This window comes from Microcaecilia unicolor, chromosome 7 (genome assembly GCF_901765095.1).
Source record: "Microcaecilia unicolor chromosome 7, aMicUni1.1, whole genome shotgun sequence".
Classification (NCBI taxonomy): Eukaryota; Metazoa; Chordata; class Amphibia; order Gymnophiona; family Siphonopidae; genus Microcaecilia; species Microcaecilia unicolor.
In genome coordinates, this window is record NC_044037.1 from 163,692,879 (window position 1) to 164,640,977 (window position 948,099).

The 948,099-nt window shown below is 44.3% G+C and overlaps 3 protein-coding genes, 1 long non-coding RNA gene and 1 pseudogene across 4 annotated transcripts; 2 read left to right on the plus strand and 3 right to left on the minus strand.

Annotated features, from left to right (window-relative positions):
- The first annotated feature begins 60,398 nt into the window (after positions 1–60,398).
- CCNYL1 (cyclin Y like 1) lies at positions 60,399–331,401 on the plus strand. The gene is made up of 10 exons (XM_030209142.1): positions 60,399–60,778; positions 118,267–118,341; positions 133,636–133,670; positions 152,649–152,749; positions 177,162–177,197; positions 199,962–200,013; positions 217,340–217,459; positions 240,628–240,794; positions 318,508–318,670; positions 328,604–331,401. The coding sequence occupies exons 1-10, from the start codon at positions 60,601–60,603 to the stop codon at positions 328,718–328,720; spliced, it is 1,044 nt and encodes a 347-aa protein (XP_030065002.1). The 5' UTR covers positions 60,399–60,600; the 3' UTR covers positions 328,721–331,401.
- A 37,312-nt stretch (positions 331,402–368,713) lies between these two features.
- Positions 368,714–373,611, minus strand: FZD5 (frizzled class receptor 5). Its single transcript, XM_030210071.1, has one exon. It carries the CDS (start codon positions 372,533–372,535, stop codon positions 370,769–370,771), a length of 1,767 nt encoding a protein of 588 aa, XP_030065931.1. The 5' UTR covers positions 372,536–373,611; the 3' UTR covers positions 368,714–370,768.
- Positions 373,612–437,911: 64,300 nt separating this feature from the next.
- Positions 437,912–919,253, minus strand: PLEKHM3 (pleckstrin homology domain containing M3). Its single transcript, XM_030209838.1, has 8 exons — positions 919,175–919,253; positions 882,456–883,370; positions 844,746–845,675; positions 689,118–689,263; positions 669,342–669,535; positions 645,230–645,293; positions 497,468–497,625; positions 437,912–439,175 (listed from the first exon to the last, which is right to left on the minus strand). The coding sequence occupies exons 2-8, from the start codon at positions 883,063–883,065 to the stop codon at positions 438,998–439,000; spliced, it is 2,280 nt and encodes a 759-aa protein (XP_030065698.1). The 5' UTR covers positions 883,066–883,370; positions 919,175–919,253; the 3' UTR covers positions 437,912–438,997.
- On the minus strand, positions 702,007–719,907 carry LOC115474395. Its single transcript, XR_003942850.1, has 3 exons — positions 719,896–719,907; positions 716,754–716,759; positions 702,007–702,101 (listed from the first exon to the last, which is right to left on the minus strand). It is a non-coding gene; the product is annotated as an uncharacterized LOC115474395 (long non-coding RNA).
- On the plus strand, positions 887,483–930,854 carry LOC115475089 (annotated as a pseudogene).
- Positions 930,855–948,099: the final 17,245 nt, after the last annotated feature.

The following is a 948,099-nucleotide window of genomic DNA, read 5'->3' on the forward strand; positions in this document are numbered from 1 at the left end:
TGAAGTGTATTGTCTTGCTACATACTGGACTGGCCGGCTCGAGCCGGTTTCGGGCGGGAAGACGGCCGCGCATAGGCGGTGCGCGCGGGCGCGCGAGGACTAGCAAAGGACTTTGCTAGAGAAGTTTCCGATTGGAGGGGCTGCCGTGGACGTCACCCCATCAGTGAGAACAATCAGCCTGCTGTCCTCGGAGAATACCTTCTACAGGTATGTAGCATTCGCTATTGTGCACTGTGTGTGAAGTTATATTTTTCTATAGCATTATTTTCTTCACTCCTCTTTGTGAATAAATAAAAATTCCAGTCATTCCAGGTCTGGTTCCTAGATCCTAAGCAGCTTTGTCAAGCCCTGTATATATCTATATAAGGTATAAAATGATTACCACATATTATAATGTAAGTTTTTACTTTGAAGCTGGAGTCGGTATATTTTTACCAGCTGACTCTATCCAAAACTGCTTCTGACACCTATTCCGACTCCACAGCCTTGGCACAAAAGGAGACTAACCACCTTATTTTTGAAAGAGAAAGACGCCCATATTTCGACCCAAATCGGGAGATGGGCGTCTTTTTCCCGTGGGCACCCAAATCGGTATAATCGAAAGCCGATTTTGGGCATCTTCAACTGCAATCTGTCGCGGAAACGGCCAAAGTTGACCGGGGGTGTCGGAGGCGTGGTGAAGGCGGGACTAGGGTGTATTTATCAGCTGAGGAGAAATGGGCATCCTCGGCCGATAAACGAAAAAAGAAAGGCATTTTTAGTGCGAATTTGGGTCACTTTTTTTGGATCCTTTTTTTCACGAACAAGTCCCAAAAAAGTGCCCTAAATGACCAGATGACCACCCCTGACTCCCCCAATGGTCACTAACCCCCTCCCACCCAAAAAAAAAGAAATTAAAAAACTGTTTTTTCCAGCCTGTATGCCAGCCTCAAATGTCATACCCAGCTCCATCACACCAGTATGCAGGTCCCTGGAGCAGTTGTTAATGGGTGCAGTGGACTTCACCCAGGTGGACCCAGGCCCATCCCCCCCTACATGTTACACTTGTGGTGGTAAATGGGAGCCCTCCAAACCACCCCCAAAACCCACTGTACCCACATCTAGGTGCCCCCCTTCAGCCATAAGTGCTACGGTAATGGTGTAGAGTTGTGGGCAGTGGGTTTTGGGGGGGATTTGGGGGCCTCAGCACCCAAGGGAAGAGAGCTATGGACTTCAGAGGTAGTTAACTTTTTTTTTGTTACAAGTGCCCCCTAGGGTGCCCGGTTGGTGTCCTGGCATGTGAGGGGGACCAGTGCACTATGAATCCTGGCCCCTCCCACGACCCAATGCCTTGGATTTGTTCGTTTTTGAGCTGGGCACCTTCGGTTTCCATTACCCCTGAAAAACGATACCGCCCAGCTCAAATCCACACAAATCCGATGCATTTGGCTGGCACAAACCGTATTATCGGAAAAAAGATGGACGCCCATTTTTGTCTAAAATACGGTTTGTCCCGCCCCTTCACGTACCCATTCTCGGAGATAGACGCCCATGGAGATGGGCGTTCACGTTCGATTATGCCCCTCCACGCATTCACTTGTAGCAGGGACAGTCAAGCTCCAATGTGCAGTTCCATCTTCTTTAATGAGAGAAATCTTCCTGTCAACATTGCTAAGATGTGTGGGACACTGCATCTGAGAGGCAATTTGTCATTCTTAACATCAGGATCTAGCATGGAATATTTTGGGGGATGTTTCCTAATTACTGCTCTTGTTTAGTCTGGCACAGAATCTTTGAATACACTTAGGCCATGGGTTTAACCTTAATGAAAGGTACTAATGACCCACAGGTTACATCACTCTTACTGTTTGTAGACGCTTTGAATCTGTCCAGCACTACTGTCATCCCTTAGCAGAATATCTCAAAACAAGCAAGAAGCTTCTTATTTGGATTTAACTCACACCTTTTTCAGTAATAGTTCAAGGCAACTTGCATTCAGGTACTTAGGCATTTCTCTGTCCCTAGAGAGTTTACCTGAGGCAAAGGAGGATTAAGGTCTCCTTTTACCAAGCTGCGGTAAAAGGGGTCCAGTGGTAGTGTTGGCACATGGATTTGCAATGGCCTAGTCACCTTTTACCGCAGCGGATAAAAAGCCAAAAGAATAGAAATGGCTGTGTGGTAAATAAATACTTGCCGCATGCCATTTCCAGGGAGAGCCCATATCGCCACCTATTTAGGAGGTGGTAGGGGATCCCGCACCAACTCGATGGTAACCGGGCAGCATATGACATTGCCCAATTACTGCCAGGTAAACCCCCAGCAGTCTAAAAACAAATTTTTGGTTGTGCTGCAAATGGCATGCACTGGGGACAGCACTACCGCTCGCTCCTCCGGTGAGCCGCCGGTAGTGCCGGATTGGCATGTGACAAAACAGCGGTAACTCTATCACCGCTTTGTAAAAGAGCCCCTAAGGAGGTCTTTTACTAAGGTGTGCTACAGTTTTTAGCTCACGCTAAAAATCAGTTGGCGCTAAATGCTGAGATGCCCATAGGAATATAATGGGCTTCTCAGCGTTTTGCGCCAACTGATTTCTATCACAAGCTAAAAACGCTAGCGCACTTTAGTAAAAGACCCCCTAAGACACTTGCACAAGATCACAAAGAGAAGTGCTGGGATTTGAACTTGGCTTTCCTGGTTGTTAGCCTGGCGCTCTAAATACTAGACTACTCTTCCCCACTCCAGTTTGCTCTTACAAAACTCATCCTTATGTTATGTCCTAGAAAATCTCCTAAGGCAACATTCCTTTTAGGAAAACAGAGTATAAATGTTTAACAGACTGGTAAGCTTCAGGTCAGGGTTTTATGTGAATTTTAAGGTTGATATATGTAGGGTGTATGGCCATGTTTTATAAAAAATGTGTGTATTAAAATAATTTTATAATGTGTGAAGAATTATGAAGCATTGAAACTGAAAATATGTCCTGACTGAAGATGGCACCCATCTCTTAACCACACCCCGGCACGTCCCTGTCTCGCCTTCACTACCGTTACGACACGCCCCCGGGAACTTCGGCCGTCCTGGCGATGGAAAGCAGTTGGGGACGCCTAAAATCAGCTTTCGATTATGCAGATTCTGGCGTCCCTGAGAGAAGGGCGCCCATCTCCCGAAAGATGGGCGCCCTTCTCTTTCGAAAATGAGCTGGCTAGGCTTTTATTTGGGGATTGGAAATTAAGGGGTCCTTTTAAAAAGGTGCGCTGAAAAATGGCCTGTGATAGTGTAGGAGCGGGTTTTGGGCGTGCACAGAATAATTTTTCAGCGCCCCTGTAAAAAGGACTTTTTAAAATTTTTGCCAAAAATGGATGTGCAGCAAAATGAAAATTGCCACATGTCCATTTTGGGTCTGAGACCTTACCGCCAGCCATTGACCTAGCAGTAAAGTCTCACACGGTAACCAGGCATTAATGACCCACGTGTGGCAAATGCCACTTGGAGGCTTATTTTCAAAGCACTTAGCCTCCCAAAGTTCCATAGAAACATATGGAACTTAGCCTCCCAAAGTGCTTTGAAAATATGCCTCTTAGTGTGTGTAGCTGACACATGCCAGAAAATAAAAAATATATTACCGTAAGGGCCACATGGTAGCCGGGTGGTAACTCAGAATTGGCACACATTGGGCGCATGTAGTCGCTTACGCGGCTTAGTAAAAAGACCCCTTGGTGAGCTCGGAATTTCCAGCATTGGTCTTCATTACAAGTTTGCCAAAGCAAGAGCAGCTATTGATTGGTTTCAAAATCACTCATATAAAAATTTTGGATTTCAAATTAAACAAGAGCTGGTTGGACCTGTTAAGCTGTGTTACCTGATATGGCTTCCTAGTAGATGACATTTGTCCAAGTACCGTATTCTAAAGATTTCCAGCACTGAGTTAAATGGGAACAAGAACTTGGAGTATGATATGAAGCCTCTGAGTGGCTTAACATTGAGTCTACCTTGGCAAAAATATCAATGGCTACCAACATTCAGCAAAATAAAATTATGTACCGTTGGTACCTGACCATGGACAGGCTTAGCCACTGGTTTCCATGGGCTATGTCAGCCTGATGGAGGTTCTCTGGGGATAAAGGTATGTTGAGACACATCTATTGGACATGTCCCAAAGCAAAGACATACTGGAAGTGCAAGTTATGGACAAGGCTTGAAGTTCCTTGGCATCTAGGAATTCTTTTACTTTATAGAAGTATTCCAGTTCTGACTCAAATGCAAACTTCATTGGTTTAACAATGTTTGAATGCAGCCAGATTGGCCCTCCATAATCATCCCCTCCATAAATGGTTGGCTAAGATACACTATGGGGGTCTTTTACTAAAGCTTAGCTTGAGTTATCTGCAGCAGGTCCCATTTTATTTCTATGGGCCCTGCTGCAGATAACTCGAGCTAAGCTTTAGTAAAAGACCCCCTATGTATAGAAGATAGATAAGTTAACTGCTTGGAAAATGGGAGAAAATTTGGGGGCTTTTTAGGGATACTTGAAGAATATCTCCCAATGTTTGCCTTCTCAGAAAAACTCTGCATTACACTTAAGTTGGAAAACTTTTCTGGCTTCAGGGTCAGACTGATTTGCTACTATTTGTTGAGAAGAAATGAGTGGAACCTGGAACTTATAACCAATGGTGTGCTGGATCCGGCTCGCTCCGGCTTGCAAGAGCAACTTGTTAAATTTTGACAGCTCTTGCAGCCGGTTGTTCTTGGGGGCGAGCCGACTCCATTATGGGAAGTAAGCATGGCAGGAGGGCACCATCACAGGCCATGCTTACCTCCCCTCCCGCTCCCAAACATGTCCAATGATGTCCTTCGCCCCCACCCTCCCCTCCCACCCGTCAGTTTCTATTACCTCCGTCGAAGCGCCGCGTTATTTAAAGCCCTGCTGCCCGTCTCCAGTCTTCCCTGCTTGCACCTGATGAGTTTGTGCCCTTAGTCCCGCCTTCTGACGTCATTCAAGAGGGCTGCAGACAAGAAGACCACGGAGCTACTACTGCTACAGTGACCCGAGTAGGTACTAGCCCCACTGCGACCACTTGGCTACCTAGCCCGCACACGAAGGTAACGCTAAATGTGGGACACCTCCAGGGCTCAAAACAAGATACCGGGACGAACGCGACCTGGAATTGGGGCTCGATCACAATCCAGCCCTACTGTTATGGACCAACTGTTAAGACTGTTGATGCATTACTGATATCACCAACACCGCCCAACACCCCCACGAACACTACCCACAAAACTACTGACTCACCAACAATACCCAACACTCCCACAAACATCCAACATGAACACTAATAAGCTACTGATAATAATCTACCTCATTCCCATAATCTACCACGCATGGACCACCCCCAACATCAACAACAACCCAACCACAATCCACCTACTCTATGTACAACCTACCAACAACTCACCAGACCAAAAATACAATAACCAACCAAAAGGAAAAATCTCCACATATGAACACCACCAACAGAAAGAGAAAAAAAAAAACAACGACGACAAATTTAACCACCGAGGAAACAGACAACTAATAAAAATAAACACATCTAACCTCCCTATAGAACCATACCGCTTAATCCGAATAGGATACATCAATGCTAGATCAGCAGTAAGTAACTCAGTAGACATACTAGACTGGATTACCACTGAGAATCCAGACCTTCTGTTCATCACGGAAACATGGTTCCATAGCCCTACAGACCCCGCCATCATACAGACATGCCCACCAGAATACAAAATCACCCACTGGACAAGAAATGGAAAAAGAGGTGGCGGAATAACCATAATTTATAAATCCGATTCACCATCACAACCACTGGTGAATCCATCTCACCACAACTCGAAATTGCCTCGACAAGAATCACACACCCGAACCCACAAGGACACCTCAACGCAATCCTATTCTACAGGCCACCAGGAAAATGGAAAGACTCCCAAACTCAACTCAAGGACTTCATCACGAATGCATGTGTCTCTGCCTCAAACATCCTCATAACAGGAGATATCAACCTACACCTCGAAGACGACACCTCAACAGGCACACAAGAATGCAAAGAATTCTTAAAACTCTGGGACTTACACGCACCTAATACTCAACCAACACATGCAAAAGGACACACACTAGACATCATCACACACAAATTCGACCCAGACTCAACTCTCCTACTTACAGACACAAGATGGACACCCACACCATGGACAGACCACCATAAAGCTAATGTCTCCCTCCACTGGCGAAAAATACACAGAAACACAGTCAACAAACATGAACGAACAACATACACCACGAGAGGAAAAATAGACCCCACAACATTCTGGCAACAGGTCTACCAAAACGAATGGTCAACAAATACAGACACCATTCAATTCCTCCAAGAATGGGATGACGTTTGTAAGACAACATTAGACACAATCGCCCCAATCCAAACCAGAACATCACACAGGAAAAAATCTAACCATGGTTCACTGAAGAGCTGAAAGAACTCAAAACCAGGGCCGTGCCGATGCGGTAAGCGAGGTAAGCGCCGCAGGGGGGCGCCCACCTCTGAAGGGCGCCGCCGCGGTGCTTACCCTCGCCCCGCGCCGCCAAGGCCTTTAAATCTTTTACCTCGGTCGCAGCAGCGTCAGTGAAAGCGCTGCCGACCAATGGCGAAGCAAGGGCGGGGCGGTGGGGGCGGTCCGCCCCGGGTGTCATCAGAAAGGGGGGTGCCGCCGCTCCCGCTGCTCTTCTTCCTGGCACCCCCCCCCCCCCCCGCACCAGCCCTTTAAAAATAAATTGCCGACGCGAATAGCGAGCGCAGCACCTCGTGTGCAAGTAAAAGAAGCGGATCCGATCATCTCATTGGGCCTTCCCTCACTGTCCCGCCCTCCTCTGACGCAACTTCCTATTTCCTCTAGGGCGGGACAGTGAAGGAAGGCCCAATGAGATGATCGGATCCGCTTCTTTTACTTGCACACAAGGTGCTGCGCTCCCTATCGCGTCGGCAATTTCTTTTTAAAGACCGGGTGGCAGGGAGAAGACGAGGCAGGGTGAGGGTGGGGGACAGATGGGGTGAAGGTGGGGGGGACTCGGATAGCAGAAGGGATTGGGTGGGAGCCAGATGGGGTGAGGGGGACTCGGATGGGCAGAAGGGACTGGGTGGGAGACAGATGGGGTGAGGGTGGGGGGCACTTGGATAGCAGAAGGGACTGGGTGGGAGCCAGATGGGGTGAGGGGGACTCGGATGGGCAGAAGGGACTGGGTGGGAGCCAGATGGGGTGAGGGGGACTCGGATGGGCAGAAGGGACTAGGTGGGAGACAGATGGGGTGAGGGTGGGGGGCACTTGGATAGCAGAAGGGACTGGGTGGGAGCCAGATGGGGTGAGGGGGACTCGGATGGGCAGAAGGGACTGGGTGGGAGACAGATGGGGTGAGGGTGGGGGGCACTTGGATAGCAGAAGGGACTGGGTGGGAGCCAGATGGGGTGAGGGGGACTCAGATGGGCAGAAGGGACTAGGTGGGAGACAGATGGGGTGAGGGTGGGGGGCACTTGGATAGCAGAAGGGACTGGGTGGGAGCCAGATGGGGTGAGGGGGACTCGGATGGGCAGAAGGGACTGGGTGGGAGACAGATGGGAGAAGGGGCATGGAGCTGGAACTGGGGTCTGAAAAGTGAGCAGGAGGGAGAATGGGGTCATGCCTGGGGCAGGGGTGGATGGGAGAATCAATGGATCTGGAACTAGGGGCAGCCGCAGGTGGGAACTGGGAGCCGAAAAGAGGGGGCATTGAGAGAGGGGGGATAGATCCTCGATGGAATGGGGAGTGAGAGGGAGGGCAGACCCTGAATGGATGGGAGGGGGAAAGAGAGAGGGCAAATGGTGAATCAAAGGAGCAGAGAGAAAGGGCAGACAGTGGATAGAAGGGAGTGAAAGAGCAGACAGTGGATGGAAGGGGCAGAGATAGAGGGCAAATGCTGGAGGGAAAGGAGAGAGAGAGGGCAGATGGTGGATGGAAGGAGGAGAGAGAGATGGCAGACTGGGGCAGATGGTGGATGGAAGGAGCAGAAATAGAGGGCAGATGTGGATGGAAGGGACACTGGATGGCAGAGAGAGAGCGAAGACAGATGCTGGATGGAAGGAAGACGGTGAAAAGAAGATGAGGAAAGCAGAAAACCAAAGACAACAAACTGTAAATATATATTTTTATTATTTTGCTTTAGGATATAGTATTTTAGCTGTGTTAATAAATGTTTATAAATAGAACATGTAAATAAGGTAATCTTTTTATTGGACTAATTTTAATACATTTTGACTTAACTTTCAGAGAACAAAACCCCCTTCCTCAGATCAGGATAGGATACTGTAACAGCACTATACTGTATTGACCTGAGGAAGGAGATTTTGGCCTCTGGAAGCTAAATGTATTAGTCCAATAAAATGGTATTATTTTATTTTCTGTATTTGTTTTATTTCTATTTGTTCATTTGTAAAGTGGTGATTCATTTTTGTTAGTTTTTTTCAAATTTACATCTGCTGTCTTTATATTTTGCAGAGTACTAGGAGACATTTTCTGTTTCTGTGGTGTTGCATTGTATGCAGAGTCTGGCATCGGGGGTTCAGTTTAATTTTTGTCTAAATAGAAAGTTTATGATTACTTATTTTATAGTGGATTAGGGTGTATCTGTGTTTGTGAAAAAGACATGACTTTCAGTTGGCATTGACTGTGCAGGATCGACGATCTGTACTATTCTGTCTGGTTTCGTTTTACAATAGGTGAATTGATGTTCTAGTGCTCACTGTAGTGCTTAAGATGCTTTCCTTTTCCTTGTGTGACTCGTAGAAACGACTGCTTATGGTATGGTAAAATTGCTCTATAGGTCGTGAGTGTTTTGTATTCTCGGTATGCCTAATACTGGATTTGGGGGGGGGGTGTTAAAAAAATGACCGGCCCCGGGTGTCAACTACCCTAGCTACGCCACTGCTGCCGACATCTCCCTTCCCTTGCACTCGTTGGTTCCCTCAGTGTCCCGCCTTCTTCTGACGTCAGAAGAAGGCGGACACTGAGGGAACCAAGAGCGCAAAGGGAAGGGAGACGTCGGCAGCGCTCCGCTTTCACTGACGCTGCTGCGACCGGAAGTAAAAGATTTAAAGGCCCCAGGGCGCGGAGGGAAGGGCAGAGAGGCATGGATGGGAGGGCAGAGAGGCATGGATGGGAGGGCAGTGCCCAGGGAGAGGACAAATTGCTGGAAGGGGAGGGGAGAGAGGATTGCTGGCTATGGATGGAGGAGGAAAGGGCAGAGAGGGACAAGGATGGATATGGGGGCCCAGGGAGAGGACAAATTGCTGGAAATGGAGGGGAGGGGAGAGAGGAGGATTGCTGGATATGGATGGAGGAGGGAAGGGCAGAGAGGGACAAGGATGGACATGGGGGCCCAGGGAGAGGACAAATTGCTGGAAATGGAGGGGAGGGGAGAGAGGAGGATTGCTGGCTATGGATGGAGGAGGGAAGGACAGAGAGGGACAAGGATGGACATGGGGGCCCAGGGAGAGGACAAATTGCTGGAAATGGAGGGGAGGGGAGAGAGGAGGATTGCTGGATATGGATGGAGGGAAGGGCAGAGAGGGACAAGGATGGACATGGGGGCCCAGGGAGAGGACAAATTGCTGGAAATGGAGGGGAGGGGAGAGAGGAGGATTGCTGGCTATGGATGGAGGAGGGAAGGGCAGAGAGGGACAAGAATGGACATGGATGGGAGGGCAGGACCCAGGGAGAGAGGAGAAATTGCTGGAAATGGATATAGAGCAAGAAATGAAGAAGAAAGGAGAAAAGTAAAGAAATAAATGGAAAGGAAGCCCTGGAAATGGAGTTAAGAGGACAGATAGCAGCAGAATCAGATACTGGACCAGCATGATTGAAAAAAGAAAGTCACCACGGGGGGGGGGGGGGGGGGGGGGGGGCGCCAACTGATAGTCTGCAGGGGGGCGCCAGAGACCCTAGGCACGGCCCTGCTCAAAACACAAGTCAGAAAACTAGAACGCGCATGGAACAAAAAGAAAGATGAACATACACTGAATGCCTGGAAATCACTTCGGAGGAAATACAAATATACCATTTAACAGACTAAAAGACTACACTACAAAACAATGATTGGACCAAACTACAAAGACACACACAAACTCTTCTACCTAGTAAATAAATTGCTAGACACCACACCAGTTACAAATAACAGCAAAGATACACCAGGGGTCGACGACCTCGCGAAATACTTCAAGGAGAAAATCATACAATTACGACTTAAAATACCCACCAGCCCTATTGAATACGCAACACTCCTAAACTGTCTAGACCCAGAAGACGGAGTATATCCAGCAGACAGGATCTGGACCGAATTCGAATTACTGTCAGAGGACCTCATCTCTAAAACGCTCTAAAGATTCGCCAAATCCCAATGCAAACTAGATATCTGCCCAAATAACCTTATGAAATCAGCTCCTCAACAATTCATAATAGACATAACGAACCACGTGAACTTCATGCTACAAAACGGACTTTTCCCAAAGGAAAAAGGTAAAATTTTACTCACCCCAATACCCAAAGACACAAAGAAAAACGCAAGCGAAATAACTAACTACAGACCAGTAGCATCTATACCACTAATAACCAAAATAACCGAAGGGATGGTAACCAAACAACTCACAAACTATCTCAACAAATTCTCCATACTGCATGATGCCCAATCAGGATTCCGGTCAAATCACAGCACAGAAACAGTATTAATTACCCTAATGACCAAATTTAAACAAATGATTGCAACCGGCACCAATATACTCCTCTTACAATTTGACATGTCAAGTGCCTTTGATATGGTTGACCACGGAATCCTATTACACATTCTTGAATACTTTGGCATCGGAGGCAATGTCCTAAACTGGTTCAAGGGGTTCTTAACCCTACGCTCATATCAGGTCACATCAAACTCAACTACGTCTGCTGCATGGACACCTGAGTGTGGAGTACCGCAGGGATCCCCCCTCTCGCCAACTATCTTCAACCTAATGATGATCCCCTTGGCAAAACTTCTATCAAACCATAACCTTAACCCATACATACAGTGGGGGAAATAAGTATTTGATCCCTTGCTGATTTTGTAAGTTTGCCCACTGACAAAGACATGAGCAGCCCATAATTGAAGGGTAGGTTATTGGTAACAGTGAGAGATAGCACATCACAAATTAAATCCGGAAAATCACATTGTGGAAAGTATATGAATTTATTTGCATTCTGCAGAGGGAAATAAGTATTTAATCCCTCTGGCAAACAAGACCTAATACTTGGTGGCAAAACCCTTGTTGGCAAGCACAGCGGTCAGACGTCTTCTGTAGTTGATGATGAGGTTTGCACACATGTCAGGAGGAATTTTGGTCCACTCCTCTTTGCAGATCATCTCTAAATCATTAAGAGTTCTGGGCTGTCGCTTGGCAACTCGCAGCTTCAGCTCCCTCCATAAGTTTTCAATGGGATTAAGGTCTGGTGACTGGCTAGGCCACTCCATGACCCTAATGTGCTTCTTCCTGAGCCACTCCTTTGTTGCCTTGGCTGTATGTTTTGGGTCATTGTCGTGCTGGAAGACCCAGCCACGACCCATTTTTAAGGCCCTGGCGGAGGGAAGGAGGTTATCACTCAGAATTGTACGGTACATGGCCCCATCCATTCTCCCATTGATGCGGTGAAGTAGTCCTGTGCCCTTAGCAGAGAAACACCCCAAAACATAACATTTCCACCTCCATGCTTGACAGTGGGGACGGTGTTCTTTGGGTCATAGGCAGCATTTCTCTTCCTCCAAACACGGCGAGTTGAGTTCATGCCAAAGAGCTCAATTTTTGTCTCATCTGACCATAGCACCTTCTCCCAATCACTCTCGGCATCATCCAGGTGTTCACTGGCAAACTTCAGACGGGGGACCTTGCGGGCACTGCAGGATTGCAATCCGTTATGTCGTAATGTGTTACCAATGGTTTTCGTGGTGACAGTGGTCCCAGCTGCCTTGAGATCATTGACAAGTTCCCCCCTTGTAGTTGTAGGCTGATTTCTAACCTTCCTCATGATCAAGGATACCCCACGAGGTGAGATTTTGCGTGGAGCCCCAGATCTTTGTCGATTGACAGTCATTTTGTACTTCTTCCATTTTCTTACTATGGCACCAACAGTTGTCTCCTTCTCGCCCAGCGTCTTACTGATGGTTTTGTAGCCCATTCCAGCCTTGTGCAGGTGTATGATCTTGTCCCTGACATCCTTAGACAGCTCCTTGCTCTTGGCCATTTTGTAGAGGTTAGAGTCTGACTGATTCACTGAGTCTGTGGACAGGTGTCTTTCATACAGGTGACCATTGCCGACAGCTGTCTGTCATGCAGGTAACGAGTTGATTTGGAGCATCTACCTGGTCTGTAGGGGCCAGATCTCTTACTGGTTGGTGGGGGATCAAATACTTATTTCCCTCTGCAGAATGCAAATAAATTCATATACTTTCCACAATGTGATTTTCCGGATTTAATTTGTGATGTGCTATCTCTCACTGTTACCAATAACCTACCCTCAATTATGGGCTGCTCATGTCTTTGTCAGTGGGCAAACTTACAAAATCAGCAAGGGATCAAATACTTATTTCCCCCACTGTATATGCCGATGATGTAACGATATATATTCCTTTCAAACAAAACATCAATGAAATCTCCAACGAAATCAACCAAAGTCTACACATCATGAACACCTGGGCAGATGCATTCCGATTGAAACTGAACGCAGAAAAAACTCAATGCCTCATACTTACCTCCCAATACAACACGAATAAATTCACTGCAATTAACACACCTAAACTAAATCTGCCAATCTCAGAAACTTTAAAAATCCTTGGAGTCACCATCGACCGCCACTTAACACTTGAGACTCACGCGAACAACACAACCAAAAAGATGTTCTACTCCATGTGGAAACTGAAAAGAATAAGACCATTCTTTCCAAGATCTGTCTTCCGTGACCTAGTGCAATCACTCGTACTCAGCCACTTGGACTACTGCAACTCACTATACGCAGGCTGCAAAGAACAAATACTGAGGAAACTTCAAACAGCCCAGAACACAGCAGCCAGACTCATCTTCGGAAAACCAAAATACGAAAGTGCAAAACCCTTACGTGAGAAACTACACTGGCTCCCACTCAAGGAATGCATCACTTTTAAAGTATGCACCTTAGTCCACAAAATCATTCATGGTGAAGCCCCTGCATACATGTCTGATTTAATAGACCTACCACCCAGAAATGCTAAAAGATCATCTCGAACTTTCCTCAATCTCCACTTCCCTAAATGCAAAGGCATAAAATACAAAGTACTGCATGCATCAACCTTCTCTTATATGAGCACGCAATTCTGGAATACACTTCCACGCAACCTGAAAACGATCTACGAACTAACCAACTTCCGCAAACTATTGAAGACTCATCTCTTTGAGAAAATCTACGGCAAGGATCAAAACACATGAAGTCCATACACACCAATAGAAACGCATCAATACACTTTCTTCTGAGTTCTCTTCCCCCGTATTTTCACCACACTTAAAACTCCACCCACAGATAAAATTGTTATACCCTAATGTTCTCTTGTTATTGTTTTATCGTCTTATCAACTCCCTATTGTTACATTCCATTGTTCTATTCCCCGTATGATATTTGACTTTGTCTTCCCATAACTCCTCACAATGTAACCCATAATCGTACTGCAACAAATTGTATTTTCATCATTTACAATGTATTGAAAGCCACACTGAGCCCGCAAATAGATGGGAAAATATGGGATACAAATGCAACAAATAAATAAATAAATAAATAAATTTCCTTTTTCCACGGCGGGACTGAGGGAACAAACATCATCACGAAGCAAGCAGGGGAAGGCTGGAGACGGGCAGCAGGGCTTTAAATAACGCGGCGCTTCGACGGAGGTAATACAAAAGGATGGGAGCGGGAGGGGAGGGTGGGGGCGACGGAGAATCGCTGGACATGGATGGGAGCGGGAGGGCAGGGGAGGGAGGAGAATCGCTGGGTATGGATGGGTAGAGGGGGGCAGGGGAGAGAATTGGTGGGCATGAATGGGTAGAGGGGGGCAGGGGAGAGAATTGCTGGGCATGGGTGGGTAGAGGAGGATGGGGAGAGAATTGCTGGGCATGGATGGGTAGAGAGGGGCAGGGGAGAGAATTGCTGGGTATGGGTGGGTAGAGGGGGGCAGGGGAGAGAAGAGAATTGCTGAGTATGGATGGATAGAGAGGGGCAGGGGAGAGAGGAGAGTTTCAGGACATGGATGGAGGGGAGGGCAAGAGAAATTCTGGACATGGATGGAGGGGAGGGAAGGGAGAGAGAAGAAATGCTGGACATGGAGGGAAGATAGAGGAAGGAGATTAGATGAGGAAAAAGGAAGTGAGGAGAGAAACTGCACATGGATGGAGAAAATAGGCAGAAGCTGGATCCACTGTACAGTCAAGTCTGCAGAGGACCAGAAATGAAGAAGAAAGGAGGAAAGAAAAGAAATAAATGGAAAGGAAGCCCTGGAAATGGAGTCAAGGGAACAGATAGAGAGCAGTAGAATCAGATACTGGGCCAGCATGATCAGAGAAAACAAAGTCACCAGACAACAAAGGTAGAAAAAAAATAATTTTATTATCATTATAGTGTTTGGAATATGTCCACTTTGAGAATCAGGTGCTGAACTTTAAAAGTTTATATTTATTTACTTATTTATGGCATTTTATCCCATATTAAACATGAATTAGATTGGAACCTGGGAGAGTAATGCATTGCCCCCCCCCCCCCCCCCCCCCCCCCCCCCCCCGCCTATAGCCAGCTCTGCAATTTTGGGGGCGGCGCAGAGGTGGATGGGGGGGGGGGCGCAGTGGTGGATGGGGGGTGCCGCGGTGGATGGAGGGGCGCCGAGGTGGACCGGTGGTAAATTTGTTAAAAATTTACCAGCACACCACTGCTTATAACTCTCCCTATTTTGTTTTTCTTTTCCTATTTTCTTTCTTTCTTTTTTCCTTCCCTCCCCCCCCCCAACTCATGTTAACTGAAGTGTATAAAAACTAAGGGGCTCTTTTACTAAAAACACTAGTGCACCTTAGTAAAAGACCTTCTAATAAAATGTAAAAAGTTCAAGCTAACTATGGCCAAATTCTGTTTTTGTTTTGTATTTTGACCAATGTTTTCAAGTTTTGTAGCAATGACTGTTTAGATTTTGCTATAAGTATTATGCTTTAACAATGTTCTTATTTCACTGGGTATGTTTGCTGCATTGTTACACAGGAACTTAAAAGACTTTGCCTAAATAACAAAAAAATATATAATTGTAGCAGAGGACAGTCAATTATGGATAAGGTGATTCACAGTCAGCATACATTTCTGGAGACCTTATGTGCCATGCATAATTTTAGCTGTTTGCACAGATATTCATGGCCAAATGAGGATAGACACGCTCGACCGCCACGGTGTACAGCAAAACAGAATTTTCCCAGCTTACAGAAGCCAAACAGCTACACTTATTTTTGTTAAGCTATCAGCCAAACACAAGAGATTTAATAGACCCCTGATGCAGGCCTTGGAGCCGAAACACAGCCGTGTCGGGTCATTTTTTTAGCTGTTACATTAAAGACTTCCTGATATCCTCCTTGAGCTGTCCTCACTTTTTTGTTCATTGCCTTCGTTGCACGTGAGGGTTTCCTCCTCCTCCTTTTGTTTTTTTCTTTGGATTATCCTTTGTGTTGGCCCAATATTAGGAAAAAAGGACAGAGAAAAATTGAGCTTAGTTGGCAGGTAGGGAGTCATTGTTAACCCATGTGGCCTGAAGGAGGCAGGTAACGCCGACATCATCTGAATGAGCTAGAGGCATTCATTTATTTAGTAAGTCAAATTTGATATACTGTCCTTCAGTAAACCATCATGGCAATGTACAATATTAATTTAGCACATAAAACAATATATAAAACCAAACATACAAATAAATAAATGACTAACTTAAAAACTTAACACCACATAAAAGAGGCATGTAGCATTAACTTCAGTAATGTTACCCTCAGCTCAGGCCAGCAGAAACAAGGCTGTAAGGTTTTGACAGGGATAGAGCAAAAGGGTCAATCTTTGGGAAGGGGGTTAGCCTGGGATGGAGAGGCACAGAGACTGGGGTTAGGAGAACAGAGGAATTCAGGTCCAGGAAGGGACCAAGACAGGGGGATAGTGAGAGCTGGAGGGGGCCTGGCTTTAAGGATGGGAGAGAGCATGTGGATGGGGTTGGGGCTGCAAATGGAAGACAGTGTAGGGGGTCAGATCACTGGGTGGACTAGAAAGGAGAATGGAGCAGTCAGGTCCCAGAAGGAGCTTGTGGAATGCTAGGCATGAGGAGTGGGCGGGGTGGGGGAGAATTTAAAGTGAGGGAACAGTTGTATGATCTACTCTTGCAGTGTAATCCTACAGGAATTATTTTGTACAAAATATTAAATTCTGCACCTCAAAGTAGTGATTTTCTGTATTGCATTTTAAATTACTCAGCGACCATGATTTATTTTGTTATTTTGACAAACATAAAGCTTGAAGAATTTTTAACTATTTTGGCACACAATTGCTGCAGGGACAAGCATAGAAAAATCTAGTAAAGCAAATTCCAGATTCTACAACACTGCACTGGAAACAGTTACTTATCTCACTGCTGTTTTGATAACTTAATTTCAGAAAATCTGTATACAGAAAAGTACAATCAGGTAGCATAACTAATACAGCGGAAATTGCATAAACACTATAACACATCTTTACTTAAAAATACTGATCATGACAGCAATAGAATTGTGAGGTAAGAAAAAGCTGTGATCACCTGGGAAGTTCCCACCGATAAGCTTGGTAAGATCATTTATTTTTATACATTGAGGTTAATATGTTCAGTTTGCAGAATTCTTGATCTTAAGGCTCTCCCTATTACAAGTAAATTTGTAATAAATAGATTACATTATTACACTGCATTGTAATTATTAAGCTGCATTGAGCCTGCCATGAGTGGGAAAGCGTGGGGTACAAATGTAACTAAAATAAAATTAAAAAAATTCCAGACTGTATTTAAAGCTTTCATGATAACACACAGGGTCTTCTATACTGGCCAATCTACTTTCATAGCTAGTTTATTGATCCCATATATGACCACATGTCTGCTATCATCATTACAGCAGAATAGCCTAGTGGAGCCTTCCCACACCGGATCAAGACTAGAAACTAGATGATCTGCTTTTGGGGTCACTGTCCCACACCTTCGGAATAACATAGCAGTCAATCTACAACCGAAGTGGAGGAGTGGCCTAGTGATTAGAGCACCAGTCTTGACATCCAGAAGTGGCTGGTTTAAATCCCAGTGCTGCTCCTTGTGATCTTGGGTAAGTCACTCTGGGCCCCTTTTATCAACCTGCAGCAAAAGGGGGCTTGTGCTGCTGTCGGTGCATGTTTTTGATGTGCACCAAGGCCTCCCTTTTACCACAGCAGGTAAAAGGTAGGTCTTTCTTTTTTTCAGGAAATGGCCATGCGGCAAGTGAAGCACTTGCTGCGTGGCCATTTTGTGTGTGGGGGGGGGGGGGGGAGCCCTTACTGCCACCCACTGAGGTGGCGGTAAGGGCTTCCGCACTAACCTGGAGGTAACCAGGCAGCGTGTGACACTGCCCAATTACCGCCAGGTATGCACCAGCACTACAAATTTAAAATATTTTGTAGCTCCGGATATGACGACGCGCTGGGGGTGGGAACTACCACCAGGCTCCTGCAGTATTTCCAAACTGGAATGCAACAAGCCCATTGCCGTGCGCCAACCCTTTAGTAAAAGGGCCCCTTAGTGCGTGCTAAGCTTTAGTAGTAAAAGGGCCTTCTAGTCATTTGGTGGTCCTTAGCATGCCCTTACATGGGTCTTCCAAGGCCATTTCTTCCCACAGCTGGAAGGGGGGGGGGGGAAGGAGGGCGTGGAAGTTGTGACTGGTTTAGGGGAAGGGTCAGTTTAAGATTTATCATTAGCCATTCATAATAGATGTTGAGAACATCATGCTGCACCTGACATATCTCCAGCCATTTTCTATGTTTTTCCACATCCACATTTAGCTCTGACCTTTTCTGAGATTGTGCTTTTGACCAGTGGTTCCCAAACCTGGTCCTGGAGGCACCCTAGCCAGTCGGGTTTTTGGGACATCCACAATGAATATCCTTAAAAGATATTTGCATGCACTGCCACCACTGCCGACAGCGCATATCTTCTGGATTAACGATCTTTTTCAAGACCTCCTTCAGTGGTTAATTCTTTGAAGACAGACACATTAGTATACATTGAAGAGACTGCTGAGGAAGTCACGTGTGTGCCAAAACACGGTGGCATCTCGAGTCATCATAAAGAATTACTAATAAAAATTTCAGTTTCATATTGGGTGTGCCTTGGTCTGTGTTTGAAGTGCCTAGATTGGTTTCCTACTCCTGCTTTCCTGCTGTGTGCTTCTCCACGGGATTCTGTGTTCTTTCCACATCTGTGGTTTGTTTGCATTATTTGTAGGTATAGCAGTTTAAGCACCATACAAACTCAGCTTTAAACATACATGCTTTTCAATTAAGCCTGTCATGATCTTCTCAGACAGCAAAAAGTGTTCCATAGACTGGCAAACCAGCTCATTTAAGGGCCTGTTTACAATGCTGCAATACAGCTACTGCAGCATTGGTGCACGCCAAATAGGCAGTACCACTGGACTACCACAGGAGCCCAGCAGTAGTGCATGCCCCTTCCACAAGCCATTTCTGCCACACTGGATTTTAACAATAAGATACGGTATATAAATTGATGTAAATAAATAAATAAATAAAAAAACATATTTTCTGCGCCAGGGGCTTACCCAACAATAATTGTTGCTTGGTTACCGCCTCCTAAATAGGTGGCAGTAAGGGCTCCCTCGGAAAATGGCTGTGTGGCCATTTTATTTTTAAATCTGTTTATTAAGTTTTACAAAGTGAACATAGAAGGAACATTTCTAATACATAGAAAAATCTATGACAAAATCTCCACGACAAATCAAATCAGTACATTGCGAAGGGCAAAGGGCCTTGTGTCTGATAGCCCCGTACCTATAGTACCTCCTTCTATATTTAATCATTTTTATTAAAGATCATACAAACATTAAAACATTAAATAACACATTTACATTATCATGGCAGATACTCCAAAAACATTCCAGAATGCTAACCACCATTGTATGCAAACCATATTAACCTTTATTCCCCCCCCCCCTTTCCTCCCCCCCATCCCTCCCCCCCTTCCCCAGTCCTCCCTACCCCTTCCTACCCTCCCACCCAGATATCTTGGTTACGCTTACCTCCCCTCAACCGGCTCTAACCTATCATGTGAGTGAGTTGACCAATAAGCTACGAGCTCTACCCGAGAGCGCCTGCACGTATGGTTCCCAGACCTCCCAAAAGCGGCGTCTACTTTTTGGACTATTGTGCACACTTCGTGCCTCCATTGTCACCAGTGAATGTAACATATTTCTCCATAGCCAGTATGAGGGCCCCACGTCCTGGGTCCAATGTTGCAATATGCTTTGTTTCCCAATCAAAATAGCCTTATAGAGGAATAATCTCTCCATAGGTCGCAAGTCTTTCCCACTCCCACCTAGTCCTAGCACTATGCTTCGTGGCAGCAAACTTATCTTTTTATATAACAGGGACTCACAGAATTCCATAATCTTACCCCAAAACTTCCTAATTTCAGGACATTCCCATAGCATATGATATAGAGACGCTCTCTGAAAATTACATTTAATACACTTAGGCTCTTGTATATTTCCAGTATAGTATGCCTGTATGGGGGAGAAATACCCTCTCAAGATTATCCTAAATTGTATCTCCCTGTGTCGAGCACTGGTCACCTTGTATGCAATCTCCTTCAGAAACTGGGCAATGTCACCGCTCCTAATCTCCACCCTCATGTCCGCTGACCACCTCCTGGCCACCTCTCCGTAATCTCGCTGCACCATTATCATACCCAGTTGTCTATAAAGCACAGACACCGAGGTCTGCTCTCTGCCCGGAGGCAAGAATAAGTTCGACAATAAGTCATATATCCCTCTATCACACTTGTTCCTTTGCAATTGCGATATATAGCTATGGAGCTGAAGATAGTCATACCAACTCACATGCTCTGTTCCCACCATATCTACTAGGGCCTCCCGAGTGATTATCTCCCCCGAATCCTGTATCACATCCGCCACCAACACTACTCCTTCCCGTGTCCAACTCATTAACCTCTTTTGGTTCCCCCCTTGCCCAAAGTCCGCATTCCCTGCTAACGGAAGCATATCCGTACTATATGGGTTCTTATTCAAACGTTGTAATATATACTGCCATGTGCGTCTCATGGGTTGTAATAATACGTGCTGGCTCCACCCCTTAGGGAGCACTTCACTCTTAGCATGTAGCATATAATACGGATGATATGGCCTGAACAATTCTTTCTCATAGCTCCATGCTGTATACTCCTCTGTTTCTAATATCCAGTCTGCCAAATGTCTCGACAAACAGGCCCAGTTATATTGTTTAATGTCTGGCAATCCGAGGCGCTCCTCTGCTCTTCTCCCATACAAAAATTCCAACTTAACTTTAGCCTTCTTCCCTCCCCAGCAGAACCGGGACACCATCCTACGGAGTTTCTTAAGATCTTTTGTTAGTAACAGAATTGGCAGCTGTCGCAGAATATATAGCCATTTTGGAAAAATCATCATGGCAAACAGCCCTACCCTACCGCTCAACGATAGAGGCAATCCCTCCCACAAAGTCAACTGGTGTTTCGTATGATGTAACAGTTCATCCACATTCCTTCTATATAATCGACTCAAATCCCTTGTTAGAATGATACCCAGATATTTAAACTCATTATCCGCCCATCTCAACGGGAACTCTCCTCTCCATTGCTCTCTTACTATATTAGAGGTGGGCAATCCCTCCGACTTCTGGGTGTTCAATTTGAAACCTGAAAATGCCCCATATTCGGCAAAGACCTCCATCAACACCGTCAACGACTGCTCAGGTCGAGCCAGATGGACCAAAAGATCGTCTGCAAAGGCCGAGATCTTAAATTCCCTGCTACCCAATTTCACTCCTTCAATCTCTGGGTTCCCTAAGATTTCCCGAATAAAGGGATCCAATGTGATGGCAAAAAGTAATGGGGACAGGGGGCATCCCTGTCTAGTTCCTCGATTAATCACAAAACTTTGAGAGTACGACCCATTAACCAACACTCTCGCCGCCGGATTCTTATACAATATTGATATCGCTTGAGTGAAATATCCCTCAAATCCATACGCTCGCAGTGAGGCAAATAGAAATTCCCACTCAACCCTATCGAATGCCTTTTCGGCATCGAAACTAATCAATAATGAATCCCCTCCTTCCCTACGCATCCTGTCCATTGTGGCTAAAATCAGTCTAATATTTTTCACACTCTGTCTCCCCTGAACAAACCCGACTTGAGGGGCTGCCACTATCTTAGATAACACTCTGGCCAATCTCAATGCTAGTATCTTCACCAATAATTTAGCCTCGTAGCTAATTAAAGATATTGGTCTATAGGAGTCGGGGGATATCGGATCCTTCTCTGGTTTCAGAAAAACCATAATATCCGCAAGACGCAAGGACTGCGGGAGCTCCCCCTATTCAACCGAAGTATTGAAAGCATTGACAAGGGATTCTCCTATATCTAACCCTAGTATTTTATATAGCTCTGCCCTAAAGCCATCCGGCCCTGCTGCCTTATGTAGTGCACTACCTCTGATTTCTCTAAGCACCTCATCCACTTCTATCTGTTTGTTTAGCTCCATCCTCTGTTGCTCCGTAATTCTAGGCAGAGTGACATTCTCAAGATACATATCTGGGTCTAGATCATCAGCATCATTCTTTGCATACAACCTCTCATAATAATCATGAAACACTTTCTGAATCTCTGCATCGGTGTGTACTAGTGACCCCCCTTGAGTCTTGATCGCCATCACTCTTCTCTGTCCCCTCGCTCTTTTCACTAATCTTGCCATCATTTTCCCTGGCTTATTGCCGAACTTATGTAATTGAAATTTATAATAAACAGCAGATTTACTTGCTCTCTGATGCAGCAACTCATTCAAGGACGCTTGTGTGGCCAGGAGTTGATCCCCGACCCGACCTCCAGAATGCTGCCCATATGCCCTTCTTAAATGTACTAACTGTTTCCCCAGTCTTATGATTGCTTGATTTCTCTGTTTTTTCTTCCTGGCACTAAACGCCATTATTTCACCCCTTAAGACAGCCTTCCCCGCTTCCCAGTAAAGGGTCGGTGTGTTTACATGGGGGGCATTATGAATTGTATATTCTTTCCATCTCCCCCTGATATATGTCCAAAATTCTGGATCGTAATTGTCCCGTCTGTGGCCGTGCCAACCCTCAGACTTACCCTGTTTCTGGGAGTCAGTGTCTGTGCTGGCTTCTGCTTGTCTCTGTGTCTGTGTCTGTCTTAGGTTCTCTCTGGCTCTGTGTGCTGATTGCCCTACTGAACCTCACCTGTGTGGGCTTTGCCTCTTCCAAGATGGCTGCCGCCTCCTCCTCTTTGCCAGTATCCAAGATGGCCCCCGCTGTTCCTTCCTATGGGCTGACTGCTCTGTGTGTCAAGCCTCTGTTTGGTTGCAAGGTGATTGCTGCAGCTGTGGCTCTGGTGTTGAAGGGCTTTATTAATCACTTGGAGACTACAGTCCTGGCCTTTGCAGCTCATCTAAAGGTCCTGGTGTATAGAGTGCTCTGTACACAGTTTCAGTGTTTGCTCTGTGTGAGTTTCTATGTTTGTTTAGACTAGCTAGCTTAGGCACCGTGTGGCTTGTAGCCTGTGTATAGCTTTGCTAGTGTTCTGTGTTTGTGTAGACTAGCTAGCTTAGGCACCGTGTGGCTTGTAGCCTGTGCATAGCTCTGCTAGTTCTCTGTGTTTGTTCCTAGTGCAGACTAGCCAGCTTAGGCACCGTCTGGCTTGTAGCCTGTGTAAAGCTTTGCTAGTGCACTATGTTTGTTCAGACTAGCTAGCTTAGGCACCGTGTGGCTTGTAGCCTGTGCATAGCTCTGCTAGTTCTCTGTGTTTGTTCCTAGTGCAGACTAGCCAGCTTAGGCACCGTCTGGCTTGTAGCCTGTGTAAAGCTTTGCTAGTGCACTATGTTTGTTCAGACTAGCTAGCTTAGGCACCGTGTGGCTTGTAGCCTGTGCATAGCTCTGCTAGTTCTCTGTGGTTGTTTCCAGTGATAGACTAGCCAGCTTAGGCACCGTGTGGCTTGTAGCCTGTGCATAGCTCTGCTAGTTCACTGTGGTTGTTCCTAGTGTTAGACTAGCCGCCCTTGCTAGTCACTATCCCAAGACTGTGTTTGTTCCTAGTGTTAGACTAGCCGCCCTTGCTAGCCACTATCCCAAGACTGTGTTTATTCCTAGTGTTAGACTAGCCGCCCTTGCTAGCCACTATCCCAAGACTGTGTTTGTTCCTAGTGTTAGACTAGCCGCCCTTGCTAGCCACTATCCCAAGACTGTGATTGTTCCTAGTGTAGACTAGCCAGCTTAGGCACCGTCTGGCTTGTACCCTGTGCATAGCTCTGCTAGTTCTCTGTGTTTGTTCCTAGTGCAGACTAGCCAGCTTAGGCACCGTCTGGCTTGTAGCCTGTGCATAGCTCTGCTAGTTCTCTGTGTTGGTTCCTAGTGACAGACTAGCCAGCTTAGGCACCGTCTGGCTTGTAGCCTGTGTAAAGCTTTGCTAGTGTTCTGCGTTTGTGTCCAGGGCATGACTTGTTAGCGTGGGCACAGCTTAGTGGTAGCTGGTGTATAGCCTTCCAAGTCTCCTGAGTTTGCTCTGTGTATGTTCTTGTGTATGACTGGTTTGCCTGGGTATAGCGTTCCTATTAGCCTGGGTACAGTTTACTAGTCATTGTGTTGAATCCTGCCGACTGCCAGAACCCGGACAGACCCTGCTTGTCTGCCTTGCCTTCGCCTAGGTGCCAGGGGGCACCCCTGGACCTTCATTCCTGCTGTTCCTGTAAGTCCTACCGGCTGCCAGAACCTGAGGGCTCAACCCGAGGGGGAAGGCAGTCAAGTGTAGGTGAAGCCTAGGTCCAGGGTGTTCCAGTTCCGCGGGTTCCGCTCCAGTGTGTTCCAGTCCAGCGGGTTTCACTCCTGTATGTTTCGGTCCAGTGGGGCCACTCCAGTGTGTCCAGTCCAGTGGGCCCCACTCCAGTGCGCACCCGTCCGGTGCGTTCCAGTTCCGAGTGTTCCGGTGTAGAACTCCAGTCCGGAGTTCCGGTCCAGTCTTATCTCCTCTCTACCTGGAAGGTGATTTTGCCTAAAGGACTCACAAACCCCGCGCTTCCGGGGAAGAAGCCTGAAGGTATGCCAAGGTCCTCGAGAGCGCGGCAAGCGCGAGAGACGCGACAGGATGCAAAGGCCATGAGTTCGGCGAGATCATCAGTCCAGGTGGGCTTCATGCCCATAAGTTCGTGCCCTACGGACAATCCGAGGGGAACGTCTGAATTTTTTTTTGATTCCAAGGACAGCCTAGTTTCTTTTTTGGATCCCTATTTAAGGCTGTGGGAGTACCGAAAGGAACTTCTGTCGAATCCAGCCTTTAAGGCTACTCCTGAAGCAGCAGCAGAAAGAAAGCGTGTCTACTGGAGTCTGGTCCACTATAACCCAGTTTCTGACAAGGATTCGGCCATCACGCTCTGCGAGTACCGCCTCAGACTTCTGGAAAACCCAGCTCTGCGGGATACTCCGGAGGCTGAGATCGAAAGAAGACGCCGGGGACTTCCTCCGCTCGAGCCACCTCAGCCGAGCAGTCGGTCGTCCTATGGTGGGCGGGCTCTTCTTTACGACCCCAGTCCACCTGTGTCGAGTCCAGTTCGAGGAGGGAGTCCAGTGGAACCTCCAGCTAAGCCGCTGAGTTCGGGCCGAAGGAGACGTCGGACCAAGCCCCTGACCCCAGTTCAAGTAGCGCTGCCTCCGAAGCCACTGAGTCCAGTCCAGGGGATGCTTCATACTGAACCTCCAATTCCAGTCCAAGTAACGAGGAAGCTTAAGTCTCCGAGGCCAGTCCGAGGAAGGCGTTCGATGGAGCCTCGGATTCCTGTGCAAGTGGCGCTCCAGGTCGAGCCTCCATTCCTCCTTCAAATGGCATGCCCTTTGAAGTCTCCGAGTCCAGTCCGAGGGAAGCCTTCGATGGAGCCTCAGATTCCTGTGCAAGTGGCGCTTCGGGTCGAGCCTCCAGTCCTCCTTCAAATGGCACGCCCTCTGAAGTCTCCGAGTCTAGCCCGAGGGAAGCCTTCGATGGAGCCTCAGATTCCTGTGCAAGTGGCGCTTCGGGTCAAGTCTCCGGTTCTTGTTCAAGTGACCCGTCCAGTCAAGCCACTGAGTCCAGTTCGAGGGGGGCTTCTCACCAAGTCTCCGGTGCCAGTCCACAGGGTGGTTCAGGTGGCACCTCCGCTTCCAGTCCTGAGGGCACCTCCAATCAAGCTCCGAAGACCAGTTCGAGGGGCACTTCAGATCGAGCCGCCGATCCCTGTCCAAAGGGTGTGTTCTGCCAAGCCTCAGTTAAAGTTCCGTCCCTGCCAGGAGGCAGAGGGCGTCGCGAGTTGCAAGTCCAGTCAAGATGCTGAGTCTGGACCGAGTTGCAATTCCAGTCAAGATGCTGAGTCTGGATCGAGTTGCAAGTCCAGTCAAGAGGCTGAGTCTGGACCGAGTTGCAAGTCCAGTCAAGATGCTGAGTCTGGACCGAGTTGCAAGTCCAGTCAAGATGCTGAGTCTGGATCGAGTTGCAAGTCCAATCAAGATGCTGAGTCTGGATCAAGTAGTTCCAGTCAAGATGCTGAATCTGCACCGAGTGCAGAGGTCAGCCAAGATATTGAGTCTGCTATTGAGGATGAGATGATGTTCCCAGAGGACTGTGATAGACCTTGTGTTGATTCAGCCTGGGAGAAGACCTCCGAAGCAATAGCTGAGAGAAGGTGTGTTCAACGGCTTGGGGCCCGGAGAAACCCATTTTCTGCATTTCAGCCTGCTAGCATGCTCTGGGGATACCAGGGCCGTCTCCTCTTGAAACCTGCTCGGCGGACGCCGCCTGAAGCTAATGCTAGAGAGACATCCCAGTCCGGCCAGAGGGGTGTGTCCAGCCCTGCAGCTGAATCTTTTCCAAGTTACAGTTCTAACCAAGATGCTGAGCCTGTTCCGAGTTCCAGTTCCAGCCAGGAGGCTGAGTCCGTGTCCAGTTCCCGGTCCGACCAAGAGGTTGAGGTCGCCCTAAGTTCCAGTGTCCGTCAGGAGGCGGACCGTATGCTGAGTTCCCGTTCCAGTCAAGGGGTTGAGGCCAGTCCGGGTCCCTATCCCGGCTCCGTGTTGGATGCCAACCCGGGGGCTAGTTCCAGATCCATTTCTGTTCAGACTTCTAGCTCCTGTCAAGATGGGAATGCCACTTCGAGCCTCAGCCCAGCTTCTGATGTCAGCTGGGGTAGTGACTCCAGCTCTGTTCCTGTCATTTCATGGATTTGCCAAGAGGTTCAGGACATTGTGGGTTCCCTCAGGGGAGGGTTACTTTTGAATTGTGTTCCTCTTGATGCATCCATGTTCCTGAGATTGCCCCGTGGTGACTCGAAGGAGCTTCCTGGTCACAAGTTCTACTTTTGTCTGCCAGTTTTGAACTTCTTTGTGACTTCCAGCCCAGTGATTTATGTCTGGCTTTTGAGACCTATCAGGAAGTTTCACCATAGTTACCCCTGGATACCGGACCGTCTCCGGGAGACCGAGAGGGGGGTCTTGAGGAGGGGATACTGTCCCGTCTGTGGCCGTGCCAACCCTCAGACTTACCCTGTTTCTGGGAGTCAGTGTCTGTGCTGGCTTCTGCTTGTCTCTGTGTCTGTGTCTGTCTTAGGTTCTCTCTGGCTCTGTGTGCTGATTGCCCTACTGAACCTCACCTGTGTGGGCTTTGCCTCTTCCAAGATGGCTGCCGCCTCCTCCTCTTTGCCAGTATCCAAGATGGCCCCCGCTGTTCCTTCCTATGGGCTGACTGCTCTGTGTGTCAAGCCTCTGTTTGGTTGCAAGGTGATTGCTGCAGCTGTGGCTCTGGTGTTGAAGGGCTTTATTAATCACTTGGAGACTACAGTCCTGGCCTTTTGCAGCTCATCTAAAGGTCCTGGTGTATAGAGTGCTCTGTACACAGTTTCAGTGTTTGCTCTGTGTGAGTTTCTATGTTTGTTTAGACTAGCTAGCTTAGGCACCGTGTGGCTTGTAGCCTGTGTATAGCTTTGCTAGTGTTCTGTGTTTGTGTAGACTAGCTAGCTTAGGCACCGTGTGGCTTGTAGCCTGTGCATAGCTCTGCTAGTTCTCTGTGTTTGTTCCTAGTGCAGACTAGCCAGCTTAGGCACCGTCTGGCTTGTAGCCTGTGTAAAGCTTTGCTAGTGCACTATGAGGCATATTTTCAAAGCACTTTGGGAGGCTAAGTTCCATAGGTTTCTATGGAACTTTGGGAGGCTAAGTGCTTTGAAAATGAGCCTCCATGTTTGTTCAGACTAGCTAGCTTAGGCACCGTGTGGCTTGTAGCCTGTGTATAGCTTTGCTAGTGTTCTATGTTTGTTCAGACTAGCTAGCTTAGGCACCGTGTGGCTTGTAGCAGGGGCGTATCTGGAATCCGGCGGTAGGGGGGGCCAGAGCCAGAGAGGGGGGGCACATTTTTGCCTCCCCCCCCCCCCCCCCGCCGCCGCCGCCTCTCTCCACCCCCTCCCCGCCGTCAACCCTCCCCCGCTGCTTACTTTTGCTGGCGGGGTCCGACCCGCAATCTTCATATTTCGGCTTCCTCCGTGGCCATGTGCTTCCAGGAAGTAACGCTGCAGCGCTGATTCGTTGAATCTAGTTCGGCGTCTGACGTGCTGGGACGTCAGACGCCGAACTAGATTCAACGAATCAGCGCTGCAGCGTTACTTCCTGGAAGCACATGGCCACGGAGGAAGCCGAAATATGAAGATTGCGGGTCGGACCCCGCCAGCAAAAGTAAGCAGCGGGGGAGGGTTGACGGCGGGGAGGGGGGCCAGGGCGAAATCTGCGGGGGCCCAGGCCCCTGTGGCCCCACGCAGATACGCCCCTGGCTTGTAGCCTGTGCATAGCTCTGCTAGTTCTCTGTGGTTGTTTCCAGTGATAGACAAGCCAGCTTAGGCACCGTGTGGCTTGTAGCCTGTGCATAGCTCTGCTAGTTCACTGTGGTTGTTCCTAGTGTTAGACTAGCCGCCCTTGCTAGTCACTATCCCAAGACTGTGTTTGTTCCTAGTGTTAGACTAGCCGCCCTTGCTAGCCACTATCCCAAGACTGTGTTTGTTCCTAGTGTTAGACTAGCCGCCCTTGCTAGCCACTATCCCAAGACTGTGTTTGTTCCTAGTGTTAGACTAGCCGCCCTTGCTAGCCACTATCCCAAGACTGTGTTTGTTCCTAGTGTTAGACTAGCCGCCCTTGCTAGCCACTATCCCAAGACTGTGTTTGTTCCTAGTGTTAGACTAGCCGCCCTTGCTAGCCACTATCCCAAGACTGTGTTTATTCCTAGTGTTAGACTAGCCGCCCCTGCTAGCCACTATCCCAAGACTGTGTTTGTTCCTAGTGTTAGACTAGCCGCCCTTGCTAGCCACTATCCCAAGACTGTGTTTATTCCTAGTGTTAGACTAGCCGCCCCTGCTAGCCACTATCCCAAGACTGTGTTTGTTCCTAGTGTAGACTAGCCAGCTTAGGCACCGTCTGGCTTGTACCCTGTGCATAGCTCTGCTAGTTCTCTGTGTTTGTTCCTAGTGCAGACTAGCCAGCTTAGGCACCGTCTGGCTTGTAGCCTGTGCATAGCTCTGCTAGTTCTCTGTGTTGGTTCCTAGTGACAGACTAGCCAGCTTAGGCACCGTCTGGCTTGTAGCCTGTGTAAAGCTTTGCTAGTGTTCTGCGTTTGTGTCCAGGGCATGACTTGTTAGCGTGGGCACAGCTTAGTGGTAGCTGGTGTATAGCCTTCCAAGTCTCCTGAGTTTGCTCTGTGTATGTTCTTGTGTATGACTGGTTTGCCTGGGTATAGCGTTCCTATTAGCCTGGGTACAGTTTACTAGTCATTGTGTTGAATCCTGCCGACTGCCAGAACCCGGACAGACCCTGCTTGTCTGCCTTGCCTTCGCCTAGGTGCCAGGGGGCACCCCTGGACCTTCATTCCTGCTGTTCCTGTAAGTCCTACCGGCTGCCAGAACCTGAGGGCTCAACCCGAGGGGGAAGGCAGTCAAGTGTAGGTGAAGCCTAGGTCCAGGGTGTTCCAGTTCCGCGGGTTCCGCTCCAGTGTGTTCCAGTCCAGCGGGTTTCACTCCTGTATGTTTCGGTCCAGTGGGGCCACTCGTGTGTCCAGTCCAGTGGGCCCCACTCCAGTGCGCACCCGTCCGGTGCGTTCCAGTTCCGAGTGTTCCGGTGTAGAACTCCAGTCCGGAGTTCCGGTCCAGTCTTATCTCCTCTCTACCTGGAAGGTGATTTTGCCTAAAGGACTCCCAAACCCCGCGCTTCCGGGGAAGAAGCCTGAAGGTATGCCAAGGTCCTCGAGAGCGCGGCAAGTGCGAGAGACGCAACAGTAATACAAATCCAGGGGGAAGATCCAGCGATACTGTTTGCTTTGTAGCTGCTGATCCCTGTATTTGATATATATAGCTGCATGATCCGATATTATCGTCGGATCAATATCGGCCTCCAATATCTCTGCAAAACTCTCTTCATCTATCAGCAAATAATCGATTTGTGATTGTGTGTTGTGAGCTCTAGAATAATGTGTATAATCTTTAAGGTTTGGATGTAATACCCTCCACACATCTACCACCCCCAATGCGCCACATATCAGGTTTATGCCTTTGTTAGCTCCAACAGCCTTGCCCGCACTAGTATGAGATCTATCCATCTTGTGATCCGCTACCACATTGAAGTCTCCCCCTATTATTTTATGCTGTATATTAAAGCACTGAATTTTACTTATGAGGGTCTGATAAAATTGTTTACTGTACACGTTAGGAGCATATACATTCACTATTAGAAATGAATTACCATTCACCTTTACCTGAGCCAGTATATATCTCCCTTCCTCATCAAGACATGATTCTTCTATCACCACCTGCAAAGATTTATGGAACAATATCGCCACTCCTGCTTTTTTCCCTACCGCTGGGGCTTCTAGCATGGTCCCCACCCACCAGGTTTGAAGCTTTGCATGCTCCTGGGACGTTAAGTGTGTTTCTTGTAGGAGCGCTACATCAGCCCCTTTCTTTTTGAGGCTATGAAGTATTTTCTTTCTTTTTATAGGAGAAGATATACCCCCCACATTCCAGGAGTAAACTTTAAGTCCCATTACGTTATACCTGTTGATGCTGGCCTTATCAAGTATACTACGTCTAGTGCCCAGCAGGCCCGGCGTCCCAGCAGCGCCGCTCCCGCTGTTCTTCCCCACAAATGCTCATTAATCTGCTCCCTCACCTCCATTTGTATACACTGTATTGCCCGTTGAGATTCAACTACCCAGGACCTTCCCCTCCCTATCCCCCCCAATCCCTCCCTCCTCCCAGCTCCCCTTCCCCCCCTCCCGTTCCAAATGGTAATCACGATATAACACCCACACTCTCCCAATCAACATATCCCCCCTACCCATCAGCTCCCCCTCTCATTCCCAGCATATTATACAGGCACATCTACCTCATATTATCCATCATACTAATCGTTAGCTATCTGTCTCCCTCTCGGGAGGCAGAAGCCTATTCCAGATACATTTAACTATATAAACCCCTTCAAATAAAGTCCCAACAGAAACTTTAGGCATTTTTATAATCCCATATACACATACAACCTCGAGACTCCTGCATATGAGCTTACAGAGAGTCCACTGTGCAAACTGCGGATTCTCACGCTTGCATATAATCTCGATCAGGCTCGTGCTCACTCCGGAGATCTACTCCAATCCGGCTCATCTACTTAAACTCTTCAAGTGCACATTTTCAGTCTTTGGGGCTGTCTCTCCGAGTTCGTTTGCCATACTCTGATCAAAATTGTCCCAGTTACTATATCCAATTTTATCTGTCCTTCCCTCTAAGGGAATACTGGAATGTGTGTGTGGCCATTTTAAAAGAAACCGCCTTTTACCTGCTGTGGTAAAAGGGGGCCTTGGCGCACAGCAAACTGTGTCGACACCACCGCGGACCCCCTGTTACTGCAGCATGGTAAAAGATGCCCTTCATGCCTGACAGACTGCACATTTTTTTTTGCATTAAGTTACACTATTGCTATTTAATGTATGTTAATTAAGCAACAGGCCATAATGTAACTTAGTCAATAGAGTTTACTAGATATGTGGGGCAGGTCAAAGAGAAGCTTCTTTATTGATTCTGCTCAATCTATCCAAAGCTTTCTATACCTTTTGGACTATGGTTTACCTCTGCATTGATTGGGACAGGCTGGATTATATGGGAGTCTGTTAGCTTGATTTGGATCTCATTCACATTACAGGAAGTCATGTAATAGGGAGACGTTTCTGACGTTTGGCCCTTAGATTGTGGGACATCCCAAGGTTTGGAGCTCTCCCCATTACTTTTTTTTTTAGTGTTTGTCTCCTTTGACCACTCTCATTGAAAGGTTTGGAACAGGATGCCATGTTAGCCAAAGTTGGAGTGGAGTATGCAAAATATATACATAATCCTTCTCACTCTAACCTTTGCACCTAAACGTTAGTGCCATTTGCAGTACTGGCATTTAAGCATGGTAATGCTACATTCACACGGGTAAAAGCCAGTTGGGCACTATGTGGTATTCTGCAAAATCAATGCGCAACCTGCAGCGCATACAACTGGAAAGGGGGGGAGGGCGGGCACATGGACAGAACCCACTACTTATGGAATACTGTTAGCTGTGTGCTAAAGTGAAACATTTATATCTGCCTTTTACAAGGCTTAAGTATTAGCACCTAAATGCTGGCATGAAAATGTAGACATGCTCTATTCCATAACAAATCTGGGTACCCAGATGTAATAGTAGTCCTATTATTAGTTTTCAATTTACTGTTGTCAAGTTTACCTCATTTATTGTATTTATGTTTATTCTTGGTTATTTTACTATTGTTATGCTGTTAACAAAATTGTAAGTTTTATGTTAAACTGTACCTGCTGTACACCACTTTGGGTGAAGCTCTTCATAAAAGTGGTTAATAAATCTCAATAAATAAATAAGAGAATTTGTACTCCGCGCCCTGTATTTTCGTGCCTAAATTTGGTCATCCTTTATAGAATTACCCCTCATGTGAATAACTGTTTGGCAGCTGCAGTACTGTGGCTTAAATACAATCACTTAAAATTAAATCCATTAAAACAGTGATCGCCCTTTGCAGGGACAGCCCAAGGCAATCTGCCGCCTGAGGTAGGGATGAGATGACACCCCGCTCCTGTCTGGCATTTCCCCCCTTCCCTCCTCAACCCTCTTCTCCATATTTACCTTTTATTCTTCTCCAAAAGGTGGCAGTGGTAGCGATTCCCTGCCACCAGCACCAGCCTCTTCATTCTACTGCATCTCACCTCTGAGGAAACAGGAAGTTACGTCAAGAGGCAGGCCGCAGTAGAGAGAAGAGTCTGGTGCCAGCAGCAGGGCAGCCAGTGGAATTGCTGCCACTGCTGCCTTTTGGAAAAGAAAAAAAGAAGATAAACATGAGGAAGAGGGTTGAGGGAAGGGGGGAGATGCCGCTCCATGGAGAGTACCGCCTGAGGCCCCCACCTCAGTTGGCCTAATGGTAGGGCTGCCACTGGCCCTTTGGATGTATTACCAACAAACGTTTCAGTAATGAAGAGTTTACCTATACACATGTTCAGTAATTCAGGCATCTTTTTGCTATTTACAGCAAATTTGCCAATTGTGCCTATATTTAATTTTACAGGATCTTAAAACAGTAGTGCACTCTAACAGCGAAGTTAAGACTCTTGTGAACTGCCACAGAAGATGAGCAGTCCCTATGATGGCTCTCTGTCCTATTTGTTATCTCATTCTCCTAGGTGCCATTGCTCTGGCCTGGGCCCTGAATGATGTTAAAGGAGTTGGTACAGACATACAACCTGAAATATATCTGAACATTTCTGGGGGGTTTCCTACTGGTGGCAGTTACTGGAATTGTGGATTGTCAGAACAAGTTTGTCCCTGAGTACAGAATGATATAAAAAAAAGCATAGTGTTATGCCTTTACTGGCCAGAGCATAATGCCAGTGTTCTAACCTTGAAGGCTGCAGACATGAGACTAATGGGCATTTTAGCTACAGACATTGAATTTATCATTATGTGAGCATGGGAACAATGGGGCTACATACCATACAGAGATACACAAAATGCAACACAGTGATCGCAAAGTAATTGGCTGTTCAAGGTTTAAAATAAATTACAGAAAATTACTGGGATACCACATATACTTGTGTGTAAGTAAAGGAATGTATGCCCAAACACTTGAGCATAAAAGCCACGTTCAACTTATACATGGATCACCTCTCCTTTTTTTCCATCCCCCATGTCCAGCATCTTCCCTTCCCTTCTTCCTCCCTATGGAGGTCAGCATAGCACACAATGTCCAGCAGTGTTGTTGTGCTGTTTTTTTTTTTTTAATAAGCCAGGCAATAGCAAATGTGTTGAAACCAAATCTCTCAGTTCATACCACAAAACAAAGGTCCGCAAGAACCATAGACAGAAAACATGCTAGAGCACATTTACTACCACCTGGCTCATCGAGGGGGAGAATCAGAGGGACAGGGTGGCAACACTTGAAAATACCAAGAAGTACAGTCTCCTGTGCTGACCTACTTGGGGGAGGGGGGTGGAGGTGGATGGAAGGAGAGATGCTGGACACAATGGGGCAACAGGAGGAAGAGGAAACGGGGGACACTAGACATTGCAGCCCTGAAAACAAGCAGTGTGGTGGTGAGAAGATCAGGCCATCACCAGAAGATGGAAAGCTGGCCCGGATCCTGGAAAAAAAATCAGCATGGAGGCTGCCAGCGAATGAAAAGGAGATGGGCCCTGAAAGACGTGGGCACAAGAAAGAGGGAAGGAGGATGGGCTAGAGGAGGGAAAAAGAAAAACATTTTCCCCACACACAGGCACAAGTCAAGTTTAACCTCAACTTATGCATGGGTTAAGGCATTTTTATGCTTTTTTGGCTCGAAATCACTTATCAATTTATAGACAAGTATGTAGGGTACCTTTTAGATTTGTGTTTGTTAGATGGCACTATAGACTAAATCATCATATGATTCTACCAATTTCCAATTAAAATATTACTGGCTATGGATGTTTTCATGCTAGATTTTTACCATACATGGAACGATTTATAAGGAGATATCATCTACAGAAATAAATAATAATTTTACATATTGTAGACGCAGGCAGCACTCCTTGTCTCTGTGCATTTTTTTGCTTTTTTTCCCCTCTCTCTCTGTTTCTACTGTTTTGCCTTTATTTCTGTAAATATGTGTTGTTAATTTCCAAGTTCTAGCTACCTAATACGATCTGCCCCCCAACACTTCATAATAGATTTCACATCCCACTTAATCTTCATGCTACAACAGGGTATATACCCTCAAGAAAAAGGCAACATCCTGCTCACCCCAATACCAAAAGACACCAAGAAAAAACAAATGATATTACCAACTACTGCCCAGTAGCTTCTATCCCATTAGTAGTCAAACTCATGGAAGGCTGGTGACCAAACAACTCAATGACTACATAAACAAATTCACTATACTACATGAGTCACAATCAGGATTTCGACCCCTACACAGCACTGAAACAGTACTACTCACTCTCCTAATCAAATTCAAGCAGAAAATAGCAATAGGCAAGAGCATTCTCCTCCTCCAATTTGACATGTCAAGTGCATTCGACATGGTTAACCATAACATACTGCTAAGAATCCTAGAATACTTTGGAATCAGTGGTGGAACTCTGAATTGGATTAAGGGCTTTCTAACCACAAGAACATATAAAGTGAAATCAAAAACAAACATATAGTCAACGTGGAAACCAGGCTGCGGAGTACCGCAAGGATCACCACTATTACCGATCCTCTACAACCTCATGATGACTCCACTAGCCAAGACCCTATCCACCCAAGGCCTCAACCCATTTATCTACGCTGATGACGTTACATTATACATCCCATACAAACATGATCTGGCGGAAATCACCAACGAAATTAAACTAAGCTTAAACATCATGAACTCATGGGCAAATGCATTCCAACTAAAACGCAATACAGAAAAAACACACTGTCTGATCATCTTATCCCAATACAATACATACAAACCCACAAACATTAATACCCCAGGATACACCCTCCCTGTCTCAGACAGCCTGAAAATTCTCGGAGTAACAATCGACTGTAACCTATCACTAGAGACCCAAGCGAAATTCACCATAAAGAAAATGTTTTTTCTCAATGTGGAACGCGTAAAACCATTCTTCCTGAGGGAAATATTTCATAACCTGGTACAGTCCATGGTATTAAGCCACGCAGATTACTGTAATGGAATCTATGCGGGATGCAAGGATCAAATCATAAAGAAACTTCAGACCGCCCAAAATACAGCAGCCAGGCTTATATTTGGAAAAACACGTTTTGACAGCGCCAAACTACTCAGAGAAAAATTGCACTGGCTACCAATCAAAGAACGCATCACTTTCAAAATCTGCACGACTGTTCACAAAATTATTTACGGCGAGGCACTGGGATACATGACAGACCTCATCTACCTGCCAACCAGAAACACCACAAAATCTGCACGATCATATCTAAACCTCCACTACCCAAGCAGCAAAGGACTCAAATACAAATCCACCTATGCAACCAGCTTTTCCTACCTAAGCGCACAACTATGGAACGCATTGCCAAAAGCAGTAACAACTACGCTCAACCACCTAAGTTTTCGGAAAGCACTAAAGACGGACCTGTTCAGAAGAGCATACCCCACTGACCCAACATAAAAATACCGGTCACTTGCGACACAACATAACCAAAGACTGCAATGGACATTACCTGACTCTTCTTCCCCCTTTCCCTCTCTAAGTTCCCCCCAACTGTTTCCTACCATACATATACCTCATTATACCACAATATCACTTTGTATTCATTCATACTATGTATTTGTTCAAACCGTAATCGGCTAACACCATTAATGGTTATATGTAAGCCACATTGAGCCTGCAAAAGGTGGGAAAATGTGGGATACAAATGTAACAAATAATAATAAAAAACACAATAATTAGTTTACAAAAATTGAATCCTTGTAATATCTGAAAAAGATAAGGGGGCTCTAGCAGATGGAATCTCAGATTTAGGGGTTTATCTCTTTACAAGCCAACATATTGCTAAAGAAGAAAAACCACAGGAACAGCATTGGTAGAAGTGTCAGTACCAGGTGACTATTCTGTACTAAATCTGGAGAGCACTAGACCCAGTATGGTCTGTGCTGGGTCCGTTGCTTTTTAATGTATTTATAAATGACCTAGAGATGGGAATAACTAGTGAGGTAATTAAATTCGCCGATGACACAAAATTATTCAGGGTCGTCAAGTCGCAGGAGGAATGTGAACGATTACAGGAGGACCTTGCGAGACTGGGAGAATGGGCGTGCAAGTGGCAGATGAAGTTCAATGTTGACAAGTGCAAAGTGATGCATGTGGGTAAGAGGAACCCGAATTATAGCTACGTCTTGCAAGGTTCCGCGTTAGGAGTTACGGATCAAGAAAGGGATCTGGGTGTCGTCGTCGATGATACGCTGAAACCTTCTGCTCAGTGTGCTGCTGCGGCTAGGAAAGCGAATAGAATGTTGGGTGTTATTAAGAAGGGTATGGAGTCCAGGTGTGCGGATGTTATAATGCCGTTGTATCGCTCCATGGTGCGACCGCACCTGGAGTATTGTGTTCAGTACTGGTCTCCGTATCTCAAAAAAGATATAGTAGAATTGGAAAAGGTACAGCGAAGGGCGACGAAAATGATAGTGGGGATGGGACGACTTTCCTATGAAGAGAGGCTGAGAAGGCTAGGGCTTTTCAGCTTGGAGAAGAGACGGCTGAGGGGAGATATGATAGAAGTGTATAAAATAATGATTGGAATGGATCGGGTGGATGTGAAGCGACTGTTCACGCTATCCAAAAATACTAGGACTAGAGGGCATGAGTTGAAGCTACAGTGTGGTAAATTTAAAACGAATCGGAGAAAATTTTTCTTCACCCAACGTGTAATTAGACTCTGGAATTCATTACCGGAGAACGTGGTACGGGCGGTTAGCTTGACGGAGTTTAAAAAGGGGTTAGATAGATTCCTAAAGGACAAGTCCATAGACCGCTATTAAATGGACTGGAAAAATTCCTCATTTTTAGGTACAACTTGTCTGGAATGTTTTTACGTTTGGGGAGCGTGCCAGGTGCCCTTGACCTGGATTGGCCACTGTCGGTGACAGGATGCTGGGCTAGATGGACCTTTGGTCTTTCCCAGTATGGCACTACTTATGTACTTATGTACTTATCAGATACCAAATTAAGAAAACCTAGCAGAACAACACAAAAAAAGTCCCCATTGTTTGGATATCACTGGCTGGATTAATAAGAACTTTCACACTTGCCTCAAATATGTTGCTTGTGTTTGTTGTCTATTGTACAAGCTCCAGAAAAAATGCTTTTTGGCACAATGCAAGCATTAAAAGTACTAGCCACAAATCTGAGAGATTGAGATAATACCCAACATAGCCTGGTTTCAGGGTTATAGCTCCAAAAGGATGTATGAGTTGCACAACCAATCAAAATCTAGTTAACTGTTGCATATCCCCTCTTGAATACAGTGATTCCTAATTCTTGTGATGCAGGCATAGGGTTCACTGCCTGCAAGCAGTAATCGCATGAGCTATAGAGCAGAGCTGAGGGGGCCCTGTGCTCACCACTGGATCCTTCATCTACTAGTTCACTGTTGCTGCAGCCACCACAGTCACCAGGTTGAGAGAAGCTGAACAAGGGGATGCCACCACTGCCTGGCAAACTCTGTCTTGGCTGCCAATGGTGAAGATCCCTTTACAAGTTAAACTGGTGCTGATGGGCCCTGTGCTGCACCTGACTTGTTGCTGCCTAGGAATTAAAGTAAATTATTATTGGGAGAGGGATGTTATGTTGATAGGGGTGGGCATGAAAAGGGGAATACTGTTGATGGCCTTAGGGATGTTAATTCGGAGACTTCAGTTTTGGGCACATATGTTACAGTTTAAAATAACTAGAATCCTTTCTGTTGGAACAATTTCCAAATGGTTTCTTGGAATGGGCATTTTTCAAAACAGGTGAAATTGGAGTATGAGCTTCCACAGAGTTCTATTTTGTCCTTATTATTTCATTTGTATTTAAGTCCTATTGTGGATCACTTTGGACTATCTTGTCACATCTATATGGATGATATACAGTTATGGGTAGAGGTGGGAGAAAGCCAGGAAGCAGGGTTAAATACTTTAAACCAATGCTTGTTAGAATTATCCATTTGGTTTAGGAAAGCCCAGTTGAAATTAAATTTGGAAAAGGCTTGTTTTGTATGGTTTTCACATGATCAAAAGGATCTGCAGGTAACACCAGTTGTGGATGGGGTCAATATTTCCACATACATAATGGTAAGAAATCTAGAAATTTGGATCGATCATAAACTGTCATTTAAAGATCAAATTACAAAAGTGGTTCAGGCATCCTTTGCTAGTTTGAGATTTTTAAAAAGATTAAGGCCTTTATTAGAGAACAAAGATTTGATGGTTTTGATTCATGCATTTGTTACCACAAGGCTGGAATATTGTAATTCACTGTATTGTTGCCTGCCCAAATATCAAATAAAAGAGTACAGTTAGTACAAAGTACAGCTATTTACTCCCCTTCTGAAGGATTCTCACTTGTTACTGATAGAGTTGAGGGCAAAGTTTCAAATGTTATGCCTAGAACGAGCGGAGACAAGATGACAGCATGACCTGTGTTGGTGTTTCTGTGAGCCATGGTTGCACTTTTATCTGATCTTATTTGGAAGTTTTGGTTTCTTTTTCCTGGATTTATTATGCCACATACTAAATGAAAAGGGGTTGTTAAACCTGCTCTCCCTGTGTGTAAAACTTCAACTGCTGTGCAACAAAAACTTGAACGTTCTGCCACCAGAACTCCCGAAGTGAGTAGCGATGCCCACTGCTCTGAGGGTTTCGAATCATTGCTTTCTCCTCTACACTGCGATGCCCAGTGACATCTATGGTGAAGGCAATGGTTGTGCCTGTTGTGGAAGTCGCTCCATGGCCCTGTTGGAGCGAACCCTCCATCGAAGCAATGATTATCACCATAAAGGCAGATGCAGGAACTTTGCAAATTTGAGCTCCTGCAGAAGTAACACTTGTGGGCAGAAGTAATGCTTGAAGCAACTTCTAAGAGCTATGGAGAGTTGACAATGCTTGTGAATAAGATTGACACGCTAACTAAAAATGTAAAGACAGTTAAAAATTAAAGTTTCAATCAAACGCAGCAGATTATGGCTGAAGTAAAAATCATTGCAAGAGGTTACCTCAGCTTTGGTTACAGATAAAGTTAATACACAGAAAATTTGAGCAGCCTGAGAATCACAGCAGAAGATTGAATTTAGGAGTCCTAAACTTCCCCAAGTACTGGGTGTAACCCCAGGGGATGCATTAAAAAATATCTACTGGAAATATTCCTCAGAGCTAATTCCTCTGTATAAAGTTTATTTGCCTGTTTCCTCAGAGAAGTTAAGTCTTCAGGAATTAAACCTAGTGACTAAGGTCAGGAAGTAGGGCAAAACTCTTGAGCACATATTCCAGACACTGTCCTCCCGTAGCTCCCCCTAATGCTCAACACTAAAACTGCTTCCATTGGGCAGCCTTGTCTTCTTAGATATAACGTCCTCTTTTGTTTGCGTCCATAATTTCCTTTAACATTTCTGCATCCATCTGTTCATCCTGGCCAGGCGGACGGTAGTACACTCCTATCACTATCCTTTCCCCCTTTACACATGGAATTTCAATCCACAGTGATTCCAATAAGTCTTTTGTTTCCTGCAGAATTTTCAATCTATTTGATTCAAGGCTCTCGTTAATATACAATGCTACCCCTCCACCAATTCGATCCACACTATCACTACGATATAATTTGTACCCTGGTATGACAGTGTCCCACTGGTTATCCTCCTTCCACCAGGTCTCAGAGATGCCTAGTATATCTAATTTTTCATTTAGTGCAATATATTCTCTCTCTTCCATCTTATTTCTTAGGCGTCTGGCATTTGATATAGACATTTTAAATTATGTTTGTTGTTCCTATTTACACCTTGCTCAGTAGTTGACAGTGTTATTTTGCAATCTTTTGTCTGAATTTTACTTAGGGTCATCTGATCTACTATGGTCTCTTTTGCAACTGTTTTAATTTAGGGTTCAGAGACCTCAAATCTGACTCCATCTCTAAATAGCACTAGTACTGGGGTAATCAAGAAGTTGTGAAGTTCTAAAAGGAATTGCCACTAAGAGAGACGTTAGGTCTAAGGAAAAGATACCAGCCTTATGACAAACTGGATTTAGATTACAAGTTATACAATGCAGCGAAAGATAGCCTGATACAGCAAAAGCATTTATACTTACAGCCTTTCATCATTAAGTGAAGCCCACAGATCATCATTTGGGATGAGGAGTTTATTTGCCAAGATACAAGTCAAATCAGTGATTGACAACAGGCACGTACAATCAATTAGTTATAGGAATATAATAATCTAGCTGCAAACAGGTGTTAATTAGTTCCTAATCTTTTATAATTTCTTTTACCAATTAAAGGTTTTACAAGGGAAAGCAATTAGGTAATTTGTCAATTCTGCTGGACACATTGGTTTCCCTTGGAGAGAGAGAGTGGCAACCCTTCTCTCTAGCTTAAACCAGGAAATACTCTGATTTTTATAGGTGCCCTCAGGATATGGATAATATGACAGTAGATATACCTGATTGGATCTATGCTAATGTCATGGTTACCACTGATTGGCTCATGCTAATGAGTAGCTTCTATCTTGCTAACATGGTTTTGTCTTTAGCTCACTTGACCACAAATCTTAAGCAAGACCCTGCATCCAGCTACACCTTTCCTTTCTCACACCATGGCTGACCACAATCCTGCTCACAGGAAAGTCTCCCTCCCCTCTTGGACAGCTAGTTCCCTATTTTCTTTGCACCTGGCATGACTCACTCATTTCTCAACTTGTTTTTCTAACTTACATTAGAGAAAATTCCACTTTGTAACAGATACGGCTTCCATTTTGTGCTGAAATCCTCCATTTTGTTTCCATATCTATTGACCTAACTTTTCCTAATTTAGCTTATTTAGGCCTCAATCCGGGCTACAAACTAGGCCATACTTTTCCAGTAAGCTCCCAGTTATGTCAGCCATCAGATTTCTGACTCAGCCAAGGTCTGTAATAGCCTGAGCTCTATGACTGGGCCCGCCACCATTCCAGTGGGGGGGGGGGGGGGGCTCTGGCTGTACCATAATTATACATTCCCCACTTGTCACCCCATCTGGGGGGGGGGGGGGGGTTGACACAAAGCTCGTCAAGCTTGTCATCATCCATTCCAGTAGGTGGCAAGCTATCAAACAAGAGGGCGAGTTTTGGTCTTACAAATTGCTAGAAGGTATGGTGCAAGATAGGAAACTTCATTCTCAGGTGATATATTATTTGGGGCGTATGGAATTCCCGTTATATTACCCAATCCCTTGGGCCTCAATCATGATGTCACCCCTCTTGGGACTTGCTCAAACCTGTGGTAAGAAAGGTTTTATGAATGGGACAGACCTATGGGTTCATCTACAAAATCCATCAGGCTTATCCTATTGATTTTGCAAGCATAGTTCCATGAAATAAGTGTAGGTATCAATGTGAGCAGATTGTACATAGCCTCGCAGGTTATATATGGATTAGCATTGATGAGCCTGTTCAATATTCATTTGTTGATAGTAGCAATCCTAGGTGTATCATACTACTATATAGTTGCAGGTCTTTCTATGGTTTCCATTGTATCTGTTGCATAGTGCATGGGGAGATAATCTAATGTATCTATCTCAGTGGTCTTGGGAAGGAATAGTGGTTTCGATTATGGGATCAACAAATATATGATTAGTACTCTGATTGTAGGCTGTCTTAGGTTACAGGTATCCAGAATCCCTAAGCAGATAGGAATTTCTAAATCCTACTATTACCCGTTATTGGCATCCAATCATGAGTACTAAGAAGTGGATAACAGGTATGAGGTTGTCTCATACAGCAAAAATGGTAATTGTAATTTCTATGGTAAATTCCAGGAAAACTTAAACTAAGAGAGGTCATGCATAGATCTTGACATATGCATAATGACTTGGAAGCATGGGAGGCATTTTATATCCCTTACCCCACTTGGAGCTTAGTCAAACCTACAGAAAAACATGCAACTTAAGTAAGCCTACACCAGAGTTAAACAATTGCATAACTGGTTGATACTAACAGGGTTTACACCTGATATCTTAGCCAGTATCAGGGTTTGATGTTACCCTTGTGTCTGAGCAATATCAACTTCAATTTAAATTACATAAACAGAAATAACGGGGAAACTCTTAGAAAAAATAAGAACAATAAAGGAAATAATAGGAAAATAAAAATAAAACCTTTTCAATATATAGACAGGATTACTGCTAAACTGAAAATAAAACAAAATATGAATCTATAATGTCCATAAACAGCAACAGTAAATCTCAAATTAAGTATCAGTTGGTTCTGAATTCTCTTTCATCGATCATGGTTGAGGCGGTGGAAGCGCTGAAGAATCTGGACGGAGATCTGGAAGATCTAACAGGGCTGGATTTTCACAGTGACTTGGACAAGGAATCAGTAGAAGTGGCAGTCGCTGCTGACCAGCTGAAGGAAGTGGTTGGTCTTGAGATGGTTGGGCCGGTAACATCTGGTTCTACAGCTGAGTAAACCCGTATATCTTTCACACAACCTTGCTATTTTTGAAAGATTCCTTGTTCCAATGACTGTCGGCCTTCCCCCAGGTTCTAGTTTAAAGCTGCTCTATCTCCTTTTTAAATGTCGATGCCAGCAGCTTGGTCCCACCCTGGTTAAGGTGGAGCCATCCTTCTGGAATAGGCTCCCCCTTCCCCAGAATGTTGCCCAATTCCTTACAGATCTAAAACCCTCCTCCCTGCACCATTGCTTCATCCACGGATTGAGACTCTAGAGCAGTGATGGCGAACCTTTCAGAGACCGAGTGCCCAAACAGCAACCCAAAATCTAATTATTTATCGCAAAGTGACGGTACTCATTTTCTTTCATTACAAATCATTTCTGTAAGCTGTTACAGCTCCAGTATACCCAGTGCAAAATAAGACAACAGATGTAAATTCTCAAATTGGACATATTTGAAACACTAAAATGAAAATAAAATGATTTTGTCTACCTTTGTTGTCTGGTGATTTTGTTTTTCTATCCATATTGGTCCTTGTCGCTGATTCTGCTGCTCTCTATCTGTTCTCTTAACTCCGTTTCCAGGGCTTCCTTTCCATTTATTTCTATACTTTCCTCCTTTCTTCTTCATGTCTTGCCTTCCATCCATGTCCAGCAACCCTTCTCTCCCCTCCAGCCACAAATATCCAGCCACCCTCCTCTCCCCCCTGCTCGCCCTCCCTCCCTCCGTCCCACCCAGCACCAGGCTGCCCTCCCACCCAGCACGCAGCAGCAGCACCCAGCATCAGGCCTCCCTCCCACCCAGCACCCAGCAGCAGGCCTCCCTCCCTCCCACCCAGCACGCAGCAGCAGCACCCAGCATCAGGCCTCCATCCCATCCACCCAGCACCAGGCCTCCCTCCCACCCAGCACACAGCAGCACCCAGCAGCAGGCCTCCCTCCCACCCAGCACGCAGCAGCAGCACCCAGCATCAGGCCTCCCTCCCTCCCACCCAGCACGCAGCAGCACCCAGCATCAGGCCTCCCTCCCACCCAGCATCAGGCCTCCCTCCCTCCCTCCAACCAAACAAGCATCAGGCCGCCCGCCCGTCTTCCCAGCACCAGGGTCCCCCCTGCTCCTCCTCTGAAATTTAAAAGGCGTATGAGGGCGGGACCAGAGCTTCAGAGACAGAAGGGAAGGCTGAAGGCACGCCGAGCGAAGAACACGCTTTTTGCTGCCGACGCCGCCTTAACCCCAAGGTACGCCTTTTAAATTTCAGAGGAGAGGGAGTTCAAAATGGCCGCCGAGTAGAGCAGACGTGTTACAGACGCTCCTGCGATTTTTTTTTTTCCTTTCTAAAGGCTTCTTGTGTTAGCCATACCTTAAAAATGCCTAAGAGAAGGGGGAAAGCTGCTGCTACAGCCTCCCAGCGGCTTAGTACCCCAACTCGAAGCGGACCGATAGATTCTTTTTTGCAGCGAGTTTTGGACGCTAGAACGCCGGTGAGCGGCTCGTTGTTGTCTCCTGTGCTGGTTGAAGGAGCGCAGGAGACCTTAGAGCTGGAAGTTTCTCTAAGCCCCGACGCTCGAACACCCCCTCCCCCTCCAATGCCGTGTGAGATTGAAGCTCTAGATATGGCATCTCCGAGTCTTACCCTAGAACGGGGGATAGATGACGGACGACGGGAGACACATGAAGATCACCAAAGAGCTGAATTGAACTCACAGGCTGAAACATCAATCGAGGAGCAAAATGCCTCGACTATGGAAGGAAATTCCTTACAACAAACGGGGGTAGGTGACTTTTCACTTGCAGTTTTTCAAGTTAAACCTCCCGAAGTTACGTTAGACTGTTTGTGGACACTTATTGCAGATTTGGGCAAAGCACTAATTCCTCAGATTCAAAAAGTGAAACAAGAAGTTGTCTGTATAGAGGAGAAGGTAAAGCAATTGAATGTTAAAGTTGAGAAACAAGATAAAGAAGTACAACGACTGCAAGAAGTTCAAAATAATATGGTGAAAGATTTAATTAATTTAAGAAGAAAGGCAGAGACAATGGAAAATTTTTCAAAAAGTAATAACTTGCGATTTATAAATTTTCCTTTGTTGGATAATGTGGCTCCTAGAGAGATGCTGAAAATATACTTTAAAGATATCTTACAGATCAGTGAAGAAAATATACCTCCTCTAGCGCAAGTTTTTTATCTTCCATCTAGACAACAACAAATATTACAAAATCAACCTTTGGATGTTACAGCTTTCTTAGAAACCTCAGACTCTGAACAAGTAATACCAGCCACGTTATTGGCTACAGTTGTTTTGTCTTCTGACAAACTATGGATATTAAAATTGTTTTACAAAAATCGTGAAAAAATTTTCAAAGGGTTAAAAATTAGTGTATATCCTGATATATCAAAGGACACACAAGTGCGCCGGAAAAGATTTCTTCAAAAAAAGCAGGAAACGATTCAGCTGGGAGCGACTTTCTTTTTAAAATTTCCGTGCAAGTGTCTGGTCACATACCACTCTGAAAAGTTTGTGTTCTATGATCCATCCCAACTCGAGACATTTATTACATCTAGGAAGACTGTTGGAATAGTAAGCCCAACTAATGATGTTGTTTGACATTGGAATATAGTGTCCTCTGTACACTTCTGCCACTCTTTTTTGAAATTGTTTATTTCCTATTAACCTTCAATGATGTTTGTATTTTGAACTCCCCACTTGTGGACTTGTATTGGTTTGAGGGAATTTTCATGTATGATATATTTTCTATATTGTAACCTCATTATATCCAATTTTTCTAAACAAGTTTGTAAACTTGAAAAATTGAAAATCAATAAACAAATTAAACATAAATTTCAGAGGAGGGGGGGCCCTGGTGCTGGGAGGGAGGGAGGGCGGCCTGATGCTTGTTTGTTTGGTTGGTTGTGAGAGGGAGGGAGGCCGGCCTTGTGCTCGGAGGGAGAGTGGGTGGACCAGCGACGGCGCGGACGGGCGGACTAGGCGCACGTGCCAACACAGAGGGCTCTGCGTGCCCTCTCTGGCACGCGTGCCATAGGTTCGCCATCACTGCTCTAGAGCTCTGGCTGTCTCTTGGCTCTTGGGCCTTGTGCGTGGCATGGGTAGCACTTTGGAAAATGCTACACTAGAGGTTCTGGATTTGAGCTTTCTACTTAAGAGCCTAAATATGGCTTCCAGAACCTCACTCCCATATTTTCCTATTTCATTGGTACCCACATGTACCAAGACAGCCGGCTCCTCCTCAGCACTATGTAAAATCCTATCTAGATGATAGCATGAGGAAGGATCTAGCAAAGCTTGAAGAATGGTCCAATAAATGGCAATTAAGATTTAACGCTAAAAAATGCACTTGGGTTACAAAACTCCAAGGGAATAGTAAAATATAGAGGGTGAAGTGCTTAAAAATGGAGGGTCATGCACTTGGGTTACAAAAATCCAAGGGAACGGTACAATATAGGGGGTGAAGTGATTCTGTGTATGAAAGAAGAGTGGGACTTGGGGGTGATTGTGTCTATTGATCTTAAGGTGCCCAAACAGGTAGAAAAGGCAACAAAGTCAAAAGGATGTTCGGGTGCATAATGAGATGGATTACCAGCAGAAAAAAAGAGGTAACAGTGCCTTTGTATAAGTCTCTGGTGAGGCCCCATTTAGAATACCGTGTACAATTCTGGAGACCACACCTACAAAAAGATATAAACAGGATGGAGTCAGTCCAGAGGGCGGCTACAAAATTGGTCAGTGTTTTCTGTCATAAAAAATATAAGGATAGACTTATGAACCCCAACATGTACACTCTGGAAGGCGGGAGAGAGGGGATATTTAAATACCTCTGTGGCATTAATGTACAGGAGGTGAGCCTTTTTCAAATTAAGGAAAACTCTGGAATGAGAGTGAGACAGCGTGGGCACAGAAATAATTTGGTATTTTAACTCTTCAGTCCTGCAAGTGATGGAGGAATGCCATATGGTTTTAATTGCTCAGGAGTTTAACTTTTGCTAGGCTACAGGTTAGAAAGGTCAGAGAGAAATGAAACTCTTTGTCCCTTTTTGGGGTTAATATTAGTTCAAAGGTATTAGTTTACCACATCTGTATACCATTATGAGCCAGGCATCTTGCAGGCAATTTAAAGGATTAGTTTGATGCTAGTTAGAAGAAAATAGTTAGATTTTAGAAGTTCTTGATATGTAGAATTTGTCTTATAAGGAATTCTGATTTCTGCTTATTTTAGAATATGTTTTATTCTGTGTAATTAATAATTCTATGTAGAATATCTTTTCAATTCAGTGTTACATCAGTGTCTGACTTTCAAGTAAGACTGCAGTTGAAAAGGTCATCGTCTGGTTTGAATTATCCATAGTCCTAGCTAGTTCAATGTATGAAGCTAATAGGTGAAAGACGTCAGAAAAAGTCAACTTACTTCCTTGATGGATTATAGCAAAATGTAGGACTGTATGCCATTAAGCAAGACTGGCCCCTTAGCCCCTAAATGAACCCAGTTTAAGCTATGACTGGGATTATGTGAATAATAATAAAATGTAAGAGTTCTGGTGCCCCATTGTCTAGTGTGAGAGGCCCCAGGTCATAGGTTAGTTTGGGAAATATCTAAAACCAATGTAACTGATATTTTTGAATATATGTGTAGAGATGATTGGTTCAGACAGGGTAATCAATCTATTCTTTACCATCTGGAAAGTAAGGGGGGCTAGAGGGGTTTAAAACTGTATATAACTGGGAGCAGAAGCAGCTTACGTCAGAAGAAGGAGAGAAGAGAGCTGAAGAGGACAGACAGAAGCCACAAGACACAGAGAGCTGAGAAAGAGAAGATGAGACTTAGTGCTGATGTCCTACTTTGTTTGCTGGCAAATAAAGAAGATTTCTCCCTCATTCTGGTGTGTGCTGTTTGACTCCTGAAGTACCACAAATTCTGCTAACAATAGTGGTAATTCCTGCAACAATTCTTGGTGGCAGCGATGGGATCCTGAACCCTGCAGCAATTTCTGGCACCCAACTGACTGAGGAACATTAGCCGGGTATGTATTTTGTATTCTGTATTGTAATCCTAGCTAGGAAACTGTAAACCAGCCCCTCAAAAATTGAGGGAAGGGGAGTCTGATCAACTCTCTGCGAAGGTCTTAGTAGCTTCTAGTCGTGGGGACTAGTAGGGAAACCGCCTGAGCTTATCTGTATCTGAGAAATCTGAAATTGTTGGGTGGGATTTTTGTGCAGAATGTGTGTGATGCCTGAATGTTAAATGAGTGTGGACTTCTTATAGCTGCGGTTCCAGTTAACGCGAGTTCAACTGGCCAGCGACGGAAGGAAGCGATTGTTGTCTGTTTACCTTTTGTCTCGGGAGTGTGGACCCCTTACCGCACTTTCAAAAATTCCTTCCCTTTTTGTGTGTTGTAACTGTAAGCATTATGGGAGGGACATCATCTAGACAAATTACTACTCCCCTAGATTGTATGCTTAAGAATTTCAAGAAAGGATTTTTAATTAATGATTATGGACAGACTTTAAGCTTAAGTACTCTAAGAACCTTGTGTGAAGTTGAGTGGCCATCTATGGGAGTGGGGTGGCCCCCTAGTGGCAGCTTAGATATTGAAGTAATCCGGAAGGTCTACAGCATAGTTGTAGGAGAATCAGAATATTCTGAACAACTCCCTTATATAGATTCCTGGGACAGCCTTGTGACTGACCCTCCCTCTTGGTTGAAAACTTATATGGGATCCCCAGTAAAGTTCATGTTGGGCCACGTTCAAAGAAAGATTATTAGAAAATCTAAACTGGAAGAGGGAAAGAGCCCCAGGAAGCCTACCACCCAATCGGTGGCTTCCGCCCCTACCCTGTCCGAGAAACCCATACTCTCTGATGACCCCTCAGATCTTGAGCCACCACCTTATGGCCCATTGTTGGGGTTCTGTGCCACCCCTAGAGATCCACGGCGTCCAGCCCAAGCCTCTCCAGCACAGGCTTCTCCGGATAGTTCCTCCCCTTCTGTGCAAACCCCGCCACATCCTAGGTTGGACTTTTCACCCAGCCTCTACCCTTCTGTGCCACATCCTTCCCTGCTAACCTCCAAAGACCCGCTTTGGGCTCCACTCCCTGACTCCTCAACTCCCGATAGCCCAGCCTCTCCCTTTAGTACCCCTCCCCACTCATCAGGGGCCCAGCATCCCTTTCAATGGACTGAATCACCTGTGACCACCTCTCAGTCTATGAGTACCCCTCCTCATCCCTCAGGGGTTCAACACACCTCCCCTGAATGGGTTAGACCTGTTGCAATCACTTTTGAGCATGATAGGGGGGTAGCTCCTAGCTCTACCTCAGGTTCCATTCCCACCTCCTCGAGAGTTCTGCCCCTGCGTCAGGTAACCACCACTCGACTGGATCCTAATAATGAGGGTCAGGTTATGCAGGCACAGGCCTACCAGTATGTACCCTTCACAACCACCGATCTCCTGAATTGGAAGACGCATTACCCCTCTTATACTGAAAAGCCTCAGGCAGTGGTGGACCTAGTGGCTAGCATTATGGCCACCCATAACCCAACCTGGACTGATTGTCAACAACTTCTCCTGACCCTCTTCACAACTGAGGAGAGGCGGAAGATTTTACAAAATGCTGAGGCCATCACGCGAGCGCGTGTTCCCGAGGGGATACAGGACCCAGAGGAATGGGTTAGAACTCGGTTCCCTCGCGCCGCTCCAGCTTGGGATCCAAATAATGGGCAGCACTATGAACTGTTGTCTGGCTATTGCCGGGACTTGCTGGAAGGTATGAAGAAAGGCATAAAGAGGCCCATTAATCTGGCAAAGGTCTCTGAAATTCTCCAAGGGGCAACTGAATCCCCTGGGGCCTTTTTAGAGCGACTAATTGAAGCCTACAGAACATACACCCCATTTGACCCTGAGGCACTAGAAAACCAGAGAATGGTGAATAGTGCATTGGTGGCCCAGAGTATGCCAGATATCCGGAAGAAGCTGCAGCGTCAGGAGGGATTCGCAGGGATGAATACCACCCAGCTAACTGAGATCGCAACAAAGGTTTTCGTTAATAGGGATCAGGAGGTGCGCCGAGAGGCTGACCGGAAGATGCAGAAGAAGGCCGATCTTTTGGCGGCAGCCATTACTAATTCCACCCTTAACCGAGGTCGACCTCTAGCTAATGGGAAGCCAAAGTGGGACCCCGGACCGCCAGCCAGGCCCCGAGATTTCTTCAATCAATCCCGGCCACGAGGGGAGAATCCCAGACCACGATTGGAGAGGGATCAGTGCGCCTACTGTAAGGAAAGAGGGCACTGGAAAGATGAATGCCCCCAGAGGCGCCAGGGACTGAGAAGGGGACCAGGAGATCGAGGAAGCCGAGGCCGAGTTCGAGAGGGAAGGTATGAGCCTTCAGAATCTGACATCATTGGGATAGCCGAGATGGCAGAATGGGATGAATAGGACAGACCGGGTTCCTACAAACTGGGCTCCCAGGAACCCATGGTCAAGCTAACCATAGGGAGCCGCTCAATTCCATTCATGATTGATACAGGAGCTGAACATTCTGTTGTGACGGAGCGATTAGCGCCTGTGTCTGGAAAAACTGTCCGAGTGGTGGGAGCCACGGGGGTGCAGAACCGGAGGCCCTTCCTGACGACCTGTAGATGCCAATTAGGCTCACACACAGTCACTCATGAATTCCTGTATATGCCAGACTGTCCAATCCCTTTGTTAGGCCGGGACCTGCTGTCCAAGCTTAGGGCCCAAATTTCCTTTGACTCTGATGGCCAGACTTCAGTCTCCTTTCGGCCCCCGATATCCAGCCCTAGGGGCATATTGAGTTTCTGCTGCCCCCTTGAAGAAGAATGGCGGCTGCATCAGTCGCAGGGCCAAGTTGACCTATCCCTGGCCGACAGCTTCCAGGTCAATGGGGTATGGGCAGAAGATAATCCCCCAGGGTTGGCCCGAAATATTCCTCCTGTCCATGTAGACTTACTTCCAAGTGCCCGGCCAATCCATCTTCGTTAATACCCAATTCCCCGAAAGGCTCTGGAAGGGATTCAAGCACATCTGAATCGTCTGTTATCCCATGGAATTATTCGACCTTGCCAGTCTCCATGGAATACGCCACTGTTGCCAGTCCAGAAGCCAGGGACTGAGGACTACCGGCCAGTCCAAGACTTACGAGTGGTCAACAAATCCACTATTTCATTACACCCTGTAGTGCCTAATCCATATGTCCTGCTTGGATTGATACCTTCTGGAGCTACCCATTTCACGACACTGGACCTAAAAGATGCCTTCTTTTGTATTCGGGTGGCCCCCGCCAGTCAACTGCTTTTCGCCTTTCAATGGGAAAACCCAGTAACAGGACGGAAGCTTCAGTATACATGGACCCGCCTGCCACAGGGGTTCAAGAACTCCCCCACCATTTTTGGGACTGCCCTAGGACAAGACCTTAAGACTTTTAAATCTGAGCCTTCCAGGCGAGTTTTACTCCAGTATGTAGATGACCTCCTGATTGCAGCAGTGACCCAGGAAGAGTGTTTCGAGGCTACTAGAGAATTGCTGGAGTTACTCATGGATGCAGGCTATAAGGTCTCACGCTCGAAGGCCCAACTCTGTCAGTCAGAAGTGAAGTATCTGGGCTTCTGCATTTCCCAGGGAAGTCGGAGACTGGATGTCAGTAGGAAGCAAGCGGTTGCTGCAATTCCCCAACCCAAGTCCAGAAGGGAAGTTAGGGAATTTCTGGGAGCAGCCAGATTCTGCAGAATTTGGATTCCAAATTTTGCACTGATGGCGAAACCCCTTTACCAGGCCACAAAGGGGGGTGAAAAGGAACCATTTGAATGGGGACCTATTGCTCAACAATCCTTCCTCGCCATAAAGAAAGCCCTACTCCAAGCCCCTGCGTTAGGCCTTCCTGATGTGGAGAAACCTTTCTCACTGTATGTCCACGAGCGACAGGGGGTTGCTCTGGGTGTGCTGACCCAGATGATGGGATCCTGGCAGAGGCCTGTTGCATACCTGTCTAAACAGCTGGATGGAGTGGCTAAAGGATGGCCAGCCTGCATGAGGGCTATTGCAGCGACAGCCTTACTGGTCCAGGAAGCTGATAAGTTGACCTTGGGGCAAGAACTGGTTGTCAAAGTCCCCCACGCAGTTCTCACCCTCATGGAATACAAGGGCAACCACTGGTTTACAAATAGCCGCATGGTTAAGTACCAAGCCAGCTTATGTGAGAATCCACGGATACACCTGGAAACAGTGGCTACATTCAATCCCGCCACTCTTTTGCCAGCATCTGAGGGACCACCGGATCATGACTGTATCCAAACCATGGATGAAGTGTACTCCAGTCGACCAGATCTTAAAGATGTTCCTTGGAGGGATCCAGATGTAATTTATTTCACAGATGGAAGCAGTTACGTGGAGAACTCCAAGCAATTGGCAGGCTATGCTGTGGTGACGGAGGACAAGGTGATAGAAGCAAGGGCCCTGCCCCAAGGAACTTCAGCCCAGAAAGCAGAACTTGTGGCCCTCATACGAGCTCTGGAGCTAGCAGCAGGACTGGTGACCAACATTTATACTGATTCCAAGTATGCCTTCACAACTCTACACGCTCATGGAGCTTTGTATAAGGAAAAGGGACTCATAAATGCCGCAGGCCAACCTGTTAAGTATGGACCTGAAATACTGCAGTTGCTAGAGGCTGTTTGGGCCCCTAAGAAGGTAGCTGTCATTCACTGCCGGGGACATCAAAGGACAGATACTCCAGTGGCCCGAGGGAATCGCCATGCTGATCGGGTGGCCAAGGAAGCTGCTCGAGGACCCCCAGCAAGTACTGTGACCCCCCTGTTCCAAATTCGACTGCAAGAATGGACGCCTATGTACACCCAAACGGAAGAGAAATGGGCTCAAGAGGAAGGGGCAGTAAGGAGACCTGATGGTTGGTTACATCTCCCTGATACCAGAGTTCTGGTGCCACGCCACCTAGCTTGGCCTGTAGTGTCTCAAGCTCATGACTTGTCACACTTAGGGAAAACAGCACTAGCCCGCCTACTCAGTCGAGTAGTGGTGCTGGAAGGATTGGATAGTCTGGTTGCCACTGCTTCTGCCCGATGTACTCTCTGTGCCCAGAATAATGCTCGTCAGGGACCCCGTATTCCACCAGGAGTTCAGTCCAGAGGACTAACACCCTTTGAGTCCCTAGTCATAGACTTCACAGAAATGCCCAGGAGCGGTAGGCTCCGATACCTCTTGGTCATGGTCTGCACTTTCTCTGGGTGGGTGGAAGCATATCCTACAGTCACTGAGAAAGCCACAGAAGTAGCTCGAGCCCTCCTTAGGGATGTTATCCCCAGGTATGGACTGCCCCTTGCCATAGGCTCAGATAATGGTCCCGCCTTTGTTGAAGCCACACTTCAGGCCCTGTCCCGCGCATTGCGCATTACCTGGAAATTGCATTGTGCTTACCGTCCCCAGAATTCAGGGCAGGTTGAGCGGGCAAACAGAACCTTGAAAAATAGCCTAGCAAAGATTTGTCAGGAAACCCAACTGAAATGGCCACAGGCACTGCCACTAGCCCTCTTCCGCCTCCGATGCACCCCAACTAAAGGAACAGCCCTCTCTCCCTTTGAAATTGTGTATGGGAAGCCCCCAGCCATTTTGCAGGGAATTAAGGGAGATATAGGGACTTTAGGGTCTGCCCAGGTGCAGGAGCAGGTAGCCCTCTTGGGCAGGATAATTTCTGAGCTTCAGTCTTATGTGAGAGAAATAAACCCTATCCCCTTCCAGGCTCAGGTACATTCCTTCCTGCCAGGGGATAGAGTTTGGGTGAAAGACTGGAGGCTCCAGCCTTTGGGGCCCCGATGGAAAGGACCTTTTACTGTTTTGCTTTCTACCCCTACAGTTGTGAAGGTCGCAGGGATAACTCCATGGGTCCATTGGTCTCGAATCAAGTCTGCTGACCAGACTGAGCCCAGTACGGATCAGACGGAGCCTGAACAGTGGAGAGCAGAAAGTGATCCAGCGGAGCCATTGAAGCTGCGCTTGACCCAAACCAAAGAATCTACTAGCTGAAAAGAAGGGTCAACTGCATACCGCAGGAGCTGCTGGACTTCGGCTTCATACTGAGACTCTTTCTTGCCTGATTCTGGCTTTCCTGGAATTTGAGAGCTTGATCCTTGTCAGTTGAGGTTCTATCCCAACTGGTATAAGAACTCAAAGACTGAGAACATTATATTAATCTGTGACTAGCACAGACTGTTGGAATATTATTGCTTAATTAGTTTGCTGTATTTGTTTTAGATTAGGAAGAAAGAAAATGTTAGTAATTTGGGTGTTTTTGTTGTTTTCTACTCCTTGCCTCCTTTTTCCTAATACCCCAACTCGCTCCAACCTTTGGCTACATTCTGTCCAGGAACTAATTAGCCAGGCAAAGATTACTTCCCCTTGTATTGTGTGTTCCCGATTTTCTCCTTATACCACAGATGTCCCAGCTGTTCCTGTCCCTGTGCCGCTTACAGCTCTTATACCTCCCTACTTTTCAAGTTCGGGCCCTTGGAGCCAGGATTATACTTGGTGGTCCTTTTATAATGCTACCTCCCCCTCTGAATCTTCTCTAAGGCCAGTCTTTACGTCTCCCTATCCAGCTTCTGGAGTGTTTTGTTTAACAAGAAACATCTCAACTGTTCTTCCTATTTCCTGTAACTATACCAATGTTCTCCCAGAGAAGGGGGAATCTGTGTGGGTAGTCTCTCCAGGTACTCCTATGTGCCCTACTACCGTACCTGTAGATTATGACCCAGGTGATTATCTGGCTCCTAACCGTACCACTAAGAAGACTATAGTGTCCAAGCTTATTTTCTACTTTCATAAGTCCCCGGGGTATGAAGAGTTAATAACAAATGAGCAGCCTGTCACAATTGGGGATTGGCACCTATGGTGTGCAAAGTCTCCATTTCGTCTTCGTTCCCCCTGGGATAGGGGCTCGCATTATGGGCATCCTAAGTACCTTGTCCAGCCTGAGCCAACATTTATTGGGAACTTTCCTCACCCTCTCCTTGGCCATTACTGGCTCTGTGATAATGTCCTCCACATGATTCTTCCCCCCATGTATGATTTTTGTGTATTGGTAACCTTGAATTATTTTCCTAAAGTTATTCCTCTTCTCAGGCCACCATCCCCGCACCGCTCTAAGCGAGAGGCCTTGTCCTTACCTTCCTCCGTTGCCACAGAGGATGAGGCGATTGAATTAGCCCTCCAGTACATCAACTCTACTTATCCTCTGACTAAAAAGAGACTTGTGGCCCTTTCTGCCACGGCCTGGATTCCTATTGGGGGCCCGGTAGCGGGTATTACTGAACTAGGCATGGCTACCTGGCGACTTCAGTCCCTACTCCATGTTTTAGTTCATGAGCTGAACGTGGTAGTCAATGCATTGCAGGATCAAATTAATGAATTAAGTGTAGTTTCTCAGTATAACCGTATGGGCCTTGACTACCTCTTTGCAGCCCAGGGTGGCCTCTGCACAGTGCTCAATTCTTCAGAGTGCTGTACTATTGTCATAAATAGGACGCATGTAGTTAGGCATGCCATGGATAAAGTCCTACAGTTGGCTAGCCTTAATGTGGAGGATTACCGAGGAGGATTAGACCTTACCTCCTGGTGGTGGTCATTGACCTCATGGATACGTCCCTTGTTCATTTCCCTAATAGTCTTAGTTTTAGCAGGATTGTTGTTTTGTTTCCTAGCCTCATGTGCTTCGGCAGTATGCCGTCGGACTTTAACGAGTAGGGTAATGGTGATTCATAAGCCTATTCCTAGACGTTATGCCCCAGGAGGAGGTATGGAGTTGGGACCACTATAGTTTCCAGAGTTTTGAGTTGTGAGACTTATCTCTGCATAAGCTGATTTTAGTCTCAAAGGGGGGAATGAGACAGCGTGGGCACAGAAATAATTTGGTATTTTAACTCTTCAGTCCTGCAAGTGATGGAGGAATGCCATATGGTTTTAATTGCTCAGGAGTTTAACTTTTGCTAGGCTACAGGTTAGAAAGGTCAGAGAGAAATGAAACTCTTTGTCCCTTTTTGGGGTTAATGTTAGTTCAAAGGTATTAGTTTACCACATCTGTATACCATTATGAGCCAGGCATATTGCAGGCAATTTAAAGGATTAGTTTGATGCTAGTTAGAAGAAAATAGTTAGATTTTAGAAGTTCTTGATATGTAGAATTTGTCTTATAAGGAATTCTGATTTCTGCTTATTTTAGAATATGTTTTATTCTGTGTAATTAATAATTCTATGTAGAATATCTTTTCAATTCAGTGTTACATCAGTGTCTGACTTTCAAGTAAGACTGCAGTTGAAAAGGTCATCGTCTGGTTTGAATTATCCACAGTCCTAGCTAGTTCAATGTATGAAGCTAATAGGTGAAAGAGGTCAGAAAAAGTCAACTTACTTCCTTGATGGATTATAGCAAAATGTAGGACTGTATGCCATTAAGCAAGACTGGCCCCTTAGCCCCTAAATGAACCCAGTTTAAGCTATGACTGGGATTATGTGAATAATAATAAAATGTAAGAGTTCTGGTGCCCCATTGTCTAGTGTGAGAGGCCCCAGGTCACAGGTTAGTTTGGGAAATATCTAAAACCTATTGTCAGGTTCTCAGGTTCAGAGCCCGCGGGGCCGGGCTCTGGAGCAAACGTGAGCCCTTGGGCTGCTGCCGAGGAGCGACAGCAGCAGGCAAAACCCACCAACCAACACTGGGTAAGCACACCGGCAGGGACTGCAGGCACTGCCCAGCGAACCGGAACACATGGACTGGAATCCCCCGGACTGGAGGACACAGGACTGGAACACACACCGGACCGGAACACACTGGACTGGAGCACACCAGACTGGAACACACACCGGACCGGAACACACTGGACTGGAGCACACTGGACTGGTCCGCACAGCTTCACCTGTGCTTAGCTACTAAGCCCCCCAGGAGTTGAGCTTCTGGGTTCGAGTAGCCGACAGGACTTACTGGATGCCGGGTGACATAGGGACCAGGACTGGAAACAGAAGTGCTCCTAACCCTAAACTGATCTACGTGCTCCCAAGCCCTAAACCAGCAGGAGTGTTCCTAACAGTAAACTGACAAAAGGACTTCCTAAGCCCTATACTAAACAGGAGCTCCTAAGCCCTGCTCAAGAAAGGGACTTCCTAAGCCCTAAACTAACAGAGCAGGGAACTAAACACAAAGCTAACACAGGTGCTACTAAGCACCAAGCTACAAGCAGAGCTCTACACTAATAAGCTAAACACAAAACTACCAAGCTACCTAAGCCCTGCTCTAGCAAGCTAGATACAACTAACAAGGTGCTTCCTAAGCACTACTCTGGTAAGCAACCAGAAGAGCTCCTAGCACTAAAAGGGAAGACAGGGGAGCCACAAGGAAAAAACAGGGAAGCTAACACATAAGCCAAAAGTGATTCTAAATCACCAAACACGAACAGCAAAGACTGCAATGCTCCTAATAGCACAAACACCAGAAGTATTTCTAACAGCAAACTCTGCAGTGTTCCTAACAACACCAAACCCAGGAGTACTTCTAATAGCAACAGAGCTTCCAAAGCCCTACACATAGCAATGCTTCCAAAACCAAGAGGGAAAAGCAGGGGAACCAAAGGGAAAAGCAGGAAAGCTAAACACATAGACACCAGTGCACACTGCACTAACACTAACCTGGACCTTAGCAAAAGCAAGCAGGGACCCTAGACACAATGTCTGAAGTGCACACTGCACCACCCTACCTAAAGCAAACACAACTGTTGCAAAGGCCCTGAAGGAAACAACACCACTTCCTTATCAAGGCCCTCCCTGATGATGTCACACTCCCTAGACCTAGGCAAAAGCACACTGACCCAGAGAGGCCCAACCCACACCAATGCAAAACCGTGAAACACTTGAAGCCAGTACACCCAAAGAGAGTTAGAGCAACTCAGGCAACACACACACAGCTGTAGTGAAGTGAGACAATTAACCCCATGCTGCTGGAAGCTGCCAGCACAGAGAGACAGAGCCAGCTCAGAAAGGAAAGAGAAAAGAAACAGAAGCCAGCTAAGAAGCTGACCCCCAGGAAAGAGGTAAGTTTGAGAGGGGTTCAGACCCCAATCATAACACCTATGTAACTGATATTTTTGAATATATGTGTAGAGATGATTGGTTCAGACAGGGTAATCAATCTATTCTTTACCATCTGGAAAGTAAGGGGGGCTAGAGGGGTTTAAAACTGTATATAACTGGGAGCAGAAGCAACTTACGTCAGAAGAAGGAGAGAAGAGAGCTGAAGAGGACAGACAGAAGCCACAAGACACAGAGAGCTGAGAAAGAGAAGATGAGACTTAGTGCTGATGTCCTACTTTGTTTGCTGGCAAATAAAGAAGATTTCTCCCTCATTCTGGTGTGTGCTGTTTGACTCCTGAAGTACCACAGATTCTGCTAACAATAGTGGTAATTCCTGCAACAAGAGGGCATAGGATAAAGTTAAGAGGAAATAGGCTTAGGCGTAAATACTTTTTCATGGAAAGGGTGTTGGATGCATGGAACAACCTCCAGGTTGAGGTCGTGGAGACAAGGACTGTGTCAGAATTTAAGAAAGCACTGGACAAGCACATGGGATCTCTTAGGAAAAGGAGGAGTTAGTGGTTACTGAGGATGGGCCATTTGGCCCTTATCTACCGTCATGTTTCTAACCATTCCTTTCTGCTCTCTCCCCGACTCCATTACACCCCCTCCCATAAAAATGTTACCTTTGCCAGAAGGAATGCCCAAGCCTCGCCAGCAAAATAGCTCCATGGCCTAACCCTCTCCTAGTGTGAGGAAGTCAGCAACATGCTTTCTAACCACCGATGCTGGCACTCCTCGCACATGCATGGAGTGCCAATGTCAGCTGTTAGAAAAGCATGCTGCCAACTTCCTCACACCAGGATAGGTTCAGGTTTTGGAGTTCTGGGCAGGCCTCCCATGCCACTGGGTCAGTTGGCCCCCCTTCGAGGCTAGGCCCTGGGAATCTTGCCCCTCCTTCCACCCATCTCTCTCAGCAGGTCTGTTTACAGTTTATTAAAATTTGCTGTACCCCCCCCCCCCCCCCAAGCTAACTTACAGATCTGGGAGTCTAAATGGCAGATGACGTTTAATGTGAGCAAGTGCAAAGTGATGCATGTGGGAAAGAGGAACCTGAATTATAGCTACGTCATGCAAGGTTCCACGTTAGGGGTCACCGACCAAGAAAGGGATTTAGGTGTCATTGTTGATGATACGTTGAAACCTTCTGCTCCGCGTGCTGCGGCTAAGAAAGCAAATAGAATGTTAGGTATTATTAGGATGGAAAACAAAAATGAGGCTGACCCATCTCCCAAAACAAGGTCCTGGTGGCCCTCCCCCACCATGAGGACACTAGGGACTGGAGGTCCGGTAAACCTCCAGCCCTCTGACCCTCCCTGCATGAGGGCACCGGGGGGGGGGGGGGGGGGGGGGAGGGGTGCTGGAGGTCCGGTGGATCTCCAGCCCCCCTAACCCAACACACAAAAAATATATATATGGTGGCCAAAGTGGGATGCTGACGCAACCCCCCCCCCCCCTCCCTGGTGGTCTAGTGGTAAATTCCCCCTTACCTTTTGTTGGAGGGAGCAACACTCCCTCCTCTTTCAGCCAGCGCCCCCTCGTGTCCATCCTGAGATGTACTGGGTGGGGTTTCCTTACCATTCCCAGGCCACCAACAGGGCCTTGTTTTGGACACAGTGGCAGCCTAGGCTGACAGTGAAAACCTAGGCTACTTGACTCTGATGGGGGGAGGAGGAGAGCCTTAACCTTAAGCCAGCTGCGCAGCTTTGCGCTGAAGTGACATAACTACATGTAGAGGGGAAGCTGCAAGCTGGACGTCACACACTGTGGTGCGGTAATTAAAAACGTAATTGCATTATGGTGGGAGCGCATCATGCTTGTTTGCCTACCACCCACCAAAGGGTTAATCCTCAAACGACCATCCTCCTCCTCTTTCCCTGACAACCCTGCTAAAATGCCATTTTCTAAGCTTGAATTCAGAGGTCAGCGCTGCCTAGAAACCACGTGCGTTGCAGACACCGCCCCCTCTTTGCGGCTGTGGCCAGCGCCGTAGAGGGGCGTGGTACAGAGGCTGCTCTCGCGCACCAAAAATATCGCTCAACGGTCGCGCGCACGCACGTATACGTACGTATGTCTAGCCACGCGCTCGCCTCTCTGTAAATGAAATGAAAGCGTTCCTTCCGTCAACCGGAAGAGAAGGAGTGAACGCGAGCCGGTTTTGGTGTTTGTCTTTCTGCCTAGCTTAGGTAGCACAGGAGTGGTGATGATGGCGGTAATCTTGTAGCCTTGGTTTTGCTTATGTTGACCGGCGCCGTAGTTGGAGGGTAGAGTTGTGGTGGCGTGGTCGTCTCCCTACTCACTCTTCTTTCCGGAATGGGGAATACGGTGACTTGTTGCGTGTCTCCGGGCGCTAGTCCGAAGCTGAGCCGCGCTCGGGGGGCGACCGAGCGGCAGACAGCTGCGGCGGACGTCTATGAGGTGGAGTTGGAGCTGGCTGAGACTGTTCCCGAACCTCGCTTGCAGCACATCAGTGACCGGGAGTTCCCAGATGGTAAGGAGAGGTGAGGTGGTACCGGGCGCGGGGTCCAGCATGAGCCTTTGCTGTTTATTTAGGATTTTGATAACGATGTACTGGCTCGCCCTGTCCAGCCTTTATACGCCTCCCTTACCCTATGTCTCCCCTGCACCTTGGCTTGACATATCCTGTCTTTTTCCTCTCGTCACTTCCCATGCCAGGCACCTCTAAACCCTTCTTGTTTTCCCGTCCAGGTATGCTGCTTGGAAAGCATGTGGCATTTCTTGAAGGGAAGAAAATAGGAAGAGCTAGAGAACTGATTATGAATGTGCTGGAGATGATTTTGTTTGGGTTGTGTTGCGTTCTGTACCTCTTTATAAATGTCATGTATAGGGGTTATTCAATTAACGTTTTGAGGTGGTACTGTTACAGTACTAAAAGTAACTTATGTTTATGATATTACTATTTTTCTGAATAGTTAGTTTTCGAGGAAACTAGTTATTAGTTTGTAACTGGTAATCTCTCTTCAAATCTGCAAAACTACTGAGCCACAGGAAAGGCTGAAGTTTTTGTTCCCCCCCCCCCCTAAAATGTTACCATTTTATATATATATATATATATATATATATATATATATATATATATATAAAAAAGCTCATATTCTAATTCACATGTGAAGGGAAACGGACACTCCTATTTGATCATTCATGTGCCTTTGATCTTGTATAACATGACATGTTGATGATACTTGCAGATATAGGAATAACTGGAAAGGTTTTTTAGTTTGTTTTTGCTCACAACCTTTTCAGTTGTAGCTCAAGATGAGTTGCGCAACACTGGGTGTTTATGGGTTTTTAACTAATACATCATACAATGTGAACATGGACAATAATCTTTCTGAGAACTGGAAAGTTCCTTGCATGGTTTCTCAAGGATCCCTTTTGTCTCCAATAATTTTCAATGTACTCTTGTACACTCTGGGGTTTGAATAAAAAAAAATGGGTATATATTTATGCAGATGATATTTTAATTCCTATTAGTAGTTGGTCTCAATCAGAGATGTTGGAACTTCAAATGGGACTAATTCTGATAGAAGTTTGGATGTAAAAAACCATTTCCCTATGGGTATCGCTAGCATTTAGAGAGCACTAAAAACGTTAGTGCACTTATAGCACAGCTTAGTAAACAGGGTCCTAAGAGAAATAGGTAGATATTTTTGGGAGGATGAAAATTAATGGTGCAGTCCATCATTTTGAGTCAGTTGGATTATTGTAACATCATATATTTCGGTTGTTCAAAACAACTTTTAAAAAGGCTCCAAACTATTCAAAATATGGCATCTTGTCTAATTTTTTTCATTAAGGCATTGGATTGTCTCTCTACCTGTATTAAGCTGCACTGGCTACCAGTTGGTGCCAGAATCTTGTTTAAATTGTCATGGTTTATTTATAAAACCCTAAGGGGTATGTTTACTAAAGCACGCTATAGGCATGTTAGCATTTTTATTGCACGTAAATGGTTGACACACATTAAACGCTAATGCGCCCATAGGAATGTATTGACGCGTTAGCGTTTAATGCGCCTTAACTTTAAAAGAGCATACTTAATAAACATTCCCTTAAATGGCATGTGCCATCATATTTTCATGGCCATTTAAAGATAGCAAAAAAATAATAGGGACTTGAAAGGTTATGATTTTATTCCTACCCTTCTCCTAGAGGTATTAAAACATTTTGAATATTCATTCTACTTCCAAACAGCCAGATTTGGAAAAGAAATTTCATCTATAATTGGATCGTCTGGTTCCTATTTAGTATTTTGTCGTAATATTCTATATAATAAAACACACTTCCAACATTCTGAAGCTGACTGCATGGCTGAGGCATTCCTGCTCTCTGTATCCATCTCCTGAATTGACATCACGTACTTCCGGGTTCGTCACAAGCAGAAGTGATCAACCACACGAGATTTCTCGGCTTCAGAATATTGGCGGTGCATTCTATTAAATAGGATTGGTCAGATCCTTGAAGCTCAGCCAGAGCTCAGCATCCTGCACAGTAACGCTCAGACACCAGAGAGAGAGGGGGGGGGGGGGGGGAGTTCTCTGTCACACACACACACACACACACATATTCTCTCTCTCTCTCTCTCACACACTGTATCACATTCATTCTCTGTGTCACACAGTCACTCACACACTCTCTTGGTCTCATACACTCAGTCTCGCAGAGAGTCTGTCTCGCACACACTGTATCTGTGTGAAACTCTCTCTCTCTCACTGTGTCTCACATACGCACTTGCACACACTCTCATTCTCACACACACACACACTCTCTCTCACAGACACACTCGCACCCAGACTCTCTCTCTCACACTCGCACCCAGACTCTCTCTCTCACACACAGTCACTCTCACATACACTCTCTGAAACATACACACTCCGAGGAAACCCTTGCTAGCGCCCGTTTCATTTGTGTCAGAAACGGGCCTTTTTTTACTAGTTAAGACATTTATTTAGGAAGCATGTATTGAATACAGTATAATGCTTTTGAGACAGCCAGTAAAATGTTAAGAGGATAGGGAGGTAGGGATATTTTTTTTCTATATTTATTTTTATTATAATTCTTGGAATTGATCAGTGTCTTATGTAAATCGCTCTGAACTGAAAAGGTAGTGTGGGTAATAAGTGTTGTGTGTGTAAGTAGCAATTTTTTTTTTAAAGGTTTTACCTATGTATACAAACATATAGAATGCAGTGTTTTTCCTTGGACAGAAAATCATTCTGAGCAGTTTACATGTATTTTGTAATGGTAATATGTATAGGGCACTTAAATCTACACACACACTTGATTAACTTGTCTGTGGGACTTGGAGTACCTCTGCTAGTGCGCTAAAGTCAGGCTAACCAGTGTGCTAGGCTTTGCATACTGGTTAGCTTGATTTTAGTGCACAATTTTGTGGGTGCCTTAAGAAAAACCAGGTTTTTCACCTGAGGTAACTATGCACATAGCGTACATACCAGTACACAGCATATATAAATCCACTGTAGTGAAGCTTTTGGTTAATCAATGTGGATGGCAGGTAAGTGCATAGAAGATCAGAAGGCTGAACACAGTGCTTGGCTTCAGTGTCGTGTCTGAGGAGACTTAAAGGTTAGTTCAAAACCTCTGCAGGAGTATTTTGTGTCTTGTTGCTTCCCTTTACTTTCAGTATAATATGCAGCTTTCTTAGTGTGTGGGAGGTATGCAGGTACAAAGAGCACAAGTACTAAACTGTGGGCAGACAGGTTTGCACATCAAAAATTGTATTGGCACCTGTGTTGCATATGCATACACCTGTACATGTTCTGGAATGCTTTTCTGTACATATGTAAGTGTGTTTACAATAGTGTCCTAACAGATGTGTGCATTCAACTTGGGTACCAATTTGTGGGGGAAAATGTATCTGACTAGAGAGCTGCATGGGGTGAGTGAGGATTCTGTGGGGATCCCGTGGAAGTGTAGTGTTGGGCCAGCCTACATATCCTTTCCTTGTGCCATGTTAATTATATCGATCTTATTCATTAATTTTTTTAGTGCTAACATTGAAATCCCCATAAGCACTAAGAGAAGTTATCAAGATGTGGTAAAGTAACTCAAAGGGGTGAAATGTCTGTCCCCTTGCAACTCTCTGTAGTTCAGACCCATGTATACATGTCTGGTGTATTCTCCCTTGTTGATGTGCACTCTTTGTGTAGGGCTGGTTTGTATATTTGGTTACTCCTTCCATTAGTAAGCAGTGTGCTAAATGTTGGCATACATCTCTAATGCAGGGTTTCTGCATTGGCCCCCGAATGCAGAATCCACCTCCCTGGGGCTTTTGAGGAAGCTTCACTAACTGCTGGTCATTGTATATTTAAGTTCATTAAATGTGCGCCATACACGAACACCATATGGACCATCGCACCAATCTTTTTCTGGTGTTTCTGCAGCTTTTGATACTTAGTACATTGGATATTGCTGAGGCATTTGGCAGGGTGTGTGGGGTTGCGGGATCGGTGCTGGAATGGTTTGGTTCTTAGTAATGGGAAGGTGCAAGTGTGTGTGTGGAAGATCAGTTATCTTCTTTGAAACTAATTCAAACCAGGGTACCACTAGGGTCTGCTCTGTCTGGGATTTTGTTTCATTTCTATTGGTCACCAATATGTCATCTTTTAAAATCATTTGGAAGCATATTTTCAAAGTACTTAGATTTACAAAGTTATGTAGTAATCTGTTACTTTTTAATTCTAAGTGCTTTGAAAATGAGCGCCCCTTGGTTTATCGTATCAGATTTATGCTGATGACATTCAGGTTTGTGGGGTGTGTTTTGCCACTGACAGGGTCTGTCCCTGATGTGATAATCCAGTTGCAGAATCTTTACCACATAAACCAATGGATGACTTTGAACTGCCTAGTTATTAATGTTTCTAAGACAGCTTTTATTAGTGACAGGCTCTCTTGTTCAATTTCCCTCTAAAATTGTGTTCTGATATGTGATTCCAGTTGTCCATGTTATGAAGAATTAGGAGTTTTTCTTGATTCAGCTTTTAATCGAAGTCTTATTTTTAAGCTGATGCTTTTGAGTAAATTGCGACCCTTACTTTTTCAACATCTGTCTGAGAAATTATTGCAGAGTCTAGTATTATCTGGATTGGATTATTGCAACATTGGGCCTGTCAGCAGTTTGTATTCAGTCTTAACAAATTGTTCAAAATTCTACAATTCGTATGTTATATGTTTTGTCAAAGAATGATCATCTCTCTCCTTTTTGTAAGAAATTGCAATGGTTACCTCTGTGAGAGAGAATTAGGTTTAAATTGTATTCATAAATTATATCAGGAGTCATCTCCAATATTTGACTGAATCTACATTGGTACAGACAAGATGCGAGACTTCATGTGTGTTGGAAGTAGAGAGTTGCACGGGGACAGAAATCCAACCTGTCCCCACTGGAATCCAACCCGTGCCCATTCATCCCCGTAGGGAATCTTACCTGTCCTCACCCACAAGAATTTAGTGGTACATTAAAAAAAAATCCTGTGAGCTCTCACAGTCTCTGGGTTTGAGCCGCAGCACGGCAGGCAAGGAAGGAACGGAAATTGGAACACTCTGGTGCGCACATATAAGACTTCTCTGATTCACTGGCACTGTGTGCTAAGAGATCACCACATACACACGCCAGTAGGTCAGGTGTCATCTGATGCTCATGCTTATGTTAGAGCTGAGGTCTGATCATCAGCCCAGAAGCAGAGAGGATTAATAGTAATAGTAAATGACAGCAGATAAAAACCGGATCGGTCCATCCAGTCTGCCCAATAGTCACAATCATTATCAATTCATGATTAAATCAACAATGACTGTGATATTATATACGTGATTATGGTCTTTCTGTGGCGTTTCTGGGACATAGACCATAGAAGTCCGCCTGGCCCTATCCTTATGTTCCAACTGCTGGAGTTGCCCTCAAAGCCCACTCCAGCCTATTCATCTTCTCATTTGCAGGACACAGACCGTAAAAGTCTGTCCAGAGCTGTCATATTCCAGCCACTAAAGTTGCTGTCTAAACCCTTTCCAGCCCATCCAAAACCAGATTGCCATATATGAGACACAGACCATACAGGTCTCCTGGTATCGGCCCTAGTTCATCACAGCCAGAGTTACCATGTAAGTGTCACACGACACATCCACACACATGCAGCCATTTAAGTTTAGGTTTTTTATAACTTCCATTTTCTGAATAGAGATCCTCTGTGTTCATCCCATGCCTTTTTGAATTTCGTCATCATTTGTATCTCTACCACCTCCTTAATGGAGGCTTTCCACATCTGTCCTGTTAAAGCGAGGAGGAGGAGGAGACAGCACTCAAAGAACTTGGTACTCGGTAGGTGAGAGGCTGGCGCAAGTGCAGCATACACTTCCACGGGAACCCCACAGGAACTGCTTCCGTCCCCATGGGATCCCCGCAGAACTGCTTCTGTCCCTGCGGGAATCCTGCGGTTTCCGCAAGATTCCCGCAAACCCCGTTTCCGTGCAAGTCTCTAGTTGGAAGTGCCAGACTTTCGGCTTTATCGCCTTGAACATACTATGAGGAGGATTTATTCTGTAGCTGGACCTGTTGAATGAAACAAATTGATAACCCTCCTCAGGAAACTGAAAAACTTAGTGTTTAAAAAAAATTACTGAAGCAACATTTGCTAGAACAGACAGCCTTCACTATTGGTTACAGTGACTGTACGCTATCTTGATTGAATGTTGACTGGAATGATATTTTGTTTGCTTCAGTGACGTCAGTGGCAAATAGAACGTTGAGGGTGAGTTTTATATATATATAGATGTTTGTACTCTGGATAAGGGCAGAATAAATTATAATAAATGCAATGAAGCAGTCACAACATACACATACAGCAGTTTTTGTTTTTTTTTAATTTATAACATAGCCCTTTCTGTTTTGCCTGCTGCAAAATACACTTGCATCTTTCGCAGCACTTTATTCATTTTATAAAAGGCTTCATTCCCATCGAGCCTTTTATAAAATATTTGCAGTAACACCTACATGACTTACATGCAGGCAAACTCTAAATATCACTTTGTATAATTCTTGTACTGCAGAAGAGATTAGGGCTGACTAAGAATTTTGCTTATCCCATGGAATGTGTTTGAATGGGCATCTTGAGAGCATATTTATAAACTTTGATCATCACTCTTTGAATTATACCATCTCTAAACTGGATTGGACTTGTTGAGTTTCTACAAGAAGTAGATAGCATATTTGAGTTAAATTACAGCAGTTTGTTTTGAGTATTTTTCAGTATGTGTTTAGTTACATCAGAGGTATGCCATGAACTTTTGTTTGCAGCTAACCATGGACATTGTCCTTCTTTATATACCCTTCCTAGACTTGTTGCAGTAATAGTCCTCAACTGGACTGGAGGTCATGCACTGGGGCTCTTCTGGAACTTGCAGTCATGGTTCCTAAATACAGCCAATATGCTACTCCTATTCTCAGCTGTGTGCTGCTGCCTGGTGAATGGAAGATGACCTAGGAAGTGGATTCATACCCCTTTCACCCCTTCCCTGCTTCCCCATTTTAAATGGAGAGAGCCATGTGCCTTTCCTCATGTTAGTGATTCGGACTGTGTTCATACTTCTGATAGTGTTCTTGGGTATCTTTTTTTTTTTTTTTTCTCATTATGGCACTAGGTAACCTACAGATGTAAACAGTGCTTGTACTGCAATAGCAAGGCCTTTATTGCATTTGAATATGTGGGGTCATTATGCTACTTGACTACATCTGTGAAGAGTCATCACTTTAGGCATTTCAGCAGCAATGATCGTATCTGTTGGCTTATTTGAAGGTAAGGTCAAAGCTGGACTCCAACTCACTCTGGCACCAGGGACATTGTTATGGAAGGATTAAGGGATCTCATCACCTCTGGTGGTCTCTTGGTATTGAGGACGTATCGATCTTTCTTTTGGAGTGATATCCAGGAGCTGATACAGTAGCACAGAATTTTTCAGTTCCTTAACATCAAGTTCAGGATGAGGAACATTGGTGCTAAGCATTGAGACAGAACAGGAAAGCAGTGGCACCTGCTGTCCACCCTCTCAAATTCTTGCATCAAACTGAGCTTGGCCTTCCTGGAAAGGACTAAGTTATGAAAATGTCTTAGGGTCTATACAGTGTCATCAGTACATTCCCCTCTACTTAACCAGGTGAATGTTTTTTTTACCTCCAATCTTAGCCTCACAGCCTTTGAGAAGGACTTGTACACAAGTATCCTTAAGGTTCTTGGTGCTTTAAATGAGTTGAAGTGCCACTGTTGAACACTTCTACATAAATTATGGTATTAATTACATATGAATAGCCATACTGGGTCAGACCAATGGTCCATGTAGCCCAGTTCCTGTTTCCATCAGTGACCAATCCAGGTCACGAGTATCCGACAGAAACCCAAGTAATAGCAACAGTTCATATTACCAATCCTGGGGCAAGCAATGTCTTCCACCATGTTTATCTCAATAGTAGACTATGGACTTTTCTCCAGTCCAAACCTTTTCTAAACCCAGATATGCTAACTGCTGTTACACTTTGGCAGGCCTGATTTCTCTGGTTGAACTTGGGGATACTATAAAAGCTAAATGAAGTTTTGAAAGTTCTCTAGAATGGCTGGTATTTCATTTAAGTAATCTTATGTTTCTTTTAGAGGTTCCCCCCCCCCCCACCCCCCTAAATTTGTAGTACATTTTTTTTTTTATTTCAGGTTTTCTGGAATCTATAGGGTTCTGACTAGTTCCGAAAAAAAGAACAGATTGACCTACAAGCCAACTTTGTTACTAAATGTGGACTTCTAAAATTTTGCTAGTAAACATGCTGGCAAAGGTTGTACCACCTTTGGTTTATGCTGATGAGATGGGTTACATGCCATAGAGTTCATCTAGTATAACTACTAGGCCCTTCTGAAGTATCTTTGGAAGTTATGACATGCTGTACTTTAGTCATTTTGAGATTCTACTATTGAATAAAGAGAATGTTTGTTTGTTTTTGACCCTTAGAGCGGGACTTTGATAGAAGTGTGTTCAGGAGTAAAATTAAGATTTAGCCAGTCATAAAAGGCAAGAGCATAACAATAGCCATTCTGGGTCAGACCAATGGTCCATATAGCCCAGTATCCTGCTTCCAACAGTGGCCAATTCAGGTCACAAGTACCTGGCAGAAACTCAATTAGTAGCACCATTCCATGGTACCAATCTTGGGGCAAGCAGAGGCTTTCCCCCATGTTCATCTCCAATACAGACTATGGACTTTTTTCCTCCAGGAACTTGTCCAAACCTTTTTTTTTTTTTTTAAACCTTTATACACTGACCACTGTTAGTTCAGAGCTTAACTATTCTTTGAGTGAAAAAATATTTCCTCCTATTTGTTTTAAAAGTATTTCCATGTAATTTCATTGTGTCCCCTGGTTTTTGTACTTTTTGAAAGTGTGAAAATTGATTCACTTTTACTCTTTCTACACCACTCATGATTTCATAGACCTCAATCATATCCCCCCTCACCCATCTCTTATGCAAGCTGAAGAGCCCTAAAATCTTTAGCATTTCCTCATATGAGAAGAAGTTCCATTCCCTTTATCATTTTAGTCGTTCTTCTTTATGTTATATCTTTTGAGCTATAGCAACCAGAATTAACACAATACTCAAGGTGAGGTCACACCATGGAGCAATAGAGACCTATTATAATCTTGGTTTTATTTTGCATCCCTTTACTAATAATTCCTAGCATCCTGTTTGCTTTTTTTGGTTGCCACCACACACTGGACAGAAGATTTCAACATATTGTCTACAGTGACACCTAGATCTTTTTTCTTGATTGCCGACTCCTAAGGTGGTGGAACTTAACGTCAGGTAACTATGATTTGGATTATTCTTCCCAATGTGTATCACTTTGCATTTAAATTTCATCTGCCATTTGGATGCCCAGTCTTCCAGTTTCCTAATGTCTTCCTGCAATTGTTTTCAGTCCGCATGTGTTTTAACAACCTTGAATAGTTTTGTGTTGTCTGCAAATTTAATCGCCTATCCTAATGACCCAAACTAATTCTATGAATCCTACTAGCCATCACATATCCAGGAGACAACAACATTGACCTTAGCTATCTTTCCAACCAAAATTAACATTTGCTTATCCTGTACCCATCCCCCCTCTGCCTCTTCTACCCTTGCTTACCCTCCTCGCCTACTCCTTCACCCCTGTCCTTCTCTACCTACCTATCACTTTTGCTATTCTTATATTTAACTTTTATTTTCTCATCAATATCCTGTAATCCCTATTACTATGTAAGCCGCATTGAACCTGCTTTGAGTGGGAAAGCACGGGGTACAAATGTAATAATAATAATTCTGTTTTTCCAGATCATTTATAAATGTTAAGTAACACCTGTCCCAGTACAGATCCCTTCAGCACTCCACTTTTCATGCTCCTCCACTGAGAAAAATGGTCATTTAACCCTACCCTCTGTTTTCTGTCCAATAGCCAATTTTTAGTCCTCAGAAGGACATTGCCTTCTATCCCCTGACTTTTTAATCTTTACAGGAGCCTCTCATGAGGAACTTTGTCAAAAGCTTTCTGAAAATCTAGAGACTACATCATCTGGCTCTCCTTTATCGACATGTTTATTCATGCCTTCAAAGAAATTAAGCAAATTGGTGAGGCAAGAATTTCCTTGGCTGAAACCATGCCGACTCTGTCCTATTAAACCATGTTTGTCTAGGTGTTCCGTAATTTTATTATTTATAATTGTTTCCACTATTTATACCAGCACTGAAGTCAGGTTTACTGGTCTGTAACTTCCCAGATCACCCCTGAAACCCTTTTTAAAAATTGCCATTCCATGGGGTCCCACAGATCAATCCAGAGACTTGTGGATTGTGTCCCTCTACCAGCAGGTGGAGGGGACTAATGGGAAGAAAATTATCGGGTAAGAATTAATTTTTCATTACATTGGCCACCCTCCAATCTTCAGGTACTATGGGCGATTAATGACAGGTAGCAGATCGGCAATTTCATGTTAGAGAGTTCTACAGGAATCTAACCTGTCTCCACTCATCCTTGCCGCAAGTAATCTCCTCCATCCCAGCTCCTGGCCTGCTCAGCCCTTACTGTGCTGCAGTGACCTTGATTTCTACCCCCCCCCCCCCCCCCCCCGAAAGCCAGATTCTACAAGCAGTAAAAATTCTAGTAAAATTAATGTCGCGTGCTCGAGGACCTTGGCATACTGTCAGGCTTCTTCCCCAGGAGCACTGGGTTCGTGAGCCCATGGGCCACTACCGTGGAGCGGCAGTGACAGGCAAGATCACCTCCAAGGTAGAGATGAGACAAAACTGGACCGGAACCCCGGACTGGAGTTCTACACCGGAATACACGGAACTGGAACGCACCGGACGGGTGCGCACTGGAGTAAAACCCGCTGGACTGGAACCCACGGGACCGGAACCCGCTGGACTGGCTAACCCTAGGAACAAACACAGAGAACTAGCAAAGCTATACACAGGCTAACAAGCCACACGGTGCCTAAGCTATCTAGTCAAACATAGAAACTCACACAGAGCAAACAGTGTACAGAGCACTCTATACACCAGGGCCCTTAGATGAAATGCAAAGGCCAGGGCTGTAGTCTGTAAGTGATTAATAAAACCCTTCCACACCAGAGGCACAGCTGCAGCAATCACCTTGCATCCAAACAGAGGCTTGACACACAGAGAAGTCAGCCCAGCGGGAGCCATCTTGGATACTGGCATAGAGGAGTCGGCGGCAGCCATCTTGGAAGAGGCATAGCCCACACAGGTGAAGTTCAGTAGGGCAATCAGCACACAGAGCCAGAGAGAAACTAAGACAGAGACAGACACAGAGACAAGCAGAAGCCAGCACAGCCACTGACTCCCAGAAACAGGGTAAGTCTGAGGGTGGTCACGGCCACAGACGTAACAATTAACATAAATCATTTTCTTCTGCACTCTGCTAAGACAAAAGATGTACAGATTAGCAGGACCCAAAGCAATCTAAAACCGTGTGCATGTAAGGACTTGATAAATGAATAAAACAAACTTTAAAGCAAATGCCCTTAATATGTAATACTTGATAGCAATAATGAAACAGTGATGGAATATTCACATAGCAAGCAGCCTGAGGCAACAGATTTATTTTCCACTGAACATAATGAACTTTGTATGAACTTGGCAGCTAATAGTGTGCTGAACTGGACAATGTTGACACATTTAGAAATTCTGCATGAAGGAAGCCCTTCCCTCATTATTCAATACCTCTGTGAAATAGTAGTAGTAAAAAAAAGGCAAGTGCATTTTTATAATATACCACTGTAATCCACAAAAGGAGCAAATTCTCACATGCAATCTTTTTCTTTTTATTTATTTATGTATTTATTTCACTTGTATCCCACATTTTCCCACCTGTTTGCAGGCTCAATGTGGCTTACAAAACCTGTAATGGCATCACCATTTCAGGGAATAGAGATACATTTGGTGATACGAAGGTATCAATAATAACAAAGGCTAACAGTCGATCTATTCAAGCAGTTACAGAAAGAAGACGATCAAAGTGAAGGAGGAGTGTTGATGTGTTGTGGTTAGTTATGGCTTCTCGTGGTAGGCCTTGGTGAAGAGAGAGGTTTTCAATGATTTATGAAAGTTTATTTCGTTAATTGCTTTCAAGTGTTTTGGAAGAGCATTCCACATCTGCGTGCTCTTGTAGGAAAAGCTGGCCGCATGTGTTTGTATTTTAATCGTTTGCAGCTGGGGAAATGTAGATTAAGGAAAGTGCGGGCAGATCTTTTGGCATTTCTGGGTGGGAGGTCTACGAGGTCAAGCATGTAAGACGGTCTCCATGACTGATTTTATGAACAGTCGTGCAGATTTTGAACGTGATCCGGTCTTTAAGTGGGAGCCAGTGTAATTTCTTTCTTAGGGGTTTTTCGCTTTCATATTTTGCCCTTCCAAATATGTCTGGCTGCGGTATTTTGGGCAGTTTGAAGTTTCTTGATAATCTGTTCTTTACAGCCAGCGTAGAGTGCATTGCAGTAGTCCAGGTGACTTAGTACCATTGATTGTACCAGGTTTCGAAAAATGGCCCTTTTAAAGTAGGCACAAGGGAAATAAATTTTTTAAACGCTCCCAGGTTTCAATCTAATTCATGTTTAATGTGAGATATAAATGCCATAAATAAGTAAATGAATAGAAACTCTGAATGTTCAGCACCTGATTCTTATAACATGATGTCTGTTTTAGTGGCCTATTACCTGGAGAAAAAAAAATCTCTGCACGATTATAACAGTGCTAGGGTGACCTTTTATCCAGCTCCTCCAAATGACACACTGATTACGATTTAAAATTACTACTCTACCTATGAAAAGTTATACCAAAAGCCTTGAAAACGACCCACGACCACCTAAACGTCTGGAAAATACTGAAAACCACCCTGTTTAAAAAGGCATATCCTACTGACCCAACTTAAATGCCTGATCTTGGCTACACAAGAAAACTAAAGCACTTAATGAACATAACACAACTCTTCCGCTCTACTATTCCTAATGTGGCTGTCCCACATGAACCTTATTCTACCACGACATCAATTATATTTGTTCGCACCAGAGTCTTAACGACTCTCCGGTACCATGTAAGCCACATTGAGCCTACAAATAGGTGGGAAAATGTGGGATACAAATGTAACAAAATAAAAATACTTCCTCTGATTGGTCTACTTGTGTTTGTTCCAAACATAACTCTCCTTTGATTCAGTCCAAACAGTTCTTAGTTTTTTCAGACCACAAAACGCTTGCCATATGGCTACAGTGTCTCCTGAGGGTTCCTTAGTCTACCTAGAAACCCATTTTGAATTGCCTGTTCTTCAGTAATTGGTTCCTTCTTGCCACCCCTATTACATGGGTCGGATTTGTGGAGTGCTTGGGAGAGTGTTGCATGCACACTTTGACCAGTCTTGGCTATGGACATCTATAAGCCTCCAAAGTTTTATGTTGGAAAAATTACATTGATGATAAAAAAAAAAAAGTTGCCTTTAGTCATTTGGTTGCCTTCTGGTCTTTCTTTTCTTTACTTGGCCATCTAGTTTGGTGGGAACAGCTAGTCCTGTTAGTGCATACATACCATGCTCCAAGGGATTTGGAATTCTTTTTATAGCCATCCTCTATTTCTAGCTTTTTATTTTTCACAGCTTTGTCCTGAGTTCTTTTCGCAGCATTTTGTTGCTTATGGTTGGATCTTCACTTATGAACTGCTGAATTCCTGTTAAGTGAACAAAGATCCTTTCTTTGCTGAAGCATTATCATGCTGCCATTGCATGCTTACAGGAATTGAAGTTGACCGATTCCAAGTACCTTTAAATTGAAAGGATGGGTGGGAGAGGTGTATTTTTGTTTCTGCAGACCATAAGAGGGGAGGAGTAGGTGTCCTTTGTAAAAATGTGCCATGTGTGCTGAAAGAAATTTGTGGGGATCCTTTTGGGCACTATCTCCTCTTACAGATTATTTATAGGGGTACCAGATTCTTGCTCTTGATTGTTGTGTTCTCCTAATGCTTATAACATCCGTAGTTTGAACTGGTGGCTAAGTTGAGTGAGGGATCTCATTACTCCCTTAGGGGGTCTTTTACTAAGCTGCGGTAACGTTTTTAGCTCGTGGTAGAAATCAGCTGACTGTAAATGCTGAGATGCCCATAGGAATGTAATGGGCTTCTCAGCGTTTACTGCCAGCTGATTTCTACCGCATCTTAGTAAAAGACCTCCTTAGTGTTGGCGGGAGATCTCAACCATGTCCTCGACTTTGAGTTGATCAGGAGGGAGGGTTTCCCCAGAGGAGCCTCACCCTTACTACAGACCAATTTATGTGTAGTCTTAAAACCTGGAGGGCTGTCGCATTCAATTTATCTATGACATTTTTTAACTCACATTAGCCCAAGAGTGACTCAGGTTCAATGTGGCTTACGTAACAATTAAATTAATGATACATATTAAAAATTACATAAACAGATTATAAAGTACAATAAATAATGCCAGCATCTCTTTTCTTTCCTTCCCATTTGTCCCCCCCCCCCCCCCTCTGGTCTAGCAGCTTTCTTCTCTCCTGTACCCCCCCCCCCCCCCCACCAGGAGCCAGCATTTCTCTTCTTCCTTCCTATCTCCTCCCAAGAGCCAGAATCTCTCCTCCCCCACCCTGGGGTCCAGCGGGTGTCCCTTCCTCAGTCCCCCCCGCCCATAGGTTCAGCATGCTCTGTCTTCCACTGCTGAAGTTCCCATATCTCTTCCTGTAGCTGGCATCTCTCACTCTCCCGCCCTGCCCAGTCTGGCCCAACATCTCTTACTCTCCCGCTCCCCAGCAGACCACAAACCCTCCCTGCACAGCCGCCAGCGCCGAACCCACACTGCCCTCAGCCGGCATAGGCATCCCCTCCCCTGTCACATCCTTCCTTCCTTGACACAACAGGAAGTTGTATCAGAGGAGGCAAGACGCGGCAGGGGAAGGATGCCTGCACCAGCCGAAGACAGCATGGCTCCAACACCATTGACCACACAGGGAAAGACTGTGGCCTGCTGAGGGGAAATGCCAGTCGGGGGCAAAATTTAAAGGGAGTGAAAGATGTGCCAGTTCATAGGGATGGGGAGCAGCTTGCTGCCAATGCATGTGAAAAGGATGTTTATGCCCATGAGCTGGAGAAGGGATCCAAACACATGCGCCACACACCGAATGTGTATGACTTGGCATGTTTGTATTTGTGTAGGTGCTACAAGGTGTTTACAGCTAGCACCTACACAGGTACATATAGTAGACACGCCTTGCTTTTTGATACTTATAGTTTAATAATGACAGACCAAATGTAATGATTGAGCAAGGTTGACTCTACCACTAGGAGGACTAGGCATTTGCGAAGGATGACTGAAATCTGTGGTCAGTATCAGCACCATCACTTGCATGGCAGTCTTCAGTAGCCCTAAAGCAAGTGAAAGTGGCTGATGTGGGGCTTTGAGCAGCAGACAGTTTTTATTAAACTTTTGATATACTGCCTTTACAGTTTGGTCACAGCAGTTCACGATTTAAAACAAAACAAGGTAATTAAAAGAAAGGAACGCCAAAGATGATATAGCAAAGTAAAAACACACACAAAGAGGGGAGGGGGATATGCTTAAGGCCTGCTACATGCTGTCTCCTCTGAACAGGAAGTGGGATGCAGCAGGGCTTAATATCTTGCATGGTGAGCTTCAGTATAAATTCATGTTGCATTTTCTGTGTCTCCCCCCCCCCCCCCCCCTTCCCTCCTCCAATAAGGCTTTCCTGGCTAATTTGTGCCCTACTGCCACATGTTTGAAGTGTCATCACTCCCCAGCCACCCTTGGCCATATGTTTTGGTCTTGTCCTCACATCTGTTTTCTGGTTGTTATGCATGTTTCCTACCTTTTGGCATTGGCAGTGGTGTCCATCTTCTTCTTTATTTTTTGTTTCATCATATTGCTTGTGCTGAAGCTGCTACTAAGGGTTTTATGAGGTTTGTCAAATCTGTTCTGCTGGGTAAGAAATGCATTTTACAATGGTGGTTGCTGGGCGAGACCCCTAGCTTGTTTCATTGGTCTTCAGAGATGCTACATACAACAGGCTGCGCTGAAACGCGGTGCGGTTACAGACCTGGACTCTATACCTGGCGATTTCAAAGTGCACGGAAGCCTGACTTCACTTGTGCCATTGACGCATAACTGTTTGCTGAACTGCTAACCATCATTATATCTATGTTGATTGGGACTTTGTCAATGTAGGGGGAGCATTATAGTGGGAGGGGGGGGGTTGGAGGATTTTAGGGCAGGTGGTTTTGGGGTACAGTTGAAATGTGTTTACCCAGCAGGGGGAACCAGTAAGAACTGTCAAATTTATCCTGTTACATGAATCTGTATAGTTCAACACAGGGGTGGCTGATTCATTTAGGTATGCGCTTTCTTGATGGTGATATATAGAACTGAAGTAGTTAAGATTGTTGTAGAAGCTCTGCGGGAGGAGACAGGGGGTATATCCCACCCCCAATTAGAATTTCTAAAATAGTTTCCCCATCCCCCAACTTGGGTGTTATTGGGTAGGATATATAAATACATAAACACCTTTTAAAAAAAATATGTAGATTGCCTGATCTACCATCCTCAATGCCTTACGACACTTCTAATGCGTTTTACTTACAGGCTATATAGCACTTGGAATAGAGTATAGAGTTTCTATACCTATGTCTACAATGGTCTCTTATCCTATATAATAAAAAGCACCCTCAACGTTCTGAAGCTGACTCCGTGGCTTCAGTGAAGGGTATGAAGCTTCCGAAGCTCAAGGTCCATCTCTGTAAGCTCCGCCCTCGCGTCAAAAACGTCATGACGTCGAGGGAGGGTATATCGGGGGAAAAAAAACTCGCGTGACCACGCCAAACGCGCCTGTACACCAAATAACCTGCCTCACCCTGACACTGAATCTCTCTCTCGCAAAACGAGTCGCGTGCACACACAAAGCACCCCTGCGCATCAACAACGGTAACTGTGTCTCGCCGCTTGCGCACAGCAACAGCTGTCATTTCACACAATGACAGCCGATAGCCAACCACCCCTATTTACAGAAAGAGGGAAGAACAGTGTGGTGCGGAAAAACAGAATTCTTGCAGCAGACAAGTTTTCCAAGGTGAGTGGCCAGACTATGCCCCACATATGCGGCTACACTCTCCCCACCCCCCAACATCATACACAAACCCTGTCAACCTCCACACACACCACCCCCTACCAACACCAATCACTCGCATCATAAAAAAAACTCCCCAAATAAAAAACAGCATGTTTATGTCTGACACACACACAGACATAAATTCCTTCAAACACCCCCCCCTTCCCCAAAGCATCCAACCTCCACACACCAACCCCTACCACCACCACCCACACACATCATACAAACACCCTTCACAGGAAAAAAAAACATGTTTATGTCTGACACACACACACAGACATAAATTCATTCAACCCCCCCCCCCCCCCCCTCTTCCAACAAGCACCAAACAAAAAATGTGCTATGGAGAAAAAGCAACTCTCTCACTCAGACACACACACACTACCCCCAAACACCCCCCAAAACAACATACACAAACACTGCCACGCTGAATCTAGATCTCTGTCTCTCACTCACACCCACACACTCCCCCCCCCCCGCCCCCACGCAACCTCTACTCTGATGAAGAATCTAAATCTCTCTCTCTCTCACACACACACAGGCACCCCCCCCCCCAAACCACACAACAACATACACACACTCTTGCCAGAGAAAGACAGCATCTCTCCCTCTCACACAATCACACCCCACCTTAATACACAAACTCTAACAAGGCCATTCAACATCTATCTCTCTCAATGACACACCCACAGCCCCCCCAACCCTCCACCAAAAACAAAATGCAGGACAATGCTACTCACCCCCCCCCCCCCACAAGAATGGCAAGCCAGATTGGTTATGCAACTCAAACAATACAAAAAAAAAACATAACCAAGGCCACACCCCACCCACCCCTCCTTCCAATATAGGACTAAGGAAAGGGAAGTACAGGGGAACAAATGCAATTGTCCCCACTCCAAACGCTCTCAACCACAGTTGCTGCTACCCTGTACACCCCCCCCCCCACATCATATACAATCTCTGCAACCCTCCACCACCCCCATCAACACCACCCACATCATACACAAACTGTACAAGGGACAATCATCATCTTTCAACGATACCCCCCCCCACAAAAAAAATGGCAAAGCAGATATGTCATGCAAATCAATAAAAAAAAAAAAGCAATAAATAAAAAATGAAACTACATAAAAAACAAAAAATTAAATTACTCATTACCAACACAACACAATTATAATAAAAATCACTTACAACACATTCATGGCAGAAAACAAATACCTTGCTAGTGCCCGTTTCATTGGTTTCAGAAATGGGCCTTTATAACTAGTTGTATAATAAATACATTCTATTTGTTGGACCTTCATGGTATTTTTGTTAAAAGTATTCTTTGATAAATGTCCTTTGAACACCTTAACCTTCATCTCTAGTTTGTGCTTTTTGTGTTAAGAACCAATGTGCTGCTCATGTCCATAAAAGGAAGCAGTTTCCTACATTAATCCTTTTCCATAGATATACTAAAAAAAAACCCCAAACCCATAGTAACATAGTAGATGACGGCAGAAAAAGACCTGCACGGTCCATCCAGTCTGCCCAACAAGGTAAACTCAACATGTGCCATTTTTTGTGTATACCTTACCTTGATTTGTACCTGTCTTTTTTAGGGCACAGACCATGTAAGTCTGCCCTGCCTCCCATGGAGTTACCATGTGCTTTAGTTCAGGCTTTCTGTAGGCTACCTGTAATATTTTGTGCTTCAGGATTTGATTGGGTTACCCAAGTGGAAGAACTAGATGATAACATATGAATACTGGGTCAGACCTGTAAGTACATAAGTATTGCCACACTGGAACAGACCTAAGGTCCATCAAGCCCAGGATTCTGTTTCCAACAGTGGCCAATCCAGGTCACAAATACCTGGCAAGATCCCTAGAAATAAGCAGTGTATTTTCCCCAAGTCAATTTAATAGTGTTCTATGGACTTTTCCTTTCGGAAGCCATCCAGACCTTTTAAAACCCCGCTAAGCTAACTGCCTTTACCACATTCTCGGGCAATGAATTCCAGAGTTTAATTACACGTTGAGTGAAGAAAAATTTTCTCCAATTCGTATTAAATTTACCACTTTGTTTCTTTATTGCATGCCCCCTAGTCCTGGTATTTTTTGAAAGAGTAAACAAATGATTCACGTCTACCCGTTCCACTCCATTCATTATTTTATAGACCTCTATCATATTTCCCCTCAGCCGTCTTTTCTCCAAGCTGAAAAGTCCTAGCCGCTTCAGCCTTTCCTCAGAGAAAGTCATCCCATTCCCTTTATCATTTTCGTTGCCCTTTGTGATATCCCCCTTCTTACTCAGGGTGACCTGGTTCTCAATATGCAGATCATATGCAAATTAGTGTGCTACCCCTTCTCGCTCAGGGTGACCTGGTTCCCACTAAGCAAATTAAACAGGTCTCACCAACTGCATATTTCTCAGGCAACTCTTTATTCCAGCCCCTGGGCACACTTCTTCTAGCTTAATACTTTATGCTTTCCTAGATCTTCACACTGAGCCTCCCCACACAGATACAACGGCTCAGTACTACACCAATACTTTGGGGACTCTCAACCCCAGGCTTTGCAGCCTGCTTCTCGCAGTACTTTGGACACACAGTCCTTTCTTCTTTGGACACACAGTCCCCTCTTTGAACACACAGTTCTGGACACACAGTCCTTTCTTCTTTGGACACACAGTCCTTTCCCTGAACACACAGTTCTGGACACACAGTCCTTTCTTCTTTGGACACACAGTCCTTTCCCTGAACACACAGTTCCTATAAGTACTGAGGACACACAGTTAAACACTAATGCTTTAGGGACTTCTTACCCCAGGATTTTCAGCCTGCTGATCTCCTTTGGACACACAGTCCACCACAAGTCCATAGGGTTAGCCAGTTCTTTCCAGGTGCTCTCTCTTCTCCTGCTATATCTTTTTAGAAATGTGGTGGCCAGAATTGAACTCAGTATTCGAGGTGTGGTCGCACCATGGACCAATACAAGGGCATTATAATGTCCTCACTTTTTGTTTTCCATTCCTTTCCTAATAATACCTAACATTCTATTTGCTTTCTTAGCCGTCGTTGCACACTGAGCAGAGGGTTTCAACGTATCATCATCAACAACGCCGAGATCCCTTTCTTGTTTCATGACTTCTAACGTGGAACCTTGCATTACATAGCTATAGTTCGGGTTCCTCTTTCCCACATGCATCACTTTGCACTTCACATTAAACGTCATCTGCCATTTAGACACCCAGTCTCCTAGTCTCTTGAGGTCCTCTTGTAATTTTTCAAAATCCTCTTGCGATTTAACAACTTTGATTAACTTTGTGTTGTCAGCAAATTTAATTACCTCACTAGTTACTCCCATCTCTAGATCATTTATAAATATGTTAAAAAGCAGCAGTCCCAGTACAGACCCCTGAGGAACTCCACTATCTACCCATCTCCATTGAGAGTACTAACCATTTAACCCTACTTCCTGGTTTTTTTTTTTAAATCCTTTTAACCAGTTCTTAATCCACAATAGGACACTACCTCCTATCCCATGACTCTCCAATTTCTTCTGGAGTCTTTCATGGGGTACTTTGTCAAACGCCATGCCTTTTCAGATACACAATATCAACTGGCTCACCTTTATTCACCCCTTCAAAGAAATGTAACAGATTGGTAAGGCAAGATTTCCCTTCACTAAATCCATGTTGACTTTGTCAGATTAATTCCTGCTTTTGAATATGCTCTGTAATTTTGTTCTTTATAATAGTCTTGACCGTTTTGCCCGGCACCGACGTCAGGTTCACCGGTCTATAATTTCCCGGATCCCCTCTGGAATCTTTTAAAAATATTCATGTTAAATGGGCTATCCTTCAATCTTTTGGTACCACACTCCATTTTAAAGATAAATTACATATTACTAACAATAACTCCGCCAGTTCATTTTTCAATTCTATCAGTACTCGGGGATGAATACCATCTGGTCCAGGAGATTTGCTACTCTTCAATTTGTCCAATTTCCCTATTACATCCTCCAGGTTCAGTTTCTCTGACTCGTCAGCATTAAATCCCATTTCTGGCACCGGTATCTCTCCCAAATCTTCCTTGGTGAAGACCGAAGCAAAGAAGTAATTTAATCTCTCCACTATGGCTTTATTTTCTTTGATTGCCCTTTTTACCACTCAGTCATCTATCGGTCCAACTGATTCTTTTGCTGGCTTCTTGCTTTTAATATAACTAAAAAAGTTTTTACTATGTGTGTTTTGCCTCCAATGCAACCTTTTTTTCATAGTCCCCCTTTGTCTTCCTTATCAGCACTTTGCATTCGACTTGACATTTCTTATGCTGTTTCTTATTATTTTCAGTCAGTTCCTTCTTCCATTTTCTGAAGGATTTTTTTTTTTTTTTTTTTTTAGCTCCAATAGCTTCCTTCACCTCACTTTTTAGTCATGACGGCTGTCATTTGGTCTTCCTCCCTGCTTTTTTAATACATGGAATATATTTGGCCTGGGCTTCCAGCATGGTATTTTTGAACAGCAACCATGCCTGATGTAAATATTTGACCCTCGCAGCCGCTCCTATAATTTTTTTTTTTTCTTTTTTTTTTCACTGTTCTCATTTTATCAGTCTCCTTTTTGAAAGTTAAATGCTACGTATTGGATTTCCTGTTTTATACTTACTCCAGAGCTAATATCAAATCTGATCATATTATGATCACTGTTATCAAGCGGCCCCTCACCATTACCTCCCGCATCAGATCATGCGTTCCACTAAGGACCAGGTCTAGAATTTTTCCTCCTCTTGGCTCCTGTACCAGCTGCTCCATAAAGCAGTCCCTAGCATGCCTCTATGTTACATTTACCCAGTCAATATCAGGGTAATTGAAATTGCCCATTATTATCACGTTGCTTAGTTTGTTAGCTTTCCTAATTTCCGATAACATTTCTACATCCATCTGTTCATCCTGGCCAGGTGGACGATAGTACACTCCTATCACTATCCTTTTCCCCTTTACACATGGAATTTCAATCCACAGTGAAAATTCTGCAGGAAACAAAACATGTCTTGGAATCAATCTATTTGATTCAAGGCTCTCATTAATATACAATGCTGCCCCTCCACCAATTCAATCCACCCTATCACTACGATATAAATTGTACCCCAGTATTGCAGTGTCCCACTGGTTATCCTCCTTCCACTAAGTCTCAGAGATGCCTATTATACCTAATTTTTCATTTAGTGCAGTATATTCTAACTCTTCCATCTTATTTCTTAGGTTTCTGGCATTCACAGGTAGACATTTCAAACTGTTTGTTCCTGTTTACATCATGCTCAGTACTTGACATTATTAGCTTGCAATCTTTTGTCTGATTTTTATTTGAGGACACCTGACTACTATGGTCTCTTTTGCAACCTCACCGCTGTCACCAGACCCTCTGGCAATGAGTTCTAGAGTTTAACTATTCTTTGAGTGAGTGAAAGAACATTTCCTCCTATTTTGTTTTAAAAGGATTTCATTGAGTGTCTCCTGGCCTTTGTAATTTTAGAAAGACTGAAAAATTGATGAACTTTTACCTGTTCTACTCCACTCAGGGTTTTGTAAATTAACTGAAACAGATTTTTTTTTGTCCTAGGTAACTTCTTTTGCTTGCTTATTTCATATATCCTTAATATTCTGTACAGTGGTGAGCAGAATAATGGAGTGGGTACCAATGAATAACTTTTATACAGATTTTTTTTTTTTTAACAGGTTGCCGATGTTTTGCCAGTGCTGTGTTCTCTAATATACCGATTGTCTTTTTTGTTCTTTAAAAAAAAAATATATCAGTTGGTTTATTTAGATATGTGAAAGATTTGTTGCCCTTCCAAACAAAACAGCTTGCATGATTATTTGATAGCAATAAAACAATGTATAAAACTCAAGCAGGAACTGTTTTAAACTTTATCTCCATAAATGATGGGAATTAATAAATTATACAGCAATAAAGATATCAAAGGCTTGTTGGGGCCCTCATAAACTAGGAAAATACCTCCAGTTACATTTCATTTTTTCATTCTAGTGACATGGTTTTTGTACCGTGGGTATTGGGAAGCTTACAGCTTGCTACTGGAAAAGCAATTTATTACTGTTAAACTTTGAATTATGACTCATGCAGAAAGTGCATATATTTACTTGGGAGTTTCTTGTGTTTGGAATTCACACAGTTTTTTTTTTTTTTTTAAATCCTTTTGGGACCTATTTTAAGATTGCTTGCATAGCAGTTTAGGCCAATCCAGGTTTCACCATGATCTTAGTGAGCTATCCTGAACAAGAAAGCGCCACCTTCTGGTTCAGATGAGAACTGTTTCCTTAGTGCAACAGTTCCCAAATCAGTCCTAGAGGAACACCAGCCATTCAAGTTTTCAGGATACCCTCAATGAATATGCATGAGGCACCTGACCCAGCCTTTAAAAAAAAATCTGTGAAACGGCAGCGCAGCGCCTCGCGTCTGTCAGCTCTGCGTGTAAAGGAAGCAAATAGCCTCTGTAACTTCCTATTTCCGTGAGGGTGGGACACAGTGAGGGAAGGCTGGCCGACGAGGCAATTTGCTTCCTTTACACGCAGAGCAGACAGACGCGAGGCGCTATGCTGCCGCTTCACAGATTTTTAAAAAAAAATGCTGGGTGGCAGGAGAAGAGGGTCGTCTGTCCATGGAGCTGGTAGGCAGGTGGGGAATGGGGAGTGGGGGCTCAGATGGGAGAAGGGGACTGGGTTGGAAGGGGACTTGGTCGGGGAGGGGGGACTGGGTCGGGAGGGGGATCAGATGGGGAAGGGGACTTGGTCGAGGAGGGGGGACTGAGATGGGAGAAGGGGCCTGGAACTGGGGTCTGAGAAGGGGGCAGGTGGGAGAATGGGTCTAGGGCTGAAAGGGGGGGGCCTTAATGCGCAAGGCATGTGGATGAAGGGGACTGGAACTGGGGGCTGAAAAGGGACAGGGGCTGGGGCAGGGGCTGAAAAGGGGACAGGGAGAAGTGGCTGAGGCTGAAGCTCGACACTGGTGGGAGAAAAGGACTGGGGACTGATGGGATAGTGGGGCTGAAACTGGTGGCTGAAAAAGGGGGGCAGGTGGGAGATGTGGGCGGGGGCTGAAACTGGTGGCTGAAAAAGGGGGGCAGGTGGGAGATGTGGGCGGGGGCTGAAACTGGTGGCTGAAAAAGGGGGGGCAGGTGGGAGATGTGGGCTGGGGCTGGAACTTGGGGCCGGAGAGAGGGGACATCAGATGCTGGATGGAAGGAAGACAGTGAAAAGAAGATGAGGAAAGCAGAAACCAGAGACAAAACTAAATAAAATATATATTTTTATTTTTTGCTTTAGGATAAAGTAGTATTGTAGATGTGTTAATAAATGTTTATACATAGAACATGTAAATAAGGTAATTTTTTTTATTGGACTAATTTTAATACATTTTGACTATAGCACTATACTGTATTGAGCTGAGGAAGGAGGTTTTGGCCTCTGAAAGCTAAATGTATTAGTCCAATAACATGGTATTATTTTATTTTCTATATTTTGTTTTATTTCTATGTTAATTTGTAAAGTGGTGATTGGTATTTTTTTTTTTTTTTCAAATTTACATTTTCTGTTTCTGTGGTGTTGCATTGTATGCAGAATCTAGCATCTTGGGGTTTCAGTTTAAGTAATCATAAACTTTCTACTTAGACAAAAATTATTCTATAGTGGATTAGGGTGTATCTGTGTTTGTGAAAAAGACACGACTTTCAGTTGGCATTGACTGTGCAGGATTGACGATCTGTACTAATCTGTCTGGTTTCATTTTAGAATAGGTGAATTGATGTTCTAGTGCTCACTGTAGTGTTTAAGATGCTTTCCTTTTCCTTGTGTGACTCGTAGAAATTACTGCTTATGGTGTGCTAGAATTGCTGTATAGGGCTTGAGTGTTTTATATTCTCGGTATGCCTAGTACTGGATTTTGGAGGGGGGTGTTAAAGAATGACCGGCCCCGGGTGTCAGCTACCCTACATACGCCAATGCTCGGAGGCATTGGGACCCATGGTCTTGATACAAAATGGCTGTTCCCGCCAAAGGTATGCAGGCAGTTTTTCTTCTGTTGCAGCAGTAGCTAACACAGCCCCTATATGAACTTGGATCTGGGCTGGGTTCTGTTTCTTCCCAGGGCCTGTGGATGGGAGCTTGCTTCCTCACCTTGACACAGAAGTCTGCATTGTTTGCAGACCTCAGTGGCAGTGGTGTACTTCTGGAGGCTTCAGCAGAGGGGGCTAACTCGGAGGAATGTGAATTCTACCTCCCCCCCCCCCCCCCCCAGCTGCTTTCTTTCTTTTCATGCAAGCAGGGATAGAAATTTAGCACCCAGCCAAAGCAAGGCTGGTGAGGTTCCCTGTATTCACTGCTGCCTATGTGGGTAAGGGGCAGTAAAATCTAGCCCTGTTCTTTTTTGGGGGACCTATATCTTTTTTTATTAAAGAGTAAAGCATGCTCGGTCCTTTGTGTCTCGGAAATGGCAAAGTTCATGAAAAGTACCTATCTTGGGCATAACAGAGCCCTGTGCAACTTCTATTTTTCTTTTTTTTTCCCGTGTTTATATTTGAGTATAATCATAGCATACAAACATAACTGCAAACATACAATATAAATATTTCCATCTTCAAATATCAAAACTCTTTAACCCCCTTGTATTACCCCCTTCCCCTTCCCCTATTCAATTGGCAAGGTAGGGTTGGGCTGCGCCGACCACTCAGTATATGGATCTCAAACATGATGATACACTATCAGGCGACCTTGTCGCATTGCAGTTAGCTTAGACATCAGCTGAATATAGTCCAGTTTCCGTAGGATCACCCGTAGTCCCGGCAAAGTTTGTTGCTTCCATGCCGCTGCCAGCACTAATTTGCTAGCCACCAATATCTGTGTGGCCAGTTGATATGCATATTTTTTAGTTCCCTGGGGCCGCACATGTAGGAGACAGTGTTCAATTTTCATGGGGAGAGCTATTTTCATTATGCTAGCAATCAATTTCACAACCCTCATCCAATATTGTTGAGCATGTGGGCAGGCCCACCATATATGAACCATATCGCCTATCATTTCACATTGACGCCAACAGAGAGCCGAACCCCCCTTTAAACATTTTAGCTGGTCTCTATGGTGTGTAATACCAGCAATACAATGTTTTATAGCCATTTTCTACAAGAGCATTAGAAATTGACACCTTGAGCAGAGATACAAACACCCATTCCCACGATGAATATTCATAAGAAGCCCCCAATATTTTTTCCCATGTGTGTGTGTGTAATATAAAATGGGTTGTGAATGTAACAAGAGTGCTTTATACAGCCTGGAGATCCCCTCTCTACCCCCTCTACCACCTCCACCGGCCATTGACCTCTCCAACTGCGTTTCTTCCAAGCACAATTCTTCCTTCGCCCACCTCAAGATAAAATCCCTTAGCTGGCAATATTGGAATGCATTGGAGGCAGGAATCCCATATTCCTCCTGCACTGCCTCAAAGGTTAATATTTCCCCTTCCTCCCACAGGCTCCCCCTCTCCCAGTTCCTAAAACAGGGATCCGAGGATCCTGGGATGAATTCTGGTGCAAAGCGAATTGTTGTGTGTAAAAAGTGTGTGCGTCCCTGGAAAATGCTGCTACGAATTTTACTCCAGGTCGTAAGTGGCCACCTAACAATCGGCGGCATTTCCTTTATTATCTCTCGACTCTCGATCAGATAACCAGGGGATGGCTCGTAATGGGTGTGAATAGCACCATGTCTGCTCCATAGCCCTCCATGCCTTTGCACCACCATGTAGCCACTCCGCTAATATGCAAAGGTGAGCTGCTTGGTAATAAAGCAAAAACGACGGCACTCCCATGCCCCCATGTGCTCTCGGCTGATGCATTACTGACTGGCGCACCCGTGGTGGCTTCTGTTTCCATATAAAGGAAAAGACCATGCGTTGTAGGCCTTTAAAGAACTTGTCAGGTATAGAAATGGGAAGCGCCATAAACAGGTATAGCAGTTTCGGCAGCAGGATCATTTTGATTGCACTTATCCGCCCCATCCATGAGATCGTTAAGCCCTCCCATCTATCCATTTCCAAGAAAAGCTCCCGTACTTTTGCTGGGAAGTTGGCCGCATACAAATCCTCCAACCGTTTTGTTATATTTATCCCTAGATATTTAATACTTCTGGGAGCCCACCGAAAGGGAAAGGTAGCTCGCAATCTTGCTACTTGGTCTTCTGGGATAGTGATATTCAACGCCTCTGATTTGTCCATGTTAACCTTAAATCCAGCCACCCAGCCATAATCTCTCAAGGCTGCCCCTATGATTGGGAGTGATGTTCTAGGATTTGTTAAAGTGAGGAGGATATCGTCCGCAAACAATAGAATCCGAGACTGTCGTTCCCATCCGCAACCCCCCTATATCTGGGTGTGATCTAATGTAAGCTGCCAATGGTTCCACAACCAGGGCGAAGAGGAGAGGTGACAAGGCACAGCCCTGTCTCGTCCCCCGCTTCAGCACAAACGTTGGGGACTGGCTCCCATTGACCCTCACCGAGGGTGTGGGCGCTCTATATAGTAAAGAGATCCAGTGCATAAAACCTCCTGGTATACCCACCCTCTTCAAGGTTGCGAACAGGAACGGCCAGTGCACCCTATCGAACGCCTTTTCTGCGTCTAATGAGATTATACATAACGGAAGCTTTTTTATATGAGCAGCTTGAATGAGGTGCAGTGTCCTGCGAATGTTATCAAACGTTTGGCGCTCCTGCACGAACCCCGCTTGATCCTCATGAACTAGTTGCAGAAGGTACTGCTGTAGACGAGATGCCAGTATTGCGGTGAAAATTTTGTAATCCACCCCCAAGAGGGAGATTGGCCTATACGAGCTGCACAATTGTGGGTCTTTGCCCGGTTTGGGTATGACTATAATATTCACCTGATGCCAGGTCTCTGGGAGAGACATCTGTTTTTCCAGATCATTAAATATCCTCTGCAGCGTAGGAGCGTGCAACTTCTATTTTTCAATTAGTTGCTTATGAAAATTTACCAGCTGAAAAAAAAAACATGTCTGAGCTCCTGTCTCTTCCCCACTCTCTCCCTGCTTTGGGATGGGGAGGGGTAATAGTGGGAACATCATGTAGAGCAGGTTCTCTTCTCTGCTACACAGTGGAGCTTCCTAGAATGCCTTAAGCCTGCATTAGCCTTGTGCTGCATGAGTATAATTTAAAAAAAATAATAAAGGCATTGGGTCCTCTAGTGTGTTCTACTCCCTAAGTTGCTCTCCCACATGATGCTGGTGGGAGACATTGGAATAGGGTTCTTGGGGATCCAGGGTTTTGGGCAGATTATATCCTTGTGTACTACAGGAAGTGAATAGGTGCTGGAAGAATATTGTATGCCCTCATTGTAGCAATTACCAAGACCATCGTACCTATGCAGGGGAGCTCACCTCTCGAGGAGGTGCACGAGATTAGCAATTCAGGCTGGGTTTTTCCTCAGGAGCTGCAGGCTTAAAGTCCACCAGTTCCATTGGGCAAATGTCAAGCCATATTACACTGGTTCAGCAATTGCTAGAATCCCCATTTAGAATTGAGGCAGACCTTCAGGCTGATATTTTTTGTATGTTCTGGCACACATCTTTTCTCACTTGGTGCCTGTAGTTTCTTCAAGCAGTGTTCTTTGATGGCCCTAGAAGGACAGGGCATGTGGCCCTTCAGCAGGCTCTTGAACTGGCCTGTCCAGTATCTGAGGTCTTCATATTATCCTCCTGATGCTGAGACTCTAACAAATTCAAGGGTCATAACCTCACAGGTCATTCTGCTATTACTACTACTTAGCATTTTTATAGCGCTACTAGGCGTACGCAGCGCTGTACACTCTCAGAGCACATAGGCTGCATGGTGAATCATGCAAAGATTCACCACAAATGCCAGTCTCTTTGGCCGGGAAGCTCACTGCTTGGGTCGAGTGGTGCAGGGGTGTTTGGTCTCTGCTGGTGGCCTCTTGTTTCATCAACCTTCTGATCACCTAAGCAGTCAGATTGGTTCTGGAGCTCAACTATAGATTCAGATTCAGCATGTGCTCATCAAACAGGAGAAATGTAAAAAATGCCACAAATTTTATGGGTTCCAGTGATGCATCATGTGTCAGTGATGTCATTGTCCACTGAAACGTTGGGGGCAGCATCAGAAATTACTCAAACCAAGAGAAGCTGGGAAACATCATAAATACTAATAAAGCATAAATTAATTAAAAAAAAAAAAAACCTCCAAAAAGATAATAAAAGTGCTCAAGACAAACTGCCTTAGTAAAGCTTGGTCAATCACTTATATACATGAATCAAAAATATAAATAGTCATAGTTGCATGATTAATAAATAGATGTATACTCTTTCTGTATTGAAATGGTCTCCCTTTCCCTCTTATAGTTACCTATTATGATTTTACTTAGCTTTTTTGTAGTTGGTTTTGTTTTTAACAATGTCTTTTACATATGTAGTTTTGGCCAAAGTCTAGTGGTCGGTTGGACCACTAGATGACTGAGGGGTAAAAGGTGCAATCAGGGAAGACGAAGCCATAGTGGAGAGATTAAATTAATTTCTTTTCTTCGGTCTTCACCGAGGAAGATTTGGGAGAGATACCGGTGCCAGAAATGGTATTCAAAGCTGACGAGTTGGAGAAACTGAATTAAATCTCTATAAACCTAGAGGATGTAATACAGCAATTTGACAAATTGAAGAGTAGCAAATCTGGACCGGATGGTGTCCATCCCAGAGTACTGATAGAATTGAAAACTGAACTTGTGGAACTATTGTTAGTAATATGTCATTTTATCTTTAAATTCAAGCGTGGTACCGGAAGATTGGAGAGTGGCCAATGTAACGCTGATTTTTAAAAATGGTTCCAGAGGAGATCCGAGAAATTATAGACGTCGGTGACGGGCAAAATGGTAGAGATTATTATAAAGAATAAAATTTATAGAGCATATTCAAAAGCATGGGTTAACGAGGCAAACCAACATGGATTTAGTGAAGATAAATCTTGCCTCACCAATCTACTAATTTCTTTGAAGGGGTGAACAAACATGTGGCTGGAGATGTCGGGGGCGCCGCCTCCTTCGCTGGCGCTGCGCTGCCGGACGGAGGTAAATTTAAGGGGAGGGGGATCTTGGGGGGGGGGGGGGGAGAGAAGAGGGCGCCGGCGGGCGGTTGGGACATGGGAGCGGGAGGGCAGGGGAGAGAGAGGAGCATGGTGCTCTTCCCTTGGTGCTCTGATCTCATCCCATGACTTTCAATACCACCTTTACGCTGATGATACCCAGATCTACCTCTCCGCACCGGATATCTCAGCTGAAATCCAGACCAAAGTATCGGCCTGCCTGGATGTCTCGCCGCCACCTGAAACTAAACATGACCAAAACCGAGCTTCTCCTCTTTCCCCCTAAACCTGCCTCTCCTCTCCCCCCGTTCTCTATTTCGGTAGATAACATTCTCATCCTCCCTGTCCCGTCTGCACGCAACCTTGGAGTCATCTTTGACTCCGCTCTCTCCTTCTCTGTTCATTCAGCAGATTGCCAAAACCTGTCGTTTCTTTCTCTATAATATTAACAAAATTCGCCCTTTCCTCTCCGAGGACGCTACCAAAACCCTTACCCACACCCTTATCACCTCTCGCCTAGACTACTGCAATTTGCTTCTCGCTGGTCTCCCGCTCAGCCATCTATCTATCTCTTCAATCTGTCCAAAACTCTGCTGCGCGTCTTATATTTCGCCAGAGTCGTTATACTCACGTTAGCTCTCTCCTCAAGTCGCTTCACTGGCTCCCTATCCGCTTCCGCATACGGTTCAAACTTCTCCTTTTGACCTACAAGTGCATCCACTCCGCAGCTCCTCAGTACCTTTCCGCTCTCATCTCTCCCTACACTCCTCCCCGTGAACTCCGTTCGCTGGATAAATGTCTCCTGTCGTCCCCCTTCTCCCCATCTGCTAACTCCCGGCTCCGTTCCTTCTATCTCGCTGCTCCCTATGCCTGGAATAGACTCCCTGAGCCAGTACGTCAGGCTCAGTCTCTGGCTGTCTTCAAGTCTAGGCTTAAAGCCCACCTCTTTGCTACTGCTTTCGACTCCTAACCATGACTCTCTTACTCAACACCCTCACTTATCACCCCTACCACTGCAATTTCCCCACCCCTAGCTGTCTGTTCGTCTGTCCAATTTAGATTGTAAGCTCTGTTGAGCAGGGACTGTCTTTTCATGTTAATTTGTACAGCGCTGCGTAAGTCTAGTAGCGCTATAGAAATGTTTAATAGTAGTAGTAGTAAAGGTGAGCTGGTTGATATTGTGTATCTGGATTTTCAGAAGGCGTTTGACAAAGTACCTCATAAAAGACTCCAGAGGAAATTGGAACGTCAAGGGATGGGAGGTAGTGTCCTATTGTGGATTAAAAACTGGTTAAAAGACAGAAAACAGAGAGTAGGGTTAAATGGTCAGTATTATCAATGGAGAAGGGTAGTTCCTTGTCATCAACAGCAGATGAATCCATTAACTGATGGGTTGTATCCACCTACCAGCAGGTGGAGATAGAGAACCCTGAAAGCACATCTTGGAGGCGCCGTGTGACTCGACCCTCGCGGTTGCGGAGGGGTCTGAGTGCTGGGGGATGCCTTGTTTTGAGGTTTCTAGAGGAGCTTTTGCCTCTGCTTCCCCCAATGTGTGGGCGGATGTACAGGGTGAGTTTTTCTCCCCTGAATTTGTGCAGCTGACGCATAAGGCTTTTATGTTAAAAAGAGCACTGCCTGAGGCTCCTGACAATTTCTGTTGGTCTGGGTTGCCTCTGGTTCTTTATAGCCCAGCATCTGCTGGAGACTTTATTTCTTCCCCCGAGCTTTTGGCTGACGCTAAGCTTAGACGAGTGAATACCCCATCTGAGGGGGACTCTTCACTCTGTTCTCCCCCGTGGTCTAGTTTCAAGGAGTCTGAGGGGTCTGGCAGGCCCTCACGGACTGATGATCCAGATGAGGGTGGCTGCTTGCCACAGGAGTTGGATGACCCTAAAGAGGTTCGGATTTTCCACCGCGACGAGCTGCCAGCTCTCATTTCTGATGCCTTACAGGCCCTTTGTATTGAAGATCCTGACGAGGACGCTGCCTTTTCTATTAATCCTAGGATGGCTAGCACTAAGAAGCCTTCTCGGGCTTTCCCCGTGCATGCTTCAATGGTCTGACCCTGAGGGTCCCTTAAAGGTGGCCAGGGCTATGTGTCACCTTTACCCCCTGAGGGAAAGTCAGTTGACCCTCTTTGGGATGCTTAAAGTGGTTGCTTTAGTCACGGCTCTGACTAAAAAGATTTCTCTCCTGGTGGAGGGAGGGGTCGCTTTGAAAGATATGTAGGACCAGCGGCTGGAATCTGTGCTGAAGCGGTCCTTTGACATCTCGGGCCTTTCCTTACAGACGGCTATTTGCAGTTCCTTTGCAGCGGGTTCCCTTGCTGAGGTCGGCCCGCGTATGGAGTCTGCCCTTTCTTTTTTGGCTGATGCCCTTTATGATCTGGTCAGAGCTTTGGCTAAGCAGATGTCTGTGGCGGATGCTGCCCGCTGCCTTCTTTGGCTCTGGCATTGGGTGGCTGAAATGGCTTCAAACAAAGGCTGGTGAGGTTACCCTTTCGGGCCCTTTTTTTATTTGGGGAGGATTTGGAGAAGATTAAGGACCTAGGGGACTCTAAATCCCAATGGTTGCCTGAGGATAGGCCGAGGCCATCTTCCAAATGTCCTTCTTTTCCCTCCTCTTCCAGGCCACGTTTTCGCGAAGTTCGCAGGTATCGCCCAGGGCGCTCTGCGGGGTTTGGTCAACGTACCCGTTTCCAGCAGAGGAACTCCTTTCATTCGGACAAACACGCTGCGGCATCCGGGCAATGTCCAGGAGTTCAGGGGCGTCCTCCACAATGATGGGGTGCCGGTCCACTCATCGGTTCCCGCAGTAGGGGGTCATCTCCCCATCTTTTTCAAGGAGTGGACCAAGATTACTTTGGATCATTGGGTCCTAGACCTGATCAGAGAAGGTTACCGGCTAGATTTTGCAGTCTCAGTAGGAGACGCGTTTTTGGAGTCCCAATGAGGATCATCGACATGCTTCTTTCCCTTCTATATTTTTAATGTACTGTTCTGCACCTTGTTGATTTTGAGTGAATAGTATGGGTGAGAGGAAAGGGAGGTGAGGAGTGTGAACAGAATCAGGCTCTTTAAAACAGATCAAAGACACTCAAAATGGATTGCAAATTTTAATAGAGGATGACAACACTGTACCATGTTTCGGCACTGAAAGTGCCTTCAGGAGTCTGCACAAATACAAATAACAATTGTAAACATCTTAAGTATATGCTAAAAGATGAACACAAAAATGTAAACATTAGTTATTTAATATACAGTGGTGAGCTAAAAAGGTTTAAAATTCAAAATAGAAAACAAAACGATAGAGCAATAGACTCTATTCATTTAACATGTACTATATGTAAACTGTCCTCTTAATTTAGAATGGACTCTAGTATGGTTTGCCCCTCTCTTACTCACCTTGCATGAGGGACGCTGATACCAGGCACAAAAATAATCATAGGCCTACCTAACAGAGACACACGCAAACAAGTAGGCCTAATCTAAACCCACACAAATACATACACACTAACAAGAGAAGACCTACCTAAATACTTACAAATGCACACCTACACACACATGCACTCAAAGAGAAAAAGATATATATATTGGGGTTCCAGGAATACTACAACCTCCTCCATACCCCAAAGAGGAAAAAATATCACAAGAATATTAATAGGGCTATCAGCCCTACCATTCATGGAAGCTCTACCTCAAAGCGAGAACAACATACCGATACTCTGCAACCTGCACCACCCAGTGGAAAAAGCCACCCTTATCTCGTGAAGAGCCTGAACAGCTGGACGAGGCATTCCAAAAAATGGTAATTACTCACTAGATGTCCAACCACAAGAGAAGACCAGAAAGGAGAACAAGAAACGCAGAAACCCAAACAAATGTCAGCTAACAAAATTAACAGTCACGCTAACAGAGGACGAATATTTGCCAACACCAGTGAGAGGTATCAATGCTAGAGTAGTGGTAAACAGAAACAGTAAAGGACTGGATAACTGACAAAGACCTCAGTCTGATCTTTCTTAATTCGACATGGATCCATGATAAAGAAGACTCTGTTGTCCTGGATCTATGCCCACCAGGTTATAAAATCCTTCACTGTACCAGAAAGGGGGAAAAGAGGTGAAGGGATCGCATTGATCTTTAGAGCCTTCCTAACAGTTGAAGCCATAGAGGAATCTATAACCCCACAACTGGAAATCACAAGGACCAGACTCTACTTAATCAATTATGCTACATCCTTTTCTACAGACCCTCAGGAACCTAGAAAGCATCCCAAATAAACTTCATGGATTTTCTCTAGCACATGTGTTGCCATCCCCCAATACCTTGCTAATAGGAGATATTAATCTACATCTAGATGACCAGGAGATAGAAAGTGCCAAAGAATGCAATGTATTCCTCCAGCTATGAGTCTTCCAATGACCACCAGTGACCATAACCCATGACAGAGGCCATGTCATAGACTACTAGCCTGTAGATTCTCAGAGGACAATAACTTAAAAATACAAAACCCAAGTTAGACAGCATCCCCATGGTCTGATCACATTAAACTAAATATGACCTTCTACTGGAAAGTACACAGAACCCACCCAATAAAAACACGACTACCATACAAATAATGAAATTGATTCAACCAAATTATGGATGGCCATATATGAAGACCAATGGTCTCCATTGACTAACACAGAAGAATTCCTATCAGAATGGGACGAAAGGTGCACTAACATACTGGACATAATAGCCACTTTGTAAACAAAAACGGGACAGAGGCTCAAATCAGTCCCATAGTTTGATGAGGAACCAAAACCCTTTGCAGAAGACTAGAATGAGCATGGTGGAAAAACAAAAATGAAACAAAATCACATGGAATGAAGCAAGGAACAGGTACAAGATCAAAATCAAAGTCTAAAACAAAATTCTATAAAGAACAAGTAGGTCCAGACTACAAAGACATTAAGAAATTGTACAAAATCTTTAACAACCTAATAGACACCAAACCTCTGATGGCCAATGAAGATCCCCCACCAGTTAACGATCTTGCCAGATTCTTCGAAGAAAAGATCTGCAATCTAAGGAGGAACCTTAAACAAGATGACACAAACCTTGAATCCCTAATAGATTAACTTGATCACTCTCCAGAAGAAGCCCCAACAGACCACCTTCACACAACCCACAAATGAGATGGTAGCACAAACGTTAAGGAAATTCTCCGCAGCTTACTGCATGCTAGATACAAGTCCCAGCTGTGTACTAAACGTTACCCTGGACAGATTCATAGACCGACTCACTTTCCATCTGAACTACATGTTCAGGAAGGCCATTTCCTAAAGAAAAAAGGCAATACAGTGTTCACACCAATCCCAAAAGACACCAAGAAAAACGTCAGTGACACTTCGAACTACAGAAACAATCCAAAAAAGATCTCCCAATCAATTACAAAGAAAGTGTCAAACTTTATTCAACCTTCGTCAAACAGAAGTTGCAGTAGTAAACAGCAGCTCTTCTATATCAAATTCAGTAATAGTTATTGAAGCACCTGCAATATGGTGAAGCATACGAGCACATCTTAAAGAATTTTGAAGCTTTTTAGTAGGATCAAGACTGAGTTATTTTTAATATACTTTATGCCATATAGACATACTTTAAGAAAGTGATATATTTTGTATGTTTGTGAAGCTCAAGACCATTTATTGTTTTGTCTGATTTATATTTTGTTTAGTAAATAGTAATTATCATAAAGTTTTAAGAGGTGGGTCACATGTCCAGTATCTGTTGTTTAAGCGTAAGTGGTGGTGTCTGATGTCAGTAGCGTCAGGCCTACAGGCGTTTTCACTGCATACACAGCAACTGCAAAGTAAGTGGATAATTTTTTATAAAAATAGTTTGGTTATTCTAAAACTTTTTTGAGTTATAGTTTTGATCTGTTTTTGTTTTTTAGATTGGTTGCCTGTTGCAGTGGCGTAGCCACGGATGGGCCGGGGCCCACCCACTTAAGGCTCAGGCCCACCCAACAGTAGCTCATGTTTAGTGGTAGCTGTGGGATCCCAAGCTCGACCAGCTGAAGACTTCTTCCAGATGGTAACGAAAATGCTACGCTCCATGATACCGGCACCTGTGCATGCTCAGTTTTCAGCGCATGCCTGCTGCAGACTGCCAAGGTGGAAAGAAGCGTTTTCCCACCAGCTGAGATATTTTTTGGGTGGTGGTTGTGGGGGGAGAACAATTGGTGCCCACCCGCTTCTTACCTAGGCCCACCCAAAATCTGTTGTCTGGCTACGCCCCTGGCCTGTTGACTCCAAGACCCTGATGAAGCCGTTTATCTCGGTGAAACGAGGCTCGTTGGTTTGATTTTAAGCACGGTGATTAGTTTTCCTGTGCTCGTGCGCTTCAATAACTGTTACTGAATTTAATATAGAAGAGCTGCTGTTTACTGCTGCAACTTCTGTTTGACGAAGGTTGAAGTTTGACACTTGGTTTATAATTGATTGGGAGATGGTTTTTTTTGGATTGTTTTTGCTGGTGACAATCCCCTATTTCTTGGATTTGCTGGTAAGGTACTTCGAACTACAGGCCAGTGGCATCCATACCTTTTAATGACTAAAATAATGGAAGGAATAGTGGCCAACTAATTAACCAACTACATTAACAAAGTCTCCATACTACATGACTCCCAATCAGGCTTCAGACACCACCAGGGCACCGAAGCAGCGTTGATCCAACTACTGATTACACTATTGGCTAACTTCAAAAAGGAAATCTCAAAACAGAAAAAAAACATATTCCTATTACAATTTGATGTGGTCTACCATCAAATCCTGAAAAGAATCCTCAATAAAGTTGGCAGAGGGAAGGTGCTTAACTGGCTCCTATGCTTCTTGACTACAAGATCCTATCAGGTCAAGACAACCTCCTCTCTATCTCCTCCATGGAAAACAGAATGTTGGATTCCCAGGGATTGCTGCTCTCACTGATGCTATTCAACTTAATGATGGGTCCCCAGCTCGAACACTATCCAAACAAGGCTTTAACTCCCTAATATATGCCGATGTCATGTCCATCTACATCCCTTCCACAAGAATCTGCATGAATTGCAGATGGCATAAACATAATGGAATTCTGGGCATCATGTTCAAGGGATTAAAAAACGGTTAAAAGAAAACAGAGAGTTAGGGTTAAATGGTCAGTATTCTCAATGAAGAAGGGTAGTTAGTGGGGTTCCCCAGGGGTCTTTGCTGGGGCCGCTGCTTTTTAACATATTTGTAAATGACCTAGAGATGGGAGTAACTAGTGAGGTAATTGAATAACTTTGTTGTCAGCAAATTTAAAATCACAAGATTGTGAAAAATTACAAGAGGACCTTATCAGACTGGGAGACTGGGCGTCTAAATGGCAGATGACGTTTAATGTGAGCAAATGCAAAGTGATGCATGCGGGAAAGAGGAACCCGAATTATAGCTAAGTAATGCAAGGCTCCACATTAGGAGTCACCGACTAAGAAAGGGATCTAGGTGTCGTAGTTGATGATACTTTGAAACGTTCTCTGCTGTGGCTAAGAAAGCAAATAGAATGTTAGGTAGTATTAGGAAAGGAATGGAAAACAGTGATGAGGATGTTATAATGCCTTTGTATCGCCCCATGGCGCGACCGCACCTCGAATATTGTGTTCAATTCTGATCGCCGCATCTTGAAAAAAGATATAGTGAAATTAGAAAAGGTGCAGCGAAGGGCAACAGTAATGATAAAGGGGATAGGACGATTTCCCTGTGAGGAAAGGCTAAAGTGGTTAGGACTCTTGGAGAAAAGATGGCTGAGGGGAGATATGATAGAGGTCTATAAAATGAGTGGAATGGAACCAGTAGACGTGAAGTGTCTGTTTACTCTTTCCAAAAATACTAGGACTAGGGGGCATACAATGAAGCTACAAAGTAGTAAATTTAAAATGAATCAGAGAAGTTTTCTTCATTCAACGCGTAATTAAACTCTGGAATTCGTTGCCAGAGAATGTGGTAAAGGTAGTTAGTTTAGCGGGGTTTAAAAAAAGGTTTGGACGACTTCCTAAATGAAAAGTCCATAGACCATTATTGGGAAAATCCACTGCTTATTTCTGGGATAAGCAGCATAAAATGTTTTGTATTTTTTGGGGATTGTGCCAGGTATTTGTGATCTGGATTGGCCACTGTTGGAAACAGGATGCTGGGCTTGATGGACCTTTGGTCTGTCCCAGTATGGCACTACTTATGTACTGAAGCTCAAACTGAGCAAAGAAAAAAAAAAAAAACCACTGCCTGATATTCATGCCACAACACAACAACCAACACTACCCAAATATTGACGCCATAGGCACAACCCTCCCAGTATCAGACACTTTCAAAATCCTAGGTGTTTCCATCAACTGCAACCTATTCTTCGACAAGCAAATCTCAAACTCAATAAAGAAAATGTTCCATATCATGTGGAAACTGAAATACATAAACTACTTCCCAAGAGACGTATTCCGCATGCTAATCCAATCCATGGTTCTCGCCCATGCAGATTATTGCAATGGAATTTATGCCGGATGCAGGGAACAACTATTTAAAGACACTGCAAACAGTACAAAATACAGCTACTAGACTAATATTCGGAGCAAATCAATTTGAAAGCACAAGACCACTGTTCCTCAAATTTCACTGACTACCCATCAAAGCACCTATATGCGTCAAGATTTGCTCTCTGGCTCACAGGATAATTTTTGGCCTTGCACCGGAATACAAACCTAATAGAACTACCTATGTACAACACAATTGAAGGCGCAAGAACCTACCTCACCCTACACTTCCCCAGTTGTCAAGGCCTGAAATACAAATCTGCATACTCAACCAACCAATTTCACTTACAAATTTGGAACACAATACTGAAAGTTCTAAAATGTATGGCCAACTACATAACTTTCCGAAAATACCTGAAAGCCCACTTCTTCAGACAATCTTTCTTTGAACATCCTACACAGACTGACTAATCAACAATACAACTCACCATGGAACCTGACCACCAACAGAAAATAAATTAATGACGTATTCCAACTACTAACGAAAATGCTACCTGTCTGTTTTAAACTGTAAGCCACATTGAACCGACTTTTTCAATAATTATTTCCATAACAGAATGTCATAAACTTTTACACTGAAGCTAACCAAACTGGAACCCACCCTCTCCCTCCCCTTATCCCCTAAAGAGAAAACAAAGCAACTAAAACTATTAATATAAGAAAAATACTAAACACGTGGAAAGCATTGCAGGGTAAGCAATAGATTTGTCACTATAAGAGATTCAAGAGTAGTTGAAATGAGATGAAATGGACTGGGGGACATCCAAGATGGCCGCACACATTTAGGACCGTTGCATACCTTGATTTTCCTGTTACAGAATGCCGAAAAGAAGAGGGAAGGCAGTGGCTCGGGCTTCCCCAACACCTACCTACCTTATCTTCCAGTCCTATTGACCGTTTTCTGAGGACACCAATTTAAGGAAGAATGCTTGGAGCGGATCCGTAGGAGACACCGGCATAATAGAGGAGCTTTCGGTGTCTCCCGGACTGGACGTTACGCTGAGCCCCGAAGCAAGAACTTCGCCCCTCTGAAGCAGCGAGCAGCCAGACGCCAAAGAGCGGATCTGATCTGACTTTGTGTGAAGCCCACATTGGAGAACCTCAGAGGGAACCAGAGGGACTTGCGATGCCCCTGGAAGGAGAGAATCCGGTGTTGGTGCAGGACAAGAAAAAACAGGTAATTGGCAGAAAGCAGATTTATTAGATATGCCTTTACCGACTTTAGAGAAACCTTCAGTGGTGACTCTTGATTCCCTGTGGGACCTAGTCTCTCAAATGGTTCAGTCACAATTTCATCAAATTAAAGCATTATCTAAAAAAGTCAATGTTATTGAAAAGAAAGTGGATAAAAATGAAACTGAATTTAAATTTTGTTCCGATTAAACTTGATAAGGTAGAAAAAGTTTTGAATACAGAGAATATGCAGACTGTAATTTTGAAAGATATTACAAACTTTAAGAACAAAATGGAAATATATGAGAACCACATGCAAAGATATAATTTAAGATTTATAAACTTTCCGAAAGTTAAATTGATAAATCCTTTGGAGATGATGCATTGTTACTTCAAAGAGGTTTTGGAGATATCAGAGGCAAATTTGCCACCTCTTACTCAAGTTTATTATGTGCCTTCTAAAATGCAAGAACCATTACAACAAGACTCTTTGAATGTTACAAATCTTTTGGAAACATCAGAATCTGAACAAGCAATTGCGGCAACCTTGGTAGCCACAGTTGCTCTACTGCCGGACAAACAATGGCTGTTTAAAATGTTTTTTAAACATAAAGACAAAATGTTCTCGGGACTAAAGATATCGTTATTGCCAGATGTTTCGAAAGAACCCAAAAAAATGTAAACAATTTTTGATTCTGAAACCCAGAAGTATTGAGGCAAGGTGCCACATTTTATCTTCGTTTTCCTTGTAAATGCATTGTATGATATAATTCACAGAAATATGTTTTCATAGACCCATCACAATTAACATCATTTGTAACATCTAAAAGAACATCTAACCTTGTTAGAATGTCTCGTAGATGCTAAGTTTTCCTACAATATTTCCTTATTCCTCTTATAGTATGGATATCTCTAAAGTGGACTTGAATGTTGAATTATGTGGAAATACTTATAATACTCTAGTTTAATATTTGAAAAAACTCTTTCTAATCAAGTGCAATTCCTTGAAATAACTGTATATTAAAAAAAGAAGAAAAAAAAAGAAATGGGATGAAATAAAACATTGGGAGAAAATGTGTATTGTAACAGGAGTGGAGAAACAGAAGCCTCCCACTCCATTTTCAAAATAATATGCAGAGTAATACCTGAGACCCTTCAACTCGCTGAACAGCAACATCAAGGTCCAATTTGCAAGTATCATGTTACGGCTGTGAGTTCTTGTGCCCAGCGAAGCACAGATGAGATGAACCTCGTATCAGAGCTCCGCAAGACGGCCGAACAATCCCGAGACTTCACCTGGAGCGACCCCTTCCTCTGGGGGTTGAGCCCCCAGGATCGGTAGCTAACTGGACTTCCGAATTCAACCGGGAGTGGTCAGATGTCGGGCAAGAGTCGAGGCTGGCGACAACCCAGGAGGTAGTCAGGATACAGGCAAAGGTCAAGGCAGGCAGCAAACAGGTAGTCAGGATTCAGGCATAGGTCAAATCCGCAAGACAACAGGAAACACCACGAACTCCACTAAAGTAGAAGCCGAAGCAAACTGATGACAGTGTTCTGCGCTTAAATAGGCCTCTCATCAGGAGATCCCTGCCACAGCTGACAGGCGAGGAACCTCATTGGGCACACCCATAGGAATAAGCCTCTCAAGATGGCTGCCCCTCAGGAACCGATGCAGATGCTCTTCTCAAGATGGCTGCCCTTCAGGAACTGATACAAATGGTAGGAGTGTAACATATCAATAGGTAAAATGTTACAAGTACTCAAAAGAGAAAATCATAAGCAAAAATTGACCTGAGATGAGGTCTGCTCCATTTGTGTGTCCCCTCAAAGCAGAAGCAATTTTCTCATTTCTGCGCATATGGTTTTCCATCTGCGCAGAGTGGGGCCCACTGAATATCTCCATGTATGAGCAAGTGTCATCTTATCTGCCAATAGGAGAAGCAACACTAATTGTTCATCTGCAGAGCTTGCTTTAATCCTCCCTAACAAACCCACATCAGGTCCCAACTTCCATGGACACGTGCAGCTAAGGCAAACCATAGACCACACTTCCCGCCAAAAGGCTTTACCTTCTACCCCGTGTACCCTCCCAACAGAACAGTGCTTTCTGGGATGCATTCTTAATATTTTTGAGCTTAGAGGGATACCAATTTAGTCATAATACTATCAGTAATTTATAGTTGCTGATGATTGGTAACTCTAGAGCACTTATGAGCATATTCATAAATATGATTCCAGTCTGTTGGGTCCAAAGCGTACCCCATCTATCTTTCCCAGCCCCTTTCATGTGATTTTTCTGTAATGGAATATGTCTATTAAGATTTTAAAAAGTCAGGCAAGAAGTTTTTTACATCTTATAGTTTTAAATAGAATAATTTTAATTCTTTTGGTTGTGTTAACAGTTGAGAACGTACCTCCAACCTCTGAAATAGATATCTCAATTGAAAGTATTGGAAAAAGGGAATTTGCATATCTAGCAGATCCTGAAGGTGTGCAAGCGCTGGGAAAATTAATTGAGGGCACAATTCCTTACAGTAGTGCAAACCTATCTATGCCATTTGTTGCCTTATGGGGGGGGGGGGGGGGGGATGTCAAATAACCTGTATTAAGAGGCATGTAATCCTTAAGTAAACTGTGTGGATGGAAAAGAGCCCCAGATCCCAGCACGTCCTGCATCCCCTGCCAATGTGTGCATAAAGCGTTTAGAAAGACATGGGACGTTCCCATTTGCTGCACTTTCCCTTCTCTAAAAACCTCTTCCTTGCATATTCAGAAATAGTACGGGGTAAAATATGTATGCTCGAGTGACACCCACAAATTATTCTCTGGTGGCTCATGATGGTATTTTAGTGCTCGTAATACAGCAGGCTTGTAATATAACCATAAATTGGGAAGTCCCACCCCACCTTCTTTTCTGGGAAGCATTAATCTACAGACGCTAATCTTTGGTCTATGCCCATTCAATATAAAGTCCCGTAACATCTTTTCCCGTCTTTTAAAGAGATGTTGGGGTAACAGGATTGGAAGTTGTGTAAATAGGAACAAAAAGTGTGGCGCTATCATTATCTTAATAGCAGCAATCCTACCCATCCAGGTAAGCCACAGTCCCCTCCACTTGTTTAAAAGAGCTCTGTCTGTTCCATAGATGGGTAAATTTAAGTTGAAATAAATCCTGTTCTTTATTTGCGATTCTCACTCCCAAATATCAAAAACCTTTCGTATTCACTTGAAATGGGGGAGATTTTGCAACCCATCTTGTTTTGTCGTATTAAATAGAATAACTTTGGTTTTATCGTTAAGTTTATACCCGGAATAGACAAAGTAAGCCTCTAATTCCTCCAAGAGTGGACCTAGAGGCATCTTTAGGGTTTCTAACAAAAAGCAATGTGTCATCTGCATAGAGTAGTATTTTGTGTTCCCTTTTCCCCTTTCCCCATCACTATTGGCTCAACCAGAGAAGTACATTGGATAACCTTGTGCAAGAGGCTCAATCACTAATGCCTTTTCGGCATTGATTGTCACACACACAGCTTTCATTTTGTGTTTTTGTATTAAAGAAATCAGGTTAATTGTTCGTCTAACACTATCTCCTAACAATTTGCCTTGCCAAGAGCCTAGCAAACATTAATTGGTTGATAATTAGCACGTGATATAAAATCTTTGCCTGGTTTGGGCAGAACCACCACCTTAGCTTTGTACATAGTCTTTGGTAAAGGCACTTCCTCCTGTGTTAAATAATTTTGTCAAAGAGCTATTGAAGGAGCCACCACTTTATAATATTCCACAGGGAAGCCATCTTCTCCCGCAGCTTTTCCTACCTTCATTCTCCTAATTGCCTCCTTCACCTCTTGCTCCTGAACTTCCCTGTTAAGCTAGCATTGATCTTGTGTGTTTAATCTAGGGTGTGACAGCTTGGTTAGATAGTTATCAATAACCTCCTCTGTTTCATGAAATTCAGATGTATACAGTTTTTTATTAAATTTCTGAAATTCAGCTGCTATAGCTTGGTTAGAGATTAGCTCCTTTCCAGTATAGTTTTTCAGGGAACGTACCCACCTAGATTCTCTTTGTTTCTTAAGTTGCCATGCAAGCAGTTTATCTGTTTTATTTCCCTGCTCCAGATACTTACATTTGGAGCACGCTAAAATAAATTCCATCTGCTGTTTTTTCCAATAGCTCCAACTGTTGTTTTTTGTGGGTAAGGGCTTTCAAAGTTTTGCGGCTCCCCGTTTTTATGTGAGTGGCTTGTAGTTATGCAATTTCTGCTAGTAACTGCTTTTTTTGTGGTGCTCTCTCTCCCTCTTTAGTCTAGCTCACCTTTGTATGGGCAGTCCCCCCATATACATCTTTCCCGCTTCCCACACTGCATTCAGAGCAATTTCCCCAGTGGCATTGAGTTTCTCATAGGTGACGCAGTCCTGTTGGAGCCACCCTTTAGTCTTTTGGTTGCATTAGTAATTGTATAGTAACTCTCCCGTTTCCTCTAAACGCCCAACCTCCCTTCCTAGACCATTCCCCCTCCACCAGCGCATCATCAGACTGCATAGTTGGGTAGATTTTTAGGTGAGATCAATTCCCCAATTGGGAAACTGGGCACAATAGGTAGTTCAACCAGGAATATGAATCGTGTTTAGCTGAGTAAAAAGTGTATTCCCTAGATGTCCCATTTCATTCTCACCACAAGTCATTCAATTGCCATCTATGTAAAAGATGACCGTGTGAGGTAGCAATCAGTAATTTGCAAGCCTCACAATTATGTCCAAAACAGTCCATACCTGTGAGTCAGCTTCCAACTCTTATTCAGTATCAACTGTGAGTTCAGTTCAAAATGTTCAGTAGAGACCTCAGCATTAGGCTGCACCTCTACTAGGTTTGCTGACCCTTCTTCCTGTTGTGAGAGGCCTCCTCCGTCCTCTGCACTGAAAGAGCTGTTGCCTCTGGAAAGCTCCTCTCCTCTAGAAGTGATCGCCATCTGTGGCCCCATCTCCTGTGTTGCATAAAGTTCTGATTCTTAGTATCTGCAAACAAAAGTCCAAATCTGTTAAGATGAGTGAAATTCGCTTTATGTTGAGCCCCTCTTTGGGACATCGTATTTAAAGGTGAACTTCTTATCTGGCTCATCTTTCCTGAGTTTAAAGTAGCTTCTGGAGTATTCGCTTTTAAAAAGGCTTTTGCATCCTTAGGAGAGGTTAAAAATCTGCGTTTATATATACTTCCGGTGACGTCACCAGCCCAGATGGCGGTCTAGGATCGGAGCTCCCGAATACTCCTGTGATTTAAGCTAATTTGAACACCCCAACATCGACATCTCTACCTACATACACCTCTGAGGTGACCTGGGGTGTTTTACGCGACGAGATGTCTCAAAAACCGAAAGCTGCAGTACCTAAAAGTGGAGCGCGGAGCAGCGTGCGGGTATCCAAGATGGACGGGCGCCATGCTTCCTCACAGAATGAAGAGGCGTCAGACTCCGAGTCAGTGAGATCGGACGAGGATGCAAGCAGTAGCAGGGGACCGCACTTCACGCGGCTGTTTTGCGACCTCCGTAAAGACTTGGCGCTTATGAAAACTGACATCGTGGAGCGTATTGATAATTTAAGAGGTGAGATCAAAGAAGTTGGGTCCCGTATTGATGATCTTGAGGTACGGGTTGAAGAGCAGGTGGAAAATGTGCTTCAGATGCGCCAGAGAGAGGATGAATTTGCTACCCAAATAGAAGACATGCAGTATAAAATGGACGATATCGAAAATAGAGGTCGCCGCACTAATTTGAGATTTCGAGGGGTACCGGAAGCGGGTAACCAGGAAGATGTAACTCGCATAGTACAAGAGCTATGTACACAGATCCTACTAGCTGCCCCTGGAAGTGAGGTGCCCGAAATCGAGAGAGCTCATCGTGCCCTGGGGAAGCCCTTGAATAATAAACCAAGAAACATAGTGGTACGCTTCTGGAAGTATGCTGACAAAGAACAATTGCTTACCCTGGCTAGGCAGAAGCCTGATCTCAAGTTCAATGAGGCCCCAGTTGGAGTATATCAAGATCTTTCTGCTTTTACATTGCAACAGAGGCGGAGTATGAAACCTATTTTAGATGTCCTGAACCAACACCATATAAAATACCGTTGGGCATTTCCATTTGCGTTGTGTTTCGATGTGGAGGGGAAGCAGCATAGATTCCGCACAGCTGCTAGTGCCAAACTGGTTTTGCAACAAGTGGGCTTTATGGGCCTAGAGACTGCGACTCCCGCAGCGACGGCGAATAACAGAGAGAAAATACGTCAATGGCAGCAGGTCTTCAATAAAGCCAAAAAGCAAAAACTGACTGAAGCAAGTTTGCTACCATGAAATGGTATAATTTCTTTGCAGAGAGATGACAGTTTCTTTTTGAATGTGGGGCATGTATGATGCAGACTGAACACAGGGTGCTCATTGAGTTATAGCTCAGGGTTTGGGGAGCTTACTGGTTCTGGGCAGTGAGGGGGAAGGGTATGGTGGCCTTGCCTGCGGAGTGTGAGAGTGACAAGAGGTCTTTACCCTCTGTTGGGCTCACCTCGGGGATGTTCTGTTGTGTTTTGGGGTGTTGGGGAGGGAGCGGGAGGGTTACTATGTTACCCTGCAGGGTTCAGTGTGATATGCTGATGACTTGTGATTGGCAGGATGGGACTTAACTTAAAGATAGTCACACTGAATGTGAAGGGTCTCAATGCTCCCAGAAAGAGACAAGCGATTTGGCAGGAATTAATCCGCTTACAACCACATGTGATAATGCTGCAAGAGACCCATCTAAAGCGTGCTCATGAACACTTATTTCATCATGCCCTATACCCCAAGATTTTTTTTGCATCCGACACCTCTAATAAGAAGCAAAGGGGAGTTGCACTTCTCTTTCGGAGGGACCTCCCGGTGCAGATCCAACATGTGAAACGCGACCCTCAGGGCCGATTTGTCTTTGTTCGTGGGGTCCTTGAAAATAAAACTGTAACCTGGGGTTGCGTGTATGGCCCTAACACAGGGCAGCCCCCCTTCTATAGTCTGCTTAAAAAGCAAATTCAATCTTTTGTAGAGGGACAACTTATTCTGGGTGGAGACTTTAATGCAACCTTGAACCCGGCTGTAGACAAGTCAGGCCCTGTGTCGAGGAGTGACAAGATTAATGCTAAACATCTGAACAGTTTTCTGCAGGACCTGGGACTGTTTGGCTCTTGGCGAGACTTTCATCCTATGGACAGAGATTATTCTTTTTATTCTCCAGTGCATGCCTCCTACTCCAGAATTGACTACCTTTTTTTGGATAAATCTTTAGGAGGCCAGAACAGAGCCGCTCATATTGGAAGTATTACGATATCGGACCATGCACCATGTGCGGTCTCATTAGAATGGTCAGGTGATGTGGCACGGGGTTGTTGCTGGATGTTTAATAATACTATGTTGCGTCAGGATGCTATCTGTAAAGAATATATCAATGTACTTAAGGAATACTTACATTTTAATATGAACTCGGGGCCATCTTTGTCAGTGGTATGGGACGCCCTTAAAGCCGTGTCTCGAGGCCACTTTATGAAAGTAGCAGGAAAACTTAAAAGAAAGAAAGAAACTGATATGCTATACTGGCGGGGACAGATCAGAGAGCTGGAGCTTAAACATAAACGAACGGGCTCTGTTAGGATTTATAAATCCTTGCAAGCAGCTCGTCTGCAACTGGAAGCCCTGCTGTCTAGGGATCTTGTATTTCTTAATGAGAAGTTAAGGTTGGGTGGGTATGTAGAGCGAAATAAGATCAGTAGGCAATTGGCAATAAAATTGCGTAAATTGCGAGCTGACCGCAACGTCTTTCGAATTAAAGGGCGTGGTGGAGATATTCTTAGAACATCCCAAGAGATCAGGGATAGATTTTGTAATTTTTATGCAGAGCTATACACTCGGGACCCGTCTATAAGAGACGAGGCTATCCATTCATACCTTGAGGCGATGGATCTACCCACTCTTGCCCCAGAGCATAATGTATTGTTGGAGGCTCCGGTTGAGGCGCAGGAAGTTTTGGCAGCCATCAAAACATTGAAAAATGGTAAGTCGCCTGGAATGGACGGCTATACTGGTGAATTTTATAAGACCTTTGCACCTCAGCTTGCGCCTCTCTTAACGGAGGTTTTTAATTATGTACGCTCTGGTGGGGATCTTCCGCCCACAATGAAAGATGCATGGATCGCTGTCATTCCTAAACCCCAAAAAGATGTTCTGGACTGCGCATCATACCGACCTATATCGGTATTGAACGTCGATGTGCGTATTCTGGCTAAAGTGCTGGCTATTAGAATGAACTCTGTCTTACCTACCCTGGTCCACCCGGATCAGGTGGGGTTTGTCCCTAATAGACAGGCTTCTGATAATATCAGGCGTACTTTAGATATTATGTACATAGCGAAACAACGTGCGATACCCTATTGTCTGCTTAGTATTGACGCAGAAAAGGCTTTTGATAGGGTGCACTGGGCCTTTTTACACGGTGTACTAGGGGGTTTGGTTTTGGGCCCTACTTTAGTAATTGGATTAGGGAATTATACTCAAACCCAAAAGCATGTGTCAAGATCAATGGCCAGGTATCCACCCTTTTTGAGTTACAAAGGGGTACCCGTCAAGGATGCCCTCTTTCGCCTTTATTATTTGCTCTTGTGATGGAGCCTTTGGCCCATGGTATTAGGAGTAACCCTGAGATTCGGGGGGTGAGGGCAGGGGGGTGGGAATCTAAAATTGCTCTTTTTGCTGATGACGTCCTATTGACTTTGTCATCACCCTTGGAGTCCTTACCGAAGGTGTTTCAGGAGATGGAGAGATACGGTCAGGTCTCTGGTTTCAAAATTAATATGACTAAGACAGAAGCGTTAGCTCTAGGCATGGCAGACAGGGATTACTGCACCTGTCAACATCTCTATCCTCTGAAGTGGATGACTAAGGGTATAAGATACTTAGGAGTTTTCATTACTCGTTCTCTTGAGGATTTAAATAATGCCAATTATACTCCTTTGTTGAAAACGATCCAAAATGACTTAGCTAGGTGGGACTCTTTAAGCATATCATGGTTTGGCAGGATAGCCACCGTGAAAATGAACGTTCTGCCTCGGCTGCTTTACCTTTTTCAAGCTATTCCGTTGCCATTAGCAGAACAGGTACTCCAGTCGATGCAGACCCAGATACAGAAATTCATTTGGCATGGAGGTCACCCTAGAATTCCCTGCTCTGTTTTGTACAAAGCTCTCAAAACTAGAGGTGGGTTGGGGGTCCCCAACCTGGTACTATATCATAGAGCAGCCCAGGCTAAGGCAGCAGTGGAGTGGTTCCAAGAGCCCGTGCATAAACTTTGGGTGCAGCTGGAGCAGTACATGATCCGTAGTCCGTTGAAACTGGGCCATCTGTTGTGGCTGCCGCCTAGGCATAGACGCCTAGGGTCTAATTTATGCCCTACCATTCAGTTTACATTATCATGTTGGGACAGGTTAGAGCGAGTGAAGGGCTTTTATAACTCCAGGTTGTCTCCCATAGCATACAATCTGGCATTTGCTCAGGGTTGTACTCCTTCTGCATTTACTAGGTGGAAAAGACAAGGTTTAGATTTATGGGGACAATTGGTGGATAAAGGGGGTTTTGCAGCTTTTGGGGAACTGGCAGAAACATACCATTTGCCCTCCAAGGACCATTACGCTTACTGTCAACTTATTCATTTTCTTGGCACCCCAGGGGTCAAGGATAAATTGTTTGGGGAAGTGACCTTTTTAGAAGAAATGTGTGTAAGAGATTTGGGTTCCAAAGGTTTGATCTCTTTGTTATATAAACATCTGAGAGATTCATTACCGGTGACATGTAGACATCGCATGAGTTGGGAAAAAGAATTAGGTACTTCATATGAAGAAGGGGAATGGGAACGCATGGAACGCGCATCGGTTCGAGTTTCCCCAGCGGTCAATATTCAGGAAAATAGTGTCAAAGTACTGTACCGCTGGTATTTAACACCGGTACGACTGAATCGAATGTTTCCAAAGGTCCAACCTTTGTGTTGGAGAAATTGTGGGCAATTGGGCACCCTAGGTCATATTTGGTGGACATGCAAAAAGGTCAAGGCGTTCTGGAAAGCGATCCAGAGCAGGGTTCAAGTGTGGGTCGGATCTAGTATTCCATGGGACCCGGCAATATTCTTGTTTAATCGGTCTATTTTGGGGATACCTGCGGAAGGGAAGGCATTGGCGCGGACTTGTTTTTGTGCAGGTCGTGTGACCATTGCCAGATCTTGGAAGCAGTGTAATAGCCCCTCGATGGTCAAGTGGACACAACTGTTGGAGTATATTGCTGAACAGGAACGGCTATTGGCACAAGAGAGGAACACCCTGACCAAGTGGACAGGGATATGGGCTCCTTTTATATCCATGGGGTAGTCTTGGGGTAGGTCAGGGCATGTATTTGACCGAATTTGATTGAACCTTGCGGGGGGAGGGGGACTAGGTTGGTTACTATAAGCCTACTATATCAATAATTTCTTTGAATTTTCTTTATACAAAAACATAACTGGGTTACATTTGGCTGAGTGTGAGGGTTCCTGCTTCTGTAGGACTCTTGCTGCAGATTAATCTAACTGTTTGGTACTGTTATGTCACACTGTTTTGTATAATGTATATTTGCTGGATTCATTAATAAAGGTCTGGTTTAAAATTAAAAAAAAAAAAAATCTGTGTTTATAGACATAGTAGATGATGGCAGAAAAAGACCTGCACGGTCCATCCAGTCTGCCCAAGAAATGTGCCACTTTTTTGTGTATACCTTACCTTGATTTGTACCTGTCTTTTTCAGGGCACAGACCGTACAGGTCTGCCCAGCACTATCCCCGCCTCCCAGTACCGGCTCTGTTATCCAATCTTGGCTAAGCTCCTGAGGATCCATTCCTTCTGAACAGGATTCCTTTATGTTTATCCCACGCATGTTTGAATTCTGTTACCGTTTTCCTCTTCACCACCTCCTGTGGGAGGGCATTCCAAGCATTCACCACTCTCCGTGAAAAAATACTTCCTGACATTTTTCTTGAGTCTGCCCCCCATCAATCTCATTTCATGTCCTTTCGTTCTACCGTCTTTGTATCTCCGGAAAAGGTTTGTTTACGAATTAATACCTTTCAAATATTTGAACGTCTGTATCATATCACCCCTGTTTCTCCTTTCCTCCAGGGTATACGTGTTCAGGTCAGCAAGTCTCTCCTCATATGTCTTGTAACGCAAATCCCATACCATTCTCATAGCTTTTCTTTGCACTGCTTCGATTCTTTTTACATCCTTAGCAAGATACGGCCTCCAAAACTGAACACAATACTCCAGATGGGGCCTCACCAACGACTTATACAGGGGCATCAACACTCCCCTTTCTTCTGCTGGTCACACCTCTCTCTATACAGCCCAACAACCTTCTAGATACAGCCACCACCTTGTCACACTGTTTCGTCGCCTTCAAATCCTCAGATACTATCACCCCAAGATCCCTCTCCCCGTCCCTACCTATCAGACTCTTGCCGCCTAACACGTACGTCTCCCATGGATTTCTATTCCGTAAGTGCATCACTTTGCATTTCTTGGCATTGAATTTTAATTATTACCAAATAAAAACTAATAACCCTTTCTGCTGTGTATCATATATAGTGTATCTTTCTAAATAGCACTACCTCTCCAACCACTACTCTTTTTATGTCTTTTTTTTTTTTTTTTGCATTCAAATAGTGCTCAGTGACTGGAAAAACATTTCTAGACTGGCAGTCTTACATTATGTCTTTCTTTTAGTACATCATTGCATTCCACCTCCTGCCTATCCTGTGTGATGTCTTACTTCTAATGTGATGGTAATACCTTCTTTTATATGTTGTTCACATATTCCCAGGTTCATAAAACCACTTATCTTAATATTTGACAGGTTGTTTCAAATCTCTAGAAATGATCCCAGTCACTTTAAATTGTGTAGTATTACTGTTCTCCACAGAGGCTAAGTATATTAAGCAAATTATTCGTAAACATTGGCCAATCTTAATGTTACATGATATACCTAGGCACATATGTTTTGCACACACTAGAGCCCGTAATCTGGCTGAAATATTTAAAAGGAGATATGAGCAAGATTTTCCTGATAATCAGGAAGGCTACAGTCAGTGTGGTCACTGTGTATATTGCAGATATGCTCTGGTTGCGACAGCTATTAAGAATCCGATTACGGGGAAAAATTTTGTGTTAAAACATTCTACGAATTGTGAAACAGCTCGTGTAGTATATGGCATATGTTGCCCTTGTAAAAAATGGTATATTGGCCGAACAAAAAGGAGAATAAAAGATCGCATTGCAGAGCATGTGAGCAATCTACGGGTACAGAAACATGAAGCTCCACTGGTTTCGCATTGGGCGGAGCTTAAACATGAAATATCGGATGTGTCCTTTGTAGTATTATATCGATTACCTAATTCATTTAGTGGAGATGTAATGTCTGCATTGATTCAAAGGGAACAGCGCTTTATTTTTCAGTGGCGCACGGTAATCCCGTCAGGTCTAAACAAGGAGATTGGTTGGTGGGCTTTGTCCCACCTATCGGGGATTTAAATTCATGAAAGGCAGCATGGGTGTATCTACTACGCATGCACCGGCGTTCTGGCTGTCTGAGAGGAGTATAAGCTGTTCCTACCTGAAGGTAGCCATTATGTGATATATATAATGAAAAAATTTTTTTAACTGATCTTTTAGTGAGATAGTAATGAGTATATGTTTAATAAAATAAAAGTTGCATTCGTAGAGAAATTATTTTTTAGTTACACTATATTTGGTTTATGTTTGTAGAATGGTGTTCCCCTGAAGACGCTACGGCGAAACATGCTCGCATGTAGGGCACCAACAGTGGATGACAACTGGGAACTGGTTTAGTGAACTCCATTTTTTTGATTTATATCACTGCACAATTTAAAGTGACTGGGATCATTTCTAGAGAGTTGGAACAACCTGTCAAATATTAAGATAAGTGGTTTTATGAACCTGGGAATATGTGAATAACATATAAAAGAAGGTATTACCATCACATTAGAAGTAAGACATCACACAGGATAGGCAGGAGGTGGAGTGCAATGATGTACTAAAAGGAAGACATAATGTAAGACTGCCAGTCAGTCTAGAAATGTTTTTCCAGTCACTGAGCACTATTTGAATGCAAGAAAAAAAGAGTAGTGGTTGGAGAGGTAGTGCTATTTAGAAAGATACACTATATATGATACACAGCAGGAAGGGTTATTAGTTTATATTTGGTAATAAATAAAAACCCTGAAGGGATAATTATACCCCAGTAGTGAAGACTATTGAATTTTAATTGCCAAACCTTAGACCATTTTTCTAGCTTCTTCAGATCCTTTTTCATGTTTTCCACTCCCTCCGTGGTGTCAACGCTTACAGATCTTAGTATCATCTGCAAATAGGCAAACTTTACCTTCTAACCCTTCGGCAAGGTCACTCACAAATATATTGAACAGAATCGGCCCCAGCACCGATCCTTGAGGTACTCCACTACTAGCCTTTTCCTCCTCCGAGCGAACTCCATTCACCACCACTCTCTGGCGTCTGTCCGTCAACCAGTTCCTAATCCAGTTCACCACTTCGGGTCCTATCTTCAGCCCATCCAGTTTATTTAAAAGCCTTCTGTGGGGAACCGTGTCAAAAGCTTTGCTGAAATCTAAGTAGATTATGTCCATGGCTCGTCCCTGATTTAATTCTCCTGTCACCCAATCAAAGAACTCAATGAGATTCGTTTGGCACGATTTCCCTTTGGTAAAATCATGTTGTCTCGGATCTTGCAACTTATTGGCTTCCAGGAAATTCACTATCCTTTCCTTCAGCATCGCTTCCATTACTTTTCCAATAACCGAAGTGAGGCTTACCGGCCTGTAGTTTCCAGCTTGTTCCCTATCACCACTTTTGTGAAGAGGGACCACCTCCGCCGTTCTCCAATCCCTCGGAACCTCTCCCGTCTCCAAGGATTTATTAAACAAATCTTTAAGAGGACCCACCAGAACCTCTCTGAGCTCCCTCAGTATCCTGGGGTGGATCCCGTCCGGTCCCATGGCTTTGTCCACCTTTAGCTTTACAAGTTGTTCATACACACTCTCTTCTGTAAATGAGGCTGTATCCACTCCATTTTCATTTGTACTTTTTCCAGTCCATCGCGGTCCTGCTCCAGGATTTTCTTCTGTGAAAGCAGAACAAAAGTATCTATTTAGCAAATTTGCTTTTTCTTCATCACTATCTACATAGCGGTTCGCAATATCTTTTAGTCTCACAATTCCCTTTTTAGTCATTCTCCTTTCACTAATATATCATCCACAATCAGCATTAGTCGAGCGGGATACCACAGACCCACTTAGTAGCCTTTATCTTGTAGGTCTTTTTTTTGTAACCCCGCAGTTCCTTCCTTTTACAAATCATCTTCAGACTTAAATCTGGGAAATACTCAGATTTCCATGTTTTTATAAGAAGTTTTCCTTTCTTGTCTAGCTTTGTGAAAAATATGATCAACATCTGGAAATTGAAGCAGTTTGACTATCAGAGCCCGAGGCGGGAGATTTTAGTCTGGTTTAGGGCGCAGTTCCCTATGCGCTCGTTCTGTTTCATATGGAGTTACAGACGGAGGGTCAGGAAAAACATGCCAGCAAGAACTTCTGCACAAAGTCTGCCACCTGCGGTCCCTTCAGTCCCTCTTATATCCCTACTATTCAAATGATCTATCTCTTACTCCAATTTTCTTGGTCTTCCACTTGATCTTGCAAGAATTCCATATGCTACAGCAGGCAGGCTTGTTCACTTCTATCTCCTGCTTCTTCTTTCTCCGCTTCCATTAGCCCCGCTTCTGCTTCTTCCACCTAGGCATTATTTGTTGTAAACCTTTCCTCCAATCACACTACCACTAATTCTGCTGCTATTTCACTTTTGATGCCTGAATCTCCTGCACTATTTTGTGTCCTATATCCAGGGAAGTAGCCTCCTGCCCCACGACTGCTGATGAAACACTAGCACTTTCTTCCTGTTCCCGCCAGCCACTATCGTGTCTTGCAGGGCCTTGGCTGATTTTGCTGCGTATAAGTCTTTTATTGTGGTACCTGTTTTGGGGTTGAGCCTGCTTTGGCATAATTCCAACATGCCTAGAGGGTTCTGCTCATCGGGTTTACTGTGTATCTTTACAGACCTGAAATTCTCATTTCAGAGATAAATGGGGAGAGAAGGGGCGGGAATAGTGGAGCTCCCTTAAGCATTTCCGTTCCCCATGCATGCTTACCGGAAGTCCTTGAACTGACAACCTGACTGGAAAATGTGGGGTAAAAATGCAGAAATAAATAAATATTTATGCCTGCTAATTTTCTTTCCTTGAATCCCACTAGACCTGCTGTCCAGCCCTGGAAAACTGCTGCTTTGAATTTCTGGGGCTTTCTGCCCCCAGTGATGTACAGGCGTGCTTAATGTCTTTGGTTTTGAGTTCTGCTGTGACTTCCCCAAGAGCTTTAGTGGCTGTTACCTTATCTGCTTTGGCAATTGTAAATTGAGGAATTCCAACTTGCACTAGCCCTTTCTACTGGTAATGTCACTGGAACATTTCAGTGTGTCTACCCCCATTGCTGGTCAGGAAGGGGACACAACTCACTGGTATATACTGGTCTAGTGGGATTCAAGGAAATAGTTAACAGGTATGAATAAATTTATCTGTATTTGATATGACCATATTTTCATTCCTTGTATGATCTCTTATGAGTCTTGTTTTTATTTTGTCATTTTCATTAGGATTTCTTAAGTGCTACAAATGATCCTTTCATGCGTGTGGCATGGGTTCTATACACAATTAAGTAAGCTTACATGGTCTTGAGATATATACAAGATCTTCAAAAACCACATAGGTTCCTCCTCAGATATAAGCCCAACTCCAGAGGAAAGAAACACAGGAACATTTATTTAGTAAATTTCAAAAGCGCTACTTCCTCCATGTAAAGTGGGTACATTCTTGGGAGCTTAATTTTGTGCAGAGGTACACCCCCATGTATATAGAATATACACACTCTTGCATCTTTGGATTTTGTGCACTGTTTAGTTCTGAAGCCTATTCTAAAAAGACATAAAGATGCCTATTGCCTTTTTTAAAGTAGGCCCCAGACACCTTTTTAGGCATGTCACATAGCTGCCCTCTTATGAAATCATCTTTAATGTACATCTGGTTTTCAAAGTGAGCTGAAACTGAAGTCTTTACAAAGCAAATTTATAGTTTAGTTTATCAAATAGCAATAAAGCAACATTAGAACAAACCTAGATACAGGGCTGATGTAAGGATATTTGGTGTTTTAGGCAAACCTTTAATCTTAAGCCCTGCACCCCCGATTCAATTCCCTTTTGGCAATCTACTGGCTTGGCTTAAGCCCTGCTGCCCTGAGGCCCTAACCCAGCACATCCCTGGCTGCTCAGTCCCTGTGGCTGGCAGGAGGAAGGGCACTTAATATTGCACTATATTCTGCTTCATTGGGCCAGTCTTGGGGTATAAGCTGTGAGGGTATGTGATCTTGCAGCTTATGCTATGAGATAGACATGAGGAAACAGCACTACTAAGTGCTCTCTTTCCTGCTGGCCATGGGAGCCAAGTTGCCAGGTAAGTGCTGGAGAAAGGCCTCCAGGAGTGAGGGGATTTAAATCACTTGCCTGTTATTTTTGTCACCCCCCACCCTCTCCTGAATCTTGGTTCTCTGAGCCATCACTTGTGGAAGCACCAGCCCTGCCTAGATAGCTTTATCTTCAAGTTGAAGCCTCCTTTTTCTTGTACTTTTTGCATATTTCCTCTCAAGAGGCAGTGATATATTGTAGACCAGTAGTACTGAATGATGATCCTTGATGTCTGCAAATGGATTGGGATTTTAGTGTATACCTAATGAATATACAAATGAGTTTTCAAGTATAGTGCCTCAGTTGTTTGCAGATGTCACTGATGTTCATTAGGGATATCTTTCAACACCTGACCTATTTGTGGCCTTCGTTGACTACAGACATGGACCAGCAATTCCTAGATTGCTCCTATTTTGTACACCTAGATACTTCTCCAGACCACTGTTGTCTTGTTTGTTACTTCCAAATTTAATAGCATATTGACTTTCTTGCATGTCTTAGCATCTGTGGTTGACCAGTGCATAGACTCGAAACCTTTATGTGCAACTACCTCATCTGATTTTTGTCCAGCTGTTAAAGTTCAGAAAGTATACACAAGAAACTGCAAAGTATTTTTGTTCTTTCTGTTTGTCTTTTTAGAATTAGCTCTGGAATCAAATCCATCTGATCACCCTAGAGCAAGCACAATTTTCTTGAGCAAGTCTCAGACTGATGGTGAGTTTATGTATTTTACTGGTGGTTTTGTGAGGGAGCATGGATGGAGGAATGCCGAGCTGGTATTCTGTTGCTGAAGGTGATAAAAAGCTACTGATTTGTGTGGCACAAATGAAGACATGAATAGTTTTAATCAGTAAGGACATTTGTTTTCCTTTTTCAGGTTTTGCTCTTAATTTGGGGGATTTTAGTACCTCTTTTAAGCAAGTGAAAGCATTTGTTTCCTCAGGCTTTTATATGTTAGTTTGTGATGCCTGTATGTCTTATTTTGTTTTAATTATGGATAATTGTAATTCAGTTAACTATGGGTGATTAGGTGAAATATAAAAATATAATAAATACAGCTAAATTTGAGCTCGCTATATGGTGGAATATTAATTACCTCTCCCAGTTAGAATGTAAATCAATTAGGAAATAAAAATCAATCCATAGATAAATATCCCTTCTGCTTCATTAGGTAGCAGTAGCAGAAGGGCTTCAGCTTAACACTGCTAGTAGCAAATTATAAGCCTCATGTAATAAAATGGCATATAAAAATCAACATTACATTTTTAATGCAGTTAGGTGTGTTTCACATCAGGCAAGAACTACCTCATGAGTTTGTGTGCCCATTCGTACATATCTCTTTTTTTGCGTATGCACAAACAATGCTTCCATATCATCATGCTGATCAATCCATAGACTGGTGGGTTGTGTCCATCTACCAGCAGGTGGAGATAGAGAGCAAAGCTTTTGCCTCCCTATATGTGGTCGTGTGCTGCCGGAAACTCCCCAGTATGTTCTCTATCTCAGCAGGTGGTGGTCACACACAGCAGCAGCTGTGGCTAGGTCTCCAAGCCTAATTTTTAGGTTTTGTTGAGTACCTGGGGTTGAGGGCTCTTGAGCAAGTGCAAACCTGGTGGCGCCAGGTCCCTCCTTTTCTCCCCCCTCCCGCTGGCTCCGTTAACAAAAAAAAAAAAAAAAAAATTTTGAACGTCCTTAAGGGCGTTTATTTCGACGTTTATTTAAACGTTTATTGCAGCTACTCACTGGGGACACCAGGTCGTTACAGCTCGGAGCGAGAAGCAGGTAATTTTTACCTTTTTATAGCGGGCAGGGTGTTCCCCGATCGATCTTCACGTGGCCTATGGCGTCGGAGGGCGAGGGCGCGAAGAATCGCTCCCCGGACCGCGTGTGCGCTTCTAGCGGGGATGCGGGGGTTTTAAAGTCTGATTCGCCCTTGTTGGGTGTCAGTTTGGAGGCCGGTCAGTGTCCCGGGTCTTCCTCCGGTGCGGCGGTTTTTCCCCGCCATAAATGCCCATCCCCCGCTGCTCGCCTCCGCCATCTTGACCGGCCACTCTGCTCGGACGGCTTCTTCTTGGGCCGCCCTTGAGCTGGGAGACGTTCATGCCATGACCGCCCTTGATTTGGGTGACGGCAAAAAAGCGGCTAAAGTTAAGCGCCGTTCTTCCCGCGCGGCTCCTTCGCGGAGTGTCGCGCCGGACGTCATCTTGGATGCGCAGCATGTTTCTCCCCGCTCTTGCGAGCGCCGGTTGAGGGTGCGTCTAGGGCTGTGGCCCAGGCTGCTGAAATACACAGTCTGGGGGGTTTCTCCCCCGAGTTTATTTTGCTGCTGCATCAGGCCTTCCTTATGCAAAACGCTGCCCCTTCTCCCTTGTCCGACAAAGGGGTTGAGGCCCCCGGAAGTAAACGCCCTCGGGTGGATTCCCAGGGCTTAGAGGACTCTGTCTCCTCTGATGTAGATGAGGGCAGCGTATCTGAGTTCTCCCAACAGTCCTTTGGGGATTCCTTGGAGGAGACGGATTCCCGCTCGGATGGAGCGGATGACCCCTCTGCAGCGCGGATCTTTCGCTCAGAGGATTTGCCCAACCTGTTAGTGCAGGCCATGAGCATTTTGAAGATTTCCTCTCCAGAGGACGTCTCTCCCTCAGCCCCTGTTGGCTCCGCCATTATGCTGGGGACGAAGCGCCCGCCTAGAACCTTCCACGTGCATGATGCCATGCACACCTTAATTTCGGCTCAATGGGATGTCCCTGAAGCGAGCCTCAAAGTGGCTAGGGCTATGTCCCGCCTCTATCCTTTGCCTGAAAGTGAACGTGAGGCCTTTCTTTGGCCTACCGTGGATTCTTTAATCACTGCGGTGACTAAGAAAACGGCGTTGCCGGTGGAAGGTGGCACGGCCCTAAAGGACGCCCAAGACAGAAGATTGGAGGCGGCCTTAAGGTCGTCCTTCGAGGCGGCTGCCTTAAGTTTGCAGGCCTCAGTTTGCGGCTCTTATGTGGCCAGGGCGTGCCTGACGATTGTGCAGCGGGCTTCCCCCTCGGATCCTTCCTTGAGGGCTGATTGGTCGGCCCTGGAATCGGGCTTGGCTTATTTGGCAGACTTACTGTATGATGTCTTGAGAGCCTCGGCTAAAGGTATGGCTCAGACAATCTCTGCACGGCGGTGGCTTTGGCTGAAACATTGGTCTGCTGACCACGCCTCTAAGTCCCGCCTGGCTAAGTTGCCTTTTAAAGGCAAGCTGCTCTTTGGGGTCGAGCTGGACAAAATCGTGACCGATCTCGGCACGTCTAAGGGCAAGAGGTTACCAGAGGTCAGGGCTCGGGCCAGTGTTCGCCCCGGTAACTCCAGAGGACGGTTTCAGGAAGCCCTTCGGTACCGCCCGGGCAAGTCGGGCTCCTCTGCCCCCTCTTCCTTCAAGAGGAACTTCTCCCCCAAGCAGCATTCCTTTCGCAGAGACCGCCGTCCCGGAGGTGCGCCCTCCGGTCCTCCCCCAGGGTCTCGTACCCAATGACGGGGTCCTGGTCCATGGCCCAGTGCAGATTGGAGGACACCTGTCCTCGTTTCTGGGCGAGTGGACCAGGGTAACTTCAGACGCTTGGGTGCTGGAAGTCATCAGAGACGGCTACAAGCTAGAGTTCTGCCGACCCTTAAGAGACGGGTTTGTACTCTCTCCCTGCAAGTCTCCGGTCAAAGCTGTGGCAGTGCAGCAGACCTTGGACAATCTGATCCGCCTGGGTGCGGTCGTTCCGGTGCCAGAAAATCAGCTTGGCAAGGGACGTTACTCCATTTACTTTGTGGTACCAAAGAAAGGAGGTTCTGTACGGCCTATCCTCGACCTCAAAGGGGTCAATCGGGCCTTGAAAGTTCGGCACTTTCGCATGGAGACTCTCCGCTCTGTTATAGCGGCAGTGAAGGCAGGGGAGTTCCTGGCATCCTTGGACATCAAGGAAGCGTACTTGCATATTCCCATCTGGCCTCCTCATCAACACGTTCTGCGTTTTGCAGTCCTGGGCCGACACTTCCAGTTCAGAGCCCTCCCGTTCGGGTTGGCTACTGCTCCGCGGACCTTCTCCAAAGTAATGGTGGTCATCGCGGCCTTCCTGCGAAAGGAAGGAGTACAAGTCCATCCTTATCTGGACGACTGGTTGATCCGAGCCCCCTCTTATGCAGAGTGCGGTAAAGCTGTGGACCGGGTGATTGCTCTTTTGAGCTCCCTGGGGTGGATCATCAACTGGGAGAAAAGCCAGCTGCGCCTGACTCAGTCCCTGGAGTATCTGGGAGTTCGATTCGACACCCAAGTGGGCAGAGTGTTCCTGCCGGACAATCGGATTGTCAGACTTCAGGCTCAGGTGGACCAGTTCCTAGTAGCCTCTCCTCTTCGGGCTTGGGACTATGTGCAGCTGTTGGGCTCTATGACGGCCACGATGGAAGTAGTGCCCTGGGCCAGGGCTCATATGAGACCACTACAACACTCTCTGCTGCAGCGCTGAACTCCGGTGTCGGAGGATTATGCTGTGCGCCTTCCCTTGGACCCAGCAGTGCGCAAGGCGCTGAGCTGGTGGCTGAAGACAGACAAGTTGTCTGCAGGGATGCCTCTTGTGACCCCGGAGTGGATTGTCGTCACGACGGATGCCTCTTTGACGGGCTGGGGAGCCCACTGCATGGGAAGGACAGCGCAGGGGCTCTGGTCTCCTGCAGAGGCAAAGTGGTCTATCAACGTCCTGGAACTCAGAGCCATTCGGTTGGCGCTTTTGGAGTTCCTCCCGGTACTGGCGTTAAAGCCAGTACGAGTCCTGTCGGACAATGCCACGGCTGTGTCCTATGTCAACCGCCAGGGAGGTGCCAAGGAAGCCATGAATCTATGCCAGTGGGCGGAAGCGAACCTGGAACAGCTGTCGGCGGCCCACATTGCCGGAGTCATGAATGTCAAGGCGGACTTTCTCAGTCGCCATACCTTGGATCCCGGAGAGTGGCAGTTATCGGCTCAGGCGTTCTTGGACATCACGAAGCACTGGGGCCAGCCGAGCCTAGATCTGATGGCGTCATCGGCCAATTGCCAAGTGCCGCGCTTTTTCAGCAGAGGACGGGACCCTCGATCTCTGGGAGTAGATGCTCTTCTCCAACAGTGGCCGACACAAGAGCTTCTCTATGTGTTCCCGCCCTGGCCCATGTTGGGCAGGGTACTAGACCGGGTGGCAAAGCATCCGGGCCGGATAATCCTGGTGGGTCCGGACTGGCCCAGACGTCCCTGGTATGCGGACTTGATCAGGCTCTCAGTGGACGACCCTCTGCGGCTGCCAGTGGAGCAGGGCCTGTTGCATCAGGGTCCCGTGGTGATGGAGGATCCCTCCCCCTTTGGTCTTACGGCCTGGCTATTGAGCGGCAGCGTCTGAGGAAGAAGGGCTTCTCAGACAAGGTCATCGCCACTATGCTGAGAGCGAGGAAGCGCTCTACTTCTACGGCTTACGCCAGGGTTTGGCGTACCTTTGCAGCGTGGTGTGAAGCAGGCTCACTTTCTCCCTTCACTGCTCCAATTTCTTCAGTGCTGGCGTTCCTGCAAGAAGGTCTGGAGAAAGGCCTGTCGCTCAGTTCCCTTAAAGGCCAGGTAGCGGCTCTGGCTTGCTTCAGGGGCCGCCTGAAGGGTGCTTCCCTGGCTTCGCAGCCAGATGTGGTACGTTTTCTCAAGGGAGTTAATCACCTGCGCCCTCCTCTGCGCTCAGTGGTGCCTGCGTGGAATCTCAACCTGGTGCTAAGAGCCTTGCAGAAGCCGCCTTTTGAACCCTTGTTGAGGGCATCTCTGAAAGACCTGACGTTGAAAGCAGTCTTTTTGGTGGCTATCACTTCAGCCAGAAGAGTTTCCGAGCTCCAGGCACTCTCATGTCGAGAGCCTTTTCTGCAGTTCACTGAGGCAGGAGTGACTATTCGCACAGTGCCTTCCTTCCTGCCCAAGATTGTTTCTCGCTTCCATGTGAATCAGCAGCTCTGTCTCCCTTCCTTTCGTAGGGAGGACTACCCAGAGGAATACTCTGCTCTCAAATTTCTGGATGTGAGACGAGTCATCATCAGATACTTGGAAGTGACCAATGATTTCCGGAAATCGGATCATCTGTTTGTCCTGTTTGCAGGTCCTCGTAAGGGTCTGCAGGCTGCTAAGCCTACAGTGGCAAGATGGGTCAAGGAAGCCATTGCAGCGGCTTATGTGGCCGCGGGGAAGGTGCCGCCTATCCAGCTGAAGGCTCACTCCACTAGAGCTCAGGCGGCCTCGATGGCAGAGGCCGGGTCCGTCTCCTTGGAAGAGATTTGCAAGGCGGCAACTTGGGCATCGGCCCATACCTTCTCCAGGCATTACCGCTTGACTGTGGCTGCTCGGGCGGAGGCCCGGTTTGGAGCTTCAGTGTTGCGGTCAGGGATTTCAATGTCCCGCCCTGGGTGAGTACTGCTTCAGTACATCCCACCAGTCTATGGATTGATCAGCATGATGATATGTAAGGTAAAATTATGTATCATACCTGATAATTTTCTTTCCATTAATCATAGCTGATCAGTCCATAGCCCCTCCCAGATATCTGTACTGTTTATATTCTGGTTGCATTTCAGATTCAAGTTTAGTCTTCAGTTCCTGTTCAGGAGGACTTCCTGTTCAAGTTTTTTCAATTGGATTCTTCAAGAGTTGAGACGAGTTTGTGTTACAGTGAGCTGCTGCATTCCTCTCCCCTCCGTTTTACGGGGCTGGATTGAGACATAAATTCTGCCGGCGCTCCCTCCCGCTTCGTGGGGCTGTAGGGCAGCTTTGTACCCCTCCCGCTTCGGCGGTGTTAGGGTCAGTCAGCTCCTCCCGTGGTTGCGGTTGCAGGATAAGCCAGATCCCCCCGCATCAGCGGGGTGGTGTCCCTCCCCCGCTCCGCGGGGATGAGCTGGACGGATTCCCCTCCCCCACTTGTGTGGGGATGAGCTGGGTTAATTCCCCTCTCCCGTTTTGGCGGTGGTGAGCTGGGCAGAGTGTCCCTTTGTGGGTGTAATTCTCTAAGTGCTGAGTCCTGCGGATGGAGCTTTGATATCGACATACTGAGGAGTTTCCGGCAGCACATGACCACATATAGGGCGCAAAAGCTTTGCTCTCTATCTCCACCTGCTGGTAGATGGACACAACCCACCAGTCTATGGATTGATCAGCTATGATTAATGGAAAGAAAATTATCAGGTATGATACATAATTTTACCATTGCAGGTAAGACTACTGTAGCAGTGGGAGTCCCAACTCCCACTTCCAAAGATTAGGCCTGAGTCACTGCTGCAGAATTTGGAGAAAATGAAACAGCCCACTCACCCTACGTTTTGCTCTCATTGTTGGGGCTAGGGATTGAGGGGAGAATAGTCTAGTTGGATTGCTATGGATTTGGAGGTGCCCCAGAAGAGGAGGTCCCAATTAGGGTTGGGGTAGGGTTTCAGTTTCTGGCCAAAAATAAAATTTTAATTTTAACAATTATGTTTTAACCATGGAGGTGCTCTGGTCTAAGTGCATCTAAAACCAAGGAACCCTGGCCCAAGGTCTTGACTAAAGAACTCCCAAACCCCCTGAGCCTCACTGATGGACCAATAACACTTACCTGGTGCTAGGGGAGGCATCAGCAACCTTTTCTTACTACGACTATTTTGAAAGATGGCAGCAGAGGGAAGAAGATTGATAATCTCTATGGGAAGAGACAAGTAGTAATGGAGGAGCAGCCTAGTGGTTAGTGCACTACAGCTCCTTGTGACTCTGGGCAGGTCATTTAAACCTCCATTGCCCCAGGTACAAAATAAGTATCCCTGTATAATATGTAAACTGTTTGTAACCACAGAAAGACGATATATCGAGTCCCATCCCCTTTCCCCTTACAGGGTGAGAGAGGTATCTGCATGTTTGAGATGCTCAAGTTAAGGGCTTCTGTGTTCCAAAGGTGGGTTAGGGGTGCCTTTGTAGGGTCTCCAAGTTGGGGAGGGGGTGGGGGTGGTTTCTAGGACAGATTTGGTTTTAATTCATTCCCATTGACGTTTAAGGTCAATGAGAACATCACCACCTGAGATTTTGTTGCACAGCTAGAAGTGAATAAAGTTTTCAAATCAAAAGTGAGCGCTAATTTTTAGTGTAGTCGTCTTCTTTGGAAGTAATTCTGTATGCAATTAGTGTGCATTTCGATGTTATTTGTACTAAAATTATTACTACAGTTTAGGCCTGTTTTAGCACACGTCTTTTGTGGTTTACAATATTTACTACATTGGAAATTGTGCCCTCACACAAGGCTAAACGAAGTAAACTGTGCTAAGATTAGTACAGTTTATTACATTGGTCTGTATGTTTGCAGAGGGTGTTCCCCAAAACAATCATTGAATGATAACCTAATGAAGGCACACAGTAAGGTATCCTATTTCTTTCCCATGGAAGTAACTTTAACTTAGATACCTTTGGTAATGACCCCTGAAAGTGTTGTTTTAATATTTAATATATTAATAGCCCCTTTTTAATAGAGGCAGGTATTAGCAGTTCTGAATCCCATGGTACTTGAATCAGTTTTCTCATTTTATATCAAGTTTTCTGAAGTGTGACAAGTGTGTGTGGGAAAGTTCAGTTCTTTGAGTAGTAGACCTCATCTTGGCTATCAGTTCATAATTATAAAGACATTTTTTTAAAAAGTATTAGCATGTTCAGTTTAACGTTTACTTTTGAGCTAGTGCCCTGATGGAGCAGTTTTTTTTTTTTTTTTTTTTTTTTTTTTTTGTTAAGGATTATCAACTAGGTTAACTTGAGCAATGTATTCTCTGAGGACAAGCAGGACACATTCTCACATATGGGTGACATCACCAACACAGCCTCGGCAAAGAGATGCCCCACCAAAGTTCTTTACTTTTTTCAGAATCTTTTGGCAACATCCACAACACGTGCATGCCTTCCTGCCTGCTGTGATCACATAGGACCAAGACAATCCTGTGTCATGGAGCAGAGAGGACACAGTTTCTTTTCTCTCCTCAGCTCGTGCCATATTGCTTTTCTCTCGCATTTGGTGATCTGCCTTATTTTTCTTTTCCTTGCGCTATATTTGCCTTACATGGAACCAAGTTACACCAACCCCCCCCCCCCCCCCTTTTCCCCCTAGTTTTATGGCCTTTAAAAAGGGTTTGTTTTTTTCTTTTCTTTTTCAGTTGCTCCTCAGGCCCTCTCCAGCTGGGGAAAACTCTCATTTTTCTTCATAATAGCGCCATTTGATTTTTGCTACGGCTATTTTTCCATTGTGTCACATACTCCCACTGGTTTTAAGAAGTGTTGAGGTATAACAGGACCATGTCTTTCACAGACACCCATTCATGGTGCCTGTCATTTCTGAGACCTGACCATAATCCTTTAAACTATGTTTACAACTTTCATCAAGAAAATTGAGTCGAGAGCAGCACAAAATTATTTTTGGCCCTGACAAGTCCAGTCCATTGACCTCAGCATCAGAGGCATCACTCCCTCTGGCTGCCAGAGGTGCATTGGACACTGGGGACACATCGGCATTGAGGTCATCACCACCCTGCCTTGATATTAAATGTTGGTAGCACGCATTGGCATTGGACATCTTCCGATCCTGCCCCAAGGACACAAGGATTGGATGCACTCTTTGGCGCTGAGGGATGTGATGCTGTGCATTGGGCAGAGGCTAAGAATCATCGGCATTGGTCCTCACTTGAAGCACAGTGCCAGGAACAGTGGGGCATCGACATCTATCTGAAGTGTGTGTACTGAGAAGGTAGCTCCTTCTTAAAGTCCCAGAGTGGGGTGCATCAGCCTCCATTGATCCAGGACCAGGCCACCAAATCACCTTTTGATTTCCTGTAAAGGATGTGACTGTACCGGCTTCAGCTCAGCCTTTAGCGGTAGCTGACTTCAAGGAGGAGATTCGGGCAGTGCTGCAGGAAGAGATGGAATGCCGTCTTGCTCAACATGATACGTATCGGGCTTTGACAGTGGATCTGATGGCACTTCATCTCATCCTGAACGCCCATGTCTTGCCTGTTAGGGCATTTACAGCAATACATTGAAGGATGTCCGAGTCAGTACTGGTCGAAATGGTGTCATACAGCAGCCTAGTAGATTAAGGCAGGCACAGGAGTACTTCTACGAGTCTGATTTGGACCACTTTTGAGCATCAGAATGGGATCCAAACGTTTTTTCAGAGGAAGGATCCTTGGTATCTCATTATATCCCTTCCCTCCCCCAAAAAAAGACAGTCTCCTCCTCCTCCTCCACTGAGTTTGTATGGTTGATGCCGAGGTCTGTCTCGTTTTCTTTGAAGGTTGAGGGTGAACCCAGGGTTGAGATGTTGGACATTGTTGACTTTGTTGGCTCCCCCCCTCCCCCCAAAGAGATGCTACCCCTCTGTGCAGCCCATTCATAAGAAGGCTGACCCTGTGATTAGAATCCAAAGGCTCCCAGATCCGAGACACTCCAGTTTCTGCACCATTCCTTGGTTGTCGAATTTGCTCTCAAGAACCAAAATTCACTTTTCAGTGTCCCTGGGGAAGGAAGCTCAGACATTGGAGTCTTTTGCAAGGAATGTGTTTCAGAATGCTATGCTACACTCATGCATACATTTTTACCAGCTCTTCATGAGCATGCAGTTGCAGAATGTGGTGCGCAGTGTGACAGAATTTTCAGACAATTTGCGAAGGCTATGTAGCTCCACCAGCAAGTAACCAGGCAGCAGGACTGTAGAAAGCATATAGCTCAGGCAACCTATGATGCTTTCCATGTGGCGTCCAGGGCCTCTGCCATGATTATTGGGATGTGTAGACCTGCCTGGTTGTGGGCCTCAGACCTAGAACAGACAGTTCAGGAGAAGCTGATGGATGTCTCATGCCAGGGAGAAGACCGTTTTCTAGGTGATAAGGTAGAGGAGGTCACTGACCTCATCAAGAAAAGGATACCATCAAGTAACTATCCTGGCCCACTCCGAGCATGGCCTCAACTTCTATGAGGTAATCATGTGGGAGGCACTACTACTCTCAAAGGTGTAGGGTTCTTCCATTCTCTCATCCATTCCAGTCAGACCAGAGTTCTCACTCCCACCACAACAGCAGAAACCAGCTCCCCAATCAAAAGAGGATGGGCTTTGGAACAGCTACTTTTATTGCATCTGTGCTCTTGTGGAACCAGTTGAGACAACATATTGGTAGCAGGGAGGCTAAATGTTTTCCAACAAAGGTGAGCCTTGTTAACCTCAGTGGGTCCTCAAAATAGTCTGAACAGGCTACACTTTGCAATTTGAAAGTACTCCTTCAAATCACACACTGTTATTATCAAGGTTAAGCTCTTAACACCAAGAATTACTTATACAGGAGCTCTGCCTTTTTATAGGCTGGTGTAGTTGAACCCGTACTACAGGGGGGAGCATTTTCTCCAAGTACTTCCTGGTTCCCAAGGAGACAGAGATTTTGTCCCATCTTAGACCTAAAGGCCCTGAACAAATATCTGGCAAAAGTTCAGGTTGGTTTCACTAGGCACTCTACTTCCCATGGTTCAGGAAAACAGTTGGCCCTTAAAGGATGTCTATACGCTGTTCATGTACAACCCAGTCATAGGAAACATCTAAGATTTCAAGTAGAAAAACACCTCTACTAGTATCGCATTTTGCCTTTTGACATCACATCGGCTCCCAGAGTGTTACAGAATGTTAATTAAAAACTTGCTATACCGCTAATTCTTACTGCCAGTTCTAAACGGTTTACAATCTAAAATATACAAATATAAGAAAAGGAACACCATTTTTTAAAATGACAGTGAGACTTAGACACACAAGAATACATACAGTCGAACCAATAGGTCATTTCTTCTCCAGCAGAGTACTTGGATGTCCCATCCAACCCATTGTCTCAATGGTCCAGCGAGAAAAGGGGCAAAAATGGCCGGAGAGAAGTGGCATCACGGTGGGACATTATAAGCCAATCTAAAATACATTTCTTAAAAGTTTTAAACTTGGCAAAAGACAGTTCAGAGCAAAGAAAAGATGGAAGATCATTCCATAATTTTGGTGATTTAGAAAAAAAATGCAGAATGTTGATTAGATTCATATTGGGTAGATTTTGGATTAGGCAGAACAAAATTGTTTGAATCAAGTATGCTCAAATTTATTTATTTATGCACATTTATACCCCACTTTTTTCCACATGCATGCGGACTCAAAGTGGCGTACAATGTACTGATAAGGCGATCGCCAGACCAGTGAATATACGATTACATAAAATAGGATAGAAGGAACTGGGAAAGAAGAAAGTGGGAAAGGGTATTAGAGACTAAAAAGGTCCATGGACATGTTAGGATGGACTGTAGGTAGTATGTGGCAGTTCTGAAGTTGGCTTTCCTAGAGAAGCCGGTCTGAGGGAAATGCCAGATGTTGAGATGGAACAGAGTGACTGGAACAGCTATCAGCTAGGCAATCCACGATGGGGAGTTATTACAAATATCAACCTGGAGCTGCAACATAATTATGATCTTTCACGTGGTATTGAAAATAAAGAATAAAAATGAATACAAAAATATCTTAATTTCAGGAATAACCGTCATAACTACAGTTTGTCCAGGAAAATTAAAAAATTAACTACTTTGTCAAATTGTCACGTCACTCTTCCACAATTATCCAATACTTGTGTTAACAGCAAATGTAAAATCATTTGAAGATCATCTTCCTTTACCCTTCAGAAACATCATTCAACCGTACTGTTGCCTGCAAAGACATTTATTAAAGTTTCAAGGTCTTCATTTCGGAAATGCAATTCTTCAAGGAACGTAGAAATGAACTGGGTATACAAGGGATTCTTCTGTGAATCCTTATCATGCGAAATCATGGGGGACAATATGGATAACAGCACAATGGCAATGATGGGAGGGTGTATATGGTATATTGAGATAAGATAACATGGTTAGCCTAAATGATGAGTTTTGTAGGTTAAGATGAGTTTTAAATTTAAAACGATAGTTGAGGGGTAGCTAGTGCGAATGAATAAGAAAAGATGCGATGTGATGGCTTGACGTTTTAAAAAAATTATTATTACCTTGCAAAGTAATTTGCTGTATTCTGAACTGTTTGTAATCACTTAAGCTGATAAGTTAGAGATGCCTGTGTACACCAAATTACAGTAGTGTAGCTTAGAAATAAATGCATGACAAGCTGTGTGCAGCATTTGAAAATCCATGAAATTATGGAGAACATGAAGAATGCCAAAACAGGATTTAACAAGTTCAGAAATTTGTTTTGTAAAAGTCCACTCATTATCGAACCAGAGATACTTAGGTATTTAAAAGTAGTGACTGGGGAAATTAGCCAACCAAAAAGAACCAGAGTTGGAGAAGAATGCACTGGATACCCAGCAAGTGATACCCAGCAAGTGATAGTTCTATCAGGATTCAAGACAAGTTTGTTAGATGAAAGCCAGGAGGCCAAAGCAGATAAACATCATTGGAGAGGTTCAAGATCAATATGTAATAGGAGAGGTTGGGAACCAGAGTAAGAGTGTCTGCATAATAGAACATCTTAAATGTTACACTCTTGTATAAGTGGTGTTAAGGGACTAAAGATATTGAAGAGTAGGGGAGACAGAATTGAGCCTTGGGGTACACCACGGGTGAGGGAGTAGGGTTGAGAGGCGCCATCATTGGTGTGTACAGACCAATTAAGAACAGTACTAAACATAATATCTGCAAGATGTTAGCAAAATTAAGTGGTCAGTAAGATCTAAAGACTTCACAAGTGCAATGTTACCCTTATCCAAAATTGCATGAAGATTACTAAGCAACAGTTATGGCAGTCTCTATACTATGAGTGGACAAAAACCTGCCTGATGGGGATGAAGAACCAATGCTTAATTAGTGTATGAAAAGTTGACAATAGACTACCTTCTCAGCAATCTTGGAGAGGAAAGGAAGATTGGATACTGGGTGAAAATTAGATGGAATAGAAGGGTCAAGTAAGGGTTTCTTTAAAAGTGGACAAACAGCTTGTTTCCAAAGAGTGGGGACAGACCCTACAGAGAGACTATTGCAGACCATATTGTGAACCAGAGGAAGTTAAACCCTGAGAGTTGAATTTTAACCATGATGGTGGAAGTGGATCTAATGAGCAAAGGGTCGTTTCATAGATGTAGAAGGTTTCAGAGAGCCATCAGGATGGTAAGGTTAAAGAGTACCAAATAGGTGATGGTATTAGGTGAGGTTGGGTTAGAAATCTGCAAGGGAATAACATTGAATCTTGCAATAATCACAACATCTTTATACAGTGTGAGGGAATCCATATTTCTCCCTGCCTAGATGATCTGCTGTTAAAGAGCAAATTAAAGGAAGGATCTCAAGATTCAATGCAACAAACACTTCAGGTGATGGAACTACTAGAGTTAGTCATAAACTACCCCAAGTCTCATCTTGTGTAACAGTTGGAGTTCATTAGAACCCTCTAGATACTGTTCAAGCCCAAGCTTATCTTCCAGAGCATTGAGCAGAGGAGTTGGTCTCCATAGCATTAAAAATTCATTAGCCAGCAGATTTTAGCTCGGCAGATGTTGAAACTTAGGCCTCAACTGTGCACTTCGCAACCATGGCACACCTTCATTTGAGGCCCAGTGGACTCTAGCTTATCAGTGGTTCCAAGCCATGAGGAACCTAATAAATGCTATCACTCTCTTCTTCTCTAGAGAACATAAGATTAGCCATACTTGGTGGTCCATCTAGTCCAGTATTCTGTTTCCAACAGTGGCCAAGCCAGGTCATAAGTACCTGGCAGGAACCCAAATAGTGGCAACATTCCATGCTACCAATCCTAGGGCAAGGAGTAGCTTTCCTATGTCTGTCTCAATAGAAGACTGTGGCCTTTTCCTCCAGGACCTTGTCCAAATATTTTAAAACCCTGGTACGCTAACCGCTGTTACAACATCCTTGGGGAAAGAGTTCCAGAGCTTAACTATTCGTTGAGTGAAAAAAATATTTCTTCCTATTTGTTTTAAAAGTATTTCCATATAACTTGAGTGTCCCTTAGTCTTTGTACTTTTGGAGTGAGTAAAAAATCGATTCACTTATTATCTGCACCACCACCTAGATCATTTTCGTGGGTGCTGACCTCCAAGGTGGACCCTAGCCTTAGGTAACTATGATTCGGATTATTCTTTCCAATGTGCATCACTTTGCATTTGTCCACATTTAATTTCATCTGCCATTTGGATGCCCAGTCTTCCAATTTCCTAAGGTCATTCTGCAATTTTTAAGTCTCTCTTGCTGGGCGGCAGCCAATGGTAGAAACATTTTATCCAGTTGGCTAGAGCAGTGTTTCCCAAGTCCAGTCTTGAGCCCCTTTTGAGTCAGGTTTTCAGGACTGCTATGCATGAAAGAGATTTGCATAAATGGAGGCAGTGCATGCAAATCAAGTTCATATATATTCATTGTGGATATCCTGAAAAACCTGACTGGCAAGGGGTGCTCCAGGACTGAACTTGGGGAAACACTGGGCTAGAGGATTGCATCTACCCATATAACAGGCATGACACCATGGTAGCTAGGGATTCTCATATGTGAGAGAATATGTTGTCCTGCTTGTTCTTTGAGAAAGTGAAGTTACTCACTTGTAGCAGGTGTTTTCTCCAAGGACAGCAGGGCACATTCTCATATACCTACCTACCTCTTTAGGAATTGTACCCTATTAGCCTTTTTTATTAGATTGCTTTGGTCCTGTGTGAGCACGGCGGGCAGGAAGGCACACTCACGTGCATTAGATGATGACAAATGCTTCTGAAATTAAAGAAAACTGAGCACCTCCATGAGCTTCATCAGTGACATCACCCATATGTGGGAATGTGTCCTCTCCTCGGAACACCTGCTACAGTGAATAACCTACTTTCTGCAGTTATACTGCAAGGGTTATTTCCTGATTGATTTTCTCAGTGGAGTTTCTGATGCTGACTGAATATACTTTGCTGATTCTTATTTCTTTTTTTTCTTTCATACTTTTCCAGTGAGAGAAAAGAGGAAGAGTAATCATTTCAACCATGTAAGTGAAAGAAATGAGCTTTGTTATAAAGGCTACAAAAATGTGTTTTTTTTTTTTTCTATAAAAAATTAAATATGAAAACTTGGTTAAATATTCTTTTTTTTTTTAGGGGGTGGGGTGGAATCAGATTTTTGAAACATTCAGGTGGTCTGGCCCAGTATCTGACTACCATTCAGGAAAACTGGATTTTGATTCCTAGGCAAACCAGGAATGAGACAGCATTCATTTATTTGGATTTAGTGCAGGCCTTTTTTTGCATTGGTAGTGCAAATCAAGTTAAAGTAGCTAGTTTTCAGTCTCTATAGGGCTTAAAGTACATAAGTAATGCCACACTGGGAAAAGACCAAGGGTCCATTGAGCCCAGCATCCTGTCCATGACAGCGGCCAATCCAGGCCAAGGGCACCTGGCAAGCTTCCCAAACATACAAACATTCTATACATGTTATTCCTGGAATTGTGGATTTTCCCGAAGTCCATTTAGTAGTGGTTTATGGACTTGTCCTTTAGGAAACCGTCTAACCCCTTTTTAAACTCTGCTAAGCTAACCGCCTTCACCACTTTCTCCGGCAACGGATTCCAGAGTTTAATTATGCGTTGGGTGAAGAATATTTTCTCCGATTTGTTTTAAATTTACTACACTGTAGTTTCATCGCATGCCCCCTAGTCCTAGTATTTTTGGAAAGCGTGAACAGACGCTTCACATCCACCTGTTCCACTCCACTCGTTATTTTATATGCCTCTATCATGTCTCCCCTCAGCCGTCTCTACTCCAAGCTGAAAAGCCCTAGCTTCCTTAGTCTTTCTTCATAGGGAAGTCGTCCCATCCCCGCTATCATTTTAGTAGCCCTTTGCTACTTAAAATGTAGGTCTTTACCTAAAACTAGTGGAGCATGATGTTACTGGTTCAAGGTCACAGGGACCATCAGCAGGTTTTGAATCCTAGTTCTCAGCCTGCAACATTCACCAACACTGGAAGAGCAGGGAAGGAAAGAAAAGAAGTGAGTTCTAGGTGGGACCTAGCAGCTAGATGTATGGTTCATGTTAACTGGGTTTGGAGGGAGCTGTGGATTGTGATGTCTAACCAAAGAAATCACCACAGTGGCTGGGCTAAATTGAGAGTGGAATATAAACACAAGGGAGAACATATGTAATGTAATATGTTTCTTGTATCCCAACTCTTACAAAAGTGGCTCAAAGCGGGTAACATAAATAAAATAATACAGAATGAAATATAGCAGTCAATTAGCCAAAACGTTTCTTAAAACAGAAAAGTTTTCAAGTTCCTATGAAAGGAAAAATAATAGGCATGAAGAGCATAGGGAAGCAATGGCCAAAAGTGAGGAGCCTGGTAAAGAATTCTCCAATAATTTTTTTTTTTTTAATAGACAAATTGGATCCCTAACCCATAAGTTATTATGTACAGGAGGTAAAGACAGCAAACTGTAAAGATAAGCAGGGGAAATCCATCAAACATAAAACCCCATCCAGGGCTGCAGCAAGTCAAGCTCATTGGCTGCCCCTGACCCCCGTGCCTGTAGCCCAGCTCAGCTTGGTTATAGTGGCTGCATAGGCAGCAGCTCTTTTGCTTAATATGACAATAAAGATCTCTATCGTCATCACAAGCAAGAATAAAGGCATATAGCGCAGCACTGAAATCCACAGTACAGCATTTGATAAGTATATAAGTAATGCCATACTGGAAAAAGACCAAGGGTCCATCGAGCCCAGCATCCTGTCCCCGACAGCGACCAATCCAGGTCAAGGGCACCTGGCAAGCTACCCAAACGTACAAAACATTTTATACATGTTGTTTGCGAAAATTGTGGATTTTTCCCAAGTCCATTTAGTAGCGGTTTATGGACTTGTCCTTTAGGAAACCGTCCAACCCCTTTTTAAACTCTGCCAAGCTAACCGCTAGGTTCTCTGGCAGCGAATTCCAGAGTTTAATTACACGTTGGGTGAAGAAAAACTTTTTCTTATTTGTTTTAAATTTACTACTCTGTAGTTTCATCGCATGCCCCCTAGTCCTAGTATTTTTGGAAAGCGTGAACAGACACTTCACATCCACCTGTTCCACTCCACTCATTATTTTATATACCTCTCTCATGTCTCCCCTCAGCCGTCTCTTTTCCAAGCAAGCTCTGGAGCAATATGAAAAACCCTCCTCCTTCATAGACTCTTCAAGAACTACCCAAATCCAGCCACCCCCAACTCCCCTTACATCTCCTGCTTCCAGATCCTCTCCTAACAGAGAGAAAGCAAAACAATATACACTTAATATAGCAGCAAAGTGCTCTGCCCACTGGCTTCAGCCCTTGTAATGGGTCAGATTGGCTTCTGACACTTCCAGTCATTAAACCTAGTTGGTTGTAAATGAGCCGATGAAAGTTTCTTTTGAGCCACTAGACTTGTGATCTGAAATACCTGACCTGAAAAGTCTTATTTGCGGTCTAGTTACTTCAGCGCAAGGAGCTAATGAGCTATAGCAAGTTTTTCAACAATAGGGTGGTTCTCCATACTCATCCTAAGTTTTCTCCCCCCGCCCCACATTTTCCCCTAGGCCCATATGCGCATAATGGTGAACGTTCCTACACACTTTGGCTTGAAAATGAACCTTGGCTGCCTGCGTACCCACCTAGCTTTCTGTTCTTTTGATCCCAAAGTGTAGGACTGCTGTTGCCAAACATAAACTATCAAATTAGCTAGCAGACTGCATGTGTCTTAATATAAAGTTTTAAGCCTTACTTATGTGTAAGATTTTTGTAATTTATTTACACTGTTTTGTAGTGGGGATATAAAGTGGAGATTAGTGATGCGTTTGTCTTTTGAATCATTCATATATGAAAGAATGTGACATGAATATGGGTATCGATCACTATTTTAGAATAGATGGTTTCTTTTTATGAACAATTCAGATTTATGCTTTATATAATTTACAACAAGTCTTTTGGTAATTGTTGTGGTATAAAATATTTGTTCAGTAAATGTTTTGGCAAAAACTCTGTTGAAAACTTGTAGCAGTATTTGAACCAAAGATGTATTTGGGGTTATGCCAGTTGGTTCCTTAGTATTCAGTGCTGCTGACTTATTATATACAAAGCATTAAAAATTAGAAGACTGTAGAGAGATTCTCCTTCCTTCTATAATATTTGGTTGACTGTAAAAACAAAACATTCTTTGAATAACTGGATGCCCATTTTGAAATGTGCTATGTTTTATTCAAAATAGCAGTGTTTGAAATGACTGAGCCCACTATTCAGAAGCACCAGCTATGAGTGTTGACCTCATAAATACTGTTATCTAGTCTCTCTTTATTTTATTTCTAACATTAAACCTATCTAATTACACTGAAAATACTCAAAAGCCAAAAGAACACAATATACACATCTTAAACTTCCTCAAACATGTAGAAGACACCCCCCCCCCCCCCGCCCTCCATGCAGAACTGCCCCTTTATCTAATAAACCTTGCTTGAACATTGCCGAAGGGTTAGAAGGTAAAGTTTGCCTTTTTGCAGATGACATCAAGATTTGTAACATAGTGGACACCCCGGAGGGAGTGGAAAACATGAAAAAAGATCTGCAGAAGCTAGAAGAATGGTCTAATGTTTGGCAATTAAAATTCAATGCGAAGAAATGCAAAGTGATGCACTTAGGGAGTAGAAATCCATGGGAGACGTATGTGTTGCGGTGAGAGTCTGATATGAACAGATGGGGAGAGGGATCTTGGGGTGATAGTATCTGAGGATTTGAAGGTGATGAAACAGTGTGACAAGGTGGTGGCCAGAAGGTTGCTAGGCTGTATAGACAGAGGTATGACCTGCCAAAGAAAGGTGTTGATGCCCCTGTACAAGTTGTTGGTGAGGCCCCACCTGGAGTATTGTCTTTTTTTTTTTCTTACATTTGTACCCCGCGCTTTCCCACTCATGGCAGGCTCAATGCGGCTTACATGGGGCAATTTCAGTTTTGAAGGCCGTATCTTGCTAAGGATGTAAAAATAAGTTGAAGTGGTGCAAAGCTACAAAAAAACGGTATGGGATTTGCATTACAAAACGTATGAGGAGAAACTTGCTGACCTGAACCTGGAGGAAAGGAGAGACAGAGGTGATATGATACAGATGTTCAAATATTTGAAAGGTATTAATCTGCAAACGAACCTGTTCCGGAGACAGGAAAGTGGTAGAACTAGAGGACATGAAATGAGATTGAAGGGGGGCAGACTCAAGAAAAATGTCAGGAAGTATTTTTTCACGGAGAGAGTGGTGGATACTTGGAATGCCCTCCCACGGGGGTGGAGGAGATGAAAACGGTAATGGAATTCAAAAATGTGTGGGATAAACATAAAGGAATCCTGTTCAGAAGGAATTGATCCTCAGAAGCTTAGCGGAGATTGGGTGGCAGCACTGGTGTTTGGGGTGCGGGGCTAGTACTGGGCACACTTCTACGGTCTGTGCCCTGAAAATGGTAGATACAAATCAAAGTCAGGTATACATATAAAGTAGCACATATGAGTTTCTTGTTGGGCAGACTGGATGGACCGTGCAGGTCTTTTTCTGCCGTCACCTACTATGTTACTATGAGGCATATTTTCAAAGCACTTAGCCTTCCAAAGTTCCATAGAAACCTATGGAACTTTGGAAGGCTAAGTGCTTTGAAAATATGCCTCCAAGTAACACATGCCAATTTAAATCAGACTCTGGCCTGAACTGGAAGCTAATGAAGAGACATGAGAACAGCTGTAGCACTATTTGGTGGCACCATGCAACAAAAGCTGGTTCTGAATGAATGTAAAGCTAAAAAAAAACCCAAAGCTTTATAGGTAGAGACCATGTGTTTAGCATAGAAAAAATAGGTGGTTTTATTTTTGTTATGGAAATTGTGCACAATGAGTGAACTTAGCCTGGTCACTGGGGAAGCAACTGTTTCAAAGATGTATGTTACTAAATGTTAATTCTTATGCCAGATTGTGTCTTATCGTGCAAGCTTTAAACCTCCAGTATTTCACTTTGTGTGTGTGTGGGTGTTTTTCTTGCTAATTCATGTACTGGTTATAATGGATTCATGTCCTATTACTATCATTTCTATAGCGCTACTAGACGTATGCAGCGTTGTACACTTGAACATGAAGAGACAATCCCTTCTCGACAGAGCTTACAATCTAATGTCCTAAACGTAAATCAATTTTTTACTGTTTCAAAAAGTACAAACACTAGGGGACACTCAAGGAAGTTACATGGTACTATTTTTAAAATGAACAGAAGGAAATATTTTTTCACTCAATGACTGGTTAAGCTCTGCAAGTTTTTGCCAGAGAATGTGATATCAGCAGTTAGTGTATCTGGGTTTAAAAAAAGGTTTGGACAAGTTCCTGGAGGAAAAAAGCCATAGAACACTATTGAGATAGACATGGTGAAAGTCACTCCTTGTCCCTCGGATCAGTAGCATGAATATTGCTATTATTTGGGATTCTGTCAGGTACTGAATTGGCCACTGCTGGAAGCAGGGTACTGTGCTATATCTATCATAGGTCTGACTCGGTATAGCTATTCTTATATTAAGTAAAGACTTCTTGTCACTCGTATCTGAAGTATTTCAAATGGGGTGATGTAGGATGAGTCGGATTAATGAATCAATACTGTAGGTGAGTCTGACGTAGTTGCGCAGATAACATCACTTTTTCTTACACATTTAATTGTAAAAAGATGTGCCTAAGTAGGGCAAAATTTGGACTAGACATCTTTTGGATCACTATATCAAAATTCTTAATATCTGAACACAGTACAGAAAGTAATATTTAGGTAGCATTAATCTTTTTGCATATTTTTGCATCACCCTTTCTTCTAATTAATGCCAGGAAATTTTCCTGTTAATTTATTCTCACTTGATAATTTGTGCTTATGTTCCTCTGTTTATATTTGTTAATATCAGGCCATACCTGCTGTAGTTTACTGGTGGTTTATTTAAAATTTTGCTGTACTATAATTACTACAAATAGTAGTGAAGTAGTTTACAAAGTAAAAGGTAGGGTGAAAAGAACAACAAATTGTAAGAACAGCTGACTACAGTAGTTGCTGCTATAGAACATAAGGGGAGGAGATAAGATGCATCACTACTGTGTATAAGTATTGCCATACTGGGACAGACCAAAGGTCCAGCAAGCCTAGCATCCTGTTTCCAGCAGTGGCCAACTCAGGTCAAAAGAACCTGGCAAGATCCCAAAACAGTATAATACATTTTATCCTGCTTATCCTAGAAATAAGCAGTGGATTTTCCCCAAGTCCATGGTCTATGGACTTTTCCTTTAGGAAGCCATCCAAACCTTTTTTAAAAACCCCATTAAGCTAACCGCCTTTTACTATATTCTCTGGCAACAAATTCCAGAGTTTAATTACATATTGAGTGAAGAAATATTTTCTCTGATTCGTTTTAAATTTACTACTTTGTAGCGTCATTGTGTACCCCCTAGTCCTAGTATTTTTGGAAAAAGTAATCAAGCAATTCAAGTCTACCTGTTCCACTTTACTCATTATTTTGTAGACCTCTATCATATCTTCTCTCAGCCGTCTTTTTTTTTTTTTCTCTCCAAGCTGAAGAGTAGTAGCCACTTTAGCCTTTCCTCATAGGGAAGTTGTCCCATCCCCTTTATAATTTTTATTGCCCTTCTCTGTACCTTTTCTAATTCCACTATATCTTTTTTGAGATGCGGTAACCAGAATTGAACACAGTATTTGGGGTGCGGTATTTTTAAAAGCTGATAGGTTTTAACATTTCCCTTTTTTGTTAGAGCTGTCCAGACATGTGGGTTGTGCCACTTTACCAGCAGATTAAGCCAAAGACATGGAGAATGTTGCAGCCTTTGAAATTGTCAATATTCTTTATTTTCATTAGAAGGTCACAGTGTAGACTGGTGCAGCAGGTGTTTTGAGGGTTTTATTTGAGCTAGTCTTGGACACTTTCTACAATCTGTGGCCTTGGGACACGTGCAGGTGGGCCCACTGAAACTTCTTAGGTATCTGTGCACAGACCTTTCTTCTGATTGAGTAGCTGATCTGTTCCCTCTAGTGCTGTCCAATTCTCTGAAACCTTTTTTTGATTTAATTCGCTGATATGAATTGGTTTTTTGATTTGATTTGATTCAGCTTAACTGAACTATAGGGGCCCATAGCCTCAGATCTATGCTAATATTATAACAGAGTAACACAAACAGGCAGCAGCAATTGAACACTTTAAACATTCAGGAAATCATTTGTGATGACAGGTTAAACTGCACCAGCCTCTACTTCTCTAAAATGTCTACACTATCTCCACAATTATTGTTCAGTATTAAAATTAAGTTCAAAACATACCTTGCCACCACCACAAAAAGGGCCCTGCATGAATAAGTAGGACATGATACAGATTCAAATAGTATTCATAAAACAGTGATCCTAGAAGCTAACATAGTGTCAGAGGAGACCAAAACCCAAAAACACCATGCAGGCCAACTCAGTTCTTTAAGCCTGTGGGACAAAGAGCTAGAAAGTTACTAATCTTAGGGCAGAGAGGAAATTTAAAAATATTCGTGCCATGAAGCTGCTTCCTTCACCCAAAAAGCAGACAGACAAGAAGTGCTGCATGACTTTTTTTTTTTCTTAAAAAATCTTTTTAACACACAACAACAACAAAATATGTAAGAATTGGATAAAGGACAGAACTTTTACATGAAGGAAGCCCTTCCCTCATTATTCAATAGCTCTCCGTGAAACGGTGGTAATTAAAAAAAAAAAAAAAAAAAAAAAAAAAAAAGGCAAGTTCATTTTTATAATATACGACTACATTCCACAAAACAAAAGGAGCACGTTTCCACATGCCATCTTTTTGTTTTAGTGCAGTCCATTGGGTTTTTCTTACGTTTTGTCCTTGTGATGATTTACTCTGGTCTTACAAGGACATCCCATCAAGCTATGCATCACCATTTGGAAAATGTCATTCAGCGCCATCTGTTTTACTGCTACTTTCACTTTGCCATTATTTTATGATTGATTGTGTTATAAGCATTCTGTACTAGGTGGCTTCACATGGATAGGCATTCACTTATTTTGCACATACTGTTAAATTTTATTCTCTGAGGACAAGCAGGCTGCTTGTTCTCACTGATGGGTGACGTCCACGGCAGCCCCTCCAATCAGAAACTTCACTAGCAAAGGCCTTTGCTAGTCCTCGCGCGCCCATGCGCACCGCGCATGCGTGGCCGTCTTCCCGCCCGAACCGGCTCGTGTTCATCAGTCTTCTTTTGTCCGCGCTCGGTAAAGTCGTGTTTGCGCTGTTCGCGCCCGTTAAGTTGACCCTCGCGCGTCTTTTTGACTTTTCGCTACTAAAAAAAAAAAAATGGATTTCGGAGAAAGGCCTTTCGGTCTTTTCCCCCTTCCCGTATTTCCAGTTTTTGCCCCGTTAAGTTTCCTTTCGTTTTCGGGGTAGGCCCTTTTGAGGCCTCGGGTCGAGTTTTTTCTCTCCCTCTTTTTGGTGCCTTACCGCAATTACGAGTTTTGATTTCGCCGGCGTGATTTTTCCGCCCATGTCATCGAAGTCTCCCAGCGGCTTCAAGAAGTGCACCCAGTGCGCCCGGGTAATCTCGCTCACTGATAGGCACGCGTCGTGTCTTCAGTGTCAGGGGGCTGGGCACCGCCCGCAGGCCTGTAGTCTTTGCGCCCTTTTAAAAAAAAAGGACTCAGGTAGCGAGATTGGCCCAGTGGAACGTGTTGTTCTCGGGCTCTTCGTCGGCAACAGCACCGGGAGTATCGAGTGCATCGACGTCGACAGTGTCAAGACCTCCGACCTCGGCGGCGACTGTATCGATTGCATCGAGGCATCGACCCTCTGCATCGTCGGTACCGAGACATCGGAAGGCTGCGTCGGCGTCGGTGGTACCGGGACCTCCACTAGTGCTGATGTCGTCGGACGGTGGTGCTTCGACTGGAGTGCAGGTGAGGGCTGTCCATTCCCCTGCTGGTGGCGGTGAGCCTTCGGGTGGGTCTCCCCCTACCCTGAGGGCTCCTGTGGTACAGCCCCCCTGAGACCGACCTTCTTCGGCCTCGGCCCCGAGGAAGCGACGGTTGGATTCTACGTCCTCGTCGGTACGGGAAGTTCCGGTGACATGCTTTGTTTGAAAAAGTCAAAGAAGCATCGACACCGGTCTCCTTCCCACATCGGTACCGAGAGCTCTGGGTCGCCGAGGGAGTCGGCACCCAGTAGGTATCGGCACCGGGAGGACCGCTCACCCTCTGTTCAGGAGGTGTCGATGCGCTCCACCTTGGACCGCCCGGAACAGACTCTGACTTCGACGCCTGCATCGGCTTCCATGTCTTTCTCCACAGCCGCCCTGCACGAGAGTCTCCGGGCCGTTCTCCCAGAGATCCTGGGAGAGCTGTTGCGCCCTTCCCCTCCGGTACTGGGGGTGCTTGCGCCACCGGTACTGTCGAGTGAGGCGCCGGCTGGCCCCTTGCCCAGGGTGAGGTCTCTGACATCGGTGCCGCTTGCGGTACTGACTGCGGTCACCTCCCAGGAAGGCTCCCCGACGACGTCGGCGGAGGGAGCTTCGCCGGTGCAGGCGAGGGAGTCTACCTCTCGACGCTCCCACCGTGGCCGTGTTTCCACGGAGTCGAGTCGGGCACGGCTTCAGACACAGGTTCATGAACTTGTCTGATACCGATGGTGAGGCCTCGTGGGAGGAGGAGGTGGACATCAGGTATTTCTCTGACGAGGAGTCTGATGGCCTTCCTTCTGATCCCACTCCCTCCCCTGAAAGGCAGCTTTCTCCTCCCGAGAGTCTGTCTTTTGCGGCCTTTGTCCAGGAGATGTCTACGGCCATCCCCTTCCCGGTGGTTGTGGAGGACGAGCCCAGGGCTGAAATGTTTGAGCTCCTGGACTATCCTTCTCCACCTAAGGAAGCGTCCACAGTACCCATGCATCATGTCCTAAAAAAGACATTGCTGGCGAACTGGACCAAGCCTCTAAGTAATCCCCACATTCCCAAGAAGATCAAGTCCCAGTACCGGATCCATGGGGACCCAGAGCTGATGCACACTCAGTTGCCTCACGACTCTGGAGTTGTGGATCTGGCCCTAAAGAAGGCTAAGAGTTCTAGGGAGCATGCTTCGGCGCCCCCAGGCAAAGACTCTAGAACCTTAGACTCCTTTGGGAGGAAGGCCTACCATTCCTCTATGCTCGTGGCCAAAATTCAGTCCTACCAGCTCTACACGAGCATACACATGCGGAACAATGTGCGGCAGTTGGCGGGCTTGGTGGACAAGCCTCCTCCTGAGCAAGCCAAGCCATTTCAGGAGGTGGTCAGGCAGCTGAAGGCGTGCAGAAAATTCCTGGCCAGAGGGGTATATGATACCTTTGATGTTGCGTCCAGGGCCGCTGCTCAAGGTGTGGTGATGCGCAGACTCTCATGGCTGCGTGCCTCCGACCTGGAGAATAGAATCCAGCAGCGGATTGCGGACTCGCCTTGCCGTGCGGACAATATTTTGGAGAGAAGGTTGAACAGGTGGTAGAGCAGCTATAGTAGAATCATGTGCACTTTATACTTTACACCTATCATGGTTTGGGGTGACACACTCCTTTTTTTCTTTACAGCACGCCTCCAGGTTATATATTTTTATATCTTCATGTATTTTTTCATTCATTATATTTTTTGTTTTGTTTTTTGACAGTAACTTTTATATAGACGCCATTGTGTCTATAAAGCTTATTATTTCAGATTACCTTTCAGTGGATTTGATCATACCATGTTGCTATTTTGTTTTGTGAGCGTTATTTTTATAAGGGTGTTTAACATAGATCAGTATTTTCTAAGAGCAGTTCCATTTTTGTATCAAACTTAGGGCTTACCAGTTGATGTTCTTTTTACATACTCATATACCATACACTTTTTATATATATTGATGAGTTGTATATTTTACTTTTTATGTCATAGAATCCGTTTTCATAAATAGTGCTTTGCGGGTCATGTTTTTTGTGCCTTTTAAGATCAGGGACACTGCTGGCTCCTTGCATATTTCCATCGCTATTTGTTCCGCTTCAGGTAAAGTGCTCCTTTCAAAATCCATTTTCTTAATATAGGCGCCATGCAGTACAGCCTCGATAGATATTTTGGTTTACCATCTCTGTTCGTACTGACCGCTTTGGTTTCTTTGTTACACATCACCTGTCTCATTAATTTTTAATTCTTAATGCAAAATGTTATATCTGCAGATTTGGCTTTGTATACAAGCTTATAAGCCACATATATTCATATAAATACACTTACATAATTATAGGAGTAGCCTAATAGTTAGTACAGTGGACTTTGATCCTGTGGAACTTAGTTCGATTCCCACCAGCTCATTGTGACTCCGGGCAAGTTACTTAACCCTCCATTGCCCCTGGTACAAAATAAGTTCCTGAATATATGTAAACCGCTTTGAATGTAGTTGCAAAAACCTCAGAAAGGCAGTATGTCACGTCCCATTTCCATTATTTCTGAGACTAATCTATACATAAACACACAGCCAGGAGACAAAGATTAACCCCCCCCCCCCCCCCCCCCCCCGGCAAAAAAATTGCTTTTTACAACCAGACTTGATAAAGAAAGAAATAGAAAAAAAAATCTCTTCACGAATTTAATATGTACTAGGATGTCCCTGTAACCAGCCCCTCCAAATGATACACTGATTAATATTAATAACAATTACTACTCTACCTATGAAAAGTTATTCCATTGTTTTACCTCCTCTATGTACATCCGTATGCGGCACAAGCTGCCATGTTTGAAAATATAAGTGAGATTAAATAAAAATGCTACCAACAAAGAACAACATGGATGCAGCAGTTCATAGGTTTATTTGCTCTGTTTTGAGGGTACAGGGTTGGTGGCTGTGTGGGGGAGAGGAAACTGACTACAGGGATTCTCCATTGACTTGGTGTGGCTGCCGGTCCCGTCCGCCTGTTGTCACTTCCTGTTCCGGGAGCTGGCAGCCTGCACCAATAGAGAGACCAGTCCTAAGTAAGTTACTTTATCTTCTTGCCGCTGCTGCTGAGGGAAGTAGCAGCGGTGGCTTGGCTGACAACGAGTTGGAGGGAGGGAAGCAGCAGCAGGGGCTTGGATGACAGTGGGAGAGAGGGAGGGAAATCCCAAATTGGGATTCCCGATCTTTGTCTGAATCGATTTGCCAAAAACAAATTGATGAATCAATTCAAACTGTGAATTAGACAGCACTGGTTTCCTATTTCCCAAGGCTTGGCTCTGAGGAACATGGTGAAGGCTAGCATCCCTGACAGAAACTTGCACCTCCTCCCTTTGGAACATCAAATACTACTTTTTAAATTCTTTCTCCTGAGGCTATGTAAGAATAAATCTACCTAAAAGTGTGTGGGGGGGGGGGGGGGGGGGAATCGTAGAAAACTATGAGCCAGAGCAGTGTCGGGGACTGCTGGAAAGACCAGTCTTCAGGTGACTAGGGAATCCCAGGTGTGCTGAAGGAGGCAATTCCCATGGCTTGGTGTGGGCCTTGGTCACACACATCTGCCAGAGGAGCATGCTGTGGCACATGTATGAGCTGATGTGTTGGCACTGCAGCTGACTTCCTTTTTCCTATTCATGATGGGGAACTGGTGCAAAAGGGTTGCCTTTCAGGTAGTTTGTCCTTGCCCTGGACTGTGTTTGCTAAGGTAACTGACACTGTGCCTGTCTATGCTCCAGATGGCTTGCCAGTGCCCACTGTGTGCAAACAGGACCAGGCTAATGCATGGCAGGATTCTCCCCGCTCACTTTCTACCTGGTGAGTTCATTAGTACCACTCCAGCTAGCACATCTTCTCACTCTCTGAGCCGCAACTCCGAGCCCTGCTGCACCCTGCGGCCCTATCCCGAACTCTGACAACTCGAGCCCCAGACGTCAGCAAGTCAGGCCTTGGGACCATCCAGATAGCTCCTTCTGTACATTGCACCAACAGTAAGACTACCACTCCCAGGGCTTGGATGCGAGTTGTGCTTTGGACATTAGAAAGCCAGGACTCAGGACCCTCCAGATAGTTCCCCCTCTGTGTCACACCAAAAGTAAGACCACCACTCCCTATGCAGTTGGGTCATTGTCCTTGTGTGTGAATGTGTCAAGTGAAGCTTAGATGATGCCTCTGGCTGTGATGAACTAGGGCCCGATACTAGGTAGACTTATATGGTCTGTGTCTCGTATATGGCAATCTGGTTTAGGAAGGGCTGGAAAGGGCGTAGACAGCAATTTCAGTGGCTGGACCATGAGGATAGTGCTGGAAAACTTTTATGTCCTGTGTCCCGCAAATGAGAAGACTAATAGGCTAACGTGGGCTTCAACGGCAACTCCAGCAGTTGGAACAAAAGGACAGGGTCATGTGGACTATGGTCTATGTCCCAGAAATGCCAGAGAAATACCATAATCAAGTATATGATATCACTTTCATTGTTGGTTTAATCATATGGTTATCAATAGAAATCAAACAAAATAAAACATGGAAAAGAAAATAAGATGATACCTTTTTTATTGGACATAACTTAATACATTTCTTGATTAGCTTTCGAAGGTTGCCCTTCTTCCTCAGATCGGAAATAAGCAAATGTGCTAGCTGACAGTGTATATAAGTGAAAACATTCAAGCATTACTATGACAGTTACCCAGGTATTTATGGCTCAATATGACATCACAGCAATTTAAAAAAGCATTGGAGACTTTTGTACAGGCCTTCCCCCCCCCCCAAGTAGGGTAGTGTTGCAAGCTTTGCTATTATGATTAGACTAAATATGTCAGGTGGCTATGTTTAAAAAAATCCGCAATCAAGCGGAGAACTCGAACGCCCCATGGGAAAACACAGATAATGGGTAAAAAGTGGGATGTTTGACCATGGAAATACAAATCCTGGAGACAATATCATAAAAACTTCTTTATTGAAGAAAAGACTCGACACAACTGTTGTGTTTCGGCCTACAGGCCTGCATCAGGAGTCTACCGCTATGACGTAGCGTATATGAATCTGAAATGCCTGAAACACGATTTGGTCCGTGTGATGAACCAAACGTAAAGTGATTGGCTATATTACAAAAAGTGGTCTTGAAAAAGACCTTTCGTGGTAAGCTTGTCCGTAGCGGGTCACTAGGAGTGCTACGGACAAGCTTACCACGAAAGGTCTTTTTCAAGACCACTTTTTAGGAAGGATAGAGAGGGTCGTAAAGGTGGAGGAGTAGCTCTATATGTGAGAAATGATATCACAGCAACCGAAATGACAGGGACCTGGGGTAAGGAAGAAGCGATATGGATCACCTTAAAAAGAGATGATAGAACCTCTGTCCACGTGGGTGTTGTCTACAGACCTCCAACACAATTGGAAGAATTAGATAAAGACCTGATCGCAGATATTCAAAAGTTGGGAAAGAAGAGAGAGGTGCTGTTGCTGAGAGATTTCAATCTGCCGGATGTAGATTGGAAGGTTCCGTCTGCAGAATCTGAAAGAAGTAGAGAGATTGTGGATGCTTTCCAAAGTGCTCTGCTCAGACAAATGGTCATGGAACCCACGAGGGAGGGAGCGACGCTGGATCTGGTGCTCACAAATGCGGATAGCGTGTCAAATGTCCGAGTGGGTGCCCACCTGGGCAGCAGTGACCATCAAACAGTTTGGTTTGATATGACGGCTGAAGAGGAGGGTTGCCACTGAAAACTCAAAGTCCTGGATTTCAAGCGTGCTGACTTTAGTAAAATGGGGGAATACCTAAGGAAGGAGCTGATGGGCTGGGAGGACGTACGAGAAGTGGAAGGACAGTGGTCCAGGCTGAAAGAAGCTATAAATAGGGCCACAAACCTTTATGTAAGGAAAGTAAATAAAAGCAAGAGAAAAAGTAAACCGCTATGGTTCTCCAAGCAAGTGGCTGAGAAAATAAAGGCTAAAGAGTTTGCATTCCAGAAATACAAAAAAACTCAAGACGAGGAACACGGGAGAAAACTGAAAGAAGCCAAGAGAGAGGTACGTCTGGCGCAAGTGGAAGAACAAATGGCTAGAAAGGTAAGGAGGGGTGACAAAAATTTCTTCAGGTATATTAGTGAAAGGAGAATGACTAAAAAGGGAATTGTGAGACTAAAAGATACTGCAAACCGCTATGTAGATAATGATGAAGAAAAGGCAAATTTGCTAAATAGATACTTTTTGTGCTGTTTTTACTGAAGAAAATCCGGGAGAAGGACCACGATGGACTGGCAAAAGTTCATTTGAGAATGGAGTGGATATAGCACCGGTCACGGAAGAGAGTGTGTATCAACAACTAGAAAAACTAAAGGTGGACAAAGCCATGGGACCGGATGGGATCCACCCCAGGATATTGAGGGAGCTCAGAGAGGTTCTGGCGGGTCCTCTTAAAGATTTGTTTAATAAATCCTTAGAAATGGGAGAGGTTCCGAGGGACTGGAGAACGGCGGAGGTGGTCCCTCTTCACAAAAGTGGTGATAGGGAAGAAGCTGGAAACTACAGGCCGGTAAGCCTCACTTCGATTATTGGAAAAGTAATGGAAGCGATGCTGAAGGAAAGGATAGTGAATTTCCTGGAAGAAAATGAGTTGCAAGATCAGAGACAACATGGTTTTACCAAAGGGAAATCGTGCCAAACGAATCTCATTGAATTCTTTGATTGGGTGACCGGAGAATTGAACCGTGGATGTGCTATAGATGTAATCTACTTAGATTTCAGCAAGGCTTTTGACACGGTTCCCCACAGGAGGCTCTTAAACTGGATGGGCTGAAGATAGGACCCAAAGTGGTGAACTGGATTAGGAACTGGTTGACGGACAGGCGCCAGAGGGTGGTGGTGAATGGAGTTCGCTCGGAGGCGGGAAAGGTGAGTAGTGGAGTGCCTCAGGGATCGGTGCTGGGGCTGATTCTGTTTAATATATTTGTGAGTGACATTGCCAAAGGGTTAGAATGTAAAGTTTGCCTATTTGCGGATGATACTAAGATTTGTAACACAGTGGACACCGCGGAGGGAGTGGAAAACATGAAAAAGGATCTGAAAAAGCTAGAAGAATGGTCTAAGGTTTGGCAATTAAAATTCAATGCGAAGAAATGCAAAGTGATGCACTTAGGGAGTAGAAATCCAAGAGAGGTGTATGTGTTAGGCGGTGAGAGTCTGCTAGGTACGGATGGGGAGAGGGATCTTGGGGTGATAGTATCTGAGGATCTGAAGGCGATGAAACAGTGTGACAAGGCGGTGGCCGTAGCTAGAAGGTTACTAGGCTGTATAGAGAGAGGTGTTGATGCCCCTGTACAAGTCGTTGGTGAGGCCCCACCTGGAGTATTGTGTTCAGTTTTGGAGGCCATATCTTGCTAAGGATGTAAAAAGAATTGAAGCGGTACAAAGAAAAGCTACGAGGATGGTATGGGATTTGCGTTACAAGACGTATGAGGAGAGACTTGCGGACCTGAACATGTATACCCTGGAGGAAAGGAGGAACAGGGGTGATATGATACAGACGTTCAAATATTTGAAAGGTATTAATCCACAAACGAACCTGTTCCGGAGACGGGAAGGTGGTAGAACTAGAGGACATGAAATGAGATTGAAGGGGGGCAGACTCAAGAAAAATGTCAGGGAAGTATTTTTTCACGGAGAAAGTGGTGGATACTTGGAATGCCCTCCCACGGGGGTGGAGGAGATGAAAACGGTAATGAATTTCAAAAATGTGTGGGATAAACATAAAGGAATCCTGTTCAGAAGGAATGGATCCTCAGAAGCTTAGCAGAGATTGGGTGGCAGCACCAGTGTTTGGGGTGCGAGGCGGGGCTAGTACTGGGCACACTTCTACGGTCTGTGCCCTGAAAATGGTAGATACAAATCAAAGTCAGGTATACATATAAAGTAGCGCATATGAGTTTATCTTGTTGGGCAGACTGGATGGACCGTACAGATCTTTTTCTGCCGTCACCTACTATGTTACCATCCAACCCAACCCAAAACCTAATGCTACCAGATATTGGGCAGTCCTCAGATAAACTGTGTTTCCAGTTTAGCAAAAACCAAGGAATGAAGAAGTAAATGCAAAATCTCATTATCAAAATATGGCCTTACCAGACGCAACCTCCGCAAAACTTAAAATCCTGAGCATACCACTTTTGAAGCTTATTGCTCAAATTTTAATAGCATGTCCAGAGCCACACCCAAATAACAAAAGGAATCACATAAGGCCACCCGCCCTTCCAAAAATTAGGCAACATCAACAGCTTAAATAAATGCCCTGTTCGCCAAGAAGCCATAGATTTGTCAGTATTCAAGCACAAATTATTTCTCTCCAACCATCTGGCAATGGCAACTAGACAGTTGTTAAAGGAGTCCAATTTTGGATCATAAGGGTCACAGTAACTGACTAACTATGTCATTGCTTTATTGAGTATCCCCTAGTCTTTGTACTCTTTGAAAAAGTAAAAAATTCACTTAGGATTTTGTAGATCTCCGTCATATCTCCCCTCAGCCTTCTCTTTTTCAAGCTGAAGAGCCCTAATTTCCTTTTTTTTGAGATACCGCAAACAGCTTCCAACAGCATCAGGGTATGAAATGCATTCCTCCAGTGCCAAACTTATGGACAACACTTAATACAGTGGGGAAATCACAGCAGACCTCTACAGTCTGTGCCTTGAGAATGGCAAGAACAAATCATACTTGGGTATACATATAAAGTATCGCATACTATGTAAAATGAGTTTATCTTGTAGGGCAGACTGGATGGACCTTACAGGTCTTTATCTGCTGTCATTTGCTATGTTACTATGCATATAACTGTTAAATGGTTAAGTATGCAAAGCAGGGGAGGGAGATGTTCTTTTTCTTTTTGAAATGTAGTTGTCATATTTTGTCTTTTTTTAGTCTTAAACTTTATTAGTTTTTAAAGTATATACCTACACACGTAGAATACGGCATAATGTAAAACCCCAAATCAGAAAATACACTGATGTATCCATTCTTATGACCTTAGGTATACAGATGCATAGACAAACAGATGGTTCACTCCAATTCAGAAGTACCCATCTACTGTATTATGCTTTTGGCATCATATACCTGTACTGATGATTTATAACTTGAGAAATCAAATTATTATTTATTTCTGTTTTTCCACCTCGCCTGTTTCACGTCTGTACGTTTGACAGAATCCCACCAGGAATGTACATTTAACTCCATTGAATCTTTCCAGTGCCAAAGCACATATTGGATAGCTATAGAAATGAGAACTGGTTATCTTTATTCAAGGCTGCCAAAACTACTAAGTCTCCAGTGCATTCTTCGGTTAATTGTTAATACTTAGAAAATTATCCAAGAGATCCTAAACTTCTATCCAGAATGATTGGACTTTGATACATTTGACTATGCTGTTTTCCGTTGAAGTAATGTCACATGGCAGAGCCAGCACATATTGGTGGCCTGATTGTCAATACAGTGCAGCTTAAGGGGGTCCAGATTGCCCAGTGGGTCAGAAAGTATAAGGATTGTATTAGAGAAGCAGGGGAGGAGGTCGATATCAACGTCCAAAAGTAAAGACCGTCCACCGATTCCCAAAGAGGCCCCTGTCCCATATCCTCCACTCCCACAGGCTATGTGGAACTTCTTGGTCTCTTGAATTCCTTATATGCTTGGGATGAAATGCACCCTTTGGCATGAGCTTCTTGTCAAAACTGACATCTGCAAGTTTAGATAATTCTGCCAAGGTAGTTAAATCATTTTGATAAAATAAATATTGGAACATTTCTCAAGAAAAAATTGTATGTGCTACTTTGACATCAAAGTATGTAATTGCATCAGTGTGAGCAGAGTACGTCTTGCATAGAGTTTATCATGCATTGAGTGGAATCGCTAGTAATTCATTTAAATCAGAATTTCTAGTAATTTTGAGTGTGATGCAGTAGCACAAAGAAAGTGAAGAAAATGTTTTTATACAGAGCCTATATCTTATCTTTCAGGTGTCTCCAGGGCAGCTTACTAAGAAATACAGCTCGTGTTCAACCATATTTCTTGATGATAGCACAGTTAGCCAACCTAACCTTCGAAGCACAATAAAATGGTAAGTGACAGCAGAGAAGGAAATGAAAAGAATTCAAACTTATTTGAATTTGACACAAATGTGATTCTGTGATGGAGAGAGGAAATCTTCCTGAAACAGCAGTTTTTCCATATTTTTCTTAATTCTCCAGCTGCAGTTGGTTGCCTTCATGTGACCATACTTTCATTTCTTACACTGTCCGTGTGTTCCTCCTCACTTTTCCCACTTAAACCTTCATATATCCCACTGAGTGCTGATGGGTCACAGGCACTCTTCATTTTTTAATGTCTTACACGTGATTTTCATTTGTGGAAAGCACCTTTGAAACAGTAAGCCAAGTCATTGGTATAACTTCAGCACTTCAGCTTTTGGTAGGTACTTTTATCTGAATGTTTTCCTCCTGTATATTGCCTTTTTCCTACTAAGTATCAATGCAGGTACAGTGAGGTTCAGTGCTAAGAGTTAGTGTACAGACAGAGCTTATTTTTGTAAAAGTATAAACGCTCTTTGTGCTAGTGTTAACTTTCATATTAGTTGGTGCCAGCCCTAGAAAAAATCGGCATGCAGCTTGAATTAAAACCAATTATGTTGGAAGATAGGGAATAAGAATTTAGAGGTTTAAATAAGGTGTTTTTTTTAATTTTTTTTAATTAAAGGATATTAAGCATACCATAAAAACCAACGTATTTCCAAAATGCAATGTGAGAATTCTCAAATATGTAAAATTACATATCTGGTGTTCATTTGTTGTTGCATCTAACTAAAGAACTATTTAATAGTCTCAGTAACAACAAAATAATGTCTGTAATTCTTAATCCCACCCTACCCCCTCCCTGTTATAAACTTATTACCACAGAAGTTGAGCAGCCTTTATCTCTGTAAGTGAAGACAGACAACTTAAATAGAAAAATAGAGAGTCCAGGACCTCTAGCTGATGTCAGCATAACATGTGACTGAATTGCCCATCCATGGGGAGACTTATTTTCTTAACTCCACATCTACAAAATTTTTAAAAATCTTAAATTATACTCTTTGCTTAAATTGTATTTTATTCTCAGAGATGAGCAAGATGCATCGTCTCACATGTGAGTGATATTGATGAAGTTAAGAGGAAATAGGCTTAGGAGGAATCTAAGAAAATACTCTTTCATGGAAAGGGTAGTGGATGCGTGGAATGGCCTCCCAGTGGAGGTCATGGAGACGAGGACTGTATCAGAATTTAAGGAAGCATGGGACAGGCATGTGGGATCCCTTAGGAAAGGAAGAGTTTAGTGGTTAATGAAGATGGGCAGACTGGATGGGCCACTTGGCCCTTATCTGCCGACATGTTTCTATCACCAGACCCCAGTGCGGAGATGCTCCCCAGCATTCTTTTTTTCAAAGCCTTTTAGAAGTGTCCGCTGTACATGTGTGCTTTCTCACCTGCTGTTGTCATGCATTACTAGGGCAATCTATTTTTTTTTCTACAGAGCAGAGGACACCTTTTGCCCATTCTCCCCTCAGTTCTTGTCTTCTTAGTTTGGTGAATTGCCGAGTTTTTGTCCCTTAATTTGTTTGTTTACAGGTAAGTTTTTGCGTGAGACTAGGTTCTCCCTTCTCCTTAGTTTTCTTAGGGTTTTTGCCACTTTAGTCTCAGAAAATTCCCAGTGATTTTAAAAAGTGCTCCCAGTGTGGTAAGACCATGTCTTTAACAGATAACTCATAATTAGTGCTTGGCATGTCTGTGGCCCAAGCATAAGCCTCCTTGTAAACTGTGTTCACAGATGTGAAGTAGAAGCTTTAAGAGTTATGGGCAGCGGCTCAAAAACATTTTTGGTTCAGAAAAGTCTGGTGTACTGACTTCAGCATCAGTACCAATGGCTCATGGAACTGTATCAGACATTGGGGATACATCAGCATTGAGGAGGTCTCAACCTCGACATTGAGCATCAATAGTGAGGACATGTAAAAATTCAACATTGTGCTTGTCGAAACAGATGTTGGAGGCCAAGAATCCTCCTCAACATCAGTCCCCATTGAAACATGGCATTGAGAACACTGGGGCATCAACATTGATACTCTCTCAAGAGTTGCTCACCCTCAGATGACTCGGATGTGTCAACCTCCATCGAGCCTGGACTAGGCCATCAATTTGGCCCCAGTACCTGCTGCAAAAGTGACAACATCAGCTGGCCCACAGCTGTTACCATTGGTTGACCTTGAAGGGCAGGTCTGGGCAATGCTCTAGGAGGAAATGGAGTGCTTTGCGATGCTGAGGCATTGATTACCTCAATGTTGGACCCAATACATTCCCAACCCCTTGTGGAGGCCCATACAATACCTACTGACTGTGTGAACACTGGTGCATCGAAGGGCATCGGACATTGTGTCCTCCAGTAACTGGAGGAGGAAGTTTCCTCAGATCTCAGGAAACTTCTGCCCCTCAGCACTCCCGCCCAGGGCCTAGGCAGTAGTCCAATAGACAGAGGCAAGTACATTCCCCTCTGGACAACACTTTTTTTTCTAGAGCCTGATTTGGACTGCTGCGGGGAATATGAGCCCAAAGCCAAGGATGAGCACAAAGCTGTGTTATTGGACATCTTGATTTTGACGCCCCCTCCCAACGGAAACTGTGACAGTGCTCATGCACAGAATCCTTCAGTCTGAACAGATAAAGCAGAACAGCCTGTTCACAAAAAGAGAGAGAGAGAGAGAGAGAGTCCAGAATGCTCCCAGATTAAAGAAGCTCCAGCTTCCACACTGTTCCATGGTGGTTGAATCTGCCAGAGACTCCAAGACGTGCGTATAGGTGCACCTGAGTAGAGAGGCTAGGACTTTAGAATCTTTGGAAGGAATGTATTTCAGAACAGGGCCACCAAGAGAAGAAGCCGGGGCAGCCCCCACCCCCCCCCCCCATGCCTACAATTCACAAATCAAAATCAAACTGCAGTCTGACACATACTGCATCTTTTCTCTCTCTTGGTTTCCTCGCCTTCAGTGTGCCAAGACCCAGGTTATGTTAATGTAGCTCTGCTGCCCCAAGTCCTTCTTTCTACCACCTCCACTCCCTCCTATTTGGAAACAGGAAGTATTTCACACAGGAGTAGGCAGGACGAAGCAGGAAGAAGGACCTGTGGCAGCAGAGCAGAGTTAATGCATTTACGCAGTAACCTGGGTCCCGGCACACAGGAGCAGGAGAAACAGACTGAAAGAGAGCAGACGTAGTAAGTGATGGTCAAACTGCAATTCAACACCTTCTGCCTGTGTGCCTGCCTGCTTACCACAGATAGCGCCTGGCCCCCCTTGGAGGCCAGGCCTGGGAGAATCTTGCCCCTCCCCCACCCCCGGTGGCCCTGTTTCAGAATGCTATGTTGTTACTCCCATATCCTTACCAACTCTACTCCCATATCCTTACCAACTCTAACATGCATTTGCGGAGTGCAGAGTACCGCAAGGATCCCCCCCTCTCACCAACAATTTTCAACCTACTGATGACTCCACTGGCAAAATTTCTATCAAATCATAACCTTAACCCTTACATATATGCCGATGATGTAACAATATATACTCCTTTTAAACAAGACATTAATGAAATCTCCAACAAAATCAACCAAAGTCTACACATCATGAATACCTGGGCAGATGCATTCCGACTGTAACTGAACGAGAAAAAACTCAATGCCTCATACTAACCTCCCAATACAACACGACCAAATTTACCGCTATTAACACACCCAAACTAAACCTGCCAATATCAGAAAATTTAAAAATCCTTGGAGTCACAATTGACCACCACCTAACACTTGAGACTCAAGCGAACAACACAACAAAAAAGATGTTCTACTCCATGTGGAAACTGAAAAGAATAAAACCATTCTTTCCAAGATCTGTCTTCCGCAACCTAGTGCAATCACTTGTACTCAGTCATCTGGATTACTGCAACTCACTATACGCAGGCTGCAAAGAACAAATACTGAGAAAACTTCAAACAGCCCAGAATACAGCAGCCAGACTCATCTTCGGAAAACCAAAATACGAAAGTGCAACACCCCTATGTGAGAAACTACACTGACTCCCACTCAAGGAACGAATCACCTTTAAAGTATGCACGCTAGTTCACAAAATCATTCACGGTGAAGCCCCTGCATACATGTCTGACTTAATAGACCTGCCACCTAGAAATGCCAAAAGATCATCTCAAACTTTTCTCAACTTCCACTTCCCTAAGTGCAAAGGCATAAAGTACAAAGTACTACATGCATCTACCTTCTCCTACATGAGTACGCAACTTTGGAATACACTACCACGCAACCTGAGAACGATTTACGAATTAACCGACTTCCGCAAACGACTGAAGACCTATCTCTTTGAAAAAACTTACTGCAAGTATCAAAACACATGAATTCCATGCACACTAATAGAAATGCATCAATACACTCTCTTCCGATTTCTCTTCCCCCCTTCTCCCCACAATCACAATCTACCTACAGATAAATTGCTATACCTTACGCTCTCTTGCTATTATATGTTCACCCTATCATTCCCCCAATGTCACATCTCATAGTTTCTATGCCCCAAAGATGAATTTACTGAATTTGTCTCCCATAACTCTTCATAATGTAACCCAAAATCGCAATGTAACAAACTGTACTTCCATCATTCACAATGTATTGTAAGCCACACTGAGCCCGCAAATAGGTGGGAAAATGTGGGATACAAATGTAATAAATAAATAAATAAACTTAGTACGCAGTATGGCAGAGTTTGCAGAGGCTCTGTTCCCAGAGAAGGCTGCAAAGCTCTGTCAGCTAGTAGGTAAGCAACAGTATTGTAGAAAGCATATGACTTAGGCAACTTGTAGTGCTTTTGATGTGACCAGGGCCTCCACAATGGGTATTGGGATGTGCAGACTTGCCTGGCTGCATGCTTTGGATATAGAACCTGCAGTTCAGGAAAAGCTGGCAGACGTCCTGTGCCAGGGTTGTAACCTTTTTGGGGATAAGGTAAAGAAGGCAAAATTAATTCTTACCCGATAATTTTCTTTCCATTAGTCCCAGAAGATCAATCCAGAGACTTGTGGGTTATGCCCCTCTGCCAGCAGGTGGAGATAGTGAACATTAGAGGTTTGGTATATGGTTGTGTGCATTCCACTTAACCTCAGTATTGGTCAGTACCAAAGCAGTAGAAAAAATAAGTAATCCAACTGAAGAGACCTCTCCTGCCTCAAGAAGGCCAAAATAGGCCGATGAACCGCTTCTGCAGGAGAAAAACGCCTATAGTGTCGAGTTCTGTAAGTGCACGAGTAGTGGCTCTTTGGTTTGTTCTTACAAAAACAAACAAAAAAACGAAGGAACCTGATCCTGAGCAAAGGAACTGAACAAACTCGAAGAAAAACACAGAGCAGACAATCAGCAAGGTCAGGTCTTTGGATTGATCTGTTGGGACTAATGGAAAGAAAATTATCGGGTAAGGACTAGTTTGACCTTCCATAGCATCCCACAGATCAATCCAGATACTTGTGGGATGTACTAAAGCAGTCCTCAAATAGTGCAAGATAATGCCACCCCAGCAGCCAGTACCAATGCCCAGAAAGCCACGCCCTGATGCGCCACCACATCCAGTCTGTAACGTTTAGAAAAGGTAAAGGTATGCACGACGCCCATGTGGCTGCCCTTCAAACGTCCTCCAAAGAGATCAGACTCTGTGGAAGAAGTTGCATGTGCTGTAGTGGAATGGGCCTGTATCTGCAATGGGGGGGGGGGGGCTCCCCATGGCGATGTGTTTCGAAAATTGCTCCCTGAAGCCAACAGACCACCATGGCTTTCAAGGCCATATGCACATCTTGTAACTGGCAAAAAGGACGAGAAGGTGATCTGATCAATGGAAGTCATTGGTGGCCTCCAACTAACGAAGAATGCATTGCATGTCAAGACACTGCAAACCCCGAAATTCGAGCAGATAATCAGCCCAGCAAAACAACGGCAGAATAAGCGACTGATTCAAGTGAAAATGCGACAGTCTTGGGCAAAGACGGAACTGTCCTAATGCAGACCCCCCACTTCTATGAAGTGGAGAAAGGGATCCCTACAGGACAAGGCCTACAGCTCTGAAACTTAGGAGATGGCCACAAATAAAAACAGTCTTCAACGTGAGATCTTTTAAGGACAAACTACACAAAGGCTCAAATGGGGTGGTCTTTGCAGCGCCCGCAAAGCAAGGTTAAGATTCCAAGCCGGAACAATGGGCAAACGCATTGACTGTAGGTGGTTCACTCCCCGAAGAAAACGCACATTATCTGGGTGCACAGCAAGCAAATGAGCTTTGAAGACAGCCCCGAAAACAGGTCAAGATTGCCACCTGAACCCTCAAGGAGCTGAGAGAGAGAGAGAGATTTATCAAGTCCTGTCCTGCAAAAAGGCCAGGATGGACATCACTAAGGCTGAAGCTGCTGAGATGCCCGACATACAACACGAAGACCCAGTGGTTTGCTAAACTCACGCATAAGCCGTGGAGGCAGAGCGCTTCCATGCTTGCAGCTTCATAGTAACGACTCTGTCTGGGTAACATCTCTAACTCAAACATGCTCTGTCAAGAGCCAGACTGTAAAACCAAATGAGATCCCCATTCCAGGGCTATCAGAATCACCTGACCCAGATAACTCTCAATCTATCCCATGACTCTTCCCACCAGGGGCCTTGGTGGGAACACATGAAGGAGAGCCAAAGGCCAGGACTGGAGCAGCACATTGATCCTGTCTGACCCAAACTCTCTTCCTCTGCTGAAGATGTGGGGTACTTTCGCGTTTGCCCTGCGGACCATCAGATCGTTCACCGGGACTCCCCAACTTTCTATGTTCTGTGCAGAGGCGAGAGTTCTCATTTCCCTGGGTCCAGCATGGTCCGACTGAGGAAATCCGCTTGCACATTCAAGGATCCCGCAGTGTGTGCCACCAAGAAGAGGGAAAGATGTTTCTCCGCCCAGAGGCAGAGAAAGGATGCCTCTGCTAGAGGAGTGCTCTTGGTGACCCCCACCCCTGCTGGTTGACATAAGCAACCACCAACGCATTGTCCATACGTACATAAGTATTGCCATACTGGGAAAGACCAAAGGTCCATGAAGTCTAGCATCTTGTTTCCAACTGTGGCCAATACAGGTCAGAAATAACCTGGCAAAATCCCGAGAAAGTACAAAACATTTTATGCTGCTTATCCCCAGAATTAGTGGATTTTCCCCAAGTCCAATTTAACAGTGGTCTATGGACTTTTCCTTTAGGAAGCCATCCAAACCTTTTTAAAACTCTGCTAAGCTAACCACCTTTACCACATTCTCTGGCAACAAATTTCAGAGTTTAATTACACATTACGAGAAGAAAAATTTTCTCATTCGTTTTGGATTTACTACTTTGTGAAGAGCATCAAAACCGCCTTCAGGACAGATGTATTACTCCTACTCAGAGCGGTTCCCCAATGCTGGACCATTTAATCAGGTGTAGGTGTCACCCATTGCCTACACCTGATTACAGCGGAGGGTATTTGGTGATGTGCTACTGATATTGGCAGCTGTTTCCGGTTTGAGCGTTGACGATACCCCAGTTTATAAAGGCCAGCCGAACGGTGCCATGAATTAAGAGGAATCTGGGACAAATGTCATGCTCTGTGATGTGAGATCTGTGGATCAGCTGGTTTGGACATTGATACAGTTTACAAGGAAATGTGATAGTTCATGTTGACTGTCACGATCAGCAGCATAATATTGCATGAATTTATATGTTTATGTTAAAGTGAAATATAAGATCTGTTAATTTATTTCAACTGTTTTTATTGATGATTCAACATTATAAACATTTTAACATTGCCAATACTTCTATTATTGAGCATTATAAGTAATACAGCATATTAACTTGTATACAGCAATAAATTCCATCATCAATAGTTTTATGCATCTTCCCCTGGTCTCTTTGCCTACCCTCCCAAACATGCTCATTAACAGCCAAACGTACATTTAAGGAGGGGGTGTTTTGTTAAATATACATCACAGTCATCTTTTATATTCCCCCCTCCTTCTCCCCTTCCTTCTTCTCTCCCCACCCTCTCCCCCCTGCTATTCATTAATAATTAAATTGTGCTTATGAGTTCAGGTAAGTGTACCATTATTCTATAATATTATCAAAGCTTATTGAGTACAAGACTCCGACCTCTCTGCGTTAAGGTATCCAACATAGGCCCCCAAACTTTAAGGAAGCATTTTTTCCCACGACAGGAGCCTTTTGCATTCCTTGCTTCCCATGTCATTAAAAGATGCACCTGATTTCGCCATTGCCAGTAATCTGGGGGTTTATCCGAAGTCCAACATTGCAAAATACATTTTTTGGCTACCAAACATAATTTGCGACTTAACAATATTTCATCTGCCGTAAGGCCACTGAATGCTCTTGGGCAATCCAATATTAATTGCACCGGAGTGCCCACTATAGTACTTGAAATGATTGAATTCATAAATGCCAGTATCTTTTCCCAAAAAAGCTGTATTTTTGTGCATTCCCAAAATGCATGATAGAACGAATTTTCCTCCAGTGTGCATTTCATACAGATTGGTGTGTCAATCCCTCCTACTTTATAGAACTGGCGTTGTGTGAAGTATGCTCTATGTATTATTCTAAATGCACATTCTCTATAGTTTGCTCCATTAATCAGTTTAGGGATGTTCCGTATGTGTGCTGCTATGTCCCAATTAGATAAATCTACTTTTGTATCTGCTTCCCACCTACGGCGAAGTTGTGACCAATCTCTATCTGACCTCAAAGTCCACAATTGTTTGTGGAGCTGCGAAATTGTGGGGGCTTCTTCTGATATTTCATCATAAAACTGTTTAATTTTCTCCCCCAATTGAAACTTAAGCTCTTCTGCATTAAGTGTTTGTATATAGTGTTTTATCTGACCATACCCAAACACGTCCTCCCAGTGTGCAGCGTCAGTGGGTATTAGTTGACTTAGAGGTTTAATTTTCCCTTCTAAATCTATTATTGTTTTTAGACATGTGTGCCCTCTCCTTGCCCACCTCCGAAACACCTGATTTTCCAATCCTGGCGTAAACAACGGGTTCCCCCTTATGGTCAACCATTCTGTCATATTCGGCTGTCCCCCCAGTTTTGTCCCCAAGTATTTCCATGCCTCTTGTAGAGGAGCCAGTATTATACTACCCTTAAATTTCTTTGGCACCGATTTATTATTGAGATGCAGCAAGGTCACCATATTGTAAGGGCTAAAGTATATCTTTTCTAATTCTAGCGGGGTGTGTGTATTTGCAGAAAAAATCCAATCTCTCACTAACCGCAACAGGCTTGCCAGATTATAGTATTGTAGATTAGGCAATCCCAATCCACTCTGCTGCCAGTTCCCCAGCATCAACTGCAACTTCAGTTTAGCCTTTCTCTTTGCCCAACAGAACTGTCCTATCATTCGATAGAATCGTTTGATATCTTTCTGTAACAATCTCAATGGCAGGACTTGTAATACATATAGCCATCTGGGTAATATTACCATTCGTATGAGACAAATTCGACCTATTAGTGGCACCGGTAACATCTTCCAGGTTGCCAGCTGTTGTTCTGTTTGACTGAACAATCTATTGACATTTAGGCTGTATATGTCTCCTGTCTGAGAAGCAAGCAAAATTCCCAGGTACCTAAAAGAACCCTCTACCCATCTCAGCGGGAATTCTGCTCCCCAAAGAGATTTGGTATTAACTGGTATCGCCAGGGCTTCTGACTTATCCAAATTTAATTTGAATCCTGAATGATCTCCAAATTCCTTAATTATTTCTAGAAGATCTGCAAGTGATGCCTTTGGTTCAGTAAGTGCTACCAGCAAATCATCCGCAAATGCTGCAATTTTAAATGTCATCGATCCAATCTCCACTCCCCTAATGGATCTTATTGAAATTATGTCTCGTATCAACGGGTCTAAGTATAATGCAAATAGTAACGGGGAGAGTGGACATCCTTGGCGTGTCCCTCTCATGATCTCAAAATTTGCCGATACCATTCCATTTACCATGATCCGTGCTCTAGGGGCGGTATATAGTGCTTTAATGGCTTGTACAAACCATCCCGAAAACCCATATCTACTTAAAACTGAAAATAAAAAAGGCCATTCCACACGGTCAAATGCCTTTTCAGCATCAAAACTGACCAATAAAGCACTTTCTGCAGACCCTTTAAGATGTTCCAAAGATAATAGAATACTTCGCAAATTCTTAGTTACAGATCGACCCTGCACAAACCCCACCTGTGCTTCATGTGTCAAATTTGGTAGTACCGTCCCTAGTCTCTTGGCTAATATTTTTGCAAATAATTTGACTTCACAATTCAGAAGTGAAATAGGTCTGTAGGAGGATACATATTGCGCATCGCGCTTAGGCTTTGGCAGCACTATAATTTGAGCCAAGTTAAGATTTTCCGGTAATTTCCCCTTCATCACCCATTCATTAAATACCTCATTTAATATGGGGGCTATATTTTCACCTAACAATTTATAAAATTCAGATTTTAAGCCATCAGGTCCGGGTGCCTTTCCCAATTTGCTTTGGCCAATTGCCCATATAATTTCATCACAACTTATGGGTTCGTTCAATTGTTGGAGTTCTGTCTGTCTCAGCAAAGGGGTGTCAATATTTTGCAAGTAAAGATCATTCTGTAAACCCTGATTCTCCCCTGCGCTATAGAGCTGTTGGTAGTAAACCTGAAAAACTTTATTGATTTCTTCATCCTTGTTTATTAGTTTTCCGTCTTTGCCTTTAATAGCACCTATGTATCTTGCTGTTGATTGTGGTGCAATCAGTTTAGCCATGAATTTACCACTTTTGTTCCCATGTTTATAAAGTTGGAAACGATAATAACTTTGGGACTTTATTGCCCTCTCATGCAGCAGTGCATTTATCTCTGTTTGGACTGAAATTATTTCTTTATGTATCTTTGAAGCCGGGTTTTGCCCATATCGAGTAGTCAAGCGTAAAAGTTCTTTTTCTAATCTCAATAATTCTCTATCACGTTGTTTTTTGTAATTGCTAACATAGCTGATAATTTCCCCTCGGATGACTGCCTTTGCTGCCTCCCAATACGTGGGCGCCTCTAGTACTGATCCTTCATTGAAGTGTTTGTACTCCTCCCATTTAGCTATTAAATATTCTCTAAATTTCCCACTTTTATAAAGGTAACTAGGAAATGACCAATTTCCCCCTCTTTGGGAATTATTATCTCCTAATTTCCAAGTCATCCAAACTGTGGCATGATCTGAAATCAAACAAGGCCCAATTTCTACTTCTTGTATATCGGTAAAAATCTTGCGTGACACTAACAGGTAATCAATTCTAGAATGGGTTTGATGAGCCCTTGATTGATGTGTATATTCTCTCTCTGTTGGGTGTAACGTGCGCCATACATCTAAAAGGTCTAGTGTATTGCACATGTCAGGTAAACCTCTAGTGTTCCTTTCCCCTCGCGCCATTGATGGATGAGACTTATCAATTTGTGGATTCCATGGCATATTAAAGTCTCCACCCAATATCACCGGTAAGGCCTCCATGTTGGCAATGGTTGTAGTTACTTTTTTATAAAATTTAAGGTCCAGTGTATTTGGGGCGTACACACCACCTAAAATTATTTGTTTCCTGGCAATAGTAACCTTACAAAACACAAAGCGACCCATTGTATCTTTATGCTGATTATGAATTTGGGTCACCACTCCTTTCCTGATAAGGATGGCCACACCCCCCTTATTGCCCACCGCTGGTGAAGCAATGCAGTCTCCCACCCACCATTTAACCAACTTTGCGTGCTCTTCATCAGATAAATGGGTTTCCTGCAGTATCGCTATGTCTACCCTTAGTCTTTGCAAGTGCTGCAAAATTTTAGATCTTTTAATAGGGGAGTGTATACCACCTATATTCCAAGTGACAATTTTAATCATCTTGTGTAATATAAGTTCACATTATCCTTAATTGACAAACTCGTATTTAAATTCATGAGAAGCCATCCCAGCCTATGGCTCCCCATCTCGTCACATATTAGCTGCTCTCTTAGTCTGATGTTAATGCATTTTATGGTACAACTTGTCTTTCCTTCCATTTCTTTGACATATTTAACCCTCCGCATCAATTCTCTCCGCTTCCAATTCCCCGCTAGTCCATCCCTCCCTCCCATATCCCTCCCTCTCCCTCCCCATCTCCCTTTACCATGTGCTTCCTTATATGAAGCTGTCACTTTTTAACGCTAACCCACCTTCTCCCCTTATTTCTGTTAGTTCTTAGTTCTTCTAGAACCTTATTCTTTCGTGTTTTACATTTTAACATTTCCCAACCTTTAAACTTCTAAATATACTCCCCTTCTTAAACTCCCCCCTTTATATTGAGCAGAACCATCATAACAGTATTAACATAAAAATTAAATACCAACAAAACCGATTAGCAGTTCTATCACCATCTGTGCCAGAGTCTCTCAATGGTATCTGCCCCTTAAGAGTTCTCCTGCTTCAAATTTGTTGAATATAGTTAATCGCATCCAGAGCTAGATTCCTCCCAGCCTCATAGCTGCCGCTCTTTTCGGGCTCACGCAGGTTCTGTGTCCTCAGGAACAGCCTTATCCGAGTGTTCTATCTGCGCAATAAAGTCTTTTGCCTCCCTTTCAGACGTGAATGATCGTAGTTTGCCCCCATGTGTTATTTTCAATGTAGCCGGATATTGCAGGCTAAAACGGATCTTCAAAGCAAATAATTTTGAACACACGGTAGAAAACGCTTTTCTCTTGGCTGCAACACCTACTGAGTAGTCTTGAAAGCAGAGTATTTTTGCTTTTTCATAAGTCAAAGAGTTATTTGATCTTGCTGCCTGCAAAATGTATTGCTTGTGCATAAAATTGAGTACTTTGCAGATAATTACTCGTGGCTTAACAGCGTTCATCTGGCGAACTCCCAGCCGATGCGCTCGTTCAATTCTTAAAGGACCAAGCTCTGCTGGAAATTCAATACTTTTGGTCAGCCATTGTTCTAGAATCCTCTCCAGCTGTTTTCCCCCGAGCGCTTCAGGTAAGCCAACCAATCGGATGTTATTCCGTCTGGAACGGTTTTCCAAATCCTCAATTTTAGATTCCAAATCGGATATCGTTTTCTGCACAGTTTTTTGAGAGTCCTCCACTCCCGTCAGCCTGTTTTCCACTTCGCTGACTGTAGTTTGGAACGCTATGCACTCCTTAGTCAAATCCTCTATTTTCGTATTCAACTGTTCCAATTTAGTATCCAATTTTTGGTCAAGCGGAATCAGCCGACGATCTAATAGATCTTCCATCACCCCCGTTAATTCGGAGGTGATCTCAGCCACCCACGCCGAAGACACCGATGGATTGGTTTCGGGGAAGGCCGTCGCCATTTTGTCTTCGGCCGTCCTTCCCCTCTGTCTTTCTTTTTGGGCTGCTTTCGTCGTCATATCTAGTTTTTCTCTCGTTCTGCTCGACCAGATTGTTGCCCTGGGTTCTTTTCTAGCGATTATTGCAAATTAGAAGGGTTTAATTCTCCTTGAAATGCGGGGATTCTCAGGCAGGCTTCGGAGAGAGATTCACCTGCAACCTCTCTTCACCATAGCGTCACGTCAAGATCTGTTAATTTAGTATATTGGATTCAGAGAGTTAGGCAATTATGGGTGAATGGTGTATGAATGAGTTGGAGTTATGATTTTATGGAAAATTGGTATTAGCTACTGTATGAACACATACAGAAGTAATAAAAGGTGCATTTGGTAAAAAAGATATAGCACTGGAGTTTTTGAAGTGATTAGATATAGTTGGAACTCCGGTAGTTTCAAACATTATCCCCTAATTAGTAAAGTTTGTTACCTAGATATATGCCACATGAGATGCAGCATTGGGATTCCCTTTTACCATAACCAACCCAAGGGGCCTATCGATCCCACAACTTACCCCTCTGGGGCATGGTGAAACTTAGAAACACATGAACTCAAATAATTCTATTTGACATACCATAAAATTTCACAATTTTTAGTAAATATGATTGCAAACAACTAATATATCATTATTACAGCGCGAATACATTAGTCAGACTTTGACTGTGTAAGTATAGCTTATAACTAGTACTGACAGAGGAGCAATGTCTATTTTTAGCATTAATATTGGCTAAATAAAAACTTACCAAAATCAATATGATGTAGAACTAATACAAGCCAAACAGTATCTTAATTACAAATCAAGCACTGGGAAAAACTCTGTGTGCTATATCTAAATCGTATATGCAGGCCCTGCTGGGTTGTAGCATTTTGGAAAATACATAGGAACATATTCTCCTTCTGTTCCAGCAACAATCTCGGTATCAGCTAGAAGGCGTTCATACAGGACATAGTGACCTGTAGGTTCTTTCTTGCTTATAGCAGTTGCAATTACACATTCTACTAATCCTCTAGTGCATGGGATGATACAGCATTCTATAACTATGAAAATGACAACACAAACAATAATAGCAATTGTGGTGGAAACAAAAAGATTTTTCCATTTTCCAAACATTTTATCCAGCCATCCGGTCCAGGAAGTGTCAATGCCAGAGTTGCGAGCCAGCTCCTCAGAAAGTGAAGTGAGGCCTTTCAGAGCTCTGGAAATTGATCCATCTGGAGTGGTACTGTTGGGGATAAAAGTACAGCATTGAGTACCCAATTTTACACATTCGCCACCATCTCACGCTAACATCATGTCAAGAACCATCCGGTTCTCCATGGTTATTCTACTGGTGGCATCCAATTGGGCTGCTATTCCCTGAACAGCATCTCTGGTGTAATTAACAAATCTTTGCTGATTGTAATAGATGTAATTGATCCAGTCTACATTCTTATTAATTGTGGCCCAAGGAAAGGAAAATGACTCAAATCCTGAAGCGATTTGATTGCGGGCCTTGAATTCATCTGGTACCCCTCTGGGGATAGACTTGATCATCAAAAGAGCCAGCTACAGAGGCCTTCCTTTTCCTTCGGTGTGAGGAGGGAGAGTGGGGTGAACCTAAGGAGGCATTTACTAGTGGAGTGGAGGAGTGGCCTAGTGGTTAGCGTGGCGGACTTTGGTCCTGGGGAACTTGGTTCAATTCCCACTGCAGGCACGGGCAGCTCTTTGTGACTCTGGGCAAGTCACTTAACCCTCCATTGCCCCAGGTACAAATAAGTACCTGTATATAATATGTAAGCCGCATTGAACCTGCTATGAGTGGGAAAGTGCAGGGTACAAATGTAACAAAAAAAAAAATTATCAAGGGCAGAGGTTCCCTTCCAACCTCTAGGTAAGGTGTGGTAGAGAATGTTGGTTCCACAGTACCACCATACATCAGTCTGGGCTTGGGAAAAGGCAGAGAAATCAACCTGGTTAATACTGAAATGGGTAGCATTGTAGGAGGTCAGGTTACCTATAAACTGTGAATCCCAGGGCAAGCAGTTGCTTCGCATGTCTGTCTCAATAGCAGACTGTGGACTTTTCCTCCAGAAATTTGTCCAAACCTTTTTTTAAACCCAGGTATGCTAACCGCTGTTACCACATCCTCCGGCAAAGAGTTCCAGTGCTTAACTATTCATTGAGTGAAAAAATATTACCTTCTGTTTGTTTTAAAAGTATTTCCATGTAACTTTCTCGAGTGTCCCCATGTCTTTGTACTTTTGGAAAAAAAAATTGATTTACTTCTACTCATCCTACACCACTCAGGATTTTGTAGACCTCCATCATATCTCCCCTCTTCTGTCTCTTTTCCAAGCTGAAGAGTCCTAACCTCTTTAGCCTTTCCTCATACGAGAGAAGTTTCATCCCCTTTATCATTTTGGTCGCTCTTCTTTGAACCTTTTTTGCTATATCTTTTTTGAGATACGGTAACTAGAACTGAACGCAATACTCGAGGTGCGGACGCACCATGGAGCGATACAAAGGCATTATAGTATTTTTGGTCTTATTCACCATCCCTTTCCTAATAATTCCTAGCATCCTGTTTGCTTTTTTGGCCGCTGCCGCACACAGCAGAAGATTTCAGCGTATTATCTACAGCGACACGCAGAACCTTTTCTTGATTGCTGACCCCCAAGGTGGACCATAGCATCAGGTAACTATAATTCAGATTATTCTTTCCAATGTGCAACACCTTGCATTTGTCCACATTAAATTTCATATGCCATTTGGACGCCTAGTCTTCCAATTTCCTAAGATCTTCCTGCAATATTTCAGTCTGCACGTGTTTTAACAAACATGAATAGTTTTGTATCGTTTGCAAATTTGATCACCTGAGTCATTCCGATTTCCATATCATTTATAGATATGTTAAATAGTACCGTTCCCTGTACAGATCCCTTTGGCACTCCACTTTTCACCCTCCTGCGTTGAGAGAAATGACCATTAACCCTAGCCTCTGTTTTCTGTCCAATAACCAATTCCTAATCCACACCAGAACCTTGCCTCCTATCCCATGACTCTTCAATTTTCTTAGGAGTCTCTCATGAGGAAGTTTATCAAACATTTCTGAAAATCTAGATACACTACATCAACCGGCTCACCTTTATCGACATGTTTATTCACGCCTTCAAAGAAATGATGCAAATTGGTGAGGTAAGACTTCCCACGACTGAACCCATGCTGATGCTGTCTCATTAAACCATGTTTTGTTTTGTTTTTTGTTACATTTGTACCCCGCGCTTTCCCACTCATGGCAGGCTCAATGCGGCTTACATGGGGCAATGGAGGGTTAAGTGACTTGCCCAGAGTCACAAGGAGCTGCCTGTGCCTGAAGTGGGAATCGAACTCAGTTCCTCAGTTCCCCAGGACCAAAGTCCACCACCCTAACCACTAGGCCACTCCTCCACTCATGTTTGTCTACATATTCTGTAATTTTATTCTTTATAATAGTGGATTTATAATAGTTTCCACTGTTTTGCCCGGCACTGACGTCAGGCTTACTGGTCTATAATTTCCCAGATCACCCCTAGAGCCCTTTTTAAAAATCGACAGCAACTCCCCAACTTTCAGAACTTCCGCAGCTGCAGAAAGGGAATCCCCTGAGGAACTGCCGTCATCCACGTCCGATGCCATGAAGACTTCGAGTCCTGCAGCGCCTCCAAGTGCAGCCACTTGGGTAACGGTGATGGCAGGATGGTTAAGGACCCCTGGGAGGATGGCAGTATAGCTGAGTCTTGAGGGTCTCCTGTCTGTTTCAACAGAAATGCTTCATGCATCAAAAGCACAAATTCAGGAGAAAAGGGGGCATTATCTGAGCCCGAACCCCTTGCAGCTGTCCTCAGTGATCCAAGATCCAGGGAAACATTGGGCTGCTCTGCAGTTCTGGCAGAGGCCGCATGCTGTGCAATGGAAAAAACACTGCCAGCCAAAGCGTATGCCTCAAACAGGCCTGGTGTTCCTGTCAAAAAAGACTCCGACGACGCCGTGCTCTTGTCCATAATAGGCCTATCAACTGATTCCCCTTGCACTCAACCTTAAACAAGAGTTGCAGCCTCCTGATGCTGCTGTCCGGTTCCCACACCAGGAGTAGTGCTTTATGGACTTGGGTGGGTTCAACATGCCCACAGTAAAGGGTGCCTGAGTTGGACCACCCCCCCCCCCCCCAACTCCCCCGCTGCTCACTGCCTTCACTCAGTGCTCCTCCGCTTGCCTTTGGTTCCCTTTTATGTTTTTTTTTACAGTGCTTAACAGCTGTTGGTTACCTTTACATTTTTGTTTGAGGCAGGAGAGGAAGCTAGAGGCAGGAATCCAAGGCCTAAGAGCTCAGGGAGACTGGAAGGGTCATGGGGGAGGGGGGTGGAGGAAAGGGAGGGACCTGGCACCACTGGGTGTACCCTAAAAATTACAAAGTGTCTCAGCTCTGATGACCAGGCTACTACTAGACCTAGGGGATTGGACAGGAGCTGGTCAATTTAGAGCTGCACAGGTATGACTCTCCACCTGCTAGATAGAGAGAATATTGACCATGTATACTAAACGTCTGATGCTCTCTCTGTCTCCACCTGCTGGCAGAGGGACATAACCCACAAGTCTCTGGATTGATCTGTGAGATGCTATGGAAGGTAGCTGACTTTATCAAAAAGCGAACTGATACCATCAAATTACTCCCCTGGCCCACTCCTTGTGCGGCCTCAACTTCAGGAGGTTTTCTAGTGAAGGTTAGCAAAGGTCCTACTACTCTCATCCACCCCAACAGATTCAGAGCTCATTCTCTCACTCGCAGCAGCAGAGAGGCCAGAAGTCCCAGCCAGCTCCCCAATCAAAGCAAGGGACAAACTTTTGATTGCCTCCAAGAGAGCATAGCTACAATAAAAGTAACACTACTGGACAAGCCTACTGGTATGAGGGAGGCTGAATTCTTTCCAAGAAATATGGTCCTTTTTAACTTCGGACCATTGGGTTCTCAAAATAGTCTGCGTAGGTTGCACCCTTCATTGGCAAAGAATCCTGCTCGAATATCAGCTTTGATGCTCTCAGTAAAGCTCTGAGCAGTAGGAATTATCCTATACAACATTGTAGTTGTAGCCATTATTCACACCATGTCTTGTCATATGGCACTAGCTGTACCACCCTTTAAATTGTGAGCTGCCCAGATCTGTCTGGGCGGGATAGCAAATTTTAATAAACTGTATTGTAGACCAGTAGAGTCAGACCCTATGCACCAGGTGGAAAAGGATTTTATTTTAAGCACTTCTTGTCCCCAAGAAAACAGGAAGATTTTTCATCATCCTACACCTGAGGGCCCTGAACATTTGTCAAAGCAGAAGTCCAGATCTCAATTGTCCGTTGTTTCTTTACTTTATAAATGATGTGCTCAATCCTTCAGCTCCCAGCACAAGCAGGTACTTGCAGAGGAACTCTCCACCCTTCTAAAGGCCAATGCGGTCGAACCTGTTCCACCAGGGGAAGAAGGGCTGGGATTCTATTCCAGGTACTTCCGTGTGCAAAAGAAAACAGGGGGGATGCATCCCATCCTAGACCTAAGGGCCCTGAACAAATTCTTAGTCTGAGAAAAGTTCAGGATGGTTTCCCTGGGCACCCTTCTTCCCATGATTCAGAAAAATGATTGGCTATGCTCTCTGGACTTAAAGGATGCCTATACTCACATCTCGGTGGTCCCAATTCACAGGAAGTACCTTCGGTTTCGGCTGGGAACTCAGCACTTTCAGTACTGTGTACTGCCCTTTTGCCTAGCATCTGCGCCCAGGGTCTTCACAAAGTGCTTGGCGGTTGTCGCAGCTTCGCTATGCAGACTGGGAGTGCATGTGTTCCTTTATCTAGACGATTGGCTGGTGAAGAACACTTTGGAAGCAGGGGCTGTAAGGTCCATGCAGATGACTGTTCAACTGCTGGAGCTACAGGGGTTTGTAATAAATTATCCCAAGTCCCATCTTGTTCCAGTGCAGAAATTGGAGTTCATTGGAACTCTGCTGGATACACGGACATCTCGAGCTTATCTTCCCCAGGCAAGGGCAGACAATCTTCTGGCCCTAGTGTCCTTGGCTCGGGCGTCTCAACAGATCACAGCTTGGCAGATGTTGAGACTTTTAGGGCACATGTCCTCCACAGTTCATGTGACTTCCATGACACGCCTACATATGAGATCAGCTCAGTGGACCCTAGCTTCCCAGTGGTGCCAGGCCACAGGGGATCTAGAGGATGTCATCAATCTCTCCACCGGCTTTTGCAGTTCCCTTCAGTGATGGACCATTCGATCCAATCTGACCTTGGGACTTCCATTCCAAATTCCTCAGCCACAAAATGTGCTGACATTGGATGCATCCTTCCTAGGTTGGGGAACTCATGTAGATGGTCTTCACACTCAGGGAGCTTGGTCCTTTCAGGAAAAGGATTTTCAGATCAACTTCCTGGAATTACGAGCGATCTGGAACGCTCTCAAGGCTTTCAGAGATCGGCTGTCCAATCAAATTATTCTAATTCAGACAGACTATCAGGTTTCTATGTTTTACACCAACAAGCAGGGGGGCACCGGCTCTCGCCATCTGTCAGGAGGCCATCCGCATGTGGCTTTGGGCTCACCATCACGGTAAGTTTCTTCAGGCCACATACCTGGCAGGCGTAAACAGTCTGGCCGACAGACTGAGCAGGATAATGCAACCTCACGAGTGGTCTCTGAACATGGACGTTGTCCACAAGATCTTCCGAGCGTGGGGCACCCCTCGGTGAATCTTTTTGCCACTCAGATCAATCACAAGGTCCCTCAGTTCTGTTCCCGGCTTCAGGCCCATGACAGACTAGTGTCAGATGCCTATATCCTACATTGGGCAACATGCCTTCTGTATGCGTATCCTCCCATACCTCTAGTAGGGAAGACTTTGCTGAAACTCAAGCAAGACCGCGGAACCATGATTCTGATTACGCCCTCTTGGCCCCGTCAGATTTGGCTCCCTCTTCTTCTGGAGTTGTCCTCCATAGAGTGTTTTCCAACCCTCATCACCCAGAACGAGGGGTCATTTCTACATCCCAACCTCCCGTCTCAGCCTGGATGTTGAGAGCTTAGAATTTGCCTCCTTGGGTCTTTCAGAGGGTGTCTCCTGAGTCTTGCTTGCTTCCAGGAAAGATTCCACGAAGAGGTGTTACTCTTTCAAATGGAGGAGGTTTGCCATCTGGTGTGACAGCAAGGCCCTAGATCCTTTTTCTTGCCCTACACGGACCCAGCTTGAATACTTTCTACACTTATCAGAGTCTGGTCTCAAGACCAACTCCGTAAGAGTTCACCTTAGTGCGATTAGTGCTTCTTATCGCCGTGTAGAGGGTAAGCCTATCTCAGGACAGCCTTTAGTAGTTCACTTCATGAGAGGTTTGCTTTTGTCAAAGCCCCCAGTCAGACCTCCACCAGTTTCATGGGATCTCAATGTCATTCTCACCCAGCTGATGAAAGCTCCTTTTGAGCCGCTGAATTCCTGCCATCTGAAGTACTTGACCTGGAAGGTCATTTTCTTGGTGGCTGTTACTTCAGCTCATAGGGTCAGTGAGATTCAGGCCCTGGTAGTGCATGCACCTTATATCAAGTTTCATCACAACAGAGTAGTCTTCCGCACGCACCCTAAGTTCTTGCCAAAGGTGGTGTCACAGTTCCATCTAAACCAGTCTATTGTTTTGCTAACATTCTTTCCCCGTCCTCATACCTGCCCTGGCGAAAGCAGTTTGCATACCTTGGACTTCAAGAGAGCATTGGCCTTTTACTTGGAGTGGACAAAGCCCTTCAGACAGTCCGCCCAGTTGTTTGTTTCTTTCGATCCCAACAGGAGGGGAGTCACCATCGGAAAACACACAATCTCCAATTGGCTAGCAGATTGCATTTCCTTCACTTATGCCCAAGTTGGGCTGACTCTAGAGGGCCATGTCACAGCTCATAATGTTAGTGCCATGGCTGCGTCAGTGGCTCATTTGAAGTTAGCTTACATTGAAGAGGTTTGCAAGGCTGCAACATGGTTATCAGTCCACATATTCTCATCTCACTACTACCTTCAGCAGGATACCTGATGCGACAGTTGGTTTGGGCAGTCGGTGCTTCAGAATCTGTTCGGGGTTTAGAATCCAACTCCACACCCCCAGACCCATTTTTGTTCTGTTTCAGGTTGCACTCTGTGAGTTGTTTATTGTTTCAGGTCAATCTATGTTATGTCCTCGCCGTTGCGATGCCCAGTTGACCAATGTTCATTGTTTTGAGTGAGCCTGGTTGCTAGGGATACCCCACATGTGAGAATTTCCCGGATCTCCCCTGGAACCTTTTTTAAAAATCAGCGTTATATTGGCCACCCTCCAATCTTCCGGTACCAAGCTCGATTTTAAGGATAAATTGCATATCACTAACAGTAGCTCCGCAAGCTCATTTTTCAGTTCTGTCAGTACTCTAGGATGAATACGATCTGGTCCAGGAGATTTGCTACTCTTCAGTTTGCTGAACTGCCCCATTACGTCCTCCAGGTTTATCGTGAAGTCAGTAAGTTTCTCCGACTCGTCCGCTTGAAATACCATTTCCGACACCGGTATCCCACCCAAATCTTCCTCGGTGAAGACCGAAGCAAAGAATTCATTCAATCTCTCCGCTACGTCTTTATCTTCCTTGATCGCCCCTTTTACCCCTCTGTCATCCAGCAGCCCAACCTATTCTTTTGCCGGCTTCCTGCTTTTAATATACCGAAAAAAGTTTTACTATATTTTTTTTGCCTCTAATGCTGTCTTTTTTTCGTAATCCCTCTTGGCCTTCTTTATCTGCGCTTTGCATTTTGCTTTGACACTCCTTATGCTGCTGCTTGTTATTTTCAGATGGTTCCTTCTTCCATTTTCTGAAGGCGTTTCTTGTAGCCCTAATAGCTTCCTTCACCTCACTTTTCAACCATGCCGGCTGTCTTTTGGACTTCTGTGGTGTATGATCTCAGTCTGTCAAATTTATTGCTAATGCTTACCAAAATACTTGCACTGTGCCAAAGAGCTTCTTTCTGGAGTATATAAGATGGTAATATGTATAGGCAACTTATCCAGATGTGCTTGGAAATTTTTCTTTGTAATGAGGCCTTTAGCACCCAAAATGACTTGGAAAAATATATCTTTCTTCCACACTTTCTAGGTCTCAGACTGCATTTCTTGGTACTTAAGAATCTTCCCGCCCTCCATGTGATTCAAGTAATTGCTTGGGACCGACAGTTCTATAATCAGTGACCTGGTGTTTTTCCTTTTACCACTATATCCCACTTTTCTTGTATCCAGTTTTTTATCTGTTGGGATGGTAATTTCCCAAGTGATCATAACCTCTTCGTTTTCCACAGTTCTCTTAGGGTCATGATCCCAACACTTTTTCGGTACACTGGTGTTGTAATGCTTAGTTTCCAATGAATGAGACACACTGCCTTCTGCCTTTCTGGATAAAACAATTTTCAGCCATCAGTTCTTCACAGCCAGCCATGAGATGAGTAGCTGTTTCTAGCTCTTTCTTACGGAATCTACAGATATGTTGCACCAGTTTTTTCAATGCTTGCTGTAAACCATCTTGTCTGTAATCCTCTGTCCTGGGCTACAACTATTAATCACTCGTCCTTAGGTTTCAGTTCATCTCTCCTTCACCATTCATATATCCATTTTTGATCCATGAATGGTTCCTGAAGTAACACTTTGTATTTCCCACTGTACTTATGCATTTGCCACTTGTTTCTCACCTGTTGATCCGATTCTTTGTGTATGTTGCTTGTCTTCCTCTTCCAGTGATTACAGGACTGCATATCGGTTCTGTAACTGAACTGATGGGGGGGAGGGGCTCAAAAGGTTGTGTTCCATTGACTTGAAGTAGCTTTCTTTTACTTTTCATATAAATGAGGATACACTGTATGGTTCCTCTGTCATCCTCTGTAGCCGACTGTTTTTGGACATTGAGGATCTTTTGACATCATACAATGAAACCATCCTGGATGCCCCTCAATTTGGCCATCACCTGCCCCCTGAGGGATTTCTGTCATGGTCCTTGACAATAGGATGGCACCTATTGGTTGGAATGCACATGCCATATTCTCAGCAAGTAGAAATCAGCACTTGGGTGGAAACACTCTGTAGAATGACTAGCTTCAACAAAGATTATAATGGTGAAGATTTTGGCTAAATGTCTTCCAGACATCATGGATAGCATGTATTGATGTTATAATTAAAAATAAAATTAGTTGCCATTCTGATTCATAGAGTAAAAGAGTAGCCTAAATGAATAGAGCAGCAGACTGAGAACCAGAGGAGCCTGGTTCAAATCCCACTTCAGCTACTTGTGATCTTGGGCAACTTGGTTAACCCTCCATTGTCTTGGGTAAAAACTCATATTGTGAGCCTTTTAGGGACAGAAAAACACAAACTGTACCTGAATATATATCGCTTTGATAGCTTTTGGCTTGCAGGCAGTATATAAGAAATTAAAAGAAAACCCATTGTATACTAGAAACTAAACTGGACCATAAATTAAGGATTACAACAATAAATCTGTACTTCCCTTTTCTGAAGTCATATGTGCTTGCTCTGTGTCGAGTCTTCATACTTCAAATAAACTTTCTTATTAATGTACATCTTCCTGTCTTTGGCTTCCTTGGTCGCTCTCCCACTTTTTTTGTTGTACTGCTCTGAGCTTTTCTTAATAAATTTTACTATTAGTATGGTTATGGTACTAGTCTTAAATGCTTGCTAATTATGGGTACTTCTGCTTTGTAGATCTTCTGTTTGTTTAGAAATTCCTTCCCAATTCAGGTTATGACTTGAATCTCATATTGTGTACTTGGTGGTGGTGGTGATTTCTTTTGGTGTAAATTGTGGTTTTGGTTATTTACTGAGGCAATGTTGTCAGCTTCTGATGTATTTTGAATATATTTTTAAAAAATTGCAATAAAAAAAGAAGCTTAATCTCATTTTTTTTCCTCTTCCTAGTGTGACACTAGCAATATATTACCACATTAAAAACAGGTAAGCAGTTTGCATGGAACATAAACTATTGTAGATATTCTGACCCCATTTGTAGAGTACTAGCAATTGACAAATAAGCATGTAAATGTTTAGCTTTGGTAAATATTGTGAGTCTGTGAAATATCAAGTCATGGGGACTGTTCATCAGTGTTGATGTACCTAGTCTTAAGCCAGTTTGAATATCTTGTTACTTAGCCTATGTTCAGCACATCCATTCTTACCTAAGTTGAGCAAGGTCTTCTACACCTGTTTTGCTTTTGGAAGTAAAGGTATCATACTTAAGATAGCACCTTAAGTGTGGGAGTACAGCTTATTCTCCCCTAGTGTGCTGTTTCATATTGTAACAATAGATACATTTCAGTATAAAAGTGAGTAAAGAAACTTCTTTGCCAATTAGAAGGAAACTTTCATTTGCCAAGTACATGCAGTTCATATTTTATACTGCTTTTCTCAAAACAAGTTTGGCCCAAAGCAGTTCACAACAAATTAACACTATTCATATTACCTCATAATATATTGTGCAACCCTAAAAACAGGTGCATCAATACAAAAAATCTGGTACCATGGCCTAATGCATCCTAGGGAGAAACTAGTCAAGTTCCACATAACTCAACATAATAAAATGTAATCTACCACTATACCACATAACTGAAGAAGCTGTAGATGCTTGGTTTCCCAGTCAAGGCTACATCTCTAGTAGCACTGTAGAAATAAGATTGTGTGTGTAAATACTAATTTCGTATCTTGATAGACCAGTGCAGACTTAAGGGTTGTGTCCCTTGTTAGCAGATGGAGGTAGACACATGAAGATTGTTAATAACATTGATATAAGAAACGGTTCAGCCAGCAACTTTCTAGTATTCCTCTGCTTCTAGCAGATGGTGCAGGTGGACTGATGCAGTAGATCTCTCTTGTATGTTCATGTTTGGGGCAGACTCTCTTTCCTCAGGCTATGTCCCTTGGCTCTGTGGTTGTAATCCTGTTGGTTAAGGTAAAGGAGCGTTTGTAGTACTTCAGTGGCCTGTAGGCTAAACCTATTGAATTTCATTCTCTGTGCTAAGCTGTGGTGGGACATGAGATCAAGCATCAGGAGTTAGTCCCCTCCTTCCCCCAAGGCTTTTTTTAATCTTTTAATTTTTTTTTGAGGGGCTGGTGCTGTTTTTCCCCTCACAGGGAATAGAAATTTTATTTAAAATAAAATGGGGAGGGGGTGCTGACAGCAGGTGAAGTTTGGTTGTCTTTCCCAGTCTTGCTCAAGCTACATAGTAACATAGTAGGTGACGGCAGAAAAAGACCTGTACGGTCCATCCAGTCTGCCCAACAAGATACATAGTTGTAGACCTTTTGTAATCAGACCCAGAGCAGCAAACACTGCCTTTTTGAGGGTGGGGAAGGGCTGCATGTCTGCAATTGTACCAGAGTGGCACAGCTAGGAGCTTAGAGCCTGCAGGTCCTGACACACAATCAGTAGCTGGTCCCTTTTTTTTGTGTGTGAAACAGTGTTGTGTTGCATGGGAAAATGTGGGGAGTACCTAAGCTTCTGCCCAAGGAAGTCAGAGCACAATCTTGAGTTTGTTCCCACCCCAGCTGAGGTAATTTTGGCTGGAGTGATGGCTGTTTTGTTCTCATAACTACATTTTGGACAAGCAGTGGAGGAGTGGCCTAGTGGTTAGGGTGGTGGACTTTGGTCCTAGGGAACTGAGGAACTGAGTTAGATTCCCGGCACAGGCAGCTCCTTGTGACTCTGGGCAAGTCACTTAACCCTCCATTGCCCCATGTAAGCCGCATTGAGCCTGCCATGAGTGGGAAAGCGCGGGGTACAAATGTAACAAAAAAAAAAAAAAATATGAAGTGGTTAGGCTTTCCCATCAGGCGAGGGAAGAGGTCTCCCCTTCTGCTGGATGGTTATAAGGAGTTCTGTTAGGGCCCCAGCTTTCAGTCAAGATTGATTGCCTCAGGCAATCACACTCAGGGCTTCAGAAGCAGGGTTAGTGGGGAGTTATCCAGGAGACCTCCCCCCTTCCCAGAGACCTCTAGTCCTCAAAGCAGCCAGTGTCCCCTGAGGGTGTGGATATTGCATTGGCTAATTATCCAGGGTTCCCCAATCCTTGTTGGAAGATGTTGGGGGCAGATGAGATTTCACAAGAGGGCAGAGTTTCTCTCAGGGGTTTCACCCTAGAGTCCAAAGAGTTCATTACTAATGAGGACTCAATGTCACCAGTAATGCACTAATTTCATTAGGAGAATTGTCCTCTTTTGTAGACAAGGTGTTGGTGGCCCTTGCTCTCTTGGTTGTGGCAGAGCTCACTTCAGAGGAGGACTCTATTTTGGCAAGACTCAAGGGGCCTTTGAAGGCGCATCCCTTCCACAGGGCTTTGCAGTTGGTGTTAATGGAGTAGGAGGCACAGGATTTGGTCCTCAAGGGGACAGGGTTGATGAAGAAGCTATACTTTCTCCCTTTGAATGACCTGGAGAGGTGGTGCAAGGTCCCTAACAAATGTTTAATAAAATGTTATATACCAATATGCCTTATTAGGATCTAAATGGTTTACAAATCTATGAAACAATATTAGGACCGGCCAGCGCTAAAAAGGTGCATCTGCGCGATTACAATTTTTAATCTTATGTCGGCCCCCTCCCCCCCTTCGCTTTAAAGTGAAAAAGATAGACTGCAGATTTCAATTCTCAAAACTGACATATTGTACTTCAGTTACTAAACTGAAAATAAAATCATTTTTCTTACCTTTGTTGTCCAGTGATTTTATTTTTTTAATCATTTTATTCCTTGTCTCTGGTTCTGTTCCTCTGTCTGTGCTCTGAACTCTATTTTCAGGGCCTCCTCTCTCACTATTTTTCTCTCCTCCTCTTCCTCTTCACTTCTTCCCCTGTAGCATCTTTCACATTCAGCATTCTGCCATTTTTCTTCCTCCTTATATCTGTCTTGTTTCTATCCCTTCCCTTCCTTCATGGGCACCATCTCCTCTCCTCTCTAGCTTCCAACTCCTGCAGCAGGAAACAGGAAATTTCATCACAGAAGGCGAGACACTAGAGAGGGAGGGCTCCGGTTACAGAGAGGAGTGGAGTAGCGTGTGCTTAATCCTGCTGTATGTACAAGGCAAGTTTGGAGAATGTTGGGTGGGATGAGATGCCAGAGAGCAGGGTGACAGGAGAGAAAAGGCTGCCAACGTATGGTGGCAGATAGGAGAGAACAAGCTGCAGGAGCATCGGAGAGGGAGATGGTAGTGGTAGGAGAGAGCAGCATGATGCAATTAATCAAGTTAAAATTATTAGCTTGAGTCAAAAAAAATTTAGCGCGATTAATCGTGTTAAGGCGCATTAAATGAACAGCCCTGGAAAATATAGATACAAAAATATAAGGTACTCCAAAAAAATGACAGACAAGGCCTAATCCACTCACACAGCAGTCATACCTCTTTTCTAGTACAACAAATCTAAAACAAAAACCATGCTGACATATTTATCCAGGAATCTAGAAGACCTGCCTGTTTCAATCTGCATATCAATTGCTAATTTAAAATATGTTTTTAAAAGACTTTGGGACTTGTGGGGCAGTGTAGGTGGCCACCATACTGGAAGAAGGTTATGAGGCCCTAAATGATGCCCAAGACATTAAGATCAAGTTTTCCTTTTAAGCAACTATTTGTCTGCTTGGTGTTGGGAGTTCAGTCTATATAATCTGTGATGGTCACATGGCCCAGGTGGTTCTCTATTGGTCCAGCAACATCCCCTTCAGAAGTGGTGTTTCTGAAGTTGGAGGCTTTTGTGGTGGATATTTTGTACAACCTCATTCACATCTGTTTGTGCTTTCTGGTGTTGGGTGTGGTATCTCAGATGGCAGTTGCTTAGAAATTGGTCAGCTCATGCCACCTCAAAAATGCACACCTTAGCAAACTTCCTTTCCAAAGGTGTCTAACCTTTGATGAAAACTGGAGAACGTTGTTTAAACCCTAGGGGATGCCAGGCCTCAGCAACTCCCAGAGGACAGAGTGGGTTCAGCCTAGAGAGTGCTTCCCCAGTTTCTGAAAGAATATTTCTTTTCCTACTTTGGTGGGTATCAAAAGGCCAGCCCTTTCCAGAGGCAAGAAGGTTGAGAGGTTCAGGTTCCTTTGCCAGCAACCCTGCTGGATGGTCCTAAGGGACCCCAATGAGATTCAGAGGGTCCCTCTCCCATGGAACCAGTTGGAGGCAAGCTTTCCTTGTTGCTTCAGGAGTAGACCCTCATTACCTCTGATCAATGGGTTTTGCTAGAGTTTGTAGAACCCATTTCAGACACCTTTTATGGCATTCCTCTTCAGGGCAGGGTCCAAGCAATTTGTGGTAAGGGAGAGCAGGTTGTCTGCTCGCTGTGGGAGCTGCTGAGCCACTGCTGCCACAGGAGTGTGGGTGTGACCAGTTTATTTTGTTATACCCAAGATTGGGTGGGGAGCTTCAGCCAGTTCTGGCTGTCAAGAGGATTAGTGCTTCCTTGAGTCCTGCATTTCTGGGTGGAGATTCTTCTGTGTGTTCATGGTGGTACATCATGGGGAGTTTGCTTCCTTGAATCCTGCATTTCTGGATGGCGATTCTTCTCTGTGATCATGGTGGTACATTGTGGGGAGTTTCTGGCTTTAGAGGCAGACTGAATTTTGGTTACAGCACCAAAATCAACCCCAAATCTTTCCGCCTCCTTTGTGCGTCGGCCATGTTTTTGTTTTTAACTGAAAATGACCGTGTGTTTTCAGTGGAAGCTGAAAATGTTATGCTGTGTCCTGTTTTTGTCTCCCTCCTTCCCCCTCTCCTCCACTGAACAGGAGTTGCCCTTCCTCCCAGATTCCCCACCCCCCCCCCCCCACCTCACCCATAGGCTCTCCCAGGCCTATCTTACGATCCATGGTGGTTTAGGGCATAGCTGGGGCAGGAGCAATCCCCAGTTACTCTTGCCCTTTCTGGCTCTGTGCTCAAAATGGCTGCCACAACTGGGACATCGCTCCTGCCCTGACTACACTACTAGACCACCAGGGAATGTAAAGTAGTCTGAGGACAGGGAGGTGAGGCTATTCTCTGTAAACTTTATTATTATTTTTTTTTTTTTTGTACTGCGGTTGCAAGTAATTGCACTTATGATGTTGCACAATAGTTTATCAGTGAAGTCAGTTCTGGAGTACCTCCTTCCCAGTCAGGTTTTCAGGATATCCACAATGAGTTTGCATGAACTTGATTTACATATACTGCCGCCTCCATTACATGCAAATCTCTTTCATACATGTTCACTATGGATATCCTGAAAACCTGACTGGCAAGTGGGTATTCCAGGACTGACTTGGGAAACACTGGTTTATATAGTAGAGTGTTCTAAATAAATGCTTTTCATACAAAAGTTTAGCAGGAATTTAAGTCTGTAAATTTGAGATAAGCTCCTTAGGAATTAGCTTCTCTGCACCATACTTGAAGTAACAGCTGACATCATAACTCCTCAGTGTAAGCCACTGTAAAAGCACTGTGGCTTTTAGTTTTTCATTAGCTGATGTCCATATATGTGGAGGCCATTTTGCTTCAGTATATCGCATACCATGTAAAATGAGTTTATCTTGTTTGGCAGACTGGATGGGCCATACAGGTCTTTATCTGCCATCATTTACTATGTTATTATATATGTTACTGTTTTAAAATACAGTCTTTTTTTTTTTTTTTTTTTTTTTTTAAAATTATATCACTCTAGCTTGGATAGTATGAGTTTAGCAGAGGGATTCAGACTGCAACCTCTGACAATCCCCAGCGACCTTCATTGGTACACATTCGTGCAACCAAACTTAGAGTTTTCGGTTTTAGTTTTAATTTCAGTTGAAACCAGGTGGTGGTTTTCAGCTGCAGTTTCGGTTTCATCCAAAAGCTTTCAGTATCAATGGCAATTTCAGTTTTAGGCCAAACTGAAAATAGTTTGTCGCTCTCTATCTGGCCTCTCAGTCTTTTGGAATTGTACTTCCACATTACTATTTGGGATGCTCACAAGTGTGTTCTGTTATGATCACCCACCCCACCCCCGGGAGCACTTTCAGTTCAGTGTGTTCCTCTTTGGCCTGGCCATAGCCTCCTGTTCACATTCTGTCTTGCCTCAGAAACAGAAGTAACCTTCTGAAGGAGTAAAACTTTACTCCCCCAGGCAGAATGCCAGGTAAGAAAAACTCCGGCTACTAAATAAGTATTAGACATAATAAATGTTTGTTCAAATTGTCAAAGAAGCCAATCAGTAATTATTGAAATAGTAACAAACTAGTAAAAAAAGCCCCGTTTCTGATGCAAATGAAACGGGGGCTAGCAAGGTTTTCTTCTGTGTGCATGTGGGAGTGTGTGTGTCCCTGCCCTCTGCCCTCTCTCCCCTCCCACCTCTGAGTCCTTCACTGCTTTGCTGTGTTTTCCTTCACTGACTGTTTGTGTTACAGAGAGGGCGGGGCAGACACTCATGGGGAAACCGGATATCTCTTCCCCTTCACACTTCCGGCTGGAGGCTTCATAGAACCTTGGTGTTGCCTTTTATATAGAGAGAGAAACTCCCAATACAGTATAATATGTAGCAAATAAAAACAGAGTTTTCCGTGGGAGCTGTCAATATGTCCACCTCCTAGTGGACACACTGAGGCTCTCCATCCTCAGTTCTGTTTCCTCTTAAATACTTTTTTCTTCCTTTCTTCATTATCTTAATTATAATTACCCTTCCTACTTAATAAATATGCATCTTTCCAGAATATTCTGTTTCATATTATGAATCATCCATCAAATTCTATCATTTATTCTCTTATTATATTGGCAGTTAGGGCCTCTCATGCATATAAGCATAAGTTGTTTTTTTTTTTTGTTTGTCTTTGGGTTTTTTTTTTTTTTTTTAATATAGGTTGACCTATGTCCTTGGTATGCACAGTCATCATACTACCTCCCTCCACCCTCTGGCTTAACCTATAGTTTTACCCACACCCCCTTACTTCTCCCTCTGATTATTTATCTGGATACAGCAGGCGTCCTTAGTCATAGGAGTCTCTGGCTCTTAGTTTGCTGACCAGCAACTTATCAGAAGTTAGCACATGCCAAAATGTCAAACTACAAATTTCTACAGCCTTAGAAAGTAGTTACCAGAAAACATGCTATCTTGCAATTCCAGATCTGCTCACAGCTCGAAGAGCAAAATAGCTTATAATAAAAACTAGAAATATGTATGGTTTGCACCTTTTCATGGCCTTTATGATATACACCTTGGACCTTTTACCAAAGTAATTGGTCATGGCTGCAGCATTCCTTGTAAGCAAGGGGACAGTGCATTCCCCACCTTAAGAATTGGCTGATTTAGGCCAGTTTGAAGTTGGAAGAGGGAACTGTTTGGTCCCCTTCCTGCAGGGCTTTGGTTGGGTAGGAAACTTGTGAATTGAAACCAGCTCAGGTCCTTTAACATTTGATACCCATCTATGTCAGTTTTCTTCCTCAAACCCTAGTAAGCAAGCATTGATCCCAGTTTCAAGTCTTCTGTGTGCTTCCAACCCCAAGAGTTTGGGACTTACCTACATTTGCTTAGTTGTAACCCAGGAGGTGGTTCTTCATGGACATGTGGCCTCTGCAGTGTGCTGTCCTGCCCTTGTGGTCACTGCACTCACTGGTTCACGGTTTGGTTTACCCTTTTGACAGCACTTTAAAATCAGCTACAGTAATTGTTACTCCAACATCACATTTTGATGGGGAGGGGGGGGCAGGTGGTGGTCCTTTGTACTGCCAGATTGAGTTTTGATAGCCACAGATGCATCTGAGGCTGGGGAGCCCACTGTTGGACAAGGTGATTCCGGGATGTTCATTAGTCCAAGAGACTGCTCCATAAATCCATCTGGAGGTGAGAGCTATTCATCTGGCCTTGTTTCACTTTCCTCCTCTTCAGGGTCAAGTGTTGCATGCATTGTCAGCTTTATAGTACGTCAAACTCGGAGGTACCAGGAGTACAGGTGTCTCCTATGAGATGGATGAGCTGTGTGCATGGGCAGAGCTGCACCTTCTTGTGGCGGGGGGTGGACTTTATCAACTGACAAATGTCTGACCCAGAGGAGTGAGAACAGTCTGGTGACCTTCACTTGGTGGTGGAACACTGCAGGAGTTTGTTTGATCTGATGGCATCTCACCAGAATTCTAAATGCCTTTGGAGGCGAGAGTCTAGATCAGCAGGGCTGAATGATCTGATTCAGTCCTGGCCTTAGCTTCTGCCTCTGTATGCGTTTCCCCTGTGGCTGCAGGTAGGTTGAGTGATTGGTCGGGTCATGAAGCACACATTTCTGGTCATTTTGATTGCACCAGATTGACCTCACCATCCTTGATACACAGATCTAATTCCATCTTCTAGTGAGTCCTCTGCTACCCTTTCCAAGAGGGTTGGAGCTCCTTTTCCAAGGTCCAGTCTTCATTGAAGATCCAGATCCCTTCTGGCTTATAGCCTGACCCTTGGAAAGGCAGCACCTGAGAAGCCAGGGGTTTTCTCCCTCATTTATCACCCTGCTACTGAAGGTGTGGAAACATCACTTGTTTTCGTCAGGGTGTGGAAGGTGCAGACCATGGGGTAACTCTCTAGAGAGCAGACATTGCAGTTATCTTGTCATTCGTACAAAACAGTCTGGGTCAAAGATTGTGCTTTAATTTTCTAAAGGTCCAAGTGGCAGTGCTTGCCTTCCTCTGAGGCAAAGTAGGTGGGGTTTAATTGCAGTCCAGCCAGATGTAGTGGCACCCCAGTGGGATTGTCGTTTGCTGGCCTTTGCCAGGCCAAGCCTTTTGAATCCCTTTCAGTGGGCCTCTATGAAGGATGTCAGTGATTTTTCCTTATGGCCATCTGTTTGGCTAGAAGGCACTTTTTTTTCCCCAAAGGATCCGTATTTGTCCTTTTCTGATGCTGTTTTGCTGCATTCTGTTCCCCCTTTCTGCCAAAGTGGTTTCAGAGGTCCTCTGGTTCAGGACTGTCACAAATGCTTCATAAGCTGGATGTTCACAGGGTGGTTCAACTTGAAGGCTACTAATCCTTTTTGGATGTCTGATCATGTTTTGTTCTGTCATAATCCTTACAGGGTCACACTTTAGTTACATGTGAGATTAAGTTAGCTATTGCGTCGGTCTACATTCTTTAGAGGAAAGATCCCAGGGCCCATTCCACAACTTTGTAGGCTGTGTCCTGGGCTTAAGCAAGGTCCTGTCTACATTCTTTTGTCAGACATTGCAACTTTGATATTTGGGCAAGACAAGACCATGCCTTTGGTATGGAAGTCTTGGAAGGTGGTATTTATTCCAACCCCCCTCCCTTCCCCCAAATCCAGATAACTCTCGAATATTCCGTGGTTCTGGACTGGTCTAATAGGAAGGTGAAATGTTATTCTTACCTGTTTTCCTTTCCTTGAGTCTTACTAGACCAGTCCAGGACCTGCTCCAGAAGACTGAGATTTGAGATTCATGGGTCCTAGTTCTGCTAGTTGTTGGTATACAGTCGGTTCTGCAGAAGTAACCATAAGGGGCCTCCATTATGGGTCTAGTATGGTTACTAGCCTCTTTTTTTTTTTTTTTTTTTTACTCCTTTAATTGTTTTGGTTTGAGTGGCCTTGGCAATAGCATACTGGAATGTTTATGGCTACACCACTTATATCTTCAGAATCTTCAAGTGTCTGCCTCTATCTGCTAGTAAGGGAGGACATATAATCCATAGGTCTAAGCTGGTCTAAGAGGACTGTAGGAAAGGAAATTGACAGGTGGTAATAAATTTCACAGTAGATTTAAGCCTAAGGTCTTAGACATCAAAATAAGTAAAGTGAGCAATAGTCATTAAATTCTCAAAGGAATGTTGAAAAGATTACGAAGCCTGATAAATATGGTTATGAAACCATATGGCAGTGATTCCCAAATCTGTCCTGGGGAGGATATCAGAATATTTATTGCCTCCTTATGCATGAAATAGATTTGCATACTGTTCATTGTTGATATCCTGAAAACCTGGCATATGGGTATGATTTTGCCTTTGACTACAGAAATATTCTTCTAACCTAGAAGTATTGACTACAACTAAACTTTCAAGGACCCCCATAAATTAAATGATATTACTGTACTGGGATAAATTGGGTTTTTTTTGTTTTGTTCTTTTTTCCTTTCCTCCTCCTCCTCAAAAAGAGCTATTGTAAGTGTTTAACATACAAGATGGTAATTAAGATCAGAATAAAAATGACAATGAATTGTAGTCATGGGATTCTCCATAAAATGCATTAAAAGCAAAGCTTTGGTGCTCAAAATCAAAATCTCACTTTATGGGGACCTGATACGGTACAACAAATGATTTCCATGGCAGATTAAAGTGTCTTTGATCAATGGCATTCAAAGATAAGCAGATACAAAGGAAAGGGCACCCTCTTAGAATATCAGATTTGTTGGCCATCTTTGCTACAGATTGTAACGTGTTACTTCAGTGGCTGGAGGCTTTAGATCTGTTTACAGGTAGGGCCCTTTGTATTAATGTTCAGTGTTTCATTAGCTTATGCATGGAGTGTCACATAATTCTAAACTTTTGCTAATCCACTTCAGTATTTTTCTGACCCCTTTGAGGTAATCCAGAGACTTGGCATTGCCTGTCATGTGCATATAGATGATATCTAACTTGTTCATTGATCAGGCTTCAGTGTTTTCGAAAATGAACACCTGTTTAGAGGGAGTAGCAAAGCTACTACTTTTAGGTTAAAAATAAACCAATCTAAGGGTTAGATTTTATTAAAAGATGCTTCCACATTTACCACAGGTTCCATTTTATTTAGTAGGACCTGCTAGTAATTACACTTTTAACGGTATTAGCGTTCCCTAACACAGTTTTGTAAGTCTGGAGTTTCTGTATCTGTGGAACACATTTCTGACAATTTAAATGTAATAATACTTTTGCTGCTTCTTTCCACACTATTCTATCCAGAGGATCACAATAATACGCGTATCACAAAAAGAACATTATCAAAAAGAGCAGAAAAAGATACTGAGAGAATGAAAGGCCCAAAAAAGTAGTCGGTAGACCACAATATTCACATTCAATGATACAAAAAGCTATCTTGCCATGAATTACTGTATAATCAATGTAAATCTTAAGCTCTAATGGCAAATCATTCCACAAAAATAGAGAAACACCTGTAAAACTTCATTGCACTGTCTGATAAGTAATTTCAGGCCTGGAAGAACAATCCAGTTTAACTGGGTCAGAGCTCAGGCAGAAATCTCGCCTCACCATTTTCTCCCTTAAAGTGGCCCTGCTTCATGAAATACTCTAAAATATGACAGTTTTTAAACTTTATTCATGGTTCCATTGGCACCTAATCTAAGGCTACTAAAATTGGAGAAACTCTATCAAAACATAAACTATGGATCACCACATGAAAAAGTATGCATGAGGCCTTCATAATCATGCAGTATGCATTTTTAGGAAATTCTAGGTAAATGGTGTTTTAGTAATCAAGAGGGATCAGTACTGTATATAAGTGATTGTATTTAATGTCCTAGAATCCTGTGGTGAGATACAGGAATGTAACTGGTGCACCAGTTTCATTTTAATCCAAGCTTTTCTAACAACAAATTGGTTTACCCAGCAGCAATGTATACATTTCAGGTAGTTCTTGTATGCGTGCTTTCATATGGAAGTTAGCACTTGTTCCCGACCCCCCCCCCCCGGCTTGTAAGTAGTATCATTGCCTCTTAAGGTAACTGCCACTCTTTGCAGCCAATTTGGTCAAATGTAGTTTATTGTAGGCAGAGCAAGCGTTAGCATTAGAGAATGACATGGTGAAGTTTGTCCCCTTCCCTCGTGGGTTCTGTCTCCATCCTCACCCCATCTCTGCAAGTTTTGTCTCCATCCCTGCTCCGTCCCCACAGATTCTGTCCTCATCTGAAGAAGCCTCAAACACTTATGATTTTATATTTAAATCTTTTTATTAAAGTATAAAAAGGAGCAATATGCTATGCAACTTTATAAATCACGAATTTAAAACAATACAAATGAGCAAATATAACAACCCACCACCACTCTCTACCCTTCCAACCCCAACAATAGCTGACTTCTACTACCCCAAGGAACCCTAATCCACCCTGTTAAAATGTCCAGGGATACAAAATACAACCCATTCTGTATGCCCTGGGGGGGGGGGGGGGGGGGGGGAAATATGCCCTATGAAGCACTGTTATGATTTTTTAAATCTGTGGATGAATAAGTCATTATTCAATCTCAGGATTCAGTCTAGCACTCCTGTCTTCCACAGTCCTTCCTGCAATAGAATGTCTTCTCAGAAGATGTGTTGGTAGCAGGAATGTAGAGGATCCCCTATACAAATTTTGCCAGTTGTGGCCAGCACTTTTGCTTGTTTTGCCAAAAAAAATGAAAACATCATCGCCTACATCACTTGAACATAACTGTCCAATTAAATTAACAGTCTTCAAAGTAGAGAAAAGACATGGGGACATAGTTTGTCCCAATCCCCACCCTGTTCCCTCAGGCTCTGTGGCCACCCCATCCTTCGGGCTCTGTCCCTGTGTCATTCTCTAGTTAGCATGACATCAGCAGATTAGACAGTTACCTACTATGGCACATCGGAGGGGGGGGGGAGAGGGGTTTAAGGGTAAGCTGAGCCAGAAAGGTTTTTTTTTCTTGTGCCAGCTTCTCCCCATTACTGATCTAGAGCTTCTGTAAACTCCCCCCACCCCCGGCATAAATGGTATAAATTGCAAGATTGTTTCCTATGAGGAGCACAGCCAGACATTAAACACCATTTCTGTTGCCAGCTGGGGAACATCAAGTAGGCTGGCATGCCTAGAAGAAGCTCAAGTCAGATAGTTTCTGGAGAAGGAATGGAAGCACAGTGAATGGGGTGAGGAGGGTGACTGCTTTTGCAGGGGAGAGAAAGCATGGGGTGGGCCTTTCCAAGAGTAAGGTGATAGGGTGGAAAGCTTGCTGAGGCTCAGGAAGAGTGAAGAGTACTGAACTTACAGTTCTATTGGTAATATGTAATTTATCTTTAAAATCAGGCATGATACCGGAAGACTGGAGGTTGACCAATGTAATGCCAACTTTTAAAAAGGGTTCCAGAGGTGGTCCGGGAAATTATAGACCAATGAACCTGATGACAGTGCTGGGCAAAATAATAGAGACTATATTACAAAGAGCAAAATTATTGAGCATAAACCTAGGCATAGATTAATAAGACAAAGCCACCATGCACATAGTCAAGGGAAATCTTGCCTCACCAATCTACTACATTTCTTTGAAAGGGTGAATAAGCATGTGGATAAAAGTGAGCCAGTCGATGTTGTGTTATCTGGATTTTTAAAAGGCATTTGACAAAGTACCTAATGAAGGATTCCCGAGGAAATTAGGTTAAGAAAGTCTTGAGATAAGAGACAGTGTCCTATTATGGATTAATAACTGGTTAAAAGGAAGAAAAGAGTAAAGTTAAATGGTCAGTGTTTTCAATGCAGAAGGTTAGATAGTGGGGTTCCCCAGGGGTCTATGCTATGACCGCTGCTTTTAAACATTTAGAGAAGAGGAAAAACTAGTGAGGTAATTAAATTAGCTGATGACAGTTATTCTAAGTTGTTAAATCACAAGAACGTCGTGAAATTGCAAGAAGACCTTATGAGACTGGGAGATTGGGCATTCAAATGGCAGATGACATTTATTGTGAGCAAGTGCAAAGTGATGCAAATATAAAAGAGGAACCCAAACTATAGTCACATGATGCAAGGTTCCATATTAGGAGTCACCACCCAGAAAAAGGACCTAAGTGTCATCATTGCTATATTGAAACCCTCTTCTCAGCGTGGAATGGCTGCTAAGAAAGCAAATAGATAATATTATAATGCCTTTGCATCACTTCATGGTGCGTATACTGTGTGCAATTCTGGTCACTGCATCTCAGATATAGCAGAATTAGAAAAGGTACAGAGAAGGTTGAGAGATGATAAAGGGATGGGATGACTTCCCAATGAGAAAAGGCTAAAGAGTTTAGGGCTCTTCAGCTTGAGGAAGGCACCTGAGGGGGAGATATGGTAGAACTCTATAAAATACTGAGTGGAGTAGAACAGGTAGAAGTTCCAAAAATATAAGGTCTAGGAGACATGCAGTGAAGCTACTAAGTAGTAAATTTAGAACAAATCGGAGAAAATATTCTTCACTCAACATGTAATTAAACTCTGGAGTGTGTTGCCAGAGAATGTGGTAAAAGCAGCTTAAGGTTTTAAAAAAAGGTTTAGATAATTGTTTACAAGTCCATAACCATTATTAAAATGGAGTTGGGAAAATTCAACGCTTTTTTCTAGGATGAGCAACATAAAATGTGTTTTACACTTTTGGGATCTTGCCAGATACTTGTGACCTGGATTGGTCAATATTTGAAATGGGATACTAGGCTTGATGGACTTTGTCCCAGTATGGGAACGCTTTTGTTCTTATATGTAGGGCAGAAGAGGGACAAGGAGAGGGTGTGCAAGGAGTTATACAGGGAACCAGAAATTTTTATTTTTGTCAATATAATCAAGTATACTTTATTCATAAACCTGAAAAGATTAGAAATATAACTATATGAAAATCAAAACACAAATACCACACAATAATATTATTTAGTCCACAAAACCTTAGGGGCAAGAATAGTAAAGAAAAAACTAAATTTAAAGAAAATGACTATTGCAGAAATAAACTACAATAGTCTACAGCCAGATGTGTCATTCCCTAGGGTTAACTTCAGGGCTGGCTACAACACCAGTTTCTTCTCTGGCACAATAAATTCAGCCAGCTGTTTGGGCTCAAAAAAATAGGAAATTTTTGTTTTGATAAGAAATACAACATTTTACAGGAAATTTCAAAATAAATGATGTTCCCAAAGCCAGGACTCTTGGCGTACGGTCCAAGAAATCTTTCCTGCACTTCTGTGTAGCTTAAGTCAAATCCAGGAAATATACTCACATTTGAACTCAAAAACTGTTCACTTATATGACAGAAATATAATTTCAAAATGTAATCTCTATCATGTTCCAGAGCGAAAGTCACAAGTAAAGTTGTTTAGATGTCACCACCTGCTGCGAACTTTCCAAAAAAGCAGTTAAATCAAATTTATCAGGAGGGTCTCCTTTTGCTCCAACTGGACTTGAGCTTCCAGGTTTTCCTCCAAGAGTCAAATATTGGGCTCTCACTAGAGGTGGGATGTTCTCAACAGGGATAAGTAATATCTCATGGAAGTATCTGCGCACCATCTCAACCGGAGAAACAATCAGAGATCTGGGAAAGTTTAAAAATCTCAGGTTGTTATTTCTCAATTGGTTGTCTATCCTCTCCAGCTTCCGGGCAGCCAAAGTTCTTTCTTTCATTAAAGTCAGTTCTATCTGTTTTAACTCATCTGTTCAGCTTGTTTCACCAACTGCTCCCCAATAGAAGTTAACAATACTCTGTGTTCTTCCACCTTGGATACAACGGTCCCAAAATCAGTTTTAAACTCTGTAAATGCCACTTTAAGGTTGGAGTCTATGGCCCTGATAGCTTACCACAGGGAATCCAAAGATACTGTGGCCAGTTGAACAATATCTACAAGTTGTTTTTTGTTTTTAACCTCGAGGAGGTTCTTCCTCCACTCTATAAGTTTGCGTTACAGATTTTCCTGCAGTTGGGCTTACTCCTAAAGGTTTCTTTTCGGCTGCCTTTCCACTAATGAGGCACTCTCCTACCTCATGGGATTGAGAGACAGCACCAATCTCTCAGCAAACCGCTTCCAGGCTTCAAGGAAGATGGCCTTGAATCCGAGCTCAAAGGTACCCGGTCAGCGCTGAGGTCCGCCAGTGCGGTAGGTCCTCCCAAGGTGGGACGTGTAGTTGCAACTCGATGTGTCAATGCTCCCTCAAGGGTGGACTGTATCATGTGCCTCAGAAGTTGGAGGGTGAGTCTTCTGAGTGCCTTTCCTTTTCCCCATGACTGCAGAAAGCAGTCTGGGGTTTGTAGCGTCAAATAAGCACACTGGAGAGAGCGGCACTTCAAGCGTCTTCTCCAGAGGCCATCCTGCCTCCATCACAGGGGACCAGAGATTGAGAGGGAAAGATCTGGGGAATGAAGAGGGAGGACTAGAAATTGAAAATGAAGGGCGATTAGAACCAGTTATTGGTTGGAGGGAAAGGGAGAAAGGACCTATGATGTAGTAGAGAGAGAAGATGGAGAAGAAGATTATCTTTTTATTAGAGGAGACAGGAAATAAAGGGAAGGAGGATGAGGCATAGAGGGGAGAGCATAGGAGAAAAGGAGAGGGAGAGCAAGAACAGAAAAGGAGGGAGAACAAAGTATCTCTTTGAAGGAAAGAGACAAGGAAGCAGGAGAACTGAAATGGAAAAAAATACCAGGACCAGAAAATGGGACATTTTGAATCATAAAATGAAGCCAGACACCAAAGATTATAAACTTTTTTGTTTGTTTGTTTTCCTTCCACTTTCCTTGAGAACATTTGGATTCTGTTGGCTAATGTGACTTTCTGATGCATAATTCTCTTATAAAGAGGACATACCCACCAGCATGGGGGCTTTTGAATGGGTGTAAAATATTTTAGGTTTTAAAACTTGAATGTGTAATATTTTGAGAGTACAGTGTGTTGTTGTTCGTGCATTCGGTATTCGCTATTTCGCATATCTGCAAATGTGTGAATAGAGGACTCAATTCGCTATTCACGTTACTGTATTCGCGGACATGCACATTTCAAAACAGCCTTTTCCCTTTTACTTTCGCTTTGCGTTTTTGGCATTATGGAAACATAGAAACATGACTGCAGATAAAGGCCATTTGACCCATCCTCTGTAACCCCGAATTCTTCCTGTTCCTAAGCAATCCCACATGCTTATCCCATGCCTTTTTAAATTCTGGAACAGTCCTAGACTCCACCACCTCCATCGGGAGGCCATTCCACGCCTCCACCACCCTTTCTGTGAAATAGTATTTCTTTAGATTACTCCTAAGCCTATTCCCTCTTAGCTTTGTCATATGCCCCCTCATTCCAGAGCTCTCCTTCATTTGAAAAAGGCTCTCTTCCTGTACATAAATGCCCTTGAGATATTTAAACATCTCTATCATGTCTCCTCTCTCCCGCCTCTCTTCCAGCATATACATGTTGAGGTTCATAAGCCTGTCACTATAATTTTTGCGTTCAAGACCGCTTACTAATTTTGTGTCCGCCCTTTGGACCGACTCCATCCTGTTTATATCTTTCCATAGGTGCGGTCTACAGAACTGCATGCAGAACTCCAAATGAGGCCTCATCAGAGACTTATACAACGGCACTATCACCTCCTTTTTCCTGCTGGTCATGCCTCCCTTTATGCACCCAAGCATCCTTCTGGCTTTGACCGTCACTTTTTCTACCTGTTTGGAAGCTTTAAGGTCATCAGACACAATCACCCCCAAGTCCCGCTCTTCCTTCGTACACTGAAGCACTTCACCCCCTATACTGTACTGTTCCCTTGGATTCTTGCGACCCAAGTGCATGACCCTGCATTTTTTAGGATTAAACCTTAGTTGCCAAATATTGGTCCATTCCTCCAGCTTCGCTAGGTCCTTCTTCATGTCATTCACACCCTCCATGGTGTCCACCCTGTTGCAGAGTTTAGTATCATCTGCAAAGAGACAAACCTTACCAGACAGCACTTCCGCAATATCGCTCACAAAGATGTTAAAAAGAGTCTGCCCTAGGACTGATCCCTGCGGTACTCCACTGATGACATCCTTTTCTTCAGAGCAAGCTCCATTTACCACTACCCTCTGTCTCCTACCATTTGTATATTATTTAGGGTGTTTGTGTCCCTTCCTGGACTGTGGTCCAGTCCAGGAATGAACAAAGCACTCAAGGCTGCTGCTGTTGTATATATGTGTTTGTTTATCTAGACTCCTGAATCCCCAGAGCAGTGCACTCACTCTGAATAATTCTAAAGACAGTAATCAGAAGACATACAGTAGATATGAGAAATCAGTTCTTTATTAATACTCACCACAATCAGATACAACAGGATCAATGTTAGTACAAACCAAGTGATTTCTCAGGGGAGATCAGCAAGCGATTCAAACTCATGTCACAAATACTGGAAACTCCCCTGAACACCTTTTCAGCTGCCAGTTTTATACCCTTTTCTACTAATCACATTAATGGCAGTTTCGCATTATCATTATTTTTCTATTTTGAAATCATTACTTTCGACCACAATGACTTCTTAACTTTCCAGTTTCGACCAGCCCCCATTATAGTTCTCTTTTCTTGCACCTGGCTACCAGTAAATCTATCTTTTACGGGATATCTCTTGACCGCAGGTTCTCGTTATGCCAATGACCAACTGGCATTTTTACATCAGCTCATCTCTTTTTGAAACTTGCCAAGTTTCATTAACTCTTCAGCCTGTCACGTTACTTTGTTGCTTAATTCAAAGGTCCCATACCGAGGGCATTCAATTTATTTATCAGTCGTCTGTGCGGAACTGTGTCAAAGGCTTTGCTGAAATCCAAGTATACCACATCAAGTGCCCCTCCCACATCCAACTGTTTGGTCACCCAGTCGAAGAAGACAGTTTCGTCTTACACGACCTGCCACTAGTGAAGCCATGCTGCCCATGTCCCGCATTCCATTTAGTTCAAGAAATCTCACAATCCTACACTTTAGAAGCGTTTCCATTAGGTTACTCACCACCGAGGTCAGACTGACAGGTCTGTAATTCCAAACCTCCTCCTTATTTCCACTCTTGTGCAAAGGAACCACATCCGCCCTTCTCCAGTCCACCGGGACCACTCCAGTTTCTAAGGAAGCATAGAAGAGGTCCGTCAGCGGAGCCGACAGAACTTCTCCGAGTTCCTTAAGCACCCTCAGGTGTATCCCATCAGGCCCCATCGCTCTGTCTACTTTTAGTTTGGCAAGCTCCTCACGAACACAGTCATCCGTAAACGGGTCTTGGTCTACCATACATCCATCCCCTTTAGCCTTTGTTTTCTGCAGCCCTACCCCCAGTCTTTCAGTCTTGAGCACAGAGCTAAAATAATTGTTAAGCAGTTCAGCTTTATCCTTATCTTCCACATATTTCTCTCCCTCAGCTTTGAGTCTCACAATGCTATTATGACACTTCTCTTGTCACTCACATATCTGAAAAAGGTCTTATCCCCCAATTTTACCGTATTAGCTATCTTTTCCTCCATGTGCCGCTTTGCTTTCCTGATAGCTTTTCCAGCTTTGCTTATTTAGGTATTCTCACCTGTCTTCATCTTTCTGAGTCGTCTTATAACTTGCAAAGGCTAGCCTCCTTACCCTTATCTTTTCAGCTACTACATTCATGTTAATTGTGCAGCCTAGTTATAATTCAGCAAAATCCAGCTGCATGTGTTTAAGGAACAGGGAGCCCTTCATTTCCTATAGAACAAATTATTCACTTTCTGCGGTTTTGTGGAATTAGGGGTTAGGTTCCAGCTATACCTGTTTTCCCATATGTTTTGTATTATGGTATTCACAAATTCATGGTTTGCAATGTTTTCTAAGAACCATAATGCCGTGAATAGCAAGAGCGGGGACTGTAGGTTGCTACAGTTTTCCATTGGGATAGTTCATTGGAAACCCCTTTTGCCATTATCCCCCTTCTCCCACCAAAAATCTGCTGGTATTACAGCTCAGAAATGTCTGATTTGCACTCTTCAAATCTAGTAACATTACTCTAACTCTGCTGCATGGCCACCTATAAGTAGTGTTCAAATAATGATAGTTATTGCTTCAAATAAAGATAGCCTGTGAAAGACTCCATTAGAATTTATGGTGGGTTTGTGTGTTAAGAAGGAGGTGGTGACAGCACAATAACTATTTGCATTGTCCCTGGCTGTAGGAAGAGCAAAACTGTCCTGAGAGCTATAGAAACTCTGTGTACTTTTGCCAAGGAGGATAGGTGATGTTCAAATAACCATTTACCCAGTTAAATAGTTTTTGGTAATTGCCCTCAATGAGGGTAATTTTATAACAGTGTGCCTAGGTTATAAAGATAAATGTCACAGAAAACATTTTGAGTCCTTTTTGAAAATATTTTCCCAATTTTAGACCTCTTTGTTTCAGAAGTTTGTTTTAATTTAAAAAACAAAAAGCACACCATAATGGTATGTTAATTCGTAGGTTAATGGTAGATCAATTTTAAGTACAATAATGAACCAAAGGGGGTGATAATGAACACCCCTAGTAGCTTGGGATTTTTTGTACTCTCTTACTGGAGTTTTCCTCCAAAGTGATGTGAAGATTGGACTGTTGTCCCAAACTCATTTCTCAGAAATCGGGGGTCTCTTATACATCCCACCTTCTACACCCTGGCCTTTTACGGCCTGGATGGTGGATGTGTACTCTTTCCCTCCTTGCAGCTACTTCAGGGTGTCTCCAAGGTCTTTCTGGCTTCCTGAAAACATTTCACCAAGTGGTTATATTTTCAGCTAGAAGAAGTTTGTCTTGATTTGCCCTGCACAAAGACTGATTGAATACCTTCAGCACCCCTGTCAGGTTTAAGACCAACTCTGTAAGAATTCACCTTAGTGTGAACAGTGCTATTCACCCTCTTGGGGGTAGGCTCATGTCTGAACAGGCTTTAGTTATTCTCTTCATGTGATGATCCCTATCAACAAAATGCCCCTCACACCTCCAACTGTCCTGGGGCCTCAGTATCATTCTCATCCAGCTAGTGAACACATCTTTTGAGCCATTAGATTCCCGTAATCTACTGTACCTGACCTAAAAGATCTTGTTTTTTTGAGGCATTTGCTTCAGCTCATGATGTCAGATCCACCCACCTTAGGTGAAATTTCATCAACAGGGTAGTTCTTCGTGCACACCCTAAATTCCTTCTTAGGCTGCTGTTGGACTTTCATCTTTATCAGTTACACATCCTACCAACATTCTGTCCCAAACCCCATGCCCATTCTGGTGAGAGTACACTCCATGCCGTTGGCTGCTAGCAAGCCTTGACTTCCTGCTTAGGGAGGACTAAAGCCTTTTGGCAGTCCACCCAGCTTTTTTTCTCTCTCTCAATCTGTACACATCGGAGGCTGACATTGGTAAATGCATGCTGTCCCATTGGTTTGCACACTGCCTTTATTTTGCTTCTGCACATGCTTGGCTGACTCTGGAGTGTCATGTCATGGCTCACACTGTCAGAGCCATGGCTGCGATGCTACTCCTGTCCCGATATGCAAGCTGGATTGGGCAGACAGTTCTACAGAATAAGTTTTGGTGTCTAGAATCCAACTCTGCTTTCCTAGGCCCATTTTCTTCTTTCCCAGGCTACACATTCAATGGCAGTATGTATGTAGTTTCTAGCTATATTTTTCCAGGGACTTGTCATTGTGAGTTTCTTTTTGCCAGCTATTGCTTTCGGTGAGCCTAGCAACTATGGATTCCCATATGTGAGAAACAATGTCCTGCTTGTCCTTGCAGAAAGCAAAGTTACTTACCTGTAGCAGGTGTTCTCTGAGGACAGTAGGACATGTATTTTCACATCCCCTCACACCTCCCCTTGGAGTTATACTGTATTAGCTATAGTATTGTACTACTGAACATGGGTGGAAATCACCCGCACATGTGCGGTGGGATGCTGCCAAAGGCCTCTCAAAGAGAGATTTTGCTGGGCAATGTCTGCACTTGGCTCCATCAGATGATGTCACCCCATATGTGAGTATATATATCCTGCTGACCTTGGAGAACACCTCTACAGGTAAGTAACTTCGCTATTCTGGTAGTGTCAAGTGTTACCATTAAGTGCCTTGAAATGTCCAGAATATGACCTCTAGGATCTTAAATCCAAAGAAAACACTCAAATTCTGGAAGAGAAATGCATTGATTGCTGACACAATAGTGAATACTTTTTTGGTGTTTTATTGCATGTATTTAAGTAGAAGCTTAAAGTGAGTTACATTCCAATGTACAGTAAGTGTTTCCATGATCCCAAAGGGTTTTGGCTGTTTGTATGTGAGATGGAGGATTAAGTGACATCACTAGTTCGCAAGGAGAAAAGCTGGGATATGGACCCTAATTTCTCATGTTCTTTAAATGCTTCTATCTTGAACTTACTGGTATCTTACAGCCCCTCCCAGAGCTGCTCTCACATTTTATTCCTTGGTCAAATTTGCTTCTGCAGCAGTGGAGAGAGGACTTGCAGGTACCTCCTGCAGTGGAGTCTCTGAAGCATAAGGAGGCAGCAGAGCAAGCAGAAAGCTCTTAGTCCAGCATAGGCATTCTCCTGTGGCTGTTGTGTTAACTGCTGCTTCAGATTGACTGTTCACTGCAGTCCACTGGGAGATGAAGGGCGCCAACGGGGTGGTAGAATGTCAACAATTCCCTCTTTCCAATGGTTCACACAGCACAAACTAAGAAAATTAGAATTAAAACACGTCCGGATCTTTGCTTATTGGGATTGCTTATTTTGCTACTCTCAGTAGCTTCTTTTCTGGAGTTTCCATCTGTATACTGTTTTGAAACAATTCTTCTGTATTATTGGACATTACCTTACTATATGATAGTGTCAGTTTCAAACTTGATTCTTTGTGCTCCAGTATGTTAAGTTTATGCATTCGTGCTTTTCAGTGATGTATTTCTCTTAACTTTCCTATAATTTGTTTTAAACCAACTATTGCAACCACATATTAAAAAAATGGCAGAAAAACTGTGCAGTGACTGTTAATATTCTATTTAAATTTTCTTTGAATATGATCTTGTTTTATAGAGACTCTGAAAGATCTTTGAATATTTTTGATGAAAAATTGCACCCTCTCACGGTAAGCATTTTCATTTAGAAAACTGCAAGTTTATTTAAATGCTTTCTGAATTTAAATTTTTTTTGTGACTGAATTGTTGAGAGGAACAGGTGACTTCTGAAGCAGAATTAACTTTTCCTCTAGATTTTACTTTTAATTTTAGTTTTTGCTCAGTCTCCTAGAGAAGGGAGTCTCCATTATGGCCTGATTAAAGAAGCCTGCTAGAAGCTCAGGCACAAGTGGTAGTTTCCATCGTTCCCAAGTTCTGCTACCTGATTCTCTTCTCCCAAGATGCTATTCCCCTATTCCCTCACCTTTCCAGAGCTAGCACCATTTGCTGTTCTTTTCCAGCACATTGTAAAACTTTGTGAATTTGAGCCATGTGTTGTCCAAACTTCCATGCTGATCTGTGCTGTGAGTCCTGACGTCCTGCATGTTCCTTTAAGTGAAACTGAGCAGTTTCACTTAAAGGAACGTGCAGGACGTCAGGACTCACAGCATAGATCAGCGAATGCGCCGGAGACCATCTCTGAAGAAGACTTCGGCTGGCGGGGGTTGGCTACCCCCCCCCCCCCCCCCCCCAGCAAAGATACCTTGCGGCGGCGGGTCGAAAGTGGCGGGGGAGGATCGGCGGCTGAGGGAGGCGGGCTAAAATGTGCCCCCTTGGACCCCCCTCCCGCCGAGGTGTGGCTATGCAAGGAGTAGCAGTGGGATTTGAACCGGCCACCTCTGGATATCAAGACCGATGCTCTTAACCGTTAGGCCACTCCTCCACAGTAGTAATATTACAAATTAATAGCCCACTGTATCCAATAGTCACAGCAGGTTACAACTGAACATAAATAATTTACAGATCTCAACAGAAAATCACAACAAAATATTAGTGTCCATATAACATGTATTCTCCAAACCAGTTATATGTACATCACTTTAAGAGCTGGAGTATGCAAATAAATACAAATGTTTCAAGCCGTGTCCTGAAATCTGCTGTGTTGGTAATCAAGTGCAAGTTCAGATTTGATGTGTTCAGAGTACTGGACCAACAGAAAATAGCTCTGTTCACAGATCTCATAAAGACATACATGTTTCTGACTAGGTACATCCAACAAACATTAATTCATTGAGCTTAGTCTGAGTGGTTTCTATACATTTAATGATGAAGCTGTAGCATTAGGAACTTCATTACTAAGTGCTATGTGCACCAATAATATCTTAAACTTAGGTAACTGGTGTAACGCTTGCAATAGTGGAGAAGCAGATTCAAATCTATTTCCTCCCATGTTTCCACATTTTGAGCTGTCTGTAAAGGTTTTAACACAACTGCTAATAATGCCATATATAACACATTATAGAAATCAAGATGAGACAAAGCATGGAATACCATACATACATTTTTGAAATTGCCAGGTGACAAGATTTCAAATGAATGTAACACTAAAAATTTATAAAATACTTTTAACAGTCGTAGCAATTTGATCCTTCATAGAAAATTGTCAACGGATCATGACTCCCAGGTTTCTTAGATCTAGCAGCTGTTATACAATGATCATTAGTATGAACTGTTTCTGAAAATGAAAAATCAGTAAATCCTGACAAATGTGACTTCAGATTTTTCCGTATTTAAACATATTATTTGCCAACATCCATCTCTTAGTAGTATGGCAATTCAGTCCTACTAAATCCAAGTTCTAATCCATTTATCTATTTGGAACAACAAATTGGATATCTACATACATTTTGTAGGATAATCCTAAACCTGCCAATAACAGACATACAGGCTGAAGATATTAACAGTATTGATTAAAGAATATCTTTGAAGAAATCCTGTAGATATAGGTATCCAAGAAGACCTACTACCACAAACACCTGTTGATCAGTCCTTCAGTAATGATGTAAACCATTAATGTGCCTGTGCATGCTGAAGTGAACTACCTAGGGGATAGCTTTGTATATTAATTTGAGTATGTGTTCCAAGATTAGTAAGATTGTACAGGTAGCATTTTATGTGGTGTAAGATTTACATTGGTTGCAACCTTTTGGAACTGGCTGATTTTAGAATAGTACTTCAGACTCTGGTATTTCCTTGCTATGATTATAGCAGTGTAATTTATGCTGGCCTGCCCAGGTCTACATTAGCAGTATTACAGGCAATTCAGAATACAGCAGCCACTGTCGTATCAAATAAATTGAGGTTTGATTACATTATTCTTGGACAGTTCCATTTGTCTTGAGTTTTGGATTTGTTTTAAGTTGTTATTGCTTGATTATAAAATCATAGGGAGTTGTCTTCTAGCTGTATTTCCTTTAGCCCAGGTATATGTCTTGGCTGCTCTGCCAATGTTCATAACATACATTTTTAGTATCTCCCTCAGGTGGGGGGTGGAATGAGACCAGGTGTGTGCCCAAGCTGCTTTAAAGTGTTCTGTATTGTATAATTTGCTGCCTGGTAAGGTGGGGATGATTTGAGGACCTGTTCCAACAGCAGCTGAAATATTACTTTGTACAATTCTTCCATCTCACTTCTTGATTTTATCTACCTGTCTATCTCCACCATGAATTTTGTGACTTGGTGGAATGTAAGTGTTAAATGTCTTAAGGCATATAGCCGGGCATAAGAATATTCAGCCTGTAGTTCAAATATAGAGCTGTTGCATATGAATCAACCAATTGCTGGTCCAAAGAGTAATTGATCTTCAGTAACACAGGGGACTCGTAATTATCTTCCTGAGGGAATGATTGAAAATTATCCCCCAAAAAAGAGTAATCAAAACTGCAGCAGAAATGCACATGGAATCTAGAAAAAACATCATATTTCATAAAGCAACTGATAACCTTAGCATTCTGCTACTTTGCAGTAACTTCCTTCTTGGGGATCCTTCTGTATGTATGTGGCTGAAAAGACATCCCATGAGGGATGGTTATCCATCAGATTTTGTCAGAAGCTGGTAACCATAGGTGGCTATTACTGCTTGTTTCAATATACTAGGAAAAAAGGCCCGTTTCTGGCACAAATGAAACGGGCACTAGCAAGGTTTTCCTTGGAGTGTGCATATTTGAGAGAGAGTGTGAGAGAGAGAGAGAGAATGTGCGAGTGTGTGTGTCTGTGAGAGAGTGTGTGTGTTAGAATGAGAGTGTGTGCGAGTGCGTATGTGAGACAGAGCAAGTGAGAGAGAGAGAGAGAGAGAGTGTTTCACACAGATACACTGTGTGTGAGAGAGTATGTGTGCGATACACAGACTCTCTGTGAGACCGAGTGTGTGAGAGTGAGTGTGTGACACAGAGAGTGAATGTGATAGAGTGTGAGACATAGTGTGAGAGACTGTGTGAGAGTGAGAGAAAGACACTGACTGTGTGAGAGAGAGAGTGTGTGTGTGACAGAGATACCTCCCGCCCTCCCTCTATGGTCTCAGGACACCCTCTCCCCTCTGCGTTTCCCTCCCAATAAAAAGGTATCACTTTATATATTTTTGTTTGTTAACCTTTATTTCTGTGCATTCAAGTGTACTAACATGATAATAACATTGATTTGTCTATAAAAAGCCAGCATATTCCCCAAGCTAAGTGTACTGAGTATGTCAAGAACACAGAAAATGTTTTCCTCTTTTCCTGATTTGTCAACATATTTAATGTTTGAGGTTTATTTCCTATCCCAAGTGATTCAATTTTATATATCTGTCTCTTCATCCTTCAGCTCAGCCATTCATTTTGCCAAATTCAAGTTATGTATCTCCTGCCAAAGAGAAACCCATCATAATAATAGTAGTAGTAACAAAACACTGCAGCAGACTATATTCCTTATTCTGTTAAACCAGTCCAGACTAATGGGTTTTGTCCACCTAACCGAGGCAAAAAAAAGCTGAAGGATTCCATTTTATTTATATTTATTTATGCATTCTTGTATCCCACTATTATCCAAAAACAAATTTTGGTTCAAAGTGGCTTATCGTAGTGTTTTGGAGAGATTTGAAATGGAAATGGTGGCTTTTTGTTCAGTTGTAGAGTTTTGCTGATCTTTATTTGTATAGTTTTTTGAAGAGGTTTTGAAAGGAAGGCGATGATATCTTTTGAGATTAATTGTAGTATTTTTTGAAGAGGTAGGTTTCAGTCATTCTTAAATTTTGTCCTGTATGTTCGTGATGATATTATGGAACGATATGAAGATGGTGACATCTGCATATATAAATGGGTTGAAACCCACTAGTTCCAGTTCTTTTCCAAGTGGTGCCATCATTACATTGAACGGTATTGCTGATATTGGCGATCCTTGTGGTATCCCACACTGAGATCCATGATGCTGATGTTTGGGAGTGGAGGAGTGGCCTAGTGGGTTAGGGTGGTGGACTTTGGTCCTGGGGAACTGAGGAACTGAGTTCGATTCCCACTTCAGGCACAGGCAGCTCCTTGTGATTCTGGGCAAGTCACTTAACCCTCTATTGCCCCATGTAAGCCGCATTGAGCCTGCCATGAGTGGGAAAGCGCGGGGTACAAATGTAACAAAACAAACATCTTTACAATATGGGATCTGGTCTTAGGAATCCATTGAACCATGTTGCCACTTCACCGCTGAGGCCTATATTGTCTAGCAGTGTCATTAATGTGGTGTGGCCTACTAGGACAAATGTACTTGACGTGTCGAATTGTAGTAGTAGTAGGTTTTGTCTTTGGCATATTATGCTTCTGAATTTTGTTATCAGGGTTGTTTTGACCGTCTCAGTGCTGTGTTGTGGTCTGAAACCTGATTGGGATTTATGAAGAATTGACAATTTTGTCAGGTATTCCATTAGTTGCTTGGTTACTAGACCTTCCATCGTTTTGGTCAGTAGTGGTATTGAAGTTAACTGGTCTGTAGTTTGTGATATCACTGATCTTGCTGGTAGTGTTTTTGGGGATAGGTGTGAGTACTATGTCGCCTTTGTCTGTTGGAAATTAACCTCTTTCCAAACATGTATGTGATGTGTTTGAGGCACTCAATGAACCAGTCTGGTGGGTTTTTCATCATGTAGTTGGGGCATTTGTTAGGCAGTATGCGTGCATGTATTTTGTCAGTAGTGTCTTTACTGTGTCTGGTTGTGGTGGTTTTAACGTGGTCCATATTCTATCTGTTGTGGTGTGGTTGTCGTTTGTTTCGTAGTCCTGTAAGTAGTCTGTGATGTTCATTTGTAGTGTTGCGAGGTTTGATCTTGTGTTTGAAGTATTCAAGTTCGTCTGCAGTTGGTGGTGGTTCATTTGTTGCTAGTATGTTCTGGGTTTTCAGTAGTTCATGAGTTCGAATGTTTTTTTTCGTATTGGTCTGGTCAAGGCTTGTGTTTGCACTGTAGTGTTCTGCTTTCGCTTTCTTTATGCTGTTTGTGTATATTCTTATGGCTTTTCTCCATACGGTTTTATTTGCATCTGTATTGTTTTTGGCACATGCTCTTTCGCGTTTTCTGCAGATTTTCTTCGTGTAGTAGGTTGTCATTGAATCAGGAGTGTGGTGGTTTTGTGGTTTTTGTTTTGACTTGTTTCATCCCAGTTTCTCTTGTTTATCCTCGGGTGGTATGTCATTGAGTTTATTTATTGTTGTCCAGAATGTGTAGTTGTCAGCTTTTCTTCTGGTTGTGAATGTGTGTTGGGTTTTTGGCTCTCTTTTCTTGCCGCTTTCTTTCCATTGTAGTATGAAGGAGAGCTTGCTGTGGTCTGACCATGGTACCTCTTACCATGTGTGGTTCATTAGTATGTGATTCTTATTTGTTGAGAATCTGTGGGCTAGAATGTCTATTTTGTGTCCTTTTGTGTGCGATGAGACTCCTTGTGCTGTTGTGAAGTTCAATAGTATTTTGGTGTTTGTGTCGATACAGGAGGTGCCAATGCGTCGGTCTGCTAGCAGAACGGTACCTTCTCCCGAGCCTCCACGGATTCTGACACCGCCTGTTCCATCGACCCCGCAGCCTTCTCTGATGGTGGCTCTCGACGAGCACATCCAGGCTTTATTTCCAGAACTTCTGGAGGGACTGCTACGCCAGTTGGCTTCAGTGTCGGGGGAGGGGTGCTTGCACCTTCTGTACCGTCTGCCGCAGCGGTGTCTGGCCCTTCTGCTGCGGTGAGGTCCCTGACTGCGGTGCCACCATCGGCGTTGGCTGCCACCCAGGTTGACTCCGCTTCGTCGGTGGAGGGAGCTTCACTGCAGTCAGACCGGGCGTCGGCCTCTTGACATCGCCGTCGAGGGCATCGTTCCTCGGCGTCGAGGCAGGTTCATTTTCGGAGTACCTTAACAGAGGTCTTATCCGATACTGAGCAGGAGCGTTCGTGGGAGTCAGAGGAAGATCCCAGGTGTACTTTTCTTCTGATGAGTCCTATGGGATTCCCTCTGAACATTCCCCTCCACCAGAGAGGAGACTGTCTGTCTCCACCGGAGAGTCTTTCCTTTTCCTCTTTTGTCCAGGAAATGGCTATGGCTATTCTCTTCCCTGTGGAGGTTGAGGATGAGCCCCGAACTGAGATGCTCGAAGTCCTGGACTATTCTTCTCCACCTAAAGAGGCTGTGACAGTCCCTCTGCATAAGATACTGAAGGAAGTCCTTATGCGAACTGGTCGGCCCATCTGTCTTGCCCCGTGGTCCCGAAGAAAGCTGAATCCCAGTATCTGATCCACGGTGAACCTAGATTGATGAGGACTCAGTTACCCCACAATTTTATGGTGGTGGATTCCGCCCTCAAGAGAGCTAGGAGTACTAGAGACTATGCTTCGGCACCCCGAGGCAGAGAAACTAGGACTCTTTATTCTTTTGGTAGGAAGACGTATCAGGCTGCTATGCTCGCTGCCAAGATCCAATCACATCAGCTCTTCATAAGCGTTCCCTTGCAGGACTCGATAAGGCAACTGTCTAGCTTGGTTGATGCACTCCCTCCGGAGCAAGCCGAGCCTTTTCGCCAGGTGGTCATGCAGCAGAAAGCGTGTCGAAAATTCCTGGCCAGGCGTATGTTCGACACTTTTGATGTAGCATCCAGGATTGCTGCTCAAGGTATAGTGATGCGTAGACTCTCATGGCTGCGTGTTTCTGACCTGGATCATTCGGTTCAGCAGCGAATGGCAGATATTCCTTGCCGGGGGACAACCTTTTTCGTGAAAAAGTAGAGGATCTTGTTGATTAGCTCAAGAAGCATAATGATGCTATGGATTCTCTCTCCCACCGGGCGTCTCCTGCTACTACCTCCTCATTTAGGAGGTATTTTGAGGGGAAGAGGAGTGCTCCCTATTCCTATCCTAGGCATAGGTACACTCCTTCTTCTTGGCGGCCTTCCCATTCTCAGCCCCAGCGCTCGTTCTCGTCAACAGTGTGGGTCTAAGGCCCTTGCTGCTCCCCAGCAAAAGCAGGGAGCAGGCTTTTGACTGGCTCCAGTTAAGCATAGCCACAGTAAAAGTGTCCGTACCAGACGACTTGCCAGTTGGAGGGAGGTTAATGTTTTTCTCACCAAAAGTGGCCTCTCATAACTTCTGACCGGTGGGTCCTTCAAATAGTCTGGTCAGGATACACCTTTAATCTGGAATCCAAATCTCCAAATTGCTCACCGGGAGCTCATTCTTACAGTTCCCAGCACAAATAGGTACTTACAGAGGAACTCTCCGCCCTTCTGAAGGCCCAAGCAGTCGAACCTGTTCCACCAGGGGAAGAAGGGCTGGGATTCTATTCCAGGTACTTCCTTGTGCAGAAAAAGACGGGGGATGCATCCCATCCTAGACCTGAGGGCCCTGAACAAATGTCTTCTCGGAGAAAAGTTCAGGATGGTTTCCCTGGGCATCCTTCTTCCCATGATTCAAGAAAATGATCGGCTATGCTCTCTGGACTTAAAGGATGCTTACACACACATTTCGGTACTCCCAGCTCACAGGAAGTATCTTCAATTTCGGCTGGGAACTCAGCACTTTCAGTACTGTGTACTGCCCTTTGGTCTGGCATCTGCGCCCAGAGTGTTCACAAAGTGCCTAGCGGTAGTCGCAGGGTCGCTACACAGACTGGGAGTTCATGTGTTCTCTTTTCTCGACGATTGGCTGGTGAAGAGCACCTCGAAGGCAGGTGCTCTACAGTCTATGTGAATGACTATTCAGGTGCTGGAACTACTGGGATTCGTGATCAATTAGTCCAAGTCCCATCTCACCCCAGTTCAAAAGTTGGAATTCATTGGAGCTCTGTTGAACACAGACAGCTCGAGCTTATCTTCCCAAGGCAAGGGCAGACTGTTGGATTATTTGTAGTAAATAATTAGCAGATTTTATACACACAGCTTCAGCTTTAGAAATGTTAATTTCTTTTCTTCATCTCTCTCACATACACCCCAGAATAATTCACTGCTGAGTCACTTTAAAGTTGAAGTAACAAAACATCTGTTTACTCACAGTTTTAGTCAGATTGATATTCAGACAGGCTTATATAAACATACTATACATTTGGATTATCAGCTCTTTCCATGTGCTTAGATGGTAATGGATGCTCACACCATAGATCCTCAGCTTAGGAGAGACCATGAGCTCCATGTGCTGTGCCTAACCCCCACAGGAAGTTGCATGGGTGTGACCTCTCTAGGAAATTCACATCAGAGGTCACAGAGTAATCACAGAGAAAAAATTGGTGACAGGCAATGCATGTAAAATACAATACATTATTCCAACAAACCCCTTCTCATGCATAACTGTCATGCAATTATTAATTCACACAAAGTCCAAGCTTTATTCGCAGATTCTCAAAACGTTCTCTGGGTAACGGTTTGGTCATGATGTCAGCTGTCATCTCACTGGTGTGACAATAGTGTAGACTGATGACCCCTTCTTTCGCCAGCTCTCGCACGTTGTGATATTTCGTTGCGATGTGCTTGGTGCGTGACTGAACCTTGTCATTCTGTGACAGTCTGATGCAGCTCTGATTATCTTCCATTATCTGGATTGGTCTCTGTTCAGCTATTCCAAAATCCAGCAAAAGTTTTTCAATCCACATCAGTTCTCTGCATGCTTCTGATACAGCCACATATTCAGCTTCTGTAGAAGACAGACTCACAATACTTTGTTTATGACTGGCCCAAGAAATTTGTACATTTCCATACATAAACACATATCCACTTGTGGATTATAATCAGAATGATCCCCTGCCCAATCTGAATCACAGTAACATATTAGTTTTGGATTACTATTGGCTGAAATCTTTAATTTACAATCAATGGTACCTTTTAAATACCTTACCATCCTTTTAACTGCAGTCCAATCTGATTTGGTAGGTGAGCTGACCCTTCTGCTCAAAATTCCTACTGCATTTGCTATATCAGCCCTGTATGTGGTAGTCAGATATAAAAGCTTACCTATGGCTGATCTATATTGGATGTTATCTGGTAAAGGTTCTCTTACTGTTTCATCCTTCAGAAAATCAGTGATCATGGGAGTGCTTACAACTTGGGCATCTTGCATACCTAAACTTTCAATAAGCTCATTTATTTTCTGCTTCTGGCTTAGAAGATAAGAACCATCATTTTGTTTCTCAATTTCTATACCAAGATAGTATGACACATTACCAAGTTCTTTTATCTCAACATTCAGGTTTAAATATTTTACAATGTCCTTGTACTCTTATCACTTTCGCTTGCAATGAGCAGATCATCAACAAAAGCTAAAATGTATGCATATTGTCCATTTCTGCACCTAGTGTACAAGCATTTATCTGCTTCACCTTGCTTAAATCCTAAATTTGTCAATATTTCATGCAATTTGTCATTCCAACATTTTGCACTTTGCTTTAATCCATAAAGACCTTTGTTTAATTTACACACTAGCTGTCTTTGTTTTGTATTTATGAAACCTGTTGGCTGTTCCATGTACAAGTCTTCAGTTATATCTCCATGAAGAAATGCTGTTTTCACATCAATGTGGTTGACTTGCATGCCTTTTGAGACTGCAATGCTCAGAAGTGTTCTAATTGTCGTGTGTTTCACTACAGGTGCAAACACTTCATCAAAATCTTCTCCATATTTTTGAAGATATCCCTTTGCGACTAATCTGGCTTTATACCTTTCCACTTTTCCTTGTGCATTCCTTTTTAACTTGAATACCCATTTGCATCCTATAGCTTTCTTGCCAGGAGGTAATTTTGTAAGAATCCAAGTTTTATTTTTATCCAATGCATCAATTTCTTCTTGTGCAGCTTTACGCCATTCAGCAGCTTCTTCTGCTGGCATTTTCTCAATCTCATCCCATGTTAAGGGCTCTTGAGCTTCTGCTGACTTTGTTAGGTAAGACAGTCTTGGGGGTGGAACACCTTTGTTTTCCCTGGATGAGCGTCTGACAACAGGTTGGTCTGACCTTTCCGCATCCTCTAAATCTGAGAGTCCTTCTCCAATTGATTCCCCTTCTCCAACTGTACTGTCTCCTGCAATGATCCTTTCTGTGTCTGCTTCCTCTGCCTGTTCCTCGTTAGATACAGATGAGTTGCTTTCAGACATCTGCCTTGGTATGGCATTTATATACACTGGCATGTCTATTATGGTTCTAGTTTCATATTCTGGATGATAAGGCTCATCTGGGATAATCCAGCCTTTATCAACCCTTTTGTTTTCATCAAAATATGTAACATGTCTTATGCCAACAATGCCAGTTTTCAGATTCAAAATTCTATATCCTTTGTGTCCTGGAGCATAGCCAAATAAAATGCCCCTTTCTGTTGTGGAATCCAGCTTATGCCTTCTTTGCTTTGGTACTTGAGCATATGCTGTACTTCCAAATGTTCTTATGTGTGACAGGTTTGGCTTCCTACCATGCCATGTCTCATGTGGTGTGCGCTCAGCGCTCAGCGCCTTTAGTTGGCATTCTGTTTTGTAGGTACACTGCTGTGAGAATGGCTTCCCCCCATAGTCTTTTAGGGAGATTGCTATCTGACAGCATACATCTGGTCATTTCCACAAGTGACCTAAATTTTCTCTCTGCAACAGAATTTTGCTCTGGTGTATAAGCTACTGTTGTGATATGCTGAATGCCTTCTTGTTCTAGAAATGTGCGCATGCTTTGTGAAGTGAACTCACCACCATTGTCGGTCTGAAGAACCTTTGGTTTTCTTTCAAATTTATTGCTCACCATGGCTACGTATTTCTTCAGCATGTCTGTGACTTGACTTTTTTCTTTCAGCAAATAGGCCACACAATATCTAGAGAAATCATCCAAGAATATTAGCACAAATCTGTTATTTCCCAATGATGGGATATTAAATGGTCCACATAAGTCACTGTGTATTAAGTCCAGTACTTTATTACTCCTATTTCCTGTGTATGCAGGAAATGAGGGTCTCACACCTTTTTGAGTAACACAGTCTATGCATTTCTCCATTTTACCAGCATCTGCACTTATCTGAATGCCTGTGGCTAGTTGCCCACTGTGAAGATCCTGGATCACCTTAAAATCACGATGTCCCAGGCGGCGATGCCAGATTTCCAGACTACATTTACCATCATTCTTCCTTACTTGCGCCAGATGTGAGGCTTCACCTGAAATGCTCAGTTTATAAACATCATTATGCATAAAAGCTTCAGCATACACTTCATCATTTTTAGAGATTGTGCACTTACTGTTTTCAAAATGAATCGCAAATCCCTTCTTATCTAATGTAGATACACTAAACATATTGCAAACTGCTTGGGGAATATACAAGACATCACTTACAGGAATTTCTTTAACTTAATTAGACACTTTGCATTTTAAGAATCCAATGCCTTTTGCTTGGATCTGAGTAGTCCCTGCGTTTGCAGTATGAAGAATTCCTTCTTCTGGACTCACTTCCTGAAAGAAATCCTTACAATTGGTTAAATGGCATGTGCTCCCCGAATCCAAAATCCAAGTACTTTCATTTGAATTATTATTTACCATAGTCAAAGATTTTTCTGCCATTAGAAAGCTCTTATGTTTATCATTGTCTTTTGTACATGTCCTGCTTGGAAAGTTCTTTTGTTCCATTGGCTTAGGTGAGCTGGAGGGGGTGTTTTGTGTTTCCTTACACCATTTAGATACATGTCCCTCCTTTCCACATGAATAGCAAATCAGCTTGCCCTTGGGTGGAGTTTTCCCATAGCTCCGCCTTCCTCTGTTCTTTGCCAAGAAATTTGTTTCATTTCTCTCTGACTGTCTTTGAGAACATATCTCCTCAGAATCATTAATTATGCATTCCTGCCTCAGTTTTGATGCTGCCTGTTCAAAAGATTGCCCTTCAATGGCTTCATTTACAGACCTAAAAACATCAAACTTCTTTGATAGTGAGGTAAAAAGAAATGCTCTTTTCAATGCATCACACATGGGAATTCCAGAAAGTTCTAACTTTTGAAATGAAGACATAAGGTGCATAATGTGATCATTACATTTACTTTTATCCCTTAATTTGGTTTCATTCAACTCTGCTAACCAAATTGGTTGCTGTTTTGCATATGTAGTTGCATACATAGTTCTCAGTTTATATAAAATTTCGTTTGCTGTATCTTTTGCCTCCACTAATATGGCTTGTTTCTCTGAGAGAGCTTCCAAAAACATGCACTTCACATAATAGTTTGCATTGTCCCATTCAGCCATATTTTCAGCTGTTCTGTCTTGGTCTAAACATATACTTAATTTCTTTGCTTGAAGGAGACATCTGAATCTTAGTTCCCACTGCTGATAATTAAATGCAGTTAATTTAGGCACCTTGAGAGAGTAGAAAAATGGTGAATTTCCTCCCTCAGCCATTTCTTAGCCTTCTGTCTGCTGTTTAGTGTGTGGGGGGGGGAGAGAGAGACAGACTGAATCTTTCTTTTAAAACTTAAGAGAAAAATTTTCACTGCCTGGTAATATTTCTCTTCCTTTTCAATTCCTGGGCTGGGCCCATAACCCTTTTGTTGGATTATTTGTAGTAAATAATTAGCAGATTTTATACACACAGCTTCAGCTTTAGAAATGTTAATTTCTTTTCTTCATCTCTCTCACATACACCCCAGAATAATTCACTGCTGAGTCACTTTAAAGTTGAAGTAACAAAACATCTGTTTACTCACAGTTTTAGTCAGATTGATATTCAGACAGGCTTATATAAACATAATACTATACATTTGGATTATCAGCTCTTTCCATGTGCTTAGATGGTAATGGATGCTCACACCATAGATCCTCAGCTTAGGAGAGACCATGAGCTCCATGTGCTGTGCCTAACCCCCACAGGAAGTTGCATGGGTGTGACCTCTCTAGGAAATTCACATCAGAGGTCACAGAGTAATCACAGAGAAAAAATTGGTGACAGGCAATGCATGTAAAATACAATACATTATTCCAACACAGACAACCTCCTGTTCCTGGTGTCCATAGTTCGAACGTCTCAACAGATCACGCCTCGCCAGATGTTGAGATTTCTGGGGCACATGGCCTCCACAGTTCATGTGACTCCCATGGCACTCCTACACATGAGATCAGCTCAATGGACCCTAGCTTCCCAGTGGTATCAAGCTGCGGGGAGTCTAGAGGATGTAATCCAACTGTCCTCCAACTTCAGGAATTCTCTGCAATGGTGGATGATGCGATCCAATTTGCCCTTGGGACGTCCATTCCATATTCCTCAGCCACAAAAAGTGCTGACAATGGATGCATCTCTCCTGGGGTGGAGAACTCATGTAGATGGGCTTCACACTCAAGAGCCTGGTCCTTTCAGGAAAAAGGTCTTCAGATCAATCTCCTGGAATTGCGAGCGATCTGGAACACTCTTAAGGCTTTCAGAGACCGGCTGTCCAACCAAATCATATTGATTCAGACAGACAGGTTTCCGTGTATTACACCAACAAGCAGGGGGCACCGGATCTCACCCTCTGTGTCAGGAAGCTGTCCAGATGTGGCTTTGGGTGCGCCGTCATGGCATGTTTCTGCAAGCCACTTATCTGGCAAGCGTAAACAACAGTCTGGCCGACAGGCTGAGCAGGATAATGCAACCTAACGAGTGGTCACTGGACATGGATGTCGCCCGCAAGATCTTCCGAGCGTGGGGCACCCCCTCGGTGGATCTTTTTGCCACTCAGATCAATCACAAGGTCCCTCAGTTCTGTTCCTGGCTTCAGGCCCACGACAGACTAGCGTCAGATGCCTTTCTCTTGCATTGGGGAACAGGCATCCTGTATGCGTATCCTCCCATACCTCTAGTAGGGAAGACTTTGCTGAAACTCAAGCAAGACTGCAGAACCATGATTCTGATTGCTCCCTTCTGGCCGCATCAGATTTGGTTCCCTCTTCTTCTGGAGTTGTCCTCCGAGGAACAGTGGAGATTGGAGTGTTTTCCAACCCTCATCACCCAGAACGAGGGGTTGCTTCTGCATCCCAACATCTAGTCTCTGGCTCTCACAGCCTGAATGTTGTTGAGAGCTTAGAATTCACCTTCTGGGTCTTTCAGAGGGTGTCTCCCGAGTCTTGCTTGCTTCCAGGAAAGATTCTACGATGAGGTGTTACTCTTTCAAATGGAGGAGGTTTGCTGTCTGATGTGACAGCAAGGCCCTAGATCCTTTTTCTTGTCCTACACAGACCCTGCTTGAATATCTTCTATACTTGTCAGAGTCTGGTCTCAAGACCAACTCAGTAAGAGTTCACCTTAGTGCAATTAGAGCTTCTCATCGCCGTGTAGAGGGTAAGCCTATCTCAGGACTGCCTTTAGTAGTTTGCTTAATGAGAGGTTTGCTTTTGTAAAAGCCCCAGTCAAACCTCCACCAGTGTCATGGGATCTCAATGACATTCTCACCCAGCTGATGAAAGCTCCTTTTGAGCCACTGAATTCCTGCCATCTGAAGTACTTGACCTGGAAGGTTGTTTTCTTGGTGACAGTTACTTCAGCTCGTAGGGTCAGTGAGCTTCAGGCCCTGGTAGTGCATGCACCTTATATCAAGTTCCATCACAACAGAGTAGTCCTCCGTACGCACCCTAATTTCTTGCCGAAGGTGGTGGTGGAGTTCCATTTGAACCAGTCAATTGTCTTGCCAACATTCTTTCCCCATCCTCATACCCGCCGTGGCGAAAGTAGTTTGCATACCTTGGACTTCAAGAGAGCATTGGCCTTTTACGTGGAGTGGACAAAGCCCTTCAGACAGTCCGCCTAGTTATTTGTTTCTTTTGATCCCAACAGGAAGGGAGTCGCCATCAGAAAACGCAGAATCTCCAATTGGCTAGCAGATTGCATTTCCTTCACTTATGCCCAAGCTAGGCTGACTCTAGAGGGCCATGTCACGGCTCATAATGTTAGAGCCATGGCTGCGTCAGTGGCTCACTTAGTCAGCCTCCATTGAAGAGATTTGCAAGGCTGCAAAGTGGTCATCAGTCCACACATTCACATCTCACTACTGCCTTCAGCAGGATACCTGACGCAACAGTTTGGGCAGTCTGTGCTTCAGAATCTGTTTGGGGTTTAGAATCCAACTCCACCCCCCAGACCCATTTTTGTTCTGTTCCAGGCTGCAATGTCAGTTAGTTGTTTATTGTTTCAGGTCAATCTGTGTTATGTTTTTGCCGTTGCGAGGCCCAATTGACCAATGTTCATTGTTTTGAGTGAGCCTGGTTGCTAGGGATACCCCACATGTGAGAACAAGCAGCCTGCTTGTCCTCTGAGAAAGCAAAGATACTTACCTGTAGCAGGTATTCTCCGAGGACAGCAGGCTGATTGTTTTCACAAACCCGCCCACCTCCCCTTTGGAATTGTTACTAGTTTATTGTATGCTTTTTGATTTAACTAAGGGGCATGCTCGTGCGATGGGCAGGAAGTCATGCGTGGTGCGTGTGATTCACTCGCCAGAAGACTGGGCAAAAACTTTATTTTTGCTTCAAACGTTTGCTCCGTTTCCTGGGCTGACGTGGACGTCAACCCACATGTGAGAACAATCAGCCTGCTGCCCTCGGAGAATACCTGCTACAGGTAAGTATCTTCACTATACATCCCATTGGTCTGGAATGGTCTAGTAGGATAAGGAAGATAAAAATTACTCTTACCCAGTGCATTTTTTCTAGCAAAAAAGGTGCCGGTACTCAAATGCCAGGACACCCTTCAGGGACGGAGTGATCCCTGAGGGACCCACCCCACAATAGCCATGCCCGCTACAACCAGTCACAGAATCTATGAGAAGGCAGAATTGGTGTGTAGAGCCTGAGCTCTTTCATTCAAACTTGGGGTCCATGGGTCAGATTTAGCAGACAATGGAAAAGGTGCCGGTACTCAGTACCCCCAAGTACTCCCTCAAAAAAAGCCCTTCTTACCTAATATCTTCCTTTCCTTGATTACTACTGGACCACTGCCCTGGGAAAAACTGAAGGGTTTGGGGTGTTTCTTGTGTGGCATTTGTAAAGTATTTCATGTTTTGCAGTAGCTTTCCTACAAAGGATGTTTTCTGTTGTTATTGGTGACTTTGGTATTGACATACTGACGTTTCCTGGAGTGTTCAGCTTCTTTGCTTCTATTTGTTGGGGGGGGGGGGGCACACAACCCATTGGTATGGACTGGTCTAGTAAAACCTAAGGAAAGGAAATTATCAGAAATGAGTAAATTTCGTCTTCATTTTGAGCACACATGAATTGTACATATGTAAAATGTGTGGCTTTTTCGATATTTTGGTTAGATAATAATGTGCTATAACTGTATCAGAATCCCAACCCATGGTAGATAAAAACAAAAAAATTTTATCAAACTTCAAAAGGAAAGAGAGATATAACATAGCATACCAAATCAATCTATCTCTACTTCTTGATACCATGTCAGCATATACGATGCAGGAGCGTAGCCAGACTTCAGCGGTAGGGGGGGGGGGGTCCAGAGCTAACCCCCCCCCCCCACCACCACCACCACCACCACTGACGACACCTCCAACAACTTTGACCCCCCATGCCCTCGCCTTCCTTTGCTGGCGGGACCCCAACCCCCGCCAGCAAAGATAGCAGGCAGTGGGTTGGGGGGCGTTGAGGGTCACCGGCAGGGGGGTCCAGGGCCAAGGCCCCCGTGGCCCCATAGCAGCTATGCCCCTGATATACAGTGAATGATTTGTAAATACTTTATGGGTATTTTTGATATTCTTTGCAGTTATCACAACATCCAGTGATAGTTTAGTTAACTTTACTCATCATACATTTTTAAGGTCAGACCTACCTACTCTGTGTCAGTCTTGCAGTAATTGGATAAAAAGTTTTTCTTCTTGAAAAGTACGTTAAATTGATGATATTGTTCACTTCATTATATTTGTTAGTTTATTTTCTTAATTCAGACAGCATTGTATAAGTAATCTGTAGGCCAAGAAGTTGAAGAAAATGAACTTTTATTTTGGGTGATGAGAACTTTCATATAGCTTTTTCCCTTTCTCTTCCTTAGCGTGAAGGTGTTCCAGATGATTATTATAAGCATGATCCTGATCACAAGCACATCTACCGTTTTGTACGAACGCTATTTAGTGCAGCTCAGCTGACTGCAGAATGTGCAATTGTGACACTGGTAAGTAATTTTTTTTCGTCGCATTAACCATAGCCAGTCAGAATCACTTAGAAAATCAGTGCTTAAGTACTAAGACAGAATTGATCATTCTTTAGTGCCAAATTGAAGATTAAGGTGCTTAGAAGTGACAAATGAAAATAGAGGGAAGTAATTAGGGAAGATGTAATCAAAGCCATACACAAGTGATCAGTCTGTTGGGGGTCTAGAGGAGGATCCTGATCTGTTTGCCATTTTCAGGGCATAGACTGTAGAAGCCTGCTTGGCACTGGCTTTACTTCTCCACTGATGGAGTTGCCATTTGAGCACCACTCTTGCTGTTCATAATACATCATGCTGTATTATGCTGTTCATAAGGTCTAGTAAGCTTTGTTTTGACACCATATCCTTTGTATTTTCAAATCTGTTTATCCCACACATTTTTTGAATCTGGCATGTTATCAATGACTGAGAGGTGAGCACAGTTATCCTCTCAATTACTCCTTCAAAGTCCGGGTCTAAATGAGGAGTTAGCTGGTGCTTAAGCTTGCTTAGGAGCAGACATAAGTGCTGATGATGTTTGTAGGGAGATGGGGTATCAATATATATAAATGGCGAGTGTCGTACTCACTCGCAAATGCGCAGTAGAGACCCTCTCTGCCCCGCCCCCGCGTCAATACGTGATGACGGGGGAGGAACAGAGAGGGTCTGTACTTTGCATTTGCAAGGGACACGTCACCGCCGTCGCTAACGCTCCCCCCCACCCGGAGTCGCCGCCACCACCCACCTTCCACCCGGTCGGGCCCTCGCTCCGCTATTGAAACAGCGAGGGCACCCAGCACACAGCTCTGCTGAGCTGCCGTCAGCCTTCCTTCTTCTCTGCCTGTGTCCCGCCCTCGACGACGTTACGTCACACGAGGGCGGGACACAGAGAAGAAGAAGGAAGGCCACAGCAGCTCAGCAGTAGAGCTGTGTGCTGCGTGCCCTCGCTGTTTCAATAGCGGAGCGAGGGCCTGACCGGGTGAAAGGTGGGTGGCGACGGCTCCGGGGGGGGGGGGGGGCGAACCCGGGGGGGGAGTGGCAGCGGCGAACTCGGTGGCGGGGTGGGGGGGCCTTTCAACCCCCCCTTCCTATACTAGCCCGTTTTTACGGGCTGAACAGCTAGTGTAAAGAATGTTTTCTCTGAGGACCAGCAGGAAAGGCATATTACCACAGATAGGTAATGTCATCTGACAGAACCCCCGGCACAGATGCTGGACAGCGTTCAAAATTTCTAGAACCCTTTGGCAGCACAGACTGTGAATACATAATGCACCTTCCCACCTTCCTCAGCTGTGGAACCAGGCAGTTCCCCCCCCCCCCCCCCCCCCCCCCCCCCCCCCCCCCCCCCAGAAGCTGAGTTTACGTGCTTTATTCTCTCTTCATCACGTTTCTTCTGGTGGCCTTCCCTGCCCTTTTCAGTTTGCCTCTTTTATAAGTTAGAATGGGACCTGTCTCCCTTCCTTCCCCTTTAATTTCTTTAGCATTTGTGGCACTCAGTTTTATTTTTCTGCAACTCCTCAATCCACTTAGGCCTGAGCTCTCCAGCTGAGAGATTTTTTTTAACCTTTTTTCTTTCATAGAGCCTTTGATTTTGCTGCAGCCATTTTTTCTCTGCCCCAGAAAACTCCCAGTGGTTTTAAGAAATGTTCTAGATGTGGCAAGGTCATCTCTGTGACTGACCTTCATAGCTGGTGTTTGCCATGCCAAGGGCCTGACCATGATGCCTCTCATTGTAAGCTGTCCACATATGAAGAAGGGGAACCTTAAGAGTAGAGAGAAACAGTGCAAAACTCTCTTCTTGGCGCTCACAAGTCCGGCAAAGAAAGTACATAAGTATTGCCATACTGGGACAGACCAAAGGTCCATCAAGTCCAGCATCCTGTTTGCCAACAGTGGCCAGTCCAGGTTACAAGTACCTGGCAAGATCCCAAAACAGTGCAATACATTTTATGCTGCTTATCCTAGAAATAAGCAGTGGATTTTCCCCGTCCTTTTTAATAATGGCTTATGGACTTTTCTTTTAGGAAGCCATCTAAACCTTTTTTTTAAACCCCACTAAGCTAACCTCTTTTACTACATTCTCTGGCAGTGGATTCCAGAGTTTAATTACATGTTCAGTGAATAAGTATTTTCGCTGATTTGTTTTCAATTTACTACTGTGTTGCTTCATTGCATGCCCCCTAGTCCTAGGATTTTTGGAAAGAATAGACTAGCGATTCACGTCTACCCTTTCCACGTCACTCATTATTTTATAGACCTCTGTCATATCTCCCCTCAGCCATCTTTTCTCCGAGCTGAAGAGCCCTATCCGCTTTAGCCTTCCCTCATAGGGATTTCGTTCTATCCCCTTTATCATTTTCGTCGCCCTTCTCTGTACCTTTTCTAATTCCGCATATATATTTTTTTGAGATGCAGTGATCAGAATTGCACTCAATATTCGAGATGCAGTCGCACCATGGAGCAATACAAAGGCATTATAATGTTTTCATTTTTGTTTTCCATTCCTTTCCTAATACCTAACATTTTATTTGCTTTCTTAGTCACTGCCACCACAACACACTGAGCAGAGGGTTTCAACGTATCACCAACGATGATTCCTAGATCTCTTTCCTGGTCGTTGACTCCTAATGTGGAACCTTGCATTACATAGCTATAATTCGGGTTCCTCTTTCCCACATGCATCACTTTTCACTTACATTAAACAGCATCTGCCATTTAGATGCCCAGTCTCATAAGGCCCTCTTGTAATTTTTCACAATCCTCTTGCAATTTAATAACTTTGTGTCGTCAGCAAATTTAATTACCTCCCTAGTAACTCCCATCTATAGATCATTTATAAATATGTTAAAAAGAAGCGGTCCCAGCACAGACCCCTGAGGAAATCCACTATCTACCCTTCCCCATTGAGAATACTGACCATTTATCCCTACTCTCTGTTTTTTATCTTTTAACCAGTTTTTAATCCACAGTAGAACACTACCTCCTATCCCATGACACTCCAGTTTCCTCTGAAATCTTTTATGAGGTAATTTGTCAAATTCCTTTTGAAAATCCAGATAACACAATATCGACCCACTCACCTTTATTCACATGTTTGTTCACCCCTTCAAAGAAATGTAATAGATTGGTGAGGCAAGATTTTCCTTCACTAAATCCATGTTGGCTTGGTCTCATTAATCCATGCTTTTGAATATACTCTGTAATTTTGTTCTTTATAATAATCTTTACCATTTTTCCCGGCACCGATGTCAGGCTCATCAGTATAATTTCCCAGATCACCTCTGGAACCTTTTTTTTTTTTAATCGTTATATTGGCCATCCTCCAATCTTTGGTAGCATGCTTGATTTTAAAGATAAATTACATATTACTAACAATAGTTCTGCAAGTTCATTTTTCAGTTCTTTCAGTACTCTGGGATGAATACCATCTGATCCAGGCGATGCTGCTCGTCAGTTTATCAAATTGCCCCATTGTATCCTCCAGTTTTTTAGAGATTTCATTAAGTTTCTCCGACTTGTCAGCTTTGAATACCATTTCTGGCACCAGTTTCTCTCCCAGATCCAACACAAGGGTAACTTGTTTATTAAAAGCAGAACAAATAAGCACAAATTGTATTTCTTATTGACAGTGAACCTGTTAGATTAAATGGACTCAGCGTAGTCCTTAGCCTACCTCAGGAGACTCAAACAATTCAGTGTTGTTGGTAATGCAAAGTTATCAGCTCATGCAAGGATACTGGTCAATAAATCCAAACAAGGATACTAGTTAGTATGTCCAAAACAAAAAGTACAACTGTTGCTCCATCAGTACAGAATGATACAGATGAATATAGATAACAAACCAGTGCAGAGAACTCGCAGTGATATCACAGTGAAACTGTGTATGTGTACTAACAGCAATGCACCAGCCCTGCCTTTACCGATGCCTACCTTTGACCATTCTTCTAATGTTTGTAGATATCATCTTTTGCAGGAAATGGTTCAGTCCATCCCTTTACATTTGGAGGTTGAGGATGAGTCCAGGGCCAAGATGTTAGGTATCCTTGTCAGTGGCGTACCTAGGGTAGTTGACACCCTGGGCCGGTCATTTTTTAACACCCCCCCCCCCCCCCCCAAAATCCAGTACTAGGCATGCCGAGAATACAAAACACTCAGGACCTATAGAGCAATTCTACCATACCATAAGCAGTCATTTCTACGAGTCACACAAAGAAAAGGAAAGCATCTTAAACACTACAGTGAGCACTAGAACATCAATTCACCTATTGTAAAACAAAACCAGACAGAATAGTACAGATCGTAGATCCTGCACAGTCAATGCCAACTGAAAGCCATGTCTTTTTCACAAACACAGATACACACTAATCCACTATAGAATAAGTAATCATAAACTTTCTATTTAGACAAAAATTAAACTGAACCCCCAGTGCCAGACTCTGCATACAATGCAACACCACAGAAACAGAAACTGTCCCCTAGTACTGTGCAAAATATAAAGACAGCAGATGTAAATTTGAAAAAAGCTAACAAGTACCAATGACCACTTTACAAATTAACAAATAGAAATAAAACAAATATAGAAAGTAAAATAATACCATTTTATTGGACTAATACATTTAGCTTTCAGAGGCCAAAACCTCCGTCCTCGGGTCAGTACAGTATAGTGCTGTTACAGTATCCTATCCTGACCTGAGGAAGGGGGTTTTGTTCTCCGAAAGTTAGTCAAAATGTATTAAAATTAGTCCAATAAAAAGATTACCTTGTTTACATGTTCTATTATAAACATTTATTAACACAGCTACAATACTACTTTATCCTAAAGCAAAAAAACAAAAATATATATTTTATTTACAGTTTGTTGTCTCTGGTTTCTGCTTTCCTCATCTTCTTTTCACCGTCTTCCTTCCATCCAGCATCTGTCTTCGTTCTCTGCCATCCAGTGTCAGCCCTCTCTGCTGTCCCCTCCATCCAATATCTGCCCTCTCTCCTTGCTCCTTCCATCCACATCTGCCCTCTATCCCTGCCCCTTCCATTCACTGCCTGCCCTTTCCCTTCCATCCACTCCACTGTCTGCCCTTTCTCTCTGCCCCTTCAATCCACCATTTGCCCTCCCTCTCCCATCCATCCAGGGTCTGCCCTCCCTCTCGCTCCCCCTTCCATCTAGGATCTGTCCCCTCTCTCTGCCCCTTTTTTCAGCCCCCAGGTCCAGCCCCCTTCTCCCCTCTGAACACCCCCACCCCAGTCCCCTTCTCCCCTCCCCCCTCCATGTGCCATGGGGAAACGTATACCTTTTCCATTTCCATATCTGTATATGTGTTTGTCCCCAAGATCCAATCCCTTAAATGACGTATTAAACAAGCCTTATTATATGTTGTTATATCCGGTAAGCCTAGGCCTCCCCACATCTGAGCCCCCACCAGGTGTTGCCATTTCATCTTAGGTTTTTTCCCCGCCCAGCAAAACGATACCACTAACCTCCGGAGTGTTAACAGATCTTTTCTCAAGAGTCTAATCGGCAATGCTTGCAATATATAAAGCCATCGGGGAAAACTTATCGTGCGACATATCTGTATTCTTCCCATAAGCAACAGAGGCAGGGAATCCCATCTAGAGAGCTGAGCCCTTGTGTCTTGTATCAATTGTGTTACATTAAGCCGATAGAGCTGTCGAGTATCCATGGTCAATCTAGTTCCTAAATATCGGAATGCCCCCTGTGCCCACCTAAGTGGAAATCCAGGGCCCCACCCTTTTGCAATATCTTCTGAACTAGCCAGTGCTTCAGATTTTGAATAATTTAATTTAAATCCGGAGAAGTCCCCATACTCCTGCAGACATTCCATCAAATGAGGCAAGGAGCGGCGGGGGTCTGTTATTAGCACTAAAAGGTCGTCTGCGAATGCCGCTGTCTTAAATGTGAGGCCTCTAATCTGGACCCCTGTGATATCAGTATTGCTCTGTATCTCCCGTAAGAGAGGGTCCATAGTAAGAATAAAGAGTAACGGTGACAGTGGGCATCCCTGTCTTCTGCCCCTTTGAATTGGAAACCACTCTGAAAGTTGTCCATTAGCATACACTTGCGCTACAGGATCGGTATACAACACCTCCACTGCTCTGGCAAATAGACCGACGATGCCATATGCCTTTAACACGCTGAAAAGGAAGTTCCACCCCACGCTGTCAAATGCCTTTTCAGCGTCAAAGCTGATTAGCAGTGCTTGAGTTTGATCTAATTGTACCATTTCTAGGGCCGCCCATATTCTTCTCATATTCTTTGCTATTACTCTCCCACAGGTGAATCCTATTTGCGGTTCCATTACCAAATCGGGGAGACATCGTGACAGTCTGCTAAGATTTTAGCCAGTAATTTTGTTTCTATATTGAGAAGCGATATTGGCCTATAAGAGTCAGGGCGGTCCTTTGGCTTACCTGGTTTCGGCAACACCGTAATCTATGCCCTGTTTAAGTGTACTGGCAACCAACCCCGCTGTAATGAGGTATTAAATACCTCTGTAAGCACCTGGCTAGTTTCTGTATTCAACAATTTATAGAACTCAGACCTCATACCGTCTGGTCTGGGTGCTTTATTTAATTTACTTTGTTTAACCACCCATTCCACTTTCTCAACTGCTATTGGTGCATTCAAGACTTCTAAGTCTCCTTCCGAGACTTGTGGTAGGTCCTTATTATCTAGATATAGGGCACTTGGAGTCACCAGGTCTTCCTGTCTGGAGTATAGCTTTTTAAAGAATGTTGTCAGTACCACGTTAATCCCCGAGTCAGAGTGAGTCCTCTTGCCTGCCTCATCTACCATTGTTAAAATGCGCTTAAACCCCTGTTTCTGATTGGCTAACTTAGCCAGTAGCCGCCCACTTTTATTCGCAAATCTATACAGTTGATATCTATAGTAGTCAGTGGATCTCTGCATTTTCTCCTGCAAGAGTTCATTTAAAGCCTATTGCGTTTCTAACAATTGCATTTTTATGAGCAATGAATGTTCTTGACCATATTGTTTCCTAAGCAGTGTCACATGTTGTTCTAAACGTAGCACCTCTCTATTTCTAGTCCTTCTCTTGAATGCCACATAAGATATAATTTCTCCCCTAAGAACCGCCTTTGCGGATTCCCAAAAAAGGATGGGGTCCTCCCTGTGTTGTGCATTGGCGTCTTGATATGCCCGCCACGTCTCTATCAGGAATGCGGGAAACTGACGATCTCTCTAAAGAAAAGCTGGAAACCGCCAAGCACCACCTACAGACCTTTCTTCTCCCCCACCTCAGTTGGACTTTTACCCAAGCATGATCTGATATCATTATTGGTCCTATTTGAGCCTCTTCCACTCTAGTCAGCAATTCCGGGGAGGAAAATATATAGTCTATTCGGGACATGGTCGAATGGGCCCTGGACACGTGTGTGTGAAGTCTTTTTCCGTGGGATGCAACGTTCTCCAGACATCTACCAACCCAAGGACATGAGTGTGACACCCCTCTCTGATCTGGCCAATTCCCATCCCGTAGGCTTAGATCTGTCCATTTCAGGATCAACTACTTCATTCATGTGTCCTCCTAGTAAGAGGGGCAGCTCCCCTAACATCTGGATGTTACGGATAACTCGGGAATAGAACTTTTTGTCAAATGTATTTGGTGCATACATATTGCCTAGCAGTATTGGCTGACCCTCTATGAGTACTGATGCCAAAACATATCTACCCCCTTGGTTGGCCAAAACTTTCTTTATCTCAACATTAAGCCCTTTCCTAATCAAGGTGATTACTCCTCCCTTCTTCCCTACAGCTGGTGCATCTATCCATTCTCCCACCCACCACTTCTTCAGTTTAGCATGCTCTTCCCGGGTTAGATGTGTTTCTTGTAGAAACGCTATGTTTACTTTCTTATCGTTCAGAGCTTTCAAAATTTTTTGCCTCTTAACCGGGGAATGTATGCCTCCTACATTCCAAGTGATTACCTGTAGTGTATTCATGTCACTCCTGGCTCAAAGTGAATGTTTTGCATGTTGTTGTGTTTCAGTGCCATTGTATAAACATGCCCAGTGAGTGTCCCAGCCTCCACTCCCCAAGCAGCAATCTCCCTTACCAACATTCCTAAAGGGGATATTCCTGCTTATTCCTAAGTCCCGGGTTAGCCAGCAGTCGTGTCGTAAACTCAAATTCCCTCCCTCCCCCACCCCACTCTTCCTGCTTGTATGCCTCTAGGCATAACTTTCTGTATTACCAAGACCAGAGCGCCTTAAACCTCCCTAGTCATTCTCCTCCGTTTTCCCTTTGCATCACTGATCAGTTCCTGCTCACCAACCCTTTGATCAGTTCCGCTAGACCCTCTGATAAGACTGGGATTCTCTTGTGTCCTTCAGATGACTGTCGTGACTTCTATAAGAGAGTGCTCATGGTCCGCTCACATTTTGCTTAGCTGTCTATCTTTCAATAGTTATTATCTTTCAACAGTTAACATCAACAACCACAATACAACTTAATCCATCAGCAACATCCAATAGATCCTTATGGTTTAACTGTGTTGTTTTGGCCAATATCCTTGATCCTCAACCTTCCTGCCGCTGCGCCAGCAACTTTTCTACATAGGAATTCGCCTCCTCCACTCTCTCTAAATACACCGCTTGGCCATTATCCATCAATTTGAGCTTAGCTGGGTAAAGCAAGCTAAATTTATATTTCAGCTCAAACAGTTTGGTACACAGTGGAGCGAAGCTTTTTCTCGCTGCTGACACTGCCGAGGAGTAATCCTGAAAGCAAAGTATACGTTGTCCTTTATACTCCAGGGTTTTGACTGCTCGCAATGCTTGTAAGATTGAAACTTTGTGCGCATAGTTCAAAATGCGAAAAATAATCACTCGTGGTCTGCCTGTTCCTTCTCTTCTTTGGCCCAGTCTATGTGCCCTTTCTGTGCGAAGAGAGGACGTTAATTCATCACTTTCCATGGTCTCTGGCAGCCATTTTTCAAGGAAGGTGCACAGGTTCCATTCAGGCAAAATCTCCGGTAAGCCCACAAGCCTGAGGTTATTTCTTCTTGCTCTATTTTCGAGGTCTTCTAATTTCGCCTCCACCTCCGTGAGGTGCGCCTGTAGCCGTGGGTGTTCTTGTCACTCTCAGGATGAGCTCCTCGGCCTGCCCCACTCGTTGCTGCATTGCCTGAGGCTCCGTAAACATTTTGGTATGTTTCTCATCTAATCCTTCTAATTTGTCTATTATAAGTTGTAGTTTTACTCCTACCGCCTGCTCAACTGCTGTCTTCACCTCTTCCGTAACCTCCTCCGCCCACAACGAGCTGGGCGACGGCGACGAGGTCTTGTCCGCCATTTTGGAATCGGCGGCCCGGATTTTCTCCTTTGTGTCCTTGCGGTTTGATTTTGAGGCTATCCGTGACTCCCTTCACTCCGTCGCCTTCTCAGATCTATACCCAAGGTTCTCGTTGGGATCACTGTTTTTGCTCAGCGGGAAACGGGGCTATTCGTGTGCAGGTTATCTCAGGCAGCGCGTTTCCACGTCCTCACCGCTCCATGTCTCCACCGGAAGTCCTCTCTTTTAACCAGTTTTTAATCCACAATAGGACACTACCTGCTATCCCATAACTCTCCAGTTTCCTCTGGAGTCTTTCGTGAGATACTTTGTCAAATGCCTTTTGAAAATCCATATACACAATATCGACCGGCTCACCTTTATCCACATGTTTGTTCACCCCTTCAAAGAAATGTAATTTCCCTTCACTAAATCCATGCTGGCTTTGTCTCAATCCAAGCTTTTAAATATTCTCAGTAATTTTGTTCTTTTATAATAGTCTACCATTTTGCCCAGCACTGACATCAGGCTCACTGGTCTATAATTTCCTGTGTCTCCTGGACGTTTCCATTGCGTATGATTTTTTTTTTTTTTTTTTTGAACAGTGGTGCTACTGCAGTTTTGACATTGTCATATTACTACTACTACCACTACTACTAATCCTTTCTATAGCGCTGCTAGATGTACGCAGAGCTCTACACATTATATACAGGTACTCTCTTTGTCTCTAGGGGGCTCACAATCTAAAGTTTTTTTGTACCTGGGGCAATGGGAGGGTTAAGTGACTTGCCCAAGGTCACAAGGAGCTGCAGTAGGAATTGAACCCAGGTTGCCAGGATCAAAGTCCGCTGCACTAACCATTAGGCTAATCCTCCACTCTATAAACTTAAGACCAAAAATATCCAATCTGTATTCTTTGCTAGTAAAATGAACTTCATCGGACATTTTGTTAATAAATTTGGGGTAGGAGATACCTTCGTATGGGGAGGTATTTCTTGCCAGAGGAGAGGAGGGCAAAGACAAAGTGTCGAAGACCAGTGAACACTTTACAGTCAGAAACAGATCTGAATAATCTGGTTCCTCTCCAAATTCATCTAGCAACCTCCAGGAATGAGTCCTTTCTTCAAAGGATTATGCAGTGGTATTTCTAGCTACCTCTGCCGTATTTACTTCCAAATTTGCAGAGAACCATTCTGAAAACATGCCTCTGTCTCTCTGCTTATATAATAATGTCTGTTGCTTTCAACCTACATAGCCACTAGATGTCGTAAGCTCATTACAGAAGAACAGCCTGGAATTGTTTGAGTAACCTATACAACACATGTGTTCAGTATGTCTAAAAATAGCTTGTTGACAAATGCCAGAAAAATCTTAAAGCTGTCTATCCAGTTAACTCCAATTCACCATTACAGAAAATTCTACTTTTATAAATGTCTCAAGATTGGGGGGAGTTAAAAGGGGGGGGGGGGGGGGGGGGGAAGGGATAGAGGAGACCGATAGACAGACATGTTGTAGTGCATTGTTGTAATAGTGTTGATTTAGGTGTTAATCATTCAAAGATCATTGCATACCTGTACACTGTTTATTGAAATATCTCCAATAAAAATGATTGAAACATAAATGTCTCAAGATAAGCAATGAGGTAAAACAATCTGCAAGAAATAAAGCAATTCAAGAGATGCCATAAGTAATCTGTTCTCCATCGATAGGATTAATCAGATGTACAGATGGATGACATCTGATGGCTCCGGGAAGGAACAGTTTCTCCCCAAGCTAGTGGGACGTTCAGAGGGGGCATGGCCCTTTCTGCATACAGTGGTCCCTTCTGGGGGTCTTTTTCTCAATCTGGTGAATAGATGTGAAACAAAGCTGTCCTGTGTATGTGTTTAGTCATCTGAATATTCTAACACTGTTTTTCATATCATACTGTCTGTTTTTTGTAAAAATACAAGTAAAGTTTAAATTATAAACTAATATACCAAGGGTGGCTCACCCTAAAGAGTGACATTTTACCACCACAGGGAGTGAGATTGAAGGCCAGTGAGTGACATTTTTCTTGCAGGCTCCTGCCATGTCTAACACCAGGTCTGGCATATTTACATTCCAAAAACTGGCACATTCTAATCAGTAAATAGAAAATGACATTTTTTTTTTACCTTTGGCCATTTTATTTTATTCTGATGATTCCTCACATAACTGTGTACTATGAACATGCAGGGAGGAGATGGGATCATCCCTTGGAAGCAGTCAGAATGTAGAAATCCAAATCCAAAAATCCTTTTTTGCACAGAAGTTTATCAGAGCCACATACCTGGCAGGAATAAACATTTCTTGCAGTTAAACTGAGTCAAGTATTGATCCCTCATGAGTAGTTCCTGTACAGTGAAGTTGCACACAAGATCTCAATTGATCTTTTTGCTACTCCCAAGGCTCAGTTGTGCTCCACGTTGGACACACATGGCAAACTAACATTGTATGTCTTTCACCTGCATTGGGGAAAGGATCTTCTGAATGCATATTCTCCAGTTCCCCTCACAATGAAGCTCAAGCAGGACCATGGTGCCATGATCATCATAACTTTGTCTGAGGCAGGTTTGGTTCCTGCTTCTGCTGGATTTTTCCCTAGCCCTTACAGCTTGAATGTTGAGAGATTTAACATTGGCTTCTCTGAACTTGAATGACAGATCTTGCTGGCTACTGGAAGAGAACAAGGGTATACCATTTTAAATGGAAGAGGCTTGGCGTTCATAATGGTAGAGCCCTAGAATCCTTTTCTTGCCCCACACAAAAAAAGTTTGAATACCTTTTTCTCTCTTGGAGTCAGTTCTAAAGATCCTCTATTAGGGTTCATCTTAATGCAGCTAGAGCTTATCAGGTAGAAGGTCTGTCAGCCTTTAGATTTATGCAGGGCTTGATTTTATTGAAGCCTCCCATCAAGCCAGCTGATGAAGGCTCAGTTTGAGCCACTGGATACTTGCAGTCTAAAGTACCTTACTTAAGTCTCATTTTAAGCTCTGACCACCTTCTGCTAAGTTTTTCAGTAACGTGGAATTCTGACACTACCTTGGGAAGGAACTTGGGGTGCACAGAATCACATCTTAGTCAATAGCCCTACTAACTTTTTTTTTTTTTTTTCTTCAAAGCCTCATATCCTCAAAGGTGAAAGCTCATTGTATGCTTGGACTGCAAGAGAGCCCTGGCCTTCTCTCTGGAGCAGATTAAAACCCAGAGAAAGTCTATCTTGCACAGTTCTACACCCTGTCCCCTTAAAAGCTCCTTTCTGCCTCTTCTAGTCTTTCACAGTAGCATTTTTTTTTTTTTTTTTTTTTTTAGCTAGCAACCTTTCAATTCCTCTTACCACTTCTTAGTCTTTCTATTTTTCTCCTACTGCTTCTGTTTTTGCACCTTAACTACTAAACATATTACTTCGGCAACACATATAAAATTGCCACACCAATAGTTCTGAAGCTCCTTTCATTTCCTCGGTATGTATCTGCAGCACTTCCTTTTCTCATTGGCAGCTGCAATCAGGAAGTGTCTATCCTAGGCTACAGCAGTTCCCCTTTTCCTGCAGCTCATTGGTCACTCAGCCAATCAATAGGCTGCAGGGAGAGGCAGGAGCAGTAGCTAGGATATAAAAACCTTCCTGTCTTTCCTTGCAGTATGGATGTTTCTGCCCCAGATCCACAGATTTGTAGGAGAAAATAATGAGGGTGCCACAGCACCTACAGAGCTGGTGTCTGTTAACAAAATGTAACATTCACATATGCTACCAGGAATAGATCCCAGGCTTTTGAAGAACCTATATTAGTCGTCTTAGGATTTTATTTTTATTTTTGGGGAATTTTGAGCGCACACTTTTTTTAAGTAGGAGTTCAAGGTGAGTTACATTCAGGTACATTAGGTATTTCCCTGCCCCTGGAGAGCTTACAATCTGATTTTGTACCTGAGGCAATGGAGGGTTAAGTGACTTACCTAAGATCACAATGAGCAGCAGTGGGTTTTGAACCAGGCACCCCTGGATGTCAAGCCCAGTGCTGTAACCACTAAGCAACTTCTCAATCAGCTGTACATGGTGCAATATATGGATACCCTGCTACACAGAATGTAAAGAACTTTATACATAGATTGTCAGCACTAATGGCCATTTTGTCTGAAGCAGTTGAGTGTGGACCCAATCTCATTCACTTGGTGTATGTCTTCCAACACTTCATCTGGAATTTTAGCATCAGCCTTGACTTTCAGACACCTTGCCAGGTTATGGGCTCCAGGTCTCAATGTTAATGCCAAGTTGGCAGATGCACCTTACCCTGGAGATAACATTTTTGGTGAAAGGTTTAGAGGACAGTCAATACAATGAAAGAAGATTGATGCTGCAGTGTCTGGTTCAATACTTTCTTCAAGAATGTCAAAAAATATTCTTGGTTTGTCAGCACAGTTGGGTGTGGATATCACATTGGGTTTCTATCCATTCCTCTCAAGTGATCTCAAAAATGCACATTCCTAAGCACAGTTTCTTCAGGAAGAAGTCCATCTATTGTTGAAGGCCAGTTCAATGGGACCATTTCAAGAGAAGAATAGGGATTTTACTTCAGAGATTTTTCTTTATCCCAAAGAAGTTTGGGGACTATATCCCAGCCTGGCCCTCAGGGACTTCAACCTTTTTTTCTTTTCAAACTTAGAAATGAACACCCTTTCCACAATCCTCCCCAACTTTAACCAAAGTAGACTGTGTCTGTTGGATCTGAAAAATGCCTGTAGACATACAGTATAGTAATTCATCTCCAGTTCAAACACTGCCTATTCTGACTTTCCTTGGCACTCAAGGTGTTCAACTGCAGCCCACTTAAACCCACAAGGCTTCCCTCTTTACCATACCTTGATAGGTTGTTAGTAGCTTCATTAAAGGCGGTATATAAGGCCTATTCCCCCATTAGTGGATCTGCCTAAGAAATAGGGTGTTGCACCACCTTCAGTCATTTGGCTTTCTGAGAAATTTAAAGAAATAACTGTTCCACTTACCAAAAAAACAAAACAACCTTCATAGGAGTGTCTCTGGACATAAAAGATCTTACTCCATAAAACGATGGCGGAAGCATGTCCAATGTGTTCAGATGGTTCGTTGCTCACCTTGGATCACATAAACAGCTTAGAGATGCGGTGCACATATTTCCCTTTGCACATCTTAAAATGGGAGAGGCTCAACGGAATCTCAGATTGATTGTAATTTATTGGAAAAGCTCTTGCAGCCTGCATATCACAACTGTCCTGTGCAGATAACAATTGTATATATATATAATAAATTACACAGAACACAAACATACGTAGTCATTGAAAATAAAATTACTTTGATATATGTTGGACATCCTGCAAAAACCACAAACAATAGTCTGATCCCGGCCTTTATCTTCCAAAATATTACCCAATCTCAACTTCAAACACTCAACACAGATGATTCTAACATGGGATGTGAGCTCACCTCACAAGAGGGTCTGGTAAACGTATTGATCTACAGGCAATTAATTCGCTCTGCTGTCGTTGAGCAAGGAGATGTAGGGTCCCTTCAAATGTGTCAAGAAGCAGTACAGACATGAGATTTTGCAGTCCTCAGTTGCATAGTTATTCAAGCCATCTATATTCTGGGGAGCCAAATAAGTCAGTGGACAGACTCGGCAAAGTATTAACAATCATATGAATGGTCCTTGGATCCTCAAGCTTTACAAATCATTTTTCTCTGCTTCGGCACACCCCAAATAGACTTGCATGCCAGCAGTGAGAGCACAGAGCTACCACTTCAGTCTTCCATTTGACCATCTCCAATACATGTAGTGCAGGATATCTTAACCATAGACTGGACTTGGCTCCTCCTCTGCATTTTTATTCACCCATCCCCATGGTAGCCAAGATTGTACAAATTCCAGAGAAGGTCCAGTGCAGTTATTCTCATGGTGCCATACTGGCTTTAATTGAACTAGTTTCCTCTTCTCATGATCATATTTTCCCTCCATTCAGGCTGAAGCATTTTCCTACCTTAATGCAAAATTGGGGCACCTTCTTGTACTCAGCCTCCAACTTTCTGGCTGTAACACCTAAAATACAGTTCCATCATCCCAGGCCCATGTTCTTCATTTCCAGGCTGCCTTCCAAGAAAAAAAGAACATAAAAGGCTAGTTGCTACTAAAAATAATGTTGGTGTCTGTGGCTATAACACCTTTCATGATTTATTGTCCTTTGCTTGTTGAAGGCAGCCTGTGGCTAGGGAGTCTGATTGGTGAGGACATGCTATCCTGCTTATCCTTTGAGAAAACCAAACCACCTGTAGCTTTTTTTTTTCTTTGGACAGCTGACACCTGCTGTCCTCCCTAAGGACCTGCTTTTTGCTCTGTGTAAATAAAGACTGAGTGGTCCTTGCATGACAGCAACAGGCAGAAAGTGACACACAGGCACCACAAACTTCTCAAAGTTGCTGGAGAAGCGTTCCTGTACCATGCTTTGTCGGTGACCTCAGCCATGTTGTGAGGGCTTGATTCCTGCTGTCTTTGGAGACCGCCTGGTACAGGTAAATTAACTTTTTTTTTAAACCTATTATATATTTTCTTCTTGGCATGATACTGATTTTTATACACTGATTGCTGTGTGTGTGCTCATGAAGCCTTAAGGAGTGTGATGCAGGAAGTTACTGTTAAATCTGAAACTGCAACACCAGAGACCAGTGTTTACTTATTACAACGGGGCTTACAATCTAAGTCCAACAGAACACGCACAACTAAAGAAAAACAAGCGGAAGACTGAATTAAGACAGCAAAGGTTTAAGATAAGTGTGATTATAGGGCAGAGGGACAATATTCATTAAGGTGTTATGATTTGAGTACTGCCAGGTATGACACTTGAGGTCTGGAAGTATTTTAAGCAGTGTTATCCTTTTCTACATACCAACTATTACAAAATATGTAGTTGCTCAGTGCTTTAAAAATGAAAATTTATGTTAAAGAAATTCTGAATACCATTAACCTTGATGATATTTTGATTGCTAATTGGGTTCATTTGCAGAATGCAGCTGATTGAGGAAGGAAAACATAAGTAAAACAAATCCATTAAAAAAAAAAACACGTTTAAAGATGACCTCTTATGGCTTTGACAGCTATTTAAATGCTGTGGTTTCGTGGCTTTTTAACATACTAGCTTTCCCTTTGTAAGAAATGCTGTTGGTGTATGTGTTAACCTTTTGTTGGGGGGGGGGGGTCACTTTCTATGCTTCTCCTCTAGATTTTGGTAGGACAGGGGCTGGTTTAAAAATTCTTTTAAAAAATCAGTTCACTTCTCTCCTATATTATAAACCCTTTTAGTTGCAATTCTTTGTAGTCAGACTTAACCGTTAGCACTTTTTATATGATTTGGTGAGGTCATTTTAGAGCAGGTTTTTTTTTTATCCTGGGTGTGTGTGCGTATACAGGTATATATGTATATGGAGAGATTGTATATATTAACTATCTTTTTTAAATTGTAAGCATATAGAAGTAGGTTTTTTTAGTGTCTTTATTTAGTCTGTTTCTAAGCGCTGTTCATTGCCATATATTTTAGTGTATAGGTTTTGATTTGTAAATTTGTTTTTTATAGATTGATATAAACTAGCCCCTGACACAGCGCAGAGACCTGGACAAGTTGGGTTTGTTAGAGTACAGTAGACGGTGATTTTACAGATTTGGAAGCTACCACATTTTTTGACTCCTGTGGTTATAGTAGTTTTCCTTCTTTTCTAGCCTGGTTTAATGTGTTAGGTATCTATGCGCTGCCAAGGCACTCTTTTCTTTTTTTTTTTTTATACTTTCACTAGAGTTGATTGGGAATGAGGACTGTTAGGCCTGCCTAAAGTGTGTTTTATGGGCCTCTGCAGATGGTGTGGTGTAAGCTCTGATATTAAAAAGTGCAATATGACTCAGTAGTACCCTGACATCACTCATCTGCATTTGTGATTAGATAAAGCTACAGTGATTCAACAGTGGGAGAAATACTCCATTATATTTGTCAGAAGTTAAATCTAGGATGAATGAATAATCCAGTACAAGCAAGCATTTTTCTTTTCCTCTCTAGAGAAAACTTAAATGTAAACCTTCATGGCTTATTGTGAAAAGATTCTCAGAAATACATGGATATGCACGCTACATAAATTAAGAATCTTAGTTTTTCTGGGCAATTTTTGAAAAAAAAAAAAAAAGATTGAAGCAGTTCCTATACTTCCCTAGGAACTGCTATATCTGTCACGTCATATCTGCACACATTAATCCTTATTGGTGAGTGTCAAGAGGTCCACAATGGTGACAGGGATCAGTTGCTGCCTGATTTGTAACATATAGTATAGTAGATGACGGCAGATAAAGACCTGTACGGTTCATCCAGTCTGCCCAACAAGATAAACTCATTTATATGGTACGTGATACTTTATATGTGTACCCGAGTTTGATTTTGTCCTTGCCTTTCTCAGGGCACAGATCGTAGAAGTCTGCTCAGCACTGTTCTTGTACTAAGTTCTGAAGCTAACGTCAAAGCCCCTTAAAGTTTACACTCCAGCCCATCCCTATCTATTCAGTCACGATCAGGGCATTGACTGTAGAAGTCTGCCCAGCTCCCATTTTGTTTCCAAATTACCGGCGTCGCCACCCAATCTCCTCTAAGATTCCGCGGAACCATTCAATTCATGTCCTCTAGTTCTACTGCCTTCCCGTCTCCGGAAAAGGTTCATTTGCGGATTAATACCTTTAAATGTCTGAACGTCGTTATCATATCACCCCTGTTTCTCCTTTAGTACATAAGTACATAAGTAGTGCCATACTGGGAAAGACCAAAGGTCCATCTAGCCCAGCATCCTGTCACCGACAGTGGCCAATCCAGGTCAAGGGCACCTGGCACGCTCCCCAAACGTAAAAACATTCCAGACAAGTTATACCTAAAAATGCGGAATTTTTCCAAGTCCATTTAATAGCGGTCTATGGACTTGTCCTTTAGGAATCTATCTAACCCCTTTTTAAACTCCGTCAAGCTAACCGCCCGTACCACGTTCTCCGGCAATGAATTCCAGAGTCTAATTACACGTTGGGTGAAGAAAAATTTTCTCCGATTCGTTTTAAATTTACCACACTGTAGCTTCAACTCATGCCCTCTAGTCCTAGTATTTTTGGATAGCGTGAACAGTCGCTTCACATCCACCCGATCCATTCCACTCATTATTTTATACACTTCTATCATATCTCCCCTCAGCCGTCTCTTCTCCAAGCTGAAAAGCCCTAGCCTTCTCAGCCTCTCTTCATAGGAAAGTCGTCCCATCCCCACTATCATTTTCGTCGCCCTTCGCTGTACCTTTTCCAATTCTACTATATCTTTTTTGAGATACGGAGACCAGTACTGAACACAATACTCCAGGTGCGGTCGCACCATGGAGCGATACAACGGCATTATAACATCCGCACACCTGGACTCCATACCCTTCTTAATAACACCCAACATTCTATTCGCTTTCCTAGCCGCAGCAGCACACTGAGCAGAAGGTTTCAGCGTATCATCGACGACGACACCCAGATCCCTTTCTTGATCCGTAACTCCTAACGCGGAACCTTGCAAGACGTAGCTATAATTCGGGTTCCTCTTACCCACATGCATCACTTTGCACTTGTCAACATTGAACTTCATCTGCCACTTGCACGCCCATTCTCCCAGTCTCGCAAGGTCCTCCTGTAATCGTTCACATTCCTCCTGCGACTTGACGACCCTGAATAATTTTGTGTCATCGGCGAATTTAATTACCTCACTAGTTATTCCCATCTCTAGGTCATTTATAAATACATTAAAAAGCAACGGACCCAGCACAGACCCCTGCGGGACCCCACTAACTACCCTCCTCCACTGAGAATACTGGCCACGCAATCCTACTCTCTGCTTCCTATCTTTCAACCAGTTCTTAATCCATAATAATACCCTACCTCCGATTCCATGACTCTGCAATTTCTTCAGGAGTCTTTCGTGCGGCACTTTGTCAAACGCCTTCTGAAAATCCAGATATACAATATCAACCGGCTCCCCATTGTCCTTTCCTCTAAGGTATACACGTTCAGGTCAGCAAGTCTCTACTTGTATGGTTTGCAACGCAAATCCCATACATTTTTATAGCTTTTCTTTGCACTACTTCCAGTCTTTTTACATCTTTAGCAAGATAAAGCTGCCAAAACTGAACACAATACTCCAAGTGGGGCCTTACCAATGACTTGTAGAGGGGCATCAACACCTCCTTTCTTCTGCTGGTTATGCCCCTCTGTACGCAGCCTAGCATCCTTCTGGCCACGGCCGTTGCCTTGTCACATTGTTTCTTCACCTTTAGATCCTCAGACACCCAACACCCCAAAGTTTCTTTCCTGAGTCGAGCTTACTAATCTCTTTCCTCCTATTCGGTATCTCTCTTTTGGGTTTCTGCACCCCAGGTGCATCACTCTACACTTCTTGACATTAAATTTTAACTTCCAGACCCTCGACCATTCTTATAAGGTTCAGAGATCCCTTCCTGTCGTTTCTACTCCCTCCAGGGTATCCACTCTATTGGCTATTTTTGTGTCATCCACAAAAAGGCACACCTTTCCTTCCAACCCTTCAGCAATATCTCCCACAAATATATTAAACAGAATAGGCCCCAGCACCGACCCCTGAGGAACTCCACTGCTCACCTTTCTTTCCTCTGAGCGGATTCCATTTACCACCACCCTCTGCCACCTGTTGGTCAACCAGTTTCCTATCCAGTTCACCACTTTTGGTCCTAAGTTAAACCCTTTCAGATTATTCACTTCTGTGGGGGACCGTATCAAAGGCTTTGCTGAAGTAGATTACACCTAGCGCATGTACTTCATCCACTTCTTTGGTCGCCCAGTCAAAGAAGTCAATAAGATTAGTTTGGCAGGATTTTCCTTTGGTAAAGCCATGTTGCCTCGGGTCCTGTAACCCATCGGCTTCTAGAAAGTTAACTATCCTTTCTTTCAGCAGCGACTCAATTATTTTTCCTACCACCGATGTGAGACTTACCGTTCTGTACTTTTCCACTTCTCTGTCTCCACTTTTGTGAAGAGGGACCACATCCGCTCGTCTCCAACCTCGCGGAACCTCTCCTGTCTCTAAAGATCTATTAAATAAATCTTTAAGAGGTCCCGCCAGGACCTCTCTGAGCTCCTTCAGTATCCTGGGATGTATTCCATCCGGCCCCATAGCTTTGTCCACCTTCAGATTCTCCAGCTGTTTATAAATTCTTTCTTCCATAAATTGCGCAGTATCCACTCTATTCCCCTCTGCAGCCGACTCCGGCCCTTCTCCAGGATTTTCCTCAGTGAACACTGAAGAGAAATAATTGTTTAGTTTGTTTGCTTTATCTGCATCACTCTCCACATAACCATTCTCATTATCTTTCAGTCTTGCAATTCCATTCCTATCTCTTCTCCTTTCTCCAATATATCTGAAAAAGGTCTTATCACCTCTCTTTACATCTTCAGCTATTTTTTTTCTTCCGCTTGCGCTTTCACTAGCCATATTTCCCTCTTCGCTTCTTTGAGTTTAATCCGATAATCTTTTCTGTGATCCTCTCATTGCGTTCTTTTGTATTCCTTGAATAAAGTCTCTCTTGCTCTTATTTTTTCAGCTACTTGAACCATATAGGCTTCCTGCTTCTCTTGTTTTTGTTTACTTTCTTCACAAAAAGATCAGTCGCCATATTTATAGCAGCCATTAGCTTGGACCACTGTTTTTCCACATCTCCTTCTCCAGGTATTTCCCCATTTTATCAAAATCAGTACGTCTGAAATCCAGTACTTTGTTTGAGTTTTGTGTGTCTGCACTGTGCCTTCTCCCTTATTTCAAACCATATGGTGTGATGATCACTATTACATTGGTGGGCATGCACCCAGATATTAGAAACACTACCCCCATTTGTGAGCACCAGATCCAGCATCGACCCTTCCCTCGTGGGTTCCGTCACCATTTGTCTCAGCAAGGCACTTTGACAGGCATCCACAATCTCCCTACTTCTTTCCGATTCCGCAGACGGGACATTCCAATCCACATCTGACAAATTGAAATCTCCCAACAGTAGCACCTCCCCTTTCATGCCAATCTTTTGAATATCTTCTATCAGATCCTTGTCTAACTTCTCCGTTTGTGCAGGAGGTCTGTAGATAACCCCCGTGTGGATGCAGGTTCTGTCTTCTCTTTCCAGGACGATCCTTAAAGTCTTCCTTTCCTCAGGTTCCCCACATTTCAGCTGCTCTGATATTGTCTCTCACAGAGCCACTCCTCCACCTCTTTGGCCCTCTCTATCTTCCTAAAAAGATTAAATCCCAGTACGGTCACATCCCATTCATGGGAATCGTTGAACCGCATCTCCGTAATAGCAACAATATCCATGTTTTCTTCAAACATCAGGGCTTGCAGGTCTTGAACCTTTTTACTTAGACTACGAGCATTTGTGCACATAGCTTTCCATGTGCTTAGTGAGTTTAGGTGGTTTACTATATTAACATGACCTTTCCCTCTGCCATCATGTTTATTCTGGGGGTGACTTTCTGAAATCTGTTCTTTGCTTTTGTCACCCCCATCCTCTAGTTTAAATGCCTAGAAACATACTGTCTGAATTTCTCCCCAAGGATCCTTTTTCCCCATCACAGAAAGATGTAGCCCATCATTACAGTACAGCCTGTTATTTTGTCACATATTACCCCATGCTCCTCTGTATCTAAAACCTTCTTTACACCAAGACTCAAGCCACTTATTGAATTCCTCTGTTTTGCATAGTCTTTCCTCTCCCCTCCCCCATGTAGGAATTACTTCAGAAAAAAACACAATCCGAACCAAAGATTTCAGTCTCTCCCCAGGCTTCTGGAACGCTATCTGTGCTGTAAACTTGCTATTTTTGGCCAGGTCATTTGTCCCCAGATGAATTACATCAGCATTTGAAGCCTTGCTCTCTTCTCGGATCACTTTCAGTATTTGGTCTGTACGTCTTGTAGTTGAACATCCTGGAAGACATTTCACTAGGTTGGAACCCCTGAACTGTGTTCCTAAGTCCATTATCAGAGGAATTAAGTCTCCGAGCAGTAAGAATTTTTTGCTTTTCACCAGTCTGTCATCATTTGGGGGATGTTTCTTGGGTTGTGCTACTTTCATTGCCTCTGGTTCCTCCACAGTACTTCTTTTTTCACCATCATAATGATGCAATGCTGCAAACGAATTTGACAGGGGCAAAGCTTGGGAGGGTGAGTGTTTCTGTGTTACAGATCTTAGTCTGCCAGAGCCTACTGTGACCCATCTATTCCTCTGATGATTCATTCTCTGAGGCAGTGGTGGTGGTAAATTAGCAGGAAATGAGTAATCCTGGATGCTTCTTTAATTGTATCTAATTCCTTCTTGAGTTTGTTGATCTCTCCTTTCAAGGCTGACATTTGGAGACAGATAGGGCAAGCTCTTAGGATTAAAGCAGAACATGTATTGCACTGAATGAAGGTCATAATGATGTGATTCACAAGTGAGAAAAGGTGAAGTATGACGGGGAGTAACAAGAATTAGGATTGACCGACTAAGTGTAATGAAGATACTTGTCCCTTGATTGCTCTGTATAAAGGGAGTTTACCTAGGGGTGGGTGGAAGAGGGTTGGATTGGGACTAGGATACATACACCTTTGCTTTTTACTTGGAGAGAATATTGGACAGTTGGTCATGTATGGTTAAATAGCTTGTGTTCTCATTCTCTGTCCCTTCTTTTTCTACACATCTAAAATTTGGAATGTGGACTAAGATCTAAAGGGATTGCTTATCTCACTAGGTTTACCTGGAAAGACTTCTGACGTATGCTGAGATTGACATCTGTCCCAGTAACTGGAAGAGAATTGTTTTGGGAGCTATACTTCTGGCTTCAAAAGTGTGGGATGATCAGGCTGTGTGGAACGTGGATTATTGCCAGATCTTGAAGGACATTACGGTTGAGGACATGTAAGTGGCAGGGTTTGTGTCGGCAAATATTTATGGTGTTTACTGCAATGCTGTGATTCCAAATGCACCCACAAAACTCTTTTAGGATGTCAGCAGTGTTTGCATGATGCCATACAACATCAGTTGTTACTTGTAACTGATATATACTCATCCATGCTAAGCGGATTATATATATACAGTGGGGGAAATAAGTATTTGATCCCTTGCTGATTTTGTAAGTTTGCCCACTGACAAAGACATGAGCAGCCCATAATTGAAGGGTAGGTTATTGGTAACAGTGAGAGATAGCACATCACAAATTAAATCCGGAAAATCACATTGTGGAAAGTATATGAATTTATTTGCATTCTGCAGAGGGAAATAAGTATTTGATCCCCCACCAACCAGTAAGAGATCTGGCCCCTACAGACCAGGTAGATGCTCCAAATCAACTCGTTACCTGCATGACAGACAGCTGTCAGCAATGGTCACCTGTATGAAAGACACCTGTCCACAGACTCAGTGAATCAGTCAGACTCTAACCTCTACAAAATGGCCAAGAGCAAGGAGCTGTCTAAGGATGTCAGGGACAAGATCATACACCTGCACAAGGCTGGAATGGGCTACAAAACCATCAGTAAGATGCTGGGCGAGAAGGAGACAACTGTTGGTGCCATAGTAAGAAAATGGAAGAAGTACAAAATGACTGTCAATCGACAAAGATCTGGGGCTCCACGCAAAATCTCACCTCGTGGGGTATCCTTGATCATGAGGAAGGTTAGAAATCAGCCTACAACTACAAGGGGGGAACTTGTCAATGATCTCAAGGCAGCTGGGACCACTGTCACTACGAAAACCATTGGTAACACATTACGACATAACGGATTGCAATCCTGCAGTGCCCGCAAGGTCCCCCTGCTCCGGAAGGCACATGTGACGGCCCGTCTGAAGTTTGCCAGTGAACACCTGGATGATGCCGAGAGTGATTGGGAGAAGGTGCTGTGGTCAGATGAGACAAAAATTGAGCTCTTTGGCATGAACTCAACTCGCCGTGTTTGGAGGAAGAGAAATGCTGCCTATGACCCAAAGAACACCGTCCCCACTGTCAAGCATGGAGGTGGAAATGTTATGTTTTGGGGGTGTTTCTCTGCTAAGGGCACAGGACTACTTCACCGCATCAATGGGAGAATGGATGGGGCCATGTACCGTACAATTCTGAGTGACAACCTCCTTCCCTCCGCCAGGGCCTTAAAATGGGTCGTGGCTGGGTCTTCCAGCACGACAATGACCCAAAACATACAGCCAAGGCAACAAAGGAGTGGCTCAGGAAGAAGCACATTAGGGTCATGGAGTGGCCTAGCCAGTCACCAGACCTTAATCCCATTGAAAACTTATGGAGGGAGCTGAAGCTGCGAGTTGCCAAGCGACAGCCCAGAACTCTTAATGATTTAGAGATGATCTGCAAAGAGGAGTGGACCAAAATTCCTCCTGACATGTGTGCAAACCTCATCATCAACTACAGAAGACGTCTGACCGCTGTGCTTGCCAACAAGGGTTTTGCCACCAAGTATTAGGTCTTGTTTGCCAGAGGGATCAAATACTTATTTCCCTCTGCAGAATGCAAATAAATTCATATACTTTCCAAAATGTGATTTTCCGGATTTAATTTGTGATGTGCTATCTCTCACTGTTACCAATAACCTACCCTTCAATTATGGGCTGCTCATGTCTTTGTCAGTGGGCAAACTTACAAAATCAGCAAGGGATCAAATACTTATTTCCCCCACTGTATATATATATATATATATATATATATATATATATATATATATTTATCTGAAGACAAGCAGGCTGATATTCTCACAAGTGAGTGACGTCACGTCGGCCCCGGAGGATTTTAAAGCAAAATCTAAAAATCTCTTTAACGGCGTTCCGTCACGCGAGCGATCGCACCGCGCATGTTGAGAGAGTGAATTTTGTTGAGTCTTCCAGAGAGTGTCTCCCGAGTCTTGCTTCTAGAAAAGATTCCACGAAGAGGTGTTATTCTTTTTCATGGAAGAGGTTTGCCGTCTGGTGTGACAGCAAGGCCCTAGATCCTGCCTCTTGTCTTTTACAGACCTTGCTTGAGTTCTTTCTACACCTGTCTGAGTCTGGTCTCAAGACCAACTCTGTCAGTGTTCATCTTCGTGCAATAAGTGCTTATCATCAACGTGTAGAAGGTCAGCCTTTAGCTGTCCACTTCATGAGAGGTTTACTTCTCCCCTTGTATGTGTCTGGGGGGGGGGGGCATTTCTGTTGGGCTCTTATGCTTCGGTCAAAGCCCCTATCAATCCTTCTCCAGTATCTTGGGGTCTCAATGTCGTTTTCATCCAGCTGCTGAAAGCTCAATTCAGGCCACTGGATTCCTGCCATCTGAAGTATTGGACCTGGATGGTCATTTTCCTTGGTGGCTGCTCCTTCAACTCATAAGGTCGGTGAGCTTCAGACTCTAGTAGCTCAAGCGCCTTACCTTACTTTTCATATTAACAGAGTAGTTCTCCGCATGCAGCCAAAGTTCTTACTGGCGGTGGTATTGGAGTACCATCTGATCCAGTCAATTGTCTTGCCAACATTCTTTCTCCCTCATCTTACAAGCCCTGGCGAAAGCAAGCTGCGCACTTTTTACGTGGAGCGGATGAGCCCCCTCAGACAGTCCGCCCAGTTGTTTATTTCTTTTAATGCCAATAGAGAGGAGTTGCTGTCGGAAACCGCACCATTTCTTCTTGGCTAGCAGACTGCATTTCCTTCGTTTTTGTCCAAGCTGGACTGACTCTAGAGGGCCATGTCATGGCTCACAAAATTAGAGCCATGTCTGAGTCGGTGGCTCATCTAAGATCAGTCACTATTGAAGAGATCTGCAAGGCTGCGGCATGGTCATCAGTCCACACATTCACATCGCACTACTGCCTTCAGCAGGATAACCGACGCGACAGTCGGTTTGGGCAGTCGGGGCTGCAGAACTTATTTGGGGTTTAGGATCCAACTCCAACCCTCCTAGGCCCATTTTTGTTCTGTTCCAGGCTACACTCATTTAGATGTTTCTTCTTTTCAGGTCAATTTTTATTCTGGCCTCGCCGTTGCGAGACTCAATTGACCACTGTTTGTTGTGTTGTGTAACCCTGGAAGCTAGGGATACCCCACTTGTGAGAATATCAGCCTGCTTGTCTTCGGAGAAAGAGTAGTTACTTACCTGTAACAGGTGTTCTCCGAGGACAGCAGGCTGCATATTCTCACAAACCCTCCCACCTCCTCTTTTGGAGTTGTCTCCTTCATCTTTTGGATTTAACTGAGGGGCGTGTCCGCACGGCGAGCGGGAAGATGTGTGCGCACATGCGCGGTGCGATCGCTCGCGTGTCGGAACACCGTTAAAGAGATTTTTAGATTTTGCTTTAAAATCCTCCGGGGCCGACGTGACGTCACCCACTTTTGAGAATATGCAGCCTGCTATCCTCGGAGAACACCTGTTACAGGTAAGTAACTTACTTTTTTTCTCTCTCTCTCTATATCTATATATATATCTATATATCTATATCTATATATCTATATCTATCTATATATATATCTATATATCTATATCTATATCTATCTCTATCTATATATATATATATAATCTACAGTTATCATGTTCTCTAAGTTCTTTTAAAGCAAATGAAATGCCACTAGCCTGGGGGGGGGGGGGGATCTGGAAACCTTAACTTTGGTCTTTGTTTGCTTCTTGAATGACACCCTAGCCTATCTGGCAGCTTTCAAGTGCAAACAATTTTTTAATTTCCCAGTTGGTGTATGGAATATAAGGGAAATGGGACTTGATATACCACCTTTCTGAGGTTTTTGCAACTACATTTTAAGTAGAGGAGTGTGGTAGCCATGTAAAAAATGTAACGAAGGAATGGATCCTAAGGAGCTTAGACGAGATTGGGTGGCAAAGCCGGTGGCGGGAGACGGAGATGGTGCTGGGCAGACTTATACGGTCTGTGCCAGAGCCGATGGTGGGAGGCGGGACTGATGGTTTGGAGGCAGGGATAGTGCTGGGCAGACTTATACGGTTTGTGCCAGAACCGGTGGTGGGAGGCGGAGATAGAGCTGGGCAGACTTATACGGTCTGTGCCCGGAAAAGGACAGGTACAAATCAAGGTAAGGTATACACAAAAAGTAGCACATGTGAGTTTATCTTGTTGGGCAGACTGGATGGACCGCGCAGGTCTTTTTGTGCCGTCATCTACTATATTACTATATTGGAGAAACAGGCCAGATGCTTAAGACAAGATTCAATTTACATAGACATCACATGAACAATACAGCCAGTAGGGCCCCCACCCCGGTGGGACAGCACTTCACAGAACCAGGACACTGTACCAGTGATTTCACAGTGAGAATATTGAAAGGTAACTTTAAAATCATACAAGAACATAAGACCTTTGAAGTCAGAATGATTGAATATTTTAACACCCAACAGAAAGGACTTAACAAGGATCTGGGGTTCCTAGCCCATTATAAACCATAAAGCTGTATGTCTCTGTTGATCACCCCACCCCTCACCTATCCACACCCATCCTGTTAGAATATCAGTGATATGCTTTGATGTCCCCATGCATACCTCCTACCCACCCCCATCCTCCCACCCTGTCAGACTGTCATAGTAATGCTTGAATGTTTTCACTTATACACTGTCAGCTAGCACATTTGCTTATTTCCGATCTGACGAAGAAGGGCAACCTTCGAAAGCTAATCAAGAAATGTATTAAGTTATGTCCAATAAAAGGTATCATCTTATTTTCTTTTCCATGTTTTATTTTGTTTGATTTCTATTGCAACTACATTCAAAGCGGTTTACATATATTCAGGTACTTATTTTGTACCATTTTGTACTTATTTTGTACATTAAATTTTAACTTCCAGACCCTCGACCATTCTTATAAGGTTCAGAGATCCCTTCCCATCGTTAAGTGACTTGCCCAGAGTCACAAGGAGCTGCAGTGGGAATCAAACTCAGTTCCCCAGGATCAAAGTCCACTGCACTAACCACTAGGCTAGTCCTCCACTCATTTAGACCTTTCTTTCTTAATGTGGCAAGCAGAAAGAGCACAGTGGGCCTCCAAGAGCAGGTTGACAGCCAAACTTTATTGAAAGACCTAACATGAGTTAAGATAAACAAATTGCATTTAGACACAGAAAATAATGACATTTAACATTTAAATTAAAAACATATAAGTATAAATCTGAATAAGACAGCATCTTGAAAAAGCTATGCTAGACGTCAAAATAATTAGCAGATAATGGTGAATATTATAAAAATAAAATATAAAATTACCATCAATGTCAATAGTGCAGTCGAGATAATATTGACTGGTAATGCCACACATGTAGAGGTAAGAGCTAAAGAACAGGAGTGATTTTCAAATTGGAAGTGGAAGCTGATTGATAAAAAATAAATGAATAATAGTATTCAAATCTTTATACCACTTAAAGGGAATGGGACTTGATATACTGCCTTTCTGTGGTTTTTGCAACTGCATTCAAAGCGGTCTACATAGTATATACAGGTACTTATTTGTACCTTGGCCAATAGAGGATTAAGTGACTTGCCCAGAGTTACAAGAGCTGCAGTTGGAATCGAACCCAGTTCCCCAGGATCAGTCTACTGCACTAACCACTAGGCTATCCTTTGAACAGGGACTGTCCTTCTATGTTAAATTGTACAGCGCTGCGTAACCCTAGTAGTGCTTTAGAAATGTTAAATAGTAGTAGTAGTAGTATTCCTCCACTTAAAAATAAAGATCAATATCAATATGCTGCTTAAAGATTGAGTGAATGAGAATTCACCTTATGAAGTGAAGAAAGTGAAACAAATATTATAGTTTAAAAAAAAACATTTTAAATATCTGAGTGCAAGTCTGAAAAATGTTAATAAAATGAGGTGAAAAATAAAGGGAGGGGGGACTAAAAGTCAGATCTTACCAATGTAGCCAATTCAATTGAAGGGGGAAAAATGTTGCCATGGCTTTCTATTGAGGCGATCTTACAATGTGTGTTAATTTAAATAAGAAGTGTGATAGGCAACTATAGTGATGGGCAAAGAATAAATACTTAAATACTATTTGTGAGTCAAGTCTTTTTTTTATTGTACACCCAGCCATTTGTTAAGAAAAATAAAGGGTCCCATTATTTTGAAACACACAATATAGATGAGTTTAACTCAACAACCAGGCTTCCTTTACGTTCTATCCCACTATTCCAGGACAAGTGGGTAGTTATGTCCATCGACCAGCAGGTGGAGATAGAAAATCCGGAACTGAGCACTATTACCTAGCCACATGCTAGCCGCCCAGTTCCTCAGTATCTTCTATCTCGAGCAGGTGGATAGACATACTTCATTTCTCTCTGTGTTCCAGTTGGTTTCTCCTGGTCTAGTTGGTGACTGCTTCCCAGTTGTCGTATCTGAGGAAATTTCGACATACCTGGTGGTGCTGGGTCCCTGTCTTGCTCCCGCCTGGAGGCTTTCTTCCCTTTATTTCCCTCATGAGCCTCTCTTGTGGCAGTGTCTGTGCAGCAACCAACAAAAAAAAAAAAAAAAAAAAAAGAGAACCACGTTTTTTCTGGCTGTATCAGAATGGCTCCTGTCCAGCAGTGTCGGTTCTGGCTGGGGAGGTGAGGAGGTTGGAGAGTTTGGGGGGTGCACACCCTGTTTCAAGATCCAGGTGGTGAGTTTGGGATCTGTTAGCGGGCCGTGGTGACGGTCGCGCAGTTACCGTGGTGCGCCTTTTTTTTCTATTAAACACTAGTGCCAAAAGTAAAAGAAAAAAGAAGAGGGAGCAAGTTAGCGGGCTTGCAGTGCGCTCTTGCGAGTCGGGCCTCTGACCAGGTGTTTTTTGGCGCGGCGGCATGTCTGTCCCCCCTGAGGTGGTGAAGCGCTGCTCCTCCTGTAGGGGTAGACGCTCCTTGGGCCGCTTCACGGTGTGCAGACCGGTGTCCCCGAGTGGAGGAAGAGATCCTGGTGGCCTTTCTCTGGGGATAAACTGGCCTGGATCAGCGCTCTGGGTCCCCGGGGGGATCTCTTGGCAACTCCTGTCTGGCGGAGGTGGGAATTTCGGCCATTTTGTCCTCCATGGTCAGGGAACGTGCTCTGCCAGTGGCAGAGAATGGGGCAGTCACAGCAGGGGGCTTATCTGATCAGGGTATGCCTTTTTCTCCTGAATTTGTCTTGTTAATGCACCAGGCACTTTTATTGAAGCAGGGGGGCACTCCTCTGCCTACTTCGGGGGTCCCGGGGGGTGCGGAGTCAGACTCAGCCGCTCCTCCCAAGAGACTTTGGTCTATCCTGTTGGACGACCCTTTGGAGGGTTGTTCACTTGTGTCTCCTGGGTCAGACGCGGAGTCTGCTTCATCGGGGGGGCCCTTCAGTCCTGGAGTTTTTAAAGGAGGGGGGCGCTCCCCTCAGGAGACGGGGATGAACCTCGGGTGCGCCGGATTTTTAAAAAAGATGAATTGAGTGCGTTGATTTCGGAGTCCTTATTGGCTCTCTCCATATCTGAACCTGGGGGGGATTCTTCAGGTTCCCAGCAGTCTGGTCCCATGCGGGGGCTTAGAGGTCCCTCTAAGGCGTTCCCGATGCATCCAGATATTCAGGATTTAATCTCTGCAGAGTGGAATACCCCCGAGGCGGGTCTGCGAGTGAGGAGAGCCATGGCCCGTCTCTACCCTTTGTTTCCGGAGGAAAGGGAGAAGTTGGGCTTTCCTAAGGTGGATTCTTTGGTGACAGCAGTCACCAAGAAGACGACCTTGCCTGTGGAAGGCGGGGTGACCTTAAAGGACCTTCAGGATAGGAAATTGGAGCAGGCCCTGAAACAGGCCTTTGAGGTGGCTTCCTTGGGCTTGCAGGCTGCGATTTGCAGTTCCTTTGTGGACCGTGCCTGTCTGCAGTGGCATCAAAGGTCAGGGTCCAGGAGTGGCTCACGGGTGGCTAGGATAGAGGCAGGTCTCGCTTATCTAACGAACGCCGTGTACGACTTGCTTAGGGCTTCGGCCAAGGGTATGTCGTTGGCAGTCTCTGCAAGGCGATAGTTGTGACTCCGGGCGTGGTCTGCGGATGTGGCGTCCAAAGCCCGGTTGGTCAAGCTGCCCTTTTGGGGGAAGTTACTGTTTGGCGAGGACATAAGTAATTTGGTGAAAGAGCTCGGAGAGTCTAGACCCCAGTGGCTGCCTGAGGACCGGCCTAGGTCGTCTGGCCGGCAGTCCGGGTTCGCTCATCCTCAGTTTCAGGACAGTTAGAAATACGGACTAGGGTGCCCGGCCTTTGGTCAACGGCCTAAGTTTTAGCCCCATCAGTCGTCCATTTGGGGGGACAGTAAGGGGACTGGCAAGTCAGGTCGGACAAGTTCTCCTGCCCGACAGTCGCAATGATGGTGCGTTGGTCAATGCGTTCAGTCCGATAGGGGGACATCTTCAGGGGTTCCAGGACGCGTGGGCCTCCATCACCTCAGGTCAGTGGGTGCTGGACATCCTGCGCGATGGTTACCGGTTAGAATTCTGCCGCCCGGTCACTCCTCTCTTCTTACAGTCTCCGTGTCGAGGTTCTGTCCGAGAGGCACAAGTCAAGTCCACTGTTCAGGCATTACTGTCTCTTCAGGCCATTGTGCCCGTGCCACTCGACGAGCGCGGACAGGGGAGGTACTCCATCTATTTCGTGGTCCCCAAGAAGGGAGGCACGGTCCAGCCCATTCTGGCCCTCGAGTGTCAACACATGCCTGCGGGTTACGCACTTTAGGATGGAAACCCTCAAGTGTGAGGATGTCATAATGCTGTTATATTGCTCCATGGTGCAACCACAACTTGAGTGTTGTGTTCAATTCTGGTCGCCGCATCTCAAGAAAGATATAGCAGAATTGGAAAAGGTGCAGCGAAGGGCGACTAAAATGATAGCGGGGATGGGACGACTTCCCTATGAAGAAAGACTAAGGAGGCTAGGGCTTTTCAGCTTGGAGAAGAGACAACTGAGGGGAGACATGATAGAGGTATATGAAATAATGAGTGGAGTGGAACAGGTGGATGTGAAGCGTCTGTTCACGCTTTCTAAAAATACTAGGATTAGGGGGCATGCGATGAAACTACAGTGTAGTAAATTTAAAACAAATTGGAGAAAAGTTTTCTTCACCCAACGCATAATTAAACTCTGGAATTCGTTGCTGGAGAACGTGGTGAAGGCGGTTAGCTTGACAAGAGTTTAAAAAGGGGTTAGACGGTTTCCTAAAGGACAAGTCCATAAACCACCACTAAATGGACTTGGGAAAAATCCACAATTCCAGAAATAACATGTATAGAATGTTTGTACGTTTGGGAAGCTTGCCAGGTGCCTTTGGCCTGGATTGGCCGCTGTCGTGGACAGGATGCTGGGCTCGATGGACCCTTGGTCTTTTCCCAGTGTGGCACTACTTATGTACTCACGTAGGTCCGTCATTTCCTCCATGCGGGAAGGTGAGTTTCTCACCTCTCTCAATCTCAAAGAAGCGTACCTTCATATTCCAATTTGGGGCCTCCATCAGCAGTTCCTTCGTTTCGCGATACCGGGTCAGCATTTCCAGTTTCGGGCCCTCCCATTTGGCCTTTCTATGGCCCCACAGACCTTCTCCAAAGTGATGGTAGTGGTGGCAGCCTTCCTCCGGAAGCAGGGTGTGTGAGTGCACCCTTACCTGGACGACTGGCTAATTCGTGCGTCGTTCTACCAGGACAACTTGGAAGCAACTTCCACGGTTGTCAGGCTGCTTCAGTCCTTGGGATGGGTGATCAGTTTCAAGAAGAGCTGCCTGATCCCCTCTCACGTCTGGCATACTTAGGTGTTCTATTCGATACCCAGCGGGCTCGGGTCTTTCTGACCGACCCACAACGGGTGAAGCTGGTGAGGCAAGTACGTTCCCTTCTGTTGGCCGCCAGGCCACGGGTTTGGGACTATGTCCAGCTTCTAAGGTCCATGACAGCGGCCATGGAGGAAGTCCCTTGGGCGCGAGCTCACATACGTCCGGCCTGTCGGGCTGGGGGGCCCATTTCAGGGGCTACTTAACTCAGGGTACGTGGTCACCGCAGGAGTCCCGCTGGACCATCAGTGTTCTGGAGCTTCGGGCGGTGCGGCGAGCTCTGAAGTCGTTTCTCCCATTCCTGAAGGGGACGGCAGTCCAAGTCTTCTTTGACAATGCGACGACTGTAGCTTATATCAACAGGCAGGGGGGGACCTGCAGCAGCAGTCTGGCCATGGAATCTGGTCTCTTGATGGTGGAGCAGCACCAGTCTTACCTCTCAGCCGCACACTTTGCCGGGGTCCTCAACGTAGAAGCCGACTTTCTCAGTTGTCATGTTTTGGATCCCGACGAGTGGGAGCTGTCTGCCGCGATGTTCCAACTAGTGGTGCAGCGTTGGGGCCTTCCTTGCATGGACCTGATGGCCACGAAGGACAATGCCAAGGTTCCACAGTTCTTCAGTTGTTGCAGGGAGCAGGATTCGTTAGGTCTGGATGCCCTACTTCAACCGTGGCCGGTAGAGGGAGCCCTGTATGTCTTTCCTCCTTGGCTGATGTTGGGCCGTCTGCTGAGGAGAGTAGCGACTCATCGCGGCAGAGTGATTTTGGTGGCTCCGGACTGGCGCAGGCGTCCTTGGTATGCTGACCTCATCAGTCTTCTGGACGGCCAGCCGCTGCGGCTTCCGCAGGAGAGGGATCTTCTCCGGCAGGGACCGGTAGCCATGGAAGATCCCTCCCACTTTGGTCTTACGGCCTGGCCCTTGTGAGGTCTCGTTTGAAGGAAGAAGGGCTATCCTGCTTCGGTTATTAACTATCCTGCTTCAGGCTCACAAGCAGTCTACTTCGGCCTATGCCCGTGTCTGGCGTATATTTGAAGATTGGTGCGCGGAAAGGGGTTTGGATCCCTTTAATGCTTTGGTGGGCAGCATCCTTGATTTTCTGCAGCAGGGGGTGCACAAGGGCTTAGCGATGGGGTCCTTGAAGGTCCAGGTGGCAGCTGGCCTGCTTCCGGAGGCGCTTGCGCAATTCTTCACTAGCGGCTCACCCGGATGTGGTCCATTTTCTGAAAGGAATGGGCCGTCTTCGACCGCCCTTCTGGGCTCCCTGCCCTGATTGGGATCTCAATCTGGTGCTTGGAGCGCTTCAGCATCCTCCCTTTGAGCCTCTTCGTCAGGCTTCCCTGAAGGATCTTACTCTGAAGGCGGTATTTTTGGTGGCTGTCGCTTCGGCCCATCGTGTTTTTGAGCTCCAGGCGCGCTCTTGCAAGGGACCCATTTCTCCGTTTTTTGCAGGGGAGGGTGTCTCTACGAACAGTGCCATCTTTTCTGCCCAAGGTGGTCTTGGAATTTCATCTTAATCAGTCAGGAAGTATCTGCGGTTTCGGCTGGGAATCCAGTACTTTCAGTTCTGTGTGCTGCCTTTTGGCTTGGCGTCTGCGCCCAGAGTCATTACCAAGTGCCTGGCAGTTGTTGCAGCGTCTCTACGCAGACTGGGGGTGCATGTGTTCCCTTATCTGGTGAAGAGCACCTCCCACAACGGGGCATTACAGTCCATGCGGATGACTATTCAAGTGCTGGAGCTACTAGGGTTTGTCATCAATTACCCAAAGTCCCATCTCAACCCAGTTCAAAAATTGGAATTCATTGGGGCTCTGTTGTGCACGAAGACAAAGCTATCTTCCCGAGCCAAGAGCGGACAACCTTCTGTCTCTAGTCTCCAAGGTTCAAGTGTCTCAGCAGATCACAGCTCGGCAGATGTTGAGACTTCTGGGGCACATGGCCTCCACAGTTATGTAACTCCCATGGCACGTCTTCACATGAGATCGGCTCAGTGGACCCTAGCTTCCCAGTGGTTTCAAGCTTCAGGGATTCTAGAGGATGTGATCCAGCTGTCCATCGACTTTCGGAATTCACTTCAGTGGTGGACAATTCGATCCAATCTGGTTTTGGGGCGCCCATTCCAAATTCCTCAGCCACAAAAAGTGCTGATGACGGATGCATCCCTCTCGGGTTGGGAGCGCATGTAGATGGGCTTCACACTCAAGGAGCTTGGTCCCTTCAGGAAAAGCATCTTCAGATCAACCTCCTGGAGTTGCGAGTGATCTGGAACGCTCTAAAGGCTTTCAGAGATCGGTTATCCAACCAAATTATTCTGATTCAAACAGACAATCAGGTTGCGATGTACTACACAAACAAGCAAGGGGGCACCGGATCGCACCCTCTGTGTCAGGAAGCTGTGCAGATGTGGCTTTGGGTTCATCAACTCGGCATGTTTCTCCAAGCCGTATATCTAGCCGGCGTAAACAACAGTCTGGCCGACAGGTTGAGCAGGATAATGCAACCTCACGAGTGGTCACTGAGCATGGCTGTCACCAGAAAGATCTTCTGAGTGTGGGGCACCCCCTCGGAAGATCTTTTTGCCACTCAATTCAATCACAAGGTCCCTCAGTTCTGTTCTAGACTACAGGCCCACGGCAGGCTAGCGTCAGATGCCTTTCTCCTTCATTGGGGAACAGGCCTTCTGTACGCGTATTCTCCCATACCTCTGGTGGGGAAGACTTTGCTGAAACTCAAGCAAGACCGCGGAGCCATGTTTCTGATTGTGCCTTTCTAGCCGCGTCAGATCTGGTTCCCTCTTCTTCTGGAGTTGTCTTCCGAAGAACCGTGGAGATTGGAGTGTTTTCCAACCCTCATTACTCAGAACGAGGGGGCGCTTTTACATCCCAGCCTCCAGTCTCTAGCTCTCACGGCCTGGATGTTGAGAGCTTAGAATTTGCCTCCTTGGGTCTTTCTGAGGGTGTCTCCTGAGTCTTGCTTGCTTCCAGGAAAGATTCCACTAAACGGTGTTATTCCTTTAAATGGAAGAGGTTTGCCGTCTGGTGTGACAGCAGAGCCCTAGATCCCTTTTCTTGTCCTACACAGACCTTGCTTGAATACCTTCTGCACTTATCAGAGTCTGGTCTTAAGACCAACTCAGTAAGGGTTCACCTTAGTGCAATTAGTGCTTATCATCAACGTGTAGAGGGTCAGCCTATCTCTGGACATCCTTTAGTTGTTCGCTTCATGCAAGGTTTGCTGAAGTATTTGATCTGGAAGGTCATTTTTTTTTGGTGGCTGTTACTTCAGCTCGTAGGGTCAGTGAGCTCCAGGCTCTGGTAGTTCATGCTCCTTATCTTAAATTTCATCATAACAGAGTAGTCCTCCGAACGCACCCTAAGTTCTTGCCAAAGGTGGTGTCGGAATTTCATCTGAACCAGTCAATTGTCTTGCCAACATTTTTCCCCGTCCTCATACAAGTCCTGGCGAAAGCAAGCTGCACACTTTGGACTGCAAAAGAGCATTGGCCTTTTACGTGGAGCGGTCAAGCCCCCACAGACAGTCCGCCCAGTTGTTTATTTCTTTTAGTCCCAACAAGAGGGGAGTTGCTGTTGGGAAACGCACCATCTCCAATTGGCTAGCAGATTGCATTTCCTTCACTTATGCCCAAGCTGGGCTGGCTTTAGAGGGCCATGTCATGGCTCATAATGTTAGAGCCATGGCTGTAAAAACAACAAAAGGGTCCAAAATCTCTCGCAAAAAAACAAGAAAACAACAAAACAAGCGGAAAATGTCCAGAAGGACCAGACTGAAGCCACAGATGTTGGAAACCAGAATAATTTATTACGACCCAACACGGTCCATATTTCGGCCGAAAAAGGCCTTCTTCAGGGGTCTAAAACAAAAATATAACATATATAATAAAAACATGGAAACACGTATCATATATAACAGTGGCATTTAAAATAAAATTTTGTATTAAAAGTGTACATATAAAATGCATATATGTAATCGCAACCCATTTATATAATGAACCAAAGATATATAAAAACTTAAAAAATATAACATTTAAAGTAACAAATTAAATATACATCATGGAGGCAGAAAGGCTAATGGAAACGGTAGTCTTGTAATGGCCATGCATATTATACATACAAAAGGTAAAATATATGAGATTTAAGAGTGCAATAAATTACTAAAAATCTATGTAAGGATACAAACAGCAAGGTTAAAAATAAGTGTAAAAATAAGTTATAGAGACACCAACATTTGCATAAGTGTTATTCAATATTTGTCATACCTTCAGATTGGCTTATACTGGTATTCCTCCAAAAGGATCTCACAAAAGTGAGACAATCTGGACAAAAATAAATGCAAAAATATGAGTCAAAAATGTATTGATAAATATAGGAAAGTACTAAACAGATGGCAGACTATATAGTGTAAAAATGTATATAGCAAAAAATATATATCATATAAAAATATATAAATATCTATCGCAGGTGCTTTAAAATATAGCCTTTAAAAATACATTCAAGAGAATGTGTATATATATGGCCCTCTGAAATCTATTTAAATTGAAATGAAACCTACAGATATAAACGTTTACCGCCGAACTGGATGAAAATATAAAATAAAAAAATAAAAATAAGAAAATAATGAAATATCTGTAACAAAATAGCGGATTTGATCCATATATATATGCACAATTGACTAATATATAAGTGCTCTCAGATAGAATTATGTGAAAAATTAGTCATACCGCTAATACTATTCAAATAGCAGTCGACTTGCCAGTGACAAAAAGCGCTGTTATTTTAGTCAATGAGTGACATACACGATGTGTACGAGATAAAATATTGGTTGAGAGCTTTGATGTTCAAAAGAAAATAGGATGACGTCTCAAACCGTCTCAATCAATTGGTGACGTATGTCAAATTGAAATTCAGTCCCGAATATAATTAAAATGAACCATATATTAAGGACGGTTGAAAAACTAGTTGTAACACAAGAGCTTGTAAATTTGGTGTGCTTGTTAAAAAAATATATATAACCGAACTGTTTTATTAAAAACCGGGTGGGACTGAGCTGTTCAATATAATATTGAAAAATACTTGTCACATATAGTTTGATGTGCTATAAACAAATGTTGAATTGAAAATAGAAAGTATATATAGGGTTTTAGAATATCCGGCTAAATAGAGACCTGGATAAAATGAAATAAAAGCCTGCGGATATGTGCTTCTAAGCTAAATGGATAAAAACGCTATCATAGTGAGAACTAGGCTATCGAGAACAAAATGAACAAATTCTGTCCGCGCACAAATGCATCAATGTATGCAGAACTGTATTAACGAAATATAAAAATGGGACAAATTGAGAACTTACCGCTAATGCTGTCCGAATAGACTTGCTAGTGCTGTCTGAATAGACTTGCTGGTATGCAAAAAGCCGGCAGTAGCGAAACAGCTGTTATTTATAGGAAATGCACTGACGTCACTTAGTGGCGTGAGTCCTGTATGGCAGCCTATAGTGACTTGGAATCCCAATATTCAAAAGAAAATAAGATGATGTTTCAAACTGTCTCAGTCAATTAGTGACATGTGCAAGATAAAACGTGCAGACAAACCATATATCTAAAAGCCAATAATAGAGGTAGTAATGACATGGGATCCTATTTGTCAATAGTACAGAGAGTGATCTGTACGATATCCCAAACCAGAACAACTGTAAACCATTACAAAAAATAATTCCTCTATTTCATTATTAATGAAAATAAAAATGTAAGAAACTTTATATTAAAATGACTTGTGGAACTGTTGGTGATAAAAAGAAAAAACAATAATAAAAATATGATGGAATGAAAAAATAGTAAAAAGTGATAATAAGAATATTAATGAATAATAAAAGAATATTAATGAATGATGAAAATGTGTATATATATAATTGAAAAGAAGGAAAGAGAAAAGAAGCCAGATCCAAGAAAATCCATGTATATCCAATCGATAGTAAACAGATACTCTTATATAGATGTACATTACAAAAAATGTATAAGTTCTAATTCCTTATTTAAACCATTCGGAATTACTGGCTGTGTCAGTGGCTCATCTGAGGTCAGCCACTATTGAAGAGATGTGCAAGGCTGCGACGTGGTCATCAGTCCACACATTCACATCTCACTACTGCCTTCAGCAGGACAGCCAATGCGACAGTCGGTTTGGGCAGTCGGTGCTGCAGAATCTGTTTGGGGTTTAGAATCCAACTCCAACCCTCCTAGGCCCATTTTTATTCTGTTCCAGGCTGCACTCTCAGATGTTTCTTGTTTCAGGTCAATCTTTGTTATGCCCTTGCCGTTGCGAAGTCCAATTGACCAATGTTTGTTGTTTTGAGTGAGCCTGGGGGCTAGGGATACCCCACATATGAGAATATCAGCCTGCTTGTCCTGAAGAAAGCGAAGTTTCTTACCTGAAGCAGGTATTCTCCGAGGACAGCAGGCTGGATATTCTCACAAACCCTCCCTCCCTCCCCTTTGGAGTTGATTTCTTTTCATCTATTGGATTCAACTGAGGAGCGTGACCGCGCGACGGGTGGGAAATCGTGTTCGCGCATGCTCAGTACCGGCGCCTCGCGCAGTAGAACGCTCCAGAAGAGACTTCTGTGATTTTTTTTTACTAAAATTCTCCGGGGGCCGACGTGACGTCACCCACATGTGAGAACATCCAGCCTGCTGTCCTCGGAGAATACCTGCTTCAGGTAAGAAACTTCGCTTTATCAGGTAAGACCAAACTTCTCCTTTCCAGATTGTCAGGGGTAGTTAAAGTTACATCTGGAAATTTTTCCAGTTTCATAAAGAACATTTAGGCTATCCCAGCATCTGGACCGATTCATATGTTAAATTACTTCTGCATTAGAACAAGTCTGATACAGACTGCATGTAACAAATATGTAGCATGATAAATATTCTTTGCAAATCATGAGAATTTGCAATCAAACATGGGTTTTTTTGCTAGAAGATCCAATATGGATTCCATGAGGAAAGTGGATCTGGTGCTTACCAATGGGAGGGAAAGTGTGTCTAATGTCCAAGTGAGTGCCCATCTGGGCAGTAGTGATCATCAGTTTGGTTTGATATAACAGCTAAAATGGAATGCAGCCACACAACTAAGTCTTGGATTTCAAACATAATGATTTTACTAAAATAAGGGAATACCTGAAGAAAGAGTTGGGAAAAAGAGATGTGGAAAAACAGTGGTTCAAGCTGGAAGGAGTTATAAAAATGGCAACAGGCCTTTTCGTAAGGACAGTAAATAAAAGAAAAAGGCAACAGTCTCCAAGTGACTGAGCAAATAAAGGCCAAAGAGGGTAGTAGACATGAAATACAGAAGAACCCAAGAAGAGGAACATAGAAAAGAATACTGGATGAAACTGAAGGATGTGAAGAGCAGTATACATCTAGGGAAAACACAAGCATAAGAACAAATAGCTAGAAACATAGAGAGGGGTAACAAGACTTCTTTTCCAGATATATTCGTGAAAAGAGGAAGACTGAAAATGGAATTGAGACTTCTGGGAACTTCTGTGTGGAGAGTGAGGGAAAAGCATGATTGCTAAGTACTTTTTGTTCTGTGTTCACAGAAGAAAATTTGGAAGAAGGACCATGGTGAACTGACAAATCTACATATGAGAATAGAGTAGATATTGCACTGTTCATGGAAGTAAGTGTTTAAGCAACTTGAAAAACTGAAGGTGGACAAAACCATGGTCTGGAGGGGAGGGAGCTGAGGAAGGTTCTGGCAGATCCTTTTAAAGATTTGTTTAATCTTTGGGGACAGGAGAGGTTTCACAGAGTTGGAGAAGAGCGGATGTGGTCCCTCTTTACAAAAGTGGTGATAGAAGAGAATTGGAGAAACTACAGCCTGGTAATCCTCACTTTAGAGATTGGAAAAGTAATGGAAGTGCTGCTGAAAGAAAAGAGTGAATTTTCTGGAATCCAATGGGTTAAAAGATCTGAGGTAACATTTGGATCAAGGACACATGCTTGATGTAGTTTTACTTTGATTTCAGCAAAGCCTTTGACACAGTTTTATCATAGGAGTCAAATAAACTTGACAGGTTGAAGTTAGGACCCAAAGTTGTGAACTGGATTAGACACTGATTGACTGATATGCCAGAGTGGTGATTAATGGAATTAACTCAGAGGAAAGAAAGGTGAGTAGTGGAGTGCCTTGAATGTTGGTGCTGGGGCCATTGCTATTTAGTGTTTGTGAGTGATACTGCTGAAGGATTAGAAGGTAGTTTTCCTTTTTGTAGATACCAATATTTGCAGAAGAATGGAAAAGTGTGAGGAAGTGGATCTGCAAAAGCTAGAAGAATGGTATAATGTTTGGCAGTTTGTTTAATGTGCAGAAATGCAATGTGATGCACTTGAACTGCTAGGGAAATGTATGTGTTTGGGGACTGAAAGGCTGATAATCATCGACAGGGAGAGGGACCTTTGGGTGATGATGTCTGTTTTGTTGCCTTGAGCTCCTCAGTGTAACAAGGTGGTGGCCGTTGCCAGAAGGGTGCTAGGCTTCATAGAGAGGCATAACCAACAGAAGAAAGGTGGGTGTTGATGCTGCTGAACAAGTTATTGGTGAGACCCCACTTACTCAGTTTTTTGGAAGCCGTATCTTATTAAGGACATAGACACTTCAGACTGTTCAGAGGAAAGTGACAAAAATGGTATGGAGTTTGTGCCAAAAGATGTATGAGAAGACTGAAAGAACTGAATATTTATACCCTAGAGCAGGGGTAGGCAACCTCAGTCCTCAAGGGCTGTATCCCTAGTAAGGTTTTCAGGATTGGCCTGATGAATATGCATAAGTTTTATTTTTACACAATGGAGGCAGTGCATGCATATTCATTGGGGAAATCCGGAAAACCCGACTGGGTTGTGGCCCTCAGACTGAGGTTGCTCACCTTTACCCTAGAGTAAAGAGGGGATAGGAGAGAGATGATACAGATGTTTTAATACTTGAAAGGTATTAATATACAAACAGAGATAGGGAAATGGTAAAACTAGGACATGAATTGAGATTGCAGGGTGGTAGGCTTAAGAGTAAAAGTTCAAACAAAAGGAGTGGAAAGCACCAGGACAAAGTCCAACATAAACCAAAAAATCATTTTATTTCTTTAAAACCAATGGAAGTAATCACAATATGGTTTTCACATGCAGTATACAGGATGTACTTGACAAAAAGTCCCAATACAGGCCTTGTTTCGGCACATATGCCTTCATCAGGGGACCTGACCTGTCAGACTAACACCAGCCTCTAAACTGCAAGCTGCTAGTATCTGTTGAGTACAAGCTCACAATGTGCTAATCTGAAACTCACAATACAATACATCCTCTTCCTCAAGAGCTGATGGAGCAAGTCACACTTCCTGTTTATAAAGCTCCTTGTAGTACTCCAGAAAGTGTTATGTAATCTCCCTATCTGAATACAGCAATTTATCCCCCTCCCTTTTAATTTTTTGAATATTGTAAGAACCACAGCGGGCTTAAAAAAAAAAAAAGGCTAACAGTGTTCCTGATTTATTACCAAACTCAGAGTTTCTCCTTCAAATTCCGCCTTTGAAACTCCACTTCTGCAACTTAAAAGTTGGCGGAGATCATAGCGAGTTTGCTGCAATACCATCAAGAACTTAGGGTCGTGTGAAATCTTTCCTTTTGCATTTAGAGAAGCAACATATTCTCTCATCTGTAAAGAATGTTATCTCCATTTCTTTTTTCACACCCCCCAACTTATCAAGCACCCCCCCCCCCCCCCCCTTACCACTACTTTGAGGACATCCCAAAGGATCCCCTCACTGACTTCCCCTGTATCATTGGAGGCTAAGTATTGATGAATAGTGTTTCGAACATCTTCAGACCTTCATATTTCCAAACAAGGATTCGTTTAAATGCCAGTATCTCCCACCCCTTTTCCTCCCCACCCCCAAAGCCCAGAAAAGGAAACCCACACAGGGTCTTGATCTCATATCTGACTAAGTTCAATGCGTACATCTTTCACCCATCATGAATACATGTGTAAGTGTCGTTTGCATATGAATAAAAGTTGTAATTCTTTTGTGACCCATTTAAGTCTCCAGCTGTCCATTGTCTTTAGTTGTCTGCATATCTGGGTTTAAAAAGGGTTTGGACAAGTTCCTGGAGGAAAAGTCTATAGTTTGCACATGGAGAAGCAACTGATTGCCCCAGGATTGGTAGCATGGAATGTTGTGTTTTTCTTCACTTTTGTTCTAGACCTCTTTCTGACTCCTACACTAAAAGTAGTCGGTTCATATAACAGGTCTTGTATAGTTTCTCCAACCTCCATTATCAGCCAATCACAAGGAGGTCTGCTATGGGGTGGCATTAAGAGTTGTAATTGAACTTCTACTTTCTGTCTTCTCGGATCTAAGTATGTTTCCAGATAATGCCTATTAAAAATCAGTCTAAGTGTCTCCAAACACTGAGTGTATGTGATCTGCTTTGTAGGCTAAATGTAAGGTAAAGAGAAGATAAATTCCATACGAATAAAGACAGAGATAGATCTAGATAAATAGGTATAGTTTATTTCTTACCCCAAAGACAAGTCTTCAAGTTGATAAAAATACAGACATCAGACTTCTATCAGGAACAATCAGCAGAGAGATTCTGAGTACAACCGACCAGCGCTTCGCCCTCTGAGAAGACTCTCCTCTAAGGCACAATTTTCCCTCTTTTATACACAACCTCCCCATAGAAATCAATGGTGGGAAACCTAGCTCTCAATTCCTGAGATGATACGTTCTCACGCGCTCTTATCAGTATGTTTTGGGAACAAGTTCTTTTCTGAGACACCTGTTCCCTGTTGCAATAGTTTTCACATACTTTTCACACCATCTTAAGAACTCTGTAATAGGCTCCATTTTGTTCATCTTAAGAACTATGTAATAGGCTCCATTTTGTTCATCTGAGCCATCCTTTTTGTTTTTGTTTTCCCCATTACAGGAGCTGTATTTGAATTAAAAATTGTACCAATTTGTGGCAGGACTCATTATTCAGAACCGCTTTTTACTGATTCTCAAATATTAAATCATGTACTTGTTATTTGGCCTAGTCAGTACTTCTTCAGTTATTTTAGGCTTCATAGCTTTGGCCTTCACTATTCCAGTGGTAGATCCAAAGCCAGGCCATATATTAACAGTTGCTACTAATTGGGTTTCTGCCAGGTACTTGTGACCTGGCTTGGCCACTGTTTGAAAACAGGATACTGGGCTGGATGGACCATTGGTCTGACCCAGTATGGTTACTCTTATGTTCTTATGTCTTATCAATTCAAATAGGGCTTTCCTATGTATTTTACTATATTCTTCTTCCCCTTTAGAGTGATCCATGTGAGCATCTGGGACCACATTAAAATCTCCCCCTAATATTATTTCACCTTTCACACACATTCCCCCAAATTTTGTTGTAAGTCCCCTAAAAATGTCGCCTGTCCTGAATTATGACATATACATGGTATAACCCACAGACAGCCATACATCAACCTTCATGATCCTTATATGTATCTTGGATGTCAAATACAAATCCCCTCCAAAAAAGAATTGCTATTACCCCTGTTCACTGGCCACTCCGATTCTGATGAACTAAGATCTCCTCATAATCCCTGTGTTTCAGTAAGTGAGCACCCCTTGATCACAGGTGGGTTTAAAAAAACAATCCACTTAAGTCTTTCCCAACTACTTCATTTACCTGCACTAAGACCATTGACATTCAAAGAACCCACTACTACTATATCCTTCCTCCCTTGTGATATTATACCTTACTTTGTTCCCCGACCCCCTTGTAATGGTGCAGACTACAGTCTCTTCCCCAATCTATTCCCTTCTCAGTACCCATCCTCCCCTCCCCCCCAACTTTAATTCAGTAACCGCTGATCACTTCCCCCTCGGATCAGCGTCCCTGCTAAGAAAGCGGTGCCGCATCAGAAAGGCTAGCAAAAAATACTGTCCTGATCCCTCATCCCTAATTGTATACATAGCAAGCCATATCAAGAGCAAATATGCTTCCCGAATGTTTGTATTAAGATCTGTTGCCAGTTGGGTAGGACCTATAGCTTGCCTCTCCTTCATAATAGCGGCGATGTTACCAGATCCCAAAAGAATAAACTGTAAAATATCTCAAATTAAATCTTTAACCCTGACAACTAGGTAAACAACCAGATTATACTAAAAAAAAAAAAAAAAAAATACTAGTAAATGTGACTACACCATCCTTTTAAGAAAAAAGTGCTCAGCTAACCGAGTGTTTTTTCCGCAGTTTCCAGCTACCTTTCTGCCAAGCAGAGTCATGCTTTGGTTTGGGTGATGCCGGAAGCTGTTGGGGTTGTGGTGGAATATTACAGCCCAATTCTTTGAGCCACTCAGGCTTCTTCCACTGTTTTGAGATGACTCTACTTTCCTGTCACCATGATCCACAGCACAAACAGAAATAGCCATCAGTATTTTTAACCTCCAGTGCATATAAAACGAGTGACATTCTAGAATGAACGCCTTTTCAATAGTGCGATCCAAGCCAAGTCTTGAAATATTGTCACTTTTTAAGTCTTTCCATATAACTTCCTTTAACTGCTGTGCTTTATTCAGTACTTTCCCTTTTGTGATGTAATCTGCAAAACAGGCCACAATATCGTGAGGGGCTCCCTCACACAATTGACCCAGGCCTTGATGAGCTAGTATAATCTTAGTTACAGCATGCAAACTCTAGGTCTGCCTATATAAGACAGTAGTGCAGATTTCTTTGACTACTGTCCCGCAGTCCTTATAGACATACAATTCAGGAAATACCCTTCAATCTTAACATACATCTGTGGGACCTATTTTCAAGGTCTTCAGCCTTGTCCCACAAATCATGAAGTGTGCCTGCTTTTTTAAAGTCATCTTGAATGGTCTGAAACTCATCCTATTGTGAGCTCACCTGATTTTTCTATGCATGTTCTCAGTTCACTCAACTCTGATTTCATTTTGGCTAGCGCTGCCTGCACATTTATTTATTTGTAGCATTTGTATCCCACATTTTCCCACCAATTTGCAGGCTCAATGTGGCTTACATTTGCCGTAATGGCGGATGCCATTTCCGGGTAACAGAATTACAAATGGTATTGCGTTAAGGTGCATACATACATGGTAACATACATGGTACAGATCATGGTGTGTGTGTATGTGTGTGTGTATATATATATATATATATATATATATATATATATATATATATATACACACACACACCATGTGCATATATACATGGTAGAGAAGAATGCATTTTGGTATTGCATGAAGGTTCCTGAATGATACATTGGATAGAAGCATACATTAGGTCATTGACTATGGAGAGACCATGATCGACATAAGGATAGAAGTGATAGTACTTGTTCATGAGTATCAAAGAGGTTAATCAGTCACGTGATAAGATTTCAATTTTGTCTAGTTCGTATATAGGCTTATTATTTAATGTTTAAGATGGTTGTTTATGATATGCCTTCTTGAACAGATCTGTTTTCAGTAGTCTTCAGAAGATGGTTGGTCTTGCGTTGTTTTTATGGTCTTCGGTAGTGCATTCCATAATTGTGTGCAAATGTATGAGAAACTGGTCGCGTATGTGGATTTATATTTCTCCGAGGACAAGCAGGCTGCTTGTTCTCACTGATGGGTGACGTCCTCGGCAGCCCCTCCAATCGGAATCTTCCTAGCAAAGTCCTTTGCTAGCTCTCGCGCGCCCGCGCGCACCGCGCATGCGCGGCCGTCTTCCCGCCCGAAACCGGCTCGAGCCGGCCAGTCTTCTTTCGTCCGCACTCGGTACGGCTGTGTTTTTTGCCGTGTTGAGCCCCGGAGAGTCGACCTCGCGCGTCCGTTATCTAATCGACGTGTTTTTTCTTCGGAAAAGTTCTTTTCGTTCGGAAAGTGCTCCGGAAACCCCCTTGGGTTTCGTTTGCCCCTTCCCGTATTTCCAGTTTTTGCCCCGGTAAGTTTTCTTTCGTTGTCGGGGTAGGCCTCTTTTCGGCCTCGGTCGAGATTTTTCTCCCTTAAAGTTTTGGTGCTCCAAATTCGTCATTTCGGATTTTGACTTCGCCGGCGTGATTTTTCCGCCCATGACATCGAAGCCTTCCAGCGGCTTCAAGAAGTGCACCCAGTGCGCCCGGGTAATCTCGCTCACTGATAGGCACTCTTCGTGTCTTCAGTGTCTGGGGGCCGAGCACCGTCCCCAGAACTGTAGTCTGTGTTCCCTCTTACAAAGGTGGACTCAAGTAGCGAGATTGGCCCAGTGGAACGTTTTGTTCTCGGGCTCTTCGTCGGCATCGGCACTGGGGTCATCGTGTGCATCGACATCATCAGCGTCCAGACCTTCTTCCTTGGCTGCCAGTGCATCGAGTGCATCGAGGCATCGGCCCTCTGCATCGGCGCCGAGACATCGGATAGCTGCATCGACGTCGGTGGTACCGGGACCTCGTCTCCTGATGTCGTCGGACGGTGGTGCATCGAGTGGAGTACAGGTGAGGGCTGTCCATTCCCCTGCTGGTGGCGGTGAGCCCTCGGGTGGGTCTCCTCCTACCCTGAGGGCTCCTGCGGTACAGCCCCCCCGAGACCGACCTCCTTCGGCCTCGGCCCCGAGGAAGCGACGGCTGGATTCTACGTCCTCCTCGTCGGTGCCGGGGAGCTCCGGTGACATGCTTCGGAAGAAGTCGAAGAAGCATCGACACCGGTCCCCTCCCCGCGTCGGCACCGAGAGCTCTGGGTCGCCGAGGGAGTCGGCACCCAGCAGGCATCGGCACCGAGAGGACCGCTCACCCTCTGTTCAGGAGGTGTCGATGCGCTCCACTCTGGACAGCCCGGAACAGCCTCCACGCCCGGAACAGGTTCTGACGTCGACGCCTGCATCGACCTCCATGCCTTTCTCTGCAGCCGCTCTGAACGAGAGCCTCCGGGCCGTTCTCCCAGAGATTCTGGGAGAGCTGTTGCGCCCTACCCCTCCGGTACCGTCGAGCATGGCACCGGCTGGCCCATCGCCCGGGGTGAGGTCCCCGACGTCGGTACCGCGTGCGGTGCCGACTGCGGCCACCTCCCAGGAGGGCTCCCCGACTACGTCGGCGGAGGGAGCTTCGCCGATGCGGGCGAGGGAGTCTACCTCTCGACGCCCCCATCGTGGACGTGGCTCCACGGAGTCGAGCCGGGCACGGTTGCAGACGCAGGTCCGTGAACTTGTGTCTGACACCGAGGGTGAGGCCTCGTGGGAGGAAGAAGAAGACCCCAGATATTTCTCTGACGAGGAGTCTGAGGGTCTACCTTCTGATCCCACTCCCTCTCCTGAAAGACAGCTTTCTCCTCCCGAGAGTCTGTCTTTTGCTTCCTTTGTCCGGGAGATGTCTACGGCCATCCCCTTCCCGGTGGTTGTGGAGGACGAGCCCAGGGCTGAAATGTTTGAGCTCCTGGACTATCCTTCTCCACCTAAGGAAGCGTCCACTGTTCCCCTGCACCATGTCCTCAAAAAGACATTGCTGGCGAACTGGACCAAGCCTTTAACTAATCCCCACATCCCCAAGAAGATCGAGTCCCAGTACCGGATCCATGGGGACCCAGAGCTGATGCGCACTCAGTTGCCTCACGACTCTGGAGTTGTGGATCTGGCCCTAAAGAAGGCTAAGAGTTCTAGGGAGCATGCTTCGGCGCCCCCGGGCAAAGACTCTAGAACCTTAGACTGCTTTGGGAGGAAGGCCTACCATTCCTCTATGCTCGTGGCCAAAATTCAGTCTTACCAGCTCTACACGAGCATACACATGCGGAATAATGTGCGACAGTTGGCGGGCTTGGTTGATGCTCTTCCCCCTGAGCAAGCCAAGCCTTTTCAGGAGGTGGTCAGGCAGCTGAAGGCGTGCAGAAAATTCCTGGCCAGAGGAGTTTATGACACTTTTGATGTTGCGTCCAGGGCCGCTGCTCAAGGTGTGGTGATGCGCAGGCTCTCATGGCTGCGTGCCGCCGACCTGGAGAATAGAATCCAGCAGCGGATTGCGGACTCGCCTTGCCGTGCGGACAACATTTTTGGAGAAAAAGTTGAGCAGGTGGTAGAGTCTCTCCACCAGCGGGACACCGCATTCGACAAGTTCTCCCGCCGGCAGCCTTCAGCTTCTACCTCTACAGGTAGACGATTTTTCGGGGGAAGGAAGACTGTTCCCTATACTTCTGGTAAGCGTAGGTACAATCCTCCTTCCCGACAGCCTGCGGCCCAGGCTAAGCCCCAGCGCGCTCGCTCTAGTCAGCAGCGTGCGCCTCAGCAAGGCCCCGCGGCTCCCCAGCAAAAGCAAGGGGCGAGCTTTTGACTGGCTCCAGCAGAGCATAGCCGACATCCAAGTGTCAGTGTCGGGCGACCTGCCAGTCGGAGGGAGGTTGAAAGCTTTTCACCAAAGGTGGCCTCTCATAACCTCCGATCAGTGGGTTCTGCAAATAGTCCGGCAAGGATACACCCTCAATTTGGCCTCCAAACCTCCAAATTGTCCACCGGGAGCTCAGTCTTACAGCTTCCAGCACAAGCAGGTACTTGCAGAGGAACTCTCCGCCCTTCTCAGCGCCAATGCGGTCGAGCCCGTGCCATCCGGGCAAGAAGGGCTGGGATTCTATTCCAGGTACTTCCTTGTGGAAAAGAAAACAGGGGGGATGCGTCCCATCCTAGACCTAAGGGCCCTGAACAAATATCTCGTAAAAGAAAAGTTCAGGATGCTTTCCCTGGGCACCCTTCTCCCCATGATTCAGCAAAACGATTGGCTATGCTCTCTGGACTTGAAGGATGCCTACACACACATCCCGATACTGCCTGCTCACAGACAGTATCTGCGATTTCAGTTGGGCACACGCCACTTCCAGTACTGTGTGCTACCCTTTGGGCTCGCCTCTGCGCCCAGGGTGTTCACAAAGTGCCTAGCTGTAGTAGCAGCGGCACTTCGCAGGCTGGGGGTGCATGTGTTCCCATATCTCGACGATTGGCTGGTGAAGAACACATCCGAGGCAGGAGCCCTGCAGTCCATGCAGATGACTATTCACCTCCTGGAGCTACTGGGGTTTGTGATAAATTATCCAAAGTCCCATCTTCTCCCAGTGCAGAAGCTTGAATTCATAGGAGCTCTGCTGGATTCTCGGACGGCTCGCACCTATCTCCCAGAGGCGAGGGCCAACAACTTGTTGTCCCTCGTCTCGCGGGTGCGAGCGTCCCAGCAGATCACAGCTCGGCAGATGTTGAGATTGCTGGGCCACATGGCCTCCACAGTCCATGTGACTCCCATGGCCCGTCTTCACATGAGATCTGCTCAATGGACCCTAGCCTCCCAGTGGTTTCAGGCTGCTGGGGGTCTAGAAGACGTGATCCACCTGTCCACGAGTTTTCTCGAATCCCTGTATTGGTGGACAATCTGGTCCAATTTGACTCTGGGACGTCCTTTCCAAATTCCTCAGCCACAAAAAGTGCTGACAACGGATGCGTCTCTCCTGGGATGGGGAGCTCATGTCGATGGGCTTCACACCCAAGGACGCTGGTCCCTCCAGGAACGCGGTCTACAGATCAATCTCCTGGAGTTGCGAGCGATCTGGAACGCTCTGAAGGCTTTCAGAGATCGGCTGTCCCATCAAATTATCCAAATTCAGACAGACAACCAGGTTGCCATGTACTATGTCAACAAGCAGGGGGGCACCGGATCTCGCCCCCTGTGTCAGGAAGCCGTCAGCATGTGGCTCTGGGCTCGCCGTCTCGGCATGGTGCTCCAAGCCACATATCTGGCAGGCGTAAACAACAGTCTGGCCGACAGATTGAGCAGGATTATGCAACCTCACGAGTGGTCGCTCAACTCCATAGTGGTGCGCCAGATCTTCCAAGCGTGGGGCACCCCCTTGGTGGATCTCTTCGCATCTCGAGTGAACCACAAAGTCCCTCAGTTCTGTTCCAGGCTTCAGGCCCCCGGCAGACTGGCATCGGATGCCTTCCTCCTGGATTGGGGGGAAGGCCTGCTGTATGCTTATCCTCCCATTCCTCTGGTGGGGAAGACTTTGTTGAAACTCAAACAAGACCGAGGCACCATGATTCTGATTGCTCCTTTTTGGCCGCGTCAGATCTGGTTCCCTCTTCTTCTGGAGTTATCCTCCGAAGAACCGTGGAGATTGGAGTGTTTTCCGACCCTCATCACGCAGAACGAAGGGGCTCTTCTGCATCCCAGCCTCCGGTCCCTGGCTCTCACGGCCTGGATGTTGAGAGCGTAGACTTTGCCTCTTTGGGTCTGTCAGAGGGTGTCTCCCGCGTCTTGCTTGCTTCCAGGAAAGATTCCACCAAGAGGAGTTACTTCTTTCTGTGGAGGAGGTTTGCCGTCTGGTGTGACAGCAAGGCCCTAGCTCCTCGCTCTTGTCCTACACAGACCCTGCTTGAATACCTTCTGCACTTGTCTGAGTCTGGTCTCAAGACCAACTCTGTAAGAGTTCACCTTAGCGCAATCAGTGCATACCATTACCATGTGGAAGGTAAGCCGATCTCGGGACAGCCTTTAGTTGTTCGCTTCATGAGAGGTTTGCTTTTGTCAAAGCCCCCTGTCAAGCCTCCTACAGTGTCATGGGATCTCAATGTCATTCTCACCCAGCTGATGAAACCTCCTTTTGAGCCACTGAATTCCTGCCATCTGAAGTACTTGACCTGTAAGGTCATTTTCTTGGTGGCAGTTACTTCAGCTCGTAGGGTCAGTGAGCTTCAGGCCCTAGTAGCCCAGGCCCCTTACACCAAATTTCATCATAACAGAGTAGTCCTCCGCACTCACCCTAAGTTCTTGCCAAAGGTCGTGTCGGAGTTCCATCTGAACCAGTCAATTGTCTTGCCAACATTCTTTCCCCGTCCTCATTCCTGCCCTGCTGAACGTCAGCTGCACACATTGGACTGCAAGAGAGCATTGGCCTTCTATCTGGAGCGGACACAGCCCCACAGACAGTCCGCCCAATTGTTTGTTTCTTTTGATCCCAATAGGAGGGGACTGGCTGTAGGGAAACGCACCATATCCAATTGGCTAGCAGATTGCATTTCCTTCACTTACGCCCAGGCGGGGCTGGCTCTTGAGGGTCATGTCACGGCTCATAATGTTAGAGCCATGGCTGCGTCGGTAGCCCACTTGAAGTCAACCTCCATTGAAGAAATTTGCAAAGCTGCGACGTGGTCATCTGTCCACACATTCACATCTCATTACTGCCTGCAGCAGGATACCCGACGCGACAGTCGGTTCGGGCAGTCAGTTCTTCAGAACCTGTTTGGGCTTTAGGATCCAACTCCACCCCCCGAGGGCCCTGTTTGTTCTGTTCCAGGCTGCACTCTCAGTTAGTTGGTAAATTTTTTAGGTCAATCTCAGTTATGTCCTCGCCGTTGCGAGGTCCAATTGACCATGGTTGTTGTTTTGAGTGAGCCTGGGGGCTAGGGATACCCCATCAGTGAGAACAAGCAGCCTGCTTGTCCTCGGAGAAAGCGAATGCTACATACCTGTAGAAGGTATTCTCCGAGGACAGCAGGCTGATTGTTCTCACAAACCCGCCCGCCTCCCCTTTGGAGTTGTGTCTTCCCTTGAACTGTATTGTCTTGCTACATACTGGACTGGCCGGCTCGAGCCGGTTTCGGGCGGGAAGACGGCCGCGCGGGCGCGCGAGAGCTAGCAAAGGACTTTGCTAGGAAGATTCCGATTGGAGGGGCTGCCGAGGACGTCACCCATCAGTGAGAACAATCAGCCTGCTGTCCTCGGAGAATACCTTCTACAGGTATGTAGCATTCGCTTTTAGCCCTTTACAATTAGGGTCATGGAGATTGAGGAATGTGCATGCTGATCTTTTTGCGTTCCTAGTAGGCAAGTCTGTAAGGTCTGACATATAGGTCAGGGCTTCCCTGTGAATAATTTTGTGGACCAGGGTGCAGACTTTGAACGCAATTCGTTCTTTTAGTGGGAGCCAGTGTAGTTTTTCTCTTAGGGGTTTGGCGCTTTCGTATTTGTTTCCCAAATATGAGTCTGGCTGCTGTGTTTTGAGCGGTTTGAAGCTTCTTAATGATTTGTTCTTTGCATCCGGCATAAATGGCATTGCAGTAGTCTAGATGGCTTAGTACCATTGATTGTACTAGGCTGCGGAATACTTTCCTTGGGAAGAAAGGTTTGATCCTTTTAAGTTTCCACATTGAGTAGAACATTTTCTTTGCTGTATTTTTTGCGTGATCTTCGAGTGTGAGATTTCCGTCAATTGTTACTCCCAGAATTTTCAGGGTGTCTGAGACCGGAAGGGTGTAATCTGGGGTGTTTATGGTGTTGAGTTTATTTGTGTTGTATTGTGAGGACAGGATGAGACATTGTGTTTTTTCTGCGTTTAGCTTTAGTTGGAATGCGTCGGCCCATGAGCTCATTATTTGGAGGCTGTGTGTGATTTCGGTTACATCTTGGTGCACTCCAGCAACCTCATTCTTTAAGTCCTTAAGCCAACTCACTACCTCCTGTTTTGATATGTACTAGGTTTCTGCTCCTCGCTGCATGTGCTCATCTTTCTCAGACCCCAACAGCTCAGCTTCCATTTTCCTTTTTTCTCCCTGGCCCATCAGCAGGTCAACTCTCTAGCAATCACTGCTCTGTGTCATACACCTATAATTTTCAAGTTTTTTTTTTGCACGTGGACATATCTCCTAATTGACTGGTAGTCTCCATGTGTTTTATGCTCTATGCTCCTTACAAATGAGTACCTGCATTAACAACACAGCCACGACAGAGCTGCTTCTTTATGCTGCCACCTTGGAGCATGACGTCGCTTCCTCCCTGCCTGTACTCTTTCCCGTTGGCCCCTGAATGATTTATGTAATAACTGTCTTGTCTTGATTTCACAAAAGTGGCTGTATTCTAAATGGGGTGTCATTTAATTTTTGTTTTGCATTTGTTATAGTAAGTAGTGGCTAGTAATTGTGGCAATTTAGTCCAGTTAAATCAAGAAGTGGATGCTTGCTCAGTGTGAAGCTTTAAATATCACATTGTAAAAATATTTGTGAAAATCTGCATCATAAGTAGTAGTAGTAATGTGCAAGTCTTCATAAAATTGACTGCCCCCCCCCCCCCCAACAGTTCTGTGCCAACTTTATCATGAAACTCCTCTGTTGTAACACATCTGTGCACTGCAAACAGAGGTTTTCCATGTTTAAAGTTGACATAATATTTTACTGTGGGAGCAGTCTCTTGTAAGTTACTACTTATGAAGTCACTTTAAATATCACATAGTAAATACACATGTATTGCATAGAGAGTGCTACCAAATAACATATCTTTTGTTGTATAATAAACTGTAGGGGTGTTTTACTTATTTGATACATCAGGTATTCAGAACACCCAATCATCTTTCACTTATTTACTAACAGTAAGTTATTTGAGAAAACTGCATGGAAAGAACATACATGTCCTTTTTTTGGCCTCATATATATGCTTGTGCATTATGAGCAGATCCCATTATACAGTTTATTTCTAAATCACTATGAAGAGACTTGCTAATCCTATGAAATGTCTTGCTGCACAACTAAAATGTATTAGCTTTGGGAAAACAAAAAATGGTGAGTGAAAAGCATTCATTCACCCTTCTATCAGTTTATGAAAACATATCCTGATTTACATTTCTATAGCCTCCCAGCGATAGGAGCAGGAAATTAATTTTGGCAGAAAGCTTCAGTAAGAGGATACAAGTATACTACTGCTGTCATATGAGATTCAGCTAAGCAGTACGTATGATCTTAGCTTTGTTCTGAGTGTCACCCCCCCCCCCCAACACACACACATATCAGCTTGTTCTTATAACAGCAAGAATTATCTCGCAATTGAATGCAGTGATTTTGACTGAATTATATAAACCGATTTAAGTTTCTGAGCTGTGTGAATTAAATCTCTAATCTAGTCTTGCCCTTTATCAAATAACATGAGTAACATGTAAAATCTTTCTCCTGGCAGTTTTTTGCTGCTTTTACTTTTGTTTTTCAAAATCACGATCACTTCTTTTTAATGTTCAGTGCAGTATTGGTAAGTCATCACTCTCACAGCCTAGAAGTATTTGTCAGCCTTTCAGTCTGCCTTTAGCAAGCTACAGCCACTCTTGTCTTGTGATCACTGCACTGAAACTGTTCGTTTTCAGAGACCTTTCATGTGCCTGGTATTTATTTTATACCACTTCCCCTTCTTTATATAGTATGACTTGTAGCACCTGATGCCGGGCGACCTGCCAGTCGGAGGGAGGTTGAAAGCTTTTCACCAAAGGTGGCCTCTCATAACCTCCGATCAGTGGGTTCTCCAAATAGTCCGGCAGGGATACACCCTCAATTTGACCTCAAAACCTCCAAATTGTCCTCCGGGAGCTCAGTCTTACAAAATTATTCAGGGTCGTCAAGTCGCAGGAGGAATGTGAACGATTACAGGAGGACCTTGCGAGACTGGGAGAATGGGCGTGCAAGTGGCAGATGAAGTTCAATGTTGACAAGTGCAAAGTGATGCATGTGGGTAAGAGGAACCCGAATTATAGCTACGTCTTGCAAGGTTCCGCGTTAGGAGTTACGGATCAAGAAAGGGATCTGGGTGTCGTCGTCGATGATACGCTGAAACCTTCTGCTCAGTGTGCTGCTGCGGCTAGGAAAGCGAATAGAATGTTGGGTGTTATTAAGAAGGGTATGGAGTCCAGGTGTGCGGATGTTATAATGCCGTTGTATCGCTCCATGGTGCGACCGCACCTGGAGTATTGTGTTCAGTACTGGTCTCCGTATCTCAAAAAAGATATAGTAGAATTGGAAAAGGTACAGCGAAGGGCGACGAAAATGATAGTGGGGATGGGACGACTTTCCTATGAAGAGAGGCTGAGAAGGCTAGGGCTTTTCAGCTTGGAGAAGAGACGGCTGAGGGGAGATATGATAGAAGTGTATAAAATAATGAGTGGAATGGATCGGGTGGATGTGAAGCGACTGTTCACGCTATCCAAAAATACTAGGACTAGAGGGCATGAGTTGAAGCTACAGTGTGGTAAATTTAAAACGAATCGGAGAAAATTTTTCTTCACCCAACGTGTAATTAGACTCTGGAATTCATTGCCAGAGAACGTGGTACGGGCGGTTAGCTTGACGGAGTTTAAAAAGGGGTTAGATAGATTCCTAAAGGACAAGTCCATAGACCGCTATTAAATGGACTGGAAAAATTCCTCATTTTTAGGTATAACTTGTCTGGAATGTTTTTATGTTTGGGGAGCGTGCCAGGTGCCCTTGACCTGGATTGGCCACTGTCGGTGACAGGATGCTGGGCTAGATGGACCTTTGGTCTTTCCCAGTATGGCACTACTTATGTACTTATGTACTTATGAGAGTTGAAGGATCTTGGACACTGGATATTCTGTTCCATTTCTTTACCTTTTGTTCTCTTCAACCCAGTGGAATGTTGAAAAGCAGTTGTAAGTAAGGGATCAAGAAGATCTGTCTAAAGGCAAAATAGCTCTCTGAAAACTTAACAGAACAGGATTAAATTTGGCATGTAGGTAAAACTGGGAAAAAGGAAGTGTCCAAAAATAGGCCAGGTCTGACCAGGGCCATCAAAGAAATTAGTCCAGAACGTTTCAATGGACAAAGTAGTACTAGCAGCTGTGGCATTGAAAAAATGATTATGTGAAATACAGGGGTTAGGGATTGCTTCTTTCAAACTGCTCTCCCCCCCTCTCCTCTCTTCTGATGCTATATATGCATACAGAAGGGTTGAAAATATTTCTATGTTGCATGTGCACTCCCCACTTCACACTCCCCAACCTTATGCTCCTATCCTTGTTGGGTTGACTTAGAGGCTCATTTTCAAAGCACTTAGCCTCCCAAAGTTCCATAGAAACCTATGGAACTTAGCCTCCCAAAGTGCTTTGAAAATATGCCTCTTTGTGATTCAGATGTTTTATTTTATTTGTTGTAAATGGTACTATGAGGCATGGAGGGGCATTTTCGATATGACATCTAAGTCTGATTTTGGATGTTTTGCTAAAAATGTCCAAAATCCGAATAGGGAAGAAGGTCATTTTCAAAAAAAGAAAAACGTCTTGTCTTATTTTTTTTCAAAAATACTGTTTTGAACAAGGTTTCATGATTTGCACTGGTGCAAAATTAGAGATTCATGCAATTGGGATGTAGGAGGAGCCAGTAGTTTTAGTAGACTGGTCCCCGAGACATCCCAGGAGAGCAATGGAATGCTCCCAGGTATACCTCACCTTTGCTTCCTTATCTTGTCCCCTGAGCCCTCCAAAACCCACCCAAAATCCACCATCCCCACTGTACACCACTACAGTTAGACCTTATCAGTTTTTATATTTAAATTTAAATTGGTTTTCTTTTGTTCATCACTTTCCCCGAGGTCTAAGGCTGTTGCATTCCTGAAGATAGCCTTGTTAGCATGTAGTAAGTCACTTCCTGAATTTAATCCATAGGTTATTTTTACAACTTCTCTTAAACTAACTCTTGGTAACCTAGGTTTGAAATAAAGGTCACTTAGCAAGAGGTTTAGACCAAATTCAAGTGTTGTATGCACTGTGATAAGGTATGTCTGGCTCAGTGGCAGTGCTCTACATTGGTGTGCAGAAGGTTCCCAGGAAAGGGGGGTTGGGGGCTGATGGTATGGATAATTATTGCACATTGCTTATACCATGTGACTAGATTGAAGAGCCATGATTGTTGGGTTCCAGGAGGATTCCTGTTGCATGGGCCGCAATACAAGAGTGCATGTACAATGGCAAGATTAAGTATCTGAAATGAGAATATAGAAAAGTTGGAAACCTTCCCAGGTGTTGCAATGAAGATCCTATGTTTCCTGTTGTGATTCATAAGAATATAAGAATAGTCATACTAGGTCAGACCAGTGGTCCATCTAGCCCAGTATCCTGCTTCCAACAGTGGCCAATCCAGGTCACAAGTACCTGACAGAAACCCAATTAGTAGCAACTAGTTGCATGGGAACCGAAATCCAACTCTTCCCCTCCAGACTGTAACCCGTCCCTGCCGGACTCTAACCTGTCCCTGTGGGCAATCTAACCCGTCCATCCTTCCCCAATATAAATAATTTCCTCCATCCCAGCCCCCCCCCCCCAACCAAGAAAGAGACCTACATGAAATATTTATTTTTATTATTTTGACTGATGAAAACCACTTGTCCCTGAAACATGCTCGAAACAAAATAATCCATTTGTACAAAATAGATGAGATGAAGATGTGATTCCATGTGCCCCAATGAAAGGAGAGTTTAATTTTATTTCCAGTCTTTATAACGCCAGGCTTTCCAAGGCAGATTACAATTGCTAAGATGAACCCATCAGTAAATAGGATATCCTCACTGAAATTTGGCCATGTATTACTGTAATGTACAGAACAGTGTAGAAAAATGAGCACAAAACACAGCCTTTATTAGTGCTGTTTCTACTAGCAATAATTTTTGAAGCTGTTTTACTGATATTCACTTTTTATTTCATGATATTTATATATACATATGGGACGCTTTCAAATTAAATTCAAAAGCTGTCAAGTAAACAGAACAAAAGGAGCATATTCCCACATGCCATCTTTTTCTTTTGATGTAGGCACAGGAACAATTTTTTTTTATTAAATGCTCCCAATTTCAAGGTAATTCATGTTTAATGTGGGATATAAATGTCATCAATAAATAGAAACTCTGAATGTTGAACACCTGATTCACATAACAGTGTCTTTTTTAGTGGACCATTACCAGAAGGAAAAAGTCTTTGCAATAATATAATAGTGCTAGGGTGTCCTATAACCAGCCCCTCCAAATGACACACTGATTATGATTTATAACAAATTACTACTCTACCTGTGAAAAGTTATTTTATTATAATACTTTGTGTACATCCGTATGCTGCAGAAGCTGACATGTTTGATAATAATAAGTGAGATTAAATAAAAATGCTACCAACAATAAAGACCAACAGTGTGGATGCAGCAGCTCATAGGTTTGTTTGCTTTTATTTTGAGTGTATGGCAATGACGGCTGTGCGAGGAAGGGGAAACGGAGATCGACCTAATCAGCTTCACCTCCCTCCCTCTCACACACAACACCATCCATCCACCTCTCCTCCCCTGGGTGCCCTGTCTGCACATATCTCATCATCCTAGTGGTCTAGTAGCTTGCTTCGGGGCAGGAAAGATCCCCACTCTTTACTGCCCGCTGCTGATGATCTTCTCGCTGCTACCGCTTGTTTAAAGTGGCTGCCGAGACTTCAAGCAGCAGCCTTGCAAGACTTCCTCTGAAGTTTGGTGAGGCTGCCGCTTGAAGTCTCGACAACCATTTTAAACACGCAGCAGCAGCAAGAGGATCAGCGGCAACAGGCAGGAAAGAGTGGGGATCTTTCCTGCCCCGAAGCAAGCCACTAGTTCACTAGGGTGATCTGAGGTATGTGCAGGAAGGGAAAGCAACCTTTGGTTTGTTTTACCAATCTGTGGGAACCCCACATGACCCCGTCCATCCCCATGAGATCCCTGCGGGATTCCCGCTATCCCCGTTCCCGTGCAGTTCTCTAGTAGCAACATTCTATGCTACCAGTCCTGGGGCAAGCAGTGGCTTCCCCATGTCCATCTCAAGAACAAACTGTGGACCTTTCCTCCAGGAACTTGTCCTAACCTTTTTTAAACCTAGATACATAGGCAGTCGGTGGCCCAACTGTTTGGGGAGGCTAAAGGGGGTGGGGCCAGGGGTGGAGCTTAAATCCATAATTGTCTGATAACACACAGAAAAATAAATGCCTTTTATTAAATTTAGATATTAGATATGTATCATATGTCAAAGAATAAAGTGGTTGCTCAAAGCATATACTAACCACAATCGCTCAACTACAAATCAGTATGCACAAATTTATGCAAAAACACACTCAGAACCGATGCAAGCCCTGAGCCCAGCAGATGCAGGACTCGATACTGAAACGCTCGTGCACTGCTCACAGAGGTCTGAGCTAAAGCCACATCAGCAAGGCCAAGCCCCCATGCAGGTAGAGACACTTACAGACACGATGAAGGCGTTCCCAAAGAACAGAGCCGACAAGTTGCTGCTGAAGTTCTGAAGTAGCAGATCCTCCTCGGACTGCTGCTTGTTGCCGCTTTTCGGAGCCATAACAGGACCCAGTACCACTCCACTGACCCAGAGAAAGACACACCGGCAAGGAAAGAGGAAGGAGGCGGGGCTCCCTGCCTGCCGGAGTCTATGCAGTACGTTCCTGCCCAAGCAATACCCGGCCGGCCGGCTGAGCAAGCATGCGCAGTACGTGCTTATTTCCTCCGCGGCCAGCTTTTGAGGCAGGAGTGCGCACTAAAGACCAACCTCCTTGTTAAAGACCTGTCAGCATTCCTGCTGGAAGGGGGGGGGACAAGTGAGCCCACGTCTGTCAGTCAAGAAGTCATTTCCTGTAGGAGGTAGCTGTTTTCTGTCCAAGGAAGGAGCTTTGAACATCGTGACTGAGGGTTATTCATTGGAGCTGTGGTGGTTGGTAGAAGCTTAACATGTTTTAGTAAAAAGGCGGACTGGCTAGGGAGGCTTAGCCTCCCCAAGCCTTTTATACCGGGCGCCTGATCCCATTCCCACCCACCTTCTTAATGCCATCTCTCCTGCTCTTATTCCTTTTATCTTGTCACATTCTCAACCTCTCACTTTCCACTGCGACTGTCCCTGCTGCCTTTAAACATGCTGTGGTCACACCTCTTCTTAAGAAGCCTTCACTTGACCCTACTTGTCCCTCTAATTACTGACCCATCTCCCTCCTTCCTTTTCTCTCCAAATTACTTGAGCGTGCTGTTCACCGCCGCTGCCTTGATTTTCTCTCCTCACATGCTATTCTTGACCCACTACAATCTGGTTTTCGCCCTCTCCACTCAACCGAAACTGCGCTTACTAAAGTCTCCAATGACCTATTACTGGCTAAATCCAGAGGTCAATATTCCATCCTCATTCTTCTTGATCTTTCCGCTGCTTTTGACACTGTCGATCACAGCATACTTCTCGATACCCTGTCCTCACTTGGATTCCAGGGCTCTGTCCTTTCCTGGTTCTCTTCCTACCTCTCCCTCCGCACCTTTAGTGTTCACTCTGGTGGATCCTCTTCTACTTCTATCCCTCTGCCTGTCGGTGTACCTCAGGGTTCTGTTCTTGGTCCCCTCCTCTTTTCTATCTACACTTCTTCCCTTGGTTCATTAATCTCATCCCATGCTTTTCCTACCATCTCTATGCTGATGACTCCCAAATCTACCTTTCTACCCCTGATATCTCACCTTGCATCCAAACCAAAGTTTCAGCGTGCTTGTCTGACATTGCTGTCTGGATGTCTCAACGCCACCTGAAATTAAATATGACCAAAACCGAGCTTCTCATTTTCCCCCCCAAACCCACCTCCCCACTCCCCCCGTTTCTATTTCTGTTGATGGCTCTCTCATTCTCCCTGTCTCCTCAGCTCGAAACCTTGGGGTCATCTTTGACTCTTCTCTCTCCTTCTCTGCTCATATCCAGCAGATTGCCAAGACCTGTCGTTTCTTTCTTTACAACATCCGTAAAATCCGCCCCTTTCTTTCCGAGCACTCTACCAAAACCCTCATCCACACCCTTGTCACCTCTTGTTTAGACTACTGCAATCTGCTTCTTGCTGGCCTCCCACTTAGTCAGCTCACCCCCCTCCAGTCGGTTCAAAACTCTGCTGCCCGTCTCGTCTTCCGCCAGGGTCGCTTTACTCATACTACCCCTCTCCTCAAGACCCTTCACTGGCTCCCTATCCGTTTTCGCATCCTGTTCAAACTTCTTCTACTAACGTATAAATGTACGCACTCTGCTGCTCCCCAGTATCTCTCCACACTCGTCCTTCCCTACACCCCTTCCCGTGCACTCCGCTCCATGGATAAATCCTTCTTATCTGTTCCCTTCTCCACTACTGCCAACTCCAGACATCACGCCTTCTGTCTCGCTGCACCCTACGCCTGGAATAAACTTCCTGAGCCCCTACGTCTTGCCCCATCCTTGGCCACCTTTAAATCTAGACTGAAAGCCCACCTCTTTAACATTGCTTTTGACTCGTAACCACTCGCCTCCACCTAACCCTCCTCTCTTCCTTCCCGTTCACATTAATTGATTTGATTTGCTTACTTTATTTATTTTTTGTCTATTTGATTGTAAGCTCTTTGAGCAGGGACTGTCTTTCTTCTATGTTTGTGCAGCGCTGCATACGCCTTGTAGCGCTATAGAAATGCTAAATAGTAGTAGTAGTAGTAGATAAACTAACCGCTGTTGCCACATCCTCTGGCAGCGAGTTCCAGAGTTTAACTATTCTTTGAGTGAATTCCCTCCTATTTGTTTTAAAAGTATCCCATGTAATTTCATCAAGTGTCCCTTGGTCTTTGTATTTTTTGAAAGAGTGAAAAATCGATTCACTTCTACCCATTCAACTTCACTCAAGATTGTATAGACCTCAATCATATCCCCCCTCAGCCTTCTCTTTTCCAAGCTGAAGAGCCCTAACCTCTTTAGCCTTTCCTCATATGGGAGGAGTTCTATCTCCTTTATCATTCTGGTCATTCTTCTTTGAACCTTTTCTAATTTGCTATATATTTTTTTGAGATACAGTGACCAGAATTGAAAACAATACTCAAGGTGATATCGCACCATGGAGTGATAGAGGCATTTATTTATTTATGTCAGTATTTACATCCCACATTTTCCAATTGACATTGTTTCATTATGGCTTAAAAACCAAATAGAGTAGTTTAATTTGATGGAATGATCTGTCAGTGATAGGAAAGAGAGTATAGATTTGAGACAAGAATCAAGTTAACAAGGATTTATTGTATAATATTCCTGCTCTAATTTTGCATCCCTTTCCTAATAATTCCTAGCATCCTGTTTGCTTTTTTGACTGCTGCCACACACCGAACAAATGTCAGCGTATTGTCTATAATGACACCTAGATCTTTTCTTGAGTGCTGACTCCCTAAGGTGGATCCTAGCATCAGGTAACTATGATTCGGATTATTCTTCACAATGTTGGATCACTTTGCATTTGTCCATGTTAAATTTCAGCTGCCATTTGGTTGCCCACTCTTTCAGTTTCCTAAGGTCTTCCTGCAATTTTTTATAATCCGCATGTGTTCTGACAACTTTGAATAGTGTTGTGTCATCTGCAAATGTAATCACCTCACTTGTCATTCTGTTTTCCAGATCATTTATAAATATGTTAAATAGCACCGGTCCAAGTACAGATCCCTGAGACACTCCACTATTCACCCTCCTCCATTGAGAAAAATGGCCAATTAACCCTACCCTCTGTTTTCAGTCCAATAACCAGATCCTAATCCACAGAAGGACATTGCCTTCTATCCCATGACTTTTTAATTTTCTCGTCTCTCTTGAGGAACTTTGTCAAAAGCTTTCTGAAAATCCAGATACACTACATCAACTGGCTCACCTTTGTCTACATGTTTGTTTACGACTTCAAAGAAATGAATCAAATTAGTGAGGCAAGACTTCACTTGACTGAACCCATGCTGACTCTGTCCCATTAAACCATGTTTGTCTACATGTTTCATAATTTTATTCTTTATAATAGTTTCCACTATTTTCCATGGCACTGAAGTCAGGCTTACTGGTCTGTAATTTCTCAGATCACACCTGGAACCCTTTTAAAAAATCGGCATTACATTTAGGTACTACGGGTGATTTTAGCAACAGATTACAGATCACTAACAGATCACTCCAGGTGATTTATCACGCTTTAACGTGTCAGTTTGGCTCAGTACATCTTCTAAGTTCACTGAGATTTCTTTTAGTTCCTCTGCATCGTCACCCTTGAAAACCATTTCCAGTATAGCTAGATCTCTTACATCTTCTTCCGTAAAGACCGAAGCAAAGAATTCATTCAATTTCTCCGTTATGGCCTTATCCTCCCTGAGTTCCTTATGATCTAACGTTCCCACAGATTCTCTTACAGGCTTTCTGTTTCTGATGTACCTGAAAAAGGTGTTACTATGAGTTTTTGTCTCCATGGCAAGATTTTCTTCATATTCTTTTAGCTTTCTTTATCAGTGCTTTGCATCTAGCTTGACATTGCTTATGTTGCTTCTTATTTTCTTCATTTGGATCCTTTTTCCGTTTTTTGAAGGATGCTCTTTTGGCTCTAATAGCCTCTTTCACGTTGCCTTTCAACCACGCTGACTGTTGTTTGCTCTTTCCACTTTTGTTAATACGTGGAATACATCTGGTCTGAGCTTACATGATGGTATTTTTTTTAGCAATGTCCACGCCTGATTTAAAGTCCTAACCTTTGCAACCGACCCTTTCAGCCTGTTTTTGACCATTTTCCTCAATCTGCTATAGTAAATTTCTTTAGTGACTTCACTCCACATATCAGCTCAAATTTGATCATGTTATGATCACTGTTTCCCAGCAGATCCAATACCATTACCTCTCGTACCATACTCCTCATTCCACTAAGGACTAGATCTAAAGTGGCTCTCCTTGTTGGTTCTTAAAGCAGTCATTTATTACATCAAAGAATTTTTTTTTATTTTAAAGTTTTTTTTATTTAACACTGCAAAAACAGTACAATCTGCATATCAGTAGCCTCTAGGCTATACACCTCACCAACCCACTCAGTTAAGAAAGCTCACCTTCTATAATTACCCTAATCAATCCCTTCCTTCTTCTTTCCTCCCTTACTTAATCTCTGCACAATACTAAATGTATCTGTTATCCTGTAATGATTGTTAACAAAACTATGTAAGCCACATTGAGTCTGCAGATAGGTGGGAAAATGTGGGATACAAATGCAATAAATAAAATCTCACTTTTCCAAGTCAAATCAAACTTCAACATCAATACAAAATTATATATTTTCTCCCTCCACCCCCCTCCCCATCCCCCCTCTCCCTTTCAAGCCTGTCCCCCCTGTGTATCAGTAGCAATGCTTCATATACATTTCCATTGTGTCCACTCTCACATCTGGTTTGTATCTCCCACTCCTCCGATCCGTCAATTTTTCCAAATCTGCTAGGATCTGTAGTCTCAATTTCCAATCATGGCTAGTGGGCCCCACACGCTGTTTCCAATGTGCTGTAATCTCCAACTTGACTGCTGCTAGGCATAATCTTTTAAGCCTCCTCTGCCATTTCTGACCTCTTTTATTTCCCCATCACAGCAAACACCATTTCGGCTCTTTAGTAAACTGAGTGTCCATGATTAATGTCAAGTGTGCAGTTATGTCCTCCCAAGAAAGTCTGTAAACTCGCACAAGTCCACCATATATGGAGAAAATTTCCCAATTCTACTCAACATCTCCAGCATTGGTCAGATGCACTAGGGTACATACGCTTCACTCTATCCGGTGTAAAATACCATCTACTTAGTATCTTATATGCATTTTCTTTTATTAAAACTCACACTGATGCTTTTTTCACTTCCATGCAGATCCGTTCCCATTCTCTCTCACTCGTTTCACTATTCAAGTCATGTTCTCATGCTCTCATATACGGTAAACTTGGTCAGGGTTCCCCCTCTGATATATCAGTAGAGCTTAGAAATGCCCTCTCCCCCCCCCCCCCCCTGTTTCCAGGGTTTCCCACGTGTTTTCCAGCATATCTCTGTCTCTCGGATCTGACTTAAGCCAACCCTGCTTGCTAATATAATATCTGACCTGTAAGTATGCATAATAGTCCGTCTCCGGGAGATCATACTTCCTTTGTAGCTTCCCAAATTCTTTCATTTTCCCATCAGATATAAGATCCCGGAACTTCCACAGACCCTTTCTATTCCACTCTTTGAATACTCCCCCTTCTTGCCCCGCTGGGAACTCAGCTTCTTGTGTAATATACGCCATGGTGGATGTCCCCCCATCTCTCCTCAGTTTACGTTTCATTATATCCCACATTCTTTCCAGGTGAGCTATGAAGGGTTTCTTATTCCTACACTTAGGAGTGTGCATTGGTCCAGACCCCCACAGACCCTCCTCTAAGTTGCATTGTGTTTCAAAATTCTGTTCTAGGACCGTCACGTGTGACTTCTGCCCTTTGCTCCATTCTGCAACTGCTTTAATTGCGTTGCCTGGTAATACCAGGTAATGTTCGGTAGCCCTCGCCCTCCTTGTTCCAGTCCTCCCCACATGATCTTTTTTGATAGCCTAGCATGTCTCTCCCCCCCCCCCCCCCCCCCCCCCCCCCCCCAATGTAAAATTAGATATATCTTTCTGTATCCTATTCAATTCAAAAGCTGGGATGCCCACCGGCAAGGTTTGGAAGAAAAACAGCATCCGGGGAACTAAGTTTATTTTGACCACCGCTATTTTACCCCACTATGATAGCAATTCATTTTTCCACCTACTCATGTCCTTCCGTATTTCTCTAAACAATGGATCGTAATTTAGCCCATATAATTGTGCCAAATCCCGAGGGAGCTCTATGCCCAGGTATCTAAAACTGGTCTTCGCCTTTTTAAAGGAAAAACCTTGGAACAGGTCTTCCAATTCTGGAGCGGGTATCGTTATACCCAATACTTCCGACTTGTCATAATTAACTTTGAAACCAGACAACTCCCCAAATGTTTTAAGTTCTCTACAAATATATGATAACATCTCCTTTGGGTTCCGCACATAGAAAAGGATGTCGTCTGCGAACAGTGCTATCTTGTGTTCTGTCTCTCCTATGCGCAACCCCTTTATTTGTGTTGATTCTCTAATCTTTTGTGCTAATGGTTCGATCGCTGTAGCAAAGAGCAATGGCGAGAGAGGACATCCCTGTCGAGTGCCCCTCTGTACACAGACTTGTTCTGAATACCCCCCGTTTACTTTTATCCTGGCCACCGGAGCGGCATACAGTCCCTTCAACCATCTCAAAATTCCTGGACCAAACCCCATTGTCTCCAGCACTTCCCATAAATAATTCCACTCCATCCTATCGAAAGCTTTCTCAGCATCTGTTGTAAGTAGTGCAAAAGCCTCTCCCTGCCGTTGGGCCTCCCAAATAATGCTCAATGATCTTCTAATATTATCGACTACTTGTCGTTGGTGGATGAAGCCAGATTGATCCTCATGAATTATCTGAGGTAAGAACTTATTTATCCTCTCCGCCTTCACTTTAGCCAATATTTTAGTATCAACATTTATTAGGGAAATCGGTCTATAAGAACCGCAAACTGTTGGGTCTCGCCCCGGCTTAGGAATAACCGATATCCCCGCCATATGCAAACTTATTGGTAACCTCTCCAATGTAAAGCATTCATTACCTACCCTCACCAACAGGGGTCCTATTTCCGTCCCGAATAATTTATAAAATTTTGCTGTGTACCAGTCTAGTCCCGGTGCTTTGCCCCCCCCTTCAAACCCTTTATTACTCCCTCTACCTCATCTAGTATTATGGACCTACAGTGGGGGAAATAAGTATTTGATCCCTTGCTGATTTTGTAAGTTTGCCCACTGACAAAGACATGAGCAGCCCATAATTGAAGGGTAGGTTATTGGTAACAGTGAGAGATAGCACATCACAAATTAAATCCGGAAAATCACATTGTGGAAAGTATATGAATTTATTTGCATTCTGCAGAGGGAAATAAGTATTTGATCCCCCACCAACCAGTAAGAGATCTGGCCCCTACAGACCAGATAGATGCTCCAAATCAACTCGTTACCTGCATGACAGACAGCTGTCGGCAATGGTCACCTGTATGAAAGACACCTGTCCACAGACTCAGTGAATCAGTCAGACTCTAACCTCTACAAAATGGCCAAGAGCAAGGAGCTGTCTAAGGATGTCAGGGACAAGATCATACACCTGCACAAGGCTGGAATGGGCTACAAAACCATCAGTAAGACGCTGGGCGAGAAGGAGACAACTGTTGGTGCCATAGTAAGAAAATGGAAGAAGTACAAAATGACTGTCAATCGACAAAGATCTGGGGCTCCACGCAAAATCTCACCTCGTGGGGTATCCTTGATCATGAGGAAGGTTAGAAATCAGCCTACAACTACAAGGGGGGAACTTGTCAATGATCTCAAGGCAGCTGGGACCACTGTCACCACGAAAACCATTGGTAACACATTACGACATAACGGATTGCAATCCTGCAGTGCCCGCAAGGTCCCCCTGCTCCGGAAGGCACATGTGACGGCCCGTCTGAAGTTTGCCAGTGAACACCTGGATGATGCCGAGAGTGATTGGGAGAAGGTGCTGTGGTCAGATGAGACAAAAATTGAGCTCTTTGGCATGAACTCAACTCGCCGTGTTTGGAGGAAGAGAAATGCTGCCTATGACCCAAAGAACACCGTCCCCACTGTCAAGCATGGAGGTGGAAATGTTATGTTTTGGGGGTGTTTCTCTGCTAAGGGCACAGGACTACTTCACCGCATCAATGGGAGAATGGATGGGGCCATGTACCGTACAATTCTGAGTGACAACCTCCTTCCCTCCGCCAGGGCCTTAAAAATGGGTCGTGGCTGGGTCTTCCAGCACGACAATGACCCAAAACATACAGCCAAGGCAACAAAGGAGTGGCTCAGGAAGAAGCACATTAGGGTCATGGAGTGGCCTAGCCAGTCACCAGACCTTAATCCCATTGAAAACTTATGGAGGGAGCTGAAGCTGCGAGTTGCCAAGCGACAGCCCAGAACTCTTAATGATTTAGAGATGATCTGCAAAGAGGAGTGGACCAAAATTCCTCCTGACATGTGTGCAAACCTCATCATCAACTACAGAAGACGTCTGACCGCTGTGCTTGCCAACAAGGGTTTTGCCACCAAGTATTAGGTCTTGTTTGCCAGAGGGATTAAATACTTATTTCCCTCTGCAGAATGCAAATAAATTCATATACTTTCCACAATGTGATTTTCCGGATTTAATTTGTGATGTGCTATCTCTCACTGTTACCAATAACCTACCCTTCAATTATGGGCTGCTCATGTCTTTGTCAGTGGGCAAACTTACAAAATCAGCAAGGGATCAAATACTTATTTCCCCCACTGTATCTAACCTCTCTCTCTGAACATCCGTCAATTTTTGAAGGTGCAACCCAGATAAATAGCTCTGTATTTCTGTTATGGGCACAGTTGTTTCTTTTGAATATAGAGCCGAATAGTATTGGGCGAAGCGTTCTCTTATTGCACTATCGTGATATATCATCCTATCTCCTGCTCCCTTTAATTTTGTTATTGTGTTCCCAACTTTTCGCTGGCACAAACTACGTGCCAACATTCTACTAGCTTTATTGCTGAATTCAAAAAACTTTTGCTTGACCAATTTTCTATGAAATTCCATTTACTTAAGTTGTATTTGTTGCAGCTCAGTTCTACATTCCTTAAGTTTCTGGAGTACACTAGGTCTTAAGCAACTTTGATGCTGAGCCTCTAATGTTGCTAGTCTTTGTCTCACTCTGTTCATGCTCTTGTTTCTCCCTCTTCCTTTGCCCTCCCCTCTTTATCAGGTGGCCTCTTATCACCACCTTTAGTGCATCCCAGAGCACCCCATCTGAGACAATCCCCCCTGTCATTATGGGATAAGTATTCCTGTATTACAGTCCTGAGTTTTTCACAGGCTGCTGCCTCACCAAGTAATGTTTCATTCAGTCTCCAAAATGTACTAATCTTTTTCCTCTCTAAGCCCTTCAAAGAAATCCATACTGGGGCGTGGTCAGATGCATGTATATTCCCTGTGTCTGAATCTCGTACCTCCCCCTATAAATTGCGGGAGCACCAAATTACATCTAACCTCGTGTAAGTTTGTTGTGCATGCGAGAAGGAGTATGTCTTTTGTCCCGGATGCTGAATCCTCCAAGTATCTATTAGATCCAATTCTCTGACCATGCGCAAAAGCTTTACCTTGCCTGCCCTCCCCCTGCTTTCCCTTTGGAATGATCTAGATTCGTTGTCGTTACATTAAAATCACCCGCCCATTATTACCTTCCCAGCCATAAACTGGGTTAATTCTATTCGCAGGGCTTCAAAAAAGGCTTCTTGTTGTCCCTCATTAGGTGCATAAATATTTACAAATGTAATTGGTTGGTTATGTATCTTTCCTTTGCTATACATCTGTCCTGGCTTTCCAGGTATATTTGTTCCTGAACAAAGTTCACCCTTTCCTTTATATACATTGCTAACCCCCCCCCCCCCCTTTTTTTTTACCCCCTCTGGGATCTGCCAGTATATAACTTTTACCCAAATTTTTATATTGTATCAACTGTGCATCCTTTTTCTGAATGTGTGTTTCCTGTAACATAACCACGTCCCATTGCATTTTATAAATTTCCCGAAATATTATACTTCTTTTCGCAGGGTTGTTAAAGCCGTTCACGTTCCATGACCCCATCTTTAACCCCCTCCCCGTACCTCTCCCTCCCTGTCCCCTCAACTGGCTTCTAGTCGTTGCTGCCAGTTCCCTAAGGAAGTGTCGCTCCGTTGGGGCCTCCTTCCCCTCCATGTTCCCCGGGCCTTTAACACCCAGCCCCCCTTTTCTCACCATTCACTCCCCCTCTCAATCACTCACATAATATCAGTAGTTGAATATAAAACATAGTCACCCGTCTAGTAACAGAAGAAAAACAAACTGCAGGTTGTAGTCCACCATCATAGTCCCAACTCAGGTTTTCCCATCCCGCTCAGTTCCAGCTCCATCCATAACCTGGCCCAAGTTCCATCGTTCTCTGCGTGGCGTAATCCAATTGCTGTGGTTTTTGGAAACCCCTTCCTTACTTGTCTTTGAAGTTGATGTCTGCACCTCTGGTAAATCTGTGCAACCCATTGCTGCTAAAGTCTTCCACGCACCCTCCGGTTGTTGCAATTTCTGCGTTTGGCTTCCAACTGTAACCAGTAGTCCCCTCAGATAGAACCAGTGGTAGCGCAAACCCATTTTCTGCAGTTAGCACGTTATGTCTTTATATTTCCTTCGTTTTTGCAGGGTTCCCTTTGCTAAATCCTGGAAAATCTGTATCTTAGCGTTCTTCCATGTGACTTCGCCCATTGCCCGAGCCTTTTGCCATATAGGTTCTTTCAGCTGAAAGTCATAAGACAACTATATCTCTGGGGTTTCCCCCTCGCTGCGGTCCCAAACTGCGATGTGCTCTATCAATCTTTATTTTAGACTGTTACTGCGCCTCCTGAGACTCCATTCCGTGATGCAGAATAAATGCACTGATTTCTTGCACAGACTTCATTGCATCTTTATACTGCTTTTCTTCTGGGATCCCTTTGAATCTCAGGTTGCACCGTCTTGAGCGATTCTCAAGATCTTCTACCTGTTGTTCAAGATCCATTCTCATTTCTCATTCCCAATTAAAATTCTTGTTCAACCCCCGCAGCTCTCCTGCCACCGTCTCGATTCTCTCCTCCGTCTCAGCCACTCTTGTTATCAATGTCTTTCACTTCTCGTAGCTCCGTGACCGCTGCCTGGATGCTTTTTCTGGTTTTTATCATTTCAGATTTGAGCTCCTTAAACCAGCAGACTATTTTGCTCTTCTCAATGTCTTCCTCCCTCGCGCTCTGCTCCTCAGGGTCATTTTCTGACTCTATGTCTTCCGGCGCCATTTTGGCTCCTCGTGAGGATAACGCTGGGCTAACTGTGCTCGCTGTTCCAGCCGGTTGCACCGCGAACTTGTACTTCACCAACTTTTTTCTGACTCCCATATTCAATAGTGACCTGTTCTTAATAAGAGAGATCGCTCAAGCACTCTCCCGGAGTTCACCTCGCTTTTTTCACGCGCTTCTGCGGAGCTCTGCAATTAAGCTGCCATCTTACAATGGTGGCGTCACTTCCTCCTACATCAAAGAATTTTACCTCCCTAGTGCTCCTTGATGTAGCATTTATCCAGTCAATATTGGTGTAATTGAAATCACCCATTATTATTATTATTATTATAATCTTGTCTAATTTGCCAGCTTTTTTAATTTCTGTAAACATTTGTTCATCCGTCTGTTCTGTCCAGGCCTACAGTAGTACAGCTTTACCAGAATGCTCTTTCCTTTCACACATAGAATTTCCACAAGGATTCCATGCTGCTATCTGTTTCAAGTAGAATATTTATTTTGTTTGACTGGATTCCCTCTTTAACATATTTGAGCTAGAGGCTCAAAGCAGCGGGAGGAAATGGGGTGAATGAAAAAAGCTTTTAGTACCATTGAGTATTTTATTTAGATTTCACATATGTTGTGTGCTGCAGCAAAATATGTAAAATATTGATGTACTAGAGGTGTGCTGCACCCTACAGGAGACATGGATGAAGAAGCTTGAATGTATGGTTAGAGATTAGAAAATAGGATTTTATTACCATGAAAGGGCCTATAAGACAAAACCTGTACTGATTGCAAATGCATACTACATGTGGACTATTGATACCCTCATCTCCGCTTCAGTACTCATACACAACAGAAGTTGATATCGGTAGTAATGCTCATAAGATGCAAATGCATTTGCTCTGTCACCTCTTCCCTTTAGTCCCTCTGTTGATGTCCTCCTTCACAGCAATAAAATTTAAAGGAGCAACTGTCACTCAGCCTTGTAATTGAGATCTATCAGTGATAGTTTGCCAATTATAAATGGGCCATTGTTGTGTTGGAGCAATTTAAAGATAAATGTCCCTCTCACTCTGATACTGTTCCATTAAAAAAAAATCTTTAAATGTTTTATGTTATGTGATTTCAATTTACAATGGAGCCTTCTGATTTACAGTTCAAATTACTGAGAAATAATCATCGTAGTTTACTTTCTGCTGGTTCTATATTTGAGTATATATGGTAAAACATTTAAATAATATATGCGTCCCCTGTGGCTCGCATTAAGGTTAATGGGGGATATTCGGATCAATTTAGTATTCAACGGGGAACAAGACAGGAATGCCCACTTTCTCAGTTATTATTTGCCCCATCGATAGAACCATTTGCCCAGAGGGGGTCCGGTCATTAAGAAATATTAGAGGGGTTAGGATGGGAGGTAAGGAACATAAGATCGCACTGTTTGCGGATGATGATCCTCTATTGACATTGCCCATTATTATTGGGGAACTCAATTCATATGGTCTTCAGGTTTTAAAGTGAATTATGATAAGTCTGAGATAATGGGAGTCACGATAGCAGCTCCAGAGAGTGAGCACTTGAGGCGAGCCTATGCATTTAAAATGGCAGGAAGCTGTTTTCACTACTTGGGGGTTTTGGTTCTTCGGGAATTAAATAAATTGTATTTATTGAATTATGTTCACCTTTTAAGAACAATTAGAAGAGATTTGAACAGATGGAAGAATGGGTAGCTGTCGTGGTGGGGTCGTATAGCTGCAGTTAAAATGAACATTTTACCCAGATTGCTGTTTTTGTTCCAGACACTACCAGTTCCAGTCCCTAAGGGGGGACTTTTAAGGTTACAATCGGAATTAGGGGGGTTTGTCTGGGGGGAGGCACGACTAGATTGTCACGGAAGATTCTGTGGGGGGCGGTTGAGAGAGGAGGGAGGGGTATGCCAAATGTGCTGTGGTACTACTGGGCAGCCCAATTAAAACAGATTACTGAATGGAGTAAGGTAGACCTGTCCCCAGTGACGAGGTTGGAGCAGATTTTTGTTAGTGAGGGTAAGTTGGATGGATTACTTTGGGCCTCAGTTCCGGAACAAACTTATAAGCGGCTAACTTTAAATCCTTTTATTTCACACTTATTGACATTATGGGGAGCTTTTAAAACACAATTGAGTGGCACACGGAATAGGTCTACTTATGCTTGGCTCCTTCAGGAGCCTGGGTTTTCAATAGGAGGGCAGATTGAGACTTTCTTAGCCTGGTTCCACAAGGGGTTAATTCGATTCCGAGAATTCTTGGATGACAGAGGCATTAGAAAATTTGAGGAACTTCAAGAAGCATATGGGTTGCCAGCTTCGGACCGTTTTGCATATTTGCAGGTCAAACATTATATTATAAAGGAGAAGTGGTTGAGGGATACCCCAATAAAGAAGGAAGAATTTGAGAATTTATGGGGGGTAATAGATCATAGGAGGAAAGGGGTTTCTAGGTTATATGATCATTTAAGAGGGAAGAGATTTGTTAAATTTTCATGTTCAGGCTTGGGAAAGGGATTTGAATTGTGAGTTTACAGATTCAGAATGGAAACGGGTATGCTTGGAGGTTTAAAAAAAAAAAAGCCTCGGTGTGTGTGCTAATTAAAGAAAATGCATATAAGGTAATAAGTAGATGGTACTATAGTTTTTATTTTATTTTTTGTTACATTTGTATCCCGCGCTTTCCCACTCATGGCAGGCTCAATGTGGCGGGCAATGGAGGGTTAAGTGACTTGCCCAGAGTCATAAGGAGTTGCCTGTGCCGGGAATCGAACTCAGTTCCTCAGTTCCCCAGGACCAAAGTTCACCACCCTAACCACTAGGCCACTCCTCCACCTGAAAGAGTTAAAGCAATGTACCCCGGATCCTCAGATCTGTGTTGGAGGTGCAGGACTGAAAAGGGCACCTTTTATCGTATATGGTGGGACTGTTCTAGGTTGCAAGTGTACTGGTTGGAAGTCACTAGGCTATTGACTAAAGCCCTGGACCAGCTGTTTCCATTGATCCTAAGTGGTGCTTATTAGGTTGGGGAAACCAGAGAGGGTTGAAGTGGCAAAGAAGACTCAAAAGATTGGGTCTGGCAGTGGCGAAAACTACTATTGCTTCATATTGGAAACAGGATACGGGTCCGAGTATCCATAATTGGAAAGTGAAAGTCAAAGTGGTCTCAGCATTAGAAAAGCTGACAGACCTGCATAGGGGGATCTATAACCCTGAAGCGATGGAATGGGTTCATTTGAACTGTATTCTAAATAATGAAGTAAATGGAAGGGTCTTTGGGACTAATGAGAAGGGGGCGGTAAAGGGAGGAAGGGGGTGGGGACTAAAGGGTGGGGGTGGGTTATGGGGAGGGTAGGACAGGGAGGGGAAAGGGGGGAGAAAATGAAAAATGATTGTTGGACAATTTGTTTTTTTTTGTATATGTTGAGATGGAAATGTTTATGGAGACTTGTGCTCCTTTATGTTACCAGCATATTTTCAATAAAATTTATAAATGGAAAAATTTTTTTAAATAAATCAGCTTCTTCCAATGTTTTCACTACCTAAATAAAAAGGGTATCAGTGTACTTTAAGATATAGACAGGTAATTGTGTTTAATCATGAACTCCTATTTGTCTCCTCCATCAAATATATTCAAATTAGTCATCTATTCATTTTGTGTTCAGTCCTGCCTGATTTATATTTAAATTAAGAAATGCAGTATTCTAGATAAGTATATTTAGCCATGGCCTATATCGGCATATGAAGGCTGAAGGAGAAGAAATGTGAGACCTACAGCCTCTGCACCTAAGTCTGTTTCGGGTTTTTGATTTTTCTGATAAGGTAGAGTTACAGGTAGAAGGCTGCTCATTTCCAGAAAGAATGGGAGGATGTAATGATAGATTGATGAAAGTTGAGCATTATCAAGCATGGATAGAGGTTGAGACTGGACTCTTTCATTAGTAAGAATCAGTGTCCACTGCATCCTTTTCTGGATCAGAAACAAATTCTTACATAAGAAATCTCTCAATTCAAATGCAATAAAGGAAGTCCCCTATCAAGATAAAAACGAGTTTATTGCTTTAGTCTAGTGGTCTCTATTGGTTTAACTTTTCACTTTTAAGGTTTTTACTGTTAGAATTTGTTTTAGTTTGTGTTTTGATATTACATGCTATGTCCTTTTTGTACAAGGTCCATTAAGCTCAGCATCCTTTTTCCAACAGTGGCCAATCCAGGTCATAAGTACTTGGCAAGATCTGAAAACAGTACAATACTGCTTATCCTAGAACTAAGCGGTGGATTTTCCCCATGTCATTTTAATAATTGCTTATGGACTTTTCTTTTAGGAAGCTATCCAAACCTTTTTTAAATCCCACTAAGCTAACTGCTTTCACTATATTCTCTGGCAACGAATTCCAGGGTTTAATTACATGTTAAGTGAAGAACTATTTTCTCCAATTAATTTTTAATTTACTACTTTGCAGCTTTATTGTGTGCCCCCTAGCCCTAGTATTTTTGGAAAGATTAAACAAGTAACTTACTTCTACCCGTTCCATTCCACTCATTATTTTATAGACCTCTATCATATCTCCCCTTAGCCGTGTCTTCAGCCGTATCCAAGCTGAAGAATCTTGCATCACATAGCTATAGTTCAGGTTTCTCTTTCCCACATGCATCACTTTGCACTTGCTCACATTAAACGTCATCTGCCATTTGGATACCCAGTCTCGTAAGGTCGTCTTGTAATTTTTCACAATCCTCTTGTGATTTAACAACTTTGAATAACTTTGTGTCATCAGCAGATTTAATTACCTCACTAATTACTCCCATGTCTAGATAATTTATAAATGTTAAAAAGCATGGTTCCAGCACAGACACCTGGGGAACTCCACTGTCTACTCTTATCCATTGAGAATACTGACCATTTAACCCTACTCTCTGTTTTCTATCTTTTAACCAGTTTTTAATCCACAATAGGACACTATCTCCTATTTATTTATTATTTATTATTACATTTGTACCCCACACTTTCCTACTTAAAGCAGGTTCAATGCGGCTTACATAATAGTATGGATTACAGAGTATTGATAGAGAAAATATGTTAATTATAGCAGAATAATAAAAGAGATAGGTAGAGATGGGGAAGGGTGAAGGGAGTAGGAGAGATATGAGCAGGGTCTAGATGAGCAATGACTCTCCAATTTCTTCTGGAGTCTTTCATGAGGTTCTTTGTCAAATGCCTTTTGAAAATCCAGATACACAATATCAACCGACTCACCTTTATCCACGTGTTCATCCCTTCAAAGAAATGCAATAGATTGGCGAGGCAAGATTTCCCTTCACTAAATCCATGTTTGCTTTGTAATGGTCTCTAACATTTTGCCCAGCAATGATGTCGGACTCACCGGTCTATAATTTCCTGGATCACCTCTAGAACCTTTTTTAAAAATCAGCGTTACATTGGCCACCCTCCAATCTTCCGGTACCATGCTTGATTTTAAAAGATAAATTACATATTTCTAACAATAGTTCTGCAAGTTCATTTTTCAATTCTGTCAGTACTCTGGGATGAATACCATCTGTTCCAGGCGATTTGCTACTCTTCAATTTGTCAATGTTCTTGTTTAGCATGTTTGTATGATTTGTATATATATTATTTTTTATTAGATATTTGTTGTGATCTTGAGGCAGATGGGTTTTCCTGCCAAAACACGGCTAGTGTTGGGTCCCTCTACTGATGCTCTGAATAAAGTGCTTCCAAGCAACATCCCCTGTGTTGGTTCGTCTTTGGGTCAGCCTGTTCTTTCTCCTGTGTGTGCTGCTATCCAGGATTTCTGCCCATAAGTATAGGGAGGTGCAGACTCTCTCATAACTGCATGTCTCGGACTTGGACCCAGCTGTCCAGCAGAGGTTGGGGGATGCCATGTGCTGGGGATAATCTTTTTGGAGAGAAGATGGAGGAGGCAACAGACCTCATTAAAAAGCACACTGATACCATCAATACTCACGAGGTTTTGAGGCAAGTCGAAGAGAGGTCTTTACTACTGGGGGATATAGATACACTCCTTGCTCTCCTCAGCAGGCTCAGCTCCAGCGTGCTCATTCTCGTCAACAGTGTGCACCTAAGGCCAAGCTGGCTCCCCAGTCAAAACAGAGGACAAGTTTTTGATGGGCTTCAGCAGAGCATAGCCACCATAACAATGACCGTACCAGACAACCTACCGGTGGGAGAGAGGCTGAGTATTTTTACAAGAAAGGTGGCTTCTTGTAACTTCCGACCAGTGGGTTCAAATAGTCTAAGGCCTGCATTGATGTCAAAGACTACCAGATTGCCCTCAGAGCATCTACCGTCATCTCTCAGCACAAAGAGGTACTTTCAGAGGAACTTTCCGCCCTTCTAAAGGCCCATGTGGTCGAGCGTGTTCAAAAACTATTCAGGTGCTAGTGCTATAAGGGTTCATTTTAAACTACCCCAAATGAACCCTTGTAGCACTAGCACCTGAATAGTTCTCCGCATGGACTGAGCACCATCCTTCAAAGTGCACTTTGCCAGCCAGTCGTCCAGGTAGGAAAACACATGGACTCGCAAGTCTGCGTAGAAATGCTGAGACAACCAGTAGATACCTGGTGAAAACCATGGGAGCTGACATGAGGCCAAATGGTTCAACAATTGGAGTTCATTGGAGCCCTGCTAGACATGTAGCAAGCACATGCCTTTCTCCATGTGCTGAGGGCGGACACTCTAGTCACACTTGCCACTTGGGTTCAAGCCAGCCGGCAGGTTGCAGCTTGGCAGATGTTGAGGTTATTAGGCCACATGGCCTCCACTGTACATGCCACTCCCTTAACACTTCTTCACATGAGAACCACCCAGTGGACCCTAGCTTTCTAGTGATGCTAGGCCTCCAAGAACCTAGTGGATGTCATTAGGGTAACACTGAAGTTGGGTCAGTCCCTTCTTTTATGGACAATTCAATCCAGTTTGACTGTGGGACTTCCATTCCAAATGCCTCAGCCCCAGAAGGTGTTGATGATGGATTCATCCCACTTGGGGTGAGGAACTCGGATGGGCTTTCACATTCAAGGTATTTGGACAGCTCAGGAAACATCTTCACATCAGCCTTCTGGAGCTTCGTGCGATCTGGAAATCTCTAAAGGCTTTCAGAGAGTGGCTGTTCAACCAAATTGTACTCATTCAAATGGACAACCAGGTTGCAATATATTACACCAACAAGTGGGGGTGTACTGGACTACTACTACTACTATTTAGCATTTCTATAGCGCTACAAGGCATACGCAGCGCTGCACAAACATAGAAGAAAGACAGTCCCTGCTCAAAGAGCTTACAATCTAATAGACAAAAAATAAATAAAGTAAGCAAATCAAATCAATTAATGTGAACGGGAAGGAAGAGAGGAGGGTAGGTGGAGGCGAGTGGTTACAAGTGGTTACGAGTCAAAAGCAATGTTAAAGAGGTGGGCTTTCAGTCTAGATTTAAAGGTGGCCAAGGATGGGGCAAGACGTAGGGGCTCAGGAAGTTTATTCTAGGCATAGGGTGCAGCGAGACAAGGCGCGAAGTCTGGAGTTGGCAGTAGTGGAGAAGGGAACAGATAAGAAGGATTTATCCATGGAGCGGAGTGCACGGGAAGGGGTGTAGGGAAGGACGAGTGTGGAGAGATACTGGGGAGCAGCAGAGTGAATACATTTATAGGTTAGTAGAAGAAGTTTGAACAGGATGCGAAAACAGATAGGGAGCCAGTGAAGGGTCTTGAGGAGGCCATCCAGATGTGTCAATAGGCTGTCCAGAACGGAATAGTTCTCAGAGCCACATATTGGTGGCCAAATCCAACAGCCTGGCCTGATAGACTAAGCAGGAACATGCAACCACATGAGTGGGTATAGCTTGTGAGATTTTCTGAGTGTGGAGCACCCACTCAGTGGATCTATTTGCCACTCCGTGCAATCACAAAATCCCTCCGTACTGTTCCAGGCTCAGGGCACATAACAGACTAGCGTCAGATGCCTTCCATTGGGGGACTAGTCTTCTGTATGCATAGACTCCCATCCCTCTCATAGGGAAGACTTTGCTGAAACTCAGCCAACACCGGGGAACCATGATCCTAATTGCCCCATATTTGCCCAGGCAGGTCTGGTTCCCTCCTGTTCTGGAGTTATCCTCGAAAGACCATTGAAGGTTGGAGTGTTTTCCAACCCTCATTGCACAGAACGAGGGATCTCTTCTGCATCCCAAACACCAGTCTCTGGCCTCACAGTCTGGATGTTGAGAGCTTAGAATTTGCTTCCTTGTGTCTTCCTGAGGGTATCTCCAGGGTCTTGGTGGCTTCAGGAAAGATTCCACTAAGGGGTGTTATACTTTCAAATGGAGGAGGTTTGCCATCTGGTGTGAAGGCAAGGCCCTAGATCCTTTCTTGCCCTTCACAGACCCTGCTTGAATACCTTCTGCACCTCTCTGAGTCTGGTCTTAAGACCAACTCTGTAAGGGTTCGTCTTAGAGCAATTAGTGCATACCATCACTGTGTGGAAGGTAAGCCCATCTCTGGATGGCCTCTAGTCATTTACTTCATGAGAGTTTACTGTTAACAAATCTTCGCCTATGTCATGTGACCTCAATGTCGTCCTCACCCAGCTGATGAAACTTCTTTTGAGCCACTTGATTCCTATCATCTGAAGTACTTGAACTAGAAGATCTTGTTTTTGGTGGCTGTTCAGCTTGCAGAGTCGGTGAGCTTAAGACTCTAGTAGCTGATCCACCTTATACAAATTTTCATCATAATAGAGTAGTTCTCTGCAACCATCCTAAGTTCCTGCCTAAGGTTCTGTCAGAGTTGCATCTGAACCAATCGTTCTTCCAACATTCTTTCCCAAACCTAACACCCATACTGGTGAAAGCGCACTCACAACCTGGACTGCAGGTGAGCATTGACCTTTTACATGGAGCGGACTAGGCCCTACAGACAGTCCACCCAGCTTTTTGTTTCTTTTGATCCCAACAGGAGTCACCATCGGGAAATGCACAATCTCCAATTGGCTGGCAGATTGCACTTCTTTCACTTATATCCAACTGGACTGACTCTTGAAGGCCATGTCAATGTTTATAATGTCAGACATGGCTGCATCGGTAGCCCACTTGAGGTCAGCATCTATAGAAGAAACTTGCAAGGCTGCAAATGTGGTCTTCAGTCCACACATTCATATCTCACTATTGCCTTGAGCAAGATAGCCAACATTATAGTCTGAACAGACAGTTCTGCAGAATTTGTTTGTGGTCTAGAGTCCAACTCCACCCTCCTAGGCTCATTTTGTTCTGTTCCAGGCTGCACTCGCACAATATGTATATAGTTTCAGGTTAATTAGTATTTTGAATTCGTCATTGCAAGTTCTAATGGTCCTACTATTGTTTTGCTGAGCCTGGTAGCTAGGGATTCCCCCATGTGAGAATTAACATGGCTTGCCTGTCCTTGGCGAAAGCAGGTATTCTTTGAGGACAACAGGTCATTAATTCTCACATAGCCTCCCACTTCCCCTTGTACAAATGAGATGTTGATCAATTGACTGGCTTGCCTTCTTGCATTAGTACTGCTCCATCTTTGTATAGAATTATGTCTTTTCCTATGCCATTGTTAGTGAGCCTGCATTTTATAATTTATCCATCTTGTTCAATGCATCACTTTGCTGTGCTTACCACTAAAAATCTGAGTTATCCTTTCACCCTTGATAGCCTTTTTAAAATGTTCCAGTTCCAATCTGTTTTGTAGTGGTCTTATATGAGAGAGCTGCAATTTTTCTGGGTGACCTGAGACCTTTTGCTGATAATTCATGACCAACATATTTTACTTCACTAATTAATGTGCACTTCTCAAGTTTAACCTGGCCTGCTTTTCTCAAATCTTTTCAAGAACGGCTTTTAGGTTGACATTTTCTTCAAGCTTGTGTCATATACTATGACATCCACATATGCTGCAGTACCTGGAGGCCCATGTGTGTGTATTCATCTGTTTTACTCTGAAAAACTTCCTGTACTGAATGCCAAATGGTAGGCAAGGAAATCTGTATCTTCCTTCTGGAGTGTTAAAGGTTGATTCCAGGTCAGGATACTGGCAAATAGAATTAGCCAGGGAAAGTTCCATGCTCACAAACAAACATTTTTACACCGGCAAACTTGCGGGTCATCCTCTGTTGTTGGCATTTGATAATGTTGCAGTCTTACTGCCTAGTTTGTCTTAGGGGTACAAACAAATTTTTAGCTCCCCTGTGTGTGACTTTTCTATAATTTAGTTTGCCCATTAATCAGCTTTTATCGTTATTGTTTCTGTTCTGCTATTTTCCTTAGTGTCTCCAATGCCACTGGAACTCTGTAGGGGGCGTATAGTGAGTTTCGTCCACCTTGATTGGATAATCTCTGGAAATTTCCCTAAACCAAGCAACACTTTTTAAAAATGTTTTCTTAATATATAATCATTGGTCGCTCTTGGCTGATACTGTGTTTTGAATGTTTTTTCCTTAGACATAACTATATTAGTTTCATATCCAGGCAAGTTCTAAAGCCTAATACTGGCTTGGCCAAAGTTGAGAAACTCCAGACTTTGTATGTCCTGAGAGCTCATACCTTTCATATCCAGTTTCTCCTCTTCATATCCCTAATTTGTGGTTGGTGGCTGTCATTGGTTCTGAAAACTTTTACTGCGAAAATATTTAAAAGATTTCGATTTTACTTGTGCCCTGTGCCATCTCAGTAAATACTTTCTCAGTAACGTTTGTGAAGTGTCTGCTGCAATTAACAATTTCTGTGGACAGGTTATCTGGGTCCTCTTGCAAACTGATGTTGATATCCTGCACACTGTGTTTGTATACACCTTGATAAGCTGATGGCTCCTTTTATATTTGTATTGCATCTTTTTTCAGGGCCATTTTGCCAGGGCTGACAATCTAGGTTTGGACCCTGAGGCAATGGAAGTTTGTGATTTGTACAAGATCACAAGAAGCAGCGGTGGGATTTGAACCAGGCTTCTCTAGTTCTCAACTTATTGTTTTAACCATTAGGCTGCTCTTTCACATTGATGCAGCCATTATTCTTAACTGGGCTTGTGCTACTTCATGAGTTCTTGCAATGGCAAGTTCTTTATTTAGATTTATTTTTATTTATTGCATTTGTATCCCACATTTTCCCACCATATGGCAGGTTCAATGTGGCTTACATATTGCTAAAAAGGCGGTTACAAAATTTAGATTTGTAGAAATCTATAGTACATAATACAGAAATACAATAAACACTTAAGTTGATATATTAGCATATTGTGAGAGAGGTTAATATTATTGTTTTCCATTTCTGAACTTTTCCTGATGTATGGTGGTGTGGGATTAGGCAGATCCAGGCAGGAAAGACTTCTTGAAAAAATGTGTTTTCAGCTTTTTTCTGAAAAAACCCTTGAAAAACCTTTTTTTGAAGTTGGTTGTTTGTAGTCCCAGGAGACAAGAGGTCTAGCTTGCACTGCTTATGAGATCAACACCCTGTTATCAATTTTTCCTCACCTCTTGGGAGAATTTGTCAAGAGTTTCGGCAAATGCAGTCTCTCACTAACAGTTTCAGGTCTGTCAACTAATTTTGTTCATTTTTAGGTCTGTGAACTTTTTGTTTGTTTTCACCCTTTTCTAGTTTTGTGCAATTTATGCCTTGTAAGTACTGGGTTGACCTTTAGAACTAAATACTCTACATACTTTTTGCAGTAAGCACTGGGGCTTTTTACTCAACTCAACTGATAGGTCTTCCGCTATATATTATAAATGCTCCTAACTTTCTCTCCATCCCATGATAATAAACAACACTTCCTCTTCCTTTTGATGATATGGGTCTTTTGAAGATGAGCTCAGCCTGTTGTGGAAAACGTTCATTTTTGTGGAAGGTTGAAGTTATCCCCATCAGTGCTAGGTAATTTCAGGCCTTCAAATTCCATGATCACTGTGAAAAGCTGTGGGTCATTAGTTGGTACTGTATGTGTGCTTGAAATGGAAACTTCTCCAGATTGATACCACATACTAATTTGCTTTATTATTTTAGGTTAAAATTAACTTGGGGGCGGTTTACTCATAAGCTGATTATATTGAAATTAAACCTGATACTGTGAAGTTGCTTGAGGCTTGTTTTCACTTGAGTCTGTTTGGGAAGCTGCTTCTTACATTAGGAAGGCATTGACTTTTCATTGGACACTAAAGGGTTAAAAGTGGATTTTTCCTTTTCTTTTTTTTTTCCTATTTCATATTTACTGTATAAGCTTTCTTCTAGGATTTGTAATTGTATAAGTTCATAAAATAAAAAAAACATTTTGGTACTAGGAATCAATAAAAGTGCTTTTTAATTGGCTAGTTCTAAAAATTGGGGGCTGTGCTCCTAGCAGAATTCGGTAGCATTTCAAGATTCCTCTGTGGAATTAGTGGGTAGTACAAGATTGTCTTACGTGCATGAATGAATCTAGGCAGTCCTGCATTGTGACATACTTCTATTCTTGAATGCCTGTTTGCCATGGCAGTGACATTGCAGAGCTTTTAGTGCAGTTATTGTGTTCACTACAGCCACAGTGTCATTCAACATTGACCTCTTGTGTAGGGTGCCCACCTACCTTCACCCTTTTTTGTGCAAAAACTTGCAATCTGCTTTTTTAAAATATGGTTTCTTGTAGAGTGCATGATGCTGAAGAGAGGAAAGGCGTGAAGAGAGGAATTCCTTCTTCATCCAGTGTCGTTTATTTATTTGAGATGAGTCCACATTGCCTCAAGAGCCCTTTTTCTCTGAGATAATAGCGTCAGCTCTTCATAGATCCATTTGTTGCCTTGGTGATATGCCCACTTCTTTTGTTGCTTCGTCTCTACTTCAATAAACCCCCTTCCTGTTATCAGCCTGGTGAAAACGTTGGTGAGTTCTTCCGAGCTAATAAACAGCAAGCATCATTCCTTTCATCTGATCCACTATAGTGGGGCCATCCAAGAGAGGGCAGAATATGAATTGTACAGCTGCACTAATGGAACACAGTTCAGTGTAACAAAAAGAAAAGCGTATTGTGTGATGTAGCTGACCAATATGTTTGAATCAAACTGAAAATCCTGCAAATGTGATTTCTTTACTTCATCACCTGGTTTCAGGTGTTCATGTTTAGACTAAAGTTCAGTTCCTATTTGTTCTTTTACAAATATCTGGCTTTTTAATATCTATAATTCTTTAAACTTTAAAAAAAATCTCAGGAAAGGCATATGAAATAACTTTTTCCATTTTCCAGAATTATTCAAAACAAGATATCGGGCACAGTTTTGCATTAAAATTTGTTTTTTTAGTGTTAGCATATGTACTATATGTGATTAACAATTTGTAAGAAGAAAATCTCTTTGGAATAGTTTTTATTTGTAGTTAATGTAATTTTTCAAAGCTAAATGCAAATTCATAAGACAGCTTTTATGGCATTCCTTGTTAAGAAACTGCTCTACATGACCAGCTATTTCCTTTGGCCCATCACAAAGAATGGACCAATTTACGCCTTAGAAGGATTAAACAATAGTATAGTGTAGCAGTTCTCAACCAGAGTTGCCCTGCTTCATGGAAGAGGGAAGCCTAACCCGGAAGACACCCAGCAACAGTGACTGCAGAAAAATAGCTCCTCAATGCTCAGCTGTAAAAAGATGCAAATGATATGCACATTTTGATTGAAAGCAAGGGGGGGGGGGGGGAGGAACGTAGCTTTTGTATGCATATGCAAAGCAAAACCAGAAACAAAGCACACATCAGCGCTATTCTACGCCTTTAAACTTAAGCTTTTCAAATGTGGGTTTTTTTGGCCTGAAAAGCTTATATTTACGTACAAAAACAGGCACCAATGTGTGCTTTCACTTTCGAGTTTGCTCTGACTCGCAGACATTTGTCTCTCACTACTAGCACTGAGGGGCTTGCTTGGGCTTCCTGTTGCGTCCGGATTAAATAAAAACTGGTAGATTTCAAAGAAATCGTAGGAAATCCTCTCTTCAAACACCCCAATGCCATCTCTGAGCTGGCATTAAGTTTTCAGTGGTAATGATGGTTTTGTTTTGTGTGCTCTTCTCTGAGCATTGGGAGGGAATAGGAGAAGACCTCATCAACATCTGTTTAACTACATTTAAATACTATTTGTGCTAATCATTGGCGTGCATGTTGTTTCCCATGCTAGAGCCCTTTGAACATTCTGCACAGATTAACGCCAGCATTAGTCAAGCGCTAATCGGCTCTAGTTCTTGTGTTAGATTCTGAGTGATCTATTGCTATCACCAATTTGTGCTTCTCCATGTCTCAATATATAGGATGTCTTCTGGTCTTCTAGCAGTTGGGATGCATGCACAACTCCCACTTCTACCATGAGAGGAGGAAAGGTAGCTGGCTGCAGAATTAAAATAGGCACCACGGTGTGGAGTGGGGAAATAGTAAAAGGTTTCTTGTCATACTGCTGTTGCTACCACTGCCACTTCCATTGCACAGTCACTCTGCACAGGTGTAGGATGATAAGCATAGTTCTTTCACTTCTTCCTGAGCCCTGCTATTCCTGTGTATGTGGTACTAGAGAATGACACGGGGATAAAATTTCTCCCTGTCCCCTTGGGTTCTGTCACCATCTCCACCCTGTTCCCACAGGGCCTGTCTCCATCCGTGTCCTGTCCCCGCAGGCCCTGTCTCGTTCCCCGTCCCTGCAGGGAAGGAGAGATACTGCACAAGAGAGGGGGACATAGGCGCCGACTCCGTGGGTGCTGTGGGTGCTCGAGCACCCCCAATATTTTTGCACGCCCAGGCATTGTCAGGGGGCGCCGACCTGGAAGGCACCGCCGCTACTTACCTCCTCAGCCCTCGGATTCTTGCGCCAGTACCCACGCCGCCTTGGGGGATTTAAATTTACCTCCGACGACGTCGAAGCAGCTGCTCATGCTCAGCATCAGTGAAAAAGCTGCCCGACGTCTCTAGCCAATCCCTTTGCTCGTTCCTTCCCTCAGTGTCCCGCCTTCGTCTGACATCATTTCCGCAAGGGCGGGACACACTGAGAGGGAAGGAACGAGCAAAGGGATTGGCTAGAGACGTCGGGCAGCTTTTTCACTGAGGCTGAGCATGAGCAGTTGCTGTGACGTCGTCGGAGGTAAATTTAAATACAAGGGGAAGGTGGACATGGGAGCGGGAGGGCAGGGGGGAGAGAGGAGAAATTGCAGGACACGGAGGGAGGAGAATTGCTTGATATGGATGGAGGTTGGCAGCAGAGAGAGAAGCATGGATGGAGATGGATGAGAGGCCAGGCCCCAGGCAGGCAGAGAGGAGAAATTGCTGGACATGATGGAGGGGAGGGAGGAGAATTGCTTAATATAGATGGATGGGGGTGGGCAGGGGAGAGAGGAGCATGGATGGGAGGGCAGGCAGGCCCCAGGCAGGCAGAGAGGAGAAATTGCTGGACATGATGGAGAGGAGGGAGGAGAATTGCTTAATATAGATGGATGGAGGTGGGCAGGGGAGACAGGAGCATGGATGGAGATGGATGAGAGGGCAGGCCCCAGGCAGGCAGAGAGGAGAAATTGCTGGACATGATGGAGGGGAGGGAGGAGAATTGCTTGATACAGATGGGTGGAGGTGGGCAGGGAAGAGAGGAGCATGGATGGACATGGATGGGAGGGCAGGGCCCAGGCAGAGAGGAGAAATTGCTGGACATGGAGGGGAGGGCAGTGGAGGGTTGCTGGATATGGGTGGATGGAGGGAAGAGAGAAGGAGATGAGGGAAAAGGAAGAGAGGAGAAAAACTGCACATGGATGGAGAAAATAGGCAGAAGCTGGATCCACTGGACAGTCAAGTCTGCTGAGGACCCAGCTTTTACTTATGGATATACAGCAAGAAATGAAGAAGAAAGGAGGAAAGTAAAGAAATAAATGGAAAGGAAGCCCTGGAAACGGAGTTAAGAGGACAGATAGCAGCAGAATCAGATACTGGGCCAGCATGATCAGAAAAAAAAAGTCACCAGACAAAGGTAGAAAAATTTATTTTATTTTAATTTTAGTGTTTGGAATATGTCCACTTTCAGAATTTTACATCTGCTACATCTACTATCTTATTTTGCAATGTATAGCAATGTGTTTCTTTCTGTTTTTCTGGTATTGTGCTGCATGCAGAGTCTAACTTCTTAGGATTTCAGGTTAATTTTTGAAGAATTTGAAGAGGGGCAATTTCTGTTCTGCATGTGTGACTGTAAGGCCAAGTGTCTGAATAGGGATCTGTTTGTTAGATTCTGAGATTTTGCTAACACATTGTTTTTCAGAGTTGGCAAGACTGTCCTCATAATTCATGGTCTGTATGCTAATTTGGTTTGTGTCATTTAGAGTATAATGGAGCTGTAACAGCTTACAGAAATTATTTATAATGAAAAAAAAACCCACAAGTTATTTTTCTTCTATACTGGTGTAATGTTTTCAATGATGCCATGGCTGGTAAAAGGGGTTGTGACTACTGTAGGGGCGGATCCATAGTGATCCCACCCCTGGATGGGTAGGGGCGCCGACTAATAGTCTGCAGGAGGGCACCAGAAACCCTAGGACCGGCTCTGCACCTGCCAGAAGTCGGAAGTTCCCTTCCCAGCCAGCCTACCTGCCCGGTGCCTGCCCTCTTTTCCCTCAGTCCTCCGCCGGTCCGTCCTCGCCTTCCTGCGTGCCACCCAGAATTTTAAAACTCATCTTACCTCGGGGTCCCGGCAGAGGAGCGGGACCAGAGCTGAGAGAGAAGGGAAAGCTGAAGCGCCGAGCCTGCTCGCCTTTCACTGCTGCTGCCGGGACCCTGAGGTAAGATGAGTTTTAAAATTCTGGGCAGCATGCAGGAAGGCGAGGACGGAACAGCGGAGGACTGTTGTGGGAGAAGAGGTCAGGCTGAGGTTGGGACTGGCACTCTGAGGAGAGGGGGTACTGGAACTCGGAGGAGGGGGGCCTGGAACTCAGAGGAGGGGGAGGGAGGGGGTGGGGAATGCACCACCTGTTAAAAAAAAATTCAGCACACCCAATCATTTTGAAAAGTTGGCTCCTATGGAGGGGGAAGAGAGAGATGTTGGATCCAGAGGCAGAAGGGAGTGAGGGAGATATGCTGGACAATGGGGGGAGGGGAAAAAAGGGACAAGCAGGTGCTGGGGACAGGGTGAGAGACAGGAGTAATGGTAGGTGGACTGGAGGAATAATTGTTCAACGAGGGAGGGAGAGATGCAGGGGGGAAAAGAGAGGGAGAATTGTTGGATATAGGTGAGAGAGGGAAAGGCTGCACAGGAGTGATAAAGGGAAAGGCTGCACAGGAGTGATAAAGGATGAGAGAGGAAAAAAGTGTTGGACATGGCAGTGGAAAGGAGGAAGAGATGAGCGGGGAAAATGTTTGAACAAGGCTGGCGGGGAGGGGAGAGAGAGAGATGTTGGACATGGAGGTGGAGGAGAGGGAAGAGAGATGCTGCATAAGAGACGGGGGTAGATGTTTGATCCAGGGGCAGAAGGGAGTGAGAGAGAGAGATGCTGGACAATGGGTGGGAGAGAAGAGAGGAAGAAATGCTGGACAATGGGGGACGGGTAGGAGGGGAGAGAAGGTGATGCTGGTGAGGGTGGTGGAAGGGACAAGGTGAGGGAGATGGGTGAGGAGGGGAGAAAGAGCAGTTGCTGGGCTCGAAGTGAGGCAGCTTGGGCAAAGAAGTCATATTTGTTAATTCTATTTTAACTTTTCAGTCCTGTAAAGTGGAGGAATGCCATCTGGGTTTAATTTGCTCAAGAAGTCTAGCTTTTGCTAGACTAAGAGGTTAGAAAGGTCAGAGAGAAGTAATTATTTACCACATCTGGATACCATTATGAGCCAGGCATACTGTAGTTTTAAAAGGATTAGATTGAATGCTGGTTAGAAGGAGATAGAGTAGATATAGATATTCTTGATGAGTTAGATTTTGTCTTATAAGGAATTCTGATTTCTGCTTATTTTAGAATATGTTTTATTCTGTGTAATTAGTAAGTTCTATTTCTATGTAGAATATCTTTTCAATCCAGTGTTACATTTTTGACTGACTTTTCAAGTGGAGCTTTGTCTGCAGTTTTAAGAGGTCATCATCTGGTTTGAATTATCCACAGTCCTAGCGAGTTCTGTGTAGGAAGCTAATAGGTGAAAGAGGTCAGGGAAAGTCTTGATTAATCATAGCTAAGTATAGGACTGGTTTTCTGAAAGTAATAATAAATGTAGGACTGGCCCCTTAGCCCCTCAATGAACCTAAGTTATGAAGTTAGCTGGGAATTTAATCATAATAAAATGCAAGAGATAGGTGCCCCATTGTCTAGTGTGAGAGGCCCCAGATCATAGGTCAGTTTAGGAAATATCTCAAACCTATGTAACTGATATTTTGGAGTAAATGTAAGTAATAATTAGTTCAAGGCAGGGTAATCAATCTATTCTTTACCATCTGGTGAGAAAGGGGGGCTAGAGAGGTGTAAGACCCTATATAACTGAGAGCAGAAGCAGCTTACGTTAGAAGAGAGACAACAAAAGAAGAGAAGGAGCTGAGACAGAAGCCATAAGATACAGAGAGCTGAGAAAGAGAAGAAGAGACCTAGTGCTGATGTCCTACTTTGTTTGCTGGCAAATAAAGAAGACTTCTCTCTCATTCTGGTGTGTGGTGTTTGACTCTTGAAGTACTACAGATTCTGCTAACAATAGTGGTAATTCCTGCAACAGAAGGGGGAATGGAGGGAGACACTAGGACTTGTGGAAATGTGGGAGAAGCCAAGGGAGGGGAGATGGCAAGGAAATGAATGAGGGAATAGTGTTTACAAGGGGTTGAAATATGGTAATGGTATGTAGATGGAATGGAAGGCTAGGAAGGAGTGAGATGGGGAATGGGAGAGATTAGAGAGTGAAAGAAGATGGAAATTTGTTATCTGAAAAGTAAAAAGAGGGAAAAGGTTAGAAAGAGGGTGAAATTTGAGTGGACAGAGGCAGAAAAGATAAAAAAACAGGAAAGAGCTAAAATGGAAAAATCAATATTTCAGAGGCAGGTATAGTGAAGAAGTGGAATGAGAGCAGAGAAAAGACAAATGGACAGCAGCTGCTTGAAGAATTAGAGAAGACAGGAAAGCGGGAAAGAGAAACTGAAACCAACATGATGGAAAAATAAAATGTCCAGAAAACAAATGTAGAAAAAATGTATTTTGAATGTTTTAAATAGAATGTTAGCTTTGTGAAATGTGCATAGCGGATGTCTTTTTATTGTGTTCAGTAGAAAAGGAAGTGTATTTTTGCTTTTATTTCTCTAGTGTTACAGTATCTGCTGAGGTTCCCAGTACAATTTTTGTCTACATATTTTTATTTCTAATTTGTTATCCCTTGTTCTCTATTTGTTAAGGGGACTATCAGTGTGACTGTAATGGCAGATGGGGAGATTAGAGAGGAATTGTACAGAGAGGAGAGGGCTTCTTTATTTTCTGTCCTGGGCCCCAGCATGGCTAACAGCAGCCCTGACCCTTTCGGTAGCTGGTGGGGATCCCTTAGCCCTGTTATCTAAAGGTGGCCAGAACTCCCTTCTACTGAGCATCTGGAATTCATTGCCGGAGAACGTGGTACGGGCGGTTAGCTTGACGGAGTTTAAAAAGGGGTTAGATAGATTCCTAAAGGACAAGTCCATAGACCGCTATTAAATGGACTGGAAAAATTCCTCATTTTTAGGTATAACTTGTCTGGAATGTTTTTACGTTTGGGGAGCGTGCCAGGTGCCCTTGACCTGGATTGGCCACTGTCGGTGACAGGATGCTGGGCTAGATGGACCTTTGGTCTTTCCCAGTATGGCACTACTTATGTACTTATGTACTTATCCTTGAGCCACCGACAACTAAGAATGCATGGGGTGCTGGCATCCGTGGCTCAAGGAGTTCCTGGTGCCTGCCAAGCTTGGTAAAAGCGAATTCTGGCCATCTTTGGTGGCAGTCTTCAGGTGTCAGAGCTTGGGGATCCTCATCAGCTAAAGTATATTTTGAGTTGGGAAACGCTGAGGGAGGTGGGTAAAAAGAAACTTTTGAGCCCACCCAAAATTGGCTGTCTGGCTACGCCACTGTTGCAGAATATTCTTTTTATTTTTAATTATTTATTTAAATTTTTCAATTACAGCAAGTATTATATCTTGAATACAGATAAAGACGATTTGGTATCTTAAAATTTTTTTTTTTAAATATAAACATTATAGAAATAAGTATAATTAACAAAGAAACCATTACTCGTCTATAGTCCACAATACTAGGGGATTATCACAATTTTCAGGAAATCAAATAAGATTTTTTAGAAACCAACTTCTAAATCAAAACATGGTGGCTAGTATGAGCATTCCAGGCAATATAAACTATTTATGGGATTGAAGTTGTTAATATCCCTGGTGATGGAAGCTGTGAGTCTCTCAGCTTTGCTTCTTAAAAAGAGTTCAGTTGGTTTGCCTCAAAAAAAATACATAATTGAATTTAATTTTATCACACTGTTGCAGAATATTCTTATAAAGTAACTCCACGTCCAGTGTTGCTAGGATAATATCTCCCATACAATCTGTTACTAAGGATGTTAATAATATTGGTGAAGTCTTTGGTGTGTAGAACAGTATTTTCGATACGAATGGTCGTAGGAACTAGTCAGAAAATGGTCTGTAAAGAGAAAGTACAGCCTGTTGATATTTGTAAGAGTCCAAATGTTAGAGAAAATATTGACGCGATTCTGAGGATGTCTGTGATCCCTCTGCCTCCCTTTACACAGCTCCTCTGAGAAACAATATTTCACATCAGGTTTTTCAACTAGGTCAGATTTGGAGGAAGAATTAGAATTTGGACAGTCCGCAGAGAACAGCAGCTATTGATACACTCAAAGCAGACAGATTATTATAAAAGCCTGTTAACAAGGGGAGGAGCTGTAGTTGTTATGGATACTGACAAGTATGTTTCAGAAATTAGAAGGCAGCTTAGTGATGTAAATTTTTGTAAGAAGCTTAAAAATGATCCAACCCCCTCTTAAAATGGAAATCAACTCTTCTGAATATTGCTGATAGGCAATTTCTGACAAATAAAGAAATTGATTTCCTGGAAGTCAACCATCCCATCACTCCTATAATATATATCTTCCCCAAGATCCTTAAATCTTTGATGTCATCACCAGGGAGGCCGATTATTTTGGAAATTTGCTCATTACTCAAACCATTTTCTGTATTTACTGACATTCCTAAGACCATTTGTATCTAAAATACCATCCTACACCAAAGATGCCACTGATATTAACATCCTTAACATAGATTGTACAGGGGATATGGAGTTACGTTATATGAATATTCCGCAAACAGGCAATAGATATAATCCGTGACCCTTTTTAAGGGTATCTACATAATTCATGGTTCAGATAGCTAGTATTGCACTCATGAAGATTTTTTTTTTTTGAGGGTGAATTTTTTTCAGCCAGTGAACGGCACCCTCTGTTGCAGATCTATACATGGGTAAATTTGAAGAGAAATTTCTTATGTCACATTCGTATAGTACCAATATTATATAGAAAAGGTATATCTATGATATTTTTATCATCTGGCAGGGCACACAAAAACTGAGTTCTTTTTTTTTTTTTTTTTTTGTTAAATCAACTTGATTCCAACATATTTTGGATACAGTATGATGCATGTACCATACTATACCTGGACATTTTCATTTCATATTATGGTGGGAAATTCACTACAGACATCTATAGGAAACCTACTGATGTCGATAAGCTCCTATACTATTGTAGTTGTCATAGCAAGTCTGAAAACAAATTTGCCATATAGTCAATTCTTTAGGTTAAAAAGACTTTGCACAGATCAGGTAACAGAGAAATATCAAGTGAGATGAGTAACAGGTTCACGGAAAAGAGATATCCAGCAGTGTGTGTTCGTAGATGTCTCCAGCCTACATAAAATATGGATAAAAATGAACTCCTTAAGGGTAGGAGGAAAGAGAAGAAAGAAATTATTGTCTATCCCTTGACATTTTCTAATAATATGTCAGATGCTCTAGTATGTGTACTTAGGAAACATTGGCATATCATTCAGGGTATTAAGCACCTCTCTAGTAGTAATCTTATGATTACATATAAAAGGGAAAAAAAACTAAGAGATATATTAGTACCATGAGCCCTTCCATGTGGTAAAGTCTACAAAGAAGTTGTCTTTAGGTCATTTCAAATTTGGATGTTGCTTAGTCAAGTGAATTTGGAGATTAAGGAATTTATACGTCTGAAATATGAGGACAAATTTGTTTTATAGCATTTTCCTAACTGTAAAAGACCAGAGGAGTTGTGTACACAGCAAATCTGCCCTTGTGACCTCATCTACATTGGTAAGACTAAGAGCAACTTTAACAGCAGGACCATTGAGCACAGGAGTGCAATATAAAGGAAGATAAAAGAAAAAACACTGATAGAACATTGCACTACTGTTGATCATTCTTTTGAGGACTTCAAGTTCTTTGCATTGACTTGCCCTAAGGTCCCTTGGAGAGGAGGTGATATTGATAAACTTCTTCTAAGAGCTGAGGTTTAGATTTAGATTTAAGACCGTCACTCTGAAAGGTTTGAATCAAGAAATGGACATCAGTGTTTGTGACTTTCTATGTGCCGTGAGTACCCTGTATATGTACAATTCAGAGGGTAGGGTTAAATGGTCATTTCTCTCAATGGAGGAGGGTGAACAGTGGAGTGTCGCAGGGATCGGTATTGGGACCGGTGCTATTTAATATATTTATAAATGATATGGAAATCGGAATGACGAGTGAAGTGATTAAATTTGCAGATGATACAAAACTATTCAAGGTTGTTAAAACACATGCAGACTGTAATATTGCAAGAAGACCTTAGGAAATTGGAAGACTGGGCATCCAAATGGCAGATGAAATTTAATGTGGACAAATGCAAGGTGATGCACATTGGAAAGAATAATCAGAATCATAGTTACCTGATGCTAGGATCCCCCTTGGGGGTTCACATGTCAAGAAAAAGATCTATGTGTCATTGTAGATAATATGCTGAAACCTTCTGCTCAGTGTGTGGTGGCAGCCAAAAAAGCAAACAGGACGCTAGGAATTATTAGGAAAGGGATGGTGATATAAGACCGAAAAAAACTATAATATCTTTGTATCGTTCCATGGTGTGACCGAACCTTGAGTATTGCGTTCAGTTCTGGTCGCCTTATCTCATAAACAAGATATAGTGGAATTAGAAAAGGTTCAAAGAAGAGTGACCAAAATGGTAAAGGGGATGGAACTCCTCTCGTATGAGGAAAGGCTAAAGAGGTTAGGGCTCTTTAGCTTGGAAAAGAGACGGATGAGGGGAGATGTGATTGAGGTCTACAAAATCCTGAGTGGTGTAGAACGAGTAGAAGTAAATCGATTTTTTTTTACTTGTTCCAAAAGTACAAAGACTAGGGAACACTTGAAGTTACAGGAGGAAATATTTTTTCACTCAACAAAGAGTTAAACTCTGGAATTCTATGCCAGAGGATGTAGTGACAACAGTTAGCATATCTGGGTTTTTAAAAGGTTTGGACAAATTCCTGGAGGAAAAATCCATAGTCTGCCATTGAGACAGACATGGGGAGCAACTACCTGCTCCAGGATGGGTAGTATGGAATGTTTCTGCTAATTGGGTTTCTACCAGGTACTTGTGACCTGGCTTGGCCACTGTTTGAAAAACAGAATACTGGGCTATATGGACCATTGGTCTGACCCAGTATGGCTATTTGTTATGTTCTTATTTAGATGGTAATTTATATTTGTGCTATGCTTTTAATGCTTAATGGCTTTTTAACATATTTTTTTATGCACTTACTTCTCTGGTAGGTATTTAATTACATAAGTATCATTTGGTGCAGATTTTATATCTCTTAGCATATTTATGATATGTAGTCTGTCGTTTTGGGGCATTTTTCTTTTTAATTGTGACTTTGGCAGCATAGGGGAGTTCTATCTCAATGTTTTACTATGCAGTGATGTCACTAGACTAGAACGCATGCTTTGAAAGGCATTGTTCTGTGGCATTTTTTTTTGTGTTCTTAAGGCAATTCTTGCCTTTTTGTTAGTGCTTTTGCAGTGTTTTTTCTCACCGTAAGGTCCCTTTTCATTTTTACTGATTGAATCACCTTTCTGAGTAGTTTGAAGTTTTGTGACTTCTTATGGGTTACAATCATAGTTCCGTTTTTGATTTATTTTTGGTCACATTTTGTAGCATAGTGCTCCTTTGTTAGTATTTTCTCATTGTGAAGATTTTTAGGAGGTGATTATTAGGTTTATAAAGTTTTATGATGTTTAACACCATAAAGACCCTTTATTAAGCCCGCTTTAGACATATTCTGTTTGATTCACCATCATTTCTGCTGCTGCTACTTTTCAGGGGAAAGGTATGTATATAAGACAATCCCCATAGCATTGTAATATATGTGTTTGGGAAGCTATATTCATTATAGTTTGCATTATTTTTTGCTTTCAATAAATTTTGTTATTTGTCATCGGTAAGTGGGATTTCATATATTATTTTTCATTGAGGCTTCAGTGCAATTCTATAATGGGAGTGCTATGTCTTTGTAAACTCTGAGTAATATGTTTGCTTACGATTCTAGGAGTAGATTTTTTTTTTTTTTTTGTAGAATCTTGTACAAAGAAATGTAATGTACTGTGGAATGAGTATGAATGTTTGTACCTCATAGTCTGCCCCTGTCATCCTATTTGTAATTTGCTATATATCCGAAGACCCATAAATTCACATTCTTTTTTTTTCATTTGCTTAAACCAGTAGTTGAAGCATTTTGTCAACACAACTTGGGTATGTAGTCTACGTTTTACTTATGGATATTTATCTCTTGTTTGGCACAAATATGGATGGTTAACAGTTGTGTGTTTTTATATATGGTCTGTATTTAAACTGATAATTTTGGTTTTTATGATTTATATGTATATATATCTTTTGATTTTATCATTTATACTAATATGTTTTTGTATGTTCATTGACAGTTATGTTCCAAGCCTCTGACATAGCTCTTTGAGAGGGCCATGGCTGTGTCAGAATTTTAATTATTTATGTATGTATTAGTGGAATTTTTTGTGATCTTCTTTTTAACTCTTGCTTTAAAGGACAAGTTCATCAGTCTACACAACTTTTCTCCTTCAACATCAACAGACTTGGTATTCCCAGTAGCAAAGTATACATTTAAGTAATTGACTAATGCCTTGCATTCACTAATGTTATGATCACAGTAATATCCCTCTAATCAGTATGCTCAAGCATCAGATCAGAGCCACTGCTGCTATCACAGTGCACTTGAAATCCTTTAGAGTGCATCTGCAAAGGAAGTACTTGGACTTCACGCTGTTGCCTGGGCCTTTGGTCTGTCTCAGTACAACACTTATGCTCTTATGACTGGTATTCAGTTGAAGACGATTTGTTTGGTAAAACAGTACTGATTCATTCTTTTGATCTATTCAAACCATTAAGAAACTCCAAACTGTCCAAAATACTGCAGCCAGACTCATATTTGGAAAAGTGAAATACGAAAGCGCCAAACCCCTAAGAGAAAAATTACACTGGCTCCCACTGAAAGAACGAAGTGCATTCAAAATCTGTACCCTGGTTCATAAAATCATTCATGGCAAGGCCCCTGCATATATGTCAGACCTCATAGACTTACCGACCAGGAGCACAAAAAGATCAGCACGCACATTCTTGAACCTCCACTACTACCCCAAGTTGCAAAGGACTTAAATATAAATCAATATATGCATCTAGCTTCTCCTACATCCGCACGCAACTATGGAATGCACTACCAAAGGCCTTAAAAACAATGCACGACCAAACAGCCTTCCGGAAATTATTAAAGACCAACCTGTTCAAGAAGATATACCATAATGAGCCATCATAATTGACCTAACATCAGAATTCTACCAAAACCAGATAAAACCGAACTCTCTACTCCTGACTGCCTCAATCAATTTTCACCAATGAACTTTAACACATCACCTCCTTTCTCTCATCCCTGAAATTAACTGTCTGGCTAACTTTATATTTACTTCAACATTTATGATCTTGAATGTAACACTATTTTGTATTTCTCATTCCGGAATGGCGATTGCCATTACGGAATAATGTAAACCACATTGAGCCTGCAAATAGGTGGGAAAATGTGGGATACAAATGCAACAAATAAATAAATAAACTTTGGTATCATCATCATGGGACTAGGTTGCTCCTCGTTTTTCTAAGACATTTTCTTTTGAGAAACTAAAGCAACTGTTAGCTTAGGAGTCACCCACACGTGTGCCTGATTAAATTCTGCTGGGCAGTGGAGAATGCAAAGTTGTTTACCTGTAACAGATGTTCTCTATAGATAACAGACCTAATCATGTGCACAATATCACTTGCCTCCCCAAGAGTTGATGATCATAAGCTTTAAACTAAATTGAACAATCTGCAAGCAGGAAAAGCCATGTTTAGAATATTCCATTGGTTTTGAGCTCTAGGAGAGCTGTATACTACTACTACTACTATTACTAGAAATCATTTCTATAGCACTACCAGTCGTACGCAGCGCTTCACAGTTATGTGCCCAATTTAATTCTGTCTATGGAGAATATCTGTTATGGGTGCATTGTGAATTTCCTTAGTCTTAGCTTATTTTAGAAACACAAGGGGGGGGAGGGGATGGGGCTGGACCGGAAGCTGTTAGTAAATATCTGCAGATAAAGACCTGCATGTCCATCCAGTCTGCCCCAGAAGGTGACCAGAATTGAATCTGGCACACTGCTCAGGTTCTACTTCATGATTAAACACTGCTATACGTAATCACTGTCTCTCCCTGCCAGTTTTGTGGCACAGACCATAGAAATCTGTCCGGCACCAGTTCTATCTCCCAACTACTGGAGTTTCCGTTGAAGCGCTACTAGATGTACGCAATGCTGTACACATTGTATATGCAAGTACTTTTCTCTGTTCTTAGTGGGCTCACAATCTAAGGTATGTTTTGTACCTTGGGTAGTGGAGGGTTAAGTGACTTGCCCAGGGTCACAAGGAGCTGCATTGGGAATCAAACCCAGTTCCCCGAGATCTCAGTTCACTGCACTAACCATTAAACTCTTGTCCACTTCACATATCCAGTAGTATTGAAATCACCCGTTATAGTGTTGCCAAATTTGTTAGCTTCCCTAATATCTATTAATATTCATCATCTATCTATTTATTCTGGCCAGGCAGGGAGTAACATACCCCCATCAATGTTCTTTCTCTTGACACGTGGAATTTCTATCCATAAAGATTCCATATTGCAGTCTGTTTTCCTGCTGTATCTTTGACTGAATTCCCTCTTTAACAGTGCTATCCACACCCTGTGATCTAATTTGTACCCATTGATTATCCTCCTTTCACCAGGTCTCCGATGGCTGAAGGGAGAGTATTATTATTTTATTTTTATTTGTTGAATTTGTATCCCGCATTTTCCCACCAATTTGCAGGCTCAATGTGGTTTACATTATTCCGTAATGGCGATCGCCATTTCCGGATACAGAAATACAAGTGGTATTGCATTAAGGTACATAAATGGTAAAGTAGATTACAAAGTGGTATTGCATTGAGGTTCCTAAATGATAAAGTGAATTATAGAATAAGTTAGACAATCAACTATAGAAAGTTCATTTCCGGTATGTGAAATAAAGTGGTAGTGCGTATTGCGTAACTTTCATTAGTAACAACGTAGGTTATCAGTCTAGTATGGAAATTTCGATTTTGTCTAGTTCATGTAGAGTCTAGTTGTCTAGTATTTAGGATGGATCATATGTGGGACTGAGTTCAGAAGGGGAAGTAGTTTTGATGAGGTGAAAAGGGTAACAGGTTCCTGCTTTTTTCAGAAAGCAAGTAGAGGGGGAGAAAACTGAAGGGAAGGAGATAATGGAGGCTTGGTGGTACTCAGGACTTAATGGTAAAGTTTCACAAGATAAAAGAATTCAGACAGAGTCTGGTGATTTGAGTAAGGCGATAAGTGCTATTGTATGGGCAAAATCGTTATACTGTAGCACTTGGTAGAGTGTTAGAGAAATGAGTTCCACAAGCTCTATGACTCGTACATTCTCAAATCCTATATAATAAAAACCAACCTCAACATTCTGAAGCTGACTCCCTGGCTTCAGTGAAGGTTTGAAGCTTCTGAAGCTCAGGCTCCATCTCTGTAAGCTCCGCCCTCAAGTACTTCTGGGTTCGTCACAAGCAGAAGTGACCAACCACATGAGGTTTCTCGGCTTCAGAATGTTGGAGGTGCATTCTATTAAATAGGATTGGTCAGTTCCTTGAAGCACAGCCAGAGCTCAGCGTCCTGCACAGTAATGCTCAGACACCAGAGAGAGAGGGGAGGGGGCTGACACCAGAGAGAGGGAGGGGGGGAGGTATCTCTGTCACACACACACTCTCTCTCACAGTCAATGTCTTTCTCTCTCACTTTCACACACTCTCTCACATTCACTCTCTATGTGTCACACAGTCACTCACACACTCTCTTGGTCTCATACACTCAGTCTCACAGAGAGTCTGTCTCACACACTCTCTCTCGCACACATTGTATCTGTGTGAAACATACTCTCTCTCTCACACACTCTCTCACATACGCACTTGCACACACTCTCATTCTCACACACACACTCTCTCTCACAGACGCACTTGCACCCAGACTCTCTCTCTCTCTCACACACACACTCTCGCAAACATACACACTTCGAGGAAAACCTTGCTAGCGCCCGTTTCATTTGTGTCAGAAACGGGCCTTTTTTACTAGTAACTATATAAATATCTCACAATTCTAATGTTGCAGTATTTCTACATCAGCTAATGTGTAGGGGTGGGCAACCATTATACACAGAGGGCCGAGTGGCTAATCTGAAAATATTTGTGAAATACAGTATTTATCATTCATAATTAAAATCAGCACATTAGCAAGCCTTTTGTGATGTTCCCAGCACAATTTTCTTGAATGAAAACAAAAGTTTAAAAACCTAATGCAGTCACTTAAAACAGTACATTGCTGTGTTAGGAAAGCAGTGGTAACTGGCTTGAGGCTTCATGTTTGAGCTACTAGGACATTCAGCAAATAGGGCCAGACGATTAGGCTGAACTGCAGTATAAGGGTCCAAAAAACAGAAGTCCAATTTTTCACATTACATTCTTTCTGTTCACAGGAATGAGATGGAAAGGCACTTCTTGGAGCTACTGCAGTTTAATATCAATGTTCCTGCCAGTGTTTATGCCAAATACTATTTTGACCTCCGTTCTCTAGCTGATGACAATAACCTGAGCTTTCTTCTGGAACCACTGAGCAAAGACAGAGCACAGAAACTGGAGGTAACTACTCAGCTGACCACCCCAAAGGTCTTTAGTCTGCATAACACTAGGATCTATGGGTATTGTAGAATTTAATTCTTGACCTCCAGGATACAACATTTGGTAACTCAGTCCCTATCTAGACTTCATCAGTGTTTTGTGGCAAGTAGCACCGGGAAGGCTGTATAATATTTTAACATGTTTAACTGCATTTGAGATACACATCTGTCGCCGCACCAATTCAAGAGGGAAACTGGAAACTGCAGAACATAGTTAATTTATAATTGTTTATATTGTAAGTTCTGCTTGTATCTCAGGGCTTGAAAGTATCTAAAGACTCCCACTTTTGATTCTCTATTTAAAGTTTTTGGAAGACACCTATTTTTTATTAGCAACTAGACAGCAGTTCTACTGTTAACCAGTAGATCGACTTGCTATTAAACTGGGGTCCTTAAACAAGGGTTTTTTTTTTTTTGTTCCTGCACCCTTTTAACTGTTCAATGACATCCTCACACCCTTTTCCTAAACGACATGTCCTATAACAGCTACATATGTCTGTTATTTATTTATTTTTATTTATTAGGATTTATCTACCGCTTTTTTGAAAGAATTCACTCTAGGCAATAAACAGTAAGAATAAATCAAACATAAGCAATAGACAATTACAGCAGTAAAAATATTCAAATACAAAGAATGGCATAGTATACTACTTACAATCAACACAATATGTAATAGAACATTTTAATAGACAGCGTAGGGAATAAGCAAAGATGGACAAGGAACAACCACTAAGGTGGAGAAACTGGAGCCGCTCTGAGAAGAATAATGCAACAGCAGAGTAGCAGCTTGATCAACAAGACTCTTCCAAAAAGCCAAGGAGACGGAGGGTAGAAAAATATTCTTTAATTGTAGATAAGATAGGACTTGATACGGTTCCATGTTTTGGCAAACAATGCCTGCCTCAGTAGTCTAAAAATAACAATAAAATACATAAATCCAAAACTGTAAAAACATGTAGAAACACATGTAAAAACATACATAAAAGAAATTTAACAAAGAGCCATCTAAAAAAACAATGTAAGCTGTAGAATATTGAATCCCTATAACAAGGTCTGTTGAGTACAAACATATCATTACAAGTATATATCACATAAGTACATCTAATATAATAAAACGCACTGTGAATGTTCTGAAGACAACGTTCTGAAGTCACTCAAACACTCCCTGTAGGGTTCGTGGATTCATGGTGTGAAGCCAGCCGTCTCTGCCCCACCCTCGCGTCAAACGTCATGACGTCGAGGGCGGGAAAAAAAAAACGGATCGCACCCATGCACGGTACGTTTAATTATATTAGATTTACCTCCGTGGTGGCGGTTCCGGCAGCGTCAGGGAAGGAGGCAGCGCTCCCGACGTCTCTAGCCTTCCCTTCGCTGTGTTCCGCCTTCTTCTGACGTCAAGGATGACGTCAGAAGAAGGCGGAACACAGCGAAGGGAAGCCTAGACGTCGGGAGCGCCGCCTCCTTCCCTGACGCTGCGCTGCCGGAACCGCCACGGAGGTAAATTTAAAAAAAAGGAAAAAAAAAAGGGATGTTGGGGGGAGAGAAGAGGGTGGGCAGTAAAGTTAAACAATGGGAGCGGGAGGGCAGGGGAGAAACGACAGCATGGATGCGAAGGGGGGGGGGCATGGATGCGAGGGGGGGGGAAGAAGAGGGCGGGCCAGGCTGGGACATGGGAGAGAGAGGAGCATGGATGCGAGGGGGGGTCATGGAAGGGAGAGAGGGGAATTGCTGGAAAAGGATGAATGGAGGGGGCAGGGGACAGAGGAGCATGGATGGGCATGGATTGGGAGGGCTCAGGGGGAGAGGGGAATTGCTGGAAAGGGATGAATGGAAGGGGCAGGGGACAGAGGAGCATGGATGGGCATGGATTGAGAGGGCAGGGCTCAGGGAGAGAGGGGAATTGCTGGATAGGGATGAATGGAGGGGACAGATGGGCATGGATGGATATGGATTGCAGGGCAGGGCTCAGGGAGAGAGGGGAATTGCTGGATAGGGATGAATGGAGGGGGCAGGTGACAGAGCATGGATGGGCATGGATTGGGAGGGCAGGACTCAGGGAGAGGGGAATTGCTGGATAGGGATGAATGGAGGGGACAGATGGGCATGGATGGATATGGATTGCAGGGCAGGGCTCAGGGAGAGAGGGGAATTGCTGGATAGGGATGAATGGAGGGGGCAGGTGACAGAGGAGCATGGATGGGCATGGATTGGGAGGGCAGGGCTCAGGGAGAGAGGGGAATTGCTGGAAAAGGATGAATGGAGGGGGCAGGGGGACAGATGGGCATGGATTGGGAGGGCAGGGCTCACACTCTCTCTCTCATATACAATGTCTTTCTGACTCTCACTCTAACACACTCTGTCTCACACTGTATCACATTCACTCTCTATGTGCCACACAGTCACTCACAGACTCGCTTGTTCTCATACACTCACTCTCACAGAGAATCTGTGTCTCACACACACTCTCTCTCTCGCACACACACACACACACTCTCTCTCACACTGTGTCTCACATACACACTTGCACACACTCTCATTCTCACACACACACTCTCTCACAAACACACTCACACCCAGACTCACTCTCTGTCTCACACACACACTCACACTTTCATTCTGTCTCTCACACAGGCACTCTCACATACACTCTCCCAAACATACACACTCCGAGGAAAACCTTGCTAGCGCCCGTTTCATTTGTGTCAGAAACGGGCCTTTTTTACTAGTAAGTACATAAGTAATGCCACACTGGGAAAAGACCAAGGGTCCATCGAGCCCAGCATCCTGTTCACGACAGCGGCCAATCCAGGCCAAGGGCACCTGGCAAGCTTCCCAAACGTACAAATACTCTACACATGTTATCCCTGGAATTGTGGATTCTTCCCAAGTCCATTTAGTAGTGGTTTATGGACTTGTCCTTTAGGAAACCGTCTAACCCCTTTTTAAACTCCGCCAAGCTAACTGCCTTCACCACTTTCTCCTGCAATGAATTCCAGAGCTTAATTACGCATTGGGTGAAGAAAACTTTTCTCCGATTGTTTTAAATTTACTACACTGTAGTTTCATCGCATGCCCCCTAGTCCTAGTATTTTTGGAAAGCGTGAACAGACGCTTCACATCCACCTGTTCCACTCCACTCATTATTTTATATACCTCTATCATGTTTCCCCTCAGCTGTCTCTTCTCCAAGCTGAAAAGCCCTAGCCTCCTTAGCCTTTCCTCATAGTGAAGTCATCCCATCCCCACTATCATTTTAGTCGCCCTTCGCTGCACCTTTTCCAATTCCACTGTATCTTTCTTGAGATGCAGCGACCAGAATTGAACACAATACTCAAGGTGCGGTCGCACCATGGAGCGATATAACGGCATTATAACATCCTCACACCTGTTTTCCATACCTTTCCTAATAATACCCAACATTCTATTCGATTTCCGAGCCGCATCAGCACACTGAGCAGAAGGTTTCAGTGTATTATCGACAATGACACCCAGATCCCTTTCCTAGTCCGTAGCTCCTAACGTGGAACCTTGCATGACGTAGCTATAATTCGGGTTCTTTTTTCCCCACATGCATCACCTTACACTTGCTCACATTAAACGTCATCTGCCATTTAGCCGTCCAGTCTCCCAGTCTCGTAAAGTCCTTCTGTAATTTTTCACAATCCTGTCGCAAGTTAACGACTTTGAATAACTTTGTGTATGTGTTGGTAACTTGAAAGTGAAATTGAAGGATTATGTGAGGAAGAACATACCAAATCAAGTCTACAATAAAATAGACTACAGCATTCATAAATAAAAATATATATATATAATAGAAAAATAACATAAAAGTAACTTTGTAAACAAAGTATATATGAAAAGAAGGGAGACTCAAAAAAATGACAACCAGTCGTATGTGCTCAGTCAGAAGAATTTTCAAGGGTGATTCAGTGAGAGAAGGAAAATGAAGAGAAAAAAGATTTTAACTGAGAAAAAACAGTGAAAACAAAAGCCAGAAGTAAAAGAATAAGAGATCTACATAAACACCTTAGCTCAGAATTGTCTAATAGATGTGAAGAACATAGAAACTGATGGGGAGAAATGAAAAATAGACTTTTACTTCAGCAGATTTAGCCCATACGCAGCAGAGCTTTAGAAGTGTTAACTCCCATTTTTTTGTTCTCTCTCTCTCTCTCTCTCTCACACACAGGCTCTTGAATAAAAGATTCAATTACTCTCTCTTCTTTAACTTCCAAACAAAAATGATGTTTACTTACAGTTTCTTCAGATAACTATTTACATCATACTTGCAGTAGACATGGTAAAACTACTGAATACAAAAATTCTGTCAGTTGGTTATCATACAGCTTGAAGAGAGATTGCTAACACCATCTTATGCTGACACAGACTGACTCACTCTCAGAGCAACTAGAGTGACTCAGACACACCCACAAGACATTACACTATATCCAATGACATCATAGCTCATAGAATTGTTGACAGTTAATGCATGCAGCACTTGTCTTTCACATATTCCTACAGAAACAGCATGAAAAAAGAGGGAAGAAAAAGGGGTGTGTGTGTGTACCACCTGTGCACAGACACTGCTCAAAAGTATGTCTGTGGTAGGTGGGAAAATTAGTATACTTAGAGAGCCACTATTCTACAGAGATGCCAATATAAAGTGATAGAATGATAAATGACAAATAGTATGGTGAATAAGCAATGCACTGACTAAAAGGATATAGTGATGTGTACTACGATGCTAAGGAAGCAGACGCAAGAAGGGGTGATGGAATATAAAAGCCAAAAAGCCGCAAGAAAAACTGAAATTAGTGCTAGAGACCCAGGGTGAAAAAATTTAGCCTGTATTTAGAAGTGCTGTGCGCTGTTGAAAATAGTGTGTGTGAAAAAGTGCCTCCTCGTCATAGAAAAGTAATTGGAGCAAAAGGTTGAATAGCGTTGGTGAGAAAAAGAAGAACCAAGCGATATGAGGAAATACAAAATATAGACATACCTCAGAGTTGTTGGAGAGTAAGTGGATTCCAAACTAGATATCGCTGTGACAGCAATGGGTTATGTGTATGCTGTGTCAGATATTTAAATCTAAAAAGGCGCCAAAGATGGGAGGAGGGGTTCAGTGATGATATCAGAATACATTAAGCAGAGCAGTGACATGCTGAAAAGCGGGTGATGTCAGAATACATTAAGTAGGTGAAGTGGCAATCTGAAAAATGGATTGTGTGAGAAGCTAAAGAGAGGCAGGAGAAAAGAGGACGATTGGTGACTGAAGCAGAGAAACAAAAGATACGGACCTAAAGTGCGCAGAAGCCGCAAATTAAAGGGGGTCACTGACAAAAGAAAAATGGGGAAGTGTGCATTGAAAATGCTCATATGGAGAAATACATACAAAGGCTGCAAATGAAGCAACAAGAAAGTCTAGATGAACGGATATATGAATCAAACCAATACTGTCTAGAACCAGTGGAGGCTATTCATACATAACAGCATATATTCTAGCTGAAGCGGTTTAAACATATAACAAAATTTTTAGAGCATAGATACGAACATACACATTAAGGATTTGGGACCTCATAGATCAATAAGTTCTGGTGTAACACTGGATAAACATTTGGATGTAAGCTGAATGGATTATATTTCACATTCCTCAGTGTGTTAGCGTGTGTACATACAGGGAATGATCAACCCCTTTGAACAGTATGACTGCCACTCTGAGTGGCAATGGGTAGAATAGCCGGATGGAGTGTGCTTCAAAGGATGAGAAGCAGTGAGACTGCGGTAGGAGGAGGGGTTGGAAACTACAGGAGGGCGAAAGTAGTAGCCCGACGCCTCCACCGCGGCCATCTGAGAGAACTGACCAATTCTCTCAGCTCCAACCCCTGTCGTCTCTTCGCCACCCTTAACTCCCTCCTCAAAGTGCCCTCCGCTCCTACCCCCCCCCCCCCCCATTCTCCCCTCAATCACTGGCCGATTACTTCCGCGACAAGGTGCAAAAGATCAACCTTGAGTTCACTACCAAACCATCTCCTCCTTTTCACCCTTTAACCCTCGACCAACCAAGCCAGGCCTCTTTCTCCTCCTTTCCAGACATCACCGAGAAGGAAACCGCTCGCCTTCTTTCCTGCTCGAAAAGTACCACCTGTTCCTCTGATCCCATCCCCACCAACTTACTTAACACCATCTCTCATACTGTCACCCCGTCCATCTGTCATATCCTCAACCTCTCTCTCTCCACTGCAACTGTCCCTGACATCTTCAAGCACGCCGTAGTCACACCTCTCCTCAAAAAACCATCACTTGACCCTACCTGTCCCTCCAACTACCGCCCCATTTCCCTCCTACCCTTCCTCTCCAAAATACTTGTCACAACCACTGCCTTGATTTTCTCTCCTCTCATGCCATCCTTGATCCACTTCAATCCGGTTTTCGCCCTCTACACTCGACAGAAACAGCACTCTCTAAAGTCTGTAATGACCTGTTCCTTGCCAAATCCAGAGGCCACTACGCCATCCTCATCCTCCTCGATCTATCCGCCGCTTTTGACACTGTCAATCATCATCTACTCCTTGCCACACTGTCCTCATTCGGGTTCCAGGGCTCTGTCCTCTCCTGGTTCTCCTCCTATCTCTCCCACCGCACCTTCAGAGTTCACTCCCATGGATCCTCCTCCACCCCCATCCCGCTATCTGTTGGTGTTCCCAGGGATCTGTCCTTGGACCCCTTCTCTTCTCAATCTACACCTCTTCCCTGGGTTCCCTCATCTCATCTCATGGCTTCCAGTATCATCTCTATGCAGACGACACCCAGCTGTATCTCTCCACACCAGACATCACCGCAGAGACCCAGGCAAAGGTATCGGCCTGCTTAACCGACATTGCCACATGGATGTCCAACCGCCACCTGAAACTGAACATGTCCAAGACTGAGCTCATCGTCTTTCCACCAAAACCCACTTCTCCTCTTCCTCCACTTTCTATCTCAGTGGATAACACCCTCATCCTCCCCGTCTCATCTACCCGCAACCTCGGAGTCATCTTCGACTCCTCCCTCTCCTTCTCGGCACACATCCAGCAGATAGCCAAGACCTGTCGCTTCTTCCTCTTCAACATCAGCAAAATTCGCCCTTTCCTCTCTGAACACACCACCCGTACTCTCATCCACGCTCTCATTACCTCCCGACTTGACTACTGCAACTTACTCCTCACCGGACTCCCACTTAGCCATCTATCCCCCCTTCAATCTGTTCAGAACTCTGCTGCACGTCTTATATTCCGCCAGAACCGATATACTCATATCACCCCTCTTCTCAGGTCACTTCACTGGCTTCCAATCCATTACCGCATTCAGTTCAAGCTCCTCCTTCTTACCTACAAATGTACTCAATCTGCTGCCCCTCACTACCTCTCTACCCTCATCTCCCCTTCTGTTCCCACCCAAACCTCCGGTCACAGGACAAATCCCTCCTCTCAGTACCCTTCTCCACCACTGCCAACTCCAGGCTCCGCCCATTCTGCCTCGCCTCACCCTATGCCTGGAACAACCTTCCTGAGCCCCTACGTCAAGCCCCCTCCCTGCCCATCTTCAAGTCTCTGCTTAAAACCCACCTCTTCAATGCTGCCTTCGGCACCTAACTCTTACCTTCAGGATATCTGGACTGCCCCAAATTGACTGCCCTCATCGTATTGTCTACTCACTTGTCCTTTAGATTGTAAGCTCTTTGAGCAGGGCCTGTCCTTTTATGTTAAATTGTACAGCGCTGCGTAACCCTAGCAGCGCTTTAGAAATGTTAAGTAGTAGTAGTAATAATAATCAGAGGTAACTTCCCTCAACAGTTGAGGTGTATAAGTAGAACAGGGGAGCCCTGTAACCTGTGCTATTAAGGTTTTGATAAAGTGTGATGGAAAAACAACAGTGGCTGATGAATGTAGATGATTATTATAAGCCAAATTACAGATTGAAATCGTGATGAGAAATTCGGAGGAAACATAAAGGAGGTGTGTAATCAGTGTCCAAATTGAGTTCCGAAGGAGCATTACTGTGGAAAAGGAAAATGAGTTTTTGTTCTTCTTGCAAAAGTATTTTATCAAGATTTCTCCTCCAATTGGGGTAAAACAGTTTTTATAAACAAAGAATTATAAATCTTCTATAGTGTGCCCTGCTTCTTGCCAGTGTTGGACCAGTGGTGCTTTGAGGTTGTTGTGCTTGATACTGCTGCGATGTTCAATTATCCTGATTTTGACCATGCATATTGTTTTGCCAATATATAAAAGATTACATGGGCAAATGATGAAGTATATGACATTAGCAGTATTGCAATTGGAGGTATGACGGAGTATGTATGATCTCTGGCTTTGTGGATGGATAAAGGTGGTTACTTCGAGAGCGTGTTTGCAAACACTGCAAGTTTCACAGCTGGAGTGACCATTAAACTGGGTGTGGTTCATCTCGCTGAGAGGATACAGAAGGTAAGATAGAACTAATTTTCTTTGAGATTACGGTCTCTTGAATGCACAACAATTAAGCATTTGCTTCTGAAACATGTATGACCAAGAATGTTCCAGTGGCGGCGTATACTCCTGTGAATAGCGAAGTGTACATACTACACTTGGTGTCTTCGGACGGAGCAGTTCGTCTCTATTTCTCATAATTGTTCTGTGATGCCCACTAATAATGTGTTTTCTGGGTTAGCCCTTATTTTCAAACCTTTATTGCTAGAGATGAGATTCACGGTTATAATCTTCTACATCTGTGCAAATTCTTCTTAGGCGCAAGAATTGGCATAATGGTAAGTTTCTTTTAAGTGCTTGATGGTGGTAACTGTGGTAATGTAGGTTGGCATTACGATCCATAGGTTTCCAGAAGAGGCTGGTTTTTAGATGGTGATCTTCCGTAGTAATAAGGTCCAAAAAACTAATTTGAGAGGATGGTGATCTTCCGTAGTAATAAGGTCCAAAAAACTAATTTGAGAGGATCTATGTTGCATCTTGAATTTGAGATTCTCATCTTGTCTGTTTAGCCAGATGTGAAATTCTTCCAAAGTACTCATGTCTCCTTGCCATAAAATAAAAATGTTGTCAATATACCGCTTTTAAAAGCAGATGTTTTGTAGGGAATGTTTTTTTTCAAAATGGGAAATATATAGGTTGGCTAAGTCCAGGGCCATGGAACATATAGATAGGTAAGAGAGTAAGAGGAGTTAGAAAATAAGGTGACTAATTTAAAGAAAGTTGTACATAAGGTCAGAGAGATGATTAAATGTTATCTCAGCTAGGGAAGGAGTAGATAAACATGTCCTGCTGCAGTATGTGCAGCCTGTGTCACTCCTTGTTTGTGTGTGTGAGTCTAAGAAGTTAGTTACTAACCTATCGCTAAAATGATAATAGCATACGTGGTACTACCAATAACTTTCCTAATAACTGTCTAAAACGTTTCGGTAAATTGCTTCGGATTAAAAACCCTTCTGCACACCCCATTTGACCACTGGTTAAGAACACCATTTAGACTAACTACCGGGGATATAGTGAGGAAAGCTGCTGTAATCACCACGGAGTTAAATGCATTTAGCTTATTTTGATTGTTGCACTTTCCGCTTAAAATAATTGTATTCCTTTATTTAGGGAAGTGACTTCAGGAGAAATCCCTAGGTCATGAGTTAACAATTTCTGTGTTATGGATAGCATGTGATTTGTTCCCCTTTGCTTCCGGGACCTGGTTGAAAATGAGTATTCATTTGAAGTCAGTCTTTCCTGGTTCAAATTTTTTTGAACTTTGAACACATTAGCATGAATACAAAATGGTATTTGCTGGCAGTGTTTAATTCTTCATTTCTTCATATAGTAAGTGAATTTGTGCTTAATTATCCATTGACACTTCATCTATAATTTGTTTCTTGCAGGCAATCTCTAGGTTGTGTGAAGATAAATACAAAGACTTGTCTAAAGCCGCTATGAGGCGATCATTCAGTGCTGATAATTTAGTTGGCATTCGCCGTTCTAATGCCATCATCTCCTGAAGAGAGAAGGGAAATGGTGCAGCAGCAATGAAATGCTCAAATTAAGCAAAAGAATACCATCACCACCCTTGCACTCGGCCAGCTAGCCAGTGATGGTGTCTTCCAGTGAGAGGGGTATGAAAGGACAGAGACCTTGCTAATGGACCTCAAGGCCTGAGGAACACACTCCATGGGGATGAAAAGGACCACCTCAGGACACTCATCCATAAGTGTATCTAGTGGTGCAAAACAATTTTTGTTTAAGAAACCAGTGTCCTAATCCCCTCAGATATTTGCTTACTATGTAGGCTTATAGCTGTGAACTATGAGTTTTTAATACTAAATAGTTTTACATTTTTAGAACTTAAACACTAATCATGTGACTTATTTTTCTTCCCACCTTTCCCTTTCCTACTTTTTTAAATATTTTATTTTTTGCATCTGCTTTTTTGATCTCTGCAGTGTTAACACTGAAACATCATCTAACAAAATTCAGAGCAACATTGGAGCAGGTGCTGTAATGTTGTCTTTGGGTCTCTCTATTGTCCAAGCTCCCATTTATTTTATTATGAAAAGCTGCTAATGGAATTAGCAATCAATATGCAAAATAGTCTGCTGAGAGGAATTGCCCGAACTCCAGATCCCCTTTGTCATACCAAGAAGAGATTACAATAGATAAATGTTGGAGGCTAGAGTCATGAGGAGAAAAACTATATTTAAAAAAATATATATATTTACATATAGGGTCCATTCTGCATTTCTTAACTCTGGTGCTGCTTTTGCTGCTGCTCTGGAATGTATGCAAGTTTTAATTCTGAGGCGTTAGAATGTAAACGGATGTGAATTGTTATTCTAGCTGATGGGTGTCATTTGCAAGTAGTTATGGAGAGCTTTTACATCTAAGAGATTACATATGGTGGAGTTTATAGCACTATGGCTATCCAGGAGGAGTACTGCAGGAAGATGTGATGGGTCCAGTTCAGCCAAAAGAGAACATACTAGTCACACTGGCCAAACATAGGTTATGTATGTTTAAAAAAAAAAAAAAAAAGCAGCAAATCCATTAAAATAGGCATCCTAAAGGAAATGGAAGTGAAATGTCAAGTTTGTCCATTTTGACGTTTGAGATTTTTTTTTAATCACTTTGAAGAGGGTTTTTAATATTTCTAAATCTGTTTGGCATGGGACTAGTATGCATTCCTGCATGTGTGTGTTGTAAAGTTGTTTAATGTTGATCTGGTGAGTCATATCTGTCTGAACTCACTTTTCTTGGGAAGCCTGCCCGGCAGGGTGCCAATCCTCCAAGTATGGATAAAACCAAATTCCCAATTCCCGGAGGAACTAAAGGACACGCCCAACAGGATTTAGATAATTTTATCCCTTAAATATTTAAAACAAACTTTAAAAACCTAAAGAAAAACTATAGCTCTTGTTTGTGCTGTGTATATTTAATATTGATTTATTTTTGTCTTTTGAGGGGAGGAAAACATTTTGGTAATAGCTCTTCCAAAAGACTGGATTCTAGAAGTACTCTTCTAATTGTCTGTAATGTTAATGAAGAGCGTCAGGGCTGAAAAGTGTTAACAGTATTTACAATAATTCAGGTGATCATATCCAGCACTTTGTTTTTAACAAAACCCCAAGAAAAATTGTAGAGCTCAGGTTGGCTGGATATATATAATATATAAAGTTTGTCTTTTTTTTTTTTTTCAATAGGTTTATAATGTGGTCCTGGCTCCAAATATTTGACACACGTGGTTGATAAGTTCCGATACTTGGAGTGATGTCATTGACATCTAATAGTGAAAGTGGTGGCTAAGAATGAAGTAATATCATGAATTGAAATTGTAGAAGGAATGATGTAACCTCTTCCCTCAATACAAATATGAAAAAGTCAAGATTTGACTATGGAGTAACTTAGAAATAAATGATTTTAAGGGAGATAGGCAACTGGATGGTTTTACTTTGCCAGCATTTTTTTAAGTGATTAAGAGTTGGTAACAATATTTTCAGGTTCCCAGAAAGATGTAGTAATACCCTAGTATTACCTGCCATCTGTTTAGATTTTGCTTTTTATTTTAGGTTGAAGGTTTTAACCATTTAAATAAAAATTAAAGTTGTAGGACCATAATGTCCTACATTCTTATTTGCAACCATGATAATAGCAAAGATATGCAAATAAGTTGCAAAGGATGTGCCAGTTTTAATAGCTTAATTTGCATGTTTTTGCTGTTGCGTGATCAATTTTTTAAACTACCCTAATAGTGTTCAAATTATTTAGCATTAATAGTAAAAACTTGGAGCCTTCAAGCTTGATGCCCCCCCCCCCCCCCCCCCCAATGCTGTTCTTGCAGATTTTCCCCCCTTTGTAAAGGTCATGGCAGTCCTGCAGGAGTCTGGTCAAGGGAACAAAGCAGACCAAATAAACTGAGCTGCAAACACATTGGGCACTGCATTTTTCAGTGTGATTAATTTGTGCTTTTTTGAATTTATTCCTAGATATGTGAGTGAAGTAGGATCTAATGAGTAAAATTTTCAGAAATCCCTGCTTTCAAAAAGAGAAAAATTGCAAATGGCAGAACCTAGTATTTCAGTTGTGCAGGATACCAGCACCTTAAAACCCATAGTAGTGCTTAGAGCTTCAAGATTATTTTGTGAAAAGAATGCAACAACTTCAGGTGGTTTTTCTTCTCATGTTTATATTAAAGAAAAGCTAATAAACTCTATTTTAATTAAAATTGTGTTGTGTTATTTAGCGCTGTTCTCCTTTATTTACCTCACTGTGACTAGTCAGAGCTACAATATGAAAATATTGCCTGCATATAGCTAGGTCAGATGCTCATCAGATTTACACCATCATTTTATCATTTATTAATGTGATATACCACCTCTTTCATGCACGAGTCAAGGCGGTTTACATAAAATTCTAAAATTTTACATAAAAGCATGGTAAAAAGCTATTGAACCATGGTTTATCTAGTTTAGAAAATGTGTTTGGTAGCAGTCATTTCATTTAATCAGGCGGGTTGATGTCTGCTTTGGCAGTCATCACATTTTCCCAATAAATTTGGATGGCAATGTATTAAAACCTCATTTTACAGATTCTGAATCCCAGCTATGAGGTGAATGAAGGACCGTTGTTGGCTAACAGCTGAGATCCTACACTTGGATCTTAGGTAAAAAGCTGAGAGACAGCCTACTGTGGATGCTTGAGCTGGGAATTCCTGGTGCTAACACACACACACACTCACTCACACACACACTCTCTCTCTCTAGTAAGGAAAAAGCATGCTTAGTTGCTTGCAAATTAAAGTGGTTTATATTTTCTTTTTAAATTAAAAACTGTAAAAGCCGAAAGGAACGCCTTTTATAGATAGGACAGAATAAACTAACTATACTCTTCAAACACAATTTCAAACTAAACCCATCCCTGACCTCTCACTGCAGAGTTGGCCCAGCCACTACACATAAAAAGCCTGCTGAAACAAGTGAGGTTTTAATAGAGCACGAAAGGATGTGTACGATGTTTCAAGCCTAAGTTGCTGTGGTAAAGAATTCCAGAGAGGTGGTGAAATAAATTAAAAAGCACTGGATCTAGTGGATTCCCATCTAGCTTTAGAAGGGGGTGGAAAAACTAATCTGTTGCCTTTCAGTGAATGTAGAGTGCAAGAAGGTGTGTAGAGAATCAATACAGGGGCACCACTGAAAAGGACCTTATGGGTATGAATACTCGTATGAGAATGGCAGGCAGTCAGTGCAAGGGAAGCAAGATGGCTGATGTTTCAGATTCTTGATATAACGTCTTTCTGTGGTACAAACAAAGTAGTTTACATATTATAGATAAAGTAGGAGATTACGACTGAATAGACCATGCAAAACTTTATCTGCAGTTGTCTACTATGTTACTATCGGGCTTATTTTCAAAAGGGAAGGACGCCCATCTTCCGACACAAATCGGGAGATGGACGTCCTTCTCCCGAGGTCACCCAAATTCAGCATAATCAAAAGCCGATTTTTTTTTTTTGGCGTCCTCAACTGCTTTCCGTTGCGGGGACAGCCAAAGTTCACTGGGGCGTGTCGGCAGTGTACTGAAGGCGGGACGGGGGCGTGGTTAAGAGATGAGCATCCTCAGATGATAATGGGAAAAAAGGGCGCCCCTCACGAGCATTTGGTCGACTTGGTCCCTTTTTTTCATGACCAAGCCTTGAAAAGGTGCCTAAACTGACCAGAGGGAATCGGGGATGACCTCCCCTTACTCCCCCAGTGGTCACCAATCCCCTCACACCCAAAAAAATATATTAAAAATCATTTTTTCCAGCCTCTATGCCAGCCTCAAATGTCATACCCAGCTCCATCACAGCAGTATGCAGATCCCTGGAGCAATTTTTAGTGGTTGCAGTGCGCTTCAGGCAGGTGGACCCAGGCCCATCCCCCCCCCCCAACCTGTTACACTTGTGGTGGTAAATGTGAGCCCTCCAAAACCCACCCGAAACCCACATGTAGGTGCCCCCCTTCATCCCTAAGGGCTGTGGTAGTGGTGTACAGTTGTAGGGAGTGGGTTTTGGGGGGGGGGTTGCGGGGCTCTGCACCCAAGGTAAGGGAACAATTTGTGAAGTTCACTGTAGTGTCCCCTAGTATAGGCGCTGACTCCATGGGTGCTGTTGGTGCTCGAGCGCCCCCAATATTTTCCCGGCTGTCAGTCATCCGAAGTTCCGGTTACAACGTCCCCAGCCTGACGTACCCGACGTCTTCTCCCTCAACAGCCCTCCTTGCTTTCCTGCCGTCCAGCCAGCACTTAAAACTCATTTTACTTGACTGAAGTCATGACTGAAAAAGAAGCAGAGTAGAGCAGGCTCGCCTTCAACCTTCCCCTTCTCAGCGTCCTGCCTTGCAGAAACAGGAAATGAGGGCGGGACGCTGAGAGAGAAAGGGAAGGCTGAAGGCGAGCCTGCTCTACTCTGCTTCTTTTGCAGTCACAACTTCAGGTAAAATGAGTTTTACGCGCTGGCTGGGGGGCAGGAAAACAAGGAGGGCTGTTGAGGGAGAAGAGGGTGGGCAGGTTGGAATGGGGGTTGGAACTGGAACGCGGGGGCAGGTGGGGTTTGGGGCGTCACGGGACATGGAGGGGAAGGCAAAGGAGCATCACTGGACATGGAGGGGAGAGAGAAGCATTGCTGGCTATGGATGAGGGGAGAGTTGCTGGACATGAATGGAGGGCAGGGGAGAGAGGAGAGTTGCTGAACATGGATGGAGAGGAGGGCAGGGGAGAGAGGAGAGTTGCTGGATATGGATGGGGGAAGGCGGGAGAGCGGAGAGTTGCTGGACATGGATGTAGGGGAGAGAGGAGAGTTGCTGGATGTGGCTGGGGGAGGGCAGGGGAGAGAGGAAAGTTGCTGGACATGGATGGGGGAGGGCAGGGGAGAGAGGCGAGTTGCTGGGTATGGATGCAGGGGAGAGAAGAGAGTTGCTGGACATGGATACAGGGGAGGGAGGAGAGTTGCTGGACATGGATGCAGGAGAGGGTGTAACATGATGTCAGTTCAATTGTCAGAATTAAATATGCAGCAGAATTATTGAAATGTGTAGCATAATATTGATTATGCTGAATCAGATACAAAAATACAGCTTTAAAAAATATATTTGAGATTCAAAATGGCCGCTGACTAGTTCGGACGCTCAGCAAAGCTCCGAGAAGAAAAAATGCCAAAGAGAAGGGGCCGCTTGTCCTCCGCCGCTGCCCCTCCATGGCAAAGTTTTCCTTTACAATCCACAATGATAAATTACCTTCGTGGAGCACAGATATCAGGAACACCGGGAGCAGGTCCGCTAGGTCGACCGGGTGGAAATGGAACCATTTCGGAGACCGTTGGACTGGAGCTCAGCCCCAATGATAGGGCGCCTCCCCCGCAACCCTCGGGAGCGAGCATGTCGACGCCGGATCCTAGCAGGACACCACCAAAGAGTGTAGTCGTCCACAGGACCGAGGAGGAGAGTCGAACTGCGGACAGTGTGGACCTTTTTTGTGACCTAGGTGCCTCTCGAGGGGGAGATATGACATCTAATAATCAGCATCAGATGGAAGCTGTGACCGGAGATAAAGCACAACAGACCGCCGTCGTAGTTGCAGAGGTACAATTTCCTAAATTTCAGAAACCTACTGAAATTACATTAGAGACTCTATACACCTTGATTGTGGACTTGGGGAGTTCCTTAAGTCCACAAATTAAACAATTATCTCAAGAAATGTCTAAAATGGACCAAAAGGTTCAACAGACTGAACTCAAGGTAGAGACAATATCGAATCGACAAGAAGAATTGGAAAAACAAGTGAAAGAGGTTCATTTAAACCAAGAGACTATGATTAAAGATTTAATTTCCTTGAGGAGACGCACTGAATTCTTGGAGAATGTAACCAGAAATAATAATATCCGCTTTTTAAATTTTCCAAAAAAAAAGTCGGAGTTTTACCAAGGGAAATGCTTAGAAAGTATATTACAGAGACACTTGGCGCTTCAGAGGAAATGGTTCCACCATTTACACAAATATATTATTTGCCCCTGAAGCGTCAAGTGCCTCAAGAAAAGTCAGAATTAGATATTTCATTGATACTGGAATCCTCAGATACTGAACTAGTTCAAGCTTCTACTTTAATTGCCACAGTAGCCTTGTCGCCAGATAAACACTGGCTGATGAGACTTTTCTTCCAAAATAAGGATAAGAGTTTCCTTGGTTTAAAAGTTAGTCTCTTCCCTGATGTGACTAAGTAGACTCAAAAACGTAGACAGAGATTTTTACTTATGAGGCCTGGTGTAATTCAGTTAGGAGGTACGTTTTTTCTAAAGTACCCGTGCAAATGCCTAGTTAAATATCAATCTAATAAATATGTGTTTTATGAGCCGGCACAGCTCTCTTCATTCTTAGCTGCAAAAGGACAAGGGAGTAATTAACTTAGAACCCTATATATTAAGAGACAATATCTTTTATGAGCACCCGATAAAGGAAAGCTTCCTTAATTATTTTCTTTTGGAATCCATGATGTAATTTTTGAATCTCACAAAAATGGACTTTAATTAACATGCTGTAATTGTTTGAATATTAACTGGTTTCCTTATATAGTTGAACAGTGATGTTATTTACTTGACGTTTATTTTTGCTTGTTTTAATATATGTAAATTGATAAAAAATTAAAAAAATATATATATATTTGAAACTGCAGCAGAAACTGGCTTTGATAGCAGGGCTAGTCAATTACAAACACTTAACAGAGACAAAAGCTGGCTGGGAGGGTCACCAAGACATCTCTAGAGAACAAAAAACTGAAGCAGACAGAGAGACTCCTATGACTCACTGAAAAAGCCCATCTATATGACAAAAGAAACTCCACCTATCACAGCAGACTGAAACCTGTGCAAAAGCCCTCAAGCTATAGAAAAGCCATTTGCCAGCAGATATCCAGGAAACATGTGACCATGCTTCCTTGCAAACTACAATACCCAAGATCCCCTGCAAACTACAATATCTAGGACTCGGGGAACATTATAAAAAGCCTGGAAACAGCCCAGCTCTCTTTTTCTTCCTGGGACCTGCAGCCCACCTGCCTCTGCCTCTGCCTCATGGCTTCTCGCTGGACCACAACAAAGACTGTTCTGTAAGTTATAACTTCTGATTTAGAACCCTGCTACCTTACTTAAGCACAGATTCTCTGTAAAGATCTGTAAGACCTACCTCTCATTTGCAATATTATTTACATGATTTGTATTTTAAAATAAATCCTTTTAAAGCTAAATATATATATTCTGTTCTTTACACATGTGCTTAGACCTGGTAATGCAGGTTAATGTAATCCAATAAATATATTCAATTCCTTTCATTCAGTGTAATTGTAGATCTTGTTGCTTTAATCGGCAACTGGTGGAGAATTAAAACATATATATATATATATATAATAAACATTAGCAAGTGCTCTAGCGCTCTTTCCCCCAAAATAAATCATTTCTTGCAACAAGGGCAGGGGAGAGAGGAGAGTTGCTGGACATGGATGGAGGAGAGGGAAGACAGGAAGGAGATGCACATGGATGGAGGGGAGGAAAGAGGAGAAATGCTAGACATGGATGGAGGAGAAGGAAACAGGAAGGAGATGCACATGGATGGAGGGGAGAGAGGAGAAATGCTGGATATGGATGGTGGGGAGGGAAGAGAGGAAGTGAGATGAACATGGATGGCGGGCGGAGAGAGGAAAAATGGTGGACATGGATGGAGGAGAGGGGAGAGAGAGGAAGGAGATGCATATGAATGGAGGGGAGTGAAGAAAGAGGAAGGAGATGAGGGAAAGGGAAAAGAGGAGAAAAACTACACATGGATGGAGAAAATAGATGCTGGATGGAAAGAGGGAAGAGAGGGAGCAGATGCTGGATGGAAAGGGGGAAGAGAGGGGGCAGATGCTGGATGGAAAGGGGATAGACGCTGGATGGAAAGGGGGGAGAGTTAAGATTGAGGAAAGAAGAAACAAGAGCCTGGGACCAACACAATTAGAAACAGTAAACAGCCAGACCACAAAGGTAGGGAAAAAAATGAATTTTATTTTTAGTTTAGGATAAAGTAGTGTGGTAGCTGTGTTAATAAATACAGAAAATGGAAGTAAGGTGATATCTTCATTACACTAATTTTAATACATTTTTTTACTAATGTTTGGAGACCAAACCCTCCTTTCTCATGTCAGAACAGAATACCATAACAGCAGTATACTGTCCTGACCTGAGGAAAGAGGTTTTGGCCTTTGAAAGCTAATTGAAAAATGTATTTAGTCCAATAAAAATGATATCATATTTTCCATGTTTTTGTTTTATTTGTATTTGGTAACCTATAGTATAGTGATTGAAATATGTCACTTTTTGAAATTTGCATCTCTTTATATTTGCACAGTACAGGAGGACTGAGATGGACTGTTCAGGGAAGAAGTCCTGATGCAGGTTGCAGGCAGCCTATGAGTGGCGCTGCCACTGCCCAGGTGAAGACTGCAGCAGACAGGATTTTAAGGTTGGGGGGGGGGGGGAGAGAGAACGCATTGCCTGTTCACAAAAAAAAAATTCAGCACCTATGCCCCCTAGGGTGCCCGGTTGGTGTCCTAGCATGTGAGGAGGACCAGTGCACTACGAATACTGGCTCCAGATTGTCCAGAATACTGCCGCCAATTTAATACAAGACGCTACACGCGTCAACCTTTTCCCACATGAGCACGCAGGCCTGGAATACACTACCGCGCAACCTAAGAATGATTAACGAACAAGCTTCCTTCCGAAAACTACTGAAGACGCACCTGTTTGAACAAACTTACGGAAAGAACCAAAACACATAGAGTCCATACTCACTGTTCATCAATGCAACATACATCCACTTCAGATCCCTCATCCTGTAATCAGTTGTCCCACTGTCTCCTCCTAATGTTTCCATGTTGATGTCCCATTGTTATATTCATAATGATAATCGCATGTCTCACACAACTCTGCACAATGTATTCCATATTCAAGTTGTTACAAATGTATTTCTACTATTCATATCTTATTGTAAGCCACACTGAGCCCGCAAAGAGGTGGGAAAATGTGGGATACAAATGCAATAAATAATAATAATAAGAATATTTCATAAGAAAAGAATTGACAGTGGTACTATTGCAATGATAATCTTCATTGTCTCCCTATACAGGTCCGCATTCTTTTTAAACTGACCTGTTTAGTATTTAAGATGTTTGAAGGGTACTCTCCGGAATACCTTTATCGACTGCTGTCTTTTCCTTCTGGCAGCAGCTTCTCAAGGACTAGAAGCCAATATTCAATTTTCCCTTCATTTTTGGCTGTTAGATATCTTCTAAAGTTTTCTTCTAAAGTTTTCTTATATCAGGCACTATGTTTTTGGCTTTCTCTTCCTTTGGATCTTCGGGCTTCTTCATCCGATTACCTGTTTCATAAGAAACTGAAGACTTACATCTTTGTGACCCGCTTTGGACAACTGTTTTGTGGGAGTTAGCAGGTTCTTGAATCCATTACATTACATGGTGGATTTAAAAAGTGAAATGATACTTTTGTCAGCTGATACTGTGGCACCTTTGTTCCTACTTCCTGCCTTCCAAAAAGTATGACCTCCCATCTCTCAGCATGTTGGGGTTTTTTTTTCTCATGGTCAAGCCAGCCTTGAATCTGTGACCCTCATGTTGAAAGGCAGCTACCTTCCAGGTAGAGCTATCCTACCTCTTGATGAATGATTACCTCCTCCCCCTTATAATGAATGAGGTCCTCTATATAATCAATGCATACTGTTATAAAGTTACATGAAAGTTGCGTAAACACTGGACAGTAAAGAAAAAAAAAGTTTGAACTTGCATCCTGAAGTCTTAGCCAGCAGTTAGAGAAAAGAGATTTAGATCTCAAGATGTGCAAATTAAATCCTGCAGGGCAGCCTAGGACTGAGAGGAGGAGATCATGGATTATCTCTAGCCAGCCCTGCTTTTGTGCCCCAAGGGACTTGTTTTGTTCTGGGTTGTCTCCTTGAGGCCTGCACTGATCCTATGAGGTTCTAGTCTGTCTTGAAGGAGAAATGCCAGGGCCACCTACTCTCTGTACTTTGGTTCACATTGGCTGAATATAAACATTAGTACACTTTCTTAAAATGGTATAGTGACATTTTTTTAAAGTGTCATTTTGGTGTATTGTGTTCAGTTTTGGAGACCCTATCTTGTCAAGGATATAAAAGACTTGAGGCAGTGCAAAGGAGAGCTACAAAAATGGTATGGGATTTGCATTGCAAACCTTACGAGGAGAGACTTGCCGACATGAACATGTATACCCTGGAAGAAAGGAGAAACAAGGGTGACATGATACAGACGTTCAAATATTTGAATGATATTAATCCACAAACAAACCTCTTCCAGAGACGAGAAGGCAGTAGAACTAGAGGGCATGAATTGAGGTTGAAAGGGGACCGACTCAGGAAAAATGTCAGGAAGTATTTTTTCATGGAGAGGGTGATAGATGCTTGGAATGCCCTCCCGCGAGAGGTGATGGAGATGAAAATGGTAACTGAATTTTAAAAAGTGCGTGGGATAAGCACAAAGAAATCCTGTTTAGAAGGATTGGATCCACAGAATCTTAATGAAGATTGGGCATCAACACTGGTAGGCAGTGCTAGGTAGACTTCTATGGTCTGTGTCCTGATTGTGACTGAATAGATATGGATGAGCTGGAGCGTAACTGTTAAGGGGCTTCAACGTTAACTTCAGAAATTTTAGTATAAGAACAGTGCTGGGCTTTGGAGATGTTCAACGGATGTGGGAACTTTTTTACATATCTGGTGGTCCTGTGGGAAATTACAATTGTATTGGCAAACTATAACTGCAAAGATAACTGCCCATACAGGCAAGAACTTTCTATGTGAGCCTCAGTGGTGCCTGTTGGGCTTAGGGAACAGACGAGGAGTCAAATGGCAAAGACGTCTGAAGAGGATGTGTTTGACAGCTGCAAAGAGTGTCATTGCTCGGTTTTGGAAACAGCCGGTGGCACCAACAGAGCAAGACTGGATCCTAAAGCTTTCCCTAATTGAGGAGATGGAGAAACTAACCGATAAACGGTTGGGAATTTATAATATGAACGATGAACTTTGGACACACATTAGAGCCATGACCCAAGTGAGTTAGTAATAGGTGTTTGAAGGGGAGGGGGGGGGTGGGGGGGGGGGAGAAATGAAAACTAATGTTTGTCTTTGCACGTTTGCAGATTTATAGTTGATTGATAAAAGAGAATGTTTACGGTGAGAGATGTATAGAATTGTACACCATTGAGGAAATATACAAGTATATACTTTGTATTCAGGAAGATATGTTTATTATGATGTTTATTAATAAAAAATTATTGATATAAAAAAAAAAAGAACAGTGCTGGGCAGATTTCTGCTGTCTGTGCCCTGAAAATGGCAAGGACAGATCAAGACATATACTACTACTTATCATTTCTATAGCGCTACTAGACGTACGCAGCGCTGTACACTTGAACATGAACAGACAGTCCCTGCTCGACAGAGCTTACAATCTAATTAGAATAGACAGGACAAACAAGAGATAAGGGAATATTAAAGTGAGGATGATAAAATAAGGGTTCTGAACAAGGGTTAGGAGTTAAAAGCAGCATCAATGCGAAGAAATGCAAAGTGATGCACCTAGGGAGTAGAAATCCAAGGGAGATGTATGTGTTAAGCGGGGAGACAGTGCGACAAGGCGGTAGTCGTAGCAAGAAGACCGCCAGGCCGCACAAAGAGAGGCGCAACCAGCAGAAGAAAAGAGGTTTTAATACCCCTGTACAAGACCTTGGTGATGCCCCACCTGGAGCACCGTGCCCAGCCCCGGAGGCCGCATCCCGCGAAGCATGCCAAAAAAATGGAAGCGGTGCAAAGAAAAGCCACGAGAATGGCACGGAACCCGTGCTACAAGACGCACGAGGAGAGACCCGCCGACCCAAACATGCATACCCTGGAGGAAAGGAGAAACATGGGCAACACGACACAGATGACCAAACACTCGAAAGGCACCAATCAGCAAACGAACCCCCTCCGGAGACGGAAAGGCGGCAGAACCAGAGGGCATGAAACGAGATCGAAGGGGAGCAGACCCAAAAAAAATGCCAGGAAGTACTCCCCCACGTGTGTAATGTGTAATGAGTTTATCATGTTGGCAGACTGGATGGACTACACAGGTCTTTATCTGCCGTCATAGACTATGTTACTATCAAGCTTATTTCGAAAGTGATCGCCGGCGATCTTCTGACATAATCGGGAGATGGCCAGCGATCTCTCAAAGCGGCGAAATCGGCTTTTTTGACACCATCGCTGCTTTCCCCGTCACCATGCCAGCGAAAGTTCAAGGGGGCGTGTCGGCAGCGGGACATGGGTGGGCATGGGCGTGGCTACCAGATGGCCAGCATTCGTGGATAATGAAAAAAAAAGCGGCGTTAATCAGTATTTAGCCGGGTTTACTTGGTCCTTTTATTTTCACGACCAAGCCTCAAAAAGGTGCCCCAACTGACCAGATGACCACCGGATGGAATGGGGGATGCCCTCCCCATACTCCCCCAGTGGTAACCAACCCCCTCCCACACTAAAAAAAATAAAATAAAAACCTTTTTTTACCAGCCTGTATGCCAGCCTCAATTGTCATACCCAGCTCCCTGACAACAGTATGCAAGTCCCTGGAGCAGTTTTTATTGCGTGCAGTGCACTTCAGGCAGGCAGACCCAGGTCCATCCCCCCCCCCCCCTACCTGTTACACTTGTGGTGCTAAGTGTTGAGCCCTCCAAACCCCCCCCAAAACCCACTGTACCCACATATAGGTGCCCCCCTTCACCCATGAGGGCTATGGTAATGGTGTAGAGTTGTGGGGAGTGGGTTTGGGGGGCTTAGCACCCAAGGTAAGGGAGCTATGCACCTGGGAGCTATTTGTGTAATTTTTTTTTCATTTTTAGAAGTGCACCCTAGGGTGTCCGGTTGGTGTCCTAGCATGTCAGGGGGACCAGTGCACTACAAATGCTGGCTCCTCCCATGACCAAATACCTTGGATTTTGCCAGGTTTGAGATGGCCGGCATTTTTTTCCATTATCGCTGAAAAACAAAACCGGCAATCTCAAACCCGGCGAACTCTGGCATTTGGCCGGGCTAAACTGCATTATCGAAAAAAAAGATGGCTGGCCATCTTTTTCGATAATACGGTTCCGGCGAGCTGTTGCACTGCCTCCAAAACAGATCATCGGCGACGTTCGATTATGCCCCTCTATGTTATTTAGTCTGATAGGCTACAAATGTGCTGTGTCTCTGGCAGATTTTGTAGGTTGTGATTGGAATAGGCAACCCTGCAATCCTTAATTTTTGTTTGCTTTCGGCTGTAGCTGCTCCTGAAGTTTGAATCTGAAAAACTTGGGTTACCAGATATCTCCAGGTCATTGAAGCAATCTGAAGCAGTCCTGGTTTTAATCTCACTGCATGCAATAAGAGCAAAACAAGAACTAGCTCAGCCTGTCTCTGAATGACCTGGATCCATCAGGTAAATTTACTTTTATAGCATTAATTCAATCCAACTGTGCTCCTTGCCGGGTCATAGCAGCAAGTGGCACTTGTAAGGTCTTTTATGGCTCTGTGATATTCTGTGTATAAATGACCGAGGTGAGATATTCTGCTGATATGTAGCTTGTGAAGAAAATACTGTTTGTTCTCTTTTCCCAATGAGAGATGTTGGTATTGTAGGGGCGGTACAATATTTGCTGTGCTGCCTCTTTATATGCTGCAGGGCTGGTGACGGGCGTAGCTGCTGTCATTGGTGGAGCCATGGATAGTCGCCCACACCATAAGGTTGGCTCTGCATGAATCACACTAAATCCCCTGTTCAAAAGATTTTTTTAACAAAATAGGAGCAAATATTTGGATAGTTATTTCATAGAAAGCTAAGGAAATGGTTCCATTTTTTTGTACGCAGCATAGCACAATACCAGTGACGTGTGTGGTGACATTTGCAATGCGGGGGGGGGGGGGGAATTCAGTAAATTTACCAAACAAGAGGGGTTCAATGGCACCCACATAGCACCTCCCAGTTCTTCAAGAACACAGAGAGGCTTGGTGGCCCCTACTGAAGATAGTGGAACCCCCCCCCCCCAAACAAAACACCAGCTGTATCACTTCTATATCCTCTTTCCCCCTGTAAACTATATCCAACAACTTCTTCCTCTCCATGTACCTTGCAAGTCCTCACTTGTTTCCCATCCCTTTGGCCACACTCCCCTACTCCTTATCCTGCTATTCACTTACCGTCTCTATTCTCCCACACTCTAACTACCTTCTCTTTCCCTCCTGTTGTCACAGTCCCTCTTCCTATCCTAACTCCACCCTACACTCTCCTCTGTCATATCCATTTACTCTTTCCCTTCTTCAGCCCTGACCTTCCCTCACTTTTCCTACCATCCTTCCTTTTACCCCACACCCCTTCTTTCTTTCCAGCCTGCCCCAGCCCTAACCCCATCATTTTCACTCTTCTCACCCTAAACGCACTCATCTGTACCCCAACCCCTTCCACTCTGTACCCCCTTTTTGCCCCATTCCTTATCATTTTAAGGCCCAACCCCATCCCCTTCTCTTTTTAGCTTCTTGCTTCCTAAACTCCCCTCTCTCTCCCTTACATCTGATCAGGCTAAAAAAAAGGGCACTGGACCTAATAAATCCATTCTCCTTCTACCACCATGATGATAATGATGTCTCAACTTCTTTCTTCAGTGACCTGTGGAGATGATGATGTAGCTGTGGGGGTAAGGAGGGGAGAATGTGGAAGACTGAAGGCTGTAAGGGAAGTGCTGCCTCCTGCACCATACGTTCTCTGTCCCTAGAGGGCTCACAATCTAGGTTTTTGTACCTGGGGCAATGTAGGGTTAAGTGACTTGCCCAAGGTCACAAGGAGCTGTAGTGGGAATTGAACCCAAGTTGCAGGATCAAAGCCTACTGCACTAACCATTAGGCTGCTCCTCCACTCTAACATAAAGTACTCACAAGGAAAGAGCATGCCTATTCTGGTTTGAGTATCTATGCAGAATGGTACTGAGTTGTAACTCACCCATTGGCACCTCCATGTCCCACCCACTTCTTCCCACCAATGAGAGGAGAGGGTGGCATGGGCGTAATTTTTGTGCCCCTATCTTTGCACTCTGAGTGGTTGCACTGTTCACACAGCCCTTGGTACAGCACTGTGTCTAAGCTCTAAAACTTGCTCTAGAGACCCTGCAGCTGGTGGGTTTTCAGGATATCCACCATAAATAAGCATGAGATTAATTTGCATATATGGAGCCTCCATTATAGTTATCCTGAAAACCCCACTGACTGTGGAGTCCCTATCTAATCCTGAGGTGTAAGCTGAGCAATAGCAAGGCAAATGGACCAGTCAGATGCACTGCATTGTAGAGGGCAGCTGGGAGCTCTCATACACTGTAATTCTTCTGCTGGTGTCAGTGGCAAATGTCCCCTCCTTGGATCACTTCTTAAAGTTGTTGAGAACTGATCACTTGTAGTTACCTTTAGAAGAAAACAAGGGCTTATGTCAAAATAGAAATGGCAATTATCTGGTATAACCTTTGGCCAAGTAGATTTTCAAGTTTAGAAACTAGAGGGCCCTTTTACAGAGCGGCAGTAAGCCCAATGCGGGCTTACTGCTCGCTCTTCCGGGACTACCACCGGCGGTAGTTCCGTCCCGAGTGCACGCCATTTCTAGGGGAAAAGAAAATGCCCGGAAATGGCTTGCACGGCGATAACCTGCTTGCTGCCCAGTTACCGCCACCTCAATGGGTGGCAGTTAGGGCTCCCCACCGCATGGTCATGCGGTAAGAGTGATCCTACCGCATGACCATTTTTGGGCGGCTTTTACTGCTGCGGAAAAACGGCCCTGGAGCACAGGAAAAATGGCCTCCACCGCTAGCGCAGGTCCCCTTTTCCTGCAGCTTGGTAAAAGTGGAAAGGGAAACGGGACTTGATATACCACCTTTCTGTGGTTTTTGCAACTACATTCAAAGTGGTTTACATATTATATACATGTACTTATTTTGTACCAAGGGCAATGCCCAGAGTCACAAGGAGCTGCAGTGGGAATCGAACCCAGTTCCACAGTACCCCTAGAACTGCAAAACATTCTCAGATCCCTGATTTTGATTTCATTGTAACCTGTCACATGATTGGTATCATGAGTCAATGATCCTCCATTGTCAGACGATGCTCTTTTAGTTCTTGTACTATATACCAGACATTTTCCATTGAAGGTGTCTGTACTGTAGTAATATCTCTATATATAAAAGGCACCACCAACGTTCTAAATGAAACCTCCAGCCGGAAGTGTGAAGGGGGAGAGATATCCGGTTTCCCCATGAGTGTCTGCCCCGCTCTCGCTCTCTCTGTAACACAAACAGTGAAGGAAAACACAGCAAAGCACGAAATCAAATCGCTCTCTCTGTAACAGTGAAGGACTCAGAGGGGGGAGGGGAGAGAGGGCAGAAGCCCTCACTATCTCTGTAACACAAACACAGCACAGCAAGAAACTTAACACTGAAGGACTCGACTCCGAGGGGGGAGGGGACAGACAGCACAGGGGAAGGGCAGAGGGCAGGGACACACACACTCCCACATGCACACGGAAGAAAACCTTGCTAGCCCCCGTTTCATTTGCATCAGAAACGGGGCTTTTTTACTAGTATGTAATAATTTGGTGTGGGCCTTTGTAAGCCTGGGATGCAGGTGTTGAACATCTAGGTCAGAATGTATTGTCTGAGCCCTTTGCTCAGATGTCACAAATACCTGAGCCAACAATCTTCATCTACAATCAACATCTTCTAGATGGAGACTGGAAAAATGATTCATGAATAGTAAGGAAGGCAAAAGGCTAAAAACCATTTAGTTTCCTTGCTTCTAGGGCTTTGAGATCAGGGGGCACAGCACTGTTGGTTCTCCTGTCTCAGGCCTAGGCTCGTCTATCTTCTACTAGAGCTGGGGGGGGGGGGGGGGGTTGGTACGCACCCTGGATGTGGAATCAGTTACCTCAGGATATTGAAGTGGAGCATTCTTATAAGCACTTTAAGATTAAGTTGAAAATCTACTTTTTTTTCCAGATTCCTAGATTTGGATGCCTGATTGCACTTGAAAAAACAATTAGTTTCTCATTTGTAATTTTGCATGACGCATGCGTTGTGATGCCTTTTCAGTTTGTGCTATCCTGTTTTTAATGGAGTTCTTTTCTCCTGTAATTATTTTTATGGTAAACCACTCTGACTTGTTTTTGACAAAATGGGTAGTTTATCAAATATTTTAAACTATTAAACTTGTATGTACATTGCTCTTTAAAAAAAAAAGAGAGAGAAGAAATGTGAAAAAAGTCATGGATCGAATTGATATCTATTTTTACATTAATGCACACATTCATATTGCTGCAAATTATTTGTGAAAGTGTCATATTTGGACCCCAGTTGTGTGCATTAATTGTAATTTCTGTGTCACACCTGCTTTAATGTTTAAATAATATCACCTTTTTAGCTTCATGGCTCCTGATAATTGAAAGTGGAACATGAAGCTCAGGCTGTGTTTGACATCAGTCCACTGTGATAATGTTACAGCAGGGAAAAGAAATGCTGAGTTGACCACCCATTTTCACTAGAAACATGAAACATAGAAACATGATGGCAGATAAGGGCCAAATGGCCCATCCAGTCTGCCCATCCTCAGTAACCACTAATTCTTCCTTTTCCTAAGGGATCCCACGTGCCTGTCCTATGATTTCTTATATTCTGACACAGTCCTCGTTTCCACAACCTCCACTGGGAGGCCATTCCACGCATCCACCACCCTTTCCATGAAAGAGTATTTTATTAGATTACTCCTAAACCTATTTCCTTTTAACTTCATCCTATGCCCTCTCATTCCAGAGTATTCCTTCATTTGAAAAAGGCTCACATCCTGTAATGTCACTGAGGTTTTTAAATGTCTCTATCATATTCCCTCTCTCCTGCCTCTCTTCCAGCGTGTATGTATTCAGGTTCATAAGCCTCTCCCTTTATGTTTTATGACCAAGACTGCTTACCAATTTTGTAGCCACCCTCTGGACCAACTACATCATGTTTATATCTTTCTGTAGGTGTGGTCTCCAGAATTGCACACAGTATTCTAAATGGGCTTCACAAGAGACTTATACAAGGGCGCTATCACCTCTTTCTTCTTGCTGGTCATCCCTCTCCTTATGCACCCAAGCATCCTTCTAGTTTTGACCATCTCTTTTTCTACCTATTTGATGACCAGGTCATCAGACACAATCATCCCCAAGTCTCGCTCTTCTTTCTTACACAGAAGTACTTCACCCCCCTGTATTATACCATTCCCTTGGATTCTTGTAACCCAAGTGCATGACCCTGTATTTCTTAGCATTAAATCTTAGTTGCCAATTATTGGACCATTCTTCAAGCTTTGCTAGATCCCTCCTCATGCCATCCATATACCCTCTGGGATGTTCACCCTATTACACAGTTTGGTATCATCCACAAAGAGACAAACCTTGCCAGACAGCCCTTCCTCAATATCATTCACAAAAATGTTTAAAAGAGTCGCCCTGAGGACCAACCTTTGCGGTACACCACTGATAACATCCTTTTCCTCAGAGCAAGCTCTGTTTACTACTACCCTCTATCTCCTTTCATTTAACCAATTTTTAACCCAGTCAGTCACTTTAGGTCCCATACCAAGGCCACTCAGTTTATTTATCAGTCGCCTGTGTGGAACTGTGTTAAAGGTTTTGCTAAAATCCAAATACACCACATCTAGCGCGCCTCCCAAGTCCAACTATTTGGTCACCCAATCAAAGAAATAAATCACATTTGACTGACATGACCTGCATCTGGTGAAGCCATGCTGCCTTGGGTCCTGCAGTCCATTGATTCGAGAACCCTCACAATCCTCCACTTTAGAAGTGTTTACTTTAATTTACTCACCACCGAAGTCAGACTGACAGATCTGTAATTCCCAACCTCCTCCTTACTTCCACTGTTGTGCAGAGGGACCACATCTGCCCTTCTCCAGTCCTCCAGGACCACTCCAAACTCTAAGGAAGCATTGAATAGGTCAAACAGCGGAGCCATCAGAACCTCTCCGAGTTCCTTGAGTACCCTCGGATGAATTGTATCTGGCCCCAGGGGTAGAGGCCAGTAGTTCCCAAACCTGTCCTGGGGGATCCTCAGCCAGTCAGGTTTTCAGGATATCCACAATTAATATTTATGAGAGAGGTCTGCATATTCATTGTGGATAACCTGACAACCTAACTCACTGGAGAGTTCCCAGGACAGGTTTGAGAACCACTGGATAGAGGGCAATTTTATTTACAAAATAGAACAAACCCATTGTAAAAATCATAAAGCACATTCTAGAACCCCATGTTGTTCGGTGGTAGTGTGGTGGTTTCTAGTTAAGAGATCATCTACTCTACAGGTCAGCCAGAGCTGGGACTGTTATGGTAGTAGCATTCACAACTACTGGAGAGGAGGGAGGGGGGAGGGTGGGGAGGGTGCAATAATCATTGCACAATATCAACCATCTAGTGCAGTGTTTCCCAAGTCAATCCTGGAGTACCTTCTTGCTAGTCAGGGTTTCAGGATATCCACAATGAATATGCATGAGGTTGATTTGCATACATGGCCTCCATTCTATGAAAATATCTTTCATGCATATTCATTGTGGATATCTTGAAAGCCTGACCAGCAAGGGGTACTCCACGACCAGCTTGGGAAACACTGATCCAGTGTTCGGATTTAGGGCCCATGATTTAAGGGTTCTGGAAGAAACCTTGGTGTTTAAACCATCACTGCTTAGATTGGAGTAAAGTAAACTGGAAGAGGATGTAAGGAAAGAAGGAAATCTCTAGGTAATTGACAATGAAGACTATTCCAGCCTTGGGTCCACCTGTGCTGGAAACCCACAGAAGCTAGGAGGGAACCAGGGCTGCCGAGAGGGGGGGCAGGGGGACAAAATTCCCCAGACCCGGGCCTCCAAGGGGGGCCCGGCGCCGCAGTCCCCTCCACCCACCCCCCTCCGTCCATCACCGGGCCGGGCCCCCCTGAATTCAAATCATAGTGCCTCACCTCAACCTCGCTCCATGTGAAAGAAGCGCCTCCCTTCGGGCCTTCCCGCCCTGTGTCCCGCCCTCGTCTGATGTAACTTGTGCGAGAGCGGGACACAGGGAGGGAAGGCCTGAAGGGAAGCGATCTGCAGACTGCTGCTGCTGCGCTTAATTGACACAAAGCGAGGTTGAGGTGAGGCGCTATGATTTGAATTCAGGTGGGCCCAGCCCAGTGGAGGATGGAGGAGTGCGTGGAGGGGGGGTGGTAGCGATGATGACGACCTCAGGGGGGGGGGCGGGGCCCCAGGGGCAACCTTGCCCTGGGCCCGGCCCAGTCTCTCGGCGGCCCTGGAGGGAACTTCTGGGTCAATAAGAAGAAAAGGCTTGTTTATTCTGAAAATCATCCGTGTTGATATGCTAATTATAAAAATTAAAACTAATTAGAAAAAATAGTTGAGGGCACTACAATAGTGTTAGTGCATTAGCAAGCTGAACTCTAGGGGGTAATTCTCAAAAGTCATCTAAAGTTAGGCACTGGGATGATCAGTGCTAAGAACCATTTTGTCATTAGGGGGAACAGACCCTTTGTAAAATAGGTGCCAGTATGAGGCTGAAGGGACAATCTACATAGGTGTCATTTCATTCAAAATTGATTTAGTGGAGCAACTGCTCCCCTTGCACCCCCCTGCCCAGCTACGCCTCTGCTAAGAACAAATTCGATATCGGTAATTACACACATAATTGCCATAATAGAATAGTAACGAAAAGGAAGTAGAGGGTAGACTCTCAAGCCGGGAGAAGTCCAAAAGGGAGTGTTCAAAACAGTGCTGTCGTCTGTAATGTTTTGAATGCTGTCTTTTGGCAGGATTTTCAACACTGCTTTGCAGTATTACACACCTTATGTTATTCATAGGTACTACATATAGATACATGTATTCGATCAAGTCTTGTGACCCCTGAGGCAGGTGGCCTTCCGCTGAAACACAGGCCCGTGTCGGGTCTTTTACCTGTTGGTGCCTAATAAAAAGTTTACATTGGACTTCTTACGACTTGAGAGTTTTGTGTTACCCTCTACTGCCTTGTGGTTATTGCCTGCTTCTTGAAGAGGGCTTCTTTCTGTTTTCCAACACACACCATAATAAAATAATAGCATGTCAGCAGTTACATGCCTAACTTTAAGCATGGGCTTTTAACACCAATGCTCATGGGTAACTGCTCGTATTCTAGAACTTGTGCATGCAGGTGCTAGGCACGCCCCTGATCCTCCCATGCTCCTCTCAGGTCCATGCCCCCTTACAGATGTGCACTATGGGTTTTCCCATATAATTTATAGAATATTGACTAAGGGCAGTTGTGTACAACTGTAAATTGGTGCTAATGAACACCAATTAAAACCAATTATGGATTGTTAAAGCCAATTAATAGCTAATTAGTAAATAAGTTACCTGCATAACTGACCCTATAGAAGTGGGGAGTTTTATTTATTTATTTTTATTACATTTGTACCCCATGCTTTCCCACTCATGGCAGGCTCAATGCGACTTACATGGGGCAATGGAGGGTTAAGTGACTTGCCCAGAGTCACAAGGAGCTGCCTGTGCCTGAAGTGGGAATGGAACTCAGTTCCTCGGGACCAAAGTCCACCACCCTAACCACTAGGCCACTCCTCCCTAGTGTATAGGGTAAAGTAGTAAGTCATGAGTGCCATAGATATTAAGATTCATACACCTTTGGAACAGGCAAACACATTTCTCTTTATTTTACTCAATGATATAGATGTTGGAATAGGCAGGGTGGGAGGGGAGCCCACAGGCCCTGGCCTCACCAAAATTTTCCTGCCAACTGTTGTCATCTCTTACCTGAAAAGTGATGGAGTTGGGAGAAGGCTGGGGGCTGATGAGAGGAAAGGTAGGAGATGTGGGCTGGGGATGGAAGGAAGGGGCTGGGGGCTGCTGCAGTTGCTGTGGTGGGAGAAGGAAAAACAGATATGGGGGTGGGAGAGGCAAGGGCGTAATATGCATAGAAAGGTGAAGATGAAAGAGTAGAGGGGTTGTCTCAGGGTTGGAACTGGGGGTGGCTTGGGAGCACAGTCCCCCCTCCCCCCAAAAGCAAAAAGGCATTCCACTCCCCCTGTGTAGTGATAAACATTCCTTAGCTTATGTTACTTGAAATAATCTTAAACTTCACAACAATAAAAGACATGTTTAGCAGGTGCCACTTATCTTTAGTCCCAATAAAGATGTTTCTATTCTCCCCTCCCCTCTCCCCTTTGCTGGATGGAAGCCTCTCACCATGGCCCAGAGCAAGATCCTCTGTGCTCTGCCTCTTGGCTGGGTGTCTTTTCCTTCATGGCACACCCTTCTGGTTCCTCTGATAGCGGCTAGTATCCAGGAAACCCTTCTTCTATAGGGTCTGTGTTCATAAGCAACAATATCTTTCACCCATCATTGGCTGTAAACAGGTGAAATTAGGTGTATTGCCTTGGTAGCACTTCATGATTGGTCCAGAACATAAAGGAAGAGTGATTTGACCTTCTGACCTTATCATGGTTTCGGCATCAATTTTTGAGGTATAGAGCCAGTCACATAGTGAGAAGGGGGGGAGGGGCAGACCACTCAGCAGCACAGTAGTGATGTGAGAGGCAGAGATCCTCAAGCTCTGCCAGCTGAAGACTGCTGGCATCTCTCCTCTACTCCCCCCCCCCCCCCCCCAGTAAGGGAAGATGGTGCTATGCAATGAAGAGTCTCACACTCCCACCCCACCCCAGTACTTTTTAAATCCTTATATTCTTTGGTGGCTGCAAGTAGGAACTCCTACTTGCTGCTCATGCCGGCCCTAAGCCCTACCTGTCCAGGAATTTGCATCAGAGGGAAGGCTCATACAGAATAGAAGGATTTAAAAGGTAGTGGGGGTGGAGGAGGGGAGCGTAGTTAAAAGACCCCTCATTGCCAGGCGCCATCTTCCCTTACTGCACCACTGGAGCCAAGTACATGGATGTGAAGAGTGCAGCTTACCATGTTTTTCTTCCTGGCACATAACGTTAGTTGTTTACTTGCAAAGATGGCTGGAGCATACCTGTCAGTTCACTTAATCATTCTTCTAAGGCCTAGATCAGAGGCTTCAACTCAGAGATGCTGGTCCTAAATTTCTTATTGTATAATAATCTTACATCTATTGTTCACCCATGCTCTACCCTCTCTGTTCTTACCTAACCAACTGAAAAAAAATATGCGTATTAAGTTACAACGGCTTTCACCCAATAGCTTTTAAGCCTACATGACACGTCAAAACAAAACATTTGTATTAGCTATGTAGTTGTGGTCTCTGACATTTTTTAGTTTAATATATCTTACCACTCATACATTTTGTTATACACTCCTTCCCTACACACATACATAGAGGGTAATTTTAGGAAGTATTTTCCACATATATATTGGGAAAATTCTATAAAGGGCACCCAAAAATGGGTGCTGGAAAAGATTGGCACTAAGTACTATTCTGTGAAGGGTGCATACCCTTTATAGAGTAGTGCTTGGTGCCAATTCTCTGGGTGCCAGACTTATGCCTGCTGAAACCTGGTGCCCAAGTTGGGCATACTGACCAATTATTTTATAACACCGCACATAATGTTTTGGACTGCCCCAACCCACGTATGCCCTCAGTGGCGGCCCTACCAATAGGCCACCTGAGGTGTCATCTTCCCCCTTCCACACTTCCACCCTTCTATTCCTTCCCCAACTCCCTTCCTTGAACTTACCTTTATTGGTTGGTTGTTGTTTTTTTTTTAAAGGCAGCAGTGATTCCGATAGGCTGCCCTGCCACCAATCCCAGCCCCTTCTCTCTACTGCTATGGTAGCCCGCCAGTAGTTCCAAATTGGTGTGCACCAACCCTTTAGTAAAAGGGCCCCTATGTAACTTTGTAAGTCTAATTGCTTTGAAAATACACCTCCACGTATCCTTGTGAGAAAACATATATGAATATTTCTTTCGGCACCTCTGAGCAGAGACAACTTCAGCTAAACATTTCCTGCAACTATCCAATCAGAATGGTTTCAGCTCTTTTACATGTAATCAGCTTGTTTTACTTTTCGCAATGTTTTTTAGGTTACAACGCTGGCTTGGCTAAACTGAAGCTGCTTCCTTCAGTGACACTGTAGTAGATTTGCCAAATATTTAGGGTTGAGGTCTTGCTGCATGATCCATTTTTGCTGTAGCTTCAGCTCACAAACGGATGGCCTGAAATTCATAGTTCCATCAATGAAGACAAACTGTCCAAATCTTAATGCAGCCTTCCATCCCACCTACACCCCATGGTATCTTTGCCAGATAGGATGAGGTTCTTACACTGGAAGGCAGTGTCTGGTTCTCACTAAACAAAATACTTGTGTCCAAAAACATTAGATGCTGTACACCGTCTTGAATGAATCAGATTGATTCTATGTTCCCTTTCTGTGCTACTACTGTGGGGAATTCTCTACCAATTTTAGTTCATTTGCAATCGAATTATATGCAGTTACATAAGAAGCTGAAGACCTTGTTAAAATACATTTTAAATTGTTACTGTTCTTTTAATCTGTTATGTGCAGCTGTGTTATAAACTGCCTTGATCATCTTGCTGGGTTTTGTGCAGGTTATAAATTGCATATTCGATTAGATTAGATTCATAAAGGTGATTGAGAAATCCAACTAAATCCTATATAATAAAACGCACCTCCAACGTTCTGAAGCTGACTGCATGGCTGAGGCATTCCTGCTCTCTGTATCCATTTCCTGAATTGACATCACGTACTTCCGGGTTCGTCACAAGCAGAAGTGACCAACCACATGAGGTTTCTCGGCTTCAGAATGTTGGAGGTGCATTCTATTAAATAGGATTGGTCAGTTCCTTGAAGCACAGCCAGAGCTCAGTATCCTGCACAGTAACGCTCAGACATCAGAGAGAGAGGGGGGGAGGTATCTCTGTCACACAAACACTCTCTCTCACAGTCAATGTCTTTCTCTCTCACACACTGTCTCTCACACACTCTATGTCTCACACTGTATCACATTCACTCTCTATGTGTCACACAGTCACACACTCTCTTGGTCTCATACACTCAGTCTCACAGAGAGTCTGTGTCTCACACACACTCTCTCTCTCACACACTGTGTCTCACATACGCACTTGCACACACTCTCATTCTCACACACACACTCTCTCTCACAGACACACTCGCACCCAGACTCACTATCTCACACACACTCGCACATTCACTCTCTCTCTCACACACAGTCACTCTCACATACACTCCCTCAAACATACACACTTCGAGGAAAACTTTGCTAGCGCCCATTTCATTTGTGTCAGGAACGGGCCTTTTTTACTAGTAAATAAATAAATGTTTGACGTCTCTCACTCTACAGAATATGATTTCAGAAGTCTTGTGGGTCATCCAGAGGCTCTTTGGCAAACCTAAGGTGGGGGGTACACTGTTCTTTGAAGAGAGCACTGGCTTCTTTCTAGCTATTCTCACAGGAAAACATCCCCATTTTGTTTTACCCTGATAGCTAATGCATGAGCCCTCTCACCAGTGGCAGCAAGAAAGGCCTGAAGAGCTTCTTCCCGACTCTGTGGATGATTTTTCTGGTTTGTGAGGTGTTATTGTGGCAAGCTGCCTTCTCCTGGATTGAGGAGTTAGTACAGGTGAGGCTGTCCAGAACTACAACCAGCAAGTTTGCAGAAGGAATGTAGATCACAAAAAGTCTTGTGGTGTGCTATTTTGCTGGTGGAACTGACTACCTTTGCCTGACCTTTTAAAAGGGGGTCTTGCTTTTGCCCATTTCTAAGCATGGCTGGCAAAAATGGCCTTTTTCTAGCTCATGCATATACGACCATGCATTTATGGCATTAGCCCGCAGCCATTTCAGCAAATAACATGGACACACTTACCCTCTCCTATTTATTTATTTATTTGTTACATTTGTATCCCAAATTTTCCCACCTATTTGTAGACTCAATGTGGCTTACATAGTACCGGACAGGTGTTTGCAGACTCCGGAGTAAACAAATACAAAGTGATGTTGTGGTAGGATAAGGTTATGTGGTAGGACCACATAAAGAAATCGTACAACGGAAGAGCTGTGTAATATCCATTACGAACTTTAGTATTGTTGTGTAGCAGAGCTCAGGCATTTATGGTGGATCGGTAGGGTATGCCTTTTTAAACAGGTGAGTTTTTAGTTTAGAAGGCACTAAGGGAGTCTTTTACAAAGGCGTGCTAGTGTTTTTAGCGCATGATAATGATTAGCGCATGCTAAACACTAGAGACACCCATAGGACTATATGGGCATCTCTAGCATTTAGCATACGCTTACTTTTAGCATGTTAAAAATGCTAGTGCACCTTTGTAAAAGGACTCCTAAATGCTCCTGCATTATGGACTGCTAAACCGTTAGAACACTGACATTTCCGCTGCACTCTCTGATTAGCGCATCCATGCCCCTTCTCTATCCCATGAAACACCCTCTCCAAAAAACAAAACAACAAAATAAATACCACATGCATAGGGGCCCTTTACCAAAGCTGCGGTAAGCACTCATGTGCTTACCACAGCTTAAAATGGCGTACCACGGGGTGGTGCACTGAGGTGTTCCTCAGTAATTTTTGAATGCGTGTGCGCAACCCTTTTAAAAAGTTTCCTCATGGGGGGGGGGGGGGGGGGATGTCAGGGGCAGAGAGTACCAACACCCAAACAACAACGAAAGGATCCCCTACGGAAACAGTATATATGCCCAAAAAAGTAGGGAAAGGATGTAGGTCAACCAATGATCAGTAGGACTCCAGATGTAGGTAAACAAAGTCTTTATTGCCAGAAGGAAGATACAATGCACTCGACATGGTCCCTTGTTTTGGCAACAATATGCCTGCCTCAGGAGTCAAAGGATTTTGTAAAACTGTCACCAGCGTCTTGCCACAAAAGATATATATAGAGCAGAAAAGCTGTGTTAATGTATTTGTGTCACTGTTTGCCTACACCTGGAGTCCTAATGATCATTGGTTGACCTACGTCCCTTCCCTACCTTAGGGGCAGAGAGTAGGCTCGTCTATGCAGTCGGTTGGCACATTGGCATTGCCACAAGCTAACTGACTAGCTCGTCAGTTTCTACCACCAGGGGCAGCTGAAGGCAACTGGCTGCCCAAGGCAGGAATGAGATGCCATCCCCACCCGGTCTGGTATCTCCCCCTTCCTTTCTCAACTCTCTTCCCCATGTTTACCTTATTTTTTTTCTTTTCCAAAAGGCGGCAGCAGCAGCAGCGATTCTCATAGGCTGCCCTGCCACGGTGCTGCTGGCACCGGCCTCTGCATCCTGCCTCTGAGGAAACAGGAAGTTATATCAACTGAGGCAGGTAGCAGTAGGGAGAAGAGGCCAGTGCCAGTGGCAGGACAGCCTATGGGAATCACTGCCACCTTTTGGAAAAGAAAAAAGATAAGGTAAACGTAGGCAAGAGGGTTGAGGAGGGAAGGGGATAGTGCTGCCTGAGGCCCTGACTCAATTGCCCTAATAGCAGAGCCGCCACGGCCTTCCACTTGCAAAATAGGTGGCATTAGGGTCTCACGTGCTAATGGGAAAATAGGAAATTTCGGACATTTTACCCCTGCAGAAAAAACGGCCTTAGAACAAGGCCGCTTTTTATTGCAGTTTGCTAAAAGGGCCTTAGTGTGCACAGATGGCATAACTAGTGCAGAACATTCTAGTGTGTCCTGCATTAGGCCAGTTTTACTCTGTCAGGTGAGTGTTAGCATCTAACACAGCTTAGTAAAAAGGCTCCTAAGTCTGAGGCAACAGCAGCTGAAGTCACTCGCCCAAGACTGCATGGAGCAGCAGCAGGATTTGAACCAGGCATCCCTGGTTGTCAGCCTACTAGGTGGTTACTCTAATCATGTTTTGAGTACAATGTTGACAAAATACAGATCATCCTGGGAGGGGGGGGGGGGGTCACAAATTGTTCTCAGCACTATGGGTGGGGGAGGGGGTAACTAGTACACAACTTTGCAAATGTGTTAACATTTGCACCAAAGAAAAAAAGAAAACAATGTGGATGAAACTCCCCAAATGAAAGCATGTACTATTTAATGCATGTTATTTTGCATTGTGAAGTACAGTGCAAAACTGATGATAATTTCATTATTTATATATTTATTTTAGTACATTTATACCCCGTGTTTTCCCACAAAAGCGGGCACAATGCGGCTTACAAAATTACAAAAGTTGCATATCAAGAAGGGAAATAACTGTTTGAAACAGGTTCTGTCAAGAGGAAGAAGGTGTGGGCTGACTGATGTAGTGGGAATATGCCTTCTCAAACAAAAATGTTTTCAAGGATTTTTTGAAAACTTGATGATCGTATATCTCCTTTAAGGACTTTGGTAGACTGTTCCAAAACTTAGGACTGACATAGGTGAAGGATGAGGAAAGGAGCAATTTATATCGAACAGATTTATAGCTTGGAAAGCGTAAGTTGAGGTAAGATCGAGTGGTCAAGGAAGCATTTCTGAATGGCAGATCAATCAAGTCTTCCATGTAGGCAGGGCCCTCCCCATAGATGATCTTGTGAGTTAACGTGCAATGGGGAGCCAATGTAGGCATTTCATTGCCTAAGGGCATCAAGCTAAACTGTTGAGTTAAATGCTTTGTGGCCCCAATTTTGCTAAATAATGCCTGCTTGTTTAGCCTTTGCCCTAATTTGCCTAGCCACAAAAAATGCATGCTCAGCACAATTTAGCACATGCGCTTTTGCAAAGTTCTGTGCTAATTATTAGTTTCGTCTCTAAGGGGTCCTTTTACCAAGCTGCAGCAAAAAGTGCCCTTAGCACGCTCTTGTGCAGATTTTTCCCATGTGCCAAGGCTATTTCTACCGTGGCTGTGAAATGGCTGATTTTCTATTTTTTTGTTGCATTAATGGCCATGTGCTAATGTTCATGGAAATCCACCTAGGTGGAGGAGCACTGAGATCCCATGACAAATACACAAAGCCACGCAAAAAGTGGGAAATAGGCCATACGATCCAGGAACAGACAAGGAAACTTCAAAAGCTTGAAAAAAGTTTATTGGTTGGAGACTCGGCACAGTACGGTGTTTCGGCCTCAGGTCTGCTTCAGGAGTCTTTATAGAAAATCCTTCACTTGAACATATCCAGTGGTAAGAAATCTATCTCATAAGCAATCTAAACAACATTTTTACATGAACAAGACTGAGTGGAGCTTTTCATAACAAAGGTCTTTTCAGACCAATGTTTTGTTTAGACTGCTTATGAGATAGATTTCAAGTGAAGGATTTTCTATAAAGACTCCTGAAGCAGGCCTGTGGCCGAAACAAAGTACTGTGTTGAGTCTCCAACCAATAAACTCCTTTCAAGCTTTTGAAGTTTCCTCATCTGTTCCTAGATCACATATGTCTATTTCCCATTTTTTGCGTGTTTTCATGTGTTAATAATGTTGCCATTAAATAAAATCACTGCAGTTGCACTTAACCAACATCTGTTTTGTAGGTGATAAGGGCTCACAGGGTAATCCTGCACTATTCACATGGTGTTTGCTGATCGGTTGGCTGTTCTTTTGTTCTCTCTGTGGATTAACTTGCATACATAAAGGAATTCAAGCCTATCAGCTTCTTCTCAGAGAAAGTTGATTGTGACCCCTGAGGCAATACATTTATAGAACATGCAAATTTTTATTTATACTACTGTAAACCTATACATTTAAAATTCACTATCAAACTAAGGAGATGAAATGAGGGAATCTGGTGCACTAAAGATAATCTCAAATCAATCCCTAAAACCTAACCACAGTCTACAACAGCAAATGTCACAGTCCACAGAAATATTCCCAAATCAATAAGACATAAGCATCCCCATGCTGGGACAGACCAAGGGTCCATCGAGCCCAGCACTCTGTCTCCGACAGCGGCCAAAAAAACAATCATTTTGTCCCGCCCATCCCAGAAATAGTGGATTATTCCTACGTCCATTCAATAACATTCTATGTCCTTTTCCTCCAGGAAGCCGTCCAACCTTTTTTTTAAACTCCGCTAAGCCAACCACCTCAACCACCTTCTCCGGCAACAAATTCCAGAGTCTAACCACGCGCTGAGTGATGAAAAACTTCCTCTGATTCATTTTAAATTTACTACACTGCAGCTTCATCGCATGCCCCCTTGTCCTAGTATTTTTGGAAAGCGTAAACAGACGCTCCAAATTCAGGGGTCCTTTTACTAAGCTGCAGTAAAAGAGAGCCTGTGTTAGGGTCTGTGCATGTTTTTGACATGCACCGAGGCCCCCCTTTTACCACAGCGGGTAAAAGGCTGTCTTTTTCTGAAGACCAGAAATGGTAGTGCGATATGTGCAGGGCTTTTTTTGAGGGGGTACTTGGGGGGTACTGAGTACCGGCACCTTTTCCATTGTCTGCTAAAATTGACCCGTGGTCCCCAAGTTTTAATGAAAGAGCTCTGATGCTACACACCAATTCTGCCTTGTGACTGGTTGTAGGGGTCCTGGCTATTGTGGGGTGGGTCCCTCAGTGATTACCCCATCCCGGAAGGGTGGCCTAGCATTTGAATACCAGAACCTTTTTTGCTAGAAAATGCGCATTGGGTAGGTGAAACACTTACCGTGCAGCCATTTTAGGGGGGAGCCCTTACCCATTGAGATGGTGGTAAGGGCTCCTGCGCTAACTTGGCGGTAACCAGGCAGCATGCGGTGCTCCCTGATTACTGTAGGTTAAGTTACAGCACTACAAAACTAGGATGTATTTTTGTAGCACTGGAAATAGCGCATGCTAGGGGTAGGAACTACTGCTAGGCACATGGTAAGCCCACAGTAGGCTTACTGTCACTCAGTAAAAGGGTCTCTCAATGTCTTGAAATAGTTTAAAACAAGCCAAGATAGATTGGGAGGTAGGGCTGGTGTTTGGGTGGTGGGGCTAGTTCTGGGCAAGACTTCTACGGTCTGTGTCCTGAAAATGGCAGATACAAATCAAGGTAAGGTATACACAAGAAGTAGCACATATGAGTTTATCTTGTTGGGCAGACTAGATGGACCGTGCATGGGATATGCATAGAGGAATCCTGTGCAGAAGGAATGGATCCTCAGAAGCTTAGCTGAAATTGGGTGGCGGAGCAGTTGGGGGGAAGAGGGGGTGGTGGTTGGGAGGCAAGGATAGGGGAGGGCAGACTTATACGGTCTGTACCAGAGCCGCTGATGGGAGGCGGGACTGGTGGTTGGGAGGCGGGAAATACTGCTGGGCAGACTTATATGGTCTGTGCCCTGAAAAGGACAGGTACAAATTCAAGGTAAGGTATACACATATGAGTTTATCATGGGCAGACTGGATGGACCATGCAGGTCTTTATCTGCCGTCATCTACTATGTTACTATGTTTTTCTGCCGTCATCTACTATGTTATTTGTTCAGGGATATCCAAAGGCAAATCTCCATGATAAGGGCTGTATGAAAAAAAGCACATAAGGGCAGGGCCGTCGAGAGACTGAGCCGGGCCCAGGGCAAAATCGTAATCGCCGCTGCTGCCCCCTCCCTCCCGCCTGCCCGAAGTACCTTGGCTGGCCCCACCAGCTGCAGGCAGTGTGGCTCCTTCCCCTGCCCAGCATTGCCTGCCCGTGCAGCTGCTTTCCTCAGGTCACACATGCTCAATCTCAAAACTGAGCATGCGCTAGGCAGACAATGCAAGGGGGTCCGGCGTCGGAGTTTTCTCTCTCCTGCTCCTGTCAGGACGCGATCGCCCGGGTCCTGTCAGAAGCAGGAGAGAGAGAGACCCCTGTGTCTGGCCCCCCTGGAGGCCCAGGGAATTTTGCCCCCCCTCTCGACAGCTATGAATGAGGGATACCACCCCCATTTACCATTTGATGATATAGACTGTGGTTAGGATTTAGGGATTGCTTTATGAGATATGTTTAATTCATCGGATTCCCTCATTTCATCTCTTTAGTTTGATAGTGGATTTTAAATGTATAGGCTTACAGTAGTATGAATAGAAATTTGCATATTCCATAAATCATTTTTGAGTAATTTTTTTAAATGACCAATGAGAACTTACCACCACCCATTTTGTAGGCAGTAAGGGCTCATGAGGTATTTCTATGCTAACTAGTTAATGCATGCTAATGTAGATGAGCTAACTAGTGCAGGAATACCCACTCTCTGCCCCCCTGCCACCCCCTCTCAAAATATTTTTAGCACACAGCGTATACATAGCAGGGGCGTAGCTACGTGAGGCCACGGGGGCCTGGGCCCCCCAGATTTGGCCCTGGCCCCCGCCGACCCTTTCGACCCCCCTTCCCACCACCGCTAACCCTCCCCTGCTGCCGCCATTGGGTACCTGTGCTGGCGGGGGTCCCCAACCCCCACCAGCCAAAGTCCTCCTCAGCCGGTCTCCGGGCCGGCACGTTCCTGCAGCTGATGTGGAAGCCTAGGCTTCTGTTTCTGTCTGAGTTGACCTGACGTCCTGCACGTTCAACGTGCAGGACATCAGGATGACTCACACAGAAGAAACAGAAGCCTAGGCTTCCACATCAGCTGCAGCAATGCACCGGCCCGGAGACCGGCTGAGGAGGACTTCGGCTGGCGGGGGATGGGGACCCCCGCCAGCACAGGTACCTGGTGGGGGACTCGGGGGGAGGGTTGGTGGCGGTGAGAAGGAGGGGTCAAAATGGGAGGGGCGCTGGGGGGGGTCAAAGGTGGTGGGGGGTCTGCAGCACCGGGGGGGGGGAGCTAAAATGTGCCCCCTCACCTCGGGCTCTGGCTCCCCCTCCCACCGAAGTCTGGCTCCGCCCCTGGTATTAAGCTGCATAGGCGCCTACGTGCATCCAATGCGCGCCAATTTGAAACTACCGCCCTGTTACCATGTGGCCTGGGCAGTAATTCCAATTTTTACGTGCATCTGATACACACGTCAGAAAATAGTTTTCATTTTCTAATGCACGGCGCTAACTAGGTGGTAATCGGCAGTGTATGCATGCTGACGATTACCGCCCGGTTAACGCATGAGACCTTACTGCTAAGTCAATGGGTGGCAGTAACTTCTCAGACCCAAAATAGATGCACGCCAATTTTTATTTTGCTGCATGTTCATTTTTGACCCAAAAAAAGCCTTTTTTTTTGTACAGGTACGCTGAAAATGGATCTGTGTGCGTCCAAAACATGTGCCTACACTAGCACAGGACCCTTACATAAGTACATAAGTATTGCCATACTGGGAAAGACCAAAGGTCCATCGAGCCCAGCATCCTGTTTCCAACAGTGGCCAATCCAGGTCACAAATATCCGAAAAGATCCCAAAAATGTACAAAACATTTTATACTGCTTATCCCATACTGCAGTATGCCCGAGCATGTCTGGTGGTACACCACTTTTATGCTGCGTTAGACTTGCTAGCACTGAATGCAGCTTCGTAAAAGGGCCTCCACGCCTGTTTAAAAAAATGCAAATTTTAGCTCCATGGTGTTCCTGATGTACACATCCTCTCCTCTGTTCTATTTGCATCCTCATCTATTGTAAAATGTTATTTTGAAATAGGCTGCAATCTTCTAATAATGATCTAGCCCTCCGACTATGGACAAAATGCTTGTAGAATTTACCTACTCTGTAGTCCCCAACTCGAACGAGCACATGAAAAAGTCTAACAGATTCCCAGCATGTTCCTATTATTTTAATCTTTTATTTTGCCCGACCCTAATCAAGAATAAAGACAGAATCCAGATCAGGCATTGCTTTGTTTTCTCATAAATAGCTAAATCTCCATCCAGTTTATTATTTTTGCTTCTTTGAATAAAATCTCAGGCTTTTAGATTTTTCACAAAATATAATACAGATGGTTATTGTAAATATGAAAGGAGGAGGGAAAGTAAATAGTCTACAACAAAATGATCTCTTTAATCGTTGAAGACTGAAAGCCTCCCGTTAGAGTCTATGGAATAGAAAAGAGAGAATGCTGACAGCAATGAAGATGAAAAAAAGCTCTTGACCTTAATATTGCACCTGCATGATATGCTTTTGAGGGTACAAGATTAAAAAAAAAATCTGAAATAAAATTCTAATACTGTTTGCCAGGACTGCCAAACCAACAGATTTGCTCTAATTTGCTAAGGGGCAAAATGTAATATGCCGATGTTCTGCTGTTTCTACATGACATCAGTGACATGAAGGACAGAGCAGAACAACTAACTACTTTAGGGTGTCTTTTACAAAGGTGCCTTAGCATTTTTAGGGGCCCTTTTACTAAGGCACGCTGAAAAATGGCCTGCGCTGTTGTAGGCGTGTGTATTGGACGTGTATTGGCCGAAATTGGACATGCGGCAAAATAAAAATTGGCGTGTGTCCATTTTGGGCCTGATACCTTCCTGCCACCCATTGACTTAGCAGTAAAATCTCACACATTAACCAGTTCGTAATCGTCACCATGCGTACACTGCTGGCGGTTAGCTTGGCAGAGTTTAAAAAGGGGTTGGACGGTTTCCTAAAGGACAAGTCCATAGACTGCTACTAAATGGACTTGGAAAAATCCACAATTTCGGGAATAACATGTATAGAATGTTTGTACATTTGGGAAGCTGCCAGGTGCCCTTGACCTGGATTGGCCGCTGTCGGGGACAGGATGCTGGGCTTGATGGGCCTTTGGTCTTTTCCCAGTATGGCATTACTTATGTACTTATGTACTGCCATGCGGTAGAAAATCTAAAATATTTTCTGCCGTGCATATCAGATATGCGTAAAAATTAGAATTACTGCCCAGGGCTTGCTACTACTACTAATCATTTCTATAGTGCTACTAGACATATGCAGTGCTGTACACATTATATGCAGGTACTTTTTCTGTCCCTAGAGGGCTCACTAGCTAAGTTTTTGGACCTGGGGTAATGGAGGGTTAAGTCACAAGGAGCTGCAGTGGGAATTTAACCCAGGTTGCCAGGATCAAAGTCCACTGTGCTAATCATTAGGCCATTCCTCCACTTGCCTTAGTCAAAGGGCCCCTTAGTGCACAATCGCTAGAGACACCCATAGGACTATATAGGCGTCTCTAGCATTTAGCGCACGCTAAAAACGCTAGCGCGCCTTTGTAAAAGGACCCCTTAGCAAAGAAAGCTCCAGTTTAGAGCCAGTGGTTCAGTGGATCTGCACCGGGAAGTTGGAGATGCTTTATCTTTTTTTCCCTTAATTGTAGACAGCTCATGATAATTCTGACCTGTCCGTCACTGTTAACTAAAATGGAATTCCAGATTAAAAACGGCAATATGATGATTTATATTGATTCTTTCAAAAGGATTCATTTTTTTTTTTCAGGAGCCCAGTGCTTTTTGTTTCAATCTAGCCTCTCTCTGGGAATGTGCTGCTGTGTTGTCTGAAGTGTTTGGAGCTGCATCTGTGAAAAGCACTGAAGTATTTTTCTGTATCAAATTCTGTTGGCAAGGAAAATTGAGTTTTTTAAGTGCCCTGGACTATACACAGTATTATTACTCAATGGGATGTAGCTCTGATATGAATACACCTGCAACCAACTCGTATAAAGTTCACTAAATTATTTATATACATATTATATACAAGCAGAATATATACATCCAGTATGGTTATTTACATCATAAACACTGCCTAGGGAAGGTTCTTTATATACAGCATTTTTAACTGGCCGATGCAAAGCGGGGATGGAAATGTAATTGACTAGATCTGTGTAGGTTTTGAAGTCCTGCGTCACGTTCTTGTGATCAATCTCATCTTTCTGCTCTTCCATTATTGTTTATGTACCCATGAAAGGAATTCAGAACTGTAAGGCTGCAAGTCATAGACATTATTACTAGGGAGAGAGTTGGGGGGGGGGGGAAGTTATACTAACCAAAGAATGCAGGTATAACCACTGCTAGGCTCAATTGGGCTGCTGGAGTGGTTTTCCAGTGCAGCCCTCGAGACTCCACAATAGCTCTGGTTTTCCGATTAACCAAAATATGTATCATAAATCAACTTGTTCTTAGACGAAACGCATGCAAATATATCTTGACTATGAATTGTGGATGTCCTGAGCGGTTGGGAAGCTCTTGGCCTGGGTTGCTAATCCGTGCCATGTTCTAAATCAGATGAACGTGGTACAGGAAAAGAAATACTCTTTATTGGTGTTTAGGTGCTCAGGCACAGAAGTGTTTTGCATTTGCTGTGCCCTTCTCTCATTTTAATTGTAATGTCAGACGCCACACGTGAGGCACTCAAGTTTATAATAGTAATTGAAAACTCCCTTGCTCAAGCCCCAAAGCCTTCCTTCCCTCACAACAACCTGGCGTTGCTCAGAACTAGTTGTGGTATCTTAAGCTTTTGAAGGATGCATCCTGCCATCTTGGGCAACGTAAGAACATGGCGATTCCCATCTTTCACCTTTGCACGGACTAGACTAAGCCCCTGGAGGCAGAACTAAGAAGCAGCTGTTTCCAAGCTCTTTCGATAGTTTAGTTTCTACTGAATCTATGAATACACCAGAAATTGTTCAGAATGATCGTATCATTATCAAAAATAATCATGCTGCCATCTTATATTTAAGAGTAGGGGTATGCAAATCTTTCTCGGGTTATCTAGAAATTGTTGTTACTGTTTGGTTTATTTGCCTGGATACTTGGGACTCTGCAAAAAAAATAAAATAAAATAAAATAAAATCCAACGTTCAATGTGTCAGGAAAGTGCGTACAGTAATCCAGGTCATGAGTCATAGCCCTCTATTGGGTTGCAACCCCCTCCCCTGTCAGTGGCCACGTAGCTTTTAGAGGTTTGAGCTTCCCCTTTACCCACATCTTCCCATGCTGTTCTTGTAATGAATCACTCAGAGGAGCAAGAGAGCACAGGAAGGGTGAACAGACGCATGGAGTTAGGAGAAAGAGTGAGCAACTGAGGGTAGTGAGGGAGAATGTGATATAAGAACATTTAAAATGTGGGCAGCAGTTTCCAACCTTTGATCCAAATTGGACTCAGGCAGACCCTCTCATCACATTCATTTATCAAATCAATTGCATTGTTTGATTGAACTACCACATATTCACCTGTGTTTAGCGTGAGCGGAACAATATGTTCTTACTTTAACCATTTTCCTTTCTATTATGTCTAAAATGGCTTTCAAATAACATCAATGTTTAATTGTAATTATTACTTGATGTGAAATAATTACAACTAACAAACATTATCCACCATATTACGAGCATTCAAGGCGGAAGCTTATTGTTTGAACCATGGTGATTCAGCATTTTTCTTGTGATTCAGCATTTTTCTTGTATGGAATTCCCAGAAAAAGATTTTCCCACCGAACGGGTTCTGAAAATAAAGGAGTTTGAAAACCACTGATCCAGCAGGGTCATCAGGCTGTGAGAGGCCCAGAGCGACCCGGTTCAAGGAGGGAAAACTTTGGCTAGTCTTGATTTTTGAACTGGCATCCATTGCATTTTGGTAATTGTAGTCCCACCCTGTTTCTACCGTAGGCCATCAGCACTGCAAGTCCCATAATGCGTCAGGATGGCAGTGGTCAAAAATCTAGGATTGACCTGAAATGTCCCTCCTTGAACTGGCTCGCTTGGCATCTCTGGGGGTCTTTTTCAACCATGGTGAATATATGAATACAGGGATATTCTGTACGGTCAAATCCTTTGAGGGCTACACCCAAATCTGGATTCAAGAATAACCAGAGTATCATTCTTCAATCCTAGAAACGGAAACCAGGTTGTACTGTGTCTTTTTATGCCAAGACAAATGAAAGGAAAAAAAAAGGCTTTGCTTACCCAAGATCTGTTTGGTCTGCTCTGATGACGCTGGAAATTTGTGAGTGCCAGTGAAAGTTCTGGTTGTCTCAAAGAAAGACAGTAGACTTACAATTTTGAGATTTGTTTTGTGAGGTGGTGACGAATTTACTGTTTTCATCCACATTTTTAAAAGAACGGCTACTCCACCTGCAATGTGTAGCCTAATCTACAAGGTAAACCCCACCATCTATCTCTCTCTGTGTTTAACAAACCTTTAATCAAACATTAGTCAAGCCCCACAAAATCTGTGCTCTTGTGAAATGGCATGAGTCAAGTCTTAAGATTTGTTTTTTCCTCCCATCAAGACTGGCATATTTCAGTCAAGAGTTCTCAAGCCCTATTAGCGAATATTTCACTTTCAACTCTGGTCTTAAAAAAAAAGATTTTAAAAAGAACATTTATAACGATATGTTTTGAAGCAATACAATAAAGCATTTTTAATTTTGGAGTCTGTGACCTTTTCCTAGGGCTTGCTTGAATGTTCTTTGTGGAAAGCAGCTGCTCTCCTACATACTTTTTTATTCCCTTTCCCTCCCCCATACTCCATTTCCAAATTTTTATTTCAGCTGCTAAAATTCCCACCCAACTGGTATGCTTTTCTAGTCACAAAATGTGGGTTTTTACCATTTCTTCCTCAGTTGCAAACTGTGTATATCTTTCTGGATGTCTAATTAAGGATACACTAGGTATATTATTGCATAGAAGGAGTGGCCAAGTGGTTGTAGATGTGGTTTTCAACTCACTCTATCAATAGAAATCAAACAAAATAAAACATGGAAAAGAAAATAAGATGATACCTTTTTTATTGGACATAACTTAATACATTTGTTGATTAGCTTTGGAAGGTTGCCCTTCTTCGTCAGATCGGAAATAAGCAAATGTGGTATACTATCTGCTACCACATTTGCTTATTTCCGATCTGACGAAGAAGGGCAACCTTCGAAAGCTAATCAAGAAATGTGTTAAGTTATGTCCAATACAAAAGGTATCATCTTATTTTCTTTCCCATGTTTGATTTCTATTTATAACCTTTAAGAGTGGACTAACACAGCTACCACACCTCTCAACTCAGTCTAGAACTCATTAGGCCAGTGGTTCCCAAACCTGGTCCTGGAGGCACCCCAGCTGGTCAGGTTTTCAGGATACCCACAATGAATACTCATGAGAGAGATTTGCATGCACTGCCTCCACTGCATGCAGCTCTATCTCATAAATATTAGTTGTGGGTATACTGAAAACCTGCCTGACTAGGGTGCCTCTAGGACCAAGTTTGGGAACCACTGCATTAGGCGATCCGGCTTTCAGGCTATCTAGGATGTGCAAATAGACTCCACCACATTCTCTGGAATTCATTGCCAGAGAATGTGGTAAAAGCGTTAGCTTAGCGGGGTTTAAAAGGTTTGGACAGCTTCCTAAAGGAAAAGTCCATAGACCATTATTAAAATGGACTTGGGGGAAATCAACTGCTTATTTCTGGGATAAGCAGTATAAAATATTTTGTACTTTTGGGGGAATCTTGCCAGGTATTTGTGATCTGGATTGGCCACTGTTGGAAATAGGATGCTGGGCTTGATGGACCTTTGGTCTGTCCCAGTATGGCAATACTTATGTACATTACCCATGGTCGGACCAAAAAGCTAGATAAGAGGCTGCACCTAGGACCAAATTAAGGCACAGAGCTGTGAGTCAGAAGATACTGTCATATGAGTTCTAGACTCCCTTCTGTTACTGGGTAACCTTGAGCACAACATTTTATCCCCTTGTGATTTATAGGCTGGTTATAACAAGGCATTTTTCTTAATCAAAATACCTGATCAACAAATTCAAGTATTGTTTCTGAAGGTTTTTCCTTAACAACCCTGCATGAGGTATAGGGCCACAGGATAACTATCTTTGGAACCTATGAAGTGGATTGAAATCTTGTGGATCCATACTCTTCTTAACCTTGTCTTAAAAACAAAGATTTGTTTTCCAGAATATTCAACTGTGAGACCACAGTATTCTGTAATGCCATTTGACAATTAGTAAACAGAAGGAAGGGCGCTGGCAACCCTTCCCCCAGAACCTTACCTGTCTCCTGTGTCCATTCCAAAAAAAACATTTTTTTTAAAAAGCTACCAATTATTGCTATGTAATAGACACATTTCTCAGCAAATATTTTTACTAGTCGGCTCATTTTTAAAGGGATTTTACACAACAGTTTATTCTATTAAAAACACTAGTTTGGTATAAGTGGAAGGGATGCAAGCGGGAAATCAGATCTTTCCACTAGGGACACTGTTTTTAGATCAGGCTGCTTTTTTGGCGCTGGCCCTGCGTTTACCTTCACAAATCCACTTATCTTTTCCACCCGCAACAATAGGCATCAGAACTGAAGAGCGCATTCTCCCGTACCCTAAAACAGATCTTGTGCAAGCAAAGGTTTAAGTGGTCAGCCCCCGAAGCTTTTTTGAACTAAGGGGGAACGGGCGATTCTTCCAAAAACTTCGCAGCTCCCTTTGCAATCTTGCATCAGAGCAGGGGTTGGTGAATATTTGTCTAAGTGTTGTCAGCGCTGGAGTCAAATAAGCTTGTCAATATTTGCCTAGCAAAAGAGCAATTTGGAGCATAACTAGAGTAAATTGCTACACCCTTCCAAGATCAATGGCCCCCGGAGCTAGCAACAGTTGAGAAGAGAGCAGGTAAAAATCATTTTTCTGCGTCCTTGCCATCACTGGGCAGAGCAAGCGACATGACTATAAAAGTTTTGTCTTGCCATCAAAAAGGGGCGAGAGAAACTCACAGTTCAATGTGATATTTAACATGAACTGACGGAGGCTAGACCAAAACTGTGTCAGCTAAGTGGAATTGTGCCACAGATCTTGTAAACTTCTTCGGGAAATTTTTTTTATTATTATTAATTTTATTCAAAGTTCTGCATTTTTTTTTTAATGTGCACTTTTCTTCTCCAAATGAAAAGGTATCTTTGCAAGGCGAATGAGTAAGCTTTTACCTTGTTTAGTTAGGCGCGAGTCTTTTTATGCTATTTGAGAATTGCTACTTGTCACAAGAATACTAATCAATCATTCACTTTCAAGTCCTTTTCTTTAGCCGACACATTCCTTAAAAGCTGCATTTTAAAGCTGAGGTACAAATGCATGAACTATTTTGTGTTAACATTTTTAATGAAACATGCCTTTTCCTTTCCACTTTAATTTAAAAAAAATATTTATAGACATTTCCCTCCATTTGCTTTCTTAAAAACACATTAAAAAAAAAAAAGTCATTTTATTGAGGTTACCTCAGCCTTTCACTTCCCCATGTAGGAAGCATGTTACCTGCTAGTTTCTGACGAGGAACAGTATTATAAAAATAGACCAGAACAGTTACAAAGACAAGTTTTCCAGTGAGCATATTTTTCAGCAAGCAGTGTCCCTCTTAAGAAACCTAGAAGGGAAGTAGGGGGTGATTTTTTTTGTTTTGTTTCTTTCAGGTTGCTTAATCAAGCAGGAGCAGCAGCATTTGGAAACTAAACAGCCAGGGGGGGCCCCTGGAGGCCTGAACTGTGGGTGTTGATGACTTTCCCCAGGCAGTGTTTTCTCAGCTGGATCCCCGAGACTCTGTCACACGTGAGAAAGCGGAACCTGCTTGTGATAAAGGGCAGAACTTGCCACCCCAGTTCTTCCCGTTAAAGCCGTACTGGCTTCACTGTAAGTGGATGCGTGAAGGGGTTTCCTCCCCCTACACCATTTACCTGTGAATCGCTTCCAGGACTCCAGAGTCTTCCCAGACCAGATCCAGACCCCCGATGTTATCCCCACCACCAAGCACATGAAGTATTTCAACATAAAGACAGCATAGTCAGGCCTGGGCTTCCTTCTGTCCCCAGGACACGAACAATTGTGAGCCTTCTCCCAGGCTTCCCTGTAGTGCTGCTCGTATATATAACAGGCAACCACTATAGTGGCAGGAACCGTGTAAAGAACTGTGAAGATACCGATCCTGATCATCAGTTTCTCCAACTTGTCCGTCTTGGTTCCACCTTGCTTGATGACACTTCTGATTCGAAAGAGAGACACAAAGCCAGCCAGAAGGAACATGCTCCCCGTGAAGAGGTAGACCACCAGGGGAGCCAACACGAACCCACGAAGGCTGTCCAAGTTCTGATTGCCAACGTAACAGATCCCAGCCACCGGGTCGCCATCCACAGAGCTCAGGGCCAAGACGGCTATGGACTTGACGCTTGGGATGAGCCAAGCAGCCATGTGGAAATATTGCGAATAGCTGGCGATGGCCTCATTACCCCACTTCATCCTAGCCGCTAGGAACCAGGTGAAAGACAAAATGACCCACCAAATGGAGCTGGCCATGCCGAAGAAATAGACGAGTAAAAACACCATAGTGCAAAGAGCCGGCCCTGTGGTCTCGTAGTGGACGTGGCTGTAATCTTTGTTGCAGGCCACGTTGGCATGGCCCACGACTAGACGAATGATATAGCCCAGTGACACGAAGAGATAGCAGGCTGAGAGGAAAATGATGGGCCGCTCCGGATACTTGAACCTCTCCATGTCGATCAAGAAGGTGGCTACTGTGGTGAACGTGGAGATGAAGCACAGAATGGACCACAGCCCTATCCAAAAAGTGGTAAAGGCCTTCTCATCTTGGGTGAAGTAGGGTTGGAAACATGGAATGGCGCAGTTGGCCACCTGGCCCGTCTTTATCTTGTTGTAGAGAGGGTGGGATTCTTTGGATATCACCACCAAAGGGTCCCTGCACTTGCATCCCCCATCACAGTCGCTGCTCAGGGCTCTCTGGCCTGTCAAAGGCGTGAGATTCTTGTGAGACCCTCTTGATGGATTGGTGGGCTTTACAAACAAGGGGGGCAGCGTGGTGGTCTCTGTTCTGTTGTAATCCATACAAAGCATATCTGGATCTCCGTGGACTGGCAGCTTGTCACAGTTCATCCTCTCCGGCCAAGCAAAGCCGTACTGCCTCATCAGTGGAGAACAGCCAGCCTTGGCTCTCTCACACACCGCCCTGCAGGGGGGAAGAGGCTTCTTGTAGTCCCAGAGACAGATAGGTGTGTACATGCTGCAGAGGAAAAACTTCAGATCCAAGGAGCACTGGATTTCCACCAGAGGCCAGAACTGGTGCACCTCCAGCCCAGCCTCGTCCTGGGTGTCATGGTTGAACTGGTTGGGCATGTAGGTGAAATTGTATCCAATGCCCTTACACATGGGCACAGTGATCTCCTGGCAAACAATGGCTTTGGATGCTGTAAGTACCAGCGTTGGCAGCTTCAGAAGAAGCAACACAAGACCCAGCAGCCGGTTTCCATGCTGGTGACAGCCAGCCATGCTTTTCAGGTCTCGGTCATATAATGAAAACATATCCAGACAGCAAATGGGGCTGCTGTGTGCTTATTTTATTTATCCCATTGAAAAATACGCAGGATCCAGAGCAGCTTGCTCTGAACCTGACCATAGGCCACGTTTTATATTAGAGGATGCTTTCATGAGTTTACCTGGTCATTAAGTCATAATTTCGAGATCACATATTGGCTGAAAGCTGTGATTTTAAAAGTACTTAAAAAAAAAGTATTCCATTATTCTCTTAAAAGCGAAGGGAAACTGACAGAGCCTGGCAAAAACAAGCATCAAAAGCCCATAAAAGCAAAAGTTGAACACAGTCCATTAATGGTAAAAAAAAAAAAATCCAAACAAACAAAAAGTTAAATTAAATCGCAGGTCACAATAGGTAATTCGCAGGATTACCTTTTTAAACAATCCAAAGGCAGCTCCTGCTGGTCCGTTTCAACTTGTAGCATCTTGGGGAGGTCCAGAGAGCAAATCCCGAGATTAAGCAAGCGGCGGGTTTCTAGTCAGTGCCTTTATCCCCGGCAAAAGGACACACGCTTTAGAAATCGCCTGAGTGCGGCGGTTCCTCCTCGCAGGCAGGTTTGGAGAAGTAATTGGGTGCAGTTCCCAAACTATTATGCAGTTTGATTTCAGCTGCGGAGATGTTTGCATCCCAATCTGTCCTGAACTTTTCCCTTCGCGATTTCACATCTCGGTCATAGGATGCTTTAGATTTTTGGCACTTTTCTCTATCACACCTCGGATCCGTTTCCTACTTTTTTGTTTAATCGTCTTTCCATGCAAAGTTTCTGTAGCTCCTCTTGGATCGTGCAGCTCCTTTGGGACGCGAAAGAAACTCCTGACCGTTCCCGGCTCTCTTCCTTTCTTCCTCCAGGCTTCTCTCTGCTGCTCGGCTTCTGGAGCCTCTGCTCATTTTGCGCCGGGCCGGTGCAGCGCAAGCTGATCGCAGAGCAGCAACCCCTGGGGTGCAAATCCCCACTGGGCACCGGCTTTCCCTGGCATGGTACCTCCCTGTCCAGGCTGGGGTGCAGTCGGCCTCTTTCCGGCTGTCCTGTGCAGGAGCAGCTTGTTGCTGAGTTTTGCTCAGCCCCCGGGAACAGCAGCAGCGCCAAATGATTCAATACTGGACTTCAACCTTCTACCTACCTGCGCTCAAATGTGCAGCGAAAGCCACGCCCACCTGTCAATCCACGCCCATTCCCTGAGCTGCTCTCGGATTGGTCCCTTGACCTTCTTGGCCTGAGTGACCCCGCCCTCTCTGCATGTTCTGTCTGCTTTGTGCTTTCGCTTGTCTGGGGTTGGGCTGTCTGAGGGTTACCTGGCCGAAGGCGATCCGTGAAGAGGACAGATGCTAATTCCCTGGGTGAAAACTAAACTCTCCTCCAGCCCCCGATGCTGCTTTAAGGAACTTATAGGGAAGGAGCAGCCTTTGTACAACTTTCATGGTTCCCAGTCCGCAGGGAAGCCGCACTCCTCATACAGCCTTCAAAACTTTGCAACTGGCATTACTGTAGGGACAAACTCTAAACAATGAAGAATCATTTTAAGGCAGAAAAATGAAAGAAGTAGAGCAGGTATTTATCTTATGATCTTTCTCATGGTAGCGACGTTCACTAGCTCTGGCCTCTTGGGGTCTATCCTGGAGCTTCGACAGAAAATGCTGAGAGGTTCTGTCTACTTTCTATTGACATTTTGATCATTATACCCACTATGTGGTATTTAAAAGACTGGGAAGGGAAACTTAATAAGGTGAAATGTGGTTTAAAGCCTCCAATAGCCAGTGAAATTATGAATTTGCTGAGGGGTGTTTGCTATGTGCCAATTAATCGTTTTGAGGCATACAATAGGCCAAATTGCAGTTTGAATAGTCTGGACAGTTGCACGCGCCATTAAAGATACTTAAAGTGTAACACGGTAAATGACAGCAGAGGACGACCAATGTAAGCCATGGAGCCTGACCAGGAAGGTTGCTGGGGTTTTACTGCTGTACAATACCAGTTACTTTCACTATGCTTGTGTTGTTGAGGTTTTACCCCATTATGCTCAATGATTGATTTAACATCCTCTTGCCTTTAGGAAAAGGTAGAGAAAACACAAGTCAGAAATTCTAGGAGGGTGCCTAAATCAAGTTTTCCCAGGATATCAAAACCAAGTATTGGGTTAATAAGGAATGCAGAGCGTGAGTGTGGAACATGGAGTATCCAAATTTAAGTGTTGTTAATTTTCCAAAATTTACATAATGCTTCTGGAATAGATTTAAAAAAAACCCAAATTTATCAGAAATTCCAGAATCCACACTGGCTCCTTTAATTTCAGCTTATTAGTTGCCAGCTAGAGCTAACTTTAAAATTTCAAAGCCAGAGCCCAGGGTTCCATACAAGCAGCAAAATTCATCTTCAATCCACTCTTAGTCTCAATCAATAGAAAACTTACATTTTTGGCAAAATTTGGAAATAGCTCGAGACTGGGTATTCGCATTATTTTTTGTGCATACAGATAAAATAGTCTGAGGGCAAATTATAAACGCTTAAAGAGATGTTTCTTTGATACTCAAATCCAATGCAGCAATTTTTTTAAATTTCAAATCCAATGCAGCAATGTTTTTTTAATCATTGAAATCTCAGGTATTATCAGAAGTAACAAATAGGGCTACACCATAGGAGCCAACTTTTCAAAATTATTGGGGGTGCTAAGCCCAATGAAAATAACCCCTCCTTGGACACATACAAGGAAGTTTCTCAATATTGGGGGTGCTCAAGCACCCACAGCACCCACAGAGTCAGCTCCAATGGGCTACACTATTGGTTTCATTTGTATTTGAGCAAGATTTTAATGCTATTCTGAAGTTGTACTTTAAGAATGCTCATCAAACATTCTGTGGCTAAGTTATGGATATTTCCAGACGTTACTAGATCTACTCAAGATAAACAGAAAGGTTTTCTGGATATGAGAGAAGAAATAAAGGCTTTGGGAGCTACTTTCTTCCTAGCTTATCCCTGTAAATGTATAGTACTCCCTTTGTATGAGCCCCCCTTATTTCATTTTAGTCACAATTTTTGAATTAAATAACAATCTAGTGACCAGTCTTTTACAATTTTCATACACTTTATTATAATCCTCACCAAAATATTATAAAAATCTAATATTTTTTAATTTTTATGGTTTTCTTGCATCCTTCCATTCAACCATTATCATTCTACTGCATCCTCTCTTCTCATTCAATTACTCATTTCACACATAAGATCCTAGGGAATCGCAGAATACAAAAAATTCAATAATCTCTTCTGTTTTCATGATATAATTACAACTTATCTCATATGTAACCTTTTCTCTGTGCTGTATAGGAAGTCCTCCTTTTCTCTGTAATATTCCTTTCAAACAGGTTCTATATCCTCCGATACGGAATAGTTATTCCAAACTGATAACTTTCTGGTCAGATTTTCCCAAAGTACTTATAAGTTGTTTAATATAGTTCTTTTGACCATCCGATGACTTATTGGTCAGATTTTCTAACATACTTATAGGTTGTTGAATATAGTCCTTCCAACCTAGTTTCACGCTCCTCCCTCGGTATCTCAATGAAAGCTTCTCATATCAACGTCCTGAGTTCCAACTTTACTTCCATTGGAAAATATAGATGAACAGCACCTTATTACGACAAACCCTATGCAATCGATGAGTTTCACCGGTGGCGTCTTCAGGGCTTTGACTTTCTTTCACAGACCGGCTGCTTGCACAGGATTGATCTCCCACAGGAGTCCCGGACTAATGGCGCTGAGGATCTTATGTATGAAATGAATAATTGAATGAGAAGAGAAGCTGCAGTGTAGTGGTTGAATGGAAGGATGCATAAAAATTAAAAAATATTAGATTTTTATAATATTTTGGTGAGGATTATAATAAAGTGTATGAAAATTGTAAAAGAATGGTCACTAGATTGTTATGTAAATGTATAGTGAGATATTGGGGAGTTAAATATGTTTCCTTTGTACCGGACCAGCTTAGAGCTTTCATAGACCTGAAGAGGGTGTCGGGGTAATAACATCTGCTTATTAGGCTGTATATGGAATAGGTGTGGGTGAGCTTGGGCCTTACTTGTTAACTTTATACTACTGTGATTTCCTTGATTTATTAGCCACTCTCCCAATATTTGTGGTCTAAGGAAGGGATAAATATGAAGTTATATTATTTCTTGAATTTTGTTTCTTGGTTTTTATTTTTGCTCTGTATAGGAGAATATTTCTTTCCCCCCCCAGAGTTACATGTAACAAGTTTATTACTTGTGTAATATAAATGAAAGAATAAATATATACATTTAAATCTCAGGTTTAGGGGCAATATTTTCTTTAAATTGTCCATATAAGGAACAGATATGAGAGCTTGTCTGGAAGGATGGTATTAACCTCAGGATTGGTGACTCACCAGTGTAGGAGCTGATTCTATGACAATTGGCTTCCTAGTCTGAGAATGTTTGGGAAGCTGGGGTCATGAAACTTCGGCTCAGGACAAGGACACTGAGAGGGGGGATGGGGAGTGGTGAGAGCAAAAGCAAAGGCTGGAGAGCCTTAATGGGTCTAAAAATGTGAATGGAAATTCCCACCTTAACTCCTGTACCATGACTGGCCAGGTGGTGGCTGGGTGGGTGGCAAGAGTGCATACATTATTTATGGGAGCTCCTTACAAGTTGTAGGGCTTTTCAACTAGCTCCTCATATGTGCCTTTTTTCAGAATGGTATTGGGAGGATCTTTTTCCGTGGCCTGCGAGGTTGACCCGGGCGAGTTGTTTTCGATCACCCAGGTGACTCTTTTGATGAAAGTCTCTGTCCTGAGCAGGTTAGTGTTACCCCTCTTATAATATCTGGCTCCCAAATGCTTTCTTCTCCTACTGCCCCACTTCCCCTTTGTCATTCCAAAGGGGCAGCCTTAGCTATAGAGCTGGGTGACGGCCACGGGACCTGGAAGAGCAAAAAAGCAGGGGTACCTTTGGGGAGGAAGTGTAGAAGTGTGGTGCTGCAGAGTGTGACTGTGGCTCATGAGATGGTGCCTGCAAGAGAGGGCGCCACGGGGGAGGGGTGCAAGACCGTACTGGAGACCTCGAGGGCTTTCCCTACATTGCCAATGGTGCTGACTGCTCTCTCAGGTAATAGCAATAGAGAGGAGATATTGCTGGGTGGCCAGTTCCTGTTGTTTCTCACTCCTCCAAGCCTAGCCTGTAAGCCCGCTATTTCCCTGTGGCAAGTGGAATTCCCGTGGATAATGGTCAGCCTTTTGGGTTGTGGGGTTGGCAGCCAGTGGGTCCTTGGGGGTATGGGTGGGGCTCATATTTTATTCCTCAGACTGGATTCACACACTCCTAGATTTCTGTACAGGCAGTACCAAGCACAGCTGCTATTGGGTATAGGCAGAACTCGGTTTGTGCTAATGGGGGTGCTGTTGGGTTAGATCCTTGATCTACTTCCATGGAGATGGTTGCTGCTGGCTTTCCTTTTGTGTCCCCACAGGTTTCACAAGATATTAACCAGGTGCACAGAGCATCTCCTCAGCAACCCTGTACCAGCAGAGCTTCGGTCCTTCATTGTCCTGGTGCTGCATGCCCACCTGCCTCGGCCCATACAAGTGGCTTGGGGGCTGGTGTTTCTGCAGAAACTGAGGGGTCAGAGATGTCTCTTCTGGACGTGAGCAAGGAACAGCAGGTGAAGGTGTTGCATCTACCTGTGCAGCCAGGTTGGAGGCTGCAGGGGCAACATCTACTGGTAATAGTGATGACAGAGTTTCAGGGGCTAGTGGGATTACAAAGAAAAAGAACAAAGGCATGGGCAAGAACATAGTAACATAGTGGATGATGGCAGAAAAAGACCTGCACGGTCCACCCAGTCTGCCCAACAAGATAAACTCACATGTGCCATTTTTTGTGTATACCTCTTCTTTCTCTTCCTCTTCTGTGGTCGCTGGTTCCCCAGTGCAGAAAGAACATGAGCGGTCTGGGGTTGATGGGGAGAAGGGAGCTCTGGTGCTAGTTGCCCTTTCTGAATTGTGGGAGCAGGTCCCTTGATCTTTGAGGAAGAAGATTAGGAAAAGAAGTTGCATTGATATTTTTAGACTAATGGAGGGTAGGACCAAGAGAGAGGACAAGAAAAAGTCTAAGGAGACTAGTGTTCCAGATAAGTCCCAAAATGTTTCCAGGAACATTGATCATTGGGTGTGATCCTTTCTACACCTTGTAAGCTTTTGGGGGCACCGTGACCCTGGGCAATATGGACTGCACTGACTTGGTGTTGGACACTTACCAATATTATGGGGGATGATCATGGTTGAACTATGACAAGGCCTTTAGAGATAAGATGGAGGAAAACCTCCATATGCCCTGGGGCACCCAGGACATAAATCTATGGTTGACCTATATGGCACCTTGCCCTGCAGCAGCTGGGGCAGTTAAGTCAGTTTCATTCAGGTCAGCATCTAATAGGACTTAGGAACCCATACTAGTGTCTGCTGGAGGTATAACAAGGCCTTGTGCCCATTCCCTAATTGTAAATTCCGCCATGCCTGTTTCTATTGTGGCCGGGGACATCCGGTGTCCAAGTGTCCCAAAAAGGGACCAGGAGTGGCTTTCGCTGTTGGAAAGTGATTCTGTTTTTCAGAGGACACCTACACCTGTTAATGTTGAAGCAATGTGCCCTTGACTGCGTCTGTATCCGGTGGATAAAGTGGAAGTCATTGAAGGGGGCTTTGAGGATGGTTTTGTTATTCCTTTTCAGGGATCCATCACTAACAATGTGGTGCGGAATTCTTCATTGACTGGGTAAATGAGAGAGGTGATGATTTGCAAATTGACTGAAAAAATTGGCCTTGGGAGGATTGCTGGCTCTTTTGAGAATAGGCCATTTCCTGTAATGATGTTATCACCATCGGTTGTGGTTCCGAAAAAGGATTGTAGTGTGATACAAAATATACTGCAACCTTTGTTCTTTTTTTGAGTTTTGAAAAAGGACCCAGGTAAAGACATACACAAACTCTTCCACCCGCCTGGCCGATCAGCAGTGGCGTAGCTAAGGGTGGGCTTGGGTGGGCCCAGGCCCACCCACTTTGAGCTCAGGCCCACCAGTGGCAGCACACCTATGATGTGGCCGGCAAAGATTCCCACACTGAAAACTCCCAACAACTGTCCCTCCTGCATACCTTATAAATAGCAGATCTTCGCCTGCAGGAAGCAGCGACTGATACATACTGCTTACACCAGCCCCACAGCCTTCCCTCTGACGTATTCCCGCCTATGCGGAAACAGGAAGCTGTATCAGTGGGAAGGATGTGGGGCCTACATGAGTAGTGTGTATTAGTTGCTCCTCACTGAAAATCTGAAATTTAAAAGGTGTGCAGGAGAGGAGGGATATTTGAGAGACCATATGGCATGCAGGCAAGAGGAGAGACCAAATCACCTATTGGATGGGGTGGGGTTCTTCTGCCCACCCATCTTGGGCCCAGGCCCACCCAAAATTGGGTGTCTGGCTACGCCTCTGACGATCAGTGAATGACCCTATTCCCAATGAACTGTGTATGGTACAGTATGCTTCTTTTGATTACACCTTGCAATTGGTAGTTGAGTGGGGTCAGGGTGCCCTTACGGCGAAGGTGGATGTTGAATCTGTGTTTAGGTTGTTTCCAGTTCATCCTTCTTCCTTTTCACTATTGGGGTTCTCTTTTGAAGGGGTCTATTACTTTGACAAATGCATGCCTATTGACTGCTCGATCTCCTGTGCGTATTTTGAACTTTTTAATTCATTTATGCATTGGATGACAGCACAAAGCACAGGTTTCGAAATGATGGTGCACTACCTAGATGATTTCTTCTTTGTGGGCCTAGCGGGGGTGGATGCCTGTTCTAGGTTGATGTCCACATTCTTGGAAGTAGTTCATCACTTTGAGATCCCTTTGGTGGCAGACAAGACGGAAGGTTTGGTCCCAGAGATCACCTTTTTAGACATAGAAATTGATCCCTTCAGATGGTTACGCACCTTCCCGAGTCTAAGACTTCACAGCTTGCTGATTGAGCAGGTCCTTAGAGTCAAGAAGTCCATGCTATGTACTATTCAATCCCTTATTGGCAGCTTGAACTTTGAATGGAGAGTGATCCCTATAGGGAGAGCTTTTTCCAGGCACCTGTCTGCAACCTCTGCAAGTGCTAGGAAGCTGCATCATTTTTTGCATTGTCTTCAGGGGTGAGGTTGGACCTGGGGGTTTGGCTGAAGTTTTTGCACTCTTACAATGGGTCTTGCTGCCTATTCAAGGGGAAGAGGTTTCCATTGTTGATTTGGAACTTTATTCATATGCAGTGGGTGGATAGCGATTAGGTGCATATTTGTCAGGGTTCTTGGCGTGCTGTGGCTTGGACAGCGTCTGGTCCAATGAAGAATATCACCTTTCTTGAGCTCTTCCCTTTCATTGTGGCTGGATTATCTACATGACAGGCGAGCACTATTCTGGTGCGATAATATAGGTGTTATAGAGTTGGTTAACAAACTGTCTTTTAGATGCCTGTCAGTTAACTCACTTGTCAAGAGAGCTGGTATTGCGTTGCCTGAGACTTAATCTCAGCATTAGGGTTAGACATGTTATAGGTGTGGATAATAAAACTGTGGATGCACTTTCTCATTTTCAGTTTAGCCTTTTTCGAACCCTCACTCATAGTAACATAGTAGATGACGGCAGAAAAAGACCTGCATGGTCCATCCAGTCTGCCCAACAAGATAAACTCATATGTGTATACCTTACCTTGATTTGTACCTGCCTTTTTCAGGGCACAGACTGTACAAGTCTGCCCAGCAGTACTTCCCGCCTCCCAACCACCAGTCCCGCCTCCCATCACTGGCTCTGGCACAGACCGTATAAGTCTGTCCTCCACTATCCTCGCCTCCCAACCACCAACCCCTCTTCCCCCACCTGCTCTACCACCCAATTTCGGCTAAGCTTCTGAGGATCCATTCCTACTGCACAGGATTCCTTTATGCATATCCCACGCATGTTTGAATTCCGTTACCGTTTTCATCTCCACCACCTCCTGCGGGAGGGCATTCCAAGCATCTCAAAGGGAACCCCTCTCTTGGTTTTCTGGTGCGACATATGCTTGCAGGGTGGGGGCATGTCTTCCCTTCTCTCCACGATTTTAGGTGCCCCATCACCCATGAGGTGTTGTTCTCCTTATTAACTGTTCTACCTGCTATTGTTTATACTGAACATGAGCCTGTGCTTTTCAGGGTAGCCTTTTCCCTTGCCGTTTTCAGTGCTTTTAGGATTGGTGAGGTGGTTGCCAGGGTGAGAGACATTCATAAGGGCGGTGGCCTCCTTCTTGAACATGTGTTCATACGGGAAAACACTTCACGTTTTTATCGCCCGTTCCAAGACTGATCAGACTGGCCTTGGTCAATCTATCACCTTAAGGAGAATGGAAGGTGCTAGCACTTGCCCTTTATTAGTGGTGGAGTACTTGAGAGTTCACCTGGACAGCAGGCTGATTTTTCTGGTGCATGAGAATAGCATTCCCCTAACCTGTTACCAATGTACAGCTCTATTGAAGAAAGATTGTTTACTCTTTCCAAAAATACTAGAATTAGGGGGCACGCAATGAAGCTACAAAGTAGTAAATTTAAAATGAATTGGAGAAAATATTTCTTCACTCAATATGTAAATAAACTCTGAAATTCGTTGACAGAGAATGTAGTAAAAGAGGTTAGCATAGCAGGGTTTAAAAAAAAGGTTTGGATGGCTTCCTAAAGGAAAAGTCCATAGACCATTATTAAAATGGACTTGGGGAAAATCCACTGATTATTTCTAGGATAAGCAGCATAAAATGTATTGTACTTTTTTGGGATCTTGCCAGGTACTTGTGACCTGGATTGGCCACTGTTGGAAACAGGATGCTGAGCTTGATGGACCTTCGGTCTGTCCCAGTATGGCAATACTTACACTTTTGTAGCTTTGGGCGAGGACCCAGCCAGTTATGGCACTCATGCTAATAATGCTAGTTTGGGGAATTATATCATAAAACATATAGGTCGTCCAGGTTCTGTAGAGGTTGCATTTGCCCTGCTTCTCATTCCACATTTAAAAAAAAAATACAACACCAAAAAGGGTGAGAGTAAAAGATAAAGGGCATAGTGTTTTACAGGGGCTGAGGGCCTGGAATGAAGGGGGATAACTGGTTTCTTGGTACAGCAGTGAGGGAGTGGATGGGGGGAGGGGGAATTTTTTCCGGGTTTGTGCACAGTGATGTTGGCATGTGGCATGGTCTTAATGCAGCGTGCCCCCTTAAGAGCAGATTGCTGTACCAATTTTGCATTATGGCTGGTGCGCCTTCCTCTCTTTGGTTTTCCTGTTTAAAAACATATGCTGTTTTCTTCCTATTTTCTTGTTGAGTAGTCCCTCTTTCTTCCCAGGACCTTTTCTTTTCTTCCTCTTCTTCATGTAATGTCACTGGATACCTCTGGTTTCCTCATTTATGTTTTAGATGCAACTGCTCAAGTTCATTCTGTATGGATTGTAGGTCACTCCTTTATTCACTTGCCGGCCTGCAGAGCGATGCACCATCCTGGTGGTTTACATGTTGGGATGGCCAATCTTAGCATCCAAAACTGTTGGCTGAGAGAAAGGGGCAATGCATTGGGAACAGCTCTTGCCTCTTTTGTATTCTTTGAGAGCTCATCTGTGTCACCCTGCGTTGTTGATTATCTAGATGGAAATTATATGGACTCATGGATCAGGAAGCGCCTTATAAACACAGTTAAGGTTGACCTGAGATTCATTCTGCAATGGTTTGTGTCTACAAGAGTTACATGGTCTGACATTATCAACCCCCTCGTTCATTTCTTAATTCCAAAGCACTTCAGCCTGGGAATAAAGGTCAACAGACAGCTTGGTTTATGGTTGATGGCTTGCAGTTATAGCATGACTCGGTGGACCTCAGGTGTGCTGGACTGTTGGGGCGTGATGGAGTTCACTTATCCGATATTGGATTGGACTTGTTAAATGTTTTTCAGGAACTTATTGAGTGTTCTCTTCTTACCTTGCATCCAAGGATTCAGCTTCACCACATTTTGGGGGAGTGGGTGCTAGTCATAGAAGCTGGCTCTGGGGGTGCTATGGGTGTTTGAGCACCTCCAACATTGAAAAGATTCCTTGTATGTGTCCAGGAAGGGGTTATTTCCATTGGGCTTAGTACCCCCAATAATTTTGAAAAGTTGGCTCCTCTGGTGCCAGTAAATTCTTACATTTACTGGCACCCTGTAGTAGACACCTGAGCTACAGGGCATCAGCTCATAGGGGATGAGCCATGAGCACAAGTATTCCTGCAAGATCAAGTTTGTAACTGGGGGTCATCTGACCCAGATTCGAGATCCATGCCATCGATTAGCCCTAGCTGTCAGGGCGGGGCTAGGGGGGCGAGTGCTGCTCAGCTGACAGGGTGAGAAGTGTGGTGTGGTGAAAACATTTGTTGTATTAGCTCGGGTGAATTATTGTTTACTTGTTAATGTTAAAATAAATGAAACTGCAGCCTAACTTAATAGCAAGCAGTGTTAAGATGATTATTATTGTTATGTGTATTATATAGCAGACAAACCTCCCCCCCCCCCCCCCCCGCTTTACAAAGCTGCGCTAGCGGCTGCTGGTGCGGTAATGCAGACACAACCCATTCAAAGTGAATGGGCCGTGTTGGCATTGCCGTGTGGCATTGTAAAAAAGGGGGGGGGGGTTGGGGGGAGGTGTATTGATGCAAGGTGAGGCAGTCCCATCTCCATTGGTTAATGTTCTTTCTGATGCTTATGTGTTTTGTTTTTATTCAGAGCAACATAACTTTTCTCTACATCGTTATACTAAGGATGTGTTGTTAGATTTAGATCTTAAAATGAATTGTTTTTGACGAGGAGTTATAATTTTTGTGTTAGCTGATATAGGCATCTATGCTTCTATTGACTTCAATTGAATTACTTATTTGATCTTAGATCTCTATGATGGACTGTGATTATTTAACATTATTATGCTTTCTCATGTCTTGTGATACGTCAATAAACATTATTGAATGAAGACCTTTGAGGGGTAAAGACATTTTCCTCAGTAGCCAGTGGTTAATGTAGCGAACATGAAGATCTTTTGAATCATTCTCTCACCTCTCTTTCTAGTAAATAAATGCTGACTCATTTCCCTCTTTTCTAAATTCTAACTGTTTCTTTTTATTACTGTTTTTTTATAGACTACACTAAATTAGGTGCTATGTAGTCAATTACATACAACTACTCTGAGGCCCTTCCACAGGTAGCATACAGTCTAAGGGAGCAGTTGTAGAAGTGGGTACCTGCAAACAGGTGCCTCAGTGCCATGCAGTGACAGCCCTATTCTATAACAGCAACTGGTTTTACATTTAGAGGCCCACAGCTATACTAGACCTAGGCCTGCCCTCAGGGGCAGCTCAAGACAATTTGCCGCCTGAGGCAGAAAATGAGCTGTGCCCCAGATCCTCCGCCGCCATCCCCCACCCTTGCTTCCCCAACCCTCTTCCCTGAAATTACCTTTTCTAGTTTTTCAAAAGAAGGCGACGGCAGCAACTCTCATAGGCTGCCATGCTGCCGGTCCGGCTCTTTCTCTCTACTGCAGGTGGTCTGCCTCTCTGATGTAATTTCCTGTATCCTCAGAGGTGGGCTGCCCACAGTAGAGAGAAGGGGCCAGAGCCGGGACCGGCAGCAGAGTAGCCTCTGGGAGTCGCTGCTGCTTCCTTCTTTTGAAAAACAAGAAAAGAAGAAGGTAATTTTGGGGATGGAGAGGGAAGAGCAGGGGCAATGCTGCTCACAAGAGTGGGGCCTCAGGTGGCCTAATGGTAGGGCTACCACTGCCTGCCCTAAATGTGGCAGGGACACACGTAAGTTACGGTATTCTGTAAGTGGGAGCGCTGCCCTTGTCCTACCCATGTGTATGCTTCCTTTGCATTTACACACTATCAGGTGAATTTTCAAAAGAGAAGGGCGCCCATCTTCCAACACAAATCGGGAGATGGGCTTCCTTCTTGCAAGGTCGCCCAAATCGGCATAATCGAAAACCGATTTTGGGCACCCTCAACTGCTTTCTGTCGTGGGGACGACCAAAGTTCACAGGGGCGTGTCTGCAGTGTAGCGAAGGCGGGACTAGGGCATGCTTAGGAGATGGGCATCCTCGGCCGATAATGGAAAAATGAAGGGTGTCCCTGACGAACACTTAGCCGACTTTACTTGGTCCATTTTCTTTTCACAACCAAGCATCAAAAAGGTGCCCGAACTGACCAGATGACCACCGGAGGGAATCGGGGATCACCTTCCCTTACTCCCCCAGTGGTCACTAACCCCCTTCCACCCTCAAAAAAATCTTTAAAAATACTTTTTTGCCAGCTTCTATGCCAGCCTCAAATGCCATACTCAGGTCCATCGCAGCAGTATGCAGGCACCTGGAGCAGTTGTAGTGGGTGCAGTGTACTTCAGGCAGGCGGACTCAGGCCCATCCCCCCTACCTGTTACACTTGTGGTGGTAAATGTGAGCCCTCCAAAATCCACTGTACCCACATGTAGGTGCCCCCCTTCATCCCTAAGGGCTATGGTAGTGGTGTACAGTTGTGGGTTTAGGGTTTTTTTTTTGGGGGGGGGGCTCAGCACCCAAGTTAAGAGAGCTATGCACCTGGGACCTTTTTCTGAAGTCCACTGCAGTGCCCCCTAGGGTGCCCGGTTGGTGTCCTGGCATGTGAGGGGGGCCAGTGCACTACAAATGCTGGCTCCTCCCATGACAACGGCTGGGATTTGGTCATTTTTGACATGGGTGTTCTCAGTTTCCATTATCACCGAAAACCAGGGACAACCATCTCAAAAATGACCTAAGGACGACCATCTGTAAGGTCGACCTAAATTTCATGATTTGGGCGTCCCCGACTGTATTATCGAAACAGAAGATGGACGCCCATCTTGTTTTGATAATACGGGTTGCCCCGCCCCTTTACGGGGCCGTCCTGCGAGGGCGCCCTCATGAAAACTTGGGTGCCCCGTTCGATTATGCCCCTCCATGCCACTTACACACGCCCTCATAGAACAGCACTCAGGCACCCTGCTGGCACATTCATGGTAAATGTACTCTTGTGCACATATGTGCTAGTATTCTGTACAGCAGTGGTTCTCAACCCAATTCTTGAGATACACTTAGTCCCATCAGGTTTTCAGAATATCCACAATGAATATGCATGAGATAGATTTGCGTGCACTACCTCCATCGTATGTATATCTATCTCATGCATATTCATTGTGGATATCCTGAAAACCTGACTGGACTAGGTGTGCTTCAAGGACTGGGTTGAGTATCACAGCTGTACAGTAACATGCACAAGGATACGTTGATGCCAGTGCCCAGATCTAGAACTGCCCTCATCTGGCTATTGCAAAATATGAAAAAATGGCTTGTCCAAGGTCAGAAGTGTCCGTGAAAGAAGAAAGACTTGGCTACCAGTTGATATTCGGTAAATCACGTTTCAAAAGTGCCAAACCCCTTTGAGAAAAATTGCACTGGCTCCCAATCAAGGAACGCATCACATTCAAAATCTATTCCTTGGTCCACAAGATTATCTATGGTGAAGTCCCAGGATATATGGTTGGCCTGATTGACCTCCCAACCAGAAATAGAACTAGAGCATCACGAACCTACCTAAATCTCCACTACCCGAGTTGGAAAAGTCTCAAATACAAATCAGTCTATGCATCCAGCTTCTCGTACATAGGCACACAACTGTGGAATTCATTGCCAAAGACTGTAAAATCAACCTACTACCATCTAAACTTCAGGAGATCATTAAAGACCTACCTATTCAGAAAAGCATTCCCCACCGACCTAACCTAGATGCCTTCAATCTGCAACATGGCAAACCATAAACTGTACTTGACATTATATATTACTTCCTATCTTCTATCCCTAGGAACCTGAATATACTAACTTAACCCAACCTAACATCAAATTGTATCTGTTTCCATACTGGTTTAGGCGATCGCTTTACGGTAAGATGTAAGCCACATTGAGCCTGCAAATAAGTGGGAAAATGTGGGATACAAATGTAACAAATAAATAAATTCCTCTAACCCAGGGGTGGGCAACCACAATCCTGTGGGGTTTTTGAGATTTCCACAATGAATATGCATGAGATCTGTTTGCATGCAAATCCTGAAAACCTAACTGGGTTGTGGCCCTTGAGGACTGAGGTTAGGGTTACCATATGTCCAGATTTACCCAGACATGTCCTCTTTTTGAGGACATGTCCAGGCAACTGGACGGGTTTTGCCAATCTGCCTGTTTGTCCGGATTTGTGGACAAACGGGCAGGCTGATGGGCGGGCCGTCCTATAGGACGGCCCGCCCACCAGCCTGCCGGTTTGTCCACAAATCTGGACAAACTGGCAGATTGCTAGCCTCCCCTCCCCTTAGTTACTACTGTCCTGGTGGTCTAGTGACCTCTTCTGCCTTCAGGGCAGGAAAGAGCCCCCTCTTTCCTGCCCGGAGCACTGCCCTGCATGCAATCCTTCCTGTTGGTGATCTCGGTGCCGATTCAAAATGGCCGCCGAGAGGAAATGTTCTCGCGAGACTTCAACTCTCGGCGGCCATTTTGAATCAGCGCCGAAATCACCAACAGGAAGGATGCATGCAGGGCAGCACTCCGGGTAGGAAAGAGGGGGCTCTTTCCTGCCCTGAAGAGGTCATTAGACCACCAGGGTAGTAGTAAGGTAACGGGGTGACGGGGAGGGGGGGTGACGGGGTGTGTGATGGGGGAGGGGAAAATGTGACAGGGGTGGAGTGAGAGCGTGAAAGGGGGCGGGGTGGGGTGTGAAAGGGGGCAGGGTGGGGTGTGTGGTGGGGTGGGGCATGTGTCCTCCTTTTTGTGGGGGACAAAGTATGGTAACCCTAACTGAGGTTGCTCTAACCCAGTGGTTTTCAACCCAGTCCTTGGGACATAACCAACCAGGCTGGTTTTCAGGATGTCTACAATAAATAAGCATGCAAGAGATCTGCATGCACTACCACCATTATATTCAAATCTAGATGGACTTGATGAAAATTCACTGCTTATTTGTAGGATAAGCAGCATAAAATGTATTGTACCATTTTGGGATCTTGCCCAGTACTTGTAACCTGGATTGGCCACTGTTGGAAAAAGGATGTTGGGCTTGATGGACCTTCGGTCTGTCCTAGTATGGCAATGCTTATGTTTTTTATGTTCTCTGAGCGCTAGTGTTGAGGAACAAACAGGTGGGAGTCAAAGCAAAACTGAAAGTGGAAGCACACATTGGTGCCTGTTTTCTGCGCTTAAATATAAGCTTTACAAGTGAAAAAAATGTGAAAAGCTTATATTTAAGCAGCAGAAGAACAGCACTGATGAGTGCCTGCACTTCAGGGTTTGAATAGACACTTGCACAAGAGCTTTGCTTACTGCAAAACTCCTGTGTGCATGCGCCAGATACATTCCTCCCCCTTGCACAGCACACATATAATTTGCATGCTGTTAATGTTGAACACTGGGAAGTTATTTTTGTGCACTAGTTCTGCGTTTTTTTCCATCGTTGTTCCCTGTGGCGCCAGAGTTCTGAGTATCGGTCCACCAGTGCTTCTCAACCCAGTCCTCAGAGTACATCCAACCAGTCAGGATTTCAGAATATACACAATGAATAGGCATGAGGAAAATGTGCATACTGAAGAGGCCATGAATGCAAATCTCTGTCATGAAGATTTACTGTGGATATCGTGAAAACTATTACTACTACTACTTATCATTTCTATAGCGCTACTAGACATACGCAGCGCTGACTAGCTGGATGTGCTCTAATCACTTTAATGAAGCATGAGCTTTCAAAGACCAGAGTCCACTTCATCAGGAGTACTCCAGAATGACTTCATCTGACCAAGTGGACTCTGGTCAGATGCAGTCATTCTGCATCATGCACCTAAATAAATCTCATCAATATTTATTGTTCTTCCCAGGATTATCGCACAGAGATAATTATTCAGTATGTTGGACTTGATCTGCCTCTGATGTTTTGGAAACATAAATAACTGTGGGATTGAGTCCTATCTAAAACTTTGTCAGTTTTCCCTAAGAAAAACTCAAAAAGACTCATGTGACAGTGAATACTTGCTTTTAGGAGTCTAAAATTTAAGACAGAGCTGTAGAAAGGTATATGTGGCTAGTGTGGCCACTCAGGGCACAAGGAAGGCGGGGTTGCCAAAATTGCATCCTCATCCATCGCCTTCCCTGCTTCACTGTAACATAGGGGGCAGAACAGGAGCACACAGGGCATGTGTCTAGCTTGGGACACTCCTGTTTAAGACACAAATTTTAAACGACAACAACAAATACGATTTAAATGCCAAATACCGCCAACCTCCTATTTTTGGAAGTATGTACACACTTCTAGAAGTGAAATCTCTCCAAATAAAGGTTAATTGAATGTATTTTATTCATCTGTTCTTTATACATGGCTAATCTGTTCTATTTTAAATAGGTGGTTCCTGTGAAGTGGTTATTTTGAGCTCACTGGGTGGCAGCTACCTCCCTTTTTATATCTTCCAACATCTATTGCTCTTTCTGAAAATGGAATAAGCTTGCTTTTTGGCTGTGCTAGTGAGCAGTAAGAGCTATTAAGCTGACAGTGGAATGAGAAAGCCACTTAGATGTACAGTCATCTGAAAGACTAAAAAGTCAAATAGAGAGACCTCCTTTGCTGTTTGTACAAAATAATTTTTTTTTGTTCTTTATGTTCACTTGCATGGTCTCTCTCTTTCTCTCTCTCTGCTCTTTCCCATCTGACTCATATCAGAGAGAGATTGACAATAGGTGGCATCTGTTATAGACCAACATTTCTTTTACAACTCTACCTATAAGTGTAATAAAGGTGGGGGGCACTGGCACCCCCTCAGTTCTCCAGGTGATTTTAGCTCATCTCCTGTAATCTAACCTCCCTACTCCTTGCCTCCCTCTTCCTCAGCACAATATTTTTAACTCTCTCCCCCTCCTGCCTCCACATAAAATACTGCACTTCCTCATGTTAACAGGAGAGCGGGAAGCAGAGCTTTGCAGGACCCTTAGTTGTTGAGGTATAAGCAAGGTTCGGCTCATTCTTGTCCTCTGGGAGAGCAAGACCGGTGCTGGGAATTGAGCCCAGACCTCCCACATGGTAGCAAAGAGCACTGACAATGAACCACTGAACTGGCCCCATGAGATGTCAATAATAAATGAGGTCTGTAGAGCCAGAAATTTAACCACATTCAATAAGGAAGACTTCTCCAGAATGACCGCAAAGAGGTAAACAAATTCCTGCACAATGTAAACTTCAGGGAGCAAGACAAATGACCCTCAAATGGATTATAATAGAGTTTTGCCAGTTTCAGTTGATAAAGATCTGTGCTGAAACCTTCCTTGACCATTTCTGAATATGTCATAAGCAATGTAGTTTGACGCTCCGTTTCCTGGACTGAACAGTTGACTCTTTTTCATTGTCTCCATTTCTTTTGCCTCTTTGGTGGAGTTCAGTCTTCTTTCTCCTGTTTTGTGTTTATGGTTTAAATTTTATTTGATATTAGCACTATTCATAAAAATTCAGCACAGGAGTTCACCACTTAAAACAATTCCTTCAAACAGAAAAGATCTCCATTATTTAGACAGGATAGGGAAATAAAGACAGCATTATTTATACCAAGAAAAGACAATTTAGGAATAAGATAATTATCCATATTCAATCAGAACAGAAAGCAGTTCTCAGATGCCCAGCGCAATCCCCTGGATTTTACATAGCGCACCTAGAGATCTGTGCTAAAATCCAAGTGTATCCTGTAACAACGTGACTAACTTAATTGGCTTAACAAGCCAATCAGCGCTTATAACAGAATTTACCAGGCAATAATGAGCACTAATTGGCAATAATTAGAATTTATGCACACAACTAGCTAAACGTATTCTGTAATGCAGTGCACCTAATTAAAGGAGTGTGGTTATGGGCGTTTCATGGGTGTTCCAAAATTTACACATGTAGTTACAGAATATGGCCCAGTGCACCTAAATCTATGTGCTGGGATTTCTGCCATGTTTTCGTTGGTACAGGGCCACCGAGAGACGATCGTTGCAGCTGCCGCCCCCACCACCATGATTGTCGCCGCTACTGCTGCCGCAAATGCAATTCAAATTACCTTGGCTGGTGGGGGGGGGGGGGATCCCAAGGCCCTCGCCAGCAGAAAAGGTCTTCCTCAAGGTTGCTCTTCACACTGCCGATCGCCTGCCGCTGCGGCTGCTTTTTCTTTCAGCGCAGTCTGAGAAGAGAAGCAGCCGCTTGGCAAGCAATGGGCAGAGTGAAGAGCAGTGCTGGAGGAAGACCTGCAGTTTCTGCTCCTCCGGTTCCTCCCCAGTCTCCAAGGGGGGCCTGGCGCTGGAGTTTTCTCTCTCCTGCTCCTATCAGGACATGATCACCCATGTCCCATCAGGAGCACGAGAAAGAGAGAAACCCTGGCGCTGGGCCCCCCCTGTCACCCATGTGTCTAACAGCTGACCCCTTTCAGCACTCTCTCATGGCTGCCAGCATCACCTGGGTCTGCAACTCTGAATGAGAGTCAGCACAGCAGCCAAGGGACCTTCAGCATTTGCATATGCTCAAGGCCTGATGCACGCTACCCCAGTGGTTCCCAAACTTTCTCGGGTCATGACAACACCCCTAGTCTACACATTTCCTCTCGTCTCCCCCCCCCCCCATCGCTGCTGCCACTGCTGCTGCTGCAGATGGTATTGAGTCCTGCCTTCCATCCAGCTTCTGCCCACCTTCTCTCCCTCCTCCAAGCAGCTTTCTGTCCATCTCTCTCCTCCTTTCATCGCTTCAGCCACACCTTCTCTCCCCCTTCCACCCAGCTTCTGTCCACCTTCGCTCTCCCCTCTTTCTCTCCCTACCCATCCATCCAGCGTCTTCCCTCTTTCTCTCCCCATCCTTCCAGCGTCTTTCTTCTGCATCCTCTCATCCAGCATCTTCCCTCTTTGTCTTCCTCCTTCCATCCAGCACCGTCCCTATTTCTCTCTCCATCCTTCCAGCCATAGTCTCCCCCTTTCTCCGATCTCTCTCCAGCCCTTTTCCATCCAAAATGTTCCCCACTTTCTGTCCCCATCTTTCCACTCATATATCTCTCTCTCTAACCCTCTTCTATCCAATGTCTCCATTCTTATAACATTCTTGCTCCCCTCTCTCCATTCAGCACCTCCTGCCTCGCCCCATGTCCCCCTTCCCCATCCACCCAGTATATTCTGTTTCCAGGCCACTGCTGCTTCTCCTGATGAGCAGCAGTGGCCATGGCAAAACAACATGGCAAGCAAAGGGCTGCAGCCTTTTCAGGCACATGCTGTCAGCTCTGCTGGTTCTCTGCCCCAGAACGGGAAGTTGACATCAGCAGGGGCAAAGGACCAGCAGAGCCGACAGCGCATGCCTGAAGGCTGCGGCTTTGCGCTTGCTTTCTGTTGTTTTGCTGCTGCCACCGCTCATCGAGAGAAGCAACAGCTGCGGTGCGGTGGTGGCAGTGTGTCTCAGTGGAAGAATTTCCCACTTTGGTGGGAGTGCAGATGACCCGCTGAATGAAGGAGGCTTGGCAGGTCTGTGGGAAGGAGGTGAAGAAAATATGCCACGGCAACCCTGTGAATTCACTGCAGCGCTCTGGGGTGCTTCGGCACGCAGCTTGGGAACCGCTGCCCTACTCACATTACGCAGGGATAAGTAATGCAGCAGTCCCATAGCACATGAGCCAGAAATGGACCATAATTAGTGATTCATTCAGAGATCCTTTTTGTCCTGTATCAGACTGGACTCTGGGAATGAATGTGTTAGGTATCTTATACCTTCTGTGGGTACACAGAGCAACACCCTTAGCTTCAGGATCAAGGTGCTTTTAATTATGCTATTTGTTTTTATTAAGATTTGAGCACACACCGTATTCACAACACATTTTTTGATAGTATGGTCTATTGATTACAGCATCAGAAAGTTTGAATTTTCCCTTAAATATGAGACCTTCAGAGTTATTTGATCAGCCAGTAGGAAGGCAGGTCAGAGGTGAATCTCTAATAGCTTATTCTGTACCTTTCCAACTGGTGAAACCACACCTTATGTATAATGGAAAAAAAAAAAGAAGTACATTACAAAACTCATTCCCCCGTGTTATTCTGTGTTTATTTAAAACATCCATGCCAATTCACCCCTGATGTGTAAACAGCACAGCAAGGGCTTAATGCTACATTAATCTACCTCTCCTAAATGCTCGGTGCATTAGGCTAAGAGCAGACTTCAACTATTGAATAGAAAAAAAGGGACACAAGAAGTCAGCCAAGTGGAAAGGTCATGTTACTGTATAACCTATTAACCTTTCAACATGGGCTTTGTGCTTCTTGCTTGTTCTAGGAATTTTCAATCCCTTCCTTTCTCTCTCACCTGCCGCAGGCCATTTTTAATGCTTTTTTTTTTTTTTTTGGTGCTGTTTTTACCTTACATTTTTCTCCCATTCTTAACTATTTGTTGTCCTGTTGTATAGGACCATCAGAAGAGAGACCAAAGGTGCACCATCACCAAGAAAGGGAAAGGGGATGGGACTTGATATACTGCCTTTCTGTGGTTACAGTCAACAGTTTACATGTTATGTACAGGTACCTGTACCTGGGGCAATGGAGGAATACATGACTTGCACAGAGTCACAAGAGTAAGGCTTATTGCTCCAAAGAGTGTTTTCAGACTGTGTGTTTTCGGTTAAGTGTTGAATTGCAATATAAAATATTTGCTCTTCTTTAGTGCCTCTGAAAGGATAAGGAGAGTGGAGGCAAGGTGTGCACAATTTTCAAAGGAAAGTTACTGGTGTAGCCAGGCAGCCAATTTGGGGTAGGCCTGAGCCCAAAATGGGTGGGCACAAAATTTCCTCTCCATCTCTACCCCCTTCTCACCTCCCCTGGCTCCTTACCATCTCAAAATGTATATCAGTGGTATAGCTACGTGGGGCCACGGGAACCTGGGCCCCCCCAAATTTCCTCCAGGCCCCTGATTTTGATGGCAGGGGTCCCCAACCCCCGCCAGCTCAAGCTTTGTCCGCCACATTGCCTGCCCTGCTCTCTCTTCCTCCTCACATCCTGCACGCTCCTCCGGCACTGGAAAAGGCTTCAGCTGGCAGGGGTTGAGGACCCTCGCCAGCCAAGGTACTTTGCTGCAGCAGTGGGTGGGGAGCGGCGAGGTGGCGGGGGGTGAGGCGGTGGGGGGCAGCAGACTAAAATGTGCCCCCCACCTCAGGCTCTTGCCCCCTCCCACCACCAGGTCTGGCTATGCCCCTGTTGTAAATACATGTGCAAGCAGGGATTCCCCCCTCCTGCAGCCAGAACTCCTTCCAATCTTGGCAGCTGGCAGCAGTGCGGTCACCACTGGCTCCCTCTGCATGGTCAGTTTGTTTGTGCATGCAAAAAAAGTGAGTGTGTGTGTGGGGGGGGGGGCACAGCTATGATACAGTGGCTTGGGGCAGGGAAAAGGGATGGGGCAGAAGGAGGTAAAGGATGCATGGGACATTCATTCTAAAGTCTCTGGTTTTAATTTTATTGGTGTACTTTGCACATGCAGTAGTGTAGATTCTTTTGTACCTGTGGACTTCGCCAGCCCATATTTTCAAAAGAAAACTCGATTTAAATGGCATTATTCTCAGCAGGCAAAAATACACTCACACAGACAGAAGGGGAGACACATACACACATTCAAAACAGTTGGGGGAAAGGGAAGAGACTCATAGGTGGAAATAGAAGCAGGCAGGTAGAGACGCAGAGAGATGGAGGGAGAAACAGAGCGAGACCTGGACATACATAGAGAGATGGAGGAAAAGACACAGACACATGGAGAGAAAGACAAATACAAGGTATGGAGGAATATCCGAAAGTCTAAGAACAAGGGAAGCCATCTTCAAATCCCTGCTTCAATGTCGCTTTCGGCACCTAACCATTTCATCTATTCAGGAAACCTAGACTGCCCCAATTTGATTGACTGCACTTTTTTGTCCTTTAGATTGTAAGCTCCTTCGAGCAGGGACTGTCCTCTGTGTTAAATTGTACAGTGCTACGTAACCCTGGTAGCGCTTTATAAATGTTAAGTAGTAGTAGTAGTAGGTTCAAATCCAGCTGGACCTTAGAGAAGTCATTTCATCCTCCATTACCTTACCTACAAAAATTTAGATTATATCCCTCCTCCCCTCCTGGGGCAAGGAAATACCTATTACACTGAATATAACTCACCTTGATGTATTAATGAAACAGTATAAACTCAATTTATAAAAAAAAGGGTGTGGGCTGGGGTAGGGTAGACAGACACATGCACAGGTGGAGGGAGAGAGACACATATGTAGAGAGAGAGATGGAGGAAGAAACACACATACAGGGGAGAGACATATCTAGAAATGGAGGTTATTTGGAGATGGTTTCTACTTGTTCCAGTATGCCTCATACTAAACATAAGGGAGTTGTGAAGGTCCAACAGCTGCTGAACTGATCATTGACCCTGGTCGATCAAACTAGAGACCGGTGTGCTGCAAGATCCCTGCAGACACAAAGTGGAGGTCCAGCTACTGCGGAGTTTAGCGGAAGGAGCACCTAGATTCCTGGAGCTGGACACATCGTCACCTCCAGAGGTCGCTCTTCCACCGTGTACTGCAGAAATCCGGGCAGGCGGAAGTCACTGGATTTGCTCTCTCTGGCGACCTGATGAATTATCTGCAGAGTGAAGTAGCACAGGGGAAGCTGTGGCATCAGCACCCCCAACAGCAGTGACTCTGGATATTATCGGGAAGGCCATTCAAAGTCTCAAAGGCTAAATTGATCCAGGAAACTTCTTTACTTGTGAGTAAAGTGGATATTCTATCTCAATCTTTAGCAAAAACTCAGCAAGAGTATGCTGAACATTTTGAACAGACACAGTCAGAATTTAAAAGATTGAAGGATTCGGTCTCTGATTGACTGGAAAATAGAACAAATGGAAATTTTTAATAGAAGATTGAACCTCAACTTTTGAATTTTCCTAAAAGCCTGGGTGTATTTCCTGTGGATTCCTTTAAAAAAAATACCTTCTTAAAAATGTGAAGTATTCCCTCATAGCTATTTCCCCTCTTTAAATAAAGTATATTAGATACCATCTTTTAAAGAAACAGGGGTATCCCCAGGAACTGGAACTCAAACACAAGGTGGAGGTGAAGATCTTCAGAATTTGTCAGCTATACTCAAGGACTCTTTAACAGAAGTAACCCTTCGCTCTACACTTTTAGGGGTCCTTTTACTAAGGTGCGCTAATGGATTTAGCACACACTAAGGTCCATTATGCTCCTTTAGGTGTCTTGTCATTTAGCACACACTAATTGTTAATGCACCTTAGTAAAAGGACCAATTAGTGTCTTTTGTATTTGAACAGCACCTTATTGCAGTTATAAGACTATTTTCAGGAATTCTCATTTGATATTTTGTGGCCCAGAAGAGTAGAGAACAAATAGAGAGGGTAAAACAGCATACATAGAAAGTATACAAACAAAAAAAAAAAGCAACACTGGGCCTTCAAGACTGGGACAACTGAAGTTCTTTATTTATGTTGACTATTGTTTACTATATATTTTCTGCACATATTAATGTTTTTATGTCTTGTCGTCAGACCCCTGAGGCAGGCGTTGATTTGCGCCGAAACACGGCCCGTGTCGGGTCACCTGTCAATAAAGAACTTCAGTTGTCTCAGTCTTGAAGGCCCAGTGTTGCTTTTTTTTATTTGTATATTTTGTGGCCCCAAAATATGGATATATCCTGATGTAACTAAGGTTACACAAGAGAGATGAAAAGCATTTTTGACCTTGAGGGAAGAAACTCGAGCTTTGGGGGCATCATATTTGTTAGCATACCCATGTAAATGTATGGTTACATATTTGGGTCAAAGATATGTTTTCTTTTTTTCTTGAGCAATTGAAGACCTTCATAGATATGAAGCAGATCTCCAGTGGGACTGTGGTATCAACAAGTAACTGATGAGGGATAATGCGGGGTTTATTCAGGATGTGCCTTTGCTTTAGTTTTCCCTTATTTCGATCTCCTTATGTTGGCTGCTTTCCCTCTATTATTGTGGCCTAAGGAAGAGTGTTGTGTTTTGCTCGTACATTTAGCTTTTTCTTATTCTCTCTGTTTCTTGGGCAAGTGGTTCTTTTGATTATTTCAATATTTATTTGGATTTTGCTCACACCTTTTCAGTAGTGGTTCAAGGTGAGTTACATTCAGTCAGGCTCACAGAATAAGTAGTTTGTACCTGAGGCAATGGAGGGTTAAATGACTTGCCCAAGATCACAAGGAGCAATGGTGGGATTTGATCCAGCCACCTTTGGATGTCAGAACCAGTGCTCTAACCATCAGAACCAGTGCTCTAACTACTAGGCCACTCTTAGAGCACTGGTCATGACATCGAGGTGGCTGGATCAAATCTCACTGCTGTTCCTTGTGATCTTGGGCAAGTCACTTAACCCTCCATTGCCTCAGGTACAAACTTAGATTGTGAGCCGGACAGGGAAATATAATGACAAATAAAGAATTAAAAAATGTGGAAAAGGAATCTATTTCTTCTTTCTTCTGCTCAGCCATCGTTTTTTTCTTCTGTGTTTTTTAAAAATGGTTCTGAACACTATTCTTTCAGAAGTACTTATGTCCTTTCAAGTCATTGAATTCCCACCCCTCACGGTTGATTGGATCCCAGAAGTATAGGAGGCAGCTCTGTTGCGTGTCAGTGGGTGCTGAGCACCCCCAATATTTGGCAAAGCTCCTTCAAATGTCCAGGGAGGGATAATTTTGTACCCTCAATCAATTGAAATGCGGGCACCTATGCCCAGGAGCTTGGCGAACCAATAAGCCATCTCTAGGAATGAGAGAAATGGCAGTGTGCTTAGATTTCTTCCTTCTGGTGGGGGCCCCTGGTTTTTCTCCTCATCAACTTTCTTCTCCTCAGAGCAGAAATTTGGCTCAGTGCACCTGCACTGGGGCACTGATACCGAGAGAAGGGCTTCCTCTTGTGAGAGTAAGATGGCTTTGAGGTACTTGTCTAATGAGCAAGACTTAGCATGCCAGTGGTTGATGTATGGAGCTGCATAACCTACAGGCCCATTTTATATTCCAGTTCCATGAATTATGTAGCCTTCAGCAGATATCTTAATCTTTCTTTATTCAAACTTAAATTGTCAGCTTTTGCGGTCTTGTGACTTCTCCTGTATTACAAACACTGGCTAAAGGTAACATAGCAGGTAACAAGTTGTTTAAATTCATCAGCAAGGTTTCTGATCCTGTACAAATGAAAAATCTGGGCATCAGCCAGATGCTTCTGTACTGCTGAATCAAGAATATTTATACTTTACTACTAGTGGGTGTACTTCTGCTATGACACTCCCTCTTCAGTGAATGTTAAGTAAATTAGGGCAGTGTTGCTGTACGATTCTTATCAGAAGCCCATGCCGTTAACACACCAATATATCTGTAAAGCATAAATACAACATGAACAACTACAGAGAGAACTCAGGAAAAGGCAGAAAGAGTAACAGCAGCAAGTTTTGAAGAGACAGAATAGATATTCAGCAATAAATTCAGTAAAAAAAACAACTGCTGTGCAAAGAGAACACACACTGTAAAAAGTGTATTATGAGTTTCACTCTTTACAGATAATCTCATGTTGAGTCAGTGGTGTAGCCAAAGGGAGGCCTGGGCACCCCCAATCTGCTGGTTTGGCTGGCGGGATTTGGTCCCAAGCCCCGCCAGCAGAAGCTTTCCTGTGGCAATGTTTGCTGTCGCGCTGCCTGCGCTGCTTCCTCCTCCCTTGTGCATATGCTCGGTTTTAATGAAACGAGCTTCGCACATGCCCAGTTTCACTAAAACCGAGCATATGCACCAGGGCGGGAAAGCAGGGCAGGCAGTGCGGTGCCGAATATCACTACATGAAGACTTCTTTTGGCAGGGTTGGGGGACCCCCGCCAGCCCAAGTATGTGGGGTTGCGGCAGGGGTGGAGAGTGGCGGGGAGGTGGGGCACAATGTCCCCCCCCTCGCATTTTGGTCTCAGGCTCCCTCCCCCCAAAAATCAAGGTCTGGCAATGCCTTTGTGTTGAGTTACTCACTCTGTCTGCCAACAGGGTTACTGAGAAATTAGGGGCCCTTTTACTAAGCAGAGTAAAGCACTGAGGGCTAGATTCTATATATCGTGCCTTAATTTCCGCACTGAAATCTAAGCATATTCTATAAAGTACGCTTTAATGTAGGCATATGTTATAAAATATACAGAGTGCTGCCCCACGTGACTAAATGTAGTTGTGGTCAATTATGCCAACAAAAATCTGGTGTAAATCCCGATGCATAAATTAGGCACAGAGTGTGTGTATTCTATAACATGCATAGATTTTAGAAACACCCCATGGCCCACTCATTTCACATCCATGGCCATGCCCACTTTGCAACTATGTGACTTAGAATTTACGCACACCATGTTATAAAATACGTATAACATCCAATTAACAGCGCTGATTAACTAGTTAACCAATTAAAGTTTCCATTTCCACGTGGAAATTAAAGCGCCATATATAGAATCCCGAGGTGAACTAGAGCACAATCACATTAGAGGGATTTGCAGTACTTTCACAGTTAGTGTGTGGTAAACTGTACATTAAATACTTACCAATTTAGACTATTGTATATATTGCCAGTAAAAAATCATTGTTGTCTAAAGTTCAGACAGTGAACAATACTGATTTGCAGATTACCAAAGTTTGAAAAGGCATCTCTGCTACTGGTAAGGTTGCATTGGTTACCTGTGGAGCCTCAATCATTTTTTAAAGCTGTGTATGCTTATTTTTTCAATAATATATGGAATTGCACCTAGCTTTATGTAAGGACTTATTCAGTTGTCAGATAAGAATACAAATTTTCAGTCTAGGAATTTCTTAACTCTCTCTTTTCCCAGCTGTAGGAATAAATCTTCACATTCAGCCAGTTTTTCTTATTTGACATAAGAATTATCACCAGTAATTAGGTTTCTGGGCCTGTTTCAAAAAGCGTTAAAATCTTTATTATTTTGGAGATTTTTGGATTCATAATATGCCACTGTTTTTTGATCTTTTATAATTTTTTTGTGTTTTATTTAGATCCTTTATAGGTTGAAAGCCGCACTGAACTTTACGGCTAATGCAGGATAGAAGTGGCAAATAACATAATGTAAGGGGCCATGATGTGGGCTGAGAGTGGGTGTGGAAAACATTTGGCAGTTAACATGCTGCAGTTACTGCATGCTAACTGCCTAACAGAGACAACACAGGACCATTTACCTTCTCCTAAATAGGAGGTGCTAACCCCCAAATTCTATAAATGGTGTCTTAAGTTGTGCGTGCTAATTTAGCTGCATGGTCACATTGCGTGCACAACTTAATTGATTAACAAGCCCAGTGTTGATAATTGGTACTTAGCCAATTAGCAGCAGTAATTGGCTTTAATTATAAATTACATGCACAAGTTTCTAGGCGTATTCTATAATGTGGTGTGTGTAAATTCTAATGCACACAGCTCAAAAGGGGTTTATGGCTATGGGCATTTTAAAAAACTATGCGCACTATTATGGAATTCACTTGATCTGCGCCTAGGCCTGGTGCAGGTATTTAGGCCTGGTTTTAGGTGGCCTAAATGGGTGTACCTAAATTTTAGTCACAAGAATGGTGCGTGAGAATATTCTATAAACTAGGCCTAACTTTAGGCCTAGTTTATAGAAGTGCGCTAAGCGTGTGGCTTTTCAGCACCGATTTTTAAGGTGCCATTTATAGAATTTGGCCCTAAGTGCTTCCGCTTTACCCGGGAGCAGATACTGCATATGTTAATCTGAATGTTAACACATAACCTGTAACAAGAAATAGTGGGAACGCCAAGAGGTGCTGATAGGTACTGCATTAAATTTGCAGCTACTACTGCATAGTAAAATTCAGTATTAAGCCATGGGCATCTCAAAAAAGTTGTAGGGAACTGGAAAAGGTACAAAGAAGGGCGACCAAAATGATTAAGAGGATGGAACAACTCCCATTTGAGGAAAGGTTAAAGAGGTTAGGGCTCTTCAGCGTAGAGAAGAGATGGCTGAGGGAGGATATGATAGATGTCTAAAATATCCTGAGTGGAGTGGAGTGGAATTCCTTTAAAGAATTTGCCAAATTGTGTGAAGGCGTCATTGCCAGCAGAAAATATATCCAGTTAAAAAGTGGACGCCCTAAGGGCATTTCTGGGTGTGTGGTTTAACATTCACAAGTGGCAATGCCTTCAAATGGATGAATTTTGTACATAACTGGCTAGAAAAAGAACCTCACTTATATGTTAGGGTACGTTAGAAATTATCTTTCATAATACGTTTCTATTGAACACAGTATCAAAAGTTTGAGAATAAAAGGTACAGTAAATTATAACCAAGTCAGCACCAACAAAACCACAGTTTTCAATATTGCATCCACCCACTCCTGTCCTTTCTGTGCTGCACAATTTTTCTCCCTTAACCTCCCTCCTCCCAATTCCATCAGTATCTACTGCAGTAAATAAATTTGTAAATTGCAAAATGCTGATACCATATCCTCTCAAAGCTGTATAGGCAAATTACGCACAGGTAGAAATGTTATTATCTGAATAACAATGGTCATGCTGCTGTTTTCTCAAGATTTTGTGTTCCTTTTCTTCAGTCTCTTTCTTGTGCCCCTTCTGCTTGTGAAAGTTGGTGGCAAATGATGTGAGACTTTTGGAGTTCATTTTGGTGCTTGATCAAGGCATCATAACAAACTCACAGCATATGGAGGGAGAAAATACCCTGAGCCATCAGCCGGGCCTTGAAGAGTCTGCAGCACAAATCTCTGCCAGAGGCCAGCTCACTTGTGTGCCTTCCTACAGCCTCTCTGTTCACTTCCACTTCACCATTTGAAAGAAAGCCTAGGGAGGGGGATTTGCAATGGGAGCTGCTGTCTGGTGAGTCAGTCACTGTTTACCTTGTCACTACAGGCACACAGGAACTGCAATCCAAAGGTCACTCAGGTGGGAACACCTCTATTCTCCCTCCCCCTTCTCCTCCCATGACTACCTGAAACCCAAGGCAAATGTGAAATATGCATTAGCAAAGTTTCTATTCTCTGGTGCTGAACCTCATCTGAATGAAGGCATTCCTGTTTCTCATTGCCCCTCCTTTACCCCCTCTCCCAAGATCCTCACAGTAAAGGTGTCTAGGGAATGTTACGATCTTCAAGAGAGAATGATGTTCACATACATTAAACATGAGGGCAAGGATTTGACTGTGCACAAGCAATGTTTCCAAGGTGTGCATGCAGAGAGGCACCCCGCCCATATTAAGCAGGGATAAGGAATCCAGCAGTTCCATAGTATATGAGACAGAATAGACCATAATTAGTGATTCATTCAGAGATCCTTTTTGTCCTGTAGCAGACTGGACTCTGGGAATAAATGGGCATCTTATACCTTTTGTGGGTACACTGAGCACCACCCTTTGTTGTAAGATAGAGGTGCTTTTATTTATGCTATTTGCTTGTATTAAGATTTGACTTTTTGTGATGGTATGGCCTATTGATTATAGTTTGAATTGTCTCTTAGAGATATTTGTGTTGTAGTATTCTTGGCTGGCAGACCAGAATATATTCAATCCTGTGTTGTACAAAAATCTATTCTGGAAAGTTTATATACTTCATACACACGTCTTACACTGCAGGAAATGTATCTAGTTTTCTTTGATTATGTGCACTTCTACAAGGATGTTTTAAGAGTGAATCTCATTGGGCTTTGGTCATGGGTGTAGTTTGGGGGGCAAGGGGGGCATTGCCCCCCCAAACGCAGGGCCAGCGCAAGGCAGCTCTCTGACGGTCCCTCCTTCCCGCCCTCAGCTCCCCGACGGACAGCCCTCTTCTCCGTTCCTCCCCCACCCCCCGCGTGTTTAACATTTTAACTTTCAGGCATAGCAATAACAGTGAAGACAACACAGCGGCTCACCTCCAGCTTCTCCCTTCGCTGAGATAGTGTCCCGCTCTCGCGGAAACAGGAAATACATCATCGCAGAAGGTGGGACACTGTGTGAGCGAAGGGAGAAGCTGGAGGCGAGCCTGCTGTGTTGTCCTCTTCACTGCCATTACTGCGCCTGAAAGTAAAACGGTTAAATGCGCACAGGGGCAGGAAGGAACAGAGAGGAGGGCTTTCGGGGAGTGGAGGGAGGGCAGGGAGAATCGCTGGACATGGATGGGAAGGGAAGGCAGGGAGAGAGAAGAAATCGCTGGACGAGGAGGGGAGGGCAGGGGGAGAGAAGAGATCGCTGGACAAGGAGGGGAGGGCAGGGGGAGAGAAGAGATCGCTGGACATGGAGAGGAGGGGAGGGCAGGGGGAGAGAAGAGATCGCTTGACATGGAGGGGAGGGCAGGGGGAGAGAAGAGATCGCTTGACATGGAGAGGAGGGGAGGGCAGGGGGAGAGAAGAGATCACTGGACAGGAGGAGGGGCGGACAGGGGAGAGAGGAAATTTGCTGGATATGGGTGGATGGAGGAGAGGGCAGGGGAGAATGGAGAGTTGCTGGGCATGGATGGATGGAGGGGAGGGGAGAGAAGAGATTGCTGGACATGGAGAGGGGGGAGGGCATGGGAAGAGAAGAGATCGCTGAACATGGAGAGGGGGGAGGGCATGGGAAGAGAAGAGATCGCTGAACATGGAGAGGAGGGGAGGGCAGGGGAAGAGAAGAGATCGCTGTACAGGAGGAGGGGAGGGCAGGGGAGAGAGGAAATTTGCTGGATATAGGTGGATGGAGGAGAGGGCAGGGGAGAATGGAGAGTTGCTGGACATGGATGGATGGAGGGCAGGGGGAGAGAAGAGATTGCTGGACATTGATGGGAGGGGAGGGCAGGGGGAGAGAAGAGATCACTGAACATGGAGAGGAGGGGAGGGCAGTGGAGAGAGAAGAATTGCTGGATATGGATGGATGGAGGGGAGGGCAGGGGAGAGGAGAATTGCTGGACATGGATGGATGAATGGGGGCAGGGGAGAGAGTAAATTTGCTGGATATGGGTGGATGGAGGAGAGGGCAGGGGAGAATGGAGAGTTGCTGGGCATGGATGGATGGAGGGGAGGGAAGAGATTGCTGGACATGGAGAGGAGGGGTGGGCAGGGGGAGAGAAGAGATCGCTGAACATGGAGAGGGGGGAGGGCATGGGAAGAGAAGAGATCGCTGAACATGGAGAGGAGGGGAGGGCAGGGGAAGAGAAGAGATCGCTGGACAGGAGGAGGGGAGGGCAGGGGACAGAGGAAATTTGCTGGATATAGGTGGATGGAGGAGAGGGCAGGGGAGAATGGAGAGTTGCTGGACATGGATGGATGGAGGGCATGGGGAGAGAAGAGATTCCTGGACATTGATGGGAGGGGAGGGCAGGGGGAGAGAAGAGATCACTGAACATGGAGAGGAGGGGAGGGCAGTGGAGAGAGAAGAATTGCTGGATATGGATGGATGGAGGGGAGGGCAGGGGAGAGGAGAATTGCTGGACATGGATGGATGAATGGGGGCAGGGAAGAGGGGAAATTTGCTGGATATGGGTGGATGGAGGAGAGGGCAGGGGAGAATGGAGAGTTCCTGGACATAGATGGAGGGGACGGCAGGGGAGAGAGGAGAATTGCTGAATATGGATGGATGAATGGAGGGGGCAGGGGAGAGAGGAAATTTGCTGGATATGGGTGGATGGAGGAGAAGGCAGGGGAGAATAGAGAGTTGCTGGACATGGATGGATGGAGGGAGGGGAGGGAAGTCAGGAAGGAGATGGACATGGATGGAGGAGAGGGAAGAGAGGAAAAATGCTGGACATGGATGGAGTGGAGGGCAGGGAACAGAGGAGAAATGTTGGACAAGGATGAAGGGAAGGAAAGACAAAGGAAGGAGATGCACACGGATGGAGGGGAAGGGAGAGAGGAGAAATGTTGGACATGGATGGAGGGGAGGGAAGACAGAGGAAGTACATGCACATGGATGGAGGGGAGGGGAGTGAGGAGAAATGCTGGATATGGATGGAGGGAGAATTGCTGAATTTAAGGGCTGGATAGGAACACTGAGGGCAGATGCTGAAACTGGAGGAAGGATAGGGACACGGCTACAGATGGTAGACAGGATGCATATGGACACAGGAGGATGGTGGACATGGTGAGTGAAAAAATATTAAATGGAAAGAAGACACTGCATAAAACAGAAGACATTGGGACCAAAGCGAATAGAAAAACTAAATGCTCAGACAGGTAGAAAAAAAGTATTTTATTCAGAATTTATTAATTGGAATATGTCAGCTTTTGGAAATGTGCATCTGAGACATTTTTCATGTAAATTTCAATTTTTGTAGTATTGCTGCATGCTGAGTCTGACTTCTTGAGGTAACTTTCCAGTTCAGTATTTTGCCTTCATATTTTTTTAATTTCTAGTTCCTTGTTGTATCATGTGTTTTTCATGTGTGATCAAGGTGCAGTATTCTGCTAGTGTGTAGTATTTGCAGCCCTTTTTGATTTTTGGTCACTAGGTAGTGTACTTGTGTTTTAGAGCCCGGTGTAATTACAGTGCTGCCTTTCCACGCATAAGGTGTAGTTCGTCCTGACCTTGGAATTGTGTGTTGGCCTTACTGAGGTGGCACCAAAATATCAGAAAGGGTGTAGAGCCTAAATCATGACACACTACCTCTTGAAGGATCTACATATAGAGCTTATGCATTTCTAAGGTCTACACTGGCATGGTATGGGAAAGGGGGTGGGGAAATACTACTGGAGAGGAAGAGGGAGTGCTGGGTAAGGAGGAAAGAAGGGAGAAAGAGCTGGCTTTTTTGGGAATAACCATAATGAATATGTATAATATGCCCCGCCCCATCCTTTGCCCCACCAAATGAAACAGTCAAACTATGCCCGTGGCTTTGGTGTATTTTTTTGCTGTGTGCTAGAGGAGTTATTCATTGACCTGTTAGCATTTGAATTTACAATCACGCAGGGATAGGCACTGTTGTCATGCATCACTCAGATGAAAAAAAAAAAAAAAGGAAGTTTGGTTAGCACTGAAATCTTATCAGGAAAAAAAAAAGATTTTTATTAGAAAGTGGGGTAGATGCTACTAGTAAGTGCCAGAACAGCCTATATATAAGGCAGAAAATCCAAAAAGGAAACCCATGCAGTTCTGAGGAAAGTCTAATGCAAAACTGGGCCAAGCTATCTTTTAATATATATATATATTTTTAAAGTGAGAGCATTTCCACTTTCCAAAATAGGCTGTTTAAGGGAACATTATTCCAATTAAGGTTTAAATAATTGAGCCAACAGTTTGACCACTTAGCTTTAATTTGGCTTCCTCCTTGCCTTTCTGATGTTTACTGGGACACAAACAGCCTTATTTTCGAAAGTGATGGGCGCCCAGATTTTGACCCAAATAGGGAGATAGGCGCCCATCTCGCAAAGGCGCCCAAATCGGTATAATCGAAAGCCGATTTTGGGCGTCTTCAACTGCACTCCGTCGCGGGAAGAACAAAGTTGACGGGGGCGTGTTGGAGGCGTGGTAAAGGCGGGACTGGGGTGTGTTTATTGGCCGAGCAAAGATGGGCACCTTTGGCCGATAATCGAAAAAAGAAATGTGTTTTTAGCGCGAATTTGGGTCATTTTTTGGACCCTTTTTTTTCACTAACAAGCCCCAAAAAAGTGCCCTAAATGACCAGATGACCACCAGAGGGAATCGGGGATGACCACCCCTGACTCCCCCAGTGGTCACTAACCCCCTCTCACCATAAAAAAAACAACTTTAACAACTTTTTTTCCCAGCCTATATGCCATCCTCAAATGCCATACCCAGCTCCATGACAGCAGTATGCAGGTCTCTGGAGCAGTTGTTAGTGGGTGCAGTGGACTTCACCCAGGTGGATCCAGGCCCATCCCCCCCTACCTGTTACACTTGTGGTGGTAAATGGGAGCCCTCCAAACCGCCCCCCAAAACCCACTGTACCCACATGTAGGTGCCCCCCTTCAGCCATAAGGGCTATGGTAATGGTGTAGAGTTGTGGGCAGTGGGTTTTGGGGGGGATTTGAGGGGCTCAGCACCCAAAGGAAGGGAGCTATGGACTTGGGAGGTATTTTACTTTTTTTTTTTACTTGTTACAAGTGCCCCCTAGGGTGCCCGGTTGGTGTCCTGGCATGAGAGGGGGACCAGTGCACTACGAATCCTGGCCCCTCCCATGACCCAATGCCTTGGATTTATTCATTTTTGAGCTGGGCGTCTTTCTTTTCCATTATCGCTGAAAAACGAAACCACCCAGCTCAAATCCACACATATCCGCTGCATTTGCGGGGCACAAACCGTATTATCGAAAAAAAAGATGGCCGCCCATTTTTTTCAAAAAATACGGTCTGTCCCGCCCCTTCACGTACATAGACGCCCATGGAGATGGGCGTTCGCGTTCGATTATGCCCCTGAAAGCCTAAGGTTTTGGCAACTTTTTCCAATCTGCTGTGCTCACCATGAGGGGTCTAAGGCATATCGCGGTGCTCTTTGGTATCAAAAACGAGTAGCACTGTCAGCCTGACACTGCCAAAAGAATGGACTACAAGAAAAACAGTTCTGGAAGGTTGATTTTAAAATATGGGACGTGGCCCACAATTAAAAAGCGCACAATTTTTTATTGCAAACAAATGTAATAAGTAGAGTAAATATCAGGGCTGATGTAATATGCTGCACATTAGAAGTTTGTGCAGAGATTCAGCGCACAGTCCCCTAACACATATATAAGAAATGTGTTTAACTTGATATGCAGTAAACACACTGCATGCAACTATTCTGTGTGCAAACGATGTACACATACATGGAAAGTGTGCCTATCTGGCATGCTAGCGCTTGCACAGTTTTCTGCTTCGTGCATTGGGCACAGAAGTATTATAGCATATGTACATTAAAAAATGGACATTTATGCAAATATTATAGAAGCCGACTGAATTTCACTTTCGATTTCAGCTTTGGCGCCAAAACTGGTCTGAAAATTGTGTTCAGCTTGTTTCGGTTTTGGCCGAAAATGCCAGTGCATTTTCGACTGAAACATAAACTGTGTTGTGCAGCCCCCACTCCTCCCCCCCCGAACAGAAGGAGGAGTGTTGTTGGTGGCTAGTGGGGGCAGGAATGATCTCCATTTACTCCTGCATCAAAATGGCTTCCAAAACCTCCAGCTGCAGTCTCATAAGGCTGTCGCTGGAGGTTATGGCAGCCATTTTGATGCAGAAGCTGGTGTGAGCAGGAGTGATTGGGGATTGCTCTTGCCCCTACTAGTCATCAACAATATGTTTGGCCTGGGAGGGGAGCTGCCACTGAGGAGTGGGTCTTGGAAGAAGGATTTTTCTGGTTGGGGGGAAGGAGTTAGTGCTGTTGGAGGGCTAGGGTGAGGCTAGTTTCCTTTTCAAGTCCCACAAGACTTCCCGAACTTCCTGCACAGTGCGGCTCAAGTATGTGGAGAGCTTGATCGCTATGCAGAGCCCGGAAAGTTGTTTCAGAGGCAGCGCTACGAATAGGAAGCAAAAAGCTGGTGACTATGAGAGGGGGAGGGGGAAGAGGCATGAGAGAGACTGGGTAAAGGCTGAAGAGGGGCATGAGAGGGAGAGAGAGATTTGATGGGCACCCAGGCCATTATGATATGTAAAACAAAGAGGCAGTTGCCTCTTTGCTTCATCTATCAAGGCAGTACTGTCACACAGCTGACAGCATGCTTTGGGAAGGAAAACTGCTGGCTCTGCCAGTGACTTGCGAAGGCACCGTGAGGACCTGATTTACTAAAGCTTCTTTGCCCAGGGACATAGAATAGGAAAAGAGCTACTGCTGATTTGGCAGGGAATTCCCATCCCTCTTATCCCCCCCCACAATCCCTTAAGAAAAGATCAAATTCACTGCAGACAATGTTGGAGGGGTGTGGGGCAGGAGAAGCGAGAAAGGTCTCAGCTGCTGGCTCCTAAGCTATTGGGCTGACTCTTAGATTTAATGAAAATTTGTCAAGGCTTGGGTTATGTGTTTTTCTGTGCATAAAATTTGTATTGGGGGAGGGGGAATCCATCTGAGCTGTGGTGTTGGCATTGAGTAGCAGGCAGTGAAGAACTTGCCACGGACCATCATTGTCTTGGCTGAGACTCTCTTGGGTACAAGTCAGTGTCTCTGTTGCAGCCCACGGTGTGTGCCTGAAGGGGCGTGGCCAAAGGGGCAGGTCCCACCCCTTTGGAGCCCCTTCAGAGTCACAGAGGATCATGTTACTCTGCTCCTCTACATGGGGAAATGAAAATGAGCGAGGAAGAAGCTTCCTCAACCTGCCATTGTCAAAGGACCTAGAAACCTATGGAGCATCGTCTGTAGCAAGCAATGGCTACTCGCTTACCATCAACTGTGAGTACCACCTCCTCCCATTGAAGCTTCCCTGTCTTCCGAGGGCCCTATCCATCCACTACAACCTGCTACTACATGGGAGCAGGTCGGTGCTCCGGAATCAGAGAGCACTGTTGATCCTTTGAGTCCTCTCCTGCTAGAGCTTCCTTTTCTTCATTATGATGTTGAGACTTCTAAAGTAAAATTACTATCACCAGTTGCTCTGAAGTTAATTTCTTCCTCAGTTTCTGATCATCTGCAAGAACCGTCACTGAAAGATATTTTGACTGTTGTTAATAGAGTTGAGAGAATTTTGCAGATTATCTGCAGTGTTGAGAGAATTTTGCAGATTATCTGCAGTGTTTAAGTAGATTTACAGAGAGGAAGCGGTTGTGAAATTTAAGGATCAAGAATTAAGGATTGTTAGCTTAGAAAAACGTATGGCTAAGGTGGATTTTCAAGTAATTTCTAGTCAAGTGGCTATTGCTGCCGCAGTGAAGGACAGTTTAGCTCTGTACTTCCATATTGAGTTTCTTGAGAATTTATCAAGAACTCAGAAATTAAGATTGCTTAGTTTTCATTGGACTCATTTTCTGGCACCTTTAGAGGTTTTAAAAAATTGTATGAAGTAAATATTGCAATTGCCTGAAGAATCTGTGGTTGTTAATAATTTGTATTACTTGCCTAGGTCTTCTAAGGTGCCAGGTAAGGTGAAAGGACCGTGTGATGTTCTGAATTCGCCGAATAATTTAGATATATCTAAATTCTTTGAGTTATCAAAGGGGCCTATTACTAAGAGAGCCACATTGTTAGTCTGGTCACCCGTGGAAAACTACCTTCAAACTCTCCAGATCTAACACTTGCCCAACATGAGGAACATTCCTTGGTAGACACCTGGACATTTTCCTTTCCCACGCATTAAAAAAAAGGTGACTCCTGATATTGTATGTAATTTCCGATTTTCTTCATACAGTCATCATTTTAAAGATATCATTAAAAAACATTGGCATATCATACAGACACTTCCTAGTTTTAAGGATATCACACCAACATTTGCTCTGTCAAGAAACCCAAATCCAATCTGAGATAGAAATATTTAATATCTACATGGATGCTATCAGTTTCTCCGAATGGGAAAGAAAAACGGAATATCATCAGCATACATATGAAATGACACACCTAGCCTTTGAAAAACCTCACCCAAAGATGACATATAAACATCAAATAACAAAGCAGAGAGGGCTGAACCTTCAGGGACACCGCAATTTATCTTACAGCCTTGAGACAATGAACTACCTACTTTCACCAACAATGATCTATTCTGAAAATAAGATTGAAACCATTGCAACACTTGGCCACCAATTCCAAACTCGTACAGTTTTTTTTAACAATAATCTGTGATTTACCATATCAAAAGCTGATGTAATATCCAGCGTAACTAAACAAAATCCAATCTTCTGATCCATTCCAGGTCTCAACTCATTAATCAATAATAGAAGTAAAGCTCTACACTATGATTTTCACTGAAACCATACTAGAAATTATTCAATATTTGCTAATCTAACACAAATTCCTGAAGTTGTTTCAATACAAAGTTTCTCTATTAATTTTGCCAAAAAATGGCTGTACTAAAGTTGGTCTATAACATTTTGGATCATTTAAATCCCCTACTCCCTTTTTTAGTAAAGGCTTTACTGTTGCTACTTTTAGATTCTCTGGCATCTTTCTCTCAATTAGGGGTTCTTTTACAAAGCCGCACGCTAGCGATTCCCACGCGGCAAATGAGAGGAAGCCCATAGGAATTGAACGGGCTTCCTCACATTTGCTGCACCCAGAATCAGTAGCGCAGCTAGAATGAAATACAATTGAAGGACAAGGATCAGAAACTGACTGAGTGGGGTATCAGACTGTTCACCAATTTTTCTGTTTCAGAATCCATTAGCGCAGTAAATTCACTCCAAAAACAATTGGAACCTTGCAATTCAGAAGCATTCTGCAAAAGAATCTCCTTTGAATCCTCCTCATACAATTTCTTAGATAACCAATTTCCATAAACCTGAGCCATTAAATTCACCATTTACTTAAAAATTAACTGTATTGAATAATTCTTTAGGATGGTTTAAAGCCATTTTGATCTTACCCTGATAATACTGATTCTTAGGGCCCTGCTTACTAAGCCATGCTGTAGGCGCGCTAGAGTTTTTAGCATGCGGCTAATGCTAGAGACACCCGTATATTCCTATGGGTGTTTCTAGCATTAGTGCATGCTAATTTTTAGCATGCGCTAAAAATGCTAGTGCACCTTAGTAAACAGGGTCCTTAGGGTTTCTTTTGCAAAGTCGAACTAGCAGCTCCTGTGTGGCAAATGAGAAGAAGCCCATAGGAATTGAATGGACTTCCACTCCTTTGCCACATCGAGAATCGGTAGCACGGCTTTGTAAAAGAGGCCCTTAGTTTGTTCACGAATGGCCCTATACTAGTTCAATTTCAGCATATAAGATCAGGAGCGTAGCCAGACCTTGCGGTGGGAGGGAGCAAGAGCCCAAGGTGGGGGGCACATTTTGGTCTGCCACCCCTCCGCCCCCCCACATCGCCTCGCTGCCCTGGCGCTCCCCACCCACTGCCACAGCAAATACCTTGGGTAGTGGGGGTCCCCAACCCCTGCTAGCTGAAGTGTTGGCCAGCCACCGTGTTGCCTGCCCTGCTCTGTCTTCACCCCACGTCCTGCATGCTCCTGTTAGTGAAATTGAGCAGTTTCACTAAAAGAAGTGTGCCGGACGTGAGGGGAAGACAGAGCAGGGCAGGAGACCGGTGCTGGCCAACGCTTCAGCTAGCGTGGGGTTGGGGACCCTCACCAGCAAATCTAGGGACCCAGAGGAAATTTGGGTGGTTGGCCCAGGCCCCGTGGCCCCACCTAGCTACGCCACTGTATAATATTCACGCTCATCAATATCCTGATTTCTTCCAACTCCGTTCAGCTTTTCTCACATCACTTTGCACACCTTTCAATGCTGAATTAAACCATCTATCGTTTAAATTTCTTTGTCTTAATACCACACTATTGTCAGGTGCTATAATTATTATTATTATTATTTGTTACATTTGTATCCCACATTTTCCCACCTTTTTGCAGGCTCAATGTGGCTTACATATTACTGTTAACGAAGTCAACAAAGATGTATTCCAAATATCATCCGAGTTAAAGGCATATCATCTGTAATCAATAATCTTTTCTCCCATTCATTTTTCAAAAGGCATGATTCAAACTGAGGCCTTATCATCACACTTTCATATTTCTCATGCAAAGTAATGTCTTTTGAAATTTGAAGATCAAAAGTTAATAAATGATGATCTGTCCGACCAACTTTCCTAATTTCTGGAATAGCCACCAATAAGATGTAACATATGTCCTGCTCTGTGTGTAATCCCAACTACTATTGGTTTAAACAAACAGTTATGTAAATTTTCAATGAAATCTGGTTGGGTTGCTGCTTACAATACAAAGTATTGTCAAATGGAATATTAAAATCTCCAAGAATACACATTTTAGACAATTCTATATCTAAAGAAGATAAAAATTCCAAAAATGGACAACAATCTTGCAATAACTTCTGTGGTGGGCAGTATACAAGACAAGGAGTGGCCTAGTGGTTAGGGTGGTGGACTTTGGTCCTGAGGAACTGAGTTCAATTCCCACTTCAGGCACAGGCAGCTCCTTGTGACTCTGGGCAAGTCACTTAACCCTCCATTGCCCCAGGTACAAATAAGTACCTGTATACAATATGTAAGCCACATTGAGCCTGCCATGAGTGGGAAAGCGCGGGGTACAAATGTAACAAAAAAAAAAAAATCACACGAGGCATTTTTTTTTACCACCAATAAATCTGCAAACTCAGTAGATTCTGTCAGAAATTGTTTAAAACCCAAAGTTTTTCTATAAAGGAAATCACCACACCACCTCCTCTCTGTTTCGCAAGTGGCACTTAATATATCCTTTTCAAATTCTGTCTAGGTGGAAACTCACTACCCACAGTGCTTTGAGAAGAACAGGAAGCATGATGGTAGTGGGTTATTCAGGCGCTAAGGCCTGCATGTGATGCATACCCAGAGTGGTGTAGTAAGATAGGATGGTGCCTGGGGCAAAGGGGGAGGGTGGCACCCTCACCCCCTTGTATGCCACTGTTCACCTCCTCTCTCCCCCCAGCATGCGCTACATACCTGAACTGGTGGGGTTCCGAACCCTGCCAGCGGAGACCCTCCTACCTGTGCACCATGCTATCCACTCCCCCCCCCCCCCTGGCACAATGATCATTTTTTGTACAATCAAGCATTGTGTGGGAGGAGGGGAGTGGATGGCTCGATGCACGGGCAGCAGGGCTTCTGCTGGCAGGACTTGGGGACCCCCGCCAGCCAAGTGCCTCAAGTTTTTTTGGGGGGGGGACCTGGGGTGCCCACTGTGCCCCTGCCATGATGGCACCCGGGGTGGTCCACCCCCACCCTCTTACTACACCATTGTTTACCTACACAGAGAGAGTCAGAGAGCATGGGAAAGCTAGAGAACAACAAAGAAAGACAGATTTCTGCATTCTTTACAATACATGTCTGCCACTTGATAATTTTATAAAGGCATTTTTTCATGTATATGACAAAATATGCCCTTATAATGCCTCCAAAAGCATATTCTTTTATGTGACCCAAGTGTAGGCGTGTTTGGGGGTGAGTTTTGGTTGGAGCACAAGCAAAGTCATGATTTAAGCATGGGTTTTGTAAAATGTATGTATTTGTGCATACTTTGTGCATGAACACCTTTACCTCTTTCCAAGTAGGTTTAGACATCCATGGCTGCACTTTAGGCGTAATTTCTGCAGGATTTGTGTTGGCATTTTATAAAATACACAGGCATCTATTTATAAAATAGGCACCCTGTTAGAATATACTCTTGGTTTCCAAAGTCAATAAATACAGGCTAGACTTAATGTGTGACCCCCCCCCCCCCTCTTTTTAACATTTTTTTAATAATGCATGGGTACATTTGGGTGCTGCAAAATATGAATTGGCTTGCTGCAGCGCTGGCATTCTTTAGTAGAGAGAACCAATAGCTTCAGGACCCTCTGGGTAAGGACAAATTAGCTACACAAAAAATAATATACTTTCTACACCAGCAAGTGGTGTTCCAAAATCAAAGAATTTAAATGGAAACATTTTGGTGACTGGTGATCAAATGACAACACACAAAGATACTGTGTTACCTCTAGACTAGATTTCCAGTCAGAACATTCAGGAGCACAGGGCTTCCTCTGACTTCCCAAATCCTTTTCAGGTGTTCCACAGGAACTTCTCAGATTGTGGGATTTTCTTTGACGTACTGAATCAAGCTTGTAATTTTGACTCCTCCTGTGAAATTCAGAGTAATCTCCCCTGCAAAAGACTGAGATCCTTCTCACTCCTGTGGTTCTTCATTGAATTCCACAGATGGTGGGCAAGGAGGGCGGAAGTATTCCCCAAAGTTTATAGGTGTTGATACTGACTTGGTACTCTTCCCTCCACTGCCAATATGACTTCCCTAAAGTAGGCAGGCAAACTACACCTATGTCAAGTCACAACAGAATTTCTTCAGTTGCATTTTTGGAAGGCTCTCCTGCTTCCAAATAAAAACCTATTTCCCTTAACAGACAGGGGTGCAATCTCCACTGGAATAAGGAGAATGGAAAATACTTTGTTTCCCTACAAAACATAGTAACATAGTCAACACTGGATTCCTGCTCAGAGCTGCTTCGAACACTCACTCCCTCTTCCTGTAACTCCAGGATTCTTACCTTGGGTCCTGGACTGCATCCATGAAAGCTGGAAGGGCAACATGAAACCTTCTGGGATCTTTCACTGTACTGAACCTTCTAAACCGTGGACACCTGCCAGTTAGAGAGTGTCAGAAAAACACTGCAGCTCCTTTCTAACATAAATGCTTATGTGTCTGTGAAGCCTCATAGTAACATAGTAGATGACGGCAGAAAAAGACCTGCACGGTCCATCCAGTCTGCCCAACAAGATAACTCACATGTGTCACATTTTGTGTATACCTTACCTTGATTTGTACCTGTCTTTTGATGCTGTTAAATAAAAGGGTATTTGGTGTCCACAGTTGATAGGTTTTAACACTGGCATGATACGCTATTGAATACGCTTGATATAATTGTTCCTGTGAACACGATAAATAAGCAAAAATCTAATTATGCTCTTTGGTTCTCTGTTTTTCTCTGATGTTATTAGACAGGCTAGGCAAGAATTAAGAAAGAAGAAATAATTGTGGAGAAATGATAGCACTGATTGTAGGTTGCATGAATATTGCTCATTCTCGCTAAGTATATGGAACTTAATCTGTCAGCAAACAAGATAAGTTATTTCTTCTGCTCCATCTTGTCCGGTTGAACAACACTACCTGATGGTTAACTTCCAAACAGCAAAAAGCTCAAAGTACTAGTTCAAAGTACTTAAGTAAAAATAAATGTATATTTTAATACTTAAGCAAAAGTGCTTTTGGTAGTGTGTTCCACAGTTGTGTGCTTGTGTAGGAGAAGCTGGATGTATATATTGATTTGTATTTACCCTTTACAGCTTGGGTAGTGGAGGTTTAAGTATGTTCATGTTGATCTGATTGTATTTCTGTCTGGCAGGTCTATCAGGTCTGACATGTATCCCGGGGCTTCGCCGTAGATAATTTTATGAACCAGGGTGCAGATTTTGAAAGCAATACATTCTTTGATTGGGAGCCAGTGCAGTTTTTCACAGAGGGGTTTGGCGCTTTCGAATCGCATTTTCCAAAGATGAGCCTAGCTGCTCTGTTTTGAGCGGTCTGAAGTTTCTTTGTGAATTTTCTTTGCATCCAGCATGTATTCCATTGCAATAGTCTGCATGGCTTAGTACCATTGATTGTATCAGGCTTCGGAATGTTTCTCTCTCGAGAAGAAGAAAGTTTCCACATTGAGTGGAACATTTTCTTGGTTGTAGAGTTCACTTGACTCTCAAGTGTGAGGTTGCGGTCAACTGTAACACTGAGGCTATCTGAGATAGGGAGGGTGTAATCTGGGGTGTTTAAATTTGAGGGTTTGTACATATTGTGTTGGGATGAGAGGATGAGACAGTGTGTTTTTTCTGTGTTGAGTTTTAATTGGCATGCATTTGCCCATGATTTCATGGTGGTCAAGCTGAGCTTGATTTCATTGGTAATTTCTGTCAGATCATGTTTGTAAGGGATGTATATTGTGATGTCATCAGCATAGATGAGTGGGTTGAGGCCTTGGGTGGACAAGGCCTCAAGTTGAAAAGGATTGGTGATAGTGGTGATCCTTGAGGTACTCCAGTCTGCATTTGATTTCATTTGGTTTTGTCTCACTCATAAACGACAGAGACTGTTAGGAAGTTCCTACAACTTTTCAGGATATCCACATTGAACATGTATGAGATTGATTTGCGTACCAAGAATGCAAATCGATCTCATGATTATTTATTGTGATTATTCTGAAAACCTGACAGGCTGGGGCTCCCCCAGGACAGGTTTGGGAATCACTGCCTTACACATATGTTTTCCTTAGTGCAGTGGTTCTCAGCACCGTCCTCGGGACACACCAAGTCAGTATGGTAGGTTATCCACAATGAATATGTATGACAAATTTGCATACATTGTATCCACTGTATGCAAATCTGTCATGCATATGCATTGTGGATATCCTGAAAACCTGACTGGGTGGGTGTTCCCAGGTCTGGGTTGAAAATCCCTGCTCTAAGGGTATAGTACAATTTGATAACACTATCCAGCTTATAATCGAAAGAGAAAAACGCCTATATTTCGACCCAAATCGGGAGATGGGCGTTTTTCTCGCAAAGGCGCCCAAATCGGTATAATCGAAAGCCGATTTTGGGCGTTTCCAACTGCACTCTGTTGTGGAAACGAATAAAGTTGACGGGGGCGTGTTGGAGGCGGGACTGGGGCATGGTTATCAGCCGAGGAGAGATGGGCGTCTTTAGCTGATAATCGAAAAAAAGGCGTTTTTACCGCCATTTTGGGTCACTTTTTTTGGACCCTTTTTTTTCACGAACAAGTCCCAAAAAAGTGCCCCAACTGCCCAGATGACCACTGGAGGGAATCGAGGATGACCTCCCCGGTCTCCCCCAGTGGTCACTAACCCCCTCCCACCAAAAAAAACCCACTTTAAAAACTTTTTTTCCAGCCTCTATGCCAGCCTCAAATGCCGTACCCACCTCCATGACAGCAGAATATGTTCGATCCTGTCACAGCCTTTCCCTGGGTCAGATGTGGCTCTCGGGTGCACTACAGGGTCACATCAGCATTGCATTGTGGTGGGTGTAGGGTATTGGGCTCCGTGATTTCATTAGCTTGTGTTACTGTCTCACGATGTTGGTAGTTGGTAGGCTCTTCTCCCATGCCTACTGGGTCAGAGTGTGCCCTGTTGTGTTTCTGGTAGTCCATGAGGTAGTGGCCATTTTTGTAAGCCAGTTTTAGATCACTTCCATGTGTTAGCCACGTTAGAGAACTTAGTTCTTACCTTGAATGTGGCTGAAAGAGGGCATTGTACAGCATTCTGCCAGCTCTGACCTGCTAATCTCACTACCAGGGAGACTCGTTGCCAGTGGTGGGGCACAACCTCTGATCTGCAGTTAACTGTGAGTAAGTGTGCTTATTCCAATAAAGGACGTTTTCAGAGAGATTAGTCTTCAGGTGTAAACTGGTGTGCCAATGTTATACAGCAGTAACAAGTCCTAGAGGCCTGCGTGTGTGCAGGTCCCTGGAGCACTTTTAGTGGGTACCGCAGTGCACTTCAGCCAGGTGGACCCAGGCCCATCCCCCCTACCTGTAACACTTGTGCTGGTAAATGGGAGGCCTCCAAAACCTACTGTACCCACATGTAGGTGCCCCCTTCACCTCTAAGAGCTATGGTAGTGTTGTACATTTGTGGGTAGTGAGTTTTGGGGGAGGGGGGTTGGGAGCTCAGCACCCGTGGTAAGGGAGCTATGCATGTGGGAGCTTTTTCTGAAGTCCACCGCACTGACCTAGGGTGCCCTGTTGGTGTCCTGGCAGATCAGGGGGGCGAGTGTACTACCAATCCTGGCCCCTCCCACGACCAAATGGCTCGGATTAGGGCGTTTTTAGTTTCCATTATCGCTAAAAAACAAACGCCCAGCTCAAAAACATCCATTTTTTCGAAAATACAGTTCGGCCCGCCCCTTCACAGACCCGTTCTCGGAGATAAATGCCCATGGAGATAGGCGTCTCCGTTCGATTATGCCCCTCCACATATAATATTTGGAGAAAATGTTACTTTGAAAAACAAGTTTTCTCCAAAGTAAAGGGATGCTGCATGCTAAGAGTTGAGTTTCCTTCCATTGCTCTAGGTAGGATATTCAAAAAGTAGCATGTTGTATCGGACAAACTAATCTCCCCCTTTTACAAAGCTGCGCCAGCGGCTGCTGGTGCGATAATGCCGACACAGCCCATTTAAAGTGAATTGGCACTGCTGCATGGCTTTGTAAAAGGTGGGTAAGCTAGACCACATTTCTCCTCATTATGGGTCCTTTTACTAAGCTGTGGTAAAAGGAGGCCTGTGCTAGAGTCAGCATGTGTTTTTGACACATGCTGAGGCCCCCTTTTACCGCAGCGAGTAAAATGCTGTCTTTATTTTTGGGGAAAGGCCATGCGGTAAATGAACCACTTACCACGCGGCCATTTCAGGAGGGTGGCAGTAAGGGCTCCTGCGCTAACCTGGTGGTAACTGGGTAGCATGCGGCACTGCCTGTTTATTGCTGGGTAAACACCGGCGCTAAAAAAATGGAAATGGAGCGTGCTGTGGGTGGAAACTACCGCTGGTGTCCTGCGGTAATTCTGGATTGTCGCATGCCAACCCTTTAGTAAAAGGGTTCCTATATGTAAGGAAATGCAGTCTCTTTTTTATTTTGGTGTGTCTGCATCCAAATATTTTTGTTTGATTCACAAGAATATTTTATATACAATTTCCGTTTTGTGAACATCACTTAACTTGTTTGGGAGGATACTACTACTGTATTATATAATGCAATTTATTTATTATTTAGATTTTGTTCACACCTTTTTCAGTAGTAGCTGACCACCATACCTCTTTGCAGGAAATCTAGATTGCCCCTATTTGACATTTCTCCCATTAGATTGTAAGCTCCTTAGAGCAGGGACTGTCCTTTTATTAATCTGTACAGTGCTGCATAACCCTAGTAGCACTCTAGAAATGTTAAGTAGTAGTAGTAGCTCAAGGTGAGTTACATTCAGGTACTCTGGATATTTCTCTGTCCCAGGAGGGCTCACAATCTAAGTTTGTACCTGATGCAATGGATGGTTAGGTGACTTGCCCAAGGTCACAAGGAGCAGCAGTGGGATTTGAACTGGCCACCTCTGGATTGTAAGACGGTGCTCTAACCACTAGGCCACTCCTCCTCTCCAAATTTAACTATTTATTTTGAGAGTTATCTTCTCTTCATCAGCTAAGTCACTGAGGATAATTTTTGAAAGCTACATTATAAGTACATAAGTACAGCCATACTGGGAAAGACCAAAGGTCCATCAAGTCCAGCATCCTGTTTCCAACAGTGGCCAATCCAGATCACAAATACCCGGCAAGATCCCAAAAAAGTACAAAACATTCTATACTGCCTATCCCAGAAATAGTCAATTTAAAAGGTATCACCTGCAATTTGGTTGTTGACCCTTATTTCCAAACATTGTAAAGGTTTACATTTTTTTAAACTTCCATAATAGTTTTGTGTGCACTGTTCTGTTTGCACATTTTAGCGCTTCAAACCAAAACCTTCAAATATTAGTTCTATATTAATGCCTTCCCCAAGAAAAACCAAGTGGTTCGCAATCTCAGTTTTTATGAGTAAAAACTAGACATCACCAATATAGTAATTTGGTAACAAGGTGTATCTACCAGCCAACCAAACCAAAGATTGCTACATCCACACTGTTTGGAACAATGACTCTAACCCAACCCATAGTTTTACCAAAAGAAAAAAAAAACTTTTCAAATTGCTTCGAAGCTTTAGTGAAAAAAATCCAATCTACCTGTCAAAAAGAAGAGCTGCACGAATCTCTCTGCAGACTGTTTTGAGAGGAATGGAGTGCTTTTTATTCAATTTGTAAAGGGAAAAAATGTAAAAAGTTGGAACAATCTAGTGAAGAGGCACAGTGGTCCTTGCACAGTTAGACCCCTAATTACTGTTAAGTCCTGGTTCCTTTTTTGTGTTCAGAGAGGGAGATTTCAATACGATGCTGCCAATTGGGCTTTTCATGAGGTTGGACTAAGGGCTGAATAGTGGAGAGAACTTTTTTCCTCTTCTCTTTCCCTGCAGTGCTTGTTCCCTCCTCCCTCTTCCTCCCCCCCCCCCCCTTTTTAGTTTTGCTTTTCTGATGGCATTTTCTGTTCATGTTGTGTAAGGTCCTAAATGCATCTTGACTGCCCCCACGGCCGACTGGAGAAGCACAAAGGCACCCTATCCACTGGCTACAGTAACGTCATTGTGTGTCCTCACAATGCACTAATTGGCAGTGACAATTGTGAGGTTGGGGAGGGGAAGTTCTCTTTTATAATGAGCATGTCCCTAAATATATTTTTTTAAAAGGGGAGGGGGAGTGAGACACACACACAATAATTAGTAACAGTAAAAATAAAAATTGATTACAGGAAAGAACGTAGAATCTAAGGAATGCCTCATGTGTTCCAGTCAGTTTGCTCCAGGATCTCAGTGCCTGTAGAGCATGAGTGCAGCTGAGACACCACTTTAGTGGTCATGGGAAAGGAACATAAACAAAACACAAGAGTTAGCTGGTGCCACAGTTCCTTGTTGTGTTAAAGACTTGACTACACTATTTAAAAACTTTTATTTCAACACACAGACCAACGAACTGCTCTTCAAATCTAGATGTAAAAGAGAGTAGCTAGGTGGGCTTTATTCATGCAAGACACTGAGCAGAAGATAGGGAAATCAGAAATACATAGGAAAACATTACAAGATCTTGTTTACTAATGAAGGTTGCTATAAAGCCCCCCCCCCCCCCAAAAAAATACATTGAAACCCTTAAGAAAAAAAAATCAAAAAGTTCTCAACTTGGCTTTTACAAACAACCTGCAAGACAAGGCTTAGTTTTTACAAATAATCTGTAAGAAATGGCTTAAGTTAAAAGATTTTTGTTTTTACTCAAAAAATGAACTTATATTGTTCTCTCATATCTCTACTGTACAAATTAACTGGCTTTTTCCCCCCACATGTAAAAGCAGAGCATCCTATATAATAATTCTCACCTCCGACATTCTATGCGTGTGCCTGCCTGTGTCCATAACTTTCTTCACAGATGGGCTCCGAAGCCCTGAGGGTTGGCGGCGGGAAGAGGGGCTCGAGAGGGTCGTGGCAAGGGGGTCCAGGGGTCAGGAACTCCGAGGGGGGGGGTCGGGAAATCGGAGGAAGGGGGGTCTGCAAATTGGAGGGAGGGAGGCAGGGAGGTGGAGTCTGGAATTCGGAGGGAGGGAGGGAGGGGGGTCTGGAACTTGGAGGAGGGGATGAGAGGGGAGGGGGGAATGCACCACCTGTACAAAAACTAAAAAAAAAAAATGGGGGGGCGACCCTGGAACTCGGAGGGAGGGGGGACACTGGAACTGGGTGGGAGGGAGGGGCCCAGGCACACACACTCTCTCTCACAGACACACTCGCACCCAGTCTCACTCTGTCACACAAACACACTCGCAGATTCACTCTCTCTCTCACACAGTCACTCTCACACACACTCTCTCAAACATACACACTCCAAGGAAAACCTTGCTAGCACCCGTTTCAATTGTGTCAGAAACGGGCCTTTTTTACTAGTTGATACATATTCTGCCATCTGATTCATTTTTCCAGCTTTAACTTCAGCATCTCAGTATGTTATCTTTTGGGATATCTCTGTATTTCTTCTTTGGAAGACTCAAATTATATGCTTTGCCTTTTTGGATTATTTTACCCAAGATACCTTTGAACAGCTGTGAAAATTACAGTGGTTGATATCCTGTTCACTTCATTATATTCATTTCAGGGGTGCTGAGAGATCAATGTTCCATGATTTCTATATATCACTATTAAAGTACATATGATGAGGCTCCAGACTCCCTGCATTTCAGAGCAGTTTCAGATCCTCCTTCCCTTGGGGATTTTGAGAGAGCCACTAGGCTTTCCATACAGTGAACAGAGACTAGCTCTAATAAAAGAATCAGAGACCAACTACATATTTAATCTATCAGCAGCATCAGTAGTCTTTGTTTCTAGTACACTGTTCACTCAGGACGAATTCCTGCCACCACTTCTGTGGCCTCTCCTACCAACACATACTGCTCCTTCTTAGAGAATTGCCACTGCCTTTGTCACTCTATCACTGGTACTTCTTCTGGCTAAGGGACACAAGCACCAACAATGCTTAAGTTCATGGGTTTATGCTAATTAGACTATCAGATTTCATTCACTTCTTAGGCCAATCAGCTTTCAAGTGGAAAGACTGGTACTTTATCTGGGGGTTTTCTCTTGCCAGCTTTCCTTAAACGACATTCCTTATAGTCAAAGTATTCAAAGTTGCAGTCCAACAGCCACCACACCTGGACAAGACAAACTTCAGCTTAACCTTATGATCCTGTCCGCCACCTCCGACTGTTAGTTCCAGTTCAACAAACTTCAAAGTCCATGACTAAAAGTCTTAAAGGTAAGGTACCTGTTCCTCTCTTGTTCCTCCCAGCATCCATTTTCCATGCTCTCCAAGCCATGCTCCTCTTCAGCAACCAGCTTTGGGTCATTCTTCTTCTTCCCCATGCTCTTTCTGTTTGATTCTGGAAGCAGCTTTTAAAAGAGCGTGATTGAATTAGCCCCTCCCTTCTCCTTAGGGCCAATCTCATTGCCTTCCCCAGTTAGGATCTTCTTGGGCATCTCCCCAGCCTTTCCCAATATGAACACTGCTTCCGGTGGAGGGTTTGCTTCCCTGCCCCCACCATTTTGAATATTCTTCCCATTCAGCTTCCAATTTGGCTAGAACTTTCCTAGCTGGCCCTCCCCTTTCTGGGCTTTGGAAATCTTGGCTCTAGCACAGACTTCCTGGAAGTTGTAGTTTCCTATCCCTTTAAACTAAAATGGAACCAGGCTCCTGGCATCAACATTTAAAAAGGGAGATAGAGCAGCTTTTAAAGTAGAACTTAGGGGAAAGCTGACAGATACACTTGAAAGATTGCAAACTAAACACTGTGAACTGCCGAGGAAATTGTTAATAGAAACACAAAAGACTATGAAGCCTTAAAAACAAAACGGTTGATATTCAGTCTGTGGCAGTCAGCGTTTTTTAAACACTGCTGAAGGCAGAATTAGCTCTGGATACGCAGTGCTGGGCCATCCACTGAGTATTCAAGGCTAACTGAGACTACAGTGGGCACCACAGCTCATGTGGAAACCAGCCAATGGGGCCCACATAAGACAGTTATGGAGGCTCCAGCTGAATATTGGCTGGGACCCGCATAACGTAACAGAGGTGCCTGAGCCCCTCCAATCCCCCCCACGCTCCTGACAAGGCAAGAACTCCCTCCTAGCCCCCCCTCCAGTCACAACTGGCCAGGCCTACCTAAACTCCCTGGTGGTCCAGTGGGGCGATAGGTGCAGGAACTCTGCTCGCTCCAGTTCCTAGTGGCTGCCTCTACAAAATGACTGCCGTGACCTCTAGTAGCAGCCTTGCAGTGCTTCAGGGGGTTGGGAGGGGGGTCTGGACCTTGCCAGAGGGGAGGAGGGAGGAAAGAACACTGGAAGTGTGTCAGCTGGTACCAATATTCAGTGCCAGCCACTACATAGCTAACCGAGCAAATTTCGGTTATGTGGTCCTACATGCCCAGTTGGCTATGCAGGTGCCAGCACTGAATATTGCCAGTGCCTGCATAATTCCTGGCTCCGCTCCCATAAAACCTCTGTGTGGTCTGGCTACAAAATGGCTGTTTTGTGCTGATATTCAGTGGCACTGCCCGGTTAAGTGCTGCTGAATATCGGTGGTTAGCCAGCTCCAAGTTATTTTGAGGTTCTCCCACTACATCCAGTAATATTTAGAGTTACTCTCTGATTTGTCCTTCTTGTATATCCTCGACAAGGGAAATAGACCCTACTCATTTTGAAAACCTACTTCAGGAGGAGGAGGAGGAGGAGGAATGTTCATCATGAACATTCCTCTCCTGAAGTAAGTTTTCAAAATGAGGGGGGGGGGGGGCTTTTTTTCCTTTGTCGAGGTTATACAATTGGTGAAGCTTGGAATTTGTGGAATACACTGCTCATGTCTAAACTGGACTGAGTGATTTTTGAGTTTTTATTGCAAGTGCAAATTTGTGGAATATTTTTGGAATTTTGGATTTTTTCATTTTCTATACCAGTTTGAAGCATTACTGAAGTCATGTACACATTGGTTAATATTTAACAGTTTGAGAGTGGTTTTTGAAATAGTGTTTTTTTTCTCCCACAGGAGTTTTTTTGCTGCTGTTTTTCCACTCTCAACAGAAGCCAGAGATAAAAGTCCGTTTAAGGGTTTGTTAAAAGTCTATGACTTCCCTTGGACAGTTGAGGCTTCAATTGTTTAAATATATTGATCTATTATTATTATTTGGTTCATGCCTTCAGTTTTTTCCCTAATGGTGGGTTGGCAAAATAAGTGTGTATGTTTGTCAGCGTTATACATTTTGCTATTCATAAATTTTTGTCCGATTCAGAAATACTACACAAACATATAAACAAGGAGGAAGGAAAGATAAATTTCAAGAGAAAATCAGGACAAGCACACGAGGAGGATAAGTAACAAAGAATCACACACAAGAGAGAGAACCCAAGCTGAGGGTGCATATAGACCATTTGCCATGCAGCCACAACTGCAGAACAGGCACACTGAAAGGTGGGCTCACTAAATCTGTAATAACTAGAAGTCGAAATGACAAAGGAGGGAGAAAATCAAGCATAGCTGGAGAAAGTCTTACTGAAGAGAAATGTTTTCAACCAGACTTGGATCTGATATGAAGAGGCAAATCATTCCACAGAGTTGGGATAGTTTCGAGTGCCTTCCAGATGTACTTTACAATGAGAAGGAATGGTCATAAAATGATGCTCAGTAGAGGGTTCATAAAGGAGAGTAAGGACATACTGTGATATCAAACATTCAGAATTTGTAATAATTTGGATTGGTACAGTGATTTTCTTAACCTTCATGATAGTTTCCTAAAAAAAAAGGGGGGGGAGGGGAATGAAAAAATCATTCCTATTCTTATTACAGTTATATGAATTCAGCCAAGGGCAGCAGCTTGCCCAGAGTCACAGTGGCAGAGCAGCAATGGAAACCTGTATACTATGACTACCAATTCAAACTTATGCCATTACTGTAGGACAAAGCAAGATGGCATAATTCCAGACTGTGATGTGTAAAACATTATTTTTTCTGTAAAAGCAAAGAGAATTCAATAAAAGAAACAGAGAAAATGATGGCAAAGGCCATATGGCCTATCCAGTCTTCCCATCCATACCATCTACAATCTTTTCTTCTCCTCTAACACACCTTGGGGTTCATTTTCGAAAGAGAAAAACATTCAAAAAGTGTCATAAAGCAGCATTTGGACAGATTTCTTCTCAAAATGCCCAAATCGTTTTTTTCAAGACCTGTTTTGCAGATGTCCATATATGCAGTTCGTCTGCAGTGCGTCCAAATCACAAGGGGGCATGTCAGGGTGTTTCAAAGGCGGGATTAGGATGGGTTTAGGGTATGCCTAACTCCTGGACATTTTACAGCCCTAATAGAACACAATGAAAATGTCTAGGGCAAAAGCTTCCAATGTTTTGGTCTAGACCTGGTTTTATTTTGTATTTATTTTATACATAACTTATAGCCCGCTAATACTATTACAGTTCACTGCGGGTTACAAAATAAGAAATGAACACAACGTTCAGACTACAGTACACCATAATAACATAAAATAAAAAGACTTAATCAAAGGATGCCACTACAAATTTCTTGAACTAAAAGGTCTTAAGCAGTCTTCTAAACTTAAGCAAGTCAGGACCCTGCCTCAGCTCCAAAGGCAACAAATTCCAAAAAACTGGAGAATGATAAGGAACAGAAGATGATAAAATTCTTTTATACCTAACATTCCTGAATGATGGAAAAGATAACAAACATTGGGCCCGTGAACAGTACGACTTTTCCCCCAATAATACAAACATCACTTCAAAAAAAAATAAAAAGGGACCTCTCTCTGAAGCATCCTGGCACAAAAAAGGCCCTAAATGACAAGATGACCACTGGAGAAAATCAGGAATGACCCCCCCCCCCTTACTCCCTCCTTGGTCACTGACCCCCATTCCCACCCCCCAAAAAATGTGAATAAAAATAGTACTCACCAGCCTCTATGACAGCCTCAGATGTTATAGCCAGGTCCATTAGAGCAGAATGCAGGAGTCTGGAGCAGTCTAGTGGTGGGTGCAGTGCACTGTAGACTGGTGGATCTAGGCCTATACCCCCCCTACCTGCTACACCTGTGTTGGAAAGCTTACTGTGAGCCCTCCAAAACTCACCAGAAACCCACTGTGCCCCCTTCACCCTTAAGGGCTATTGTATTGTATTGTTGGGGGCAGTGGGTGTTGGGTGGGTTTTGGAGGGCTCGGCAGATGAGCAATGTTGAGATGTGTACCTGGGAGCATTTATATGGTCTACAGCAGTGAATTCATCTTGGGATGTCTGAGGCGGTGCCCCATTGCTCTCTTGTCTGGGGGGACAGGCTGCTAAAAATGCTGGCTCCTCCTACATCCCAATGGCTTGATTTTCTACATTTTTCACTTGTGCTTTTTTTTTTCTCAAAAATGGCCTGAAAAGATAAATGCACAGAGCACAAAACCTTGTTATGAATGGTATTTTCAGAAAAAAATAAAATAAGATAGACATTTTGCTTTTTCAAAAATGGTTACATTTGCTATTCAGATTTGGGATGTTTAGTGTAAAACATCATATCGAAAATGCCCTCCGTATGTGGTGTCTCATGCTTTCTTGAAATCAGATACAATCTTCATCTCCACCACCTTCAACAGGAGACCATTCCATGCATCCACCACCCTTTCTGTACAGAAGTGTTTCCTTAGATCAGTGCTTCTCAACCCAGTCTTTGGGGCACACCCAGTCAGTCAGGTTTTCAGGATATCCACAATCAATACGTATGAGATAGAATTGCATATCAAGGAAGCAGTGCATGTAAATCTATCTCAAGCTTATTCATTGTGGATATCCTGAAAACCTGACTGGGCTGGGTGTGCTCCAAGACTGGGTTGAGAAGCACTGCCTTTAGATTACTCCTGAGTCTATCCTCTTATCTTCATCCTATGCCCCCTCATTCCAGAGTCTTGTTGGAATCCTAGAAGTTTTGCTTAATATGTTTTTCTCCGTGTGGTGTTCCCTCTTTAACCTAAATGAAAAACAGTGGTCAATAAAAACAGATGAAACAAAATGCATATATGTTTATCTTTATTAAAACTTAGTATACTGCCTTTCATGCAGGCATAACAACTTGGTTTACAATATAAAAACAGTAATGAATTGAAAGGAACTCCATTATTTAATAGGGCAGAAAGAAGGAAGTATCAGCATATGGGGGTGGGGGACAGATACTAGAGAGGCAAAATAAAAATAGGATAGAGAAGAGGGTACAGAAAGACAATTTTGAAGCCAATGCACTTCATTATGTCTAAAGCCCATCAAATGCCTGAGTAAAAAGTCCTATACGAGGCCTTTAGCTGTAAAGCAGACAGAAGTACATTCCGGAGTACTGGAGCCATTAAAAAAAAAAAAAGGCATTATGCATGTCAAACAGAGGAATTGCTAACCTAAAATCCTTGGAAGAGCAGATGGTGCAAAAAGGGACATAAAGGATGACTAGAGAGTCTAAATAAGGAAGATTACCTGCACATAAAGCTCCATGAATAAGTAACAAGATCTTGAACTGAATCCTATAATGCAGTAGAAGTCAATGATGTTGGAAGAAAAGGGGGGAAGGGGGTGACATGATCACATTTCCTAGCATAACAAAGGGTACAGATAGAACTCTCTTTTGTAAAGATTGAGAAGATGTTTGACCAAGGAATGGTGAATCCCTGCAAAACAAGGTGTGAGTTCACCTGGGCATAAAGAAATGTCATTTGCTCAGCCTTGACAAGATATGAATACAGTATATCCATCAGAGCCATACCTCTCAGGTTGGGAAAATTTAATAATTGTGTATTCATATCTTGTCAATCCCTGCAAAACAATATTTCATAATATTTGGTGAATGTTATGAAATATTCCTTGGAACATATTCCTCCTATAAATAAGGTTTACTTTTTACCAGCTTCCTCTTATCAAGTTGGAAGAAATACCCCTCAGGGAATAAGTCAGAGTGGAGAACAAATGGGGAATAATAAGGTGGACTTAAATTATTTAACTGCTTTTTTGGAAAATTCTACAGAAGATGTTGAGAGACCTACATTTGGGATTTGTTTTTGAACAAGACAAACTCTCTTCTGAGACTGTACAGTATAGTCTTGATTTTCTGACCCCCTCCGGTGACATCATTGCATTTATTTCTATTATTAAAATGTTAGTTCAATCTTCACCTAGTACTTGCTGAGGAATATAGTTCTAATATCTATATATAGCAAGTGATACTCTCTCAAGCACGATTCTGCTATGTTATTTATATAGAGGAAAAAAAGACTTCAGATGCTCGGCATTCTCCTTGAGTTTCACCTGTGTGAATGCCTCGCTGCACAGAATTTACTACTTGAAAATCAATTTCTTGAATGTGAACTTCTGGCGAGCTTCTTCATAAGTCAAAAACTTCTGCCTAAATTGCTTTGCTAAATATTTTATATATTAAAAATTTTTTTTTGAAATATGCTTTGCTTCTATTATCTTTTGTCAGTGTCTTTATTTAAAGCACAAGGTACTTACCTCGTTTGTGGCTTGAACTACTGGGTACGCTGGTTTTTGACTTAAGAAGAAGCTCGCCAGAAGTTCGCATTCAAGAAATTGATTTTCAAGTAGTGAACTCTGTGCAGCGAGGCATTCACACAGGTGAAACTCAAGGAAAATGCCGAGCATCTGAAGTCTTTTTTCCTCTATATAAATAACATAGCATAATCATGCTTGAGAGAGTATCACTTGCTATATGTAGATATTAGATTTATTTATATTAAAAATCTTTGTTTTAGAACAATTTTTGAAAATTGGGAACTTTGTGCCTTTGTTTATACATCGTTTGAGGGGTTTCTGCAGTGTGTTCCATATTATCTGATTTTTCAGTTATCCGACAATGGGTCGGTCTGTTTAGGTTGGACAAGCAAAACTGTACTGTACTTCCGAAAATCTCAAGAATTATATTACAGTCAAAATTTTTGGATGATTCCAGACATTACGAGGGCTACTCAGGAAACCTGGAAAGCGTGCAACCAAGACCTTCCTCTTGATTAGTTGGGTTATTAGAGATACGGAAATTTAAGTTGTCTTAATAGTCTTTATTTATATTATTTATTTTTCCTTAAAAATACTCCTCTTGTTGCCTTATTTCACCCCCTATTTTGGTGGTCTGATAAAGAGAAGATTTGCTTTTTCCTTTATATAATATTCTGATCGATGTTTTTTTTTCTTTTCTTGTACTGTTTATGCTCTATGTTACCTGTAAAACAAGTGTATGCTTGTATTATTTGTTTCAAATTATAAATTAAAAATAAAAAAAGAATGCACAATGTGAAACTAATGCCCCCAAACTATTTTTTAAATAACATCTGCAACCTGTATCTCAAATTATACAACATGTGCTTGAAAAATGAAACAACATTGAAGGTACTTAGTGTCTCCCTTGATCCTATGCTGAATTTTGAGTATCATGTTGTTCAATTGACCAAGCAGATTTTCTGGAAACTGAGGCAACTGCGAAGAATATGAAAATACTTCTCTCTTACCCAGTTCAGTTTAATAATCAGCAAATTCGATTATTATAATTTTCTTTGGGCCCTGCTTACTTAGCTGCGCTAGATTGATCTTCCAGGCAAATAAATGGGAAAGAGCAACTCCACTGAGACAACTGGATTGGCTCCCTATAGAAGCATGAGCATTGTTTAAATTATGTATGTTAATATTCATATTATTTACGGTTCTGCGCCTTTGCCATTCACATGAATTGTCATTTTCTTCCTCCAGGAAAAGTCTTTATCCAAATGGTCAGCTAAAGCTAACTTACCCATCTGTTGATGGTATTAGATACAAACATAGTAAGTATCGGCAGATAACGACCTGAATGGTCCATCCAGTCTGCCCAATAGTCATACTTATTATCAATTCATGATTAAATCAGCAATGAATATGATATTATATACTTCATCACGAGTCTTTCTTTGGCGTTTCTGGGACATAGACCGTAGAAGTCTGCCCGGCTCTATCCTTATGTTCCACCTACTGGAGTTGCCATCAAAGCCCACTCCAGCCTATCCAAATCCATCTTGTCATTTGTGGGACCTAGACCATAAAAGTCTGCCCAGCACTGTCCTCAGTTCCAGCTACTGAAGTTGCCATTGAAGCCCTTTCCAGCTTATCCTAAACCGGATTGCCATATACAGACACAGACCTACAAAGTCCGTCTGGCACTGGCCTTAGTTCTTTACAGCCAGAGTAGTTGTCCAAGCGTCACTCAGTCATCCACCCTGTGCAGCCATATACGTTTTTTAAAAAATTTTGTTTTCTGCAATCTATTTTCTAAATAGAGTTCCTCTGTGTTCATCCCATGCTTTTTTGAATTTCGTCAGTTTTTGTCTCTACCACCTCCCTTGGGAGGCCATTCCAGGCATCAACCACCCTCTCTGTGAAAAAGAATTTCCTGACATTATTCCTAAGTCTATCACCCTACAACCTCAGCTCATGTTCTCTAGTTTTATCATTTTCCCTTCTCTGGAAGATATTTATTAATGTGTCCATTTTCTAATGATTCCTCACCAATCTGCAAAGATTTGGAATGTTTTGGCAACAGAAATTAGACTGGAAACAAACTGTGAAATATTTAAGAAACGCTTAAAATTTTTCTATTTAAGCGGTATTTAAATGATTAATTTTTAAACTCTAAGTGATTATGGATACTTGTGGTTATGCATACTTGTGGTTAGGTATGTTCCCAATATCTAACTTGAGCTGGATTATCTTATTGAGATCTACATTGAACCTTATAGGTAAATGCAGAATATAAATGGCGCTGTAATGCAATGAAATGACAGTTGGTGCCTGATACCAACCCTGAGATGTTTCGACCAAGGTAACTTATAATCCATATAATTAAGGGGCAATGAAAGGATGAAACATTCTTCCTTTGATCCAAGAAGCAACTGTTGGATCAAGAAGCAGTTGGGTTGGATACGCAAAAGCTAAGTCACACTTATGCATCAAAAAGTAGCACTTAGGCGCATAAACACCCTAAGCAGTATTCTATAAAGGTATCCTTAAATGTTCAGTGCACAAATGCAAGAGGATGTACAGATGGGTGGAACATGGGCATGTCTTCCAGTTACATGAGCAACTTATAGAATACTATAAGTTACTTGTGCCCTTGCTGCTTTTAGGCATGCTCAGTTATACCAGGTTTAAGGCCGGTACAACTGTGGGCTCCTAAATGTAAGGTGTGCTGATGCAAGGTTACACTAGTATTCTATAATGGAATCGGAGTGTCAAGATTCCATTATAGAATACTAGTGTAAGTTGGCGTCAGTGTGTTTACGTTCAGGTGCACCCACTTATGCAGGTCTATGGCAGGCGTAAGATGGCATGCCTAAGGGGGTATTTTATAAAGGCGCTGTAGCATTTTTAACATGCGCTGATTAGCTATGCTAAATGCTAGAGATGCCCATAGGAATAGGTGTGACATCTGGTCTCCAGCTTGTGAATACTGAAAATAATTGAACATAAAACAGAAAAAAATGAAATAAGCTAAGTACTTAAAGTGAATTATATACTGATTGAGAAGATTGAATAAGATACTGAGAATAATATGAAAAATCCTTTGGATATATATAAAAAATTTAAGAGGAATATTATAGGATCAATGACGAGTGCGTTACTCCCCTTTGAGATATATGCTAGGTTCATTTAGCCTTATTAGGGGTAAGTGCGCTAATCTGAAAGATCCTCTCATATAGATATATGTATAAGTAAAATATTTATAGAAATACATACTGTGATTACGAACTCAGGAAACTATGATGATATAGATACTGAAAAAGGATTGAAGCTGAGCATTTTTTACCTATATTCTATGAGCTCCCTTCTATACTTATAAAATATTGTGGTGCTTTTTGAAATACATAGGAATATAAGGGCATTTCTAGTGTTTAGCTCATGTTTATTTTTAGCACGTTCTACAAATGCTTGCATGCCTTTGTAAAAGGCCCACAAAGTGTGTGTAACTTAGACTATTCTTTAAGTTGTGCGGGTTTGTAGAAGACTCACCCAAGCTCCATGGACCTGTACATCTCCCTTGCAGTTATGTGTTAAGGCACTGAAGTGCTAATTTATAGAATATCATGTAATACACTTGCGCATGTAAGTGCCAATTAAGGTGTCACTTACTACTACTACTACTACTACTACTACTATTTAGCATTTCTATAGCGCTACAAGGCATACGCAGTGCTGCACAAACATAGAAGAAAGACAGTCCCTGCTCAAAGAGCTTACAATCTAATAGACAAAAAATAAAGTAAGCAAATCAAATCAATTATTGTGTACAGGAAGGAGGAGGGTAGGTGGAGGCAGGTGGTTACAAGTGGTTACGAGTCAAAAGCAATGTTAAAGAGGTGGGCTTTCAGTCTAGATTTAAAGGTGGCCAAGGAAGGGGCAAGACGTAGGGGCTCAGGAAGTTTATTCCAGGCGTAGGGTGCAGCGAGACAGAAGGCGCGAAGTCTGGAGTTGGCAGTAGTGGAGAAGGGAACAGATAAGAAGGATTTATCCATGGAGCAGAGTGCACGGGAAGGGGTGTAGGGAAGGACGAGTGTGGAGAGATACTGGGGAGCAGCAGAGTGAGTCACTTACAAGTGCAAGACATGCATAACTGCAAATGCTCATTTATAGAATTGCCTTGTTTATGTTTTGAACTTGCCAAGTCTAAGTGAAGATCTAACACTACTAAAATATTGTGGGAGAACTCAGTGAGCTGTTCATGCAAGAAAGTCCTCAAATGTCAGAGTTCAAAGTGTTCTATATGGAAGAATGGGTTAAAATTCTTCAAGGTGTTGTGAGAAACTGATGCACCTGATGAATCAAGGAAGGATTCCCTATGAAACAATACTAATAAAAGAAGTAGGGAAGGGACATTAGGTAACCAATCCAAACAGGACTTTTGAGAGGACGTTTTGACGTTTCACATTCTGGTTGCAGAAACTTAAGCCACAGTGGCTTCGTTCCACCTTTAACTCTCTTGGGAAGCAGGAATATTACTGCCGAAACATTAGGACCATGTCGAATCCATTGAATCTTTTTGTGGCAATAAACATTTTTTTCTTCATTAACCTCTGGAGTCTTGTTTGGATTGGTTACCTAACATCCCTTCCCTACTTCTTGGATTAGTTAACATTGCCCAGGAAGATGCCAGAAGTTACAGAATCAAGAGTTCACAACTTTGTTTTTAATACACGACTGTTTACTGTTTAATAAATAATCAAATATATCCTTTTTTGTCAGTTATTTATGTAACAGAGTTATCGCTCTCTCTCTCTCTTTTTAGGATTTATATTAGGATCTAATGATATTTTGAGTATACATTGTGCTAACATACAGAGCACTTTACGGGGTTCACAATTTCTTTCTCAGCACTATACTTAAATGGTAAAGTACTATATTATTTTAATTACATACATGAAGCTTTTTATTAAATAAAAAAAGCATGTTTGAAATTAGAGAAGATTTGATCCAACATACAGGTATATGGCAAGCATATAGATACTAGTAGCAATGTTTTCTAAGCTTTAGCTTCTCAAAGCTGAACTATCATGCTGTTTGCTCCAAATTAACATCCTTACATTCATTCTAGCAGGGACTCTCTTCTGTGTCTCAGGATAGCTCTGCTCTGGGACTAAAGTTAGCCCCGCCCCCATGAGTGATGTTACTCATAAGTGCAGGGGGAAAAAGAGTAGCAAAAGTGTCAGACACCTGCACCTGCTCTATCGTGCTGACAAAGAAACACAACTAAGGAGCTCCTTAGGGTGCTCCTTTGGGTGCCTTGATTGCTAGAAGGTGTGTCACACATAATATTAATTATAAAGAAGCATTTTGTTTGTGAGATGGAAAGTATTGAAGTGGAGTGGAGTGCAGGAGTGGCCTAGTGGTTAGAGCACTGGTCTTGCAATCCAGAGGTGGCCGATTCAAATCCCACTGCTGCTCCTTGTGATCTTGGGCAAGTCACTTAATCCTCCATTGCCTCAGGTACAAACTTAGATTGTGAGCTCTCATGGGACAGAGAAATATCCAGTGTACCTGAATGTAACTCACCTTGAGCTACTACTGAAAAAGGTGTGAGCAAAATCTAAATAAATAAATTACTGGAAGAGGTTAAATCCACCTGTAGTCAGGACATTTTGGATGTTACTAGTACATTACAAGCTGTTCTTGAATTGACAGAACAATTGCAGAGGAAGATACTAAAAATAGTGTTATTAAACAAAAGATCTGTACAGAATAAGCTGGTTTTAATTTATGATTTGATTAAGGAAGAAGATTATGATATTTTCCATGTCACTGAATCATGGCTGTTAAAATCTGATGTGGAATTGGTAAAAACAATGTTGTTTAGATAATTATAGCTGGAAATGGATAGGTAGCTAGAGAGGGGATACGGGGCGAGGGAGTTTTTCTTTTAAGGTTTTAAACTTTAGGAAGGGAGGAGGAAGGATGGAAACCTTAGTGTTGATGAATAGCTATATAACAATTTGTGCTTTATATAGTCCACTGGGAGCACTGAATACAGATCGTTCAGTTTTGTTTTTAGATTTTTTTAGTATCTTTTAAAATTTTCATAGATTATGGAACCTGTTTACAAAGGCATTGAATAAGGCAAATGAATTGCAGAATAATGAAAAAGGGTGGGCACAGGTTCGTTCACATTTTGAGATTAATGATTTTTAAAAAAGGGTGGAGATTAGAAGCATATTGCCCAAATAATTTATCAATAGATGACGCTGTGACAAGATGGTATTATACACTAACAGAGGCATTAGTTATAGCGGCACCAAAAGGTAGTGAGGAGTGGAAGAGTTTGTGAACAGAATCTATGGAGAATAGCAGGATTGTTAAATTTGAGACGTGAGTTAAGGAAGGTGGAGAGGATATGGTTAATATGATATAGAAGATCAGGAGACTTATAAACTGAAACTTTCTGAGTCTCTCTCTGTTTGAGATACGAAATAGTTATAGAGAGAACATCAGCCAATCAATGAACTGACCAAAGGAACTGTTTCATACAACGAGATACCTGAATAGTGACATAGATATTAGGGTCCTGAGGCAAATGGTCTTGCCCAGTTTTAATGAATAAGGCAGAAGTATTACAGTGGAGGCTAGGACAGGAAGTTCAGAATTGTGAAATTCAGCATGGGGATTTTAGATGGAGTGAGTTTGAGATGGTGAATGATTTTGAAGTTAAACATATGGTCAGTGATTGAACCCTGTTCTTCTTAGTGGCACCAACTTTAAGGCTTATTGTCAATACATCCCCCTGGCTTCTGGAATTTTTCTATCTTTGTTAAAAAAGAGCAACTCTGAAACCTCTTCTAAAAAAGTGGACTGGATCCAACTGTTACCAAAAATTATTAGGTGATTGATAGTATTAGAGCAATTAGAAAAGTATGTGGCTATAACACAGGTGCTGGACCCTTTTCAGTATGGTTTTTATAAAGGGTTTAGTGTCAAAATTCTGTTAATCTCAGCAGCAGATGACATGTGAATGGGGGATGGATGAGAAGTCTCACTGTTTTGTGACGTTAGATATCTCAGTGGCATTCAACACAGTTAATGTTGAGGAGCTTTTCTCCAAATTGGCTAGTATATGATGCCTGGATTGAATGTTTTTGTTTGTTGTAAGTGTTTTAATTGTGAGCCATTTAGGATTAAGCAGAATATATATTTTTTAAATACATAAATAAATAACCTCTTATAGTTAGAAATCTCACAAAGAACAACCATATCTCAATTAATTATTACCTGAATTGGTTATTACTCTATTTACCATTAACATTTTCTTTGCTTCATGTACTATTTCTCATTCATAACAGATTTTCTAAATGTTAAATATCCATAGCTATCCCAGTTTGTTTATAATATTGTATTGTAAAAGTGGATTCTTACAACAAATTACTTTCTTATGCATTATTCTTTGTTATGTATCCTATAATGTTTATTGTAAGCCACATTGAACTCAAATTTGTTTGGGATAATGTGGGATACAAATGTCACAAATAAATAAATAAATTGTAACCATGAAATGGCACCACTAAACCCTAAATCTAAATAAAGGACTGAACTACTGTCTGGTTGACACCATGCTTACTGCTGGAGGTGATGGGAGGCAGGGCAGTGGAGTGTTCATTTTGCTTTGTTTCTCATATTTTAACAAAAGTGAATATTTATTATACAACTATATATTCTTTCTATATGATACAGTAGTTTGATAGCATTTTTATAACTTTCAAAATTAAAAGATTTCAGATACGTATAAAAAATAAAAACAAAATTAAAATGAATTGCTTTCAAAGAAAGTTCAGAGGAAGTAAAGAGTCTGGTGTTTTTATTTTATAAAAATGTTTTGTAAGACGTGTGGAGGGGTGATGAGTAAGCTATAGAAAGAATTAATGCACATCTCTCAGATTTAGTGTTGATATGTAATGTACTACACACAGCTATCTGAATAACCTAATTTAAGGGCTTAATTTTGCTTAAAAATATATGTTGCACAGAGTCATTCACTGAGAGGAAAATGACTACAGATACCCGGTGCTATTTCTCTCAATTGCTGAAAAGCACCGCTCCGCTCAGCTGCTGGTTACCAAAATTCCAGTGCGGCTACTGGTGGGCATCCTCATAAGTCAAAAAACCTCTCTCTGATGCTAATTCTAAATCACTTTATCCAAATATACTTTCTTTATATATAAGAATTAGCACTTATCTTCACTAAGCGTTTTCTAGCGGGTTCGCTCTACAGCGAGCTCCTGTTTCGCAATCGCTTCATTAGGAGATAAACCCCTGATATCTATGCCCTCTCGCAGTGTCGGCCTCACAAGAAACTACTATAATTTATGCTTTGGGAGACAAAACATCTGCCTTTATTAAGATTAAATGTCTATCCTCTGGGAGAAATGCATCGCTGCTGTGTTACATTGGCAAATGTGCAGAAGCATTACACTTCAACTTCTCAGCCTTAGTAAATTACTCTTCACTGGAGCCCAGCCCAGCAATAAATAAGAATGCAATAAATTAAACATGAACTGATGTTGATGACAAACAAAAATAAATACATGAAATAAAGTGGATACATACTGAATCCCCCACCACGTTTTTGGCAGGAGTCAACATGTCAAGTATAGATACTTTTGTGCACTCCAAATGAGAAGAGTCTTGACCTGGATCTTGAGCAGCACAGATAAGCCAAGATTCACATTAATATAAGCTGCTGAACTCCAAAAGATGTGCTCTCGCTACTACTGCTACAACACTGCCTATGTTTCCTGGCCCCTTCAAAAGGCACACTCTAGTAGCTGGCTGAAGCTAGGTTATATATTCAAGTTTCCTAGTATAAGGTTCCTGCTTGATTTTCTAAGCAACAGTGGCTATGAGCTGGGGAGTACAGGGTAAGCAATCTCAGAGAAGAGGCAGGAATCATGTGTTCTGGTACGAGAAGTCGAACATGCTGCATGACTCTTCAAGGCTATCGTCTACATTCAGCCTCCTCCAGAAGGATTTCTGCTTCTTCTGCAGCTCTTTGCGGACACACCTAGGGCAGGGTACCGTCTTCACTTTGCATTCTGCATGGAAAACTGCACCACAGCAATCACACCTGCAAAAATACAAGAATGTTGAGACTGCAATACATCACAACAGACAAGTAACAGATAAAGAGCCTCTTTTATCACGCCACGCTAGTTGCTCCCGGTGCGGTAATGCAGACAAAGCCTATTCACTCTGAATGAGCTCCGTTGGCATTGCTGCGCGGCTTGATAAAAGAGGCCCAAAATGTTGTAAAGCTCTTTGCGCCATTCTGTTAACGTCATAAACATGAAACTGCTAACTTGGTAGTTCATGAATGTCTCCAACCGCAACAAATCACTATAAATACTCTTCCAGATCATAAATCCAAATAAAAAAGGAGTAAGTTCATGCCTTTTTCATCAGTAGTGCAAGGCAGGTTACATTTAGGTATGATATTATATCCTCATGTCTAGAACATGTACAATCCAATGACCCTATTTATGAACCTGCGGTAAAACCTGGGGTAGATTCAAGAAAGGGTGCCAAAAGTTAGGCACAAAAATATTGAGCACTAAGCAAGTACTCTATAATGGCAAAGTTGGATGCTGAAGTCATTATCGAATACTAGCGTAATTTGGTATTTGAGCGCCAAACTTTAGGAAAGAACTTTTACGCCATTGTCAAAGGCTGGTATAAATGCTCACGCCTAAATACCATCAGGTGCATTTGTAACTGACAGTATTCTATAAATTGAGCATGTAAATGCCTGACACACCCCTGACCCACCTATGCCCCCTTTGCAGTTACGTGCTATAGAACTGAAGTGCTAAGGGCCTGATATTTAGCTGGCAGTGATCAGCATTTTGCTGACTGCTGCTGGTATTAAACTAGGGAAATTCAAGCCAGGACAAGTCCGGGCACTGGCACTGAATTTCCAGGTTTCTGGAGCTGGCTAACGCACAGCCGGTTAAGTGCGATATTCAGCACAACTGGCTACGGGGCATCACATAAAGATGTGACTGACTTGTATGTGGTCCTATTTATGTGGTTAACCTGACCGGTTAAGTACTAAATAGAAGGACTTAACTGGCTAAATGCCAGCTCTGCGCCCCCCAAAAGAACACCCCCAAAATAGTTGGCTCTCATTTCAGCGCTAACCAGCTATTTTCAGTGGTACTAACTGGTTAAATGTTGCTGAAAATGACCGGTTAGTCCTGAACAGGCGATTTAACTGACAGTGAAAAAAAGTAGATTGGACTCGGATGTATAGGCTTCAAAGGCCTTTATTACTGGAATAAAAAATAGCAAGCGCAGTAATAAAGGTCTTTGAAGCCTATACATCTGAGTCCGATCAGCTTTTGTTCACCTTTGTTTTCTCAGGTGATTTAACTGGTCAAAAGCCGTTCTGTCTGGTTAAATCGCTTTGAATATTGACCACTAAGTTTATAGATTAGCATCTAAGTGTTATGTGTGCCACACAAATCTCCTAATTTTATAAACTTGGGCAAACAATTTTGCCTAACTTAATTGTTTAAGTGTGTGCTAGTTGGCTTTGCAGAAACAGCACAAGAGACAACCCGCTGCAGTATCCAAGCACACAGTACAAACAGCAGCAGTGATCCGAGGAAAGGACGAGACAGCAAAAGTTCATTCAAATGTAAACTAGACCCAACCTGGCCAAGGTTTGGATAACCTTTGTCAGAGGTCTACAAACAATAAATATAAATGCATATAAATATAAAACATAAACATATATAAAAACATCAATTGGATATATTGAAAACCAGACTGGCTTGGTGTGTCCTGAAGACTGGGTTGAGAACCTCTGCTGTATAGGCATCTCCTCTGTTTATCTCATTTGGTTTTGAATTCTATTCCTGTTCTTGTCCACCTCCACCGGGAAGGCATTCAAGGCATTCCCCATCCTCTTCATGAAAAGTATTTCCTAAGTCTACCACAACTGGACACATATAAAATAATATTTTTAATCGGTGAATGTTATTACTACTAATAAGTCTACACATACACAGGGCTGTACAGAGACAAAAAAAGAACTAGTCCTCAATCTATGCAATTTATAATCTGGTTGGGACATAGACATGACAATAATCTCTCAACCATTACAGTAAGACAGCGACCAAGGTTAGGAAGAGTCAAGCTTTTGGATTTAAAAGCAATCTCAAAAAGGTGAGTCTTTAAATAGGACTTGAATATGCCCAGAGATAAATAAGATGTATCAACAACCACATGGCAACTCAAAGGTCACTTTTATTTAGGGACCCTTTTACAAAGGTGAGGGAGGGCTAATGAGCGGGTAGGGTGTGCCCAATCGGCACTACCACCAGGGTAATGCAAATACCCGGCGCTAATTCTAAGTTTGGCATGCGCCGAATCCCATGGTAGAAGATAATTTTCTGCATGGTTATCACATGGGTAGTGCGTGAGCCCTTATCACTAGGTCAACGGGTGTCGGTAAGGGCTCAGGCTGTAAATAGGAGCGAAGTAGTTTTAATATTAGCCCAGGCCCCTTAAAAAATAGCCTGTTCCCCAGCTGTGGTAAAAAAATGGCCCAGCAAGCGCCTAAAAGATGCGCCCACTCTACTGCAGGCCACGTTTTGCCATGACTTTGTAAAAGGACTCCTCAATGATTTATCATAGGACACTTATGCACAGTGTAGAATTACTAGCTTACAGTTTGTTTTATGAGTCTTTAAGTGGAAGAACGGTTGGGTTTAGTTTCTGTACAGAGGGAATTTTGTATTGTTGCACATAAGAACATAAGAGTAGCCATACAGGGTCAGACCAATGGTCCATCTAGCCCAGTATCCTATTTTCTAAACACTGGCCAAGCCAGGTCACATGTACCTGGCAGAAACCCAAATTGTGGCAACACTCCATACTACAAATCTCAGGGCAAGCAGTTGCTTCCCATGTCTGCCTCAATAGCAGACTATGGATTTTTCCTCCAGGAATTTGTCCAAACCCAGATACATTAACTGCCATTACCACATCCTCCGGCAAAGAATTCCAGTGCTTAACTATTTGTTGAGTGAAAAAATGTTTCCTCCTATTTGTTTTAACAGTATTTCCATGTAACTTCCTCGAGTGTCCCTTAGTCTTGTACTTTTGGAACGAGTAAAAAATCGATTTACTTCTATTCGTTCCACACCACTCAGGATTTTGCAGACTTCAATCATATCTCCCCTCATCCGTCTCTTTTCCAAGCCCTAACCTCTTTAGCCTTTCTTGGAGCCATTCTTTATATAAATTGATGGTTATAGCATGACAACTTACACAGGTCTTGTCATGGTATAGTAGTGCAAATAATTGGGGACCCAAATAAAATTAACAGAGGAAGTACGTGTCTAACCATGCCTATATAACTTTAAATCATTTTGAACCAACACTAATGCAGCTTTTATCAAGCTGTTCTCTCCAATTAGATACTGCTTTACACTTCCCTGACAGCTGGTTTTGCCAGAAGATTGATGTGTGTACTTCTGTCTTCTTTCTGGTACACACCCTTCTGTCTGCTGATAACTGCACAGAGTCCCTTACCAGAATGGCAGAATTGCTATCAGTTACTGCTGGTGCAATCACCACTCATAAAATGTTCTGAGAATCAACAGCAGTTGGCACTACTAGCCAAAGGTCACTGCTATATATCACAAAGAAAGATAAGAATCAACAATTAAAAAATAAAACCAAATCACTGCTGTTGACAATAACCAACCTAGCACCAATCAGAACACTAACTAAATCATAAACTACTTGCTACTTTGATACTAAATCTAGAATATCATAGAAATTTATTTTAAAGCATGTGTTATACTGTCTTTCATTCACCATATCAGAGTGGGGCGTGTATAGGAAGCCATTTAAGAAACAGAAATGAGGTAACTCATTTTTTGAGGAACACTTTTGGCTTTTTCAGATTTTGTATTTACATATAGGGGGAATCCAAATACTGAGTGCTGAGTGCTAATTCTATAATGGCACCTGGGCTCCAAGCTTCCCTTATAGAATAGTAGTGTAAATTGGCAGCTATATGCATAAAATTAGGTGTGCCCGCTTACACCATGTTAATAGGAAGAGCAAATGCACATGCCTTAATGCGGCAGTTTAGCATGAAATTCACAGTATTCTGTAAAGTTATCTGCATAAGTGGGAGTCCCACCTAAGCCCCATCCATTCTCTGCCCACGTGTATGCCCACCTTGCATTTACATGCTAAGCAAATTATGCGTCTAAATTATAGAATAGCACTGAGAACTCAGATAACACATGTGCAAATGTACATTCACCAGTGTAAGTGCTAGTATTCTATAAATTTAAGCATGGTTATGGCACTTACATTTAGAAGCCCAGTTATAGAATGAGTGGGGATAGTGCATTAGTAGTAGAAAGGCCCACCAGTGAATGAAGGGAAACCTAGATGGTGGGGCATAACACCACTTGCTATCCAGTCTCCTCTGCCAGCTCTACTAACATCCACCCTTCAGAAAGTAGTCTGTGAGACCCTCAGCTCATATGTTTTTATTTTATTTAGATTTAGTTCACACTTTTTTTTCAGTTGCAGCTCAAGGTGAGTTACATTCAGGTACAATTTAAAAAAAAATGCCAGTACATGGAGTTTTTGTAGACAGTGGGGCCATGTTTGCACGTGGATTCTGTGAGATGGGGCTGTGTGCGTGGAAATGTGACTGGAATGTGTTTAAATGGCTGGGGGGAGGGGGGGGGGTCCCCTCATCACCCTTGCATTTTCCACACAACCATGTTCCTGACTTCTCCGCTGTCATCCCATTACTTCCGTTCTCCCAATCCGTGCTGACTTCCAATTAACTTATTGCACCACTGTGATCTGCTTCATCTCCTTTGGCCAGTGGGACTGGGAACCTTACCACTACCTTACACACTCCCCCCCCCCCCAGCTCCTCTTTGAATCCTTTAGGTAATGGGGCCTAGCTGCCCTGTAGCATCTTTCCAGCCCAACAGACCTACAATAAGGCCTCTTGGTTGCAGTAAGAGAGGAAGCAAAAACACAGACCTTGCACATCCCACCACCCCATGATCACAGAATGGAAAACTCAAAAACACTAAGATGGAGTCAGCAGTCCAGCAGCGAGAGGGGTGCTATCCAGTCTTTTGCATTGAGTGTCACATGTATGATTATCTCCCAGTTGGTGAGATGTCATATGTTTGCGCCCGATGCAAAGAGCTCCTAGCTCTTAGAGAACATGTCCGTTCTCTTGAGGCTAGAGTAGCAGACTTGGTGGAGCTGAGGGAGACAGAGAGGTACATAGAGGAGACCTACAGGGATGTTGTAGAGAGGTCCCACCTCCAGTCTAGTAGCCCTTGTGCTACCTTGTGCTCCTAGAAGGAGAGCATCACCCTGGTGAAGTAGGAAGTACTCCTGTAGCCAGGACCTGCCCACCAGGGGATGTACTATCCTCTCGCACTGAGGATATGTCTCCAAGTGCTGCCCGGGAGGGAAAGGTTAGGACAGCTGTTGTAGTTGGTGATTCGATCATTAGGCATATAGATAGCTGGGTGGCTGGTGGACGTGAGGATCGCCTGGTGACTTGCCTGCCTGGTGCGAAGGTGGCGGACCTCACGCGTCACCTAGATAGGATTTTAGATAGTGCTGGGGAGGAGTCCGCTGTCTTGGTACATGTGGGTACCAATGACATAGGAAAATGTGGGAGAGAGGTTCTGGAAGCCAAATTTAGGCTCTTAGGTAGAAAGCTCAAATCCAGATCCTCTAGGGTAGCATTTTCTGAAATGCTACCTGTTCCACGTGCAGGGCCCAAGAGACAGGCAGAGCTCCAGAGTCTCAATGCGTGGATGAGAAGATGGTGCAGGGAGGAGGGTTTTAGATTTGTTAGGAACTGGGCAACATTCTGGGGAAGGGGGAGCCTATTCCGAAAGGATGGGCTCCACCTTAACCAGGGTGGGACCAGGCTGCTGGCATCGGCATTTAAAAAGGAGATAGAGCAGCTTTTAAACTAGAAATGGGGGGAAGGCCGACAGTCGCTCAAAAGCGCATGGTTCGGGAAAAGGTATCTTGCAAAGATACCTCACAAACAGGGAAGATAGGGTTTCTGGATAGTGAGGTTGCACAACAGACCGTGATAGGCCAGGTGCCCTTAAATACAACTAAAGATCAGACAAAAGATGTCAAATCAATAGTGTCAGGTACTAAGCATCATGCAAATAAGAACAACAAACATACTCTGAAATGTCTATATGCAAATGCTAGGAGTCTAAGAAATAAGATGGGAGAGTTGGAATATATTGCACTAAATGAAAAATTGGATATAATAGGCATTACTGAGACCTGGTGGAAGGAGGATAACCAGTGGGACACTGTCATACCGGGGTACAAAGTATATCGTAATGATAGGGTGGACCGGACTGGTGGAGGGGTAGCATTGTATATTAATGAGAGCCTTGACTCAGATAGATTACAAATTCAGCAGGACACAAATCACACCTTTGAATCACTGTGGGTTGAAATTCCATGTATAAAAGGGAAAAAAATGGTGATAGGAGTGTACTACCGTCCGCCTCGCCAGGATGAGCAGGTAGACACAGAAATGATAAAAGAAATCAGAGACGCGAACAAAATGGGCAATGTGATAATAATGAGTGACTTCAATTATCCAAATATAGACTGGGTAAATGTAACATCGGGGCACGCTACAGAGATACAATTCCTTGATGAAATCAAGGACAGCTTTATGGAGCAGCTGGTGCAGGAGCCGACGAGAGAAGGAAAAATTCTAGACTTGGTCCTTAGTGGAGCACATGATCTGGTGAGGGACGTTATGGTACTCGGGCCGCTTGATAACAGTGACCGTAATATGATCAGTTTTGACATCGACCTTGAAGTAACTGTACACAGAAAGTCAAATATGTTAGCGTTTAACTTTAAAAAAGGAGACTATGATAAAATGAGAAGAACAGTAAAAAAAAAACTTAGGGGGGCAACTGAGAGAGTAAAAACTGTACAACAGGCGTGGACGATGTTCAAAAATACCATCCTGGAGGCCCAGGCCATACATATTCCGCGAATTAGAAAAGAAAGACGGAAGTCCAAAAGACACCCGGCCTGGTTGAAAAGTGAGGTGAAGGAAGCTATTAGGGCTAAAAGAAACGCCTTCAGAAAATGGAAGAAGTCTGAAAATAACAAGAAACAGCATAAGGAGTGTCAAAGCAAATGCAAGGCGCAGATTAAGAAGGCCAAGAGGGAGTATGAAAAAAAGATAGCATTAGAGGCAAAAAAACATAGTAAAACTTTTTTTCGGTATATTAAAAGCAGGAAGCCGGCAAAAGAATCGGCTGGGCCGCTGGATGACCGAGGGGTAAAAGGGGCGATCAAGGAAGACAAAGACGTACCGGAGAGACTGAATGAATTCTTTGCTTCGGTCTTCACCGAGGAAGATTTGGGTGGGATACCGGTGTCGGAAATGGTATTTCAAGCGGACGAGTCGGAGAAACTTACTGACTTCACGGTAAACCTGGAGGACGTAATGGGGCAGTTCGGCAAACTGAAGAGTAGCAAATCTCCTGGACCGGATGGTATTCATCCTAGAGTACTGATAGAACTGAAAAACGAGCTTGCGGAGCTACTGCTAGTGATATGCAACTTATCCTTAAAATCGAGCATGGTACCGGAAGATTGGAGGGTGGCCAATGTAACGCCCATTTTAAAAAAAGGCTCCAGGGGAGATCCGGGAAATTATAGACCGGTGAGTCTGACGTCGGTGCCGGGGAAAATGGTAGAGGCTATTATTAAAAACAAACTTACAGAGCACATCCGAGGACATGGATTACTGAGACCAAGTCAGCATGGCTTTTGTGTGGGGAAATCTTGCCTGACCAATTTACTTCAATTCTTTGAAGGAGTGAACAAACATGTGGACAAAGGGGAGTCGGTTGATATTGTGTATCTGGATTTTCAAAAGGCGTTTGACAAGGTACCTCATGAAAGGCTACAGAGGAAATTGGAGGGTCATGGGATAGGAGGAAATGTCCTATTGTGGATTAAAAACTGGTTGAAGGATAGGAAACAGAGAGTGGGGTTAAATGGGCAGTATTCACAATGGAGAAGGGTAGTTAGTGGGGTTCCTCAGGGGTCCGTGCTAGGACCGCTGCTTTTTAATATATTTATAAATGATTTAGAGATGGGAGTAACTAGCGAGGTAATTAAATTTGCTGATGACACAAAGTTATTCAAAGTCGTTAAATCGTGACAGGATTGTGAAAAATTACAAGAGGACCTTACGAGACTGGGAGACTGGGCGGCTAAATGGCAGATGATGTTTAATGTGAGCAAGTGCAAGGTGATGCATGTGGGAAAAAAGAACCCGAATTATAGCTACATCATGCAAGGTTCCACGTTAGGAGTTACGGACCAAGAAAGGGATCTGGGTGTCGTCGTCGATAACACGCTGAAACCTTCTGCTCAGTGTGCTGCTGCGGCTAAGAAAGCAAATAGAATGTTGGGTATTATTAGGAAAGGTATGGAAAACAGGTGTGAGGATGTTATAATGCCGTTGTATCGCTCCATGGTGCGACCGCACCTTGAGTATTGTGTTCAATTCTGGTCGCCGCATCTCAAGAAAGATATAGTAGAATTGGAAAAGGTGCAGCGAAGGGCGACTAAAATGATAGCGGGGATGGGACGACTTCCCTATGAAGAAAGACTAAGGAGGCTAGGGCTATACAGCTTGGAGAAGAGACGGCTGAGGGGAGACATGATAGAGGTATATAAAATAATGAGTGGAGTGGAACAGGTGGATGTGAAGCGTCTGTTCACGCTTTCCAAAAATACTAGGACTAGGGGGCATGCGATGAAACTACAGTGTAGTAAATTTAAAACAAATCGGAGAAAATTTTTCTTCACCCAACGTGTAATTAAACTCTGGAATTCGTTGCCGGAGAAAGTGGTGAAGGCGGTTAGCTTAGCAGAGTTTAAAAAGGGGTTGGACGGTTTCCTAAAGGACAAGTCCATAAACCGCTACTAAACGGACTTGGAAAACTCCAAAATTCCAGGAATAACATGTATAGAATGTTTGTACGTTTGGGAAGCTTGCCAGGTGCCCTTGGCCTGGATTGGCCGCTGTCGTGGACAGGATGCTGGGCTCGATGGACCCTTGGTCTTTTCCCAGTATGGCATTACTTATGTACTTATGTACTTATAACCAAGTCCCAAAAAGAAACTTCTGTTCAGCAACGTCCATCTTCTATCCTCAAAAGGATGTTGAACAAAACAAAAAAATGACTGATAGTAACATAGTAACATAGTAGATGACGGCAGAAAAAGACCTGCACGGTCCATCCAGTCTGCCCAAGAAGATAAATTCATATGTGCTACTTTTTTATTTGTACTGTCCTCTTCAGGGCACAGACCATATAAGTCTGGCCAGCCCTATATCCCCGCCTCCCAACCACCAACCCCGCCTTCCACCACCAGCTCTGGCTCAGACTGTATAAGTCTGCCCAGCACTATCCTCGCCTCCGAACTACCAGTCCCGCCTCCCACCACCGGCTCTGGCACAGACCGTATAAGTCTGCCCAGCACTATCCCTGCCGCCCAACCATCAGCCCCGGCACAGACCGTATATGTCTGCCCAGCACTAGCCCCGCCTCCCAACCACCAGCTCTGCCACCCATTCTAGGCTAAGCTCCTGAGGATCCCTTCCTTCTGCACAGGATTCCTTTATGTTTATCCCACGCATGTTTGAATTCCGTTACCATTTTCATCTCCACCACCTCCCGCGGGAGGGCATTCCAAGCATCCACCACCCTCTCCGTGAAAAAATACTTCCTGACATTCTTCTTGAGTCTGCCCCCCTTCAATCTCATTTTATGCCCTCTCGTTCTACCGCCTTCCCATCTCCGGAAAAGGTTTGTTTGCGGATTAATACCTTTCAAATATTTGAACGTCTGTATCATATCACCCCTGTTCCTCCTTTCCTCCAGGATATACATGTTCAGGTCCGCAAGTCTCTCCTCATACGTCTTCTAATGCAAATCCCATACCATCCTCGTAGCTTTTCTTTGCACCGCTTCAATTCTTTTTACATCCTTAGCAAGATACGGCCTCCAAAACTGAACACAATACTCCAGGTGGGGCCTCACCAACGACTTGTACAGGGGCATCAACATCTCTTTTCTTCTGCTGGTCACACCTCTCTCTATACAGCCTAGTAACCTTCTAGCTACGGCCACCGCCTTGTCACACTGTTTCATCGCTTTCAGATCCTCAGATACTATCACCCCAAGATCCCTCTCCCCATCCGTACCTAGCAGACTCTCACCGCCTAACACATATGCCTCTCTTGGATTTCTACTTCCTAAGTGCATCACTTTGTATTTCTTTGCATTGAATTTTAATTGCCAACCTTAGACCATTCTTCTAGCTTTTTCAGATCCTTTTTCATGTTTTCCACTCCCTCCGGGGTGTCCACTGTGTTACAAATCTTAGTATCATCCGCAAATAGGCAAACTTTACATTCTAACCCTTCGGCAATGTCACTCACAAATATATTGAACAGAATCAGCCCCAGCACCGATCCCTGAGGCACTCCACTACTCACCTTTCCCTCCTCCGAGCGAACTCCATTCACCACCACTCTCTGGCACCTGTCCGTCAACCAGTTCCTAATCCAGTTCACCACTTTGGGTCCTATCTTCAGCCCATCCAGTTCATTTAAGAGCCTCCTGTGGGGAACCGTGTCAAAAGCCTTGCTGAAATCTAAGTAGATTACGTCTATAGTACGTCCACGGTTCAATTCTCCGGTCACCCAATCAAAGAATTCAATGAGATTCGTTTGGCACGATTTCCCTTTGGTAAAACCATGTTGTCTCGGATCTTGCAACTCATTTTCTTCCATGAAATTCACTATCCTTTCCTTCAGCATCGCTTCCATTACTTTTCCAATAATCGAAGTGAGGCTTATCGGCCTGTAGTTTCCAGCTTCTTCCCTATCACCACTTTTGTGAAGAGGGACCACCTCCGCCGTTCTCCAATCCCTCGGAACCTCTCCCATTTCTAAGGATTTATTAAACAAATCTTTAAGAGGACCCACCAGAACCTCTCTGAGCTCCCTCAATATCCTGGGGTGGATCCCATCCAGGTCCCATGGCTTTGTCCACCTTGTTGATACACACTCTCTTCCGTGAACGGTGATATATCCACTCCATTCTCAAATGAACTTTTGCCAGTCCATCGTGGTCCTTCTCCCGGATTTTCTTCAGTAAAAACAGAACAAAAGTATCTATTTAGCAAATTTGCCTTTTCTTCATCATTATCTACATAGCGGTTTGCAGTATCTTTTAGTCTCACAATTCCCTTCTTAGTCATTCTCCTTTCACTAATATACCTGAAGAAATTTTTGTCACCCCTCCTTACCTTTCTAGCCATTTGTTCTTCCGCTTGCGCTTTCGCCAGACGTACCTCTCTCTTGGCTTCTTTCAGTTTCCTCCGGTATTCCTCCCCGTGTTCCTCGTCTTGAGTTTTTCTGTATTTCTGGAACGCCAACTCTTTAGCCTTTATTTTCTCAGCCACTTGCTTGGAGAACCATAGTGGTTTCCTTTTTCTCTTGCTTTTATTTACTTTCCTTACATAAAGGTTTGTGGCCCTATTTATAGCTTCTTTCAGCCTGGACCACTGTCCTTCTGTTACAAGAAATAATTTACTTGGGGGAAAGACCTCTAGAGCACTTGCTACTGTTTATAATTTAAGAGCAGGCGCTGTATTTATAAGTTTTAGGATATTAATTTCTCCACCAATCACCAAAGGTGATAATTGCAATAAATTAAATAAATTAAGTATATATAAAAGATACCATATACTCAGAACACAAAGAGACCGTATTTTTAGCTTCAAAAAGGTTGATTTAATATACAATTGCACACGAGAGGTAGGTTTTTAAAGAGATCTTTACAGATAATCTGTACTTAAGTAAAGTAAAGTAGCAGGTCTAGATCGAAAAGTTATAACTCACAGAACAGTCCTTTTGTTACAGAGCATGCTGTGGTCCAGCTGATTGATGAGCACATGGTCAGGAGCAAGGCATCAGCAGACCCCAAAGAGAGCAGCAGGTCCCAAGAGGAGGCAGGTCCCAAGCGAGCTTCCCAAGAGAGAGAGCTGGGCTGTTTCCAGGCTTTTATAATGTTCCCTGAGTTGTAGTTTGCAGGGGATCTTGGGTATTGTAGTTTGCAAGGGAGCATGGTCACATGTTTCCTGGATATCTGCTGGCAAATGGCTTTTCTATAGCTTGAGGGTTTCAGTCTGCTGTGATAGGTGGAGTTTCTTTTGTCATTTGAGTCATAGGAGTCTCTGTCTGCTTCAGTTTTTTGTTCTCTAGAGATGTCTTGGTGACCCTCCCAGCCAGCTTTTGTCTCTGTTAAGTGTTTGTAATTGACTAGCCCTGCTACCAGAAATTCCCAAGGAAAAGGGGAAAGAAGGTATTGAAATGCAGTTTCAATACATCTTTTAAAAGCTGCATTTTTATATTGATCTACATATTTAATTCTGACAATTGGCTTATACCATAACACTTCCACTTCTTGTACGTCCTCCCAGCCCATCAGCTCCTTCCTTAGGTATTACAGATTAACTGGCTGTGCTGCAGCTCTGTCTGTACATTTTAGACTTAGCAGCTCTGTCTCTGAATCTCCCCCACAAATTCAAACTTAGTGGGTGTGACCTGATTCTCTGTTAGAGGGGCAGCCTTCTATACCAGTTTTTCTTGAGAAATCCATCTTTTTTACAGATTAACTGGCTGTGCTGCAGCTCTGTCTGTACATTTTAGACTTAGCAGCTCTGTCTCTGAATCTCCCCCACAAATTCAAACTTAGTGGGTGTGACCTGATTCTCTGTTAGAGGGGCAGCCTTCTATACCAGTTTTTCTTGAGAAATCCATCTTTTTTACAGATTAACTGGCTGTGCTGCAGCTCTGTCTGTACATTTTAGACTTAGCAGCTCTGTCTCTGAATCTCCCCCACAAATTCAAACTTAGTGGGTGTGACCTGATTCTCTGTTAGAGGGGCAGCCTTCTATACCAGTTTTTCTTGAGAAATCCATCTTTTTTACAGATTAACTGGCTGTGCTGCAGCTCTGTCTGTACATTTTAGACTTAGCAGCTCTGTCTCTGAATCTCCCCCACAAATTCAAACTTAGTGGGTGTGACCTGATTCTCTGTTAGAGGGGCAGCCTTCTATACCAGTTTTTCTTGAGAAATCCATCTTTTTTACAGATTAACTGGCTGTGCTGCAGCTCTGTCTGTACATTTTAGACTTAGCAGCTCTGTCTCTGAATCTCCCCCACAAATTCAAACTTAGTGGGTGTGACCTGATTCTCTGTTAGAGGGGCAGCCTTCTATACCAGTTTTTCTTGAGAAATCCATCTTTTTTACAGATTAACTGGCTGTGCTGCAGCTCTGTCTGTACATTTTAGACTTAGCAGCTCTGTCTCTGAATCTCCCCCACAAATTCAAACTTAGTGGGTGTGACCTGATTCTCTGTTAGAGGGGCAGCCTTCTATACCAGTTTTTCTTGAGAAATCCATCTTTTTTACAGATTAACTGGCTGTGCTGCAGCTCTGTCTGTACATTTTAGACTTAGCAGCTCTGTCTCTGAATCTCCCCCACAAATTCAAACTTAGTGGGTGTGACCTGATTCTCTGTTAGAGGGGCAGCCTTCTATACCAGTTTTTCTTGAGAAATCCATCTTTTTTACAGATTAACTGGCTGTGCTGCAGCTCTGTCTGTACATTTTAGACTTAGCAGCTCTGTCTCTGAATCTCCCCCACAAATTCAAACTTAGTGGGTGTGACCTGATTCTCTGTTAGAGGGGCAGCCTTCTATACCAGTTTTTCTTGAGAAATCCATCTTTTTTACAGATTAACTGGCTGTGCTGCAGCTCTGTCTGTACATTTTAGACTTAGCAGCTCTGTCTCTGAATCTCCCCCACAAATTCAAACTTAGTGGGTGTGACCTGATTCTCTGTTAGAGGGGCAGCCTTCTATACCAGTTTTTCTTGAGAAATCCATCTTTTTTACAGATTAACTGGCTGTGCTGCAGCTCTGTCTGTACATTTTAGACTTAGCAGCTCTGTCTCTGAATCTCCCCCACAAATTCAAACTTAGTGGGTGTGACCTGATTCTCTGTTAGAGGGGCAGCCTTCTATACCAGTTTTTCTTGAGAAATCCATCTTTTTTACAGATTAACTGGCTGTGCTGCAGCTCTGTCTGTACATTTTAGACTTAGCAGCTCTGTCTCTGAATCTCCCCCACAAATTCAAACTTAGTGGGTGTGACCTGATTCTCTGTTAGAGGGGCAGCCTTCTATACCAGTTCTCTTGAGAAATCCATCTTTTTTACAGATTAACTGGCTGTGCTGCAGCTCTGTCTGTACATTTTAGACTTAGATCCCTCCCACCCACCCCTCTACCCACCCACCCCTAGGGTGATAGTTCTTATATACCCTCCCAAGCAACCTAATCTGCCTGCAGATAACTGCTCTGTCTCTGTGTTCAGGCTCTTCACCTCCTTTCCTCCCACATTTTTCAAACATAGTGGGTGTGACTTGTTCTTACTGGGCAGTGCCTACCTGCCTGCTGCCTACCATTCCAATTTTAAGCCTCTAATCCAGCTCTGCCGTTCTATCTATCGCTTAACACCTCAGTCACTACATATATACCCATAACACCTCAGTTACTACTTATGGCCCCTTTACACATTCTCTTCCTTGCCCTGTCCCTTCCTAATCTTTTTCCCCTCCCCCTACCGCTGTCTACCACTGGAACTCACTGCCCACCCATGTCCTCTCCCATCTTGATCACTACTGCAATACCCTACTCACCCCGTCCCTCACCACCTCACCATCTCTCCTGTCCCCCTCCTCCTTCCTAGCTCTCAACCTTCAACACTTCCTTCCTGCCATTAACCCATCCCCATTCCTCCTAAGCGCATCCCGTCTTCGTCGCCTTCGTCGCCCTACCTCCCCCACCCTCCTCCGCACTCTCTTGCTCCTCCTCCTGCTATCCGCAGGAGACATCAATCCCAATCCAGGTCCCCCACACCTGTCTTCGTCCTATCCATGCAAACGTTTCCGGGATGTCTCCAATCTCATATCTATTCCCCTCCTCCCCCCCTCTTCCCTCCCCTTCTCATGTGCACTGTGGAATGCCCACTCGGTCTGCAACAAACTTCCCTTCACCCACGATCTCTTCATCTCTCATTCCCTTCACCTGCTTGCCCTAACTGAAACCTGGCTCTCCCCTGACGACTCTGCCTCAGTTGCGGCTCTATGCCATGGAGGCTATCTCTTCTCCCATACTCCCCGCCTAGTTGGCCGTGGAGGAGGCGTCGGGTTACTACTCTCGCCCTCCTGTAGCTTCCAACCCCTCCTCCTACCACAGTCTCACTGCTTCTCATCCTTTGAAGTCCACTCCATCCGTCTATTCTACCCGTTGCCACTCAGAGTGGCAGTCATTTACCGCCCCCCTGATAAATCCCTCCCTTCCTTCCTCACCGACTTCGATGCCTGGCTTTCTGTTTTTCTTGAACCCTCATCTCCATCCCTCATTCTCGGAGACTTCAACATACACGTTGATGACCTGTCCAACTCTCACGCTTCTCAGTTCCTCACTCTAACATCCTCCTTCAACCTCCAGCTTTGTTCCACCACCCCTACTCACCGTGATGGCCATTGCCTTGACCTCGTCCTCTCCTCTTCCGGCTCACCCTCCAATTTCCACACCTCAGCTCTTCCTGTCTCTGATCATCACCTGATCACCTTCACACTTCTTCACCCTCCCCCTCAGCCCCGCCCAACATTAACCACTACTTCCAGGAATCTCCAGATTATTGACCCTCCCACCTTATCATCTAGTATTTCTAATCTCCTCCCCTCCATCATGTCCTCCGAGTCTGTTGACGAGGCTGTCTCCGCTTACAATGCCACTCTCTCCTCTGCTCTGGACACCCTTGCACCATCCACCTCCCGTCCCACAAGGCGTACTAATCCCCAGCCCTGGCTGACCCCTTGCATCCGTTACCTTCGCTCCTGCGCCCGATCTGCTGAACGCCTCTGGAGGAAATCTCGCACCCATTCAGATTTCCTTCACTACAAATTCATGCTATCCTCCTTCCAGTCCTCACTATTCCTTGCCAAACAGGACTATTACACCCAATTGACTAATTCTCTCAGCTCTAACCCTCGTCGTCTCTTCGCCACCCTTAACTCCCTCCTCAAAGTGCCCTCCGCTCCCACCCCCCCGTCACTCTCTCCTCAATCACTGGCTGACTACTTCCGCGACAAGGTGCAAAAGATCAACCTTGAGTTCACTACCAAGCCACCTCCTCCTCTTCACCTTTCAACCCTCTCCCTCAACCAACCAACCCAGACCTCCTTCTCCTCCTTTCCTGATATCTCCGAGGAGGAAACCGCCCGCCTTCTTTCCTCCTCAAAATGCACCACTTGTTCCTCTGATCCCATCCCCACCAACTTACTTAACACCATCTCTCCTACTATCACCCCCTCCATCTGTCATATCCTCAACCTCTCTCTCTCCACTGCAACTGTCCCCGACACCTTCAAGCATGCTGTAGTCACGCCACTCCTCAAAAAACCATCACTAGACCCTACCTGTCCCTCCAACTACCGCCCCATCTCCCTCCTACCCTTCCTCTCCAAGACACTTGAGCGCGCAGTCCACAGCCGCTGCCTTGATTTTCTCTCCTCTCATGCCATCCTTGATCCGCTTCAATCCGGTTTTCGCCCTCTTCACTCGACAGAAACAGCACTTTCTAAAGTCTGTAATGACCTGTTCCTTGCCAAATCCAGAGGCCACTACTCTATCCTCATCCTCCTGGATCTATCCGCCGCTTTTGACACTGTCAATCATGACTTACTTCTTGCCACACTGTCCTCATTTGGGTTCCAGGGCTCTGTCCTCTCCTGGTTCTCCTCCTATCTCTCCCACCGCACCTTCAAAGTTCACTCTCATGGATCTTCCTCCACCCCCATCCCCTTATCTGTTGGTGTTCCCCAGGGATCGGTCCTTGGACCCCTTCTCTTCTCAATCTACACCTCTTCCCTGGGCTCCCTGATCTCATCTCATGGTTTCCAGTATCATCTCTATGCTGATGACACCCAACTGTATCTCTCCACACCAGACATCACCGCGGAGACCCAGGCAAAGGTATCGGCCTGCTTATCCGACATTGCTGCCTGGATGTCCAACCGCCACCTGAAACTGAACATGTCCAAGACCGAGCTTATCGTCTTTCCACCAAAACCCACTTCTCCTCTTCCTCCACTTTCTATCTCAGTTGATAACACCCTCATCCTCCCCGTCTCATCTGCCCGCAACCTCGGAGTCATCTTTGACTCCTCTCTTTCCTTCTCTGCGCATATCCAGCAGATAGCCAAGACCTGTCGCTTCTTCCTCTTTAACATCAGCAAAATTCGCCCTTTCCTCTCTGAACACACCACCCGAACTCTCGTCCACGCTCTCATTACCTCTCGCCTGGACTACTGCAACTTACTCCTCACCGGCCTCCCACTTAGCCATCTATCCCCCCTTCAGTCTGTTCAGAACTCTGCTGCACGTCTCATATTCCGCCAGAACCGATATACTCATATCACCCCTCTCCTCAGGTCACTTCACTGGCTTCCGATCAGATACCGCATTCAATTCAAGCTTCTCCTTCTTACCTACAAATGCACTCAGTCTGCTGCCCCTCACTACCTCTCTACCCTCATCTCCCCTTACGTTCCCGCCCGTAACCTCCGTTCACAGGATAAATCCCTCCTCTCAGTACCCTTCTCCACCACCGCCAACTCCAGGCTCCGCTCATTCTGCCTCGCCTCACCCTATGCTTGGAACAACCTTCCTGAACCCTTACGCCAAGCCCCCTCCCTGCCCATCTTCAAGTCTTTGCTTAAAGCCCACCTCTTCAATGCTGCGTTCGGCACCTAACCCTTACCGTTCAGTGAATCCAGACTGCCCCAATTTGACTGCCCCTATCGGACCGACCGTTCACTTGTCTATTAGATTGTAAGCTCTTTGAGCAGGGACTGTCTCTCTTTGTTAAATTGTACAGCGCTGCGTAACCCTAGTAGCGCTCTAGAAATGTTAAGTAGTAGTAGTAGTAGTAGTATTCCCCCATTTTACTAAAGTCAGCATGCTTGAAATCCATATCCAAGAAAATCACTCCAAGAAAATCACCAAGGCTTCCGCTATATGAGAGAATGGGACTTAAGATACATCCTTTGATAAGCCTACTCGCTGCTTCTTTGCTTTACTGAAAACACATTGCCACTGCTGGACTTTGTCATGTGCAGCATGTTATGCAGCTGTAGCGGGGCCTTCAGATGTCACCAATCCTGTGGAGCACAATATTTTCCAAGCCTCGGCAACGGTGCTCACCCTGTGAAGCTTTCCTGCCGCAGTAAAACAGATGGAAAATAGAAAAGCCCATCTGTATTTCAATTTATTGATGGTAAGAACTCTGAGAGTGTACACCAAAAGATCCTAGAAGACTTTTGCACAAAACTCTCATTAAAAGAGCGAGAGCCTTTTTGCCTCACCAGCTGTAAAATACACTCCTTATCCTTGTATTTGAGGAACCGTACCAAAATGTCCCTGGGCTAGTTTGGAAGGATGCCCAGCGCTCTGTGAACCGTTTTCAACTCCAGGGCTGATTGGTCATCTGTGCCCTCCAGGAGCTGTGCACACATCCTCGTGGTCTCCAGAATCGGGGACACCCTAGAAACTAAGATTGTTCCTCTGACCCTGATTTTCAAGGTTGACAAGCTTATATTGCAAATCTTCCATTTGTACCAGCAAAGTTTCATTGCACTCTCGCAAAGCTGACAGAGATTCGGCCTGCTCCTCTACACGCACTTCTAAGTCCTCCACACAACCACCTTTCTGTTTCAGATCGCTCTCAAAGTATAAATCCGATCAACAATATCAGTATTTTTTTAGGGTTCATGTCCTTATGAAGTTCTAATAAGTAGCGCTTAAGGTATACTCCTTGTCTGACTGTTTAGTAGTAATGTCCCACTCACCTCTATGAACAGGGAAGCATGGTGTGACACCGCTCTACCTGTCCAATGAGAGGCATTGCTGGGCTCCTTAGATTCTGCCAATTTGGACCTATGACATTCTAAGGTAATCCCAAATCACTGGTAAAATTCTGAGGATAATGTACTGACTCTTAAATGCTGATGGTAGATGATTTTCATGGGTGAAGCAGGAACTCCATTTTCAGTCTTCCATTCAAGGCTGTGATTTATTTATTTATGACATTTATACCCCATATTAGCCTGAAATAGACTCAAGTTCATTGTGGCTTACAAACAAACAATAAGTGAATAAAACAATAATGTACAGAATATAACACAAATTACAATAACTTCAAGAAGAAAATTAATACATATGCAGTAATTAACCAGGGATGTACACTATTCTCAAGGACAAACAAATAATTAAGGGTGGATAGGTGAGAGCATAATTAGGCAGGACAAGATGGGAAAAAAAAGGATGTAACGAGATTAAGAAAAGGATGTAGGTAAAGTTCAAATAGAGCTCTTTGTATTCAGAAAGGCCAGACTGAAGAAGTGATGTCACTTCCTCACAGTTTCCAAGAGATTTTAAACACACTGGTGTAATATCTTCACAGAGTGTCCAGAGGTATCACACCTGGTATAATAGAAAAGTTAATAAAATCTGAAGTTGACTGTTTTTACTAAAATTTTCAAAGGCCTCCAACTTATGTTGGACAATTATCTGTTCTTTTAATCAATGCAGCATCACAAGCTTTCAAAAGAATCTATTTGCTGATCCAGCATCCCCACTTTAGTCTCAGAGGTACTCCACTTCTCTTCAAGAGAGCAAACCTGAGTTTTCAAGTTCCCAGCATTAATTGATTTGTTACCAATATGGGCAGATAAAGAGCTCTCCATTTAATTCTAGGCTAACCCAACAGAGTCCAAGATTATATCTGTTGTTTTAACCTGAATGGAAGAAACATAACCTGGTATACCTGGAATTCTACGTAGCACATCCACCTTCTGCAATGGCAGTTTCTGAGGCTCCATTCTGTTCCGGCCCTGGCCGAACAGAGGACTCTCTTCCAGAGGATTCCTCTGAAGTTGAACTGCTGAAAGTAGATTTACTCACTAAAGCCAATCTGTTCCACTCCACAGCAGTGCATTCGCCAACTTCTGGCATAGCAGAAGAAATCCAATCATCTCCAATCATCTTATAAAAATAAAACATCTAAAATATCGTCAGGTCAAAATGGGCACAAACATTTATGAGGTGAAATAGCAACATAAATGCTCACATGCCTGAACATAAATGTCTTTTTTTCCTGAACAATCACAGGAGCCTGCCCTTTCTTGCTGGTATCGCTTTTGGAGGGTGGAGATGATCTCCTCTAATCCCTATAGTGGAGCACTGCCCAGGTCTAAATCCCAAGGTAGATCTATTAGGACATACTTGTTCATCCCCCTTCTGAAATGGGGAATAAACATTAATTTTTTAGGCCTTCTCAAAACACATCTACACCACTGCCCCCTTGCCATTTGCACATTCTTCAGTTTTAGACTTGTATACGCCACTTTTAAAATCGGAACTTAGATGTTTCTGCAAGATAAACTGGCACTTTTAGGTATGTTTTAGACATACATTTTAAAAACGTATGTTAATATTTAGAGAAGTACCTGTCTGTAACACAACTGGTTTTTAATTTAAGTTTTAAGTAGACTACATTGGCTCAAATGGTGGCTTCATAAGTGTAGTTAGGATGATGTTGATGTCTCAAGATGACTTCTACAATACTGTTTTGACATGAAGAAGCTCCTTCAAAAAACAAGAAGTGATATGACACTGGGAAGCAGGAAGCCTGTCAACGGGAAAGTGACAGGCTGAGATTGTGCTGAGATGTACTCTGATGGAGGCTGTTTGGAGTCCCCGGGTAAAAGAAATAGTACAAGAAATAGAAAATGGTAGAAGCATAAAGTGAATGGAGTCATGGCCAATATTTTTTTAAATTCAAGAATTTATTGATTTTTCTAGGAGTAATATTCTTCTTATCACAATGTCAAAATACATGCTACATAAAAATGTCCACACAATAAAACAATCAACAAATGGACTTTGATTCTGTATAAAATACCTAATAATTTTCTCCTCCATCCTTTGGGAACAGGCTCCCCCTTTCCCAGAATGTTGCCCAGTTCCTAACAAATCTAAATCTCTCATCCCTGCAACATTGTCTCAACCACACATTGAGACTGCGGAGCTCTGCCTGCCTCTTGGGTACTGCATGTGGAACAAGCAGCATTTCTGAAAATGCTATATTGAAGGATCTTGATTTCATCTTTCTACCTATGAGCCTAAATTTGGCTTCTAGAACCTCCCTCCCACATTTTCCTAAGTCATTGGTAGCCACATGCACCATGACAGCTGGATCCTCCCCAGCACTATCTAAAATCTTATCTAGGTGAAGCGTGAGATCCGCCACCTTAGCACTAGGCAAGCAAGTAAGTGATCAGGCGATCTTCATGCCCACCAGCCACCCAGCTATCTACATGCTTAATGATTGAATCATCAATTACAACTATTGATCTATCAGAGAAGATGTTCTAAAGATAAGACAAACAATAGGGAGGACAATGGACTGCCCTGTCTAGTGCCCCTGGAAATCTGAAAGGCTAACGTACGTACACCGTTAACTAGAATCTGAGCCATGGGACAGCAATACAAAGCCTGAATGAGTTGGAGGTACCAGCCCTGGATACCAACCCAGAAAGGACTGCAAATAAATGAGCCCAATGAATCTTGTCAAATGCCTTTTCAGCATCTAAACTTAATGCCAAGATTGGTGTATCAAGCACTTGACAGTGGGATATCACTAATAAAACTTTATGAACATTGTGGGCAGACAGCCTGGTTTTCACAAAACCCACCTGCTCTTCCTACACTAGATCAGGTAGATAAACTGCTAATCAATTAGCTACAATTTTAGCCAAACGTTTTGTATCTACATTTAGCAGAGAAATAGGCCAGTAGGTATCCTCCTCTTCTTTTGGTTTATTAGGCTTTGGAATTAGAGAAATGAATGCGACATTATCATGCATTGCCCCAGGTACAAATAAATACCTGTATATGTAAGCCGCATTGAGCCTGCCATGAGTGGGAAAGCGCGGGGTACAAATGTAACAAAAATAAATAAAAAAAATAAATGTAAAGGAAAAGCTACAGCTGCAACCACCTCTTGGTAATAAGCCAAGAGGGGCCCTATCACTTGTGTCTATAATGGTTAAAAAAATTCCCCAGTATACCAGTCCATCTGGGGCCGAAAAAGTCTTCAACGATTTGATAGCTGCCTGAAGTTCTTTAGCCTACAAGGGCACGCTGAGGGCGGCAATAGTCTCTGGAGGTAACCGGGGCAGTGCTGCCTGTTCTAAAAATGTTTGAAAAGTTGCAGCAATTACTGGTGCATCTGCTGAGTATAAAGATTTAGGGCCCTGTTTACTAAGCGTTAGCGAGCGCTAATTTTTAGCATATGCTAAAAATGCTAGCGCACCTTAGTAAACAGAGCCCTTAAAAGTGGTCTAAAAGAATATGAGAAATCTTACCCAGCAGCATCTCGCAAAGATGGAGTAGCTCTAGAATACCCCAAGTTTTAACCAGTCATGCCAGTAGCCTATTGGTCTTATTACCATACAGATAAAATTTGTATTTCTGATATATTAAACTGTGAGTAGTTTGTTCGTGGATCAGAGTGTTTAATGTCATCTATGTAGATCTTTAGTTGCCTGTAAAGCAGTATGGATACAGTCTCTCTTGGCTTGCTTTAACTGGTGTTCCAAACGGATAATACTAGCAGATATCTTTTTCTTTCTTAAACTAGTATAAGCAATTATACTTCCTTATATGGTAGGGTCTTTCTGTTCTACCCCCATATTCATGGAGGCAGGGGGCATTGTGATATTTAATATGAGTATTATTTGTATTTAATTGCATTGTCTGTGTAATAGATAGCACTGTGTGTGCTTTTCCTACAGTTTGCTGTATCCTGTAATTGACTCCTTGTGTGCTTTCCCTATTGGCTGTTAGTTCTGAGTTAGGGCCAATCATCCCTCTCTGCCCCTGTGGGCTGTGTGGGAGAGCCCAGTCTTGCTAGCATGCTTTGGTGATCAGCAGCTAATAGAGGGCTGATCCCTCCTTAATCTACTGTAATTTCATCAAACATTTTCACCATTTCTTCAAGTCATTCCCATTTACTTTCCCTAAATTTTCCCCCCTTATTCTCCTTTGTTATAGCTTTTCCTCTCAGCTGGGCTGAGGTTCTGGCCATCTCCTTGCCTCTAAGGTGGCTAGATACAGACTCTATATGCAGAAGGTCACAATTCTTTTACAAGCAACTGAACTGTAAACAGGATTTTCTTTGTTTATTCTGAGTACTACAATAAAGAAGATTTGCTTAATAACTGAGAGTCTACTGGGAAAGCTTCTGCTTGGGGATGGTTTACGCTGGCAGTTTAAGCTACACTATACTTTGGCCAGAACAGAACACTTTCTCAATAGAATCTTAACTGCCCCTCTACAGGCCCCAGAAGATGAATAACAGACATCTCCAACCCAGTATCAATGGAGCTTCTGATGTTCAGTGTCCGTCAATCGAGTTTCTTGGAGACACACAATGTCCACCCCCTGAAGTTGAAGAGCTGCTAAAATTTTGTCCGTTTAATAGGGGACATAATGCTGCCTAAATTTCAGGTTGAAATACGATAAAAAGCTGTGGTCATGGTGAGGAAAAGGTAAACAATGGCAGTCTCCAAGAAAGATGAGGAAAAAGACATGCTCCCTGAAACACAAGGACCCAGGATGCCCACCCACATAAAAAAAAGACACCATGTTTTAAAACAATGCAATACTACCAGATAAGTCAGGTAGCCAATAAGCCCAAGGGCCCCAATGGTGTATAGATGAATGCAAACTCTACTTTTTCTACCACCCCATACTCCCTTCCCAAACCCAGCCCCTGTCCAACCCTACCCAGCCCCTGTCCTCCCTCCTCCCCAATCCCCACCTTCCAACCCCCTCCAAGATAATCCACAACAGCTTCTACCACATAGCTACGTGGTTGAAAGGAAAACCACACTTGATGCATGGGGTCTGGCACCCCACCCACTCCTCAGAAGCATACTAAAATAGTGAATCCATACATCCATAAAGTATCCCAAGTGTACAAGAAAAGGGGAAGATAAATTTCCCCCTCTATGAGCACATATGGCACAGAAGGTTAACATTGGTTAACAGCACAGCTCATGAAAACAGGATAACTATCATAGCATGACTAAAAGATAGAGAGTAAGGCCAAACCAAAGACTTAGTATCATGTCTCTACATCAGTAATCTTCTGCAGTTGGTTGAAGCAGTCTTGTGCTATGCTGGGGAATATAAAAGCTTATCATGGAGTGCTGAACAGATCGGGATAATTTGCACCGGTGCTCCTGGAACGCCACCGAATAGTCTTGAAAGATTTTAACTGCTACCCTGTCATTTGTTTGAAGCCTCACAAAATTTCCACTTTGTACAAGAAGTTGTTGGACTTTAATATTCACTACACATGGCCTCATTCTGACTTCCTGGATGCGGACTACACAATGCACCCTTTCTAGACAGAGCGGTCCCACACTATCAGACAGACAGCTGAGAACCAATGTTACATAAGAGAAGATAGTGTGTGCTCAGGTATATACTCTGGGAGGCCCTCAATACTCAAGTTTCTGTGTGGTTCTGAAGGTCATTGAGCTTTTCTGTCTGCTCACACACCTTTTTCTCCAGCGCCGTGAGAACTGCCTCAGACTGGATCTCAGCATCCTTGACGGCTGATATCCGCTGCTCTAACTTCCCAGTCTGAGTGGTGCCTGCCAGCAGTGATTCCCAGCGAGCAAGATGACCTGAAAGTTGCTCCAGATGCAGTTCCAGTGCCTTTCTCACTGCCACTGTAAGCTGGGTAAGTTGTGGTAAACCTAGGTGCTGCTGAAACCTCCATTACTGGTATTTTTTCCTTGTCTCCCCATGGCTTCTCTTTATCCTTCTTCAAGTCTTTACACGTTTTTACGAGAAATTTGTCCATGAAACACAAGGCAAGCTGTTGGGGGGGATCAGCTTAATAAAAAATGTCTTACACTAAGCGATTAGAGAGCCGGTCAGGTGTGGAAACCCCGGAGAGGACAAGAGTACGTCTGTTCCCCTCAGTGCATCAGGTGGTCTCCCCTTTTTTGTTTTGATTTTTTTTTTACTTTAAAGTGATACATATTTTACTTCTCTCTTTAGCTATTTGCAAAATTGATTATTGCAATTCTCTACACCAGGGGCTAGTCCTACAGCTTAGAAGATTATAACTAAACCAGAACTCGGCTATAAAACTACATCATCACAAAAATAAATTTGATCATGCTACTCCCTTATTCATCCTGAGCACTGGCTCCCAATAACATTGTGTGTAACTTATAAAATAATGGTTAAGGTACACCAGGTTCATTACTCTGGTGTGCCTAGTTTTCTTTCTAGTTCTTTGATCCCTTACACTCCTGCCAGATCACTGCAACAAAATCTATTGGTTATTCCTTCACATAGAAGAGTCTGGTTTGAATCTACTTATAGCACCTCTTTTTCAGTTATTGTGCCTACATCATGGGTTGCTCTTCCTTTGTGTATTAAATTGGAGAATTCTTTTCTTAAGTTTAACGCTTTCAAGGTTTATCTTTCTGAAGCAATTTATAGACAAATGATATATTAGTTTTTATTTTTTTTCTCTCCTCTGTCCACAGCAGATTAATAATCACGTTGCATTTCAACAACATTTTCTCTTTTCTGTTAAATTATTATGATTTTTATTCTATTTTTCTCACTTTAATTTTTAAAATGATTACTTTTTCATTTGTGATATTATAATTGTACTATACTTTTTATTCTAGTGTGTCTCTGATTGTGTTGTGATATAAATCAGTCCATTATTATACTGTACTTTGTCATTCTTTCCCCGTTTATTATTTTACAACTGCTATGATTTTCAATATAATATGTGGATTAGTATATCAAATAAATTGGACACTGAGGGCCCTGTTTACTAAGCTGCGCTATAGGCGTGCTAGCATTTTTAGGGTGCACTGAAACTTCGAGCTAAAAATGCTAGCACGTCTTAGTAAACAGGGCCCTGAATGTTGAAACTGAGTGTTGACAGTCCAAAAAAAATTTCCTCCTTTTGAATAATTTCCTTCGTATTTCAGCCCATATTTTTGTCATTAACTTTATGGAAGGGTTACTCAGCTTCCAACTCCCCAGGACAGCATCCATAGGTCTAAATCTTTCAAATCTCGCAACTCCAAGACTACCCATTGTATAGCCTGTGCCTAAGACCATTATGGATAGACTCACACCTTAATAAGGCCTTACTGATAAACAAGCTGATACGTAAAAGCTTCTTCGAACTAAAACGTCTCTGGCACATGAAACATCTACTTGACCAAACCTAATTCTATATTATAGTACAGGCCATAGTCCTTACAGGACTCAATTATTGCAACATAGTATATTTAGGCCTACCAGACAAATCATTCAAATGACTGTAAATAGTAAAAAATGCAGCAGCTAAATTGATAGGAGGAGGCCGCTGGTCTGATCATGCAACACCATTTCTCATCAAGCTACACTGGTTACCCATCAAAGCAAGAATAGAATTCAAGTTACAAACAATGATCATTAAAGGCCTCTATGGCCTCACACCACCCTACATTTGGAACCTCATCCAACTACACCAACCCAAAAGAAACCTAAGATCCCTCAAGGAAATCAAGCTGGTCAGCCTAACCTCACAAGAATGCCGATGAAACCTCTCCCACACACAAACACACACACAAAACAAGTATTACAGGTAAAGGAGTGGAACTATGGAACTCGCTACCGCGAAAAATAAGATCAATAACAGAATATCTAAATTTTAGACTGTCAATAAAAATCTGGCTATTCCAGAAACACTTTGGCCCAGACCCAGGAACACCTAACTCACCTGGACAGAAGACACGGAAGACAAAGGCACAAAACCACCTGGTGAACCCTGACAGAACAGTCACAAAATAGAACCCTAACCCATCCTGATAAAAAAAAAAAAAAGTTAACAGACTACTAAAAAGAGGGGCATTTTCGATATGACGTCTAAGTTCAAATTTGGACATTTTGCCATAGCGTCCAAAATTAAAGTAGGGAATACAGCCATTTCCAAAACAGAAAAATGTATATATATTTTTTGCAAATGGCTGTTTGCTAGATGTTTTTGTGCTCTGTGCGTTTATCATTTTGGTCCATTTTTGAAAAAAAAAAAAAAATACAAGTGAAAAACACACAAAATCAAGACACTGGGATGTAGAAGGAGCCAGCATTCTTAGTAGACTGGCGACACAGACATCCCAGGAGAGCAATAGGGCACCCTAGAGGGCATTGAAGGACTTCAAATAAATGCTCCCAGGTACACATCTCACTGTTGCTCTCTTATCTTGTTGCTGAGCCCCCCAAAATACCCTACCCCCAAACTGTACACCACTACAATAACCCTTATGAGTTAAAGGGGCACCTATATATGGGTACAGTGGGTTTCTGTTGAGTTTTGGAGGGCTCACAGTTCCCACCACTAGTGTAACAGGCAGAGAGAGATATGGGCCTGGGCCCACTTGTCTGTAGTGCATTGCATCCACCACTAGACCACTCCAGGAATCTGCATGATGCTCTAATGGACCGGAGTATAACATCTGAGGCTGGAAATGTTTTTAATCACATTTTGGGGGGTGAGAGGGGGGGGGGTCAGTGATCACAAGTTGGGGTAAGGGGAGGTCATCCCTGATTCCCTCCAGTGGTAATCTGGTCATTTAGGGAACTTTTTGTGGCTTATTTGTTAATAAAACAGGACTAGACCCAACTTATAGCCCTGTATGTTTTTGTTTTGTTACTATTATGGCAGAAAAACGTCCAAGTGTTAGGAATGCCCAGATCCCGCCCTTAACATACCCCTGTCACACTACTTTTTTATTTGAATGTACTTCTGATGGACTTCATAGAAAAATGTGTAAAAATTGGTTTCGAAAATACCAATTTGGACATTTTACAGAGAACAACGTCCAAATGCAATTTAAGCCACTTTTTTGACTTTTTCTCTTTTGAAAATGAGCCCCTATGAGTCCAAAGACTATCATGCTTATATATCAAAATGTGATTCGTACTGTGTTTGCCTATATAAACAGTTCATCCTTACAGTGTTAACCTTATACTCTCTGTTAATCATAACAAATAAATTAACCATGTTAACAAGATTTAGCTTTACTAGAAGATGTAATGTAACCATGTTTGCTGTATATTGAACGGTTCCACTGTAAGATATTAATATATCAGTAAGTATTAATTTTAATTTACAACACACTGTTAAATGTAAACTGCTTAGAACTTGTCAGTAAAGGGGGGGATTCTATATATGGCGTCTAAAAAATCGGCGCTGCAATTAGTGCCGACTAAGAGTATTCTATAATCTGTACCTAGATTTAGGTGCCAATTTTAGAGTACGCTTAGTTGATATTGAAGCGCTTAAATCCACTCACATCCATTTACACCAACGAAAATGTGGTGTAAATCTCATAGATTTAGGTACACTGGCTCATATTCTATAACTACATAAGTACATAAATATTGCCAAAGGTCCATCAAGCCCAGCATCCTGTTTCCAACAGTGGCCAATCCAGGTCACAAGTACTGGCAGAAACCCAAACAATAGTAACATTCCATGTAGAACCCAAGATTCTAGAATTCTAAAGAATAACAAGATTCCATGCAGAATTTCAAAGTGTATAGCAACATTCCATTTAGAACCCTAAAGAGCAGCAAGATTCTATTCAGAATCCTAAGTACATAAATGTTGCCATACTGGGACAGACCAAAGGTCCATCAAGCCCAGCATCCTGTTTCAAACAGTGGCCAATCCAGGTCACAAACACCTGGCAAGATCACAAAAAAGTACAAAACATTTTATACTGCTTATCCCAGAAATAGTGGATTTTCCCCAAGTCCATTTAATAATGGTCTATGGACTTTTCCTTTAGGAAGCCATCCAAACTAGGTGTATAAATTTTGGAACACCCACAAAACACCCATTTCCCCAACTATAAGCATGCCTCTTTTTGCCTGCATGCTAGAAGTCTGGCGCACATCGTTACAGAATATGCTTAGTGAGTTGTGTGCTTAAATTCTAATCAGTGCCAATTAGTGCTTATTATTGCTTGTTAAGTGCTGATATCAATGCTCATTAGCTTGTTAAATTATGCACATTGTTATAGAATCTGTGCTGATTTTGGCACCGATCTCTAGGCACACTATATAGAACCTGGGGGAAAATGGGTTATAAATGCCAAATAAAATATTATATTAGTGCTCTTAATTGGGCTGCCTGGTGGTATTGTTGGAGATGGGGCATCCCATGCCTCCTTCTTCCTGAGCTAGACACATTGCACTCCTACTTACTCTAGGGGGATGCCTATTCCAAATGTAATAATAATAATAAAAAATCTTCCTAAGGAGTTTTCTTTAAAAAACTGCTGAGGGATTGCTACTGGCAAAGCTGAGAATAAATACAGAAACCATGGCAAAATACCATCATTTTAATAACATGAATTCTCTCTAACCAGGAAATGTTTAATCCTCACCATCTTTCCAGCTCATTAATGTCGATCTAAGCAAGAACCCATAGTTTAATTTCTGCAATCAAGCTTAGTCATTCAGTAAATACACACCCAGATATTTAATATTCTATTTCATCCAAAAGAAGTATTTTGATATGTTTATATTTTACAGTAGTTTATATAAAATTTCAGTTTTATTTTCATTAACTTGAAATCCAAACAAACTGCTGCAGTTCCTCCATGAGAGTGTCAAATGAACCCTTTGGCTCACACAGAGTTAAGAAGATATCATCAGTGAGGAGAGAAATCTTATAAAATCTCTCTCTTACTCTAACTTCCAGAATTTGATTTGCTCTTATTCTCTGAGCAAAAGGCTCCATCACTAATGCAAGCAAAAAAAAAAAAAAAAAAAAGGGGGGGGGGGGGAGGGCGGACTCCTTGTCTAGTCTCTCTCTTCTGCATAAAGAGGACAGTCAATTGTTACTAAACTCTGGAGGAAAAGAGATCACAATACACTAAAATATTATTAAGGTAATTTCAATATGATATAGTAAATGTAATTTTCCTGTTATCAACTCTGCAGGACATTTTGATACACTGTCTCTCTCCCTGGCATAAAGGACTCAGTATAGCCTCTATTTACTTTAAGCCAGGCCTGGGAGTATTGTAAAAAGCTCTAACCGAATCTAGATATTTCTTCCCATGCACATCTAATTCAAAAAGAGCCAATACACTTTATCAAAAGCCTTTTTGGCATTAATAGCTACCACTAACATTTGTTGATTTTTACATTCTGCCTGCTATAATCAAGTTGAGGATCCTTCTGATAGGGTCATGAGTGAGATAACTCAAATTAAACATTGATTGGACCTCATGAATAAGACCCATGTCTTTTAATTCTATCTGCTAATATTTTGGTTAAAAAAATGTTATAATACATGCCTAATAAGGATATCAGTTGACAGGAACCATATTTTTCTGGATCTCTTCCTTCCTGTGAATAGTAGTTACTCTTGCTAACTGTAGAGAGCTGAGTAGTTCTCCCTTCTCTCCAAATGAATTGTACCTGTGTGATCACCACATAACTTGTGAAACTTATTTGAGCACCCGTCTGTCCCCCAGCGTTTTACTTGCTGGAATGGTTTTTTACCCAGCATGGGAGTTAATTCACAGCTGGGGGGCACTTTAGTCCAGAGTTACAGTGGAGCATCACATTTAGACCTTCATATTGAGTGGTGATGTCATTTCCTCCCAGGTTGTGGCCATTTGTGAAATACCAGATGAAAAAGCTTTTCCATTAAAAAGCAAAGATTTGTCTAATAGATAGTTTTCTTGCTACAGCTAATATATATGCTGAACAGGCTCTGGTAGCCCAAAAGTGGAGAGCTCAGTTTCCATGCTATAAAGGCTAGTGATGAAATTGGGAAGGAGAAGCAACCCTTGTCTTAACGATGGAAACTTATTACTTTATTTAAAAATTTATAGACTGCACTATCATACAATTCTAGGTGGCTTCTAAAAAAAACATACATAATAAAATTCATAACAAGTACTGTAGCACAAAAACCTCCAAACACAAATAAACAAAAAAATGTGAAATAAAATTTACATACAGCAGTAAATATAATAAACCATGAATCCAGCAGCAGTCACTAGGGTCCCTTTTACAAAGTGGTGGAGGGATACTGCGCGTGTAGCATGTGCCAAATCAACACTACTGCCCAGCTAGCACGCCCACCCAGGGGTAATGTCGAGGTTGGTGCGCACTGTTTTAAGGCTTAAAGAAAATATTTTTCTATTTTCTACTGTGGGGGGTGTTCCCAGTGGTAATTGGCAGCTCATCCACATTGGCGTGTGCCGCTTGAGTACCACATGTGTAGTGCGTGAGTCCTTACCGCTAGGTCAATGGGTGTCGGTAAGGGCTCAGGAAGTAAATAGCCATGCACTACCTTTAATTCTAGTGCACGGCCATTTACTGCCCCCATTGAAAAAAGCCTTTTTTCCCCAGCCGCGGTAAAAAATGGCTCAGCATGCGCCAAAAACACACGGCCACACTACCACAGGCCGCACAATCAGATAATATATTGTCATCTAAACTATATTATATTTCTGGTTCTGTTAGTGATTCAGTGAAGGGAAAGCAAGCAAGCTCAGAATGATCTAACAATTGATAATCTGACTCAATTCCTTGAAACCTCTTAGGATGCCATTTCATCTAGGGCAGTTACTTTTCCCTCAGAAAAAGAAAAACTGTTGGTGTTAAAAGCTTGTTTCGCTAAGAAAAATGTATTGTATTATGGTCAGAAAATAACTATATTCCCTGATATATCTAGAGAAACTCAACTGAGAAGGCAGCAATTTATTTAGTTAAAACCTAGGACCCTGTTTACTAGCGCTAGGACCCTTTGCTAGCGTTTTAGCACATGCTAAACGCTAGAGTTGCCCATATGTTCCTATGGGCAACTTAGTGTTTAGAGATTGCTAATTATTAGCATGCACTAAAAACGCTAACATGCCCTTATCGCTGCGTAGTAAACAGGGCCCCTAGGGATTTAGCTATCAGAGCTACATTTTCTTATAGAAGTTTACTTTCCTATCAACAAGTTAATTATGTTTACAATGAACCTTCTCAGTTAAAGGCTTTCCCTATAAATAAATAATATATCCTTTATAGTTTCTGTTTGGGGAAGGGGGCTAAGGGGGGAGTGGAATAATGTCATATTAAATAATCTTATATTGTATTTTCTCTAGCTCCATATATTTAGGTTAGTGTCTCATAACGTGGTATATTATTTTTTGGTTTTTCCTTCCATTTTGATGGAGAATGTTTCATTTATTATGAATCTTTATTTTTCTTTATTGTACAATTAGCAAAATTCTCATAAAAATAAAGTTAAAAAAAGGGGGCCAATGATGATAGCTTCCTCTCAGGCCTGTGTGAGCATTTATAAGGCAGCTGCTCTTGCCAGTCAGGTTTTCAAGATATCCACAATGAATATGCATGAATTTGATTTGCATGCACTGCCTCCATTATATGCAAATCTCTTTCATGCATATTTACTGTGGATATCCTGAAAACCTGACTGGCAAGGGGTACTCCAGGACCTGCCATAGGTGACATGTGTAAGTGTGCATCTCACCCACACTTCGCCACTTGCAAACTGCACACTATCAGAGATATGCGCCGCAGTTACAGAAGACTGCTTAGGTGCTCATTTGGCACATACACTACTACTACTACTTAACATTTCTAAAGCGCTACTAGGGTTACGCAGCGCTGTACAATTTAACATGGAAGGACAGTCCCTGCTCAAGGAGCTTACAATCTATGTTTCAACACTTTTATTAAGATCCAACTGACACAGTGCAAACATTACACCATTCACAAGAAGTACAAACATAGGCTTGCAGTAAGTTCACACCCTCCAATACTATTCCATACTATATGGGATTTTTACATGTACAGAACACTCAAGAATAATTCAAAGTAAATTTATATTTTAGGTGTCATCCCCTCTTTCCCTGTCCCCCTCCCCCCACCCCCTCCCAAGAATCCATCCCCCACCCACAACGATGCAACTAAAGATTCTCCAGAATAAGGCACATTTACATCCAAGTAATACATCCTATACCTTCCCCCCTCCTTTAAATTCTCCCTCCCCCCCTTAAAAAAAAACAAACTTATAAGCCGTTTAACACTGAACTGCGCGCGCGTGGAGTCAGAGACTGGATATAGGGACCCCAAGTCTCCAGAAACTGTGACCTCTTCTTCTGTGAGGGTCCCACCGCCCTTCGCTCATGCAATAGAAGATTGTGAAATCTGTTCCTCCAATGCCAAAAATCAGGTGGGTCCGCAGAGACCCACCCATGCATAATCACTTTTTCCCCCATCAAACAGGCCCCGCGGATCAGCTGCCTCGAGCCCCTCTTCTGGAAGGCAAAAAGCTCATATTTATCAAATAGTATCCCCTCCAAATATTCTATGATCTGATGCCAGTATTTTTGTGTGGCAGTGCAACCCCAAAGACAGTGGTACAGTGTGCCTTCCTGCCTCTGACACTTAGAGCAGAGTGGATCAGGCACCCCGCCCATCTTAAACAGCTGCGTCTTGGTCATATAAGCCCTGTGTAGAATTCGAAATTGACATTCCCGCAGACTCGCATTCACAGAGATCTCCGGGATTCGGGACACCAACTTTGTATAATCTAAAGTCAAACCGGGTCTCTGCATGTCACGGGCCCATCGAGTGGTGATTGCTTCAGTATGTCTCTGCGGGTCTATTACCCAAAGAAGCTTATGCAGGCTCGAAATTGAGGGCTGCTGTTCCGGGGTCTCCTTAAAGAACTCTCTGACTTTCCTCCCATGTCCACAATTCAACTGTTCCATGTTGAGAGACCGAATATAATGAGCTAATTGCTGATATGCAAATTCATGACTGGCACTAATTCCTACCCCCAATGCCCCCAAGTTTAGTAGGCCACCCCTTGTCCCTAGTACATGTTCTACCCTTGTTATTCCCAGTAGTGCCCACCTCCGAAATACCTGATTCTCAGATCCAGGCGTAAATGTTGGGTTTCCCTGCAACGGTAATAGATCAGATATATCCGCTCCCAAACCCCAGTACCTATTTAAATCCCGCCACACCTCCCTTATGGGTCTTAGCAACAAACTACCTCTAAATTGTGACGGTACCGCACTCTGCGGACCATGTAATAAATAGTGTAAGTGAAAGGGCGCAAAAAAAGCTTGCTCCAGTTTCCGCGGTGTATAATCGTGTTTGTCCAACAGCCAGTCACCCAAATGTCTTAGCAGGCAGGCTTGATTATATTTTTGTATATCTGGCAGGCCAAAGCCTCCCACTTTCCAGGTGCCCATTAACAAATTCAGCGGCAGCTTAGACTTTTTCCCCCCCCCCAAACAAACTTTTGTAAATGCTGGTTGAATTTCGTAATATCTTTATTTCGCAAACGCAGTGGAAGAACCTGCAACATGTACAGCCATCTAGGGAACTCTGCCATGCGAAATAATTGGACCCTCCCATGCAGCGACAGCGGCAGAATTGCCCATTTTTGCAGCCTAAGCTGCATATTCTCCAACAGCCGTGTATAATTAAGGTTATAAAATTCCGTCGTCCTCATGGCTATCTGTACCCCCAGATATGTAAAACTCCCTTTGGCCCATTTTAAGGGGAACCCACTCCCCCACTCCGCCTTCACATCATCCTTTGCCGTTAGTGCTAAAGACTTGGAAAAGTTGAGTTTGAATCCAGCATAATCCCCATATTCCTTAAACAATTCTAACAGCGCCTGTAGAGATTTCTTAGGGTCCGTGATGTGTACCAAAATATCATCCGCAAAAGCGGAAATCTTAAAACCCATCTCTCTCCATTTTACTCCTGCAATTTCCGGATGTGACACAATCTCTCGTACCAAGGGGTCCAAAGTCAGAACGAACAGCAATGGGGAGAGCGGACACCCCTGTCTCACCCCTCTTCGAACCTGGAATTCCCGTGATTTCTCTCCATTAATCCACAGGAACGCCCGAGGATCAACATATAGCGCTCCCACCGCAGTGCGGAAGAAACCCTCGATGCCCATCCTCTGCATCACAGCAAATAAGAACTGCCACGCCACCCTATCGAAGGCCTTCTCTGCGTCGAAGCTTATCAGCAGAGAAGGCCGTCCCTGTTCCTCCACCTTCTCCAAGGAAGCAATAAGGGCCCTCATGTTACTTACCACCGATCTACCCCTCACAAACCCCACTTGTGGCGACGCTACCAAACTAGGGAGCACCCGCGCCAATCGGTTAGCGAGAATTTTCGCGTACAATTTAGCATCGCAATTTAACAGTGAAATTGGTCTATAGGAACCCATATCTTCTGGGTTTTTCCCCGGTTTCAACAACACGATCATTTTTGCCTTGGTAAAAGACTCCGGAACCTTACCGGAAATCGCTATGGAGTTAAACAGATTTAACAAAGGCGGAGCTACCTGTTCATACATCAGTTTGTAAAAGGCTATACTATAGCCATCAGGCCCTGGTGCCTTATGAATATCACTCTGTTGTAAAGCTAATATTAATTCCCCCTCCTCTATGGGGGCATTAAGAATTTCTTTCTGTGGTGTCGCCAACTCTGGCAGGTCAATGTTATCCAAAAATAACATACTATCAGGTATTATATCTGTATCCGCTTCATACAGTTTTGCATAATAATTTCGAAAACTTTCTACTATGTCCTGCTCAAGCCTATGCACTCTACCATCCGGGTTTTGCACCTGCAGGATCCGGGATATCCCCCTTGACCCTCTGGCAAACCGGCCCAACAAGTGCCCCGCCTTGTTCCCATACATAAACAACTGATGTTTATAATACATAGTCGATTTGTATGCCCTCTCCTGCAAGAGCTCATTTAATGCCCTCTGAGACTCCAAGTACACCAATTTCTGTTTCTCTGTCTGGACCCTCCCATAGCTCCGCCGCTGCACCCGAACCTCCCTTTCCAAACGCAAGATCTCCTGATCCCTTTGCCTCCTTTTCCATGCTCTATATGCGATTATTTCTCCTCTCAGCACCGCCTTTGCGGTTTCCCAATATAACCCATGCTGTTCTATATGACCCTTATTATGGAGTGCATACTCCCTCCACTTTCCCTGAAGATGTTCCTGAAATTTTGCATCGCGGTAAAGCTCAAATGGGAAGGACCACCCCCCATAACTCCTCTTACTCCCCGCTATTTCCAGTGTTACCCACACTGGTGAATGATCAGAAATTTCTCCTGGCCCAATCTCCGCTGCCACAGTTTTAGAGAACAGCGACCTTGAAATGAATATATAATCAATCCTAGATGAAGATGAATGGGCTCTGGACAAATGTGTGTAATCTCTACACCCCGGATGGAGCACCCTCCACACATCTATCAATTCAAGGGTAGTGCACAGAAACGGCAATCCCTTGGAGTAGTATCTCTGCCCCAAGCCCCCCTGACTTGTCTTGTCCAATATTGGGTCGTAGACCATGTTAAAATCACCCCCAAGGACCACCGGTCCCTGCTGGTAAGGGGCTAGCAGTGTCACGATTTCTGAATAAAATTTTTTATCATAGACATTGGGCGCATATATATTACAAAAAGTGTAGGAGACCCCTCTCAACTCTGCCTCGACCAACACATATCTACCCATAGAACTTCTCTTTACTGTTTTTATATTTAATTGCAACCCCTTCCTGAATAGGATCAGTACTCCAGCCTTCTTTTTGTGTGCTGGGGATCCAACTACAGCTTCTACCCAGCCCTGCTTAAATTTATCCTGCTCTATGGAAGTCAAATGTGTTTCTTGAAGGAATGCTATGTCCACCGCATGGCGCCGCAGAGCCTGCTGAATTTTTTTCCTCTTTATGGGCGATGAGACCCCCCCCACATTCCAAGACATTAACTTAACCTGCCCCAGCGCTCCAAGTTAAGGCTTTTCTCAATTTGTCCAATTGTCTAATGTATGGAGAGAGCACCTCCCAGCCCTCAGGTACTCCCTCGTCTAGCCACCAGATGATCCTTTGCCTCCCCCCAGCGCACGCAGTCAGTTCACCATGAAAATAAACTGTCCCAAAAACAAACCCCAAAAAACTCCAGAACTCCCCCCCTCGCCCTCCCCCTTTTGTACCCCCCATTCTCACCAACCGTCCGGAGTCCTTCCGGAACACTTCCATTCTGGGCCTGAAGCCACCCTATTCAACTATATCCAACCCGCCTCCATCCCCCATCTTCCCCCCTCCCATACAGAAGCGGCTGACACTTCACACTGTCCAAATCTCATATCCCTCCATCCCATCTCTCCTCTAATGCACTCGTAAGATATGACCCATGCATTTATTATGAGAGAGCCATAGACACTGTCCATCCACTGCCCTCCTATTCACTTCTATTCCACTCCTCCCATCCTCCTTCCCTGTCCCAGCCTTTTATATTCCCTCCTAACACATGCATACCACACCCCCTCTATTCATACTCATCCACGTCAACCATCCATTTATCCTACATACAAGTAACTCTTTCCTATAATCCCCCCATTCAGATCCATAGGAGCCCCAACAAACATCTCTCCCCTACTTCCATCTTTATCTTACAGGAAACCTGCAACAGCCTGAGACATACTCTAATGACTTCCCTCCAGCCCCTTCCGCCAAGAGAAAACATTCAAGCTCAAGTCTAAATGGTTCATTACTTCCCAGGTTAATCGATCAATACAAACGCCCCACCACATTTTGCATCTGCAAGTCTCTATCTCCAAACTCCCCAGTCCTCATCCCTGTCTTATTTCTCCAGCCTTAGGGGGCTCATGCCCGGTTGCTACAAATTATAATAACTTCTCACGAATGTCCAGCTATACCAGCTTTTCCTCTTCCTGCTTTATCTCCCGATTTCCAGTGTCTCTTATATCTCAGCTGCGCTCTTTTTTGCAGGCTTGTAAATTCTTATCACGTTGCTAACGACAGTTCCTGCCCATGTGAACTGCCGACCTTATCAGCTGCCTATTGCCTTAACACTTCGGCAATTTGCTCCTTCACAGTCCACTGTCAGTAGGAGGATTTCCTGGGCTCAAAACTCCCTAATACAAGGTGGAAACAACTGCTTCAAACGAAACTTGGCATCAGGGTTATCACCAAACTACAGCTTAAAACAACTGCTGTCTCGAAGTTTAACTTACTAGTCCGTCTGTCTACTACAGACTCAGCTGCTACCTCTGTTGTCTGCTCGCATGTCCAACAGTTCTGCATTCACTCTGGTGCAGCTCTCTTTTTGACCACTTCCTCCAGATATCCATTAGCGTCTTCCACTCGTTCAAAAAATAACACCTTGTCTTGTTCCATAACTTTCAGTTTCGCTGGATACAAGAGGCTGAAACGAATCTTGTGTGCAAAAAGTGCCGAGCATGCTGGTACAAATGCCCTCCGAGCTGCCGCTACTTTGGTCGAATAGTCCTGAAAACAAAGGACTTTATTGTTCTGATATTTCAGGTGGTTGCCTCCCCGCAGCGATTGTAAAATTTTTTGCTTGTGGGCATCATTAAGCACTTTAAGGATTGTCACTCTAGGGCGAGTTTCACCTGCCCTTCGCGGCCCCAGCCTGTGTGCTCTCTCTAGACGGAGCTCCCCCACCAACTCCGGTAGCTCCGCTGCTTCCGGTAGCCATTTTTCAAGGAAACTTCTGAGGTCTCTCTCTCCCAGGGACTCCGGTAGACCTACCAACCGGAGGTTGTTCCGTCTTGCACGGTTCTCAATGTCTTCTAACCATTCCTCCAGTTCAGTGACTCGCTTTAGCAGTGTAGGAGTATCGCCAGACAGCTTCTGCACCGTGTCTTCAACACTGCTGACTCGCTGCTGTACCTCCCGCAGGTCTGTCACGATGGTAGCATATCTCTCCTCCATGCTGTTTAACTTGTCCAATATTTTCTGAAATTTGTCATCAACCGACAATTCCACTGCCTCCGACACTTCCCGTATAATCTCCGCTGCCCATTGCGAGCTCGGAGTCGGAGATGGCGGCTGGCTCTTATCCGCCATTTTAGCCTCCGCTCCGCGCCCTTTCTCTCGGCTCTCTTTTTTCAGCATCTTGGACGCCATACCTCTCGATTTCTCTCCTTTTGTATGTCTCGCTCTCCTTGTTCAATCTTAACCGCTTGCTAATTGCTTTTCGGGGGGATATCAGCTGATTCTGATCAATGGCTCTTTCGGGCGCTTCAGAGCAGTGAGATCAGGCGTCCTCACTCCTCCATAGCCCAACTGGAAGTCTGGAGCTTACAATCTAAAAAGACAGGTGTACAATCTAAAGACAAGTGTAGAGTCCGTCTGGTAGATAATACTATATTTCATGAGAGGTTAGGTGCCGAACGCGGTATTGAAGAGGTGAGTTTTAAGCAGAGATTTGAAAATGGGTAGGGAGGGAGCTTGGCGTAGGGGTTGAGGAAGATTGTTCCAGGCAAAGGGTGAGGCAAGGCAGAATGAGCGGAGCCTGGAGTTGGCAGTGGTGGAGAAGGGAACTGACAGGAGGGATTTGTCCTGTGAGCGGAGGTTACGGGCGGGGACATAGGGGGAGATGAGGGTAGAGAGGTAGTGAGGAGCCGCAGACCGGGTGCATTTGTAGGTAAGGAGGAGAAGCTTGAATTGTATGCGGTATCTGATCGGAAGCCAGTGAAGTGACTTGAGGAGAGGAGTGATGTGAGTATATCGGTTCTGGCGGAATATAAGACGTGCGGCAGCGTTCTGACCGGATTGAAGGGGGGATAGATGGCTATGTGGGAGGCCGGTGAGGAGTAGGTTGCAGTAGTCAAGGCGAGAGGTAATGAGAGCATGGACGAGAGTTTGTGTGGTTTGCTCAGACAGGAAAGGGCGAATTTTATATACCATTAGTTTAATCATGTGTGTGAGTAATTGGCGTATATGCGAGTTCATACTTTGTAGAATTACTCCTTTAGAATGTGCATTGTTTGGGATTTTCTGCTACGTAGCAGGAAAAGCTTAGAGATCCTGATTTTGGCCATAGGACAAGAAAAATAAACAACAGGAGAACTTTGTTTTTGTCTGACAGAGTGAAAAAACAAAACTGAGGAGCTGAAGATACTACCACATGGGACCAGAGATGCACATGCTCAAAACTTTACATTAGGTTCTGAAATCTGTGAGAGCTCTTTGGTTCTGGCAACAAGTAATGATGTTACCCAATTGTGTGCCTGACTCAGGTCCAGATGCTCAAAAGTCGCTGTTAAATACTGTGTGCATTTATATCCACAGTTGAACTTATTGATTTGAAGCCATGATTGATGCTCAAAGGAAATTGCATGCAAATGAGATGCATGGAAATTCTGCAAGTGGTTTGGTAGGGAAAGTGCCTAGCACATGCACAGAACAGTCTTGTGTAGAGCGTTGATGTTCTGCGCATGCCCAGGAAAAAAAAGGCGACAACTGCGTCATAAGCTTGCATCCTGACATTACATGGAATTTCCTTTTTATTTGTTCCACAACAACATTTTAACACTACTGTTATGTGTAGGCACACAAACATATAATACACACACATGGCACATTTCACACACATGTACAGATACTATTAACAAATGTAAGCAAACTGCTCCACTGAGAAGTCGCCCTCATTCAACAACAGCTCCAGACCTGCCAGAAAATTCTGAACATTAAAGGTAGGCACTCTTTTCTGTGCATTGTATGGAATTCTCATTTTAATACTCACTGTAATACATTTGCATAGAATTTATCTGTACCTGCTACTGAGAATGGTAAAAGCGACACAGAATCCCTTTGTGCATTAGACGCTAAATAATGTGCAAGTTAGACTGGCTACAACCAGTCTAAATCAAACGTTGCAAGCATGGTAAGCTTTGAGCATCGGGGCCTCAGTCCTTCTTGCTGATGGAAAATGCAGGCATTGAGAGGAAAGTGGGGAAAAGTCAGTTATAATTCGGCAATTTTTTCTTTTAAAGTTTGTTCTCTTCATGTTCTGTGTACTCACCTGTTTACACACTTGTAACCTATCCAAGTCTATCAGTGCGACTCTTGCTAAGAAGGTTAATGGGGAAGTGCAATATATCTCTCTCAGTGCTATGGAACCATCAGCTGTGCGCAAACAAACTGACAATAAGAATGTTAATAATTTGTTTTTCACATAGCAACGTGCACAAACCCTAGCACCAACACTTGAAAAACACTTGTACTGCAAACCTTTTAACAGCCTTCTCAGATGATAATTGTCTCTAACATAAAGAAAAGGCACTAGTTTGCATTAATTTTAAAACAAATAAAGCAAGGAGGTAGGTATTAAGTCGAATTGCACGTACATCACAGTGTTGATAAGAGTTGCCTAGGGATCAGTGAGAAGAACTTTCAAGAAGGAGATCTTCTGTATAAAACAAACGGAAGTTTTACAATTAATTTATTTTATCACTCTATTGGCTGCTTAGAGCAGCAACTAATTATTTCTGAATGACATATCTTATTTGACTGCACATTTTAACAGGAGCACTTCAAAATTTAAATTTGTTGTGGTACATAATGCTATTTGTAATAGAATATATTGATTTGGCTTTTATATACTACCTTTCTGTGGCACAACACTGACCCTAGTGGGCTCACAATCTAAGCTTTTGTACCTGGGGCAATAGAGGATTAGGTGACTTGCCCAGGGTCGCAAAGAGCTGCAGTGGGAATTGAACCTGGTTCGCCAGGTTTTCAGTCCATTGCATTATTAAGCTAAGGGAATCAGGGCAGCTCAACAAAAATGGACTCAGGGAAACAATCTGAGTTTTCCAATGCCAGAATGTGGAGAATATTCAATTTTCATTCTGTGTAAACAAACATACAAAAGGATTAAACTGGAGATTGATAGCACTGTATTTTAATCCAAGTCTCTAGAGAGGTAGCCATGTTAGTCTGTAGCAGCAAAAATGACAGAGGCTGGTAGCAACTTACCGACAAACCAATCTATTGAGACATGAACTTTTGAGGGAAAGATGCCACTTTGTCAGATGCTAGAAGTGTAATTCAGGGGATGAAAAATATATATGCAGATGTAGTGGATGAGGGGGGAGGGGCAAATTCAGAGTACAAAAAAGACACTGAGGAGTGCAGTGTTTTAATTTTCTTGGAGGGCATTTACCTAGCAAATGCCAGAAAGACCAACACTCCTCTATCAGTAATTTTCTATCAGTAACCATAAATGCCACTGGGCCCTGTAGCAAATAATGCATGTCAATGGCATCCATATGCATTGTTCATAACTGACCACTGTGCTTTGGTTAGGCTTCTGAAAGCCAAACCTGACATCATACTTCTCCAGTCTATTCATAATCTTCCCAAGAAGAGAAGGAAGAAGAAAGTTTGCATATGTGTCAGCATGCTTTCAGTTACCCAAGCCTTTACTACAAGTTACGCTATCCCATGTCTGTACAGGGTAGTCATGGTTTCTTTGTGCGATATTTTCTGAAAACTGTTAATTAACTGCAGTTAACTACTGCAATTAACTCAAAACTTTTAATGATGATAATTCTGATTGACACTACTAAGATATCTATCTATATCTATCTGTCTATCTCTCTATATATATCTTAGTGCTGTCGAATAATCACTGTTAACGTGTTAAAGCACAAATGTTAATGGTGATTAAAAACATTAACACATGCAACCCATAGCAGGGCTGCATTGAGCACCTACATACGAAGCCCCACACCCCAGGAAAAATCCTGCATGAAGGTCCCCCAGCCAAAAAGCATCCACCCTCCTTCTGAAGACCTCCCACTCCCGTGTAGGCCCTCCTGGGCCTATCTGAAAGATGCCCTGGTGGTCCAGGGTAGTGTGACGATAGCTCAGTTGCTGCTGCCTGTGCCGGCTCCAGGTTCAAAATGGTGGCCATGACTTCTAGCAGTAGTCTCATGAGATTATCTGAAAAATGTTAACGAACTAATTATATGTAAATTGTTGTACCAAAGTGGTGTTGAAATAGGAAAAGGGGCAGAAACAGACATTTCAAATGAGAGAATATAAATGAAGAAAATCATTGTACAGAGAAAAGAATTCAGAAAAGGATAAGCACAGAGATTTTCAGGATAATCACATAAGATTTTGTGACAACTTACAGAGAGTTATGCCAAAATGATCAAGAAAGCTACAGAAAAGAAACAGAATATAAAGATTCAGAGAAGTTGCATGATGTCTCAGTGGCATGTAGAAGAGGGGAAAATGTAGCTAATGTATTAATATAAAGCTGTTTTGTAAAAAAGGGAACTTTAAAGGTGCCTTGATATGGCTACCATTGTGAAAGAGGGTGTCAAATGCGGGGTGGAGAGGTTATATTCAGTATATTAAGTTTCATAACAGTGAAGTTTCTCTCATCTCTCAGTATGAGCTCTGTGCTGGAGTAAAGCATTTGTAACTGTGGGTCTGATATTCAAAAGAGTTAACCAGGCAAGGAAATGATGCCCTCTCGCAACAAGGGTTTTCTGGAGATAGCAGGATAAATCAGATACAAAATTGGGAAATCACTGCCTGTCCAAGTTTCCTCAGTCTAATAGAGAGCTTAGGACTCTATTTATTTATATTGAGCTCACACAATTTTCAAGTATTATTATTATTTGTTACATTTGTACCCCAAACCAATGGAAAAAAAGCTCCGCTCAATTTCACAAGATTCCAACAAAAATAGCAGAACAATTTGTGCAATTGCAAGAAAATGAATTAGTAATGGAAGAAGGCGAGGACCTCAAACTGGTGACTGCTTAATCTTAATCTTAACTAATAAGATTACTTATTTAGTCACCACATTTCAATCATAGGTCCCTACCAACCTTTTCCCTAGGTGTTCACACACACTGTTAGTGTATAATATAATACAAAAAATAGCCATAACGGAGAGCAAAGCTACTTAGCTTATTGCAGCTTGAACTGAGGGCCTCCCCAACGGTCCCGTTTCTCCAGATGGGGGCTTCGTCAGGGGAAGGACGCCCAACTGCAAAACACTGCTCAATTGAAAATGGCCAAGTCCTAAAAACCAAACACACAAACAACAAACTCATATCATGCAATATGAAGAACTAAAACACATATTAACTTCAACAAAACCTTGTATCGCTTACCCGGCATTTAATCAATACAGCAGTAAGTAAATGAACAAAAGAACTCACACTGTGTAGCTTTGCTCTCCGTTATGGCTATTTTTTGTATTATATTTATACACTAACAGTGTGTGTGAACACCTAGGGAAAAGGTTGGTAGGGACCTATGATTGAAATGTGGTGACTAAATAAGTAATCTTATTAGTTAAGATTAAGATTAAGCTGTCACCAGTTTGAGGTCCTCTCCTTCTTCCATTACTAATTCATTTTCTTGCAATTGCACAAATTGTTCTGCTATTTTTGTTGGAATCTTACATTTGTACCCTACATTTTCTCACCTATCGGCAGGCTCAATGTGGCTTACATAGTACCATAATGGCGTTCGCCAAGTCAGTTGATAACAAATACAAGGTTATATTGTGGTCTGATGAGGTAGGTGTGTGTCAGGCACCTTGAGGGTTGAAGGGAATATAAATTGTTTATTGTCCCGTACGATCATTGGTTATGCAGTGTTGCTGGGTATGGTGATTTACGGTGGATCAGCGGGGTAAGCCTTTTTGAAGAGGTTGTTTTTTAGTAATTTCCTGAAGTTTAGATGGTCATGGATTGTTTTCACAACTTTTGGGAGTCCATTCCATAGTTGTGCGCTTATGTAGGAGAAGTAGTAGCTTAAGATAAGTTACATTCAGGTACATTAGATATTACCCTGTCTCTGGAAGGCTTACAGTCTAAGCTTGTACTTGAAGCAGTGAAGAGGTAAGGGAGCAGTTCTTCCAATGTTGTGCAGTGAAAGCCTATTCTATAATGGCATCTGCTGCAGATGCCTACATGCAGCAAGGGCAGATCTAACATACAGTATTCTGCAAATTGTGCACACAAGTGGTACACATCCATGTCTCACCCATGTATACACACCTTTGCGTTTACACACTATGGGCCAGATTCTATATAAGGCACAAACAAAATTTGTACTGTAAACATTTCCTGCTAAGCATATTCTATAAGCGGCACCTAGATTTAGGTGCAGTATATAGAATACACTTAAGTTGATATCCCAGTGCCTGAAACTATGCACCTCCATTTACACCAACGAAAATGTGGCATAAATCCCTGCACATAAATTTACATACACTGGGCCATATTCTATAACTACTACTACTACTACTACTTACATGCGTAAATTTGGGAACGCCCTCGAAATGCCCATTTCCCTGCCCCTTTTGAACTGCGCCATTAGAATTTAGGCACAGTTCATTACAGAATATGCTTAGTAAGTTGTGCCCGTGAATTCTAGTTACTGCCAATTAGTGCTGTTATCAACTCTGATTAGCTTGTTAAACCAATTAAGTTAAGCATGTTTTTATGGAATACATTTAGATTTCAACGCGGAACGCTAGGTGCACTATATAGAATCTGGCAGTATGTCAATGGTTCCCAAACCTGGTCCTGGAGGCATCCCAGCCTGTCAGGTTTTCAGGACATCCACAATGAATATTCATGAGAGAGATCTGCAAGCAGTTCTTAGGCTTGGGTGCCTCCGCCGTCTGTGATAATGTTTAAGAATTATGTACAGCAAACTTATGGAAAGATAACTAAAAAGGGGTCCTCTAGGACTGCCCATTTGTCTATTGTAAATTAACAATGTCATCAATTATTGTTACAACATAACAGTACAAATAGCTAACACTAGTCATAGCAAGATCTAATGTGATAATTCTATCTAACTGTTTAGACTACCCAGAGATAAACCATATGCCCATGCAGCCCCAGTGAGTGTCAAGGAAGGGAGGAAGGGGAATCCGCCATTCACCGCTGAAGATACTCCCTTGCCTCCTCGGCGGCTCTTTATTACAGATTTCACGCTGTCAGGTTATGATCCCACCCCCTCCTGGCCTCCCTGCCAATCACCATCGGAGTTTTCTGTGATGTCACTCCTTGGCAGGGAAGCCGGAAGAGGAGGACAGTGCAAGCCTGGGGAGCTACCGCGTGGCAGCCGCCATGTTATGTGCGACTGCTCGCTAGGCAGCTTGCCAGCTTTCTTTAACATAGGCAGGCTGCATATATTATCGCTCCTGACCCATACACATAAGGCACACAGTGACTGAGCAGGAAGCAAGTTTTGGGAATAAATGGCCAAAGCTTTATTAAATATATTAACATAACCTCAGGAACCACCCGAGCCTTGAGTTCAATGTAGCAGGGGCTTCCCCTCCCCGCCATGCTTTCCAGCTAGGGAGCATGACTCACTGGTCCATGTGGCAGCTAGCCATATCTCCGCCTCCAGCGTGGCTGCATGTCCGTCAGCTATGATTGTACCTCAGTCTAGTATTCTACCTGCCGTTTAGAGCCAGAAAGGTGATCAGTCTGCCACCAGTGAGTGTTCCTGTCCTCACTTCAAGCGACTGAACTCCTTTTTGCATACTGTTCCAACACCACCTCCAGCAGTTCCTAGGCTCGGGTGTCTCTGCCATAACCCGGAGTTGTGAAGAATTCCCAGGGCTCCCCCCCCCCCCAACTTGGGTCTCCTTCAGCAATGTCTCTCCAGGGCCTCCTGAAGTCGTTGATGAGTAGGTCCTCTGTGACTTCTGAAAGATGAATTGCATCCTGCCTGAAGTTTCCCGGGATGAGAGGGGATGTCAATTCGCACCAGATCTTTATTCCACTGAGGTGCTCTGTCCACAAACCGATTTACTTTCTTTATGCCTCTGGACCACAACCTGTGATCAGCCCCTCGCAGTTGTGGGGCGATGTCAGAACAGAGGAGCATGGTCCTGCCCGGTAGAACAGCCAACTCGAAGAGATCATGTTTTACCATCACAATAAGATGCCTGCAGGGGGTGTGGCCAATGTCACTGCCCCCCAAAAGAATGAGCAAGGCATCTGGAGGGGGCGTGGTGTCCAGCAGTGTCTGGACCTATGGGAGGAGCTGTTGCCATCTCATACCTGGGACCCCTAGCCAAGTGACTGTTGTGCCTGGTGTCCAGTCTGAGGTGTAAACCAGGGGATCGGGCTACCAAGCAATACCAGCATTTTCAATGTAAGAGTGTCTGATGATCCACACCGCTTATTCGTCACGCCTAGAGACCTGTAAGATGAAGGGAGTGATGCTGTGTAGGACCCACCGTCCCTGATGGTCTGATGTTGGTCCAGTATGCTGCCAACTTCCAGTGGCCCAGCTGCTTGATCACCTGAGGTGGGAACCCATGCTGCGATGCAGTAGTACAACTCCTATACGGAATGAGTGAGTCCCATAGTCTCTCGGGCAGTAACCGGTATTGTGGATAGACTTTTGAAAAGCAGCCATAAACTGGTACCGCTTGAGTGGGTTGGCATCTTGGTGTATCCAGAGGGACTGGCCAACTATCAGCCTCACCTCCCTCCAGATAAGTATGGAGGTTGACCAGCGGGCAGGTAAGTAGGTTTGGGACACCAGGTAGAGTAATGGTGTGACCTATTCCGCCCTGATCTGTCTTCTATCTGATGACATGAATGCAGACTTGCTCTTGTGTAATGGAGATGCCGTCCAGCCGCAGTCCGCCCATGGCATGCCACCTGAACTGTAAAGTTAACTCGCCAATGCGTAGAGCCGCAAAAAAGGCCAATGAGAATGCAGCCCTGAACAGCTTTGCCTCGTAGTCAGTCGCACACACTTTCTCAAGCGCCAGCCACAGTAGATGTAAGAGTTCATGTGTAACAGGGCACCTAGAGACCGACAGTGCAGGAGTGTGCCTGGTCCATCCTTTCAGCATTGTCCGAATCAGGAAAATGGCTCACTGGTTGTCCCATCCTCTGAGTTTGGTGAAGAAGGTACATTATACATGAGGTGACCACTGTCCTGGACATGCCTTCATCAAATATGTCTGTGATAAAGCGAGTGCTAAGGTGCTCTGGTACGGTCCCGCTTCTCCATCCGTGCTGCTGCAAGTATGCCCAAACTAGGTTAAAGGTGTTACTGTAAGCACACCAGGTAGAGCAGGCTAAACAGCTGGGTATCAGTAGGTCCGCAGTGGAGTTCCCAAGTGCTATAGGTACTCGGGAACTGGAGTGGGATCTTTGTTCGCTGATGGAACAAGCTGTCAAAAGAGTGAAAATTGAAAGTGTATGGGAGTATCAGCAATGTGGTTGTTCCAGGAATGTGCTTTGCTAGGGCAGTTAGGTTAACCTCTAGGCAATGTAGCATGAAATGCTGGATATGTTTAGCGGCGTGCGAGTAGTGCAGTTTGTTTATTTATGATCTCCACCACTGCTGAGTTGTCTGACCATAGGATGACACTTTTATTGGCTAGTGCAGAACCCCAGACGTATAAAGCGGAGACAAGGGGAATAGCTCAAGGATGGTGATGTTCTTGGTGAGTCTTGACTGGATACACTGTTGCGGCCATGGGGCAGCGAGCCAGGCTCCATAGCAGTAAGCTCCACACCCTGTAGCCCCCGCAAAAAGATTGACGTTGACAATGGACATCGCCGCAGGTTGAATCAAGGCCTTCCCATTAAAGTCCTTGCTTCACAGGCAAGGTGACCCGCGTGTGGTGGTGCTTGCATATCATGCCGGTTGTGGCTCTTGTGAGTCTGCGGACAAATACCCTGCCCATCGGAGTAACCTGGCATGCAAAATTCAGCGAGCCAATAAGGGACTGCATCTGATGCAGTGAGATCTTAGAAGATTCCACTGCCTTAATAATTTTTTGTCTTAGGTCGTTCAACTTGTCCTCTGGTAGTTTGGTGGTCTGAGTTAATGAGTTTATTTCAATTCCAAGGAAGGTAATAACTGGGCTGGGTGTCCCCGTGTTTTTGCTGCATGCAATGGGCACCCCAAATTCTTTGGCTACTGTATTGAAGACGTCCATGAGGTCCTTGAATTCCCACAGGCCCACAAAGAAGTCATCAAGGTACTGCACAATTAATTGTGTTTACTGGTGCCTGTCTGGACACCACCCAATGTAAAAAGGAACTGAAAGCCTTGAAAAGGTTGCATGATACTGCACACCCCATAGGCATGCATTTGTCAAAATAGAATTGGTTGGCATAGCAGAAACCCAACCACAGGTAGTAGTACGGGTGGATAGGAAGCAGACGGAATGCGGATTCAATATCCACTTTGGCCATGAGAGCTCAGTGTCTAGCCGCACAGACCGTGTCCAAAGTTGAGTCAAAGGACATGTACTGGACTGACGTGGCATGATCTGGGATGGAGTCATTCACTGAGTGGCAAGAGGGATGTGAGAGGTTGTAGATGAGGTGGTATTTTTCATGCTCCTTTTTTGGGACTGCCGTGAGGGGTGACACAAACATCTTTGGGAAGGGAGGCTCAAGGAAAGGTCCTGCTATGTGGCCCATTCCTAGCTCCACTGCCAGTTTATCCACAACTACCTGGGCAAGGTGAGTCTGTGGGCAAGATGGTATTGCTGCGCAGGCCATGAAATGGTATGATCCATGAAATGGTATGACAAAGCCTTCAGTGAAGCCACGTAGGTGCAGGTTCGCATCTTTAGTCTTGGGGTACTGTGCTAACCATGGGGTCATAACGTGTACACGTATGGGAGTGGGTGCTCTCGCAAATGGGTCAAGGTTTTTGAGGCCCTCCTTGTCTTGGTGTATTCCTCTTAGGACACAGGGCAAGGGGGTGCGGGGTGCAACAGGTGGTGCACGGGTGCTTAAATTTGCATTCAGGAATGCTGCAGGTACCTGTACTTCCAGCACACCTCTTGGGACAGTGTGGTAGGCCTCCCTTGTCTGTTTCCTGGCTGCAGTGTCCTGAAGAAAAAGCATCCAGATGCACCGCCAGTCCATGTGAAGACATTTCGAAGCCACATTCCTCCATCATCCATGTCCCAGGCCATATTAAGGTTGGATTCCATCTTATCTCTGAAGTGTTCATCATAAGCAAGCCAAGTGTGTCCCTCGTGCTCTCGATAGATGCTGATGACTGTCTCAAGGTAGCAGAGCATAGGATCAATCTGGTCATGATGTTTTCTGAATAAAATGCTCATCACGCATGCATAGGACATCACCCAGCATGCAAGGCTCCAGGGAATCATTTTGTTATAATTCGATGGTAAGTCACCCTTCTTGACTTGTGTCTTGGCATTACATCTGAACCTGCCCTCAGCCAGCTTGAAAATGTCAAAGAATTCCCATCTTTTGACCTTTTTCCGCAGGGATTTTGGGACCTTTTGCCATAAGTGTTCTGGTGGGACACCATAAGAGTATGTCAGCACAGGTGTCGAGGATTGTGCTTTGGGCTCCCAGGTAGGGGAAAGGGAGGAAGAGGAGGAGGAATCAGAGCATGATGTGGAACTAGCCCACCCAGAGCACTTATGCTTCTTACCTTTCTTCTTGCTCCTCTTGGCTGTCTGAGCCTTGCTCGTATCATGAAGGGGAAGTCTGCTGGAAACTTGAGGCTCAGTGTTGTCAACAGCCAGTCTGGTGCACGTCTGTTCAGTGGTGGCATCTTGTTCTCCTGATGCTCCTTTGGGCATGTCTTGAGCGAGTGTCGCAGGTGCCGAGACTGCCGGAGGGCCCGGGTGGGGCAATCCCCATTGTGCGCTTTGTTGCTCAGTTAGCCAGGCTCTGGTTGGGGATCTGTTTTGTGCTGATGTTCTTGATCCATGTGTGTCCATGGCTTCTGTCCTTGACAGTAGGTTCGGACCTTCTCCGGTCGGTGCTGAATCTATGTTGTTCACTCCGGGACCTGGACCGGTAATGTCTAGGACTGGATAGGGATCTGCGATGGTCAAATGATCTGTGATGTCTGCGATGACTGCAGCAGGACATGGATCTGCGGTGTCCATGGCATGATCTGGATCTGTGGCTTATGGTACTGGCACTGGATCTATGATGCCCTGTGCTGCTCCCGGATCTGTAGCATCTTGCTCAGGATCTGGATCTGTGACCCCTTGGCCTGGCTCGAGGTTCATGGTACCTGGGGCCAGGCCTGCCCCTGCGGCCAATAGAGGAGGAACAAAATCCTTGATGCTGGTTCTGGATCTGTGCTGACCCGATCTGCGTGGATCAGTGCTGAACTGGGATCTCTGACGCCTCCTGCGTGACCTGGGTTCTATGATGTCCAGTGCTGAATCTGGATCTGGGTAGTGTTATGGTTGTCCTGGGATGGTGACGTGAGGAGGTTGGGCTACCTTCGGCCTCTTGTGTGTGGCAAAAGAATCCAGGCTTATCCATGTGTCCTTGGCATTTGGGCTACCTGTGCTCATTTGACTGCTGCTCCTGAGGTTGGTGGGGTGTCACATTCTCCATTATGTGGTCAGCTTCGAGCTCAATAACCACTGAAGCTGTACAATCACAGCGCCCAGGGTATCACCGCTTGAGGAAGTGGGAGATCAGAGGAGTCGAAAAACTGCTAAGGCTGTTGCTGCCACTGTGTTGAGGAGCGCTGTGGCATGGCTGTCTCATCAGGGTTCAAATTTGGAGCAGGGTTGTGTGGCAGTGGTAGCACTGTGGTCTTGTTACGGCGAGGCATGTTGGTGGGACAGGCAGCAGAAAATAGGTAACAATGGGGGGGGGGGGGGGGGATTCAAGCTCTTGGACTCCCGCTGTGTGCCACCTCCTTACGTTTGTGCGATCCTCTGTTATCTGTATCCGCTGAGCACATGCAGTGTGTGCAGTGCTGTCCCAACTGCTTGTTTCTGCTGAGACCGTGTTTGTCCTAATGCTGTTTCCAGCTGCCTTACCCCAGCTGAGGTCTGATGTTGTCTGTTGTTCCCTGCTGTCCCCCCCCCCCCCCCCCGGTTGCCTGTCTCACTCCCCGCTGTACCGCAGACCAATCAGCTGCCGAATCGTTGAACGACACCCAGCCTGGTCCTACTGCCTCTGATCCACTGCTCTCAGTTTTGTCTGCTGCTCTCTGTTTAGTCTGCTGCCTTGGTAGCAATCCGAGGCAAGCAGTCAGCTGTTCATCCGCTGCTTAAGAATCAGCTGTTCATCCAAAGCAATCCTCCACTGAAGAGGCTCCCTTGCATCCTCGGCAGTTCTTTAGTACAGATTTCACACCGTCGGGTTATGTTCCCGCCCCTCCCGGCCTCCCTGCCAATCACCACCGGAATTTCCTGTGACATCATTCCTTGGCGAAGAAAATGGAAGAGGAGGACAGTATGAGCCTGGGGAGCTACCACGTGGCAGCCGCCATGTTATGTGTGGCTGCTCACTAGGCAGCTCGCCGGCCTTCTCAACTAATTAGTGCGCAGATAACACAGGAGTCCATACCACCTACAAAATAGGTGTCGGTAAGTGCTCCAAAAGTAATTTTTTTAAATGGTTGTGTGCTAATGGCAACATTAGTGCATGGGTATTAATGGGAAAAATAGAAAATCTGGGTTTTTATGGCAGCGGTAAAAATATCCTTAGCTTGCAGGAAAGACCCACATAAGGGAATGCTAAAGCCTATTTTTACCACAGCTTAGTAAAAGGCCCCCCCTAAGGGTGTTATATGCCAACCCGTCACTCTTATTACAGGATTAACCTCTGAAGACTATGCAGAAACAAGTCTGCATATTGAGCCATTCTAACCTAGCACCCTTTCTGGCTCATAGTATTTATAATCATTGTCATATATTACATTTGCATTCTGTGTTCCAGGAAAGTCCTTGTATAACATACACAAGAGGATGCAATCTTGCTGACCGACTGGTACATTTCTTGTGTGTCTGTTCCTGAGCAGTCACATTGTGGAGATTCTGACAAACCATATGGACATTGTTCTCATTGTGCTTGTCCGTTGACTTGAAATAATAGGATTAGTCTAATCACAGGTAAAAATTATAATTTACGTCATCATACTACCTGCAAGTCTACTTTTATAGTCTATGTTGTGATTTGCCTCTGTAAAAACATATGTATGTTTAATAAAAGTTTGATATACCGCCAATTCCAACAAAAGAGGGTCTAAACAGTTTATATATGTGGTACAGACCAGGGGGGCCATCAAAACTAGACTTACAGAAAACAGAAGTCATTTGAATCTGTCATCTCTTCTTACTGCCCCCTTAGTATCTCACTGTCTTGAAATTACACATTGATTTAATCAGCTATATTGGTTTGTTATAGAATACGTCCCTTCTACCATTACGGGGAATTGAAGTCAGCAATTCTTAAGTAGAGAGCCGTCCTGGATTTTTGAACTGAAAGCCAAAAAGCTGACAAGTTTTACTGACATTATTGACTGCCATTCAATTTGCTAATACAATTAAGCCATTATATATTTTTTCTTACTTCCTGTCACTAAGCCTCTACTAGAAATATTCTACATTCCAGGACTCCAGAAGTCCACCATCTCGAATAAGCACTTGGAAGGCTGGTGCTTCTTTTGAAATGCTGAATGGTGTGATTTGATTGTGTAAATTTGAGCTTCAATAAGTTCTGAATTATAAACCATCTAACGCCAATACTTACAATGTTATATAAAAAACTTTATTATTTATGATATTATATATTGCTATGACGTGGTCCCTGTGGAAGATCTGTTGAAACTGGGTGCCTTGTTGGACCTATCACACCAAACCTTACAGATAAGTGAAGAGTTAGTATTTAATCATTTTGATTGATGAAACTGTTTTTTATTTTCAGCGGATTATATAACAAGCCTATACAAGGATTCTTTTGTGACTTTGTTTGAACAATCAAATTATTTTTTTTTCTGAGTATACACATATTCTTCCTGGCCTCCCACTTAGTCACCTCTCCCCTCTCCAGTCGGTTCAAAACTCTGCTGCCCGTCTCATCTTCCGCCAGGGTCGCTTTACTCATACTACCCCTCTCCTCAAGACCCTTCACTGGCTCCCTATCCGTTTTCGCATCCTGTTCAAACTTCTTCTACTAACCTATAAATGTATTCACTCTGCTGCTCCCCAGTATCTCTCCACACTCGTCCTTCCCTACACCCCTTCCCGTGCACTCCGCTCCATGGATAAATCCTTCTTATCTGTTCCCTTCTCCACTACTGCCAACTCCAGACTTCGCGCCTTCTATCTCGCTGCACCCTACGCCTGGAATAAACTTCCTGAGCCCCTACGTCTTGCCCCATCCTTGGCCACCTTTAAATCTAGACTGAAAACCCACCTCTTTAACATTGCTTTTGACTCATAACCACTTGTAACCACTCGCCTCCACCTACCCTCCTCTCTTCCTTCCCGTTCACATTAATTGATTTGATTTGCTTACTTTATTTATTTTTTGTCTATTAGATTGTAAGCTCTTTGAGCAGGGACTGTCTTTCTTCTATGTTTGTACAGCGCTGCGTATGCCTTGTAGCGCTATAGAAATGCTAAATAGTAGTAGTAGTAGTAGTAATATTGAATTTTGTACATGGTTGAGTTATGTTGTCCCTTTATATGGGTGTGACAAATGATGGATTTTAGAGCCATGATTGATAAGTCACACAAATACCAATGATAACTATTCATTATACAGTTGTTCTATCTAGGTCATGGGAAAGTTTTGATGACCTTTAAATTCTGATTGTCCACCTTTTAATATTATTATTGCAGTACTGTATTTGTAAGGTTTGGGGGTGAACTACTCCAGTTCCCTAAACCTTGCCTGACCGATAGCAGTATTTTTGGATTGGATTCATGGAACCAGCTCTGAAATCACACTATGATGTGCTCAGACATGGCACATTAGTCACAGCAAAACTTCAGACTGCATGCCATATAACACAGGCCAATTGATTTGGTGCTCACAATCAACAACCTGGTGTGTATAACTAGGCATCCTGGGTATGAGATATTTTTGAGAGCAGAAACTATTAACAATACACATTGCAAAGACACATTTAACTTCAGATTAGCAAGGCAACAATCTGGAAAAGGTTTTCCAATCATATACTTTCATATATTACACACCCCTCTGCAACACAAGCCTCACACACAGCTACAGACAAATAGTATCCTTTGGAAACTCCATAGCCAGGGATGGCAAGCTTCTGTTGCTAGCTATTGTTGGGCAGGATAGAACAAGACAGGCCAAAGCAGCCTACAAAACCTGCTAATTAGCCCTGCTGATTGTGTTTGCCTTGGACCCATTTACCAACAAAAGAATGTGTCATGCTGATTAGCAAGAGCTGGGTATGCAGTGTATGTGCCTTCAAGCCCAGGTGAGTGCATAATCCAGGTATTCATTTTGTTTGCTCAAGGAATGACAAAACTAAATGCTGTGCAAACATCTTGGCCTACAGAAAGGCCAGCCCTATCGGAGGGGAGGCTAATGCCTTCCTCTAGAAAATGAAATTGCCTGTCTGAACCTGGGCTATCCTTCATAAACCAAATACAAATAGCACGCACGCATGCACACACACACAAATACACACAACGCCAGAAAATATTTTTTTGAAAGAACATTTTCTCTCAACTAGCTGAGGGTAGCACAGCTGAATCCAGGAGCTCTGAGCATGTATTACTGTCTTTCTCTAAAGAATGATGCTTAATTGATTTTGAGAACCTGGAAGATCAAGTTCTGATATGCAAAAATTAATAAAGAGAAATTAAGACAGAAATGAACTAACACTAATTTCTTTAAAAAAAATCCAACGGTAGAATGGAAGAGCACTGTACCAAATAAGACACTTCAGTTATTCAGAACAGCTCATCCTTTCTCTGGTCGTATACAGATATCCTGTGAAAGTCTGTATTTATGACAATTTGCAACTATCCATACTCCTTTCCTCCATCATCTAGAAAACTTCATATTCTGCATATTGTAATGCCTAGAATGTGAAGTATGGCTACAAAATTTTACATCTATAATTTTGAATCTGCTTTGCAAACTGGAAACTTAATTCCAAAATGCTTTTGCTATAGTAGTCATGTGCTGTGACAGTTGACTACATTGTTCTAAGGTATTCCAGAACAAATATTACATTAAAGGGGCAGATTTGATGTCAGGTACAAAAAAGGGGGAGAACCAGAACAATACACCTGCAAATCAAATTGCTTGCACAATTTGAACTACAGCATCTTTTTCACATATTTATTTTCCTGCAACTTCAGAAAAGGGAAAAATTATGCAAGAAACGCTTTTGCACGAAGTGCCAATTTAGAAATTCAGCAAATATTCTGGATCTCTTTTTGCCCAAGTTTTTGCTTACAAAATATATTCTGTCAAAATTTTCCCTTTCCCGAAGTTGCAGAAAAGTGAATCTTTGGACAAAAGATGTGCCATCAAATCTTCCATGCTTTTTTCCTTTCATCATTTTGCTACTTCTTCAAAAATAACCCTTAAAAACATTTTTGATTAATAAAGCTTTTACATGTACAATCAAGCATAACTTTGATACAGAAAAACAGTAAAACATTTAGTGATCCTTTTACTAAAGCTTAGTGTATGCTAATGGACATTAGCATGATCTAAGTGCCACATGACCCACATCTATAAAATAGGATGTGCAGCAATTAGCATGCAGTAATGTCCATTAGTATGTGCTAAGCTTTGGTAAAAGGGCCCCTTAAAGAAGCAAAAACAGTTCAAAAATCTGAAAAAATGAAAACAAGCAAAATATTCAAATAAAAGTTCCCAATAATAAAGAGGATCCAACAAAGTTAGCTTAGGAGACGGGCATAAAGGAGAAAAAACGAAAGAAAAAACTCTCAAAGCTACCAAAGAGGAAAATAGACCTTCCCAATGAAACTAACACAGTCTACACAACTTCTAAGATTATGGGAGGGAGGAGTTTCTCCTAGAAACAGAAGCATGAAGGTTACCAAAATTTAGAGGAGAAACAGACCTATCCCCTGCTTCTTAGTGATCCTTCATTCTTGCAGCAGCCAGAATCCACCCTGTAGCTCCAGTCAAAGATTTCTAGATTCTCACTGACCGGCTTGACTCTCCCCTTCTCACCAAAGGATATTACCGTGACTTCTGAGGCAGTCACTGGCATTGGTCCATCCCCTGAAGCTTTTGCTTCGTTCCTTTTTGAGTCACGTGACGTTTCAAGAGTGCCATTATCTGCCTCAGACTAGATATGCTGCATAAGGATTCTATCAACAAGACTGAAATAAGCTTCCAAGTCCAGCCAAGCGAAGGTCTCCTCAGCACCTGGAAGCATGGACTATCCAAATTCCCAAAGGTAGGAGCAAGTTCCAAAATGCTGGTCTGACAAGTCAAGTTTGGTTGGGAGGGACCTCTTAAAGCTTGTCCTTATACCTTGGCATCCTGCTAGCCAAGATACTGCATAAGAAAACACACAGAAAACCACTCAGCACTTGGAGCTATTCCTCCATGCTCCTTTCATGCCACCATCTTGGATCCTCCTCAAACATGAATCTGGCTCCTAATCCTTTAAAGGTGAAGTCATGTAATGTGTCCCATGCAAAATGAAGGGAAATATGGGATAATGCACATGATGACAAGAGAAATATCAAATAAAGTGAAAGTTTAATAATAGATATCAACAAATGCAATTTTTAAAAACTGTTGCAAAAAAAATCTGCATTCAAAACAGCTTTTACAAACACTGAACTCATAATTCACACAAGCAAAACGAATTTTTATTTTTTATTTATTTAATATTGCAGTTTCGTAGTGTTTCCAGCTCATTTGGAATCGGGGCTGGGACCTGCACCATGAACCTTTATTCACAACTTCATGGATTTTCACCTATGTTTCCTCTCAACTTACTTTAGTCCAGAGTAGGCAGCGACAATTTGGATTCATGCACCTGAGTGTCTTCTGGAATCCTGCCATCTTGTGCCCTTAATTTGGCCACTGTGTGCTGCCACTGTACAAAAACTATGAATCCCTTTCTCCCAAGAGTTACTACTGAAGTTTCTGTAGCATCCCCAGCCCACCCAGGAGGTTGAAACCTGAGCTGGATATCCAACCCTAATTTCTCCATAAGGAAGTGCAACGCAGTGCCACTAAGTGGAGGCTTCTATACTGTATGCAGTTATAACTAGTATATTCACACTATCATCTTATCCACTTATAGGTTAAGGGGATGCATTGGAGCAAAAAACGATACGTATGTTCTGGAATATCAAGAAATGTTTATTACCGCACCTGCTTGTAGAAACAGTCTCAAAGGGATAGAGGATCTCTCCATTATTGCAGAGCTCACAGATAAAACCCTTCTGGCTGCAAAGGCTGCAGTTGTAGACGTGAGAAGTTGCAAACTTGATCACCTTCCCCAAGAAAGGAGCCAACTTGCCTTCAATGACCTGAAAGATGAAAAAGAAAGAATTATCAAAAAGAAGGGTAAAACTGCTTCAATTACACTAAGGGGCCCTTTTACTAAGCCGTGTAAGCGTCTACGCGTGCCAAAATGGAGTTATCGCCCAACTACCTGTTGGCTCTTGCGGTAATTTCATTTTTTGTGCGCATCCGATACACACGTCTGAAAAATAATATTTTTGGACGCACGTAACAGATGTACGCCAAGTGGCACTAGACGTGCGTAGGTAATTACCGCCCGGATTCTTTACTGCTAGGTCAATGGCTGGCAGTAAGGTTTCAGACCCAAAAAAGGACATGCGGCAATTTTTATTTTGCTGCACGTCCATTTTCGGCAAAAAAAAAAATGGCCTTTTTCACATGCACGCTGAAAAGTGGATTCATGCTCGCTCAAAACCCGCACCTACACTACTGCAAGCCATTTTTCAGCGCACCTTAGTAAAAGGATTCCTAAGAGCATAACAAACCATAGTCAAATTATGTGATCCTCTCATTATAATTTGCCAGTCATGCTTTCCTCTCTAAACTCAATCACAGTAACAAACCAATCTATTATCATTCTTTGTGTTTTTCACCAAACATTTTCAACTAAGCCGTCAGATTGGAAGTGGATTTTTTGCACTGCATTGTTTAAAACGGGACAAAGTTGGCTTGAATACAGGTACGTAGAGGCGTATTTTCAAAGTCCTTAGACTTACACAGTTACATGGCAATCTAAGTGCTTTGAAAATGAGCCCCCTTGTGATCCAGAAGCAGCACATCTTTATTGTCTTATTAAGGGACACGCTCATAGGGCTCCTTTTTCAAAGCGGCGCTGGGCGCTGAATGCGAAAAAGTTGAATGGGCTTCTTCATATTCAGCGCTGCTTTGTAAAAAGAGTCCTTAACGTGTGAAACTTTTTCCAACAAGATGACAGCACCTTTCTAGGATAAAGTAAAGTTGCTTACTTGTGACAGGTGTTCTCTTTAGATAGCAGAATTAATCAGATTGCTCAGTACTGCTTGACTGAATGCACCGTCTCTAAGGGGTCCTTTTACTAAGGTGCGCTGAAAAATGGCCTGCGGTAGTGTAGATATGTATTTTGGGTGAGCGCAGATTTTTTAGCGCACCTACAAAAAATGCCTTAAAATTTTTTTTTCAGAAAATTGACGTGCGGCAAAATGAAAATTGCCGCACATCCATTTTGGGCCCGAGACCTTACCACAAGCCATTGACCTAGCGGTAAAGTCTCACGCGGTAACTGTGCGGTAATGACCTTCGCGCACCAAATGCCACTTGGCGCGTGTAGCTGACGCGCACCAGAAAATAAAAAATATTTTTCAGGTACGCGTAGCAGCGGACGCGTGCCAAAAATGATATTACTGCAAGGGCCAGGTGGTAGTTGTGCGGTAACTCCATTTTGGTGCACGTAGACACTTATGTGGCTTAGAAAAAGGGCCCCTAACTGAACAATGGACCAGGCAGTAGTGTGAAGTGAAGGTAAAGCGCAAGGATCATGTAGCTGCTTTGCAGATGCTCTCTAGCAAAATAGATTTCAAGAACGCTACAGTAGCAGCAGTAGCTTTGATGAAACTTGTTTAGAGGGATACCAGTCTGATCATAACAGAATTGAATATAAGACTCTAGCCAATTATCTGCTGCGCACTTTGCCACTGAAATACCAAAGCCATTGGAGTTATAGGAGATGAAACTCCAGACTCTCAGATTGACTCTGTTCTTTTAAGATAGTGAGTGGAGCCTTTTCACCTTAATGCTTATAACGCTTAATAATGGCAGCAGGCAGTACTATGATCATGTAGAAGATTTTCCTGCAGCGACTAATAACTCATTTATTTAATTAAGGGGCCCTTTTACTAAGTGGCGGTAAATCCACCATGGACTTACTGCACGCCAATACAGAACTACTGCTGGGCTACTGCAGGGGCTCAGCGGTAGTTCCCACCCCTAGTGCACGCCATTTCCGGCGCTACAAAAATACATTCTATTTTTGTAGCACTGGAACTTAACTGGCAGTAATCGAGCAGCACCATGTGAGTACTTACCACCATCTCAATGGGTAGTGGTAAAGGCTCCTCCCTGAAATGGCCGTACACTTACCGTACAGCCATTTCCTTTCTTTAGAAAAAGAACCTTTTACCTGCTGTGGTAAAAGGGGGTCAATGTGTCAAAAACACGCACTGATGCTAGCGCAGGCCCCCCTTTTACTGCAGCTTAGTAAAAGGACCCCTAAATGCATTCAATAAAAAAAAAAAAAAGATATATCGCTCTGTTTTCATCAGCATTACAAACACCAAACATATAATAACATACAGGCTAATAACAGATACAAACTCAGACACACTGGGAATACAAAATTACAATTGTAAAAAAAACCATAGGAGAAGATGCTTTATTGGTAGAAAGTAAAGGTGGAAGTGCAAAGGGGGCACAGCTCAATTTTCATGCTGTCAGAGCCAGGGACTTGAGGCTAGAATGCAAGAGGTGCTCCAGTCTTCCATTATTTATTTATTTGTTACATTTGTACCCCACATTTTCCCACCTATTTGCAGGCTCAATGTGGCTCACATGATACCAGAGAGGTGTTAATAGACTTCGGAGTAAAGCAAATACAGATAATGGTTAAGTTGGAGTAGGAAGGGTAGGGGCCACATGAAGGAACATGTGGTGGGGCCGTATAGAGGATAGCAAGAACAGGTGAGATTGTTTGGTGATCATTACGAACTGTGGTGGTGTACTGTCGCTGATTTCAGGCATTTAAGTTGGGTCGGGGGGGGGGGGGGGGGTAAGCCTTTAGGAACAGGTGGGTTTTTAGATTTTTTTCTGAATTGGAGGTGGTCATAGGTGGTTTTCACGGTTTTTGGTAGTGCGTTCCATAGCTGTGTACTGATGTAGGAAAAACTGGATGCATAGGTTGATTTGTATTTTAGTCCTTTGCAACTTGGGTAGTTAAGATAAGAAATATTTTGAACCTGAATAAGCATGTGGGATTGCTTAGGAACAGGTAGAATTGGGGGTTACAGAGGATGGGCAGACTGGATGGGTCATTTGGCCTTTATCTGCCGTCATGTTTCTATGAATGGAGAGAGAACTGAGAGCCCTTTCAGAAGAGGAAACCAGTTCTGTCAAGGTCAGTATAGCGTAATCAGAATCATTTTGTTGGGCTTCCTTTGGAACTTCAGCAGGGTTTTGGCTTTTAAGGGTATGGATGGATAAGGTATGTCTATGGCTGTAGTACCCTGTGCAAGTCAGAGATGGGGGCATGGAACAGAAAAGAGGAACCTTTGTGTTCTTGCTGCTGGGAAGCAAGTCTATTTGAGGACACACCTGGCTGCAAATTATGTATTGTAGGGTTTGAGGAGCCAGTGACCCCTGGGGTTGAAATACTCTACTGAATCTAGATGCTATCAGGTTTTCATTCCCCGGGAAGTAGGTGATTGAAATTTGTGAAGTCCCTTCTTAATGATGCCTATCAACATAGGGGTCGATATTCAATGTGATTTAAATGGACACTCATCAGTCATGTTGGAAGTGGGAAGTTGAGGGGCAGGCCTGGGAGTTACGTGGGTACCAACAATATTCAGTGCTGGTGCCTGCACTGAATATCGGCCAGCATCTGAATAACTTCTAGGTCTTGGCTTGCAGAGTACAGTATCCTCCCCTCCCTCCCACCAAGCAAGCTCCGATCACCCCTCCTACCCTCCAGTGCAATCATGGACTCCACCCAACCCTATCTTAGTTCTTGGAAGTCCAGTGGGGTGATGAGGGCAGGAGTGAACCCCACTCACTCCTGCCCCTAGCAGCTCCATTGTGTAAATGGCTGCTGCAACCTTCAGTAGTAGTCTTGATCAGATGCCGATATTCAATGCTGGTGCCCGAACATGGCCCGGCATTGAACATTGGAGCCTAATTCTGACTTTTATAAAAACTCTCACCACTGCCAGCTGAATATCGACCAGATAGTTGAACGAACACCAATCCTCCTAGTTTGTTCACATAAAGCGCTGTAACCTGATTATCTGTCTAGAATTATTGACTGATCATGGATAAGGTGGGAAAACTCTTGAAGGGAGTACAATATCACTTTTAATTCTGGGTGACTGATGTGGAGGAGTCTTTTGGATTTTGGCCAGACAACCTTCCTGAGTTTAGGGCTGATGTGGGCTGTGTTTGAAGCAGCTGAGGTAAATATACTCCTGAGGTGTAGAAGGAATACCATGAGCAGATTGGTTTCTGTGGTCCAACACAGAAACACAGCTGGAAGTTAGGCAGATGGGCATATCTTGGAAAATAAAGGCTAAGAACATATGAACTGTCACACTGGGTCAGACCAAACATCTATCTAGACCAGTATCCTGCTTTCAACAGTGACCAAGCCAGGTCACAGGAATCCTAAGACTCCATGTTACCGATCTCCAGGGATAAGCAATGGCTTTTCACTACCTTAATAATGGTTTATGGGACTTTGCCTCCAGGAATTTGTCCTAACTTTTTAAAAACTCAGCTACACTAACTACTTTTACCACATCCTCTGGCAACGATTTCAAGAGCTTAGTTATTACTATATAACTTTATGGAGTGTCTTCTAGGTTTTGTACTCTTTTTTAAAGATTAAACAATTGATCTGCAGGATTTTGTAGACCTTTATCATATTCTCCCTCAGCCATCTCTTCTCCAAACAGATGAGCCTTAAACCTTACAGCCTTTCATCATATGATAGTTGTTTCATTCCCTTAATCATTTGGGTTGCCCTTCTTTGTACCTTTTTTAAATTCAATGATCTTTTCTGAGATATGGTGGTTAGAAATGCACACGATACTCAAGGTGCAGTCGCAGTATGGAGTGATAACACTATAATACTCTGTTTTATTCTCTGTTCCTTTTCTAAAAATGCCAAACATTCGGTTTACTTTTTTGTCCGCCATCACACACTAAGCAAAAGATTTCAATATATTGTCACCGATGACATCTAGATCTTTTTCCTGAGTGGTAACTCCTAATGTGGAACCTAGTATCATGTAGATATAATTTGGGTTATTCTTCCAAATGTGTGTCACTTTGCACTTGGTCAAATTAAATTTCTTTGGATGCCCAGTCTACCAATGTCATAAGGTCCTCCTGCAATTTTTCACAGTCCATGTGCAATTTAACAAATTTGAATAATTTTGTGCCTCTTTAAATTTGATAATTTTATTCATTGTTCCCAGACGCCCCAATCTACATGCTAAACCTTGTGGACTTGCCTCCCAGAAACGCTGTAAGATCATCCCGCAAATATCTCAATCTACACTTCCCCAGCTGCAAAGGACTGAAATACAAACAGACGCACGCAACCTCCTTCTCCTACTTAAGCACGCAGTTGTGGAATGATCTACCCACAGATCTGAAAGCTATTGACGAATTGACTAGCTTCCGCAAATCTCTGAAAACTCATCTCTTCCAAAAGGCCTACAAGAAAAATACATAGCCTACAAACGACTTCAACAAATCACACAATTACCACAGCTCACCTCTAACCTACCTAACACTTCTCGTCTATCCTCCCCTACCCAATCTTCAAATAGCAAGAATTGTACTTGTCATCATGAAATCACTATGTTTATCTTCTCTTACCAGCATTCAAACTATAAGAAATGTACCTTTTAACACGAAATGATGATGTCATAACCACACTCTGTAAGCCACTTTGAGCATACAAATAGGTGGGAAAAGGTGGGATACAAATACAATAAATAAATAAATCTCCACATCATTTACAACATAAGAACATAACAGTTGCCATACGGACAAGCCTAGTATCCTGTTACCAACAGTGGCCAATCCAGGTCACAAGTACCTTGCAAGATCCCAGAACAGTAAAACAGATTTTATGCTGCTTATCCTAGAAATAAGCAGTGGATTTTCCCAAGTCCATCTTAATAATGGCTTATGGCCTTTTCTTTTAGGAAATTAATCAAACCATTTTTTAAACCCTGATAAGCTAACTGCTTTTACCACATTCTCTGTCAACGAATTCCAGAGTTTAATTACACATTGAGTGAAAAAACATTTTCTCTGGTTTCTTTTTAAATTTACTACTTACTAGTAGCTTCATTGTGTGCCCCCTAGTCCTAGTATTTTTGGAAAGAGTAATCAAGTGATTTACATCTATCCATTCCACTCTACTCAGTATTTTACAGATCTCTATCATATTTCCCCTCAGCCGCCTCTTCTTCAAACTGCCGCTTTAGCCTTTCCTCATAGGGAAGTCATTCCATCCCCTTTATCATTTTTCTCGCCCTTCTCTGTACCTTTCCTAATTCTGCTGTATCTTTTTTCAGATGTGGTAACCAGAATTGTATACAGTATTCAAGGTGCAGTTGCACCATGGAGTGATAAAAATGCATTATAACATTTTATTTTATTTATTTATTTATCGCACTTGTATCCCACATTTTCCCACCTATTTGCAGGCTCAATGTGGCTTACAAAGATCTGTTATGGCATTGCCACAACAGGGAAGAAATACAATTGGTGATTACAAAGAGATAGCAAAGAACAAGAGGATCTGGTTATGCAGCTGTACAGTGAGAGATTCTGAATAACGGATTCTGAATAATGGAGTCTGAGGGTTGTGTTCAAGTCGTTATGGATTCTCTTGGTAGGCTTTATTAAAGAGATAGGTTTTTAAAGCTTTGTGGAAGCTATTTAATTCGTTGATCATTTTCAGGTGAGTTGGTAGTGCATTCCACATCTTCGTACTCATATAGGAAAAGCTAGACGCATGTGTGAGTTTGTACTTGACCCCTTTACAGCTGGGGAAGTGTAGGTTGAGAAAGGTGCGGGAAGATTGTTTAACATTTTTATTTTCCATTCCTTTCCTAATAATTCCTAACATTTTATTTGCTTTCTTAACCACCAGTATGCACTGAGCAGAGGGTTTCAATGTATCAATGACACCTATATCCTTTTCCTGAGTGATGATTCATAATGTGGAACCTTGCATCACGTAGCTATAGTTTGGGTTCCTCTTTTCCACCATTAAACATCATCTGCCAATTGGATGCCTAGTCTCGTACGGTACTCTTATAATTTTTCACAATCCTCTTGTGATTTAATAACTTTGTGTCATCAGCAAATGTAATTACCTCACTAGTTATTCCCATCTCTAGATCATTTATAAATATGTTAAAAGCAGCAGTCCAAGCATATACCCTTGGGAAACCTCACTATCTACCATTTAACCCTACTCTCTGTTTTCTATCTTTAACCAGTTTTTAATCCACAATAGGACATTACCTCCTATCCTATGACTCTCTCATTTTCTCAGGAGTCTTTCATGAAGTACTTTGTTAAATGCCTTTTGAAAATCCAGGTACACAATAATGACTGGCTCACCTTTATCCATATGTTTATTTATCCCTTCAATAGATAGGTGAGGCAAGATTTCCCTTGACTAAATCTATGTTGGCTTTGTTTCATTAATCCATGATTATGTATATGCTCTATAACTGTAATATGTTACAAAGCACCAGCCCCAGTAGAGATGCCTGTGGCACTCCATTACTCACCCTCCTCCATTGAGAGGATGGCCATTTAACCCCATTCTGTTTTCTATCGTTTTAACATAAAACAGTTTTTATTGAATCAAGAATATACACTAATAAACTAATAACAAGCCAGAGGCAGACAACAAAGAAATAAATGCCAGATACAACAGAGCTTTCAAATGTTTTGCAACATCTTATTCACATCTCATTCTCCCTACTAAAACCCTGTTCCTCCTTTCCAAACCAACTCCCCAAGAAGAGAGGGATCAAAAAAAACTGTCTTGGCATTTAAAAGTCAGGCTTATTTATTATCATACTCTGTACGCTTAAAGGCAAAGTCTGAATATAAGCCTCTCAAATTGATCAAAAAAGCCTTTTCCATTTAAAAGTAAGGCAAGCATTGCTAGCTTCTAACTACATAAGACAGAAAAAAGCATTTCTGCAATGCCAATGAGATGGGGCCTTGTCCCGTGTCCAACATTACATAAGACATCTTTTCGGCACAATACAAGCTTTGCTCAAGAGTATTCTCTCCCTTTTATGCAGAATTCCACATAGATCAGTACAACCTAGCAACAGCCTCAAGGAGGATACTATTATATGTTTTCCCAACACAGCTTCAAGATAGCGTATAATAGAGAGCCAAAACTGTCTTTGGGCAAGACCACAGAGCATGAGAAAATGTACCCTCCTCAGTTTTACACTTAAGATAGACCACCATTAGAGGCACATCCCACCCTATGAGTTGAATTTGTGAGAAAAATGCTCTTGTACAGTATGAAAATGACATTCTCAGAACTATACTACAAACTATAGTTGAGGGTCTGTTGTAATAGCTAAATAAACTCGGTATTGGTCATTCTAATTTCCATTTATGCAGCACAGGTTCAAGCAGGTGACGTATAAGGTTTGGGAGGAAGACATTTACATAGTGCCTTATGCATATCTGACATAGACATAGGATTCAAGGAGTCAGCCCCCCCCCCCCCCCCCCAAATTCAGAGATCTTCTCAGCAGCCCCTAAAAATATTTCCCTTTTGCAGATCATGTACATAGTGAGTTGTCTATATGCAAAAAAGACAGAGTCTAGAACATTATAACTCTGCTGGAGCTCCCCAAATGTCCTCATAACCCCAGTGTCTGTCAATACCCAGTGTAAGGACGAGCCCAATAATGGCTCACTGTTTAAATATTGCATAGTCCAGACCTGGAGAAAAATCTAAATTCTCTATAATAAGGAGTAATCGCTACTTTGTGGGCATATTAAAGCCCTCCAGGTCTCTCTTAAGGGGCGTAGAAGGATGTGTGATTTCAAGTGTTGTGGGAGTTTGATTTTACTTAAGGTGGAGTGAGGCTTCCATTGTCCTCTCAATGGACATGTGGTTAAGTGACTTAAATACATAAGCAAATGTCCATGGAAGTCAACTGTTTTTGTCACTTTACCGCAAAGCATTGCAATGAACCACAGCATTGAAGGAAGTGTTTGATACACCACTTTAGTGACCTTTAACGTCCACAGCACTGGCTGCAGGCGGTGTATGGCTGTGCATGCAGTCCATAGGAAACAGTTCAATGAATGCAGTCCTTAACATGCTGGGCATTATGCTTAACTTGCAACCAGGAATAAGCAATACTGTAACAAGAGTTGAGTGTAGCATACAACACACTTCTTTGAGTGAGATGTGAAGTCCACGCTACAGTAACAGTAGACATTCATGCTTATATGTCTTTGGGCAATGCATGAAGTTTAGAGCTCATAGAGGAAAACTATACTACATGACACAGCATTGTAATAAACACAAGCAACACAGGAAATGCATAATGTCTGTGTGAGGCGGTATACAGAACACTACTCCTCACCCTTAAAAAGGGTCCCTCAGAGAGGCTGAGCCACCATAAGGTTGCTAGCCCCACCCTAGGAGGAAGTGAGTCAGGAGGGATGGAATCAGAACCAGGAAGTATAAAAGGCAGGCCAGACTGAGATTAGAGAGGCACAGGGAAGGAAGAATTGAAGCCCCAGCATACGCCACTACAACTTATGTTTAATGATTGTGACCTGGCTGAGGTAAGCCTCTCTTGTTTCCTGCTTGAGACTTGCAAGCCAGATCCTAGAACTAGGAGAAGAACTGAGAAGGACATACAAGCTGTGTTTGGGTCATGGCAGCTGTAGACTGTGTTCTGGACCTACCAGCCAGAGGTCTGCTTAAGACTGTGCTTCTTGAACTACAGAGGCGTTTTACCTTGTGTTCCTGGCCCTATGATGTAATAGGCCTCAAGATGCAATTAAATAAACACTCATTTTCTTTTATAGTAGATGATGGCAGAAAAAGACCTGCACGGTCCATCCAGTCTGGCCAACAAGATAAACTCATATGTGCTACTTTTTGTGTATACCTTACCTTGATTTGTATCTGCCATTTTCAGGGCACAGACCGTAGAAGTCTGCCCAGCACTAGCCCTGCCTCCCAACCACCAGCCCCGTCTCCCACCACCGGCTCTGCCACCCAATCTCGGCTAAGCTTCTGAGGATCCATTCCTTCTGAACAAGATTCTTTTATGTTTATCCCACGCATGTTTGAATTCCGTTACCGTTTTCATCTCCACCACCTCCTGCAGGAGGGCATTCCAAGTATCCACCACTCCGTGAAAAAAAACAATCCTTCCCTAACTCACTGAACAGAACAGGCACTGGCATAGCTCCTCCTTTCTCTAACTCCTGCAGCATCATAGCTTCTGAATAGCCGGACTCAGCCAGACTAATAACAGTGCTCACTTCGAAAGGGAGAACAGCAGTTGTCATTTCCTCACTGTTCTCAATTGGGGAAGGGACTGGCACAATTATATCACATTCTGGCATTAGCACTGAAGCAGTGCTGGCTTCTTGCCGACTCACGAATGCGTTTATCCCTGTCAGTATCAGATAACAATGAAGTTTATTTTAACAACATATTAGAGCTTTCCTGTCCAGGACAGCTATCAGTCTGCATAGGAAGTAACACTGCTGTTATCACAAACAGGGGTTTGAAGTGATTCTATTATTATAGTAGAACTTTTCTTTGTGCACACTAAAAGAGAGTCAGGCTAGGGAACAGAACCTGACACAGCATTTTACCCTACCTCTGTGTCTCTCCTTAGGGTACACACAGTGTTAATCTCCTTAAAGGGAGAGGCTAAATTAAAATCTTATTCTATATCCTTGTTAAAACAGATGCGTGGCTCGGAGAGAGAATCCAGTGTCATTATCAAAGGGTCTGGCTCTGAGACTGCTTGATGACTAGAGCAGAGATTTTCAACCTTTTTCTTCTTATGGCACATTTACATGGTGCTAAAATTGTCAAGGCACATCTCCACAAATAGTCCTGCATTCTACCTTGTACCCCATCCACCACCCACACATGGTCCAGTATTTTCCCTTCTCCCTCCCCCCCCCCCCCCCACCTGCACCCTCACACATGGTCCAGAATTTTACCTTCTCCCCCCACTATATAGTCCAGCATTTACCTTCTCTTCCACCCCTCTCCATCCTCACAAATAGTCCAGTATCTCTCCCTCCCATTTCCTCTCAAGCTAGTGACCAGGCATCTTCCCTTGTCTCTGACCCCTCCCCCCTTCTAACTTTTAAAAGTTTTCTTGTCTCCAGCGGTCAGCAGCAATTTATACAGGCTGTTCTTGACAACCCCAGAGCCTTCTCTCTGACATAACTTCCTACCTATGTGGAAGCAGAAAGTTACATCAGAGAGATGGCTCCGGGGTTGCCGCAAACACGCTGTATAAATCGCTGTTTGCTGGCACTGACTGCTAGAGAGAAGGAAACTTTAAAAAGGTACACTCCATTCCAGCAGAAATTAAGCCGGCCCTACTAATAAATGACCTTCAACTCCCGCAGCACACCTGTGGACCATCAGCGGCACACTGGTTGAAAAACGCTGGATTAGAGACTGGCTCAAGTGTTTCTGTCCCAGATATTTTCTCCCATAGGAACCTGAAGCTTTGTTACTAAATAGGAGCTGTCTCCTCCATGGTTTACAGGAGAGGGACTAGTGCCACCCCTCTCTTTTGTGCCACTGCTGACTGGTTATGTATAATGCATTTACTTATAATTCCACAAACAATGTATTTAGCCAATACTGCCCATATCAATGTGCCAGTACTATGCTCCTGACCAGAGTTCTTAGTAGTGGGTTGCACAATTACCACCTCAAGAATCCTAGGGTCACTTCTTATTTGACTGAGATTGGAAAGCAGGTAGGTGGGGCTTACCTAAGATCGCTACCTCTTCGAACACTATATTAGATAAGTTTTTCATTCTATGGATATTATTTCATATTGAATTGTGCATTTTTCATGGATTATACATACTATCTGTGAACTGTTTTAGGACCGTTCCAACCAGGGACTGTAAGCTTGATACTGCTCATTATAGTTTGTGCAGATAATAGAGATAATGATTTAATTATATATACTTATATTTTGTGCACTTTTATATACTGTTTATTGTTTGGTGCACTTATTTCACACATAGTTGTGCCCGATGATGGTGTGAAGTTTCAGCCTGTTTGTGAATATTAATTCCATTCAGCTGTATGTTATGGAAGAGAATTGTCTCTATTCCTTATCTTTGAAATTCCACACTGAGGACCCAACACACACAATTATTATTGTTTGCATATGTGTGTGCATTTTTCTATTATCTGCACACACTATATACTTATTTGAGAGTATTGTTTGGTTTCAAAATTTATGAAGAAGCAGAGGGATTAAAGATTGTGTAAGGCCCTATCCCTAAGCCTGGCAATGTGGACTGCTAGAAGTCAATTGTCTAGGTATGGATATTATGGTTAAATATTAAAAATGATTATTTATGCAAAAGGGACTTAAAAATATATATATACGCTAACCTTCACTGAAAGCATATACTGCAAAATAAATTACACTCAGAAGTTAAGAAGGACTAGGTTTTTATTCTTGTTCCAGAGCAATTTATTTATAGAGCACCCTTTATAAACATTTTCTTTTGGAATCTTCTGTAAGGAAAAGTCTAGAGTAAGACTGGCATTGGACCTATTGAGATTGTTTGACAAATGGAAGCGCCTTTTCCTAAATGAGAAACAACTTTTATACTGAGTAGTGCTCATTCATTTAGAGGATGTTATTGCACAATCCAATATTGAGCTGAGGCTAGAGCAGATTTACAGTTTAGGCTTGATCATTCTAAGGCTCTCACAAGTGCAGCGATTTTTTTCTCTTTAATATTCCTTTGGAAAAAAACAAGGTTGACTTCCAGTCTTCACTAAGTAGTCTAACAGCCACCTCACCTTAGGATAGAATCACAATTTATATACTTTATTACTATCCTCCACCTCTAACTGTTATTAACAAAAATAACATGACCCCCCCCCCCCCCCCCCCCCAGGATCCTGGTTTCCCCTTTCAATTCCTTCACCATGTCCAAAAACAACAGTACCTTGTTTCTTTCTATACTTTATCACCCTCTGTCAAAGCTTGACACTTCTTGGTTAGGCTTTGTAGTTCAAAACATCCTAGGCAGCGCTCTCAGGCATGCTTCCTTTTAGGTTCCAGAACTATGGGTTCTTCCTTTCACCCCCTCCTCTCTGTCCTATGCTGCTGCCAGAGAGATTCTTAAGGCTTCCAAAAGGCAATGACCCCCCCCCCCCCCCCCCACATAATACTAACCTACTGCCTATCAGCTAACTTAAGCCTTTCTCCTCCATTAAGACCAGCAGAATCTCCCTTCCCAGGGCAGTGGTCTTTTTCTACCCTATCTTCTCCCCAATCTAACTTTCAGCTCCTTCTGGGTTTCAGGGACCTATATCACCACCCCATTTGAGATAATTCTGGCAATTGGTCTTGCTTTCTGGCTGAACCAATTGCCCTTCTCATTTTGGAACTGGGACTATATACTCCTCCTGCACACTGCCTTATGGGATTGTAGTTTCCCCCCATTTCTACAAGGCAAAGCGTTCTTTTCTACCTTCCTTATTCTGAAATAAGACATTAGGTTCCTGTAGCAGACTTTCTGCTTCAGCCTCATGACAGGACTCAATGCTGACCTGTCCCAAGAACAATGCTGTGTCCTTACAAAGTTCTGAATTGTATGTACCATGATTTTTTTTCTATTATACTCTATGCATATGAGAGCTGGGCCATCAAGAAATAAGAGAGATAAAGTATTGATGCATTTGAGATGTAATGGCAGTGAATCTTGCAAATACCAAGGAGAGCTAAAAAGAAAAACAGCTGGGTCCTGAACCAGATTAAACCTAAATTCTCATTTGAGGCCCATATAACCAGAATTATTTTTTGACATATTATGTAATGACCATCCTTAGAGTATTACTCTTGGCAAGGTTGACGGCAAAAGAGGTACTTCAAGACCAGCAGCAAGATGAATTGATTCAATCACATTAACTATTAATATGCCATTGAGGAGCCTTCAAACAGGAAGACAGAGCACACTGGAGAAAGTTAATCTATATGGTCACCAGGATTTGACCTCGTTGATAGCACTTGATCATCATCATAACCGATGGGAAGAAATCCTTAAAGAGAGCATGGCTCCTTGCAAGCCTTTTCTGACAGCATATTGGAACAGTCCCTGCACTTTTCATTGCTGATTCAACTACCACAGATGTAAACTGTGCCTTACTGAATCCAAGAATTAGATGCACTTTATGTGTAACAAACACCAAAAATAAATAAATAAGAATAAAAAAGTGAGGTCCAAATGACAAGTCCAAGGAATCCAAAGATGATAGTAAAGCACTTTTGTTTATTACGGTAAAATTCAATAATGGGATCAGCATTTGCAGCTGGAGAAGCATTACAACATGGCCGTGTTTCATCAAGGTTGCCTGCATCAGGAGTCCAAGTAGTACAACAATGTAAACAATGTACAGCAATGTATGGTGCTCATTTTCAAAGGACATAGACTTCCAATGTTACGTGGAGGGGCATAATCGAACGGGGCGCCCAAGTTTTCCTGAGGGTGTCTTCGCAGGACATCCCCACCCGTATTATCGAAACAAGATGGGCGGCCATCTTTCATTTCGATAATATGGCCGGGGACGCCCAAATCTTAACATTTAGGTCGACCTTAGAGATGGTCGTCCCTAGAGATGGTCATCCACGATTTTCGGTGATAATGGAAACCTAGGACGCCCATCTCAGAAATGACCAAATCCAAGCCATTTGGTCGAGGGAGGAGCCCCAGTCCCGCCTTCACTATGCTTCCAACACGCCCCCGTGAACTTTGGTCGTCCCCGCGACAGAAAGCAGATCAGGATGCCCAAAATCGGCTTTTGATTATGCCGATTTGGGCGACCCTGGGAGAAGGACACCCATCTCTCGATTTGTGTTGAAAGATGGGCGCCCTTCTCTTTCGAAAATAAACCTGATAGTAACCTTAGTAAGTCTATGTGCTTTGAAAATGAGCCTCCACAAAGTAAACACCTGGCTGTTAAAGAATTCAGTGTAAGGTGGATCAGTTACTGGAGCTCACTCAGTCAGCACAGTGAAGTTACCATCTCCAAAAAATAAAACCTTACAGGTCAGTTATATCAGTTCTCAGGTACTGAGTTATTCAAAGGGTGCTTTCATCAGCTGGATTAAGACCACACTGAGATCTCATGACACTGTAGGAGGCTTCATGGGAAGCTTCAACAGAAGTAAGCCCCACAAGAATTGAACAACTAAAGACTGCACAGACATGGGTTTCCTTTCCATAAGCTGGTGATAAGCACCAACTGCATTAAGATGTACTCTGATGGAGCCTGAGTCAGGTTTGAAAGCTAACAAATGTAAAACATATCCAAGCAGTTTTTGTGTGGGACAGGGAAAGGTCATCCTATGTTTTTAATTTTAATGGAATGACTTCAAACAATTCCCTAACAAAACCAATGAATGAGAATTCCTCTGGTGGGATTTTTCTTCTCTCATATGGAAGAGATTGGTCTGATGATAGGTCATGTTGACTCTCTTTAGAAGAAACATCTGGCTCATAGTCAGAGTCAAACACTGAAAAAAAACTCCAGAAGAAAAGTCTAGATCACTGCCTGTCTTGACCTATTGATACCAGAATCAGGCCAAGAGCATAGGCGTTGAGATACTGGAGATTGACAGTGATGTAGAAGAGATTGATTCTGAGGCCCTTTTTAGTTTCAGTGTTGATTTCTCCCCTTGCAGGCAGTGCATGAGTCTCAAGGACTGTTGAATGTCTCTCCGTATAGATATCACCAGTATCAAAGCTGCAGCATCATGCTGAGCAAAGAAGCTATCTTTCTAATTTCTTTATATTCTGTCCTTGAAGGCTGCTATCAACAAAGGCATAGAGAGAATGAAAGTCTCAGGCCTGGGGGGTGGGGTGGATTTGCACCCTCTCTGATACTGAGGAGGATGAGCAGTCCTCATGTTGGAAGCACTTCAAGGACCCCAGTAATCTCAGTGTCTTGGCGATCTTGATGCCACACTCTGAAAAGGTGCAATAACAATGTACCTGGCATTTGGCTTCACAAGCCCTCAGCATCGAAAACAAGGACCCTTTCTCTTCTTTGGCCAGGACTCAGATGATAATCAGTCACAATGAACTGTATCAGTGCTCAGCGTCGAGAATGACTGGTGCATTCTTGATTTGTCAAAGCTCTAGACCCTATCAAGACTGATGCTTCTGATGCCAAAGTTGATGGACCAGACTTCTCACTGCCAAAAACATGTTTGCACTGCTTCTCTCAACCAAAGATTTCTCTTGGGCATTTGTGAATATAATTTATAATACAAGGGATTATGGTCAGGCCTCAGGTATTGCCAGCACCAGTTCTGGGTATCCATAATGGATATGGTCCTTCTGGGGAAATCTCATCCACAAAAATAGCCACTGTGAAATTAAACCACTCAATTTTGAAAACAAGTAACCCAACCAGGAACATGTGGTCCTCAGTGGGGCCAACACCTGGCAACATGGGAAAAAAAAGGGAATTGGAAAATGACTGAAAAACTTAAAACGCTAATAGGAAAAAAAGTACTGCATGACAGCAACAGGATACAAGAAAAAAATGCAAATTCGTATAGAAAACATCATCTTGAGGTGAGCTCTGGTGATGTGTGTCTGACTGGCTCCACAGAAAAATGAAGGCTAAGATGGTCCTGCACTGAAGGCAGAAGTGGCACTATAAGCACATGAAAATTAATTGGGAAGCACTGTGTACCACCGCATGCATTTTTAAAAATCACTTTATGCAAGTTAAAAGTTTTTTTTTTTTTAATCAACCTACAGAAAAATCACTTTTGCAAGTTAAAACTAATTGGGAAGCATTACATTCATACAATAGTGTGAAATTGATTTTTATGACCATATATCTTACAATTCAAATGCTTATACATATCTGTAAGGCTACTTTAGGAGTGGTTGTATCATTCGAAGAAAACACAATACCCGTGGGGTTTTTCTTCTACAAAACCCGTACTTGCATGGTATCATTTTTTTTCCTTGGTGCAATATGCTAAAATCAGATCATTATCCTGTCACTTCTTTTTTGTAGACCTTTGTGGTTTGAATTACTGAAATAGAAGTTCACTATAATATCTGTGTGACACCATCATTGGGTATGTGGTTTTTTCCCCCTTTGTTAACCGTAGCTGTTATATATACATCTCCATAGGTATATACATACACTTTATTAAGTGTAACAATCAACTTTCTTATATATATATATACACACTAGTAAAAGGCCCGTTTCTGACACAAATGAAACGGGCGCTAGCAAGGTTTTCCTCGGAGTGTGTATGTTTGAGAGAGTGTATGTGAGAGTGACTGTGTGTGAGAGAGAGAGTGAATGTGCGAGTGTGTGTGTGAGAGAGAGAGTGAGTCTGGGTGCGAGTGTGTCTGTGAGAGAGAGAGTGTATGTGTGAGAATGAGAGTGTGTGCAAGTGCGTATGTGAGACACAGTGTGTGAGAGAGAGAGAGTGTGTTTCACACAGATACAGTGTGTGTGAGAGAGTGTGTGAGACAGACTCTCTGTGAGACTGAGTGTATGAGACCAAGAGAGTGTGTGAGTGACTGTGTGACACATAGAGAGTGAATGTGATACAGTGTGAGACATAGTGTGTGAGAGACAGTGTGTGAGAGTGAGAGAGACATTGACTGTGAGAGAGAGAGAGAGAGTGTGAGAGAGTGTGTGTGTGTGACAGAGATACCTCCCCCCCCTGTCTGGTGTCAGGCCCCCCCTCCCTCTCTCTGGTGTCAGGCCCCCCCCTCTCTCTCTGGTGTCTGAGCGTTACTGTGCAGGACACTGAGCTCTGGCTGTGCTTCAAGGAACTGACCAATCCTATTTAATAGAATGCACCTCCAACATTCTGAAGCCGAGAAACCTCGTGTGGTTGGTCACTTCTGCTTGTGACAAACCCGGAAGTACGTGATGTCAATTCAGGAGATGGATACAGAGAGCAAGAATGCCTCAGCCATGCAGTCAGCTTCAGAATGTTGGAGGTGCGTTTTATTATATAGGATATATATATATATAGGATATATATATATATATATATATATATATATATATATATATGTGTGTGTGTTTTTATATACATTTTTATATATTTATTGAGAGTAATAATTATTTAATATGTGGGCATTTAATTTTACATTTTTACCTTCTCTATGTAACTTTATTAAGGTGCACTAGTGTTTTTAGCATGCGCTAACCATGTAGATGCCCACAGGAATATTATGGGTGTCTACACGGTTAGCGCGTACTAAAAATGCTAACAAGTTTCTAGTGTGGCTTAGTAAACAGGGTCCTATGTCTGTAGTTATGTTTCTCCTAAAAAGATGGTAATCATTGTTTAAACGATTTTATCTTCCCAATGTCTAAATGTAATCTGTTCACTCAGTATCCCTTACGTATTTAGATGGATTTAATGACCTATTCATTAAATGTTTTTATTTGAAATCTTTTTAATGCTTTTTCATTGGGCTTCCAACCATCTAAATGTATTTTATCCTTTTATATGTCTCATTACTGCTGTTATCATTTAGTCCCTAGTTTTTACATGTTTTGCATATGTGATTATTATGTGATTTTAGATTGTATGACTTCAGATGCAGGCATCACCACCAAAGCAAGGCTGTGTTGAGTCCAATCCCTTGTGCCACTAAATTATTTTGTATTACCTACTGTTGGAACTACGAAAACTTCTCAAGAACACAAGAGTACGAAGCTCTTCAACATCTTTTTTGGAATATTTTCCTCACTATTCTGTCCCTTAGCAGATCCCGTGAAGATTCCTTCCTTCTCCTTTTGCTTTCAAATATGCACAGTGAAGCAGCTCAAAAGCGATCAGTGTATTCTAAGCTGGTGAAGCTTCCTGAGAGGGCTCCATCGGTTATCTCACCCATGTCATGAGGATTTGCTATCCTGCTTGTCTTTGGAGGAAGCACCTTCCCTTGACATCCCTTGTACAAACTTGGGATATAATATGTCTTCATAAATAGACAAATTCCTTGTAGGAGGAGGTAAGGGGTTTTAGAAAGGATTCCGGTGGATAGTTCCTCCCTCTCAGGAGAGAGGTCATCTGGGATGCATTGCAGAACTCTGTAATCTTCCAGAACAGTCTTACAAAGTTCTGACCAGGGAGAAGAAACAAGTAAGGCGTGGTCCTCCTGCAACTTACTAAACCCTCCATTGCCCCAGGTACAATACTTAAATTGTGAGCCCACTATAGACATAGAAAGTATCTACATATTATAACTGTAAACTGCTTTGGTTGTACCCACAGAAAGGCAGTATATCAAATCCATGACCTTTTACACTTTCTGAGCAGGAAGAGAGACATCAGCACTTTAGGTCAAGAAGTCTCAGCAGAGACTGGCACCTTCTAGGAAGAGTTATGGTGCTACTTGTTCACAGAAAGACTTCTGGAGCCGCTTTGTGACGGGATAGAGGCAACATTAAAGGAGAAGGACCTAATGGAGTCCGCAGTCAGCTGACCTCTGCACAAATTTTTTTTCAGTTTTAAGAGCCTATTCTCTGCCTCATAATAGTATACCTGCTCTTAATATTAAAATACATTCCCTGGGTCTGGCGGCACCCTCCAACCCCCTGACATGAATCCCTCCCATGACTCAAAGATCTAGTGCAATCTTCCCTCCAACTGAACCTCCCTTCAACCAGTTAAAAAGAAATCCATGGTATCTAGTGGCACTCTTTTCCTCCCACTCCCAACTGGTCCCATTCTCCTTACACAGGTACCGACAGGACATTTCACAGTGAGCATGCTCATTGCTTACTGCATACTGGCAAGATTTATTTTCAGTAATTTCATGCTAGATTTCATGCTAGAAGCCATGTGCTGATCCAGATCTACCACGAGGCTTCCAGCATCGGCCCCAAAGTTCGTACGTGAGCAAATGGAGGATTAAGTGACTTGCCCCAAATCACAAGGAACCACAGTGGAATTTAAACCAGGTTTCCCTGGTTCTCAGCTTACTGCTCTAGCCATAGACAATTACTGTATTCTTAAATTTTCCTGTGCTGGGAGATAAAATGCGACTTGTAGGTTTTCTGACCCTCTAATTTCTATCTCCTTCAGTTACCTATGAGTCTGGAGGACAATTACTTTCTCTGTTAATTAGTGACCACAGCCCCAGATGAGGTTATTTTTAGCAAAAGAAATCAGTAAGTGACCACAAAAAGATATACATATAAGTTATTTCTATATCTTAATGTGTATATTCAGCTGAATATGTGGTCCTAACTTTATATGGATAGTTCTCAAATACAGTGAAGTCTGCCATCTCCACATTCAGACAAATGGATAAGTTATCAGGATAGCAGCTGAATACTGTTGCTATCTTGATAACTTTTGGCTCGTCCTTGTCATGCCTATAATCTTTCTTCACTTTATCTGTATAAAACCTTTCAATGCTCATTGACTTATGTGGCCAAAAGTTATTGGTTTGGAGGGGCAGAACTTTGAAAGGAAAGGACTTAGCTATGTATCTTCTGAAGTTGCACGTATAAGACCTTGTGAATATTAACCCAATTACTTCCATTGCCACGGGTGTATTTTTAGTCTAGTTATGGATGGTATATATCTAGGAAATGCTTTATTTATGATTTTTGAGGTTCTTTTGTTGGGGGATATGACTATAGCTGTGCTGTCTCATTAGTACTTGCAGCTGTTTATTTCAATATATTTTTAAAATGTATAGTCTGTCCTCCCAGTCCTCAATGGGGTTGCCCACAGTGGCAAACATACTTCCGCGATAAAGTGCAGAAGATAAACCTTGAATTCACTTCCAAGCCTTCTCCTCCCTGTGACTTCTTAACCCACTCCCTCAACCAACCTAACCTGGCCTCCTTCTCCTCCTTCCCTGAGATCACCGAAGAGGAAACTGCTCGCCTTCTTTCTTCTTCTAAGTGCACCACCTGTTCCTCTGATCCCATTCCCACCAATCTGCTTACCAACATCACTCCTACAGTTAACCCCTCAATCTGTCACATCCTCAACCTCTCTGTCTCCACTGCTACTGTCCCTGACACCTTCAAGCACGCTGTAGTCACATCACTTCTCAAAAAACCATCATTTGACCCCACCTGTCCCTCCAATTACCGCCCCATCTCCCTTCTACCCTTCCTCTCCAAACTACTTGAACGCGCTGTCCACAGCCGCTGCCTTGATTTCCTCTCCTCTCAGGCCGTCCTCGATCCGCTTCAATCCGGCTTTCGCCCTCTACACTCAACAGAAACAGCACTCTCTAAAGTCTGCAATGACCTGTTCCTTGCCAAATCCAAAGGTCACTATTCCATCCTTATCCTCCTCGACCTATCTGCCGCCTTTGACACCGTCAATCATAATTTACTTCTTGACACACTGTCCTCATTCGGGTTCCAGGGCTCCGTCCTCTCTTGGTTCTCCTCGTATCTTTCCCAACGCACCTTCAGAGTATTTTCTAATGGCTCTTCTTCCACCCCCGTCCCGCTCTCTGTTGGGGTTCCTCAAGGATCTGTCCTTGGACCGCTTCTTTTCTCGATCTACACCTCCTTCCCTGAGCTCGCTGATCTCATCACATGGTTTCCAGTACCATCTCTATGCCGATGACACCCAGCTCTACCTCTCCACTCCCGACATCACAGTCGAAACCCAGGCCAAAGTTTCGGCCTGCCTTTCAGACATCGCCGCCTGGATGTCCAACCGGCATCTGAAACTGAACATGGCAAAGACTGAGCTCCTTGTCTTTCCACCCAAACCCTCCTCTCCTCTTCCCCCACTCTCCGTCTCTGTTGACAACGCCCTCATCCTCCCCGTCTCTTCAGCCCGCAATCTCGGAGTCATTTTCGACTCCTCCCTCTCCTTCTCTGCCCATATCCAGCAGACAGCTAAGACATGTCGCTTCTTCCTCTATAATATTAGCAAAATTTGCCCATTCCTCTCTGAACAGACCACCCGAACCCTCGTCCACTCGCTTGTTACCTCTCGTCTTGACTATTGCAACCTTCTCCTCGCTGGTCTCCCGCTTAGCCACCTATCCCCCCTTCATTCTGTCCAAAATTCCGCCGCACGTCTTATCTACCGTGTGAACCGATACTCTCATATCACCCCTCTCCTCAAGTCGCTTCACTGGCTCCCGATCCGCTACCGTATACAGTTCAAGCTTCTCCTATTGACCTTCAAGTGCACTCAATCTGCAGCCCCCCATTACCTCTCTACTCTCCTCTCCCCCTATGTTCCCACCCGTAACCTCCGCTCTCAGGACAAATCACTCCTATCTGTACCCTTCTCCACCACCGCTAACTCCAGACTCCGCCCCTTCTGCCTCGCATCACCTTATGCCTGGAACAGACTTCCCGAGCCCATACGCCATGCGCCCTCCCTGCCCATTTTCAAGTCCTTACTCAAAGCCCATCTCTTCTCCCTTGCTTTTGGCGCCTAACCACCTTCCCCATTCATGATACCTACACTGACTACATAGTTTGTTACCTTTAGATTGTAAGCTCTCTTGAGCAGGGACTGTCCTTCCCCATGTTTAAACTTGTACAGCGCTGCGTAACCCTGGTAGTGCTATAGAAATGCTAAGTAGTAGTAGTAGTAAAAAGCGAATGCTACATACCTGTAGAAGGTATTCTCCGAGGACAGCAGGCTGATTGTTCTCACTGATGGGTGACGTCCACGGCAGCCCCTCCAATCGGAAACTTCTCTAGCAAAGTCCTTTGCTAGTCCTCGCGCGCCCGCGCGCACCGCGCATGCGCGGCCGTCTTCCCGCCCGAAACCGGCTCGAGCCGGCCAGTCCAGTATGTTGCAAGACAATACACTTCAAGGGAAGACACAACTCCAACGGGGAGGCGGGCGGGTTTGTGAGAACAATCAGCCTGCTGTCCTCGGAGAATACCTTCTACAGGTATGTAGCATTCGCTTTCTCCGAGGACAAGCAGGCTGCTTGTTCTCACTGATGGGGTATCCCTAGCCCCCAGGCTCACTCAAAACAACAACCATGGTCAATTGGGCCTCGCAACGGCGAGGACATAACTGAGATTGACCTAAAAAATTTACCAACTAACTGAGAGTGCAGCCTGGAACAGAACAAACAGGGCCCTCGGGGGGTGGAGTTGGATCCTAAAGCCCAAACAGGTTCTGAAGAACTGACTGCCCGAACCGACTGTCGCGTCGGGTATCCTGCTGCAGGCAGTAATGAGATGTGAATGTGTGGACAGATGACCATGTCGCAGCTTTGCAAATTTCTTCAATGGAGGCTGACTTCAAGTGGGCTACCGACGCAGCCATGGCTCTAACATTATGAGCCGTGACATGACCCTCAAGAGCCAGCCCCGCCTGGGCGTAAGTGAAGGAAATGCAATCTGCTAGCCAATTGGATATGGTGCGTTTCCCTACAGCCACTCCCCTCCTATTGGGATCAAAAGAAACAAACAATTGGGCGGACTGTCTGTGGGGCTGTGTCCGCTCCAGGTAGAAGGCCAATGCTCTCTTGCAGTCCAATGTGTGCAGCTGACGTTCAGCAGGGCAGGAATGAGGACGGGGAAAGAATGTTGGCAAGACAATTGACTGGTTCAGATGGAACTCCGACACGACCTTTGGCAAGAACTTAGGGTGAGTGCGGAGGACTACTCTGTTATGATGAAATTTGGTGTAAGGGGCCTGGGCTACCAGGGCCTGAAGCTCACTGACTCTACGAGCTGAAGTAACTGCCACCAAGAAAATGACCTTCCAGGTCAAGTACTTCAGATGGCAGGAATTCAGTGGCTCAAAAGGAGGTTTCATCAGCTGGGTGAGAACGACATTGAGATCCCATGACACTGTAGGAGGCTTGACAGGGGGCTTTGACAAAAGCAAACCTCTCATGAAGCGAACAACTAAAGGCTGTCCCGAGATCAGCTTACCTTCCACATGGTAATGGTATGCACTGATTGCGCTAAGGTGAACTCTTACAGAGTTGGTCTTGAGACCAGACTCAGACAAGTGCAGAAGGTATTCAAGCAGGGTCTGTGTAGGACAAGAGCGAGGAGCTAGGGCCTTGCTGTCACACCAGACGGCAAACCTCCTCCACAGAAAGAAGTAACTCCTCTTAGTGGAATCTTTCCTGGAAGCAAGCAAGACGCGGGAGACACCCTCTGACAGACCCAAAGAGGCAAAGTCTACGCTCTCAACATCCAGGCCTTGAGAGCCAGGGACCGGAGGCTGGGATGTAGAAGAGCCCCTTCGTCCTGCGTGATGAGGGTCGGAAAACACTCCAATCTCCACGGTTCTTCTGAGGATAACTCCAGAAGAAGAGGGAACCAGATCTGACGCGGCCAAAAAGGAGCAATCAGAATCATGGTGCCTCGGTCTTGCTTGAGTTTCAACAAAGTCTTCCCCACCAGAGGAATGGGAGGATAAGCATACAGCAGGCCCTCCCCCCAATCCAGGAGGAAGGCATCCGATGCCAGTCTGCCGGGGGCCTGAAGCCTGGAACAGAACTGAGGGACTTTGTGGTTCACTCGAGATGCGAAGAGATCCACCAAGGGGGTGCCCCACGCTTGGAAGATCTGGCGCACCACTCTGGAGTTGAGCGACCACTCGTGATGTTGCATAATCCGGCTCAGTCTGTCGGCCAGACTGTTGTTTACGCCTGCCAGATATGTGGCTTGGAGCACCATGCCGAGACGGCGAGCCCAGAGCCACATGCTGACGGCTTCCTGACACAGGGGGCGAGATCCGGTGCCCCCCTGCTTGTTGACATAGTACATGGCAACCTGGTTGTCTGTCTGAATTTGGATAATTTGATGGGACAGCCGATCTCTGAAAGCCTTCAGAGCGTTCCAGATCGCTCGCAACTCCAGGAGATTGATCTGTAGACCGCGTTCCTGGAGGGACCAGCTTCCTTGGGTGTGAAGCCCATCGACATGAGCTCCCCATCCCAGGAGAGACGCATCCGTTGTCAGCACTTTTTGTGGCTGAGGAATTTGGAAAGGACGTCCCAGAGTCAAATTGGACCAGATTGTCCACCAATACAGGGATTCGAGAAAACTCGTGGACAGGTGGATCACGTCTGCTAGACCCCCAGCAGCCTGATACCACTGGGAGGCTAGGGTCCATTGAGCAGATCTCATGTGAAGACGGGCCATGGGAGTCACATGAACTGTGGAGGCCATGTGGCCCAGCAATCTCAACATCTGCCGAGCTGTGATCTGCTGGGACGCTCGCACCCGCGAGACGAGGGACAACAAGTTGTTGGCCCTCGTCTCTGGGAGATAGGCGCGAGCCGTCCGAGAATCCAGCAGAGCTCCTATGAATTCGAGTTTCTGCACTGGGAGAAGATGGGACTTTGGATAATTTATCACAAACCCCAGTAGCTCCAGGAGGCGAATAGTCATCTGCATGGACTGCAGGGCTCCTGCCTCGGATGTGTTCTTCACCAGCCAATCGTCGAGATATGGGAACACGTGCACCCCCAGCCTGCGAAGTGCCGCTGCTACCACAGCTAGGCACTTTGTGAACACCCTGGGCGCAGAGGCGAGCCCAAAGGGTAGCACACAGTACTGGAAGTGGCGTGTGCCCAACTGAAATCACAGATACTGTCTGTGAGCTGGCAGTATCGGGATGTGTGTGTAGGCATCCTTCAAGTCCAGAGAGCATAGCCAATCGTTTTGCTGAATCATGGGGAGAAGGGTGCCCAGGGAAAGCATCCTGAACTTTTCTTTTACGAGATATTTGTTCAGGGCCCTTAGGTCTAGGATGGGACGCATCCCCCCTGTTTTCTTTTCCACAAGGAAGTACCTGGAATAGAATCCCAGCCCTTCTTGCCCGGATGGCACGGGCTCGACCGCATTGGCGCTGAGAAGGGCGGAGAGTTCCTCTGCAAGTACCTGCTTGTGCTGGAAGCTGTAGGATTGAGCTCCCGGTGGACAATTTGGAGGTTTTGAGGCCAAATTGAGGGTGTATCCTTGCCGGACTATTTGCAGAACCCACTGATCGGAGGTTATGAGAGACCACCTTTGGTGAAAAGCTTTCAACCTCCCCCCGACCGGCAGGTCGCCCGGCACTGACACTTGGATGTCGGCTATGCTCTGCTGGAGCCAGTCAAAAGCTCGCCCCTTGCTTTTGCTGGGGAGCCGCGGGGCCCTGCTGAGGCGCACGCTGCTGACGAGAGCGAGCGCGCTGGGGCTTAGCCTGGGCCGCAGGCTGTCGAGAAGGAGGATTGTACCTACGCTTACCAGAAGCATAGGGAACAGTCTTCCCTCCCCCAAAAAATCTACCTGTAGAGGTAGATGCTGAAGGCTGCCGGCGGGAGAACTTGTCGAATGCGGTGTCCCGCTGGTGGAGAGACTCTACCACCTGCTCGACTTCCTCTCCAAAAATGTTGTCCGCACGGCAAGGCGAGTCCGCAATCCGCTGCTGGAGTCTATTCTCCAGGTCGGCGGCACGCAGCCATGAGAGCCTGCGCATCACCACACCTTGAGCAGCGGCCCTGGACGCAACATCAAAGGTGTCATACACCCCTCTGGCCAGGAATTTTCTGCACGCCTTCAGCTGCCTGACCACCTCCTGAAAAGGCTTGGCTTGCTCAGGGGGAAGAGCATCAACCAAGCCCGCCAACTGCCGCACATTGTTCCGCATGTGTATGCTCGTGTAGAGCTGGTAAGACTGGATTTTGGCCACGAGCATAGAGGAATGGTAGGCCTTCCTCCCAAAGGAGTCTAAGGTTCTAGAGTCCTTGCCCGGGGGCGCCGAAGCATGCTCCCTAGAACTCTTAGCCTTCTTTAGGGCCAGATCCACAACTCCAGAATCATGAGGCAACTGGGTGCGCATCAGATCTGGGTCCCCATGGATCCGGTACTGGGACTCGATCTTCTTGGGGATGTGGGGATTAGTTAGAGGTTTTGTCCAGTTCGCAAGCAATGTCTTTTTTAGGACATGGTGCAAGGGAACAGTGGACGCTTCCTTAGGTGGAGAAGGATAGTCCAGGAGCTCAAACATTTCAGCCCTGGGCTCGTCCTCCACAACCACCGGGAAGGGGATGGCCGTAGACATCTCCCGGACAAAGGAAGCGAAAGACAGACTCTCAGGAGGAGAAAGCTGTCTTTCAGGAGAGGGAGTGGGATCAGAAGGAAGACCCTCAGACTCCTCGTCAGAGAAATATCTGGGGTCTTCTTCTTCCTCCCACGAGGCCTCACCCTCGGTGTCAGACACAAGTTCACGAACCTGTGTCTGCAACCTCGCCCGGCTCGACTCAGTGGAGCCACGCCCACGATGGGGGCGTCGAGAGGTAGACTCCCTGGCCCGCATCGGCGAAGCTCCCTCCGCCGACATAGTCGGGGAGCCCTCCTGGGAGGTGGCCGCAGTCGGTACCGCACGCGGTACCGACGTCGGGGACCTCACCCCGGGCGATGGGCCAGCCGGCGCCACGCTCGACGGTACCGGAGGCGCAAGCACCGCCGGTACCGGAGGGGTAGGGCGCAACAGCTCTCCCAGAATCTCTGGGAGAACGGCCCGGAGGCTCTCGTTCAGAGCGGCTGCAGAGAAAGGCAAAGAGGTCGATGCAGGCGTCGACGTCAGAACCTGTTCCGGGCGAGGAGGCTGTTCCAGGCTGTCCAGAGTGGAGCGCATCGACACCTCTTGAACAGAGGGTGAGCGGTCCTCTCGGTGCCGATGCCTGCTGGGTGCCGACTCCCTCGGCGACCCAGAGCTCTCGGTGCCGACGCGGGGAGGCGACCGGTGTCGATGCTTCTTCGATTTCTTCCGAAGCATGTCACCGGAGCTCCCCGGCACCGACGAGGAGGACGTAGAATCCAGCCGTCGCTTCCTCGGGGCCGAGGCCGAAGGAGGTCGGTCTCGGGGGGGCTGTACCGCAGGAGCCCTCAGGGTAGGAGGAGACCCACCCGAAGGCTCACCGCCACCAGCAGGGGAATGGACAGCCCTCACCTGCACTCCTGATGATGCACCACCGTCCGACGACATCAGCAGGCGAGGTCCCGGTACCACCGACGTCGATGCAGCTATCCGATGTCTCGGCGCTGCAGGGGCGGCCGAGGAAGATGGTCTGGACGCTGACGACGTCGATGCACTCGAAGATCCCGGTGCCGATGCCGACGAAGAGCCCGAGAACAACACGTTCCACTGGGCTAGTCTCGCTACCTGAGTCCGCCTTTGAAGCAGGGAACACAGACTGCAGTTCTTAGGGCGGTGCTCGGCCCCCAGACACTGAAGACACGACGAGTGTCGATCAGTGAGCGAGATAACCCGGGCGCACTGGGTGCACTTCTTGAAGCCGCTGGAAGGCTTCGATGTCATGGGCGGAAAAATCGCGCCGGCGAAATCAAAGTCCGAAATGACGGAAAAAGAGCACCAAAAAATTTGTAAGGGAGAAAATCTCGACCGAGGCCGAAAAGAGGCCTACCCCGACGACGAAAGAAAACTTATCGGGGCAAAAAGCTGGAAGTACGGGGAGGATTAACACGAAACCCGGGGGGGGGGGGGGGGGGGGTTCCGGAGCACTTCCCGACACTTGAAAGACTTTTCCGAAGAAAAAACACGTCAAAATAAATTTGGACGCGCGAGGTCGACTTTCCGGGGCTCGACACGGCGAAAACACGACCGTACCGAGTGCGGACAAAAGAAGACTGGCCGGCTCGAGCCGGTTTCGGGCAGGAAGACGGCCGCGCATGCGCGGTGCGCGCGGGCGCGCGAGGACTAGCAAAGGACTTTGCTAGAGAAGTTTCCGATTGGAGGGGCTGCCGTGGACGTCACCCATCAGTGAGAACAAGCAGCCTGCTTGTCCTCGGAGAATTGTTTGTATACATTAGGGGCCCTGTTTACTAAGCCACGCTAGAGGCGCATTAACAATTTTAGAGCACGCTAATGCTTGGAGATGCCTATAATATTCCTGTGGGTATCTACACCTTTAGCACGTGCTAATTTTTAGCACATGCTAAAAAAGCTAGCACATCTTAGTAAACAGGGCTATTCGTTTTTACTTGTATTTCTAATTTTTGCAACCCATTGTGAGCATTTGTACAGAAAGACAGGACGGAAAAGTGAGTACATGATATCAAATAAACTAATATGTAAACACAATTTATGTGAGAATATTTTGTTTGGAGATCAGGTTGCTTTGTGTGAACTTCAAAGTATACATATAACTTTGAAGTTAGGAATACCACTGAACATTTACTCAACAACCAGAGCCACTTTTACCAATGGGCAAAGGGGGCAGCTGCCCTGGGCCCCTACAAAAAGTAGGCCTAGCCACTAAGTTGCCCCTGGTGAATTTAGTCTGGACTTTAGTATCTCTCTCTCGCTCTCTCTCTGTCTGCTTCCCATGCAGTTCCAGCATTTTGCCCTCTCCCTCTGGTCCTTTGGATGCATTTCCCATCACCAGTAGCAGCAGTGAGTCAGGCACTCAGCCTTCTGCCTGCATCAGGGCTTTTCCTCTGGTACATTGCAGCTCCTCTGATACAACATTTTGTTTCTGCGTAGGCGGGAGGTGCCAGAAGAAAGGCTCTGATATGGGCAGAAGGCTGAGTGCCTGACTCGCTGCTGCTACTTGCAAAATGAAATGTACCCAAGGACTTCGGGAAAAGGGAGAAATGCGAGAACTGTGTGGGGAGTAGACTATCTATCTATCTATCTATATATATATATACTAGTAAAAAAAAGGCCCGTTTCTGTCAGAAATGAAACGGGCGCTAGCAAGGTTTTCCTCGGAGTGTATGTTTGAGAGTGTATGTGAGAGATGGAGTGTGTGTGTGTCAGAGAGAGAGAATGAGAGAGAGAGAGACAGAGAGTGTGTGTTTGTTTGAGAGAGTGTGTGAGAGACAGTGTCTGTGTGTGTGAGACTGTGTGTGTGTGTGACAGAGAGATAGAGTGTGATAGACAGAGTGTGTCAGAGAGAGTGTATGTGAGAGTGAATGAGTGTGTGCCCCCACCCCCTCTCTCAAGACCCCCTCCCCCCCTTTACGGTCTGAGGACCCCCTTCTACCCCCACCTCACTAGTCTCAGGACCCCCTCACCCCCTCCCTCTCTCCTGCCCCCCTGCAGCCACCCATGTCCAGCGACCCTCCTCTCCCCCTGCCCCCCCTGCAGCCACCCATATCCAGCGACCCTCCTCTCCCCCTGCAGAGGAGGGTCACTGGACATGGATCAGCTGTGAGGCATGGAATGTTTTTTTTTTTCTTTTTTCGCGGGTTCTGAAGTTCACAGCATAATTGCAACGGTGACGTCAGCCTGACTACGGAGCCTAGCTCAGCAACTCCGAAGGAGCCACGGACACAGGCAGCAAGATTAGAACATTGGAGGTGAGATTATATAGGATTGAGAAAGAGAGAGATCACATTAGAACATGGGAACAAAGGTGGAGAGATGCCAAACCTGGGAAGGGGGTGGGTATTGGGGCAAGGCAGGCTAGTGAGAGAGAAGGGTAGATGTGGTACTGGGGTTGAGGGGGAGGGCAGAGCGGGAAGAAGGGAACGGGAGAAGCTGAGCATGGGGAAAGTCAAGGATGGAGAAGAGATGCTGGGCAGGGATGGGATAGGGACATCAGAACATAAGCACCGCCATACTGGGAAAAGACCAAGGGTCCATCAAGCCCAGCATCCTGTCTCCGACAGTGGCCAATCCAGGCCTCAAGAACCCGGCAAAAACCCAAAAGCAAAACAAAAATTTAAATTAATAATGTTCAATGGACTTTTTCTTCAGGAATCTGTCCAAACCCCCTTTAAGCTCAGCAATGCCAACTGCTGTCACTACATTTTCCGGCAACGAGTTCCAGAGTCTAACTACGCGCGGAGTAAAGAAAAACTTTCTCCTATTTGTTTTAAATCTACCACATTCTAGTTTCATCTTATGTCCCCTGGTTCTATTATTGTTAGAAAGTGTAAACAAATGCTTCACATCTGTCCGCTCCATTCCACTCATTATCTTGTAGACTTCTATCATACCACCCCTCAGCCGCCTCTTCTCCAAGCTGAAGAGCCCTAACCGTCTTAGCCTTTCCTCATAGGGAAGTCCTCCCATCCCTTTTACCATTTTCGTCGCCCTTCTCTGCACCTTCTCCAATTCCTTTATATCTTTTTTGAGGTGCGGTGACCAGAACTGAACACAATACTCGAGGTGCGGCCTCACCAAGGAGCGATACAACGGCATTATAACATCCGCGTGTTTGTTTTCCATCCCTTTCCTAATAATACTCAACATTCTGTGCGCCTTCTTAGCCGCGGCAGCACACTGAGCAGAAGTTTTCAATGTCTTATCCACGATCCACATGAGAACACAGAGGGGCAATGCTGGTAAAGGGGGGAAGGGGGATATGAGGACATAGAATCCTGGAAAAGGGAGGGCATAGAGATATGGGGGATAATGTTGACAAAAGGGGGGAGGATGGGGACAAAAGGAGGAGATGGAGACGCAAAGGGGTGAATGCTGAAAAAATGGAAAAGACAGGGACACAGAGGGGCAATACTGAACATGGGGTGGGTTTGGAGGAAGGACAGGGACAAAAACACAGAAGGGAGTTGCTGGACCGGCCAAATAAGGATGCAGAGGGAAGGATAGTGGATCTGGAGAGAGAAGAAATGTCAAATGGACAGGAAAAATCATAGAAAAGCAGAAGAGACACTGGAACCAAAATGAATGGAAAAACATAAATGTAGAAAAAATGTTTTCTTTTGAATTCATTGAAATGCACATCTCTGATATCTTACATTTCAGTTTCTGTTTCTCTAATATTGCTAACCATGCAGATTCTGACTTAACTGAGGTTTCCAGTTCAGTTTTATTACATTCACAACTCTAATGCTGATAGGTGGTTCCTTGTTTCATATTTGCTGAGGGTCTGTCTGTGTTGTGTGTGTGTATATGACCAAGATGTGATATTCTGCTAGTATGTAGTCTTCTCAATAGATGGTGTATGGTGTTTTAGGGCCCAGTATAATATTTACAGTGCTATATTTTCATGGATAAGGTTGCTATTCTTTGAGTCCTGGGAGTTAGTGCTGTTATGATATTATATAGTTCCAAGTGTGTTTTTGCCCAAGTGTGTGTATAGTTTTTTTGCAATGGAGGGGCTGTGAGTTGGCCTGACTGAGATTACATCAAAACATTAATATGATTTTAGTTTGGTATAATATCAAATGGGGTTTAAGAACATTTTGCAGTATCTGATATGTGTTGCGCTGGCTGTCCTTATAGCAGACTTATGTTTAGTCAGGTTTAAATTATGAGACACTGCTTCTTGAGAGGTCTTTAAATACATTTGAACTGTTTCCATAGATGTGTGTGTGTGTGTGTGTGGTTTCGTATTGGTAAGTGCTTGAAATAACTGAGTTTAAATTATGTAACATACCATGATTCAGAAATCCATTTTTAGATTCATGTGAAGGCATTACTTAATAAAAGTAGCCAGCAGCCCTTCCTCAGGCCTCATTCCTTTTCACCACTGTGACAAATATATACCCTGAATGCACCACGAGAAAAACCTCACTCATTGGCCTTCAATCTCACTCTTTGGGATGGGCCACCTTTAGCATCTCTGCACTCTGGTCCAGCATCTTCCATACTGCCCCATCCCCTACCAGTCCGTTGTTTCCAGAAAAAAAGGTGTAGAATTGCTATCTAGGCTGCACAGCTGTTGGTTTTGCCAGCCCTGCTGCTTCTGACATGGACTTCCTGCTTTTGAGGGACAGAACTGGCAAAGTCACCTGTGGTGTGGCCTAAACAGTTGCTTGGTGCCTTTATGATGCATTTTTTTTTTCAGTGAGAAGTGTTTGGCTGGCTGGGAGCTAAGGAAGCTGTGCCACTGGACTGGGGGGAGGGGCCATAAGTGGTTAAAGTGGCCCGGCTAACAACCATAATGGAAGACTCCTGCATTCTGATATCAGAATCAGATTTTTTGAAGGGTGATTGCTGCTTCCATATTTAGGGGTCCTTTTATTTGTTGTGCTATGTGTCGTGCAGCTCTTTGTACACCAATGGGTTGAAAAGCACAACGCCAGTGGCGTAGGAAGGGGGGGACGGTGGTGCGGTCTGCCCCGGGCGCACGCCGCTGGGGGGGGGGGGGGGGGTGTTGGCTCCGCTGGTTCCCTGCTCTTTCTGCCCCGGAACAGGTTACTTCCTGTTTCGGGGCAAAGAGAGCAGGGAACCAGCGGAGCCGACGCAGCTCCCAGCGACATGCACTCAGGGCGGTTCGGCCCTCCCGCCCATCCCTCGCCACTTTCCCTCGTTGCCTTCTGTCGTAAGTATGCGCTGCGGGGGGTGCTCTCCAGAGGGGGGAGGGTGTGCCATGCTGCACCCGGGGGGGGGGGGGTGCGCAGCGGCGCCCCGCCCCGGGTGTCAGCTGCCCTCGCTACGGCACTGCACAACGCACAGTTTGTTAGCGCACACTAAATCCATTAGCACATCTTAGTAAATGGACTCCTTAAGTTTCCTCCCACGCTGAAGATTCAGCAAGTTGCTGGTCAGGTACAGCTTATAACATAGAATGCACTGATGGGAGGTTGCTCATCATTTGTATACTCTAACAGTGATGTCACCTGTGTAGATGGTGATTGGTTGTGTGTTTCTATCAAGCAAAAATGTCTGTTTACATAGGAATACAGAAAATGACAGCAGATAAAGACCATATGACATATCCAGTCTGCTCAGTGTTGCCAGGTGGGCGGTTTTACCGCCCAATTGGGCGGTTTTCCGCGACCCGCCGCGGGAAATTTTTGCCCGCGGCGGGTTGCGGTTTTTTGGGCTGGTTTTTGTGCTTCGGGCGGTTTTTTCGGCCGCGGGGGGGCGGGGTTAGTGACGTTTTTGGGTGGGGTTAATGACGTTTTGGGCGGGGTTAGTGACGTGGGAGGCGGGGCCGATGACGTGGGAGGCGGGGCCGATGACGGGGAGGCGGGGCCGATGACGGGGAGGCGGGGCCGATGACGTGAGAGGCGGGGCCGATGACGGGGAGGCGGGACCGGTGACGTGGGAGGCGGGGCCGGTGACGGCGGGGGCGGGGTTGTTGACGGCGGGGGCGGGGGTGATGACGCGGGGGTGGGGGTGTCAGGGGCGGGGTTTGTGTTTGGGCGGTTTTTGGGCTGTTTTTTGGGCTCCAGTGGGCTGGAAAAAAATTTTCCACCTGGCAACCCTGAGTCTGCTCATCTATACCAACTATCAAGCCCTACCTATCCCTTCCTCTCCCTTAGAGCGCCTCTGCACTTGTTCCATGCTTTCTTGAGTTCAGAAACAGTCTTCGTCTCCACCACATCTGCTGGGTCCATTTTTTATTTTTTCAGTTCTCCTGTTTGTGACACCACCTCTATTTTGGGGGTTTTGTAGATACTTATTCTCAATACACTTCCTGGTTTGGCCTACAAAAAATACTGAACCTTCATTTATCACCAGAGAGGCCAAAGTAACTAGGTTTCACTTATGTATTTGTTAATTCTTTCTTGCATGAACCCCACAAATTTCCCAACAAAAAACCCTGTTACTCTCCCTTCATTTTTTTTAATGAACTAAATATAAATCATTGTATTGAGAATGGGTACTGTAAGATTTGTTGGGTATGGTTTTTAATACTATTGCTATTTGCTTTGAATGGGGATTTCTTTTTTCTAGGAATGGTAGAATAAATCTTATATTTAATAACCAACAGACACGTAAAGAAACATACAGGATTATTTCTGTTAATGTATTTTTTCTTTGACAACAGCTTTAAAATTCAAGAAGAGCTTGATAATAGGAAATGAATCATGGTCTTCAATCTATTCCCTTTTAATGCAGTGTACCTGAATGTACATAATCTAGTTACTATGTTGTTGTCCGTATCTAGTAACAGTAACCAACTGCTTTTGCCATGCAAGTATTACAGAACAAGTGGTAACATAGCAACCGCCTCTCCAGACAGTAGAGACCACTTTAGGTGCTCCTTTGAAAGACAGAGCATACAGCCACGTAGGAAGAGAAAAATGTTGCAGAAACCTGGCACTTTAACGAGATTCTGCTGACTTTAGCATAGGCAGGGCCTCCACAGGCTCTGCAGCCAGCTTTGGTAATGTGAGATGCAGGGCAGCAGTTTGTGAGCCCTGGGTGTATTTTACTTTACTTTCTTTTCATTTTTTTTGTCTGGTCAGGGAAAGCATTAGCACTAGAATTCTAGTCCTGGTTGCTATACAACTAAGACAATAAACCGCATGTCAGTTTCCTCAATTTTGGAGCAATCAAAATTATAACCAAGAAAAGTTTTAAAAAAAGTAACCTTGAAGGTTGGTTCCAGAAACCACTAGTTAATAACAGCTGCTTGCTACTCATCATGTGTGGCACGAGTGGGTTTTTCTTTAGGGAATGAGGTTGGGGGAGGGGCAGGGTGGAGAAACACATAGGAGACACAGGGATTGCAATCTCATATTTAAGCTCTGCATCCAAAAAAAGATCTGTGGGTTTGGAAGGGTTCTAAATAAGATATTTAAAGGAGTTCTGTGGTAACCAAAGTCACATTTTGAAAATGAGATTGTGCATATGGTCTTTTGGTTTCCAGGTCACAATTGCCCATTCCTTGCAAACACACATAAGAACAACAGGCTATTTCGTTTCTGATGGGAGAAATAGGTTTCAACGTTCTAGATATGTTTGAGTTGATATTTCATAGATAACATATTTGACTCTCAAAGATCTTTACTTCTGAACTAAGATACATTAAACAGAGGCAAGAGATTTATATGGCATGAAAACAGGAGACGAATTGGTAAGACACGTGCTAAGAACATTAAAAATTATGAAAGGTTTCTGTCAGTCTTTATAGGTTTTTATATATTTTGAAGGACTAGTAAAAGATACTTTTATTTATTGGATTTGGATTTTGCTCACACCTTTTCCAGGAGTAGCTCAAGGTGAGTTATATTCCGGTACACTAGATATTTCTATGTCCCTGGAGGGCTTATGATCTAATTTTGTACGTGAGGCAAAAGGGGATTAAATGACTTCCCAAGATCACAAGGAACAGATACTTACAGTAGAAGAGTATTCAATATTGCATAGAGTTCTTTTTTTCACATGACTTATAGAAGCCAAGTGGAAATAGTAGATAGAACCACAGTTCCAAGACTGTCATGGAAGAAGGTGAAATATGGCTGCTGTATACACCACAGAGGGTGAAAAGCTACCACAATACAAATGATGCTTGCAGGCTTGGATTAACACTATATTGGTCCATAGGCAAATAGAAATTCATGGGCCACTACCAAGGACTTCCATTTAGTTCTTTTCTCAACCCCCACACCTAACACTCATATTTACTCTCTCTCTCCCACTCCCAGGTTTTTGTTTCAGCTCTTCTCTTTCTTTCTCTCCTCTCCTTCAAGCCTTACAGAAGTAGTGTAGGGAAAATGGCAGGGCCTAGTTCTAGCTATAATGACAGTAAACAAACAAACAAAAAAACCCTGCACAGAACTATACAAAATGATGGCACATAAGGACTATATGGCCTATCAAGTCTGCCCATCCATATCAACTACTAAGTTCTACAAACGCTTCCTCTCCCTTAGAGATCTTCTATGCTCGTCACTTGCTTTTCTGAATTCATATATAGTCCCAGTCTGCATCACTTTCACTAGGAGGCAGTTCCATGCATTCATCACCCGTTCTGTAAAGAAGTATTTTATTACTCCTGAGTCTATCTCCTTTCACCTTCATCCTAAGCCCCCCTTGTTCCAGACCATCCTTCCAATCAGAGTGAAAGTATACCACACGGTTGCATGGGGAAAACAACAGAATATAGTACAGACTGAACGTGGCCACTACAAGTGTGGTCATTGCTCTGTTTGTCCTTTTATGATTGAATCAATTGTAACAACTGAGATGTACCTACGTTTTAAAAGTTGCAACAAGACAGTCCTGCAACACTGTTTATTTGCTTATCTGTCCTTGTGGATTGCAATATGTGGGGCAAATTTCATGACCTTTGAAAACTAGGTTGATAGAACATCGACAATGCATTAAATCTCAGAAATTGTTGGAAACCTTAGAGGGGCATACTCGAAAAGAGCACCCAAGTTTTCCTGAGGACGTCCTTGCAGGACGGCCCCGTGAAGGGGTGGGGAAACCAGTATTATCGAAACAAGATGGGTGTCTATCTTTCATTTCAATAATATGGTCGGGGACGCCCAAATCTTGACATTTAGATCGTCCCTAGAGATTGTTGTCCTTAGACTTGGTCGTTTCTGATTTTCGGTGATAATGGAAACTACGGACGCCCATCTCAGAAACGACCAAATGCAAGCCCTTTGGACGTGGGAGGAACCAGCATTCGTAGTGCACTGATCCCCCTGACATGCCAGGACACCAACTGGGCACTCTAGGGAGCACTGCAGTGGACTTCAGAAAAAGCTCCCTTACTTTGTGTGCTGAGACCCCCAACCCCCCCTAACCACAACTGTACACCACTACCATAGCCCTTACGGGTGAAGGGGGGCAACTAGATGTGGGTATAGTGGGTTTTGGAGGGCTCACATTTACCACCAGTGTAACAGGTGGGGGGGGGGGGGATAGGCCTGGGTCCGCCTGCCTGAAGTGCACTGCACCCACTAAAGCTGTTCCAGGGACCTGCATACTGCTGCGATGTACCTGAGTATGACATTTGAGGCTGGCATAGAGGCTGGCAAAAAATATTTTGAAAAAATTTTTTTGAGGGTGGGAGGGGGTTAGTGACCACTGGGGAAGTAAGGGGAGGTCATCACCGATTCCCTCCGGTGGTCATCTGGTCAGTTCGGGAACCTTTTCATGGCTTGGTCGTAACAAAAAAAGGACCAAGTAAAGTCGTCCAAGTGCTCGCCAGGGACGCCCTTCTTTTTTCGATTATGGGTTGAGGACGCCCATGTGTTAGGCACGCCCCAGTACCGCCTTCGCTACGCCTCCAACACGCCGCCGGGAACTTTGGTCATCCCCACGACGGAAAGCAGTTGGGGACGCCCAAAATCGGCTTTCGATTATGCCGATTTGGGCAACCCTGGGAGAAGGACGCCCATCTTCCGATTTGTGTCGAAAGATGGGCGTCCTTCTCTTTCGAAAATAAGCCTGACAGTCTCCCATTGTGTTGAAAAATCATTAAGATAATAAGAACATAAGAATATCCATACTGGGTCAGAACAATGGTCCATCTAGCCCAGTATCCAGTGGCCATTCAGTTCACAAGTACCTGGCATACCTGGCAGAAACCCAATTAGTAGTAACATTTCATGCTACCAATCCTGAGGCAAGCAGTAGATTCCCCCATCTCCATCTCAATAACAGTCTATGAACGTTTCCTCCAAGAACTTGTCCAAACCTTTTTAAACCCAGATAAGCTAACCACTGTTACCACATCCTCCAGCAGCGAGTTCCAGAGTTTACTATTCTTTGAGTGAAAAAATATTTCATCCTATTTGTTTTAAACTATTTCCATTTAATTTCATTGAGTCTTGGTACTTTTTGAAAGAGTGAAAAATCAACTCACTTTTACCCTTTCTACACCACTCAGAATTTTATAGACCTCAATCATTTCCCTTCTCAGCCATCTCTTTTCCAAGCTTAAGAGCCCTAACCTTTTTAGCCTTTTCTCGTTCACTATGTTTTCCAAGTCTGTCAATGACTTTCGATAATACTATTCTCTCCTCTGCTCACTCATGCTTCTCCCATTCTCCATTCTGTAATAAGTACCAAACCCCAGCTTGGCTGACCTCCAGAATCCACTACTTATGTTCCTGTACCTTGCTCTTTGGTTAAAATCCCATACCCATGCTGACTTCATACATTTCAAATTCTTGCTTTCCTCCTCACTCGCCAAACAAGACTACAACATCCATTTGACAAACTTTCTTGGCTCTAACCCTCGCCGTCTCTTTGTCACACTGAACTCTCTCTTCATAAATACATAAGTGTTGCCATACTGGGACAGACCAAAGGTCCATCAAGCCCAGCATCCTGTTTCCAACAGTGGCCAATCCAGGTTACAAGTACCTGGCAAGATCCCAAAACAGTACAATACATTTTATGTTGCTTATTCTAGAAATAAGCAGTGGATTTTCCCCAAGCCCATTTTAAAACAGGCTTATGGACTTTTCTTTTAGGAAGCTATCCAAACCTTTTTTAAACATCGCTAAGCTAACTGCTTTTACTACATTCTCTAGCAAAGAGTTCCAGAGTTTAATTACACATTGAGTGAAGAAATATTTTCTCTGATTTGTTTTAAATTTATTACTTTGTAGCTTCATTGAGTGGCCCCTAGTCCTAGTATTTTTGGAAAGAGTAAACAAGTGATTCACGTCTACCCGTTCCACGTCACTCATTATTTTACAGACCTCTATGCCATCTTTTCTCCAAGCTGAAGAGCCCTAGCCGCTTTAGCTTTCTCCTCATAGGGAAGTTGTCCCAGCCCTTTTATCATTTCCGTCGCCCTTCTCTGTATCCTTTCTAATTCCACTATATCTTTTTTGAGATGCGGTGACCAGAATTGCATACAATATTTGAGGCGCGGTCGCACCATGGAGCAAATACAATGGCATTATAACATCCTCATTTTTGTTTTCCATTCCTTTCCTAATAATACCTAACGTTCTATTTGATTTCTTAGCTGCCGCCGAACACTGAGCAGGGGGTTTCAACGTATCATCAACGATGATAACTAGATCCTTTCCAGGTTGGTGACTCCTAATGTGGAACCTTGCATCAAAGTGACTCCAGCTCCAACACCACCACTTCACTTTCTGTTCAGACTATGGCTGTAAAGATAGTGTTGAGTACATGGGTAGGAAGGGGATCAGAGGAACAGGTAATGCAGTTTTCAATGATTTTAGAAAAGGAAGAAAAAAAGGAGGTTAGGGCTGAAGGAAGGTTGAGAGAATGACATGGTTCACAAGATGAATCCTTCTTCATCAAGTCACCTCCATCTCTCCTTCCCCTTCCTTCCCCCATGTCATTCTCTCAACCTTCCTTCAACCCTTGTCTCCTTTTCTTCTTTTTCTAAAATCACTGAAGAGCCCTCTACTCAGCACTCTCTCACACAATGTCATCCCTTCTATCTGTCACATCCTCAATCTTTCACTTTCCACTGCAACTATTCCTGATGCCTTCAAACATGCCATGGTTTTATCACTCCTCAAAAAACCTTCAATGGACCACATCTGCCCTTCTAATTACATAAGTACATAAGTACATAAGTAGTGCCATACTGGGAAAGACCAAAGGTCCATCTAGCCCAGCATCCTGTCACCGACAGTGGCCAATCCAGGTCAAGGGCACCTGGCACGCTCCCCAAACGTAAAAACATTCCAGACAAGTTATACCTAAAAATGCGGAATTTTTCCAAGTCCATTTAATAGCGGTCTATGGACTTGTCCTTTAGGAATCTATCTAACCCCTTTTTAAACTCCGTCAAGCTAACCGCCCGTACCACGTTCTCCGGCAACGAATTCCAGAGTCTAATTACACGTTGGGTGAAGAAAAATTTTCTCCGATTCGTTTTAAATTTACCACACTGTAGCTTCAACTCATGCCCTCTAGTCCTAGTATTTTTGGATAGCGTGAACAGTCGCTTCACATCCACCCGATCCATTCCACTCATTATTTTATACACTTCTATCATATCTCCCCTCAGCCGTCTCTTCTCCAAGCTGAAAAGCCCTAGCCTTCTCAGCCTCTCTTCGTAGGAAAGTCGTCCCATCCCCACTATCATTTTCGTCGCCCTTCGCTGTACCTTTTCTAATTCTACTATATCTTTTTTGAGATACGGAGACCAGTACTGAACACAATACTCCAGGTGCGGTCGCACCATGGAGCGATACAACGGCATTATAACATCCGCACACCTGGACTCCATACCCTTCCTAATAACACCCAACATTCTATTCGCTTTCCTAGCCGCAGCAGCACACTGAGCAGAAGGTTTCAGCGTATCATCGACGACGACACCCAGATCCCTTTCTTGATCCGTAACTCCTAACGCGGAACCTTGCAAGACGTAGCTATAATTCGGGTTCCTCTTACCCACATGCATCACTTTGCACTTGTCAACATTGAACTTCATCTGCCACTTGCACGCCCATTCTCCCAGTCTCGCAAGGTCCTCCTGTAATCGTTCACATTCCTCCTGCGACTTGACGACCCTGAATAATTTTGTGTCATCGGCGAATTTAATTACCTCACTAGTTATTCCCATCTCTAGGTCATTTATAAATACATTAAAAAGCAACGGACCCAGCACAGACCCCTGCGGGACCCCACTAACTACCCTCCTCCACTGAGAATACTGGCCACGCAATCCTACTCTCTGCTTCCTATCTTTCAACCAGTTCTTAATCCATAATAATACCCTACCTCCGATTCCATGACTCTGCAATTTCTTCAGGAGTCTTTCGTGCGGCACTTTGTCAAACGCCTTCTGAAAATCCAGATATACAATATCAACCGGCTCCCCATTGTCCACATGTTTGCTTACCCCCTCAAAAAAATGCATTAGATTGGTGAGGCAAGACTTCCCTTCACTAAATCCGTGCTGACTTTGTCTCATCAGTCCATGTTTTTGTATATGCTCTGCAATTTTATTCTTAATAATAGCCTCCACCATCTTGCCCAGCACCGACGTCAGACTCACCGGTCTATAATTTCCCGGATCTCCTCTGGAACCCTTCTTAAAAATCGGAGTAACATTGGCTACCCTCCAGTCTTCCGGTACTACACTCGATTTTAGGGACAGATTGCATATTTCTAACAGTAGCTCCGCAAGTTCATTTTTTAGTTCTATTAATACTCTGGGATGAATACCATCAGGTCCCGGTGATTTACTACTCTTCAGCTTGCTGAACTGACCCATTACATCCTCCAAGGTTACAGAGAATTTGTTTAGTTTCTCCGACTCCCCCGCTTCAAATATTCTTTCCGGCACCGGTGTCCCCCCCAAATCCTCCTCGGTGAAGACCGAAGCAAAGAATTCATTTAATTTCTCCGCTACGGCTTTGTCCTCCTTGATCGCCCCTTTAACACCATTTTCGTCCAGCGGCCCAACCGACTCTTTGGCCGGTTTCCTGCTTTTAATGTATCTAAAAAAATTTTTACTATGTATTTTTGCTTCCAACGCTAATTTCTTCTCAAAGTCCTTTTTGCCCTCCTTATCTCCGCTTTGCATTTGGCTTGGCATTCCTTATGATCTATCCTGTTACTTTCAGTTGGTTCTCTTCTCCACTTTCTGAAGGATTGTTTTTTGGCTCTAATGATTTCCTTTATCTTACTGTTTAGCCACGCCGGCTGACGTTTAGTCTTTTTTCCCTTTTTTCTAATACGTGGAATATATTTGTCCTGAACCTCCAGGATGGTGTTTTTAAACAGCATCCACGCCTGATGCAAGTTTTTTACTCTGCGAGCTGCTCCTTTCAGTCTTTTTTTCACCATTTTTCTCATTTTGTCGTAATCACCTTTTCTATAGTTAAACGCTAGCGTACTTGATTTCCTAGTTTCACTTCCTTCAATGCCAATATCAAAACCGATCATATTATGATCACTGTTATCAAGCGGCCCTCGTATCGTTACCCCCTGCACTAGATCATGAGCACCACTAAGGACTAAGTCTAGTATTTTTCCTTCTCTTGTCGGCTCCTGAACTAGCTGTTCCATGAAGCTGTCCTTGATTTCATCAAAAAATCTTATGTCCCTTGCGTGTACAGATGTTACATTAACCCAGTCTATATGCGGGTAATTGAAATCCCCCATTATTATTGTGTTGCCCAGTTTGTTTGCGTCCCTGATTTCCTTTAACATTTCCGCATCCGTCTGTTTGTCCTGGCCAGGCGGACGGTAGTACACTCCTATCACTATCCTTTTCCCCTTTGCACATGGAATTTCAATCCACAGTGATTCCAAGGAGTGTTTTGTTTCCTGCAGAATTTTCAATCTATTTGATTCAAGGCTCTCGTTAATATACAATGCTACCCCTCCACCAATCCGATTCACCCTATCACTACGATATAATTTGTACCCCGGTATGACAGTGTCCCACTGGTTATCCTCCTTCCACCAGGTCTCAGAGATGCCTATTATATCTAATTTTTCATTTAGTGCAATATATTCCAACTCCCCCATCTTATTTCTTAGGCTCCTGGCATTCGCATATAGACATTTCAAACTATGTTTGTTGTTCCTAAGTACATCATGCTTAGTACTTGACAGTATTAATTGGCAATCTTTTGTCTGATTTTTATTGTTATTTAAAGATACCCGATCTACTACAATCTCTTTTGCAACCTCACTATCAGGATACTCTATCTTCCCTGTTATGCCCTATCTCACTGCACCTTTTCTTATACAAGCTACTTGAACGTACTGTTCACAGCCATTGTCTTGACATTCTATCATCTCAAGTTATTCTTGATCACTACAATCCACTTCTCACCCTCTACATTCAACAGAGACAGCCCTTGCTAAAGTCTCCAGTGACCTGTTTCTGGCAAGATCCAAATGACTCTACTCAATCTTCATCCTTCCTGATCTATCTGCTGCTTTTGACACTGCTGATCATCACCTACTCCTTGATATGCTGTCCTCACTTGGATTTCAGGGCTCTCTTCTGGCTTGGTTATCTGCTCCTTGATATAAGTACATAAGTACACAAGCATCGCCATGCTGGGGCAGACCAAGGATCCATCGAGCCCAGCACCCTGTCACCGACAGTGGCCAAAAGAACAAGCAATTTGTCCCGCCTATCCTAGAAATAGTGTATTATTCCCTCATCCATTCAGTAACATTTTATGGCCTTTTCCTCCAGGAAGCCGTCCAACCTTTTTTTGAAGTCCACTAAGTTAACTGCCTTAACGACTTTTTCCGGCAGCAAATTCCAGAGTTTAACTACGCGTTGAGTGAAGAAACATTTCCTCCGATTAGTTTTAAATTTACCACACTGCAGCTTCATTGCATGCCCCCTTGTCCTAGTGTTTTTGGAAAGCTGTCCTCACTTGGATTTCAGGGCTCTGTTCTGTCTTGGTTATCTTCATGTCTCCCATCACACTTTTAGTGTATGCTCTGGTGGATCCTCCTTGACTGCTAACCCACTATCAGTCTGTGCACCTCAGGGCTCTGTCTTGGGACCTCTTCTTTTTTCTCTCTCTATACTTATTTATTTATTATGACATTTATATCCTGCATTATCCCAAAGAGAGTTCAGGTTCAATATGGCTTACAATCTAATTATAAGCAGGTATTCTCTCTGTCCCTAGAGGGCTCACAATCTTGGTTTTTGTACCTGAGGCAATGGAGGGTTCAGTGACTTGCCCAGGGTCACACGGAGCTGCAGTGGAGATCGAACCCAGGATGCTGGGATCAAAGTCCACTGCACTAATCATTAGGCCACTCCTCCGCTCCATTTATTTCCTTGGTGCTATGATCTCCTCCCATAGTTTTCAGTATCATCTTTATACTGATGACTCCTAGATGTATCTCTCTGCATCAGAAATTTCAGCAGGAATCCAGGCCAAGTCTTAGCCTGTGTCATGATCCGTCCCGGTCAGTCACTTGTATCTCAGGAACCGCCTCAGGAAATGAGCCCTTGTGCCGGTTCTAGAGAGGGTACCAGACCTGAAGGTGAAGGAACAGCTCAGAACAGGCACTCAGACAAGCCCAGTGCTTCACCTGCAATGACTGCCGTTCCCCAGAGGGTTCAGGCGGCCAGCAGGACTTTGGGGTAGCTGGACAGGAGAAGACTACCAGGGAAGATACCAGACTACCGTAGGAAGGCAAACAAAGGCCCTGGCCAGACACTGGCAGACATCAACAGTGAGTAGAGGCAGGCTTAGGACTATAGGTGCAGGACAATATAGGTGCAGGACAATGGCCCACTGAAGGCAGGGACAGATTCAGGCAGAGGTCCAGGCAGGCGGTGATCAGAAAGCAAGGTCAGGTTCAGGCAGAGGTCCAGGGAGGCGGCGATCAGAAGGCAAGGTCACGTTCAGGCAGAGATCCAGGCAGTTTGCGGTCAGAAAGCAAGGTCAGCTTCAGGCAGAGGTCTAGGCAGGTGGCAATCAGACGGCAAAGTCAGGTTCAGGCAGAGGTCCAGGCAGGCGGCGATCAGAAGGCAAGGTCAGGTTCAGGCAGGCGGCAGTCAAAAGGCAAGGTCAGCTTCAGGCAGAGGTCTAGGCAGGCGGCAATTAGAAGGCAAGGTCAGTTTCAGGCATAGGTTTAGACAAGCGAATCAACAGAGAATAAATGCACCAGCACTCTCCAACAAAGTAGTAGCTGAGGCAGAGAAGCAGTGGAAGAAGTCTTGTTTAAGAGATGAAGGCGTCTGACGTCAAAGGCGGACCGCACCCACAAGTACGAGCCGCCACCGGAAGGCGCACTGGAATGACGCAGGCAGTCTATGGACGCGTTGTGATGATGCGTCCAGAAGGCATTTAACCATGCGTGTGGTGTCAAACTCAGGAATGCCATGGGTGCATGCGTCTGACTCCGGGTTTGTGACAGCCTGCTTGTTTGACATTACTGCCTGGATGTCTCATTGCCATCTGAAACTGAACACAGCTGACTGAATTTTTCATCTTTTCCTCTAAACACCTCTCCTCTTTCCTATTTCTGTGGATAATATTCTCATCAGCTCATAACCTTGGGGTCATCTTTGACTAGTCTCTCTCTTTCTCTGCACATATCCAACAGACTGTTGTCTCTTTCTCTATAACATAACAAAAATTGACCCTTCCTTTCTAAACATACTACCAAAACCCCTTATCCACACTCTCATCACTTCAAGCTTAGACTACTGCAATTTGCTTCTCACAGGTCTCCCACTAAATCATCTCACTCCCTTTCAATCTTTTCAAAGTTCTGCTGCACAATTTTCTTCTGCCAGTGTTACTACACCCACATAACCCCTTTCTTCAAGTCAGTGGCGTAGCCAAGGGTGGGCTTGGGTGGGCCCAGGCCCACTCACTTTGAGCTCAGGCCCACCAGTAGCAGCACACCTATGATGTGGCTGGCAGAGATTCCCAAGCTGAAAACTCCCAACAACTGTCCTTCCTGCATACCTTATAAATAGCAGATCTTCGCCTGCAGGAAGCAGCGACTGATACATACTGCTCAAACCAGCCCCAAAGCCCCCTCTGACGTATTCCCGCCTATGCAGAAACAGGAAGCTACATCACTGGGAAGGATGTGGGGCCAACATGAATACTGTGTATTAGTTGCTGCTTACTGCTGGTGAAAATCTGCTATATAAAAGGAGTGCAGGAGAGGGGGATATTTGAGAGACCATATGGCATGCAGGCGAGAGAAGGAGAGACCAAATCACCTGTGGGATGGGGTGGGGTTCTTCTGCCCACCCATCTTGGGCCCAGGCCCATCCAAAATTGGGTGTCTGGCTACGCCCCTGCTTCAAGTCATTTCATTGGCTCCCCATCTGTTTCCGTATACAGTTCAAACTTCTCTTATTGACTTCTGGAGCTCCTCAGTGTCTCTCCACACCTCTTCCCAGGGACCCTGTTTATCAGGCAAGTCTCTTATCTGTACCTTTCTCCTCCATTGCCAACTCCAGACTGCAATCCTTTTATGTTGTTGCACCGTATGCTTGGAATGGACTTTCTGAGTCAGAACGTCAAGCTCCATCTGTGGCCATATTCAAATCTAGGCAGTAGTCCATCTTTTTCAGGCTATTTTAATTCTTTATTCACCTGTTTACTACCCATGTCTGTGTTAATCACTCTCATAATAAATAACTCTCTAACTTCTTTATTTTTCTGTTTATCTTGCATACATTGTAAGCTCTGTCAAGCAGAGACTTTCTCATACGTGTTTTATTTATGGCTCAACGTATGTCTAGTAGCGCTACAGAAATAATAAGTGGTAGTAGTAGTAGGTTGAATGCAGTGCAACCCCAGGGTTTCAATATCACAATTGAGTGGAAGGATTTTTTCCTAAACAACATATGCTTTAAGTAGGATTACATAGAATATATAAGTACATAAGTATTGCCACACTGGGACAGACCAAAGGTCCATCAAGTCCAGCATCCTGTTTCCAACAGTGGCCAATCCAGGTCACAAATACCTGGCAAGATCCTGAAAAAGTTCAATACATTTTATGCTGCTTATCCCAGAAATAAGCAGTGGATTTTTCCCAAGTCAGTTTAATAATGGTCTATGGACTTTTCCTTTAGGAAGCCGTCCAGACCTTTTTTAAACCCACTAAGCTAACCGCCTTTACCACATTCTCTGGGAATGAATTTCAGAGTTTAATTACACATTGAATGAAGAAAACTTTTCTCTGATTCATATTAAACTTACTGCTTTGTAGCTAAATTGCAAGCCTCCTAGTCCTAGTATTTTTGGAAAAAGTAAACAAATGATTCACGTCTACCCGTTCCACTCCACTCATTATTTTATGGACCTCTATCATATCTCCCCTTAGCCGTCTTTTCTCCAAGCTGAAGAGCACTAGATGCTTCAGCCTTTCTTCATACGAAAGTTGTCCCATCCCCTTTATCATTTTCGTTGCCCTTCTCTGTAGCTTTTCTAATTTCAATATATCTTCTTTGAGATGTGGTGAGCAGAACTGAACACAATATTTGAGGTGCAGTCGCACCATGGACCGATACAAAGGCATTGGGTGTAATGGTGAGTTTTGGTGGGGTGGTGTTTCGTGATGTAATCAATCTGAGTTTTTAAATGACAGCATTTTTATGTTTCCATAGTCTTATTGAAAGTCATGTGGAGATGAAGAGGCATATGTGGATCCCCTGAAACACCTTGATGCAAAAACAGGGAGCCTTTGTAGGAATATTGAATAGTACTCTGGCTTCACATCAAGAATAACTAAACTGCAAGTATTTTGTTTAAGTATGATTTTGTGATTTGAACTCTTTAGACTGGCTCAGGAAGTCACATGAGAAGAAGGAAATGCTTTTCATCTTGAATTGCTCTTTTGGGAATTTTCTCATTACACAAAAAATTATTGTTATAAATGAGTAGAGGTTTTTTTTTCTCAGCTATGATTAGATAATTTGAACCTAAACAGAGTTCTGGTTGTGAAAATTTTAACTGAGGTTTTTTATCTCCATTTTAAAAAATGTTTTGGATTGTGCTAATTTAGATTAAACTTTGAGAAGATTTCCTAGGTTTAGATTTTAGAAGTGGTGATTTTCTTGTATTTCTCTATTCATTCTCTATATTTTAGGCAATTGAATACTCTATATTTTTGGCACTAGAAATTCCCCATTGTAATAGTGTGCCAGATTTGTTAGCTTTTCTTATTTCTACTAACATTTCATCATGTCTGTTTATTATGGCCAGATGGATGATATTATAGCCTCACCACTATTCTCTTTCCCTTCTTCCCTTCACTCATGGAATTTCTATCAATGATTCCACATTGCAATCTGTATCCTGAAGAATTTTTATGCTGTTTGACTAAATTCTCTCTTTATCAGAAACAAAAAATTCCATTATATTGTAATATGTAATGCTTTAATTTCAGTCAAAACACTCCAAATTTTAAAAAGGAAGGAAAAAGTCTCAGATCCCTCAGCTTAATGTTCAAGACTATAACTCAAGGGAAAATAATATCATTAGCTAAAAAACCTTTCCTTTAATAGTATACAAAAATACTTCAAATCATACATGCAAAAATCATTTATAAATGCAAAAAAACTCGGTCTTCAAAGAAACTCCAAACAAATTTAGCTTTAAAGAAGATGAATCTCTTTTATAGGTGCAACGGTCCCACTGATGATGGCCAGCGTTTCACTTCCTGAGTCTTCAATTCTCTCTTTAACAGATAATACCACCCCCTCCATTTTGATCCATCTTATCTTTGGCTATCCTTCTTTCTCCAGGTCTCTGATATACATATTATATCTACCTCTTCTTTTAGTGCTGTTTACTCTAACTCCCCCATCTTATTTTTTTAGACTTCTAAACATTTGTATATAGACATTTCAAACTGTGTTTTTTGTTTGTATCTACAACCTGCTTAGCAATTGACAGGGATAATTTGGAATCTTTATTCTGTTCCTGAGCTTCCTTTAAATCAAATTAAAGACTGATCTATAAAATCTCAAAGTTTTATAATAAAACTTTTCTAAAAATTACTTTTGACCAAAGACCAATGACTATGCTGATGAGTCACAGGACTGTGTTCCTATGTGAAAAGAGTCACCATGATTGGAAGCAGTCAGTGGGACCTACTGAATCTGACTGAACTTTGAAATGATCTCTAATTGGAGAAATGGAACAACTCACGGATAAGAGATTGAGCCACTATGACCCTGCTTCTGAACTTTGGACCCATTTTGTTCCGAGGGGGTGGGATTAAGGTGGGGGGGTGGTGGTTAGGGGGGTTATTAGTTGGGGAATGGGGTACATGCTTGGAACAAACTCCCTGAGCACATACGCCAGGCCCCCTCCCTACCCATCTTCAAATCATTGATCAAAGCCCACCTCTTCAATGTCGCTTTCGGCACCTAATCACAACACCTCTACTCAGGAAATCGAGACTACCCCAACTTGACATTTCATCCTTTAGATTGTAAGCTCTTCTGAGCAGGGACCGTCCTTAGTTATTAATTTGTACAGCGCTGCGTAACCCTAGTAGCGCTCTAGAAATGTTAAGTAGTAGTAGTAGTATACCTTGGATTGCACTTTTTCTTACGATTACAAGTATATGTACGGTGGATGGAAGGTTTTCTATGAAAATTTGTACCGGATGCATTATGTTTTAATTCCTTGGTTTTTCAACAAAAATTTAATGTTTAAAAAAAAAAGTCACCATCAAGCTTATAATTGAAAGAGAAAAACGCCTATATTTTGACCCAAGTCGGGAGATGGGTGTTTTTCTCGCAAAGGCGCCCAAATCGGTATAATCAAAAGCCGATTTTGGGCGTTTCCAACTGCACTCCGTCGCGGAAACGGGTAAAGTAGACGGGGCGTGTCGGAGGCGGGACTGGGGCGTGGTTATCAGCCGAGGAGAGATGGGCGTCTTTAGCTGATAATCGAAAAAAAAAAAAAGCCGTTTTTACCACGATTTTGGGTCACTTTTTTTGGACCCTTTTTTTTCACGAACAAGTCCCAAAAAAGTGCCTCAACTGCCCAAATGACCACTGGAGGGAATCGAGGATGACCTTCCCGGACTCCCCCAGTGGTCACTAACCCCCTCCCGCAAAAAACCCCCCCCCACTTTACAAACTTTTTTCCCAGCCTGTATGCCACCCTCAAATGCCATACCCACCTCCATGACAGCAGAATATGTTCGATCCTCTCACAGCCTTTTCCTGGGTCAGATGTGGCTCTCGGGTGCACTACAGGGTCACATCAGCATTGCATTGTGGTGGGTGTAGGGTATTGGGCTCGGTGATTTCATTACCTTGTGTTACAGTCTCACGATGTTGGTAGTTGGTAGGCTCCTCTCCCATGGTGCTTTTCCCCCTGCCTACTGGGTCAGAGTGTGCCCTGTTGTGTTTCCGGTAGTCCATGAGGTAGTGGCCATTTTTGTTAGCCAGTTTTAGATCCCTTCCATGTGTTAGCCACGTTAGAGAACTTAGTTCTTACCTTGAATGTGGCTGAAAGAGGGCATTGTACAGCATTCTGCCAGCTCTGACCTGCTAATCTCAGTACCAGGGAGACTTGTTGCCAGTGGTGGGGCACAACCTCTGATCTGCAGTTAACTGTGAGTAAGCGTGCTTATTCCAATAAAGGACGTTTTCGGAGAGATTAGTCTTCAGGTGTCAACTGGTGTGCCAAGGTTATACAGCAGTAACAAGTCCTAGAGGCCTGCCTGTATGCAGGTCCCTGGAGCACTTTTAGTGGGTACCGCAGTGCACTTCAGGCAGGTGGACCCAGGCCCATCCCCCCCACCTGTAACACTTGTGCTGGTAAATGGGAGGCCTCCAAGACCCACTGTACCCACATGTAGGTGCCCCCTTCACCCCTAAGAGCTATGGTAGTGTTGTACATTTGTGGGTAGTGGTTTTTGGGGGAGGGGGTTTGGGAGCTCAGCACCCGTGGTAAGGGAGCTATGCATGTGGGAGCGTTGTCTGAAGTCCACCGCACTGACCTCTAGGGTGCCCAGTTGGTGTCCTGGCATGTCAGGGGGGCGAGTGTACTACGAATCGTGGCCCCTCCCACGACCAAATGGCTCGGATTAGGACGTTTTTGAGCTGGGCGTTTTTAGTTTCCATTATCGCTAAAAAAAAACAAACGCCCAGCTCAAAAACGTCCATTTTTCGAAAATACGGTTCGGCCCGCCCCTTCATGGACCTGTTCTCGGAGATAAACGCCCATGGAGATAGGCGTTTCCGTTCGATTATGCCCCTCCATGTGCTCCTGAGCAACTGTTAACTTTCCCCCAGGTTCTAATTTAAAGTTGCTATATGTCCTTTCTAAACCCTAGTGTGAACAACCTGATTCCACCTCTACTTCTCATAATAGGCTCTCCCCCACAATGTTGCTTGGCTCGTAACAATCTAAATCCCTCTTTTCTGCACCATCTCATCCACACATTAAGATAATACTGGGCCAAGCCAAATTAGAAGTTGGAGTATTACAATAGCTTCCCTATCTCTATAACCAGACTTTTGGGTTCTGTTGGCCCAACTGACTACCAGATCCCTGGCCTCTGAAGAGGAGGCATTCATGGAGAAGACCCAAACTTTTATGTAATGGTCCCAAGATACTTAAGCCCCACTAGCAACAGTGGATGGAGACATCCCAGTATGCCAAGTATTTAGGGACTACAGTATATAGAAGCCTGGGGACAGATGAGAACACTCAAAATCCCCCCAAACCCTTGATAACTGTTATGCCTGAATGGTTGGGGAAGTTAACTCAGGACACTTCAGAAGGGGCTAAGTTAAAGATGAATCCCTTCAGTTTGCAAGGGAACAAGCTCAAATTATAGATGGGCGTTGATGTCCCTAGCTAGCAATCCACAGTCTCCACACTTTTTCATAATAATTAGAAAGAAAAGACTTAGTGTATGGGGTAGCAAAGTAAATTTGCAAGAGCAGGTGGTTGAGCAGCTCTTACTGGCCTCGGTCCAATTGCCAGTAAGTACTTCAGATGCCTTCCTAAGGGAAGAGAAAGCCTGTGAGTGAATATTAGCCCAGTTTTATTGGCTGGGGCTAAATAAGTAGGTTCAACTTTACTATCTATCTTGTCTACATGTCAGTTAAGTAAACCTGCCAGGTTCTGGCCTGCTTCCTTAGTACAATGCCTAGTGGAAACTCTCTTTGAGAAGGTTGCCATGGATCTGTTAGAACATTGGAGATGACTAATTGAGACAATCAGTATATGCTTGTCATCTTTTATTATGCTACCAGATATAAGGACATGACACCATTACATAATATGAACATAAGAATAAGAACATAAGAATAGCCATACTAGGTCAGACCAATGATCTATCTAGCCCAGTATCCTGCTTCCAACAGTGGCCAATCCAGGTCACAAGTACTTGGTAGAAACCCAAATAGTAGCAACATTCCATGCTACCAATACCAGGGAAAGCAGTGGCTTCCCCTATGTCTATGCCAATAGCAGACTATGGACTTTTCCTCCAGGAACTTGTCCAAACCTTTTTTAAACCCAGATACATTAACTTCTGTTACCACATTTTCCAGCAACAAGTTCCAGAGCTTAACTAGAGTGAAAAAATAGTTCCTCCTATTTGTTTTAAAAGTATTTCCATGTAATTTCATTGACTGTCCTGATCTTTGTACTTTTTGCAAGAGTGAAAAATCGATTCACCTCTACCTGTTCCACACCACTCAGGATTCTGTAGACCTCAATCTCCCCTCAACCGTCTCTTTTCCAAGCTGAAGAGTCCTAACCTCTTTAGCCTTTCCACATATAAGAGGAGTTCCACCACCTTTATCACTTGTATGAAGATTACAGCAGTAGTAACCACCCTGATACAAATCTTATGAGTGGGCTTGCTTCATGAAGTAATAACAGAACAAGGAATACCATTTTTGATGCAGGTAATAAAGCAACTTTATGCACTGTTTATAGCCCATAGATGGATGACCTTGTTGAATGCATCAATATAACCCTCAAGGAGGTGTTAAGGAAATTTGTTCACAAGGATGTTAAGATCTGGGATTCCTTACTGCCATACATACTATTTGTAATCTGAGAGGTACCACACAGTTTGATAGACTTTTCTGTGTATGAGTTACTTACAGATGACAACTATGGAATCCTGGATGTAGTGTAGAATGACTTATAGACCAAACATAGCAGCTTAAAGCTGATGCATGCTGCAAAAGGCAGCCAATATAATCAATAAAGCACTGGAGAAATATGGTCAGCAGACGCGAGGGGAAGATGGAAGGCGTGGCAGAGCAAGGTAAGTGTGCCATTGAGAGGGAAGAGTGGGAGCAGAGCAAGATGAGAGTGTGCTCTGGAGTTTGAGGGAGAGCAACAAAAGTTGAGAGTGTGGCATTGGAATTTTTGGGAGGGGGAAGAGAAAGTAGAGTATGAACCATGGGGATAGGAGAGATGGCAGAGAAAGTTGAGCATGTGCTACTAGCATGAGGAGATCAAGCTTGAGGATGTGCCATGGGGAGGTTGGGGGAGAGATACAATGATAGCTAGGGAGAGGAAGAGGAGAAAGATGAAAAGTGGGGGGTGTATGCCTGGTGGGAGGAAGAATAAGAGGTAAGGGTGTGTGATGGGAGGGAGGGAGGGAGGGGTATGAGAGTTTGGACATTGCATGTGGGAGAAGACTTTGAGGGCAGAACTAGGGGTCTTGCTGAGAGGTAGAGAGAACTGCAGTTGGAGTGAGAGATGGAACTGGGGAGGATGGAATTTGAAGAGGGAAACGGAAGGAGGGAATTTCAATTCTGTGCAAAAACACTACAAACAGCACAGAATTTTGCTGAATGTTCAAAAATTTTGTGCAAAATTCCCCCAGCAGTATACTTCCCAAGAAACACATAAGATTCAATCTATCTCTACTACTACTGCTTATCATTTCTATAGTGCTACTAGACGTATGCAGCACTACAGGCCACTCTCTGCCATTTTGCTATATTTTTACATGCTGCCTGAGGTGGGACCAGTGACCCTTCAAATCCTGGAATGCCTGCCTCCTGAATTGCCTAAACTACTTCATCCCTAGTTTGTACCACAGCCATTTTGCTGTTAACTATAAATTCTAGTTCAAAGGGGAACAACCAGCAATATTTGACATTCTCTTCTCTGAGTTTATGATATCCTTAAGTGTTCTTCGTTTCCTCAGAGTCATAAGTGACAAGTCTGTGAAAGTCTCAGTCTGGTGCATATCCCATGTCACTTGCCCCAGATGTCTTGCCTTCTGAGTGATTTTCTCCTTTATGGGGAAATCATAGTAGCATGCTATTATATCTTTAGGCATATTCCCCCAGATTCTATACAGCCTGACTGAAATTGTGCATGTAAATCTGGTCGTATTCTGGATTTGCACATGCAATTACTTAACAAACCAATCAGTGCTAATTGCCACTTAACAAGCAATTATTGATACTAGTTGGCATTAATTAGAATTTACGTGCACAACTTGCTAGGCATATTCTGTAAAGTGGTGTGCGTTAATTCTAGTATGTGCTGTGAAAGAGGGGGCGTGACCATGGGTGGACCGTGTATATTCTGAAAATCTACATGCACGGTTATAGAATACACCTGCTCCACGCCTAATTTAGGCGCAGGTATTTATACCAAGTTTTACTTGGCATAAATGGATGTGCCTAGAGTTAAGCGCAGACATGGCCATTAGGCATATTCTATAAACTGGCTAGCTGTATTCTATAAACCATACCTAAATCTAGGCATGGTTTACAGAATACACCTAGGTGGAAATACTTTTGGCGCTGATCTTTCAGGTGCCATAGATAAAATCTAATCCGTTAGATCTCGGAGCTCTCAAAGCCCTATCATTAGAGCTGTCCTCCACCAGGATTACTATGGTCTCAAGACAATTCAGATATTGCTTTGATTCAGGAACCCCACTAAAAGTGAAAGCTACATACCCGTAGAAGGTATTCTCCGAGGACAGCAGGCGGATTGTCCTCACTGATGAGTGACGTCCACGGCAGCCCCTTCAATCGGAGATCTTCTCTAGCAAAGACGTTTGCTAGCCCTCGCGCATGCGCGACCGTCTTCCCGCCCGAACTCGCTCGTGTTCATTAGTCCAGTACAAAGCAAAGACATAGACAAGGGAAGACACAACTCCAAAGGGGAGGCGGGCGGGTTGGTGAGAACAATCAGCCTGCTGTCCTCGGAGAATACCTTCTAAAGGTATGTAGCTTTCGCTTTCTTCGAGGACAAGCAGGCTGCTTGTTCTCCCTGACGGGGTATCCCAAGCCCCCAGGCTCACTCAAAACAACAAACATGGTCAATTGGGCCTCGCAACAGCGAGGACATAACTGAGATTGACCTAACTTAACCAACTAACTGAGAGTGCAGCCTGGAACAGAACAAAAATGGGCCTAGGGGGGTGGAGTTGGATTCTAAACCCCGAACAGATTCTGTAGCACCGACTGCCCGAACCGACTGTCGCATCAGGTATCCTGCTGAAGGCAGTAATGCGATGTGAATGTGTGGACAGATGACCACGTCACAGCCTTGCAAATCTCTTCGATAGTGGCTGACTTCAAGTGGGCCACTGACGCTGCCATGGCTCTAACACTATGAGCCGTGACATGACCCTCAAGAGTCAGCCCAGACTGGGCGTAAGCGAAGGAGATGCAATCTGCTAGCCAATTAGAGATGGTGCGTTTCCCGACAGCCACTCCCCTTCTGTTGGGATCAAAAGAAACAAACTATTGGGCGGACTGTCTGTGGGGCTGAGTCCGCTCCAGATAGAAGGCCAATGCTCTCTTGCAGTTCAATGTGTGCAGTTGATGTTCAGCAGGGCGGGTATGCGGACGGGGGAAGAATGTTGGCAAGACAATTGACTGGTTCAGATGGAACTCCAACACCACCTTTGGCAAAAACGTAGGGTGAGTGCGGAGGACTACTCTATTATGATGAAATTTGGTATAAGGAGCATGAGCTACCAGGGCTTGAAGCTCACTGACCCTACGAGCTGAAGTAACAGCCACCAAGAAAATGACCTTCCAGGTCAAGTACTTCAGATGACAGGAATCCAGTGGCTCGAAAGGGGGTTTCATCAGCTGGGTGAGAACGACATTGAGATCCCATGACACTGTAGGAGGTTTGATGGGGGGCTTTGACAAAAGCAAACCTCTCATGAATCGAACAACTAAAGGCTGTCCCAAGATCGGCTTATCTTCCACACGGTAATGGTATGCACTAATCGCACTAAGATGAACTCTTATAGAGTTGGTCTTAAGACCACACTCGGACAAGTGCTGAAGGTATTCAAGCAGGGTCTGTGTAGGACAAGAGCGAGGATCTAAGGCCTTGCTGTCACACCAGACGGCAAACCTCCGCCATAGAAAGAAGTAACTCTTCTTAGTGGAATCTTTCCTGGAAGCAAGCAAGACTCTGGAGACACCCTCTGAGAGACCCAAGGAGGCAAAATCTACGCTCTCAACATCCAGGCCGTGACAGCCAGGGACCGGAGGTTGGGATGCAGAAGCGCCCCCTCGTTCTGAGTAATGAGGGTCGGAAAACACTCCAATCTCCACAGTTCTTCGGAAGACAATTCCAGAAGAAGAGAGAACCATATCTGACGCAGCCAAAAGGGAGCGATCAGGATCATGGTGTCTCGATCTTGCTTGAGTTTCAGCAAAGTCTTCCCCACCAAAGGTATGGGAGGATAAGCATACAGGAGGCCGTCCCCCCAATCCAGGAGAAAGGCATCCGACGCTAGTCTGCCGTGGGCCTGAAGTCTGGAACAGAATTGAGGGACCTTGTGAATGACTTGAGTGGAAGATCTCGCATACCACTCTGGCATTAAGCGACCACTCGTGAGGTTGCATTATCCTGCTCGATCTGTCAGCCAGACTGTTGTTTACGCCTGCCAGATACGTGGCTTGAAGAAACATGCCGTACTGGTGAGCCCAAAGCCACATTCTGATGGTCTCCTGACACAGGGGGCGAGATCCGGTGCCCCCCTGCTTGTTGATGTAGTACATGGCAACCTGATTGTCTGTCTGAATTTGAATAATTTGATGGGACAGCCGATCTCTGAAGGCCTTTAGAGCGTTCCAGACCTCTTGTAATTCCAGGAGGTTGATCTGTAAACCTTTCTCCTGAAGGGAACAACTCCCTTGGGTGTGAAGCCCATCGACATGAGCTCCCCACCCCAGGAGAGATGCATCCGTTGTCAGCACCTTTTGAGGCTGAGGGACTTGGAAAGGACATCCCAGAGTCAAATTGGACTGAATTGTCCACCAATGGAGGGACTGAAGAAAATTCGTGGACAGCAGGACTACGTCCTCTAGGTCCCCAGCAGCTTGGTACCACTGAGACGCTAGGGTCCATTGAGCTGATCTCATGTGGAGGCGGGCCATGGGAGTCTCATGCACTGTGGAGCCAATGTGGCCGAGCAATCTCAACATCTGCCTAGCTGTGATCTGCTGAGACGCTCATACCCAAGAAACAAGGGACAGAAGATTGTCGGCCCTCGCTTCCGGGAGGTAGGCACAAGCTGTCTGAGAATCCAGCAGAGCCCCTATGAATTCGAGTTTCTGAACAGGAAGAAGGTGGGACTTTGGATAATTTATCACAAACCCTAGTAGCTCCAGGAGTCGAATAGTCATCTGCATGGACTGTAGAGCTCCTGCCTCGGAGGTGTTCTTCATCAGCCAATTGTCGAGGTAAGGGAACACGTGCACTCCCAGTCTGCGTAGAGACACCGCTACTACAGCCAGGCACTTTGTGAACACCCTGGGTGCAGAGGCGAGACCAAAGGGTAGCACACAATACTGAAAGTGCCGTGTTCCCAGACGGAATCGAAGATACTGTCTGTGGGCTGGCAGTATCGGGATATGAGTGTAAGCATCCTTTAAGTCCAGAGAGCATAGCCAATCGTTTTCCTGAATCATGGGAAGAAGGGTGCCCAGGGAAAGCATCCTGAACTTTTGTTCAGGGCCCTTAGATCTAGGATGGGACACATCCCCCCTGTTTTCTTTTCCACAAGAAAGTACCTGGAATAGAATCCCAGCCCTTCCTGCCCCGGTGGCACGGGCTCGACCGCATTGGCGCTCAGAAGGGCAGAGAGTTCCTCTGCAAGTACCTGCTTGTGCTGGAAGCTGAAGGATTGAGCTCCCAGTGGGCAATTTGGAGGTATTGAAACCAAATTGAGGGAGTATCCTAGCTGGACTATTTGAAGAACCCACTTGGTTGGAGGTTATGAGAGGTCACCTTTGGTGAAAAAATTTTAACCTCCCCCCGACCGGCAGATCGTCCGGCACAGATACTTCGATTTCGGCTATGCTCTGCTGGAGCCAGTCAAAAGTCCATCCCTTGCTTTTGCTGGGGAGCCACAGGGGCCTGCTGAGTCGCACGCTGTTGACGAGAACGAGAGCGCTGGGGCTTGGCCTGAGCAGCAGGCTGGCGAGAGGGAGGATTGTACCTACGCCTATTAGAAGAATAGGTAACAGTCCTTCTTCCGCCATAAAAACGTCTACCAGTTGAGGTAGATGCTGAAGGCGCCCGGCAGGAGAATTTGTCGAATGCGGTGTCCCACTGGTGGAACTGCTCTACCACCTGTTTGACTTTTTCACCAAAAATAATATCCCCCCAGGAAGGAGAATTCGCAATCCACTGCTGAATCCTATTTTCCAGGTCGGAGGCATGCAGCCATGAGAGTCTGCGCATCACCACACCTTGAGCAGCAGCCCTGGACGTGACAGCAAAAGTGTCATAAACACCCCTGGCCAGGAATTTACGACACACCTTCAGCTGCCTGAAAACCTGCTGAAAAAGGCTTGGCTTGCTCAGAAGGGAGCTTATCCACCAAGTCTGCCAACTGCTGCACATGGTTCCGCATATGAATGCTCGTGTACAGCTGGTAAGATTGGATTTTGGCTACAAGCATTGAGGAATGGTAGGCCTTCCTCCCAAAAGAATCCAAGGTTTTAGAGTCTCTGCCCGGGGGCTCCGAACCATACTCTCTAGCAGGGGCGTAGCCACGGGTGGGCCTTGACGGGCCCAGGCCCACCCATTTTCCCTCCAGGCCCGCCCATCCACAACCTTCGCGCGCTGTCGCTGCCCTTTTGTCCCGTGGAGGCAGCGTTTAGCGTTTCCTTCCTGCCCTGTCTTCTCCCCAGGCTCCACTGCATCGTCCCTGCAAGTGGAATCGTTTTCCTTTTCGGCCGTCGCGCTGCGCTGCCATACACACAGGCAGCTTTGCTCCTCCCCTGCCGCGTCTATTCTGGCCCTCTCTGATGCACTTCCTGTTAGGGCCGGATGAATGCGGTGGGGGAGGAGCGAAGCTGCCTGTGTGTATGGCAGTGCAGCGCGACGGCCGAAAAGGAAAACGATTCCACTTGCAGGGACGATGCAGCGGAGCCTGGGGAGAAGACAGGGCAGCAGGAAGGAAACGCTGAACGCTGCCTCCGCAGGACAAAAGGGCTGCGACAGCGCAGGAAGGATGTGGATTCGCGGACCTGGGGGGAAAGTGGCAGAGCTGCTGGGACATAGGAGGGAGAGGAGGAAGGGACTTGAGGGAAGGAAGAGAGAGCTACTGGGACATGGGAGGGAGAGGAAGAAGGGACTGGAGGGAAGGGAGAAGCTGCTGGGACATGGGAGGGAGAGGAAGAAGGGACTGGAGGGAAGGGAGAAGCTGCTGGGACATGGGAGGGAGAGGAAGAAGGGACTGGAGGGAAGGGAGAAGCTGCTGGGACATGGGAGGGAGAGGAAGAAGGGACTGGAGGGAAGGGAGAAGCTGCTTGGACATAGGAGGGAGAGGAGGAAGGGACTTGAGGGAAGGAAGGAAGAGAGAGCTCCTGGGACATGGGAGGGAGAGGAAGAAGGGACTGGAGGGAAGGGAGAGAGCTACTGGGACATGGGAGGGAGAGGAAGAAGGGACTGGAGAGAAGGGAGAGAGCTGCTGGGACATGGGAGGAAGAAGGGACTGGAGGGAAGGGAGAGAGCTGCTGGGACATGGGAAGGAGAGGAAGAAGAGACTGGAGGGAAGGGAGAGAGCTGCTGGGACATGGGAGGGAGAGGGACTGGAGGGAAGGGAGAAGCTGCTGGGACATGGGAGGGAGAGGAAGAAGGGACTGGAAGGGAGAGAGCTACTGGACATGGGAGGGAGAGGAGGAAGGGGCTGGAGGGAAGGGAGAAGCTGCTGGGACATGGGAGGGAGAGGAAGAAGGGACTGGAGGGAAGGGAGAGAGCTAATGGACATGGGAGGGAGAGGAGGAAGGGGCTGGAGAGCTGCTGGACAAGGGAGAAAGGAAGAAGGGACTGGAGGGGAGAGAGCTGCTGTACATGGGATGATAGGGAGAGAAAGAGGGGAGATGGATGAAAGGATGCAGAGAGAAAGGGGAGAGACAGGAAGGATGTGGAGAGAGAGGGGAGACTGAACAGAAAAGGGTAGAGAGATAGAGAGACACTGGATAGAAGGTGAGGGGAGATAGAGACACTAGATGGAAGGATCAGGAGAGAGAGTAGATGGGTGGAAGGATGAGGAGAGAAAGAGGGAAGTCACTGGATGGAAGGGTAGGGAGAAAAAGGAGACGCTGGATGCAAAAGAAAGAGGGGAGACACTGGAAGGATGGGGAGAGAAAGAGGGGAGCTGCTGGATGGAAAGAGGGAGAGGACAGAGTAGGGAAAGACTGGAGAATAAGAGGAAGGGGCATGTGGAGAACAAGGGTGAGGAAAAGATGAAAAGCCATAGGTGATGAACGGACAGGAAACCCTGGCAAGAGAAAGACGAAGGAAAGCAGAATCTAGAGACTGGGAGCAACACAATGAGAAAAGTAAATGGCCATACAACAAAGGTAAAGAAAATAATTTTATTTTTAATTTAGGATAAAGTAATATGGTACCTGTGTTAATAAAGGTTCAGAGACCAATACTTCCTTCCTTAGGTCAGGAGAGGATACCATAACAGCATTATACTGACCCGAGGCAGGAGGTTTTGGCCTCTGAAAGCTCATTGAAAAGGGTGTTAGGCTATGAAATAAATTATTTTCTGAAACCTGATGCACTGAAAAGCAGCACTTTACCCCTGTGTGACAAATGCGTCTGATAACTGTGACTAAATTTTGCTGGGGAAGGGGGGTAGAGAGAAAATTGTGTGCCCACCCACTTTAGGTTCAGGCCCATCCAAAATTGGCAGTCTGGCTATGCCACTGCTCTCTAGAACTCTTAACCTTCTTAAGGACCAGATCCACAACCCCAGAGTCGTGAGGCAACTGAGTCCACATCAACTCAGGGTCCCCATGGATCCGATAGTGGGACTCGATCTTCTTGGGAATATGGGGATTAGTTAGCGGCTTCGCCCAGTTCTCCAGCAGTGTCTTTTTGAAGACATGATGCATGGGTACTGTGGACGATTCCTTAGGTGGCGAAGGATAGTCCAAAAGCTCAAACATTTCAGCCCTTGGCTCATCCTCCGGAAACACAAGGAAGGGAATTGCCGTAGACATTTCCCGGACAAAGGCTGCGAAAGACAGACTCTCGGGAGGAGAAAGCTGTCTTTCAGGGGAGGGAGTGGGATCAGAAGGAAGACCATCAGACTCCTCATCTGAGAAATATCTGACGTCTTCCTCTGCCTCCCATGAGGCCTCACCATCGGTATCGGACACCAGTTCATGGACTTCTGACCGAAGCCGTGCCCGCCTCGACTCCGTAGACACATGGCCACGGTGGAAACGTCGAGAAGTAGACTCCCACATCGGCGGCGATGAAGCTCCCTCCATCGACGTCGTCGGGGAGTCTGCTTGGGAGGCAGCAGACGCCGGCACAGCAAGCGGTACCGGCATCGGAGACCTCATGACGGGCAAGGGGCCAGCCGTCGCCTCACTCGACGGCACAGGCGGCGCAAGCACCCCCGGTACCAGAGGAGAAGGCCGCAACAGCTCCTCCAGGATCCCTGGAAGGATGGCCCGGAGGCTCTCGCTTAGAGTGGCTGTCGAGGAAGGCTGGGAGTCCGGCACAGGCGACGAACTCAGAATCTGTTTGGGGTGCGGAGGCGGTACTGGGCTGTCCAGGGTAGAGCGCATCGACACCTGAATGGAGAGTGAGCAGTCCTCCCGGTGTCGATGCCTAGTGGGTGCCAACTCCCTCGGTGACCCAGAGCTCTCGGTACCACGTCGGGAAGGTGACCGGTGCCGATGCTTCTTTGCCTTCACACAAAGCATGTCACTGGAACCTCCCGGTACTGACGAGGAGGACGTCAAATCCAAGTGCCTCTTCCTCGGGGCTGGGCCCGAAGAAGGTCGATCCCAGGGGGGGGGGGGGGCTGTACCGCAGGAGCCCTCGAGGCAGGGGGAGACCTACTCGAGGGCTCACCGCCACCAGCATGGGAATGGACAGCCCTTACCTGCACTCGTGATGAAGAGGCACCCTCCGACGACATCAGTACCAACGATGATCTCGGTACCGTAGATGCTGGAGCACCGGTCGATGACCTCGGTACCGCAGACGTCGATGCACTGGCCGATGACCTCGATACTGTGACCGTCGAAACACCAGGCGAGGCCCCGAACAAAACGTTCCACTGGGCCAATCTCGCCACCTGAGTTCTCTTCTTCAAGAGACAACAGAGATTACAGGCCTGAGGCCGGTGCCCAGCCCCCAGACACTGAAGGCACGAAGTGTGCCTATCAGTGAGTGAGATAGCCCGGTTGCACTGGGTGCACTTTTTGAAGCCGCTGGGAGGCTTCGATGACATAGGCAGAAAAATCACGCCGGCGAAGTCAAAATCTGCGATGATGGCAAAGGACACCAAAAATAAGAAGGGAAAAACCCATACGGGCAGCCAACAGGGCCGCTTTCGAAAGCGAAAGGAAACTTGGGGAAAAACAAACTCGAAAATAAAGTTGTTTTCGTTTTTTTTTTAAGACAAACACGCAACGCGAAGAACTTTTGAAATCAAAAGAAGACTTCCGAATTGGAAGAACACGGCAAAAGTGCGAGGGTCTCCTCAGGGCACAGAACGACGAAAAACATAGCCGTCCTGAGCGCGGAAAAAAGAAGACTAATGAACACGAGCGAGTTCGGCCGGGAAGATGGTCGCGCATGCGCGGTGTGCGTGCGAGGGCTAGCAAACGTCTTTGCTAGAGAAGATCTACGATTGAAGGGGCTGCCGTGGACGTCACCCATCAGTGAGAACAAGCAGCCTGCTTGTCCTCGGAGAATCATAGGTTTTCACCTGTGTGCTCTCTTTTCAATATCCTTGACTTTGTCCCAGAACTCAGCACTACTACTACTACTATTTAGCATTTCTATAGCGCTACAAGGCATACGCAGCGCTGCACAAACATAGAAGAAAGACAGTCCCTGCTCAAAGAGCTTACAATCTAATAGACAAAAAATAAATAAAGTAAGCAAATCAAATCAATTAATGTGAACGGGAAGGAAGAGAGGAGGGTAGGTGGAGGCGAGTGGTTACAAGTGGTTACGAGTCAAAAGCAATGTTAAAGAGGTGGGCTTTCAGTCTAGATTTAAAGGTGGCCAAGGATGGGGCAAGACGTAGGGGCTCAGGAAGTTTATTCCAGGCGTAGGGTGCAGCGAGACAGAAGGCGCGAAGTCTGGAGTTGGCAGTAGTGGAGAAGGGAACAGATAAGAAGGATTTATCCATGGAGCAGAGTGCATGGGAAGGGGTGTAGGGAAGGACGAGTGTGGAGAGGTAATGGGGAGCAGCAGAGTGAATACATTTATAGGTTAGTAGAAGAAGTTTGAACAGGATGCGAAAACGGATAGGGAGCCAGTGAAGGGTCTTGAGAAGAGGGGTAGTATGAGTAAAGCGACCCTGGCGGAAGATGAGACGGGCAGCAGAGTTTTGAACCGACTGGAGAGGGGAGAGGTGACTAAGTGGGAGGCCAGCAAGAAGCAGATTGCAGTAGTCTAAACGAGAGGTGACAAGGGTGTGGATGAGGGTTTTGGTAGAGTGCACGGAAAGAAAGGGGCGGATTTTACGGATGTTGTAAAGAAAGAAACGACAGGTCTTGGCGGTCTGCTGGATATGAGCAGTTTATCATCATCTAATACAACCATTCCCAACCCAGTCCTCAGGGAACACCTAGTCCCACTGGGTTTTCAGGATATCCACAATGAATACTGTTGAGTTAGATTTGCATTCAAATCTAACTCATGCATATTCATTGTGGCTACCCTGAAAATCTGATGGGAGTAGGTTTGCTCCAAAGACTGGGTTGGGAATGGCTGATCTAATATGTGGTGCTCTAAGTAGGCCACGGCTGCTACTTGCTCCTCCGCCACTCTCTTCCCCAGCTCAGCTATATCTGCACAAAGATCACCTATCAGTGCCACCACATCTCCTTGAAAGGCAGGCGGGTGACTTTTCAGCTCACTAAATCATATGCACAGCTTTTAATGTGTCATGGGGCCTTCATCAGCTGCTTCCATGAGTAACTCATGATCACTGTTTTCCTACCTGCTCAACCTCATGCACTCCTCCAGCACCAGGCTGGACTGATTGTGCCCCAGCTGGGAGCAGGCTTAGTACAAGAATTCCTGCAAATCAATATTTTTATTTTTCTTCATTATATCGCCACTACCACTGCACTACAAAGCAACTCACTTTGCTTAGGATCCAACCTTGGGGGACATATGGTACTCTAATTGTGGTAGATTATCTCAGGCTGAGCACTGCTTGGGGCTGACATGGTAGTCTTTGACTATGATATTGTTTCCTTCAAGCAGCACCATCTTGAAGCTGCATTCACTCACCATAGTTGCTGATGGGTCACTTTCAACACTTTTCCCACAGAAGCTGGTGCGTTACCCCAAGGATGCTTGACTGCATAAAGAAAGGAGTAACCAGCAAAAAAAAGGAAGTGATAATGACCCTGTTTGTTGGTGGTGAGACTTCATTTGGACTACTGAATTCAAATTTTGGAAGACATATTTTGCCAAGGACATAAAAAGACTTGAAAATGTTCACAGGAAAACATCCAAAATTGTATGTAGTCTGCATTTAGCTACCTTTTTAAAAAGACTTTGAAAAGACTAAGATTATTAGATAATCTTTTTTCATTTCAAGCTACTTGTCTTGATAATGAGGTTCAATCTTCTCTACTTTTCGCTACAAGTTATTTACCTTTTCGAAAACAAGTTAATATCTATTAATTCAGGAAGTATGTCTTGAATTCTTCTGGTTAAGATAGTAGTTTATATATCTGTTAGGTTCAGATATAAAATGTATAGGTTTATGTGACGTGGAGGGGCATAATTGAACGGGGCGCCCAAGTTTTCCTGAGGACGTCCTCGCAGGACGTCCCCGCGAAGGGGCATGGAAACCCGTATTATTGAAACAAGATGGGCATCCATCTTTCGTTTCGATAATTCGGTCAGGGACGCCCAAATCTCAACATTTAGGTCGACCTTAGAGATGGTTGTCCCCGGTTTTTGGTGATAATGGAAACCGAGGACACCCATCTTAGAAACGACCAAATCCAAGCCATTTGGTCGTGGGAGGAGCCAGCATTCATAGTGCACTGGTCTCCCTGACATGCCAGGACACCAACCGGGCACCCTAGGGGGCACTGCAGTGGACTTCAGAAATTGCTCCCAGGTGCACAGCTCCCTCACCTTGTGTGTTGAGCCCCCTAAACACCTACTCCCCCCAACTATACAACACTACCATAGCCCTAAGGGGTGAAGGGGGGCACCTAGATGTGGGTCCAGTAGGTTTCTGGTGGGTTTTGGAGGGCTCACATTTACCACCACAAGTGTAACAGGTACGGGGGAATGGGCCTGGGTCCGCATGCCTGAAGTGCACTGCACCCACTAAAACTGCTCCAGAGACCTGCATACTGCTGTCAGGGAGCTGGGTATGACATTTGAGGCTGGCATACAGGCTGGCAAAAAATATTTTAAAAGCTTTTTTGAGGGTGGGAAGGGGTTAGTGACCACTGGGGAAGTACGGGGAGGTCATCCCCGATTCCCTACGGTGGTCATCTGGTCAGTTCGGGCATCGTTTTGAGGCTTGGTCGTAAGAAAAAAAATGGACCAAGTAAAGTCGCCCAAGTGCTGGTCAGGGATGCCCTTCTTTTTTCCATTATTGGTCGAGGACGCCCATTTGTTAGGCACGCCCCAGTCCCGCCTACAAGTGTAACAGGTAGGGGGGAATGGGCCTGGGTCCGCATGCCTGAAGTGCACTGCACCCACTAAAACTGCTCCAGAGACCTGCATACTGCTGTCAGGGAGCTGGGTATGACATTTGAGGCTGGCACAGAGGCTGGCAAAAAATATTTTAAAAGGTTTTTTTGAGGGTGGGAAGGGGTTAGTGACCACTGGGGGAGTACGGGGAGGTCATCCCCGATTCCCTACGGTGGTCATCTGGTCAGTTCGGGCATCTTTTTGAGGCTTGGTTGTAAGAAAAAATGGACCAAGTAAAGTCACCCAAGTGCTCGTCAGGGACGCCCTTCTTTTTTCCATTATTGGTCGAAGACACCCATGTGTTAGGCACGCCCCAGTCCTGCCTTCGCTATGCTTCCGACATGCCCCCATGAACTCTGGTCGTCTCCGCGATGGAAAGCAGTTGAGGATGCCCAAAATCGGCTTTCGATTATGCAGATTTGGGCAACCCTGGGAGAAGGACGTCCATCTTCCGATTTGTGTCGAAAGATGGGCGCCCTTCTCTTTCGAAAATAAGCCTGTAAATGATGTATTTCCTGGAAATGTCCAGTTTCATTATAGTGTGATCCGCATTGAACTGCAAGGTATATCACGGAATAGGTGAGATATGATACAGATAATTCTTGAAAAATATTAAGAAACAAAATAACTTTTTACAAAATGGAAAATTAAAAGCAACATCAGGAAATATTTTTTCCTAAAGATGGTGTTGGGTGCCTGGAATGCCCTTCTGCAGAAAGTTGTGGGGTCAAAAATATTGAAGGAATTAAAAATGTGTGGGATAAGCATTTCCACTCACAGTAAAACTTAAATAACTTCCACACTTTAGAGAAAAAAAGGCATGGGGGGAGTAGACTACATGAGATGTCAGTTACAACCCTATAGACAAAGGGAGAATAACATGGGTGGGGGAGGGGTAGACCCCCATTACACCATATTCCGTGTAGCACAGATTATTTAGCTTGTATTCATACTCCAGACTCTGCCCCTTCTGCCTCACATCACCATATGCCTGGAACAGCCTTCCCGAGCCCATACGTCATGCGCCCTCCCTGCCCATCTTCAAGTCCTTACTCAAAGCCCATCTCTTCTCCCTTGCTTTTGGCGCATAACCACCTTCCCCACTCATGATACCTACACTGATTACATAGTTTGTAACCTTTAGATTGTAAGCTCTTTTGAGCAGGGACGGTCCTTCCCCATGTTAAGCTTGTACAGCGCTGCGTAACCCTGGCAGCGCTATAGAAATGCTAAGTAGTAGTAGTAGTGCAATAATGGCTTTATGATATCATCAAACTGCATTGTGTACTCTGCACAAAAAGACTTGTCCTGACATCCCTGCCTTGTATCTAACAGGACTCTTGGCTGTGACTGACATTGTTAGCCCTGAGAGAAATCTGGACCAAGACAGAGGCATACAGTAACCTTGAGAAAGCGGAGTCAGCACCAGACTGCTTGGTGCCTCAGAAGTATCCAAGTGATGTCATTCTTGTGGTTACCAGATCTCTAGCAATCAGGCATGGACCGATCACATATCAAAATGCTATTGTGACTTATTTCTGATAAGATTATGGATAAAAGATGTAACTGGAAGAGCTAGATCAGCATTGACCTGGAGTGCTCTTATCCTGAACTTACCAAGAACAACATCACTATGTCACAAGAACCAGCCACCTCCGTGCTAAGCCAGCTGCTTGTGTGAAGAGACAACCTGATATCATCAGACCAATGTCATATGCCTTTGTTTTATTTTAAAAGCCTGTGATCACTCTAGATTGTAGGCAGCTTTGAAGTACAGAGTGTGTTAATCTATCTGACATCCATATATTTTATCATTCCATATATTTGTATTAGGAACTTTTTATTCTAATCTTTTCTTCTGCTTACATTTTGTTTTATATTTTGCCTTTTGTAAAGAAAATCCCTTTCTATTACATTCCATGTGGTCCTTGTAGCTTATCAGTGAATAATAAGAGGGATTTCTGAACGCTAGGTCTGTAATCATACGGCGTACTTTGTTTCCCAGAGCTAGAGCCATTATTTACATGTCTTTGTCCTACCACTGACATCTACTGGTCAGAAATGATTACTACAACCCTCACAGTAATTTGGAGGTTCCACAGAGATATTTAAAATAGATATTAAATACATATATTTACTAACAAGCAGACTTTCTTGCAGTGGGAAACTACGAACCGGTAAGTCTCATGTCAGTGGTAGGAAAAATAATGGAGCTGCTGCTGAAAGAAAGGATAATTAACTTTCTAGAAGCCAACGGGTTACAGGATCCGGGGCAACATGGCTTTACCAAAGGAAAATCCTGCCAAGTGAATCTTATTTACTTTTTTGACTGGTTGACCAAAGAACTGGATGAAGGACATGCTCTAGATGTAATCTACTTGGATTTCAGCAAAGCCTTTGATATGGTCCCCCACAGAAGACTCGTGAATAAGCTGAGAGGGCTGAACTTAGAACTAAAAGTGATGAACTGGATAGGAAACTGGTTGACTGACACCAGTGGTGGCAGAGGTTGGTGGAAAATGGAATCCGCTCGGAGGAAATGAAAGTGAGAAGGGGAGCTCCTCAGGGGTTGGTGCTGAGGTTGATTCTGTTTAATATATTTGTGAGAGATATTGCTGAAGGGTTGGAAGGAAAGATTTGCCTTTTAGCAGATGACACGAAGATAGCCAATATAGTGGATAGCCTGTTAGGGAGTAGAACAATGAGATGGGATCTCCAAACATTAGAAGAATGGTTGAGGGTCTGGCAGTTAAAATTTAATCAACAACCCACACACAGGAATCAAACAATGCATAAAATACATTAATCTATCAGGTAAACCCACTATTATTACTCATATAACACTGAATAACATTCCAAAAAATATAAACCGATGTAGTACACATGTTTATTGTGATAACAAAATGTACATTAAATCCACTGTTGATATAAAACCATGTAGTTGAAGCAGATACAAAATCCCAAGTAAAACACAAAGGAAATACTCAGAATAAGATTATCTAAATCTGTTTACCCTCCTTGGGGTTTTCCCTACAAAACTCCTAGGTGGTAACAGTCCGATGATAATTCAAAAGGAAATGTATCAGCCAGTCTATTCTATAGATGATATGGAGATGAAAGTGTGAAACTTTGGAGGTCATTTTAGAAGGGTTGTTCAGCATCTATATGCCTAAAAGGCATGCCACTAATTAAAGTGGATGTGCTCCAGGCATGGTTTTGGGTAGAACAAGAAAATATATGTGTAATCTCTTTTTACAGTGGAAATTTATTATGATTAACATTACTATGTCTTATTGAACTTGTTGGTGCATAAGACAGACAAAACATCTTCCACACTTGTCGGTCTTGTCATCAATTGCTTCTTATCAATTGATATTCAGCTTAGTAAGATCCTTTTCAATAGAAAAAGATTGATTCAATATTGGGAAGAATATTTTACTTTTTCGGATTACACAGGAGAAGGAAGGCTCTTTGCTGGAGCCAGCGCCCTTGGCGATCTTTCACGCTATAGCGGAATGTATGCAAGTTATCTTGATTGTCCTTAAGGCATCTGCGCCTCGACATCTGTACGCCATTATATCTACGATTTGACCCCTGAGGCAGGCGCCTTGCTGGCGCCGAAACACGGCCCGTGTCGGATTTTTGGCTAATAAAGTACTCCTGTTGTCCTTGAAGGCCCAGTATTGCTTTTTTCTTTTGAAGAATATTTTAAGGAAATATTAAACTGCCCTAAACCTGAAATATTTGCTTGTTATACTAATATCATGCTTTATCATTATCATGTTACCCAAGATCCTTCTGTAACACTAAATGTTTATTTCTTATATAGCTCCACCATTCATGATGTATTGTAAGCCACATTGAGCCTGCAAAGAGGTGGGAAAATGTGGGATACAAATGCAATAAATAAATAAATAAATAAATAGCATTAGACCAGCTGATTAGTGAAACATCAACAGAGCTCTGTATATAGACACCAGGCCATTCACAATGGACGAGATAATCAAAGATATTAAGGGACTAAGGAATGGAAAATTGCCAAAATTAGACAACATCTGTGCAGAAATCTTGAAAAAAAAGGATCACATGAAATGACAGAATGGCTACTATGATTGTGTAATATGTCATGAGAAAGGGAAAAACCACTAGACTACTGGAAGAAAGGTAAAGCTGCCAAAAAGAAAGTCTATTGGATTACAATAATTGGAAAGGAATTGTTCTGTTATCTGTACTCAAAAAAGTTCACAGTTAAATGAGTCTTTACTGGCTTAAGGCTCAAGTGGACAACTTACTATGAGAAGAACAAGCAGGATTTAGGGCCAATAGATCCTGAGTAGATCAAATGTTTACACTGCACAGAGTATTAATACTCATATATTCTCATCATAAGAATATTAGAAAAGGTTGCACTTAGAAAAGGTTCTTATGATGGGAATATATGGATATTAAAGAACATAACAATCCTCTTTCAAAAACAAGGAAGATGTAGAACTAGAGGATATGATATGAAATGAAACTAAAAGGAGGTAAGCTTAAAAGCAACATTGGGAAATAGTTTTCATAGAAAGGGTGGTGGATGCCTGGAACACCCTCCAGTAGAGGTGGTGGGGCAAACCCAGTGAGAGAATTCAAAAAGGCATGGAATAAACATAGAGGGCCCCTATTTCGCAAGAGGATGGAATCATAGCAATATAAATAATATAGAGGGGTATAATCTGTTTATAGCAGCAGGTACAATCCTAAACAAAGACATAAAGGGGGTAACCTGCATGTTCTGCACAGAGCAGCAGGTATGACTAGCCACCATACTGGGCAGACTAGATAGACCATACTGGTCTTTATATGCTATCTATTACTATGTAACTATGCACAAGTGAAGAATTTTATAAAATTACATGCACCACAGAAGTTAGTTAAGGAGCTGAGTGAAATAACTATTTCTTCTACTTTTTGAGGTGGTGTTAACACCACTGAGGTAAGTACAATTGCCCCCTCAAATCACTGGAGAAGGGATCCTAGGTCCAACCAAGCAGGTAGCTGACATACGTGACTTGGCGTGCAGGTGTAAATGCCAAAGGAACATTTTTTTTTAATATTCATATATTCCCATCATAAGAACCTTTTCTAAGTGTAACCTTTTCTAAGGTTCTTATGATGAACCTTAGAAATTCCGTAGAGTGGGGGGTGGTACTCTACAGAGGGGAGGCTTCCGAGTTAGCCACAAGCAGCATGTAGGAATTGCTGCTACTGTCAGTAACCCTTTGACTTGAGAAATGTTTGTGAAGGAAGGAAGGGAGGGAGGGAGATGCAGGGAGCCTCCAGGACCCACCTCGCTCTCTCCACCCCCCCCCCCATGCCAGCACTGTCAAGGGTGCAGAACTGCTGGGTGGGCCTGAGCCCAAAGTAGGTGGGCCCAGGCCCATCCGTGGCAATACCCCTGTCTTCAAGGAACTATTAAACACATCCTTCAGAGGAGTTGCCAAAAGCTCACTAGGCTCCCTTGATATCCTGGGATGTATCTCATCTGGTTTCATGGCTTTGCCTCTGTTAAGTTTTGCAAGTTGTTCATAAACACTTTCTTCCATGAATGGTATGTATATACGAATAGGCGGTTGATGACTCAGCTGTTTGGGGAGGCTAAAGTGGGTAGAGTATATGGAGGGGCTAGGCAGAACAGAGCAAATTTAAATCCTTGGGATGGGGGCGATACTTACATTTGCAGGAAAGGGACTGGGACACTTTTGAACACAGCAAGGAAGGAATCCCTCACTGTGTGGCTGTGGTGGAGCCGCACCAGTTGTCTTCTCCCGCCTCACCCCACCTCCAGTACCTCTGTTACTGATGGTAATATGCAAACTGAACACACTCCAGGAATTATATATAAAAAAATCAAAATAAAGCATCAAAGCAATACAATATATTAAATAGAATAATATTTGCAGTATGCTGGAAATATATGCAGGCACTAACACTTGGCCCCCAGTCAGCCCTAGCACTGCAGTCCACCATCTTCCAGTTGGCTATGTGAACAATGGAATTCAGCAGCACTGTATCAAAAATCCTGTGGTTAATAACAACCATAAAATGATTTGCCTGTGAATGTTTTTAGTAGTTTCCAAATGGACACCAGGCTTCAATCTGTTGCCCTTTAGTTTATTGTTACCAAACAAGTTTGGAGTATATTTTATCTGTATTAGTTGTACATAATGCTTAGAACAGCAGTCAAATCCCACTGCCACCCCTTGAGATCCTAGAGAAGTTACTTAGGGGCCCTTTTATTAAGCTGCGGTAAAAGGGGCCTGCGATGGCAGCGATGGCCATTTTTCCTGCACGCCAGGGCCCCTTTTACCGCAGCAGGTGAAAATAGCCAAACATGAAGTGCCTGTGCAGTAAGTTCACACGTGCCATACGGTCATTTCGGGGAGAGCACTTGCTGCCACCCACTGATGTGGAGGTAAGGGCTCCCATGCTAACCCGGCAGTAATTGGGCAGCATGCAACCTCCTCGATTACCGCCGGGAAACCCCCTACAGAAATATTTTTTCAATACTTCCACTAGCGCTGGAAATAGTGCACGTTGGGGGCAGAACTACCGCCAGCACCCGCGCTAGGCTGGAGGTAGTTCTGGGTTGCCACGCAGCAACCCTTTAGTAAAAGGACCCTTTAATCCTCCATTGCCTCAGACTGTAAGCCCTCCAGGGACAGAAAAATACCTACTGTAACTCATACTGAGCTACAACTGAAAAAAGTGCAAGCTAAATCCGAATCCAAAATCCAGTACCAGGTATATTGTGACATAATAAAAGACCCTACAAATCAATTCTACCATGTGATAACAACACTAATTTCTAAGAATCACACAACAAGGGCCTACCTAGGAAAAGGCAGTGGGCATTAGAACATCAATTCACCTGCTGGAAAACTAAACAAGCCTGATTACCATGGATTGATCCTACACAGATACTCAATGTTAACAGAGAACCTAGTCTCGCAGAACACAGGCAGACTCCCACTAAATACAGAATAAATAATCACAAACTAAAAATAGAAATATGTACATAAAAATTAAACTGAATCCCAAATATACCCTGACTCTGCATATAGCAGACACATTCAAGTTGAAACTAAATGCAGAGAAAACCCAATGCCTAGTACTCACCTCGCAATACAACACGAACAAATTCACATCCATTGACACACCAAAACTGAACCTTCCAATTTCAGACACCCTAAAAATTCTTGGAGTTACCATTGACCGACACCTAACACTTGAGAGTCACACGAAAAATACAACCAAGAAGATGTTCCACTCAATGTGGAAATTAAAAAGAGTAAGACCTTTCTTCCCAAGAACCGTCTTCTGCAACCTGGTACAGTCAATGGTACTCAGTCGTCTAGATTACTGCAATGCACTCTACGCCGGTTGTAAAGAGCAAATAATCAAGAAACTCCAGACAGCTCAGAATACTGCAGCTAGACTCATATTCGGTAAAACAAAATACGAAAGCGCTAAACCCCTACGAGAAAAACTGCACTGGCTTCCACTCAAAGAACAAATCACGTTCAAAATATGCACCCTAGTTCACAAAATCATTCACGGAGACGCACCAGCCTACATGTCAGATCTGATAGACTTACCACCCAGAAATGCTAAAAATCATCCCGTACATTCCTTAATCTTCACTTCCCAAACTGTAAAGGCCTTAAATACAAACTAACGCATGCATCAACCTTTTCCTACCTGAGCACACAATTCTGGAATGCGCTGCCACGAAACCTAAAAATGACCTATGAACAAGCCAACTTCCGAAGCCTACTGAAGACCCATCTCTTCAACAAGGCATACAACAATGATCAATAAATATGAACTCCTGCACACAGATCCAGAACTGCCCCTACAATATTTGCTTGCCAAACCACTATCATGTTTTTTTCTTTTTGACGCTATTACTAAATGTACATTTTCTATATAATTCTTATATATTTCTTAAATATTTCTTACTATGATTGCTTGCTAATACACTACCATGTTTTATCATTATCATGTTACCCAAAATCTTTCTGTTTATTACTAAATGTATACTTTATCATGCATTCTCACTATTCGAGATATATTGTAAGCCACTTTGAGCCTGCAAAGAGGTGGGAAAATGTGGGATACAAATGCAACAAATAATAATAATAATAATAATAATAATAGTGGAACAACTAGGGAAAGAGAAGCAGTGATGCATGCACCCCTCTGATGTGCAAAATATAAAGATAGCAGAAGTAAATTTTAAAAAATGGCATATTTCAGTAACAATATTACAAATTAACAAATAAAACAAAAACGATGATACCTCTTTTATTGAACTAACAATACAATATTTGACCAGCTTTCAAAGACCAAAACCTCTTTTCTTAGGACATGAGGAAGGGGGCCCCCGCAGATTTCGCCCTGGACCCCCCTACCGCCATTAACTCTTCCTCGCCTACCGCCAACACCTACCCCGAGGTCCGCTCCTGCCGGCTTTTTAAACTATTACTTCAGCTGGCGGGGGACCCCAACCCCCGCCAGCCCAGCCAACGTCTTCTTGAACTTCTTCATCCTTATGCTTTTAAAGCTGCATGATGCATCCTTCTAGTTGGACGGAGTTTGACGTTGCAGCACGTTGACGGCCGGACAACGTGCTGCGACATCAAACTCCGTCCAACTGGAAGGATGCATCATGCAGCTTTAACAGCACGAGGATGAAGAAGTTAAAGAAGACCTCGGCTAGGCTGGCGGGAGTTGGGGTCCCCCGCCAGCTGAAGTAATAGTTTAAAAAGCCGGCAGGAGCGGACCTCGGGGTAGGTGACGGCGGTAGGCGGGGAAAGGGTTGGCGGTAGGCGAGGAAGAGTTAATGGCGGTAGGGGGGGAGGGTTGACGATGGCGACGACGATGGTAGGGGGGGTTATAATATGCCCCCTCACTCTAGCCCCTGCCCCCCCTACCGCCGAACCTCAGATACGCCCCTGCTTTGGGGTACAAAAGCTGGAAAACTAGTCAAAATGTATTTAGTCTAATAAAAGGTATTGTCTTATATTCCATTTTTTCTTATTTATTAACCTTTAAAGTGGGCTACCAAAGCTACCATATTACTTCATCCTAAAAAACAAAACACCTAAAATTCTTTTTTCTAACATTGTTGTTTAGCCACAATTTTTCTAGATAGGTTTTTAGATGGGGAGGAGCCAGCTGTCTTGGTACATGTGGGTACCAATGACATAGGAAATCATGGGAGAGAGGTTCTGGAAGCCAAATTTAGGCTCTTAGGAAGAAAGCTCAAATCCAGATTCTCTAGGGTAGCGTTTTCTGAAATACTACCCGTTCCACGCGCAGGGCCCAAGAGACAGGCAGAGCTCCGGAGTCTTAATGCGTGGATGAGACAATGGTGCAAGGAGAAGGGTTTTAGTTTTGTCAGGAACTGGGCAACATTCTGGGGAAGGGGGAACCTATTCCGAAAGGATGGGCTCCACCTTAACCGGGATGGGACCAGGCTACTGGCATCATCATTTAAAAAGAGATAGCCCTTCCGAAGGGACACCACCTTGTAGTGGTGGAGGGGCTTCTGTGTTTCAATGACTCAGAGGGCTATACTGAAGGGTTACCCATATCAGACAGGCCTCTGAGGAGAAACCAGACAAAGAGTGTCCCAAACTAGGGAGAGTAGATAGATGGTGACCTGAAGCTCTTACGCTCAACGGCCCAGCTGTCCTCTGAAGTTGTCTTTGTTTACTTGAAATTTCCTCTCTGCATTTGCAGTTACCTTAACTGAGAGGAAGGGGACAATGGGGGGTCAGCCGCCGATGACAAGCGTTTTGTCCCCTGTGCAGCAACTGTGGGACCGCTGCACGACGAGCTTCCCACAGATGACTGGGTTGATGAGTCCTTTGATTAGCGCCGGCGAAGGAGCGTCGATGCTCTTGGACCTGGAAACAACTTCATCACTTCCGAGTCATTTAACCACCATGTCCAAAGGAGTGGAGGAGTGAATTAGGAGTGTATGCTGAAACAGAAGTCGTTTACAGCTGAACCCGTGTCGGCGGTGCCACTCCTAAACCCGTAAGAGCTATCAGCTTGGAGTTTTTGGCTCCCATGGAGGTTACATTGAATATCATCTGGAAGGCGCTCCAGGATCTAATGTTGGTAGTAAATAATTTTGCTTCAGATATATTCTTATTAGTGAGCCACATGGATTATCGAATCGAATCCTTTGAGAATGAAAAATTGATACAGCAAATGAAGTTCTACAGGAGTAGGAAATGGTTAAGATTTTGAAAATGATAATAGACCAGAAAAATTTGAACAAAATGAATATTATTAAAGATGATTAATATCGAGATTGTTGTTTTCCCAGAGTTCTGGGTATGACTCCTAAAGTTGTTTCCTCTGAAATGATTCCTCTTAGTATATTAATTCATAAGGAGTGAAGCCTGTGAAACTGGGATTACCTTAATCAGTGGGAATTGGATTAGAGATTCAAGTGTTTGTATTGTTAAATCATTTCTGGTTTTAAAAGAGAAAAAAATGAAATCAGGTGTATTATTTCCACTAATATTGGACAATAAGTATGTTTCCAAAGAAATTAATTGACTATACACCGTCTTGAGTTTGAAGAAGCCAACCAGACGATCAATGTGGAATAATGATTCAGGTAAATAATAACTGGGGATAATCAGGTTAATACCACGTTTTCTTTGTTTACTGTTGTTTAACTGATCTCCTTGTTTTGTTTCACTCTCCCTATTTATTTTGTGGTCTAAGAAAGAGAAGATTGTATATAATCCATTTATCTAGTTGAGATTGTTTTCCTCTAATATTGTATTAATGTACAGTCATCTCTGTATTACTGTTTGCAAGTGAACCTTGTAAAATGAAAAATTATAAATAAATGATTAAATAAAAATAAAAAAAGAGATAGAGCAGCTTTTAAACTAGGAATGGGGGAAGGCCGACAGTCGCACAAAAGCGTATGGTTTGGAATAAGGTATCCTGCAAAGATATCGCCCAAACAGGGACGACAGGGTTTCTTGATAGTGAGGTTGCAAAAGATACTGTAGTAGATTCAATGTCCTTAAATAAAAATAATAAAAACCAGACAAAAGATAGTAAAATAGTACTGTCAAGTAATCAACATGATGTGATAAGGAATAACAAGTCTAGATTGAAGTGTCTATATGCAAATGCTAGGAGCCTAAGACATAAGATGGGAGAATTGGAATATATTACACTAAATATATATCACTCCAAAACAATTGGCACCAAAACAAAATATGCCTAGATGTATTCTATAGAGTACGACTAAATTTAGTTGTACTTTAGTGTAATTAGGATAATAAGCTAGGAGTGCTCTTATACTACCAGTCATTACCATTTAAGGAGGAAACACTACAAGGATCATACAATACCCTATATGAACTAAAAGACTCTTTATATCAGACTAACATTCTTAATACTGTAGCAACTCCTACAAGATTGAAAAACTTGAAAACACTAAGATGGAGACAGCAGTCCAGCAGCGAGAGGGGTGCTACCCAGTCCTTTGCACTGAGTGCCACATGTATGAGTATCTCCCGGTTGGTGTGATGTCATATGTGTGTGCTCGATGCAAAGAGCTCCTAGACCTCAGAGAGCGTGTTCGTTCTCTCAAGGCTAGAGTAGCAGACTTGGTAGAAATGAGGGAGATAGAGAAATACATAGACGAGACCTACAGGGATGTTGTAGAGAAGTCCCATCTCCAGCCAGGTAGCCTCTTTGCTGCCTTGGAGGAGGGAGGTCTCCCAGAAGCTGAAATAGGAAGTACTCCTATAGCCAGGACCTGCACACCAGGGGATTTACTGCCCGGAAGGGAAAGGATAGGACAGCTGTTGTAGTTGGTGATTCGATCATTAAACATATAGATAGCTGGGTGGCTGATGGACGGGAAGATCGCCTGGTGACTTGCCTGCCTGGTGCGAAGGTGGCGAACCTCACGCGTCACCTGCTGGGGAGGAGCCGGCTGTCTTGGTACATGTGGGTACCAATAGGAAAATGTGGGACAGAGGTTCTGGAAGCCAAATTTAGGCTCTTAGGTAGAAAGCTCAAATCCAGAACCTCTAAGATAGCATTTTCTGAAATGCTACCCGTTCCACGCGAAGGGCCCAGGAGACAGGCAGAGCTTCAGAGTCTCAATGCATGGATGAGATGATGGTGCAGGGAGGAGGGTTTTAGATTTGTTAGGAACTGGGCAACATTCTGGGGAAGGGGGAGTCTATTACCAAAGGATGGGCTCCACCTTAACCAGGGTGGGACCAGGCTGCTGGCATCAGCATTTAAAGAGGAGATAGAGCAGCTTTTAAACTAGAAACGGGGGGAAGGCCGACAGTCACTCTAAAGCGCGTGGTTTGGGATAAGGTATCTTTCAAAGATATCACCAAAACAGGGAAGATAGGGTATCCTGATAGTGAGGTTGCAAAAGAGACCATAGTAGATCAGGTGTCCTTAAATAAAAATCAGACAAAAGATTGCAAATTAATACTATTAAGTAATGAGCATGATGTAAATAGGAACAACAACCATAGTTTGAAATGTCTATATGTGAATGCCAGGAGCCTAAGAAATAAGATGAGAGAGTTAGACTATATTGCACTAAATGAAAAATTAGATATAATAGGCATCTCTGAGCCCTGGTGGAAGGAGGATAACCAGTGGGACACTGTCATACTGGGGTACAAATTATATTGTAGTGATAGGGTGGATCAAATTGGTGGAGGGGTAGCATTGTATATTAACGAGAGCCTTGAGTCAAATATTGAAAATTCTGCAGGAAACAAAACACTTCTTGGAATCACTTTGGATTGAAATTCCATGTGTAAAGGGGAAAGGGATAGTGATAGGAGTGTACTACCGTCCGCCTGGCCAGGATGAACAGATGGATGCAGAAATGTTAAAGGAAATTAGGGATGCAAACAAACTGGGCAACACAATAATAATGGGTGATTTCAATTACCCCGATATTGACTGGGCAAATGTAACATCGGGGCATGCTAGGGAGGTAAAATTCCTTGATGAAATCAAGGACTACTTTATGGAGCAGCTGGTACAGGAGCCAATGAGAAAAGGAAAAATTCTAGACCTAGTCCTTAGTGGAACGCATGATCTGGTGCGGGAGGTAATGGTGCTGGGGCCGCTTGATAACAGTGATCATAACATGATCGGATTTGATATTAGCTTTGAAGTAAGTATACATAGGAAATCAAATACGTAAGCGTTTAACTATAAAAAAGGAGACTATGATAAAATGAGAAGAACGGTGGAAAAAAACGTATTGAAGTGGCTGCGAGGGTCAAAAATTTACATCAGGCGTGAATGCTGTTCAAAAACACCATCCTGGAAGCCCAGGCCAAATATATTCCATGTATTAAAAAAGGAGGGAGGAAGACCAAACGACAGCCGGCATGCTTAAAAAGTGAGGTGAAGGAAGCTATTAGAGCTAAAAGAAAATCTTTCAGAAAATGGAAGAAAGTCAAATGCAAAGCGCTGATAATGAAGGCTAAATGGGACTTCGAAAAAAAGATTGCTTTGGAGGCAAAAACATAGTAAAAAATTTTTTAGGTATATTAAAAGCAGGAAGCCAGCAAAAGAATCGGTTGCACTGCTAGATGACCGAGGAATAAAAGGGGCGATCAGGGAAGACAAAGCCGTAGCGGAGCGATTAAATGAATTCTTTGCTTCGATCTTCACCGAGGAAGATTTGGGTGGGATACCAGTGCCAGAAATGGTATTCGAAGCTGATGAGTCAGAGAAACTTAATGAATTCTCTGTAAACCTGGAGGATGTAATGGGGCAGTTCTACAAACTGAAGAGTAGCAAATCTCCTGGACCGGATGGTATTCATGCCAGAGTACTGAAAAATGAACTTGCAGAGCTATTGTTAGTAATATGTAATTTATCCTTAAAATCAAGTGTGGTACCGGAAGATTGGAGGGTGGCCAATGTAACGCCGATTTTTAAAAAAGGTTCCAGAGGAGATCCGGGAAATTATAGACTGGTGAGTCTGACGTTGGTGCCGGGCAAAATGGTAGAGACTATTATAAAGAACAAAATTACAGAGCATATTCAAAAGCATGGATTAATGAGACAAACTAGCTTATTTTCGAAAGAGAAAGACGCCCATATTTCGACCCAAATCGGGAGATGGGCGTCTTTCTCCCGTGTGTGACCAAATCGGTATAATCAAAAGCCGATTTTGGTCATTTTCAACTGCACTCCGTCGCAAGAACGAACAAAGTTGACGGGGGTGTGTTGGAGGTGTGGCGAAGGCGGGACTGGGGCGTGGTTATCGGCCGAGGAGAGATGGGCGTCTTTAGCTGATAATCGAAACAAGAAGGGCATTTTGGACAAGAATTTGGTCCGCTTTATTTGGACCCTTTTTTTTCAGGTCCAAGTCCCAAAACAGTGCCCCAACTGACCAGATGACCACCGGAGGGAACCGGGGATCACCTCCCCTGACTCCCCCAGTGGTCACTAACCCCCTCCCACCAAAAAATCCCACTTTAAAAACTTTTTTTTTCCAGCCTCTATGCCAGCCTCAAATGCCGTACCCACCTCCATGACAGCAGAATGTGTTCTATCCTGTGACAGCCTTTCCCTGGTTCTGATGTGGCTCTCGGGTGAGTGTGACACCTTTTCTTTTATGCGCACTGCAGAGTCACATCAGCAATGCATTGTGGTGGGTGTAGGGTATTGGGCTCCGTGATTCCAGTAGCTTGTGTTAAATACTCACGATGTTGGTAGTTGATAGGCTCTACTCCCATGGTGCTTTTTTCCCTGCTTACTGGGTCAGAGTGTGCCCTGTTTTGTTTCTGGTAGTCCATGAGGTAGTGGCCATTTTTGTAACACAATTTTAGATCCCTTTCATGTGTTAGCCACGTTAAAGAACTTAGTTCTTCCCTTGAATGTTGCTGAAAGAGGGCATTGTACAGCATTCTGCCAGCTCTGACCCACTGCTAATCTCAGTACCAGGGAGACTCGTTGCCAGTGGGGCACAACCTCTGATCTGCAGTTAACTGTGAGTAAACGTGCTTATTCAAATAAAGGACTTTTTCAAAGAGATTAGTCTTCAGGTGTCAACTGGTGTGCCAAGGTTATACAGCAGCAACAAGTCCTAGAGGCCTGCATGTATGCAGGTCCCTGGAGCACTTTTAGTGGGTACCGCAGTGCACTTCAGGCAGGCGGACCCAGGCCCATCTCCCCTACCTGTAACACTTGTGCTGGTAAATGGGAGGCCTCCAAAACCCACTGTACCCACATGTAGGTGCCCCATTCACCCCTAAGAGTGTTGTACATTTGTGGGTAGTGGGTTTTGGGGGAGGGGGTTGGGGGCTCAGCACCCGTGGTAAGGGAGCTATTCATGTGGGAGCGTTTTCTGAAGTCCACCACACTGACCTCTAGGGTGTCCAGTTGGTGTCCTGGCATGTCAGGGGGGCGAGTGTACTACGAATCCTGGCCCCTCCCACGACCAAATGGCTTGGATTAGGATGTTTCTGAGCTGGGCGTTTTTATTTTCCATTATTGCTAAAAGAAAAACAAACGCCCAGCTCACAAATGACTAAATCCATGGCATTTTGGTCCGTACAAACCGTATTTTCGAAACGAAAGATGGACGCCCATTTTTTTCGAAAATACAGTCTGTCCCACCCCTTCACGTACCCGTTCTCGGACATAGACACCCATGGAGATGGGCGTTCACGTTCGATTATGCCCCTCAAAGTCAACATAGATTTAGTGAAGGGAAATCTTGCCTCACCAATCTACTACATTTCTTTGAAGGGGTGAACAAACATGTGGCTAAAGGTGAGCCGGTTGATATTGTGTATCTGGATTTTCAGAAGGCGTCTGACAAAGTATCTCATGAAAGACTCCAGAGGAAATTGGAGAGTCATGGATAGGAGGTAGTGTTCTATTGTGGATTAAAAACTGGTTAAAAGACAGAAAACAGAGAGTAGGGTTAAATGGTCTGTATTCTCAATGGAGAAAGAAGGGTAGTTAGTGGGGTTCCCCAGGGGTCTGTGCTGGGACCGCTGCTTTTTAACATATTTATAAATGACCTAGAGATGGGAGTAACTAGTGAGGTAATTAAATTTGCTGACGACACAAAGTTATTCAAAGTCGTTAAATCGCATGAGGATTGTGAAAAATTACAAGAGGACCTTAAGAGACTGGGAGACTGGGCATCTAAATGGCAGATGACGTTTAATGTGAGCAAGTGCAAAGTGATACATGTGGGAAAGAGGAACCCGAATTATAGCTACGTCATGCAAGGCTCCATGCTAGGAGTCACAGACCAAGAAAGGGATCTAGGTGTCATCATTGATGATACATTGAAACCTTCTGCTCAGTGTGCTGCGGAGGCTAAGAAAGCAACTAGAATGTTAAGAATTATTAGGAAAGGAATGGAAAAGAAAAATGAGGACGTTATAATGCCTTTGTATCGCTCCATGGTGCGACCGCACCTCGAATATTGTGTTCAATTCTGGTCGCCGCATCTCAAAAAAGATATAGTGGAATTAGAAAAGGTACAGAGAAGAGCGACGAAAATGATAAAGGGGATGGGACGACTTCCCTATGAGGAAAGGCTAAAGTGGCTAGAGCTCTTCAGCTTGGAGAAAAGGCGGCTGAGGGGAGATATGATAGAGGTCTATAAAATAATGAGTGGAGTTGAACAGGTAGATGTGAAGCGTCTGTTTACGCTTTCCCAAAATACTAGGACTAGGGGGCATGCGATGAAGCTACAATGTAGTAAATTTAAAATGAATTGGAGAAAAGGTTTCTTCACTCAACGTGTAATTAAACTCTGGAGTTCGTTGCCAGAGAATGTGGTAAAGGCGGTTAGCTTAGCGGAGTTTAAAAAAGGGTTGGACAGCTTCCTAAAGGAAAAGTCCATAGACTGTTATTAAATGGACTTGGGGAAAATTCACTATTTCTGGGATAAGCAGTATAGAATGTTTTGTACTTTTTTGGGATCTTATCAGGTATTTGTGACCTGGATTGGCCACTGTTGGAAACAGGATGTTGGGCTTGATGGACCTCTGGTCTTTCCCAGTATGGCAATACTTATGTGGGGCTGGTGGTTGGGGGGTGGGGATAGTGCTGGGCAGACTTATACGGTCTGTACCCTGAAAAAGACAGGTACAAATCAAGGTAAGGTATACACAAAAAGTGGCACATATGAGTTTATCTTGTTGGGCAGACTGGATGGACCGTGCAGGTCTTTTTCTGCCGTCATCTACTATGTTACTCCTCTCTTGTTTCTCTCTTGATCTCTCCATGCCATCCTGGATCTTCTCTCTTGTCTCTCTCCATCCACCCCACCATCCAACATTACCACTGTCTGTCTCTGTTCCTGGCATGCAGCATTCCCCCTCCCCCTCTTCTCCCTTCATCATTCAGCATTTCCCAAGTCTTTATCTCTTCTCTTATCTAGCATTGTCCTGTCTCTCTCTTTCCATGCAATACTGCCCCCTCTCTCTTCTACACCAGCATTGCCCCATCTTTTTCTCTCCTCCTCCATGCCGAATTGCCTCTGTCTCTGTTTCTCCCCATGCCATCCATCATCTGTCTCTCCACCCTATACCCAGCATTGCATTGCGCCGCTAGTCTGTCTCTACCCTCCACCTAGCTTTACCTCTGCCTCTTTCTCTCTCTCTCTCTCTCTCTCGACTCCCACACCTAGCATTGCCCCAACTCTCCTGTCACTTCTGGCACTGCTCCCGCCTCTCTCCTCACCCCTTCCTCCTCTCTCCCTGCCCCTCACCCCCCACTGCTCCTGTCTCTCCCTGGCCCCAAGCACTGTTCCTGCCTCCCCCTCTACCTCCACCCCCCCTGCTCCTGTCTCTCCCTGACCCCTGGCATTTCTCTGTCTCTTCCTGGCTCCCGGCCCTACTCTCGTCTTTCCCTGGCCCCCAGCACTGCTCCTGTTTCTCTATGGCCCCGGGTCCTGCTCCTGTCTCTCTTGGAGCCTCTTCCCTGCCATCCCCCCACACTGCTCCTCTCTCTCTCTGCTCCCCCCCCCCCCCCCCCCCCCGGCATTGCTCCTATTTTTCTCCCCCTAAGCTGCCCACCAGAATGCAGGAGTTTTTGTCCCTCCCCTCCAAGCCACCATCTCTGTTGCAGGCCCACAGTGGTAATTATTTAGCAAAGCCACATGGGACCACAGCTCTCTGCATGCTACAGATGCTTCCTGCAGGCCGGCCCTGTCTCCTCCAAAAGAAGAAGTTATATTGGAGGAGGCAGGGCTGGCCTGAGGGAAGCAGTCGCAACCTGCAGAGAGCTGCGGTCCCATGCGACTTTGCTAAATAATTACTACCGCAGGCTCGACAGAGATAGTAACAGAAGAGAAGCAATAAAATCTCCTGCACGCTGTCTGGTAGTTTAGAGGAAGAGAAACAGGAGAAGTGCCAGAAAGCCGCAGCAGGTGGAGAAAGTCGCAGTATCTTTCTTTGTCAATCTTTGGACCTTCACCAGAGTTTTCTTCTATGAGTAGCAAGCAGAACTGACTGTTGTGCAATTCCCCCTGTCCCTCACCATTATCTATACACTGACCCTCAGTATCTTCTGAGTCTTATAATTCCACCTCTATTATAAAATTACCTTCATTATGTGTATAGGAAAAGGTTTAGAACGGTCACACCCTGGGAGTTTGAGATATGCTGGTACTGTTAGGAGATGGGAGAAGAAAATTAATTTGTTTTGGTATATGCATAATCGAACGGAAACGCCTATCTCCATGGGCGTTTATCTCCGAGAACGGGTCCATGAAGGGGCGGGCCGAACCGTATTTTCAAAAAAAATGGATGTTTTTGAGCTGGGCGTTTGTTTTTTTTAGCGATAATGGAAACTAAAATTGCCCAGCTCAAAAACGTCCTAATCCGAGCCATTTGGTCGTGGGAGGGGCCACGATTCGTAGTACACTCGCCCCCCTGATATGCCAGGACACCAACTGGGCACCCTACGTCAGTGCGGTGGACTTCAGAAAAAGCTCCCACATGCATAGCTCCCTTACCAAGGGTGCTGAACACCCAACCCCCCTCCCCCCAAACCCACAAATGTACAACACTACCATAGCTCTTAGGGGTGAAGGGGGCACCTACATGTGGGTACAGTGGGTTTTGGAGGCCTCCCATTTACCAGCACAAGTGTTACAGGTGGGGGGGAATGGGCCTGGGGCCACCTGGCTGAAGTGCACTGCGGTACCCACTAAAAGTGCTCCAGGGACCTGCATACACGCAGGCCTCTAGGACTGGTTGCTGCTATATAACCTTGGCACACCAGTTGACACCTGAAGACTAATCTCTACGAAAACGTCCTTTATTGGAATAACCGTCTTTACTCACAGTTAACTGCAGATCAGAGGTTGTGCCCCACTGGCAACGAGTCTCCCTGGTACTGAGATGAGCAGTAGGTCAGAACTGGCAGAATGCTGTACAATGCCCTCATTCAGCCACATTCAAGGGAAGAACTAAGTTGTCTAACGTGGCTAACACAGGAAAGGGAACTAAAACTGGCTTACAAAAATGGCCACTACCGCATGGACTACAACAGGAAACACAACAGGGCACACTCTGACCTAGTAGGCAGGGGGAAAAGCACAATGGGAGAAGAGCCTACCAACTACCAACATTGTGAGACTGTAACAGAAGCTAATGAAATCACGGAGCCCAATACCCTACACCCACCACAATGGAATGCTGATGTGACCCTGTACTGCACCCGAGAGCTACCCAGGGAAAGGCTGTGACAGGATCGAACACATTCTGCTGTCATGGAGGTGGGTACGGCATTTGAGGCTGGCATACAGGCTGGGAAAAAAGTTTTTAAAGTGGTTTTTTTTTGGTGGGAGGGGGTTAGTGACCACTGGGGGAGTCCGGGGAGGTCATCCCCGATTCCCTCCAGTGGTCATCTGGGCAGTTGGGGCACTCTTTTGGGACTTGTTCGTGAAAAAAAAGGGTCCAAAAAAAATGACCCAAAATCACGGTAAAAACGTTTTTTTCTTTTCCGATTATCAGCTAAAGACACCCATCTCTTCTCGGCTGATAACCACGCCCCAGTTCCGCCTCCACCATGCCTCCGACACGACCCCGTCAACTTTATTCGTTTCCGCGATGGAGTGCAGTTGGAAACGCCCAAAATCGGCTTTTGATTATACTGATTTGGGCGCCTTTGCGAGACAAATGTCTATCTCCCGATTTAGGTCGCACTATAGGCGTTTTTCTCTTTCGAAAATAAGCTGGTTAGTGTGATGCTGCCAAATGTTTTATTATGCATTTTGATATCATGCCTTATATTTACTTGCTGCTGTTTATATTTATTACAATGAAATTGAGAAGCAGTGTTAGTCTGCAGTTGTGTCATAGACCACATCCCTTTCCTAGTGAGAATGGGGAGTGGGAGATGGGTAGGGCTGCATTAAGGATTATTTATTTTATATTGATGAGTTATACAATGTTGTACTGATGCATTTTATGTTATATGATATAAACCACTTTGAGTTCTCTTGTGGGGTATATTATCCTAAGAATAGAATAAAAATAATGGAAATCATCTGCTTCTCTGAAAATTTCCAAACATCCATTTATGGTAAACCAACAAGCCATGGTCTCTACAAGTGTGGCAATAACCAAGCAATGTGGAGAAAACATCAGCTATGCTGAGGGTTGCAACTGAAAGAAGCCGATAACCCTCTAAGTAAACAATGTGGCTTATATTTGCTAGTGTTCGATCTGCTCATGCATTAAGTGAATACCCTCCTGCAGTTCTGTCTCTCTTACATGGGTTTGTGGCTACTTCTGACTCACCCATATATAATTTTCTGTCAGAGCTCTCAATTTCTCCCTATTCCTGTCAGGATCTATGAATTATAGGTTTGTCTTAAGAAGTAGGTATTTAAAGATGTGTTTTCAAAAGGGTGTGTTTAACAAGAGTGCCAGGAATCTTCATCTTTTTGACTATAGAACAATGTTCATTGCTTACAGAATTGTCTAAGCTTAACCAAATTACAATGAAACAAAACCAACTAAAAACAGCCAATTAAAATAAAAAAAGTTAACACGAACATATAACCATTTATCAACCATCTAGTTTTAATGTTCATAAACTACTGAAGAACATTAGTCTATACCTGGTTGACACAATTTAGGCGCCCAAGTAATGTGGGTAGTGAGACTCGAATACTAGCTTAAGACAACATCAACGTGTCCACATTTAGGAATGCCCACTTTGCCAGGTCTTTGACCTTCCATAAATGCCTACTCCTAAATGCAGCACTTTAGCACATAACTTACACTATTCTTTAAGTTATGCATGTAAGTGGGAGTCCCACCCATACTGTGCCCATGCTCCTCTCCAGCAAACGTCCCCTTGAATTTATGTGCTAAGGCATTTTGTGTGCACTTTATAGAATACCACCGAGTGCTCTGCTAGCACTTACATGCTTAAGTGTAAATCCACCTGCATTAGTTCTAATGCTCTATTAATTTAAGCAAGTACATGCTGCTGGATTCTATACACCGCGCCTAGATCTCTGCTCGAAATTCAGACGCATTCTGTAACAAAGCACTTAATTAGCTTAATAAGCCAATCAGCATATTTAACAGCACTCAACAAGCAACAGTGAGCACTATTTGTCAATAATTAGAATTTACACACATAACTATAATGAACTGCACCTAAATTCTAAAGCCTGAAGTTCAAAAGGTGCGCGGCTATGGGCAGGGAAATGGGCATTTCATGGACGTTCCAAAATTTACACACGTTGTTACAGAATATGGCCTATGTGCAGGGATTTATGCCATGTTTTCACTGTTGTAAATGGATGCATGTAGTTTTAAGTACTGGGATATCAACTAAGTGTGTTCTATATACCACACCTAAATCTAGGCATCGCTTATAGAATATGCTTTGGCAGAAATGTTTCCCACGCAGATTTTTTAGGTGCCATATAAAGAATCTGGCCCATGGTGGTTAAATTTAACTGCCCTGTTATAGAGTCTTGCTCACTGACCATTCTGTTGTATTTTATTTATTATAATTTTTTGCTCAATAAATTGACCTATTGGATTGTCAACTGAAGCACTGTCTATTTCATATATAATTTTTGGTCATCTTTACTGTTTTTGGTTTTTTGTTCACCAGTGGAGGAGTGGCCTAGTGGTTAGGGTGGTGGACTTTGGTCCTGAGGAACTGAGTTCAATTCCCACTTCAGGCACAGGCAGCTCCTTGTGACTCTAGGCAAGTCACTTAACCCTCCATTGCCCCATGTAAGCTGCATTGAGCCTGCCATGAGTGGGAAAGCGCAGGGTACAAATGTAACAAACAAAAAAATTAGGGGGTAACTGATTTAGGAGAAAATAATATGCTGCTCAAACATCAGAAGTGAATTTAAACAAGAAACAAAGCAGTCTCTGAAAACAAACTAGGAATAATTTTAAAAAGAATACCCAAAAAGAAGTCCAAAAGGCATGTATTTTCAGACAATTTTATAAAGTCAGCAGAGGTTTCCATGTGCTTTTATAGAAGGGATAAAAAAAAAAAAAAACAGCAAAGATGACCAAAAATTATATACGAAATAGACAATGCTTCAGTTGACAATCCAATAGGTCAATTTATTGAGCAAAAAATTATAATAAATAAAATACAACAGAATGGTCAGTGAGCAAGACTCGACACAGCTGGATTTGAGACAGGCTAACACTTGCGGTTAGACGCCAGACAAGAGATACTGTTATATATATTTTCCTGCTAAGAAAATCAAGAAGTTACTTTTGGTGACGATACAAGAAAACGAAGTTAAATTTGTCAGATCACACAGTGAAAGATCCAAAAAGGCGACCTTTTGAATGGCAAAAAGTCTCCTGATGCAGGCCAGATAGGCCAAAACATAGCTGTGTCGAGTCTTGCTCACTGACCATTCTGTTGAATTTTATTTATTATAATTTTTTGCTCAATAAATTGACCTATTGGATTGTCAACTGAAGCATTGTCTATTACATATGTAATTTTTGGTCATCTTCGCTGTTTTTGTTTTTTTGTTCACGATTTTGCGAAGACTGGTTTCTTCTGGTTTTTTTTTGCATTTATAGAAGGGCTCCCAGATCCAGTCCCAATACTGCACAAACGTGAACACAAAAATTTTAAACCTGTTGTGAATAAGGTGTAAATGTGTGTGTGTACCTGCTTATTTTATAAAATACACATGTACATCTTGATTACGCCTCTGTTTGGTCAAAGTATACCCCAAGGATGCCTGTGTTTAGATCGCATAAAAGTAGATGCAGTTTTTTTGGTATGCCTACTTTTTATTTGTATATAGAGCTGCACAATGTTATAAGGCATTTTTCACCTGTTACATGTGCTTTCCATAAACATCAGAACTGATAAAGCACCAAGGGGTGATGTCATTGCACATTGCTGGGATGGCACAGCTTTCCCTAAACTCAGAACATAGTGTAAAGTTCTAAGCATGTGTGGCCCTGCCTACATGATGCAGTCTCCTCAGTTTCTTAGTTGGCTCCATAGCTCAAATAGTAGTGCAACCTATGGGGAGGTGGGAGAGATTGTGTGCCTACTCCAGTGGTTCCCAAACCTTGTCAGGCCATGGCTCCCTTAAGCTACACAAGTCTGTGCCCCATCCAGGCCCAGGCTCCCTGTCACCAACAGCATTGAGTCCTACCTTTGCTGGTAGGGATGTCTAAGCCCCACCAGCTGAAGAGGTTCACTGCCCGAGGCCCAAACTCCATGCTGCTTGTGCTGCAAGCAAATTGGTGGCATGCTTCAGCTATCAACACCTGTATTCCCTTCTTCTCTCTTCCCTTCCATCCAGCGTCAGCCCTCCTTCTCTCTCTCCTCTTCCATCCAGTTTCTGCCCTTCCTCTCTCCCCACTTTCATCCAGCCTCTGCCCTCCCTCTCTCCCCACTTTCATCCAGCCTCTGCCCTCTCACTTTCATCCAGCCTCTGCCCTCTCTCACACTCCCTTTTCCATCCAGCCTACGCCCCCTCTATTTCTCCCCCAATCCAGAATCTGCCTCCTTTCTGTCCACGCTCCCCCCACACACATCCATCCCTGCCACTGCTGCTTCTCTAGCAGCAGCGGCAAAACAAGTGGAAGCCACATGGGACCGGACTCTCCATACACGCGGCTGTTGGCTGCGCCCTGGAACAGGAAGTGATATTTGAGGGGGCAGGATTGGCAGCTGCATGTATGAAGAGTCCGGCCCATGTGGCAGCAGCTTGTTTTGCTGCTGCTGCTCATCTAGAGAAGCAGCAGTAGAGGTTCGGGTGGTGGTGGGAGGGAGGTCAGGAAAATATGCTGCGGCACCTCTTAAAAGTTCGCTATGACGTGCAGTTTTTGAACCGCTGGCCTACTCAATGCTGCTGTCCAGACGCGGCCTGTGGGAAACATAACAACTCATTTTTATATTCCACAAATACCTCAACGAAGTTCACTGTGGATTACAATCAAGAAACTGGACAGTCTACCAAGAAGTACAATGATTACAAAGTTTAAGTAGAACCTGTCTATTCAGAATACATTTCTGGAATATAGTGAGAAACACATAGATTATAAGAGACAATCTCTTCCAATGTGCTGCTGCTTGGCAGAATAATAAAGAACTAAAAAGTATCATCCAACCACAAAACGTAGAAAGCACTATTTACTTGTTTATATGGAAAGGTGTTAAAGCTATGGATGAGTTCAAAGAACTATTTTGTTGTGACAAAACTGAGTATACAAATTCACAGGTAACTAAAGCCTGAAGGTCACTTAGAGGGGCATAATCGAATGGGGCCGACCATCTCTAATGGCGCCCATCTCTAAGGGCTGTCATGGAGCTGGGTATGACATTTGAGGCTGGCCAAAAAAAAAAAAAAAAAATTTAAAATTTTTTTTTAGGGTGGGAGGGGGTTGGTGACCACTGGGGGAGTAAGGGGAGGTCATCCCCGATTCTCTCCGGTGGTCATCTGGTCAATTTGGGCACATTTTTGAGGCTTGGTTGTGGAAAACAAATGGACCAAGTAAAGTCGACCAAATGCTCTTCAGGGATGCCCTTCTTTTTTCCATTATCGGCCGAGGACACCCATCTCTTAAGCACGCCCCAGTCCCGCCTTCACTACGCCTCTGACATGCCCCCGTGAACTTTGGTTGTCCCCGCGACAGACTGCAGTTGAGGACGCCCAAAATCAGCTTTCAATTATGCCGATTTGGGCGACCCTGAGAGAAGGGCGCCCATCTCCCGATTTGTGTCGGAAGATGGGTGCCCTTCTCTTTCGAAAATGCCCCTGTTATTCTTCTAGCCACTAGGAAAAGTATTTTCATGGTGACACGTTTAAGTAAAGCAGATTCCATTGGTTCAAAGGATGGCTTCATGAGTAATGTCAGGTTGCTTTAGAATTGGTGAGCTGACATGGAGAAGACCTTCATAAACCGAGAAATGATAGGAGATTGGGAGGCCTATACCGAGAAATAATAGGACATTGGGAAGCCTATTGACTAGAGCATGACAGGTTATGGGAGAATCGAGATGTACTGCACCGGTGGATGTTTGGAGTCCCAGACAATAGAGATGGTATAACAATTCAGCAACTGGGATTATAACCAATTTGTGAAACAGCAAATGGAAACCTTTTCCACTTGAAAGCATAAGCACATTTAGTAGATGGTTTTGTTCCTGCAATTAATATATCTACAGAATAAGAGTGACTGAGGGGGGCCTTACAATGGTGCCTGCTTCATATGAGCAGAAAAGGCTACTAGATCCATGAAGAGATCCCCCTCCTATATACTTTAGTAGAAAAAAATTCTGGGAAAGGGCAAGGGAAGAAGGGTGCTTATATTTATGCAATACTAGCCTGTGACAGACTAGTGAATGGAGTAAAGATTGTGATTGACTGCAGTAACAGTCAAAATTGAGGTTAATCAGCCCTTCATAAAATAGTTGAGCAAAAATCATCTGTTGGCAGGGCCGCCGAGAGGGGGGGACAGGGGGGACAAAAGTCCCTGGGCCAGGGCCTCCGGAGGGGGCCCGGTGCCACCACAGTCAGGCCCGCCCGCCGTCGCTCCCGAACTAACTAACCTTAAATGCCTCCTTCCTTTCCTTTCACCACCTTCGCGGCAAGCAGCAGCAGGGCAGACCTCTCCTTCCTTCCGTGTCCCGCCCTGGCCTGACGTAACAACCGCGAGGGCGGAGCACGGAAGGAAGGAGAGGTCTGCCCTGCTGCTGCTTGCTGCGAAGGTGGTGAAAGGAAAGGAAGGAGGCGTTTAAGGTTAGTTCAGGGAACGGTAGCAGGTGGAGGGGAGGGGCCCAGCGGCGACGATGACCTCGGGTGGGGTGGGGGCCCGGGGGCGGCCTTGTCCCGGGCCCGGCTCTGGGCGGCCCTGTCTGTTGGATATCCTAAAAAGGCACTTGCCTAGTGGAGAAAAAATATTCCATAACAATAATATTCAAAGTCTTTGCAACCACATTACATCTATATCTTGAATATAGTGTTGTGCACATCTAGGCTATAATGTAAATAAAACAGCCATAGTCAACACCTAGGTTGATTATTCTGGCAGGGAATCCATAGACTGAATGGGTATGTTAAATGAAATTCCCTAGTGGTAGGTCTTTGCAGATCAGGGTCGGGGCACAATAGGAGGGCAGTGTGAGAAAACTGACATTCAAAGCTTCTCCACCACCCACCCCTGCTGATAAAAGACATCCTTTTCCCAGAGTTGACTGCCTTGCAATTTTCATAAATTAATTAAAAAACCAATACAAAACAACACTTGACTTCACCTGAGTCATAGGAGCCAGCTCTGTGTGTGCTTGAGCATCCCCAATACTGAGAAAATTCCTCAAATGTGTCCAGGGAGGGATTATTTCCATTGGACTTAGCACCCCCAATAATTTTGAAAAGTTGACTCCTATGACCTGAGTTACATACAGAGATAAGAGGAGAGGAAAGCAAAGGATATACCGCCTTTTTTTGGTTCCACTCAAAGCAGTTTGCATAATATATACAGGTACTTATTTGTACTTGGGGCAATAGAGGGCTAAGTGACTTGTCCAGAGTCACAAGGAGCTGCAGTGGGAAAAATGAGCTGCTGTAGAGGGACTGCTAGCTGTACCCTGGGGAAGACTTTCAGGCCACAAATTACTCTTGAAAACAGTGAATTTGTCAAGATTTATAGGATCTATATTCAAAAAGAGAACAACAGATGAAAATTTGCTTTCTAGAGATTAAATTAAACTCAGACCTATTGACTTGCCTTGCCAGCTCCTACCATATGACTATTTTAGCCTACTCCTGCCATCCAAAAACAACAGTGTGGCCAGAAGTTGCTGCTTTCAGAAGTCTGACTTTGCTCTAGTGTTGACTGCTACCATGACACATAGCAGATTTCTTTCTACAAAGAAAGATATCATGAATTTTGGGAAAACTGGATGTACATACACACACACACACAAACAAACATATATATATATATATATATATATATATACACATATATATACACACACACACACACATATACACACACACACATATACACACACACACACACACATATATCTATATCTACCTATACCTGAGATCAATTTTCAAACAGCATTTAGTCGTTGCCACTGAGCCAAATGTCTAAGTGCCGATTGAGTATCATTTTCACTGACCTGTGTGAATAAAACTATGCACACACTCCGGTGTATACCTAGTTTTGTATGTGTGAAAAATGGGTGTGAAAGGACTGTTCTGATGGTGCGGCCCATTATGTGCCTACTATAGATATACAGAATCAGATATGTATGTCTAAAAGGGCAATAATTCTATAACAAGGTGCTCAAACACCCCACTGATTGACTGAATGCACAAAAAAGCTGGACTTAGGTGCAGAAATGAAAGGCTGAGAAGGTTAGGGCTCTTCAGCTTGGAGAAAAGGCGGCTGAGGGGTGATATGATAGAAGTCTACAAAATAATGAGCGGAGTAGAGTGGACAGATGTGAAGCATTTGTTTACACTTTCAAACAATAATAGAACCAGGGGACACAAGATGAAGCTAGAATATGGTAGATTTAAAACAAATAGGAGAAAGTTTTTCTTTACACAGTGTGTAGTTGGACTCTGAAACTCGTTGCCGAAGAATGTGGTGGCAGCGGCTGGCCTTACGGAGTTTAAGGGGGGGTTTGGACAGATTCCTGAAGGAAAAGTCCATTGAACATTATTTTTTTTGGGGGGGGGGGGGAGGGGGGAGTTGCCAGGTTCTTGAAGCCTGGTTTGGCTGCTGTCAGAGACAGGATGCTGGGCTTGATGGACCCTTGGTCTTTTTCCATTATGGCGGTGCTTATGTGCTTATGCCCTAAGGGCTATTCTGTATAGGCATGTGTGTTTCTATGCGCAAATGCAAGGTGGGCATACACATGGGTGAGACATTGGTATGCCTCCCTATTATGCATGTATCTTACAGAATAGTATATGTTATGTGTGCCCTTGCCACATTTAGGCGTGCTTCGTTATACCAGGTCTATGGCCGATGTAACTGCACATGCCTAAATGTAAGTCTCACTGATGATGAATTAAACTAGTTTTCTATAATGGTATCTAGGCAATCACAGTCATTATAGAATAGGCTCTCACCACCTTACATAAGTGAAAGAGATGCAGTCTGCTAGCCAATTTGAAAGAGTATGTTTACTAATGGCCACCCCTATCATGTTGGGATCAAAAGAAATAAAAAGCTGAGTGGACTGTCTATAGGGTTTAGTCCACTCCAGGTAAAAGGCCAAGGTTCCCTTCCAGCCCAAGGTGTGTAGTGTTCTTTCTCCAGGATGGGCATGCACTTTTGGGAAGAATATTAACAGAACAATCGACTGATTAAGATGGAACTCAAGACACCACATTTAACTTAGGGTGGGTGTGGAGAACTAATCTGTTATGATGAAATTTCAAATAAGGTGGATTGGCTACTAGGGTCTGAAGCTCACTGACCCTGTGAGCTGAAGTAACTGCCAGCAAAAACAAGACCTTCCAGGTCAAGTCCTTCAGATGGCAGGAGTTCAGAGGCTCAAAAAGAGGATTCAATAGCTTGGAGAGGACATTAAGATCTCATGACACAGGGAAAGGTTTTGACAGAGGGCTTTCTCAAAAGTAAACTCTGTTTAAACTGAACAAGTAGAGACTGTCCAGAGATAGGTGTACGCTCTACACAATGATAAGCACAACTAATTGCACAACCCTTACAGACTCAGAGAGGTGTAGAAGGTATTCAAGAAGGTTCTATGTAGGGCATAATAGAGGATCTAAGGATTTTCTCTCATACCCGACAGCAAAGCTCTTCCATTTGAAAGTATAACACCTCTTAGTAGAATCTTTCCTGGAAGCCAGCAGAACCTTGGAGATATCCTTTGGGAGATTCAAGGAAGCAAATTCTACGCTTTCAACATTCAGGCCGTGAGAGTCAAAAACTGGATGTTGAGATGCAGAAGAAATCCCTCATTCTGTATGATGAGGGCTGGAAAACAGTCTAACCTCCATGGTTCTTTGGAGGATAACTCCAGAAGAAGAGGGAAACATATCTTCCTGGGCCAATATAGGGCTATTAGGATCATGGATCCCTGGTCTTGCTTGAGTCTCAACAAAGTCTTCCCCACTAGAGGGTGGGAGGATACACATACAGAAGACCTGTCCCCCAATTAAGGAGGAAGGCATCTGATGGTAGTCTGTCATGTGACCTGAGCCTGGAGCAGTACTGAGGGACCTTATGATTGTGAGAAGTGGCAACGAGAACCACCGAGGGAGTGCCCCACTCTTGGAAGATCTCACAGGCAATGCTCATGCTGAGAAACCACTCATGAGGTTGCATTACCTTGCTCAGTCTGCTGGCCAGGCTTTTGAGTTTTCCTGCCAGGTATGTGGCTCTGAGAACTATCCTGTGTTAGATAGCCCAGTTCCACACCCTTACGGTCTCCCGACACCGTAAAACATAACACATGTTTTGCAATCTGTCTGAATGAGTACAATTTGGTTGAGCTGCCGATCTCTGAAAGTCTTTAAAGTGTTCCAAATTGCCTGGAGCTCCAGAAGGTTGATCTGCAAATGCGTTTCCTGGGCTGAACATGGACCTTGAATGTGAAGCCCATTTAAATGAGCTCTCCATCCCAGGTTGGATGCATTCATTTGTCAACACCTTCTGGGGTGGAAGAGTTTGCCCCAAGGTCAAATTGGACCGAATTGTCCACCAGAGAAGGGATTGTGTCAGTTCCAAGGTAACTTGGATGGCATCCAATAGATTCCCCATGGTCTGATCTCATGTGGAGATGTGTCATGGGAGTGACATGCACAGTGGAGGCCAAGTGGGCTAATAACCTCAACAACTGCCAAGTCATGACCTGTTGGCTGCTACGAACCTGCATAGCAATGGCAACAAGAACGTCTGCCCATGCTGGAGGGAGGAAAGCTCATGCTTGAACCATGTCTAGCAGGGCTCCTATGAACTCCAATTGCTGAACTGGTGGTAGATGGGACATGGGGTTGTTGATAACAAAACCTAGTAGCTCCAGCACCTGAATAGTTCTCCATATGGACTCCTGAGCACCCTCCTTTGATGTGCTCTTTACCAACCAATCATCCAGGTAGGGAAACACAGACTCCCAGTCTATGCAGCGATGCTGCGACTATGGCTTGACACTTTGTAAATACCCTGAGTGCTGACACATGGCCAAATGGCAGAACGAAGTACTGAAAATTATGTGTTCCCACACAAAACTGATGATAATTCCTGTGACTTGGAAGTATCAAGATATAATAATAAACATCCTTCAAGTTCAGAGAGCACAGCCAATCTTGTTCATGAATCATGGGGAGAAGGGTGCCCAGAGAAACCATCCTGAACTTTTCCTTGACCAAATATTTGTTCAGGGCTCTTATGTCTAGAATAGGACACATTCCCCCCCATTTTCATTGGCACCAGAAAGTACCTGGAATAGAATCCCTTCCTTTATTCCCCTAGTGAAATTGGTTCAACTAAAAGGGCCTTGAGAAGGGCAGAGAATTCCTCTACAAGGAGCACTTTGTGAGGACAACCGAGGTAACACACTCTCAGAGGGCAATTTGATGATCTCCTTCACTAATGCAGAGTGTAACTGAGATGAATTATTTGAAGAACCCACTGGTCAGAGTTTACAAGGGGCCATCTTTCTTATCAGTACTGATTAATAAATAAATAGCTTTTTTCAATAATTAACATATGATCAAAAGCACATTTGTTCAAGATTTTATTCCATCTGTCCAAAAATTCAACATCTTCCTTAAAATCTTGCAGTTCTTTGAGGATTCCGAGCCCTCTTGGAATTCTTTCCACTTTGCAATATTCAATTAAAATTCCATTCTTCATCTCTATATTAGCCATGGCCTTAAACTGATTTAAAACATTATTCCATTCAATTTATCATCTACTTCCTCTTCCTTTTCCAGTAATAATTCCTGTGATTTTTTTGGACAAGTAAGGCCGCAGCATGTAGAGGCAATGCACAGAGATGCAGAGGCAAGAGAAGAGGAAGAGGCAATCAAAGATCGTGACCATTCACCAGGTCACAGAAAGGGAATAATCAGTGGTGATGAACCTCCTTTGTTCCATCAACAGAATTTGACAATGTTCAATTCACGATCGATTTAGAAAGATTTTCAGATCCTTACAGTTAAAAGGTTTTTTTCACGGATAAGAAACTAGATCTAGATAGAACTATTCATATACCTCATTCGAAGTGGTCTCCACCGGGTCCGATTGACCCAGTGTTGAATATTTTCAAACAAAGAGTAATGAAAGAGATCAAGAAATGACAAGAGGTACAACAGAATGGATTCAATAATCTTTCTAGAAAAATGAGGCAAGCATTAGTGGATTTGAAAAATGATGAAAACATTGCAATCAAAAGAATGGACAAAGAAGGAGCTGAGATAATATTGGACAAGGATAAATATCATGCAGAAGTTTGTAGACAATTACCACAAACAGAAGTGTATCAAAGAATTCCTTTAGATCCTACCAAATGTTTACAGAATATGATATAAAGGATTACAAAAAACTGACTGGATGTAGGTTTTATCACCTTTAAAGATATTACATTTTTTAATAAAAAAGGTCTGGTAATACCTGTTCTCTTTATATATATATATTTTTTTTTTTGTTACATTTGTACCCCGCACTTTCCCACTCATGGCAGGCTCAATGCGGCAGGCAATGGAGGGTTAAGTGACTTGCCCAGAGTCACAAGGAGCTGCCTGTGCCGGGAATCGAACTCAGTTCCTCAGGACCAAAGTCCACCACCCTAACCACTAGGCCACTCCTCTACACCAAAGATACATAAGAATGTAGTAGATCCACCATGTCCAATCATGTCAGCCAAACAATCACTGTTGGAACTGTTGTCCATATTTATTGATTTTTTTTCTGCTGCAGATTATAGAGTTGATTTTAGAAAAAAGACCACTACTGCATTTAATCCCTACAGCATTTTTGATGAAACTGTCTAGAACAGTAATGCAAGAAAATTTCTCTCTCTGTGATGGACAATTTTACCAACAAAATCTGGAGTAGCAACGGGGGGCAACTTTTGCTCCTTTGGTAGCTACTCTTTATATGTCACATTTTGAACAGCATTGGGTTAAATGTTCTCCATTTACAGAAAAAATATGTAGCTGACATAGATACATAGATGATATTTTTATGTTGCGGAAAGGTCCTGAATTAGAAGTAAATATGTTTATTGAATGGCTGAATACAACAAAAAGCACCAAGAGCCTTCAAAAACAGGACACAGTTCCTTTATTGATCAAAATCAATATTCCAGTATACTACTACTACTTATCATTTCTATAGCACTACTAGACGTATGCAGCGCTGTACACTTGAACATGAAGAGACAGTCCCTGCTCGACAGAGCTTATAATCTAATTAGACCTGACACGGGTCGGGCTTTGGTGCACAGCGCCTGCGTCAGGGGTCTGCATAAAACATAAATAACTAAAGTTAACACATAAAAAATAATAAACAATATTGATATAACACAGTAAAAAGGGGGTAAGAGAAATAAAAGATGATACTCAAAATAATAAATTATAAAATGATAAATTATAAAACAAACAGCTAAGAACAAATCAACATTATATAATTAAAAAATATATAAAATCTATAGCGTAGTTGTATTAAAAATAGACATGAGTTATAAATAAGCGACCTGCAGATAATTAAACATGAAATACAATGCAGAAAATAGATGCTTATTAGGGAAAAACAAAGAGATAAGAGTATAAACTGTGTACATGGGCAGATGTAAAATATATAATATGTGTTGAAGTGAGCATTAAAAATAACTGTAATGGTGGTTAAATAGGTGTAATGAGAACTTGAAGCTTACAGGAGAATTTTCAATGAAAACAAATCTGCTTCCTGAATGTAAAGATAATACAGGAGGAACAAGTTTTTTCAACACAAATATATGTGAAACCAACAGATAGGAATACAATGTTATCTTATGACAGTTGTCATCCAAAATGTTTGAAAAACAGTTTGCCTATCTCACAGTTATTGAGGGTGAGATGAAATTGTACTTCATTAAAAAAAAATTAAAACACAGGCCAAAGAGATGATTGAAAAGTCTGAACAAAGAGATTATCCTAAAACAATTTTACATAAAACATAAAAAAGCTAAATATTATAATTGTGATTTGCTTTTTATGAATAAAAACAAGGAAAATAAAGATTCATCTGTATAGACGTGTTTTAAGGTTTGCAAAGAAGTCATCAAGTGGCGGACATTAAGAAAAATTGGGGTATTGTCCAATTACATCCTATATTTGCAGAGTCAAATTTAAGAACTACATTCTCCAGATCAAAGAATTTAAAAGAAATTTTGTATCCTAAATAAGGCCATTTAAGAACTGCATTCTCCATATCAAAGAATTTAAAAGAAATTTTGTGTCCTAAATAAGGCCATTTAGCTATGCGGGTGCCGGCTTTGAGTATCAGGCCTGCACCTGCATAACGTACATTTTTTTTTAAATTTCCCTTAATTTTATTTTTTTTAACTAAAGCCCCACAGACCTACTACTACTACTTAACATTTCTAGAGTGCTACTAGGGTTACGCAGCGCTGTACAAAATAAACAAAAAGGACAGTCCCTGCTCAAAGGAACTTACAATCTAAAGAACGAAATGTCAAGTTGGGGCAGTCTAGATTTCTTGGGTAGAGGTTAGGTGCCGAAGGCGACCTTGAAGAGGTGGGCTTTAAGCAGAGATTTGAAGATGGGCAGGGAGGGGGCCTGGCGTATGGGCTCGGGGAGTTTGTTCCATGCGTGGGGTGAGGCGAGACAGAAAGGGCGGAGCCTGGAGTTGGCGGTGGTGGAGAAGGGTACTGAAAGGAGGGATTTGTCTTGAGAGCGGAGGTTATGGGTAGGTACGTAAGGGGAGATGAGGGTTGAGAGGTAAGGAGGAGCTGCAGATCGAGTACATTTGTAGGTTAGTAGCAGAAGCTTGAATTGAATGCGGTAACTGATCGGAAGCCAATGAAGTGACTTGAGGAGAGGGGTGATATGAGTGTATCGGTTCAGGCGGAAGATAAGACGTGCAGCAGAGTTCTGAACGGACTGAAGGGGGGATAGGTGGCTAAGTGGGAGACCAGTGAGGAGTAGGTTGCAGTAGTCAAGGCGAGAGGTAACGAGAGAGTGGATGAGAGTTGGGGTGGTGTGCTCAGAGAGGAAAGGGCGGATTTTGCTAATGTTATAGAGGAAGAAGCGACAGGTCTTGGCTATCTGCTGGATATGCGCAGAGAAGGAGAGGGAGGAGTCGAAGATGACACCGAGGTTGCGGGCAGAAGAGACGGGGACGATGAGTGTGTTATCAACCGAAATAGAGAGTGGAGGTAGAGGAGAAGTGGGTTTGGGTGGGAAGACAAGAAGTTCGGTCTTGGCCATGTTCAGTTTCAGGTGGCGGTTGGACATCCAGGCAGCAATGTCGGATAAGCAGGCCGATACTTTGTCCTGGGTGTCTGCAGTGATGTTAGGTGTGGAGAGATAAAGCTGGGTGTCGTCAGCACAGAGATGATACTGGAAGCCATGAGACGAGATCAGGGAGCCCAGGGAAGAGGTGTAGATAGAGAAAAGAAGGGGTCCAAGGACAGAACCCTGAGGGACTCCAACAGAGAGTGGGATAGGGGTGGAGGAAGAACCATGGGAGTGTACTCTGAAGGTACGATGGGAGAGATAAGAGGAGAACCAGGAGAGGACAGAGCCCTGGAACCCAAAAGAGGACAGTGTGTCAAGAAGTAAGTTGTGATTGACAGTGTCAAAAGCGGCGGATAGGTCGAGGAGAATGAGGATGGAGTAATGACCTTTGGATTTAGCAAGGAACAGGTCATTACAGACTTTGGATAGTGCCGTTTCTGTCAAGTGAAGTGGGCGAAAGCCAGATTGAAGCGGATCGAGGATGGTATGAGAGGCGAGAAAATCAATGCAACGGCTGTGAACGGCGCGTTCAAGTATTTTGGAGAGGAAGGGTAGGAAGGAGATGGGGCGGTAGTTGGAGGGACAGGTAGGGTCAAGTGAAGGTTTTTTGAGGAGAGGTGTGACAACAGCATGCTTGAAGGTGTCAGGGACAGTTGCGGTGGAGAGAAAGAGGTTGAAGATATGACAGATGGGGGGGGGGGGGGTGATAGTAGGAGAGATGGTGATAAGTAAGTTGGTGGGGATGGGGTCTGAGGAACAGGTGGTGCATTTCGAGGAGGAGAGAAGATGGGCGGTTTCCTCTTCGGTGATATCAGGAATAGAGGAGAAGGAGGCCTGGGTTGATTGGATGAGGGAGTGGGTGATAGGATGAAGAGGAGGAGAAGGTTTAGTGGTGAATTCTAGGTTGATCTTCTGGATCTTGTCGCGGAAGTAGTCAGCCAGTGATTGAGGAGAGAGTGAGGGGGGGGGGGGGGAGCGGAGGGCACTTTGAGGAGGGAGTTGAGGGTGGCGAAGAGACGACGAGGGTTAGAGCTGAGGGAATTAGTCAAATGAGTGTAGTAATCCTGTTTGGCGAGGAATAGGGAGGACTGGAAGGAGGATAGCATGAATTTGTAGTGAATGAAGTCACCATGGGTGCGAGATTTCCTCCATAGGCGTTCAGCTGATCGGGAGCAGGAGCGAAGGTAACGGGTGCAGGGGTTAAGCCAGGGCTGGGGATTAGTGCGCCTTATGGGACGAGAAACAGATGGTGCAAGGGTGTGTAGACCTCACAAGTCCCCCCTCCCACCAATGTTCCCTGCTTTACCTTCCCCCTCCCAGCCCACATCAAGACCCCCCAGCTCCGGAAGACCACCCCGCCCCCCCCAGCCGTGAAGGCAGGCCCTCCCTCTGGGCCTACCTTTATCCCTGGTGGTCCAGTGGGGTTGTCAGGGGCAGGAGTGCAGCCCTGTCGCTCCTGCCCCTTGCGGCGCTGGTCTAAAATGGTTGCCGTGACTTCTCGCAGTACTTTAAAGTACCATTAGCTGCAGCGAGAGGTCACGGCAGCCATTTTAGACCAGCGCCGAAAGGGGCAGGAGCGAGAGGGCTGCGCTCCTGCCTGTGCTGGAGCACCAAGGATATAGGTGGGCTCGGAGGGAGGGCCTGCCTGCATAGCTGGGTGGGGCAGAGGGTCTTGATGTGCGCTGTGAGGGGGGAGGGAAAGAAGGGAACATTGGTGAGGGGGCTTGAGGATTTAGTTAACAAAATAAATTTAAAGAAATAAAGTTATGCCGGCCGGCTGGCCCAATATTCAGCCAGGGCCACATTAATTTTATGAGGCCCTGGCTGAATATTGGCTGGGTCCGCATAAGTGCCAGGCACCCAGCCCGTCCACCAAAAATCCCTGATATTCAGTGCTAGTGCCCGATCATGGCCAGGCACTGAATATCAGGGGATAAGTTAGCTGGCGACGATCAGCGTTTACAAAAACACTGAATGCCGCCGGCTGATTATCGGGGGGTTACTGTCCAATTTAGACTCCTACTGATATTAGACTTTAAATATTTTGCTCTGATCTAAAGTACTGGTAAATATAAATTATATTTAGATACAGGACAACAACAAAAAACATACAGTGGTGGAAATAAGTATTTGATCCCTTGCTGATTTTGTAAGTTTGCCCACTGACAAAGACATGAGCAGCCCATAATTGAAGGTTAGGTTATTGGTAACAGTGAGAGAGAGCACATCACAAATTAAATCCGGAAAATCACATTGTGGAAAGTATATGAATTTATTTGCATTCTGCAGAGGGAAATAAGTATTTAATCCCTCTGGCAAACAAGACCTAATACTTGGTGGCAAAACCCTTGTTGGCAAGCACAGCGGTCAGACGTCTTCTGTAGTTGATGATGAGGTTTGCACACATGTCAGGAGGAATTTTGGTCCACTCCTCTTTGCAGATCATCTCTAAATCATTAAGAGTTCTGGGCTGTCGCTTGGCAACTCGCAGCTTCAGCTCCCTCCATAAGTTTTCAATGGGATTAAGGTCTGGTGACTGGCTAGGCCACTCCATGACCCTAATGTGCTTCTTCCTGAGCCACTCCTTTTTTGCCTTGGCTGTATGTTTTGGGTCATTGTCGTGCTGGAAGACCCAGCCACGACCCATTTTTAAGGCCCTGGCGGAGGGAAGGAGGTTGTCACTCAGAATTGTACGGTACATGGCCCCATCCATTCTCCCATTGATGCGGTGAAGTAGTCCTGTGCCCTTAGCAGAGAAACACCCCCAAAACATAACATTTCCACCTCCATGCTTGACAGTGGGGACGGTGTTCTTTGGGTCATAGGCAGCATTTCTCTTCCTCCAAACACGGCGAGTTGAGTTCATGCCAAAGAGCTCAATTTTTGTCTCATCTGACCACAGCACCTTCTCCCAATCACTCTCGGCATCATCCAGGTGTTCACTGGCAAACTTCAGATGGGCCGTCACATGTGCCTTCCGGAGCAGGGGGACCTTGCGGGCACTGCAGGATTGCAATCCGTTATGTCGTAATTTGTTACCAATGGTTTTCGTGGTGACAGTGGTCCCAGCTGCCTTGAGATCATTGACAAGTTCCCCCCTTGTAGTTGTAGGCTGATTTCTAACCTTCCTCATGATCAAGGATACCCCACGAGGTGAGATTTTGCGTGGAGCCCCAGATCTTTGTCGATTGACAGTCATTTTGTACTTCTTCCATTTTCTTACTATGGCACCAACAGTTGTCTCCTTCTCGCCCAGCGTCTTACTGATGGTTTTGTAGCCCATTCCAGCCTTGTGCAGGTGTATGATCTTGTCCCTGACATCCTTAGACAGCTCCTTGCTCTTGGCCATTTTGTAGAGGTTAGAGTCTGACTGATTCACTGAGTCTGTGGACAGGTGTCTTTCATACAGGTGACCATTGCCGACAGCTGTCTGTCATGCAGGTAACGAGTTGATTTGGAGCATCTACCTGGTCTGTAGGGGCCAGATCTCTTACTGGTTGGTGGGGGATCAAATACTTATTTCCCTCTGCAGAATGCAAATAAATTCATATACTTTCCACAATGTGATTTTCCGGATTTAATTTGTGATGTGCTATCTCTCACTGTTACCAATAACCTACCCTTCAATTATGGGCTGCTCATGTCTTTGTCAGTGGGCAAACTTACAAAATCAGCAAGGGATCAAATACTTATTTCCACCACTGTATGTATAAATATAAAATGATAAATTTACCATATATTATAATGTAAGTTTTTATTTAGAAGCTGAAGTCGGAGTCAGTACATTTTTGTCAACTCCAACACCACCCAAAATTGCTGCCAACTCTGACTCCATGACACGAACTCCATAGCCATAGGCGCCCGGTATAAGAGGCTTGGGGAGGCTAAGCCTCCCCAGCCGGAGGACCGTCAGATTATGATTGACAGGTGAGGTTGCGATGACGCCGCCGACATGACACGCCACATCAGCAGCCCCCAGTTCCACCCGCGGGGCTCACCGCTCGGCCCAGCCGCAGAAGGACCAAGAAGACTTCTTCAGACCGATGCTGACGCGCGCGACCACGACGCCGAGCCGACACGGACATGCCAGGCCATCCCACATTCAGCCCGGCCCGCCCAGCCCCAGGCAGTTGAGTTCCGCCCGCCCGGCCTGCTCGGATTCTCACCATCCTCTGTGTGCCTGTAGTGCTTAATGCTTGCTTGCTTGCTTCTTCTTTCTTTGCCCCTCGCCCGCCTCGGCTGGGCTCTCGCCCTCAGCTCACGAGTCACGCCGCAGCAGCCAGTCAGCCTTCTTCGGGCACTCGCTCCAGTCCCGTGTACTGTTCCGCATAGGCGGGAACGCGCGGGGAAGGCAAGAAGAAGGAGACTGAGAGTCTGATGTTCCCAAGTTTGCTCCCTTTTGACTAGCCAGGTCAGCATTGGAATGCAAATCACTTTTGCCTGCTGATAAATTCAGACTAAGACCATCTGACTTTCCTAGTTCAAGTCCTATGTGAGGGAAGGAGGACTGGAATCATGACGGTAGGACAAATTATGGAGAGAAATGGGAAGGGAAGGCTCAACGACGCTCAAGGCTGGTTAACAGTGGTTGTCTGAGGTGTTCCCACTTCCTTCCCAGACCCAGACCATAATAAGGAAATTGTGGCACGCAGTGCACGTTGGATTTCAGGAGCAGTAGCTCAGGTAGGTGCTGACACTGAAGGTTTAAGTCAAAATAAAAAAATAAATAATTTTGTTTCATGCAGATCTCTTTTGTTTAAACATAACTAAATGGGCTATAAGCCCCTAATGCTTTGGTTTTCCTATAATTTGTTTGTGATGACTTATACTGTGTCAAAATTGAAATTTGAAAACTGTTATCTCTATCTGGTCGTTAATAAAAGGAGCTCATTGTGAATTTCCGGTTTTCCACCCTAAAAGGATGTTTTGTGGCTGTACATGAGAATTGTGATATGATCCCATGTTTCATTTTTGTTGACGGTCTATGATGTTGTCCGTTTGGGTGGTATATGGTGTATTAGGGGTCTGCCCAGTGTAATATTTATGGTACAGTAAGGTTCTGAGTGTGTTTTTGCACAAGTTTGTGTATAGTGTTTTGCAGTGGAGAGATTGTGTGCTGGCCTTACTGAGGTGGCACCAAAACATCAGAAAGGGTGTAGAGCCTAAATCATGACACACTACCTCTTGAAGGATCTACATATGGTCGTTAATAAAGGAGCTCATTGTGAACACTATCCACCCTAAAAGGGTGTTTTGTGGCTCTACATGAGAATTGTGATATTATGATCCCTTGTTTCATATTGTTGACTGTCTGCATTTTCCGTATGGGTGGTATATTGGTGTATTAGGTTCTGTCCAGTGTAATATTTATGGTACAGTAAGGTTATGAGTGTGTTTTTGCACAGAGTTGTGCACAGTGTTTTGCAGTTGAGCGATTGTGGTTAGTATATGCTTTGAGCAACCACTTTATTCTTTGACATATGATACCTAATATCTAAATTTAATAAAAGGTATTCATTGTGATTATTTTATTTTTACTTATTTTTTTTCTGTGTTGTCATACAATTATGGATGTAAGCCCTGCCCCTAGCCCCACCCCCTTTAGCCTCCCCAAACAGTTGGGCCACCGACCGCCTATGTCCATAGCCCAAGAAGAAAGTGTAGAAACTAGAAAGCTGATAAGTAGGTGAAGGAAGAGACAGATTGTTGTGGAGAGAAGGAGGAATGAAATCTAGTTACAGGTACATAAAAAGGCAGATGAAAGAAATGGAGACTGATGAAAATGGGACTGGGTGCTAGTATGCTTGCTTGAGGCAGTTGTCATTTTTCATGGAGGCCGCCACGCCGATGGCAGGGACAAAGGCCTAAGAGTGCATTGCAAGCAGCTGGTGGTGTGAGCCAGCCAGGAGTGTGAGCGGCAGCTGTTACTCCGCAGCAGAAGCGCTTAAATATCAGTACCTGGATTTTTCTTTTCTTCCTTGAAGATTCCTTTCCTGTTTTTTGTGCTGGGACTCAGGAGAACACAGCAGCCAGTGACGAGTCAACTTGAAGTAAAAATGCCCCAACTTCCTCCTCCTTTCCCCCCCTCCCCAAACTCTTAGTTCCCTTCCAGAATGTCTGTGCGAGGATTTCCATGATGGGTTTGTCTTTATTCCCTCCCATTGAGGGTTGTTTATAGAATACACTGCATCAAGACTTGGTTGGTATCTACCTCGTATGTGTGTGTGGCTGTGTGGTGCGCGTCTCCACTATGTCTGAATAGACCCTGCCTCCCCCTGGGGATGAACATGGTGGAGGTACAAGTACCGCGAGGAGCAAGGCATGCAACCGCACTTACTTTACTGGTCTTAAGGAATAATAGCCAGAATTGTGGAGGAGGGGGGAGTCAGGTCACGTCACCCTGTCTCTTGTTAGTCTCTGTCTTGTCGAGGTCACCCAAAAAGGCAATACTTAATTTACAAGGAAACAGCTGCTGGTCCACTTTTGCAGTTTTTAAACATTTTAAAAGTACCCCCTCTTTCCTGTTTGAAGCTAAGTAAATTAGGGTTCTGTTCTTGGTCCCCTCCTCTTTTCTATCTACACTTCTTCCCTTGGTTCATTAATCTCATCCCATGGCTTTTCCTACCATCTGTATGCTGATGACTCCCAAATCTACCTTTCTACCCCTGATATCTCACCTTGCATCCAAACCAAAGTTTCAGCGTGCTTGTCTGACATTGCTGCCTGGATGTCTCAACGCCACCTGAAATTAAATATGACCAAAACCGAGCTTCTCATTTTCCCCCCCAAACCCACCTCCCCGCTCCCCCCGTTTTCTATTTCTGTTGATGGCTCTCTCATTCTCCCTGTCTCCTCAGCTCGAAACCTTGGGGTCATCTTTGACTCTTCTCTCTCCTTCTCTGCTCATATCCAGCAGACCGCCAAGACCTGTCGTTTCTTTCTTTACAACATCCGTAAAATCCGCCCCTTTCTTTCCGAGCACTCTACCAAAACCCTCATCCACACCCTTGTCACCTCTCGTTTAGACTACTGCAATCTGCTTCTTGCTGGCCTCCCACTTAGTCACCTCTCCCCTCTCCAGTCGGTTCAAAACTCTGCTGCCCGTCTCATCTTCCGCCAGGGTCGCTTTACTCATACTACCCCTCTCCTCAAGACCCTTCACTGGCTCCCTATCCGTTTTCGCATCCTGTTCAAACTTCTACTAACCTATAAATGTATTCACTCTGCTGCTCCCCAGTATCTCTCCACACTCGTCCTTCCCTACACCCCTTCCCGTGCACTCCGCTCCATGGATAAATCCTTCTTATCTGTTCCCTTCTCCACTACTGCCAACTCCAGACTTCGCGCCTTCTGTCTCGCTGCACCCTACGCCTGGAATAAACTTCCTGAGCCCCTACGTCTTGCCCCATCCTTGGCCACCTTTAAATCTAGACTGAAAGCCCACCTCTTTAACATTGCTTTTGACTCGTAACCACTTGTAACCACTCGCCTCCACCTACCCTCCTCTCTTCCTTCCCGTTCACATTAATTGATTTGATTTGCTTACTTTATTTATTTTTTGTCTATTAGATTGTAAGCTCTTTGAGCAGGGACTGTCTTTCTTCTATGTTTGTGCAGCGCTGCGTATGCCTTGTAGCGCTATAGAAATGCTAAATAGTAGTAGTAGTAGTAGCATTTAATATCTTCTTTTCCTGTGCCTACAAACAAAAGAAAAAGATGGCATGTTGGAGGTAACTTGATCCTTTTGTTTTGTGGAATGCAGTGGTATGGTATATTATAAAAATGCACTTGCCTCGGCGCTAATGGAGTTATTGAAAGAATATGGAGAATATGCCGGCTTAAGCTTAAATTTGACTAAATCAGAGGCATTAGCCTCTTCTGAGGCAGTGAGAACTCTATGGGATCGGGATTTTCCTCTGAGCTGGGCAAAGGGCTCGTTTAAATACTTAGGGATCCAATTGACTATGGAATTAGAAAAATTGCACTATCTAAATATAAACTCCTTGTTAGAGGGGACCCGGCGCCGGTTGGATGGATGGGAAGGTCTCCCGCTAACTCTGAATGGTAGGATAAATTTAATAAGAATGGTGATATTTCCAAAGTGGTTGTATCTTCTGTAGATACTACCCCTTCAGTTGAAACGCAGAGATCTAATGAAAATCAACATGGCCTTAGGTAGGTTTTGGTGGGCAAAAAAGAAACCCCCAAATACAGGCTAAAATGATGTTGGGAGGATGGAACAGAGGGGGACTGGGACTGCCAGATTTAGCCCTATACAATCAAGCTTGTCTACTTAGGCACATAGGAGATTGGGTGGGCCAATCAGATGTATTTACACCATTAGAGATAGAACGTGAATATTTTTCCCCCTACGATGTCATTACATTACTGCACCTAGGGCAAGGACAACTCCCAGCTCCATTCAAATGCTGCCACCTGATACAGTCCATGCGTAAGGCATGGAAGACGTTGGTCAGAACTATGGGTGGAACACCAGAAACATCAGAACTTTTAGCATTTAGGGGGAATCTGAATTTTGTACCAGGACAAACCAATCATGCCTTCCTTAGGTGGGAGGCACAGGGAATCACAAAGGTGGAACACTTGTTGGGAAGGGAAGGGGAAATTATTAAATTTGAGGACCTGCAGAATAAGATAGGGCATGCATGGGGAGACTGTTTTGCTTATGTACAAGCCAAGCATTACATCCTCAGCCTTAATCAATCAGCGTTACGACTGAAAATTGGCAATCAGATACAAACCTTTTTTCAAGCCCTGGAGGCAGTGGGAATGACAGTGTCGACCATATGTCGAGCATTGGTGAAAAATGTCCCCCCCCCCAAAAAAAAAAAAACTTGGGATACATCAAATATAAGTGAGAACAAGATTCGGGGTGGGGGGAATTTGGAGAGGTGGGATGTTAGGGCAACACTGAGACGCATTCCGATACTCACTATAGATTAACGGCTAAGAGAGAGCGGATATAGGGTGATCATGCGGGCCTATATGTCGGGACAACAATGGAGCCACATGAACCCCATAAGGGATGCAAAATGTGTTAAATGTGTACATGCAACCCATACATTATTTCATGCCTTTTGGGATTGTCTGGGGGTACGTGCATTTTGGAGGCAAATCCAACAATTTATGGCTAAAACAGTACAGACACCGGTAGGAGGGACATGAGAGCACTATGTACTGGACATGCAGTATGCGTTCATAACACAGGCGAAGGGACCCAGACTCTGGTGCCGCAAGGTATGTCTGATGGCCCGCTAGAGTGGAGTGAGTGGAGGAGTGCCCTAGTGGTTAGGGTGGTGGACTTTGGTCCTGGGGAACTGAGGAACTGAGTTTGATTCCCACTTCAGGCACAGGCAGCTCCTTGTGACTCTGGGCAAGTCACTTAACCCTCCATTGTCCCATGTAAGCTGCATTGAGCCTGCCATGAGTGGGAAAGCACGGGGTACAAATGTAACAAAAATAAAAAAAAATACTGCAAAAGTGGATTTCCCCAGACCCGCCTGCATACTGGCATTGGCGGAACCAAGTGCACGAGATGGCCACCTGGGAAGCAAGAGAGGCGAAGGGTAATCCGAAATGGAAAAAAACATTTTATGCAAATCTGGAATCTTTACCTACAGGGGCTTAACCCACAGGGACAAAGTCTACTGCTTAATCTGTTATGACTCAATCTGGAAATTCAACCCATTTGTGTGCTCTTTCCCTAGTGAGGATTGACAAGAAGGGGGGGAGGGAGGGTTATTATGGCATTTTGAAGTTTACGAGGAGGAGGATAGGGAAGTTGGATAGAGTAGGAATGGTAATGGGAATGTTGGAGAAGGGGGGATGGAGGGAAGGAAGGGAATACTGGAATTGGGTATGATGTAATGGTGGAAACAATATTTATTAATGCTGTCTAATGTGCCGCAATAATGATACAAAAGATCAGGTGGGTATAAATGTAACTGTTAACAGTAAGGATGAGACCTTGGAGAGGGAGCCACAAGAGTAAGAGCTCCTTTCCAGAATAACAGTTGCTCACCGAGTCAATAGAGGCTGTGAACACGGGTGGGTTATGAATAGGATATAGGTCTGGAAACTGTCAGTCAATGTCTGAAATTTTCTGATCACTGTTACACAATGCTAATAATTTTTCAGCTCACAACTGGAAGATACGGGGGGGGGGGGGGGGGTTGAAAAATTTAAAAACTTGTTGATGGCAAACTTTTTTAACTCATTTGTAACAATATATGTTGGGTATTTTACAATATTGTATATGTAGTTATTTGGCTAGATATCTTAAGTTGATCCATCAATAAAAATGTTGAAATATATAAAAATGCACTTGCCATATTTTATTACTACTGTTGCAGCGCCAAGTTCATACAAAGTTAATTATGTTAATTGGAAAATAAATCTGTTGGCTCAGGCTGTTTGCTATGTGAATGAATATTCCATCATTGTTTCATTATTGCTCGTTACCAGTTAAACAATTAGGTATAAACTGTGTGGTTTCTGACTTTACCTTTTTTGGACAGCTTTTGGGTCCCTCCTACTTATCTGTAAGACAAATATATCTGCTGTCTAGATTAGAATTTTGGAAGATGGAAATGTGAAAATAAAAATTAAGTTTTGGATGTACTCAGTCTTTATACATATGGGTACTATGATTTCTGAACATATGACACACAGCGGCATCATTAAAGGACAGATTTTTTAATTCCCATCCATTTGCTCCCGTGACACAATTGAATCTTATTGTTATATCTCACTGTATTTTCAAATTTAAGGCACATTGAACCATGGGATGAGGTGGGATATACATGTCAGAAACTGCAAAGTTTTTTTGTTGTGTGTTGTTTTTTTTTTAAATCTGTCTGGTCAACACTGTGCTTATATGTTTATTTTTTTACATTATCTGTACTAGACATGGATAAAACAATGGTACAAGCTCTAATTGGTAAAAAAAAAGTGAGAGATTGTCTTTTATTGAGAATGATGAAGCTAGTGCGGTGTGGAAGTCCTTCGTTGTTATCCATGTGGATGGTCAAAACTGTGGTTTTGCCATGTGCAAGACCGCGTTGAAGTAGAAGTCACATGACGGCACCAGTGGTCTGAAAGCATATGAAGCAAGTTGTGAGCAAAAGCATATGCTCATAAGAAATATCGGGGACTTCTTACAAAAAGTGCTTCATCAGGATGAACCCAGAATGACCATGCCAGCAACAGTGAAAGCAGAAGTTACTGACGTGGTCACCTCAAAGTGTGCCATGGACATCAGGCCTTTCTCTATGATCGAAGGTATTGGCTTCATTCATCTCACTAACAAGCTGGTTTCAATTGGCGCAAAATATAGCCAGTTTTCTGCAGATCAGATACTTCCCTCTGCCAGAACAGTGTCTAGGCATATTTCTACTATTGCTGAAAAGATCTGTTGCAAAAGAAAATTAAATTTGGTGTAACAACTTATCTGTGGACTGAAGATGATACTGGGATGCCACATATAACAGTTACTGCACAGTATATAGATACCAATTTTAATCTAAATTCAGGACTCCTTGCCACCAGAACTCTGCTAGAAAAACACATTGCAGCAAATATCAGATCTACAGTAAAGGACATTTTAGAAGAGTGTGGACCTTACCAGCAGGGCAATATATATATGTGACTGACAATGGAGCTAACATGAAGGCTGCATTCAAGGATCAGAAGTGGATATTGTGTGCTGGCCATAACTTGAACCTTGTATTAGTTCATGGACTCAAGGGTGATGGCTCTGATTCTGCAGCAGCTGAAGTAAGTAGGCTGACATTCAGGCTCATTTTCGAAAGAGGACACCCTTCTTTCGACACAAATCGGAAGATGGGCGTCCTTCTCACAGGGTCGCCCAAATCGGCATAATCGATTTTGGGCATCCCCAACTGCTTTCCGTTGCGGGGACAACCAAAGTTCACGGGGGGGGGGGGGGGGGGGGGGTGTTGGAGGCATAGCGAAGGTAGGATTTGGGCGTGCCGAACACGAGTGTCCTCGACCCATAATGGAAAAAAAGGGCGTCCCTGATGAGCACTTGGGACGACTTTACCTGGTCCTGTTTTTCTTACGACCAAGCCACAAAAAGGTACCCGAACTGACCAGATGGACACTGGAAAGAATCGGGGATGACCTCCCGATTCATCCACTACACAGTGTTGCTTCCCTTCTACACTTGTGTCTGAAAGACGATCCAATTATCTTCACAGAGGATGTTAAAACACAGGCAACAGAATCTTTGAGAAGGTTGTATCAGCAGCTTGAAACAGAAGACTCACGTCTATCAACACCTCAGGATCCTCCAAATCCAAAATCCACATTTTCAGAAAGTGTGACGTCTGTGGAAGAGGTCCCAGGACCCTCCAAACGAATGAAGATGGATGTCAGCATTAGAACTTTTTTGAGCGACTTTTATGAAACAACGTATCCTCAAAAGGCTGTTGTTCACGAATTAGACAGTTATTTATGTTCGACTGATGATGCTGACAATGATGTTTTATCATTTTGGAAAAATAAAGAAAAGTGCTGGCCAAAACTAGGAAAAGTTGCATGGGGGGATCCTGTGCATTCCTGCTTCCAGCACGTCTTCGGAGAGGGCATTTTCTATTGCAGGAAGGACAGTGGAAGAAAGGAGAGCTCGACTGAATCCAGATGTTGTGGATGACTAACTATCCACGGATTTAAAAACCAGAACACTAGTTCAAGAGTATAGGGAGTGCTTCTATCGGCAAGGTGCTTCATATTTACTGAATGCAAGGGCGTTTCTTGTAAGTGGAGCAAGGAGGGAGTGTAGGGGAGGGGATGTTGTTTGTGAAAGGGGCGGAGAGAGGGAAGATGGGGAGGGACGTATCTTCTATTTTTGCTTTATAAATGACAGTTCAGAATATTGTTCATTTTTATACTGTAATAAAAATATTTAAATATAAAATCAACTGTTTGAGGCTTCTATGGAGGGGGACAGAGTTTTTGGGGATGGGGATAGAGCTCGCGAGGACGATGCAGGGACAGAGTGGGGACAGGGACAGAGTTTGCGGGGATGGGGTCAAAATTTGTCCCTGCATCATTCTTTAGTTTCTGAGCCTGAAAACTTTATTCATTTTTTCATGAAGTGTATTTTTCCTAATTGGCCAGCAGATAGCAATTGTTTTGTGTTTAAAGCTGTTGCAGAAGAAGACTTTCTCTTTTCCAGTTTCAGCTTACGGAAAGACAATCTGCAGTACCATTGGGCAGCTACTTTCAAAACTGATGCCCTGGGCTCTGATTGGTCCTGGATTTCAAATCTAGCCTGAAAGTACTGGATTTTCCTCAGTGTCAGCCAGGGAGCAAAGAGAGAACGATCTCTTTACTGAGGCCCTGTGAGCAGTTATATTTTATAACCTGTGAGCAGCTATATTTCCAGAACTCCCCAAGTAGTAAACAAATGTTTAGATAGTTTTATAATTGATCCATATTCAGTTACCTGTTATTGCTTGCTGATTTCAACTTTTTCTGTTCACTGTTCAAGTTCTGTGACAATAAACATTTTTTAGTTTATTGAATGTGCTGTCCTGGACTGACTTAAGAATCCTGGTTTGTGTTTTGGGTCTGTGGGTGCTTTCTGGAAACTGTGTGACCCCTGGAGTGTGGCTCCAGTGTCCTAGAAATAACCAGAGAATGGGAGACTAGCCCAGAGGCAAGTGGGACCCAGTTGGTGGGTGGAGGGTGCTGGTATAGAGCACAAGCTCAAGTGCAGGCAAGGCTGGGCAGTACTGGGCAGACCCCTAAGTGTCGTTTGGATGCCCAGTCTTCCAGTTTCCTAAGGTCTTCTTGCAATTTTTCACAGTTCGCATGTGTTTGACAACTCTGACTAGTTTTGTGTCATCTGCAAATTTAAACACCTCACTTGTTCCAATTTCCAGATCATTTATAAATGTGAAATAGCAACGGTCCCAGTACAGATGCCTGTAGCACTGTACTATTCACCCTCCTCCATTGATAAAAATAGTCATTTACCCTACCCTCTGTTTCCTGTCCAATAACCAATTCTCAATCCACAAAAGAACAAAAGAGAGCAGGATTATGTTGGAGGAACATATTGGGGGGGCACTAACAGCAGGGGATTTGGAGGAGAGAGAGAGAGAGAGAGAGAGAGAGAGAGAGAGAGATGCTGGGCAAAGGACTGGAAGCACAGAGGAGAGATACAAGGTAGAGAGTTTACAAAGTACAAGGATGCTAATGAGAAGTGACTTGCGGAGATGAAATGGGAAAAGATATACTGAGCAAGTGGTAAGGAGGAAAATTCTAGTGTGGAGTTGAAGGCAGAGAGTGGGGCATACTTGGGTTTAAACTGAGGAAAAGAGCAGGGAGATGGGAATGGGAAGGAAGTATTATTCTGAATATATGCCCTGGCTGCCAAAAAAAAGTGGGACCACCAGAGATTGATCGATTGATTTATAAAATTTATAACCTGCACCATCTATTATTCTGAGCGGTTTACAAAACCACACACATAATAAATTTTCACATAAAAACATATACAATTCAAGATAAACCATCATATCAATAGGTATATGTACAAATCACTACCTATGAATATTGCACAGTAGAGTAAGCTTGCTGGAATAAAAGTGCCTTTAACGGCTTCCTGATAGGAACGCTGACAATTTAAAGGTGAGAATACACAAATATGAACCAAGGCACCAGAATTTGTTTTGCCCACTTACCACTCAACCTATTTTTTTTTTAAAGCAAATTGCTTAATTTTTCTATGGAGCGATTTAAGACAGGAGGATATTCAGAGAAAGACACAGTAAACGTGTAAATTATCTTGTATAGTACTGTGCATGCTTGTGAGTCAGTTTAGATTAAATGTGAGTCCCTGCTGAATCAGAGGGCTTGGACTAAAATAGAAATTTTAGAGTTACAGCAGACTCCAATTAGCTACTCTTTCCATTTTTTACTCAGTTTGTCAAACTGGGACAATGCAGCTCTGGCTTACATCCTCATTTGACGATTAACTACAAGTGTACAGCAACATTATTGCACACAGTCACAAATTAAGACATTTGGGAATGTATCACAACAGAATCTTTCCATGATCTTATTAAATGAGGGGTCGATGCAGAAAGCAATGCGCTGAGCTGCTGATTGCATTGCTTGTAATACAAGCTTTCCATAAATATTTACCAGTGAGATGCAGTAATCAATGACATGCAAATTACTGCAGCGCTAGAAAGTGTGTGCTGTCAGAAAAAAAAACAGAAATCCGCAGCTCATTGCAAAATGTCCGTCCCCCCCCTTTCCTGGTGATTGCTCACGCTTGCAGGAAGGAAGACATTTAAAAGAAAAACCTGCTGTCATGTTGGAGGTCATTTCCACTTTTCCTCAAAAATACCCTGATCCTGAACCCCCACCCCTCCAAGTTAAACGCCTCGATCCTCCAAACCGCCATCCCTCATCCACCCAAACCCCTCTACCCAAAAATTAGCACTAGTATCTATCAGAGACTATCAAATAAGGGAAAATTTGCCTTATTTAGCAGACTGATCCACGTGTGTCCCAGAATACGCTGTGGAGGCAGGAGCAAGAAGGTATAACTCCTGCCACTTATTACACTTGTGGTGGGTGGGGTGGGGGGGTTTGCAGGGACTAGGGGTGCCACTAGACACCAAGGATATGGTTTGGGTGTCAGAAAGAGTGCGGGGTGCTACTATACATCAGAGCTATTTTCCCTATTTTTTTGTGGGTGTTAGGGAAGGAAAGGGGTAGCAGGTGGGTTTCATTTTGGATGGGGGGAGGAGAGCTATTTATTTATTTTATTTTATTGCATTTGTATCCCACATTTTCCCACCTATTTGCGGGCTCAGTGTGGCTTACAATACATTGTGAAGGATGGAAATACAGTGTGTTACAGTACGATTATGGGTTACATTGAGAGGAGTTATGGGAAGACAAAGTCAAGTCAAAAATCGTTAGGGCGTGGAAACCATGTGATGTTACAATGGGGAAAAGATAAGGCGATAGAACAATTTCAAGAGAACATAGGGTATAACATTTTATCTGTGGGTGGAGTTTGAAGTGTGGTGGAAATACGGGGTAAGAGAAATTCAGAAGGGAGTGCATTTCTATTAGTATGTATGGACTTCATATTGGCTTTTCTGCCCCAATGCAAGTATTGCAGACAGGACCACGAGAGACTAAGCCGGGCCCGGGCTGTCGGGCCCAGGGCAGTGCCACCGCCCCCATCACCCGCCACAACAGTAAATACCTTGGCTGGTGGGGATCCCAAGTACCACGCCAGCAGAACAGTCTTCCTCCAGTGCTGCTTTTCTATACTCTGCCGCGTGGCCTGCCCCTGCAGCTGTTTTTTCTCTCACGTCACGCATGCTTGGTTTCAAAACTGAGCATGTGCGGCCTGAGGGGAAAGCAGCCCAGGCAACACGGCAGAGTGAAGAAGAGCAGCGCTGGAGAAAGATCTCTTTTGCTGGCGGGGACCCCCATCAGCCTGCTGTGTCTACTCCTCTGGGTCCTCGCCAGCCTCCAAGGGGGGCTCGGTGCTGAAGTTTCTTCTCTTCCGCTTGTCGGAACACGATCACCCGGGTCCCGTCAGGAGCAGGGGAGAGAGAGAGAGAGAGAGAGACACCCTGGCGCCAGGCCTCCCTTGGAGGCCCGGGCAATTTGACCCCCCCCCCTGCCCCCCCTCTCAGCAGCCCTGGTTGCAGAAGGGCAAGATAATCTGGCATTCAATTTCCTGCGCTATGCTCACTTTAAAATCTTCTGCAGCAGTTCTCTACATTGAAGCAAAATAGTTAATACCCTCATTACCATCCATTTTAATTTGATGTGTACTGATGTCTACCATGCACTGCATTAACCCCCAAATACTATATATGGTGCCCAAAACTGTGCATGCATGTTTGGGTGCATACCCATTTTGTGCAATCTAATTGAGTAACGAGCCAATAACTAGCAATAATTGGGCACTAACAACTAATTATTGTAGCTGATCAGCTTCAATTAGGATTTGCATGCGCTTCTTGCTAAGTGCTAATAAAGTTGGGCACTCAAATTCTTTAGCGTGCAACTGAAAAGGGGTGTGGCCATGGGAGGCGCATGGGCATTCACTAAAGATGCACGCAGTATTATAGAATTTGAGGGAAAGTGAGAGTTGTTTGCTAATGCAAAAAGATTGACCCGTGGAGGCAGCACTGAAGGCAATGACCTACTGTACCTGAATGTACACTGAATTAATAGCTTTTGGGCTTGCAGATGGTATATAAGAAAAAAATATATAAATAAAGTATGTCAAGACATGCTGCCACTGAGAAACAATTAGCGCCATATCTTGATCACATGGGTTGCGAATGATAAATGATGAGATGAGATTTCTACATGCAATGCGAGCCAACTGTTATCAAACCGTAACTGACGTTGCCACGATGCAAAGGGTATGCCTATTTTTTTTTTAAAGAAATTAGGACTGTCGGGAGAATTAGAAAGAGCTGTCCCATTAAAATAGAGGAGACCTCCTAAAGAGAAAATTTCACTCTGGTTTTCAAGTAAATTATTGGAATGAAGCAGAATTGCCAAAAGTTAGAAGGAGAGTAGAGATTATTAAGGCAGTTGAATGGACATTTCAAAATATCTTTTTATTAGAAAATAAAAACAATTGTACAGGCTAAAAGAAGGTTTTATGCAAGGCAAATAATGAATGGTAAAAAAATGCTATACATGAGTTGATCAGAATTAAATACCTTCATGAAATCTGATTTTGTTTAATAGAAGTTAATTAGCAGAAGGAACTAAACTAGCTAATTATTTTGAAGAGAAGATCTCTATATTTAGGAAAGAGGTTTTAAGCGCTGATTTTGATGAGGATCAGGAGATTCTGAATAACTAAGAGGTGGTTGAGCTTTTGGAGGAGGTTTCAAATATATCCAGTGCTTTTTATTTTTCAAGGAAAAAAGGTGCTGGTACTCAAATGGGCCAACCTTAGGGGACAGGGTGACTATCTGTGGCTCCACCCATACAGTAGCCACACCCCTACAGTAGGCATGCCCTTATCACCAGCAACTCAACATATTAAAAGGCTATACTGCAAAAATACCAACACATCTCTTACTGGGAAAATATAGCAAACAGAATTTTCTACACAGAAACACATATCAGCAGAACATCTCACTTTGGTCATATATACTGAGAAACATGGATATGATGGATATTACATGGCCTTAAAACACCAATATAGGAGAATGAGAGTCAAGATAGCGCTGTGACCAGACGTGCAGTGATGTGCTCTGTGGATCCATGCAATTTCGTGCTTGTCTTGCTTGATTGCATTGGTGGTTTGCTAATGGGGAAGGCGAAGATAAGGTTTACCGTGACGTCAACACATGCAATGGGCCCAACTGCAAACATCTTTGGCCCAACACAGAAGATGCAGGAGACACAAGGGGAAAAGAGGAGGAGAAACTCCAGGAGGAGCTTGATCTTTCTTTAACCTCTGGTGGTAGAACCCCTCCCACCCAGCCACGAGAGGCATCGGCAAGTGATGCTCTAGCAGGACACCCCAACTTAGTCAGAAGCAGTGGGAAGTTGCCTCAGAACCTGCAACTTGCTGGGGACCTACTAGCCTAGGTAAAACATCTTTCAGTCTGTTAACCAATATTTTAGCACAAAGTTTAATATATGTGTCAATAACGTTACTGGCTGATATGATACCATTTGTGTAAGGTCCCTACCAGGTTTAGATATATTAGCAATGAAGGCTTGATTAATAGTATAAACACAACCATCAAGCAGGTGTCACATGTTGTTCCAGCAACTTACAAAATTCTGCTGGGAGAACCGTCCAGCCCCAGGGTCTTATAAGGAGGCGACTGCCTTACAGCTTTAGCTATCTCTTCCCCTTTCAAGGGCTCATTTAATATGGGAAAATCTATATTACTAAGGAAATCTTCCATATCTCCATCAATCCCTTGGTGAGCTTGGTAAAATTTTTTATAATATTGCTGAAACACCTTATTGATACCAGCATTCATTGTAACCATGCCATCATTTTCATCCTATACTTGAAGAAGTAATTGGGGACCTTATGCTAAATGTGCATCTGCTTTGTTACCTTACTTTAAAGACCTATGCTTAGTGTATAGTAGTCTTCTAGGTTCTTTGATATATTAACTTATTTAAAAGGCAATGAATATTAAGGAAGTGCTTTCTTGCCCCAGAGTCAGACCTCTCGCCATATGTAATCTAGCATGCTGTAGTTCTTTAGTTAGTCTGAAAATGTCCTGATTTTTTTATTCTTAGACTTCTCATATGAAATTATTTCACGTCTCATAACTGCTTTAGCAATTTCTAAGTTAAATCCTGGGTTGTCAATAGTATAAGCCTCCCATTTCTGCAGGAGAAATTTTTGGAAAATGGCATCGTCACCCAGACCCCAAAGAAATCTCCATAAAGGTTGCGCATCCCATTTCTGATAATGTCAATGCAATTATCACCGTTCAGAGGTCAAATGTCACTAGTAGGCCTAGTCTTCAGAGAATATCTTGGAGAATAATAACATAACATACTAAGTGATGGCAGATAAAGACCTGAATGGTCCATCCAGTCTGCCCAATTGCCACACTCATCAATTCATAATTAAATCAACAATGAATGTGATGTAAAATACTTGATTCATGGAATTTCTTTGGTTGTTTTGGGTCACAGCCCACAGAAGTTCACCACAAAAAGATAGTCAGTATGACTTTTGGTGTTGATGCGCTCTAGATAGGTGCATGTAATTTCTCCCAGAGGGGTTGTAGAAATCTCCATGGTAATCTACTATCCTCATGCCCTTACTTAAGATCTCCTCCCCATTTGAAAAAAATGTTTCTCCTGCTCCTCCTCTGGCTGGTACTATCTTTACAACAAGAACAACTGTACTCTATGTCAATTTAAATATAAATTTCTTCTTTAATTACCCCCAAACACAATCCCTACTCACATCCCAACACAGATTAGGTTTGGGGGTAATTAAAAAAGAAATTTATATTTAAATTGACAGAGAGTACAGTTGTTCTTGTTTGCATAGATGGTACTCTATTTGTAATTATATATCCCCTATTGGTAGTTATTGGTACTATCTTATCCAGGGATGACTCAAAGTCTCCCCCAAGGGTAATCTCATCACCTGGAGCCTTAATAACTTTCCAGCATCTGAGCAAAAAATTCTCTTTGATTTGTTTGAGGCATATAAAGTAGCTAAAGTTATTTGCTCACCATAGCTGGTCCTTCTAAAAACTACCCATCTTTGTCCTTAGTTTTTAATACCTGTTGTTCCACAAAATCGAGCATTTGTGGATCAGATTGGCCACATCTACCCTCCTGCTTATTGGGCCATTGCATAATAACATTTCCCCTCTCCGAACCTGTTATAATTTTTTATGTCATACTGATAAAGTGTTTTTCTTGCTCTCAATATTTTTCTCTATCGTAATGGGGATTCTATCCCCTTCCCACCATTCCAAGTTACAATTCTATAGGTTTCATGTCCACTATCCAATATGTAGTGCTTTAAGATACTTCACCCCTGTGGTCCATCCCACACTTCCCTAATCCCCCTGCGCTTCCAATCCTCACCCTTCCCTTCCCTCTCTTTCCCTCCATAACTCAACGACTGTACTTCTAGGTGCAAGTTCCCATCTCTTCCATTACCAATACATGATCAAATCTACAAACCCCCCCTCAATGTCTGTCTCCGCCTTTCCCTCGAATATAAAAATGCTGTTCATTAATACATAAAAGTCTTACATCAGCAACTGCTGCCTCAACACACACTCCCTCATACTCCTTCCTTTCATCTGCACCCAGTATTTGCCTCACATAGTAGATGACGATGACGGCAGAAAAAGACCTGCACGGTCCATCTAGTCTGCCCACGATAAACTCATATGTGTATACCTACCTTGATTTGTACCTGTCTTTTCAGGGCACAGACCGTATAAGTCTGTCCAGCAGTATTTCCCCACCTCCCAACCACCAGTCCCGCCTCCCAATCACTGGCTCCGGCACCGACCCCGTATAAGTCTGCCCTCCCCCATCCTAGCCTCTCAACCACCAACCCCTCTTCCCCCCGCCACCCAATTTCAGCTAAGCTTCTGTGGATCCATTCCTTCTGCACAGGATTCCTTTATGCCTGTCCCACGCATGTTTGAATTCCGTTACCGTTTTCATCTCCACCACCCTCCCGCGGGAGGGCATTCCAAGCGTTCACCACCCTCTCCGTGAAGAAATACTTCCTGACATCTTTCCTGAGTCTGCCCCCCTTCAATCTCATTTCATGTCCTCTCGTTCTACCGCTTCCCATCTCCAGAAAAGATTGTTTGCGGATTAATACCTTTCAAATATTTGAAACATCTGTATCATATCACCCCTGTTCCTCCTTTTCCTCCAGAGTATACATGTTCAAGTCAGCAAGGTCTCTCTTCATACGTCTTGGAACGCAACTCCCATACCATCCTTGTAGCTTTTCTTTGCACCCGCTTCCATTTTTTTAACATCCTTCGCAAGGTACGGCCTCCCCAAACTGAACCAATACTCCAGGTGGGGCCCTCACCAACGTCTTATACAGGGGCATTAAACCTCCTTTCTTCTGCTGGTCACACTTCTCTCTATACAGCCTAGCAACCTTCTCGCTACGGCCATCGCCTTGTCGCACTGTTTCATCGCCTTCAGGTCCTCAGATACTATCACCCCAAGATCCCTCTCCCCGTCCGTGTCTATCAGGCTCTCCCCACCTAACACATACGCCTCCCTGGATTTCTACTCCCTAAGTGCATCACTTTGCATTTCTTCGCATGAATTTTAATTGCCAAACGTTAGACCATTTTTCCAGCTTCTTCAGATCTTTTTTCATGTTTTCCACTCCCTCCGGGGTGTCCACTCTGTTGCAAATCTTGGTGTCATCCGCAAAAAGGCAAACTTCGGCAATGTCACTCACAAATATATTGAACAGAATGGGCCCCAGCACCGATCCCTGAGGCACTCCACTACTCACCTTTCCCTCCTCCGAGCGAACTCCATTCACTACCACCCTCTGGCGTCTGCCCGTCAACCAGTTCCTAATCCAGTTCACCACTTCGAGTCCTATCTTCAGCCCTTCTAGTTTATTCAAGAGCCTCCTGTGGGGAACCGTGTCAAAAGCCTTGCTGAAATCTAAGTAGATGACGTCCATAGCACGTCCTTGATTTAATTCTCCTGTCACCCAGTCAAAGAATTCAATGAGATTCGTTTGGCACGATTTCCCTTTGGTGAAACCATGTTGTCTCGGATCTTGCAACTTATTGGCTTCCAGGAAATTCACTATCCTTTCCTTCAGCATGGCTTCCATTACATGTTTTCCCACTAGCATCCTGCCCCTATGTATAACTCCTTAGCATTTACACCACAATGCCTTTCCTTCTATATGCTATCATCCAAAAATAAAATGAAGCTATCCCTTGCAGCACAGCAATCCCTGTAATTGTAGGGTAGTCTAGTCATATTTCGTAGAAGGTAGTTTTAAGCCTCTGCTCCCCTCATAAAAACATAAGAATAGCATACTAGGTCAGACCATGGTTCAATCTAACCCAGCATCCTGCTTCCAACAGTGGTCAATCCAGGTCACAAGACCTGCAGAAACCCCATTTATTAGCAATATTCCATGTTACAATCCCAGGGCAAGCAATGGCTTCCCACCATGTCCATCTCAATAACAGACTATGAGCTTAACTATTCTTTGAGTGAAAATTATTTCATCCTATTTGTTTAAAAGTATTTTAACATAATTTCATTTGAATGTTTTTTCCATTCTTTGAAGGATGTTCTTTTGGATCTAATAGACTCTTTCACTTCACCTTTTAATCAAAGTTGGCTATGTTTTGCCTCTTCTTTACCTTTGTAAATATGTGGAATGCATCTGGTCATGGGCTTCCAAGATGGTATTTTATAATAGCAAAATCCATAGCCTAATTCTCTTTGAGTTCTTTTTAACAGATTTCCTCATTTTGTCATAGTCGCATACCTTTCAAAATTAAATGCTGGCTAGTAATATTTTATTTATTTGATACATTTGTACCTCCCCACATTTTCCCACCTAATTTGTCAGCTGTCAATGGCGACTTACACTAGTACTGTACAGGCGATCGCTCAATACTGGTATGGAACAATTAACAGAGTGAAGTGAATTGGTAGAATAAAGGTCATGTGTGATAGACGACATTAGGGAATTATTAAAGGAGAACAGTTAAGCTCTAGTGTCCATAGTACGATTTTTTGTTTTGGTATGTTGCAGTGGTAAGGCATTTAATTTGGATCATTAGGGTATGCCTTTTGAACAGGTTGGGTTTTAGTAGTTTCCAGAAGTTAAGGTGGTCATATGTTGTTTTCACGGCACTTGGTAATGCGTTCCATAGTTGCGTGCTTATATAGGAGAAGCTGGATGAGTAGACTGATTTGTATTTGAGTCCTTGGCAGCTTGGGTGGTGGAGATTTAGGTATGTTCGTGATGATCTTGATGTGTCTCTGGTTGGTAGGTCTATGAGGTCTGTTATGTATCCTGGGGCTTCGCCGTAGATGATTTTATGAACCAAGGTGCAGATTTTGAACGCAATACGTTCTTTAATTGGGAGCGTGGCTGCTGTGTTTTGAGGAGTTTGGAGTTTCTTTATGATTTGTTCTTTGCATCCCACATAGATTCCATTGCAGTAGTCAAGACGGCTTAGTACCATAGATTGCACCAAGTTGCAAAATATTTCCCTTGGGAAAAAAGGTTTCACTCGTTGAGCTTCCACATTGAGTGGAACATTTCTTTCTTGTAGCTTTCGCTTGGCTCTCTAGTGTGAGGTTTCGGTCGATTGTGACTCCAAGAATTTTCAGCTGGTTGATATTGGGAGGGTGCAATCTGGGTTGGTTATGTTGGTGGGTTTATATGTGTTATATTGGGCTGAGAGGATAAGACAATGTGTTTTTTTCTGTGTTAAGGTTTTAGTTGAAATGCATTCGCCCATAAGTTCATGATGTTTAAGCTGAGCAAGATTTCTTTAGTGATATCTGTTAGATCATGTTTGTATGGGATGTATATTGTGACATCGTCTGCATATATGAATGGGTTAGGGCCTTGACTGGATGAGGACTTGGCTAGTGGGGCCATCATTAGTTAAAAAGAAGTGGTGAAAGTGGTGATCCTCGGAGGTACTCCACAGTCTGTTTTCCATGGTGAGGATATGTTCGAATTTGATTTCACTTGATATGTTCTGGTAGTTAGGAAACCTTGATCCAGCTAAGTATGCTTCCACCAATCCCGAAGTATTCTAGGATGCTTAATAGTATATTATGGTTTACCATGTCGAACACATAGACATGTCGAATTGTAGAAGTACGCTCTTGCCTATAGCAATTTCTTGTTTGAATTTGGCTAGGAGAGTGATTAGTACTGTTTCAGTGCTGTGGTTGGAGTGAAATCCTGATTGTGATTCATGTAGTATTGAGAATTGTTTATGTAGTCGGTAGATTGTTTGGTTCCATGCTTTCCATCAGTTTGACTAAGAGTGGGATTGATACTACTGGGCGGTAGTTGGTGATGTCGTCTGCTTTTTTGGGTGTCTTTTGGTATTGGAGTGAGTAGGATGTTGCTGTTTTCCTTCGAGAAGAGACCATGTTGAAGCATGTAGTTTAAGTGGGATGTGAGGTCCTACTATGAAGCAGTGGGGGTGCAGATTTAATAGGTAGCTGAGGCAGGCATCCAATTTACAGTGAGTCTTGGAAAACCTATTAATCGCTTGGTTGACTGTTTCAGCAGTGAGAAGGGAGAAGCGTGTCCAGAATCTGTCCACTGGGTATTCATCGAGGGTTGGGTCCATGCTCTCGAAGAAGTTTTCGATGTTGGTGATGTTCTGAGGTAGTGTGTTGCGGAGGTATACAATTTTTTCGTTGAAGTATTTGTCGAGTTTGTCTGCAGGTGGGGTATCTGTGTTGGTTGTGGTGACCAAGGTGGTGTCTAGTAGTTTGTTCACAAGTTGTATAGTTTTTTTCGTATCTTTGTATTTAGGCCTTATTTTGGTTTTGTAGTAGTTTTCCTTAGTGACTTCACTCCAGATATCAGTTCAAATTTGATGTTATGATTACTGCTTCCAGTGGTTCAACACCGTTACCTCTCATACCATGCCCTGCATTCCATAAGTACATAAATATTGCCATACTGGAACAGACCAAAGGTAGTGGCCAATCTAGGTCACAAGTACCTGGCAAGATCCCAAACAGTACAATACATTAATGCTGCTTATCCTAGAAATAAGCAATTGATTTCCCAAATCCGTTTTAATAATGGCTTATGGACATTTCTTTTAGGAAGATATCCAATCTTTTAAAACCCCACTAAGATAACTGCTTTTACCACATTCTCTGGCAACGAATTCCAGAGTTTAATTACATGTTGAGTGAAGAAATATATTCTCCGATTTGTTTTAAATTTACTATGTAGCTTCATTGTGTGCCCCCTAGTCCTAGTATTTTTGGAAAAAGTAAACAAGCAATTCACGCCTACCTGATCCACTCCACTCATTATTTATAGACTTCTGTCATATCTCTCCATAGCCATTTTTTCTCCAAGCTGAAGAGCCCTAGCCATTTCAGCCTTTCCTCATTGGGAAGTTGTCCCATTCCCTTTATCATTTTCGTCACCCTTCTCTGTACCTTTTCTAATTCCACTATATCTTTTTTTGAGATGCAGAGGACAGAATTGCACACAGTATTCAAGTGCGGTCGCACCATGAGTGATACAAAGGCTGATAACATTCTCGTTTTTACTTTCTATTCCTTTCCTAATAATACCTAACATTCTAGTTGCTTTCTTTGCTACTACAGCACACTGAGCAGAGGGTCGTTAACGATGACTCCTAGATCCTTTTCCTGGTCGGTGACTCCGAATGTGGAACCTTGCATGACGTAGCTATATTTCGGTTCCTCTTTCCCACATGCATCACTTTGCACTTGCTCACATTAAACATCATCTGCCATTTGGATACCCAGTCTCCAGTCTCGTAAGGTCGTCTTGCAATTTTTCACAATCCTCTTGTGATTTAACAACATTGAATAACTTTGTGTTGTCGGCAAATTTAATTACCTCACTAGTTATTCTGATATCTAGATCATTTATAAATATGTTAAAAGCATATTGCAGACCCCTGTGGAACCCCACTACCAACCCTTCTCCTTTGTTTTCTATCCTTTAAACAGTTTTTAATCCACTTTTTAATCCACAATAGAACACTACCTCCTATCACATGACTTTCCAATTTCCTCTGGAATCTTTAATGAGGTAGTTTGTCAAACGCCTTTGAAATCCAGATACACAATATCAACCGGCTCACCCTTATCCACGTTTGTTCACCCCTTCAAAGAAATGTAGTAGATTGGTAAGTAAAGATTTTCCTTCACTAAATCCATGTTGGCTTTGTCTCATTAATCCATGCTTACATATATGCCCTGTAATTTTGTTCTTTATAATAGTCTCTACCATTTTGACTGGCACCTCTGGAACCCTTTTTAAAAATCAGTGTCACATTGTCCACCCTCCAGTCTTCCAGTACCATGCTTGATTTTAAAGATAAGTTACATATTACTAACAATAGTTCAGCAAGGACTAGATCTAAAATAGCTCCTCCTTTTGATGGTTATTTATTACATCTAGGAATTTTACCCCCCTAGAGCTCCCTCTTGCACCCATTGTCACAGAAGAGGGTGATACCTCTGTGATTTATTGTCCTTCGTCTTTCTTTGCAAGGGAATATTGGCTAAGCTCTTAGAAATTTTTCATAAATAATAGACCAGTGATAATGTGATGCATAAAGCTTAGGCAGCAATGAAATTGTGAGCTGCTGGAGTGGCACTGCCAAGGTCTGATGAAATACAGAGTGAATTTTAACCAAGAATTATTTTGTAAAACATGATTATCTGAGTCTGATAACAAAGACTGTTGTCTACTTGGATGAAAAATTTGAGGTTGCCTATTATTTTAAGCCTTTATAAAATAGCCACCTTTTGCTCCTTGGACATGTGTCCTCCTATGAAATTATCAAAAATAGGTAATTCTGCAACAATCTTGCTAACCTGTGCAGTCAAGTTATACCAATTTTCAAAGGGAAAGTATGCATACACTTTCCCTTTGAAAATTATCCCACTTAAAAAGCTTGAAAACATTTACCTCTGCTATTTACCATGCACAAAACTTTTGAGAAAATTTATGCACCTAGATTTGAAATTCAGAAGGAGGCAAGTCAGTTCAAATCTTTCCCCAACTCTACCTCCAGGAATGCCTCTGATCACTATGGGTAAAAATATGTATGAAATGGCAATAGACACATACATTTAGCCACATAAACTCCAGGCAATTTTATAACAAGCATTTCTGCACATTAAACCATGGCTAATATGCAAAAATACCTCTGAAAATTATCCCCTAAATGATAAAGAGTAGCTCCTTTCCCCACCTCGTTACTAATCTCTTGCTCCTTTAAAATCTTCCCTGGTTTTTCTCTGCTGTGTTTCTTCTCCCTTGCTTTACCTTGGTGGCTTTGTAAACCCCTTTCTCCCCCCCCCCCCCCCAAATCATCTATTAATGCTTCTGCCAGCTCTTGTTTTAGACAGTTGGATTATGCCCAGGAATATACTAGTAGAGAATGCAGTTTTAAAAGTATGTGTGCGCATTTTTATTCTTGGTAAATATTTGCCCAATAATAACTTTATGTCAATTTCGTCTATCACATTAGTTGGTGAGAGTAACCCAGGATAAAGTAGCTAACAGAGGTTTAGTGGCATTTTAATAGCTGCCTCACTCCTGACTCACACACGATTACACTTATTGGCTTACAGAGGCAATGACGGTTGGCATAGGATACAATTGTCCCTAACGGGGCAGAATACAGAAGCTGTCAAGCTTTGTTTTTCTGCTTGTTAAATCTGAATGCTCCTAATGAGTTATCTTGCCCATTAACAGCTGTGTGAACAATTGTGAGAAACAGTGGTGGTGAGGCATACAACCAGTCCTATAGTCTAAGACACACTCCCCATGTATAGGGGGTGGGGGGTGGGAAGGGGAGCGACAGTGGCTTCAGTGGTTTGAATTCTTTGTGTGTGTGTGTGTCTTCTTCTGTGAAATTCTGATTCAGAAGTAGCTAGAGCTTCCCCCATGCCTTGTCGCCTGCTGCGAGCCGTCAATCAGGAAAAAAAATGTTCCATTAGGAGCAAAGGACATCACCTGTTGCTAAACAGCTTCCTTGGATAAAACAGCAATTGTGCTACAGAGTGCCCACTTCTGCACTGCTATTATCATGAGGAATCTACAAGTCATTGCAGAAACAGCACAGCACTATACTATGACAATGTGTACATGGGGGTCAGAAGGGGGAAGGGGAAGTAGCCTTAGGAATTACTGTAACAAATAGCAACTTTCTTGAAGTGGAATGAACTTTTCCAACAAAGTTCCTTCATTATTTTCCCTGATGGTTAACCACCACCCTGAACCAGAGTTTTAATAAGTAGGAAATGCTGTGCTTCCCTTTCTAACTCTATAATTAATGATCGCCTAAAACTGCCCAAGCATGTAACACAGTAACATAGTAATTAATGGCAAAAACCAATTGGTTTATCCAGGCTGCCTGTTTTTTTTCTATGTTTTTTTTTTTAGTGGATAGATTACTAATACTTAAAACAAACACCAGCTTCCCCAGATCTTTTCCCCAACCTTTCAACTCTGTTCTTACCACTACCTTTAATATTTGTCCAAATCAAGTTCGTTGTGGTTACAAGTTATAGCTATGGCTGTTCCATGCTGATTAGCCAGGTCTTTTTGGAAGTTTGAAGCAGCTGAACCAGTATTCTCTGTCCACTAACTTTTATTCATCCCTCTTGGCCCTCTAAAAATTTGTATGACTGTGTAGAAACTCAAGCTCCCTCTTTAATTTATTCTGCTTATTACCTACCACTTACCCGTTCCACTGTGTTCTGTGTCAAGAACATTTAAATTTTACCAGGTTTGGTTATCACTCTTTTTAATGGCCTCTGAAGAAGAGTGATATAATTATGTTTTCAGACAGCTATATTTTATCTCTAGAACGCACCAAAATAGCTAGTTTCTGGGATTTAATAATTCGTCTAACTTTTGGCTGCAGGGTAATCTTATACACTGGTTTTCCTCAGGATTTCAAGAATGCCTGGAGCATTATGGAAAATTCTCCAACTTTCTGTCTTATAACAGCTGTTTTAGATATTTCCTGAGCTCCCTATTCCAGTAGCAGTCTGTGTTATCCATAGTTATCTGACTCCCTCCCCAAGAATGCTGTTCTATTTGACATTAGCATACAAAAACATCACCAGGTCACCAGATTACAACTTTATTCTTTAAATTCAGAAATTTTAAATCAAAACCATGTAGAACAAAGGACTTGTCACTGAATCATAAGGGAAGAAGTTATCAACATGAGGCACCATTAAGGTGTATTATTTCTTAATTAACCCCAATTATTAGTAAATAGATCTCATTGTAAAAAATGCGACCTGTGCTAAAATAGCACATCTTAACAGAAACCCACATTGATAACTATACACCTAAATCTATAAAAAGGTCATTTACTAACAGTTAACGAATGTGAATGTCATTAAAACATTAAAAATAAAACATGGAAAGCATATTCACATGGATTGTGGGTAGGGTAGGGAAGGGAAGGGAGATGGAAACCTCTGCACATGGATTGTGAGGCAGGTGGATGAAGCGGGGGGGGGGGGGGGTAAGAAGGAGAGAGATGCAGGACACCATTGGGAGGGAAAGAAGGAGAGAGATTCTGGAGACCATGGAGTTGGGGAAGGGTAACCGGATACAAGAGAAATGAAGGAGACCATATGTGGATGAGGGATTTTTATGTATATGTGTGTGGGGGAGGGAAGGATGGATTTTATGTTGAAGTAGAAAAAGTTGGGGAAAGAAATTTTATGTGTGCGGCCCCCTAGGGATAGTGCTGACATTCATGTGGCCCTCCATGTAAAACATTAGCCCACCCTTGATCTAGGGCCTTGCCCTCACATCAGACGGCAAACCTCCTCCATTTAAAAATATAATATCCCTTAGTGCAATCTTTCCTGGAAGTCAGCAGATCTTGGATACACCCTCAGGCAGCTGCAGAGATGAAAATTCTACACTCTCGGTGCATAAGAGACCCCTTGTACTGTGTGATGGGGGTTAGAAAGCAGTCTTCCAGAGAACTGAGGAGATTGGACAACTCCAAAATAGGAGGGAACCAGATCTACTTCGGCTAATATGGCGCGATTAGGATGATGGTTACTTAGCTCTGCTTCAGTTTCAGCAAAGTTTTCCCTACCAGAGGGGTGGGAGAATATGTGTACAGGAGACCCTCCCTCCAATGCCTGTTGTGTGACCCGAGTCTGGAGCAGAACTGAGGGACCTTGTTGGTGATATTAGTGGCAAAAAGATCCACTGAGGAGGTGCCCCACTCTTGAAAGATCTTGCGGGCAATGCCTATGCTGAGAGACCACTCATGAGGTTGCATCATACTGCTCAGTCTCTGTGCCAGACTGTTGTTTTTCCCCACCAAGTTTGTGGCCCAGAGCACCATGCCATGGATGTTGGCCCACTGCTACATTCCAACTGTCCTGACACAAAGGGTAGGATACCGTATCCCCGTACTTGTTGACACAGTACATGACAACTTGATTGTCCATCTGAATTAGCACAATTTGGTTCAATAGCCAATCTCTGAAAGCTTTTAGAGCATTCCAGATTACCCATAGCTCTAGGAGGTTGATTTGGAACTGGGCCTCCCCAACCTAGAGTGGAAGCACCTGTGGTCAAAACCTTTTGCGGCGGAGGAATTCGGAATGGGAGTCCCAGGATCAACTCCAGGGTAACTGTGATGACAGCCACAAGGTTCCCTGTGGCTTCGCACCACTGATCCACTGAGCGCTCCTAGAATGGAGACGTGTCATGGGAGCGACATGCACTGTGGAGGCTGTGCGCCAACCAACCTCAACACCTGCTGAGCTGTGACCTACTGGTTGCTGTGAACCTGAGCACCAGTGTCAACGAGGTCATCCACCCATGCCTGTGGCAGGTAGGCTTGAGCTTGAACCATGTCTAGCAAAGCTTCAATTTACTCCAATTGCTGTACTGGGAGTAAATGGGATTTGGGGTAGTCGACAACGAACCCTAGTAACTCCAACACCTGATTAGTTCTTCACATAGACCCTGAGCACCTTCCTTTTATCTGCTGTTGACCAGCAAATCATCCAAGTAGGGAAACACAGTCTGTGTAGCAATGCTGTGATTAAGCCAAGGCATTTTGTGAATACCCTGGGAGCAGACATGAGGCCAAAATGCAGGTTGCAATATTGATACTGACGTTTCCTTATTTGAAATCTGAGATATTTCCTGTGACTTGTGAATACCTGAACTTGGGTATAAGCATCCTTTAAATCCAGATAGCATAGCCAATTGTTTTTCTGAATCATGGGGAGAAGGGAACCCAGGGAAACCATCCTGAACTTTTCTTTGACCAGATATTGGTTCAGAGCCCTTAGGTCTAGGATGGGATAAAATCCTCCATCTTTTAGTCATGAGGAAGTACTTGGAATAGAATCCCCTTCCTTCTTCCCTTGGTGGAATGGATTTGACAGCATGGGACTTAAGAAGGGAGGAGAGTTCCTCTGCGAGCACTTCCTGGTGCTGAGAGCTGAAGTTTGATGCTCTCAGTGGTCAATTTGGAGGTCTTTGTTGCCAATTAAGAGTGTAACCTACCTAGACTATTTGGAGAATCCACTGGTCTAAGGTTATAAGGAGCCACCATTCCTGGGAAAAAATTCAGTCTCCCTCCTACTGGTAGATTGTCCAGGTCATCTACTTTGATGGTGGCTATGCTCTCTTGGAGTCAGTCAAAAGCTCATACCCTGCTTAGACTGGGGGCTGGCTGAGTTTTCTGAGTTGGCTGTTGCTGAGGATGGGAGCGTGAAGATTGAGTTTGCTGCTGAGGATGGGATGACTCCCAGATCTACCTCTCCACACCAAAAATCTCAGCTGAAATCCAGGCCAAAGTATCAGCCTGCCTGTCTGACATTGCTGCATGGATGTCTCAGCACCATCTGAAACTAAACATGACCAAGACTGAGCTTCTTATCTTTCCCCCTAAACCAACCTCTCCTCCTCCCCCATTCTCTATTTCTGTGGATAACACTCTCACCCTTCCTGTCTCATCAGCTCGTAACCTTGGGGTCATCTTCGACTCCTCCCTCTCCTTCTCTGCACATATTCAGCAGACTGCTAAAACCTGTCGTTCTTTCTCTATAATATCAGCAAAATTCGCCCTTTCCTTTCTGAGCACACTACCAGAACCCTCATCCACGCTCTTATCACCTCTCACTTAGACTATTGCAACTTGCTTCTCACAGGTCTCCCACTTAGCCATCTCTCTCCTCTTCAATCTGTTCAAAATTCTGCTGCACGACTAATATTCCGCCAGGGTCGTTATGCTCATATTAGCCCTCTCCTCAAGTCACTTCACTGGCTTCCTATCCATTTCCGCATACAGTCCAAACTCCTCTTATTGATCTATAAGTGCATTTACTCTGCAGCTCCTCAGTACCTCTCCACTCTCATCTCTCCCTACATTCCTCCCCGGGAACTCTGTTCACTGGGTAAATCTCTCTTATCTGCACCCTTCTCCTCCACCGCTAACTCCAGACTCCGTTCCTTTTATCTTGCTGCACCATATGCCTGGAATAGACTTCCTGAGGCGGTACGTCAAGCTCCATCTCTGGCCATCGTCAAATCTATTTATTTATTTATTGCATTTGTATCCCACATTTTCCCACCTATTTGCTGGCTCAATGTGGCTTACTTAGTTTTGTTATGACATTGTCATTACAGGGTATCAGATACAATTAGTGATGTGCAGAGATTGAGTAAGGGAAGAAAGAAGGAAGTGATAGGGTTAAGTATAGAAGGTGGTCTTTCATAGCTGGGTGGGTTGGTGAAGTGGATTAGTGAGGTTATAGGTTCTCTTTGAAGGCCTTGTTGAAGAAGTGTGTCTTCAGAGATTTACGAAAGTTGGTTATTTCGTCAATTGATTTCAGGTCTGTAGGTAGTGCATTCCATAACTGCATGCTCGTGTATGAGAAGGCAGTGGCATGCATCAGCTTGTATTTTAGTCCTTTACAGCTGGGGAAGTGCAGATTGCGAAATTTGCGGGATGATCTTGTGGAGTTTCTGGGAGGTAGGTCCACGAGGTTTAGCATGTAGATTGGGGCCTCTGCGTGAATGATTTTGATGCTGCTTTTAACTCCTAACCCTTATTCACTTGTTCAGAACCCTTATTTTATCATCCTCACTTTAATATTCCCTTATCTCTTGTTTGTCCTGTTTGTCTGTCCTAATTAGATTGTAAGCTCTGTCGAGCAGGGACTGTCTCTTCATGTTCAAGTGTACAGCGCTGCGTACATCTAGTAGCGCTATAGAAATGATAAGTAGTAGTAGGTTGAACCCCTTCCACTCCCTCCAGAAAACCTCCGGGATGTGAAGCTGCAGAACAAGCAGGTCAAGCCAAAGACTTGATGGTAAAAGTTCTCTTAATGATGTCTGTCCCCTCCTTCACCTTGTCCCCAAAACGATTATCACCTTGGCAAGGGACATCTGCTAACTTTTCCTAAACCACAGGTTCCATATCAGAGACATGCAGCCATGACAGTCTGCACATTCTGACACCCAAGGCGGAAAGTCTAGATGCCACATCAAAAGAATCAAAGGTGCCCCTAGTCAAATGCTTCCTGTGCTCCTTCTGCATGTTGGCTATCTAGTGAAAGTGTACAGCCTGCTCTGGTGGGACACTGTCTGCAAACTTGAGCACACTGGACACTAAGGAGTTCAAGTAAATGTTTGTGTAGATCTGGTAGGTCAGGATGCGGGAGATAAGCATTGAGACCTGAAAAACATTTCTCCCAAAGTTACATAAAAACATATATAATGTACATTAATTAATTTATTTGTACACTTGATATACCACAGCTTGATGCCAGATAGGTGAATAATATAACATATTTAAAAACAATGTCAAGCATCGATAAAAAAATAGAAAATAAAAGCAACAAATATTTTTAGGGGCCTTTTATTATGCTGTGTTAGGCACTAACATTCACCTAACACAGCAAAAATGGCCAAACATGGGACGCACTAAAGCGTTTTGGGCTAGTTTTAGAATCTGTGTGTGCTAAGGGCTTCTTTTACAAAGCCATGCTAGTGATTCTTATGCGGCAAAAAAACTGAATGGGTTTCCTCTCATTTGCTGCACCAGGAATCGCTAGCAGAGGCCCTACATGCATAATACTTTTTTAAAAATGTTTTTTGGGAGGGTGCATAGCGGTGGAGAATGGATGTGGATGCGCTGTTAGAGCACTGACTTCACCGGTGCACTAATTGGTTAGCATGTCCATAACGTGGGAGCCCTTAGCACCTCCCAAATAGGAAGTACTAAGCGCTCCCACAGTAAATTTTTTTTTAACTGGCTACATGCTAATGTTGTACATATAATTACAGAACACAGTTATCTATATGCAAGTCAGAGAACTTCTTGATTAGGAGGAAAACGCCTCAAAAACAAGCCCCTCCCAATGATGTAAATGGGATAAAGGCTACACATTAATCATCACAGGCGCTGAAAAAACCTCCTTATTTTGTATTATTTTTTAGTGTTTTTGAAAAATTTTTTTTAATCAAAAAGCAACTAGGCTGCTCTGCCGTATACGCTATAAAGTTTTACTTAGCTTAGGCAGGCTGTAAGCTTTCCGCAGTTGAATCACAGTCTACGAGGAGAAAGCTTACAGCCTGCCTAAGCTAAGTAAAACTTTATAGCATATATGGCAGAGCAGCCTAGTTGCTTTTTGATTAAAAAAATTTTTTCAAAAACACTAAAAAATAATACAAAATAAGGAGGTTTTTTCAGCGCCTGTGATGATTAATGTGTAGCCTTTATCCCATTTACATCATTGGGAGGGGCTTGTTTTTGAGGCGTTTTCCTCCTAATCAAGAAGTTCTCTGACTTACATATAGATAACTGTGTTCTGTAATTATATGTACAGCTATTGAGTGGAACAAGTTTCCCTTTTGATACTGTTTAGTTTATATCTACATGCTAATGTTAACATTAGTGTACAGTCATATACCGTGGAAACAGAAAAAAGCCTTTTTTGATGGCTGTACTAGAAATGGGCTTAGAGTGCAGGAAAGGCCCATGCAAGGGTACACTAAGTCCATGTCTTAGTGCAGCTTAGTATAAGGGTCCCTAAATGCGACAAGAGACATTTTTTTTAAAGGTGATAAAATATATATATATATTTTGAAAAGCAGGGTGTTTGAACAGAAAAGCTAACCTCATATAGTTTGAGGTGTTGTCTCGACAACTACAGGATTTTGTGATGTGTCTATGGAAACAAAAATCAATCTTCCATAACTCTGCTACCCATTTCTCACATAAATCATCTAGCCCCTTTTACATAGCTGCGCTAGCAGCTGCCGGTGTGGTAATGCCGACACAGCCCATTCAAAGTGGATGGGTTGTGTCTGCATTACTGCGTGGCTTTGTAAAAGGGGGTGGGGCACTAGGAAATAATTATCTCTAGTCAATTTAGTCCGACTATTATCTACCATCAATAGCCTCATTGGTACCCATATATTTCAATGTAAAATGATCTGTCAAGGGACATCGGTGCAATCCAGTGCTGACATAGAGGGGCATTTGCAATAGAATGTCTAAATCAGAATTTGGACAATTTACAAAAACGTCCAAATTCTGAACAGGAAAGAAGGTCATTTTCGAAAAAGATAGACATCTATCTTTTGTGTTCGAAAATGCTATGGACGTCTTGTGATTTGGATGTTTTGGGATTTGGACGTCCTGTTTTTTGGTCCATTTTCGAACAAAAGATGTCCAAATGCAAGACATCCAAAACAGAGGAGGAGTGGCTTAATGGTTAGTGCAGCGGGCTTTGATCCTGGCAACATGGGTTCAAATCCCACTGCTGCTCCTTGTGACTTTGGGCAAGTCAAATGCACAAGGGGCATTTTTGGATATGACATCTAAGTCTGAATTTGGACGTTTTTTGTAAAATGTCCAAAATCAGAACAGGAAAGGTCATTTTCTACAAAAAAAGTCTCTATTTTCCTTTTGAAAATGCTGTTTGGAAAAATGTTTTGTGATTTGGATGTTTTATTTTCTGGTTCATTTTCAAACAAATATATCAAAATGCAAAACATACAAAATACACAAGAAAATCCACAATAAAGTGAAACCATTCACATGTTCTAAGTGTGGTAAAAGCTTTGGTTGTAATGTAAATCTCAAAGTGCATCAGAAAGTCCACATGGGAGAGAAACCACTTGCATGTATAGAGTGTGGCAAAAGCTTTGGTCAGAAGGTAAACCTCACAATGCACCAGAGAATACACACAGGAGTGAAACCATTTATATGTCCTGAGTGTGGTAAAAGCTTTGGTTGGAAAGAAAGCCTCACATGGCCTCAGAGACTCCACACAGGGATGAAACCATTTACATGCACTGAGAAGATAAAAGCTTCAGTTGCATTGGGACAGGTAATTAGGGAATGTACACTCTTGCTATGAAGTATGTAAAAATAGCACTCTGGTGTTTAGATATATGTAATGAGACCTCCTTTTCCTCTATAGATCTGAATTCGGAAGAGCATATCCCACTGACCCAACTTAACTACCTAAATCCAGCAACACAAAGATATCCAAACTTGTATTGAACTTTATGATTGTTATATAACCTCCCTCTCTATGATTCCCTGATGTGTCTGTTCATATATATTTCATTGTAAATAACTTCACTCTATATTTGTTTCTTCACAGTAGGTGGCTATCACCTCACGGCATTATGTAAGCCACATTGAGCCTGCAAATAGGTTGGAAAATGTGGGGTACAAATGTAACAAATAAATAAATTCAAAGCCCAAATCCTATATAATAAAAAGCACCTAAATGTTCTGAAGCTGACTCCGTGGCACTTAAACCTTGAGGCATTCGTGCTCTCCATCTCATGAATTGACGTCAGTACTTCTTGGTACGTCACCAGAGTCACTGACCAACCACATGAAAGCAGTACAAGGCACACCAACGGACTGATGCACACTGCCACAGACCTCCCTCTCCTGTCAGACTTCAGACACCCGCCCTCTCCTCTCCGACTTCGGACCTCCCCCTCCTCCCCGAATGACTCCCTCCCGAATCACCATGCCGCTACAAAAAAAAACCAAAACAAAACAAAGCCGGCACTTACCAGCTGATCCCCCCCTGCAGCGCAGCACTGACAGCCGGAGCCAAGGGAAACGCTCTGGCTCTGAAAACAGCAGCAGTCAGTCAGACAGGTAACTCCCTAACTCTCCGCAAATTCTTTGTTGAAAATAAATTTTATGTTTTACAGATTTTTTTTTCCAAAGTCAGGAGAGAATGAGAGAGCCAAGCAGAGAGCACAGAATCCTGTCAGATGAGAGTACAGGGTGAGGCAGGGACCTTGCAGTAAGGTATGCCCCCAAAGGTGACTGAGGGAGGGGGGGGGGGAGGGCGACCCTGGAACTGGGAGGGGGGAGAGGGACCCTGGAACTGGGAGGGAGTGGGGGAGGGGGATGACCCTGGGAGGAGGGGGGGAGAAAAACCCTCGAACTAGGAGGAAGGGGGAGGGACAACCCTGGAACTGAGAGGAAGGGGGGCGACTCTCTAACTGGGAGGGAGGTGGGGGCCCTGGTACACACTCTCATTCTCACAGACACACTCGCACCCAGTCTCACGCTCTCTCTGTCACACACACACACACACACACACACACACACTCACACATTCACTCTCTCTCTCTCACACAGTCACTCTCACAAACACTCTCTCAAACATACACACTCCAAGGAAAACCTTGCTAGCGCCCGTTTCATTTGTGTCAGAAATGGGCCTTTTTTTCTAGTCTAATGATAAACAATAGACACAAGGCTCAGATGTTATTAAAAAAATAGAAAGTTTGGCATCAGGTAGAATAGTGGAAAAGTGACATCCCAGGAAAGTAATAGGGCATCCTTGGGGGCACTGTAGTGGACTTTATAAAAAGTTCCCAGGTACACATCTCACCATTGCTCCCTTACCTTGTCTGCTGAGCCCCCCAAAACCCACCACCCCCAACTGTACACCACTGCCATAGCCCTTATAGGTGAAAAGAGCACCAATATGTGGGTACAGTGGGTTTCTGATGGGTTTTGGAGGACTCACAGTTTCCTCCAAAAGTGTAACAAGTAGGGGGAGGTAGAAGCCTGGGTCCACCTGTCTGTAGTGCACTGTAGACTACTGAAGGGACCTGCATGCTATTCTAATTGACCTGAGTATAACATCTGAGGCTGGCCTAGAGGCTGGCAAGTAATATTTTTAATCACATTTTATTTGGGGTGGGAGGGGGAAATGTGACCACTGGGGGAGTAAGGGGAGGTGATCCCCGATTTCCTCCAGTGGTCATCTGGTCATTTGGGGCACCTCTTGTGTGGAGTAGAGGAGTAGCCTAGTGGTTAGTGCAGCAGACTTTGGTCCTGGGGAAGTGGGTTCAATTCCTATTGCAGCTATTCGTTATAAAAACAGTTTTAGTCTTGAACGTCTTTGTTTTGTTCCATTATTGCTGAAAGACGTCCAAGTCTTAGGAATGCCCAAGTCCCACCTTGAACACACCCCTGGCACACCCCCTTGAGATTCAGACATCCTTCTGATGGACTTCATAGAAAAACGTCTATAAAGAAGTTTTGAAAATACTGATTTGGATGTTTTTGTGAGATAAACGTCAAAATGCAGACTTATGTCACTTTTCAGATGCTCTTCTCTTTTGAAAATGAGCCTTATCCTATATAATAATTTGCACATCCAACGTTCCATGTCTGGCTGCCTGGGTTCATAACATCTCCTGACGTCAGCCAGCCTCCAGCGTTCCATTCCCCCTCTCTGTCCCACCCTCGCGTCAAAACGTAATGACATCAGAGGGCGGAACAGCGAGAGGGAATGGAACGCTGGAAGCTGGCTGACGTCAGGAGATGTTACGAATGGAACGGAAGCCAGCGCCAGCCAGTCAGAGAACGTTCAGGTACAAATCGAGGGTAGGAGAGAATCGCAGGACATCGAGGAGAAGGAGGGAGGAAGGGAGGAAGGGAAGGGGAGGGCAGGGCAAAGGAGAATTGATGGACATGGATGGGATGGGAGGATAGCAGAGGAGAGAATCGCGGGACACGGATGGGAGGGCAGGGAAGAGGAGAGGAGAATCACTGGACATGGAGGGGAGGGCAGGGGAGAGAGAAATAAAAAGCTTACATGACAGCCTTCCTAGGGCCTGTTTCATTGTTGAGGAAACGGGCATGGTTCCACTAGTAATAGATAATTTGATCCAAAGTGTGACCTTTACGATCTGAACTAATCCCACCATAGTCATAGCTTCTTAAAAAACTCTCACAAACATCTCTCAATGGTATCTCATTCACATACATATTAAAATTGCCTAAAATCATTAATAATCTTCTTGATTAAAACTTCCTTTTACGCCTCTAATAGAGGCAATCAGCCAACAATAAACCAATTCAATTCCCCAATATTTACCTTTCATACACAAAATCTCATACTAAGAATTTATATACAAAATCCATCAAAAGCCCCCTCCCTCTTTATATGGCTTAGAAGTACATAAATAATTTGGGGGCCACAGCTGAATTAATATCATCGTATCTGTTTCCAAACCCTATGATTCAGAAAACAGATCAATTTGTGACCGCGTTATTAAATCATAAAAATATAAATGTTATTCCTCACAGATCTTGAATGTAATAGAATTGGGGGTTGTTTACTAAAGCTTAGCTTGAGCTATCTGCAGCAGGGCCCATTTTATTTCTATGGGCCCTGCTGCAGATAGCTCGAGCTAAGCTTTAGTAAACAACCCCCTTAGAAACTTCCTGTGTAACAGAAATTATTACCCTCTGAAATTAGTTTTGTCAACTTTTGAGTAATATACATTCTTCTTCTCACTTTATAAGAATTTAATTTAATTTTGACATTATAACCCACTTAACCATCAAGTTCTAGGTGGGGTACAGTCACAAAATATTATTTATCTATAAATTCAAACATACTAAGTTACAGAAATAATACACAAAATCCAATACATTAGATAATAAAAGCCCTCATAATAGAAAACTCACTACCCAAAATATTTTTGAAAAAGCCAATGTTTTAATAGGCATCAAAATCTCGTATAATCTATTGTCAGTCAGATTTACAGAGGTAAAGAATTCCAAAGTTCTACTGAAAGTTTTATTCAAACAACATACCGATCAGGCAGGAATCATCACTCTTATCATTTAGGTCCTCTTTTGCTAAACCATGCTAGCAATTCTTGTACGGCAAATGCGATGCAGCTCATTCAAAATGAATGAGCTGCATCTCATTTGCTGCGCCAGAAATCACTAGTGTGGTTAGTAAAAGAGGCCCTTAGTAGAGATCTAAGCAGTGGTGTGCTGGAGCCGGCTCGCACCGGCTCGCAAGAGCCGCTTGTTAAATTTTGACAGCTCTTGCGAGCCGGTTGTTGTTGGGGGCGAGCCGGCTCCATTGCGGGAGTTAAGCATGGCAGGAGGGCGCCATCACTGGCCATGCTTACCTCCCCTGCCGCTCCGAAGCATGTCCAACGATGTCCTTCGCCCCCACCCTCCCCTCTCGCTCCCCTCAGTCTTTTTTAATTACCTCCGTCGAAGCGCCGCCATTTAAAGCCCTGCTGCGTGCTGGCCGGCCGTCTCCAGGCTTCCTCTGCTTGCTTCGGATGATGTTGGTGCCTTAGTCCCGCCTTCATTCTGACGTCATTTCCTTTTTTCGCGAAGGCGGGACTAAGGCACGAACATCATCCGAAGCAAGCAGGGGAAGCCTGGAGACGGCCGGCCAGCACGCAGCAGGGCTTTAAATGGCAGCGCTTTGATGGAGGTAATTAAAAAAAGACGGAGGGGAGCGGGAGGGGATGGTGGGAGCGAAGGACATCTTTGAACATACTTCAGAGCGGCAGGGGAGGGAGGAGAATCGCTGGATGGGTAGAGGGGGGCAGGGGAGAGACCTGCTGGGCATGGGTGGGTAGAGGGGGGCAGGGGAGAGACTTGCTGAGCATGGGTGGGTAGAGGGGGGCAGGGAAGAGAATTGCTGACCATGGATGGGCAGGGGAGAGAATTGCTGGGCATGGATGGGCAGAGGGGGGCAGGGGAGAAAACTGCTGGGCATGGATGGGCAGAGGGAGGCAAGGGAGGAGAACAGCTGGGCATGGATGGGCAGAGGGAGGCAGGGGAGAGAATTGCTGGCCATGGATGGGCAGGGGAGAGAATTGCTGGGCATGGATGGGCAGAGGGGAGCAGGGGAGAGAATTGCTGGGCACGGATGGGCAGGAGAGAGAACTGCTGGGCATGGATGGGCAGAGGGGGGCAGGGGAGAGAACTGCTGGGCATGGATGGGCAGAGGGAGGCAGGGGAGAGAATTGCTGGCCATGGATGGGCAGATGAGAGAATTGCTGGGCAGAGGGGGCAGGGGAGAGAAGAGAATTGCTGGGTATGGATGGATAGAGAGGGGCAGGGGAGAGAGGAGAGTTTCAGGACATGGATGGCGGGGAGAGCAAGAGAAATTCTGGACATGGATGGGGGGGAGGGAAGGGAGAGAGAAGAAATACTGGACATGGAGGGAAGATAGAGGAAGGAGATTAGATGAGGGAAAAGGAAGTGAGGAGAGAAACTGCACATGGATGGAGAAAATAGGCAGAAGCTGGATCCACTGTACAGTCAAGTATGCGGAGGACCAGAAATGAAGAAGAAAGGAGGAAAGAAAAGAAATAAATGGAAAGGAAGCCCTGGAAACGGAGTCAAGGGAACAGATAGAGAGCAGCAGAATCAGATACTGGACCAGCATGATCAGAGAAACAAAGTCACCAGACAACAAAGGTAGAAAAAAAATAATTTTATTTTCATTATAGTGTTTGGAATATGTCCACTTTGAGAATCAGGTGCTGAACGTTAAAAGTTTATGTTTATTTACTTATTTATGGCATTTTATCCCATATTAAACATCAATTAGATTGGAACCTGGGATCATTTAATTTTTTTTTCCTGGAGAGAGTAATGTGTTGGCCGCTGCCACCCCCCCCCCCCCCCCGGGTATAGCCAGCTCTGCAATTTTTTTGGGGGGGGCGCAGAGGTAGGTGGGGGGCGCAGGGGTGGACGGGGGGGGGGGGGCGCAGAGGTGGATGGGGGGGGGGCGCCGAGGTGGACCAGGAAGAGAGCCTGTTGTTAAAAATTTACCAGCACACCACTGGATCTAAGAATCCTTCTTGGCTGATAAAGATGAACAAAATTTTGAAGGTAAGCAGGGGACAAACCATAGAGTGTTTTAAAAATCAGATTTAATAATTTAAATTTAACCCTAGCCTTACAAGGGAGCCAATGTAAAATTTTCAGAAAAAGTGTAGCATGTTCAAACCAACGACTCTCCCCCCCCCCCCCCCCCAATCAATTTGGGCGTTGCAGTCTCCACAATTTGCAAGCTCTTTAATTGCCTGTCTGGGAGACTCAGATAAACAATAACAATATTACAATAATCCAAAATTGTTAACTCCATTGCCTGCACAATAATCTGAAAATGCTTAGGTTCCAAAAAACATTTGATATGCTGAAACATTTTTAGTTTAAAAAAGCACTTACCAACTACATTATTTATTTGCAGAGACATAGTTAATTCAGAATCTATCCAAACCCCTATTAATTTTATTTCTTCCTTAGGGATTCTCTCCACCCCTGCTAATTTAGGAAAATGTTTTGGCCTATTTTGCAAAGTATTACCTACCCACAATATATTAGTTTTATCTGGATTTATTTTAAAGTCTAAAGAATAGAATAAGGCATATAACACATCAAAAACCTCGGTCATAACAGAATAAACTGACATTACATTTTTCCATGGAAACAGAGGAATATTATCCGCGCAGGAAAAACATTTGATACCATGAGGTTCCAACACCCTTCCCATATACCTAAGATAGAAGTTAAATAATATGGGGAGAAGTGGGGAACCTTGAGATACCCTACACTTCATAGGTCAAGAACAAGAGAGTTGCTTTTGCCAAAGCACCTGAAGAGACCTATGTTTCAAAAACCTCAGAGCATCTCTAACAAGGTATCAAGGTTCACCAGTCAAAAGTGGCCAATAAATCCAATTGCATCACAAATACCTGAAATTCCTTATCCAAAAAATGATGACGCTCTGAAAGATGTCCTGCCAACACAGTTTCAGTGCCTGCACTAGATTTAATAACTGATGACGCTCGAAACAGTTCTGAAATTGAGTGATTTTAGTCAAGAGTAGGGATGTTTGCTATGTCAACACTGTTCTAAATTCAGAAGAATTTATCTCAACAAAAGAAGTCCATGAACAATCTGCAGGACAGATGCCTCTTTGATCCAAATCACCTATATCCCTAGTAAACGATAACTTAGGAATAGCCTCCAGTAACTTCAATATTTTAGACTACAAATATTGGGAAATGCATCTCTAGTTATCACAACCACAAACCTCTGGCTAGGGAATCTTAGTGAGTTATTTAACTACTTGAAACAAACCTCATGAAGAATTACTGTGTTCAATAATCTTTTGTGAATAAAATATTTGCTTCTTTTTTTTTTAACCATATCTTTATAACTCCTAATTTGGGACCTTCCAAGCTTCTATCTTTTAGCTCCCATGTTTATAACCATACTCTTTCAAGATGTCTACAGGATTTTTTTTTTAAAGAGCAATTTCTGGGTATACCAGGGATTTATACTTTCCTGTACTGGTACTACCTCATCAAGAACAGAAGAAATTATTTTCTTCTTAGTATAAGAGGGAGAATAAATTCTTGCAAGGTGTGATTTGACCAAACAAGTATGGATGATTTCCTAGTTTCTTGAACAACTGCATGTACTTCAGATGGTACAAAAATTGCACGTATGCCACCAATATGAGAGCTACCTTTACTCACCAATTTTAGATCTATTTCATTTAAAACATGTAACAAAGCTCTAACATCTGAACAACCAACATCCTCCAAATGCAAAGAAATCCCCATAACCTTGTTCCCGCACCACTGGAATATTAAAAATGTTGTCATTAAAAACATCCATATTTTAGTTTATACTCAGTTCCACCAAAAACTCCTACCAGTTTCTACTCATCTTTACTCAGTTCTCACAGAGTTCAAAAGGAGCTCCTTTGTCAGCATACATCATCTCCAGCAGTGTCTCTCCTTTAACCCTATAGCCCTGATGACATCATGCAAGTAGGCAGGACCTGATTTCGGTCCGAAGCTGTTTAGTATCTCAACTGCAAGCTATTAATTGCAGAAGGCTGCAAGGTCTCCTATTAGTTTAGATTATTTCTACTACGCAGACCCTTCTCCTCCAAATGGAAGAATGCCAGATCAACGTTAACATCTCTGACCTGTGGCATGCCCCAGGCCTCGATTCTTACCCTGATGCTTTATAATATTTTCATTGTCCCCTGACAATGTTACCAAAATGCAAAAAAAAAGAAGAAGTATGGGGTAGACCAAATGTATTTCCAACGAGTAGGTTTATTCAAAACAGACTCAATGCAGTCCTGCATTTTGATGCTAAAAGTGCCTGCCTCAGGAATCAAACAAATTATCTCAGCCGCTGATAGTGAACACAGCCCTTGTGGCATACTTTATGACTGGCATACTTCGTGTGGTAGTATTTCTTTTTTCAACGTGGTTGATACTGTACCTTTGGATTTCTTAGCTTATTTGTTTATTGTGTTCACCATCAGCATTTTGGTATGGTTTTTTGTTAGGGGGACACTTATGCTTGTTTTTTTGTGTGGTTTCCCCCTGACAACTTTAATACAGGAATTTGGCATAAGTTGATATTGCTAGGCAGACAATATGTAAATGGTAGTTTCCACCAATCCCCTTTTGAATAATTTTAACTACCTTTTACTACAGGATTGCCCGGTTATCGCGGGAGCCCCTACCACCATCTCAATGCGTGGTGGTAAGGGCTCCCCACCGAAATGGCTGTGCGGTAAGTGGTTCACTTACTGAACAGCCATTGTTTTCATCAAAAATGGACAGCCTTTTTACCCGCTGCGGTAAAAGGGGGCCTCAGTGCAAGTCAAAAACACACACTGATGCTAGCGCAGGCCCCCTTTTACCGCAGCTTAGTAAAAGGCCCCATTAATCAACTGTTTGGCCACAACATCAGAACAACTTCCTCGCCACCCATTAAATCAGAGATTTTGTGGTTTAGTCAAAGGAAAAACATCCCTACTCACTTTGCTCTCATCTTGGATACAGTTATTATTCCTGAGGATAAGATTACTATCTTGAGGATAAATTGAGATGTTTTAAAAAAAAGTTTTCTTTTCACATTTTAAACATTGTAAGGAAGTAATTCTTTATGCATAAGATGTGGAGTCTTTGATTACTTCTGGACCCCATGGACTCTCATGGTCTTCTTCATTTGGTAGTGCCAAGTTGATTAGATTATGGTAATTCTCTATCGTCAGGATTTGATTTCATGTACTGAATGTTTATATTTTACTTTCTTCCCATTATGAAGCAGAATGTTTAGACTATCCATGGTCGTCCAAGTATCTGTTTTTCTCATTTTGATAAAAAAATATATACCTCTATTTAAAAAGATTCAATTGCTGAAAAGTAAGAAAAGCTCATTGAAAGGAAAGATTTCTAAAAAATTAATTATAATTACCATCACAGAATTCTGTAATTTATAATCTGCTTGCTTTTCATGAACCCCTCTCTTAGGGTACGGTACAAAGAGTGCTCTTGTGCTAATGTTCGATTGGACTTATTATTCAACCAAGAAAGTTTGCTGGTTGTGACCATTTTGAGGCGCACCAAGAAAGCAATGTTACCAGCCTACCATGCCTCTTTAAGGGAAGTGAGTGGTTAATAGATTGACACCAACCACTCTAATGAATACCACATATTAGAAGTGACAATATGGTGACTTCACTTAGGAACCCCTTAGTTCAAAACATTCAGATAAGTAGTTTTACTTTGCGACAATAAACTTCACTGAAGTATGAATACAAGAGTTTTCCTTGGAGAAGACCTGGCAAATGCAAAAAAGAAAAAAAACATCTGTATGGAAGTAGTTACCTGTTGTAGGTCTGAAAGGGAGTACAAGTGGATCTGCTGAAAAAGATACTCCCGGGGGAAAACTCTGAAAAAAAAAAGAATTACTGTATGTGTGGATATGGGAATGAGCGTCACATAACAATCATACCCAAAGAAAGCTAAAGTAAGAGAGTACAGAACATGAAAAACAGTAACTTAGTCTGATGGGTTAGAGATGTGCAGGCCTTTTAATTGGGAACATTACACTACAATTCTGATATCCAAGAACTAGTCAAGAAATGTATTTTATTTTGTTTAAACTTTATTGTTGTGCATACAAGAGGACTAACATTGCAACCACACTATTTTGTCAATGATGGGAAACTTGCATTTTTATCAGGAAATTTATTATGATAGTAAAGAATAATTTCTTCTGTGTGTTAAGAAAAAGATCATAAAATGGATATTCTTCAGGCAATACAGATCCCCTTTAAATTTCTTGCAAAATGAGTTTGAAACAATTCTATTCGAGCTTCCACTGTATTAGAATGACTGCAACTACAGTTCAAGTAGCCAAAAAAATCACAAGGAGCCTTCAAGAGTGGGGGAGTCACACCAGTACTTTATTGATAAGACCCGACATGATCCGTGTTTCAGCAAAACCACCTGCATCAGGGGTCTAAAACATAGAAAAGTTTGAAAATATATAAATACAGTAAAAATATATGTGACTACATTAAAAATATAAATATGTACAAACTTACATAAAAGTTGCATGTAAACTGGCATTCGTTTGTAAAATTCAAATGATATGAAATGATAAATATATGAATTAAATAAATTAAAACCAAACTAAAAATGGAACATTACAAATGGTTTAAAAAGAGGTAAAGTGGAAGTTGCATAGGATTCATACCTAGAAGCAGTCACAAACAAATGTATCAATCAATAAATTAAATGATAAAATCTTGCAGAATCTTATTGCGGTTTAAGGGGAAAACAAAACAAATGTCAAAAAATGAATAACCAATAAGTGATGGAATATATACATTGCAAATGTGCCAATCTTGTGACCAAGATAGTGTGGAAGGAGGTGAATTTTGCTATAAAGACATAGAGGGGCATAATGGAATGCGAACGCCCATGTGTAAAAACGTCCATCTCCGGAGAAAGCTCCGCGAAGAGGCGGAGCGAACCATAAAATCAAAATGAGATGGCCGTCCATCTTCGGTTTCGATTATACGGTTCGGCCCGCTGAAATCCCATCATTTGTGTCGACTCTAGAGATAGACGACACAAATGGTGAGATCGCTGTACCTAGAGATGGCCGTCCGCGGTTTTCAGCGATAATCGAAACCGCTGCCCTGGACCTAGAGATGGCTGTCCGCGGTTTTCAGCGATAATCGAAATCGCTGCCGGCCATCTCAAAAACGGACCTAATCTAAGCCATTTGGTCATGGGAGGGGCCAGCATTCGTAGTGCACTGGTCCCCCTGAGATGCCTCTATGCCAGCCTCAAATATCATACCTAGCTCCATGACAGCAGTATGCAGGTCCCCGGAGCAATTTTAGTTTAGTTGGTGCTGCGCGGGACCCATGCAGAGAGCAAAAATCGGAAGAAAAAAAAAAACATGCAAGTGCAGTCAGGGACATCCAAATTAAAACAATAGTAATAGGGGGATTCGAACCAGAGCAATTTTAGTTTAGTTTGTGCTGCGCGAGACCCATGCATAGAGCAAAAATCGGAAGAAAAAAAAAACACGCAAGTGCAGTCAGGGACGTCCAAATTAAAACAATAGTAATACTGGGATTTGAACCAGCCACCTTCTGATTACAAGACCTGTGCTCTAACCACTGCACCACTTATTCAGTTGCTTTGATGTTCCTTCCCTTTCCATTAAGTCCCTCCAAGTTTCTGTCAGCCAATCACAGCTCGTTTAGCTGACACCCATGTCAGGTAAATGAGCTGTGATTGGCTGACAGAAACTTGGAGGGACTTAATGGAAAGGGAAGGAATGTCTAAGCAACTGAATAAGTGGTGCAGTGGTTAGAGCACAAGTCTTGTAATCAGAAGGTGGCTGGTTTGAATCCCCCTATTACTATTGTTTTAATTTGGACGTCCCTGACTGCACTTGCATGTTTTTTTTTTGGACGTCCCTGACTGCACTTGCATGTTTTTTTTCTTCCGATTTTTGCTCTCTGCATGGGTCCCGCGCAGCACCAACTAAACTAAAATTGCTCGGGGGACCTGCATACTGCTGTCATGGAGCTAGGTATGGTATTTGAGGCTGACATAGAGGCTGGAAAAAATATTTAAACAGTTTGTTTTTTAGGGTGGGAGGGGGTTAGTGACCACTGGGGGAGACAGGGGAGATCATCCCCGATTCCCTCCGGTGGTCATCTGGTCAGTTTGGGCACTTTTTGGAAGCTTGGTCGTGAAAAAAACAGGACCAACTTTGTGTGGACTAAATGCTTGTCGGGGACGTCTTGCTTCTTTCCATTATCAGGCGCGGAGGTCCATCTGTTAACCACGCCCTGGAACGCCCCTGTCCCGCCTTCGCTACCATTCAGCCACGCCCCCGAGAATTTCGCCCGTCCCCGTGACGGAAAGCAGTTGGGGCCGTCCAAATTCAGCTTTCGATTATACCTGTCGATTATACCTGTTTTTGAGACGGACATCCATCTCCCGATTTGTGTCGGAAGATGGGCGTCCGTCTCTTTCGAAAATAAGCTGGATAGTGATGTACTTGAAAATGGTTACAGTATAAATCCACACTTGAACGTGGTACATTTGACAATCATTAAGAATCAAACAAACTGGATGAAAAAAGCAGCGGTGTGCAAGTGAACATGAGAGAGACTGAATTTCAGTCTAGATTTAACTAGAGATTCTTAATACTGTGGAAACTGCAAAACGAGTTGCTGGTCTAAATCAAGCAAAAGTACCATGCATATATAGAATGACAAAACAGTTAAACCAAGTGATATAACAACAGCATGCAGATTGTGATACTTGTGACAAATTAAAGGAGTTGAAAAAAATGGTGACTGCGTACCTCAAAAAACTATTGAAGACACTTTTGAACACAGTACCGCTCATTATTCTAAAATGGATTCACAGTGCACACAGTCTGATACTTCTCATCAATAGACAACTATTACTATAAAATTCACATACAAACTAAGGGGTCATTTTACTATGGCACTAAAAGATTTAGCACACACTAATAATTAGGGAGTGCTAAATGATAAGACGCCCATAGGAATATAATGGACATCTTATCAATTAGCGCACACTAAATCTGTTAGCGTGCCTTAGTAAAATGACCCCTTAGATTGTACATGAATTTTATTGTAATTATTCTCTACTGATGATAAATATCAGACTGTGAATCCATTTTGGAATAACGAGCAGTATGGGAAAATTAGGTTCTTACCTTGGTAATTTTCTTTCCTTTAGTCATAGCAGATGAAGCCATTACGTATGGGTTATGTCCATCAACCAGCAGGGGAGATAGAGAGCACTCAAACTTTCACAGTGCCCTCTTGGCCAGCTAGCTCCACTGCCTCTTCAGTATTTGAAGCTTCCAAAGCAGTATGGCAAACCGCAATGGGAATCACAAGAGCTTTCCTCACAGCGAACGATGGCCCATCACAAGGGCATGAACTCATAAACGAGGGAATGCACATCCTCCTGGAGGGAATAAACTCATCCTCCTTATTGTATAAGTGGAGGGGAACACACGCGCCTCCTGGAGGGAATCACACATCCTCCCAACACACTGGAGGGAATGAACTCATCCTCCTATTTATAGAACTGGAGGGGAACACACGCGCCTCCTGGAGAGAATCAACACATCCTCCAAAAAAAAACATGCTGGAGGGAATGAACACATCCTCCGAAATTTAAACTGAACATGAATCCTGAAGATTGTTTTCCAACTTTCTCCCAAGGAAGGAACTTCAGGAAATTAGAACAGAACCTGAAAAACAGATTCACAGCATACAGACAATCATACAGGGAGGGCTCATGGCTTCATCTGCTATGACTAAAGGAAAGAAAATTACCAAGGTAAGAACCTAATTTTCCCGTCCTTGTCATCAAGCAGATGAAGCCATTACGTATGGGATGTAACAAAGCAATCCCTAGATAGGGTGGGAACAAGCCACACCACGCGCTAGCACTTGTGCACCAAAACGCGCATCCCTCCTGGCAGCCACATCCAGCCTGTAATGTCGGGCAAAGGAGAGCTTAGAAGCCCATGTTGCTGCACTGCATATCTCTTGAAGAGAGAGTGCTCCAGTTTCAGCCCAAGAGGAAGAAATCGCTCTAGTAGAATGTGCCTTAAAGGCTACAGGCGGAATCCTGCCGGCCAGCAGATAAGCTGAAAAGATAGTTTCTTTGAGCCAGCGGGCAATAGTGGCTTTAGACGCTGGAGACCCTCTGCGAGAACCGGATAGCAAAACAAACAGATGATCAGAAGTCCTGAAAGAGTTAGTAACTCGCAGATACTGCAGCAGAGTCCTGCGCACATCCAAAAGGTGCAGCTGCCCAAAAGATTCTGGAAACTCTTCCTCTGAAAAAGAGGGCAAGAAAATAGGCTGGTTTAGGTGAAAGGCTGAAACCACCTTAGGCATAAAGGAAGGCACGGTCCGAAACGTGACTCCGGACTCTGAAAATTGCAGAAATGGGTCTCTACAGGACAGCGCCTGGAGCTCTGACACCTGTCTCGCCGAGGTAATGGCCACCAGAAAAATGGCCTTCAGTGTCAAATCTTTCTCCGATGCTCGCCGAAGCGGCTCAAAAGGAGATGCCTGCAGGGTTTTCAAAACTAGCCCCAGGTTCCAAGCTGGACAGGGTGCTCGCACTGGAGGTCAGAGCCAAAGCACCCCTCTAAGAAACCGTGCCACATCTGGGTGAGCAGCCAAAGACACGCCTTCCACCTTACCACGAAGGGAGGCCAACGCTGCCACCTGCACCTGCAGGGAATTATAGGCCAAGCCTTTATGTACACCTTCCTGCAAAAAGTCCAGAATCGGCGAGACAGGAGCCCGCATTGGAGCAATGGCTCTGGAAGCACACCAAGACTCAAACAGGCACCAAATCCTGGCATAAGCCACGGAAGTGGACCGCTTGCGGGCTTGCAGGAGAGTGGAAATAACTTTATTGGAATAACCTTTATCCCTCAATTGCGCCCTCTCAATAGCCATGCCGTAAGACCAAAGCGGCCGGCGTCCTCCATGGCTACCGGTCCCTGAGTCAACAGGTTGGGTACCAGAGGTAACGGCAGAGGAGCCTCCAGGAGCATCTGTCGGAGGTCTGCATACCAAGGTCTCCTTGGCCAATCCGGGGCGATGAGGACCACTTCTCCTGGGTGCAGCCGAATCCCCAAGAGCAGGCGCCCTATCAAGGGCCATGGGGGAAACACATAAAGTAGACCCGGAGGCCAGGGTTGAGCCAAGGCATCCAATCCCGCCGAGCGAGGATCTCTCCGTCTGCTGAAGAAGCACGGGACTTTGGTATTGGCACTTGTCGCCATTAGATCCATCACGGGCTTGCCCCATTTGGCACAGATCTGCAGGAATACTTCGTCTGCCAGATTCCATTCTGCTGGATCGATCTGATGCCTGCTCAGATAATCGGCCTGCACATTGCTCTGACCTGCAATATGAGCTGCCGACAGACACTGAAGATGCAGCTCGGCCCAGTGGCAAATCAGTTCGGACTGCGCGGCTAGTGCTCTGCACCTTGTTCCGCCTTGTCGATTTATATAGGCCACCGTTGTCGTGTTGTCCGACATCACTCTGACAGCCAATCCTTCCAGGGTCACTTGAAAGGCCAGAGGCGCCTGAAACACCACTTTCAACTCTAGGCGGTTGATGGACCACTCCGACTCCTCGGGTGTCCATAGACCCTGGGCATGCTTCCCCTTGCAGTGTGCGCCCCAGCCCTTCAGGCTGGCATCTGTTACCACTAGACACCAAACGGGGAGCGTCAGCGGTATTCCTCGCCGCAGCATGCTGTCCGAGAGCCACCACTCCATGCTGAGACGGGCCGCAGGGAGCCAAGTAAGTCTGCATTGGTAATCCTGAGAAACAGGAGACCATCTCCGGAGTAGGGAATACTGTAGAGGTCTCAGGTGCGCTCTCGCCCAGGGTACCACTTCCATCGTGGCTGTCATCGATCCCAGCAGCTGGACAATGTCCCAAGCTCGCGGGCTGGGCATCCTCAGGAGCAGACGGACCTGATTCTGAAGCTTGCACCGCCTTAGCTCGGGTAGAAACACATAGCCCGAGACTGTGTCGAACCTGGCCCCCAAAAACTCTAGAGATTGTGAAGGGGACAGGTGACTTTTGGCCATATTGACGACCCAGCCTAGAGATTGCAGTACTGAGACCACTCTGGCTGTAGCTTGATAGCTCTCTGTTGTAGAGTCTGCTCTGATGAGCCAGTCGTCTAGGTACGTGTGAACCCTGATACCTTCTCGCCTGAGAAAAGCAGCTACTACCACCATTACCTTCGAAAAGGTTCGGGGAGCTGTGGCGAGGCCAAAAGACAAGGCCCTGAACTGGAAATGTTTTCCCAACACCGCAAACCTCAGAAACTTCTGGTGCGGGGGCCAAATCGGTATGTGCAAGTAAGCTTCTTTCAGGTCTAGAGACGTGAGAAACTCTCCTGGCTGAACCACCGCAATGACGGAGCGCAGGGATTCCATGTGGAAATGCCGCACTCTCAGGGACTTGTTCACTTCTTTTAACTCCAGAATAGGGCGAAAGGACCCACCTTTTCGCGGCACCACAAAATAGATGGAGTATCGGCCGCAGCCTTGCTCGGCGGGAGGCACCGGGGTCACTGCCCCTAACTGAATCAGACCTTGTAAAGTCTCCTCCACCGCCACCCGTTTGACGGCAGAACCGCATCGGGACTCCACAAACACGTCTCTTACTGGGGCGTTGAATTCTATTCTGTATCCATCTCTGATCAGGTCCAGAACCCACTGATCTGAGGAAATCTTGGCCCACTCCTCGACAAAGAGGGAAAGCCGTCCTCCGATGACAGGCATCGAGGAGAGGGCTGGCGCACCATCATTGAGAGGGTCGCCCCTGAACTCTTGGTCTTGAGCCACCGGCTGCGGAACGCTTGACCGAGCGAAAGGAGTTCCTCTGCTGACCACGGGCACGTGAAGTGAACCCAGCAGAACGCCCCGGGCGGTACCTTCTAGCTTCACGGAAGCGAGGTCTGTACGAGGAGTGGACCGCCTGGCCCTTAGAGGAAGGCCTCTGCCTATCTTCGGGCAAGCGCTGGGGTTTTGGATCACCCAGGCCTTTCACAATTTTCTCCAACTCCTCACCAAATAGGAGAAGTCCTTGAAAGGCAACTTCACCAACCTTTGCTTAGAGGCCATGTCCGCTGCCCAGTGTCGTAGCCACAGACGACGGCGAGCCGCCACTGCTACTGCCATTTGTTTAGCCGAAGCTCTGACAAGGTCATAAAGGGCATCAGCCAGAAAGGACAAGGCCACCTCCATCCACGGAGCCACATCCAAGAAGGGCTCCGCTCCATCTCCGGGCTGAGCCACTGCCTGTTGCAGCCAAGCTAGGCAGGCTCTCACAGCATAACAGCTGCATGCAGACGCCCGAACAGTGAGACCTGCAATTTCAAAGGACCGTTTCAATGCTGTTTCCAGCCTACGGTCTTGAACATCCTTCAGGGCAACACCTCCTTCAACAGGGAGTGTAGTTCTCTTTGTCACTGCAGTGACTAGGGCATCCACTGTAGGCATTTGAAAATGAGCCATATGTCCCTCACGCAGAGGGTATAACTGCCCCATAGCCCTGGAAACTCTCAAAGGTCCCTCGGGGTCAGCCCACTGAGCCGAAACAAGCTCTAGGATGGAGTCATGCAAAGGGAAGGCCCGAGCAGCTTTCTTGGTACTAGCCATCCTGGGATTACCCGAGGAGGCCATGCCACTGTCAGGATCTTCAATCGAGAGGGCCTGCAGGGTATCTGAAATAAGCGCTGGCAGCTCATCACGGTGGAAAATCCTCAACGCGGAGGGATCATCCAGATCCTGTGGTAAATCCGCACCTGACTCTGGTTCCTCAGACCAAGAACGTCTGTCAGAGTTCTCCGAATCCTCACACCCCGACCACGGGGGGGGGGGGGGGGGGGGGGGGGGGGGGGGGAAGGTGCACCACAATCTGAAGGGGAATTAACCCTTCTGCGCTTATCTTTAGGCCAAGCATCCGGGAAAAAAGCCTCATTGGGCAGTCCCAGGCCAGAATCCATCGGGGGGGCAATCAGAGGAGCCTCAGGCGACCCTTGAGGAAGGGCTCTTTTCACCATGTATGCTTTATGCAGCAAAAGCACAAAATCCGGGGAGAAAATCTCACCCTGGGCACCCAAATCCTGTCCGGTGCTAGCCACTCCTGAAATAACCTCATCTCGAGGTGCCCCACCCGGCTCAGGTCTCTCCGTGTCCACGGAGGCCGCGCCATGTGGTGTAAGCAAAATGGTGCCCGCTGCCAGCTCAGAGCGGGAAGAAACATCGCTCGCCATGCTCAGGCCGGCTCCTATGCCAGTACAGCACGATTTACAGAGCCCTGCTGCTGATTTGCACTTGCCACAAGTGGAACAGCGCTTTACATTGTCCTCAGCCATCGCCGAAAAACGGCAGTAAAATCCAAAATGGCGGTTTTGCGCCAAAATCGCCCCGATCGCGGGCCCACCCCGGAGGAGTTGGAAAACACTCTTACCTCAAAGGATCTAGTGTACAACTACGATCCTGCTGAAAATCAGGTCAAAAACCTCTGTTCCAGCGTCTCTGCGTTTAAAAACGCGACGCGACTTTTTTTTTTTTTTTTTTTTTTTAAGCTGTGAGGAAAGCAGAGGTATTGAAGACTCCGGAGGCTCAGATGAGTGGGAAAGGCAGGGAAAGGGCGAACCTATATGCCTGCATCCACTGTTGGTGGGTAAGGACAGGGAAAGAAGGCAATATGTCCACATCCACAGAGGTATGGGTAAGGCAGGGAAAGGGCTAACCTATGTGCCTTTAAAGTGAAGCTGCTATAGCCTCCAACACCCCGGTTAACAACTGGCAAGCCAGGAATCACCTCCCGGCAGATTTTTCTGGAGCTCGAACAAGCTGCAGCCACCCTGCTAAGGGAGATAGAGATTACTGAAGAGGCAGTGGAGCTAGCTGGCCAAGAGGGCACTGTGAAAGTTTGAGTGCTCTCTATCTCCCCTGCTGGTTGATGGACATAACCCATACGTAATGGCTTCATCTGCTTGATGACAAGGAAACAAGACTTATAGAATAGAACAGAAATGGCTTGTCAAAAATCATCAAAAATTCTCTGAAGGTGGCTTTAACTTCACATACAAAATTTTTACTAATCGTACTGTATAACGACTCATCCTGACTCACATTCAATTCTACATACCAAGCATTCATCAAACAGACCAAGATAAACACAACGAGTAGACCAAAGCATATTTACTGATATAAGCTGCTACAGTTTTTTCCTAAATAAGTTAGTTTTAATTTAAAGATTTTTCCTGGTAAAGTCTCAGTATATTATTATTATTTGTAGCATTTGTAACCCACATTTTCTCACCTATTTGCAGGCTCAATGTGGCTTACATTTGCCGTAGTGGCGATTTTTGTTTTGTTACATTTGTACCCCGCGCTTTCCCACTCATGGCAGGCTCAATGCAGCTTACATGGGGCAATGGAGGGTTAAGTGACTTGCCCAGAGTCACAAGGAGCTGCCTGTGCCTGAAGTGGGAATTGAACTCAGTTCCTCAGTTCTCCAGGACCTAAGTCCACCACCCTAACCACTAGGCCACTCCTCCATAAATTGCCATTTCCAGTCTACAGAGTTGCACATGGTTTTACAATCAATTGCGTACATACATGGTAGAAGAATACATTGTGATCTTGCCTAGGTGTCAGCATTATGTTTTTGCATAGGTATCGACATTAGGGTAAAAGTGATAATGTTTGGCAGTGAGGTTAGTCAGCATTGTGTGGTTGCATAGGAGTCGATATTAGAGTAGAAGTGATAGTGTTTGTTCGTTAACAGCAGTGATGTTAAAGATCGGTGCAGTCTTATTGTGTAGTAATTAGGATGGTTATTTGTGGTATGCCTTTTTGAATAAGTCAGTTTTCAATAGTCTTCGGAAGATAGTTAAATCTTGCGTTGTTTTTGTTTTAGAGATGAAACACAAGTTAGGGTGTATTATAGATTTTTGTATGTAAGGTACTGTGAAAATCATGCACTATTGTATTTCTGACCATCTCAAAACTGATTACGAGTCAGTCAGAGTGTGAAGTTAAGAAAAAAACATGAACTGAAAGTAAATTGAATCTTCAGTACTAATAACCTCATACAAACAGACAAAAAAGTAAAGGCAAGAACAGAAGCTTTGAGATTTTAAGCAAAATAAATGTAGAAAACATGGAAAAATGTGTTGAAAAGTACACAAAAATCTTATTAAAATGAAATTAACAGTTTGTCTAGTACTAACATTTATTATTTGCATGTTATGCAATATAAAATTTAGCCTCAAAGAACTTATCACATGTGGTTAAAGTAGCCTGGATATCTCTATGCAATGAGCGGCAACAGTAGGACTTTTAGACCAGGGCGTCTGGGTTTCATCTCTCTTCTCTCACTGCAAGATTACACAGCCCCCCACTATAATCAGTTATGCTGTATTATAACCCTCACTGCTTGTCTTTGAAAATTTTCAGTTTGAATATGCCCCAGCTGTGACGTTACGGGAGCGCAGCAACATGCCCACCATACAAAGCCAATTTTAGGTCCATAGAGAAAAGAATGTTACTAAAATAGGTGCTTGCCCCTATTTTCCTCACTAGTTTCAAGTTTACAGCACTGAGTCTTTATCTATAGCCGGAATTATAAAGAATTCATCCATTATACAGCCCACCTAAGTCTGCCTTGGAACTAAATCTCCTCGTGGCCATCTGGAATGTTTCAGAAACATGGACCTTTCAGTACGGCAGAGCATGCAGCCTTATTGAGAATGCAAGCACTTCCAGATTAAACATTTTGTCTAGGATTTAATATATGAAGGAACAAAAGTGTTATTATTTTTATGAAGATTTAATAATAAAATCTGATTTCTAAAGGTAAACCTCTGCTTTCCCTAATAAGGATGGGCAACAGTAAGTTCACTATCCCAACAATAAGGTGATAATATAATTAATCAGTCTGTTTGGGGGTGGAAGGATTCTGACAGCAGTATTAACAGTTTGCTTCAGTCTGTTTATAGGAGTGTGACAGGTTTTCAATTCACCCTGCTCACTTGTTAAGGATTAATAGCTATTACTGCACCAAAGTGAAATGCAAGCTAGAAAGAGAATGTCTTTCAGAATATGAGGATGAGCAGGGACTGTTTTTTTTCCCCCTTTGTCTTGCCTTTCTTTCAGTATCTCAAGGAACAGCACTAAATTTAGTAGTGCTGGCTCACAGAAGTGTTTAGACTTCATTTGCTTGTCCATGCAGCAGGATAACACAGTGTGCTAAAATGGAATTTCGAAGACATGGCTCTTTTTATACATAAGCACTGTGTTCTCTCTACAAAGTTAGTTGGGAAGTTGCAAAATCTAGATTTTATATTTCCAAACAAAAACAGAGAGGGGGCTTTGTCAAAGGAGAAAAAGCAAATACAAAGAACAAACATAGGGTTTTTTTTTTTTTTTACTAAGCTACAGTAAAAGGAGGCCTGCGCTAGCGTCCGCACATGTTTTAGATGCGCTCTGAGGTCCCCTTTTACCACAGCGGGTAAAAGACTTTTTGTCTCAAACAGAAATAGCCATGCGGTAAGTGAACCACTTGTCACATGGCCATTGGGGGGGGGGGGGGGGAGCACTTACTGTCACCCATTGAGGAGGTAGTAAGGGCTCCCATACTAAGCCGGTGGTAACTGGGAAGCGAGCGGTGCTGTCCAATTACCACCGAGTAAGCACTGGCGCTACAAAAATAGAAAATACTTTTATAGCGCCAGAAATGGCGTGCGCTCGGGGTGGGAACTACCGCCGGGCTTCTGCAGTACACCAGCGGTAGTTTCAAATTGGTGTGTGGCAAGCCTATTGCCATGCACCAATCCTTTAGTAAAAGAGCCCCTTATTGTATAATTCTTCCAAGAATACACAAATTTTATATTAAGCTATTTTTAGATTTATTTGAATGTCTGCAATTTGGGAACATTCTCAAAAGGTTGCTGAAATGTAGGTGACAGGAAAATGCGCACAACTGCTGTTATAGAATATTAGCCTAAGTCTGCATTTACATGCCTAACTTTAGGTATGAGCACTTAATGCTACTCACTAGTTGGCATAAATGCTTGCATCTAACTACAGTCAGCTAGGTGTGTAAATGATAGCTTTCTATAACCCATGCCTGTAACTGCTCGACATCCCCAGACCCACCCATGCCCCTCCCACATCCACCCTCCCCTGAAGTTGTGCGCTCTGGAATTCGAGTGCGTAACTTATAAAATGGTGACCATAGGCAGTTACACATGTAAATACTAATTGGTGTCATTTAGTGTGCCAATTAAGGCCAATTAAGTTAAGTTACATGCGCAGCTGATCATATTCTATAACTTATGTGTGCAAATTTGTGTGCTAGTCAGAAATTTGAACACTCAAGTTTATAGAATTAGGGGGCTAATTTCTAGAAATAAAATAAAATTAAACAATTAAATGACGGCTGAGGGGAGATAGGATTGAGGTCTACAAAATCCCGAGTGGTGTAGAACGGGTATAACTAAATTGATTTTTCACTCATTCAAAAAGTACAAAGACCAGGGGACACTCAATAAAGTTACATGAAAATACTTTTAAAACAAATAGGAGGAAATATTTTTTTCACTCAATGAATAGTTAAGCCCTGGAACTCTTTGTTAAACGATGTGAAGGAAAGGAGTGGCCTAATGGTTAGTTCAGTGGGCCTTGATCCTGGCAACCTGGGTTCGATTCCCACTGCAGCTCCTTGTGACCTTGGGCAAGTCACTTAACCTTCTGTTGCCCCAGGTACAAAAAAAACTTAGATTGTGAGCCCTCTAGGGACAGAGAAAGTACCTGCATATAATGTGTTCAACACTGTGTATGTCTAGCAGCTCTATAGAAATGATTAGTAGATGTAGTATTTGGTGACAGCAGTTAATGTATCTGTGTTTAAAAAAGGTTTGGACAAGTTCCTGGAGGAAAATTCCATAGTCTGCTATTGAGACAGACATGGGCAAGCCACTGCTTGCCCTGTGATTGGTACCATGGAATATTGCTACTTATTGGGTGTCTGCTAGGTACTTGTGACCTGGATTGGCCACTGTTGAAAACAGGATACTGGGATAGACGGACCATTGGTCTGATCCAGTGTGGCTATTCTTATGTTCTTAGACCCAATGCTATGTAGAGTAGGGATATGCATTTATCTGGGACTACTTTACCTACTCTTAATGACATTGGGATCGATAGATTAATGCTATGCCTCCGCCTCTCTTTTCCTTTCTGGTCCAGTGAACGATTTTATATCCTGGAGGGTCAAAGATCTATGATTATGGGGGTCCTTTTGGTCATACATCCAGGTTTCATTGATGAAAGGTAGATCAAGGTTTTCTGACGTGATCCAGTCTCTTACTAGTGTCGTTTTGTTTACTACGGATCTGGCGTTGATGTAGCCCATTTGGATTTTTTGGTATGGGTCAGCTATGTTTGGTGTTATGTGGATTTTTGTTAGTTGAGGTTTATTTGTTATTGTGGGGGTTCTTTCCCTTCTGTTGGGGTTGTCTGCATGTTGATGTTCTTCCTTTGTTTTGGTAGTTACCGGTTTGATGAGACGGGGTCTGTCTGGTCAGTCTTTGGAGATAATGTAGTATGGGGATGATGTTGCTTTCTGCGAGTGGGATGGATAGTGTAAGGTGAATCAGTGATAGGGAGTAAATTGCTAGGAGTAATTTGACTATATTCATTTTGGTGTCAGTTCAGTTTGGGTTGCTAGTGGGCTGTGTTCAGTCGGGAGGGGGGGGGAGTAATCCTATCAACTAGTTGCTTCCGCTGTGGAGGGTCGGTATCAGTGGATGGGGTATTATCACACCAGAACACATCTGGGTCTCTTACTTATAGGAGATTATTTTTGGTAAGTAGAGATAGATAGTTTACTCACAGTCAGATTTGAAGCGGTTTGATGGAGGCTGCTGGTTGGAGTGATGGATTTCAAAAAAGAAAGCAAGCACTGGCCACTTCAGCTCAAGACTGCAGTAAAATAACTTTTTGCACCTCTTAAGAAGGCACTGGGTGTAAACCCTCAGAGCGGCAGTCACAACCCCAACCACCTTACTAGGCAGACTAGCTAGACCATTTTGGTCTTTATATGTCACTGTCTACAGTGAAACTATGTAAATGAGGCAGAACTGATACACCGTGTTGATCAAATTTGCCGTCTTTTGAGACACTTGGTGAAGGAAATGTAAAGCTGTACAAAAGACCTTACTCAGACTTAGGGGAAACAGGGCAAAGTTCTGATTTGCTACTAGAGATGGTAAGAATCAAAGCAGATACAATGAACATATTTGCCTAACTAGCTCTTTTTAGAGAAGACTAAAAATGTAAAGCGGATAAAAGAAATTCTTGATTACTAGGTGCTGCATTATTTTTATGATTTGCTAGGCTAGGGAAAGCAGCTTGGACAATGCTTCATAGTGATATTTTTCATGACATCACACTTTAGTTGCTTTACACACAAGAAAAAAATCGAGTGCTTTCTGAATAAAAAAGCAGATCAGTAATTAAACTCAGTGGTCAGCATTCAACTACTTTACTGAATATATGTACAGACTGCAATCAGCTATAAGGACATCTGTGATAGTCAATATCCATATAGTTAAGCGCTTTATGTTAGGACAGCTTTTTTGCTGCAGAAAATTCATGAATATGGGGTTTGACAAATGCTTTTTTATACTACCCTTAATGTACTTTGTGTATAAGGCACTACAGGAATACATAAATACAAAAAATATTTGAATGGACAAAATATACTCCATTTTATTTCTCTGAGAAAATTGATCAGGAATGTTTGTGAAATTCTGTTGTACATCTGCATACATTTTTACCTCGTTTCCTAATATATAAAAAAAAGTGTTCTGTTTTACTCAAAAGTTTTCATTTTAAAAGTGTTTCCTTAAAAAAAGGAACTTTCAAAATGTATTTGCCTATGAGTTATTTTCATTTTCTATCAAATAATTCTCCAGTCTTGTTCTCTTCATCATTCAGTCCTTCTTTCTCTCTTTTTAAAAATTTTGCTCCCTCTTTCCCCCTTTCAGTTGAATGTTGTAAAAACATAAGTTTTGCTTTCATCAAGAAAGGGACGAACAAATCATCCTTTAGATTTCAGATAGATGGATGTACCATTTCAATTTTGAAAGAAATCAGGTATTTTGGGGTATGCTTGGATACCACATTGTCTATGAAAAGCCACACTACATATATAATCAAGACTGTTTTTGTAAATTAAGATTATTGCATAGGATAGAGGATTTACGCTCTTTTGAGAATTTTCAGCACTTTTGCAAGCTATTATTTTCTCCACTTTGAGTATTGCAATGTTTTATTGTTTGGGTTGCTGGGCTATATGCTACTAGTACTTCAGGTTGGCCAAATTCAGAGGCGTGATTGTTAACAGGAAAATCGAGTAAAGAACATATTACATCTTCATTAGCATCATTGCACTGGCTGCCAATTGTCTATAGGATTGAATTCAAGGTTCTTATATTGATTTTGAAAGCACTGAATAATGCAGGTTCATCTCTGCTTGCTTCTACTCTTAAAATTTATAAACCTATATGTTCTTTAAGGTTTGAGAACAAGCACTTTTTGGATGTTCCAAGTTTTCAATCAGTGAACTTGTTAGGTCTCCGTGCTACTACTTTTCAAGTTGTGGGGCTTAAATTATGTAAAATTGAAACATTGCTTTCTTTCAGAAAACAGTTAAAAACATTTTTATTTTTAAAAGCATTTAGCAAAGCGGGAAGCTCTAAGGGAAAATAGGGTTGAAGGGCTGATACATGGCTATTTTGAATCAATCACTGTTATCAATTAATTTTTGTTTAGAGATTTTGTTTTGTTGTCTTGGAGATGTGTTTTAAAGATTGTGTATGTGATTTGTGTAATCTGCCAAGAACTGAATACAAATTTGGATGGATAAATAAATAAACCGATCTCTCAAGCTGCTACCGGTCTTTTCAAGGAACCATCTATTTTACTCTCTCCATTCTCACATTCCATTTTCACTCCTCTTTTAGGTCCTCTCACCTTACTCCTGGGTCCCTCCACCCTCTTTTTGTCCTTTAATCCACTCATTTCCCAGTCTTCATTTTGATTCATCCTGTTTTGTACCTCATCAACTTCTCTATTATAAAGAACAATATTACAGAACATACATGTAAGGATGGATTAATGAGACAAAGCCAACATGGATTTAGTGAAGGGAAATCTTGCCTCACCAATCTGCTACATTTCTTTGAAGGGATGATTAATTATTTGGATAAAGGTAAGCCAATTGATATTATGTATCTGGATTTTCAAAAGACTTTAACAAAGTAGTTCACGAAAGACTCCTGAGGAAATTAGAAAGCTATGGCATAGGAGGTAATATCCTATTGTGAATTAAAAACCTGGTTAAAAGATAGAAAACAGACTCACAATGGAGAAGGGTAGATAGTGGGGATCCCCAAGGGTCTGTGCTGGGATTGTTGCTTTTTATCATATCTATAAATGATCTAGAGATGGGATTAACTAGTGAGGTAATTAAATTTGCTGATAACACAAAGTTATTCAAAGTTGTTATATCGCAAGAGGATTGTGAAAAATTGCAAGATGACCTTACGAGACTGGGATACTGGGCATCCAAATGGCAGATGACATTTAACGTGAACAAGTCCAAACTGATGGATGGGAAACAGGAACCTGAACTATAGCTATGTGATGCAAGGTTCCACATTAGGAGTCACCATCCAGGAAAAGGATCTAGGTGTCATCGTTGATGATACGTTGAAACCCTCTGCTCAGTGTGCTGCGGCGGCTAAGAAAGCAAAAAGAATGTTAGGAATTATTAGGAAAGGAATGGAAAACAAAAAAGAGAATGTTATAATGCCTTTGCATTGCTCCATGGTGCAACTGCACCTTGAATACTGTGAGCAATTCTGGTTATCGCATCTCAAAAAAGATATAGCGGAATTAGAAAAGGTACAGAGAAGGACGATGAAAATGAAAAAGGGGATAGGACAACTTCCCTATGAGGAAAGGCTAAAGTGGCTAGGGCTCTTCAGCATAGGCGGTCGGTGGCCCAACTGTTTGGGGAGGCTAAAGGGGGTGTGGTTAGGGGTGGAGCCAGGGGCGGAGCTTATAGCCACAATTAACACAGGAAAAAATAAGTAAAAATAAAATAGTCACAATTAATACCGTTTATTAAATTTAGATATTAGATATGTATATGTCAAAGAATAAAGTGGTTGCTCAAAGCATATACTAACCACAATCGCTCAACTGCAAAACACTATGCACAAATTTGTGCAAAAACACACTCAGAACCTTACTGTATCATAACACTAGGCAGACCCGAATACACCAATATACCACCCATATAGAAAATGCAGACCGTCAACAATATGAAACAAGGGATCATAATATCACAATTCTCATGTAGAGCCACAAAACACCCTTTTAGGGTGGATAGTGTTCACAATGAGCTCCTTTTATTAACAACTATATGTAGATCCTTCAAGAGGTAGTGTGTCATGATTTACGCTGTACACCCTTTCTGATGTTTTGGTGCCACCTCAGTAAGCCCAACACACAATCTCTCTACTGCAAAACACAAACTTGTGCAAAAACACACTCATAACCTTAGCAAACCATAACAGCACTAATTCCAAGGACAGGACGAGCTACAACCTTATGCGTGGAAAAGCAGCACTGTAATTACACCGGGCTCTAAAACACCAGTACACAATCTAGTGAAACAAAAAAAAAAAACCCAAAAAGGGCTGTAAATACTACACACTAGTAGAATACTGCACCTTGATTACACATGAAAAACACATGACACAACAGATATGAAGGCAAAACTGGAAAGTTACCTCAAGAAGTCAGACTCAGCATGCAGCAATACTAGAAAAATGGAAACTTACATGCAAAATATCACAGATGCACATTTCCAAAAGCTGACATATTCCAGTTAATAAATTCTGAATAAAATACTTTTTTCTACCTTTGTTGTCTGATCATTTAGTTTTTCTATTCGCTTTGGTCCCAGTGTCTTCTTTCCATTTGATACTTTTTCTCTCAACATGTCCACCATCCTCCTGTATCCTTATGCGTCCTGTCTACCATCTGTAGCCCTGTCCCTATCCTTTCTCCAGTTTCAGCATCTGCCCTCAAAGTGTTCCAATCCAGCCCTTAAATTCAGCAATTTTCCTTCCATCCATATCCAGCATGTCTCCCCTCCCCTCCATCCTTGTGCATGAACTTCCTCTGTCTTTCCTCCCCTCCATCCATGTCCAGCATTTCTCCTCTCTCCCTTCCACTCCATCCATGTGCATCTCCTTCCTTTGTCTTCCTTCCCTCCATCCTGGTCTAACATTTCTCCTCTCTTCCCTCCCCTCCATCCATCCATGTCTTTCTCTTCTACCCTTCCATCCAGTGTCATCTCTCTTTCTCTCTTCATCCTTCTACCCAATACCCTCTCCCAATCCTTCCGTCTATTGTCTCCCTCTATCTACCCTTCCTTCTAAACAGTTCTCTCTCTCGACCCTTTTCCATTCAGCATGTCCTCTCTATCCCCATCCTTCCAGTGTCTTTCCTCTTTCCCTCCCTACCCTTACGTCCAGTGTCTTCCCTCTTTCTGCCCCCTCCTTCCAGCATTTTTCCTTTTTCTCCCTCCTTTCATTCAGCATTTCTCCGTCTGACAGCTAGGGTCTCCCCCAGTTTCTCCCCAGCAGCTTCTCTCTCTCTCTCCTGTCCATGTCCCCTCTTTCTCTCCCCATCTTTCCACTAATCTCTCTCTCCTCTTCCATCCAGCATCTTCTCTCTGGCTCTCCCCTGCTCTCTTCCATGTCCCCTCTTTTGCTCCCCATCTCTCTCTGGCTGTCCCCTGCTCTCTTCCATGTCCCCTCTTTCTCTCCCCATCTCTCTCTGGCTGTCCCCTGCTCTCTTCCATGTCCCCTCTTTCTCTCCCTATCTCTCTCTGGCTCTCCCCTGCTCTCTTCCATGTCCCCTCTTTCTCTCCCCATCTCTCTCTGACTCTCCCCTGCTCTTTTGCATGTCCCTGGCTCTCCCCTGCATTTTTCCACTTTCTCTCTCTCTCTCCTCCAGCGTCCTCAAGCATCCCACCTTTCTCTTCCCTCCCCTTCTTGCTTCCATCACTCTCACTCCTTTCTCCACCCACCCCCCTTTTCCCATTCCCTGCCATTGCTTTCCTCCTCCCTCTTCCCCTTAGATGTGGCACCTCACATCCTCCTCTCTCCACCCCCTTTCCCTTTGGTCTGGCAGCTGGCTGGCATGATGCATCGCTCCCCCCCCCCCCCCCCCCGGACTAGTTCGGTATCGCTCTCCCCCTCCGCTCCTGTCATGTCTTTGAACTTCGAGGCTTCCTTCCGGTAGCAGCACCAGCATCGGCAATGATGTAAGCGCTGCTTTCAGCCTGCCCCGGAAGCACTCTCTGTACAGTTTCCCGCGTAGGAGGGACACTGTCCAGAGAGTGCTTCCGGGGCAGGCTGAAAGCGGCACTTACATCATTGCCGATGCTGCTGCTGCTATCGGAAGGAATCCTCGACGTTCAAAGACGACGTGACAGGACAGGAGCGGAGGGGGAGAGCGATACAGCAATAGTCGGAGGGGGGGGGGCGGTAAAGATCGCAGGTCCACGCACCAGTCGGGGGGGGGGGGGGGGGAGGGAGATGTTCAAGGCAGCAGGAGCTGCACCCGGGGCGGTCCGCCCCACCCTGCCCTTGCTGCACTTCTGGCTGGGGAGGCTTAGCCTCCCCAAGCCTCTTATACCGGGCGCCTATGCTCTTCAGCTTGGAGAAGAGACGGCTGAGGGGAGATGTGATAGAGGTCTATAAAATACTGAGAGGAATGGAACAGGTAGATGTGAATTGCTTGTTTACTCTTTCAAAAATACTAAGACTAGGGGGGGTACACAATAAAGCTACTAAGTAGTACATTTAAAACAAACTGGAGAAAATATTTCTTCACTCAACATATAATTAAACTCTGGAATTCGTTGTCAGAGAAAGTGGTAAAATCAGTTAACTTAGCAGGGTTTAAAAATGTTTGTATAATTTCCTAAAAGAAAAGGAGTGGCCTAGTGGTTAGAGCACCGCTTTTGCAATCCAGAGGCGGCCAGTTCAAATCCTGCTGCTGCTCCTTTTGATCTTGGGCAAGTCACTTAACCCTCCATTGCCTCGGGTACAAACTTAGATTGTGAGCCCTCCTGGGACAGAGAAATATCCAGTGTAGAAAAAGGTGTGAGCAAAATCTAAATAAATAAATAAAAAATAAAAAGTCCATAAACCATTATTAAGTTGGACTTGAGAAAATCCACTGCTTATTTCTAGGATGAGCAACATAAAATCTGTTTTACTGTTCTGGGATCTTGTCAGGTAGTTGTTATCTGGATTGGCCACTGTTGGAAACAGGATACTGGGTTTGATGTCTGTCCCAGTATGGCAACACTTATGTTCTCTCTCTTCCTTGTTCCTCCCTCCCTGACTCTCTTGTCTCCATGTTTCCTCCCATCCTTCCTTATTCCTGGGCCATAAAGAAGGTAAAACTCTCAGCAGAAGGAAGGTGGGCCTAGGCTGGTCTGTGCTGACATGGGTGAGACACCAGTGGCCTTGGTATTTCTTCTGCACAAGTGATATAGTGGCCAGAGGCTCGGCACAAATTGGTAGCAGAAGGAAGAGTCTAGTTTTGGTCAGCAACAGGAAGCCCAGGCCTTGCTGCATGTTAGTAACAGAGAGGCAGGGCAGGCCTGTACCTCTCATCAACATTGATAGGAGAGGAGGTGAGGAGTGCAGATCCAAGATCTTGGGTATATCAGCAGCAGGAGGGAAGGCATGGGCTTGGCCTTAATACAGGAGAGCAGGGGGACAAGACTCTAAAGGAAACTAACAGGGTGGAAAGGTGCCCCAGGCCACAACAGGATGTTGACAGACTATATCTGGAGTAAGGTTACAGAAATCTTAATTGACCGAGCAGCAGATTTATGTGATTCTGTAGCCAGGACTATATTTTTCAGCATTATGTAGCTTTTGCCTCAGGTTATGAAGCATCACAGGAAACTGGGTGTGACTATGAGGCATTAATAATGGCAAAGTAGTTTATGCAATAATTGATAACACCATAATGTGCACTCAATGTACAGGAGAAAAACTGCAAGAATTTCACTCTCAAAAGTAGTACGAATACTACAGTATGTCTAGTAAAAGGTCTGTATTGTGATGTCCATATCTAATTTATTCACTCTTTATGTACATAGTTTCAGTTGTCGGGGCTGGTCGGATTGTATTTTCATTGGAATTCTAGCTTCATACTTGTTAAATACAACATACCTAATGTTTTTGGTAATAAAAGGTTAAGAAAAAAAAACTATGGGAAAATAGAGACACATACTGATGATATACTGTATATACTCAAATATAAGCATATCAAAATATAAACTAAGAACATTTCCCCCCTCTTTTTTAGATGAAAAATGTTAACTCGAATTCCAACATCACTTCCCTTCTCTCCCTCCCCCCCCCCCCCCCATGGTGTCTCTCCTCCTGCTCTGCCACTACACAACCCCCCAAACCAGCAAAGCACCTACTTCCTCCCTCCAAACAGACAAACCTCCATCCCAGGCTTATCGTACTGCCCTGCCCCCCCCCTCGCCATGGTGTCTCTCCTTCTGCTCTGCCGCTGCACAACCCCCCAAACCAACAAAGCTCCCACTTTCTCCCTCCTACCTCCATCCAAACAGAGATACCTCCATCCCAGGCCTATCGTACTGCCCTGGTGGTCTAGTGGCACTTTGAAGCAGGGGTGAACCCCACTCACTCCAGCCCAAGCCGGCTCCAATTCCAAAATGACTGTTGTGACCTCCAGAGGCAACCTTCTAAGACTGCCACTAGAGGTTGCAGTAGTCATTTTTACTAAGGAACCGGAATGCAACGGAGCATTTGGAGATCACTCCTGCCCCAAAGTGCTAGTAGACCACCAGGACAGTATGATAGGCCCATGGGGTGGAGCCTACTGGTGGGTCCAGAAGGGGTGTTTGTTCGGGGGGAGGGAGAAAGTGGTAGCTCTGCTAGTTCGGGGAGACAGGGAGGGGTAGTGGCACCGGTGGTGGAGGACCACCACGAGGAGGGAGGGAATGGGAGATTAGCAGTGGGAGGGGAGATGGAGGTAGATCTTGAATATAAACCCAGACTCAATTTTTGAGATACCACCCTTTAGGCCCTCACCATTTAGGCACTCTTACTCTGTTTCCTAGCCCAAGTTTTTTTTTTCTCTGGCACCCCAGCTGTGCTCTGTCTCCACTTCTCCACATCAGTGCTGTTGCCTCTCCAGCTCCTTCTCAGCTGCCCAGGATCTCACTTTCCAAAGAGACACTGCAGTTCCCATTCTCTAATCCACAACTCATGGGACAACACAGGTGTCAATGCCTTGAACATGTCATGGGCACCAACCAATGATCTGCAATGCTAAACACAACACCTGAATACAGTGAAGGCACTCGCTCAGCACTGTAGGTGCTTGTCACCCACAGAGCTAGCCTCCACATCAAAGATCATCGGTGAGCAGCTACACCTGCATTCTTGATGGATACACAACTAAGATACCCTTTCTTTCGATACCAAGCCTGTGCTTCACCCACTATGAACTTCAGACCTCAGGTCCAAGGTTCTGTCACTAGCATAAACCTGCAGGCCTCCTTATGAGGTTGTCCCCTTCTCTGTCCTGAGTCTCCACTCCCTGACTAATGCACCACCTGGTGCATAGTCCCAGCACAAAAGCCCAGACTATCGCCACATCAGGCACTGTATGATCACACAAGCCAGGAACATTCAGAACTCTATGGCAAAATCCTTCCCTACGGAGGCTAGGACAGTGTGTCCCAATCCCTTATTGGCAGTGACCCAATGACTGCAGCAAAAACAATAAAAGCAAACAAAAAAACTGTGACCCCCTCCCCCCGGGAGGTACAGACTAATGATATGGCTATGAAGAGCCCACCTGGGATCTACCCTCATTTGTGATCCTAACATAGTTTGGAAAGCTCTGGGCTAGGATAGCTCTGGTCCAGCTAGAAGTTTCAAGACTCTAGTAATGAGACTTCAAGTGCAAGACCAATTAGCCTCCTCAGACATACCTGCCACATCGAAGTAACCAAAACTGGCCATGTCATCTAACGTCATGGGAGGGCATCCTGCTCCAGTGTCCTGACATCTACCAACCATTCACGACCCAAGCTATGATGAGAATTACCCACATATATTATCCATCTATCTATATCTGACTGGATTTATGCCCTGGCCCTACAGCTTAGCAAATTGTACAAGTAGTGTCTAAGTATGAATTCAGTCCTATAAAGCTTCTGTTCCAACTGGCAGGTCTATGTAAAGGCCATTATTAACAAGACAAGCTCTTTGACCATCCCCTCACTGTACATAAGGACAGACAAGCTACTACCACACTTCAATGTCAACTACCTTTGGCCCTTGAGGCAGCAAGTGCTGTACAGTTTAATGGATGATGAAGGGCCTGTCATCCAGAAAACTACACTCTACACCCTAACAAAAGCCCTGCAAGCTCCTAAAAGAGCAGCAGCTCTGTTGGGGAGAAGGGAGTGCAGCTGGGGTCCTGGAGAAAAGGGAGCTCAAGCTAGGAGTCTAAGGACTGGGCCTAAATATTGTTGCACCTAAACATCACATACCCAATTTTTGATGCCTTTTCATAGACAAAAAATCTTGGTTTAAATTTGAATACCCATGGTATGTTACTGAGAAAATAACAAGGTAAGTCAATAAAAGAAAGGCTAGAAAAGGTTAGAATAATTTTGATACTGATGACCTCAGCACTTACCTCCTTCGCAGGTCCTCTGCTACTACTGCCCTACAGCTGAACAGATATGCTCGCAGAGATTTCAGCTGCTGACGGAGACGCAATATGTTTGACAGTGGCTCGACATGTCTGTACAGCAAGGGGTTTTCCTGTTGGATGTCAATCAATGGTTCCTCGAACACATATTCCAGGAATTCTTTGGCTTGCTTTGATACCTGGATAAATTAAGACATTGGCTTCATTGTGAATTTACTTCCCAGCCTTGAATGTAGTGCAAGTGATGATTTACTCTAGGTATCTATACTCTTACACAGTTTTGTGAAACATGACCATGTCAGGAGGTTCTGAGACATATATACTTTTTTGATCAACTGAGATAAGAACTCAATTTTTACAACTTTCATGAAGAATTAAAAGCTAATAGTGAAGTGGAGGAGTGGCCTATTGGTTAGAGCACCGGTCTTGACATCCAGAGGTGGCCGGCTTCTGTCACGTACTTGAGACCTGGCTTGGCCACTGTTTGGAAAACAGGATACTGGCTAGATGGACCACTGGTCTGACCCAGTATGGCTACTCTTTTGTTCTTATCCCACTGCTACTCCTTGTGATCTTGGGCTCCCAGAACTCACTGTTGTCAGACCACAGACCCACCAGATCGGAGTTGGGCTTCCAGGCCGCGTTCCTGCCTCCTCCCTACTGCAGCGAGTCTTTGATCCTGGGCTCCACATCCCACACGGCTTCTCCACCCAAGTAACGCTCAGCAGACAGAGCATGAAGCCCAGTGAGATGCCAATCACCACTGTACCCACCAGGTGTATGAGGGACAGCAGTATGGAGGAGTACATGGCTGCCATGGGGCTCTGATCACCTAGCTTCCCACCTCCCACATTTATCTTTACAGATGAGCTCCAGATTTTTTCTCCTTTCTTGCCGCCTCAAAGTCTTTGTCTTCCCCTGTATGGCCGGCCTCTGCAGATACTTGATCCGCGTCGTGCAGGGAGTTAGGGAAGTCTTGCGATTTCAAGTCCCATGAGACTTCTCCAACTTCCTGCACATTGGGACTAAAGTGTCTGCAGAGCCCGGCCGTGCAAGGGAAGCAAAGACTTTGAGGCAGTGAGGAAGGAGAAAAGTCCGGAGCTCATCTGTAAAGGTAAATGCTGAGCAGAGCCCCGAGCTCTGCTGTAAAGGTAAACAGGTGGATGGAGGGGTTTGCGTTAAAAAAAATCAGGTGACGTTAAAATGAACTAGGTGCATTAAAATATTAAAGTATTAATTGCATTAACACATTAATTACCCATTTAAGCCCAGTTCTAACTCTAAATAATTCTAGTGAGGCTGTTTTTGCCCATTTCTTGTTTTCATTTTAACACTAGGTATGTTTGTAACAAGAACTTAGTTGGTGACCATCAACCTGGTCTCGTTTTTATAGAAAAGACATGCAACATCCTCTCGCACCCAGGATGTGTCTACAGGGGCTTCTACCAAGGAGGAAAGGGTTAAGATGGCTGTTTTAGTTGGAGATTCGATCATGAGGCATGTAGATAGCTGGGTGGCTGGAGGATGTGAGGATCACTTGGTCACTTGCCTGTCTGGAGTGAAGGTGGCGGGACCTCATGTATCACCTAGATAAGATTTTAGACATTGCTAGGGAGTAGCCGGCAGTCTTGGTACATGTAGGTAACAGTGCCAAAGGAAAATGTGGGAGGGAGATTCTGGAAGCCAAATTTAGTCTCTTAGGTAGAAAGCTGAAATCTATAAACTCCAGGTTAGCAATGTCAGAAGTGCTGCCCGTTCTATGGACAGCACCCAAAAGGAAGGCAGAACTCCAGTCTCAATGCGTGGATGAGACAATGGTGCATGGAGGAGGGTTGTAGATTTGTTAGGAACTGAGCAACATTCTGGGGAAGGGGGAGCCTATTTCAGAAAGATGAGCTCCATCTTAACCATGGTGGAACCAGGATGGTGGCATTAACATTTAAAAAGGAGATAGAGGAGCTTTTCTACTAGAAACCAGGGGAAGGCCGACAGTCACTCAAAAGGACAGAGTTTAGAACAAAGTATCTTTGAAGGATATCACCAAAACAGGGAAGACAGGGCATCCTGATAGTGTGTTTGCAATAAAGGCCATATAAACCAGATATCTTAAAGAGCAGACAGATTTTTAAAATTATCATCGACTGCTGAGCAAGTTGTAAATAGGAATAAAAAACATTGTTTTACATGTCTGTACGTTAATGCCAGAAGTCTAAAAAAATAAAATGCTAGACTATATTATACTAAATGAAAAGATAGATATAATAGGTATCACTGAGACCTGGTAGAAGGAAGATAACCAATGGGACACTAATACCAGGGTACAGCGAAGATACTTACCTGTAGCAGGAATTCTCTGAGGACAGCAGGCTGATTATTCTCACACATGGGTCAACTTCCGCGTATGCCCGGGAACCGGCATTCTGCCATAACAAAAACAAAAAAGTTTTGCTAGAGTCTTCTCGTGCGCATGCAGTGCATGCCTGGACTGACTTCCCACCTGCCGCATGAGCGCGTACCTCAGTTAAATCAAAAAGCATAACAAATAACAACTCCAAAGGGGAGGTGGGAGGCATTGTGAGAATAATCAGCCTGCTATCCTCGGAGAATACCTGCTACAGGTAAGTATCTTCGCTTTCTCTGAGGACAAGCAGGCTGCTTATTCTCACACGTGGGGTATCCCTAGCATCCAGGCTCACTCAAAATAATGAACATGGTCAACTGGGCCTTGCAACGGCGAGGACATAACATAGATTAACCTGAAACTATATACAGCTAGCTGAGAGTGCAGCCTGGAACAGAATAAAAATTGGCCGGGGGGGGGGGGGGGGGGGGGGGGGGGGGGAGAGTTGACTTCTAAACCCCAAACAGATTCTGCAGCACTGACTGCCCAAACCAACTTTCACGTCAGGTATCCTGCTGAAGGCAGTAGTGACATCTGAATGTTTGGACTGAAGACCATGTTGCAGCCTTGCAAATCTCTTCTATGGAAGCTGACTTTAAGTGTGCCACCGACGCAGCCATGGCTCTAACATTATGAGCCGTGACATGGCCCTCCAGAATCAGCCCAGCTTGGGCATAAGTAAAGGATATGCAATCTGCTACCCAATTAGCGATTGTACATTTTCCGATGGTGACTCCCCTCCTGTTGGGATTGAAAGAAACAAACAACTGGGCAGACTGTCTGAAAGGCTTCGACCATTCGACATAAAAGGCCAATGCTCTCTTGCAGTCCAAGGTGTGCAAGCTGCTTTTGCCAGGGTGGGCGGGGAAAAATATTGGCAAGACAATTGACTGGTTCAGATGGAACTCCGACACCACCTTCGGCGTTAGTGTGCGTGCAGAGGACTACTCTGTTGTGATGAAACTTAGTATAAGGTGCATCCACTACTAAGGCCTGACGCTCACTGACCCTAAGAGCTAAAGTAACAGTCACCAAGAAAATGACCTTCCAGGTCAAGTACTTCAGATGGCACGAATTCAGTGGTTCAAAAGGAGCTTTCAACAGCTGGGTGAGAACGATGTTGAGATCCCATGACAGTGGTGGAGGTTTGACAACGGGCTTTGACAAAAGCAAACTTCTCATGAAGCAAACAACTAAAGGCTGTCCAGAGATAGGCTTTCCTTCTACACACCGATGATAAGCACTAATTGTACTAAGGTGAACCCTTACGGAGTTGGTCTTGAGACCAGACTCGGACAAGTGTAGAAGGTATTCAAGCAGGGTCTGAGTAGGACAAGAGAGAGGATCTAGGGCCTTGCTGTCACACCAGACAGCAAACCTCCTCCATTTGAAAGAGTAACACCTCTTTGTGGAATCTTTCCTGGAAGCAAGCAAGACTCAGGAGACACCCTCTGAAAGACCCAAGGAGGCGAATTCTAAGGTCTCAACATCCAGGTCGTGAGAGCCAGAGACTGGAGATTGGGATGTAGAAGCGACCCCTCGTTCTGAGTGATGAGGGTTGGAAAACACTCCAATCTCCACGGTTCCTCAGAGGACAACTCCAGAAGAAGAGGGAACCAAATCTGACGTGGCCAGAAGGGTGCAATCATGATCATGGTTCTGGGATCTTGCTTGAGTTTCAGTAAAGTCTTCCCTACTAGAGGTATGGGAAGATATGCATACAGAAGGCCTGTTCCCCAATGAAGGGCATCTGACGCTAGTCTGTCTTGGGCCTGAAGCCTGGAACAGAACTGAGGGACCTTGTGATTGATTTGAGTGTCAAAAAGATCCACTGAGGCGGTGCCCCATGCTCGAAAGATCTTGCAGGTAATGCCCATATTCAGAGACCACTCATGAGGTTGCATTACCCTGCTCAGCCTGTAGGCCAGACTTTGTTGATGCCTACCAGATAAGTGGCTTGTAGAAACATGCCCTGATGGCATGCCCAAAGTCACATCTGAACTGCTTCCTGACACAGAAGGCGAGATCCGGTGCCCCCCTGCTTGTTGGTATAATACATCGCAACTTGATTGTCTGTTTGAATCAAGATGATTTGATTGGACAGCCGATCTCTGAAAGCCTTCAGAGCATTCCAGATCACTTGTAGTTCCAGGAGGTTGATCTGAAGACCTGTTTCCCGGAAGGACCAGGCTCCTTGAGTGTGAAGCCCATGTACATGAGCTCACTGCCCTAGGAGGGATGCATCCGTCGTCAGCACCTTTTGTGGCTGCGGAATTTGTAATGGTTGTCCCATGGTCAAATTGGACCAGATTGTCACCACTGAAGAGAATTTAAAAAATCGGTGGACAGTTGGATCACATCCTCCAGATTCCTAGATACCACTGGGAAGCTAGGGTCCATTGAGTTGATCTCAAATGAAGATGTCCCATGGGCGTTACATGTACTGTAGAGGCCATGTGCCCAAGAGTCTCAACATCTGCCGAGCTGTGATCTGCTGAGATGCTCGAACTGTGGACACCAGGGACAGGAGGTTGCCTGCCCTTGTCTTGGGAAGATAAGCCCGAGCTGTCTTCATGTCCAGCAGTGCTCCAATGAACTCCAATTTTTGGACAGGAGTGAGATGGGACATGGAGTAATTTATTACGAACCCCAGCAGCTCTAGCACCTGAATAGTCATTCGCATGGACTCCTGAGCACCGTCCTCAGAGGTGCCCTTCACCAGCCAATTGTTGCGATAAGGAAACACATGCACTCCCAGTCTGCGTAGCGACACTGCGACTACCGCTAGACAGTTTGTAAACACTCTGGGCGCAGGCGCCAGGTCAAAGGGCAGTACACGGTACTGAAAGTGCTGTGTTCCCAGCCTAACTCGAGGATACTTCCTGTGAACTGGGAGTATCGAGATGTGTGTAAGCATCCTTCAAGTCCAGAGAGCATAGCCAATCGCTTTCCTGAATCATGGGAAGAAGGGTGCCCAGGGAAACCATCCTGAACTTTTCTCAGACTAGGAATTTGTTCAGGGCCCTTAGGTCTAGGATGGGACGCATCCCCCCTGTTTTCTTTTGCACAAGGAAGTACCTGGAATAGAATCCCAGCCCTTCTTGCCCTGGTGGAACGGGTTCGACCGCATGGGCCTTTAGAAGGGCGGAAAGTTCCTCTGCAAGTACCTGCTTGTACTGAGAGCTGTAAGAATGAGCTCCCGGTGGAAAATTTGGCGGTTTGAATTCCAGACTGAGGGTGTATCCTAACCGGATTATTTGAAGAACCCACCAGTCAGAAGTTATGAGAGGCCACCTTTGGTGAAAAAACATTAACCTCCCTCCAACCGGCAAGTCATCCGGTACAGACACTTTTACTGTGGCTATGCTTAACTGGAGCCAGTCAAAAGCTCATCCCTTGCTTTTGCTGGGGAGCAGCAGGGGCCTTAGGCACACGCTGTTGACGAGAACGAGCGAGCTGGGGCTGAGCCTGGGTAGGATGCCGAGTAGCAGAAGTGTACCTATGCCTATTAAAGGAATAGAGAGCACTCTGCTTCTCCCCAAAATACCTCCTAGATGAGGAGGTTGTAGCAGAAGGCACCCAGCGGGAGAGAAAATCCATAGCATCATTATGTTTTCTTGATTGGATCAACAAGAGCCTCTAGTTTTTCACCAAAAAGATTATCCCTCCAGCAAGGTACATCCACCACTCGCTGCTGAACCGAATGATCCAGGTCAGAGACATGCAGCCATGAGAGTCTGCGCATCACTATACCCTGAGTAACCACATCAAAAGAGTCGTAAGCACCCCTGGCCAGGAATTTATGACACGCCTTCTGATGCTTGACCACCTGGCGAAAAGGCTCGGCCTGCTCCGGAGGGTGGGCATCGACCAAACTAGACAGCTGCCTCACCGAGTTCCGCAAGTGTATGCTCGTGAAGAGCTGGTAGGACTGGATTCGGGTGGCAAGCATAGCGGCCCGATACATCTTCCTCCCAAAAGAGTCCAAGGTCCTAGCTTCCCTGCCTGGGGTCGCCGAGGCATAGTCCCTAGTACTCTTGGCTCTCTTGAGGGCGGAGTCCACCACCATGGAATTGTGAGGTAACTGAGACCTCATCAACCCAGGTTCACCATGGATCCAATACTGAGAATCAGCTTTCTTTGGGATCACGGAGCCAGATAGAGGGAATGACCAGTTCCGCATAAGGACTTCCTTGAGTACCTTATGCAGAGGAGCCATCATAGCCTCCTTAGGTGAAGAGGGATAGTCTAGGACCTTCAGCATCTCAGCCCTGGGCTCATTCTCCACCTCCATAGGGAAAGGAATAGCCATAGCCATTTCCTGGACAAAAGATGTAAAGGAAAGACTCTCAGGAGGAGACAGTCTCCTTTCAGGTGGAGGGGAAGGTTCAGAGGGAATCCCATATGACTCATCGGAAGAAAAGTATCTAGGGTCTCCTTCTGATTCCCATGAATGCTCCTCTTCAGCATCAGATAGTACCTCCCTAAGGGAACTCCGAGACTGAGCCTGCCTTGACACCGAGGATCGACATTCTCGGTGGCGATGTCGACAGGCTGACGCCTGCATTGACTGCGTCGAAGATTCCTCCACCTGTGTTGAAGAGGATTCGACCTGGGTGGCAGCCGACACTGGCACCAAAGACGGGGACCTCACTGCAGGTGAAGGGCCAGACGCTGCTGCAGCAGATGGCATGGAAGTCACAAGCACCCCTGACACCGAAGCAGACTGGTGCAGCAGTCCTTCCAGAAGTTCTGGAACCAGCGCCTGGATGCGCTTGTCGAGAGCCGCCATCGGAGAAGGCTGTGGGGTCAGTGAATCAGCTGGTGGCAGAATCTGCTGAGGCTCAGGTGAAGGTACCGGGCTGCTGAGAGGTCGACACATTGGCACCTCCTGTATGGAGGGGGAGCGATCCTCTCGGCGCTGACGCATCTGGGGTGCCGAATCCTTCAACGCCCTGGAGCTCCCGGCACCGTGTGTTGAAGGAGATCGGTGATGGTACTTCTTCACCTTCGCTCGATGCCCATCACCACGTCTCTTCGGGGTCGGGTCCGACGATGGTTGGTCTCGGGGGGCCTGCATAGCAGGAGGCCTCGAGATAGGTGGAGACCTACTTGATGCATCACTGCTCCCAGCGTGTCTTGGCCTCTCAGCAGCCATTACCTCTGCTCCTGAAGTCAATGAATCCCTCGATGTCGGCATCGCCGACCTCAGTACCGATGTCGATGCAGACGTTGAAGGACCGGACCAAGCCCCAAAATGTTTTTCACGCTGGGCTTCTCGAGCTACTTGGGTCCGTTTCTTCATGCGAAGACACAGATTACAAGCAGCTGGGCTGTGGTCGGGCCCAAGGCACTGGATACACCAGGAATGGGTATCGGTGCCTGAGATTGTCCGACTGAACCGAGTACAACGTTTGAAGCCGCTGGGTGTCCTCGAGGAAAAACAGCTCTGGCGAAATTAAAAGACACGATTGTGCCAAGTAAAAAGGGCACAAAAAGAAGGCGAAAACCAACCGCGCTGAAAACAAAGAAAACTTAAAAGTTGGGAAAAAGAACTATGGAGAAACATAAAGGAATCCAATCTCTTAAAAAAAAATTTTTTTTTAACAAACCGGAAAACAGACGCAAAAAAAACACCTTGGATTTCTTATAGATAAAAATTCCAGATGTAAAGGAGAAAAGACAGTGATAGGCATATACTACCATTCACCCAGTCATAATGAACAGACAGATGCAGATATATTAGCAGAAATCAGGGAGGCTAACAAACTGAGTAACACAAAAATAATGAGTTATTTCAATTAATCAGATATTGACTGGATAAATGAAGCAACAGGACATGCTAGGGAGGTAAAGTTCCTAAAGAAAATAAAAGACAGCTTTATGAAGCAGCTAGTTCAGGAACCAACAAGAAGGGGAGAAGTTCTAGACCTGGTCCTTACTGGAGTATATGTTCTGGTGTAAGAGGTAACAGTGCTGGGGCTACTTGATAACAGTCACCATAGCATGATCAGATTTGATATAATAACTGGTACACACAGGAAATCCAACACATTAGCATTCAACTTTCAAAAAGGAGACTATGATAAAATGAGGGGAGCGATTAAAAAAAACAACAACAACAACAAAAATCCTTAAGAGGAGCTGCTGCAAAGGTCAAAAATTTGCATCAGGTATTGATGTTATTCAAAAATATCATCCTGGAAGCCCAGACCAGGTATATTCCACCTATTAGAAAAGTTGGAAGGAAAGCCAAACGACAACCAGCATGGTTAAAAAGTAAAGTGAAGAAAGCTATTACAGCTAAAAGAAAATCCTTCAGAAAACACTAGTTTATTTTCAAAGCATATAGACTTACAAAGTTACTTAGGTCTAAGTGCTTTGAAAATATGCCTCCACATAACCTTGTGCTGCAACATAATTGATTTATGCTGGAGTGAAGCTTCGAAGTGTACCTAAGGTCTGTCCAGCCTCTACTCAATTTTCATGCTATAGCAGAAAACAATCCACCCAGGGCTTCTTTTATGAATAAGCACATAGGGGTTAATTCTATACACTTGTACAGCAATTTTGGCAACCCCACTGGCACATGCTAAGTGCCAATTCTACAACAGGAACTCGGCACCAAGATTCTGTTATACAATACTAGTGCAAGCAACCGCCAGTGTGCCAAAAATACAGTGTGCCATCAGTTACGCCTGCCGTAGACATGGTGTAACTGTTGGCACATTAGTGTTGCAAGGGAGTGCATAACTTACAGTATTCTTTATGGTATGTGCGTCAATTGGTGCCTCCGTCTATTCTCTACCCATTGGCATACCCCCTAGCACTTGTGCACCTCAATGGAATGGTGCCTAATGCACTTATGTGCATAACTGCCAATTTTTCTTAGCAATGAAGCAATGACTCTACTGAAATTCCAACAACAGAGAACAACCTTGTGCTTCCTGTTCCAGTCTCTCCCCTCTCTGGCAGCAGCAGAGAACAAGAACAGGACAGACGTGCAGCAAAGCTAGTACGAACAGAGCACAGTGCAACGAGGAGTCAATGTGCTCCTTAATCAAGCCCCCTTTCCTCCTTGTCTACAGGAAAACAGGAGACAAAAGGGTGAGGTTGGAGTGGACAACAATGCAAAAAATTCCGTTTTTGTTTGCATATATCTATTTCGAATTGTGGTCACTTATTTTGTATTGGGGGAGGGCCTACTTCTGCATGTGTGACAGAGTTGAGGAATTCTGTTAGCATGTGAGTTCTATTTAAGAATTAGTAGAAGTCTAGCTTATTCTTCTTTTCTGTTAGGTGGTGGTTTATTGCTGTCTTTTCACACAGGGTATTTCAGTTCTGGGAGTTAATGCTCTTTTGGTATAGCAAGGCCACTATATACTACTACTACTTATTTCTATAGCGCTACTAGACGTACGCAGCACTGTACACTTGAACATGAAGAGACAGTCCCTGCTCGGCAGAGCTTACAATCTAATTAGGACAAACAGGACAAACAAGAGATAAGGGAATATTACTACTACTACTACTACTATTTAGCATTTTATAGCGCTACAGAGCATACGCAAAAGTGAGGATGATAAAATAAGGGTTCTGAACAAGTGAATAAGGGTTAGGAGTTAAAAGCAGCATCAAAAAGTTGGGCTTTTAGCTTAGATTTGAAGACAGCCAGAGATGGAGCTTAACGTACCGCCTCAGATAGTCTATTCCAGGCATATGGTGCAGCAAGATAAAAGGAATGGAGTCTGGAGTTAGCAGTGGAGGAGAAGGGTGCAGATAAGATAGATTTACCCAGTAAACAGAGTTCCCGGGGGGGGGGGGGGGGAATGTAGGGAAAGATGAGAGTGGAGAGGTACTAAGGAGCTGCAGAGTGAATGCACTTATAGATAAATAAGAGGAGTTTGAACTGTATGCGGAAATGGATAGGAAGCCAGTGAAGTGACTTGAGGGCTAATATGAGCATAACAACACTGGCGGAATATTAGTTGTGCAGCAGAATTTTGAACAGACTGAAGAGGAGAGAGATGACTAAGTGGGAGACCTGTGAGAAGCAAGTTGCAATAGTCTAAGCGAGAGGTGTTAAAGTGTGGATGAGGGTTCTGGTGTGCTCAGAAAGGAAAGGGCGAATTTTGCTGATATTACAGAGAAAGAAATGACAGGTTTTAGCAGTCTGCTGAATACATAAGTACATAAGTAATGCAACACTGGGAAAAGACCAAGGGTCCATCGAGCCCAGCATCCTGTCCACGACAGCGGCCAATCCAGGCCAAGGGCACCTGGCAAACTTCCCAAACGTACAAACATTCTATACGTTATTCCTGGAATTGTGGATTTTTCCCAAGTCCATTTAGTAGCAGTTTATGGACTTGTCCTTTAGGAAACCATCTAACCCCTTTCTAAACTCTGCCAAGCTAACCGCCTTCACCACGTTCTCCGGCAACGAATTCCAGAGTTTAATTACGCTTTGGGTGAAGAAACATTTTCTCCGATTTGTTTCAAATTTACTACACTGTAGTTTCATCGCATGCCCCCTAGTCCTAGTATTTTTGGAAAGCGTGAACAGAAGCTTCACATCCACCTGTTCCACTCCACTCATTATTTTATATACCTCTATCTTGTCTCCCCTCAGCCGTCTCTTCTCCAAGCTGAGAAGCCCTAGAGGCATATTTTCAAAGCACTTTGGGAGGCTAAGTTCCATAGGTTTCTATGGAACTTTGGGAGGCTAAGTGCTTTGAAAATGAGCCTGCTAGCCTCCTTAGTCTTTCTTCATAGGGAAGTCGTCCCATCCCCGCTATCATTTTAGTCGCCTTTCGCTGCACCTTTTCCAATTCCACTATATCTTTCTTGAGATTCGGCGACCAGAATTGAACACAATACTCAAGGTGCGGTCGCCATGGAGCGATATAACGGCATTATAACATCCTCACACCTGTTTTCCATACCTTTCCTAATAATACCCAACATTCTATTCGCTTTCCGAGCTGCAGCAGCACACTGAGCAGAAGGTTTCAGTGTATTATCGACGACGACACCCAGATCCCTTTCTTGGTCCGTAACTCCTAGCGTGGAACCTTGCATGATGTAGCTATAATTCGGGTTCTTTTTTCCCACATGCATCACCTTGCACTTGCTCACATTAAACGTCATCTGCCATCTAGCCGCGTCTCCCAGTCTCGTAAGGTCCTTCTGTAATTTTTCTGGGCAAAGAAGGAGAGGGAGGAGTCGAAGATGACCCTAAGGTTATGAGCTGATGAGAGTGTTATCCACAGAAATAGAGAATGGGGGAGGAGGAGAGGTTGGTTTAGGGGGAAAGATAAGAAGCTCAGTCTTGGTCATGTTTAGTTTCAGATGGTGCTGAGACATCCAGACAGCAATGTCAGACAGGCAGGCTGATACTTTGGCCTGGATTTCGGCTGAGATTTCTGGTGTGGAGAGGTAGATCTGGGAGTCATCAGCATAAAGATGATACTGAAAACCATGGGATGAGATCAGACTACCAAGGGAAGAAGTATAGATGGAGAAAAGAAGAGGTCCCAGGACAGATGCCTGAGGTACACCAACTGACAGTGGGATAGAAGCAGGGGTGTGCTGGTAAATTGTTAACAGGGGGCTCTCTCTCACCAGCAAAGTAAAAGAGAATTCAGGAGGGGCCCAAGCCCACATTTTGGGATCCATTTGTTAAAGTAGCCACGGAGAACCGGCTCCCAAAATTCTTAAAAACTTAACAAACGGCTCTCGAGAGCCTGTGAGAGCCTGCTCCAGCACACCACTGGATAGAAGTAGAGGAGGATCCACTAGATTATACATGTGTGACTATGGCATGTTTGAAGGCATCAGGAACAGTCGCAGTGGAAAGTGAAAGATTGAGGATATGACAGATAAAAGGGATGACAGTAGGAGAGATAGTGTTAAGTAGATGGGTGGGAATAGGATCAGAGGAACAGGTAGTTAGTTTCGAGGAGGAAATAAGATATGTAGTTTCCTCTTCAGTGATTTCAGAAAAGGAAGAAAAGGAGGCAGGGGTTGGAGGGTTGAGAGAATGGACTAAGGGAAGGAGAGGTGGAGGTGACCTGGTTGAGAATTCAAGTTTAATCTTGTGAACCTTATCATGAAAGTATTCAGCCAGAGTCTGGGGGGAAAGTGAAGGGGGAGTTGGAGGTGAAGGCACTTTGAGGAGAGTTCAGTGTTGCAAAGAGACGTCGAGGGTTTGAGCCAAGAGAATTTGTCAACTGGATGTAATAGTCCTGTTTGGCAAGTAAAAGAGCAGACTGGAAGGAGGTCAGCAAGAATTTGAAATGTATGAAGTCAGCATGGGCACGGGATTTCAGCCAAAGACGTTCGGCAGAGCGGGCACAGGAACGTAGGTAGCGGATTCTAGAGGTCAGCCAAGGCTGGGGTTTGGTATGTTTTACAGAACAGGGAATGGAAGGGGCGAGAGTATCCAGAGCAGAGGAGAGAATAGTATTATAGGAAGAGACAGCCTCATTGACAGACTTGGATAACATAGTGGTAGAGAAGAGATTTGAAACACTGAGGACAGAGTAGAAGGGTCAATAGCCTGAAGATTCCTAAATGTATTGGTTAAGATTGGACGGGACTGGGGAGGAGGGTGGTTAAGTGTGAAAGTTATCAGATGATGGTCAGAGAGGGGAAGAGTTGAGACACAGAAACTGGAGAGTGAGCAGTTTGAGAAGAGAATAAGATCAAGACAGTGGCCATTCTGGTGAGTGGGGGCAGTGGAGCACAATTGAAGATTGAAAGAGGATGTTAAAGCGAGAAACTGAGAAGCATAAGAGTCAGAGGGATCATTAGCATGAATGCTAAAATCCCCAAGAATGAGGAAAGGAGATGAAGGTTCAAGAAAGAAGGAAAGCCAGGCATCAAAGTCAGTGAGAAAGGAAGAAAGGGACTTATCAGGGGGTCGATAAATGACTGCTACTCAGAGAGGCAGAGGAGCAAATAGACGGAGGAGTGGACTTCGAAGGAAGAAAAACAGTGAGACTGAGGTGGAAGGTGAAAGTAGTAGCCCGACACCACTCCGTGGCCAACCGGGCGAGGAGTATGGGAGAAAAGATAACCTCCATGGCATAGGGCTGCGACTGAAGCAGAGTCTTCAGGGTAAAGCCAAGTTTTACTTAGGGCAAGTAGATGGAGAGTACGAGAGATAAAGAGGTCATGGATGTAGGAAAGTTTGTTACAGACAGAGCGGGCATTCCACAGAGCGCACATATAGGTTCTGAGTGACTTCTTTGCAGGGTTCTGTGATCCTTCACACAATGTCTGGTTATGAAGGTAGTTTGTATCATTAGTGTTACTGAATTGGCAACAACATTCGATTTTTTTTCCCTTGTGGTTGAGTAGTAAGGGAATACATCCTGTTTCAGGAATTACTTTCAGCCAATACAGTATGGATTTCTTTTAATTTATACATTTCTTTATTTTTCTTTTCTGTGGCAATCTTCTCTGAAAAATCACAGATGACACATCAAACAGTCATTATGGCCATATAGCAATTTATGCTGCCAGAATTCAACCATAAATCTGCCAGGATTTTGTTTTTTATTAAAGCATTCATATGATCGTTGTCACTGCTGACTGCATAAGGTCTTTTGAATATTGATCTCATGATGTCAATTATGTATTATTTAGAAGACTGTCATGGGAGTGCTGGTAGTGGGATCATAACTGTTGAGTTTAATTATCAGCAGGGGAACTGGGGGGGGGGGGGGAGGAACCCTAGGCCTGAAAGTTAATTGAGTAGATGCTAGGCTTAAGATCATCAAGGGCTCCTAATACACTTGCACTGGCACTGCTCATAGCATACAGCCCTTAATACTATGCTCTCACCAGCTCACACAGACTGGAAAGAAAACAAGACCTTCCGTCACACTTGTGTCAGCCTGCATGAGTCAAAAGGCAAAGAGGTTGTCCAATCAACCCTCCTGAGCTGAGAAGCAGGATACAGTGTGCAGCTGTCCTTCCATCAGCTGGCAATACACAGAAAAGCTGCAGCATTGCACTGAGAGCATCAAATTAATAGAAGGTGAGAGAGGGTTGGGTAGGAAAAGGGAGTGTGGTGTTCAATATGGTTAAAAAAAAAAAGCGAGCCCATTCACAAAAATGTGCACAGGACCCCTTAAACGGTTAGAACTACTCTGCATCTATTTCCCTGGAAATGGAGACTCAGTCAGAGGAAAAGATCCAGATTTTCTCCCTTCCCTTTAATCATACAGAGAGTGGAAAAGGCCAAACTAAAATCATTGCAAGCAGGTTACTGGAGCTTCAGTGGCAAGCAGCAACAGTCAGGCAGCAGCCATTGTGAAGCTTTTTTATTTTACTTATTTGCAGTTTCTTAATATTCTATCTGTTGTAGAAGGTGCTGTTAGGTGGTTTACAATCATAAAATAAAAACATAAAATAGGAGGAAAAGAAATACAATTAAATACAGTGAAAGAACGAGGGAAGTAAGGCAAAGTAATATAATCCAAAAAAGGGGGGGGGAGTGGGATGACCGAGACTGATTTAAGCAGGAGTAGCCCAGTGGTTAGTGCAGAGTGCTGAGATCCTGGGGAACTGGATTTGATTCCCACTGCAGCTCCTTGTGACCCTGGGCAAGTCAGTTCACCCTCCATTGCCCCAGGTACAAAAACAACAACAACAACAACAACAACAAAAACTCTTAAGATTGTGAGCCCACTAGAGACAAAGTACAAAGAGACCAAGCTTGTGAGAAGCAAAAGGTAAGCCCTGGTAAATAAGGAGTGAGTAAATTAGTGATATATGTAGGCGCATGAAAAAGATGTCCTTTAGAAAAGGGGGTCAGAATTTTGAATTTTACCCTTGTGGAGATGGGAAGCCAGTGCTCAGCTTTGAGAAGTGGGTATGTGGTCTATACATCAGGTACTGTAGAGTAATTTAATTACTGTAATTACATCAGGTGAATCTTTTTTTTTAAGGTCTTAAGGGGGTAGTCCAACACAGAGTGAGCTACAGTAGTCTAGTCTTGAAATGAACAAGCAATTATAAGAGTTCTGACCATGTCAGAGGAAAGAAATCTGCTGTAAGGCAAAAAACAAGGGGGATACCAGTATGAACTTGGGAAAGAAATGTGAGCCTGGCATCAAGGATGAATTTTAATATACAAACAGAATCATAAAAAATGAAGAACCACACTGTTGATTTGAAGGGGGGTGGACAGGGAGAGCAGGCATTAGGAAAAGTGAATAAATTCGCATTTAGACTAACAACTTTTAAATAAGTTTAAATGGAGTTACCTCGATTTACCGAGGATAAGAAAGTAAAAAATGGACTCTATTAGTCTTAATTTTTGCACATTTTATTTTCTGAGAAAAAAATGTGACATGATTTTGTGAAATGAGCAGACTGTCAAAGTAATGCTTTGATGTTTCTCTTATATATACTATCTGCTACCACATTTGCTTATTTCCGATCTGACGAAGAAGGGCAACCTTCAAAAGCTAATCAAGAAATGTATTAAGTTATGTCCATTAAAAAAGGTATCATCTTATTTTCTTTTCCATGTTTTATTTTGTTTGATTTCTAGTGAAATGAGAAATCCTCTTGAAACTGATGTATGGAGCGAATCCATTAAACTTTCTAGTAGTTAAGCTTAATGTTTACACTGTCAAGCCAGGGTTAATTTAGTGCAACAATGCTCTACCTTTAATAATGTGAATACAAAGAAAGATGCATAAGGCAGAAATCAAGTCTATCCATGAAAATTAGAGTAGTTAATCTAATAATATAAATGCTACAAGTATCAAAAAATAAGCTGGACATATAAAACATTAAATTAGTTTTATTCTTCAAATTTTAAAATTATTTCTGCACAAAATCTTTGTGACATCTACCATTTCTATGCCCAATGGAGGCCTACTCACTTCAGGGCTTCTTCAAGCGCATACCATATAATTTTTACTCAAAAATGCATAGTTATCTATGAAAAAAATGCAATCTATCCAAACCATTTGTCCTAAAAAAAATATAAGAAAAAGGATAACACCTCTTCAAAACTAAATTTAAATATTAAACAAATGGGCCTCAACTGCCCGGGGCTGATTTCAAGTGTTAACCTGAAAAAACATGCACAGTTCCCGAGAGGGCTTCTCTCATCGACCCAATAAGATGAAATGCAAGAACAGAAGTGGGAAACAATTCTCCAACAAACGAGGATAGAAAAAACCCACTGCTGAAAAAAAGCTATTGCACCTTATCCACAAATACAAAAATAGTTATAAACTTTACTTAATCTTATGGTGATGTAACAATAAACATAGTTCCACAGTTTCATAGAAATATTGTAACTTGCTCAAAAAAACTTATCTGCTGGTGTGTATTTTCATGTAGTCTTTAAGTTCTCTTGCAACCGTGACAAAGAGCAGCCACATAACAAATCCTAATGTATGTTAGAAAATATGCTTATAAAATCAAATTACACAATCACTTTCTATGTTTGCTTCTCAGTTTTCAACCATGCAAAACAACAGTACTTACTTCCTTTCTTAAACACTGACTTTTCAATAAAGCCAATCACATAAGGATTCGGAGTATCCAGAGTTGGAATTGCACCCTGTACAACATGCCCCCACCCCACACACTGCACCATGGGGAAGACAACGGATGGAGAACAATTTTTGCACTCCCATCTCCCTTGAACACTGCACAGCCCTCATGATGGCGCTGATAAGTAATTAACATGTTTACGTTCAACATCTCTTCTCTCCTCCTCTCCCCCCCCCCCCCCCCCCCCCCCCCACCGAGATGTTCAGAAGCTTCTTTTCCCTTCCTTGCCCCCTTCACAACAGCACTGTTGGGGATTCTCTTTTCGATACAGGGCCTCTGTAGCAGTGAGGGTTGCGGCTGGCTGCAAGATCTCACACAAATGTAGTACACACACGCACAGGTTACAGGTAAGAAGTGAAAATACTTTTATTTATGTACATACAAGAATAACCAGTCCTGTTTCCTCACAGGATTGGTATTACCAAAAAGTCTCTCAAACATAGTCCCAATTCAAGTAGCCTGTCACTGGCTTGGCCAAACTCTTCAATATGCAATAACTTCCTTTATCATAAACACAGTTCCAATAGCCAAGGGGTAATTAGCCCTACCTTGGCAGTCTTCAGTTACCTCACTTGTGATCACATAAGCCTGGAATCACAGACTTAAGACTTCTTATCATACAGGAATGCTAGGGTCTGCGCTAGGGCCACTCCTCTTTGCTGGAACTCTTCTCAAGTACTGTTGCCAAGCCAGAACTCCATGGGAGGATCCTTGCTTAGGCTCCTCTTGGAGACTGCTTCCCTCGAGGCCTCTCTGATCCGCTCTGCTCCAGGGTATTAAACCAACTCCCGGCCTGAGTCCGCCCCTCTGATTCAGCCTCTGACATAGCAGGTTAGTGCTACCTGCTGTAAGGTGGCCAAACTGCAACCTCAGTGAGGAAGTATTCTTAGGGACACATGCTGCTATACCACTCCCTCCCTCACAGCCTTCTTTTAGAACTGTTGTTGGTAAGTCTTTGGGTTAGACCTGCCTGCTCCAGAATGACAGCCTTGATCTCTGCTTAAGTGGCTCTCCCATCAAGGTTAGAAACATAGAAACATGACGGCAGGTAAAGGCCATATGACCCATCCAGTCTGCCCATCCTCTGTAACCCCTAATACTTCCTGTTCCTAAGCGATCCCACATGCTTATCCTATGTCTTTCTAAATTCTGGAACAGACCTCGACTCCACCACCTTCACCGGGAGGCCATTCCACACCTCCACCACACTTTCTGTGAAATAATACTTCCTTAGGTTACTCCTAAGCCTATTCCCTCTTATCTTTGTCATATGCCCCCTCATTCCAGAGCTCTCCTTCATTTGAAAAAGGCTCTGTTCCGGTACATAAATGCCCTTGAGATAATTAAACGTCTCTATCATGTCTCCTCTCTTCCAGCGTATACATGTTGAGGTTCATAAGCCTGTCCCTATAACCCTGTCCTTGCAAGCAGCTTGGTGAAATAATCCAGGTTATCTCTTCCCACACAGCCAAGCAGCCCATCCTTTCAAAATTCACCAAAACAATAGTCTGGGTCCTCTCCCGGGGTCATCTTCAACTTAACTGATGTTGGAGGTGATGGTCAAGTGTTTACCCTCTGCAATGCCTGGGACATCTGTGTCAGGGAGCTCTGTTATAGCTCTAGCAATTTTCTCTCTCTGGCCTATTCCCAGGCCTGTCCCATGGAGCTTTAGCTTTGCTAATGCTAGTAATAATAATTTAAAAAAATAAATAATCCTGCTTTTTCAAGTCTTACTTCACTTTTGGTCCCTCTCTAGGTCAGGTTACTCCCTTTAACCTAAGACATCATATATCCTTGGACCACCTCTAGGTAATTGATTAAATTGTAATCTATAGTGCTTACCAAAGATCATGTGACAATATGTCTATGTATTATACCATAATCTTCAATACCATACACAAAACTGTACAAGTTCCAACATGTTTTGTTTAGAATAAATGTTTTTATACAATGTCTATGGACTGTGAGCACATTCTGTGTGAGATCATAGCAGAAAGTTGAGGCCTCATCCTAAGGAGAATTAAGAGGTTTTCAAAATTCCCTCAATATGACTGTGCAGCTACATATATATGACTATAACAGAACACTTTACAGTTGAAGCAAATAAAACTGCATTATGATATCACAGTTCTTTAACCAATGAACAGATTGTCACATACTGATAATATGGAGACATTAGTGGTACCAGATAGGCTAACCAATTTTATTGTGGCATGGGCTTTTGAGGACATGGGTCCATGTCATAAGATACTGATAGGGTTGGAAAATATGGAAAAATGAAAAAGGTATATGTCCTAAGATGATGTCAATAGTGCAACCATTTGTTCATTTAAGATACATGATCATTCTCTTTTAAACTTTTTTTAAATTATTTTTTCAGACAGATATCCACATTATAATGTACAGTAAAAATGATATAACTCAGAAGAATGAGCTTTCATGGACAATATTTCCATTCATCAGATCTTTGGTTGCACAATTGACAACATCTTTGGTTGTGTTTCTTTTGTTACACCGTCCATCAGCATGTGTCATTCTATTCCCCTTTTTTTGATGGGGGGAGGGGAAGAGGGTGAGGGGTGGGTAGCTAGGGTAGGATGATTTTCAAAATTAAACAGAATTTTACAGCTGTATGAGGATATCAAGGAATACATTTTAAGTGGAAAAACTGACAAAAAAACTGCATCAGATTTCTGCTGCAAGGATTTTAGAGAAGCACCCTTTCAATGAAAAAGAACTTGGTGTGACTGAACAATGAGTCAATAATGTGGTACCTTGTGCTTGGAAGTATCCCAGTTGTGCACAAGTCGAGCAGGTATGAGAAAGCTGTCATCCACATGGCAGACATTACAGTAGTAACGTCCACTGTAATTGCACACCTTGGCGCTTCCATGGGATAGTCCAATGGGCATCTGGCAACCTGTTTCAAATAAAAAGTGAATTCTATTCAGTGTGCTAATATTAGAGAACACTAGAATTGTAGGTTCAGAGCTGAAGAGTCCACAAAATTTCAAAAGCTCATATATAACACCATTTTGAATCAATTAAAAGGTACTTCAATCTACAAACATTTCTAAGAGAAAAAGACAAAGATGTGATGTTTTTTACATGCTGGGCGTGTCAAGGGAATTCACAAGGACTTTGTTTAATTTTCTAGAACTATACCATGATTTCAGAAGCTGACTACTAAAATTTGTTTGATAGTTCATGCTTTTTTAGTCCAGCTTTCAATATCCCCATCACAAAATCTACTGCTTGACTCCACTTGGTATTTATCCAGTTAATAGACTGCCTATCCTAAAAGGCTACAAAGCAGTTCACAGCAAAAAACTAATAGAGAGATAAAACAATTACTCACAGGCATGTGTAAACAACAAGGTTTTGCATAATTTACAAAAAACATTGCTGGCCACTATCTAATGATGATTTATTCCAAATAAAAGGACCAGACCAGGAGAAAGCACAATGCTCAGTAGTGACAAAGGAATACTATCAGGAATTGCTGGCAGAACACAAAGACCTAGTAGAGACATATCACTGAAACAATATATTGTGGCTTTCTGCTGTGAGATATTATGGAGCAGCATCAATATAAAACTCCATCTTCTGTATATCGATAAATAGTGCAATAGACACAGCACAGGAATGTACTCCTACAATCTAATGTAGGTCAAATGCCTTGCAATGTTTTGCAGCTGTTGTAGTCTGTGCAGCTGTCATAAAGGAAGACCCACATAAAAGGCATTACAGTAGTCCAGGCTAGAACTACCCAAAGCCTGGACTACTGACATCAAATCTGAAGCATCCAAATACGAGTGAAGACGACAGATGTTCCACAGAACAAAAAAAGGTGATATTTGTTCTTACCTGCTAATTTCCTTTCCTTGATTTCTGATAGACCAGTTGAGTTTGATCACCAACCAGCAGATGGAGGCAGAGAAATTCAAGCATTGTCTCTAATAAAGATCACATTTTTTTTAAAACACACACTTCAGCGACAAGTCTTTCAGAGTCACTCTGCAAAGGAGCTCAAAAGAGGGAGCCCCAGAACCTGCAAGTTCAAATCAAAGTTCCAGGAGAGACAGACTGTTCTCACCAGAGGGCACAAATGTGATATGTGTAAGAGGAACTAAGCCACATTTGGGTACAAGGCCGAAGAAGCTACTTGCAAAAACATGCTGGTGCTACCACCCGCACCTGCACCTTGAGAGAACTGAAAATTGTCCTGCAAAAAGGCCAAAAACTGTGGCCAGGAAGCCCAGAACCACCTCTTCCCCCCCCCCCCCCCCCCCCACACACACACACTCTGCACACCACGCCTTGAAGACTCTCCAGACTGTAGTGTAAGCCACAAAAATTGGCCTTCTCCATCCCTGAAAGTCACAATAACTGCAGATAGATAACCCTGCCACCTCAACCATGCCCTTTCAAGAGTCAGGCCATAAGACAGACGTGAACCAGGTCTCTGGCATTAGAAGGTCCTTTGGGAGTCTGAGCTCTTCCCCCACCTGTTGTAACAGAGTTCTCAGTCTGGACAATCCCCAACCCCTTTAATGACTGAAGTAGAATGGGACCTTTGTATTCTGTTTCATCACCATCAAATCCATGTCCAGGAAGCCCAACAGCCTTTGATGAAGGAAAAGGCTTCAACAGGCAACTCTCACACCCATGGATCTAAGGTCTGTCTGCACAGAAAATCCACTTCAACACTAAGCATTCCCACAATATGTGCCACCGGCAATGCCACAAGGTGAGACTGGTTGAACAGTAGAGTGAGTGACCGCCACACTCTTCATTGTCCCCTTGATAAGTAAAATAAGCTACAGCCATGCAAGTGCCAGACAGAATCCTAGTAATGCTAGTCAAATTGTCCTTGTTTTCAGCCGATTTATGAACCACTTGGATTTGGATGCTGAACACCAATTGCCCTTGAACCATAAGGTCCAGGCAATAGGCTCTCTGTGTGGGCAGACTCACATCTATTCCACTGTGGAACCTTCAGGCCCATTCCCTTGGATATTCTTGGGGTTCAACCATCAGCCCAGGCTTGTCCTGGTTTGTAGAATCCATAGAAGGTGACTGTTATAACTGTGAGTCTATGGGGACCTCCGCTCCAATAGTGACTTCATGTGCATCCATGGCTAGGGTATCAGTTCAATTATCACTGCCATTAACAGTAACATCTGCAAATAATCCTAAACCCACGGCACCTTGCTTTGGAGTAATGCCCTTGATTGACCAATCTCTGTTGGATCAGAAGTCCTTAATTCTTGTTCTACCTGTTTACTAGTGCCATCTCTGCTGCAATCTGTGCTGATTCTTGTGTTCACTCTGTTCTCTCTTCTAGATTGCAGACTTGGTGTTTCTCTGGATGCTGCATCCCTGAATCACTGCCCCATCCACTCCACCCAAATCATCAGAAGTCACCATGTTAGGTTTTAAAATCAATCTGAAAGCACAATTTGCGCTGCAGCAGAATATGTCCAGAGCAGGTCATGTTCCTACTACAGCATGCTCTTTTTTTTTTTTTTTAACTGCTTGCTTATTTTAGTCTATTCTCTGGCAATTTCGCATTTCTTGCAAAAAGATGTCTCCACCGGATCTGCAATCCATCCCCGTACTTTATGACCTATTTCTACTCACTCTTCCACCTCACAGTGTCTTACATGGGATTCATGTAACATTGCTTCACATCCTTTCACTCTCTTAAACTGGAGGTTCATTAGGAGTAGGACCACAGCACTTCATGATATTCTTACTGCATCTCTCCCACAGATGCTCAGTATTACCGAAACACGGCTTTGCAGAGGTGAAGAAGCCATACTTAAATCAATGCCTGCCGCCATAGTACTCTGTTTTCTCAACTTGTCTCCTTTTCCTTAGCAGCGGTGGGGTTGCTGTTTTCCTTCCCCACTCCCTGAAGGCTGTAGAATTCTCATCTAATACATTTACTTACCAAGAACTAGTATTCTTTAATCTCCTATTTCCAACACCGCTATTTCTTCTACTCTTATTTTCCTCCTTCTTTTGATCCCATTGCCTTGGATGCCCTAAACTAAACTATCTGTTGCTGCTACCATTTACCCTGTTTAAGTAATATGTGAGTTCAATTGCCACATTGATAAACCACAGTGTGTCTATGACAAACACTTCCTTTCTTTCCTCTCTGATATTTTTATTCAGCACCTTCACCTCCCAATACATGCCACTGGCCATACTCTGAGGAGTAGCCTAGTGGTTAGTGCAGTGGACTTTGATCCTGGGGAACTAGGTTCAATTCTCACTGCAGCTCCTTGTAACTCTGCCAAGTCACTTAACCCTCCATTACTCTAGGTACATACAAGTATCTGTATATACTATGCATACCGCTTTGAATGTAATTGCAAAAACCACAGAAAGGGGGTATATCAAGTCCCATTCCCTTTCCCTCTTCTTCCTTCCTTCACATCAGATTCTTCTGCTTTGTCTGGCTTCACTTCCCCTCTCGTTCCCTAGTCTGATCAATTCCTAATCTCATTTACCTTACATACTTCATCTTATTCTTTTATTCTCTCTCCCCTCAAATCTTATCCCACCTCTTTTCCCCTGTGTCGATCTCACCACTATTCCTTCTCTAAGCACTCCCTCCTACTTTTATGATTGTTTCTTTGGAAAATCAAGCATCTCTGAATTCCTCTCTCAGGTCACAATTTCCCTCCCTCCCCTCCCATTTTCTGCAAAACCTCTTTATTCTATCGACCCCTAAGTATAAGATGGTATCACAAGGGTCTCAACCTCCTACGTCAAACTCATCATGCAGGAAGAGTATAGAGAAAACATAGATCTCCAAACTTTCATCATAAGAGAAACTACCAATTCTACCATGCCAAGATAAAGCAGGCAAAAAAAAACATTTTTCTTCTCAGATTCTCAAGTCTGTTAATAAACCTCAGAAACTTTCTTATACTTCGAGAATGCACTACCTCTGGTACCGCAAACAATGTGATTAACTTAATCTCTCTTGATGATCTTCGCCCAGTTCTTTATCTCTAAGGTGGCACAACTTCAATCTTGACTGCCTTCCCCAGCTCCCCATTCTCCCTCCTTCCCTTCTTCTGCCAGCATTTGCCCCCTAGCTTCTTCTTCTTCTTTGGTAAGTGTCGCAAAATCTGACGCAACAACTTACCCTCTATGCTAATATTAGGAATCCTTTTTTCACTAAAATTGTTAGCTCAGTGAGCAAAACAACCTGCTCAGTAGACCCTATTCTCTCAGCACAGCTTAACATCCTGCACCACTGTTGTCTCCCTTTCCTCCTAAACAAGGTCATAAACAGCCTCTCTTCTGGAGATTTTCCATCTTCCTGGAAGCATGTGGTAATAAGGCCAATTCTTTAAAAACTCCAACACTGAATTGTGATTTAACATCTAGCTATCAATTGAACCATGCTGACAATAAAAATGTTCTCCATTCTCACCATTAATCTTCCCAAAACCCTTGATAATTGCAACTTTGCTATTCTTGTTTCACTTGACTTCACAGCTGCATTTGATCTTATTGATTATATCTTTGGACACACATCCCTCCAAACCATCAAAAAGATCAGTCCCTTTGCCACCAGTAATCCCACCTCTTGGTCAGACACATCGGCCACAACAGACTTTTCAACTGGCAATCCTACAGTGCCTATTGAAAACTCTGCAACTACTCCTATCCTCACTAATTCTCCTGTTTTGCATTCTACAAGTGTTCCCAATAATATCAGTAGCTCGGTCCATATTGTCCCCAATCCTGCAACTGCTTTTGGGGATAATATTACCTTGCTTGAATCACAACCCACCCCTCCTCCTTATTCTGTGGTTCCTACTAGTGACGTTCCTCATCCCACGAATACTACCTTAGCCACTTCGAGTACCAAAGTCCCCGCTACTCGTCCTCCCAGATAGCTCACCATCCCAAAGTAGCTATCAATATATGTCCCAAAACAGACCAGATCACCAGCCTTCTCCACCTGATTCTCCCCCACCGTCGCCTTTAAATTTAAGTGAACAGTTAATCCCTGAACCCCCAGAGTACCTTTTTGACCCAAGAGAATTAATACATCCCCATTGGGACCCAGCTCCAGAAGACGATCCCAATTGGGACCCCTTCACACGATATCAAACATTGTGTGAACCCTTGTTTGAGAGTTGGACACTAGGTCCTAGTCGAACGGTCACACACACTCTGGTACTGTTTGGAGGAACCTTAGGTTTACAAGTTGAACAAACCGACGACCTCCTAATAAGACCAGAAACTGGTGACGTTGTAGATTTTTGGTTAATCACCTACGCTGTACTGGGCACTGACTGGATACCCTTCCTGTTCATTAGAGAGGTTGGATTGGGACCTTTGGAAGTATATAGCCTTTTCGAAATCCCAGACCCTACTGAAAGAGGAGCTATTAGAATTTACCCACCCTACCCAAATTCTTCCTAATGATATATCAAGCATTGGTATACGTAGGAATATTAATTATAGCAATTGCAGTTCTGGTTAAGACCCTAGGATTAATTTTGTTACTCATTTTCATTAACCGCCAATTGCCTTTGGTACAGTCCAGATCTTACATTTAACCATGAAAACTACCAACATGAAGTGCCTAGCCCTTCTGTTGTGTGTGCTCACCATGCCTATGGTACAAGGAACAAAGCATCTAGAAAGTTTTCTGCAACACTTTATTACCACCCCTGAAATAACATTACCCACAACTGAGAACACGACCACAATCACCCTTGATGTGTGTGCCTACACTATGTGTGGTGAACATCCTGTACAGCAATATTTGTCAGCCTTTGAGGTATACCTGTGTCCCTTCTCCAATTGCGGAAGTTGGGCACAAGTATGGTGGTACACAGGTTCATGGATTCCCTACTCAGGTAGCGAAATTCCAGATCTCAAAAAGAGCATTTCTATTATGAAATTGCGAGTGACTGGCCTCTGTTCAATGACCAAATGTAATCAAGTGGCTATCACTTTCAGAGGAGTAACGGCTGTTACATACAGAACTTATTCCTTAGGAATTGACGCCTCTGGTAGAGACCCTGTTGGAAAATTTAAGATTGTTCCACCCCCAGCCCAACCAGAAAATAATCCTTTGATGCCAACAAAAATCCCAGAAGTAAAGATTCCTTACCAGATTGTGCCGATTAATAATTCCAAAGATTTAATGGCATTAGAAACAGGATTTGGAGAAACAAACCTGTGGCTCGAATGGGCGCATTATACTACAAAGAGTTTGAATGTCTCTAATTGTTATTTTTGTGCCCATGCAAGAGCAGAACCAACTGTAGTTCCCTTTCCTTTAGATCTGAACAATGATCCAGATGGTTTTTGGTGTATGTTAGAGTTATTACAAATGAAAGATGATATCAACCAGACTTGTCAACATCTTAACGAACACCACCCCTACTTACCCCCTCGGCTGAGGGTTCCACCCGCATTCAGGATTCCAGATCCTGCTACCAGATATTATACATGTCTGGAACGATATGGGGTGAAGAATACACGGTTTTTAGGAAATTTGACCAATTGTAATACAACCCTAGAAAAAGCGACTCTACGAAATCTAAATCTCACAGACTTTTCACAAGCTAGAGCAGACATATGGTGGTACTGTGGAACCCACACTATCCACCATACACTCCACAGGAGTTGGACAGGCAGATGTGCCTTAGTCAAATTGGTAATTCCAATTATAATAGCATCTTTGCTCCCTCCTCATAGCAGCTCTTCCTCACGAGTGAAGAGAAATGCAATGCCTGGATCTTTTGATGATCGGGTCTATATAGATGCAATTGGAGTTCCAAGAGGGGTTCCTGATGAGTTCAAAGCCAGAAACCAAATAGCTGCAGGATTCGAATCAGCTTTCTTTTGGTGGGCTACTATAAATAAAAATTTAGACTGGATTAACTATATATATTACAACCAGCAGAGATTTGTGAACTACACTAGAGATGCAGTTCAAGGAATTGCAACACAATTAGACGCCACCAGCAGGATGACGTTGGAAAACAGATTAGTGCTTGACCAACTTCTGGCAGCAGAGGGCGGAGTGTGCCGGAAAATAGGTACACAGTGTTGCACCTTTATCCCCAACAATACTGCTCCAGATGGATCAATCACCAGAGCTTTGGAAGGCTTAACCTCACTGTCACAAGAATTGGCAGAGAACTCTGGCGTTGACACATCCTGGACTGGTTGGATGGATAGAGCTTTTGGTAAATGGAAGACATTTATCATTTCAGCAGCCACTACTATAATTATAGTGGTAGCAATTTTTGTATTAGTAGGATGTTGCATAATCCCTTGTGCTAGAGGCTTAGTAGAACGCTTAATTGAAACTGCAATAATGAAAAAGACAACAGCAGGACAATATGTCCTGTACGAAAATCTCCTTCCCAATACCACAGGAGATAACACATTGGACTATCTCCCTCTGAGAAGGACCAATCGCTATGCAAATGTTAGAGACACTAGAGAGATGTCTGCAACTGTATAATCAGGTAATAGCACACAGGGATACAATATAACCATATAAAGCTTTATAAGATGATGTGATACATAAGCAAAATGTCTATGCAAATCTATGCAAATGTATGCTCAAGATATAATCAGTATATAACCAAAGAATTTATGATTGACAACAATATATACTCACATAGGTAAGAATAAGTTAGAACCTGCATATTAACGGGTTGAATTAAAAATATTATTATAGTAATTATAAGTTTTTGTATAACCACAGATATAGATAAGAAGTATTGAAATAATTGAAGTGGTGCCAAGATGGTAATTTCAAACCAAAAACAAATTTGACTGTACCAGTTAACCGTAAGACTCAGAAAATTTGATGGCCTGATAGGATACCTTCTGGAATGGATGGTACCATGGTGTATTTACCCTGGTGTCACCCTATGGGATAGGGTGAAGAGGGGAATGTTAATATGTGGCCTGGCTTCAGACCTACCACTGGAATAGTGGTGGGCTAAGTTACACAGGCTAGAGCAACTGAAAAAGTACTGACTAGGCCAAATAACAAGTTAATGATGACATATTTGAGAATCTGTAAAAAGCAGGTTTGAACAATGGGTCTTAACACAACCAGGTACAACATTCTAATTGAATATAGCACCCATAATGACAGAATAATGGGTAAAAGGAATAAAATGAGGTTCATAAAATGGGACTTATTTTCCATAATATGGCACACAGATCATGAGATGTTGTGAAAGGTATTTCAAAAGGAAGATGTGAAACTGATAAAGATATTTTAGTAAACGAGAAAAACAAAATGTTCAAAAAACATGTTGACATCTACGGAAGTGTGGAAACTCTAGAAATAGATAGAACGGAAAAGAGTTGGGTACAGATGCGCATCTGGCCGGATACGAAAGTATGATCTCAGAAATTGAGAAATATTAGAAAAAAAATGTACCTCACAATAGACTTGTATTAGGATCTGGGGCTATAAAAGGGATAAGATTTTGAGAGAGAGTTGGAGTTCTCCCCAACACTTCTTCTCGGACAGCGGAGCCCTGTGCTGTTGAACCCAGAATCTGTTTGATGTCTGTACTTTGAAAACTTGGTAAGAATAAAGTCTTCTTTCTGAAATCTATCTCTGTCTTTATTCCCAATAATTCTTTACCTGTCATTCTAACTAAAAACTAATCCACATACAATTAACACACACTCTTTACACTAATTTTTATAGATTTCTAATACCATATATATGGGAACATAACTAGGCAAAGATATACTTAGATTCTGATACACAGAAGACCATAGTCATGGACATTATCCTAGACTTACGCCTTCTAGTATCTACACAACAGAGATATCACTGGGATGGAATATCAAAAGGATTTAGGCAGGCGGCCCAACACATAATGGAGTCGCAGACCCTTTCTCCCCGGAAAAGTGTATTCCTGGGGCGCAAAGAGGGCCCTTAAAATTTACAACTCACTGGCCTGGAAATCTGAGGTGCTGTATATTCATGGTTCAAAGCGGTTCTTAAGGGCTGCACTTTTCATATATTTTACACCTCCTCTTCCATCTCAGGCACATACCCACCGTTATGTACTTTGGTGTACCTCAAGATTCAGTCTTCGTTCCCCTTCGATTCAATATCTTCCTTAGCCCCTTAACTCACTTAATCCAAGATCTCATTATCCATGCATTTTATTTTATTATGAACACGTATACCCTGGAGGAAAGGAGAAACAGGCGTGATATGATACAGACGTTCAAATATTTGAAAGGTATTAATCCGCAAACGAACCTTTTCCGTAGATGGGAAGGCGGTAGAACTAGAGGACATGAAATGAGATTGAAGGGGGGCAGACTCAAGAAAAATGTCAGGAAGTATTTTTTCACAGAGAGAGTGGTGGATACTTGGAATGGTGGAGATGAAAACGGTAACGGAATTCAAACATGCGTGGGATAAACATAAAGGAATCTTGTTCAGAAGGTATGGATCCTCAGAAGCTTAGCCGAGATTGGGTGGCAGAGCCGGTGGTTGGGAGGCGGGGCTGGTGCTGGGCAGACTTCTACGGTCTGTGCCCTAAAAATGGCAGATACAAATGAAGATAAGGTATACACAAAAAGTAGCACATATGAGTTTATCTCGTTGGGCAGACTGGATGGGCCGTGCAGGGCTTTTTCTGCCGTCATCTACTATGTTATTATGCTGATGATATTCTCCTCTACAATACTGATCCTGTCAGCTCTAATTTGAATAAACTTGATACTGCTCTAGCAACCATTTCATCCTGGCTTGAAAAAAAAATCAACTTCTCAATTCATCACAGACCACTGCTTGATGATTGCAGGCAGTCCCACTTCTCCATCTACTTCTCCAAAATTGTATAATTCTCCTATTCTGTTAGTCCTTCACTTTAAATATCTTGGGATCATTCTTAAACAGGAATGCACCTTTTCACAATAAATGTTTTCCCTAGCTAAGACTGCTTTTCTTTCTGTTCATCAATTTAGGGCTGTGAAATCTTATCTGGAAAAATCTTCCCAGATGACTCTCTTCTATGCACTTCTCTTATCATGCCTAGATTATTGCATCATCATCAATTCAGGTCTCCCCCAATATCTTACATGTCATCTGTAAACCATTCAGAACACTGCCATTAGAATAGAATACTCTCCCATGTCACTAGATTTGATAGAATTCCCCCCCCCCCCCCCCCCCCCCCCCCCCCACACACACACACACACTCAAATACCACTGGCTTCCAGTGCTTTTTCAATCCAACATAAAATGCTTACTTTAACCCACATGAAGGGGCATTTTTTGATATGATGTCTAAGTCTAACTTTGGATGTTTTGCTCAAAATATCCTGAAACCAAGTGGCGAATATAACGATTTTTGAAACAGCAAAACGTCTTTTTATTCTGAAAAGGCCATTTGCTAGATGTTTTTGTGCTCTGTTTATTTTATTTTTTGGTCCATTTTCGGGGGGAAAAATCCAAGTGAAAAATGCAAAAGTCAAGCCATCGGGATGTAGGAGGAGCCAACATTCTTAGTAGACCGGCCAAATAGACATCCCAGCAGGGGCACCCTAGGGGGCACTGCAGTGCACTTCACATAAAAGCTCCCAGTTATACAGCTCACTGTTACCTCTTTATATTGTATGGTGACCCCTCCAAAACCTACCAAAAACCTACTATACTCAACTGTACACCACTACAATAGCCTTTATGACTGCATGTGTCACCTATATGCAGGTACCGTAGGTTTTTGGTGGGTTTGAGGGACTCACACTTTCCACCACATGTGTAACAGAGTGGGATATGGGCCTGGGTCTTCTTCTCTATAGTGCATTGCATTGTTCTCTAGGTTACTCCAGGGGCCTGCTTGCTGCTCCAATAGGATTGGCTATAACATCTGAGACTGTCATAGAAACTGGTTTATACTGTTTCTTTCATATCTTTGGGGGGGTGGAAGAGGGTCAGTCAACACTGCGGGAGTAAGGGGGGGTCATGCCTTAATCCCTCCAGTGGGCATTTGGTCATTTAGGGCACCTTTTTCTGATTTAGTCATAATAAAAACAGGTCTAGACCAAAACATTGAAATTGTAGCCCTGGACATTTTGGTTTTGTTCCACTACAGCAGAAAAATGTCCAACTGTTACGAATGCCTTAATTGCACCCACAACACGCCCCCTGGTGATTTGATCTCACTGCAGACGAGCTGCATAGATAAATGTCTGCAAAACAGGTTTCGAAAATAGTGATTTGAACATTTTGGCAAGCAATATTCACTTAATACAAGAAGTAGTTTCCTTTGTGACTGTATAACTCATGGGACATCTGGGAAAATCTATATATTTTGCCCACAAAATAATGCTTCCTTGACTTAAAGTAAGCCCACAAAGCTACTAACGTATCCTGACATAAAAGTGAAATGACCAACAATGACTGCCTTGTGGCAATAATTTCCTGCAGATCTTCAAGGAAGACAGTTAGATCTATACTTTCTTCAACATTGGATCCAAGAGAGTTCCCCTTGAAGCTACTGAGCCAGAGTTGAACAAAGTAATCAGAAATACTTAACAGAAGAAATAGCATCAGGATCAACAAGACCCAAAACACCCTTAAATTTTTTCAAGACCCCAGTAAATAGCAAACAAGTTCTAGGAAAATTAAGCAATCTAAGATCATAGGAATCTATGGATAATTTACTCTGTTCTATCATACAGTGAAGACCAGTATAATCTTTAATAGCAGGCACATCAACTGCCTGCAAGGACTGCACTTTAGATTCTAGGTTTGATTTTTTTGAAAGATGATTCTAGATGGTTAAGTCTATTTCTTTAAACTTAATGGCAGAACGCTCAGTAAAGGAACATAGTTGTCCTAGAATTCCCCTATGCACCCCTCAATGCTAGAAACAACTTGCCATATATCAAACAGGAACACCTTCCTGTTCATCTCCCCAAATTCAGACAATGTAGGAAAAGAAAGTCTTTGGGAGCAGTGAGATATTCAACCCTGAAGTGTGCTCTGGAGGACTAGCCACAACAGCTGCTCCAGCCAAGGGAATGCCCACCTTCTAAATCACCAAAGTTTCAACATTTTCAGATAAAAACCATCCAAATACCACTTTATGCCATTTTTGAGTCTTTTTCTCTTTTGAAAATGAACCCAAGTATGTTCTGTGGTTTTCCATTGTATCTTTGTCTTCTAGCTTTCTTATTTATCTTCTTTTGTTCATCTGTCTTGGCTCTGAAGTAATTGTTTCTTCAAGCTTGGTCTTCTTGTACCTGTTCTAGTTATAATCTTAAATAAAAGAAAAACTATCCTCCCTCAGTGTGTGGAATTATTCTGTTGTACCGGTTTATTAGACTCGGAACTGAGGATATAACTGAAGAAAATCAAGAGATAAGAATAAATCCCTTTCTATCAAATCCTCTCTATTTCACTTTTCCCTGCTCTGTCTAATAGGGAGAACTTCTGGTAGGGTCTGCAGTTGTATCACATCAGCATTCAGTTATCATCACACTCACACAAAGTATTTTCATTATATAGGATTCTTCTGTCTTTTCAATCCTCACAAGACAGATTTTGGTCCTCTTTTCAGAATTAACCAGCTATAAAATTTGCTTCTGCTTAGCTGCATCGCTTAAGTGCACCAAATTAAAGTCACTGTACCAGAGTTACAGGTTTAAAATCTGTTTTCTGAGAATTCACTGCAAAATTATACTTTCTGGCAGTATTATTATTTTCCCTTGATATAAAATCCAGTCCTTAGGTCTGTGCTACTTGAAAAACTATTTCACCAGACAGATCTATGAAATACCATCAGAATTTGCTGTGAAACAAACTAACTCCTGCTGGAGCAATAAATCCTTTATAGTTATTTAGTAAACTTCTTTCAGAGTATTCAATGCGCTCAAGCAACAGTTTTGAAATCACATCTGAGAAACAAACGCTTCATTTTCTCAAACTACTTCCAAAACACTCCAGTACAGTACACGCATTCGTATGAACTCCATTTCTAAAAGTCAAGCAAATTCTCTTCTGCAAACTTTTACAGCTCATATGTGCTCTCTTATAGAAACATTGTCTGTCTATGGAGTTTTTTTAAGCTGCTTTCTCCCCAAGGAGGTTTGATTGCAAACATGAGATGGCATGACGTCAAAAAGTTGAAGCCACTTAGGCAGTCTGTGTTTTCCCTTCCCCACGTAGCTGTCATTCTGCGTAAGCTGAAAACAAAGCAAACAAACCTATGAGCTGCTGCATTCCCATTGTCGTTCTTTGTTGTTGTTGTTGTTGTTGTTGTTTTTATTTAATCTCACTTATATTTTCAAACATGCCAGCTTGTGAAGCATATGGATGTACACAGAGGAAGTATAATAACAGAATAACTTTTCATAGGTAGAGTAGTAATTTGTTATAAATCATAATCAGTGTGTCATTTGGAGGGGCTCGTTATAGGGAAACCCTAGCATGTGTTATATCCATGCTGAAATTTTTTTCTCCTGTTAAAGGGCCACAAAAACCAACATCATATTATGAGAATCAGGTACTCAACATTGAGAGTTTCTATCTATCTATATATTTACTTATTTATATCCCACATTAAACATGAATTAGGTTGAAATCTGGGAGCATTTAAAATCTTTTTTTTTTCTCTGTGCCTAGACCAAAAGAGAAAGATGGTTTATGGGAACTTGTTCTTTTTGTTTTGTGGAATGCTGTGGCATATTATAAAAATGCACTTAATATTGTTTAATACTACTACTTAAAAGAGAGATATTCAATAATGAGGGCAAAGCTACCTTCATGCAGAAGTCCAGAGTCAGTCTAAATGTGCCAACATTTTCCAGGTCTGTGATATATATTTATTTCTCCTTCAAGTCATTTTTCAACAGCATTTTCTCAGTTATTACCCAAATGCAAACACAATTATGTTTAAGTTTTGGATGTGACTGAATTCTATTATTCTGTCTCACTGTATTTCAAGCTTTGGTACAGTATAAGTCATCACAAGGACAAAATATAAGAAAACCAATGGACTGCATTAGGGGCTTATAGCCCATTTACTTATGCTTAAACAAATGAGAGATCTGCATGAAAGAAAATATTTATTTTTATTATTTTGACTTATGAAAACACTTGTCCCTGAAACATGCTCAAAATAGAATCCATTCGTACAAAAGAGATGAGGTGAACATATGATTCCATGTGCCCCAATAAAAGGAGAGTTTAATTTTACTTCCAATCTTTATAACACCAGGCTTCCCAAGGCAGATTATAACAACACTTAAAATGAACCCATCAGTAAATAGGATATCCTGATGAAATTTGGCCATGTATTACTGTATTGTATAGAACAGTGTAGAAAAATGAGCATAAAATACAGCCTTTATTAGTGCTGTTTCCACCAGCTACAATAATTTTTGAAGCTGTTTTAGTGATATTCAGTTTTTATTTCATGATATATCTACATATAGGAACCTTTCAAATAAATTACAAAGCTGTCAAATAAGTTAAAAAAAAATTCTTTTGTCCTCCATTTTTTAAGGCACTGACTATCAAACTGGAACAGCTTTTGACTTTTTACAGATGGACCGCGCATAGGCAGTCCATTATTTCTAATAATCTTTTACTATTGCTTTCAATAGCGTTTGCTATTGTTTTGGGTGAACTATTAATGCCGCCTACTGCCTGCAAGCTCTGCCTACTGGCTTCAACTCATATAATGGGCTAGATAGCCCTTACTGTCTACTGTCTCAATCTAACCTTCTTGTTTCTCTCCAACATCACCCTGTGATGTTGCTAAAAATAGGAGACTAGTGTAGCCAATCAGCATCCAGCTCTAATGATTTTCAGCAGTCAATCAGCTGCCAGTGCCAGCTCTCATAACCCTCAGGCACAGTTACACTTCCCAATTGTAATACAGGTTTAAAATAATACTTTAATTCTTCATTTTGGCATTCAGTTATACATGTCAGCAGACACTAAACTTTACTTGTATGCAAAAGTCCCACAAATTAAGCTTTATACAACTATTTAATTGACTCTGAACTATTTTATTTAAAGGCAAGCTCTAGCAGTGCTTCTGCCACTGTGTAAGCAAACAGCCCTGATCAGAAGTCACCCACCACATTCTCAGGACCCCCAGGAGCCTCTGCCAGTCCTGGAGCCTCATGTACAAACGTTTAACCTATGATTACATAAAGACAAGTCTGGAAGGTAGAACATTGAACTCAGCTTAGTGTGCAGTGGCAATCAAGAAAACAAATAGAATGTGAAGATGAGGAAAGGAATAAAGAATAAAACAGATAATTATAACATCTTTATATTGCCCAACAGGTGTGACCACACTTCAAATATTGTATGCAATTTTGGCCACCACATTAAAAAAGATATAGCTGAATTAGAAAAGGTACAGAGAAAGGTTATAAAAACGATAAAGAAGATGGAGCAAATCTATAACGAAAGGCTAAAGAGGTTAGGGCTCTTCTGCATGGTAAAGAGACCCCCTTTTACCAGCCATGGCACTTATAAAAAGGCATAATTGAAAATTTACACAGTATAGGAGAAGAAAAATAAGGGAAAATTAGGTTCTTACCGTGATAATTTTCTTTCCTTTAGTCATAGCAGATGCAGCCATTACAGATGGGTTGTGTCCATCAACCAGCAGAGGGAGATAGAGAGCACACTTTTTTCAGTGCCTCATACCAGCTTGCTCCACTGCCTCTCTTCAGTATTTGAAGCTTCCAAAGCAGTATGGCAAACTGCAATGGGAATAACATGAGCTTTCCTCACTGCGAACGATGGCCCTACAACAAAGGGCATTAACTCAGAATGGAGGGAATGAAACATCCTCCTGGAGGGCATAAACTCATCCTCCACTGAGACATAACTGGAGGGAATAAACTCATCCTCCCGGAGGGAATAAACTCATCCTCCAAAACATGAAACTGGAGGGAATTAAGTCATCCTCCTTTAATTGAACAAGAATCCTGAAGACTGTTTTCCGACTTTCTCCCAAGGACGGAATCTCCAGGAAACATGAACAGAACCTGAAATAGATTTACAGCAGATAGCAATCAGACAGGGAGGGATCATGGCTGCATCTGCTATGACTAAAGGAAAGAAAATTATCACGGTAAGAACCTAATTTTCCCTTCCTTGTCATCAAGCAGATGCAGCCATTACAGATGGGATGTATCAAAGCAATCCCTAGATAGGGTGGGAACAAGCCACACCACGCGCCAGCACTTGCGCTCCAAAATGTGCGTCCCTCCTGGCAGCCACATCCAGCCTGTAATGTCGGGCAAAAGAGCTTAGAAGCCCATGTTGCTGCACTACAAATCTCTTGAAGAGAGAGTGCTCCAGTTTCAGCCCAAGAAGAGGAAATGCCTCTAGTGGAATGCGCCTTAAAGGCATCAGGCGGAGGCCGGCCAGCCGGCCGGCAAGCAAATAAGCTGAAAAGATAGATTCTTCGAGCCAGCGGGCAATAGTGGCTTTAGACGCTGGAGACCCTCTACGAGGACCTGATAGCAAAACAAACAGATGATCAGAGGTCCTGAAAGAGTTAGTAACTCGCAGATACTGCAGCAGAGTCCTGCGCACGTCCAACAGGTGCAATTGCCCAAAAGATTCTGGAAACTCCTCCTCGACAAAGGAGGGCAAGAAAATAGGTTGGTTTAGGTGAAACGCTGAAACCACCTTAGGCAAGAAGGAAGGCACGGTCCAAACCGTGACCCCGGACTCTGAAAATTGCAGAAAAGGGTCTCTACAGGACAGCGCCTGGAGCTCTGACACCCGTCTCGCCGAAGTAATGGCCACTAAAAAGTTGGCCTCCTAACAAGGGCCACGGAGGGAGCACATACAGTAGGCCCGGAGGCCAGGGTTGAGCCAAGGCATCCAACCCCGCCGAGCGAGGATCTCTCCGTCTGCTGAAAAAGCACGGGACTTTGGCATTGATGCTTGTCGCCATTAGATCCATCACGGGCTTGCTCCACTTGGCACATATCTGCAGGAATACTTCGTCTGCAAGTTCCCACTCCGCTGGATCGATCTGATGCCTGCTTAGATAATCGGCTTGCACGTTGCTCTGACCTGCAATGTGAGCTACCGACAGAAACTGTAGATGCAGCTCGGCCCAGTGGCAAATTTGTTTGGCCTGCGCGGCTAGAGCTCTGCACTGAGTGCCGCCTTGTCGATTTATGTAGGCCACTGCTGTCATGTTGTCTGACATCACTCTGACAGCCAATCCTTCCAGGGTCACTTGAAAAGCCAGGAACGCCTGAAACACCGCTTTCAACTCTAGGCGGTTGATGGACCACTCCGACTCCTCGGGTGTCCATAGACCCTGGGCATGCTTCCCCTTGCAATGTGTGCCCCAGCCTTTCAGGCTGGCATCTATCACCACTAGGCACCAATCGGGGAGCGCCAGCGGCATTCCTCGCCGCAGCATGCTGTCTGAGAGCCACCACTCCATACTAAGTCAGGCCGCAGGGAGCCAAGAGAGTCTGCATTGATAATCCTGAGATACTGGAGACCATCTTTGGAGTAGAGCATACTGTAGAAGTCTCAGGTGCACTCTCGCCCAGGGCCCCAGTTCCATGGTGGCCGTCATCGATCCAAGCAGCTGGACAATGTCCCAAGCTCGCGGGCGGGGCATCCTCAGGAGCAGACGGACCTGATTCTGAAGCTTGCACCGCCTTTGCTCGGGTAGGTACACATACCCCGAGGCTGTGTCGAACCTGGCCCCCAAATATTCTAGAGACTGCGAGGGGGTCAGGTGACTTTTGGCCAAATTGACGACCCAGCCCAGAGATTGAAGTACTGAGACCACTCTGGCTGTTACATGCTGACTCTCTGCAGCAGAGTTTGCTCGAATGAGCCAGTCGTCCAGGTACGGGGGAACCCGAATACCCTCTCGCCTTAGAAAGGCAGCTACTACCACCATAACCTTCGAAAAGGTGCGGGGAGCTGTGGCGAGGCCAAAAGGCAAGGCCCGGAACTGGAAATGCTTTCCCATCATCGCAAACCTCAGAAACTTCTGGTGCGGGGGCCAAATTGGTGTGTGCAAGTAAGCTTCTTTCAGGTCCAGAGACGTGAGAAACTCTCCTGGCTGTACCGCCGCAATGACGGAACGCAGGGTTTCCATGTGAAAATGCCGCACTCTCATGGACTTGTTTAATTCTTTTAAGTCCAGAATAGGGCGAAAAGACCCTCCTTTTCGAGGCACCACAAAGTAGATGGAGTAGCGGCCGCAGACGTGTTCGGCGGGAGGTACCGGGGACACGGCCCCTATCTGAATCAGACCTTGCAAAGTCTCTTCTACCGCCACCCGTTTGGCGGCAGAACCGCATCGGGACTCCACAAACACGTCTCTTACAGGGGCGTCGAATTCTATTCTGAAACTGTCCCTGATCAGGACCAAGACCCACTGATCTGAGGAAATGTTGGCCCACTCCTTGGCAAAGAGGGAAAGACGTCCTCCGATGACAGGACTCGAGGAGAGGGCCGGCACACCATCATTGAGAGGGTCGCCCCTGAACTCCAGGCCTTGAGCCAGTGGCTGTGGAACGTTTGTCCGAGTGAAAGGAGTTCCTCTGCTGAAAACGGGCACGAGAAGGGAACCCAGCAGAACGCCCCGGGCGGTACCTTCGAGCTTCACGGAAGCGAGGTCTGTAAGAGGAGTGGACCGCCGCACCCTTAGAGGAAGGCCGAGGCCTATCTTCGGGCAAGCGCTGGGGTTTAGCCTCACCCAGGCCCTTCATAATTTTCTCCAACTCCTCACCAAACAGGAGAAGGCCTTGAAAGGGCAACTTCACCAACCTTTGCTTAGAGGCCATGTCCGCCGCCCAATGCCGTAGCCAAAGAAGACGGCGAGCCGCCACTGCTACTGCCATGTGTTTAGCTGAAGCTCTGACAATATCATAAAGGGCGTCAGCAAGAAAGGACAAGGCCGACTCCATCCGCGGAGCCACATCTGAAAAGGGCTCCGCTCCATCACCGGGCTGTTCCACTGCCTGTTGCAACCAAGCCAGGCAGGCTCTAGCAGCATAACAACTGCATGCAGACGCCCGAATAGTGAGACCTGCAATTTCAAATGACCGTTTAAGTGCTGATTCCAGTCTACGGTCTTGAATATCCTTCAGGGCAACACCTCCTTCAATAGGGAGGGTAGTTCTCTTTGTCACAGCTGTGACTAGGGCATCCACTTTAGGCATAGCAAAGCGAGCCATATGCTCCTCACTCAGAGGGTATAATTGCCCCATAGCCCTGGAAACTTTCAAAGGTCCCTCGGGGTCAGCCCATTGAGCCGAAATAAGCTCTTGGATGAAGTCATGCAAAGGAAAGGCTCGAGCAGACTTTTTGGTACTAGCCATCCTAGGATTCACAGAGGAGGCTGTGCCACTGGCAGGGTCCTCAATAGAGAGAGCCTGCAGGGCATCAGAAATAAGCGCTGGCAGCTCATCACGGTGGAAAATCCTCACCGCAGAGGGATCGTCCAGATCCTGAGTCACTTCTGCACCAGACTCTGGCTCCTCAGACCATGAAGGCCTGCCAGAGTCCTCCGAATCCTCGCAACCCGACCACGGGGGGGAAATGGAGGTGCAGCACTCTCTGAAGGAGAAAGAGCCCTTCTGCGCTTCATATTCTGCCAATTATTACTACTACTACTATTTAGCATTTCTATAGCGCTACAAGGCGTACGCAGCACTGCACAAACATAGAAGAAAGACAGTCCCGGCTCAAAGAGCTTACAATCTAATAGACAAAAAATAAAGTAAGCAAATCAAATCAATTAATATGTACGGGAAGGAAGAGAGGAGGGTAGGTGGAGGCGAGTGGTTAGGAGTCAAAAGCAATGTTAAAGAGGTGGGCTTTCAGTCTAGATTTAAAGGTGGCCAAGGATGGGGCAAGATGTAGGGGCTCAGGAAGTTTATTCCAGGTGTAGGGTGCAGCGAGACAGAAGGCGCGAAGTCTGGAGTTGGCAGTGGTGGAGAAAGGAACAGATAAGAAGGATTTATCCATGGAGTGCATGGGAAGGGGTGTAGGGAAGGACGAGTGTGGAGAGATACTGGGGAGCATCAGAGTGAGTACATTTATAGGTTAGTAGAAGAAGTTTGAACAGGATGCGAAAACGGATAAGGAACCAGTGAAGCGACTTGAGGAGAGGGGTAGTATGAGTAAAGCGACCCTGGCGGAAGACGAGACGGGCAGCAGAATAACGCCTCAGAGGGTATACCCAGGCTAGAATCCACCGGGGGGGGGGGGGGGGGCATTAGAAGAGGCCCCTGCAGGGTTTTGTGGGAGAGCTCTTTTAAGCATGTATGCTTTATGCATTAATAAGACAAAATCAGGGGAGAAAAACTCACCCTGGACACCCGGATCTCTGCCGGGGCTAGTAGCTCTCATATCAGCCTCACTCCGAGGCCTCCCCCTGAGCTCAGGACTCTCCGTCTCAGCGGAGGTCGCACCATGTGGTAAATTCAAAATGGCGTCCGCTGCCAGCTTAGAGTGCGAAGAATCGTCGCTCGCCATGCTCGGGCCAGCTCTAACGTCTGTACAGCACGATTTACAGAGCCCCGCTGCTGATCTGCGCTTGCCACACTTGGAACAGCGCTTTACTGTCTCCGCAGCCATCGCCGAAAATGGCGGTAAAATTCAAAATGGCGGTTCGCGCCAAATCGCCCCGATCGCGGGCCCACCCCGGAGGAGTCAGAAAACACTCTTACCTCACTGGACCGAGTATCACAGCTCCGGTCCCACAGAAAAAGGCAAGGAAAAACCTCTGTTCCTTTTTTTTTTTTTTTTTTTAATGCTGTGAGGAAAGCAGAGGTAAATAGAACTCCAGAGGCTCAGGTGAGTGGGAAAGGCAGTGAAAGGGCGAACCTATGTGCCTGCATCCACTGTTGGTGGGGAAGGACAGGGAAAGCTAAGCAATGTGTCCACATCCACGGAGGTATGGGTAAGGCAGGGAAAGGGCGAACCTATGTGCCTTTAAAGTGAAGCTGCTATAGCCTCCAACACCCCTGCTAACAACTGGCAAAAGCACAGGAGCAACCTCCAGGCAGATTTTAGATGGAGCTCGGAGAAGCTGCAGCCACTCTGCTAGGGGAGATAGAGAATACTGAAGAGAGGCAGTGGAGCAAGCTGGTAAGAGGCACTGATAAAAAGTGTGCTCTCTATCTCCCTCTGCTGGTTGATGGACACAACCCATCTGTAATGGCTGCATCTGCTTGATGACAAGGAACTTGTGTTTTTTTTCTTTATAATTTCTATAAGCTGTTATAGCTCCATTATACTCAAAATGACACAAACCAAATTAGCATACAGACCAGGAATTAGGAGAACAGTCTTGCCAAATCTGAAACACAATATATTATCAAAATCTCAGAACCTAACAAACAGATCCCTATTCAGACACTTGATCTTGCAGTCACACATGCAGAACTGAGATAGCCCCTCTTCAAATTCTTCAAAAATTAACCTGAAATCCTAAGAAGTTAGACTCTGCATGCAGCACAATACCAGGAAAACAGAAAGAAACATGTTTCCTCCTATACAGTGCAAAATAAGACAGATGAAAAAAAAACAAAAACAAAATAAGACAGATGTAAATTCTCAAATTGGACATATTCAAAATACTAAAATGACAATTAAATTATTGTTCTACCTTTGTTGTCTGGTGACTTTGTTTTTCTAATCATGTTAGTCCTAGTATCTGATTCTGCTGCTCTCTATCTGTTCTCTTAACTCCATTTCCAGAGCTTCCAGCCCATTTATTTCTTTACTTTCCTCCTTTCTTCTTAATTTCTTGCCCTACATCCATAAGTAAATGCTGGGTCCTCCGTGGACTTGACTGGAGGCGGTATAGGGTGGATCCAGCTTTTGCCTATTTTCTCCATCCATGTGCAGTTTTTCTCCTCTCTTCCCTTTCCCTCCCCTCCATCTAAGTGCATCTTCTTCCTCTCTCTTCACTCCCCTCCATCCATGTCCAGCATTTCTCCTCCCCTCCATCCATGTTCATCTCACTTCCTCTCTCTTCCTTCCCCTCTATCCATGTCCATCAATTCTTCTCTCTCCCCTCCCCCTCCATCCATGTACACCTCCCTTCCTCTGTCTTCCCTCCCCTCCATCCATGTACACCTCCCTTCCTCTGTCTTCCCTCCCCTCCATCCATGCCAAACATTTCTCCTCTCTCCACTTCCCTCTATCAATGTTCAGCATTTCTCCTCTCTCTCTCTCCTGCCATCCCCCTCATCCATCCAAATTCAGCAATTCTCTTCTTTTCTCTGCCTCCCCTTCCATCCATCCATGTCCAGCAATTCTACTCTCTCCCTCCTCTCCTCTCCATCCAAATCCAGTGATTCTCCACACTCCCCTGCCCTTCCTTCCATCCATGTCCAGCAATTCTCCTCTCCCCTGCCCTCCTCTCCCATCCATGTGCAGCAATTCTCCTCTCTCCCCTGCTCTCCATCCATGTGCAATTCTCCTCTCTCTCCTGCCCTCGTCTCCATCCAAGTCCAGTGATTCTCCTCTCTCCCCTGCCCTCCCTTCCATCCATGTCCAGCAATTCTCCTCTCTCCACTGCCCTCTCCTCCATCCATGTGCAGAAATTCTCCTCTCTCCACTGCCCTCCCCTCCATGTCCAGGAATTCTCCTCTCTCCACTGCTCTCCCCTCCCATCCATATCCAGCAATACTCATCTCTCCAGTGCCCTCTCCTCCCATCCATGTCCAGCAATTCTCCTCTCTCCACTGCCCTCCCCTCCCATCCATGTCCATCAATACTTCTCTCTCCACTGCCTCCCCTCTCATCCATGTCCTGTGATTCTCCTCTCTCCTGCCCTCCCCTCCCACCCATATCCAGCAATTCTCCTCAGGAGAAGCCAAGTCCCTCTCTGCCCAGGTCCAGGACCAGGATCAGGACAAGACCTCTCTCTCCACTAACACTCATGTCTGATGCAATTCTATAAGAAGAACAAACCGAGTCCTTTACTCTCCTGAGGCTTGATCCTCTGTGCTGACATCCAGAATGTCCCTTTGCCACAGCCCGCCCTTGAGGAAGAAGGAAGTTACATCAGAAGGGGGGTGGGCAGTGGCATAGAGAAGTTCCTGCATCAGAGTAGCGGATCAGGTCTCAGGCGAGTAAGTGCGCCTACGGACCTGGTTTCTTCTTCTTACAGAATTGCACCAGCCAGAATGTTAGCAGGAGAGAGGGATGTCAGGCACACTACATGGGAGAGAAATACTGGGCCCTCCACTTCTTTTGGTGTGAGGAAATGGGAGGTAAAAAGGGTGCCAGTACACTGTACCGGTGCGTACCGGCAGAAAAAAAGGCATGGAAATGATAAAGATCTATAAAATAATGAAAGAAGTGGAATCACTTGGTTACTTTTTCCAAAACATACTAGGGAGCATACAATAAAGTTACTAAAGGGCTCATTTTTGAAAGAGAAAAATGTCTGAAAAGTGGCATAAAGCAGCATTTGCAAGTTTTTCTCATAAAAACGCCCAAATCAGTAATTTTGAAACCTATTTTCAGATGTTTTTCTATACTGTTCTTCTGCAGTGCGTCTAAATCTCATGAGGGTGTATTGGGGGCGTGTTAAGGGTGGGATGTGGGTGTTCCTAAGATACTTAGATGTTTTTTAGCCATAATGGACCAAAACAAAACCATCCAAGATTAAAACTAAGACGTTTTGAGCTAGACCTGTTTTTATAACGAACAAGGCACAAAAAGGTGCCCCAAATGACCAGATGACCACTGGAGGGAATCAGGTGTGACCTCTCAATACCCCCCCCCCCCATGGTCATTGACCCCCCTTCTCACCTCCAAAAACTTCTGAATAAAAATATGACTTACCAGCCTCTACGATAGCCTCCGATGTTAAAGTCAGGTCTATTAGAGCAGCATGCAAAATCCCTGGAGTAGTCTAGTGGTCGGTGCAGTGTACTAAGGAGTAGGGAACTCAGGTCTCCATCTCCTTCTACCTGTCACACTTGTGGAGGAAACTGTGACCCCTCCCCAAAGTCACCAAAACTCTACTGTACTCGCATATATATGCCTCCTTCACTCATAAGGATTATTGTAGTCATGTACAATTTATTTATTTATTGGGATTTATTAACCGCCTTTATGAAGAGGCGGGTTTTCAATGGGCTTTGGAGGGCTCAGAGGGCAAGATAAGGGAGCAAATGTGTATCTGGGAAAGTTTTTATGAAGTGCCCTCTAGGGTGACTCATGTTCTCCTGGGATGTCTTGGGGACCAGTCTACTAAAAATGCTGGCTCCTCCTACATCCCAATGGTAAAATTATGTATAATCATACCTGATAATTTTCTTTCCATTAATCATAGCTGATCAATCCATAGACTGGTGGGTTGTGTCCATCTACCAGCAGGTGGAGATAGAGAGCAAACTTTTGCCTCCCTATATGTGGTCATGTGCTGCCGGAAACTCCTCAGTATGTCGATATCAAAGCTCCATCTGCAGGACTCAGCACTTAGAGAATTACACCCACAAAGGGACACTGTGCCCAGCTCACCACCGCCGAAACGGGGGAGGGGAATTAACCCAGCTCATCCCCACACAAGTGGGGGAGGGGAATTAACCCAGCTCATCCCCACACAAGTGGGGGAGGGGAATCCGTCCAGCTCATCCCCGTGGAGCGGGGGAGGGACACCACACCCGCCGATGCGGGGGGATCTGGCTTATCCTGCAACCGCAACCGCGGGAGGAGCTGACTGACCCTAGCACCGCCGAAGCGGGAGGGGTACAAAACTGCCCTACAACCGCACGAAGCGGGAGGGAGTGCCGGCAGAATTTATGTCTCAATCCAGCCCCGTAAAACGGAGGGGAGAGGAATGCAGCAGCTCACTGTAACACAAACTCGTCTCAACTCTTGAAGAATCCAAGTGAAAAAACTTGAACCCGAAGTCTTCCTGAAGTAACTGAAGACTAAACTTGAACCTGAAATGCAACCAGAATAGAAACCATACAGATATCTGGGCGGGGCTATGGATTGATCAGCTATGATTAATGGAAAGAAAATTATCAGGTATGATTATACATAATTTTACCTTCCATATCATCAAGCTGATCAATCCATAGACTGGTGGGATGTACCGAAGCAGTACTCACCCAGGGCGGGACATAGAAATCCCTGAACTCAACACTGAAGCTCCACACCGGGCCTCCGCCCGTGCCGCCACAGTCAAGCGGTAATGCTTGGAGAATGTATGGGCCGATGCCCAAGTTGCCGCCTTGCATATCTCTTCCAAGGAGACGGACCCGGCCTCTGCCATCGAGGCCGCCTGAGCTCTAGTGGAGTGAGCCTTCAGCTGGATAGGCGGCACCTCCCCCGCGGCCACATAAGCCGCGGCAATGACTTCCTTGACCCATCTTGCCACTGGAGGCTTAGCAGCCTGCAGACCCTTACGAGGACCTGCCAACAGGACAAACAGATGATCCGATTTCCGGAAATCATTGGTCACTTCCAAGTATCTGATGATGACTCGTCTCACATCCAGATATTTAAGAGCAGAGTACTCCTCTGGGTAGTCCTCCCTACGAAAGGAAGGGAGACAGAGCTGCTGATTCACATGGAAGCGAGAAACAATCTTGGGCAGGAAGGAAGGCACTGTGCGAATAGTCACTCCTGCCTCAGTGAACTGCAGAAAAGACTCTCGACATGAGAGTGCCTGGAGCTCGGAAACTCTTCTGGCTGAAGGATAGCCACCAAAAAGACTGCTTTCAACGTCAGGTCTTTCAGAGATGCCCTCAACAAGGGTTCAAAAGGCGGCTTCTGTAATGCTCTGAGCACCAGGTTAAAATTCCACGCAGGCACCATTGAGTGCAGAGGAGGGCGCAGGTGCTTAACTCCCTTGAGAAAACGCACCACATCTGGCTACGAAGCCAGGGAAGCACCCTTCAGGCGGTCCCTGAAGCAAGCCAGGGCCGCTACCTGGACTTAAAGGGAACTGAGCGACAGGCCTTTCTCCAGACCTTCTTGCAGGAATGCCAACACTGAAGAAATTGGAGCAGTGAATGAAGAAAATGAGCCTGCTTCGCCACGCTGCAAAGGTACGCCAAACCCTGGCGTAAGCAGTAAAAGTAGAGCGCTTCCTCGCTCTCAGCATAGTGGCGATGACCTTGTCTGAGAAGTCCTTCTTCCTCAGACGCTGCCGCTCAATAGCCAGGCCGTAAGCCCAAAGGGGGAGGGATCCTCCATCACCACGGGACCCTGATGTAACAGGCCCTGCTCCACTGGCAGCCCCACCAGGATTATCCAGCCCGGATGCTTGCCAATCGGTCTAGCACCCTGCCCAACATGGGCCAGGGCGGGAACACATAGAGAAGCTCTTGTGTTGGCCACTGTTAGAGGAGAGCATCGACTCCCAGAGATCGAGGGTCCCGTCCTCTGCTGAAAAAACGCGGCACTTGGCAACTGGCCGATGACGCCAATAGATCTAGGCTCGGCTGGCCCCAGCGCTTCGTGATATCCAAGAACGCCTGAGCCGATAACTGCCACTCTCCGGGATCCAAGGTATGGCGACTGAGAAAGTCCGCCTTGACATTCATGACTCCGGCAATGTGGGCTGCTGACAGCTGCTCCAGGCTCGCTACCGCCCACTGGCATAGATTCACGGCTGCCTTGGCTAGAGGGGCGCTCTTGGTACCTCCCTGGCGGTTGACATAGACCACAGCCGTGGCATTGTCCAACAAGACCCGTACTGGCTTCAACGCCAGTACCGGGATGAACTCCAAAAACGCCAACTGAATGGCTCTGAGTTCCAGGAGGTTGATAGACCACTTTGCCTCTGCAGGAGACCAGAGCCCCTGCGCTGTCCTTCCCAAGAAGAGGGCTCCCCAGCCCGACAAAGAGGCGTCCGTCGTGACGACAATCCACTCCGGGGTCACCAGAGGCATTCCTGCAGACAACTTGTCTGTCTGCGTCCACCAGCTCAGCGCCTTGCGCACTGCTGGGTCCAAGGGAAGGCGCACAGCATAATCCTCCGACATCGGAGTCCAGCGCAGCAGCAGAGATTGTCGAAGTGGTCTCATATGAGCCCTGGCCCAGGGCACTACATCCATCGTGGCCGACATAGAGCCCAACAGCTGCACATAGTCCCAAGTCCGAATAGGAGAGGCTACTAGGAACTAGTCCACCTGAGCCTGAAGCTTGACAATCCAATTGTCTGGCAGGAACACTCTGCCCACTTGGGTGTCGAATCGAACTCCCAGATGCTCCAGGGACTGAGTCGGGCGCAGCTGGCTTTTCTCCCAGTTGATGATCCACCTCAGGGAGCTCGAAAGAGCAACCACCCGGTTCACAGCTTTGCCGCACTCTGCATAAGAGGGGCTTGGATCAACCAGTCGTCCAGATAAGAATGGACTTGAACTCCTTCCTTCCACAGGAAGGCCGCGATGACCACCATTACTTTGGAGAAGGTCCGCGGAGCAGTAGCCAACCCGAACGGGAGGGCTCTGAACTGGAAGTGTCGACCAGTACTGCAAAACGCAAAAAGCGTTGATGAGGAGGCCAGATGGGAATATGCAAGTACGCGTCCTTGAAGTCCAAGGATGCCAGGAACTCTCCTGCCTTCACTGCCGCTATAACAGAGCGGAGGGTCTCCATGCGAAAGTGCCGAACTTTCAAGGCCCAATGGACCCCTTGAGGTCGAGGATAGGCCGTACAGAACCTCCTTTCTTTGGAATAACAAAGAAAAAGGAGTAACGTCCCTTGCCAGGCTGATTCTCTGGCACCGGAACGACCGCCCCCAGGCGGAACAGATTGTCCAAGGTCTGCTGCACTGCCACAGCTTTGACCGGAGACTTGCAGGGAGAGAGTACAAACCCGTCTTTTAAGGGTCGGCAGAACTCTAGCTTGTAGCCGTCTCTGATGACTTCCAGCACCCAAGCGTCTGAAGTTATTGTGGTCCACTCGCCCATAAACGAGGACAGCCGTCCTCCAATCTGCACTGAGGCGTGGACCAAGGCCCCGTGATTGGGTACGAGACCCTGGGGGAGGACTGGAGGGAGCACCTCCGGGACGGCGGTCTCTGCGAAAGGAATGCTGCTTGGGGGAGAAGTTCCTCTTGAAGGAAGAGAGGGCAGAGGAGCCCGACCTGCCCGGGCGGTACCGACGGGCTTCCTGAGCCCGTCCTCTGGAGGTACCAGGGCGAGTACTAGCCCGAGCCCTGACCTCTGGTAACTTCTTGCCCTTAAGACGTGCCGAGATCGGACACGATTTTGTGCAGCTCGACCCCAAAGAGCAGCTTGCCTTTAAAAGGCAATCTAGCCAGGCGGGATTTAGAGGCATGGTCAGCAGACCAATGTTTCAGCCAAAGCCACCGCCGCGCAGAGATTGTCTGAGCCATGCCTTTAGCTGAGGCTCTCAAGACATCATACAGCAAGTCTGCCAAATAGGCTAAGCCCGATTCCAGGGCCGGCCAAACAGCCCTCAAGGAATGATCCGAGGGGGAAGCCCGCTGCACCATCGTCAGGCACGCCCTGGCCACATAGGAGCCGCAAACTGAGGCCTGCAAACTTAAAGCAGCCGCCTCAAAGGACGACCTTAAGGCCGCCTCCAATCCTCTGTCTTGGGCGTCCTTTAGGGCCGTGCCACCTTCCACTGGTAACGCCGTTTTCTTAGTCACCGCAGTGATTAAAGAATCCACGGTAGGCCACAGAAAGGCCTCATGTTCACCTTCAGGCAAAGGATAGCGGCGGGACATAGCCCTAGCCACTTTAAGGCTCGCTTCCGGGACATCCCATTGAACCGAAATTAAGGAGTGCATGGCATCATGCATGTGGAAGGTTCTAGGCGGGCGCTTCGTCCCCAGCATAATGGCAGAGCCAACAGGGGCTGAGGGAGAGACGTCCTCCGGAGAGGAAATCTTCAAAATGCCCATGGCCTGCACTAACAGGTTGGGCAAAAACTCTGAGCTAAAGAGCCGCTGCAGAGGGGTCATCCGCTCCATCCGAGCGGGGATCCGTCTCCTCCAAGGAATCCGCAAAGGACCGTTGGGAGACCTCAGACACGCTGCCCTCATCTACATCGGAGGAGACAAAGTCCTCCAAGGCCTGGGAATCAACCCGAGGGCGTTTACCTCTGGGAACCTCAACCTCTTTACCAGACGAGGGAGCAGGGGCAGCGTTTTGCATGAGGAAAGCCTGATGCAGCAGCAAAACAAACACGGGGGAGAAACCCCCCAGACTGTGCACTTCCGCAGCCTGGGCAACAGCCCTAGACGCACCCTCAACCGGCGCTCGCAAGAGCGGGGGAGAGACATGCTGCGCATCCAAAATGGCGTCCGGCGCGACACTCCGCGAAGGAGCCGCGCGGGAAGAACGGCGCTTAACTTTAGCCGCTTTTGTGCCGTCGCCCAAATTAAGGGCGTTCATGGCATTAATGTCTCCAACCTCAAGGGCGGCCCACGAAGAAGCCGTCCGAGCCGCGTGGCCGGCCAAGATGGCGGAGGCGAGGAGCGGGGGATGGGCGTTTATGGCGGGAAAAACCGCCACGCCGGAGGAAGGACCGGGACATTCATCGGTCACGAAACTGTCACCCAACAAGGGCGAATCAGGCTGTAAGACCCCCGCATCCCCTCTAGAAGCGCTCAAGCGATCCGGGGAGCGACCCTTTGCGCCCTCGCCCTCCGACGCCATATGCCAGGAGGAGAAGAATCGGGGAACCCCCTGCCCGCTATAAAAAGGTAAAAATTACCTGCTGTCCGCTCCGAGCTGTAACGAACTGGTGTCCCAGTGAGTAGCTGCAATGAACGTTTAAATAAACGTCGAAATAAAAGCCTTTAAGGACGTTTAAAACTTTTTTTTTTTTTTTTTTTTTAAACGGAGCCAGCGGGAGGGGGGAGAAAAGGAGGGACCTGGCACCACCAGGTTTGCACTTGCTCAAAAGAGCCCTCAACCCCAGGCACTCAACAAAACCTAAAAATTAGGCTTGGAGGCCTAGCCAGAGCTGCTGCTGTGTGTGACCACCACCTGCTGAGATAGAGAACATACTGAGGAGTTTCCGGCAGCACATGACCACATATAGGGAGGCAAAAGTTTGCTCTCTATCTCCACCTGCTGGTAGATGGACACAACCCACCAGTCTATGGATTGATCAGCTTGATGATATGGAAGGCATGAATCTCTACGTTTTGCACTTTTTTTTTGAAAATGGATCAAAAAACAAAATGTTCAAAGAACAAAGCCTTGTTAGAAACAGTATTTAAAAAAAAGATTAACATTTTTCTTTTTTGAAAACGACCTTTCCTATTTGGATTTTGGACTTTTTGTGCAAAACGTTCATAGTCAGGCTTAGTCATCATATCGAAAATGCCCTTCCTCATAACACATTTAGAACAGATCAAAGAATGTGTAATTAAGTTCCGGAATTTGTTGCCAGAAAATGTGGCAAATAGAGTTAGTCTAGCAAGGTTTAAAAAAAGGTTTGAACAAGTTCCTGGAAAAGTCCATAAAATATTATTAAGGTGAACTTGGGGGAAATCCACCACTTATTCTTGTGGTAAGCAGCACAAAATCTGTTTTGGGATCCTGCTAGGTACTTGTGACCTGGATTGGCCACTGCTGGAAACATGATACATTTGGTCTGTCCCAGTACAGCAATGCTTATGTGCTTATATGTACTTAAGTACTTATGATACTCATATACCCAGAGAAAATAATCTTTTTAAAGCAAAGACAAAATAGCAGCATAAGTTCTATCAAAGTGAAAATAAACAATAAATCTATTCACAGCAGGAAGTCAGTGGAAAGGAAAAACTGTTTGTTAATGTTAATCACTGATGTGCATGTCCTAAGTTTAACTATCATCATGCCTTTCCATTATTTTCCTGTGCAGTCTATAACATACTCTTGGCAAAAGTCAGGAATCTATCAACCAGAAAACTTTTCTTTCTGCTACCAGTCTTGTTAATGGTAGAAGAATACAAAATTATTTTAACAGGGCTTCTCCTTTTCACACATCTTTACTTTCAGCTTATTCAAAAAGTTGAACACATGGAAATGCTTTAAGGGAGTACAGTGCTCAAAATTTAACACCATGCAGCATGAAGAAAGCTCCTTTAGAAAGTTATTTTCTCCAAATGCTATAGTTTTCTTTGGTCTGTATGGCAGTAATACAATAACATCTTGTAAATCCATTAGGAAATTGCTGTAAGGAGCAAAGGGGTCTTTGATAGGATGAGCAGAAGCTTGAGCAAAGCCCTAAAGAATGAATCAAATAACCTTTCTTCTTCTAAAAAGTATAAAGTAGTAAATGTTATTACCATATTTCCTTAGTGAAGATTTTACTCTTGCCATATGCTTTAGCTTGTTGTGCATGCATTATTTGGTTAGGATAATTTTCATTAGGTTCATTAAAAAGCATGCAAAGACATTATCCCTAGGTTTCAATATAGCACACTTAAGTTGCACGCACAAATCCAGTCATATTCTGGATTTGCGCATGCAACTTAGTTAACAAGCCAGCCAGTGCTGATAATTGCCCCTTAACAAGCGATTATTGACACCAAATGGTATTAATTAGAATTTACATGCAGAACTGTCTAAATGTATTCTATAATGTGATGAGCTTAAATTCTAAATCACATAGTTGAAAAGGGGGCAAGGCTATGGGTGGGTCATGGGCATTTCGAAAATCTATGTGCGTTATAGAATACACCCGTCTGCGCCTAATTTAAGCGTCTGCACTTACAACACATTTTACTTGGCATAACTGCCTGTGACTAAATTTAAAAGTCATGCAGACGGGCACTCAATGTATTCTACAATCCACGCAGAAATTATTCTATAAAGTACACCTAAATTTAGTCGTACTTTATAGAATACATCTAGGTATATTTTGTTTTGGCGCCAATTTCTTTGGAGTGATATATAGAATCTAGTCCTATATGAATTCAAATTCCCACACATATGTCACTTATTAGCTTTCATATAAACCAGATTATATAACTCATCTATGTTCGATATGCATTTAGTTAATAGTGTTTTGAACCCATGCAATTTATTCTAAGTGTGAGGAGTGTGGAGGCATCCATCAGTGCATGCCCACTCCCTTCTCCTGACAGCCTGTGTATTGTGAGTGATGAGAGGGTTGTCATAATAGTTTGAATGCCACTCTGGTGCTATCATGACCCCAACAAAAGAAGCAAGATAGCAGTTGAAGAAAGATGGAGAAAAGGGACAAAAGGGAAGAATATGGGAAGAAAGACAAGGGAAGGCAAAGGGATGGGATGATATAGGAGATGGAAGATCAAAAAAGAGAAACAGAGGAGATGACTCAACCCACCTCCCCCCATCTGAGCACCACTCAACCCTCTCTAGTGTTCAAACACTTGCCAGAACTCAGACCATTGGGGACAAGAAGGGGGCACTGAGATGGAGAGAGATTGCTGGGTGCAAGGAGGATGACTGACGGTGACTGCTGGGAATTCAGGGGTAGGGAAAGGGATTGAGAGAGATTGCTTAGGACAAGGGGGTGAATATGAGAGATAATGTGACTGTTGGGGACAAACTAGAAATTAAGACTGCTAGAGATTAAACTAATTTAAGAGAGAGAGAGAGAGAGATCATTTGCAATGAGAGGGGTTTATATTCATGTTGGGGCAGGGGTGGGAGTGGTCAAATGCTCAGGAAAGAGGTAATGAGGGTCATGCTGGGGAGAGGTGACCTAGCAGCAGCAAGGGAGTGGATAAGGTACTCTGCTGAATTTCACTGGGGATCAGCAAGTTATATCATTGCTTTACCAACTATATAAAATATTTTTTAAAACATTGGAAAATCATCCCCCCAATTGGAACTGAAAGGAACCCGTTATCACCTATAAATAATAGCCCATCATCAATCTCCTGCTGTACAAGGTCCCCTCATTTAAAAGTTCCCCCTACCACTAATCAAATTAAATTCCTCTGTGGTTATTCCCCATAGTTTGCTGCAAGAATGAGTCACATGTTTTTCTCAGGATATCCAAGAAACTCCACCCCCTTTCCCTACAGAATGGCTACCTACATCAGTTAAATGAGCGACTGCAAAGCCCCTTGTCAGCTTAGCTGTGAAACTCAAAATGCTGTCACCTACACTTGGTATATATTAAACTGCCACTATATGGTGACATTCTGACTTCTGCAGCCCCTCATGCCAGTGAGGAAAGGACAGACCTCTGGAATGATAGCTGACCATTCCAAAGACATGTAGGACGGAGTCTTGGATAGCCGCTGGAGTGGTATTCACACTCTTGCAGTGGTAGTAATGTATTTATGCATAAGGTGAGGGGGTCATTTGATATTTAAAATAGGAAGCATGGAAGACAGTAACAGAAGCTTCCCTATCAGGATTATCTTGGGAGGGGCATACACTGGGATAAGAAATTTCTTCAGCTATCTGTCTCTTTCATCACAGGGATTCTGCAGCATCCAGCATGAACACCAAAATGTGTTAACATCCATGTACTAAGAATGATTTTTAGCCTGCTGTAGGTAAAATGCATTGCACAGCATGTTATGATCTATATTAACATGCATGTAAACGTTTTGCTAAAGCATATGATAAAAATCTTTCTTCGTGCAAGTGCTATTGCAAAGGCCCCCATGTGAAGATTAAAGCACTTGAAATTCTGAAAGGAAAATGATGAAGGGATAATAGGATCTAACATTTAGCAATGCTTATTTTGTGCAGTCACCGAGCACCTTCACAGCAGAATAAATAGGAACTCTATTTGCCTTTAAATGCATGTTCAATGACCTTTCACTCATTTAAGACAAGATCCGTACTTAAATGAAATCTGACTACAAATGACTGAATTCCCTGTACACAGCTAAATAATAAAAATGCATTAAATGAAAAATAGGTGCACAATAGATGATCCTGCTTGACAAATTTGATGAAGTAACAAAAGTTGTCGACCAGGGAAGTGCAATGCCTGTCTGGACTTAGTAAAGTTCTCCTGAAAACTCTTCCACACAGAAGACTAGAGGGCAAAAACCTATTAAAAAGTTAAGACAATTATTAACTGAAAGGGGAAATTAGTTAATTACCATACGCACTGAGTTATATTGCTTATCAGAGCCTTTTTTTCTAAGAAAAAAAGGTGCTGTTACTCACATGCGGCTAACCTTAGGAGGATGGGACGACTGTCCATGGTTCCGCCCTATAGTAGTCATAGCTCCACAATGGCCATGACCCTGTCACCAGCCACGCAGCGTATAAAAAAACAGCATTGCAAATACCAGCCCTCATAATATCAATGCATCTCTCACTGGGAAAGCAGAACAAACAGGATTTTCTGCACAGAAACTATAGATCAGCAGAATACCTCATCTCAATCATATGCACAACATGGATATTGCACGGCCTTAAAACACCAATATCACAAAAAGTGCCACTTGCTGCTATGATTTGACAAGAAGTACAGCTGGGCTACCTGATAAAACCTGGTAATTCAGGGACAGACTGAGTCAGTTGTGGTTTTACCCCCATTGCACGCAGTGGAAGTAAAGCCAGGATTAGTTCATATTGAGGGGCATAATCGAACGGCGCTGGCGGCCATCTTCGGGGCCGGCTCCGCAAAGGGGCGGTGCCAACCGTATTAGCGAAAAAGATGGCCGGCCATCTTTTCTTTCAATAATATGGTTGGGGCCAGCTAAATCTCAACATTTAGGTCAAATGTTGAGATCGCCGGGTTTACAGATGGCCAGCTTCAAAAAAGTGGAAAAAAATCGAAGTGTTCGTCACGTCCTAAATCAAAACTATTTTTGCTCAGCTTTTTCAGTAGTACCAGTGAGATTTGAATCGGCCACCTCTGGATTATAAGACTAGTGCTCTAACCACTTGGCCACAGCTCCACTTACTTGGATGTCCCTCCCTTTTGATTATGCTCCTTCAAGTCTCTCTCAGCCAATCACAGACAGGGGTCTCTCTCAGCCAATCACAGACAGCTAAATGCGCTGTGATTGACTGAGAGAGACCCCTGTCTGTGATTGGCTGAAAGAGACCCGAAGGGGCATAATCAAAAGGGAGGGACATCCAAGTAAGTAGAGCTGTGGCCAAGTGGTTAGAGCACCGGTCTTGTAATCCAGAGGTGGCTGGTTCAAATACCACTGGTACTACTGAAAAAGCTGAGCAAATATAGTTTTGATTTAGGACGTCCCTGACGAGCACTTTGATTTTTTTTTTGGGTGGGAGTGGGTTAGTGACCACTGGGGGAGTAAGGGGAGGTCATCCCCGATTCCCTCCAGTGGTCATTTAGTCAGTTGGGGCTCCTTTTTGAAGCTTGGTCGTGAAAAAAAAGGGACCAAGTAAAACCGGCGAAATGCTCATCAAGGCTGGCTTTCTTTTTTCCATTATCGGGTGAAGCCAGCCATCTTGTGAGCATGCCCCCATCCCGCCTTCACTACCCTACCGACACGCCCCCTTGAAATTTCGCCGGCTCCACGACGGAAAGCAGTTGAAGCCGGCCAAAATCGGCTTTCGATTATACCGGTTTGGCCGGTTTCAGGAGATCGCCGGCCATCTTCAGGTTTGTGTCGGGAGATCGCCGGCGATCGCTTTCGAAAATGAGCTGGATTGTCTCTGATGACCTGGAACTGTCTGAAAGCTCATAAACTTTTCAGATTTAAATTCTATGACCAGATACAGCTGAAAACAAGTCAATTATTAAGGGATGCAGGGTCACCTAGACCAAACAAGACTGACAAAATCTTCCAATAGCAGAACACATAGGCCTATGGAGCCCCTAACAACATTTCAAGGAAGTACAATAAAGTCTGCATGAAGCCAACATGAACCAAAGTACAGAAAGCCAAGAGACTATAAGGGGGCTCTAAATTATAAGTAGGTAGTCCAGGAGTTTCTCCTTCAGGGTGGGTCTCATAGGATCAGTGCAGTATTTTCACTAAAAAATATAAAACTGGTCTGGATTAGTTACTGGAGTGGAGATGCTGAATCCAGAACAGAATGAGCCCCCTTGGACAAAATGCAGGGCTGAATAGAAATAATCCATCATCTTCTCTTAGTTCTAGGAAAGGTTGCCCAGCAGAATTTAATTTGTGCATATTGAGATCTAAATTTCTTCTGCCTGGACTACTGGCTAAAACTTCAGGGTGAAAGTTTATACAGTTTTTTTTGTGATTGGCTGAAGGATAGTGTTTGCACAATGTTCATATCCTTCCAAAACAGTGGCACTCATTGTTTATTTAGAGCATCCTTTGATTATATGGCTAGACATTCATCAACAGGCAGAATGCTCTACCTGGAAGGTGACTACCTTTCAACTTGAAGGTAACAGTTTCATTTTCGAAAATACGGTTGGCTCCGCCTACTTGCGGAGCCAGCGCAGGAGATGGCCGGCGCCGTTCGATTATGCCCCTCCATGGGTACTTAAAGATATAATGGAGAAAAGGCCTCTTTATTTTACTTGGACTGATCCAGTTCAGACTAAAGTGGAAGTACTAGATGCATACTGTGATCGTGACATAAATTTCATGCAAGAGTTACATATCTACCTGGACCACAAGGATTATTATACCTTGGAGGTGTCTGTTAATTCAGAGAGGGCACAGGTTGTGGATTTTTTTTCCCCATGACATTTATACCCCACATTAGCCCAAAATACACCCAAGTTCAGTGTGACTTACAAACAATAAAGTGAATAAAACATAATAATGTACAGAATATAACACATATTACAATAAGTTCAAGAAGTAAATTAATACATGTGCTTAGGTAACCAGGGATTTAGACTAAAGATATGATTATGCTCTGTTGAGTAATGACTTGCTAACCACTTTTGTGATTCCACTCTTTGCCAGCCTCTAAACCTTGTTGTTTGTGATTGTGGCTTATCAGAGACATCAGATTTCTAGATTGTCTCAAAAGTCTTTAAGCCAGTGAGTAGATTCATACTGACCCAGCAAACCTCAGTGTTATAATGTAGGACCCATGCTAAATAGCTGCCTCTCTGAATATGCACATAAATACCTCAAATTAAAAATGAACTAACGCTCTCTTTTCCTTTCCTCAGGGTAAGCATATTAGCCTTGGAAGTGTAACAGGTAGGGGGGGATGGGCCTGGGTCCACCTGCCTGAAGTCCACTGCACCCACCACAACTGCTCCAGGGACCTGTATACTGCTGCGATGGACCTGAGTATGGCATTTGAGGCTGGCATACAGGCTGGCAAAAAAAAGTTTTTAAAGTTGTATTTTTGAGGGTGGGAGGGGGTTAGTGACCACTGGGGGAGTCAGGGGAGGTGATCCCCGATTCCCTCCGGTGGTCATCTGGTTAGTTCGGGCACTTTTTTGGGACTTGGACCTGGAAAAAAAAGGGACCAAATAAAGTGGACCAAATTCTCATTACGGCTGGCTTTCTTTTTTCCATTATCGGGCGAAGCCGGCCATCTCAACGCATGCCCCCGTCCTGCCTTCGCTACCATGCTGACATGCCCCACTGAACGTTTGCCGGCCCCGCGACAGAAAGCAGTTGCAGCTGGCCAAAATCAGCTTTCGATTATACCGATTTGGCCGGATTCAGGAGATCGCCGGCCATCTCCCGATTTGTGTCGGAAGATGGCCGGCGATCTCTTTCGAAAATAAGCTGGATAGTTTCCTTAAGAGAAGCACATTCCTTTGAAAGAGAACATACTAAAAAAGACCAACAAAGGCAGCAAGACAATACAATATCCCAACCACCCTCAATGTAGCATACTCTAACAGTGCATTCCAGGTATAGTACACACAGACTCAGATTTTTCCAGGGAGGTTTAAGGAGTGGTTCAGACATAGGCGCTCGGTATAAGAGCTTGGGGAGGCTAAGCCTCCCCAGCCGCGACTCTCTCTCTCATCCCCCCCAGCCCCACGCCCCCGATGCATTGTTTATCGGTCGCAATCTCCCTCCCTGCAGTCCCTATAATTAGCATCGCATCTCTATCCCTCTCACTCCCTCCAATGTGCTTTAAATCGCCCATCGCTGCCGGTAGCGGCACCAACCTTATTATAGCTTGCTTCGGGGCTTCTCAGCTTGACGTCATGACGTGCCCCGCCTCCTCTGACCAGCCTTCCTGCTTCCGCGAGGGCTGGACGTATCATAAGGAAGGCTGGTCAGAGGAGGCGGAGCACATCATGACGTCAAGCTAAGAAGCCCCGAAGCAAGCTGTAATGAGGTTGGTGCCGCTACCGGCAGCGATGGGCGATTTAAAGCACATTGGAGGGAGTGAGAGGGATAGAGATGCGATGCTAATTATAGGGACTGCAGGGAGGGAGATTGCGACCGCGGAGCGGAGACGAATGAGGGGCAGAAGTGGCTGCCGGGAGCACATCCGGCTTGCTTGGGCCCAGCTTCTCCCTCAGGCTTGGACGGTGGTCTTGCCGTGTTCTCGGGTCTGCTTCATAACTAAATCCCTTCATTATGCTCGGGGAGGGATAACTTGATTGGAGTTCAGCACCCATAATCATTTTTAACAGTTGCCTCATATGATTGCTCCTTCGTCTCTCCCTCCCCCCCCCCCCCCCCCCCCCCCCCCCCCAGCCTGATAACAATTTTTCTAGTATTGCTGCATGCTGAGTCTGGCTTCTTGAGGTAACTTTCAGTTCAGTATTTTGCCTTCATATGTGTTGTGTCATGTGTTTTTCATGTGTGATCAAGATGCAGTATTCTGCTAGTGTGTAGTATTTGCAGCCCTTTTTGTTTTGTTTTTTTTGTTTCACTAGGTTGTGTACTGGTGTTTTAGAGCCCGGTGTAATTATAGTACTGCCTTTCCACGCATATGGTTGTAGCTCGTCCTGTCCTTGGAATTAGTGCTGTTATGGTTTGGTAAGGTTATGAGCCTTACTGAGGTGGCACCAAAACATCAGAAAGGGTGTAGAGCCTAAATCAAGACACACTACCTCTTGAAGGATCTATATATGACTACTTCCGCGATAAAAGTGCAGAAGATAAACCTTGAATTCACTTCCAAGCCTTCTCCTCCCTGTGACTTCTTAACCCACTCCCTCAACCAACCTAACATAGCCTCCTTCTCCTCCTTCCCTGAGATCACCGAAAAGGAAACTGCTCGCCTTCTTTCTTCCTCTAAGTGCACCACCTGTTCCTCTGATCCCATTCCCACCAATCTGCTTACCAACATCTCTCCTACAGTTAACCCCTCAATCTGTCACATCCTCAACCTCTCTCTCTCCACTGCTACTGTCCCTGACACCTTCAAGCACGCTGTAGTCACACCACTTCTCAAAAAACCATCACTTGATCCCACCTGTCCCTCCAATTACCGCCCCATCTCCCTTCTACCCTTCCTCTCCAAATTACTTGAATGCGCTGTCCACAGCCGCTGCCTTGATTTCCTCTCCTCTGAGGCCGTCCTCGATCCGCTTCAATCCGGCTTTCGCCCACTACACTCGACAGAAACAGCACTCTCTAAAGTCTGCAATGACCTGTTCCTTGCCAAATCCAAAGATCACTATTCCATCTTCATCCTCCTCGACCTATCTGCCGCCTTTGACACCGTCAATCATAATTTACTTCTTGACACCCTGTCCTCATTCGGGTTCCAGGGTTCCGTCCTCTCCTGGTTCTCCTCGTATCTTTCCCAACGCACCTTCAGAGTATTTTCAAATGGCTCTTCTTCCACCCCCGTCCCACTCTCTGTTGGGGTTCCTCAAGGATCTGTCCTTGGACCGCTTCTTTTCTCGATATACACCTCTTCCCTGGGCTCGCTGATCTCATCACATGGTTTCCAGTACCATCTCTATGCCGATGACACCCAGCTTTACCTCTCCACTCCCGACATCACAGTCGAAACCCAGGCCAAAGTTTCGGCCTGTCTTTCAGACATCGCTGCCTGGATGTCCAACCGACATCTGAAACTGAACATGGCAAAGACTGAGCTCCTTGTCTTTCCACCCAAACCCTCCTCTCCTCTTCCCCCACTTTCTGTCTCTGTTGACAACGCCCTCATCCTCCCCGTCTCCTCAGCCTGCAATCTCGGAGTCATTTTCGACTCCTCCCTCTCCTTCTCTGCCCATATCCAGCAGACAGCTAAGACCTGTCGTTTCTTCCTCTATAATATTAGCAAAATTCGCCCATTCCTCTCTGAACAGACCACCCGAACCCTCGTCCACTCACTCGTTACCTCTCGTCTTGACTATTGCAACCTTCTCCTCGCTGGTCTCCTGCTTAGCCACCTATCCCCCCTCCAATCTGTCCAAAATTCCGCCGCACGTCTTATCTACCGCGTGAACCGATACTCTCATATCACCCCTCTCCTCAAGTCGCTTCACTGGCTCCCGATCCGCTACCGTATACAGTTCAAGCTTCTCCTATTGACCTTCAAGTGCACTCAATCTGCAGCCCCCCCATTACCTCTCCACCCTCCTTTCCCCGTATGTCCCCACCCGTAACCTCCGCTCTCAGGACAAATCACTCCTATCTGTACCCTTCTCCACCACCGCTAACTCCAGACTCCGCCCCTTCTGCCTTGCATCACCTTATGCCTGGAACAGACTTCCCGAACCCATACGCCACGCGCCCTCCCTGCCAATTTTCAAGTCCTTACTCAAAGCCCATCTCTTCTCCCTTGCTTTTGGTGCCTAATCACCTTCCCCATTCATGATACCTAAACTGACTACATAGTTTTACTACCTTTAGATTGTAAGCTCTCTTGAGTAGGGACTGTCCTTCCCTTTGTTTAAAATTGTACAGCGCTGCGTAACCCTAGCAGCGCTATAGAAATGCTAAGTAGTAGTAGTAATATATGGTCGTTAATAAAAGGAGCTCATTGTGAACACTATCCACCCTAAAAGGGTGTTTTGTGGCTCTACATGAGAATTGTGGTATTATGATCCCTTGTTTCATATTGTTGACGGTCTGCATTTTCCGTATGGTGGTATATTGGTGTATTAGGTCTGCCCAGTGTAATATTTATGGTACAGTAAGGTTATGAGTGTGTTTTTGCACAAAGTTGTACATAGTGTTTTGCAGTTCAGCAATTGTGGTTAGTATACGCTTTGAGCAACCACTTTATTCTTTGACATATGATACATATCTAATATCTAAATTTAATAAAAGGTATTAATTGTGATTATTTTATTTTTACTTATTTTTTTTCTCTGTGTTGTCAGACAATTATGGATGTAAATTCCGCCCCTGGCCCCACCCCCTTTAGCCTCCCCAAACAGTTAGGCCACAGACCGCCTATGGGTTCAGAATACAGAAAAAGAACTGTAAAAGGAAAACAGGCAGAAAAGTGTTGCTGGTGCACTCCTGCAGAGAGTATGGCTGTGGAGGTAAACCACTGAAGCATTAGTCAAAATCAAGATGGTGGATAAGAAACTGACAAGAGAGGCTTCGTTGATGCCACTGATATTTCAGGTCCAATTGAGAATGCCTCATTTTTAGACAGGCAAAAGGCCTAACACAAACACCTGCCTCCATGTGACCCAACATCTGAAGATAAGCTCTGGGTGTAATTTTTGGTGCTGAATTGTATGGTACAAATATGGGAAACATAAGTCTGCATTCTGTCTTCTGGCAAGAAGGCCCATGCTTGACTCATCTATAAACAAAATGGTGTTCATCAAGTGTAAAATCTTATTTTGAACGTTGATCACAAAACCTAGAGAAGGAAGGGATCCTCAAAAGCTTAGCCAAGATGGGGTGGCAGTGCCGGTGGGGGGAGGCGGGGCTGGTGGTTGGGAGGTGGGCCTTGTTCTTGGCAGACTTCTACGGTCTGTGCCCTGAAAATGGCAGAAACAAATCAAGGTCAGGTATACACATAAAGTAGCACATATGAGTTTAGAGGTCACGTGATGCCTGCTGCCTGAGGGGACGTAGTGGAGAGGGGCTCCCCGAGAGATCTGCTACATTCAGCTAAAAACAGCCAGTTTTGCTGGCTATACGCAAATTCTGAGGGTGTTGGCTGTTAGATGACAGAACAGAGCCCAGAATTCGTCACGTTTCAGAGAGGGTTTCTGAGGAATGCCCACAAAAGCCCAGAGAGGAGCAAAAACCCCGAACAACAAGGCGCCGAAAAAGATGGCGGAAACAACAATGCAGCCCGCGCGGAGCAACACAGAACCGCAGGCAGGAGAATGGATAGCGGAAATAACAAGGTCGGTGTCGGCAGCGCTGGAAAATAGACTTACCAAACTGCAAACAGCTGTGGATGAAATAAACGGAAAGTTTGATGCACAGGCCACGCGCATTGCTGAAGTGGAGAATCGAGTGGCGGCGAAAGAGGACGAGGCTCGGCAAATGGCGGCTCAAATTTCTGAACTTCAAAAAGAAACAGGAGAGCTGAGAGATCGCGTGGAAGAGCAGGAAAATCGAGCGCGACGAAACAACTTGAGAGTGGTGGGTCTCCCTGAGTCGGTGCTGGACAAAAATCTTTATAAGTTCTTTGACTCCTGGCTTCCAGATCAGCTGGGCATAGCAGAGGGCAGACACAACATTTGCTGTGACAGGGCGCACCGAATTGGGGTGCGCAAGGAGGAGAATGCCAGACCCCGAACAGCAATAGCGCATTTCACCAACTGGCAGGCGAAAGAGGAGATCTTAAGGGCCTACCGCGCAAAAAAAGCTTTATCGTACGAGGGCAACAGGTTGTTTATTTTCAATGACTACTCCGCAAGAGTGGCACTGCTCCGGAAAGCTATGACACCTACATGCACTGAACTGCATAAAAAAGGAATCAAGTTCGCCCTTCTCTACCCGGCGAAGCTACGGGTGTGGCATGAAAATCGAGTGTCCTATATCAGCGATCCGGGAGAGGCGAAGGCAATGCTGGAGAAAATCACCGCGGCTGGCACCTGTGAGATGGGAAAGAGCCCGTGACCAAGGAGAGTAACCCTGGAAGTGGGAGCTGAAGGTTTTATTTGCAAACAGCCACGAGGCATCTATTAAGTGCTGGGACAATCTTTGAGCTTAGAGTTGATGGATATGCTAATTGATGTCTGGTTCTTTAAGCTGTTTTAGTTTGAAATGAAGCGTTATAGAGGGGTTAGTTTTATGGCTGATGGGGGTATAGGCTCAGGATATATAGTCACATGCTTCCTTTGTGGGTCGTCTGACATTCCATAACTCTTGGCTGGGGGGGGGGGGGGGACTCTCGGGGGGGCCCTGTTGGCCCGGTGAGTCTCGGGTAGGAGTAGGATGGGAGACAAGGACTGGAAGGGGAGGGGGAGGGGGGTGGATGAATGTGTAGAGTTGAGAGGGGTGTGGTTGTGGCTGTCTGTGTGGAGAGAGGAGGGGGAGGGGGGAAGGAGGGCTTTTGGGTGGGAAAGGATGAATGTGTAGAGTTGAGAGGGGTGTGGTTGTGGCTGTCTGTGTGGAGAGAGGAGGGGGGAGGGGGGAAGGAGGGCTTTTGGGTGGGAAAGGACAGAGATCTGAAAGCTAAAATCACTGTGATAGTCTGTTTGCTTAATGAGTGTATTGAAGATACTTGCCAGTTGGGCTGGGAGACTGGCGAGATGTATAGTGTCTTTATCTATGGTATTAATAGCATACAACCTGACAATGGTTAATTTGAGAGTAATTACGTTGAATGTGGATGGTGTGCACTCCCCAGTTAAAAGAACTAAGCTGCTCTCGTGGCTACGTTAAGAGGGAGCAGATATAGCATTCTTGCAAGAAACCCACCTCTCGGCCTCTGAACATCAAAAATTACAAAAGAGCTGGGTGGGAGAGGTGGGGTTCTCTTCTTATAATTCTAGACAAAGAGGAGTGGCCATATTAATACACAAGAAATTGCCATTTAACACTCATAAAGTGATTCAGGACAGAGAGGGGAGATATGTACAGATCATGGGTGAATTGTGGGGACAGCATATGCTTCTTTGCAATGTCTACGGGCCCAATGTATATTCCCCCAAATTTTTCTCTGAATTGGTGGCCAAAGTATTGACCCTTCCTGATTGCTTAATAGTGATGGGGGGAGATTTTAACATGGTGGCTGACCCCTCAGTGGATTGCAAGCCCCCGAAAACCAAGGGAAGAAATTGGGACAATAAAGGGGTGAATTTCGTGGCTTCTCAACTGGGGCTTGAGGACATGTGGAGGCTGTTACACCCCCACGATAGAGAATACACATTTCACTCTCACCCGCATAATGTATACTCTAGGCTGGATTACATGTTGGTTACCACTTCTTGGCTATCTAGAGTTACTAAAGTAAATATACTTGATAATGTGTTGAGTGACCACTCAGCAATTACTCTAAACATGTCATTTGCGGCAGAAACAAAGGAGAGGATTTGGAGGTTTTCACCACTATTGTATAACAATAGGGAATTTCATGAGTTTCTGAGAAATAAGTGGCTTGAATACCAAAGGTAGAATCAAACCCCGGGCGTAGACGCAGGTACATACTGGGAGGCCTCGAAGGTAGTGTTGAGAGGCGATATCATAGCATACACGGCAAGGCAGAGAAAAAAAAGGGAGGCAGATCTTTTACGGTTGTCTAGAGAATTCCACCAGTTGCGGAGGACACATATGAGCTCCTTGAATGCAGACTGTAAAGCTCAGCTGTTACATGTTCGGAAACAAATAGATGATATCCTGACCCAGAGAGCTGTAAGTGATATTTACTTTCAACGCTTTAAACTGTTCAAATGGGGCAATAGGGCAGGGAAGCTCTTAGCTAACCTGGTTAGGCCACCACGCAAAAGACAGGTCGTTACCACAATTAAAGATCCAAAAGGGAGGGAGTACACGGAGGAGATACAGATAATGCAGCAATTTGTAAATTTTTATAGCTCTTTGTATAAGGCTAGGGAGTTTGACCTAGAGGCGTGTGAGCGGTTCTTTCAAACGATGCAGCTGCCACAGCCTACAGAGGATCAGCTGCTTGTTTTGAATGCACCTATCTCAGGAGAGGAGATAAAAAAAGGGTATTAAATCCCTCAAGTTAACCAAGGCCCCGGGGCCCGATGGTTTTGGCCCGGAATATTACTGTATTTTGGTGGATCTAATAGTGGAACCCCTGGGGGTGTGGTTTAATTGGATTGTGGAAGAGGGACTGGGAATTCAGCGCAACATGGCCCATGTGGTATTATTGCCAAAACCGGTTAAGGACGTAACACAGGTGGGATCGTACCGCCCCATTTCGCTTTTAAATCAGGACATAAAGTTGTTGGCGGCCATAATGGCCAAGCGGATGAATGCGTTATTGCCCTTTTTAGTGCATGAAGACCAGGTCGGATTTGTCCCGGGGCGATACGCCTCCATGAATATTATGAGGGCTATGCTGACAATTCAGGAATACGGAGGGAGTGGGGGAAAAGAAGCCATAATAGGATTGGACATGGAGAAAGCTTTTGACAGTATATCATGGCAATACCTATTTTGGACCCTGGAAAAGTTCGGCATAACTGGGACTTTTTTATCCTGGATCAAGGCCCTTTATGCGATGCCACTGGCTAGGCTGTTAATTAATGGAAAGCTCACAGAGAGTTTCTCGCTGCACAGAGGCACCCGCCAGGGTTGCCCTTTGTCTCCACCCCTGTTTTTACTGGCCATAGAACCGCTAGCTATAAAGATTAGAAGCAGCGGATTGATCCGAGGTCTGCGAGTGGGGCATAGAGAATTTAAACTTAATCTATTTGCCGACGACATCTTAATGTATGTGGCGCACACCCCTACGGATCTGCCCAGGGCATTGGATCTGGTGGCTGGATTTGGGGATCTGTCGGGGTTGCGAGTAAATTGCTCTAAATCGGAAGTGCTTCCTTTGTCAGGATGCAGTGGGGACCCGGGAGAAGTAGAATTGCCGATCCCATATGCTAAGGGCGCAATGCGATATTTGGGTATTTTCCTTAGTACTAGTGGTGGGACATTTTACAGGAAGAACGTGATAGAGTCAGTGGAGAAAATTAGGCAGTTGTGTGCGCGATGGAAAGACCTGCCGCTTTCTTTGATGTGGAGAATAGCTCTTGTAAAAATGGTTCTACTGCCTAAGATTCTCTACCCTCTACAGGTGGCACCTATTTGGGTCTTACGGAGAGAGGAACGTTTGTTTCGTTCCATTATCCGCTCTTTTATTTGGCACGGGAAAGGGGCACGAATAGGGCATCAGAAGCTATCCCATAATAAGGGGGCGGGAGGCCTGGGGTTACCCGATTTACGCATGTACAATGTTGCAGCGCTTATGCGCTTTATTTTTGAGGGGTTAGCAGATCACTATACGTTTTTGCCAACTGGAGGGCTAGAGGACTGGAGTCGCCCATGGTCGTTTATAAATTTAATACACACGAGGGCTGGCACTGATTCTCAGATGGTGGGCAAGCTGGCCTTCCTGAAACCTATGCGGAGGGCGTGGATTTGGTGGAGAGAGAAACAACAGAAGTCACCTGATGCATCCCCCTTTTTGGGCATGGTGGGCAATGCGGAGTTTCCAGCAGGCATGGGGTACTCAGTGTTTACCCAGTGGCAGCAGAAGGGGTGCAGGATTTTAGGCCATCTCCTAGTGGAGGGGGGGGGGGGGGGATACGCTGGAATCTTTTGACCAAATAAAAGAGAGATGGGGTGTCCCTAATAAGAATCTACTGCAATATATTCAAGTGAGGCATTATTACTCTGCTTTACAGGGGAAATACGGGGATAAGTGGAGGTGGGGCCTGTTGGATAAGGTGTTGCTCCGGACCCCCTATAAAGTCAATAGCCTCTCTACATGGTATAAGATCTTGCAAATGCATAGCCCAGAAGGGGGCATGGAGAGGCTGGTGGGACATTGGAACACAGAACTAGGTACGACCTATACACTCCAAATGTTTAACAAGCTTTTCTCCACATTATATGACATGGTTAAAGTAGCAGATCTGCAGGAAACACAATATAAGATAATGCACAGAGCATACATCACTAAGGCTAAAGGGGCAATTATGGGCTTATGGGGAGATGGACAGTGTCCACGATGTCATCAGGGAGGAGGAACCTTTCTTCACTCCTTCCTGGAATGTCCGAGCCTCTCAATGTGGAATGAGGCCTTCCAATTAATACAGGGAGTTACTAAAAAACAGCTAGAATGGGACTATGCAACACTGCTCCTTGGAGATCAAACTCTTTTGAAAGCACAGGGGGTATTGCAACCGTACAGGCGATTTATATACATGACCTTATTGTTAGTCAAAAAGACTATTTTACAATTTTGGACATCCTCTGAGAGTATACCAAGTGGAGCTTGGAAGGCACAAATGAGTGAAGTGGGTAAACATGAGAGCAGGATCTAAGCCAAATCTCTAAAAGCAAGCAACAAGCAATACTCGACGGTGTGGACAGACTGCTTACAGAGGCTCAGTTAAGGGAGGGGGGAGGGATGGAGGGAGGGACAGGAGTGCATGCGCAAATGGCTGGTGTGTAAAGGTGTGGAAATGAAAGGTATGCATGAGATGAATAGATGAGGGATACTTGAAAAGCCGATGCAAATATGGTGATGGAATGATTATGTTGTGGGATTTCTTGTTTACTTGGTATTGTTATCAGGAATGTCATGTGCTTGTATTTAATAATATCATTTTGTTCTCTGTGACAAGTGTTTATACATTGTGTTGGCGACAATAAAATTAAAAAAAAAAAAAAGCACATATGAGTTTAAATTGTTGGGAAGACTAGATGGACTGTGCAAGTCTTTTTCTACCGTCATCTACTATGTTACTATCCAGCTCATTTTCGAAAGTGATCGCCAGCCATTTTCTGACATAAATCGGGAGATGGCTGGTGATCTCTGAAAAGTGGCCAAATCGGTATAATCGAAAGCCACTTTTTTGCCATCACCGCTTTCCTGTCGCGTCACTGGCCAAAGTTCAAAGGGGCGTGTCAGCGGCGAAGTGCATGGGCGGGCATGGGCGTGGCTATCAGATGGTGATAATGTCTGGCTGTGTAGAACTGATCTCTTCTATTGCAGGAGATGCTTCTCTGTCTCCAAATGGTCATGGATAGTCAATTCAAATGATCTCTTCTTTCTGTAGCAGACATCTGAGCACAGTGCTTGCTGACTTCTTGAACAAGGTCTGGACTCAGACAGATTCTGAATTTTTCTGACACACTTTGGGCAAGGTTGGAATCCCAATGTCTATAAAGTGTTTTGAGTTTTTGTTTGAGATCTTGTTCAAGATTTATGCTTCCACAATTGTGGCCCAATACTTGGGCATGGCTGCATACCTCCAGGTTGTGTGGTGACATATATTCCAAGTTGGTATTTGTGCCTTGCACGGGAGACTCCTTCTTTGAAGAAAAGTTGAAAGACATCTGATTGTTTAAAAAAAATAAGCATTTCTTCTTGAGAAGGCGGTGAAGAATGCTGGAACACATAAAACACTTTTAAACTGAGGGAGAGCTTTGATTAATGTCTGTTAGCTAGAGCAGAACTGTGGAGAGGAGGAGACCACTGTGCATGGGAAGGTCCATGAATGCTAAGTACTCTGAACTGAAGTTTTGAGCTATGGGGAAGTAGTTCAATCATTGTGCTGTCAGACGTCAACACTCATGTGTGGCTGACTCAATCTTCCTTGTCAACAAAAAGAAAAATATTTATTCAATTCATTTTAAACTTTGGTGCATGCCCACTAGTCTTTGTACTTTATAAAAGAATAAACAACTGATTTGCATTTACCTATTCCATTCTACTTATTCTACAGCCAACTATCATATTTCCTCCAAGTCATCTCTACTCCAGTCTGAAGAGTCCTTACGTTTTTAGCCTTTCCTCACAGGAGAGTCTTTACATTCCCTTTATCATTTATGGTCACCCTTCTCCGTATGTTATTTTTGAGGACTCTGGCAAGTGCTCAAAGTGAATGCAACAGAATAGTAACACAGGATTCATCTATAAGGGATTTATCTCTCAGAACTTGTATATTGTACAAGACTGAAACAAATTTTTATAAAATGGAAACAGTAAACTATTTTTCTTGATGGAACACCAATCACCGTGAAAGAGGGATAATTTAGGACTGTTATCCAGTCCAATGACTATGCTTTTTTGGTAAGTTCTTCCTCTACCCCAGCAGGAACCAAAAAAAAAAAACCAACGGTATAGGCTGTCCTAGAGTGTATCAGATTTCAAAATCTCCATAGCGATCCTTCATTGGTGTAGAGCAATGGGAGGTGGGCTACATATCTGGTGAAGTCAAGGCATGTAAAGGTTTCAGATTAATTTAAATGAGGCAGGATTATGATGAAGTATGGTCAAATGTTTTTGGCGTCATGTCCTTAAACATCATTCTGTGCACCTGCACTTAGTGTGTCATGCATTGAGAGTTCCATGAGTTGCTGATGTTGTCAGAGCAAAATGGCATATCCAAAATGTGATAACATGCTTGAAGCCCTCTGAAAAAGCAATTCACCACTGCCTCCTTTTCAGTTTCTAAATAGCTTAATGAACCACCAACCCCTTAGCTCGCAATGGATCAAAAAGTACCTCAATCTCTTTTCTAAACATTAAACTTCCATTGTACTGCCATTAAAAGAAAAGACACAGTTTCCTGATAAAGAAACATTATCTTCCTTAGTTTTGTTTAAATAAATAAAATGTAGCCAGTGAGCTTTAAAATTCTTGTTTATTAAAAATACATAAGAAACCATATTGAACTAGTGAAAGGAAACCACAAGCTTACTTCAATATCGTTACTTCACTAATTCAAAAACTGGATTAGAAACCCTTTAAAGCATAATTATCTACAATCATATAACCATGCCTCTCAAACACGTACGCCTCTCCCAGTACTAATGATTCAATGGCTTTCATCCAATTCACTCAAATCACAAGTTGGGTCCTCCTTAAGTCTGTATGAGCAGATCCTATAAACCCCTAGAGCTGCAACAGCATCACGTCATTAATCTCACACCTGAACAATGGAAAAAAATAAATAAAAGAGAAATATGTTGCATTCATGTATTATATCTTGAGGGATTCTTATTATCAGAGAATACAATCTCTTATTAGTTAACTAATAATGATTTTATTGGTCCATAACAGAATTATAAGCACAAAAAACAAAAACAGAATAGAATTAGAGCATGAGGGGCAGGAGAAAGTGAGTGCTGGGACTATGAGAGGGCACACAGGGAAGGAGTGAATGCTTTCTTAAATTGAAGGACAGAATGTTTGCTGCACATGGGAACATTGAGAGAGAGACTACTGGGAACTGAGGTATGGGTTTCAGAGAGCGTGACTGTTTATTTATTTATTTATTTATTGCATTTGTATCCCACATTTTCCCACCTATTTGCAGGCTCAATGTGGCTTACATAGTCTTGTTATGACATTAACATTACAGGATATTAGATATCATTAGTGATGTATTAAGATTAAGTGAGAGTAAAGAAATGTGAGGGTGTAGAGGAGAGTAAGGTGGGTGAGTATAGAAGGTAAATTGTCTTAACTGGTTGGGTTGGCAAAGTGTTCCGTGGATTATGGGTTTTCTTTGTAAGCCTTGTTGAAGAGATATGTCTTCAGAGATTTACAAAAATTGGTGATAATGATGATTAAGAGGGAGAAAGAGAGAGAATAAGAAATGTGGTCTTATATGCTAATTTTCTTTCTTTCAGCCCCATTAGAGCAGTCCAGAATCAATGGTTATGCCCCTCAACCAGCAGATGGAGACACAGAATACAGGGTACCATGCAGCACCTGCTCTTTGGTATTTTGGAAACAAAGCATAGATAGGAAAAGACTCTTATTAAACCCCTCAGAAGTGAGAATCCAGGGTTTTCAACCACAAACTAGACAGAACCACAGAAGAAATTCCAGAAACTAATGTTTCCTGGAATCGAGAATAAAACAGAATTCTCACAGAGAGGTGGGACTCTGGACTGGTCTAGTAAAACTCAAAGAAAGAAAATTAGCAGGCTAGACCAAATTTTTCCTTCCGACCAGTTCAGAACCAATGGGATGCAACAAAGCAACCATTAAACCAGGCAGGATTCTCAAACCCAAGCTCTAAGCACTCCTGCATCAAATGCTGAGTGGCTCTTGGCAAATGCATCCAGCCTATAGTGCCATACTTTGTATTGTTATTTGAATATTTTTACTGCTGTAATTGCCTATTGCTCATGTTTAATCTATTCTTAGTGTATACAGCCTTGAGTGAATTCCTTCAAAAAGGCAGTAAATAAATTCTAATAAATAAATAGAAAAAGAATGCAAAGATATCCATATTGCATACTAGGGCTACTGACTGGTTAAGGTGTAACTCTGACACTATCTTGGGAAGGAATGTTAGATGTGTGCGAAAAAATAATCTATTCATGAAAAGCTTAGTCTAAGGTGGATCAATCATTAGAGCCTACAGCTCACTTACTCTTGAGATCTGAGGTAACCACCACCAAAAACAAGACCTTTCAGGTCAGATACTTTAGATGGCAGGCATCAAGTGGCTCAAAAGAAGCTTTCATCTGCTGGATAAGAACAACATTGAGGGCCCGTGACACTGTGGGTGGCTTGATGATAGGCTTCAATAGAAGCAAGCCCTGCATAAATCAAACAAATAAACACTGTGCAAGGATGGGTTTAGTTTCTACTTGATGTGAAGCTTCAACTGCATTAAGATGAACCTTAACAGAGTTGGTCTTGAGACCCGATTCCAAGAAATGCAAAATGTTCTCAAGCAGTTTTTGGATAGGTCAAGAAAAAGGGGCTAGAACCTTTCCATTATACTATATGGCAAACCTCTTCTATTTAAAACTGTATGCCCTTCTAATAGAATCTTTTACGGAAGCCAGCAAGACTTGAGAAACACTGTCAAGCAAGTTATGATTTACGTTTTATTAAAACTTGATATACCACTACATGTCACAGTACACAGGCTGTGAGGGCTAGGAACTTAAACATTAAATGCTGGAATGCAACAACACCCCTTGTTCTTAGGTAATCAAAGTTGGAAAGCATTTCAGACTCATTGAGTTCCTGATGGAGAGATCCAGCAGAACTGGAAATCAGATCTGTCTCAGCCAATAGGCTATGAAAATCATGGTCCACCACTCTTGCCTGAATTTCAGAAGAGTTTTACTAGTAGAGGAACTGAAGGATAGACACACAGAAGACCTTCTCCACAGTGAAGGAGAAAGTTATCCAAGGCTAGAATTCTGTGTGCTCTATCTATAATTTTTTTGTTGAATGGAGTAGCAAAATATCTATAGAGGGTATCACACTCTCACATAAATAATGCAGGCAACACTGTCATACAAAGACCATTCGTGAGGAAGCAGTAGTCAACTCAGCTTGTCCACCAGGATGTTGTCCTTGTATGCCACAATTGTGGCCTTAAGGGACATTCCAAGAAAAAAAATGGTCATTCCACATTCTTACAGTTTCCCAACATAGGAGGTACGATCCTGTTCCTTCTTGCCTGTTTATATAATGCATGGCTAACTGTTTGTCTCTTTGAACCAGAATAACCTTGTTGGACAACTGTTCTCTGAAAGCCTTCAGAGTGTTCCAAATTGCCCTTATTTCTAAGAAGTTTATCTGGTGAAGAAGCTACTGAGAACACCAAAAACCCGTATAAAACTCATCTACATGAGCTCCCCAACCCAGTTTGGATGCATATATCATTAGAGTTGCTTCAATTTAAATAATATGGAAAGGTACTCCTTTTGCCAGACTGCCATTGACAGAATCCCAAAAAGGACTGGTGAGAGATATTACATCCCATAGACTTCCAGTGGGTGGATATGGTCCATTGGGCTTGCCTCAAATGAAGTTCTGCCAAGAGTGTCACATGAACTGTGGATGCCATCTGACCCAACATTCTCAACACTTATTCAATTGATATTTGCTAACTCTGCTGAATTTCCTCCACATCAGTTCAAGTGTCATGATCCTTCATTGTGGAAGAGAAAGATGCTTGAGTGGTGTCTGGCAAGGCTTCTATGAACTCCAATTGTGTGGAGTTTAAATGACACTTGGGATAATTTAAAGAAATATAGCAAATGACAACAGATAAAGACCATATGGCCTATCCTGTCTGCAAATCCATACCACTACTATCCCTTTCTCTCAGAGATCGTATGTGCTTGTCTCCACTACCTCCACTGGGAGGCCATTCCACACATCCACAACCCATTCTGTAAAGGAGTATTTCCTTAGGTTACTTCTGAGTCTATCCCCTTTCACCTTCATCCTATGGGCCCTCAATTCCAGAACTTCCTTTCAGTTGTAAGACACACCTCCCTGCCATATCTCGTCTCCTGTACGTTTCTGCCACTGAAGTATTTAAATGTCCCTATTATATCACCCCTCTCCTGCCTTTCTTCCAAAGTATACACACTGAGATCTTTTACTTTAAATGTGTTTATTTTCTGTAAAACCAGTACAAAATTCAAACGGCAATCAAACTTCCATAATATTCAACAAGAAGCAGTCAACATAAACCACTGCAATATATCAATCTGCTAGAACAATGGTGAGATGCTTGGGTTCTGATAGCCTCCCACCTTAACATTCCACCCTAACACTACACCCATCTATCAGCAGGTAGCCCCCCCCCTTTCCCCATCCCATTCCTCCCCCCTTACAACCCCCAACTCCAACATGTCAATATTAGGGAACTAAGGCCCACACCTGATGTGATAACATAAAGTAGTGTAACATTATAAATGCAACCTATTCAGAATCAAATTCCTCATTCTCAGGGACAATGCTTGTATATATGTATTCCACACTGCCAAAAAGCATTTTCTCTGCTTAAGTGTGATATCCACCTCTTGGCATCCCACATCAAGAGAGAGTGTAACTTATTTTGCCATTGCCAAAATGAAGGACCTTCTAAAAGGACCCACTGTTGGAGAATACATTTTTTTTCCTACAAGGAATGCTTTATGAACAAAAAGCTTAGAACCCTTCTAATGGCCCCCCACAATCCTAAACCACAGTTTTAAAGGTTAGCCGAATATGTAATACCAACAAAACATTCAAAAAAGCTGAATTTGGGGACAGCTCAACAAAGTATGAAACAAAGCGCCTTCGCCCCGACTACACCTCCTATAGATGGAGGAATCGACTGACTTAGCTCTATATGCTGTTACTTGAGAAAAGTAAGCTCTATCCAACATTCTGAACTGGCATTCCCTAAGGTCTGCACTATAAGCCACCAAGGGAATCCCTTTAATCATCCTGTCAGCTAAACAGCTGTGATTGGCTGACAGAAACTTGGAGGGACTTAATGGAAAGGGAAGGACATCTAATCAACTGACTCTGTGGTGCAGTGCTTAGAGCACTGGCCTGGGAATCAGAAGGTGGCTGGTTTGAATCTCTCTTTTACTATTTTTTAATTTGGACGTCCCCAACTGCACTTGCATTTTTTTTTTCTTCCGATTTTTGCTCTCTGCATGGGTCCAGGCAGCACCAACTAAACTAAATTTGCTCAGGGGACCTGCATACTGCTGTCATGGAGCTTGGAATGATATTTGAGGCTGGCATAGAGGCATCTCAGGGGGACCAGTACACTACCAATGCTGGCCCCTCCCACGACCAAATGCCTTGGATTTGTTCGTTTTTGAGCTGGGGCGCTTTGGTTTCGATTATCGCTGAAAAACGAAAACGCCTAGCTCAAAAAACGCCCAAATCCTATGCATTTGCCCGGCACAAACCGTATTTTCGAAACTAAAGATAAACGTCCATCTTTTTCGAAAATACGATTCGGCCCGCCCCTTCACGGACCCGTTCTCTGAGATGGACGTTTTTACAAATGGGCGTTCGCGTTCGATTATGCCCCTCCATGTAAAAACTGCCATAGACGTCCTTCCTTTGCAAGTATTTTTATCTATTTAAATATTTGTATTTCATTAATTATAACTTTTTTAATGTATTATTATTTAATTTTATATTTTATTTACAGTGTTTTGATCCCTTATCTTTGTATTTTGATGTTACTTATTGTCGCTACATGTTGCTTTGAAAATAGATTCCTGATGCAGGCCCTCTAGGCCGAAACACAGCTGTGTCGACTCTTGTTCAACAATCAATAAATATTGAATTTTTATCTGGAGTGTAATCCATTGATTTTTAGTCATCTTCGCTGTTTTGTTATTTATATTTTTGCGAAGACTAGTTTCTTCTGTTTTTGCATTGCATCACTGGAGTATAATGTTTCATAAAAGATTATAGATTTCTGTATCTGAATGAATTCTCTCCCCCCCCCCCCCCCCCCAGGGAGACCTCATCTTTAAAATGGAACGAGGGCTTTTCCATCCCCGTATAATCCTCGCAAACAGACAGCCAGATTTATTCCTGTGTTTATAAAGTTGGTATTTAAAATACTGCACCAACTCCTTAGCTCTTTGGTGTAAATGTTCATTCAGAGTCGTTTGCATGCAATTGTAATTTATTGGAAAGAGTGGGAGAGGATCCAAAAACTCACCACTTAGTCCTGACCAAGTGCTCCAGGCGCAAAATTTCTTTGTGGGCATAATAGTTAATTATGTCACCCCAAAGCACCGACTTAGTTGCTTCCCAGAAAGGAACAAGGTTTGCAATGTTTGCTTCATAAATCACATATTCAGACCATTTTTCCAATAAGAACTCTCTAAAAGAGATATCAGAGTTCAATTCTACAGAAAACTTTGATGGGCTCCTGCAGTGAGGTATGTTCGAGAAAGTGAGCTCTACCCAAATCATAGTGTGGTCGGATATTTCATATGGGTCTATCTCAGCAGGAACCACCTTACTCATCAAATGCTGTCAGACTAACAAATAATCTATTCTGGACTGAGTTGAGCGAGCACATGATAAATGCGTATAGTCTCCATCTAGGGGATGAAGCACCCGCCACATATCTAGTAAATTGAAAAGATCACATAGCAGAGAAATGCCCTTGACAGGACTTGGGGCATCCCCCCTGTGTTTTCTCAATAGCTGGGTCTACTACTATGTTGAAAATCTCCACCCAAAACAATAGGGGTCCCATCAAAAGCCAGTAGATGTTTAAGCAGGGTGCGCATAAATTGTTTGTCATATCTGTTGAGGGAATAGATATTACACAGTACTAAAGGCTGCCTTTCTAATGTTACATGTATGATTACAAACCTGCCCATCTAATCCGTTAAGATTCTATGTAGGTGAAATGAAATACCTTTCCGAATGAGAATGGCCACCCCGGCTTTTTAGCTACAGCTGGAGCCCTATACAAGGATCCCACCCACCACTGCTTAAGTAAATCTTGTTCTATGCCCGAGAGACGGGTTTCAAGTAGAAACACCACATCTGCTTTCTTTCCATGTAATGCTTGAAGTTTAGTTCTTTTGATGGGGGAGGATATACCTTCCACATTCCAAGAGAAGATTTTTACCATGTTATATGATAAAGGGACATTGATACCACCAGCACAATAGACAAAGGGAAAGGGAAATGGGACTTGATATACCGCCTTTCTGAGGTTTTTGCAACTACATTCAAAGCAGTTTACATATATTCAGGTACTTATTTTGTACCAGGGGCAATGGAGGGTTAAGTGACTTGCCCAGAGTCACAAGGAGCTGCAGTGGGAATCGAACTCAGTTCCCCAGGATCAAAGTCCACTGTACTAACCACTAGGCTACTCCTCCACAAAAGAAAAAATATGCGGAAAGTTGTCACAGCATGCCACTCCCCCCACCTAAGGGGCCTAGTTTCCGAAGAAGCTTTAATGTCCCCCCCCCCCCACCCCCTTCCTCCTTCCACTCGAAAGCTATCTAACCCAATCCCACCCATCCCTTATATGTACATGAAGGATAGTGACCCCAGAACCTAAACCACAAATCTGTAGTCCCTACCAACCTACTTTCCAATCTCTAATAAGAGATCAATCATGTTGTGACACCTCCCCTTCCACTCCTCCCCCTCCCTAACCAGCTCAATGAAACTACAATAAACAAGCTGTGAGACATGTACTTACGTATCATACAGAAAGCCCAGTGCTGGTCAAATGTGACTATGAAGATTTCTACTGCATAAACTTGAGGTAATTAATGGAGTTGACTCTGCAGCAGTCGGTCTGCTAGTGCTCCCTTTCATTATCCCTCAGTAGTAGGAGTTGCCTATTTAAAATGGCTTTATTTCCTAAGTGGCTTTATTGATTGCAGATGCTCCTTATTTGTTTGTTGAAATTTTTTTTAAATAAACTAAATTGACTAGTGGTAGCTTTTTTTTTTGTTAAATTTGTACCCTGCGCTTTCCCACTCATGGCAGGCTCAATGTGGCTTACATATACAGGTACTTATTTGTACCTGGGGCAATGGAGGGTTAAGTGACTTGCCCAGAGTCACAAGGAGCTGCCAGTGCCTGAAGTGGGAATCGAACTCAGCTCCCCAGGACCGGAGTCCACCACCCTAATCACTAAGCCACTCCTCCACTCTATTGGGGTGGTAGATTATTAAATTTCTGAGGGGGAAGATATGGATATAATTGTATGAAAGAGACTTTTCTGTTATGGTCTGTTGAATCTGTATTGGAATAACTGATGTTGTGGTTCAATAAATAAGATTTTGTCATAAAAAGTCATAGGATAGGAGGCAGTGTATAGTTGGATGGCTGTTCTTTCCTATCAATACATGACATTGCTTTTATTCTATTTTTAACTGCTTTGATTTGTTCACAAGGGAAGCAGTATAGTAAATCAAAATACCAATAAATGATATTGTGGATTAAGAACTCTTTAAGAGATAGAAAATAGAGTAGGATTAAATAGTCAATATTATCAGTGGAGAAAGGTAAATAGTGGGGTTCCCAAGGGACCTGCTTTTTAACATATTTACAAATGATCAGGAAATAGGAATAATGAGTGAGGTTATCAGATCTGCTGATGATACAAAGTTACTCACGGTTGTTAAATCACAAGTAGGACTGTGAAAAAGTGCAAGAGGACCTAACAAGACTGGGAGACTGGGAATCCAAATGGCAGATAACATTTAATGTGAGCAAGTGCAAAGTGATGCATGTAAGAAACAGGAACCCAAACTATAGCTACATGATGCAAGGTTCCAGATTAGGAGTTACCACCCAGGAAAAGGATTTAGGTGTCATCGTTGATGATACATTGAAACCCTTTGCTCAGTGTAAAGCAGCAGCTAAAAAAAAGTATATAGAATGTTAGGAATTATTAGGAAAGGAATTGAGAAAAAAGTGAGAATATTATAATGCCTTTGTATCTCTCCATGGTGTGACCACACTTTGAATATTGTACACAATTCTGGTCACTGCATCTCAAAAAAGAAATAGCGGAATTAGAAAAAATACAGAGAAGGATGATGAAAATGTTAAAGGAGATGGGATGACTTTCCTATGAGGAACGAGTAAGAAAGGCTAAAGAGATAGGGCTCTTCAGCTTGGAGAAGAGATAGCTAAGAGGAGATATGATAGAGGTCTATAAAATACTGAGTGGAGTGGAATGGATAGACATGAATAGCCTGTTTACTTTTTCCAAAAATAAAAAAAACTAGGGGGAATGTAATGAAGCTATTAAGTAGCAAATGTAAAACAAATCAAAGAAAATATTTCTTCACTCAATGTATAATTAAGATCTGGAATTTGTTGCCGAAGAATGTAGCAAAATTGGTTAGCTTAGCAGGGTTTAAAAATGGTTTGGACACGTTTCTAAAAGTCAAGTCCATAAACCATTATTAAGATGGATTTGGGAAAATCCTCTGCTTAATCCTGGAATAAGCAGCATAAAATCTGTTATACTCTTTTGGGATCTTGCCAGGTACTGGACTGGTCACTATTGAAACAGGATACAGGGCTTGACGCACCTTCAGTCTGTTCCAGTACGGCTATGCTTATGTACAGATTTGACCATCATGGAATGGTGAGGAAACTGCTGCTTCTCAAATCCTGGAGCAGTTTGAACTCTGTACCTAGAGTCAACCTTCTTGTTAATAGGAGAAACAGAGGGTGGTCTCCCACATTCACATCTGAACCTCCTTCAGCATTCTATGAACAGCCACTGTCACAGATTCCTTGGGTAGGTCAAGGAATTGAAGCATATCGAACATTTCTGCCCTGGGCTCCTCCTCTATCTCTAACTTGGGACATCCTGAGCCATCCCCTTTATAAAAATCAATGAACGAGAGATCCTCAGGTTGGGATTTATGCCTCTCGTGAGATGGGGAGAAATCTAAAAGGAGACCTGGGGACTGTCCCAGGAATGCTCACAGTGAAACTTATAAAAATATCAGTTTTTCAACTTTATTTCATATACCACTAAGCAATGTAGATCCAAGTGATTTACAATAAAAATGTAAACATTTGGGAGAGACAAATCAAATCAATTCTTATATACCGCTAATATAAAAATATCAATTCAATCAAATCAATTCTTATATACCGCTAATATAAAAATATCAGTTTTTCAACTTTATTTCATATACCACTAAGCAATGTAGATCCAAGTGATTTACAATAAAAATGTAAACATTTGGGAGAGACAAATCAAATCAATTCTTATATACCGCTAATATACCCTTTCCAGGGTTCAGTGTGGTTTACAATCTAAGTGAGACAAAAGCCGATAATGTTAAGTGTGAGGTATGAGAACAATTAGAGACCATTGGTGTAATGTATGAGACCAAAAACATTATAAGAAAGGATAATGGATGATACTAGGAGGTAGAAGTCAATGGATTACTACGAAGAAGTCTTTGGGAAGAGAGAGGTTTCTAGCCTCTTCCTGAAGCTAAGGTATCTGTTTTCTGTTCTTATGGCAATAGGTAGAGAGTTCCATATTTTAACTCCAAGTACAGGGAATAGAGACAGCTGAAAATCTTCTGATTTTGAATTGTCTTTTGAAACGGTGACTCTAGCATCAGTTATTCTTTTAGTCTGTTAGACTGGACCAAACATAGCGAAGTGGTCCTAGTCAGCAGTTCAGAGGTAAAACCCTGTAAGATTTGAAAAACTAATCAAGCAGCTTTGAACCTGAGTCTTTCTATTATGGGAAGCCAGTGCAGTGTGTTAAGATGAGTTGAAACATAGTAACAAAGTAGATGACAGCAGAGAAAGACTTGTACGGTCCATACAGTCTGCCCAACAAGATAAACTCATATGTGCTACTTTATATGTATACCTGACCTTGATTTGTATCTGCCATTTTCAGGGCACAGACCGTAGAAGTCTGCCCAGCACTAGCCCCACCTCCCAACCACCGGTGCTGCCACCCAATCTCTGCTAAGCTTCTGACAGGATTCCTTTATGTTTATCCCACACATTTTTGAATTCTGTTACTGTTTTCATCTCCACCACCTCCCGCGGGAGGGCATTCCAAGTATCCACTACTCTCTCCGTGAAAAAATACTTCCTGACATTTTTCTTGAGTCTGCCCCTCTTCAACCTCATTTCATGTCCTCTAGTTCTACTGCCTTCCCGTCTACAGAAAAGGTTTGCTTGCGGATTAATACCTTTCACATATTTGAACGTCTGTATCATATCACCCCTGTTTCTCCTTTCCTCCAGGGTATACATGTTCAGGTCACCAAGTCTCTCTTCATACATCTTGTAACGCAAATCCCATACCATTTTTGTAGCTTTTCTTTGCACCGCTTCAATTCTTTTTACATCCTTAGCAAGATACGGCCTCCAAAACTGAACACAATACTCCAGGTGGGACCTCACCAATGACTTGTAGAGGGGCATCAACATCTCCTTTCTTCTGCTGGTCACACCTCTCTCTATACAGCCTAGCAACCTTCCGGCTATGGCCACCTCCTTGTCACACTGTTTCGTCGCCTTCTGATCCTCAGATACTATCACCCCAAGATCCCTCTCCCTGTCTGTACATTTCAGACTCTCACTGCCTAACACATACATCTCCCGTGGATTTCTACTCCCCAAGTCCATCACTTTGCATTTCTTTACATTGAATTTTAATTGCCAAACATTAGACCATTCTAGCTTCTGCAGATCCTTTTTCATGTTTTCCACTCCCACCAGGGTGTCCACTCTGTTACAAATCTTGGTATCATCCGCAAAAAGGCAAACTTTACCTTCTAACCCTTCGGGAATGTCACTCACAAATATATTGAACAGAATCGGCCCCAGTACCAATCCATGAAGCACTCCACTACTCACCTTTCCCTCATCCGAATTAATTCCATTAACCACCACCCTCTGGTGTCTATCCGTCAACCAGTTCCTAATCCAGTTCACCACGCTGGGTCCTATCTTCAGCCTGTCAAGGTTATTCAAGAGCCTCCTGTGGGGAACTGTGTCAAAAGCTTTGCTGAAATCTAAGTAGATTACATCGATTCAATTCTCCAGTCACCCAGTCAAAGAATTCTATGAGATTCATTTGACACAATTTACCTTTGGTAACACTAGTATATCTATTCAATCTGTATTCTGTATGATTTGCAGTTTTTTCTGATACTAACACTTAATACCAAGAAATAGAATGTTACAGTAATCCAAGTGAGGTAGGACTAACATTTGGACTAGTAGTGCAAAGGCTTTTTGGTCAAAGAATGATCTGACTAGATGTAGCTGTCTCATTTTGAATAGCTTTTTCTTCCATAGCGGGTTAATATGGGAAGAGAAGGTGAGTGAAGAATCAAGCAAGACCCCTAGTACTCTGGTTTCAGACTCAACTGTAAAGCTTTGACAACTGGACAAAGATATTGATGATGGGACCTCAACTCCCTGATTTCAGAACCACAGGACCTTGGTTTCTTGCGCATTCAGTTTCAGTTTATTTGTCAGAGCCCAGGTGATAACAGCAGTCATGCCATTTGCTACAGACTAAGTTGTATCTTTGTTTGATGCTGTCACTGGTAAAAGAAACAGGATGTCATCCACATAGGATAATAGTAGTTTATTAATACACAGGTGTATTGAGGCAAGGGATGACATAAAGAGATTGAACAGGATAGGTGAGAGGGGAGATCCCTGAGACCAGTAGTTGGAAAGTTGGTTGTTTTGTTTGACAGAATAGCTTTGATTTGAAAGGAATTCACTGAACTATTTGATCACAGTCCCTGTTATTCCTATCTGGTCCAGGCGTTCAAGTAGCAGTGTCTGGTCAACCACATCGAGTGCCCTCGATAAATCGAATTGGAGAAGAATTACTTGTCACCTTTGCATAGGTGTTGTCTGACATATGTAGTTAGTTAGCAGCAATGTTTCCGTACTATGTGACGATCTGAAGTCAAATTGTGACCAGTGTAATATCTATAAAGAGAGTTGTTCACTGATGTAGGTTTATAAAACTTTAGTAAAAACAGGTATGCTTGCCACTGGATGGTAGTTTGCAGGCAATGTTACATCTAGCCCAGATCCCATCAACAGTGGAGTGAGAACAACTTTGCCCATATCAGGAGGAAGAGAGCCAGTTTTTATAACAGCTCATTAAGATCATTGAGTAACCAGTTTACTGCTTCCATAGGGATGTAGGTATTTTGGGCATTGATCCAGGGAACAGTTGGCTTGGGAGCATTTCAACAGCAGTGATCTTACATCCTCAACTGTTAGTGGTTGAAAAGATTCCCAGTTTTGGTTGAATCCTTGGATTGTAGGATCTCCGACGATTGAGGCTGAACTATGGGTTGGACTATTTTCCTCTGTTTGAGTAGCTTTAGATAGTTCAGAAATAATTTGGAGGATCTTATTGGTGAAATGATCAGCTAGGTCTTAGGCAGTGGGACATGTTTTCTGTGAATGTTCATCATCATTAGTGGAAGCTAGTTTTTTAACTAAGGTCAACATCTTTTTTTGTTGTTGTTGTCATGATCATCTTAACCTATAAGGCTGCTATAGTGCTGACGTTTTGAATCCGCTACCTTCTTTTTGTAGCATTGGAAGGCTGACTTCCATTTGGATTTATCAGTAGTATCTTTGTCATTGCTCCATTGCTTTTCAAGGGACTGACATTCCTTTCTAGGATGGATAGTTCCTCTGTAAGTCATGGTGAATTTCTGGATGTCTTGACCTTTATAGTGGTAAATGGAGCAATTTTGTCCAGTATGGCTTTCACCTCGATATCCCAGTGGGATTTGATCACACTATGTGTAGAAGTAGTGAGGGAATCTGTTAGCTCAGACCAGAAAGTGACCTCGTTGATATTACCTCTGGTGGAGATGAATTTGGAGTACTTGTGCCTGGTTAAACTTGACATAGAGATATCAATGATGAAATCCAGTTGGAAGTGGTCAGACCATTGTACTGGCTTCCATTTGAATAAACTGACCAAGATATTAGGCTAGGAAGTCATGAAGTCTAACGTATGGCTTTTTTCATGAGTTGCACCCTCTGAGAATGTAGTTAGTTCACAGTCCTTCAGGAATGATTTGAAGTTGTGGACATTGGTGTATGCATCATTTTCCAAGTGTAGGTTTAAGTCTCCCAAGAAGATAATTCTAGAAAATTGGGACATGGCAGAGGAAGTAATCTCTACAAGTTGACGTTCTGTCTTGGATCAAGCTCCCAGAGGATGGTAAATGAGGGGCGATTTGATTTGCCTCTTTTGAATCATCACAGAATTTGGGTTCTTCTTGGACATGCTGTCTAGGAAAACAGCTTCAGCAAAATCAAATGACTCAATGATGAAAAATACTCAGATGGGAGCTCAAGACCTAATACAGCCCAAATCAAGCTGACTAGGAAAAAAAAAAGAAAACTTACAGATGGCCACAAAACCTAACTAGTGAAACGACAGTAACAAGAATTATACTTACGCATGCCACGGTAAGAACAGGCATACATATGCAGTGGAACATTCTCAAAAGTTTTGGAAAAGTGTTCGCGAAAAGTTTCTACATGGGCTCCATCTCATGTTGTTACCCATTTGTGAACATTCAGCTATCCTGCTTCTCCTCAGAGAATCAAAGTATGGTCACTGCTATTTTCACAAACTCATGGTAAGAAGAGCTAGACAGATGGTGTTTTTAAAAACATTTAATTATTTGTTCAATTCTGAACATAATAAAACAAATTTAAACTAAAATTAATTGTTTAATTATTTTGTTTTTAGTTACCTACTAAATTAATGATGACACTGGCCTGCAGCATCTCATAGATCAACCAATTTACTGTTATCTGAGCTTTCAAGAGAAAGAGTCCATGTCATCAGATACAGTTAGTCTATAAGGTGCCATCAACCTCTAAACATTTTTGGTACTCCAGACTAAAACAACTACCTCTCTGGAATCATCAAATAGTACATCAATTTAGCTAACTGAAGAAACAGAAGATAAAACTGAAATGCTTTCTTGAGATATACATTAATGCCATTTTTTTCAATGAAATATTACACAACCCTTTAAAAATGTTATTATATTTAATTTGAAGAGGCTTTGTTCCAAGTCCCATATACTTGCTATGCCAGTAGTCTTCAGAGACTTAGGTTTGGGCCACTCTGGATCCAAAAGAGCTACCAAATATCTTCCCTTGTGGAGTCACCTTCAAAATTTTCATTGGGGTTATCCTCAAGGTTGTGAGCATTTCCAAATACATTCTCTTTGTCTATTGAGATATGTCTTGTCCTTCAAACATGTGGCTCTTCCCCATCCATTTTCCCCTTACTGTAATGATCTTGGTTCGAGAATCCATTTTCCCCTTTCTGTCATGATCTTGGTTCGAGAAACAGACAGTAGCAGGAAAATAAAACCAGAAATATGATGGGGGGCCACCCCTGAGGTCTCCAATGGCTGCTATTGGCCTCCAGCCCTTGCATAGAAGAATACTGCTCTAGACTGAGGCTTGAACAGCCAGAGGAGAAAATAATTTCCCATTAAAGAAAACAACTCTTTATTAAAAAGTAAGTTCTCATATGGTTTAGCACTATATTTCAGACACAATACCAAAACAAGAAACATCTCAATCCACCTGACTTTTCAAGCTAGGCTGGAGTGCCTCCTTTAAAGACTGCTTTATGGAGCATAAATACCTCTCTGTCACATCACTGTGAATTTTCACATGTTTAATGTTTAAGTGTCAGAGTTTGTTTTTCCTTCTATAGCATAGCTGGAAGTCTCATTCTGAATGGATCCTCATCAAAATACACTAAAAAGCTTGTTACAGCATAGAAGCACATTGTTATACATGCTGAGGAAATATTAAAAATTGCTCCCTGCTTGGCTAGACAGTAGGTCTTGGAGTACTGGAAGATGCTGGTAGAATGTACTTTGGCTGTTGCCATGGCAGCCATGTTTTTAAGAGGACAACAGACATAAAACCTGCCTTTCTGGGAAAACAAATATGTACAGCCACTGCTACTAAACAAAACAGACCAAACCTGGTTAAAAAAGTGTATTATATTTTTCAAGCACGTCAGTAGAGGCAGTTCCTATCTGATAATCTAACAGCAAATATTTCTATGGTACCAATACAGACGGTGCTGTGTAAGATAAATCCCATAGTGGTAAACATGCTAGTCCCACAAGCACCTTGACGTATTTTCAAAAAAGAGAACTGATCAAGTACTTAACAACTGCGTGCAAAGTTTAGACACTCCCGTTCAAACTATACTTTTCAGTGAATCCCTAAGTAAACAAGGGGCTGAAACGTTAAATATGAAAAAAATTAGTTCATACCTGATAATTTTTTTTTCCATTAGTCCCAGCAGATAAATCCAGAGACTTGTGGGTCTACCAATCCAGAGACTTGTGGGTCTGCCATCTACCAGCAGGTGGAGACAGAAAGAACGCTACAGCTCTGCCATATAGGACCCTGTGCAGCAGCCTCGCTCTCAGTATTGTCAATACCAAAGCAGAGAACCACACGAATTTGAAAGAGAGAATTCGCCTGTCTCCAGAAAAACACAACTGTGCATAATATCAACACTGGAACTATAAAACCAGAACTTGAAGAACCTTGAAGAAACCAACAAGCCGAAGCTGTGACTACATGCAGCGTGGACTGAAATCCTAGTTCCATGTGCTAGGCAGAATCCTGTCCTTGCCTCCCTCATCCACATCCAGACATTCATATCTATTTTTTTTAAGATTCTTCATGAACCACTTCTGCCGAAGACCTCACCTAGAGAGCTAGAAGACAACAGACTAGTCACCAGACCCCAAAACAAAGGGTGGGCCTCTGGATTGACCTAATGAAAAGAAAATTAACAGGAACAAACTAATTTTTCCTTCCATAGCGTCCCTCAGATAAATCCAGAGACTTGTGGGATGAAACAAAGCAGTCCTCAACAGGTTGGGACCTGGCAAGGCCAGCTGACAATGCCGAGGCCTCAAAGGCTGCATCCTGTCGAGTCAAAACATCCAACCAATAGTGCTTTGCAAAGATATAAACTGAGGACCATGTAGCTCAAATCTCATCAAAAGAAAGAGCCCGTGCCTCCGCATGGGATGTAGCTTGTGCCCTGGTAGAATGCGCCTTCAACTGGGTAGGCAGAGACTTTACTGCCAAAATGTAAGGCGCCAAAATGGCTTTCCTCAGCCACTGAGCAATGGTAGCTTTATGGCTAATGAAAAGAACAAAGAGATGATCAGACATCGAAGGGTCTGAAAGGCCTCCAGGTAATCCTCCCAACGAAACAAAGGGAGAGTGATCGGCTGATTCAGACCACCTTGAGGAGAAAAGAAAGAACCTTCCAAACCACCATGCTGTAATGAGGGGGTCCGATTCCGCCTCTTGGGTGGAGCCAGCAAGCCTGCAGGGCTCCAGGACAGAATACTGCTGATACTGGGACTCAGGGCCAAAGTATTTTATTATCAAGGCAATTTCATATAAAAAATCATCATATATTCCTCAAAACAAAAGGTACAATCCTCATAAGATAATCTTCAAAAGAAAAAGGTACAGTCCTCATAAGATAATCTTCAAAAGAAAAAGATACAGTCCAGGTCCCAAAATCCCTCAGCAAACGCTCAGCTCCTCAAGACCTCAGGTCTTCCATTAGGGCATTAGCTTTCCCTTCTCCCTCCTTCAGAAGGGTTTAGTAAGAGTTCAGCACACTTCCAATATAACACAACAGTTCAGAACAAATCTTCATGGACAGTCTTTGCACATCAAACCAATACCACAAATCACCTGCCTTTTCACAGGGGAACCCTGTAAGGAGCAGGGCTGGCAGTTTCTCCCACCTCTTAGCACCACGCCCGGTGTGGCCTCCTCCACTGCCTTCAAGTTCTGGGTAGGGCAACCTTTGAATTCTCCCACTCCATGGTAGCTGGCTCCTCTCCCTTAGGCAGCTCTAGCGGCAGGCTACTTCCTTCCTCCATGGAATCTCTCTCTCCATCCATCTCCCCTCTCTCCTGGTGACTGAGAGCCTCCATGAAATCTGCCCTCCCCTTCTCACAGCTGGGGGGAATTACATACTGATGGCGAAGCCAGGAAAACTGAGCTTCATCCTTCCCTCGCCCTTTAGTGGGGAAGGGAGTAACAGGCTCACCCTGCCTCGAGCCACTGCTTCCCCTGCTGGGACTGGGAATCCATTCCATCTTTTTAGGACTACTCTCCTCACTCGTTCTTGCAAGTACTTCTGGGACCCGTAGTTCTGGGCTCAACTGCTTCACTGGGGAATCTCTGGGACTTGCTTTGTCACAATGCCCAACTCCATGAAATGGAGGAATGGGTCCCTGCATGATACAGCCTGCAATTCTAACACCCTCCTGGCTGATGGCATAGCCATAAGAAAAACCATCTTCAAAGTCAGGTCCTTCAGGTAGACATTACCTAATGGCACCTATTGTAAGGCCCACACAGCACCAAACTGAGCTGCCACTCCGGACAAGCAGGACACTGAGGGAGATGGAGATGGTTAATGCCCCCAAGAAAGTGAGCCGCATCCAGATGTGATGCCAGGGAATGCCCTTAAAACAGGCCAGAGCCACTACTTGCACCTTTAGGGAATTCAGCATCAACTCCTTTGCCAGTCTATCTTGTAAAAAGAACAAAATGTGAACCAATGACGCCAAAGATGGGACTATGTCCCTATCCATACACCAAGCCTCAAAGGTCTTCCACACGCGTATACACCATGGAAGCAGATTTTTTTCCTTGAGTGGAGAAGCATGGTAATCACAAGTTCCGCATATCCCTACTTTCGGAGCTTGGCCCTCTCAAGAGCCATGCCGTAAGATCAAAGGGAAGGGATCCTCCATAAGCACGGGACCTTGAAACATGAGCACCCTCCCGCACGCCAGCCGGAAAGGGTCTTGATCTGTAGGTGGACCAAGTCCTTGTACCACGACCATTGGGGCCAGTCTGGGGCCACAAGGATTACCAGTCCCGGATGCCTCAAAATCCGACTGAGGAGTCAACCGATTGTCAGCCATGGCAGAAAGGCATACAGGAGTATGTCGGACAGCCAAAGCTGAAAGACAGCATTCAGGGCTTCTGTCACATCATCCCTTCTCCTGCTGAAGAACCAGGGCACCTTGGCGTTGGCCTTCGATACCATCAGATCTATTGCCAGTACTCCCCAGCGCCTCATAATCAGATCGAATGCCTCCCAAGAGAGTTCCCACTCCCCTGGATCCCAGAAGAGGCGACCGAAGAAATCTGCTTCATACTGAGCTTGCCCGCAATGTGTGCAGCTGAGAATCACATCAGATGAGCCTCGGCCCACTGACATAGGACAGCAGCCTCTATCTCTCTCCAACTGAGCACTCTTTGTGGTGCCCTGCCTGTTGATACATGTCACTGCCAACACATTGTCAGAAAGAACTTGAATGGCCTTTCTTCAAGAGCTCAAGAAAGCCCTGCAGGGCCTTCCTCATTGCCCTCAACTCCAAGCGGTTAATCGACCACGATGCTTCTACACGAACCAGAGCCCTGCGCTGCCCTACACAGGCAGTGTGCTCCCCAGCCAGACAGGCTGGCAATCTGTAGTCAGCACAACCCAGTCCGGCAACGCCAGGGAGAAACCCTGTTACAGGTTGACCAGATAGAGCCACTAGTGCACACTGAACCGGACCTGTGCTGTCCGACATTTGGAGATGGTACTCTTCGACCAACGGGGACCAATGGCTGAGCAACGAGAGCTGAAGCAGCCTCATGTGGGAACAAGCCCATGGGAGAACATCCATTGTGGATGCCATTGAGCCCAAGACCTGCATGTAGTCCCATGCCTGAGGAGTGAAAAGGCTGAGAAGACTGGTCATCTGAGTGCATAATTTCTGCCAGTGAGCTTCTGGAAGGAACACCTCCCCAAGATACTCCAGGGACTGCAAAAGGGTAAGCTGGCTCTTGAAGAGATTGACCACCCACTCCAGGGACAGAAGATCGATCACCATGTTCATGGCCCACAGGCTCTCTGACCTGGACGATGCCCAGATCAGTCAGTTGTCCAGGTAGGGATGAACCCAGATTCCCTCTTTCCACAGAAAGGCAGCCACTACCACCATGACCTTGGAAAAGGTCCTCAGTGCCATCGCAAGCCTAAACAGCATGGTCCTGAACTGGTAATGGTGGCCGAGAATGGAAAACACAGATAACTTCAGGTGGCAGCCAGATTTGGATATGTAAATACGCCTCCATGAGATCCAGTGATATCAAGAACTCCCCGAGCTGAACTGACGCAAGGACAGAGCACAGAGTCTCTATGCAAAAGTGACACACCTTTAGGGCCCTCTTGACCCTGCTGAGGTCCAGCATGGGCCAAAACAACCCCCCCCCCCTTTTTGGGAACCACAAAGTAGATGAACATAAGAATATAAGAGCATAAGCACCGCCATACTGGGAAAAGACCAAAGGTCCATCAAGCCCAGCATCCTGTCTCCGACAGTGGACAATCCAGGCCTCAAGAACCCGGCAAAAACCCAAAAACAAAACAAAAATTTAAATTAACAATGTTCAATGGACTTTTCCTTCATTGAAATAATGGCCCGGCCAACCTCCGCCAGAGGCATTAGTTGCATGGCTCCCAAACGCACAAAGTCCCTGAGAGTACTGCTGACAGCTTGCACCTTGGTAGGCACTCTGCAGAGGGACTCCAGAAAACACTCCCGCAGTGGATGAGTGAATTCCAGTTTGTACCCATTCCGAATTATGTCTAAGACCCACTGGTATCAAGTAATCTTGGCCCATTCCTCCAGAAAAAGCGACAAACGCCTTCCAATGACAAGCCCAGAAAAATGGACTGAGACCCCATCACTGGGTGGACAGGAAGTTACAGCTGCTCTAGACAAGGTGGCCATTGCTTGCCTAACCCCTCAAAAGGCCTACTGCCTCTGCTGGAAGAGCGGCCTCTGAAAGGATCCAGACTTCCCTGGTCTATTACGTCTCACTTCCTAATAACGGGCACGGGGCTCGGAGGTTCATGAAGCAGACTTCAACTTATCCTCCAGTATCCATTGAACCTTAGACTCCTCCAAGTCCTTGACTATTTTATTTATTTATTTTTTTGTTACATTTGTACCCCGCACTTTCCCACTCATGGCAGGCTCAATGCGGCTTACATGGGGCAATGAAGGGTTAAGTGACTTGCCCAGAGTCACAAGGAGCTGCCTGTGCCTGAAGTGGGAATCGAACTCAGTTCCTCAGTTCCCCAGGACCAAAGTCCACCACCCTAACCACTCCTCCCCAAACAGAAGACCACCCCTAAAGGGAAGTTTAACAAACTCAGCCAGCGCCTAAGCCACAGCCAGCACCAAACAATCACTGCTAAGTCAACCTCCTTAGCCAAAGCTTGAAGGAGATCATACAACAAATCCACTAAATAAGCCAACCTGACCTCCAAGGAAGGAAAAACATGCACCAGCTCCTCCGCAGAAGCTCCTTGCACCCAGCTCAAACAAGCATGGGCTGCGTAAGATGCACACACCGTGGCCTGTAGACAAAATAAGGATACCTCATCCAGGTCTCTGGGGATATCCAAACGTGCTCATTTAGGGAGCTGAGGGGTCTGCACCACCGCAAACTGAAGCTGAGCTGACTTCAGCTTTTTTAGAAGAAACATCTTGAACATTAAAAGCACAAACTCAGGGGGAAAGGGGCATCTGAAACATCTGATTCTGTAGCCTCTCTGAAAGCGTTCTCTCCCTCAGCCCTATCTACAGGTAATGAAATCGTCTCCCCATGTGAAAACACCTCACTGCTCTCTCTGCGAAGAACATGCAGGCACATAAAAAATTGCTGCTGCCGAACCACGTGAAGCGCGCAGATCCACGGAACCCACCAAAATCTCTCCCACCAACCCCCCCCCCCCCCTCCCCGAATGACTGAAATGGGCTGGAGAAGAAATATCGCCTGTGAGTGAATTGCTTGGGGAGCCATGACTACATGTTCCACAGACTCCCAATGCTGCTTTCTGGCTCCCACACTGGGAGCAGCGTTTAACAGCTTCGGTGGAGGCAACCATATAAACAAAGAGAAATACTCACAGTTCTTCCCAAGCACGGACCTAGTGCAGAGACAGGCCAAGAAATAAACTGGTGCTAATTGCAAACAGGCTGCACTGCCAAAACTGCTGGCTGGCTCCAAAAGGATGTGTACACAGCAGCTTAGTCACTCACAGGGGAAAGCCAGGTCTTCATTTTTTTTTTTTGAGGCAGAAGTTTTTAAGCTTCCCAAGGCTACAGAACAGCACAAGATACCAGGGGAGGAAGGGAGGGGGGACCTAGCACCACTAGGTGTACTCTGAAGCTCAGACGGATCCTCTCAACCCTAAAGCTCAACTAAGCCAGAGGAAGGCCAGGAGCTAGCACCCACACAGAGCTAAAACAGGCTATGTCCATCCACCTGCTAGATAGAGAAAATACTGACAGCTAGGCTGCTGCTGCACAGGGTCCTACATGGCAGAGCTCTAGTGTTCTCTCTATCTCCACCTGCTGGTAGATGGGCATAACCCAAAGTCTCTGGATAGACCTGTGGAACACTATGGAAATCATCATTCTACAAATTGTAACGTATAATTACTATCTGCTGATTTCTACAGTTTGAAAATAATAATACTTTTAGACTATAGTAGGTGCAAATGTTTGGATATCCTGTAGTTGATCATTACTTTTTTATCAAAGTTTCCTAAGAATGCCCAACATGTTTGGTGAGTGCTAGGCTTTCAATTAGTCAGGTGAAAACAATTTCACCATTGCAAAAAAAAAAAAAAAAAAAAAACCACACTCTTGCCTTTTGACCTTTCAGCTTGTGATTATTATTTTGGCTGCTTTCAACAACCATGAGCTTCTTTAACAAACTAACTGAACACTTGAAAATGAAGATAAATCACTTAGAGAAAGCAAAAGGCAGCTATTTAAAAAAAAAAAAAAAAAAAAAAAAAAACAACTATCCAAATGCTTCTAGCCATAGGCGGTCGGTGGCCCAACTGTTTGGGGAGCCTAAAGGGGCCAGGGGTGGAGCTTAAATCCATAATTGTCTGATAACACAGAAAAAATAAATAAATAAAAATAAAAGTCACAATTAATACCTTTTATTAAATTTAGATATTAGATATGTATCATATATCAAAGAATAAAGTGGTTGCTCAAAGCATATTCTAAGCACAATCGATCAACTGCAAAACACTATGCACAACTTTGTGCAAAAACACACTCGGAACCTTACTGTACCATAAATATTACACTGGGCAGAACCTAATACACCAATATACCACCCATACGGAAAATGCAGACCATCAACAATATGAAACAAGGGATCATATCATCACAATTCTCATGTAGAGCCACAAAACACCCTAATTCATGTTTAATGTGGGATAAAATGCCATAAATAAATATAAACTTTTAATGTTGAGCACCTGATTCTCAAAGTGGACATATTCCAAACACTATAATGAAAATAAAATGATCTTTTCTACTTTTGTTGTCTGGTGCCTTTTTCTGATCATGCTGGCCCAGTATCCGATTCTGCTGCTATCTGTCCTCAGTGCAGGTCAGGAAGTCATCCTCCTTAAATATCTCCCTGGCAACCCAGAACAACTCCAGCCAACCCCCCCCCCCCCTCCTCTCCCAGCAGTAAGGTAAACAAACCATAAACCAATTTCTACAACTGGTTACACAAGGCTAGAGTGCTTTCACTGCAGCTCCTGCTGTGAGGATGAAGGTAAATCAACTATTTAAACCCCTCAGAGCACAGCAGGGGAGGCTTAGCCTCTCCAAGCCTCTTATACCGGGCACCTATGCTTCTAGCTAACAAATTCAGCATCAGAACCATTCTCAAGGTATGTATCTTCGCTTTCTCCGAGGACAAGCAGGCTGCTTATTCTCACACATGGGATATCCCTAGCACCCTGGTCCACTCAAAACAACAAAGAAAGGTCAATTGGGCCTTCCAACGGCGAGGACATAACAAGGATTGACCTAAAAAGCAGAACATCTGAGAGTGCACCCTGGAACAGAATAAAATGGGCCTAGGGGGGTGGAGTTGGATTCTAGACCCCGAACAGATTCTGCAGCACCGACTGCCCAAACCGACTGTTGCGTCGGGTATCCTGCTGAAGGCAGTAATGAGATGTGAATGTGTGGATTGATGACCACGTCACAGCCTTGCAAATCTCTTCTATAGTGGCTGACTTCAAGTGAGCCACCGACGACGCCATGGCTCTAACACTATGAGCCGTGACATGACCCCCAAGAGTCAGCCCAGCTTGGGCATAAGTGAAGGAAATGCAATCCGCTAGCCAATTGGAAATGGTGCGTTTCCCGACTGCGACTCCCCTTCTGTTGAGATCAAAAGAAAAAAACATTTGGGCGGACTGTCTGAAGGGGCTTCTCCGCTCCAGGTAAAAGGACAATGCTCTCTTGCAGTCCAAGGTGTGCGACTGACTTTCAGCAGGGCGGGTATGAGGATGGGGAAAAAATGTTGGCAAGACAATTGACTGGTTCAGATGGAACTCCGACACCACCTTCGGCAAGAACTTAGGGTGTTATGATGAAACTTGAGATAAGGAGCATGCACTACCAAGGCTTGAAGCTCACTGACTCTACGAGCTGAAGTAACAGCCACCAAGAAAATGACCTTCCAGGTCAAGTACTTCAGATGGCAGGAATTCAGTGGCTCAAAAGGAGCTTTCATCAGCTGGGTGAGAATGACGTTGAGATCCCATGACACTGGTGGAGGTTTGACAGGGGGCTTTGACAAAAGCAAACTTCTCATGAAGCGAACTAAAGGCTGTCAAGAGATAGGCTTACCTTCTACACGACAATGAAAAGCACTAATTGCACTAAGATGAACCCTTACGGAGTTGGTCTTGAGACCAGACTCTGACAAGTGTAGAACGTATTCAAGCAGGGTCTGTGTAAGACAAAAGTGAGGATCTAGGGCCTTGCTATCACACCAGACGGCAAACTTCCTCCATTTGAAAAAATAACACTGCTTCGTGGAATCTTTCCTGGAAGCAAGCAAAACCCGGGAGACATCCTCAGAAAGACACAAGGAGGCAAATTCTACTCTCTCAACATCCAGGCCGCGAGAGCCAGAGACTGGAGGTTGGGATGCAGAAGCGCCACCTCGTTCTGAGTTATGAGAATTGGAAAACACTCCAATCTCCACAGTTCTTTGGAAGACAACTCCAGAAGAAGAGGGAACCAAATCTGACACGGCCAAAAGGGAGCAATCAGAATCATGGTTCCGCAGTCTTGCTTGAGTTTCAGCAAAGTCTTCCCTACTAGAGGTATGGGAGGATACGCATACAGAAGGCCTGTCCCCCAATGTAGGAGAAAGGCATCTGATGCTAGTCTGTCGTGGGCCTGAAGTCTGGAACAGAACTGAGGGACCTTGTGATTGATCTGAGTGGCAAAAAGATCCTCTGAGAGGGTGCCCACTCTCAGAAGAACTTGCGTACAACGCCCATGTTGAGCGACCACTCGTGAGGTTGCTCAACCTGTCGGCGAGGCTTTTGTTTACGCCTGCCAGATAGATGGGTTGGAGAAACATGCCGTGATGGCGAGCCCAAAGCCACATCTGGACGGCTTCCCAACACAGGGGGGGAAGATCCGGTGCCCCCTGCTTGTTGATGTAGCACATCGCAACCTGATTGTCTGTCTGAATTAAGATGGTTAAATTGGACCGCCGATCTCTGAAAGCCTTTAGAGCATTCCAGACCGCTCGCAACTCCAGGAGATTGATCTGAAGACCTGTTTCCTGGAAGGACCAAACTCCCTGAGTGTGAAACCCATCTACATGAGCTCTCCACCGCAGGAGGGATGCATCCGTCGTCAGCACTTTTTGTGGCTGAGGAATTTGAAAGGGATGTCCCAAGACCAAATTGGGTCTAATTGTCCACCACTGAAGGGAATTGTGAAAATCAGTGGACAGTTGGACTGCATCCTCTAGATCCCCCGCAGCTTGATACCACTGGGAAGCTAGGGTCCATTGAGCTGATCTCATGTGAAGACGCGCCATGGGAGTCACATGAACTGTGGAGGCCATATGGCCTAGAAGTCTCAACATCTGCCGAGCTGTGATCCGCTGAGACACCCTGGCCATGGAAACTAGAGATAGAAGATTGTCTGCTCTCACCTCGAGGAGATAGGCGCGAACCGTCTGTAAGTCCAGCAGAGTTCCTATAAATTCAAGTTGCTGAACTGGGAAAAGATGGGACTTGGGGTAATTTATAACAAACCCGAGTAGCTCCAGCAGTTGAACAGTGATCTGCATGGACTGTAGAGCCCCTGCCTCTGAGGTGTTCTTCACCAGCCAATCCTCGAGATAAGGGAACACATGCACTCCCAGTCTGCGTAGTGATGCTGCAACTACTGCCAGGCATTTTGTGAAGACCTTGGGCGCGGACACCAGACCAAAGGGCAGAACACAATACTGGAAGTGCAGCGCCCCCAGACGAAATCGAAGATAATTCCTGTGAGCTGGAAGTATCGAGATGTGTGTATAAGCATCCTTTAAGACCAGAGAGCATAGCCAATCGTTTTGCTGAATCATGGGAAGAAGGGTGCTCAGGGAAACCATCCTGAACTTTTCTCAGACCAGGAATTTGTTCAGGGCCCTTAGGTCTAGGATGGAACGCATCCCCCCTGCTTTCTTTTGCACAAGGAAGTACCTGGAATAGAATCCCAGCCCTTCTTGCTCTGGTGGAACGGGCTCGACCGCATTGGCCTTGAGAAGGGCGGAGAGTTGCTCTGCAAGTACCTGCCTGTGTTGGAAGCTGAAAGACTGAGCTTCTGGTGGGCAATTTGGAGGCTTGGATATCAAATTGAGAGAGAATCCTAACCAGACTATTTAAAGAACCCACCGATCGGAGGTTATGAGAGGCCACCTTTGGTGAAAAATTTTAACCTCTCTCTGACTGGCAAGCCGTCCGGCACGGACACTTTTACAGCAGCTTTGCTCAACTGGAGCAAGTTAAAAACCCGTCCCTTGCTTTTGCTGGGGAGATGCAGGGGCCTGCCTTGGCGCACGCTGTTGACGAGAACGAGCGCTCTGGGGATGAGCCTGAGAAGGCTGTCGAGAAGGAGGATTGTACCTACGCCTGTTATAGGCGTAGGGAGCATTCTTCCTTCCCCGGAAAAATCGTCTACCAGATAAGGTAGAAGCAAAAGGCACCCGGCAGGAGAGTTTGTTCATAGCGGTTTCCCGCTGTGTGATCTGATCAACCACTTGCTCGACCTTCTCACCAAAAATATTATCCCCCCAGCAAGGGACACCCGCAATCCGCTGCTGGACTCGACTGTCCAGGTCACAGGCACACAGCCATGAGAGTCTGCGCTTCACTATACCTTGGGCAGCGACTCTGGATGCAACATCAAAAGTATTGTAAGCACCCCTGGACAGGAATTTATGACACGCCTTCTGCTGCCTGACCACCTGAAAAGGCTTGGCCTGCTCCGGAGGGAGCTTATCAACCAAGTCCGCCAGTTGTTTCACCGTGTTCCACAAGTGAATGCTCGTGTAGAGCTGGTAAGATTGAATTTTGGTCGCGAGCATAGAGGCCTGATATGCCTTTCTCCCAAATGAATACAGGGTTCTAGATTCTCTTCCCGGGGGTGCCGAGGAAAAGTCTCTAGAACTCCTGGCTCTCTTGTCAGCGGAATCCACAACCATAAAGTCGTGAGGTAACTGCGACTTCATCAACTCAGGTTCTCCGTGAATCCGATATTGGGACTCAGCTTTCTTTGGAATGGTGGGATTACTTAATGGTTTCATCCAGTTCCGCATAAATGTCTCCTTGAGCACATTATGCAAAGGAACCGTGGATGACTCCTTAGGTGGCGAAGGATAGTCCAGGACCTTGAGTATCTCAGACCTGGGCTCATCCTCAGATACCACTGGGAAGGAAATAGCCACAGACATTTCCCGGACAAATGAAGAGAAAAAAAGACTCTCCGGGGGAGAAAGCTTTCTTTCTGGTGAGGGAGTAGGTTCAGAAGGGAGACCACAAGACTCCTCAGAAGAGAAATAACTGGGATCTTCCCCTTCTTCCCACAAGGCATCCTCATCGGTGTCGGACAAGAGTTCCTTGACTGCAGTCCTAAACCGGGCCCGTCTCAACACCAAGGAACCATGTCCTCGATGGCGATGTTGAGAGGTCGACTCCCTTGTCGGCGATGATGCAGCTCCCTCCATCGATGTCGACAGGGAATCGACCTGGGTGGCAGGCGGCACCGGCGTCGAGGACCTCACCACAGGCATAAAGCCAGCTGCCGCTTCCACCGACGGTGCAGAGGGCACAAGCATCCCCGGCATCGGAGCAGACTGATGCAGCAACCCCTCCAGAAGACCTGGAAGAATGGCTCAGATGCGCTCATCTAGAGTCGCCGTCGAGCAAGGCTGCGGGGTCGGTACTGCAATCGGCGTCAGAATCTGTGGAGGTTGAGAAGGCGGTACCGGGCTGCCCGAAGACCGACGCACCGACACCTCGCAAACAGAAGGTGGACGTTCCTCCCGGCATTGGCGCTTCATGGGTGCCAAATCCTTCGACACCCCGGAGCTCTCGGTACTGTGCTTGGAAGGAGACCGATGACGATGCTTCGTCGCCTTCGCTCGATGCACGTCATCAGCACTCCTCGGTACCGAGGACGTGAAATCCACACACCTCCTCGGGGTCGGGTCCGAATCTGGTCGGTCCCGTGGGGCCTGTACAGCAGGAGACTTCGAGACAGGTGGAGACCCACTCAACGCCTCACTGCTCCCAGCGTGTGGTGGTCTCCGGACAGCCATTACCTGCGCTCCTGAAGTTGATGCCATCCCCGGTGCTGATGTCGACGTCGAGGAACCGGTCGAAGCTCCGAAAAGTCGGTCTCGAAGAGCTTGTCTCGACGCCTGTGTCCGCCTTTTTAAACTAAGACACAACTTACATGCGTCTGGGCGATGGTCGGGCCCAAGGCACTGAAGACACTACGCATGGGGGTCAGTACCCGAGATCGACTGGTTGCACCGAGTACACTTCTTGAAGTCATTGGGAGTCCTTGATGACATAGACGAAAAAATAGCGGCGGCGAAGTCAAAATCCACAATTGTGCCTAAAAGAACAGCACAAAAAGGGGAAAACCCCATATGTGCGGCCTAAGATGGCCGCAATGAAAACGAAAGGAAACTTAATAGGGCGAAACTAAGACCTAAGGGATTTGTTTTTGTTTTTTTAAACTGTAAGGGATAAAACAAAACCAAACAAAACAGACAAAAAAGGGAGAATTACTCCGAAGACTATTTCTCTGGGCCTGAAGAGAGTAACCGACAAAGCAGCCACTCTCAACCGCTGAAAAAGAAAAACTGAGCAGGAACACTCACGCGACGGGCAGGAAGACGGCCGCGCATGCACGGTGCATGCGGTTCGCACACCAGAAGGCTCTGGTAAAACTTTTTATTTGCTTGTAAGTTTGCCGTTCCTGGGCCACCGTGGACACAGACCCATGTGTGAAAACAAGCACCCTGCTTGTCCCCGGAGAATGAAACTTATATGGAACTTGTGAGAAATCATGACAAGACCTGAAAGACCATAAAAATCAAATAGATATGCTATAGAATGGGTTACATCTGCAAAACAGAACCCAAAGATCACTATAAATGGTTTGCTAAAACGTTCGGCTGGCACTGTGGTAGCTGTCCAGTTGGCTGATGCTCAGAATCTAGTGCTGGCGCGTTAGCGACAATTTTTTTTAATTTTTTTATTTGTACCCCGCGCTTTCCCACTCATGGCAGGCTCAATGTGGCTTAGGTACTTATTTGTACCTGGGACAATGGAGGGTTAAGTGACTTGCCTAGAGTCACAAGGAGCTGCCTGTGCCTGCAGTGGGAATCGAACCCAGTTCCCCAGGACCAAAGTCCACCACTCTAACCACTAGGCCACTCCTCCACTAGCACCCACGTTAATCCGTGCAGAATACTCAGAGGGCTTTAGCTCAGGAAACAACATGTGTGCCAAAGATGGCCGCAAATTGTATTTAAATGAGATCATATGCATTGCCCTCCCAAATCTCAGAGAACAGCACACAAACAAACGTTGCTCTTACCGCTGGAAACCTAACAGATTGGAGTTGGGGTTGGGGGAGGGGTTTTCAAAAGAGGATTTCTTGTGAATTTCTGTTTAAAATCTGACAGTTTCGATTTGTTTTTGAGGCACAAAGCAGCCCGTGTATATATTTTTTAAAATTTATTTGAAAATTTGTTATACTGTTAAATCATCTGTACATATCAAGGCAGTTCTTATATATCAAAATATTCAGCAAAACAAGACAAGCACAGAAGGAGCGAATCATGGAGTAGCACAACAAAATTCTCTGTAATAGTCTATTATTTATTACATTTGTACCCCGCTCATTGCATTATACTTTACCCCCTCCATATTGGAGACTTTTGTGGATGAGGTTTAAGTTAATTACCTTGGAAATATAAAAATTTTCTTTTATTGTTCTAATACATGGCACTTTTCTAACCAGTTTTACTTGGTTATTTGATTTGCAATTGAAGATTTCATCATTTCATAAATAAAATAAAATACGAAGAGCAAAAATCGATATCCTGAAACTTTTTAGAACAAAGTACTTTGGACTGCTGAATGTAAAACTAATCTAATTGGCTACAATCACACAAGACATAGTAAGAGAAAAAGGGTAAAATATTTTAAGACAAGAACACTTTGCCAACAGTTCAGCAAAGGGACTGACATATTGGACTATATTCAGTACATGGAGCTCAAATTTGGGTGCTGAAAAAAGTGAGTGCTAAGCATTATTTTATAAACGGTAATCTGAATTAGGCAACATTTATAGAATAGATCTGTTCCCAATTTTGGGCGCGAAGATTTACACTAACTGAAACTTGGTGTATATCCTTGCTTAAATTAGGTGCAGATCTCCCATATTCTATAATAGTGCCAGGCGAGTTCCCACATGGACAGTTCCCACCCACCAATTTCCCCCAAGACAATTCCCACCTAGGACAACTCCCTCCGGGACAATTCCCACTTAAGGAGGACAATTCCCACCAAGGACTCCCCCCTTCCAGTCATTTCCCACCCTTCCTAGCCTTTTTTTGTTTTTTACCAACCATAGCTTCTTTCTTGTATCGGGTCCCATAAGTCCTGGCGGTGCTTTTTTTTTTTTTAATGGCGTCTGGAACAAGGAGGTTAGAGCAGCACAGATTGATGTACACAGAGGAAGTATAATAACAGAATAACTTTTCACAAGTAGAGTAGTAATTTGTTATAAATCGTAATCAGTGCGTCATTTTGATGGACTGATTTAGGTTCAAACCTAGTTTGGAAGTGTGTAGGGGCATTCCCCCCCCCCCTAGGGGCATTCCCCCCCCCCCTAGGGGCATTCCCCCCCCCCCCCCCCCCCCCCCCCCCCACACACACACACACACACATATGAACTGCAGTTTGTACTTACCTATTTACTTATTTATGACATTTAGGTCCCGGATTAAACATGAATTAGGTTGAAACCTAGTTTGGGGGGTGTGGGCCCCATAAACTGCATGTCTGGAAGGGGAAAGGGATGTGTAAAAGATAATGTTGTGAGGGGATACTGGCCCCCCCAAATGGGAAATGCAAAAGGGAGGGAGATTACGTGCCTTGTGTGTTTTGTATTTTTTGGGTTATGGGTAGGAATTGTCTTCCTTGGTGTGGTGGGAATTGATTCAGTGGGAATTGTCCGAGGTGGGAATTGTCCACATGGGAACTGGTGGGTAGGAACTGACCTAGAACCTCTATAATACTACGTGCATCTTTAGTGTAAGCCCCTAACCCAACCATGCCCATCCCGTGACCAGTTGTATGCTAAGAAATTTACAAGCACATCTTTTTAGAATAGCACCTAACAAGATGCGCAAGTAAATTCAAATTGTTGCTAATTTCCACCAATAATCATTAGTGCCTAATTATTGGCACCAATTGGCTCGTTAGTTAAACTGAATGTGCTCTCAAATTTGCACGTGCAATTTTGAGCAACATTTATAGAATTTGGAGGATTATGCTTTGGGCTTGCATGGCTGCCAGTATCAGAAGAAGTACTGTGCAGATGGAAGGCAAAATGGATTCAATTAAATATCAAAATATCCTAGAAGCTAATGCCCCACAGAAAACTGAAGCTGTAACAAGGTTGGATATTCCAGCAAGAAAATGATCCAAAACATCTCTCAAAATCATGTACTAACAGGAAAGAAGGATAAATTAGGTCTTGCATGATCGTTTTCTTTCCATTACTCCTTCCCACTATACTAGAACTTGTGGGATAGTTGTGTCTCTCAACCAGCAGGTGGAGATAGAGAACTGAGACATATCTCTCTCTTGGCATCCTGTCCAGCTCCTCAGTATTTATGTAGACAAGCAGTAAGGAGAAAATCAGAATAAACACAACAACCTTAAACAATTCTCTAACCTAACACTAACCAGACGAGCAAACCTGTGTGGACCTCTCTCATCCCTGGACAACTTGTACAAAACAAGAGATATGCAAGAAGCACCACACAAGGTGACAGTCTTTATTTGACTGCACCGACTAAACATCTCAGAAACTTTGAGCGGGCCTCTGGAACAATGGGAAGAAATAATGGAAAGAAATAATCAGGTAAAACCTAATTTCTCCTTCCATTACATACCTTCCCACGATCCCAGAATTTGTGGGATGCTCAAAAGCAATCCCTAGAGTGGGTGGGATCCTGGTGCCAAAGCCCTGAGGACTGAAGCCCCAAAACTGGCTTCTTAAACACACCGCAACGTCCATCCTATAGTGTTTGGCAAAAGTATGCAATGTCGACCACGTTGCCATCTTGCAAATATCCACCAGAGACAGTAAGGTAGTCTCCATCCAGGATGTCGCTGTAGACCTCGCAGAATGAGCCTGCAAGGTCTGTGGAACCTGCTTCCCCGCAAACAAATTGTTAGGTTCTCAGGTTGAAAACACGCAGGCACGTACTCTGCAGTAATCGTGAGCCCTTGGGCTGCTGACGAGGAGAGGCAGCAGCAGGCAAAACCCACCAACCAACACTGGGCTAGAACGCACCAGACTGATATGCACTGGACTGGAACGCACCAGACTGGTACGCACTGAACTGGAACACACTGGACAGGAACACACGGGACTAGCACCAGGCTTCACCTACACTTAGCCCCTGGGTGCAGGCAGCCGGCAGGGAGGGAAACCGGTACTGGAACTAGCAAGCTGGAACACCAGGAATCAGGATTCAGAAGTGCCCACAGGCACCTAGACAAAAGCAGGGCAGACGGGGTTCAGAAGTGCCCACACGCACCTAGACAAAAGCAAGGCAGACAGGGATTCAGGGTACTCAGACAGGAGGTAAAGGAAGCCAAAAGCAGACAGGATTCAGAAGTGCCACCAGGCACCCAGACAAGAGCAAGGCAGAAGTGCTAACTGCACCAGGAATACAGGGTTCTCAGACAGGAGGGAAAGGGAGCCAAAAGCAGACAGGATTCATAAGTGCCACCAGGCACCCCGACAAGAGCAAGGCAGAAGTGCTAACTGCACCAGGAATACAGGGTTCTCAGACAGGAGGGAAAGGGAGCCAACAGGACTGGAATCAGGATAGGATTCAAGGCAAGCAAGACAAGGCAGAAGTGCTAACTGCACCAACACTAACCTGGACCTTTGGCATTTGCAAAGGCCCCGAAAGGAAGAATACCACTTCCTTATCAAGGCCCTGACTGATGATGTCACAACTCCTGGACACAGGCAGGAAGCATACTGAAGCACAGAGAGGCTTAACACACACAGGTGCAGTGTAGTGGAGTAATTAGAGCCACGCTGGAAGCAGCCAGCACACAGAGACAGAGACAAAGCTAACTCAGGAAGAACAGACAGAAGCCAGCTAAGAAGCTGACCACCAGGAATAAGGTAAGTTTGAGAGGGGTCACGACCACAATCATAACACAAATAAGCTGATATGATAGTTTCCTGCAGCCTTCTAGCAATTGTGTGCTTGGAAGCCATGAGGCCAAGCTTCTGTTTACCAATAAACATAAACAGTCTGTCTGATTTGCATAATTTATTCATGAGTTCCAGATATCTGAAGACTCTATGCTCATTAAGAAGCTTCAAAGAAGAATACTGAGCCTCTTTGTTCTCTCTGCAAAAGGACAGAAGCTCCATAGATTGATTGAGATAAAATGCTAATACCACTTTCAGAAGAAGGGAAGGAATCATGTGCGGGGAGACCCCTGCTTCCAAAAAGCAGAAAAAGGGATCTCAATGAAAGAGCCTGAAGCTCCATAACCCTACATGCTGACACAACAGCCATCAAGAACACTGTCTTTAGCATAAGATCTTTCAAGGAGGCCTCTGGAGTGACTTAGAAGGAGGCTTCTGAAGAGCCCAAAGAACTAAATTAAGGTTCCAAATGGGACACAGCATACAAAAGGGAGGCTGCAAGAATCCAATCATATCTGGGTGTGCTGCCAGATATGCTTTCTGTAGTCGGCCCCTGAAACAGGCCAAAGCCACAACTTGAACTTTTAGAGAACCCAATGCCAATCCTTTCTGAAGGCCTACTTGGAGAAATGTTAGGATGTGCATGATGTGAGCAAAGAAAGGAGATAGTCTGCGCTCAGAGCACCAGACCTCGATCATCCTCCACACCCTCGCATACGCCATGGATGCAGAACGTTTCCAAGCATAAAGCAAGATAGCAAGGACTGAATCAGAATAACTTTGTTGTCTCAACTAAGCCCTTTCAATGGCCAAGCCATAAGACCATAGAGACACGGATCCTGCATAAGCACTGGACCTTGCTTTAGTAGGCTGTGCACCTGTGGAAGAGGGAGAGAACCCCCCCCCCCCCCCCCCCATCCAGCAGTCGAATCAGGTCTGCATACCACAGCCTCAGTGGCCAGTCCGGAGCTATAAGAATTATTCAACCCCTGTGCAATGTAATCCTTTTCAACACGCGGCCTACCATGGACCAAGGAGGGAAGACAAAGTTGATGTGTCTCATGCCAGGGTTACAGTAGGACATCCCCATCGAGCCTGGTTCATTCTGAAGGCTGAAGAACTTGAACCCCCATCAATCCACTATCAGCTTAAACCTCAGGCTGGATAGTTCCTATTTTCTCAGGTCCAAGGAATGCCTACTGAGAAAATTCACCTCCACGTTCAACAAACCTGTGATGTGAGGAGCTGACAAGCATAGAGGATTTTTCTAATCCAACTCATAAGGAAGGCCGCCTCCACCACCATCAGTCAATTGCAGGGTCCGCCTTGAACTGATGTGGTGGCAACATGGGTACATGCAAGTGTGCCTGCTTGAGATCGAGGACAGTGAGAAATCCTCCCGCTTGAACCAAGGCTATCACTGCTCTTATTGTCTCCATGCGAAAGTGGGACATTCAGAGGCAGCAGTTTAGACTTTTGAGATCTAAGACCAGAAGAAAGGTGCCTTCCTTCTTTGGGACAATGAAGTAGACAGAGTATCTGCCTTGTCCCTGTTTGGCCTGGGGAGCTGGAACAATGGCCCAGAGCGCCAGGAAGGAATCGATGGTGGTAAGAACCTTGACTGCCTTAGATCCCTTTGTGTCAGAAGACTTCAAGAAGAGAGGAGTGACCGGGTGGGAGAACTTCAACTTGTAACCTTCTGTAAGAATATAAAGAACCTACTGGTCTAATGTGATTTTGGCCCACTGGTCCCAAAACTCATGAAGACATTCTTCCACTGGAAGAAGAGTACAGTGGACCAACTTCACATCATTACAAAGCTCTAGAGGCATTGTGTACCCTAGGTGACTGAGAGGAGGACTTTCTGTCCACAAAAAAGGAAGACAGGCGTGCCTGAAAGCAGGACATCTGACCATACTGCTGACAATAAGGCCTGTACTGTCTGCTGTCTTGAAATCAAGATTGAGAGCCCCCTGAAGATGGACGATCAGAGGCTTTCAGCTTAAACTCTGGCAACCACTGTAGCTTAGTTTCCCCCAGTTTTTTCCCCAAGTTACTGAGATCTTCTCCAAATAGCCACTTGCCCTGAAAGGGCAGTTTAACTAGACTTGACTGACGATGCATCTGCTGCCCAATGCCACAACCAGAGTTGCCGACATGCCGTGACAGCCAAAGACATACTGCAGGCCGTAATATGTCATAAATAGAATAAGCCAACCCCGCTTCCAGCTGGGCATTATGGTATCCATCTTGTGTTGCCAACTGCTGATGCCACTTCAGGCATCCTCTTGCCGTGAGTGAGCTGCACACTGTTGTTTGAAGGCCCAAAAAGCCCACTTCAAAGGCTTGTGTCAGCGAGCCTTCTAGCTTTGTATCCTGTAGGTCTTTTAGTGCAGTGTCCCTTTCCAACGGCAAGGTAGTCTTCTTAGCCATCGCCATAAGAAGGGAGTTCACCCAGGGAAGCTGCACTTAATTTTTCTCAGAACTTCCCCCTTTCTCTATCTCTGTTAATGGCTCTCACATCCACCCTGTCTCCTCGGCTCGTAACCTTGAAGTCATCTTTGATTCCTCTCTCTCCTTCTCTGCGCATATTCAACAGATCGCCAAAACCTGTCGTTTCTTTATCTATAATATTAGCAAAATTCGCCCGTTCCTTTCTGAATACACTGCCAGAACCCTTATCCACACCCTTGTCACCTCTCGCTTGGACTTTGCAATTTACTTCTCACTGGTCTTCTGCTCAGCCATCTCTCTCCTCTCCAATCTGTCCAAAATTCTGCGGCACAACTTATTTTCCGCCAGAATCGTTATACCCACACTAGCCCACTCCTCAAGTCACTTCACTGGCTCCCTGTCCGCTTCTGCATTCAGTTTAAACTTCTCGTACTGACCTTTAAATGCATCCACTCTGCAGCCCCCATTACCTCTCCACTCTCATCTCTCCCTACATTCCTCCCCGTGAACTCCGCTCACTGGACAAATCTCTCTTGTCGTCCCCCTTCTCCTCCACTGCTAACTCCAGACTTCGCTCCTTGGTGACTGAATGTTTGTTTATTATATTTTCCTAAAGGTATCTAGTCACATGTCACTGGGCTTATTTAAAATGTATATGAAGAAAAATTTAAAAACTCTATCAATACACTGTCACAGCATATTATTTACCTCAAAGAAAACCCAATGAGGAAATTGATGTTATCAGAAGAAGGGATTTTACCCACAGCAGAAATAGGCATTGATTCAACAGCTATTTAGGAGACATCAGATTTGGTACCTTATGCAAAAGCTATATTACTAGTTTTGATGGATTATGAGCAAGATACTTACACAGTTATATATGCTTTTACTTCCAGAATCTCAAGACTCTCTTTTTGGGACAGAGGAGATCAAAATATTCAGATATAGCTTGGATTACACAGGACTGTTACAAACTTTCTTGCTATATAACAAGAGGTTCATGAACTAGTAGCTCTTTTTCCTCAGGTACCCTGTAAATGTCTTGTGAAATACTTGGGAGAGAACTATGTTTTCTTTGACCCTAAACCAGTAGCGTAGCCAGACCTCATTTTTGGGGTGGGCCAGGGGGTGGACTGGGTGGGCATGACCCACATATTTCCTCTCTGTCCATCCCCCTCCCGTAAAGCGAATGCTACATACCTGTAGAAGGTATTCTCCGAGGACAGCAGGCTGATTGTTCTCACTGATGGGTGACGTCCACAGCAGCCCCTCCAATCGGAAACTTTACTAGCAAAGGCCTTTGCTAGTCCTCGCGCGCCGATGCGCACCGCGCATGCGCGGCCGTCTTCCCGCCTGAACCGGCTCGTGTTCGTCAGTCTCATATGTAGCAAAACAAAGACAAGGGAAGACACAACTCCAAAGGGGAGGCGGGCGGGTTTGTGAGAACAATCAGCCTGCTGTCCTCGGAGAATACCTTCTACAGGTATGTAGCATTCGCTTTCTCTGAGGACAAGCAGGCTGCTTGTTCTCACTGATGGGGTATCCCTAGCCCCCAGGCTCACTCAAAACAACAAACATGGTCAATTGGGCCTCACAACGGCGAGGACATAACTGAGATTGACCTAACAATTTATCCAACTAACTGAGAGTGTAGCCTGGAACAGAATAAACATGGGCCTAGGGGGGTGGAGTTGGATTCTAAACCCCGAACAGATTCTGAAGCACTGACTGCCCGAACCGACTGTCGCGTCGGGTATCCTGCTGCAGGCAGTAATGAGATGTGAATGTGTGAACAGATGACCACGTCGCAGCCTTGCAGATCTCTTCAATAGTAACTGACTTCAAGTGGGCCACTGACGCAGCCGTGGCTCTGACATTGTGAGCCGTGACATGACCCTCAAGAGCCAGCCCAGCCTGGGCGTAACTGAAGGAAATGCAATCTGCTAGCCAATTGGATATGGTGCGTTTCCCCACAGCCACTCCCCTCCTGTTGGGATCAAAAGAAACAAACAATTGGGCGGACTGTCTGTTGGGCTGTGTCCGCTCCAGATAGAAGGCCAATGCTCTTTTGCAGTCCATTGTGTGCAACTGACGTTCAGCAGGGCAGGAATGAGGACGGGGAAAGAATGTTGGCAAGACAATTGACTGGTTCAGATGGAACTCCGACACAACCTTTGGCAAGAACTTAGGGTGAGTGTGGAGGACTACTCTGTTATGATGAAATTTGGTGTAAGGGGCCTGGGCTACCAGGGCCTGAAGCTCACTGACTCTACGAGCTGAAGTAACTGCCACCAAGAAAATGACCTTCCAGGTCAAGTACTTCAGATGGCAGGAGTTCAGTGGCTCAAAAGGAGGTTTCATCAGCTGGGTGAGAACGACATTGAGATCCCATGACACTGTAGGAGGTTTGACGGGGGGCTTTGACAAAAGCAAACCTCTCATGAAGCGAACAACTAAAGGCTGTCCTGAGATCGGCTTACCTTCCACACGGTAATGGTATGCACTGATTGCGCTAAGGTGAACCCTTACAGAGTTGGTCTTAAGGCCAGACTCAGACAAGTGCAGAAGGTATTCAAGCAGGGTCTGTGTAGGACAAGAGCGAGGATCTAGGGCCTTGCTGTCACACCAGACGGCAAACCTCCTCCATAGAAAGAAGTAACTCCTCTTAGTGGAATCTTTCCTGGAAGCAAGCAAGATGCGGGAGACACCCTCTGACAGACCCAAAGAGGCAAAGTCTACGCTCTCAACATCCAGGCCGTGAGAGCCAGAGACTGGAGGCTGGGATGCAGAAGCGCCCCTTCGTCCTGTGTGATGAGGGTCGGAAAACACTCCAATCTCCACGGTTCTTCGGAGGACAACTCCAGAAGAAGAGGGAACCAGATCTGACGCGGCCAAAAGGGAGCAATCAGAATCATGGTGCCTCGGTCTTCCTTGAGTTTCAACAAAGTCTTCCCCACCAGAGGTATGGGAGGATAAGCATACAGTAGACCTTCCCCCCAGTCCAGGAGGAAGGCATCCGATGCCAGTCTGCCGTGGGCCTGAAGCCTGGAACAGAACTGAGGGACTTTGTGGTTGGCTCGAGATGCAAAGAGATCTACCAAGGGGGTGCCCCACACCTGGAAGATCTGGCGCACTACTCTGGAGTTGAGCGACCACTCGTGAGGTTGCATAATCCTGCTCAACCTGTCGGCCAGACTGTTGTTTACGCCTGCCAGATATGTGGCTTGGAGCACCATGCCGTGACGGCGAACCCACAGCCACATGCTGACGGCTTCATGACACAGGGGGCGAGATCCGGTGCCCCCCTGCTTGTTGATGTAATACATGGCAACCTGGTTGTCTGTCTGAATTTGGATAATTTGGTGGGACAGCCGATCTCTGAAAGCCTTCAGAGCGTTCCAGACCGCTCATAACTCCAGGAGATTGATCTATAGATCGCGTTCCTGGAGGGACCAGCTTCCCTGGGTGTGAAGGCCATCGACATGAGCCCCCCACCCCAGGAGAGACGCATCCGTAGTCAGCACTTTTTGTGGCTGAGGAATTTGGAAAGGACGTCCCAGAGTCAAATTGGACCAAATCGTCCACCAATACAGGGATTTGAGAAAACTCGTGGACAGGTGGATCACGTCTTCTAGATCCCCAGCAGCCTGAAACCACTAGGAAGCTAGGGTCCACTGAGCAGATCACATGTGAAGGCGGGCCATGGGAGTCACATGAACTGTGGAGGCCATGTGGCCCAGCAATCTCAACATCTGCCGAGCTGTGATCTGCTGGGATGCTCGCACCCGCGAGACGAGGGACAACAAGTTGCTGGCTCTTGTCTCTGGGAGATAGGCACTAGCCGTCCGAGAATCCAGCAGAGCTCCTATGAATTCGAGTCTCTGTACTGGGAGAAGATGGGACTTTGGATAATTTATCACAAACCCCAGTAGCTCCAGGAGTCGAATAGTCATCTGCATGGACTGTAGAGCTCCTGCCTCGGATGTGTTCTTCACCAGCCAATCGTCAAGATAGGGGAACACGTGTACTCCCAGCCTGCGAAGCGCCGCTGCTACTACAGCCAAGCACTTCGTGAACACCCTGGGCGCAGAGGCGAGCCCAAAGGGTAGCACACAGTACTGGAAGTGACGTGTGCCCAGCTGAAATCGCAGATACTGTCTGTGAGCTGGCAGTATCGGGATGTGCGTGTAGGCATAAGTACATAAGTACATAAGTAGTGCCATACTGGGAAAGACCAAAGGTCCATCTAGCCCAGCATCCTGTCACCGACAGTGGCCAATCCAGGTCAAGGGCACCTGGCACGCTCCCCAAACGTAAAAACATTCCAGACAAGTTATACCTAAAAATGCGGAATTTTTCCAAGTCCATTTAATAGCGGTCTATGGACTTGTCCTTTAGGAATCTATCTAACCCCTTTTTAAACTCCGTCAAGCTAACCGCCCGTACCACGTTCTCCGGCAACGAATTCCAGAGTCTAATTACACGTTGGGTGAAGAAAAATTTTCTCCGATTCGTTTTAAATTTACCACACTCTAGCTTCAACTCATGCCCTCTAGTCCTAGTATTTTTGGATAGCGTGAACAGTCGCTTCACATCCACCCGATCCATTCCACTCATTATTTTATACACTTCTATCATATCTCCCCTCAGCCGTCTCTTCTCCAAGCTGAAAAGCCCTAGCCTTCTCAGCCTCTCTTCATAGGAAAGTTGTCCCATCCCCACTATCATTTTCGTCGCCCTTCGCTGTACCTTTTCCAATTCTACTATATCTTTTTTGAGATACGGAGACCAGTACTGAACACAATACTCCAGGTGCGGTCGCACCATGGAGCGATACAACGGCATTATAACATCCGCACACCTGGACTCCATACCCTTCCTAATAACACCCAACATTCTATTCGCTTTCCTAGCCACAGCAGCACACTGAGCAGAAGGTTTCAGCGTATCATCGACGACGACACCCAGATCCCTTTCTTGATCCGTAACTCCTAACGCGGAACCTTGCAAGACGTAGCTATAATTCGGGTTCCTCTTACCCACATGCATCACTTTGCACTTGTCAACATTGAACTTCATCTGCCACTTGCACGCCCATTCTCCCAGTCTCGCAAGGTCCTCCTGTAATCGTTCACATTCCTCCTGCGACTTGACGACCCTGAATAATTTTGTGTCATCGGCGAATTTAATTACCTCACTAGTTATTCCCATCTCTAGGTCATTTATAAATACATTAAAAAGCAACGGACCCAGCACAGACCCCTGCGGGACCCCACTAACTACCCTCCTCCACTGAGAATACTGGCCACGCAATCCTACTCTCTGCTTCCTATCTTTCAACCAGTTCTTAATCCATAATAATACCCTACCTCCGATTCCATGACTCTGCAATTTCTTCAGGAGTCTTTCGTGCGGCACTTTGTCAAACGCCTTCTGAAAATCCAGATATACAATATCAACCGGCTCCCCATTGTCCACATGTTTGCTTACCCCCTCAAAAAAATGCATTAGATTGGTGAGGCAAGACTTCCCTTCACTAAATCCGTGCTGACTTTGTCTCATCAGTCCATGTTTTTGTATATGCTCTGCAATTTTATTCTTAATAATAGCCTCCACCATCTTGCCCGGCACCGACGTCAGACTCACCGGTCTATAATTTCCCGGATCTCCTCTGGAACCCTTCTTAAAAATCGGAGTAACATTGGCTACCCTCCAGTCTTCCGGTACTACACTCGATTTTAGGGACAGATTGCATATTTCTAACAGTAGCTCCGCAAGTTCATTTTTTAGTTCTATTAATACTCTGGGATGAATACCATCAGGTCCCGGTGATTTACTACTCTTCAGCTTGCTGAACTGACCCATTACATCCTCCAAGGTTACAGAGAATTTGTTTAGTTTCTCCGACTCCCCGGCTTCAAATATTCTTTCCGGCACCGGTGTCCCCCCCAAATCCTCCTCGGTGAAGACCGAAGCAAAGAATTCATTTAATTTCTCCGCTACGGCTTTGTCCTCCTTGATCGCCCCTTTAACACCATTTTCGTCCAGCGGCCCAACCGACTCTTTGGCCGGTTTCCTGCTTTTAATGTATCTAAAAAAATTTTTACTATGTATTTTTGCTTCCAACGCTAATTTCTTCTCAAAGTCCTTTTTTGCCCTCCTTATCTCCGCTTTGCATTTGGCTTGGCATTCCTTATGATCTATCCTGTTACTTTCAGTTGGTTCTCTTCTCCACTTTCTGAAGGATTGTTTTTTGGCTCTAATGATTTCCTTTATCTTACTGTTTAGCCACGCCGGCTGACGTTTAGTCTTTTTTCCCTTTTTTCTAATACGTGGAATATATTTGTCCTGAACCTCCAGGATGGTGTTTTTAAACAGCATCCATGCCTGATGCAAGTTTTTTACTCTGCGAGCTGCTCCTTTCAGTCTTTTTTTCACCATTTTTCTCATTTTGTCGTAATCACCTTTTCTATAGTTAAACGCTAGCGTACTTGATTTCCTAGTTTCACTTCCTTCAATGCCAATATCAAAACCGATCATATTATGATCACTGTTATCAAGCGGCCCTCGTATCGTTACCCCCTGCACTAGATCATGAGCACCACTAAGGACTAAGTCTAGTATTTTTCCTTCTCTTGTCGGCTCCTGAACTAGCTGTTCCATGAAGCTGTCCTTGATTTCATCAAGAAATCTTATGTCCCTTGCGTGTACAGATGTTACATTAACCCAGTCTATATGCGGGTAATTGAAATCCCCCATTATTATTGTGTTGCCCAGTTTGTTTGCGTCCCTGATTTCCTTTAACATTTCCGCATCCGTCTGTTCGTCCTGGCCAGGCGGACGGTAGTACACTCCTATCACTATCCTTTTCCCCTTTGCACATGGAATTTCAATCCACAGTGATTCCAAGGAGTGTTTTGTTTCCTGCAGAATTTTCAATCTATTTGATTCAAGGCTCTCGTTAATATACAATGCTACCCCTCCACCAATCCGATTCACCCTATCACTACGATATAATTTGTACCCCGGTATGACAGTGTCCCACTGGTTATCCTCCTTCCACCAGGTCTCAGAGATGCCTATTATATCTAATTTTTCATTTAGTGCAATATATTCCAACTCCCCCATCTTATTTCTTAGGCTCCTGGCATTCGCATATAGACATTTCAAACTATGTTTGTTGTTCCTAAGTACATCATGCTTAGTACTTGACAGTATTAATTGGCAATCTTTTGTCTGATTTTTATTGTTATTTAAAGATACCCGATCTACTACAATCTCTTTTGCAACCTCACTATCAGGATACTCTATCTTCCCTGTTATGGTGATATCTTTGAAAGATACCTTATCCCGAACCATGCTCTTTTGAGCGACTGTCGGCCTTCCCCCCATTTCTAGTTTAAAAGCTGCTCTATCTCCTTCTTAAACGCCGATGCCAGCAGCCTGGTCCCACTCTGGTTAAGATGGAGCCCATCCTTTCGGAATAGGCTCCCCCTTCCCCAGAATGTTGCCCAGTTCCTAACAAATCTAAAGCCCTCCTCTCTGCACCATCGTCTCATCCACGCATTGAGACTCTGGAGCTCTGCCTGTCTCTTGGGCCCTGCGCGTGGCACAGGTAGCATTTCAGAAAATGCTACCCTGGAGGATCTGGATTTCAGCTTTCTACCTAAGAGCCTAAATTTTGCTTCCAGAACCTCTCTCCCACATTTTCCTATGTCATTAGTACCCACATGTACCAAGACAGCCGTCTCCTCCCCAGCACTATATAAAATCCTATCTAGGTGACGCGTGAGGTCCGCCACCTTCGCACCAGGCAGGCAAGTCACCAGGCGATCCTCACGTCCACCAGCCACCCAGCTATCTATATGCCTAATGATCGAATCACCAAGTACAACAGCTGTCCTAACCTTTCCCTCCCGGGCAACATTTGGAGATATATCCTCGGTGCGAAAGGATAATACATCCCCTGGTGGGCAGGTCCTGGCTACAGGAGTACTTCCTACTTCACCAGGGTGATGCTCTCCTTCTAGGAGACCTCCCTCCTCCAAGGTAGCACAGGGGCTACCTGACTGGAGGTGGGACTTCTCTACAACATCCCTGTAGGTCTCCTCTATGTACCTCTCTTTCTCCCTCAGCTCCATCAAGTCTGCTACTCTAGCCTCAAGAGAACGGACACGTTCTCTGAGAGCTAGGAGCTCTTTGCATCGGGCACACACATATGACACCTCACCAATTGGGAGATAATCATACATGTGACACTCAATGCAAAAGACTGGATAGCACCCCTCTCGCTGCTGGACTGCTGACTCCATCTTAGTGTTTTTTGAGTTTTTCCGTAATTTAAAACTTGCTAAAGTATTAAGGATATCAGCCTATCACTAACTTACAGTTCCTCCTTTAAACCCCAATCTTCAAGTTCCGAAAGCACAAGCAAAATTTGTTCACTTACCAGAGAAATATCCTCTTCTCCCAGAACTTATTAGAAGGAAAGCTTTCTGAGCAGAGGCCCCGAGTGGATCGGAACGGACCTGGGAGTCACTCCGGCGAAGGCTCCGAGGATATGCAGATGAGCTGCAAGTCCTCCACGGCACCTGAGAAGGCAACCGGTGGGAGAGCTGGGCACCTCTCAACCAAGAAAAGGCTTACCAGGGGTTAGGCCGAAGCCAGCATTCCTCCCCCTGAGGGTCACCTGATCCTGGCTAAGAAGTACCTGGTAGCTCTGGGTAGGGTAGTCCAGAGAGCATAGCCAATCGTTTTCCTGAATCATGGGGAGAAGGGTGCCCAGGGAAAGCATCCTGAACTTTTCCTTGACCAGATATTTGTTCAGGGCCCTTAGGTCTAGGATGGGACGCATCCCCCCTGTTTTCTTTTCCACAAGGAAGTACCTGGAATAGAATCCCAGCCCTTCTTGCCCGGATGGCACGGGCTCGACCGCATTGGCGCTGAGAAGGGCGGAGAGTTCCTCTGCAAGTACCTGCTTGTGCTGGAAGCTGTAAGATTGAGCTCCCGGTGGGCAATTTGGAGGTTTGGAGGCCAAATTGAGGGTGTATCCTTGCCGGACTATTTGAAGAACCCAACGGTCGGAGGTTATGAGAGGCCACCTTTGGTGAAAAACTTTCAACCTCCCCCCGACCGGCAGATTGCCCGGCACTGACACGTTGATATCGGCTATGCTCTGCTGGAGCCAGTCAAAAGCTCACCCCTTGCTTTTGCTGGGGAGCCGAGGGGCCTACCTGAGGCGCACGCTGCTGACGAGAGCGCGCGCGCTGGGGCTTAGCCTGGGCCGCAGGCTGTCGAGAAGGAGGATTGTACCTACGCTTACCAGAAGAGTAGGGAACAGTCTTCCTTCCCCCATAAAAACGTCTACCTGAGGAGGTAGATGCTGAAGGCTGCCGGCGGGAGAACTTGTCGAAAGCGGTATCCCGCTGGTGGAGCTGCTCTACCACCTGTTCGACTTTTTCTCCAAAAATATTGTCCGCTCGGCAAGGGGAGTCCGCAATCCGCTGCTGGATCCTATTCTCCAGGTCGGAGGCACGCAGCCATGAGAGTCTGCGCATCACCACACCTTGAGCAGCGGCCCTGGACGCGACATCAAAGGTATCATATACCCCTCTGGCCAGGAATTTTCTGCACGCCTTCAGCTGCCTGACCACCTCCTGAAATGGCTTGGCTTGCTCAGGAGGGAGCTTGTCCACCAAGCCCGCCAACTGCCGCACATTGTTCCGCATATCTATGCTCGTGTAGAGCTGGTAAGACTGGATTTTGGCCACGAGCATAGAAGAATGGTAGGCCTTCCTCCCAAAGGAGTCTAAGGTTCTAGAGTCTTTGCCCAGGGGCGCCGAAGCATGCTCCCTAGAACTCTTAGCCTTCTTTAGGGCCAGATCCACCACACCAGAGTCGTGAGGCAACTGAGTGCGCATCAGCTCTGGGTCCCCATGGATCCGGTACTGGGACTCGATCTTCTTGGGAATGTGGGGATTAGTTAGAGGCTTGGTCCAGTTCGCCAGCAATGTCTTTTTTAGGACATGATGCATGGGTACTGTGGACGCTTCCTTAGGTGGAGAAGGATAGTCCAGGAGCTCAAACATTTCAGCCCTGGGCTCGTCCTCCACAACCACCGGGAAGGGGATGGCCGTAGACACCTCCCGGACAAAGGCCGCAAAAGACAGACTCTCGGGAGGAGAAAGCTGCCTTTCAGGGGAGGGAGTGGGAGCAGAAGGAAGGCCATCAGACTCCTCGTCAGAGAAATATCTGATGTCCTCCTCCTCCTCCCACGAGGCCTCACCATCGGTATCAGACACAAGTTCATGAACCTGTGTCTGAAGCCGTGCCCGACTCAACTCCGTGGAAACACGGCCACGGTGGGAGCGTCGAGAGGTAGACTCCCTCGCCCGCACCGGCGAAGCTCCCTCCGCTGACGTCGTCGGGGAGCCTTCCTGGGAGGTGACCGCAGTCGGTACCGCAAGCGGCACCGATGTCGGAGACCTCACCCCGGGCAAGGGGCCAGCCGGCGCCTCACTCGACGGTACCGGTGGCGCAAGCACCCCCGGTACCGGAGGGGAAGGGCGCAACAGCTCTCCCAGGATCTCTGGGAGAACGGCCCGGAGACTCTCGTGCAGAGCGGCTGTGGAGAAAGACATGGAAGCCGATGCAGGCGTCGAAGTCAGAGTCTGTTCCGGACTGTCCAAAGTGGAGCGCATCGACACCTCCTGAACAGAGGGTGAGCGGTCCTCCCGGTGCCGATGCCTACTGGATGCCGACTCCCTCGGCGACCCAGAGCTCTCGGTACCGATGCGGGAAGGAGACCGGTGTCGATGCTTCTTTGACTTTTTCAAACGAAGCATGTCACCGGAACTTCCCGGTACCGACGAGGAGGACGTAGAATCCAACCGTCGCTTCCTCGGGGCCGAGGCCGAAGAAGGTCGGTCTCGGGGGGGCTGTACTGCAGGAGCCCTCAGGGTAGGGGGAGACCCACCCGAAGGCTCACCGCCACCAGCAGGGGAATGGACTGCCCTCACCTGCACTCCAGTCGAAGCACCACCGTCTGACGACATCAGCACTAGTGGAGGTCTCGGTACCACCGACGCCGACGCAGCCTTTCGATGTCTCGGTACCGACGATGCAGAGGGTCAATGCCTCGATGCAGTCGATGCCGAGGTCGAAGGTCTTGAAGCTGTCGACGTCGATGCACTCGATGCCCCCGGTGCTGTTGCCGACAAAGAGCCCGAGAACAACACGTTCCACTGGGCCAATCTCGCTACCTGAGTCCTTTTCTGTAAAAGGGCGCAAAGACTACAGGCCTGCGGGCGGTGCCCAGCCCCCAGACACTGAAGACACGACGCGTGCCTATCAGTGAGCGAGATTACCCGGGCGCACTGGGTGCACTTCTTGAAGCCGCTGGAAGACTTCGATGACATGGGCGGAAAAATCACGCCGGCGAAATCAAAACTCGTAATGGCGGTAAAGGCACCAAAAATAGGGAGAGAAAAACCCGAACCGAGGCCTCAAAAGGGCCTACCCCGAAAACGAAAGGAAACTTAGCGGGGCAAAAACTGGAAACACGGGAAAAGGGGAAAAGACCGTAAAGGTCTTTTTCCAATTTCTTTTTTTTTTTTTTTAGCAAAAACATCAAGACGCGCGAGGGTCAACTTGAGGGGCGCGAAACGGCGCAAACACGACCGTCACGAGCGTGGACAAAAGAAGACTGACGAACATGAGCTGGTTCGGGCGGGAAGACGGCCGCGCATGCGCGCTGCGCATCGGCGCGCGAGGACTAGCAAAGGCCTTTGCTAGTAAAGTTTCTGATTGGAGGGGCTGCCGTGGAAGTCACCCATCAGTGAGAACAAGCAGCCTGCTTGTCCTCAGAGAAAGATAAATACCTCGGCTGGCGGGGATCTCCGGGCCCTGCCAGCTGAAGAATCTTCTGGAGGCCTCCAAGGCTTGAGAAGTCTCATCCCTGCGCCAGTCACCAGCGTGGCGGGAAGCAGTGTTCAGTAGCGTTGCCTGCGTGCCTGCCTTTTAAAATAATTTGTCTCCCTAGGCTCTGCTGCATTTACTTCTTCGCCCGTTGCAAAGCGCTGCCGTTTGCACAGGCAGCTCCGCTCCCCTTTTCCGCGTCCATCCGGCCCTCTCTGATCCACTTCCTGTACTGGATACATAGGGCCAGATGGACGCAGCAAAGGGGAGCGGAGCTGCCTGTGCGAACGGCAGCGCTTTGCGACAGGCGAAAAAGTAAATGCAGCGGAGCCTGGGGAGACGAATTATTTTAAAAGGCAGGCAGGCAGGCAACGCTGCTGAACGCTGCTTCCCGGACCTGGCGGAGCCACAGGAGAAAAGACAGCGACAGCAGCAGGATGTTGGATGGGCGGGCCTGGAGGGAACGTGGCTGGGCCTGAGCCCTTCCAGGCCCGCCCATGGCTACGCCCCTGCCCTAAACAATTGTTTTTCTTAAGGCAAAAAACAACTGGTTATTTCCACTCCGAGTCAAACAACCAACAACAATGTTTAATTGTTTGGGTACAATATTGTTATTGGGGAGGGGAGTAGAGAATATGATAAGGAATGTTCTCATCAAAGTGTGAGTATGTCTAGTGTGTGTATGGAGGGGGAGGAGCTTATTTCTCTGGCACCCCCAGTCCCATCTGATCCATTTTTACTGTTTTTTACCCAAAGCCAAATTTAGTCCCATTCCATTCCATATTCTGAGAGTTATTTTGCCCTCTCCACACCCCCCCCCCCCCAACAGACCTTCTCAACCTCTTATGAATAATTTCATTTCAATGTTCATTCAGTTGGAAAGAATAAAAATACTAGGATGGCTCCATCCAAGGTTATGTTGCAATTATCACTCTAACCAGTTTATTAATATGTGACAATTGAAGAGGGGATTACCCTCTGTAAATTGAGAGGCCCTTTTACTAAGATGCGATAGGTGCTAACGTGTGCTTAATGCACCTTAAAATGGTGTACTGCAGGATCATTCAGTCATCCTGTGGTAAGTGCCAAATGTGCATGCACAATGCGCTAAAATTATTTTTTGAGGGGCATGTCTAGAGGCAGAGAACGGGCATTCCTGCGCTACTCAGCGCAGCTACATTTCCATGTGCTACTGGTTAGCACAGGAATAGCACGTGAGCCTTTACTGCCTACAAAATGAGTGGCGGTAAGTGCACACACGCTAATTTTTTTAAATGGCTACACGCTAATGCTAGATGCAACATTAACGCATAGCCATTTCTATTTTTAAGGATGCAGTAAAAATGGCCTTAGCACGTAGAAGAGCCTGCGAAAGGGCACGCTAAGGTCACTTTTTACTGCAGCTTTGTAAAAGGACCCCTGAATTTGTTACAGAGAAATGATCCCCAAATCTGTCCTGAGGACCCCCAACTGGGTTTTCAGTATATCCACAATGAATATACATTAGAGAGATTTTAATACACTACATCCACTCCATGCAAATCTCTTGCATGCACATTCCAACAAATTTCAGCTATTAATCAGAATTTGATTGCAATCATGACATGGCCAAGCGCGAATAATTGTCCATTAACCCTGCTAAATCCCATGCTCTCTTTTCCAATTCTGCTGACCACTGGCTTCGCCTCTACTTCTGTGCTCCACACCAGTTCCGTTGCTCCCCAGTGTAAAAATTCTAGGGGTTATCTTGGATAGATCTTTAACATTGGTCCCTCAGATTTCTGCAGTTATGAAGATTTTTTTTTAACAAGTTACACATGATCCAATCCAAGTGTGCCTTCTTGGACTCCTCTGCCCTAAATATTCTTCTTCACTCACTTGTCCTCTACCAGCTCAACTATTGAACTCCTTATACCGGGGGATCAGAATTAAAGACTTACACCACCTCCAGCTTATATAAAATATGGCGAATCAGGTCACTGGTTGATACATTCCAAAAATCACAGACAGAGTTGTTGATAATAGTTATGTATAACACTTTTGCATGCATATGCCATTGTTAATTAATAAAGTAATCCGGAGGGGGGAGAAAGGGGGGGGGGGAAGGTGGGGGGAGGAACAAAGAAAAATTGATGATAGCAGTTTTGCTGTATTAGTACAGGATGACAATGTTAAATGCCTGAGTTATTATGTTTAACATGGAATTGTTTTGTTCCTGCATTCATCAATAAAAATTATTAAACCTAAAAATATGGCGATAAAACTCCTTACTGGCCAAAAGAAGTATGATCATGTCACACCACTCCTGAAAGATGCCCACTGGTTACCAGTCTCTCACCGTGTTCTATTCAAGCTTCTTCTGGTATATAAAATTTGTACCACTGGTCATCCCTCATTCCTCCTTCAGTATCTCATCCCTTACTGTCCATCACACAACCTACTCTCCTTCCAGCAGAAGAAACTTGTTATTCCTTCTTTTTGAGAGATCACTCATGACTCTGTTAGACCTTCTATTTTTTCTATCTAGGGTCCAGAACTCAGGAATGCACTACCACTGAACCTTAGGATTCAGTCCACTCTTGCTAAATGACCACCTGTAGGGTGACCTGAGATTCACAGTAATTCTTTTGTATTCCCCACCCACCCTCTTTCCTTTCAACACTGTAGTCCCTCCCCCTCACCTCTTTCTCCATGCCATCGTGGCTTTATGTCTGATCTTCTCTTACTTTTAATTTTAGATTGTAAGGCGCCAAGACGTATATTTGGTCAGCAGGATAATAAGATTCCAAATAAACTTGAAACTAAACTTCATTGTGCATATCCTGACAACCCAACTGGCTTGGGGACCCCCAGCACAGGTTTGGGAACCAATGACCATATCTGCTCTACTACATTCCGTCCTGTGTGCCTGCCCTCTACAACCTATTCTCATGCTAACACCTTTCATTTCCACCTGACATTAAAGTATCGGCTTTTGGGGGGGGGGGGGGGGAATATTCTCTTCCTGCCTTTAAGCATCTACTCTGATTCACAAGGGTGTTTATTTCTGCAAAAACCTGGCAAATCATGTTCTGAAAGATTCCAGCTACTTTGATGTTTTGTGGTTCAAAGTGATATTCAGCAACAAACAAATTTCGGTGTCAGGCATCAATTATACGGTTTGTTTTGTGACTGGAGAGAGGGGAGAGGAAGTGGGGAGTAGTGTAGGAAAGGCAGGTGGGTTTAAGTACCTTTGAAAGCCAGTTTGAAAGTGTAAGACTTAAAAAGGAAAAAAAATTAAAATTAAAATTCCATCTGCTTCCCTCCTGATTAAAATGCAGGTCTGGCCATGGAAGAAAGGTCACTGAATCCCAAGATATGGGTACATTATACCTGTTGAATAACAGCAAGAAAAGTATAATAAGAATCTTTCATGCTTCAAAGTAGCTTTTATCTGAAAATCAAACTATGCTTGGTTATATCCAATTATGGAAGTCAGGGAGGGGAAATGTGGGCTCCGAGTTATCTGCTCCATTCTCCAAAGAGCATGCCGTACCAAAAGTAAGATAGGAATACTAAGGACTAGTTTAGTTGTCAGTTTTGGGTCTAACTGCCTCTCCTTGTCCAGAACTATACCGGCGCTCGAGGTTTTTGTACAGTACCACAGAGAATACTGCATTGCATCAGTAAGAATGATGAATACAAGTTATATAATACACTTCAGGAACAGAGCGTTTAGGCAAAGTAACTGAGATACCTCACAGAAGTATTTTATGTGCAAGAGGGAATCGATGTTGGACTTATGCTCTGACTATACTCACAATCCGCACTTCTTCATCACTGTCTTATCTCTCCTCGATCCTGTCCTTAGTGTTATTCTGCCAACTACTCTAAGTTTAATTGGGTGGGGACTGTCTTTTCTATATGTCAGGAAAGAGCTGCACATAACTTGCAGCACTGCATAAATATTTAACAATATATATATTTAGTTAGTAAATGTTTATACATTGCATACAAAACTGAATATACAAACCACACAAAAAATGACAACCTTAAAAACAGAATAAAGATCAACAACAAAAAGGTAATAAAACCTTCACTATAGCAGCCCATATTACCCCCACCTCCCAAAATACGCACCAACTCAGTCACTGCTGCCACCCCAAAACCTTCACATATATGCCATATATGACAACCAGCTCTTAACCAATTTCTGAAACTTTAGATAATCTCTCTCTGAAGGAGTGGAACGCCGGATACTACTCGAATACTATGAGTACTACCCGAATACTACTGAACAACAGAACAACCTCATGTTTGTGCCTACTGATGGACTTATACTTATGCACTCTACCTCTGCTTTTGGCTGTTTAGCCATACTTTATTACTGCACTGGACATTCGTGCCTTATCCAGTTTTACTGTTTACTAACGAAAGAAGTTTGCTGTTTACTAATGTAAGGACAGAATGCAGGATTATTAGACTTATAGCTTGTAACAGTAGTTTGCAAGGCCTATACAAGACCAGCTTGCATGTAGCAACGCGACCTTGGAGGGTGCTGACACCCCCTGCATTCCTGAGCCGAACCTTATCTCCTGTGCTAGAAAGGAGCATTGTGTGTGTGTGTGAAGAATAAGCTGCTAAGTTTCGTTTTTCTTGCCAGTATCATTTCGCTGTTATGACGTGTGTACGTACTGGAACTACAATTTTGTACTGTAAGAACTACAATTGTTTACTGCGCATGCCAAATGTGATGTGTAAGGGGCCTAGTGCGCAGGCCCAGTAGGGAAGTATAATTGTAAGTGTCAGGTGATTCGCGACACACAGTGTCCCGAGACTACTCGGTACTGTTCACTTGCTAGCAATAAAGTTGCCTTGTTTGGAACCAAAATTTGCCTTTCGTCTCCTGATTTCCCACCTGTTTCATTGGCGACCCAGATGGGACAGAAGTAGAAAGGGGAATCGGATTATATTCTTCCCCTCCCCCACTGCAGTCGGATCGGGTCATCGATTCCCACCCGAGGAGGTGGTGAGTGGCCACCGCTGATTTCAGCGTCCATCTCCCGGAGGAGGGCCGATCAACTCTGCCTGACTGTAGAGGGGGCTGTGTGGTTCCGACAAGGCACCTTTTCTATTTCAGGGAGAAGCGCACGACGGCGCGGCCTGCGACCCCGGCGGACAGGCGAGTATACTCTACGTAGTGACCGGCCCAGTAAGGACCGAAGAAGAGGCGTGATCACCCTCTTTTAGCCAGTGACTAATACGGACTATTGGTATACGACTAGGTCCCGAAACTCACTAGGCTTCGACGACGAAACCGAGCGGCGAATGGGAGGGTTTCTTGTGGCGTATGAAAGTGTGTGACTGGGCTTGCAGTTCCAGGCCGGGCGACCGCGTCCTGGTCAGGCCGAGTGTTGACCCTTTTGTGTCTGGTGGAACGAGACCCCTTACTCCTCCACCGCCCCTTTCCCCCTTTGTCCGTCACCTGTCCTTTGGCACTCAGGTTAGGATGGGCGGGGGTGGGTCTTCACCGTTAGATTTAATGACGGAACACTTTAGCGAAGTGTTCGACCTAGATAAATGTAGCAGGGCCGGGATGATACAGAGATGTCAATTTATGTGGCCAGGGCTAGGAATTGCCGAATGGCCCCCGGAAGGGTCATTCGAGTATGAGAAAGTGGCGGCGGTCATGAATATTGTTATAGTTGAGGGAAACCCAGGCTGTCCCGAAGACATTCCATACATAGAAGCATGGTTGGATGTAGTCCGGGACCCGCCGGCTTGGGCCCAACGGAAGGTAGAAAAGGCCGCCCTCATGTTGGTAAAGCAGAGGAAGGGCCGGAAAACTAAGCTCAGAACCCTGCCGACCCATGCCTTCGCTCTCCAAAGCTCGGCAACCGCTGCCGTTCAGAAGGCCGCAGGGACCGCCCCCATACGGCCCACCGCCCCTAGCGCTGAAGCCACTGAGACCACGCCCCCTGCTACCATTGGTAAGGTAGGAGCCACGCCCAGTACGACCAACACACTTCCTAGAATGAAACCCCCAAAGAAAACCCTAGGGAAAGTTCAGGGTTTGCCCGAAAAGAAGCTCCCGAAGGCCCCGATACTTGCTACGGCGGAAGCATACGAAGACGACATCGCGCCACCGCCGTATGCCCCGATATACCCCGACATCGCGAGCCTGGAGGAGGGCCCGGATAACGCTGAGGCTTCCGGGTCAGAGTCGGATGCCGGAGAGACGTCCCGTCCGGACTCACCTGAATCACCTGAGTCACCTGGCCCCGCAACCATACGGAAGAGTAAACGAGTCGTGAAGAACATTACTCGGTTCCCCCAATCGAGTCCACGCAGTGCCCTTCCTTCGAGCAGGAAAGAGGGAGCCACTAACTTATTCCCAGTTCGACAATCTACCACCTATACCCCTAACCCGGCGGAAGGGGGGGGCCAGCCCATTGAATCGACAGTTTATAGCCACGTTCCCTTCTCAAGTGCCGACTTGTATAACTGGAAACTGCATGGGCCGTCCTACGACCAGAAACCCGAGCAGTTGGTGGAGCTGGTGGAAGGCATTATATACAGTTATAATCCGACTTGGGGAGACCTTAGGCAGTTGAGCGCCCACATCCTGACCACCGAAGAACGCCGCCTGTTGCAACAAAATATGGAGCAAGCTGTCCGGGATGCGAACCCTACCCATGCCAACTTGCAGAACCTAATAGAGACGGAGGCGCCCATGGCTGCCCCCGTGTGGGACTATCGAACCGCTGAAGGCCAAACCTCTATCCGCCGATACCAGCAGGCGTACCTGGCCGCCTTAAAGAAGGGGAAGCAGAAGGTCACCAATATGGGAAAAATTCACAGTGTAGTCCAACAAAAGGACGAGAGTCCAGGGGACTTTCTTGAACGACTTATGGAAGCATTCAGAAGGCACAGCCCAATAAACCCCGAAGACCCCAGGAACCTCCCAACCGTGGTTATGAGTTTTGTTAGCCAGTCAGCACCGGATATACGAAGGAAGCTACAGAGGACGGAGGGGTTCGAAGGGATGAGCCTCAGCCAACTGAAAGCTATAGCTGATCGCGTGTTCGGATATCGCGATCAGGAAGAGAAGACGGAAGCCCGAAAGGAATCAACCAGGCGGATGCGGGAGAAAGCAGATGTGTTGGCCACGGTGCTGGAGGAACGAATGAGGTCTAGACCAAAGGGGAGAGGCAGGAGAACAAGAGGGACGCGGTCCCCCATAGGACGTAACCAGTGTGCGAATTGTAGAAAAGAAGGCCACTGGTGGGCTGACTGCCCAGAGGAGATACGGGACCACCCGAGAGAAGAAGAACCATGGGACCGGCCCAGAGAGGAGGAGACGGACAACCGTGCAGGGGCCCCCAGACAAGGCCGGAGCCGGGGTCGAAGAGATAGGGGACGGGATGACCGGAGGGAATGGCAGATGGCTATGGAGGCTACCCGAGACAGCACCGCATGAAGAGACCGGGAGGGCAGAGTCCCCACTGACCCTCTGGTGGAAATTCGAGTGAGGACAGAGTCTATGAAGGCCTTACTAGACACAGGGGCCCAACGTTCTGTTATCACCACTGCTATAGCCCCAGCCACGAGAGAGACTATACCAATTGTGGGAGCCTCCGGGAAATCCCTTGCAGCCCCCCTCCTCAAGGAGCGCCAAGTCCAGATCGGAGGGACGATGGTGTCTCATCAGTTCATACACATTCCTGGATGCCCCGTCCCCTTGATTGGTCGAGACCTACTTTGTAAGCTCCAGGCCACCTTGAAGTTCAGGACCACGGGTGAAGTGGAAGCTCGTTTTGAAGATCGGCCAGTAACACTTATCTGTCCAGTGAGAGAAGAGTGGAGACTACATGCTCCCCCGACTGTAGGGCCTGGCGACTGCCGTTACGACCAGAAATCCCCTTTTGCCCAGCAGAGGCGAGCCATAATGGATGAAGTGCCCGATGTATGGGCAGAAGTAAACCCCGGAGGACTGGCCGTTAACGCTATCCCCATCTGGATTGAGCTCAAACCAAATGCTCAAGTTGTCAACCAAGGACAATACCATATCCCCTATGCAGCCCGGCATAGTATGCACACACATCTACAGAAACTCCTTCAACAGGGAGTCCTCAAACCAATCAGATCCGCATGGAACACCCCATTGTTGCCCGTTAAGAAGCCAGGAACATCCGAGTACAGACCCGTCCAGGACCTGAGGAAAGTCAACAACCAGGTAGCCGACATAGTTGCCCTCGTACCAAACCCATACTCCATCCTAGCCCAAGTGCCAGCCCAGACCAAGTGGTACAGTGTCATTGATCTGAAGGACGCCTTCTTCTCCATCCCCCTTGCTGCCGACAGCCAGAAGTTGTTTGCCTTCACGTGGGAAGACTTACAGACTGGTAATAAGCAGCAGTTTACCTGGACACGACTCCCCCAGGGATTCAAGAACTCCCCCACCCTCTTCGGCGACCAACTCGCTCAGGACCTGAAGACGTATCAGGACGAGTATGGGCCGGTCGTCCAATACGTGGATGACCTGTTGGTGGCCCGTGAAACGTACACGGACTGTGCAGAAGCTACCCTTTACCTCTTGAAAACCCTGGAAGCCCAGGGGTACCGGGCCAGTCGCAAGAAGGCCCAGATATGCGAGATCGAAGTCGAATACCTGGGTTTCCGCCTCCGAGAAGGAACCCGGAGGCTCGGTACCCCCCGAACCCAAGCTATCCGCAACCAACCCACTCCTGCAAATAAGAAGGAATTGCGAGCACTCCTCGGAGCCGCTGGATATTGCCGGATATGGATCATCAACTTCGCTGTTCTGACCCATGATCTGTACGCCAAGCTAAAAGGACCTGAACTCGAGGGCCAAAACCTCCAGTGGGAGAAACCCGAACTGAAAGCCCTTCAGGACCTCAAGGAGGCCCTTGTGGCCCCACCGGCGCTCGGACTGCCAGATGTGACTAAGCCGTTCCACTTGTTCGTCGACGAAAAGAAGGGACTGGCACTTGGAGTCCTTACCCAACTGGTCGGCACCTGGCAACGCCCTGTAGCATACCTCTCCAAGAGCATGGACAACGTGGCACGAGGATGGCCGGGCTGCCTCCGAAGCATTGCGGCGGCCTGTCTGCTGATACACGAGGCCAATAAACTCACGTTTGGCCAAACACTCTTTGTGACCACACCCCACACCATCCGCGGCCTACTCGAGAGCCACGGACCTAGATGGATGACCAACTCCCGATTGGTTAAATACCAAGCCCTCCTGTGCGAAAATCCGGAGGTGCGGATCCTGGACACAACTAACCTTAATCCCGCCACCCTCCTTCCGGCCCCTGAACCACCACTCCACGACTGTGAAGAGGTAATGGCCACTGTGCATTCGAGCAGACCTGACCTGAAGGACCAACCCTGGCAAGGGGGCATCACCCTTTTTACCGATGGAAGCAGCCAGGTGATAGAGGGAATTCGAAGAGCTGGCTATGCTGTCGTGTCTGAAGACCATGTGATCGAGGCTATGGCCCTGCCGCCCGGAACATCAGCCCAGAAGGCGGAGCTGATCGCCCTCACCAAAGCCCTCCTGTGGGCTGAAGGAAAAGTTGTTAATATCTACACCGACTCTAAATACGCCTTCCTCACCCTTCAGGTGCACGGAGCCTTGTACAAGGAAAGGGGATTTCTGACTGCTGAGGGGAAAGGACTTGCAAATGCCACTGAGATCTGCCAATTACTCGAGTCAGTATGGAAACCGAAGAAGGTGGCTGTGATGCACTGCAGGGCCCACACAGGCCGGACGGATCCCATTGCCCGCGGTAACCAACGGGCGGATGATGCTGCAAAAAGGGCAAGTCAGCTCCCTCACTCTACTCATTCTTCTGACCCTGTACTCGTTGTTCACCTCCCTGCAGAGATCCCCATCTACACCCCCCAGGAAACGGAATGGGCCCGACAAGAGGGCCTAGAATCACGCAATGGTTGGTGGATACTACCGGATGGGCGCATATGGATACCCGAAGCCTTGGCCTGGACGGTGGCCAAGGAGGCTCATGACCGCACCCACCTGGGCAGGGACGCTCTGGGGCGCCTACTCGAGAAGACCTACTACATCAACAAACTGTCCCTGTGGACCAAAAATGCTTCCAGCCGATGCGCAACTTGTGCCCGGAACAACCCTCGAGCGGGGCCCGCTCCTATGCCAGGACATGTCCTCCGAGGCACAAGCCCCTTCCAAGTCTGCCAGATTGACTTCACACACATGCCCCCGGCCCGGGGCTATAAAGCTATCCTCGTCGTCGTATGTACCTACACCGGATGGATTGAAGCCCAGCCTACCAGAACGGAGATGGCTAAAGAAGTCACCTCCCTACTACTTCATCAAATCTTACCCAGATACGGTCTCCCCAAGCAAATAAATTCTGACAACGGGCCCGCTTTCGCCAGCGAAGTAACACAGCAGCTCAGTACCAGACTGGGCCTCGATTGGAAGTTGCATTGTGCCTGGAGACCCCAAAGCAGTGGAGTAGTGGAGAGGGCTAACCGATCCCTGAAGAACCAGCTAGCCAAGCTGTGCCAAGAAACAAAAGCTAAATGGCCCGATCTGCTTCCACTGGCCTTGCTGCATCTTAGGTGTACCCCCAAGGCTACCGGCCTTACTCCTTACGAGATGATGTATGCTAGGCCACCACCACTACCTTCTTTTCCCGACTCCTTGCAGATACAGGGTGAGAGTTCCCTAGTGAAACAGATGAAAGCATTACATGAGGTAGTGCAAGACATCCAGCAATACACTGAAAGAGTAGCTCCCTTGGTTCTCACCAGTCCCACCCATCGGTTCAGGGTAGGAGATGAGGTATGGGTAAAAGAGTGGGATGACTCCGACTGTCTGAGACCCAAATGGAAAGGACCCTCCCTTGTTCTCCTAACGACCCCAACCGCTGTTAAAATTGCAGGAAACCCAGTGTGGATACATTGGACCCGACTGAAACCTGCTGCTCCCACTAGCAGCACCCCGAAGCGTTGGACTGCGCATCAACATCCTGACGCTCCATTACGGCTGACTCTCAGAAAGACGTGACCCACCAGATTCATGCCTGCCCAGCAACAGGAACTCAGCTTCTGGACCCACTGCGTTTTTGGCTCCCTGTTTATCGCAGCCTTCATCGTGGGCCTCATTATCTTCTTGCTGCAAAAGCTCGGATACCTCCCACCAAATCTATAATGCTGAGCATCTTCCTTCTCCTGTGCGCAGTCCCGAGCTATCCTACCACCCTGAGCAAGAATTGCACTGAATGTTTGCGCCTGGTGCGCCATCGTATAGAGGGAGGATATCACCTGGTTACCACCCTCATCCACCAGACGCAACCCCCAGAAGGCGATTGCAAGCTTCTACCGACGTGTGCCCTCATTACCCCGAATGGCCTCCAACAGTTCCACAGATGTCTCCAAGGCAATCTCACTATCTGCCATAGCCCTACCAAGCCAAGGTACTACAATGTCACCCTCAGCGTAGGACTCCCTGCGTATGTGGCCGGGCCTCCGGGAGTCGAGGGAGATGGCATTCTGTATTACATAAACTCCACTCGCATCCTCGTCGGTGGCATCCAAACTGTAGCAACCCTAACCTTCGACGTCTGTGTCGCCATGGACAAACACCCGTGGTCCCGCAAATGTGGCAGCCAGAGTTGGCGTAAGGCATATATGAACGACCACAAGTATGTCTGCCCCTTCAGTCCAGATATGAGATGCTGCTCCCCGTGGGTTTGGCTCCCATGTGCCGGTGACACTCGAGCCTCGGGCTGGGACCGAGTATGTGCTTATACGGGTGGAGGATATGCCGGATGCACCGGCCTGGGCGAGTTTCGTCGAGGTTCTGGGAACTATGTGTCCCTAGACTGGCCCATTCGAGGACACGATGTGCCATGGAGAGGGACGTGGGGCCTTGGCATTGACGGAGGAGGAATGGATCCGTTGACATATATTACCATATATCAGAGCCTCGAAACAAAGCCTCCTACGCACTACCAGACTACTGTCGTCGGCTACCAAGAGGTGTTCGATGAAATCGCTCGTGCTGAGCAGACCGAGACTAAATTCCCCATTTCCCCAGAAGCCCGGAATATGTTCCTCAACTTGGCCGAAAACATTGCCCTCTCCCTGGGAATTGCCAACTGTTTTGTCTGTGGAGGCACTGACATGGGTGAACAATGGCCCTGGGAAGCGAGAGAGATTCGACAGCAAACATGGGATGCACTCAACACCACTAACATTACCTTTCCCCAACGGCCGAAGCCGTACGAATGGGCCTTAAGAACAAATATCATAGGCACCCTCTGCGCTAGTCGAGCGCCATCGAAGCGGTACTCTGTACCAGTGGGAGATTCTGCTTGCACGGGGGTCCTTCAGTATAATGGAAGCCGGACGACCTGGTGGCAAACGGATAACCGGCCCGTCCCGGAGCCTATCTGGACAGAACCCACCTTGAACACGACATGGACATACGGAGGAAACGCCTCCCTCAAGTGGGTAGCCCCGGGGGGCTACTACTATATCTGTGGGCGCAGGGCCTACGAACAGCTCCCGGCCCGCTGGTACGGTACCTGTCTCTTGGGTACTGTCCGACCTAGCTTTTTCCTTCTGCCCCTGCTAGTCGGCGAAACTTTGGGTATCCCCCTATACGTGGAAAAGGGGCCAGATAACCCTGCCAGACGTAAACGGTCTTTTCTAAACACCAAGCCCAAGGTCCAAATTGGAGACTGGAAAGACAACGAGTGGCCGCCAGAACGCATCATTCATTACTATGGACCGGCCACATGGGCTGAAGATGGCACATATGGGTACCGAACCCCTATCTATATGCTGAATCGCATTATTCGCCTACAGGCCGTGCTCGAAATCCTTACTAACGATTCGGCCTTTGCCCTTAATATCCTAGCCCGACAAAACACTAAGCTCATTACCGCGGTTTACCAAAATCGCTTGGCTCTTGACTACCTCCTAGCCCAGGAGGGCGGGGTGTGTGGCAAGTTTAACCTCAGTAATTGCTGCTTACAGATTGATGACCAGAGCCATGTCATCAAAGAGATAACTGACCGGATGGTCAAATTAGCCCACGTCCCCGTCCAGACCTGGAACAGCGCGTGGGACTGGACTTCCTCCCTAACCAGCTGGTTGCCAACCTCCGGGAGCCTGCAAGGCCTCCTCGTCATGGGTGGCCTGTTCTTGTTGTCCTGTTTACTAATTCCTTTATCTCTTCCCTTAGTTTTCAGGTGTCTCCGCTCCACCATGGAAAGCATCGCTGATCGCCGGGCTGCTGCCCAACTTATGACTCTCCAGATGTACTCCCCCATTCCTCAGTCTGATGAAGCTTACGATGAAGCACCTTGTGGCTGATGTGCACTTTGAACCCCCTGAGTCACTTAATGGGCCATTACCCTTGTGCCAGCAAAAGACCGGCTACAAAGGGGGGGGGGGATTCCTCTAGGGACCCTCCGTCTCAACCCCGGCGAAGCAACCGACGGCTGCGCAAGGGCTTAGGGCTCGCTTGATGCCTCCTTCGCTAACTATTCTTGTCCTTTCTTTCCCTTTCAGGGTCCATGGAGGTGATACTCTCCACCAGAATGGATGTTCAAGTATCAAAAGGGGGGAATGAAGGAGTGGAACGCCGGATACTACTCGAATACTATGAGTACTACCCGAATACTACTGAACAACAGAACAACCTCATGTTTGTGCCTACTGATGGACTTATACTTATGCACTCTACCTCTGCTTTTGGCTGTTTAGCCATACTTTATTACTGCACTGGACATTCGTGCCTTATCCAGTTTTACTGTTTACTAACGAAAGAAGTTTGCTGTTTACTAATGTAAGGACAGAATGCAGGATTATTAGACTTATAGCTTGTAACAGTAGTTTGCAAGGCCTATACAAGACCAGCTTGCATGTAGCAACGCGACCTTGGAGGGTGCTGACACCTCCTGCATTCCTGAGCCGAACCTTATCTCCTGTGCTAGAAAGGAGCATTGTGTGTGTGTGTGAAGAATAAGCTGCTAAGTTTCGTTTTTCTTGCCAGTATCATTTCGCTGTTATGACGTGTGTACGTACTGGAACTACAATTTTGTACTGTAAGAACTACAATTGTTTACTGCGCATGCCAAATGTGATGTGTAAGGGGCCTAGTGCGCAGGCCCAGTAGGGAAGTATAATTGTAAGTGTCAGGTGATTCGCGACACACAGTGTCCCGAGACTACTCGGTACTGTTCACTTGCTAGCAATAAAGTTGCCTTGTTTGGAACCAAAATTTGCCTTTCGTCTCCTGATTTCCCACCTGTTTCATCTCCACACAAACTTCCAAAAGCAGTCGATTCCACAACAGTGGTGCTGCCATAGACAACACCCTCTCCCTCACCTACTGTAATCCAACCTCCAGCACAGAAGGTACTTTTAACAAAGCCCCTTGAGCTGACCTGAGGAATCAGTTTGGCGAATAAACAACCACCTAGTATCCTGCAAATACAAGGGACTCAGTCCATGCAGCACCTTAAAATACAGGCATCTTGAACTGACCCCACTACAGTTCCTTGAGCACTGGGGTAATATGTTCCCTTCTCCCTAAATCATCTAATAAGAGTGTCACTGTATTTTGCAAAATCTGTAACTGCCGTAACACTTTCTTGTCCAACCCAGCCTGTAAAGCATTACCATAGTCACGCCTGGACAAAACTAACACATGCACCACCATACACAACATATCCAATCCTAAAAATATCTTAAGCTGTTTGATAACTTGTAATTGACAAAACACAATTTGTACCAACTTAAAAAGATTACTCTCAAATGTCAATCCAGTATCCAGACAACCCCTCCCCCTCCAGATTCCAGATGATTTCCTTAAACACAATTCAAAGCTTCCCCAATCCACATTCCTGTTCCAGAATAGATCTTTCCTCAACACAGCACCTCAGATTTGCCAATATACAACTTTAGTCGATTCCCATCCAACCACTGGACTATCATACTGAATTCCTTATTAAGCAGCTTCTTACCAATCCAAACAAACTGGCATGAACATCTGAATGCCATTAGCAAAAAGCTAAAATTTCAATCCAAGCAACTTGAGGAAGTGGTACAGTACTGACATATCATATTTCTGTTACATGGTCATTCTGTAGTGCTGTTAAATCTGTATATTTTTGATATTGTTTCATGTTAGTCCTATTACCAAATTTCAATTTGCTGTTTTTATCTTTACCTCATTTATTGCATTTATGTTTATATTTGGTCATTTCACTATTGTTATGTTGTTAACAAAGTTGTAAATGTTATGTTAAACTGTACCTGTTGTACACTGCCTTGGGTGAATCCCTTTATAAAGGTGGCTAATAAATCTCAATAAATAAATAGTAGGGGTAGTAATAAAAGAGAGAACTTCTGTTGCAATCTGTATTTCACTACCAAACAGGTACATCATGCATAGGCGCCTGGTATAAGAGGCTTGGACAGGCTAAGCCTCCCCTGCTGTGCTCTGAGGGGTTTAAATTGTTGATTTACCTCCATCCTCACAGCAGGAGCTGCAGTGAAAGCCCTCTAGCCTTGTCTAGTTGTAGAAATTGGTTTATGGTTTGTTTACCTAACTGCTGGGAGGGGGGGGGGGTTGGCTGGAGGTGTCCTGGGTTGCCAGGGAGATATTTAATGAGGATGACTTCCTGACCTGCACTGAGAACAGATAGCAGCAGATACTGGACCAGCATGATCAGAAAAAGTCACCAAACAAAGGTAGAAAAGATCATTTTATTTTCATTATAGTGTTTGGAATATGTCCACTTTGAGAATCAGGTGCTCAACATTCAAAATTTATATTTATTTACTTATTTATGGCATTTTATCCCACATTAAACATGAATTAGGGTGTTTTGTGGCTCTACATGAGAATTGTGATGATATGATCCCTTGTTTCATATTGTTGACGGTCTGCATTTTCCGTATGGGTGGTATATTGGTGTATTAGGTTCTGCCCAGTGTAATACTTATGGTACAGTAAGGTTCTGAGTGTGTTTTTACACAAAGTTGTGCATAGTGTTTTGCAGTTGAGCGATTGTGCTTAGAATATGCTTTGAGCAACCACTTTATTCTTTGACATATGATACATATCTAATATCTAAATTTAATAAAAGGTATTAATTGTGACTTTTATTTTTATTTATTTATTTTTTCTGTGTGTTATCAGACAATAATGGATTTAAGCTCCACCCCTGGCCCCACCCCTAACCCCACCCCCTTTAGCCTCCACAAACAGTTGGGCCACCGACCGCCTATGACATCATGTAAAGAGTCATCTCAGTTCCTAAAGGCCTGTATGTTTTTATGGAAACCGCCTAGTTGGGTTAGAGCATTTAAAATAAATAAATAAGAGCCACACTAGCTTAAAAAAAATTTAAAGTGAAATCAGAAATCAAGATGAAAACAGCAGTCTGCCTGCAAGATTTTGCGTAATTCCTTAAAAAAAAAATCTGTTGGGTGTTTATTGTAAAAGTTATTGTACTAAATCACACTCTTGTTTAACTACCTTTCAAATCAAGTTTAACCCGCATTCTTCCCCTTCCTAAGATTGCCATTTCCCATTTGCCTGACGGCAGAACCTGTAGAGAACCACTACAGAGTTGTTCCCTGTGAAACCACTTCATTTTATGAGTTGACACAGAGTAGAAGTAAAGACTTACATTCTCTCCCGTTAGTCAATTTTTTCAGTAGTAAGGAAGAACATTCAATAAACAGGATAATTAGAACTGGCCTAACCATACTATAACTGGGAGCTCTTCTTTCAATCACCTAGAAATCTGTGAGTAAACGAGCCCTTAGTAAAGGAGGTATGAGACTTCAAACTTCCAACACAAAATTTCAATGTTAGTCACATTCTAAGCAATATTCTAATGTAACATCTGACTGTTTAAAATTTGCTTTAAAATTTAGAACATTAAAAAACAACCAGAAATCTAGTAGTGAACATAGCCATTTTCAAACCAGGAAAATGTCCAATTTTTGTTTTGAAAATGGCCATTTGCTAGACATTTTGTGCTCAGTGCATCTATCTTTTAGGAACATTTTCAAAAAAAGAAAAAAACAACCAAAGGGGAAAACAACCAAAAACATGCCATTGGGATGTATGGGGGAGGGGGCCAGCGTTCTTAGTAGGCTGGCCACACAGACATCCCAATAGAGAAGTAGGGTATCCTATACTGCAGTGGACTTTACATAAAAGTTCCAGGTACACATCTCACCATTACTCCCTTACACTGTATGGTGAGCTCTTCAAAACCCATTAAAAACCTACAGTACCCAATTGTACACCATTACAATAGCCCTTATGCCTTCAGGTGTCACCTATATATAGGTACAGTTCAAGCAGCTCTATCTTGTCTTTAAGTCTCGTCCTTCCCTCGGCTCCCTTATACCTCTCCTCTCTGCTTATCCTTTATATGCCTTCCCATTCCCTTTGTTCCTCATCTGGTAAGCTCCTCTCTATCCTGTCCCTTCCGTCCTTTTGCCTCTCTGTCTCAAGAGAATCCAGTTTCAGTTTTCAGGGGCCATCGCTCTGGAATTCCCTTCCATCACACATCTGTTTAGAACCCTCCTATTCCAAGTTTAAATAACTACTCAAGATCTTCCTGTTTACAGAAGCTTTTTGGCTCCTTCTGATTATGTCTTCCCTTCCATTTGTCTCATGCCCCTACTTGCTGTTTTTAAAATGATAAACCACATAGTTGCCTCCATGGACAATTTGCGGTATATCAAGCAATGTGAGTGAATAAATAAATATTTAGTGATTTTTTTTTTTTTTGAAGGACTCACATGTTCCATAACAACTGTACCAGTCAGACTGGGATACGGGCCTGTGTGCCCTTCTCTACAGTCCACTGCACTGATCACCAGGCCACTCCTGGGACCTACTTCTGCTCTAATAGGAATGGCCACCATATTTGAAGCTGTGATATAACCTGGTATGTACTGTCACATCTTAGGGGGCTGGGAGAGGTGTCAGAGACCACTGGGGGTGTAAGGGGGGGGTAAATTTAAAACGAATCGGAGAAACGTTTTCTTCACCCAACGTGTAATTAGACTCTGGAATTCGTTGCCGGAGAACGTGGTACGGGCGGTTAGCTTGACGGAGTTTAAAAAGGGGTTAGATAGATTCCTAAAGGACAAGTCCATAGACCGCTATTAAATGGACTTGGAAAAATTCCGCATTTTTAGGTATAACTTGTCTGGAATGTTTTTACGTTTGGGGAGCGTGCCAGGTGCCCTTGACCTGGATTGGCCACTGTCGGTGACAGGATGCTGGGCTAGATGGACCTTTGGTCTTTCCCAGTATGGCACTACTTATGTACTTATGTACTTATACCTTAATCCCTCCAAAGTTCATTTAGAGGGGCATAATCAAACGGCGCCGGCCATCTTTTCTTTCGATAATATAGTTGGGGCCAGCTAAATCTCAACATTTAGGTCAAATGTTGAGATCGCCGGGTTTAGAGATGGCCGGCTTCGGTTTTCGGTCATAATGGAAACCGGGCCCGGCCATCTCAAACCCGGCGAAATACAAGGTATTTGGTCGTGGGAGGAGCCAGCATTTGTAGTGTGCTGGTCCCCCTGACATGCCAGGACACCAACCGGGCACTCTAGGGGGCACTGCACCCTTACCTTGGGTGCTGAGCCCCCCAAATCCCCCCAAAACCCACTACCCACAACTCTAGACCACTACCATAGCCCTAAGGGGTGATGGGGGGCACCTACATGTGGGTACAGTAGGTTTCTTTGGGGGGGGGGGTTGGAGGGCTCCCATTTACCACCATAAGTGTAACAGGTAGGGGGGGATGGGCCTGGGTCCACCTGCCTGAAGTGCACTGCACCCACAAAAAACTGCTCCAGGTACCTGCATACTGCTGTCAGGGAGCTGGGTATGACATTTCAGGCTGGCATAGAGGCTGGCAAAAAAAAATGTTTAAAAAAATTTTTTTTGGGTAGGAGGGGGTTGGTGACTACTGGGGGAATAAGGGGAGGTGATCCTTGATTCCCTCCGTTGGTCATCTGGTCAATTGGGGCACCTTTTTGAGGCTTGGTCGTAAAAATAAATGGACCAAGTGAAGCCGGCGAAATGCTCATCAGAGCCGGCCATCTTTTTTCCATTATCGGGCGAAGCTGTCCATCTCGTAACCACGCCCGTCCCGCCCACGTCCTGCCTTCTGTACCCTGCCGAAACACCCCCTTGAAGTTTGGCCGGCTCCGCGATGGAAAGCAGTTGGCGCTGGTCAAAATCGGGTTTCCATTATACCGATTTGGCCGGCTTCAGGAGATGGCCGGCCATTTTCCGATTTGTGTCGGAAGATGGCCGGCGATCTCTTTCGAAAATAAGCTGGTCATTTAGGGCACCTTTTCGTCACTTGGTCATGACTGAAACAGGTCTAGCCAAAAATGTCAATTCTGGCCCCACACGTTTTCATTATGTTCCATTATTGTAGAAAAAATGTGTATCTTTTGGTGTCACCCACATCATGCCCAAAACACACCCTCAACAGGCCCCGTTGAAATTTGGATGAACTGTGGAGCAAAACATCTAAAATTATAGTGTGTCGAAAATCATAACTTGGATGTTTTAGAGAGAAAAACGTCCTGCCACCCTATAACATTTTTTTAACTTTTTTTGTTTTGAAAATGAGCTCCTATGTATAAAAGAGTTAACATATTGAAAATTTGTTTGGAAGTTTAAGGTTTCATACCTTCTTTACTAAAGACTCATTCACTGTTCACGCGCAAATATCTAGGTGAGTGAAAGAGTTTCCAGTTATAGTATGGATATACTAGTTTGTAATTATCCTGTTTACCGAATGTTCCTCCATTACTACTGAAAAAAAAATCAGATATCATATACTCATAATGGTACTAAGAATTAACAATTTAATGAAAATAATATACAGTGGTGGAAATAAGTATTTGATCCCTTGCTGATTTTGTAAGTTTGCCCACTGACAAAGACATGAGCAGCCCATAATTGAAGGGTAGGTTATTGGTAACAGTGAGAGATAGCACATCACAAATTAAATCCGGAAAATCACATTGTGGAAAGTATATGAATTTATTTGCATTCTGCAGAGGGAAATAAGTATTTAATCCCTCTGGCAAACAAGACCTAATACTTGGTGGCAAAACCCTTGTTGGCAAGCACAGCGGTCAGACGTCTTCTGTAGTTGATGATGAGGTTTGCACACATGTCAGGAGGAATTTTGGTCCACTCCTCTTTGCAGATCATCTCTAAATCATTAAGAGTTCTGGGCTGTCGCTTGGCAACTCGCAGCTTCAGCTCCCTCCATAAGTTTTCAATGGGATTAAGGTCTGGTGACTGGCTAGGCCACTCCATGACCCTAATGTGCTTCTTCCTGAGCCACTCCTTTGTTGCCTTGGCTGTATGTTTTGGGTCATTGTCGTGCTGGAAGACCCAGCCACGACCCATTTTTAAGGCCCTGGCGGAGGGAAGGAGGTTGTCACTCAGAATTGTACGGTACATGGCCCCATCCATTCTCCCATTGATGCGGTGAAGTAGTCCTGTGCCCTTAGCAGAGAAACACCCCCAAAACATAACATTTCCACCTCCATGCTTGACAGTGGGGACGGTGTTCTTTGGGTCATAGGCAGCATTTCTCTTCCTCCAAACACGGCGAGTTGAGTTCATGCCAAAGAGCTCAATTTTTGTCTCATCTGACCACAGCACCTTCTCCCAATCACTCTCGGCATCATCCAGGTGTTCACTGGCAAACTTCAGACGGGCCGTCACATGTGCCTTCCGGAGCAGGGGGACCTTGCGGGCACTGCAGGATTGCAATCCGTTATGTCGTAATGTGTTACCAATGGTTTTCGTGGTGACAGTGGTCCCAGCTGCCTTGAGATCATTGACAAGTTCCCCCCTTGTAGTTGTAGGCTGATTTCTAACCTTCCTCATGATCAAGGATACCCCACGAGGTGAGATTTTGCGTGGAGCCCCAGATCTTTGTCGATTGACAGTCATTTTGTACTTCTTCCATTTTCTTACTATGGCACCAACAGTTGTCTCCTTCTCGCCCAGCGTCTTACTGATGGTTTTGTAGCCCATTCCAGCCTTGTGCAGGTGTATGATCTTGTCCCTGACATCCTTAGACAGCTCCTTGCTCTTGGCCATTTTGTAGAGGTTAGAGTCTGACTGATTCACTGAGTCTGTGGACAGGTGTCTTTCATACAGGTGACCATTGCCGACAGCTGTCTGTCATGCAGGTAACGAGTTGATTTGGAGCATCTACCTGGTCTGTAGGGGCCAGATCTCTTACTGGTTGGTGGGGGATCAAATACTTATTTCCCTCTGCAGAATGCAAATAAATTCATATACTTTCCACAATGTGATTTTCCGGATTTAATTTGTGATGTGCTATCTCTCACTGTTACCAATAACCTACCCTTCAATTATGGGCTGCTCATGTCTTTGTCAGTGGGCAAACTTACAAAATCAGCAAGGGATCAAATACTTATTTCCACCACTGTATGGACATGTATGAGAAGACATCATGATATCTATGTTTGTTCCTTTTAAAAAAAATATGCAGAAGATAATGAACACCCTCTTCATATCTTATCTTGATACGTAATATTGCAAAATAAAATACTATTAAAGTAAATAAAATATTTTCAACCTTTTAAATCATTTCCAAGTAACGTATTCTTCATAATATCTTTAATCCTTTATCGTTCCTTTATGTGCTTTTTCTCTCCTGGTCTCATTTCTCTTCACTCTGTTTTCTATTTTTTTTTAATGTATTTAATCCATTTTGTACAGCAGCATAGTACACAGAACTTTTGTATATTCTTAGCAGATTTTCAAAGGGAAATTACCTGCATAAGTTTCTTTTCACAATGTGCTACAGGTATGTGGGTACCAAAGCACCTGTGTGGTTAGCTCCAGCTGCTTCGGCAGACCAAATTAAGTGGAGCATTCAATGTATGTAAATGTTATTCTCTGATCAACACCACACATCCCCAGTAATACTTAAATTTACCGCAACTAAATATAACTGCACAGGGAACATGCAGCACGGCAATTTCAAATAGGGAATCTACCCACTCTAATCAGAAGAGCCCTGGCCCAAATGGAGTGATCAAATTTTGGCTCAGTTAACATCCTTTCATCAAGACATGGAAAATTGCAAAAAATCAATTGATCAGGCAGCCAGATTTGACACCACATTGGCTAATAACAGGAAGAAGCTTCTATTTCCAAAGGAAAATGCAAGTTACCTTCCCAAAAACCACAGACTGATATCTATACAATCTATAAGCTATTCACTGCAATAGATGCCAACAGAATATATGATCACAGATCTAATAACATGAAGGCAGTTGAGCAAAAAGGAATACAAGAGGGGAGCATATGGAGCAAAAGATCATCTCTTGCTAAATAAAGCCATCATAGCTAGCGCTAAGATACAGATTGATTATAAGAAAGCCTTTGACAGTGTTTACACTCCTGGATAATAAATTGCCTTGAAATGTACAAAATAAACTCTAAATTGATCGAGTACATTAAACTTTACCGTGAAAATGTGACAAACCATACTGCATTCATAAAATGAAAATAGACAGTATGTCATTCCTAATATCAGGATCCAGCAAGGAATATTTCAGGGAGACTCCTCATCACCACTCTTGTTTTGAACAGTGCTTAATCTTTAGAGTACACGTTTTAACTCTTTGGGTTATAGATTTAGGTAACCTCATGTTTGCTGCTGTAGATGGCTTGAAGCTCTACAGTCCTAATAAACATTTGGTGGAAGAACTCTGTTTAGTAGAAAGCTTTTTAGATGACATCAGGATGACTTTTGGCCTGGACAAATGTGCTAAGGCAGCCTTCAGAAAAGGAAAATTGAGCAAAACTGAAAACCTCTCTCTGACTGATGATTGTGCCATCAAGGAATTTGAACACATAGGGGTATATAAATATTTAGGAGTTGAGGAAGGAGTAACATACAGTGCTGAGACCAGCAAAGCATATTACAGGAGAATAAAACTTAAAGTGAAAAGTGAAGTAACACCAAAAAATAAGGTACAAGCTTGCAATTGCTGTACTCTCATATAGCTTTGGTACTATGGACCAGGCTCCTAAATACATTGAAAAATTAGATTACAAACAAAAGAACTCACCCACGCTCATGAAGTAGCCCGTAAGAACCAGTGTATGCCTAGACTTTACATGGGCCTCACAGAAATTGATTATACATACAGAGCTACCATCATAGGTCTCCCAGGCCTATTTAACAATATCAATGGATCCAAATTCACAAGAGCTGAGGAAGGAAAGCAAGGGTCCAGAATCCAGTTCCATTATTAAACTTTGACAGACATTCCAACAAGAAGCATGAATAAGTGAAAATACACCTATATGCATAGGAAAGGAATCAAAAGAATATGCAAAGCAAGAGAAAGTTCTTTTTAAAAAAAAGTAAAGAAAAATAAGTGGCACATGCACAAATATAGTGGGAAAAATAAAGTGTTACTCCAGGAACCAAACGTGGACCAAGTCCACACATATGAATGGTTAAGGAGAGAAGAACTGAAATCAAAGGATGAGAGACTGACAGTTGCAGCCCAGGACAGCAATTTACAGACAAGATGGTTCACAGCAAGCATAGAAAAAACGTGTATAACAGACAAAGCTGAAAACAGTTACTCATCTTGTAACTGGCTGCAAAATGCTGGTGGTGGAAATTTTCTATATGGAAAGGCACAATAAGACGGCACATCTCATTCCTTAGAACCTTGGTAAACATTAAAACCTCACTATACTAGAAAATGTTTTTAGGCACTATTCTGACCTTAGAAAATTGTAGAGAATGAAGAGATTATGTTCCCATGTTGACCAATAAAAAACTGAATATAAGGAAGTCAGACAGTAGTTAAAAAGAAAAACACCAGAATGGCACTGATTATAGAGACATCAGTCCCAAGCGATTACTCTGTGAATCACGTAGAGAGAACAAGAAGATCCTCAAGTACCAAGAAATGCAGTCCATGACCAAGAAACTGTGGCAGAAAGATATAGAAATATTTCCCAACATTTTGGGACAGGGTTGATTAAAAATAATTTCCATGGAGAGAGCAGTAACGTCACGTCCTGAAATGGCTGCCTGATCGCGAGGCTCTGCATACCCCATTACAACAATAAGCTTAACCCCAGCCAAAATTGCAGACTTCACGGCGTATTAACCTGCATCATTCTGCTTCGGCTTCACATAATGTCTGGTGAAGTTGAAATGCAACAGCCACCAAATAAGTCCTTAAAAGACTTTGCTTTTCACTCACAACCTCGATCACATAAGATGGCAGATCCCACAGGCCCTTCAGGCAGTGCATTGGAACAAGCTGTAGGTCAGACAGAGCGTCTGGCACAGGAGGCCCAGGAACATCCCCCTTTGTGAATTTCGGGATTTGTTAGAAGAAATCCTAATTGATATTAAAGGGGTTCGTGAGGAACTTTTGGCGTTAGCCACTGATCTATGCGGAGAAATCCTAGAGCTGGGCTGCCACATAGATGTGGCTAACCGAGTCAAAGAACAGTAGGAGACTTAAACATTGCTAGAAACATCCATAGCGGAGCACTAGACTTCATACTCTCCTACTGGATAAAGTAGAAGATTTAGAGAACCGCATTAATAGAGCTAACTTACATATCAAGGGGGGGGTACCTGAACAAGCTAAATATCTCAATTGCGAGCTGGCAACACAGCAGATTGAGTATGCTCTTATCCACAGAAGGCCAAGTGATACCCCCGGAGATGATTAAAATAGAACGGCCACATAGAGTGGCTACTTGCCCAAAAGCTAACGTACCAAGAGACATTATGGTCTGCTTTATTGACTATAAAATAAAGGAACAGGTGCTGGCAAAGGCCCGTAGCTCTGCTCCTCTGCATTGGGATACGTTCACAGCAGAGTTATACCAGGATTTGGCAGCAATAACATTAAAGCGGCAATCAGAGCTGAGGCTATTTATTAAATATCTTCGAGAAAAAGAAATTAAGTACCGTTGACAGCATTCCTTTGCGCTTTCCTTCTATTTGGAGGAAAAGTAACAGCAGATGCGCACGTTAAAGGAAGCTCGAACGCTCTTGCCGGAGGCGGACCCTCCGTCACCTACATCACATGCGCAGATGACTTCCCGCCCGTTGCACGAGCGTGTCCCTTCAGTTAAATCAAAAGCATATAAATAAACAAATAACAACTCCAAAGGGGAGGAGGGTGGGTTTGTGAGAACAATCAGCCTGCTGTCCTCGGAGAATACCTGCTACAGGTAAGTATCTTCGCTTTCTCCAAGGACAAGCAGGCTGCTTGTTCTAACATGTGGAGTATCCCTAGCATCCACGCTCACTCAAAACAATGAACATTGGTCAACTGGGCCTTGCAATAGCGAGAGCATAACATAGATTAACCTGAAACTATATACAGCTAGCTGAGAGTGCGGCCTGGAACAGAATAAAAACGGGCCTAGGGGGGTGGAGTTGGATTCTAAACCCCGAACAGATTCTGCAGCACCGACTACCCAAACCGACTGTCGTGTCGGGTATCCTGCTGAAGGCAGTAGTGAGATGTGAATGTGTGGACTGATGACCACGTTGCAGCCTTGCAAATCTCTTCAATGGAGGTTGACTTTACGTGAGCCACCGATGCAGCCATGCTCTCACAGTATGAGCCGTGACATGACCCTCCAGAGTCAGCCCAGCTCGAGCATAAGTGAAGGAAATGCAATCTGCTAGCCAATTTGAGTTTGTGCGTTTTCCGATTACGACTCCCCACCTGTTGGGATCGAAAGAAACAAACAACTGGGCACACTGTCTGAAGGGCTTGGTCCGCTCCACATAAAAAGCCAATGCTCTCTTGCTGTCCAAGGTGTAAAGCTGGTGGGCATGAGGACGGGGAAAAATGTTGGCAAGACAATTGACTGGTTGAGATGGAACTCTGACACCACCTTCGACAGGAACTTAGGGTGCATGCGGAGGACTACTCTGTTGTAATGAAACTTAGTATAAGGTGCATCCACTACTAAGGCCTGAAGCTCACTGACCCTACGAGCTGAAGTAACAGCCACCAAGAAAATGACCTTCCAGGTCAAGTACTTCAGATGGCAGGAATTTAGAGGTTCAAAAGGAGCTTTCATCAGCTGGGTGAGAACGACGTTGAGATCCCATGACACTGGTGGAGATTTGACCGCGGGCTCTGACAAAAGCAAACCTCTCATGAAGCAAACAACTAAAGGCTGTCCAGAGACAGGCTTTCCTTCTACACGCCGATGATAAGCACTAATTGCGCTAAGGTGAACTCTTATGGAGTTGGTCTTAAGACCAGACTCTGATAAGTGTAGAAGGTATTCAAGCAGGGTCTGTGTAGGACAAGAAAGAGGATCTAGGGCCTTGCTGTCACACCAGACGGCAAACCTCATCCATTTGAAAGAGTAACATTTCTTCATGGAATCTTTCCTGGAAGCAAGAAAGACTTGGGAGACACTCTCTGAAAGACCCAAGGAGGCAAATTCTAAGGTCTCAACATTCAGGCCGTGAGAGCCAGAGAATGGAGGTTGGGATGTAGAAGCGACCCCTCGTTCTGAGTGATGAGAGTTGGAAAACACTCCACTGTTCCTCGGAGGACAACTCCAGAAGAAGAGGGAACCAAATCTGACGTGGCCAGAAGGGAGTAATCAGGATTATGGTTCTGAGGTCTTGCTTGAGTTTCAGCAAAGTCTTCCCTACTAGAGGTATGGGAGGATACACATACAGAAGGCCTGTTCCCCAATGTGGGAGAAAGGCATCTGAGACTAGTCTCTCATGGGCCTGAAGCCTGGAACAGAACTGAGGGACTTGTGATTGATCTGAGTGGCAAAAAGATCCAATGAGGGGGTGCCCCACGCTCGGAAGATCTTGCGGGCGATGCCCATATTCAACGACCACCCATGAAGTTGCATTACCCTGCTCAGCCTGTCGGCCAGACTGCTGTTTACGCCTGCCAGATAAGTGGCTTGGAGAAACATTCCGTGACGGCGTGCCGAAAGCTACATCTGGACGGCTTCCTGACACAGAAGGCGAGATCCGGTGCCCCCCTGCTTGTTTGTGTAATAAATGGCAACCTGATTGTCTGTCTGAATTAAGATAATTTGGGTGGACAGCTGATCTCTGAAAGCCTTTACAGCGTTCCAGATCGCTCGCAATTCCAGGAGGTTGATCTGAAGACCTTTTTCCTGGAAGGACCAGGCTCTTTGAGTGTGAAGCCCATCTACATGAGCTCCCCACCCCAAGAGAGATGCATCTGTCGTCAGCACTTTTTGAGGCTGCGGAATATGGAATGGTTGTCCCATGGTCAAATTGGATCGAATCGTCCACCACTGAAGAGAATTCCGAAAGTCGGTGGACAGTTAGATCACATCCTCTAGATCCCCCGCAGCTTGATACCACTGGGAAGCTAGGGTCCATTGAGCTGATATCATATGTAGACGTGCCATGGGCGTTACATGAACTGTGAAGGCCATGTGCCCCAGAAGTCTCAACATCTGCCGAGCTGTGACCTGCTGAGATGCTCGAACCATGGACACCAGGGACAGAAGGTTGTCTGCCCTTGCCTCGGGGAGATATGCTCGAGCTGTCTGAGTGTTCAGGAGAGCTCCAATGAATTCCAATTTTTGGACTGGGGTGAGATAGGACTTGGGATAGTTTACTACAAACCCCAGTAGCTCCAGCACCTGAATAGTCATTTGCATGGACTCGAGAGCACCTTCCTTCGAGATGCTCTTCACCAGCCAATCGTCGAGATAAGGAAACACATGCACTCCCAGTCTGCACAGCGATGCTGTGACTACCGCCAGACACTTTATAAACACTCTGGCCGCAGACGCCAGGCAAAAGCGCAGTACACGGTACTGAAAGTGCTGTGTTCCCAGCCAAAATCAAAGATACTTCCTGTGAGCTGGAAGTATTGAGATGTGTGTGTAAGCATCCTTTAAGTCCAGACAGCATAGCCAATCGTTCTCTTGAATCGTGGGAAGAAGAGTGCTCAGGGAAACCATCCTGAACTTTTCTCAAACTAGGAATTTGTTCAGGGCCCTTAGGTCTAGGATGGGACACATCCCACCTGTTTTCTTCTGCACAAAGAAGTAACTAGAATAGAATCCCAACCCTTCTTCCCCTGGTGGAATGGGTTTGACTGCATTGGCCTTTAGAAGAGCGGAAAGTTCCTCTGCAAGTACCTGTTTGTGCTGGGAGCTGTAAGAATGAGCTCCCGGTGGGCAATTTGGAGGTTTGGATTTCAGATTGAGGGTGTATCCCAACCGGACTATCTGAAGAACCCACCGGTCGGAGGTTATGAGAGGTCACCTTTAGTGAAAAAATATTAACCTCCCCCCAACCGGCAAGTCGTCCGGAATGGACACTTTTACTGTGGCTATGCAAAACTGGAGCCAGTCAAAAGCTCGTCCCTTGCTTTTGCTGGGGCCTTAGGCGCACGCTGTTGATGAGAACGAGCATGCTGGGACTGAGCCTGTACAGGCTGCCGAGAAGCCGGAGTTCCTAGTTGAGGAAGATGTAGCAGAAGACGCCCGGCGGGATAGAGAATCCATAGCATCATTGTGCTTCTTGATCTGGTCAACAAGATCCTCTACTTTCTCACTGTCACGTTCTCAACGCAGCAATTAGGTTTGTGAGCCCTTGGACCACTGCTGAGGAGCAGCGGCGGCAGGCAAATCACCCAAGCAAAAAGCAAGGTTGAACATAACAGGCAGGAACCACAGGATAACTAGAAGAGACTTTAATAGTAGGCAGCAAACAATCACATCCATGCAAAGTCTCTAGGCAGGTGGCTACCAAAGCAGTAATCAGGTCCAGGCAAAGTCTCTAGACAAGTGGCTAACAAAAGCAGTAATCTGGTCCAGGCAAAGTCTCTAGACAAGTGGCTAACAAAAGCAGTAAACAGGTCCAGGCAAAGTCTCTAGGCAGGCGGCAAACAAGGGTAATCCATAAACTAACCAGAGTCTTTAGGCAGGCAGAAATCAAGAGATGTCCAGGAACAGGCAGGGTCAAACACACAGGAAACTTTCAGAGCAGGAACTCGAACAAACCAACAGGAACTCATGGAAGACCTTTGATACCAAGGCAAAGCAAGCAAGGCTCACAGAAGCTAATAAGCCCATCAGCAGTTGACACTCAGCTGCAGCAATCACCAGCCAAGTAAGGTTGCTGTTCAAGGACAAACCAGCAGAGCAAGTCTGACAACCTGGAAAATCCGGACCGGACTCACTGAAGTCTGGAACATGGAAGACAGCAGAAAACAGTCCATAGCAGCCACCAGTTCTGGCCACCAGCGGGCGAGGAGAGCACCCACATGGAAAGCAGTCACAAATGTGACACTCACCAAAAAGGTTATCCCCCTGGCAAGGAACATCCACCATTCGCTGCTGAACCGAATGATCCAGGTCAGAGACACGCAGTCATGAGAGTCTGCGCATCACTATACCCTGGGCAGCGATTCTGGATGCTACATCAAAAGTGTCGAACGTGCCCCTGGCCAGGAATTTTCGACACGCCTTTTGCTGCCTGACCACCTGGCAAAAAGGCTCAGCCTACTCCAGAGGAAGGGCATCAACCAAGCTGGACAGTTGCCTCACCGAGTTCCGCAAGTGGACGCTCATGAAGAGCTGGTAAGACTGAATTTGGGCGGTGAGCATAGCGGCCTGATACGAGTCCAAAGAGTCCAAAGTCTTAGCTTCTCTGCCTGGGGGCGCCAAAGCACAGTCTCTAGTACTCTTGGCTGTTTTGAGGACAGAGTTCACCACCATGGAATTGTGGGGTAACTGAGACCTCATCAACCCAGGTTCACCGTGGATCCAATACTGGGAATCAGCTTTCTTTGGGATCACAGGGACCAGACAGAGGGAACGACCAGTTCTGCATAAGGACTTCCTTCAGTACCTTATGCAGAGGCACCATCACAGCCTCTCTAGGTGGAGGATAGTCCAGGACTTCAAGCATCTCAGCCCTGGGCTCATCCTTAACCTCCATAGGGAAGGGAATAGCCGTAGCCATTTCCCGGAGAGCCGCCATCGAAGAAGGCTGCGGGGTCGGTGGAACAACCGGTGGCAGAATCAGCCAAGGTTCTGGAGCAGGTACTGGGCTGCCAGGAGACCGACGCATCGGCACCTCTCGGCGCCGATGCTTTACGGGTGCCGAGTCCTTCGACGCCCCGGAGCTCCCGGCACCGTATGTCAAAGGAGAACAATGACGGTGCTTCTTCACCTTCGCTCGACATCCGTCATCGAGACTCCTCGGTACCGATGAGGACATGGGTCTCCTTGGGGTCGGGTCCGACGAAGGTCGGACCTGGGGGGGCCTGCATAACAGGAGGCCTAGAGGCAGGTGGAGACCCACTCAATGCCTCGCTGTCCCCAGCACAAGCTGGTCTCTCAGCAGCCATTACCTCTGCTTCCGACGTCGATGCTTCTCTCGATTATCGATGACCTCGGTACCAATGTCGATGTAGATGTCGAAGGACCGGACCGGGCCCCAAAAAGCTTTTCTCGTTGGGCTTCTCGAGACACTTGAGTCCATTTCTTCATACGAAGACACAGACTACAAGCGGCTGGGCTATGGTCGGGCCCAAGGCACTGGATACACCACAAGTGAATATCGGTACCTGAGATGGTCCGGTTGCACCGAGAACAACGTTTGAAGCTGCTGGGTGTCTTCGATGACATGGAAGGAAAAACGGCTTCGGCGAAATCAAAAGGCAGAATTGTGCCTATTAAAAGAGAAAAAGGCACAAAAAAAATGGAAGACCCAGACCGCACGACCTAAAGGCCGGACACGTCGAAAAAAACAAAGAAAAGGGGAAAAATCTAAGGAAACTATGAGTACTTTTTTTTTTTAATGAAGAAAAATAAGCGAGAAACTCGCGAAGACTCTTTGAAGAGCACAGATGGATACCTGCCACGCCTCAATGCAAAGAAAAGAAAACTGAAGGGAAAATCTCACGCAACGGGCAGGAAGTCGCGCGAGCTACATGCGTGTCAGAAGACTCTGGCAAATTTTTTTATTTTTTGCTTGCAAAATGCCGGTTCCTGGGCCGACGCGGACATCGACCCACATGCAAGAACAAGCAGCCTCCTTGTTCTCGGAGAAAGAACAATTCCCCAACTGCTATACGTTGTGGGGGAGGGGAAAAGAGGGAATTAAAGTTTATGGCCTATTTTCAAACCTGTGTCTTTTTCCTGATTTTTCTCCAGCAGCAAATTTGATCCTGATCCATTACATTTTTGGAGAGTTATTTGCCCCCACACAGACAGGAATACAATTATTCTTGGATACTTTATGTAAAAATTTCTTTCCAAAATATATTGGGTTGGAAGGAACCTAAAAAGTTTAAAAAAAACAAACAAAAGAGAGAAATATAGAGAGGACCTTCTGGATTTCTTCTTAGCCTGGAGTGAGAAAAACTGACAGTGCACATCGGATAAGCGCATTCTCTGTTTAACTGCATGCCGTACTTCGGTCTCGTTTTTGGAACCATCAATTTCTATGGGGACAAACTTCGGTTTAGCGCACCACTGATAAGTGCAAGATTCGCTTATATGCATGGTTTAAGACCGCTCCTCTGCAGGAAAGACTCCACATAAGCGCACGCACGGAATATGGAAGCCGATTGGCACGTGACAAAGGGGCAGTAAATTTGAAATCTCTTTGGTTAACTGCCACAGGCAGAATAAGCGAAAGAATGTTGTTAGAGTGTACACTGGAGTCGTCGTCGCACAACTGTAAGACTTTAACACTGGCTGAACGAATAGAAGTTCTTAAAAAATTAGAAAACAAAGTCAAGCATCTATTGCTAAAGAATATGGTGTCAATCCCAGTCAAATTTCACGTATCTTGAAGCAGAAAGACCAGCTTCTGGAAGACTGGCAAAACAATACAAATCCACAACGGAAGCGAGCGGGAAAAGCTGAGGATGTAGAAGATGCTCTTCTTCGGTGGTTTTCTCAAGTCAGGAGCAGACAGTTTCCTGTCAGTGCTCCACTGCTTATGGAGAAAGCTAACCATCTAGCTGAAAGTCTTGGACTAACTGAATTCAAAGCTATTGTTGGATGGTTGGAAAGATGGAAGGAGAGGAACAACATAAAATTTAAGAAACAGCATGGTGAAAAACAAGACGCTGATGACTTTGGAAATTGGGTTGTTTCAGTTCTTCCTACCATCTTGAACGAGTTTGCACCTCATGACATTTTCAATGTTGACGAAAACGGTCTCTACTGGAGACCAATTCCTGATGGAAAACTTGCATTCAAACAAGCCAAAACTACAGGAAGTAAAATGTCGAAGGACCGACTGACAATCCTCCTTTGCTGCAATATGGATGGGAGTGAGAAGTTGAGCAAACAGCCCCGTTGCTTCAAGAATGTTAAGCGACTTCCTGTGTCATACGAGGCTAACGCAAATTCATGATTGACTGGGGAAATTTGGAAGCAGTGGCTAAAGAAGTTAACTAGAATGCGGGCACAAAAGCTGACGAAATTCAACAACCTCCTGTAACTTTTGCAAAGAGCACTGGAGAGTCTCAACACCGCGCGGGCCTATATGGAGGCCAGTGAATGTCAGTGCTGTGACAGTTTTTACCATCTGGCAGACGTAGTCTATGGAACTCACAGACACAATAGTGTACAGAGGAGTATGACTGATTACTTCAAGTAAGCCTAACATCAGTTAATGGAGACTGTATAACGTCAGTTAATGGAGTCTGTATACTGTACGTATAAATAAACAGTACTGTACATATGTTTATCAGATGTCAAGCTTCTTTGGAACACAATGTTAAGTGCACGCTCCGGTTAACTGCATGTATTTCTTTGGTCCCAGACCCTTGCACTTAAGCGGATTGCAGTGTGTGTGTGTATGTATGTATGTGTGTGTGTGTATATATATATATATATATATATATATATATATATATATATATATATATATATATATATACACACACACACATACATACATATATACACACACACACTTTACCAGGGCCTTCCAATATATTTCTTATATTTCTTTAACAGTAGATAGATAGATAGATAGATAGATAGATAGATAGATAGATAGATAGATAGATAGATAGATAGATAGATAGATAGATATACTTTAACGGGGCCTTCCAGCATATTTCTTTATCAGTAGTTCATTGTCAATCAATTATTGCTGGCAGCAGGGGTTTGAGGAGTAGGGAGTGGTGGGAAACAATAGGCTACTCTGTTGTTTTACTAGTTAATCACTTTTACTAAGTAAATAGGGCAGCCCTGAGGTGCTGTCATGTCAAGAGAATTTTTAACAAGATAAAAAAAATCCCCTTCATTTTTCATTGGTCATTACTTTTTCCCTCTTGCTGGACAAGAGAGGGTTATTACTGTAGCCTTAAAGTTCCATCTTTGTGTTTTTCTTCTTTGATTCCCACTCGGACCCTGCCACTTTCTGGCACTAATTTGTCAGATGGAACAAAGATGGGATTTGTACCTCCTATAAGGTCTCAATTAGGAACGGCTTCTGCTGTATTATGTGCCATTCAGCTAGGACACAATGACAGTAATTACAGGAATTTGCACTAAATGGCTGAAGAATTCACAGCAAAGCTTTTTTATGTCTCTTTCTTCTCCCCCTGTTTACCCCTCCTCACTTGGGTAGGGGAAAGAAGGAGCCTCTTAAAGCCTAATTCCCAGTGGCAGCCCTGTCAGGTTGTAAGGAACAGCTACTGCTGGCTCTTGCTGCGATGAGCTTCCTCTCCTCCCCTCTGTGAAACAACAGAATGGAATCTGCCCTCTCCATGCCATAAGAAATGAACAAAGTGTGCACTTCAGAACAAAGACTTACAGAAAAAGCTGCAGGTAAACCAAACAACTACAATTTGTAAGGGCCTAGGTGTGGTCTAATAGGATGCTTACAGAGCATAGCAGAGAAGAATGAGCACAACAATCTGAATTCAAACTCTACATACACTTTGTTTGATTATATGCATGTCACCAGGGTAAGCAGGAATCATGATTTACACAGGTCAGCTCCTTTTTTAAAGAAAGTTTTATATACCCTGCTTATAATATATAAACCGCTTTAACTACAGAAAGGTGGCATATCAAATCTCATGTTGTGTCCCCTTTCTCTTCAGCAAGATCTACGACAACTGACCATTTTCAAAACATGTTATACACAGAAAAAGAAATTCTGCTGAATTTTGACACATCTAAGATTTTAAAAAGCACACAGATCCATCATATATCCCCCCCCCCCCTCTCATCTTGCTTTTTGCTCTTTTCTCCCTTGTTCTCTTTCCCATGCTTTTGCTCCTTCCATGATCCATGCCATCCCTCTCCCCAAACACACACACATACACACATATCAATTCATCTTCATCCTTCATTTATTTTATGTATTTATTTGGATTTTGCTCATACCTTTTCAGTAGTAGCTCAAGATGAGCTACATTCAGGTACACTGTGTACTTCCCTGTCCCTGGAGGGCTCACAATCTAAGTTTGTATCTGAGGCAATGGAAGGTTAAGTGACTTGCCCTGCAGGAATGGTAAAAAGTTTTGTTCCCACAGTAAAAAATGCTTTCCACCCTTCCCATCTTCTTCTTCCCCTGAGGCCATCTCCTTGGCCTTCCTTCTGTCAAATCCCAACCTCTCTACTGCAACTTCCTGTTTAGCATCAAAACAGGAAGTTGCAGCAGAGAGAGTAGAGTGTAGGATGTGGCAGAAGGAAGTCCTCAGAGTTGGAGATGGCCTCCAATTGTGATTCGTTGCCAGCTGCAGGAACCTGTAAGACCAGCAGGGAGGAGGAAGGGAGGGAAGAAAAGCGGCAGTGGCAGGGGAGAACAGCAGCAGGGGTGGTGGTGGAGAACAATAGCGATGGGTTGGGGGGCAGCAGTGGTGGTAGTGGTGGGAGGGCAGCGGTAGGGGACCTTGAAGCTTTTTGCCCTGGGCCCAGCTTTGTCTCTCAGAGGCCATGCTCCCATTTGTCAGCCCTCCCCCTCTTCCCAACATATATACATTTTTCATCTCTTCCTCTGATACATCTTCCTCTCCCACCCTTAAATTCCTATTCATAAAATCCTTACAAATTCATGGATTCCTCTCCACCTCTCCCTACTCTTAGATTCATTCTCTCTCCTTACCCCTTTTCCTTATATTCTATTCTATCTCCATGAGATTAACTTTATACCTACCTGATAATTTCCTTTCCTTGAATCATGCTAGACCAGTCCAAACTGATGGGTTACCTCCCCCTATCAGGAGACGGAGGCAGAGACTTTTAGAATCCAATGATAATAAACACCTGTGCAGTTATTTCATAATGCTAATGCCAAATCTAAAAATTAACTAAATGGGTTTCACCTGTATATAGGTTCCTTATCAAACAGGGAACCCTCAGCAGACCCAAGAACATTAAGGAAAACTATATATAATGGCTTGGAACTGAGGACAACCAGGTCGCTAACATTTTCCCGGGTGGGTACTGGATAGGTCTATTAGGACTCAAAACAGGAAATCAGATAAGAATAAATTTCACCTTCCATATCATCCTGCTAGACCAGTCCAAACTGACAGGATGTACTAAAGCATTCTCCCATCAGGTGGGAGGAAAACAGCACTCCCTGCAACACAACTCTGCCAAAAGGCAGCATGTCCTCTGGCCCATACATCAAATAAGAACATAAGAGTAGCCATACTGGGTCAGACCAACGGGTCCATCTAGCCCAGTATCCTGCTTACAAGAGTGGCCAAGCCAGATCACAAGTACCTCGCAGAAATCCAAATCGTGGCAACATTCCATGCTACCAATCCCAGGGCAAGCAGCTGCATCCCCATGTATGTCTCAATAGCAAATTATGGACTTTTCCTCCAGGAACCTGTCCAAATCTTTTTTAAAACCAGATATGCTACATCCTCCGGCAAAGAGTTCCAGAGCTTAACTATTCATTGAGTGAAAAAATATTTCCTCCTATTTGTTTTAAAAGTATTTCCACATAACCTCCTTGAGTGTCCCCTAGTTTTGTACTTTTGGAACAAGTAAAAAATCGATTCACATCTACTCGTTGTACACCACTCAGGATTTTGTAGATCTCAATCATATCTTTTTTTTTATTATTACATTTGTACCCCGCGCTTTCCCACTCTTGGCAGGCTTAATGCGGCTTACATATTATATATAGGTACTTATTTGTACCTAGGGCAAGGGTTGGTTAAGTGACTTGCCCAGAGTCACAAGGAGCTGCCTGTGCCTGCAGTAGGAATCGAACCCAGTTCCCCAGGACCAAAGTCCACCACTCTAACCACTAGGCCACTCCTCCACTCATCCGTTTCTTTTTCCAAGCTGAAGAGCCATAACCTCTTTAGCTTTTCCTCATATGAGACAAATTCTATCCTCTTTATCATTTTGGTCGCTCTTCTTTGAATATTTTCTAATTCTGCTATATCTTTTTTGAGATACAGCGACCAGAAATGAATGTAATACTCAAGGAGCGGTTGCACCATGGAGCGACACAGGAGCATTATAGTATTTTCACTCTTATTCACCATCTCTTTCCTAATAATTCCTAGCATCCTGTTTGCTTTATTGGCTACCGCCGCACACTGAACAGCGTATTATGTACAATGACACCTAGATCTTTTTCATGAGTGCTGACCATGGCATCAGGTAACTATGAATCGGATTATTCTTTCCATGTGCATCACCTTGCATTTGTTCACATTAAATTTCATTGCAATTTGGATGCCCTGTCTTCCAATTTCCCAAGGTCTTCCTGCAATATTTTACAGTCCACATGTGTTTTAACAACCTTGAATAGATTTGTGTCATCTGCAAATTTAATCATCTCACTTGTTCCGATTTCCAGATCATTTATAAATATGTTAAAAAGCACCGGTCTCAGTACTGATCCCTGCAGCACTCCACTGTTCACCCTCCTACATTGAGAGAAATGACCATTTAACCCTACTCTCTATTTTCTGTCCAATAACCAATTCCTAATCCACACTAGAACCTTGCCTCCTATCCCATGACTCTTTTTAATTTTCTCAGAAGTCTCTAATGAGATTGGCTCACCTTTATTCACATGAGAAATGAAGCAAATTGGTGAGGCAAGACTTCCCTTGGCTGAACCCATGCTGATTCTGTCCTATTAAACCATGTTTGTCTATGTGTTCCTTAATTTTATTCTTTATAATATTTTCGACTATTTTGCCCGAAAATGACGTCAGGCTTACCGGTCTGCAATTTCCCAGTTCACCCCTAGAACCCGTTCTAAAAATCAGCATCACACTGGCCACCCTCCAATTTTCAAGTACTATGGATGATTTTAACGACATGTTACATATTATTTATTTATTGCATTTGTATCCCACATTTTCCCAACTCTTTGCAGGCTCAATGTGGCTTACAATACATCATGAATACTGGAAATATTACTAACATCAGATCAGCAATTTCATGCTTCAGTTCCTTGAGTACCCTTGGATGTATGCCATCCAGTCCAGGTGATTTACTACTCTCTAATTTGTCAATTTGGCTCAGTACATCTTCCAGGTTCACCAAGCTTTCTTTCAGTTCCTCTGCATCATCACCCTTGAAAACCATTTTCAGTATAGGCAGATCTCTTACATCTTCTTCGGTAAAGACAAAAAGAATTCATTCAGTTTATCCACTATGGCCTTGTCATCCCTAAGTGTCCCTTTTGCTCCTTCGTAATCTAACGGTAACATGGATTCCCTCACAGGTTTTCTGCTTCTATGTACCTGAAAAAGTTGTTATTGTGAGTTTTAGCCTCTGCAGCAAGTTTCTGTTCATATTCTCTTTTAGCCTTCTTTATTGATGCATTGCATCTGACTTGCCAGTGCTTATGTTTCTTCTTATTTTCTTCATATGGGTCCTTTTTCCATTCTTTGAAGGACAGCCTTTTGTCTGTTAATAGCCTCTTTCACGTCACATTTTAACCATGCTGGCTGTCGTTTTCTCTTCTTTCCAACTTTGGTCTGGCTTCCAAGATGGTATTTTTGAATAACATCCTTGCCTGATTTAGTGTCCTAACCTTAGAAGCCAATCCTTTAGTTCCCTTTTAACCATTTTCCTAATTTTATTATAGTCACCCTTTTGAAAATTAAATGCAGCTACAGTAGATTTCCTTTGAGGGTTCATCCCAGATAGTAGCTCAAACTTGATCATGTTATGATCACTGTTTCCCAGGGGACCCAACACTGCCACCTCTCACACTATGCCATGTAAGCCACCAAGGACCAGCGGTTAGCCTATCTGGGTTTAGAAAAGGTTTGGACAAGTTCCTTGAGAACAAGTCCAACATTTGCTATTGAAACAGACATGGGGAAGCAACTGCTTGCCCCAGGATTCGTAGCATAGAATGTTGCTACGAATTGGGTTTCTTCCAGGTACTTGTGACCTGGCTTGGCAACTGTTTGGAAACAGGATACTAGGCTAGATGGACCACTGGTCTGATCCAGTATGGCCATTCTTTTTTTTTTTTTTTAATTTGAAAAAGAATTTTTATTCAACACAACATCATTAATATAATATACTCACATTCAGCCATCCGCCGGCATAGTTGTACAAACAGTGTAAACTTCAATTCAACCTATTTCTACACATAAATGATTTTCTCCCCCACCTCCCCCCCCCCCCCCGAAGCCCCCTCCCTCCCCCTGTCCCCCTACTGTCCTATTCATGGCTTAATCCCCTATGCATTTGTATCAGTGGTCCATAAATGTGCCAAATGCATCCACTCCGTCGCTTCAGGCTTATATTTGCCCTTCCTTCTATCAGTCAGTTGCTCTAGACCCACGATGTTCCGGAGTCTCATTTTCCAGTCCGTGATTGTGGTGCCCACTGGTTGCTTCCAGTGCGCCGCAATTTCCAACTTTGTAGCTGCCAAACATAGTCTTTTTAACCGCTTCTGCCGACTTCTGGCCTCTTTTATTTCCCCACCCTAACAAACACCACTTCGGCTCTGCTGGGAATTGGGTGTCTAGTATAGATGTCATATGCATAGCTATTGCTTCCCAGAAAGAGTGTAGAGGGGTACATGTCCACCACACATGCAGAAAATTGCCCAAAGCCTCTCCACATCGCCAACACCGGTCTGATACAGTGGGGTACATTTGGTGTAACCTATCCGGTGTATAATACCATCTACTTAAGACTTTGTAGGCATTTTCTTTTATCAACACACATATTGATGCCTTTTTCACCTCCAGGCACACCCGCTCCCATTCCTTCACACTCAATTCAGTATTGAAATCACACTCCGAAGCTTTCATATAGGTAATTTGACCAAAGTATTCAGTATGGCCATTCTTATAAGTACATAAGTACTGCCATACTGGGACAGACCCAGTGGCGTTCCAAGGGGGGCTGAAACCCAGGGCGGATCGCCGATGCGCCCCCCCCCCCCCGGGTGCAGCGCCCCCCGGCGAAACGCGACTATCCCCCCTCCCTTACTCTGCTATCCCAATCCCTGGTGGTCTAGAGGTACCTGTTCGGGGCAGGAAAGAGCCCCCTCTTTCCTGCCCGGAGCTGCTAGCTGCCCTGCATCCTCCTGTCCTGTGGTGAGTCCGGCTCTCGGCGTTTCAAAATGGCTGCCTAGAGTTGAAGCAGCCTCGTGAGACTTCAACTCTCGGCGGCCATTTTGAAACGCCGAGAGCCGGACTCACCACAGGACAGGAGGATGCAGGGCAGCTAGCAGCTCCGGGCAGGAAAGAGGGGGCTCTTTCCTGCCCCGAACAGGTACCTCTAGACCACCAGGGATTGGGATAGCAGAGTAAGGGGAGGGGAGGGGGAGGAGAGATGACAGGGGGGAGGTGAGGGCGTGGAAGGGGCGGGACAGGGGACGAGAAAAGGGCAGCTCCCCCCAGCATCTTTACCTGCTGGGGGGGGTGGCAACGGCGCGCGTCTGTCAGCAACGCTCGTTCCTTGCTCCCTCTGCCCCGTTACAGGAAATAACCCATTCCGGGGCCAGAGGGAGCAGAGAACGAGAGTTGCCGACAGACGCGCTGCACCCCCCCAGCGGCGTGCACCTGGGGCGGACCGCCCCCACCGCCCCCCCCCTTAGTATGCCACTGGACAGACCAAAAGTCCATCAAGCTGTGGAAGACCTGAGGACTCCCACAGGAACCTGTAAACCACCCCAGGCCTCCTTTCTCAGAAACCCTTAAAATACCAAATTTGAAGAAACTGGGAGTGATCTACCCCAGTTCCTCAGTCACATCTTCTGAAAAGCCTACATATAAAACTGCCCGGAATCGCAAGCAAATCAGGCCCCCAGCGCTTCAGCATTAACATGTGGCGCGGCAAGAAAGATGACACCCTCAAGCGTGCAAAAACACCCAAGAAAACAACTGCCATGCGCCCGTCAAAACAAGTCGGGAAGCAACACCCTGCTCTACGGAGTTGGGCTGCACAGTGGATCTCCAGCACAGGAAACTGCAGCAGCCCTGTGGCTCCCACTACTAGGGAATCGCTGTCGCATGCCAAGTCGGTCCTCACACCCCTCAGCCGGTACTGCAAACCGGTATGAGAGCTCGCCATGCTTCACAAATCAGACTGAGATTTTTTTTTTTTTTAAACATTGCTTAAACGGCTTTTTTTTTAACGCAGGAGAGGACGCCGGAGCAAAAGAAACCTCAGACTCTTTTTAAAGTCAGGAGAGTGAGAACCACAAACCCCAGTCAGGCAAAGAGGAGGGGTTGATGGGGGAGGAATGGAGGGACCTGGCACCACCAGGTGTGCACCCAAGTTCCAGGGCCAGGACACTTCAGACGCCAGAAGCTCAACTAAACCCAGGGGACTAGGCCAAGAACCAATCAATTCAGAGCTGCACAGATATGACCATCCACCTGCTAGATAGAGAGAATACTGAAGATAAGGTGACTGCACATGACCACATATAATAAACCTCTGAAGTTCTCTCTATCTGCACCTGCTGGTAGACGGACATAACCCACAAGTCTCTGGATTGATCTGTGGTACGCTATGGAAGTTATTATTCTTTTTATAAAGGCTTGAAAACTCATTTGTTTATTGAGTTTAGTAAGATATGATATTTGTTAGCTAATTAGATTTGATACTTCTCGATATACAGTGCAAGGGTCTGGGACCAAAGAAATACATGCAGTTATCCAGAGCATGCACTTAACCATTGTGACCCAAAGAAGCTTGACATCTGATAAACATATGTACAGTACTGTTTATTATTATATGTACAGTATACAGTCTCAGTTAACTGACATTAGGCTGGCTTGAAGTAATCAGTTATAGTCCTCTGTACACTCTTGGGTCTGTGAGTTCCATAGACTATGTCTGCCAGACGGTAAAAACTGTCATAGCACTGACATCCAGTGGCCTCCAGATAGGCCCGCACAGTGTTGAGACTCTCCAGCGCTCTTGCAAAAGTGGCAGGAGGAGGTTGTTGAATTTCATCAGCATGTGCCTCGCTGCTCATTTCTTCATCTGTTCCATCATCAGCCGTTGTTGCCTGCGTGTAGGCGCATATCTCGACATCAGTGCTGTCTTCAGCTGTTTGTAGATTGTAATCAACAGCTACATAGCGATGGAACTCCTCTTCAGTAAAACCGGCTGGGTTGTCAATAACCTCTTCATCTGACACGTTTGCACCAGCTGCATCTGTTTCGTCCATCTCCACATCCTTAACAAAGCTTGCCCGCTTGTAGCAGTTCACAATGGTTGCCTGTGTAACATGATTCCAGGCTTCTTTCTGCATATGTAGGGAATCCAACAGTGATAGATTACGAGCCAGTTCAACGGCACATTTATCCTTGGCAGTCTGGTCTTCCATAATGCTCATCAGACGACGTAGCACAAGAGCCCGATAATGTTGTTTGAACTTGGCTATTATGCCCTGATCCATAGGTTGGATCAGAGAGGTAGTGTTTGGTGGTAGGAAGACCACCTTGACGTTAGACAGCCTGACATCGTCCCTGTGTGCAGCACAATTATCACAAAGCAGCAAAATCTGACGCTTTTGAGCCCGCATTCTAGTGTCTAACTTCTTTAGCCACTGCTTCCAAATTTCCCCAGTCATCCACGAATTTGCGTTAGCCTCGTATGACACAGGAAGTCGCTTAACATTCTTGAAGCAACAGGGCTGTTTGCTCTTTCCAATGATGAGGGGTTCCAACCTCTCACTCCCATCCATACTGCAGCAAAGGAGGATTGTCAGTCGGTCTTTCGATGTTTTACCTCCAGTAGTTTCAGCATGTTTGAATGCAAGTGTTCCATCAGGAATCACTCACCAGTAGAGACCATTTTCATCAGCATTGAAAATGTCACAAGGTGCAAACTCGTTCAAGATGGTAGGAAGAACTGAAACAACCCAATTTTCAGCATCAAAGTCATCAGCGTCTTGTTTCTCACCATGCTGCTTCTTGAATTTTATGCTGTTCCTCTCCTTCCATCTTTCCAACCATCCAACAGTGGCTTTGAATTCAGTCAGTCCAAGAAATTCAGCTAGATGGTTAGCTTTCTCCATAAGCAGTGGAGCATTGGCAGGAAACTGTCTGCTCCTGACTTGAGAAAACCACAGAAGAAGAGCATCTTCTACATCCTCAGCTTTTCCCGCCTGTTTTCGTTTCCGTTGTGGATTTGTGTTGTTTGCCAGTCTTCCAGAAGCTGGTCTTTCTGCTTCTAGAAATGTAAAATTTGACTGGGATTGACACCATATTCTTTAGCAATAGATGCTTGACTTTGTTTTCTAATTTTTTAAGAACTTCTTTTCGTTCAGCCAGTGTTAAAGTCTTACAGTTCTGCCGTGACAATGACCCCTGGTGTACGCCCTAACAACATTCTTTCGCTTATTCTGCCTATGACAGTTAAAGAGGCAGTAAATTTGAAATCTTGTTGGTTGTCACGCACCAATCGGCTTCCATATTCCATGCTTATGCGGAGTCTTTCCTGCAGAGCAGCTGTCTTGAACCATGTATATAAGCGAATCTTGCACTTATCAGTGGTGCGCTAAACCAAACTTTGTCCCCATAGAAACTGATGGTGCCAAAAACGGGACCGAAGTACGGCATGCAGTTAAACAGAACATGTGCTTATACGACGTGCACTTAAATGGAGTGCACTGTATTTCTTTTAATTTTTTTTCTATTTCTTTTTTGTAATTCCTGATGTCTGTATCGGTTTTCTCTTATATTCTGTATCTCGCCTTGAATCTCGTAGTGAGGGAGTTGGCAGGTGACAAGTCTTTTATAACATAACACATCTTGACCGTTTTGTAAGCTCCTAAGCTCCTGCGACTATGAAGCCTATCAACAAGTGCCAAACCCCTAAGAGAAAAACTGCACTGGCTCCCATTAAAAGAACGTATTGCATTCAAAGTTTGCACCCTGGTCCACAAAATCGTTCACGGGGAAGCACCGGCCTACATGTCAGATCTTATAGACTTGCCTACTAGAAACGCAAAAAGATCAGCACGCTCATTCCTCAATCTCCACTACCCCAACTGTAAAGGATTAAAATATAAATCCACATACGCAACCAGTTTCTCCTACATTTGCACGCAACTATGGAACACATTATCTAAGGCCATAAAAACAACGCAAGATTTAACTATCTTCCGAAGGCTACTGAAAACTGATCTATTCAAGAAGGCATACCAATAACATTCATCCTCAATACTAAATAATGAGAGTACACATGAACTAGAAAAATCGAACTCTTATCACTTGACTGACTAACCTCTTTCACTTTAACCCTTATGTTGAATATGGTTTCTCTATAGTCGATGACCTAATGTATGTTACAATCCTATCTATCACGCATGAATCAATATGCACTACCACAATGTATTCTTCTTTACCATGTATGTATGCACCTTAATGCAACGACTTTTGTACTCTGTTACCCGGAAATGGCAACCACCATTACGGCAAATTTAAGCCACATTGAGCCTGCAAATCGGTGGGAAAATGTGGGATACAAATGCTACAAATAAATAAATAAATAAACAACAGGCATATAAAGACTGCACTTGAATCCCATAAGACCTTATTTCTAAGTTCTTGTACCTGTGAAGTAAAAGACTGTAGCATATTTTTGTTAATAAAGAATTTTGCTTTTATTTCTATACTCTTGTTTGGCTATATTTGAGAAGGCCTATGCTCAACCTTCACTACACTATCACAAATGGCATTAACTCATCTCTGAATGAGTCAAAACCTGTCTTAAGAAAATCCAAGAAAGTATGGCGGACTAAAGCCAATAAAGCTTTTGTTCTCTATCCACTAAAATTAATGGTAGTGTTAAAAAAAAGCTGTGGAGTCTGATAGGAATGCACATGTTCAGAATCAGGTTAACCGTTAAATAAGCTTCAAATCATCCTTGGAACTGCTTGTGACAGTTCAATTTTTAACAAGAAAAAAGGTCAATCAAGGCCCCCTTACTGTTTCTGTAGACATGTTCGCCAGCTATCTTAGTCCAAAGGTTGATTCCTTGCCGACCCAATTTGACTACAGAGTCCATTTAACTGACTGTGCTTCACAGTCTGCTGTACTCTGGGCTGATTTCAAATTGTTTTCAGCTAATGAGATTGAGTTTATTCTGAATGCTTTAAACCCTGCTATGCTGATTCATGAAGTATGTTTCCCTTGCTTTTTAGGCAGTTGGGATCAGCAATAGCCTCTATTTGTTGTTCAGTAGTCAGTCAATCAATCAATCAATCAATCAGTCTCTTAGCTCTGGATCCTTACCGGATGCATGAAAATAGTTACATAGTTACATAGTAAATGATGGCAGATAAAGGGAAAGGGAAATGGGACTTGATATACCGCCTTTCTGAGGTTTTTGCAACTACATTCAAAGCAGTTTACATATTCAGGTACTTATTTTGTACCAGGGGCAATGGAGGGTTAAGGGACTTGCCCAGAGTCACAAGGAGCTGCAGTGGAAATCGAACTCAGTTCCCCAGGATCAAAGTCCACTGCACTAACCACTAGGCTACTCCTCCACTCCCTGTATGGTCCATCCAGTATATGTATACCCAAGTTTGATTTGTCCTTGCCATTCTCAGGGCACAGACTGTAGAAGTCTGCCCAATACAGTTCTACATAAGACATAAGCATTGCCACACTGGGACAGACCAAAGGTCCATCTAGCCCAGGACCCTGTCTCCGACAGTGGCCAATCCAGGTCATAATCACCCGACAAGATCCACGGAGCAAAGCATTTTGTACTGTTTGTCCCAGAAATAGTGGATTTTTCCATACGTTCCTTTAATAACATTCTATGGCCTTTTCCTTCAGGAAGCTGTCCAAACCTTTCTTAAACTCCGCTAAGCTAACCACCTTAACCACATTCTCCGGCAACGAATTCCAGAGTCAAATTATGCGCTGAGTAAAGAAATCTTTTCTCTTATTTATTTTAAACTTACTGCACTCCAGCTTCATCACATGCCCCCTTGTCCTAGTATTTTTTTGAAAGCGTAAACAGACGCTCCATATCTATCTTTTCCACTCCACTCATTATTTTATATACTTCTATCATATCACCCCTCAGCCGCCTTTTCTCCAAGCTGAAGAGCCCCAGCCACTTTAGCCTTTCCTCATAGGAAAGTCGTCCCATCCCCTTAATCATCTTTGTTGCCCTTCTCTGCACCTTTTCCAATTCCACTATATCTTTTTTGAGGTGCGGCGACCAGAATTGAACACAATACTCTATGTGCGGTCGCACCATGGACCGATACAGTGGCATTATAATATCCTCATTTTTGTTTTCCATCCCTTTCCTAATAATACCTAACATTCTATTTGCTTTCTTAGCCGCAGCAGCACACTGAGCAGAAGGTTTCAACGTATCATCAATAATGACTCCCAACGCTGAATCTTGCATGACGTAGCTATAGTTCGAGTTCCTCTTTCCCACATGCATCACTTTGCACTTGCTCACATTGAACATCATCTGCCATTTAGACGCCCAGTCTCCTAGTCTCGCAATATCTTCTTGCAACTTTTCACAATCTTCCCGCGACTTGACGACCTTAAACAACTTTGTGTCATCAGCAAATTTGATAACCTCGCTAGTTACCCCCACCGCCAGGTCATTTATGAAAATGTTAAAAAGCAACGGTTCCAGCACAGATCCCTGAGGGACCCCACTAACTACCCTTCTCCATTGCGAATAGTGACCATTTAACCCTACTCATTGGATCCTCTGATATTTAGTAACTTTCATCCCATTGCTACTCTGCCTTTTCTCTCAAAAGTAGCTAAGAAAGTAATTTTACATCAACTGAATAATTTTGTAGAAGAATTTGATATCTTGGATTCCTTCCATTTCGGCTTCAGAAAATCCCCTAGTGTTAGAACATTGTTTTTATTTACAATGGACATAATTAGGCAGGGCATAGACCAATGTTCATGTTATACTTTTTTTAATATCCATTGTATCTTTAATAGGTTAGCATCTTATAGTATTGCTTCCACTGTCTTGGGTTGGTATATAGCAGATTTAAATTGGGGCAGCCCTCTCATCTATATTCCCATTGAAGGCAGGCGTGCCACAATGTTCTGAACACTCAGTCTGCCTGTTTAATTTGTACCAAACAGCTATTTGTCAAATACTTAGAAATTTGATTATCGTTTAATGCAAACTTTCTATACCACCCATACCACAAGTTTGTATTTATTGTATTTATGCTGATACTCAATTGTATCTTTTTGTTTGATTGCACCATCCCGGAGGCACTGGCAAGATTGCAGGCATCTTGTCTCTGATAACCACCTGGATGGATAACAGCCAGTTTATGCTGGATGTAAACAAATCAGAGGTATTGTTAAGTTGTTCCATTCCATTAAACCTGCCTTTGAGTCCTATGTTTAATGGCACACAAATTAGTATCTCAAGTCTGCAGTCTAGGAGTTATTCTTGATGCTAATCTATCGATGAAAACCACAGGTAAGAAATGAAGTTCATTCAACCTTTTACAGACTGAAGTTATAAAGAAGCTTAAACTCATGCTATCATTTGATGACTTTTGAATGACTTTTCAGAATCTAGGGCCCAGATGCATCAACCAAATGTTAAAAAATAAGAATCGTAAAAGTGCTTAACGATTTTTAAAAAACGAGGCATGCACTACCAAAACACTCCAGAAATGTTCGGATCAGTATTGCAAAGTAGGATGTATCACAGAATCGTTAAACCCGTCGTTAATCAGCGCCTAAAGCATGCGCAGAGCAGCCCAAGCGTTATGCTGGCTGCTCTGCGCATGCCACAAAGGCCCAGCTGTCAAACCAAAAAAAAAATCCCCCACAAACACGTGTGTTTCGGGAGGGGGCAAAGGCACTCGTCATGAGCGTCCTGTATGGACGCCTTGCCCCCCCCCCCCCCGCTGCTCCCCGCTTCCCCCCCCCCCCCCCCCGCACGAAAAATCTCCCATTTTAGCAGCCCCGGGCCGGCCCTCCTCTCTTCCTGTATTCTCCCACACTAGCTCCGCCTCCTACGTCAGAGGAGGGCGGGCCCAGGAAGAAAGAAGGGGCGTCTGAGGAGGCCTTCTGACTCGCCGATCAGCTGTTCTTGCCCGTGCAGCAGAGGTGACAGGCGCTGCATGGGCCGGTAAGGCAAAGGGGGGGGGGTCGTTGGACGGGGAGAGCGGCAGCCACGACCAAAGGGGGGGCGGCGGGGGCGGGGCACGGGACCGGAGCATGGCAGGAGGCGGAGCTAGTGTGGGAGAATACAGGAAGAGAGGAGGGCCAGCCCGGGGCTGCTAAAATTGGAGATCTTTCGTGCGGGGGGGGGGGGAAGCGGGGAGCAGCGGGGGGGGGGGGGCAAGGCGTCCATACAGGACGCTCATGACGAGTGCCTTTGCCCCCTCCCAATCCTTTTTTTTTTTTTCTTTTTTGGTGCTGAGGGAGAGGGGAGCAGCGGCGACCTGGGGCGTCAATAAAGGACGCCCCTGACGCGTTTTCGCCCCCCCCCCCCCAGTTATTTTTTTTATTGGATTTTGTTAACTTCTAGCAGACAGACAGCCCTAACGAGAGGTACAGACTCTCGTTAGATTTCACGGTGTTCTCCTGCGTTAAACGAATCGGAAAAGGTTAGTGCATGTCATTTCAATGGGATTTGTAGAAGAATTACTCATCTGCATTCAGTTTTCGTTAGCTGCTACTGTCGTCGGAAAATAGGCTTTAGTGCATGGAAAGGATAGGAAATTCTTCCTTGAGGGCTCATTTAACGATGAAAAACGTTTAGTGCATCTAGGCCCTAGTCCTATCCAAATTGGATTACTCTCTTTATACTTAGGGCTTTCACATTGTTGTATAAAAGCTCTAAATTTAGTTCAAGATGCTGCTGCTGCTACATTGCTCACTAGTGCTGTTAGATTTCAGCATCTCACTTCTTTTTTATTTATTTATTTTTTAATTTGTAATGTTTATTGTAAATCAACCAAAGAAGTTCACATCCACTCCACCACGAAGCCATAGGCCCCGCTTGCTTATCACTACAGTTTACACAAACTCTAAACCATAACATACATTATTATATTCCCCCCCCCCCCCTCACTTCTTCTGTTATGAAAGATCTGCATTCAAAATTCTCTTGCTGCTCCACAAGTTCTTACAGAACATACTACATGAATTGAATTCAGCGTTGAAGACCTATAAACCGGCACAATTCCTTTGCTGAAATGGAACTTGTCATCACAGTTTGTTGAAACTAGATGCTATTCTTTTTTAATAGCAGCATTAATGAAATGGACAAATTACCTAGAGTTTTTGCACATGTTTAGGATAGAATTGAGATGATCTAATATACAAATTAAAGTTTACAAAGGTGACCCATTTGGTTTCTTTTTTGTTTTGTTTTTATTTTAATATGTCACATATGGGGTAATGTATTTATTTATTTACTGCATTTGTATCCCACATTTTCCCACCTCTTTGCAGGCTCAATGTGGCTTACAATGTGTCGTTATTAGTAGATAGTAGAATGAGAGATAACAGTTAGTATTACATACTAGAGTAGCATAATCGAAATTTAAACAAGTATGTATATTGCCTTTCTGTGGAACAACCAAAGTGTTTACATACTATATAAAGGTGCTGCAGTGGGCTCACAATCTAAGTTTTGTAACTGGAGCAATGTAGGGTTAATCCCCCAATTCTATAAACTTGTGTGCTGAAATTTATACTTAGTGCATAAATTTGCACATGCAATTTACAGAATAAGGTCAGCTGTGTGCACAACTTAACTCCAATTAACAGCCAATTATTGGCTTAAATTGACGTTAAATGGTGCTCATTGGTACCAATCAGCACTTGCGCGTGCAACTATCCTTAGACACTATTCTAGAAGGTGTACATGCCAATTCCATTTTGTGCAACTTCTAGGGGGTATAGATCTGGGAGGGGCATGGGTGGATCAGGGGCGTGCCTATGAGTTACATATATAGGTTATGGAATACTAGGAGGTTATGCGCCTAACTGCCAACTGTTAGGCACAAGCACTTACACCAGTCTTTGACATGGCATAAGTGCTCACACCTAAAGTTAGGCCCGAAACTACGGACTTAAGCTCAGGGCAGCAGAGAGGGAGGGCAGCAGTGCAATATTCCCTGGGTCCAGCCTCAAAGGGGGGTCCAGAGCTGCTGCTGTGTCGGCACGTTAGCATTCAACAAGGCTTCCCAGTTGTCAGGGGTGGCGCTGGCAGCCCAGCCGAGAAGGCAGAAGAAAGAAGGCTGCAATGTTGGTTTCTTGGGTTATCGCATTAATACATAACATGTCATGTTGTCCTTTCTGCCGCAGTGCCACTCCAGATCCTTGTCCTTCCTCCTCCTGCCTCGCTCTTCCCACCTCCTCCTGACTCTCACTTCCTGTTTCCAATCTGTGGGGCATGGCAGGAATGATCTGCGGGCGACGGTGTCAGAGAGACTCAGGGTTAACTTGTTAATGCGATAACCCGGTCTCAGACACCACATAACACGAAAGGCAGTGCAGCAGAAGATAGACTCTGAGGAAAAGTACTAATCTACAGATGCTGATGTAGGGTCTTCACGTTTGATAGATTAAAACCCCATCCTACAGGTTGATAATTTACAAGAAGGTGGCCCAAGTGGGGGGAGTGGCAGCGGTGGCCCTGCTTATGCTAAATAGTCTATAACAGCAGTTCCACACAGCAAATGCCTTTATAGAACTTGTGTCTAGTGTGCATTATCCCTGTGCCTACATTTTGGTGCTCTTTCTTGAATCCACCCCTAAGTAACTTGCTCAGGGTCACAAGGAACTGCGGTGGGAACTGAACCTAGTTCTCCTGGTTCTTAATCCACTGCACTAATGTATGTTTAAAAGCATGTATTAGATATGGATTTTTATGTATTTTACACTATGTAATATATTTTGATAGTATGGTGCTCATTTTCAAAGCAGATGGACATCTTAAAATGCCTTTAAAAATGTCCATCTGCTAAAAACATCCAAATCCTGATTTTATAAAATTTTCACACTATAGTTTGTCCAAATAGCAAGGGGACATGTTTTGGGTGGGACTAGGGAGGGCCCAAAAGTAGGACATCCAATAGTGATTTTCGAATGGAAAGAAACGTCCATGTCTAAAAAGAAGGCCTTTATTTTCTAGAACAGTTTCAGGGGAAGCAACCAGAAGGGATTGTCAATCTGCAGCTGTACCAAATCCGCATACCACGGGCGCCTGGGCCAGTCCGAAGCCACCAGAATGACCAGGCCACAATGACATGCAACACACAGCCTATCATCAGTAGAAAGAAGTACAGAAGCTGATGCTGCAGCCACTGCTGAAGCAGTGTGTCAATCCCTTCCAAATCAAGTTACCAGCCCCTGCTGAAGAATCTGGGCAGCTCTGCATTTGCTTCCTGATCAATGAGGTCCAATCACCAGGACCCCTCCCCCCCCCAACATGAGGTGATCTGATAAAACGCCAATTCGGAGAGTTCCCTTATTGTTCTGTCTGTTTACCTGTCTTATCTAGATTGTAAGCTCTTTGAGCAGGGACTGTCTTTCTGTGTATGGTGTACAGCGCTGCGTATGCCTTGTAGCGCTATAGAAATGATAAGTAGTAGTAGTTCCCACTGTCCTGGATCCAAGAGGTTCCCATTGAGAAAATACGCCTGCACATTCAGTGAGCCTGATATGTGCGCCACTGATAGGACCACCAGGTTGTTCTACACCCATTGGCAGGGAAGTGCAGCCTCAAGTACCTCCCTGCTTGTTGACATAGGCTACCGCTGTGACATTGTCGAAGAACATCTAGACCGCTCTACCTTACAGCAGGGATGGAAATGCCTGCAAAGACAGACAGATCGCCTGCAGCTCCAACAGGCTGATCGGTCACGACAACTCCAGTGGGGACCACACTTCCTGAGCCATCCAGCCCAGGCAGTGGGCTCCCCAGACCAGACTGGCATCCATGGTGACCACCTAACACTGCAGATCGACTAGAAAGACCCTTTTCCTAAGCGTTCCACACACAGCCACCAGAACATTGCAAACTTGGCCCAAGCCAATTAAGGCACTCGGACCCGACAGTCTTCCAAGAGGGAAGACCAGTGATGAAAGAGAGTTAATTACAGAGGATGCATATGGGACTGCACCTACAATGTGGCAGCCATGAAGCCCAGAACCTACAGGAAATCCCACACCTGCAGGATAGGAAAGAAAAGCAGGCGGGAAATTTGTTCATGTAGTTTCAGCTCCCATGCCTGAGGCAGGGAGATCGTTCCGTCTTCATGTTGAAAACCACTTGAGCGACTGGGAAGGCAATAACTGGATCTTGGCCAGACTGACCATCCCACCCCAGCGAGCGCAGCGAACGCTCTCCTGCCGGGATGATGCCCGAAAAGTACCCCCTTTTTGGGGACCACGAAGTAGATGGAGTACCGACCGAGAGCGAGGATCTGACTGCCACAGCCTTGGCCGGCAACTTGCAGGGGGACTCCAAGAAAGAAATCTGACAGGGGATGAGTCAATTCCAGTTTGTAAGTTTGCAGCTATCCCGTATGACACCCACTGGTCTGATGTCACCCTGGTCCACTCCCAGAGAAACAGCGACAACCAACCTCCAACTACCACTTCTGGGGAATGGATCAGGGGCCCATCCTTGAGAAGCATGGCCAGCTGCTGTGGCCCTGGAGGAGGAGGCACCGAAGCACCTATCACCCCGAAAGGGCTGCTGCTGCTTCTCTTGAAAGTGCGGCCTGTGAAAGGAACCCAACCTTGCCCAGGCAGTAATGCTTCGCTTCCAGATACCTGGATCGGGCTTTGATCCTGATGAACTGGGTTCCAGATATCTAGATCGGAGTGGGAAGAAGCTTTAGGCTTGATCTCTAGCAGGTGCTGCCCTTTGAACTCCATAAGATCCTTAACAATCTTCTCCAAATCCTCACTAAAAAAATGTTTGCCCTGAAAGGGTAGCTGAGCCAGGCAAGCCTTGGAGGCCGTATCTGCAGTCCAATGCTGAAGCCAAAGTCAGCAGTGGACCATCGACATCAACGCGACTTCCTTCACAGAGGCCCGCAGGAGATCCTAGAGCAAGTCTGCCAGATAGGCCAGTCCTGCCTGCTAGGACAGAAGGGACCGGATCAAGTCCTCTGCTGAGAAGGCTGTTGTATCCAAGAGAGGCATGCCCATGAGGCATAACAGCCAGAAACCGAGGCTTGCATGTTTAACGCCACCACCTCGAAGGATGCCTTATGGGTGGACTCCAACTTAAGGTCCTGCGCGTCCTTAATGGCAGTGCTGCCTTCCACAGGCAAGGCTGTCTTTGTGATGATGACAGTAATGAGAGAGTTAATGCTGGGAATATGCAAGGACTCTAGCAGCAAGTATAGCATCGCCATGGTGCACACCACTCTCAGCTCTGCATCTGAGTTTCTCATTGGCTGGAGATCAGGACCTTTATAGCTTCATGGATATGGAAGGTCCAAGGCAGGCACGTTGTACCCAACATCAGAGGGTCAGCACAAGCCTCGCAGGCAGTGGGTCCAGCGAAGAAATGTTAAGTGCCTCCAGAGATCTAGTGATGAGAGCCATGAGCTCATCCCTGCAAAACAGCCTTGCCGCCGTTGGGTCATCCCAGTCCTCTGGAGGAAGCTCCCCTTCCTCCAAAGGGTTGTACTGCGTGGGTCCGACCCCACAGACAAGGAACCCACCAAAATATGATTGAAGGCACCTGAAACCTCACTGAGGTCTTGTGGAACCTCAACACACAATTTTCGCAGAGGCCTCCAGAGAGCCCCCCAGGGTAGAAGCAGGAGCTGGAACTTGCACACACTCTTCGCAGGGGCCTCCAGAGAGTCCCTGTGGGTAGAAGCAGGAGATGGGTTTCCCCCAGCACATTTGAGCAAAAAGGCCTTGTTTGTGCATGAGGAGCACAAATTCCAGGGAAAAAGGCACCTCCCCAGCCTCAGCACTACCCTGGAACCCAGCATCCAGCTCCTAGGTCTGAACATCGGAACACATCCCTGCAGCATCTCCCTACTGAGTTTCCGATGTTGGAGATTCAAAAATGGTGGCAGCGGGAGAGCAGGCCAAGGCAATGCCCACAGAGTCTGCCAAAACCATCCCCAAAAACAAATGTACTATCATTAAAAATTTTTTTTACTATTACTGATAGGTGTTACCACAAGGTGAAGTAAAAACTGGATGATCCCTTTTTCAAAATGACATCATTTAAGAAGTGACCGATAAGATCCGTTATAGCAAAATGGCATTTAGTCAGTGATGTTGAAGACTTCATGAATGTGTCAAAGTTGAAGGAGGGCACTTTGCGCACAAATTATGAATTAACTAAGAAAAAAAACGTTATATTAATGTATTTTGAAAGGCCATACTAAATGTTAAAACAACTGCAAAATATTTTGAAACTATGTAAGGAGTCTCATTTTTTTCCAGACACCACGTATATGTGCCACATCCCTTTTTAAAGACGTATTTGTCAGAGTATTGATTTCATATATAAATATAAATAAATATATATAAATATATATATATATATATATATATATATATATATATATATATATATATATCTGTGTATACATACACATACACACACACCATCATCATCTGCAGCAGATTGATCTGTAAATAAACGCAAGAAACTGACATATTGGTTTTTGGTTCTTATATTCATTTACCTAACATTTACTTAAAATATGAATTGTGTTTGGACTAAGTGTACTGCATTCTGATATTTTACCACATTTAGGGGGTCCTTTCACTAAGCTGATAGTGTTTGCGCAGTGTTTGCGCTTAAAAATGGCTCACCACAGGATGCGCTCAGGCATCCTACAGTTAGTTCCAAATCTACACACGCAAAAAATATATATTTTTTTTATTTTTGTTGAAGGAGTCATGTCTAGGGGGGACAGAGGGTAGGCATTCCTGTGCTAATCAGTTAGTGCATCTGCATATGTGCTAACTGGTTCGCGCAGGATTACCTCATAAGCCCTTATCGCTTACAAAACAGGTGCTGGTAGGGGCTCCCGCTGTAATTCTTTTAATGGTCATGCACTAATAGCAACATTAGACATGGCCAATGTTCCTTCTAAGTTGTGCGGGAGTCCACCACCTATATTCCTGCCAGTGGGGGTGCTGTTTCAATATTATATTTTCAATACCAAGGGACAGGCAAGTTCTGCAGGACTCTAGAGGACCTGCGTTTCCCTAGTGAAGAACCACCCAACCCCACCCTCCCCCCTGCAAAAGTATGGTTGGAGAACTGCTACATAGCTTAGAGGGAACAGTACACATGGCCATTAATAGAAGAAATAAAAAATTGGCCATTTTCCGGCTGAAGTAAAAATGGCCTTAGCGCGCAGGAAAAACCTCATATCAAGGATCCACTAGGCTACTTTTTACCGTGACTTAGTAAAAGGACCCCTTTGCATGTAATTGTGTCATGGATGTTAATTACTTCTCTAAGACCACTTTGTTTGAGTACCGTATACATTTAAAACTGTTCACTAACAAGTATTCTTACCGCAATCCTCATATTCATCAATTTCCTGTACTAACATATATATTAATTGTCTCCTTTTTTGTCAAGTCATGGAACTTCTCAGTACAGTCTACACTAGAAAGGTAGAGATGAGATTATCCACTCCACCTACAAAAGCACAATATAGAGGAACTCCGATATAACGCTATGATTTGGATCAATAAAATATCATTGTGCTAAATGCAGGATCACGTTATAACGGGGCCAATAGAACATGAACACAATTGAACCAAAAATTGAAAAAGGAGCTGCATGTAAAAAAAACAAAATGGAGCCAAGACATGATTGCGATATATGTGGATTTCTGTTAGTGTGGGGCACTTGAAGTTTTGGTAAAAAAAGAAAATGCTTATTTTATATATCTAGTAAGTCAGTGGCATTACTTCTAATAAGGTAGCAGTGCCTCAGTCAAACTATTTTGACCCAAACTGATACAAAGAAAAAATTTATACTATTCATTGAATATGTTCAAGTGTGCAGCACTGCGTACGTCTAGTAGCGTTATAGAAATGATAAGTAGTAGTAGCAGTAGTAGTTTTCATGCTCAAGTCAGCCTTCAATATCCAGTTTCCAGACACTGCTCTTGCATGAGCCAGCAATGACTTAGTTAAAAGAAGATAAACAATTATAAAATTGTCAAAGGGGAGTTGGCGCATTTTTAGATATTTACTATTCAACGCTGTCTATATCACAAAGTAATAAAGTATGTAATGCAAGGAAGAAAACATTAACCTTGCATACACACTATAGCTCTGCTTTACAAGAAACTTTGATATCTTCAAGGAATTACCTTAGAGCAGGAGTGGGTAACTCTATTTCCTAACTTCAAGACATCCACATCAAATATGTACAAGGTGCATTTGGATGTACACCCTCCACTGAATACATACATTTCATGCATATTCATTTTGGGTATCTAAAAAACATCACCAGCTTTCAGCATTTGAGGACTGAAATTGCTTATCCTTGTCTCAGAACTATCCACAGTGTTGTACCTCAAAATAATTATTGTACATTATTTGTTAGACTCAAATTCTGACGTTTTGGAAGTAGATCATTTTCTTTACTAACTATAGTTGCTTTTCTATTATCATTATTTCTTTTTCGCACATTTAAAATAATCTTACACGTTTTAAGACACAAGAATCTTGACTAAAGCTGAAAAAAGGACTAGTGCAATCTGCCATATAAAACTCACCACTCACCAGCCAATGAAACAGAAAAAATTCAGTACAATATATATATATATTTTTTTTTTTTTTAAATTTATTTATTTTTACTTCCAAAACCAATGCAAACCAGTGGCGTACCAAGGGGGGGGGCAGTGGGGGCGGTCCGCCCCGGGTGCACGCCGCTGGGGGGGTGTCGCGCACCGGTCAGCATCGTTGGTTTCCATGCTCCCTCTGCCCCGGAACAGGAAGTAACCTGTTCTGGGGCAGAGGGAGCATGAAAACCAACGACGCTGACCGGCGCGCGGCACCCCTCCAGCGGCGTGCACCCGGGGGGGGGTTCTTTCGCCGGGGGGTGTCCCTTCACCGGGGGGGGGGGGAGTCGCCGCGCTGCAAGGGGGGGGTGCTCCACCCGGGGGCGCGGCACATCGGCGATCCGCCCCGGGTGTCAGCGCCCCTCAGAACGCCACTGGTGCAAACCCCTTTCTAGATCATTCCCAGAACTCTGGGTCATATCAGAGCCTATATGCACTGTCTAATATAGTATTTTACAATTGCTCATTAGGCAGCGACTAAGTATTCTTCAGAAGAAAGATTATGTGGAAGTTTGATGCCATTCATTTTCCTCCTCACTTGGCTCCTACTCTAATAGTTTACAGAATGCTAGCACTTACATATGCCAAAGGAGCCAATAATTGACAGTTGCGCACATGAGTGCTATGTGCTGTTCCATAAAGTATGCACCAGAGTCACTCAGCGTGTAACTGCGAGGGAGCCATACACATGGGCAGAGCGTAGGATTGTTGCCAAGTGATGTACCCAGGTGCATCAACTTACACAAGCCACTGAGCTATTGTAAAGGGAAAAGAAAAGGGACTTGATATATACTGCCTTTCTGTGGTTACAATCAAAGCAGTTTACACATTACATACAGGTACTTATCTTGTACCTGGGGCAATGGAGGGTTAAGTGCCTGCCCAGAGTCACAAGGAGCTGCAGTGGGAAGAGATCCCAGTTCACCAGGATCAAAGTCTGCTGCACAAACCACCAGGCTTGGGTGTGCATAAATTTTGGCATGCCAATGCAGCTTTCTACTAGTATTTTTTAGGATAGGCTGGAAAGGGCTTCAATGGCAATTTCAGTAACTGGAACCGAGGACTGTGCTGGGCAGACGTTTACAGTCTGGGTCCCACAAATAACAAGACATATTTGGATAAGCTGGAGTAGGCTTTGACGGCAACTCCAGTAGGTGAAACTTAAGGACAAAGTCAGGCGGACTCCTACGGTCTATGTCCCAGAAACACCAATGAAAGACTCTTGATAAAATATATATCACATTCATTGTTAATTTAATCATGAATTGATAATGACTGTGACTGTTGGGCAGACTGGATGGACTGTTGAGGTCTTTATCTGCCGTCACTTACTATGTTACTATTTTATAATGACTTAGGCTCCCCTTGGTGCTGTTATAGAATTGGCGCTAAGTGCACCCTATTGTGGCACCTAAATCAGGGAACTAAGTTACAGAATTGCTCCTTTTGGTGTCTAAAAGGCCAACTAGAGCTTGATTCATACCTGCACACTTAAAGCTTTGAGCAGTGAGTCCTTTTTCCAAGGCCAACGTGGTCAGAATGCCTAGAAAACTGGTGGTCACTGACTGCCGCTTGCTCTTGCGGAGGTCTTTTCCACTAGACTGTTCTGTAGGTTTGGATCTGAGCGGAACCTGCAGATTCTGATCCAGACTTCTAGCTCTGTTTGCAGTGGATATCAAGGCATCCATCCATTCCTGGGCTCTTGGGTGGGTCTCTGCCCTGAGGCGGAGAATGTCCTGAGGAAAAATTACCTGGAAGCAGGAGTCATAGCCATCCAGCATGTCAGGCTGAACAGCGAGGCACACATCTATGTTGTAACTCAGCAGTGGATCTTCATCCAAATGGCTAGGCTGGTAGGCCTGAAGCTGGGATTCAGTAAGTACAAAAGTAAAGGCTTTCCAGTTGTTCTGAAACGTTAATCTGTACAATGTCCCAGATTTCAAAACTTTATTATGGAACTCTCTTGGTATCTCAACCATGGTTTCCTGCTTAAGAAGCTCGCTGGACTTCTTTAGTAGACTATAGGCTTTGTTAAACTTCTGAGTACTCTCTACCTCCTCGTGCTCATGGCTCACATAAGATGGAATTAAAGTCACAGAACGCATCCCCACCCAAAGTTTCTGACCCCAGTCTAGAGCCTCCCAGGGCGAATCTGCCCTCAGCTGTAAATGGGTGTCATCTGATAAAACAGCATCCATCAACTTAGTTTCATAGTTCCCTGTGACGGTGATGCTTTGGAAACAAGCAAGAGGATAAACTGTGAGGAGATTCTGGTTGCCACTGCTGTCTAAACTATACAGGTGCAGTTTGCACAGAGAAAGCTCTGCATAACAATTTTGCCAGTAGCTGTCATGGTCTTTCCTGATTTCCAGGTACCCCTTCTTCAGAATATTTGGAAATGCTGATGTGAGTTCTGTAAGAAATTCAGAGAAAAAAGTCAAATTTTATTTTTATTCCACATTCTTCTATGAAACAGGACTGTAATCAGACTGCAATCCCATGAAAAATGTTTAGGGAGCTACTTGACCTGTAAAGAACCCATTTCTGTACTTATAAGAGCCAACATTTCACAATGGTTAGGGGTGCCAAACATAATATAAACTACCACTCCCTGAACACAATAAATTAGATTGCTGGCTCCTATGTTTCCACTTGCAATCTACGTTATATGCTAACCAATAGCACTACAGTAACACAACTTTAGTAGAAATAGCCTGACATTTATTGGCTGAAAACTTGTACTATTCTCTACTTTCTTATCACACTCAACTGTGCTATGACATCTCATGAGAAAGGTATCTCTATTATATTCCATTTCAAACATCATAACTGTGTTGCTTAATACTGTAGCATTAAAGGAGGTGAAAATTTAATTTAAAATGAATAACCTGTGCACATACGCATACACCAGGCTTTTGTTACCTCCACTGTCTTTTTGAGCTCTTAAACCCAGTAAGTATGCTATATAGTATGTATTACCTGATCATAATTTAAAGACTGACCGAACTTCAGTTACAGCGCCAAAACTGGGCCAAAATCCTTCTTCTGCCCAGTTTTGGTTTCAGCCAAAAGGTTACTTTAATTTTCAGCCATGTTTTTGATTTTGGCCAAAAATGACCATGTGTTTTTGGTGGAAACTAAAAATTTGTGCTTTGCCTCATTTGTCTCCCCCTCCCTTCCTCTCCTCCCCCCTTTCCCATAGTAGTAGGCTCCCCGGGCCTATTTTATAAACCATGGTGAACTAGGGGTATAGTTGGGGCAGCAGCAATTCTCAATTACTTGTGCCCATTCCAGCTCTGCTCTCAAAAATGGCAGCCGCTACAGGAGCTTTGTGCCTGCCTTGACTATACCACTAGACCACCAGGGATTGTAAGGTAGTCCTGTTGGGGGGGGGCTACTTTCTGCATTTTTCTTTTTGTACTGTGATTGCAAGTAATGCAGTTATGATCTTCCACAATTATTTGAGTGCTTCAAATAAATGCTTTTAATACAAAATTTTAGCAGGAATTTAAGTCTGTAAATTTGGGGTGATAAGCTCCTCTATGGAGTTATGATGTCAGCTGTTACTCCAAGTGTGGGGCAAAGACAGCCACAATAAAAGCACAGTAGACTTTTAGGTTCAGTTTTCATTATCATGCTGTCCATGTGTGTGGAGGCCGTTTTGCTTGGAGGTATAATACGGTCTTTCATTATTTAAACTATTATATTCTACCTCGGACACTGTGGGCTTAGTTGAGAGATGCAGTCTGAAAGCTCCGACAATCCCCAGCAGCCCTCATTACGTCACATTTAAATAACCAAATTTGAGTTTTCAGTTTCCGCCGAAAGCTTTTGGGCAGTTACAGTGAGCCTCTATCATAATTATTACTACATGCAAAGTATAGACAAGGGGACTACTAAACCAACACAGCAAGATAAAAGGGCTATTTTCCTCACAAACCAATATATGATAGCACTACAGTACAGTCTCGATCATCCAACCTTCGCTAATCCGACCATGCATCAAAACCAACAGACACCCCCCCCCCTCCCGGGGTGACATCATCACATTTATTTCTATTTAAAAAATCTTTGTTTTAAAATAATTTTTAAAAATTGGGAACTCCGTGCCTTTGTTTGAGGGGTTTATGCAGTGTTTTCGACTTTTTACTTATCTGACACGGGTCAGTCCCATTTACGTCAGATACTGTACACCGCCTTGAGTTAATACCTTCAAAAAGGCGGTAAATAAATCCTAATAAATAAATAACTGAAACTGTACTGTATTATAAAATTAGAGAGCTATTAATTTGTACCTACAAATTTTACATTTGTGTCATTTTGTACTTTACAGCAAGTTTTGCATATTACACAAATTAAGAGGTATGTCCCTTCTGAATTCCTGTTGTACAGAGCAGAAGGGTCCAAATACTTTTCCTTTACATGTTGTGATGCCTGTTCCAAAATACTGAAGGAAAAACATTTCAACCAAACAATCTAATTGCTTAAAAATCTACTATGTGCTGTATAATATATGTAGCATGTTGAGACACAATTTGATTTAATGACTATCTTTGCTCCTAAGAGACCGTGTAACCCTGACACAAAACACTGAATGCAGACGTAATCTAATAATCTTATTAGGCAATGAATCAAGTATGTCCTGGAAGATAAACAAGAAAATACAATTATGCATATATGTTATGGCCATCTGCTCCATCTATTTGTTTATTAAGATTTGTTAACTGCTTTTATGAAGAGATTTACCCAAGGTGGTGTATGACAGGTATGTCTCTTCCCCGTCCACAATGGGAAATCAGACAAAAACATATAGCATGCAAGTTCACCATGGTCACTTAGTTGGAATCCTGTCATAATTCAACTAACCTATGAACTGTCACAGGAAACCAGGACCTGTGACAGTTCATAGGTTAGTTTTACAGTGTGGATTAATAAATGGGGAACGTATGCGGAGCATGGCTCATGGAATTTTTTTCCAATGCGTGTGTCCCTGTGTCTGTCTTGGAGGAAAGAGAGAAGGGCCTGTCTGAATAGAGAGGTACCCAAATATTCAAATAATAAAATGAAATTGTGCGATATAAGACTATTAGGTATCACTGCCAACACATTTAAAAGGAATTTACAATTTATCCAGAGGGTGCGACTGTCCCACTGCAATACGTACTGCTGTGCATCTTCTTACTAGTTTGAGGTGCTCATTGCATGGTTCAGTCACTACTGCAGACATTTAGTTTGAGGAGCCTCCTGCCCTGGAGTCTGTACCTTGATCCAAAAAAAGAGGACAAACAAATCTCTCGATTCATATGGAAAGGAGAAATTACCTTCAGGAGAAATGAGGGGATAATGTAGACAGACACTGAGTCCTCCAAGGAGGAGAGATATGTGTTCCAACAGGATAGAGCCTGAAGCTCTGACACTCTCCTGGATGAAATGATTACCACTAGAAAGATTGTCTTCAAGGTGATATCCTTGAGCAAGACAGCACTTTAGGAGGCTCATTGGGAGCTCCCAAAAGCATGTTAAGTACCAGATTCAAAATCCGAGAGGAAAGAGATGGTCGAAGAGGAGGCCGCAGATGAGTGACCTCTTTCAGAAAACATACAACGTCCCCATGAGCTGCTAGAGAAACCCCAAAACCATGCCTATGTAACAGAAGAGAGACGCAAGCTGAACTTTGAGGGCATTCAGTGCCAAGGCCTGGTCAAACCCCTGCTGCAGAAAGCTGAGCACCTCTGGGATTCAAGTTTTCCACAGGGAGAGGGAGCACTACTGACATCATTCCTCAAAAACATTCCAGACCTGGGCATAAGCCAAAGTAGTGAATGACTTGAGGGCTTTCAGAAGGTGGCAATGGCAGTGGAAGAGAAGCCCTGTTTCACTAAGCATCTCTTCTCAAGGGCTAGCTGTAAGCCAGAAAGGATCTGTATCCTCCATTTCCACAGGACCCTGTCTGAGTAACCTTCAACTCCTGGGAAAATGAAGTGGGGACTCCATCAGGAGCGGAACAAGATTTGCACACCATGGCCTTTGGGGCCAAACTAGAGTCATGAGAAGAACCAGAGATGAAATGATATTCTCCTAAAGACCTGGCCAATCAGAGAACATGGTAGAAAGATATGCAAAAGCTCCTCCTTGAGCCAGTGATGAACCACGGCATCTATTTCCATCAAGGCCACCTCTTTCCTGCCGCTGAAGAAGTGTTCTGCCTTGACATTCCCATGAGGCTGAAGACAGGCTGCCCCCACCAGTACAGAAAGAGCTAGAAGGCTATCTAACCCAGCTTCCACTCCCCCGGATCCTGCAAGAAGCTGCTGAGAAAGTCTGCTGTCACAGTTCAGGAAAGGAAACTGGGCCGCAGCCGAGTTGGTGCTACCCGGTCAACCCAAAGGTTACCCAGGTCCTGACTGGTGGCAGACAAGTCGTCCAGGAAAGGTATAGGACAAGGTACAGTAGGCAACAACAGTCTAGAGTAACAGAAACAAAAGGCAAGGCTGGAACTTGAAGGCAGGACTGGAACTGGAAAGCAGGAAGCAGGGCTGGAGCAGGACTGCACACAAGGCAAGAACAAGCTAAAGCAAGATTGAAGCCAACAGGAACAAACAAAGACAGGGCTAGGGACAAGACAGGAACTGGCTGAGGCAAGGCTAGAGACAAGGTTGGAACAAATGAGCCAGGGCTGTAGTGCAACACACATGCTAGATACCACTAAGAGACCTGTGTTGCAAAGCAGGAGGGTCCCATGATTCCTTATAAGGGCCCTCACGTCACAATTTCTGGTGCCCCAGAACAAGGCATGGAGCACACTGAAAGAAGCAGTAGGAGCACCAGAATGAGGCTAGAATACTGGAACATCAGAGTGAGGATTGGATAATCTTTGGAATGAGGCTTGGAGCATAGTCAAACAGGGAAACCGGCAGCAGAGGCATCAGTGCAGGAGGGATGCAGTGCCAGGGAGGTTGTCTGGAGAAGCCGCAGAGCCCAACCACCAGAAGAAAAGGTGAGTTGGGTACAATCATGGCTGTGACAGTACCTCCTCCCCAAAGACCCTCTTCCCTTCAGTCCAATTTTGGGTCTATGAGAAAACACTCAGTGGAATCTTCTGATGAGCTTCGGAGCCTGAACATGGACCACAGGACTGGAGCTGGAAGGCAAGACTGGAGATAAAGACAAGACTGGAGCTTGAAAATAGGGCTGGAGTAAAACGGTAGCCGACAGACTTCCATGAGATGTCCTTGGGAGAATAGCCCCCCCCCCCCCCCTGAAATTACGGATGTCTATGGTCCGGTTCTTTGGGCTCAGTGAATGAAATAGGAGGTTGTGGATGTTCCATTGGTAGATCTCTAGCCATGTAGTCATCAATGGCCTCGGTCTTGGATGCTAAGAGCGAGTAAGTTTCACTCTGAAGAAGCCTCCTTCCCAGTAGGAAATCCACAGTATCCTTGTTCTCCTGATATGGAGGACTTGTCTCTGCTTGCTGGTTGAGGCAGTCCTTGGCTGGAACCACACTGGTCTGGGGTAGCTCATACAGAATGCTAGTAGTGGCCAGGGTGACAGCAGATGTCTCGAAGTCCAAGCAATGTTGATCGCAGGTATCAGTCCAGGTGGTGACTTCACCTCTCGCCCAGTCTAACGTCGGGTTGTGTTTATGTAGAAAGAGCAACCCTAGGATGATGGGCTTCATGGATGTCTGGAGGACATACAAAACAATGGCCTCCCTGTGTCACCTATGAACAGGCATAGCAGAACTGTCTTTGTTTTGAGATATCCTTGAATATTCCCATAAACTGAAGAGACCAGAATGGTCAGGCAAATCCTGAATAGGAATTCTGAAATGCTGGACATGGGCTTCATCAATGAAGTTCCCACCTGCTCCAGAATCCAGGAAGACCTCAACAATTTTCTCTCCTTGATCTAGATCAAGAACTGCTGTGGTATACTGAACCCCACAAACAGGCCTATCATTTAAATAAATACAAGGAACTGGTAAATAAGATAGATATTCTAGAATCTGCTTTCTGCAAGGAACTAAAACATGCTAACTGACTTTCTCAGCTTCAGTTTATAAAAATTTCCTTTCCTAAGATCAGATCCTTGCAGTAACAAAGGAATGAATTGAGGTAAATATTCATAACAATTGCTTAGATTCCTATGTAAAAATACTTGCTCAAATTGTAATTCCACCCAATGAAAAAAGGCTACTGCTTCCGGAGTCACTGCTTGATCACTGGTGCCTCCCTGCTTGATGATATAAGCGATCATCATTGCATTGTCTGCCATCACCTGGACCACTGTCCCATGGAGCAGGGGGAGGAACTCAAAGAGCCAAGTGGACTGCCTGGATCTTCAGACAGTTGATGGACCATGAGTCCACTGGGAGGACCAACACCCCTATGCCATTTTGCCCAAACATTGAGTCCCCCCAACCAAGAAGGCTCGCATTGGTGGTCACCATTAGTTATTCAGGCAAGGCCACCAAAACCACTCACAAGTCACTGAGGCAGTCCCACCAAGCCAGGCCAGACCACGCCAAACCCTGAGGGGGAGAGGCAAACTGTGGTCGAAGTCCTGGGAGACAGATGCCCACTGTGACAAAAAAGCTGCATGTAGGGGACGTATGTGGGCCTGAGCTCAAGAAACCACTTCCACTTCCATGGATCCCAGAAGCTGGGGATAGGAAGCCCCATGGGTTTGGGACTATCTTTACATATTGTGCTTCTGGGCTTGCAGCTCGCCCATGTGCTCCTCGGTAAGAAACACTGTCCCATGGGCTGAATTGAACCAGACGGTCAGGCATTCCAAATTCTGAAAGGGAGACAAGTGGCTCTTTATTCAGCACCCTGCCCAAGCACTCCAGGAGCTAGATGATCTGAGATGTGACCACTATGAAGTCTACATCAGTCGGCCCAGATGACCCAATCATTCAGGTAGGGATAGACTGAATTTCTTGGCAGCACAAGTGCACCATCGCTACCACCATTACTTTCGAGAAGGTGCAGGGGCTGTCATCAAACCAAATGAAGGGCCCATAACTGGAAAACCAGCCCGGGACACAAAAACACTGGAAGCACTTGTGGTGCATCCTGATGTGAATATGCAGGTTAGCCTCAGAAAAATCCAGGGAGTTCAGAAATTTGCCTGCACATACGTAGACGATAACAGATCATAGCATCTCCATCTGAAAGCACAGAACCTTGAGGCTGGCACGGACCCCTTTTAAGATGAGAATGGGCAGAAGGAGCCACCTTTCTTTGGGATCATGAAATAAATGGAGTAGCAACCTTGCCCCCACTCTGACTGTGACACTGGTTGAACTGTGCCCAGATCTAGCAAATGCTGGAGAGTGATTGAGACTGTGTAGCACTTTGCAGCTAAGCCACAGAGCATGATATTAAAAGCATCATGAATTTAAGCAAACTCCAAGGCATAGCCCTGATTGATCACCTCAAACACCCATTGGTCCAAAGTGACATGGGCCTGCTCAAGGCTGAAGAGGGCCAACCAGTCCCCTATCCAAGCCAGTGAGAGGCCCTGTGTAACCTTACTGTGCACCTCTGGAGCCCCCAGCAGAGAGAGATATGTGTAAGTCTCCTGACCTCTTATTGCCACAAAAGGACCCCAGTTTGAAGGACCTAATACAGCCCAGAGTAGGCCCGGGCTGACACATATCCACCCAACACTGACCTCCTCCCCTAGGATGGGGCTTTACTGAGGAGGCACGCTGAGATCCTTTCTGGTGGAACTAGGAGAGCCGGATAGAGCGAGCCTCCCCCAGGTCCTTGACCAGCTTCTCCAAGTGCTCCCCAGAAAGCAGATGAGCCTTGAAAGGAAGTTGACTCAAAACACTTCTTGGAGGCTGTGTTTGCCACTCAGTAGCATAGCCAAAGCCACCTTCAGCCCACAACAACAGAGGCCACAGAATGGGAGGTTCTTTGCTATTGAGACAAACATGGGGAAGCCATTGATTGCCCTGGGATTGGTATCATGGAATGTTGCTACTATTTGAGTTTCTGCCAGGTACTTGTAACCTGGATTGGCCACTGTCAGAAACAAAATACTGGGCTAGATGGACCATTGGTTTGACCCAGTGTGACTATTCTTATGCTATTATGTTCTCTTACTAGCACATGGTCACTCCTCTGTGTCTTTTGGCCCCAGGTACAAGGACTCTCGCATGGTCCCCCCTAAGTGGTAGGAGACTAGTGCCAGCTGCTTGCATCTGCTTAACAAGCAGGACCACTTGCTGCAGGCAATCAAAGCTCAGGAACCCTCCTCTCAGTCCCCAGGGCAGGTGAAATGATACTGACCCCCACCCATCCCCAAGACCCAATAGGGGCTGAGACTATTCCTGCTGGAGAGAAGCTACAGTAGGACCTAAAATAATTGCCATTTCTGATGCCAAGGCAGGAGCTCAGCTGACCTCAGAGGAAACCCACCGGACTACACCAAGACCGTTTCTGAAGTCAGAAACATTCTGTTGTATTGGAGGTAGAAGGCGACAGCATGTGTGTTCAGCCGCTGCTCCAGCAAGCGGTGCAGCACCGGCCTGCTGGTCTGACCACATGGTCAGTATGTATAGACCTGTGCTCTGTGCCTGGAGTCGACCACTGTCTAGGACTCACTGGGCTTCTACCGCAACCTCCTTCCCTTTCCTTGAGTGTGGGTTTCCTTTTTCTCTATCATTTTTTTTTTAGTTGTTTGCTTTATTGGTTTTAGTTATTTTTTAACTAGCTTTATTCCCCTAATAGGGGAATAATGCTACAACAGGCAAGCCAGCCAGATTACATTAAAGATTTCTTAAGGGCTGCCTTGGAACCTGGAGATAAGCGCCCCCGAAAGGGTGCATGGAAAGAGGCATGGAGGGGCATAATCGAACGTCGCCGGTGAAATAGTTCTCCGCCGATCTATTTTGGCGGCGGCGCAACAGCTGGCCGGAACCGTATTATCGAAAAAGATGGCTGGCCATCTTTTTTTTCGATAATACGGTTTAGCCCGGCCAAATGCCACAGTTCGCCGGGTTTGAGATCGCCGGTTTTGGTTTTCAGCGATAATGGAAAAAAATGCCGGCCATCTCAAACCAGGCGAAATCCAAGGCATTTGGTCATGGGAGGAGCCAGCATTTGTAGTGCACTGGTCCGAAATAATAATGTCAAGAAAACAGTATGAGCTGTTCTCCTTGCTTCCGTAATCTAATACCACGATACTAGTGAACAGCAGAAATTAAAACCCAAAGGGTAGGATAATTTGCAGTTCTTAATGCATATGGGTAAAGCCCTCAGAGACCAAGGATTAACCAAGGTCTGACCTGCAAGACTCAAATATCTACATGAGATTGTAGTGTCTGCGGTCCTATCTCATTCATAAGGCTATTTTTTACCCATGTTAATTTGCTTGTGAACAAAAAATCATTTTTAGAAAGTATATCAAAACAATCAATCTATTTGCTGAATCTTTGTTGAATAGTACAGTCTATGTAAACAACAAAGAAAACTTTAAAAGAACACTTAGCTTTCACAGGAGTGGTGCAATAACCCCTCTGATTAAGTACATTCTAATTGAATAAACAACGGGGCCCATATCGTTTCGCCTTGTTACAGGCTTCTTCAGGTTTTGCCCAGTAAGGTTATTTAAACCGGGGTATCACTTGACCGTGCTGAGACGTTAATGTTGAGACTGATTCTTTTAAAGTTTTCTTTGTTGTTTACATAGACTGTACTATTCAACAAAGATTCAGCAAATAGATTGATTGTTTTGATATACTTTCTAAAAATGATTTTTTTGTTCACAAGCAAATTAACATGGGTAAAAAATAGCCTTATGAATGAGATAGGACCGCAGACACTACAATCTCATGTAGATATTTGAGTCTTGCAGGTCAGACCTTGGTTAATCCTTGGTCTCTGAGGGCTTTACCCATATGCATTAAGAACTGCAAATTATCCTACCCTTTGGGTTTTATTTTTCTGCTGTTCACTAGTATCGTAGTGCACTGGTCCCCCTGACATGCCAGGACACCAACCGGGCACCCTTGGGGGCACTTCTACAAATGTTTAAAAAATACAAAATAGCTCCCAGGTGCATATCTCCCTTACCTTGGGTGCTGAGCCCCCCAAATCCCCCCCCCCCAAACCCACTCCCCACAACTCTACACTATTACCATAGCCCTTATGGGTGAAGGGGGGAACCTACATGTGGGTACAGTGGGTTTTGGGGGGGGGGGGGTTTGGAGGGCTCAACACTTAGTACCACAAGTATAACAGGTAGGGGGGGGGGGGATGGACCTGGGTCTGCCTGCCTGAAGTGCACTGCACCCATTAAAAACTGCTCCAGGGACTTGCATACTGCTGTCAGGGAGCTGGGTATGACATTTGAGGCTGGCATACAGGCTGGTAAAAAAAGTTTATTATTTTTATTTTTTTAGTGTGGGAGGGGGTTGGTGACCACTGGGGGACTACGGGGAGGTCATCCCCCAGTCCCTCCGGTGGTCATCTGGTCAGTTGGGGCACCTTTTTGAGGCTTGGTTGTGAAAATAAAAGGACCAAGTAAACCTGGCAAAATACCGATTGACGCCGCTTTTTTTTCCATTATCCACGAAAGCCGGCCATCTGGTAGCCACGCCCATGCCCGTCCATGTCCCGCCTTCGCTACGCCGTCAACACGCCCCCTTGAACTTTCGCCGGTGCAGCAACGGGAAAGCGGCGATGCTGTCAAAAAAGCCGCTTTCGATTATACCGATTTCGCCGGTTTTTGAGAGATCGCCGGCCATCTCCCGATTTATGTCGGAAGATCGCCGGCGATCACTTTCGAAAATAAGCCTGATGGGGACCCACACCCCCATGGCCAGACATACAAATAAAGCTGAGCTTCTAAATCTGAACTCCTGAGTTATGCTCCTAGGAGTGGAGGAGTGGCCTAGTGGTTAGGGTGGTGGACTTTGGTCCTAGGAAACTGAGGAACTGAGTTCGATTCCCACTTCAGGCAGCTCCTTGTGACTCTGGGCAAGTCACTTAACCCTCCATTGCCCCATGTAAGCCGCATTGAGCCTGCCATGAGTGGGAAAGCGCGGGGTACAAATGTAATAAAAAAAAAAATATGTGCCCCATTTTCAGCCAAACTTAGAAGCACACATTTTCAGCTGAAAATGCATCTTAATTTAGGAACTTAAAAGTTATGGTTACAATTCAGGCCTGTCATTCATTTTCCTAGGGTTAAGGGCTTAATTTATGAGCCTAGTGCTGAAAATCAATGTTAAGCACCTAACTTTTTTCTCCGCCCTAAATTCATCCATTGCCACCTACTTTTTATGCACCTTAATTTAGAAGTGTAGTAAAATTTAAGTTATGTGTTCAGTGTTTGTAAAATTTTCAGACAGGCCAATTTAGGAGCACAACTCTCATACATAAGAGCATAAATCCTTTTTCCAACATTTGTTGGGTTAGAAAGAATTTTAAAAACTTCTAATGCTAGTGGGCAGTAGAGAGCAGAAGATAATAGGGTCAGTTTGTAGCAACTGTACAGTCAGGTAGTGAATTCTTAATACTGCGGCATCTCAAACAAGGGATCCTGGTTACAGAAGGGATTTTTCAAGTAAGCTTTCTTATCTGTCAACAGTAAACACTGGACAGCCAAATTAAACCCATTCAATCAAAAAGTATGCTATCTCCATTATAACTGCATTATTTTTCTTGGTGAGTTCTGAGATTAAATGTCTCCTTTTCCTCATGATTTATTCTGCTTGTGCTGTATGTTATCTTCAGGTAGAGAAGTGTAGGTCTGAGTTATCTTTTCATATGCAAGCAAAATGATTAGAGGAAGTGCCAGGGACTTTGCTTACTGGAAATCTGAAACAAGAAGGTTGTAGCTTAATGGCAGGAGATTTTACAAGAAAAATTCCAGATCACAGGTACGTTGGAGGCATCAAACTCATCATTAGAGTATTACCTTATGAGAATAAATTTACCTTCTTAACCAGGTCAGTACGTATACAGATTTTACAGTCCTTTTAAATGTCTTTTTCCCCACATCACTCAACTTTGTCTTCTTCACTGGTATCACCCTCAAAGCAGTTATCCCAACAAAATATATTGCATAGTTTAGTTATCTAGCTATCAAATTAGTGTTCCTCTGAATATATTTCTTGGTTTGTTTTCTTTTGGAAATGCCTTGTCTCTGTTATTGAGATACATATTTTTTATAGGTTCTCAAACATAGCCAAAAGACCGCCTCAGATTACAACCCAGAAAAAGAGAGGCCAAGACATAATCTATAATACAGCTGTTGCCTTAGGGCAATCCCAGAAGAGTCTGGCTTTTCTTCAAAGGAAAGGAAAACAGAAGTTGGAGTGTGTGTCAGAAAGAGTGTTACAAAATCACTAACAATAAGCCCACTTAGATTTACAAAGTTACATAGGGGCTCATTTTCAAAGCACTTAGACTTGCAAAGTTCCATAGGTTACAAAGTCAAAGTGGTTTGAAAATACACCTCACAGTAACCTATGGAACTTTGTAAGTCTAAGTGCTTTGAAAATGAGCCCCTAAGTATCTTAGAATTTTGTTTTTTGTTCTATTTTGTTTTATTCTAATTTTCTTTTTCTTGAATTTTTTTTAATGAGCATTTTACCTGTTGTAAAGATAAAAGGCAGTATACCATTTTTTATAAATAAATAAATCCTCTTATCTTGGGGATTCAATAAGAGTACAATCTGCCTTTATCAGGATAGTGGTCTTAAGAGTCATTACTAGGACCAACGTATCTACCTTCTGAGATTCTCATTTAGTCAATATCATCATTTTAGCATACTGATGGAGGGGAATTCATTGGGGGTAGGGGGCTTATAAATGCCTTCCAAGATGGATTCTCCTGAAGATTTAACTTCTTCCATTTGACCATCAGAAATCTGTAAGATATTCAAAACCTGGGCAATTAGGGTGGAAGCTCTTTCTTTTCATATGACCTCTCCACTGTAACATATTACCCTTTATTAGAGCCAATTTCTCCATTCTCAGCATCAGAGACCAGTTAAGTACTAGGTTTCCTTCCCTCAAAAAGGGATCTCAAGGGGCTGACTGAACCCAAGAAGTTATCGATGCTTTTCTCTGGGTCCTATATCAACATGTTTCTGAAGAACTCTGTGGAGAAATGCAGGGATGGATGTTCAGAAGTGCCTGTGAAAAAAATGACCTTGCCACTCTGCACAGAGTCTAGACTCGCAGGGTGTCCAACTTGGTCCCCATCCAGTCAGGTTTTTCAGGATTTCCACAATGAATATGCACGAGATCCATGTGCATTCAATGGTGGCAGTGCATGCAAATAGATCTCATGAATATTCATTGAGGAAATCCTGAAAACCTGACTGGGTTGCAGCCCTGGAGGACAACGGTTGGTCTAAAGGGATTAGAAGAAGCCCAGAGGAGTGGTGAGAATAGTTCGAGCACACAGAGGCGTATTTTCAAAGCACTTAGACTTACAAAGTTCCATATTAACCTATAGAACTTTGTAAGTCTAAGTGCTTTGAAAATGAGCTTCAATGTCTAAAGAATGCTGATGTGTTAAACTGCCACCATTACCACAAAAACCCTCCCCTTCCAAGGGTCTCTCCTGTATCTCTGGGGGAGCTTCACCTCCCCACCCAGCATCGGCACTTAAAATATGGACCTTTTAGGTATTGATTCCATTGTTGTTTAAACTAAACTAGAGGAGTCAACGGCATTGCACTGCCTCCAGATAATAATACTGCCACAATGTGTTACCTCCAGATACCTTGAGGGGCATAATCGAAAGGGGCGCCCAAGGTTTCCTGAGGACAGACTCGCAGGATTTCCCGGCGAAGGGGCGGGGAAACCCATATTATTGAAACAAGATGGGCGTCCATCTTTCGTTTCGATAATATGTTCGGGGACGCCCAAATTGCAAAATTTAGGTCGACCTTAGAGATGGTCGTCCTTAGACATGGTCGTCCCCGATTTTCAACGATAATGGAAACCGAGGACACCCATCTCAGAAATGACCAAATCCAAGCCATTTGGTCATGGGAGGAGCCAACATTCGTAGTGCACTGGTCCCCCTGACATGCCAAGACACCAACTGGGTATCCTAGGGGGCACTGCACTGGACTTCAGAAATTGCTCCCAGGTGCATAGCTCCCTTATCTTGTGTGCTGAGCCCCCCAACCCACCCCCCCCCCAAAAAAAAACCCACTCCCCACAACTGTACAACACTACCATAGCCCTAACGGGTGAAGGGGGCACCTACATGTGGGTACAGTGGGTTTCTGGTGGGTTTTGAAGGGCTCACATTTACCACCACTAGTGTAACAGGTGGGGGGGGTGGGCCTGGGTCTGCCTGCCTGCCTGAAGTGCACTGCACCCACTAAAACTGCTCCAGGGACCTGATTACTGCTGTCAGGCACCTGGGTATGACATTTGAGGCTGGCAAAAAATATTTAAAAAGTTTTTTTTAGGGTGGGAGGGGGTTAGTGACCACTGAGGGAGTAAGGGGGAGGTCATCCCAGATTCCCTCCGGTGGTCATCTGGTCAGTTCGGGCACCTTTTTGAGGCTTGGTCGCAAGAAAAAATGGACCAAGTAAAGTCGCCCAAGTGGTCATCAGGGATGCCCTTCTTTTTTCCATTATCGGCCGAGGACGCCCATGTGTTAGGCACATCCCAGTCCCGCCTTCGCTATGCTGCAAGTCCTCCACAGCACAAGGAATCACTAATCTACACTTATCCTCCCTTACAAAGCTTGTTTTCTTCACTATTATAACACAGTAAAACAGCTCTAGGAAAGGAAGCCAGCCCTTTAACTGCTATGTTATTCCCAGTGTACATTCCAACGAAATATCCTAGCTGCTAGAAAGTGTGACCACTTACAAGATCTCTACCTCTCTTTCAGGTCAGTTTGTTTTGTCTGCATTTGTACTCCACTACCTCTGGCAGATAGATGAGCATACAAAAATCCCTCTACTTCTAATTTCCCATAACTAACCACAAAATCCACATAAGGCACCCCTCAATTTGCCTGTAACAATTGTAAAGGCCTATCTGCTGAGCTCCCATTCTCCAGTCTCCAAGGGATGGTGACTTAAGAAAATGGCGGTCTTTCCTGCAATATAACAAGCTGATAGCACCTTTAGGGGTTTTTTTTTCTACCCATGCTGTGATCAGGCCCACCACCAATGCTACCTAACAGCTCATGGTTCCTCCTCGTTTGCTGACATAAGTTACAGCTGTGACACTGACAAGAGTAGATTCACTTGCCCTTAATAAAGGGCTGAACAACTGGAGGACCAGCCTGATGGCTCTGAACTGATTGTTTGACTCTCTGAATCCTTCATCTGACCACCTGCCCCAAGTCATGTGACCTACACAGTGTGCTGTCCATCCTTTAAGTGCCACAACTGGCCAAGACAGACCTCAGCAAAGGGTGCATATGTGCCCTCATCCAAAGGGTTACCTGCAGACCACCAACATGGAACCCAATACTTGTATGAAGGTCCAAGCAGATAGGTTCCACTAGTATTTTTATAAGAATAAATACATGCCTGTCTGGACTGATAAAGAATCCTGGTGGTTTGTATGTTGGGTCTGTGAGTGCTTTCTGGGAACTGAGGGACCACTGGGAGTGTGGTCTCCAATAACCTAGAAATCACTGGGGATAATTTGAGAGTGGGAGACTCGCCCAGAGGTGGTTGTGACCCAGTCGGTGGAAGAAGGGTGCTAATGTAGAGCACAAGTAACAGGTGCAAGCGGACCTGAGCTGTGCTGGGAATAGACCCTCTGAGTGGCCACAATGTAACTCCAGGCGGGTGGCTAGGCATTTCGACACAAAGACATTCATAAAATAGCTAAGAAAGAGAAGGTACTGCTAAGGTAACTTTAATATGCTACACATCAATTGGAGCGTCTCTGCTGCAGAGTCATCTAGAAGTAAAGGGATCTTACATTCTCTACAGGAAGAACTGTTCCAGCAATGGGTGACAGAACCGACGCAGGATTGAGCAATTCTAGACCTGGTGCTTACAAACGGGGAGAATGTTTCCGATGTTACAATTGGAGATCATTTGGCATCCAGTGACCACCGGATGGTGTGGTTTAATATTAAGACACAAGAGAAGGTTTATTCAAGATTGAAGGTCCTAGATTTCAAAAGAACTAACTTTGCTGAGATGGGGGGAATTTCTCAGGAAAGAGTTAGTTGGATGGGAACAGCTGAAAGAAGTAGAACATTAGTGGGCGAAATTGAAAGGAGCTATTCTAAAGGCAACAAATTTTTATGTTAGCAAATTACATAAAAGTAAGAGGAAAAGAAGGCCACTCTGGTTCTCGAAAGTAATAGCTGAAAAGGTAAAGGAAAAAAAGGTTAGCCTTTATACATTACAAGATGTCTCAGAAAGAGGAACACACGCAAAAATACCTGAAAAAGCTCAGAAAAGCTGGAATGGCTGTCAGGAAAGCAAAGAAGCAAACAGAGAAAAAGATAGCTGATACAGTAAAACTGAGAGACAAAATATTTTTTAGATAAACAAGAAAAAGTGACATAATATATTGTGAGGCTCAAGGTTGAAGGGGAGGAGTATGTAGAAGCTGATAAGGGTAAAGCTGAACTGCTAAACAAATATTTCTGTTCACGGATGACAGGCTGGGGGCAAAACTGCAGAAGACAAATGCTACTGAGGATGGATGGGTAGACCTGCAACAATTCTCAGAAGACTGTGTTCGTGAGGAGCTGGCTAAACTAAAAGTAGACAATGTGATGGGGTCTGATGGGATACATCCAAGGGAACTCATAGAACTTGGTTCTGGCTGGTCTGCTGTCTGACCTGTTCAAAACGTCCCTAAAATCTGGAGGACTGGAGAAGGGTGGATGTGGTCTCTCTGCACAAGAGCGGAAGCAAGGAGGAGGCTACAAATTACAGACCAGTCAGTCTGACCTCAATGGTGAGTAAACTAATGGAAACACTTCTAAAGCAGAGGATTGTGAGGTTTCTCAAATCGAATGGACTGCAGGACCCAAGGCAGCATGGTTTCATTAGAAGCAGATCTTCTCAGACAATTCTGATTGACTTCTCTAACTGGGTGACCAAATAGTTGGGACGTGGGAGGGGTGCTAGATGTGGTATACTTAGATTTTAGCAAAGCCTTTGACACAATTCTGCACAAGTGACTGATAAATAAATTGAGTGCCCTCGGTATGGGACCCAAAGTGACTGACTGGGTTAAAAACTGGTTAAACGGAAGGAGACAAAGGGTAGTGGTAAATGGAGTTTGCTCTGAGGAAAGGATGTTACAAGTGGTCTATTGCAGGGCTCGGTCCTTGGGCCGGCTCTAACATTTTTGTGAGTGATATTGTGGAAGGGCTGTCTGGTAAGGTTTGTCTCTTTGCGGATGATACCAAACTCTGTAATAGGGTGGACACCCCGGAAGGTGTGGATAGAATGAAGAAGGATCAGGCGAAGCTTGAAGAATGGTCCGAAAATGGACAACTAAGATTTAATGCTAAGAAATGCAGGGTCATGCACTTGGGTCACAAAAACCTGAGGTAAAGGTGCAGTGTAGGGGTTCAAGAGCTTCTGTGTATGAAAGAAGAACGGGACTTGGGATGATTGTGTCTGATGAACTTAAGGTGGCCAAACAGGTAGAAAAGGCAACACTCAAAGCCAGAAGGATGCTTGGGTGCATAAGGAAAGGGAAGGCCAGCAGGAAAAAGAGGTGATGGTGCCCTTGTACAAGTCTCTGGTGAGGCCCCGTTTAGAATACTGTGTGCAATTCTGGAGACTGCACTTACGGAAAGATATAAACAGGATGGAGTCGGTCCAGAGGGCGGCTACAAAACTGGTCAGCAGTCTCAGTCATAAAACATATAGGGACAGGCCCATGAACCTCAACATGTATACCCTGGAAGAGAGATGGGAGAGAGGGGATATGATAGAGATGTTTAAATACCTCAGTGGCATTAATGCACAGGAGTTAAGCCTTTTTCAAATGAAGGAAACCTCTGAAATGAGGGCATAAGATGTTCAGGAAATAGGCTTAGGACGAATCTGAGGAAATACTCTTTCACAGAAAGGGTGGTGGATGCATGGAATGGCCTCCTGGTGGAGGGCGTGGAGACGAAGACTGTATCAGAGTTTAAGAAGGTGTGAGACAGACACGTGGGAACCCTTAGGAAAAGGAGGAGTTAGTGATTACTGAGGATGGACAGACTGGATGGGCCATATGGCCCTTACCTGCCACCACGTTTCTCTGTTTCTATGAATAAAAAACAAAGCTTAAAGGTTTGCATATGTGTTTGCATGTCAAGTGGTGCTTAGATGGCAAATCTGCTTAGATGGCAACTCTGCCTATATCAACTGAAACTGGTGCTGGGCTGGGCCTGTATGGTCTGAGTCCCGCATATAGCAATCTGGCTTAGTATGGGCTGTAGAGAGCTTTGGCAGAAACTTCAGTAATTTGGAACGTGAGGACAGTGCCAGGCAGACTTTTACAGTCTGTGTCCTGCAAATGACAAGATGGATTTGAATAGGCTTTGACGGCAACTCCTGTAGTGGATAGAGCCGGGCATACTTCAACGGTCTATGTCCCTTAAACAAAAAGAAAGACCATGATCAAGTATATAATATCACGTTCAATGTTAATTATAATCTAGAATTGAGAATGAATGAGACTGTTGGGCAGACTGGACTGTTCGGGTCTTTATCTGCCATCACTTACTATGCCATTTTTATAAGGCATGCTAGATTGCAGTGCTTCTTTAACTGTAGCCCGTTGTTACATATGTCTGTCAGATACACCTCAAAATGCTAAAATAATCAAAACAATCCCTCTAACTCTCACATAGTAACTTCATCTCAAAGAAGCTAGTTTTCCAATCCAGGGATGGTATTTAAATAGATTTCTCACAAATATGACAAAGCCAAACAGTTGCTTGCCACTGCATTGATTTATTGCTTCTGATGAAGAAGCCAAGATTCTTGTCTTGACGTGCCGAAAAAGGCATCATCATATCCCCCCAGCAAAATAAAAAATAGGGAAGTGATTTGTTCTGCAGCACTGGCGATGACATTCATTAGTACGCCTGTGCCAACTCAAAAGCTATTAATAGAACACTAAAATCAAACTGCTCCCTTTAATATGAAAGTAATGAACGTAAATTCGGAAGTCTTTCTGCTTTTTCTGATAATCCAATAAGGGAAGTGCTGTTTGAGACCCCACTGCAGAATCTCCCACATTTCTATGAAAGATATTTCTAGTCACTCTGGAAGAACCATCCCTTTCAGTTTCTGCTCCATATATCCCACCCTAAAGCCACTCTTCAGTTTGCTTACAGGGCAGTTTTTCTTTAGAAAAAGAAATATGTCCTTCATCCCTGCCATCTACGATTCTTTTGAAATATGGCCTCACTAGTTCCGACTCCAGAAGGGGCAGAAATTGTATTGATTTCAGCCTCTTCTAAAATCAAACACTTTATGTTGCTCAACACAGGCTCAAAATAAAGTCATAGACAGGTTCAGTCAGAAGCTGCCAATGCCCCTCCCCCTTGCAAGCACACTCTCTTGCTCCCCCCCCCCCCCCCCCCAGGCTTTCTCACTCCCCCCTCACCACCTCCTTAATAAGACAGATAATACCTTTCCACTAAGTGCTCCTATCTTTCTGTCCACCACACAAATAACATTTCTTTTTTTCTTCCAAACAGGGAAATTAAATTGAGGCAGAATGAAAGGGAGATAATCATGCTAAATGGCCCACATCTGGGCTATGCTTTTTGCACTGTAATTTCTGGAAAAATAAGGATCAAGGAAAGCAACTGAGACAGCAGCTGTGAGCAACAGTGTACATTATCTTCACAATGTACCCTCTTTTTCTATCCATCTCATTAACATGTCTTACACTGAATGTAAGTACCTCCAACACACATATTGGTACATGTATATACAAATATATATTACTCAAGCAATATATATAAAGAATGCAATTGTACATCTTCCATGCATTAATAATATATAAATAACACATTTTTCTTTATCACTTTCCAATGAATTTAGTCAAGGGGAGAGTATACAATTATAGACCAACATGATTTAATAGAGGGCAATATTATAATTGGTCACCTATGCGTCAAGGCCAAGCATGCACCTATTTGTTTTTGCCTATTTAATAAAGACACTGAGGTGCCTATGTGTTTTTATAAATTATGGACAAAACAGCAGATTATTGTGCCTAGACTAAAGCCATAAGCATGTACAACTGCATACACAACGCACACAAATCACGACTCCGCTGCCATTCTGTCCAGTCTGCTTCTAAATAAGCTTACACGCAACTAGTGAAAAACGTACATGCATTCCTTGCACCACACCTATGGTTATGCACATAAAATTCTTTATAAGATTACTGCCCCCCCCCCCCCTAAATATATTAGTCAATGACTTGTAAGGGATCAATTAACATAAAATAGACCAAATACATTTGAAGGACTTTACATTAAGATATTCTACTCCTTTAGCAACTTTAAATGAGAATTCACACACTCCGGTAGTGAGATAGGGGCATCTGGTGCTTTGCACTGAATGCCACAAGAATGACTGCATACCAGTAGGTGAGAGGTTATATGTGTACACTGGGTGCCAAGATCTCCTGGCAGTCAGAGAAAGAGACCGATTGCTGGAGACTAGAGTAGCAGACTTTGAGGAGCTTTATAGAGGAAACCTAGTAGTAATGTCCCAATTCTAGTCTAGCCTGTTAGTGTAATAGGCTGCGAACCTGGGGAATTGGGTTCGATTCCCGCTGCTGGCTGGTGGTCGGCAGTGGGTTGAGATCCTGAGAAACCAGGTTCAATTCCCTCTGCAGCTCTGTGTGACTCTGGGCAAGTCACTTAACCCACAATGTAAGATTGTAAGCTCACTAGGGACAGACCCAGTAACTGTAAAATGAAACTGTAAACCATTTAGGTCTAAGCGGTATAAAAATACTTAAATGAATAAATGAATGAAGGTCATGGAAAAGCAGATCGTCACCTTGATGTGGCAGGAACTTAACTCTGTAGTTAGGACGATCCTTCTACATGTTGCAGGATACTCTTCCACTGAAAGAATGTCTCCAAGGATTGTACTCGGGAAGAAAGAGTTAGGATGCCACTGAAACCTGATAATTAGCTTATCATCAATGCATACAGCAGGGTGATTGGTAGACTTGAAGACTGCCTGGAAAGTTGCCTACCTGCTGCAACAGTGACAGAATTCACATGACAACAAGATATGATTTTAGACAGTGCAGGGGAGGAGCTGGCTGTTGTGGTACATATGGGTACCAATGAGATAGGAAGGTGTGGGTGGGAGGTAATGGAAGACATATTAAGGCTTTAAGGAAGAAAGCCAAAATTCAGAACCTCCAGGGTACCATGCCCAGAAGTGCTCCTTGTTCCACACGCAGTAATGCAAACTTCCTAATACAAAGCATCTGAAATATAAGGTAGAACTCAAACAAAGGCATTTACAGGGGAATTCTATATATGGTGCCTAAAGAACCTCACGCTTAGCGCTATTCTATAAACCTTGCCTAAACTTTGGCACAGTTTATAGAATATGCCTAGCGCCTGTCCCCATGACTAAAATTTAGATGCTGCCATTTACACCAACTAAAATCTGGTGTAAATGACTGTGCCTCACTTAGACATATCAGGTGTATTCTATAATACTGCGCATAAATGTTAGGAATGTTCATGACCTGCTCATGCTCTTCCTATGGCTGTGCCTCCTTATGAGATCCACGCCATAGAATTTATGCGCAAAAAAAGTGGGATTAGTGTATGCTGACAGGCAAAATGCTTTAACATATTTTGCGGTAAGCCTTTTTTCCTTCATTAAATGCATGTTAATGTTTGACATGGTTTAGTAAAAGGGCCCCTTGGTTTCTTTGTTATTATTCTTTCCAACCAAAATGGAAGCTGAAAAAAATTATACAAAATGGGTAGAGAAATGTCTGTTTATGGGGAAAATAACTTAATAGAATGAGATGAAACTTGGTGTGTGGGAAAGGCCAGTAAATGACATCATGGGTCAAAAATGGGCTAAATCTGAAAAGTGGTTCCAGAGAAGTAACGCACCCCCCCCCCCAAAAAAAAAAAAAAAAAGTCCAATGTATTTCTAGGAGAAGAGGTGTTCCAGATTCTATAGTAAAGAAACTTACATTTAGTGAACACACAGCATTTAGAGAACAGCTCCTTTCACACTATCTCTCTACACTCCCAACCCTGCAAACTGCCCCACCCCCAAAAACTATCCACACAACTGCCATCCCTTCCCTTCAAAAATATAAGTACACAAAATACAGATAAACACCACACATACACAACACATTCAAAACAGACACAGTAACACAGATAGAACTGTGTGAGTGCACATGTGCACAGACACACACACATAAGGTTGGAAAGAATTCCATGAGCCATGCTCTGCATGCTTTCCTCTCTTGTTATGCTTTTCAAACCAAGAGACTGTATATGGCTCTATTCAAATTACCCCCCCCCCCCCCCAAAAGACACATATAAAGACAACACACAAGCAAATGAAGAGCTGTATTAAGGCATAGACAAACTAGACCCTGTGCCTAGGGATCATAGGGGTTTTTTTTTTTGGGGGGGGGGGGGGGCAATCAGATGTGCTCAGGCTTAAGGAGGCTAGGATTACCAATTGTCTGGATTCTTTCAGGATTCTACATATTTGTAATTACTTCTCTCAAAGCCAGAAGATTGGCTAAATGTCTGGAATTTTTTCAGTTTAGCCTTCTGCAGTTCTCCAATTCTCCAATCCTCCTCCATTCCAGTACAGAGACTGTAATAGGATCCAACCAATGGGAAGCCTGCTCTAATCATGGGGAGGAGGGGCTGAAATACAAGTGCTGGAATAGGGAGTAGGCGGAGGCTCAGCCCTGTATGGAGCTTTGGAGACAGAACTGTGGAACTAGGGTTCAAGGTGGGTTGGGGGGGAAAGTGTTGAGAAGTAGAAATTTTAAAAGAACAGGGGAAGTGTGAGAAGGCTGAATAACAGAACTAGCAGCAAATACAAAAACTTTATGTAATTATAGGCAGACCTGGTAGGGGGTGGGGTCACTGCCAGAATGAGCATATGAGCAGCAAGACAGCACTAGAAAATGCACTTGTTTATGTTTCTGTGTCTCTGGTGGAGATTCTGGTAAATAGAGCTTCTCTTTTATTATTTATTTATTTATTTGGATTTTGCTCATACCATTTCAGTAGTAGCTCGAGGTGAGTTACATTCACATACACTGGGTATTTCCCTGTCCCTGGAGGGTTCACAATCTAAGTTGGTACCTTTGAAAATCTGGGCTACAAGAGAGAAGTATACTGGTATAAATGTACCTGTGCAGATATTAAGTGAAGAGAAGTTTTCAGCCCAGGGAATTTACCCTATTAAAATTACCTGGGCAAATTCTTTGAAACACTGTCTTAATACTACCTCCACTCTGTCTATATCCTAGTTCTCAGCTCACTGCTGCAGAGCTGTCAAGTTACCCAGTTCCAACAGGGAGACTTTTTGGCTAGTCCAGCTTTTGAACTTACATTCCAATTCAGTATTCTATTAAAAGTCCCTGAAATCACCAATTGAAATCAGCACTTCAGGTCCCATAAGGTAAAATTATGTATCATACCTGATAATTTTCTTTCCATTAATCATAGCTGATCAATCCATAGACTGGTGGGTTGTGTCCATCTACCAGCAGGTGGAGATAGAGAGCAAACTTTTGCCTCCCTATATGTGGTCATGTGCTGCCGGAAACTCCTCAGTATGTCGATATCAAAGCTCCATCCGCAGGACTCAGCACTTAGAGAATTACACCCACGAAGGGACACTCTGCCCAGCTCACCACCGCCGAAACGGGGGAGGGGAATTAACCCAGCTCATCCCCACACAAGTGGGGGAGGGGAATCCGTCCAGCTCATCCCCGCGGAGCGGGGGAGGGACACCACACCCGCCGATGCGGGGGGATCTGGCTTATCCTGCAACCGCAACCGCGGGAGGAGCTGACTGACCCTAACACCGCCGAAGCGGGAGGGGTACAAAGCTGCCCTACAGCCGCACGAAGCGGGAGGGAGTGCCGGCAGAATTTAAATCTCAATCCAGCCCCGTAAAACGGAGGGGAGAGGAATGCAGCACCTCACTGTAACACAAACTCGTCTCAACTCTTGAAGAATCCAAGTGAAAGAAGAACTTGAACACGAAGTCCTCCTGAAGTAACTGAAGGCTAAACTTGAACCTAAAATTCAACCAGAATATAAACAGTACAGATATCTGGGAGGGGCTATGGATTGATCAGCTATGATTAATGGAAAGAAAATTATCAGGTATGATACATAATTTTACCTTCCATATCATCAAGCTGATCAATCCATAGACTGGTGGGATGTACCGAAGCAGTACTCACCCAGGGCGGGACATAGAAATCCCTGACCGCAACACTGAAGCTCCAAACCGGGCCTCCGCCCGAGCAGCCACAGTCAAGCGGTAATGCCTGGCAAAGGTATGGGCCTTCCCCGCGGCCACCTAAGCCGCTGCAATGGCTTCCTTGCCCATCTTGCCACTGTAGGCTTAGAAGCCTGCAGACCCTTACGAGGACCTGTAAACAGGACAAACAGATGATCCGATTTCCGGAAATCATTGGTCACTTCCAAGTATCTGATGATGACTCGTCTCACATCCAGAAATTGAGAGCAGAGTATTCCTCTGGGTAGACCTCCCTACGAAAGGAAAGGAGACAGAGCTGCTGAATCACATGGAAGCGAAAAACAATCTTGGGCAGGAAGGAAGGCACTGTGCGAATAGTCACTCCTGCCTCAGTGAACTGCAGAAAAAGCTCTCGACATGAGAGTGCCTGGAGCTCGGAAACTCTTCTGGCTGAAGTGATAGCCACCAAAAAGACTGCTTTCAACGTCAGGTCTTTCAGAGATGCCCTCGACAAGGGTTCAAAAGGCGGCTTCTGCAATGCTCTTAGCACCAGGTTGAGATTCCACGCAGGCACCACTGAGTGCAGAGGAGGGCGCAGGTGATTAACTCCCTTGAGAAAGCGCACCACATCTGGCTGCGAAGCCAGGGAAGCACCCTTCAGGCGGCCCCTGAAGCAAGCTAGAGCCGCTACCTGAACTTTCAGGGAACTGAGCGACAGGCCTTTGTCCAGACCTTCTTGCAGGAACGCCAACACTGAAGAAATTGGAGCAGTGAAGGGAGAAAGTGAGCCTGCTTCACACCACGCTGCAAAGATACGCCAAACCCTGGCGTAAGCAGTAGAAGTAGAGCGCTTCCTCGCTCTCAGCATAGTGGCGATGACCTTGTCTGAGAAGCCCTTCTTTCTCAGACGCTGCCGCTCAATAGCCAGGCCGTAAGACCAAAGGGGGAGGGATCCTCCATCACCACGGGACCCTGATGTAACAGGCCCTGCTCCACTGGCAGCCGCAGAGGATCGCCGACTGAGAGCCTGATCAAGTCCGCATACCAGGGACGTCTGGGCCAATCCGGACCTACCAGGATTACCCTGCCGGGATGCTTTGCCACCCGGTCTAGCACCCTGCCCAACATGGGCCAGGGCGGGAACACATAGAGAAGCTCTTGTGTCGGCCACTGTTGGAGAAGAGCATCTACTCCCAGGGATCGAGGGTCCCGTCCTCTGCTGAAAAAGCGCGGCACTTGGCAATTGGCCGATGACGCCATCAGATCTAGGCTCGGCTGGCCCCAGTGCTTCGTGATGCCCAAGAACGCCTGAGCAGATAGCTGCCACTCTCCGGGCTCCAAGGTATGGCGACTGAGAAAGTCCGCCTTGACATTCATGACTCCGGCAATGTGGGCCGCTGACAGCTGTTCCAGGTTCGCTTCCGCCCACTGGCATAGATTCATGGCCTCCTTGGCTAGAGGGGCGCTCTTGGTACCTCCCTGGCGGTTGACATAGGCCACAGCCGTGGCATTGTCCGACAGGACCCGTACAGGCTTCAACACCAGTACCGGGATGAACTCCAACAACACCAACCGAATGGCTCTGAGTTCCAGGAGGTTGATAGACCACTTGCCTCTGCAGGAGACCAGAGCCCCTGCGCTGTCCTTCCCAAGCAGTGGGCTCCCCAGCCCATCAAAGAGGCGTCTGTCGTGACGACAATCCACTCCGGGGTCACCAGAGGCATTCCTGCAGACAACTTGTCTGTCTGCGTCCACCAGCTCAGCGCCTTGCGCACTGCTGGGTCCAAGGGAAGGCGCATAGCATAATCCTCCGACATCGGAGTCCAGCGCAGCAGCAGAGATTGTTGTAGTGGTCTCATATGAGCCCTGGCCCAGGGCACTACTTCCATCGTGGCCGTCATAGAGCCCAACAGCTGCACGTAGTCCCAAGCCCGAATAGGAGAGGCTACTAGGAACTAGTCCACCTGAGCCTGAAACTTGACAATCCGATTGTCTGGCAGGAACACTCTGCCCACTTGGGTGTCGAATCGAACTCCCAGATACTCCAGGGACTGAGTCGGGCGCAGCTGGCTTTACTCCCAGTTGATGATCCACCCCAGGGAGCTCAAAAGAGCAACCACCCGGTTCACAGCTTTGCCGCGCTCTGCATAAGAGGGGGCTTGGATCAACCAGTCGTCCAGATAAGGATGGACTTGAACTCCTTCCTTCCTCAGGAAGGCCGCGATGACCACCATTACTTTGGAGAAGGTCCACGGAGCAGTAGCCAACCCGAACGGGAGGGCTCTGAACTGGAAGTGTCGGCCCAGTACTGCAAAACGCAGAAAGCGTTGATGAGGAGGCCAGATGGGAATATGCAAGTACGCTTCCTTGATGCCCAAGAATGCCAGGAACTCTCCTGCCTTCACTGCCGCTATAACAGAGCGGAGGGTCTCCATGCGAAAGTGCCGAACTTTCAAGGCCCAATTGACCCCTTTGAGGTCGAGGATAGGCTGTACAGAACCTCCTTTCTTTGGTATCACAAAGAAAAAGGAGTAACATCCCTTGCCAAGCTGATTTTCTGGCACCGGAACGACCACCCCCAGGCGGATCAGATTGTTCAAGGTCTGCTGCACTACCACAGCTTTGACCGGAGACTTGCAGGGAGAGAGTACAAACCCGTCTTTTAAGGGTCGGCAGAACTCTAGCTTGTAGCCGTCTCTGATGACTTCCAGCACCCAAGCGTCTGAAGTTATTGTGGTCCACTCGCCCAGAAACGAGGACAGCCGTCCTCCAATCTGCACTGGAGCGTGGACCAAGGCCCCGTCATTGGGTACGAGACCCTGGGGGAGGACCGGAGGGAGCACCTCCGGGACGGCAGTCTCTGCGAAAGGAATGCTGCTTGGGGGAGAAGTTCCTCTTGAAGGAAGAGGGGGCAGAGGAGCCCGACCTGCCCGGGCGGTACCGACGGGCTTCCTGAAACCGTCCTCTGGAGGTACCAGGGCGAGTGACCTCTGGTAACTTCTTGCCCTTAGACGTGCCGAGATCGGTCACGATTTTGTCCAGCTCGACCCCAAAGAGCAGCTTGCCTTTAAAAGGCAATCTAGCCAGGCGGGATTTAGAGGCGTGGTCAGCAGACCAATGTTTCAGCCAAAGCCACCGCCGCACAGAGATTGTCTGAGCCATGCCTTTCGCTGAGGCCCTCAAGACATCATACAGCAAGTCTGCCAAATAGGCTAAGCCCGATTCCAGGGCCGGCCAATCAGCCCTCAAGGAAAGATCCGAGGGGAAAGCCCGCTGCACCATAGTCAGGCACGCCATGGCCACATAGGAGCCGCAAATTGAGGCCTGCAAACTTAAAGCAGCTGCCTCAAAGGACGACCTTAAGGCCGCCTCCAATCTTCTGTCTTGGGCGTCCTTTAGGGCCGTGCCACCTTCCACCGGCAACGCCGTTTTCTTAGTCACCGCAGTGATTAAAGAATCCACGGTAGGCCACAGATAGGCCTCACGTTCCCTTTCAGTCAAAGGATAGAGGCGGGACATAGCCCTAGCCACTTTAAGGCTCACTTCCGGGACATCCCATTGAGCCGCAATTAAGGTGTGCATGGCATCATGCACGTGGAAGGTTCTAGGCGGGCACTTCGTCCCCAGCATAATGGCAGAGCCAACAGGGGCTGAGGGAGAGACGTCCTCCGGAGAGGAAATCTTCAAAGTGTCCATGGCCTGTATCAACAGGTTGGGCAAATCCTCTGAGCTAAAAAGCCGCGCTGCAGAGGGGTCATCCGCTGCATCCGAGCGGGGATCCGTCTCCTCCAAGGAATCCGCAAAGGACCGTTGGGAGAACTCAGATACGCTGCCCTCATCTACATCGGAGGAGACAAAGTCCTCCAAGGCCTGGGAATCAACCCGAGGGCGTTTACCTCTGGGAACCTCAACCTCTTTACCAGACGAGGGAGCAGGGGCAGCGTTTTGCATAAGGAAGGCCTGATGCAGCAGCAAAACAAACTCGGGGGAGAAACCCCCCAGACTGTGCACTTCCGCAGCCTGGGCTACAGCCCTAGACGCACCCTCAACCGGCGCTCGCAAGAGCGGGGGAGAGACATGCTGCGCATCCAAAATGGCGTCCGGCGCGACACTCCGCGAAGGAGCCACGCGGGAAGAACGGCGCTTAACTTTAGCCGCTTTTGTGCCGTCGCCCAAATTAAGGGCGTTCATGGCATTAATGTCTCCAACCTCAAGGGCGGCCCAAGAAGAAGCCGTCCGAGCCGCGTGGCCGGCCAAGATGGCGGAGGCGAGGAGCGGGGGATGGGCGTTTATGGCGGGAAAAACCACCACGCTGGAGGAAGGACCGGGACATTCATCGGTCACGAAACTGTCACCCAACAAGGGCGAATCAGGCTTTAAGACCCCCGCATCCCCTCTAGAAGCGCTCAAGCGATCCGGGGAGCGACTCTTTGCGCCCTCGCCCTCCGACGCCATATGCCACGAGGAGAAGAATCGGGGAACCCCCTGCCCGCTATAAAAGGTAAAAATTACCTGCTTGCCGCTCCGAGCTGTAACGACCTGGTGTCCCAGTGAGTAGCTGCAATAAACGTTTAAATAAACGTTGAAATAAACGCCTTTAAGGACGTTCAAAATTTTTTTTTTTTTTTTTGTTAACGGAGCCAGCGGGAGGGGGGAGAAAAGGAGGGACCTGGCACCTCCAGGTTTGCACTTGCTCAAAAGAGCCCTCAACCCCAGGCACTCAACAAAACCTAAGAATTAGGCTTGGAGGCCTAGCCAGAGCTGCTGCTGTGTGTGACCACCACCTGCTGAGATAGAGAACATACTGAGGAGTTTCCGGCAGCACATGACCACATATAGGGAGGCAAAAGTTTGCTCTCTATCTCCACCTGCTGGTAGATGGACACAACCCACCAGTCTATGGATTGATCAGCTTGATGATATGGAATGCAGTGTTTCCTGAGTTGTCCTGGAGATTTGCATACAACAGAGGCAGTGTATGCAAATCACTCATGCATATTCATTGTGGATATTCTAAAAACCTGACTGGCAAGGGGGTATTCCAGGACTGAGTTGGGAAACACTGCTAAAATGCATCAGGATAGAGTTGCAGAAGTCTAGGGCTGTCTCCAAATTTTCCTCCTGGAAACCAGGTGACTTAGCAGCTCTCCAGCTCTAACTAAGCCTCTCTATTCAAAGCATGTACTTGCATAGACCTCAAACTCACTCTCAAACTATTAGAGCCACCATACTCACAGCAAGGTTCGGCACTTTCCCCTGCTGCTTCTGGACAGGTAAAATGTGGCTGGGGCAGGAAGGAGTGGTCTAATGGTTAGTGTAGTGGATTGCGGAACTGGGTTCGATTCCCACTGCTGAATGAATGAATGAAGGTAACGCAAAACCAGATCACCACCTTGATGTGGCATGAAGTTACTCTGTAGTTAGGACCATCCTTCTACATGTTGCAGCATCCTCTTCTTATGTCTAAGCGGTATATAAATACTGAAATGAATTAAAAGGAATAAAACTGGGGAGGGGTCCACAGTAGGGGGGCCCCACAAATATGTGTTTGCCTAGGGCCCATATATAGTGTTAGTTCAGCCCTGCACTAAGGGAATTGGAAAGTATTTCACAAGCCATTCGCCACATGCTTTCCTCACTTGTTCTTAAAAAATTTTTAAAAAAACAACACACGGACACATTTTTCTGTATATAACTTCCCAAAAAACTGATATGATACCCAGTTCCAGAATCTGTTACTGCAGGTCTAATGCATAATAGAAACTCACTCTTTAATGTAATTATTTGTCACAAGACTACAGGGAATAAGAAAGATCAGCAAGTCAAGAAAAGAAAACATAGCTGCTTTATTGTTTTTATTTAAAGTAGCAGATGTTCCCCAGGTCTTATATTACTCATATCTCTTCTTAAAAGAGCATGAGCAAGAGAAGGCTCTGGAATATGAAGATGAAAGGGTAAACAGAAAGGGTAAAGGGTCGTGGATTTAATGTGCTGCCTTTCTGTGGGTATAACCAAAGTAGTTTACATATATTACATGCAGGTACTTGCTCTGTCTCTAGTGGGCTCATAATCTAAGTTTTGTACCTGGACAATGGAGGGTTAAGTGACTTGCCCAGGATCACAAGCTGCAGTAGGAATTGAACCCAGGTTTTCAGCTGACCTTACTAACCATTAGGCTACTCCTCTACTTCATGTTTGTTTGTTTTTAAATACAAAATTAATTCTCAACTTCAGCTCTCCTGGCTCAGAAGACAAGTCTGGTTTGTGAGATATATTCTAAACATTTGCAAATATCTGTTAAACATTTGCAAATATCCGTTTAGTATTAATTGTAAACAGACTAAAAAACTGAATTTTGGGACCTCAAGAAGCAGATTTGGAAAACTACTAGTATTGGAATAAGCCCCAAATCATTAATCTTCATTGAACAAATGGTTGGGCACATGTAAAGGGCTAGACCCCTGCCTATACAACTACAATACAGATCTTGATAACAGCCTCCTGCACTCCATACTACTAGGGCTGCTTTTACCAATGGGCAAAAGGGGTAGCTGTCCTAGGCCCCTGCATAAAATGGGTCCAGCAACACAATTGCCCACTGGTAAATTTAGCCTTGTATTTATGTCTCTCTCTCACTCTCTTCCCCCACTTCCTGGTGAGTCCTCCATCTGACCCTCTTCTTTCCTCCCACAGCCCTCCATACTTTTTTAGCATCTTCAGAGACCCAGCAGCAGCAGTGATTAAGACAGGCTGCCAGCATCAAGGCCTTCCTTCTGCGAGTCCCACTTATGTGGAAACAGGAAGTTGAAACAAAGTAGACAGGACTCACAGAGGGAAGACCCCAAACACCAGCAGCCTGTCTTAATTGCTGAAGCTGCCGAGTCTCTGAAAATGCTAAAAAAAGGTATGGAGGGCCGCAGGAGAAAAGGAGAGGGACAGATGGAGAACTCGCCAGGGAAGAGAGAGAGTGAGGGACCAGAATGGAGGAGAGAAAGAGAGAGAGAGAGTGATCCTATACCATGGGGGGGGGGGGGGGGGGGAGAAGCAGCTGCAAACAGGGGGGGGGGGGTAAGAAGATACTGGCTACAGGATGTGGAGAACAAGGGCAGACAGGGGATAACTTGAACATGGGGATAAACAGAGACATGTTCGAAGAGAAGAGAAGGGGCAGACAGGAACTATAAGGATAAGGATGCAGAGAGACAATGCTGAATGGGGGTAGATACGGATACAGTGGGGTCAATGTTGAAAGGGGGATAAAGAGGAACAGAGAGAGAGGCGCAATGCTGAAAAAGGGGAAAGGAGATGGGCATGGGGGCAATGCTGAAAAAGGAATGGGGAGATAGGCACACAGATGGGGGCAATGCTGAAAGGGGGTAGATAGGCACACAGGGGAGGTGAAATAGGGACACAGCGCAGCAATGATGAAAAAGGGGGAGGGAGATAAGGACACGGAGGGCAGATATTGGACATGGAGAGGATAGGGACAGGGACACGGATGGAGATGCTGGAAAAGAGGTGAGATAGGGACATAGAGGGGATATGCTGGAAAAGGGGTAAGATAGACACCCAGAGGGGCAATGCTGGAAAAGAGGTAGATTGGTGACACTGAAGGACATAGAAGGGAAATGCTGGATAGGATAAATAGGGATATAGAGGGAAGATAGATGTTAGACATGGAGGGAGAAGAAATGTCAAATGGACAGAGACCCTGCAAAGACCGGAAAAAAACAGAGTAAAGCAGAAAAAAAGACACTGGGATCAGAGTGAATGGAAAAAAATAAAATGCTCAGACAACAAAGGTAGAAAAAAGTATTTTATTTTGAGTTTAATAATTGGAATATGTCAGATCTAGCATTTCAGCTTCTATTTCTCTATGTTTGTGAATGCAGGTCTGACTTCTTGAGGTTCCAGTCAAGACTTTTGCCTTCAGTTCTCTATTACTGATCTGTGGTCCCTTGTTTCCTATATGTTGAGGGTCTGTTACCAAGGTGCAGTATTCTGCTAGTATGTAGTTTCTGTACAGAGATCCATAGCACAGATAAGGTTGACGCTCTGAGTCCTGAGAGTTAGTGATGTTATGGTATGGTAAGGTTCTAGATCTTTGCACAAGTTTGTGCATAGTGTTTTGCAGTGGAGAGTTTGTGTGTTGGCCTTACTGAGGGGACATCAAAACTTTAATATATAACTTTAATATATTTGTAGTTTTTGTTTGTTATAATAGCAAATGGCATTTCAGAAGATTTTGCAGGATCTGACGTGTGTTGAGCTGGTTGTCAATATAGCAGAATTGTGTCTGATCATGTTTAAATTATGACACACTGCCTCTTGAGGGGATCTTTAAATACAGTTGAATCATTTCTATAGATGTGTGTGTGCAGTTTTCTGTCGGTTCATCGCTTGAAATAATTGAAATTAAAATACGTAACATTTCACCTGTGGCACAGAAATCCATTTTTAGATTCACATGAAGGCATTACTTGTCAATAAAAGTAGGCAGCAGCCCTTCCCCAGGCCTCAGTCCCTTCACCACTGTGCCAAATCTATACCCTGAATGAACCACGAAAAAAACTGCTCATAGGCGTTCACTCTCACTCTTTGGGATGGGCCATCCCAGACATCTCTGCATTCTGGCCCAGCATCTTCCTTCCTTCCTCTTCCCTGGCCTAGCAGCTTCCTTAACCCCCACCCCCACTCCCTTTTCCAGCAACAACAAAAAAAGTGCTATAAAGGTGTGCTGTTTAGGGAACACAGCTGAAGGCTCTGTTGTGTGCTCCCCTTCTGACATGGACTTCCTCTTTCTGAGGGGCAGAACCAGCAAAGCCATCCGCAGTATGGCCTAGATAAAGGCTCTGCACATTTATGCTGGTTTTTTTTGTTGTTGTTTCTCTTTTTTTTGGCATGGGGCTAAGAAAGCTGTGCCGCTGGAAGGGGGTGGGGGAGCGGTGGCATCCACAAAAGTTTGCCCAGAGCCCCATACGTAATTAAAGTGGCCCTGCATACTACAGATGTGCATAGATAATGCTTCAATGCAGCATGAACTTTTGTCTTAGTATTTGCAAGGCCTGCACTTCAGCAGGAGGGTGCCTGTGACCCACTTTGGCTGATGTAAGAGTGTCACGGTGGTGACTGTTTCATTGTCTGTGCTCACCTCGCCCTCTGGTGGCCTGAACCGGTGGCTGCTGTGAACTGTCACCCGTTCCGGACTTCAGCGCAGTCCAGTCCGGATCTTCCGGGCTGCCAGACTTGCTTCTCTTGTTTGTGCCTGAACAGCACCCGTAGCTGCCTTGTGATTCCTGCAGCTGAACTTCAGCAGCTGATGGGCTTTATTAATCACCTGGAAACTTCTGTGTTTGCCTTTGCATCGACTAAGGTCCCTGGTTTGTTGGTGCTTTGTTGCACTTCTGCCTAGTCTGGTTTCTTGTTTGAGTTTCTTGTCTGGTTCTAGTTAGTCTGTGTGTAGGTTAGCTTAGGTTTATTGCTTATTTCCCTAGTCTTGTTTCTGGTCTGTATTCCTTGTCTAGTTTCTGTTTGTCTGTGTTCTTGCTTAGTGGCTGCTCTGCAGCTTTCAGTCCTGACTCTTGTCTGTCAGTGTTTTTCAATGGCTGCTTGGCAGCTTTCAGTTCCTGTCCTCTAGCTTGTCCATTTCCTGCCTTGTGTAGTATTGTCTGTGAGTCCTAGCCCAGTTTCCTGCCTTGCTGCCCATGAATATTCCCTTTCTCTCTGACCCTCAGTCCCTGTTCAGCCTAGTGGGTATTCAGTTCCTGCCCTGTCTGGTAAGTCCTGCCGGCCGCCTACACCCAAGGGCTCAACTCCTGAGGAACGGCGGTCAAGTGCAGGTGAAGTCTAGCTGTTTCTGTCAGAGTTCTGCCTTGTCTCTGGTGTGGGGTGGTTTTGCCTGCCACTGCTGCTCCACGGCAGTGGCCCAAGGGCTCACGAACCTAGTTTCTGCCTTGAAAACCTAACAAAGAGGTGGGCAATCATTGCAAAAGGAACCTCTTGTTCAGAGACAAGAACTCCTGGTCAAGTCAACCCCAGCCTCTTCGGAGCCTGGGTTCCAACAAAGTTTCCAGAATGATGTCAAAACACATTCTTGTGGTTCTTCAAATCATAACATCCAGAACAGAACCATATCTTCAGAGACAGTGTGTCTATCAGAACAATAAAACGGGGTATCTCTGGGGGTCAAGAGTTATCTGGTGCTATCATCAGATCCAGATTTAGCATCATCCCCTGGTCTCATCTGCTTGTGAACGCCACTGAACTCTTCTACTCATCTCTTCATCATTGGCATACTTCAGAGCATGCCCAGCTGGTATGACCATTTTCTGACCTACGCCACCATCCCAAGGGAGAAGAGACTTGCTTTGATGGTGAACAAACAGAGGGTCTGTTGTGCTAGTGGATAATAAGAAGGTGGTCCAATTTGTGGGCCTAGGGAGTGTGTTTACTCTGAATCATTTCTGATGAATGTTCTTTAAACGTTGTAGTGCGAACCTCGTCTACCAACTCTTGCTGAGCTACCTAGCATTTGAACATAACTCTTGCATTCTAATTATCTCCATTTTCATTTTTGGTTGTTTTACTTGCATGTAAATAAATCTGCTTTTAGTTTTATTAGAAGAACTTAAGAATAGCCATACTGGGTCAGACCAATGGTCCATCTAGCCCAGCATCCTGTTTCCAACAGTGACCAATTCAAGTCATAAGTACCTGGAAGAAACCCAAATAGTTGGGACTTGTGTCATGCTAGGCAGACTTCTACGGTCTACGCCCTGATTGTGACTGAATAGATATGAATGTGCTGGAGTGTAAATTTTAAGGGGTTTCGAAGTTAGCTTCAGAACTTAGTACAAGAACAGTGCTGGGCAGACTTATACGGTCTGTGCCCTGAGAATGGCAAGGCAAATCAAACTCAGGTATAAAGTATCACATACCATGTAAAATAAGTTTATCTTGTTGGGCAGACTGGATGGACCATAAAGGTCTTTATCTGCCGTCATTTACTATGTTACTATGTATGTTTCTATGTGTCAGTTGTTTGTCAGTATATTCAGGAACTGATGATTCAGATGTGCCCAGTCAGGGGGATATAATACTGAAATCCTAATTTTCCAGAGTGCTACCATAATATAGTTTGCACTGTCCTATAGGAGGTTGTGTATTTCTGATTTGTTTCTGCACACACCTATCCTGCTGTATACAATGGGGAAAAACAGAGCATCTCGACATTTGAATGTGTGAATAAACATGTGAATAAAGGTGAGCTGGTTGATGTAGTGTATCTAGATTTTCAGAAAGCATTTGACAAAGTCCTTCATGAGAGATTCCTGAGAAAGTTAAAAACCCATGGGATAGGAGCCAATGTTCTGTTGTGGATTAGAAATTGACTGACGGATAGAAAACAGAGGGCAGGGTTAAATGGCCACATCTCTCAGTGGAGGAGGGTGAATAGTGGAGTGCCCCATGGATCTGTACTGGGACCAGAGCTATTTAACATATTTACTAATTATTGGAAATGGGAAAAACAAGTGAGCCGATTCAATTTGCAGACTACACAAAATTATTCAAAGTTGTTAAAACGCATGTGGATTGTGAAAAATTGCAGGAAGACTTTAGGAAGCTGGAAGACTGGGCATCCAAGTGGCAGATGAAATTTAAAGTAGACAAGTGCAAAGTGATGCAACATTGGGAAGAATAATCGAAATCACAGTTATTTGATGCTAGGTTCCACCCTAGGAGTCAGCACCCAAGAAAAAGAACTAGGTGTCATCATGGGTAATACGCTGAAATCTTCTGCCCAGTGTGTGGCAGCGGCCAAAAAAGCAAACAGAATGCTAGGAATTACTAGGAAAGGGATAGAAAATAATACAAAGAGTATTATAATGCCTCTGTATCGCTCCATGGCTACCCCACCTTGAGTACTGTGTGCAATTCTGATCACCGTATCTTAAAGATATAGCTGAATTAGAAAAGATTCAAAGAAGGGTGACCAAAATGATTAAAAGAATGGAACTCCTCCCACATGAGGAAAGGCTTAAGAAGTTAGGACTCTTCAGCTTGGAAAAGAGATGGCTGAGGGAGGATATGATACAGGTCTACAAAATACTGAGTGGTATAGAATGGGTAAAATGTAAATCAATTTTTTTTACTCTTTCAAAAAGTACGAAGACAAGGGAGACCACTCAAGAAGTTACATGGTACTACTTTTCAAACAGGAGGAAATATTTTTTCACTCAACAAACAGTTAAGCTCTGGAACTTGTTGTTAGAGGATGTGGTATCAGCGGTTTGGACAAGTTCCTGGAGGAAAGTCTATAGTCTGCTATTGAGATGTCATGGGGAAAGCCACTGCTTGCCTCTGAGATCAGTAGCATGAATCTTACTACTATTTAGGATTCTGGCAGGTACTTGTGACCTAAATTGGCTATTGTTGGAAGCAGGATATTGGGCTAGATGGACCACTGGTCTAACCCAATATAGATATTCTTATATTGAACAATAAAATAAATACTGAGGAATTAACTAAAGAAACAAAGATGAATACTTGCAGTATTAATGAAAGTTTTCCATAATTCCCTGGAGGCCCTTCACAATGTATGGGTTAATTTAGCAACCAACTTTAATTTAAGCCCTGAAGTATACTTGAATCTTTAACACTGCATCAGCAAGACCCACCCTGCTGTATCTTAAGCATTCAAACATACAAGAATGAAATGATGAAAAAATAAGCACCTACCAGTGTTTCCCTCTGCATCCATAGGAATACCCACTTCCTTGTTTGATGAAGGTGAGAAGGATGGGCTGGAACAATGTATGCCCTGACTAGAGGACTGCTGCAATGGAGCAGGTTTGAAGAGTACTCCCCAATCCACATGACTGACATCTGAACGTGACCGATTATGCCCGAGCTTAAAGTTTAACGTTTCCTCAGTGTGCATCAGCATATCATTCACAGACTGAGGTCTCTCCCTCCTACGCCGACATAAATTAAATATAGTGGAGGCAGAAGATTCCTCTTGTTTTGCCCAGGAGAGATTATCTGGGAACATTTTCTTTGGTGCTATGAACTCTTTGGTTGGGACAGCATTCTGGGTTTTGATATCCAAGAAGCTATTCTTGCATTGTTGCCAAGTTATGCTACTTTTACCCAAAGAATTAATATTTCTTAGCTCATCATGCCTTGTCATTTCATTGAAGACTTCTTGTCCTAACAGCTCTGGAACCTCCTGGATACCAAAAAGATCTGCCTGCTGTCCAGCCTCTCCCACTTTAGTATCAAAAGTACTAAAGAAATCTTCAGTGACCTCAAGGGCTGGACTGATGTCATCAACTTCCACTGCCTCCATCTTAACTCTGGAACAAGTCTCCAGCAAACTGCTGGGTAGCGTTCAAAAATAATCCGGACAGAAAGCAGAGACAATCCAAACCTTTTCACCAATACCAATTCTGTGAATCCAAAGAAGGCGGCATTCCAAACTTTCTACGGGCAAAATATGTACTGCCCATTCCTAATGTCATAAATGTAGCTTCACAGTCAGATTTATGGTGTATGGGATGGCCTGGTTTTATTTCCAGCTCCACAGTTGGTAAAGTGCTACTTGTTTGTAGTACACCTTTTTTATGAAATAGATCCCAGTCTGGCCCAGGTTTCCTGCAAAAATGTGATACAAAACGAAATTACTAAATGTATATAAACACATGTTATCACACACAGCTGTTCAATCATTTATTTTTCCCACACTTTCAGTCCTCTTTTTCTGGCACAGGATACTACATTTGTGTACAAAATCAGAAATCTCACAACAGGGTTTATTTTTTATCCTCCAGACATCCTATATAATAATTCTCACCTCCAACGTTCTGTGCTAGGGACCGTGGCTCCCTGGAGGTGGTGGTCTGCTAGGCAGACATGCACTGACGTCACTGACATCAGGATAGCTGATTCCAAGGCAAGGGGAGGAGTAGGGAAACACATGCAGCGTGTTTCCCTATTCCTCCCCCTGCCTCAGAATCATGTCACCCCCCCCCCCCCCCACGCTACGGCCCCCTCGACCCCCCCCCCGGCCCGCCGAAAACCGCCCCCCGCCGCCGTTGTGGACTACCTGTGCTGATGGGGGACCCAAACCCCCAACAGCCGAAGTGCTGTTGTGCCCTTCGCGTTGTTCATCTTCTCTGCAAGTTTCTCTGCGTGCATCTGGTGCATCTGACGTCAGATGCACGCAGAGGAACTTCCAGAGAACATGAACAACGCGAAGGGCACATCAGCACTTAGGCTGTCGGGGGTTTGGGTCCCCCGTCAGCACAGGTAGTCCAGAACGGCGGCGCCGCAGCGGGGGGCAGTGTTCGCCAGCACGGCGGGGGGGTAGAAATTGCCTGCCTAGGGCCCGTTTCCTTGCCTTCAGAAACAGGCATTTTTTACTAGTTCAATTATATATTACTAGCGCTTACCAAAGCTTAGTAAAAGGACCCATAAGTTAGTACCTGAGGCAATGAACGATTAAGGGGCCCTTTTACTAAGCTGCATAATCATCTATGTGTGTCCAACACACGCCATAATGGAGTTACCATATGGCTACCATGTGGCTCTTGCGGCAATTTCATTTTTGGCGCGCGTCTGAAAAATAATTTTTATTTTCTGCCGTGCATATCGGACGCACGCCAAGTGGCATTTGGCGCACGTAGGTCATTACCGCCCAGTTACTGTATGAGACTTTACCGCTAGGTCAATGGCTACAATGGACACGCGACAATTTTCATTTTGCCACACGTCCATTTTTGGCAAAAATTTATAAAAAGGCATTTTTTACAGGTGCTCTGAAAACTGATTCTGCACACGCCTAAAACACACGTCTACATTACCACAGGCCATTTTTCAGCACTCCTTTATAAAAGGGCCACTCACGTGACTTGCCCATGATCACAAAAAGCAACAGTAGGATCTGAACCTGGCTTCTGAGGTTCGCAGACCACTGTTCTAATCATTAGGCTACTCCCCACTCCAGCAACTCCTCCATAGTTGCCATAGTAATTTGCAAGTGCTAGTTTTAAAATAAAAATGATTTCTGATTAGCTCCTACCATAGTGTGAGATAAAACACAAAGTGTCATTTTTTAGTCCTATGTGTGCAGAAGTGTTAAATGTTAGAAATAGTATGATCATCTATTATGTCCAAACAAAAGTGGTTTTCTGCCAAACTTATTAACTGTAAAGCAAAGCAGTTCTCACCAAAGATTACTGTATAACAACAAAAGAAACTGCATTTAAATAGTGAGGTATCATATCAGTCATGCCTTATTACATAGCAAAAACATTATGCTGTTGTTGAAGAATATAACAAAATTATTTACTTCTAAAAAACTTTGTTTTTAATTTAGATTTTGAATAAAAGAATATCTCATGCACAGACTTCCGGTGAAGCCGCGATCCAAGATGGCCGCCGAGCAGTAAGCTCTGCAAACACCCTAACGAGGCCCCCGGGTTCGAGGTCGCAGGACCCCCCCCAAACAAAAATACAGCGTAGGGGGACGTAGGGGAACAGCGGGGGAGAGCCGCGACAGTGGGGAGAAACATCGGGAGACCCGGGGAACCCTCCTAAAGAGCAGCCAAAGCCGGACAAGATGGCGGTCAGAGCGGGAGAGCGGCGGAGACGGAGGTAAAAGTGCAGAAGAGTCGGATGGCGCTATCCCCCTTACCTCAGCGGCTAGCCTGCAGTAGAGGCACTAGAGAGAGGGAGTGCTGAAGAGTGAAAACTGGCAAAACCAGATTAAATTGAGGCTGGTGAAGTATTCCTTCTTCTCCTCCCCCCCCCCCCCCCCCCCGACTCGTGATGTGAAAGTAGGAAGAGACAAGAGCAATTAAAGAAGCGAGGGGGGGAGCGAGGACAGTAGAGAAGAGAAGGGGAGTGCTCCAGTGAGAGGAGAAAAACCCCGGGACCAGCGGAGACAAGGAGGCAGCAGCCTCGGGAGCGTCTGGCCGGATAGCAGCTTGGGCAGCCCAGCAGTCAGAACGTCAGAGGGGCCCCGCGGCAGGGAGTGGCGCGGTCTTGGAGCCACAGCATTGGGCCCAGATTGGGCATAGGGCTGACGAGGGCACAACAAACAGTCGTAGCCCAAAGAAGACGGGACGGAGGAGGAGGGGGAGCAAAGAGAGCTGCGTCCCACGATGCCACCGAGAAAGAGCCTTGAAAAATTTAGATTCACGGCAGATCCTGCTGGTAAGGGGAAACCAGAGACAGCAGGTAATAGCCAAGGAGCGGAAAAGCTGAGCGATATCCCATTGGACTCTGAAGAGGAGAGTCGCAGAGATGAGGGGGAAAATACTGAAGAGATTTCTAAAGCCGAGGTGGTGGGCTGGTTTAAAGAACTGAAGTCGGAGTTGGCGGGCTACCGAACAGATGTCCAGAATACGCTCCGGGAGATGCGGGCGGAGATCCGAGACTTGGGAACAAGAGTAGAGGCGGTGGAGGAACAACTTGAACGTGTACAGGCGGAAGTAAAGGACAAAAAGATGGAGACGCCTGTCGACACAGTGGAGATCCAACAACTAAAAGACCAGGTGGAAGATCTGGAAATCAGATCCCGCCGCAATAACCTGCGGTTCAAAGGAATTCCAGAGCTGGACATTTTTGTGAACTCGGAGCCCGTGATAAAGGAACTGTGTCAATTTATTTTGAATCCAGAAGAGGAAGGTGCGCAGCAGGAGATCCGCCTACAAAGAGCACATCGAAGCGCGGGGCCACAGAGAGATCAGGCACCCAGAGATATTATCGCCTGCTTTTTAGACTTTCCCACTAAAGAACGAATTTTGGCTAAAGCCAGGCAGCAGAAGGCAATAACATGGAAAAACTACAAGATAGGAGTTTATCAAGACCTGGCTGGCGTGACCCTGCAAAAACGAAGGACAATGCGAGAAGTGACAGGGTTCATGCGAAACAAAGGAATCCGGTACCGGTGGCTGTTCCCTTTTGCGGTCTGGCTTACGGTGAAGGGAAAATCAAAGAAAGTGAAAACATCGGAAGAAGCCTGGGCAGCGCTTAGAGCACTGGGGTGCGAGGACGTACCAGCCCAAGAGCCCCAGCCACAAAGAGCAGGGGAGCAACGACCGGACTCGGCATGGCAGGTGGCAGTGAGGAGAGGAAAGAAGGGCGATAGAACTGCCTCCTGAAGCTTAAGAGAGACAGTACTAGGATGAGTATGAAAGACATGTCTAGGAATTTGACTGCCTGGGGAGGGGATGTTAGGTTGCTGTTTGACATGGGAAGCGGGAAAATAAGAGGAGTAAGATAGCGGGAAGGGGGCCCAATGTCAAACTTGATTAATGATGCCCGTAAAGAATACGTGGGAAGAAGGGGAGGGAAAGGATAAATAAGGGAAGGTATGAGTGGGGGGTGGACCCCAAGATATATACCTGGGTAAGGAGGGGGGGTTGGGGACCTGGGGGCCTGGGGGGGAATGCAGAGCCTCCTTAATGCCTGACTGCAGTAGGCATGTCGGGTAGGGGAGGGATACAGGGGAAGGGGAGAGGGAGGGAAGGACCGGGAATGTGAACGGCCTCAATAACCCAGGAACGAGAGCAAGGGTAATGAAAGAGATTAATAGGATGCGATGTGATGTTTTGTTCTTGCAAGAGACACATTTGAGACCCAGATATGGGCATTTGCTATGTTCTAGAATGTACAATGAGGTGATTGTCCATCAGGGGATGGGGGGGAGGAAGGTAGGGGATGTGGCCATAATGCTAAGACAGACCTGTGGACTGACTAACATGAAGGAATTCAAAGACACAACGGGGAGGTGTGTGGCCATTCGGGGACTGCTACAAGGGAAGGAGGTGACGCTGGTCAACATATATGCCCCAAACACAGGACAAGGTGACTTCTTTCACACACTGTGGGAAGAGATCCAAGGGTTTATAGGAGGGCAGGTAATAGTGGGAGGTGATTTTAACATTGCCCCGGATGCGCGATTAGACCACTCGGGAGGAGGGGGATACCAGTCAGGACCGGGGAGAAAGGCATTACGAAAATTCTTGGCTAATATGGAGTTGGTAGACAGCTGGAGAATAGTAAGGGGCACACAGAGAGGATACACGATCTACTCCCATGCAGCTAACTCCTATACCAGGATAGATGGGCTGTGGGTACACCGCAACTGAGCACCAATGATAGTGGAGACTGAAATAGAACCAATCCACATCTCGGACCATGCTATGATATGGATTAGACTGGAGGGATGGGGCCCCAGGAGGCAGAACACCAGGTGGAAACTCAACGAGTCACTCCTGGGAGAGGAACAAGTGAGGGAGGAAGTTAAGACCAGTCTGCAGGAGTACTGGAGAATAAATGATACAGGGGAAGTAGGGGATGGGGTACTGTGGGACGCAATGAAGGCAGTGGTGAGGGGTATACTGATTAAATGGGGAGCAAGGAAAAAGAGGGAGCGGGGACAGAAGATGATGGAATTGAGACAACGATTATGCAAACTAGAACGAATGCACCAGAGAAATCCGTCCCCCAGGGTGTGGGAGGAGCTCCAGAAAACTAGGGGGGAGCTAGCGCAGGGGCAGATGGAGGAGGTGGAATATATGAGGACGAGAATCCAGCAGCAGTTCTTCGAGTTTGCTAACAAATTGGGAGCCATGCTGGCCAGATGTCTGAGAGCGAAACGTGTAAAATCTAAGATACAAAAAAATTAAAGATGGTATGGGAGGGTGGCTGTATACGGACCCCGACATAGAGAAGGGATTCCTCAGCTATTATAAAGGCCTGTATAGAGCTCCAGAGGGAGAATGCCCGGAGACGGTGGCAGGATACCTCGACTCGCTTCCTCTCCAGAGCTTGAATGAGGAGGGGCGCCAAAGGATGGAGGAACCAATGCGCAGGGGGAGATCACGGGGGTCATTCTAAAATTACCCAATGGTAAGGCGCCCGGACTAGACGGATTTACAGCAAGATTCTATAAACAATTCGAGAGTTTGGTCAGCCTGCTGTTGTTGAGGGTAGGCAATGGGGTACTGGAGGGAGGGGAGCTCCCGAGATCAATGATGGAGGCGGGAGTGACGGTCATACCTAAACCGGGGAAAGACTCGACGGAGTGTGGGTCCTATAGACCCATCTCCTTACTCAATGTGGATGCTAAAATCATAGCTAAGGTATTGGCCAACAGATTGGGCAGACCGTTACCTACACTAATAGATTCGGACCAAGCCGGTTTTATACCGGGGAGACAAGTAGGAGATAACATCAGAAAAACACTACACTTGATGTGGGAGGCACAGCGTACAAAAACAGGGGTAGCTATATTGTCGATAGATGCTGAAAAGGCCTTTGACAGGGTGAATTGGGGCTCCTTGAGGGCAGTACTCCAGAGAATGGGCCTGGGAGGAAATTTTAGTCGCTGGGTGGAGGCACTGTATAAGAGCCCAAAGGCATGCCTGAATATCAACGGGGGTTACTCACCCTTTTTCTCGATTGGTAGAGGCACTAGGCAGGGGTGTCCGCTGTCCCCACTGCATTTTGCCCTTTATGTGGAACCGTTGGCCGTGGCGATCAGAGACCACCCGGGGGTAAGAGGGATGAGGATTGGAGACCGGGAACACCGCATAGCGATGTTTGCTGATGACATGCTACTATATGTAAAGGACCCGGGGGACACTCTGCCGATTTTCTTGGGGATATTTGAAGAGTATGAGAAATATGCAGGGCTCAAAATAAATAGAGACAAAAGTGAGATTTTGGGAGTCTCCTTAAGGGAGGAGGAAGAGACAGAGCTAAGAGTCCGGTTTGAGTTTAAGTGGGCGAGACACAGAATTAGATACCTAGGGATCCAATTGCCGGGGGACCTAGAGAGGTTATTTGTGCTTAACTACGGACGCTTGCAAGAGCAGATACAAAATGACATGTTAAGATGGAAAACCAAATGGCTATCATGGTGCGGGAGGATGGCTGTGATTAAAATGAATGTGCTACCACGCATATTGTTCCTCTTCCAGACACTGCCAATCGCGGTGCCGAAAGCATTTCTCAAAAGACTACAGAGTACCATATTGAAATTTATTTGGGGAAACAAGAGACCGCGGCTGGCACGAAGGGTCTTGTGGGGGGGAAAGGAGAGGGGAGGGAGAGCGGTCCACAATTTGGAGTGGTACTACTGGGGCTCTCAATTGAAGATGATCCTGGATTGGGAACGGGGTATAGAGAAGCCTGCTATCCAAGTGGAACAAGCCTACTGGCCACAGAGGACGTTGAGGTCATTATTGTGGACTTCTGAGGGATTGGGGAGAGGGCAAAGAGGGAGGGGGCAACCCTTTTCTAGGTCATCTATTGGCAGTATGGGGAATGTTGAGGAGAAGAAGGGGGCGCCCAGCGGCGGTGTCATCACTGGCTCACCTTAGGTGGGAGCCTAAATTCATAGTGGGTAGGGAGAATGTTACGTTTGCTAGATAGGAGCGGAGGGGAGTGGAGAGATTTAGAGATGGGATGCATGGGAGTGGCTTGTGGTCCTTTGAGGAGATGATAGATAGATATGGGATCCCTGAGGGAGACAGATTTGCGCATACACAATTAGTACATTTTATGGGGAAGCAGGGATGGAGGGGGGGAACACCACGGGAGGGAGAATGGTTGGAAAACTTGTGGAGCCTGTTGAGAAAAGTCCCAAGGTCCATCTCAGTGGTGTACCGCTACCTCCAGGGGGAGGAAGAGCGGGCACACTCATTCCAGGGAGCCTGGGAGAGGGACTTACATTGTCACTTCACAGAGGAGGAATGGGAACACGTATGTGGGGAAGTTCAGAAGGCCTCAGTTTGTGTATTGATACAAGAGAATGCCTATAAAGTCCTCACGAGGTGGTAATACACACCAGAAAGGTTGAAAAAAATGTACCCCGGGACCTCAGCAAAGTGTTGGAGATGCAGGTCACAGATAGGCACATTTCTACATGTATGGTGGACCTGCCCGGGGGTGGCGCCATTTTGGCAGGCAGTGATGAAAATGCTGGTCAAGACTATGGGGGTATCCCTGGTGTGTAATCCAAAGGCCTGCTTATTGGGAATGCACAATGAACGAGAGGTGTGGGAAGAGAGTAAAATGATGCGCTGGGGACTGGCAGCAGCAAAGTGTCTCATTGCGCGTGGCTGGAAGTCCGTGGACACCCCCGATATAGGGGAATGGAAAGTCCAAGTAAGGCAATTGTGGTACATGGAGAGATTAACGGTCTATAGAAGGGAGGGTGAACTTAAACGCAGGAAGGGATGGGAAAGGGTACAACACATGATAGAGCATCTCTAAAGAGGCTGATAGGCATTCCAGGGAAGGGGAGGGGGGAATAGGGGGCAATACTTAGAGGGAAGAAGGGAGGGGGGGAATCCTATATATAGGCATAATTACTGGGGAAAAACATGGGGGGGCAATAATGACGGGAAGAAGGTACAAGGAGCAGGGGGGGGACTCTAGAGTTGAACACGGGAAGACATATCGTAGCCAAGAGATAGTCTGCCTGCTGCAACAAAGTTAAGCCTCCAAGATCTGGGGAGGGAAGTCAGTTATGGTCTGTTGAATGTACATGTAACTGAGGGGAAATGAAGCAACCCAATATAGCTGATTTACAATGGAGAGACAGCTAGCACAATGGATGTTTACTCAAAGTTTTATGGTTCTGTTGGTAAATAGATGATAAAATGTAACACGGTATACAACTGATTAAGGTGAATATTGAGGCACACATGTGAGAAAGTTATAATAATTGCTGTTTATTCAAGGTTACATGGTGATGTATGTACATTTATAACAAAATGCAATAAAAAAATTTTCAAGTTAAAAAAAAAAAAAGAATATCTCATGCATATACATAATTCATAATTCATGCTGAGGGTGATGTTAGGCAAATATCATATGTATCTCTGCATCGGGTTAGTTCATTACTGACTAGCTGCTATGGGTTGGGAAAGGTCGGACTGGGAAAATGCTAATGAAATTGGTTGATATAATTGTAATAAAGCTGCGGCCAATGTTTTGCCACGGTTAACCAGAGAGTAGATTGGTTAATTTATTCAATGAATATGGGTGTGTGTTTGGGGTGACAAAGGGAACGATAAGGTATGATTGCCATTGTTATGCTTTTTAATTGTAATACCTCCTACGCACAGTCAAACTTCCTTTAGTTTATTTGAAGAATAGCAATGGAAAGTGTAATGTTCACATGTTGTTCTGTTTCCCTGACCAAAACACACCCACAAGAATGCAGCTTTTCATTTTTACTAATTAAAAATATTACATTAAACATAACTTGAGAAAATAAGCAATGCAAGAATGACTCTTTCTACCCAGCTGAAAGTGCATGTGCTGTGGATGCATCAGCTCAGGTGGACAGTTTTCAGAAGTACACTTATTTTTTTTGTGACATTTATATCCCACTTTATCCCAAACAAGTTTGAGTCTAATGTGGCTTAACAGTATAGGATACATAACAAAGAATAATGCATAAGAAAGTAATTTGTTGTAAGAATCCAATTTTACAATACAGTATCATAAACATACTGGGATAGCTATGGATGTTTAACATTTAGAAAATTTATTATGAATGAGAAATTGTACATGAAGTAAAGAGAAAGTTAGTGGTAAATAGAGTAATAGCCAATTCAGGTAATAATTAATTGTTTCAGATATGGTTGTTCTTTACCTGTAAAATGTGCATTTAAACTGAGTAAATGATATCTTCTCTAATGCTTAAGAGGGAACTTATCAATGTGGGCTACTTTTAAATCAAATTATTTTACCACAAAGTCTCATTGCATAAAATAACCAGGCTTGTGATAAAATAACCTGACGTAACAGTAGGCCATGTTAATACCTTCCCTTTTTGGGTGTGATAACGATGTTATCGCACATTACCTTTACAAAACCCATTCCATGCATTTTTTATGATAGATTACCTTTCTGCAGCAGAACCTGTATGGCATATGGGTGTAGTACTAGATAAGCTGGGACCAATGTAACATTTTTTTATTAGCACAGATAAAAAATAACACTGCCCTCTAGAGGTTGCTATGCTCATATTAGCCCTCTCCTCAAGTCACTTCACTGGCTCCCTATCCATTTCCGCATACAGTTTATTTATTTATTTGTAGCATTTGTATCCCACATTTTCCCACCAATTTGCAGGCTCAATGTGGCTTACATTTGATGTAATGGCGGTTGCCATTTCCGGGTAAACAGAATTGCAGATGGTATTGCGTTCAGGTGCATACATACATACATGGTAACATATATGGAACAGGTTATGATATATATATATATACATATATATATATATATATATATATATATATACCATGTGCGTGCATACATACATGGTAAAGAAGAGTTCAATATGGTATTGCATAAAGGTTACTGAGTAATAGATTGGATTGTAGCATACATTTGGTCATCTAGTGATAGTGCTTGATCATTCATAGCAAATAGGATAGTCAGTCATGTGGTAAGAGTTTGGTTTTGTATAGATCGTGTATAATGTTATTATTTAGTGTTTAAGATGGATGTTTATGGTATGCCTTCTTGAAAAGATCTGTTTTCAGTAGCCTTCGGAAGATGTTTAGGTCTTGCGTTGTTTTTATGGCCTTCGGTAGGTAGTGCATTCCATAGCTGCGTGCAGATGTATGAGAAACTGGTCGCGTATGTGGATTATTATTTTAGCCCTTTGCAGTTAGGATAGTGAAGATTGAGGAATGTGCGTGATGACCTTTTTGAGTTCCCAATAGGCAAGTCTATAAGATCTGACATGTAGGTCGGGCTTCCCCGTAGACGATTTTGTGGACCAGGCTTCAGACTTTGAACACAATTCGTTCTTTTACTGGAAGCCAGTGTAGTTTTTCTCTTAGGGGCTTGGCGCTTTTGTATTTCGCTTTCCCAAATATGAATCTGGCTGCTGTGTTTTGAGCGGTTTGAAGCTTCTTAATGATTTGTTCTTTGCATCCGGCATAGATGGCATTGCAGTAATCTAGATGGCTTAGCACCATTGATTGTACTAGGCTCCGGAATACTTCTCTTGGGAAGAAAGGTTTGATTCTTTTAAGTTTCCACATTGAGTGGAACATTTTCTTTGCTGTATTTTTCGCATGGTCTTCGAGTGTGAGATTTCGGTCAATTGTGACTCCCACTATTTTCAGTTCAATTCAAACTCCTCTTATTGACCTATAAGTGCATTCACTCTGCAGCTGAAGTACCTCTCCATTCTCATCACTCCCTAAACTCCTCCGCGGGAACTCCGTTCACTGAGTAAATCTCTCTTATCTGCACCCTTCTCCTCCACCGCTAACTGCAGACTCCGTTCCTTTTATCTTGCTGCACCATATGCCTGGAATAGACTTCCTGAGCTGGTACGTCAAGCTCCATCTCTGGCCGTCTTCAAATCTAAGTTAAAAGACCACCTTTTTGATACTGCTTTTAGCTCCTAACCCTTATTCACTTGTTCAGAACCCTTATTTTATCATCCTCACTTTAATATTCCCTTATCTCTTATTTGTCCTGTTGGTCTGTCCTAATTAGATTGTAAGCTCTGTCGAGCAGGGACTGTCTCTTCATGTTCAAGTGTACAGCGCTGCGTACATCTAGTAGCGCTGTATAAATGATAAGTAGTAGTAGTAGTAATCAGTTTTCTGAAACCTGCACACAATGGCACAAGAATGGGATACCAACAAGAAAATATAAATCTAAGCAGGATTTTTGTGGTGTTTCTGAAAGTAATATTAAGTAAAAAACCAAGGCCACTTTTAAACATGCTGAGAGACAGCTGCTACAATTCTCAGCCAGGGCAGACTTCTATTAAAAAGCTAAGGGAAATTTCTTCGGGTGGCGGGCCTAGTAAGATGGACGTCCTTCTGCAGTGCTGCAAGAAACATGTCTGTTACTGTATTTTGCACATTAATATTCTTTATATTTCCCATACCTGGATGTCCGCAACTACATGCACTGTACTTGTGGAACATGCAGCTATGGGAAATATAAGGAACATGCATATTTTATTGTGTATATATGAAGAGGTTCGCACACTTGATAATGATTCAGATAAGAAAGACTCTGCACGTGTGAACACGTACTCATACAAATAAGGCCCCGTACGCATGATGACGGTCCATGCACATCATGGTCGTCCATGTGCTGACACATCCATATATGGGATGTTTGTGCAGCGCTGCGTACGCTTTGTAGCGCTATATAAATGCTAAATATTAGTAGTAGTAGATGGTTGTCCATATATGGAACTGTGCATGTAAGGACGTCCATCACGCATGGATGTATAAGGCAATGCACGGTTATTCACTGAGGAACATGGCTCTGAGGCGCGAGCCAAATTTTAGCGATGCTGAAAATTTGTGCCTAGTGTACTTTTGCATGAAGCACCGGTGCATTCTCTTTAGGCAACACCACCACCTGCCCCCCAAGATTGTCTCAATTCAAGCCTGGTGTCAAATAAGAGACAACTTGGAAAGGTAAATGTTTGCTTCCTCCCCCCCCCCCCCCCCCCCCCGTAGCTACACATATAAGAGCTCCCTCAGCAATGTAAGCACTAACTGTAGTCTGCATTAAAGGGTAATCAGTGATATATGCACATGCACATTCATTCCCACATCCCTACAATACTGCACCAAACGGTACTCTCTGTCCTCATGTCCACCTCAATGACATCACCTGTACCAATGTAATGTGTCCCCCACCAATCAGTGTTGTGTGTCTCTCCTAGTTGATTTCCAAATGAATTTGTGTGCTGAAGGCAAGAAGGGCCATCCCCTGACTCCTGGTGTACAAACTTATATCTTGCAGAATATTTGGCATTTGGAGGGACAAGTCCCTCCGGCGGAGGTTCCACCGAATGAAGAGGGAGAGCCCTGACATGATCAGGGCAGTGAGATGGCGCCTCAGGGCTCGACATAAGTATTATAAACAGGGCACCTGTACTCATTTGTAAATGGGAAAATTAGGTTCTTACCTTGGTAATTTTCTTTCCTTTAGTCACAGCAGATGAATCCATTAACTGATGGGTTGTATCCGCCTACCAGCAGGTGGAGATAGAGAGCACTGAAAAACCATAGTGCCTCTTGGACGGCTAGCCTCAACTGCCTTCAGTATTTGAGATTTCCAAAGCAGAGTGAACCATAAAGGTATAATAACATAAACTTTCCTCACAGCGAACAATCGCCCCAGAACAGGAGCATCAAAGGAGGGATGATCTCAACCCCCTGTAGTAGAACATCATGTAGAAATTCTGATAACTGTTTTCCAACTTCTCCCAATGAGATTTATATCTGCATGAAAGATCTGAACAAAAAACAAAGTCAGACAGGGAGGGATCATGGATTCATCTGCTGTGACTAAAGAAAAGAAAATTACCAAGGTAAGAACCTAATTTTCCCTTCCTTGTCATCAGCAGCAGATGAATCCATTAACTGATGGGATGTACAAAAGCACTCCCTAAATAGGGTGGGAACAGGCCACACCACGAGCCAATACTTGAGCTCCAAAAACAGAGTCCTGCTTCGCTGCAACATCCAGCCTGTAATGTCGGGCAAAAGAAAGCTAAGAAGCCCAAGTAGCCGCACTACAGATCTCTTGAAGACAGAGTGCACCCGTTTCAGCCCACGAGGAGGAAATGGCTCTCGTGGAATGTGCCTTAAACCTGAAAGCAGATGCTCAGCAAAAATGACTTCCTTGAGCCAACAGGCTATAGTGGCCTTAGACGCTGGGCCTCCACGCCGAGGACCTGACAACAAGACAAAAAGGTGATCAGAAGTCCTGAAGTTATTTGACATCTGTAGATACTGCAACAGCGCCCTGCGGACATCCAGAAGATGTAACTGCCCAAAGGAGTCTGGGAACTCTTCCCTAGAAAAGGAAGGAAGAAAAATGGGCTGGTTCAGGTGAAATGCTGAAACCACCTTAGGCAGGAAGGAAGGCACTGTATGTACCATTACTCTGGACTCCAAGAATTGCAGAAAAGAGTCCCAACAGGACAGCGCCTGCAGCTCAGACATGCGTCTAGCCGATGTCATGGCCACCAAAAAGACTGTCTTGAGAGTCACATCCTTCTCCGAAGCTCGCTTAAGCGGCTCAAAGGGCGAACACTGAGGAGCCTTCAACACCAGCCCCAGGTTCCAGGCCGGACAGGGCAACTGGACAGGAGGACAGAGCCTAAGCACCCCTCTGAGAAATCGGGCAATGTCTGGATGAGCAGCAAAGGACAAGCCAGCGACTTTCCCTCGACAGCGATGCCACTTGCAACCACAGGGAATTGTAAGCCAGACCTTTTTGTAAGCCCTCCTGCAAAAGTCCAGCACTGTCGAGACTGCAGCCCGTGTGGATATGATCGCCTTTGAAACACCCCACACCTCAAATTTGCGCCAGATCCGAGAATAAGCTGCGGAGGTGGACCGCTTGCGGGCCTGCAAGAGAGTGGAGATGACCTTGTTGGAGTAGCCCTTGTCTCTCAATTGTGCCCTCTCAATAGCCAGGCCAGGCCGTAAGACCAAATCGACAGGGATCCTCCATAGACACCGGACACTGAACAAACAGGTTAGGTACCAGGGGCAAATGCACCGGAGCGTCCACCAACATCCGGCGGAGATCCGCATACCACGGACGCCTTGGCCAATCTGGAGCGATGAGAATCACCAGACCTCGGTGCTGTCGAATCCGCAGTAGAACTCGCCCTATCAGGGGCCAAGGAGGGAACACTTACTGTACATGCTGAAATAGAACCAACAGAATATTGAAAGCAGAAGAAAAAGTTCTTTAAAGAATTAGATCAGCAAACAAGGAAAATGCAGTGGGAATGGAAGTATTACCCTAGAAACTGTGTGTGGATAAAGCACAGACACATGAATGGTTAAGGAGAGAATTACTAAAACCTAAGAATGAGAGATTGACAGTACAGCTCAGAACAGCAGATTACAGACAAGATGATTCACATCAAGCACAAAAAAAGTAGTACAACAGGCATTTGTGGATTCTAGGGGGGGAAAAAAAAAAAGAAAGAGAGCTAAAAACAGTTACTCATCTTGTAGCTGACTGCAAAGTGATGATGGAAAATTTCTATATGTTATGGATGAAATGTGCCTTTCCAAACTCTGTAAACATTACAAAATCACTGTACCAGAAAACCACTGGGATTGTAACCCTAAGGGGGTCCTTTTACAAAGCTGCGCTAGTGTTTTTAGCTCACGGTAAAAATCAACTGGCGGTAAACGCTGAGACGCCCATGGGTGTCTCAGCTTTTACCGCCAGCTGATTTTTATCACCTGCTAAAAACGCTAACGCGGCTTTGTAAGAGATTCCCTAAGAAAATTGTGGAGAATGAAGGGGTTATGATAACCTGGGACATTCCTGTCCTGACCAATAAAAAGCGGAATGCAAGGAAGCGGTCATAGTGGTAAAAGAGAAATGCCAGAACAGCACTGATCACAGAGGTGTCAGTCCCAACTGCGGAGAAAGAAAAGATCCTCATGTAGCCCGAGACAAGAAAACATGGCAGAAAAATATTTCCTATCATTTTGGATGCCACAGGCCTGATTTAAAGGAATTTTCAAGTATACCTGGATGTTGTTACCTATATGTATTCCCCCGGATTCTATATATGACACCCAAATTTGGGCACAGATCAAAGACGAACATACAAATTAATTGGCTTAAATATTTGCGCGCATCTTCCTGGGTGCTATTCTATAACCCCGCACACCTCTAGTGCACAATGCAAAAGGGGAATGGCAAGGGTGTTCCAAAAAAATTGTACATGAAGTTATAGAATAGCGCTATTCCCGTGCCCAAATGCCAAGAGCTGGGTGACAGCCTTTACACCAGGTTTCAGCTGGCGTAAATACCAGAGCTCAAATTTAGGTGCGGGAATGGGCTTTGAACACTATTCTATAAAGAACGCTCAACTCGGAGTTCCCTTTATAGAATAGCACTCCACGCCAATTTTTTCTGCCACCCAAATTTGGGTGCCAATTATTGAATCTGGTGCATCATGTATTATGACCCCCCACAAGGAAGCTCTCTTTGGCACAATGCACACACTACTGTGAGCATTAGCAGTAAGTTTGAGATCCTGAGATTATATTCAACACGAACTGGTTACCGTCGTGGTATGTATAAAACTAATCAAACATAAAGAGGAATCAAATCCTACTGCAAATAATGCAAACAAAGGAAAGGAACAGAAGGAGCCAAACTTCACAGGTCAAGATGTCACAAAATGGCTCAATTTATGAACAAAGAGTCTTCAATGCATATAGTATGTTCCAAACGATACACAAAAGTAGTGTACTTAAGGTACTTCTAGAGACAGATAACCCAACAACTGCAGTGTGTCGGCAAGGAAATTGCCTTCTTCAGGGGTCTCAAAGCAGTTAAAACACCAACAAAGAGGGGCATAATTGAACGGGGCACCCAAGTTGTCATGAGAGAGGCCTCGCAGGACACCCCCATAAAGGGGCGGGGCAATCCGTATTATCGAAACAAGATGGGTGTCCATCTTTCATTTCGATAATACGGTCGGGGATGACCAAATCATAAAACTTAAGTCGACCTTAGAGATGGTCATCCTTAGGTCATTTTTGAGATGGTCGTCCCTGGTTTTCGGCGATAATGGAAACCAAGGACGCCCATCTCAAAGACGACCAAATCCAAGCTATTTGGTCGTGAAAGGAGCCAGTATTCGTAGTGCACTGGTCAGAAGCAGAGCCAGGTTGATGAAACGGGGGAGTGAGAGCGGACTTCCGCCGGCGCTGGCGCACATTTTCAATGTAACACATTGAGAAAAAAATAGGCGCCGGAGCTGGCAGAACTCCATCTGGGGGAGCAGCCGCTCCCCTGGCACCCCCCCTGGCTACGCCACTGGCACTGGTCCCCCTCACATGCCAGGACACCAACCGGGCACCCTAGGGGGCACTGCAGTGGAATTCACAAATTGCTCCCAGCTGCATAGCTCCCTTACCTTCAGTGCTGAGCCCCCCAACACCCCCCCCCCCAAAACCCACTCCCCACAACTGTACACCACTACCATAGCCCTAAGGGGGTGAATGGGGGGCACCTACATGTGGGTACAGTGGGTTTGGGGGGGGGGGGTTGGAGGGCTCAACATTTACCACCACAAGTGTAAGAGGTAACGGGGGGATGGGCCTGGGTCCGCCTGCCTGACGTGCACTGCACCCACTAAAAACTGCTCCACGGACCTGCATACTGCTGTGATGGAGCTGGGTATGACATTTGAGGCTGGCATACAGGCTGGCAAAAAATGTTTTTAATTTTTTTTTTTTGGGTGGGAGGGGGTTGGTGACCACTGGGGAAGTAAGGGGAGATCATCTGGTCAGTTCGGGCACCTTTTCGAGGCTTGGTCATGAAAAAAATGGACTAAGTAAAGTCGGCCAAATGCTCGTCAGGGGCGCCCTTCTTTTTTCCATTATCAGCCGAGGATGCCCATCTCTAAATCACGCCCCAGTCTCGCCTTCGGTACGGTACCGACACGCCCCCGTGAATTTTGGTCGTCCCCGCGACGGAAAGCAGTTGAGGACGCCCAAAATTGGCTTTCAATTGTGACGATTTGGCCGACCTTGAGAGAAGGACGCCCATCTCTCGATTTGTATCAGAAGATGGGCGTCCTCTTTCAAAAATGAGCCTGATAATGTCTTAACAAAAGATGGCAGGGAAGTCCATAAGACTCTTCTGTAAAGGAATTTGATTAGCCCGAACGGTGTCTCTCTCACCAATGGCCATTGGTACCTTATGTGCACTACTTTTTGCGCATCTTTTGGAACATTGTATATGCAAATTGGATGTTGAAGACTCTGTTAATAAATTGAGCCATTTTGTGACATCCTGATGTGCAAAACTAATCCATTTGGAGACATCCCCCTCTCCCTGACAAAAACCAAGCTGACACCTTAGCAGGCAAGCATTTTTCAAAACAGAACACAGAATCAGAATAGTAAGAAGAAACTTTTAAACGATCCAGGAAGTTAAGATGATAAAAATACTCAAGAACTAGAAACCCAGATCTCTAAATCCTATCACATTATAAACCATAAAACTGCATTGTCACCTTCTGATCACCCATATATCGCGCCCTGTTTTTCACTCCCCCTCTCACTTCTCCCACCTATCCCTCTAAGTGGAACATTTAAGTTTCACTTATATATTCTGATATTTGTCATCTTTTTGTCATACTGTCTAAACCTGGAGTAGAAGGCTCTGATCTTTGAAAGCTAGTTAAAAATGTATTGAATTAGTTAAATAATAAAAAAATATATTATCTTATTTTACTTTTTGTTTTGTTTCAATTCTATTTATTAAAATTGTTCTCACCTTGTCATCAAGGAAAGTAAGTGCAATATTTGCATTACTAAAGATAATTTAAATCCTAATCTTATCTAATCTGGACATTTCTATTCCACTTACAAACCAAACGGCTCAAGGCACAATACAGATTTAAATGGAAATGGACAAAACCCATTTGATTACAAAACATTAACAATAAAAACCAAACCTGCTAGTATTTAATTATCTGTCAAATATTGCCCAAATTTGTTTTAACAGCTCTCCTAAATACATTATGGGCCTCTTTTAACAAACTGTGCTAGTAGCTCCTGCTCAGCAACGCCAAAGAAGCCCATTCAGAATGAATGGGCTTTGTTGGCACTGCTGCACCGGGAACCACTAGTGCAGTTTGATAAAAGAGGCCCTATATGAGGTAATTTCTTGAATATCACGCAGTAATTTTTTCCATAGTTCTGGACCTCTTCCCAGCAAAGGTCTCAATCTAGTAGTAGATTTCCGATAAACACCGAAGGGATTTTTAGTCTAACCTATTAAGAAGAACGTAATGGTCTAAGTGCTAAGTAAAAACAAATCAAATTTTGAAGGTAATCAAGAGCTAGTCCATACAGAGGCTCATTTTCAAAGCACTTAGCCTCCCAAAGTTCCATAGAAACCTATGGAACTTAGCCTCCCAAAGTGCTTTGAAAATATGCCTCATAGTATCTTAAAAACAAACATCAATAGCTTAAATTTAATTCTTAGGACAATGGTTCCCAAACAGTAGTAACCAGCGGAATAGCTACAGGGGGCCACAGGGCCTGGGTCCCCCCCAAATCATCTGGGACACCTGGTTTGGCTGGTGGGGGTCCCCAACCCCCACCAGTTGACCTGTTTGTCCCACGCGGTCTCGTTGCATTGCCTACCCTGCTCTTCTCAGTTGTGATGTGAACACTCGTTTTAGTGAAACTCAGCATGTGTGGCACAACAGAGAAAAGAGCAGGGCAGGCAATATGAGACCAGCGTAGGACAAACGTTTCAGCTGGCAGGGGTTGGGGACCCCTGCCAGCCAAAGTACCATTATGCGGCAGAGGGGAGGTGGCAGCGGTGGCAGGGAGGCCCTATTTTGGGATCAACCCCCTCCCCCTTCGAGGTCTGGCTATGACCCTGGTAGTCACAAACCTAAATGGAATCATAAAATCAGTCAGTGGGATCTCAAGAAGCAGGACAACCTTGAGTACTGTGTTCAATCACCTTGAGTATTGTGTTCAATTCTGGTCGCCGTATCTCAAAAAAGATATACCAGAATTAGAAAAGGTTCAAAGAAGAGTGACCAAAATGATAGAGGAGATAGAACTGCTCCCATGAGGGGGCTCTTCAGTTTGGAAAAGAGACGGTTAAGGGAGGATAAGATTGAGGTCTACAAAATCCTGAGTGGTGTAGAGTTGGTGGAGGTGAATCGATTTTTCACTCATTCAAAAAGTACAAAGACCTGGGGACACTCGATGAACTTGTATAGAAATACTTTTAAAACAAATAGGAGGAAATATTTTTTTTCACTCAAGAGAATAGTTGCACTCTGGAACTCGTTGCCGGAGGATGTGGTAACATCAGTTAGCGTATCTGGGTTTAAAAAAAGGTTGGGACAAGTTCCCGGAGAAAAAGTCCATTGTCTGTTATTGAGATGGCCATGGGGGAAGTCACTGCTTGCCCTGGGATTGGTAGCATTGAATGTTGCTACTAATTGGGTTTCCGCCAGGTATTTGTGACCTGGGTTGGCCACTGTTGGAAGCAGATGGACCATTGGTCTGACCCAGTATGCTTATTCTTATGTTATGACCCCCTGCCTCTAGACCTCCTCTTCTCCAACCTGCAACCAGCAGCAGCAGCAGTCAGTACATGGTTTGTGATTCAGTATACACTCATAGACCTCAGGCTCTCCTCCTGCATTGGCTTGCTGTTGACTGGAAACCCAAGTGAAGGGCTGTTGTATGCTAACTGCCACTATTGTTACCACTACAATTTTTCCACTTCAGTATTAGTTGGCCATGGTATTAAGAAGTCCAAGAACAGGATATGTATGGAGGTCAGCAAGAGGAAAGGGCTGGAAGGAGAACTGAAATCTGATCACGGCAGGGGGGAGAAGGAAGGGAAGAACAGGAAGTCTGCTATTCTATTTAGGTGGCATCTCAATTTGTGTGAATTTTCAAGTGTTAAAATGGTGTACCAAGATGGCCCAAAATGTGGACACTCGATTTGAGTCACCTAACCCAATTTAATTTCCCCTTCAAAATTTACCTAATGATAAAGCTCAAAGATAAACCAGGGATCTTTTACTCAGAGCCCAGACCCCAGGTGCTTTCTAGCCCTCCAGATTGGTTTGTAATGCCCTCTAATTCCCAGGCAGAGTCCTCAACAGAGCCCTAGGAGTCTGCTGTATGCCAGGGCCAATGATGTTTCCTTAAGACATTCTTGTAGCCCAGAAACATGGTTCACTCCACTATCACTGCATGGAGAACCACTCAATTGTTGCTCCATCTATGGGAGCTCCTGCAGATTAAGTTGGTATTGCTTCCACAGACAAACTTACCAATGGCAAGTAGTGGGGAACAGAACGGTGTGGTTTGATGTCTTGCCAAGTACTAAAATTATTGCAGCAGAGAGAAAAGCCACCTTCAGAAAGTCCCCATGTTTGACTCACTCAAATTATTTCACCTCCTGCTTTGGCCCAGTAAGGAGTGCATCACATCAGTTTTTCTGTTTTTAACTCACTTTTGTTACAAAAAATCTTTCATTAAAAAAGTGTTTTTAAAGACTCCTGAAGCAGGCGCTCGCCAAAACACAGTGGCATATCGAGTCTTTGATGAAAGAAAAGTGTTTTACACAGTGTCCAGCTCTAGGACTTTGTGTTCAAACTAAAGCATTGTTTTATTGCCGATTGCGTTGTCTGCTGAGTCTTCTTCCGCTTCCCACTCTCTCGTCCTCTGCTGGTCTCTTTTAGGGATCCTTGTGTTCAGCCCTCACTTGGTTTCCAGCATATCGGTAAGGCATGAATGATGGGCATAGGGTATAGAGGTGCACTCTTGCATACTTCCTTACCTCTATCTCAACTGCTGTGAGATGGAACATATACCACAGCCCTAGTTGCATCAGCTGCAACCATGTGCTGCACACTGCCTGACACAAACAGCCATACCCTTCCCTACCTTTATATATAAATCCAGATCCCTATACACCCTATAAGTCAGAATTGACTCTTGATGACCATACAATGAGGCCCCCTAAAGGTTCTCTTGGCATGATACAGGAGTAGTTTGCTATTGCCTTTTCCCAAAGCATGGACGGTTTTAGTGACTTGCTGAAGATCACAAGGAGCTGCCATGGGATTTGAACTTGGGCCCTCTGGTTCCCAGCTCACTGCTCTATATGTGCGCAGAGGAGTAACCTAATAGTTAGAGCAGTGGGCTGGGAACCAGAGGGCCCAAGTTCAAATCCCATATATGAATATGTACTGTACCAGGTAGCACTTACTATGTAAATATCTAACTCTACACAAATTTGGCAAAAGGGCCACAAGACTACAGGCACTTTATGCTGTGTAGCATATAAGAGATTAATGATGGGCAAGCCCTTGGCTAGTAGTCTGTGATTAAACTGACTTGCACTGGAACTCATAATAATTGAGCGTCAGAAAAAGGGGATCAGACTCTGCTTTTCTAGATCAGTAAGTATCATCAAAACAATGATAGGAACATCTCAGCCATCTTGCAAATGGCCTCTATAATGGTGAAGAACTGTATGTTGATGTGCTAAGAGGAGACATGAGGAAAGAAGGTGTACATTTGCATGTCTGGCAAAACTAACTGTGGTGGTTATTTTAGAACCCCTATTCACTATTGCAACATGCGTAAACCAGCACTTAGACGTGTATATATCGCATACACATCTAAATCCAGATTTTAGACAGCCATATAGGGCTACATTCTATATATAGCACCTGACAACTCCACACAGAATAAATTTCCACCTAAGCGTATTCTATAAGTAGCACCTAGATTTAGGTGCGGTATATAGAATTTGCTCAGTTGATATCCCAGCGCCGAGAACTATGCACATCCATTTTCAACAAGGGAAATGTGGAATAAATACAGATGTGTAGATTTAGGCGTAGAGGGGCATATAAATTTCAGAATGCCCACGAAATGCCCATTTCCCAGCCCATAACCATGGCCCTTTTGGTTCTACGCATTAGAATTTAGGCAGTCTGCATTACAGAGTGTTTAGCGAGTTATACGCGTAATTGCTAATTATTGCCAATTACTGCTCATTATTGCTTATTAAGTGCTGTTAAAAACACTGGCTTGTTAAGCCAATTAAGTTACTCATGTTGTTATAGAATACGCTTGGATATTGGCGTGGAACACTAGGCACGATATACAGAATCCCGGGAACGTGTACAGCACTGCACAGGTCTAGTAGCACTATAGAAATAATTAGTAGTAGCAGTAGATATGCCCATCCAAAGTGCAAATAAATGTTGATTGCGAATTTACATGGTCTGGGTATGTTTTGGACAAGACCGGAGGGGGGAGAGGGAGGTTAAACTATTCATATGTCTTTCCCATTTCAAAAGAGGAATGTAATTGAGCAGGATACAGTGATAAGATGTGTAACTGTTTCTGAGATCAATACCAGGATTTATACCTGTTCCTGGGGGGCATCTGATTATAGAACGGTGATTTTTCTGCAGTACCCTACTGGAAGCATTAGAGAAGTCTGTCCCCTTAATCCCCCAAAGTTGGCTGTCAGCTCCAAAAGTGATACTGGCAAATGATACTGGGTCCTGCGACAGCTTGGTGAAAACACAGATGTGTAGGTATCTAAAATGGCAGAGGTACAATGGCTGTTGACGTGTTGACCCCATTGATATTTTAAATGTTGACAACTGCAGTAACCAACACAATACACATCCATTCCTGCATGTATTTCAGAAAAGGATCTATGTCAACAAATCCTTTTCTAAAATACTACCAGAATTTGACATTTCCCAACCTAGGCATCTCAATTCCAATTTTAACGTTCTTTCTAAAATCTGCCTTTATGTGTAGTAGTGCTATCTAGTGCTACAGAAAGCGTGAGTGATCCATGACTGCTTATATAGCTTTGTCGTAGAATAGCCTTATCCATGTCTTCTGATCTCCCTACATTTCTGGAGCCCTACTGTGCCAGGGGTGTATGCTGTAGGAAACAAAAATGAGACAAAGTGCAAAAAAACTTTAATGTGAGAACCAGGATCATTGTCAGACAAAGCAAATAATGCCCTAAGCAAGTGGGTGATCTTTCACCAATGATGTGTGGGGGCCAGGGTGACATATAGCAAATTGTGCACCTAAAATAAAGTTCTCTCTCTCTTCCTCAACCTATCTCCCCAACACACTTCCTCTCTCAGTCCATTTCACCCCATACCCTCTTCCCCCAATCTGCTTTACCACTCAACTCTCTCTCCCTCCTCCCTTTTTCCACTCCCCTCACAAGGGCAAGATTAACCCTTTGGGGGGCCCTAGGCATATAAGCATGTTTATATTTAAAATGGGAGGCCCACAGGGACTACTCCAGTCCAGCAACTTTTTTCCCTCCCTGGTCCAGCTACTTCCCAAGGTGCTGTATTCGTGGAGAAAATAAGAATAGCCATATTAGGTCAAAGTAATGGTCCATCTGACCCAGTATCCTGTTTCAAACAGTGGCCAATCCAGGTCACAATATCTGGCAGAAACCCAATTAGTAGCAACGTTCCATGCAATCCCAGGGTAAGCACTGGCTTCCCCCATGTCCAACTCAATAACAGACTATGGACTTTTCCTCCAGGAACTTGTCCAAACCTTTTGTAAACCAACATATGCTAACCATTGTTACCACCTCCTCCGCCAGCGAGTTCCAGAACTGAATTCAACCCCCTTTATCATTTTGGTTGCTCTTCTTTGAATCTTTTCCAATTCCACTATATCTTTTTTGAGATATGGCAACCAGAATTGAACCCAATACTCATGGTGAAGTCGCACCATGGAGCAACAGAGACATTATAATATTCTTGGTCTTATTTTGCATCCCCTTCCTAATAATTCCTAGCATCTTGTTTTGCTTTTTTGGCTGTTGATGCACACTGGACAGAAGATTTCAGCAGCATACTGTGTACAATGACACCTAGATCTTTTTCATGAGTGCTGACTCCTAAGGTGGATCATAGAATCAGGTAACTATGATTCGGATTATTCTTCCCAATGTGCATCACTGTGCATTTGGCCACATTAAATTTCATCTGCCAACTGGATGCCCAGTCTTCCAGTTTCCTAAGGTCTTCCTGTAATTTTTCACAATCCGCATGCGTTTTCACAACTTTGAATAGTTTTCTGTCATCTACAAATTTAATCACCTCACTTGCTGCTCCAATTTCCGTATCATTTATAAATATGTTAAATAGCACCAGTCCCAGTACAGATCCCTGTGGCACTCCACTATGCACCATCCTCCATTGAGAGAAATAACCATTTAATCCTACCCTCTGTTTTCTGTACAATAACCAATTCCTAATCCACAACAGGACATTGCCTCCTATCCCATGACTTTTTAAATTTCTCAAAAGTCCATGATGAGGAACTCTATCAAAAGCTTTCTGAAAATCTAGACATACTACATCAACCTACTCACCTTTATCCATGTTTATTCATGCCTTCAAAGAAATTAAGCAAATTGTTGAGGCAAGTCTTCTCTTGGCTGAACCCATGCTGACTGTCTCATTAAACCATGTTTATTTATGTACTCAATTTTATTCTTTATAATATTTTCCACTATTTTGTCAGGCACTGAAGTCAGGCTTAATGGTCTGTAATTTCCTGGATCACCCCTAGAAAACAGACATGTTATGAGAATCAGGTGCTCAACATACATAGCTTTTATTTATAAGTACAAAGGGTTTTTTTTAACGTAATTAGGTTGAAACCTGGGAGCATTTAAGGTCTTCATTTTGTTTTGTGGAATGAAGTGGTATAATGCACTTGAATTTTTTTTATTACTACTTTATAAAAGAGAGGTATTGAATAATAAGGGAACAGCTTCCTTCATGCAAAAGTTCTGTCCAGACTTGGTCTAAATGTGTCAGAAAGAAAAAAAAGAGTGGAAGGTACCAAGACAAAGTAACACGATGCCCAAAGTCTCAGTTTATTCAAACGTTTGAGGAGACATATACAAAAACACTTCCAACAATAGTATACAGAATGGTAAAAGATGCGCTTGACAAAGGAACCCAACACAGGCCATGTTTCAGCCTGTAAAGCTTTCATCAAGAGTCCTGTGGTCAGCATTAAAGGTTGAAAATCCTAACAGACGTGGAGTCCTTACATACACAGAATACTGTGTGTCAAGTGTAAAAGGTAATAAGCCTCTCTTAAAGGTTCAGTAACAAGCTGACAGCATTTGCTCATAAAAAAATGTGCCAACGTTTTCCAGTTCTGTTGTATATATTTATTTCTTCTTCAAGTTTGTTTGGTTGTAAAAGACGTTTGTTTTTTTTAAATCTTTGTCTCCCGGCTGTGTATCTACAGTATATATAGATGAGTCCTAGGAATAATGATGGCTAAGGGAAAGCAGTAGTAGAAACGCTGTAGCTGAATGACATTTATTTTTTGCAAATGGTGATGCATAGCTTGATAGGATGTCCTTGTTGCCAGAACAAAGTAAATAATTTCTTAGCTTCTTGTTTAAAATCAACCAAGGAGGAACAAATCTGGTGGAGGGGAAATTAATCAGAATAAGTTCAGCAAAGAAAATATAACCTTAAAACTATTAGCTGGTTGAGATTCAGCAGAGGTTAACCAAGTCAACTTCAAGCTTCCTAATATGATTTGATTGTGAGCCTAAACACTTTAAGTGATGACTGTGGCAGCGAACTGTGCTCATTGGTAACACAGAAAAGTAAAGTTGGCCTTATTTTTCCCTCAACAGATATTACTGAAATTTGTATTATATGTGAAAAATTGTTTTAGACACTATGGGGCTCATTTTCAAAGCACTTAGGACATCTTTTACTAAGGCGTGCTCACAATTTTAGCGCGCGCTAAAATTGTGGGCGCGCTAAATATTAGAGATACCAATGCATTCCTATGGGCATCTCTAACGTTTAGTGTGCCTACAATTTTGGCACATGCTAAAAACGTGAGCACCCCTTGGTAAAAGACGCCCTTAGGCTTACAAAGTTCCATAGGTTACTATGAGGCGTATTTTCAAAGCACTTCCATGGAACTTTGTAAGTGTAAGTGCTTTGAAAATGAGCCTCTATGCAACTTTGGAAATCTAAGTGCTTTGAAAATACGCCTCTCTGTCTCAAATCCAGCTAACCCCACAGTTTCCCTTTCTTGGTTTTCTTGTTTTGAAATAGGGCAGTCTGTGTTAAGAAGTATGTGAAAGCTACAGCCTGAAATTTTTGGTGTTGTATTAATAGAAACAGAGAAAAAGCCCTCAGAAACCGCTGGCAAAATTGCCTACGGTTTAGTGTATGGTTATGTATAGTTTATAACTCACACAGCGTTTCTATCATTGGGCAAAAAACTCTGTCATTACTGGGCTATATATTTACGAGCCTCAACCATTTTACTTAATTAACAGCAATAGTTCTTTAAATATCGGGCCAAACTTATGACCCAGATTAAATCAGCAAAAACAGAGACTTAGCTTTAAACTGAATTCAAGCACTCTTCTTTATCCGTTCTACGGGGATCACCGTTTCACCTAAGACCACGGCTTCATCAGGAACGGAGTGCTAGTATGCTGAAATCTGAAACAAACATTACATAAAGTTGTAAATTGCTGTCAACAGAAAGAATATGAAAATACAGACCACATAAGAAGTCACACCACGGACAGACATACTGAATTGAAGGCATGAACTTTTTCAAAATGGCGCCTCAGCGTTCTCATTCAAGCAGCTGATTAAAATACTGCCGTCACCATGACGTACTGAACGTTAGTAAAAATTGAACCAATCAATTGAGTTGTTCAGCCCATTGGGCTCTAAAGTGTCCCATTCAAAAATCAACTTCGCTTCTTTCCTCGCTAATGTAAGTTTACGGTTGCCACCCCGATGTGATGATTTAACCCAGGCAATAGCAACGCATCGTAGATCTTCAAATTTATGTTTATGTTGAATGCAGTGTTCCACAATAGGTTCTTTGATTGCTGACCTTCTGAGATTAGATCGATGTTCGAGTATTCTGACCTTTAAAGGTCTCGTGGTCATCCCTATATATTTTTTATTGCAGGGGCACGTCAGACAGTATACAACGTGGTCAGAAAGGCAATTGGTGAAATGCAATAAGTCATAAATTTTGTTGGTCTTGGGGTTTGTGATTTGTTTGGTTTGAGTAGTGATACTGCAGATCTGACAATGGCCACATTTAAAGTGACCCCGTATTTTAATTGGATTTCTGTCACTTAGTGGTCTAATTTCTGCAGGACTGAGGATCTCTTTAATGTTTCTTGTCCTCGAGAAGGCAACACGTAAATCAAAATGTTCAAATGTGTGTGTGGTCTTCATGATTTCCCATCTCTTCTTGATCATTGTTGCTAGATATTCACTGTGCTCACTATATTGCATTACCATAGTGAATTTACCATCTTCTTGATATTTCGTATGCTTGGAGAGAAGTAAACTCCTGTTGTTGTATTTGGCCCTCCGATATGCTTTTTTCAAAACAGATCTACTATAGCCTCTGTCCAATAAATTTGACATGAGGTTATTGGCTTGAATTTTGAAGGTATGAATATCTGAACATATGCGTCTTATCCTTAGCATTTGTGAGAAAGGAAGACTTTGTTTTAAATGTGTGGGATGACAGCTGGAGCTATGTAAAAATGTGTTCCTATCTGTCTCTTTTTTGAACACTTTAGTGACAAATCCATCTGGCGTACTGTGTACTTCAACATCTAAATAATGGATACATTTAAATGAATGTTGTTCAGTAAATTGTATATTGTCATCACAGCTGTTGAGCCATATCATGAATTTATGTAGGTCTATCTCAGTGCCTGTCCATATCATGAAAATATCGTCAATGTATCTCCACCACTGAGCGATAACCTGCTGAAATGGAGATTTAACAATCCATATTGACTCAAACTGAGACATGTATAAATTAGCGACTGACGGGGCGAATGTAGCTCCCATCGCTACCCCACTCGTTTGAAGATAGATTTTATCCAGAAAAAGAAAATAATTCTCTTTCATTGCGATTCTTGCGAGTGTGAGAAGAAAATCCGTGGGTATACAATGCGGTCTTGTTCTATTATCAAGAATATTTTTGATGTTATTCAATGCTTCATCCTGAGGAATGGACGTGTATAAAGAACACACGTCCAACGTGACCATAAGGGCATCTTGATATTTGAATTCAACTTCCCCAATTTTTTCGAGGAAGTGTGTGGTGTCTCTAATATACGATGGATATTTAGACACTTCAGGTCTTAGGAAAGTATCTATGAAGGAAGATAGTGGTTCCAAAACAGAATTTCTTCCCGAAAGAATGGGTCTCCCTGGTGGATTGATAAGGCTCTTGTGTACTTTCGGTAGGAAGTACATGACAGGAATAGTTGGAGAGCTGCGGCATAGAAATCTTTTATCTTTGGGGGTAATGAATCCTTCTTCCAAAGCTTTAGTGGTGATCTGATTAATAAGGGATTTTAGTCTGTGAGTTGGATTCAACATTAACCTTTTGTAAGATTTGCTATCATTCAATTGTTTTAAAGCTTCATTAATGTAATCATTACGATTTTGTATCACAATGCCGCCACCTTTGTCGGCTTTTTTGATAATGATGCCTTTATCATCTCTCAATAAATTAAGTGCTTGCATTTCTTCTTTTGTGATGTTAAATTTTTTAGAGTGCAAGAAACTTTTATCACGTTTGTGTTTTTCTAAATCATTAAGAATCATAGTTTTAAATGTGTGTAGTGCAGGAATTTGCAAAACAGGGGGTCTCCAAATGCTCTTAGGTTTGATAGTGGTTCTGTCAAATGTGGCCTCTTGGTTATCAAAAAATAATTTGATTTCCAATTTTCTGATGAATTTTTCTAAGTCAACATGGAATTGAAAATCATTAAAGTGTGTGGAGGGGACATAGGACAGACCTTTTAGTAATACAGATTTTTCAACAGGAGTTAACATTCTATCTGATAAGTTGATAACTGCAGAACCTATTTCTGAGACCGTGTTCGTGGTCTGTTCCGTTGTCCCGTGTTCCCTCTTCTGTTGGCTCTTCCCTGTCTGTTCCCTAAAAAAGGCTTCTGCCTATTCGAGTCACTACTTTCCCCACTGCTATTGGATGATGAGGAGTCATAAAATGAGGTACGCTTTTTATTGGAGGATGATGCTGAATCATCAATTTGCATCCAAGGATATACTCTATTGGTTGTATAATCTTTCTCGTCTCTAATGAGCTTTTTACTTTTAGATTTTTTAATGTTCTCACGGAACTTGTTCACAGTGTCTTTAAGGATTGAATGTTGTTTGTCAAATTCTTCAAGCGTGGTACTGCTCTTTAATGTAGTGAGATCAGTGTCAAGTTCTTCTTTTAGTGTGTTCAAACTGACTTGACTTCTTTCAATGATAAGTAACATTAGATCAAGGGATTTTCAATTCCATGTTGACTTAGAAAAATTCATCAGAAAATTGGAAATCAAATTATTTTTTGATAACCAAGAGGCCACATTTGACAGAACCACTATCAAACCTAAGAGCATTTGGAGACCCCCTGTTTTGCAAATTCCTGCACTACACACATTTAAAACTATGATTCTTAATGATTTAGAAAAACACAAACGTGATAAAAGTTTCTTGCACTCTAAAAAATTTAACATCACAAAAGAAGAAATGCAAGCACTTAATTTATTGAGAGATGATAAAGGCATCATTATCAAAAAAGCCGACAAAGGTGGCGGCATTGTGATACAAAATCGTAATGATTACATTAATGAAGCTTTAAAACAATTGAATGATAGCAAATCTTACAAAAGGTTAATGTTGAATCCAACTCACAGACTAAAATCCCTTATTAATCGGATCACCACTAAAGCTTTGGAAGAAGGATTCATTACCCCCAAAGATAAAAGATTTCTATGCCGCAGCTCTCCAACTATTCCTGTCATGTACTTCCTACCGAAAGTACACAAGAGCCTTATCAATCCACCAGGGAGACCCATTCTTTCGGGAAGAAATTCTGTTTTGGAACCACTATCTTCCTTCATAGATACTTTCCTAAGACCTGAAGTGTCTAAATATCCATCGTATATTAGAGACACCACACACTTCCTCGAAAAAATTGGGGAAGTTGAATTCAAATATCAAGATGCCCTTATGGTCACGTTGGACGTGTGTTCTTTATACACGTCCATTCCTCAGGATGAAGCATTGAATAACATCAAAAATATTCTTGATAATAGAACAAGACCGCATTGTATACCCACGGATTTTCTTCTCACACTCGCAAGAATCGCAATGAAAGAGAATTATTTTCTTTTTCTGGATAAAATCTATCTTCAAACGAGTGGGGTAGCGATGGGAGCTACATTCGCCCCGTCAGTCGCTAATTTATACATGTCTCAGTTTGAGTCAATATGGATTGTTAAATCTCCATTTCAGCAGGTTATCGCTCAGTGGTGGAGATACATTGACGATATTTTCATGATATGGACAGGCACTGAGATAGACCTACATAAATTCATGATATGGCTCAACAGCTGTGATGACAATATACAATTTACTGAACAACATTCATTTAAATGTATCCATTATTTAGATGTTGAAGTACACAGTACGCCAGATGGATTTGTCACTAAAGTGTTCAAAAAAGAGACAGATAGGAACACATTTTTACATAGCTCCAGCTGTCATCCCACACATTTAAAACAAAGTCTTCCTTTCTCACAAATGCTAAGGATAAGACGCATATGTTCAGATATTCATACCTTCAAAATTCAAGCCAATAACCTCATGTCAAATTTATTGGACAGAGGCTATAGTAGATCTGTTTTGAAAAAAGCATATCGGAGGGCCAAATACAACAACAGGAGTTTACTTCTCTCCAAGCATACGAAATATCAAGAAGATGGTAAATTCACTATGGTAATGCAATATAGTGAGCACAGTGAATATCTAGCAACAATGATCAAGAAGAGATGGGAAATCATGAAGACCACACACACATTTGAACATTTTGATTTACGTGTTGCCTTCTCGAGGACAAGAAACATTAAAGAGATCCTCAGTCCTGCAGAAATTAGACCACTAAGTGACAGAAATCCAATTAAAATACGGGGTCACTTTAAATGTGGCCATTGTCAGATCTGCAGTATCACTACTCAAACCAAACAAATCACAAACCCCAAGACCAACAAAATTTATGACTTATTGCATTTCACCAATTGCCTTTCTGACCACGTTGTATACTGTCTGACGTGCCCCTGCAATAAAAAATATATAGGGATGACCACGAGACCTTTAAAGGTCAGAATACTCGAACATCGATCTAATCTCAGAAGGTCAGCAATCAAAGAACCTATTGTGGAACACTGCATTCAACATAAACATAAATTTGAAGATCTACGATGCGTTGCTATTGCCTGGGTTAAATCATCACATCGGGGTGGCAACCGTAAACTTACATTAGCGAGGAAAGAAGCGAAGTTGATTTTTGAATGGGACACTTTAGAGCCCAATGGGCTGAACAACTCAATTGATTGGTTCAATTTTTACTAACGTTCAGTACGTCATGGTGACGGCAGTATTTTAATCAGCTGCTTGAATGAGAACGCTGAGGCGCCATTTTGAAAAAGTTCATGCCTTCAATTCAGTATGTCTGTCCGTGGTGTGACTTCTTATGTGGTCTGTATTTTCATATTCTTTCTGTTGACAGCAATTTACAACTTTATGTAATGTTTGTTTCAGATTTCAGCATACTAGCACTCCGTTCCTGATGAAGCCGTGGTCTTAGGTGAAACGGTGATCCCCGTAGAACGGATAAAGAAGAGTGCTTGAATTCAGTTTAAAGCTAAGTCTCTGTTTTTGCTGATTTAATCTGGGTCATAAGTTTGGCCCGATATTTAAAGAACTATTGCTGTTAATTAAGTAAAATGGTTGAGGCTCGTAAATATATAGCCCAGTAATGACAGAGTTTTTTGCCCAATGATAGAAACGCTGTGTGAGTTATAAACTATACATAACCATACACTAAACCGTAGGCAATTTTGCCAGCGGTTTCTGAGGGCTTTTTCTCTGTTTCTATTAATACAACACCAAAAATTTCAGGCTGTAGCTTTCACATAGTATTGATATATACATTGCTGCTACAGCATACTGCGTCTGTTCTGACCATTATTTGTGTTAAGAAGTATCTCAAACAGAACTATCTTCTCCATTTTGTCAGGTTACGTGTATGAGTGTGATCCAGTAGGAAATTATGTGCTTTTGTTAATTAAAGCTGTGGCAGAAAAATATTTGCAACTGTGATTTTATTATGCAGGCCAACAATACAAAATAGCAAGCAGCACACTATAAGCCGCCAAGATCATACAAAGTTAATTATTTTCAGTGCAAAAATAAATTTGTTGGCTGCCTGCTGTGTGAATATTCCATCACTGTTTTATTACTACTACTAAGTATTACATATTTGGGGCATTTGCTTTAAACTTTGATTGTTTTAATCCATTTATCCAGATCTTACATGCACATGGTATTTGCTTGTTAAACCCAAAGGCGAAACCTAAGGGTGGTTGAACAATTAGGTATAAATTGTGTTTACGACTTTACTTGTTTTGAATTGCTTTGGGCCCTACTGAACTGTATATCTGCTGTGTTATTTTGGCAGGTGGAAACAGCCGGATGGGCTTACAGGGAAGGGAGCGGAGAGCGGGAGGGACTATGTTTCTCTGTAAACGTTTATACTGTGCCATGTTAGATGGTTCACTAGTTTGTCTTGTTCTGTATGAAGCTCATCTACCAACATGTTGTGCTTTGAATAAAGATGATTTAAACATAAAAATTAAGTTTTGGATATACTCTGTAGAAGTTGTTTTTTTTACTTTTGCTATATGAGTACAGATGCCAGTTCTGGTGTGTACATATGGTAAAGTCTGAATAACTGTCTATTGGCTATGATTTCTGAACATGTGGCATCATTAAAGAACAGCCTTTTAAATGCACAGTTGGACATATATGGTAATCTCAACTTTGTTAAATGTTTCAGACATATCTATCAACTTGCTCCCATGATGTTACTGAATTTTAACATTCTGTCTCACTGTATTTTCAAATGTAAGCCAAATTGAACCCACGTTTGCTTGGGATAATGTGGGATATACATGTCAAATAAAACAAACAAAAATCCTTTATCCTCCACCTTTTAAGGCACTGCCTATCCAACTGGGTGATGATGGCACAAGGACAGCAAATTTGGTGCAGTGAAGACTATCTCAAAATAACCTGTTTCTTAGCTGGGCTCTAACTAGCATATTGAAAATGCAACCATACCCCATGCCTTTGTGGTTATGTTCCACTAATAAGTTAAACAATTAACTGACTTTCTTGAAAGGATTACATAACCTTTGGATGTGTGACTAGGAACAAAAATACACTTATTTATGGAATCACAATTCCTCATGTACAGCCACAAAACAACCTTTTAGGGTGGACAGCATTCACAATGAGCTCTTTTAATTATCGACCAGCTAGAAGAGATAACAGTTTTCAGTTTTGCAATTGTATAAGTCATCACAAGAACAAAATATAAGAAAACCAATGGACTGCATTAGGGGCTTATAGCCCATTTAGTTATGTTTAGACAAATTAGATATCTCCATGAAACAAAATAGTTATTTTTATTGTTTTGACTTATAAACTATCCCTGAAACATGCTCAAAACAGAACCCATTTGTGTATCTAAAATGTAAACTTCTACAAAACAGATGAAGTAAAGATGCGATTCCATGCGCCTCAATGAAAGCAGAGTTTAAATGGAAGTAAAATTAATTTCAATATATTCCATCTTTATAACACCAAGCTTCCCAAAGCAGATTACAGCAACAGTTAAGATGAACCCATCAGGAAACATGATATCCTCACTTAAATTTGACTATGTATTACTGTACTACATAGAACAATGTAGAAAGATGAGCACAAAGTTTATTACTGCTGTTTCTACCAGCAGCAATAATTTTGTTATGCTTTTTAGTGATTTTCAATTTCATTTCACGACATATCTATATATGGAAAGCTTTCAAATAAATAAAAAAGCTGTCAAAAATAAAATCCTTTATCCTCCACCTTTTAAAGCACTACCTATCCAACTGGAACAGCTTTAGACATTTTACAGATGAACCACATATAAACAGGCTCTTATTTCTAATAAGCATTTGCTATTATTTTGGGTAACTCAATGTGGTGGCAAGCTCTGCCTACTGGATTCAGCCACATAATGAGCCAGATAGAACAGGAGATGAGATAGCATAAGCCTTTCTCCAACCTCCTTAGTCTCCACCTCTGCCAGTCCTGCCCCTTCTGATGCGACTTCCTGAATCCAAGGGGCGGAACTGGAACTGGTTGCACCACAGCAGCATGGTCAAATGGCAGCTCCAGGCTTTTATATCCCCATTTAGGGGTTCTTTTACAAAGGTGCACTAAAAAATGGCCTGCACTGGTGTAGACATGTGTACTGGACATGTGCAAGTCCATTTTTGAATGTACCAGCAAAAAATGCCTTTTTTTTTGCTGAAAATAGACATGCAGCAAAGTAAAAATGAGCACACGTCCATTTTGGGCCTGATACCTTACCTCCACCCATTGACTTAGGTAAGGTCTCACACGTTAACCAGGCGGTAATCATCAGCATGCGTACACAGCCAATTACCGTCTGGTTAGCACCACGCAGGAGAAAATAAAAAACATACTTTCTGCCGAACATATCGGGCACACGCATAAAAAAATTGCATTACCACCCAGGGCACACGGTAGCCAGGCAGTAGTTCCAAATTGATGCGCGTTGGACGCACAAAAGGTGCTTACATTCCTTAGTAAAAGGGCCCCTTAGGAAGGTAAGTTCTACTGCTGGACCAGGTGGGGCGAAGCCCATCCACAAAGTTTGTCCAGAGCCCCATGGGGGGTTAACACAACACTGAGTAAATGGCTTCCTTAAATTGTAAACCCAGGTGAGCAGGGAATACAACTGGCATTGAGCTCAGATTTGCTAAGTCAGTAATCAAATGGAAAATCCAAATCCAAGAACACATCTCTTGAAACCTAATGACAGATATTAAAATGAGTCCAATAAAAAGGTATCACCTACAACTTGGCTGTAGCTTTACCCCCGTTTCTGTACAGCCTTTTTAAAAATCTAAACTTTATTGAGCCAATCTGCAATTATCATACCTTCAATATTTTATCAAGTTTTACATGGCCAAGCATCAAATCAGAACCTTGCCATACATCTGAGTGGACACTACAGCATCTTGGAGACAGTCGCTAAAAATAATCTGTTCAGCCAAGGGCTCTTCCCTAAATCTGTAACCTTGCACCTGGTAGGAAATACGGGCAGGATGCGGATTCTACAACCTCAGCTCCCAAGCATGACCACATTCTGCCTCCAAAGATACCAAGTCACACGCATTTGGATACCCCCATATACGCCAAGCACCCCTCTTCACACGCACTCCGAAACCGGTCTCCTTTCCCCTTGGGCTACCTCGCTCTTTCACTCTCCGAGTCCCCGGTTCAAGCTCCCTCTTCCTCCCTCCCATCGCCCTCAAAAACCCTTCTCAACCCCCGTCCTACCATCAAATTTATCATATCTAAGATCGTCCCGTCAACAACCACAACCAATCCCGTAGCTTCCCTTCTCCGGTACCCCGCCCCCTCTAAGAACACAACTTTCCTCCCAAAGTTGCGTCAGAGGAGGGCGGGACGCAGGAGAAGCAGCGGGGCCTGTGGTGGGTTGTGGCCGGTTGCGATCTCCAAGACAAGTTGGAAGTAAAGAGCAGTACGGGATAGGGGTTTGCAGGGTTGGAAGCCGTTGCTGCGCGGTTCACATGCGAGTGTACAAACCTCTTAGTAATCAACTACTTACCCAGGCAGGGTCCGAAAGGACGTCCAAGTACCGCCTTTTTCTTCCCTTCAATAATTCAGCGCAACCGCACTTGCTCTCTGGGCTGATGCAGCAAGGCTCACATCGACACACGCACGGGCCAGTATCAGGGGTGGGGGGGTCACCTGATCTAGTGGCGCATGCGTGTGGCGATGACGACCTACACACGTGCAGCCAGATGATCGCTGTATTGAATGTCGGTCGCTGCACCTACACGCCGCCAGTGTACATGGGGGGATAACTCCTGATGTCTCTGGTTTGTGCAGGTATCAGTGTGAGCTCTGCTGCATGAGCCCAAGCAGAGAACAAGTGCAGTTGTGCTGAATTACTTAAGCGAGGATTCGGAGGACTTGCTGCACAGTTCTAGTTAACCGTGGGTTGTTGTTTTTTTTAACTACCAAAGCAGTAAGTGCTAATGCACCGGGGAGTTATAAGATCGGCACAGATGCTGATCGCAATAAGTCGTCGTCTTGTGTTTTTTTTCCCCCTTAAATTCGTGCCTGGGCCACTTCAGGTAGAGCATGAAATTATGCTGTTCTGAATGTAACATAGATCAGCTAAATAAAAGGTCTGTCATGTGTGCATGAGTGGTGCCAAAATTACTACTTAACTAAATGTGGAGTAAGTTAGTCCAGTTTAGAAAAGTATCACTTTATTCTTTCAGTTTTTATTTATTAACCTCTGTTTCCATGCTTTAAAATAGACTAAGGGGCAATCAAATCACTTTATCCGTATGTGTACATGGAGGCTCATTTTCAAAGCACTTAGCCTCCCAAAGTTCCATAGAAACCTATGGAACTTAGCCTCCCAAAGTGCTTTGAAAATATGCCTCTGAGTGTACCAAAACAATGTAAATAAATGGATAATATGAATAAAGATAAAAGCTAGTGGTACAGAGAAAGAATTTATAAAGTAATCAGAGTAACAGCAGAGAATAACACAAGGACAAAGTTTGAACCCCATCTGCGGTAATAGTAACTGTGTCATGAAGTACAGGTTTTGAGTTCAGTTTGTTTTTTTAATAAAAAGAAATAGTTCAGACAAGCAGTTTAATTTTTGCTGCACCAATTTGTATTCAAATGCAATTGTCATTGTATTTTGAAATTATTGTTGCATTTTGTATAGTACATGCACATTTAGAATTTGTTTTTCAGAAATCATTCGCTTTTGCTGTTTTAACACATTTCCCTTCCAGGAAGCCTGGTTTCTTTACCCACACCCAACATAAAATGTTGTTCCCGGTGACCTGGTTACTCGCCTTCAGATTTCAGACAGTACCGAAGTAGCCTAATGCTACTTCCACCCTGCCTTCTACAAACATCTTAATCAACAAGATCCAGGGTGTCAAGTTTCCCACCCCTACCACACACTCCTTCTGGAGGCCTTCAGAAAGGACGGTGTGCCTCTCCGTCCAGCCTTAAACTTGTCTTCTGGAGACCTCCGAAGGAGTAGGGGACTTGAGGAAGGAGGAGAGGAGTGTGTCAGAGCCCTACTGAGCAGCAGATGAAGAGTGTGAAGCTTAATATGCAGCTGCTCTCCTTTCATCCCCTTGTGATCAGCACCAGGGCCGCCGAGAGACTGGGCCAGGGCCCCCCCCCCCTGCCACCTGAGGTTATCGCCACCCCCTCCATCCACCGGGCCGGGCCCCCCTGAATTCAAATCATAGCGCCTCACCTCGACCTCGCTCCATGTGAAAGAAGCGCAGCGGCGGCAGTCTGCAGATCGCCTCCCTTCGAGCCTTCCCTCCCTGTGTCCCACCCTCTTGCAAGTTACGTCAGACGAGGGCGGGACACAGGAAGGGAAGGCCCGAAGGGAGGCGATCTGCAGACTAACGCTGCTGCGCTTTTTCACAGGGAGCAAGGTCGAGGTGAGGCGCTATGATTTGAATTCAGGGGGGCCAGGTCCAGTGGTGGACGGAGGGGGGCGGGTGGAGGCAGTGGTGTGCTGGTAAATGTTTAACAACAGACTCTCACTAGTCCACCTCTGCGCCCCCCCCCCCCCCCAAATTGCAGAGCTGGCTATAGCCGGGGAGAGAGCCTGGGGGGGCAATGCATTACTCCAGGAAAAAAAATTTAAATGATCCCAGGTTCCAATCTAATTCATGTTTAATGTGGGATAAAATGCCATAAATAAGTAAATAAATATAAACTTTTAATGTTGAGCACCTGATTCTCAAAATGGACATATTCCAAACACTATAATGAAAATAAAATTATTTTTTCTACTTTTGTTGTCTGGTGACTGTTTTTCTGATCATGCTGGCCCAGTTTCCGATTCTGCTGCTATCTGTCCTCTTAACTTAGTTTCCAGGGCTTTCTTTCCATTTATTTCTTTACATTCTGCCTTTCTTCATTTCTTGCCCTACATCTGTAAGTAAAAGCTGGGTCCTCCGCAGACTTGACTGTCCAGTGGATCCAGCTTCTGCCTATTTTCTTCATCCATGTGCAGTTTTTCTCCTCTCTTCCTTTTCCCTTATCTCATCTCCTTCCTCACTCTTCCCTCCCCTCCATCCACCCATGGCCAGCAACCCTCCTCCCCCACTGCCCTCCCCTCCATCCATCCATGTCCAGCAACCCTCCTCTCCCCCCTGCCCTCCCCTCCATCCACCCATGTCCAGCGATTTTCCTCTCCCCTGCCCTCCTCCAGCTACCCATACCCAGCGATTCTCCTCGCTCCCCTGCCCCTCTCCAGCCACCCATACCCAGCGATTCTCCTCGCTCCCCTGCCCCCCTCCAGCCACCCATGCCCAGCGACTCGCCTCACTCCCCAGCCACCCATACCCAGCGATTCTCCTCGCTCCCCTGCCCCCCCTCCAGCCACCCATGCCCAGCGATTCTCCTCGCTCCTCTGCCCCCCCCCCTCCAGCCACCCAGGTTGTCCAGTGGATTCTTCGGGGCAGGCAGTCTTACCTGCCCGCTGCCGGCGCTGACTCTCCCGTGGCGCTACTGCATCGCTCTTCAAAATGGCCGACGAGACTTCAGAAGTCTCGCGAGGCTGCCACTGGAAGTCTCGGCAGTCATTTTTAAAGAGCGATCTGGCAGCGGGGGAGGGTCAGCGCCAGCAAGAGGCAGGCAAGACTGGGCATCTTTTCTGCCTGCCCCGAAGAATGCCTTCTTCAGGTACTCGGAGGGACCCTGTAGCTCAGGGGCGGGAGGGAGGAGAGCCGGCTCGCCCTCAAGAACAACCGGCTCTTGCGAGCCAGTTCCAGCACACCACTGGGTGGAGGGGACTGCGGTGCCGGGCCCCCCTTGGAGGCCCAGGAAATTTTGTCCCCCCTGCCCCCCTCTCAGCGGCCCTGATCACCACCGAGCCAAGTCTGCAGCTGTGGGGGCAGGGTAAGGAAGATGTGCATGCATGGAGCAGTCACCACTTTTCTCGCTTCCCTTCCTTCTTGCCACACGTCACTTTTTCCTGCAGCGATTCGTATTTACAGGCTGATTCCATGGCCTTTCTTACTACTACTACTAATCATTTCTATAGCGCTACTGGATGTATGCAGCACTGTACACTTGAACATGAAGAGACAGTCCCTGCTTGACAAGGCTTTCAATCTAATTAGGACAGACAAACAGGACAAATAAGAGATAAGGGAATTACTGAGGTGGGGATGACAAAATAAGGGTACTGAACAAGTGAGTAAGGGTTAGGAGTTAAAAGCAGCATCAAAAAGTTGGGCTTTTAGCCTAGATTGAAGACGGCCAGAGATGGAGCTTGACGGACCGGCTCAGGAAGTTTATTGCAGACATATGGTGCAGCAAGATAAAAGGAACGGAGTCTGGAGTTAGCGGTGGAGGAGAAGGGTGCAGGTAAGAGAGATTTACCCAGTGAACGGAGTTCCCGGGGAGGAGTGTAGGGAGAGATGAGAGTGGAGAGGTACTGAGGAGCTGCAGAGTGAATGCACTTATAAGTCAATAAGAGGAGTTTGAACTGTATGCAGAAACGGATAGGGAGCCAGTGAAGTGACTAGAGGAGAGGGCTAATAAGAGTATAGCGACACTGGCAAAATATAAGTCATGCAGCAGAATTTTGAACAGATTGAAGAGGAGAGAGATGGCCATAGGCGGTCGGCAGGGCCGTGCTGACCCGGTAAGCGAGGTAAGCATGGCAGGGGGGCGCTTCCGTCGGGGGGCGCCGCCGCACCATGCTCACCTCGCTCGCCCTCCCTTTTTTTTTCTTTTTAAATTAACCTCCGTGGCGGCGGTTCCGGCAGCGCAGCATCAGGGAAGGAGGCGGCGCTCCTGACGTCTAGCCTTCCCTTCGCTGCGTTCCGCCTTCTTCTGACGTCACGTCAGAAGAAGGCGGAACGCAGCGAAGGGAAGGCTAGACGTCGGGAGCGCCGCCTCCTTCCCTGATGCTGCGCTGCCGGAACCGCCACGGAGGTAAATTTAAAAAGAAAAAAAAAAAAGAAAAGGGATGTTGGGGGGGGGAGAGAAGAGGGTGGGCAGCCGCAGTTGAACAATGGGAGCGGGAGGGCAGGGGAGAAACGACTACTACTACTTAGCATGGATGCGAAGGGGGGGGGGAGAAGAGGGCGGGCCAGGCTGGGACATGGGAGAGAGAGGAGCATGGATGCGAGGGGGGGGTCATGGAAGGGACAGAGGGGAATTGCTGGAAAAGGAATGGAGGGGGCAGGGGACAGAGGAGCATGGATGGGCATGGATTGAGATGGCAGGGCTCAGGGAGAGAGGGGAATTGCTGGAAAGGGATGAATGGAGGGGGCAGGGGACAGGGGAGCATGGATTGGGAGGGCAGGGCTCAGGGAGAGAGGGGAATTGCTGGAAAGGGATGAATGGAGGGGGCAGGGGACAGAGGAGCATGGATGGGCATGGATTGAGATGGCAGGGCTCAGGGAGAGAGGGGAATTGCTGGAAAGGGATGAATGGAGGGGACAGGGGAGCATGGATGGGCATGGATTGGGAGGGCAGGGCTCAGGGAGAGAGGGGAATTGCTGGAAAGGGATGAATGGAGGGGACAGGGGAGCATGGATGGGCATGGATTGGGAGGGCAGGGCTCAGGGAGAGAGGGGAATTGCTGGAAAGGGATGAATGGAGGGGGCAGGGGACAGAGGAGCATGGATGGGCATGGATTGAGATGGCAGGGCTCAGGGAGAGAGGGGAATTGCTGGAAAGGGATGAATGGAGGGGACAGGGGAGCATGGATGGGCATGGATTGGGAGGGCAGGGCTCAGGGAGAGAGGGGAATTGCTGGAAAGGGATGAATGGAGGGGGCAGGGGACAGAGGAGCATGGATTGAGATGGCAGGGCTCAGGGAGAGAGGGGAATTGCTGGAAAGGGATGAATGGAGGGGGCAGGGGACAGAGGAGCATGGATGGGCATGGATTGAGATGGCAGGGCTCAGGGAGAGGGGAATTGCTGGAAAGGGATGAATGGAGGGGACAGGGGAGCATGGATGGGCATGGATTGGGAGGGCAGGGCTCAGGGAGAAGGGAATTGCTGGAAAGGGATGAATGGAGGGGGCAGGGGACAGAGGAGCATGGATGGGCATGGATTGAGATGGCAGGGCTCAGGGAGAGAGGGGAATTGCTGGAAAGGGATGAATGGAGGGGGCAGGGGACAGGGGAGCATGGATGGGCATGGATTGGGAGGGCAGGGCTCAGGGAGAGAGGAGAAATTGCTGGACATAGAGGGGAAGGAAGAGAGATGAAGGAGATGAAATGAGGGAAAAGGAAGAGAGGAGAAAAACTGCACATGGATGAAGAAAATAGGCAGAAGCTGAGGACCAGAAATGAAGAAGAAAGGAGGAAAGGAAAGGAAGCCCTGGAAACGGAGTTAAGAGGACAGATAGCAGCAGAATCAGATACTGGGCCAGCATGATCAGAAAAAGAAAGTCACCAGACAACAGAGGTAGAAAAAAAATCATTTTATTTTCATTTTAGTGTTTGGAATATGTCCACTTTGAGAATTTACATCTGCTATCTTATTTTGCAATGTATAGCAATTTCTTTCTAAGAATATTGCTGACAATTCCTGTCAGTGTGGCAAGTGGTGAGCGATCATTTTCACGGGGGGGGGGGGGCAGCGCTGGCGCTGCCGCCGCCGCCAACTCATAGTCTGCAGGGGGGGCGCCAACTGATAGGCTGCAGGGGGGCGCCAGAGACCCTAGGCACGGCCCTGGCGGTCGGTTGCCCAACTGTTTGGGCAGGCTAAAGGGGGTGGGGCCAGGGGTGGAGCTTAAATCCATAATTGATAACACGCAGAAAAAATAAATAAAAATAAAAGTCACAATACCTTTTACTAAATTTAGATATTAGATATGTATCATATGTCAAAGAATAAAGTGGTTGCTCAAAGCGTATTCTAACCACAATCGCTCAACTGCAAAACACTATGCACAACTTTGTCCAAAAACACACTTAGAACCTTACTGTACTATAAATATTACACTGGGCAGACCTAATACACCAATATACCACCCATACAGAAAATGCAGACCGTCAACAATATGAAACAAGGGATCATATCATCACAATTCTCATGTAGAGCCACAAAACACCCTAATTCATGTTTAATGTGGGATAAAATGCCATAAATAAGTAAATAAATACAACCTTTTAATGTTGAGCACCTGATTCTCAAAGTGGACATATTCCAAACACTATAATGAAAATAAAATGATCTTTTCTACCCAGGACACATCCAGCCAACACCCCTGCTTTCCCAGCAGTAAGGTAAACAAACCATACACCAATTTCTACAACTGCTAGAGGACTTTCACTGCAGCTCCTGCTGTGAGGATGGAGGTAAATCAACAATTTAATCCCCTCAGAGCAGCTGGACTCCACAGCTGATCCATTCTGCTGCAGCAGGGGGGAGGCTTAGCCTCTCCAAGCCTCTTATACCGGGCGCCTATGGAGATGGCTAAGTGGGAGACCTGTGAGAAACAAGTTGAAGTAGTCTAAGCGAGAGGTGATAAGAGTGTAGATAAGGGTTCTGGTAGTGTGCTCAAAATGGAAAGGGCAAATTTTGGTGATATTATAGAGAAAGAAATGACAGGTTTTAGCAGTCTGATGAATATGTGCAAGAGAAGGAGACCGAGGAGTCGAAGATGACCCCAAGGTTACGAGCTAATGAGACAGGGAGGATGAGAGTGTTATCCACAGAAATAGAGAATGGGGGAAGAGGAGAGATTGGTTTAGGGGGAAAGATAAGAAGCTCAGTCTTGGTCATATTTAGTTTCAGATGGCGGTGAGACATCCAGGCGGCAATGTCAGACAGGCAGGCTGATACTTTGGCCTGGATTCCTGCTGAGGTTTCTGGTGTAGAGAGGTAGATCTGGGAGTCATCAGCGTAAAGATGGTACTGAAAACCATGGGATGAGATCAGAGTACAGATGGAGAAAAGAAGAGGTCCCAGGACAGATCCCTGATGTACACCAACTGACAGTGGGATAGAAATGGAGGAGGATCCACCAGAATATACAGTAAAAGTACGATGGGAGAGATAAGAAGAAAACCAGGAAAGAATAGAGCCCTGAAATCCAAGTGAGAACAGCGTATCAAGGAGTAGGCTGTGATCAACAGGGTCAAAAGCAGCAGATAGATCGAGAAGGATGACAATAGAATAGAGACCTTTGGCTCTGGCCAGGGACTGCTTTTTGTACATTCCTTTGGTGGACTGGTCTCATAGGGCTATAATAAAGGAGAAATTTTGTTCATACCTGTTAATTTCCTTTCCTTGTGTCCTACTAAACATTCTGGGACCTGCCCTGGAAGACTTCAGTATTAAGGATTGTTTAGGGTTTTCATTCAGCTCCTTCCTTGCTTGAAGTAAGTAGGGAATTGTGGTTAATTGTAATGTTCTGCAGGGGTCACCCCTATGGGGAAAGTTGTTTTGGTCTGGATACTAAACTGCTTGAGCAAAGAAATACTGAAAGATTCCAGCCCTTACATTAGTGATGTTATTGGAAAAATTCAGATTTCTCTACTTCCATCTGCTGGTGAGGAAGAGACATAACCCATTGGTATGGGCTAATCTAGTAGGACTTGAGGAAAGGAAATTAACAGGTATGAATAAATTCCACCATTCATCTTATTCTTAGTTTGTTCTATGGGTTTCGTTTACTAAAGCTTTTTCTTTTGGGATGATGGTCAGGCCTTAAATCTCTATTGGCTGATTTTCCTTATTGTTGTGTTCTTAAATTTCATTCAGTGTAAAAAAATGTAACGAAGGATGCTATATTGGAGAAATAGGCCAGATGCTTAAGACAAGATTCAATTTACATAGACATCACATGAACAATACAGCCAGTAGGGCCCCCACCCCGGTGGGACAGCACTTCACAGAACCAGGACACTGTACCAGTGATTTCACAGTGAGAATACTGAAAGGTAACTTTAAAACCATACAAGAACATAAGACCTTTGAAGTCAGAATGATTGAATATTTTAACACCCAACAGAAAGGACTTAACAAGGATCTGGGGTTCCTAGCCCATTATAAACCATAAAGCTGTATGTCTCTGTTGATCACCCCACCCCTCACCTATCCACACCCATCCTGTTAGAATATCAATGATATGCTTTGATGTCCCCATGCATACCTCCGACCCACCCCCATCCTCCCACCCTGTCAGACTGTCATAGTAATGCTTGAATGTTTTCACTTATATACACTGTCAGCTAGCACGTTTGCTTATTTCCGATCTGACGAAGAAGGGCAACCTTCGAAAGCTAATCAAGAAATGTATTAAGTTATGTCCAATAAAAAAGGTATCATCTTATTTTCTTTTCCATGTTTTATTTTGTTTGATTTCTATTGATAACCTTAAGAGTGGACTAACACAGCTACCACACTCCTCTACTTTGAGGACAGTGAAATACCTTCTTATTAGACCAATGTAAGAATTTCCTAAGAACGTTATTCTATAAACTTTTCAGGCATTATGGTAGATAGGTGCCAGTTTTTCATCCTTGCCTATGAAAAGCAGCTGAACTTCAGTTTTATTTTGATACCTTTTGAGTTTCTTACTCTTTCTAATTTTCAAATAAGGTTTGTCAAGAGGAAAGGTTCCCTGAGTGTGAATTGTTTCCTACATTATACGATATTGAGATAACTGTCAGTCAGAAGTACTGGAGGTGTTGGTGAATTGAGGAAACAGTGCAGACTTTGCTGCAGCCCCCATCCTCCTCCAGAACACTGGGAAATTACATTGAAAGAAGGAAGGGACCTATTCCATTGGAACAGTGGGATCTCAACACAGGGATTTTGAATGTGAGTTTACTTATGTGAGAGTGTCATCTGACAGAACTGAGAGAGGCTATGGGAGATTTCAAGGTAAAGTAGAGTTTTCCATCTGTGTAAACAAGTCATGGAGCCCATTATAACACTTCATCTGCAAGTATGCTCATTAAGTAAACCCAAAAGAGAAAGGGGCTCATTTTCAAAAGAAAAAAATGTCAAAAAAGTGGCATAACCTATTTTTCAGATGTTTTTCTATGCTGTTCGTCTGCAGTGCGCCCAGAACTCAAGGAGGCATGTCAGGGGGTGTTAAGGGCAGGGTTTGGGCGTTCCTAACACTTGGACGTTTCTCAGCCATAATGGAACAAAACAAAACTGTCCAGGACTAAAACTAAGATGTTTTGAGCTAGACTTGTTTTTAGAATGAGTAAGGCACAAAAAGGTGTCCTAACTGATCAGATAACCAGTGGAGGAAATCAGGGATTACCTCCCCTTGCTCCCCCATTGGTCACTGACCTCCCACACCCCCCAAAAATGTGATTAAAAATAGTAATTACCAGTCTCTGTTACAGTCTCAGATGTTATACTCGGGTCCATTAGAGCAGCATGCAGGTCCCTGGAGTAGTCTAGTGGTAGGTGTAGTGCACTGCAGACACCCACTGTACCCATATATGGGTGCCCCCTACACCCATAAGGGCTCTTGTAGTGGTGTACAGTTGAGGTTACTGGGCTTTTGGGGGCTCAGCAGATGAAGCAACAGTGAGATGTGTACCTGAGAACATTTATTTAAAGTCCACAGCCGTTCCCTCTAGGCTGCCTCATTGATCTCCTGGGATGTGTGGGGGGCTAGTCTAGCAAAAATGCTGGTCTCTCCTACATCACAGTGGCTTGATTTTGTACATTTTTTTTATTTGGACTTTTTTTTTTTTTTTCAAAAATGGTTAAAAATAAACGCATACAAAGAACAAAACCTTGTTCGAAATTGTATTTTCGAAAAAAAATACATTTTTCTTTTTTCGAAAATTACCTTTTTCCTATTCGGATTTTGGACATTTTGTGCAAAACGTCCAAAGTCGGACTTAGACATCATATTGAAAATGCCCCTCCACATAAACTAAAAGAAATCGGAAAGGTCCATGGAAGCACTTAACTTAGAGGAGTCTTTTATGCAACTTGTATTCAACATTTGTCAAAGTATAATAAAAATGTTGCAGAAGTGATTTTCAGCCTATATATAGACAAGCTATAATGGCCAGCTTAAGTTCATAAGCCAGACAGAAGAAAGCTGAATTGGATATTTAATAGTCATTTGCGAATTTGGAAATCCAGCAATGTTTATACTAGCATATATTTATATTGTGTTTTTGCTGACTGAATTTAATATTCATTTTCCTTTCTTTTCTAGGATGCCCTATAGAACGCTGGAAGTGGTAGACTAAGACAGGTATCCCTAGAGTTTTACTAAAAAAAATAAATTGTGTTGGCTTTTCTCAGATGATGGTCCACACCAATCAAGGATGCACTCAAGGTTAATGTGAACTTGAGTGATGAGCAAGAAGGTGGAGGAGAAACTTGGTGAAAAGATCAAAATTGTAGAAGTGATGAACAGGCATGAATATCTGCCACAGAAGCCAAAGCAGTCAGAGGTGGATAATATGTGTTGTTGTTTTTTTTAATGCAATTTACATATTACATATATGCTTGTACAGAAAAATAGTAACAATACAAACTATTATAAATGAAATTGCATATAATAAAGAAATATCTTAATAGTATCTATCGAGCCCACACTAGGAGGAAGACTAGGACAGAAAATTGAGGAAAAATAAATGTCAACAATAAACAAAGTAGCAAAAAAAAACACTGTGTTCCAGGAGCATTTTGATTTACAACAGAAACAAATCTTAAACAAGATTTACACTCGAAGCTCCATCTTACTGTTAATAAAGGTGACTGGAGGTTTGAAAAATATGTTGCACAGAACTGTATTTGACTCTACGTTTGTATAAAATTGGAAAATGGTTTTGACAGAAGTTTAACGGGTGTTCAACCTTACTTGTACAAAATCTCCTACAAAGTTACAGATTCACATGGTACATTTGTCACCACTACAGAGAGGAAGACCGATCAAGGACATGCTGGCTCTCCTGCTAGAGTTTCTTATCGTGCAGCTTTACCAGCTTGTAGGAAGCTTTTGTAGTTAACCTTAGTTTGCTGTAGCTGGTATAACCGATACAGGCTATGTGTGTCCAGTTGGAATGAACAAAGTACCTGCCTGCCTGAGAGGATGTGGTATTTTAAGTTTGCACATTTCTGACATGGTTTTTTGTTCAGAATTCATCATTCCTTAAACAAAGTCATGAATGAAACAGACTGGTTTCCACCTGCTTTTTTTTTTTTTCTGTGCATTTCAGAACTTTGTGGTGCTTTGTACTAAGAAAACTAGTTCCCAGGAGTTGCTGTAATGTACTTATTTTCCTGATACCGCATTGTTTGGTACAACTGTATTGTTATGGTTACTTTAAATAAATTTAATAAAAAGATTTAAACTTGAAAAAAGGCAGTATATCAAATGCATTATGCTTACCCTTACCTTACACAATGAAGGAGATTCCTCAATACTGATGGTGCTCAGCACCTATTGGCTCCTACATGTTCCAAGAGGGAGATTTTAGGCCATCATGGATTTCTAACAACTCTATCATGATGCATTATGATACTCGCAACACTGAATTCAATGGTTAGAATCAGAGACTAGAAACACCAAGTTGCTTTGTAATGTGAGTTTTAAACCAGGACTGGCCAAAAAGTCTTCCTCCTGGAACTGGGTAACTTGGCATCTCTGCCAGTGCTGCTCTTTGCAGCTCCATAGAAAGGTGCTTCTCAACCCAGTCCTCAGGGCGTACCAAACCAGTCAGATTTTCAGGCTCTCCACAATGAATATGCATGTACTGCCTCTCCTTGGTATGCAAATCTATTTCAAGCATATTCATTGTGGATGTCCTGAAAACCCGACTGGCTGGGTTTGCTCCGAGGACTGGATTGAGAGCTGTGCCATAGAATCTGCCAGTGTAGGTGACAGCCTAGTCTGCCTAATGATTAAGCTGGCCCTGACACTATCTTGATGCATGCTGAGGTCTGTGGCACTGATTTCAGTAAGTAGAATCAGAGATTACCATAGTGCATTGGGAGAGAGGACCGGACAAAAAGTCTAGTTTTAAAACTTAACAACCAAAAGCAATCATAAATTTGTAGGCCATAATTCTGTCCATTAAAATCATTGCTGCAAGTTAGCGTATCAGGACAGGCCTAAAATCTTCCTTCTGGAACTGGTTAATTTGGCAGCTCTCGGGATATAAATTGAAAACCAGGACTGGCCAAAATGTCTCCTTCCTGGAACTTGGTAACTTGGCAGCTGTGTATCTTTCCACTACATTCCACTCGGAAATTAAAATAAAACCTGGAATTTTAACCTTTATGTATGTTGTTCATTTTGAGGCCAAGGAAGGAAGTCAAGATAAATACTAATTCAGCAAGATTGACAAATCAGCATCTTTAGTGTTCAAAGCCAAAGCAGAAGCTGTTGAAGTGTGCCAATAGAGACAAATTGGGTGTAATTGAAAAAGTTTCAGATGGATTACCTCCTCATTTCCCTATGAATGAGCCTCATTATCCCTTTTCTTATAGCAGAAGCCTCCTGTAGAAAATAGCAAGGAAACCAAATAGAGCATGCATGGGCTGTGATAGCAGGAAGAAAGGGCAAGAAGCCAAAAATGACTAGTGACTCTTTAATTACCACATGACTGTAATATAAATACCGCCCAAACCACCCCAAATTGGTCCAGCGATCCATAGACCCAAACAGCTGATTAGGTCTATGCCCAGCAGTCTTCAATGCAATGCAGAAATAGAGAGATATGGCAATCCAGTGTGAGGCCTATGAACCTGTGCATGCTGATACGTGCTGTGGTAGCCTCGCTCCTTTTCCTGCATGGACTGCCTTTTCCTTAAGAAATCCATACGAGGGGCAGGACTTCTACAAGGCCTCTCGATGCATATAGTCTTACAAGCTCCATACTGGATTTTCATAGCTATCTGTTGCTGCTTTAAAGATGTTGTCCACAGCCAGGTTATGAGGTGTGAGGAGGACCTAGGAGAATACAAATATGTCTTATCAATTCTGACTGGTATCTATGTTCATTGTACCTTTTATTGTCTTATGTTAATGTGACTTGGATTTTATTATTTTTGTGTTTTAATTTGAAATGCGTGATATTGTTTGTTGTTTTTTGTTACAGACCCTTGATGCACGCAATAGCCGGAACACAGGTCATGTCGTGTTTGAATAAAATATTGCTTCCTTTGACGTCTGAGTCTGCCTTGTTTGTCCAATCTGTGGCCTGATACATTTTCCTTATTTGATGATTTTTGTGTGTTGTTGTTCCCTCTGTTTTGCCTGCCACAAAATTAGAAAAGGCAGGATTCTAAGTTTTTATGTATGCCGATGATACCACCGATCTTATCCTAATATACACTAATATAATTGAGACTAGACCTAGAATAGAGATGTGTGTTTCCTTGATTAGCAGTTGGATGACTAATAGTCATCTAAAACTAAACAGGGATAAAACTAAATTGCTTCTTATCAGAGCTAAGAGTAAGAAAGACTTGGATAACTGCCTCAGAACTTCCTGTGACAGAGAGACGCTTTGAGCTGGGTGAGAAGTAAGAAAACAGAGAAAGATACGACCATGGCAAAGGCAGGGATCATGAGAGAAAGATGAAGAAGAAAAAAAGACAGAAAGGTACAGACCACGGCGGGGGCCATGGGAGAAAGAGGAAGCAGAAAAAAAGAAGATAGATTACCAGGGCGGGGTGGGAGAAAGAGGAAAGAGAGAGATGCGGGAGGGGGTAGGGAAAGATGCTGGACATAGGGTTGGAAGGATCAAAGAGGGGAGGAAAGAGAAGGGAAACAATGGTGATCATGAATGGAGAGAAGGGAGGAGATGGTGCTCATGGAGGGGATGGGAAGGGAATGAGAGGGTGCCCATGGAGGGTAAGGGAGAGGATGAGATGGTGCCTATGGAGTGGAAGGGAAGGGTAAGGAAAAATGGTTGGAGGGGAAGAGGATGGTGCCCATGGAGGAGATGGGAGGAGGTGATGCCCATTCGGATCGTGCGATTAAAGACATTTTGTAGTGATTAATCATTCAGTTAAACCTTTTAATCAATGTACAGCCCTAAAATGTAGTTATCTAGATAGGACAATTTTTATGCTCCGGATAAGTTTTGCTTTACTATTACAAGGTGGCCTGTAAGAATGTTCCGTAGTCCTATCTGAACAATGCTGCTGAATATCCACAGCCAGTAGCATAGCTAGGATTGAAAGGGCCTTGAGCAGAAATATTAAGAAAGGCTGATAGCACTATGGACTGGGGAGGGCGGGGACAAACTCTTAAGAGCTCTAGTAACCAAACCTTGGAAAACACCCGCTCCAGATCTGTATAGAGATCCTATCAAAATAAAGCAACTCTAACATCCAGGACTCAAATAGCAACAACTCTACCTTTTAAAAGGCAGCGCCCTAGAATACCAATATATTTCCTGCTAGAAAAACAAATCAGACTGCTACAGAACCCCATACAGAAACTAACTACCGGCTGACAACCTTACTTCTATCACTCCTGCAAAATACAGACAGCATCAAACACTGAATTAGTAACCACTAACTAGAAATAGGAACTCTGAGAAATGTGAATGCAATGCAACACCGAGAAACAAATGCATTTCCTTCTGTACTATGTAAAATACAAAAGTTATGAGAACTGTGCATTTCAAAAGCTGACACTTAATTGAAAATAAAGTGTAGTGTACCTTTGGACATTTTCTTTTACTAATACACTTGGTCTCAGCATTAGAACACTTCTCCTATACCCTTCCCTTAACATCTGCCCTTTCTGCCATCCACAGCTCATGTGTCAGCTACAAGCTCCAGCATCAGCACTGGGGTAATAGTCTGAGGACCCCTAACAGAGGGTAATGATCAACTTCCCTCTCCCTCCCTTCCCCATGGGGCAAAATTTATTCCTTCTCCCCTCCCACCTCATCTAGTCCAGCATCCATCTCCTCCCTCCATGCACCTTGTGGTCCAACATCTCTCCCCTCTCTTCACTTCCGTTGTTCCTCTCCTTTCAACCCTTTTGCCCCTGGATCCAAACATTTCTCTCTCTCTTCCTCCTCTCCACCCCAGGTCCAGCATCTCTTGCTCCATCCTCTCTACCCTGGATCCAACATCTCTCCCTCCACTTCCCTATCCCCTACACATGACCTGACATCTCTCTCTTTCTTTCAGCCCCTCCCATCCCTCACCCCCCATCAGCCTTTAAAACCTTTTTGAACTCTTTCACTGCTAGAGATTGCTAGTAATGGCTGTAGTTCACACATGCTGTTGGCCCTGAAGCCTTCCCTCTGAGGTGTACCACCCACAGAGAAATAGGATGTTGCATCAGAGGAGTCAGAGAGATGTGTCCAAGGACAGCCGCAGGAGGCCTGTGTGAATCACTACTGCTGCCAGTGACCTCTAGCAGTAAAGATAAGTTTGAACATAAATGGCAAAGGAGGGGGGATTGAGAGAAAGGGAAAGAGGCCAGATTGTGGCCATGGGAGGCCTGATACCAATATAATGGAATTTAGGTGCTAGGCTCTGTTATAGAATAAACTACTACCGCCCCTCTCCAGTTATAGAATTGCCTCCTATATGGATAATTGGTTTTGAGTATCCTCAACGTTTTTCCTGTTTACCTTTTTTTTTCCTACAGGCCTTCTGGCATCAGCAAGTCACATCCAGTGGTAAGCTCCCAGATTCTATATATGGCGACCAAAATTGCGCACATCAATTTGGCCGTGCGGCCAAATTGTGCACATAACTTAATTGATTAACAAAGTTATTGACACTAATTAAAATTTATGGACAGAACTTGCTAAGTGTTTAGATCTCAAAAGGGGATGTGGCCATGGGCGGGTCATGGGCATTCCTAAAATTTACGTGGAGTTATAGAATACGGCTGATCCATGCCTAAGTTAGGCGTGGGCATTTACACCAGGTTTACTTAGTGTAAATAGCCGCACCTAATTTTAGTCATGGAGACAGGTGCTAAGCGTATTCTATAAACCGCTCCTAACATTATGCTAGGTTGATAGAATGGTGCTGTGTGGGGGTTTTCAGTGCCGTATATAAAATCTGGTCCAAGATGTAACTTTCTGATTCAGTGCTAGGTAATGTGTATTTGTTTTTCCAATTTTTCCTGTTCTGGCTGTGAACCATGTTGTTTGTTGTCCACTATCCTGTGCTGAAATGATCAGTCTGTCAATTGTAGGTTACATTCATCTTGCCTTAACCATTCTTCTGTCAGGTTTTGATCTACTTGTGGTTTCTGAGTAACTGTTGTTTTCCCCGCTGCATTTTGGACTGTATCCAAGGAAGGTGGTTTAGAAATGTAACATAACAGGGTAAGGGCTTACTGGAGATTTCCTCACTGCAGCTGGCTCAGAAATATCTTACTTACGAAGGAGCATGTTCAGTGACAGGTCCAGAATTATAGAATTTACTTCCTACAGAGCTTTTAATGAAAAAAGATCTGTTGAGCTTCCAGAAGAAGCTCAAGACCTGGCTGTTCGCCAGAGCCTTGTAGGATGTAACGAATGCCTTGAGTATAGCTGTTTTAAAATGAATTGGTTTTAGCATAACATGTTATTGTATGTGTTAGTTGTCTTTGTTTTCTATATTGTTGTATGTATTTATGTGATCTACTTTGGAATTAGCGGACTCTGCATTTTAATAAAAATGAAATAAAGTTTGTCCTGTAGCCAGTTATTTTTCTTTGTGGGTTGGTTTGACCCCTTAAAGAGGTTTTCTCTTCTTGCTTGCTTCTTTTCCTGTATGTGACCAGCTCTGGGAAAAGGTGACTAATGTCACCAGAAACAAAAAAATATGAGCTAACAGTTTGTAATACAACAGTCCAAACCCCATCCTTTTATGAAGCACAATAAAAATAAAAAAGTTACAGAAGCTCAAACATGTAAGTTTTGAAGACTGCTTAAGGACTTGTGGCATGAAAAATCAGCCATTCTCAACATTTTGGATCTACGACTTTATAGTTTCTAGTTTACTATTTATAATCCGCCTTTATCCAAGGTGGAGTACAAAAGGACGTACATAATCATAACAAACAAACACACAAATACACAAAATTGAGGAGTCCTTTTACTAAGCTGCGGTAAGCACTAATTCATGCTTACCGCAGCTTAAAATACCTCACCGCAGGACCCGCTCAGGCATCCCCTGGTAATTTTGGCATCTGCACATGCCTTTCTACGTTTAAAAAATAGATTTTATTTTTTCACATGGGGGCAAAGTCAGAAGAGAGTAGGCATTGTACTGTGCAAATTGGTTAATGCAGCTACATCACCGCATGCTAACCAATTAGCGTGTGAGCCCTTACTACCTACAAAATACTACTACTACTACTTATCATTTCTAAAGCTACTAGACGTACGCAGCGTGCTAACCAATTAGCGTGTGAGCCCTTACTACCTACAAAATACTACTACTACTACTTATCATTTCTAAAGCTACTAGACGTACGCAGCGCTGTACACTTGAACATGAAGAGACAGTCCCTGCTCGACAGAGCTTACATCTAATTAGGACAGACAAACAAGAGATAAGGGAATATTAAAGTGAGGATGATAAGTAAGGGTTCTGAACAAGTGAATAAGGGTTACGAGTTAAAAGCTGCATCAAAAAGGTGGGCTTTTAGCTTACATTTGAAGACTACCAGAGATGGAGCTTGACGTACCAGCTCAGGAAGTCTATTCCAGGCATATGGTGCAGCAAGATAAAAGGAACGGAGTCTGGAGTTAGCAGTGGAGGAGAAGGGTGCAGATAAGAGAGATTTACCCAGTGAACGGAGTTTCCTGGGAGGAATGTAGGGAGAGATGAGAGTGGAGAGGTACTGAGGAGCTGCAGAGTGAATGCACTTATAGGTCAATAAGAAGAGTTTGAACTGTATGCGGAAACGGATAGGAAGCCAGTGAAGTGACTTGAGAAGAGGGCTAATATGAGCATAACGACACTGGCGGAATATTAGTCGTGTAGCAGAATTTTGATCAGATTGAAGAGGAGAGAGATGGCTAAGTGGGAGACCTGTGAAAAGCAAGTTGCAATAGTCTAAGCGAGTGATAAGAGTGTGGATAAGGGCGAATTTTGCTGATATTATAGAGAAAGAAATGACAGGTTTTAGCAGTCTGCTGAATATGTGCAGAGAAGGAGACGGAAGAGTCGAAGATGACCCCAACGTTACGAGCTGATTAGACAGGAAGGATGAGAGTGTTCTCCACAGAAATAGAGAATGGGGGAGGAGGAGAGGTTGGTTTAGGGGGAAAGATGAGAAGCTCAGTTGGTCATGTTAAGTTTCAGATGGTGCCGAGACATCCAGGCAGCAATGTCAGACAGGCAGGCTGAGATTTCTGGTGTGGAGAGGTAGATCTGGGAGTCATCAGCGTAAAGATGATACTGAAAACCATGGGATGAGATCAGAGTACCAAGGGAAGAAGTATAGATGGAAAAAAGAAGAGGTCGCAGGACAGATCCCTGAGGTACACCAACTGACAGTGGGATAGAAGTAGATCCACTAGAGTATACACTAAAGGTACGCTGGGAGAGAGAAGAAGAAAACCAGGAAAGAACAGAGCCCTGAAGGCTGTGATGAACAGTGTCAAAAGCAGCAGATAGATCGAGAAGGATGAGGATAGAATAGAGACCTTTGATCTGGCCAGGAACAGGTCATTGGAGACTTTAGCAAGTGCTGTTCAGTTGAATGAAGGGGATGAAAGCCAGATTGAAGTGGATCAAGAATAGCTTGAGATGAAAGAAAGTCAAGGCAACGGCGGGGAACAGCAAGTTCAAGTATCTTGGATAGGAAAGGGAGGAGGGAGATGGGGCGATAGTTGGAAGGACAAGTAGGGTCCAATGAAGGTTTTTTAAGGAGTGGTGTGACTACGGCAAGTTTGAAGGCATCAGGAACAGTCACAGTGGACAGTGAAAGATTGAGGATATGACAGATAAAAGGGATGATAGTAGGAGAGATAGTTTTAAGTAGATGGGTGGGAATAGGATCAGAGGAACAGGTAGTTAGTTTTGAGGAAAGAAAATGTGTAGTTTCCTCTTCAGTGATTTCAGAAAAGGAGGCAGGGGTTGGAGGGTTGAGAGAATGGACTAAGGGAAGGAGAGTTGGAGGTGACCTGGTTGAGAATTCAAGTTTAATCTTGTGAACCTTATCATGAAAGAACTCAGCCAGAGTCTGGGAGGAAAGTGAAGGGGGGGGGGGGTGTGGAGGTGAAGGCACTTTGAGGAGAGAGTTCAGTGTAGCAAAGAGACGTTGAGGGTTTGAGCCAAGAGAATTTGTCAACTGAATGTAATAGTCCTGTTTGGCAAGTAAAAGAGCAGACTGGAAGGAAGTCAGCAATACCCTGCTGAATATCATTTGATAGCCGGTTAACTGCCTCTTTTCACTCCTCCCCTGAGAACCCTGATGGTCTCGCCCACATGGTTTCACCATGCCAAGCATCTCCGGTCCCTCTTTCTTCCTATACTCTTCTGCCCCAGCGTTTCCTCCCTCTCATTCTTCATCCAAACTTGTAGCCCATCTCCCTGTCCTGCCCACCCCTCTCTCTCCTCCACCCCTATAGTCCAGCATTTCCTTGTCCCCTCTCTCTTCCCCTCCACCCCTATGGTCTAGCACTCCCTCTTCCCTCTCCTGTCCCCTCCACCCTTATGATCCAACAATTCCCTCTCCCCTTTCCTTCACCCCTAAGGGACAAATAGGAGAGGCTCACAAATAGAACGTCAAACAAAAAAAGCAGACTAAAAGATGGATAGCTGAAGTGATATATTTTCAGATACCCGACATGGTCAGCGTTTCGCCTCAAAAGGCTGTGTGGGGTTTACAGTACACTAATCAAAAGCAAAAAGGTATTTCCCCTTTAAAGTCTGCATCCAAGACAGCAAATAGCTGCTCTTAACACAAAGAAACAGCAGGAATGCTGAGCACCAGTTCTCCTCAGTCTGGCTGAACAAAGATAGACAACTTGTTCCTGTTACAGCTGCCGGCACCAGCAAAGAAAAATCAGGCTTTTGTGAAGTGGGGTGGGTACTGGACTCACAGGGAGGGAAGTGATCAGTGCTGCATCTGCTGTAGGAGAGAAACAGGGGGAGGGGGGAACATAAACAGGGAAAAAAAAGCCGTAAACCCTATTCCCGTGCAGGTCTCTAGTCAACAGAGCCAGGCCCTGTGCAGCCACACCGGTTGCTCCTGCCTAAGACTGGCCCTGAATAGTGACATGAATAACCTTTGGACTGATGAATGCAACAAATTAGTACTGATACTATCAAATCTGAATTGCATATTCAGCATAACATTAACTTATCCTATCTACAGTTCTTCGAAAGCAAACTGAATAAAGCTGTCCTTCACACAGCCAGGATGACCACTAGGTATACACTCAAATGACTGAAAAGTTATTAAGTTTTCAAACAGTTGTTTGTTTCTTCTATTTTAGCAGAATAGTTTTGTTAGGGGGAAGAGTCAAGGCTGACTATAGTAGTCAGGTGCTGACTGCCAGAGATTTTGACCTGGGGCAGTTGGGGGGGACTCCCTCGGTCTTGCTCCTCCCAATACTGTGGCTTTTTCAGGTTGGAAAGGAAGGATAAGATTAAGTAGGGGCATAGCCAGACAGACAATTTTGGGTGGGCCTGAGCCCAAAGTAGATGGGCACAGAAGTCGTCTCCTTTCCGGCTCTGCCCCTTCCCGCCTGCCTGCCAACCCAAAATATTAATACCTGAGCTGATGGGGATCTCTAAACCTCTCTAGCTGAAGATTTCCTCTTCCTGGGGCAGCCTGCGCTCTTCCAAATGTAACTTCCTGTTTCCTCAGAGGCGGCCGTAGTAGAGAAGAGGCTGGTGCAGGCTGCAGGGCAGCATATGGGAATCACTTGCTGCTGCCAGCTTTGAAACATGGAGAAAGAAGGTAAACTTGGGGAAGGGGGGACATGGCAGAACTTGACCCGGGGGAGGGCAACATCTCAGCTGGGTTGCCCCTGGGTGCAACAGTAGTGAGGCAAAGGACGGGGTGGACCCTGGGGAATGGGACAAGAGAGGGGCGTGGTGCAGCAAAAAAGTTGGCAACCCTAGGGCAGTAGCTCTTGTGGCCTAATCTGTTCCAATGCCTATGCTTTCAAACCTGTGTACATTGTTTTAGCTGGAAAAAAGGACCTGCAGAAAAACTAGGCCTATTTCTGTGGGTACTTTTCCCTTTGGCAAGGACTTATTGGATGTGCCTTCATTCCGTGTAGTAAAAAGTGAAGGAATTTAGAAGTTTCAGTCTTTTACATTACGGGTCCTTTGCTTGGAACAAACTGCCTCTGAGGTTAAGAAAAACAGAGACATGAATGAGTTTAAAAGAGAATTGAAAACCTTTTTGTCTATGCAGTCAGTGCTTTGGTCTAGCAAAAAAGGTGCCGCTACTCAAATGCCAGACCACCCTTCAGGGATGGATGATCATTGAGGGACCTACCCCATAACAGCCAGGCCCCCTGCAACCAGACACAGAATCTATGACAAGGCAGAATTTGTATGTAGAACCTGAGCTCTTTCATTAAAATATGAGAACCATGGGTCAATTTTAGCAGATAGTGGAAAAGGTGCCGGTACTCAGTACCCCCAAGTACCCCCTCAAAAAAAGCCCTGATGCAGGTGTATCACAGGGTGGAAGAATGTTTTTTGCAAAGGTGGTATTTATCACATTATGAAACTGTCTATTGTCTGTTTGTCATGAAATTAGGTTAATCTTAAATGTAACTTTATTACCGCAGCTCATAATACAATGTAACTCTCTACCACTGATATCTTCCACATTGAACCAAACACGTTTGGAAAATGTGGGATATAAATGCTGCAATAAATAAATTTGTTGATTGTTGTGTTATATATGTACAATTGTGTTCTGCCAAGAACTTTGGGACTGAGTGGAATATAAGTTTTTAAATAAATAAATTATAAAAGTTTGCATGTACTTGAACTGGCGCTAATACCATATGTAAAAAGTACCAGTGTGCATTGCAACCATGCACAGTTTAACAATTACCCCTATAGGGGTAGATTCTATATATGACGCCTGAAAAATCCATGTGGAATAAATTTCCACCTAAGTGTGTTCTATAAGCTGCATCTAGATTTAGACACAGTATATAGAATATGCTTTGTTGATATCCAAGCGCCTAGAACTACATGCATCCATTTACACCAAGAAATGTGGCGTAAATACCTGCAAATAGATTTAGGAGAAAAGGGGCAAATTCTATAGCAGTACATGTAAATTTTGGAACGCCCACAAAACGTCCATTTTCCTGCCCTTTGTTGGCTCCGCGCACTAGAATGTAGGCGCTGTGCATTACAGAATACATGTAGCAGTAATCCACAGAAATTCTAATTATTGCCAATTAGTTCTCATTATTGCTTGTTAAGTGCTGTTTAAAATGTTTATTGGCTTGTTAAGCCAATTAAGTTACACGTGTTGTTATAGAATACACTTGGATTTTGGCATGGCACACTAGGCGCGATAAATAGAATCTGGCGGATGATGCAGTCATGGAGATACAAAGACAGAAAGGAAGCAGACAGAGGAAAAGAATCGGAAGCAGATAGATGAAGAAATGGATAAACAGAAGACAACCTCCCAAAACTTCCATGCTTTTTTTTTAACCATTCTTGGACATTCAATAACGCATTTAATTTTTCCTTTGACAAGCAGATATTCCCATCAATCCACACTACATCAGAAGACAGCTGCTTTCTCAAGCCACTCAGCATGGACCCTGATTAAATAGAGAAATTGTTTCTCTGAAGAGGACTTTCACCCAAGCACTTCCTTTAGGTGAAAGCTTTTATTATTTATTTTTTTTTGCCCTTTTCTCTGCGGAGTGTTGAAACAAGAGATGGCAGTGGGCAGATTTAGACCTAGTTCCCACTGTGTAAAGCCTGCTGTCCCCACACCACACACACACACTCACAAGCACACACACATGCAGACAGGCACCAAAAGTGCAGCCATTCTTCTCCTAATGGGATTGGCACTGCTACAGCAGTCTGCAAGGCCATTGTCTGCCACCACAGCAAGAGAAACATTATTGAAAGGCTATTCAGGTCCAGGAGAAATGGTAGAGCAGAGTAATTATCAGAGACTCTCTATTAACAAGGGCATCTTTGCTCTTTGTCTGTGTTGGTTTAATAAGGCCCACTAATGGGGCTGTGGGGGAGGGGGCACACTAATGGGTTGAAAACAAGATTTCTTTTTTCCCCATGTGAGAAGGTTTGGCTTTATGCAGAGTGACAGCAGAGCCAGAAGTTACCATATTGCAAACTGACCTTCAGAAAAGCTACATGAACCCCAGCTGCTTTCAAAGTCCTCTCCCCCACCCCCACCCCACCACATGTTGAAGCATTATTTCTTTTTTTTTTTTTTTTTTTATTTTATCCATTCTTGCCCAGTGTATCCTGTTTGCCTCCTCATCCTGACATCTCCTTCCTGATGGGTGCAGCAACATTAGTGATGGCTGGAAAACTGACAGTGACACTACTGACTTTGCTCCTAGTCCTGAAGTCTTTTCATTCTAAGGGCGTTTCTAATGCACCTACAATTAGCGCGCTCGCTAACAATGTAGGCACCTATAGGGATATTGTAGGCGCGTACATGGTTAATGCATGTTAAAGACATGTGCCTATAACACGGTTTAGTAAACAGTGTAATGCATGTTTCCATCTCAGAAAACCTGAGATGGTTTTAGGTAGTTGTTGTTTTTTTTTTAAACTTATAAGGGACCATTTAGCATACCCTGATATGCCTTCAGACCTGATTAGGTGTGCCATAGAAATGTTACTGTTGCCCACTCAGGTTCAGAGTAGCACCTGGTTTCTGCTCTCTGCACTTTTCAGCAGCAAGAGACACCAGCAGTGATTCTTAAATGTGCAGAAGCTGCTTTCTGTGGACATGTGTAATAAGCACATAAGCGTTGCTATACTGGGGCAGACCGAAGGGCCATCAAGTCCTGTATCCTGTTTCAAACAGTGGTCAATCCAGGTCATAAATACCTGGTAAGATCCCAAGAATTTTCCCAAGTTCATCTTAATAAGGCTTATGGACTTTTCTTTTAGGAAATTATCCAAACCTGTTTTAAACCCTGCTAAGCTAGCTGCTTTTACCACATTGTCAGGCAATGAATTCCAGAGTTCAGTTACATGTTGAGAGAAGAAACATTTTCTCCAATTTGTTTTAAATTTACTACTTTGTAGCTTCATTGCATGACCCCTAGTCCAAGTATTTTTGAAAAGAATCAACGAACGATTCACGTTTACCCATTCCATTCCACTAATTATTTTATAGATCTCTATCATATCTCCCCTCAAGCGTCTCTTCTCCAAGCTGAAGAGTCCTAGCCGTCTCAGTCTTTCCTCATAGGAAAGTCGTTCCATCCCCTTTATCATTTTTGTCGCTCTTCTCTGTACCTTTTCTAATTCCGCTATATCTTTTTGAGATGCGGTGACCAGAATTGCACACAGTATTCAAGTTGCAGTCCCACCATGGAGCAATACAATGGCATTATAACATACGCATTTTTGTTTTCCATTCCTTTCCTGATAATTCCTAACATTCTGAGTAGAGGGTTTCAACATATCAATGATGACACCTAGATCCTTTGCCTGGGCGGTGATTCCTAATGTGGAACCTTGCATCATGCATGCTTTCCTTTCTAGCTACAGCAAGAGCCCTAGAGTGGGGGGATCAGTGGCATAGCTATGGGTGGGGCAGGGTGGGCACAGGTGCACCCATTCTTGGGTCCACCCAGCAGTAGCAATTTACTCCCCTCTCTTCCTCTCCTTCAGTGGCTCTGCATCTGACCCCCCTCTCTGAATCCCCCGTCCCTTCCCGGTGTACTTTAGGGGTGTGTTGACAGCCACAATGATCCATCTTTTCTGCCTGCACCGGCCCCCACAGGCTTCCCTCTGCCAAGTCTTGCCCTTGCTGACGTCACTTTCTGTTTTTTTCACTGGCGGGATGCAGTAGAGGGAGCCTGTGGGGCTGGTGCAGGCAGCGAAGATGAATTGAGACACCTCTGAGGTGCACTGGGGAGGGACTTGGGGATTCAGAGAGGGGGCAGATGCCAATCTTTGGAGGCAGGGATTTGGGAAGGACAGAGGAAATACTGAGCGGGGGGGGGAGGGTTGGAAGGGCCACCTATATTAAATGTAAGCCTACCCAAAATAGTAGATCTGGCTACGACGTTGACCCAAAACCATCCACAGCCAAACTTCTTACCAACACCCACCCCACTGACTGCAAAACACTAAAGAAACTCACCTTCCATACCACCAATGGCATCCTCCGACGTGTTGGCACCACCACAAAGTCCGACCACCTGCTCACGACCAAGGGTGGTCAACACAGCCTCCTCCAGGAGAGTCAGCTCCATGGTACATGAAGGGCCACCCCCTGTACCCTTTCCATGTTTCCACTTCTTCCGTGCCTTGTCTTTGACCATACCCCTGAAGTCATGCCAACGATGCTTACACTGCTCCACAGTACGCATCCGCACACTGACAGCATTCACCTCATCCGCAATCTTCCTCCATATCTTGTTCTTTTGTCCAAGCGAGAGCCTGGACTTTTTAAAAAGCCATCCAAATTCATTGCATACACCATGCACCAACACTTGTAGCTCGTCCTCCCGTAAATTTTGGCGCACACTTCAGCTTACCATTGCGATCAGGGCCCTCACTGCCAACCTCTGTTTCCTCCTCCTCACGCCATGGCACATTATTTTCCATAACTTCCAGAGAAATAAAATGGATGAGATGTTAACATCTTGAAAATGCACACTTAGCACCCTGCCATCACCCCGCCATAAGCTGATCTCCACACTTATAACAATGAAAAATGGACAGCAGAAAGGAAAAACAACGTGGAACCACACACACCTTAAAACAAATAAAATGGAGAAGTCAACAACATGCTAGCCAGGGCCGTGCCAAGGGTCTCTGGTGCCCCCCTGCAGACTACCAGTTGGTGCCGCCCCCCCCTGCAGACTACCAGTTGGCGCCGCCCCCCCCCCCCGCACCTGCCTGGCTCCAAGGCAGCGATTCCCCTCTCTCCCTGAGCCCTACCCTTCCACCCATCCATGCCCATCTGTCCCCTGCCCCCCACCATTCATCCCGATCAAGCAATTCCCCTCTCTCCCTTCCATGAACCCTGCCCTCCCATCTATGCTCCTCTCTCCCCTGCCCTCCCGCTCCCATGTAGGAACTGCTCGCCCTCTTCTCCCCCCCAAGATCCCTTTCCTTTTTTTTTTCTTTTAAATTTACCTTCCTCCGGCAGCGCAGTGTCAGTGAAGGAGGCGGCGCTCCCAGTCCCCGTCTCTAGCCTTCCATTCGTTCGCTCAGTGTTCCGCCTTCAAGGATGACGTCAGAAGAAGGCGGGACACTGAGCGAACGAATGGAAGGCTAGAGATGTCGAGACTGGGAGCGCCGCCTTCTTCACTGACGCTGCGCTGCCGGAGGAAGGTAAATTTAAAAGAAAAAAAAAAGGAAAGGGATCTTGGGGGGGAGAGAGGGCGGGCAGTTCCTACATGGGAGCGGGAGGGGCAAGGTAAGCACGCAGCGGCGGCGCCCCCAGAGGATGGCGCCCCCCTGCGGCGCTTACCCCGCTTACTGCATCAGCACGGTCCTGATGCCAGCAAAATCACATTTTACACCATTCATATGCTCATGGGAACGTCTTACTTACCTATGAACACTTTTTTGAAAACAGAAAGGAAGAAACAACGTGGCACACACCACACACCTTAAAAAAAACGTCTTACTTACCGATGAAAAATTGGAAGCAAGAAAAACAAGGGAAAATCAAGCTGGAGGCAGTACTCGCCAGTAGCCTTTTCGAAAAACGAACAGTAGTGACGTGTATCTTACACGCCCTGAACGCAAGCCCTGGACACATGCCTATGATGTGTCACATGCGCACATTAGCCACGCTGATACCGTGTGCTTTCCGAACGAATCTATGCGCCTGCGTTTCCTACTCTGCTGGCGGGGATTGCACCAGATTAGCGAAACTTTCATGCATCCGACTTTTGAATACCGCACCGAACATTTCTGAGTAGTTTTTTTTTTTTTGAGCATCCTTCGTTTTTTCAAATTCGGTAAGTTTTCTACGTGACTTTTACGTTTTCGATTCCTTTACGTTTTGTTGATGCATCTTGCCGAAAGTCTAAAATAAAATGGAAAGGGAAAGATCAATGTTTGACACAAACAAAAGGAAGATATGAAACAAGGTAGGAGGAGAGAACAGAAAGAGAAACTGTCTTTGAAAGCCTGGGATAGAGCAGTGAGCTTAACAGTGGTGATATCATAATACAGAGTGACATCACTGCCAAGCCGGCTGCTAGTCCTGTGTGGATTGAGTCGTAGCAATGAAGAGCAAAAGCAGCATGAGAATAGGGTTATATTTCACTGTGAGAGGCAGAGAGAGAGAGAGAGAGAAAAAAAATTAGAAAGAATTAAAAATAAAATGAAATAGAGAAAGGAAGACCAATGTCTGACACAAACAATGGGAGGTATGAAACAAGACAGGAGGAGAGAAATAAAGAGAAACTGTCTTTGAGTGTCTGGGATAGAGCAGTGAGCAGAGCAGTGATGAGGTCACAATACAGTGTGACATCACTGCCTAGCTAACTGCTAAACCTGTGTGCGCCCAGCACATCCTTTCTTGAAAATTCACTAGGAATACAGATTGAGATATAGAACTAAAGGCCAAGGGTTATATTTTACTGTGAGAGGTAGAGAGAGAATTAAATCTACAATGAAACAGAAAGGGAAAGATTAATGTCTGACACAAACAATGGGGAGGTATGAAACAAGATAGGAGAAGAGTGATGAAAGAGCAGTGATGAGGTCAGAATACAGAGTGGCATCACTGCCTAACTGGCTGTTAGTCCTATGTGGGCCCAGCACATTTTTTCCTGGAAATTCACTAGGACTAGCAAGTTGAAAAGTGTGCACTTACAGTATAACATAGTAGGGCTTTTCCCCTTTTTTCTATCCTCAGACTTTAGATCTATGCTGCAGTGATTATAGGGGTAGGTACTTTTTAGGAGATGTGGTGGACAGTATTCCATCTACTCTCAATGAGTAATGTAGCTTGGCCTCCACCTTCCTCCTGATGCTCCGTACAGTCAGCCACTTTACCTATCCACTCTGATAGCATTAATCTGGGGAGGAGATGACTCTCAGGAATGCATTTGCCAGTGGCGTAGCTATGGGTGGGCCTGGGTGGGCACAGACCCACCCATTCTTGGCTCAGGCCCACCCAGCGGCAGCACCCCACATCAACACCTCTTTGGTGTCCTGGCATCTGACCCCCGTCGCTGAACCCCTTCCCTCCCTGGTGTACCTTACAGTCCCCGGTGCCTGCAGTGATTCAATTATTGCTGCCTTCACCAGCCCTGCAGACTTTCATCGGCCAGGTCCGCCCTCGCTTTCATCATTTCCTGTCTGGTGAGACCCAGCCGATGGAGGCCTGTGAGTCAGCGCAGGCACAGGCAGCAA

Coding starts and splice junctions, on each gene's coding strand:
- CCNYL1 (XM_030209142.1), top strand. CDS start 60,601: ATGGGGAATACGGTGACTTGTTGCGTGTCTCCGGGCGCTAGTCCGAAG. Junction 133,671..152,648: donor AGAGTAATCATTTCAACCAT/GTAAGTGAAAGA, acceptor CTTATCTTTCAG/GTGTCTCCAGGGCAGCTTAC. Junction 318,671..328,603: donor ACAGAGCACAGAAACTGGAG/GTAACTACTCAG, acceptor TGTTTCTTGCAG/GCAATCTCTAGGTTGTGTGA.
- FZD5 (XM_030210071.1), bottom strand. CDS start 372,535: ATGTTTTCATTATATGACCGAGACCTGAAAAGCATGGCTGGCTGTCAC.
- PLEKHM3 (XM_030209838.1), bottom strand. CDS start 883,065: ATGGAGGCAGTGGAAGTTGATGACATCAGTCCAGCCCTTGAGGTCACT. Junction 497,626..645,229: donor CCCTTTCAGACCTACAACAG/GTAACTACTTCC, acceptor TTCATCTTTCAG/GTCATTGAAGGCAAGTTGGC. Junction 439,176..497,467: donor GAGACTGTTTCTACAAGCAG/GTGCGGTAATAA, acceptor GTATTTTTGCAG/GTGTGATTGCTGTGGTGCAG.